The sequence below is a fragment of the Aedes albopictus genome, chromosome 2 (genome assembly GCF_035046485.1).
Source record: "Aedes albopictus strain Foshan chromosome 2, AalbF5, whole genome shotgun sequence".
Lineage (NCBI taxonomy): Eukaryota > Metazoa > Arthropoda > Insecta > Diptera > Culicidae > Aedes > Aedes albopictus.
Genome location: NC_085137.1, coordinates 172,359,257 through 173,512,689, shown reverse-complemented (window position 1 = coordinate 173,512,689; position 1,153,433 = coordinate 172,359,257). Strand labels below are relative to the sequence as shown.

The window sequence follows — 1,153,433 nt, the reverse complement described above, 5'->3', positions numbered from 1 at the left end:
GTAATACCTTCTTTCAAAGCTGTAGGTCGTACTGCCTCCCTTACACTCAAACCACCGTGGTTGTCGGAAAGAGAAGAGTTTTTCCCATCTGGTACTTGTTGTGAAAAACATGGAAATCATAACACATGATCCACAGCTTTAAAAGAAGGTGATGATTCCAAAAGCAGTTACGCCCTTTTGAAATGTTGGTGTCGAATTGTGTTTGTGGGATCAAAAACCCTATTTATAAAAAAATTAAGTCAGAAAGGGGAATATGAGATAAAGGTAGTAAATATGTAAAACTATTAATGTCATGAAGCATGCTTTGGGAATGAGTGCCCCACAAAACAATTTATTGATATCAAGTGCTTCGCGTGTTGAAAGGCTGAAAACCCCTGCATTGTAAATCGTCATAATACAAACTGTAAATTTGCCATTAAAATTACCTTTTAACGGGTCATTCATCCCATTGAAATATGGGGTTCTAGTGTGTTTTAGTGGGTTGCAGGGAGTTTCAGAGCGAATCTGAAACGTTTCAAGAGCATTCAGGCTAATATTCCAATTGAATGCCCATTAAGTACCCTTAAGTACCCTGAACCCATAGACATCTCTTATAACGCTCCCGAAATTTAGTGAATGTCTTTTACAAATTTTCTACTCTTCTATAAAACCTTAGCAATGTTCTTTAAATCCCAAGAAATGTCCGTGAACCATCCCCCGCCTGGAACGGCCTAAAACGCCCCTGAATCCATCTGAATCTTCCAGTTCAATGAATCCCTTGAAACGTCCTTGAAGTCCCACAGAATGGGACGCAATCAGTGAAGTACTAGATTGAAAGTAGTGAGCTGAATTTGATGAGATGATCAGTACTTCATTTCTGCAAAAATAAAAATAGTGCAAACAGCGTGGGTTACCGTCGTGCGGGGCTACTTTTGAAATGCGGGGCTACTTTGGACACTTTTGAATATGGATTTTTTGAATTCAAAATATGGTTCAAATCTGTTTGATGTCTTTGGGACTATTGTGAAGCAATAGTTTTCGCTGCATTTGGTTGAAATTATTTTTCAAACAGACCGTTTAATGCTTGTCAGGACGCAAAAAAACATCGAATAAACCAATAAAATATACATAACGTATCAGAGCATTTGGTCTGTAAGCATTGTTTCTACAGTTCATAAATTTCAAAGGGTTGATCAATTCATTCAAAATGTATCAACGTAGCATATACAATCGAATATTTGTATCATTATACATTGTAAATGACCGTTTCACCTTAATAAAGGATTGATGGTCCCTTTTTCAGGCTATCTATACTGCAATATCACGCTACTCATAATACCAAAGGTAGCACAGAACCATCTTAAAACGCATATATTTATTGAAATCATGTCCGATATTGTATACTACAGCATTGGTACAAAGTAGTTTTCTAAATAACCCTGGAATTTGAAATGCAGTATTGTTATAGATAACAATGTCCAAAGTAGCCCCCATCCGGTGCTATACACTCAGAAAAAATAACACATTAAATTTAACAGTTCTGCACTTAAATTAAGACCAGTTGCTTCTACACTTGAAAACTATGTGCAGTGCTATTAGATTATTTTCGATTCAATCATGATAGATCTTTTGTGCGACGCTTTTGGTTTTCAATCGTTTAGAATATGAGTTACAATGGAACGAATAATAAACGCATTTCCACGTGGAATTGGCTTCAAAATGTAAATAAATGCAAAATTTGTCAATGAAGTTTATCGTATTTCATGAAAAAAGTACCAGATACTAAACACTAGAGCTATTGTAAACGGAAAGGCTGAGGTGATCCCGTCGTGGACTCCACCGTTCCCGAGACCGTTCCTTCAGCACTTGGGAGAACCACCGGATGCTGGTGTCGGCACGACGACTGTTTCGGCTGTGGAAGTTCGTCATTTTTGTCGCTAGAAACTCTATCGATTCCGATGCTGCAATAGGATTTAACTGAATGTTAACACTTAACATGTTATAAAGAAAAAATATGTACTTACCTTCGAAAATATTCATTGTGCCGACTGACTGATTTATTCCAACAGCACGTTTTCGTGCAAACATTCGTCTCCTGTGCGCGCCATTGGGGTTTCTTGTTGTTTGGCTTGCTTTTAAGTTTTATGTACGACCGGTTACTTATTATGCTGTTACACTTAGACACGCACTTAGATCATATCCTAGTAATAATATAAATCATATGTCTTACTTATAGATTTTATTACTGGCACATAAATGGATGATTCTCTCTCTCGCCAGCGATCTATGTGGTTAGCGCACATAGATTTTATCATTCGATTAATTTGAGTGTATGACATGTGTCCGATTGGTGTATGAACAACTTTTTTGTTTATTGATGGATGTAGTTCAAATTTTGCATACATCCTACATACATACTCACGATTATTACGTCTAAAAATTTTGGAAATCCATTCACTACTCTGGGAGTTATAATGTCATAAAGTTGAAAAACCATGAAAAAGGGTATAAAGAAGCCCCGCATGACGGTATCTGATTTCTTGCCTAATTTGATGCTGTTTGAGCAGAAGTTTGGGTAACCGTGTGGTTGTATTATTTATTTCTTGCAACTTCAACCACACAGATGTCCCAACTTTTGCTCAAACAGCATCAAATTAGACAAGAAATCATATAACCCACGCTGTTTGCACTATTTTTTTTTGCAGATATGGAGAACTGATCATCCCACCATACAAAAATCCAGCTCATTACTTTCAATCTAGTACTTCACTGCGTCCTATTAACAAAAAAATACACTGAAGCGTCCCTAAATCTCCTCTCTCTCTTGGCCATCACTACCTAGTACTTATAGGAGGCCAGGGCCTAACTTTATTGAAAGTTGTATGTGCCTATTTGAATAACCATTCAAGATTAATAACATTTTCAACATTTGACGACCATGTTAAAATGTTGTAAGAGTAGAACATATAAAAAGAACCAACATAAATACGTTAACGAGCCTTGATTATGATACAAAACAACGCTCTTTTTCCATGAATTGATATAACCACCAAAATCCCAATGCCACATTCTAGACATAAAGACGAAGGTTTCTAAACATTAATATCTTGGTGATAGACTCTGGCACCGTTTCCAAGACAAAACTGAGCAAGAAACCACTCAGCAACAAAATAACACAATCAGAACATCGCCGTTCAATTACGTTTCCGTAATTTTCTTTTTCTTCATTTTTCCCTATATTCCAACAGGGCCGTGTAAGTTTATCAGGGTGGAAAAAATCGATACCGTCAGGATCAACAGGTGCCTGCTTTACTTTTTTTATGTTTTCTCTTCCATTTACCGGTGTATAAAAGGCACGTCGCACAAAATTGGCCTCCTTTTTCCTGCACGTTTTTTTTTCACTCTCACATAAGAAACGCATGCCTGACGTGGAATTGAATGATACCTTTTTCCAACTTATGTTCGTACTTCAAGATTGATGGTACAAACACGTACATATGTAGAAACTCTGTCATACTTAACCCAGATTTACCAAAACACATAACAATCAATGCAATGTAGGAAATATGGACTATTTCAAATTAGCTTTATCTCCCTAAACATTTTCAGGAATGAAGAAAACTCTGCCCGCAAACACACAGCCATTCACCAAGCTGACCAAACTGATGATGTCTATGTTCAATACCCGGTAAAGTCAACGATCTTTTCTTAAAAAATAACTTTTATTTAACCGAAAATTATATTCATGTTTGACTCACGATATCTTGACGTAATGTCAACAACCATCCCTACTCCCCAGCTTTGTGTTCTATAAGCACTTCTACAGTTATTAACTGAGAGCTTCTTCTGCTGCAAATAACCGTTTTCTTTCGTATATCTTCAGCGGCCCCCAGACGACATCAATATATTGTTGGTTTGAAGAAACACATCAATGACACATTCTACGGGCCCCGTATCATCAATACCAATTTTTCAAAGTTAAGTTATGACATATTTGACATTTTTATCACATTCTACATTACTTTTGTCATCCAAAAATGTATTCGACATGATATTAGTGTGACAATAAATATAAATTGAACGACGATTAAGATTAACATTAAAATCGTGATTTTAAGTCTTTTAGGCACACTTTTCATCCAAACTATCGTATTTCAAACACCAACACACTGATTTTTCAAAAGTCTTCCATCATTTGTAGATAAATATATGTAGATATTTTAGCATAAAAAGATTTTTAATCGGAAGACTTTACAACTCTGAAATATGGCTTATCATAGTATGGGTTTTTATTGCGTTGTAACGTCACGAAAAATCAACATTTCTAAATTTTATTCAAATACGGAAAACGTTACAAATATCAAATTTTGTATGCTCTTTGTACTCGAAAAGATCTTTCAAATGAGACTAAAAAAAATAAAATCGGTTCACGGAAGCCTGAGTTTCACCTGGTTGAAGTTTGCGTTGTAACGTCACGAAAAAAAATTCTGTGGAAAAGACCAAATCTTTCTGGCTTGAACGGCCTCTGAATTGGACAAACGTAGTTCTATATTCAAAACAGTTTCGATCTCGTTGTGTATGAGCTCTTTTTCGGGATATCGTTTATAAATTGCATACCATTGCCGGTTAATAAACTACGTAGACTTTTGAAGGACGGAGGAGATGGTGTTTGGCCAAAATCTACGATGTAATTGTACTGCGATATTGTAAAATTTTTAAATCGTAATCTAATACCACTCAATACCACCGAAAATTTCTGTGATATGAGTGGCCAACAGACGAAACACTGACGAAATTACAAAGTTATTAAGTTGAACAAAGACAGTTGATTTACCAATAGATGCGAGATTTTGCCACTAGAAGACTTTAGTTTCCATTTTGCAAAAGCAGGCAAGGGATTAGAATTTCTTGAAAGTATTCTACAAGCTGGAACTTTTTTCACTTTGGACATATTGTATTCAAATCAAATTGTAATCAAAGATCAATATATAGTTCTTAACTTTCAAAATTTAATTTGATTTGATTCACTTATTCCTTAGATATAACAGTTATTAGAACACAGTCAAATTCTCCATCTTAGTGCAGAGCTAACCAATCAAGTCCAAAATTGTAGAAATTACAGATAACAAGATGAGAAACTATTAGTCAAAATTTGAGAATTTTTGATATATTTTACAAAAAGTTACGGCTTGTTGAATGTGTTTTGGGTAATCAATAAAATTTGCACGCTTTTGAAAATTTGCAACTACCACCACTGTGTGGCAGACCCTAATACCATGGCTATTAAACTGAAAGTCTAGTGATCTACCAAACAACTTTAATAAAGCAACCATCTTTCCAAATTATCACGATCCTGAGATAAGTAAAACTAAAAATGTGTATGCCCTCTAGCGCCTCCTAGTGGAAGGATTTGAAATCATACGGCCCATCAATTGAAAGTTCTTGACCAGCCAAACAATTTTGTCGAGGACACCAACTGTCTAAATAGTTAGGATCTTGAAATATATGGGATGGATAATTCGTCAGTGTTACATCTATTTTTGATGTAACAAGAATCACCGACAAACAGACATAACACCTACGAAATTGAAACTCATATATCTCAGGACTCTAATTACTTAGACTTTAGACTTTAGAATGTTGATGTCTTTAGAAAAGTTGTTTATCTTGTCAAGAATTTTCAGTTTAAAAGCCGTTTGGTTCATGTTTCTGGCTGACTAGTGGTAGTTGAAATTTTGAAAAATCATGCACTTTATATTTATTCAAAAAATATTCAACATGTTATAACTTCTTATAAAGTGTCCAAAGATTCTGCCAAAAAATAGTTTCTCAACTAGTCAAAATTTGTTGAAAACATTTTGAGACATTCTAAACCATTATAAACTTTTAATTAGCGTCGCCCAGTGTGTCTGAATATCACATCCAATAGTAAATCAGCTGTAAGTTTTTGACTTATCAAACAACTTTGCCAAAGACACTAACTCTCTAAGTAATTATGACTCTGCCATATATAGGATGGATTTTTTTTGTCAGAATTAGGTCTATTTGTCTCTGGAATCACAGAAATTGATGCCCCTAAGTGGTATGCAGATCCTCAGGTACGTCTTTGGTACAACACATCTTAAAGCGTTTTTAATTGAATCAATGACATTGCATAAATTATTGAAAAAATGTTTAATTCGACGGCGTGATTAGATTTATGCTGCAAAATCTAAATACCTGGCGGTGCGAAGTAATGAATATCAACGGTTTAGTCTTTGGGACAATATTAAATGAATATGGGTGGTACTAGGCCGAAGATGGGTACCATTAACCTTCATGAAGGAGTTTTCATACTGCTAATAGCAATAACTTGACCCTCCGAGCCATTTATCACAAAACGAATTTTTAATAGAATAAAGTTGCTCTTGGAGCAGTAAAAATAATGCAATAATAAATTCACAAATTCGGGCAATTTTGTCTGATTATTCTGATTCAAAAATTATGTGCATTTTCGTGAAATTACAACGCGAGCAGAACCCTGTTTGAAACTGAACGGGCGTTGTAACGTCACGAAATGTAAAAGCCGATTATTCAAAAACAAATCCGAAATTTAAATGTTTTATTCCATTGAATTGAAGAACAAACCAATAAATTTCAATGGTGGAAAAAAAAATTCAGAATATCATAAAAATCCGAGCAGATTTTTTAAGATGTTGGTAGAGCGTTAGAGAGGGTCGGATTCTAGCGCGTTGTAACGTCACGCTACAAATACGCATTTTGAATACGTTTTTCTAACGATAACTAAATGTTCAATAGGTCAAATATGTCAGAAATTTTACAAGAAATCCGAATATGAAAAAATATTTTGCGGTTTTTGCTCGTTTTCATGAGTTATAGAGGAAAATCTGACTAAGAATGCGTCAAAACGTTGTAACGTCACGGTAGAATGTGTCCAATATATTGATGCCGTGTGAAGGCGACATCGATATATTGATGCAAATATTGAGGAAAATCAGAAAAGTTTGATTCCGCGTTTCAATATTTCCCCACATTTCCCCTCTCAGTTCGATCGCGGTAGCAGAGAGCAGACGAAACGAAGCATGTTTTATGCGTGCCACCGGCATTTGTTTCGATCGGTATCATAGAAAATATTTGACTTTTGTGTGGAGCGACTCAGTGAAATGAATCCGTCACCCTCAGCATGGTCGCGCTGAAAACGTACGTATTTTACGCTGAAGCTATGTGGACCCTGCCACACGATATACAAATGCTAAAACGGTCCGTTTTCCAATCAAGGCTTTTAGTAAATAAGTATGACAGTGCTAAAAGAACTGTTAGCGAAAAATCACGGTAGAAATAAAGCAAAAGAAGATTCCATCCCTTTCATTTGTGTGGCGGTGCTATATGGAACATGTCCAATTTGACAAGTTTTCCCTCTTGGTGGATATAATTCTGTCGAGATTTTTTAGTTACGCTATTTACTTGCTCAGTTCCAGGGCCTCAAACTTTTCCCATTTGCATCAGTTAGAAAAGTTTTTCGTTTCACTCCAAAAAGGGATGTAGCATTGATTCGATTACACTGGTACCCATTTTTTTTTTATTTATTTTATTGAACCTGAAGTTGTCAAAAATTCAGTTAGCTTGATGGTTTTATTTAAGGTGTAGGGTAAAATACTCTACAACAATGACTAAACTTGAACTTGAACTACCATATCCCTTAATCTGGCAACACTACCCATTGTCTACCGAAAGAACTTCACCAGAAAGTGTTTCAAAATCGGGTCAAAATCATGTTGCATAACTTCGGACGGGCAGGTCCTTGCACAAGCACTACACACATATGTATACAACTAGTGTCGAATGTCAATCCGTACTCTCGCCGGTTGAAGCACCCTTACCGTGTTTCATCGCTCCGAGCCACAGTTTTGTTTCACCTGTGCTGACTTGTTTGACGAACCATCAAATCGGTCGCCCGTTCGGTTCGTTCGTCGGTAGGATTTCCACATGGAAGAACCCGGTAAGGCGACCCGATGTGTTTCACTTCGTTGACGAGGAAATAAAATGCAAAAGTGATGTTACAGTTAGTTGGATACACAGAAGAGGAACAAAAAAACCGGTTGTCAAAGGATGAGAATTCCTAACGATCTGTTTTGGATATGGTGGAATCTGCTATCCCTATTGGACGTATTGGATTGTGTTACTGAAACTGTACACTACAGCCTGCCCAACATTTTTATCAACATGCTGGAATTTGAAGTTCGACAATGATTCACTTTTGTTCTAAAATATTATCTGACCACTGGGAAAACTTGTAATTAAAAAACATAGAACATGGCTAATTGGAAAATTGAGAGATGAATTTGTTAAAAAAACCTTTTTTTTCTAAAACCCACAAGATATTTCGTCAAGTATTTCTCTATAATCACTTCTTGAATCTTAGGGGCTGTCCATAAACCACGTGGTCATGAGGGGGGGGGGGTTCGGCCAATGACCATTTTGTATGGAGAAATAAAAATTTTTGTGTGGACTAATAACCACGCGGGGGGGGGGGGGGGGGGGTGGGGGTTGAAAAGTCCCAAAAAAATGACCACGTGGTTTATGGACAGCCCCTTATTATAGAGCTTTACCAGATAAAAAGCTTGTTTGAATGGCAATATTTTGCGATTTTTATTCATGGAATAAGAAACCATCATGCCGAATTTTCTAGATATGCCGAAACAAGTTCCGGTAAGGACTTTCGGCTAGAAGGACATATGCTGCTAAAGTAGTAGTAGTAACTCAAAGTTAATTAATTTTCACTACTATTCAATTCAAACACACGTAATGTTAAGAGCAAAAAACTGGTTTTCCTTTATGAACATCTCAAGGGCATCTTCTGGAATTCGTCCAGGTATTTTTTCAGGAACTTCAAGAGGGACTTTCCCGGGATTTTTTCCCTTCGTGAATGGACGTCTTGCGGGATGCCGAGAGTGAGTGTTCCAGAACTTGTTTCAAGAAATGCACGTTTTTTTTCAGATTTTTCTACAGATTCTTCTGCAAGGATGCATCAAAGAATTCCTCTAGGAATTTCCTCATCATTTCCTACAATGGCTTCATCATGGATTCCTCCAGTCCAGAGCTTCCTTCAAGAATTTCTCTAATGATTTCACTACACATTCCACTGGGAATTTCTTCTGGACTAGAGGTTCCTCCAGTAATTGCTCCAGTGATTTTTTTTTTTCAAGGATTTCTTCAGGATTTTCTGAAGGGATTTCCAAAGAAAATTCACCATTAATCCTTTTAGGTATTTCTGCAGATATTTCTTGAGAGATATTATTCAGGGATTTTTTTCATATATTCCTTCAAGAACCCTGCAAGAGATTGTTCCGATAATTCCATTTAAAATTTTGTACAAAAAAAAAAATCTTTAGGAGACCACTCAAAGATTTTTATTAATGGGCTTCGTGGTTAAGCGGTTAGCGGCGTCAGTGGTTTAGGTGTCTCGTAAGCCTCGGAGTGTGGGTTCGATTGCCGCTTCAGTCGGGGAAAACTTTTCGTCAAACTAAAAATTCTCCACTGGGTTACTATGTGTTATAAGTGTTGTCCGTTTTTTTACTTATTTGTTTATTTGAAAGGCTCGGGCGCCACATGGGCATAACGGAGCCGAAATCATTTGTAAATTTTTCACAATAAGTATTATAATTACAAAATAAAAAATAAATATTCTACTTTCAATCATGATAAAAATCAATTTGCTCCACCGGCGTATTGCTAGCTGCAGCTATCCTCATTTTATCTTCTTCGATGAGCAATCGTCGTTCGTTTGCATCGGTGAGCCACTCGTAGGTTGCGATCCTATGTTTCATTCTACTTCGAGAATTGTCGGGAACGGTGATCAAACTGCACTCACTTTCGCTCGATGACGGGTTGTTCGGTTGCTTCTTTTTTTTTTGCGTTCGCTTGCACGCATCAGTGTCTAATTCTCGATCAGAACCAAACGAGCGTTGTCGCTTTGTCTCCGTCTTCTTTTTTTGCTGGCTTTCCATAATCATCTCATCTTCTCTGCCTGATTCTTCATCGACGCAGGCTGCGGTTACATTTTCTGCTGGCTTCTCCTCAACCATCGGCTTCGGTGGGGAACCTTTTCGACTGTGTGAAATTGGACACGATTTTATTAGATGTTTATCCGACTTACAAATAAAACACCTGGGCTTTATTCCATGGTGAAATATGCTCCCTTTCCTATTACGGAAGTACAGGGCATCCGGAATGGCGCTCTCAATGTCCATATAGACACCGCGAACGCCCGTAAACATATCGAGCTGGAACTCCGCTGGAAACCGCTCACGTACAGTACGTTGCACCTTTCCATACTTCTGCAGCACGAGTACCAAATCGGCGTCCTCAACTTCTGGCGGAAGATCAAAAATTCGCACGTAGGGTAAAAAATATAATTTGGACATGTATATAATTTGGACATGCACTACAATGTATGTCTTGTTCCGGAGAGCTAATAAAAGTAGATACTTCTGAGTATCGATTATTGGGTCAAACAGACCCTATTCTGATGACTTACGTTGAAAATACGCTTAACAATTAAGAATTTACTTCAAAATTATCGAAAATGTAAAATGTTTCACTAAAACCCCTCAAATGCGCCGGTATGCAAGACGACATACACTTCACAGTCACATACAATATTCACCTCAAAATCGTTGAATTGATAAATGTAAGAAATTTAAAAGCCTTATTGCAATGAAAGCTGTTCAATAAAGAAGCATTGGGCAGCCAATCTCTTAACATTCATCTAGAAAGCCTAAAATAGGTGGTGTCCAAAATACATTACAAGTTTTGTACTGTAAATATATTTTGGTCATCTGACGAACTACATGGGGATGTTATGCGATTGCATACATGGAGGCGTATTCTGTGGGTCTGGCGATATTTCGTCGATTTTAACAAAAACTGTAATAGTTATTAAAATAGATGCCCGTTAAGCGGAGAAATTTGATTATTTACAAGAAAATATTTGCTAATTTCATGATAAAGCAGTATTCATGGCTAAACATGGAGATAATTGCCCTGTCCAAATTATATATACCTGAGGGTGTCCAAAACATATATTCGGTGTCCAAAATGCCATTCTAACAGGCAATTGGAAATTGTGATTTTCTCAGCTTTAAATGCGTTCGTTAAGCTTTTTATCACCAGGAACGCAAAGTACAATCATATTATAAGCGTAATAGTAACTTTGCAAAATAATCAATTCCTTTCTAAGGAAGCTAGGGGACGATTTTTCTAACGTTGTCCTCAGCCTGTCCAAAATACATGAATTACCCTACCTCGTGTTACCCGCAACCGACATGCGCACCATCGTTTTTGTCCCATTGTTGAAGTGGAACGGCAGACTTTCTGCATTGTTTGCTAGCACAAACTGCATTGCTTCAGCACTTCTGAACCGAATGAAAACAGATTTCTCGTCGGAAATCTTATATCTTCTCGTCGGAAGCCAAAGTATTCTGCACCATAATCTCACTCGACATTTTGACCATATATTGTATACAATGAACCACAACGACAAACAAAACAACCAGAGTTAGATAAACTTGACAGCGGTGAAAATATACAACCGCTCGCGAGCACAGGTCACTACGATCTGAGTGTTGTCCGTTGTCGAATGTAAGTAATGCTCAGTCTGTGGAGACCGCAAGATTGAAGACGGTGTAATTGTCTTTCAATAATTCGCCCAGAAATGATTGCAATTCCGCCTGGGGTTTCTTCAGATATTTTTCCAAGAGTTACTCCATAAATTTCCTCGAAAATTTCTCCAGGGCTTCCCGCAGGATTTCCTCCAGGAATTCAATAGATTAATTTTCCCCCGAATCTTTCAGAAACAACTCTAGGAATTATTTGAAAAAAAAAATCCTCCAAGAATTCTTCCAAAAACTTTTTGTGGAATTCCTACTGCACTTCCTCGTGGAATTCATTCTGGAATTTATCCTGTAATTCCTACAGGAATTGATAAGAAATTTCCTTAAGGGCGAACGGGACGGTCGAGGAAGTATCCGCCATTGCTCTGTTGCTACTAAGATGGTAATCTCAGATTCTACTTTAAATTTTGCAACAATCATTGTGTATGCCCACTTGCAGTACATATGCTGATTGGTTTTCAGCATCTTCAGTGCAATAGAACTCGAGATTACCATTTTCAAAATCACGAGGCAAATTGTTAGAAAGAGAGGCAAGATAGGAAAAATAACACGGCGTCCCGTTTCACCTTAAGGATACCTCTTGATATTGCTTCCGGCAGGGCCGTGCACAGGAAAGGCGGAAAGGGAGGTGGTTTTGGCATTTTCGGTAAAAGGCAGAGGGGTGCCTAGTACATGAAACTGGGTGGATGAGGAGGGATAACCCCCAAACACACCCCCCCTCCGCCCTTGCGCACGAGCTTGGCTTCCGGGATTCATCATGGGGTTTCTACAGGAATTAGTTCAGGAACTGCTACAGGGATTCCTCTAGGACGTCCCCCACAAACTCTTCTTAGGTTCCGATTTCTTCAGTATCTCCTCCAGGGATTTCTTCAGAAAATCCTCCTGGGATACCACCTCAGATTTCTACGGGGATTTCTCCAGGAATTCTGAAATTCCTCGCAGATTCTTACAGGGATTCTTTCAGGAATTCCTCTAAAGATTTCTTCAGGAATTTCTCTAGGATTTTTTCTTAACAATCCTCCAGGAAATCCTTTAGAGATTCCTCCTGAACTTTAGATATTTCTCAAGCAATTCTTCCTGGCATTTCTCCAGGAATTCTTCTAGGGGTTCCTCCAGGAATTCTTCCAGGAATTCTTCAACATATTTGTCCAGGAATTGGCATGTTTCCAGGAATTGCTTCAGGGCCTCCTCCAGGAATTTTTCCAGGCATTTCTCCAGGAATTCTTTCAAACAGTCCATCTGGCATTTTTTTAATTATCGTACAAATTGGGCCGAAGGGTCTCAGATTTTCATGAAAATTATTCCACAGGCTGGGCTCATGAATATATGAACAAAAATATTTAGAAAAAATCAAGGTCGTTTATTTTCACGGAAAACGCAGGTGGAAATTCTTTGTTTTCCCCTGACACTACTTTCTTTGAAAAATCATAACTCAAGAACTAAGCATCATAGAAACAAAGTTTTTTAGGAAATGAAAGCAAATTTTCTCAGAAATCCAAAAAAACATATGAACTAGAAAAAGTTTTCCACAAAATTTTCCACAGTTGAGAAAATTTGTATAGAAAAGCCGGAAAAACAATGCCTGAACTCGTGGAAAATTTTCAAAAAAAATATTTTTGAGAAGTTTATTTCATAAGCTTTATTCGCTGAAATTTTTGGAATGCACTTTTTTCGTTTTTGAGTTATGGCCAATTTCATTGAAATATGCCCAAATGTGTCATATAGGCCTTTTCTTTGAAAAATCATAAATCAAGAACGAAGCATCGTAGAAACAAAGTATTTTTAAATGAAAATAAAAGCAAATTTTTAGAGGTAATCATACCATCTACCAGAGCTGCGGCAACACACGCGAGCTGGGAACAGCTTTCATCGTGATGGGTGATATGCAGAGGCGCGTGATCGGTTGGTGGCCGATCGACGAAAGAATGTGCAGGTTGAGGATCAAGGGCCGATTCTTCAACTTCAGCATAATAAACGTGCACAGCCCACACTCCGGAAGTACTGATGATGACAAGGACGCATTTTACGTGCAGCTCGAACGCGAGTACGACCGCTGCCCAAGCCACGACGTCAAGATCATCATAGGAGATTTGAACGCTCAGGTAGGCCAGGAGGAGGAATTCAGACCGACGATTGGTAAGTTTAGCGCCCACCAGCAAACGAACGAAAACGGCCTACGACTCATTGATTTCGCCGCCTCCAAAAATATGGCCATACGTAGCACCTTTTTCCAACACAGCCTCCCTTATCGTTACACCTGGAGATCACCACAACAGACGGAATCTCAAATCGACCACGTTCTGATTGACGGACGGCACTTCTCCGACATTATCGACGTCAGGACCTATCGTGGCGCCAACATCGACTCCGACCACTATCTGGTGATGGTCAAACTGTGCCCAAAACTCTCCGTCATCAACAATGTTCGGTACCGGCGACCGCCACGGTACAACCTAGAGCGACTGAAGCAACCGGATGTCGCCTCAGCATACGCGCAGAATCTCGAAGCCGCGTTGCCAGACGAGGGCGAGCTCGATGAGGCCCCTCTAGAGGACTGCTGGAGTACAGTGAAAGCAGCCATCAACGACGCGGCCGAGAGCACCATCGGGTACGTGGAACGGAATCGACGAAACGAATGGTTCGACGAAGAGTGCAGAACGGTTTTGGAGGAGAAGAACGCAGCGAGGGCGGTAATGCTGCAGCAAGGGACTCGACAGAACGTGGAACGTTACAAACAGAAGCGGAAACAGCAGACCCGCCTCTTTCGGGAGAAAAAGCGCCGCCTGGAAGAAGCGGAGTGTGAAGAAATGGAACTGCTGTGCCGTTCCCAAGAAACACGGAAGTTCTATCAGAAGCTCAACGCATCCCGCAACGGCTTCGTGCCGCGAGCCGAAATATGCAGGGATAAAGACGGAGGCCTCTTGACGGACGGACGTGAGGTGATCGAAAGGTGGAAGCAGCACTTCGATCAGCACCTGAACGGCGTGGAGAACGTAGGCACGGGAGCCCACGGCAACGGAAGGAACGACGAGACCAGTGCAGCGGAGGACGGAAATGAACCAACTTCCACGCTGAGGGAAGTTAAGGATGCCATTCACCAGCTCAAAACCAACAAAGCAGCTGGTAAGGATGGTATCGCAGCTGAACTCATCAAGATGGGCCCAGAAAAGTTGGCCACCTGTCTGCATCGGCTGATAGTCAGGATCTGGGAAACCGAACAGCTACCGGTATCAGGTATCAGTAGGTCGGCTCTAGAGGCACGTTCTCCTCCATTCGGGAAATTTGTGCCATCGCCATGAACACGAGCCTATTCATCATTTACCTGACGGAGAAGGGAAGGAAAAAGGATAGGACATGGGAAAGGACAGGTAAGGGAATAGGGTCGTCATACTCGCAAAAGCGTACCACAATGGGTTCACATAGCGTCCTGAAAAGGACACTGTAATAACGCATAAGCGTGCCACAATGGGTTCAAACAGCGCCCTGAGAAGGGCACTGTGATAATGCATAAAGCGTAAAGAGAGCCTATAGCTCTTTACCACAGCTGGTCAAGAACAACAGAACATCCTGAAGATTCAGGTTTCTAAAGTCAGTTTCACTTAATAAGTGTTTCCCGAGTACTCGGAAACGCAATTGCGCAAAAGCTGGACAGTTACATATTAAATGATACGAAGTTCCATAATCGGATTCACAGCTATCACATGCAAATGAATCAGCTTGCTGAATATTCGCCATGTGATAACTGAGTCGGCAGTGGGCAGTCAATGCTTTGACCAGCATGCTGCAATTCTGCTTTGACAGATTTGTTAGATACTTTGCCACCCCTAGAGATGGCTCAGTACAATACAATTTTGTTTGACGACATGACTCCAAACTATTCCAGTATTGTTTGTGCTGAGTGGCAGCCCAGGTGTCAATCTGAAGCTTCACCCAACACTTGGATACCGGAATAGCTGGCTCAGGGCCAATGAAGTCATGTGATGCTCCAGTGCGAGCTAACTCATCAGCCAATTCATTTCCAGCGATGGAAGAATGGCCAGGTACCCATATAAGGTGAACAGCGTTTGCTGAATTCAGCTCCTCAATTTGAGTTCGACAAGCGAATACTATCTTCGACCTGGAGTTAGCCGAAGCAAGTGCTTTAATAGCAGCCTGGCTATCTGAACAGAAGTATATTACTTTGCCCATTACGTGCTGCTGAAGTGCTGATTGCACTCCACACATAAGAGCAAAGATTTCGGCCTGAAAAACGGTGCAGTGTCTGCCAAGTGAATAAGACTGATACAGCCTTAGCTCACGAGAATAAACACCAGCACCTGCTCGACCTTCGAGAAGGGAGCCATCAGTGTAACATACGATGCCGTCTGAAATACTTCTCTCCAGATAACCAGATGTCCACTCTTCCCGGGAAGGGAATTTCGTGGAAAATGTCCTATATGGAAAATTACAAGCAATTGTAAGATCACTTGGAGCAAGGACAACTTTGTCCCAATTCACCAAGAGTGGAAACAACGAGGTGTGTGTTGAATTGCGGTTCACAGGAGTTTCCTCTAGTAAACCGAGTACCCATAGGCGGTAAGTGCAAGAAAGTGCTTCTTGTTTGAGATGAATGTGTAGTGGGGCAACGTCAAAGAGAACTTCAAGCGCTGCCGTGGGAGTTGAAGAGAACGCTCCAGACATCGCCATTAAGCACATCCTTTGGAGATGGCCTAACTTTGATTGGACCGTTCTCACTTCGCCCTTTTGCCACCACACAAGACATCCATAGGCCAATATTGGCCGAACAACAGTTGTGTAGATCCATTTGATATACTTGGGTTTTAGACCCCAAGTTGTACCAAAGGTTCGCCGGCATTGCCCGAAGGCCATACAAGCTTTCTTGATTCTGAACTCAACAGCTACCGGAGGAGTGGAAGGAAGGGGTAATCTGCCCCATTCACAAGAAAGGCGACCATTTGGAATGTGAGAACTTCAGGGCGATCACTATCTTGAATGCTGCCTACAAAGTGCTATCCCAGATCATCTTCCGTCGTCTGTCACCTAAAACAAATGAGTTCGTGGGAAGTTATCAAGCCGGCTTCATCGACGGCCGGTCGACAACGGACCAGATCTTTACCGTACGGCAAATCCTCCAGAAATGCCGTGAATACCAGGTCCCAACGCACCACCTGTTCATCGACTTCAAAGCGGCATACGATATTATCGACCGCGCAGAGCTATGGAGAATCATGGACGAAAACGGCTTTCCTGGGAAGCTGACTAGACTGATTAAAGCAACGATGGACGGTGTGCAAAACTGCGTAAGGGTTTCGGGTGAACTATCCAGTTCATTCGTATCTCACCGGGGACTGCGACAAGGTGACGGACTCTCATGTCTACTCTTCAACATCGCGCTGGAAGGTGTGATGCGACGAGCCGGGCTCAACAGCCGGGGAACGATTTTCACAAAATCCGGTCAATTTGTGTGCTTTGCGGACGACATGGACATTATCGCTAGAACATTTGGAACGGTGGCAGAACTGCAGCAAAGGTCGGATTGGTGGTGAATGCCTCAAAAACAAAGTACATGCTGGTAGGCGGAACCGAACACGACCGGATCCGTCTTGGTAGTAATGTTACGATAGACGGGGATACTTTCGAGGTGGTGGAGGAATTCGTCTACCTCGGATCCTTACTGACGGCTGACAACAACGTGAGCCGTGAAATTCGGAGGCGCATCATCAGCGGAAGTCGGGCCTACTACGGGCTCCAGAAGAAACTGCGGTTGAAAAAGATTCACCCACGCACCAAATGCACCATGTACAAAACGCTAATAAGACCGGTGATCCTCTACGGGCACGAGACATGGACCATGCTCGAGGAGGACCTACAAGCACTCGGAGTTTTCGAGCGACGCGTGCTAAGAACGATCTTCGGCGGTGTGCAGGAGAACGGTGTGTGGCGGAGAAGGATGAACCACGAGCTCGCTGCACTTTACGGCGAACCCAGCATCCAGAAGGTGGCCAAAGCTGGAAGGATACGGTGGGCAGGGCATGTTGCAAGAATGCCGGACAACAACCCTGCAAAGCTGGTGTTTGCAACGGATCCGGTTGGCACAAGAAGGCGTGGAGCGCAGAGAGCACGATGGGCGGACCAGGTGGAGCGTGACTTGGCGAGCATTGGGCGCGACCGAGGATGGAGAGCGGCAGCCACAAACCGAGTATTGTGGCGTACTATTGTTGATTATGTCTTGTCTTAATGATGTGGAACAAATAAATGTATGTAATGTATGTAAAAGCAAATTTCCTCAGGAATAAAAAAAAATGAAGTGGAAAAAGTTTTCCACAAAATGTTTCACCGTTGAAAAAAATTAAAACGAAAAGCCGGAAAAACTATGCCCGAACTCACGGGAAACTTTCAAAAAAATTTTTTGAGAAAGTGATTTCATAAGCTTTGATCGCTGTAATTTTTGGAATTGTCTTTTTTTTTCTTTCTTGAGTTATGGTAAATTTTGTGAAAAATAACCATGTACGGATATATTATATGGTCATTTTTCACATAATTGGCCATAACTCAAGAACGAAAAACTAGTGCATTCCACAAATTTCAGCCATCAAAGCTTAGGAAACTACCTTCTCAAAAATGTTTTTTTGAAAATTTCCCGCAAGTTCGGGCATAGTTTTTCCGGCTTTTCTTTATGAATTTCCTCAACGGTTAAAAATTTGTGGAAAACTTTTTCCTTTTCATATATTTTTTTTATTCCTGAGAAAATTTGCTTTCATTTTCATTAAAAAAAACTTCGCTTCTACGATGCTTCGTTCTTGGCTATGATTTTTCAAAGCAAAGGCTTATATGACACATTTGGACATTCTTCAACAAAATTGGCTATAACTCAAAAACGAAAAAAATTGCATTCCAAAAATTTCAGTGATTAAAGCTTATGGAATAAACTTCTCAAAAATATATTTTTTTATTTTTTTTACGGATTCGGGCATTATTTTTCGGCTTTTCTTTACGTATTTTCTCAACCGTGGAAATTTTTTTCCAGTTCATAGGTTTTTTGGATTTCTGAGAAAATTTGCTTTCATTTTCTAAAATAAACTTTGTTTCTATGATGCTTCGTTCTTGAGTTATGGTTTTTCAAAGAAAGTAGTGTCAGGGGTTTTCCGGGAAAATAAACGACCCTGAATTGTTCTCAACTTTTTTGTTCATATATCCATGAGCCCTGCCTGTGGAAAAAGTTTCATGAAAATCTGGGACCCTTCGGCCCAATCCCGTACGGTAATAAAAAATGCCCTTCTGAGAGTCCTCACGGGACCCCTTTAGAGATTTCTCTACAAGTTCCGCAAAGGATTTCCACTGGGATTCTTCCAGGGAATTCGCTATGAGTTTCTCCGAGGATTCCACCACGAATTCGTGCAGAATTTTTTTTCAAGGTGATTCCTCCAGAAATTGCTCCAGGAATTCCTACAAAAAATCCTCCAGATATTCTTCTAGATATTCCTCCGAGCATTCGTTCAGGAACTGCTCCAGGCTTCCTCTAGGAATCCCTTCTGGGGTTTTCCATGATTTTTTTTTGCGATTTCTTCAATATTTCCTCCACGGGTTTCTTCAGAAATTTCTTCTTTGATTCCTTCAGAAATTCCTATAGCAGATCTTGTGGGAATTTCACCAGAAAATACTATTTGGATGCCTTTAAAAATTGTTCCAGGAACTCCTCTCGAGATTCCTCCAGAAATTCTTCCAAGAATTTCTCCATCAGGGATGCTTCCAAAAATTTCTCCAGGGATTCCTCTAGTGATCTGTCCAAGAAATCCTCTGAGAGATCCTCCAGGAAATCTCCTGGGATTTTTCCAAGAGTTCCTACAGGAGTTCGTCCAGGAATTCCTCCTGGAATTTATTCAGGTGATTCATCCAGGCATTCCATCAGGAATTCCGCCAGGGACTCTTCCAGAAATTATGTTGGGGTTTGCTCCAAGGATTCCCCCATGATTTTTTCAAGTATTTTATCCAAGAATTTCTCCATGGGTTCCTCCAGTAATTTCCAGAGATTCCTCCTGGAATTGCTTCAGGGATTCCTTCAGCAATTAATCAAAGAATTTAACCAGGAATTCCTCCAGGTATTTCTCCAAGAATTCCACTAGGAAATGCGTCAGGAATTCCTCAAGGAATTTCTTCAGATTTTTTTCCTTCAGGGAAAATCAGGAAATCTTCCAGATATTTCTTCCAAAATTCCTCCGGGGATTCTTCCAGGTATTTCTCCAGGAATATGCCCAGATATTTCTCAAAGAGATTCCTTCCGGAATTCCTCCACAATTTCCTGTAATGATTTTTCCAGGAATTCCCTCAGAAATTTCTCCAGGCATTCTTCCAGGCATTCCTCCAGGCATTCCTTCAGGAATTCGTTCAGAAATTCTTCCATGTCTTTCTCCAGAATTTCCAACAGGGATTTTTTCAGGAGTTTTTCCAGGGTGTGATCGTGGAATTCTTCCAAGGATTGCTCCAGGAATTCATTCAGTGATACTTTCTGAAATTGCTCTCGGGAACAAACATTTATTCAGGGATTCGTCCAAGAATTTCAAAAACCCTTCCATCATTCATCACCCATGAATTGCTTTCAAGGATTTCTAGAGAAATTTCCATAGCGATTTATATTGGGATTTATTTATTTTATTTATTTATTTTATTTATTTATAATAACTCTTGCGACGTAAGACAAAGTCTTTTTAAATGCCACAAATTGATTTCAATAAGAATACAAAATCATGTTTTACTTACTGTAATATGTTCCTGAAGGTTCCATAATTCATCTTAATTAATTCATGTTAACTAATTCATGTTGCTGAATCTATGTAGAAGGTCTCGCTTAAACCCAATTATAGAGGAGGATAACTTGACATTAACTGGCAGCGCGTTCCAAAGTACTATGCTTCGAACAAAGAATGAATTCCCGTAGTATGCAGAATTGTGATGAGGTATACTTAGGTTCATAGTTCGAGGTTGTCGCATTCGAGTTATTTTTATAAAAAGATAGTGAGATGTTCTAGACTTTATAATCTTATATACATTTAAACATAATCTGTATTCAAAGAATTGCATGAACGAACATCCAAGCAACGTCTCGTGTAAATGAGAAACTCTAGAAAATTTAGGAAGGCGATGAACGTATCGCACACAAGCATTTAGAGCTAAACGCATTTTATTCATTGCAGCCATAGAAGCATTGCTGTAAATGAAATCACAAAATATGAAGTGCGGTAATAAAAGAGTTTTGAAAAGTCTAATTTTTGTATGAGTGTCCAAATGTCGAGTAGTTAAGTTTAATTGTTTTAAACCGTAGTATATTTTTCTGCATTGCTGGTTTATTTGAGCATCCCAACAAAGGTTTGATGTAAAAATCATTCCTAGATTTAAGGCTTGTTCTACAAACTGCAATTTTTCGTTGTCAAAATATAAATCTGGAGGTTGAAGGCTAGATCTAGACTTATTGATGAGAAGAGCTTTAGTTTTACTGGGATTAATCATCAGCAGGTTTCTTCTAGACCATTCCAGAAGTTTTTGTAAATCTGAGTTAATTTTTCTCGATATTTCATACATGTTTATATTAATGTCATTGCATAGATAAATTTGAACATCGTCAGCAAAAAGGTGGACTGAACAATATTCTAAAACTGATGGAAGATCATTTATAAAAAGAGAAAATAATAACGGCCCAAGAATTGATCCTTGTGGGACTCCAGATTTTATTTCTATAAATGTTGAAAATTCCATATTGTGAAAAACGGTTTGTGTTCGTTCACTAAGATAAGATTTGATCAAAGATACAGCAGTATTAGAAAAATAAAATTTTGAAGATAATTTATTGAGAAGCTTACGATGGGATACGCGGTCGAAGGCTTTAGCAAAGTCTATTAATAATAATATAGCGATACCTTTTTTGTCTATGGATCTAGCGATATCATCGTGCACTTTTAAAAGTGCAGTAGTTGTACTATGCTTCCTCCGAAAACCAGACTGATACTGGGTTAGGAAGCTCATTCGATTGATATACTCACACATCTGATTTTTTAAAAGCTTCTCCAAAACCTTTGAAAGGGAACACAGTAGACTGATTGGCCTTAGGTTCGTAATATCAGAATTTCTTTCTTTCTTCTTGATGGGGATTACTTTTACTTGTTTCCACTTAGCAGGAAATCTGGTAGTCGTAATTATGCTGTTGAAAAGGTGGTTAAAATGTGATATTGCTAATGGTAAAATAATTTTGATAAATTTAATGGAAATGTTATCTAGCCCTACAGCATTGGACTTAATGTCGAAAACTGCGTTCACAATTTCAAAATTTTCTATTTCATGAAACACAAATCCATCCGCATTTGTCGAATAAGTATGCATGGGTTGATTATCGGAGATAAAATTTGACGAGAAGTAATTGTTTATCTCATTAGAAGTGGCACTGCAATTATTACCTGGGGTTTTATCTTTGGAAACTCCAAGCTTTTTTATGTTGTTCCACAATTGTTTGCTCGACACATTAACATTAACGGTACGTTTTTCGTAATTAATCTTCGAATTTCTGATCATACAAGTAACCCGGTTACGAATCCTTTTGTACTGCAAATTGTTATCAACTGTTTTGTCTCGCAGCCAATTTTTATATGCTATATTTCGTGAAATAATCGCTTGCTCGATTTCAGAAGTAAACCACGGATTCTTCTTAGGTCTACTAATCCGAAGAGGTATATATGTATCATGTAAAAATCGTAACTTATCATTTAGATACTCTAACAAAAAATTAGGATCATCTCGCAAAAAATATGCATTCCAATCAATGCAATTGAATGCATTTTGTAAAGCTAGAGAGTCGAAGTTAGAGTAATCGCGATAGTAAACACTAGATTTATCCTTGGGTGATCCTATTTTCAACGAAACAAATACCATGTCATGGTTAGAGACTCCAGGCAGTGAAATTTGATCGTGTTTCAAAACCTTATCGGGCGAATCAGTCAAGCAAAGATCTAGCAATGAGCAACCCGTTTGGTGGAAAAAAGTTGGTTCACTGTTAATGCAAACATATGCCATCCCGGATATAACATCTCTGAGCCGAATTTGTCTATTATTGCATTTGAATAAATCAGTATTGAAATCTCCTATGAAAAAGGTAGATTCATAGTTAACAGTAAACTCATCAAAGTGTTGCAGCAGCGTATTTGAACAATCTACATCTGGGGGATTATAATATACTGCAAGCATAAAACGATCATTCCCACTTTTAATTTCGCAACATAAAAACTCTGTACTTCGCGCATTACCACCATCATTGACTGATGCATCCAAAACACGACATACTAAGCCTTCACGAACATAAATGCAAACACCTCCGCCATGCCTGTTTCGGTCATTTCTAAAAATCTTATAACCATCTACAGAAACCATTCGATTATTGATGGAATCATCCAACCAAGTCTCTGTCATACAGATTATGTCGAGATTGCAGTCAAATATGTTCATTTTTATTTCATTGAATTTAGAAAATCTACGTGCTATCAGACTCTGTACATTAATATGACTAATATTTAGATTATTTGAATCTAAAGCAGCCCTCAAAACTGCTCTGGGAATCAAGGTACTTGTGGAAGCACTGACATTGTTAACGTTAGCCAGCATTTTGAATAACAATCTGATAGATTAAGCGAGATACCTCAACCAGATCCACACAACATGAAGAAGAACGAACTATTAGGAACCATAATCTAATTTTACCAACTAGCATTTCTAACAAAGGAACTTTGAATCACATAGTGCAGACAAGTGGCTTAAAAAACAAAAAAGAAATTGATTGAAACTCCAACAACAACAGCAGCATTCACATCAGCAGCAACAACAGCAACTAGCAGCAGCAGGCGGCCATAGGTACAAAACAGCAGCAGCAACAGCAACAATTTCCCAACAGCATCCCAACCCCAAGACTTTCAGGAAGGAGACAGCAAGGATTTGTTAGGACCGGAATCAAAGGAAAACAAAGAGATAATTCAGGAAAGGTGATGCGATTACAGTTTAACTTTTAGGAGTGGATGGATACAATGGAATGTAGGGAAACGAAACATGGAATTTTGTATGAAGGAAAGAGATAACTATTAGGATAGGTTTGATTTCAGGTTCAACCATTGCTCAAGATTATCTACTACGACGGCATCTGCTTTCTCGTGGGTAATTACAGAAACCAATCCATTTTTCGTAGACACCCTGTAGATACGGCCCTCCTTTCTAAGCTTGTTCGCAGCGTTCAATATGCGTCTGGAGAGTGGTGTTAAGCTTTCATTTACGTAGATGCGCCCAACGCCCTCGAAACCGATGTGACGGAGTGTCAATGATCTGCTATAGAGGTATTTGTTGAAGAACTCGTCTCTCAATCCACGGAAGGCAAACTGACAAAGAATGGGTGGAGGAGATCCAGTACTTGACGGTTTATTGGACAGCCGCTTTAGGTACACCATTGGATGTACCCTCTCGACGACACCGATGCTGCGAGCAACGCTTTGGTAGATTTGATATAGATCCTCATTACGCTGATAAGGAACACCCGAAAAAACTAGGTCCAGGGCTCGTTCCATTCGACCAAACTGTTGCAATCTGTGATGATGATCAGCACGAATACTCGTAACAACCCCGGTGAGGTTGTTCAGATTAACCTTGTAGTCATCCTTAACAGCCTCGATACGTTGTTCCACGCAAGCAATAATGTCTTCAAGGCCAGCAACATACGATTCGACTTTCGCTTCCAGTCTCTCGGTGAAGGTTGTAATCGAACGGTGAATTTCCTTCCACAACTCAGCCACGTCCATTGTTTGAATGCAATTTGTTTTGTTTTGATCCGTTGTTTCTATATGGTTGTTCTCTGTCATTATGCCAATAGAATTTTATAGCACAGGCAGGTACGAATGAAAACCAAATGGTAGACACTTCTGAAGGGATGTTGATAACAAGCAATCGCATAGAGAAATTAAAGTCGAATAACGCAAATTATTGACTTTGTAGCAACAATTTTTCACTTTCTCGTGACGAAAAGCAGTAAAAGTAGCTCGAACCGCTATTTTGTTGGAATTATCTAGCACTCAGCATGTTTTAGCCACCACTTGAATCTGCACCAACACAATCTATCACACGATTGAACACATCCCTTCAGGAACTGATGATTCTTTAAGATAATTTGAGAGAAACGCATCACCAGGCAATTCTCCAAGAAGTCGTCCAGGAATTCTTTCACATTTTTTCCTAGAAATCCTTTATAAGGTCATCTACGGATTTGTTCAGGAATCCATTCACGAATTCCTTCAAGAATACCCCTGAAGCTCCTGCAAAAGAATTCCCTCAGAATTTCGTCATTTGTGACGGAATTTCTCCAAGAAGTTGTCTAAGAATTTTCCAGGGTTTCTTCTGGGAATCGCTCTATCAGTTTCTTATTCTATCAGAAATTATTACAAAAATTCCTCCAAAAGGAATCACTCCAATGAGACTTTTTCGGAATTCTTCCTGGATTTTTTTTTCTAATGCAGCAGATATTCCTCTAGGAATTCGCATGCACACTTTCATTCTTGATGTCCTGCAAGGTGTGTAAGAAGGTAACACGTATACTATGATGGCGTGTCAAGCGTGGCGATCGAGCTGTAGTCTTCTGTTCGAGCATGTGTGGATCAGTATTGATTAATATAATGTCACTAGTTTACAGCACTTTTGAACTCGGTAAGCTGATGATCGTTTTTGGTGTAGAATCATGCCCAGATTTCGAAAACGCGAAGGAAAAAAATACAGTAGAGCGGAATTTTTTTCGACTTTCCATACAAGGTTGATGATATGAAATCGATTTTTGTTCTATTTTCAAGCAAAGCCGTTCAATTCACACATCTCATTCTCCGTAATCAATGCTCCGATTGAGCTGAATTTTTAACTGTAACTCGCCTACATATGATATGTCAAATAAACGTTGAGAAAGAATTTTTAAATTGTTTTTTTTTTCTTATTGAAAAAAATACATTTCTTCATATATTTTTGGAAAATTTGTTAAAAATTAAGGAGATCGTCCCCAAAACTCACCAATATCTTGAATTTCATCAATCTGACGCAAAACCTACATTCAGATGATCGAATGGTATTATATTCAGCTTTTAATTTATGGAAAAAGATTTATAATTGGCTGAACAAAACGCAATATATTTGAATTTTATTAAATTCCATATTTAAAAAGCTGTTAAACTCGACATTGAACTGAAACTCAAAAACTTTTCTACTTTAATTTTTTTGAAGCACGGTTTCGAAATCAGCGCTAAATTATGCTTAAAAATTTTTGGTCGTTGACATAAGTTTACGACTTTCGTTTTATTTTGTAAACTAGTGTATCTTTTGTGTTGCGAGCTGTAACGAGTTGCGGTCTTCTACAACACCCGTCATTGAATTTTGAAAAATAGAATTTGACTTTGGCTTTAAGACTTCGTTTTTTGTAAATGCTCTACAGCGCGGACAACATTTATTGAAAATTGAAAAATATAAACCTTTTTTGCCTTTGGGCCACCATTCAATCATCACCGAAAAAAACTGAAAATTTGGCAGGACTCTAGTTTACCACCGAGGATTGTAATGAACATATGAGAGCCTGATTTTACATGTTAAAATCTGAACTGCCCTAGTGTTCAGCGTTAGCGCCCTAACTGTAGCAGATTTAGAAAATAATAATAATTTTGATTGAAAAATCTTTAATCTTTGAGCAATTTCCTATTGGAAATTTTTAAAACTTACAAAGACATTTTCTCAATAAAAAATCCAAAAGAATTTCCGAGAAACATGTTAAATGTTTATGGAATTGTGGAAGCAATTATTCTACCTTTGTTAAAAAATTGGCTACTCCCTTCTATAGTAGCGCATGCCATTCTCAGAACCTTGGCGTGCGGTTAGCCAGGTAGGCCCTCGTCAAGGGTGCCAGCCTGAGAGAGGCGCCTGAAAGACCTACTGTCAGAAATGGTATTGTATATTTGTGCTATTTTTGTGTGTGTTTTCAAATCCTAGAACGTGGGGCACCAATATGACTGCTTGCCAAGGGCGCAGTGAAACCAGTGCTACAGTTCTGGCTATTCTATGCCTGTTTTCTCAATCGCATACAAGCATTTGCTGTGTAAACATCGTATAATTGGCCAATTATCGACGATTATTATTGCTAGACTCGTAAAAATATTATGAAGCGTGTTATGTGACGAAAGATTTAACACAGAAAATCGTAAGCCGCATTCCATTTCATAATCAGCTATACATTTGAATAAGTGTACCATTCTACCCACAATTCCTCAGCAATATCCACGGTCTCAAGCAGCAGAACTGTGATACATTGTTGAAACATCAGAATTAAGTTGGTTGTGATTTGAAATTTCCATTCAATAATACTTTTTATATGATCGTCGACGTTTCGGTTTACGGGTGATACATGTTTTAGGTCACGGTACGCAAACAATTTCTGTCTGATTTTTGTAAGCACGCTTATGGTCTGTCTAGTTTTTTTTTATAGTTTTTATATTACTTTATTGGAATTTTATACAATTTAATCAACTTCCCACAAAGCACTAATTTTAGGGAAACACTAAAACAAGACAGTGAACTGAGTTATTTAAACTGTTTTGGGTTATAAAACTCAAGATTAAGTAGAAACTTTTACCTTCACCCCGTTTTGTCTACACCAGCTGCTATCAAATCGCTAACATCTGCACGACCCTTTCATCCACTTTCCTGGCTTGGTGAAGACTGTTCTGGTTTTAATCACAGCTTGAATTTCATAACGATCGAAATGAGAATGGGAAACCGTTTGGCAAATAAACAGACAATTGATACAAGTGAAATCACAGAAATAACAACAACATGTACAGTGGAATCGAATTTCATTCTGTCTGGTGGAGGGCTGACGCGTTGCCGCCGCCACCGACGCTGCCTTGTTTGCACGTACGTAACGAATCTATGTTTGTTCGTATGGGGAAAATTGGGATAAGATATTTGTAAAAGAGATTTGACTTTGAGCCTTACACAGGATAAATAAGGAAGTTCCTTAACCAACTAAATAAATGTGTTTAGCGATAGATTTAGCGTAAAGTTACACTATGTCTCAGATCAATGTTGTGCAAAAAATATTGCTTAACAACTTCATTTACCCCTGACAATTATGTGACGAAAAACTGTTGAATGTTGTCTTACAAATAATTTCTAATGCGGCAAAGTCTCAGTCAAGCGACCAAACATGATTAACGCATTTTACACATTCGTCCCCAATAAAAAAGGCATCGGAGGATACCACCTGGTGTGTGCGACCAACTCACAGTCAAAGCACAGATTTTTCCGACTTGTTGCTTCCTGCTGACCATTATCCGAATTCAAAGCATTCTTGACGGTCTGATGGAACAAACAAAGTTCAATGTGCTTTGGTTTACTTAGGCCAGTAGTGGAAGAGTATAATCAGTCTGGTAAGTGCTGCTTCAAAAAAATCATTATCGAGCATATGTACGTAGCTGAAATTAATTACATTAAACAAAAATTCCCACGTTAGAAGAAATATACGCGAAAAATGTGATAAGCACTTTTTATCGATCGAAATTGAATAACAGTTGTTTAACGGACAAGTTTAATAGACGCATTATGGAACCGATATAATGTGCCTTAATCTGGTATCCTGATTCAACTGGCAGCTTTTCAGGATGGCAAAACGGTGAGTCGATTAGGAGAGCGTCCAACATAGCTCTGATCCTCACAAGTTCCTACCTTATGTTTCCAGACTCAAGAGATGGCAAAGACCATCAGCTAAAAGTTGTGTGCTTAGCTGGTAGTGCAGCCTGGGCACTGTTGTCCTTCTGACTTCAGCTAGATTGAGAAGGTACGACCCGAGCGTCTGTTCACCAAGGAGGTGTGGCTTATACTGCGTCTGTTCTGGTATCCAGCGGCTGTGTAAAAAATGCTACATCAAGCCCAGCTGGTGGTAGCTCCATCAGCGCGCCAGCTGTAGCGTGGTCGTCCCAGTGAACTGGGAACAGAGTTTATAATGTTGGACAAGATGCGACAACGTGTTATCGGGTGGCTGCCGATCAACGCAAGGATGTGCATGTTGAGAGTTAAGGGCCGTTTCTTCAACTACAGCATCATTAACGTCCACTGTCCACACGTAGGGAGACCTGATGACGAGAAGAAGCGTTCTACGCACAGTTAGAGCAAACATATGATGAGTGATCGCCACGTGACGTGAAAATCGTTGACGGCGACATGAACGCACAGGTAGGACGGGTGGAAATATATAGAACGGTAATCGGGTGAAGCGGCCTGCACGCCGTATCGAATGATAACGGCCAGCGATGCGTTAACGTTGCAGCCTCCTGTGGTATAATAGTCCGAAGCACCTTCTTCCCCCCGCAAAGATCTCCACAAAGCCAACTGGAGATCACCCGAGCTTCAAACAGAAACCCAAATCGACCACGTTCTAATCGACGGTAAATTCTTTTCGGATATAACCAATGTCCGCACACACCGCAGTGCGAATATAGATTCGGCTCACTACTTAGTCGCTGTATGCATGCGCTCAAAACTTCCGATGGTTATTACCACGCGTCGAAGTCAAACGCCGCGGATCAACATCGAGCAGCTGCGTAACGTAGAAGTGGCTCAAGACTACGCGCAGTAGCTAGCAGTGGCCGTACCAACGGAAGAGCAGCTTTGCGTAGCTACACTTGAAGATGACTGGAGGGACATCCGATCCACCATAGGTAATACCTCGGCTGCAGCACTAGACTTCGCGACTCGCACGTTATAGACAGGCGCGGAACAGGCACAGCTCAGTCTTCCTGATGAAGAAGCGCCAGCAGGAAGAACGAGGTCGCGAAGCGATGGAAGAGCTGTACCGTGTGGAAGGACACACGCAAGTTCTACGAGAAGCTGAATCGCTTGCTCAGAGGTTTTGTGCCATAAGCCGACATGTGCCTAGATAATAAGAGGAATCTTCTCATGAGCGAGCGTGAGGTGGTCGAGAGGTGGTGGTAGCATTACGATGAGCACCTCAAATGGCGATGTTGCAAGCCCCGATAGTGGCGTGGTAACATATCTAGGAGTACGTCATTGGTGTATCTAGGATTTTTCCTAGGGGGTGCCTAGGAGGTGCCAGTTTGATCAGTTTTCAGGTTATTTTGCTTTTTTTTGTAAAAGGAAATGCCGAGCCACCCTCAATTTTTTAGTATAATAATATACTGCGTCGCTGGAAACATTAGCCCGCAAATTTTGACTTACGTAAAATCAACATTGTATCGAGTCTGGTTTGTACGTATAAAACAAGAAATTTGTGTTTTCGGCAGAACATTCTTTCGGTAATGCTCAGGGAATATTCCAGGCAATTTATTTGAAAATTGTTTTGCAATTTATCTCAATTCTTTTGCAAATTTCTCAGTAAATCCTTTGGATCCCCTTTTGAAATGTTTTCTCGGGAGTTCCTTCGCCATATTGTTAGTAGTCTTTCAAGCATTGTTTTGTTAATGTCAGCAATTCTATTGATATTTACTTTTTCCAATTCTCCAATCACCGTCAAGGTACCATTCACAGTGGATCTAAGAGGATTTGGGGCAAATAAGGGCTGTCATTTGACACCAGTCTTATAAACATTGTTGGTGCCGCTTTTAATTGCCTTCATTATAGGTTAAAATTAAAGCAATATCCACAGAAGTAAAAAATGTTTCACAAAATTTGGTGATATAGTACAATTAGTAGAGGGTTGTAAGGTCGCCTGATTCCGTGGTAGGTCACCATTCACCGTGGTAGTAGGGACCCATTCACCGTGTACGAGAAACTGTATTCTATTTTGTTTAAAAATGATTAAAACAACCCAGCCAAGTGAATTTTCTTCGTTTAAATTCATTTCAAGTAATAACTTGCAAGATTTAATTATAAAAACGTTCAAATTTTTCAATTTTTTCTAGATATATGGGACAATATGGGGCACAGTGAATGGAGAGCATTGATTGTTAGGGTACCCATTTACCGTGCCTTTTTGTTTCAATTAAAAAGTACGAGTAATCGTACTTTCTTGTTAAACTTACTTCGGTAATGCAAAATACATACCTAATATGTGAATTTGATTGCTTCTTAGTGGAACAAAAACGTTACTACATTTAGTTTATCGCTTAAATCACCTTAGCGCAGTTTTCGTTTTTTCACTATGAATGCAGTGAACGAGCACAAACCCGCTTCATGTAAACACACTTTAGTGTCAAAATGATATTTTCAAATGTTTCTAATGAGCGTTTTGACATGGCAACAATACATTAGTGTTGTATTGGTGAAATTGTCATATCATTCAATCGTAATATGGAAATTATGAAAAAATATTCGAAGGCACACAGTGAATGGCGCCTTGACGGTACTCTTCAGGGAATTCTTTTGGGAATTATTTTAGTGAAGCCTTTAGTAATTCATTCGACAATGACTCTGGGAGCTTCCTCACATTTATTTTTCATTTTACAGTCATTCTACTTTTTTTTGTATTTTTGTCGATTTTTGGATTTTTATTATTTACGTATGTTATCCGGTATTCCTTCGCCAATTCTTTCAAAAACTCCTTCGGAAACTCTTTTATAAAGCGCTTCTATAATTTTATTGAAAATTCTTTAGATAATGTCTTCTAGATTTCATTAGTAATTATGTGCGGAATTTCTGCAGCACATGATTTTGAAATACCTTCGGCAATTCCGATTTTACATGCATTGAAAATTTATTAGGAAATTTCAATGCCATTGGGAAATTTTGGAAACTTCGATTATTACATTGAGAACTACTTCGGTAATACCTTTGGAATTTAATTCGGCAAATTTCTAAGAGATTTCCTTCGGAAATTGATTAAAAAAAAGAAAATTCTTGTAACGGGGACTCTACAGCAATTATTTTTAGGAATTCTTACTAATTTTTAGTATTTTTTCAATTCTTACTACTTATAGAATATGTTTCGACAATTTATTTTGAGATTGGACTTGGGCAATTTCTTAAAAAAGCCTTAATATTTTCTTCAGGAATTCCTCTGGTAATTCTTATAGAAATCTTTTGGTACCTGCTTTGAAAGATTTAAGATAATTTTGATGAATTTTTTCCGGCAATTTCTTTGGGAATTTGTTAGAAAGTTTTTCATGAATTTCATAGGATTTTATTTGAGCAAGCCCAGTTGAGAGTTCCCGAATTTCCATTTCAATAATTTTCGGAAGTAGTGTAAAATTAGCAAACGTAAATAAAAATTCAAAAAAAACGGAAGCAATAAATATAAATACCAATGAATCATAAAAAACACAAAAGTAATCACGATAAAATTGCCTGAGAAATTAGCATAAAAACTAAAAAACCGGAACAAATCTCATTTTCTTCTTTTGTCACTTTACTCGTTGACTCGTCAAGGGGGGGGGATGATAAATAATAAATGTTTTTGATGAAAAATCACCCAAACAATAAGGCAAAATCATCAAACTCGTCGGATTTGTTAAGAAATTTTCTCGACAACTCGAATTTCACTTTAAATTTTTAAATTTTTTGAATAATTTATTTTTGTCCCCCCTCAGAGTCTGTAGCAGGCCTTGACCTGGAAAGGTTGATTTTTGTCCGCGTCTGACATTTTTTTCCCCTTTCAGGGTGAACATTTTTCGAGGATTGCGGATTTGAAGTCTGAAGAAAACTTGCCTCTACGTTTGGTTCGCTCCTGGGGGCTAATGTAGCTGTTGAAACTGGTCGATCCATTGGCTGAGATTTGAAACGTTGTTCGGAGAGAAAGCTTTGCCGTGGACGTTTTCTCTGGAGTCAATCGGATATTTTGGCTGAGCGCCCAGCCCACCCTGCTCCCTCTCCTTCTCCGTGCAAGTGCAAGAACTATTCATCCCAGTAAGAGTACTCCTTTTTGGATCCGTTTGGAAGCGTAGCCGTTGAAGATCATTTCCGGAAGATTTACGAGGGCTCTGTAAACTCGTCTGGCGCTTTGAAGACGAAGCGAAGTAGGTATTTGTTGTTTCTTGCTGTGCATACATCGCTCATGCAAGGTGAGTATCGTAGTATAATCAATCGCGTTTGTCATTGTTCTCGCGCGGAAACGAGATGCGCGGATATTTTAGTGTTTAGTACTACATTGTTTCTTGTTGGAGTATGAAATCCGGAATAAGTGTCGCGCGTTCGCTTCGTATTTCGCGATGGGCTGATGGGGGCGCGACCGTGAAATCCGAAATTAGTGCCGGAAAATGTTGTGACTTTGTTTTACGCGTAGGTGGCGAAAAATTACACTCTGTGACATTCGGTCTCCTTTATATATTTACAAAACAAGATCTGCAAATTTCGTCACTTCTAGTGTCGGCCCAAATTTTAAGTATTCCTATTTTATTTTGATACAATTTAGCTATATTTTTGTACAGTCTGCCACCTTACGGTGTTGGCCACACTATTTCGTTGAGTAATTATGTTCAAGTACTTTTACTTTAGTTGGGATTGTCAAGCTGTTATACTTCCGGAAGATGCAATAATTCGATTTTCGTTACCAAAGTATGAAACCCTTTAAACAATGTTAATAATCCCTGAAAGTGACGCGTATGTGGGGACGAATTCAAAGGGAACTTTTCGCGAGTGCATCGTTCATAGCAAAACAAGGTGATTGTTGCAATTTGTTTACCAAGACAAAACCCTCAACGTTTCCTTTCCATATCCAAACTCCTAGTGGTTTCTCGTAGTAACGCAGAGAATTCCTCGGTTATTGGCCTAAGCGAGAACTACGTCATCACTTCCTTCCCTATCCTCAATTGACCTGCATTCGGACGCGGCCGGCGCTGGTATTGCACATTGAAAAGTATTGGGATCTCAGCATTTACACAATGAAGAGGAGGCTAGTCCCAAGCATCATCTGTTGGTTCTTTGTGTAAATGCAGATGTCCTTGCCATAACAGAGGAGCAACCGCGGGCGGTCAATCATGCTCATGCTCATGCTCAATTTATTTTTGTCCCCCCTCAAAAAGTGGAATTTTGACCAAAATTTTCCGAGGGGGGGGGGGGGTGACATAAGAGAAAATCGAAATTTGTGTCAGCCTAAATTGCAGAAATAAATAGAGCCATCGAAATAGAAAAAAAAAATCCTAAGAAATTGATGATTAAATTCCAGTGAAACTTCCGCAGAAATTTTCAAATAAAAACAACCATGCCGAAGGAACTCTCAAAGAAATGGCCATACTGTGGTCTAACGAATACGGAGTCGTGGGTTCTATTCCTAACGCGATTTCTTTTTCACAAATTCATCTCTCAATTTGACAATTTTAGCAACATTCTCAAAGTTAATTACAAGTTTTTCCCTTATATTCCTATAGGGTTTCACAAGAGATTTCTTTAGTAATACCTCCTAGGATTTCACTGGAAATTTCAACTTTTCCCGAAATTCTTTTGCGGATTCCTCTTCTAGAGGTTTATATTGAGATTCTTTCAGCTTCTGGAGGAATCTCCAGGTTCCTGGAGGAATGTCATGAAAAATTTATGACGGAATCCTTGGATAAACATTCCTGGAGGAATCACCGGAGAGCTTCTGAAGAAATCACTGAAAAAACACAGGAGGTATTCTTAGAAGGATTCTGGGATGTATAATTATAGAAATCTCAGCAGAAATCTTGGGAGGAATTGCGGGATGAAAATTTACAGGAATTTCGAGAGAATCCCCATCAGGAATGCCTGGGGGAATCCAAAGAAAAAAACCTTGGAATACCTAGAGAAGTCCCTGCAAGAACTGGGGGAATCCATAGAGAAGGCCCTGAATGAATTGCAGGAGGTATTTCTGAAGGAATCTAAGGAAGCCACAATGCTAGAATAAATTCGTAAAGGAATGACTAGAATAATTTCTGGACGTACCATAGTAAGAATTTCTGGAGGAATCGCAGGAGAAGTTGCTTGAGATATGAGGTAATCTTGTAAAAAGGGCAAAATGCAGAAATTCCATGAGGAATTTCAGGAGGAATCATTGCATAAAATCTCTGGAGAAATCCGTGGGAGAACAACCAAAGAAATTTCTGCGAGAATTCCAGGAAGATTGCCTATGGAAGGATCCCAGCAAAAAACAGAAGAAAGCTCTAGAAGAACCCCTAGCACAGTTTCTGAAGTACCAAGGTTAGAATTTCTGGAGGAAGAATAGCTGGAAGAACCGCAGGAATTGCTTGAGGAATCCCAGCTGGAATATCTGTAGGAATTCATAAAACCCCGGAAGGTATCATAGAAGTTATATCTAGAAGTTTTATGCCTGAAGGAATACCCAAAGTTCTCCTTGAAAGAATTGGTAGGAATATACTGGAGGAATCCCTGATGGAATCACAGGAGGATTTTTTGGAGGAATCTCAGGAAAATTTCCAGCAGCAGAAATCCCCAGAAGTATTTCTGAAGGAATCCTAATGGGAATTGCTTGAAGAAGCCAATAGATGTTCTTAGAGAAATCCCCTGTGGAATTTCTGGAAGATCCTCTGGGGAAAGTCCTGGACATATCCTTGAAGAAATTTCTGGAAGAATCACCGGAGGAATTTTTTTAAATCTCAGGGAAATTTTCCGGAAGAACTGCCGTAGTAGAATTTCTGAAAGTACCACCGTGAGAACTTTTGGAGGAGTTCTAAGAGAAATTGCTGGAAGAACCACAGCAGGAATAGCTTGAGAAATCCTAGCCACAATTTCCGGAGGAAGTCCAACAGATGCTCCTGGAGGAATTCCATGAGAAATTTTTGAAATAACCTCTGCATAAAATCTCTGAAGGAATTCCTGGAAGAATCAACGGAGGAACTCCAGAAAAGAACCACGGAAGATTGTCTTGAATAATTCCACTTGGAATTGCTGAAGGAATCACAATAGATGTTTTTAGAGGAATCCTTAGAATAATTACAAGAAGTATCATAGTAAGAATTTCCAAAGAAATCCTAGGAGAAATTGTTGGATCAATATCTGCAGAAATTTCTAGTATATACAGCCCCACCAGGACTGCCTGGAAAATCCTAAGAAAAGTTTTTTGATGAAATTTCGGAAGGAATCCATAAAGGAAGCCTTCTCTAGAATCAGTGTATAAATAGACAGTGGTATTTCTGGAGGAATCCATGGAGAAGTCTGTTGATTGTTCTTACCAATATCCAAAACGCCAAAAGGTACAACAGGTATATAAGTAGTTCCGGATGTGCTTAGGTTATGTTCAAATGTGCCATTAATACATATTGGAATTATTGTGTGCAGTTTTTAATTTTAGATGACTGGAAAAATTCTAGGGGGTGCCAAATTTATTCTAGAGGGTGCTAGGCACCCTTGGAACTCCCCTAGCTACGCCAATGGAGTACGTGCGCAGGACGAAAGATTTCCAGCTCCTAACTTCCAAGAGATTGAGGAGGAAGTTGGCCGGTTGAAAAACAACAAAACCGCTGGAGCAGATCAACTACCAAGCGAGTTACTAAAACACGGTGGAGAAGCACTGGTGAGAGCACTACACTGGGTCATTACCAAGATTTGGGAGGAGGAATTATTACCGAAGGAATGAATGCAAGCAACTCTCTCAAATTTTATGCCACCGTCTATCACGGATTGCAAGAGAGTTCGTGGGGCAATATCAGGCTGGAGTCATGGGTGAATGCACTACAACGGACCATATGTTCGCCATCAGCCAGGTGTTGAAGAAATGCCGCGAATACAACGTGCCCACACATCACTTGTTCATCGATTTCAAATCGGCGTATGATACAATCGATCGAGAACAGCTTTGGCAGATTATGCACGAATATGGGTTCCCGGATAAACTGATACGATTGATCAAGGCGACGATGGATCGAGTGATGTGCGTAGTTCGAGTATCAGGGACACTCTCGAGTCCCTTCGAATCTCGCAGAGGGTTACGGCAAGAGTGAAACGATTTTCACGAAGTCCGTTCAGCTGCTTGGTTTCGCTAATGATGTTGATATTATAGCTCGTAAATTTGAGACGATGGTGGAAACGTACGGCAGACAATTAAACGTTCCATAATAAATACAAATTCTCCCATAAATAATTCGAAAAGTCCCAGTGAAGAAACAGGGATGTAAGCAGTAATAAATAACAAATAAAAAAATGCATAGATAAATCAAAAGTTTCCATAAATAATTGATTTTTGAGCAATTAAAAACGTCTAAAATGCAATGAATAAATCAACTGTTGCAATAAAAAAAGCCATTTTTCCCACCAAATAACTTCGAATTATCCATAAATAAATCCGATTTTTTCATAATAAATTAGAAAATTCACAATAAAAAAAATATCGAAGAAGCAATAAAAAATTCAAAAAATGCAATAAAAAATAACGAAATTACTCATGAAAAACAAATGCAGAAAAATATGAGACAGTGAAATGCTGAATCGCACTTATATGACTGAAACGACTGATAAGCTTGCGTAACTATGATTGCAATTTAAAAAGACAATTACACCGTCTTCGACATTACGGCCTCTACAGACTGAACAGTACAAACATTGGACAACGGACAACACATATAACACCCAGTGGCCCAGTGGAGAATTTTCCGTTGGGTGAAAAGTTTTCCCCGACTGGAGCGGGAATCGAACCCACACTCCGAGGCTTACGAGAAACCTAAACGACTGACGCCGCTAACCGCTCGGCCACGAAGCCCACGAATTTACCGAGCAATTGCTTGCTGTCCGGACTTGCTATCGCTCGTCGGACCTAAAAAACAGATAACATATATGTTTGCATTATACCGGGCAAATTCTTGGATCCGTGGATTGCCTATAGGCATAGAACCGAATCGATGCAGTGTGGTGAGTGAATAGTTCACCCGAAACCCTTACGCAGTTTTGCACACCGTCCATCGTTGCTTTAATCAGTCTAGTCAGCTTCCCAGGAAAGCCGTTTTCGTCCATGATTCTCCATAGCGCTGCGCGGTCGATACTGTCGTATGCCGCTTTGAAGTCGATGAACAGGTGATGCGTTGGGACCTGGTATTGACGGCATTTCTGGAGGATTTGCCGTACGGTAAAGATCTGATCCGTTGAAGCCGGCTTGATAGCGGATTAGCCATTTAATGTCGAAGACAAAGTACATGATGGCAAAGGGCTCTAAGAAGGAATCACCGCGCCCGCCACCCTGAATTTATATCTACGGTGATGAAATCGAGACGGTTGAAGAGTTCGTATTCTTGAGCTCACTGGTGACCGCCGACAATGACAGCAGCAAAGAAATTCAGAGGCGCATTGTGGCAGGAAATCTTGCTTACTTTGGCCTCCGCAGAACTCTATGATCGAATAATGTTCGCCGTAACACGAAGTTAACTATCTACAAAACGCTGATTAGACCGGTAGTCCTCTATGGGCACGAAACATGGACCCTACGTGCAGAGGACCAACGTGCGGAACTGGAGACACACAGCCATGGACCGAGTAGAATAGAGACGACTCCTTCGTACAGCAGAGGACACTCAGGCCTTAGTCTGACCGGTAGGGTACGGTAAGGTTAATAAGAGCAGAAATGAAACGACCACACTGCAACAAGAAACGGCAGCACGCATAGAATGTGGCTGATAAAGCGAAGGTAAACGGATAGGAACGATATGCGAAAGTTTTATGCATCTGTCAATGGTTTGCATACAATACTGCGCCAGTGCCCGCCATGTGTAACGATCATGTGTAATTGCTGACGAATTATTATTATTTTTTTTTTTTTTTTTTTTTTTTTTTTTTTTTTTTTTTATATTGATATAATAAATTTAAATACAGTTCATACTTGGATTACAATATTCATACATTTAAATCCTAAATATCCTAACTCTAGTTAACAAATATTCAGATTGCGTCCGAACTCTTCAACAAAAATTTTCCGATTATTCCACCTATGTTCCCTCAACTGTTTCTTAAAAATATACAAACTGGGTACTGGTCCCGCCAAATTGAAGGACATCACTCGAACCGCCAACCACAATGCAGCCTTCTGTTTTTGTGAACTCAAACATAACTTTCGTGAAAGAAGCTCTTCCATATCATTTATTTTCACTCCCATTCGCGCCCGAATGACCTGACTACACCACTGCCACAACGTTTTGGCATTTGGACAAACTTTAAGTCTATGATACACATCATCAACACCTCCACAACTATCACAAAAACGTGCAGTTCTTCGAACATTGTAAGCAGCTAGCTTTTCTCCTGTGGCTATCAAATTGTTTGCAAAGCAGAACAGTTTCGACCGATCACCCAAAGAAATAAAACTTTGATTTAAATTTTCCCACAAGGTCAACCAATCAATATCTATTTGTTCTTCAATTTTTGGAACACAATTATTCCTATCTACAAAATAATCGTATAAAAGTTTCGTTGAAGTTAATTGAAATCTTGATTCAATTTCAGTTGCGATTGAAATCCATTCTCTTGCATTTTTCGTCAATCTCTGTGGGACTCTGAATTCTAATAAATAGCTTTCCTTAATGAAATCTCCATCTGTACCCTCGTTATAGAGCAAGTTTTTGATAAATAGTGCCTTCATTTTTGCCTCTGGGTCAACAAGCTTTAATCCTCCTTTAAAGTAGTCTAAATAAAGTTGATTCCGTTCTACTCTGAAAATCATACCGTTCCAAATAAAATTTCCACATAACTTCCTAATCTCTGCAATATGTCTACACAGCGGTGGAAAAACTTGTGCAACATACCAAAGCTTGGACAGGATAAATGTATTCAATACTATACACCTTTCGTAAAGGTTCAAATTTCTGACTTTGTGTTTCTGGAGAGTTCCTTTAATGTTCGTAATCACCGAATCGTAGTTAGCAACTACAGTAAGATACCAGCTTTTGCAAAAATGTACTCCTAAAATCTTCATATTATCTACTTCTTTTATCTTCTGCGGCCCTAGCTTAGCTTTGTTAATGCGCATGTACAATGACTATTCAAAATTTATTTTTATTCTTGCATACTTGGAGTAGCACTCAAAAATCGCTAACAGTAAATCAAATTCTTCTTCAGACCGAACTATAACATTAAAATCATCAGCGAAGACAATCACCCTAATAAATTTATCATATACCCAAAATCCTTGCAAACTATCTGCTATTTTTCTGACTAGTGGCTCTATGTAAAGAACAAATAAAATCATGCTCAAGGGACAGCCCTGTCTCACTGACCTTGAGATTCTAAAAGATTCCGTGAGGAACCCATTTACCAAAATACGAGAAACAGCTACGTCGTAAAGGCTCCTAATACAATTGACTAACGTGGGGGGAAATCCAAACTTGTCCAACACCTTCCATAAATACTCGTGGTCTACCCTATCAAAAGCTTTGTTTAAATCGATACTCACCAAACAACCTTTAAACTTTTTGTTCTCACAAGATCTTGTTAATATTTTCCTGAGGTCTTTAAGATTATCAACACAAGACTTTTTCTGGAGGCACGCTGTCTGTCCGGATCCAATCATTTTATGCATTTTCTTTTGAATTCTTTCCGCTAAAATTTTTGTGAACAGTTTGTAGTCGCAGTTTAACATAGAAATCGGTCGATAGTTATCTAAGGATAATTTTTTGTTGCTATTTTTCGGAACCAGCGTGATCACTCCATCCGAGAAGCCTTTCGGTGGCAAAAAGGCACCAGAGAGATATGCGTTGAAAATCTCTAACATTTCTATTTTAATAACCTCAAAATTTTGTAAATAAAATTCATAGGTTAAGCCATCCGGTCCAGGTGATTTTTTCTTTTTAGCGAACTCTAGGACACCTCTCAATTCCTCTACAGTAATTGGTGATATTAACTGTTCTCTATCATTCTCGTCCAAACTATTTGTAAGGTGAATCATGGAATCAAACATCTCTTCCTGATCCAGTGATACGGGATCCTTCCTAAACTGGTTTGCATAATGATCATAGACTTTTTTTCTAAGTTGTACAGAATCATTGATAATCACGTTACCTTCTTCTAATTTTAATATACTGTTCCTTTCCTGACGTTTTATCTGTGCTGCAATTTGAAAGACATTGATTATTTCGCCCTGTAGCAGATTTTGATTGTTAAATGTATTACCTAAATGGTTGAGCCTTGCAGTTTCAATTTCGATTATTCGGGATTTTATCACTTTTATGTCTAAATATGTATCTTCGCCTTTATTTCTTTTCTCCATATATTCTCTCATTTTTCCATAAAAATATTGCTTCTCTTTTGCTATTTCGCTTGTCAGCTTCCAACTTTTTGCTTTATAAAATTGTTTACATTTTTGCTTAAAAACTTCATTCCACCATCTGTTTTTATTTAAATTATAAACTTGTCTTAGCTTCCATGATATGCACTCTTCTGAAAACTGTTCTGTGATGCTATCATCTTTTAAAATTGTAGAATTAATTTTCCAGTAACCACGTCCACGACTCGTTATCATACTGGGGTCCACTTTGATTTTCAGAACAATGCCACAGTGATCGGAAAACGCAATCGCCTCTGTTTTGAAATCAAGAATATTATCGATAAAACCATGGGGTATATAAAATCGGTCCAATCGAGAAGCAGAGCTCAATCTATGGAAAGTAAACTGGTGCTTTTTCAACTCCCACGCAACATCCTTCCACCCAAAAGCTTCAATTAGTTGTCGCAACCCGGCAGAATAGTTTTTAGAATCACCTATGCAATCAGAACCATTAATAATACAGTTGAAATCCCCACCCACAATGTTCGTAGAAACGTTTGCCTTAGCTAAATGCGTTGTCAGGTCATTCAGAAACAAGTTATCCCTCTCTTTTCTGCGGTTCGATCCCGAGTGAGCATACACATTCACGAAGTTGATGTTTTCAATCACAATCGATGTTACTCTGCCGTTCAAACTGAATAAAGGTTGACTAGATTCAAAAGAATTTCGCACCAAAATGGCTGTTCCAGATTCCCGTTTACTGATATTGACAAAAGGTAAAAACGATGGAATAAACGAAAAATTTGAGTAAACTACTTCTTGTAAGAAAATAACATCCAAATCATTGTTGAAAATGAAATCTTTTAAAAGATTCTTGTTGACTAAGTTCGTACTGCTATTGAGGTTCACGCTAGCTACTCTCATCACATGATTCATCATGATAATTTTATACATATAAAAAATAAAATAAGATAAAAAAACGCTAATTGAATTCAACCCTCAACCACCCTATACTTCCCTAGTTCCCCATATCTATAACCCACCCAGACAAAAATCGACACTCATAACAACCCATTCCACACGAAACTCTCCTCTACTTCCTCTCACTGATGTCTATTCTAGCTACTTCCGTTACTACGGGCTCGCCCCCCGCAGCAGTTATCACCTCTCTGTCACTCAATTTTCTTTGCTTCGATTTGCTACGAGTAATACGATCGAGTGTTTCACTCAACGTACCTACCTTCGTCCCTGATTGCTCTTTTCGTTCACGATGAACCCTTTCGGATGGTGATTCATCCGAATCCGAAGTTCCTTCTTTTTCCGTTGACTTCTGATGCTTCCGTCCTCTTTTACCCGTAACCTTGATGAATCCGTTGTCCCCCATATCCACATCAACATTCGAGTCGACGCCGCCGCTGCACTCCTCCTCGTGTTCCGCTGCTGCGTCTACTGCGTGTTCCATTTGAATACCAGTAGTTGTTTCGTCCTCACCAATACCGCTGTTCTCGCTATGCTGCGTTGCAGCTTCTCCATTGTGACTATCCTGACCCGATTGCGCTTTCGCTGTATTCGATCGTTTCGGTGGACCTTGACCGAGTCTAATCATGCCGTCCTTTTCGCTGTTACTAGATTTAGTTTGCTGCTGCTTCAACCACCTCTCACCGCTCTTCAAAATCCCGCTGTACGACGCAACCTGTTGATCTCGCATTCGGTCATTTACCGACTTTTTCTCTGGACATTCCGCTTTTAAATGGTCTGTACTACCACAGAGATAGCACTTGTTCACGATTCCCTCATAAAAAACTCTCGCACGGACATTTCTGATGAACACTGATGCTGGCACTTCGATCCCCTCTTTTATCTCCAAGTACACACCACGGACCGAGGTCCAAATCGGGAACCCCGTTTCCTCTCCATACTTCTCCCGAACCATTCGCACAATCTTTCCAAAACGCTGCATCACTAATGAGATTTCCCGGTCTTCAATCTCTGGAGGTAGATGGAACAACCTTATGTAACGCACGATAGCATTTGCTGATGATAGTTTGACTTCTGTGCTCTCATACTTATTGTACTCGAAAACCATTGTTCCTGGTAGATCGGACAGGGTGTTGCGCATATCTTCTTCTCTTTTGAATTTGACTATTACCGACATTTCACTTTTGTCTTTGTACATTGACAGTAACTTTTCGCTGCTGAGCCCCATTTTCGATTTCATGAACTTGAAAATCTCAGGATCAGTTGGTTCTGGCACACCCCGTTCGAAACGGATGCGAAGGGAATTCGCTCTTAACTCTGTGTCCGCTATTTTGTTCACGTCTTACACTCCAATCCACAAAACTCACACTTCTTGGAATCAGCTCCGCTGATATCCAGGCTCACAATAGAATTTCTTTTCTCGCACTCTCTATTATACGTCTGCACGCCACGAGATCCAAGCACGAACTGGCCTTTGATGGTTTGAAACAGTCTGCACTTCTACATGCTAACGGCTGCAGTAAAGCTTCACTGTTGCCAGCAAGATATCAAGATCATATCTAGATGTTGTTCTTCGGTGAGCTCATTGTGAGCTTATTCCATACAATATATTTTTTTAATAAACAGTAAATATGTATGTTTCATTTGAAAATAATATTCAAGTGTCATATATGATTCATAAAACACATGCCACTCTACTGCCACAATGTAAAACAAATTAACTCTGTAAATGAGATTCGCATGGCCCAACTCCGCCCAAATCAGTGTTCTCCAATGGGTGAAAATTCCCAGCAACTTAGCTAACGAGTGTCAAAACTGTATTATAATGAAAACGATAGCTACATGCGAGAGGCTCATTTAATATACACCTGCAAACAACAGTCATAATAGAACCTGTCAACGGCACATGATGATCCAAAATATTACGCCCCTAGCGTGCCGAAGCAAATTGAATTATTTTCCTGAGAATTTCGCACGAAGCCTGAACGCTCAGACAAAATCTGCCAATATTACGCATTCAATCCAAATGGAAAACTCCGTTCCTCCCGAAATCATTCCGTTTCCCCTTGTTGTAGACGTCGTCAGTTGCGTTGCTGGTTGCTGCCTGTAAATCCCACCAGAGTCCCGGTGGTGACGATGAGAACGTTGGTGGTGCGGTGTTGTTCGCTTGGTACTAGGTAGGCAGGCAGGCAACCAGACAGGGCCAATCACCCGAACGGACTAACGAAGCGCGTCAGCAAAGCGTCAGAGCCGAACTGATGTAAACAATGATGAAAACGATCCCCACCAACCGACCTCCAACCATGTGCCCTTCGATTCCCTTCCCACTGGAGATATTTATGAGCAAACACCATCGATCGCCGTGAAAAAAAGTAGCTCCGTTTTACGGAGCTCCTGCTTCCAAAGTTCACACCTTCCAGTTTCGCCCCTCCCGACGTCATTCCGTTTTATTTCAGTGGAGGAAACGTTTGTGGGGGAGGTGTGGTGTAAATGGTCCTTGTGAGTAAAGTCATATAAGTGGATATTCTTAGTTTGGTACACTACTTGGGAAAATCATCAGGAATGATAATCATACTCATAAGGACCCATATAGCCGAAACGGTAAGCGCGCGGTTAGTCAGCAAGTCATGCTGCGGTTTCGAATCCCGGTCGATCCTGGAACTTTTCGCAGTAGGACATCGTTCATTTTACACCACCTTCCGCTTCTTTAACGAAGCACAACGCTTCATCGAATCGAACGAAGTATAAATTTTGAATAAACAGAGGCTTAGGATTTCATCCACCTACCTACCATAACTTGTAAACATTGAGTGAGACGTCTTTGTACTCCCCACCCCCTCCAAACTTCAACCTACCCTACTGGCGGATAAATTTAGCAAAGAACGGGAGTTCCCTGCGAACGTCATCGTCATCTACCTACAATATCGCGAAACAGAACAGGAGAAAAAAAATCAGGGGGTGAGTGGTTGCAAAAGATTTCAGGCAGTGTGCGAAGAGTTATAATCATTCACCGTGTAACGCGCCGTTTTATTCGCTATTTATTGACGTGCACTTAGAGAGAATAGCACCGTTCTTTTTTTCGATCGCAATCAAACAGTTCCAGCGTAAATTCTTTCTCGTCAAAATTACGACCTTGATGCGAGTGGAGCAATAAGCTTGCGCACTGCAGGATGGACGAGAGTTGTTGTTACGGTAGGAATCTCCCCTTTGATTGGAACAGAAGTTGCAGCTTGAACGGCGTGGTCACATGACGGTATTTACACTGTTGCCGAAGCAAAGTTTCTGTCGACTTCGACAGCATGCCTGGGGGGCAGGCCCCTCGCAGAAACCGATAATTGTTAAGGAATTCCTGAAGGACTGTATAGACAAATTTCTGGAGGAATCCTTGGCGGATTTTTGGACGAGTTCCTGGAGGAATTTATTGAGGAATTCTTGAAGAAATCTCTGAGGGAATTCCTGGAAAAATACCTGAAGCAATTCCTAGAGGAATTTCTGGCGGAATCCTTGGACAGGAGTTTTCGGAGAAATCCCTGAAGGAATAATCGGAGGATTTCCGGGAGGCATCCCTGAAGAAATTCCTGGAGTATTCCCAAAATAGTTTTTTTTTAGAGAAATCCCTAAAGGAATTTCTAAAGATATTCTTGAAAAAAATCTTGCAGGAATACCTGGACGAAACCTTGGAGGAATTCCAGGAGAAATTCCTGGAGAACTTACAACAGAAATTCCCGGATGAAAACCTAGATCAAACCCTGGGTGGGAACCTAAGGGAATCCCTGAATAAATTGCTGGAAGATTCCCTAGAGGAATTCCTAAGAAACCTCTTGAGAAGCCTTAGAGAAATTTCTGGAGAAATTTTTGAAAGAATCCCTGGGGAATATTTTCCCTGGAGGCATCCCTAAAATAATTTCTGAAAGAACCTGGATGAACTTCTGGACAAATTCCTGCCAGAATTCCTGGAAAGATCCCTGAATGTAGTTCTGGACGAATCTCTAAAGAAATTCTAGGAGGACATTTCTGAAGGAATTTCTAGAGGAATTCCCAGAGGAATTTCTGGATGAATTACTGGAGGAATGATCGGAGGAATTCGTGGAGAAATCTCTGGAAGAAACTTGAATGGAATCTCTGAAGAAATTCTTGAAAAATTGCTGGAGGAATTTCTGGAGATGGAATTTCTAGAGGAATATGGAATTTCTGGACGAATTTCTGAATGAATCCTTGGAGAAATTCCTGAAAAAATTTCTGGAGGAGCCTTGGAAGAATAACCAGAGGAATCCCTGGAAAAATACATGGAGGAATTACTGAGAAAATTCTTGAAGAATTTCTGAAGGAATTCTTGTAGGATTTCCTGGATAAATTCCTGGAGGAAGTGCTATAGAAATTTCCGAAAATATTCCTTGATCATTTCCGGAAGGGATTCCTGGAGAAATTGTTGTGGTTATTCCTGGAGGTATTCTTGATGGAAATGTCTGAATGGAATTCTGGAGGAATGTCTGGAGGAATACCTGGAACAATTCCTGGATAAATCACGGAAGAAATTTCTGGAGAAACTTCTAAAGGAATCCCTGAAGAAATTCCTAGAGAAATCGCAGGAGGAATTCATGCAGGAATCCCTGGAGGAATTCTTGGAATAATGCCTGTATAAGCTCCGGGAGGATTATCTGGAGATATTGCTTTAGTAATAAAAAAACAGGAGGAATTCCTGGATACATTTCTGCAGAAATTTCTGGTGGACTTATTGAAGATATATTTGGAAGAGTCCCTGAATGAAACCCTGGAGTAATGCCTGGATGAATCACAGGAGGAATCCCCAGAAGAACTCCTGGAGGGATCCCTAGAGCAATCCCTAGAGGATTTCCTAGACAAAATCCCGAAGGAATGCCTGGTGGAAACCCTGGAGAAATTCCTGGAGGAATCTTCAGAGAAATTCCTTGAGAAATATCCAGATGAACTCCTGGTGGAATCACTTGAGAAATCCTTGTAGGAGTTTCTGGAAAACTTTCAGGTAAAACCCCGGAAGTAATCTCTGGTGGAATCTCTAGAGAATTACCTGGGATTACCTGGGGGAATCTCTGGAGGAATACCTACAGGAATCATTGAGAAATCCCCAGAGGTACTCCTGGAGGAATCCCTGCTTAAATTCCATAAGGAATCTCTGGAGGAATCCTTGGAGAAATACCACCGACGAACCGACGTGACAGTGGTGTTTCAAAACTGTCCCCCCCTCAATTTAACGGTCGACCAGCCAAGCGAGCGAACTCTTCTGTCAAATCAGCGCAGACGCCAACCTCTTCCTATATGAATACACGGGGGTTTGGGATCAAGCTAGCAAACCAACGCGAACCGGTCTGGAGGTGGCGGTAGTGTTCGGCAATTTTTCATTATGGCGTCGCGGACAACAAATTTGAATTTGTTTGTTCTAGCTGTCACGTCGGTTCGTCGGTGGAAATACCTTGAGAAATTTCTGGTGGATTTTCTTGAAAAATCACTGGAAACTTTTCAGGAAGAATACCTGGAGGGAATCCTGGAAGAATTCATGAAAGAATTCATATAGGAGTGCCTGGTGGAATCCCTAGAATAATTCCTTGAAGTATCTCTAGAGGGATACCTGGAGAAATCTCTGGAGGAATTCTTAGAGAAATCTCAGGCGGAAGTTATGTAGGAATCCCTGGACGAATCCCTCTAGGAATTTTTAGACGAATCCCTGAAGGAATTCACAGAGGAATCCTGGAACAATTCCTGAAGCTCTGGAAGAAATCCATGAATAAATTTCTGAGGGAATTCCAGAAGGAGAGATTGAAGAGGAAGTATGGAAGAAAACGCTGAAGTTCTTGAGGAAATCCTGCAAAAATCTTGAAGAGAATACGTAGAAAAACTCTTGGAAGAATCCCTGAGGCAGTTCCTGAAGAAACCCTACGAGGAATCTTGGAAGCAATGTAAAGAGGAATTCCTTAGGGCAGCGGTTTTCAGATCGTGCACCGCGGTGCACTTAGTGCACCGTCAAGCTTTGCTAAGTGCACCCCGTGTCTTCAAAATATGTTGCCTTCACAATAATGATTAGTGTGTGTTTTGTAATTAAACCACTCAAAATATATCTTTTAGTTCGTCGGAGATGAACCAGCCCCTGGCTGAAAATCTCGATAATAAAGATATTAATAATAATCTTTTAGTTACACTGAATATATGCGGCCTGATTTAACCATTATAAAACCAAAATAACATGCCGTCCGTGTACCAGTAGCCGCTCATGACCCAATAGCCGCTCACTGTTACAAAAATCAAGTTTTCACGCATAAATACACTCTTTTCGTCGCTGATATTATTGGACAATATAAATCATATGAGAGCAAAACCATTTTATGCAATGTTTACCGAACAACATAAATTTTAAAAACAAAACAGTAAATTTTTTTAGCGGCTATTGGACCCAAAAAAGCTGTAGGAAATTTTATGTGTTCCAATAACCGCTCACGCAAAAAAATACGTGAGAATCGTAAAATCTGTCGATTTTAGTATACAGTGTATTTAATCACTATTATAGACTCCCACTGAACAGGAAAAAATAATTGTAAAAACATAGAGTTGCAAAAATAATTCACTTTTCCACAAAAGTCTATTTAAAAGATGGCATACAATTTGTCCGTGAGCGGAATTAGGACCACTTTGGTCTCACACAAATTGTAATGAAATCATACTTTTTTGAAAAGTTCTACATAAAGTCTTATTTCTATCTGATTATACTTAGATTAAACTAACATAAAATGCAAAAACATTACAAATTCGCTTACCAGTCATTTAACAGATGTTGTTTTTCTGCAAAACTGGCCTTAGATGAGCGGAATCTGGTACCCTGATGGTGATTTGGTTTCAAACGTAGTATTAAGTATCTCACAAAAGCTTTTTCAACTAGAAATTGTTGCTTGTTCACTGGACTTCAATGTAAGATGAAAATGTTTTTACAGAATTTAGAAAATTTCAAATAAATACAGAAAAAAGCGATCTTACGATGGAACTGTAGGAAAGTTTATGATAAGGCCATAAAAAATCACAGGTTTAGAGATCTTTGGATATCTCAAAAAAACACGAGGAAATTCTACAATGGGTCGCATTGGTAATCAACCATAGTTTTTTTTAGTAAAAGTAAGGAATCTATCTTCAAAAAACTGCGAGATGGGATCTCTATATTGATTCACATGGAATTTACCAAGTTAATGTCGGAGAACATGCTCGTTATTTTCAAAGGAAATCAAATATTCTTATAAGTGTGGCATGAATACTGAAGCAGATATTCTAAAAATCTTACCAGTTCTTATAAATATCTCCAGGAATTATAAATAATAGTCTTAGGAGCTATGTAACAAATCTGGTATGTACAGAAGCAGAACTTTATTGAGTCTTTCACCAGGAGTCCTCCAAATAAATGTTATTTTTTTGGAGAGATCTGCTGAGGATTGCGCTAAGATTTCTCAAAGATCTGGACTGGAATTTCAAAAAAAAAAAAAATACCACCAGCAGAAAAGTAAAGGTCCACAAATAATAAAGAAATACAATCAAGTCAGAGTCATGATCAGTAAAAGAAAATCTTTCCAACGACATGTCTAGTGTATGTATGTATCCGGAAGTGGCATCGAAAAATACACTAGAGTTTTGTCACAAACAAACAAAATCTTTTAGAAATGTTGATAGAGTGCACCGCGTGACGAGTTATTTCTAAAAAGTGCACCGCGAAGCGAAAGGTCTGAAAACCCCTGCCTTAGGGAATATCTGAACAGTTCCTGGAGGAGTTTCTTAAAAAAAAAACAGTAGTAATTCCTGAAGTAACCCTGTGAGGAATCGCGGAAGCAGTCCCATGAAGCATTTCGTAGGGAATCACAGAACAGGAATTCTGTGGAGAACTCCTGGAGTAATTCTGTGGGGGATTCCTAGAGGAATTCTGTGGGGAATTCCTGGAGAAATTCTGAGGAGAATTCCTGGAGGAATTCTGAGGAGAATTCCTGGAGGAATTCTGAGGAGAATTCCTGGAGGAATTCTGAGGAGAATTCCAGGAGGAATTCTGTGGAGAATTACTGGAAGAATTTTGTGGAGAATTTCTAGAAGAATTCTGTGGAGAATTCCTAGAGGCCTGGCGGAATTCTGTGGATCTTTCCTGGCGTAATTATGTAGAGAATTCCTGGCAAAATTCTGTGGAGAATTTCTGGCGGAATCTACGGGAAATTCCTGGAGGAATTCTGTGGAGAATCACGGGAGGAATTTTGTGAAGAATTGCTAGTGGAATTCTGTGGAGAATTCCTTGAGAAACTCTGTGGAGAATTTCTACGGGAATTGTGCAAATGTGTTCCTAGGGAAATTATTTGGAGAATTCTTGGAGAAATTTCTGTGAAGAATTCCTAGAGGAATTCTGTGAATAAACGCTAGAGGAATTCTGAGGAGAACTTCTAGATTAACTCTGTGGAGAATTCCTAGAGGAATTCTGTGGAGAATTTTTTAAGCAATTCTATGGAGAATTCGTAGAGGACTTGTACGAAGAATTCCTGGAGGAATTCTGTGGAGAACTCCTAGAGGAATTCTGTGGAGAATTCCAAGTGGAGTTCTGTGGAGAATACCTAGAGCGAAATCGATGGAAAACTCCTGGAGGACTTCTGTTGAGAATTCCTATAAGAATTCTGTGGAGAACTCCTAGAGGAATTCTGAGGAAAATTCCTGGAGGAATCCTGGATGATTTCTGCAGAGAATTCCTGGAGGAATTTTGTTGAGAATTCCTGGAGGAATTCTGTTGAGAATTCCTGGAGGAATTCTGTTGAGAATTCCTGGAGGAATTCTGTTGGGAATTTCTGGAGGAATTCCATTGAGAATACCTGGAGGAAGTAGGATTTCTGTTGAGAATTCCTGGAGGAATTCTGTTGAGAATTCCTGGAGGGATTCTGTTGAGAATTCATGGAGGAATTCTGTTGAGAATTCCTGGAGGAATTCTGTTGATAATTCCTGGAGGAATTCTGTTGAGAATTCCTGGAGGAATTCTGTTGAGAATTCCTGGAGGAATTCTGTTGAGAATTCCTGGACGAATTCTGTTGAGAATTCCTGGAGGAATTCTGTTGAGAATTCCTGAACGAATTCTGTTGAGAATTCCTGGACGAATTTTGTTGAGAATTCCTGGACGAATTCTGTTGAGAATTCCTGGGGGAATTCTGTTGAGAACTCCTGGAGGACTTCTGTTGAGAATTCCTGGAGGAATTCTGTTGAGAATTCCTGGAAGAATTCCGTTGAGAATTCCTGGAGGAATTCTGTTGAAAATTCCTGGAAGAATTCTGTTGAGAATTCCTGGAGGACTTCTGTAGAGAATTCCTGGAGGAATTCTGTTGAGAATTCCTGAACGAATTCTGTTGAGAATTCCTGGAGGAACTCTGTTGAGAATCCCTGGAGGAATTCTGTTGAGAATTCCTGGAGGAATTCTGTTGAGAATTCCTGGAAGAATTCTGTTGAGAATTCCTGGAGGAATTCTGTTGAGAAAACCTGGAGGAATTCTGTTGAGATATCCTTGAGGAATTATGTTGAGAATTCCTGCAGGAATTCTGTTGAGAATTCCTGGTGGAATTCTGTTGAGAATTCCTTGAGAAATTCTGTTGAGAATTCCTTGAGAAATTCTGTTGAGAATTCCTGGAGGAATTCTGTTGAGAATTCCTGGAGGAATTCTGTTGAGAATTCCTGGACGAATTTTGTTGAGAATTCCTGGAGGAATTCTATTGAGAATTCCTGGAAGAATTCTGTTGAGAATTCCTGGAGGAATTCTGTTGAGAATTCCTGAAGGGATTCTGTTGCGAATTTCTGGAGGAATTCTGTTGAGAATTCCTGGAGGAATTCTGTTGAAAATTCCTGGTGGAATTCTGTTGAGAAATTCTGTTGAGAATTCCTGGACGAATTCTGTTGAGAATTCCTGGAGGAATTCTGTAGAGAATTCCTGGAGGAATTCTGTAGAGATTTCCTGGAGGAATTCTGTAGAGAATTCCTGGAGAAATTCTGTAGAGAATTCCTGGAGAAATTCTGTAGAGAATTCCTGGACGAATTCTGTAGAGAATTCCTGGACGAATTCTGTAGAGAATTCCTGGACGAATTCTGTAGAGAATTCCTGGAGGAGGAGTATTGTGTGGACAATTCCCAGAGGAATTCTGAGGAGAATTCCCAGAGGAATTCTGAGGAGAATTCCCAGAGGAAATCTGTAGAGAATTCCCAGAGGAAATATGTGGAGGATTCCTAAAGGAATTCTGTGAAGAATTCTCAGAGGAATTCTGTGAAGAATTCCCAGAGGAATTCTATGAATAATTCCCAGAGGAATTCTATAAACATTTCCCAGAAGAATTCTGTTAAGAATTCTCAGAGCAATTCTGTGGAGAATTTCCAGAAAAAATCTGAAGTGAATTCACAGAGAAATTATGTGGAGAATACCCAGAGAAATTTTGTGGAGAATTCCCAGAGGAGTTCTGTGGAGAATTCCCAGAGGAATTCTATAAATAATTCCAAGAGGAGTTTTATAAATAATTTCCAGAGGAATTCTGTGGAGAATGCACAGAGAAGTTCTGTGGAGAATGCTCTGAAAAATTCCTGAAGGAAATCTGTGGAGCATTCTTTGAGGAATTCTGTGAAGAATTCCTGTGGAGAAATTCTGAGGAGAATTCCCAGAGGAACTCTGTGAAGGACCAGGTGCAGCGTGCACTTATTTCAATGGTACCATTTGTGGATTGAAAATAATGAATGAAGAATTTCACTGTATCTGAAACCGAATGAATACGACATACGTGCAGATTAGACAAAATAAAACTAAAGTGGCATATCTCCTGAGCATTTAAAGTTCATCCATCAACCAATTTGATGAAATCGTGTGTCTGACCGACCGGGGAAAGAAACAACTTGTAAAAGTCGTTATCCTGAAACAAACGAGCCACAAGCCACCTTTACAAGTGACCGTTTTCTTGATTCCAAAACACACTGAATTGTTTATTTTATGACCGGCGTCCGTCGCCGTTGCCGTCATCGTGGACTTTGTATCATTCGAGTCGTAAAATTTGGGGATGTTTTTTTTTTTTGGTCGTCGGTCTGTTTTCTAAGCCACCTTTGTACCTACAGAGAGAGTGAGGGTGGATAAAGTCCAATGGGGCTTGATATCGATCCACACTGACTGGCTGGCTACACTAACTGATTGGCAGTTTTAGCTGGAAGCCGGGTACCTACGTCCTAGTAGCGTGGCTAAGCTCAGCTGACGGACGACAGGTTTGATTGGGCGTACGGAAGGAAACACGCGGTGTAACATCATCGCCGTGTGTAATCAATACCAATTGTGAACACCCGTTGGACACGAAAGCAACGGCAGGAAATGAACTTTGGCTGCCGGTCGGTCGGTCATGAGCAAGGACGTGGCGAGCCCATGTTTTATGAGTCTGATTAAACAACAATCACGAATTTGATGAAAATATTTGTGCTGCTCGTTTGTGGATACAACAGATACGACGGAGAAAGTGAGGGTGGGAATTTTTAGAGCTTGAACAAAGCAAAAATCAAGCTGAAACTGGGTTTAGGGAAACATTGTCGAGCAGTATTGAGTAAATATAGGCGTGAATTCCCGACACGAATGCCTACTATGGTAAAGTGTCGTAAATAAATAATAGGGGGATTCACCAAACAGCTTAAATTGCTGCGTAAGCCATGATTTTCTGCTTATTTGAAATGTTTCATGATTTTGCGAATGAAATAATCAAAGATTGCCTTGGTAATCGCGACGTTTAATCAGTTTAATCAGTTTACGCTTTTATGTGAATCCCCCTAATAAAAATAATAATAGGGGTACTCACAAAACAGATTAAATTGCTGCGTAAGCCATGATTTTCTGCTTATTTGAAATGTTTCATGAATTTGCGAATGAAATAATCAAAGATTGCCTTGGTGATCGCGACGTTTAATCAGTTTAATAAGTTTACGCTGTTAAGTGAATCCCCCTAATAATAAAAATAATAGGCGTGAAGAGTGGGTATAGTAAGAGAGGCATTGATCAATGCCTAACCCTCGACTCGAGCAGTCGCGTCTTCGATCACCCTCTGCGACATCATGCATATATGCGGTGTACCACTTTCGCTCCCGAATTTCTGTCGCTAACGGTTTTTGATGACATCGACGATGGAGCTCCACGTTGGAGATCCAGTTATGAGGCCACCATACGAACTATATACCGCAGGCATCTGTTGATGAAGACTTGCAGCCGTTGAGTATTCTTCACTGATACACACCAGGTTTCACTGGCGTATAGCAGTATTGATTTCACGTTCGAGATAAAATTTGGATTTCGGTGCGTCGAACAATCTGGTTGTTTTTCCATACATTTCTTAAACTCGTAAAAACAGTCCTCGTTTTCTTGATCCGTGCACCTATGTCGATCTTGGTGTCGCCATCGGCCGTCATTTGGCTAACAAGATATTGGAAGCTTTCAACATTCTCCACTGATTGTCCAGCTACCGAGCTGGAAAGGTTGACCTTGTTTACATCAAACGATTTGGTCTTGTTGACGTTGATGGTAAGACCTGCCGCTGAGGAGCGATTGGCAAGATCATCGAGCTTGCTCTGCATATCAGAGCCAGTTCGAAGTCATTTAGGTACTACCAGGATCTCGTCGATTACGATGAGGAACAAAGGCGGAGATAGTATACATCCTTGCCTCACTCCAACAACGTCCCGCATGGGATCGGACAAAACACCGTTTTGCAGTACTCCACACGAAAATGCCCTGTACTGTGCTTCAATGAGGCCGATGATTTTTTTTTTTGTGCTTTAGGGTTTCCCACATGTTTTCATGATTGAGACGGTGGAAAGCTTCTTCGTAATCAATGAACACCGGGTAGAGAGACTCTTGGAATTCATTGATTTGCTCCAGAATGATACGGACCGTGACAATATGGTCCACACAGGATCGTCCGGCACGAAATCCTGCTTGCTACCGCCGGAGAGTTGCGTCAATCTTCTCATGTCTAGACTGTTTCATAAATTATAAATACACTAACGATAATCTGCCATTTCAATTTGAGCACATTATCCAAAAAAGTTTCTTCTAGTTCTAATAATAAACATGCTAACAAAGCAAATAATACCAATTTTGTTGATGTTTCTGGTTAAAGTTGAAAAAGGGGCCTCTGTTAAAAATTTGAAGTTGCACAAAGTGGTCAAAAAATGTAGCATAGTGGAAAAGAAAAAAATCTCACAGATAAAATATTTGATTTCCAAACACAATAAAAATTACTGTATCGATAATAAAAGATATTTCTCGATTGGTAAGAGTATTTTTTACTGGAATATTTGATCAAGAACCACCATTACGGGCCTTCTCAAAACAAAAATTTTCGTTTCAAATTTCTCAACAACACCAGTAGCAACAAACGTTAAGCAAACGAATATCTTAATTACTGCCTACTGCATTCGTTTTTATGGTATGACAAGCTTTGCCATCTGAAGGATCGAATGAGGTGAAAAAATAAGTTTATTTAGATTAAATGCGTTCAGGAAAGCTAAGAAACTGTGTGGTAATTCTAATGTTCCGTAGAAACCCTTAAAAAATGAGAAACTTGATCTCCGAAAAAATGTTGTGGAAATGCCTTTATCGATTTCCCAAATTTTGATCAATGCATTCCTTAGACAACTTGTTGAGAAAGCGAATGTGATAAAAATTTAGATAATGTTTGGTATTTAGTGATAAATAATGTTGAAATCATTCAAAAACACCTTTGTACAAATGCAAATTTGAAAAATTAAGTTATTTATTAGAGAACTCGACTGTTCTTTAAAATATCAAGACAATTGAAAGGAAATATAAAAATATGGAGTACAATATGCTATACTCTGAAAGAAGTAGGTTAAAAATCATTATAACAGTTCATTTAATTTACTAAACAAAGTGTATTTATAATTTCTGAAACAGTCTATATCCGGTAAAGGATCACTTTGCAGAGCACTGTGAGAGCGATACACAGTAACATGATACCCCGCCAATTATCACATACAGTCAGGTCACCCTTTTTGGGTACCTTTACTAACACGCCTTGCATCCAGTCGGCTGAAAATGTGCAGTTAGTTGTGCGGATACTTCGGGGTCAGCTTTTAACATCTCAGCTGATATGCGATCGACCCCCGGGGCCGATGTCAATTATTCACAGGTCCGGTTGAACTTATATGTTTGCCTGTATTTGTCGCAAAAAAAATGTAAATAAACCGATCAACTGATCGCGACGTCACGTTCGCCAGAAAATTTGTTTGCAGCTTCTGGAACGTGACGTCACCTTCGGCAACTTCGTGAGGTTTCGGCTTGCCGAAGTTGACATGATACGACTACTACTTCAAAATTATCATCTCATAAACACCACTTTGTCCGATGGGCCTAACCTGTGAAATTTAGAACATTGCCCCGGGGCCCTGTTCGATTTCATGCTACGGATGCCTGTTTCTACATATCTCCTGCATTGATGGAGCTTCGGTGTAGACACGGGTAATGCGTCGAACCGTTGGCGGATCATGCTGATGTGTTGATGGCGTGGCCGACACTTGAAAAAGGTTTCCAAAGTGCTCGAACCAGTGTTTCAACTGGTCAGCCGAGTCCGGTCACCCAGCCAACACGAAGTCGTATATGACGTAGAATAGGATGCTCAAGTGGAGGCCATATGCGTACGTGCTTCCATTTAACCGCGTGTAAAGTGTACGCATATCGCCTCCACTTTAGCATCCTATTCAACATCATATTCGATCGTGTGTTGTCTGGGCAGTAACTGTTCAGACGTGTATTTCACGGGCGTCGTAGGATTCATCTTGGTCCCACTAAGGCGACGTGAAACATTGTAGAGGAGACGGATGTCACCGATGTTTGCGGCTTTCTCGCCTTCGTCGGCTAGGGAGTCCGCCCACGCTGGCTGTCTCGTCCCGTCTACATGAGCGTTTCACTCCCTTCTCGAGGGCCGAATAGCGCTGACGGGCCCATTAGACATGACAAATATTTGGCCATACAAGCCCAACAAAAGACCAACACAGCGCGAATCATGGCAACCTTGGATGAATGTCGGACTTCAATGGCAAATATTTGTCCATGTCTAATGGACTCTTTAGGCTCCTCGTGTTTTCGCTCGCTCTATCGCGGCGTACACGTTGCTAAATTATGCAAACGAAAATTACAGGCAATTTGTGTAGTAGTGTGCATGTTAGACAAACGTTAAATCGTAATCCATCATGGCCGACAGCGTCTCGCACGGTTCTATCAACAGGTGGCAGTGTGCTCATGAAAAAGACATCAGGCAAACGTTTTTAATGGGCTTCGTTACGTTACGTTTACGTTACGTTACGAGTTACGTCTGTTTGTCTGTGGTTTTAAAATCATGTACTCATCAACTACCAGGTTTCAACTTGTTTATTTCAATCCTTGTCATTTTGGCTAAAGTTAACGTAAGAACCTATTTTACTTACTTGAAAAAATTCTGTAGAAAAAAAAAGTTGTGATCATATACTGGAAGAAATCTGAGATTTCCTTTCCTAAATTAATTCATATTTTGTTCAAAGCATCCTTAAGGTTGAAGAATTCCAGCGTGAAAAGGGCCTAAAGGCTTTTTTGTAAACAAACACGTTTCGGTCACTGTAGGACTCATCCTGGTCCACCCACGGACAACAACACACTTAACAGATAGCCCGAAGATTACTCTTTCTGATAAGCGTGTTGATGTGCGTGGGTGGATCAAGATGAGCCCAACAGCGACCGAAACATGTTTGTTTACAAAAAGCCTTTAGGCCCTTTTCGCATGTTATGCTAGAATTCGTCATTGATATCATCGTCATCATTGAAATTTCGAAAGCAGTTTTCTCTTTCAAGGCGTAAATGTTTGTAATGAAAATGTAAACATTGTATTGAAAGCGTTCAAAGAACAGTTAGTTGAGAAGCACACACTTTCCCCGTTGAAGCTCAGAATAAGGAAGAAATGGCTCCATTTAGTGAGCTCATTTCACACTTATTTCACTCGAGTGAAATAAGTGTGGAATGAGCTCACCAATAACCATGTTAATGTATAAGTTCGCTTTGAGCAAGCAAGTTTTATTCACACTTGTAGAAAATGCAATATGCAAATCAAACAAACTTTGATTTTTAAATTCAAATTTATCCCTTTGGAGCCGGATGCTGCCGCAACCTCAAAGGCCTCGAATACGTTTGTAATGCTCGGTTTCATCGCCGGGGTAATATTGACCACTCCGGCTCCAAAGGGTTAACTGTTTTATTTTGTTCGATCAATTTGAAACACTATTGTTTGTGCTCGTTGGAGATTCAAGGTTGCAATAGATAATTACTTTTCCGCGAAGTCGTACTACATTGTAAGTGCACCATAGTACCACATCTATTCAGCATTTTCCCGTTCAGTAGTGCTTTGCCGTTACACGCCGTCTCCATTGGCAAATGCAAGAAGACCAGAGCCAGCAGTGCATGGTTCTGACAGGAACAAGTGGAACAAATAGGAATCGACGAAGACGCTGATCTTCGCTCTGAAATCACATCAGGCAGCAGCCAGCCAGCGCCAGCGCCTGCATGAGACTTCAGCAGGGGTCCCAGCGGACCCACATTGAAGATGACAACGACGACGGCACGGTGCCCTATTTATTTATGTGCAGAAATACGTTTCTAACCGAATGATGGAGCTCTCTGCTGTGGGCATGCTGAGAATCGCAGATACCTATTGCAGGAGAGACAACAAGGACAATGTGTATGGCATGAAGGCATCAGTTTTATTGCACGGTATCTACAACGGAAGAATTTTATTAAGAAAATAGTGGACCACAAAAATACAAACCAATTTGAATAATTGCTTATTTTATTTTATCACTATATATATTTTTAAATTTATTTTTGTGTGCATGTGAAATTATTCTGAAAGGAACATTAAAAAAAATATGCGGACACCGTCTTCAGCCAGAGGCTGTAAAGACTGAATGAAACTTAACACTAGACAAGGGACACACGGAACATGCACCAGTGGATACGGAGAAGAAACTAACGGGTGGTCACTAAATAACGGGAATGCTTTGAATGTGCTCTTAAAAATATATGTTCTTTAAAAATGGCAATCTGAATTTAACTATCATAAAGGTTTAACAAGGTACGTCCATGGAAAATATAAAATTTAAGAAAGTTGAACGTAGTAATTTGTACAGTAGTTTTTTGCAGTGATGTTGGAGCAACTGCTTTGTACGACTTTTCAGAGTTTACTTTCACGCATTTTCTGCGTCTGTGAAATCGTTGGTCAAAATAAATGGTTTCTCAGCTACCTTTAGCATCTACACACTCAAACAGTAATGAGAAAAAATGGGGATACTGACTTGTTTTTTTTTTTTGCTTTGGTTGTAGCCTTTTCCCGTAAATGACATTTATAGAAATTTCCAAAAAATGTTATTTTTCTGTATCACCAAAACGTGTCGATGTAATTTGTGCACTGCGGTTCATTGTTGAACTTTTTTTGTGCTTTTTTTTTATAACGAACCATTTACATGTTGTTCAATGTGTAAATGTGATTTGATGTAAATATTTGTTATTTAACAAGGCATTCTATTGATTTATCCAGCCCATGTCACAAAAGAAGATTTTATTATGTGAAATGATATCATGCTTATTGGTTTTGCTAGTTTTCCTCTATTTCCTTCAGGATCTGTTTCTTGGGATGCCGAAATGTGGAATTCATTCAAAACCGGGCGGGTTCTAGTTTTATAATGGTTTACTATTAACTTTTTTTACGGTTGTTTTGAGCAATCAGTAGAGCCGTCCAAGGCGTTTTGGTAGTGCTTCCTGTTTCAATGTCGTTTTCTGCAGAACAGAATAAGTTGACACAAAATAAAAAATACCCTGACTTTGTGGATAAATAGACGATGGTTTTGTCTAAAAAATGTTTACTCTATGGACGCTTCTATTGTTTTTAATCAGCTGCTAAAAGCATTCCCGTTATTTAGTGGCCACCCGTTATTCTCACGAAAAGTTTCATCGCCCGGAGCGGGAATCGAACCCTCACTCCATAGCATGGTTCCATTAGAAGCTTGGTGACCCTAACCGCACGGCTACGAGGCTCTACAGTCCAGTTTTCCAAAGGTCTTCTGATTGTGATACCGTATCTTTCTGTTTTCCACCGCGGAATTAATAGTGTGGGTGGTGACATGTGCAATTTTTTATCCCATCGATCCCACTGACTGGTTGACGCGACCATATCGAGTGCTAGACTTTCAGCAGATTGTAGATTTTGTGCCACTGCACTGGCTCTGGTAAACCATATGAGAGCAACTACTGAAGGAACGATGGATAGTGAGGCAGCTGTGATTATCACTGCAAATGAGCGTGGATAAGAGGATCGATTCGCTGATGTAGCTGACTTTTATATTTTATCATCAGTAAACGGCGAGAATGGATGGGCTTGGCTTTTTTACTGCTATTGAGTAGCAATGAATATTCAATAGTGCGGTTTGTTGGTGCAGAGCTTAAAAAAATGTTCGTTATATGATTCATTCCATACTATTTTTTATCTTGATTTTAAACGGATACTGGTTTAATTTACATTCTATATACATTGAGCGAGAAATGCATGTTATCGACAACATGAAAATGTGAAACATGTTCTGTTTTAATAGACTTTCTTTTTCTATCTAACATATCTTGAAGAATCCTTGAAAAAACAATCCAGAGAAGAATCTTTGAAGGAATAAAGACCGCCCAGACAGTACAGACACAATAAGAAATTACTGGCGTTTCAAAATGATTGATGGCTAGTTCTTTTTGAAGGCTACATTCTGTTGATCAACCTATTCTCTCAGCATTTGTATAGCGATTTATTCGACTCCAACAGTTTGTTTTAAAGTACATGAACTTTCAGCGGAACATCTTCGAAAAATTGCGCACAAATGATGTTCATAGCTTAAAATGTCACTTAGGAAATGAGGAAAATATGGTGAAATTAAGTAAGAAAACCATGCAACCAGTAATCAGGAAGCACAGTGAGGGTAACACGTTTTAGAATAAGCAAAAATTGGGACAAAAATAAAGGTCACACTAACCATTGTTTGTATAATACTTATACTTCATTATATACTTATAATGAAGGCATGTGAGCATAAGAAAAAAAAACCTCCAAATTACACAGAGCGAGATATGACTAAAAAAGTTACCATTTATAATTTCTATGTTCATTGTGGCAAAGAGCATTCAAATTTAAGATCCTTTAGTAGGCAGAAACAGCCAAAACAAAGCCTGAAACAATAACTATCGATCAGGCCCAGACAACTGAACACTAGGTGTGCCCATAATTTCTGGGGCAGTCTTTACCAACAGGAATCACTTATACCTAAAAGAATTCCTACTGAATTCTCTGAATATATCTTGACAGAAATCTTTGATTGGAAACCACTCCATTTGTCCTCAGAAGGCGGGCAAGGTCAACCACACACCCGCGCCCAATTGTTTGGCAGACATCGAGAACTGATGCCTACGTGCCTCCAGATCTGACCTGCTGAATGCAAGGGAATCACTGCCATTCAGACCCCATCAGCTGCACCAGAATGTTGCTGACTGTAGGATCTCCATCTGCCCCAGCCCTTACCGGGGACCCCTTTTCCATCAGCGGGCTCGGATCTAATCCAGTAGGCTGACGCCACGACAGCAACGCTACCAGGACTCCCAGCTTACACGGAGTCGTATATGATGTAGAATAGGATGCTAAAGTGGAGGCCATATGCGTACAATGTTCCCATTTGAGCGTATGTGAAGCGTACGTATATCGCCTCCACTTTAGCATCCTATTCAACATCATATACGATCGTATATTAGCTGGGCTGTATCTTCGCGGCCACATAATCTCTGTAAGGGTCGATTCGACCGCAGGGCACCGGTATGACCTACGAAGCCCATTCCGAACCCCCTGGACCACTTCTTGTATCTAGCCATTCTCCGAGTCTACGCGCCACCTCCTCTGAAGCTCCAAGATGATGTTGGTAGCCGTTGAAACGGCATTCCAGCCAAACTCATTCCTACACATCCTCTGGACAAGATTGTCCGGAGGTGTGTCCTCCACACATTTGGCAAGCATGCGTTTACGCATTGCGCGAAAATGCGGGCACACGAACAAAACATATTCCACCGTTCCCTCTAAACCAGCACAAACCGGACATTTGAGAGAAACCGCATGACCGAAACGATATAGATACTGTCAGGAGAAAGCCATGGCCTGTGTATAATCCTTAGTTAATGGTCTGTGAGGTAATTTATGGATGGCCTCAACTGCTCGATTTTGTTATCAATAGTTCTCTCTTTTTCGCAAGTGTATACTACGATCAGTCCATCCCAGCTTCCGATCAATACCCGATCGTTATCACAAATTATCTCTGTTATCATCTTCCCGCTTACCGATAAAACCCGATACCCAATTGACCAGAGAGTTAGTTCGCAATAAACCGTATATCGCATCAGACCTGTGTATCGTCGTGTATACTCAGTTGAGCTAATAAAGCTAAGTTTTACGTTCCCTACAAATCGAAGCACAATATCCAAAGCCGAAATCCTACATAAAAGTATGGTCCTTCGAACCGGATGATTTGCTTTGGGAATTGTGCTTGCGATTCCATCGTCGCGTGTCGCGAGTGAAAACCGAAAAATAGTGTATACGGACTGTGAATTAACTGTGAAACCCGTGCCAAAAGGGTTAAACTGTGAGACTGAGCGTGAAAGAAATCGCATATCGCACGTGGACTAAGTGCATAGTGCGTTGGACAATTTGTTCTGTGGTGTGATCTGGTCGCAGAGAAAGAAGTGGTTGGTGCACACGGTCGGTGATTGATTGCTAATTAGACGCCACCTCGGACGCCACCGACAAATCGAGTGTGGAGCAGTGCTATTGATTGCGGAGAAGTATTGTTCCTGATCGCTTTGTCGCCTGATCGCGATAGCGTGGCTTGGTTGGATAGCACGTCGGCGTGGCTTGGGTAACACCGCGTGGGGTGGCTTGGGTGCATCATCGAACACTGTAAGTACCTATCTGCATGCTGCATGTGACCCGATCAGCAGGAAATACAACTTTCGCTACGGTTTCCTGCATCGCTGAACTTTTCATCATTTTTGCATGATTTGACTGGTCTGAAATTGTGGGATTTTCGCATTTTTGGTTGGAAATTGGCACGATCGTGTGTGGAAAGACTCCTGAGATTGTTCTTTAGTGCGCGAAATGGCTCCAAATTTGAGAAGGTTGGAAAAGGGAGAGCGTTTCTGTCGCGATTCCTTGAGGAATTTGGCCCAGCTGGTAGACAGTTATAGAGAGGATAGAGATAGGGTCATGCTTGAGGGTAGGAAGGAGCGCCTCGAGGAGATTTTTGATGAGTATAAGGATACTAGATTGCAGTTGGAGGTTTCGGATGACTTTCAAACCAGCCTCAGGCAGAAGTTGGAAGCAGAAGCATTAAAGCAATCCCAGGACGGAGTGGATATTGAGACTAAATCAGTCGAACAAGCGAATAGAGAAGCACGAGTTTCCTTTGAGTCTACATACTTGAGGCTGAAGGGTTTCATTTTGTCTAAAACTCGCTGTAATGCTGATCCTGGTCCGCAAGTTGCACCGCCACAGCAGACTCGAGTTAAATTGCCGGAGATCAAACTGCCGAATTTCGATGGCACTATTAGGGAATGGCCAGCATTCCGGGATTCTTTTCAGTCGTTAATTGCTTCAAATCCGCAGCTTAGCGACGTCGACAAATTTTCCTGCCTTCTTTCGTCGCACTCGAAGGAGGCGAAGCGCATGGTCGAGGTGATCGAGGTAACCTCCGACAATTATGTGGTTGCATGGGAACTTCTCGAAAAGCGTTATGAGAATAAATATCTGATCGTCAAATCTTACGTCGAAGCGCTTTTTACTGCCGATCCTGTTAAGAGGGAGTGTCACGAGGCTTTAAACCGCTTGATCGACACCTTTGAGCGGAATTTGAAATTGCTGGAAAAGGCGGGAGAGCAGCCAGCAAACTGGAGTACGTTGTTGGTGTTTATGCTCTGCTCTCGTCTAGACCCCGCAACCCTGCGTCTTTGGGAGACGCACAGAAAGTCTACGTTGGTCCCGAAATACACTGATCTCATCGACTTCTTACGCAACCACAGTCTCGTCTTGCAATCCATCGACGCTTCCAAAGGTCGACCGTCGGATTCCTCTCGCTCCTCCACCCAGCGTTCCTCTCAACAAGCACCCAAGTTGAATGTAGTGCATTCAGCCGTCACAGCACAAAAATCCTGCCCCTTCTGCAAACAAGAAGCTCACTCTCCCTACCAATGCGAAATTTTTCGAAAGATGACTCCTACACAGCGGTTCGAAGCCACGAAGAAAAACGCGCTTTGCATCAACTGCCTGTCCGCTTCGCATCTCGTCAAAGCCTGTTCGAGTGGTACCTGCCGAGTCTGCCAACAAAGGCACCATACAATGCTACATCAAAGACCCGTCGTACCGACGAGCCAACCAGTCCAATCAACCGCCAAGTCAGCGGAGTCGCTACCATCGTCTTCGTCGCTTCGTCCACAGTCTGTTGTTCCGAACAAGCAGTCACTGCAGTCGGAAAATCAGCCCCAAGCCACCGCGGTCCCTGCCCCTCAAACTAGCCACTTTTCGATGCCCTTCGCCGAAGCCCAACCCGCCGTTCCTGCTACTGTTCTTCTATCGACGGCTCTGGTGAAGGTGTTCACCTCATCTGGCTCCTTTTTGTGGGCCCGCGCTTTACTAGACTCCGGATCGCAGCTCAACTTCGTCTCGGAAAACCTCGCTCAAAGGCTGAAACTTCGCCGAACCAAGGAATTCGTTCCAATCAGCGGGGTTGGACTATCGTCAACTTCTTCCAAACACACCACCACCATCCGCATTCAGTCACACTGTGCTGATTTCGAAGATAGTTGGAAATTCCACGTGCTTTCCAAGCTGACATTGGAGATGCCCAACCAATCTGTCCACGTTTCCCGAGTCAGTTGGCCGGCCGACGTGGTACTTGCCGACCCAACCTTCGACCGACCAGGTTCAATCGACTTGATTCTCGGCGTGGACATTTTCTACGACCTTCTACGGGACGGTCAGTTCAAGAGCGGAAGCGGAGAGCCAGTTTTGCAGAACACTGCCCTAGGATGGGTGGTTTCCGGGAAGGTCTCCGCCAAGGTTCCTGTTATGGCGGTCTCGAACGTTGCTCACATCACGTCGCATCCATCGATTGAGGATCAGCTAGCACGGTTCTGGGAAGTTGAATCGTGCCACATCCAGAGCACACACTCCGTCGAAGAAGCGGAATGCGAGGAGTTTTTCGCAAGAACGACAGAACAGGAAGCTTCGGGTCGTTTTATCGTCGCTCTTCCAACGAAGCCATCGGTGATCTCCAGGCTCGGGAACTCCAAAGACATTGCGGATCGTCGCTTCTACTCCCTGGAGCGTAGGCTTAATGCCAGTCCCACTCTCAAGCAAGCCTTCTCAGCGTTCATAGACGAGTACGTGCAGCTAGGGCATATGAAGTTGATAGAGGACTCTCAGCCGGAACCCAAGCCGTCCTACTACTTACCGCATCACTGTATCGTCAGGCCGGATAGCATCACGACCAAACTGCGTGTGGTGTTCGATGCGTCTTGTTCCACCGACAGTGGCGTCTCGCTGAACGACGCGCTTCTCGTTGGTCCCGTCATCCAAGATGATTTGTTGACTATCGTCCTCAGATTCCGAATGCCTCGGTTTGCCGTCATCGCCGACATCGAAAAGATGTACCGACAAATCCGAGTACGAGAGGCTGACCAACCGCTGCAACGAATCCGATGGAGAGATTCGTCGACCCAGCCACTCCAAACTTTCCAACTCTCTACGGTCACGTACGGAACTTCGTCAGCTCCGTACCTCGCAACCAAATGCCTTCAGAAGCTGTCTGAAAATGCATCGGAAAGTCATCCCGCTGCGGCAGCTGTTATCTGCAAGGATTTTTACATGGATGACATGCTCACCGGGACTGACACCATCGAAGAAGGTCAAGAGCTCTGTCAGGACCTGATCGAAGTGACGAACTCCGTTGGATTGCCGCTCCGCAAATGGGCTTCGAACAGTTCGGCTGTCCTCGAAGCCGTTCCACCGCATCTGAGAGATGAGCGTACTCTTTTCGAGCTCGACTCTGCGGCCTCTCCCATAAAGGCCCTGGGACTTCAGTGGAACACTGCCTCCGATGAATTGCAGTTCAACGTTCCCAACTACAACACCGAACTTCCGATCACCAAACAGACGGTGCTCTCGGATATCGCACGATTGTTTGACCCACTCGGCCTTGCTGGCCCAGTGCTGGTCCAAGCCAAGCTGTTTTTGCAAGATCTCTGGAAAGACGGCTGTGATTGGAAGGAGATACTATGTGAACGTCGCCAACGTCAATGGTTGGAACTGCGAGACAGTTTTCGCCATCTATCCGACCTCAAGATTCCTCGCTGGGTCGTCGGGACCGTCGGAGCCATAGGACTGGAGCTGCACGGTTTTTCCGATGCATCGGAAAGAGCCTACGGAGCCTGCATCTACATCCGAGCAGTGTCGTCCACCGGCGATATCCACGTCAACTTACTCACCGCCAAATCCAAGATCGCCCCGAAGGGAAAGGGCAAAAAGGACGGAGTTGTCAGTCTACCACGCCTCGAGCTGTGTGGGGCCCTCCTGTTAAGCCATTTGTTTGAGAAAGTCGAGACCAGTTTGAACCTGAAGGCCACAAATTTCTTCTGGACGGATTCGGAAATCACGCTCTTTCAAATAGCCGCTAGTCCCTCACGATGGAAAACGTTCGTAGCCAATCGGTGCTCGGAAATCCAGCGTCTTACGGCCAATGGTATTTGGTCCCACTGCTGACATAATTTCTAGAGGGATGTCTCCAAATCAACTTCGCGAGTACCACGTCTGGTGGAATGGGCCAGATTGGCTTTCGCAACCGTCTCGTTTCTGGCCGCCAATTGGCCGCCCAATAAGCAGAAATTTCGCGTCCGAAGAACTAGAGGAACGGGTCGTCTCGCTTCCTGCACAAATCCAGGCACCAAACGAGCTGTTCTCGCTGTATTCGTCGTACTCCAAGCTCGTCCGAACCGTAGCATTGCTTCGTCGGTTCGTCCACAATCTGAAATCTACCGATAAAGCGGATCGTCGTACAGGATTCCTCTCCACGATGGAGATCAACGAAGCTACAGTGGTGCTGGTGAAACTCGCTCAGGTGGAGCGATTCGCCCAGGAGCTGGCGGAAATCACCCGTACCGGACAAGTCAAACCCAACTCTCGACTAAACTCACTTTTCCCGATCATGGTGAATGGCGTATTGCGCGTCGGTGGTCGGCTTCGCCATGCTCCGGTTTCCTACGATCAGCGACATCCAATGATCCTGCCGGACACACATCCACTCACGGAACTGATTATGGTATATTACCACCGGAAACATTTCCACGCCGGACCGCAGCTGCTGGTCGCCGTCATACGGGAACGCTTCTGGCCGCTTCGTACCAGAAATCTGGCTCGTCGAGTAGTTCACGCTTGCACCAGATGCTTCCGCTGTAAACCCAAGGTTTTGGAGCAGCTGATGGGAGAACTACCCTCGGAACGTGTTACACCCACGCTTCCTTTCGCTCGTACTGGAGTGGATTACTGTGGCCCATTTTTCTACCGTCCTACTCGTCGTGCCACGGCCATCAAATGCTACGTGTCGGTGTTTGTCTGCCTGGTAACAAAAGCTGTCCACCTGGAATGCGTAGCCGATCTGACCACCAACGCGTTCATAGCCGCCTTGCGGCGATTTGTTGCCCGTAGAGGAAAACCCGAGCTGATTGAGTGCGATAACGCACTGAACTTTCAAGGCGCTAAACGGGAACTTGAAGAACTGGCCCATCTCTTTCGAAGTCAACAGCACAAGGACCAAGTCACCCGCAGCTGTTCGGATGACGGAATAACCTTCAAGTTCATTCCTCCCAGGTCCCCAAATTTCGGGGGGCTTTGGGAAGCGGCGGTCAAGTCGCTAAAAACCCATTTACGCCGAACTGTGGGAAATGTTACCCTTTACCAGGACGAATTTTGGACTATTTTAATCCAAATTGAAAGCTGTCTAAATTCTCGTCCTCTGACACAGCTTACGTCGGACCCGAATGACCTGGAGGTGCTCACACCAGGGCACTTCTTGGTCCATCGGTCACTCACCTCCATCCCGGAACCAAGCCTAGCCGGCATTCCGGCCAACCGTCTGGACCGATATCAGCAGACCCAAGAGTACGTCCGCAGAATCTGGTCCCAATGGCAGTCCGAATATTTGTCCGGGTTGCAACCGCGCACTCGTTGGACGCAAAGGCGCGACAACATCCAGGTCGGTACGCTGGTGCTGGTGAAGGAGGAAAACTTGCCCCCATTGAAGTGGTGTATCGGACGGATCACCAAGATCTACAGAGGAAACGACAACTGTATCCGCGTCGTCGATGTGCGGACGAAGGACGGAGAATATCGTCGGGGAATCTCCAAAATCTGCGTGTTGCCCAACCAGCCCGATGTCACCAGTACGCAAGAAGGAAACTAACATCCTTCCACCGATCGCAGTGTTCCACTGCGCACCGTGTCGGGAGGCCAAGTGGCCTCCCGGTCATGTAAGTCGTTGTATTTTATCAAATTTTCAAAAAACTAATAGAATGTTTCGTCCCCCTGCGCCTGCGATGTCGTCGGATGTACCCACCCACTACTACGAGCGTGGTTCGAGCTGGCTACTTTTCGACGGTATGAAGCTAACCCAACGCATCCACTATAGGTCGGATAGACTTGTGGAGTTGCATAGTGGACGGCCAAGACCCGAGAAAGTAAGTCTAGTGACCACCTGCTGTCGAAACCAACCCCGTAAGAAGCCCCGCTATCCGAGCCGTCGCCCACACATGGAAGGATGTCGTCATTCGTCAACTTGGATTCATTCACGCACAAGTACGCTCAGTACTTCGTTGCCAACGGTCATCGTCCGGAAACGGACCCGTGGAGGCCGGTTGCCTCCGCCCCAGTTAAGTGTTGTTTTTGTCTCTTTTTGATTGTTTGAAAAGGCCGCCTATGTTTGTTTGCAGAGAAATGGATCCACGACGAGGACGACCCATCCGATGAGCCCGAAGACAAGGAAGCTTAGCCCCAACCTACCCATGATGATCCATGTTCAAGGTCAGCCACGATGAGCGATCGCCGACCGTGGCAGCCGAGGAGTCACATGGTCCCGATCCGACAAGTTCCGAGATGTCCCCGAAGTAGCACGTGGCGGAGTAAACACCCGAACGAGCCGCAGAGAGCGCAGTCAACAAACCGCAGCCGAAGGAGAAACAGCAACAAACCGTTGCGAGGAAGAAGAAGCATCAGTCATCAAGAAGATGAAGAAGAGGCGACAATCAGTCGCGAGGTAAAAGAAGAAGATATAGTGAAATGAATGAATTAGCTAACTAGAATAGGAAAGAAATTGAAATGGATAGATAAGGATAGAGTTAGAGTTGTACCGCTTGGCCAATAGGAGATTAGTTAAAATTTGAATTTTCACGGTGGCCGGCATGTATAATCCTTAGTTAATGGTCTGTGAGGTAATTTATGGATGGCCTCAACTGCTCGATTTTATTATCAATAGTTCTCTCTTTTTCGCAAGTGTATACTACGATCAGTCCATCCCAGCTTCCGATCAATACCCGATCGTTATCACAAATTATCTCTGTTATCATCTTCCCGCTTACCGATAAAACCCGATACCCAATTGACCAGAGAGTTAGTTCGCAATAAACCGTATATCGCATCAGACCTGTGTATCGTCGTGTATACTCAGTTGAGCTAATAAAGCTAAGTTTTACGTTCCCTACAAATCGAAGCACAATATCCAAAGCTGAAATCCTACAGCCTGAAAAGATCAGAGTAAGGTGGAATGCAACTTCCCCATGGCGCCTGGTAACCTAAATATCTTACCTCGGGGTCAAACTATGGGTTCACCTTGCTTTGGTGGAACTGTCCAACGTGCGCTGTAATTTGACCATGGAGGTCATCCGGCAGTCCTGCGTATGCCTCTTGTGCCGCACATTTCGAATCACTCTATGTCCTCACTGATAAGAATAAGAATACATATAGGTACCATACCAGTGATGACGCAGAGTGCATCGTGTGACACGGTACTCTCAGGCGCTCGCAACCCTCAGGCCTGTAAGTACTTTCCAGCTTACCACGGTAGCTTTCGGTACTTAGCGCCGTGCCTCACATCGAGCAGCCATACCTTAGTATGAACGTTGCGACACTAGCTAGAAGCTTGCGCTTACTGGCATACACCGCCGAGCTATTGGACATCATCCGGACCAGTACCACTATAGCTGTGGAACTCCGCCGCAATTCCGTCCGGACCTGGGGCCTTACCTATGCTAAGGGTCCAATGTTATGGCGCGGAAAATGCCCCTCGATCCTCTCCAACATCTCTGGAGATTGCTCTGCAGGAGCCATTACGTCTCTCGTCTGGACCATCACGATCCTATAGGCATCACTCCACGGATTCGCATTGACACTCAAACAAGGACTCTCGAAGCAGGCCTGTTTACTTACTCTTATCTCGATCTTTAGCGCGGCTTTTGCAGCGTCGCACTAAGGGGCGTTTGGCCAATCTAGCTGGCCAATATTATTTTCAGGGGATTTTCACAAATCTAATTCGCAATAAGCATTGGAACACTACTTAAACGACATTCGAACTCAATTAGCATGGCTTACACAACTACAAATGCCTTTTCCAATTAAATAATCGACATATTAAAGGAAGTCTTTCACTATCTTATGAAATTGCCTACTTTTAGGCGTAAATCACGGTTTAGAGAAATATATTTATCAAATAACTTCAAAAGTACAATACCTATAAGAATTTTGACAACAAATTCGAATTTAGGGACGCTGCATTTCACTTTTCAGGGTATTTTTTACATAAACGAATATTGTTTATTGAACACATTTCTTATTTTTAAATACTAAAATATTATTGATAGATGTTTGCGTTATTTCAATATGTACTGAGTAAACCAGTACTTGTTTTAATAATATGAAACGTGTAACTTTCACTTGTATGCAATGACCGTTGGTAAAAGTTGATAGGTATGATCAGTGACACCTTTTATAACGATTACTTAAATAACGAGAGAGAAATTGCCTACTTTACGTAATAACTATGATTTCATCGATCAGTTCAGCAAAATGTATACGAGTATCAAAAACTATAATTAAAGAACTCCATCTCAAAATTATGTTCATAAATAAGAAGTTAATTAAGACTTTTAAGCCAAAAATTAAATTCGTAGATGTGTTTTCCTTTTTTAAAAGTTTCAACCTGTTCTACAATCATATTTTAATCAATTTTTCAACTATTTGACACTTATTTTTGGTAAATCAAACAAAATAGATTCAAAATATGGCCTTGAAACGCTTAACAGAATGGGTTTTGATAAAATAGAACTAAATATTAAAAAATCAGATGGCTAGACCCATAGACTGTAATACGCCCTCAAGTATGCAATGGCCCTGAAATTACAATTTCTTCAATAGCTCTCATTCAGAAAAACGTCGATTGCTCAAAAGTACGCACTTTTACGCAGCTGGATTTTCTATTAAGCTCAAGTAGGATGTGAAAGCTTGTGTTACAGGTAGTGTCGACCCAGCAATCGCCAGCAATCAAAAACTGCAGATGTTTCTTTGTTTGTTTTCACCTGAGGGAGCCTCAAGGTATATAACTTTAAAAAAATTGCAAACATGAATTGTTTTATCACCTCGTTGCAACATTTGTGGTATGTTTTGTCTATTGAAACTGACTTTGCGGTCATAAAAACTGAAAACATAACCAAATGGTCAGAGACAAACTTTATTCGAAAACTGTAAAATTTCTCAACCCTAGCTTTGACCTAAAGCAGACTTTGTATGGATTTGTTTGATGGAAATTCGAGCATAGGAAAGTATTCCATAACTATCCAGGTGCCATATTCAGTACACATTTGCACAATACGAGTGACTTTGAAAAATGACTTATGGCCAGCTAGATTGGCCAAACGCCCCTTAGTGCGTCGTTCGTTTGCTCTTCCTCAGATTATGCTCGCTGCATCCGTCGCCTAGCCCATAGGCAGGTGCGGCGCAGGTTCGCAATCGCTTGAGTCCACCAGTACGCTGGTGGTCTCCCATTTCTAGGGTGGACTCGCCTAGGCATGGTCGCATTGCACGCAGCGAGAGCTGAGCTACCAGTTCGTCGCCGTTTAAACCAAGTAGGTTTCGTTTGCGACGGAGTGCCTCCCTAAATACCCCTTTGTCGAAGGATAACGTCTTCCACCTTCGAGGGCTTGGCTTTGGCCTATTCGTCTATTCCTCTACCCACGAACCGCCAGGTGATCGTTGTGAGCGTAGCTATCGTCTACTATCCAGATCGAACTACTTGTTAGGCCAGGACTACAAAAGGTATCGTCAATTATCGACTTCGCATCGTTCCGACTAAATTCTTGGTACCGACATTAGCCAAGTCGACATCTAATATGGCTAGTGTCTCTAGCAGGATCTGACCTTGCTGGTTTATGAAACGGCTTTATCATTCCACAGCCCAGACATTAAAGTCACCCGCTATTACCACCGGCCTTCGCCCTGTTAGCACGGTCGTTAAACAGTCCAGCTTCTACGTGAACTGCTCGATCGTTCACCGTGGAGGCGCATAAGAGCTAGAGAAGATGACCCCGTTTACTTGGCCATCACGAAGCACTCATTGGTAGTAGACACCAATTCCTGGTCGGGGTATTTACCCAGCCATTTTTCTGGACCCATCCGCGACCCGATTACGTTGCCGGCGGGTACTCGGTATTGGTCCGCTCTGATGGCGATATCCGTCCTCCACTCAGAAACCGCCTGACAAACAGTTGCTGAGCCGCGTCAATGATAATGCAATAACTCTTCAAAATGTAAAAATAGGTTTATTCCATTCATGAATGGATAATGCAAAGCTTTTCATTAATTGAAGTCGGCCCAAAGATCTCTAACCCCCTGTTGGCTGTAGTTTGTCTTATAACCCAAAAAAATCTCATTTTATTCCTGAAAAAAGTTTGCACTACTTTTGTCCCTAATCATAACTTTAAAAACCATGTAACGCTCAACCTGCAGTTATTTTCAGCACGAGTGTTGAAGTGCTCCTCTTGACATTGTACTCACCTTAAACTGCCAATGAATATCGATCTCAACAGTCGAAATCCTCCTCAACCGGCAATCAATATCCCTCGACGGACGAGTCTGCAAGTCCTGCAAACGACACACACACAACCACACCAGAACATGACTTTCCCATCTTCATCTCCGGCCACACTCAATACCCTAGAAATCACAACTTACACTAATGATATCTCTATTTAAAACCCTTTCGCACGCTTTCCTCTTTCTCTTCTGCCACCCGTTTGATAGTTTCCCTACATCATAGCCTGCGGAACATCATTCAACGCCGGGGGCTTCCCCACACTTGAGCACACTTCACTGAATGCTCACTACTGCTTCCGCTGCCACTGCCGATCCTTCCTCATTACACCAACCGCGAACAGTAAGTCACTTCCTTCAACTTTCACACGATACGATGGGTTCTATGTAGGTATTCTCGTTTCCCTCCTCGGCGGCTGACTAGCCGGCTCTGGTGATGGGGGTAATAATGAAGAGAACTCCTTCTAGCCTTGTTTCGCCACGAACTGCGCGCGCTCTTGACGGTTTTCTTCGCTCGTCCCACGCTGCCGCTTACACTATATGTAGTTAGGTATAAACACAAATCAAATTCACATGCTAACTGCACGCGGGAGCGATTCAATTTGTAATTTTTATGCCACTGCGACTTGCGATGCTTCGCTTTTCCCTTAGTCGCGCACTCACTCACCGACGATGATGCTTCAGCCGGTTGCTTCTTTCCGAGTTGAGTTTAAATCTTGTTTACTCATAAAAAACGCTTTTCTGTTTTGTTGCTTCGCACTGGTTTTTCGTTTAGAACAGTTTGCACATAATTTTCCTCCTCGTTGAAACTGGAACAGTTTGTGATCGAGATTTTCGATGCAAGGTTCAAAATGTAAACGGTACCTAGATGAATGGGTTGTTATTCTTAAGGTGAATAAAATTATTAGCAATACTGTCATCATGGTGAGACACGAGTAAATACCAGAAAAAACTGCCAATTATTGAATTTTAAAATTCGAGCTTCCACGATTAAAAACCTATCTCTAGTATTAATTCCGGAGAACTTAAGTAAAGATGTCGAACGCTCTTTAACAGTGGAAAATCAGTGCCAAATCTATGATCAAAAACGAAACTCTTCAGACAGATACGTCAAACGCTAAACGGAATAATGGAAATCAATTGAACTGATTGCGAATGAGATTCCGATGGTTTTCGTAATAGGGTATTGTACCATTTGGGCAGGTGTACCTATTTTAGGCACTTGCCGCTATAACTAAGTCAATTTCAAACCGATTGATTTGAAATTTTGTATAGAGTTGGGCACGTAAAGTATCTAACTCTGTACAAAAAAATCAAATCAATCGGTTTGAAATTGACTTAGTTATAGCGGCAAGTGCCCACAATAGGTACACCTGCCCAAATGGTACAAGACCCTATTAGACGGGCTTAAGCAATTGAAACAATTTGATCCCGGTTTACGACACAACGTATGGGAAAGGTACACATTTCATAACTTTCATAACTTTACACATTTCATAACTTTGGACAGCATCAGGCCATGGACCTTCCTAGAGGAATTGCTAAAGAAATTCCTGGTGAATTTGAAGAGAAACTCCTGTAGGAATTACTGGAGAAAACCCTGGAGGAATTTCCGACGGAGTTCCAGGATTTAGTCCAGAAGGAATTTTGGAAGTAGACATTTCTGAAGAAATTTCTGGAGTAAATCCTATAAGAAACCCTGGAGTAATCCCTGGAGAAACTTCTTTAGGAATTCCTGGAGTAATTCCTGGAGGAACTACTGGATGAATTTCTAGAGGGATTCCTGGAGGAATTTCTGGGGTAAGCCCTGGAGGTATTTTGGGGAGAAGTCCTAGAGGAATTTCTGGCGGAATTATTAGCAGAATTCCTGAAGAAATTTCTGGAGAACATCCTGGAAGAATTCATTGGTAAATTCCTGGAGGATTCCTTGGATGAATCCGTAGAGGAATTTCACTTGCTGGTGAAATATTTGGAGGAACCCCAAAGGAATTCCTGGATGAATCCCTTAATAGTTCTGGAGTTTCTGGAGGAATTCCTGCAGGAACTTGTAGAGAAATACCTGAACGAATCTCTTAAAGATTTCCTGAAAGAATGATTGATCAATTTATGGAAAAATCCTTGGATTTTTTAAAGAACCCCTGCATAAATTCCTGGAGAAACCTAGGGATGTATTTCTGAAGAAATCCCTGCAAGAATCACTGAAGGAATTTCACAAGAAATCTCTTGAGGAATTCTACGAGAAATCCCCAAAGGAATTTCTCGATGAACTTGTGAAGAAATCTCTTGAGGATTGCCAAGAGGAATTGTTGGGGAAATCTCTAGTGGGATGCCTGATGAAATTCCCGAAGAGATTCCTGAATAAATCCCAAGAAATGTTCGTGGAAGGATTCTTGAAATAATCCCTGGAGTTGCTCTCAAAAAAAAAATCCACAGGTAATTCTTAAGGAAATCCCTTAAGGAATACTGGAGGGAATCCATGGAACAATTCTTGATGAAATCCCTGTAGGAATGCCTGGAGGAGAAAAGGATAAGGAGAGTTCGACTGTTGCGATGTATAGAGCTACTTCGGCACTGCAGTCTTGGGGAATTAAAACGAAACATGTAACCCACACAATAATGATTGCCATAATTACAGTATCCCCTGAAGAAGACTCTAATACGAGTCGAAACGTTGGGAAAAATCTAAAACTATCGTTTTAATTCCCCAAGACTGCAGTGCCGAAGTAGCTCCCAAGAAAAGTTCACAGGGGAATTATTGAATAAATACTTGAAATAATACCTGCAGCCGTTTCTGAAAGTGTCCCAGAAAGATTTCTTGAGGGAATCCATGGAAGAATTACTCGAAAAAACTCTAGTAGAAATGCCGAAGCAATCCCTCTAGGAATTTATGAGGAAAATGATTTGTAAACGAATTCGTGGAAGAATTTCTAAGGGAAATTCTGAATGTATACATGTCTGCAGTAAACTCTGAACGAATTATTGAAGTAATCCCTTTATAATTGTCTAAATAAAACTTTTAGGGAATTCCTGGATCAATATGAGAATTGTTATTATTATTATTATTATTATTATTATTATTATTATTATTATTATTATTTATTAAAGACACTTTACCACGTTTGGTAGTGGCATTCGTGTCTCTATATATGAGAATAATCTCTGGTAGAATTTCTGAAAAAAATTCTGGAAAAATTATCCTGCAGGAATACTTCAAAAATATGCAGATGGAAATATTGGAGGAATCTCTAACGAAATTCTTGACGGAATATCCGAAGAAATCTCTGAAGAACTTGGATAAATACCTAAAAAGATCTGTGGCGACATTCCTTTAGGAATCCCTTGAAAAATTTTTGAAGGAGTCCTAAAAAAAACCGGAGAAACCGCTAGACATGTCAAGAGAAATTCCCCGATGAATGTCTTGAGTTGCAAAACGGAGAGTCGATAAGGAGAGCGTCCAACATACCCAAGTAACACAGAAAACATCTTTGAGAATAGACTTAAAAAAAGACGTTGTGCTATAGTACTATAATCGTATTGGTACACATATTATGTTGAAATCATGTTTTAACAGTGTTTGGCAATAACAAGTTACTGAAAAATGTTATCATCCTCACTACAAAGTAAAATAACGTAAATTTAACGTTGGTTACACAAGATATTTGTGTCATTGTCTTCCTTCAATTGAGGTTGATATGTATAACATCAGTAACACATAGTTATAACCTTTGAGCTCAAACATGTTATTAAAACGTTGTTTTTACGTACCGTGATTTCGGGTGAAATTGATCACTTTTCGCAGTTTTTGGCGAATAATTTTTGAATACTTATCGATATGGTTAAATTCAATGCCTTAAAACAAGTACGACCATGGTTTTCATCAGTCAAAGAGGTTGAAAATTCTACTGCAAATCATGTTATTACAAAAAATATCAATTAAAATAAAAAATCAAACATTTAACTTTCGGGGTGAAATTGATCAGTCAGTGAAATTTTGTTGTAAGTGCTGAAAATATTTTTTCCACCTTAATCAACCAACCCGGAATGCGAAAAACTTTGCAAAACTTTTACAAGATTACTAAATTTTTAATTATTTAAGTTTGAAGTTTAATAAATCATAAGAAAACGCCTAAAAGTATGCAATTGTCATACTAATTATGTTATAACTTCCAGAAAAGTACAATTTTATGCATAAATTTCAATATTTATAGAACTTTTGATGACGAAATCGGGTTTAGCGAATACTTGGCAGCTGGAAACATAAATTCAAATATTCATTTAAAGTGCGATACAGCTACGGTAACAAAAGTTTGAAAGTGTCTTTGAAGTTCGCCTAACATGCAGTTTCGGAAAATATTGAATTTTATACAGAAATATGTGTCTAATTGGCTGTAAAACATGGCAACTCATCATTCAATAGCTCTTGAGCCAGATGATGGACATTTTTTACAAATTGTTTTAAGTTTAAAGCGTTATTTTCAACAAATAAAAATGGCCCTCACGTCGATCAATTTCACCCCACTGATCAATTTCACCCGAAATCACGGTACTAAATACGTTAATTTACTACGTTATCAGTTTGCTATCTGTTCTCACTGACTTGATCATTATTTAAGGAACATCTCTTTTACTTAAAAATACAAGGCAATCCAAATTCGATAGCAACTTTTATTTTATGCTTTGCGGTTTGATCCCGCTACAAGTATGCTAAACGGGGTAACAAAAAGTCTCTAAAAATTTGGCGCAGACCACCAAGCAGACCACAGTCACCATGGCTCGAAAGATGGGCGCCACCATTCAACTTTATTTGCATGGCAGGCCTCCCGTCACCTAAAAATCACTGCGGGTACTTACGTGGCGGCTAAATCTCACTTACCAGCACAGTTTTTACACTATGTTTGATGCCGTGAAACATACGAAAACAATTAATTGGTATTCGTTATGGTATTCGTTATAGGAAACGCACTCCAACTTTGTTATTGTTATACCTATGTTCAAAACAGGTAATCCAAAACCAAAAATGATATCGTCGCATGCTATTGGGATGTTCAAAATACGTTGCTATGATGTTTTTTTCAATGTATTTCATTCGATTCTAGTGGTATTCGACAAACATTATTGAGATGTATAACAGTCGTAATTTGAACGTATTTCTAGAACTTTGAGTTATTCCGTATATCAGGCCAGACCAATTACAGTGCATGCTAAAAAGTTTCACACTACCATTTTTATATATAGCCGTTTTTTCATCTACTGATGTTTCTGCCAATAATTATCCATCTGGAACAGTTTAAATATGTAATGAATAATAAAATTTCCTTACTGTTAACGAAGACAAATCCTATAGTCTAAAAGAACATCATTAATACATCATAACCCGAGCAGAAGGAAATAACAACTCCATAATAAAATGCGTTATTTTGGCAAAATAACTGAGCAATGGAATCAGTTATTTGCATGTTATTAACATAATATATTGTGTTATAAACTTTTCTGTCATAAGCGGCAAAATAACAAAAATCATAACAAAAAAATGTTCCTGGAAGACTAATTTGATAACATGTTTTGTTGGTTTCAATAACAACTTAATAATAATGAATATAAAAAATATTTCAATAAGAAATTTTGAACTTTATTGATAGATTAGTTATTGATAACTAGCAGTCCCAGCAAACGTCGTCCTGCCTGCCTACTCTGTTTTTTGACATCCGATTTCATGAAGAAATGCCCCTCAAAATGGAATTTCAGCTTTTCCCGTTTTTCTTGCCTTCCCGGTCACTTTTACTAATTATTTTTTCGTATGAACACGTCGGAGGCCTGGCGGAATGCAACAGTGAAAGAATCATGTCGATCTGTTGGCCCGTTCCCGAGCCTATTCGTGACATACAAACACCATCCCATTTTTTTTTATATAGATAATTTAAAAATCAAATTGGTTATGATTACAATAATGATAATCATGTATTCATTATACATCATTAATTAAACAAAATTTCTTTAGCATACCTGAAATATAATAATGTACCTTATGTTGGTAAATGACACGAGGGAGATAGAGTGCCCCCCCCCCTCTCCCCAAAATTGACCCATTTTTTTTAATTTCCCCAGAAGACTCGTCAGAAGATTATGGTATTTTCTAAGAAACCTTTCAATAATTTCCTCCTGGAATTTTACCACTGATCGAAAACATCTTGTAAAATGGCTCGTTGACGTTGGTGGAATCATGTTTTTTTGAATACATGTCGCTCATCTTCGCTGATCAATGTCGACTCTGCTATCTATTACACTAAAACATGAAGCTGAGAAGCTGGTATGCTACCAGTTAGGATGTAAGGCCAGAGTGAAGAGGAAGGTAAACAGATGAGAGATCATGCGTAAGCTCCCCATCACGGAATGCTGAAAACAACGTAAATCGAATGATGTACTTTTGATTTTAAAACTTGTTATCGTTGTGGTATTGATGATTGTATATTTATGCACACTCTATATTTCAATAATAACTAAATTTGTTTTACAACAAAACATATTATTTAAATGTTATTTATTGAATGTATACCAATACTGTGATCATAACAAAATAAAATTGACCAACAAAAGATGTTATGGAGAAGTAATGTCTTGATAAGATAATGATAACAAACCAAGACATCAAAACAGGTTATGTTATTTCGTAGTTATTAATCTGATATTCTCCTCTGCTCGGGAATTGAGGGACCCAGAATCAAAGGGGTGTAAGTTACCAGTTTGTCGATTTTGAGCTGAGCGTATCATAAAATTCTTCAGATTTCAAGCTTTCAGGAACTTGTTTAAGATTGTTTCTACGATGATTGGAAAAACTACAATAAATCAGAGAAAATGGGGTTGATTTTGAAACTCCATACATTTTGTATGGGAAGAAAAATTGGTCAAAAACTTTAAACCTCATTTACTCGAAAGTGGGTTTTTGTCACCAACACCCCTTTGCTTCTAACCCCCTCAATTGAAAATATCATCTCGAAACATTCTGACGGTACATTGTCAAGGAGCCACCATGTTGCATGTCTGAAAATTTGTTTGAAAATTTCTTACAAACCACAGAGATGTCAAAAAACTTCTCTTCTAACTTCAAATCCGATGGAAAGCGAAAGAATTTATGACGAGAAAAAGTGCTTATTTCACCATAAATTTTGAACGGCACATGAAATTAAGTCATAGTGCCTGCCCGTGTAGCTGCCGGCTTAGAATAGCACTACGGATCACCTGTTCCGGTGGTAAAAGTCCACCAAACAGGTAACCCCAATCCAAGGTGTCAGGCAACCCGTGCTGAGGGATGGATGGTTGAGGGGGTTTAAAATATGCTCGATCTTTAACGGAGCCCGTAGCGTGGGTAGATCGCCTTTTTGGGTTGCGTTGCGGTGAAAGATCTACCAAACCGAACCCTAGTCCTAACTACTTCCATCTAGTAGAACAGCATTTCTTAGTAATCAAAGGAAAACACTTTGGTCCTTATTACATGTTACACCTTGTTGAAAGTGATAGGTCTCGGTTTTAGGTGTGGCCGAGATAGATCTTGAAACAGGGACAAATGGATTAGTATTCCAAATCTTTTATTCGGTGTTCACTAGTTTGAAACAGTAAGGACTAGGGTTCCGATGCATGGTCAATATCGGTATCATTTCTTGACTTTATCGTTAGGGGATCCGATTTTGACTGAAAAAGGAGCGTGTTCAGAGCGGAACCTACCAATCAGAATCCTCCCTTGCGATCAAGTTGAAATTGACTACTGTAATAAAACCGAATACTTTATAACTTCTCAATGGTGATAAAGTAATACGACATGCACTATACAAATGACACGGGATATACCACAATAGATCAAATATTGGTCGCAGTGGTTTATGTTCCGAACAGAGAAAAAAAAGTCATAGTGCCCAAACATCGCGATGGTAAGTTACAAACGAAATGTAAGGCCTGCAAATTATTTTGAGCCATCACTAAATACTGCATTTATAAAGGTCCCATTAGACATGACAAATATTTGGCCAAACAAGCCCAACAATTGACCAACACAATGTGAATCATAGCAACCTTGGATGAATGTCGGGCTTCAATGGCAAATATTTGTCATAATGACAAACAGTCTAATGGCACCTTAAAATTATGTATCGAATATGTTCTCAGGAACATCATAACAACTTACTTATTGCTGGCACGTAATTAATATTTATTAAACACGCACAGCAAATAAATATGGCATCTATTAAGGTGCCATTAGACTGTTTGTCATTATGACAAATATTTGCCATTGAAGCCCGACATTCATCCAAGGTTGCTATGATTCACATTGTGTTGGTCAATTGTTGGGCTTGTTTGGCCAAATATTTGTCATGTCTAATGGGACCTTTATGTTATAAGAATAAATGGAAAAACATCTTCAGTAACATCAAAAATGTTTTATAAGCCACCATTTTTTGCGCTTTTTCGGTTATATAAGTGTATAAAAATACGTTTCCCATATTTGAAACAAAACATGAACGTTTGTATGAAACATGTATTATAAACAGTATTGCTGGTTGCTTTCAAATATGAATTTTTGGTGCACTTCAGCTATCACACTATTTCTGTGCTCGGGCACGGCTGCCGACATCATTTTCATAAATTCAACATTTCACAAACTTTTTCCACAAAAACCTGCAGAACAGGCCACACTGCAACAACTTTCGCGAGAAAAACAGAGAGAAATTTGAATCGGAAAGCTGTCAGATGGATGAGAATCAAAACAAAACCGAGAAAGAATCCGACGAAACACACACCACGTGCTAATCTGTGACATTTCTCGACGTCAATATGCTGTCAGACAGCATGGTTGCACTTATCGTCACACTTTTCAACCGTCACACTTTCATACTGTGCAGTTCGATTTGGTGGGAACAGTGCAATATTATAACAAATTATGTTACTTGGGTAGATCTGGTCCTCACAAGTTCCTACCTCATGCTTCAACGGGTCAAGCGACGACAAAGACCGCCAGCTAAGAGTTGTGTGCTTAGCTGGAACTGCAGCCTTGTCCTTCTTACTTCAGCTAGATTGAGGAGGTACGACCTGTTCACCAAAGAGGTGCGGCTCAAACAGCATCTGTTCTGGCATCCAGCGGCTGAGTAAGAAACGCTGCACCACGCCCAGCTAGATCAAAGGTGGCAGCCCCATCAGCGTGGTCGTCCCAGTGTTGGTTGGGACGTTAAACAGAACTGGCACGATGGCCCTCCGGCGAGACAGGAGTGTTGGCGTAGGCCCAATAAGCCACCCGAAAAAATCTCCATTGCGAATAACATAGGAGAAAATACGACTCGATACAATCGGCAAAGACCCACGCGACGAAATAAGGAAAGGACTACGATTGGAATCTTGGAACATGGAAATGCAAGTCACTAGGTTTCGCAGGATGTGACAGGATAATTTACGACGAACTACATCCCCGCAACTTCGACATCGTGGCGTTGCAGGAACTTTGTTGGACTGGACAGAAAGTGTGGAAAAGCGGGCATCGAGCGGCTACCTTCTACCAAAGCTGTGGCACCACCAATGAACTGGGAACAGGATTTATAGTGTTGGGCAAGATGCGACAACGTGTGATCGAGTGGCAGCCGATCAACGCAAGGATGTGCATGTTAAGAGTTAAGATCGTTTCTTCAACTACAGCATCATCAACGTTCACTGCCCACACGAAGGGAGACCTGATGACGAGAAAGAAGCGTTCTTCGCGCAGTTAGAGCACACATACGATGGTTGACCGCCGCGTGACGTGAAAATCGTTGTCGGCGACATGAACGCGCAGGTAGGAAGGGAGGAAATGTACAGACCGATAATCGGGCGAAACAGCCTGCACGCCGTATCGAATGATAACGGCCAGCGATGAGTAAACTTTGCAGCCTCCCGTGGTGTGGTAGTCCGAAGCACCTTCTTCCCTCGCAAAGATATCCACAAAGCCACCTGGAGATCACCCGACCCGACCACCAAATCAAATCGACCACATTCTAATCGATGGTAAATTCTTCTCGGATATAACCAATGTCCGCACATATCGCAGTGCGAATCGTGATCGTGACTTAGTCGCTGTATGCATGCGCTCAAAACTATCGACAGTTATCACCACGCGCCGAAGTCGAACGCCGCGACTCAACATCTAGCAGCTGAGTAACGTAGAAGTGGCTCAAGAGTGGCCCTACCAACGGAAGAGTAGCTTAGCGCAGCTACACTTGAAGATTGCTGGAGAGACATCCGATCCGCCATAGGTAGTACCTCGGCTACAGCACTAGCCTTCGCGACTCCGAATCACAGAAACGACTGGTACGACGGCGAATGTGAACAGTTGAAAAACGAGAAGAATGCAGCATGGTCGAGAATGCTGCAACACCGTACGAGAGCGAATAAGGCACATTACAGAGAGGTATGGAACTCAGTGTTCCGGATGAAAAAGCGCCAGCAGGAAGCTGTACCGCGCTAAGGACATACGAAAGTTCTACGAGAAACTGAACCGCTCGCGCAGAGGTATTGTGCCACAAGCCGACATGTGCCGAGATAATCACGGGAATATTCTCACGAGCGAGCATAAGGTGGTCGAGAGGTGGCGGCAGAATTACGATGAGCACCTCAATGGCGACGTTGCAAGCATCCGCCAGGTGTTGCAGAAATGCCGCGAATACAACGTGCCCACACATCACTTGTTCATCGATTTCAAATCGGCGTATGATACAATCGATCGAGAACAGCTATGGCAGATTATGCACGAAGACGGATTCCTGGATAAACTGATACGATTGATCATGGCGACGATGGATCGAGTGATGTGCGTAGTTCGAGTATCAGGGACACTCTCGAGTCTCTTCGAATCTTGCAAAGGGTTACGGCAAGGTGATGGTCTTTCGTGCCTGCTATTCAACATTGCTTTAGAAGGTGTTATTAGGAGAGCGGGGATAAACACGAGTGGAACGATTTTTACGAAGTCCGTTCAGCTGCTTGGTTTCGCTGATGATATTGATATTATTGCTCGTAAATTTGAGTGAAGCCAGGCGAATCGGATTCGTCATTAATGTGTCGAAGACAAAGTACATGATGGCAAAGGGCTCCAGGGAGGAATCTACAAAACGCTGATTAAACCGGTCGTCCTCTATGAGCACGAAACATGGACCCTACGTGCAGAGGACCAACGCGCCCTTGGAGTTTTCGAACCGAAGGTGTTGCGTACCATCTACGGCGGAGTGCAGAACCACGAGCGGCATCAGCTGCTGAGAGAACCAACCATCGTCCACACCGCGAAAATCGGGATGCTACGGTGGACGGGTCACGTCATCAGGATGTCGGATAGCAACCCGACTAAAATGGTTCTCGAGAGTCATCCGACCAGTACAAGACGTAGTGCGTAGCGAGCTAGATGGGTCGACCAAGTGGAGGACGATCTGCGGACCCTACGCAGAGTGCGGAACTGGAGACAAACAGCCGTGGACCGAGTGGAATGGAGCCGGCTACTGTGTAAAGCAGAGGCCACCATGGCCTTAGCCTGATCGGTAAGGTAAGTAACCCTACATTACATATTGTGGAGTCAGCAGACTTTATCGTGCTAGTTCAAGTCATTATGTATGACAATGTACAATAGTCAGAAAACAGTTTTTAACATGCATCACATACGTTGTTTATCACTCGCTTCCAGGGATGCCATATATACAGATTTATCTGTATTATACAGATTTTTGAGCATCCGTACAGATTTCGTTTTATATGAAATGCTGGTTTTTGGGCTAGAGGAACTATTTTATTTTTGTATGGGATACAGATTTTTCAACCAAGTTTTGTATGGGATACATATTTTTGGGAATAGCGATACAGATTTAAAAAAAAAATATCTGGCATCTCTGTTCGTTACTCAACCACGACGACAGCAACTGCATAAAATTTAATATCAAACCCAGCAACATTTACCTTCTTTCGGTGCACTTTCCTCGAGCTATCGCTTGTTTGTTCCTTCACCAATTCACCAAGAATTATCCACTACGCTTTGCTGCCAAAGTCGCTGATTGTTTGCCCACGTCAAACAATTCAATTTTCCAAAAAGTTTTTGATTGATTCGGAAGCACGCCAAATTGTGCTGCTACTCTTCTGCCACAATACGGACATACAACAGCTGAGCTGATGTCGAATTTTGGTCCCACGATGTACACGGCGCACGCTGACGATTGTTGAATCCAATCTCGAACCTCGTGTGGTTCAAGTCAATAAATCATTTTCCAACTGCGAAGTGTGATGCGAAGAACGAGATGCTTTCCTCCATCCGACGGAAACCTGTGCTAATAGAAATCGTTAGTGGTGTATCTTTTTGTGTGAGATAGTTGAATGGATTTTCCTTCGCCGTTTTCATCTGCTTTTGGAAGTGGTTGTAGTCACGTCGTGTGGGAAAACAGAAAACCAACTAATGATGTTATAGTAAATGGAGACGATGAGTTCGCAACAGGTTCAAGTTGAATCATAAAGTTTTAAACATTAAGAGCTACTTCGCTTCAAGAGATGCTATAATTGCTATATGGCACTGAAAACTAAATCACGTCAACTTGATTCCAATTGGTCCTCGGATAATTTCTCTGTAGATAAACTCACTTTCGAAAATCAGTAGAATGTTAAAAATAAAAAATCAATCTATTTTTTTATCGAATACTATTTAAACAGACTTATTTAATGCGAAATGAGCATTGCCGTCACGTTTGTTGTGTATCAATGTTCTCCAATCAAATTCAAATCAACTGAAACCCCTATAAAACCCATGACTGAAAAACAGTTCGCAAAAAGACATCCATCAACGAACAAAACCATTATCGTACGCAGCTGAAACTTATGTTACCGGCATCAAAAGTGAAACAAAATTCAGAAAATGTCTATCATCTACCGGTGGTACGGCACGAGCTAATTCGTGATGAATTGCTGCAATCAAGGAGCTTTCCTCGCACACTTGGCTTCCCGAATGAAACCATTCACTTTCGCCAAATTAATCGTTCCCAATAACTCACAAAACAGCCAGCAGTCGTTCGGTTGATCGTGCACGGAACCATCAAAAGAGCTCACTAAATTTTAATTTTCCATCCACCCATCATAAAACGCTCGTACGCACCGAAGAGACACTCCTTGGCATGGCATGACGGCCGCCCACTCGAAACTCCTCGCCGCCCCTCTGAAAAGATGACGACGTTGAATGCTAGAATGTTTATATTTTCTCCATTTTTACCACCAACTAACCACCATGCCGCCGCGCCGGTTTGCTGCCACCACCAATCAGTCAACCAAATGCCAGTGCTGGGATGCCGCGTAGATGGAGTAAAACGCGCCTTGAACGAATAATTTTGGATAAATTTCCAGGGAAGTTGAGAACATGTCAGTATCCATATTCCGAAAGAATACAGAGAGATTTTAAGAAGTTTCAAAGGATTTCATGAGGCTTCTTTAGAAGCCCTTCATGAAGACACCCCAAACCCTCTGAAATAACCCTAAAACACCCTAAGGTATTTTTACATACTCTTATCTAGGCCTTTCTCCAGGTATTCCTACTCCAATTTGTTAATTCATCCAGCAATATTTCCAAGAAAATTTTTTAAATATTTTATTCAAAGATTTCTCCAGGAATGTTCCTGAAAATTCTTCAACAAACTTTTCTTATAAGAAACTCTTAAGAATTTCCTGAGAAGTTTCTCCTGATATTTCAGGGGGTTTATTCAAAAAATCATCTTGAGATTTCTTCAAGAATTGTCTTGGGTTTTCTACAGAAATTCTTCCAGATATTCACTGAAAAGTACTTTCTAAAATTTGTATAAGAGTATGTACTTCTATTGGAGGTATGTTCAGAAATTTTTGTAGGGATTTCTCAAATATTTATGTTGGTATTCCTTCTGAAATTCCTATAAGGGGATATTTTTGTCTATAGAAGCTTCTTCAAAAATTTGAGGAGTTTCTTCAGAAATACCACGCCATCATCTACAAAAGTTTGTCAATGGAGTTTTACAGAGATTGTTTCAACAGTTTATTTAAAAATCCACCAAGAATTTCTTCAGAAATTCTTCCAAGTATTTCTCATAGGGTTTCTACGAGAATTCTTTTAGAAATTACTTCAGTCCTCCTCTTCTTGGCGTAACGTCCTCACTGGGACAAAGCCTGCTTCTCAGCTTAGTGTTCAATGAGCACTTCCACAGTTTTTAACTGAGAGCTTCCTCTGCCAATGACCATTTTGCATGTGTATATCATGTGGCAGGCACGAAGATACTCTATGCCCAAGGAAGTCAAGGAAATTTCCTTTACGAAAAGATCCTGGACCGACCGGGAATCGAACCCGTCACCCTCAGCATGGTCATGCTGAATACCCGTGCGTTTACCGCCTCGGCTATATGGGCCCCTATTACTTCAGTGTTACCAGTAAAAATAATAACAGAAAAAAAATCAACAGAAATCGCCGATAAAGGTACTGAAGAAATTCACGAAGGAATATCTCCAATAATTTTGGAAGAACTTCTGGAACTGTAGGAATTCTCAAACTAATTTCTGATACAACCTGTATCAGAAGTACCCCGTCGTAGTGCATATATTTTTTGCATCAATTTATAAATTAACAGCTCGCTCTCAATATGAAGCTCGCATTCAACATTCCATACAAGAAATTTTTAAATGTTTAACGTAATGAAATTAAATTGGCATTTATGCGCTAAAATTTCAATGTCAACATTACGCAAAAACAAAAATAAAATTCTGAAGGAATTTTGTACAAAACAACTGAAGAATTTACAAATGAATTTTTGAAGAAATCCTTAAAGAAAACCTGGATGACCTAGGGAACCTTCCAGAACAAAAATAACTTTAAAATTGCTAAGGAATAGATTCTGGAGTTAGTTTACCAGAAATTGTTGAGAGAATAGACCCAATTTTTTTATTTTGATCTAAATATCATTTTTCGTCCTCTAAAATCGATTTAAACATGTTTTGGAAGATGATTCTTTTTAATTCTCGATTTCGTGAATTTCAGTTTTTGATTTTTCTAATTTTTATTTTTGAACATCCCCACATTTTTATATTCTGCCTGGAAGTCAATTTGGGGAACGGATTTTTTATTGTTGAAATATTATTATTTTAATTTTTTTTCACAGAAAATTATATTTTCCGTGTTATTTTAAGGAAAATAATTTTAGAGTGGATTCCCTTAAACTATTAAACAAGGATAGAATGATTTGAGAAAAAATTAAAATCTGTTAATTGTAGCGAATCAATACAAAATAAACAATGACTTCTAAAAGGTGATTAAAACATCAATTTTTTAATGATTTAAAAAAATGTAAATACGCTTTCAAATACACCAAAACCATTTTGAAATATACAGAACAGTCCTAAATATCAGCCAAAAATATAAAAAAATTGATTTTCCACGAAACAAAAATTACAAAAATGCTCAAACTATACCCCGGCTAAAGGCGGGATTGGGTATTACAGGGTTAACTTCTGGAAGTATCCCTTGAGAATCTTCTAGAGAAACTTCTAAATTAATGTCTTAGAAAATATCTGAATAAGCGGAGTAATACCTGAAGAAACTTATGGCGAAGTTCAAGCAATAATTTTTGAAAATATCCAGGAAAAAAAATAAAAAATTCTCAAAAAAAACCCTGTGAAATTTCTGAAAGAATCTTCAAAAATTTGCAAAAAAAAATCTCTAGTAAGGACTGTTCATTTTATAAAGAGGACACCTTATTTGTGTGATATGTTTTTTATTTTTCAATAAAATCATTACCAGTTTTTTGCATAAACTTTCATAGCTATTCTACAGTGTAGGAAAAATATAACATTATACAAATTGACCTTAGTGATGGAACTGGAGCGGTTTTCGTAAAAACCAATTTCTCAAAATTCTACATAACTTTCCACATACATAACTTTTAAATTTTTATGAACTTGTCAATGTGTTGGGATCTAATACTAAAGGGTGATACGGTCAAAATTTGGTCACACAATTTTTTTCATAACTTTAGACTGCGTACACCAAAATAGCTGAATTTTGGACCAGTAATGCTACATTATATGTAGCTTATACCATCAAATTTTCATCAAAATCGATTGAGTATTGGTTGATATATAGACAAAACCATCGACCTACCTTTTTTAAATTTTGTACAAAGGCGCTCCATAGTAAATTTTCGGAAATTTAAGGTCAATAAAGCACAATTTTGATTATAGAACTACCAATACTGCTCCGATTTTTATCAAAATTTTACAGTATAGTACTATTATGAAAATACATTCTTAGTAAAATTTTGAGCCATTTTGTATGAATACTTTCAAAGTTGTAGCAGTTTGAATATGAAAAAAACTGACCGGGTGCCACTTAAGCAAATATAACTTTGTAACGGCTGGATTAAATTGAATGAAATTTTTACACAACATTTTGATATGCATACTACACATACAGAAATTTTTTTATTGAAATCGGTTAAGTATCTCTGGCTCTATAAATAAAACAGTAAAAATGTATGAATCCTCTTTGCACAAAATTTTAAAATTGTGGATCTCAGGGTTCAACAATATCTCCGCAAATACTAGACCGATTTTGATGATAATTTTATGGTACAAGCTACATATAATGTACCATTACTGATCCAAAAATCAGCTGTTTTGGTGTACGCAATCTTAAGTTATGAAACAAATTGTGTGACCAAAATTTGACTTGACTCGACAAAATTTGACAAAATTTGACCACCTAAACAAATATAACTTTGTAACGGTTGATTCACCCGAATCAAATTTTTACATAACATTTTGGTATGTATACTTTACACACAGAAAAATTTTCATTGAAATTGGTTCAGTATTTCTGGCTCTATAAATAAAAGAGTAAAAATGTGTTCTTATTTTTTAATCCACTTTCTATAAAATTTTAAAATTGCAGTTTTTAGAATTCACAATATCTCCGCAAATACTAAACCGATTTTGATGAAAATTTTATGGTATAAGCTACATATAATGTACCAATACTGGTCCAAAAATCAGCTGTTTTGGTGTACGCAGTCTCAAGTTATGAAACAAATTGTGTGACCAAATTTTGACCGTATCACCCTTTATTCTACTAAAGGTAGAACGTAATAGTTGGTCAATAATAATGCACCAAGCATTATACAGCTTGATATAGTAAGTTGCCTTGTTATTAATGAAATTGATAAAACATACTTATTTAAGTCCAGTGATGCAATAACACTACGGATTCAGTTCAAAATTTGTCCAGTATAGAAGAGAATCGCATTCTAAATTATACCGAAGAAAAATATGCTTTAAAGTACATTCTTCATCATAAATTTAATCCTTAATTATGGCCATAGTGAAAAATTTCATATTTTTTTGCCCCATAAATGCAAGTTTTCGATTCTAGAGAAGCTTATTATTACACTAAAACCTCTTTTTATGCATGTTATTTTTATGCACACTTAATTTATGCACCTTTTTTATGCCCTGCATAAAAAGAGGGAAAGCTACTCAGAACCAATATTGTGCATAAGAATATTTAATAATGATAGGAACTATTGCAACGGCGGCCAAGAGGTGTTTACAAAGGAGAGCAAAGGAAGGCTACAGGCTCGTTTTTGGGTGTTTCCGAAGGTCTCTTGTGCGTTACATGGGGCCCGAGTGGGTCTTAAGGGGGTTTCGGAGTCATTTCAGGAAGTCTCAGAGCTTTTAAGGCTGCTTTCAGAGGCATTACGGAGGCGTTTTTAGTCGTTTTGGTTTTGGAGGATTTTTTTGTGGCATTTCAGGATGTTTCAGACCATTTTCAGCGTGATTCAGAGGCGTTACGGAGGAGTTTTCGGTGTGTTCGGAGCTTCTCAGATGCGTTACATGGGGTTCGAGGGGGTTTAAGGGGGATTTTGGAGGCATTTCAAGACGTTTCAGAGCATTTTTGGCGGGATGCAGAGGCGTTACTTAAGCGTTACGAGGAGTTTTCGTGGGGTTCGGAGCCTCTCAGGTGCGTTACATGGGGTCCAAGGGGGTTTAAGGGGGATTTTGAAGGCATTTCAGGACGTTTCAGACCATTTTCAGCGGAATTAAGAGGCGTTACGGAGGAGTTTTCGGGGGGTTCGGAGCCTCTCAGATGCGTTACATGGGGTCCGAGGGGGTTTAAGGGGGATTTTGGAGGCATTTCAAGACGTTTCAGAGCATTTTCGGCGGGATTCAGAGGCGTTACTTAAGCGTTACGAGGCGTTTTCGTGGAGTTCGGAGCTCCTCAGGTGCGTTACATGCGGTCCGATAAGGTTTAAGGGGGATTTTGAAGGCATTTCAGGACGTTTCAGAGCATTTTCTGCGGAATTAAGAGGCGTTATGAAAGCGTTACGGAGGAGTTTTCGGGGGGTTTGGAACCTCGCAGGTGCGTTACATGGGGTCCGAGGGGGTTTAAGGGGGATTTTGGAGACATTTAAGAATGTTTCAGACCATTTTCGGCGTGATTAAGAGGCGTTACGAAAGCGTTACGGAGCTGTTTTATGGGGTTTGGAGCCTCTCAGGTGCCTTACATGGAGTCCGTGGAGGTCTAAGGGGGATTTTGGAGGCATTTCAGGACATTTCAGAGTCTCTTCGGTGGGATACAGAGGCGTTACAGAAGCGTTACGGAGGAGTTCTCAGGATTTTCGAAGCCTCTCAGGTGCGTTACATGGGGTCCCCGAGGGGTTTAAGGGAGATATTTGAGGCATTTCAGGACGTTTCAGAGCAGACTCTGAAAAACCTGAAAACGCCCCTCAAACCTCCTGCAACGCCCTTTAAAGGCTTCTGAGATCCCTTGAATTGCCCCTAAAGCCTCTTAAAGCCTCTTGAAACCTAATACTTTTGAAATACCCTAGAATTCCCCGTAATCCCATGAAAACACCAAAAAATCTTGTCAGAACACCCTAAAAAGGCTCCTCAAATCCCCCGAAACAACCCCTTAAAACGCCCCTGAAGCCCCTTGGAACCCCTTTTTTGGGCTCTCTGGGATCTTTCTGGAAACCCCCTTAGCCCCACCTGAACTGCCCAGGAGCAAGACCTGTTTTCGCGAACTAGATTCTCTAATTGAAGCCCGAACTTAATTTATGCATTAATTTCCCTCTTTTTATGCCTTTTTTAATTTATGCACATTTTTAATTTATGCAGTCCAGCTATGTGCATAAAAAGAGGTTCCAGTGTACAGTGGCGTTTCGGTTTTATCACTAGCCGTTTTAATCACTACTCGCCAGAATTCACGGTTTTCTGTTCGATTATATCACGATTTTCATTTCGTTTTTATCACACTTGTTTTAAAACATTCCGAAATCAATTTAAAACAAATACTGCATTGTCCAGTCCACCGAAACAGTTAAAACATATAAGCTACGACTTCTATATTTTGCAGCTGAACGATTTTGGATAAAAAAATTACATTTATTTCTCGTTTCGCTAAATTCACGGTTTCGTTTATATCACGGTAAAATTTTTGTTGACCGTGATAAAACCGAAAAACCACTGTATTTATTTTCAGCAAGGCTTGATACTATGTGATTATATACCTTATTTGAAAATAACTACATGTAAAGTCTTATTTTCGACATCATTGTTATGTTGTATTTGCAATGGGCTACATCGTTATTTAGAAGAACCTTCAAAGAACGAAGCTGTTTTACCTCCGGTAACTGCCATGAAGCACAGTAACCAAGCCAACAATGCTATCAAGAAGCGGTTTTCTGTATTTGAAATTGCATTATTAGTACTTTCGGCTAGATCCATTGAAAACATTCAAAATTTAATATTCTCATATTTTTTGTTTAACAAATAAATTTTGTTCTGAAAATCGAGACCAACTTGTAGCTTTAATATCTCAACAACTAATATTCCGATTAGTTCTATATTTTGCCAGAATGGCATACACTTTTATGAAATTAAAATACACTTTTACACTGCTGCAGTATGGCATACACTTTTATGAAATTAAAAACGATACACTGATGTTTTACAGTAATTTTGTGTTTATCTTTAGTTTCTGGGGATCGAAAAATTGACCTCTCCTAACACTTTGCCACATTTCTATGATGTCCAACAATTTTAACCCAATTTAATTATAGTTATTATCTGCTAATATAATGTACAGAACAACCAACCAAGGCTGCTCTAATTTGAACTACGCGTTTTCTTTTTATAGCCTTGCAAAGTTGTCTTCTTTATAAAATGAACAGTCCTTAATTGCATGTTTTCAAGAAGAATAAACGTTTAGAAGAATTCCTTAAGAAACCCGTGTAAAAATTCCTAGATTTTTTTGTAAAATTCTAGAAAATTTTTTCGAAGTATTCTTTCAGAATTGTTTTAAGAAATTCAGGAAGTAATGAAAACATGTACTTATGTAGCATTCTTGAAGGGATTTCCTGAAGAATCCTAGATTTTTCTAGGAATTTCAAGAAGAATTCTTGCTAAAATTATAAGGGGCCATTCATAAACCACGTAGACTTTTTGGGGGGGGGGGGGGGGTGGATCTGGCCAAAGTCTACGCTCCATACAAATTTTAAAATTTTTGTATGGACAAAAGTCTACGAGGGGGAGGGGGAAGGGTCTGAGATCACCAAATTTTGGTCTACGTGGTTTATGAACAGCCCCTAAAGGGAATTCCTGCAAGAATGTCATTTCCGCAGTTTCCTTTAGGTTTTTCAAAGATTTTTAGGGATTATCCCAGAAATTTAATTGATTTTTTTTTTCGTTTACTAAAACTAAACGAACTTTCCTTGGATTCCTTCCGGATTTTTCCTTGGATACGTTTACAAAGCTCTTCAGGATTATTTTTTCAGAAAGTCTTCCATGGATTCCTTTTGAAAGTTCTGTTAGAACAACTACCATGAATTACTTCAAAATTTTCTCTAAAATTTTCTATAGAAAACCTTTAGATGACCCATAAATTTCTCCAAGAACCCTTTTCATTGGTTTCCTCAGAAATTCTTCCAATAAATACTCTGAAATTCTACCTGAACCTGAACCTTCGAAATTCTATCTGGTAACCATTCACGAATTTCTTAACAAATGCTCCCAGAATATTCAAAAATCCTTCAAAAACCCAAATTTTTAGAGTTCCCTTAGAATTTTGGCATGGGTTTCTTAATAAACCATCTTCAGAAATTCTATCAAAGTTCATAAAGATTACATCTGATTTTTTATGAGATTCTTCCAGAAATCTTTACAAGAATTCCATTAAAAATCTTCTATTGATTGCTTTCAAAATTGCCCCAAGGATTCAATAGGATTTCTTCATAAATTCCATTAAGAATATCTCAAGAAAGTTATCTATGCATTATTTTATGCTGGTTTCCATGGGTTCCTTCTGAAACTCCGCCAAGGATTACTTCAGTAACTTGTCTAGGGATTCATTAGGAAAATCATTCGGATTGATTGATTTGTCTTTATTATAGAGACTTTCAACCTTTGGCTGGTTCATCTCTTGGAAATCTTTCTTTAATTTCTACATGGGTTATTTAATTGTTTTTTTTTTCAAAGATTGTTTCATAAATTCTTCCACTGAATTCTTTGGAAAATTCTTCAACAATTCGTACAGGTATTTCTTCAGGAAGTCCACCCGATATTTGATCAGGAATTTGTCCACGGATTCTTAAAAAAGTTTATTCAAACATATTTCCTTGGATTTTCTGTGCCTTTTGAAATATCTAAAGAGCTTGGTGTTTTTTTTTTTCGACGATCAGTCACAGAGAATCGTTGATTATTCTAAATCATAGCCGAAAACAAAACAAAATATCAAGTTTTTGTTAATCCAGTCCAGACGGACTTTACGGGGACCTCAAGCGATTTTTCTAGTGGTCAATACAGAAGTTTATCTAGTCGTTTCTCTGAGTATTCTCTCAAGAAATCCTTCAGAAACACGTCCATAGATTGCTCCAGGAAAATTTTCAGAATAATCCGTCTGTAGTTTTTTTTTTAAATATTACAGAAGCAATTTTCCTTAAACTTACTCAATAAACAGGGATTATTTTAAAAATATCTGAGACTTCTTCGGAATTCAAACGATTTCTTCAGGCATTTTAGTGATGGATTTCTTCAAAAGTTCATTCATTAAGTTTTTTTTTGGAATTCGCATTGAAAGACTCCTTCAAAGAATTTTATACGAATTCCTTTAGGAACTCCATGAGGAATTTCTTTTAGAGGTTTCTGCCGAAATTTCGACATGTTTTTTTCTAAAAATTGCTCCTGCGAATTCGTCAGATATATCTCCTGAGCTGCCGTTAAAGATGCCTTTAGGAATTGATTTGATTATTCCCCAGGGGGGGCATCCATAAAGTACGTCACGCTTAGAGGGGGGAGGGGGGTTGAAAAGTGTGACAAGCAATGCATTAAGTATAGGAAAACCCGTACGAAGGGGGAGGGGGGTTGAAAATTCCCATTTTTAGCGTGACGTACTAAGTGGATGCTCCCCAGAAGTTTTTTTTCAAAGTTCTTTCTAAAAAAACTCAGAAAATGATTTTAAGGAATATTAGAAACTCTTAAAGAAACTCTGAAAGTGGTTGAAAGAAAAAATAACATGTTTTAAAAATGTCTGAAGGGATTTCGAGATGAAATCCGTAGAGGAATTTCTAAAGAAATCTCTTAAAAATGTTGAAATCTCGGAGACTCTGCCAGGTCGCTCCTCTTTTCCTTCTCAACTCCCGTCATATTTTTGAAGAGATGAACCAGCCTAGGGCTGAAAATCTCTATAATAAAGTAATAATACATAATAATAATGAAATCTCGGACGGAACGGAGAATTCTTGAATGAATTCCTCAATAAATTTATGAGGAATCCCAGAAGGATTTTCAGAAGGACTCATAGGCAAACATTTGTTTTCCTATTTGTGAAGAAAATTTCATGAAGATGAAATTGACGAAGGAAATCCCTCAGAAAAAAAAATCTGAAAAAAATAACTATAAAGTAATCCCTGAAAGAAGGTTTGAATAAGCCCTAAGCAATCTCTAGAGTAATTCCTATTAAACGTCTGCGAGAATCCCTGAATATATGGAATACTATCGAACAAATTCCAACAATCCTGCTCGAAAGAGTTGCTGAAAAAAATCTGAATTTCTGAAAAGACCTCAAGACGATTTTTTTGAAAGAAACTTAAAAGAATTTCCAAATCTCTGTTCTCGGAATAATTTTTAATTTTTTTTCATATTTAAATTCGTTTTCAGGGGGGTGGATGGTTGGCTTAACAGTATAGAGGGTGCTGTGATTTGGAAGCCTTGAGTAATTAGCTCTAATTTTACCATGGCAGCATTGATTCCAAGTGCACCCGAAAAATTAGCTTAATCAGCTGTAATAGAGACGAACCAGCCAAGGGCTGAAAGTCTCTTTAACAAAGATAAATCAATCAATCAATTAATCAGCTGTAAGGTAGTACGCTCGTATCATAAGAAAAAAGTGGAATTCAACGAATAAGATGCAAACATTTCCTTATGATTCCTTGAAGCAATCTCTGCAGAAGTATCTAGATTAATTCTTCAAAGAATTCCTAGAGGAAAATGTAAAGGAATACAAGGGAAATTTCTGTATGAATTTCCAGGAGGAATTTCTAAAAGAATCTCTTGAGATATCGTTAAAAGAATTCCTGGTGGAATCATGGCGCATTTTCTGAAGTGTTTCCCAGAAAACTCCATAAGTTTCTGAAGTAATGCCAAGAAATATTCATAGAAAATCTCTTAGAAAAAGCTTAAGCAATCACAGAATCACTGCAGAAAATCAAAATAAATATTTCTAGGAAAATACACATAAATACCTGAAGTAATTTCAGATGGAGTCTCTGTATGTAGATTTCACTTGAAATTTTCGGCGATAGTCTCCACAGGCAGGTAGTACCTGTGCACCAGCTAGGAATTTTCAAAATTCAACCGGAACGAATGGCCCAAAAGTGTTCCAGACGGCGTGACCCAACCAGGCAGTTTCAAAATCAAACCAAATTGTTAGACTTGTTGATTTACGTATCGAGCCCTGAAGAGACCCAATAGTCGGACCGAAACGTCGGTGATGATCAGTTACACTAGTTCGCAGTATTCTTGAACTGCTCTGAGTTCGAAAACGTGAAGAAAAAAAAATACAGTAGAGCGAAGATTTTTTGGACTTTCCATGAGTTTTTAATTGATTTTTTCTTACTGGAAAAAAATACAAATCATTATTATTTTTTGGAATCTTTGGTCAAATTTTAGGAGATTTGCCAATATAATCACCAATATCTCGAATACCACTAATTTGATGCAAAAATTATGATATTCTTGTTTATCGACCGTATTCTATTATTAACTTGATGATTTTGTGGCTATATCGGTCTCTTTCTACTCATAGTATAAGGGAGTAGAGATCAAAGTGGATAATGAAATGATAGATATGATAGAATTCGCTAGGTAGCGAACAAGTGTGAAAATTTATAGAAGGTGAAATTAGGCAAGTAGGCCATGTATTGAACGAATACATGAAATTTTTGCCAGTCTTGGTAAGGTGGTATGAACTACCAACCAAGCCGATCTGTTTAAAAGCACAGGTCGCACGGCAGAAGTTTCACGCATTCGATGTATTCGTTCAATACATGGCCTACTTGCCTAATTTCACCTTCTATAAATTTTCACACTTGTTCGCTACCTAGCGAATTCTATCATATCTATCATTTCATTATCCACTTTGATTTCTACTCCCTTATACTATGAGTAGAAAGAGACCGATATAGCCACAAAATCATCAAAGCAAAAATTATGTTCAGATCATCCAAACACAATATATTAAACTTCTATTTATGCTAAAAAAAAATATGAAAATTGGTTGACAGCAACGCAAGATGTTAATATTTTAGAATTTCTGGAGACTCCTATGAAGTTTTTTTTTAAGAAATACCTGGAGAATTTTTCGAGGAAATGTGTAGAAAAAATTTATTGAATTCTCGGTCAAAATTTCCAGGAATTCTTGACGAAATTTCCAACAAAAATCATGGTGGTATTTCTCAAAATATCAATATAAGAATTTCGAAAATGCTTTATCGTAGAATTATTAGTGTAATTTCTGAAGGAGTTTCTATAGAAATTTTTAAATCAATTTCAGAAGGAATTTTTAAATTAATTCCTGAAGAAATATTCCAACAAGTTTCTGAGATTTCTAGAGGAATTACGGGGGAAATTTCCGAAGAAATCCATAGAGGGATTCCTAAAGAAATTTTGGGAAGATTTTCTGATAAACTTCCGGGGGAATTTCTTATAGAATCTCTGAAGAAAATCGCTGGCGAAATATCCGAACAAATATCTAGATAAATTTTCGAAGGAATTCCTGGAGGAATTTGTGCAGAAATATAGCAACGAATTTCTCAGTCGATCCATGCTAGATTTGTTGAAAACATTCTTTGTAAATTCCTAGAAGAATCTGAGGGAAATTCTAAGGCAATCTTTCAATCAAATTTCTGGATGAATCCTTGGAAGATTCTTTGAAAGAAACCGTGAGGGAATTCTTGGAAGAGGTACTTAGAAAATTTCCACAGAAATTTTTGGAAAATTTTCTGAAAAACTTTGGGAAAAATGTCCGAAGGAATCTTTGAAGGATTTTCCTAAAGAATACATGAAGAAATATCTAGAGGGAAGTTGCAGAAATAAAAAAATCATTTTTATGTTGAGGAGACGTTTTCAATACAATAAATATTAGAATACTTACACTAGTTTCCAAAAAATAAAACGAAAGTCATGAACTTCTATCAACGACCAACATTTTTTATGCATAATTATTAGCGTTGGACACAAAAAAACATTTTACTCCTGTATACTTTTTGAGTTCCATTTTGGTCCCATATCAACTGTGCGAAATTTCAGATCGATCTGAGAAACTATATTTTAGCGCCAGCCATTATAAGTTTTCATACGATTTAGTATGGGGAAAATCACTTTTTCAAAGAAAAATCGCCACAGGTTGCCCCTCAACCCCTAAAAATTAATCAATGAATGATTTCTGTTGGAAATTTTACGAGGAACCAACCCTCCGAAGACCGCAAAGCGATCTGAAGCATGTGGAAACAGTTATTGACTAAAAACCGAATGGCATGCAAACGCTGTTTAACATGTAAGGAATAACAATAAATAATAAAATCTCGTGATTTTATCGATCGGGTGAGGCCTAATAACTTTTTCTGTGGAGCGGACCTGGTGTGATGGTTAGAACGCATGACTATCACGCCGAGGACCTGGGATCGAATCCCACTCCCGACAAAACTCACAAAATGTGGGTTCTTCCTTCGGAAGGGAAGTAAAGCGTGGGTCCCGAGATGAACTAGCCTAAGGCTAAAAATCTCGTTAATACAGATAAAAAAAAAAAAAAAAAAAAAAAAAATAATAACTTTTTCTAGGAACGTCGCATCGATTTTATGTCTTCAGAGGTCTGATTCCTAGTGAAGTTTTCTATAGAAATAATTTGTCGACTTATTTTTAGGGATCTAGGGGTGACTCCTAGCGATTTTTCTTTGCAGGAGTAAAATTTCCCCATAGTAAATCGTATGAAAAACTAAGAATGGCGGGCGCTAAAATATAGTTTTTTCCGATCGATCTGAAATTTTGCACAGTTGATATGGGACCAAAGTGGAACTCAAAAAGTATACAGGAACTTGAGTTTTTCCATTTTTTGTATTTTCCCATATAAACCGTGTACCAGGCTAATAATTATATTCTGATATCAAAATCGTGCTTCGAAAATTTTTAAGCTAAACAGCTTTTGAATTTGTCATGCGCCGTTTTCAAAAGTGAGGTGAAGAATATTGCAAAACAAATAAGATTAAAAACATTTTCAGGTAGAAGCTCGATATTAGCGTGTTGCGTTAGAATTTATCATTTGTAATAATACCAATGATCACATGTTTTATTTACTTTTTTATTTTTATGCAATAAATATTAATTGAGGAAAATTGTTTGCTACAATGATGTCATTTGCACCGATCTCCCACAAGCTATTGCGAAGCAGGAGTGGCGCCTCTTACCTGCCCACGCCAATTCCACAAGACGTAGCAGCAAGGAGACCTCTACGCTGCTGTGACTGTTCTAGACGTTGGCTGATTTCAAAGTTGCTCCGGTAGTACAGCACTTTAACTACAGACCATGCGACCGAGTTTGCGTTTGCATCGGTTGATGCAATTTTTCCTGATTGAGGTTCAACGAGCAGGAAGGAAGGAAACTACTGGCACTTTGCATATTGTCGCAGTGTACTGGAAAAGTTTCTGCAAAGGATTGGAGCGAGGCTCGTTGAGCAGAAGAGATTTCTAGATGGGTTGAAACGAAGTAGTGACAAAGATATAAAAATGTCTATAATAATTTTTAAAAGTATTTAATGACTTATCTGAAAAAAATACTAAATTTGATATTTGCAGATCACATCTTCTTCTTCTTAATGGCTCGACGCTCAGCATTGGAATTTGGCCTGCCTCTCTTCAACTTAGTATTCTTAGAGCACTTTCACAGTTATTAATTAAAGGGTTTTCATTGCCTGCCATTATTACATGAATTTGTATATTGTGAGGCAAGCACAATGATACACTATGCCCAAGGAGTCGAGACAATTTTTGCGACCGGAACGGCAATCGAGCCCGCCGTCTCCGGATTGGCGATCCAAAGCGTTAACCACTAGGCTGGCTAGAGACCTAAGATCTCATGTTTTCAGTTAAATCTTATTAGAGCGTCATGTGATATGTTGGTCATATTGTAGGAGTTAAGTTATGATATTGTTTACTTATCAAATTTGAATTCAAATGTCTGCTAAACGAACTATTGATTTCCATAACACAATATGTACTTGTGGAATCCTTTTTTACTCGGGTAACATTGCAATCACGACCGGACATGCCGGCTAAATTGACAAAGCCATCAACTACGAATGAAACAAGGCCCATGTAAACGAGGCAGCAAACGCATTGCTGTTAAGCATTGTCATATGTACTTGGCAAGGCCGGATCTAAGAGGGAGCCAGGGGGCCCAGGGCCCCGGGCCTCAACATGTAAGGGGGACCTACAAAAACCATTTTTGGTTCAAGAACTACTCAAAAAAAATGAAAACCGGTATTGCTCATCACATTTGTACCTCCGAGGGGCCTTCACAACCGCTCGGGCCCTGGGCCCCACAGGCCCACAATCCTTAATCCGGACCAGGTACTTGGCTAACATCTTCAGAGTCTAGTCTGGTGCATAGTGACCAATTGGTAAAAAAAAGGCCCCTAGATAATAACTGTTGAAATGCTTTTGGAACATTAAGTTCAAAAGCATTCTTTGTGCGAGTTGGAAAGAAACAGTTTAAAATTAAAAATAGATAATACCTACGTATTTCAAAGTTGACCTGATTGCAAAAGCCAAACAACGGATTTGTCATCCTGCAGTTCAAAATTGCTATTTTCCCAGACAGTACACTTCAAAATCCCAAACAAATTTCCCCCACACAGTTTTACACTGACGCCGGATTTTTTCCGCTACGACTTTCGCGCTAAAACAACAATATTTCATATGCCTTTTTGCAGTCACCGCCACGCCATACAGCACCCGCCTGGCCTCCACGGGAAAAACGATACCGAAACGGAATGGACCATCCAAACAAGTCGACCAGCCAGTTAAGGTTGAGTGATGCACAAGTGCGGAAAGTAAAAGACAACACAAAATGAATGATAAATAGAAATAAATTTAAGCTAATTATAAAACCCAACCCCAGCACACCGCACCGCCGCCACTCGCTACTGCTGAATGGGAAGGGCAGCACCTAGCGCTAGCAGAAACCACTGACGCGACACCGTCGTACCGGTGATTGGGTTTTCATTAGGGGTGAGGATGCAGGGGAGTGGAGGTGGAGGTTGCGTTTTCCTCTTTCGTTACTCCAGTTAGCGGCTGGTGCTAATGGAGACCGGGGTTTTTCTGTGTGTTAGCGATCCTTCGTATTTACTTATTAAAGACAGTATGTATTGAAGGTAAGGGACCTTTTTGGTGAAGAGTTAATATTACCTTAATCAGTGGCGAATAATTGCTTAATTAAACACTACAGATTTAAGGAAATAAGAGCCCATACACAGGAAAAAATATGAACTTTCAATAACATGTAAGTCGAATTCTAATGTAACATGTAATGTAACACTATTTCAATTGAACATTACGATGACACATTCTACAGTGTTATAGTGAAAAATCTGACAGAAAATGCGTCAAATCGTTGCAACTTCACGCTACTTCCCGAGCAGAAGAAAATAACAAATGAATAACATTTCAAGGTATTTATCTTAAATACTACCATACCTTCATATGCCCTCTATTAAGTGGACATAAGAGGCAAAATAACAAAAATGAATACCAAAGTTTTGTATAAATAACACCTAGAAAATAACAAGTCTTGTTATTTCAATAATGAATGCATACCTAAAATTTCAAGAGCTGTATTTGTTATTCCAAAGTTATTGAATAACAAACTGATAACATTTCTTGTTATTAAATGTTTCATTCCCAAGTAATAATCAGCATGCCTTGAAGGTTTATTCATGTTTTATCCTGATTTTATACGAGCATGTCAAAAAGCTAGTTGTTCTAAATTAGTTTTATGTGGTAGTTTTTTAGTTTGAACCTATGGCGTTCCATAAAACTATCATATAACTTCTGCTATAATCATCTTCAGTTAAAGACTTGCAAGTAGACATGAATTGGTTTTATCACTTATTATATACCATTTCAATAAAACTTACATTTGCGGTTGTTGTCGGAGAGATTTTTTTTGTAAACAAATACACAAAACTGTGAGGCAATGCATAAAACCAACAAAAGATTTCGTGGCCGTAACATAAACCAAAAACATGATGTGATAAAACCGCTAGTTCTATCATGAGCTCAGTTATGACTACCTTAGGAGGGTTAGCCCTATTGGAGGAATCATCAGGAACACAGAGTTTTATCAGAAAAATATGTCGCCTAGCCGGGATAATTCATGTGAATACAGAAAAATTATTACTCAATTTTATGATTTCACGTACAGCTTAAGATCCAATTTAACCATACAACACGTTTTCGTCATTTTATTCTGTCAGAAAAATTACATAATGTCTTTTCAACTCCGCTGTGTTGAAAAAACCTTTTTTGCACCCAATTCCGCCGAGTAAATTAAATGCATTTAACTTCCAAATTATGCATAGTTTGTGTGGCGCACTTTGTTTTTGTCAATATCACAGTCACATTCACCACAAATTTTCAGTGGCATGTCTCCTGACACGTATTAAATAGGAAAACAAATCTGAATTCCATATCTGCATCTTTCCAATTGATGGCTGGATAAAGAACCAAGCATAATTAATTCTGACGATCGAACATTGAGAGTGAAAAATAATCAAAACAATTATTTGACAAGTCAGAAGATGGTTTTATTTAGAAGATTGATAAAACTACGATACAACCCGAAATCCTAAGCCGGCTTGCATACGAAGTCCTGTAGACCCTAATAAGACTGGGCCAACTAGCCAGAACGTGGGCTTATTGAGGCATACAAGAACTCGAGAGCATTTTCAAGTCGGCATCAATGGTTTTATGTTTAGGGTTTTTGAATCGCTTAAAAACTTTGATAAAATTAAAATTGTTACTTGGAATTTGTTTGATGATTTCATAATTTAATAGCAAATCTTGTTCTTCGGTTATTTTCACTGCTAAACCAACAAATACTACATCAATACCAAACTCTGCTCAAATACCTCCTACTGTTATTTTGATGTTCTCATAACATTTCGTAGAATAACGCAGCAATATCAATTTAAGGTATTAAACCACATGTTGCTCTTTGCATGGTATTTGTAAGGTATGCCCTTCTGCTCGGGTTATTTCCATTTTTATCATACTTTCCCAATCAAAACTAACTGTTCAACAGATCATACTTATTGGATATTTTACAAGGAATCCGAATATGTAAACATATGTGAGGGTTTACGGTCGAATTTACGAGTTATAGTGTCTGATATATGTCATGTAATTGAGCAAAGCTTGGGCTCATACTCAATATTCAATCCAGTTTGCAAAAATACAAAGTTTCCATCGTAAAGAAGCGCTCCACAAAACATGAACTTTTTTCAGGAGCGGCTTTAAACGTGATTTTATCGACATTGAGTATTCGGAGCAACATTTATAAAAATAGGGGGCGTCTGATGGCGTTTGACTTTAGTTCACAACTTTTCCACAGGCGGCGCTGCAGAATCCACCTTTTTCATTTAACGTTTTTTCAACATAGTGTCATTGGCAAAGTAGAAGATATGCTCAATACAAATATATTTGCCGAAGACACTCTATCTATCCTTAGTTTAAAGATACAAACGTATTCTATGAATGGGCCCTCGTTTTATCCATATATTTTATTTCGAAAACGAGCAGTTTTATAAAGTTGTAATGTTCTACAAAGTTATGTAAAATGTCAAAACATACAACTATGTAGAAATTAGTAGGGTTCAAAAATGTAAATAGAGTTAGTTATGGCTATTTTTAAGCCTAATTAATATCTTGGATGCAAATGGGTGCAAATTAACCCTCCAATACCTAAATTTTTAATTTTGATCTAAAAATCATTTTTCGTTGACGACGTTGATGACGTCATCTAAAATCGATTGAAACATGTTTTGGAAGATGATTCTTTTTAATTTCCGATTTTGTGAATTTTGGTTTTTGATTTTTCTTATTTTTATTTTTGAACATCCCTACACTTTGATATTTACCTGGAAGCCTATTTGGCATACCGATTTTTTAAAACGAAAGCATGTTGATATTTTATAATTATTGTTAAATTTGTGTTTTTTAAATTTTGTTCATGAAAATTTTTATTTTTCGTGTCACTTTTTGAAAATTTTTCCAGCGATTCCTTCAGAGCCATGTTATTTTCAAGGAATCCCGCCAGCGATTGCTTTAGATGTATCTAAGAGCTTCTTCAGGCATTCTTCGAAGGACTCGTTTCCCTTAGAGATTTTTCCGAAATAGCCTAGAGATATTTGAGATTATTGTGAAAAACGTACTGTTTGAATGCTGCAAGAACTACATATCCACGGCTCAACATGGATTTTTCCCTAAGCGATCAGTGTCTACCAATCTCGTCGAGTTTACGTCACTATGCATTCGGTCGTTGGATGCTGGAAAGCAAGTGGACGTGATAAACACGGATTTCAAATCAGCGTTCGATCGTGTGAATCATAGGATTCTCCTCAATAAGCTTGCTAAATTGGGAGTATCCGCAGGCTTCGTTAGATGGTTCGACTCGTATTTATCTGGTCGATCTATGAAAGTGCGCATTGGTTCGACCCAATCGGATTCAATTCCTATTCCCTCTGGAGTGCCACAGGGAAGCAATCTTGGACCACTTTTATTTTCGTTGTTTATCAACGACGTAGCGTTTGTACTACCCCGCGGTGAAAGAGTGTTCTATGCCGATGACGTGAAGTTTTTCATCGTGGTCACCAGTATTGAAGATTGCTTGGCACTTCAGGCAACGTTAAACTCTTTTGAATGCTGGAGCAGGCGAAATGGATTGGAACTCTGCGTGGGAAAATGCAATGCAATTTCTTTTTGCCGAAAACGGAATCCTATCCTCTTTGAATACTCTTTGCAAGGTGAAAAGTTGGAGCGGAAGAGCGAGATTAAGAATCTTGGAGTGATACTGGATACAGAGATGACGTTCAGGCCGCACTATGATGATGTACTTACTAGAGCAAACAAACAGCTGGGCTTCATTTTTAAAATTGCTGATGGATTTCGAGATCCTTTGTGTCTAAAGTCTCTGTACAGCGCTTTAGTTCGCTCTTGGAAACGGCAGCAGTTGTTTGGTGCCCGTATAACCGGAATTGGATAGATCGTTTTGAAGCTGTACAACGGAAATTCGTGAGATTAGCTCTTCGAGGCCTACCCTGGCGGGACGCTGTGCATCTTCCTCCGTATGAGCATCGGTGCATGCTATTGGGGTTGGATACTTTGGAGAAAAGGAGATCGTCTATGCAATCCAGCTTTATTGGGAAGCTATTGAATGGCGAGATTGATGCTCCAGCTTTACTCTCTGAAATTCGTATTTACGTTCCTGAACGGCCACTACGACGACGCAACTTTCTCCATTTGGATTCTCGCAATAGCCGATATGGACAACATGATCCTCTTAGGTATATGGTAGTGAATTTTAATAATGTTTTTGATGATTTTGATTTCCGTTAACGTATTTTGTAAAACTTAGATTTGTTATTTTTAAAATGTGAGTATTAGTTCTTAGTTTTTATTTTGTATTATTAATGTGTAATATGTTAAGATGTGGGTTTTTATGCCTAAAAAGGCTTTTCCCAACCACACTTCATTAAGACTCCAGAGGTCAGATGAAGAAATACAATACAATTATTACTCCAGAAATTTATCAACCTACAGGGGATAGACAAAATGATCGGGACAGGCAAAATTTTCACTTTTCAAAAAATGTTCAACTAACTGTAACTTTTTCAAAAGTGCATCAAATATTCTCAAATTTTCACTGAAGGTTGATCAACTAGTAATGTAACAGTGAACAAAATTTGGAAAAGATCGGGCTCTTCTACACGAAGTTAAAAAGATTCTAGAAAAAGGTATAATTATCCGATAGCCAACTTTGAGCTGTTATATCTCCAGATTCCATGAACCGAATGCACTGAAATTTTGACTATTTATGACTTATATAATGAGCTCTGAAAAACGTTTGACACAGCTTTAAATTATTAACAAGAGAAAAAATTATAGCGATTTTATTTATTTTATGTTTTTTTTTTAGTAAATTGGTCTATTTTTAATATGCATCCCAATACTTTTTCTATTAATTGAAGGATATGTTGTCACTTTTCTTCAAAACATATTTATATTCATGACAATTAGAGGGAAATTAAATGAACTATAATTTACATCTTGAATTTTGAAAAGATGTTGAAGTTTTAGAAAATTTGGTGTTTTATTAGAAAAATAAACTAATCGTGATAATTTTCTTCCGTATTAAGAATTTTAAGTTATGCCAAAAGTTTTTTAAAGTTCATTATATAAGTCATAAATAGTCAAAATTTCATTGCATTTGGTTCATTGAATCCGGAGATATAACAGCTCAAAATGGCTATCTAATAATTTTATGTTTTTCTAGAAACTTTCTTTCTTCGTGCAATATAATCCGACCTTTTCCAAATTTTGTCCACTGATACACAACTACCCTTCTAACAAAAGTAGCTGCTTAACAGCTTATGGAGCAAACGCTCTTGGAAGAAAGCTCGCATAAGCTCTTATACAGCAAAAATGTTAGTTGGGTAGTTGATCAACTTACAGTAAAAATTTGAGAATATGTGATGCACTTTTCGAAAAGTTATAGCTAGTTGAAATTTTTTAAGGGAAAATTTTGCCTGTCCCGATCATTTTGTCTATCCCCTGTATGTTAGATTCCTTCCAAAATCGCTCAATGGATTCCTTTTAAAAATCTTTCAGGAATTCCTTTTGGAAAATGTTCAAAAGCTTCTCTTCGAAAGCTATCCATTATCCAGTGATTGTTTATAGCTTCTTTCATGGATTGCTTCCGAATTTCCTCTAGAGTTTCGTTCAGAACTTCATTTCCCAGAATATTTTCCAAGAATTCCTCTAGAAACCCTTCCGTGACTTTCCTCAACAATTCCTTCGAAGATTTTTTTAAAATACATCTGAAGACTCCTTCAGAAAATCCTTCAGGTGCGGGTTTCTACAAAAATTCTTCCAGCAAACCCTTCGAAAAGTCAATATTTATATATATACTTCTAGAAACTTGTTCAGAATTTTTTCAGAAAGAATTTTCTTCGAAAATCTTCTCCAGTCTCCTTCAGATGCTCTTCCATGGACTCCTTTTAAAGTACTGCATGGAATCCTTCAGAAATTACTCAAGCAATTAAGTCTTGCAATCAATGTTTCTTTCAGACATTCCTTCAACGTTTTCTGGAAAAAATCTTCCGGGAATTCTTCAAAAAAATTTAACAGTGCTTTCTTAAATATTTTCACAACAGTTGTTTTCTCCAGAGTTCTCAATCGCAATAACCCTAAGAGTTTCTGCACAGATTCTTTAAGAAATTTATTTAGAAATATTTGCTTGGAATTTCTACGGGAAATTTGGCAATTTCTCAAGAGTTTTTTCGAAACTTTACGGAAGCTTATTTGAGTATAATATAGGTATTCCTTATAAAAAACGTCCACAGATCGCTCTTTTAAGTGTAGAATAAGCATAAGTTAAAATACACAGAAATAAAAACTAAAAACAAAAAAAAACAGGGATTGCTCTTTTATTTCTGATAATATTTATTGTCGCGCTTATCTTGGATTCTCAACCAGCTGCGTTTGAAACGCGTAGCATCAGATCGCGCCAGACTCTTGATAAAAATTCTAAAAGGATTTTTTTTTGCTAGAAAGCGCTTCTGCGGTTCCGTTAGAGATTCCTCCAGCAAAGTTCTTTGAATTACACAAAACAATCCGGAAAGAATTTTTGAAAGTTTATACGAAAGAATTTCCAGAAATCCCAGAAGGATTTTCTGGAGGAATCCCATGAAGAACTTCTGGCAATACCTCGGGGGATTTATAGGAGAAATTCTTCAGTTTTTTCTGGAGGGATATTTGGATAAAAATGAATCAATTTCTGAAGTAACCTAATTCTTGGAGGTATGTTTGGAAGAATTACCTGAACGAGCTTTTTTCAAGATACGTCTGGAGGAATTCCTATGAAAATTTCTTAAGAAACTCTGAAGAATTTCTAAGATATGGATATCTGGAGGAATTTCTACTGGAAATGATTTTTTTTTAATAAACTTAACCCTCTTAGGATGTTAGATTTTTCGCATCGCGATGGCGTAGTGCACGTTCAGCGTGCCCCTCTGGGCCATTATAGACCCTAACATCGTTCTAGGGTTAAAGGAACAGGAGAACCTTCTGAAGGTATTCCAAGAATTTATTGAAACATTCTTCACAAAATGTCAAGAGATAGATTATTGTGAGTAATTTGTACTGGAATGCTGGAAAAAAATCTGAAAGCATCCCTGAAGAAAGGTGTGAATAAAACTTTAACGCTTCCCGAAGAAATTATTTGAAAGAAAAAAACATGTGGGAATTTCGTAAAGAGAATGTCTGAGAAAATCTTTAAACATATGGAGGTAATACCTTTACTTCATATTTCTAAATTTCTGTAGGTATATAAAGGAAAGTTTAATCCTGAAAGAATCCCTGGAGCAACTTCTGGAGGTGGTTGTGGAACAATTCTTGGTGAAATATTTGGAGGAATTCTTGCTGAAGTGATGATTGCAAGGATTGCAAGGATGTCGGAGTGTTGTTGGGGATAATTTATTTTTGTCACAGGGGTTCACGCATTGGGTCATGAATGCCAAATGTGAAGTGACGGATTGCGTGAAGATTACTAGGAAACGGCACAGTTCGCTTGGTTGCGGAACTTGTAGCCGTTATTAGATTTACACGGTGCTGGAAAGTTGGAAGGAAGTGAAATGGTTTTTCCGTCCCTGGTTCTAGTGATGTTTTGAACATATGTACAGCTGTGTTCATAAAAATAGCAGTGAAAGCCGTTTTCCATACAAAATGGCCAACTTTGATATACTGTAACTTTGTTCTGTTTTGAGCGATTGAGCTAAAAATTTGACAGCGAACTACAAATATGGTGAATATTGTTTTAGCAAAATGTGACATTTTTTGAAGCACGTGGAAAAAAGTTAAGAACAGACTTGTTAGAATCCCAAAATGGCCGCCACAATGGCCGACTTTGGCACCTACTCACGATTTCGAACGCACAAATCTCTTCGTAAACAAAACCAGCGCACTTTATCTTCTTATTTTAAGCTTATTACAAGTGAGCAAGAACAGATTAATAAAATTCACTGTTGTTTGAAGCTTGCTTCTTGAAATTTGTGCATCTGAAGTTCTGATGCACTGTTCAAGCGGGATCTCAAGACGTTTGTCCTTGAACACTATGTAAAATTGATCAAAATAATAGCAGTGTTTGTTATGATTATTCTTATTCAGCCAACATTTTCATATTTTTTAACCTTATGCATTAACTTGTAATCAAGGAGGAAACTGTTCAAATAGCATGCGAAAATATCTCTAGCTTCTTCAAGATAAAGCCACATTTCAATTTATTTACATTGCTATTATTTTGAACAATTTCACATAGTGCTTAACTTTTTTTCACGTGCTTCGAAAATTCTTAAATTTTGTAAGAACAAAATTGATCATATTTATAGTTCGCTGTCAAATTTTCAGCTCAATAGCTCATAGGAGAACAAAGTTACAGTATGTCAAAGTTGGCCATTTTGTATGGGAAACGGCTTTCACTGCTATTTTTATGAACACAACTGTATATGTATATTTAGAGCAGAGAGTATAGAGAAACGTGATAGAAATATATGGGTAAAGTAGGAGGAGAGGGACGATTATGCATATGAATCAGAAGCGGTAGCCACCAGACTACCAAGCTTGTCAAGCGAACACACAAGTTTCTATTGAGAAAAAAAAAAAGTAAAAACAAACATTAAAAACTAGCAAAAAATGAAAAATATCACTGGGCGATTATTTGTTCCTTTACAAAAGAATTTTCGACAAAATTAGGAAAAAAAATGCATACTATGTACTTTTGGCGCAATATTCAATTCATTTCCATGGGAGCTAGCCGGTATGTTTGTGCTTTAGAATTGTTCATTGTTGGTATTTCATATTGTTTCAATTCGATTTATGGGAATCTTCTAGGAATTTTCTTTTCTGTGGCATTATTTTTTTTCCAAATAAATATTTTGGATTTTTGTGTAGCATTGTAATTAATTTATCCCTTCCCTAAATAGCAGAAAGCATGTAACAACTGAATAGAATATCAAGGTATTGATCCCCACACCTAGATGCTATTTATTAGATGGTAACAATGGATGGAGGCAATCTTATATTAATAACTTTTAACAAAACTTTATTGCACTGTGCTGTAATTAGTTATGAGAATCTAATGACAAATGTATAAAAATTCTAACGATTAAGCACATTTAATCCTAGTAGGATGTTGGGATCAAAACTTGGGTTAATATGACCTAGGCAGGTACGTTGAACGTGCACCACGCTATCGTAATACGCAAAACTCAACATCCTAGGAGGGTTAAATGATAACTCAATTAAAAGCATTCTATAATATGAATTAGGGTAAACAGGTATAATATGCCCCCCTTAAACAGAAATGGCAATATATCTAAAATTGGCGCCTTCCCAAGCAACACACATGTTATATAAGAGTTACGACAGCGCAAGTTTTGGTTATATAGAAGTTAATTTTACGTAATTCTAACATTGTGTTGAAATAATGTCAAATAAACTTGTATACAACCAAAACTCGCGCTGTCGTAACTTTTATATAACATGTGTTTTGCTTGGGTTATTCCATCTATTGTCTACTGCAAATCGTTGTTTCTAAAGTCAGTGAAGTGTTGCATGGGAACTTTGCCTTTGGAGGGACGGCTATGGAAGCTTTGAAACTTTTTTCGAAAACATTCCAAAATTTACCTTATCAAAACAATCGGGGTAATACGCCCCATCAAAAGAAAAACGTCCAGCCCCGTGATAAAACTGTACCAAGGATTAATTCCACCACATGCTCTCTAAAATAAAAACTCTCATTTTTGAGTTACACCCATGCCGCACAGAGACTGTGTTGGAAACACACATTTTTTTAAAATTGCTCGTACGCTCACATTTTTGCAAAATATCAATATTTTTCGGTATTTGAAGGTGGTTTATAAACCCAGTGAGGTTTCAATGTCGAAATTATTGCAAAATACATGCTCATGTGAACGTACGAGCTATTAAAAAAAATGTGTGTTTCAAATACAGTCATGTGCGGCATGGATGTTTACTAAAAATGTGCAGGCCGAACACATTTTTGAGCGTAGCCGTTTTTGCGTGTGCTTTTCCTAGGAGGGTCTTTTAACAAGTGTTCAACTGCATTAAAGTTGCAAAATAACACAAGCGAACAGAACTAGCTTCATTTACAATGAAGTCAGTTTACAAGAGGTAAAATATTACGCCAAAAGCCTCGATTTCAGACCTTTTGATATTTTTATTGCTTTTCTGTACCAATCAACTAACGGACCAGCTTGATGGCAATTATTCTTCAATATTTAAGATCTCTAATCGATCACGCATGCGAAAAGCGCTTGAATCGCTAGAAAATGGAGGGGGCGTTTTGCCCCAGTGGGGCGTATTATACCCTTTTACCCTATCAGGTCATTGACCTTTCAGGACGAGCGCCCCTTTGACCCTAAAACTGCACCACGCTCGAGCTGTATAAGGTACACCAGGGCAAGTTGAAACGGGTGGGGTAATATGAAACTGCGGGTTAACATGATGATTTTTAATGATTAAACAATTTGATTGCCATAACACAAAGTTGTTGATTCAAACAATCTTTTAACGAAGGATAAATTTCCAAATTTTATTGAAATCAATTTCAAAATTTCGCGTTTCAACATGCCCCGGTGTACCTTACGACGAGCGAGGTTTTTTGGTGGTGTTGTACTTTTTACAACAGCGCGAGTCCTGAAGGGTAAAGGCTCAATTGAGAATATCAAACGTTCCAGAACTAAAAAAGCACTTTTCCCCGAAACGATCCACAAATCGAAGAAAATAAGAATGTCCGAAAATTTATTTAGTCAATTATGACAATCGGAAGTGAAAATGAAAAATATGACAATCGGAAAGTTGGTTTTGTTCGATATTTCGTCATTCTGGAGAAAAGTGCTTTTTCAGATTTGGATTATATGCGATTCTTATTTGAGCCTTAACCTTCCAGGACGCGCGCCATCAAGCAACCGAAACTGCACCGTATACTGTATATGAAACGCAAGTTTTTTTTGGCAGTGTTGTACTTTTTACAACAGCGCGCGCGCTGAAGGGTTAAGTAAGATAATTTTCTTTCCATTTTTATGCAAATCATCAAGGATTACTTCCAATGACCCCATTCTCCACTAGTCAGTGAATAATTACTCGGTCCAGCTACCTCTGCCTACGGGCAATTGAGGAGGCGACTGTTTTCATTTTGATTTGTCGCTGTCTCCAGTTGTGTGCCTTTTCCTTGGTATATTTTATTCGTAGACGGAAGGAAATGAAACCCAAATGAAAAACAACGACCCGGTGAAAACAGGAAGGAAAATTCCAACTTTCGAGAATATATTTCACCTTTGGCTTGCGGCGGCGTCGATTTTATCCTCACAAAAACACAATACCGTTGCACTGCACGATGGATTCTTCGCTTTTCCTTTATGGTTTCTGTATCTAGGTTTCTTTCACCAAAATGAGTTTTCCTCTCTCCACACACTGCTTCTTTTCAGACAACAAAAACACACATCGACTCGGAGTTACTTCCCGGAATCCAGCGACAACAATTCCTGCTGAGCTAAACAAACACTTTCGCCATCATTATTATTATCATCATCGCCATCATTAACATCCGGTGATCCCGCGTTGCCATAGAAAAAGCATCAATATACCCCACACAAATACGCACACATACACTCTCCACACTCCTAAGCTGATGGAGCTGTTTGGGGGCTGCTGCAGCAGCGCACGTGGAACAACACTCGGAAAATTCACCCCGCTGCTGCTGCTTGAGCTGGCTGAACGAAATTCGAAGAGCGCGAACAAACGATCCAGTCTGGATGCCGGCTTAGTCGAAACTGAGCGGACTCGTCGCGGCGTCGGATTTTCCACGCTGGATGGCTGGCTACGGCGGCTGATGTGTGTTTTGACTTCGGATTGGCTTGGGATGATTTTCCGAGACCCCAACCGACCGACCGACCGACAACAATAGGCAAGCAGAACAGAACGAACAGACAAGCTTTCACAACAAACCGTGGCTTTCACCGAGAGGCGTGCAGTGGACTGACGGATGGACTGATGGCGGCTGGCTGTTTGAGTCAGTCGGCAGCTTGGAAGTTCTGTCGGGTTGGGAAGATTGTTTGGAACGTTGGCAGCGTGGTCCGGAAGTGTGGAAAAGGAGCTTATAAAAACAGAATAAAATAAATCGCTTCAACATTAAGACTGAGAAAGCCGTTTCCACGTAACAAACGCAACTGTTTGTACTCTTTTGAGTTTACAAATGAAAAGGCAATAATAAGACTCGAATCGTTTAAGGTTTATTAATCGATAACTTTTTCACTGGAAAATTTACATTGCTAAACTTTAATTTCGAAGATGTATACATACATACATGTATTTGCTCAACATTCCCCCACTGTTGACTCAACAGTGTTGAGGAAATTAAGCTACTGCGTCCAATAAGCTGAGCTTTTGTGCTCAACATTACATTCCAGATAAGACATAATCAACAAAAGTACGCCACAATACTCGGTAGTACGCACATCGTGCTCTCTATACCCCACGTCTTCTTGTGCCAAACGGATCTGTAGCGAATACCAATATTGAAAGGTTGTAGTCCGGCATCCTTGCAACATGACCTGCTCAGCGTATCCTTCCGGCTTTGGCCACCTTCTGAATACTGTGCTCGCCGTAGAATGCAACGAGCCCGTGGTTCAACCTTCTCCGTCACACACCATTCTCCTGCACAACGCCGAAGATCGTCCTTAGCACACGTCGGTCGAAAACTCCGAGTGCTTGCAAGTCCTCCTCGGACATGGTCCATGTCTCGTGTCCAAACGAATACAATCATCACTTCCTTTGCCTTCCTCACATTGACCTGCAACCTGACATAACAGGTGCCATTGTCGCCTAAACATAGAAGATCGGCAATACTCACGCACTTAAAAAGCCTACTAGTCCCCGGCATCAATCAAGCTCAAGCTTTACAGCAGAACTACCAGATATTCTATTCTGTTGGCTGATGAATACAGCCTTGTCACAACTTATGAAGGATCTCTTCAGTAGAAAATTCCAAGAGGAATCACTGGAGAAATCTTTGGTGAAACTCCTCCCAACTAACAATCACTCATTTAACAGGCACCATTATGACGAATTAGTTCAGCATAATGTTGAATAACATTTGTAAGGGTATGCGGTATACCGAAAAGTTTCGCCAAATGCACCTCGAAACGAAATTCCGCGGAATTCCACGGAATTCAACCAGGCGAAATTTATGATTTTGAATTTCGTTTCGTTTCGTCAAATTCTAAAAATTTCGCCTTCAAAAAATATATTTTGACGAAATTAAACGGAATTCCGCGGAATGTCTAATAAATTTCGAAAACAAGTTCATTGTGTAAATGCTTTTTTTGAAAGAGTTTAATTTTTAGTGGAACTCTTGAAAGAGATTTACCATTACATCTGTATGACCAGGGCTAGATGTACGGGTGGGATAGGGGTGGCCGGGGGTAGTTATTCGGGCTCCGGGCCCCCACATTTTAGGCCTCCCTACAAAGACCTTTTTTGATTATATTACACATCAACTTCATGTTTCATATTGCATACTGTTTGAAAATATTTTTTGTATGCTCATCACCAAGGGACCTTCGCATCCGCTCGGGCCTCGGGCAATCCTTGATCCGGGCCTGTGTATGACGAAACGCTATTCACGGTTAAGCTCTTATTCCTTCCGTTAATAAGAAATCCCGTAGAATTTTCTGGCCAAATTATACATGTACGATTCATAAAGCTATAACCCTAGGCTAGTCCCGAATCAAATGACCTGAAGGTAGAAAACACTTTTTGATTTTTTTTGGAGTAGTTTTTTGATCCCAGGTCCTCGGTGAGGAGGGCATGCATATCAACCATAACATCGGGTCCGCTGAACATGTAGAATATTGAGTCCAGATTTATCTGGTAGAATTTTTGGCCTAATATCTAGAGATGATTGTATTTTTATTTTTAGAATTTGCGGATTACGGATCGAGTTTGCGGATGCTTCAATGATTACCGCATATATTTCGTAAGCATTCTCTGTGAGTTTTACAGGGTATTTTCTGATAAATTCAATCATCTATCATTTCTTTGAAGGTTGTAGATTTCAAGCTTTCTTTAGCTTGATTGGTAAACATCTAGTAGTTGATGTTTCCACATCATATGCTTCATGTTTCTGATAAACAATCGATATTAGAGCATCTTACAGTAGAGTTGTGCGCCGATTTGGAATCTGTCGGCGGCGGCGTTTGGCGCTTTTTAATTCGGCGGCGTCGGCGTGAATCGGCGTGGCCATAATTTTTACTTCTTTATCAATTTGATCTTCGCAAATCAACACTAGTTTTTTTTTATTAACTCACCTCAATCGTTGAAGATTCAACAAAAATTTTATAATTAATGTTCAAATTTATTTAGATTTTCCTCTGTCTTTTTAAACTTATCTTAACCCATTCTTTCCCACGACTTTGAACTGCTATTCCTATACCAAGAAAGCGTTTCCGAAAAAAAGTGTTTGAACAAAAGTTATTGCAAATTGGCCAAATTTTTCAAAATCAACGAAAAATAGTTGTAAATCAATAGTACTTAATTGTTTATCAGCAGTTACACTTTTGAAACAAGTAGTTAGGATTTGGCTTTACCTAATGAGATTACAATCATATTCTAAAAAGTATTGCAGCATATTTATCTAATTCCGCTTGTCTGGAGTTCGTCGAAAATCGATGGTGCTCTAGAGCAATCGTGGGAAGTAGAGAAGTAATAATCATCAGCTTGTTGCACGAGAAATGAATCCAAAAGTTTTTTTTTTATTTTTTTTGTATTTAAGATGTTGTTAGAGTTTAGATACCCACCCAACTAACAATTGCAAGTCACAAACAAACAAGCTTGCTGAATTGTTGCTTTATAATGGTAATGATAGCTGAACTAAAATTATGCTCTACACATTACTGTTTAAATGATTTTTCAATTGAGAAAATAGTCAATGTTCGACTTTCCTCATCGGTATCAACAATGATAAATTAAAACACTTTTCAAAAGTTTAACAAGAAACTTATTCGACAAGCATTGATTCCTTAACAAAAGAGTTTAACAAAACATTTGTCTGCATCTAATTATGCTGGTGTATCGATAAGCATATGCTCCTGAACAATGTGCTTTTCACTTGTCAAATAAACGTCTTCAGCCCGTCATAGTTTGACTCGGAACTTTGTTCGGATTATGGGATAAATCATGGCTAAAACTGTTTAGACAACCAAGTTATTAAAGAACCAAAATTTTAAACAAATCACATGAAATAAAACAGAATAGAATTATGTAGATTAACATTGAGTGCCAAGAGACGTAATCAACGTAAAAATGAGGCATTTATTTATTATTATCAGTCTGTAACAAGATATCTTGTACCTTGATTATTATATATTTTATCTTCCACAGCAGTTCGATTGTACGAGACGCTTGGATCGATGCATTTGACATTTCAGTGCTGTCGTGTTTACTGAATATTGTTCCCACAGTCACCTAGATAACCTAAAAGCATTCAGAAATCGACACATTTCAAGTATCCCTAAACATCCTTATGCACTATTTATTGAACATAACATCAAGATTCCATAACACAAGCATAAATAAAAAAATGTTTAACGGATCTTCGACTGAGCATGAGTAGATTACCTGAACAGATGCTGTGAATGCACCATGTCCAAGACCATATCGCACCACATATTGTCATACATTTTTAAAGATCGATATTTAATAATGAAAATAAAAACATATTCAAATCGCAATAAGTTCGTCTGGAAACAATATCTTCAATAAGGACCAACACCTTTTGGCCGCATTCGATACAAGTTTTCTCACCGTGCGATAAAAATACTGACAGCGAAATCAGAATGGAAAACACGTGTTTTGTGCTGAACAGCTGTTGAAGTACATGGCGTTGTTCAGTTGATTACCACGTGCTGTGCTAATTCACCACTGCTGAACACAAGTTCAGGAGTGATCATTATTGAGTCATGGGAAGATTATGTTTTGCTTTGGGTGCTGCATCTCACCATCTCTAGGATGGCGCAGATAGGAAGGCATGCGGCTGGCAATCAGCAATCGAGTCAATCGAGTTCTAATCCGGATTTAGGTAATTTTATATGTAATTCTATTTCATAATAAGTGTTCTCAACATGAGAGCAAATAATTACTCTCGTGAGAGTTCAACATTTTTGCATTTTATTTATTTTCAGTCATTTTTGCCAAAGCTTAATAACAACTTTCTTGTACATTTGTAAAACGCTTTTAACAACAAAAAATTAAGTTGGTGCACAACATGATGCTTTATAACTTCTCCAAATTTGTGTGAACAAAACCCGAACATAGGTTGTACGTGAAAATAATTGAAATGTTATTCAACATTATGCTGAATTAACTTTAACTTCAAATTCCCACTATATTCTACTTATATTCCACTAGCAAGTTGCTCCAAATCTTGAATACTCATTGAAAAAGAAACATCTGTACAAATGACTTGATTTTTTTACGCAGTGAGATGTGAAAAACTCCAAGTAAATTGCTACAATATTGGATGACTTACAGCTCAAAGTGGTCAGAATCGGTCCAGGGCCCAAATGGTCCTCCACCCTTGTTGGGCAAAGTTGGGTACTTATCTGAAATGTTTAGACATATTATACGAATCAAAATAAACTCTACTTTCGCGACTACTTTTACCCGCAGTCAGAGATACGCGCGAGACAGTCGCCTAAGAAAATAGACCTTTCCATCATAGCGCTCTTTGATAATTCTTGAGAAAAGGTCGCCACATGGCCGGATGACTGCTGCAACTGCACGTGGCATTTGCACAGCGGTTGAATTTTGTTCATCATTGAAGGTTCAAATAACCATCATTCAGTCATCAGCAATCATCAATTTTTGAAAAGCAGTTTTCTTTCTGTAAGTCACCGTCATTGAAAATTATTTCACTGTTATCCAGATGGTGACCAGAGTCCAGTGATATTTTTGTTTATTAACATAGGTTTAGATTTCAGCGAGAAAACTGCTTTTGAGTTTTTGCTAAACGATGATGGTTTGTTTCCTCTGAAGGCCTTGGAAAGTAGTCAGGGGCTGTTCATAAACCACGTAGACCAAATTTCGGTTATCTCAGAACCCCCCTCCCCCCTCGTAGACTTTCGTCCATACAAAAATTTTGAAATTTGTATGGAGCGTAGACTTTGGCCAGACCCCCCCCCTCTCCCCAAAAAGTCTACGTGGTTTATGAATGGTCCCTCACCATAATTGTGTTTTGCTTGCAACACACAATATCAAATTATATTTGAACACCCCTAGTCATTCATTCTGCATAAAATGCATGCGAATAGGAATTCAATTGTAAGCTTTGTGAGGAGGTGTTTGTTCTAATAAATGTATTATTTTAGCATTTTAGCTTACCGAAGACAAATCCAATGTCGGGTTTGATGTGAGAAACGGTAGAAAAACGGCAGCCCCAGCAACAAACCTAAAAATGGAACTGTAGCAAATGAAGTCTTGAAGATGAGACTAAACTGAAACACCGCCACGCCAACGCTAGAAAAAAAATCAAACACGCAGCATCCATTTCCTGATCAATTTGATATAACTGCAGAATTCCGCGGAACTTTTTCGAAAATTTCGTTTCGTTTCGAAAAATACCGAGTGAGTTCGGATTTCGTATCGATCTCACGAAACATTTTTGAATTTCGTTTCGTTTCGTACCGCATTGCGTCAGAAATTTCACATATCGTTGCGTTTCGTTTCGCTTTGAAAAAATCCCATACCGCATACCCTTAAACATTTGAACTATTTTCACGTACAACCTATGTTCGGGGTTTGTTCACACAAATTTGGAGAAGTTATAAAGCATCATGTTGTGTACCAACTTAATTTTTTGTTGTTCAAAGCGTTTCACAAATGTACAAGAAAGTTGTTATTAAGCATTGGTAAAAATGACTGAAAATAAATAAAATGCAAAAATGTTGAACTCTCACGAGAGTAATTATTTGCCCTCATGTTGAGAACACCTATTATGAAATAAGAATTACATATAAAATTACCTAAATCCGGATTAGAACTCGAGACCTGTCGATTGCCAGCCGCATGCCTTCCTATCTGCGCCATCCTAGAGATGGTGAGATGCAACACCCAGTGCAAAACATTATCTTCCCATGACTCAATAATGATCACTTCTGAACTTGTGTTCAGCAGTGGTGAATTAGCACAGCACGCGGTAATCAACTGAACAACGCCTCATACTTCAACGGCTGTTCAGCCCAAAACACGTGTTTTCCATTCTGATTTCGCTGTCAGTATTTTCATCGCACGGTGAGAAAACTTGTATCCAATGCGGCCAAAAAGTGTTGGTACTTATTGAAGATATTGTTTCCAGACGTACTAATTGCGAAATGAATATCTTTTTATTTTTATTATTAAATATCGATCTTCAAAAATGTATGGCAATATGTGGTGCGGTATGGTCATGGACATGGTGCATTCACAGCATCTGTTCGGGTAATCTACTCATGCTCAGTCGAAGATCCGTTAAACATTTTTTTTATTTATGCTTTTGTCATGGAATCTTGATATTATGTTCAATAAATAGTGCATAAGGATGTTTATGGATACTTGAAATGTGTCGATTTATGAATGCTGTTTGGTTATCTAGGTGACTATGGGAACAATATTCAGTAAACACGACAGCACTGAAATGTCAAATGCATCGATCCAAGCGTCTCGTACAATCGAACTGCTGCGGAAGATAAAAAATATAATAATCAAGGTACAAGATATCTTGTTACAGACTAATAATAATAAATAAATGCCTCATTTTTAAGTTGATCACGTCTCTTGGCACTCAATGTTATTCTGTTTTATTTTATGTGATTCGTTTAAAATATTGGTTCTTTAATAACTTGGTTGTCTAAACAGCTTTAGTCATGATTTATCCCATAATCCGAACAAAGTTCCGAGTCAAACTATGACGGGCTGAAGGCGTTTATTTGACAAGTGAAAAGCACATTGTTCAGGAGCATATGTTTATCGATACATCAGCTTAATAAGATGCAGACAAATGTTTTGTTAAACTCTTTTGTTAATGAATCAATGCTTGTCGAATAAATTTCTTATTAAACTTTTGAAAAGTGTTTTAATTTATCATTGTTGATACCGATGAGGAAAGTCGAACATTGACTATTTTCTCAATTGAAAAATCATTTAAACAGTAATGTGTACAGCATAATTTTAGTTCAGCTAACATAACCATTATTAGGCAACAATTCAGCAAGCTTGCTTGTTTGTGACTTGCAATTGTTAGTTGGGCTGGAGGAATTTCTGAAGAAATTTTTGAAACACTTCCTGGACAAAATTTCCGAGGAATAAAAGACGAAACCTTACAGGATTTCTTAAAATAAATGTCGTAAGTAATTGATGTAGCAACTGTTCTGAGTTTCTGTGTTCGGTGAGTTTCTGCATAAATCACTTGACTAATCTCCGAAGAAATTCTTGAATAAATCCCTGGGGTAATTTCTGGAAAAACTCCTTTTTGGAGGAATTCCTATTAAATTTTTGGAGATATCGCTGTTAGGATGCCAAATGAAATTCCTGGATAAATTCATAAAGGAATTTCTAAAAAAAGTTCTGGGGACTATATAAGAAATACTAGCAGAAATTGCTGAGAAGTTCTGCAATGAATCCCAGGAGAATTTCCAGCAATAATTTCTAGAAGAATCTCTGCAAGGATTCCGGAAAAAATCACAACAGAAATTACTTAAGCAACGTAAAGAGGTTTATGTAGGGATATTAAGAAGAATCTCCAGGAAATACATAGAAAAAAAAACCCTACAAAACCCTAAAGAGTTCCCAAATTAATTGTTTGAGAAATTACTGTAAGCATCCATAAATATTTTGTTTAGAAAAAAAAAATCCTAGAGATATTTCCAGAGAAAAACCCTGAATGAGATCCCGGTAGGATATCTGAATAAGTCCCAGCAAGAGTTCCTGAAGGATTCCTTAGAAAAGTTACCGAAATAATCCTTAGGCAACTCCCATATTCCTGTAAAACTCACGGAGTAATTACAGGAGGAATTATTGGAGAAATCCATTCAGTAATTTCTAGATACATCTCTAGATGAGTTCGTATAGAAATTCCCGAAAAATTGAGACTAACTAGCCTCTGGCTAAAAGTCTTCTTTTTGTCTGTATTAACGAGATTTTTAGCCCTAGGCTAAGGACTGTTCATTTTATGAAGAGGACAACTTTGCAAGGCTATAAGAAAACGCGTAGTTCAAATTTGAGCAGCCTTGATTAGTTGTTCAGTACATTATATTAGCAGATAATAACCATAAATAAATTGGGGTAAAATTATTGAACTTCATAGAAATGTGGCAAAGTGTTTCGAGAGATCAATTTTTCAATTCCCATAAACTAAAGATAAACACAAAATTTCTGTAAAACATCGGTGTATCGTTTTTAATTGCATAAAAGTGTTTGCCATGCTGCAGCAGTTTGAGTGATACATATTCTGGCAAAATATAAACCTAATCGGAATAATGGTTGTTGAGATATTAAAGTTACAAGTTGGACTCGATTTTCAGAATAAAATTTATTTGTTAAACAAAAATGTATAAAAATATTAAATTTTGAATGTTTTCAATGCATCTAGTCGAAAGTACTAATAATGCAATTTCAAATGCAGAAAACCGCTTCTTGATAGCATTGTTGGCTTGGTTACTGTGCTTCATGGCAGTTACCGGAGATAAAACCGCTTCGTTCTTTGAAGGTTCTTCTAAATAAAGATGTACTCTTTTGCAAATACAACTCAACAATGATGTCGAAAATAAAAATTAACATGTAGTTATTTTCAAATAAGGTATATAACACAAGTTTACAAAATAAAACGAAAGTCGTGAACTTCTGTCAACGACCAAAATTTTTGAAGCATAATTTAGTGCTGATTTCGAAACCGATCTTCAAAAAATTTTAAGTAGAACAGTTTTTAAGTTTTAGCTCAATATTGAGTTTTGCAACTTTTCAAAATATGTAATTTACTAAAATACAAATATATTGCGTTTTGTTCAACCAATTTTAAATCTTTTTCCATAAATTAAAAGCTGAATACAATACCATTCGATCATCTGAATACAGGTTTGGCGTCAGATTGATGAAATTCAAGATATTGACGAGTTTTAGGGAGGATCTTCTTTAATTTTAGCAAAATTTCCAATTTTTTTAAAAGAAATGTATTTTTTTTCAATAAGAAAAAAGCAACTTAAAAATTCGCTCTCAACGTTTATTTGACATATCATATGTAGGCGAGTTACAATAAAATTTTCAGCTCAATCGGAGCATTGATTACGGAAAATGAGATGTTTGAAGTGAGCGACTTTGCTTAAAAATAGAACAAAAATCGATTTCAAATCTTCAACCTTGTATGGAAAGTCGAAAAAATTTCCGCTCTACTGTATTTTTTTTCTTTCGCGTTTTCGAACTCAGGGCATGATTATACACCAAAAATGATCATCAGCTTACCGAGTTCAAAAATGCTGTAAACTAGTGTAATCACATAGGGTCAGACCTTGCTGAAAATAAATAATAATAAGCTTCTCTAGAATCAAAAACTTGCATTTATGGAGCAAAAAGTATGCAATTTTTCATTATGGCCATCATTAAGTATTAAATTTATGATGAAGAATGTACTTTAAAGCATATTTTTCTTCGGTATCATTTAGAATGCGATTCTCTTCTATACTGGACAAATTTTGAACTGATTCCGTAGTGTTATTGCATCACTGGACTTAAATAAGGGGCTGTCCATAAACCACGTGGTCATTTTTTTGGGACTTCTCAGTTTAATTCAGAAAAGCCAGAAGCACCGTATAATGAATATTTTTAAGAAAAAAAAATTCACTTATTCCTGGTTGATAAAGAAATTCTTGGCAATTTTATCTGAGGGATTCAAGAAGAAACACTCAGAGGTTTATTGAACGAGTTTCTGAATTGATTTCTATGAACATAATTTTCGGGTATTTTCTTCGTACTTGTAGACAGATTTCAGGAAAATATTTTGGAGTGATATTTGCTAAAATTCCTGGGGAAAATTATGCCAAGAATGAAAATAAAATATTAAAATTTTCCCTTTCGTGGCGGTGTGTCCTAAGGAATGGCTATGCTCCCAATGTGATATTCCCTAAGGAAAATGTGTTAGCATAAAACTTGAACATTACGAACATTTTCTGGTCCAATAAGTTATCTCTTTTTTTTCATATTTAAACGGATACAAGAAATAATATGTTGATTTGATTGCGCCTGACATTGAAATAGCAAAGTCATGTTCTCGGTTGATTATTGGGTTTATCCTAGGAATAAAAATGTAGAAACATTTTGGGAGGACTTTGTCAGTTTTTCTCTGGGAAGAAAATTTTCTTCAAATATAAAAGTGTTTATTTTATGGTACTCCTGAAATAAACCAAACACTTTTCTGCAGATTTTTGGGTGGTACCATCTCAAAGATTTCTCAAGAAGTTCAATTATAAATCATTCAGGACTTCTACAAAAACATGAAAGACTTTCACCAATAAATATTTTTGGAATGCAGAGTTATTCTTTTTTGAGGTATTTTCCAGAAAATATTCGAAAAGTACTGCAAAACATTTTCCACACATTCTAGAGGGATTAAACCACCTTATTTCAGGGTTGTGTATATGTTAGATATTCCTTAACGAATTTAATCCACGTATGTGGCAACCCTAATCCCACCTAATGCATCTGACAGGAGCCAACATCTATCGTGTATCCACAATGGAATCCTTTGTGGATACACAAATGTTTACATACAAGATGTTGGATTCTTAAAAATGGCGGCCTCGCACCCTTGTGATTTTCTCAGGCTCACGAAATCTGCCAGAAGTTCTTCCAGGAACGGCATCATAATACGAAAGATCTTGCAAAAAAATCATACAGAAGTTCTTACATATATATACGAAGAAACATAAGGCTTCCAGCATACTCACTGTAATTTTGCCAGTAATTTTCTTTAAAAATCATCTAAATTTTTATTGTCAAATTTCTGTTTGAAATGTAGTCACATGAATCATATGTAACACTAATGATCAAAGTCAGTTACTCTATAAAGACGATTTATGAATTTCCCAACATACCCTTATTGATTCGACATTTTATTGTCTCCAATAACACAAAGCTTTAGACACTTTTTTAGATATTAACTGTTATTCTACTCACAGACAAAATTTTAGGACATTGAAAATAGTTGACAATAGTGACTTTTTAACGGAAAAAGTGACTTTAGTTGAAAAGTCTTGGAAATAGTGACTTTATAGTGACTTACATGAAAATAGTGACCAAGTCACTAAATAGTGACTCGCTACCAGGCCTGCCTGAGGGTGCTGTGCACATTTTTTGCACCGCATTTGGAACATAATCTGAATAAACAAACCAGAGTTAAATGTTGCATGACTGTAACATAGCACACTTAATGCAAGCTGACTGTTTTATCATATGTAAGCTTCGCCTCCAAAAATCGTAGTCAAACACGTGGTATTTGATGATTTCTATAAAACAAAGCCGTAACTTTACGAAATTCGGACTTAAAATGCACCTCAATTGTCAAGATGGACCATTGCAAAGAAAGCCACATTTTGGTTGATGTTGCAGGTGATGCTCCCCAGCCAGCAATTTGGTGTCTGAAATTGCAACTGAAATAGTCACATATATATAGCACTAAAGAAATCTTATTCAATGCACGAAACAGGCATATAAACATAAGGTACCCCGGGGCAAGTGGGATCTAAAAAAATGCTAATTTGGTTTTGTCATGCCAAAAATTTCAGAACACATTTTTTTTAATAATTCCAATGAACCCAAAAGACATTGTTGGTATATTTGTACTTATTAACGTGCATTAAAATTATTTCAAAATTTTTACATTCCATATATTATGCATATAATGGAAAGTGTAGCAGATCTTCATTTACTACGTTTCACGGGGCAAGTGGGACCTATTCAGAGTTTTTGTACAAAGGGCTTAATATAAGTTGCAACAAATAAGGTAACATAAATCATAAATCTCTTATATGAATGACTATGTTTAGAGATTAAAATAAGAAGAGGTTTATGGTATCGTGCATAAATAACGTAACACTTAAAAAATCGCTGGAAAATAAATCTTGAATCAACTCTAGCAGCTCATGCAAAATAAATTGATTTTCTTATACAAAAAGCGCCGTAAAGTGAAGAGACAAAAGATTTCGATACTTGGTCTCTATATTATATAGTTGATGAATCTCGCCAAAAGTAAATCTGTGGTTTCGAGATTTGCAGTAATATATTCTCCCTTACATAATCTTACGATCATTAAATAATGTTTTTATTAAATCATGAATTTTGAAAAATTCATTTCCCCATTTTATTTTTTTATGGACGGTTCCTGAATGCTCAAAAGAACTCATTATGCAGCGTTAAGTGAAAAAATAATGGAAGATATTTTGAGAAAAACATGAAAATACATTTCTTTGATTTTTTTTGTTTTACCCAAGGTTTTACCATTTTTAACAAGAATTTTATCTTCTAAATAGAGGTAATAAAGTATAATTCAACAGTAGATTACTTAACGCTTCAATTTTTATCGACTTTCGTGCTAATTTCATCTTAGGCTGGACAAGGCGAGATGAACCCATAAACTTGTGTTTGTTTATTCTCATAGGTCCCACTTACCCCAGATAGCGAAATGCACTGCGGCAAGGGAGAGCAGTAAACTAAAGGTAATAAATAAAAATAAAATACAGCTTTTTCGCTTGAAATCATTTGCAAGAACTCCAAATACTATCCTCAAACCGAAAAAATATTTGTAGAATGACAAATCTATTTTTAAACGACGAATGTAGTAGAGCACGCCAATCTCACCTAGTGAATTGAAAATTACATATGAACAACAATAACGTATATGATCTCTTTATGGTCGAAGCAATAACATTTTTTGTATTCAAAGTATCCGTAGGTGTGATACCTATGTTTTCCATGAATAATGTTAGTCTTAAAAATAAATAATAAAAAAAAATACTAGCTATAGGTCTCACTTACCCCCGATTCTCACTTGCCCCGGGGTACCTTACTAAAGTGGAGGCCATACCGAAACTTATATACGATTACTGCGATTCCATCCAACATGATTTACGATTTCTCGAAAAAAAAATCTACGATTTCGCCGATTTTATCAATCCAAATATACGATTATGCATGATCTTATTACGATTACGAGTGTACCAATATACGACTAAAGATTTTCAAATAAAAAAAACCGTTGTTCAGTGGGAATCGAACTTAGGTCCTTTGATTGAGAACTGCGCATTATTTCAATTGGCTATATTGCAAAGTTGGAAGTAGAGAGTTCAAAGTGAATGGGATGAAACGAATAAAAATTAGCATGATACAGCTCGAGACTAGTGGTGGAAGCGTTGTTGTTGTGCATTGAGTGGCACCAAAAGTGGTGCCTTGCAAGAGGTTTGGAATTCACATCGTTGTTGGAATATATACATCACTTATTATAAGTCATCTGCAGTATATAAATAGTATTAAAACCTACATATTTGGTTGAAATTATTGCTATCATAGTTGGCATGTGTCAACAACAAAAAAACAAGTTTGTGATTTTCCTCCGTCACACAAATATGTAAACAAAACCATTTACGATTTCCGAGATTAAGATTCGACTAAGGTACATCGGGGCAAGTTGAAACGGGTGGGTTAAGATGAAATAGCGGGTTAACATGATGTTTTTTTTTTTCCTAGTTTGTTTATTTAAGGCTCATTTGTTTTTTTCTAAAACTCTACGGAGCCGAGAGTCACAAAGAATATTTTGTTATTCTAAAAATCAATTTAAAACTATCTAATAAAGGGTCCTACGAACGCATTTTTTCCTCGGGGCAGATCCAGATCCAGAGCTCGATCGGGATGCCGCGAATTCAGCGCGCCGCTGATTGGCCCTTGAGTTTGCCATCACTTCTTGAACTGCTTTAGCCATTTCTTCCAACTCCTCCCTTGCTTTTTTCTGTCGCATCTCTTTATCCGATTCGGTTGCCTTTCCGAAGACTGGGGATTGTTTTTCTCCTTCTAATGATTCCATGGATCCGATTTCCTCTTCTTCCAGAATTTCCACAATTTCGTCTTCCGCTGCTCCAGGCGACTTTTCTGCATACTCCATTCCTGACAAAACTCCAGCGTATGAACTGGGATTTGACGTTCCCAGGTGTGCCGTTTTCTTCTCTCTCTGGTTTGTGTTTTGTGGACAGGCGTCCTTTCGGTGTCCCACTCCTCTACACAAGAAGCAAGTGTCCTTAAGTCCATAATAAAATATCCTTCCTTTCCTATTACCGACGTCCACCGATGGTGGGATATCCTGTTTTACGTCAATGTACACGCCGCGTACACCGGTGTACAGGTGGTCTAGGCCCAAGCCCGCCGGAAATTTTTCGCGTACGATGCGTTCCACCTTGCCGAACGGCTCGAGAGCTTGCGATAAATTATTGTCGCCCAATTCCGGAGGCAGATCAAACACTCTGACGTAGTGCATGTTTGTACCTGCGATACACATACGAACTTCCACCGACTCGCTACTTGAGTAGGTAAACTTTTGTACCTTCGAGTTGTTTCCAAGCGATTCCATCATTGCCTCTCGGGTGATAAATTTTACAAATAACGAGCGATCATTTGCCGTCTTGTAAGCCGTCTCCATTAGCTTTGGATCCACATTCAACTGTTTCAGGAAAGCAGCGATTTCCACATACGAAGGCCGTGGACTACCGATTGGGAAACGAAATTGCAAAGTATTCACAATCTCGCACATTTTGGCGTTGGGATGCTGCTTTAGAAGTCACACAAAGCACCAGAAGCAAACGAAGCCAACGGGATAAAAATGAACCGAAAAAACAATGCGCGCGTTATTACTATTGCATCACTGGCTGATGATTAACATGATGTTATCCAATGATGGTGAAAAACTTGAATGCCATAAAACATAGTTTTTGATTCAAACAATCTTTTGGCGAAAGAAAAATTTCTAAAATGTATTGAAAACTATTTCAAAATTTCGCGTTTCATTTTGGCCCACCCGTTTCAACTTGCCCCGGTGTACCTTATTCAAAGTGCAGTAACAATCATATGCGACTGTAAAAATGAATATACGATTTTTTCGATTTAGTTCACTTCGTATACGACGCAAATATGACGCAAACGATCAATGTACAATATTCTGAACGTTGCATACGATTGCACCGATTTTGATCATACCTCTAGGAAGACAGATCGATTTAGCAGATTTATATACGATGAAAAGCGACAATTTTCACAATGCAAATAAATCACATATACGATGCTACCGAACTTGAAGCTCGACGCTCAGAACGTATGTTTTTTACGATTCTATCCGATTCTGTGCGATCCTACCGATAGCATCTTGCACCTTTTACGATCGGAGACGACTATATGAAACGAAATCGTAATTGAAATTTCATTTGGCATAAAATACGATTTTACACAATCATTGTCAACAAATATACATATTATTATACAATTCTGATTCGATATATGAAAATATACGATTTTTTTTCCACACAATGATTTACGATTTGTGGTTGGCTGGGTTGGGTCTCAGTTAATAATTGGTAATGTGGTCTTATAGAACACCCACCAAGCTGAGACGCAGGCTTTGTTCCAGTGGAGACGTTTCGCCAAGAAGAAGACCCAATGACCATTCGGCCTAATAACCTTCGGCCGTATGACCCGTAAAGGTATCTGCTCCAAAAGATTCAGTTAATTACACCGACCGACTGTAATAATAATGCACCGTTTCGAATGCAAAAGTTTGCAGTTCGGTCACCAAAGAGCTGTTCAAAAATACAACTTGAGGAACAGCCTGGCGGAGATGCGAACTGAAAAAATATAATGTTTTAAAATGGTGAAGCCAAACTTTTGATTGGGAGTTTATGTGCTTCAAAGCCGTTTGAGAAAAAAAAGAGACGCTTGGTTGTTGATGCCAATGTATTTTTTTTTATTAATCTATAAGTCTAATCAACATGCTATATATGAGCGCCAATGATTTTAAACTATTGCATATATGGCGTTTTCCATGGATGTCGAGAGTTATTTCCCGGATGTCCCTGTTTTCAACAGTTGTATCTAGAATAATGGTCAGTTATGTACTGTTAGCAATATGAATGTTTTTTGAAATATGATGAACCTTACCGTAACATAAATCATAAATTTTCCCCTAACTTGAGAATTATGACACACACTGCTGAAAAGTTTTCATCAATCTTCCATCAAACAGGAACCACTGTGGCTGACTTAGAACCGTTTTGTACATACACAGAATAAATTCGCTCTCCGGAAAATGAGAGCGAAAGTAAGTGCACGGAACCAACAGCAGCGTACATATGGACGGACATCCATTGGGAACGTGTGAGACGGCTGCTACTCGCACCTCCGTTCCCAAAAAGTCGAGAGAGCCATACGTCATGGAGGGAAAACAAAAAAGGTGGAAAAACAGCCACCCACTGACACGAACAGAGTGGAAGTGATCGACCCACTGACTGATGGATAGAATGATAGGCACGGCGCACTTGGTAGTTATGTTTTGGAACTACGCTCATGACTTTTTTCAGCGTGTTGTGTATGTCGATACCCACGTTGTCTCCAGTCAGCTGATTCTTGGCATTTTCACTGAGAAAAAGACGAATCGAGGGAAACAGTCAACAGGAGTATAATTTAATGAGTTTTTAGTTGACTTGAAGAAGTCACATTATGGTCTGCTAGAACTTTTCCAAAATATCAAGGATTAATAAGCAAACTAATGTCTTACATCTAATCTTGTATAATAATTTGCCATCTGCGTAAATAATTTGCTTTGGTAACATTTACCCAGATATGTCCATTCATCAAAACATTTCAACTTTTTATATAAAGTGATGGATTGTCTCCTTTAAAATTATTGTATTCGTTTGGTAACATTCACAATTTTTCGTGTTGGGAGCAGTTAATTGATGTATGGCTAAATTATAAACGACACATCATAAATTGATCATTCTTTATAAATAAATACAAAAGTCCCAGTGAAGAAACAGGGGTGTAAGCAGTAAAAGATAACAAAGTTTCTATAAACAATTTAAAAAATGCCTAAATAAATCAAAAGTTTTAATAAATAATTGATGTTTGAGCAATTAAAAACGTCAAAAATGCAATGAATAAATCAACTGTTGCAAAAAAAGGCATTTTTCCCATCAAATAACTTTCAATGGGTAATTTAGTCATTTTTAATTGCATTTTTCGAATTTTTAATTGCTTTTTCTATATTTTTTTATTGTCAATTTTCTAATTTATTATGGAAAAAAACGGATTGGCTTTCACAGTTGATTTATTCGTTGCATTTTTGACGTTTTTAATTGCTCAAAAATCAATTATTTATGGAAATTTTTATTTATTTATGAATTTTATAATTTGTTTATGGAACATTTGTAATTTATTACTGCTTACACTCCTGTTTCTTCACTGGGACTTTTCGAATTATTTATGGGAAATTTTGTATTTATTATGGAACGTTTAATTGTCTGCCATTGATGTATGGGAGCACTTGTAACCACGCTTCTCCATTGAATGATGGAAAAGGGATAAACGTAATAATGTATAACATTCTTGTTAGATATATTTAGGTTTTGAATTTTTCCCTTCCGCGCCACTGTACCAAGAGATAGACCGGTCTCTGAGTGACCGCATCTCTAAAGTACATGCAGCAGATAAGAGCAGAAGATGATGATGTGCTCTCGCAGCATCTCCACCATGAGAAATTGTAATACAGTTTTTAGTTAATTTTCGATCATCGAACGTGTCGGTTGCGATCGTTGGAACACACGTCGGTGGTTTTAATACAGTCCACAATTAAATAAACCGTGTTTCAGTAGTGCAACTAGTCGGTGAATAAATCAGTATTTTTCGTGATCGTATCACATTAGTCGTCGCGTGTGTCGTCCGAAATTCCTATTCGCGGGTGCATTCGCTGAATTGCGAACCGGGAGTTATCCCACATTTTTGGTCCTGGCGATCCGGATTTGCCAGATCTGTGAAAAAGAATATCGGTGATAGTGCGCGTCGCTTGGGTTTGATTCGGTTATCGACCCGGTGTGATATACAATCAGGGTCGTGCAATTTCGAAAGGAAAACATGACGTACGACGACTGTAGCAAATCGTTTCCCATGCGAACGGACTGCTGTGATGCTTCATCTCTCACCCAGCAACACACTCGTTCGTTGCTGCTACAGAAACAAGTGTGTATGAAACATGGGATGATACACTTGAATTTTCGTTTCATTTATGAGTCATTGAAATACTTCAACATGCTAAAAACACTATTTAAACCACATTTTTAAATAGTGGTGCACGCCAATAGAATGATAATTATGTTTTATGAAAGAGGATAACAAATTCGACCACTTAAATCCAATTAACCGGCGCCCGTAACCATTGAGAGACTAGCGCGCACCAGTGAGACACTAATGCTCTGACGGGTGAAGCACAAGCAATGCGACCGGGTGGGAGACTACCGAGTGCTACGATGAGTGGAAAAGTTTTTTTTAACGACCGAGTCATTAGAAAAATGTATGAAACACTTGAAGTGACTCATTCAAATGTTGCATGAAAGTGTATCATTGAAACGAAATTGTATGCCCCTGTATACAATAGACCAGTGCGGTCTGATTGTTCGCCATTGTACATTGGCGCAGTGCACAGTGATATTACTCCGCCGGCGTGGAGATCGCTGGGGAAAGTGTTTTAATTGCTATTGCTGCTGGTGCTGATTGCTGCTGTTGTGGTTGGTGCTGACTGTTGCTGCTGTTGGATACGTCGTCGTCGTCGCGGTGCGGTGCTTGGATAACTGCATGCGTGGTTGCAGTTGATTGCCATCGAGGATCGAGAAGGATCTTGTTCGTCTGCTGTGGACATCACCATCGTTACCCAAGGCCCCTGGACGGTTGGATTCGCCGAAAGTCAGATAAGTACAGTGTGCGTGAGATTGTGTGGTTGAGGTGGTTTAGCCTGGCTTTTATTACATTCGCCAGCTAGATCGAAAGCTCTACGAGCGGTAGAGAAATTTTAAGCTCTGATTGCGACTTAATTGCATGCGACACTGTACTCATCAGTAGCATTCTGTGGAGAAAGTGTTTGAGTTTCTCCGGTTTGATAATTTTGGGATTTAAGATTGCTTGATTTCACAGAGATTTATAAATTCTGGTAGATTTAATCTGTCAACTGTCAATCGTTCGGTCGCTTGAGGTCTCGGGAGTGAGTTGTGGTTGTGGTGATTCACAGTGCGTGATAAGTGCCTGCCTAACGATGACGGTGCCTGAGCTGAGACAACTTGTGAAGCAAGAACGACTTGCTTGGATATCTTTGGAGAATATCGAGGAGTTCTTGTCGTTATACCAGGCGGATCGAGATAGAAGTGCAGTGAATCTACGATTGAAGAAACTGGATGAAGTGTATGATAAATACTGTGAAGTGAGAGTGAATATTGAAGTGATTACCGATGACTTGGACGTCGATCAAGGAGCGGAAAATACCTCTGAGGATGGAGCTGTAGGACAAGCTGATATGGCCGAGGCTCGCCAACGAGAAAACGAAGAGATCTTCAAGGAATTCGAAAACAAGTATTTTCGATTGAAGCAGGCGCTACTTTCGAAGGTCAGTGTATCAACGGAAGTTGTTGAACGCCGAAGGGATGAGGTCCAGACTTACCAGTCATCGCGAACGAGATATCCTGAACTGAAGCTACCCACTTTCTCTGGGAGACTGTCGGAGTGGATGAACTTTCGGGACAACTTCAGATCACTGATACACGATAACATCCAACTCAGTGCGATCGATAAGTTCAACTACTTACGCACATCGCTGAAGGACGACGCTCTGTATCAGATCAACCAGATTCAGGTTACAGCTGCCAATTATGATCTTGCTTGGGGCATTCTGGAGTCAAAGTTCGAGAACCACAAGTTGATCGCCCAGGAGCACTTGAAGTCATTGTTCAATGTTGCTCCGATGAAGTCTGAGACTTTCCAAGGTCTGAATCATATCCTGATGACGTTTAAGATCAACCTTCAGCAGTTGGAGAAGTTGGGAGAAGATACTGCGCAGTGGAGCACGCTGCTAGCCTTCATGCTTTCCCAGAAGTTGGATGATGATACGCTTCGTCTTTGGGAAACTCACCACAGTTCGAAGAACATTCCGTCGTATACAGCGATGGTTGACTTTCTCGAGAATCATTGTGCCATCCTACAATCAACGTCGGCACGGAAGACCAATGAGTTCAAGAAAGCTTCGAAACCCCCATTTGTTCATGCTGCGGTATCAACCAAAAATTGCACGGTATGCAATGGAGGTCCACATTCCGTTGAGCAGTGTTCGAGTTTTGGCAGAATGAAGATCGTGGATAGGAAGGTGCTAGCCCGGAAGCTTGGATTGTGTCTGAACTGCTTACGTTCTGGACATTTCGTTGCGGACTGTTCGAGATCATCGTGTGGAAAGTGTGGTCAGAGGCACCACCATTTGCTGCATCCATACAGCAACCCTGTAGGCCAAGGGCAGAACGTGAATCAGCCCTCCTCCCAGAGACACACGAAAGGACCTCAAGCCGCGAACTCTCAATCTCTGCAATCTAATCAAGCCCAAAACCGGAACAATTCTCAACACTCACAGACTACACCAACTCCAAGTACATCCTCGCAAAATGCATGCTTACCACCTCCCACCAATCCTTCTACTGTACACCACACTGCTACACCATCAAAAACACACCACCATTCAAACACTGCCTTATTATCGACTGCAATTGTGAAGCTCGGTGATCACCATGGAAACACCGTACTTGCACGCGCTTTGCTGGATAATGGTTCTCAGGTCTGTCTAATGACTGAGAATCTCGCTCAACGGTTGAGCTTCCGAAGGATTCGGGAGAACATGCCGGTGAACGGAGTTGGTGGTTCGTGTTCAGTTGCTAAACAAGCTGTATTAGCAATAGTTCTGTCATGCAACTCGTCGTACGTGACAGGGGAGGTCAAATTCCTGGTTCTACCGAAGATTACTACAAGTCTACCGCAGCAATACATCGATACGTCATCGTGGAATCTGCCATCAGGAGTATGCCTGGCGGATCCTGGCTTCAATGAACCTGGTTCGATCGATGTGATACTGGGAGTAGCTGTCTTCTACGAGTTGCTACTATGTGAGCAGCTGAAACTCTCCAGGTCAGGTCCGATTCTCCACAACACGGAACTAGGATGGATCGTCGCTGGAGAGCTACCGGAAGCAGCTATCGTGAGCTACAGTGCAGTAACTTCATGTTCGGTAACAACTACAGAAGTTTTTGAGGAGCTGACAAAGTTTTGGGAATTGGAAGCTTGCAACACGAAGAGCTGTCTGTCCATCGAGGAGTCTGCCTGCGAAACCATCTTCGAGGAGACAACCACCAGAGATCTGGATGGGAAGTTCCGAGTGCAGCTACCAAAGAAGAAACACATGCTGGACAAATTAGGAAGCTCAAAGGCAATAGCTAGGAAACGCTATTTGTCAATGGAGAAGCGGCTAGATGCTAACCCAGAACTAAAGACCATGTATACGGCATTTATGCATGAGTATCTTCAGATGGGACACATGAAGGAGATAAAGGCGGAAGAGGAAGAATCAGGTCTAGAGTACTACATTCCTCATCACGCTGTCCTGAAGCCGGACAGCACGACAACTAAGCTAAGAGTTGTTTTCGATGCATCCTGTCCAACGGATACGGGTGTGTCCCTCAACGATGTTCTGATGGTTGGGCCTGTTGTTCAGGATGATCTGCGGAGCATCCTACTACGTTTTCGACTGTTTAGGTATGCTGTTATAGGAGATGCAGAGAAAATGTATCGAATGGTATGGCAGCAAGCGTCAGACCAACTTCTCCATAAGATATTCTGGAGAGATTCTTCAGAGGAGCCACTGCGGACGTACAAGCTTACTACCGTTACGTATGGTACATCATCTGCACCATACCTCGCTACTCGCTGTTTGAATCAATGTGCCGAAGAAGGAGCAGAACGCTATCCAGTTGCTGCAGCGATAGTCAAGAAGACCTTTTACGTGGATGATATGCTAGCGGGCTTCCACACTGTTGAAGAAGGGAAACTTGTTTGCAAGGACGTCCGAGAACTTCTGCAAGGATCAGGTTTCAATCTGAGGAAGTGGAACAGCAATGATCCGGAAATCTTGTCGGAAATCCCTTCTCAATTACGTGACGATCGTGAAGTTCTTGATCTGGATGAGAAGGCGACGGTGAAGACGTTGGGGCTAACTTGGGAGCCAGCTACGGATACGTTGCGAATCAAGGTTCCCAGCTGGAAGCCTGAAGGGCCAGTAACGCATCGAATCGTTCTCTCAGAGATCGCACGGCTTTTCGATCCATATGGACTAGTGGGTCCAGTAATAGTTCAAGGAAAGCTATTCCTGCAAGAGCTTTGGCAAGCAAAGTACTCCTGGGATGAGCTTTTAAGTGACGACCTCCAGTCACGATGGCTGGAGTTCAGGAGAAACCTCAACGAGCTTGATGCAATCTCTGTACCCAGGTGGATTGCATATGGAAAAGATGTGATCTCTTGCGAAATCCACGGATTCAGTGACGCTAGCGACAAGGCCTACGGAGCAACAGTCTACCTGCGATGTGTGAACCTGGACGGAGAAATAACGGTCAACCTGGTGATGGCCAAATCAAAGGTTGCACCTTTGGAAGATCTCAGCCGACGAAAAAAGAAGCAATCTACGCCTCGTCTAGAGTTGTCTGGAGCGCTCCTGCTCGCCCATCTCTACGAATCCGTCATTAGCAGTCTGGGGATTGCAGCAACGTCTTTCTTTTGGACGGATTCGACAATCGTTAAACGCTGGATTTCGTCGCACCCCTCAAGATGGCAAGCTTTCGTCGGAAATCGTGTGTCTGAGATACAGCATGCCACGAAAGGTGGTGTGTGGAATCATGTGCCAGGAATTGAGAATCCTGCTGACATTATCTCGAGAGCAGCAACGCCAGCGCAGATAGCAAACAGTTCCCTTTGGTGGAACGGGCCAGAGTGGCTCAGAAAGGATATCGGATGTTGGCCGAAGAATATGCAAGTTCCAGATAAACACTTCGACTCGGTGACCCTGGAGGAAAGACCGCTCGTGTCTGCAGTTCTACAGGCACTACCTCCAAGTGAAGTGTTCATGCTTCGATCGTCTCTTTTGAACCTTGTGCGTCTGATTGCCTGGATTCGTCGTTTTGCGAACAATTGTCGACAGAGGAGTGGACAACAGAGGATGATAGGGTCGTTGACAGCAGAAGAGCATGATTCAGCGCTGTTAGCTTTGGTACAGCTAGCCCAGTCAGAATGCTTTCCGCTTGACTTGGCAGACATCGCAGCTAAGAACGAGGTGAGACCAACTTCAAAGTTGCACAATCTACATCCCATGATGATCGATGGGATACTTTGCGTTGGCGGCCGGCTGGGAAACGCTCCGGTTTCACCAGGCCGTAGACATCCAATGATTCTGGACAGTCGCCATCCGCTTACAAGGCTGATTCTTTTGGATTATCATCATCGGCTACTACATGGAGGACCACAGCTGATGATAGCTTGCGTTCGAGAGAAGTTCTGGCCATTAAGCGTACGGAACCTTGCGAGGAAGATCATGCACGAGTGCATGAAATGTTTTCGAGCAAAGCCACGTAGCCATGAGCAATTGATGGGGGATCTACCACTGGAGCGAGTATCGCCAGCCCCTGCCTTCCAGCGTGTGGGCATCGACTATTGTGGCCCTTTTGAGTTGCAACCAGCCACCCGAAAAGGAGCACCGGTGAAGTGTTATCTTTGCCTGTTTGTGTGCTTGGTCTGCAAAGCAGTTCATGTTGAAGTTGTGATGGATCTCACAAGCGAAGCTTTCCTTGCCGCTCTAAGGCGATTTGTCGCAAGGCGTGGACGGCCTGAGATGATTCTGTGCGACAACGCCTCCAACTTTGTCGGAGCCCGACGAGAGTTGAACGAGCTGCATAGACTATTTCAACAACAGCAATTCCAGGAACAAGTTTCAACGAGTGCAATGCGAGACTTGATAGAGTTCAAGTTTATCCCAGCGAGATCCCCGAACTTTGGCGGCCTATGGGAGGCCGCAGTCAAATCGCTGAAAGGGCATATGCGGAGAGTAGTCGGTAACAGAACGTTAAAACTGGACGAGATGCACACTGTCGTGACGCAGATTGAAGCTTGCCTCAACTCAAGGCCGTTAACACCGTTGAGCAACGATCCGCGTGACTTGGAAGTTCTAACGCCTGGGCACTTCTTAATTCAGCGTCCTCTTACCGCTATACCTGAGCCAAGCCTCAGCGAGGTACCGGAGGGAAGACTCAGCAGATGGCAGCGTGTCCAAAGCTACAGCCAGCAGATTTGGAAACGTTGGTCAACGGATTACCTGTCGACGCTGCAGAGCCGCAACAAGTGGACAAGACAGCGAAATAATCTGAGTGTTGGAACGATGGTTCTTCTTAAGGAAGATAACATTCCTCCACTGAAATGGAGGTTGGGAAGAGTAACGGAGATTCATCCCGGTCCAGACGGAAATACGAGAGTTGTCACCGTCCGCACGAAGGATGGTTCGTATCGTCGAGCAATTTCGAAGATTTGTATTCTACCTATGCAAGATACCAGCCCAGTTGCCGAAGAACAGTGAAACCTGTTCAACAATAAGTATTATAGCCCCCGTTGGGGCACTTTGGCATTTTGCGGTGTACTTCCGCCGCTTTCGCCAGGGGGCTACCCCTAAGTTATGTATTCCATCTGTTTGTATCCGGCAACCCACTGATCAGCTCTCCTTCGACAGCAATATCCCGTTCTACGTATTCCTGGACATCCTGTTCAACCAACTACAATGAAATTAAGTGATCATCGCCCCCATTGGGGGCAACCGTTGGCAACTTCGTGGCAATCTGGCCACAACTGCCGAGGGGGCCGACGTTTAAGTTATGTTTAGCACAATTGAATTTGTATTCCGGATCCAAACGCGTTATCATTCTTTGGCAGATTTGGATCCACCACTCATCGTTTCGTCCATCAATATGATCAAGGAAGATCAGCTCAGCTAAGTTTGGCCCCATATGGGGCAAAGTTGGCGGTTTACGACGGCACAAGTCGTTTATGCCAGGGGCCGCTATTCAAGTTACGTTAGACTAAGTCAGAATCAATTCGGAAGTCAATCGATTTTCCTTCCATCAGGATCAACCCACGCACTCAACGATCATCGCTCATCTAGTATGTGTTCTCCCACGGATTTCAACAACTACAGCAAAGTATGGCCCCAGTAGGGGCACTATTGGCAGAAAGCGGCGCTTCTTGCCGCACACGCCAGGGGCCGCCCTCAAAGTTACGTTTTTCAAGCCTAAAAGATTGTTCGGAGCCCAATCGGTCTTTTTCTTCAACAGACATCCTCTACGTTGACTTCAAGCTCAGCATGACGGCCACTTCTCCGTAGCTTTTACGCCCCCATAGGGGCACACTTTGGCACGAATGGACACCTGTTCCGTTATCGCCAGGGGGCGACAGATAAGTTATGTCCCTCCAATTTTCAAATCATTCCGGAATCAAACCGTGTCACTCTTCAACAGCATACGGGTACGACTGGAAGAGGTTATGACTGAGAAGCAGCGTCAGGGTCTGATGGCATCATCGGAAGGCATCGGACGAGGATCAGTCGTAGTCAACTGGTGAACTGGCAAGAATCGTCTACAGCGTACAATAGGAGGTCAGATCGGGAACCATACGACGGTGGCAGGAGGTTGATGATCTGGAGAAGATCCGGCTTGTCTTGTATATAAGTTGTTAGTTTAAGATATGTTTGAATTTTGAATTGAGTGAACTCAAGGGGGCCGGTATGTTAGATATATTTAGGTTTTGAATTTTTCCCTTCCGCGCCACTGTACCAAGAGATAGACCGGTCTCTGAGTGACCGCATCTCTAAAGTACATGCAGCAGATAAGAGCAGAAGATGATGATGTGCTCTCGCAGCATCTCCACCATGAGAAATTGTAATACAGTTTTTAGTTAATTTTCGATCATCGAACGTGTCGGTTGCGATCGTTGGAACACACGTCGGTGGTTTTAATACAGTCCACAATTAAATAAACCGTGTTTCAGTAGTGCAACTAGTCGGTGAATAAATCAGTATTTTTCGTGATCGTATCACATTAGTCGTCGCGTGTGTCGTCCGAAATTCCTATTCGCGGGTGCATTCGCTGAATTGCGAACCGGGAGTTATCCCACAATTCTTTCTAAAACAATAATTTATCCATGTTTAAAAATGCAAGTAAAATGAGAAGTCCTCTTCTGCCTAAACTTAGTAATTCTATCTCAATGGATCGTTTTACCCACGACTCCCGCAACTCATCATCTGGTTTCTTGATGTAGGCCAGAAACAGCAGCGCCTGGAAAGCAGCAGTAAACATATAAACATAAACACCCGATGAACTCCAGCCCGAACTACGGGCTGCTCTCGGACTTTCGGTCGGCGACGGCGACTCTCTTCACCTAATGGCCACGTTCTCTGAGAATAAATACATGCCGCGATGTGCATGTTCGGTCGGTTTCGTTTCGAAAGCCACTGCTTGTTATGATTTCTGATTATGGTGATATGTATACATTTTTTTGGAACGCCCTGTGGGAATACTATTTTTAGAACGTCGATGTGGGCAGCATAGCGTTGTTGCTGGATATACTTATGGGGGTGTGTATATGGGAAGGTGGATATGAAAGTGGAGCTTCGTGGTGGGTGGGTAGGTGCGCTCCCCGAGGACTCAAAGCTAGAGGGCACCTGTACGTTAGACTGGCCTCAAAATCGATAAATTTCTAAAATCAACTAGAACTCCCAAATAAAGGCTCATTAATCCTCTAATACTCAAATTTTTTATTTTAATATCGGCATCTAAAAATCGATGTAAACATGTCAATTTCTTGATTTTGCTTTGGCTGACCAAGCCATGTGGGAAATTACACTGTTGAAAATGCTGAAAAAATGAAAAAATGAAAAACAGACAATGTGTTAGATGTTCATCTAATCCCATCCGAAGGGGGTTTGGATTGTGAAAAGAAGATAACCATGTGCGATTGTGGAATCGAGTTCAGTTCTAGGCCTGCTGGCGACGGAGATAGTCGAGTGACTCCGTAGCTTGAAGGAATAGAAGCGCCCGTCTAGCGAATTGGGAGTCGTGAGTTCGAGTCTCACCGGAGTACGTGGATTTCTTTTCATAATTTCAAATCTCAATTTGTTCATCGAGCACATGTTCTGTTGTGCACATGGATGTCAAAGCATTTTCAACAGTGTAATTTCCCACATGGCTTGGTCAGCCAAAGCAAAATCAAGAAATTGACATTTGTAAGGTGCTACGGTCACCCTTACCGTATTCGGTCGGCCGAGGACCGACCCGTCGAGAGTCCGACTGCACACTAATTGCCATACCAATAAGTGATTGGAAGGCAGTGCCCGAAGCTCTCGACAATTAAAAATAACTTCCTCTCCCGCTTTGACATACATGTGCACAACAGACAATGTGTTAGATGTTCATCTAATCCCATCCGAAGGGGGTTTGGATTGTGAAAAGAAGATAACCATGTGCGATTGTGGAATCGAGTTCAGTTCTAGGCCTGCTGGCGACGGAGATAGTCGAGTGACTCCGTAGCTTGAAGGAATAGAAGCGCCCGTCTAGCGAATTGGGAGTCGTGAGTTCGAGTCTCACCGGAGTACGTGGATTTCTTTTCATAATTTCAAATCTCAATTTGTTCATCGAGCACATGTTCTGTTGTGCACATGGATGTCAAAGCATTTTCAACAGTGTAATTTCCCACATGGCTTGGTCAGCCAAAGCAAAATCAAGAAATTGACATTTGTAAGGTGCTACGGTCACCCTTACCGTATTCGGTCGGCCGAGGACCGACCCGTCGAGAGTCCGACTGCACACTAATTGCCATACCAATAAGTGATTGGAAGGCAGTGCCCGAAGCTCTCGACAATTAAAAATAACTTCCTCTCCCGCTTTGACATACATGTGCACAACAGACAATGTGTTAGATGTTCATCTAATCCCATCCGAAGGGGGTTTGGATTGTGAAAAGAAGATAACCATGTGCGATTGTGGAATCGAGTTCAGTTCTAGGCCTGCTGGCGACGGAGATAGTCGAGTGACTCCGTAGCTTGAAGGAATAGAAGCGCCCGTCTAGCGAATTGGGAGTCGTGAGTTCGAGTCTCACCGGAGTACGTGGATTTCTTTTCATAATTTCAAATCTCAATTTGTTCATCGAGCACATGTTCTGTTGTGCACATGGATGTCAAAGCATTTTCAACAGTGCGATGTAAACATGTTTTGGAAGTCCAGTTGAGGTCCTTTTGGGGTCTCCAAATAGCCTAGTCAACAATCCGGAGACGGCGGGTTCGATTCCCGTTCCAGTCGGGAAAATTTTCTCGACTCCTTGGGCATAGAGTATCATTGTGCTTGCCCCATAATATACAAATTCATGCAATGGCAAAGATAGCCCTTCAATTAATAACTGTGGAAGTGCTCAAAGAACACTAAGTTGAAGTGAGGCAGGCCAAGTCCTAGTGCGGACGTAGAGCCATAAAGAAGAAGAAGATGTTTTGGAAGATAATTGTTTTTAATTCTCGATTTTGTGAATTGTGGTTTTTAATTTTTCTAATTTTTATTTTTGGACATCCCTACAATTTTATATTTTTTTCTGGAAGCTTATTTGGTATACCGATTTTTCTAAGACGAAATGATGATGATAAATGTTAAAATATTTTTTTTGCAACTTAGCACTATAACATTGCATTTTATACTTGCCGTTTTAGTGTCACTACGGCCTACTTTTCCTTACTATAAAAAGCAGTTGCACTATGATTCATAATGCAACTCATTTGAATTGTATTATGAATCATAATTCAATTGTATGGTCAACAACCTGTGTTTCCACGTCAAGAGCTAAAAAACTGTGACGGTTATAGATGGTTACAACACGAATCTATGACAAAAGGTCGAAAGACAAAAGGTCGAAGGACAAAAGGTCGAAGGACAAAAGGTCGAATGGACAAAAGGTCGAATGGACAAAAGGTCGAATGGACAAAAGGTCGAATGGACAAAAGGTCGAATGGACAAAAGGTCGAATGGGATAAAAGGTCGAATGGACAAAAGGTCGAATGGGACAAAAGGTCGAATGGAACAAAAGGTCGAAAAGGGCAAAAAGGATAAGTAGTCTATAGATAAATTGGAAGACACGAAAAAATGATCAGAATTCGACATAAAAACGACGATTAAAAATAGAACCAGTGATACCAAAATTTTTCAACAACTTCAAAACAATCATTATTAGAAGATAGGAAAGTGTCTACTAAAACTTGCAATGCCCATAAATGATGGAAAGTGATATTCTCCATGAAGATTAAATATGGAAAACAATATTACCTGGAAGAACAGCCTATGGGTTGAAGAAGGATGAATCAATTGATTGAAAAATAAGTCACTAAGGAGTCAATAATTATTTCAGTAACAAAAGTTAAAAGAACAGCCTGAAATTTAAGAAGGAAAAATCCTGAACAAAAAATCAAACTAAATTGCCATTAAATAAATACTACATTAACACAACTTGAAAGAACAGCCTATAAACAAAAGAAGGAAAAATAATACAGGAAATGCCTAATTTCTAGAGGAAACCTAAGCCTAATGTAAGTGGCTGAAATGCATATGCTTTCTGTAACAGCACTACAATGTTTCTTTCAATGAGCGGCAACAAAGATAAAAAAATTGTCTTATAAGTGAGACATACCAACTGGTAAATTGGTCAACTGAAATTTTTGTTCATTCGACCTTTTGTCCCATTCGACCTTTTGTCCATTCGACCTTTTGTCCATTCGACCTTTTATCCATTCGACCTTTTGTCCATTCGATCTTTTGTCCATTCGATCTTTTGTCCATTCGACCTTTTGTCCATTCGACCTTTTGTCCATTCGACCTTTTGTCCATTCGACCTTTTGTCCATTCGACCTTTTGTCCATTCGACCTTTTGTCCATTCGACCTTTTGTCCATTCGACCTTTTGTCCATTCGACCTTTTGTCCATTCGACCTTCTGTCCCAAAGCCTACAACACAGCTTACTTCATTCAAGTTTTGCGTCTAGCTTGATGGAACACGTGGGTGATCTCGTACAACCACCTGGATACTGAAGGAAATGATCAGATTACACTGCCGTAATTCTGCAAAGTGACGTAAGCGACATTGATAGTTTTGACCATTTTTTTGGTTTTTATGCATAAAACTCTTGATCATTCTCTAAGCTTATTTCCATAGATGATAGATTACGACTAGATCTTGCATTCTAATACAGCAGGCATACCACAGTGTTGTTTTTACACCACGTCATCAACCACGTGGTTATTTTTTGGAGATTCCGAACCTATCGTGCTGTAAAAACCGAGTTTTGCAACGAGTATCATACAACATTTTTTGCAATGAGAAAAAATAATCACTGTACTGCTGTAATTCTGTGAAGTTATATATCCTTCACAGAATTACAGCAGTACAGTGATTATTTTTTCTCATTGCAAAAAATGTTGTATGATACTCGTTGCAAAACTCGGTTTTTACAGCACGATAGGTTCGGAATCTCCAAAAAATAACCACGTGGTTTATGGACAGCCCCTCATACATTAGCAAAATTCAGCCAACAAGTAGCTTACCATAATATATCAGTAGTGGGGGGATGGGGTAGGTAAAAGCATTACAGGCCAGACTCGATTATCCGGGAACTTATCACTTAAGCTAATCGAGCCATTTTTAATCTTTTTTATTTGTGTTAATAAAATTTCACTGATGTTCTTTCTGACGGTTCCCCCAGAAATTTCACTAAGAGATCGTCCAGGAGATCAATTTGCGGAATTCTCCAACGTCTTCCTACTGGGGATTTCCATCTGATTTTTTGCAGAAATTTTTATTTCAGGATTTCTCCAGGTGTTCCAAGCTTCTCCACATATGTATTCCATCTTGAATTCCTTCGAGAATCAATGTTAGAGATTCCTTCAGTATTTGCCACCGGAGATTCCACTAAGAATTCCATTTGGGAATGCATCTAAGTTTTCCTCGTGCTTAAATCTTGGATTTTCTATTCTATCAGGAACACCAACTGTGAGATTATACCACGAATGTCATCTAGGCATTCCTATTGAAATGTGTTCGGCAGATTCTTAGAGAAATATTATGTAGGGATTCCTTCAGGAATTTCATCTTTCGATTATTTCATAAATGCCGTCTTGGATTCTTTCAGAATCTTCAACAGGGAATTCTCTCAGAAATTATTTCAGGTGAGGAGCATTGTTAGTGCATTCCAACAAAAAATTCATGGAGGATTATCATTACGAACTCTTGTAGAATTCATAGAAAGAATTTTTGCAAAATTTCATACAGAAACTAAAGGATTCACATAAGAAATGCGCGGATTTTCAAAAGGATCTTCTGACGGATTCACAGAAATAACTCCAGAAGGAACAACACGAGGGCTCCCAGAGGGAACTTCTGCAGGATTTTCAAAAGACTCTTGAGAAGGATTTTCAGGAGGTATTTTTTTTTTTTTTTTTTTGTTTAATTAAAGAGGCTTTACCCAGCAGGGCATTCGTCTCTGAATTTATTTCGAAAGTACAATTGCAGTATTTTCTATAAATTTCTTATTTGCTTCTATAATACGATCTAACCTATTACTTTGATAAGATAACCACTCTTCGTGAGACATTTCATTCTTATTACTATTGCTTGCTTCTGGGGTACAGTCCATGTGATTCATTTCTGATTTATCAGGGTCTGCAGTACGTCCTCGCTTGCGCTGTTTATCCGAGAGTGCACCTATCGAGTTGTCAGCCTTATTGTTTTCCGTTTCGCATTGTTTTCTTTGAGGCGGCAGCGGACGCGATGAAAACGACGGCTGCTGCGGTGACGGTGATGGTTGTTGTTGTTGTTCTGCATGGGGCGGTGGAACAGCTACGGCGTCGGTTGTTGATACTTTTTTGGATGTGGCTTCCAAACACTTCATCTTGGGATGTACTTTGTGACCGCAGTGCAAACAGGTGGCAATTTTCAGGAGGTATTCCTGGACAATACCCAGAAGGTACCGATGAATTCCAAGAATTTAATATACACAGAAGAAAGTCAGAGAGAATTTCCAGAAGAAACTACTGGATGATTCGCATGAGGAATTCTTGGAGTTTTCTAGAGGTTTCGGAAGAATGCAAAATGGAGCTACTGGAGGATTCCTACCTAGAATGCACGCGGAATGATGTACGAGTTATCCTACAGAAATAAAAAAAAACGATTTAAAAGTAACCTGAGCAAGAATCGATTGGGGAAATGTATAAGTAGTTCTTCAAAAGTTCCAAGAGATTTCATAATAAAAATTCTTCGAAAAATTCGTGAAGGAACTCCTTGAAAAGTTTTGGGAGAAACTTATGAGATTCGTCCAAGAATATCCTTACCCTTTTCGTCTTACTTTCCCAAATATTAAGAAACTGTCCATTTTGTCTGTCAATAATAACGCACAGTGTCAAAATCTCGATTATTATCGAACTTTCATGTTCCTCGTATTTTTTTCGAAAATGGCTAATATTTGGGCTTTATATTCATAATCGGGAAACTAGAAAATATTTCATCGGCGAAAATTTTTCCATACATTTTGTATGGGACGTATTTTAGGCTAAAACAGTATTTATTGAATTTTAGTATGAAAAATAGCCAAAAACTCAGCTAAATCAATATTTCCCCGATGGAATATTTTCAAATTTTCCATTCATACTATTTGGCCAAAACTCTGGCATTCTATGAAGAAAAATCCGAGGTACATGAAAGTTCGATAATAATCGAAATTTTGACACCGTGTGACGCCTATTCACAAATTTAAGAAAAAATATATTGTGAGAATTCCAAACTTTTGCGTCCCCCTACGTGTAAAAATAGCTCTGTATGAAAGATGTTCCATGTCATGCGTATTTGCGCTTCCTTTTTTATGCTTTCAACCTTATTTGAAATACTGGAAATTCAGCATCCTCCTTCTATTTTTTTTAGTATTTTACGCTGTCATAAAAATAAAAGAAATAGATCTGCCATTTTTTCATTCTTTGTTTTCTCAAAATGCAAAAAAAACACTTTGAAATTGAGAAAATTTTTATTGCGCCTTCCTGAACTTTATAAAAGCTATATGATTTGTTAGATATTCAATCTATATTTTGTGCCCTCACAAACACAAGCATATTATAATCAAATAATAGAATCAAAAAAAAAATCTCCTTTATGATACTGGAAATTGCTTCTCCGATGTTTAAAAAACTCGCCTATGTGTTTATGTTGCGACGGGTTCCGGATTACGGGAAGAAACCTCAGTGGAATTTCTAAAGAATTCCTGAAGGAATTTTAGTGACATGGCCAAGTGGTTTCACATAGAAAGGTTGTACTTTTAAGAGTCACCGACAAGCTGGCGATGAAAATTCAAGAAGTTTGTTAGGTCACACGATATGGTTTGGCTCAAGTCGGTTTGTGCCCAGACAACCAGAAAACGCATAAGGATGCACACTGTACATCGTATAAAGTACTATTTTAAGTCACTATCGCATATATGTATGTACGGCTGAGGGACACTTTTCATCTTTTCATATGATGTTATTTTTTGAACTTACTGCGATGTATCTGGTAAAATCATATAAGAGTGCAAATTAACTTTTATAATGCATGACTACATCGTAGTAGACGATATTCCGATGTTTTGTTGCGACGAACTTTGCTTATTCGCTAAAGCGTTCGAGTGAACTCGCAAAGTGTCAATTGAATTCGCATAATAGCGTACTGCGATGATTATACGACTTCGCTTGGTGCTTTTCAAATTATGTCAGTTTAACTCGCATTGGTGTACAAACTTAATCGCATAAAAGTGAAAATAAACTCGTTCAAATGTACATACAAACTCGCATGAGCTAGAATCGTTAACGTTGGCATATTGCGATGTGATATGTGATAACAATGAATGTTGGTGATGTTGGAGTGCCAAAAAGCTAAAAGAAAGTGAAAAACCATCATTATGGTTACAAAATAAGTTACAAAGTCATCATTTTTGTTTTGTTGACTTTATAATTAACTATGGGTGGTGCTAGCAAGAGTTAGTAGTGGTACCCGAGCAGAAGGGCATACCTTACAAATACCATGCGAATAGCAACATGTGCTCTAATACCTTAAATTGTTATTGCTGCGTTATTCTACGAAATGTTATGAGAACATCACAATAAGAGTTGGAGGTATTTGAGCAGAGTTTGGTATTGATGTAGTATTTGTTGGTTTAGCGGTGAAAATAGCCGAAGAACAAGATTTGCTATTATATCATGGCCATCGAACAAGTGAAACATTTAATAACAAGAAATGTTATTAGTTCGTTATTCAATAACTTTGGGATAACAAATACAGAACTTTAAATTTCAGGTATGCATTCATTACACGGTCCGACAATTGTTTTGCCCAGCTCCAAATTTTACCTTTTCTGATTCCTCCCGACTAGAAACTCACAAATCTGAAGTTTTTGACCCTCCCCCTCCTGGGAGAGGGGAGGGGCATTGATTTGAAATTTTGAAAAATCGAAAAATTACGAGGTTTTTCGATCGCCATTTTGGCTAAATGCACGATATCACAAAAAGAAAAGGTTGACCACGGAGCTTTAGGGGTTGTGTAACTACCAACAAAATTTCACGAAGATCCGTCCAGCCATTCTCGAGAAACGGTGTTTTTACGAAATGATGTTTTAAAGATTTCTTATATCGCACGTAAAGAATCCAACTACTATATGGAAGAATTTCTGATTTAACTATGCCGTTTAGCATCATGGTGTCTTCGAGAAAGTTTTTCTCTACACTAATGAGCTTCTTTTAACCTGTTGGTAAACATGATCAATCCCCCTAAAAGTGAGATAGAAAATTTACTTTTTGAATTTTTCAAGATACAAAGTTGATGTCATCAAAAGAGTTGTAGAAAATGCTGTTCTGAATAACTTTGTCGAAGATGCCAAATTCGTAACTCCGTTAGTTTTCAAGATACGTTACGCTTTTATTACCAGTGGCCCCTTGAAAGTGTTTTTTCCCCAATAACTTTTTTCACTTTTGATTCCACAATTCTATTCTCACAGTCTCCAATAGGTCAATCATTTTGACTTTCTAAAAGAGACAATTACCTACTTGTACTTTCGCATTTGAATGAGATAATTTTCATGCAATTACCTATAAAGTAGTGCGGGGCAAAAGTTCGCACCTAACAGCTTCTACAAAATAACTATTGAGGGGAAAGACATTAATTTCGTTTTTATTGCTCAACGATTCCCTATCATGTACTTAACTTTTTTTTTGTAATGGATTTTGTTCTGCCGTGTTATCTAGATGGCCATGAAAACAAGTTCATTCTATGTAAACATGGCACCGAACCAACGACAAATAAGTGAACTTATGCAAAAGCTCATATTTTCTTTGAAAAATATTGGATCATATTTTATTTTTATGTTGACATTACAGCAATTAATGTTAACTCTTAGGATAGGGCTGAGAGAGAAGACAGCTGGCTTCGATTTCGTGCTACTTAATGTCAAGGAGAACCTGTCACAAACTGTCACCACGAGCCGAGCAGAAAACGCACATTGATGATGTGAAGTGGCCAAATATCAAAAAGAATTCATTAAAATTTCGCTTCGTTTGTTGTAATTAAAAAAGATACAATGATGATGATCAGTTTTCCTCAATCAGGGCAACGAATCCATTTATTATCCACGCTCTGTCGTCAATTATAAATTTTCAAATCATTGTGCGGCACACAAAATTGTTCAGAGAAATAAGAAGAAGAAATGTAAACATCGGAGCAGTCAGTGAGCGGTCTCCTCTCTCTCTCTCAGTAATAGGGGTATAGTTTGAACATTTTTGTATTTTATAGCTGATAGTTAGGATTGTTTAGCATATCTGAAAATAATTAATAATGTCTTTTGAAGCGTATTTCCTTTTTTATCATAAAAAATTTATGTTTTGATGATCTCTCATATTCAATTGTTTCTTTTGTATTAAATAGCGACAATTTACATATTTCAAAATTTCCCCCAACCATGATATCATCGTAAAATAGTTATGCGGTATTGAACACTAGCATTATTTTTTCAAAAGTTACACGGAAAATGAAATTTTCCTAATGAGTATTTTAAAATCAAAACATTTTAATAGTAATCACTAAATCTGAAAATGTTTTCGACTCAAACAATGAGAACTCAGGTGGAGCGTGACTTGGCGAGCATCGGGCGCGACCAAGGATGGAGAGCGGCAGCCACGAACCGTGTATTATGGAGAAATATTGTTGATTCAGTTTTATCTTGAATTTGATGTAATACTAAATAAATGAATGAATGAGAACTCAAATTGGCTTTAAGGAAAAATATAGTAGTATAGAAATGTTAAAAAAATAAAAAAATAAAATTCACAAAATCACGAATAAAAAAGTATCTTCAACCAAATCACGTTTAAATCGATTTAAGATGACGAATAATGATGGTGAGATCCAAATGAAAAACACACATTTCGTTGCTATAGTGAAAAGGATAAACATGAATTAACTTGAAATAAATGGACTTTGTACCATTAAACTATCTTTTATCATGTGCGAACTTTTCCCCAAGTAAAGTAAGGGGGGGGGGGGTTGGCAAAAGTTCGACCCTAGTTGAAAATTCAGTTTTTTCAAGAAATCGAAGCAGATAAAAATAAATGAATACCGTGTAGTGATTCTACCAACCATGAGCTAAAATTTTGTTGAATAAAGTTACGCCAAATGTCTTTTCAATTTTGAGTTACAACATTTTTTTTCAACTTTGATCGAATTTTCTCACTAGTTCCATCATTTGTAGAGATAATATGTACATTTTGCAGAATTTTAGGGTTTTACCTAAAGTTGCCACATGACTAGAACTTTTGCCCCACTATTTGTAAATTTCCAAATATTTTTTGCAAAAAGTTATACATGCTAAAGCATCTTCAAAATATACCTAGTTACGCCCCAAAATAAAATATCGAGTTCGATTTCATTACAATTCTATTCCATGCGTTGGAAGGACCATTTCATATTACAATTTTTTTTTTATCAAAAACCAACATTTTGCCATAACTTTTAGAAATATTGATCAACTTTCATAATTTTTGGAGTAAAAGACTCCTTTCCAAAAAGGCTTCGAACAACCTTGATACCCGAAAGAAATAATTTGAATTAAGCTCAAAAACTTCAAAAGAAACTCTCGCCCCACTCGAACTTTTGCCCCATTTTACTCTATGGGGCAAATGTACGCATTGAAGTACTTGCATTAAAAGTTTTATTACTAGAGCTACAAAAAGAACTCGATAAAATCTAGTGCTATGTTTTGAAAGTTACATGATAGGGAATCGTGAGGCAATGAAAAACGAAATTAATGTCTTTCTCCTCAATAGTTATTTTGTGGAGACTGTTAGGTGCGAACTTTTGCCCCGCACTACTTCATAGGCAATTGTAATCAAATTATCTCATACAAATGCAAAAGTACAAGTAATTGTCTCTTTTAGAAAGTCAAAATGATTGACCTATTGGAGATGGTGAGAATAGAATTGTGGAATCAAAAGTGAAACAAGTTATTGAGGAAAAAAACACTTTGAAGGGGCCACTGGTAATAAAAACGCAACGTATCTTGAAAACTAACGGAGTTACGAATTTGGCATCTTCGACAAAGTTATTCAGAACAGCATTTTCTACAACTCTTGTGAAGACGTCAACCTTGTATCTTGAAAACTTCAAAAAGTAAATTTTCTATCTCACTTTTAGGGGGATTGATCATTTTTACCAACAGGTTAAAAGAAGCTCGTTATTGTAGAGAAAAACTTTCTCGAAGACACCATGATGCTAAACGGCATAGTTAAATCAGAAATTCTTCCATATAGTAGTTGGATTCTTTACGTGCAATATAAGAAATCTTTAAAACATCATTTCGTAAAAACACCGTTTCTCGAGAATGGCTGGACGGATCTTCGTGAAATTTTGTTGGTAGTTACACAACCCCTAAAGCTCCGTGGTCAACCTTTTCTTTTTGTGATATCGTGCATTTAGCCAAAATGGCGATCGAAAAACCTCGTAATTTTTCGATTTTTCAAAATTTCGAATCAATGCCCCTCCCCTCTCCCAGGAGGGGGAGGGTCAAAAACTTCAGATTTGTGAGTTTCTAGTCGGAAGCAATCAGAAAAGGTGAAATTTAGAGCTGGGCAGAACAAAAGTTGATTTTTTGTCGGACCGTGTTATTGAAATAACAAGACTTGTTATTTTCTAGGTGTTATTTATACAAAATTTTGGTATTCGTTTTTGTGATTTTGCCTCTTATTACCACCTAATGAAGGACATATCAAGGTATGGTAGTATTTAAGATAAATACCATGATATGTTATTCTCTTGATATTTTCTTCTGCTCGGGTAACTGTGCGGGAAATCATGCTACATCATTTTGATTTCCAAACAGCCTTCCGAATGCGTACAGCACACGGAAACCAAATGCATTCCTACAAGCTCTGAGGTGAGTTAGAATGTCATGACATTTAATCAGTGTATTTCATAAGTAGTGTTTGGTGCTAAGTGCGACTCGATAATCCAAAGGATATTAGTTCGATACTTAGGTGACAAGATTTTTTTTATTTCGAATATTTTATGTAGCATAAGGTGCTATATTACGTCGCAATAGTGCACACCGTAAATCGCATAAGATATCGCTTCAAGTCATATAGCGTCATTATTTTCCCGTCAATGCACGTATAACGCCTCCACTTTTGTACGCATAAGGCACTTTCACTGCATCTTATGCGATGTAACTTTACCGCATAAAAGTACGTATAACATGAATATAAACTTCATTATACGTGCAAAGGCTGGGGTGGCCATTTCCCCGGGGGCTTGGCCTTTAGTCCGGAACTTGGCCAAGTGGTTCCTCAATGAAGGGTAATCCTTGTAATGATCACCAATGAGCTGGCACTGAAAATTCATGAAGTTTGATGGGTCGCACGGTAGGGTTTGGCTCAGGCCGGTAATTGGCCACTTCCCTGGGGGCGTGGAATCTGTAACGTGGCCAGGTGGTTCCCAGAGAGTTCATGAATGCTTCCGGATATTGTTGAAACATTTTACCGAGTTTTTGTAGGATAAATAGCATAGAAATAATGTGAAAACCATCATGACAAATTCTAGAGTTCTCTGGTCCAAGATAATCTATTACCCCAACGGAATCCGGAACATCTCCGGAACCACTTGGCCAATCCAATCCAACCTTGGACCATCAAAATTAGGGAAAAAACCTAATCCAACCTAGCCAAGAGAAAATCGGTTGTGATTTGACTAAGTTATAGAAAATTTAAGGTAAAAAGGATGTGGCAAAAAGTATGTTAGTACAGAAAAGGTTAAGTTAAAAGTCACGAATAAAAATAATTTAAAAATAAAATTCATGATTTTCACTTGATAACTTCAAAATTAATACTTCTTCGTTAATATTCTCTTCTTATTTGTATTTGAATTTATCTTATGATTTCTCCATGAATTTCTCCAATGATTTTTGAAGAAAATTTTCCAAAGATACTCGAAAGTAATACTACAGAAAGTCCTTCAGAAATCCTGCCAAGAATTCGTTTAGAATGCGTTGCTACGGATTCTTCCAGAAATTTCTTACCAAGATTCTTCAAGAAATTCTTTCGAAGATTCTTCTGAGAACTCCGTCAGTTATGTTTCCAGCATTTTCTTCATACAGTCTTCCATGGATTCCATATTTTTTTACAGTTTTATTCCTAAAGTTCTTCCAGTGATTCCTTACGAAAACCCTCCAAAGATTCTTTGAGAAATTGTTCCAGAAATTGTAGGGATTCCTTAAGAAATTATTTTAGAGAACACGTGATTTATTTCAATTTTGACAATCTACGACGAGTTGCCATTTTGCCTGACTGTTTCTATTTTTATTACATGTGGTATTAGGTCCACAGTCGTGAAACAACTCCTGTTTCTTTAAAGGTTTTTCACCAAGAATTGCTTTTGATTTTTCATAATTTGCCTTAACAAAACCAGAGATTCCTATAAAAGAAATCTATGGAATCCTTCCAATATTTCTTTGAGGGTAGCTTCAGGAATTTCTCAAAAACTTGTTTGTCAGAAAAACCTTTAGAGGTTTTTTTCAGTTTTTTTTTTTAAGATTCTTAGAAAAGATAGGAAAATAAATGCACTTTCTAGTAATTCCTTTGGGTATTCTTTTCAAATCTCTCAGAAAATCATAATTCCAGAACTCTTCCATAAATTTCTTTAAGGAAAGCTTCAGAAAAATCTCCCAGTGGTTCCTTTCCAAAATTCCTCCAGCGTTAGTTTCACAAATTCATCCAGGACTTTCCAAGGATATTTTTTTTTAATTTTAATTTTTTTCAAAAATTTCTTTGAAGATTCTTTTGAAAAACCTTTGGGTTTATTTATAAAACCCACAATCAGGGATGAGAAATGTACTGGAAAAAACGGTTACCGGCTGTACATTTGACATTTTTCCACACGAAAATTACAGGCCCAGCCAAACTCAAACTGTTCGAAAAATAAATGTCATAATATTTTTTTTTTCCTGCAGCCTTCTTCCTCGAAACGGTTTCCAAGTGCGAGAGCGCCAGTACTCGAGCACAACGACGACAGAAATTCCTATCTCTCCCATTTTCGCATTTTTCTGCGTTTCAAACCGCTTCTAGACAAACTTCTTTACATGCATCACAAAGCTAGGAGTGTGCTCTAGCCATTTGTGCAAATCGATTTAAATTATTTATTAAAACAAGTGAGTTATTAGCAGTTGAAAATATTTGACATTTTTCGCAATTACCCGCCTCAGCATGACTGTTCATAAATATTTTCGTGGGGAAGCGAAAACCATCAAGCGTCTGCTTGACTGCCGTCGGCGCGGCGTGTGATGGTATTGGTGCTGCCGTTGTTTTGTTTTTATTTTACTGCCAGTATCGATGAACGGAAAAGAGAAAAAAGTATTTTTGCCATCCCTGCCCACAATAGATGCCTTAGGAAATTTCTAGGCTTTTTGTTCCAGAACTCCTTCATTTTTCCAAGGATTCCGATATATTTTCCAGCAGCATATCAAAGAAAAAAGTGTAGAATGTTTTCAGAAATCCCTGCAGGAACCCCTCCACAGATTTTCTCGTTCAAAGGTTACTTTAGAAACATTTCCGGGTATTCCTCTTCGTAATTTTTCATGAGTTTCTTCAGGACTTGCTGCATGGGTACCTCTACTCAAGGGTTGATCCAGAAATTTCTCCTCAAATGTTTGTACAAGAATTACTCTGCAATTTTTCAATGAAATTTAGAAATCTTTACATAGACTTTTGCTAGTGTTTCTTCATATATTCATTTAGTAATACGCCCACGGAATCGTCCAGGAATTCTCTTGAAAGTTTCTGAAACTTGTTCTCCTAGGAATTCCATAAGGAGCTTCCCAATTAGTCTTGAGTGTTTCTTCGAGAATTACTTAAAAAAATTTAAAAAAAAAAATAACACCAAAAATTTGCTATGTCTGAAAATGATGATGTTAGTTTTACATTTCTAATCACCCGTATTATTTATGCTACCAGGTACATGCAATAGTTGACTCTATTTATCAGATATTACACAGATAAAAATAAGGCAGCCCATTTTTTTCCCATATAGTATCGATGAAACGCCCCACAAGAAATAAAAAATGTTCCATAAAAGCATAATGATATTTGCAATTATAAAGAATCGATTTCCCATGAAATAATATGATATGACCATACATAATACATCCCGCTACAGTATACACAGCAACAATTTCCATATCAGAGATGCAATGTATCAATACTTTAGGCAGAATGTGCATATAAATCCTTAGAAGAAAATCCTTAACATAAACAAAATATACCATAAAGATAGTAAATATGTTCCATAATCTGTTAAACATTGCTCCAATTATATCTTCACATGTTCAATTGTTTTTTTCAATAAAACCCACAAGTCTATACGAATTGGTCACTTAATTTTGCTAAATGTTCCATTGATCTGTTATTAGAATCCATGAAAAATTGGTCAAGCTAGATGAACTTTCTTAATAATATTTTATGCATGTTGAGGCCCCTCGAAGGCTCTACCATTCAAACGCTTGATTTGAACTGGAAACCCTATTTCTAGTAACATTCTGCCACTGTAATAGCTTAAACGTTCCTTAAATATAACAAATGTACCCCATAAATCATTTGTTCACCTATTCAAACTTTATAATTCCCATTGAATATGAAAAACATTCCCTAAAAGGAAGATTAAAATTCCCCAGAAAGCAATGATATATCCATACACTAGAGAAGCTGTTCCATAAACATCCTAGTCAGATCTAGATAATACAACATTTTATGGAACATTTGCCTAGAAATATGTACGTAACTTCACATTGCCGGACTATTAAAACATGTTCAATACTCGTTTAGAATTTTGAGAACTCGGGAGGTTATGCTACAGGATCATAGTTGTGAATATTTCAATTCATTAATGGAACAATCGGCGGATACCAGGCACTGAAATGACAAATATACTATATTAACAATACCACTTCACGTTTTTACATATAACGACATGGAGATACCGTTAGCGAATGATTTCAGCACCACCTGTTGTCAGAAAAAGTCAATACTACATAGTTGTATTTTGATCAATTTTAGATTATCGTGCAATGCGGCATTTCTTGAAAAAACGTTAGGAGTGTCGAAGTTTTTTGTTCCCAAATAATCGATTAGGGTAGGTAATCAAAATTTGAACCAAATCGCGGCTTTCTGAAGCAGTGCAAATTTTAAGTGATTTTTTCTCCCACATGGAAATAATTTACTACGGCAAAATCGTATGTACATGAAAGCCACGGGTATAATCTTTCTGTTAAATGGTAAAAAGTTTGTATTTGCACCGAATTTCATTGAAATATTTGATGTTTCATCAACAATGGTTTTAATCTTAATTTGAACCATCGTAATCATAATTTGAACCAATTTTAATCTTAATTTGAACTACTGGCGGCAGCAGCTCGAGCAATTCACAAAACAGCCAATTCCATGCTAAACAATGAAAAATCACATGAATCTGCTAATTCTCATACCTATTTTTCATTAGGCAGTGGCATCCCAACTCAGAATGTTCGAAATTCTTTAGGAATTTGGAAACTAAATTTGGAATTTTTCATCCCCCAAGAGTAAACAAAGCAACCACTAGCGCAATCTACAGGCCAACACTAGAAGCTCACCCCCGTTTACTAGTTCAAATTTAGATTACAAATGGTTCAACTTAAGATAACATTCTCCAAGTAAGAATCACTTAAATTTGATAATTTTATGACAAATTCTCTCTCTTCTTGGCGTAACGTCCTCATTGGGACAAAGCCTGCTTCTCAGCTTAGTGTTCTATGAGCACTTCCACAGTTATTAAGTGAGAGCTTCCTCTGCCAATGACCATTTTGCATGCGTATATCGTGTGGCAGGCACGAAGATACTCTATGCCCAAGGAAGTCAAGGAAATTTCCTTTACGAAAAGATCCTGGACCGACCGGGAATCGAACCCGTCACCCTCAGCATGGTCATGCTGAATACCCGTGCGTTTACCGCCTCGGCTATATGGGCCCTTTATGACAAATTATGCGGAATATTATTCGGTTGGTCGATTCTACGATAAATAAGCTTTCATTTGACGTGTTCACATATTGCGTGTGATACAATGCATGAGCTGTACGAGTGCACCGAAAATGTGCTTTCTGTTGGGGGAAATGGGTGAAATCACAGTGATTTTTCAATTGCCTGTTTTCCATGACAAAAACGCTTTTTTCCAATGATTTTAAAGTCCATGTTATCAGGTTATATTACGGAAAGCTGTTTAACATCTTTTTCGGGACAACATTTGCCTGAAAAGTACTTCGTTTCAATGAATTTTGAAATGGTTCAAATTAAGATTACAATTTGGCTAGTTCAAAGTTTGATTTCTTACCCTAATAAATAATTGATTTACAATATACGCAAACGAAATAATATCACAGACAAACGGACGACTCACTCTACTCACTTCTCATCGTTACCTCTTTCAACGGTTAGTTCAAATCATTTGTAGTTCGAAAATCGCTCGGTCACGGCGCTCGCATCGTTTTTGCTCCTATTTGACGTTTGCTCACTACCGCCACCTAGTAAGTGGTTTGCGTAACACAGGTTAGTTAGCATTGGGTGATTATGTTTTCGTGACGATAATGTTTATCGTAATTTGTTCCAAGTGATACGTCTGTTTGTCTGTGATAATATGTCAATAGATGACATCTAGGAATACATCTATAGAAGAATTTGAATGCTCTCTCATTGTAACGACACCGAAATCGTTTAACATCTAAATTTTAATTTTCTATCCCCAAAATTAATTTATATATTACCCTGGTAGTTGCTATTTTTCTTTGACAATGGCTTTTAATATCATCATTCTTGATGCCCATGCCGACATTCATCGGATTGAATCTCCTCAATTTAATAGTATAATTTGTACTAGACGCATCTGGAAGAGAATTTACTTTTCTGTACAGAAATGGCTCGTTTGTATTTCTATGGAGCAAAACTCGTTAAGAAAGAAAAAAAGTTAACTTTACATATGCTGCCCTTGATGAAGTCGTACTTTTGTCAGATTTTGAATACCCTATTGTTGTTCTTCTAAAATGCTGTACTTTTCCTAGGACACCAGGGCTTTATCGAGAGATCATTCTACCATTCATCATATTTCTTGGAAGTTCAGAAAATCGATCGTTGCAGCTATGGGCTATGGAAGGTACTAAACATGAGAAATGATGTTTGCATGTCTAGACGAAGATTTGAAAAGGGCCTATCTGTTTTTTTGTAAACAAACATGTTTCTGTCACTGTAAGGCCCATCTGCATCCACCCACGCACATCAACACCCTTAACAGATAGCTTGAAGAACACTCTTTCTGATAAGGGTGTTGATGTGCCTGGGTGGATGCAGATAGGCCCTACATGAGCATGATCATGAGCATGAGCATGACGCATTAGTATGGGACACGCTTGTATGGAAAAAATGAATCCTTGCTCCAGTCGACTTTTTAGATCCCATTTAGGTCCCATATGAACTGTACAAAATTGCGCAATCGGTGAAACTATAATTTAGCGCAAGCGGTTCAAATTTTGCATAGGATTTACTATGGGAAAAGTTACACTTTCAAACAAAAAATCCCAGAGGTCACCCTTTGTCTCCTTAATTCAAATCGATCAACGCTTCTTGTAGAAAAATCATTTATGAAACATTCCTTCGAAGACCGCAAAACGATTGGGTGCTTGAGAAAAAAGTTATTGATTTATTACCGATTAGTGATCCAACGAACGGCTTTTTGTTATGTTTTATCAGCAACACTGCTGCTGCCGTTGTTGCATTGACCAATCCAAATTCGTGTGTGGTAGTGATTTGTGTTCAGATTACCCGTGTTAATCTATCTGTAAGAACTTTGTAAACATCTTTTGTTCTCACGTATATGGATAGTAGTGTGGGTCATCCGAACCGTTTTCCCAGATCAAAGTTTTTTTGGTTCCGTTTCGAGTCCTGAGTATCCGTGCAAAATTTGAGCACGATCGGTTGCGTCTACACTTTGCGCATTGCAATTGAAGTTTGTATGGGATTTTGTATGGGAAACATACTTTTTTGCATTTTTGTCATAAGTTGAAAAAGTTTGTCTGAAACTTTTTAACAGATACTGTAAAATAATAGCCTAGGATGTTCTGAAAAACTTTGTTGCAGACCGCAAAGGGATCCGATGCTTGTGAAAAAAGTTATAACCAGCGAACCGCATGCATGTGTTTATGTTTTAACATGTAAAGGAATAACAATAGCAACAAAATCATGCTGTTTTGGCAAGCAATGCCAACGCTATAACTTTTTTGATACGCATCAGATCACTTCGTGGTCTTCGACAAAGTTTTTTAGGACACCCTAGGCTATGTTTTCACATTATCGGTTACATGGTTTTAGAAAAATTCGGGCTAGTTATGAGAGAAACGCAAAAAAGTGTGTTTTTCCATGTAAAACCCCATACAAACTTTTAATGCGATGCGCAAAACGTAGCCCAAATTTTGCACACTTATTTGAATTTTTCATTTTTCGATATGAACGATGACCCACTCTAAGGATAGGCTTGCAGTAGGTTTCGTGAGACTTTTTTTGGACAACACAATGGGGTGGCGGGAGGCATCACCACCCCAGAAACAGCAGCAGCCAAGGCAGCAGCTACAGTGCTGCTAATAAAACAAAACAAAAAGCTGTTCGTTGGATCACTAATCGGTAATGAATCAATAGCTTTTTCCACAAGCATCCAATCGTTTTGCAATCTTCGAAGGAAAGTTTCATGCATGATTTTTCTACAAGAAGCGTTGATCGATTTGAATTAAGGAGTCAAGGGGCGACCTCTGGGATTGTTTATCTGAAAGTGTAACTTTTCCCATAGTAAATCCTATGAAAACTTTGAACCGCTTGCGCTAAATTATAGTTTCACCGATTGCGCTGAAATTTTGTACAGTTCATATGGGACCTAAATGGAATCAAAAAAAGTCGACTGGAGCGAGAATTTGGTGTTTGTCCCTTACTAATGAGCATGAGCATAGATAACCGCACAATTCGTAGTTGCTACTCCGTGATTAACCAGAGCCACTGGCGTAGCCACGGGGGGGTTTTAGGGTTAAACCCCCCCCCCCCCCCCCCCCAAAGCCAAAATTTCTGGAACAAATTTCCAGTATAAAACGCTTTGTAGTGAAAAATTTTTTCGGCTGCGCCGCTATTTTGAACCTATGGCTCAAACTCAGTACAGTAAGGACCCGATTTTGTCAGCCCCATTTTGCGACAGACTTTTTGCTCTCGATATCTTACGGTCAAATTTTAACCAATTCATCCATGTTTATCATCAAACTACAGCTAAAGAGCAGAACATAGAGAGATAAAAAGTTTCAAAAATTGTTTAGGTTTTCGAGGAGAGCAAAAAATGTTTTCCGAAAAGGGGCTGGCAAAATCGGGTCACTTATGTATATATTTTTATAAAAAGTGAGTGTCAAATCAAAAAGAGGTAATATTGTACATCGAAAACCCCTCTCAGAGTAAATTTCTGGCTACGCCACTGACCAGAGCAATCGAAATTGCACAAGGAACCAATGAATAGGGCTTGTGACTAGCTTACTATTCTCAATGAACACAGTTCGAGAGCTCTCAACTTTAATAAGGTCAATAACGGCGCCGGCCACGTCCTTACGATCATCGAGGATGGGAGGGAATGTTAGTAAGACAAACGTTGTTATAAAGACCGCGAATCGCTGCATCTCCACGTTTGTCTCAGGAAGGATTTTTTTGTTAGTAGAATAAGGTACATTGTCAGTCCGGGAGTCACCTATGGTTGGTGATATGATTTGACAATGGATCAATATACACAAACCGCCGTTAACAACCGACCACTTTTCGACGCAAAAACTAGCCAAAAAGAAAATTCTATCGCGCGTCTCCACTCCACTAGTGAGCAGAAACCTTTAGTCTATTCCACACAGAAATACACTGAACGCGACTCACTTGTCGGCGCCCGAATTTTTTTCTCGACCGGCGAGCCCGAACTAGCATTTTTCACTCTTTTGCATTTACAGAAAATGAAAGAAAATATTTATTATCAAAATTATCCACGCCGACGGGAAGCAAAAAGTTCGGAACCGACTCGATCCCCCGCACACAAAATTCAACCGCGTCGATTTTATTCTCTCTCGTTCACCCATTTCAGTGTTTGATTTCATTTGCGATTTTTTCCTGAATTTTCTCAGTGAGAAGATCTACCCATTTGGCGTCAACAGTGTTTGTTTCCATTGACGAATATTTTTCTGAATTTTTAAGTGAAAATATCTACCCATTTGCCGTCAACAATGTTTGATAAACATTTGCGATCTTTTTCTGAATTTTTCAATTTAAAATATCGATCCATTTGGCGTCAACAGTGTTTGATTTTTTTTCCTGCATTTTCTCAGTGAAAATATCTACCCATTTGGCGTCAACAGTGTTTGATAACATTTGCGATTTTTTTCTGAATTTTTCAATTTAAAATATCTACCCATTTGGCGTCAACAGTGTTCGTTTCCATTGACGAAATTTTTTCTGAATTTTCAACTGAAAATATCTACCCATTTGGCATCAACAGTGTTTGATTTCATTGGCGATTTTTTTCCTGAATTTTCTTAGTGAAAATATCTACCCATTTGGCGTCAACAGTGTTTGTTTCCATTGACGAAATTATTTTTCTGAATTTACTTTATTTATTTTTCTGAAGTCATTTTTTTTCTGAATTTACTAAATAGAAATGTCGATCCATTTGGCGTCAACAATGTTTGATAACATTTGCGATTTTTTTCTGAATTTTTCAAGTTAAAATATCGATCCATTTGGCGTCAACAGTGTTTGTTTGCATTGGCGATTTTTTTTCTGAATTTTCAACTGAAAATGTTGATTTATTTGGTGGATAGCGATGCGATAACATTTTTTGGTGTCTTCTGACTCGATTTTACTCAAGGTTTTCCAGCACTGTCTACAACTAAAGCGACATGTTAGAGTGTGAGAACTTCCGAGCAATCTTCATTCTAAATGCCGACAACACAAAAACGACACTAATTAGATCTTGCCCTGTGACCTATCTTGCCCGTGATCCATATATCTTCGGAAAAGTCATTTTTATTATAGAGAGATAGATTATAGGGAGAAACCCAAGGCAAAGTGGTTTCCGAAAAGATTGTGATTTTTTTACTATTTTATTCTTTGTAAACGACCACCGCTGCTCAAAGGAATTACAAATCATTTACAGTTATTTATGGTAATCAACCATGCCATTTGATCCATTGGAAAAACTTACAGGATAATTAGAACCACTCCTCGTACCCAATTAGCTAACCAACACAGCATAAGTGGTAATGCTCTTCGGCTATCGGCTGAGCCATCAGCGCGAAGCATTTTTCGTCCACAGGTGCTGGCGCATGGATGAATTAATGGAAGGTCTAATTCATTGTAGCTTCTCAAACTTCACATTTGGCCTCTCAAGTACTAATATTCACTATTTTTAGAAGGATTTGTATTGCGGAACAGTACATTATGTCATTAAGCTATTTTTGTAGTTTTTGTCGAAATTTGTAATTTGTAATGAGACATTTAAACTAATTTGACTACGATTGTTTTGAATTTATTTAATTGGTGTTATTGCACGAAACCGTACTCGAACAACATTGGTAGTGTAAACTGAGCAATGGGTTTTCGAAAAAAAAACCTGTTCTAGCTGTTACATATGTTTGTCTGTGATATAATCTTTATATGAAACATTCGAGTAAATAGTCATAAGCTAGATAAGTGTGGAAAAGGGGATCGGGTTCAAGATAGGTCATTGGTCAAAACTCTCAAAATTGTAATACACAGGGAAAAATTTCTACTCAATGGCTGAGTTGGTCTTACTCAGAAATTGAAAAATCCTTTGTTTTCTTACTCAGTTTCCGTTAAAAGTGGGACAACCCATTGCCAATGGGTTGTCCCACTTTTAGCCGAAACTGAGTAAGAAAACAAAGGATTTTTCGATTTCTGAGTAAGGCCAACTCAGTCATTGAGTAGAAATTTTTCTCGGTGTATATCGATGCAACCTAGCATAGGACCTTATTTTTTTTTTTTTTTTTTTTTTTTGTTTTTTGTTTTTTTTGCTAGGTTTCTAGCTGCACTCTGAATAGAGTTGAAACCTCTACACTAGACCTGAAGATAGGAAAGAGTACGTAATCTTTCAGAAGCAGTTTACCAGCCGTACGCGGAAAATGATATCCATTAAGACACTGTTGCAAACTGACTCAGAAAGTTACGGTAGAAGATTGGAAAGTTTTCAATTGGTCAGTCAGTCAGGATTTTCCTATGTAGTGTTATGGTCACACGGTTAGTATTTGTCTTCTTGTTTGGATTTATGGTATGGTTCAATATTTTTTCTCCTCGTTAAGTCAGTTGTCGTATGTTTTTTTTATCGAATCAGTCGAACCCCGTATGTTTAAATATAATCAATCCTGCGTCAAATTGTTTTTCTAATTGATTTCGCTCTTCGTTTCCTACTTCTCTGTGTTCATCTCTTGTGTCCTGATGTGTCCTGTCCTGATATTTTTCTGTTAGTGTCATGATACCATCTAAGAGGTAAACAAAAATGCGCCAAGTTGGTCAGTTGATTGCACTAAATTTTTAAATAATAAAGATTGCTTGTCAACTATTATGTATTCATCCCCCTACAAATACTATGAAAAATATTCAAATTCGTTCAATATATCCTATCGGTCCTACCTCGATAAACCATGTCATTTTCTCAAGCGTGGCCTAGAATGTCAACCTAGTCATACACAAGTAACGTTGTTCAGCTAATAAAAAGCAGTCAGTTTTTGTCCAAAATGTCACGTCGAACGCATTGACGTCAACAATGCGTTCAAGTGTTCGCACGTTAGCTTCGAATCTATCAGCACAACTAAGTGCTGCAAATCTCCTTCCCACTATTAATTCTTCGGTCGATTTTAATTGCTTTATTTAAAGAAAATATGACCAACTAACATTGTAAAAATTCGAAAAAGCAACTATGACATCAATAAATTACTAATCAAAATCAACCGAGAAACGTGGGAAATAGAGCCCAAACAACATTTTGAAGTCAGCTGGCTGTAAAAGGTTCCAAAACCTGTCACAAATCCTATAATGGTTTTATTAGGATTTGTAACGATTATCAAAACCTTCTCAAATCCAACCGACTTGGAACTGTTGCTTGGGAATAGACTCTACTAAGCCCCAGCGGATCCTCCGTGTTTATCGAGCATGTCTGATGCATATGATCAGCCATACTCCATCTGCAGCAGCCGGTTCGTGATGAACCGTTGGAGGCGCATTAAAGTGTTGAAAAGGTGATATGTTTCACTAAAGAACACTACATTACAATAATCAAAATGAAACTCCTTCACTTTAATACCGTCAACCCCTGCGAACTTGGCCAGGGATCGATGCAACCTAGCATAGGACCTTATCATTCAATATTCTGCGCTGTCATCAAAACGACCGAAAATCACGAACGGAACTGTTTTGTCCTCTAACTGCGTACAGACTGGACAGTGACCACGAAGACCAGATTCCGCAAGAACATCGAAACGACCTATCAACATTCTGCGCTGTCATCAGAACGACCAAACATTACCAAAGGAATGTCTTCCTTTTTGATGCATACAAACACTGGACAGTGGAATCAATTATAATTGTCCCGATAGAGAACAACCTATGCACCGTGAGGTCGCCATTTACCGCTTGTTTCATACGATTTATAGTGAAATCGGATAAAACGAGCATGAGCGGTGAATAGCAACCTCGCGGTACAAAAGAAGTGCGATTCTTTTTCCGGAAAATATCAAATCTAGTGAAGAAAAAGTTAGAACCAACTTACCTTTAAAAGTGTTGAACAGTCTAATCAAACTGCGTCTCGCCCGAAAATGACGACTTGGCTGGTACTCCCTGGACAATCTGCTCCGATACATTGCGCTCCCGTTTCGGGCACTGCTCGGGCCAGATTCCTATTACGAAAACGCTCCTGGTGCCGCTCGGCTCGAATCTCATCGCGCTCCCGCAGATCGGCAGAGACGATGCCCGGATCTCTTCTAGCTCCGCTTCCATCAGCCATTTCACCCGGGAAACCCCGGATTCCAGCACGATTCTCACGGATCCGGTGAGCCACCCGCCACAGCATGTTCTGTACCAGAATGGTTCCATCGGATCAACCTGGGCCCCTCTTCTTCTTCTTCTTCTTGATCTTTATGACTCGACGTCTTAACCACTGGCTAACTGGAGACCTGGGCCCCTACTATCTGGGTAACCCGCTGCTAGCTCCGCAATTGCACTGATCATCGCTCCCATCAAGTTTTCTCGTCGACTTACTTGCTTTCGCCGCCGTGCCGCGATCCAGGATTTAACGGGGTTGCTGAATAGCTACATTATGTAGCACCGTGAACCGATTCCGGCAGATTCTCATAAAAGAACGGCGAATCCTCGTAAACACTTCCGAGACGCGAAAAACAAACTCACTGTGCACGAACGGAGAAGAAAATGGCGCGACACAAATGACGTTTCGTGTTCGTGTCAATTACACGGTTAGCAATTTTAGATCAAAAACGTGTAATGGTTGCACCAAATCCCACACGGAAAAAATAACCCTCATGCTACACTGTGATTTCGATGTACTCTTTAAAGAATACTTTTTCACCCATTTTGAAAATATTATCTTCGCACCACCAAATCGAAGTCGCGGCTTGGGAACGTTCAAAAATTACGTCCAAAATTTTGGGGGGAGGGGGGGGGGGCAGCGGCGTCATGGTCGCGATTTTTTCCGCCGTCAAGTTCGCAGATTGTGAACAATCCTCGGTACCCACTTTACGTAATTTATGTATAGGCCCTTACTGTCAGAGCTGTCAGATCGGTGTAACACGCTAAATATAATTTACACAAAAGGCAATTTACACGGAAAAAAATACACGGTAATGAATATTTATTGGGTACCGGACTGGACACAGAAAATTTTATGGTTTTCTTTGGTACTTCGAGGTCTTGAAATTAGTCTATGGGAGGGGGGGGGGGTCTAAGAAAGTGTGACAGTACGTGTATTAGGTAAAGGAAAATAGCGTGACAGAAGGGGGAGGGGCCCGAATAAAAAATACAGTAGAAAAACCGAACGTTGTATTGTAACAGTACTATTTAAAACCATATTTTTACAATAGACACCACTGTAAAAATAAAAATACAAAAACAATAAAATGTAATGTAGAACCCAATACAGTATATTGTGAATAAGATTTTTACAATATACTATACGGGTGGTTAAGTAGCGTAACAATATGAAAAAATATTTTTCTCCATATATATTTTTTTGCAAAACCATACATTATATTGTAAATGAATTGTTATAAATACTGATACGTGGGTTTTAATAAACCGTACATTGTTGCTGCTGCTGCGGTCAGGCTAAGGCCGGGGTGGCCTCTGCTGTACATAGTAGCCGCCTCCATTCCACTCGGTCCATGGCTGTATGTCTCCAGTTCCGCACTCTGCGTAGGGTCCGCAGATCGTCCTCCACTTGGTCGACCCACCTAGCTCGCTGCGCTCCACGTCTTCTTGTACCGGTCGGATGACTCTCGAGAACCATTTTAGTCGGGTTGCTATCCGACATCCTGATGACGTGACCCGCCCACCGTAGCCTCCCGATTTTCGCGGTATGGACGATGGTTGGTTCTCTCAGCAGCTGATGCAGCTCGTGGTTCATTCGCCTTCTCCAAGTCCCGTCTTCCATCTGCACTCCGCCGTAGATGGTGCGCAACACCTTCCGTTCGAAAACTCCAAGGGCGCGTTGGTCCTCTGCACGTAGGGTCCATGTTTCGTGCCCATAGAGGACCACCGGTCTAATCAGCGTTTTGTAGATGGTTAACTTCGTGTTACGGCGAACTTTATTCGATCGTAGAGTTCTGCGGAGTCCAAAGTAGGCACGATTTCCTGCCACAATGCGCCTCTGGATTTCTCTGCTGGTGTCGTTGTCGTCGGTCACCAGTGAGCCCAAGTACACGAATTCTTCAACCGCCTCGATTTCATCACCGTCGATATGAATTCGGGGTGGCGGGCGCGGTAATTCCTCCCTGGAGCCCTTTGCCATCATGTACTTTGTCTTCGACACATTAATGACTAATCCGATTCACCCTGGCTTCACTCTTTAGTCGGATGTACGTTTCCGCCATCGTCTCAAATTTACGAGCAATAATATCAATATCATCGGCGAAACCAAGCAGCTGAACGGACTTCGTGAAAATCGTCCCACTCGTGTTTATCCCCGCTCTTCTTATTACACCCTCCAAAGCAATGTTGAACAGCAAGCACGAAAGACCATCACCTTGCCGCAACCCTCTGCGAGATTCGAAGGGACTCGAGAGTGTCCCTGATACTCGAACTACGCACATCACTCGATCCATCGTCGCCTTGATCAACCGTATCAGTATATCCGGGAATCCGTATTCGTGCATAATCTGCCATAGCTGTTCTCGATCGATTGTATCATACGCCGATTTGAAATCGATGAACAAGTGATGTGTGGGTACGTTGTATTCGCGGCATTTCTGCAACACCTGGCGGATGGCGAACATCTGGTCCGTTGTAGCGCGTTCACCCATGAATCCAGCCTGATATTGCCCCACGAACTCTCTTGCAATCGGTGATAGACGGCGGCATAAAATTTGGGAGAGTACCTTGTAGGCAGCGCTCAGTAGTGTGATCGCGCGATAGTTCCCGCAATCCAACTTGTCGCCCTTTTTGTAGATGGGACACACGATACCTTCCATCCATTCCTCCGGTAATACTTCCTCCTCCCAAATCTTGGTAATGACCCAGTGTAGTGCTCTCACCAGTGCTTCTCCACCGTATTTTAGAAGCTCGCTTGGTAGTTGATCTGCTCCAGCGGCTTTGTTGTTTTTCAACCGGCCAACCTCCTCCTCAATCTCTTGAAGGTCAGGGGCCGGAAGTCTTTCGTCCTGTGCACATACTCCTAGATCTGTTACCACGCCACCTTCGGTACTTGCAACGTCGCCATTGAGGTGCTCATCGTAATGCTGCCGCCACCTCTCGACCACCTCACGCTCGCTCGTGAGAATATTCCCGTGATTATCTCGGCACATGTCGGCTTGTGGCACAAAGCCTCTGCGCGAGCGGTTCAGCTTCTCGTAGAACTTTCGTGTGTCCTTAGCGCGGTACAGCTCTTCCATCGCTTCGCGATCTCGTTCTTCCTGCTGGCGCTTCTTCATCCGGAAGACTGAGTTCTGCCTGTTCCGCGCCTGTTTGTAACGTGCCTCATTCGCTCTCGTACGGTGTTGCAGCATTCTCGCCCATGCTGCATTCTTCTCGTTTTTCAACTGTTCACATTCGCCGTCGTACCAGTCGTTTCTGTGATTCGGAGTCGCGAAGCCTAGTGCTGTAGCCGAGGTACTACCTATGGCGGATCGGATGTCCCTCCAGCCATCTTCAAGTGTAGCTGCGCCAAGCTGCTCTTCCGTAGGTAGGGCCACTGCTAACTGCTGCGCGTAGTCTTGAGCCACTTCTCCGTTATGAAGTTGCTCGATGTTGAGCCGCGGCGTTCGACTTCGACGCGTGGTGATAACTGTCGAAAGTTTTGAGCGCATGCATACAGCGACTAAGTAGTGATCCGAATCTATATTCGCACTGCGGTATGTGCGGACGTTGGTTATATCCGAGAAGAATTTACCGTCGATTAGAACGTGGTCGATTTGATTTTCTGTTTGTTGATCGGGTGATCTCCAGGTGGCTTTATGGATATCTTTGCGGGGGAAGAAGGTGCTTCGGACTACCATACCACGGGAGGCTGCAAAGTTTACGCATCGCTGGCCGTTATCATTCGATACGGCGTGCAGGCTGTTTCGCCCGATTACCGGTCTGTACAATTCCTCCCTTCCTACCTGCGCGTTCATGTCGCCGACAACGATTTTCACGTCACGCGGCGAGCAACCATCGTATGTTTGCTCTAACTGCGCGTAGAACGCTTCTTTCTCGTCATCGGGTCTCCCTTCGTGTGGGCAGTGGACGTTGATGATGCTGTAGTTGAAGAAACGGCCCTTAACTCTCAACATGCACATCCTTGCGTTGATCGGCTGCCACCCGATAACACGTTGTCGCATCTTGCCCAACACTATAAATCCTGTTCCCAGTTCATTGGTGGTGCCACAGCTTTGGTAGAAGGTAGCCGCTCGATGCCCGCTTTTCCACACTTTCTGTCCAGTCCAACAAAGTTCCTGCAACGCCACGATGTCGAAGTTGCGGGGATGTAGTTCGTCGTAGATTATCCTGTCACATCCTGCGAAACCTAGTGACTTGCAATTCCATGCTCCAAGTTTCCAATCGTAGTCCTTATTTCGTCGCGTGGGTCTTTGCCGATTGTATCGAGTCGTATTTTCTCCTATGTTATTCGCAATGGGGATTTTTACGGGTGGCTTATTGGGCCTACGCCAACACTCCTGTCTCGCCGGAGGGCCATCGTGCCAGTTCTGTTTAACGTCCCAACCAACACTGGGACGACCACGCTGATGGGGCTACCACCTTGGATCTAGCTGGGCGTGGTGCAGCGTTTCTTACTCAGCCGCTGGATGCCAGAACAGACGCTGTTTGAGCCGCACCTCCTTGGTGAACAGACACTCGGATCGTACCTCCTCAATCTAGCTGAAGTCAGAAGGACAACAGTGCCCAGGCTGCACTACCAGCTAAGCACACAACTCTTAGCTGGCGGTCTTTGTCATCGCTTGACCCGTGGAAGCATGAGGTAGGAACTTGTGAGGACCAGAGCTATATTGGACGCTCTCCTTATCGACTCACCGTTTTGCAGCCCAAACCGTACATTGTATGGTACACATATGGTTTCAAACAATAAAATGTACCGTAAATATATTGTTTTCAATTGTAGTTTCACTACTGGTTATACATTTAATTAAATGGTTTTGGAATGGTTCTCTTTTGTTATGTTGTATTGGTTTACATTACATAATCCATATAATGTTATATTATCTTGTCATTTTCCTCCTGTTAATGGCATCTTAGGCTTCCTAGCATTATGAGAATGCGCTTTGGGAATTCTCCAGAGCGTTTTGGATAACCCTTCAAATTGGATCGCCCACGTCTAAGTCTGAGTCGAGGTCTGAGTAGTCTCTGATTGCATTAACAGTTGAAGCTTAGGCTCCCATGCCCCACCAGCCAGATAACTGGGTTTCGCAAACTAAGCATTATTTGTGGCAACACTTTGAGCGGCATGATGGAACTATGCCGAGCGCGCTAAATATTATTAGACCACTAATGTAGTTGCATGAAGTGGGTGACGAGGTGCATAAGTATCATTACAGCGTGCTTAACCGTTATTGCAATATTGAAGCTCCAGTTTGACTAAAGTTTGAAATACACGGAAATACATAACAACTCATGAGAAAACTGCCAAGTTCGATTCAAGTATAAGTTAGGTTAAAAAGCGAACCCGCAGACGAACCTATATTAAAAGTCATTTCAGTGTTCAGTCCAGTATAATGTGTTAAAGATGGCTCTAGGTCAAAGATAAAGTTTGTCAATCGCATTTGATTCGATTGTGGTCGAAGGCAAGTTCACATGAGAGAAGAGGAGAAAATTCCCCTAAATGCAAATACAGAAATAATAGTGTTGAACTCATCCACTGATTTACGGTAATCTGACCTGCATCATTCCGGGTTGGCCTACATTCGTATTTCTCTCATCGCACTCTACACACCTAGCCCGCCATATCTCTTGGACCCCTGCTTGAACCTGCAGTTCTTAGAATAGGACATTTGGTTTACCACTGATTTAAACATGTTATTGATTTTCAATTGATGTTTCAACTTATTCACTTTTTTCTCTTTCCTATGAAAGCTTTCCTTTGCATCAAAAAAGTCACAAACATCAACAAAACAAAGCACGGAAAAAATGTTAAACTAAATAAATCTAGTGTTCGATTTGAATAGGTCGAATCTGCATATGAATCACAGCAAACATACGACCTATTCAAATCGAACACCAGAAATAATTAAAAATTCACGGAAAAATAATGTTTCGGAAAAGTGAATGGTTCAAACGTAAGAAAAACAGTATAATATATTGTTACATAAAAATCCAATGTAAATGTATAGTATAGCGAACCATTTCATCACAATACACTTTATTGTAGCTGGTACACTGTATGGTGCAGAAATGGTTTTCACCATACACCCTATGGTTAGTTTTTATCCGGGGGGTTCAGAAATCCCGAAAAACGATGGACGTAATAAATGAATCTTCCCTTTGCTTGAGAGTTGCGAAGTCATCTCATGCGAAGCTAATGTCAAAGCTAAAACAATGAGCCATTTTACGAGACGTTTCGGATCAGCTGATCGCTCATTTCATGAATGAAAATTTGACAGGAGGTTGCGCCCAAGCCCGTGAGTGTTAATATCAATATCAACACTGTTGTCGTTTCGTAAAATAGACTATGGACTGACGGCGGCGTCATCGTAACGACGTCCTCAAACCGTAAGCAAACAGGTCAATGGGACGCCTTACACACCAATCTAAACAGGGCAATTTTCACGAAAACATTGTTCAGCAAGGAATTTAGAAATTTTATTTGCACAAATTTCACTCTATACTGTTTTATTTTTGTTTATTATGACATTACTGTTATGAATTAAAAGGAAAAATATTTCAGCAATGTAAATGCGCTCAAATTTCCTTGTTTTTTTTGGTGTAAAACATTTCCACATTCTTTTACTTACATTTATATACTTTATCGCCAAAGTGCATACAGGGTGTTAGGTTCGTGAGTGCAAACTTTTTAAAGGGTGATTTTTTCCGCAGTTAAGTTCGCAGATTGTGAACAATCCTCGGTACCCACTTACGTAATTTATGTTTAGTTCCTTACTGTCGGAGCTATCAGATCGGTGTAACACGCTAAAAATAATTTATACAAAAGGCAATAGGGTCCTAAAATTAAAGACGAAATCTCGCTTATATTGAATAATACGATCAAGCATGGTATTCTAATCGGAAATGTACTTTCACAGACAAACAGACGTAACACTTCGAACATTTTCCGATTCAAATCATAGTCACGGAAACATATTCGCCCAATGCTAAAAGGCCTATGTTTGGCTGATCACCAACTAGGTGGCGGTAGTGAGCAAACGTCAAACTGGAACAAAAACGATGCGAGCGCCACGTTTGGGCAGTTGGCCAACTATCAAATTTTGAAAAATACCGTTAAATCGGTGTGCAATGTGAATTATCATAGTGTTACGTCTGTTTGTCTGTGGTACTTTATTCGAACTTGAAAAACAAAGGAATAATGAGAAAATTCGAAATAAGTAAAATGGTAAATAGTTCTACTTTGACATTTGAGGTCAACCTTGTGTGACTGAGCTCGACATTTTTCGCACTGGGATTTCAAAAATGTTCCTATCTGACATACACGGTGAAAATAAAATCACTCAAAGTATGTGTTATAAGTAGAGTGACTGGAAGGGAGAGTGGCGTCACGTTCCAATTTTGACAGGTCTCCTGCTCGTTTGGAACGGGAATTTGTATGGATTTGACAGATGATCGCTGTTCCAATTTTGACATTGACGCCACTCTCCCTTCCAGTCACTCTAGTTATAAGCTAGGGACGAGACAAAAGGCTAAAAAAATAAAAATTATATATTTTCAACTACGGTTAATAAAAACGTCAAAAAATGAGTAAATATGTACTCTTCAATCATATATTGTGGTTTAAAACAAGAATGCCGATAGGACTTTAGGAGCCTATTTACACGGAAAAAATACCCGCTTATGAATATTTATTGGGTGCCGGACTGGACACAAAAAAATTATTGGTTTTCTTTGGTACATTGAGGTCTTGAAATTAGTCTATGGTGATAGAGGACCATAAATGGCGAAAAACTTGTTCTACGCATATGGTCAAATCTCAACCGTTACGTAGTTATTGAACCTTTCATGTTTTGCCTTTCTCGTACACCAAGGTGTACCGAAAGGCTATATGTTCACTGCAAAAATGAAATTTTGATAGAACCCGGAGGGGTCAAGTCTTATATACCAATCGACTCAGCTCGACGAATTGAGGTGATGTCTGTGTGTGTGTATGTGTGTGTGTATGTATGTGTGTGCGTGTGTATGTGTGTATGTGTACAAAAATGTCACCTCACTTTTGGATAGTAAATATGATCCGATTTCAACGACCGATGGTTCATTCGACGCGGCATATTGTCCCATTGTTTCCTATTGAAAATGGTTCAGATCGGTCCAGCCGTTCCGGAGTTATGGCCATTTAGGTGTTCCGGACCGGTACCCCAGGAAGGGGCCAGATATGAAATTGCAACAAACCCATGCATGCGACCCATCTGACCACGGCATTTTCGATTATCTGACGAACGGTAAGCAGGAAAATAGTCGCAGATTATATCTGAACCGGTAGTGTTCCGGAACCGGTTCTGGGTGTCCCGCCGAAAGTGGCCAAATATAAAAGTGAACCAAACCCATGCATGCGACACATCACATTGCAGCTTTTTGTAAAACCTGATGAACGGTAAACAGGAAAATAGTCTTGGACCATATCTAAACCGGTAGCATACCGGAACCGGTTCCGGGTGGCCCACTGTAAGTGGCTAAATGTAAAAGTGAAACAAACCCATGCATATGACACATCAAATCACCGCTTTTTATGTAACCTGATGAATGGTTAACAGGAAAATAGTCTCAGACCATATCTGATCTGGTAGTGTTCCGGAACCGGTTCCAGATATCCCGCTGGAAGTGACCAAATATAAAGGTGAACCAAACCCATGCATGCGACACATAAAATCGCAGCTTTTTCTATAACCTGATGAACGATAAATAGGAAAATAGTCGCAGACTATATCTGTACCGGTAGTGTTGCAGAACCGGTTCCGGGTCAAGGGGAATGACATATCCTTTTCTATCCGGAAAATCCGCATTTATCCGTTCCTAACCGTCACTAACCGCTGCTAACTGAGCAATAGTTAGACGCGGTTAACGACGGTTAGCAACGGATAAATGTGGATTTTTCCGGTTAGCAAAGGAAGTGTCAGTCCCCCTGTTCCGGGTGTCTCACCGGAAGTGGCCAAATATAAAAGTGAAACAAACCCATGCATGCGACACATCAAATTACCGCTTTTTCTGTAACCTGATGAATGGTAAACAGGAAAATAGTCGCAGACCATATCTGATCCGGTAGAATTCCGGAACTGGTTCTGGGTATCCCGCCGGAAGTGGCCATATATAAAAGTGAACCAAGCCTATGCATGCGACACATCAAATCGCCGCTTTTTCTATAAACTAAGGAACGGTAAGCAGGAAAATAGTCTCAGATCATATCTGAACCGGTAGCATCCCGGAACCGGTTCCTGGTGTCCCGCCGGAAGTGGCCTAATTCATACATGCGACACATCAAATCATGGCCTTTTCGATAACTTGTACGATCAGCAAGAAAATAAACTATGCCCACATTAGAAGCTACTGATAGTGTTCCGGAATCGATTTGAGGTATCTCGCTGAAAGTAGCCGAATGTAAAAGAGAACCAAAAAAATATTCGCGACACATAAAATGGCTTTTAAGGTATCCTGATGAACGGTTACCAAGAAAAAATATCTCAGATCATGCTTGGGAAACTAGTAGTGTCCCGGAATCGGTTCCCGGTGTCCCTCTGGATGTGGTCAAATGTAGAAGGGAACCCAACTCCATGCATGCGCTTCTTCAAATCGCGGTTTTTCGATAAGCTGATGAAAGGTTTTCAAGAAAACCAGCTGGAAGTGGACATACATAAAAGTGAATCAAACCCATGCTTGCGGTACATCAAATCGCTTTTTGTCAGTAACCTGATGCATGGATGATAAGAAAATAGGCACAGTCCACAGAAGTTACTACCGGTAGTGTTTTTAGTTCCGGGTAACCTGATTAACAGTTTTCATAAACTCAGATCACATTTGAATATACCGGTAGTGTTACGGAATCATTCCCGAGGGTCTCGTAAGCAATACAAAATATACTCAGATTACATAAGAGGCTACCGGTGGTGTTGCAGAAGCAGCGTTGGGTGCTTTAGCGAAATTACGAAAGTGAACTAAATGAATGCAAGCGATAAATATGTGTAAAAGAACCAAAAACCTAAAAAAACTAAAGCGATCTCATCAAATCACACCATTTTAGATTCCTGAGACGTAAATTTACAGTAGGATGGATCAACGTTGTATGGAAACATTAAAATTTAAGCGCATCAGCCCGGAAAATTCTTTTAAATCTTTATTTGCGTCTAAAATTACTACGCAAAATTTTGATGCGGCTGGAGGGCGAGCTCTGTAATGTGGTTGATATTTGAATGTGATATAGCATTGGAAATTCAAATTACTACATTACAAATTCTACATGAATTTTGCAACCAATGATAATAAAATATAGCATAAAATGTGCAGATAAAACTTTGTCAAAGTGTTCTGTGGAAAAAGTTTAATCCTGGCTAGTAATTGTCATCTTGGTATGAATCAGCCTTCAGTGAAGGTGGTCAAGCAGTCAACTGAAAGGACTGATACTTTCAGCTCTGCTCATACGTTGAATATAACGTCGGAATAAGTGCCCCAATTCGATGATGACCTTGATAAAATTCTTGATTTTCTAAATAAATTATTCTCATGATTCAGAAATTCGTAGGTGGTACAGTCCCAGATCGCTGTTATGAGCATTTCCCCCTTCTCGTCCATTACCAAAGCACAGAGATTTGGGGCTGATCACTGACTCTAAGGCAAGATTGATTGCGTCGACGGAAAGATCATGAGTACATGTACATATATGTATATGCATATTCAACGAGAAAGGCACTTTCTCACTTATCCACCACTAGGTGGATAAATCTGGGTTTTTTTTTATTATTATTGCCTTAACTGGCTATAACTTTAAAATGGTAAAACTTATCGCAGTTTTTTACCCTTATTCGAAAGATTATTATGCCTCTCAAGAAAAATCAGAATATGGCGATTATCTGCCTCTGGCTTCTGATATTAGCGCGACAGTCACTAATCATAACAGCGTCACCAGATTTAAAAGTATATAATTCCTCTATATGGGGTTTGACAGCAAGAACACTCATTCCACTGAGCTACTCTTGCCGTTCGTCACAAATACATTCAAAAACATCTGTCACTTCGCGAAACCCACGTGCTTTTGTTTTTGGCGGGATCACTTTTTCTTTTGTTTTGCCTTGCGACTGTCATGCGGCGGTATGCCTTGCGAGCGTACGACCACAAACGAAGAATTCGTCTGTGGTACGACCGCCGCAAGACTCTAATAAAAGATAAGCGCGACAATATTGAATTTTCTATCAAATGACATCTTTGAATCGATTAGTTTAGTTAAATAACTAAGTTTTCTAGAGCACAGTAGCTCAAAATGGTGTGTTTAAGTTTGTTTTTGTCAACTATCTTTAAAACATGCGTAATAAATTAAAATTCTTTCTCAAGCAAAACTGTGGCCTCTGTTTCGCTCTACAATTTGTTCTTTGACACCAAACTTCTAGCTCTTACCGTTTTCTTGCAATTTCGATTTAAATGTGCGACACAGTGCGTAAAAAAGTGCTAACTTTGACAGTAGGGCAGCTCACCCTGATAACAAATATCATAAAAATACGATAAATTTTATTGTTACAACACCATTTTTTCGAAAAATATTCACCATTAAACATATTGTAATTCACACGGCACACTCACCACCACCCCTATTGTTCTATACCATTCGGCGAATGGTAAATGGCGCTTTTACAATAAAAAATGGTGGTCGTTATGTATCTTAACCATAAAATTTTGAGAAAATTGTCATATATTTTTTTGCGAAAAACAATAGAATGTATTGTGTTTTTATGAGACATTTTTAGGGCAATTTTCAAAAGATAACAATATATCTTAATGTTTTTTCATTGTTCTTGCAATACAAATACAATTAATTGAATGGCGTCAAATGAATCGTTGTTACAATAAAAACACAATAATATTTGTTGCTATTTGTAAGCAGTTTTCGCTTTTGAAAATCCATAGAATTTATATTTCCCGCTCACATTTATATCCAGCATTTACGAGCACTAACGTCCGCCAGAATGATATGCACATTTTATGATAAGAATCAAACACTCTGATGTCTGTCTGCCCGAATAAAACGATATCATACAGTTATGATACAATCAATCATTTTCTTATTATTCGTGGAATCATAAAATGGATCATAAACCAATGATAATGTGAATCATATTAATGATAACAGGAATCATATCCGGAGTTGGAATGATAGACCGAATGGGTTGTTAAGTATCGTTACCATTCAAAAACGGCTATTTTCACGAACAAAAATTTCATCAAATTGTTCACATTATGATCACTTTATCATTTATTTTATGATACACTGAATAATAAAAACAAAAACTGAAATATTTCACAGCTCTGCCTTACCGACTTAAAAAATGATACACCCCTGCAGATCCAACTACTGTACAGTTCATGACGTCATCTGTTGTGTTTATTGGTAGTGCTGGGAGTTTTTTTTAACCGGTTGGGAATCGAACTGTTGGCTGCTGCTGGGCTGGTGACTCCGTTTTTTAGAAGTGCTTTTCTTGTTGGACCACATCGACAATGTGCTCGCGAGTATTTAGAAGGCAGTTTTGTGAAAGTTGACCGAAAGTGTATGCAGAAACAACATGAAGGAACGTTCGACTAAGGACTCGATGCGGGTCACCGCCGGGAACGCCGACAAGGTCGACGCACAAATTTGTTGTTTCAGGTACGTTTTCTAATGCTTGAGTAATGACTCGCAAACATTTAGGAATGCATGCTTCCCATCATTGCATCACAAAAAGGCTGCAAAATATGCAAAATATGAATTGCAGCGCGTCATCGAGTGCAGTTTTCCATGATCACTGCCATGCGCTTAGCGTACACTGATTAGGATGCGGATTCTACAACTCCTCTGCATCTTTCTAACCCAAACTTTTTAGCCAAAGACAGTGAATTTAGGCAAACCGAATCATTCAAATTGTATAGTTATCATTGGATGTGTCATAATCATTTGTTCTATGATACATGAAAAGTATTGAAAAATCATATTTTCACAGTTCACATCATTTGATCATTGGGCTATCATTACTTGTATGATTATCATCCATTGAATAGAAAGCTTATAATATACACGATACCACGAATTGTAAAAATCTATTCGGGTGGTATGTATTGCTTGGCAGCTGTTGATAAGATCTATCTTCAATCTTTTCAAATAACTGTCAAATATCACAAGTCAGACCTCAGGTCGTATGATCCATACCATAAATCGTTCACAATTCATGTGGCCATTAGTATCTGTAAATGCTGGAGAAAAATGTTACCGAGAAATATGAATTCTTTGGTTTTTCAAAGGCGAAATCCGAGGCGAAATCTGTTTACATAACAACAAATATTATTGCATGTTTATTCTAACATCGGTTCGGGGCTGCTCACTTACACAATAATATTTAATATTTCTATTAACTAAGTTAAATATATTTAATTTTATGGCAAAAATGCTATGCTATAAAATAAATCCTTGAACTGAAAATAGGATCTTAGCAATCTTGATCCTTAACATCAACAACATTATTTATCTGGCTGTCAAATATGTAAAATTTTCTTTCTTCTGTATCTAATTTTTAAATCATCCGAAACGAATGAAATGTGCTGCGCACACGGGATTAAAGTATGGTCCTATCTATAATCGTGAAAGATCTTTGTTGGGGAATGGTCTTCGGCCGGGGAACCCTCGACAGCCGAGCAGTGGTAAAGTGGTCCCAAACAAGAAATCATTCAAAGAAGGGGGAGGGTTTCTCGTTGACACCACCAGGGTGAGCAGATAGGTAAATCCACGGGCGCATCCCACGGTACATAAATCCAGTTCTGGGAGAGCTCAGTATACGATTACTGTGCCTTCACGTTCAAGTGCTGTTAAACATTTTAGATGGTCAAGCACAGTGAGAGTTGGAAATACAGACGTCTAAAATAGTAGTTCTAACCATCCAGCAACTCAATCCCTATATCAATTACACCCAGTGTCACGCAGAAAGCTTCTCAGATCCTTCCCTTAGACTAGTTTCATCCCATAGATGATTTTATTCAGAGAGTGTATAAGTTAATGTTAATAAATTTCACTCATGCGGAATCTTCTTTCCAAAGTCGTGAAGATCGTTTCATCAGCTAGTACTGGGAGAAAACTTTGTCCTGGCGTCTATCTCGGAACACTTCTGCATGAACCCAATTCCTTCTACTATGTACTGAAATAAAAAAAGTGAGGATTAGGCAATGAAAAATGTGCAAAATACGCATTCAAACTTGCTGCATGATTTTGCAAATAATGTTTGTTGTATTTTAATATGACAGGCAGGAATAATCAGGAAATGTCAATGTTTGCTAAGATCTGTTTCAGTTCAGTGCCAGAAATTTTATGGCGTTGCTATAAAATATATTTGCATAAATATATTTATAATTCTTTAATAAATGTAAATATTTTTGAGTGAGCAGCCCCGTGGGTTCAATTGATCCCATTAAACTAATTGTATTAGTATTGTTATCAATGGTAGTTTACTATTTACTAGATTCCTTTAATTTATTGGAAAGCATTAGAAGAATCATTTTTCATCTTTTTCTTGTCGTAAGATCCTCACTTGACTAAACCTGCTTTTCAGCTAGTTTTCTATAAGTACTTCCTCAGTTATTCATTGAGAGCTTCCTCTGCTAACATGGCTTGACGTCTGTCAGTCGTTGAAGTTTTAGCGAATAACATTCGATAACCGAAACATCTACTGTACTCAAATTTAAAACGAAAACTATAAAAAATATGTCTAGTGATTTTGTATTTGATTATACAAACATGATCCAAACAACAATAATATTTATTGTTATTTATTTGTTACGAATTGTTTTTAAGTATAATTGAGAAATAAACTCTTTTTTAATAAAAAGTCCATGAGAACTTTGCAGGCACTTTTGCAACTATTTAAAAACAACTTTAATTAATTTTTACTCATAGTTACTTTAAATTATTATAGGACTATTGAAAAACAATCGAATCAATTAGTCACTAATAAAGCTAATGTTCACTTATTGTACGAACTATATGGGCTTGATTTCTATTGTAAAAAGTAACAATATATCTACTATCTGTTTTATTGTGAACAATAAAACCAGTCATTTGTTAATAATATTTACCATGTAATGAATGGTAATTTTTTATCCGGGCAGACTTCAAAAATGTTAAAAACTCAAAGCTCCCATATGTTTTCACAATCCTTGGTGCAAAACTAGAGTCCTGTCAAATTTTCAGCCATTTTGGTGGTGATTCAATGGTGGCCCAAGAGCAAAACAGGTTAATTGGGAATTACTATGGAGAATGGAGAAGGTTCTCTACGTTGCAGAGCATTAATACATGGATGAAGTTATTTTCTTAAAGTCAAATTCGAGGTCAAATTGAATTTTTTAGATCTCAATGATGAATGTTGCCGAAGACCGCAACTCATTTTGACTCACGAGCATTAGCGGAGCCAGCTTTTTCTTTTTTCTTGCTCACTCTCCCAAACATGCAAGCGAAAGAGCGAGATGAAAGAGGGGGCAAGCTGCCTCCTCTTCCATCTTTCTCTTTCTCGTGTACGTTTAGGAGAGTGAGTAAGAAGAAAGAAAATGCTGGCTCCGCCAATGCTCACGTGTCAAAAGTTATTAATCAATATCCATCCGTGCATGCTCGACCGACACGCTTGACACGTAATCATAGTATGCGTGTTAGCTTCTTGCACACCTTTTTTTTTATTCCTGTTCGGGTTTGTCACTGCGACCAGTTTTTAGATCTATTGTGACATTACCCGTATCCTTAGTGTAGTGCATGTCGCATTACTCAATTGCCATTGAGGGGCAATAAAGTATCGATTTTGATACAGTTTTTGTTTTGTTTTGTTAGAAAACAAAACAAGAGTACTGATATTGGCCATGCATCGGAAACCTAGCATCACCCTTGTTTTACTGCTAAATTCTCCCCAGGTTTAGGACCCGGGTTTAAACATTAGCAGCAATATCATTCCAATAATGGGACATGTGTTCAGTAATAAGGATTCTAGTATGTTCCTTGCGTACTAGCACTTTCCAGTCTTCGAAGAGTTAGTCCCTGGATCCCTAACCCAATTTGATTTCCTTTGCATTGAGTTTAGCCTCAGATGGTGAGGTTTTTAACTATATGCAAAGTAAAGTTGGTAAACTCAGTTTTATTCAAAAACTGGAAGTCTCCAAACACCAGTAGTAAGGACTAAATACTATAATTCCTTGAATTACCAGAACACATATTCCAAAAATTGAAAAATAGGACGACACTAGATTTCGGTTTGATAGATCTATCACCGCAACGCAACCCAAAAAGGCGATCTACCCACGTTACGGGCTCCGTTAAAGATCGAGCATCTTTTAAACCCCCTCAACCATCCATCCCTCAGCACGGGTCGCCTGACACCTTGGATTGGGGTTACCTGTTTGGTGGACTTTTACCCCCGGAACAGGTGGTCCGTAGTGCTATTCTAAGCCGGCAGCTACACGGGCAAACACCTTGCAGGACATCGTGTAAGAAGATGCGCATGCGAGTGTGAATTTGTTTAATATCTTTTTTGCTGTTTGTCGAAATAAGTTCCGGTCTTCGGCAACATTCATCATTGAGATCTAAAGAATTTAATTTGGCTTTCACCCTATGACTTTATCCATGTGTGAATTAATTTTATTCTCCATAGTAATTCCCATACATACCTATTTTGCTCTTGGGCCACCATTAAATCACCACCGAAATGGCTGTAAACTTGACAGGACTCTAGTTTTGCACCAAGGATTGTAATGAACAAATGGGAGCTTTTAATTTCCAACATGTTTGAAATCTGAACTGCCCTACTTGACAGTTGCAAATTTATTATGTGAAATGCGATGTTTAAATCGAAATTCCATAAAATGATAAGAGATAGAAGTTTGATGTTAAAGAACGAATTGTAGAGAGAAACAGGGGCCACAACTTTGACTAGGAAAAAATTTCAAATGACTACGCATTTTTTAAGATAATTTACAAAAACAAATTAAAACACACTACTTTAGAGCTATTTGCTCTAGAAAACTTAGTTTTTCAACTAACCAATCGATTTAGAGATGCCATTTGATAGAAAATTCAATAATCTTTCGAATAAGGGTAAAAAAACTGCGATAAGTTTGACCATTTTCAAGTTATAGCCAGCTAAGGCAATATAAACATGGGAAGTTCAATAACTACCCGAATAAAAAATACAGTAGAAAAACCGAACGTTGTATTGTAACAGTACTATTTAGAACCATATTTTTACAATAGACACCACTGTAAAAATAAAAATACAAAAACAATAAGATGTAATGTTGGATACCATACCGTGAATTGTAAATAAGATTTTTACAATATATTATACAGGTTGTTAAGTAGCGTAACAATATAAAAAAATATTTTTCTCCATATATATTTTTTTGCAAAACCATACATTTTATTGTTAATGAATTGTTCAAAATACTGATACGTGGGTTTAAATATACCGTACATTGTATGGTACATGAATGGTTTCAAACAATAAAATGTAACGTAAATAAATTGTTTTTAATTGTAATTTCACTACTGGTTATACATTTAATCAAATGGTTTTGGAATGGTTCTCTTTTGTTATGTTGAATTGTTTTACATTACATAAACCATATATTGTTATATTATCTTGCCATTTTCCTCCTGTTAATGGCATCTTAGGCTTATTAGATTTATTAGAATGCGCTTTGGGAATTCTCCAGAGCGTTTTGGATAACCCTTCATATATAAGATCGCCCACGTCTAAGTCTGAGTAGTCTCTGATTGCATTAACAGTTGAAGCTTAGGCTCCCATTCCCCACCAGCCAGATAACCGGGTTTCGCAAGCTAAGCATTATTTGTGGCAACACTTTGAGCGGCATGATGGAACTATGCCGAGCGCGCTAAGTGTTATTAGACCACTAATGTAGTTGCATGAAGTGGGTGACGAGGTACATAAGTATCATTACAGCGTGCTTAACCGTTATTGCAATATTGAGGCACCAGTTTGACTAAAGTTTGAAATACATAACAACTCATGAGATAACTGTCAAGTTCGATTCAAATATAAGTTAGGTTAAAAAGCGAACCCGCAGATGAACCTATATTAAAAGTCATTTCAGTGTTCAGTCCAGTCCATATGTTAAAGATGGCTCTACGTCAAAGATAAAGTTTGTCAACCGCATTTGATTCGATTGTGGTCGAAGGCAAGTTCACATGAGAGAAGAGGAGAAAACTCCCCTAAATGCAAATACAGAAAGAATAGTGTTGAAGTGTTGAACTCATCTACTGATTTACGGTAATCTGACCTGCATCTTTCCGGGTTGGCCTACATTGCATTAGTATTTCTCTCATCGCGCTCTACACACCTAGCCCGCCCTCGAGCCCGCCATATCTCTTGGACCCCTGCTTGGACCTGCAGTTCTTAGGACATCTGGTTTACCACTGATTTAAACATGTTATTGGCATTAACCCTTTGGAGCCGGAGGGGTCATATATGACCCCGGCGATGAAACCGAGCATAACAAACGTGTTCGACACCAGCGAGGTTGCGTCGACAGCGGCGAAAAAAAAATCGATTCCAAAAGGTTAAATTGATGTTTCAACTTATTCACTTTTTTCTCTTTCCTTTCCTTTGCATCAAAAAAGTCACAAACATCAACAAAACGAAGCACGGAAAAAATCTTAAACTGAATAAATCTGGTGTTCGATTTGAATAGGTCGAATCTGCAAAGGAATCACAGCAAACATACGATCTATTCAAATCGAACACCAGAAATAATTAAAAATTCACGGAAAAATAATGTTTCGGAAAAGTGAATGGTTCAAACGTAAGAAAAACAGTATAATATATTGTTACATAAAAATCCAATGTAAATGTATCGTATAGCGAACCATTTCATTACAATACACTTTATTGTAGCTGGTACACTGTATGGTGCAGGAATGGTTTTCACCATACACCCTATGGTTAGTTTTTATCCGGGTACGTATCGGTTGAGATTTGACCATAATATGCGTAGAACAATTATTTTCACCATTTAGTTTAGTTCGCAGCTTCCAAAGTGAGCTGCGATCGGACTTTGATTTTTATCAAAATTGATAATAACTACACGCTAGATCAGTTTACCTATTTTTTTTTCAAAATATGCGTAAATGCTACACATTTGAGTCAGGATTTGAGTGAACATTACAAGGGGAATGAAATATCATAGACTAAATATCCTCATGCTTAGATCAATCGCAGACAGACGTTCAAGTTTGACTCAGCAGCTTGTGTAAAAAACATGGCCGCCACAAATTGCCAAGTGGCAATCAGCGAATAGATGGCGTTAGCGAAGTTCATATTCAATCGCTGCCTCACACCAACAACTGTCACCACGGTCGTCTCCCAGCCGGATGGCGGGAAAAGACCGCACATGTTGCACGCTAATAATGTTTCCCTAAACCCTAAACTAAATCAGATTTATACTGGATAAGTTTTCTCATTGTATTCAAGAACAAATCGGCCATGTCAGTTGTGTTATTTGCGCGTTTTTTGGTCCCCGGATAATCTACAAAAAAACGGAATGTTCCTGCCAGCTTTAAACCCATTAACAGATTGACGGTAATTTGGTTTCTCATTTCCGGTTGAACAATTTTTAAGAACATTGAACTTCGTTTCAGAAACTACAATGGAATCTCTGCATCGAAATCGTATTTGTGCATGATCCGGCCTGTTCCGGCAATTCAATCCCGCAAACCAGGATGTGGAAAGTGTGCAACCCGCGGATCATGCTGAAGTGTGGCAATCTGGACAGCATAGTGGAAGATTTTTGGAACCGTGTGAGTACTATTTCCACCGACTGTTGGTACTGTTTGCCCGTCAAGTGCCAGAATCTTATTCTGGATGGAAATACAAGCACCGACGAACCGATGTGACAGTACTGATTCAAAAGTGTCCCCCCAAATTTAGCGGTTGACCGCCGAAGCGAGCGATCGCTTCTGTCAAATCAGGGCAGACGCGAACCGTTTCCTATATGAACACACGGGGGTTTGGTGTCGAGCTATCAAATCATCGCAAGCCGTTATAGAGGTGGTGATAGTGTTTGGCTATTTTTCATCATGGCGTCGCGGACAACAAATTCGAATTTATTTGTTCTAGCTGTCACGTCGGTTCGTCGGTGGTACAAGTTCATTACTCGGAGCACGATTGGATGATAGTGATGAACCCTTGGATGAACCAGTAAGATCGATTTGAATTTGTGCTGTTGGCCATCTCCAAGCATCTGTGTTGTTTTAAATACGAATGAATAAATTATTGGTCGTAATCTTTAATTTTGTTTTATTTTAATTATTATGCCTCTCAAGAAAAATCAGAATATGGCGATTATCTGCCTCTGGCTTCTGATATTAGCGCGACAGTCACTAATCATAAAAGCGTCACCAGATTTAAAAGTATATAATTCCACTATATGGGGTTTGACAGCAAGAACACTCATTCCACTGAGCTACTCTTGCTGTTCGTCACAAATACATTCAAAAACATCTGTCACTTCGCGAAACCCACGTGCTTTTGTTTTTGGCGGGAACACTTTTTCTTTTGTTTTGCCTTGCGACTGTCATGCGGCGGTATGCCTTGCGAGCGTACGACCGCCGCAGGACTCTAATAAAAGATAAGCGCGACAATAGATTATTACAAAAATAAAAACAAGAACAATTTCTACGCAAAATAACATTAATTCAGAGTTAAACTAGCCTAGGTATATCAATCTTATACTGGATTACGTGTAAGTCAAAGTTATACTGAGCCAGTATGATCTGCATTTAAACTTAGCTTGGGGTCAACCAGACGAACAGTGAAATAGTGTGGGATGTATACTATTTAGTATAGATTTTTTTCTGAGTGTATATTTGAGCGGTTGTGCACTTTTTGAAAAAAAGGTAAACTGATCTTAGCGTGCTTTTCTAACCGGTGTTGAGATAATTTGATATTCTGAATCTGAGCTGAAATCCAAATTTTCATGAATCTTGGTGCCCGGGAACCTACACGCTCGTTGAAAACTACTCTAAAGTGAGTCGTTTTCGACTCACTTTGGCAAAAAGTGGAACAGCTCAAAAGAGAGTATTCGATAGTTACTCACTTTAGAGTAAAGCTGATTTTTTACAAAAATAGAGTAAATCTAACTCCCTTTTATTTTATTCGAAATTAACAAAATGAGTAGATTTCTGCTCAGTTTTACAGATTTGTTTTGTTTTTTTTCTTTTTGATTTGGATTGAAAAAAAATGCAAAAAAATGAAACATATCACACACATTTTATTGCTAATTAAAAAGTCTAACAAAATAACAATGTTACAAATAATCTTAAACAATATTTTTGATCTTAAATTAAAGGTACAGATCAGCATACAGTTGGGATCAAGGTTGGATTCATTCGAAGGTTCCTGCGGTTCCTGCGGTGCTTCGAGGTGATGCTGCATCTCTTTGGGGGTCTTGCAGAATAATGTTAATTTGATATTAATCGTGTTTGGTAATCCTTTTGAAACATTATTTTAAGTTGAATATCTTGCAAATAGTATAATATCGTCATAATTCGCGTAGCACCGCGGGGCTCTGGGCAAGTTCCTGGCTCGGTTCCTGGAAAACAATAATCATGAATTATTGAACAATAACTGCATTATTCCGTATGTAGCTAATATAAATAAACTTACCATGCCTTATTAAAACAAACTTCGCAGGAAACAAGTGTTCAAATCGTCTATATACTTCAATATTCAACGATGAATGAATATTCGGTGAATACTTTCACAGCAGCAACTTAGGATTATTTTCACAAGATTTGACCGTTACATGTGAGTAAATTTAAACAGCTAATACTCAAAAGAGAGTAAAGCGCAGTTTTTTGATAACTGAGTAGAAAGCTACTCAGTTCGTCAAAATAATGTTACTCACTTTTGACAGTTATTGCCAAAGTATTGAAGTGAGTCGAAAACTACTCACTTTAGAGTAGTTTTCAACGAGCGTGTATTTAAAAATCAATTTGAAGTTTGTATGGGAGCGATTTGTCGAAACACCCCCCGTCGCAGTTTGCACACTAAGATTCTGATTTTTCAGCTCAGTAAAATTTTTGCTGAGTTCTGTAATTGTTTCTTTTTTTTACTGAGTTTTCAACAGCAGATTTAACTCGGTACACTCGGTAATCAATATTTACCGTTCATCAGTAACGATATTTACCGTTCATCTGTAATTTTTGACAGTTCATTTGCCGAACTCGTTAACTTATTTACAGAGTATTCAGCAAAAGGGATAACCGAGCGTACCGAGTTAAATCTGCTTTTGAGAACTCAGTAAAAAGATGGGGAAAATACCGAGCTGATCTTAGTGTGTGTACTGAGCGCAGCTGTCAAAAGATGATTTCAAAAAATCTCTTTAAAATTGATTCTAGGTACCAGAATAAAGTTCTAAAAATCTAAAAAAAATCTTAGTGGATCAGAAAAAGGTGCTCTTTCGTATAAAATCAAAAAATCAATACATTTTTCGAAATTTAAGAACCTAATTCCGGTCCTTGACTTAAATCAATGTTTTGTTGTAGCATTAACCTTTTTACTCAGAATTAGCGCACATTGGGGAAAAATTTAGTGTACGTTATATCGAAGCATAAAAAACGAAATGACTTTTTCGTGAAAACTTATGTATCCATCAAGACTAGCATTAAAACATACAATGTTTCTCTGCTTCGATATAACGTACAAAGAGATTTTGTTTTGTACGTTACATCGAAGAGTGTAAGTGAACCCTTATTCGTCCAACACACATTGTATAAGATGCACCAAATATGCTCTATTCACACAAATTTGGAGGCCATATACGTACATTCTGAGAAAACCAGTTTGAGTTATACAATTGGCTTCTTTAGTGGTGTTGAGATAATTTGATCAGTCTTGTTGGAGACCACAGTCATTTGAACCTTTTCGTCGATATTCGGCCTCCTTTGTATCCGACATTCACCAGACAAGCAATCAAACTACTGTACGAAACAAAAAGTCAAACGAATGCGCTTCACCACGATAGCGTCTTCGGGAGACGGTACGGTTTTTGTTATTCCTGTCTTCTTCCATAATGAGAGCTTGTTGGTCAAATGTGTGTCGTATTCAATGCAATATGCAAGAATAAGCTAATACTACCCGCACAGAGAAATACAATTTGACATACATTTCAAACAGTAAATTTGTTCTATGCGGTAAGGTCGCGGGTAAGGTTAATGTGTCACAAATGGTGGCTTTTACGTTCAACAATACGACACCTAAAGCCACATACAGTAAGTAACAGTTTGAATGCCCCATACCAAGCTTTAACCATATATTGTAGTGTGTACACATTGTCAAAGTATATGAACATGAAAACCCGTATTAAATGGTTGCAATGTGCAATAACACTATATCAAACGGTCGATTATTATGCTCGCACAACACACTAACACAGCTATATTTCACAATGCATAACTCTTGCTTAACAGCATGGCCAACAGTTCCGCATATTCGTATTTGTGAACGACATGATCCAGAAAACGCATCGTTTCTTTACAAGCTCCCAACATGTTTCTTAATTTCTCGCTAAACGATAAAAATATTAATGTTTATTTATACTTATTTTTATCGGCACTGGACTTTGAATAGCTTATTGTCTATCCGGTTGGAATCAGGACAGACATTCAACCAAAAATTGCCATTTCCTTGGACCACAAGTGTCGCATCTGTTTCGCATCTAGTGCGCTGTGTTGCTGACAACAACGAGAAGGATGCGCACTACTTTTAACATGATTCAAAAACGTCGCGAGTTGGGTCGCGTCGCAACTTGATTGTGCGAAGTCCGGTTTGGTGGCGACCCGACAATATCTTAATGTATTTTAGCAAAAACTTGAACAAAATTGCGAAAAAAATATTTATTCGAAACTTTGAAAATGGCTGAAAATTTGACAGGACTCTAGTTTTGCAACAAGCTTTGAGCTTTGAGTTTTTAACATTTTTGAAGTCTGAGCTGCCCTACTGTCAAAGTTAGCACTTTTTTACGCACTGTGCCGCACATTTAAATCGAAATTGCAAATTGCAGAAGTTTGGTGTCAAAGAACAAATTGTAGAGCGGAACAGAGGCCACAGTTTTGCCTGAGAAAGAATTTTAATTTTTTACGCATGTTTTAAAGATAGTTAACAAAAACAAACTTAAACCGAAGACGGCTAATAACAAGACAGACATCTACCCTCTTGCTCCATATACTTTGCAAGCTACAAGCACACTAGCGCCACGAACGACTTCAGGGAACAACATCATGAATGAGTGTGCATGCGATGTTACCATTTTCGTGTACGTATTTGCATGTACACGCACACAATCATGTTTTAATGTTCCTGTGAATCGTTGAGGGCGTTTCGACCATGTCGCCTGAAACAGGGTGGGAGCTGTCTGTCTTGTTATTAGCCGTCTTCGCTTAAACACACCATTTAGAGCTACTGTGCTCTAGAAAACTTAGTTATTTAACTAAACTAATCGATTCAAAGATGTCATCTATATATATAAAAATGCAGTGGCATACGTGGGACCGCGCATAACTCACGAACGGAACGTCCAATGCAGGTCGTCTTAGTTTTGTTCTGTTAGTTTTCACCCAAGGAAGGTTTATGAGCCAAAAAACATTAAGAAATATTGAGTTTTTGGAAATCGATTATTATACCTTTTGCACGGGGGGACTTGGACTTGAAACGTCAAAAAAACGCAGTAGGCAAGACAAAGTTTGCCGGGTACAGCTAGTTTGATAGAAAATTCAATAATCTTTCGAGTAAGGGTAAAAAACTGTAAAAAGTTTTACCATTTTAAAGTTGAAGCCAGTTAAGGCAATAATAATAAAAAAAAAACATGAAAGGTTCTATAACTACGTAACGGTTGAGATTTGACCATATGCGTAGAACAATTTTTTTTCGCCATTTATGGTCCTCTATCACCATAGACTAATTTCAAGACCTCAATGTACCAAAGAAAACCATTAATTTTTTTGTGTCCAGTCCGGCACCCAATAAATATTCATTAGCGAGTATTTTTTCCGTGTAAATAGGCTCCTGAAGTCCTATCGGCATTCTTGTTTTAAACCACAATATATGATTGAAGAGTACATATTCACTCATTTTTTGACGTTTTTATTAACCGTAGTTGAAAATATATAATTTTTATTTTTTTTTTAGCCTTTTGTCTCGTCCCTAGCTTATAACTAGAGTGACTGGAAGGGAGAGTGGCGTCAATGTCAAAATTGGAACAGCGATCATCTGTCAAATCCATACAAATTCCCGTTCCAAACGAGCAGGAGACCTGTCAAAATTGGAACGTGACGCCACTCTCCCTTCCAGTCACTCTACTTATAACACATACTTTGAGTGATTTTATTTTCACCGTGTATGTCAGATAGGAACATATCTGGAGCTCGATTTGAATAGGTCGTATGTGCTTTTGTCGATTTAAAATTCGATCAGTTGGATTCGCTTATTATAGCGAAAACCGTTAAAATTGAGCAAAGTTGATACATACAGTAGAATCCTCACAAAACAGGCTTTCTGTTCCATCATTAAAAGTTTGTAAAATATCTGCCATATTGCTACAATGACCAAAATAAACTGATCGAATTTTATATCGACAAAAGCACATACGACCTATTCAAAACGAGCTCCAGATTTTTGAAATCCCAGTGCGAAAAATGTCGAGCTCAGTCACACAAGGTTGACCTCAAATGTCAAAGTAGAACTACACACTAAGATTCAGATGTTCCAGCTCAGTAATTTTTTCACTGAGTTCAGTATTTTTTCCATCTTTTTACTGAGTTTTCAACAGCAGATTTATTTCGGTACACTCGGTAATCGTATTTACCGTTCACCAGTAACGATATTTACCGTGCTTCAGTAACTTTTGACAGTTTGTGAGCTGAGCTCGGTAACTCATTTACAGAATATCCGCAAAATAAATAACCGAGCGTACCGAGTTTAATCTGTTGTTGAGAACTCAGTAAAAAGATGGGAAAAATACCGAGCTGATCTTAGTGTGTATTTACCATTTTAGGGACTGTCCAATAATTACGTAAGGGTTTTTGGGGGGAGGGGGGGTTTGAGAAATCTTACGCGCCATACAAAAATTTTTGGGTTCTCATACAAAAAATCTTACAAGGGGGGGAGGGGGTGTCAGAAAATCGCAACAATTCCCTTACGTAATTAATGGACAGCCCCTTACTTATTTCGAATTTTCTCATTATTCCTCAGGGGGAGCGACACTAGTTTTGCCAACCCAAAAAACCTCAAAAAAGCTGAAAAAAGCCCAAAAAAGTCGCTAAAACCCGCAAAAGTTTTGCGGGTTTTACCGGGTTTTTTCGACTTTTTTCGGCTTTTTTTGGGGTTTTTCGGCTTGGCAAAACTAGTGTCGCTCCCCCCGTTATTCCTTTGTTTTTCAAGTTCGAATAAAGTACATTTCCGATTAGAATACCATGCTTGATCGTATTATTCAATATAAGCGAGATTTCGTCTTTAATTTTAGGACCCTATTGCCTTTTGTATAAATTATATTTAGCGTGTTACACCGATCTGATAGCTCCGACAGTAAGGAACTAAACATAAATTACGTAAGTGGGTACCGAGGATTGTTCACAATCTGCTAACTTAACTGCGGAAAAAATCACCCTTTAAAAAGTTTGCACTCACGAACCTAACACCCTGTATGCACTTTGGCGATAAAGTACCTAAATGTAAGTAAAAGAATGTGGAAATGTTTTACACCAAAAAAAAACAAGGAAATTTAAGCGCATTTACATTGCTGAAATATTTTTCCTTTTAATTCATAACAGTAATGTTCATAATAAACAAAAATAAAACAGTATAGAGTGAAATTTGTGCAAATAAAATTTCTAAATTCCTTGCTGAACAATGTTTTCGTGAAAATTGCCCTGTTTAGATTGGTGTGTAAGGCGTCCCATTGACCTGTTTGCTTACGGTTTGAGGACGTCGTTACGATGACGCCGCCGTCAGTCCATAGTCTATTTTACGAAACGACAACAGTGTTGATATTGATATTAACACTCACGGGCTTGGGCGCAACCTCCTGTCAAATTTTCATTCATGAAATGAGCGATCAGCTGATCCGAAACGTCTCGTAAAATGGCTCATTGTTTTAGCTTTGACATTAGCTTCGCATGAGATGACTTCGCAACTCTCAAGCAAAGGGAAGATTCATTTATTACGTCCATCGTTTTTCGGGATTTCTGAACCCCCCGGATAAAAACTAACCATAGGGTGTATGGTGAAACCATACAGTGTACCAGCTACAATAAAGTGTATTGTGATGAAATGGTTCGCTATACTATACATTTACATTGGATTTTTATGTAACAATATATTATACTGTTTTTCTTACGTTTGAACCATTCACTTTTCCGAAACATTATTTTTCCGTGAATTTTTAATTATTTCTGGTGTTCGATTTGAATAGGTCGTATGTTTGCTGTGATTCATATGCAGATTCGACCTATTCAAATCGAACACCAGATTTATTTAGTTTAACATTTTTTCCGTGCTTTGTTTTGTTGATGTTTGTGACTTTTTTGATGCAAAGGAAAGCTTTCATAGGAAAGAGAAAAAAGTGAATAAGTTGAAACATCAATAGGGTCCTAAAATTAAAGACGAAATCTCGCTTATATTGAATAATACGATCAAGCATGGTATTTTAATCGGAATTGTACTTAACTCGAACTTGAAAAACAAAGGAATAATGAGAAAATTCGAAATAAGTAAAATGGTAAATAGGTCTACTTTGACATTTGAGGTCAACCTTGTGTGACTGAGCTCGACATTTTTCGCACTGGGATTTCAAAAATGTTCCTATCTGACATAAATACACGGTGAAAAAAATCACTCAAAGTATGTGTTATAAGCTAGGGACGAGACAAAAGGCTAAAAAAATAAAAATTATATATTTTCAACTATGGTTAATAAAAATGTCAAAAAAATGAGTAAATATGTACTCTTGAACCATATATTGTGGTTTAAAACAAGAATCCCGATAGGACTTTAGGAGCCTATTGAAAATCAATAACATGTTTAAATCAGTGGTAAACCAAATGTCCTATTCTAAGAACTGCAGGTCCAAGCAGGGGTCCAAGAGATATGGCGGGCTAGGTGTGTAGAGTGCGATGAGAGAAATACGAATGTAGGCCAACCCGGAATGATGCAGGTCAGATTACCGTAAATCAGTGGATGAGTTCAACACTATTATTTCTGTATTTGCATTTAGGGGAATTTTCTCCTCTTCTCTCATGTGAACTTGCCTTCGACCACAATCGAATCAAATGCGATTGACAAACTTTATCTTTGACCTAGAGCCATCTTTAACACATTATACTGGACTGAACACTGAAATGACTTTTAATATAGGTTCGTCTGCGGGTTCGCTTTTTAACCTAACTTATACTTGAATCGAACTTGACAGTTTTCTCATGAGTTGTTATCCCGCATAGTTGTGAATTGTAAGCACACTATCTCACATATTGTTCACAACAATTTGATACAATGCCTGAACAATATCACATGTAATCTGTCTCCACATCAAGTGGTAGTGTTAGTTTGTTGTAGTATACCATTTGGCATATTGTAATGGGCCAAATCACTATATGGCGAATAGGCTGTTAAGTTAGGTTACCATAAAAAATCAGCATTTTTCTCGAACAAAATTTTTGCAAAACAATGAGCCATGTTGTAGATATATTGTTCAGTTTTCGCAACGAGAACTGCAAACCAAATTGTCGAAATATGGTGGAACTAATAATTTAAGTGAGATTGTTCATTTATTGTGCAATATATTTAAATGAACAGCATACTGTATTGCTTGATTATGTTAAAACAATTTAAATAAATAATTCAATTAGCTATTTTCTAGTAAAAGCTTTCACAAGTAAACAATTTCCTTAACGATTTACAAGAAATATCAGCCATTTCCAATGCTGCTAAAATTCAAATCCGCATTATCCAATTTTATTGCAAATCGTTATGAAAATTGTTTACCTCTGAAAGTTTACCAGAAAATATCAAATTGCTTTGAAGAATGAACAACTATAATAATTGTGAATTTATTTCAATTAAACATATTTTACCCGGGATTTTGGCATACTTTATAAATTCACTCCTGGGGCTATTTTGTCCCTGGCTGTCTCTGATCATCCGAACCGAACCCGCAACGTTTTCGTCACTGGCACAACCTTCTACTCAGACATTCCACGTTTGGCCGAAGAATCCTAATTTTCCTTCCCAGCTTCCGAGTCTTCTTCGTCGTCTTTCACCTCCTTTTCTTTGCTTTCCGGCATTGCTTTAGGGAATTTCGTTTCGACGAGGTCATGCACTTCCTTCTTACGGACGGACACAAGACGGACAGGTCATAGTTGAGGTTTGCCTCCGATTGCAGGTGTACCTTGTTGGCTGACTTTTCCTCCAGGATGGTATTCAGAATCGCTATACAATTTGCCGATAAAGATCCGTCCTTCGTTGGCATTTTTGCAGATTCTCCTTTTCCTGGGGATTCTTCCTTCATCTGCCGGAAGAACCGCTGATCTGGTGAGGCGTTCCGCAAAACGGTTTTTTATAACCTACAAAACGAATAAAGTGGACGATTAATACTGTGTACAACATTATCCCCTTTTCATACAATTCAGGAAAATCCTACATACCTTCAAGATTTCGTTTTTTCGGTGTGGTGTGCGATGTCCAATAAGCGGCGGAACACAAATCTCGCCAAGAATATTTGCGGGTTGGAGCACCGGACAACTTGGGATGATGCGATGGTGAGTTGTTTTGTTGACTCCTGGCTCCTCGAGGGATGCTGTTGGGTGCCCGGCAGCTAACAGCCGGTGCCGACGATGGGGAACACCTCCGGCAAACGTTTAACACTACAAAAAGAACCGAAAAAAGAACAGATTTACCTTTTTTTACTTATTTGATCGCTTAAAAACATACCTCAGTACGATGACGGCCCTTCGGATGCAGATGAAGACGTTTTTGCAACACGAAAACTAGATTTCTTTTGAAGCGTTGCTTCCTCGTGTTTTTTTTTTTGCGAGCGTGTCGTAGCAAGCAGCTTGCCGGTACATATTAATTCGCTCACAAATACCGATCCGTGCAACAATTTGTGAAATTGTTCAAAATCAGTAACGTGTTGTGAAATAAACGTGTATTAGTGTGTTACGCAAAATAAGTACAACCCACATGATAAAGGGTGAATTAATAGTGGCACCATTTCTCACGAGTTTTTGTCCTCATATAGTTAGACAATTATTGCAAAATATGATAAATTGTTAACACTTGATATGAATTATATACACCGTAACTTATTGTTAAACGAATTGAGTTTCATATACTTGGATATGAAAGCAACTACTTTCCGTATATTAACCTCAACAGATAGAACAAGTTTATTGTTTGAACCTCAAGACAAATTGTAATTTGCTATGCGGGATGTATTTCCGTGTATTTCAAACTTTAGTCAAACTGGAGCCTCAATATTGCAATAACGGTTAAGCACGCTGTAATGATACTTATGTACCTCGTCACCCACTTCATGCAACTACATTAGTGGTCTAATAATATTTAGCGCGCTCGGCATAGTTCCATCATGCCGCTCAAAGTGTTGCCACAAATAATGCTTAGTTTGCGAAACCCAGTTATCTGGCTGGTGGGGCATGGGAGCCTAAGCTTCAACTGTTAATGCAATCAGAGACTACTCAGACCTCGACTCAGACTTAGACGTGGGCGATCCAATTTGAAGGGTTATCCAAAACGCTCTGGAGAATTCCCAAAGCGCATTCTCATAATGCTAGGAAGCCTAAGATGCCATTAACAGGAGGAAAATGACAAGATAATATAACATTATATGGATTATGTAATGTAAACCAATACAACATAACAAAAGAGAACCATTCCAAAACCATTTAATTAAATGTATAACCAGTAGTGAAACTACAATTGAAAACAATATATTTACGGTACATTTTATTGTTTGAAACCATATGTGTACCATACAATGTACGGTTTATTAAAACCCACGTATCAGTATTTATAACAATTCATTTACAATATAATGTATGGTTTTGCAAAAAAATATATATGGAGAAAAATATTTTTTCATATTGTTACGCTACTTAACCACCCGTATAGTATATTGTAAAAATCTTATTCACAATATACTGTATTGGGTTCTACATTACATTTTATTGTTTTTGTATTTTTATTTTTACAGTGGTGTCTATTGTAAAAATATGGTTTTAAATAGTACTGTTACAATACAACGTTCGGTTTTTCTACTGTATTTTTTATTCGGGCCCCTCCCCCTTCTGTCACGCTATTTTCCTTTACCTAATACACGTACTGTCACACTTTCTTAGACCCCCCCCCCCTCCCATAGACTAATTTCAAGACCTCGAAGTACCAAAGAAAACCATAAAATTTTCTGTGTCCAGTCCGGTACCCAATAAATATTCATTACCGTGTATTTTTTTCCGTGTAAATTGCCTTTTGTGTAAATTATATTTAGCGTGTTACACCGATCTGACAGCTCTGACAGTAAGGGCCTATACATAAATTACGTAAAGTGGGTACCGAGGATTGTTCACAATCTGCGAACTTGACGGCGGAAAAAATCGCGACCATGACGCCGCTGCCCCCCCCCCCTCCCCCCAAAATTTTGGACGTAATTTTTGAACGTTCCCAAGCCGCGACTTCGATTTGGTGGTGCGAAGATAATATTTTCAAAATGGGTGAAAAAGTATTCTTTAAAGAGTACATCGAAATCACAGTGTAGCATGAGGGTTATTTTTTCCGTGTGGGATTTGGTGCAACCATTACACGTTTTTGATCTAAAATTGCTAACCGTGTAATTGACACGAACACGAAACGTCATTTGTGTCGCGCCATTTTCTTCTCCGTTCGTGCACAGTGAGTTTGTTTTTCGCGTCTCGGAAGTGTTTACGAGGATTCGCCGTTCTTTTATGAGAATCTGCCGGAATCGGTTCACGGTGCTACATAATGTAGCTATTCAGCAACCCCGTTAAATCCTGGATCGCGGCACGGCGGCGAAAGCAAGTAAGTCGACGAGAAAACTTGATGGGAGCGATGATCAGTGCAATTGCGGAGCTAGCAGCGGGTTACCCAGATAGTAGGGGCCCAGGTCTCCAGTTAGCCAGTGGTTAAGACGTCGAGTCATAAAGATCAAGAAGAAGAAGAAGAAGAGGGGCCCAGGTTGATCCGATGGAACCATTCTGGTACAGAACATGCTGTGGCGGGTGGCTCACCGGATCCGTGAGAATCGTGCTGGAATCCGGGGTTTCCCGGGTGAAATGGCTGATGGAAGCGGAGCTAGAAGAGATCCGGGCATCGTCTCTGCCGATCTGCGGGAGCGCGATGAGATTCGAGCCGAGCGGCACCAGGAGCGTTTTCGTAATAGGAATCTGGCCCGAGCAGTGCCCGAAACGGGAGCGCAATGTATCGGAGCAGATTGTCCAGGGAGTACCAGCCAAGTCGTCATTTTCGGGCGAGACGCAGTTTGATTAGACTGTTCAACACTTTTAAAGGTAAGTTGGTTCTAACTTTTTCTTCACTAGATTTGATATTTTCCGGAAAAAGAATCGCACTTCTTTTGTACCGCGAGGTTGCTATTCACCGCTCATGCTCGTTTTATCCGATTTCACTATAAATCGTATGAAACAAGCGGTAAATGGCGACCTCACGGTGCATAGGTTGTTCTCTATCGGGACAATTATAATTGATTCCACTGTCCAGTGTTTGTATGCATCAAAAAGGAAGACATTCCTTTGGTAATGTTTGGTCGTTCTGATGACAGCGCAGAATGTTGATAGGTCGTTTCGATGTTCTTGCGGAATCTGGTCTTCGTGGTCACTGTCCAGTCTGTACGCAGTTAGAGGACAAAACAGTTCCGTTCGTGATTTTCGGTCGTTTTGATGACAGCGCAGAATATTGAATGATAAGGTCCTATGCTAGGTTGCATCGATATATTACAATTTTGAGAGTTTTGACCAATGACCTATCTTGAACCCGATCCCCTTTTCCACACTTATCTAGCTTATGACTATTTACTCGAATGTTTCATATAAAGATTATATCACAGACAAACATATGTAACAGCTAGAACAGGTTTTTTTTTCGAAAACCCATTGCTCAGTTTACACTACCAATGTTGTTCGAGTACGGTTTCGTGCAATAACACCAATTAAATAAATTCAAAACAATCGTAGTCAAATTAGTTTAAATGTCTCATTACAAATTACAAATTTCGACAAAAACTACAAAAATAGCTTAATGACATAATGTACTGTTCCGCAATACAAATCCTTCTAAAAATAGTGAATATTAGTACTTGAGAGGCCAAATGTGAAGTTTGAGAAGCTACAATGAATTAGACCTTCCATTAATTCATCCATGCGCCAGCACCTGTGGACGAAAAATGCTTCGCGCTGATGGCTCAGCCGATAGCCGAAGAGCATTACCACTTATGCTGTGTTGGTTAGCTAATTGGGTACGAGGAGTGGTTCTAATTATCCTGTAAGTTTTTCCAATGGATCAAATGGCATGGTTGATTACCATAAATAACTGTAAATGATTTGTAATTCCTTTGAGCAGCGGTGGTCGTTTACAAAGAATAAAATAGTAAAAAAATCACAATCTTTTCGGAAACCACTTTGCCTTGGGTTTCTCCCTATAATCTATCTCTCTATAATAAAAATGACTTTTCCGAAGATATATGGATCACGGGCAAGATAGGTCACAGGGCAAGATCTAATTAGTGTCGTTTTTGTGTTGTCGGCATTTAGAATGAAGATTGCTCGGAAGTTCTCACACTCTAACATGTCGCTTTAGTTGTAGACAGTGCTGGAAAACCTTGAGTAAAATCGAGTCAGAAGACACCAAAAAATGTTATCGCATCGCTATCCACCAAATAAATCAACATTTTCAGTTGAAAATTCAGAAAAAAATCGCCAATGCAAACAAACACTGTTGACGCCAAATGGATCGATATTTTAACTTGAAAAATTCAGAAAAAAATCGCAAATGTTATCAAACATTGTTGACGCCAAATGGATCGACATTTCTATTTAGTAAATTCAGAAAAAAAATGACTTCAGAAAAATAAATAAAGTAAATTCAGAAAAATAATTTCGTCAATGGAAACAAACACTGTTGACGCCAAATGGGTAGATATTTTCACTAAGAAAATTCAGGAAAAAAATCGCCAATGAAATCAAACACTGTTGATGCCAAATGGGTAGATATTTTCAGTTGAAAATTCAGAAAAAATTTCGTCAATGGAAACGAACACTGTTGACGCCAAATGGGTAGATATTTTAAATTGAAAAATTCAGAAAAAAATCGCAAATGTTATCAAACACTGTTGACGCCAAATGGATCGATATTTTAAATTGAAAAATTCAGAAAAAAATCGCCAATGAAATCAAACACTGTTGATGCCAAATAGATCAACATTTTCAGTTAAAAATTCAGAAAAAAATCGTCAATGGAAACAAGCACTGTTGACGCCAAATGGATCGATATTTTAACTTGAAAAATTCAGAATAAAATCGCAAATGTAATCAAACACTGTTGACGCCAAATAGATCAACATTTTCAGTTGAAAATTCAGAAAAAAATTCGTCAATGGAAACAAACACTGTTGACGCCAAATGGAGTGATATTTTCACTGAGAAAATTCAGAAAAATAATTTCGTCAATGGAATCAAACACTCTTGATGCCAAATGGGTAGATATTTTCAGTCGGAATTTCAGAAAAAAATTCGTCAATGGAAACAAACACTGTTGACGTCAAATGGGTAGATATTTTCACTTAAAAATTCAGAAAAAAAAACAATGGAAACAAACACTGTTGACGCCAAATGGATCAATATTCTTACTTGGAAAATTCAGAAAAGAAAATCGCTAATGTAATCAAACACTGTTGACGCCGAATGGATCAACATTTTCAGTTGAAAATTCAGAAAAATAATTTCGTCAATGGAAACAAACACTGTTGATGCCAAATGGGTAGATATTCTCACTTGGAAAATTCAGAAAAAAAAATCGTCAATGGAAACAAACATTGTTAACGCAAAATGGGTCGATGGTTTTAGTTAGAAAATTTAGACAATTTATTACGTCAATGTTTGTTACTGTCGACGCCAAATGATTTAGAACTTTCACTCAGATAGTTCAGAAAAAAATATTTCATATTCGTATTATATTGTCGACCAAACTGAAGAGAAATGTCGCTTATGTTGCTTACCAAAAAAAAAACCGCATTTATCTGTTACTAACCGTTACCACAGTTTGGCCGAACCGAGCCGCAGTTGGACTTGATTAACGAGAGGTAGCATAGGATAAATATAAGTTTTCGGTCAGCAAAAGAAGTTCTATTCTCCAAAACAATTTTATGATGAATTTATCTTGCATAATTTATAAAATCTTATCTTAAATAGTAAAGAAAATATATAAATTAAAAAAAATAGCTAGGTAGTCAGTGACTACTTGCGACTACCTAAGACTACACCTCTGCTCACCATTCTTCCAAATTGTGAGGTGTCACAATTGTGTGTTTTATGTATGCTCACTGTTACATAAATTGTATCGCTTACCAAAGTGAATCCCCTCCTAACTAACAAAAACTCCTTCCCACGACAACTGTGGAGGGTACAGTAGTACCGTGACCGGCCCTAATTCTGCGCAGTCCCTAATTCGGCGCACTTTCTCGAATATACCACAAAATCACGGACGCTAGTTCAATATTAGCTTCAAATATATTTTTTGAATATTGCTTCAATAGTAAAGAACAAGTTTGCTAAGAAAATTTTTTCAAATCAACTATCATTATGTTGTAAAAAAAATAAAATGATGTCGCAAGTACTGTAAATTGCCTGAAATCTGTGTCCGTTAGCGAAACTGCTAAAAAGTTGCTTCATGAGCTGAAGCATTTTGCGACATAAATAATGAAGAGAATGTCTGCTTTTCCATGCGCATCCTGTACTGCTGTCTTCGAGGAATCAGAATCGGCAAAAAACAATTGAGTTTTCTTCTTCTTTTCTTCGTGTTCTTGTTCTTCTTAGGTGCGCAGAATTAGGAACCGGTATTAAATGGTGGTCCTAATTCTGCGCAGACATTTCAACACTTAGTTTTGAACATATAATTAATAAACAAACATCATGTAAATGCCACCATAGTTATAACTAGGATATTCTATGTTTCTAGCAATCCGGTGAATGTAATTATGTCTCAACAAGTTAGTTTATGAACTTTGAAGGCTAATTTACGATTTTTGAATTTTTGATCTGATAGTTCGACCGGACTAGCCACTTGTTTTAAACATTTGCTATCAACCTCGGGGGAAATTGTATGTATTCATGCAAGCATTCGTCAAATGCGATATATGATGTGAGTTTACATGGATTTTGTTTAAACATTGGAAACCCTGGAGTTAGGCAAGAAAGAAGTCTCAGTTTGCAAACAAAGATTGTGCCACCTTATCATGGCGAAAAAGCTTATATTGCCTTTTAGAAATGAAAGTAAATTTTACTAAAATGTGCATATGCGAATAACTAAAAAGCTTAACGTAGTAGTATTCGATAATGCTACAAAATCCTTTTGTGTATTATGATTAAAATTCCCTTTGCTTAGTAATCAAAGTAGGTAGTATCAATGTTGAGGACATGCAAAATTCCAATATGGTCGTAATATCGTATAAAAGTTAAAAATGAAGAATTCAATTGAATTTCATCTATGAATCATGTTCTCATTACAATATGTTATCTTTTTAGAGTTTTCTCCATGTGCGCAGAATTAGGAACATTAGTGCGCAGAATAAGGAACATTCCAAAAATGGGTGCGCAGAATTAGGAACAGAGACACACTTTAGAATTTTCATGATTTTACATATAAATTAAGTGTTTTGTATAAGAATTATATTTTTCCCTCATTTACAAAGCTAATAACTATGTGCAGTCAAAAATTAAGCCAAATCGGTTCGATTTGGAATTTGTTACAGCTGATTGAAATTGAAAAAGTCTTAGATGCGCAGAATATGGGCCCTCCACGGTATATACAACCTCTTAGCTACGGTTGTCGAATTGACATTCCTTCCCCTACCCGGTAGACCGTAAGGACGTGGCCGGTGCCGTTATTGACCCAATAAAGTTAGAGTTCTCAGAAAGTGTACATTGAGAATGTTGTGCTAATCCCAAGCCTTATCTATTGGTTCTCTGTGCTATTCCGATAGCTCTGGTCAATCACGGAGTAGCAATTACGAAGTGTACGACCACCAATGTTCATGCTCAGTTTTTGCATGCGTTCATTGTTTGGCAGATTTCCTTATTTCTTGACTGATATTATTAATTCGGACCGATAGGCATAGGTGTGGAACTTTTTGACCAGCATATGATTGTTTATTTTCGGAAACTTATGGAACATTTTATTTATCGTATGTGATATTTTATAGCATTTGAAAGAATTTTGCATTTCTTATGGAATGTTTTTCTAACTCAGTAGCTCTGCTGAATTTCTTCGTCAATTTTGAGCATTTATATTAGTATATCCACACCATTTATGATCTTGTAGCGCAAGCTTGCTTTTTCTCAATATTTGATTTTTTTTATAAATGAGATTTTATTGCTCCAAAAAAAAAAATTTAAAAAAAGCAATTTTTCTAGTCTAAATGGCATATTTATGGAACATTTTAGGTAGTAATGTGTAAATTATTTATTTTTCTGTGGAACGTCTACATGCCTTTTGTGGAATTTTGTACCGTTTTTATGAGATTTTTTACTCAATTAATGGAACTTTCTACCGGTTAAATTGGCACAAGAAGTGGTTGCATCCTGAAATAGGGTTTCCAGTGTAAACTAAGCATTTGAACGGTAGCGCTTTCGAGGGGTCTTCAAATGAGAGAAACTTTATCAACAAATTTCATCAATTTTTATTGGAGCCTTACAATCAGTGAAAAGGGTTTTAGGTATTATTTAATTCATTGTTTTTGTTGTTTTATGGAACGTTTACAACTATGGATGGAACATACGAAGATACAATCGGAACTGTATTGGAAAATTTATGGAACATACTTCATTTTTTAGGGATCATTTTTTCCATATTAGGGGCTTTTTCCAACAAGTTTATGGAACAATTCTGTCCAAAAAAGTGTAATTTATCCTTCTTTTCTGGAATTCGTTATTGCTGATGCCGGTACACAATTTATTATTCATGGGACCAATGGTTTTTTTTATTGGTAATTTTACCCAAAAAAGTGGACTTGTTTCCTTTCTTCTATTGGAACTATTGAAAATTATTACTGGACAATATAACCGAAACATGTGCAAAAGAATGTTTTGTCTAAAAATAATGGGATTTACACGTCATGTAAACTTCAATTCATTCATGTATACTTAGTGTTATGATGGTTCACATGATATATCATGTAAATTTGTGTTACATGTTATGTAAACACTCAGAGTCATACTGAATTACGTGACATATAATGGAAGTTTACATGATATTTTATGACTTTTACATGGCCAGGGTTCTGCTAAACCGAACTAAAAGCCAAAAAGTTTATTCCGAGATATTTAAGGTTAAAGTTCAACAACTCACAAATAAACAACAAGCTAAGATTATTTGAAACTTTTCCGCACACATGTAACTTACAAGCCTTTATTAACCATCAGAAATGAAAAATATATTGAAATTAATTGAAATCATTGATATAATTACAATTAATTACTCAGTACTTTGCACTCAGTTCACTCTGGCTGAACAAGAACATTGGAATATGGTTTATAGTTCAGTGTGGCTGACTGTGTTTCTTTGGTTCAGAGAAAACCAGTCGGATTGTGAAAAAAATCTCGATTTTTCATCGTCTATGAAGTTTGAAATCGATATCACTCACAATCCTTTACATGAATCAAAGAGGACGCGTATAGTATGGTAGCACGGAGGTCTCAGAATAAGTTTGAAATATGAACAGCGGAAGCCCATCCAATTCAGCCCTTTCCACCCATGTTTTTTTTTTCATAGGCAGTGCATGTGCAGGCACAGAGCAAGAGTGATTATGTCAAATGATGTCCTTGCATGTCCTGAGGTCCTGAGATGTGAAGGTGGAGCAATTTGTGTACTTCAAATTTGTGCTGGTCGAAGAAAACCATGAAAATGTTCTGCCAAAGTGAACTAAGACAAAAATCAACAATCAAAAATATGAAAGAGATTCAAACTTGGATCATTTCAGTGATAACCAAGCGCGTTACCTCTAGGTCATTTCACCTAGCTGAAGGTCAGTCGTTAAGTCTGAATCAAGTTCTAAACATTCTTCTTAAGGATGGTTTTCGTGAAAACGCTATTTTTCGATCAGCCAAAGTGAACCAAGTGTTTGATTTTTTTTTCAAGCTCTATTATTCTAATTAGCCTTGTTGTTCAATGACGGCTTCTGTGTTAAATTATCAGTATGAGGAGTGTCGAAATATTTCAGGTATTCAAAACCAGTTGATTTTTGTATGGTTCAAAATAAATTGATTCTAAAATGCAGTGGATTTGGTTCGGTCTGGCTGAATGTGATTTGGAAAAATGGCGATCAGCGCTATCGAAACATAATTGGATCCTCTAACACCCAAATTTCTAATTACGTGTTCAATTCTATCAAACATTATTACTATGAGTCGGTTAGAAGTAAGAAATCTGACGGTGATGAGGAGAACATGAAATGTTCATCTTCTGGACCAAAACTGAAACATTTCGCTGATGATATAGAATGGTTTACATTTCACTCTGGTTGGATGCAATTTTATTTTTTGTATGTTCTGCCACACAGAAATTTTAAGTCTACTCCACGACGAGCTGTCAGAATTACTGGAATTTTACATGGAAGGAAGATCATCTCATTCTTCATCCAATTGTTGAGAAAACTCAATTTTTCAAAAAATGGTCTTTGGTTCGGTTTAGCAGAACCCCGACCACATGATATGTCATGTAAACTTCTGTAATATCCCACGCTCCAATTATGTGCATCATATGTCACAGATCTTTACACTCTTTTTTCGATCTATGTATTGTAACTATTTTAATGAAGTAAGACGAACAAAATCGTGGATAACTGACACTGAGGAAGATAACAAGTGGTAGTCGAAATACGCGTATCTGTCAAAGGATAAGCAACATAGGGCGGAATTAAAAGGTACGAAACTGATAACACTCATTCAAAGAGGGTATTCTGCTTAGAGGGTTCGAAAAGTCGATACAAGAAATTCTGAAGTTATTTTCATGGGGGCGTACCAGTGTAGGGGTGCCGAAATTTCCAAATCTTGAGTAACTAGCTTAAATTTTACGAAGACAGCAGTAGCCGGAAGAGGAAGTGATAATGCAATCAATTGCCCACAGCAAACCGTATGTGGCACTAAATCTTCGCATGAACGGAAAATGGCGTATTTGGAACATGGCTGTTTGGCAGATGTTGACGTTGGTTGCTGAATTACCTAGTGCTAAGGTTACTGTGAAATTCAGAGGCGCACTGTGGCAGGAAATCGAGCTTACTTTGGACTCTGCAGAACTCTACGATCGAATAAATTTCGCGTAACACTAAGTTAACTATCTACAAAACGCTGATTAGAACGGTCGGGCACGAAACATGGACCCTACGTGCAGAGGACCAACGCGCCCTTGGAGTTTTCGCACGGAAGGTGTTGCGTACCATCTACGGCGGAGTGCAGATGGAAGACGGGACTTTTTTTTCCTTCTAAACCATAGGGGGATAATACGTCTCTCCGGAACCAACAAGAAGGTATTGCTTCAGAGAGGGGCTAGTGCACATCGCACCCACAAGGTTAGCTGCGTAGCCTGCAGCAACGAATATCGATGACTCGCTTTGGAGAGTCCATCACGGTAGCATGCTGGCGCTTAGCCAGTTTCCCGAGTGGTCCTCGCCACTCCCTTTGTCCTCGGAAGGCGGGCAGGGTCAACCCCGCCCGCGCCCTACTGCTGAGCGGACATCAAGAACTGATGCCCACATGCAACCCGATCTGACCTGCCCGCAAAGGAAGGGTATCACTACCCTTCAGGCCCTATCAGATGCATCCGTAGGTTACAGACAGCAGGGTCTCACCTACCCCGACCCTTGCCGGAAACCCCTTTCCAACCGCGGGCTCAGATCCAACCCAGTAGACTGACGCCACGACAGCACCGCTACCGGGACTTCCTCTCCGCGGCCACTTAATCGCTGTAAGGGCCGATCTCGATCGCAGGGCACCGGTATGACCTACGAAGCCGACTCCGAACCCCTGGACCACCTCTTGTACTGCATCTGGACTAGCCACTCTCCGAGTCCACGCGCCACCTCCTCTGTAGCTCCCAGACGATATGGGTGATAGCCGTTGAAACGGCGTTCCAGCCAAACTCATCCCTACACATCCTCTGGACCAAGTTGTCCGGGTTTGTGTCATCTCCGCATGTGGCAAGCATGCGGTCACGCATTGTGCGAAAACGCGGGCACACGAACAAAACGTGTTCTGCCGTTTCCTCTAAACCATTGCACACTGGGCATTCGGGAGAATCCGCATGCCCGAAACGGTGTAGATACTGTCGGAAGCAACCATGACCTGTAAGGACCTGTGTCAGGTGGAATGTAACTTCCCCATGGCGCCTATTAATCCAACTATCTACCCTCGGTATCAATCTATGGGTCCACCTTCCTTTGGTGGAACTGTCCCACGCGCGCTGCCATTTGACCATAGAGGCCATCCTGACAGTCCTGCGTATGCCTCTTGTGCCGCGCATTTCGAAGCACTCCATGTCCTCACTGACGGGACTTGGAGAAGGCGAATGAACCACGAGCTGCATCAGCTGCTGAGAAAACCAACCATCGTCCATACCGCGAAAATCGGGAGGCTACAGTGGGCGAGTCACGGCATCAGGATGTCGGATATCAACCCGACTAAAATGATTCTCGAGAGTCATCCAACCAATACAAGAAGACGTGGTGCGCAGCGAGCAAGATGGATCGATAAGGTGGAGGACGATCTGCAGACCCTTCGCAGAGTGCGGAACTGGACCAGGTGAAAATTTTAATTTCAAAGCAATATGAAAGTTTCCGTCATGACCCTTGATCATTGCAAAATGACATGACGAAGTGCGTGAGTGCTCGTTTTGACTTGTGACGATGAAAGGGCCTACTTGTTCATCGTCATGGGAAGCTCACGACCAATAACAGCGCTGGAATGGAGACGTCTACTATGTACAGCAGAAGCCACTCAGGCCATAGCCTGACCGGTAAAGTAAGGTACAGTTACTGTGAAGGCGATGCACGGTAAAGTTTGTCGATTGCCGATTTGTAGAAGTTATTTGATACATATTATCGATGATCGATCATCGATCATAATATGCTATAAAGTTGTGAAGAAAGGATTTTTAACGCCATATTATGTAAATTGGTATTGGAAGTATTTCCTCTTTCTTGGTTTTTGATTTTTTATAAGATAACGAAGAAATATTTTAAAAATTGATTTTTATGCGCATGTTGAAGAAGGATTAAAGTATCTTCTATTTTTTCACCGGTAGAAAACGTTTTTTATTTGTGCAGAAACCATTTTCAAAGAAAACTTCAATAAAAATGATTTGCCTAAAAATTAAAAAAAAAAATACACCTGGGAAAAAATCTGGAGATACCTTGATCTGTCCCCGACATATATAGTATATCGATTTTGAATATATATATATATATATATATATATATATATATATATATATATATATATATATATATATATATATATATATATATATATATATATATATATATATATATATATATATATATATATATATATATATATATATATATATATATATATATATATATATATATATATATATATATATATATTTATATATTTATTTAAAAAAAAAACAAAAAATAAGGGAATACTTCCAGGTTCGGCTTAAATAGAAGTTTTGATTGTTTAAGATGATTCTTATCATAAACAATGGAAAATATACTTCTTTTACCATAATGATCAACCAGTCTACTGCCATACCCGTCCACCAAAATTGGGTATGTTGTAGCTTCAGTAGTGTAACGCCAGCAGGACTCTATGATGATGATGATGGTAATGTTGTGTTCTAGTAGCTGGTGGGCACTCGTATACAACAAGTTGAGTAGGTTGGAGAGACACATCACATGGGGGGTGGGCTTGAGCATTGCATGTTTCGACATTCAGGCCACACGGATGAGGTGAAATCGTGCTTTCACCTGTAATGACGAGCGACTATTTCGGCTAGTCTGGAGCAGAGTTTCTCAATGCGGGTGATGTTGCTGTTAAAGTAATTAAACTTTTCAAGACTACACTAGTTCTGAATGGGATGATTCCCCTGTGATCCGAAATTATTCTGTAGTCATTGTAAAAGATCTTATCCCCTTTAAAAATCCCTATCTTTCTGTACGAAAACGATTAATTGATAGTCATTTCTTTCTAGTAGAGAACCACTTTGGATACGTATAGCAGCACATTTTTTTACGAAAGCCTTAGAACTTCTTCCCATCCGGGAATATGTGAAAACACGATGAAAGCGTGAATTTGTACCAGCTGGGCTGTCTGTGTCTAATGTCCTTCTGTATGCTTATAAATATATGCTCTCGGGGTGGTTGGGAGGAAATTCTGTCGAGCTCGTGCCACCGCTGACACCGCCTTGAAAGATCCTTCCACGCTCTTGGTTGTTCGGCGAAGGAAATGTGATCCTAAAGGTGGGAATTACCATCATTCCATCGACAACCAACCGACAACATCGTCTAAATAGCGTTGATGATGGTCCCCGTTCGTTGTTGTAGTCAGGCTAGCTGTTGAATGTGAACCTGGGTGTCTTTGTGGCTGCTGCCACCACGGCTCGTTCACTCGCTCGCTCCTAATATCGTTATGGCTGAGGCCATAATTAATCGATCGAGCGAGGATAATTACGTTTCCGGAATTAGTGTACTGTGTGTTACGGGAGATGCCTCCGGGATTTTGATAATGGGAGCTGTTATGCCATTTGAGTAATTAAATGCTGCGGAAGAGGATTACAGATTTCGTGCCAATGGCTGGGAATCGAATGGTATCAGCTGGAATTTTCAATGGGCTGTGTGGTTGCGACTTTCAATAATTTTCAAGAAGGAAAGTCTGTTCATTTGATCATAGTAATCGTTTTTGCTTGGTATACTTAACTTACGAAATTTCTTACACTTTGTCACAGTTTGTAGCTTACCTGAAAATGAAAAGAGAAAAATCATTTTATTATTATTTTAGACAAGTTTTAGTAAATTTATCGAATTGAACAGAGTAATTTATATAACAGAATCAGAAGTCCCTACAGAATTTACACCAAGAGTGTTTCCAGAGATTCTTTCAGCAATTCCTTCAATGATTTCCTTGAGATTGCTCTGCAATGATTTCTTCAGGAAATCCTCCAAAAATTACTTTTAAAAAAGGTATGTTATGACTCTTACAGAAAATGCTCCTGTACGCAAAAACAAAAATTAAAAAAAAAAGAAAATGTTTCAAGGTTTGCTTTTGAAAATTTCATCGAGGATTCTTTTTGGAAAACCAATAGCTATCATCTGTTAGCTTTGCTTGTCAATAAATGAGTTCTGATTTCGTTTATCTTGTAGTAGACGTGAAGATACTTTGAACCACCAGAAGTCAAACTAACTCCGACTACAAAATACTCTGGATCGTGCCAGAAGTCGAACCTATAAGAAAGGCCAATTTGGTAAAGCAGAAAAGTTTAAACCCAGAACAACACAGCGAACAAGCCAGAAAAATAAAATACAATTGAAAACGCCACCATCTGAGTTAGTGCCAACACCGTTTGCTAGAATCGGGTAGCAACTCTACCACTAGCATTGCAATTTAGTTCTCCTCAGTAATTAGTTGGAAATCCACCGCTGTTACACCGCAACTGTAGGTAGATACGACGACCGCAACCATCATCCTCATTGAATCACACCACTAATACGATTTCAGGCTGTTAGCATACCACTCAGGGCCATTGACAATTTCCCGCAGCAATAAACTCAATAATGTGATAACGGCAGAACCAAACAGTGGCAACGGCAGCAGCTGTTTGGACCAAACCAATTATAGTGGAATTGTGAATAAGTGCAGGAGGAAGAGGTATTAAATGCACTCTCAAAGCTTGAATGACAGATCAGAAATAGAACAGAAACAGAACAGAAACAGAACAGAAACAGAACAGAAACAGAACAGAAACAGAACAGAAACAGAACAGAAACAGAACAGAAACAGAACAGAAACAGAACAGAAACAGAACAGAAACAGAACAGAAACAGAACAGAAACAGAACAGAAACAGAACAGAAACAGAACAGAAACAGAACAGAAACAGAACAGAAACAGAACAGAAACAGAACAGAAACAGAACAGAAACAGAACAGAAACAGAACAGAAACAGAACAGAAACAGAACAGAAACAGAACAGAAACAGAACAGAAACAGAACAGAAACAGAACAGAAACAGAACAGAAACAGAACAGAAACAGAACAGAAACAGAACAGAAACAGAACAGAAACAGAACAGAAACAGAACAGAAACAGAACAGAAACAGAACAGAAACAGAACAGAAACAGAACAGAAACAGAACAGAAACAGAACAGAAACAGAACAGAAACAGAACAGAAACAGAACAGAAACAGAACAGAAACAGAACAGAAACAGAACAGAAACAGAACAGAAACAGAACAGAAACAGAACAGAAACAGAACAGAAACAGAACAGAAACAGAACAGAAACAGAACAGAAACAGAACAGAAACAGAACAGAAACAGAACAGAAACAGAACAGAAACAGAACAGAAACAGAACAGAAACAGAACAGAAACAGAACAGAAACAGAACAGAAACAGAACAGAAACAGAACAGAAACAGAACAGAAACAGAACAGAAACAGAACAGAAACAGAACAGAAACAGAACAGAAACAGAACAGAAACAGAACAGAAACAGAACAGAAACAGAACAGAAACAGAACAGAAACAGAACAGAAACAGAACAGAAACAGAACAGAAACAGAACAGAAACAGAACAGAAACAGAACAGAAACAGAACAGAAACAGAACAGAAACAGAACAGAAACAGAACAGAAACAGAACAGAAACAGAACAGAAACAGAACAGAAACAGAACAGAAACAGAACAGAAACAGAACAGAAACAGAACAGAAACAGAACAGAAACAGAACAGAAACAGAACAGAAACAGAACAGAAACAGAACAGAAACAGAACAGAAACAGAACAGAAACAGAACAGAAACAGAACAGAAACAGAACAGAAACAGAACAGAAACAGAACAGAAACAGAACAGAAACAGAACAGAAACAGAACAGAAACAGAACAGAAACAGAACAGAAACAGAACAGAAACAGAACAGAAACAGAACAGAAACAGAACAGAAACAGAACAGAAACAGAACAGAAACAGAACAGAAACAGAACAGAAACAGAACAGAAACAGAACAGAAACAGAACAGAAACAGAACAGAAACAGAACAGAAACAGAACAGAAACAGAACAGAAACAGAACAGAAACAGAACAGAAACAGAACAGAAACAGAACAGAAACAGAACAGAAACAGAACAGAAACAGAACAGAAACAGAACAGAAACAGAACAGAAACAGAACAGAAACAGAACAGAAACAGAACAGAAACAGAACAGAAACAGAACAGAAACAGAACAGAAACAGAACAGAAACAGAACAGAAACAGAACAGAAACAGAACAGAAACAGAACAGAAACAGAACAGAAACAGAACAGAAACAGAACAGAAACAGAACAGAAACAGAACAGAAACAGAACAGAAACAGAACAGAAACAGAACAGAAACAGAACAGAAACAGAACAGAAACAGAACAGAAACAGAACAGAAACAGAACAGAAACAGAACAGAAACAGAACAGAAACAGAACAGAAATAGAACAGAAACAGAATAGAAACAGAACAGAAACAGAATTTCTACATACTCCATCACACCCCAACCTCCCTATTAGGGTCATACAAGAACGGCGTCGTCATCACAGCCGACCAACCCCATTCTTGGTATGGAGTTCAATGCCAGGACCAATAATTTATACTCCCGTTCATTCCGGATCGTTACCTGAGCCGGCAATAACTGGAATAAAGGACACAACAATGCCAACGTCAACAGTCGAACGAACGAAGGGAGGAGAGAACGGCGAGCACAACCACCATGATGATGGTTGCTTCCCGAAGAGATTAGGCCTGTATCGACGTCGGGACGGTCAGGCTGCGCCGGCTGGTTAAAGACGCTGACGACGACGACAACGACGTGCTAGTTCCGACTGTCCCGACCACGTACGCCATTTGCTTCCATTCATATTTATTAATGTCTAAGGGGGAAACTGCTGTTCGCGGATGCGGTGGTGTTAAAGGAAATGGAACAATAATGGCTACTTACAGGATACGCGTAGTGTACTGTCATTGGTGGATAAAGTGACCAGACGTTTTTGATTGTGTATGATCACGTTCAATGATTAAATTAAGTAAATATTTAACATACTATTTGCTTGTAAAAACATCAAATCACTATAGTAAATAGTCAACAGTATTGCACCACAACTCTCGCTTTGAGCCGCTCTCCATCCTTTCTTTGTAACGCCCAATGCTAGCTAGATTACGCTCTACCTGTTCCACCCATCTTACTAGCACTATGCTCCGCGCATTTTTCTACTTATCAAATATGTAGCGAACGCTAATTTGTCAAGGTTTTTTTCTTGGTATTCAGGCAACAAGCCCTGTCCACCGCTTCCTCCCGGTCTTGGCCACCTTCTGGATGCTGGTTTCGCCGCATAGTGCAGTGAGCTCATGGTTCACACTTCGCTGCTACACACCGTTCTTCTGAACGCCGCCAAAGATCGTCCTTAGCACGCGTCGCTCGAAAACTCCGAGTGCTTGCACGTCGTCCTTGAGCATGTTCATATCTCGCGTCGTGACCGTAGAGGACCACTGGCCTTATCAGCGTCTTGTACATACATGGTACATTTGGTGCGCGGGTGAATCTTTTTCGATCGCAGCTTCTTCTGGAGCCCGTAGTAGGCCCGCCTTCCGCTGATGATGCACCTTCGAATTTCACGACTCACGTTATTGTCAGCCGTCAGTAAGGATCCGTGGTAGACGCATTCATCCACCACCTCGAAAGTATCTCCGTCAGTCGTAACATACTACCCAGACGGATCTAGCCGTGTTTGGTTCTGCCTACCAGCATGTACTTTGTTTTTGAGGCTTTCTCCACCAGTCCGACCTTTGCTGCTTCGCATTTCAGGCGGGTGTACAGTTCTGCCACCGTTCCAAATGTTCTAGCGATAATGTCCATGTCGTCCGCAAAGCACACAAATTGACCGGATTTTGTGAAAATTGTTCCCCGGCTGTTGAGCCCGGCTCGTCGCATCACACCTTCCAGCGCGATGTTGAAAAGTAGACATGAGAGTCCGTCACCTTGTCGCAGTCCCCGGCGAGATACGAATGAACTGGATAGTTCACCCGAAACCCTTACGCAGTTTTGCACACCGTCCATCGTTGCTTTAATCAGTCTAGTCAGCTTCCCAGGAAAGCCGTTTTCGTCCATGATTCTCCATAGCTCTGCGCGGTCGATACTATCGTATGCCGCTTTGAAGTCGATGAACAGGTGGTGCGTTGGGACCTGGTATTCACGGCATTTCTGGAGGATTTGCCGTACGGTAAAGATCTGGTCCGTTGTCGACCGGCCGTCGATGAAGCCGGCTTGATAACTTCCCACGAACTCATTTGTTTTAGGTGACAGACGACGGAAGATGATCTGGGATAGCACTTTGTAGGCAGCATTCAAAATAGTGATCGCCCTGAAGTTCTCACATTCCAAATGGTCGCCTTTATTGTGAATGGGGCAGATTACCCCTTCCTTCCACTCCTCCGGTAGCTGTTCGGACTATCAGCCGTTCCTGGCTATCAGCCGATGCAAACAGGTGGCCAACTTTTCTGGGTCCATCTTGACGAGTTCAGCTGCGATACCATCCTTACCAGCTGCTTTGTTGGTTTTGAGCTGGTGAATGGCATCCTTAACTTCCCTCAGCGTGGGAGTTGGTTCATTTCCGTCCTCCGCTGCTCTGGCATCATCGTTTCCTCCGTTGCCGTGGTCTCCTGTACCTAAGTTCTCCACGCCATTCAGGTGCTGATCGAAGTGCTGCTTCCACTTTACGATCACCTCACGTTTGTCCGCCAAGAGGCCTACGTCCTTATCCCTACATATTTTGGCTCGTAGCACGAAGCCGTTGCAGGATGCGTTGAGCTTCTGGTAGAACTTCCGTGTTTCTTGGAAACGGCACAGCAGTTCCATTTCTTCGCACTCCGCTTCTTCCAGGCGGCACTTTTTCTCCCGAAAGAGGCGGATCTGCTGTTTCCGCTTCTGTTTGTTACGTTCCACGTTCTGTCGGGTCCCTTGTTGCAGCATTACCGCCCACGCTGCGTCCTTCTCCTCCAAAACTGTTTTGCACTCTTCGTAGAACCATTCGTTCCGTCAACTCCGTTCCCCGTACCCGATGGTGCTCTCGGCTGAGTCGTTGCTGGCTGCTTTTACTGTACTCCAGCAGCCCTCTAGAGGGGCCTCACCGAGCTCGCTTTCGTCTGGCAACTCGGCCTCAAGATTCCGCGCTTATGCTGAGGCGACATCCGGTTGCTTCAGCCGCTCTAGGTTGTGCCGTGGCGGTCGCCGGTACCGTACATTGTTGATGACGGAGAGTTTAGGGTGCAGTTTAACCATCACCAGATAGTGGTCGGAGTCGATGTTGGCGCCACGATAGGTCCTGACGTCGATAATGTCGGAGAAGTGCCGTCCGTCAATCAGAACGTGGTCGATTTGAGATTCCGTCTGCTGTGGTGATCTCCAGATGTAGCGATAAAGGTGCTACGTATGGCCATATTTTTGGAGGCGGCAAAATCAATGACTCGTAGGCCGTTTTCGTTCGTCTGCTGGTGGGCTCTGAACGTACCAATCGTCGGTCTGAATTCCTCCTCCTGGCCTACCTGAGCGTTCAAATCTCCTATGATGATCTTAACGTCGTGGCTTGGGCAGCGATCGAGCTGCGCGTAAAATGCCGTCTGTCATCATCAGTACTTCCGGATTGTGGGCGGTGCAGTGTGCACGTTTATTATGCTGAAGTTGAAGAATCGGCCCTTGATCCTCAACCTGCACATTCTTTCGTCGATCGGCCACCAACCGATCACGCGCCTCTGCATATCACTCATCACTATGAAAGCTGTTCCCAGCTCGCGTGTGTTGCCGCAGCTCTGGTAGATGGTATGATTACCTCTAAGTAAACGTTCGCACCATAGATCCTGTCCAACACACCTCCTGCAGCGCTACGATGCCGAACCCGGGTTCGGCGAGTATGCGGGTGCTCCCAATGAAGTTGAGAGATCGGCAGTTCCACGTACCGAGTTTCCAATCGCAAGTCCTTTTTGTTCGCTGGGGTCGTTGCCGTTGGTCTCGGTTCGTATTATTCTGTTGCTGATTTTCCGTTACAATGGTTTTTTACGGCTGGCTCGTAGGGCTTGACACCAACCCCCTACTTTCCGGAGGACCATAGTGCACAGTTGAGCTTAGAGTCCTTCCCTGGCACTCGGACGTAGATCAGCCGCCCCTAACATGGGGATCAGACGCTGTTGTGAGCCGCTCCTCCTGGAGAACAGACGCTCAGGTTTGCCGAAGCAAACCCCCCTTCCCTGTCAGCCTACGACCATCTTCCCTAAGGTTGCTCATAGTTTCCGGCCGGTACCGCGAAGAGGTAGGGATAGGAGTTGCTGGGCAGAGGCTGGTGGATCACAATGGGATCTGAATTACGCAGCATATCCAGCCTATACCGTGCCAGCAGTTTCTTCAGGTATTTTCCTAGATATTAGCCTACCCAAGTAGCAGTATTCCGTTAAATACACTAGGTTCTTGTAACCATCTACAAGACTAATTTGGTCATAATAATTTTACTTGGGGTAAGCATTCATCCAGGAATTACTCCAGTGATAACTTCAGATATTGTTTCAGGAAGTTTTGTCCTGGATTTCCAAAAAAAATCAAGAATTTATACCAGGAGTTTCCAATTTCCTGGAGTATTAAAGGATTCCTTGAGTCAATCCTCTATTGATTTTTTTATATCCCTTAAGAGATTTTTTTTAAAGAATGTGCAAATTCTGAAAAAAAAATCTGAAAAATCCCTGCAGGAATAACTAAACAAAATCTGCAGGTATCTTTAATGACATCCCAGGAGATATTTCTTATGCATCCGCAGGATCATTAAAAAAATGTAGTAGGAATCTCTGCACAACTGCAGAAACAACTGAAGGAATTTCTCAAAGAATTCTTTGGAGAAACCGTGGGAAGAATTTCCGAAACAATGTAGCAATCTAGAGATGTTAGTTAAGCAATTTTCGTAAAATTCCTAGGAAATATTTTTGAACAAATCGACATTGATCAAATCAGTGTCGAAATATCTTGAAGAATCCTAGAGAAAAATTTGTGTTATCCTTGGATAAAATTCCGGATAAATTTCTGGGGTAATATATGAAGAAATAACAGGAGGAAACCCTGAGGAAATCTCTGTTCGAACTCTTTCTGAACTCCTGCTGGAATCTCAGGGGGAATTCCTGCCTGGATCATTGAAATTATTAATGCAAAAATCTGTGGAGGAATTCCAGCAGTATTTTTTCCTTAATTTCTCAATATTAATTATATTAATTTATTATCCTGAAGAAATTTCTGGACACATTTACGTAGGAATTTTCAATGAAATACCTAGAGAAATTCCTGAACATATCTCTGAAAAGAATTCTAAGGGAAATTCATGGGGAATATCTGGAGAAACCCTACTAAAAATGTCTATAAAATCCGTGGAAGAATTTCTCAAAATAAATCGCCGGAAGTTTATGTTTAAAACCTTGGTAGATTTGAAGACCGAATTCATGGAGTAATTTATGAAAATTGGGTTATTTTGGAAAATATCCATTGAAGATTTCCTTGGAACGCTTGAACAATTTTATGGAGGAATCTCATTAGAAATGTTTGAAGTAATCTCTAGGAAAAGGCCCAAAAGAAACCCAGAATGAATTTCTGGAAGAATCTTTGTAAGAATTTCGGCAGGAGTCTGAGGAAGATTTTCTTTACAAATCATTAGAGACATTTCTGAAAGAACCTTTGATTATCTTAAAGCATTACTGAGAGCATCCGTACATTTATTCCTGAAAGAATGCATGTACAGATTTCTGAATGAAAAAAAAAATCTGTGAAGTATTTTTGAGGAAACCCATACAAGCTTTTCAAAATGGAATTTTTGGAGACCCTTTTGGAAGATACTCTAAAAAATTCTGTAGGGAAATCTGAAGAAAAAATAATTTTCAAAAGAAATGCATGGAGTATTTTCTAAAGAAATCGGAAGCAATGCAATACAAGGCAGATTTTTCAAAAGAGTCCTAAGTTATTTTCTGGGTAAATCTTTAGAAAATTCTGGACAAAATTCTAGAGGAAACTTAATATTTTCCAAAGGAATCAATAAATTTCTCGGAGAAATATCCGGAGTCATTCATGGCAGAATTTCTCCACAATTGCGTAGAAGATTTTCTGAAGGAATCACTGGACTAATTCCTGAACAAGTTCCTGGAGGGTTTTTGTATGAATTTTATGAAATATCAATGAGAAACTAAAGGCGACTATTTCCATATGAATTTTTGATAGATTTTTTTAAAGAGCGAATAGAGAAATGTGTGGGATAATGTTTGAGAAAATTTGACGAATTCCTCAAAGAATTACCATTTTTTTTCATTTGTAGATATTTCTGAAGGGATTCCTGGAAAAAGTCTCAATATCACAGCATTTCTTTGAACTTGTAAGGTCACAATAAAAATGGGAAAATCCACAAAGGTCATTTTTTTACATATAGGAGGTCATAAGAGGTCACAAAAAATCGTACACGTTTTTTTTTATATTTGGGAGAAGAAATGTAGCAGGAAAAAAAATACTTGAATTATTATTCTAGGTTTGTGAAAGCGCTGAACAATAGGTAAAATGATAAAGGCGATTTTATTTCATTGACGGGCGTATTGAAAATTTCCTTGTATGAAATAGGTCAAATTTGGGAAGCAAAACGTTTTGAAAAATGTCACAGTTAACTTTTCTTATTTTTTTAATTAAATTTTATAAAAAAAAAAACACATGAGCAAACACTAAATATAATATAAGAGGCTTTTCCGCCTTTCCAAAATCACAATGCTGCTTTTCGTTCTTACATGATTTGGAATGAGAGCGCAAGAAAAATGTTTGCTATAAGGTAGGATATTTCTTTATCGAGAGAATCAAAAAGGTTTTTTCTAGGTATTGTTGTACCATGAAAAGAGGGAGGAAACATCCGAATTTCGCAATCCATAAAAAAGCCTTTTTGCACCTACGGGGACGCTCAGCTTGAAATATTCATAAGGGTATTTTGAAGGAGATTTCCTTATATTTGAGAGACAGATATTCAACACCATAGTAATGTTTACACATAAGGGGGTGCAAATAACACATATATGTCCCAAATGGAGGATAACATGCCTCTGGAGACGGTCTTCTGACGTGAGAGCAAAACAATTAGATGTTATTTTTTTCTTACATAATATGTAAAATATGAGTGCGCCAATATTGTACCCAATAGAGGGGTTTTGAGGGTTAAATTCTTATATAGGTGTTCTTTTATTAACCTTAGTAAGGTCTTGGGGTCTTTTTTGACCTTTTTCAAATTTCAATTCTCTGTAGCTTTTGTTTAATGAATCCTAGCAATCTGAAATTTTCTGACAATTATTTTTTTGTGGAAATAAACCTTTCCCAAAAATCAAAAGCATTGAATGACCCCTAGGGGCGCTCCCATAAAAAAAGTTACAAATAAGACCCTGGGGTCATTTTTGACCCCAAACTTTGGACAGCTCGCAAAAATCAGTGGCTTGACCGATTTTGGATCTCTTTGGCTCAAATGAAAGGGGCACAAGTCTAGTTTTCAAAACCACCGGAGAAATCCGGATTCGGTCACTGTGGCCACCGGGAACCTGCTTCAACTGAAAAATGCCGCTTTTGAGACCCTAACTTTGGCAAGCTATAACTTTGCAACCAAACAAGTAATCAGGACCGTCCAAGGGTCGTTGGAAAGGTATTCACGTGGACTTTGATTATAGACATTAATATTGACTAATTATTAAGAACCGGTTCCGGAAATCCGGAGCATCCGAAATTTAAGTTTTCATCATTGCTATGTGCTTGAAAATCCACAAATGTTTTCCCTTTATGCATTTTATTGCATTGCTTCTCTGCACGCTTTACTGATATGAGACACATATTGTTTAAGACCATTTTTGAAGGGTTCTGGGCAGGTCTGGTCAATGCGGAACGGGTTACAGGGACTCCGGAAGGTGGTCAATTAGGTAACGACAATAAACTTCGAATAGTTTTCGCTCCAAAACCCGGCGCCACATGGTGCAACCTTCGTGGATTTTCATATCTGTTGTTCACAAAGAGATCGATAGTCATCTTCTTCTTCTTCTTCTTGGCGTACCATCCCTACTGGAAAAAATCCTGCTTCTCAGCATAAGTTTTTTATGTGCACTTCTACTAGTATATACTGAAAGTTTTCTCTGCCAATCATTAGTTTACATATGTATATCGTGTGGCAGGCACGAAGATACTATATGCGCATGGGAGTAAGAGTAATTTCCCTTACGAAAAGTTCCCAGGCCAACCGTGAATCGAGCCCGTCACCCTCAGCATGGTCATGCTAAATGCCTTTGGAGCCAGCTATGGTTATAGGGGCCCCAAATGAATAGTCATATTGATTCCACATGGTCACCGGAGTGGCCACTGGAGAAATCCATATTGTATTGCTCTCAGATTTTTACAACAAATGTAGGCTTCGACAGCTAAATTTAAATCATTTACATTTATAATTTGTAATGTTCTGGTATAAAAAGGAACAAATGATGATCTCAATCTTGTCTTGCGATTTTGACTGTGAAGATTACAAATTGGGTTGCAAACGTTGGAGCCAAGAAAATAAATTCGTTGGCCAATTTATTATGCAAGCCAGACCAAAGTTCGTTCAAAGATCAAAGATGATCTCGATCTTTCCAGGCCATGGTCACCAGAGAAACTGTTCTACAGCATAAGTAGACATTTAGCAGCTGACCTCATATTGTTTTTCACACTTGAGGTGCAAAGTGTGAGAAACCAATCTGTCAATTGGTTTTTTGTGATCAAAGAATTGATTATGAAATTATTCCGTACTTTAGGAAATGTAGTTTTCCGTGATTTAGAAATAGAAGTTATACTGAGAATTACTCCAAAAGCTTCGCCAGGAGTTTCTCCAGAAGATGCACTGAGAATTTTTGTAGGAGTCACACCGGGTATCTCTTTTTGAGTAATTCGCCGATAAATCATCTAAAATTTCCGCGGATAATTTATCTAAGAGTTTCCCGGAGAATCTATTGAAGGAATTGTCGGGTCGATCTCCTTCGGAACTCATGGAAAATTTATGGCAAAAATTCCGAAGGAACTCTTGATGAAATTTTCGGACAACCACCCGAAGAAATATCCTGAGAGACTACTGAACGAAATTCTAGAGATCTACTGAAGAACTTTCTGCTAGAAAGATTCTTAGTAGACACCCTAGAAGAATTAGGGGTGGAACTCTTAGGACAATTCCTGTGGAAGTCCTTGAGGAATTCCCAACTAATATTTTTGCTGTATAAGAGCTTAAAGAGCATTCGTCCAAAGGCGTTTGTTCTATAAGCTGCTATGCGGCTACGTTTGTTAGTATGGTTCCTGGTGGAACTGTTTTTTGTTAGTGTTTTTTTTTCAAATTCAAAAAAATATAAAATTATCTTTTGGTAGAATTACTGGTGTATCGCCTGGTAATTTTTTTACAGGATTTCCCGGTAAAGCTTCTTGTTGATTTTCGATAGGTGTAGCAGGAGGCGTTACACCCGTTGGAGTCGCTGCGAAAAAGCTCAATAGGGATGTTACAGAACTGACAGATGTCCCGTCAACTAATAGCTGTGCTAGTGTAGGTAGCGAATATATGAAATGTCATGACGAAAATTAATATCGAAAAAAGTGGAATGTGGTCCGTGCAGTTAGGCATGAATATGAAATTTGATCGTAATATTGGTATAGTTTGGAATTCAATCAAATAATGTCCGTAGAATGAGTTGCCACAAGCATACGATTGAATTAGTGCGTAATTATACAAAAACCATTGAAATTCCTATAAATTAGTTTGCTATATAGTTTTTGATACACTTTTAGGTTAGTTTCTTGCTCTAATAATCACTACTATCGCGGGATCAAACATATTTCTCTAAAATATTTCCATCAATACACTACCGTGAGTAAAACCTTTGTGAAATAATAGCTTATATTTATGACTAAGACACAAACTATGTTTAAACTAGGTATACAGACGAAAAAACACTCTACACGACGGCTACCAGAACATACAGGACGAAAAGCGTATACTAGAGTCACAGAGTTGTAAGTTGTTATTGAATATGTGTGGAAGATTTGCAATTATGGGTAAATTTATCTTTTAGCTTTAAAGCTGTTTCCTCAACGATGAAATACATGAGAATTGCTACAAGAACTGTGTCTTACGTTTCTGTGTTCTGTGCCGTGCCAACACTTTAAAGAACTCTACTCGTTGGAGTTGTGTTGCTCTGTACAGAGAGATCGTTTCATAGAGGTCACATAGAGGACGAATCGATGATGCCCACCACTACGCGAGCTGCCGCGAAGGCCACTGCTGGGGGATCCCAGGACATTTGCGAGAGATGCAAAACTCCTCATCACGTAGCAGAAATGGTAGCCTGTGACCAATGTCGACGTTGGTACCATCGTGCGTGTGCGGAGGTGGCGGAGAGCTTCAACGGTAAGTGGACATGCAAGGATTGTACTTCCATAGTGACCATCAGTGGAGCCTCGATTTCGGGAAGAACCAGTAGCACATCTCGGTCAACAAGGGTTCAGCTACAACTCATGCGACTGGAGGAGGAGAAAAGGGCCCAGGAGAAGCTGATCCAAGAACAGCAGGAGCAGGATCGTATCCTGCAGGAGAAGGCTCGGGCCGCGAAAGCTGCATTAGACAAAAGGTATCTCGATGAGAAGTATGCCCTGCTTCTAGCTGATGCCGAAGATGACGATGCTGGAAGCCACAGGAGTCGTCGAAGCCGTTCGAGTAGGAACAGTCAGGTGAGAGAGTGGGTCCAAGGACTGGATGAAGCTGCCGGAGGTAATCCAGTTCCACAACACGTAGAAGACATCTTCCCGCCGTTTACGATTGGCAGTGAGGTCAACGTACCCGTCGGTGGAATGCTCGCAAAATATACAGGAGCAGTTCGCAAACTTACACCAAATCCATCGGTAGTTGGGACAAGCGGGGGAAATCAGCAGCACTCGACCAGACCTGCAAGCGACTGGCTTGCCGACAACGTTGGTACTGAGGGCATGAGTACCACAGCCGGTATGAAGAACCCGATTACAGCGTCCACTCCTATTCGAATGGAGTGTGTAGGTAGGCAACCGACGGCACGAAGCATGGTACAAACGCAATCATCGTTGTATGTGCAGCCAGTGGTAACACAACCAGTGTATACACAATCGGTGTTTGCCCAACCAATGCAACCTCCACCCATTCGGCCGAAGCTCGTCCCACGACCACCATTACCAACGTTCTTGTTCCAAGAACCGATTACAAGGCCATCAGCTGATAACGTACGTTCGTCGCTCCCGCCGATAAGTGAGTCACCGCTGCTACAGTCTAGGGTCGGACAATGTACACAGTTGCCTTCATCGAACTCTGCCCCACAACAGCTACATGCTTCTCGAACTTTGGTACCGCCACCGTCACAGCCTTCGCAGGTAGTGCAGTCGTCGATTGATGCTTCCATCCAGTTAGCAGAGCAGATATCGAGCATGCAACTACCACCAACGACACGGGCGTCGTTCTCTCAGCTGTCGTCTCGGCAGCCACACACACTTGCGTCGGCGATGTGTGATGAGCTAGTGGAACAATCGCAGCCCCCATCTGTGTTACGAGAATCAATTTCGTACACCCCGCAACCACAGTATCCATCCGCTCCGGAGAGATTGGCATCACAATCACCGGAGCATCAGACGTCGTCGCCAGTACCGCTACAACAACAGAGCGAGCCATACGCTGCACAGCTGCGGCAGATGCAGATTCAACAATCGATGTGGGGACAATTCCAGCAGCAGTTGTCGGCTAGGCAAGTGGTGCCGAAGGATCTTCCGATGTTTACTGGCTGCCCCGAAGAATGGCCACTTTTTATTAGCAGCTTCTGTAATTCCACAACGATGTGTGGATATTCTCAAGCCGAGAATTTAATGAGACTGCAGAAATGCCTTAAGGGCAGAGCATTGGAGGCCGTTCGGAGTAACCTGTTGCTGCCATCTTCGGTCCCGAAAGTGATGGAAACTCTTGAGACTTTGTTCGGGAGCCCAGAGCGACTAGTCCAGTCGCTGCTCAACAAAGTGCGCAGCGTTCCTACTCCAAAGGCTGAAAGGCTCGAGAGCCTGGTAAATTTCGGCTTGGTCGTGCAAAACCTTGTCGGGCACTTAAAGGCTGCCAACCAGCAAGCCCATCTGTCCAATCCAACTCTACTACAGGAGCTGGTGGATAAGTTGCCACCACACCTTCGACTGGACTGGGCATTATACAAAAGATGCACTGGTGTCGTCGACTTAGGAACGTTCTGCGACTACATGAGTGCCATCACGTCAGCAGCGAGTGATGTGGCCCACTTCACCGATTTTGACGGATCTTGCGGTGTTGGAAACGAGAAACCGAGGAAGGAAAAGGCCTACATCAACGCTCATGTTTCTGCCGAACCAAGGAGAATAGAGCAGCATGGAAAGAAGGTGGATACCCAAGAGAGGCCGTGCTATGTCTGCCAGAGCGTGAAACATCGAATAAGGGATTGCAACAAGTTTAAGTCCATGTCGTTCGGGGATCGCATGAAGGCGGTGGAAACTCATCAACTTTGCTTGGTTTGCCTGGTGCCGCATGGAAAATGGTCTTGCAAATCAACACGTACCTGTGGCATAGGAGACTGCGCCAAAAAACATCATCCAGCATTACACCCAAGCCAACAATCGGCGGCCAAACCAACGACTTCCGACTGTTCTGGAGCACGGTCGAAATCCGATGCCATCGTGAATGTCCATCGTTGGAACCACCACACTACGATATTCCGTGTAGTACCGGTGGTATTGCACGGAAAAGAAGTCAAAATATCCACCTTTGCCTTCCTCGACGAAGGTTCATCGTCTACATTGATTGACCAGGAGTTAGCCGATATGTTGAACCTTGAAGGTAAACGGCAACCGCTGTGTTTGACATGGACTTCGAAGGTTTCACGTCATGAAGCAGATTCCCGAATGGTTTCACTGAGGATTTCAGGGAATGAAGACAGCGAAAGCTTCCCTCTGGTGGATGTCAGCACTGTGAGACAGCTGGATCTTCCGGTGCAGACATTACAGTACGATAAATTGTCACGTCGGTACAAGTATTTGGCCGGACTTCCGGTTAAAAGTTACGAGGCCGCTATTCCGAGAATCCTGATAGGGTTGGACAACACAAAGCTGTCGTTGCCCATCAAGATACGAGAAGGGCAGCACGGCGGACCAGTGGCAGCGAAAACTAGGTTGGGATGGACTGTCTTCGGAAGCACTGACGGCACTAAGGTGGACTTTCGGTCCCCAGTATTGCACATCTGCAAAAGCACGGAGGAAACCGACCTACACGACCTGGTGAAAGGCTACTTCGCAATGGAGAATCTTGGCGTTTCCATAGCCGAAGGACCAGAAGCAGCAGCAGATCGACGAGCGAAGGACATTCTACGGCGAACAACGATCAAGCGTGCCGACGGGCACTATGAAACCGGATTACTGTGGCGGTACGATTTAGTGGAATTACCATCGAGCTACGGTATGGCCGAACGTCGTTTGCTTTGCCTGGAGCGGAAGCTGAGATCTAATCCAGAACTGAAAGAGAGCTTGGAAAGGCAAATTTCCGAGTACCAGGTTAAAGGCTATGCTCACAAAGCAACACCCCAGGAGTTGGCAAATAGTGATCCGCACCGTACATGGTATCTTCCACTAGGAGTGGTAACGAACCCACGCAAGCCAGGGAAAGTGCGTATTATCTGGGACGCGGCCGCCAAGGCGAATGGTGTGTCTCTTAATGATGTTCTGCTGAAGGGCCCAGACCTTCTTACGTCGTTGCCAGGGGTATTGTGCCGTTTTCGTCAGCGAGAGGTGGCGATTGCAGGTGACATTCGCGAAATGTATCACCAGTTGAAGATACGAAAGGAGGACTGCCAGGCACAGCGCTTTCTCTACCGGAGCGACCCGTCTCAGAAACCAGACGTTTTTGTGATGGATGTGGCGACCTTCGGTTCGACTTGTTCGCCCTGCTCGGCGAACTTCGTAAAAAACAAAAACGCACTAGAGTGGAAGACAGAACATCCAGAAGCGTCAGCGGCGGTGATAGAGAACCACTATGTAGACGATTACCTGGACAGCCGCGATACGGAGCAGGACATGGCAAACTTGGCGTCAGACGTACGGAAGATTCAGGCAGAGGCTGGGTTCGAGCTACGAAACTGGCGGTCGAATTCCAAAAAAGTGTTGCAGTCTCTTGGAGAAGATGCAGCGATCCAAATGAAGGAATTTAGAGTCGACAAGGAAAGTCAGGTGGAACGCGTTCTTGGAATGGCGTGGTTACCAGATGTAGATATGTTTGTGTACTTCGTCAAGATGCCGGACGACATTGAGCGCTCGGATTCTACAAAGGTCGCTACGAAGCGTAGTATTCTAAGGTTCGTCATGAGCGTGTTCGACCCGCTTGGGTTGATTTCGAACCTGCTCGTCCACGGTAAGGTGATCATTCAAGATTTGTGGAGAGCTAAAGTGGGATGGGACGACACTATCCCAGCGGAAATACAGCACAACTGGTTGCGGTGGATCGAACATCTATCCAAATTGGAGAAACTTCAGATTCCACGATGCTACTTTTCCGGCTACGATCCGGATAGTCTTCATTCATTGCAGCTCCATATTTTTGTAGATGCAAGTGAGAGTGCCTTCGCTTGCGCTGCTTATTTTCGTATCGTCGATCGTGATCTGCCGAGATGCGCTTTGGTAGCATCAAAGACCAAGGTGGCTCCGCTGAAGCCGCTGTCAATCCCACGATTGGAGTTGCAGGCAGCAGTTATTGGAAGCCGAATAGCAAAGTCCGTCGCAGAGTATCACACGCTGTCTGTAAGTCGCAGATTTTTCTGGAGCGACTCCAAAACAGTTCTTTCCTGGATCGGATCAGACGCTCGGAAGTATCGCCAGTACGTAGCAGTACGTATTGGTGAAATCCTGGAAGAAACTCAGCCTGATGAGTGGCACTGGGTGCCCACAAAACACAACGTTGCGGATGAAGCCACCAAATGGGGGAAAGGTCCAACGTTTCATCCGGACAGTCGATGGTTCACGGGACCGGACTTTCTCTTCCAGCCGGAGGATAAGTGGCCACAGCAACAGATACCAGTAGCCGATACGGAAGAAGAACTACGAGTTGTACATGTGCATCGTGCAAAGATAATCGAGCCGTTCATCGATTGCGACCGGTTATCCAAATGGGAACGAATCCTCCGTGCCACAGCGTATGTGTATTCGTTCATTGGTCGATACCGAGATTTCGGTAAGCAAGGGGTTTCGCGAACCAAACGTGAGTTGACGCAGGAAGATATGCAGCGAGCAGAGAAAGCTTTGTGGCGGCTTGCTCAAGCCGACGCCTACGCCGAAGAAATAACCATCTTGCAGAAAGAATCAGACGGACACCGTCCGTTAAAACTCGACAGAAGCAGCTCAATTCGTCAACTGTCTCCGTTTTTGGATGAGTTCGGGGTGATTCGTATGGCAGGTCGAACTGAAGCTTCACCGCTGGCAAGTTACGATGCAAAGTTCCCAGTAATCTTGCCGAAACAACATCGTGTGACTGAACTTCTGATCGACTGGTACCACAGACGATTCGGCCACCACAGCAACGAAACTGTAGTCAACGAAATTCGTCAGCGTTATCACATTTCCACTCTACGGATAGTGGTACGCAAAGTTACAAAGAAGTGTCAGTGGTGCACAGTGAACAAGGCGCTTCCTGTAGTCCCCAGGATGGCTCCTCTACCAGAAGCACGTGTTACTCCGTTCGTGCGTCCATTTTCAATGGTCGGCATCGATTATTTTGGACCATATATTATTAAAATTGGCCGAAGTCACGTGAAGCGTTGGGTGGCACTCTTCACTTGCTTAGTTGTTAGAGCAGTACATCTAGAAGTAGCGGCGTCACTCTCCACCGAATCTTGCAAGTTAGCTCTTCGTCGCTTCATCGCTCGTCGCGGGGCACCATTGCAAATCTACTCCGACCACGGAACAAATTTTGTCGGTGCCAGTCGCGAATTGGCTAATCAAGTGGCATCTTTGAACCGAGAGTTAGCGGAAACCTTCACGGATATCAACACTCGTTGGCTGTTCATTCCACCATCTTCCCCGCACATGGGCGGTGCGTGGGAAAGAATGGTCAGAGCAGTTAAGACAGCAATGGAATCCATCAACCACTCTCGCGCGCCGTCCGAAGAAGTGTTCCAGACAATACTTTGTGAAGCAGAGTCAATGGTCAACTCAAGACCCTTGATGTACATTCCGCTGGAGACTTCGGACAAGGAGGCATTGACTCCGAATCATTTTATTCTTCTCAGCTCTAACGGAGTCAAGCAGCCGGAGAAAATTTCGACTACAGAAGGTGAATCACTTCGCACCGGTTGGAACTTGTGTCGATACGTCCTGGACCAGTTCTGGGTAAGGTGGATCCGGGAATATCTACCGGTCTTAACACGGCGCACCAAATGGCACGATGAAACCAAGCCTATTCGAGAAGGAGATCTAGTATTCGTAGTCGGAGAGCCGACTCGGAACCGATGGCCTCGTGGTAAGGTCGTTAAAGTTATACCGGGTAAGGATGGCCGCATCAGGCAAGCAGACGTTCAGACGAGTTCAGGAATTCTACGCCGTCCAGTGGTTAAACTAGCGGTGCTCAACATACTACCAGAAGGTAATTCTGCTGCACCGGAGCAGCATTACGGGGAGGAGGATGTAGCAGGAGGCGTTACACCCGTTGGAGTCGCTGCGAAAAAGCTCAATAGGGATGTTACAGAACTGACAGATGTCCCGTCAACTAATAGCTGTGCTAGTGTAGGTAGCGAATATATGAAATGTCATGACGAAAATTAATATCGAAAAAAGTGGAATGTGGTCCGTGCAGTTAGGCATGAATATGAAATTTGATCGTAATATTGGTATAGTTTGGAATTCAATCAAATAATGTCCGTAGAATGAGTTGCCACAAGCATACGATTGAATTAGTGCGTAATTATACAAAAACCATTGAAATTCCTATAAATTAGTTTGCTATATAGTTTTTGATACACTTTTAGGTTAGTTTCTTGCTCTAATAATCACTACTATCGCGGGATCAAACATATTTCTCTAAAATATTTCCATCAATACACTACCGTGAGTAAAACCTTTGTGAAATAATAGCTTATATTTATGACTAAGACACAAACTATGTTTAAACTAGGTATACAGACGAAAAAACACTCTACACGACGGCTACCAGAACATACAGGACGAAAAGCGTATACTAGAGTCACAGAGTTGTAAGTTGTTATTGAATATGTGTGGAAGATTTGCAATTATGGGTAAATTTATCTTTTAGCTTTAAAGCTGTTTCCTCAACGATGAAATACATGAGAATTGCTACAAGAACTGTGTCTTACGTTTCTGTGTTCTGTGCCGTGCCAACAATAGGAATTCTTAGAGGGATTCCCGATGAAAATCCCAAAAAAATCGAATAAAAGTCTTTGAAGAATTCCATGTAGAGCTTCCATATAAACTTTAAACCAGAAACATTGGGCATTTGGTGGCACTCCTAGAGGACTTCTCGGTGAAACTCCTCTGAGTGTACCTTCTATAAATTGTAGAGGAATATCCGGTGTAACTATTATAAATTAGAAAGGAATTTCAGGAGGAGTTACAGGAATTCACGAAGCATCTGTGATGCAAAGCTCCTACAGTTGTTCACAACAAAACTCTTGGAGGCAGATGGATCTCTCAGAAAATTTCCGGTTAAACTTCTTAACAAATTTACGGAGAAAATCTGAGAAAAATTAGAGCGGAACTCTAGATTTTCACACAAGAAAATGCGTCACGGAGGGGTGGGGAGGGTACGAAAATTAAGATTTATGTATTACGTAATAAATTGATGCTGCCTAGATTAATTTCCAATTGAACTCCTAGTGGACTTTCCGCTGAATTTTCTGCGGAAATTTTAAAGCACTATATAGTGAAACTTGCAGAGAAATTCTCGATGGAATTCCTGCAGGAATGTATGGTGTAACTTCTAAAGTAATTACTTAGAGAAATTCTTAGTGGAGTTCCTAGAGGATTTTCCAAAGGTATTTTGAAAAGAAATTTCCACAAGTATTCTCGGCGGTACTTCTGTTAGGAAAGTATCTCCTGTGAATTAAACTTTCAAAGGAATTCCTGACAGAATTTCTCTAGGGATTAAAAGTTTATCTCCTAGTGGAAATTTGCGGCAGATCACATAGAGAAGTATTTTGAGGAATTCTTGGGGAAATTCTCTTTGGAACTTTTAGAACGATTTCTGAAGAGATTTTCGGTGGAACTTGGAGGAAAATTACCAGAAGAATTCCCGATAAAACTTTTGCCAGACTTCCCGATGGAACTTCGAGAAATAATCGATGCAACTCCGAGAAAAATTCTCTTTGGAATTCCTTGACGAATCCCTAGTGGATTTCCTAGAGGGATTCTTGCTGTAACTCCTAGAAGAATTTCTGATCGAAGGCTTAGAGGAGTTCCATTGAATGTACTGAAGGAATTCACGGTGTATTTGCTGAACGGATTCAAGGTGGATCAACTACTACTGTTGGAAATACCAAAGGGATTTCCTCTTGCTTTTAGTGACTCCAGCCTTCTCCATTACGTACTTTTGTATAATTGACGTATAAAGGGATTAAAAGGGGAAATCGCCAACTGAGCAGCCATTAGAAAGATCCTTAGTTTAAGTATAACTATTGAATTCCAAGCTAAACTTTCGTTAAACAGTTTCATTATGCATAAATAGTGCTAAACGATGTTAGGCGAGTCGTATCTCGGAGAGATAGCCGCGAAACTTATATGTAAGTGATATGCAATTATTGTAACTATAAAATCAAATACCATAATAAAATTACAGTCTTGAAGCTGCTGAACCAACAAGCTGCTGTCAAGAGGTTTCCATCACTCCCGGGAAAGAAACGGCCCTAACAAACTTCAAGAATATAAAGGAACAAAAGTGTGGAAGTATCATGGAGCACTCCAACGGGAGCAGTAGTACCCGTAAGGACCGGATTATGCAACGACTGAAGTTGCTGGAGGAACATCATCGTCAAAGGATGGCGCATTACGAGGAAGAAAGTCGGCGGTCGCGGCTGGAATACGAAAGGAAGCTTGGAGAGATCGAGCAGGCGGCAAAAGTAGCTGCTAGAAGAATCGAATTGAAGTATAGGGCTAAAAGGAAAGCGAAGAATGATAACTATTGCAGGGAAGATGTCGGCGAAGAAAGGCTTACAGTGCAACGTTCGTTGAGTGACAAAACCCTGGCTAACCCTATCTGCTTACCGTCTATGCAATTCGATGGAACGGGCTCTGATCGCTATAACCTCACTTCATTCATTCAGCCAAACATTTCGCTTCACTCTACAGTTGTTGCCGATGACGATGCAGTAGTTCAACATCCAGAAGTCGCTCGTGAAATCACTATCGATTTGGTTGCAAATCAAATCCTTCCAGTTCCAATGGTAGAAAATGGTATGTTCTGTAGCAAGGAACAGCCTACAAGTCTGCAGCCAGTAGTGGACGTCCGAAATCAAGAAAATCTGGATAGTCTAGTTTCATCGTTTCAACAGCGATCGACAGATGTAAACAATCTATCGTTGTGTGTGAACGTGGCTCCACAACCGTGCAAGGTAGATGAGAGTTTATTGGGAAGAGAAGAGATACTACAGCGATATGACGGAAAAGCCATGAGTCCGTATAGTTTACCTACACAAGTTAATAAGGCTGATTGGTTAATTAGGCATGGCTTGTGTGGAAGTGGGTCAAGACGAGAGATAGTATTCATCCGCCTGATTTCGCTACCAACCGTTATAAGTAGTGGTGACGATATCGGAACAGTCAGCTGCGGTTCATACCGCGACGATTGCGATCAGCTGAGATCTATCAGAGATAAGGGATTCGATCCAGGAGGAGTTCATCCAAATGTTTACAACTATGATCGAGCAAATCGTATGTCGTGTATCGTAAGGACGTTGATGTGTGTTCAGCAACCACACTGGTATCGATTCGCATTCGAAAGAGAATGTTGGAAATAGTACAATGATTTCCTCCAGTGCTTTGTGAGTCCCGAGTTCTGCATGTCGTACATACCAACGTTTGCCATTCTCTCACTCTCTGGCAGCTGAACCCAGATGTGATGAGTTGAGAATGTTTACCGGCAGGATCGTTTACAAATATGTGCACAGGAGTGAATTAGTTAGCTTTTTCAATTAGTCTTGTAAGTGCCGGTATACTTCTATGATACCTTTATGAATTGAGAATTAAGATTAGGAGAAACGCATCTTGGGAGATTTGTAATGTTACTGAAATGTAAGATTGTGCTAATTTCGTTGTAATTTATGTAAATAAATCTTGAATTCCTTGCAGTTTTGAAGCTGCCGATACAGTAAGAGCTGCTGTCAAAAGGTTTCATTCTTTCCAAGAAGTTGCGTCCCTAACAAGCTTCAAAAATTTCATGGGCTACCTGAGTCGAGGTAGGTATGGATTTCGGCGGGAGCAGTACCCGCAGGGAAAGGATGGAGAAACGTCTTAAGGAACTAGAAGAGCAGCATCGACTACGGATTGCAGAGCTTGATGAAGAAAGCAGAGTTTCACGGGAGAAGTACCATCGAAATCTGGAACGGATCGACCAAGCGGCAGAGGAAGCTGCTAAAAGAATCGTATTGTACTTTAAAGCTAAGAGAGACGCAAGGGCGAGGAAGTGTAATAGGGAAAATGTCGGCGAAACAATGCCAGTGGTGTACAATTCGTTTAGTGACGGAACCCTTACCAAGTTTACTTATAGCCTGCCTGTACACATGTTTCAGCCCAATGTTCTGCCCCACTCTGAACCTGCTGCTGAGTATGGTGTCGAGGACCCACCTGCATTAGAGTAAAGTGGGGCAAAAGTTCGAGTGGGGCAAGAGTTTCTTTTGAAGTTTTTGAGCTCAATTCAAATTATTTTTTTCGGGTATCAAGGTTGTTCGAACCCTTTTAGCAAAAGAGTCTTTCACTCCAAAAATTATGAAAATTGATCAATATTTCGAAAAGTTACGACAAAATGTTGGTTTTTGATCAAAAAATTATAACATGCGATGGTCCTTCCAACGCATGGAATGGAATTGTAATGAAATCGACTTCGATATTTTATTTTGGGGCATAACTAGGTATATTTTGAAGATGCTTTAGCATGTATAACTTTTCGCAAAAAGATTTGGAAATCATATTTTACACATAGTGGGGCAAAAGTTCGAATTGTGGGGCAAAAGTGCGAGTCATGTGGCAACCTTAGGTAAAAACCTAAAATTCTGCAAAATGTACATAGTATCTCTAAGAGTGATGGAATTAGTGAGAAAATTCGATCAAAGTTGAAAAAAGATGTGGTTTTGTCGGAATTTGGGGGAAAACTACTAATTTTTGGTGTAGTAAATTTAACCCTGATTTGGATAAAATCCAGATCGAACTTTAAAGTGTATTCCAGTTCCAACATCAAATATCAAGTGGTTTCAGGTATTCCTATTACCAAAGTGTCAATATAGTGTGCTACGGTTAGCGAAATTCCACAAACACTAGATTCGAACTTTTGCCCCAGTGGTGGGGCAAGAGTTCGAATAAAACACACATGTACAAAAAGTGTTGTAACTCAAAATTGAAAAGACATTTGGCGTAACTTTGTTCAGCAAAATTTTAGATCATGGAATGTAGAATCACCATACGGTATTTATTTATTTTTATCCGCTTCGATTTTTTGAAATAAGTTGAATTTTCAACTAGGGTCGAACTTTTGCCCCACCTTACTCTATCTGGTCCTGAGCTGGCTGGCGAAATCAGCGAAATGGAAAACTTCCGCAGTAAGGAAGAATCGATTGTGCAAGTAGTGATGCACCTTCCAGCTAGTGCCAATTCGAGCTGCCACAGTATCGCCCAGTATGAAGGCGGTAACAATGATGAGATTTACACTTCGTCCAAGTCAAGTAGTTCCCGTAGTATGGGTAAAACCGAACTAAACACCAGCATTACTGTGCCCATCAGTCAAGCGAAAAAAACAACTTCGCACACTCGCATGTCCTACAGAGATTATACACAAATGTGCCCCTATTTGATGGTATGTAAATCTTACCAATATGCAGTCGCGGTGGAAATCAGCTTTATTCGGGCACGATCGATTGATGCAGCTTTTGGGATTAAAGTGACGGACTCCGCTTCCCATTACGATAGATGTGATCTGCTGAGAAGAACTACCTGTATGGGATTCGACCCGGGAGGAAGAACGATAACGCCAGGCATACTGCGGAGTTCTAGCTACCTGATGGATAGTCAAAATTGCATGTGTGTCGATATCTGCAGCACACATATGGTGATCAAGCTGAAAGCTTACGGGTTCGTGTTTAATCACTCATCACAGTTGGAGTGCGACGGCGGCGACAAATTTGAGAGAGCCGAGTTCCTGTTACTGTACAGCTTATTAAAAGTGCCATGGTCAACTACACTGACCAACATCGTGGAAATGAGATACGACGCTGTAGTGCGTACGCTACCACACATCATCAAAGCAGTAGTTCTATGTAAAAACAAATTGTAGTTTATTGGTAATGTGGACCAACAAAGTGTCAATGGTTACAGCAGTATTGAGTGATCACATTAACACATCCAGTGGACTATTTATTAGGAAATGCATTTGTGGGAGTCTATTGCAAAGGCTCGAGGTAGTTTGGGAAGTATAAGGGTAGAAACAGATGTTTTGATCCGCAAATGATAGATATGGAAAGGTACCAAGAGTGTCCAAGTTAATATGTACACATCGGAGAATTCGGAACTACACGGGTGGGGGTATGTTGGAAATAGTACAATGATTTCCTCCAGTGCTTTGTGAGTCCCGAGTTCTGCATGTCGTACATACCAACGTTTGCCATTCTCTCACTCTCTGGCAGCTGAACCCAGATGTGATGAGTTGAGAATGTTTACTGGCAGGATCGTTTACAAATATGTGCACAGGAGTGAATTAGTTAGCTTTTTCAATTAGTCTTGTAAGTGCCGGTATACTTCTATGATACCTTTATGAATTGAGAATTAAGATTAGGAGAAACGCATCTTGGGAGATTTGTAATGTTACTGAAATGTAAGATTGTGCTAATTTCGTTGTAATTTATGTAAATAAATCTTGAATTCCTTGCAGTTTTGAAGCTGCCGATACAGTAAGAGCTGCTGTCAAAAGGTTTCATTCTTTCCAAGAAGTTGCGTCCCTAACAACTACTAATTCTGGATATTAGTGGAGGGGGTCCCACAAGTATTCACAGAGGATCTTCGAGTGAACCTTCTTCTGTAACTGGAAGTACTTCCGTTGAAACTTTGAGCAGAATTGCCAGTGAAACTCTGACAGGAACTCCTAGAGGAATTCCCAGTGGATCTACCAAAGAAATAATTAATGGAAGAAAAAAAAAAACAATTGGTGGAACTCCTAGAGAATTCTCCTAAGAGAATTCGTAACGGAACTCCTAGAGGATTTTCCTGAGAAACTCGTAGAGGCATTTCCGTTGTAACTTCGGAAACAGTTCTTAGTTCAAAAAATTACCACTGACGAGAGAATTTTCGGGGCAACCTCTAGACGTTATGGAGAAAATCCTTAGTTATATTTTCAATCTTTAGAGATATCCTCGATTGAGTAAAAAAAAAATAGCACTCATATTTGGCAAAGTTCGTCAAATTACGAAAAGTTACAAAACTAAGTTTAGTAACCTTGTACTACAAAATAACTACGATACAAAGCTTCAGTTTGAATACAAATTTGCTTGTTATTGAAATGGTTTTCGATAAGAACTAAGCAATTTTATTGATGAAATGCATATAGTGCTGAGCACCATTGATCTAGAGGAATTCCTGCAGGGGCTCTTGCGGGCACTTCTAGACGAATAATAGGTGGAGCTTCGTAAGAGATTCTTGTTTGAACTCTGTGAGGGAAATTCTGCCGGAATGCCAAGTGAAACTCCTATAGCAATAATCGTGGGAGCTCCCGAATGTTTTTTTTTTATTTTCACCGGAGATGAAAAAGGCCGCTGGAATAGAGCGATTTTCAACAATCCTTCCTCCAACAGGTATGAAACCTCCTCATTTCTTCATCTTTGTATTTTAATTTGCAATAACATTTTTTGAGTTCATTTCCAATGAGAGTGCACTCATTGATAGTTAGATTGCTGCATCTACAATAATTGTTGTTATGAGAACACTAACAAAAAATTACAAATCTATACATTTATTGGTAAAGAAACGTGATCATATTTGCAACACCAAAGTAATTCCTAGTGGAAGTCCTGGTAAAATTCTAGGTGGAACTGCCTCATGAATTTCCGATGTTTTTATTTTGGAATCTCCAGTTTTTATGGAACCTCTCGAATACTATCATACACCCGGAACTGATAATGTCATGCTATGTTGTCGTTATTCTGCAGAATGACGTAAGTGACTATGACAATTTTGGCTCCTTTTTAGTTATTCACCTAATAATCTATCGGTCATTATTTTACTTTTCTTTCGTAGATGCAACCGAATGCGTGATAATGTTAGCACCATCGTACAAATTAGGTTCCCATGTCCCGTATCACACACAATGTCTTGGTTTTCTTTGCATGCACGTAAGCTCTAACTCACATCATAGTCAGTGCTGAGATGTCATTTCGACATATCTAAATTCAACCACCTACAGCACATTTTAGAAGATGATCCCGAGAATATCGTATATTCTAACATGTGCGGCTAGATCAGTCCAGTGTGTTTGCAGGTGATACGGGAACCCTATTTGTACGATGGTGCAAACATTATCACGCATCGGTAGATAATGAAAAAATCTTGCATCATAATCTGGCAGAAATATTATAGTTTTATAATTTTACGAGACATATACAAGAAAGTCAAAATTTTGAATAGCGCTCACGACAGTATGGTGAGCTTTTGAATGCCTACTTTTGTTGCAGAAAATTGAAGTAACACAATTGGGGTTACTCCGGTGGTCGCTCTAGTGGCCTAAAAAGATCGAGATCATCATTTGTTCATTTCTATACCAGAACATTACAGTTACCATAAATAATAAAAATTGAGCCGTCAAAAGCCTACATTTATTGTAAAAATCTGAGAGCAATACAATATGGATTGCTCCGGTGGACACTCCGGTGACCACGTGGAACCAATATGACTATTCATTTGGGCCCCTACAGCCATAGCTGGCCCCAAAGGCATTTAGCATGACCATGCTGAGGATGACGAGCTCGATTTACGGTTGGCCTGGGAACTTTTCGTAAGGGAAATTATTCTTACTCCCATGCGCATATAGTATCTTGGTGCCTGCCACACGATATACATATGTAAACTAATGATTGGCAGAGAAAACTTTCAGTATATACTAGTAGAAGTGCACATAAAAAACTTATGCTGAGAAGCAGGATTTTTTCCAGTAGGGATGGTACGCCAAGAAGAAGAAGAAGAAGATGACTATCGATCTCTTTGTGAACAACAGATATGAAAATCCACGAAGGTTGCACCATGTGGCGCCGGGTTTTGGAGCGAAAACTATTCGAAGTTTATTGTCGTTACCTAATTGACCACCTTCCGGAGTCCCTGTAACCCGTTCCGCATTGACCAGACCTGCCCAGAACCCTTCAAAAATGGTCTTAAACAATATGTGTCTCATTTCAGTAAAGCGTGCAGAGAAGTAATGCAATAAAATGCATAAAGGGAAAACATTTGTGGATTTTCAAGCACATAGCAATGGTGAAAACTTAAATTTCGGATGTTCCGGATTTCCGGAACCGGTTCTCAATAATTAGTCAATATTAATGTCTATAATCAAAGTCTACGTGAATACCTTTCCAACGACCCTTGGACGGTCCTGATTACTTGTTTGATTGCAAAGTTATAGCTTGCCAAAGTTAGGGTCTCAAAAGCGGCATTTTTCAGTTGAAGCAGGTTCCCGGTGGCCACAGTGACCGAATCCGGATTTCTCCGGTGGTTTTGAAAACTAGACTTGTGCCCCTTTCATTTGAGCCAAAGAGATCCAAAATCGGTCAAGCCACTGATTTTTGCGAGCTGTCCAAAGTTTGGGGTCAAAAATGACCCCAGGGTCTTATTTGTAACTTTTTTTTAGGGACTAAGGAAGGTTAAGGAAATCCCCTCCCTTGCCGCGCTGCACCGGTCTTATGGGCGCAAAAATATCGAAGAAATCACTTAGGCTTTGGCGATTTTATTATATCCAATAGGGCGGAAACAATTCCTATTTGCACTGAGAAGTTTTATTCTTACAAGTGTGAGAACACAAATCATTAAAAAAAATTGTGGTTCTTCTTATATTTGCGAGGGCGCTCATACTAAGAGTTAAAAAAAAAATGGTGTGACCTCATAAGCTGGTTACTCAATGAGTAACTTGGAGTAAAAACGATGACACCACTGATTATGGTAGATCCTAAAACATCGATTACAGAGTAGTTTGGATGAACTAGATCATCCAATTCATCTACCACGAATTTTCTACCGGAGCTTCAGACTTTTTGAGTACTATGTTTTGTAATCATTGACGTGTGCAAAAGTTGTTTTAGTATGCTGGAGGTACCTAAATACTTGAATGTTTTCTTCCTAAATGGTGGTTCCAGTGTAATTTTGATAATTCGTAACATTATTTTACGAAAATGTTTTATCACATTTCGGAAAAACTAAGGTCAAAACGTATCTGGTCACTTTACGCTATTGGGCCTAGTTTCGAATGGAAGAAGGGGGTGTCACAAACCAAAATAGGGAAGGAACTTCCACCAACCGACAACGGGTAAACCGGGAAGACAAACATGTGACACTGGGTGACCTTGTTGGCCATGTCCTGTGGTGAATTGTTTCCAGTAAGCCGTCGTCTGAACGTGTGTGGGATTTACCTTAGGAGGGAACACATTTAACAAGTTGGGACAAGCACACTACTGCCCAGGCCAGTCAACATATTATCGAAAGAGGTGCCTGCCTACATGTCCAGCAACCATCAGCCACATTATTTGTAGATATAAATAGGATCCAAAAGGATGGCGAATGTCTACTTTTATGGTTCCCTATTGGCAACTTCCCAACGTATACATACTCTTTCTGGATTCGGTCTGATGTGACACGTCCACAGTCAGTGTGGGGGTTGGCCGTTGGGGAGGTCATTCCATTGAAGAAGGGCCTCACTTTCCATCCAGGCGGTGGTGGCGCACTATGTGGCTACTGAAAAGGCAAGGCTGGAGGATAGCATTAAATCCCATAATTTATGTGTTTTTTATATCGGGAACTAAACGACTTCGGGATGGACATTTGCTCGGTATTGGAAGGTCTCGTTATAGTGGAAGACGTAAAGCACTGTGGCGTTGAGATGTTGGTACAGCGATTGTCGATGTTTGTTTACTGCTGGGTCAATAGGTGCAGCTCTTGAATGTCCTTGACCTAAAATATAATAATCCTGGGAAGGAATTGTTGCACTTTAAGTTACTGTTGGGAAAACAATACGACTGATTCAGGGTAGGGAGAAGCAGATGAAGACCTACTTTTAAACCATCGAACAATGCATCCTTTCCAACCAACCAACGGAGAATGCTGCAGTATGCTAAACTCTTTTCCCTCCGGCCCCGGGTTAACCGTCCGACGGTATCCATTAAATTTACGAACGGTTTAATTAAAAATAGCTTCCACCGGCTTTCTCGTGCTTCTTCCGCAGAAGAATTTCCGTTTGCAATCAATTAGAGAGGCAAACTGTCGAAAAACTTTTGTCCGTAGGATGGCTGTACGATTATTCGGCCCAACATTTAAACATTTAATTTTCAAATAAACAGTATTTGCCAGCATGCAAATATAGTATTCAGTATTGAGTATAGAAACTACGATAGTCAACTATCATCCTCTATCGAAAAAGAATTCCGAGTGCATATCCGGCGCCAATTCCTGTGGAAAAGAGTGGGCAGCTGGTAACGAGTAACGCCATAAATTATTTTCGCGCTCAAACGAGACTAATTAATTATTTGTTCGTCAGACAGATGGCTCTATGGCCTGCAATCATTGGGGCAATAAGTTTTCCATTCTACCCAAACCCAGAGCCATCGCCATGACTGTCATTTCCAGCCAGGATTCTGCTGACTTTCCAGCTATAAGTGCAACTCGGTGTATGTTAGTGCGATGATGATGGAGCCGAATTGATTGCAAAAAGAACTCCATCTGTTGATTGATTTCGAGCATGTTGGTGGGTGTACAATTAATTAATGAAGAGTTCACTTTTATGACTGTGGGAATTTCATGGAGGATGAGAGGAAACAATTTCCGTCTGTCGCGCAAGTAAGAACAACGGAATGTGAGCAATAAGAGGCGGACTCCAGAGGGGTGGCTAATTATTAATGAAGTATGCTTACAGTTCGGAAGCGCATCAACTCCGTCAGGTCCTTCACAGTGAAGGTAGAAGTTCAGGCAAGAGCTCAGATAAAATATAATCTCCTGGATAACCATTGAAAATACCCTCCCCTGGCAAAGAATGATTTGGAACTAAATGTCCTGTGTGTGTGTGTGTGTGTGTTTTTTTTTTCTTCTAAACCTTGGGGGGAAATCTGCTCAACGAACACCCGAACAGGAAGCTCCAGGTTGTGCGGGGTTAAGGCCGTCATCTAAAACAAAAGTAAAAGCCAGGACTACTCTATCCTCAACCCACCAAACACATTTCCATGGTCAGGGTCACCAAACTTTTCTTCAACAAAAAGGCATTGCTCCAGAGAGGACTACATACTGCAGATCGCATTCTCAAGGTTAGCTGCATAGCCTGCGGCAACAAACATTGATGACTCGCTTTGGAGAGTCCACCAAGATAGCATGCTGGTGCAGTTTCCCGAGTGGTGCTCACCACTCCCTTTGTCCTCGGAAGGCGGGCAGGGTCAACCCTACACCCACGCCCAACTGTTTTGCAGGCATCAAGAACTGATGCCTACGTGCAACCAGATCTGACCTGCTGAATGCAAGGGTATCACTACCTTTCAGGCCCTAAGCAACATCAGAAGGTTGCTAACAGTAGGGTCTCCACCTGCCCCGGCCCATACCGGGGACCCCTTTCCAACCGCGGGCTCGGATCCATCCCAGTAGACCGACACCACGACAGCAACGCTACCAGGACTTCCTCTCTGCGGCCACTTAATCGTTGCATGGGTCGATTTCGACCGCAGGGCACCGGTATGATTTACGAGGCCGACTTCGAAACCCTGGACCACATCTTGTATCGCATCTGAACTAGCCATTCTGCGAGTCTACGCGCCACCTCCTCTGTAGCTCCCAGACGATGCGCGTGATAGCTGTTAAAACAACATTCCAGTCAAACTTATCCCTACACATCATCTGAACAAGATTGTCCGGAGCTGTGTCCTCCCCGTCCTGCCGACGGGTCTCCGGGTGGTTTCCCCGTCTTTGGCAATAGAACCAGACTCTGCCTCTTCCATGCTTCTGGGAAAACTCCCTTGTCTGCATAGCAGACCTGAAAATCCGGGTAGCCTCTGCAATAGCTACTTTTGATGCCAGGTTTCGAATTCCGCTAAGAGACTTTGCTATCCCCGCAGTTCCACATCGCTGACCCTCTCCTCATCGCCAGCCCCAGCCCCCGGCTATCCTACGAAAGGAGGCCAAGGACTAGGATCATGACGCGGAAAATCCTCTCGATGATCCCCTCCAACATCTCTGGAGATTGCTCTGTAGGAGCCATTACACCTCTCGTTTTGGACATCACGATCCTGTAGGCGTCGCCCCACGGGTTCGCATTGGCACTCTGACAGCGACCTTCAAAGCAGGCCTTTTTGCTTGCTCTTATCTCAGTCTTCAGCGCGGCTTTTGCAGCGGCGAACACCACCCGCCATTCGTTTCGCTCTTTCTCTGATCGTGCTCGCTATATCCGCCGCCGCCTAGACCGTAGGCAGGCGCGGCGCAGGTCCGCAATCGCGTCGGTCCACCAGTAAGCAGGTGGCCTCCCATTTCTAGGGTGGACTCGCCTAGGCATGGTCGCATCACACGCACGTGAGAGCTCCGCTACCAGCTCGTCGCCATCTAAACCAAGTAAGTTTCGCTCACGGCGGAGCGCCTCCCTAAATATCCCTTCGTCGAAGCATGATGTCTTCCACCTGCGAGTTCTTGGTCTTGGCCTAGCCGCCTCTTCTTCTACCCGCTGCCTGCTGTTGTTGTAGTCGATACTGTAGCGAACCACTTTTTTTTCTTTGTTCTTTTCTTCTAAACCTAGGAAGGTTAGGGTAGTGTGGGGTTTAGGCCGTCTTCTACAACGAAAGTAAAAGTCAGGACTACTCTATCCTCGACCCACTAAAACACATTCCTTTGGTCGCCAAATCCTTCGTCTCTCCGGAACCACCAAGAAGGCATTGCTTCAGAGAGGGGCTAGTGCACATCGCACCCTCAAGGTTAGCTGCGTAGCCTAGCAGCAACGAACATCGATGACTCGCTCTGGAGAGTCCATCACGGCAACATGCTGGCGCTTAGCCAGTTTCCCGAGTGGTCTTCGCCACTCCCTTTGTCCTCGGAAGGCGGGCAGGGTCAACCCCGCCCGTGCCCAACTGCTTTGCAGACATCAATAACTGATGCCTACGTGCAACCCGATCTGACCTGATGAAGGCAAGGGTATCACTACCCTTCAGGCCCTATCAGCTGCACCAGTAGGTTGCTGACAGTAGTGTCTCCACCTGCCCCGACCCTTGCCGGGGACCCCTTTCCAACCGCGGGCTCGGATCCAACCCAGTAGACCGACGCCACGACAACACCGCTACCGGGACTTCCTCTCCGCGGCCACTTAATCGCTGTAAGGGTCGATCTCGACCGCAGGTCACCGGTATGACCTACGAAGCCGACTCCGAACCCCTGGACCACCTCTTGTACTACATCTGGACTTGCCATTCTCCGAGTCCACGCGCCACCTCCTCTGTAGCTCCCAGACGATATGGGTGATAGCCTTTGAAACGGCGTTCCAGCTAAACTCATCCCTATACATCCTCTGGACCAAGTTGTACGGGTTTGTGTCCTCCCCGCATGTGGCAAGCATGCGGTCACGCATTGTGCGAAAACGCGGGCACACGAACAAAACGTGTTCCGCCGTTTCCTCTAAACCATTGCACACTGGGCATTCGGGAGAATCCGCATGCCCGAAATGGTGTAGATACTGTTGGAAGCAACCATGACCTGTAAGGGCCTGTGTCAGGTGGAATGTAATTTCCCCATGGCGTCTATTAATCCAACTATCTACCCTCGGTATCAACCTATGGGTCCACCTTGCTTTGGTGGAACTGTCCCACGCGCGCTGCCATTTGACCATAGAGGCCATCCTGGCAGTCCTGCGTATGCCTCTTGTGCCACGAATTTCGAAGCACTCCATGTCCTCACTGATAAGAATGCTGATAGGCACCATACCAGTAATGACGCAGAGAGCGTCGTGTGACACGGTACGGTACGCGCTCGCAACCCTCAGGCACATAAGCCTGTAAGTACTTTCCAGCTTCAGTCGGTAGCATTCAGTACTTAGCGCGGTGCCCCACGCCGGGCCACCATACCTAAGTATGGACGTAGCAACCTAGCCAGAAGCTTGCGCTTACTGGCGTACACCGCAGAGCTATTGGACATCATCCGGGACAGTGCCGCAATAGCTGTGGAGGCTCTTTTACAGGCATAATCGATGTGGCTACCGAAGGTAAGCTTATCGTCGATCATCACGCCCAAGTGTTTGACGGAGCGCTTTGACAGGATAGTGCACTCTCTTACACTGATCTCCGTCTGCTGCTCCAACTTCAGGTTGTTAACAACCGTTACCTCTGTCTTGTGGTGAGCCAGCTCCAGTTTTCTGGACCGCATCCACGCCTCCACAACCTTGATCGAGTGGTTGGTAGTCAACTTTACCTCCTCGATCGTTTCACCGTAGACTTCGAGCGTAATGTCGTCGGCAAATCCGACAATCACCACTCCCACTGGGTACTCTAACCTCAACACCTCGTCGTACATGACATTCCATAACACCGGACCCAGGATGGAACCTTGCGGGACTCCTGAGGTTATGTGAAAGCACTTCCGACCCACCTCCGTGTCGTAGACTAGTACACGGTTCTGAAAGTAACTTCCGAGAATCTTGTACAGATACTCCGGTATCCCCAGACGCAAGAGCGCATCGGCAATAGCAGACCAGCTGGCGCTATTAAACGCATTCCTTACATCCAGAGTCACTACCGCGCATAGGCGAGTTCCCCTCCTCTTATGCTCGAATGCTTTTTCGGCGGTTTTTGCAAGTATCCGACAAGATAGCGTCTACGGTGGACCTCTCCTTCCGGAAGCCGTACTGGTTGCTCGAAAGACCATTTTCGCCCTCAGTGAACCTCAACATTCTATTGAGGATGAGCTTTTCGAGCACCTTCCCCGCCGTGTCAATCAAGCATATTGGTCTATATGCCGACGGGTCTCCGGGTGGTTTCCCCGCCTTTGGCAATAGTACCAGGCTCTGCCTCTTCCAAGCTTCTGGGAAAACTCCCTCGTCCAGGCATTTCTGCATAGCAGACCTGAACACCTCGGGAGCCTCTGCAATAGCTACTTTTAAGGCCAGGTTTGGAACTCCGTCCGGACCTGGGGCCTTACCTACGCTAAGGGACTTAGCTATCCCCGCAAGTTCCACATCGGTGACCCTTTCCTCATCGCCAGCCCCAGTCCCCGGCTGTCCTACGAAAGGAGGCCAAGGACTAGGATCATGACGCGGAAAAAGTCCTCCAATGATCCCCTCCAACATCTCTGGAGATTGCTCTGTAGGAGCCATCACACCTCTCGTCTTGGCCATAACGATCCTGTAGGCGTCACCCCACGGGTTCGTATTGGCACTATGACAGAGACCCTCAAAGCAGGCCTTTTTGCTTGCTCTTATCTCGGTCTTAAGCGCGGCTTTTGCAGCGGCGAACACCACCCGCCGTTCGTTTCGCTCTTCCTCTGATCGTGCTCGCTGCATCCGCCGCCTAGCCCGTAGGCAGGCGCGGCGCAGGTCCGCAATCGCGTCGGTCCAGGTGGCCTCCCATTTCTAGGGTGGACTCGCCTAGGCATGGTCGCATCGCACGAACGCAAGAGCAGCGCTACCAGCTCGTCGCCGTCTAAACCAAGTAGGTTTCGTTCACGGTGGAGCGCCTCCCTAAATAGCCCTTCGTCGAAGTATGATGTCTTCCACCTGCTAGGGCTTGGCCTTGGCCTAGTCGCCTCTTCTTCCACCCACTTTCTGCTGTTGTTGTAGTCGATACTGCAGTGAACCGTAGTAGTCTACTCTCCAGTTAGGCCAGGAATACAACAAGTAGCGTCAATAATCGATTCCGCACCGTTCCGACTAAAGGTACACTTTATACCGACATTAGCCAGGTCGACATCTAGTATGGCCAGTGTCTCTAGCAGGATGTGACCTCGCTGATCGTGAAACGACTTCCCCATTCCACAGCCCAGGCATTGAAGTCACTTACTATTACCACCGGCCTTCGCCCTGTTAGCACGGTCGTCTTACAATCCAGCATCTGCGTGAACTGCTCGATCGACCACCGTTAAGGCGCAGGCATGACACTACAGAAGAAAAAGTCCCCGTTTACTTTGACGATTACGAAGCCCTCATAGGTAGTAGACACCAGCTCATGTACGGGATATTTTCCCAGCATCCATATCGCTGCCATTTTCCTGGGATCCATACGCGACTCAATTGCCGTTGCCGGCGAATACTAGGTATGGGTCCGCTATGATTGCGATATCCGTCCCTCACTCAGAAACCGCCTGACAAAGCAGTTGCTGAGCCGCATCAGTGGTTCAGATGCAGCTGCGTTACCTGCCCTGTGATTTGTTCACTGTAGCTTTCTTGAAGGCCATGCACCTTGGACCACCCATTGGGTGCCTTTTGTTCACGGATTTTACGGTACAGATCAGACAAATGGGTGGGCTCGTGCATCCTTGTGCTTTATGGCCTTCGGCGCCGCATCTCCTACACAGTTTGCTCCTGGGGGGCGGGGCGTTTGCAGTCCCTTTGTGTCCTGGTTCCAGATACCTAAAACAAACCTCTGGTGGCTCGTAGAACGTCAGATGACATACGCACCTACCTCAATCTTTCCTACTTTGACGCACTTTTTACGTCCGCCAGAGGTAGCTGAGCTAAAGCTACCTATGTCCCTGCCGGCCCCTTCCGTAGCCTAATGGCTGCGGTGGTCACCTGCACATCGCAGTGCCGTGACGAGCTCTTCCACTTCGATGAGAGCCCTTACCCCTACCCCCTCGCTATGGACCTCTTCCGCCTAAGTTTTGTGACGAACGTGTCGCCTTTCTCGCGCTTGGCACCTATTCTTTTACGCCTTCTTGGTTTGGCGTGGTTTGGCTGCAAAACGGTGAGTCGATAAGGAGAGCGTCCAACATAGCTCTGTTCCTCACAAGTTCCTACCTCATGCTTCCACGGGTCAAACGATGACAAAGACCGCCAGATAAGAGATGTGTGCTTTGCTGGTAGTGCAGCTTGGGCACTGTTGTCCTTCTGACTTCAGCTAGATTGAGGAGGTACGTCCCGAGCGTCTGTTCATTAAGGAGGTGTAGCTCAAACAGCGTCTGTTCTGGCATCCAGCGGCTGAGTATGAAATGCTGTATCGCGTCAGCTATACCTAAGAAAGCAATCCCTTCAATGCAATGTAGGCAGCTCGGCCCCGGTAAGGTAGCCTGCTGAAAACCTCAAACACCCGAAAAAGCAATTGTTATTGTTGGTAATACATCAACAGGCTTTTGTAGCCCCAATGATGTTAAAAAAATACAAATAACAAAAGAACACATATAACAAAACAACATTGCAATCGACACTGCACAGCAAAAAAATTCTTGTGATATCACATCATTTTCGCTGCACATCGGTTGCGTCGTAAAAGTGATGTAAACAATTACATAATTTTCATGCAACAAATGAGCCGCCGTAGCTTGACAGTGGGTCTAGCAATCGCTAGAACCGGATCGATGGGTGAATCATATATAAGTAAAATATTGGCATGGATTCGTACATACATCCGTTGATTGTGAGGCGTATCCCTTACCTCTCGGCTATTTCACCAATTTAGAAGGTAGGTGATAAATATGATACTGCTTCTAAGTATCTGCTGGAATGGGTTTGTTGACACTTTCTAGTGCCAATCAGGGTGTACATGGTGAGTGTGATTATAGTTGGAAAACGATGCAACAGAGCGAAATTCCGTTCGAAATTGGATACGTCGCCAGAAATTACGCACCTGGATATTACAAAATTATTTGCTGTGTGAAACGTTTACATTACAAATAAATTAAACTATTCCTCGAGCTGGGCGCCATGTTTCATTTGAACGGTCTATGAATTCCCGACAACGTATTCCTTTCGGCCAATTGAATACTTTCAAATCCGGATCGCGTTGATTGAGCTTGACGACAACTTTGAAGGAAATGTAGTCCAACGATGATTTGTCTTTCCAAGGTGGTACGAGACATTTTACGGAAATAACGTCATCCAATCCTATAGTTTCATTCACCATTTGTATCACTTCGTCGTTAGTAACATCATTGGCAATGTTGGATACAAACAATGAACAGTCTGCAGTCTGTTGAAAATTTTCGCTTGCATCTAGCTTGGTCGACGTCAGCGGCGATGAGTGACCAATTTCTTGTAGATTACCTAAGTCCTCAGGCTGTTCTATTGCTTTTGATGCCTCACCATAACCATTGAAATGTTGCGCCAAGTCATCAATCGATTGTTGCATTTTAACGATCTTTTCATTTATGGAAATGATTGCTTCATTATCAGGCTGATCAAAAGCGGCTGGAATCGTACGGGATCGCTTTACCATCTTCCCTCGGCATAGATTACAAATCCATAATATATTTGGGTGATTACATGCGAGCCCTTCATCAACCGATAGTCCAACGCAGACAGCATGATATTGATGATCATTTTTACAAAAACCACTGCACGTGACGACTGGATCCCTGCTGCTGATTTGAAAATTGCATTCGTGACAACGCCCCAAACTCATGTTGCGGTAATTAAGGTATTGCGAACCCTAATAATCTTCTCTTCGGTTTCAGATGACTCACACACGAAGAGTGAATAGACAGCAAAAAGAGACAATAGCAGCGTTGTCTTAGCCCGTCGAACGGTTTGTTTTGCCTTTACAGTAGTTTTGTGCCGATAGCAAATATCGCGAAATTGTTGATTATATGGAATCTACGTTAAGATTTGCAACTTTCTTTGCAACACCTGGTACAAATCCGTTTAACTATCCAAATCGATGGCACTACACTATTATTGCGTTCAGGATACAATACTTAAAAGGACAGACGGTGGACAGCAGAAGATTGCATTGAAACAAAAACTAGTTTATCAACTAACGCAATAGTAGAGTAAACGGATTGATTCAACGGCAACAGACCCGGCAACGAATTAAGGACAACGATTGGAAAGTCGGATCTTCGAACGTGAGAACTTTGAATTAATCCGCACGTGTTGGGCTCCTGGCTCGTGAACTGTTGAATGTCGGCGTTAATGTGGCCTGGAGATATGCTGGCCCAAAGCTTGAGAACGCGAGTTCCGAGCGGTGGATTCCATCGCCAACACTTCATTCAAGTACCACATCTACTACAGCGGCGGTGATCAGGCAGAACGTGGAGTTGGCTTTTTTTAAGCGACCGAATGTGTGTGTTGAGGATGAAGGGCAAATTCTTCAACTACAGCCTGATCAGCATCTATGCGCCAACGAACAACAAACCCGATGACGATGAGTTCTAAGAGAGCCTTGATAAGGCCTACGAAGAGTGCCCAAAACAAGTTGTCAAAATAGTCGTCGGAAATGCAAATGTGCAGTTCGGCAGAGAAAGTTTCTTTCGGCCTGTCATAGGAACGGAATGCCTTCATTCTGTTACCAACGATAATGGTCTGCGCTTTGTGACATTCGCTGCTGCTAGAGGGACGGCAATCAGCAGTATCTACTTCGCAAGAATCGTAAGAATATCCGAAAACACACCTGACGACACCCGAGTGGTGACACTTGCTCCCAGATAGACCACGTACATACTGGTCGACGGGCGATATTTTTTGGACGTCATAGATGTGAGGTCCTACAGAGGCCCGAACATTGTATCGGAGCATTATAATGTAGCCGCAAAAATTCGGGCGCGATTATCCAGCGTCACGAGTTCAAGAAACAACAGGACGATGCGTTTCATTACCCAGCGATTGTCAGCCGAAAGGGTTGCTGCACGGTACCGTCAGAACCTAGATGAGATCAACGGGTCTGGACATGTCAACAGCTTATGGGGAGTTATCCACGAAGCAGTGACAACAACAGCGCAAGAGGTGATAGGTACCGCTCAGTGACGCCAACGTAATGGTTGGTTTGACGCCAGAAGTCGAATGCTAGTGGCCGGTACCCGACAGAACAGGGAGCGGTACAGAGTGACAAGAGCAGAAGAAAAACGAATCCACCGCAGAGAGTGTTTTTGCTGAAGCGCAGGAAAGCATGGAAATTTGCTAAAGGAACGATATACGGAGGTTTTATGCAACTGTCAATGGCGCGCGGCACAAGACTGCGCGAGTGCCCGCCATGTGCAATGAACGGGAAAAGAATTTGCTGACAGACAAAACAATTGTGACAGCTAGGTGGAAGGAGCACTTTGAAGATTTGTTGAATGATAGCAGCGAAGGAGCACCCAGAATGAGGTTAAAAAGGCCCTTAAGGAGCTGAAAAACAGCAAGGCTGCTGGGAAGGACGAGATCACGGTCGAACTTCTTAAGCACGGAAGAAAGCAGCTACATCAATCAATCCACCAGATTATTATGAAGATTTGGGAGGATGAAGAATTGCCCTTCAGCTGGTTGGATGGCCTCATATTTGCAATCTACAAGAAAAGGCACAGACTGGAGTGTGCCAATTACAGAGGGATTACTCTTTAAATTCGGCGTATAAGTTACTGTCACGTGTCCTGTTCAACAGACTGCGACCTCTTCAGGAGTCCTTCGTCGGCGAATACCAAGCTGGTGTTCGAGAGGGCCGATCAACGACGGATCAAATGTTTATCCTGCGGATGATCATAGATAAATTTCGGGAATATAGCTTGCAGACTCACCATCTGTTCATTGATTTTGAAGCAGCGTACGATTATGTGAAAAGAAATGAGCTTTTGGCAGATAATGTCAGAACATGGTCTCAGTTACCTCGCCACTCTCGGTCCCAATAAAGAGTTCATCGTAATGCTGTTGCCACCTCCCGACCACCTTACACAGCAACAAAAAATGTACGATATCACATTCCATTCCAAGTAGCAAATTAGCCGCCGTAACTTGAAATCGCTAGAACCGAAACGATAGATGAATCATATACAAGTAAATTATTGGCATGGATTTGCACACTGATCCCCTGATTGTGAGGCATATATCTTGCCTCTCGGCTATTTCACCGAGTCGAAAGGAAGGTGATAAATATGATACTGCTTCTAAGTATCCGCTGAAATAAATTGTTGAGACTTTCCGGTGCCAACAAGAGTATACATGATAAGTGTGATAATTCAGGCCAAACATTTCATCTGCATTTGAGAGGCTCTCTTTGTTCACTTTCTCTTTCAATTATTGCAATGTCACTTTTCAACTATTTTTGCAGTACAAATCAAAAGACGATTGTTTTGACCACCGTTCAATGCAAGGAGACAATCATAATACAAATAAACAGCTGAGATATTAACGAAAGAGAGGGAAACCAAAGAGAGCCCCTCTTCTGCAGATAGGACCTTTAGACATGTTTGGCCTGAATTGTTGTAAAATGATGTATCCAAGTAAAATTACGTTCGAAATTGGATACGTCGCCAGAAATTACGTGCCTGGATATTTCAAAATTATTTGCTGTGTACGCTCGCTCGTGAGAAGATTTCCGTGATTGTCTCGGCACTTGTCGGCTTGTGGCACAAAGCCTCTGCACGTTCAGCTTCTTGTAATGCTTCCGCGTATCCTTAGCGCGGTACAGCTCTCCCATCTCTTCGCGATCTCTTTCTTTCTGTTGGCGCTCCTTCCTCCGGATATTAGATAGACTATCACTACACTATAATTAAACGTTTATTATAAAAACCTGTGGCAAGGGTTTTCTTATACTTTTTTTGGACCTCGATTTGTGGGCCTCGATTAAACGAATGCCATGACTGTATCAGCGACATTGTTATGCTTGCTATTAAATTATATTCATTTTTATTACTTTAGATTTGAAAACTACAGACAAATGTCACACTTCGGCCGAAAGCAAGTGATAAAGAGTTATTTTTGGATCATTTCTCAATTGACATTCACTTCAACACGAAGCCTAACACCTACAATCAACTCAAAGAAGAACGTTTCTTCTTTAGGGCCTGTCCATAAACTACGTAGACTCTTAGGGGGGGACGGGGGGGTCTGGCCAAAGTCTACGCTCCATACAAATTCCGAAAATTTTGTATGAACAAAAGTCTACGAAGGGGGAGGGGGGGGTCTGAGATGGCCGAAAAAAAGTCTACGTAGTTTATGGACAGCGCCTTATGTTTCATCATTCCTGTCCTTGCATCCCACTTTCTTTATCCTAGTCCACATCGTTATGAATCCTGCTGGCTCATGGCTACAGAAGGACTTCTCTCCCGAGGTCCATTAGTGGAATTGTATAAAAATCTAATGAATACGAAGCCTACCGAATGACCACCTCATCAGGGCCTCTTTTATCCCACGTTCCAGCCTACCAACCAACCACCCCCGGAAACCGCAACCGTTATCTGAAGCATTTTCCATTATCATATTTTTCCACTCATTTAATTCGTGGAGCGTGGTATCCCATCCAGTAGTGGCAACGTCAACACCGACCGTCCAGGAGGCTGAAGTGCCGCGCTTTCGCCACCTGCAAACCATCCCCCGCCAATTTTACCGTGTAGATTGCGTACTGGCACCGGCAGGCACCTACTTCATCGTGTGCCATTCGAATAACTTCGAAACCGAGTCGAAGGCATTCAAATCATCCCCCGCTTGCCTCCTCGTCGAACTATTTATACCGGGGCGCATTCCAGATCATTTTCCACGTGCTGTACCAAGAGTTCAGATGAGTGACATCATTGTACTGCTTGCTGCACGGCAATGTCCGCCGCACGGTGACCAAACACTTCATCAGAATTGACAGCAGCAGTAGTATACCGGGGAGTTCACATTTCTATGGGGTTCAACTTGGAATGGAATGGCAAATAAGCCGTAGCATGCTATATGTATCGATTTCCACCAAGGTTCCGTTTCCATTTTTATTGCATAACTCGGGCTGACGAGATGTCATAGCGATTGTCTATTTTTGTATTTTAATGAGGTCCCGTATTGGGAGATAAATAATTCTCGTGACAGAGTTTAAAGAGAAATACCCGTCATATAATTTGATGGATGGCCTCTGTCTCGCCAACAATATGAAATGAATTTTATTTGATAGACTGGCGTATATTTGAGGAAGTCATATATAAACGAGAAGGTAAAGCCACAAGTATTTAGCAAGATCATGATGAAAGAGTTTATGTTCTATTTGATCCTTTGGACATACAGTGCATCAAACAATTATCCGTACAACATTTGTTGCCACTTTTTGTTTAGTTTATGTGCTTACAACTTATCCAGGTGAATCAGATCAGCTGAAAATATAAACCTTAGTTACCTACAAATGTATTAAAGATCATTTTCTGAAATTTTGAGTAGAAATAGATACAAGTTCAAAAAGATGCTTAACTTTTAGAAAAACATATAAGATTTTTGGTGGAGCGGACCTGGTGTGATGGTTTAAGCACGTGACTGTCACGCCGAGGACCTGAAATCGAATCCCACTCCCGACAAACTCGCAGGCAAGTAAAGCGTGGGTCCCGAGATGAACTAGCCTAGGGCTAAAAATCTCGTTAATATAGAATAAAAAATGATTTTTGAACGAATTTCTGAAACATTATATATCTTAACATCAGCAGCTTTGTTCGAGGTTTTATATTCACTACAAAAAATGTGAAAAACCTGTGTATGTTCAGAGTATCATTTTGTAATTTATAATTATTTGAGCAATAAAAGTGCCAACTTCCAAAAACTCTCCCAATATAATATTGTAATACAGGACCTATTTAACTATTTGAAGTTCAATTTGAGGTTCATTGAACAGAGTAGGTCTTGTGGATTTTTCGTTCTATTGATGCTCATTTGTTGGTGGACGAGCTTGGTGGTCTAGTGGCTGCCGCTTCTGATTCGTGTGCAGAAGGTCATGGGTTCAATCCCAGGCCCGTCCTTTTCATCCTAGTTTGTATCTTACTATCCACTTTCTCTCTCTCTCTTCACTACATATACAACTCATGTGTATTCATATGTTCATAGCCATCGCTAGAACCAGAAACGAATTGAAAAAAGTCGTTTCTCTCCCTTTCAACTTCCAGTTACAGCACAGTGTATATAACGCCTATAAGTTATGCAACCAAAGCGTGCTGTGCCGCTTGACCTTATTCACCTTATTCACCATATAATCTATCACCTTACGAACACTATAAATAAATCCCTATCCATGGATCGCATCACCGACCCAACGGTGACTCCCAGATCTCCCATCCTTTCCATCTAACAAATACCCCAGTCCGTACTGGTTGTGGGGATGCAGAGGTGCTCTCGGTCTTTAGTAGCAACAACCAGCACACTCTAACATTCCTTTCCCTTCCCAACTGACTATAAGGACGTGGCCGGCGCCGTTATTGATCCAAAATGCATGAGCTGCTGAAAATGGCACTTTGAGAACAAGTGGAATGTCCCAGCCCCATATTCAGTTGGATCTCAGTGCAATTGACTCAGTCAATGACGGAGGAGCAACCATTGACATGTATAGTCAGATTTGATCGTTGATGCTCATTTGTTAGTGGAAAAAGTTTGGCAAATAAAAAATCATGAAAAGGTCAAACAAATTCAATTTGAAGAAATATATAATGAATGTGTTTAAGGTTTGACTCACGTTCATTTTTATAATGATGAATTTGATAAGAACCTTTAAATTATGAAGCAAGTAGTTCATGTTAGAAATTTGAATACTTCGGGGCAATTTTTGTTTGTTCTATCAGTTAAAATACAGTCTAGAAGATACTGGGAGCTTCTAGAAGACGTGATAGTTGTAAACGCTGTGATATGAGTAAGTGGTTAAGTTTCACCAAAACAACACTTAAATACGTGATTTTTTTTTTGAAGTTTGCGACATTTTTTCAGCTTAACGAATGCCTAGGAAAATTTTAATTTTTTCTTGTATTTTACGGCCAAAAAATCAATAATAGGGGATTTCTTGAATTCAATGAATTTTTTTCATAGGTAGGGTCCATATATATAAAAAAAAGAACTACATTCAAAAAAATCCGGGTCGCCTAATTTTCCGGAAAACTCCAGCTGAAAACAAACATTTTCCACAGACAACACCTACTTTGAAAAATCATAACTCAAGAACGAAGTACACTAAGGTTTTTTTTTGCACAGGTAGTTTTTCTGCTTTAACTCGGTCAATTTTGAACCTACCTATCTGATTTTCCGTACACAGGTAGTATTAACCGTACCTGTGTACAAATTTTCATGGGAATTGGCTTTAAATTGACCGAGTTAAAGCAGAAAAACTACCCGTGTAAAAAATGACCTTAGTGTATCGTAGACACATTTTTTTTGTGAAATCACAAACAACTTTTGTCATCAATTCAAAAAATTCCAAAAGAAAAAAAATACGAAATGAAACATGTTTACACTGATATATGTTGCCCTTTACTGGCATTTACCAGGTTAGCTGGTATGTCATAAACATACAGAAAAACTCGTAGTTGGAAGACACAGAATGTTGCTAATTGACAAATTGAGGGATGCATTTTTGAAAAAAATCGCGTTCTGGTGGGATTCGAACCCACGACCCCGTATTCGCTAGACCGGTGCTTTATCCAACTAAGCCACAGAACAGGTGATAATTCTGCGGAATAGAAGTTGGTGGGCACAAACGAGGCTGTGTTGTGGATTGACATCTAAGCCGAAAGAGAGATTGATGGTTCTTGAAAAAGTGAATGTTCATGGTGAGGGCTCGGGTTCAGTTTGGCTTTCTATTCCGCAGAATTATCACCTGTACTGTGGCTTAGTTGGTTAAAGCACCGGTCTAGCGAATACGGGGTCGTGGGTTCGAATCCCACCAGAACGCGATTTTTTTTCAAAAATGCATCCCTCAATTTGTCAATTGGCAAAATTCTGTGTCTTCTAAATACAAGTTTTTCTGTATGAAACATGTTTACCACAAAATTTTTCACGGTTGAGGAAAATCGGTTGGAAAAGTCGGATAAACTACATAGGAAGTCCGGAAAAATTCTCAGAAAAAAAAAATATTTTTGGAAGGGAATTACACAAACTGTACTCTAGGAAATTTTCAAGATTCGTTTATTTTTCGTCCCAGTTTTGTGTAAATTGTCCAGATGTTGGTTGATTTTTCACCATCTCTATTATTGATATGCAAAAAACTGATCATTACTCAGGAAAGAAAAAAAACATCTTGAAAAATTGGACAAAATATAGCTTATAAAATCTCTTTCCTAAAATATTTTTTTTTTGGGAATTTTTCCGGATTTCGTTAATAGTTTTCTCGAATTTTACAATCGATTTTCCTCAACCGTGAAAAATTTTGTTGAAAGCAATTTTCATTTTGTATTTTTTTTTAGTACTGAGTAAATTTGCTCATGATTTCACGAAAAAGCGTTGTGTCTACGATGCTGAATTCTTAAGTTAGGCTGATACATATTTAATTTTGACATTTTGTCTCCCACCTGTTCAAATATTTTTGGCTAGATTTTGCATTTTGAGGGGGGAGATAGAAACAAATTTGTCAAAATATCGAGTCTTGTGAAAAATTCTATAACAAATCCGATGAATTTTTGATATTCGAACAGTCAAAGAGTGGTGGGACAAAAAGTGGAATAAACATTTGTAACAGCCTTATGCTTTTTTAAACAAACGGCTCATATAGCCCATCTGGACAATTTAAACAAAATAGGTCATAACTCAGGAACGGAGAAAAATCACATCTTGAAAATTTCACAGGATATATAGCCATTCCATAGAAAAAACGATATAGTGCAACCCCGATTCCCGTGAAACTTGGTGGATTCGTAGTTGTTCGAAAATAATTAGACCCGTATTTAAAAAAATATTTAAAAAAAAATGAGCTACAATATATAGTTTATGAATTTATTCCGAGATACCTCCAGTAATTTCTTCAAAGATTTTTCCAAGAAATCCTTTCGAGATTTCTCCAGAAATTCCTCCAGTAATTCCTTTGATGATTCTACCAGGAAATCCTTCCGCAAATCCTATAGGTATTCATTCTGAAATGTTTCCAGCAATTCCCCCCGAGATTCTTCCATGAATTCCTTCCAAGATTCCTCCAGGAAATCCTTTCGAGATTCCTGCACGAATTCCTTTTGAGAACCCTCCAGGAATTCCTTCCAAGATCCCTCAAGGAATTCCTTCCGAGATTTCTATAGAATTTTACACCGGAATTCCTATAGGAACTCCTACCGACATTCTTATAGGAATTCCTACCGAGATTCCTATAGGAATTCCTCTAGGAATTCCATCCGAGATTCCTATAGGAATTCCTACCGACATTCCTCTAGGAATTCTCAACGAGATTCTTATAGAAATTCTTTCCAAGATTCCTCTAGGAATTCCTTCCGAAATTTCTCCAGGAATTCCTTCCGAAATTTCTCCAGGAATTCCTTCCGAAATTTCTCCAGGAATTCCTTCCGAAATTCCTCCAGGAATTCCTTCCGAAATTCCTCCAGGAATTCCTTCCGAAATTCCTCCAGGAATTCCTTCCGAGATTCCTACAGGAATTCCTTCCGAAACTCCTCCAGGAATGCCTTCCGAAACTCCTCCAGCAATTCCTTCCGAGGTTCCTCCAAATTCCTCCGGGAATTCATTCAAAAATTCCTCCGGAAATTCCTTCCGAAAATCCTCCAGGAATTCCTTCTGGGATTCCTCCAAATTCTTCCAGAAATTTCTTCTGAAATTCCTCCAGATTCCTCCAGGAATTCATTCCCAAATTCCTCCGGAAATTCCTTCCAAAATTTCTCAAGGAAATTAACCCAAGATCAAGGATGGGAACACTCACTTGGAAAGAGTTACACTCACTTGCAGTTTTCTCAACTCAGAAGCGTGCAATCAAGAAACGATGTATGGACGACTTTTACCTTGTTATTTCGTCTAAAACTTTGCCGAATAGAGTAGGGGTCGTACATGCATTCCGAAGTAGTGAGGGAGCTGCGAAGGCAACTCTCCACGAGGTGAATGTAAATTACACTCACCTCGTGGAGAGTCACTTTCACAGCTCTGTCACGACCCACAGTGGAGCACCTAGTACATCAAAACTGATCAAAATTATTTTGACGAATTTTCGCAACCCAAATGCAACCCAAATTAGTAATGAAACGTATTTAATAGTTTTCGTATTTTTTTATTTCGTCATTAGGGTGACCAATTTTATGATTGTAAAAGTCAAGATTTTTCAAAACTATTTTTTTTTCAAAAAATCACAACTTTTGAACCAGTTGACCGATTTTAAACTTCTTTTTTTGCTTGAAAGCAGTTGAGTTCTAGTTTTCAGGCAAAAATACGTTCAGAGGGCCAAATAGTGTTTTAAGGCAAATAAAATCATATAATAATATAATTATCACGATTTTTTTTAAAGTGTTACAACTTTTGAAATCGGAAACATCCGGAAGGTTTTCTTTCTGCATTTGAAAGAGGAACAATAGTTTTATCATACACTAAAAGCAGATTTCCCGGAAACAGCCGGAAAATCAACTTATTTCATTTTCAATGTACGGTAAAGGATTCCATCAAATTTTTTTTTTCAATATTTTCATATATTGTATGTAAATTCAACGTCAATTTGTTTGGGTTTCAAATTAACAGAATAACAACATTAACCTTCTTTAACAAACTGCATCGTTGAAATGATTGACTATCAATTTCATTCACTTAGTATGGTCAAAACTAGCACGCGCTGTGAGTTATATCAGAGAAAACGGCTAAACTTCAGCTTCACTTAACCTCTTCTGATAAGCGTAAAAAAACATTTGGACACTGCTTAGCTGTCAAACGATTACACGATAACTACACTTAGCAAAAACACAACGGAAAACTTAATTACTTCATTTTGAGTTTTTCCATTTATGATCAAGTTTTGATGTGATTTACTCCATCACCTTGGGATTCATGTGCGAACCCTACTCTATTCGGCAAAGTTTTAGACGAAATCACAACGCAAAAGTCGCCCATACATCGCTTCTTGATGAAATTCATTCAGAAATTTCTACAGGAATTCCTTTCGGGACTCTTCCAGAAATTGTTTCCGTGATTCCTCCAGGAATTCCTTCCAAGATTCCTCCACGAATTTCTTCCGAGATTCCTATAGGAATTCCTTCCGAAATTCCTATATGGATTCCTTCAAGATTCCTATGGGAATTTCTTCCGAGATTCCTCCAGGAATTCCTTCCAAATTCCTCCAGGAATTCCTTCCGAGATTCCTCCAGGAATCCCTTCCGAGATTCCTCCAGGAATTCCTTCCGAGATTCCTCCAGGAATTCTTTCCGAGATTCCTCCAGGAATTCTTTCCGAGATTCCTCCAGGAATTCCTTCAGGGATTCCTCCAGGAATTCCTTCCGGGATTCCTCCAGAAATTTCTTCTGAGATTCCTCCAGGAATTCCTTCCGAGATTCCTTCCGAGATTCCTCCAGAAATTCCTTCCGAGATTTCTCAAGGAATTCCTTCCAAAATCCCTCCAGGAATTCCTTCCGAAATTCCTCAAGGAATTCCTTCAGAGGTTTCTCCAAATTCCTTCCGAGATTCCTCCAGAAATTCCTTCCGAGATTTCTCAAGGAATTCCTTCCAAAATCCCTCCAGGAATTCCTTCCGAAATTCCTCAAGGAATTCCTTCAGAGGTTCCTCCAAATTCCTCCAGAAATTCCTTCCGAAAATCCTTTAGGAATTCATTCCAAAGTTCCTCCAGAAATTCCTTCCAAAATTTCTGAAGGATATTAACCCAAGATTCCTCCAGAAAATCCTTCCAGAATTCTTCCAGGCATTCATTCCGAGATCCCTTCAGTAATTTCCACCAAGGCTCCTTCAGGAATTTCTTTCGAGATTCTTTCAGAAATTCAATCAGAAATTCCTTCCGGGACTCTTCCAGGAATTGTTTCCGTGATTCCTCCAGAAATTCCTTCCGAAATTCCTCCAGGAATTCCTTCCGAAATACCTCCAGGAATTCCTTCAGAGGTTCCTTCAAATTTCCTCGGGATTTAATTCAGAAATTCCTCCAGAAATTCATTCAGAAATTCCTCCAGAAATTCCTTCCGAAAATCCTTTAGGAATTCATTCCAAAATTCCTCCAGAAATTCATTCCAAAATTTCTGAAGGAAATTAACCCAAGTTTCCTTCAGAAAATCCGAGGAATTCCTTCCGAGATTTCTCGAGGGATTCCTTCCGAGATATCTCGAGGAATTCCTTCCGAGATTCCTCGTGGAATTCCTTCCGAGGTTCCTCGTGGAATTCCTTCCGAGATTCCTCGTGGAATTCCTTCCGAGATTCCTCGTGGAATTCCTTTCGAGATTCCTCCAGGAATTCCTTCCGAGATTTCTCGAGGGATTCCTTCCGAGATTCCTCGAGGGATTCCTTCCGAGATTCCTCGAAGAATTCCTTCCGTGATTTCTCCAGGAATTCCTTCCGAGATTCCTCCAGGAATTCCTTCCGAGATTCCTCCAGGAATTCCTTGCGAGATTCCTCCAGGAATTCCTTGCGAGATTCCTCCAGGAATTCCTTGCGAGATTCCTCCAGGAATTCCTTGCGAGATTCCTCCAGGAATTCCTTGCGAGATTCCTCCAGGAATTCCTTCCGAGATTCCTCCAGGAATTCCTTGCGAGATTCTTCCAGGAATTCCTTCCGAGATTCCTCCAGGAATTCCTTCCGAGATTCCTCCAGGAATTCCTTCCGAGATTCCTCCAGGAATTCCTTCCGAGATTCCTCCAGGAATTCCTTCCGAGATTCCTCCAGGAATTCCTTCCGAGATTCCTCCAGGAATTCCTTCCGAGATTCCTCCAGGAATTCCTTCCGATATTCCTCCAGGAATTCCTTCCGAGATTCCTCCAGGAATTCCTTCCGAGATTCCTCCAGGAATTTCTTCCGAGATTCCTCGAGGAATTCCTTCCGAGATTCCTCGAGGAATTCCTTCCGAGATTCCTCGAGGAATTCCTTCCGAGATTCCTCGAGGAATTCCTTCCGAGATTCCTCGAGGAATTCCTTTCGAGATTCCTCGAGGAATTCCTTCCGAGATTCCTCGAGGAATTCCTTTCGAGATTCCTCGAGGAATTCCTTCCGAGATTCCTCGAAAAATTCCTTTTGAGATTTCTCGAGGAATTCCTTCCGAGATTACTCGAGGGATTCCTTCCGAGATTACTCGAGGGATTCCTTCCGAGATTCCTCGAGGAATTCCTTCCGAGATTCCTCGAGGAATTCCTTCCGAGATTCCTCGAGGAATTCCTTCCGAGATTCCTCGAGGAATTCCTTCCGAGATTCCTCGAGGAATTCCTTCCGAGATTCCTCGAGGAATTCCTTCCGAGATTCCTCGAGGAATTCCTTCCGAGATTCCTCGAGGAATTCCTTCCGAGATTCCTCGAGGAATTCCTTCCGAGATTCCTCGAGGAATTCCTTCCGAGATTCCTCGAGGAATTCCTTCCGAGATTCCTCGAGGAATTCCTTCCGAGATTCCTCGAGGAATTCCTTCCGAGATTCCTCGAGGAATTCCTTCCGAGATTCCTCGAGGAATTCCTTCCGAGATTCCTCGAGGAATTCCTTCCGAGATTCCTCGAGGAATTCCTTCCGAGATTCCTCGAGGAATTCCTTCCGAGATTCCTCGAGGAATTCCTTCCGAGATTCCTCGAGGAATTCCTTCCGAGATTCCTCGAGGAATTCCTTCCGAGATTCCTCGAGAAATTCCTTCCGAGATTCCTCCAGGAATTCCTTCCGAGATTCCTCCAGGAATTCCTTCTGAGATTCCTCCAGGTATTCCTTCCGAGATTCCTCCAGGAATTCCTTCCGAGATTCCTTCAGGAATTCCTTCCGAGATTCCACCAGGAAATCCTTCCGAGATTCCTCCAGGAATTCCTTTCGAGATTCCTCCAGGAAAGCTTTTCGAGATTCCTCGAGGAATTCCTTTCGAGATTCCTCGAGGAATTCCTTTCAAGATTCCTCGAGGAATTCCTTTCAAGATTCCTCGAGGAATTCCTTCCGAGATTCCTCGAAAAATTCCTTTCGAGATTTCTCGAGGAATTCCTTCCGAGATTCCTCGAGGAATTCCTTCCGAGATTCCTCGAGGAATTCCTTCCGAGATTCCTCGAGGAATTCCTTCCGAGATTCCTCGAGGAATTCCTTCCGAGATTCCTCGAGGAATTCCTTCCGAGATTCCTCGAGGAATTCCTTCCGAGATTCCTCGAGGAATTCCTTCCGAGATTCCTCGAGGAATTCCTTCCGAGATTCCTCGAGGAATTCCTTCCGAGATTCCTTCCAAGATTGTTTCAGGAAATCCTTCCTAGATTCCTACATGAATTCCTTTTAAGATTTCTCCAGTAATTCCTTTCGAAATTCCTCCAGTAATTTCTTCTTAGATTTTTCCAGAAATTAATTTCGAAATCTATCCAGGAATTGCTTCCGAGATTGCTCCAGTGATTCCTTTCAAGATTTGTCCAGGAAATCCCTTCGAGATTGCTTCAGGAAACCCTTTTGAGACTCCTTCAGGTTTTTTTCCAAGATTTCTCCAGGAATTCAGTCCGAAATTCCGCCAGCAATTTCTTCAAAAATACCTCCAGGAATTCTTTCCGGGATTCCTCGAGTAATTCCTTCTAAATTGAGGTCTCCCAAGGAATTCCTTCTGTAATGCTTCAGTAATACTTTCCAAGATTGCTTCAGTAATTCTCTCCAGGAGTCCTTCAGGAATTGTTACCGAGATTTCTCCAGTAATTCCTTCCAAGATTCCTCAAGGAAATCCTTCCGGGACTCATCCAGTAATTACTTGCAAGATTCTCTCAGGAAACCATTCCGGAATTCCTTTAGGAGTTCCATTTGAGATTCCTCAATGAATTCCTGGAAGGCTTGAATGCCTTCTGATATTTCTGTACGAATGCCTTCCGTTACTTCTCCAGAAATTTCTTCCAAGATTCCATTAGGAATTCCTTCCAAGATTCCACAAGAAAATCCTTACGGGATTTCTCCAGTATTTCATTCCAAGGTTCTTCCAAAAACTCCTTTTGAGATTTCTCCATGAACTCCTTCCGAAATTTTTCCAAAAAAAAATCCAGGAAATTCTTCCGAGATTTCTCAATAATTATTGGTTAAATGAGATGTAACTACAGATTATATTATTTAAAAAAACACTACAGATAAGATCATTTGCATAGTATTGTTCAAGATGAAAAACCGATTTACGTCCTCGTCTCTCAATGATGATTAACATATCATCTTGTGAACGATTCCCAGCAAATTGCAACTCTTTCAAAGAGTAAGACCCCGTCCTCACTCAAGCTCGAAAACAACGTTTACGTTCTTACCATGTAGCCAGCCATGCATTTGACGAAAGTAATGCCCGGGTGGGTAACTCGTAAATCTTACAACGTCACATCTTGTTCTTGTCTTTTTGGGTGCGCCTTCATTTTCGGAAAGCCATCACCATCTTTCGTCGTAATCATCGCTGCCGGAAATTGTCATGTTTTTCCACAGTCAAGAGCACAAAATCGGTCTTTCGTTGTGCATACATACTGTACGAACTGCTGCGCTGCTGCTGCCTTGGAGGGTTTGTGTGTCTTTATTAAGTCAGGTATAATCTAGTTAGGTTTGAGTGCCTCCCCTTTTCCAATTATTTGAATGAAATGAAGTAAAAAGCATCTCGAACGAGATTGGGCTACCCACCCGCAGTTTCGGTGCCAGCGTGTGATGGAAGGCAATCCATCCCCAGCCTTGATGATGAACGAACGGTTCGTCATCATCGTGTGAGTAGAGGATGCAGAATATGTCGAGAGCTTTGGCGATGCGATGGTTCTCGTCGAGTGGATGCAGAGGAGGCGGAGTAAAATTGAGGATTGAGTTAGTATTATTTTTAGAAGGAAACAAGCACTTTCTGGAGAAGTTCGCCTGATATTGTACAAGAATGATGGGGGGTCATGCTGGCATTTTCGAGAACCCTTACAAAGAGAGCGTTTTTGATACTGGAGGCATTTTTTCTCATAAATTTTGATGCAAATGCTATATAGGTCACGAGATTTAGTTATAGATTTTGTAAGTCCAATGATCCATTGATAAACGCATGCAAGAATGATTATTGGAAATTAAAGGTTTCAAGTTAGAAAACTCGAAGTACTGATTGTTTGATACGCTGTTCATACTGGTTTCAAAATCCTGCGAAATCAAAATAAATACCAATGTGCCAGTTTATTCGACCAATTAATTGTACCTGAAGTAACAAGTAAACATGCATCCTTGTCAGACTTATTAACTATCTAGTCCAGATGGTTCAGATGATTAAAAGAAAACACCTTTTCCACAGTATAACCAACAGAACCTCTCATTTTAGTCGCAAGTAGTCGTCTCTTCTGCCGCCCATCCCAATAATAGGTAGCCGCCTTGAAGCAGCATCCGAGTACAGTAGGCAAAGTGGTCCTTGTTCTCATGTAGTCTGGAAGGTACAAGCAAATCCCATTCTCATCCAAACCGGCGTCGTCGTCGTCGTCATCTCCGTCGTCGGTCGGCGTCTTTCTTATACGTGGTAGGGGAACAAAGCCCAAAATGCCAAGATGGGGTAAAATGGCCCAACTCATAAAATCATTCCTGAATGGGACTTGATCAGTACTATAGGTGAATGGAGTCAAGATATGTTTGCATTAAACATTCTTCTAGAAGCTAGGCCACCAAACCCACGGAAAATCTTTTGATTTCCCAATGAAAATTGGCAACTTCCGGTTTTTCGTGCTTGCAATTAAGGTTTTCTGGTGATTTTATTACCAGCCAAGCGTTCCCAACGAGATTGAGGCACCAATGGAGACGCATGGTTGTTGATGTCTACGCTTTTCATGTTAGGGGTCATTCAAATATTACGATCATCGTTTTGCGGGGAGAGGGGTAACACTCCATTTATTGAGTATACGAAAAAAGCGGACAGAGGGGGGAAAAGGAGTCGGAAATGTCCAAAAACTGATGGACGTAATTTTTGAATGTTTTCATGAAGTGGCATCTTACCCCATGGCAGATGGTCTTTTTGCACCACTTCCGTTTCACGAATCAGTTTTTCAAATCGCTATAAATCGATGAAAATGCAATAGTTTTGTGAATATTTTTGCTGAAGTATCGAGCAAATATTGTCTAGTTGCTGTTACCACTTTGAAAGCCTAAAAAATGAGGCTAATTATCATTGAAAACGATGAAAGTTTGAAAAATGGCATTTTACCCCACTTGACCCTACATCGAGAAGGACGGTGTGATTTTTAGACAGGTAAGACGAGAACAACACTTAACATGCCGGGGACCACTAACGAGCCTCTGTCTATCGTGGTGGTGCGCTGGCTGAGGTTTGTTGGATGGTTAGCTTCTGGATGTGTCACACTTGAAAGTAAGTTGCACGTGTCGAGTGAGGTCTTCCGAGTGCACTGCTGCAGCTGCAGATGGGGTACCTTCAGCTGAGGAAATCAACATAAGAAGGTTTTCTCGCCTTTCTAGGTCTATCCTGCTTTGTATACCGTTTGGCTTATTTTCAAATGTTAACTATGCCATAACATATATTTGAAGTGCGATTCATAGAATTGCAAGAAAATTTTCAAGAAATTCCATTGTGGAGTCTTTAAGGATTTATCAAAAAATGTTTGAAATGTTTCTACACTCAAACCTCCATTTAGGTTGAATCCATTTAGGTAAAATCTATTTAGGTCCCTCCATTTAGATAACGTTACCTGAATGGAAGCTGATTGTGTTCAGAGTAGTTGATGTTTTTTAGATTAGGGATAAGGTTAGTTTAAGGGAATAATGTTACAAGTGGCGTTAAGGGGAGTTCAGGGCGAGCTAAGAGGGGTGCAATGAGAGGGGATGGGGTTGGTTTGGGACTGATTAAGGTTTCTTAAGAACTTTCTTGAGCATAAGTCATCGAATCTACATGCATAACTTATGTACTTAAATGATTGAACAAAAGTCAAACATCCTCTGAAGCTTCCTTGAACGCCATCGAAATCCCCCTAAAATTCCCTCCGACCTCATGCAAAGCACCTGATACCCTCAGAATTCCATAAAACGCGTACGTAACGCCTGAATAACGCCCTTTAACCCTCTAATACCCAAATTTTTGATTTTGATCTAAATATCATTTTTCGTCATCTAAAATCGATTTAAACATGTTTTGGAAGATGATTCTTTTTTATTCTCGATTTCGTGAATTTCAGTTTTTAATTTTTCTAATTTTTATTTTTGATCATCCCCACACTTTTATACTTTTCCTGGGAGCCTATTAGGGGTACGAATTTTTTGAGATGAAAACATTTTGAGATTTTATGATTATTGTTGAAATATTTTTATTTTTATTTTTTTTCTTAGGAAATTTTATTTTCCGTGTAATTTTAAGGACAATAATTTTAGAGTGTATTTGGTTCCCTTAAACTATTAAACTAGGATATTATGAATTGGGAAAAAAATAAAATATGTTAATTGTAGCGATTCAATACAAAATAAACATTGATTTCTAAAAGGTGACTAAAACATCAATTTTTCAATGATTTTTACCCTTCTTACACCCATAAGAAGGGTATAAATATCGCTCGAAAAACCGAATTTCGATCCGAGGCCCGGAGGGCCGAGTCTCATATACCAATGAACTCAGCTCGACGAATTGAGCAAATGTCTGTATGTGTGTGTGTATGTGTGTATGTGTGTATGTGTGTATGTGTGTGTGTGTATGTGCGTTACAAAAAAAGTCACGCACGTTTCTCAGCCGTCTGTCAACCGATTTGAGTTCTCTTGGAAGCAAATGAAAGCTACTACATCCTAGTAGAATGCTATTGATTTTTTTTTTTTGATTGGACGTTTGGTTACCGAGATATCTATCGAAGAGTACTTTTGAGTCATACATCTAAACTTTTTAAGATTTTTGACCAAGTGTATCATAACAAATATTTCGGCCGTTTGTCAATCGATTTGAGTTCTTTTGGCACAGAATGAAAGCTACAGCATCCTAGTAGGTCGCCCAGAAATTTTATTTCGATTGAACAATTGGTTACAGAGGTATCTTTCGAAGAGTACTTAGGATTTATACAACTAAACTTTTTGAGATTTTTGACCAAGTGTATCATAATAAATATCTTAGCCGTCTGTCAACCGATGTTGGTTTTCCTGACACCAAATGAAAGCTACAACATTCTAGTAGAACCCTATACAATTTCATTAGGATTGGACATTTGGTTACCGAGATATCTTTCAAAGAGTACTTGGGAGTAATACAGGTTAACTTTTTGATAAATTTTTGACCGAGGGTACCATAATAAATATCTCAGCCGTCTGTCATCTGATTTGGGTTCTCTAAGCACCACATGAAAGCTACAATATATAAGGCCCTGAAATTTTATTTCGATTCGACATTTGATTACTGAGATATCTTACGAAGAGTATTTCAATAAATTCTTTTTTATTATTATATTCACTTGTTATCTTGCATTAGTTTTTGACCAGTCTATGAGAAAATTATTTTTCAATAAATAATGCTGTCCTCATACAAAGTGTATACTAGCAGGTAATTGTTTTCAACAAAGTTATGAATAACAAATTACAAATACACAGGAATTTTATGAAAACTAACAATATGTTAAATGAAATCTGAATTTATATATTGTGGGAAAAATGCATGAACCGGACAGCCAAAATAACTAGCTAATGCCAAAACTTATTAACTTAGTAGATATATCATTTTTGTCCTTTCACACCATGACAACGAATACCAAGCTCTTCGGAGCTAGTTTAATCGACTGATTAAGAGATATTAGACAAAGTGTATCTCGCTGATTTTCTTACCCTATTGTTAATCGATTCAAGATCTTTTGGCAGTTAACAAAAAAAAACAATATTCCAGAATATGTAAGCTATTTTTTAAACATTGCATACAAGATTCTAGGAGGTGTCTGGCTTTTCTGGTAGTTTAGTCCATGGTCCATGATGCTATTTTGGAAACCAATCCACTAGATGCTAAATCCACAATATTTTCTAGAACTTTTGGTCCATCACACAAAATAAATATGTTAAACTAGCTGTCCCCGGCAAACTTTGTCTTGCCTACTGCGTTTTTTGACCTTTCAACTTTCTATCCAAGACCAAGTCCCCGGTCACAAAATGTATGGAAGATCAATTTTCAAAAACTCCCATTTTCTCCATGTTTTTTACCTCATAAACCTTCCTTGGGTGAAAACTAACAGAACAAAATTTAGACGATCAAAATCGGACCTTCCGTTCGCAAGTTATGCGCGGTCCCACGAATGCCACTGCATTTTTATATATATAGATACAAATAATACAACAATAGTTTTAATAAGTGTAAGAAGGGTTCTGTTCACCATAGGTGGATTAATTCAGGGTTTTTAAAATGTAAATACACTTTAAAATACACCAAAAACCATTTTGAGATATACAACACAGTTATAAATATCAGCCAAAAATCTAAAAAAAAATGATTTTCTACGAAGCAAAAATTACAAAAATTCTTAAAGTATACCCCGTCTAAAGACGGGGTTGGGTATTAGAGGGTTAAACTCGTCAACAATCATCTGAAGCTGTCTGAAATGCCTTCAAAATACCCCTAAAACCTCCTCGTTCGCCATGTAACGCACCTGAGACCCTCAGAAGCACCGAAGACGCCTACGTAACGCCTGCGTAACGCCTCTAAGACTCGCCAAAAATCATCTGAAGCTGTTTGAAATGCCTTCAAAAGCCCCCTAAGACCCCCTCGGACCCCATGTAACGCACCTGAGACCCTCAGAAACCCCCGAAAACGCCTCCGTAACGCCTGAGTAATGCCTCTGAAACTCACCGAAAATCCTTCGAAATCGCCCTTAAGGCCCCTCAAATCCCATGTAATGCACCTGAAACCCTCAGAAACCCCCAAAAACGCCTACGTAACGCCTCTGAAACTCGCCAAAAATCATCTGAAACCGTTTGAAACACTTTGAACCCCCTAAAACCCCGCAAACCCCACGTAACGCACCTAAGACCCTCAGAAACCCCCAAAACCGCCTGAGCAACGTCTCTGAAACACGCCAAAAATCATCTAAAGCTGTCTGAAATTCCTTTGAAATCCCCCTAAAACCCCCTCGGACCTCATGTAACGCACCTGGGACCCTCAGAAACCCCTGAAAATGTCTGAGTAACGCCTCTGAAACTCGCCAACAATCCTCTGAAGCTTTCTGAAATGCACTATAAATCCCCTTAAAACCCCATCGGATCCTATGTAACGCAACTGAGACCCTTCGAAACTCCCCGAAAATACCCCTGAAGCGCCCCCGGTGCAACGCCTCTGACATACGCACCCCACTCCCCTCCTGAAACTCCCATGAAATCTCTCTGAAACTCTGCATGGCACCCTTTATATCTCCAGATCACTCGCCCTTCTTAAACTTCTTTGCAATTTTCATATTCATTTAGGCAATGAACTGAATCCAATTAGGTTATGAATCCATTTAAGTAAAAACTCTATTTAGGCATTCACGACTCGTTACCTAAATGGAGGTTTCGGTGCAGAAAGAAAAGTCTTACATTATTTCAAAGAATGGTTTAAGCAATAATTTCGCTAAACATTCATCATAGTATCTCTTCTACATTCATGATCATGGATTTCTTTGGGCATTTCTCATGGGATTACTGTTGAGTTTGTTCAGGTATTTTTCTTCGCAATTCTTCTGGAGTTTCTCAAGAAGTTTCTCAAAAGATTCATCATGAAACTAGTTCACGGGTGCCCTCAGAAGTTTCTTCCGAAATTTTCTGCTGAGATTACTTTAGGAATTGTATAGAAAATTCCTTCAAAAATTATTACATATGTTCATGCATCATGTATTTCTTCAAATATTTTTGAAGGAATTCCTACAGAAACATTGTCAAAAAGTGTTCCAACAGTTTTTCTTTGGATTTCTTCGAAATGCTTTCTAGAAATTTCTTTAAAAAAACCTTTCGCGAATTCTACAGGGGTTTCTCCGGAAATTCCTTCAATTTTTCTTCAGGATTTTTTTTCACAAAAATTCGAAGATTCTTTGAGAATTACCTCAAGGGTTTTCCTTCCCAAATTCAGATTTTTTTCCACAAACATTCTTAGCAACTAGTGCTTGAATTTCTCCTGCGAGATTTGAAAATTTTCTCTGGCATTTATTCTGAAAATCCTCAAGAATATTCTCACGCCATTTTTTTTTCTGGTTTTTCAATATTTAGATACTTATGGTATTTACCTTTTTTTCCGCTACTCTCAACAGTAAAATACTCCAGAATATATTCATTAGAATTTTTCTAGAAATTTTTAAAAATAATCTATGAATACCGGCAGAGGCTTCTCCAATTCTTCCAGATGTTATTCCAAAAATTTCTCACAAAAATGTTTTTGAGTTTCTTCATAGAATTCCTCCATGACTATTTCATTTGTTCTGTATTTCCTCATGAAGGAGTAGAGAATTTCTTCAGATGCATCTTTAGGAGTTTCTCAAAGCAAGAGAAGAAATTCCCTTACGGATTTTTCCAGCAATCTCTCATGTAATTTTTCAAGCTTTATTTTTTAAGAATTACTTGCGGAGGTCCTTTTTTCTTCTAAGAATTAAGGAGATATCTTAATGCATTTACCTAGAGATTATTCTACAGGTATTGCTTGAGAGATAACTTTGCCGAAGAAATTGTTTAAGGATTTTTGTCCACCTATTCTTTGAGCTTTTCCAAAGGTTTCTCCCTACAGTTATGTTTCTTAAAACAATATTTATTCGGGGGTTCCTTGAAGAGTTCTTCAGTAATTGTTATGCAATTTCTGAAAGAACTTCTGCAAAATCCCTATCTAAACCAAATCTGCAGGAATCTTACAAAACGTCCCAGGAGACATTTATGATAGAACCGCAAAAGTAATTTCTAAAAAACAGTCCTTGTAGAAATTTCCGCAGAAATTACTGAAGGAATTTCTCAAGCAATCGGTGATGGTTTTGGAAAGACAGTTTTAAAAGAACTTCTGAAAAACTCCATGCAAGAACTATTGAAAAACCCTTCACTGAAATACCTGAAGCGATTCCTAAAAATCTGAAGAAGTCTTTAGAGATATAAATATCTCTTCAAAGGAATTCTAGAAGGAATCCTGGCATAAATATATGTAAGAAACCCTGGAGGAATTTCTGAATAAATCTTAGGAAGCACTTTTGAATGAATCTTTGGAGGAATATCCAAAGGAATTCCAGAAGGATTTTTTAAGATCTTGCTCAAGAAATATCTGGAGAAACTAATCAGGAAACCTTTGGCGAAATTTCTGGAGAAAAAGTATTAAAGAAATCATAGGAAATTATTTAAATAAAATCAAAATGATTCGCTGGAGTGAACCTGGTGTGATGGTTAAACTACGTGACTATCACGTAATCCCGTTCCTGACAAACTCACAAAATGTAAGTTCTTCCTTCGAAAGGGAGTTCCGAGATGAACTAGCCTATGGCTCAAAATCTCGCTAATACAGTAAAAAAATGATTTGCTGAAAGTAATTCTGGAGGGGACTTTTTTTGGGAAAACAAAAATTCGTAATATCTAAAAGAAGCTCATAGAGATAATCGTATGCAAAGCCTGCAGAAAAAGCTATAACAATATATTGCTAAGATAATTTCCGTAGAAATTCCTGGAAATTAATTTCATGAAGAATCCGTGGAGAAATTCATAGAGTTTTCCTCAGAATAAATGTCCGGGGTAGAAAAATATTTGGAAAACAAAATACTGAAGGAATCTCTGCATGACCTCTTGCTGGAGAAATTCCTGCTAGAACCACTAAATGTAAATATGCGAGAATCTGTGGAAGTATTCCTGCAGGATTTTCTAAATGAGTCCTTGAAGATTTTTCATGTGATTTTTGAAATGTTCAATGGAATCCCTTAAGCAATTCTTTAACAAATCTCCGGTTGATTTTCTCAAGAAATACCTGAAGGAAAATCTAGAATGTTTTCTGAAGAAACCACTGGAAGCATTTATCAAAGGATCTTTGAAAGAATTTCAACAAATTCATATGGAAAACTCTAAAGATTCCTTGGAAAATTTCCGACGAATTTTTAAACCAAATCCCTAGAAGAATTTCTAAACTTGGTGAAAATTCAGAAATGGGGATTTTTTTTAATTACCGTACGGGTTTGAGCCGGAGGGTCTCAGATTTCCATGAAACTTTTTCCACAGGCAGTGTTCATGGATATATGAATAAAAAAAAATGAGAAAAATGCAGGGCCGCCTATTTTCTCGGTAAACTCAGGTGGATTTTTTTTTTGTTTTTCCCTGACACTACTTACTATGAAAAATCATAACTCAAGAACAAAGCACCATAGAAATATTTTTTTTTGGGAAAATGGAAGAAAATTTTCTCAGGAATCCAAAAAAATATGAACTGGAAAAAGTTTCCCATTTTCTCAACGGTGAAAAATTATGAGGAAAACTTTTTCTACTTCATATTTTTTTTGGATCCCTGAGAAAACTTGCTTTCATTTTCATTGAAAAAAAAACATGTTTCTGCGATGCTTCGTGCTTGAGTTATGATTTTTTAAAGAAAAAGCTTACATATATGGCATATTTCGACATTTTTCACAAAATTGACCATAACTCAAAAACGAGAAAAAGCGCATTCCAAAAATATTAAAAATTATGAAATAACCTTCAACATTTTTTTTTTATTTTCCACGAGTTCTGGCATAGTTTTTCCGTTTTTTTTTTCTTTACGAATATTCTCTACTGTGAAAAATTTTGCGGAAAACTTCCTGAGAAAGTTTGCCTTTATTTTCATGAAAATAAACTTTGGTTCCAACGGTGCTTCGTTCTTGAGTTATGATTCTTCAAAGGTATTAGTGTCAGGGGAAAACGAAAAATTTCCACCTGAGTTTTCCGGGAAAATAGGCGACCCGGAATTTTTATCATTTTTTTTAATACATATATTCATGAGGCCTTGCCTGTGGAAAAAGTTTCCTGAAAATCTGAGACCCTTCAACCCAATTTGTAAAAATGAAAAACAATCCTCATAAATAAACCTTTGGTTTACTTACAGAAGTGTTAAAAGCATTTCTGTATGAATCTGTGGATGATTTTCCAATAGAATTATTATACGGTTTCCTGAAAATGGAGGATTTTTAAGGTAACCCGTAAAAGCTTTTCAAAAGGAATTTTTAGAGAAATTTTTGGAGGATCCTCTAACGATAAAACCGAAGGATACGTGGAAGATATTTTAAAGAAATTTGAAAGGAAATCCGTAGAAGACTTCCCGAAAAGAAGAACCGAAGGATTTTTTGAATGAATCCATGAAAAAATATCGGATAAGGTTATATAAAAAACCCTGAATTTATTTCTAAAGTAATCTTTTGGAAACCTTGAAGAAAATTCTAAAGAAAACTAAGAATTTCCTAAAAGAATCAATGGGAGAATGTCTGAAGGATTTGTTTGAAGAAATCTTCCAAAGCTTTTATGGCAGAATATCATTAAGGTGAATATAGAACGAAGCCACATCTTGAATTTTCAAAAGCACAAATCTGAAGAACTAAGTATCGAACTAAGCTCGGTGCGACGTTTGGTTCCAATGGTTCCTCAGATTTGTGCTTTCGAAAATTCAAGGTGTGGCTTCGTTCTATATCCACCTTAAACTATCATAGAATGACTTCTGATGGAATCGCTGAAAAAATTCATGAAAAAATATCTAAATGAATGTTGGATGAATTTTCGGAGATATTCAAGAGAATCTTCAGGAATCCCAGGAGAAAATTTCCGAATTATTCGAATTCGATCAATTTTCAAAAAGCCCGTAGAGAAATTTCAGGAGGAATTTGGTATCTTTGAATAAGTTTCTGAAGAAATCCCGTGGCAAATTCCTGAAAATATTCTCGACAGTGAATACAATGGCTTTTCCTTCTATTTATAGGGATTTCTGAACGAATCCCTGGAAGAAGTCCCAGTTTCACAAAGTATTTGTGGAACGTACGTGGACACATAAAATTAAAAAAAAAATCACCAAGGCAACTTATTTTTCTACTTCTATGTTCAGGAGAGCTGAATAAGAATTCTCATATATGCAAAAGCCGATTATTCTTTCAAATTTCAAAAGCTTTTTACACCTATGGAAGCGATACGCTTGAAACACTTAAAAGGGAATTTTTGTTGAGTGTGCGAACATCTGCAGGAAAATCTATATATGAAATTTCTTTATCTAGAGGAGCGGATCAAAAATATCCAATATCACACTAGTTTTGACATAGGCGGGCGCGAAAACTTGGAAATGACCATATAGTCGGTTCAGATATAGGATGGCCAAGGTTCCCTTCGTCATGAGGGGTTTTTGTCGACCGAATTGCTTGAAACTTGGTCGTATAATTCAGCTTGTTTGGAAAACATTAGAGGTCAATTTTTAGTTCAATAGGTTTCAAAACCCCCCTATGACGAAGGGAACAAATTGGCCGAAAATACATGTGTGCCCCTACATATGAATTCATTCCAATCCAAAATCATAAATAAGACTTGTTTTACACATCTATAGGATAGGTGCAATTCCCAATTCCACTGAGAAGGTATTTACTTACATGTATGGAAGCATAAAAAAATAACTTAGGTTGTGTCTTATTTTTGCGAGAGCACTCATGCTAAAAGTTAAAAAAATATATTTTTTTATCTCAAGTGCTGGTTGACACCACTGGCAAGCAATCACCAGAAAAGTGTTACAAATTTTGATTATTGAAAGAGCTTTCCCTCCGTCGTCACCTGAAACTGAAATGTTCGATCAGACTAAGTAGGTATAGCAAACAACAGCAAAAGGATAAACGATGACGCTCTGGTTGTCGGCTTTGTTCTATTAAAAATATAATCCGATTACGAGTAGCCATTTATTAGCTATTGGAAAAGTTTCCAAAGAGCCGAACCAGCATGGCGATGACCTGGCTAGGAATCTCTCTGGCATCGACCCCGGAGACGATGAAAAAGAGGTGATGCTTTTAGGAAAAGTGTCAAGTCGAGCTTCCGAGCGACATGTGTAAATACCAGGGGATTACGGGATGTCAGCTCATGTCGAGGTGTAATGGATTTGGAACGAGCTGGAAAAGTTCGACGGCAATTTAGAATAATAGGAGGGGAAAAACTTTCGGGATCCATTGCAAACTGTTTATCATTGGGGGATTTGAAAACAGTTTGATACTAAAACAAAGTTCAGATTGAATTTGAGCCACTCTTCACATTTTAATCAATTATGAGTGTTGAATTAAATATGACTGAATTCTTTCGATTGTGATAAAAAAAATCTAACGAGTGCAGCCAATCCCTAGCAATTCTCAAATAAACAAATACACCGCCTTAACTGCTAACGAAAATGCTTATGTCTCAAGCATGCCTAACAGAAAATCTCCTTTTCTCAACCCCACACTTGTGTCGAACCCTTCGGATGCTTTTATAATCTGACAATGAGGCAACTGACCAGAAAACAAAGCCAGCCAGCCAGCATCTTGAGGGTGATAAGAATTTAGGAAAAGGGTCGAGCAAGCAAACTCTCGGGCGTTCAACTTCAACATAGCTCGTTTGAGCCCCAGAAGTAGGCTAGAGTCTTTTGGGCTTATATTTCACCTCATATTGGGCAAGCTAATCGACCGAGAAACGGCAAGAAATCGTTTGAGGATGTATTTATTGAATTGCTAAAGTGAATACGTTCGGGCGGAGAGAAAGGGTTGGATAACTTCTTTTGGAAATAATCATGGTGGTTCATACCCCTTTGAATGTCGACATTTGTTGGGGTTTTATTTTGGCTGGTAATGTTGGCTTATGGCAGTACAACGCCAAATAGATTAGACTTTATTTTGTGATGTAAAAGCACAATATAAAAAGGTAATAGTAATTGTCCTTTTAAGTTTTTCAACTTTGGTTTCGCTTAAGTTTATCAATTCATTGTTTTTTTTAAGACATGGCGATTATCGAAACTCACACCTCCGCTAATTTGCGTCCAATTTCAAAAATCCAAAACTCTAATGGGCTGCAAAACGGTGAGTCGATAAGGAGAGCGTCCAACATAGCTCTAATCCTCACAAGTTCCTACCTTATGCTTCAACGGATCAAGCGATGACAAAGACCGCCAGCTAAGAGTTTTGTGCTTAGCTGGTAGTGCAGCCTGGGCGCTGTTGTCTTTCTGTCTTCAGCTAAATTGATGAGGTACGTCTCGAGCGTCTGTTCACCATGGAGGTGCGGCTCAAACAGCGTATGTTTGGGCATCCAGCGGCTGAGTAAGAAACGCTGCACCACGCCCAGCTAGATCCAAGGTGGTAGCCCCATCAACGTGGTCGTCCTAGTGTTGGTTGGGACGTTAAACAGAACTGGCACGATGGCCCTCCGGCGAGACAATAGTGTTGGCGTAGGCCCAATAAGCCACCCGTAAAAATCCCCATTGCGAAAAACATATGAGAAAATACGACTCGATACAATCGGCAAAGACCCACGCGACAAAAAATAGGACCACGATTGGAAACTTGGAACATGGAATTGCAAGTCACTTGGTTTCGCAGGATGTGACAGGATAATCTACGACGAACTACATACCCGCAACTTCGACATCGTGGCGTTGCAGGAACTTTGTTGGACTGGACAGAAAGTGTAGTAAAGCGGGCATCGAGCGGCTATTTTCTACCAAAGCTGTGACACCATCAATGAACTGGGAACAGGATTTATAGTGTTGGGCAAGATGCGACAACGTGTGATCGGGTGGCAGTCAATCAACGCAAGGATGTGCATGTTAAGAGTTAAAGTCCGTTTCTTCAACTACAGCATCATCAACGTCCACTGCTCACACGGAGGGAGACCCGATGATGAGAAAGAAGCGTTCTACGCGCAGTTAGAGCAAACATACGATGGTTGCTCGCCGCGTGACGTGAAAATCGTTGTCGGCGACATGAACGCGCAGGTAGGAAGGGAGGAAATGTACCGACCGGTAATCGGGTGAAACAGTCTGCACGCCGTATCGAATGATAACGGCCAGCAATGCGTAAACTTTGCAGCCTCCCGTGGTATGGTAGTCCGAAGCACCTTCTTCCCCCGCAAAGATATCCACAAAGCCACCTGGAGATCACCCGACCATCAAACAGAAAACCAAATCGACCACGCTCTAATCGACGGTAAATTCCTCTCGGATATAACCAATGTCCGCACATACCGCAGTGCGAATATAGATTCGGATCACTACTTAGTCGCTGTATGCATGCGCTCAAAACTTTCGACAGTTATCACCACGCGTCGAAGTCGAACGCCACGGCTCAACATCGAGAAGCTGCGTAATGTAGAAGTGGCTCAAGACTACGCGCAGCAGTTAGCAGTGGACCTACCAGCGGAAGAGCAGCTTGGCGCAGCTACAATTGAAGATGGCTGGAGGGACATCCGATTCACCATAGGTAGTACTCGGCTACAGCACTATGCTTCGCGACTCCGAATCACAGAAACGCCTGGTACGACGACGAATGTGAACAGTTGCAAAACGAGAATAATTCAGCATGGGCGAGAATGGTGCAACACCGTACGAAAGCGAATGAGGCACGTTACAGACAGGCGCGGAACAGGCAGAACTCAGTCTTCCGGATGAAGAAGCGCCAGCAGGAAGAACGAGATCGCGAAGCGATGGAAGAGCTGTACCACGCTAGGGAATCACGAAAGTTCTACCAGAAGCTGAACCGCTCGCGCAGAGGCTTTGTGCCACAAGCCGACATGTGCCGAGATAATCACGGGAATATTCTCACGAGCGAGCGTGAGGTGGTCGAGAGGTGGCGGCAGCATTACGATGAGCACCTCAATGGCGACGTTGCAAGTACCGAAGGTGGCGTGGTAACAGATCTAGGAGTATGTGCACAGGACGAAAGACTTCCGGCCCCTGACCTCCAAGAGATTGAGGAGGAGGTTGGCCGGTTGAAAAACAACAAAGCCGCTGGAACAGATCAACTACCAAGCGAGTTTCTAAAATACGGTAGAGAAGCATTGGTAAGAGCACTACACTGGGTCATTACCAAGATTTGGGAGGAGGAAGTATTACCGGAGGAATGGATGGAAGGTATCGTGTGTCCCATCTACAAAAAGAACGACAAGTTGGATTGCGGGAACTATTGCACGATCACACTACTGAGCGCTGCCTACAAGGTCACGGTGTGTTGTGTAGAACAACTTTATAGTAAAAAAATAAGTAAGTCTGAAATTTTGCCCAATGATACTTTGGGCCATTCCCTTCAATTTGCTGAGTCGGTGGAAAACATTCATCGGGGGGTCTAGAATATTTTTTTTTGAAGGTTTTTCATGCAAAAATTGTTAAAAGCACATATTGTAAATTATTGCATCTCCTACAAATAGTCACAACTTTTTTGTCTTTGAAGATAGAACCATAACATTTTCAGGCGTTTCGAAGTAGTATGCAACTGTGTGAAAATTTCATTGAATTATGTTGAATGGTTTTCAAATAATAGCAAAACTATCAAACGCATTCTAAAATACTAAGCTCAGTAGCAAAAGTCCAACATATTTTTTTATATAATTATACATGAAAAATATTTAATTCTAAGCACCTTGATTCATTATGATGGTGGTACTGTGAAAACTTTTCAACAACGTCAAATACATGAAAGGCAAACACACACACTGCCATTATGTAGCTAAAGTATTAATTATTTATTTCAAGAACGTGGTTTTGCGGTTTTCAATGACAACAGTTTCTTCTAAGTATCAAAATGGAAGCAAAAGGCGTTAGGGGAGCGTGGCGCATTAATTTGGATTACAAAAAAAAACTATTTGTTATTTTTTCGAAAGATATAAGGACTGTTCATTAAAGAAAGTGGACATCTGTTTACCAATAGTTTAGAGTTAAAACTAAACAAAAAATGTGAATTTTTGCTCAGTGTGTAAAATCATTGTTCACTTCGGTAACACACTCAAAGAAAACGGAAAAAAGTAAGAAATTTTGAACGATAGGTCGTATTAGCTTTGCGACTAGCAGATTAATTCTGCACAAATGGTGTTCCAAAAAGATGTCGTTTCGAGAATTGGCTTACTAATACACTTCCGGGACCGCAATTTTTTAACGCTAAGCAGGGGGCAGATGTGCCGGATGATGTAGGGTACATCAGAACCGAAAAATTTGGGAAAAAGTTTTTGGTGTGGCAAGCCGATTGTTCATGTGGCTTAAAGAGTTCTTCGTATTTCACAACGGGAACAATCAACGGTGAAAATAACAGAAAGGAATGCATCAAAAAACGACTTCTACCCATCCACCGAAAACATACGGGTCCTCTTTTGTTTTAGGCGGATCTGGCATCCGCATATTACGCTTCTTCTACACTAGAGATGCTCAAGACGGAAAAGGTCGATTTTGACGGAAAATGGCAAAATCCACAAAACTTCTCTGAACAGCGTCATGTGGAATAATACCGGACAATAATTAAGTGGCATCTCAAGAAAGATGGAATAGAAGCAAGCTCTGTTGATTGCTTCAAAAAAATTTGGTCTGCGGCACAACGAAAAGTTACGGAGAAAGTTGTGCAGAATTTTATGGGAGGTATCAAGAGGAAGTCCGAGCGTTCTTCCGAAAAGCGAAGTAAATGTTCAAACTCACGTGAATTCGGCCACATGTATGTTAATTGTCATTTTTAAAAAATAAACTTATGAATTTGTTCGAAAATACATATTTTCTATTGAAAAACAGGTGTCCACTTTCTTTAATGAACAGTCCTTAGTGTTATGTTGAAAATATTCCACTAGTAAACGACGCCCTAACAATGATCAATCACTCTTCCTCATGCTTGGAGGTTTCAAATTACACAGAAAATATTTTTGAGACATCATATGCAAATCGATAAGACTATTTAAATCATTGTTATCAAATTGTTTTTTCTTGGCTTTATGCTGAACAACCTAATTTTCATGCTTAATGTAGACACATTTTCAATAAGTACTTTGTTCCTTCAACTATTCTTTCAGTACTTATTTGTTATTTGTTAGTAAATGGTGGCATAAGTAATAAGTATCATATTGCTATTAAATTCAAAGACAAACTTAAGTTTAGGTCCAACAGCTGTGTCAAATATCGTGGAATAATCCGGAAACTATGTTTAGTACCGTAAAGTTGCCCTTGATCGTATTTTGCCCAACTGAATTCTGTTTTGAATTAAGTTCTCGTTATTGTGTTCTTCAATACAGTGGTTTAATGTAGACTCATACCCACAACTTCAATATTATTATGAGATCTTAAGCAGAGTTAACTAGTTTTTAATCTTTGACTAAGGAGAAAAACTATTTAATTTTGAGCTTGCAAACATTAATTCCAAAATAATTTAGTTTCTGTACTTTTTCCCCAAAACAGAGATGTTTCCCAATCCTCGAGTGCTTTTCTTGGCTTACCAAATAACATTCAAATATATATATTTTTTTAGGAAGGGCCGACATGCTCAGCAATCATAATAATTGTGTTTATTATAGGATTCGTAATAGAGGCATACTTGTACTTGTGAACATGTATACGCAAAACCACGTACTTGAAATAAATAATTAATACTTTAGTGAAAAGCTACATAATGGCAGTGTGTGTTTTATGATTCTATCTTCGAAGACAAAAAAGTTGTGACTATTTGTAGGAGATGCAATAATTTACAATATGCGCTTTTAACAGTTATTGCATGAAAAACCTTCAATAAACATTTGCTCTAGACCCCCCATGGAAGTTTTCCACCGACCCAACAAATTGAAGGGAATGGCCCAAAGTATCATTGCGCAAAATTTCAGACTTACTTATTTTTTTGTTTTAAAGTTGCTCTAAAACACACCGTGAAGGTACTCTCTCAAATTCTATGCCACCGTCTATCACCGATTACAAGAGAGTTCGTGGGGCAATATCAGGCTGGATTCATGGATGAACGCGCTATAACGGACCGCCATCCGCCATCCGCCATCCGCGCTATTCGCCATCCGCCAGGTGTTGCAGAAATGCCGTGAATACAACGTGCCCACACATCATTTGTTCATCGATTTCAAATCGGCGTATGATACAATCGATCGAGAACACCTATGGCAGATTATGCACGAATACGGATTCCCGGACAAACTGATACGATTGATCACGACGATGGTGTGCGCAGTTCGAGTATCAGGGACACTCTCGAGTCCCTTCGAATCTTGCAGAGGGTTACGGCAAGGTGATGGTCTTTCGTGTTTGCTGTTCAACATTGCGTTGGAAGGTGTAATAAGGAGAGCGGGGATAAACACGAGTGGGACGATTTTCACGAAGTCCGTTTAGTTGCTTGGTTTCGCTGATGATATTGATATTATAGCTCGCAAATTTGAGACGATGACGGAAACGTACATCCGACTAAAGAGCAGGGATGCCAGATGATTTTTTGAAAAATCTGTATCACTATATTCAAAAATCTGTAACCCATAAAAAATTTGGGAGTAAAATCTGTATCCCATACAAAAATAAAATAGTCCCTAATCTGTATTTCATATAAAACGAAATCTGTATGGATGCCCAAAAATCTGTATAATACAGATAAATCTGTATATATGGCATCCCTGCTAAAGAGTGAAGCCAGGCGAATCGGATTAGTCATTAATATGTCGAAGACAAAGTACATGATGGCAAAGGGCTCCAGGGAGGAATCACCGTGCCTGCCACCCCGAATTTATATCGACGGTGATGAAATCGAGGCGGTTGAAGAATTCGTGTACTTAAGCTCTCTCTTGACCGTCGACAACGACTCCAGCAGAGAAATTCAGAGGCTCATTGTGGCAGGAAATCGTGCTTATTTTGGACTCCACAGAACTCTACGATCGAATAAAGTTCGCCGTAACACGAAGTTAACTATCTACAAAACGCTTATTAGACCGGTCGTCCTCTATGGGCACGAAACATGGACACAACGTTCAGAGAGGACCAGCGCGCCCTTGGAGTTTTCGAACGGAAGGTGTTGCGTACACGGAAAAAACAGATTACCTAAAAAATACGTTAAAAGAACGCAAAAATAAGTAAACCGCTTGAACTTTTTACCCACCAGTGGGTCGTTTTCTCGCTCTTCCGCTCGCAATGTTGTCAAAAACAAAGCGAGAAGCAGCTACCTAGTCGATAATGTCCGTACGAGAAGCCAAATTTGGGTTTTTTGCCGTTCACTCAAAAGTGGGTTTATTTCAACCCACTAGGGTACTTCGAAAGTCAACGCTAGGTAGAAAGAACTTTGCGATAGGTTGCAATTTTCTGCCGGGATCAAACGGAAACTACCCATTCAGAGCTTTAACGCGGTATAGCCAAATTTGGGTTCTCGCACGGAAGAGCCGATATGAGTGAAAAAGAACCTATATTTGGGTTGATTTCTGGTTCCGTGTACCATCTACAGCGGAGTGCAGATAGAAGACGGGACTTGGAGAAGGCGAATGAACTACGAGCTGCATCAGCTACTCGTGGTTCATTCGCCTTCTCTAAGTCCCGTCTTCCATCTGCACGCCACCCAAAATCCTTGAGGGCGTGTCGTTGTCGGCGATCACCAGTGAGCCCAAGTACACGAATTCTTCAACCGCCTCAATTTCATCACCGTCGATATAAATTCGGGGTGGCGGGCGCGGTGATTCCTCCCTGGAGCCCTTGTTACGGATTACATCGACGAAGTACATTCAAGAAATCCGCAGTACTATTTTCTCCGTGCAGTAAAACACTGCTGTATGGGCATAGCTTCTCTTCTCTAGCTTGAAAAGCAGCTAGGCGTGAACATTATCTTGATAATCTCGCAAAAGCACACACACTACCATCACTGCGACAAACCATTTCCGCTCTCAACTCCGCCATCGAATAAGGAACACTGCTCATCAGACATGTCCAGACACCGCACTGCACGAGGAGTCGATGCTCAAACACACCACCGTGGGTTCCAAGCCACCACCTAGCTCTCCGTGTTTCAGAACGAACACGCACCGTGTCTGGCTCAACACCGGTGTCGGTGGCGATGCCAGGCACTGGGCACGGTGTTTGACGCTTCGGGTAACACGGAGCCCGAGTGTTTCCGATTATGCAAAACACTCGTGCGAGTTCAAGCGCTCGGTGCCGTTCATTCTCAAGCACCAGTTGCAAATGCTTGGTCGACGACGAGAGTGAAGTACTTGGCGGCTCCTTTTGTGTCTTTCTCGTCCCTTCTGACTCAGTGGCTCTGATGCAGCCAAGCTATCACGCACTGTGGCCGAGCTCACTGCTTTGGTGTTTCATACAATCGGAAACACTCGGCCTCCGTGCCCAACCAAAACTGAAACACGGAGCCGAAACTGAGGCTCGAGTTAAAACACCGACACGAGTGTTTCGCCAGTCGCACTGCGTGTTCATCAGTAGAAGCTGAACGAAGGTGGTGATATAAACACACACGGTGGTGTGTTTAAGGCAAACACGCCACCGGTGCGGCACGGTTTGGTGTTTTGCCCATGTCTGCTGCTCATCGTGCCATTCTTGTGCCTCGTCGACAATAACCCGCCGTGCATTGCCACCAGTTCGTATAAAGAGCCATAAACAACACGCAAAACCACTTCTCCACCTGCTAGATAAAAGCGGCTCAATTCATCTCCAGCGGCCGGGGCAATCGCAAAGCAGGATCGACGCGGATTTGGTCAGACGTGTGATCAAACTCAGACCAGGAAGATCAAAATCCACACGAAAAGATCCCGTGTCATCCACGAGACATAAAAACCAACGGCGAAGGAGAGTAATTCCTATTGGAACAAGTTCCAGTTGGACATTGCCAGTTCGAAATCATTCCAACTGTGCGAACACGATTCGAATGAGGCATAAGCAGGCCGGCCACGACTCAAATCATCACCGTGGCTGTGGGCAAAGAACATCTAGGAGAAACGCAGAGAAGGCTTCTTTACTGGAGCTTATTCCCGACCCAGACCCAGAAGCACGTAATTCGAGGTAGAGGCCAGTAGACCGGCGTAGCCCTGCTCGGTCCCACATACAAGCTATCCGTCTAGTGGGATTCGCGACTACGAAGGTTGATGAGCCGGGAAACACTCTTTCTTCCTACGGGGTTTCTTATGGGAGCATGAGTGAAAAAAAATCAAAAAATCATCCCTCCTTCACTTTCTCACAGAAAACCGCAAACAAAATCATCACCTTCGTAGTCCCCAATTGCGGCACCAGGCACTGCGGAGTAACGTTGCTCCACGAACGATCCTGCATACCGTCATGCCACGGATGGTCAGTCGATGACGAGCATCTGAGTGCTGATCCTGCGAGGAGCATCGCGCCGTGATTCGATGAGCACGGCGAAATAGGAGCGAGTGTCGACAACGAGCACCTCGGGTGGGTAGGAACACCGGCCGACAAGTGCATAAGGACAGTATCGCTTCCGAGGGGCCGAATGGTCTGTCAGTGCTCGTCGACGAAGTAGTCGCCAGTGACGAGAGTAAGCGCCGCGAGCAAGCAGTAGTTTTGGAGATTTAAATTTCCCATGAATCTGGAGTTGAGAGCTAAGCCGCCAAACGGTGCGACGTTCTGAATTGCATCAGCGGATGCGTGCAAACGACTTTTCGCTTGGAAGCGGAGATCACAACGGGGCCCCGTCCAGCAGCAGCAGCTACCAGCGAAGAAGCACCAAGGTACCATAGTTTTAAGAGAATTCTAGCTTAAGAAGAAGAAGATGTTAATATGGGGGGAATATACGTGTACCGAGAAAATTTAGTGCATTTTAATCATTGAGCCACATTGACTGCTCGAGCACCTCACAAACCTATTGATGTGCTTAGCCGGGCAAGAACACAGAGTGCGACAGGTCTCGCTCACTCAATGGGCATTCCTCTGCTTTATGGGAAGATGTTAAGTTTCTATCAAGTTGAGCCACTAAGATAGCAAAATTAATGAATAATAAAATTCTGTAATACCCTTTGTCATCATGTACTTTGTCTTCGATAAGTAAATGACTAGGGAAGTGACACCATCTCGACAGGGGTCCTGTTTTGGGCACTTTTCTGCTATAACTCAGCTAATTATGAACCAATTGACACAATTTTTGTAACGCGATTAGATACGTATAGTGTCTAGCCGTGTACAAAATTTCAAGTCAATTGGTTTGAAATTGACTGAGGTATAGCGTAGAGTGCCCAAAATACCGACCGCTGCCTAAGTGGTTCGCTACCCTAATCCAATTCGCCTGGCTTCATGAAAAACTTGCTCCTCGTGTTTATCCTCGCTCTCCTTATTACACTCTCTAAAATAATGTTGAACAGCATGCACCGACCATCGCTTTTCCGTAACCCACTACGAGATTCGAACGGACGGGAGAGTGTACCTGATAGTTACTCGAACTACACACATCACTCTGCCCATCGTCGTCTTGATCAATCATGTCAGTTTATCCGGGAATCCGTGTTCGTGCATAATCTGTCATAGATGTTCTCGATCGATTGTACCATACGAAGATTTGAAATCGTTTTACAAGTGATGTGTGGGCACGTTGTATTCGCGGCATTTCTGCAACACCTGGTGGATGGCGAACATCTGATTCGCTGCAGCATGTTCACCCATGGATCCAGCCTGATATTGCCCCACGAGTTCTCTTGCAATCGGTGATAGACGGCGGCATAGAATTTTGGAGAGTACATTATAGCCAACCAATCTCATCTTCAATCTCTTGGAAGTCAGAAGCCGGAAGTCTTTTATCCTCCATGCGTACTCCTAGATCTTTTACCACGTCACCTTCGGCGCTTGCAACGTCGCTATTAAGGTGCTCATCGTAGTGCTATCATCGTAGTGCTATTGCCACCTCTCGACCACCTCTCGCTCACTCGTGAGAAGATACCCGTGATTGTCTCGGCACATATCGACTTGTGGCACAAAGCCACTGCGCGAGCGGTTTAGCTTCTTGTAGAACTTTCGTGTGTCAAAGTGTCTACCTCGTTTGTGATCTTGAATCCATTTATACTCAAATGATCGTTTGGCATGTTTAGCGTGCAGAGGAATGACATCATCACTATCATCACACCAACTCCTCAGCTTTGCTAACGATTTTTTTTTCTCATCGCCATCGATCGCTGGGCACTAGAGTAAGTTTCTGCACATTTAAAGAGCGTGTCAAGGTCAATGAACTCAACCAATACGAAGTACATGGTTGCACCTAGAGACAGAGTCAGATCTAGTGATGTTACAGTGGTTGTTAGGGAAGTATTTATGGATGTTGCACCATTCTTTTGGAGGCGGATGGCATATTGCAGTTTCGAATAGGATCATTTGCGGACTGCGTCATCAAAAAGTCAGAGGACGCAACTTTTGGCTCAAACCCTGACCATGAAGCATTACAACATAGTGTAATTATGTAATGATTCTGTTTAAAGTTTTGTCTATTATTAGTGTCGAATCAAAGTTTCCTATCTCATTGTTCAAGAATACATTCCCACGAACTCAAAGACGCCATCATCCTTGATCCAACCACCCCCTCATTAGTGCACCCACTTTGAGGAGTCATCCATCACCAAACTTGGCTAATTTGTCATGTCTAAGCACCTCCACCAAGCCACACTGTTACAAGTAGGTATCCTTTTCACTTGCATCCATCCAGTCGCACTTCCTGGATCCTTGTGCACAACATTGTCAAGGCAGACCTGGAACCGACTGCTAGTTCACTGGCGTCGGTCGCTAAATCACGGTCATCTCCTATTCCGTTTCTTTCATTTTCCCTCTTTGTATTTTCATCTCATCTGAAACAGCCGGCTCCCCCGCTGGGAATAGGTAGGTAGGTATCTCTTTCCGGTTCGTCGTCGTCGTTGTCGGTCGGCCACCATACTGCACGGTTTGATAATGAACCAATTAGGCGAAAAAGCTCCGTGCGCAAGGAGTCATGGAGCGGCATAAAAATCTCCACAAGAAGCTTTTAATTAAAAAAAAAAAAAGAAACCGGTGTGTGTAACCAGGAAGCACACGGACGCCGGACTATCGCACCGCTGAGACTGCGAGGGGCTTGTTAACTGACTGAACCCACTGTGCTCTGGTTTACCTCCGTCTACACGGCTTGCTGTTTTTTACACGGGGAATCTTCATAGACGAGAACAAAGAAATTTCCACCGAAGGATTCTTTATTGTGTTCAGCTACAGTGTGGAGAGTGTTTGCTACGTCGGAGGAATTTGACCGTCTGCCATAGTGGTGTCAGAAGCAATGAATTATTAATTGAGGGAACGAAGTGGTTATCTTCCATTCTGGCGACCAGATTAATTAGCGGGATTATGCTTTGTTGGGAGATTTCAAAAAGATTTTTCCAAGAGTGCCTGTTTGCGGTGCTCAAAATTAAGTCTTTCGTTTGTGTAAATCATTACGGAAAATTTCCTTCGAAAGAATACTTTTTTCTTATTTTTAACACTGGATACTACTTGTTGTTGGAGAGCCACAATTCGCTTCATTGATTCTACTTGACGTAAACATAATTTTCCACTAGATGTTGTCAGCGAATAGCATTAGCTTCCAGTCCACAGTGTTTTAGTTTGCCGATTTCGTGCGCTTTTTTAATAACGTTTCAACCGATGATTTTAGCGATATAGTTTCTTCGGAGAAGTTTCTACATTAGACAAGGCGCTTCTTTTGACATAAAGAGTTGAATGATCAATCCACCTATAAGTGAGATGGAAAAAATATTTTTTCGAAAAATGCAGATAGACGTTTGATGTCTTCGACAAAGTTGTGCAAAATGCAATTTTGAACAACTTTGTCAAAGACGCCATAATGCTGGATCTCATACTTTACGAGATATATTGCGTTGTATGTGCATGACCCCTAGAAATCATATATTTCATCATAACTTTTTAACGAGATTTTTTAGATTTTTTGCGTCTTCTACAAAGTTGTTTGGAATGTAAAAATACATGTTTTTGCTGAACATTGAAAAACGCTAGCTTTTAAAATTACAAAGTTATTTACAAATTACTGATATTTATAGAGTAACTTCGAACTCGTCTAACTGCTTTCGGCGCAAAATGGCGCAGAGAACCATTTCGAATAATGAAACAACTATATTTCTACTATATCAAAATGGCATAAACTTTTGTATACAAGTGTATTCTTTATGTGTTATGGTAAATAAACAAACAATTATCAAATATTGAAATTATTTAATAACTTCTTCATTTAACGAGATAGAATGTCGCAATGTTCAGCAAAATTGTGTATTTTTATATGCTCAACAACTTTGCAGAACATGCAAATAATGTAAAAATTATGGATTAAAAGTTATAATAAAAATCAATTTCTGAGTGATTTTTAAATATGTTTTTTTTTTATAATTCGTTAAAATAATCATAGCTTTTAAACAAGATTTTCTACAATTTTTTCATGTTCTAGAAAGTTGTTGAGCATACAAAAATACACAATTTTGCTGAACATTGCGACATTCTATCTCTTTAAATTAAGAAGTTATTGAATAATTTCAATATTTGACAATTGTTTGTATATTTACCATGACACATAAAGAATACACTTGTATACAAAAGTTTAAGTCATTTTCATATAGTAGAAATATAGTTGTTTCATTATTCGAAACGGTTATCTGCGCCATTTTGCGCCGAAAAAAGTAACACGAGTTCAAAGTTACCCTATAAAAATCAGTAATTTGTAAAAAACTTTGTAATTTTAAAAGCTAGCGTTTTTCGATGTTCAGCAAAAACATGTATTTTTACATTCCAAACAACTTTGTAGAAGACTGCAGTCCCACTGGACGTTGAGTGTTAGATTTACTCATATAGTTAAACCAGGTTTAACGCTTAAGCCAGGGTGAAGAAATCGGCCCTAAGTTTCTTTCCACTAAACCAAATGACCGGAAGTGTTTCCCGAGCAGAAGGGAATAACAACAGCATAGAGAGCTGTGTTATTTGGGTAAAATAACTGAATAATAGAATCGATTATTTTAAAGTTATTAACATAACATATTTTGTCATAAACTTGTCTGTCATTAGCGGCAAAATAACAAATATCATAACATAAAAATGTTCCTGGAAAATTATTTTAACCTTCACATACCCAACCCTCGGCAACTCATTTTCAAAATGTTGGCATTTCGTCAATTTTCATCCGATTTTTTTGAAGTCGCCCTTATTCGATCATAAATTGGTGCAAGTTTATTACACTCAAGTGGTCATGTAATATCCGGAACCATTTCGGAGATATTCCGGATTGTACTGGGGTCAGGGGTGGGGGAGTGGTCTGTTTTGCAAAATGACTAGAAGGGATTATTTCGTGTGTTATTGTGTTTAAGAGGCTCCCGTGGAACCTGTTGCAGATGTTCCGGAGCGGCCATACCAGTTGCTAAATACTTCAGTCAATTTTTTCTGCTCCATTCTCTTGAAATCATGAAGTTTGATACGTCGCACGGCATGTTTTAGTTACAAACCAGAAATGTCCCCGGTGTCACCCCCGTGGAACCTATGCTAGGTGCTCCGGGGTGGTCATATTAGTTGATACAGACTTCAGGGTATCGTTTCTGACTCAGTCATTCGAAATCATGAAGTTTGATATGTCGCACGACATGTTTTGGATGAAGACCAGCAGTGTCCCCAATGAGGCCCCTGCGGAACCTGTCACGGTGATCCGGATGGGTTAACTTATTCAAATCTGGTTATCACAGTTGTGTTTTATTGTTCACAATTAAAAATTTGCTGAAAATCGATGGTTCAAACACAATAACACACGAAATAATCACTTTTAGCCATTTCGGCACCCTACCTGACCCCAGTACAATCCGGAATAACTCCGGAATGGTTCCGGATATTGCATGGCCACCTGAGTGTAATGAACTTGCACCAATTTATGATCGATTGAGGGCGACTTCAAAAAAGTTGGATGAAAATTGACGAAATGCCAGCATTTTGAAAATAAGATGTTGGGGGTCGGGTACGTGAAGGTTAATAACTTGTTTTGTTAGCTTCAATAACAACTTAATAAAAGTTTATTTGGAAAATATTTCAATAACAGATTTTGATATTAATATGTTATTGATAATAATCGGAGAGCAAAAATTGTTATGATTTCAAACTCGTAACTTAATAAGTTGTAATACTTATTATATTAAAATTCTCACTGTATCTCCCAAACCCACCAATAACATGAGTAACAATAATTTCAAATAATCGAAAAATACTACATTCAGTTTTTCATTTATTTTAAGAGTTGGTTCGCTACAACGAAAGATAATTGAACTTTAGTTATTTCAATATTTTCAAATTACTAATTGAACCTTATGTCAACTAAAATGCCGAGTCATTAATTGGCTCGGTAGCTTAGTTGGTAAAGCACTTGTCTTGCGAATAAGGGTCGTGAGTTCAAATCTCACCTGAGCAGTGGAATTTTGCACAATTTAACCAATAATTTACCCATCTGTACATATGTACGTTGAGTTATTTGAAAATCATAATTGACGACACGGATTGGTATTACCGAAAATTTGCACTTTGAGTGAGACCTAATTATGGGTTCCGGGTCATTTGGCCGAACGCCATTTGGCCGAATGCCGTTTGGCCGAACGCCATTTGGCCGATAGGGTCATTTGGCCGAATGCCATTTGGCCGAATGCCGTTTGGCCGAAAAATTAATGATGAAATCATGTGACCATACCACTGTTCCCCGCCCCAGTATACCTCGAAAGAACAGCCTATGATTCAAAGAAGGGAAAATCTTCGATGATATATTGACAGTTTCAACGCCAACTAATCCCTGAATATTAAAACTAGAAAGAATAGCCTATGATAAAAAGAAGGAAATACTTCTGATAATCATATTGGCAGTTAGAATGTCAAAACCTTCCTTTGAATTCTTTTGATCATGATTCCGCCAAACGGCATTCGGCCAAACGACCCTTTCGGCCAGATGGCATTCGGCCAAATGGCGTTCGGCCAAACGGCATTCGGCTAAACGGCATTCGGCCAAATGGCCGGACACCCTAATTATGCTTGAAAAGTTTGGTCGTCGATAGCAATTTGTGACTTTCGTATTGTCTGCACTGAAACTGTAGATTCTTGGAATGCTCGACAGTTTTGCAGAACATTTTTGGGATATTGTAATTATTTCACTGATTAATAAAAATTTTCTGGAGACTTCATTTTAATTGCTCCGATTTCTCCCTGGATTGAAGAATCATGTCGAATATTCCTTCATCGATTTCTCTAAGAATTACGTCAGAAATTTCTTCTGTGTTTATCAAGGGGCTTCTCTGAGAACTTTTTCAAAAATTTGTCCTATAATTCTTTCATAATCTTTTCCATAAATAACTCCGAAAAATCTTCCAGAAATTTCTTCGAAAGTTCTTCCATGAAATATTTCACGGATTTTTAAAGATTCCTCTAGAATCTCCTCTAGAATCATGCACAGAATCCCTTCGTGGTCTTTTTCTGAATTTTCCGTGATCATTTGTTCCGAATTTCATCTTAGGATTTCCCTAATTTTTTTTTTTTTGGAGAATTTCAATAGAAGTTTTTTCCGAAGAATTCTCAAGGAGTTTTTCACAAGATTTTGCCTACAATTCTAATAATTGTTCAGAAGAATTACTTTTGGAATTACTAAGAAGATTGCGCCAGGAGTTCTTTTGAAGACTTCTCCAGGGATTTATCGAAGGGTTTCTCCAGAATTTCCAAGTGATTTTTCCTAATATTATTTAAGGAATTTTTCAGAGGATTCGTTCAGAAATTTCCTTCCAAACTGAATACAAAAATGAAACAAAACAAAAGAACAGCTCATTATTGTCGAATTGTTGCTTTGATTTTAAAACTTGTTACTGTTACAATAACAAAACTGATACTTCAACCACAGAGAACAGACATCCAAGTCCAGTTCCGAAACTGTGTAAGGAATTTAACGGCCATTTGAAATCGGCAACACAAGTGGCAATAGCGTGGCGCTGCAATCGGTTAATTTCTCATACAAATTTAATTCACCACTTGAAATGTTTCAATTCACCACTGACTGTGGCAATATGGTGTTTGGTGGCGTTAGTGTTGTCATCGTGTATTGGTTTGCAACCTTACTCAAGTAAATATTCAAATCCTTACACAACTTTCCGAATGAAATTTGTTCTAGCCTGGATGTCTGTTCTCTGTGCTTTAACAAAACATGTTATCAAAATGTAATAGAGTAAATGTTCATCAATAGCTTATAATATGATTATAACAAAATGAGATTGGCTAACCAATTTTTTTATAAAAAAAAGCTATGCCTTGATAATTTAATAAAAACAAAACAAGATATAAAAACAGGTTACGTGATTTCGTAGTTATTAATTTGATATTCTTCTCTGCTCGGGCTTCTCCATATGGCAGCTACTATAGGAACCTTCACGGTTATTGTACATGACGAGAGGTTATTGTACATGAAATTTTTCAATATCATGTTGTTCCAATTTGTTTTGCGCTTCGGTAATGGACATTGTTAAGTAAGTAAGTACTAGACACTAGCATTCGGCTTCTAGCAACGTTCTTCTCACCCGTCACCTTCTGGTACTCTTCATCGAACGAATCGTTTCTGGTTCGCCGTTGAGCAATTACTAGTACACTTCCTGTGCTGCTGTGCACATTGCGCCATGGATTGATTTCCATAGATTATTAAAGGGCAAAAGGTTATTGCAACCATAACAAATGGCAAATGCTCCATAGAAAATCAAAATGCGCTCCATAAAGAATGAACATATGTTCCATGAATATATGCAATATTACCCATAAATAATTGTAAACGTTCCATACTTTATAAAAAATGTACCGGTAAAACATAAAATTTTCTAATTAAAAGTGAAATTTTGCACCAATAAATAATACTGAAATGCTCCATAATAAAATGCAAATGCTCCATAGAAAAATGCAAATGCTCCATACAAAATTAAAATTGTACCCATAGAAAATTGAATATTGCTCCAGAGAAAAATTAAATTGCACCATAAAAAAATAAAACTGCACCATAGAAAGTAGACAAATGTTCCATAAGTATTATCAAACTGCACCACATAAAATACAATTTGCTCCATAAAACATTGAAATTTCTCCATAACTTTGAACATTTGCACCACTAAAGCAGTGCAATGTAAAGCAATTCAGCCCTGTCGAATTTAATTATAAGAATATGCTATCTATGGAGGATTTTCAATTTTTCATGGAGCAATTCATTTTTTTTCAAGGTGCAGTTTAGTAGTGCTTATGGAGAATTTATCTATTTTCTATAGTGTAATTTAAATTTTTTATGGTGCAATTTAATGTTTCTTTGGAGCAATGTTCAATTTTCTATGGGTACAATTTTAATTTTTTATGGAGCATTTGCATTTTTCTATAGAGCATTTCAGTATTATTTATTGGTGCAAAATTTCACTTTAAATGAGAAAATTTTATGTTTTACCGGTACATTTTTCATAAAGTATGGAAAGTTTTCAATTATTTATGGGTAACATTGCCCATTTTCATGGAACATATGTTCATTCTTTATGGAGCGCTTTTTGATTTTCTATGGAGCGTTTCTATTTGTTTATGGGTGCAATAAATAGGCTGCCTTATTAAAGTTGTCATCTACGTTGAATATCTTTATACGCTAACCAACTACTGCACACGAATCCTAAAGTCATGAGAGCTGTGAAAGCGACTCTCCACGAGGTGAGTGTAATTTACATTCACCTCGTGGAGAGTTGCCTTCGCGGCTCCCTCACGACTTCTGATGCGTGTGCGACCCCTACTCTATTCAGCAAACTTTTAGACAAAATCACGAGGCAAAAGTCGTCCATATCTCGTTTTTCGATTGCACGCTTCTGAGCTGAGAAAACTGCAAGTGAGTGTAACTCTTTGCAAGTGAGTGTTCCCATCCTTGATTAATAGTAACCAATGCATGGTTTTTACTAGTCACCCGCATAAGGTTGTGCTGCTCATTGCTGCCCAAAGGGGAATTGCGTGGGAGTGACTTAGTATTGTCATGCAGTGTATGTACAATCCTTTTTCAAGACTTTGAAAGCATGACCGCAACGGCAAGCACGAAGCCTAAAACTTTATTACTACGACCGTGGGAAAGGAAATTAATTAGCAGGTGCACGAAGAAGCCAACTATTTTTAATTAGTGGGACAGCATGATGATGATATGCCATGTAGCACATTTTTAAACTCGTTGAATCGATAACACTAGTTTACAGCATTTTTGAACTCGGTAAGCTAATGATCGTTTTTGGTGTAGAATGATGCCCTGAATTCAAAAACGCGAAGGAAAAAAATACAGTAGAGCGGAATTTTTTTCGACAAGGTTGATGATTTAAATCGATTTTTGTTCTATTTTTAAGCAAAGTCGTTCACTTCACACATTCAATTCTCCGTAATCAATGCTCCGATTAAGCTGATTTTTTACTGTAACACGCCTACATATGATGTGTCAAATAAACGTTGAGAAAGAATGTTTAAATTGTTTTTTTCTTATTGATAAAATAAATGTCTTTAAATATTTTTGTGGGCTTCGTGGCCGTGCGGTTAGCGGCGCCAGCCGTCTAGGCGTTTCGTAAGCGTCGAAGTGTGGGTTCGATTCCCACTTCAGTCGGTGAAAACTTTTCGTCAAACGGAAAATTCTCCACTGGACCACTGGGTGTTTCGTGTGTTGTTCGTTGTCTCATGTTTGTGATCGGTTCAGTCTGTGCAACCTCTGGGTTGACGACGGTGAAGTGTCTTATTTTTTCTTTTTCAAAATTTTGTAAAATTTAAGGAGATCGTCCCTAAAACTCTTCAATATCTTGAATTTCATCAATCTGACACAAACCTGGCTTCAGAGAATCGAATGGTATTATATGAAAAAAGATTTGAAATCAGTAAAACAAAACGCATAATATTTTAATTTTAGTGAATTCCATATGGTAAAAAGTTGTAAAACTCGATATTGAGATAAAACTCAAAAACTGTTCTACTTAAAATTTTTTGAAGCACGGTTTCAAAATCAGCGCTAAATTATGCTTTAAAAAGTTTGGTCGTTGACAGAAGTTCACGACTTTCGTTTTATCGAAGACCACATTATCAAGAAGACCTGCAGCACTGCTGAAAATCGGGAGTCAGTGCTAGCAGCGCCACCCCGGATGAAGGTGGCACTATTCATGATAGTGTGTGTAAATTTTCATACTCGCACCAATACACTTTTACACTTTCACACTTTTACACAAAGTTCCACCAAAGGAAGGTGGACCCATAGGTTGATACCGAGGGTAGATAGTTGGATTAATAGGCGCCATGGGGAAGTTACATTCCACCTGAAACAGGTCCTTACAGGTCATGGTTGCTTCCGACAGTATCTACACCGTTTCGGGCATGCGAATTCTCCCGAATGCCCAGTGTGCAATGGTTTAGAGGAAACGGCGGAACACGTTTTGTTCGTGTGCCCGCGTTTTCGCACAATGCGTGACCGCATGCTTGCCACATGCGGAGAGGACACAACTCCGGACAACTTGGTCCAGAGGATGTGTAGGGATGAGTTTGGCTGGAACGCCGTTTCAACGGCTATTACCCACATCGTCTGGGAGCTACAGAGGAGGTGGCGCGTGGACTCGGAGAATGGCTAGTCCAAATGCAGTACAAGAGGTGGTCCAGAGGTTCGGAGTCGGCTTCGTAGGTCATACCGGTGCCCTGCGGTCGAGATCGACCCTTACAGCGATTAAGTGGCCGCGGAGAGGAAGTCCCGGTAGCGGTGCTGTCGTGGCGTCGGTCTACTGGGTTGGATCCAAGCCCGCGGTTGGAAAGGGGTCCCCGGCAAGGGTCGGGGCAGGTGCAGACCCTGCCGTCAGTAACCTACGGATGCATCTGATAGGGCCTGAAGGGTAGTGATACCCTTCCTTTGCGGGCAGGTCAGATCGGGTTGCATGTGGGCATCAGTTCTTGGTGTCCGCTCAGCAGTAGGGCGCGGGCGGGGTTGACTCTGCCCGCCTTCCGAGGACAAAGGGAGTGGCGAGGACCACTCGGGAAACTGGCTAAGCCCCAGCATGCTACCGTGATAGACTCTCCAAAGCGAGTCATCGATGTTCGTTGCTGCAGGCTACGCAGCTAACCTTGTGGGTGCGATGTGCACTAGCCCCTCTCTGAAGCAATACCTTCTTGGTGGTTCCGGAGAGACGTAGGGTTTGGCGACCATAGGAATGGTTTAGTGGGTCCGAGGAGAGAGTAGTCCTGGATTTTACTTTTGTTGTAGAAGACGGCCTGTCAGACCTACACTACCCTAACCTTCTGTTAGGGTGTCTGTTGAGCAGATTATCTCCCTATGGTTTAGAAGGAAAAAAAAAACACAAAGGTACCACCTTAGCTCACCAGGTAGCAGTGTCGTCGGTGCCGCTTGCCGTTAGTATGGAAAAATAACAGAGTTGCATGTCTTCTTGATAAAGTAGTCTTCGGTTTTATTTTGTAAACTAGTGCAATCATTGTCTTCAGTGTAGTATCATGCACTGGGTCCGCAATAGCAGGTTTAGACGACTTCCCATACAACATAGGTGAAATGAAATAGTTATTTGCTCTTTTTTCAAGCTAAGTTGTACAAACTAAACACGGCTTTTGAAAGGTAAGATAGTTAGCTTTAAATTCATGCTAAAAATTTGAAAAATTAGCACTTGTTTTTGCATGAAACCGTTTCGTCGTGGACAGAAGCTCACGGTCTTCGCTTTATTCTGTGGTCTAGTGTAGCCAAAGCGGTAGACACTCAAGCGAACATTTAGAAAGGCTTTCGTGAAGGTGTCTAGTATTGATTTCCGGTGGGAGCAGGATCAGTTAGTATGGATTTTTTTCCAACTCAATGGATATGAATTAGTCATCTTGTTGAATGCCACACAATACACGAATGTGAAAATTGATATTGGGAAAAGTAGAAGTTCTCATAGAATATCAAAATGAGAAACAGGCTCTGTTCCAGTTGGAACATTACGTCAAGAAAATGATGGTAATTTCATTCTCAAATACAGTGATAACAATATTGGTTTTACCTGGATGATAATTGTCACACATTTATTATTAGCGAATGAAAGTAGCTCACAGTCGCGTTACCACAGTTTAACAGTGATACCGGTAAACAATGTACAGTCCATTGCGATTCAAGGTGCGAGAGCCATTTGTAAAGAATTTGGTAGCATCATTCTCAGCTTTTCGTCGACAACCCAGAACTTAAGCAGCAACTCATCCACTTCATCACATTTGTATTCATTAATTCAACGGCTTAACGGCAGAAGCTTAATGAAGTTTTATCTAGTGATTTGTAGATATCCATCTAGGATCGTTCCTTCCAGTACAGGATTGGGTCTGACTGATAATCACACAGAGTGATATATTCTGCCCCATAAGATAGATTGATGGAAGGTGGATTGTGAATCAAACTCCTTGGTTGTTGTTTTTATAAGTTAGAATATAACCAGAACATATTATTCATGAGGATTGTTAAACATAGAGGGATCTATGGGGTCATGCACAAATTACGTCACGCTTTTAGGGGGGGGGAGGTGGGTTTTGTATAACGTGACGACCCATACAATTTTTCTTGAGGTCTCATACAAAAAGTGTGACATAGGGGGGAAGGGGGTTCTCTCGTTTGTCGGTTGAAGATCACGGCGTCCAGATTTTAGAACTATTGTGATATACACTGAAGTTTTTTTTTACGACGGTAATGGTCCCGCGTTAAAAAAAAAACCGCGTAAAAAAAACCGCGTTATTTTAAAAGACGTCGTAAAAAAAACCGCGTTATTTCAAAAAACGTCATAAAAAAGTCAAGTCACGTTAGATGTGGTGCTGACTATTTTACGCGTGTTTTTGAAAAAAACGCGGATTTTTTTTTACGACGGTTTTTTAAATAACGCGGTTTTTTTTAGGACGGACCGCGTAAAAAACCGCGTAAATAAAAACTTCAGTGTACACTTTTGCTGTGAGGTACGCAAGTTATCTCAGTAACATGTTTATCACTGAGATACCTTGGTATCGACTGAACTCAAGACCATCTATTATTGATGAATAGAGATCCTGAGTTACAGTATGTGACTCTCCCATTCTGGCGAGACTAGCTTTATAAAGCCAACCACGTCCTTGGGGGATAAGATTCATATGTCAGCAGACCCTAAAAAGGGCTTGCTGAAAACTTTGAACCTACGTTGGGTGAGTGCACTGCAATAGCAGAGGATGTGTTCTGATGTTTCTCTCTCCTCGTCACAGAAGCGGCAATTTGAGGTTTGGATTGCTCCGATCTTTTGTAGATGGTATTTGCAGGGACAGTGTCCAGTTATTAGACCGGTGTAGATGTTGAGATCCCTTTTGTTGAGACCTAATAGTTGTTGGGTTTTCTTGGGGCTAATCGTTACGAGCCTTTTGGATTGGCTCGTATGGGGAAGTGCATTCCAGTTTGATGTGATTTGACTGACCATATATTTGTTCAGTTCAATTTTTAAAGAGCAGTCTGAGATCCCGCAGAAGGTCGCAGGGCCAATGAACCTTTCATTAGATCCATTCCTGGCTAGCTCATCAGCAATCTCGTTTCCCTTTAGACCCGTATGTCCTGGGATCTAATACAGGTAGATTCGATTGCGTATGGATAAGTTTTTCAAAGCCAGAATGTATTCCCACACTAGCTTTGAGTTACAAGTGTAGTTATTAAGCGACTTTAGTGCCGCTTGCAAATCTATACTTTCTCCTCAGGTATAATAACACACATTCTAATATTGCATATATTTCCGCCTGAAATACTGTGGGTCACTGTCCTAAGTGGATAGAGATTTTTGTTCTAGGGCCATAGATTCCGGAGCCTGTCAGATTATTCATTTTCGAACCATCTGTGAAGAAATTTATAGAGCCTGTTGGAACGCTGGGTCCACCTCCTTCCCACTCCTGGCGGGAAGGAATGAACACATCGTAAAGTAAGTCATAATTGACTACTGTTTCCATCCAGTCACTACAAATTCCTATTGCGGGCAAATTCATTTAATATGCTGAGGTGACCCGTAAGGTATCCCGACAGCAGTGTTTTTGTTCTTTTTAACCTTAGAGCACTTTTTCCCGCTTCCAGCTTTATGAATTGATCTAACCCGGGCAGGTGAAGCATTGCGTCTAGGGCCAAAGTGGGTGTACTATGTACGAACTGCACCAGTGATGGCTATGCAATCGGTGCGTTGGATTTTGCTGAGCTTAGCCCTTGCAGCAGCCTCATTAGTTTTAGGCCACCAGACAAGGGAAGCGTAAGTAGTTCTGGAACGGACAATGGTTTTATACATCCACATGATCATACTTGGTTTTAGGCCCTATCTTTTACCAAGGGTTTTTGAACAAACCCAAAGTGTAATGAGACCTTTCTGCACAAATGATTGGAGATGAGAGCTCCAATTCAGTTTTGCGTCGAGTATGACACCTAGATATTTTACTTCACTTGAATAAACAAATTGTGTTTGATTCAAGAAAAGGGGATTCAGTTAGATCTTTCTCCGTTTGGTGAAAGGGATAATGGAAGTTTTTTAGGATTTATGCCTAGTTGTTCCTTTTGACACCAGAAAAAGTGTGATTTAGGGCAGATTGCATGCTTTCCACGAAAACACTTACGAATTTCCTCGTACAATAATAACAACGTCATCAGCATATCCAACCACTTCGAAGCCTCTTCTCTCTAAGCTGACTAGAAGCTCATCCACCACCAGTGACCACAACAATGGAGAAAGCACTCCGCCTTGCGGACACCCCCTTGTTGCTTTAACAGTAATATATGAACCGCTAAGCTCAGATGAGACTTTTCGATTAGCTAGCATTGCATGTACCCAGGTAACAATGCGTGGGTCAAAATTTCTCCTCAACATTGCTGAGCTTATAGACGAATAAGAAGCGTTATCGAATGCGCCCTCAATATCAAGAAATGCTACAAGAGCAATTTCTTTTGCATTAAGTGTTTTTTCGATCTTTTGAACTACCGTATGTAGTGCCGAGATCGTAGATTTTCCACTTCGATAAGCAAATTGGTTTAAAACTTCCTGACGAATGGAATTTTCAAACGTGGGCTTGTCACCAGCATTACAAATGTCAATGTTCTTGGAAGAGAGAAACTATAACAGGTACTCTCCTCTGGTGTTTATATTGGTACTTCCCCATACGGTGTGATGTGCATTTGCGTCGCACCCTATGGCGAAGGGGATGTTGTGTCGGCTGTAGACTACGAGCGCAGCTATTTCTGGAGGAAGGGGATTGAAAATGGTCGATTTTTGCGTGACATAATTTGTGTATCACTCCTTTATGGATCTACAGCTCAACAAATCTGAAGCTGAAGAGTCCACTGCAGCACAATTACTAAATTAAATCTTTGGATTCTAAAATAATGGAATAAATTTCTTAAAAGTATGTTCATCATTTACACACATTTATTTGACACTCATTAAGGAAATATCACAGACTACCAGTCGTAACACTGCAAAATTTCCGTCGAACACGCTTTCAACGATCATGTTAAATCTTTAGAGTTGTGGTCTTCACCACCAGAGTCGCGTGCATCGTTTTTCTTTGAGTTAAGCGTTTTACACTAGCGCCTTCTGTTGATGTTGTAGCACAACACAGTGTTGTGTAAAATATGTTTACCAGGTGATGGTAGTGTGAGCTGGACAATGGATTTAAACGAAAATTATAATACAAACAAACGTCTGTGAAAATACTCTAGACAACATTGTAGTTGATAAGGTTACTGTGTTCTCTTCATCATGAGGGATTTCAATCTGTCATCTTCACTTGAATCTGAGTGTGTAATTTAGTTTATTTTTTTTTTTCGGATGGTTTTGAGGCCAATTTTTAGTTTTACAGGTTTTAAATGTTATCACTAAAAGATCGAGGCTTTTCAAAATAGCGTAAGTTTTCGTAAACCTATCATATTGTCATTTATAGAAAAAAATCATTAGGCTGTGCTGTCTTAACATTCTTATGCATTTTGAAAAGCAACCTTGTCAACACTTTGACTGCTTTAGCTTGGATATTAAAATATTTTACTCACCTTCAACTATTCTGTGGTTCAGTTTTCCATCATTAGTTTGTCGAACTTCCTGCAATAGTTGAACAAAAGAATATTAAAAATCAATGGCCTAAAGAAGACGAACAATCAGGTGCGCAGAAGTACATTGATGTTTCAAGATCGACAACGACAACCATAAAACATTTATGAAGTTTACATTGGGGAGAAAATGAAGAAGAAAAACCGTTGAAATTGAATCAAACCAAAATTAACAGTTAGATTGATAGTAGACAGAATGTGCGCAAAAACATCGAGATAGCACATATATCAAATCATGAGAGACAATCAACTTTTAAACAATTACCTAGAGGAAATACGTGAATCATGGTATATTCGTTCGATTCGAATAAAGGTCATTGGCCACCGGTTAAGGGCTGTCTATTTATTAAGTAATGAGATTTTTGCGATTTTTCGACACCGACCCCCACCCTTGTAAGTGTTTTTTGTATTAGAGCCCAAATACTTTTGTATGGCGCGTAAGATTTCTCAAACACAACACAACCCCCCCCCTCCCCTCATAAACCCTTACGTAGTTAATGGACAGCCCCTAACGTAGTTTTACCTGAAATCTCTTACTCTGTTTTTCAGTTACTTCTAAGATACATAGATTTTTTTCTGTGATCCCTCAATTCTTTTTATAGCATTTCAGGTATCCCTTACAGAGCTCTTCCACAATTTTCCACTATGATTCCTCCTGAAGCTACTTCTGTGATTCTTTAGGGAATAGTCGCTGTGGTTTTCCAGAAGCTCCTTCTAATATTCTTCAAGCAGTTTACCTGCGATTTTTTCAGGAATTTCTTCTGGTATTCCTCCAGATGATCTTCCAAGGTTTCTCAACGAGTTCCTACTGGGATCCCTTAAGAACGTTCTAAGATTTCTCCTGGAGGTCGTTCTGGAATTATTTTACAGGGTTTTGCCAGAAAATTTTTCCTGGATTCCTCCATTTAAGATTCGTTGTTTTTGGATTTAGTTTCAGTTTTTCAACTCAACTCGTCAGAGATATTTCAGATTTCTCCTGGGTCTTTTTTTGGGATTTTTTTTTTTCAGAAATTCCTTACAAGATTCTTCTAGATTTTTTTTTTCATGGATTTCTCCAGATGATATTTTAGGAACTTCTCCAGAAGGTCCTTATGAGATGCCTGGATGAGTTTCTTCTATGATTTTTCGATGAGTTTCTGATGTGGTTCATGCATTTATTATATCTGAGATTCCTACCGAGATTGTTCAAGAAGTTCCTTTTTGAACTTCTCAAGACATGCTCGTTTGTCAGTCGATACGACGTGTATCAAAGACAAAATAATGATGATAATAATTGACAAGAGTTTTTCTTGAAATTTCTCCTAGAGTGATTTCTGAGTTTTTTAGGAATCTTTCAAAATTTCTCCATTTATTTCTTCTGGAGCTCATCAAGAAACTCATGGGCTTCTTTTTGAGAGTACTTCTTGACTTTCTTTTGAGATTCTATCAGTAGATCTTTCTGATATTTCTACTGGAATTTCTTTCATTTTTTTCGAAAATCTGTTATGGAATTCAATGAGAATTTCTTCCACGTTTTTTTTTTTTCAGAAAGTGCCAAATATGCCAGAAGACGCACCAGAGTTAATACTGGAAGAAACTATTGGAGGACTTCTGAAAAAAATAAATAAAAAAAAACGTCTTGAGTGATCATTGCCAAAGAAAGAAGAATTTACCTGTCTTGACAAATACTGGTGGGATTCCTAAGGAAAAAATTGTCATGTTATTCCTCAAAAAAATCATGAGGAAATCCTGAATAGGCCAGAGAACTGGAAAAGTAAATGAATGAAAAACCAGTAGAAGAAGTTACCGGAAAACATGTTTTAATGAACTTCAAAATACTAAAGGAATATCCGGATCAAATCCCAAAGAAAATGTTGAAGGAATTACTTAAGTCATATCACAGGTATGTTTGCCTGAAGAACTTCCTTAGATCATTTATGAAAAATAAACAAGTTTATTACTTTCAAAGGATTTATAGTTATTGTCACGGGAATTTATCGTCACACTGCTAGATAAATACTTGGAAGAGTTGACGGATTTCAAAATTCCTAAAAAATACGAAGAACTTTGTAAAGGAATTGCATAAGGAATTCCCGGGAAAATTCCAAAAACCAAGGATGGCAGAAAATCACTTCAAGCGATAAATGATACAGGATACGAATAATCCAAGAAAGCCTTGTTCTTGCAGTAGCATGATTCCGACGCCTCACACCGTGCTCGTATCACAGAACAATTAAAGCATCTGATGCACGCTTTATCGCGTGATGACCCGTTATCGGATCATGTTACAAGTCATGATAAATTTTATTCATCACATTGTTTTCCACTTATGCACCCGTAAGCCACATTCATGATTCGAAATGATACGTTCATAAGCATATCTGGAAGTTAAATCACCAAGAATGCTCAAAAAGTGAATGAAATCACTCATTTATCATTTCGACTTCATGATAACGATCGCATCGCGCCCGCACATGTCGAGCGAATCATTATTCTCGGACCGAAGTTTGTTATGATGCTTGACGACAAAATGTTATCGTTGTTGCTATGATCGCGCGATGCCGTTCGACCACGACACATTCGAAATCTGATCATGATCACTAGATTTCCATCCTTGCCAAAAACATTTCCAGAAAAGCTCATGAAAAAATACCAGAAAGGGGACTTCTTGAACAATTACCGATGGAAATCCCAAACAAACAAATTGTGGATCAATTGATTAATAAATTGCATATTGTTTTTCATGTATCGCCGGAGAAATGTTTAAGAGAATTGTTTTAGAAGTGCTTAAAGATAATTACGAAAAAAATCCTAAGCAAATCTCCGGATGAATTTCACAAAAAAAAACTCAAAATTTTCGATGCAATTTTTACAGGAAATTCCCAAGATTTTTTTTCTGAGAATGCCTTTCAAGATTATGTCCATGGCATCCTTCTTGTTTAATAATTTCCAAAAAAAAAATTCTTGAAAAATTCTTCTGGGGTATTATTTAGAAATTTCTCCGCATTACAGAATTACTTGAAATTCTTTTGACAAATTTATTCAGAAATTCATCATCTCTGACATTGAAGATTGACATCTTTGAGAATTATTTCGAAAACTTCTTTAAAATTTCCTGCATTTCAATCAGTAGGGTAGCGGACGTATTTTGCCCGTGGCAGGTATTTTGGCCCACCTTGGGAATTTTATTACCTCTATCATATAATCTCTACAAAATTTTGGCAATGATTTATTGGAAGTTCCAATAATAATTTGCCAAAACTTTGTACAGATTATATTGAAAAATGTAATAAAATTTCCAAGGTGGGCCAAAATACCTTCCCCGGGCCACAATCTGTCCACTATCCTAGTTACATTATCGGAGGTAGTCCTGAAAGGAACATGATTGATTAAAAGATAAACTTAGAAGAGATAGTAAATAAATCAGCGGGAGATTCTCTAAGTAACTGTAAAGAGAATAATTAATTGGAAAAAAACCTGTAAACCTGACAAAGAGTTTTTAAGGGAACTGTCGAAGAAATAGTTGCATAAGTTTCTGAAAGAATTTACTGAGGAGTTCTTAGAAACTAAATAAACTATCATATTTTTTGTAAGAGCAGTTCCTGAAATAGTTGCCTGATAAATTCTCCATGAAACTGTTGGAAAAAATCTGAACAATTTGCTAGAGGAATTCCAGAAAACAATAAAAGAGGACAGGAATTGCCAGGGGAAGCAAAACTAGTTTTTCCATGCCGAAAAACCCCAAAAGAGCTAAATAAATGTCGAAAAAAAACCGGTAAAACCTACAAAACTTTTGCGGGTTTTAGCAACTAGCTTTCTTTAGCTTTTTTTAGGTTTTTTAGCTTGGCAAAACTGGTGTCGCTCCCCCTGGGAATGGCTGAAGAAATTCTTGAAAAAAGCTGCCAAGGTCCTTAATAAGTAGCCATCACGATTACTAAAGAAATTTTATGTTAAATCCTAGAATCGCTAGAAGAATTCTTTGTTGATTTACCAAAACTATTTCTAGAAGCTACACTGAGCGAAATAAGAATAGCACCACCCTGTTTTTTCACAATATTTTTAGAATTTCGATGTCAATTATGTTAACTTTGGTTTAGAATGATAGTATAATCTATTTCGAAACTTTACAGTTGATTACGATCAAATTATTGTGGATCATTTACATTTAGGTCGAAAAATTCATGAAAAAATGAGCGAAATAAAAATAGCACCACCATGTAATGAAAACAGCCTGTCAACATGTTGACAGATTTTTGTATTGGCTTTGAGTCAGTTACAGACAGTTCCTATCGGGTGGCGGAGTGTTATTCAAAAAGTAATTGAAGAACCCTTTGTTTCCCAGTATTCGAGTAGTAATGGGTCAGGTGCAACTCTTAACTTCGAAGAAAGGGTAAAACTAAAAACATACCATGACGCATGCTTCTCTTCCAGAGAAATCGGTCGTAAAATCTTCCGATCTCATGCCGTAGTCGTAAGGTTCTTGAAATATTTCGAAAATGTTCATCACACAGACAAACGAGGAACGAAAAGTAAGCTCCCAGAGAAAGATAAGCGAAAAATTTAAAGAGAGACAGTGAACAAGAAATGAAAAGCATCCCAAATTCGTGCAGAATTGCAATTTCCAGTTACAATACGACGTGAGCAACAAATCCTGTCAAGAAAAAAGAACCTGAGGTAGCACAAAAGGCTTGGCAAGCCCAACTTGACAGAGCGACATAAGGTGAATCAGTTCAGTTTTGCTGAACAGTATGTTTCCTGGACGGACGAATGGAAAAATCTGCTATTTTCGGACGAAAAAAAGTTTACCTTTGATGGTCCAGATGGTTGGAAAGACTACTGGCATGATCTGCGAAAAGAATCGGATGTTAAGATGAACCGGAACTTTGGTGGTGGTACACTGATGGTTTTGGGAGCTTTTACATTTCGGGGAAAGTTTTCATTGGCGTGAATCTCAACGAGGATGAAGTCAAGGATTACATTTAATTGCTGAAAATAAGCTTTATTGAACACGGCAAGTGTTTGATGGGCACAGATTTCGTCTTCCAGCAGGATAATACCGCGATTCACAACTCTAAGACTGACTAAAGCCTGGTTTTCTAACGAAAGCATGGGAGTTCTCGAGTGGCCCGCTTGTTCTCTGGATCTGAATCCCATGGAAAACCATTGGTCTATGCTTGCTCGTCGCGTTTATGAGAACGGCAAACAATTCGGCAACGATAACATGCTGAAACGTCGTATTCGTGGATGCATACAGTAGATCGAGTAGGGTACGCTGGAAAAAATTATTTTGCCCATGAAATCACGGCTGGTTGAAGTAATTCAAACCAATGGTTCGTATGCTCACTACTACGATCTAAAAAATGTATTTGAGCTTGTTTTTGTTGAAATATAAATAAACGTTGATCAAAAGTTAAAGTGGTGCTATTTTTATTTCGCTTATTTTTTCATGAATTTTTCGGCTTCAATGTAAACGATCCACAATAATATGATCGTAATCAGCTGTACAGTTGTGGAATAGATTATACTATCATTATAAAACGAAGATATCAAAACTGATATGGAAATTAAAAAAATATAGTGAAAACACAGGGTGGTGCTATTCTTATTTCGCTCAGTGTATGCTGGAAGAATATTAAGGGTTATCTAAAGAAATTGTCAGAGGAATGTCTTAAAAAATTGCTTGAAGAATGTCAGAAGGAAGTTACGGATAAAATTTCAAAGGAATTTCAAAGAATCACTGAAGGAATTTCCTAAGGAATTACTAAAAGAATTGCCAAAGGTATTAGTTTTAAATTTTCCAAAGATTTTTTTTAAAGAATATACCGCATTTCATAAGAAATAAAAGAAAGTTATACTGTCGGAAGAATTTCTCAAACAATTACTTACGAAACCCGTAAAAATAAGCAAAAAAATTGTAAAAATAATTCCCGTGAAGGTTTTTAGTTTTTAGATAAATTCCCAGTTAGCCTAGTGGGAAACGGATTGCCAATCAAAAGACGGCGGGTTCCATTCCCGTTCCGGTTAGGAACATTTCCTCGACTCCCTGGACAAAGGGTATCATTGTGTTACACAATATACAAATTCACGCAATGACAGGCAACGAAAGCCCTTTAGTTAATAACTGTGGAGGTGCTCGAAGAACACTAAGTTGAAGAGAGGCAGGCTAACTTCCTAAGAGAACGTAGAGCCAAAAACAAGAAGAAACATAAGAATTAATGTAGGAGCTCTTAAAGAATGTTAGAGAACCTGAAGAATTTCCTGGAGAATTTTTGTAGCTAAATTGCGAATAAATTACTAAGCAAACTTCCATAGAGTTTAAAAAAAGGAATTCGAAGGAATTTCCAAAGAAATAAAAGGAATCGTTAGATATAATCCCAAAAGAAACTGTTGGGGGGGGGGGGGGGTGATTCCTTAGAGAATTGTTGTATAAATTGTGAAAGAAGTCATAAAAATGCTTCTGAATGATTTTCCAGAGCAAGCTCTTGATTGAATGGTCAATGTTGCAGATTCGAGTAGGATTTTAAAAGGATTGTTCTAAGTCTCACATGGTGAGTGATTCAAAAAAGGACAGAAAAAGTCTTGTACGATTAGCATGAAACAATATACTGTATAGATGTGTAGACATTATTAACAGAAAGCAATACAAAATATAATTTTGTGGTCAACACAGTATAGCACATCACGACACCAAACACACAACTTCAAACTTACAGCCAATTTATACACACTGTCACTGGATGGTACAGCCGAACTTAACGCAGAGACACCTGGAAGGCAATAGTTGAAGCATCAGTGATGAGCTTTCTCACATTATCTCACGCTTCTCTTTCTGAAGCTCTTTTTCTCCGAAGGAAAACTGCTCAGCGCGAGTGCAAATACAAAACTCTCACGAAACGAACAATGCACATTTGCTCACAGCATCACACGGAAAGACCAATGTACACATCATAAGAGTAATTTTCACGCAGCGAACTGGGCTTTTTGTCGTTTACTAATTCTATCAGTTATTTCACAAAAATATACTTTGTCATTTCACTCTAAAGAGAGTGAAATTACAAAGGATTTTCCCATCATTCCGTGAAAGTTACTGGTGCAATGTGTACATTTGTTTCACAGTGTAGATCTCCCACATGTTGCGCGCGTGCAGCAAAACACGAGACGGACTCGGGCATGTGAACAACCGGAGAGCCAGAAAGAGCTAAATCAAAGAAATCAAAACAAACCCGTCGCCGTCGTAACTCACCTCGCTTTCCGAACGGCTTCGGCAAACAGGTTGTACAACGGTTGCACTGGGACACCAGTTCCGGTCCAGCCGGAAGGCACACCACAGTTCCCATCCTTGACGTCCGTCGTTCGGACTTTTTTTTCTGTTATTGTTGTTGCTGTCTGGCCGTTTCCTATTTATTCGGCTCGCTGGCTGGTTGGCGGGTTGGCGGTGGAAGGCCGTTCCGGTGAAACTGCTTAATCCGATTGTCAATGCCGAGAGGAAGCACACAGGAATCGTATTATGTGGATAAATTTGATAGATGCTGGATTAGAGATTATTGATTCTTCGTTTCTTCCATTCTCGTTGTAGGTTTTATTCGTTCCGGATGCGGCCAGAGCATCGTCATCAGTACAGAGGCTGGTTAGGGGTACAAATCCATGCCGGAAACCGGTCGCGGTGGCAGTTGCTTCCCTTTGTGTGGCCGACGTACTTTCAATGCTGGCTGGAGGATTATCTGGAAAATGTATTGGGGAAAAAAGCGAAAAAAAAAGACTGTCATACATGAAGAGATTTGAGCTGACAAAGGAAATCAACGCGCGCTCGTTGTGCCGTGGGAAATGTTTGCGTTAGGTATTAAATTTTCGTTGGAAGGATAAAGGCTGGAAATAGATATAGATATTTTTGGTATTGAAGCACTGTTTTTGGAAAATGAGGTGGCGTTGAAGTAGAGCATTTCGCTTTTAATTTCTACTACAGTTGGGACGATCCTCAGATACCTCTTTAAAAAAACGTGAAGATGTTAAAAGCAGTTTTTTTTTAACTTTTGTTAGTTGACATATTTGTTTTATTCTTCAATCACTTAACCTAATTTACAGCTCTTTTGTCCACTAGGGCACTGCGTGAGCGATTCCAATTGGCACCTACACTTTGTACAGCACCTAAATGTATTCTATTCAACTATTCTTATTCTACTATATCGAACTGATTGCCTTTACGCTGCTGTCACTTTTATATGCTGTCTGTGGGGTTCGGATGTTTCGTAGAAAATGATTCCACGGTTTTCGATCGTTTCAATTACTTATAATTTCCGACGTAAAAACACCACCGAGATACAACGTATTCGCTCCCCGTCAATCAATCCTCTTCTACCCTTTCTCTATCTCCCTACACTCGACGAATAATACTTCTACGTTATTTATGAACTAACGAGGGATCGGACCCTACAACCCCCCCTTAAGTTTATTCAGTGTGGAAGATAATCTGAAAATTTAACAGGTTCATTACGCTTTCGTTGCAAATGTAATCTTCGATCGCTTGGTTCTCTAACGTTCTTTGAATCCGGAACATCCAAGCTCGCGTCCGAACTTTCAGCTTCTTGACTCGTCCCTGCTTCGTTATTCATTGGAACTGCTTCATTTCCGCATTCACGAACTGGCCCTAAGTCTGGCAACTTTTTAAGGTGGGCAATGTTGCGGCGACACTCTTTACCAGTTGTCAATGACTTCACGGTCACATCTGCACCACTTCGGCGAATAACAGTATGTTCTTCTGGGGAGAAGTCTGTACTGAGCTTGTTTTCTTTACGGAACCTTTTGACCAACACCTTGTCTCCGACCTCAATACTGCTTTGGCAAGCTCGTCGCTTTTGATCAGCATAAGCCTTCCCCTTCTCCTTTTGCAGCCGATCATGATCGCTAGCTTCTTCATCTACAGGCACCTCACGAGGAATTTGGGGTAATTTGTTACGGATTTTCCTTCCAAACATCAGATCGAAAGGAGAACGTCCAGTTGTAGGATGAGGAGTGGAATGATAGGATAGAATGTATTGGTCCAATGCTCTTCTCCAGTCTTGTCCTAACTCCTGAGCAATCTTCAATCTCTTCAATATGGATCGGTTCTGTCGCTCTACTTCTCCATTTTGCTGCGGCCAGTATGGTATGGTATTCACTAGACGGATACCCATCTCTTCACAGAATGTTCTGAATTCATCGCAAGAAGTGCTCAACTGGGGACCATTATCGGCGCGTAGAGTTATAGGCACACCATAACGGCAAAAGATCTTAGACAGTTGCAAGATAGTTGCGTTCGCTGTAATCTGCGACATCTCGCAAACTTCAATGAAGCGACTATAGAAATCTACGACAACAAACAGGGTCTGTCCCTCCGGCAATGGACCCAAAAAATCTACCGCAACGTCCTCCCAAGGTCCATAAGGCATGTCCTTTCGAATCATTGGTATAGGGGGATCCGGGCAGCAACCAAAGTACACGCACGACACTTCTTTACAAAATCCTCTACAGCTGAATCCATTTTAGGCCACCAAACAGCACAACGCAAATGAGACTTCATCATACGTATTCCTACATGTCCTTCGTGAGCAACACACAAAACCCGACTACGTAACACAGCAGGTATTACAATCCTATCAGTTCGTAGGAGAACATCCTCACATCGGCAAAGTTCATTGGCAACAATACGGAAAGATAACGGAAGGTCATCGACCTTATCTTGATCTAGGCACATCAGAACATGGCAAATCTCCGGATCTTCCTTCGAAGCTTTAGATATCTCACTCCAGCCTAACGCAGTTGTTGTTGCCGCCGCTAATGCAACCTGTCTAATCGCGATTTCTTCGGATGCATCGAAAGGGATTGGCTCATGCGTCCCAAGGCGAGATAAAACATCTGCTATGTTTTTCTCGCCAGGTATGTAGATCACCCTGTAATCGAATGCTTGGAGCCTTAATACCCAACGCTCGATTCTAGCGCAAGGTCTCGAGCGAACGGTGAACAGAAACTCCAAGGCCTTGCAATCTGTCAAAATGTCGAACTCACTTCCGTATAGGTATGTATAAAAACGTTTGACACTCCATACAACCGCTAATGCTTCCTTCTCGGTTTGGCAGTACTTTTTCTCCGTTTCTGTCAACGACTTGGAAGCACAGCTGACAACTCGGGTGCACCCTGCTGTATCTGTTTGCAGAAGCAGAGCCCCAAGCCCCGTTGGACTAGCGTCAGCCATCACAGCTGTGCGGTCTTCAATGTTGAAAAAACCCAATGACCGGGCTCCTGCCATCGCAGCCTTGATTTGATCAAACGATCGTTGATGTTTCTCAGTCCACAGGAAAGCGCAGCCTTTTCTTGTTAACTGACGCAGAGGTTCGTCGAGAGTAGCCAAGTCAGGAATAAATTTGTTTAAATAATTCGCCAAACCCAAGAAACTTCGAACCTCCGATTCGGTATCAGGTCGACGAAACGATAAAATAGCATCAACCTTCGAACTAGATGGGTATAGACCTTCAGCGGAAATTGTATAACCCACGAAATCAATTCTATCTGCGCGGAATACGCATTTGTCCCAATTAAGTTGAACCGACCGGTCCCTGAAACGTCTCAGCACTTCGTTAAGCCTTTCGTCATGTTCTTGTAGATCCTTTCCCTCGACCATCACGTCATCTAAATACCAACACGTCCCAGCGCACCCCGCCAATATCTGGTCCATGACCTTTTGGAACAGCTCTGGGGCACAAACCAGTCCAAAAGGAAGCCTTTTGAACCGAAAAAGTCCCTTGTTTGTTATAAATGTGGTCACATCCCTTGAGTCGGGCGCCAATTCAACCTAATAAACACGTTATGAGTAATTGGTATTTCTTTATTCAGTTTCATTTAATTACATACCTGAAGAAAGGCGTCTTTGATGTCCAACTTGCTCCAGATTCTTCCTTTACCCAAGCGGGCCAGGTACTCATCAACCACAGGCATCGGATGACGTTCCCGCAATACAGCCTTGTTGACTCGTCGCAGATCCAGGCAAATTCTCGGCTCACCATTACTCTTCCCTACAACTACCAGAGGGGAAACCCACGTGGCAGGACCGTGCTTGACTTCAATAATATCCGTTGCTAAGAGTTGATTCAATTTCTTATCGACTGTAGCCTCGAGAGGAATCGGGATACGGCGTACCGGCTGAAACACAGGCTTGACCTCAGGATCTGTGTGGATGTGTACCTGTACGTCTTTGATCTTTGGAAACGGTTCGGCTTGAGGAGCAATGCTATTGATTTGCAAGCCCACTTGAAGAATTCCCAACTGCTTGGCCGTTTTGTCCCCCAAAATACTTCTTTGTCCACCTCTGATGACAAAAAACTCAGCCCGGACGGTTTTATGACCAACCTTTACATCAGCCACAAAGGTTCCAAGTATGGGCAAAGGAGTATCGTTTGCGTATCCTTTGAGAACCTTGCTGCTACCTTTCACACAGTGTTGTACCACAATACGAGCCTGCTTGAGATTTTCCCATACATTGTCAGGTACAAGGTTAACATCTGAGCCAGAATCCACAAGAAGATCTAACTGTATCCCTCCGACCTCGCATGGTACAACGTTGGTTTCATTGCCGGAATGGAACGTATAGTAGGTTTTAGAGGATTCCGGTTCCCGTACTTCTGGCTCCTGTCCAGATCGCTCAACAGCTCGCACAGTTTTCGTCAGCGAAGGCAGTTTCCTCTTGCGTGATCGACAGTTCGATTCAAAGTGACCAACTCGTTTACAGGCATGGCATACTTTGCCTTTAGCGGGACAGGTTTCAGAAGTGGAAATATGATCGCGGCGACCACAGTTGTAGCAGGCATAACCGTCTTTACCGGTGAACTTGGCCCTGAAGCCCGTTGGATTAGAGCGAAATTTATTCTGAAGTGGAGTAGGTTCGTTCCCGATTCTCAAAACCTGCTGGCCAAAATCCGTTTGTTCGCTTTTCCTGTTAAATCCCCTCACCTGATGATCGATACCTTCCAGGGTCACGCCCAACGATTCAATCTCCGCCAACGATCTATCCTGTTGCAATATTCTACGCCGCAGTTCTTGAGACTGACAACCCTCGATAACGGTATCAATCAGGAATATTTCGCAGAGCACCTCTCTTATTTCTTCCGGATATTTGTCAAACCCGCAATCGGATATCTGCTGTCGCAAACGTAGGATGAAATCAGCGAATCGTTCTCCTTCCCTCTGCTTTAATTGCCGTAGCTTGTATCTTTCTAAGCAATCTTGCCGATATGGTTGGAAGAATGCATCCAACGCATTGATGGCCACATCATACCATTGCTTCTCCAGAGAAACTAATGGGAAATTCTCTCTGTCTGGCAAGTTGTGGAATACTCGCTGCAGCTGCGGACCTCCAAGATGTAGCAGCTTCGCTCTTCTTTGCTTCTGGTCACAAATCCCATATGCATCGAAGTAGCACTCTAGAGCACCCTTCCAACTCTTCCACTCCTTGAATAGCTTCTGCTTTTCAATTTCGTCGCAACGAAATTGTGGGAGCGGCCGCGAGTCTTCCATCTGCAAGTATAGCACAATTTCGAAAATCCTAAACCATCCAAGAAACCATATCTTTATTCTTATTGCGTAATTCAAGAAAGGTATTTTTTCACCCAAATCAATAAAACACTCCCAACTTATCGAAAAGCATAGTATATTTATTTGATTACCATCACCATGTTTGATACGCCAAGCTCAACTGAATATCTTTTATTCGCACCCGTGAAAGAATGTTTCACCTCCTGTTCGTCCAACAGGCACGTACAAAATGCATACAATATATCCCGGAAGCATACCCCAATGTTCCCCTCCTGCTATCCAAACAGGTACATTCAATATTTCATCAAACAGAGTAGATCCCGGAAGCATACCCAATACTTCCCTCCTGCGTTCCCGGCAGGTACGTTCTGGCATAGCATTTAGCGGTACCCGTGAATGAACATTCACCTCCTGTACAGTTACAGGTACAAACAACTTAACTGTGACCCGGGATCAATTTTCTATGATCCCCTCCTGTTGGATCAACAGGCACGTACTAGAAAACGTAGTAGAAACAGATTTCATTATTACCACCCACCGTAAACAACGTAAGTTGTTTTTTTTTTTCGGTATGACATCTGATCTTTGCACTGCCATCCATTAGTATGTGTTTTTGTTTTTAACATTTCCTCTCACATCTTTTCGGTTGCTTTGCCACTGCACACACACTATTACGATACCGTGAAGAACATGAGCAAAAATCTGACGCCATCTTCCAGCGTTATGCCAGCACACACTTCCCCCAAGAATTATTTCAAAAACCGCTCTTTTTCACCAAATTTTATTTCTCACCTGTTATACTCAATCCTCATCGCCACTTGTGGGGTTCGGATGTTTCGTAGAAAATGATTCCACGGTTTTCGATCGTTTCAATTACTTATAATTTCCGACGTAAAAACACCACCGAGATACAACGTATTCGCTCCCCGTCAATCAATCCTCTTCTACCCTTTCTCTATCTCCCTACACTCGACGAATAATACTTCTACGTTATTTATGAACTAACGAGGGATCGGACCCTACACTGTCCATGGTAGAATGATGAGCACAAGGATGTTGATTTTAGACCTGTTTACCGACTATATTTTGCTCGGCGGTGGCGTGAGGGCCATTTTTGACCGGCGGCGTGAATCGGCATGACCGAAACTTTAACCATAATTTCAATATTGGCAAAGCTACGAAGCTGACATCACGCTCTAGAATTTGTAGTCTGAGCTTTTATTATGAGGAAGTCAAATATTGAAGTTTTCGAGGAATTTCATATGGAAATCCAGGACGAATCTTCGAAAAAAAAAATTCCAGGAGGATTCCCCAAATGAATCCAAGCAGGAATCCCAAGGGAATTACAGCACGAATTTCAGGAGGAATTCCAGCGGGAATTTCTGAAGAAGTTCGAGAAGGAATCCCCAAAGGATTTCTAGGAAGAATCAACGAAAAATATCGAGAAAGATTTTCAGAAGAAATCCCTGAGTGAATATTAGGAGGAATTTCCGAAAGAGTACCATGAGTAATCCTCGAAGGAATTCCAGGAGGAATCCCATATGGTATTCCAGCAGGAAACTCCGGAGGAATTCCAAGAGGAATCCCCGAAGGAATTCGAAGAGGAATCACCCAAGAGATTTCAAGAGGAAGTCCCGAAGGAAAACCAGAAGGAGTCCCCGACGAAATATCAGGAGAAATCTCCGAAGGAATTTCAGCAAGAATCCTCGAAGGAAGAACCCCTCAAGAAAAACCCCCGAAGGGATTCTAAGAGTGATACCCGAAATTACTCTAGGAGGAATCCCTGAAGGAATTCCAAGAGAAATCCCCGATATAATTCCAGAAAAAAATCTCGAAGGAATTTTGGGAACAATCACCGAAGGAGAAAACCCTGCAGGAATTCTAGGAGTACTCTCAAAGGAATTCAAGGAGGAATCTCCGAAGAAATTTGAAGAGAAATCACCAAAGGAATTCTACGAGGAAATCCCGAAGGAATTCCAGAAGTTATCCCGACAAATGAATGAATTTCAGGAGGAATCCCCGAATGAATTTTAGGAGGAATCCTCGAAGGAAGTCCAGAAAAAAAACCCGAAAAAATACAGGAGAAATCCTCACAGGAGCACCAGAGGGCACCTGCGAAAGAATTCCGGGAGGAATCTCAAAAGAAATTACAAGCAGATTCCTCAAAGAGGTAACCCCGAAGGAATTCTAAGTGGTATCCCCATAGAAAGTCGAGGAAGAATCTCCAATGAAATTCAATAAGAATCCTCGAAGGAACTCAAGGAAGAATCTTCGAATACCAGGAGAAATTCCCGAAGGAATTCAAGAAAGAAATCCCGAAGAAATTCCATGAGGAATTTTTGAAAGATTACTATTATCTTTATTAAAGAGATTTGCAGCCCTAGGCTGGCTCATCTCTGAAATAAGCGTTTTTGAAAGAATTTTAGGCAGAATCTCCGGAGAAAATCTGAGAGGAATCACCAAAGGAATCCACGACGGAACATCAAGAGGAATCCTCGAAAAAAATCGAGGAGGATTTGATGAAGGATGTCCAGGAAGAATCCCCAAACAAATTCCAGATTTTTTTTAAAGGAATTCAAGAAGAAATCTTCAAATAATTTCTAGGATGAACCATCGAAAAATATCCAGGAGGAATACTCGTAGGAATTCCATGAGAAACCTCTGAAATAATTCTAGGAGGAGTTCCAGCAGGAATTCCAAGAGCAAAACCCGAAAAAATTCGAGGAGGAATCACCGAAGAAATTTGAAGAGAAATTCCCGTAGAAACTTCAGGAGGAATCTCCGAAGGAAGTCCAGGAGAAATCTCTGAAGGAAGTCCAGCAGGAATACCCTATGGAATTTCTGGATGAATTCCTGAAGGAATTCCAGGAGAAATCCCCGAAGGCATTCTGGGAGGAATCTCCGAAGGAGTTCCAAGCGAAATACTCGAAGTATTTTCAAGAGGAATTACCATAGGAAGTCTAAAATAGTCTTCAAAAGAATTTTAGGAGATATTCCCGAAGGAAGTTGAAGGGAAATCCCCGACCGAATTCCAGGAGGAATCCCCGAAGGAATTCTAAGAGAAATCACTGAAGCAATTTCAGAAGGAAACCCCAAAGGAATTCCGGAGGAACTGCTGAAGGAATTCCATGAGGAATCCTCAAAGCAAATCCAGGAGGAATCTCCGACGGAATTCTAAGCAAAATCATCAAAAAAAATCCAGGAGGAAACCCCGAATAAATTTCAAGACAAATCTACGTGAGAACATCAGGAGAAAGCTCCGAAAGAATTTCAGGAGGAATCCATGAAGGATGTGCAGGAGGAATACCCGAAGGGATTCCAGAAGGAATCCCCAAATGAATTGCAGGAGACATTCCAGAATGAAGTGCATGAGAAATCCCTGGAGGAATTTTATGAGAAATTCAGGTGGAATCTCTGAAGGAATTCTAAGGGGAATCCCCGAATAAATTTGTGGGAATATTAGAAGGAATCCCCGAAAGAATTTCAGGAGGAATCCTCGTGACATTTATGATTCCTCCTGAAAGAATCTTTAAAGGGACTTCTGGAAGGATACCTGAACGAACTCACGGTGAAATAGATTAGGGAACTTCTGATGGAATTCATAATGAACACATGGAGGCATCCCTGAATCCTCATGGAGCTATTAGAGAGATCCCCGAACTCCTGCAGAGATCATCGAACTCCTGAAAGAATCTCTGAAAATTTTTCTTGAGGCATCCCCGAAGGAATTTCAAATTCCAGGCATGTTCTTGTGGATCCTGAAACATCATCATTACATCATATTTAGATCTTGCCAATTGCAGTGAGCATTCGTTTGATCTTGAAATATCACATTTTGATATTGTTCAGATGTTCCAGAAACATTTTTCAGATATTATTTTCAGATCTTTTATCTCGTACATCAATCAAACCAGTAACACGCTTTGATCGGCAGTATTTCACCTCTACCCGTGTCTGTTCCCATACAAAGCATATATGCTCCCATTTTCATTCTACTCAAACCAAAAGAATGGAGTGCTGTTTATTTTGTGTCTTATTTGTATATTTTTTGTTAGCAGTTAATTTCGGGATGAACCTGCCTCGAACAGAAAATCCCCATAATGAAGAGTCATTGAATAGTTAGAAATTAGCATGATTGATAAAAAAGAGAAAATTATCAATCGGTGCCGTAATCGCTTTGCTTTCGAAAAGGACGACCCTATGAAGCGTTTTTTTTTTGAATATAAGGTGCCTTTGGCTACTTTTTTAAAAATATTCTTAGGGAGTTATTAGGGCAAAGTTCAGGAATAACCTTTTTTAATGTTTCTGACAATTTGTTTTATGAATTTTATAAACAATTACTTTTGCAATTCCCTGAAAAATTCTTTAGGGTTTTCTGAGGAATGTCCTTTATGTATTTTCCACGACGATTTTTCCTAGGAATTTCTGCTGCATCTTCATTAGAAAGTTATCCAATAGTTTTCAAAGATATTCCCCTGGTTATATCTTAAAAATTTTCTTTGGCACTTTGTTCTTACTTCGAGATGAACTAGCCTAGTGTTAAAAATCTCGTAAATACAGACAAAAAAAAACTTTGTTCTTTATTCCTCTGGGAAAATCTGCAAATATTTCTCTAACGAAACCAGGGCATTTTTTTTAAAGAATAACGATTTCGAAAACTCCAGCGATTATTATGTCAATTAAAAAAAAAATGCTCCGATGATTTCGTTGGTAATTCTGTGAATTCGTAAAAACAATCTCAAGGAATTGCCGGAGAAATTCTACAGGATTTTTTGGAGAAATTCTGCCTCAAAATCCTGGAGAAATTCTTCAAGTGTTTCTCTCCTGGAAATTTCTCAGGAATCTCAATGAAGTCTTCCGACACTTTCGCACTTATCGAGAACAACCCTTCCGTTTTTCTTAAATATCGGACTGCAAATTGTAAACGTTCCTTTAGGAAATTTTCTAAGAAATATCTTAAATGAATATTCGAGAAGTTTTAGAGAAATTTTTAGAACCCGTAAGTAAGTAAATAAGGGGTCTCCTTAAGTAGCCTTGCGGAGTTTCTAATTCATGTTTTTAAAGTTCTAAAGTAGTTGCAAACACAAGATAAATTTGATGCACCTCTCAATTTCAATGGATATAGCTAAAATTTTGACCAGTGACATCTTTTTGGATGAAACTCAAAATATGGGGGTGAACTTAAGAATCAACGAGCATAGGGCATAGTGTATCGTTGAGCTTGTCTCACAATATACAAGTTCATGCAATGACAAACAAAGGAAGCCTTTCAATCTGTGAATGAACTCGAAGAACACTACGTTGAAGAGAGGCAGGCCAAGTTCCACAACGTAGAACCACTTAGAAGAAGAAGAAAAAGATGATGAAGTATGTTTCCGGAAGAAAACCTTTCTTCAGGTTAAATAATTAGTTTCTTATGAATTTCCAGAGAAATAGCCAAAAAACCATAAGATACAAAATGCCAAAGTATTCTTTGACAAATTGCAGAGAAGTTCACAAGTAATATGCTGGAAAACTCTTGAATAAATTAACGGAGGGCTTGCTGAAGCAATTGTAGGAGGAATTTTAGAAAAAATCCTAAGTAGAGTGGTGGAAAAATAATTTCTAAATAATTACTGGAAAAAATCCCGCAAAAAAACTGCGGAAACATTTTTTTTTTATCTGAAAAGTATTACAGAAATGGCCGGAGCAATTCCTTATGAAATTTTCGAATGAAGTCCTGACAAAATTGTCAAAATTTGTTGACTGAAAAAATTGTTGACTGAAAAATCCCTGAAGAAGCTGTTGCTGAAGTTTCTAAACAATTTATCAGAGGATTGATTGATTGATTTGTCTTTATTTAAGAGACTTTCAGCCCTTGGCTGGTTCCTTTCTTTACTAGAGGAGAATATTCGAAGAAATTTTGGAAAAAAAATCTGTTCATAGAGTTGCCGAAGACATAATTAAAAAAAAAGCAGAGAAGTTCTAAAGAAATTGCATGGCAGAGATAAAAGAACCACTGCAAGAACTCCTTAAAGAATTGCAGAAAAATATTACCAAATTTCTTAAAGGATTCCTGAAAAAAAATGTCGGATAAATTCCCATAGAAATTGCCGTAGGTGTTTCTTTAGAAGTTTTCACAGAGATCGCATTCTTCAAGGGTTTCCAGATTGTTGTGTTATCTGAGTTTTCATCTGAAAATAAATTGATTTCGGTAACTTCTCGCTGATTTTCTGGAATAAGATAATCAAATTTTGATAGTCCTCTCGATTGTTTTGTTTTTGGCACTTCATTAGATACTGTGCGACTAATTGTATCAGAAAAGTTATCATTATTTTCTTTAAAAAAAATGAAACTGCTGATTATTTACTGATTATTTCCGATACTGTAGGCGAAATGCTCCATAAAAAATCGCCTCTGAATTCAAAACAAATTATTTTCATAAAGTTAGTAAAACAAATCTCTTACCTACATAGCTTTAGTAACAAGTAAATTGCGAATATTAGCACGAAACTTTATTAGAAACTCCCACTCAATAAAAGCTTGTCGCTATTTATTTTAGATTACTTAATTCCCAGAAAATTGCTCCAGCAACTCCTGTGGCATGCTTTCTATCTTCGGAAAAATACTAGAAACATAAAAAAAAACTTGTTTCGATACACATTGTGAGCAGGGCATGTTTTGACCTAAGATTTTCAAAATCAAAGATACCGTGGGTTTATTTCATGATCATTTTTTTTTATTTAATAATTTAACTCTTAAAAAATGCATGAGCGTATGCAATCTTAGAAAAACAAATCATCAGATCATTACCAACAAGTGTCCCTGCAGAAAGTGGAGGTTGAATTTTCCGAGTGGGTTGTTTCATTTACCATTATATCCGCAGCTACATACAGCCTACCATGCTAAGCTCTTTGTATCTTGTCATATGATTCGATTTAGAATTTGAATAGCACCAGCGTATTGCATGATGAAACGATGTTTACACGGTGCTTAGCGCTGCTGGTTGGTAGTTGCGTTGTTCATTCACCCGCTCATTATTGGTGGGTGGTCCGTTGATTGAGGTTTCGATGTGCTTTATGTGTTTTAATTGGTTTTCACTTCGTAAAGGAAATATGTTTTCGTCGAGCTTATAACGCACTACATTTATACATATTTGCCTTTCTCGCACTTCAAAAATGACTTTTTGATAGAAGACACGGAGACCAATAAATTCAACTTGATGAATTAAGATACTGGCCATGCGTGAATAAAGAAACTGACATCGCTTTCCGTCAATAAATCTCAACTGGTTTTATCTACCATTCGACGGAAAATTTGATCCTATTGTATCCTATTGAAAATAGTTCTCATAAATCCAGGCATCCCGGAATTATGGACATTTTTGTTTTCCGGACCGGTACCGGAGGAAGCAGCGGATATTGAAATGCAACAAACCTACGCATGCATGCGACACATCATTCCGCATCAAAATGCATTCGTGACAATCAGAATTGCTCTAAAATTGATTCCCGGTGTTCCGTCGGAAGTGGTCATATGATAAAAAAAAACCCAAACCCATGCTAGCGATACATCAAATTTCTACCTTATCAAGAATCTGATAAACGGTAAGCAAGAACATAGGCTCAGACCCACGAAGATGGCATCCTCGTTCCGTAAGGATAGATTTGCAAAAATTCATCTCAAAGATAACTCTTAGTATCGCTTCAAAATGCATCCGTGTTCATGAATTTCTTTAAAAATTTCGACAGGAATCCCTCCCAAGATTTTCCCAGGAATTTCCCCAAGAATTTTCACTGGGACTCAAGATATTTCTCCAAAAGATTCATCATGAAACTGGTACAAAAGATTCCCCAGAGATTCTTACCAAGATTTCTGCTGGGATTCCTGAAGGGATTCTATAGGAAATTCTTCCAAAAGTGCATGCTTGTTTTCTTTATATAGTCCTTCAAACGTTTCTAAAGGAATTCCTCCAGAAATATTGTCAGAATTTTTCCAAGAATTATTCTAAGGAATCTCCACGCAAATGTTCTATGAAATTCTCCAGCGGTTTCTTTAGGAATTTCAACAAACGTTTCTCCAACAGATGTTATTCTAGGGATATTCTTTCGAACAAACATTCCGCTAAAGTTTAGAAATTCAGATTTTTTCCAAAAAGTTTTCATAAATTATTGCTTGAATATCTCTAGAGGTTTCTTTAGGTATTACTCCCTTTATTCAGGGATTTTCTCGGGCATTTATTTGTGTTTCGGACTCTTTTCCACAGATTTTCTCAACAACTATTGCAGAATTTACTCTAGAATCTAATCATAAGCATTTTTAAAGAATTTTTCAAGATTTTTTCTAAGAATACCTGCAGAGTATTTTGCAGTTCTTGCAGGTATTTTTTTTTTTTTTCAAAGCTTTATGTTTTTAATTTCTTTAGTGGTTCTCTAAAGAATATCTGCAGTAAATTGCTTAAGAAATTGTATTATGAACTTTTCTGAGATTTTCTTCAGAGGTATCTCCAGCAGTCCTTCCAATGATTTCTTCAGAAAATCCTCCTGGAATCCCTCAGAAATTTGTTGAGGGATTTTCCAGGAATTCAACAGATATCTTCTGAAAGTGTTTCATAAATTTTGTCCAAAAATTCCTTTAAAAACATTCAATAATTTCTTCTTGGATTACACAGGATCTTAAGGAGTTTTTAAGACATATCGTCAAGGATTTCTTAAAGCATTATTCAGTATTTTTTTTTTCAAATTTTGTGAAAACTGTGAAAAAAATCTCAGGTAGCATATGTAAACTTTATGCCGCCGTTTATCAGCGATTGCAAGAGAGTTCGTGGGGCGATATCAGGCTGGATTTATGGGTGAACGCGCTACAACGGACCAGATGTTCGCCATCCGCCAGGTGTTGCAGAAATGCCGCGAATACAACGTGCCCACACATCACTTGTTCATCGATTTCAAATCGGCGTATGATACAATCGATCGAGAACAGCTATGGCAGATTATGCACGAATACGAATTCCCGGACAAACTGATACGATTGATCAAGGCGACGATGGATCGAGCGATGTGCGTAGTTCGAGTATCAGGGACACTCTCGAGTCCCTTCGAATCTCGCAGAAGGTCCCTTCGAATCTCGCAGAGGGTGATGGTCTTTCGTGCTTGCTGTCCAACATCGCTTTAGAGGGTGTAATCAGAAGAGCGGGGATAAACACGACTGGAACGATTTTCACGAAGTCCTTTCAGCTGATTGGTTTCGTTGATGATATTGATATTATAGCTCGTAAATTTGAGACGATGGCGGAAACGTACATCCGACTAAAGAGTGAAGCCAGGCGAATCGGATTAGTCATTAATGTGTCGAAGACAAAGTACATGGTGGCAAAGGGCTCCAGGGAGGAATCACCGCACCCTCCACCCCGAATTTATATCGACGGTGATGAAATCGAGGCGGTTGAAGAATTCGTGTAGAGTAATGCGGGGCAAAAGTTCGCACGGGGCAAAAGTTCGCAGTGGGTCTTTTTCTGAGCTTAACTCGTGCTCAGAAAAAGACCCAAACAAATCTGTATGGGTTCGACACATAATCAGGTCAGCTACTCGTCAATAAAATTTGGAACGATTTCGTTATGGTTTGGCAGAGTTATGCAAAAAAATGTGTTTCTAGGGGTTTTGATAGAATTTTTGGAACTTCTGGAATAAGAATTTGTAGTAACAGAAAGAAGACGAATCTCATAACCTCTTTATGTCGGAGAATCGTTATTCTATAGTAGTTCGCGAGGTGCACTCGAATAAACAAAAAACTTCTAGTGTTTCTTGCAGAAAGGAACATTGTTAAAACCTCGACAGTGGGGCAAAAGTTCGCAGTAGCTGTGGGGCAAAAGTTCGCACTAGATTTCTGAGTCTAGTACATCAATAAAATTACAGAATTTTTGAAGCAATGATAATTTCGTATAGAAACTACTATAAATGCATAATATTAGTAGTATACACCCTAAAATCGTAGCGGCAGAGGGTCTGAACTTAGTTTTGTAAGAAGATTGATTGCAAGGCAAACATTATGTTCACGCATTTAATTCAATAAATGAAAAATGGCTAAAAAAAAAACATTCTAAAACATTTTCTTCGTCATCCTCGCGTGTCTTTTCGTATTTTTCTGAAGGTTTCATGTTCATCTACTTTACCGGGGTCTTACATAGCTTAGTTTGTAAATTCCTAGTTATAATTCATCACCATTCTGACGGGGATAAGATTCGATAACGGTCCCGTTCAACAATTTTGCTGCTTATTGGAATTTTTCCATGTATTTTGTGCAACACGTATCTCTATGATTATCCCACAATGTATTTTGACAACTTCAATAAACGCTGTAATTGACAGCTCTTAGTTATCAGTTGTGAAAGTCTTCATAAATCACACTCTATACAAAAGCTGAACACCAGGTCGTATTCCAGTTGGGCCGTAATGCTAAGAATAGAAAGAAACAGATGTCATGGCTAGAGTTGAATAATGAACATGAATTAACATGAAATAAATGAACATCACACCAATAAAATATCCTGTACAACGTGCGAACTTTTGCCCCGCATAATGCGAACTTTTGCCCCCACTATGGGGCAAAAGTTCGCATTGAAGTACTTGTTTTAAAAATTGTATTACTAAAACTACAAAAGGAACGCGAAAAAATCTAGTACTACGTTTCGAAGGCAACATGATAGGGACCCGTTTAACGAAGAAAAACGATATTGTTTTCTTTTCGTTCAATAGTTATTTTGTAAAGTCTGTTAGGTGCGAACTTTTGCCCCTCATTACTCTACTTGGGCTCACTGGTAACCGCCGACAACGACACCAGCCAGCAGTGAAATTCAGAGACGCATTGTGGCAAGGAACTACTAGGCAAGCTTACTACTCCGCAGAACTCTACGATCGAACAAAGTTCGCCGTCACACGAAGTTTTATTTACTTATTCGTTTATTTGGAAGGCTCGGGCGCCACATGGGCATAACTGAGCCGAAATCTTTTGTTTTTTTTACAATGGTTATACATTTTACAATTTATTACTGCCTTAAAACTATGTTAGTTTGGGAAGCCGAAGTACTCGCGGCTGTTTCGAGGTTAAGGATTGAAGAAAAAAAAAAATGGGAAGGACGGATTTATGGGTTTAAAACTAAATTATTTGCTAACTTATACTAAAGCTTTGATGGGACAAATTGTCCATATCTGTAACGGAACCAAAAAGAAAGGACTTTATCGGTAGAAAACGACAAGAAGAGGACAAACGGAAGGGGGTGACGACAGACAGGGGCGAACAACAAAACCAAAAGGCGGACAACGAAAACAAGGAACGTACTACATCAAACTCTGACATCAACACGTTTCAAAAACTGGTAAATCAGGTTCATGTATTCCAAATCAAGTCCTGCCAACACTTCTCTAACGGGTTTCTGTTGTTTTCCTCGGACCCGGAGAATTTCATGTAGCTCAGATCTGACCTCACGATACTCATTGCATCCCCACACGACATGTTCGATATCCTGGTAAGCCACGCCACAGACACAGAGATTGCTTTCTGAGAGCCCAACACGGAAGGTATGTGCGTTCAACAAATAGTGGTTGGACATCAACCGACACATTACACGAATGAAATCGCGGCTCAAATCCAACCCTTTGAACCATGGCTTCTTCGACACCTGTGGAATGATGGAGTGCAACCATCTACCCATCTCTCCATCTCTCCATTTGTGTTGCCAGCTGATCAAGGTCTCCTGACGGGCCAATTCAAAAAAATCGTCGAAGGCGATTTGACGCTCATAAATATCGCCTTCGCTAGCGCCCACCTTAGCCAGAGAGTCCGCTTTCTCATTGCCCGGAATTGAGCAATGTGAAGGGACCCAAGCTATGGTGATGATGTATGAGCGTTTGGACAAAGCACTCAAGACTTGGCGTATTCCTTTCAGGAAGTACGCTGAGTGCTTCATCGGTTTCATTGACCGAACAGCCTCCAGAGAGCTTAGACTGTCGGTAAAAATGAAGTAGTGCTCAGGTGGGAGAGTGCGAATGTACTCTAAGGTGTAGTATATAGCCGCTAGCTCAGCAATATATACCGAACATGGCTTTTGAAGCATAAAGGTGGCGCTATGAAATTCGTTGTAGACACCGAATCCAGTCGAATCATCGGTTTTGGAACCATCTGTGAAGAACTGTCTGGCCCCGCTAACATGCCCGAACTTACTTGCAAAAATTTGTGGAATACCTATGGAACGAAAAGATTCCGGTATACCGGTGATCTCATCCTTCATAGAGAGATCAAAATCCACAGAGGAGCTGTCGAAGTCTGAGAAGTTGTCACGATTGGTGTTAACCGGAGATGGGCTTACCTCCAGCGTCATGTACCAGTAGTACACACTCATAAAACGAGTTTGGGGATTCTGTTCGAGCAGCTTTTCGAAGTTTTCTATGACCAACGGATTCACAACCTCGCATCGGATGAGGAACCGGAACGACAACTCCGCAAAGCGGTCTGTCAGAGGCTGTACACCAGCAAGTACCTCTAAACTCATTGTGTGAGTCGAGTTCATGCAACCTAACGCGATCCGAAGGCAACGGTACTGAACCCGTTGAAGCTTCAGCAAGTGTGTTTTCGCCGCGGATTGAAAACAGAAGCTACCGTATTCTAAAACCGATAGAATGGTTGTTTGGTACAGCCTGATCAGATCTTCCGGGTGTGCTCCCCACCATGTTCCGGTAATAGTTCGCATAAAGTTGATTCGTTTTTGGCATTTCTGTATCAGATACACAATGTGCTTCCCCCAGGTGCATTTGGAGTCGAACCAGACGCCGAGGTATTGTGAAGACATGCTATGAGTGATTGTCTTACCCATCAGAACGAGCGGAAACTTTGCCGGTTTGTGTTTTTTAGAAAAGACAACCATCTCAGTTTTCTCCGGAGAAAACTCGATACCTAGCTTGAGAGCCCAAGTAGACAAATTGTCCAAAGTATCCTGTAGTGGTCCTTGCAGATCGACTGCTATTGATCCCGTTACAGAGACAACACAGTCATCCGCAAGCTGCCTTAACGTGCAGTTTTCCATGAGACAATCATCTATGTCTCTAACATAAAAGTTGTAAAGAAGGGGGCTTAGACATGAACCCTGGGGGAGGCCCATGTAGCTAATTCGTGAAACTGTCAAGTCACCATGAGCGAAACTCATCTGCTTCTCAAACAGCAAATTATACAAAAAGTTGTTAAGAATTGGGGAAAGGCCACAGTCGTGTAGTTTGTCGGAAAGAACATCGACACAAACTGAATCAAAAGCACCCTTAATATCCAAAAACACTGAGCCCATTTGCTGCTTTTGAGCAAAGGCAAGCTGAATTTCTGAAGAAAGCAACGCAAGACAGTCGTTCGTACCTTTGCCTCTGCGGAAACCAAACTGTGTGTCTGACAACATGCCATTCGATTCAACCCATTTGTCCAGTCGAAAGAGAATCATCTTCTCCAACAGCTTCCGTAGACAAGACAACATCGCGATTGGACGGTACGAATTATGATCCGACGCGGGTTTTCCGGGTTTTTGAACAGCTATCACCCTCACTTGTCTCCAATCATCCGGAACGATGTTGTTATCCAGGAACTGATTGAACAAGTTCAACAAGCGCCTCTTAGCGACGTCGGGGAGGTTTTTAAGCAAGTTGAACTTGATTCGATCCATTCCTGGAGCGGAATTGTTACATGAAAGAAGAGCAAGTGAGAATTCAATCATTGAAAACGGCCTATCCATGTCGTCCCTATCGTCGGAAACATCACGAATTATTCGCTCCACGGGCACGGAATCTGGACAAACTTTTTTTGCGAACTTGAGGATCCATCGAGGAGAGCTTTCTCGATCCTCGTTGACCGACGACGCGTTACGCATTCTTCTACCGACGTTCCAAAGAGTTCTCATCGAAGTCTCGCGCGACAAACCCTCGACGAACCGACGCCAGTAACCGCTTTTCTTCGCCTTGATCAAGTTCTTGAACTTGCTTTCAAGGGAAGCGAACCGCTTGAAGTTTTCGACCGAACCGCGTTTCCGAAACTCTTTGAACGCCGCGGATTTCTCGCGATATATTTCTGTACACTCACTATCCCACCACGGATTGGGGGGTTTCCTGCGAACCGACGGACCTGGCACTGGTCGACGTTGTGCCTGACGCGCACTACTGATGATCAGTTCTGATAGAAACTGATACTCTTCCCGCGGTGGAAGGACTTCTACCGATTGTTCACCGTCGATAATTGCTTCTGCGTACTTCTCCCAGTCAATGTGCTTGGTGAGATCGTAGGCGATGTCGATAGATGGAGGTTGATGTGACCCATTGGAAATAGAAACAACAATCGGCAGATGATCACTACCATGAGGATCCTGGATAACCTTCCATGTACACTCCAGCGATAGTGAGCTCGAACAGATTGAGAGGTCTAATCGGCTGTTTCTAGGGCTGCCATCTTGAGCTGGAGGTGCCACTCGTGTAGCTTCTCCGGTATTCAAAATTGTCATGTTGAAGTCGTCGCAGAGGTCATATATCAACGTTGAACGGCTGTCATCGTACAGTTCCCCCCAGCCTGTACCATGGGAGTTGAAATCTCCCATGAGCAGCCGAGGCTCGGGCATAACCGAGCAGATGTGGGCGAGATCCCTGCGAAATATTGCAGTTCTCGGTGGTAGATATATGGAGGCAACACTGAGGGTTTTGCCTCGGATAGTCACCTCACATGCGACGGCTTCAATGCCTGTCATCGGATGAAAATCGACTCTGTAAAATGAGTGCTGCTTCTTGATCCCTAGAAGCACCCCTCCGTAAGAGTCGGATCGATCAAGGCGAATGATATTATAATCGGGAAAAGGTAAGGTTACATCAGGTGTCAGCCATGTTTCGGATAGTGCAAAAACATCGCATTGTAAATTGTAAACTAAAAATTTAAAAACGTCTAATTTCGGTGTAATACTACGACAGTTCCAGTGTAGAACCGAAATCGTATCTTCGACCTCGGTGGTTAAGTTAGCCATCGAAAGATACGATTGTCGCAAGGAGGGGCATTTTAGAAGCCAACTGCTTCAAAAGAGGGGTCACGCAAGGAAGAAGTCCTTTTACATTGTTCTTCACGGAGTCTGAAGCATTGAAGAAGCTGAGGATGATGTCTACAATGCCAGAGAGCGTAAACAATGGCGCACCCTGAGGTTGCTCCTGGTGCTCCGAATGCTGTCTTTCCGGTTGAGAATTCGAAAAACGTGGGACATCTGGGATTTTAGATGTTCCCGGGAGTGATGGAAAGTCTCGTTCGTCCTGGATTTTGAATCCCGGAGGGGAACGTTTTGTGGCTTTCTTACCACTCTTCAAATTTGTCATGGTGGGTTGGGGGTCGCTGCTAGGCAGATTCCGAGGTTTTTTGGTGGGTCTCTGGAGCCTCATCCGTTTCCTCGTTTCACCCTTGAAAACAAAGGGAACCCCGTCCCCGACCTCAGAGTCAGAGCCCTGATCATCGAGAGATAAAGACGAGTAGATGTTACGGGATTCAACGGTCGGGGCAGCTTTTTTCAGCATTTCGGCGTAGCTTCGCCGTGATCGCTGCTGCAGCGATCGTTTTTGATGTTTTTTCTGCTGTATGTACCTTGGGCAATCAATCAGATCATGTGGACGGTCGCTGCCACAATAAACACACTTGGGCGGCGTTTTACACGCACCGTCCACATGTCTCTCCCCGCATGTTGCACAGCGAGGTTTATTGCTGCAGTACTGGGCGGTGTGGCCCAGCTGCTTGCAATTGATGCAATTCATTACCTTCGGTACATACAGCCTCACAGGTAGCCGAAGTTTGCCAATCACCAGCAGATCTGGTAATGCAGATCCGGAGAAGGTCACAGAAAATTCTTCAGATGGTGTGTAAACCTTCTTCTCGCCCTCCTGGGACACCGAATGCAGTTGCCGGCAATCCAGTATCTGGACAGGAGGGAGAGAAGGGTTATGGAAACGACCACATCCTTGCATGATCGTTTCGCAGGTCAAAGATGCGTCGGCGACCTTCCCCGAAATCTCTATCGACGCGCTTGGTAGGTAAACGAAGTACTCAAGTGTAAACAACTCGCAGGCCACAATCTCATTAGCGTGTTTTCGGTCGCCTACTGTCACCCGAAGCTTAGCTGTACCGACCATGTCAATGGAGACAACGGAAGAATACCGCTTAGTCAGATCCTTGCTGATTTGAACGGTGTTCAAACGTTTGCCTTTGGGTCGGAAGAAAACAACATATGGCCCGCCAAAGTCGGGAGGGTAGGCCTTGAGGCGGGGGGACATCGAAACAGATTTACTGTTGGTGTCCATTGCAGAAGCACCAGGGTGAAGGGAGACAAAGGGATTAGCATTTACATCGCCTTGTTGGCTCGAGCAGTCCGATGCCAATAACGAAGCTTCGTTGATGCGGTACGATGTTCCCCCGCCATCATCATCATCGCCCATTGTGGTAGCTAACTACCACCACGGGTCACTCAAAAATCTTAAACTACCACTATCACAGGGACGAGAAATAATCAAAAAACAAGGGACAAAATTAACGCTACAGGAAAAGTGAGAAAAAACTGCTTATGTACCAAATTAAATCTAATCAAAGAGTCAGTGGAGAGGGGGGAACAACGAGAGGTAACTTTATGTACTTATCTTTGTGCACTCTGTTTAGCCACAGGCTCGACGACGACAGGTCCAAGCGATCGGATGGCCCGCACAGGGAGGAAGCGAGCTGCTGCTGAGCGCCCGACGCTGCGCAAAGGGAACCCCGTCCCCGACCTCAGAGTCAGAGCCCTGATCATCGAGAGATAAAGACGAGTAGATGTTACGGGATTCAACGGTCGGGGCAGCTTTTTTCAGCATTTCGGCGTAGCTTCGCCGTGATCGCTGCTGCAGCGATCGTTTTTGATGTTTTTTCTGCTGTATGTACCTTGGGCAATCAATCAGATCATGTGGACGGTCGCTGCCACAATAAACACACTTGGGCGGCGTTTTACACGCACCGTCCACATGTCTCTCCCCGCATGTTGCACAGCGAGGTTTATTGCTGCAGTACTGGGCGGTGTGGCCCAGCTGCTTGCAATTGATGCAATTCATTACCTTCGGTACATACAGCCTCACAGGTAGCCGAAGTTTGCCAATCACCAGCAGATCTGGTAATGCAGATCCGGAGAAGGTCACAGAAAATTCTTCAGATGGTGTGTAAACCTTCTTCTCGCCCTCCTGGGACACCGAATGCAGTTGCCGGCAATCCAGTATCTGGACAGGAGGGAGAGAAGGGTTATGGAAACGACCACATCCTTGCATGATCGTTTCGCAGGTCAAAGATGCGTCGGCGACCTTCCCCGAAATCTCTATCGACGCGCTTGGTAGGTAAACGAAGTACTCAAGTGTAAACAACTCGCAGGCCACAATCTCATTAGCGTGTTTTCGGTCGCCTACTGTCACCCGAAGCTTAGCTGTACCGACCATGTCAATGGAGACAACGGAAGAATACCGCTTAGTCAGATCCTTGCTGATTTGAACGGTGTTCAAACGTTTGCCTTTGGGTCGGAAGAAAACAACATATGGCCCGCCAAAGTCGGGAGGGTAGGCCTTGAGGCGGGGGGACATCGAAACAGATTTACTGTTGGTGTCCATTGCAGAAGCACCAGGGTGAAGGGAGACAAAGGGATTAGCATTTACATCGCCTTGTTGGCTCGAGCAGTCCGATGCCAATAACGAAGCTTCGTTGATGCGGTACGATGTTCCCCCGCCATCATCATCATCGCCCATTGTGGTAGCTAACTACCACCACGGGTCACTCAAAAATCTTAAACTACCACTATCACAGGGACGAGAAATAATCAAAAAACAAGGGACAAAATTAACGCTACAGGAAAAGTGAGAAAAAACTGCTTATGTACCAAATTAAATCTAATCAAAGAGTCAGTGGAGAGGGGGGAACAACGAGAGGTAACTTTATGTACTTATCTTTGTGCACTCTGTTTAGCCACAGGCTCGACGACGACAGGTCCAAGCGATCGGATGGCCCGCACAGGGAGGAAGCGAGCTGCTGCTGAGCGCCCGACGCTGCGCTGGTGTGCGGCGGTTGAACGCTCTCTGCTCTTCTCTCGGTGGGCTGCTGCTGTCGACGACGATGAGCTTGGGTACTCACTGGAAGAAGCCGATCACGGCCGCGCGAGCGGCGCGGTGTGCGGGGGGTGCTGCACTGATGTGCTCGATAATCGGTCAATGCGCCACGTGATAAAATGAAAACGTGAACTTTACTCAAACTAAACGAACTTTTGCGGCAAAAATTGTGGCCTAGCCAACCGCACGCGTCCCACTAGGGATTTTCACTTCAACACTTGATCACTCGGAAAACTAGCACTGGAAAAAGCCACCGAACTGGATAGTATCGGGAGACAAACCGGACGAACGAAAAGTTGCGACTGTCTCGCACGAACGCTCGCCAAAGAGTCACACGAAGTTAACCATCTACAAAACGCTGATTAGACCGGTCGTCCTCTATGGGCACGAAACATGGACCCTACGTGCAAAGGACCAACGCGCCCTTGGAGTTTTCGAACGGAGGATGTTGCGTACCATCTACGGCGGAGTGCAGATGTAAGACGGGACTTGGAGAAGGCGAATGAACCACGAGCTGCATCAGCTGCTGAGAGAACCAACCATCGTCCATACCGCGAAAATCGGGAGGCTACGGTGGGCGGGTTACGTCATCAGGATGTCGGATAGCAATCCGACAAAAATGGTTCTCGAGAGTCATCCGACCGGTACCAGAAGACGTGCCCACACATCACATCATGCGCACCGAGCTAGGTGGGTCGACTAAGTGGAGGACAATCTGCGGACCCTACGCAGAGTGCGGAACTGGAGACAAACAGCCATGAACCGAGTGGAATGGAGACGGCTACTATGTACAGCGAAGGCCACCCCGATTTTAGCCTGATCGGTAAGGTAAGGTAAGGAAACGTTTGCTGGGGCTCGTGGCGCAATTGGTCACACGTTTGCTTCATAAGCAGATGGTCATGGGTTCGATCCCAGCTGACACTGACCCTCTTCTGAGCCCATGGCTCAAACGAATCCGGATACTTGGACATCGTCAAACAGCAACTCATAACGGACCCCCAATCGGACTGGGAAAAGGAACAACCAGCAGCCACATATCAACATCCTCGTGGCCATCATTCTACCATGATAGGGTAGAAAGTGGAAGCAGCGCAACGGCAACCAGTTCGATATAATAGAATTAGAATAGAATACATTTAGGCGCTGTACAAAGTGTAAGTACAGCTTCCAATTGTAATCGCTCACGCAGCGCCCTAGTGGACAAAAGAGCTCTAAGTTAGGTTAAGTGATTGAAAAATAAAATATTAAAAAAAAACTGGATAAGTTTATTACGTAACTTCTGAAAGAATTTCTAAAGAAATCCCAGTAGAAAATTCCAAAGGCATCCCTGGAGACATTTTCACTGAATTTTTGCCACTAAAAGAGTTTTTAAAGTACTTGCTGATGGAGCTTCAAAAGGAACTCATAGAAATCTACCTGACGGAATTCTTAGAGAAATTCATCAGGGGATATCTCAAGAAAGCCCAAGAAATAAGTCTTTATTGCTGGGCAGAATTTCTGAAAAAAAAATGCTGGAGTTTCAGATAAAAAAAAACGGTTTAAACAAATCTATGGTAGAATAAAAAAAACCATGGAAACTTTTCTAAAGATTGAGTTGATTGATTTATCTTTATTTGAGAGACTTTCAGCCCTTGGCTGGTTCGTCTCTTTCCTTTACTTTTCTAAAGGATTTTTCTGAAAATTTTCTGGAGGATCAACTAACGAAAATTCCGAATGAAATTCTAGAGGAAATTCTAAAACGATCCATGGAAGATGTTCTTAAGAATCTAAAAAACCGTGGAAGACTTTCCGAATGGAATTACTGGAGGATTTTATATGTTAAAAAAAGTTCCTAGATAAATTTTTGGGCTGGACTTTGAAGAAAATTCCTAATGAAACTAAACATTTTCTAAAAGAATCGATGGAAGTATTCTTGATTTTTCCCACGGAAATCTCCGAAAGCTTTTATTCAGCAAACCGGAGAGCTTTTTTTGTCAGCCTGAATGGCTCCGATTCATCCGAACGATGTCTGTTCCTAAAGTTGTCTTAATCAGTGTTACATCAAAAGGTTCCTCTTATACTCTAGTGTTTTTACAGATCGCAGAAAACAAGCTTCCTCGCAAACATCGATGATGTAATAAATATTTTGGAAAAAAAGTCACGCATTTGAATACATTATTTTCAGTACAAATGAGTTGCTTTATGTGTATATCACCAAATCACTTATTCATATTAATTGGATAATTCCATGTCACAAAATACTACTCCTCAACTGCAAAAGCTGTACACACTGGCAAAGCCCATGAATGATGATACAAGTTTTCTTCATTATTTTAGACCTTTGCAGTATCGTCACGCGGTACTCGTCACGGTATTCATTCTTTCCAGCAGAGCACTTCTTCAGCCTTGCGGCATTTGCATTTTTTCTTCGGACCATTCTCGTGGGTATCCTCCACCGCGATCCAATTCTTCAGGGCATGCTATCGATTACATCCTCCCTCTGTCTGCCCTGGTCCAATTGAAAGCCCACCGGCGGCAATCAATCGCCACAGCTTCAGCCACTGAGTGGTTGTTGGTGCACCACGCCACACCGCGGTGGAATGACAAGCATCCGTGTCTGGAAGCATGCAAACTCCTGGTGTCCATCGGTAACAAGCGAATAAGCGAGCGGCACACGGCACGACTGCCTGCGGTTTTGATGATTTAATGTTTGGCAGTGGCAATTAATCAGCGCCCCAACTGCTGCAGCCAGCAGCGGATACCTACCGAGTCAGTCACTAGGGTGGGGCCGAGGCGGGACGAGCCACTGCAGTGCTCTGTCGTCAGCGCGCTGACCGTGAACTGATCGCACGCTCATTGTGGTCTGTCGTCTCGTCGTCGTCATCCACCTGACCGGAGATAATCGGTGCTACGTACCTACCTACCTACGGATGGCAATTATCCTGTTGGCCTTTTTGGTTTCGCGAGTGCTACTTGACGAGAGCCTGTGGACGCGATGACGATAAGAAGGAGAGCGTGACAGTGAACTATATTGAAAAGTGTATCGTTACTGTTTTTCGTAAAGATAGTAACTGTTTGTTTCCAATTCATTTTTAATGAAAATTAAACCCGAGTTAAAACAAAAATCCCTTACTAACCTAACCGGTCCGTCAGGCTAAGGCCTGAATGCCCTCTGCAGTACGTAGGAGTCGTCTTCATTCGACTCGGCCCATAGCTGTGCGTCTCCAGTTCCGCATTCTGCGAAGTGTCCGTAAATCGTCCTCCACTTGATCGACCCGCTTATCTCGCTGCGCACCACGTCTTCTTGTAACGGTCGGATGGCTCTCGAGAACCATTTTAATCGAGTTACTATCCGACATCCTGATGACTTGACCCGCCCACCGTTGCCTCCCAATTTTCGCGGTATGGACGATGGTTGATTCTCTCAGCAGCTGATGCAGCTCGTGGTTCATTCGCCTTTTCCAAGTCCCATCTTCCATCTGTACTCCGCCGTAGATGGTACGCAACACCTTCCGTTCGAAAACTCCAAGGGCGCGTTGGTCCTCTGTACGTAGGTTCATGCTTCGTGCCAATAGAGGACTACCGGTCTCATTAGCGTGTTGTAGATAGTTAACTTCGTGTGACGGCGAACTTTATTTGATCGTAGACTTCTGCGGAGTACAAAGTAAGCTCGATTTCCTGCCACAATACGTCACTGAATTTCTCTGTTGGTGTAGTTGTCGGTAATCACCAGTGAGCGCAAGTACAAACATTCTTCAACCGCCTCGATTTCATCACCGTCGATAAAAATTCGGGATAGCGGGCGTGTGTATTCCTCCCTAGATCCCTATGCCTTCGTGTACGTTGTCTTCGACACTTTAATAACTACTCCGATTTGCCTGGCTTTCATTCTTTAATCAGATGTACGTTTCCGCCATCGTCTCACATTTGCGAGCACGAAAGACTCTCCATCACCTTGCCGTAACCCTCTGTGAGATTCGAAGGGACATCCTGGTACTCGAACTACGCACAACACCCGATCAATCGTCGCCCTCTCAATCGTATAAGTTTATCAGGAAATCCGTATTCGTGCATAATCTGCCATAGCTGATCTCGATCGATTGCATCATACGCCGATCTAGAAACGAAGGTGGGGGCACGTTTTATTCGCGGTATTTCTGCAACACCCCGGCTGAACGGGCTTGATTAGAAGTTTACCATCAATGTTAACTTTTTTTTCGATCAACCTAGAATCTAGATAGCTGTGTAGTGTCGGTAGCGGATGTTTCAATTGTTACCTAAGAATAAGGACTGTTCATTAAAGAAAGTGGACATCTGTTCACCAATAGTTTAGAGTTAAAACTAAATAAACAATTGTGAATTTTTACTCAGTGTGTAAAAACATTGTTCACTTTGGCAACACACTCAATGAAAACGGAAAAAAATGAGAAATTTCGGTTTTCGTTTCGAGAACTGGCATATACTACCGTATTACCCCGCTAATACGACACCGACTGTGCGGGGGGTGCGAGTATAAGCGCAATATCAAACTGTTTTGCATTTACAGTGTACATCGCTGTGACATTTGAACACTTTTTAATTCGACATGTGTCGTATAAGCGGGGTACGAATTAAAAAGTGTCGTATTAAAACGTGTCGAACCAGAGGGGTAAGACGGTAGTACACTTCCGGGACCGCAATTTTTCAACGCTGAGCAGGAGACAGATGTGCCAGATGATGTAGGGTACATCAGAACCGATGGGGAATTTTGGGGAAAAATTGGGAAAATGTTTTTGCCGTGGTAAGCCAATTGTTCATGCGGCTCAAAGAGTTCTTAACGGGAACAATTAACGGTAAAAATAACAGAGAGGAATGCATCAAAAAACGACTTCTATCCATCTACCGAAAACATACGGATCCTCCATTATTTTGGCCGGATCTGACATCCGCTTATTATGTTTCTTCTACACTAGACATGCTAAAGACGGAAAAAGTCGATTTCGTCAAAAAATGGCAAAATCCACCAACTTCTCTCAGCTACGTCCTGCGGAAAGATACTGGACAATAATTAAGCGGCATCTCAAGAAAGATGGAAGAGAAGCAAGCTCTGTTGATTGCTTCAGGACAATTTGGTCTGCGGCACTAGACGCGTGCGCCGAATATTCGGCGTAAAATAGGCGTGCATCGGCGTGGGGCTTCTCAAACAATTATGAACAAAGTAAACTACTTTCTAATGATTGGATTGCAACAAATGGACTTCTAGCTATGTGCTGCAGCAGAAATTTTTTGGGTTTGATGATGGTAGCCTTTCTGAGAAGGGATACGCCGATCGGCGTGCGGTTTTCACGCCGCCGCCGCCGCCGTTTCCCACGCCGACACGCCGATGCTTCCTGGATCGGCTTCAAACAACATAACCATAAACTTTTTCCACCAGTGCATGGGTATAACCCCCCTTTACCTATCCCCGTTTAAAAAATATAGTATTTTTGATTCTTGTTGGCTTGGGGAGCCGCACGCCGATTCACGCCGATTTCTCATCGGCGCGGCGCGGCGCGGCGGCGCACACCTCTATGAGGCACACGAAACGTTACGGAGAAAGTTGTGCAGAATCTAATGGGAGGTATCAAGAGGAAAGTCCGAGCGTTCTTCAGAAATGCGAAGTAAATGTTCAAACTCACGAGAATTTGGCCACATGTATGTTGATTGTCATTAATAAAAAAATAAACTTATGAATTTGTTCGAAAAAATAAAAGTTTTCTATTGAAAAACAGGTGTCCACTTTCTTCAATGAACAGTCCTTAGCATTAAGGACCACCTGTTCCGGGGGGGTAGAAGTCCACCAAACAGGGAACCCCAATGCAAAGTGTCAGGCGACCCGTGCTGATGGATGAATGGTTGAGGGGGTTTAAAAGATGCTCGATCTTTAACAGAGCCCGTAAAGTAAGAAGATCGCCTTTTCGTGTTGTGTTACGGTGAAAGATCTACCAAACCAAACCCTAGTGACATCCGGTTTGTCACGTTCAAGTAATGTGTTTTGGTAATAATGATTCAAGTCCTTGTTACTGGTAACAGTTTCTAAAATTGCATTAATTCTGCCTTGCTTATAGTTTTTCCTTCCTTTCCTTCCAAAAATTACACTAGATGTTAGAAACACAAACATGCTTTACGTATCTAATTGCGAATTAACCTATCAAGGACTGTTGAGTTCTGCTAATTCAAGGACTCACGTGAATTCTTATTGCAAAACTCACTGCACTAGTCTAAGGACCTGAGTTTTTCTCCGGTGTCCTGGGTCTAAACTAGAACCAAAACATGGGGGCTAGAGTTCCGATACATGGATAAATATCAGTACCACCGTGTTGTTTTCTTAGAATTCAAATCGCGTACTTTCACTGGGATTTAATACCCTATGAAATTGCACCGTTGCACTTGGATAACAAGATTAGAACTGTATAGAAATCGATGCTTCATTGCTTCTCAATGACAATGGAGTAGTACGACATGCAATTAATAAGTACTAAGGATACGGGTTATGCCAAAAAAGACCCAAATACTGGTCGCAGTGGCTCACCCAAACAGAAAATAAACTCCTGGCGGTTGGCGAAAAATTCCTTGAGGAATTCATGGAGGAGAAATCCCTGAAAAAATTCCTGGAGCAATTACTAGAGGAATCCCTGAAGGAGAAAATCGTGGATGAATTTCTGGAAGAAATTTTTGAGGAATTTTTGGAAGAATTTCTGAAGGAATTCCTGGTAAAATTTCTGGAGAAATTGATGAAGGATTTTCTTAAGCAATTCCTAGAGAAAATCTTGGAAAAAAACCTGGGGGAAATCATGAAGGAATTATTGGTGAAACTTCTGGAGGAGTGCCTGGAGGAAATTCTGGAGGAATTCCTGGAGGATTCCCTAGAGAAATCCCTCAAGAATTTCGTGTAGAAATCCCTGAAGGATGTTTTGATAAATTCCTGGAGGAATTCTATGACTCTAAAATTACCTTAAGAATTCCAATACAAATTGTTTGAATAATTCCTCTAGAAATACTTGAAGTTATTAAAAAAAAATCAGGTAACCTTGCAAACATCCCTAGAGAAATTCTTGTGTGCATTCCTGGAAAAGGTGATGGAAGGATTTCTGAAAATCTTGAAAGAACCCCTGCAAATTTTTTGAAGAGATCCCGAGTGGAATTTCTGCAGGAATTTGAGAAATTCCCGGAACAATCCCTGACAGAATTCCCGGAACAATCCTTGGAGAAATTCCTGGAGGGATTCCTGGAGAATCCCCAGAGGAATTTCTGGAGGAATTCCTGAATGTAGTACAGGAGGAATTTCTGAAAGAATCGCTGGAGAAATTCCTGAAAGAATCGCTGAAGAAATCCGTAGAGAAATTCCCTGAGGTATCCTTGGAATTCCAGAAGAAATCCCCTCAATCCATTCCTTGAGGACTCTCAAGAGGAATGCTTGTAAGCATGCCTGAAGACATCTCTGTAGGAATGCCTGGAGGAGTTCTTTAAGGAATCCCAAGAGAACTTTATGGAGGAATCCCTCGAGCAATCCCTGGAGAAGAAATTTCTGGATGAATTTCTGGAGAAATTCCCGGAGAAATTCCTAGTTAAATCCCTAAAAAAATTCCTGAGGGTTTTTTTTTTAAGAATTTCTGGAAGAATTTCGGAAGGAGGAGCAATGTCTGGAGGAATTGCTGTAGCAATTCCAAATAGAATTCCTGGAGAACTTCTTTAAAATAAATCCTTTAGGAATGCCTGGAGGAAATCCCTGAAAGAATTGGTGGAGGAATTCCCTGATTCTACGAATATCTTGAAATCCCTGAAGTAATCCAAAAAAGTCTTCAGGTAATCCAGGAGACATCTTTGGAAAAAATCTTGTGTGTTTTCTTCAAAAAAAAAGATGGAATAATTTCTGTAATTTGTGAAGAAACCCCTGTTTGAATTCTTGAAGAGATTATATGGGGAATTTCTGGAGGAATCACTTCCCGGAGCGATCCCTGGAAGAATTTCCGAAGGTATTTTTGGAGGAACTGCTGAGGGAACTCCAGGAGGATTCTTCGAAGCAATTCCCAAAGAAGTCTCTAGAGGAATTCCTGGAGAAATAACTAGAGAAATTCTTGGACGAAAGCCTGAAGGAATTTCTGTGGGAACACCTGGAGGAATTCTTGAAGCAATTCCTAAATGAATATTCGAAGGAATTGCTGGTGTAGGATCCCCAGAGGAATCCCTGGAGGAGGAATTCTTGCAGGAGAATTTCCTGAAAGAATTCCTGGAGAAATTTGCAGAAATTACTAGAAAAAAAATCTTTAGAGGTATTTCTAGAGGAAGCCCTGGAAGAATTCCTTTAAGAAACACTGGATCCACTCCAGAAGATATCTCTGGAGGTAATTCTGGAAGAGCCTTTGGAGAAATCCCTGCAGGAACACTCGGAGGAATCAGTGCAGGAATTATTGAAGGACTCCTAGGACGAACCTCAGAAAAAATCCACGAAGAAATTCCATGAGGAATTCCTGAAGAAACACGAGAGGATTTTCTGAAAAAAAAATCCCAGGAGGAAATGCTGAAGAAATCGCAGAAGGAATGAAAAAAATACCCGTAGGAAATCCTTAAGGGGCTGTTCATTAGCCTGTGGCTTATTTTTCAAAAGTTGTTGAAACCTGGAATTCGTAAGCTCTTTTGGATTCAAACGACACACAAAGAGAAACCTTTGAGTTTAAGCCAAAAATATTGAGATTTAGAGGTCGCGCAATCGCTTCAAAGTTGAATTTTCGAGTAATAAAAAGGTGTTTTCACTTCAAGTGCCATAACTTTCTCAATTTTCAACCGATTTTCAATCTTTTTTTTTATGAATTTCTCACAAATTAAATTCCAAACAAACTCGTAGAACATCATTTTCTTCCAAAGTCACGCAAAATATGAGTTTTTGAAGATTTAACTTATTTTTTTCTTCTTTTTACAAAAAATTTCAACTTTAGAGTCCTATAACTTTTTAACCGTTTCACCAATTTTAAATTTTTTAGCTTTTGTAGATATTTTTGTTGCCCAAGAATGCTGTAAATAAACTGTACCTTTAAAAAATCGTTTCAAAATAGAAAAATACGAAAAACCGTCCAAAAACACGTATTTTATTGGAAAAATCAGATTTTTAGTAAAATTTTAATTGTTTTCATGCTTAGTTTCGGGCTCAAAGTGAAAAATTTATTCTAAATAATCATATGGAAGCCTCAAACTTCAGTTTTTGGAGTGTTCTGAATCAAAAAATATTTTCATGTTCGAAATGCGAGGAAAAAAAATTTGAAAAAAATATCCTCCAATTTGTTCTATATCCCTAAATATGATGCTAAGTATCTGGTTTGGAGTAAAAAATTGCAAATAATCGTCAACAACTTCAATTTTGCATGAAAAAATCAAGTTTTAAGGCATGTTTTGGCAGTTTTTGGTGAAAAGTATCATAAAAATGACTACTTTGATGAAAAGTTTGTTTGGGACAAAGATAGGCAACAAAAATATCTACAAAAGCAATCTAAAAAATTTAAAATTGGTCAAACGGTTAAAAAGTTATAGTACCCTAAAGAATTTTTTTTTTTGTAAAAAGATAAGTTAAATCTTCAAAAACTTATATTTTGCGTGACTTTGGAAAAAAATGATGTTCTACGAGTTTGTTCGAAATTCAATTTGTGAGAAATTCATAAAAAAAAGATTGAAAATCGGTTGAAAATTGAGAAAGTTATGGCACTTCAAGTGAAAACACCTTTTTATTACTCGAAAATTCAACTTTGAAGCGATTGCGCGACCTCTAAATCTCAATATTTTTGGCTTAAACTCAGAGGTTTCTCTTTTTGTGTCATTTGAATCCAAAAGATCTTACGAATTCCATGTTTCAACAACTTTTGAAAAAAAAAAGCCGCAGCCTACTGTTCATAAACCACGTAGACCAAATTTTGGCCATCTAAAAAAAAATGGTATTTGTATGGAGCGTAGACTTTGGCCAGAAACCAACCCCCCCCCCCCCAAGTCTACGTGGTTTATGAATGGTCCCCAACAGAGTTCGGGGAGGTGATTTCAGAAGAATTCCTACAGCAGTTTCTAAAAAATCCATGGAAGAATTCCTCCCAGGAAGAATCCCCGAAGCAATCCCAAGAGGAATTTCCAAGGGCTTCTCTCACCAATTTCTGGTGGAAATCCTGAAAAAAAATCCAGGAGGATTTCTCAAAGGAATACCAGGAAGAGTGTCTGGAGGAATTCTTCTTGGAGGAATTTTTAAAATAATTTCTGTAGTTGCAACTGAAATAAGGCTGATACAAATTTTATTTTGACTTTGTGTCCCCGGCCCCTTCAAAAATTTTTGGCCATGGCGGAATTCTTGGAGGAATCCGGGAAGCAATCCTTTTAGGAATCTCTTTGGAAATTTTAGGAGAGTTTTCCAAATAAATATCTGAAACCATTTCTGTCGGAATCCCCGTAAAAGTCTGAAAGAATTTATATTTCCAGTAATTTGTGGACGAAATATTGAAAGAATTGTTTGATGGACTTAAAAAGGTTTTTTTTATGAAATTCTGAAGAAATTCTTGGATTATTGTTTGCATAATACCTATATGGAAGAAATTTCTGTATGTAAATAATTCCATATGGAATTACTGGAGCAATCTCTAGCGGAGTTCATGAAAGAGTATATGGAGCAATATCTGAAAAAATTACTGTAGGAATACTTGCAGAAACACCTTGAAGGATCTCTGGTGAAATTCCTCTGGGAATTCCTGAAGAAATTCCTGAAAAAATCTCTAAAACATACTGGAACAATTACTAGGAGAAACTCTCGATATCTCAGGAAAAACTCCTAGCAGAATGTCTGGTGAAATCCCTAGAGGAATTATTGAAGCAATCTCTAGAGAAATCGATGATGGAATCACTGGAGGAAGGTGTGGGACTATTCCTGGACGAATTCTACGATGCATCCATATAGAAAAAATTGAGAATGAATCCCGGGAGGAATTCCTGAAGCACTGAAATGGTGATTACGGCGAAACTTCTTGCGTTTTTCGTGAAAAAAAAGTTCGATAATGATGGATAAAATTCTAAATTATTACACCCGATTCTTTTTTTTTGCATGGGTCTGGTTTTTGCTATAACCCAGTCAATTTTCAACCGATTCTTATGAAATTTTGTACACATGCAGGCGATTAGTACTATTAGATTAAATTAGATTAAATTTAGAATTAAATTAGATTAAATTTAGTTTGGCACTAATAAAGTGAGCGTCAATTGGGGGTTCAGTGTAAGACAAGAGGAAATAAAGAAAGAACTTGCAGTAGAAAAAAGTTTTAAACTCACTAGATTGTCGGTTTTGAGAATAGTCATGATATTTTGAAAACCTGTATACTTACAGGCTGCGGTAACCTACTTCAGAGCATCATGGGGAGGATCAACTCGATTTGATTCACTCAGCTGCGTGAGGAGCAAATAAGACGTAAAACGTCTGGACGGGATGTCAAGGTTTTGCTCTACTTTTTTTTAATCAACATCCTTTACCCAATTAGCCTGGGTCGTTTGCCGTGGCTTGAAGGTATATCGTTATTCAATCCTACGAGCGACGATAGGTTTATAAGCGAAACAGATTGTTTTGAAATTGTTTTTAGCACTCTTTCTTTTAAGTCTGACATTGTAAACCAATTTTAATTCATATGCAACACTTATCATCAACCATGTGTTATTGAGGTTTTCTAACGTTTTGTTCATGTTAGATGATGGTCTACTTGTTCTCATAATCATTTCAAACTTTATCATTCAACATTCTTTCAATCACAGATCATGTTCATCCGCCATGGCTCATAAGAGTTCAGTGAGCTCTATTTCACACCACGCACATTGCTCGACACCTTTACTAAATCACTGCTCTAAACAGCCGACGACCAGTTTCTAATTACCTGCCGCATATCTCGGTGCAATACCAATCAACCCCATCGGCCAATTTTCTGCATGCTGCTCAAAAAGCAATGTGTCACATCAACCTTGGGCGGACTTCACTTCCTATTATGAGCACTGAGCAGACTTGTGCGTTACTAGTTGGCCATAGTTAGATCTACTTGGTCTTTGGAATGACATGCCAACATGAAATTGCTTTTTAATTCGATTCAATCTCGATGTAGATTGAGAAGTGCTTTTTTGATCTTCAAACAAAATTTAAACGAACTTATATCAATAAGATAAGGTGATTGTTTTTGATTCAAATTTCTTGAAATACTTTGAACTTCACTATACCTCATTTTTATTACTTTATCATACCATAAGCAGAAAAACAGAGATACTATGTTATTTTTCTTTAAAATGCAAGTTACAAAGTGAACTTGGACACATTCGATATGCATTAGCTTCCTCAAGTTACAGTCTTATCTTCTCCATGCAAAGTTCATCACCACCCGCCCCTCATCAGCGGACCTTGAACTAAGCCTTGCCTTGCACAATTTGCATCGCCCGTGTCGGGTCACCTCCCCGACTGAGTGCAGATAATCGATGAGAAAAGCCCCCATATTTACGACCCCAGTGCTGATTTACTATCCTTCGCAAAGGTCACAGTCCGGTCTGGTCTGCATGGTCTAGCCAGCTATAGCAAAAGAACGAGAGCAAGGCTGTCGATGGTCGGTCACTAAAACAATTATGCCCTCTCATCATCATTGCTGGCAGCCTTGCCCTTTCTCCGCTTGGACCATATTTTCCAATCGACTCCACTTATTGAATTATTGTTAAACACGCGTAGACCCGGCTGTTACCATAACTGGACGTCGAGTAGAGAGTCATCTCGTTACTCTTCTCCTTCTGTTTTGTTTTGTTTTTCCATTGGACTGTCCGAAGCCACTTCTGGGGGCAGCCTGTTGAAGACCGGAGATCGATAACAATAAGTGGCAATAAATTATGTCAACGATTGCTATTCAATTACTTTGTCTCGTTACACTTTCCCGCATTCTTCAGTAAAACACGTTCCTTTTTTTACTCCAAAAAAATACCCCATGATCCAGTCATTTCGAACGCTGGCCCACGCAACTTGCGTTCAGTGGACGGTTCGATCACATTTTCAAGCTGTCTGACCATCACATCGGAGTCCTTTTCCATGTAAAAATCACAGTGAATTTAATTAGTGCGATGCACTGAGCAAACGGCTTTTTTTCTGTGTGGGCTGTCATAAATTTAAATATGGAAATAATCGGACCTTTAGGCACCGTTACACCATTAATCAGCGCAGTAGACAAAATTGTTGAACTGATTCGGAAACAGTTTTGGCACGATATAATAGTGACTGACCACTTTTTTTCTATAAATTTTACTTGACGCAATGTCCTGACTTTGATATTATGCGATTCATAGTTGCAACGTAGGATTCGACAAATTCATACAAGTTTTTTTTTTGTAACATTTTCTAGGGATTTTGGGAATTTCAATGTGTTTCACAACGTTGTTATTTGTGATGAAATACACATCTTTTCGCATTTTTTTGTTATCGAAATCACGCTTCAAGTGGAACAGAGCCTGCATCTCAACTGAGAATTCCTAAAAAGATTACCTGAAGAAGTTTTTGAGGATCAGCAGGAATCACGTGAAGGTTTTTAGAGGACTTCATGGAGCAATTCTAGGACCTCTCCAGAAATTATTACTGGGACTCCTCATGCAATAGGACACGATAGGAGATTTCGATTTCCTAGATTTGTAGGAATGAGCTGAATTTTTGTATGATGAGAAGGTAAATTCTACATTTCTGCAATAAAATGGTGCAAAAAGTGTAGATATTATGATTCTCTGCCTTATTTGATGCTGTTTGAGCAAAACTTACGGTAACTGTGTTGTTGTTTTCTCAATTTCTTGCCTCCTCTTCAACAACAAACTTACCCAAAAATTTGCTTAGGCAGAAAATCATGATACCCACGCTTATTGCACAATTTTATTGCAGAAATGTAGAATTTATCATCTCCCCATACATAAATTCAGCTCATTAATACAAATCTAGTACATCACCAAACGTGTCCAATTATATTTGAGATTCCCACAAAAAACCCGCTGCGATACCTCCACACTTTCTGCTGTGATTCCATCGGGGATTTCTAGAAGGAGTCTTCCACATTTTTTTCTTAGAATTTCTGCTGGAAATACACAAATCATTAAAGGAATTTTTGATAGTATCCACGAGGAAGACTTGCTGCGATTTCTCTTACAAATCATGATGGGAATACTGCGGAAATACTTGGAGGGCTCCTGAAAGCAATTAAAGAAGAAATTCCTGCTAAAATTGTTTAATAAATCCCAGCATAAGTTCTTGGAGAAATCTAAGCAGAATTATATGAAAGAGTCTTAGCAGAGATTTCTACTGGTATTCCAGGAGAAATTCCTAAAGTAATCCTTGAAAAAAAAAAACTTCTGGAGCAATTTAAATAAGAATTTCTTGAGAAATTCCATCAGAAATTCATTCAAGAGTTCCTTTTGGCGATTCCCCGCAGATTTCTCTAAGAGTTTCTTCATGAATTTCTGCAGTAACTTCTTTAAGACTTTACCCAAGTTTTCTTCTGGGATTCCCTCTAGAAATTCTTGCTGGGATTCTCTAAAGATTCCTCCAGAAATTCACCTATAGATTTTTTCCAGGGCATATCTTTAGAATACCTCTAGGGATGCCTCCAGGAATTCCTCTTCGTTGCTAGAAATTCTCTTCAGATTCATATGAGAATTTCTGTAAATTCCTCCTGATATGCTGCTAGGATTTCCTCTGGAATTCATGGTACGAATCTTCCAGAAATTCCTGGAGGATTCCTAGGAGCAACAGCTGCATAATTATCATCTGGAAATGCTTGAGCGATTCTAGCAAGAATGCTTGGAGGAATCCTGGTAGGAGTTCCTAGTATCCTAGCAAAAATTCCTGGAAGAATTCCGAGAGGAATTTCAAGGACGAATTTCCCAAAGAATCAGCGGAGTATTTCTTAGTGGAATCCGTGCAGCAATCCATGGCGAAATTCCAGCAGAAATTTCTAGCAGAATTCTTGGAAAATTCCATGATTTCTCAAAAGATTTCTCCAGCAGTTCCTTTAGGAATTCCTCTGAAGCTGCTTGATGGGGTTTCCTTAGGATTCCTCAAGGAGTCCATTCTGGGATTCCTCAAGGGTTTCTTCTTGAAGTTGTTCCTGGAGTTCCTGCTATGATGTCTTCAGGGATTTTATTTAAGGATTCCTTTTGGAATACATCCAGTAATTATATGGATTCTCTCTAGTTTTTTTTTATTCTTGATGAAATTTGTTATGCAATTATTGCTTTTGCGAGTCCTCCAGGAATAATGGCAGGATTCCATGTACAGACGGTGGCCAAAATGTTTGGGATAGGCAACTTTTTTCTCTCACAAAAAAGTTCAACATGCTGTAACTTTTCATAGAGTGCACTAAAAATTCTCCAATTTTGACTGTTTGTCAACCTTTATATATGCATCATTGGTACAGATTTGAGCTCGATTAATTATTCTTTCCTCTACAAAAAGAGTGACAAGTTGGATTGCGGGAACTACCGCGCGATCACACTACTGAGCGCTGCCTACAAGATACTCTCTCAAATTTTATGCCGCCGTCTATCACCGATTGCAAGAGAATTCGTGGGGCAACATCAGGCTGGATGTATGGGTGAACGCGCTACAACGAACCAGATGTTCGCCAGGTGTTGCAGGAATGCCGCGAATACAACGTGCCCACACATCACTTGTTCATCGATTTTAAATCGGCGTATGATACTCCGCAGAACTCTACGGTCGAATAAAGTTCGTCGTAACACGAAGTTAACTATCTACAAAACGCTGATTAGACCTGTCGTCCTCTATGGGCACGAAACATGAACCCTACGTGCAGAGGGCCAACGCGCCCTTGAAGTTTTCGAAAGAAAGGTGTTGCGTACCATCTACGGCGGAGGGCAGATGGAAGACGGCACTTGGAGAAGGCGAATGAACCACGAGCTGCATCCCCGAGCAGAGGAAAATATCAAATTAATAACTACAAAATCACATAACCTGTTTTTATATCTTGTTTTGTTATTATTTCATTATCAAGGCATAGCTTTTCAATAACAAATTTTGTTGGACAATCTCATTTTGTTATAATCAAGCTATTTATTTACATTCACTAAGGTACATTTCAATAACATATTTTGTTGAACTACAAATTTTGTTATTGATGTACTATTGATCAACTTATCAACTATAGCACAACAGTAACAAGTTTTGAAATCAAAGCAACAATTCGATAATAATTACCTGTCCTTTTGTTTTGTTCCATTTTTGGAACACTTCGAACTTCTGGAGGAACCCTTCGATACCCTGGACAAGTCTTCAAAAGAACTCCTGGCGCAATTTTCGTAGAAATTCCAAAAGTAATTCTTCTGAGCAATTATTAGAATTCTTGGCATTTTTTTTTGAAAAACTCCTGCAGAATTATTCGGATAAAACTCCTGGATAAATTCTCAAATAAATTTTCAAAGAAATTTTCAGAGACATCTCAAGATAAAATTCGGGACAAATAATCACGGGAAATTGTGAAGAAATCCTTGAAGGGATTCTGTTCATAATTCTGGAGGAATTTCTATAGGAGTTTTTGAAAATCTGTGAATGATTTCGTGGAAGAACTCTCAGAGAAATTTATGGAAGTTTTTTTTACATTATTTTTGAATGATTAATTCATTCTGATTCTGAATATGAATATAGTATTTTTCGATCATTTAAAGTATTCTTATCATTTAAAGTGAATAATTTTTATAATAAGTATTATAATTTACTTAGTTACGATTTTGATACCATAACAAATTTTGCTTTCCGATTATTATCAATAACATATTAATATCTAAGTTTGTTATTGAAATATTTTTCAAATTCACTGTTATTATGTTGTTATTGGAACTAACAAAACAAGTTATTAAAATGGTTTTCCAAGAACATTTTTCTGTTATGATATTTGTTATTTTGCCGCTTATGACAGACAAGTTTATAACATAATATGTTATGTTAATAACATAAAAATCATCGATTCTATTATTCAGTTATTTTACCCAAATAACACAGCTCCTTATGCTGTTGTTATTCCCTTCTGCTCGGGTCAGCTGCTGAGAGAACCAATCATCGTTTATACGCGAAAATCGGGAAGCTACGGTGGGCGGGTCACGTCATCAGGATGATGTCGGATAGCAACCCGACTAAAATGGTACTCGAGGGTCATCCGACCGGTACAAGAAGACGTGGTGCGCAGCGAGCTAGGTGGGTCGACCAAGTGGAGGACGATCTGCGGAGTGGAATGGAGACGGTTACTATGTACAGCAGAGGCCACCCAGGCCTTAGCCTGATCGGTAAGGTAAGTAATGGTTGATCTTTCGCGAGGCTAGAACCGTTCTGGTTAAGCACTAGGTATTGATTGAGAAATCTTACGAGCCATACAAAAAGTTTTGGGTTGTCATACAAAAAATCTTACAGGGGAGGTAGGGGGTGTCGAAAAATCGTAAAAATTCCCTTACGTAATTAATGGACAGCCCCTTGATAGTTTTCCGAGCAGAAGAAAATAACAAGTGAATAACATATCAAGGTATTAATCTTAAATTCTACCACACCTTGATATGCCCTTCATTAGGCTGTAATAAGAGGCAAAATAACAAATACGAATACCAAAATTTTGTATAAATAACACCTAGAAAATAACAAATCTTGTTATTTCAATAATGAATGCATACCTGAGATTTCAAGTGCTGTACATTTTTGTTATTCCAAAGTTATTGAATAACAAACTAATAACATTTCTTGTTATTAAATGTTTTATTTGTTCGATGACTTCATGATGTAACAGCAAATCTTGTTCTTCGGTTATTTTCACTGCTAAACCAACAAATACTACATCAATACCAAACTCTGCTCAAATATCTCTGTTATTGTGATGGTCTCATAACATTTCGTATAATAACGCAGCAATAACAATTTTAGGTATTAGAGCACATGTTGCTCTTCGCATGGTATGTGTAAGGTATGCCCTTCTGCTCGGGTTTCTCATGAGTTGTTATGTATTTCAAACTTTAGTTAAACTGGAGCCTCAATATTGCAATAACGGTTAAGCACGCTGCAATGATATTTATGTACCTCGTCAGCCACTTCAACTACATTAGTGGTCACTTAGCGCGCTCGGCATAGTTCCATCATGCCGCTCAAAGTGTTGCCACAAATAATGTTTAGTTTGCAAAGCCCGGTTATCTGGCTGGTGGGGCATGGGAGCTTAAGCTTCAACTGTTAATGCAATTAGAGACTACTCAGACTTAGAAGTGGGCGATCCTATATATAAAGGGTTATCCAAGACGCTCTGGAGAATTCCCTAAGCGCATTCTAATAATGTTGAACTTGATAGGATCAAATCCGCACTATCAAATATAGTTCTATTTAAGATTATTTTCAGATTAGTTTGGCTAGAAAGCCTAAGATGCCATTAGCAGAAGGAAAATGACAAAATAATATAACATAATATGGTATATGTAATATAAAACAATACAACATAACAAAAGACAACCATTCCAAAACCATTTGATTAAATGTATAGCCAGTAGTGAAATCACAATTAAAAACAATATATTTACGTTTTATTTTATTGTTTGAAACCATACATGTATCATACAATGTACAGTATATGAAAACCCACGTATCAGTATTAAGAACAATTCATTTACAATAAAATGTACGGTTTTGCAAAAATATGTGTATGGAGTGAAATATTTTTTGTATTGTTACAATACATAATAACCTGTATAATATATTGTAAAAATCCTATTAACAATTCACTGTATGATGTCTACATTACATCTTATTGTTTTTGTAATTTTAATTTTATAGTGGTGTCTATTGTAAAAATATGGTTCTAAATAGTACTGTTACAATACAATGTTCGGTTATTCTACTGTATTTTTTATACGGGTGAGCAGCCAGGAGGTCAACGTGTATTTTACCTTAAATGCTAATTCTACACTCCCTTAGAATTGTGATATCTCCACTCGTTTTCGAGTTATTGACAAAAAAACCGTCGAAAAATCTGCTTTTTATCATTTTTTAGATCTTGAAGGAAAGTAACCCTATTTTGCTCAATAACTTTAAAACCAGTGGATCATCGATTTTAGTAGAATAGCGTAATTTTTTCATCAAAAAAATCATTTTTTTAGTTCTATACAGTTTTTGACAACTTTAGGCTCATTGAGGGACCACTTAGCCTTGAGATACGGAGTTCAAATTTTGACACGATTATTTGTTAGCTTAAACAATAATTTTCCATCAACGAACTTATAACATTTCCAAATGTTGAAAAATAAGGGACGGCCTACTGCTGACACTCCGAAATTCGGTGGTTCTAGCCAAAAAGGAATAAGACCTTTTGGCCAAAGAGCGAAGTGTGGTCGACACACGAAAGGAGCAGAGGTCCACCCGATACTTTTTCTTCGCCGAAAATACCACCAAGGTGCACGAGACTGTGAAGCTCTCTTAAGCTGTAGACGAAAGGGTAAACTGCCCTATGCTGTATAGGCGAAGTAGGAGGATTCCTCTTTTGGACGACTTCATTGAGGACGACCAAGTGGGGCAAGAAGCGCTTCAAATACGATAGCGGATCGTCTGAGGATAAAACGAAAAGCTAGCACTAGCTAATTTGAAATATCCAGAAATGTAAAGGTCCCGACAGGAGGGAATGCTGACACATCGCCAGGGAGTACAACTCATCACCAAAATACTTTATTTGCAGATCGAAAGAGACAATACATCAGGTGGGCCTAAATTCCCAGGCACACGTGGAAGACTTAACATCCAACAATATCTGAACTTTTAGGCCTTACAACAGTTTCTGTAACAGTTCGTCTCGGAGCCAGATATCGTATCACTAGCGGATCCGTACCGCATTCCCACGTCAACGAGAATTGGGTGGTAGATTAGGCTGAGCTAGCGGCGCACACTGTTGCGGATGGCCCAAAAACGTGATCGAAATTGTTTTGACCATGAAAAAATGATTTTTGATCTTTGGTGTCTTCGGCAAAGTTTTTCTATAAAATAAGCCCTAATTTATGGAAATATCAGTTTTGTGATCAATCCCCCTAAAAGTGAGAAACGGTTTCTAACTTTTTTATTTGTAAACTAAAAAAATATGTTTGTTCAGAGAAGTTGTAGGCAATTTTACTAGAAACAACTTTGCCGAACATAAAAAATTTCTATCTTTTGATTTGTATGTACATTTGAGGCGTTTTTTATGAAGCACCCCTAAAAATCAGTTTTTTACTTATAACTTTTTCTATGAATTTTTCACGATTTCCAAATGTTCTAGCAAATGTTTTGCCTTATTACAACGCGTAACTTTTGCGAAGAAAGTATATATCTATCTCTCATATTTATCATGTTATTGGAAATTTCACTTTAAAAAATGCTTATGTTTGACATACCCATTTGTTAACTTTCGCACGTTTTCGCAGACCAGGATTTTCACATTTGAAAATATGGAACGAGTTTTATCTATTGCAAATATAGCCAGTTTTAGCTTGATTTCGCCTGCATATTTAAATTCACATACTAGAAATGACTATCATTATAAAATGTGTTATTGTAAAATAATCAAGATATCAAAAAAATGTACTTAGTGCTTTTCTTACATGATTTTCCCACATGAACACGCAAAAACGTTTTTACAGAATCACTTGGATGACTTTCCCATAAAATTTAAGTTTTTTTTTTCAAATAAACAGTGGCTCTCATAGTAGAACGATAAGTCTCTTCCACAAAACAAACGATATTGTTGAATGATCTTGCTAATGCTCATAAAATTTTTCGTGTTCATGTACACTTTGCGAAAATGTTAATTTGCAGAAGGTTCAAATAACAACAACTGATGCTGTAAGTGTAGAATTAGCTCTAAGTTAAAATACACAAAAATAAAAACAAAAAAAAAACAACTGATGTTTCGATTAATATTGATTTTTAATTTGTTTACTTGAAAAATGAAACTTATCTGTTAATATTAACACATATCATTGATTACTGTCATCATTAAATGTATTGCTTCCAGTTACTGCATGTATGTTTTTCTGTCCGAGGAAGCACAAGAGTCACGCAACAAAGACACCAGGAATTACAGAGAGGATCATAGACGTAAGTTTCCAAAAAATCTAAACTATGTAACACAGATCTCCTACATCGTCTGCTTGAAACATCTGATCCCATAATAAGGAATATTGGACTATTTACCAAAAAAAACTAGAACACCATAAACGTAGGATGCGAACAACCTTTTGCTCTAAACATATGACGAGATAGTAACTGGAAGCAATGAAATAAGTGATGACGTTAATCAATGATATGCGTTAATAATAACAGATATGTAATAATTTTCAAGTAAACAAATTGAAACCCAATTTTAATAGAATCATTAGATGCTGTTATTTAAACATTCTGAAAATTTACATTTCTGCAAAGTGTACATGAACTCGAAAAAATTTATGAGCATTAGCAAGATCATTCAACAATATCGTTTATTTTGTGGAAGAGACTTATCGTACTACTATGAGAGCCACTGTTTATCTGAAAAAAAAACTTAAATTTTATGGGAAAGTCATCTGATGCAGTTCCAAGTGATTCTGTGAAAACGTTTTTGCGTGTTCATGTGGAAAAATAATGTAAGAAAAGCACTGAGTACATTTTTTGACATGTTGGTCATTTAACAATAACACATTTTATAATGATAGTCATTTCTAGTATGTTAATTTAAATATGCAGGCGAAATCAAGCTAAAACTGGCTATATTTGCAATAGATAAAACTCGTTCGATATTTTCAAATGTGAAAATCCTGGTCTGCGAAAACGTGCGAAAGTTAACAAATGGGTATGTCAAACATAAGCATTTTTTAAAGTGAAATTTCCAATAACATGATAAATATGAGAGATAGATATATACTTTCTTCGCAAAAGTTACGCGTTGTAATAAGGCAAAACATTTGCTAGAACATTTGGAAATCGTGAAAAATTCATAGAAAAAGTTATAAGCAAAAAACTGATTTTTAGGGGTACTTCATAAAAAACGCCTCAAATGTACATACAAATCAAAAGATAAAAATTTTGTATGTTCGGCAAAGTTGTTTCTAGTGAAATTGTCTACAACTTCTCTGAACAAACATATTTTTTTGGTTTACAAATGAAAAAGATAGAAATCGTTTCTCACTTTTAGGGGGATTGATCACAAAAATGATATTTCCATAAATTAGGGCTTATTTTATAGAAAAACTTTGCCGAAGACACCAAAGATCAAAAATCATGTTTTCATGGTCAAAACAATTTCGATCACGTTTTTATGCCATCCGCAACAGTGTGCGGCGATCTGTGCAACTGGCCGATTTCCAGTTCCAGAGACAGTTTCGATATCAACTGAGAACTTCGGGGATTTAGCCCCATGGGCATCAGTGGAGATTCCAACGGATGCCCCGTTCAATCGCCCACTTGTCCAACACAATCTATGGCCAGGCTGAACGAGGATGTCGCGAATGTAGACTATACAAATACCTACTATAGAAACTGTGCAGAGTCTATCTTAGATGTGACCATTTAGAATTCAGGTGATAACCCTAACTCAGACTGGAGGGTGGATGATGGGTACACACTAGACTGGGTCAACAAAGTCGATTTTTTGGAACAAAGCTTTTTCGATTCCTTTTAGCGTCCAAAGCAACTGTGCAAAATTTGGGAGCGATTGGTTGCATCCCCGTATTCCGCATTGCGATTGAAATTTGTAGAGTAAAGTGGGGCAAAAGTTCGAGTGGGGCAAGAGTTTCTTTTGAAGTTTTTGAGCTCAATTTGAATTATTTCTTACGGGTGTCAAGGTTGCTCGAACTCTTATTAAAAAAAAGAGTCTTTCACTCCAAAAATTATGAAAATTGATCAGTATTTCGAAAAGTTATGGCAAAATGTTGGTTTTTGATCAAAAAATTGTAACATGCGATGGTCCTTCCAACGCATGGAATGGGTTATTTTATTTTGGGGCGTAACTAGGTATATTTTGAAGATGCTTTAGCATGTCTAACTTTATGCAAAAAAGATTTGGAAATCATATTTTACACATAGTGGGGCAAAAGTTCGAAGTGTGGGGCAAAAGTTCGAGTCATGTGGCAACTTAAGGTATAAACCCAAAATTCTACAAAATGTACATATTATCTCTAAGAGTAATGGAATTTGTGAGAAAATTCGATTAAAGTTGAAAAAAATGTTTTTTTTATGTGAATTTGGCGGAAAACTGCTAATTTTTGGTGTAGTAAATTTAACCCAGATTTGGGTAAAATCCAGATCGAATTTTAAAGTGTATTCCAGTTCTAACATCAAATATTAAGTGGTTGCAGGTATTCCTATTACCAAAGTGTCAAAATAGTGTGCTACGGTTAGCGAAATTCCACAAACACTAGAATCGAACTTTTGCCCCAGTGGTGGGGCAAGAGTTCGAATAAAACACACACATACAAAAAGTGTTGTAACTCAAAATTGAAAAGACATTTGGCGTAACTTTGTTCAGCAAAATTTTAGCTCATGGATGGTAGAATCACCACACGGTATTTATTTATTTTTATCAGCTTCGATTTTTTGAAATAGGTTGAATTTTCAACTAGGGTCGAACTTTTGCCCCACCTTACTCTAATAAGGAGAGCAGGGATAAACACGAGTGGAACAATTTTCACGAAGTTCGTTTAGATGTTTGGTTTCGCCGATGATATTGATAATATTGCTCGTAAATTTGAGACGATGGTGTACGATGGTGATGTACGATTCATCCGACCAAAGAGTGAAGTCAGGCAAATCGGATTAGTCATTGATGTGTCGAAGACAAAATACATGATGGCAAAGGGCTCCAGGGAGAAATCACCGCGCCCGCCACCCCGAATTTATATCGACGGTGATGAATTCGAGGCGGTTGAAGAATTCGTGTACTTGGGCTCACTGGTGATCGCCGACAACGATACCAGCAGAGGAATTCAGAGGCGCATTGTGGCAGGGAATCGTGCTTACTTTAGACTCCGCAGAACTCTACGATCGAATAAAATTCGACGTAACACGAAGTTAACTATCTACAAAACGCTGATTAGACCGGTCGTCCTCTATGTGCACGAAGCATGGACCCTACGTGCAGAGGACCAACGCGCCCTTGGAGTTTTCAAACGAAAGGTGTTGCGTCATCTACGGCGGAGTGCAGATGGAGACGGGACTTGGAGAAGGCGAATGAACTACGAGCTGCATCATCTGCTGAGAGAACCAACCATCGTCCATATCGGGAGGCTACGGTGGGCGGGTCACGTCATCAGGATATCGGATAGCAACCCGACTAAAATGGTTCACGAGAGCCATCCAACCGGTACAAGAAGACGTGGTGCGCAGCGAGCTAGGTGGGTCGACCAATTGGAGGACGATTTGCGGAACTGGAGGTAAACAGCCATGGACCGAGTGGAATGGAGACGGCTACCATGTACAGCAGAGGCCACCCAGGCCTTAGCCTGATCGGTAAGGTAAGTAATGGTTAATCTTTCGCAAAGCTGGAACCGTTCTGGTCAAGCACTATTTTTTAGACAACTGATTTTTGAACTGTCATATCTCGGAAACCAGTGAACCGAATTGAATAAAATATTGAACGTTTATCAACAATATCTCAATCAAAACTCTAAAACATTTGTACTTTTTGAGTCGTAGTAAGGATTTAATGTATGATCCTGACTTGTTGTCTCCTCAAGCACCTGGGTGGAAGTAGGTTCAGATGGACCCTCCCGATTAGCGCTGATGCGGCTCTGAGCTCAGCCACCATAAGGGTCTGGGCCAACCCTCGGGTTGTCTTCCTGATTTCATAGATAACCACTAGGATCATTGACGACAACTTCATTGGCAGAGAAGCATAGCGGCTTAAAAAGTTACCCGTTTGCGAGAAGTGGCCTGGCACGATCGCCACCACTACTAGCAGATTGGATGAGCAGGAGCAGTCAGAAGGTGCACGTGGCGGAATAGCATCGTCGGAGGCGCTCCTTCGAGGTACCCACCTTACGCGGGCCCTGAACTGAAACAAAAGTGAGCTACGCAGAGTCTCCCGGAGTATCATCATCAATGACTCTAAACATAGCCTGCTGACAATCCGCAATTCGGTGGCTCTAGCCAAAAAGGAATAAGACCTTTTGGCTGAAGAGCGAAGTGTGGTCGACACACGGAAGGAGCAGAGGTCCACCCGATACTTTTTCTTCGCCGAGAATACCACCAAGGCGCAGGAGACTGTGAAGCTCTCTAAAGCTGTAGACGAAAGGGTAAACCGCCCTATGCTGTATGGCCGAAGCAGGTGGATTCCTCTTTTGGACGACTACATTGAGGACGACCAAGTGGGGCAAGAAGCGCTTCAAATACGATAGCGGATCGTCTGAGGATAAAACGAAAAGCTAGCACTAGCTAATTTGGAATATCCAGAAATGTAACCATAAAAAAAATATAGAAATATGAACGCGTGGTTTATGAACAGCCCTTTGAGTAAGGCTGCAAGTCGTGGAAATTTAAAGGCCCCGACAGGAGGGAACGCTGACACATCGCTAGGGAGTACAACTCATCACCAAAATACTTTATTTGCACATCGAAAGAGACAATACATCAGGTGGGCCTAAATTCCCAGGCACACGTGGAAGACTTAACATCCAACAATAGTGCAGGTCACACAGCGGAACTTGCAGCGGAATATTAAATATCTGAACTTTTAGGCCTTACAACAATTTCTGTAACAGTTCGTCTCGGAGCCAGATATCGTATCACAAGTGGATCCGTACCGCATTCCCACGTCAACGAGAATTGGGTGGTAGATTAGGCTGAGCTAGCGGCGATCTGTGCAACTGGCCGATTTCCAGTTCCAGAGACAGTTTCGATATCAACTGAGAACTTCGGGGATTTAGCCCCATGGGCATCAGTGGAGATTCCAACGGATGCCCCGTTCAATCGCCCACTTGTCCAACACAATCTATGGCCAGGCTGAACGAGGATGTCGCGAATGTAGACTATACAAATACCTACTATAGAAACTGTGCAGAGTCTATCTTAGATGTGACCATTTAGAATTCAGGTGATAACCCTAACTCAGACTGGAGGGTGGATGATGGGTACACACTAGACTGGGTCAACAAAGTCGATTTTTTGGAACAAAGCTTTTTCGATTCCTTTTAGCGTACAAAGCAACTGTGCAAAATTTGGAAGCGATTGGTTGCATCCCCGTATTCCGCATTGCGATTGAAATTTGTATGGGAAAACGTGCTTTTTTGCATTTTTCTCATAACTTGAAGATTTTCGTCCAAAATGATCTAACTAATGACGTTAAAGCATAGCCTAGGATATGCCGAAAAACTTTGCCGAAGACCGGAAAGTGATCCGACACTACACACACAGAGATCATCAGGCGATTCGATACAGATTTAAATAAGGAGGAAGACGGTCACAGCCCAAGAACATCGATAGCCTCTGGTAGTCCTCGCGCTTCGGCAAGCCAGCATTTCTGAGATGAACCAGCCTCGGGCTGAAAATCTCATAAATAAAGACATAAAAAAGCCAGCATTTGTAGAGAGATGATGCACAAGATTGTGGAAATATTGTTTCCATACCATAACATACTACCTTGGGTTCCCGACCCCTATGAATAAACTTGCCAAGGTCAAGTTGCCTCACGCGGTGACTAATGACGAACTTATCACCTTAACGAAACCGCTTTACGGGAACAAGACACTGGGTCCAGCCGGTATTTCGACAGTATCCATTAAGTTATCCATCGTGCCTGAACCGCGGTGAATTTCCGGACTACCCGAAAAGGGAAGCCACCTGTTGACCACGACTAGTCGACGTACAGACCAATCTGTCTACGGGACATCGACGGAAAGCTTTTGAATCGAAAAATTCTGTTGGGGCTGGCGTTCTATACCGAAATGTCAGATGATTCGGGGCTCTCGGGTAAACAGTTTACCTTCTACGCAGTTGTCACGCTAGATGTGAAGAACACGATCAACAGTGTCAGCTGAGCTGTCATCGAGAGCATCTTACATCACCTAGTAGTCCCCGATAGCCTCTGCAGGAGACCTGAGAATTACTTCCAGAACAGGGTGCTCCTCTGCGACACCAAGAAAAGTGGGAAGAGCAACAACATCATCGCGAAAGTACCTCAGGGGTCGATCTAGGGCCCGATGCTAAAGAACGCGGCTTATGACGGCGTTTTGAGGCTAACCTACGGTGCTCCATTTACCGTTATTATAAAATAAAATAAACCATCAAAACCTGAAGCGCCCCTCTCTTTATTTATCTATCCTACACCTCTGGACAAATTTTTAAAATCATCGTTTGGCGAAATTTTGAGTTACGCTCTTTTAAAGGGCCTAACCTCTAAAAATCGAGTTTTCTATAGAATAAAACCACATTTCATAACAGAATCATGAATTGAAGGTATCAAAAACAAAAATTATCATGAATAATATTGAAATTTGGAAGTATGCATCCATATAAATATTGGTGGAGTGCATTTTCTATCAAAATTAGTCATAACGTCAATATACGGTAAGTGTTCACAAACAAACATTTCATCGGTATAACAAATTCACTTAAAAGTATACTGTATTGTGATTCCATATGTCTATTGATGTTATTATTACTCTCAGTCAAGGCTATAGTTTTCACATGCATAGCACCAACATTTCAAAATGTCGTAACTGATCTTCAACACAATATCTTCTCCTATAGCTGTAGATCGTATATCTTTCCCAGGTCTCCAACAACCACTATCGGAAAGGGATCTATGACATTTGGTCGAAAGAAATTTGGTCGAATGACGTTTGGTCGAATGACATTTGGTCGAAAGTACATTTGGTCGAACGGACATTTGGTCGAATGGACATTTGGTTGAAAGCCATTTTTTGGGAAAAGAAGCATATGCCATTTAGTCGAATGGACAATTCGTCGAATGGACATCTCGTCGAAAGGCATTAACTGATGAAGAGAGAAGTGAGTGGAAAATGATATTATAGATTTCGGTATCATAATTATTTATATGTTATTGAACAAGCAAGACTCGTTGAATAAATGTACGACTCGTGCTGAAAAAAAAATCATCATTTTGCAACTTGTTGCATAAATAACCATTTTGGCTCGCGTTTAGTTCACATGCAACACTGTATCAAAGAATAGCCTATGTTTAAGGACAAACGTCTTGAAATTCCACTTCAACAGTGCATCAGAACTTCAGACGCACAATTCTCAAGAAGTAAGCTTCAAACAACAGTGCATTTTATAATGTTGTTTCTGCTCACTTATAATAAGCTTGAAACAAGAAGATCAGGTGTGCTGGTTTTGTTTACGAAGAGATTTGTACGCTCGAAGTCGCGAGTAAGTGTCGAAGTCGGCCATTCTTCATTACACCAACAAAGCTAGCCATGAAAATGTTAGACATTTCTCTGGACATTTTGACAGACCATACACATGCACGAAAAAGACAGATCATATATTCTACTTTATCGATCTTGTTGCCGTCCTTTTCATGCTCATGTTACATCTGTCAAAATGACCTGAGACTTGTCAGTCATTTTGAGGTTAGGTTCGTTGGTGTAATAAAGAATTGTGGCGGCCATTTCTGGATCCTAACCAATCTGTCCTTAAAAGAAGGAAAAATATCCGATGAAAAAGTCTGCAGCAATAACATCCAAATATTAAACGGAAGAACAGCTTGTATTCAAAAGGAGAAATTACTTCTGAAACATTCAGTAGTTGGTACAGGAAAGCGCAATGAAATAAATGAACGTGAAAGAATAGCCTATGTTTCAAAGAAGAAAAAAATCATGATAAAAAGACAGCAGCCATAAGATTCAAACAGAGTACAAATACTAATTTTGAAAGAATAGCCTATGTTCAAAAGAAGGAAAAATCATAGATGAAAAAATCACAACCATAATGACCACTCTTCACTCTCAGCACAAATAAGACACTTGTAAGAACAGCATATGTTGAAAAGAAGGAAAATATTTGATAAAAAAAGCCAGTATGTTATACACAAAAACGCAATGAAATGGTGAAACTGGAAAGAAGAGCCGAAACCTACACTGCACTACAATGTTTGCTTTTTTTATGTTTGATATAATTAAACACGATTAAATTACTATACGACTTAACGTCCATTCGACCAAACATACTTTCAACCGAATAAGTTCAGTCTATATATATAAAAATGAATTTCCGTCTGTCTGTCTGTCTGTCTGTCTGTCTGTTTGACCGCTATGGATTCAAAAACTACTGGACCGATCGGTGTGAAATTTTGTATTTGGGCATTTTTGGGGCCGGGGAAGGTTCTTAGCTTGGTGCGGGACCTTTCTGGTCTCTGGAACGGGGGGCTCCCATACAGATGACTTCGCCGGGGACGTCCCTATGGAGCTGCATGTCAAAAAACACAGTAGGCAGGCAGAACGACGTTTGCCGGGACAGCTAGTAACATATAAATTATGATACCAAAATCTATAAAATTATTTTCCATTCAAAACTCTTCATCAGTTAGTGCCTTTCGACCAAATGTCCATTCGATGAATTGTCCATTCGACTAAATGTCATATGCTTCTTCTTCCAAAAAATGGGTTTCGACCAAATGTCCATTCGACCAAATGTCCGTTCGACCAAATGTACTTTCGACCAAATGTCATTCGACCAAATGTCCTAAAGCCATCGGAAAGAATTGCATTTACTCCGTTCAGTAGTGGTTATTCATTGCGTCGTAGAGATAAAGGTTTTGACTTCGGCGGCGATCGTACACTCTCTATACAGCAAATCTGCATTAACAACAATAGTCAAATATGGGCAACCACAAATTAAACAATAAGAAATATGTCTGTGTGCCAAACGGCTTAAGTGAAAAGGATAAAAAACATTTAACGGCTAAAAGACAAAAAGTCAAAACAGGCTCCAAATAATAAAACATAATATGCTGTATGAAAATTCTCTCTTTTTGTTAAATATGTAGGTAAGACCTTTTGTCCCTACTATTTTTACTTTTATCGACCTATTGTACACTGCAAGAATAAATATCACGCAAAGTAGTGCAAAAATGTAAATCTACATGCGCGGTTGCATTTAAACGTTTCGGTGTCTTCTGCGCGGTCAACCCTGAGCTATTTTCCGCACTTATCGTAGAAGACACAAACACAATATGATGTACTGGCGACGATCTATGAGCGATTTTGAACATTTTTGCGTGATAATCTACGGTGTAACGCGCAATATTGTCTTTCGATTTTTTTCATTTCTACATTTTGTCTTCTCAGCCTCAGCATTTCAAAAGGGCGTAACAACTTTCCAAAACAACACCTTTTTTCAGAGCTGTGGCATGCAGACGAAAAGAATGCTCCTCTTTCGATGGCTTACATTAGAGGGGTGACATGCAGTCTACATCTGCAGAAGAAGGTGCCGTATCAAAAATCAGTTACGCCCTTCTGAAATGCTGAAGTTGAGAAGACAAATCGTACAAATGAAAAATGAAGACAATAGGTCGAAGAAAAGTAAAATTAGTAGGGACAAAAGGTCTTACCTACATATATTGAAAGAAGGAAGAATTTTCACCCAGCATATTATGTTTGATAATTTGTTGCCTGTTCCGACTTTTTCGCTTTCGGCCTTTCCATATTTTGGTTTTATATTCTTATACTTTAAGATATTTGACACACAAACATACTTCTTTTTGTTTAATTTATGGTTGCCCATATTTGACTATTGTTGTTAATGCAGATTTGCTGTATAGAGAGTGTACGCTAGGGCGTCCCGTATTTTGAAAAAATTAGAAATGTTATAAGTTCGTTAGTTGAAAATGATCGTTTTAGCTGAGAAATGATCGTGTTAAAATTTGAAGTCCATATCTCAAGGCTAAGTGGTCCCTCAAGGGGCCTAAAGTTGTCAAAAATGGTATAGGACCAATGAAACAAGATTTTTTTTTTTCGACGAAATTAATACGCTATTCTACTAAAACTGGTGATTTTAAGACCCTAAAGGGCCGAAAATGTGCTTAGATTTGCGATATCTCTACTCGTTAGATCCGTGAGGGTTTTAAGGGGATTTCTGAATCATTTCAGGAAGTTTCAAAGGATTTTCAGCGGTTTTCAATAGCATTTTAGTGGCATTACGAGACCGTTTTTGGGGGTTTTGGAGGGTCTCAGGTGCACTACATAAGGTCCAAGGGAATCTTTTTTTTTTTTTTATCTGTATTAACGAGATTTTTAGCCCCTGGCTAGTTTATCTCGGGACCCACGCTTTACTTCCCTTCCGAAGGAAGAACTCACATTTTGCGAGTTTGTTGGGAGTGGGATTCGATCCCAGGTTCTCGGCGTTATTGTCTAGTGTTCTAACCATCACACCAGGTCCGCTCCACGAGGGAATCTTTGAAATGCCTTTGAAATGCCTTTGAAATGCCTTTGGAATGTCTTGAAACGCTCCTGGAACTCCTTTAAAGGCTCCTGATGCCCCCTAAGTAGCCCTTAAAATGCGATGAAAGTCTCTGAAATCCTCGTAGAACATTAACAAAACCTGACGGAGCGTCCTTAATAAGCTCATGAAATCTCTGAAACAACCCCCTGAAATGCCCCTGAGTCCCCTTGCAACCCCTTTTTTTGGGCTCTCTTTTAAATTTTTGCACATTTTTAATTTAAGCACTCCCATTAAGGTGCATAAAAAGAGGTTCCAGTGTATATTGGGCGGTATAGGGTATATGTACCATTCCTTGGCCTAATTTGCAAGCCGCCTTGACAATTTTGACCATAACTCATGAATTAATAGCACTAGAAATAATACGTTGACCCTATTACACACTCTAGGCTATGCATGTTTCACCAATTGGAAGTTAGCTAATGTAAATATTCAAGAATTTACTTAATTAAGTTGAAAAGATTCGATGCGATGGTATACAACGTTGGTCTATGGTACAAAAATTGGCCTATTAGTGGATACAACGTTGGCCTATTGCTTTCCATGCACTAGAACCACTAATTATCTCATTTTTTCAATATTTCTGCTGAAGTGTTATCTCTGATTGTTCACCAATCTTACTTTTAAATTACATTTTCGGAAAAAAATTTCCAAAAAACTATAAATAAATCACTTTAACTAAAGTTCTTTCTTAACCTTCCGTAACTCGCGCGGTTGACTACCTGCGTCAGCACCACGCTCATGCTGAGTACAAAAAGCGAGATTTTTTCATCGTGTTGTACAAAATACAACAGCGCGATCGCTCGAGGGTTAATTTAGTAACGAAAACAACACAACCCTATTATTGTGTTATATTTTTACAGTCACCGCACACAAAATCTTTCTTCCTGTTCGTTCTTTCTGGTTCTTACGCTAGAAATGTTGCTGACGTCTTTTTATCGATGTTTTTGACGTCACCTTACTGATGGGCCAAGATTTGGGTACATAGTGAAAAAAATGTCCTCAATATTCGGCCCACATTAAATTTGTAAAATAGTTATTATTCGTTGAAAACAAATATACAAGTTCAAAATAGCGTCTTTGACCGTCGCATCAAATGTTCAGTTATTGAAAAGTCAATTCGAAATGTTCCAGAATCATACCATTTATGATCATCTGTATAGACTACCCCACTAAGCCGAAGAATCATGGCGTCTACAAAAGCTAAACAAAGTGACATTTTCATTCAATTTTAATGCTCCAAAGTGCTAAAATTGAAACGAAATGTTACACCTGTTTGGCGAATAGCATTTCCGATATCCAGTTATGCGTGTTTTTTGAGTTTTTGGTTTACATTGAGATAGGCCGAACGAGGGGACTAAGCCAACGAAGCATCCCGATACCCTATTTTATTACATATTAATTTTTCACACGAACACGGCGCAGCCCAGTGCTTATGCGACAGTGATAGAATTGCAAAGATCCTGGACCGACCGAAAATCGAACCCAAACTCTTAGTATGTTGCTGCTGATTAGATACAACTATACCAGCCCCTCCTTGCTGAATTAGCAATTCAATGAATCCCTGTGAAAAAAGAACCATTCGAGATGAGTAATCCTCTTATGAAAAGTTCAACCAAACATAAGCTTCAGCCGGAGCAAGCAAGCAGTCTGCACAAATCCAAATTCAAATATATGCATTCGAACAATTATTTAAGCAAACAAGAACTGGGATCAGTCTGTAACTTTCTGTTTCCGTTCCGGCAGTTCACTGGAAAGCAATGTGAATTCTTTGAGAAACGAATAATAATTGTTCCTCAGCAGTTCCTGCTGGAGAAGACTTCAGAGCGCTTTGCGTTGGTATACTATGCCGGTAGTTTGCCGGCATAATGTATGCAAATATTAAAAAGTTAGCACCGCCACCAGCGTCCCCTTCGGTATCCATTCTCTGTCCTGCCGTGCGGATGGCTTTAAGCAGAATTTGCAATATTAATGCAGTCTTTGGCATTTCATGTACACTTTGATACTTGGAACTGTCACTGCCGATTGAAGTGTTAATTTCCATTTAGAGAACATTTCTGTACCATGATGACTTGCCATAAATAAGGATCTATTTCATAAGAATGATTACACGTTTGACCTAAACAGGTCATGCAAATTCCTTGAAGCATTATATTGCCATCTCTCAAACGTGACACTATATGGTTTACCAGTTATAAATCATTTTCAATGACATTGATCGGATTTGATGCACGTATCACTTCAAGCTGTGAAACAATTCTCGCTATTCATAACAGCTTGGGATAAACTGTGTCACCACAGGCATCCAACTACATTAATCACCGAAAGCAAACGCCTTCAATGAAGTAATAGTCATTAATCAATTTGCTTGGGTGATGAATGCGAACTATTTAGTTCGTGTCTTTCACACGATTTTTTTTTCAGCAACACTTCAGACAGTAAATCACCATTTCTCGATGAGATTATTGTATTTATCGAACATTATAGTGACATTGAAAGTGAGAACGACTTTTTCTATACCATCGCAAGTTGCGAACGATTACAAAACGCACAGCTCGAAAGCTTTCCCTACTTCGTCGTGATATCGATTTGCCGCGGCTTAATGAATAACTGGAGCAGCAAGTTGCAACGTCACCGCTTCGTATAAGCATTTTTGCAGCGGTGTAGCATGGAAATGTTTTCAAAGCAGGGAGGGACTATGAATTCTTAATAGCATCCGCGGTCCAATAAAAAATATTCCTGATGGAATGGCTTAAAAATTATTAGCAAATCTATCGAAAGATGTGTATCCAAATTTTAAGAAATAGGGTAAAAGCACTAGACTTCGCCACTGCTCTAGTTTTCGCCCCTCCATACAAATCCCATTTTTTACGTATGAAGTTACGAAGATTAGTGCAGAATTTTAAGGGGGCGAAGTTTTTACCCTACATAACATAGATACGAAGCATAATATAAATAACATAGTTTACACATATCCGCCTGGTTAAGAAATTATAACGAAATCGGTGTACATATTATTTTAAAATGCTGTCTTAAGAAAAGCTGTTCAAGAGATCCATACTTCGTAGATCATGGACACTTAACATTAGACCAGGCTCACAAAATGGCACAAACGTAGCCGTAATTTTTCAGCCCTAATTCAAAAGTGAAAGCACCATCTTCAAACAATTAACATTCAAATGAGTTACATTAAGAAATATTCTCACTGAATAGTTCCGTAGTCGTGATTTGTATTCAAAATACCTCTGTCCAACAAAGTAGGCATGGTACACAAATTACGTAACGCTAAAATTAGCCTTTTCAGACCCCCTCCCTCCCCCCAACGCTTTTTGTATGAAAATCCAATACTTTTTGTATGAATCGTAACGCTACGCTGGACTCACCCCCCCCCCCCCCCCCTCCCCCTACAGCGTTACGTAATTTGTGTACGATGCCGTATTGCGAAAATATAATGAAGCACTTCAAATGCATATCAGCAATATCACTGGAACACTACAAATACATAATAAATGAATGTATTCTAAAATATCTAAAAATTGTTTTAGGGATTCTTTCAAAATGTGCCCTAGTATTACCTCCATAAAATAAATCTTCAAAAGATTCCTTTAAGAAATCCGCTATGGATTCCTTTGGAAAATTGTACAGGAATTTCTTTAGAAGTTCCAGATATTCCTCCATAAATTTCTCTAAAGATTTCCCCGAAAATTGGTCCAATAACTAACTCCTTTAGAAAATTTTCCTAGAATTACTTTCAACATTTATTTATTTAGATAATACTTTGGGGATTCCTTGCAGAATATGTTCCACGGATTCATTCGAAAATTTCTTCACGGATTCTTCAGGCATAAACATCCATTCTTTCAGAAAATGCTTCAGAGTTTTTCCAGGGATAAACTTGGAAATTCTTGCGAAGATTTCTTCAGAAATTCTTCCAAAAGTTTCAAAATAGTACTTCAGAAAACCTTCCATAAACTTCCTCTGTAATTTCTGCATAAATTGCTTTAGAAAATTTTTAGACTTTCCTTCTGCGGCTTTTATATCTTCCAGGGGTTCTTTGTAATTTTTTTAGGAATTTCTCCGAGAACTGCATCAGAGATTCTCCCAAGGATTCATTTGACAAATTTTACAAAGATTTCATTAAAAACTCCTCCGGAGATTGCTTCGAATATATTTCTATAAATTCTTCCAGCAAATCCTTTGGAAAATATTTTATGGATTTTTCTGATTGCTCCATGTTTCCATATAAAAAAAAATACCCAGAGATCCGTTCTAAAAACCTTCCTCAGATTCCATCACAAAATTATCAAGTAATTCTATTAGAAAATCTTCCATGGATAGCTCCTGAAATTACTCGAAGGATTAATTCAGAAGTTCTTCAAAGTTTCGTTCAAAAATTCCTCTTTTTAATGTATTCTGAGTTTTTAAGAAATCCTTCCAAAGATTTCCTTACCAATTTCCTACAGAAACGGTTTCATGAAATCTTTAAAGGTTTTTTTGGAAATTCCTCCAGCGATTTTATTTTTTTTTTCAATGGTACTTTAAGGGGTTTTCCACGAATTCTATCAATGATTCATTCAGAATTTTTCCCAAAAATATTTCTTATGAATTTCCTCTGATTTTGTTATATTTTTTTCTAGGAAGCTTTACAGATGTTTCTCCATATAATCCTCAAAGGATTACAGTCATACCTCGCTATAATGTGAATTTTATCTCGAACTATTATTACCAACTTTTTGCGTTTCAACCCTCGAGCAGTCGCGTCTTTGACTACCTGCAGCGACGCCGCGCTTACGCTGTGTACCTTATGCGTGCATTTTTCATGGTGCGTGTACTCAGTACACGACGCGACCGCTCCCGGGTTAAATAACGAGTGTGAGTTCTAGAATAGTCTATATGATAATACACCCCCCCCCCCTAAAACCAAGCCTGCTATCTAGTTTAGTGGCACGGTAAAGGCTGGGTATGCTGCGCCATTCAGATCCCATTTTGATTCACTAGCCTCTGCCCAGCAACTCCTATCCCTACCTCCACACGGTACCGAGTACGACGGTACGGTACGACTCTAAGCTCAACTGTGCACTATGGTCCTCCAGAAAGTAGGGGGTTGGTGTCAGGCCCTACGAGCCAGCCGTAAAAAACCATTGTACCGGAAAATCAGCAACAGAATAATACGCACCGAGGCCATCGGCAACGACCCCAGCGAACAAAAAGGACTTGCGATTGGAAACTCGGTACGTGGAACTGCCGATCTCTCAACTTCATTGGGAGCACTCGCATACTCGCCGATCTACTGAAGGACCGCGGGTTTGGCATCGTAGCGCTGCAGGAGGTGTGTTCGACAGGATCCATGGTACGAACGTTTAGAGGTAATCATACCATCTACCAGAGCTGCGGCAACACACGCGAGCTGGGAACAGCTTTCATAGTGATGGGTGATATGCAGAGACGCGTGATCGGTTGGTAGCCGATCGACGAAAGAATGTGCAGGTTGAGGATCAAGGGCCGATTCTTCAACTTCAGCACAATAAACGTGCACAGCCTACACTCCGGAAGTACTGATGATAACAAGGACGCATTTTACGCGCAGCTCGAACGCGAGTACGATCGCTGCCCAAGCCACGACGTTAAGATCATCATAGATCATCATCACGCTCAGGTAGGCCAGGAGGAGGAATTCAGATCGACGATTGGTAAGTTCAGCGCCCACCAGCAGACGAACGAAAACGGCCTACGACTCATTGATTTCGCCGCCTCCAAAAATATGGCCATACGTAGCACCTTTTTCCAACACAGCCTCCCTTATCGTTACACCTGGAGATCACCACACCAGACGGAATCTCAAATCGACCACGTTCTGATTGACGGACGGCACTTCTCCGACATTATCGACGTCAGGACCTATCGTGGTGCCAACATCGACTCCGACCACTATCTGGTGATGGTCAAACTGCGCCCAAAACTCTTCGCCATCAACAATGTACGGTACCGGCGACCGCCACGGTACACCCTAGAGCGACTGAAGCAACCGGATGTCGCCTCAGCATACGCGCAGAATCTCGAGGCCGCGTTGCCAGACGAGGGCGAGCTCGATGAGGCCCCTCTAGAGGACTGCTAGAGTACAGTGAAAGCAGCCATCAACGACGCAACCGAGAGCACTATCGGGTACACAGAACGGAGTTGATGAAACGATTGCTTCGACGAAGAGTGCAGAGTGGTTCTGGAGGAGAAGAACGCAGCGAGGGCGGTAATGCTGCAGCAAGGGACTCGACAGAACGTGGAACGTTACAAACAGAAGCGGAAACAGCAGATCCACCTCTTTCGGGAGAAAAAAGCCGCCTGCGCTGTGGGTAAGCCGTGGAGCGTGGAGTGTGAAGAAATTGAACTGCTGTGCCGTTCCCAAGAAACACGGAAGTTCTACCAACGCATCCCGCAACGGCTTCGTGCCGCGAGCCGAAATATGCAGGCATAAAGGGGCTGTCCATAAACCACGTGGTCATGTGGGGGGGGGGGGGGTTCAGCCAATGACCATTTTGTATGGACAAATAAAAAAATTTGTATGGACTAATGACCACGCGGAGGGGGGGGGGTTGTTTGAGAATTCCCAAAAAAATGACCACGTGGTTTATGGACAGCCCCAAAGACGAAGGCCTCTTGACGGACGGACGTGAGGTGATCGAAAGGTGGAAGCAGCACTTCGATCAGCACCTGAACGGCGTGGAGAACGTAGGCACAGGAGCCCACGGCAACGGAGGAAACGACGACGCCAGTGCAGCGGAGGACAGAAATGAACCAACTCCCACGTTGAGGGAAGTTAAGGATGCCATTCGCCAGCTCAAAACCAACAAAGCAGCTGGTAAGGATGGTATCGCAGTCGAACTCATCAAGATGGGTGCAGAAAAGTTGGCCGTCTGCATCGGCTGATAGTCAGGATCTGGGAAACCGAACAGCTATCGGAGGAGTGGAAAGAAAGGGTAATCTGCCCCATTCACAAGAAAGGCGACCATTTGGAATGTGACAACTTCAGGGCGATCACTATTTTGAATACCGCCTACAAAGTGCTATCCCAGATCATCTTCCGCCGTCTGTCACCTAAAACTAACGAGTTCATGGGAAGTTATCAAGCTGGCTTCATCGGACCAGATCTTTGCCGTACGGCAAATCCTCCAGAAATGCCGTAAATACCAGGTCCCAACGCATCACCTGATCATCGACTTCAAATCGGCATACGACAGTGTCTAGCGCACAGAGCAATGGAAAATCATGGACGAAAACGGCTTTCCTGAGAAGCTGACTAGACTGATTAAGGCAACGATGGGAGGTGTGCAAAACTGCGTAAGGATTTCGGGTGAACTATTCAGTTCATTCGAATCTCGCTGGGAACTGCGACAAGGTGATGGACTCTAATACCTACTCTTCAACATCGCTCTGGATGGTGTGATGCGACGAGTCGGGCACAACAGCCGGGAAACGATTTTCACAAAATCCGGTCATTTTGTGTGCTTTGCGGACGACATGGACATTATTGCAAGAACATTTGAAACGGTGGCAGAGCTGTACACCCGCCTGAAACGCGAAGCAGCAAAGGTCGGACTGGTGGTGAATGCCTCAAAAACAAAGTACATGCTGGTAGGTGGGACTGAGCGAGACAGGACAAGCCTTGGCAGCAATGTTACGATAGACGGGGATACTTTCGAGGTGGTGGAAGAATTCGTCTACCTCGGATCCTTACTTACGGCTGACAACAACGTCAGCCGTGAAATTCGGAGGTGCATCAGCAGTGGAAGTCGGGCCTAGTACGGGCTCCAGAAGAAACTGCGGTCGAAAAAGATTCACCCACGCACCAAATGCACCATGTACAAAACGCTAATAAGACTGGTGATCCTCTACGGGCACGAGACATGAACCATGCTCGAGGAGGACCTACAAACACTCGGAGTTGTCGAGCGACGCGTGCTAAGGACGATCTTCGGCGGTGTGCAGGAGAACGGTGTGTGGCGGAGAAGGATGAACCACGAGCTCGCTGCACTTTACGGCGAACCCAGCATCCAGAAGGTGGCCAAAGCCGGAAGCATACGGTGGGCAGGGCATGTTGCAAGAATGCCGGACAACAACCCTGCAAAGCTGGTGTTTGCAACTGATCCGGTTGGCACAAGAAGGCGTGGAACGCAGAGAGCACGATGGGCGGATCTGGTGGAGCGTGACCTGGCGAGCATTGGGCGCGACCGAGGATGGAAAACGGCAGCCACAAACCGAGTATTGTGGCGTACTATTGTTGATTATGTCTTGTCTTAAATGTGATGTTAAACAAATAAGTGTATGTATGTAACTCCAGCACTCACGATATATCTCTTTCTTTCCATCCAAAACTCACGGATAAACAACAAAGCATCAAATGTTTCACTGCGTCTGCGAGTCACATAACGTCTCCACCGATGCATGAGATCAATTATTTGACGTTTAGTGTTCCCGTGTTTACATAAAATGTACTGGTTTCCATGGCCATCTAGATAACACGGTGCCACTCACACTCAGACATCAATCGGGTGAAGAAAACATCGATTGATGCAAACTGAGAAACCATTGTCTCCTGCGTGAGCAAACGATTTGTGAGTGAGTGCTTGTTGGAGAGAGCATTCGCCTTGACGGAGGCTCTCTGAGAAAATTGCGCTATGCGTGAAAACAATTTTTTTAACATTTTCAAATGCTTTTAAAATATTTTAGGGACTTCAGATTGAAGAAAGTGTTAATGTTTTGCAATATACTTTCAATTAGCTACACTATAACTGGTTTTAGACAAAAAGTTTTTATATCACAATGTTATGTCTATAATATAGCGTATCAAAATCTCATTCGATAAGATTAAGAACGTTTTGCTTAAAAAAATGTCTATAAAGAAATAGAAGCATTTGAAAATGCAGCTCCTATCCTTTCCCATGTTAAAAAAATTGTTTTCACGCACAGCGCAATTCTCTCAGAGAGCCTCCGTCAAGGCGAATACTTATATCACGCAAAGCAACCGAAGTGAGAGCCTTTCAATGGTCTATGGGTGCAAGAAAAATATCACAGGCTGCTTTATCCAGATAATATCGCTGTGTGGTAAATTGTTACTCGTGTGAGTGAGGGGAAAAATTGATGCCTGTGAAGGAATCATATAAGGATCTTTGGAAAAAATCTCTGGAGGAGCTCCTCATAAAATTACAGGATCACGAAAGGTATTTCATGAGGTACTCTCCCAAGTAACACATTTGTCACGATGGCGTAGGTTCTTGTTGCGCAGAAGTCACTGTGACTTACTTCTAGCAAGTAAGTGTTTATTTGTATAAAGTAAGTCACAGTGACTCTTGCGCAACAAAAACCTGCGCCGCCGTGACTTTTCCGTGACAAATGTGTTACTTGGGCTATCAGGGTGAATTCTCGAATGAATTCTGTAGGAATATCAAGAACAGTTCCTGAAAACGTTATCAGATGGAAAATTTTGCTTTTTTTCACTGCAGAAAATAAAATGATGCACACCCCAGCGACACCTTCTGAGCATTTATAAACACATCAACGTCAACAGATAACTTGTGACGCTTGACCAAATCCAGATGTAATAAAAAAGAAGAATCTTGCTTTATACGATATTAGTTGAAATAGTTTAATACAAATATGCATGCTTTGAATTTGGTTTATGTATATTCTGACATATTTTTAAAAGTATGTAAAATACTACGATGAAACAAAATGTACAAAAGGCTGCATCCACTGTTGGGCCGATAACATGAACCTTAGGGTCATTTTCTTTTCAAAATATACGTTAGAGGCAAAAATCTCAAACAAAAGCTGCAATATAACGCACAACTCCATTGCACGGTGACGTCATTAAGAAATCGCTCTCTTTCTCTCCTACGGGAAATTAGAAAACAACAGGATTAAAACCTGTCAAATTTGACAGGTACTGGTCCTGTTGCTTTCAAACTCTCTGAAAGACCGAAAGAATTAGATAGAATTTCGCCGTGAGGTGGTCTGTTAGTTTGAAAAACTGAATTAGCCAGTTCCGATTTTACCCGGACAGTACTGCTTCAAATCCCTTATTGCTACGCCGATGGCCACACGTATCAAAATAGATCAAATAACTAAACGGAGAAACCGCTGACATAGCGCGACAAACAAGCCGATTAAGGTAACACATATTGAGCATATCATTACGCCCTTTTCTTGTCACCCGAAGGGTTCATTATTCGCTCGAAGAACGACGACGCGATGTAAGGCAAATGCCGCTCATGTCACTGTGCTGATGTCGTAATTATAGTGAGCATTCATATGTCGTTGTGCTGTATCTAAATTTAACCTTAAATGAAACTGATCAACTAAATGTGACTTTGTAGCAGCGTTATTTCACAGAAAAGTGCATCCCCATCATCCAGTCCGGCATTTTGGGAAGAGAAAGTTTTGACACTTTGTGGTTAACCCTCGTCCTGGAGAATTTTGGGCATGTGCATCTGAACCGGAACAAACTAAATGACACCACTGCACTGGGTTGGTTTTGCAACTTTACGGGGAGCTGTGCAACATTTTGAATCACACATGGTACTTCATGGATTATTTAAGTTACTATTTCATACTTAATTGTGAAACTAATTTGTATCAGTTACATTAGCCAGTCAGTGATAATAGTTATCGAAATTAATTGCTGCAGCTACTCCGGTCAAACTACTTGCGGTTCATTTAAATTTATGACCCTTTAATGCGATTCAATCAATTCTACCCGTGAAAAATATGCATCATTATCTGCTGCACAGTGCCACGGTACAATCAAAACCATTCCGGCAGTAAGCAAGCATATATTAGTGTTTAATGTGCCCATTCGGCAGAGTCCTACTGTTCGCTCTTGATGAATGAGCACCCATTTATCGAGCCTACAATTTGCTTCAACACTGCTGGCTGCTGCCGCCAGAAGGCATGTTGAATGGGGATGCGAAACGAAATGCTGATCGTGGACATTAAAGAATCCGATGCCCTTTCTGAAATAACCTCTACTTAACTCTGCCCTTATGAACCTTTTGATTTCAAGAGGCGCAAACAAAGTGAGATGCTGAGTGTTGGGAATTTTACGACAACGTTGTTGAGTTATAAGCTAGAATATCATATCAGCTAGAACCATGACCCACCAGATATTCACAGCAATACCTTTTTCTATATTGTCCACAAAACGACATTTTTGTCATGCTTATAAATAACTTAATTTCGTGCGAAACCAGCTTCCACTAACCATTCATGTTTTAATAAACACACCACAAGGAAGCCAACTTCCCCCGTCCCAGTGGACTCATAGACAAATTTGTTATGCTAACGACCACGATAAATGTCGCAATCACATGGTGCTAATGGCTACTACTTAACCGCACTTTGCACAACTCTATTCTATAGAGCCGTTTGGCGATTGTACACTTGCACACGTACAGTGCGCACAGTGTCACTTAAAATGCAAATGCTGTTCGCTTGAATTTGAATTTTTGTGCAGTGGTTTTTGCAATTTGTGACAGAACGGAAAACGGAAACGGATCACCCCTTGGGGCTTGGGCGTTAGCATGCATTCTAGCTTTTAGCAGACAAACAAGCAAACACAACCCCCTACTGATGTTGCTGCTGCTATGTGTTTGTTGTTTGTGCTTTGTGACTGGAACCTCAAAGGCGCTGAAGCCAATAATTAAAAGCAAATTGTTTGCCGTGTGCACATGACAATCACCTCTGCATCGGATATCGTTTTTTTCGGAAACTGTTGGCTCTATGCCAAAACTTGACGCTTCAGGTGAAATTTTGATAACCGGTTGGAGAGCTTAAAAAACGTGTACCATCATCGAATATCACCGTTTGAGGCCGGTCTGATCCCTGCAGGATACAGAGTCGTATTTCTGGGATGTACGGTTTTGCGTTACTGGGGGTGGGGATGGTTCGAATACACACTTAGATGAAACAATGTCAAAGTTTATTTGCCGTAAAATAGTTTGAGTTTGCCTAACACCATTGATCAATTTATGACTGAATCAATGAAAAGGATTATGGCAGGCATTTACTAAAGTTGATTGCCGAGGATATAACATGTCATGATATGGCATATGCTTATTGAAGTGTTAATCCCGTTTGATATGTAACAAGTTCAGAGTGTTAAGAAGCATATTTTAATCATTGTGTGGCCAGCGAAAAAAACACCCGTAGATTGCCGGCAGGGTGCCCGGTAGCGTGGTTCAAAAGAACGTTTTTGCTCCACACATTATATGCCTTCTCCCAAAATTTGAGCTCATTCAGTCGAAGATTGAGACTGCACAAGCCCTTCAAAGTTTGTATGGGAATTACTATGGGAAAACGATGTTTTTCCTTCAATCCACCGTAGCATTTCCCAAAGTGCCCTTGTCGGTTAGTTGACCCTTGGTAATCCTAGGTTACTCTATCAGCTACAACTTTGCCGAAGACCGCATTTAAATCGGACGCCCCAGAAGACCCCGGATACTTCACTTCAACACTAGAGAAGCACATGACGCCCTCTCAAATCATCTGAAATCTACTGAAACGCCATGAAAATCATGTATGTAAACTTCCCTTGAACTCATTTGTAGCCAGCCATAAACCTTTAAGAAAACTATCTTACGACCTCCGTAAACATGATTTCAACTCTTCTGAAATGCCTAGAAACCCCTTATAAAAACTCTTTGAGATTCCCGAGTCCTTCTCGTCTCCTGAAGATCGTAAAGTCCCGTGAGATCTACTGAAACATCTTGAAACGCCTTAAAACCTCAAGAAAACCCGCTGCCTGCGAGTCACAGGCTGAGACCCCAGTAAACTTCGCTAAAACTCTGATGAATCCCCTTAAACCTCTCGAAGCCCACTTAAAAGACTTGAAACGCATTATTGAAACCCATCAGATAATCTTCCTAAGATCCTCGTGATTTCGCTTAATCTCTATCCAATCTGTCTGAACCTACCTGAAGCCCCATGAATCTGAAACCCCTTGGAAAATTCCTCTGAGATCCGTACACATGAACCTTCGTTTAGGTAGAATCCATTTAGGTAGTACCGAAAAACGGGGTAACTTTGATAGTGCGACAGGCACTGTATAGTTCATTTTAAAACTATGTTCCCTTCAGTCAGTTAAGAAAAAGGCAAACGTAGATTAAAACTATACATATGAAAGTCCATCTTAAACGTATTTTCATCAAAATCGAGTTTTTATTAAACTTTTTGAGCAAAAAATAAAAATTCTTGATATTTTTGTTATTTGTCGACCCCTCCAAACAATCTGCTGTACGACTTCGTTTCAACCATTTTTTTTTTTTTTTTCAATAAATGACCTCTTATTACCGGTAGAGTAATCATAGTAGATACCAAATTTGGCATTGAATCTCTTAATGAAGGGTGTTTTTACGAATTGGAATCTTTTTTGTAAATTGTGACATAAATCCCCATACACCGATAAACGCCTAAAAGTATGCAATCCTCTGGAAATTTCATGTAGTTAAATCTGTGGTGTTCAAAATTTGTTGATAAAATATTCAAAAACAACCCAAATAAAGTGAACTCACCATGAATTGCATGTTATTATATGTTAATATACCGTTAAAATACAGGGGGTAGACAAAATGATCGGGACAGGCAAAATTTTAACTTCTCAAAAATTGTTCAAGTCGCTGTAACTTTTCGAGAAGTGCATAAATTAATCTCAAATTTTCACTGTAAGTTGATCAACTAGTTGTGTATCAGTGGTCAAAATTTAGATCGGGCAATTCGACACGAAGTTCTAAATATTTTAGAAAACGGTATAATTATTCGATAGCCATTAGTAGCACCTACTTTGCACGCAAGGATATCCGCAAGCACACCTGGAGACACCCAAACGGCGTAACTTGCAATGTGCTGGTAGATGGCCGACATTTCTCGGACGCAATTGATGTTAGAACTTTTCGAGGTCCCAACATCGACTCAGATCACTATCTCGTAGTTAGTAAGATTCGAGCTCAGTTATCAACCGTGTCAGACTCTAGGAACCGGCGATCGATGCGTTTCAACATCCAGCGGTTTTTAGCAGACGGTACGGTAGCTGACTATCACCAGAAGCTGGACGAGCGGATAAATGAGATCAACGAGAGCGATAATCTCAACACTCTGTGGGAGTCTATCCACGGAGCGATGAATACAGCAGCGCGGGAGGTGATAGGTACTGCTCAAAGACGACCTAGAAACGGGTGGTTCGACGAGGAGTGCCAGAGTGTAACGGACGAGAAGAATGTTGCCAGAAGCCGGATGCTGGTGTCGGGGACCCGGCAGAGCAGGTAGCGATATATGGAAGCAAGAGTAGTCGAAAAACGAATCCACAGCAAAAAGAAAAAAAGAGCACGAGGAAAATGTGATTGCTCAGGCGCAAGAGAGTATGCAACAGAATGATATGCGAAGATTTTACGAAACTGTCAATGTCGTGCGGAGAAAAAAAGCGCCTTCTCCCGTCAAGTGCAACGACCGTAATGGAAACTTACTGACAGACAAGACAATGGTGGCTGCCAGGTAGAGAGAGAACTTCGAGGTATTGTTGAACGGTGGGAGTGGAAGAGCGACGGACAGAATTCGAATCGACGACGACGGACAAGCTGTGGAACCTCCAACGCTAGACGAGGTCAAGACAGCCATTAGGGGACTGAAGAACAACAAGGCTGCTGGGAAGGACGAACTCCCGGCCGAACTTCTCAAGCACTCTTACACCGTATTATATTGAAGATATGGGAGGAGGAAAAACTGCCTGCTAGTTGGTTGGATGGTCTCATTTGCCCTCTTTTCAAGAAAGGGCATCGACTGGAGTGCGCGAATTACAGAGGAATAACACTCCTCAATTCAGCGTACAAAATTTTGTCCGGAGTTCTGTTCCACAGGCTGAGGCCGATTGAGGAGTCCTTCGTCGGCGAATATTAGGCAGGATTTCGTGAGGGCCGATAAACGACGGACCAGATGTTCACCCTGCGGCAGATTCTCGATAAATTTCGAGAGTACAACTTGCAGACCCATCATCTGTTTATTGATTTCAAGGCGGCGTACGATTCAGTGAAGAGAAACGAGTTATGGCAGATTATGATCGATCATAGTTTTTCCGGCTGCAAATCGGGCCTGTTTCGGTCTGCGAAACCAGCTGAGGTCCCGCAGGCTGCAAACGAAGACAAAAATCGCGTTGTACAAGTCTCTGATTCTCCCGGTCGCTTTATACGGTCGTGAAACGTGGACGTTAAAAGAAGTTGATCGGAGAGCCTTTGGAGTCTTCGAACGTTAAGTGCTGCGAACAATACTCGGCGGTAAACTGGAGGACGGCATCTGGCGGCGTCGCATGAACTACGAATTGTACCAGGTATATAAAGAGATGGATATAGTGAAGCGAATACAACACGGCAGGCTGCGGTAGGCTGGACATGTAGCTCGTATGCCGGAGGAACGACAAGCTAAAACTATATTCAGCAGAGAACCAGGAAGGGGTCGTTGGTTTCGTGGGAGGCCGCGCACACGTTGGCTTTTTGCAGTTTAGGAGGACCTAAGGACTCTAAACGTTCAGGGCGACTGGAAGCGATTGGCCCAGGACCGAGGCCAGTGGAGGCGGATACTTCATTCGGCGTAGACTCGCCGCTACGAGTTGTAGCCCATCAAGTATCAAGTAAGTATCCGATCAATTTTCAGCTGTTATATCTCCGGATTCAATGAACCGAAGTCAATGAAATTCTGACCATTCATGACTTCCAGTACTAGCGTTATCTAGAATCAGAGATGAAGGAAATAGGAAAGGGCGGGTACTATTCAAGGTTATCTAAAAACTTTTTTGAGCATAAGTCATCGGATCTTGATTTTTTTCTAAAACCACCTGAAACGCTTACGAAACGCTTGAACACGCCTCTAAAATGCCCCTTTAGCTGAGTGCAGTGATCCAAAATGTATTGTCAAAACTGAAGGCCTTTGGAAACCCCCGCGGACCCCCTATAACGCACCTGAGACCCTACGGAGCCCTTTAAAGCACCCCTCTAGCGCCTCCAAAAACCCGCTGAAAAATCAACTGAAACTTCTTGAAATGCTTCTGAAAGCCCTCTGAAACCCTGGCGGACCCCCTCTAATACACCTGAGGCCCCACGAATCCCCAAAAATGCTCGCCTTCGCTTCTGAAACCCGCTGAACATCTTCTGAAACTTCTTGAAATACCCTCTGAGCCCATGTAACATATCCGAGACCCGCTGAAAATCATTTGAAACTTCCTAGAATGCCTCTAAAAACCCAGTGAAACCCCCTTGGGCCCACCCTAAGATGCTCTTGGAGAGTTGTTTTTAAATTTCTCTTAAAACTTGTTGAACTTCCCAAGTTGTCCTCAAGACGAATTGCTCTCTCCTTGTAGAATTCTTCAAGTGCACGATAAAACGATAATAAATTTGTCAGTGTTGTTGTTGATGCAGCTTTTATGTCGACAGAAAAGTATGATTAATCAAATTGAAAATAAAAACACAATGAAAATGACACATTTTTGTAATGGGGATTAATTTATTACACAAATTGAAAATATTTCCGTGGTGTAACAAGGATGCCAAATGCCAAGCAAAATTCATCGTACCGTAAAACGGGGTAACTTTGATAGTTTTCCAGCGTATTTTCTTAATATTTTTCTATATAACAGTATTTCCCCTAGTTTTATATTTTAAAAACAAGTACTGGGGTATGAAAAATCCGATAATTTAAAATATATTGGAAGACTTTTCATTTCTCATATGCGCGAGAATCACATTTTTTTTTTTTTGTTTCATCTGTATTAACGAGATTTTTAGCCCTAGGCTAGTTCATCTCGGGACCAACTCTTTACTTCCCTTCCGAAGGAAGAACTCACATTTTTGCGAGTTTGTCGGGACTGGGATTCGATCCCAGGTCCTCAGCGTGATAGTCAAATGTTCTAACCATCACACCAGGTCCGCTCCACAGAATCACATTCTCATTTTGGGGTAACTTTGATAGTGCCCTGAAAAACATCAAATCTGAAAAATATCACAGATTGAAATCTGAAGAGCATGAAAATGATGAAAGAAGCCTTTTGGAATATATCAGATTGAAATTTTATAGCAAAATATGGATTTTTTTCACAAAATTCTACATATAACAATGAGTTTGTGGAGTACTGAGTGAAAAACACAGTGAGTTTAGCTATCAAAAACCATTATCTTTGTAAAAATATATTTTTAACGGTAAATCAACATATGATTACATGTTATTTATGGTGAATTCTCTTTTTTGGGTTGTTTCTGAATGTTTTATAAACAAATTTTGAAGATAACAGATTTAACTGCATGAAATCACAAGGGCATTGCATACTTTTAGGCGTTTATTGGTGTATGGAGATTTATGTCACAATTTACAAAAGTGATTCCAGTTTGTAAAAACGCACTTCTTTAAGAGGTTCAAGGCCAGATTTGGAATCTACTATGATGGATCTACCGAGAATAAGAGGCCATTCATTGAAAAAAATAGTCGGCACAAAGTTGTACAGCAGAATGTTTGTAAGGGTTTTTTTTTTTAATTCTTAACCACTTAACTTATTTCACAGCTCTTCTGTCCACGTGAGCGATTCCAATTGGCTGCTGCATTTACACTTTGTACAGCGGCTACATGTATACTATTATATTCTTATTCTACTATATCGAACTGGTTTGCCTTTGTGCTTCTTTCACTTTTCTACCCTGCCTTTGGTAGAATGATGAGCACGATGATGAAATGATGTGTGGCTGTTATTCCTTTGCAGTCCGATTGGGGGTTGTCCATTATGGGTTGCCGTTCGCCGATATCCAATTTTCCGGGTCTGTTAGAGCTATGAGAGCTCAGAAGAGGGTCAATTGCCAGCCGCTCCTGGGGGCCGCGGTCTGGGGGGGGGGGGGGGTAATAGCAACTAGCGAAGTGCCGGGGCTGGGATCGAACCCATGACCATCCGCTTATGAAGCGAACGGGTAGCCACTGCGCCACGGGTCCGGCAGTTTGAAAGGGTTGACAAATGACAAAAATATCAACAATTTTTATTTTTTGCCCAAAATGTTAAATATTAACTTGGTTTTGATGAAGATACGTTTAAGGTGAAACATCAAGAAATCCCATTGCAATTTTGCATACAAACTTTAGAGGCACAAATCTGACGAACGAAGCATCGAACCAAACCGCACTTGTTAATCCCGGCTTTGCTCACTTGCAAAAAGAGGCAGCTTTTCCAAATAGAGAACATTTGTTTATGAATTTTTAAGATTGGTGCTCTTGAAAACGTGAGTAGCGGGCCAAGTCGGCCATTGTGACAGCCATGTTTGTATTCTCTGAAATTTCTCCTTAAGATGGACTTTCATATGTATAGTTGTGATCTACGTTTGCCATTTTCTTAACCGGTTGAAGGAATCATAGTTATAAGATAAACTATACCATGCCTGTCACACTATCAAGGTTACCCGCATTATCAAAGATACCCCATTTTACGGTATATATGTTGCAAGATACTTCCAAAAAATGCAACGCGCTTCCATTATAATGCACTAATAAAATATTGGTCATGAGAACATTGTTCATGAGTTTTCTCAACATGGCTTCCATTGAAATCTAGGCTGGTGGTCGGTTTATTCTTGATGGATTTAATCAACATCACCATAAGATCGTCTAAAATTTCTTTCAACTCATGCCAGAGCTACAAGCATAACTCAAGAATACTAGGTTTTATAACGTTCTCAATGCAGCCTGGTTGGCCTCCATCAAGAACGTCTTAAATGTATTTCATACCAAGCAAGGGTAAGAAGTATTACTCAAGAGTACTCAGATTTATAACGTTCTTGATGTAGTTGTTGCTTGGCGCGAGAAAACACCTTTAGAAGTTTTTTTTTTTTTTGGAAATGAACCAGAGCAACACAAAGAGTATCTATTGATTCCTTTAGGCTCTTTCTCACAGAAGCATGTAAACGAGTGATTCAGCTCTCCCTGTAAAAGAGCCACGGTTCACTCGCTCACTTTACTGATACGGATCTTTTTAACGGGTCCGGATCTGATTGCCCATCTCTAATAAGCAACACGCGAAGGAGTATGTGCGCAACGGTACAAGGCCCCCTGTTATTTGTGTTTATTCTACGAATGGAGAGACGTGACAAAAGTCGGAGTTGCATATCGAGATAAGAATTCTCGACTCGTATGAGGTGACTCTCCATTTGATTTAGACGGCGAGTCACTTCATTCGAGTCCAGATTTCTCGGTGAGAAATGTCATGAGCGATGAAGAGCTAAAATTGACACCAATCGATCAATTCAGCCAAATTTTTCGAGACAATTGTATATTCTGAATTTGTTATTCTAAAAGTTGTGAACTCAGAATTTGTTCCTGAAATTATATGTAACATGCTATTATGAATTCCATCCTAATTGAAAACTTAATTTAAAGGGACATGAACAGAACCATACTTTGGCACGAATAGACGGGTGAATTAGCATAGCATAGCTTTGCATGAACACATGCACAAATCAAAAATGTAGTTGCAGAGATGAGTATATCCATCGCCATTGTAGATGTCGCCAATATCTACAATAACATAGACTCAGTCATCTCCACACACCTGGCCAAGCCTTTGCAAGCGTTTTTGATAAATCCTATCATCAACTTAGAAAGAGTTATCCCTCTACCCGATCAGAAAGGCATAACAAAATTATAACCGATTAAATTATTTATTTCAAAGATTTTTCATAACAGAATGAGGTATAAAAATCGCAGGTTAGGTGTTAAAATAACAAAAATTTTAACTAAAATTGCTCTAGCCTTAACATAATTATAACAAGTCTTGGTACAATTATACATAACAAGCTTATAACAAAATGAGATATAAAAATCAAGAAAGGAAAATCAAATTATATCACATGTTGTTATAAAGCAGTTATAAATATATTGGGTAAAAATTAAGTAGTGTAAAAATTAACTCATTTTTGGGTAATCAATTTTTAGAGTGACATTTTATTTTTAGTAAAAATTTACTGGCATCAAAAAACTTCTCCCCATAGTATACATAAAACCCAGGGATTCGAACCTAGGACGGCTAGAACCTAGAACAGGAGCTCGTCGTTTTTACCAGTGAGGTCATTGTAGGAATGATGAATCTGTACAATATTCCAAGGTCTGTTGTAAATCTCAAAACTCATAAATTGCTCAAAAAATCGTCGTTCCGGCCAATAAAACATCTCACCTACCTTATTTGCGCCATTGTAGGATTTCGCAGTAGAAAATAAACAAAACACTGAATTTAAATCAACTTACTTCACTTTATTTTTTGAACGGCTCCACCCCATTACCCCGAACGCCATTACCCCGAACGCCACTACCCCGAATGCCATTACCCCGAATAGGCCACTACCCCGAAAGCCATTACCCCGAATGGGTCATTACCCCGAAAGCCATTTCCCCGAAAGTCATTACCCCGAAAGCCACTACCCCGAAAGGGCCATTACCCCGAATCGTTCAGGAGATCACCAAAAAAGTGGTGACCGATTAGAAGTTGATGAAGGTGGTTATAAGTTAGAAAAGGGTAATCAATAACTAGTGTAGGTATGAATACTATGACACTAAGAAGATAATACTAATCTTCTCCATGCTATGCCCCTATGTTAATTCTATTCTTAAACAGACGATTTAGGTACCGATTTTTTCCGTTTTCTTTTTGTAACGAGTAAAAAAAATATAAAAATAAAACACAAATCAAATAGCTCTTATTTACTTTGTTTTAGATAGCATGACAATGGGAGCATATTGTTTAAGATAGGTTCCGTTTCCCTTAGGTTTCCGTATGTTGTGCTTCATGCAAAAGTAAGGTTCGTGAAGGTATCAGAAGGCCGGCTCCAGAGGCACGTTATCCTCCATTTGGGACATTTGTGACATTAGGTTCGTGAAAACGAAAGCAGCAAACGCAATGAAATTAAGAAGACAAGTAAAGACAAATTTTCCATATTTTAATCTAGCTGCTCTTTTGAACTTATAGCTATGGCTATAAAAACTACAAGTATTTCAAACTGACATTTTCCCTTCTTTTAAAAGTTGGTTGGCCTCAAGCACGATTGTAAACTGGTGGCAAACCATTGTGCTGGTTATCAAACTACACTTCTTCAAATATTTGCCTTCTTTTAAAAATAGGCTGTTCTTTTGAGTTTGCAGTTTCCAACCGTGTACTATTGCAGAGTTGTTTGGTAGCCAAACTGTTAATTTCTTTATAGAAATGTTTCCTTCTTTTCATCAGAAGCTGTTCTTTCGAGTTTGAGTTTTACGTAGTTTATTTGTAGACGAATAACTAACTCCATAGCGGATTTGTTCTTCTTTGAATAATAGGCTGTTCTTTCAAGTAAAATTTTTCAGAATTGACTTGCGGCCAAACTGGCAACTAGATTTCTTTTGATTTTCTTTTAATTTTGATGATCAGTTTCCAGAACATCAAGCCCTAAAATTGTTTTCTGAATATTTTTTCAAGATTGTAGTACTGGACTGGATTTCAGATATTCGGTTCAGTTCACTTAGCAAGGTAGATCCAGCATCGTTGGACCAAATTAACTATTTTTTTTTCTGGCGACTAAACTGTACACAGCAAAAAAATTCTTGTGATATCACATCATTTTCGCTGCACATCAGTCGCGTCGTAAAAATGATGTACAAATTTACATCCTTTCCACGCAGCAAATTAGCCGCCGCAGCTTGAAAGTAGGTCTAGCAATCGCTAGAACCGGATCGATAGGTGAATCATATATAAGTAAAATATTGGCATGGATTCGTACACGGATCCGTTGATTGTGAGGCATATCCCTTACCTCTCGCCTATTTCATCGAGTTAGAAAGTGGATGATAAATATGGTACTGCTTCTAGGTATCTGCTGAAACGGGTTTGTTGACACTTTCCGGCGCCAACCAAGGTGTACATAGTGAGTGTGATTATTGTTGGGAAACGATGTAAACGATTGAAATTACGTTCGAAAATGGTTACATCGCCAGAAGTTACGCGTCTGGAAATTACAAAATTATTTGCTGTGTAGCTTTTTTTTCATAAAAGGCTGTTCTTCTAGTTGCACTTATATAGTTTACTGGGAGTGAAAGCTGTTTACTGTATATGAGATTTGCCCTTCTTCAATTTATAGGCTGTTCTGTCTAGTTACATCGTTACCGGGTTGATTGGCGACATATCTCTATTAATTCCATCTGGTGTTTTTCCTTCTTTTAAAGTTAGGCTGTTCTTTCGACTTACACAGCAAATAATTTTGTAATTTCCAGACGCGTAACTTCTGGCGATGTAACCATTTTCAACGTAATTTCAATCGTTTTCATCGTTTCCCAACAATAATCACACTCACTATGTACACCTTGGTTGGCGCCGGAAAGTGTCAACAAACCCGTTTCAGCAGATACCTAGAAGCAGTACCATATTTATCATCCACTTTCTAACTCGGTGAAATAGGCGAGAGGTAAGGGATATGCCTCACAATCAACGGATCCGTGTACGAATCCATGCCAATATTTTACTTATATATGATTCACCTATCGATCCGGTTCTAGCGATTGCTAGACCTACTTTCAAGCTGCGGCGGCTAATTTGCTGCGTGGAAAGGATGTAAATTTGTACATCATTTTTACGACGCGACTGATGTGCAGCGAAAATGATGTGATATCACAAGAATTTTTTTGCTGTGTATATTGTTACAGAGTTGTTTGGTAGCCATGTTGCCCTTTGCAGATTTATGTATAGGGGCCGTGCATAAACTATGTTAGTAGGAGAGGGTCTATCCAAATTCTATGCTCTATACAAATTTACAAATTTTTGTATGAACAAATCGTGGACTTCGTGGCCGAGCGGTAAGCGGCGTAAGTCGCTTAGGTATCTCGCATGCCTCGGAGTGTGGGTTCGATTCCCGCTCCGGTCGAGGAAAACTTTTCGTCAAAACAGAAAATACTCCACTGGGCCACTGAGTGTTATACGTGTTGTCCATTGTCTAATGTTAGTAATGTACAGTCTGTGCGGCCTCTGGCCGAAGATGGCGTAATTGTCTTTTAAAATTCTACGATGAGGAGGGAGAGAGGACCGAGGTGACCAAAATTCGCTCTACGTAGTTTATGAATGGTCCCATAGGAGATTTGCCCTTCTTTAATTTATATGCTGTTCTTTCTAGTTATATCCTTACAGACCTTATTGGCGGCCAACCTATCAATCACATTTTTTCACATTTAAGAAACGCTTTTTTTTAAGTTACACTGTTGTAGAGTTTTATTACTAAATCGTCTATTCCTCCTTAAATGATTTTTTTCTTTTTCCAACTATAAAATGTTCTTTCCGGGCCTATTTTGCAATTTGTATTATTTGATCTCGCCTAATGATCATTAGACTTATTAGTGATACTTTGGCCAAATGTCTTTTCGGCATAATGAGCCAATATCGATAGCCAGTATTTGAAGGACCTTTGCTGACAGCTCTATCTCATACAAGATCATCTCTAATATGAATTATTCCATTATTTTGTTTTAAGGTTATTCTTTACAATGATATCTTCTGGTATAAAAGCTGTCAGTAATGTTATTAAATTAATAAAAATATAAAACACCCATCATCGGAATAACCCATCTAAAAATATGCTTTCGGGGTAATGGCGTTCGGGGTAGTGGCCCATTCGGGATAGTGGCGTTCGGGGTAATGGCCCATTCGGGGTAACGGCTTTCGGGGTAATGGCCTATTCGAGGTAATGGCTTTCGGGGTAGTGGCGTTCGGGGTAATGGCGTTCGGGGTAGTGGCATTCGGGGTAATGGGGTAGAACCTTTTTGAACACTTCACAAGCACTTCTTTCTTTCACAAATTCCTTTTCAAATCTGAAATCCAAACCCATTCTCTTCTCTGATCTTCTTTCCATTCGGGCACGCATCTTTCTCTTTACCTCTTCATTCAGATACGTCACCATCCCTTTCTCGCCTGGCCAGCACGTCCGTCGGCGCCACGCCATGTCAAACGATTTTCTAGAATCCAACTCCTGGCTCTACACTGATGCAAACTCCCAGTTACGTTTCAACGATTTTTTTTTATAATCAATTTATTTATTCATCATTCCTACAGTCATCGCAGCACCTGAAGTGAGGGGCGATATATGCTGAAATGGTTCTTCATATTGGTAGCTCCTCTATAAAAAGACTCGCTTATCCAACATACCGGAGAGGGAAAGTATGACGTCACCATGCACGTTACTGCAGCCCATTTAGTCCCTCAGCTTCAATGTCGTGCGCGCTTGTTGTGCACTAGAGTCAGCGTTCACTACTTCGGAGCTGGAGCCCACATCGCTGTACCTACGCGAATGAACTTCACACGAAACTGTTCCTAATACAGTTGATAGCAATTATATCTTCGTGTTATTAACTAAGTTGAACAGATAGCTAATGACTATCAAATAGTGAAAAGTATGGAACTAAGTAGTAGTTCTGCCAGCTTTTTTTTTAATGTTTAAAGCGTTTGTTACGCATGTTTTATTCCATTATTATTTCATGATATGCCTTCTGCAAAGTTGTTCAATAGTATTATGGCGCTTAAGTGGTGGATGTTTTGGCAGGAATATACACCGCAAATTCTTGCAGGAATATTTCCTTGGAGGAGTTTATGAATAAAATTTTAAAAGGATAGAAAAAAGCATTTCCATAATGAGTCATTGGTGTAATTGTCGATAAAATTTGTAAAGAAACCTTTCGATAAATACTCGAAGTAATTTGTTTTCGAACACAGAGCGTTCAGAAAATCCAAAGGGATATCAAAACACTTCGTTTCGCTGTTGAACTAAAAATTTTGATCACTAACAAAACAGCTACACTTCATTTGGTAGTACATAACTATTTCGATCGGAAGATATGCATACACAGATTATCTATGCGAAAAAAAAAGCTGTAGTTAATTGCAGTGATATTCACAACAGAGACTGAGTGACCACACACTAAGAAATTTTGAAGAAATTGGAATTGGATTTAAAAGGTTAACTTCAAAACTAGAACTTAATTAATTACTGAGATCCTTCAGAATTTCTTATGGATTTTCCCTGATGGAGAATCCTTTAAGAAGTTTGTGATGCATAGGCTGAAGTATTTTGCTAAGAATGTCTTAAAGAATCTCCCTTTTGGATCCTCTGAAGAAATTCTCAAGGGAGGAAATGTATGTTGGATTTTAAACTTAAGTTAAACCTTGCGGGAAATCCCTATCACGAATGATCTGTATACTGTACATTTGAATTCATATTAGTAGTTTAAGTTGAGAGCTCCGACAGATCAAAGGCGACGTGATCTGGTCGGTGAAATATAATTGGTGAATTGGAATGTGTTTTCGTGTTCTATGATCAGAGATCATGGTTCATAGGAGTGGTTTACTTGGGATCCCAATCCCAAACCCCCTTGGAGGAATTACCGTAGGAATCTTTAGAGTATTTTTTTGTAGGAATCATCGAAAGCCTTTCTTAAGAAATCCTTGGAGAAGTTGCTGAAGAATTCTCCAACCACAATTTCTAGAGGAACTCTAGGAGAAATCTCTTTACGAAATTTTGGAGAAATATTTGAATATTTGACTGGAGGATCGTCAGTAAGAATTCACATAGGAATCGTTGTGAAAACTCTCGGAGAGATCTCTGGAAGATCTTCTAGTGAGCTCCCTAGAAGACCTACAAGAGAAATACTTTTAATATCTCTAGAAATATTCCCTGAAAGTACTCCGTGGCCATCCATAATAAACAGACAACCTGTAAGACATGTACAAAATCCTGTAAACAAATGTAAACGCCGCGGTTCAATTACATATAACATTTTCCACTTGAAAGCCAAGGGTTCGACAACTTCGCTGATGAGTGATGATCCGAACTTCCTAGGACAGCAGAATAATGAGATTCAACATATCATATAGCTCGTAGTAGTGAAATTGCGCATACAATTTTACACCATTCGAGAATTTCAAGAATCATTAACAACTTTGCTGAACATACGAACTGTGCAGGTGATCTGGATCATGATAAGAAACATTTAAAATTACCCAATACCATCACGTAATGCTGGAGTTGCTTACCTCATTTTAAGCATTCTGTACAAATTTGATGAAGACATGAGCTTTTTTGGTAGTTCATATAATAAAGGATATCAACAATTGTGTATTTTCTAAACACAATGGCGCCATACAGCGGTTAATTTACGCACTAAACGCTACTAAAAAAAATGATTAGTTACACATTGCATTTTAAAAATTATTACTGAGTTTGTTGTAATGTTGATGTAACGATGATCAAATCACATATTCATTTATTGTAACTGACTTTGTTAGAACTTTGAAATAATATAAACTAATTTTCGTACCGATTCTAACAAATATATCTAAATATAACAAACCTTGATATAGATATCAACCGTTGATATAATTATGTTATGTTTTTGTTATGCCTTTCTGATCGGGTATGGTTGGCTTTTCGGTCGAAACGTCGGATGAAATAGTATCACCCCGCTTATAATTTATCCGGACCGAAAAGCCAACCATAGAGGGATAACTCTGCCAATCCGTCGGTCGTTTCCACAATCAGCTCAACTTAGAAAGATTCCAGAACTGAAACAGCTTCAAATAGATAACAAGATTGATTGGTTGATTTGTCTTTATTATAGAGACTTTCAGCCCTTGGCTGGTTTGTTTCTTAGATAACAAGATGGTAAGTACAGCGAGTATTTAAATGATGTAAGATTATATAACAATTACAGTACAATGGAGTAATCAGAACGATCTCACCAAGTCTCATTTCGTCGGACGATCACATCTACGCCTCGATTTCTTCATTTGCTAGCAGTGCGCCACCTTTTCTTCATATTTCGTTCTATATTTGCTTCCTACGCCTTAAAAATAACTTTCAAACAAGTAGCGCTCACGCCACTGTTTACTTTTTTCCGTCGAAAATTTCCTTATGGGATCATTGTTACGAGTAGATGGATAAATAAACAACAAAAAGACAACAAATGTAAGTTACATTGTACTATGACATGCAACGTAAAATTCAATAAATTATTCTTGCAGCTTATAGCCCACTCAAGCAAAAATACGAGTTTGCTATAACGAGTCCGAATTTGATCCGTCTTCGTAACAAAGACATAAATAAAGCAAATACAATGAACCGGGATGTTCCAAGACTTTTGACATTCATATATTCCATCTGAAATACATTCGGAGAGATTACCACGGCATATTTTCGGGAATACATCGTTCTATCGATAGTCACGTCGAGCCCGAAACCGGTCGCGGTAAATTTTAATTATTTTAATTAGAGTTGTGTGCTGTCCTGTCTCGCGTCGCGTCCTATGTGTATTGTCGGGTTTCTTACGTTTGCACAAACCTCAAGATATTGAAATGAATAGTCGCCATCTTGAATATCATTGTCGCTATTTTTGAACCCCAGACATCTTCCCCATACCAAATATACCCATATTTCACGGTTTTAGAGCCTAAAATCCAATTAGACATCCGCCATCTTGAATATTAGGCCGTTATCTTGAACATTGGGTCGACATTGTGGAATTTCTCGTCTCCAGTGTTGATTTCCGCACAAAACTCATCATCCATGCTAAAAGTTACGAAAATCGGCGCAGTTTGATGTGTCACATGATAGGGTCTGATTCAGTTTCATATTTGGCCAGTTCCGCCGGTACTGGTCTGGATCACTAAAATGACCATAACTTCGGAACGCCTTGACCGATCCGGACAATTTGCAATAACAATCGATGGGGTAAAATTTTAGTTCGATTCGTGTAAAATCAGAAAAACGAGAAGTGTCTTAAAAGTGAATGAGCTTTTCTTGCGCATAGACATCCGTACATACACACATACAGACATCATCTCAATTCGTCGAACTGAGTCGAATGGTATATGTGACTTCACCCACCGAGCCTTTTATCGAAAATTCTTTTTTTTTTAGGTAACACATAGTCTTTATTACACTTTGGTGTACAAGAAAGGCATCTTCATGAACCGACCAGGAATCTTGTTGAAAATTTATTTCTGAATGAAATGTAAATTGATTCCAGCAAAATATCCCCTGTCGTATTTCCGACGCAGCAATAAAATAAAAAAAAACTCCGAACAGTACATTTAAAAAATCTGAAAGAATCCCTGGTAAAATAATGGATTGTTGGACAATATTCCCGATGATATGCAATTAATTTATTCAGAAATCACCGCGGGAATTCTTCCTTAGTGAGTTATCTGATGAATTTTTGAGAAAATCTCTGTAAACATACCTTAGATAAATTCAAAAGCGATTCTTAAAAGTGTTCTTGAGATGATTTTGATAATTTACAGTGAAATCCATGGCTTAATACCTAGAGGGCGCAGAATAGATTGCAACAGCGATTTTTGAATAAAAAATGGAATTCATAAATAAAATTTAAAAAAATGGAAAAAAAAGATCCAAAATAATTCCTGGAGATAACCTCGATTTAAACTTTGGGTAAATCCCAAAAAAAAACCTAGGACAAATCTCAATAGATTTGGTCAGGTGTGGATTGAAAAAAAGAAAACTTCCTGAAAACTCTCATGAAAAATACTCGAAAAATGTCTGGAAGAATTCAGATATAAATAACTCCCTGCAGAAACTTGAAAAAATCTGAAAAAAATCTCTTGAGGAACTTCAAAACGAAAAATATTGAGAATCGTCCCAAATAATGAACAGACGACTTCTTTAAAATATACCCTAACTATTTAACTCACTTTCAAAATTTCAAATTTAATCAGCTTAAATTTCCATGAATGCATGTCTAATAAAACTACCATCCCAGGTCGGTGAAAAATTGTATTCCATATGCAAACTGTTTTTCATTTTCTCGCAAAATATCCCCTCTGATCCTGACAAATCACTTCTCATTACTGTCATCCACTTTGCAGCGAATGTTGCAGTAGCTGCCACTCTGGCGACGCAGCCACCCACAATGTTTGAAATGCATTCATATTGTCACGAAACAATTTCTCCATTGGCAACAAAGTAGAGTAAACCACGAATCCTTTCCCTTTTGTGCTGCAGCGATGGAACCAGCGATGCTTTCCAACACAGGAAAGCTTCGTGGAAAAATACGGCATCCATCCACATTCTCTGTCATCGCAAGAGATTTTCACCAGACGATACTAAGCTCTTCCAGGAAACTCTTAAGAATAGTAACAAATGAAAATTATGCTCCGAGTCGGTTCCATTGAAGATACAAAAGTCGTGACACTTTTTAGTCCCTCTTTTGCTCGTCGAGAGATATCAGATGACATACCAAGCAAGAGGTTGACTGTACCAACCAACAGCAGTGCAGTGGTGGTGCCAAAACGAGCTCACAAGCAACAACGCAGCAGTAGTTGAAGATTGCATCAACCACCCCCAAGGATATCTCGTTACTCAACTTTGTAATCCAGCAGCCAGCAGAGGGAAGTTCCCGGCGCGCAGGTTTTCACCCGGGGATGGAGTTTGGCACGATGAATGGTAGAAAAATGGGCCATTTATGCAGACATTGGCATACCATTTAGCAAAGAAAACTTGTGATAGTAAATAATGTAAAATTAACCAAAATTTCAGTACCCATTATATAAATTTACAAGAGGTTAAAAATATAGCTAATATTTTCCAATTGCCCCATCCAAAAAAAGTTGTTGAATTGTTTTCCCGGCAGATGAACGGGAATGTCAATTGTGCCAATCGGATTTCCAACACCAACGTTATATTTTTCTCCAGTGGATAGTGCTGGATAGTATAAAGTAGAAATTCTCGGAATTGTTCGACACAGTAAACAATGACTTGAGCGCGGCTAGATTTAGATCCTAGCCCGGAGTTACAGGGGATAGACAAAATGATCGGGACAGGCAAAATTTTCACTTTTCAAAAAATGTTCAACTAGCTGTAACTTTTCGAAAAGCGCATCAAATATTTTCAAATTTTTACTGTAAGTTCATCAACTAGTTGTGTATCAGTGGTTTAAATTTGGGAAAGATCGGGCTATTCTCCACGAAGTTATAAATATTCTTGGAAAAGGTAAAATTATTCGATAGCCAACTTTGAGCTGTTATATCTTCGGATTCAATGAACCGAATGCAATGAAATTTTGATCATCTATGACATATATGAAAAACCGCTGACTTAACTATAAATTTTTAACACGGAAGAAAATTATAACGATTAGATTATTTTTCTAATAAAACACCAAATTATTCAAAACTTCAACATCGTTTCAAAATTTAAGATGCAAATTATAGTTCATCTAATTTCCCTCTAATTGACTTATATATAAATGTGTTTTGCAGGAAAGTAACAACATAGCCGCCAACAAATTGAAAAAGTAATGGAATACATATGAAAAATAGACCAATTTGCTAAAAAATCGTGCAAAAAATAAAATCGCTATAACTTTTTCTCTTGTTAAAAACTTCAAGTTAAGTCAAATGTTTTCCAGAGTTCATTATATAAGTCGTAAATGGTCAAAATTTCATTACAATCGGTTCATTGAATCCGGAGATATAATAGCTCAAAGTTGGCTATCGGATTATTTTACCATTTTCAAGAATCCTTATAACTTTGTGGAAAATGGCACGATCATTTCCACATTTGGACCACTGATACATAACTAGTTGATGAACTTACAGTAAAAATTTGAGAATATTCGATGCACTTTTCGAAAAGTTATAGCTAGTTGAACATTTTTTGAAAAGTGAAAATTTTGCCTGTCCCGATCATTTTGTCTATCCCCTGTAGTTGTTTAACGCAAACATAAATAGTGCACCTACCTACTAGAATTCGACTTATAAAATGAAAATCCTTACAATAACTTGGCTAGTGGGTGAAGATGAATGTTAAATCTGCAATGGCAATCTCATTTTTGACATTTCATCAATTTGTGCAAGTGTTCATACTATGCTACGACAGTAGACATTGATTTACCTACCGCAAGACTAACAAAAAAGCATCTACTTCGCATAATTAGTCCCGGCAACAGCCAGTCAGCACAGCAGTAGTGGTATCTAATCAGATGGTATTCGCAGCGTGACTTTACGCAGCTCGTAAAATCAACAGGTACTACCGGCTCTGGGATCAAAAGTTAATTAGCGCCATTAACCTAATTGAATAGGAACCAGCTTGGCTTTGAACTTTTCCCGAAACCACCTCCGTGAGGCTCGGTCACGTCTTTGACGATGGTGTTGGGTTGCCGCGAGATACGGCCGCCGCAGCAGAGCTGTGAAGGCGACAATTGGCTTCGCGTGAAACTGGATCCAAATAAGATGTGATTTTAGGCTTGTGTAAGACTTGCTTCTAATTTTAGACAAAACAACCGTAAGCTTAGTTCAACCAAGATTTAAATATAGCCGTATGCGGTACATGCATTGAACAGATTGAGTTGAGGCACACGAATTTGTTCGGTTATTTGTTGTAATACAAATTGGCTACCATTTATCAGACTAATTAGATCCCAGAATGTTTTTGTTACGTTTTGAAGAAACATGAATGAATGATAATAGACCTGTCATCACTCGTGTTATTAGTTTGATTGTTTCCAACATATATTCTGAGACCACATACCAGCACGTAATATACATGTTTTGCCATTGTCCTCCAAATTCCACTCGCAGGAGTGGCTGAAATAAAACTGAACCAGCATACCAAATTCAAGTATTACATCAGCATAACCTTACACAATGGTAGCTGCTTCTCCGCGATTCACTAAAACAATCTAATTTTCCCTGAAGGGTTAATATGAATAAATAACCCCTTTCCTTCCCCGGTGATCGTAAGGTCGTGGCTAGTGTCGTTATTATCCCTCAATGCTTTAGACTCTTTTTGAGCTGCAAAATAGTGAGACGACAACCAACACCCAAAAGGCCAAGATCATTTTCGCATCAATATCGGTTTTTATTTCAGTTTTGAGAAACTAAATCCGGAAGTCTGAAATCCGGATTCCGGTGGGGTACCAACGTTGTGACATTTGGGGTATTTCAATCAGAACTATTGTTTTCTTTATGAAATGACTCTATCGAAGCTGGTTCGTTCAGTAAATTTTCTGGGTCCTTCGGAGTGCCCCCGTGGGAACCGGTGCAAGGGAACAATTACATTTTTACTCCAAAACATACCGTGCGGCAGCTCATTCTGCATGATTTTCCATCAATAGGAGTCTTATAGTTATAAAAATGGTCATTAACCATTTTGCTCACTCCAGGACCGTCCTCGGTACCCTGGCGAAACTGGTAGTGGAGGACACTTTCATTTTTACTCCAAAACATGAAGTGTTGCAGCTCATTCTTTATGATTTTCCATCAATAGGATTCTTATAGCTATGAAAATGATCACTGACCATTTTGGCCACTTCCGGAACATTTGGGATTCCACCAAGGCACCTGTAGTAGAGGACACTTGCACTTTTACTCCAAACCATACCGTGCGACAGCTCATTCTTCATGATTTTCTATGAATAGGATTCTCATCAAGGAGCTATGTTTAATTTAATATATGAAAATATCTGTAAAAACGCACTGGATAAAAACTTTTGTTTTCTACCGAAGAGAAACACGCAAAATGATGACATGAAGTATTTGTTGTTAGGAACCGTCCATTAAAGACGTAGCATTTTAGGGGAAGTTTATGATATTGCTAGCAGCCTACTATTAGGTATGGGAGAATATACTTTAAGAGGGAAGGAGCTGTCAAAAATTTTCCACTAATGCTTCCGTGATTTCGAATGCAGCGATATGGTCAAACTCAAACATTACAGAATCCTTGAAAAAGGTCCAATAAGGACCGAAACGTCGGGTTAAGAAAACATATAGTTGTTTTTGATTGACCAAATTAGACTGAAATGCCAATTAAAGATATCATCCAACGTACAGTCGATCACCCAAAGAAAGTCAAACTCAAAGCAATAAAACAAGTACGACCACGATTCTCATCAGTCAACGAGATTGAAACATTTACTACAAATCATTTTATTGCAATAGGTAAATATCATTTAAAATAAAAAATCAATAATTTTGCTTTCGATATGAAATTGATCAGTAAATGAAATACCTTTGCATGTGCCAAAAATATGTTTTCCACCTGAATTAACCACCCCAGAAAGCGAAATGCTACGCAAAACTTTTACGAGTTTTCTCAATTCTTAATTATTCAAGTTTTAAATTTAATGAATTTCATGAAAACGCCTTAAAGTATGCAATTTTCATACTGAAAAAGTGATTCTGTGCAATTTTATGTATAAATTTGAATATTTATAAAATTTTTGATGATGATATCGTGTTTAGCAAATACTTGGCAGCTAAAAGCATCCATTCGAATATTCATTACATGTGCGATACAGCCACGGTAACAAAAGTTTGAAAGGGTATTTGAGGTTCGCCAAACACGCAATTACGGAAAATATTGAATTTAATACCGAAATATGTGACTTATTTACTGTAAAACATGTAACTCATCATTCAATAAGCCTTTAGCCGGATGATGGTCATTTTCTACAAATTGTTTTAAGTTTAAAGCAATATTTTTAACAAATGAAAATGACCCTCACATCGATCAATTTCACCCCACTGATCAATTTCACCCGAAATCACGGTACCTCAGAAATGCTTTTCTTCAAAAGTGCCCATCTTGCAATATATGGCAAAATTTTCAATAATTATAAAAATGTCATGTTTTGCAAATTGAAATAATTTTTCTTATTTGCATTTTTTTGACTTTTAAAGCGCATTGACATTTTTCAATGTTATGAAAGTTCACATGATTATCTAAAAGTCACCCATACATAACTTTTTTGTAGGTAATGTCATTTTTAAGTTATATTGAGTAAAAAACGGTCAAATACTTTAGCCCGTTTCAAATATTAGTCTAGATAAATGAAAAAAAAAACTTATGCAATCTTGCTTTAAAATACATACACTCAGCCAAATAACCTTAAGATTTCCATAAGGCCCAACTTATGAAACGGCCATTAAATAATTCATAATGATTCGGATGAATTTCATAAGGTCACTCTATGACGTAAAATCATCTCACAGCTTGACTTTTATTCATGTTTAGCAACATGATATTCTCATGCGTCAGTAGTAGCCGACCTTCATGGATCGAATCCAGCCTGCATCATTTAAAGATTTTTTTGTTCTTTTCATAAGTCTATCTTATGAGATTTGCCATAGCAAGCACGATCAGTTTTCATATGGTATTCTTATGACATCCATAAGAATTAGTTATAGCAAATTTTCATAAGGTATTTCGATGAATTTCGCTAGTTTTTTTCTTTGAGTGTAGTCTTTAAACCTAAGAAATTCCATCGGATTCTGAGACAGTTTTGCCAAACCCCTACAGCGAGTTTACGTGAATTCGTCATACACTCTAAAAAACACACAACCGAAAATGTTCAAAGTGCCATAACTTTTTTGTACATTTTTTACCATTATGAAATTTCTACAGATGGTAGCTAACAGAATGAACTTTATTCTCACAAAATATCACGAAGGTAAAAAAATAGCTTTTTGAGATATTTAATTTTTAGTTATCAAATTCAGTTTTTTAGAAGAAAAACTAAATAAATTTTTCAATGTGTATTTTTCTAATAGCCACCTTTTATTAATCTACAACATTGCCAAAGACAGTTTTCCGATCAAACAAGCAGTTTCAGAGATATGATTTTTCATTTGCATGTGTTCCATTTTTTCATAGGCCCTATTTGAAAGTTAGTCGAGACTCCATAATAAGTTTTGATATGAAAAAATGGTTATTTAGATTGATTAGAACAGCTGTGCAAAATCATATACAAATCAAAAATGCGAAATTAAAAAAAATGATTTTTTTCGTGCTGCTTCGTGGAAAGCCTTAGCTATGAAAATGATCATTCACCATTTTGGCAACCTCCGGAACATCCGGGGGGCCCTAGCGGAACCTGTAGTAGAGGACACTTGCACTTTTACTTCAAACCATACCCATGACCATACCGTACGGCGGCTCATTCTTCATGATTTTCCGTCAATAGGATTATTTAGATACAAAATGGTCTTTGGCCATTTTGGCCACTTCCGGAACATTCAGGGTGCCCTGGCGAAAGCTGTGGTAAAGGACATTTGCATTTTTACTCCAAAACATAATGTGCAGCAGCTCATTCTTCATGATTTTCCAAGAACAAGATTCTCATAGCTATGAAAATGGCTATTGACCATTGTGACCACTTCCGACACTTACTGGGTGCCCTGGTGGAACCAGTAGGGGGCTGTCCATAAACCACGTGGTCATGAGGGGGGGGGGGGGGTGTTCGGCCAATGAGCATTTTGTATGTACGAATAAAAAAATTTGTATGGACTAATGACCACGCGGGGGGGGGGGGGGGGGGGGTTGAGAAGTCCCAAAAAAATGACCACGTGGTTTATGGACAGCCCCTAGTAGAGGACACTTGCACTTTAACACCAAACCATGCTGTGCGATAGCTCATTCCTCATGGTTTTTTGTCAATAGGATTCTTGTGTCTATGAAATGGGTAATTTACCATTAAGGCGACTTCCGGCACCCCAAAAGTCAATATAAAATTTGCATCAGCCTAAGATCAAACAAAGGACAAAACATTTCTGAACTTAAAATACAGTTTTTCCCAATCATAAGAACAAAATTAACAATTATGACGATATTTTTTTAAATAACTTATTTTGAACTTACTTTGTGTTCGTGCAAATGTATTGCCCCACCAATATGTATACTGTACCACTGTATGAATGTATTGTATCCCTATTCGCACTTCAATAAATCAGTATTATCCATACCTCCGCCATGGCCGGACGGTCACCTCAAGATCATTAATTAATTACACAACGTAGGAAAGAAATGTCCCATCCGTGCGCGATCATAATTTGGTGCCGTGACCGAAAAACGCTGAAAAACGATCATCAATATATATCAAAAGCAGTGAAATAGTTCCAAGTTTCTATCTACCTAATGGAGCAAATCATCCGTCGTCCGCATTCTATAGTATGCCATTCAACGTAGCAGCAATGGGCTCATCGAGTTGGCTAGCAGAACTATACATCCATACCTACACTACAGCCTGCGGTTTCATCATTTCGTTTGTGCAAATATCATCGAGTGCGTGGCTATTGTGATCGTTTATCATCACTCCGAGGATTCCGCTTCCCTCCCAGCTACGATGGTGTGGCCCAGCAGGGTAGCCATCTGGCAGAGCATGAAGCGTTCTTGGCTCTTCGGGGGCTGCACCAAGCTTCGTCAAGAACCATGCTCATCAACAATGGCGAGTGCGACAGCCGGATACTTGTGCAGTTGTTGTGTCCATCACAGTTAGCGTCATGTTCGTAATTACTCTGTTCATTATTCCATGTAGATTAATTGAAAACCGTAGGTTTTGGGGGCCGGTATGTTCGTGCAAATGTATTGCCCCACCAATATGTATACTGTACCACTGTATGAATGTATTGTATCCCTATTCGCACTTCAATAAATCAGTATTATCCATACCTCCGCCATGGCCGGACGGTCACCTCAAGATCATTAATTAATTACACAACGTAGGAAAGAAATGTCCCATCCGTGCGCGATCACTTTGTTCTCAATAACTCGGTAATAACTGATTCCGTTATTCTACATTTCAAAATATGTTTTTTTTATTCTTCAATCACTTAACCTAATTTACAGCTCTATTGTCCACTAGGGCACTGCGTGAGCGATTCCAATTGGAAGCTGTAATACACTTTGTACAACGCCTAAATGTATTCTTTTTTAATTCTACTATATCGAACTGGTTGCCGTTGCGATGCTTTCACTTTCCACCCTATCATGGTAGAATGATGAGCACGAGGATGTTGATGTGTGGCTGTTCCTGTTTCCAGTCCGATTGGGGTCCATTATGGGTTGCCGTTCGCCGATGTCCAAGTATCCGGGTTCATTTGAGCCATGGGCTCAGAAGAGGGTCAGTGTCAGCTGCTCTCAGGGGGAAAGAGCAACAGACGAAAGTGCCGGGGCTGGGTTCGGACCCATGACCATCTGCTTATGAAGCAAACGTGTAGCCACTACGCTACGGGCCCCGGCATACAAAATATGTTGTCCTTGGTTTGTTCTTATTATAATAAAATAAGTTATTTTCCGGTACCAAGTCAGTTTTTCTTTTTTTTTAATTTAGCTCTTATTCCCAACAAACCAATAACAAATTTTGCCATTCTGCTATTCATTTTTAATATCAAAATTTGATCTTCTTTAGTTATTTTCTTCTGCCCGAGTTCTATTTCTCTTTGTTACCCTGAGGATATGGACATCTCTGGAGGACACTTGGGATTCCTCCAAAAAAACTTGCTGGGATTGCCCTTGGAATTTGTGCTGTATATTTTCTGCTGGGATTGCTACGAGAGGTGCTGCCGGGATTCTTCCAGAGATATCTCCAAAACTTCTTCCAGGATTTTTTTTTTAGAGACTCCACCATAGATTCTGGAAATCCGAACCCAAAAAAATCGTGGAAGGATTACTCTAGGAAATCTAGCTGCGATTCATTCAGGGATTTCTGCTGGTTGTGGTGATTCTTCCGTGTAATAATTTCTATAAGATTTCCTTCAGATATTTCCCTACGATTTTTTATCAGTCATTCTTTTTGTAATACCTCCTAAGATTCCTTCAGAAATTCTTGCTGGTAATTCTGCAGGACTTTTCCCGAAAATTCTATTGGAACTCCTCTAGGGATGTTTGTATTAAGAAATTATCTCCAATTTTTCCTTTTACAATTGCTCCACGAATTTATCCACAAATAAATCTTACAATTTTCCTATGGGTTATTTTAGAAATTTCTCTTAGAACTCGTTCAGGAATTCCTGATAGGATTTTTCCTGAAATTCTACTTAGGATGCATCCAAGAAATTATTCAAAGGCAGCCAATTAAACGCCCCATAATAAATTAAAAAGTTTCCATAAATAATTCGAAAATTGCCAATAAATAAATAGGGGTGGAAGCAATAATAAATCATAAAAGCTGCGTAAACAAATTTAAAAGCGCATAAATAATTCTGAATTTTCCATAATTAATTGATTTTCGAGCAATAAAAAAATCAGAATTTCCACAAATAAATCAACAGTTGCAATAAAAAACATATTTTTCCCAACAAAAAATTTCGAACATACTAGATCATAGAACAATGATAGAAAGACTGAAACTATGTGTGCAATTTAACAGACAATTGCATGCTGTCCGAACTCGCTAACGCTCGTCGGACTTTAAAAAGGGATAACATCGCTGTTTGCATTATACCAGGCAAATTCTTGGATCTGTGGATTGCCTGGAACCGAATCGACGCAGTTACGGCGCGTCGGATTACGGAATCTTCGGCGGCCTTCTGCCGCCTCAGTTCTTCAATCCTCTATGCGGCTTCGCCGCATGGCTCGGCCAATATTTTTAGCTAGAATTGCATTCAAGTTAATTACTCGTTGTTTCGTATTTATTGCTAAATTTTAATTTGATTTTTTGATGTTTTTCAATTGGGAATTTTTAGTTTATTATGGAAAAATCGGATTTATTTATGGAAAATTCAAACTTTTTTGGTGGAAAAAATGTCGTTATTTATTGCAATTATTGAATTATTCGTGGACATTCCGACATTTTTTATTGCTCGAAAATCAATTAGGCTGACACAAATTTCTATTTTCACATTTGAGGGGGACACAAATAAATTATTTAAGAAATTTAAAAATTTTAAAGTGAAATTAGAGTCGTCGAGAAAATTTCTTAACAAATCCGATGAGTTTGACGATTTTGCCAATTTGGTTGGGTAATTTTTCATCAAAAACATCTATTTTTTATCATCCCACCCCCTTGACGAGTTAACGGAAAAAGTGACAACAGAAGAAAATGAGATTTGTTCCGGCCTTATGTATGGGATATATTAATGTATTTGTGCACTTTTTTATTTGTTTATGGGAATTTTGTAGTTTATTGTTACTCCCACCCATACGCATCCGAATCTCACCGAAAATGCTCTAAAACTTCCTGAAATGCCTACAAAATTCCCCTTAAACCCCCTCGCACCCCATGTAACGCACATGAGACGCTCAGAAACCGTCGAAAACTCATCCGTAACGCTTGCGTGACGCTTCCGAATCCCACCGTTGCTCTGAAACTTCTTCAAAACCTTCTCGGACCCCATGTAACGCACCTGCGACGCTCAGAAAACCCCGAAAACTTCTTCGTAACGCCTTTAAATCCCACCGAAAATGCTCTGGAACTTCCTGAAATGCCTCCAAAATCTTCCCCTCGGACCCAATGTAACGCATCTTAACCCCCAAAAACACCTGCCTATCGCCTCCGAATCCCTCTAAGATCCATTCGGACCCATGTAACGCACGTGAGACCATCGGAAACCCTCGAAAACGTATCTGTAACGCCTCCAGAACCCCCTGAAACATTTCTCAGATTGCCAGGTATCCCTCTTAAACCCGCGGGGACCGCCTGAAACACATCTGAGATCTCCTAGTGTTGCTCTGAACCCCATTGGGACCCCCTTGAAACGTCCCTGAGATCTCCTGGTACCTTCTAGAAACCCCTTGGGATCCCCTGGAGCGCCCCTGTAACCTCCTCCCTCTCCCTTATAAACGCCCCTAGCCGCCGATGGTTACCGTAGGAAAAACTCTCTACAATGCTTCCTCTAAGATCTCCTGGTACCCTGCAGAAACCCCTTGGGACCCCCTTATGCACAATGTTGGATCTGAGTAGCTCTGCCATTTTTATGCAGGGCATGAAAAAGGTGCATAAATTAAAAGTGCATAAAAATAACATGAATAAATGGGGGTTTTACTGTTTATTCAGAGAATCCTAGTGTAATTCTTTCATGTATACGTGCCAGTACTCCAGCTGGTATTCCTTCAAAGGTTGTTTTTGGATTTTTTTTTTCAGGGATTTATCCTGTAATTCCTCCCGGGTTTTCTTCTGTGATTCTTTCAGTCGAGCTGCCAGCTGGGATTCCTCTCAGGGTTACCAAATATAAATCCCACAATTCCTAAAGCATTTTCTCTCCCGTGATTGCTTTAGAAAATCTTGAACTGACAAATGTTCTTGTCGGAATTCCTTCAGGTATTACTGCAGAAATTCTTTCAAAGATCCCTTCTGGGATTTTGTAAAGGAATCCTTCAGGGGTTCCTGCTTGGATTGCTTCAGGTATGCCTTATTGCATTCCTTAAAAGATTCCTTCAAGGAATCTTGCGGGAGTCTTTCAGGAATTCATGTCAGGATTCATGCTTCAAAGATTCTTTTCGTTTTTTTTGACATTTCTCAAGAGATTTCTACAATGATTTCACACGGTATTTTTTCAATTATTTTTCCTGGGATTCCTGCCGATCTTCCAGCCGGAATTTATTTCGTGATTTCTTTGAGGATCCCATGGGGGATTCTGGGTTCTTACAGGAGAACTTGCTTCAGCGTGAGTTACAACTAATGAGAGTAGGAGAATTACTTCTTTATTGGCAAATTCTGATTATGTTATGAAAAATGATCACTTTTTTATGAGCCGTTTATATTTTAGCCATTATTGAAACAAGTTCTCTAGGATTCATCCCTATAGGGTTCGTCTATGAATTTCCCGGGCTCCTCATGCGATTTCTCCAGGTTTTCCACATAATATTCTCTTGTGTTTTCTTCCAAATATTTATGGAGATTCTTCTTGAAACCAGGGATGTTTTCGATCACCTGCCAATCATTTGACTCATTTATCCATAACTCAGTTCAGAAGCATAATATTAAAATGAGATGTTCGGCAAACTTGTAGATAAGTGTTTTTCTTACAATTATCACCAAGGACGCCATATCCTAAATCTCATATATGCGGCGTGAGAGCGCTAGTACCACCTACTCATACTAAACGATCGAAAAATTTGATCGTTTAGTATGAGTAGGTAGTACAAACACTTTTACGCCGTAAATATAAGAGTTAGAATATGGCGCTTTTGGTGATAATTGTAGGAAAAACAATAATCTACAAGTTTGTCGAACATCACATTTTAATATTAGGCTTCTGAACTGAGTTATAGACAAATGAGTCAAATGATTCCAAGATGATCGAAAACATCCTTGCTTGAAACTCTTGCTGGGAATTACCCTGCAAGATGCTAGATATATCTAAGCCATTGCTGCTGGGATTACTGCGGAGATTGCTCCAGATATTTCCCCAGAACGTTTTTCAGGAATTCCTCTATACATTTCTCTACGATTTTCATCATGAGTTTTAACAGTGATTTATTCTGAGATTTAAATAGAAATTCCTCCAATGATTCTCCACGAATAAACCGAGGAATTCCTCTAGAGACTAGGAATTTCTTCGGAGATTGCAATAGGGATTCCTTCAGAGCTTACTCAAAGGTTTTAACAGAATTGACTTACAGGATTTCTTCCTGTAATTTTCGAACATTTTAAACACATGTTTCAATAAATGTATTGCTACTGGGCAGTATCCATGATGCTTAAAGCAATCCAAAGTTTGTCCAATATACAAGTCTGGTGACTCTTGTTTACTTGATAACTACCGACCAATCTCAACGCTCTCCTTGTTCAACAAAGTTTTTGAAAAGCTATTGGCAAATAGGTTAGTAAACTTCTTTGAAAAGCATAACGTTATGTACAAGTTACAGTACTACAACAGCATTAACAGAATTGGTCGATTTTGTAGTAAATGAGATCGATTGTAGAAAAATTGTGGGTGCACTGTTTATTGATTTGAAGAAAGCCTTCGACACACTAAACCATGAAATACTACTGAATAAACTCCACTGCTATGGCGTGAGAGGGCTTGTTGATGACCTATTTCGGAGCTATCTAAGTGACAGAACGCAGATTGTTTGTATTAATTATAAAAGAAGTTCGATCAAGCCAATTTTAACAGGAATGCAACAAGGGAGCAATATTGGGCCATTGCTATTTTAAGTGTAAATAAATGATTTGGGCAATTTGCCATTGAGTGGAAGACCAAGATTATTTGCAGATGATACTGCTTTGTTTTACCCAGATAGCGCGCCCGATTCAGTGGTAAATCGAATCAACCAGGACTTAGTAATTTTGAAAATTTTCTTTTCAAGTAACTTGCTGTCACTAAATATTCAGAAAACTAAATACATGTTGTAGCTGTTCGACTGTGAAATTGACTTTTTTTCTCTGGGGATTTCGGCTTTCAGTCAAAGAAAAGCGTTGATTTTCTTATCTCGTCGCCAACGTTTCGATCCTGATCTGAATACCAAATATAGAATTTTTTGGTATTGAATCGACAATACCCAAAGTCACCCTATATCTGAAACTCCAAAGTCCTAAACGAATTGCTTGAGAAGATTTTTTTTCTTTATTAGAGAGATTTTCAGCCCGAGGCTGGTTCATCTCTTCAGAAGAAATATCATTTTACTTAGCCTCTTGTATTATCCGCGATGATACTTTTTCTTTTGGGTGGATACATAAGTAGTTTATAACTTCAAATACTTTGGACAAGCAATCGGCGTTTGCTTGTCAAGCATTTTTTGTGTGTTCGTGAAAAGTTTTTCCGCGATTCTTTTAGCGATCTGTGCGGCACTACGCCACCCGCCCACCCGGGCAGTTATTCCGCGAGTGAAAAGTAGATCCCTGTGAAGTCCCGTGCCACATTTTCCTAACGATGCGAACTCTTTTGACGTCGATGGTTGGGTTGGTGTTCCGCCCGCCGCACTCGGTTAGGAGAAGTTGAGTTATGTGAAATATTCCCATATCAATGTATTACATTGAAATAAATGCTGCGCTATTTATAATAATAATTGCTTCTGGTGCCGGGCTCAATTTTGTAGTTTTGGTTTTATTTTCGTGTTGAAAAGCTATCAGTGGAAGAAAAAAGTGTTTTCATCGCTCGGCTTGGATAAGCCGTTTGGCACTACGTCACCCAAACGTCGCCTTCGAAAGGAATCCTGTTGCCAACATCAAGCCACCGGACGGACGTCAGAAATATCATTTCTCAATGAAAGGGTTCACGGACGATCTAAACTTGGTGAGAACGTTTCATACTTCTTTTTAATGTGCCATTATTACATTCATTTATACAACTAAATAACTTATCAAATCTCGGAGCGTTTGGTACGGTATGTCCACGCATCCTTCCTCCCCTGTAGATTCGAGAAGTGATCCGATTTGAAACATTTAAGAACTCATGTAAATCGAATCATTTTAAAGAATCATCTTTGCGGTAAACGCTACGCAGTAGGCCTGGCCGCTTTGACGCTTGTGTCATATCATCGATATGCTGCAAGCATCAATACTGACAAGAAAAATGATCGGATGTAATCTAACCCGATTATTTTCCAGGATGCTTTCTTGTACTGGCTGCGTATGTGTTAGATTAGATTAGATTAGATTAGAAATACTTTGGACAAGCAATCGCCAAAAACAAACCTTCAACAGTACAAAGATGCGACAATCGGGGCTCAAAAAAATTCTGGAGAAATTCTCACAAAATGTCATGGAAGAATTTTGAGAGTAGTTTAAGGATTAACCCCTTTGGCAATCTTTGAAGGGATTCCTTTGCAAACCAACGGTAATATTGAGAACGTTAATTTTTTGTGGAGTTTCTGAGTTTCCTGCAAAAACAGGAATTCTCTTGAAGAAATGGCTATTTGTAAAGGAGTCCTAAGACGGATTCTGAGACCTTTTTGGGAGAAATTTGGGAAGAATTCCTTATGAAGTATTCAAAAAAGCTGTACATTCCACCAGCACTCATAAGTCAGATGCTATACAGATTGAACATTAGGGTAAGGCTTATTAAGATTAATAAATTTATTGCAAAATTGTCAAATTATTTGACCCACCATAATCCGAATTTTCAACTCAGACGTGAAATATGTGCTGCTGTTCGCCAGTGAAACCTAGTGTGTATCAGTGAAGAACACTCAACGGCTGCAGGTGGCTTCACTACTGGATCTCCAACGTGGAGCTGCATCCACGATGTCATCAAAAGCTGATGGTAACATAAATTCGTGAGCAAAGTGGAGATAGGTCGGCCACATACGCAAAGGCAGGAACGAAATCTGCAAGCACCCGTTAGATTGGAACTCACCAGGACATCGCAACAGATGCCTCAACAATGAAAAAAGAAATCAACAGAAAATTGACTAAGCCACAAGCCAAGGCAATGGCGGGAAATCGCCCCAAGATGGAGATCTTTCTTTTCGCTCATCTGCATCTTAGGGTGCACGGAATTGACAGTAAGTAAAATCAACCGCGCGAATAAAAATCACAATAATGTACTAGTTTTATCGAATTACAAATATAAGAAGCAAGCAAATCGTTTCCGGATGATTAACAAAGTTTGGGTATTAAAAAGGGCTCTCACGTGTAGATATTTACATTCTAAATAAAAGTGTGTCCAATCTGGCGACACTAATCAATTAACACAAAATAAAACAACAAACAATAATTAAAGGAGTCGATGGAAGTGTCACCTGGGAATAAGTCCAGGCGATGAACAATTACCAACGATGGAGATCTTTCACGTATTTTTCTACCACCGTGGGCAAACAGTCATGCCGCGTAAGAAAAATGAATCCAGGGTATGGGTGATGTAAAATGTTAGAGCATGTTTTCAGCATTAACTCTAATCATATGGTAAGACGTAAATATGTAAAGTTCTTATTGCATTGGCATTTATAATATAATCTTTGATCTCTACGAGATTGATTTCATTCATCACCAACATACCAGTCCTCCATCAGTTATTTCATAAGTGTATATCCTTCAACTGTCAATATCGGACCCACATATGATCATGCATCAAAAGTGTCGGCTTAGTTACGATCACGATCGATCATAATCGTAACAAATTAGTTAGAACTATTTCACATCTTTTCTACGCATTCGACCTTGACCACCGCACCACCGGCAGGCAGCAACTGCCGCATGACGAGTAGATAGCCTTGAACGCCTCGACGCATTTGTTCGTTTTTAAGTTTTCATGTCGAAGGGATTCGAATTAAGAAATGGTCTTCCAAGTTACGGCTGACTGAAGCGGCCGACCGTTGGCGATACCGTAGGGCAGAAACAGATTATTTGTCATTTCCAAACAAACACGATTGGTGCTGTTGAACACGAAGCAATTTATTTGAACTTACGGGTTTGCATAATCTACCGGTGCGGTACCGCCTTCTGCAGTCGAAACTGCCCAACTAACTGCCTACGACATGGAAAATTAAATCCCCGCGATTAGGTACCTCCCGGTGTAGTGTAGGGCCGGATGGTCCACCTGAACCGGCTTGCCGCGGCTGGATTCTGCGCCAGTAGTGCAAATGTCAAAACAAACATGCAATCAACTCGTTCAATCCGGTGACGAAGTTGTTACTCTTAAAAATATGAGCGTTTATAAATGCTGCACCGGTAGTTTAATCGCCCCACAGCTGGACACCAAACGGTTCAGCCCAATTGGTAGGCTGAATTTATTTTTCTATAAAAATCATTCTGCGTGCACGGATTGCGTGGACACGATCAAGTGCACGTCTTGTAATAAATTGAGCTCTCCTCGGCGGCAACTTGATCGGTGGTGGTAGACCGATTAACCACGACGCGGTTGATTGCTTCATACCTACTTTTTGATATATGGATGCTGAAGCTCCAACCGACATGGGTACCGACAACATTTGATCAACTGGCCGGTACCGCCTCCTCCTATTAACTTTAACGAGGTGTTAGTTGAACGCAGTTGGGTCGGTTGCTCATAGGGACAATGGCTTCATTTCCGAATTATATTTATTTCGATTTTGAAGTGAACTTTAGAAGATATTAGGTGGAATGACTGAATTCAAAACAGGAAATGATATCATTACTGCATTGAGGCAAATTACAGGTTTGAGAAAAGATAGGTATTTTAGAAGAATGAGATTGACATTTTGAAGTTTAAATATCATCAGGGCTACATATTACATCCTGTTATGGAAGGGGTTACTCTGCTGAACGCCACTTGTCACAAACAGGCAAGTCTAGAGTAATTCCAATTTCGGGTTTGCTCCACGGCGTCTTTCCCGGGTAGAGCTTAATGGCAAAAGAATGGCAAATTTTACCATTAAAACAGAATGTTTGAATGGCAAAATGTGTTATTTGTTTGTTTGAAATAAGAGTTAAAATAACAAAAATAATAACAAAATTTTGGTAGCACAAAAACTTAAAAATAACTTATTTTGCCATTGTAATAACAAAGTAATGGTAAAGCATGCGGATTAAATTGAAGAACAAAATAAGTTATTATCGAGATATTGATAACAAAATAAGACCGAAATTAACTGTTATCGGTGAATAACAAAATATGACATTCATGAGTTATTGATAACAGAATAAGAACAAATTTAGCTGTTTATGTGGCGATCAAAATAATGGTAGGTTTAGTTGTTCAAATTCAATTTTAAAATAATGGTAGATTCAGTTATTATTTCAAAGTAGCAGAAGAAAGGTAAAATGAGCTATTTTTTTTTCAATAAAATTTAAGTTCATCAATCAATGTAAAAACAGTTTTATTTTGTGGAAATTAAAAACTCAAAACGAAACGAACTTAAAAATCAAATTCACTTTGATGAACGTAGCCACCGTTGCGTCGAAAAAGATAGATACGTCGTTTTACAAATTATACTCTTTGATGGTTTGAGTTCTAAATTAACATAAATTGACATGCATCAAATAGAATCCATTGCGAATCACACACACAGCTGAGAATCCGGATATGTTTACTTTTGCGAGATACGTCGAATTGAAAAGTTATGCTTGAAATATACAATATAATAGTTAATGGTATATTAAGAGTAAAATATGTTATGGTGCCTAATGTTTATAAATAGTTTCTCACTATATCAAAATAATGGCAAATTTAGCTAGGAATGTAAATGATGTTATTGTTTTGATATTTTATACAATTCATTATAAAAGGTGCTAAATTGCAAGTTTTACCATGATAGTTAGCATTATTCATGAATAACATATCAATGACAAGATTTGCTATGATTGTATATTTTGCTATTGGTTTGCCATTTTAAGTTTTTCATAATAACAGAAGAATGGCAAAACGAGATATGATGGCAAAACCAGTTATTAATTTGTCCTTTGTTTGCCATTAGCCTCTACCCGGGTTTACCATCTGGATCTCAATATGTATTTGCATTCTCGCTATTCGGCATTCTTGTTCGTCGGGAGTGCACCAAGGTCGTGATTTATCATTCGCCTCTACACAGCGTTCTACTTTTTTCCCTAAGTAATGGGGCAATGGGAGATCCTGAGGTGAAATACGAAAAAGCACAGGCAGTGGGGAACTGCGACCAACTCCGACGCCAACGAAAGTATAGAAACTAATTTTCCGATTGTATCCCAACTAACAATCACTCATTTAACAGGCACCATTATGACGAATTAATTCAACATAATGTTGAATAACATTTGAATTATTTTCACGTACAACCTATGTTCGGGTTTTGTTCACACAAATTTGGAGAAGTTATAAAGCATCATGTTGTGCACCAACTTAATTTTTTGTTGTTCAAAGCGTTTTACAAATGTACAAGAAAGTTGTTATTAAGCTTTGGCAAAAATGACTGAAAATAAATAAAATGCAAAAATGTCGAACTCTCACGAGAGTAATTATTTGCTCTCATGTTGAGAACACCTATTATGAAATAAGAATTACATTTAAAATTACCTAAATCCGGATTAGAACTCGAGACCTGTCGATTGCCTGCCGCATGCCTTCCTATCTGCGCCATCCTAGAGATGGTGAGTTGCAGCACCCAAAGCAAAACATAATCTTCCCATGACTCAATAATGATCACTACTGAACTTGTGTTCAGCAGTGGTGAATTAGCACAGCACGTGGTAATCAACTGAACAACGCCTTATACTTCAACAGCTGTTCAGCTCAAAACAGGTGTTTTCCGTTCTGATTTCGCTGTCAGTATTTTCATCACACGGTGAGAAAACTTGTATCGAATGCGGCCAAAAAGTGTTGGTCCTTATTGAAGATATTGTTTCCAGATGAACTAATTGCGATATGAATATGTTTTTATTTTTATTATTAAATATCGGTCTTCAAAAATGTATGACAATATGTGGTGCGGAATGGTCTTGGACATGGTGCATTCACAGCATCTGTTCAGGTAATCTACTCATGCTCAGTCGAAGATCCGTTAAGCAATTTTTTTATTTATACTTTTGTCATGGAATCTTGATATTATGTTCAATAAATAGTTCATAAGGATTTTTAGGGATACTGAAATGTGTCGATTTCTGAATGCTGTTTGGTTATCTAGGTGACTGTGGGAACAATATTCAGTAAACACGACAGCACTGAAATGTCAAATGCATCGATCCAAGCGTCTCGTACAATCGAACTGCTGCGGAAGATGAAAAAATATAATAATCAAGGTACAAGATATCTTGTTACAGACTAATAATAATAAATAAATGCCCCATTTTTACGTTGATTACGTCTCTTGGCGCTCAATATTAAACTACATAATTCAATTCTGATTTATTTTATGTGATTCGTTTAAAATTTTGGTTCTTTAATAACTTGTTTGTCTAAACAGTTTTAGCCATGATTTATCCCATAATCCGAACAAAGTTCAGAGTCAAACTATGACGGGCTGAAGGCGTTTATTTGACAAGTGAAAAGCACATTGTTCAGGAGCATATGCTTATCGATACATCAGCTTAATAAGATGCAGACTGTTAACTACGCCTGGTCAACCCCATATAATTCTGCACCACTGTGTAACACACACGGTGGTGATCCAGTGACTGTATGCGGGACGTCCAACGTGGTAGCAAAGATACAATAGACTGTCGGTTTTCAATCATATTACATCATTGCTTGCGAATTGTTTAGTAGTACGTTGCCGCTGCACATTATAGTACGCCATAATTTCTACACTTGAGAGTGAATTCGGTTTCAATTAAGATTTGTTGGGTGATACAGTTTCGAAGGTGAGCATACATATGCTGTATAAGATTAAGTGCAATTTGTTGACATTATAACTTGTTGCTATATGATTAGGAATTAATAGTTGAGCAAGAGGCCTGCAAGTTAATCCTAGAAAAGACGTTGGCTGGTACAGTTTGAAAGGTAATTATTAACATTATCCGCAGCACTTGAAAAAGTTTAGAGAAGGCCTAAAGTTCATTAATAAATGCAGGGGTTCCACAATCGTCCGACAAGGGACACTGTTGCGAGAGTTACGATCTGAGGCTGGATCACTAAGAGTAAGCTCATTATGATTACGCAGAGGAGTAAGAATGCTAATGAATTTGTATTTTTAGGAACTTTATAATTTATCCCACCTTGAGAATAAATTCATTGAATTTAGGTCCAGTATCCTCATTGCCTTCGCAACATTTTATAAAATTCTCTTACAATGTCGAGACAATCGGCGGCTGTTGGAACGAATACTGATGGAACACCGCTGCCTGGCCGCGTCGATGGATATGACCATGGAGTTGCAGGGATCACGGCCAGCGGCTCGAATAGTACACCTTCTGTTGCCATCGTACCCCCTCCTAGCACTGGATTCAAGGTAAATGTTGATGTTGTCAATAATAACGTAATCGGAGTAGCCGGTACAAGCTCTGGAAATCCTGTCAATATCGGTCAAACAAACACCATTGTCAACGTCGGTACCGCGAATAACGTTAGAAGGAATCCGTTACGCGAAGTTCGTAGGAATGTAGATTATAGGTGTCAGTTGTGTGAGATACGTGACAATAAAGAAATGGTGCAGTGTGATGGTTGCGATAGGTGGTTTCACTTCGTATGCGTTCATGTGACGGAAGACATCGCCAATGTAAGCTGGGTGTGTCCGATTTGCAAAGCTTCTTCGTCTATCGTGCCCCCCACCAATGCCGACCGCATAGCTGATAAGCAGCGAAACGTAGCCTCCCAAAGGAAGACCACATCATTGCGGTCGAACAGCAAGGCCAGCTCAAGGAGCGAAGCGAGGCGGTTAAGAGAACTGGAGATGAAACAACTGGAGGACGAGTTTGAGTTAGAAAAGCGTTTCTTGGAGCGAAAGTATAAGCTTCTGAAAGAGTGTGTAAGCGAAACATCGTCTGTGACTGAGGAAAGTACTGAAGGAAAGCTATCGAAAATTGAAGAATGGTTAGCCGAAACAGAGCGTCACGGTGAGGCCGAGGATTCTGGATTAGTAGCGGAAGTGGCAAATGAGCAAACCCCGAACAGTTCGGGCGAACTCGAGGAGCACCACGCTCTGGAGGTCCAGCGTAATCTATATCCATCAATTCTCCGATCAAACCGGTGCGACCAACGCCTTTCGGGAAATCTACCCTTTTCGTCGGTACAGCAGCCGATTCAACAAGATCATCAGGCTGCGTTTGCGTCCACGCGTCCACAGTACAACCGTCTCTCGCAAGGAGTGCACTATGTGAACAGCACCCAGCTGAATGCCGTTCACACACTTCGACAGAACGAACGTTGCCATGTTGGAGGTAACCAAGGACATTCCGTCTACTCTCAGAGTCAACCGAGAGTCGTGCTTTCGTCGCAACCAGAAAGGCAATGCGGTCAACATTCCAGAGAACTTCCAGTTGGACAACCATTTCGCCAACCGTCAGCTAGGAGAGAATTTGTCCCGGCGATGAATCCAAATCAAGTGAGTGAATTTGTTCCAGGTCAACGTTCGACACCAATTAGATCAGCTCAGCAGGATTCAGGTTCACCAGCATTGGATGACGAGACCGTCTGCATCCTCAACAGAAGTCAAATTGCAGCGCGACAGGCGGTGTCCAGGGATCTGCCAGATTTCGATGGCTCATTACAGGACTGGCCACTGTTTTATGCCATGTTCAACTCGTCTACGCAGATGTGCGGGTTCACAAACGAGGAGAACATGCTCCGACTACGCAAATGTCTCAAAGGGAAAGCATTAGAAGCGGTGAAATGTGAGTTGCTCCATCCGTCGAACGTGGCGGATATTTTATCGACGTTGAAGATGTTGTACGGCCGGCCAGAGGCAATCATCCAGTCGATCGTCAAAAAGATTAGACATTTGCCTCAACCGAATACAGATAAACTTGAGTCACTAGTGAACTTTGCGTTAACAGTGAAAAACATGGTCGCCACGGCTAGAGCTAGCGAAGTCAACGACTTTATTTTCAATGCGTCACTTCGTTACGAATTGATCGAACGCCTTCCGGCAACTCTGAAGTTAGATTGGGCAAGGTTTGCTCGGAATTATGCAGATCCTAATCTAGCGGACTTTAGTACCTGGTTATACACCATAGCTGAAGACGCAAGCACCGTGATGGCTACTTCAGGCCAGGAGCAAAGAACTCGAGGAAGTAAGAAGGATGGCTTCCTGAACTTCCACTCCGGGTCGGAAGAGAACGATGAGAATGCAATTCATTCGCCGAGCAAGCTGATATCTGCTTCAACTCAGAGCCCCATCAGAGAACCGTGTTTGGTGTGCAAGGGAAGTTGCCCTGCTATTGCCAAGTGTAGCAGATTTGTCGATTTCAACTACGAGTCGAAATGGGCGACAGTGAAAGAATGCAAGCTTTGCCGCAAATGTCTACGAAAGCATAATGGTTCCTGTAAAAAAGTGTGACACGAATGGATGTGCATTTCTGCATCATCCCCTTCTCCATAAACCAGATATCCAGAACTCCAAATCTTCTGGATCGGTATCAGAGCCGACTGAACCCGAGCCAAGCTGTAATGTGCACCAAGGACAGTCTGCAGTGTTGTTCCGCATCGTCCCGGTCATACTGTACGGACCAAAGAAGACGATACAAACATATGCATTCATAGATGACGGATCTGAGCTCACCCTTATTGAGAGCACTCTTGCCGAAGAACTAGGTGTAGAGGGGCCCAAAAAGTCGCTATGTTTGAAGTGGACTGGTGGAACACGTAAAATTGAGAATGAATCACAGCAAGTCAACCTAAAAATATCCGGAGTAAACAGCGAAGCGACAAAGTTCGATCTTTTAGGAATCAGCACTCTATCCTCTCTACAGATTCGTCCTCAGACGATGCTATTCCCTGAACTGGAAAAACGATTTTCACATCTTAAAGGCTTGCCCCTCGAAACGTATCGGGAAGTCAGCCCACGTCTTCTAATTGGATTGGACTACGCCAATCTCGGGCACAGCACAAGGAGCCGAGAAGGAAAATGGAATGAGCCTATCGCCGTGAAAACTCGTTTGGGGTGGATGATCTACGGGAACTGTTCTGGAAAAGCTGATGCTGTTGCATATACAAACTACCATAGTGTGCAAAAGTGTGAATGTAATCAAGAATTTTATGACAGTCTCCACAATGCTATGAAGTCCTACTTTTCGTTGGATAGCATGGGAATCGTCAAACCAAACAAGCTTATTCTTTCTCAAGAAGACCAGCGGGCACAAGCGTTGTTAGAGTCATTCACACGTCGAACGAACAATCGCTACGAGGCCGGCCTTCTCTGGCGATACGACAAAATTAGGCTGCCAAACAGCGAATCAATGGCTATTAGGAGGTGGAAGTGTTTGGAAAATCGGATGAATAAGGATCCAACTCTAGCTGAGGCGCTCAAGCAAAGGATTAATGAGCATATCGACAAGGGATACGTTAGAAAGCTGACTTCCGATGAAATCAACGAACCACATGCACGAGTCTGGTATCTACCGGTTTTCGCAGTTGTAAATCCAAACAAACCGGACAAGATACGGGTAGTATGGGACGCAGCGGCTTCTGTGCATAACGTTTCCCTAAATTCTGTTCTCTTGAAAGGACCCGATCAACTGACGTCGCTTTTATCTGTACTGATTAGATTTCGTGAGCACCGAGTAGCAGTTTGTGGTGACATTAAAGAAATGTTTCATCAAATACAGATACGCAAAGAAGATGAACATTCTCAACGATTCCTGTGGAAGAATGATGGCGAAAGTGAACCCAGCATTTACGTCGTTCAGGTATTGACCTTTGGTGCTTGCTGCTCTCCAAGTATTGCCCAACATGTGAAGAACAGCAACGCGAGACAGTTTGAGCAAGACCATCCAGAAGCAGTCGAGGCTATAATCAAACGACACTACGTCGACGACATGCTCATTAGTGTGGAAACGGAGGAACAAGCTGTAAATCTGGCCCAAGAGGTGAAGGAAATTCACGCGCACGGTGGCTTTGAAATTTATCACTGGATTTCTAACTCCACAACAGTTCAAGCTGCACTGACAGAGGCGGCTTCAAACGAGAAGAATTTGGACATCGGGGAGACAGATACAACCGAAAAAGTTCTCGGGATGTTTTGGAACACATCAACTGATTGTTTTACATACAAAAAATCATCCAGGTATGACGAATACTTGTTGTCAGGCAGCCGCCGACCGACCAAACGTGAAGTACTTAGAATACTCATGATGATTTTTGATCCAATGGGCTTCATAGCACATATACTGATGTTTCTGAAGGTACTCTTGCAAGAGATTTGGAGAACACCTGTCGGCTGGGATGATCCCATTGAAGACGCTCAGTTCAAAAAGTGGATGACGTGGTTATCCGTCTTTCCTAGGATGGAAACGATTGAAATACCGCGCTGCTACCGAAGTGTGACGTCAATTCAAGCGCTAGTTGAAATACACACATTCGTTGATGCGAGTGAGAACGGGTTTGCGGCTGTTACCTATCTACGATTCCAGGAGGGAAATATTATCGAATGTGCATTAGCGGGAGCAAAGACCAGGGTAGCTCCGCTAAAATTCTTATCAATTCCACGCTCCGAACTACAAGCAGCTCTTCTCGGTGTTCGGTTGGCGGACAGTATAATGGCATCTCTCTCAATCACGATAAGCAAGCGACATTTCTGGACAGATTCCAAAGATGTTCTCTGTTGGATGAAATCTGACCATCGCCGTTACAGCCAATTTGTTGCCTTTCGGGTGAGTGAAATTCTGGAATCGACCGAGATAAACGAATGGCGTTGGATTTCAACAAAACAAAATGTAGCCGATGAAGGGACAAAGTGGTCAAGACTGCCGGATCTATCGTCCGACAACCGTTGGTTCCGTGGACCAGATTTTCTTTGGCACGACGAGGACTCGTGGCCAGTCTCTCCCAGTTTTGGGGGTTCGACGGTTGAAGAGCTACGCCCACACCTTCTTATTCACACAACCGGAGCGGAGCCACACAATTTCTCCAAGTGGTCTCATCTGCTCGATCCACACAATTTCTCCAAGTGGTCTCATCTGCTTCGACGAACCGCTTACCTCTACAGATTCATCGGAAACCTAAGACGATCCACTAAAATGGAACCACGTTTCAATGGTCCACTAACTCAGGAAGAGTTCGTTAAAGCTGAAAACTACTTGTTTCGCCAGGCACAATCAGAAACCTATGCAGATGAAATCGCTGTTCTGACTACAAATTGCACCAACAGCTCATCGAAGCGAATCATTCGAAACAATCCATTATTCCGTAGCGCTTTCGTTGACGCAAACGGAGTTATTCGGATCCACGGACGAACTCAAGCATGAAAAAAGTGATTTTTTGGAAAATATCGTCCCCGTTTGGGAACTTAAAACATTTTATAATATTCCGATCGTTCAAGGACACCACAAGGTTCTCTAGTAACGGCTTTTTTTTTGGGTTTGTGCTTTCAGTTGAACCGTTGGACTGTAATCATAGTCACGGCAAACCTCTTTAAACAAAACACGTTTTACAGAAAATGTTACACTAAAACCTCTTTTTATGCATGTTTTTTTAATGCACTTTTAATTTATGCACCTTTTTTATGCCCTGCATAAAAAGAGGGAAAGCTACTCAGAACCAATATTGTGCATAAGAATATTTAATAATGACAGGAACTATTGCAACGGCGACCGGGGGGTGTTTACAGATGAGAGCAAAGGAAGGTTACAGGTTCGTTTTTGGGTGTTTCCGAAGGTCTCATGTACGTTACATGGGCTCCGAGTGGGTCTTAAAGGGAATTTCGGAGTCATTTCAGGAGTCTCAGAGCATTTTAGGCTGGTTTCAGAGCCGTTACGGAGGCGTTTTTAGGGGTTTTGGTGTAGGAGGATTTTTTTTAGACATTTCAAGATGTTTCAGATCATTTTCGGCGTGATGCAGAGGCGTTACGAAAGCGTTACGGAGGAGTTTTCGGGGTGTTCGGAGCCTCTCAGGTGCGTTACATGGGGTCCGAGGGGGTTGAGGGGGATTTTGGAGGCATTTCAAGACGTTTTAGAGCATTTTCGGCGGGATGCAGAGGCATTATTTAAGCGTTACGGAAGAGTTTTCGGGGTGTTCGGAGCTTCTCAGGTGCGTTACATGGGGTCCGAGGGGGTTTAAGGGGGATTTTGGAGGCATTTCAAAATGTTTCAGACCATTTTCGGCGTGATTCAGAGGCGTTACGGAAGCGTTACGGAAGAGTTTTCGGGGTGTTCAGAGCGTCTCAGGTGCGTTACATGGGGTCCGAGGGGGCTTAAGGGGGATTTTGGAGTCATTTCAAAATTTTTCTGACCATTTTCAGCGTGATTCAGAGGCGTTACGGAAGCGTTACGGAGGAGCTTTCGGGGTGTTCGGAGCCTCTCAGGTGCGTTACATGGGGTCCGAGGGGATGTAAGGGGGATTTTGGAGGCATTTCAAGACGTTTCAGAGCATTTTTGGCGGGATGCCGAGGCGTTACTTAAGCGTTACGAGGAGATTTCGTGGGGTTCGGAGCCTCTCAGGTACGTTACATGGGGTCCGAGGGGGTTTAAGGGGGAATTTGGAGGCATTTCAACACGTTTCAGAGCATTTTCTGCGGAATTAAGAGGCGTTACGAAAGCAGTACGGAGGAGTTTTCGGGGGGTTTGGAGCCCCTCAGGTGCGTTACATGGTGTCCGATGGAGTCTAAGGGGGATTTTGAAGGCATTTCAGGACCTTTCAGAGCCTCTTCGGTGGGATTCAGAGGCGTTACGAAAGCGTTACGGAGAAGTTTCCGGGGGGTTCGAAGCGTCTCAGGTGCGTTACATGGGGTCAGAGGGGATTTAAAAGGTATTTTGAGGCATTTCAAGACGTTTCAGAGCATTTTCGGGGGATTCAGAGGCGTTACGGAAGCGTTACGGAGAAGTTCTCAGGGGTTTCGAAGCCTCTCAGGTGCGTTACATGGGGTCCCCGGGGGGTTCAAGGGGAATTTTTGAGCCATTTCAGGAAGTTTCAGAGCAGACTCTGAAATACCTTAAATCGCCCCTCAAACCTCATGCAACGCCCTTTAAAGTCTCCTGAGATCCCTATAATTGCCCCTAAAGCCCCTTGGGAAGCCACTGAAATCCACTTAATACTTTTTAAATACCCCAGAATTCTCCGTAATCCCATAAAAACACCAAAAAATCTTGACAGAACACCCTTGTAAGGCTCCTCAAATCCCCCGAAACAACCCCTTAAAACGCCCCTGAAGCCCCTTGGAACCCCCTTTGGGCTCTCTGGGAACATTCTGGAAACCCCCTTAGCCCCACCTCAACTGCCCAGGAGCAAGATCTGTTCTCGCAAACTAGATTTTCTAATTAAAATCCAAACTTAATTTATGCATAAATTTCCCTCTTTTTATGCCTTTTTTAATTTATGCACATTTTTAATTTATGCAGTCCCAGCCATGTGCATAAAAAGAGGTTCCAGGTTCACTTCACAGAAGATAATAGGGTTCTAAATGACATACGAAAACTGATATTATTGCTTTAGCGTCAAAAATAGGCTCTAGTAAGATTAAGAACCCCAGCTAGGGATACTCGAGGATACAGCCGAAAACATCAGGATATTCAACTAATAGTTATTAATATTGAACCTAGTGGGGTTTGATTTGCATCCATTAGCATCCAAGATAGTTATTGAGCCTTGAAAACCGGCTATTTTATACTCAAAAATAGCCATAACTAACCCTATTGACATTTTAGAACCCTATTCACTTCTACAAAGTTGTTTATTTTGACATTTTACATAACTTTGTAGAACATTGCAACTTTCTAAAACTGCGCGTTCTCGAAATATATGAATAAAACGATTTTTGGGGGGTCATTCATAAAATACGTCTGTATCTTGAAATAGTTAAGAGATAGAGGGTTGGTGTCTTCGGCAAAGCTATTTGTATTGAGCATATCTACAACTTTGCCGAAGACACCATATCGAAAAAACGTCAAACAAAAAAGTTGAATTTTACAGCGCCGCCTGTGGCAAAGTTGCGAACTAAAACTAAATGCCATTGGATGAGCCCTATTTTTATAAAATTTTCATCCGAAGACACTATGCCGATAAAATCACGTTTAAAGACGCTAATGAAAAAAGTTCACGTTTTTGGCCATTCGTCCCACCGACCGTGCGGTGTGGTGAAAAGAGAAAAACAAAAACTCACGTTCGTTGCATGCTTTCATTTTTTTTTGCAACCCTGGATTTTGGGCTTTTTTGACTGCCAGCCATTAAGCATGAAAATATGTTTTTAAGCAATCAAAAGGTAAACTGGTCAATCAACATCTAAATTAACGACTCATACAAAATATTACGTTTCGCCAAATCGAATTTGATAGTTTTAAGCGATTTATGTTTGGTACGATATTTCCCATACATGTCATCCTCCAAAAGTTGCATGCAAGTTTACTTGATAACATAAAATGCTTAAATCTATCAAATTTGATTTGGTAAAACAAAATATTTTGCATGAGTCGTTAATTTAGATGATAATTGACCAATTTCCTTTTTATTGTTTAAAAAAAAAATATTTGTCCATGCTTAATGGCTCGCAGTAAAAAAAAACCAAAAATGCATATTTTGCTGTATAAATGGGGGTATAGCTCAACATTGTGACGTGCTGGAGCAAATCTAAGCCCAGATTCGGATTCAGTGGCCCAAAATCTGTCAGAGACACATAAGTTTGCTTTTGAGACAGACCAAAAGTAAATTTTTGTTACGCTGTGTTATTCTCCATATGTGTGCAGTTCGATAATTCCTAGCATTAATAAGGTCACATTCTTATGCTGACCACATAAATCAAGGGTAATTTTATAGGGATTTTTATGAGAAATTGAACCTTCGAAGATAAAATGAAAATTCCGGTAGTGCAATAATGCGTAGTACCACATCAATAATTGGAAAAAAAAATCCCAAAGGGTGTTTAGTTCGAGTTTCTGTCTCATTTTTCGGTGTTGCCAAATGACACATTTCACGCACTTCTACACTGTGGTTTTTGAGCTTCAATGATACGATATTTCAGTACTCCTGCTGTCGATTTTGATTCTTTTAGCACCAAAATGTAGATAACTACTTAAATTATTCAAATAGTTCTTGAGACTTTGAAAATTGTTTCGAGAAAATAGCACATTTCTTGGCGTTAAGACAAAATCTGACATTTTTTTTGCGATGGTGTCCCGTTAAGCTCTATTTCTTGATTTTTGTTGTAGTAAAAAGTTCCATATTTCATTTGAAATGCATGAATTAAATCTTCTAATCAAATCTGATCGTTTGATATACTGGTACGCATGTACTTTACAACATAATCATTTTTGGAAGCAAAAGTTTGATTCTCGCGCAGAATCTATTGAGATCATCGTTTCTGATCTTGAACGATGATCTCAATAGATACATGTTTTACTTCAACAGGTTATTCTAGTCCAATCCAATAGACTCGTAATTGATAGACTGGCAACACTGTACATTTTTTAATTACTCAATTTATGTTTGAGTTGGTTTAAATCGGCACAGAACTTCTTTACATGGCATCGAAGAATGTGTTTACGTAATTTATAAATTGCATCAAATTTTATATGAAAAAACAATCCACTTATTTTCTTAAAAACGCTATATTTCAGGAACAGCGCAAATTACTTTGGGGAGTTACGCTTCTCCGATCGGAAAATGTCTGTTAAACACGATGCAATCTTTTTTTTTTTCATAAAACTATACGTATTTTGCGAAAAATCGATTTTACGATTTCAAATTGACAAATATCATATCTGGCAACACTGTATCGGAAAAATAATATTTTTTCTGGATTCCCTGACCGATTTCCTAAAAAAAAAAGCCGAAGGTCAGAAATGTGTATATGCAATAGTTTTAAAGGAAATTTTAAGAAAGAGAAAATAATTTTCATATCGGCAAAAAAAGAGGGATGCTGTCACTACACCAATCGGCACCAAAATTTGGATTTTTTTCTTTCTTCAGTTTAAAAAAAAATTGCACGTTTTCACATTTTTTCGATCACTTCATATGAAATGACCCGTAATTATTTTGGCAACCACTATGACTTTGAAAGATGAAAACAGGATTATTGAGGACGCTGACAAAGGAGAAACCTGAGGCACTAAAGAAAATTTCTGTGAAACTCATGATAGGAAAAATCAGCGAAATAATTATATGTAACTTCAAACGCTTGATGCACATTAAGTGTGAAATTCTTCATTGGCACTTCAACTCAACTGATTACTATGGTCAACCAATCATTAAGTGGCATAAAAATAACGCGTTACATGATACAATTTATTGATCTCTCATTCCGTTTTTTTCACATCAATGTCTTACCATTATCTACCAATTAGTTCCAATTGGCACTTCTTAAATTTTTCATACCAACCAACACCTCGGTTTCCCCCTTCAGCATCCCGGACCACGCGTGTCCAGCTGAGTGTCCAGATTCCTCATTAAGCTCATTAATTTGATGGAATTCGAGATTCAAAGTGAAAAACGACCGACACCAAGATGAAAACGAAACATGCAGCCCACAGCGGAACAGATAACCAGCATAAATTGATTTATGTCTTGTCTTGGTTGTTTTTATCTCGCTCCTCTCCTCCTGACCAGTTTCAGAAACATTCGTTCGTTTTTGATCAGACGGTCGTCGGTCGGTAGGTTAGTCTGCCACGCCACTACCAAATAGGAACATCATTGAGGTATTTCCCCTGAGAGCGTGATGACGAGACGCTGCTGCCCTGCTGCTCTTGAGAGCTATCACGACGAGACATCCGGCCGAACGGTGATGGCGATGGTCCAGTGTGATCAATGTTGTTTCGGCTTCACCTTTTCCGGAAATTTGCGATTTATCAGGTAAAATGCTGTGAAAAACTTGTCAGCTTCTATTTTCAGTTAACCAGTGGCAAACTTGACACTTGATGGCATTGAACGCTGATGAATTTGCACGCGATTATGGGCAGACAATTATGTGTTGATGAAATTGAATAACGAATTGAATATGTAGTGGGGTTGAACGGGTATTATTTGGTATGTTCGATACTTGATACTTGATGGGCTACAACTCGTAGCGGTGAGTCTACGCCGAATTAAGTTTCTGTCTCAACTGGTCTCGGTCCTGGGCCAATAGCTTCCAGTCGCCCTGAACGTTTAGAGTCCTTAGGTCCTCCTCAACTGCAAAAGCCAACGTGTGCGCGGCCTTCCACGAAGTCGACGGTCCCTTCCTGGTTCTCTGGTGAATATAATTTTAGCATGTCGATCCTCCGGTATGTGAGCTACGTGCCCAGCCCACCGCAGCCTGCCGTGTTTTATTCGCTTCACTATATCCATCTCATTCTATATTTGGTAAAATTCGTAGTTCATGCGACGCCACCAACTGCCATCTTCCAGTTTACCGTCGAGTATTTTTCGCAGCATCTTACGTTCGAAGACTCCAAAGGCCTACGGGACTTCAGCTGGTCTCACAGACCGAAAAAGCCCGGTTTGCAGCCGCAATCCGTCTTCTCACCTCGCGGTGATGTTGATATCGTCTGCGAAGCCCAGGAGCATAGGTAACCGCGTGACAATGGTTCCGCACCTTTGTACGCCGGCTCCCTTTATCGCTCCTTCTAGTGCTATGTTGAACAGTAAGTTCGAATGAGCGTCGCCCTGCTTCAGTCTAAGGTTACGAACGATGACAAAACTTCATCCGCATCTTGATTTCGATCCGTCAAGCGTCGCACGAATCAGTCTAATCAACTTCGCCGGAAAACCATGTTCGATTTGGTATGCATTTGTTACAAAAGTTGTTTAGGTGAAGCTTTGATGTATACAACATATAAACAATAATCCATCGAGCAATACTTAAAATCCATAAAACAGTCCTTTTGAACCCAAAGATAGTTTACGTAGGTGGAAATTTCAGAGTGTTTCATAAAATAGAAGAACGATACCTAACTAGAAGGGGGCTAATGATCCTTAAACTATAAATAATAAAACATTTATGGAGATCTTGAAATTCCATACACGTAATTTCTGCAAAAAGGTGACAATGCTCTATGATACAAAGACGGAAATCAAGTGATCATTAAAGTATGTAAATCGATTGTGCATTTCTGCGTTCAGTCTCATAAATCGCATGTAGGCCTCTCGCAATGCGGTTATCATTACCTTTTTTTAACAGCTTGGTTTTTTCGTCCTTACTAATTGTTACACAATCACGATGACCAGGCAATGTTCGGCTGATGGCATCGTTCTCGTAAAACTGCATAACCCTGTGCCTAATATTTTCATCCAGTCCACTGGCTAAACTCTTAAACTAATAGTAGGATGGCCTCCGCTTTCATCAATCATCATTTTGCTTTCGTTGATATATATGAAGTTTTAATATTGAATTTTTGCTGTATACCTTTTTATTGCAAATTATACGTACTTTCATAAAATCAGGTCTAAACAATTTCTTAAAGAATATTTAACCTATTTTCAAAAACCAAACTTTCTTAAACAAATATATATTTTTTTGGCCCATATAGCCACAACTGTAAAGGCGGTATTCAGCATGACCATGCTGCCCAAGCAGCACACAAGTCACAAAGGAGTGTCGACAGCGCAGGTTTTTGGTTATACAGGAGCTACATTCATGTAATTCTAACTTAAAGGCAGATCAACTTGAAAATGACTCGTGTCCAACCAAAAAACCTGCGCTGTCGACACTTCTTTGTAACTTGTGTGCTGCTTGGGTGAGGGTAACGGGTTCAATTCCCGGTCGGCCCAAAAAATTTTGTAAAGTATATTTTCTTAGGCAAAGAGTACAGGGTACAACTTCACAGAAAATGTTCATCAGTGTGTATCTTTTCTTAGTGCACCAAAAATTCTGGAATTTTCACTGTTTGTTGATATTTATATTAGTTTTCATAACTTGATGATTTTGTGACTATATCGGTCTTTTTCTACTCATAGTATAAGGGAGTAGAAATCAAAGTGGATAATGAAATGATAGATATGATAGAATTCGCTAGGTAGCGAACAAGTGTGAAAATTTTTATAGAAGGTGAAATTAGGCAAGTAGCAGAGCGTTAATGATTAATCATAAATTTAATCATGATTAATGATTAATGATTAAGATGAATCAAAAATCATCAATCATAAACACAAAAAAATATCGTTTAATCATTAATCATTAATCTTAATCACGTTGCTTTCGCAATTTAATCATTAATCAGTAATCATAATCATAAGAAATATTCTTAATCAATCATTAATCATTCATCATAAAAAATGATTCACCATATACAATATATATATATAATATATATCATCCAATTTGAATTAGTTTAAATGCAGTTTTAAATACTACAACCGCTTTTATGCAGGTTATTTCTATGAAATTTCAGTTTATGCTTCTTTTTTATGCCCTGCAATATTGTGTATAAAAAATGAAATATTGCTGTGTGCGTTCAGGATGCAAACGGTGCCCAAATGCGCTTCAATCGCGTAACCCAATGTTACCAAAGGCACCTTAGCAACCATAGTCAATATCACCGCCAACCTAGGATTCAACAGCTCCCACTGACATCGGGTTACTTGTTAGAAAATCTTACCGCATTTAGTGTTCCCGCATATGACATTTGCATTTCGAATGCACACAGCAATAATGACGGTAACTATGGCAACGGCGGCTGTGGGGCGTTTATTGGGACGAGCAAAAGTTGATTGCAGGTGGTTAAAAAGGGTTTCAGCGGGGTACCAGGAGGTCACGCTGGGGTTATTGATATTTGGAGCAGGTCTTAGGGGCGTTTCCGGGGTCATTTCAGGAAATAGCAGAGGATTTTCGGCGAGTTTCAGTGGTGGTTTCAAGGGGATTTCGGAGGCATTTCAGGAAGTTTCAGAGGTTTTGCCGTGGGTTTCAAAGGCATTACGCATGCGCTATCGGGGGTATCGGAGGGTCTCAGGTACGTTACACGAGGCTGACGGGGTTTTCAGGGCATTCCAGGAAATTTCTGATTTTTTTTGCGAGTTTTGGAGGCGTTACGGAGGTGTTTTCGATGCAGGTCTCAGGTGAGTTACATGGGGTTCATGGGCGTTTTAGGTGCTTCGGGGGGTCTCTGATGCGTTACATGGAGTCCGAGGGGATTTTATGGGATTACTGATTATTTTTGACGAGTTTTAGAGTCATTACGTAGGTGTTTTCGGTGCTTCCGGGCGGTCTCATGTGAATAACGTGGGATCCGTTGGTATCAGAAGACCGGCTCCAGTGGGGGTTTCAGGCGGATTTGAGAGGCGTTCCATAAAATTTCAGAGGACTTTCAGAGACCTTTTAACGAGACCCCTTGAAATGCCCCGGAAACCCCAAATTGTTCCTGAAACTCCCCTGATATGACCCTATCTGGAATGCTTCGATACGCCCTTGAAACCTCCGTAATCTCATTGAAACGCCCTTGAAATCATCATAATCAATTTGAATAAACCCTCAAACCCATTTGAACGCCTCTGAAACTCTTTGACATGTTCTTTATACCATTGAAATGCCCATATTCGCCCTTTAAGTGTTCCTGAAATTGCCTAAAACAACCCAATGAAACACCCCTGAAAACCCCTTGGCCCCATCTCAAATTTCCAGGAGCAAGATCTGTTCTAGCGAACTACATTCGCTCATTAAAGCCCTGACTTAAGTTATGCACAAATAACCTCTTTTTTACGCCCGTTTTAATTTATGCACCCCAGCCAAAACAGAGATACATTTCTAAAGCTATTTTTCACTTTGTACGTACTTAACAAATAAATAGAACAAGTAATGGTCAAGTATGTAATGATTACACTTCAAAATTACTTGAGCAGTTCGCAGGCGGTAACCAAAGTGTAACATCGGTAATATCTCCCATGCAATTCAAATGGAGCTGTCACTTTTATTTTCGGAAAATAGTCCATAATTCTGTATATAATTCCGTAAGGAAAAGTAATGCTTCAGTTGTCAAAAATACTTTGCGGAAAAAGGAGGAATTCTACTAGAGCGCTCTACTTGGGAACAGGAAACTATATATTTAAAATTTCAAATATATTTTAAATAACCCAGATTTAATTTTTCATTTGTGGAGCGGACCTGGTGTGATGGTTAGAACACTTGACTATCACGCCGAGGACCTGGGATCGAATCCCACTCCCGACAAATTCACAAAATGTGGATTCTTCCTTCGGAAGGGAAGTAAAGCGTGGGTCCCGAGATGAACTAGCCCAGGGCTAAAAATCTCGTTAATACAGATAAAATAAAATAATTTTTCATTATTCATTTACAGTTTTTTTGTGATTGATTAATCATGACTAATCATGATTTTTAATCAATTAGCCATTTTTAATCATTAATCATAATCACTAAACACAGATAAAAGCGAATTTAATCATTAATCATAATCATTAATCATCCTAAAAATCAAATTAATCATTAATCTTAATCATTAATCACAGAAATTGAAATTTTGATCATCACTGATTAATCATGATTAAATTTTACGTTAATCATGAACGCTCTGGCAAGTAGGCCATGTATTGAACGAATACATCGAATGCGTGAAACTTCTGCCGTGCGACCTGTGCTTTTAAACAGATCGGCTTGGTTGGTAGTTCATACCACCTGTGTGTATTTTTTCTAAAAGTGCACCAAAAATTCTGTAACGAAAAATTACACCTAGTTAAATCAATTTTTAAGTTGAATTGAAAGGCAATTCGGCCTACTTTCCACACTATATCAAACAGTTGCCTTATGATTCATAATTTTACTTATTTTGGTTGCCTTATATATCATAATGCAATTAATTTATCCTTCTTCTTCTTTATGGCTCTACGTCCCCACTGGGACTTGGCCTGCCTCGCTTCAACTTAGTGTTCTTTGAGCCCTTCCACAGTTATTAATCGAAGGGCTTTCTTTGCCTGCCATTGCATGAATTTGTATACACTACGTACCGCGTAAAAAAACCGCGTTATTTCAAAAAACGCCGTAAAAAACTGCGTTTTTTCAAAACCCGTCGTAAAAAAAAACGAGTTATTTCAAAAACACGCGCAAAATAGTCAGGATGACATCCAACGTAACTTGATTTTTTTTACTTTTTTTACGACGTTTTTTAAAATAACGCGGTTTTTGAAATAACGCGGTTTTTTTACGACGTTTTTTGAAATAACGCGGTTTTTTTTACGCGGTTTTTTTTACGCGGTACCATTACCGCCGTAAAAAAAAAATCAGTGTATTGTGAGGCAAACACAATGATACACTATACCCAGGGAGTCGAGAAAATTTTCCCGACTGGAACCCGCCGATTAAATGATTTTGTACCGGAAAATAGCCCAATATTAGCTAATTTTATCATTATAAGATCAAACAAACGACAAAATATTTTGAAATGTAGAATAACTGAACCATTTATTATCGAGTTATTTAGAACAACGTACAAAATAAGTTATTAAAAAAATCGTCATAATTAAAAATGTTGTTATAATGTTTGGAAAATAAACTGTATAAGTCCAGAAATGTTTTGTCCTTGGTTTTATCTTGAAATAATTAAATTAGTTATTATTTACTTAATTTCTGGAACAAAGTCAGTTTATATTTTTGTTCTTTAAGCTTTTATTCCCAACAAATTAATAACAAAATTTAATGTTCATCAATATTCTATTTTTATAGGAAAATTTGATCTTCTCTTGTTATTCTCTCTGGCAATATAAAGAAATATAAAATAACTCATCAATAATGAAATAAGTAATGATTGAAAAATATGCCATTAGGATGTTATTTTACTTGGCATGCTCAGAAGAACTTATTTTGCTATGATTGTATATTTTGTCATCATTTTGGAATTTGTTGCATAAAGAACTCTTATGAGTGCCGAAAAGTAGCATATTTCGACACTTTTGCAAGCACACACTTTTTTCTAACGGCCGTAATATCTGTACCTGCTGCTTTCCTCATCCTCTGAACAAATTGGATCCGAATCACGACTATTTAAAATAGTCCTTTTTACGAGCTGATTTTATGAATGAAAATTTAACAGAAGGAGGCGTCCTAACACGTGAATATCAAGCTGCAGCTGAAACTGCGTTTGCTGGTGCCCACTGCTGCTGCTTGACTTCGGGAGCTCGATCATTTGTGACACCTTAGACCAAACTACACCAAAGCCTACCTGATCGACCAAACAAACTACGCCATAGCACATAAATGCTCGCATGTGGTGCCTCTTGATTATATGTTTGTGTAGATAGAGAATATCTAACCTAATGGGTATTTTTCGTAATAACAAAAAAAAAGGTTGTATGCTACTCGTTGCAAAACTCGATTTTTTTCAGCACTCGTCGTACTTATCCAACTCAGGAAGTCTTGTTGGATAAATGTACAATGAAATTTGTTTTAGTCTTATACTATAAAATATACCATTTACAAAATCAGATTTAAAAACTACTATTCCAGGTCAAATTAGGCACTTTACGAAACAGAATGTTATATTAGAACTTGATATGTACTGATATGTACCTGGCCATTTCAGGGGGTATGCCAAGGAAGCTAAATGAACTGGTTTCCGAACAAATGGGGGTGGCCACTGGCCAGGCTTTTGTCACGAGCAGGGATGGGAAAAGTACTGGAAAAACGGTTACTGGCTCTACATTTGACATTTTCCCACACGAACATCACAGGCCTATCCAAACTTAAATTGCTCGAAAAAAAAATGTCATAACATTTTTTTTCCTTCAGCCTTCTTCCTCGAAACAGTTTTCATGCGCGAGAGCGCCAGTACTCGAGCACAACGATGACAGAATTTTCTGTCCCTCCCATTTTCACATTTTTCTGCGTTCCAAACCGTGTTTAGATAAACTTCTTTACATGCATCACAAAGTTAAGAATGCGCTCTAGCTATTGGTGCAAGTAGATTCAAATTATTCATTAAAACAAGTGAGTTATTAGCAGTTGAACATATTTGACATTTTTCGCAATCACCTACCTCAGCATGACAGCTCATAAAATTTTTGTAGGGAAGCGAAAACTAGCAAGCGTCAGCTTGACTGTCGACGGTGCGGCTGCTGATGGTATTGGTGCTGCCGCTGTTTTGTTTTTATTTTACTGCCAGTATCGATGAACGGAAAAGAGAAAAAAGTCTTTTTGCCATCCCTGGTTGTTAACTCGTGACGAGTTAACAACTATCATGTTGTTTTTCGAATACGATAACTAAACCTCGAGTAGCCTCGAAAAAACACAAGGTCAACTGCACCATTGCACAATGGAAAAAAATAGGTATAAAACACGAATAAACTGCTCGGACTGGAGGGATTCGATTGATTTTTAGGCACGAACTGCAAAAATCTCTATAGTTCCAGCAGGCCCGTGCACAGAAGTGGCGCCAAGGGAGGGGTTTTTCCCAATTTCGGCAAAAGACGGAGGGGCGCCTAGTGTATGGAACGTCGGTAATGTGGGGGGGGGGGGGGGGTTAGGTTCCCCTACCATCGAAATGGTATCATGAAATATGAAGGATAACCAACAAACTTTAACCTTTCGTCCAACTTTCAAATACACCTGTAAACCTAAATTGATCCAATATTGCACACCAATGCCACCCGTCCATGGCACTCCCCAACATTCAATTAGGAGGATTGTAATCCTCCCAGGTTTTCCAGAGCTCCCACGTAATGGCAAACAATCAGTGGTCTACATTCAATATCGTGTTGCTTTCGACAGTACCAAGAAAAAACACGGTAGTTACACCATTTACCATTGGATTCGATTAGGAGGAGAATGGACGCACTTTCAGTTACCAGATGGGATTGTCTATCTATGGTATCCGTAGAGGTTCCTTTTACAATGTTCTTTTCTTTGAAGGAACCACATAAAGTGCAAATAAAAGCTATAAAAGGATTAGTTGCTGGGTTGGGATGGGATGGTGCAGCTCAACTTGTTTTCAGAGAGCGTATGAGGATATAAATCTGATGTTAGTTTACTGTGAGTGAGAAAGTTGTGTTTCTGTGAAACAGATAGAAAATTTTGAAAGAAAAACCTTTTTACAGTGGACCTCGTGTGATTCACGCCGAGGACCGGGAAGCAAAAGCGAGGGTCCTAGCCAATTTCTAAACAAAAATCACAATTTTACTGATGAAAATGTACAAGTTATTACAACAAATTACAACTGGGTACACACTTAATCCCATTCTCGATGATCGGAACTTTTTATTGCGGATAACTTTGTCAATGGTATAAATTTGCTGTGCACTCGGTTATTAAACTTTGCTAATAAGGACAACAGCAAAATAAGTTGCGGAACTTCCGTATTTATCAAAAAAAATAATAATAATAATAACTGTGTACAGATATTTGTTGTACCGATGTGTTCGGTAAAGATGAACTGTCAAAAGTTTCAGTGACATATTGCTGAATAGTCGGCAATCAAGTTGTGTCGTACTGAATCATCAATTTTCTGCCGAACATTCTGCTAGACTTCACTGATCAGATTGTATATCTTCTGTCACCAGTAAAACGACAACCAAAGGCTCCGCCATTTGTTATTATTGAGTATTTTTTTGTGCGCAGCAAAGTCTAAAAATGTTTTAATCTTGATTACTCCTTTATTTTCTTGATTGTATCAAAAGTTAACTGAAACGAGGCGGTAAAACTGTGTTAAAAGGTAAGGTGGCTTTGTTTATATTTTTATTTGCTCATATTTATCTTGAAGTTATTTATTTTGCACCAAGACGTCGACACCACGAAGGTAAATTGCCAGCGGCACAAATATTTTCGAGAAACCTGAAAATGGTTACATTTGGTTTCGAAAGTATATAATAATAAAAATTAATAACAACATAAGCGTGTTAAATATTGTATTTTTCGTGGTAAAATCTTAAAAAAATACTCAGCAATCAAGCTATATCACCTCAACATTTTTGCCGAACAAGTTTCAATAAAAAGTACTTAGGGCCGATTTCTTCACCCTGGCTTAGGCGTTAAGCCAGGTTTAACTATATGGGTAAGCCTGGCTTACGAGTTAAGCCGAGGTGAAGAAATCGGCCCTTAATGATCGTCACTCGATTACAAACCTATTCGTACTTTTTGACAATTTGAGCAAATTTCTTGACTACCGAGTGTTCAGCTTCAGCATTTGTATTAATTACCGAAACGGTCGTCGAACGTTCAGCTGTTCTATTTTCGTCAAAAAATATACTGAGTTCGGTAACGATGAGTTTGTGTGTATGTTCACCCTTCTTCAGCCTATTTATCCATGTTCATCCTATTCCAAAAACAGACGATTTAAGCACCAACTGTTTTCGTTCTTTTTGTAATCGCATGCTCACTCCTAACAAAAAATACAAAAAAAAACTGAACAAATAGTGCTTATTAGCTTTGTTTTCGATCGGATGAAAATGGGAGCACTATGCTGAAGATTGGTTCTGTTCCCCTACTTGTTTAATAAATAACAATAACCGGAGCGGACCTGGTGTGATGGTTAGAACACTTGACTATCACGCCGAGGACCTGGGATCGAATCCCACTCCCGACAAACCCACAAAATGTGGGTTCTTCCTTCGGAAGGGAAGTAAAGCGTGGGTCCCGAGATGAACTAGCCTAGGGCAAAAAATCTCGTTAATACAGATAAAAAAAAAATAACAATAACCATATGGCTAACGAAATCTTTTTTTCACTCCGCCAAAGAACGTTCAATCAAAAGCGGCGTGTGGCGTAATTCAATAAGTCACATTCCCTTCACCTCCAGCTTAGCGGTACTAATATGCTTATGTCTAATGCGGTTTATCTCCCAGCCCCTAGCAGTACAAATGAACCTCAAGCACTGAACTCGACCTCTGGTGCGTTAATTGTCGTATTTGGACACATTACCTAACCCGAAACAGAGCGACGCGACGCCCTTAATTTTGTTTTTCTTCAGCCCCCATTAAGTCACAGCAAAGTGGCCGACGAGAAAGAACGAGTTTCCACTCTTGCTTGCTGGACCCCGAAAAAGGGTTTGCATACGGGTGACCCTCAAATTAATCAAACCAATTGTTCGGAGCCCTAGGTCACCGTCAAAATGCTGTGTCCCATTACTGTCGGCACCGAACGGACAACATCGACAATCAGCGAGCGCAAAGAGACCCACGCTCTATTTAGGGGTGCGCGATTAGAAGGGCTTACCGAAAATCACTTTATCTCACGTGATATCAGATTAGTAAGCGACTATGACAAGTGAGATTGATTCATTTTTTTTTCTCTATCGTTGCCGCCGCCGCCGCCATCGTCGTCTTTGCTGAGACTGCGAGTGTAGCAATGAATGACCAAAAGCAAAATGCAACATCTAGCAATGTATCCGTGACTCAGCATCATTGCAGCACAGCGCACCGGATCACACTATGGCATTTCAGGTGGTCAAAAAAAAAGCTACGAGGATATTGAGATGTAGACTGTTTCAGAAATTAAAAATTACTTTGTTGAATAAAACTAAAGCTATTCTGCACGATGTCTGAACCAGCATTTTATAAAAAAAAATGAATGTACATCGGGTTTCTTTCCACATAACATCAGTTTTTAAGGCTATATTTTAATTTATAGAAATTTTCAAAATATTCTATCGGTGAAAATTATTCCAGACATTTAACATGGGACAGAAATGGGCTAAAAATGAGAATTTCATGCACAACATTATGAAAACAGCTGAAAAGATAAAAAAAAAACAAATTTTTTCCCGAAGAAATATTTCAAAAGTTTCCGCATATGTAAATATAGCATACATTTTATTGCTATGTGGGAAGAAACCCGATGTACAGTATGACCCATAAAAAAATGCGAAAGTTTTCAAAGACATTGTTCACCTGCTTCCAACCGCTAAACCTCACATTTATCTATTGGATACACAGCGTAACAAAAAATAACTTTTTGTCTGTCTCAAGAGCAAACTTATGTGTCTCCGAAGGATTTTGGGCCGCTGAATCCGAATCCGGGCTCAGATTTGCTCTAACACGTCACAATGTTGAGCTATACCTCAATTTATAGGGCACAATAAGCGATTTTAGGCTTTTTTGACTGCCAGCCATTAAGGACATAGTTGCAGGGGTTACAAAATGGCAGCGAGTATGGCCGCCACTCTCTCCCTTATACCTCCCTCCCCTCACCATAGTCATCGAGAAGCGTGGAAGTTAGCGAACAATTTCTCAAAATTATACTTGCTTACCTTCTCAAATTGCACTCAGGTTGCTACTTGTGGTAGACAACTATATTTTTCATCCGTCAGGAATTACTGCTTTGCAATTTTCACAATATTTTCACAATTTCGTGCCAAATTGTAGCACACACTGCACTTTTTTCCTTCGACAAGCGCGTCACCCTTATTTTCAAATCATTTTTAACAGTCTTCTACACAACACAGCACTGTAATAAGTTGATCGATTACGTGAAATTGTCCGCACTTTCGCCTGACCTACCGTTTATCGCGAAAAACTTACGCGTTTTCCACTTTCGTGGCCGAAAACCCGGATCAATTTACATCGCGGTTCGCTAAAACGGAAAAGCGTACCGTTAAACTGAGTGGTATTGTTCAACGTACGGTGAAATTGATAAAACCGCAGTTCATGTTTATCACGAAACAAGGCTGTTATTTTGTTAATCTTTTTAACTATTTTAAATATCATACTGCCAATGTGATTTCAATAGATAACAGAACAATCGTTCGCTGTTTATGAGTTGAAATTACATCAATTAATGTCACCCCATAGCACGGTAGTTTTCTACGGTCAGAGAGAAAAAGTACGAGAGAAGAGAGGAGAGAGTTGTCAACAAAAACGTAAATAAAGTGGTGCACAATGGGATAATTGGTGAAAATATTGGGCAAAGTAAGGATTAAATAAATTTAAAAATATTTTATAAGAACAAATTGTGTTGGTGGGCATATGCAATAAATCATATGTGTGCCAAAATTCAAAGGTACAACTGCTATTTTAATATAGCTCATTTTGGAGCGTTTTTGTTAGTTTATTTGACCAAGTCACACTACACTGTGCACCGTCTGATTTGTTTGTTGTGAGTGGGTGGTTGAGAGGGTTATTAGAGCGCGAGCCAAGCTTATTATTATGATCTCGAGCAACCTTCACCTTAAGCAAGGAAATATTTTTTTAAGCAATCAAAAGGTTAATTGGTCAATTAACATCTAAATTAACGACTCATGCAAAATATTTCATTTTACCAAGTCGAATTTTATAGTAAGCAATCTATGTTAGGTACGATATTTCCCATACAAGTCACCCTCCAAAAGTTGCATGCAAGTTTTCATACTAACATAAAATGCTTAAATCTATCAAATTTAATTAGGTAAAACGAAATATTTTGCATGAGTCGTTAATTTAGATGTTAATTGACCAATTAACCTTTTGATTGCTTGAAAAAAACATTTCCTTGCTTAATGGCTTGCAGTCAAAAAAGCCCAAAATCGCATATTTTGCCCTATAAATTGAGGTATAGCTCAAAATTGTGACGTGTTAGAGCAAATCTGAGCCCGGATTCGGATTCAGCGGCCCAAAATCCTTCGGAGACACATAAGTTTGCTCTTGAGACAAAAAAATGTTGCGCTGTGATATCAATGTCGGTACACTAATCTAACAAAGTCATATAAACATTGACTGATTTAAATCATAACCCTTTGAAAAAAATAACGTTGAACATATGGATCTCAAAAACGTCCACGCGAAAAAGGCTATTTTTAAGGATAAAATTTTCGATAAATTGCTCCCAGTCACATACAATTAAATTTTATTTAAAGAACAGCACTTTCATAGCTAGTCAATGTCTTCAGGCATCCGTTGACGATTCAGACAAGTAAAAAACTTTATTGTCCTATAAATTATGGGACGTTTTCTGAAATTTGAGGTATACGATAAATGAAGATTTTCAGAAAAAAAAATGTTTGAAGCAACAAACTGTTTTTAAGTACTACATATTTGTGTCTATTTGTGTCCTTATAACCTATGTTTATAAGGTTTATAAGCCTTCATTAGCAAGAAATTATTTTGTTTTTTTTTTAAACAGTGTGAAGTTATTTATGGATCTATCTTACATATGGCTTTTGAAACATGCCACTTTTTTAGTTTTTGGCTCCGAAGCATCTGATATAGTTTTCTAAAAGTTTTCTAAACGTGGGCGTATTTGAAGGTACATATTTCTGCATGATTTGTATTAAAAAAAATATCCAAACTCGTTAAGCCCCGAAAATTTGAGGAAGAAGTGATTTATTTTAAAAATTGTTGGCAACTATTAAGCATCCCATATAATTAACCAATGAATATTTTGACACACTTTTGAGGTATTCCGTATGACAATCGCCTCCTTATTGCAGCCTAATCTGAAACAGCTGAATACATTAGAAAAAATACATAAAAAATTACCGAAAAACGAAAAAAAAAAGATTTTCGCATTTTTTTTTGGGTCATACTGTACATTCATTTTTTTTAATCTGTTGGTTCTGTCATAGCATATTCTGATGATTTCTACCAATTTATTTCAGAATATAGCAAATTTTTCATTCCACAATTTTTTTCTGAAACCAAATTACTTATTTTTTTAGGTTTTCTACGCAAGATTATACAGGGGATACTCAAAATAACTGGGACAGGTAAAATTTTCACTTTTCAATAAATGTTCAAATCGCTGTAACTTTTCGAAAAGGGCATCAAATATTCTCAAATTTTTACTGTAAGTTCATCAACTAGTTGTGTATCAGTGGTCAAAATTTGGGAAGGATCGGGCCATTCTACACAAAGTTATTAAGGTTCTAGAAAAAGGTTTAATTTTCCGATAGCCAATTTTGAGCTGTTATATCTCCGAATTCAATGAACCGAATGCAATGAAATTTTGATCATTTATTACTCATATAATGAGCTATTAAAAACACCGTATCGTTGCTTTGAGTCGTCTGCTCAGCTTCCTAGGAATTCTGATTTAGTCCATGATTTTTCATTGCTCTGTGCGGTCGATAGGGGAGACTGGGGAGACTTGATCCCTTTTTCTTAATTTGCCTGTAACTTCAAGAAAAACACAAAACTTGATCCGTTTTTCATACAGAATGGACGGTAAACATCTCTTGTAAGTTTATACACAACAGAAAGACTTTGAATTATTGTTAAAGTTTTCAAAACTGTGTTTTTATGGAGGCATGTCTTATGATGTATTTTTCAAAAATGGGCCACAATTGATCCCCTTTTGAGCACATAGTTAATTTAAAGGGAAAATAACTCCAGAAGCTTCCTTTTCATTTTCATTTCAAGTTTTCTTGTATTTTTGATGAATATGGTGAATTTGAAATAATAAGATTTCCTTAAATTGTTAAGGTTATGCAGTATTTTGAAAATGGAGAGACTTGATCCCTCTTTTTATGTTGTGTAATAAAATAATAATTATCTAACAAGTTTTATCATTGAATAGACTAGAATTCCGAGTAAATAGAGGCTTCCGAATAGAATTTTATTTTTCACATGTATAATGTGTGTGTAATCCTCGAGGGATCAAGTCTCCCCATGCCACTGTTGTATATACCAAGCTGCATTAATTAAAATATTTATAAAACAGCCTTATTTGAATAAATACGTTTGATAGTGTTTTATTTACACTATGTGCTGTTAAGTTTTGACACGATTTGGTTCAATTTTTACAAAGTTATTGATATTTTTCGGAATCGCCTAAAAGATTTCTGAAGGACTGAAAACAAACCATCAGCCATTAAAAAATAATGCAATGTACAATCAAAATCAATTGTAACCAAAACATTGTCGTCTGTCAAGATGTAGTTTATCTCATTGTCGTCTGTCAAGTTTAGTTTATGTAGGGATCAAGTCTCCTCAGTCTCCCCTACTGTCGTATGCCGCCTTGAGGTCGATGTGCAGGTGATGCGTCGGGACCTGGTATTCATGGCATTTCTGAAAGATTTGCCGTACAGTGAAGATCTGATCCGTTGTCGAACGGCCGTCGATAAAGCCGGTTTGATAACTTCCCACGAACTCATTTGTTTTAGGTGGCAAACGACGGAAGATTATCTGGGATAGCATTTTGTAGGCAGCATTCAAAATGGTGATCGCTCTGAAGTTCTCACATTTCAAATGATCGCCTTCCTTGTGAATGGGGCAGATTTCCCCTTCCTTCCACTCCGATAGCTTTTCCGATCTTGACTATCATTCGGTGCAGTCAAGCAGCCAACTTTTCTGGCCCATCTTGATGAGTTCGGCTGGGATACCATCCTTTGTTGTTTTTGATCTGGTGAGCTGGTGAAAGGCATCATTAACTTCCCTCATCGTGGGGGCTGGATCATTTCCGTCAGGTGCTCATTGAAGTTCTGCGCCCACCTTTCGATCACCTCACGTTCGACCATCAAGATGATCCCATCCCAGTCAATCGTTAGTGTATTTATAACTTCTAAAACAGTCTTTATTATTTTGAAAGTATTACAAGAAGTTTTTTACCTTAATTACTGTTAGGCATTTGACTTTTTACAGATGGGACTTGTTCACGCATAATTTGAAATATGAGAGTTTGACTGTAGATATTTGGGAGTGACTTCTTCATAATTGCCGATTTAATCTCAGTTGTATAGATTTGACGCGAAAATTCGTGACCGAAATTCTGTATTGCATTCTGTAGTTTATTCATCAAAATACTATAATGCTTGTTTAATCAAAAACGTTCGTCAAAAGGAAGTTTATAAACCACTAAAGAAAATAGATTCCATTATTAGTTCTGGATATCCACAAGAGACTTACAGCCAGTCTAACTGTGGTGCATAATTGATCGGACAAATGCCGATTTTCATACAAAATTGCCAAGTTTGAGATGCTGTAACTATGGTTTGCTTTGATGGATTGAGCTGAATTTTTGGCACGAAACTACTAATATGCTGAATTTTACGTGTACACAGCACAAAATGTTTTCGTCCACAGGCCTGGGCGTGTCAAGGCGTTGAAAAATGTGCAAAGGTGTTTGGACAACGACACGCGTGTAAATTAAAGGGGTACCGCTGTCCGATCACTTTTGCACATTTTTCAACGCCTTGTCACGCCCAGACCTGTGGACGAAAACATTTCGTTCTTCGTACACGTAAAATTGAACATATTTGTAGTTCTGTGTCAAAAATTGAGCTAAACCCATCGAAGCAAATCATAGTTACAGCATCTCAAACTTGGCCATTTTGTATGTAAATCGGCATTTGTTCGATCAATTATGCACCACACTGGCCATAACTGCATATTTGTAACATTTGCAGTTTTTGTCAATATTGAGTTATTACCGGGGATCATCTCCAAAATATCAGTATTTTCATCCACCCAAATAAACTTGGCAAGTTTGTTCTACAAAATATTAAATAAATACCAAGTAATTTTGTCTCATTACAGGTCGGACTCGATTATCCGAGTGACTCCAAAATTATTTCACCCCGGATAATCGAATCTCCCGGATAATCGAGCCATGCTTCTTTTCTTTTATTTTTGATGTTCTCCAATCAAAAACTGTTCCTTAAACTTAGATGCTAACATACATGACGTTGTAGTGCCTCAACTTAACGTCTAGTCAAGCGTCTAGTATAATTATAACCATATTTTTAGAAAATGAAATTTTAGCTGAAAATGTGAAAAATAAAAACAATTTTCAAATAGTCTAAGTAAGATACAGGTGTTGTATTTCATGTTTATAACATTTTTTGACATATTGTAATCTAAAAATTTGTAAACAAAGCAAAAACAAACTTTTCCCCGGATAATCGAGCCCCGGATAATCGGACCCCCGGTTGATTGAATCCCCGGATAATCGAATCCGACCTGTATCAAACATTCACGAATGTAACCGCATAATACACACTGGCTTCATAGCGTACATCCAATTATATTTTGATCTAATTATTTTTACAACTTATCGCCTAGCATGGAAGAAGTGCTGTGGACGATTTCATTGCAAAATGATTAATTTTGAATTTGAATTTTTTGAAATGTCAATCCTTTTCCATACTAACGCAAGTTGCAAACTTTGAGCTCTATTTTCTCCAATGCCTACTTTTGTCGAATGTGACTGTTATGCAGTTATGGGCAGCACAGTGTACGTGCCATCGTTATTAGTTCAAATTGCGAATAAATGTATATGTCATAAATACATTCCAATTTTCGCTTCAAATCTGAATTCACTATTATGTAGAAAGATGAAAGTCTAAGCTTTTCAAAACATAAAAAACCTGAACGAGCATTGACCACAACAATGCGATATCGATGAACAGGTATGGCTACCTTCCAATTTCCCACACTTGTTTTTTTTCGAAAACCTTCTAAATATTCCTTCAAAAATTCTCTTGAGATTCCTCCAGAAATTTCTCCAAGGATACCTCCAGAAATTCCCCCAGTAGTTGGCAAACAATTCTTTTAGAAAACCTAACATGGATTGTTTCAGAAATTTCCTCAATTCCAGAACACTTTCACTGTCCATCCAACACAGAACAAGAATGATTGCGAGTTCTTACTAAAAAGGTGTAATACATATTAATTAGAAATAGAAAACAAAACAAAATTTATGTATATGTTTATGTCTATGTACTAGTATACGTTGGATTGACGAAATAAAGAAATAAAGAAATAAAGAAATAAAAAAATAAAGAAATAAAGAAATAAAATAAACAACGATGCGTCGAAACGCAGGGTAATATAAAATCGAGTGATTGTATTTGGGGAATGCCAAACCGAAAAACTCCCTGTTTTTTCATGAATTTCTCCAGGATGTCCTTTGGAAATTCCTCTTGACATTCTTCCAGCAATTTTTTTAAAAGTATTTTCGAAACCCTTCCCCGTAATTCTTCAATAATTCTTTCATGGGTTCCTTTAGAATGGTCTTCAGAGAATCCATAGAATATTTTGTAATGAAATCCTTGTAGAAATTTCTGGAATCCGTGAAAAAAAAATCCCGAAAACGTCTGTGTAGAAAAAGTAATCTGAATTCAGTTTAATTTTTTTTCCAGAAATTTCTCAAAATTTGGAAAATATTCCAAGGATTCCTTAAAACAATATTTCACAGGTTTTTTTTAGCAATTCTTTCAGGTAAGCTATCAGGGATTCAATCGCAAACTTCTTTCAATAGTTCCTATAGAACTTCTTCAAGGATTCCTTAAGAAATTTATCGAGGTATTTTTTTTAGTAAATCTTCAATTGGTTGCTTCATGATTATTTTTGTTTTATCGTTACTGCTAATTAACATTTTATGTCAGTAAAAATCAGGTTGATTTATCATATGATCTAAAGAATATTGTAAAAATATGTTACGGGGGGTGAGCGTATCACTAATATGTATTTTATTCGAAGTACGATGTTAATATTAATTTATATCTCAGATTTTCAATCGAAGAATCTAGTAATTCAACAAAACGCTATCAAGATGACAAGGAAACCAGGATGAATTGCGCAGACAACTGATTCGAAGCAGTACCTGAATGTTGACCAAACGTATCCTTTGCAGTTTACCCTTCCACTATCAACATCCAAATTCCCGTGATACCTAGGTCTGAGAGAGCGTAGAGCTGACTACTAGAGTGGGTCATCCATTATATGGAAAAATGGAAAATTTGATGGCATCCCATCAGATCAAAGCTTTTTAGGTCCCATTTTAGGATCCAAATAACTGTGCAAAATTTGGGAACGATCGGTTATGTCTACGTTTTGCGCATCGCGTATACATGGGAAAAAAACACTTTTTTTGCATTTTTCTCCTGAGAAGCTCAAATTTTACTAAAACCATGTAACCGATAATGTGAAAACATAGCCTAGGGTGTCCTAAAAAACTTTGTTGAAGACCACGAAGTGATCTGATGCTTATGAAAAAAGTTATTGCTTTGGCATTGCTTGCTGAAACAGCATGATTTTGTTGCTATTGTTATTCCTTTACATGTTAAAACTTAAACGCATGCATGCGGTTTGATGAGCATAACTTCTTTACAAGCATCGGATCGCTTTGCGGTCTTGGTCAAAGTTTTTCAGAACATCCTAGGCCACTATTTTACACCATCGGTCAAAATGTTTTAGACAAACTTTTTCAACTTATGACAAAAATGCAAAAAAGTATGTTTTCCCATACAAAATCCCATACAAATTTCAATTGCAATGCGCAAAGTGTAGACGCAATCGATCGTACTCCAATTTTGCACAGGTACTCAGGACCCGAACCGAAACAAAAAAAGCTTTGATCTGAAAAAACGGTTCCGATGACCCACGCTACTGACTACATTTTCCTTAGGTGTCCAACTAACTATTCTTTCTCATCCCTTAGCAGTCGCAAGGACGTGGCCAGGGCAGTTCTCGACCATTGGATGATTGCGTCAGTTTTGTCTCAGAGTCAGAGATTAGTCCCAAAACTATGTGCTGTAGTTCGGAAATTTTTTCACATGTTCCTTCAGAAATTCCTCCAGCGATTCCTCCATAAAATGTTCCAAGGATTCCATAAGAAATTTTTCCAGCGATTTATTCAGAAAGTTTTCATTTTTTTTTTAATCCTTCAAAATGTCAAGACCTCTAAAAAATCCTCCTGGGGTTCTTTCAGAAAATATCATAGGGATATTGGTAAAACAACGGCCGTCTTAAATGACCTCGAAAAACTTTTGGCATGTTTTCAGTCCTCGAGTTACGTTTAAATCAACCGCATTGATTTAAGCTGACGTTTCGAACATTTATTTGATCTTCCTCAGGATTTACTATGTTCGTACATGAAAACTATTGTTATACCAAAGTCAAGTCATAAATAACTTACATCTACAATTAAATTTCTTTGAATTTATATCTATGAATCACCCCAATCTTCCTAAACTCTTATGGGCATACTATTTTATTATATGTGCAATACCCTTAGTGAGTAATATGTATATCGTCTTTTGAACTAAGTGGCCGCAATATCGAGCATTGATCCGAAAGTCTTTCGATCGGTCCTATTACAATTCTTGTCCACAGAATTGTAAGAGGACCGATCGATTTTGTTACGGGATTACAGTTTTACATCTAATAATGCATACAATCGCGAGCGTAGAAAGCAATTATGAAAACGGTGAAATTTTCAGTGGAATGACCGAGTTTAGAAGAAGTTTCTAAAAGTGTGACAGGATGCGTTGTTGGCGTGCTCATGAGCCTAATGGTTTCAAGGATGGAGATTTCAAGGAATTGAGGGGTGATTCAAAGAATCCAAGAGAGCGTCAAGAGGTTTCTGTGGGAGATACAGGTGGATTTCTGGAGAGTTTTAGGCAGTCTCATGGAAATTCAGGGAGTTTTGAGGGGCGTTTTATGGAGAAGCATGCTGTGTTTTATGAGTGTGTTCAGGGTCTCAGAGGGTTTCAGGAGGGTTTTAAGGGCGTTTTAGAATCGTTTCAGGGAGATCCAGGATGTTTCCGCGGGCGTTTCAGGGGTGTCATAATATTTCAGGAATTTTCAAGTATGAATCATGGGGCCTCAGGGGCCTCAGGGGCCTCCGGGTTTCCAGAGTTTTTTGAAAAGCGTTTCAAAGGTGTTTCACAAGGTAAGATGAAACAGCGGGTTAACATGATAACCCGCAAGATAACCAACGAACACATAGTTGTTAGTTCATACAATCTTTTGGTAAAAGATTAATTTCTAAATTGTATTGAAATCTTGTTCAAAACTTCGCATTTCATCTTGCTCCAACCATTTCAACTTGCACCGGTGTACCTTAAGTGTTTCAGAACATCTCAGGGGCTTTCATGGACTCTCAAGGCTCCGTCTTACCAAGGTTATTATTAACCCGGGAGCGTTCGTGTCGTGTACGGAGTGCATGCGCCATTAAAAAAGCACGCTTGTGACCCATAGCGTGAGAATGCTGCCGCTTAGGATAGCCGAACGCGACTGCTCGAAGGTTAGCAAAACAAATGAATCAAATAACTTTTGATTAAATTGCCCTAACGGAGATGACGGAACTTCAAAATATGCATTGAGTAACTTCAAATGGATAAAAATAAGATAAGATCATGTGAAACGAAAAAAATACTTTCGCTTTTTTTTCCTGAGCACTCTGTAGTTCCACTTCTACATCTAACCGATATAGCCGAATCAGTAAATGCGTGGGTATTCAAGAAGACCATGCCCAGGGTTACGGGTTCAATTGGACAAAGACTGTCATCATGCCTACCACACGATATACGAATGCGAAATGGTCATTCAGTAAAAACTGCATTCATAAAATAGTTGGGGAAGTGCTCGTGAGAATCCTGAGCGGATAAATCTTTGCCCCAGATGTGATGTTACATGAAAAATAGAAATGTAAAAGATACACAAACATCAAACTAAACTGGAAGAGTAACTTTGGCCAGTAGATTATACATAAGTTGACCACAGTTCAGGGAGATCCGACCGAAGGGAGCCCTACACCGCAACCGCGAGAGAAAGAGGCCCTTCGCGCGTTCACGAGAACAACAAACTGATAGATTTGTTGTGTACGAGAAAAACACCCCGCAGCTGTCCGCTGGAGCTGTCAGTCAACCACTTTTGGGGTCGCCACAGCTCCAATGTGGCAAGTTCAGCTCGCACGGGAACAAATGTCGGGTTTGTAGGGCGGACAGCTGACTGGACTGGACTGAACTGAACTGGACCGGTTGGCCGTGTTCGGCGTGCAATCAAAGGTCGAGCAAGGGATTTCGGTCGGACGGACGGACAGAGATTCAACAGCGCAGCGCGACAATGACAGTCACAGTCAGTCGTCAGTCAGTGGCACGCTTCGCCCGAGCAATTAACGCCCGTTGTGCGTGCAGATGGACCAAAGGGTCAGCCAGCTCGGTTTCTTCTGGGGGAGAGGTCTCGAGATTTGGTCAAGTTTACACTTGCTGTGTGGATGGTTGTTAGAAGCTGAGTGCTTGTTGCTTAGTTATGGCTTAATTGCAGGTGTGAACAGCCCCATGACTGTTGATTGTAGAATCTATATAATCACACGCGCAAAGGTGGTTGGTGGATTATTTCAGCATGATTATGGGTTTCAAATATCAAACATTTGAAGGTATACTTCAATTTCAATAGATGCCCAGGCAGAATAAAATAGCAAACGAATATCACATTTTGTCATTGAAATTGAATAGCTTTTGAATGCCAAAATTTGTATAGGTTTATAGGATGTCTGAAAAAAAAAAATAGATAAACATGAGCGATTCCACGAACAAGTGGGAAATTTTTCCAGTTTTTATTTTATGTATTTTTTGATTTGCATGAAACCTTGCATACAAGTTTTTGGGGAACAAAAACGCCGTTTTGCATACTTGGTTCGCCATTTTGAATCTAGCCTTACTTATAAGGAGGGCCTATGAAAAATGCACATGATATCTTCAAAAAATTGTATCTCAAAAACGGTTTGTCCGATCGGTTTGGTGTCTTCGGCGAAGTTTTAGACAATTGTTGGTGCTATATGGAGAAAATATGCACGGTAAAAAAAATGTTTGGTTTTTGTGATTTGAACTAAAATATAGATTATCCCTCAAAAGTGACATGTCAATATTTTTTTTATTATCCTTATGTTATAGCTGACTGAAAATGCTATCTAGTGCACAAGTGGTAGAAATTCTTAACAAATCCATGGAAGATTTTGCAGTGGAAACTTTAAAGAGATTTTCGGTGGAATCCTTAGACTCATTTATGATGAAATCTTTGGAAAATATGCTAAAACCGCTCTGGTAAATTTGTGAAAAAACAGTGGGATTTTCGGAAGCCTTGAAGTTTGAAAGAATCTCTGAATGATTCCCCGGAGAATTTCTGAAAAAAATCATGCTGCAATTTCTGAAGAAATTCGTGAAGGAATTTCTAAAGCAATCAATGTAATATTTTCCTTAAGCGCTTAGGGAGAGATTTGTGGAGAAATCCTCTGAGAAATTTCTGAAGGAATCTGTGTAGGAATTTCTAAAGCAATCCTAGAAGAAAATGTCGGAATGAATCCTAGGAGAGGTTTTTCAAGCATCCGTGAATGAATTCCTGTGGAAGTTGCGGAACCTTCGCATTCATTTTCAAAGGAATCCCTGATGGAATTTTCGAACTTTTTTGAGAGATTCTCCAAAAAAGCCTCAAAGTAATTGCTGTACGAATCTCTCAATGATTGTCTAAGGAAACCCTTGGAGATATTTATGATAAATATCTTGTTAAATTTCTAAAAGAATCTATGAATAATTTTCAGAGGAAAAAAACCTGTAAAAATATCCGTTATTTCTGCAGGAATTCATAGAAAACCTTTCGCTTCCGCCACTACTGTAAGAAATCATGCTAAAATCTCTGGAGGAATCCCTGATAAATTTTGAAAACATTTCTTCATGAATTTCTAGTGGATTTAAAGACGGAGTTCAAGATAAATTTTACGAATGAGTTCGTGGAAGAAGTTTCTAAAAGAAACCTAGAAGCAATTTTGGAGATATTTATGGAATGCATTGGAGTGATTTTTTTGTGAAATTTCAGAATCAATCATAGTGCTATAAAGGATACCTTCGAAGGAATGTTGAGTTTTTAAAAGAATCACTGGAAGAAATTTTGGAGGAATCCATAGTAGATTTGGGAGAATATCCGTATGGATTATTGAAAGAATCCGCATTGGAATTTGTGAGGAATTTCGTGAAGTGCATTCCAGAGGAGAAGGAATCTCTACAAGAATTTCACAAGGAAGCTCTGAAAATTTCTGTCAGAATCCATGGAACTTTTTCTGAAAATTCAGACAATTTTCGAAAGGTATCCATGTAGCACTTTTGGAAGCAATCCATAAAACATTCTAAAGAATCTTCTGAAAAAAAAAACCCTGGAGAAAATTCTAAAGAAATCCTCAAAAGATTTTATGAAAGTATCCCAGGAGAATTTTATTGAGGAATATCTGGAAGAACTTTGAAAGGAAGTTTAGAGGAAATCCTAAAGAAATCTTTGGAAGTTTTTCCAAAAGAACTCCTGGAAAAAATCTGATTTACCGGGAGGAATTTTTAAAGTAGTTCCACGAATAGTTATTGCACATAGCTTGCTTTGATGATTTGTTTAAGGGCGCGCTGGAGAAAGTTCTAAAAGGATCAGTGAAAAAAAAAGACACTACACCGTCTTCAGCCAGAGGCCGCACAGACTGAACATTACTAACATTAGACAACGGACAACACATATAACACCCAGTGGCCCAGTGGAGAATTTTTCGTTTGCCGAAAAGTTTTCCCCGACTGGAGTGGGAATCGAACCCACACTCCGAGGCTTACAAGACACCTAAACGACTGACGCCGCTAGCCGCTCGGCCACGAAGCCCACAAGAGTTTACATGAGAACCAGTGGAGGGCATTTCCGAATCGACCCATAAAATATAAAAAAAAATGTGGAGAAATTTTATAAGGAATCCCTGTAAAAAATTCTAAAGGGATTTCTAGAAGATTTCTTGTAACAATTTCTGGAGGAAAATCTTCAGAAATCCTTGGAAGATTTTGCAATGGAAACCTAGGAGAAATTTTTGAAAACATTGTTTGACTCATTTCTGAGCAAAAAGAACTCTTGAAAATATTCCCGAAAAAAATGTGGGATTTTCTGAAGCATGAAGAATTTTAAAAAAACGTGGAAGGTTTTCTGAAGAAATTTTTCAAGAAGTTTCTGGAGGAATTTTATGCAGAATCACTGAATCCTTGGATAAATTTCTGGAGAAATTCATGAATAATCTCTGGAGCAATACATCTAAGATTTTCTTCAATAATTTTTAGAGAAATTTGTGAAGGATTCTTCTGTGAAATTTCTGACGGAATCGCTGGAGGAATTTTTAAAGCAACCCCAGAACAAAAAAAAATCAAATGAATCCTCGGAGGGTTTTTGAAAGAGTCACTGAAGTAATCAATTCCAGCGAGAGTTTTTGAATAAACCCTAAACAAAATCTCAAAACAAATTTCTGAAAGATTTTTTAGAAGTTTTTCGGACGGAACCTCTGAGTGGTTTTCTGAAGCAATCCTTTGCAGAAATTAATGAATAATTATCTGAGGGAATCCAAGGACAAATTTCTGACAAAAGGAATCTGCGTAGGTACTGATGAAGAAATTATTGGATCAGAAGAGATCTCCAAGGAAAATTTCTGAAAAAATGCATAATTTTTTTTTCTTAAGAATCCGTGAAGGAATCCGAAACGAATCCCAGGAGGAAATTTTGAAGGAATATTAGGTAATGTTTTCAAAACAAATCATGAAGATTATTACCAAAGGAATTCTGGTATTTTTGTTTTATATTTTTTTTTTTTAAATCGGTGAAGGAATCCTTAGAGAAATTTTCGAAGAAATTCTTGAATTTCTGAAAAACGATTTTTTGGACAACCCTCAAAAGAACTTTTGAATCATTTTCCAAAGGAATCCTTGGAGAAATGATATATATGAGACAAAACAAATGGAAAAATTGAGATTTTTAAAACAATTTCTAGTACCTATATCTTATGGGAGGAATTCCTGGGGGAGTTCCTGACTGATTTTTCAGGAGGTTTTCTGATAAAGCTTCGAAAAAATGTCTAAAAAAAATCTCTGAATAAATATATAAAAAAAATTCCAAACAAGTTCCCCGGCCAGAGTATCTTAAATTTCAGAAAATCGGAAAAATATTACTTGGTTGATTTATTGAAAGAATCGGTAAAAGAATTTTTGTTGGAATTTCTGATGGAACCCAAATAACACACTTGTCACAAAGCAGAAGTCACTGTGACTTACTTCTAGCAAGTATTTATTTGTAAGAAGTAAGGCACAGTGACCTTTGCACAACAAAAACCTGCACTGCCGTGACTCTTCTGTGACAAGTGTGTTACTTGGGTATTCTTGGATGAATTTCTGAAGGAAGATTTTCTGAAAAATCTCCGAAAGATTTTCAGAATGATTTTCCAAAAGAATCCTCGAAGAAATCTATTTATAATAGGCAAAAAATGGGGAAATTAAAATTACTTAAAAGTAATTTTCTTGTATATATTAATCGGACGACATAAACTTGAAAGACCGATATGTAGTATGCAAACAGAGTCCGGGATGAGTTCCTAAAAAAAAAATCTGAGAATTTCAAAAAATCGAGGAATTTCTAGAGCAATTTTTGAACAATATTTCCGAAGGATTGCTTGGTTGATTTTTTGAAAAATCAGTGATGGAATTTTTGTAAGAATTTCCGAAGGAATCCTTGGAGAAATCTATCCATAAGAGGCAAAATTCAACAATTTCGTGAAACTGGATGATTTTTTTTTTATGTCTGGCCAAACTTTGAACCAGCAAACTAAATGCAACAAAAGATTGTCAACATCATTACTTTTAGTGGAGCGGACCTGGTGTGATGGTAAGAACACTTGACTATCACGCCAAGGACCTGGGATCGAATCCCACTCCCGACAAACTTGCAAAATGTGAGTTCTTCCTTCGGAATGGAAGTAAAGCGTGGGTCCCGAGATGAACTAGCCTAGGGTAAAAATCTCGTTAATACAGATAAAAAAAATCATTAGTTTTAAGATGGAATCACGATATCGAAAGACATCATTTCTGCTTAAAACCGTATTTCGAATCAACGATTTGATGATATCATCTTCCAGAATAATCTCTCTCAAAAACGAGCTGCACGAACTGCATTCAAAATTTGATACTCGATACAATTCCCAATCCCGGTATAAAAAATTCACTACTGCACGTGACTCAATTAAAATGATTCCGCTCAGTTGGACTTGATTCCACCATCATCGGTACCGGAGAAAAATATCTGAACGCTTCAATACTTGATTCAACTTTATGATTATAGTCGGCGGCAGCGAGGAAAAACAGCTTCGCCATTTACCTTCCAGCTACCTTATGCAAGTTCTGGACGAGTATTTTTCCGCTTCGACTTTATTGCTTTTCCATTCTCGAGCGGAAGGGTGGGAAACTACAGTTTATAGGGTATCGCGCCACTTGGGCGGTGGCTTCTATATTCGTCTGTTTTCCACTATAACTCAGTCGATTTTGAACCAATTGACTTGAAATGTTGTACACGGGTAGATACTATACCTATCTCACCGCATTCCAAAAGTTGTGTCAATTGGTTGAAATTTGACTGAGTTATAGTGGTAAACAGACGAATATAGAAGCCACCGCCCAAGTGGCGCGATTCCCTACTACGTCGGATCCGTCACTTCAATTTCGCTCATGCAGAAATCAACCACACGTCGCACGCTGTACTTGAAAAAAGCTGAGAAGACTTCATCTCGCATCTAGAGATCTCACAATATGCACTTACTTATATCAGGACGCCTCTGCAAACAACCTATACGCAGCAGCATATCAGCCTCTTGGAAGTGACAACTCGCATTTGATCACATTACACTGAAATGAACTGACTAGTCGGTACCTGCCTATATCCGTTTGCCATTTATGCCTTTTTTGCCAAGCACAGTGCTTTCTGCCCAGCTGCCTCAGCATAAAAGTCACACTCTCGGTCTGTTGACTATGATGGCAATAAAAATACGCTTGGAATCTCATCTCTGCGCTTGAGAAGCCTTTCATTCATACATCTCCGGGCATCCGATGCGAATCTGCTACATACGCGATGGGCGCGATACGTTCCATGATGATAGGGTAAGGTTATCCATTATAGGCATACAATACATTTACTAGTTTAGCATCACATGCAAGATAGGACAAAACCAACAATAGTTCGCTAAAATACTCGGTTTTGAGGCTGTCGCACTCCATACTTGGTCAGGTTCAATGCTCGCCAGATCACGCTCCACCTGATCCCAGTGTTGCGAAACTCATGCTCACGAGTAGAAAATGCTCACTCACCTTACTCATTTGTGAGTAATTACTCACAAATGAGTAAGGCTCGAGTGAGCATTTCTACTCCGTGAGCATGAGTCTCGCAACCACTGGGATCAGGTGGAGGTGATCTGGCGAGCATTGAACTGACCAAGTATGGAGTGCGACCAGCCTCATTAACCACGAGTATTTTAGCGTTATTTTTGTTGGTTTGAAATGATGTTTTCGTTTGGTCTGTACTGCAATAGTGATTATTTACATACTAGGCACAGTTTTCGAGGAAAGGTGAGTCTGCTCGAGAGCTACGGCACCATAGGCTGAAAATTCTTATTGTTTACCTACGCATGCAAAGGAATAACATCAATAACGAAATCTCAACGTTTCGCCTCACTTTGTCAAGGGTATAACTTTTTTCACATACGTCGGGTCACTTTGCGGTCTTCATCGAAGTTGTTTGGCATATAGTTACTAGAGTGGGTCAACGTTGTATGGAGAAAATTTAAATTTGATCGCATCAACCCGGAGCAAAGCTTTTTCAATCTATATTAGCGTCCAAAACAACTGTGCAAAATTTGGGAGCGATTGGTTGCTTCCCCGTTTTCCGCATTGCGATTGAAATTTATATGGAAGTTAGTATGGGAAAATGTACTTTTTTGCATTTTACTCATAAGTTGAATTCTTTTGTCTAATGCACGGGTTCCCAACCGGTGGTCCGCGGCCCCCTAGGGGGCCGTGAAGCCAGTCTAGAGGGGCCGCGATGTTACCAAAAAAATGTGAAATTTTTATTCTATTTTGTGCAAATTATACCAATTTTTAATGTTGTATACCGACACCCCTAAAAGCCACAATTTAGGAACAAATTTTCAGTATAAAACGCCTTCAGAAGAAATTTTTTTCGGCTGCGCCGCTATTTCTCAGTTACGACTCAAATTAAATGTACATTACATCATTGTTTACGAAATGTGAGCGTCGAATAAAAAAAAAAACGTATCATTGATCATCAAAAATCCCTCCAACAGAAAATTTCTGGCCACGTCACTGTACCCAAAAAACTCGGATTCGTTCATTTAATTTATATTTTTTTTTCCTAAAAAATTTCATTGGGCCCCAGATGTCTTGACAATTCTTAAAGGGGGTCGCCACCTCAAAAAGTTGAAAACCCCTGGTCTTATACCATGTAAATAATGACGTTAAGATATAGCCTAAGATATTCTATTCTATTCTATTCTATTCAAGCGCTTGCACAGCCAGTATTGAAAAGCATCCTGGAAATACCAAAATTTCTTCCGGTATTTTCTTGTCAGCATTAATATTTGCAGCATATCAGCGATATCATACAAATATTAAAATGGCCAGGCCCACTGTGCAGACTAATTGGGTTTCAATTCAGGTTAATTCAAAAATATACGGCAATCAGATTATCCACGTATGAATAGTATGATTAACGTAATGTTTTGAATTTTTTAAAGGAAGAAACGGGGACAACCGTACCAACCGTTTCATATTAAGGGAATGGAGTGTTTGTACATAGAATCGTTTGAAGTGGCGTCGCTAAGAAGGTTAATGCACACTCCTTTCTTGCTGGTGGTTCTTCTCCTGGGATGGGATATAGGTATTTTGGCCATATATCCTGGCTATAAAGCCTAGGTTTGAGCGCCTTTGCTCGCTCTCTGAAACGAGATTGAAAAGAAAAACCTATAATGCTCTAAACGAAAATATGAACATTTTCAAGGGTATGATCTCTGCAAACCCCAAAAGTAATTAAAAATGATACAAAAATGGCAACGTTTTCAAAGAAGTGCACTACAATTTATTATTGATGTTATTCCTTTACATGTTAAATGTTAAGCACCACCGGGCAATCTGTACGTTATAACTTTTTTCCCAAGCGTCCGATCACTTTGTGGTCTTCGGCAAAGTTTTTCGGCATATCCTAGGCTTTACTTTAACTTCCTTAGTTAGATCGTTTTAGACAAAAAATTTCAATTTATGTGAAAAATGCAAAAAGGCACGTTTTCCCATAGTAAATTCCATACAAATTTCAATCGCAATGCGGAATACGGGGAAGTAACCAATCGCTCCCAAATTTTGCACAGTTGTTTTGGACGCTAAAAGGAATCGAAAAAGCTTTTTTTCCAAAAAACGACTTTGTTGACCCAGTCTAATAGTTACCTACCTGGTAGTGTTTGAACGCTTACAGCGTCTCCTAGCTCCAAACATTTAAAACTTTTCTTTTCTGCATACATTGAAATGAAAAGTAACGTTTCTCCCCAGATACTTGATCCGTTGTGTAATTTTACTTGAGCGCTCTACTTGGGAACATGAAACTTACACACTAAACGTATCTAGCAAAGCAGAAACCAGCAAAACAAATTGCTGAATTTTTAGCAATATTTTGCTGGAATCCGGCACAACTATGTGTCCCATCAGCACAAATTGCTAGATGTTTCAGAAAATAGTTCTGAAAATCAGCAGGTTGTATTGCTGAATGCTTTCAGCATGGCAAAAACCAGCCAAATATGCTGGCTATCTGTCAAAAATGTTTAATGTGTAGCTTACAAACTTCAAGATCGTTGAGCATCCCCTTAGACTTAGGAATTGAAACAAAATTGTATTGGAGCTTATGGGTGACAAAAGGAACAAATTCTGAAAGAATCCCATGAACTATTTCAAGTGTTATTTTTATATATAAAGTTGGACCACCCTAATTATATCAGCTTCGGACTTGAAAAAAAAAAAAAATGCCGAGCAATTTACTGCCAGTAATCACAAAGTTGTCTGACATGAATAGGAAATCAAGCAAAATGGGATTGATATGGGATTGCAGACAGATCAATGACAGTTTTGAGGTTACAAGGATATTAAAATGGAGTAACACCTGATGGAGCCTCTGGATAAATTCTGAATCTTTGTGAAAAAAATCTCTGGGAATTGTATCTTTGGAAGAAACGTTTGGAGGAATTCCTGGAGAATTTCCTAGAAGAATTGCTTGAGAATTTCGGAGAAATCCTAAAGAAAAATTACATTTCTGGTGGAATTTCTTTCGGAAATATTTGAAGAAATACAGAATACAAGTATGTACTTATGTAGCAATCCTTGAATGAATTTCCCACAGAATCCCTCAATGAATTCCAGAAAAAAGTTTCGGAAGAAACGCAGTTCCAAAATTATTCTTTTGCGAACTTACTTGAGAAACTCCTGAGGGAAAATTCGAGAAATTCATGATAGAATATCTAGAGCAGAGGAATCCCAGGAGAAATTTTCAAAAAAAAAATAAACATGGACGAAGATGCGTTTTGAGCTAAGAAGAATCTTTAGAGGATTTTTTGCTAAAATCGTTCTAAAAAATCTTGGGATAATCTGCTTTCATTAAACATACCAGATTTTTCTTTGGTAAATCCTCAAAGGATTTCCTAAGAAATTTCGGCAGGTGTCCCATGGATTTTTTTTTAGAAATTTTAAGAATAATTGTTGCAAAACTCATAAACAAATTTCTGCAAGAATATTTCTTCCGAGATAATTACAGAAAAATTTCGTGAAATAATAATGCATGGAATGGTTTTTCCGGAATAATTCTTAATTTGGCGCAATAGTGAAGTCTTTCCTAGAGGGCGTACCAGTATAGGAGGCGCAAAAATTTGGAAAGTTTGAGTAACCTGCTCTGATTTTACCATGACAGCACTGTCGTAGGCTCATCAATTGCGCAAGACTTTTTGCTAGACACTCACATATACAGTATGACCCATAAAAAAATGCGACATTCCATTTTTTTGCGGTATTTGATTATTTTTGATGAAATAATCCCAATGAATCAAACTTTTTTGGATTAGGATACAATAAGGAGGTCATTGTCATACAGGATCTCTTCGTCAAAATATTCATTGGTTAGGTATATGGGATACCTTATAATTGTTAACAATTTCTAAATAAAATCAAGTTTTCCTCTAATTTTCAGAGCAAAATGAACTAAGATAAAAACTCTTAAACACATAGATACCATGAAGAAATATGTACTCTTTAAAACGCCCATGATTGAAAAATATTTTAAAAATAATTTCAAATATTTAGGAAACAAATACTAAAGAAGGTGCTACATATTAAAAACCGTATTTGATCTTAACACTGTTTGAACATTTTTCAAAACAATTTTTTGTCGATGAAGGCATATAAACCTACCTTTATGATAGGTACAAATACTAAGCACTTAAAAACAATTTCATGCTTAAAACATAATATTTTCTAAAAATTATCATTTGTCAAATAATTCAATTTTCAGAAAATGTCTTAATTTATAAGTTAATATTTTTTTCGTTCTTGTCTGACGAACCAATGAACTCCTGAAGACCTTATCCAGCCATAAAAGTACTATTTTGAAAATAAAATATGATCGAATGTGATTGAAATCAATCATACGCTACCAGCCCTGTGCTTAAGTGAATTTTGTGTTTTTATCGCTCGTATTTCGGTCTTTTTGCACTGTTTTTTCACCGCTTTAAAATATACGTTTGTGTTGGACTACGTTGCTAAAGTGTTGTACTGTGTCATCAGCATAAATACTCATTCAAAGAAATAGTGTTTTTCGTGAAAATCATTAATTTTGTGCCTGCAGCTGCTCGGTGATAAAGATCAAATAAATCACCATCTTCATCAGTGCTATACTGCGGTTCACTGCGAATTCCATCTCTCACCCGTGCTATACTGCGTTTTATTCGAGCTTCATCATTCATATCCGATATACTGCATTTCACTGTGAATTGCATTCTGCGAGATTAGAGTATCCCTACCGGTGTTCTATAGTAATACCAAGTTCGGTTGGAGTGCGCAATCATGGAGAAACAACTTTGTGGCGAATGCAACCTAGAGATAAATGATATCGAGCCTATCCGTTGCGGTTTCTGTGAAGCATTGTTCCACATCAACCAACAGTGCTGTGGATTAAACTCTCGCACCTTCAAAGAAGCGTTTTCATCAGGGAAGGCGATTTTCATTTGTCCTCCTTGTAGAAATGAACTAAACGGCCGTTCAATACAAGCTTATATTGCCGATAATCGCGACAGTCAACATGATGGGACGCCTAATTGCCAACTTGCTGATGTACCAAAACAAGTGCAGGAGCTGTTCACAGTGGTTGAAAAACTGAGCCAGAAAATCGACAATTTTACTGGTCAGCCAGTTCAGCCGTTTCAATCTGTCGCTGTTTCCTCGCCGTCAGCATGGCCAAGACTTGGTGTTAAACGGCGTCGAGAAGACCGTAGACCGGATGTGTCCGTTCCGCCTGTAAATGGTACGAAGACGATCGATCTTAGCGAGATCCAACTTTCTGTGCCATCTATCACGCAAGCCACAACACCCGACAAGTTTTGGCTGTACATGACTGGATTGAATCCGCTAATAAGCGACAACGATGTGCAAAAAGTAGTTTCACGATGTTTAAATTTACCTGATGCTCCAGAGGTTGTGCGTCTTGTTCCGAAAGGGAAAGACGTAACCACTTTGACATTTGTCTCTTACAAAATCGGATTAGATCCTGATCTCAAGGAAATGGCTCTGGAGCCATCATCCTGGCCTGTCGGCATTCGTTTGAGGGAATTCGTTAATTTCCCAAAAAACTAATCATGACTTCAACCACTACTCGACGTTCCGTTCACGGAGAACAAAACCGCTTCAATACTCGACCACCGGGAAGCATTCCTTCGACATCAGCACTTGATTCACCAGGGCGCACGAGCCACGGCATTATGGAAGCCCCCGACCCGTCTAACTCAGTCGAGCCCTGCTGCCAGCGTCAAATCAGCCGTCCTGGTCCTGTAGTTGAGACTGAGGAACGGGGCTTCCACCGTGCCTCGCCAGGCAAGTACCCTAATATTAGCATTGCTTCGCGATTTGATACGTCCTCCGCTCCTAGTACCACCGAATCCTTGCTTCCGGCCTCGAGATTGGCCTGTCACGAGCCCGCGGTAGCTCCATGCCGCTGTAAAACACGAAACGCACTGGAACGCAACCACGAACGCAACCCTTCGACGACAGCCTGCGACTCACCAGGACGCACGAGCCACGGCATTATGGAAGCCTCCGACCCGTCTAACTCAGTCGAGCCCTGCTGCCAGCGTCAACTCAGCCGTCCTGGTCCTGTAGTTGAGACTGAGGAACGGGGCTTCCACCGTGCCTCGCCAGGCAAGTACCCTAATATTAGCATTGCTTCGCGATTTGATACGTCCTCCGCTCCTAGTACCACCGAATCCTTGCTTCCGGCCTCGAGATTGGCCTGTCACGAGCCCGCGGTAGCGCCATGCCGCTGCAAAACACGAAACGCACTGGAACGCAACCACGAACGCAACCCTTTGACGACAGTCTGCGACTCACCAGGACGCACGAGCCACGGCATTATGGAAGCCCCCGACCCGTCTAACTCAGTCGAGCCCTGCTGCCAGCGTCAACTCAGCCGTCCTGGTCCTGTAGTTGAGACTGAGGAACGGGGCTTCCACCGTGCCTCGCCAGGCAGTACCCTTACACTAGCATTTCTTCGTGATTTGATACGTCCTCCGCTCCTAGTACCACCGAATCCTTGCTTCCGGCCTCGAGATTGGCCTGTCACGAGCCCGCGGTAGCGCCATGCCGCTGCAAAACACGAAACGCACTGGAACGCAACCACGAACGCAACCCTTCGACGACAGCCTGCGACTCACCAGGACGCACGAGCCACGGCATTATGGAAGCCCCCGACCCGTCTAACTCAGTCGAGCCCTGCTGCCAGCGTCAACTCAGCCGTCCTGGTCCTGTAGTTGAGACTGAGGAACGGGGCTTCCACCGTGCCTCGCGATCTGATTCGTCCTCCGTTCCTAGCATCGAACCCTTGCCACCGGCTTTGGAACTGGCATGCTACAATGATTCCGAATCATCGCCGCATGACGCTGATCCGAATTCCTGCTTACCGGCACTTCCGACTTCATCGAGGTCCTCATCGTTCGCACCGTCCGCAACAACACGAACAAACGTTTCACCGGCCTCCGCAAGTATCCTGATGTACTATCAAAATGTTGGTGGGATCAACAACTCTATCGCCGAGTACCAGTCAGCAATCAGTGACGGCTGCTACGATGTCTACGCTCTTTGTGAAACCTGGCTGAATGAAAACACCTCGACGAGTCAACTGTTCGACGACTCGTATTCCTTCTATAGGCAGGACCGGTCACCTTCAAACAGCAACAAAAGTTCCGGAGGTGGCGTTTTGCTGGCTGTGCGATCGTGCTTCAAATCGCGTGTGCTTAATCCCCCTGGCGGTCCGATGGTCGAGCAACTATGGATCGCTATCACAACAGCTGACGCAACGCTTTATTTGTGCTTGGTTTATATAGGGCACTGCACTGTTTTGATTTTGTTTGGGGTTTTGACGTTTCTTGGCCTTGTTGTTTTCAAAATTTCTGTGAGAGTGAAGGAGAAGGTGAGAATTTCATGCAGTTCCCTATACCAGCTGATCGAGTAAACGATGGCGATATGATCGAGAACCACCTCACCTCGCTCGATTGGGTTGTTGCTCAGTTGGGGCCCAGAGACAACGTTATCATCGTCGGAGATTTCAATCTGAGTGCAATTTCTTGGCAACGCACCTCCTGTGGGTACCTCTTTCCGATTTCTTCTCGATCCTCTATTAGCGCAGCATCACGACAGTTGCTCGACGCGTACTCCACCGCTAGACTTAGGCAGTTGAATGGTGTCGAAAATGAAAACAATCGAATCCTCGACCTGTGTTTTTTCAGCGAGGAAATATCCATGGACGGCGTAGTCATGCAAGCCCCCTCTCCACTCGTTAAAATCTGTCGGCATCATCCCCCTGTGCTAGCGAGAATGGAAATATCCCCTCAAATCCGCTTTTGCGATACGGTGGAAAATGTATCCTACGATTATAGTAAGGCTGATTTCAATAAAATCAACGACTTTCTGGCACATGTCGATTGGGACGACGTTTTTCGCGATTTGGATGCCAATCTCGCTGCGTCAACGCTTTCTGGAATTCTGTGGTATGCCATAGACCAGTATGTTCCAACAAAATCTGAACGTGCGGCGCCCAAGCCGGCTTGGTCAAATGCCGATCTAAGATGTCTCAAGAGGTTGAAGAAGGCAGCCCTTCGGCGACATAGCAAACATCGGACCGACGCTACTAGAGCAGTATATTTGGAAGTGAACACCGAATACAAGAAACTCAACGATCGTCTCTACAATGCCTATCAAGAGCGTCTACAAAACAGCCTGAAATCGAAACCGAAAAGATTTTGGCGTCATGTCAATGATCAAAGGAAAGAATCGGGATTGCCTTCTACCATGACCGACGGCTCGATCATGGCAGACTCTACCACGGATATAGCCAACCTTTTCCGCACTCAATTTAGCAACGTGTTTACCAACGAACACTTGAGCCCTCAAGACGTAGCAGACGCCACCGCCAATGTTCCTCGAATATCAGCATCGCTGCAACAGTTTTCAATCTCCGACGACATGATTATTGCAGCTGGAAAGCAGCTGAAATCTTCTACGGGTTGCGGCCCAGATGGAGTTCCTTCTTTGGTATTAAAAAGCTGTTTGAATTCATTGGCAGCACCTTTGGCAACAGTGTTCAACATGTCTTTGACCTCCAAGATGTTCCCGGAATGTTGGAAGCTATCATATGTGTTCCCTGTGTTCAAGAAGGGCAGTAGAATGAATGTTTCGAATTATCGTGGTATAGCTGCACTGAGTTCGATTTCTAAATTATTTGAGGTAATAGTTCTGCAACAGCTAATTCAGAGCTACAGTCATTACATCTCGCCGGATCAACACGGTTTCATGCCTAAACGCTCCACGACAACTAATTTGGCATGTTTTACTTCGTTTGTGATTCGCCAAATTGAAGCCGGTCAGCAAGTTGACGCTATTTACACCGACCTGTCTGCCGCTTTTGATAAAATGAATCATCAGATTGCGATTGCTAAACTCGATAAACTAGGGATGAACGATAATTTGCTCCTCTGGCCTCGATCGTATTTGACCGGACGAAGCATGTCCGTCAAAATTGGAGACCATGTTTCGATGCCTTTCTCGGTTTGGTCCGGCGTTCCTCAAGGCAGCCACCTCGGTCCATTCTTGTTCCTGCTCTACATGAACGATGTCAATCTTGTATTGGATTGTCTGAAACTCTCGTATGCCGATGATTTGAAGCTGTATTACGTAGTGAGGAACTCACATGATGCGTCTTTCCTGCAACAACAGTTGGAAATTTTCGCTCGATGGTGCCGTGTCAACCGAATGTCGCTAAATGTGTCAAAATGCTCGGTAATTTCGTTCGGCCGTAAACGCTCCCTTTTACACTTTGATTATTCCCTGGCGGAAACCCGATTAAAGCGTGAAACTACAGTGAAGGATTTGGGTATTCTCTTGGATGTTCAGCTGACCTTCAAAGACCATGTGGCGTACATCGTTTCAAAAGCCTCGTCACAGCTGGGATTTCTGTTTCGCTTCTGCAAAAAGTTCACGGACGTATACTGCCTGAAAGCTTTGTATTGTTCTATTGTGCGTCCAGTACTAGAATACTCATCCGTCGTATGGTCACCGTACTACAGGAACGAAATTCAACGGATTGAGGCCGTCCAGCGTAAATTTATTCGTTTCGCCCTTCGTCACCTCAGTTGGAGGTACCCGTTAAACTTGCCAAGCTACGAAAGCCGCTGCAAACTGATATGCCTGGAGCTACTCGAGCCGAGGCGCGACGTGGCAAAAGCGTGTTTTATAGGGGATCTCCTACAAGGCAATATTGATTGTCCGCTGCTCCTCAGCATGCTGGATATCAACATACACTACCGGAATCTTCGCCAAAATGCATTCATCCGTTTTCCCCGCACCAGAACTAATTATGGATTCCATGAACCGATCCGCAGTATGTCCCGTGTTTTCAACAAATGTCATCGTGTATTTAATTTTAATTTGTCCCGGGAAACTAATAAGCTTAATTTTAGAAGAGTTTTATGTTAGTTTTAAGATAAACCATTGTCATTGGGGTGGGGATTTCACCTGTTGACGAATAAACAATAAACAATAAACAATACGAAAGAAAATTATATCCTTAAAAAACGGCCTCTGGCGCGTGGACGATTTCGCCATCCATATGTTCAACGTTATATTTCCAAAGGTAAGCGCATGAAATCAGTCTATGTTCCTTTGCCATTATCAGATTAGTGGCTCTACTATACTATCCAATAGATACATGGAAGGTTAATCAGTTCGAAGTAGGGGAACGATGACTTTGAAAACTGTCGCATTTTTTATGGGTCATACTGTAGGACACAGCACAGCAGTCAAAATGTTCACCGAATACGTGGTGGCCTAGTGGACAAACGAACTGTAAAAATTAAAACAAGTAAACAGATTTTCAATCAGATTTTCCACCGTTACAACAGGTGCAATTACCCTAGTCATCAGCGGCAGAGCTTTTTTTCAATTTTGCTTTACCTCTTTGGTCGTTGGACGAAGCACCTTCATATCATGCGGCCGATACTGCCAACGACAACGACTATATTTAGTCGGCACAACACTACGTTGGCGTTGGTTGCATTTCAGCGGCTCAGCCAATGCGCGATGGGTCGTAGTCGTGGTGCGGCGAATATGTACAAAGCGTTCGAGCCGGCTGTCGTCAACGACCGTCCTACTAACTGACTGACTGACTGATATGCTGCACCACATCTCATTCTCATGTGTATCCCATCGCACGGCATCGGTACGACCAGCACATATTAGGACTAAATATCTGGTGTGAGAAGCTCAGTGCAAAAGGTACAATGACTGCAAGCGCCGCTTTTGATGACGACGAGATGAACGGGCGAGACGAGACGAGGTGGCTTACCCATACGGGCCAAGTCTAGAACTGCTTTAGTGGGTACCTACGGACAATGCCGGCAACGATGACGAATTCATCTGAAAATGATGGTTGTTGGCTTTGGGAATGCCGCTTATGATTCGCGCCGTACGCTAGGTGGCCCTTGGATGCATGTGATAATGTATTACCGTGCGCTTAGAACGATAGCTTACGGAAGAATGACAGTCAGTATGATGGTGAATGTGGAATTAACCGCGCAAAAGCATTCTTTATATGTCCACCTTCATATTTTTCGGAAAACTGAGAGTGTTCTCTATTTGAACTGTACTGTATTATACTGTGTATACTGAGACATAGACTTATGTCTTTGGTTTAAATCCCAGTCAGACCGATGCCCTTTTTGGGTTTTCCTGCTAATGAAATTTTCAAGTTTTAGCTGAAATGAATTATTGAGAACGTCGTGATCGCCAAATAAAATTGGATATTCATATATCATTCATACTGCCAACCACCCTACCTTCCATATCCACTAATATTAAGTGCCAAAGCACTGCAGCTGATTTATTCTCCTTTCCTCTCGATCCAACATGCGCAATCGTTTGATCGCTGACAAATTGAAAATATGATTTATCACGACGACCACAAAAAAAACCTCAAAGTATTCGCTGAGCGCTGCCGCTATGCATGTTGTTGCATTGCAGTACCGAGCAAAGGAAATAACAGAGAAAAAAAATGTTAACATAAAAGTGTCGCCCGATGACGGTCATCTTGATCCAATGCGGCGGCAGTAGCCACCCACCGCTGTTGGCGACCAAAATCGACTTTGGCTGGACGTGGTCAACAACGGCGGAGCAACAATTCAATTCAAACCAGATTCCAGAACCAATTCAACGTTGAAGGACTGAAGGTGTTTTCTCAAACGCATCTGGTACCTACATGTGCTTAACCAGGCCACTGTGAGTAATTATTCAGAATTTTGCTTAAATTTTTCAAAGGTCAGGAAAGTTTTAATTGAAAATTATCCAGCTTTAGATCAACATCGGTATCCAACATTGGAAAACCAAACACGAAAACCAAGGTATTCTGAAATCTCATTAAATTCCCTTTAGGGACATATATTCAGTGGGAACAAAATGTGCAAAGAAACGATAGATTGGAACCCAGCAGGATACATATTACAGCAGTGGGTGGCCTAGAGTAAGGTACAGGGCCGAATTTACAAATGTGGGGGCCGTGGGCCACAGTGTTGTGGGGGCCCTTTATATGGAGGATATAGTTTTGCCTTTATAACATGGCAAAAAAAATCCTAAAAATATTAATCATTCTTACAAAACTGTATTAATGAAGGTATTAATGTAGTTGTGAAAGAATAAGAAACTAGAACAATAAGCAGAGCTGGGAAAATGTAGATATTCACTAAATTTATTCATAACAGATTTGAAATTTTGGTGTGAAAAATGTGATAAAATATTTTTTATGAAAGTAAAAATGCTTTTCGCGAGTGTGCTTGCAGCATTAGATCCCAGATTTAGTAGAAATTCATGCCAGAATTCATGGAGAAAGATGGTTTATGAGACAAAAAACATGCAAAAATTAAAAGTTGAAAAAAATCGCAGGTATTTCGAGCGGGGACTTGGATTTAGAATGTCAAAAAAACGCAGTAGACTAGACAATGTTTGCTGGGGACTGCTTGTTTCTAATATAATTTGTAGCGCAATCGCGTAAGGGAAGTAAAGCGTGGGTCCCAAAATGAACTAGCCCGGGTTAAAAATCTCGTTAGTAAAGAAAAAAATGAAAGAGAAATAAACAAAATCTTGTGGAAAACTTTTCAAAATGTTTTCAAAAAAAGAAAAGAAAAAAAACAAATTCAGCAGGAAATTTTTGACTCTTTAATTTATAGAGTTTTGGAGTCGTTTCTTCAGGATTTCCGGTAATTTAGCACAAATTCAGCACAAACTGCACAAATAAAAATAAATGTTGATAAGATTTGGAAAAAATAAATGAAATTTCACAAATAGCTGGACAATAAGGTAGTAGCAGTCTTGCTGGAAAGATTCACAACATATCACATACATCTTGCCAGTAAACATAGTTACTTAAACTTCTAATGACAAAAAAGAAGTTTCTTGCACAAGTGTTTTTTTTTTCTTGCTTCAATTTTTTTTTTTGTAAAGTGAAATTTTGTGAGGGCTCCTGAAATGCGGGGGCCCGGGGCTCCGACCCCCCCCCCCCTGTAAATCCAGCTCTGAGTAAGGATGTAGAAAAATCCAGGTGATACCTACCAATTGTGCCTACCCGCACTGAACGCATGAAAATTTTGCTCTTTTGATTTACACCACCAAAACCATCGTATTTATGCAATCTTCCTATCTTGCCCGATAGAAGGATGTTGAAATTACCTAAATGTCATTTTGAACTGTCAAAAAACCGCACCGCAGTGCCACACTGTGCGCGCAAAGAGAATTTCACCCGGGTGAATTCACCCCAGTGAATTTCTCTTTGCGCGCTCAGTGCGGCACTGCGGTGCGATTTTTTTACGGTTCGAAATGTCATTTAGGATATTCAAACATCCTTTTATCAGGTAGGATAAGAAGATTGCATAAACACGATGGTTTTTGTAGTGAAAATCAAAAGAGCAGAATTTTCTTGCGCTCAGTGTGGACAAGCCTGGTGGTAGGTACTGATAAAACGGTATTGAGTGAACTCTGGAACCAATATTTACATTATCTAAACTGCAGTATTTCGGACTCCAGCATAGCTTGTTCAACTTGAAAATTAATTCAAACATTGACAATCACGTATTCTAGAAAACAAACGTTATGCATTTGCAAATTACCTACAATTCGATGATTGTATTGCAAGTATTCTTGGGCTGCAAAACGGTGAGTCGATAAGGTCCAACATAGCTCTGGTCCTCACAAGTTTCTACCTCATGCTTCCACGGGTCAAACGATGACAAAGACCGCCAGCTAAGAGTTGTGTGCTTAGCTGGTAGTGCAGCCTAGGCACTGTTGTCCTTCTGACTTCAGCTAGATTGAGGAGGTACGACCCGAGCGTCTGTTCACCAAGGAGGTGCGGCTCAAACAGCGTCTGTTCTGGCATCCAGCGGCTGAATAAGAAACGCTGCACCACACCCAGCTAGATCCAAGGTGGTAGCCCCATCAGCGTGGTCGTCCCAGTGTTGGTTGGGGCGTTAAACAGAACTGGCACGATGGCCCTCCGGCGAGACAGGAGTGTTGGCGTAGGCCCAATAAGCCACCCGTAAAAATGCCGAATAACATAGGAGAAAATACGACTCGATACAATCGGCAAAGACCCACGCGACGAAATAAGGACTACGATTGGAAACTTGGAACATGGAATTGCAAGTCACTAGGTTTCACAGGATGTGACAGGATAATTTACGACGAACTACATCCCCGCAACTTCGACATCGTGGCGTTGCAGGAACTTTGTTGGACTGGACAGAAAGTGTGGAAAAGCGGGCATCGAGCGGCTACCTTCTACCAAAGCTGTGGCACCACCAATGAACTGGGAACAGGATATATTGTGTTGGGCAAGATGCGACAACGTGTGATCGGGTGGCAACCGATCAACGCAAGGATGTGCATGTTAAGAGATAAGGGCCGTTTCTTAAACTACAGCATCATCAACGTCCACTGCCCACACGAAAGGAGACCTGATGACGAGAAAGAAGCGTTCTACGCGCAGTTAGAGCAAACATACGATGGTTGCTCGCCGCGTGACGTGAAAATCGTTGTCGGCGACATGAACGCGCAGGTAGGAAGGGAGGAAATCGGGCGAAACAGCCTGCACGCCGTATCGAATGATAACGGCCAGCGATGTGTAAACTTTGCAGCCTCCCGTGGTATGGTAGTCCGAAGCACCTTCTTCCCCCGCAAAGATATCCACAAAGCCACCTGGAGATCACCCGACCAACAAACAGAAAATCAAATCAACTACGATCTAATCGACGGTAAATTCTTCTCGGATATAACCAATGTCCGCACATACCGCAGTGTGAATATAGATTCGGACCACTACTTAGTAGCTGTATGCATGCGCTCAAAACTTTCGACAGTTATCACCACGCGTCGAAGTCGAACGCCGCGACTCAACATCGAGCAGCTGCGTAACGTAGAAGTGGCTCAAGACTACGCGCAGCAGTTATCAGTGGGCCTACCAACGGAAGAGCAGCTTGGCGCAGCTACACTTGAAGATGGCTGGAGGAACATCCGATCCGCCATAGGTAGTACCTCGGCTACAGCACTAGGCTTTGCGACTCCGAATCACAGAAACGACTGGTACGACGGCGAATGTGAACAGTTGAAAAACGAGAAGAATGCAGCATGGGCGAGAATGCTGCAACACCGTACGAGAGCGAATGAGGCACGTTACAAACAGGCGCGGAACAGGCAGAACTCAGTCTTCCGGATGAAGAAGCGCCAGCAGGAAGAACGAGAACGCGAAGCGATGGAAGAGCTGTACTGCGCTAAGGACACACGAAAGTTCTACGAGAAGCTGAACCGCTCGCGCAGAGGCTTCGTGCCACAAGCCGACATGTGCCAAGATTATTACGGAAATATTCTCACAAGCGAGCGTGAGGTGGTCGAGAGGTAGCGGCAGCATTACGATGAGCACCTCAATGGCGACGTTGCAAGTACCGAAGGTGGCGTGGTAACAGATTTAGGATTATGTGCACAGGACGAAAGACTTCCGGCCCCTGACCTCCAAGAGATTGAGGAGGAGGTTGGCCGGTTGTAAAACAACAAAGCTGCTGGGGCAGATCAACTACCAAGCGAGCTTCTAAAATACGGTGGAGAAGCACTGGTGAGAACACTACACTGGGTCATTACCAAGATTTGGGAGGAGGAAGTACTACCGGAGAAATGGATGGAAGGTATCGTGTGTCCCATCTACAAAGAGGTCGACAAATTGGATTGCGTGAACTATCGCGCGATCACACTACTGAGCGCTGCCTACAAGGTACTCTCCCAAATTTTATGCCGCCGTCTATCACCGATTGCAAGAGAGTTCGTGAACGCGCTACAACGGATCAGATGTTCGCCATCCGCCAGGTGTTGCAGAAATGCCGCGAATACAACGTGCCCACACATCACTTGTTCATAGATTTCAAATCGGCGTATGATATAATCGATCGAGAACAGCTATGGCAGATTATGCACGAATACGGATTCCCGGATAAACTGATACGATTGATCAAGGCGACGATGGATCGAGTGATGTGCGTAGTTCGAGTATCAGGGACACTCTCGAGTCCCTTCGAATCTCGCAGAGGGTTACGGCAAGGTGATGGTCTTTCGTGCTTGCTGTTCAACATTGCGTTAGAGGGTGTAATAAGGAGAGCGGGGATTAACACGAGTGGTACGATTTTCACGAAGTCCGTTCAGCTGCTTGGTTTCGCTGATGATATTGATATTATAGCTCGTAAATTTGAGACGATGGCGGAAACGTACATCCGACTAAAGAGTGAAGCCAGGCGAATCGGATTAGTCATTAATGTGTCGAAGACAAAGTACATGATGGCAAAGGGCTCCAGGGAGGAATCACCGCGCCCGCCACCACGAATTTATATCGACGGTGATGAAATCGAGGCGGTTGAAGAACTCGTGTACTTGGGCTCACTGGTGACCGCTGACAACGACACCAGCAGAGAAATTCAGAGTCGCATTGTGGCAGGAAATCGTGCTTACTTTGGACTCCGCAAAACTTTACGTTCGAATAAAGTTCGCCGTAACACGAAGTTAACTATCTACAAAACGCTGATTAGACCGGTCGTCCTCTATGGGCACGAAACATGGACCCTACGTGCAGAGGACCAACGCGCCCTTGGAGTTTTCGAACGGAAGGTGTTGCGTACCATCTACGGCGGAGTGCAGATGGAAGACGGGACTTGGAGAAGGCGAATGAACCACGAGCTGCATCAGCTGCTAAGAGAACCAACCATCGTCCATACCGCGAAAATCGGGAGGCTACGGTGGGCGGGTCACGTCATCAGGATGTCGGATAGCAACCCGACTAAAATGGTTCTCGAGAGTCATCCGACCGGTACAAGAGACGTGGAGCGCAGCGAGCAAGGTGGGTCGACCAAGTGGAGGACGATCTGCGGACCCTACGCAGAGTGCGGAACTGGAGACAAACTGCCATGGACCGAGTGGAATGGAGACGGCTACTATGTACAGCAGAGGCCACCCCGGCCTTAGCCTGATTGGTAAGTAAGTAAGTATTGCAAGTATTCTTACGATGGACATTATATTTATAGTTACAAATGTATTGTGCTTTGCATGAAAAGCACAAAATTTTCCAGAACAGTGATGATCAAAATTCAATTGCAATGCAAATACCACGTACAGTCACTGCAGTCATCATGCAAAACACCCAGTCTAGTGGTGGCATTTTTTTTTATTAATGTCAGGTGTTTACATCTCAGGTCATTACAGAATAAATATTTCAACTATTGACGCAATGAAATTTGATTATTCAACAATTAAATTTCATCGTTGAAAATTGAGTCGCAAGAAACCAAATTTCGCCTCTAGAATATTTAGGAAATCTTAAGTTAGGGAGGGGCATGCGCGTAAATAGAGTGCACTTGGCGAACCCTACCCCCAAACCCCCCAGCTGCAATGTCGTGCGCGCTATCTGTAGTGTATGACGAGCGAGCACGCCATTGCAGCTGGGGGGGGGGGGGGGGGGGGGGGTACTGTATGCGCTCTATTTACGTGCATGGGGAGGGGGTTTCCATATATCAAGGTTTTCAGGGGGTTTAAGAATGGTGAAGGGCCCATATAGCCGAGGCGGTAAACGCAAGGGTATTCAGCATGACCATGCTGAGGGTGACGGGTTCGATTCCCGGTTGGTCCAGGATCTTTTCGTAAAGGAAATTTCATTGACTTCCTTGGGCATAGGGTATTTTCGTGCCTGCCACACGATATACGCATGCAAAATGGTCATTGGCAGAGGAAGCTCTCAGTTAATAACTGTGGAAGTGCTCATAGAACACTAAGCTGAGAAGCAGGCTTTGTCCCAATGAGGATGTTACGCCAAGAAGAGAGAGAGAGAAGAATGGTGATTCAGTCAGAGGCTTTCTGGGGGTCTCAGAAAGTTTCAGTGGATATCAGGGGCGTTACCGAGGGTTTTATCTTTTTTTTTTCAATTCATTTATTTGGCAGGCTCATATATGAGGGTTTTATCTGAAGAAGATTTAGGGGGTTTTAGGCGTTTTCAGGAAGTGTTGTGAAGTCTCAGGGGGTTTCTGGGACGATTCAAGGAGTCTTAGAGTACTCAGGGTGATATAAGGGGCCCCTGACACGTGTTTCTGGAGGAGGTCTCAGTCTCAGGAAGTTCAAAAGTAGAGGAAATCTAGTGCGCGAACTAAGTTTCAGGGGTGTTTCAGAGAGTCTCAAGGTTCTTTAGCTTCAGAAGGGTGTTTCAGTGCGTTTCAAGGACGTGTCATTGGGGTTGTAATTAGGGTGATCAAAACATTAGTGGGTTTACAAATTCTGTTTGGATTCTACATGGGCGTTTCAAATAGTCTTATGGGATTTTCACCTGCGGTACGGGTGCTCCTTGAATCTGAAACACCACTTAAACTCTTTAGACTCTCCTGAAAAGACTTTAAACCTCCTAAAACAAATATGAATTCCCTCTGAAAACCTCCTTGAATCCCTAGAAGCTCCTATGAAAGCCCCTGAAATCTCCTGAAAGCGACTGAAACACCCTTAAACCACCCGTAACTCTTTGAGACCACCTAAATGTCCCTGGGCCCTCCTGGATCTACTAGGAATGCACTTGCAATTTATGCACCTCCAGCCCATGTCATAAAAAGTGGTCCTAGTGCTTCTTAACGTTTCCAACTTACGCACTTTAAAATGAAAAATTGGAAAATTTATACTTTTCTACAAAAATGTACACTATTCTACTATTTTAAAATGGTAGTGGTTTTAACAAAAACATTGCACCACTTTGGTGTCTTCTGAAAAAAATGTGCTTTTAACTGATATGTACAATTGCTCTGAACAATGTGAGCTTGAGAAAATTATACTTTTTGGCATATGTCGAGTGATCTATTTTAGACTTTGTTTGTTTTTCAATAAGTTATATCTCCTCAGATCGAAGGGACAGAAAAAAAAACTGCTCTTCGGGAAGTTCTTGGGTACTTTCCTCGACTTTGCAAAACATTTCATTTCGTTATCTTTTGAAATAGAAATGTGGGGCCGAAATGTGGCATATGATAAGATTTGGCGTTTAATACACTTTGGAATATAAAGCATCATTGATGACATTTGAAGAACGGTACTACGGGTTTAAGGATCCCAAACGGTGACAGTTGCGTATTCAAGAATAGAACGCACAATGAAGCCCACGGTGTGTCTAAAACCGTTATTAACAAAATAAAATACCCATCTAAGCGGTACCCACCATTCGAAAGATATAGTATCCAGGTATCATCTTTGAAATTTTGGAAATGTTTCATCGAGGGAATTGATAGTTTTAGGGCGATTTTCAAAGAAACTCTCTTTGAACTATTAATACTCAAACGTGGTTGTATCACGATCTTGGCCATCCCCTCATAAATTTGGAATTCAACATTCGAAACGTATGGTATTCGAGCATTCTTACTGCAAATTTGAAAACATTTCATCTACGAAATCAAAAGTTATCGTGAATTCAATTTATTCCAAATAAACGGTTACCACTACAAATAATCAAAATTAGTTCAAATTCCCGCTATTGTAATCCATCACAGCATTCAATAGTTGGATGAAATAGGGTATCGATGTCTTGGACGTACAATATTTCCCCCATGTTTCTGAAAAAACCGCTGGGAATGCTCTCAGTAGCTTGTTCTCTGAACACACCGAGAGATTTCCCAGTGTATTCTCAGAACTGCTTTACGAGGAACCGTGGAAATATGACACTTTAAAGAAATTGTTCCAAACTTTTCAATTAACGCAGTATATGAATGGTCAAAGGATGTCAAGTGGATTTGTAACAACGCTTATCAGAAGTTGAGAAGGGAAAGCAGCATTTTTATAATGTGTAGAAGCGAGTCAGCAATTAAAGCAAATTGTTGGGCGATTTTTTTTTATCAGCCTCACGGCATGGTAAAGTAGCGTTGGCATCATTCTTGCACGTGAAAACATCTGAGTTTGTGAGCGAATCGTCATGTTTGTTGTGTAAATGAGCCCGTAGTTAACAGTATGGATCAGGAGTTGATATTGACTGCCACTCTCCCACCTGCTTTGCACATAACTCTTGGAACGCATAGTACAAAGCTACCAAAAAAGCAAGTCCTGAAAAGGTACAGTTGTGGTCCATCATGGCTATTGTGAGACATCAGCAACGAACGTATGGCTTCACAAGAAAAGCATGTCACAATTTAATGGACGCTTTGATTGTTCTTGAAGGAGGTCCTAAGCTACACGATCTTTTAAATGTAAGCGTTCAATTAACTATGATGGTTTAACAATAATTATATTTCAGGCATTAAAACTCTACAAAGACATCTACAGAGCGTGTTTCATAGATAATGTGGATCCAGACTATACCACGTTGAAGGCTAGGTCTGGAACGATATGGGAGACCCCGAATTTCTCAAAGTTTCATATTTTGCAGTTCCACGTAAAGCAGGTCTGAGATGATACTGGAAAATCGCTTGGTGTGTTCAGAGAGCAAGCTACTGAGAGCGTTCCCAGCATTTTTTGAGAAACATGGGAGAGATATCGTACGCCCCAGACATCAAAATCATATTTCAATCAGTTGTTGAATGCTGTGATTGACTACAACAGCGGGAATTTGAATTGGTTTTGGTTATTTGTAGTAAATACTAACCTCCATCGGTTGAAGATAATCACCGTAGACTTTTACTATTTTTTGGTTTGATTGGCTTTTATCGGTGAATTGTAATGAAACTCGCATGTATTTTTTGTGCGTAACGTGTTTCGGCTTACTACGCTTCAGCCATCACCAGACGCAGCATGCTGATCCAGACCGAACAGCTTGGCTGGTCAAAATTAAACTAAAAATTGTAATTTTCGTTCAGTGCATTATTTTTCCGTAACCGTAACGGTCAAGAAATTTAACACAGCAAGCCCCATTTGATTTGACGTTTCGTTTCAGCTCCGTACTAGGATCCGGAATAAAACGTCGTCTTCTCATTTCTTGAGCGATTTCTTGCCTGAATTTCCCATGCATCGAGATAGGCCAAGAAATTTCTTGCGATCTGCGTACTACCCATTACTCGGAAGTAGAAAAACCCCACGGAAAAAATAGTGAAAAGGATCCGTTTTCCTCGACTCCTTATGATAATTTGAAGTAGTTGAGTAAGAAGTTTGCGCCTTTCAAATAAACCAAGAATAGGATGGATTCGAAATGCCCGCCCTGTGGAACACCGGAAGTGACACAAAAAGGCTGTTTACGTCAGGTTACATGATTTTTCATTAGATCCCAACTGACATTGTCGATTTCTCTTCATAGAATCAATAGAAATACACTAGACCTCCAATGGCGCTGTAGTCACTTTTGCTGTTTAATTATTTTGATAGCTTTAATTGTAATTAAAAATTTTATTTACGTGTCTATCTTGTAGAGGATCTCTTGTTTTGGTAAACAAAACTTATTTGGCGCTGTAAGGGCGTGGCAAAATAGTTGCTAGTCACACGAACAGTCGCGACTTTCGACTTCTGTGGCTGATGGTTATTCCAATACACTCGATTCTTTTTTTTTATGCACGAGTCGTTTTTTTTTTGGCTATAGCTCAATCAATTGGTCGGCGTTAAGTCAGAGAGGACCATGTGTCTTTTACCTAATTTCTAGAAAAAAAAACGACTTTAAAGTTAGCAACTCTATAGGTTTTGAGTTTTTCAACAAATGTTCTTGAATTTTTGCCATAAATCTTAATAACTATTCATCAAAGTATCGCTCTGTATTGGTCGCGAAAAAAGGTAAAAAAATGCTTGAAACCGAGAGATTGCTAAGTAATTGATTATACTTAGTCCACTCTGACTGAACGATGTTTGGAAAATCTACAACCAACTACAGTTCACACTCAAGTTTGTACATATTTGATGAAAAAATAATGCACAAGTAGGACAACAGTTATTAGGATTGATGTATAATTTGAGCAGGAAGTTTGAAATTTGATATTTCTGTTATTACACTGTTGATTACCATTTTCAATTTTTGTGTTCAGTCAGAGTGGACCAAGTACAACAGTTCAATATCACATAAAAGGTAGTCAATTAATGGGCTATTTAAGAATTCGTAACTTGAACATTTAATATCTGACAACTTTTGAACGTATTTTCATAGTTCGGTACGTTTTTGGAATATTGTGGTTACACTGTTCATAATAATTTATTCAGAAGACTGGCGTTTTTCAAAAATTCGTTCAGACAGAGTGAACCAACTACACAATTCTCAAATACCCGGAAAAATCAAAATCTTCATGAAACGGGTATTAGTACATTTCAATATGATGCCCAACAGCTGCTAAACAAACATGTTTTGTTTTGGAAAGGATTACGAAGAATAAGCTAATTTCAACTATTTTTCTTAGAGACACATGGTCCCACTGTCTGCACGCGAATTGCCACAATTTGCTTCAACACGATGATCTGTAAAATACGATATTGACCATAATAAAATTGATTTTCACGTGCTTTCTTGATCAATAATCATTAGAAAATGCATTAGGGAGCCATATGATTTGGAAACGTATTATATTTTGATGGTAAACTATTTTGATTATTGGATTTTAACCAATACATATTTTTTTCAATTCTCTTAACATCACGCATTTGGTACACTTTGACTGCACACTATTATCGATTTTCGCAGTTCAATTGTAACATTAAGAAAATCGGGTGAATGTTCCAAGTAGCTAAAGTAATTCTTAATCAAATGCCTTAAAAATCTAATTTTCGTCAATTTTGTTACTTGGTCCCCTCTGACTTAACGCCGACCAATTGTGAACCAATTGACTTGATTTTTCGTACACGGATAGTACTAATCGTGCCTACATGTGTACAAAATTTCATGAGAATCAGTTAAAAATTGGCTGAGTTATAGCAAAAATCCGACCGATGTAAAAAAAGAATCGGGTGTATCGAACCTCTCTTTGTTTTAAATATTACAAAATTTCTCTTGAGTTTCCAAAGATATTTTTGATTAAAATCCATAGGGTACAGAGACATACTAACAAGTAGAAAAATGATTTAGTTTGTTTTTGATCAAATTATTAGCGAACGAGAGAATCGATTAAGTCAGTTAGGCTCTAATGAAAAATCATTGTCGACTTAGTTTTACAGCTACATATTGACCGACCAGATGAAACCTGGCCAATAAATATTCGCTTTCCGAGACGATTCAGCTTAGCAATCATAATCTGGTGGTTTATTTTGTTGTAAGAGGACGAAAAAGCGGTATATATGGCATCCGCCTGTTTGTATATAACTATGGATTCTAGGTATGATGAATGGATGAGAACAGCTTTCCCGGGAAGCTTACCAGACTGATAAGAGCAACGATGGACGGTGTGCAGAACAGCGTAAGGATTCCGGGGGAACTATCCAGTTCATTCGAATCTCGACGGTGATGGACTTTCCTGCCTGACGAAAATGTGATGGAATTTCCTGGCTGCTATTCAACATCGCCCTGGAATGTGTTATGCGACGAGCCGGGCTCAACAGCCGGGGTACGTCGTTCACGAAACCCGGCCAATTTGTCTGTTTTGCGGATGACATGGATATTATTGCTAGAACATTTGGAACGGTGACAGAACTGTACACCCGCCTGAAACGTGAAGCAGCAAAGGTCGGACTGGTGGTGAATGCGGCTAAGACAAAGTACATGCTGGTAGATGGGACTGAGCGAGACAGGACAAACCTTGGCAGCGATGTTACGATAGACGGGGATATTTTCGAGGTGGTAGAAGAATTCGTCTACCTCGGTTCCTTGCTAACGGCTGACAATAACGTGAGCCGTGAAATACGAAGGCGCATCATCAGTGGGAGTCGTGCCTACTACGGACTCCAGAAGAAACTGCGGTCAAAAAAGACCCCCGCACCAAATGTACCATGTACAAGACGCTAATAAGATCGGTGGTTCTCTATGGACACGAGACATAGACGATGCTCGAGGAGGACCTGCAAGCACTCGGAGTTTTCGAGCGACGGGTGCTAAGGACGATCTTCGGCGGCGTGCAGAAGAACGGTGTGTGGCGGAGAAGGATGAACCACGAGCTCGCTGCACTTTACGGTGAACCCAACATCCTGAAAGTGACTAAAGCTGGACGGATACGGTGGACAGGGCATGTTGCAAGAATGCCGGACAGCAACCCTGCAAAGTTGGTGTTTGCTAACCAAGGCATGGGGCACAGAGAGCACGATGGGCGGACCAGGTGGAGCGGGATCTGGCGAGCGTTGGGCATGACCGATGTTGGAGAGCTGCAGCTGCAAATCGAGTATTATGGCGGTAAATTGTTGATTCAGTGTTATCATGAATTTGATGTTGAACTAAATAAATGAAAATGAGGTATGATGAAAGAAGGAAAGGTTCGTTGTCGTTGAACTTTTTTTTTTTTGGACATGACGAAACGTAGTCAATTTATTAAGCTTGAAAAAGTTCAACACAATGAGCTCGAATAGTTTCGAAGTCGTGTAGAATGCAGAAGTTCTCCAGTAATAGGGTTGTTTAGTGAATAAAATATTGGTATTTCTATAGCCTAATCGAAAGAGCTAATTTTTCTGAGTATAACGTGATTATTGCGTTCCAATAGCTTTGTTTTGATGGTTAAATGAACAAAATAGTATTAATTTCCGTGGATAGAATGACAGTTTAATCGATAAAGTTCGCCCAGAACAAAAAAAAATCCCATACAAACTTGCATATTAAAAATAGTTACCGGGCACCGAAAATGATGCAATTTTGGATTTCGACAAGTTTTAGAACAAATATTCCTAATCTTGATACTTCTAAAGAACCCAATTACTGACATCAGAGAACACACACGATTGTTCTTAACACGTTGAAAACATCCAGAATTGATCGAGCAATTGAAAATGCGTCAGTGTTTTTGAAATTCATGTTAATGGTTCTCATTAATTCTTGAGAAAAACTAAATTAAACTCATATAAGAAAACAATTTCGAAAGCGAAGACACCAACAATTTCTCGCAATTTAACAGTTGCACCAAGGGTTGCACTTTTTTACACTGACCCATTTAGAAATTTCATTTGGAAAAGCAAATTAGTTCATAAAAATTACGGGCAAGATGGCTTTCAAATCAATAGCTAACCCTTCCGTACTAACAAATACTCCTTCGCAAAACAACTATGGAAACACAGCGAATTCCTCAACCCGTGCCTTCCCGGGTACCACAAGGACATGGAAGGCACCAGGAATTAACTATATGTATGTTGAGCTCGCGAGTAGTGCACTGCACATTGAGAATGTTTAACTAGTATCGAGCCACATTACTAAATTCTCTGTGCAATATCCGAAGTTCTAGACTACTACAGATCAGCAACTACTTTATACAGTCATCTATATGTAAACGTCTGAGGACTGTTTTTTCGTTTATTTAAATAAATAAGGAAATTAAAGTTAGAAAGGCTACAAGAACAGAATTATTTACAATTCTGGCCACAAATATCGGAAGAAAACTTCATTCCAGTTCTTACAGCCGGATAGCACTGAACGATTTTCTAGAGCAAGTACACGACCGCGTTGTAAGCACGCACATGTTCGATTACAAAATGCCTTTTCAAAGGAGCACTTCACCGTGGACGACCTATGCGTCATCGTCCTGGGGCTGACCCGCGATCGCACAGCGTTGTCGCTGCGACGTCGTCGTTGCCACCCCGAAAATCTGTTTTCTGATCGCTTCGCGCGGTTCGCGCGACGGAGGTCGTTTGTTCGGAGAACACCACATTATCGGTGCGTCTCGATCTGGTGGGTACAGATCCGCGTGGCTTTCGGCTCGATGAGGGAGGCGCGCTCGTGAGAGCAAAAAAATGCTGTAAGGGGCAGTACAGGGTAAAATGCTAACTTGAGCTTGAACTTGCGCTTCATTGACCGGCGGTAGTTGCTATTCCAGTATCGCCAGATGTAATACACTTACAAAAGGAACCAAAGAGATCACTGCACGAAGGACTAACAGACATCTTCTGCGTGTAAGTGTTGATGGTAAGTGTTGATGGTCTATGCTAGTTTTTGGCCAGCATTACGCATTAGGAAAAAAACGGCTGTTCGGCAAAGGTTTGCGTTGGTGCGTTGATGCCGTTTGGTAGGTGTATGGAGGTAGACTTATGCTGAGCATACTGTGAACATGTAGACGTATTGGTAATTGATTATACTCAGTTGTGAAGTTTGAAGGAAAGAAAACAGCCTTTCTCACCCAGGATCAGGTATTCAACCAAAAATATACAGGAACTATTATAAAGTTTTTAGAAATTCTGAATATTCCTTCAGGGATTCCTTCAGAATCTCTGAACGATTCTGGAATTAACTTTTGAAATTTCTTAACCCTCCTTTGGCATAGGGGTAATTTTTTGCCCAAACCGCACACTGCGTCAGCGAGCTGCTGCCAACGTAATGCAAAAGGACGGTTAGGGGCTGTCCATAAACCACGTGGTCATGAAGGGGGGGGGGGGGTTCGGCCAATGACCATTTTGTATGGACAAATAAATTTTTTTGTATGGACTAATGACCACGCGGGGGGGGGGGGGGTTAAAAGTCCCAAAAAAATGACCACGTGGTTTATGGACAGCCCCTTAAAGACATTTTCTCAAAATTGCTCTAGAAGGCAGAATACTTTTATTATTTCTGTCAGAAGTTGCTAAGAAAAAATCTGGTTTTCACTTAAGGACAAACGTCTTGAAATCCCGCTTCAACAGTGCATCAGAACTTCAGACGCACAAATCTCAAAAACCAAGTTTCAAACAACAGTGCATTTTATTATTCTGTTCTTGCTCACTTGTAATAAGCTTAAAATAAGAAGATCAGCTGCGCTGGTTGTGTTTACGATGAGATTTGTGCGCTCGAAATCGTGAGTAGGTGCCAAAGTCGGCCATTGTGGCGGCCATTTTGGGATTCTAACAAGTCTGTCCTTAAGTTTCATTACAAACCATTGTTTGTTCCTGTAACTTAGTCAAACTTTAAGGGCAAGACCATCGCCAGTCGCATTTACCGGCTTCTTCGGCAGGAGCATTTCACCCTCAGCTTCCCCATGTTTGAGTAAAAACGCGTTGAACTTGCATTCAGTCAACCACGCGCGTAAAGTGAGAGAACACTTCGTTCGCGCCAAGATCGCATCGAGCAACAAGATTGTTGCAGCGGCTGGGGCTGGGGGTGCGTTCTATATGCGTTACAACGATCGCGCGCGACAACGCGACGCGTTTCGGATTGTGTTTTGATCGATCGTCGCCGATCGGATACATGCGCTGCTGTGGAGCATGCATGGCAGCTAGCCAGCCAGAGCGGGTGGGGTGAATTCTCTTTTTGATAATGCTCCGGCTGCGGGGTCGGGGGCTGGTTTCGGGCTGAGGCTGAGTTGGTGGCGTTGGGGTGGCTTTTTTACTTTACATCGTGCCCGATGTGTAACTCCGTTTTTTTTGTAATTTCACGCAGCAGCCCCAAGCTTTGACAACTTTTTCTGTCCGAGGTATATAAAGTGCGTAAGGCGACCTGGAATGGTATCAAAGTTTAGTAAACCAGCAACGTTACAACACACGTGTCCTCTACGTTCCCAGTAACCAGCGCAGAACAAATTCCAAGCCGCCGAAAATGTTGTCCAAGGTGGGTGAAAAGTTGTGGGGGTGAAGTGATTAGAATAAAGAAGTTCCTGAAAGGAAGGATCGACCGGTAGTGAGTTTTTGGTGTTAAATTAAAATTTGGTTCTAAACAGTGAAGGGAAGCAAAAGTTCCTTGGCATGATTTTGGGATTGACCAATTTAAAACTCTACACCATGAATGAAGCGTTAAGATTTATTGGACTGTATGAAGATGAGAAAATGTGAAAGTGTTAAAAAAAGACGCTTCTACTAAGTGACAAAGAATAACAGCAGCGAAGATAATCAAATCAGTTTTCTAGTAAATCAAATGTTTATATGGAAGTGCAATGATTTTTTAAGGTGTTGGCAATATTGACATTTTGAGTTTATTATTCGTAATTTACTAAACTTTTCAACTAAACTTTAATATGTCGTGTTTTTCGGGAAATGAGCGATTCATTTTTTGCCCCATATCCCTTTCGTGACGAACCAACACAATTGTGCTGTTGAGCGGTAACAGTTTTGCATATTTTTTTCATCTGTTTAGACTTTGTTTTATATGATGTAAATTGTTCCACTAATTCAGCCATTACTTATACTTGTATGTGTGAAATAAACTTTTGTTTACGTTGCCTATAAAATTTACCACAACAAGGTAAACAAAAAGTGGGCAAAAACGGTAAAACATGAAAAAGTTTTATCTGTCGTATATTATTTATTTCCGATTTATCTACGTAGTCAATGCTAGAAATCAAAAGATAAAGAGTAGTTCTTTCAAATGAGTAAAAATAATAATTACTTTTTTGGGAAATCTAAGAGTTCTGGAGAGCCAAAGTTGAGCATTTTGTATGGAGATTTCACTTTTTTGCGCTCCGTCACGAAAGGGATATTGGCAATACCTGAATAGATTTTATCCAAATTCTTTTCAATATTCTCTAGCTCTAGGTGTTTTTTTTTGTCAGTTATTCTGTTTCTAGCGTTATTTTTTTAATTGTTAATGTTTTCAAAAATGTGAAAGTTTCTCAAAAATGTTCGGCAATTTATTTTATGTAAACCATTGCCTGATAGCTCCGTAATAATTCTAGTTTTAATTTTTAGCTCTTTCTTTGTAACTCCATTGTTAACTGTAAGCATATTTTTTTTGTTTTTTTTTTATTACAATGTGTTGTCTTTGATGACATTGACTCTTTTTATAAGTTTGTATAATATACCAAAAACTCGTCCATCAGCCGTGTACTAATCTTCAGTAGAGATGGTATTTCATTTGTGAAAATGAAACTTGTCTTTACTCCAGATAACACTGCTTTCAAACTTGTTCAAGAATTTACATTTTCATAAAGCATAATATTATCAAACTATTTTGTGTGTATAGCTTGCATTTATTTGCTCAACATCACATTAAAGATAAGACAAAATCAACAATAGTACGCCACAATACTCGGTTTGTGGCTCCCGCTCTCCATCCTCGGTCCCGCCCAATGCTCGCCAAGTCACGCTCCACCTGGTCCCCCCCCCCCCATCGTGTTCTTTGCGCTCCACGCCTCCTTGTGCCAACCGGAACAGTTGCGAACACCAACTTTGCAGGGTTGTTGTCCGGCATTCTTGCAACAGGCCCTGCCCATCGTATCCTTCCAACTTTGGCCACCTTCTGGATGTTGGGTTCGTCGTAAAGTGGAGAATCCACTCTGCATTCTGTGGAGAATCCACTCTGGATTCTGTGGAGAATTCTCCGTGGATTTTGGGGAGAATCCTCCCAGGGTTCTGTGAAGAATTCTCCCAGAGTTCTGAGAAGAATCCGCTCAGGATTCTGTGGACAATCCTCTCAAGATTTTGTGGAGAATCCATTCAGGTTTCTGTGGAGAATCCTCTCTGAATTCTGCGAAGAAACCTCTCAGGATTCTGAGGAGAATCCTCTCAGGATTCTGAAGAGAATCCTCTCAGGATTCTGAGGAGAATCCTCTCAGGATTCTGAGGAGAAACCTCTCAGGATTCTGAGGAGAATCCTCTCAGGATTCTGAGGAGAATCCTCTCAGGATTCTGAGGAGAATCCTCTCAGGATTCTGAGGAGAATCCTCTCAGGATTCTGAGGAGAATCCTCTCAGGATTCTGAGGAGAATCCTCTCAGGATTCTGAGGAGAATCCTCTCAGGATTCTGATGAGAATCCTCTCAGGATTCTGATGAGAATCCTCTCAGGATTCTGATGAGAATCCTCTCAGGATTCTGATGAGAATCCTCTCAGGATTCTGATGAGAATCCTCTCAGGATTCTGAGGAGAATCCTCTCAGGATTCTGAGGAGAATCCTCTCAGGATTCTGAGGAGAATCCTCTCACGATTCTGAGGAGAATCCTCTCAGGATTCTGAGGAGAATCCTCTCAGGATTCTGAGGAGAATCCTCTCAGGATTCTGAGGAGAATCCTCTCAGGATTCTGAGGAGAATCCTCTCAGGATTCTGAGGAGAATCCTCTCAGGATTCTGAGGAGAATCCTCTCAGGATTCTGAGGAGAATCCTCTCAGGATTCTGAGGAGAATCCTCTCAGGATTCTGATGAGAATCCTCTCAGGATTCTGATGAGAATCCTCTCAGGATTCTGATGAGAATCCTCTCAGGATTCTGATGAGAATCCTCTCAGGATTCTGATGAGAATCCTCTCAGGATTCTGAGGAGAATCCTCTCAGGATTCTGAGGAGAATCCTCTCAGGATTCTGAGGAGAATCCTCTCAGGATTCTGAGGAGAATCCTCTCACGATTCTGAGGAGAATCCTCTCAGGATTCTGAGGAGAATCCTCTCAGGATTCTGAGGAGAATCCTCTCAGGATTCTGAGGAGAATCCTCTCAGGATTCTGTAGAGAATCCTCTCAGGATTTTGAGGAGAATCCTCTCAGGATTCTGAGGAGAATCCTCTCAGGATTCTGAGGAGAATCCTCTCAGGATTCTGAGGAGAATCCTCTCAGGATTCTGAGAAGAATTCTCTCAAGATGCTGAGGGGAATCCTCTCAACATTCTGAGGAGAATCCTCTCAGGATTCTGAGGAGAATCCTCTCAGAATTCTGAGGAGAATCCTCTCAGGATTCTGAGGAGAATCCTCTCAGGATTCTGAGGAGAATCCTCTCAGGATTCTGAGGAGAATCCTCTCAGGATTCTGAGGAGAATCCTCTCAGGATTCTGAGGAGAATCCTCTCAGGATTCTTAGGAGAATCCTCTCAGGATTCTGAGGAGAATCCTCTCAGGATTCTGAGGAGAATCCTCTCAGGATTCTGAGGAGAATCCTCTCAGGATTCTGAGGAGAATCCTCTCAGGATTCTGAGGAGAATCCTCTCAGGATTCTGAGGAGAATCCTCTCAGGATTCTGAGGAGAATCCTCTCAGGATTCTGAGGAGAATCCTCTCAGGATTCTGAGGAGAATCCTCTCAGGATTCTGAGGAGAATCCTCTCAGGATTCTGAGGAGAATCCTCTCAGGATTCTGAGGAGAATCCTCTCAGGATTCTGAGGAGAATCCTCTCAGGATTCTGAGGAGAATCCTCTCAGGATTCTGAGGAGAATCCTCTCAGGATTCTGAGGAGAATCCTCTCAGGATTTTGAGGAGAATCCTCTCAGGATTCTGAGGAGAATCCTCTCAGGATTCTGAGGAGAATCCTCTCAGGATTCTGAGGAGAATCCTCTCAGGATTCTGAGGAGAATCCTCTCAGGATTCTGAGGAGAATCCTCTCAGGATTCTGAGGAGAATCCTCTCAGGATTCTGAGGAGAATCCTCTCAGGATTCTGAGGAGAATCCTCTCAGGATTCTGAGGAGAATCCTCTCAGGATTCTGAGGAGAATCCTCTCAGGATTCTGAGGAGAATCCTCTCAGGATTTTGAGGAGAATCCTCTCAGGATTTTGAGGAGAATCCTCTCAGGATTCTGAGGAGAATCCTCTCAGGATTCTGAGAAGAATCCTCTCAGGATTCTGAGGAGAATCCTCTCAGGGTTCTGAGGAGAATCCTCTCAGGATTTTGAGGAGAATCCTCTCAGGATTCTGAGGAGAATCCTCTCACGATGCTGAGGAGAATCCTCTCAACATTCTGAGGAGAATCCTCTCAGGATTCTGAGGAGAATCCTCTCAGAATCCTCTCACGATGCTGAGGAGAATCCTCTCAGGATTCTGAGGAGAATCCTCTCAGGATTTTGAGGAGAATCCTCTCAGGATTCTGAGGAGAATCCTCTCAGGATTTTGAGGAGAATCCTCTCAGGATTCTGAGGAGAATCCTCTCAGGATTCTGAGGAGAATCCTCTCAGGATTCTGAGGAGAATCCTCTCAGGATTCTGAGGAGAATCCTCTCAGGATTCTGAGGAGAATCCTCTCAGGATTCTGTAGAGAATCCTCTCAGGATTCTGTAGAGAATCCTCTCAGGATTCTGTAGAGAATCCTCTCAGGATTCTGTAGAGAATCCTCTCAGGATTCTGATGAGAATCCTCTCAGGATTCTGCAGAGAATCCTCTCAGGATTCTGTAGAGAATCCTCTCAGGATTCTGTAGAGAATCATCTCAGGATTCTGTAGAGAATCCTCTCAGGATTCGGTAGAGAATCCTCTCAGGATTCTGTAGAGAATCCTCTCAGGATTCTGTAGAGAATCCTCTCAGGATACTGTAGAGAATCCTCTCAGGATTCTGTAGAGAATCCTCTCAGGATTCTGTAGAGAATCCTATCAGGATTATGTAGAGAATCCACTCAGGATTCTGTAGAGAATCCTCTCAGGATTCTGTAGAGAATCCTCTCAGGATTCTGTAGAGAATCCTCTCAGGATTCTGAGGAGAATCCTCTCAGGATTCTGTAGAGAATCTTCTCAGGATTCTGTAGAGAATCCTCTCAGGATTCTGTAGAGAATCCTCTCAGGATTCTGTAGAGAATCCTCTCAGGATTCTGTAGAGAATCCTCTCAGGATTCTGTAGAGAATCCTCTCAGGATTCTGTAGAGAATCCTCTCAGGATTCTGTAGAGAATCCTCTCAGAATTCTGTAGAGAATCCTCTCAGGATTCTGTAGAGAATCCTCTCAGGATTCTGTAGAGAATCCTCTCAGGATTCTGTAGAGAATCCTCTCAGGATTCTGTAGAGAATCCTCTCAGGATTCTGTAGAGAATCCTCTCAGGATTCTGTAGAGAATCCTCTCAGGATTCTGTAGAGAATCCTCTCAGGATTCTGTAGAGAATCCTCTCAGGATTCTGTAGAGAATCCTCTCAGGATTCTGTAGAGAATCCTCTCAGGATTCTGTAGAGAATCCTCTCAGGATTCTGTAGAGAATCCTCTCAGGATTCTGTAGAGAATCCTCTCAGGATTCTGTAGAGAATCCTCTCAGGATTCTGTAGAGAATCCTCTCAGGATTCTGTAGAGAATCCTCTCAGGATTCTGTAGAGAATTCTCTCAGGATTCTGTAGAGAATCCTCTCAGGATTCTGTAGAGAATCCTCTCAGGAATTGTGTGAAATATCCTCTCCAGATTCTGTGAGCATCCTGTCCGGATTCTGTGCAGAATCATTTCTGGATTCTGTGCAGAATCCTCTCCGGATTCTGTGTAGAACACTTCCCGGATTCCATGGAAAATCCTTTCTGGATTTTGTGGAGAATCCTCTCCAGATTCTACGAAGACTCCTCTCAGTGGTCTGTGGACAACCCTCTTTGAGTTCTATGGAAAATCCTTTCTGAATTCTGTAGAGAATCCTCTCAGGATTCTGTAGAGAATTCTCTCAGGATTCTGTAGAGAATCCTCTCAGGATTCTGTAGAGAATCCTCTCAGGAATTGTGTGAAATATCCTCTCCAGATTCTGTGAGCATCCTGTCCGGATTCTGTGCAGAATCATTTCTGGATTCTGTGCAGAATCCTCTCCGGATTCTGTGTAGAACACTTCCCGGATTCCATGGAAAATCCTTTCTGGATTTTGTGGAGAATCCTCTCCAGATTCTACGAAGACTCCTCTCAGTGGTCTGTGGACAACCCTCTTTGAGTTCTATGGAAAATCCTTTCTGAATTCTGTGTGAAAAATCCTGTGTGAAAAATCCTCTCCGAATTCTGTCGGTTCTGTGGAGAACCCAATCCCCCTCCCCTCCTAACTGGAGATTCAATGCTAATGATACCGAACCCAAATGACTTGGACTTCCTTTCAGTTAATGCGATCTTAAAATAAACTAATAACAACAAAATAATCATTTCATTAAGTTACGTAATAATTTCTCTATTTTCACTAGAACTGAAAAGTCTACATCAAAGACATCGTCTTTCTTCCATCCTCGTATGCAAAGGTCTGACATATCGAAAGCCCTTTCCTCTTGATAGAGACAACATCACCAAAGGACTGTTTCCTGATGTGGAAGGACTTTTCATCGTTAGTTTCAATAATTTCCAAGGGATGGAACCTTTTCTTTTTACTGATGGTTGCACTTTACTTTCCGTTTGATGAATTCAGATTTTTAATTACACCATGCCCTCATCACTTCATCTCTTATGCATGCTTCCGGCACTGTGCGATAAACCTGACTGAACTCAACTAGTCGAATTGGTAGAAATTAGTAATCGGACCGGATATATGAAGATAAGTTACATTTGTTCCGTCTAAATAGTTTTACTTGGATCGCACTCATCAGAAAAATCCTTTCGATGATGAAACGTCAGCACTAGAGTAGTCACATTTATTGCTTTTTTTTTCATCAAGAAAAAAAATGTGAAAATCACACAGCAAATAGTTGCTCACAAGTGGGTAGAAGACGGAGAACACCCACGCAGATACTGTCGTCCTGTCCCTCTTTTCTCTTCTACACTTTTGACGGTGAAGCTCAGTAAAAATGATCGTGTCGCAACGTCGTCGTGGTCCAACGAAGTTGTCCCGCTGCAACGACGACGGCGACATGGCATTCAGTGGAAAATGAAACTTAAATTAGCTCCAGTTGAAGTTGCCCCCTTTTTTTGCATTCGTGCTTGCAGAATACCAGAGCAAAACAACCTTAAGCAATGATGAACCTTTGCTGCAGGTCCCTTGGTGAAGTGTTTACATTTTAACCATTGCAAAGTGGGGTGGAATGCTGGAGATATCACTGGCGGAAAATCAAAAGAAACCGAGATACCTGAATTCTGATTCTACCGATTGCTAAAGAACACAGAAGAGTATATTGTTCTCGTAGTAGACAAGTTGAAAAGAGGCTACTGAGCCAGTTTCACAACTTTCAGGGTTATGTTGAACCGCAGACATAAAAGTTCATCACCTTGTCGTCATTCCTCTAATGAACTGGACAATTGACTAGAAGCACTCCAATCATCATTGCTTTGATCACTCTGGTGAGCTTCCCAGGAAACCTGTTCCCATCTTTGATTTTCTATAGCTGCAAACGGTCCATGTTGTACTACGCCATCTTGATGTCGGTGGTGTTGGGAACTGGTATTCATGCATTTCTAGAACCTGATCCGTTGTCGACCGGCCGTCAATGAAACTGGCTCGATAACGTTGCACAAACTCACTTGCTTTAGGTGACAGACGACAGCAGATGATGCGGGATAGGGTAACACTTTATCCCTTACGTGACGAACCAACACAGTTGTGCTGTTAAGCAACAACAGTTTGCTTGCAGTTTGCTTGGGTATGAGATATTTACCACAACAAGTTAAACAAAATCGTAGAACGTGAAAAAGTTTTATCTGTCGCATATTTTTTATTATCGATTTATATAGGAAGTCAAAGCTAGAAATCGAAAGATAAAGAGTAGTTCTTCCAAATAAGGAAGAACAATTGCCGTTTTGTGGGAAAATCTAAGAGTTCTGAAGAGCCAAATTTGAGCCATTTGTATGGAGATTTAAGTTTTATGCGCTCCGTCCCGAAAGGGTTATAGACAGCATTTGGACTACATCGCACTTTAGGTGATTCAATCTGAAACCGGAAGTAGTTACTCAATGGTCCAGAGCGACCGACAAAGGGGGTCGGGGTGCGACCCGTCTACAAGTGTACCGCTTACTTCTACAGTTTTATTGCTTTGGTTTATGAGACACGAGGCCGGGGAGCTGCCTTGTGATAGAGTAAACGAGCAAAAATACGAAGTGAAAAACAGCCACAACAGAACTGGCTGGAACTGGTTTATCCGGAACGGGAATTTTCCCCTTGGAATTGTGTCGCAAGATACTTTCCTGGCATAACTTGCCGCTGGACTGAAGAGTTGACAAACCAAGGCAACAAGTTTTCTTGTGCGTTTTACATATTTTTCGTACTGCAATTTCTGAAATGGGAACAGTTTTTCGATAGCAAAATTGCTTCGAGGAAAAATCGATTTTTTTTTGCAAATCAAACAATGACAAAAGTAGCCTGGAAGTGAGTGAATTGTTCAAGTCGGTGGTCGATGCAAACTTGAAACGCGAATTTCAAATGGTAGTGATATGATAATGAATCGTCGTCATAAGTGAGCCACCAAACAGGCAAATATTGATTACTCTAGTATTGAAGGCCTCATCCGTAATACTCACTTCTAAAAGCTAATAGCTCCAACCAAGTTGAAAATTCAATGTTTTTCAAAAAACCAATGCAGATAAAAAAATGTGGTATCACCGTGTATCTGTGACTTGGCATTTGATTTTTTTTTTCTGAACAAACAATGTATTGAATTATGAAAAAGGGCACTGTTGAACAATGTTGCGGCTCTATGAACAAATCGCTGGAATTTGAAAATACACATAACATATGATGGCTTCCGAACGTGAGGTGCATTTTTGGCAATAACAATTCAAAATATCAATTGTAACTGGATTCATCCACGAGACAGTACGGAATGGTCCTTTTTTCCTATGTCCATAAAAATTTCGTTTAAAAGTGTCTTCAAACTACAAGGTTTAAAAGTGTATCAAACTACAGGCGTGGAACGGACCTGGTGTGATGGTTAGAACACTTGACTATCACGCCGAGGACCTGGGATCGAATCCCACTTCAGACAAACTCACAAAAAGTGGGTTCTTCCTTCGGAAGGGAAGTAAAGCGTGGGTCCCGAGATGAACTAGCCTAGGGCTAAAAATCTCGTTAATACAGATAAAAAAAAACTACAGGCTACTCTGCATAATTGAAATCAGTAATAGGTGAAGGAGCCAACATATACTTGACATTTTTGTCATGTTATATGTAAGGAGGTCAAAATGGGTCACTTCTTCTTATCGTCCCATTTTATTTTATTTTTATTTATTTTTTTTTCAAAGAGGATCTACTTCACGTGGCATCTTTAGATCCGATGTAAAATCTGCAAAAATGTAAGCTGACGAGATCAGCTAGCCCCACATTAGTCGAGCTCCACACAAAGGGACAGCCAAAACTTCAAAAAAAAATCATTTGATATTTTTGTACTTTATAACAAAGTTAATGTGCTGTACTTCAATAATTCTTGATAAAAGCATACCGGCTTTCAATGATGTTTTTACTGTCAGAGAGAAGTCATAAAACTTAAAAACGATCATTCAAACAACATAACATTGATATTTTTAGGGCACAGTATATTTTTAATGGTAACCATCATATAAAAAGTTGTTGTTGCAAAGTTTGAATGCACGTATAGCTCAAAATTAATAGACAACAAAATTTTTCAAAATTTCGTGCATCGTGTACCTTAGTAACTTTGCAAATTTTTGATTTGAGAAACGATTCGTGTCGTCACTTGTCGCTGCAAACTCGGAAGAGTTCACCTTAAATAACTTGCAAAGGATTCCATAAAAACGTTTGAATATTTTGCAAAAAAAAGCTGTTTTTTAATTGGAGCTGTTTAAAAAAGTCTAGTTTTTTTATATATATTATAACATACTAATACATTTGATAGTATTAAAATTTAGCACCTCCGTGGCGGGAACCTGTACTAATTGGTTGCGACCACATTGTATGGATAACTCGCTTCCATTGCTACTCCAAGAGAGATTCATTGTCGTTTTGTTACTACAACGCCCTCCATTTCCATTCAATTTTCTGTATTTGAGTGTTTTCACCCGTGGTAGCGTATAGGGCACTCACTCTCACAAGCTATCACTTGAGACGAATAGCCTGTTGGCATGAGTAGTGTGTGGATGATTGGAAATTGACCTTGTTGGGTTGCTCACGAATGGAGCTCTCGGACTCTGTCAGTTCTCACATCGAGGAACTGAAAACGACCGCCGCAGTCATTCATTTTCGGCTGAAAAACAGGCACTGACACTGATATTTTGCAGGATTGGTGCGGACCGCAAGAGGTATTCCTGAATAGAACTCTGATCTGTTCAAGTTCAAAATATCTTCGGATAAACCAGTTTTTTGTATAGCTACGAATCTCTGGCTTCAGCCCCGAGGATTGTAGCTATAGAATCAATTTAGTGGGCACTAACAATCTCTGCTTAATTCAAATCTCCAGGAGCAAATGGGGTTTTATCCTATTTTTCTCCACAGGGATTTGAGTATTTCAAACATATTTTGATCTCTTGTAGTTCTCTATTGGGTATTTTCATGGCGTGAAATTGCTCTATATTTTTATCCCGAAAGGGTGCGTGCATTGTATAAAGAAGGAATCAGTTCCAGATTTATCGTTCTTTCTGAAATGCTTGAAACGCATTGTCGACTATCACATCGGTGATGTTCGTCTGGCTAACATGCCTTTTCATGTGTACTCACATGTCTCCCAATTTGGGATGTCCACAGTGACTCTTTTACACAAAGTTGTATACGTTTTCAAGAAAGCACTCGCTCAAACGTAGTTTTTGCTTGGGTGATTTCTTGAATATTGAGGATGTTTTCGATGACGTGCCTTTCAATGTCATATTGAAAGTCGCATGACGTCACAAGCTATCTCCAATGAGCTATAGGCTCTCTTTACGCTTATGCGTTTAACCCGTTATGGTATGGGCTATGAGCCCTTGTTGCGCTTATGCATTCATTCCCTCTTCTGGGGCACCCCTTCCTATTTTATCACCTTTCCCTTTCCAAATTCCCATCCCTTGTCCCATTCTCCTTCAGGTAAATGATGAAATAGGCTTATATGTATGGCGATGGCACAAATATCCCAAATGGAGGATAACGTGTCTCTGGAGCCGGCCTTCTGATACCTGAAACCACCTTGAATAACTTGCTAAGGATTCCATAGAAACGTTTGAATCTTTTGCAAAAAAATGCTGTTTTTTAATTGGAGCTGTTTAAAAAAGTCTAGTTTTTTTTATATATATTATAATATACTGCTATATTTGATAGTAATAAAATTTAGCGCCTCCGTGGCGTCTGTAAGATATATTTTTTTAAATATATTAAAGTTACGTAATTTGTGAATACTCCCGTTTGGAGCAATATAAAATACCATGTATCTGAATCACACATAACTTTGATTAAATTTATAAAAATGATAACTGAATCTTTTTAACCAGGCAGGGCTGAAAATTTAGCAAATAAAGTAAGGTGGGGTAACAATTCGACTTAAGTAAATTTCAAATGATTTTCAAGATTAACCAAGATTTGCTACATTACTCAGACTCTTGCCCCACAATTCAAACTTTTGTCCACTATATTACGAAGAGTGAACGCGATTTGTTTACTGTTTGAAACTTTTGCATTTAACGATGTTCGTAAATTTACCATATTTTGCACATACCGTCCCTACACAGTTATGGATCACACACAGTTACGGATCACTTTGATGTTTAAAGTCGAATATCTTGCTCAAAACATATATTTCGGCACGAAATTCATTTTTGTAGCATGATCCAATTTGTTTTCTGAGATAAAAAGTCATTTACAAGAGTTCAATCTAAAAATAAAATGTATTTTAATGCAACGACAGTGTTGTCCTCTCCAATCTGCCAGTAAACAGCCGAATTCCATAAGAAGCTACTCCTGCAGCGGTAAGCTCTAAAAGTGTCGAAATCCATCAATTTTGATATAAAAATCGCTCGTACACGTTGGATAAGATATGTATGTATCTATTAAGAGAAGTATTGTTTCATTCTTGGATTCAAATACTAAAATAATGTGACTTTCAACAGTGATCCATAATGTGACCCAAAAACTGATCGTTTGACGCTATTATGGATCACTTTAAACAAATATAGATTTTTGTTCCACTCAACGCTCTTGATACAATATTCTTACCTTAAAGTATCAAAAGTATCATTAAAAAACATGTAACCTTGAAAACCAGGTGTCTTGAAACACAGAGTTATAATAATAACACTTAAAATGGAGAGCATCGCTGAATCCTAGTGGCGCCCCTCTATCGAAGTAAACGGATTCGGGACTTTTTATTGTTTTCTCTTTATTCCTGTTGTAGAATCGGGTACTCCATCAGTAAAATAATGAATACACTGCGTAGTTTAGCCTTACAAACGCAAATTTATTATTCTAGTTAGAATTTTGAGTAATTTTGCACTGATCCATAATATCGCAAAAATTGATCCATAATATGTGGGACTCTGTGAAGCTGATCCATAATAGGGCATTTTATAACAGTGACATATTCCTTTTTTACGCGGAAATGACTTGCGATTATACTTCAAATGGATCGGTAATGAAAAGTTCGAATCAAAACATAGCCAACGGTGCTTTCAAAGTCGTAGTTTTTGTTTTCCTTTATTTTTAATTGAATTTTGAAGGTCAAAAATACCACTAAGTGATCCATGACTGTGTACCCACGGTATAATCTGCCAAAAGTTTTCCGCTACTAGAAGGGCATTTATTGAATGAAAAACGTATAGAATATATTCTGCAAATATAGTTTAGAAGTTCCTGTATAAAAATATCACAAATAAGAAGATTTAAAAAGACGACAACACTTGACCCTAAGATAAATTTCCAAATAATACTTTGAAAATATACAGATTTTTCATATGTTTTGTGATGAATATAAAACCCCAAATACAGCTGCATATGAAATCCTTAAGTATAAGCCTTAACACAAAAAAAAAAGAAAATTTTTGATCCAGTACATATTAAGATATATTATTTCAAAAATGTGTTCAAAAATAATCCAAGTTTACTAAAAGTTCTATAACTGTTTGAGCTTTTATCTGATTTTACTCAAAATTTCCTCAAATCACCTTCTATATATAGGTAACTTTTGGTTAGAATTCCGTGGGATTTGATTAACGTATTGAAAAGTTGTGAGCATTTGAACAAAACAGAAAAATATGACGAAAAAATCATACGGACAATTGTTTGATACACTCTATAGCAAAATAACCAATTGAAAAGACGATTTTGGTTTAAGTTAAATTTTCATATTTTTTCAAAGGTTTAGGGGAATGTAAGGAACAATAAGTATTATGAAGCTTCAATTGAGTATGCTTGCTAATTGCCCATCCAACTTTTCCTTAGATTTTGAACAGTTCATGAAAACAATGTTTTGAACATTTTGTATGAAAAAAGAGCACAATGGAATAGAGTGGGGCTAAACAGACTACTTCTCATACTAAGGTGGCAGAATTGTGACTGGGCTTAAATCTAAATTTTCATTATTGTTGCTGTCCAGACAATAATCTCAAAATCAATCCAAAGTTTGTATGGAAGTTATTTGTGCCAGTGAGCATCTGCCAAAAGGTTTAATAAAAAAATCTCTTTGAAATTGTTTTTTGGTATCTAAACAAAGTTCTTGAAAACTTTGAAATCAAAAACAAATTATCCTATGTATAAAACTTTAACAACAATTAATTTTCAAAATTACATAAGCAACACAGAGCCAATCAATTTCGCGTTTTTAAAGGTCCAAAATGCTGAACTTCACGTATCGAAATTTACGGCATCAAATGATCTGTTTTTTGACTCGATATTTCTCACTGTGCAACGACTAAAAATTGAAACTTTCAATCGTGATTGACGGCAAGGTTGTTCCGCTACACCCATCAGATATCGGAACGCAACCTGGCACGAAATGCCGGCTATGGCTGTAATTCCGCGAATAATTTCCCATTTCCATCACCAGACGATGCGATGGGATGGCTGGCTGACTGTTGCTGCAAGCCACCAACAAATCGAACTTTAGACCGGCGATGTCATCATATGCTAGGTGGTGGTTTTGATGCCTGTTCGCTCTTATCACCATCGATGATGGTGTTGGATGATGCTGTCGGGGGACAAAATTGGATATTCAAATGGATTTCGTCGGTATGTCGTCTGGTTCGTTATCACCATTTCTACCAAGCTACGTTTGCAACTGATGATGGGAAAATAAAGCTGCATCGTGAATTGTAAATCAACCATGAAATTAAGACTATTTTTTAGGTAGAACTTGAGAATGTGCATGAGAGCCTGTATCGTATTCTAAAACATCTTAATTATGCTTGTTGATTTGAAATCCTAAAGTTCAGGTAGACCTTTTATTACTTTAATCAGTTGTTAATCTCAACTAAACAAATTTAGATAACGTTCCATGAGCATAATCATTGTGTTGATCTTATGAGTTCTTATTACCTGGAATCAACTCTTAGACTTCCAAAAACGTTTATGAATTTAATAAAACTACAAAATTTATCGGAAAGGTACACCCCAAGACTAAGTTAATCAATCAGATTTATATGTCCTTTCCCCACTCCCACGTTAAATGGGAGTTTAAACTTTCCCGCAAACAATTCGACTCAAACACTCGTGGGTGAAGTTCCCGTCGTCGATCCCACACCTTGACCTCGCGGTCCTCGGATTCCGACACGTTCGAGTACCGTTTTAATTAAATTCAAATAAATTCACCACCAAGTCGCGCGCTCGCAAACAATCAATAATTCGGGAAGCTCTCAACAATGCCGCGCGCGAATTAGATCCGTGCGGTCGACGATGCGATAGCTGGCTGACAGAAGTTGAAAATATGCCGGGAAGATCCATGATTAATTTATTCAATCTTCCCACCGCACCGCCCGCCCGGTGAAGATGCATGCCGGTGACAGTCGGTCACGACAACGATGATTGGTGCCGCGTACCTACCATCTATCTGTGTGGCTCTGTGAGATCGTGAAGACAAGTCCAACCACTTTGTCAATATTTAATCTAACGGACGGACAGACAGCAGCTGATGTCAACGGCAGATACTCTGCCCACTACTCGTTCGGAAACGGAAGAAGATTGCGGGTATCCCAGAGTCTAGGAGGTCTCGGTCTATTTTCATCACCTGAGCTGAAGTGAGCTACTAATCTTGGTAGACAAGTTCGTCGTCAGTATATAGGTCGCCTCGAAATCAACCGGGTGTTTGAAGGCGCGTGGAATTGAGGTTGAATTAAATTATACTTCCGTGGACATTTTTCTGCTTCCAGTGTTTACAAGATAAGCTTTTTTAACTCAATAGAATACCACGTAGCTACTGAAAAACACCGTGCTAGAGGTGCCAGAGTTAGTATCCCTGTATCTTCTAGAAGAGGTAATTCCATCTATCTATTAGACATAAAAATTTTTGCTTTCTCTGATGCACTTTACATATCCTCTCTTCTCGGCGTAACGTCCTCAATGGGACAAAACCTGCTTCTCAGCTTAGTGTTCTATGAGCTATGAGCACTTCCACAGTTATTAACTGAGAGCTTCCTCTGCCAATGACCATTTTTGCATGTGTATATCGTGTGGCAAGCACGAAGATACTCTATGCCCAAGGAAGTCAAGGAAATTTCCTTTACGAAAAGATCCTGGACCGACCGGGGAATCGAACCCGTCACCCTCAGCATGGTCATGCTGAATACCCGTGCGTTTACCGCCTCGGCTATATGGGCACTTTACATATACAACTCATGTATATATTATGTTCAAACTTTAAACTTGAAAGTCATAACAATAACCATAAACGGGATTAAAAAAAAACTATTTGCCATCCTTTCCACTTCACAGTACTCTATAATCTATTTTTCTATTTTTACGTCTACAAATCGGCAGTCCGCGAACTGTGCCGCATCATCTTCACAATATCTTTTACGCACAATCTATCAACGTATGCCTACCGAACAGCAATACACGCACCAAACGTCTCCTAAGCAGCCATTTCCCAAACATTCCGACAATAGCATGAACTTGCGCAGACTGGTCGGTATATACGGTTTGGCGAGCACGTGCAATTGCATAATCACTTCCTTCCCCTTTACCACAAAAGATCAGCATTCTGACGTACGACAGGTGCCTAAAAGTATAAAATCACCCACACTTACAATGATGATACCTATTAGTCCTAAACATTCATCTCACTGCTGGCTCCTTGTGTAAGTGTTGTGAATCCGTTAATTTCTGCAAAAGTTGCCTTCAAATATACCAGCATATGAAACTTTCAAGGATTCAATTCTTTCCTGAATTCCATAAAATTCCACTCAGTTCTGAAACAGTAATTTACTCTCAATTCTAGCTGAATTTTCAGGATTCATATTAGTTTTTAAATGAAACTCCGGCACGTTATCTGAATTTCTCAAAACTTCTGCTGGAATTATCCTCAAAGTGTGGTAGAAATTTCCTCAGTGTATATTTGCATATTTTTTATAAATAATTTTTTCTCAACTCTGGCGAAATAGTTTTTCCGAATTTCATTAGCATTCCCAATTGAATTCCAACATTATGTGAATTTTGTCTATATTCCATCAGAGAGTTTTATACAAGCATTCAAAATCGAATGGAATTCTGGTAAGAATTTCAACATGAATGCTCCCCAAGTTGCTGCAAGAGTTCTCTTTAAGTTCCGGGAAACACTCTCTCCAGATTCCGGCAGGAATACTTTCTGAATTCCAACAAATGTTTTCCCCGATCTTAAGTTTCAATTCTCTCTGATTTTTGGCAGAAATTGCCTTTCAAAATCCCAATAGTAATTCACTCCGTATTCAAACAGAAGCTCTCTCCGAATCCGGTCAGAATGTATCTCTAAATTTTGGCAGGGATTCTTTTTTTTTATTTACGTGTATTTTAACGTTTGCTAAAACTATTTTCCACTGGTTTTGACAAGAATTCTCCTTGAATAAGGGTAAGAATTTTCTATGAGTTTTATTCACAGTTCTGCCAGGAAGTCTCTCCGAAACCCGGTAGAAAATTTTCCTGAACTCCGACAACAGCTGTATCTGAATTCTAATAGAAATTCTATCTATTTGCCTTATATGATTCGGGAGGATCTCTGCAAAATGTGACGGTATCATGTCAGAACCCAACCGATATGAATTCTGGCCGAATACGATTTTTCTCCGAGATAACTTACAGTCTCTCCAAGTTGTTGCAGGAAATCTCTGGAGATATCAGAGGAAATGGAGTTCTATCCGTGGTGAGCTTGCTGCGATTCTGGTTAGAATACATTCGAAATGTCGATAGATCTCACTCCCAATTCTGATAGGAATTATCTCCGAATTCCGTTAAAAATTCTCTCAAAATTCCGAAAGGAGTTCTCTGCAAATCGCAGCAGAAACTGTTTCTCCAACAGAAGGATTTCTAATCTAATCTAATCTAATCTAATCTAACACAAACGCAGCCAGTACGAGAAAGCATCCTGGAAAATATTTGGGTTAGATTACGCCCAAGTATTTTTCTTGTCAGTATTGATGCTTGCAGCATATCAGAAATATGATACAAGTATCAAAGCGGCCAGGCCTACTACGTTGTGTTTACCGCAAAGATGATGCTAGACCTGTCTAGATGTTAGCCAAAACACAACATTATCATCTAAACAGTTCTAGTATCCACAGGGGTGGAAGGATGCGTGGACATACCAACAGAAGGATTTCCGACAAAAATATTGCTCTGAGTCATGAATAAATTCTCTACAAATTTAGGTACAAGTTTTATCAGCGCAAACTGGCTCCAAGCTCCAATAGAAACTCTCTGTCAATGATGAGCAGAAATGCTCCCAGAAGTCCAACATAAGTTTTTCTCAGTTCTGAAAGAATAAGAATTTCTCTCCGTGTCGATTAGAGCGAAAACCCAGTTCCAGAAAATAGCTACTGAATTCCAAAAGTAATTTTCTGTTTATTTTGTCGGAAATTGATTACGAATTCCATCAGAAACTCTCACCAACTCCTAACAAATTCCTACAAAAATTCCCTCCAAATCAAGACATAGATTTACTACAAATTTTGATTGGAGTTTTCTTCGAATTCCAGTAAAAACAACTCCCCCTTCCAGCAGGGAATCTCTGTCAATCTTGTTTAAAGATGATTCCGAATTCCACCAGAAACTTCCACCAAATTCTTACAGAAATCCCATTTGAGTTGGGGCAGCATTTTTCAATGAGTTCATATAGAAAATATCAGAGACAGGGTTTCTCTTCGAATTCCAAAAGAAGATATTTCCAAGTTCCGACAGATAAAGTCACGAGGTAAATTCTCTACAAATTTCGATTGCATTTAACTCCGAACTCCATCAGAATTGTTTTTTTTTTTATAAATTTGACAGACATTCTGACAGAAATGACAGTTACAGTTGAAATTATTTTAAAAAAAATCACTACAATTTCCAACATAAAGCCTGTATCCGCAATAATCGGGACACAGAAGAACGGCAGTAACCCTGCACTGAATTGGCCAAAATTTAACTGAGATCTCTTCAATGTATGTTTATTATTTATGCAAAATTTCATAAAAATCGATGCATTACTTTTAACTGTGGATGAGAAACAAACAGACGTGGTTTTTAAGATTTTGTACAATCATGACCAATTTTCATTTGCATAATAGGTGGTTCTTTTCCGCTACAATTCAAAGTTCTGTAAGGATAATTTCGAAACTTCTTAAGCAGTTATGATACTCATAGAGACACTTTCTTGCAAAATTTCATCAACTTTTATCAATTGGATTGGTAGTTACTGCTGTTGATAGGGGGTAGTGTCAGTGAACATGTTTCATGTTTTTCATATGCGATGTTTGCCCATTCATAACTTTTGAATGTCTCTGTCAATTTTCATGAAATTTTCACAGAAGGTAGTTGATTATGTGTGTATTATGCCTGAAAAAATTGATGATTATTGGTAGAGTACTTTCAACAATATAATCGAAACAATACGGGCTGCTGACTAATTGTAGTCTGAGGGGCTAAAATCACGTTTAGCCCCATTATATGTTTCGACTATAAAATTGTTGATAGTGCATCGATTTTTCTGAAATTTTGTCTATGCAAGTAAAGTAGATTGAGAGGTTTATGTTCAAAATTTCAATCATTTCCTTTATCAAATTCAAAAGTTACAGCGTTGACAAGCTAAACCAGGGGCTGTACAAAATTCAATTGCACGTGTTCTACTGTTTCATTGCTACAACAAAAAGTACTGCACCGATTCACATGAAATTTTGCAGGTGAAATTAACACATCTTAAGATATTATCAGGTCAAATTTGAGCAATTTTAATTTATCTATTGCAGAGTTACAGCTATATTTCTGTGTCCCGATTATTGCGGATACAGGCTTTAAATTTTCTCCGAGTAACAATACAGATTCTTTCGAATTTCGATTGGAGTTCATAAAAAATAACGGAGAATTCTGAAATTCTTGATTCAGAACTCCTATATGAACTCTCATCGAATTCCTAAAGAAATTCCCTTTTAGTGGTGATAGAAATTGTCATTGCACAAACCATATGAACCCAGTAAATATTTGATGTATCGTTCCCCCAACTCGAAGAGCTATACAAACAAAGAATGAACACAGTAGTCGTTTGAAATGCCCTACTTAAGTATTCTCAGAGTACGTATTGCTAATACAAAAACTACTATACTACTATACGAATATTAATGTATGTGTGCATTGATAAAAACATGCCTTGACCACATCGTCTGTCATTCCGAAAAATGGCGTTGAATTAAAAAACGCGTACGATGCCCAACAGAGAGCAAAATATTAAATAATAACGCATAGCCAAGTTGTTGAATATCGCAAAATCAAGACTAGACTATCATACATCGTAACAAAGAGAAAATGTTTCTGAAAATTTGAAGCGAAAAAATATTGTCGACGTTACCAAAGAAAATATCCAGTATGACGACAGGCAATATGTGGATGTGGTCACAGAAGCGACCTTTTTGTCATGACTGATACAAAAACATTCATTCGAACATTCGGTGTTTTTCTGACATAACTTGACATCTACCAACAGGTTTACACTGCTAATACACTGTAATGTAAATATTGTCCTGGAGGAGTGCCAAATTCGCAAGGATTTGATTTGACGGATTCGATGATCCGGAAACCCAGCCGTCAAACGAAAAGTACGCGCATTTGGAAACAACGCAACAAATTGACTGAATTTAATATGTTGTATCTTTGGAAGTTAATAAGCTATGAAAAACCTTTTCACTGATGATTTTTCCATTTGTCGTTTTTAATCACACTACTTTTTCGTTGACTACTTTTTGCTGTGCACATTATTAAGCATATACATTAGCCTGGTACACGGTTTATATGGGAAAATACAAAAAAAATGGAAAAACTCTAACTCCTGTATACTTTTTGAGTTCCACTTTGGTCCCATATCAACTGTGCAAAATTTCAGATTGATCGGAAAAAACTATATTTTAGCGCCCGCCATTCTTAGTTTTCATACGATTTACTCTATGGGGAAATTTTACTTCTGCAAAGAAAAATCGCTAGGAGCCACCCCTAGATCCCTAAAAATAAGTCGATGAATGATTTCTGTAGAAAACTTCACGAGGAATCAGACCTCCGAAGACCGCAAACCGATGCGAAGTTCGTCGAAAAAGCTATTAAACCTCCCCCGATCGATAAAATGACGAGATTTCATTATTTATTGTTATTCCTTACATGTTAAACAGCGTAGGCATGCCATTCGGTTTTCAGTCAATAACTTTTTCCACATGCCTTAGATCGCTTTGAGGTCTTTGGAGGGTTGGTTCCTCCGTAAAATTTCCAACAGAAATCATTCATCGATTTATTTTTGGGGGTTTAGGGGCACCCTGTGGCGATTTTTCTTTGAAAAAGTGATTTTCCCCATAGTAAATCGTATGAAAACTTAAAATGGCTGGCGCTAAAATATAGTTTTTCCTGCTGAAATTTTGCACAGTTGATATGGGACCAAAATGGAACTCAAAAAGTGCACAGGAGTAAAATGTCTTTATGTGTCCCATGCTAATATACATCTTCTAGCATATGCTGAAACAGTTAATGAGCAAATATCTCAGTGTCAGGTTTTCCTGTACTTGATATGCAATTACAATAACATGAAGGAATAAATATTGAATTTGGTGGCATATGGAAAACCTAAAATTCAGTAAAGTTCTCATTAGACTCTGGAACCAAGTCAAGTTTCAAAAATGACAAACTTTAAAAGTAAAGCTCGTTCACTTAAAGTTGAAAAAAAAAATTGTGATTCATCGTAAACCCTCCAGTTCCAGTAATTCATACAAACGATTGCACCGGTTGCCACCTCATATAGGTAGGAACCTGTTGCCGAGTTGAAGTGCGAAACCAACGTCCAACCGTGAAGGTGGGCAAACAATGCTCCCCAAACTCACAAATGGATATAAATGTTTCCCTGTTCGTCCAGCCGGCTTAGCCACGATACCACAAAAGTCCTCTAAATTCCATTTTAGCAAAATGTGATGTATTTTGCTCCGGAGCTGCGCTGCAGTATGCGGGAATGGCCAATGCGGCGGGGTTGGTGGAAAATCAGAGAGCGAATCCCTGTTCGGGAGAACCTACCTGCCTGACGATCTACGGTTGCGTTGTGGTGGAATGACCACGACCACGCTGCTTTGCCATTCACGCTTCAGGTTGCATCCCAGGTCGAAGGGGAGGATTTGAATTTCGATTAGATGTCTAATTGGATGAATGCGCTTCGATTGCCAATTGGGCGTTTTTCAGAGTACCTGAAAAGGGAGTAACTTTGAAAGGATTTTTTTTAATAAAATTTGTTTATTCTGTAACTATTCAAAAGTGTAATGTTACTGATCAGAAGGTTTCTATAACAGTATTTTTTCTTTAAAATCTATATTAAATGGAGCAAATACAATGACTATGTAGGAAAACTTATACTATATTCAGCAGCTTTATTCTCTTCGTCATGGGGTGTTTTCTAAAACCTGTTGATCTTAATGTTGACCTCAAAATTTCACTTTCTGAATGAATTATACTTCCAAACTTCGGATAATTCAGGCCTACAAAAATTCATCATTACGACTGCCAACAAATCTGACAAAAATACCCAGTCACCATATTAAAACGTTTAATTTGTTATTGTGTTAAATTTCAAAATTTTTAAATTGTTCAAGCTAAAAATTGTAAAATATTCAAATTTTTAAAATTTAAAATGATAAAATTTTAAAATTTTGTTTATTTTTTTATTTTAAATTTTTGAAAATTTTAATTTTAGATAATATTATTTTTAAAATGTTTTTATAGCACAAGCTAATAAAAAAAATCGACGCTTAGGTATTTTGTTGTGTGGTAAACTTATTACCTTTACCTCGCATCATGGTACACACGCATGTATTACGTCCAGATTGAAAGGTCTATGATGCGCTCATACCTTATGCACAAACGTGTACGTGGGGGAGTCTATTTCCATCAGGGAACTTAATGACATTATAATGGAATCGCCATGTAGGATGCCAGTGGTTCATGAAATTCTACGAACTTCACGTCGAACGTTGTGGGTGGCATGTGTGGACTGGACAGACAAACCGGAATGCCCCACAGCATAACTTCGACTGCAACGAGTTGAAAAATCTGGTATTCCACTGAAAATCCAATTCGTGCGGTTATGCAAATTTGATACCAGCATTTAACATTCCACAACATAATGTCATAAAACGATTACCCGGATTGCAGTCCATCCTCTTAATCGGCTGTAGGAAATGCGACCGGTGCTGTCAGCCCGGACTTCCCACCCACCCTCGCCTGTTGCTCACACAACCGCAACCAAAAGATAACCCGGTAAATAACAATCCCAGCTTTATTGCAATCACTTCCTCAACAGATTCTTACATCGTCGTCGAGCACAATCAAGCATGGCATTGAAAGGTGCTTGCTCATCCTCTTGCAGGAGGAAAAAAAGCTAGATATGCACAAACCCGATCCTTCTTCCAGGGTACTGAATAGCAGAACGCTTTTTTTCAGTCGAGTGCGACGAACGAGCAATTTCCATGTCGTTAAATTTAACTGTTACTGTTATCTGAGCGCTGGCTTAGCTGGAGATGAAATCAATGTTTTTTTCGCTTTTTATATTTTTTCTCTCAGCACCGAGCGTCGAACCCAAAAGGGTATTCCGTGACGCTTCCGGTGGTGGTGTGTGTGTGTGTGTTTTTTTTTTTTTTTTTGAAATTAGCACCGATTTCCAGTTTTCTGAGAAAATGTTTCTACTCTAGATAGAAAATATGCGAAGATTAAATAGTTTTAGGGCGAAGCTGGACGCTTTTCCCATTTTTAGGTTTTCGATTTTAATTAAATAACGGAGCAATACTTTCAAAATCTTTTTTTTTCGAAATTTCGTTTAAAAACGGTTTTAGTAAAACCGAAAAACATTTTCCACCACGAAAAAATCAGAAGATACCTTGATCCTTCCTCCAAATGTGTATGAGAACGATTTTGAAAACATTGCTTCGTTATTCAATAAAACTCAAATACCAAAAAATGAAGAAATCCATACATTTTCGCTTTAAAAGTCAGCATATTGCTCCTGAAGTATCATTAGACACTATATCATCGATTTACTATTGACATTCTAAAGCTGTTCATTTATTTTTTACTTAAAAAAATATTGAATGAGTCAAAAATTGTTTTCCTAACTACAGGTCTATTTACATTAAAAATTGATCGTATTCCAGCCTTCCAAAAATTTCATAATAAGCCTACCTAAGGGTTGCACCAGAAATTTCCACTCAGATTTTAATTGGAATTCATTCGGAAATTCTGATAATATTTATTACACAAGCGCCCTTCAGGCTATTTTTCCAGTATAGAAGACAATAACTAAAAAATTGGCGGTGTATTATTCCACCAATTCGTTCAAATACTCGCGTAGTAATACCGAAACAAAATCTTGAATAAATTCCTCAGATTTCTATAGAGATTTTCCTATCTCTCCTAATTCTGACAGAAACTTGCTCCGAATCACGGCAGTAATTTTCCCTGAACTCCGGCAGGAATTCTCTGTAAATTCTATTATAAATTCTCTGTAAATTTCGATAGGAATTCAATCCTGCGGAAATATTTTTTTGTGTGTTCTTTCTCAAACTTCTTACTAGAATCCTCTCCCAATTCCGACAGATATTTTTCGAACTCTGTCAGGATTTCTATCCGAATTCTTTCAATATTTTTTTTTTGTTTTCAGAACTTCAACAGAAGTTTTTTCCGGTTTTTGACAGGAGTTTTCTCTAAATCGTGATAGAAAATCTATTCTTATTCTAGCAGAAGTTTGCTCCAAAATACAATAGTAATTTTTATTAAATTTAGGCAGTAATTTTCCATTATATTTTTTTAACTATTTCATTTCGATTTTCGACAGAAACATTTCCAAATTCATACAAGACTTTTCTCAACAAATTCTGACACAAACAATCTCTTCGAATGCCAACAAGAATGCTCTTGGAATTCCGACAGAATTTCTTTCCAAGTTTGGTACGAATTCTCTATGATTTCTAGTTGGAGTTTACTTTGAGTTCCTGTGGGATATTTGCTTTATTATTTTATAATAGATTCGTCAGGAAATAACAAATAATATTTTGTGCAAAGATTGAACTAGTTCAGGTCAGCCATTCCATAGAAAATCGATATACCTAGTACAACTCCGAATGTCGTGATACTTGGTGGGTTTATATTTCGTCGTAAATAGTTAGACCCGTATTTTTTTTTAATTTGTCATTAGGGTCACGGTGGGCATTTTAAGATATGGTGGTCCTTAAATTCAAAATAAAAAAACATAGTTTTCAGAAAAAATACGTTAAGGAATCCAAATTGCGTTTAGATGCAATAATTATGTAAATATATTAGTTTTCATGGTCTCGGGACCTAGTGAACACCCTGTTTTTCGATGTATGTTTTTAGATTATGATATATGAAATTTTGAATATAGGAAGCTCTATATTTTAAGAGCAAGTTTCTCTAAAATTCTCTTATTTTGTGAATCCCCATAAAAGGACAATGAATACTTGCTTATTAAAGTGATCCCTGGTAGTTTTAGTATTAATAGTATCATAAGAATTTAAAATATAGTTCAATTTACAAAAGTGTCTAGTATTGCGAAAATATGACTTACTATTTTCAAAAAATAGTATCTTATAAACTTAAAAACATATAATTCTGATTTTTCCTATATTATGTTGCGCCAAATATTTTGCATTTCCAATAAAATATAACAACAGGATGCTCCCTTGGCCCAGAGACCATGAAAACATGAAATAAGTAATATACTTACATATTTATTGCACCTAAACGCAATTTGGTCCTTACAATGTATTTTTCCTAAAACCTACAATTCATAAACTACTTCCATACATAAAGCAAATTTAATATCGGTCAACTGGATCAAAAGCTATGATTAAAAAAAAAAAAAAGTTTTGAAAAATCGCGATTTTAATGATGAAAATACGGGTCTGATAGTGTTCAACCAAGTATTACGATATCCCGTGTTGCACTGCATCAATTTTCTATTAAATGGCTGAAGTAGTTCTTAGGCAAACATTCGAGAAATTTACTTAGAGATTCCACTCGAAATTTCCCAATTATTTCATCGTACTTTGTGTTTTGTTTTTTTTTTTTGCACCCAACTAAAGATTCAGAGTTATCTAAATGGATTAGTTCACTATTTTCAACGCATTTTCCTTCCAAGGGTTTCATCTTATTGCCTCTAAAAATTTCTCAATTCCACAAGGATGTTTCCTTAAGATTTCTCCAATAAATTATTTGTATAATCATTCGTATAGTAAGTTTCGTTCGTTTTAGTCATCAACCAGAGATGACTCTACAAAGAATCTCTCTAATAATCCATCAGAAATTTTTCGTAATTGTCTAACATTTGACCAAGAAATTAATATACGTATAATTTTCAATGAGATTTAAGTAATTCCTACTTCCACTTCTACTCCAGCCATTCCAACAATATTTTTAATGTATTCCACAATGATTTTTTTTTTTCAAGATTCTTTCATGACCCATAACAAATTCTTCGGCTTCTTTCTTCAAACTCTTCACCAAAGCTTCTATAGTTGCGCCAAATAAATTGGCCGTAATTCAACCCGAAGATTCCACCTATTTGAGCCAAATTTTGTTTATATGTTGAGGTCGGAAAAAAATGTTATTTTTAATCAAATTTTCATAGAGATCCAAGCAATAGAAGCAAAGATATAGCGTTCCACGCCTCGCTTTCTTATGAGCGCGTTGTGCTTATTTAAAACTTTCAACGCGACTATCTCGGAAACATTTTTTTTTTTTTCAAAATCGTCGATACGGTGACTACGATTGCGGAATCTGTTCTCAACCGATTTCTACCAATTTTTGATATTTTTTTTTTTTTTTGAGTGTTCGCTATTTGCGTGTCTTTGAACGATCAATATTTTTTCGAAAAAAAAAAACCATATCAGTGTTATGACTTTTTTATTCATTTATTTGGTTGGAAAAAGAAATTTTTTTGAGGAATATCGTTCTCGTTTGCAAAACCTTTTTTATGTAATTGCGATCGTTCAAGGACACCACAAGGTCCTCTAGTAATGGTTACGTTTTGGGGTTTGCAGTTTTAGTTGAGCCGTTGGACTGTAATTATAGTCACGGCAAGCCTCGTTAAAGAAAACACGTTTTACAGAAATTGATATAACTTTGTTAAATATAACTATTGTTTCATGTTCTTAAGCAGATTTTACACATTTAATATTGTTATGTATGACGTAGAAAAAGAATTTCAAAAAATATGTCTACAAACTTTTGCAACAATTCAAACTTTTCCTTATTTTCAGGCACCACAACATATATACCCTCAACATATATACACAAAAAAAAACATTTATGTTTCGTTTTCACCAATAGATAGATATTTTAAATATTCTTCAAACATGGAGAAACAAACTAAGTCTCCAAATATATTGGCAACACTGTCTGAATAAGGTACTATTGTTTCTTAGCATTCATAGCTCATGGGCGCTGTCCATAAACTACGTAGACTCATTTTTCCATTAATGGTTAATCATTCCTCCAAAAACTGGTAATACTACTAAAATGCATATCAATCTTAAGCATTCAGTACACGCTTTGCCAAGTGTGCAAACTTTTCCGCACACATCAACCAACCGCAAAGCATACGCTTGACATTTCCGATGGTTTGTCAATGTTGAGACCGCTGTTGGCCTGTTGGATTATGCGTGTGGAATCATTTTCACAATTGGCAAAGCGTGTACTGAATGCTTTATCACTTAGGGTGCATTGCAAGATATAATGTTCCGAAAACAAGAAACTGGTGCCCATAAAGCGAACTTATTTTTTAGATGCTGGCAATACTGTTGCCTGAAATTGCAATACGGTAAGAACTTTCTTTGCATGCAGGATTGTTTGCATTATAGAACATACGTATGCTGAACAAGGTGCAAGTGAACACAATGTGCCATCCAGAGTTTTACATAGTGATTCACCCTAGTAGCACACATGTTATAAAAATGCATATGCAACGCTTATATGATCAAATTTTAGCATACAAAAGTTGTTCATACTTTTGTAGAGCATGTGTGCTACTCGGGCATGATGTTGACTACTGGCAACACTACTCAATGTTACCAGCAAAAACATTATTGTAGTGTGACACAACTTGTGTCGCAATATTAAATAATTAAGTGCACTTGAGGAGCACTAACATTGTTGAACATTCCAGAAATTGGGCTTAATTTGAATATGCATGATCAGTGCTGCCAGCAACAACAATCAATCATTATCATCAACAGTGTGATATAATGTATTGCACTTGAGGGATACTATTACTCTTTTGAACATTTGAATAGCATATTCCGCACCGAATCTGAGCTATTGAGCTTTATGTTAATGTGTACGACCAGTGTCGCCAGCATCGTTATTGTTGTGTCACATTGTCAAATAATGGATTTCATTTGAAATACGCGATAACATTGTTAAACATTCGCACCGGATCTGAAATAATCACCTTTATTATAATCTCCATAATTCCAGTGTTGCCAGCAACGAAGTCATAGTTGTGTCACAATGTGAAATGTCTATCTGATGTCACATCTGAGAAATGGAGCTTTATTTTATCCTATAGGACCTATCTTGCAAGCTACTTCAAGAAGTGTGTCGTGTAATATGATACTAATGACGCAACTTGACGTCTACATAATCTTGGCAGAACATTCTAATTGACTTGTCCACGATGACGTCACACGTCAACGATCAGCAAGATATGAGTGGTAACTACAAAGCGTGTTTACTAAAATCACTCCTAACATCTTGCATCTGGCGAGTTCCGGTGAACATACAGTTAACTTTCGGTCGCTGGATGCTCCTGAATATTTCATATTATTTAAACAGTGCCCGTGGTTAGAGGGGAAATAAGAAGCAACCCAGTGGAAAAAGAAGACCGTGGATTGATCCATCAGGTTTTTTGGTAAAAAACCGTGATGTTGATCGCTGTTTCAAATTAATTGAGCAGTGTTGCCAGTTGAAAAGAAAATATTACGGAACTGTTCTTACAGAAAAAGAAGCATAAAGCTAATTCACGACTACTTGCTGAAATGTAATCCGTTCACTCAATCTTTAAAAAACATGTGAAGTATTCGCTTCTTAGTAAATTACAGATGCAGATCCCTACTTTTAGTGCAGCAGTGTTGCTAGCTTACAGGAAAAAAAAAACTTCAAATTATTCTATGTAACATAAGATACCATTGACCGCTCACTCAAATTAGGCTGGCGAGTTAAATGGGATTAACCTATAACTGGTACACTATATAGAAACAGGGTGCAAGGAAGTCAAATTGTTTTTATATTTATTTTTATTTGAGAAAATTTCGAAGTTCAAATGAGTACAAAGATCTTATGTGGACGTGATCTTCAATTCTCGAAATGTTTCATATTGATTTGCATCGCTAAAGTTTAACCATCTACAACCCGCCTTAAAGCGGGGTATTGTTTGAGCATTTTTTTTCGTTCTCGGGTAATCACAAATTTTATATTTTTAACTGATATTTAGGACTATTATGTGTATCTCAAAAGAGCTTTTGGTGTCTGTTTTAGCGTATTTTGATTTTTTTTTTTTTTTTTGATTATTTAAGAACTGATGTTTTTGTCACCTTTCAGATGCCATTGTATGTTTTGTATTAAATCGTAACAATTAAGATATTTAAACTTTTTCCCCAATCATTCTGCCATAGTAAAAAAGTTAAGTGGAGTTTTCACTCTTAATAAAAATAATTATTTTCCCTAAATTTACACGTATAATAAAAATTTTCTTAAAATTGAATGAAAATAAAAAAAAATTCAACGATAATCATAAAATCTCAAAATGATGAATCGGTGAAATATCTCACCGATTTCACTCAAATGGGCTTTTTGGAAAAATATAATGTTTTATAATATAACGATGTACAAAAATAAAAACTAAAAAAATCAAAAACCAAAATTCACAAAATTGCCATTCATATCATGTTCAAATCGATTTTAGATGGCGAAAAATGAGAAAAAATGTTTAAAAATCAACTATGGCCAATTTGTGAGGTCTTATGGCCATAACAAAACCTAATTGCAGTGAATTTAACGGGTCTGTTCAGTTATTTCTGACAGATCTTAGATTTTGTTAAATAATTATAAAATTTATCCAGAAATAGCAGCATCAGATTAAATTAAATTTTCAAGAATGGGAATAAATTAAAGTTAGTCTTCTTTAGGGATTCAATAATTTAAAAAAAAAAAGTGTCAAAAAGTCTCATAAAATCTACTGTTGACAGTTTTTATACTTGAATTTGCCATAAAACGGCTATCCAGTATCAGAGATATAACGACGCATTCACGATGAAAGTTATCACATCAATTTAAATCTTTTTAACTTGATTTCCAGATTTATCATCTTCATAAAACATTCAAAATACGAGCCTTCAGACAGCCAATTTTATTCAAATCCTCCTACATCTTTCTCCCATTTCTGAGCCCCGCATAACCTGGGCATGAACAACATTAGCATCATCACAGTCATCTCTCACTCAGCAAGCTCATCAATTCTTGACAAGTGCTGTGCTGTGCAAGAGATGGAACGAAGGAACCCGAAAGGTGCTGAGAAAAACTTTTCTAATGAACCCCCAACCTAACATCTGCGCCCTCCCCCCTTGCCTTGAAAACGGAAACGATCCTTCGCCGGCAAAAAGACCAACTGGATACCGACTGTACATAGTGGTGACGATGACGCCTTCCTTGTCCTCTTGGCACGACGTCCCAAAGTGGGACAGAGCTAGCTTAGTGTGAGTAGACACAAAGTTGTCTCGATACCAAAGAAATCCAGGACATACTGGGAATCGAACCCAGACACCGTCAGTGTGTAGTCTTACCAGGTCTTACCCTCAATCCAGATTCGGTTGTCCTTTTTCCCATCGAGGACGGTGATGACACCCCGACGACGACGACGATGGTGGTCTGTAGTCATTAAGCTCATAGAATATGGGGAGAAGAAAAAATCATCACCCTTTAACCGAGCTTAATTCTCACCACAACGGACGGACGACGACCGATGAGATGAATGGCTGTCGGCATTTATTGCTGCAATCTTCTTCTTTAGTAAGCAGGACTGCTGTCACATATCTACTTAGAGCTACAAAACTGTTCATACATATGTTAAGGTGGGTGGATATGACGAATAAAGTCACCATGATAATATGCACTTCTAGGAAGAGTGATTACAATAATGGTGGGATCGGCCTCGGGATATGTCATTTAGTGGTGAGGGTCTCGAAGAAACAAGATGAATTAGATGTCCTTTCAGATAAGATGAATCATTAGTGTACATGGAATGAACCACACCCCATACATTTTTGCCCATTCTCCTCTAGAAGCGAAAGCTCTTAGTTACACTTTTTGAACATTACTAAGAAACAGAATCTGCCAGCTTTCTTCGAATTGCTGGTCAAATTGCTTGATAAATGATTCGAGTTATATCCTTCCTTCAGCAGTACCGTATAGTCTAATAACAGACGACCTCACACAAATATCATCGGTGATTTTGATATTCTTGTCAATGAAATAAGAACAACTCACAGGAAGTCAAGAACTCAAGAAAAAGGATACCATTTGGCCCGTTTGAAACTTGCTACCGAGCATGATGCGATTACGCCAATAGATATCGAATTATCTCATATTACACGAGTGCCAAAGGGGCTGGGAGTGGTTAATTTTCTGCGTTAGGAGTTATCATCCTTTGGAGAGTAGAACTTCCCATCCAGACATGGTCATGGATAAGCAGGATCACTGATGATATACCCATCCAAGCGAGCAGCTGAAAAGCTGTCGACGGTGATGGGAGAATGCTTAATAACACGGTCCGACAATTTTTTTGCCCAGCTCCAAATTTCACTTTTTCTGATTGCTCCCGACTAGAAACTCATAAATCTGAAGTTTTGACCCTCCCCCTCCTGGGAGAGGGGAGGGGCATTGTTTTGAAATTTTGAAAAATCGAAAAATTTCGAGGTTTTTTGATCGCCATTTTGGCTAAATGCACGATATCGAAAAAGTAAAAGGTTGACCACGGAGCTTTAGGGGTTGTGCAACTACCAACAAAATTTCACGAAGATCCGTCAAGCCATTCTCGAGAAACGGTGTTTTTACGAAATGATGTTTTAAAGATTTCTTATATTGCACGCAAAGAATTCAACTACTATATGGCACAATTGCTGATTTAACCATGCCGTTTAGCATCATGGTGTCTTCGAGGAAGTTTTTCAGTACAATAACGTGCTTCTTTTAACCTGTTGGTAAAAATGATCAATCCCCCCAAAAGAGAGATAGAAAATTTACTTTTTGAATTTTTCAAGATACAAGGTTGATGTCTTCATAAAAGTTGTAGAAAATGCTGTTTTGAATAACTTTGTCGAAGACGCCAAAATCGAAACTCTGTTAGTTTTCAAGATACGTTACGTTTTTATTACCGGTGGCCCCTTGAAAGTGGTTTTTTCCTCAATAACTTTTTTCACTTTTGATATTATTATATAAATATATTATATTATGTAATTATATTCTCACAGGTATAGGTCAATAGGTCAATCATTTTGTTTTTCTAAATAAGACAATTACTTGTACACAGCAAATAATTTTGTAATATCCAGGCGCGTAATTTCTGGCGATGTATCCCTTTTCAAACGTAATCTCACTAGGATGCATCATTTTCCAACAATTATCACACTCACCATGTACACCTTGGTTGGCATCGGAAAATGTCAATAAACCCATGCCAGCAGATACCTAGAAGCAGTATCATGTTTATCATCTACCATCCAACTCGGTGAAATAGCCGAGAGGTAAGGAATACGGCTCTCAATCAACGGACCAGTGTACGAATCCATGCCAATATTTTACTTATATATGATTCATCAATCGTTCCGGTTCTAGCGATTGCTAGACTCACTTTCTAGCTGCGGCGGCTGATTTGCTGCGTAGAATGAATGTAATTTTTACATCAATTTTACGACGTGACTGATGTGCATCGAAAATGATGTGATATTACAAGAATTTTTTTGCTGTGTACTTTCGCATTTGTACCCATTGACACATAAGCCGGGACGAACAGCTAGACTTCCCTTCCTAAGTAAGACGTAATAAGATATTTTTGTCTCACCGACTGAGGTGAGAGGTTACCAATCACAACAAAAGCAATAGATTTAAAAAAAAGACAATTACACCGTCTTCGACCTTGCGGCCTCTACAGACTGAACAGTACAAACATTCGACAACGGACAACACATATAACACCCAGTGGCCCAGTGGAGAATTTTCCGTTTGACGAAAAGTTTTCCCCGACTGGAGCGAGAATCGAACCCACACTCCGAGGCTTACGAAACACCTAAACGACTGACGCCGATAACCGCTCGGCTACGAAGCCCATGAAAACAAAATAAGCAGCGCACAATGGTACAGAGCCGTTTCTTGCTGGACAAAAAGTATAACGGCCAAATTATAAGTTTTTGATTTATGCAAAAATGTAGAAGTTTCTTCAAATTTTTTATCCTTTTTTTAATATTGGAGGTCCAAATTTTTCTTAGGATCAAATTATCAACTTGTTTTTTTATATAGAGCAATGAATGTTCCACAAATCTCTGAATACTTTGTATACTTGTAATATCATACATTTGTGTTTAAGACTTAAATCTCGTATCCTTTTATTTTGTTTTCGTAATTATGACCATTTTTATACGAAAAATACCATAATCTCAAAATTTACTTAATCGCCTTAAACAAAAAAAAAACCTTTTTTTAGTTTCTTCGTCATTAAAAAGTGAAAATTAATTCTTTTGAACAATACTAATAAATTTAAAATCCACTTGAACCATCATAAGATAAGAAGTGCCAAAAATAAACCATTTTTAGAAGAAACCCAAGAAAAACTTTTTTCAATTGGCTTATTAAAAACTCCATAATTCTACACAATATTGACAACATAGCTAAATCTAATAGTTTAGACATAGACTTAATAGTTAGTTGTTGGTTGATGTGTAAAGCTTTTAGTTAAGCTATAGATACGGCGCTGAACCGTGCGGAGCCGTGTTATCTAGATGTCCATGAAAACACACACATTCTGTGTGCACCGCCCAAACGCCAAATAAGTGAACTTGTGCAAAAGCTCATATTTTTTGTGAAATTCAGCCATTCCACAGGGAACCAATGTAGTAGACGCTTTATTTGATGGGTTTGTCGTTCATTGAAAAATATTAGATCATATTTTATTTTTATGTTGACATTACAGTAATTAATTCCAACCCTCTAATACCCAACCCCGACTTAGGGCAGGGTATAGTTTGAATATTTTTGTATTTTATATCTGATAGCTAGGATTGATAAGCATATCTGAAAATATTTTTTACAACTCGGCACTATAATATATTTTTTTGCAATTTCTCATCGTAATAGGCTGTTTTACCTCACGCAAATCTAACAGGAAAAGGCCTACTTTCCCACACCAAACTAACAGTGCTGTAATGGTTCATTACAGCACTGATTTGCGTTGCGTAATGAACCATTGCAGCACTGTTTTCAGTTTTGATCAACTTATTGATGCTTTCTGGACGCAGTTTTGAAAAATTGTGATAACTGCACAGTATAACCTGCTATGATCAGATTTTCTTAAACATAACTATGATCATCAGTGTGCAGTTTGATGCAAAAGTTTTGTTAAAAATTATCCTCAAGTGGTAATTTATGAACTTGCAAAAAACGTTGTACGCAACTCGGTGCAGAACTCTATTTTTACAGCACTCATCGTAATTATCCAACTCGGCAAGCCTCGTTGGATAAATGTACGACTCGTGCTGTAAAAATCTTCATTCTGCACCTTGTTGCGTAAACTACTATTTTATACTTGCCGTTTCGGTAAGGTAACGGCCTACTTTTCCGCACGATACCACGATGCATTATGGTTCAGAATGCAACTCATTTCGATTGCATTATGAGTCATAATGCAATTGTTTCATTGACAACCTCAGTTTCCACGGCTAGAGCTTGAAAAACTGTGACGGTTATAGCACGGCATGCTTGATTCAATTTTTGTGTTCAGCAAGATTGAGCACGTAGCCGTTCCTATTTAACCACAGCGAAGCACGATGATATTGATGGAAACGATTATATTCAAATGACATTTTTTTTCTTTGCAAAAAAAAATGTGTGCAACTCGTTGCAATACTCGATTTTTACAGCACTCATCATTTTGCAAATCGTTACATAAATAACTAACATGATGTCTTCTGAAGCGTATTTCATTTTTTATCATTCAAAAATTTATGTTTGGTGACCTCTCAGATGTCATTGTTTCTTTTGTATTAAATAGCGACAATTTACATTTTTCAAAATTTGCCCCAACCATTCTATCATCATAAAATAGTTTTGCGGAATTAAACACTAGCATTATTTTTCCACAAGTAGCAAATGAAAAAGCAAAGTGAAATTTTCCTAAAGAATATTAAAATATCGAAACATTTCAACAGTAATCACAAAATCTCAAAATGTTTTTCACTCAAACAATGAGAACTTAAATTGGCTTTAAGAAAACAGATAAAAGTGTAGGGATGTTCAAAAAAAAATAAAAGAAACAAAAAATCATAAACTTACGAATAAAAAAGTATCGTCAACCAAATCACGTTTAAATCGATTTAAGATGGCGAATAATGATATTGAGATCCAAATAAAAAAAACACATTTTGATGTTATAGGGGATTTTTTCGGCTTTCAGTGTATCAAGCGAAAGTATCTTTCTGACATTCTTGCTATAGGTAAAGGATAAACATAAATTAACTTGAAATAAATGGACTTTGTACCAATCAACTATCTTTTATCATATGCGAACTTTTTCCCCAAGTATGAGGCAAATGTTGTGAAGTACTTGCATTAAAAGCTTTATTACTAGAGCTAGAAAAAGAACTCGATAAAATCTAGTGCTATGTTTTGAAGGTTACATGATAGGAAATCGTTAAACAATGAAAAACGAAATTATTGTCTTTCCGCTTTATAGTTATTTTGTGCAGACTGTTAGGTGCGAACTTTTGCCCCGCACTAATTTATAGGCAATTGTAAGCAAATTACCTCATACAAATGCGCAAGTACAAGTAATTGTCTTATTTAGAAAGTCAAAATGATTAACCTATTGGAGACTGTGAGAATAGAATTGTGGAATCAAAAGTGAAAAAAATTATTGAGGAAAAAACACTCAAGGGGCCGCCGGTAATAAAAACGTAACGTATCTTGAAAACTAACAGAGTTACGAATTTGGCGTCTTCGACAAAGTTATTCAAAACAGCATTTTCTACAACTTTTATGAAGACATCAACCTTGTATCTTGAAAAATTCAAAAAGTAAATTTTCTATCTCTCTTTTGGGGGGATTGATCATTTTTACCAACAGGTTAAAAGAAGCACGTTATTGTACTGAAAAACTTCCTCGAAGACACCATGATGCTAAACGGCATGGTTAAATCAGCAATTGTGCCATATAGTAGTTGAATTCTTTGCGTGCAATATAAGAAATCTTTAAAACATCATTTCGTAAAAACACCGTTTCTCGAGAATGGCTTGACGGATCTTCGTGAAATTTTGTTGGTAGTTGCACAACCCCTAAAGCTCCGTGGTCAACCTTTTACTTTTTCGATATCGTGCATTTAGCTAAAATGGCGATCAAAAAACCTCGAAATTTTTCGATTTTTCAAAATTTCAAAACAATGCCCCTCCCCTCTCCCAGGAGGGGGAGGGTCAAAACTTCAGATTTATGAGTTTCTAGTCGGGAGCAATCAGAAAAAGTGAAATTTAGAGCTGGGCAGAACAAAAGTTGATTTTTTGTCGGACCGTGTAATTAATGCCCATCCATCATCATTCACGGTTCGTTGTTTCACGGCGAAGTACCTACTTGCGCGTTCGTCGTCTACCACTACTGAAAATAGTCGATGCGGACGGGAGCTTTAGCAGCTAGGTACCTACCGAGCTAATGGAATTCATAAGTTAATGAGGAATGGGACGCGTGTCTGTGGGTTAAATATGCAAGCACACACGCACGCACGCACGCGGTCCACGATGGGAACATTTCTCATCTCCGGTTCGGCACGAGCGCAGGTCATAAGCTAATTATAGTTCGCGATTGGTGGAGATGTGATGTGAGCTGAATTCGTCAACAGTTTGACCTGCTGAGGTAACAAATTTCCATGCAATTTCTTCACGCAAATTTCGGAAATTTTCATATTTTGAGAGAAAACTCACTGGAATTTTGGAAATTGTGTTAGAAGTTTTAGAATTTTCCAGTGGTATTCTACAAATTTCTGCGAGGATTCAAGAAATTCTGATTGTCAATTTCTCAAATAATAAAAAGATTTTGTAAACTCCAACAGAAGTATTACAAACTCTCACACAAACTCAAAATCGCAACTTTCTACAATTAAAACCTATCCAAATTTGGAAAGCTCGATCTGACTGCCTATAGATGCTACGTCAGTATCACCAGATACTCATACTGAATCAATGAAATACCTTTTTGGATTGATAAGCATCTTCAACAGTATATGAGTGATTTTTTTTTCAATCAACTCAACATATACATGTAAAAAAATCATTGCTCAGGTGGGATTTGATCTCACGACCCTTATTCGCTAGACAAGTGCTTTCCCAACTAAGCTACCGAGCCAATTAATGTGCACGGCATTTTAATTGTTTTGCCATGTCATTAATTGTCTCGGTAGCTTAATTGGAAAAGCACTTGTCTAGCAAATAGGGATCGTGAGTTAAAATCTCACCTGAGCAATGATTTTTTTCGGAATTTCACTAATAATGTATCCATCTTTACATGTATATGTTGAGTTTATTGAAAATCATTAATTGACCACATGGATTGGTATACCGAAGACTTTGCCCTTAAGTCAGTATATGAGTGTTGGCGATCGTCTTATTTTTAGGCGAATGGCGACTGCTTAGTCAGCTTGCTGGTGGGAAAGGTGATAGAAGTGACGATTGAAATCTCTTGCCCACGAAAGACCGTATAAATCACTGCGTCTGCACAAGTTCATGTGAATGTCGGAGTGTTTTGGTGGAGGATTCACGTTGATGTGTGGATACCCAGGCGTAAGGCGATAGTTTGTGTGATATGATAGATTGACAGTTTGATACAGAGAAGCCTGATATGAAGATTTTGCTGTATTTTACAGATTTTTGAGCTCCTATACAGACAAAATACAGGTTTTTAAAATGGGATATAGATTTTTTCAGAAAGCCGATAAAGCCTTCAAGTTACTTTTTAAGATTTCCAATGGAAAAGTGTATAAGACACTGCTAATACTTATTGAAAGTTGTACAAATACGTCAAAACAGTGTATTTTCTCAAATATCTTGGAAGAAAAGTTTAAATGTTTGCCCTTCAAAACAACATTTATTCCAAGATGAAAACAAAAAATCTTAAAAAAAACATCAGAAAATAACACCGTTTTACTAGCTACTAGCTATGTGAAATAGAACGATACAGAAAGATCGATATTTCCATCGAGCCGATGCAGACTTTTGAAAAGGACGGCAAACAGCTTTTTCATCCCGTTTCCGATTCTAGCGATGGCAATCAATGAATGAATAATATACATAAGTTGTATTCCTAGAGACGTGGGAGAAAGTTGATTAACAGATACAAAGTACACGGGAACAATCCGTTCCCGAAATCATGACGAAAAATTTAAATAGCCATAAAATATGCCACTTATCATGACTAAGAGTCAAAGTATTATCTCTATATATAAAAATGAGTTTGAAGTCCCTTTGAGGCAACAAAACTCACGAACGGATGAACCGATCAGCATGGCCCTTGCACGGTTCGATTCATATTCATTGTGACTGTGCTTATAAGCAGAAAAAGTAACGAAAATCAACTAAAAAAGAAAGAAAATTGATTAAAGTACTGCTTTTTTTATGCGAACTGGGAAGAACATCAACACGATCGAAATGACACAAATCTAGAGTGCGGTGCAGCAATGACCTTAACAATTGCCAAACCACAACAACTTGGCAAGACAAAGTTTGCCGGGCCAGCTAGTATAAATTAAAAATACCTACTAATTTGACGATGGAACCGAAGTCAAAATGACAAGTACCAATTTCATGAAAAAGGGTTATGATTTCACTAATTTTCATTATAGTTCAACAGTACACGCGGCCTCAATTTATCATTTTTAGCACTAAATATAGAAAACTGCGTTACGGGTAAACAAGTCATGATATCATGCCATTTTTTATGGTGTATATTTGTGTAGGGAAATACGTGTAGTTTCGTTGAAAGAGTTCTTTATTATGACCTAATCTACTTAATGATACATCAAAGCCTGCTACAGTTCGACCATCTTGACAGAACACATCGTCCTCGATGTGAAAGTTCCAACACAACGTCACATTTCTAAAGGCTCTAACTCGATGGCTCAGTCTTCGATGCTGTAATGCAATAAATGCTGATATAACTTTTCTCTCAATGATCTCAACTTTCCGTTTTCATTCTTCATGTAACTCCTCTCGCAGACTTTCTTATTCGAGAGTAATGCGTAGTATATACTCGGATGTCCCATGGAATCTTCATCTTCAATGTGTCATCTATGTGGCCCACAATCATCATCCGCTTTTACAGTTCTTTCTAATTCACTGGTTACGAAATTGCTCTTCCAATCAGACGCTCATGGTTTCGACATTCTTCGTAGGGTATTCTTGTAATGGCACGTCCAAGCAACTCCAAATTTTGAATACTGTTCCAGAAAATTGAGGTTTCCATCTCACTTCTGAATTATAGGGAAATACGTGTAGTTTCGTTGAAAGAGTTCTTTATTATAACCTAATCTACTTAGTGATACATCAAAGCCTACTACATTTGTAACATAAAAACACACATTTATTGGCCAAAACATGCCAGTTTCGGGTTCCGGGGTTTTACCCGTGAAAAAGAAGAAACAAAGAAAAGAGACGGGTCAGGATTTGAACCCAGAAAATTCTTCATATCAACCAGAAACGGTTATAACTAGAACATCAAATCCGTCAACCCACTCCAAATTCCGCATAGAAATTTCATAAATTGCTGTCGGAAAGCAAAAAAGCCAAGACGGAACAAAAAGCATTCTACAACTTGTACCAAAAATTGTACAAATTCTGACGTTTGATATTTTTTTTATTTTATTTACGGATGCCTTTGACCATGAAAACATAATTTTGCTTATAGTGTCTTCGGCAAAGTTTATCTATAAAATAATTTCTATTTTATAAAAACATCAGTTGGGTGATTAACTCCCCGCACGGTGTGTTGAAACACGATTATTATCGCACTTTCATGAACCTAAAATATTTTATCGGTATAAGTTAGCCTTAGCTGTATATATTAAGATTCTGGAGGTAAAAAAATCTTTCATCGGGGAAAATTAAAATAAATTCGATTTTAGTAGTTTACCACTTTTCCCATATAATTACGGTATTACGAAAATCTGATGAACCTAAACTCTGCTAGAAAGAGTCCCCTTTCTAATAATAAATTTGAAACCATTTAGAGAGAAACGAATGCAAAAGTCTTTAAAACGAGTTAAAATTTGTTTGGCGTTCGTTTCATGTGTCCAGCCCACTACAGTCTGCCGAAAGTCATAAATCATAAAAGTCTGCATTCCTTCCATATGTCTGGTACATATATATTTATAATGGAGGAAAACAAATACTTCCCATTAGTGCGACTCATACATTTGAGGAAACACCATACACCTGTGACTCATACCATTTGCAGCACACACTCTTTATGTACTAATTTTCCTGAAATGACGGGTATTAGTTGCACATAGTTTGCATGTCAAACCATGTAACGATAAACCTAAACGACGATCACACGGCCACGAAAGATGATTAGATAGCGAAATTAACTGTTAATTAAGTTGTTTTGAGCTAGTTTAGCAGAAATACTGATAGCTCCTCGAATATTAGGTACACCGGGGCAAGTTGAAACGGGTGGGGCAAGATGAAACAGCGGGTTAACATTATGTTTTCCAATGATGATAAACAGTTTGATTGCCGTATTACATAGTTTTTGATTCAAGCAATCTTTTAGCGAAGAAAGAATTTCAAAATTGTTTTGAAATCTATTTCAAAACTTCGTGTTTCATCTTGCCCCACCCGTTTCAACTTGCCCCACCCGTTTCAACTTGCCCCGGTGTACCTTAGTAATAAGAACTTTTATGTATATTGTGCTCTGATTTTGCAGGGCTCGATGTTCTACTAACAAGTGAAAATTTTTCCTATGAATACTTTTGTTCGCATTTTGGACACATAGGGCTGATTTCTTTCCTTGACTTAAGCGTTAAACCAGGTTTAATTAGGTTTACCGGTTAATCCGAGGTGAAGAAATCAGCCCTTAGAGAATAGCTTTTAATTATTCTTTCGACACACGCTCTTGATACACGTACTTTAAGGTAAGCATATGTTATATTTTTTTTTATTGTGAAATCAATCAATGTTTGGTTGAAACAGTTTTTGATATGATGATGATAAACCTGGACATGTTGGCGGAATACATGTACAGGGGATGGCCAAAATGTTTGGGATAGGCAACTTTTTTTTCTCTCACAAAAAAGTTCAACATGCAATAACTTTTCATAGAGCGCATCAAAAATTCTCAAATTTTGACTGTTTGTCAACTTATTATATGTGCATCATTGGTACAAATTTGGGCTCGATTGGTTAATCTTTCGCAAAGTTAGAACCGTTCGGGTAAAACACTATTTTTCAGACAACTCATGTTTGAGCTGTCATATCTCGGAAACCAGTGAACCGAATTGAATGAAATTTTGAACGTACACTAACAATATGTAAATGCTTTACAAACTATTAAAACATAGGTACTTTTTAAACGTTGAAAAAAGTTATCATGGATTGACACTTTTTGCATTTTTCTCGAAAAAATGTATTTTTTTCACATCAATGTCAATAAATTTTAGTGTTGATATCCAAAGATTTTCCACTTCTGTTCTCAAATTATCTCAAATCAGATATATTAGAGCCTATTTAGATTGAAGGAAGAACACATTTAATAATTTTTGTGTGGTATTGTAAATTTGACTAATTTTCCTCTATATGGGTAAAAATTTCAACCCGGTATAACTTAATTCGCCGTAAGAAAATATTACATTTTATAACGTCGTATTAAGTATCAATATATTGTTGATAAACGTTTAAAAATTCATTCAATTCGGTTCACTGGTTTCCGAGATATGACAGCTCAAAAATGAGTTGTCTGAAAAATAGTGTTTTATCCGAACGGTTCTAACTTTGCGAAAGATTAATCAATCGAGCCCAAATTTGTATCAATGATGCACATATAATAGGTTGACAAACAGTCAAAATTTGAGATTTTTTGATGCACTCTATGAAAAGTTACAGCATGTTAAATTTTTTGAGGGAGAAAAAAAGTTGCCTATCCCAAACATTTTGGCCATCCCCTGTACGTAAAAAGAATATCGGATTTTGATTGCTAAATAGTTATAGCACATAGAAGACGGTTGGAAGGTATCGAGTGTACGGGTGACTTTTTAATTCAATTCTAATGGATAGTTTCCACTTCGTAAGTACAGTGCTGTGGTTTTTCGGTTTAATGACTAGTCGTTTTAATCACTGTTCCTTTTTATTTCGTTTTTATCACGCTCTGCAAGGACAAGTGACATTTCTCCTAATACTAAATCTGTTGTCAAACTCACTTTGCAAAAAAGAAGGAGTTTTACTTGAAAAAAGAAGCTTTATTTTATGCAGTCTAAACATTGAAACCATTCAAATGCATAAAGTTTTTATCAAGACCAAATTGTCCTATAAAATAAAACTACAGATAACCCAGACGAACATAGAAAAAAAATCACTACACGAGATAACTATTGCAAATTGATATGTTTCCAATATATTTTAGGCTTATACTATAAGATGTCATTCACATTGACATATATTAAGCATACGTTTCGTTCAGTAAGGTAAATTCTAAATAAAAATTATGATGTTTTGAAAAATATTTCAATACCATTTGCATAATTATCCTTGACAAAATGATTGTTTCATGTTATGACATTCAAACTGCTTATCATGATTAGATAATATCACGTTAACCCGCAGTTTCATCTTACTCCACCCGATTGAACTTGCCCCGGTGTACCTCATTTTAAACCGAATGTTGAATAATCATTTTTGTATGCATTAACATAACATGACAACGCCAATCTAATGTATTTTGTGTCAACTTTTTATTATTTGAGACTCAACAGCCCACTTAACCCTAAAGGTATCAATTTATAAGTAACAAGGAGACAAGTCTTTGAAAATTTTAAGATTTTGTATATACGGAAGTCCTCAACAGATCAGAGGCTGAACTTTTACAAATAAGTTACACACACTCAGTATAGTCGACTCATACTTTTTGGCAAATATCCATGTGGATGTGGTTTGACATGCAAACTATGTGCAACTAATACCCGTTATTTTAGGCAAATTAGTACATAAAGAGTGTGTGCTGCAAATGGTATGAGTCACAGGTGTATGGTATTTCCTCAAATGTATGAGTCGCACTAATGGGAAGTATTTGTTTTCCTCCATTATAAATATATATGTACCTACCAGACATATGGGAGGAATGCAGACTTTTATGATTTATGACTTTCGGCAGACTGTAGTGGGCTGGACACATGAAACGAACGCCAAACAAATTTAAACGCGTTTTAAAGACTTTTGCATTCGTTTCTCTCTAAATGGTTTCAAATTTATTATTAGAAAGGGGACTCTTTCTAGCAGAGTTTAGGTTCATCAGATTTTCGTAATACCGTAATTATATGGGAAAAGTGGTAAACTACTAAAATCGAATTTATTTTAATTTTCCCCGATGAAAGATTTTTTAACCTTCAGAATCTTAATATATACAGCTAAGGCTAACTTATACCGAAAAAATATTTTAGGTTCATGAAAGTGCGATAATAATCGTGTTTCAACACACCGTGCGGGGAGTTAATCACCCAACTGATTAGGGGATCCCCTAAAAGTGAGAAATATTGTTTTATATACGAATTTAAACAATAATTAATAAGAAAATCGGGTAAAGTACTGTTCCTTTTATTTCCACTAAGAATTTGCATTCTTCGACAGATGCGACTCAACTGTAAGGACGTCTTCAGTGTCTCGTGCTTGACTCTACTGAGACACTTGACCACTGAGACACTGAAGAAGACCTTACAGTTGAGGTCGAAATACATACTTAGTAAATTTTTGCAGTCCAGAACTTTCACATTTTAAAATTCGAAATAAAATTTACCTATAGCGAATATTGCCATTTTATCCCGCTTTCGCCTGTATGTCAAAAACCACATACTAGAAGGTCTCCAGTTAGCCTAGTGGTTTAAGGCTATGGATCGCCAATTCATAGACGGCGGGTTCGATTCCCGTTCCCTTCGGAATTTTTTTTTTCAGCTTCCTGGGCATAGTGTATCATTGTGCTTGCCTCACAATATACAAACTCATGCAATGGCAGGCAAAGAAAGCCCTTCAATTAATAACTGTGGAAGTGCTCAAACAACACTAAGTTGAAGAGAGGCAGGCCAAGCTCCAGTGGGAACGTATAGCCACACAGAAGAAGACCATTATACAATGCAAAAAGTATCAAAATTTGATCTCGATTCTTTTTTAACTAAATTTTTTCCACATTGTTATGCAACAAAAAAATCACAGACGCTTTTGGAACTTCTTCTGATGATTTTGAGAGCATAAAAAGTATTTTTTTATCAACAGACGTTCTCAAAGTAGTATGATATGTTAAGTTTTCATAAAATGGGAATCATTTTATAGAAAAACTTTACCAAAGACGCTATAGAGCAAAAATTATGTTTTCATGGTCGAAACAATTTCGATCACGTTTTTGAGATACCCGCAACAGTGTGTTTCGACAGAAATTCTGCTAATACCCATTGGAAATTTTCAAAAAAAATTCATTACACCATCAGAACCATTTATTGTACCCTCGTCCGTTGAGTTTTATTATTGACACATCTTAGACGGAGATGTATGATAATCGACCTACTTTTGCTACACCATATCGATCATCGGATCCTTTCTTAGACCGACCACAAACAACCCCCTTCAACAACCGCAACAACGTTCAAAGTCCTTCCTCACACGTGCGTTACACGACGACGGCCCCACTGTAGGGGAAAGTGGGGCAATATGCCATTTTTCAAACTTTCATCGTTTTCAATGATATATAGCCTCATTTGTTAGGCTTTCAAAGTGGTAACAGCAACTAGACAATATTTGCTCGATGCTTCAGCAAAAATATTCACTAAATTATTGCATTTTCATTGATTTTTAGCGATTCAAAAAACTGGTTCGTAAAACGGAAGTGGTGCAAAAAGGCCATCTGCCATGGGGTAAGATGCCACTTCATGAAAACATTCAAAAATTACGTCCTTCAGTTTTCTGGCATTTTCGACTCACTTTCACCTTTTTGTCACGTTTTTTCGTTTACTCAATACATGGAGTGTTACCCCCCTCCCCACAAAACGATGATCGTAATATTTGAATGACCCCTAACATGGATAGCGTAGACATCAACAACCATGCGACTCCATGCGTGCCTCAATCTCGTTGGAAACACTTGGCTGGTAATAAAATCACCAGAAAACCTTAATTGCAAGCACGGAAAACCGGAAGTTACCAATTTTCATTGGGAAATCAAAAGATTTTCCGTGGGTTTGGCGGCCTAGCATCTAGAAGAATGTTCAATGCAAACATATCTTGACACCGTTCACCTATATCAATGATCAAGTCCCATTCAGGAATGATTTTATGAGTTGGGCCATTTTACCCCATCTTGGCATTTTGGGCTCTGTTCCCCTACCCATTGCCCCATCACCCCCATCAATCAAGAGCCGTGTGCGGGTGGCTGGATAGTGTGTCGAGCAGACTGCCATCGCCGTCGTCTACGCGTGGAAACGTTGGCTACTTTTAAAGGGTGGGGGCAGAAACGATAAGGGTAAATTGTGAATGCCATTAGCAGCGAGGAAGGTATTCTCTGCCCTGAATGGAAATTACATTCCCATTTGAGCGAAAACGCCGGTGCCACCTTCCACCCACGCTCGCACATCGCTCGCAGTGTTACGGTTACCTTCCTCAAAAAAAAAAGAAAAGGAAGATTCGGGGGATGAAAAGGAACACCGAGTAGGTGCTCCTCAGCAACCCCACATATGTACAAATCTCAAAGTTTCTCCCCCGAGAAATCAATTTCATTTCGATTTCGACAACCGCAGCGGAAATCGGAACTTCTGGTTGATGTTTCCCCCTTGTCTTGCGTCGCGTAGCTTTCTCGAATCAAAGACTCCACCTTCCTGGAGCGGAAATTTACCGAATTTTGTAAACGTGAATGGGGTGATAAAGAAGTTACCTGAATTGCGGAACCACCACCAACCCCCTCGATGCATTTCGACACAGAAAACACCGCAGTAAACATACCTACAGTTGTCGAAGTGTTGCATCCCTAAGCTGGCAGTTTCAGGTTTATGGTTTCAAGCTGCGGTATTGCAATGTGAGACCGGCTGGGAGTGGAAATTACCACTGGGGATTTATTTTACGAACTATGAGAGAAATGCGGCAAACTGGGGAATGCAAGAGACAGGGATGCTGGAGCTCAGGAAGAGGGATTCTTCTGGAAAATGTATTGGACGTGCTGAAGTAATGATTTGGCGAATGGATGAGAGCGATCGTTGCAAGGTCGTTTGGTGGTACATATCGGTGTTGACGGAAACCTACCTAACTTTGGATTGAAATTTAGCTGCGCTTTTTGATTTAGGCGGAAATTAATTTGAAAGCATTCCGATTCAAAGGGTACAGATTTCTCTGTCTTTAGCATACAATAGAGCTGAAAGTAGGACGTCTCAACAGTTGTTGGGAGTTTCCTAGAAAGTTGACTGATTGAAATACTAAAAAAAACATTAGATACATTCTATAGGGTGACTTTGGATATTATCGGCTGGGTCGTATAATTTAGCTTGGTTGGGAAAGATTTGAGATTGAGATCAACTGGGCAATAACATTTCAAAAGGGCGTAACTGTTTTTTTTTTTTGAAACAAAGCTTTCTTTCATTGCTGTGGAACGTATTTCATTGTTCCAACACAATCCTACGCCACCATTGGAAAGAGAAGCAATTTCTCTGTCCAGTAGTATCTGTGAATTACGTGAAAGATATAAAATACGATCCACCCACAGCTTTGAAAGAAGCTGATTTTTGAAATGAGTTACTTTGAGTTAAACAGGTTTAAAAAAAAACCAAGACGAAGAGAACCAACCTGCCGAAAATACATAAGTTCTCTTTTTGAGAGAAGCTTGAATTTACGAAAACAAGTAAAAGTTCAATGATTACTAGAAGAAATTGCTTTGAACAAATACGAAACAATTCAATAGTAGTCAATACAATATAGGATGACGATGGGTATTATCAGCAGGTTTGTTCTTTTCGTCATGTGGGGTTTTTTGTCGGTCAAATTTCCTAAATCTTGGTCGTATAATTCAGCTTGGTTGGGAAGGGTTTGAGGCCAACTCTGAGTTCAACAGCTTTCAAAAAAAAAAACCCATGACGAAGAGAACAAAACTGCCGAAAATACACAATTTCCCCTATATACATATACATATATATGTAAACTTATCCCTCTACGGTTGGCTTTTCGGTCAGGATGAATCTCCCTGAAAAAGGCCCAAACCGAGGGTCGAAACGTCAAATGAAATAGTGTCACCCCGTTTATAATTTATCCTGACCGACCATAGAGGGATAGTTATGTCAATTAGTCGGTCGTTTCTACAAGTAATACGAAAAACATATATTTAACCCTCCTAGGATGTTAGGCTAGGCACACCACAATGGTGTAGTGCACGTTCAGCGAGACTGTCTAGGTCATATTGATACAAGGGTTAAATATTGTTTGATTTTGATGTCATATAAGTGTAAAAAATGTGCTTGCAATTTCTCAAGGGCCCAATAAGATCAGAGGCAAACAACCATGTCCATTTCAATCTCAAAATTTCTTTTCTTATTTCTCGGGTTCATGGAAAGGGCTTTAAGAGTTTTATAAGAAGTAATATCCTCAAACAAATATTTCAATTTTGTCGAAGAGTTATTTAACCCTTTTACTTTGAAACCATGTATAAATCGTATAGAGCTACATAACTACGGTACCCTTATGGAGGCCAACACCAGAGAGGGTCACCAGATATTTTTAAAACCTTCTCAGCATAATTTATTGAAGAATTTCTGTTGGAAATTCTGAAAATTCTCGTAAATTTCTTGAAAGCAAAGTGAACTTATGCATACGCTGACGCTGGTAGAAGATCTAGTGAAATTGAACCATATTTGGATAAAGTTCAGATGAAATCACTCTTGGGGAACTCTTAGTGTAATCCCAGTTCGGTTCCAGTTTACAATCTCAGATGTCAATCAGTTCAATGATACAAGCTTGCAATGGTTTTCTTACATAAACAAATAGTGTTATGTTGAAAAGTGCTGATTTTAGAAACGATTTTTTTTCACAATTTTTTCCACATGATTTTTTTTACTATCATGGCTGAAGTTTGAAGAAATGCTTGGCAAAATTAGAAGACCTCCTGATTACAGTTTGTAATATTCTCAGCCTAAGCGTATATAGTTTTTCTCCAATCCAAGATTTGTAGAATTACTAGTCAGAGTTTACAGAATTAAAAAAAAAACAAATTTGTAGATTCACGATCGTAGTTTGTAAAATAAACTTTCGGAAAACCTTTTCAAAATTTGAAGAATTCAGAGATGAAATTTGTATAATTCTGTTCCAGTGTTTGTACGATTTTAGCAGAATTTTTTAGAATATCTAGTGTTTGCAAAGCTCCGAGCTGATGTTTCTTTTGCATTCGAAGTCGGAATTTATACACCATGCACAGAATAAATATAATTACTCGTCAGAATTTACTAGTACACATGTTTTTTTCCTCCCCTGTTGGGGAAATTAAGCCACTGCGTCCAATAGGCTACTAGTACACATCCTTTGCCAGTAATTTGAGAATTCCTAGTCGTAATTTGTAGAATGACTACCGGTGCTGAGAGGATTTCTGCTCGGGATATAAAATAATCCTACCCAGTTTAGAATTTGTAAACTGTTCTATCCATAGCTATTTTGCCATAGCTTGTAATATTCATGCTAATATTTGAAGAAGTACTAGTTGGGATTTTTAGACTGCATACCGAATTTTGTGGAAGTATAACCGAGAAATGTAGAACTACTACATAAAGCCATAAAATGATTAACTTGAAACTTAAATACGGTCGATAAATCAGTAAAATGTGGAGCTAAATGTAGAACTTCCATTTAAATTTTCAGATTTCTTTTTGTAAAAAATCTGAAGGAAGAAAATTTCTCGGTATTCTTGATTACCTTACAATGTTGGTGAAATTTTCCATTGGAAATAATTGCAATTCTTGCGAAATTTAACATATCATGAATTTCTATATAAAATCAATAAAATTCTGCAGCTTTTAGGACTCCTAGTGACTTTTTTTTTAATTTCGACTTATACCATTTCTGCTCGGAAATTAATATAGAATTGTTAAGGTAATTTTTAGAATTTTTATGATCAAAATTTTAGGGATTAGCAATAGATAGCAATTTATAACACTCGGAGTTTGAAGAATTCTCCAATAATTTTCAAAATTCCTGGGGATGGAATTCTGTAAAATTGCCGTATGAATGTGTAAAAAAAATGTCAAAATTCTTGGTTTTTTTTATATTTGGGAATTTAGTAATTTGTGTATGATGTTTCCATAGTTTAGAATTCTTTCAAGAATTGAGAGAATTCCTATGATCATTTGGAGAACTACTATAAGAGTTATGAGAATTCTTTCAAGAATTTGTAGAACACGACGATTTTTGGATTCCTACAAGAATTTATAGAAATGCTTCCTAAAGTTTTCAATTTCTAGCAAGTAAACTGTGGATTTCCGGCAGGAAATTTCTAGTCCTTCTACTAGAATTGTTACGGGTATAAATATTTGTTACAATTATAAGACAGAATAATTGTTTAATGTGTTAAAAATTTATTATTTGTACGTTCTTTGTGATGTATGTTTTATTTTACCTTGTACATATTCCCATAATTTTAATGCACATTTAAAGGGTTCTGGAAAAAAGAGGCCCATGGGATGCAATCCTACTTTGATTGCCAACTTTCAGGCCATTTCTGGCAGCGGTCAAGTACTAGATATATAAACCTTTCCCTGCCACGGACTTCACGTTGTTGATCTCAAGTATCGAACCCCGAAACGGGATGCCCGATAAGGATTAGTTTTCCTAGACAAAAACAAGCTATGAACACAGCATCAACTACTGTGAACTAAAAGGCATACTGCCAACTAAAATACAATTCCAGGATGACTGATGGACCCAAACCAATAAATGAAACCTCGTCATCCTGTGATCGGAAGATGTTATCCATCTGGATAGCAGGGCACATTTATGTGTTGTGCTGTATCTATTTGTGATGTCTCTTATTTGTACATTTGTAAGGTTTTATATGTCGTGATTATGGGACATAATGTGTACATTTGTAAGGTTCTATATGTCGTGATATGTTGATCCTTTGTAATAATTAATTTCTTTTATTTTTGTAACATGGCGCCCCACGTTGGGATGTTGGGATGTTCAAAAATAAAAACTAGAAAAATCCAAAATTCAAATTCACAAAATCATGAATTAAAAAGAATCACCTTCCAAAACATATTTGAATCTATTTTATTCGTCATTTGATATTAAGATCAAAATAAAAAAAAAATGAGTACCTATTAATGAGTTAAATGGCCGGGGTTCTGCTAAACCGAACTAAGCGCCAAAAAGATAATTTCGAGATAATTAAGCTCAAAGTTCAACCACTCACTAATAAACAACAGCGGAGATTATTTGAAACTTTTCCGCACACATGTAACATACTAGCCTTCATTAACCATCAGAAATGAAGAATACATGTAAATTATTTGGAATCATTGATATAATTACATTTTATTTCTTGGTACCTTGCACTCAGTTCACTCTGGCTGATCAAAAACATTAGAAAATGGTTTATAGTTCAGTTTGGCTGAATGTTTTTTTTTGTTTCAGATAAAACCAGTTGGATAGTAAAAAAAATGTCGATTTTTCATCGTCTATCAAGTCGAAATAGATATCACTCACAATTCTTTACATGAATCAAAGAGGACGCGTATAGTATGGTAGCACGAAGGTCTCAAAATAGTTTGAAATACGAACGGCGGAAGCCCTCGCAGCTCAGCCCTTTCCAACCATGCTTTTTCTTCATAAGCGGTGCATGTGGAGGCACAGAGCAAGAGTGATTATGTCAAACGATGTCCTTGCATGCCCTGAGGTCCTGAGATGTGAATGTGGAGCAATTTGTGTACTTCAAATTTATGCTGGTCGAAGAAAACCATGAAAATGTTCTGCCAAAGTGCACTAAGTACAAAAAAGTTTTCAAAAATATGAAAGAGATTCGAACTTGGATCATCTGAGTGATAACCAAGCGCGTTACCTCTAGGTCATATTACCTTGCTGAAGGTCAGTCGTTAAGTCTGAATCAAGTTCTAAACATTCTTCTCAAGGATGGTTTTCGTGAAAACGCAATTTTTCGATCAGCCAAAGCGAACCAAGTATTTGAGTTTTTTCAAGCTTTATTATTCTTATTAGGTTTGTTGTTCAATGACGGCTCCTGTGCTAAATTACCAGTATGAGGTGTATCGACATAACGCTGGTATTAAAAACCAGTTGTTTTTTTATTGTTGAGAATGAATTGATTCTAAAATTCTGTGGACTTGGTTCGGTCTGGCTGAATGTGATTTGGACAAATGGCAATCAGCGCCATCGAAACATAATTGGTTCCTCCAACACCCGTATTTCTAATAACGTGTTCATTTCTCTCACAGATTGTATCTATGAGTCGGTTAGAAGTTAGAAATCTGACGGCGATGAGGAGAACTTGAAATGTTCATCACCTGGATCAAAACTAAAATATTTCGCTGATCCTATCGAATGGTTTACAGTTCACTCTGGTTGGACGCAAAATAATGTTTTGTATGTTCCGCCAAACTGAAATTTTGAATTTACTCCACGAAGAGCTGTCAGAATTACTGGATTTTTACATGGAAGGAAGATCATCATTTTCTTCACCCAATGGTTAAGAAAACTCAATTTTTCAAAAAATGGTCTTTGGTTCGGTTTAGCAGAACCCCGACCAAATATTAATCGAACTACTAATTGAAAATAGTAGAATTTCTGCCGGTGTATGCTCTAACAGCTTTCCCAATGATTAATAATTGAGGTAACCCTAACGGATTATCCTCGTTTAAATTCATGAAGTTTCTAAGCAATAATTGCTTGCAAAATATAGCAGTCAAGCTCATCAATAAAATCTTTTCGTTTCGCAAAAAAGTGTAGTGATGGAAGTTTTAATATAACTTTGCAAATGTTATGCAATTGAAACGCTTCTTAGAGGCGTTTTGAGAAAAGTATATAATGTTTAGCAGTATTTTTGAAGAAGTTACTTGCAATACTTCCAGATGGGTTTACAGGCATACTTTAGAAAATTAATCGCTATATTTCTGCGAAGTTTGCAGATTAATTACTAGAGTTAAGCAAAGTTTGTATGCAGTTCTGTATAATAAGGTGGATTTAAAAACTTTTTGCTTTGATCCTAAAGAGTCCTGAGATCTTTGAGACTAACATTTTCATGATTGATTAAATACTGGATAGGTAATGTATCTCCAAGCTATTGTTGGATCGCTCTTCTTTTATTATTTAATCACTAACCCCCATCACCCTCATGAGATTAATAGTTTATGAATTTCCATTGGGAATTTTAGAAATCAGATTGTTTTTAAAATCATTACCTTTCTTAATTATGCAATCAAAAATAATGCCCTACCATAATACAAGAAACTCGCCATCGGACGATCCTTCATGTTACGGAATATCTCATTTAGCGCAAGAGTAGCCATTTCCCCAGCAAATCCAAACACCTGGGATTACTGCCCAAAGGAGTAGCACACCCAAACGTCTCTCATTCCAAAAAATAAAACACAAGAAAAACTAACGCTGCGAATCTTCTTTTTTCTTCCTCTTCACCATTCCATGCTGTTCATCGCGCTTGATCCAACCGCTGATGCTGCCGCATCCGTCCGTCATCCCCCGGAAACCGGACGTTCCCGCAATTTCTGGCGCTGGCTCCCGTTGCGACCAACAACAGGTATTCGTCCTGCTCGCTGCCGTCGCCGTTGGTGTCCAGTCGGTGGCAATTGGCGTGGCTGCTCCAGTGGCCACCGTCGTCAAGGTAAGATCCGCCTAGCCAGGGTTTTGATTGATGCTCTTGAAGCGAGCATCTTTCCCAAGTCCGGGAAAGTTTACCCGTTTTCCAGAAATGGGTTAGCTGTTGTGGTTTCTTCTCCTTGCCCACAACTTCTCGGCTCCTGTTGGTGTTCTTCCTAGCGGAGGGCTTAATTAATTATAAATTCTCTCATTCGTCGACTCGCCTTTGGAGTGCTTCAAAATTTCCCGATAAAGTTGGGAACGAATCGATCGCGAGTGTTTTAACAGAACGATGACACACCAGGACCGAGTGAGGAGGGGAGAAATCCTCATGGCTAGATATAATTTTGTTATTGAGAGAAATCTGTTATCAACTCAACCATATTTAACCCTTCGTTTGCTTTTTCGTTTCTTTTCCCAACCAGGCGGAAGAATACGACCCACATCCACAGTACAGCTATTCGTACGGAGTGCACGATGCCGTCACCGGAGACAACAAGGAACAGCACGAAACCCGGGACGGTGATGTTGTGACTGGCCAGGTATGTAAGAGTGTCTGTTTTTGGGCAGATTAGGTGTTTAGAAAAATCGATGTCTGTCGCTTAAGCGATTTCAGTTGACTGGTTTGAACCAACATCTAAGAATTCCGAGTGAACAACGAACTTCGTTTGCCAAACGGTGATTTCACTTCCTCTGATAAGGAAGTTCTGGAATGCTTTTTCAGTACACACTTCCCCGGATGTGTGAATATTGCATCTTCGGATGAACCTGATGTCTTTTTGTGTCGTTATGATACTCTGGCTCCAGCTCGGAGTATTGTAACTGTAGAATCGATTAAAAGGGCAATCAATAGCTTTTCCCATTTCAAAACTCCTGGAGCAGATGCGATATATCCTATTTTGCTTCAGAAGGGGTTTGATTATTTCAAACCTATCAATGTGTGCTCTTCTGAAATGCTTGGAACGCATTGTAGATCATCATATCAGATCATTATCTGGGAAACGTGCCTCAAACCAATTTGTTGACCAATCTGAGAACTCCACTGTGACTGTGTAGCACAAGGTTATTCACGATATTGAGAAAGCATTCACTCAAAAGCAATCTTTTTGGGTGTTTTCTCAGATATCGAGGGTGCTTTCGATGCCAAAAACAGACATCTCTTTTCGACATTACGTCAAGCAACGATTAGAAAATTTAGTGATTGCGGATGCCCCCAAAGGGGAGTCACATCACAACTTTTGCGGAATCTTGGTCTGGTTGGATTGTGCATCAGCACTTTTTTCGACCTGATGCAAAGCGCTCTTCAGGTATTTGAGGATTGGTAACTCCAATACGACCTTTCGGTAAATTCGAGTAACACATCTATTGTTCTTTTCACGAATAGGCGAAACCGTAATGGCGTTTGGCCTTTGCGTTTCTCTGATTCTGAAATCGATGTGACCATAGAGGTAAAGTACGTTGGAGTTATCCTTAGTTCAAAGCTTTTCCGGACAAATCACAATGAGTTCAAAATTAAGTGAGCTTGTATGGCCTTCGAGCAATGCTGGCGAAACTTTAATAAAACTTGGCTCTCTTTACGCTTCATGGCACACTTGTGCGTTAGTGCTCTCTTCTAGTGTTACGATCTTATTCCCCTACCTATCGTTTACCCAATCCCATCCTTTATTTCTTTCCCTCTCCCTCGGGTAGATGATGCCATGAGTAGGCAAATGCTTTTTTGGATTAAATCAAAGATATCGGATAAGATATTGGATACGTGGTATCCAATATAGACTTTGAAAAGCCAATCGTTGTTTTCGAGTATTCTTCTATTCTATTCTTCTATTCTTACATTGTGTACATTACATATGTATTGAATTCAACAGCGTGAGCATTACGGCGCAATAAGAAAGCTTCTACTTCACTATATCCATCTTGTTCAAGAAACTGTTACAGACACTTAACTACATCTCTGAGATAGTAAGTTGGACGGATATTTTATACTGCACCATCACCACATTATTCTGCAGAAGAGCACCCCGCAAAAGAACCACTTCGCATCTCATCGCTAGCCAGAACCATGGAATTAAATGTATTTTTTGCGTCTATCCATGGCTTTGAAATCTGTTCAAGGGGAAAATCAAGAGCTGCACCAATTTCACAAAACGAGATGAAGAAATTTCCTCGAAACAGGATATAAGGCACACCTTGATGCGGTTATAATTAGTTTTACGATTTCAGACCTCAGGCACCATTGTTTTTCCAGACTAAATAAACATCTCTCTACCATAAGAATTACTCGTTTCGTTAACGACTTACAATCGCTCATATGGAAAAGCGAGAAAATCATACCAAAAGCCTAATCACATCCCCTATTTTTTCCAGTACTCCCTTGTTGAACCCGATGGCACTCGTCGCACCGTGGACTACACCGCCGATCCCGTCAACGGATTCAACGCAGTCGTTAGCAAGTCCGGCGAGCCAGCCCCGGCGGTCGTGAAAACCGTTGCCGTTGCCCACCATGCCCCAGCTGTGGCGGTTGCTCACACTCCGACCTATGCCGTAGCCCATGCTCCCACAGTTTTAACCCACGCTGCCCCAACTCTGACCTATTCACACGCTCCAGTTGCCTACCACCACGCCCCAGCTGTCGCGTACCATTCTCCAGCAGTGACCTACCACCACCCATCCGCTCTGGTGTCCCACGAACTCCACGAGCTGCACCACGAACCACTGCTGTCACACACCCTGTACCACCACTAAGGCGGAACGGTCAGTAAGCGGCCGGTGGAAGCACCCCCACCTATCTCGGACCATGCGGCAATGAATGCGATCTAGGATTGGACCTCCCCCAACATTGACGGCACTATTACATTCGTAGGTTTTATACGATGACTCAAATTTGTTCTGTTCTGTAGTTACATATACACACACACACTGGTTGCAACATGAGATGAGATTATCGAATAAAGTATTGTTTTTTTTCTTATACAATTACTAATTAGTAACGTAAGGACTTGAAATCGCTTGTTTGAGTTCTCCATCATCCGAAAGTTTATATTCATCTGCCAACCCAAAGCCCTCTTCTTCTATCAGTGGGTAACACCTCAGGGCTGCAGATCTTCATTGACAGATGACTGCGGTATATTATCGTGCATAGTGGTCACATAACTGGATCTCCAACACTGATCTTAATGGTCGATAGTGATAGAAATTCGGGAACGATAATTAACCCTAAAAGGGATACCTTCATGGCCTCAGTTTCGTCACCTCGCTGAGTGTGTTCCATCAAAGACGAGCTCTGAAAGGCGCCTGGGGTCCAATGGACCCCAGGTATCCCTTTTAGGGTTAAGGAAGGTCAGCCACGCCACACTCTACACAGAGAAATCCACTAGTTCATCTTGTGTGCTGGTGGTTAATCGATTGGTTTTCGGCGTATCTTAGTAGAGGCTTTACCAGAGGCTCATGGTGGTGCAGCCTTAATTAAGAATATGAAAGAACGGCTGACGCTTATCCTGGACTTTACATCTTCGGTGTTGAATTTGCTCATTTCAACAGATTGAAAACGTCGTCGTTCAACAAAACTACATTAACCCGGAAGGTCGCGTCGTGTACTAAGTACACGCACCATGAAAAATGCTCTTTACAATCCAGGTTATCCTTGGGATCTTTATCTGACTCATCTGGATCACAACTTTTACGAATGTTTACGTCGATGATATGATCAATAGCGTTGACAGCCCTGAAGAATACAAGGAATTGTTTGAGGAGATGGTTAAGCTGACCAAAACTGTCGGAATGCAATTGTGAAAGTGGAACTCGATGTCTGAGCTACAACTGCATCTGATCATTCGTTGTCGAGCTGCCGCGCGAGACAGTCGTCAGTTTCACGCGTCCGGGCTACTCCTCGTTTTGACGTAGGACTACGTCTCTCTTTTCTATACCGGGTGTCATTCTAAATTTTCAGAAATCGGCCGCGTTACGTTTGAAGTGGAGATTTTGAGCGTTAATAACTCAGCCATTTCTCGTTGAATTTTCAAAATTTTTGCTCCAATCGATTGGAAATCTTTACACCAATTATGTACAATATTAACATTTACTGATTTTCAATAACAAACTATTGAAAAATTGGGAAAAGTGAACCCATGTTTATTCCAGCCAATCACGATCGAGCACATTTTGGATGCTCCCGTCGAATATAAAAGCTACTGCTTCTTCGCATCTTCCCTCATTCGTCTTTGTCGTCTCGAGGTGAACGCATCGAACGAGAGCTGCCCACTTTCTTCGTTTGCGTTTTCGCTCATTATTCTTTGGAGGCCGTGTCGGTGGTTGGCGGCACCGCGGTGCTGTTGCACATTCACCTTCTAACCCTCTACCGCGGCAGACCAAGGAAGTGTTTCGAAAATCGGATTGATCGACGGTGGTGGCAGAGGCAGCAGAAATTCCAAAGAATGCTCCGCCGTGACGGATGAATTTGCGAGTTGCGTCGCTTTTCTTCCCTCGGCGCTTCTTTCACGGATTGATTGACAGCGGCGCATTGCTAATAGCGTCAGAAATCGCATCCAGGGCAGCAAACGGCGGGCCAATCTTCGACGGCGTTCAACATTCAACACGGAGAAATCTAACACGCATTGCGTGGCATGATGAATTCGTCATTTTCTGTCAAAAATCGTCCAATATTCAAACGGCTCTTTTCAGAGCCATCGAAAATTATTCCTCAAGAGTTGTGAATCAGATAATTATTTCATTCCATAAAACGGGAAAAGTGTGGTGTAACCGAAAAGTGAAAGATTGAATGCTTGGCGGCCCCGCAACAATGATGATGCCGGCCACCAATGGTTCCATCCGGAATTTAGCAACGCTTTATCCTATCTGAACCATTTTTCGTGAAACATTGTTTAATAATAGCATTTTCGAGTTAAAATGCTCTAAATCTTTCAATATTTTGGTTACTTTATTCGTTACATGAAACTTTTCTCATTTCTCGGTTGATAAGCCGTTTCAAGCGTCTGGTGCATATGGGGCGGGGCATGCAAACGAAACAAACTGGAAGCCAGCCAAATGGGAGGAGCTTCATCTGCTAATCTAGGGGTATAAAAGCTGTACCCTCTGTTTTGTTTCGTCATTTACGTTGGATCAGTCAAGGAGGTTGGTGGCACCTCCTGCACGACAGCAGCACACACCAACCCAGCGACGACTCGGCTCGGCTGGAAATCTCATCCAAAGCAGCAATCGGCGGGCCAGTTTACGACGGCTTCCAGCATTCAGCATGGAGAAAACCAACACGCATTGTGAATTCATCAAAATCATCCATTATTCAAATGGTCCTTTTCAGGACCATCGAAAATATCATTCCATCAATCAAGAGCAATGAATTGAATTATATTTCTCAAACGATCGATAAAAGTTTAGTGCAATCAAAAAGTGAAAGATTGAGAGCTACGTTGCTCAGCAAAAGTAAAGTGAGATATTATTATTCTCATCAACGGCAGCAAGTGGCGGGCCAGTTTTTGATGACAGAGAAGAGAAAACCAACACGCATAGCGTGGCATGATGAATTCATGTAATTTTCTTTCTAAAATCGTGCATTACCTAAACTGTCCTTTTCAGGACCACTGAAAATGATTCCCCTGGAGTTGTGAATCGGATAATTTTATTCCATCGATCTGAAAAAGTAAAGGGCAACCGAAAAGTGAAATATTGAATGCTTGGTGGCTCAGCATCAGCGAAGTCAATAATTGATCGTTCATCCCGGAATTTAGCCACAAAGCCACCAATGGGAGGAGCTTCACCTGCTTTTCTAGGGGCATAAAAGCTGCTCCCTTTGTTCTCTTTCGGCATTTTCGTTGAATCAGTCAAAGCAAGTGGATGTCACCTACGCAGTTACGCACCAATCCTGCGACGACTCTCGGCTATCTTGCTGATAGAATCAGGAATCTCATCCACGGCAGTAAGTGGTGTCAGTTTTCGATGGCTTCCAGCATTCAGAGCGGATAACTTTCAATTGTCTTGCCGAAATCTTCTGCTATTTAAACAGTCCTTTTCAGGACCAGCGAAAATTATTCCTACAGGGTTATGAATCGGATTATTTTCGGATAATTAAAAGCGACGGACTGAAAACTTAGAAACGGTAAAGCCGGCCTCTAATTGTTCTTCGCAGAAGTATACAACGTATTGTCGAATCTAGAATATTTCACGAAACTCCAATCAAAATGATCTAATGTTTCGTTTTTCAAACATTGCTTTAGCGACCCCTCAGTTTGCCGTCACCCCACTATGCGTGGAACAAAGGATCATAGAAGTTAACTTTTCCAGCAGTTTCCGCACCAAAAAAAAAGGCTTTAACATAATGACAGCAGTTGAGTTATGTCAAACACACATGGCTACGGTGGTGCAATCTATTCATTTTATAGCGGCAATTGTAGTTATTTTAATGATTGTTGGGATTGTATCGCGAAACCATGTTTGGGAAGTTATGGCCCAATGCCTTTCAATATTATAATAATTTTACCCTTTCGATGAAAATTCTTTCAAACATCGGTTAACATTAAAATGAAATAATGCTTAACCCTCGAGTGATCACGCAGTTGTATTTTATACAACACGTTGAAAAAATCTCACTTTTTGTACTAAGTATTAGCGTGGTGCTGGCGGTGATGGCCAACCGCGCGAATTACGGAAGGTTAAACCAATTAACATCTTAAGATCCCATTAGACATGACAAATATTTGGCCAAACAAGCATAACAAATGACCAACACAACGTGAATCGTAAGAGTCCATTTGACGGACAAATATATTTGTCATTGTACACCGACATTTATCCAAGGTTGCCATGATTGACGTTGTGTTGGTCATTTATTGGGCTTGTTTGGCCAAATATTTGTCATCATAGCAAACAGTCTAATGACACCTGTAGCAACCTTGGATGAATTCTTCATTACACCAACAAAGCTAGCCATGAAAATGTATGACACTTCTCAGGTCATTTTGACAGACCACACACATGCACGAAAAATACAGATGATAGATTCTACTTTATAGATCTTGTTGCCGTTCTTTTCTTGCTCATGTTACATCTGTCAGTCATTTTGAGGTTAGGTTCGTTGGTGTAATGAAGAATGTCGGGTTTCAATGGCAAATATTTGTCATAATGACAAATAGTCTAATGGTACATTTATGAATGCGTTCAGTCAAATGGATCACATAATAACTTTAATCCACACAACAGTCCGCTGATTTGAATTTTGCCAGCGTGCCTTGGTTTTGACATTGCAAAATCAAAATACATTGTATAGGCCTTTTCATGTGATAGGTCCGTTATGCATTTATTTACAAAGGTCGGACAACAGCTGCTAACACCGACCTGTCATCTCCATAGAAGAACTATCAATGACCCGAAAATTCAGCTGATTTAAGACGTCGAATGAATGGTCCCATTCTGACTCTAGCGTGCGCAGCTTTTTCTTTTTTCTCACTCACTCTCGTAAACAAACACGCAAAAGAAACAGATAATAGAGGGGGCACTTTGCCCCCTCTTTTATCTCGCTCTTTCTTGCGTTCAACAAAATGAACGAGCGAGAAAAAAGAAGAGACTGCGCACGCAAGTGCGATTCTGATATATAAAAGTCGGAACCTAATTCCAGCCTTTGTCCTACGTCAACATTGCGGTTATGTCTCGGACATTACCCATCCCTAGTTTTTTTTTCAAATCCAGTGGTTTTTACGAGGTGCAAGCGTAGCAGTGTGCAAGCAGTGGTTGGAAGTTTTATTCATTGGCAGAACCAGTATTCGCCGCAAAGTGCAGTTTTCGTGCATATTGTTCGTGCAGTTGAAAATCGGAATTTTTGACACGCGAAAGTCGATTTTTCTCCTAAACAGTGCGTCGGACGTACGTCGGGCAAAGTGCGCTGGATAGAGGGCCAGATCCGCTGCCCAGCGCACTATGTCCGACGTTAGGTTTCACGTATGGATTTCAAGAAAAATCGATTGTCGCGTGTTGGGAAACTTCGGGTTTCAACCGCGACGACAATACAATCGTCCAAGTGATGCGGTATTTTTCTTCGCAGTTCGTGGTGAGTATCCGGCCAACGCGTGTGTGAGCAGTCTTCGACCAACACCAACCCAGCAGCAGTGAGAGCAGAGAGAGCAAATCATCGTTCGTTTCCACCGCCGCCGCGGTGCGGGCCAGCAGTCGTCACCCCAGCATGCCTGCGCGTGTGTGCACAACACCTACCGACAAACCGTCGGCACCAGCGCAGTGGAATAAAAGTTAAGTACACCGTTCCCTTTTGTTGTTTCCCTCCACTTTACCGTCTCGTTTGATTAGTTTTTATCCAGTATATAAGTGTTTTTTTTTTCTATCTTTCCCATTTGTATTAATATTTTGTTTCAGTGTTCGATTCGATTTTGATCTTCGTGATCGTTGTTGCTTTTGAGCGTGTGCCCCGAGGTGGTGGTTACCTGCCGCAATGGGGGATAATGATGATGGCGGGGGTACGTCGTATCCCATCAATGAGGCCTTGCTGTTGGCTTCGGGTGCACCGATCCAACAAAATGTTAACAATGTCAACCAGGGTCGTGCAATTTCGAAAGGAAAACATGACGTACGACGACTGTAGCAAATCGTTTCCCTTGCGAACGGACTGCTGTGATGCTTCATCTCTCACCCAGCAACACACTCGTTCGTTGCTGCTACAGAAACAAGTGTGTATGAAACATGGGATGATACACTTGGATTTTCGTTTCATTTATGAGTCATTGAAATACTTCAACATGCTAAAAACACTATTTAAACCACATTTTTAAATAGTGGTGCACGCCAATAGAATGATAATTATGTTTTATGAAAGAGGATAACAAATTCGACCACTTAAATCCAATTATCCGGCGCCCGTAACCATTGAGAGACTAGCGCGCACCAGTGAGACACTAATGCTCTGACGGGTGAAGCACAAGCAATGCGACCGGGTGGGAGACTACCGAGTGCTACGATGAGTGGAAAAGTTTTTTTTTAACGACCGAGTCATTAGAAAAATGTATGAAACACTTGAAGTGACTCATTCAAATGTTGCATGAAAGTGTATCATTGAAACGAAATTGTACGCCCCTGATGTCAACCCCTTTAGCACCCCTCAATCTGGCGTTTCTACAATGGACGCCAATAGTCTAGCCAATAGTACACCTTCAACGTCCCCCCGCCTCAAAGCCAACCCTCTCGACTTTGGCGGGCCTTTTGTTGTTTTCTTCCGACCCAAAGGCAAACGTTTGAACACCGTTCAAATCAGTAAGGATCTGACTAAGCCGTGTTCTTCCGTTGTCTCCATTGACATGGTCGGTACAGCTAAGCTTCGGGTCACAGTAGGCGACCGAAAACAGGCTAATAAGATTCTGGCCTGTGAACTATTTACGATTGAGTATCACGTGTATACCTTCCAAGCCACCAGGTTGAGATCTCGGGGAAGATCACCGATGAATCTTTGGCCTATGAAGCGATCATGCAAGGCTGTGGTCGCTTCCACAACCCTTCTCTTCCTCCTGTCCAGATACTTGACTGCCGGCAACTGCACTCGGTCAGTCAGGAGGGCGAAAAGACACCATCTGATGAATTTCGTGTGACCTTCTCCGGATCAGCATTACCAGATCTGCTAACGATTGGCAAACTTCAGCTACCTGTGAGGCTGTATGTACCGAAGGTAATGAATTGCATCAATTGCAAGTTTCTGGACCACACCGCCCAGTACTGCAGCAATAAACCTCGCTGTGCAACATACGGGGAGAGACATGTGGACGGTGTGTGTAAAACGCCACCCAAGTGTGTTTATTATGGCAGCGACCGTCCACACGATCTCAATGTTTGCCAGTTCATATCGTATGCGTGATAATGTTTGCACCATCGTTAAATAACGTTTCAGTTTCACTTGTGAATACAATATATTGGTTTTATTTTCTTAGTTTAATACTTGCATAATGACTAAGTGGCAACCTAGCTCGTGATTTGTCCAAGCGTAAATGTCGAAAAGTGTCCGTGGTAGTGTCATAGTCGAGATTAAAAAAAATTGAGTATTTTTTTTTTAATTTTGACATTGCCTAATGGTGTAGACATTAACACACAAACAAAATTTAATATAACTATTGATTCTGGAATTTGGTACGGGATCGATTATTCAACGGAGAACGAAAAAAACGGATGTTGCGTTCGGGCTAATTCAAGGCTTTCTTATATGGCGCTACACGTAGCTCCCAGATGCCATTGGTATTTATGTGAGTTTTTTTTTCTATGGTCGAAGGATCATCAAGGCCACCGTAATCTTCCTTTTTGATCTGCCGTGCCGTTAAGTCGCTGATTTCACGTTTCTTTACCATTTTTCTCATTGAGCGCACATAATTCGCCCAAATCTTTTTTTTTTTTTTTTTTTGTGGCAGTGATAGCCTTCTTAATCCATGTTAAGCTTGGACGACCAGTGGACACCTTCGGGAATAGTTGCCCTTGCTTTTTTTGGTCTAAGACCGTTTTACGGACCACCTGAAAACTCCTGAAATGTATTTTTTAACATTTGCGCGTGGACAAATCCCGACTACCGCTGCCACCTCTTCATGGTGCAAATTTTAAACTGAAGAAAACGGATTTTTTTACGCGCAGGCAACTATGATATGAGTTAGAGCTTACGTACATGCAAAGAAAACCAAGATATTGTGTGCGCAGGGGATATGGGAACCTTATTTGAACGATGGTGCAAACATTATCACGCATACGGTACAGCGAAAACAACACCAAGGCGAAGCTACGCCGAAATGCTGAAAAAAGCTGTTCCAGTCGTTGATTCGCACAATATCTACTCGACTTTGTCTCTTGATGATCAGGGCTCTGACTCTGAGGTCGGGGACGGGGTTCCCCTAGGGCAGCGTTTCTCAAACTATGGGTCGCGGGCTGATTTTTTGTGGGTCGCGAAAGCTTGGCCGATATTATAATAAATGTCTCAATTCAGTTATGTCAAATGATATTGCTAGTCATTTTCTAATCTACAAATACTCCCTTCGATTAGAAAATTAGATTTATTAGATTTCTTCTTAAATCTATTCATAGTTTTGCATTAAAAGTTCTAATTTGGCATATATAGAATATTGAAACTACTGTCAGAATGCTCAAGATTAGGGTAAAATTTTAGATTTTACTTGAGTTCTGAAAAAAAATGATATCAAGTTGTTGCTTGCAGTTTGCGTTTCCAGTTAGATTTATACGCCAATTTCAGCAGTAAAAATATATTTAAAAATAGAAATACCAAAAATCAACAAAAAAATACCAGATTCGATAAGAAACCTTACCTTTACCGAACTTCAGTAAAGTCAAACATCGGTAATAATTTGCTGAATGACGGAATTTAAAACTGAAATGCGATTTCAATAAAAATAGAAGTTAAATGAATGTGCATGAAGGATATGACTAAAAATTTCAAGAGGAATCATCTCGCCATCCAGCAGTACTATAATTTTAAAAACTCTTTTTTATGATCACCCACTCACTGTAAATATTTATAGCATTTTCAACCCGATCTTTCGTTTCGATGTAGATTTTCAATTTCTGCAAAAGCAAACAATTGCCACTATTTCTTCAAAAAATTTGAATAACTTTTTTTTAGTTTAACGTTACGTAACACCGTAAGTTTATTAAAACCTATGTGAGTAAAAATGTATTTATTAAAAAAAACTCAGTCCAAACTTGCAAAAAATACGTATATTATAAAAATACGTACTACTGATGGGTCGCCAAATTGAGCTTGAGCTTGATTGACCGCCCCCGCAGTTGCTACTCCAGTATCGCCAGATCAGCTACACTCACACAAGGAACCAATGAGATAGCTGCTTGGGACTAACAGGCATCTTCAATGTGTGAGCGTTAGTGGTCTTGTATTTTTAGGCGACAATGGCGCCTGCTGCGTCAGGTTGCAGGTCAATGGGGAAGGGGAGGGAAGTGACGATTGCAATCGCTTGCCCACATCAGGCCGTTGAATCCTCTGCGCCTGCACAAGGTCATGCGGATTTTGGTGTGTTGGTGGGAAATGTTTATTTTTGGCACATGGATCATGCATTGCACAGTGTACAAATTCGAGCGAAAAAACGGACGAAATTCAGTTCCAGTCGCTAAGCAATTGACAGATACCCATTCCTAAGCAAAAAACTCCGGGGAATCGAATGGTGCCAACCCCTTTCCAGAAAAACGTCGCCAAGTGTCTCATTTTGGCCATTTTCCCCTAAATTTGTCAAAAATACTTGAACATATCAAATGTTAATCGAAAAAGGTGGGCAAAAACCTTAATATTTCAAAAAACCTCATGTATCAATGACAGACAACTTGATTTAGCACTTGTTTTTCACTTTTGATCACAATAAGTGTCTCATTTTGTCCAATATCCCCTATAAAATAAGAATATTTGAGAAACTCGGATGATTTTGAACAAAAACCATACAAAATCGTTCAAAAATCATGCTACTGCATGGATAAACGCCAAACAGGTCGTGTCTTGTCAATCACATTTAAAGATGGTGTTCCATTTTGTCCAATATCCCCTATAAATAAGGAATATTTGAGAATTTCGGATGAATTTCAATAAAAACCATGCAAAGTCGTTCAAAAGTCATGCTACTTAATGGTAAAACCCCAAACGAATCGTGTCATGTCCATCACATTTAGAGATGATGTCTCATTTTGTCTAATATCCCCTATAAATAAAGAAAATTTGAGCATTTCAGATGAATTACAATAAAAAACATGCAAAGTCGTTCAAAAGTCGTGATACTGAATGGAGAAACCCCAAACAGATCGTCTCTTGTCCATCACATTCAATGATGTTGTCTCATTTTATCTAATATCCCCTTATAAATCAAGAATATTTGAAAATTTCAAATGAATTTCATCAAAAAACCGTGTAAAGCCGTTCAAAAAAGTCGTTCAAAATCTGTCATTCTTAAATATTCTTAATTTATAGGGGATATTGGACAAAATGAGACAACATCACTGAATACGATGGACAAGAGATTACTTGTTTAGGGTTTTCTCCATTCAGTATTACGACTTTTGAACGACTTTGCATGGTTTTTTATTGTAATTTATCTGAAATGCTCAAATTTTCTTTATTTATAGGGGATATTGGACAAAATGGAATACCATATCTGAATGTGATTGACAAGACACGACCCGTTTGGCGTTTCTCCATGCAGTAGCATGACTTTTGAACGATTTTGCATGGTTTTTTGTTCAAAATAATCCGAACTGAATAGTTTTGCATGGTTTTTTGTTGAAATTCATTCGAAATTCTCAAATATTCCTTATTTATAGGGGATATTTAACAAAATGGGACATCATCTCTGAATGTGATGGACAAGACACAACCCGTTTGTCGTTTCTCGATACAGTAGCATGGTTTTTTAACGACCTTGCATGGTTTTTTGTTCAAATTCTTCCGAAATTCCTAAACATTCTCATTTTATAGGGGATATTGGACAAAATGAGACACTTATTGTGATCAAAAGTGAAAAACATTTACTAAACCAAGTTTCCTAACATTGCTTCATGAAGTTTTTGAAATATTCAGTGTTTCTCTCAACTTTTTTGGATTTAAGTTTGATATATTCAAATATTTATTACAAATTTAGGGGAAAATGGCCGAAATAAGACACTTGGCGATGTTTTTCTGGAAAGGGGTTAGCACCATTCGATTCCCCGGAGTTTTTTGCTAAGGAATGAGTATCTGTCGTTTGCTTAGCAGCCGGAACTGAATTGCGTCCGTTTTTTTGCTCAAATTTGTACACTGTGCATTGGTGCAAGGGTGCCACGCGTAAAGCGATAGATTGTGTGAAGATTACTGTGAAGCGGCACAGTCCGCTTGGTTGCATAACTTGTAGGCGTTATATGATAGATTGACACTGTGCTGTGATGAAAATTGGAAGGAAGGGAAACGGCTTTTTTCAATCTGTTTCTGGATCTAGCGATCGCTACGAACATACGAATATACATGAGATGTATATGTAGGAGAGAGAGAGTGAGAGAGAAAGTAGATATAAAGATACGAAGTAGGAGGAAAGGGATGAGCCAGGGATTGAACCCAGGACCTTCTGCATATGAATCAGAAGCGGTAGCCACTAGACCACCAAGCTCGTCTCGTACTGATGGGTCGCCAAATTCTATAAAAATCAAAAGTGAGTCGCAAGCTGAAAAAGTTTGAGAACCTCTGCCCTAGGGGTTCTCTTTGCTTTTAAGGGTGAAACGAGATAGCGGATGAGGCTCCAGAGACCCACCAAAAAACCTCGGAATCTGCCTGGCAGTGACCCCCATCCCACCATGAACAATTTTATAAATGTCAAGAAAAGCACCAAACGTTCACCATCTGGATTCAAAATCCAGGATCAACGAGACTTTCCTTCGCTCCCGGGAACATCATAAACCTTAGATGTTCCACGTTTTTCGACTTCTCAGCCAGAAAGGCAGCATTCGGAGAACCAGGAGCAACCCCTTGGTGCTCCGATGTTTACACTTTCTGGCATTGTAGACATCGTTCTGAACATCTTCAATGCTTCCGACTCAGTGAAGAACATTGTCAAAGGGCTTCTTCCTTGTGTGACCCCGCTTTTGAAGCAGAAGGCTTCTAAAATGCCCCTCCTTGCGACAATCGTATCTTTCGATGGCTAATTTAACCACCGAGGACGAAGATATGATTTCTTTTCTACACTGGAACTGTCGTAGTATTGTACCGAAATTAGACGTTTTTAAATTTCTACTTAGCAATTTACAATGCGATGTTTTTGCGTTATCCAAAACATGGCTGACACCCGATGTAACCTTATCTTTTTCCGATTTCAACATCATTCGCCTCGATCGGTCCGACTCGTACGGAGGGGTGCTTTTAGGGATCAAAAGCAGCACTCATTTTACGGAGTCGATTTTCATCCGATGACAGGCATCGAAGCCGTCGCATGTGAGGTGACTATCCGAGGTAAAACCCTCAGTGTTGCCTCCATGTATCTTCCACCGGGAACTGCGATATCTAGCAGGGATCTCGCCCACATATGCTCGGTTATGCCTGAGCCACGGCTGCTCATTGGAGATTTCAACTCCCATGGTACAGGCTGGTGGGAACTGTACGATGACAGCTGTCAACTTTGATATATAATATATTATGCCTTCTGCGACGACTTCAACATGACAATTTTGAACACCGGAGAAGTTAAGTGTCCCCTTCAGCTAAAGATGACAGTCCTTGAAACAGCCGATTAGACCTCTCAATCTGTTCGAGCTCACTATCACTGGAGTGCACATAGAGGGTTATCCAGGATCCCCATGGTAGTGATCACCTCCCGATCGTTGTTTCTATTTCCAATGGTTCACATCAACCTCCATCTACCGACATTTCCTACAACCTCACGAAACACATTGACTGGGAGAAGTACACGGAAGCAATCAACGACGGTGAGCAATCGGTAGAAGTCCTTCCACCGCGGGAAGAGTATCAGTTTCTATCAGAACTTGCTTCAGGCACAACGTCGACCAGTGCCAGGTCCGCCAGGGAAACCCACCAATCCGTGGTGGCATAGCAAGTTTACAGAAATCTATCGTGAGAAATCCGCGGCGTTCAGTGTTTCGGAATCGCGGTTCGAATGAAATCTTTAAGCGGTACGCTTCCCTTGAAAGCAACTTTAAAAACTTGGTCAAATCGAAGAAAAGCGTTTATTGGCGTCGGTTCGTCGAGGGTTTGTCACGCGAGACATCGTTGAGAACTCTTTGGAACATCGGGAGAAGAATGCGTAACGCATCGTCGGTTAACGAGGATCAAGGATGTTTCCGAAGACAGATACGACATGGATAGGCCGTTTTCGATGGTTGAATTCTCACTTGCTCTCCTTTCACGTAACATTTCCGCTCCGGGAATGGATCGAATTAAGTTCAGCTTGCTTAAAAACCTCCCCGACGTCGCTAAGAGGCGCTTGTTGAACTTGTTCAATCAGTTCCTGGACAACAACATCGTTCCGGATGATTGGATGCAAGTGAGAGTGATAGCTGTTCAAAAACCCGGGAAACCCGCGTCGGATCATAACTCGTACCGTCCAATCGTGATGTTGTCTTGCCTACGGAAGTTGTTGGAGAAGATGATTCTCTTTCGACTGTACAAATGGGTTGAATCGAATGGTATGTTGTCAGATACACAATTTGGTTTCCGCAGAGGCAAAGGGACGAACGATTGTCTTGCGTTGCTTACTTCAGAAATTCAGCTTGCCTTTGCTCAAAAACAGCAAATGGGCTCAGTGTTTTTGGATATTAAGAGGGCTTTTGATTCAGTTTGTGTCGATGTTCTTCCGACAAACTCCACGAAAGTGGCCTTTCACCAATTTGAACAACTTTTTGTATAATTTGCTGTTTGAGGAGCAGATGAGTTTTGCTCATGGTGACTTGACAGTTTCACGAATAAGCTACATGGGTCTCCCCCAGGGTTCACCCTTCTTTACATTTGTTTTATGTCAGGGACATAGATGATTGTCTCATGGAAAATTGCACGTTAAGACAGCTTGTTGTTTCTGTAACGGGATCAATAGCAGTTGATCTGGAAGGACCACTACACTGCCGTTATACGCTTAGCTGTCCCATGTTATATGGGATTTCCATATAACATGGAACAATTGGGCGTAGAACGGCAGTACAGGATACTTTGGACAATTTGTCTACTTGGGCTCTCAAGCTGGGTATCGAATTCTCTCCGGAGAAAACTGAGATGGTTGTCTTTTCTAAAAAACACAAACCGACAAAATTTCCGCTCCATCTGCTGGGTAAGACAATCACTCATAGCATGTTTTCTCAATATCTAGGCCAAAAGCGAACTGTTACCGGAACATGGTGGGGAGCGCACCTGGAAGATCTTATCAACCATTCTGTCGGTTTTAGAATACGGTATCTTTTGTTTTCAATCCGCGGCGAAAACACACTTGCTGAAGCTTCAACGGGTTCAGTACCGTTGCCTTCGGACGAAGACCACTTTATCAAGAAGACATGGAACTCTGCTATTTTCCCATACAAACGACAAGCGTCACCGATGGCACCGCCGCCTGTTGAGGTAATGTGGTACTTTTGTACAAAAGTTTAACAGTGTGGTGGTGCTGTTATGAAAATTTACTCACACCATCATGAATAGTTCCACCTTGATCCGTGAGCAGCGCTGCTAACAGTTTCCAGCAGTGCTGCAAGTCTTCTTGATAAAGTGGTCTTCGCTTCGGATCACGTTAGGTTGCATGAACTCGACTCACACAATGAGTTTAGAGGTACTCGCTGTTGTACTGTACAGCCTCTGACAGACCGCTTTGCGGAGTTGTCGTTCCGGTTCCTCATCCGATGCGAGGTTTTTCGAAAAGCTGCTCGAACAGAATCCTCCAACTCGTTTTATGAGTGTGTATACTGGCACATGACGCTGGAGAAAAGCCCATCTTCGGTTAAAACACCAATCGTGACAACTTCTCAGACGTCGACAGTTCCTTTGTGGATTTTGATCTGTCCATGAATGCCCATGGAATACCAGAATCCTTTCGTTCCATGTGTATTCCGCAAATCTTTGCAAGTAAGTTCGTGCATATAGGCGGGGACAGACAGTTCTTCACAGATGGTTCAAAGACAAATGATTCGACTGGTTTTGGTGTCTGCATCTATTTTCATAGCGCCACCTTCATGCTTCAAAAGCCCTGTTCGGTATACGTTGCTGAGCTAGCGGCTATATACTACACCTTAGAGTACGTTAGCACTCTTTCACCTGAGCACTACTTTATTTTTACCGACAATCTAAGCTGTCTAGAGGCTGTTCGGTCAATAAAAATGATGAAGCACTCAGCGTACTTCCTGAATGGAATACGCCAAGTCTTGAGTGGTTTGTCCAAACGCTCATGCACCATCACCATAGCTTGAGTCCCATCACATTCCTCGATTCCGGACAATGAGAAAACGGACTCTCTGGCTAAGGTGGGCGCTAGCGAAGGGGATATTTACGAGCGTCAAATCGCCTTCGACGATTTTTTTTTGCATTGGCCCGTCAGGAGAATTTGATTAGCTAGCAGCATAAATGGAGAGATGGAGAGATGGGTAGATGGCTGCACTCCCACAGGTGTCGAAGAAGCCATGGTTCAAAGATTTGGATTTAGGCCGCGATTTCATTCGTGTGATGTGTCGGCTGATGTCCAACAACTATTTGTTAAACGCACATACCTCCCGTATTAGGCTCTTAGAAAGCAATTTCTCTGTCTGTAGCGTGGCTTACCAGGATATTGAACATGTCGTATGGGGATGCGATGAGTATCGTGAGGTCAAATCTGAGCTGCATAAAATTCTCCGGGCCCGAGGAAAACAACAGAAACCCAAGTGAAAAGAAAATCGTGTTAAGTACTGTTCCTTTGAATTCCACTAAGAATTTGCATCCTTTGACAGATACGTATTTCGACCTCAACTGTAAGGTCGTCTTCAGTGTCTTGTACTTGACTCGACTGAAGACACTGAAGACGACCTTACAGTTGAGGTCGAAATACGTATCTGTCAAAGGATGCAAATTCTTAGTGGAATTCAAAGGAACAGTACTTAACACGATTTTCTTTTCACTTACAGATATTCCCCTAACAAGTCCAGGTTAATCATCAACAGAAACCCGTTAGAGAAGTGTTGGAAGACTTTGATTTGGAATACATGAATCTCATTTATCAATTTTTGAAACGTGTTGATGTCAGAGTTTGATGTAGTACGTCCCTTGTTTTCGTTGGCCGTGATTTGGTTTTATTGTTCGCCCCTGTCTGTCATCGTCCCCCTTCCGTTTGTCCTCTTCTTGTCGTTGTCTACCGATAAAGTCTTTTCTTTTTGGTTCCGTTACAGATCTGGACAATTTGTCCCATCAATGTTCGAATGAGTGTTATCAGTTTTGCACCTTTTAGTTCCGCCCTATTTTGCTTATCATTTGACAGATACGCGGATTTAGACTACCACTTGTAATCTTACTCAGTGTCAGTTATCCACTAGTGGACTAGTGGAGGATAAGCAAAATAGGGAGGAATTAGAAGGTACAAAACTGGTTACACTCATTCGTAGAGCGTATTCTGCTTAGAGGGTTCAAAAAGTCGGTACAAGACCATTAATATTTTTAGTATAAGTTGGCAAATAATTTAGTTTTAAACCCATAAATCCCTCCTTCGCATTTTTTTTTATTTTTCTTTAACACTCAGAATACCGTGATAGGAAAAAAGTGGGAACTAAAAGTTTGAGCAGCTCGTTCTCAGCCGCCTGTGAATCGATTTTCAATTTTCTTTCAGGGATCTTTTTCCCAACTATTCTACTTTTTTTATACAAAATTCATGTTTTTGGGGATGCTCATTTTTGCTTCACAGTAGCGTGAGTAAGAAACGTTTTTAAAAAATCTGATATTTTTTTGATTGTATGAAAAATTTAAGTCTGACCAAGGTCGTGACAACTTAAAATGACTGCAAAACGTGATTTCTGCTAATTAGGCATATTGCAGAGGTAATGCAGTGTTACAAATTCGTTTAAACGCACATACTTCTCAAAACATTCTCTTTATGGAGTAGCATATTAAAATTTGTGATAATAACGCTATAAGTACTACTACTAATAGTACTAGTAGAAATGTATATCGAAATTAAAAATTGTGAAATAATTAACCAAAACAATTATGTGAAAAACAAAAAAAAAGTGCATTTAACCCTTCAGGACGCACGCTGTTGTAAAAAGTACAACACTACCAGAAAACCTCGCTGGTCGTATACAACGCGAGCGCGGTGCAGTTTGGGTTACTTGATGACGCGCATTCTGAAAGGTCGCGTAAATGAAAACCGCGTAAAAAAAGACCTGACTGTATGTAGTGTTCTAGATACCATGAAAGGTTGAAGTCTTTGAAGAAGTGTCTTTGATTTATTGTTACCACATTCGCAAGGCTAACCAATCCGAAGCACTTTAGCAAAGACTGCCTCCCAAGAAGAGCATCGTATTGGAAGATAAAACTTATCTGGATCAATTTTAGCAGATCTAGATCAAAACCGAAAACGTTAGCATGTAGTACCAATAAATCCAAAGCACTTTGTCGAAGACTCCAACCCTCTAGGATGCATATTGAGAACACGAGAGCGTCGTATCGAAAGATAAAACTTATCTAGATCAGTTTGAGTAGATCAAGATCGAAACCAAAGACGTTAAAATGTAGTACCAACCAATTCAAAACACTTTGTCGAAGACTCCAACCATCTAGGATACATACCATGAACGTTAGAGCGTCATATTGAAAGATGAAACTTATCTAGATTAGTTTTAGCAGATCTAGATCAAAACCGAAAACGTGAGAATGTAGTACCAACCAATCCAAAGCACTTTGCCGAAGACTCCAACCCTCTGGGATGCATATCGAGAAAACTGGAGCGTCGTATTGAAAGATAGGACTTATCTAGATCAGTTTCAGCAGGTCTAGATCAAAACCAAAGACATGAAAATGTAGCACCAATTAACCTTCACATACCCGCACCTCGACATCTCATTTTCAAAATGCTGGCATTTCGTCAATTTTCAGCCGATTTTTTTGAAGTTGCCCTCAATCGATCATAATTTGGTGCTAGTCTATTATACCCAAGTGGCCATGCAATATCCGGAACCATTCCGGAGATATTCCGGATTGTACTGGGGTCAGGGGGGGAGCCAAAATGGCAAAAAGTGATTATTTCGTGGGTTATTGTATTTGAATCATCAATTTTCAGCGTAATTTTTCTTGCGAGCAATGAAACACAACTGCAATAACCAGATTTGTATAAGTTGACCGATCCGGACCACCGTGACAGGTTCCGCGGGGGCCTCATCGGGGACACTTTTGGTTTTCAACCAAAACATGTCATGTGACGTATCAAACTTCATGATTTCGAGAGAATGAGTCAGAAAAGTTACACTGAAGTATGTATCAACTGATATGGCCGCTCCGGAACACCTGAAACAGGTTCCGCGGGGGCCTCATTGGGGACACTTCTGTTTTTCAACCAAAACAAGTCGTGCGACGTATCAAACTTCCTGATTTCGAGAGAATGAGACAGAAAAGCTAGACTGAAGTATGTATCAACTGATATGGCCGCTCCGGAACACCTGGAACAGGTTCCGCGGGGGCCTAATTGGGGACACTTCTGTTTTTCAACCAAAACAAGTCGTGCGACGTATCAAACTTCCTGATTTCGAGAGAATGAGACAGAAAAAGTAGACTGAAGCATGTATCAACTCATATGGCCGCTCCGGAACACCTGGAACAGGTTTCGCGGGGGTGTCATTGGGGACACTTCTGGTTTTCAACCAAAACAGGTCGTGCGACGTATCAAACTTCCTGATTTCGAGAGAATGAGGCAGAAAAGGTAGACTGAAGTATGTATAAACTGATATGGCCGCTCCGGAACACCTGAAACAGGTTCCGCGGGGCCTCATTGGGGACACTTATATTTTTCAGCCAAAACAAGTCGTACGACGTATCAAACTTCATCATTGCGAGAGAATGAGACAGAAAAGGTAGACTGAAGTATGTATCAACTGATATGGCTGCTCCGGAACAACTGGAGCAGGTTCCGCGGGGGCCTCATTAGGGACACTTCTGGTTTTCAACCAAACCATGTCGTGCGACGTATCAAACCTCATGTTTTCAAATGAATAAGCCAGAAATGATAGATTTAAGCCTGTATCACCTAATATGACCACCCGGAACATCTTGCACAGGTTCTGCGGGAGCCACATTGGAGACACTTCTTGTTTTTAATCAAAACATGTCGTGCGCCGTACCAAACTTCATGATTTAGAATGAATGAGCCAAAAATGACTTAAGTCTGTGTCAACTAATATGGCCACCTCGGCATATCTAGCACAGGTTCCGCGGTGGCGTCATTGATGACACTTCTGGTTTACAATCAAAACCTGCCGTGATACATATCAAACTTCATGATTTCGAATGAATAAGCCAGGAATAAGATAAAACTAAGTAGACTCGACTCGGTATCGATTTGAAAGGGTGCTCTAGAAAACTTCCCAAAGATTCCTTTTAAATTTAGATTAAGCAATCCACAAAACGTACACAAGCTGTATATTTTCTGAAAAATCGGCATATGTTTGAAAAAATAAAAGGTTAGATGTTTATTTCCAAAAATACTTTTTATACTTATAATATGTTTTTTACTTCTTCTATATCTAAATAACAACACACAACAGATAACAATCGAAGTAGCCATCTTTAGGCGTTTGATTTGCAATTTGTGCAAACAACAGTTTCGAAGACTTTACTACCTTTGTAGCAATGTAATCGCTTTGTTCCGAAATAGAATAAATATGGGTGTATAGGATTACAAATAGCTCCATGACTGTATTCAATTTCAATTGCAAAATTTTATATCCTCCTGTTATTTGTTCCTACCTTGGTAGCAGCATGCAAGTTTAAAATTAAAATAAAAAATAATATACAGCAGATAAATGACATATGAAATACTACAATATACTTGTTGTTCAATCCCAATTCGTTGCCAACACAATCTGCACGAGATTATTCTTCAATATTCCTAAAATATTTTCTTTCTACCGTAATGTCATTGCACAATTATTGTCCCCTCTATCACAATTATTAGTTAGTTAGTTCACTACGCTATTGAAATGGAAATGACCCATTATTGAGGGTGACCATAATCGTGGTATGACTGTACGTTTCTTACAACTTTATGCATATTTGTTTCGCTATAGGGGAAAGCGTGGTTCATCTCTTGCTGACGATCATCGTTAGTATTACGCATAACGTGGACATTCCACATGCGTACAGGATTTCTTGAAGCATAACCTAGGAAGACCAGAGGTCTTCTCATCATTTTGTACCTTCCACTCCGTCAAAGTGTTTTATTCATTCGAAATCATGAAGTTTGATACGACGCATGGTATGTTTTGGTTGAAAACCAGAAGTGTCCCCAATGAGGCCCCCGCGGAACCTGTTCCAGGTGTTCCAGATTGGCCATATCAGTTGATACATACTTCAGTCTACTTTTTCTCTCTCATTCTCTCGAAATCAGGAAGTTTGATACGTCGCACGACTTGTTTTGTTTGAAAAACAGAAGTGGCCCCAAAGAGACCCCCACGGAACCAGTTCCAGGTGTTCCGGAGTGGCCATATGAGTTGATACATACTTCAGTCTACCTTTTCTATCTCATTCTCCCGAAATCATGAAGTTTGATACGTCGCACGACTTGTTTTGGTTGAAAAAAACAGAAGTGTCCCCAATGACACCCCCGCGGAATCTGTTCCAGGTGTTCCGGAGCGGCCATATCAGTTGATACATACTTCAGTGTACTTTTTCTATCTCATTCTCTCGAAATCTGGAAGTTTGATACGTCGCATGACATGTTTTGGTTGAAAAACAGAAGTGTTCCCAATGAGGCCTTCGCGGAACCTGTTCCAGGTGTTCCGGAGCGGCCATATCAGTTGATACATACTTCAGTGTACCTTTTCTGTCTCATTCTCTCGAAATCATGGAGTTTGATACGTCGCACGACTTGCTTTGGTTGAAAAACAGAAGTTTCCCCAATGAGGCCCCCACGGAACCTGTTCCAGGTGTTCCGGAGCGGCCATATCAGTTGATACATACTTCAGTGTACCTTCTCTGTCTCATTCTCTCGAAATCATGGAGTTTGATACGTCGCATGACATGTTTTGGTTGAAAACCAAATGTGTCCCCAATGAGGCCCCCGCGGAACCTGTCACGGTGGTCCGGATCGGTCAACTTATACAAATCTGGTTATTGCAGTTGTGTTTCATTGCTCGCAACAAAAGTTACGCTGAAAATTGATGATTCGAATACAATAACCCACGAAATAATCACTTTTTGCCATTTTAGCACCTCCCCTGACCCCAGTACAATCCGGAATATCTCCGGAATGGTTCCGGATATTGCATGGCCACTTGAGTATAATAGACTAGCACCAAATTATGATCGATTGAGGGCGACTTCAAAAAAATCGGCTGAAAATTGACGAAATGCCAGCATTTTGAAAATGAGATGTCGAGGTGCGGGTATGTGAAGGTTAATCTAGACAACTTTGCCGAAGACCCTAACCCTCTAGGATGCTTGGCAAGAGCACTGGAGCGCTTGCTCGTCGAGATCCGCAACTGATCGTAGCTAGGGATGTTCAAGATAGTTGCGAACATTTTGTTTTACCTCTACACTATGCCTGATTAGCAGAAATCACGTTTTGCAATCATTTTAAGTTGTCACGACCTTGGTAGGACTTAAAATTTTCATGCACACAAAAAAATATCAGATTTTTAAAAAACGTTCCTTACTCACGCTATTCTGGAGGAAAAATGAGCATCCCTAAAAACATGAATTTTGTATAAAATAAAAGTAGAATGGTTGGGTAAAGATCCCTGAAAGAAAATTGAAAATCTGTTCACAGGCGGCTGAGAACGAGCTGCTCAAACTTTTAGTTCCCACTTTTTTCTGATCACGGTATTCCGCGTAAAGTTTTTTTTATCACGGAATTCGGAGTGTTAATCCTTAACCACGAAACAGCTGCGAGTACTTCGGCTTTCCAAACTAACATAGTATTAAGGCAGTAATAAATTGTAAAATGTAAAATCAATGTAAAAACAAATGATTTCGGCTCAGTTATGCGCATGTGGCGCCCGAGCCTTCCAAATAAACGAATAAGTAAAAAAATCGGTTTTTATCTCTCTTCATGATTCAATCTTTAAAACATAAAGTTGAATATGTGCAGAACTTTGATAACTACCTAACTGTCCTTGTGATGAAGATTCCCCCACATATATTTGCATTTTTTCAGGTTGACTACCTCGAACGTTATTTTCGAAAAGTTCTTACAATGTTCTTCGGCACACATCGAAATGCTTAAGCTCGGTATATGACGATAGCCCCCATAATTTATATTTTTTTATTTCCCAAACGACTTTTCCCCAAACTTTCCGCTTCATCATAGAAAGAAAATATTTTCGTCCTCCGCACGTACGAATTGAATTTAAAAGTTTTCATCCTCCCAAACTCCACCGCTGATGCTGGGTGGATACTTGTTCTCGCATCTCTTGAGGACCCATTCCCTATCCCACTTGGTCTAAATACTCACATCCACTTAGTAAACTTTCACCCGGCGCTCGTCCCAAATTCATGGCAAAAGCATAAACATTTACCTATTCTGCTGAGCCCTGCTGGATGGCCGTTCTTGCACACTAACCTTGGTTGGGGTGTGCCGCCTTCATATGGCACGGTACGGTGCATCCTATGGCTCTACATGAGCACCACCGGCATTTTGAATGCCACATGTGCACATTAGAAAATGTAATTTCTGACTTTTCTCCCCAAACAGCTGTATTTTCTGAGGTAGCTAGATTGATGCATCCGGAGAATACATTTTTTTTATTATTATTAGTATTGTATTTGTCCATCTGACTGTTGTGTCTACATGAACATTCAAACCTTATAACCTAACAAATAATCTTCTTAGTCTAGTTTTAAAAACATCTATGGACACATTAAAATCAAATACATTAATAACACTGTTGAAGATATTACACATTGCCCTAATTGGTTCGTTCTGTCCGTACATTGTTCGATGGTAGTCTAACCGCAGAAAGTCGTGACTCCTCAGCACACGAGGGGGGACATTAAGCCTAACTTGTTGAAGTATATTAGGAGAGTCGATAACATTTAATAATAGCTTTCCAACGAAAGTTGCTTTTGAAAGAAGAGAACGCCTGTTCGATAACGTTTCCAAGGCTATCAGGCGGCAACGGTCATCATACGGTGGCAAGTTGTCAGGGTCATTCCAGGGGAGAAACCTTAAGGCGTATCGGATAAATCGCTTCTGCACGGCCTCAATTCGTCTGCTCCAGATGTCGGTGTAAGGGCACCAAACAATAGAGGCCGATTCTAACACAGAACGCACCAAACTCACATAAAGAACACGTAAGCAGTATGGGTCACGGAATTCCGCTGCAATCCTAAAGATGAAACCTAGATTCCTATTGGCTTTTGCAGCTTTGAATCAAGTAATACACCAAGGTCTTTCACAACAGAAACTCGTGCCAGTTCAGTTCCAGAGATTTTGTAAGTCCACTTGATTAAAGTTTTCTTTCTGGAAAACGATATTACACAGCATTTAGAAGTGCTCACTGTCAGCATGTTTCTAGAGCACCAGTTTAGAAGATATCTGCTAAACGTTGAAGCTCCAGGCAATCTTCTACCGATCTGATCAGCAAAAATATTTTGAGGTCATCAGCGTAGAGCAGCCTACACCCGCCTGGGAGCACAAAACAAATGTCGTTGAAGAAAATCGAGAACAGCAATGGCCCAAGATTACTGCCTTGAGGTACTCCGGAGGAGGCTTGGTAGTTGTCCGATGTTGCATTGCCAATTTTAACGTACAGAACGCGACTATCAAGGTATGACTCTAACCATGAAACGAATTTGGGTGGAGCACCTAGACGCTTAATTTTTGCCAACAAGATGTCATGGTTCACCAGATCGAACGCAGATTTTAAGTCGGTATATATGGTGTCGATTTGTCCTCCTGCTTCCATTTCCTTTAAAGCAAACGATGTGAATTCGACCAAGTTGGTGGTAATCGACCGTCAAGGAAAGAAACCATGTTGGTCCTGCGCAATATAATTCTTCATGGCAAAAAATAGTACGCGGCTCACCAAAGTCTCCAATAGTTTAGATCCAGCGCATAACGATGTTACCCCTCTGTAGTTCTGGATGTCCCGTTTATCGCCTTTCTTGAAAGCAGGGAACATTACTGATAGCTTCCAGCTTTCTGGGAATTTTCCCAGTGCTATGGATTTATTACAAATGATTTGCAAAGGATGCCACAGCGAACTTGCACATCTCTTAAGAATGATTGATGGAATTCCATCTGGACCAGCGGCAGTTGATGATTTCAGTTTGTTGATCGCATAACGGATTTCATCTTCGTCAAAGCCAGGAAAGGACAAGGCAACTACATCACTAGGAGGGACATCATCAAGTGCAGCTCGAGTCAATTCTTCACCATCGGAATGTTGTTGAAACACACTACCAAAGTGTTTCGCAAAAAGGTTGCAAACTTCTTGTGGGCTGTTTGCAGTTTGCGATCCCAGAAACATGCTACAGGGAAGCCCGCTTTGCTTGCGCTTCTTATTCACAAAGGACCAAAATTGTCGAGGATTACGCTTTAAATTAGACTGCGTCCGTCGGACGAATGTGTTGTAAAGCTTACGATTAAGAGTCTTATACCTACTTATTGCTAGCTAGCATAAATACTTGCTTCGTATAAACATTTCTGTTGTTTGAAAAACGTCGCAGAGAAGCGGCGCGCCTTCGTTTCAAATGCCGTAGTTGACCAGTTGACCATGGTGGGTGACAACGAGGTCGAAAGACAGGTACGTAATCCTGGAACATGTCGGTGAGCGGATTGTGCGATATTTGCCAGAAAACCATTCGCCAGAATGCCATTGGCCAGAAAGACATTTGCCAGAAAATACCATTTCCCAGAAAACCGTTTGCCAGAAAGAACCATTCCCCAGAAAACCAATTGCCAGAATGTACCATTCCCTAGAAAGTACCATTTCCCAGAAATTTCCAAAATTTTCAATCCAGAAGTGTTCCCAATCTAATGATATTTTAAAACATTCTTAATGGAAAATAAATCGTGTTTTTTTATTTGTTTGGGATCGATCAGCCCACGATAACGATTGTAAAAATGTAAAATTTTATTTTTGTTCAGATTTATATGCGAAATTTAAATAAATTATTGGAACTGATGTAAGAGCAAACAAGAAATGGTTTTAGAGTAACTTTTAAAGAAAAGCCTATATTTTGAGGAACGGCAAATCACTCTGAAATAAAAAATTGATGTGAACTCAAGCCTTTTAAACTTCACAATACATTAAATCTTTTATGTTATTTAATTATTTTATTGCGCACAACAGCTTATTTTTTCAATTAGAATATTTCCTCAAATTTGTATTGTGGACAAGTTGATCATGATTTGAATCCATTTGATCAAATATTTTTTTAACGAAATTCTAATCTAATCTAATCTAATCTAGTGCTTGCACAGCCAGTATTGAAAAGCATCCTGGAAACATCAAAATTTCTTCCGATATTTTCTTGTCAGCATTAATATTTGCAGCATATCAGAGATGATGTGACACAAATATTAAAACGGCCAGGCCCACCGTGCAGACTAATGGGTTGGAAGATAATTCAAAAACTTAAGGCAATCAGGTTATCCACTTATGAATAACATGATTGACAAACCTTTTTGAATTGAATAAAGGAAGAAACGGGGACAACCGTACCAACCGTTTCGTTTTTGGGGGAATTGTGTTTGAACATAGAATCGTTGGGAGTGGTGCTGCTAAGAAGGTTAATGCACACTCCGTTATAGTTGGCGTCTTCTCCTGGGTTGGGGCACAGGCATTTCTCCATGTGTCCTGGCTTCAAAGCCTAGGCTTAAGCGCCATTACTCGCTCTCTGAAACGAAACAAAAGTAAAATGATCCCTTCCCCAAATGTATAGAAATATAAGCCCTTATAGTAAACGCAACAAAAAAAAAAGGAAATTGACACAAATATGCCATTCTACCAAAAATATTTGAATGATAATTTCAGAAAGAATATGAACTTAGGTTGGATCTGGATATTGTCCCCACCATGAAAACTATTTTAGCAAGCTTTCACAATACACCAACAGCATAAAACGAACTCACCAAATCAGGTATGCATCCTCCTAAAACTCCATTGCTAGTCGTACACCAAGCGATATACTGTCACGTCCGCTAGAGAACAACATTGAGATGAACTGGTCATAGAAGTCTCTACCAGCCAAATCCCACGCGAACCAGTTTCTCAACAATAACACTTTCCCTCATTTACACGTGAGCACTACTCGATGATTTAACAAAGTCTGTTTCCGCCAAAATCAGTCAACTAAACAGTCGTGTGCCGGATTCTCCCCCCGGAGAAGCCAGAGTTGAAACACAAAACACACGAACGCATTTTCTCACTTTGCGTGCAATTGATCTGCAACGCTCCAAACATAAATATGCACCAACATCATCAACAGGAGCAGGAGTTATAGCGCGCACGTATACACACTTTCACAACTTGACCAGTACTACCAGCAGAGTGAAACACCTCGAATTTCCAATAAAGGACGGCCAATGGGACCACAACCGAACCCAGTAAGATTAGAAATGCACTTTTTCGATCCCATTCCGGTCAACGTGATTGCAATTGCACTAACGAAAAAACCACACGTCCCTCACTCGCACCGGGTTCAAATGCTCAGGAAACACTTTTTGCTATTTTTTTCTTCTGTCTGCCGTTTCGTGAAGTCCAGGAAAACATACTGTTTAAACTAAAACTCCTGGAAGTTAAAATACATTCCAATATTAACTCAAATAATCATAAATCTAAAACTCGCGGAAACGAAAAAATGACAGCGAAAAAAATTTACATCCGCACGCGTTCGCGGACTGCTGCGATGCGATCTCAAATATTTTTTTAACGAAATTTGATCAATACTCATCAAAGATTTTCCTTCCTTCAACACATAGGATGTTCTTTCCAGCTTTTACTGATATGGAATTTTTGGCTTAACTTATATTTTTCAAAGATTTCCTTCTATCAATTGAAAGTAATTTTTAAGCTTATTTTTGGCAATAACAATAACATGATCACTTTAAATAATATTTTTTGTGCCAAACAGCAAAATCACCCGGAATTGTTGGTCACACACTTAAGTCAACCGAATACCATAACAAAAACCTTCTGGAAGCAACTAGTAAAATACACAGAAATAATTACTTAAGTGACAGTTTTACCTATACCATTAGCCAGACTGTCACTGTCACACAGAGGATGTGTAGGGATGAGTTTGGCTGGAACGCCGTTTCAACGGCTATCACCCATATCGTCTGGGAGCTACAGAGGAGGTGGCGCGTGAACTCGGAGAGTGGCTAGTCCAGATGCAGTACAAGAGGTGATCCGGGGGTTCGGAGTCGGCTTCGTAGGTCATACCGGTGCCCTGCGGTCGAGATCGACCCTTACAGCGATTATGTGGCCGCGGAGAGGAAGTCCCGGTAGCGGTGCTGTCGTGGCGTCAGTCTACTGGGTTGGATCTGAGCCCGCGGTTGGAAAGGGGTCCCCGGCAAGGGTCGGGGTAGGTGAGACCCTGTTGTCTGCAACCTACGGATGCATCTGATAGGGCCTGAAGGGTAGTGATACCCTTCCTTTGCGGGCAAGTCAGATCGGGTTGCATGTGGGCATCAGTTCTTGATGTCCGCTCAGCAGTAGGGCGCGGGCGGGGTGACCCTGCCCGCCTTCCGAGGACAAAGGGAGTGGCGAGGACCACTCGGGAAACTGGCTAAGCGCCAGCATGCTACCGTGATGGACTCTCCAAAGCGAGTCATCGATGTTCGTTGCTGCAGGCTACGCAGCTAACCTTGTGGGTGCGATGTGCACTAGCCCCTCTCTGAAGCAATACATTCTTGGTGGTTCCGGAGAGACGTAGGGTTTGGCGACCATAGGAATGGTTTAGTGGGTACGAGGAGAGAGTAGTCCTGGCTTTTACTTTTGTTGTAGAAGACGGCCTCAGACCTACACTACCCTAACCTTCTGTTAGGGTGTCTGTTGAGCAGATTATCCCCCTATGGTTTAGAAGGAAAAAAAAAAGACTGGCACTGCCCGAAAGCCAGTACCCGCAATATCACGAGCTTGAATGTACCATTAGGTCAAATATCACTTGATCGAATACTATAAAATGCTTGTTGTTGAGGAAATCAATTCTATTAATTCCAGCAGAGTTTTTTCCTTCTTTTAATCATCTGCCGTTCTTTCTAGATAATCTTTTTAGTTTATTTGCGCCATTTCTAACCAATATATTCTCTTATCACGGTGCTTGTAACATGTGAGCTTAACAAATTTGGGGGCAGCTATATTAACGCACAATTAAAAATTAGAAATTAGCAATAAACTTCATCAAATTCGCCTAACACTTTTTATGGGCGAAGCAATGAAAAATCAGGTTTTTATTGACTTGCTCGAAATTCTATGGAGATTTTTCAATAGTTTTTTGTGCAGATGATAAAAAAAGGAACGTCTCTCTGTTATAAAAGACTTAAATAGTTTCGTCAATATTTTTTGTAAGATATTGGCTATTGTTAGTTTCTGCCGTTTCAGTGCGCGTTAATATTTTAGTCATATCTGGGCTTATGGTATTATGACTAATGGCGCTCCGGCTACTGTTATAATCTTAATATCAATGATGTTAGGGCATTCGGCTGAAGGCCGTTGGGTCGAATGTCATTTGGTCGCAGTTCATTAGGTCAAAAAGTTATTTTGCCGAATGACCATATTTTTTTTTTCGTTTTCTCCTTCCTTTAATTGTTGAGGTTGGAGCTACTGTATTTACCCATGAATCTTTTCTTTTAAATATAGTAACAATAAACGGGTTTAAGATCTGTTGATTTTTTTTTAATTATTAAACTATTAGTTCCGTAATACCAATATTGCTTTATGGTTCCAACATAATCAACAATTTATGCTAAAAGCTAGTCTTACAATGAAACTAGAAAGAACAGCCTGTGTTTAGAAGAAGGAAAAATTCACTATTTGAACTAGAGAGAATAGTTTTGTTGCAGAAAAATTGTTTTTTTGCGTCGAAGCCGTAGATGTTCAACTAGTGAATTTAGCCTTCTTTTAAACATAGGCTGTTTGAAATTGAAGATTTCCTATTTAATCCTCAAATCGACCTAACATTGCACGAGAAGCTTCAACATATTTCAGAAAACTGTCGCGAACAACTGGTGATTAATCTATTTCGGAGTATGTCAGAAAACGTACCACAAGAAAACATATTCTTTACAGATGGATCCAAGTCTCATGATACTGTAGGTTTTGGATTATACCACAAAACCATCAGGCTCAGCTACAGACTTGAACCTCCAGCATCAATATTTTGTGCAGAAGCTCTAGCAATTCACCAAGCGTGCAAAATAATTGAAAGCCTTCCAGTAGGATTTTACATAATTTGCTCAGATAGTATGAGCACTCTGAAAGCGCTTTCCTCAAGTGTTGTCAATAAAAATTGCAATAAAATTGTTTTGCAGATCAAACATTTTTTGAGAATTCAGCATTTGAACGGATATGTTATAAAGTTTTTGTAAAAGCTGGCGTATTAACAGGAGAGTTTTTCGAGCGGCCCATCCAAAATGAAGAGTACTTACCCATGATCAAGAGTAATATAAGAGATAAATGGCAACAAAAGTGGGCTGAAGATAATTTAGGCAGGTTTTTCTATTCGATAATACCTAAAACTAACGAGAAACCTTGGTTTAATCGGAACGATTTCAACCGCAACTTGATTAAAAACATGTGCAGGTTAATGTTCAATCACTTTTGTCTCTCTTCTCATCTGTTTCGTATAGGCATGAAACAGTCAAACGTTTGCGAGTGTGGAAACGGATACGAAGACTTCGACCATGTTTTGTGGAACTGCCAAAGATATACTGACCAACGCAGGACAATGACGGATGAATTGCGGAACCGAGGACTTACGACTCCAACTTGTATTAGAGATATTCTGGGAATAAGGAACAACGAAATTTTGATCATCATTAATAGCTTCATAAACAAAGCCAGAATAGTTGTATAGTGCGTAACTATAGCTTTCATTTTTTTTCTGTATACTCTTAACGAAGCCCATGTATATCTTGTTTTTTTGGTTATTATTATTATTTACTATTTATTATTATTTAAGATAGTTGCTACTCGGCACCATTTTGCTGTTTTTTGCTATTGTGCCTAATAAATCAATAAAACATGGGATATTCCCGAAAAAAAAACATAGGCTGTTCTTCTTAGTTAGTAAGACTAGATTTTGACATAAGTTGTTGATTGCGGTAAGGGGCTGTCCATTATTTACGTAAGGGTTTATGGAGGGAGGGGGGTTTAAGAAATCTTACGTGCCATACAAACATTTTTGGGTTCTCATACAAAAAATCTTACAAGGGGGGGAGGGGGTGTCAGAAAATCGCGAAAATTCCCTTACGTAATTAATGGACAGCCCCTAAAACAATAAAGCAATAATAATATTGTAGAAGTATCAGCTAATTATCATTGGAAAACCGAACAAATTTAAGGAACCGTTCCGATTCCTGTTCCATAATCACTGAATTGCGATTCGTGATCATCATTCTACTCATTGACCATTCGGCCTAATGGACTTCGGTCAGCAGTATGTACTTTCATTATATCAGATGTTTGAGGACCTACGCACTTATAGCCTAATTACATCGATGTCTCACGCTTAGTATCATACAGGCGTATCTGCAATGATCGATTTTCTCTTTGCTCAAAAACTACCGGTGAATCATTTCGTTGTAGTTGTTGTTTTCGTTGTTCTAGCCCTAGTCGTCCTTTATCGAAACAAACCAAGAGATCATCCAAGCAGTGAACATATTGAATTATTGTAAAAGATTGAAACTGACGACATTTTTTATGTAAATGGACTGAAATATATCCACCAAATTCTCACAATCACATCTTTAGTTTCAATTCATTCTTAGAAAACGGAGAAAATTTCAATTTTCCGAAAGTGCCATTTGCCAGAATGTAGCAATCCCCAGAATTTAATATTTAATATTAAATTCTGGGGATTGGTACATTCCCGCAAATGTACTTTCGGGCAAATAGTATTCTGGCAAATGGTACATTCTGGCAAATGGTTTTCTGGCGTTTGTCATTCTGGCGAATCGTTTTCTGGCGAACGGTTTTCTGGCGAATATCGCACAATCCGGTGAGCGTACTGTTGAATATAGCAACTGCTACGTTGATGTCATCAGTAGCTTCAAGATGAGACCAATCCACATGCCTTAGAGCTAAGCTTAGTGCATGAAAATCTGCCTTACGAAAATTGAATTGCCCTGTGTCGTATATTTCCTCAAATCGTACCGGCGGCGAGCAGTCCAGGAGAGATAGCATCGGGGGATGAAATGCGTCAGCATTTACCAACGGGTCCGAAACCGGAAGTATTTCACAAGAGTCATGTTTGTCGCCACTCACGAATACAAGATCCAGAGTACGGCCAATAGAATTCTTGATCACATTTAGCTGCTTGAGATCCAGAAGGGACATGCCATCTAAGAGAGCAGAGCAGGCAACATGGAAACCAGATTCAACAGGATCGGGGAAGGCAAACCCTGAAGGAGCGGCATTCCAGACTAAATTCGGTTGATTGTAACCCCCAAACATCAGGATGGTATCAGCTAGTGATAAGCGATCAGAAATGGCCCTAACAGAATCAAGATGATCTTCAATTGTAGATTTAACCGTGGCCTGATCAGGACTGAAATATACGACACCGATGTAGACATCGACTCCACTCAAACCTATTTGGACGTAGACTTGGTCCAATTCGACAGTGGTCCGGACGTAGACTTGACTTGAAGAGAGATGATTAGCTGCAGCAATCAATACTCCACCTCCTCTCGACATTCCTGTGACGGCGAAATTTCGATCATCCCTGTATACCGCATAGTTGCTTCCGAATAATTGGGTCGATAGGTGTTGGTCGTTTAGCCACGTCTCCGTTAAAATGATGATGTCATATTCCATTTCGGATACTGCCAAGTAAAACCAAAATCGATGAGTTTTCCTCAGCCCTCGTGTGTTCTGGTAGTAAATTTTGAGCGGTGGTGACGAATTCATTTCTGACGCTGGGCGGGATGCTTTCTTTCCGTTGTGGGATTCATCACGTGAGTGGATCATGGTCGTCGTAGAGCAGTTCATAGGTTGGTGCGACTGCAATGTGCAGGGGGTCAAATTGCGTGTAACATCTTCCCTAACTTCGGCAGGACATATATCTGTTCTAAGTTTACCTGAGAAACCATCATTGTTGCCAGATGGAAACATCGTAGAGGACTTCGTAGCAATATCGCAGATGGCATCCAAACGACCGGTCTATAATGCAGCCCGAATGAGATTGTGCGCAGTATCTTCTCCAGCCTCGGCAGGACATATACCCATGTAATAATTACCTGAGAGAGCACAGGTGTCGCCAAATGACAAATCTGTATGATATGATGACGCTGGTGAACTCTGGTGCAAATGGTGTTTTGACTGGAATGTGGTTCTCATAAGGTTGTGTGCAGCATCTTTACCCGCCTCGGCAGAACATATACTTATATTTACTTTACCTGAGGGAACTGAGTAATCACTGGAAATCCATTTTGGGCAAGGTTCTATCGTAGTGGCATCGATTGATTGCTATGATGAATAGTCGTTTCTTTGCTTAGCACGATTTAGGCGGCGCTGGAGAATAGGACAAGTAGTGCTCCATGAGGAATGAGAAATATCCAGTTGGTTATCGGAATTCGCCTTATGTTGTTCATTATGTTTGAAGCAGTTTACACATTTGTAGTAACTTGACTCGCATTCGCTGAATTCATGACATTCTGCACACCTGGGGCAACAAGCAGGAGCAGTACAATCACTCGCTTTGTGACCGTATTCAAAACAATTATAGCACTGGTTTAGGTTTATGCTCTCCACGACACGACAGCGACACCATCCAATATTCAAACGTTGCAGTTTGATTAGTCTTGCGAGTGAGCTCGCGTCTACCTCAATCAGTGCAGTCATCGGATTGGATTTATGCTTCTCGTTTTTCGTCAGTCGAACGACCTGCATCTCAAGGTCGTGAAGTGATACATTTTGTTTCTTGATCATGTCAGCCAAATCGTCTTTAGTCACACTTTCATCGAATCCGATTATTTTCACACGTGGCTTGAGGGCATTTTGTATCTCAACGGAGTATTTCTCGTTCAATCCTTTCTTTGCAGCAGAGACCATCCTTAGAGCTTGCTCTCTAGTTTCGCATCGAATAAATGCTTCCCCTGACTCCTTGAAGCGAACGTTTTTCACGGCATAACTGACCGGATCGAGGTTCTGTTGAAGGTCACTTTTCGTTACTTCGACTGGTTGAGGTTCGAGCGGCTTGAAAGAAATTGTTTGCTCGATACGCATTATCGCACCAGACTTAGAGGCTAGACTACCTGACACCACAGCAGGGTCGGGCTGAACAGGAGTGAGCCTGATATTGTTCACGTTTTTAGCCAACCTCGGTCATCATCCAAGTTATCGTTTGAGCATAGCATATCATCAGTTGCAATTGGGGTAATCGCAGAGACGGGAGTACTTAATCCTTTTTGGTGTGCGGAAGAAGAGTTTACCAACGGAGCTGATGGAATACTACGTGTGCTACGAGCGACGTCTGCATAAGAAGATCTTGCAACCACAGTAGTAGATTTCGACTGGAAGTTAGAAACTTACTTTTCAATGAGCTCTTTAACGCGCGACATCAAAGAGCTTTGGAGGATGTCGAGTTGGGATCTAACTGTTTCACTCAGTTTTGTGTCGAGTTCTTCGATTGATTTGCTCATAGCAGCCACCGTAGCTGCAATCTCAGTGGAATCATTTTTCAGTGCATTCAGATCAATTTGACTCTTTCGACAGTCAAAACACATCTACTTCAGCCCCACATTTTGCCTTAAAGCAGTCACTGCTGAGGAGTGTAGGTCGGAACATTTCGCATGGAAGATCTTGTGGCAGCCACCGAAGCAGTAAACCCGATCGTTTTCAGCAATAATCTTCTGTATGCACACGCTACACAGTACCGACGTCATTCTGGCGAGCGGCCCACCCGCTGCCCTGCCGCGTGGTCTTCGCCCTAAAGTGGGCCTTTATGATAAAACAATACTGTTCCAGCTGAAGACGTTGTTTATCACTTTAGTTGATAACTTCACACGAGAAGAACTCTTCCAAATTTGATCGCACAGATTCACGAACAGTGTCTTTCGAAAGGAAATTTTGTCAACTGCACAAACGTACAAAAACTTTTCAAAACCATGAGCTACAATAACTTTAAAATGCTGATGAACACGTAACCCTTAAATTTGAAAACTAATCTATTACCCTATTACTCACGGTGTCTGCTTTATAAAAATTTAAGATGTTTAAAAAAATTAAAAAATAAGTTCTTTTATATAATTACCTATTCTAAACTATTCAAAACTCTCAAATAACCAATAAACACATTCTAAAAACATTTAACATTTTAAATTTTAAATAATACAAAAATGGAAGGACGTCAATATTTGAAAATAAAATCTTTTTAAATTCTTCTTTTTTTTCAAGAACTTTGATTTTTAAATTATTTTATTAACATTCATTAAAATCCGAATTAGTTATAGTAGATTTGAAAACTCGTTCTCGATAAGTAATTTTCTAGCTTGGCTTCAATTTCTGTCAACAATTTTCTCCTAATGTGCAAAAAACATTCAAACATCGCAAAAACCTTCCAACTATACTTGCAACGGAGACCACCTTCCATCGGTGGTGGTACGGAACAACGATACTGAGGCGACTGTCGATTACAACTAATCAAATATTTACCCATCGCAAAATGGGCTACCACCTACGAGACGGTAAATATTTGGAACGCATAGAGATGGTAACTGACTTTTCGGAGGGTCGTCCCGGGAAGAATCCTTTCAAGAGTTTCTCATGGCGCGGTGGTTGTGTTGGCAAACCATTGTTGGGCAGTCGAGGAAAGGTGAATGGGTTCATTCATCGTGGTAGGCTCTAGTGGAGGTGGATTCTTGACCAACAACAAGAAGTGCTGACATGAAAACGAAGCAAAAAAAAGTCTCGGACAGGCGGGCGAACTTCCTTTGTTGGAATCTGAATCCCGCGTGTTTCGGATGCATATTCGAAAGGTTTCTGATGTTTTTTGTGAAAGTATTTTTATGGTCACGAGCAGCAGCAGTAACGGATGGAATGGAGCAAAGGATAGCCAGGTAAGCAGGTAAACTTTTGCAATTTCCTGGAAACAATGGGATTCTAGTAACAAGCAAGATTACTTTACATTCAAGGAGCACTTTTATTGGCTTATATTGTTGTCATTGTTCGCTACAATGGGAGTTAAAAACAAGGAAATGTGCTTTTCCCGTGGGCCATTACTGTGATAGAATGCTCGAAACGTTTCGGAAAAAAATCCAAACAAGGATAAATTTCACATTATCTGTTTGGAAAACTTAACACCAAACTAAATTACGACAATGTGAGTAGGGTAATTCTGTAATTGTTGAACGATTGAAATTTTGGTTTTCATTTGATTTTCCGTGCATAATTCCACGGTAGTAGGAAAACAACAAGTAAACGTCTAGATCCAGACATTCTTCACACTTTCCAATGAATTTGAATTCCATTAGGTTGCATTTCTAAGAGAAAATAGAACCCTGCTTCGTCTTTTTCTTATTCTTCTCTTGATGGCTCTACGTCTCCACTGGGACTTGGCCTGCCTCACTTCAACTTAGTGTTCTTTGAACATTTCCACAGTTATTAAAATTTTCCCAACTGGAACGGGAATCGAACCCGCTGTCTCGGATTGGCGATCCATAGCCCTAACCACTAGGCTAACTGGAGACCCCTGGGTGGTGGATCCCATAAGATATCAATGGGATGTGCCACTTTATGAATCATCACCTATAGCACACATGTGCCTATAGTGATGTAAATGATTTATTATAAAACACTCGAATAAAACATACACAGCAAAAATTTCTGAAAATTACACCCGACGTAAACAAATTTGACATATAAGTTTCTATTCCATCTCACTGAATTTAACATTAAACTTCATACTGAGAGCAAGCTGTAAATTTAAAAATTGATGGAAAAATGTGTGTGATATGACGGGGTCCTTTTGTTACAGGTGATATGATGTAACATTTTTTAACTGTGTATTTTTGCATTTTTTTTTCGATAAATTTAAATAAAAAAAATACAAATTGACGTTTTCAGAAATATAATTTTTATTTATTTTTTGTTTTTTTATTTCTATGTATTCTTGTTTTCATTATGTGGTATTATCAATTTTCACGGTGCCCCCACAGACCGTTATTATAAAATAAAAATGTCCATCAAAACTAAGTTCAGGGGTCGAATCCTGGTGCCATTCTGCACCTCTGGGCAAATTTTTAAAATAATCCCTAGGAGGAATCTCGAGAAATCTCGATTTGAAGTTTTATACTAATAAATTTCAAGGAAATCCATGTTCAGATTCAACAATATCGTTTAAATACCTACAAAAAAAAATGTCCCCAAAGTATTCAAAGTTGTTTCAAACCAGTAAATATTTACCAATGCAACTTTTATTATACATATTTACTACTCACCCAACTCAATTAACTGACTAAACTGACATAAGTATGTTTTTCTAAGTCATGCATCGGTTTTAACGTAAGCATTAAAAGCGATTTTCCCTATTGTTTTATGAACATATTACACATCCCAGTGTTATACATTAAAATTTTCCCTAATTCTACAGCATGTTTACTTTATTACGAGGAACCAACCCTCCGAAGACCACAAAGCGATCTAAGATATGTGGAAAAAGTTATTGACTGAAAACCGAATAGCATGGAAGCGCTGTTTAACATTTAAGGAATAACAATCATTGTCATTTTATCGATCGGGTAAGGCTTCATAACTTTTTTCCATGAACTTCGCATCGTTTTGCGGTCTTCGGAGATCTAATTCATCGTGAAGTTTGCTACAGAAAATATTCATCCAATTATTTTTAGGGACCAAGGGGTGACCCCAAGCGATATTTCATTGAAGAAGTAAATTTTCTGATAAAATCGTCTGAAAAACTAAGAATAACGGGCGCTAAAATATAGTTCTCCCGATCGACCTGATATTTTGCGCAGTTGATATGGGACCAAAATGGAACTCAAAAAGTATACAAGAACTAAGTTTTTTGCATTTTTTTATATTTTCCCATATAAACCGTGTCCCATGTTATTACATATACGTCGTAGTTTCCTGTTCTTCCAAAATTGATGTACTATTAGATCTTTATTTAACACATATTTCTCAGTAATTTTCTAGTGTTCATGTGCAAGAATATGTAGCATCTTTCATTAAAAAAAATGTTCAAAATTCTAGGCAAAGCAAATCAAAGATAACACAGTGCAACATTTTTTTTTTGTCTCAAGAGCAAACTTATGTGTCTCTGACAGATTTTGGGCCGCTGAATTCGAATCTGAGCTCAGATTTGCTCCAGCACGTCACAATTTTGAGCTATACCTCAATTTATAGGGCAAAATATGCGATTTTGGGCTTTTTTTTACCGCAAGCCATTAAGCATGGAAATATATTTTTTAAGCAATCAAAGGATAAATTGGTCAATTAACATCTAAATTATTGATTGATGCAAAATATTTCGTTTTACCAATTCAAATTTGATAGATTTAAGCATTTTATTTCAGTATATAAACTTGCATGCAACTTTTGAAAGGTGAATTGTATGGGGAATATCGTACCCAACATAAATCGCTTAAAACTATCAAATTTGATTTAGTAAAACGAAATATTTTGCATGAGTCGTTAATTTAGATGTTAATTGACCAATTTATCCTTTGATTGGTTAAAAAAAATATGTCCATGCTTAATGGCTTGCAGTCAAAAAAGCCCAAAATCGTATATTTTGCCCTAAATTAATAAATAAATAAATTGAGGTATAGCACAAAATTGTGACGTGCTAGAGCAAATCAGAACCCGGATTCGGATTCAGCGGCCCAAAATCTGTCAGAGACACATAAGTTTGCTCTTGAGACAGACTAAAAGTCAATTTTTGTTACGCTGTGTAATCGTACACACCGTAGTTGCTACTCCGTGATTGACCAGAGCAATTGAAGTTGCACAGAGAACCAATGAAAGCAAGGCTTGACACTAGCTAACCATTCTCAATGTGCACAATTCGAGAGTTTAACATTTGAAAGTCAATAACGGCGCTGGCCACGTCCTTACGGTCATCGGATAGATTATGTATCGTACTCGCCCCATATAGGAGCGATGCATTTACAGCAAGGAACAATACAATTACTAAACACTGAGCGCCCCTGTTCAAAATGCTAAGCAAAAAAAGTATAAATTTGTTTTCGACTATTGTGACTGAAAACGTTATTCATTTTAAGAAAACTGCCTTCAAAGACCTACTCCAGTTTTTCTAACCCTAACGTTGGTAATCAAAAGCACACATGACAAGCAATGTTTTTTGCATCTTTTTTTCTCACTTTTGTACACTGCCACATGTTTGGTAAGTCAGTTTAATCAGTTAATTGATTTTGATGAGTAGTAAATATGTATAATTGAAGTAACGTTATTAAATAAATACGGGTTTGAAACAACTTTGAACACTTTAGGGAAAGTTTGTGTAGGTATTTAATCGATATTGTCCAATCTGAACATGGATTTCTTTGAAATTTCTTAGTATAAAACATCAAATCGAGATTTCTCGAGATTCCTCCTAGGGATTATTTTAAAAATTTGCCCAGAGGTGCAAAATGGCACCAGGATTCGATCCCTGAACTTAGTTTTGATGGACATTTTTTTTTATAATAACGGTCTGTGGGGGCACCGTGATTTTATTTAATTATTATACCACAAGGAGCTATCAAAAGCACCACTACTGCTGAAATTTTATCAATCTAAATAAATAAAAATGGATTGGTGTTTGTATGTCACGAATAGGCTCGGGAACGGGTCAACAGATCGACATAATTCTTTCACTGTTGCATTCGTGTAGGGCTCGGACGTCTTCGTACGAAAAACAATAATTGCCAAAATCGACCGGGAAAGCAATAAAAACGGAAAAATTTGAAAATCCAATTTGTTGGCCCTTTTTTTCCAGAACTGAATGTCAAGAAACATAGTAAGCAGGCAGTACGACGTTTGCCGGGACAGCTAGTTTGTAATTAGGTTTGTAATAATTTCATTTTGAAGTGTCATGGAACTTTCAGAATCAATCAAATGTGAAAAAAAAATCAATATGTGAACATCTTTCTTTTTGTGGAACATGGAAGTGTTGTTTCACTGCATTTTTCCACAATTTATCTCAATCTTCGAATATTCTATGGAATTCATTGTATCCTCTTTAACATTTTGATTTTTCCATTTTTTTAAATTTTTGGAGTACAGAGGTTTTTTTTTTAATTTCCAAACAGATATTTAGATTTCCAATACTTCAGTTGCATGTTCAGTTGAGTTTTCGATTCTAACAGCTAGTAATTAAAAGTAAATATTTCAAAAATCGTATTAAAGTTCTTTCCAGAATGTTTTCCATCGGTCTCCTGGTCTGTATGATGCCTGCTGCTTTTCGATACGACATTTTTTATTAACGTCACTATCACAGAATACTTCCGCATATTGTCGATTTTGAGCAAGTAGATCACATCTCAAAATTGATTATTTTTCATATCTTGATGAAAAGTTATGGAAAACTATGTCACTTTTGATCTCATTAAGACCCGTTCCGAAAAATTTAAGTAACGCAAGATTAAGACATTTTTTATTGCGACATTTGCACCCATTTAGACTCGCCCCGAATTCGTTATTATCACAGTCGAATTTCGCACACGACTTCACAGCGGCTAGCGTACACAAGTTCGTTTGAGTACGTGACAGGGGCGTCGAAAGCACAACATGTAAACAAAATAAGTTTGATTAGTCTGGAATGTCGCTGGAAAATGGTGATTCAGTGGATTCTCAAATTATCACGGTAATCTAAACATTGATGAGAAACCCAATATAAATTTTGTGCACACTTCTTAAAGTTAATCAACTTTTTCAATGGTCGTTCAAAAATGGTCATCCAAAAATCACGTGAAATATAGTGCTTCAAGCTTGTCTCAAGACAAACGCATGGTAATGAATGATCCATCATCAGCTCTATGCGTATCTAAGCTTACTGAAATTTTCCACAATACATTCTCAACTAACCATTTCTGAAAATTTCAAAATTTCAGCAGAAATCCAAGATTTTCAAAAAATTCGGTGAAATCATTCCAATTAACCCGGAATCATCAAAGTATTGCAACAATTATTTTCTGTTTGTGATTTCAAATCATTCAAGAAATCGAAGGCTTGCTTTATATGTAAAGTTTTTTTTGCCATGCATAAGTGACCCGATTTTGTCAGCCCCTTTTCGGAATACATTTTCTGCTCTCCACAAAAACCGAAACAGTTTTTCAAACTTTTTATCCCTTTATGTTCTGCATTTCAGCTGTAGTTTGATGATAAACAATAATGAATTGGTTGAAGTTTGACTGTAACAACGAGATCAAAAAGTTTGTCGCAGAGTGGGGCTGACAAAATCGGGTCCTTACTGTATTTGACATATTTGGTTCAAAATTGGCTGAGTTATAGCAGAAAAGTGCCAAAAATAGGAGCATCTCGGCAGGGATGGTTCCACTTCCCTATTTATGAAATTCTTAAGAAACTCTATTCATGAAATTCTTCAAGAAACGAAATTTATTTGGATTTTGAGAAAACATGGTACTGAAAATTTTTCACAACTTTGCATTTAATTTTTTTAACTGAAAGTTTTTCTAAAATAATGAAAATGCTCTGTAAAGAGATGTTGGTGCGCCGCGACATTTACGAAAATTTCAAAGGGCGCTGCGATAGCAAAAAGTGTGGGAACCTCTGCCCTAGAAACTCACTGGAACACACCTGGAGCGCTTCTAAAACTCCCTGGAACGCGTCTGTAGCCCCATAGAACGTCCCTGATAGCTTCCGAGACGTCCTGGAATACCTCATGAACACCACCTTCTGAAATCCCATGGAATGCCCCTGAAATCCATTGAAACCCCCTGGATCTCTCCTGAAAGCATCCCTGGAACATTCCTGGAACACCCATGGGACCCCTTGAAAACACTTAAGCATCCCTGGAAATTCCTTGAAAAACTCTGGAACGCTCTTTAAATCCTCTAAAACCCCCTGGAACACCTCTGGAAAACCTCTGAAACCCTCTGAAGCCCCCAAACATTCCTGATACCCCGTTGAAGTTCCAGGAATGCTCGTGAAACCTCCTGGAACCCTCTGGAACGCCTTTGAAGTCCACTGAAAGCCCATGAAGCTCCCTAGAATACCCTGAAAAAAAAACCGTTGACTACATTTGAAGCTTCTTTAAATCCCATGGAACGCCCCTGAAACCCCCTCGAGGCTCCTGAAAGCCCAATGAATACGCCTGAAACGCCTCTGAAATTCCTCGAAATGCACGAAAAAAAAACTGGTCGTCATGCTAACAGTTTAGGCTTTGTCAGTGTTCAACAATTGGCTTCTTTAGTGGTGTTAACTACTTACTTACTTTCAGTCCTGGGCACCCACGGTGGTGCAGAGGGCCGAATTGAAAGATTTCCATCCTGGGCGATTGCCAGCCATCGCCTTGACCTGTGACCAGGTCAAATTTCTGTCGATTTGCTGGATTTCGTTGTTGAGGCTGCGCCGCCATGAGCCTCTGGGTCTGCCTCTGCTGCGATGTCCAACTGGGTTCCAATCTAACGCTTGCATGCAGATTTCGTTTCCGCTCCTGCGTAGAGTGTGGCTGACCCACCTCCACTTTCGCTCCCGAGTTTCGGTCGCTATCGGCTTTTGATGACATCGACGATGGACTTCCAGGTTGGAAATCCAATTGATTGGCCACCATGCACGAATTATATACCGCAGGCATCTATTGATGAAGACCTGCAGCCGTTGCGTCCACTGATACACACCAGGATTCACTAGCATATAGCAGCACAGATTTCACGTTCGCGTTGAAAATTCGGGATTTGGTGCGTCGACAAATCTGATTGTTTTTCCATACATTTCTTAAACTCGCAAAAGAAGCCCTCGTTTCCTTGATCCGTGCACATATATCGATCTTGGTGCCGCCATCGGCCGCCATTTGGCTACCAAGATATTGGAAGCATTCAACATTCTCCACTGATTGCCCAGCTACCGCAAAGCTGGAAGGGTTGACCGTGTTTACATCCAAAGATTTGGTCTTGTTGACGTTGATGGTAAGACCTGCCGCTGAGGAGCGATTGGCAAGATCATCGAGCTTGCTCTGCATATCAGAGCGCCGTTGAGCTAGGAGAGCAACGTCATCAGCCAGTTCGAAGTCATTTAGGTGTTCCATGGTAATGGGCATTCCACGATTTGGTTCACGGTCTATCGTACCTACCAGGATCTCGTCAATTACGATGAGGAACAGTAGCGGTGATAGTATACATCCTAGACATGGGCAACTCACTCGCGAATCGACTCAAAGAATCGATTCGCGAAACCGAGTGAGTGAACCATGACTCTTTTCAAAAGAGTTACGATTCGCTGACGTTCATTACGATTACGAAAAGAGTATTACTTCGACTTAATCATGATTTGACGAAGAGCATCGCAATCTTTGACAATATTTTTCATACTTATAATAGGTATGTGGCCGGCTCGCACCAGTGATTCGATTCTTCGGTTAAATAAACGAAAACCTGCCAGACGTTAGTGTATATTGTCAATGTCCGTACCATGCAAGTGAATTTCATCGAAAACCTGGTTGATTTGTATGAAAAGGAGTCGGCTCATATCGAGAATCGACATTTCTCTTCAAATCCCGAAAATGAGTTACTGAATCGATCAAAAGAGTCGACTCTTTTTTGAGAGCGAATCGGGAGCGATTCACTCTCAAAATTGAATCAGGTATCCCATCTCTAATACATCCTTGCCTCACTCCAGTAACGACCCGGATGGGATCGGACAAAACACCGTTGTGCAGTACTCTGCACAAAAAGCCCTGTACTGTGCTTCAATGAGACCAATGATTTTCGCAGGGAGACCCTTGCGCCTGAGGGCTTCCCACATGTTTCCGTGATTAAGACGGTCGAAAGCTTTTTCGTAATCAATGAACACCAGGTAGAGAGACTCTTGAAATTCATTGATTTGCTCCAGGATGATACGGAGCGTGACAATATGGTCAACACAGGATCGTCCGGCACGGAATCCTGCTTGCTGCCGTCGGAGAGTTGCGTCAATCTTCTCCTGTATCCGGTTAAGGATCACTTTGCAGGGACTTTGAGAAAGATACACAGTAATATGATGCCCCGCCAATTATCGCATACAGTCAGGTCACCCTTTTTGGGTGACCTTTACTAAGACGCCTTGCATCCAGTCGGCCGGAAATGTCGCGGTTTCCCATATGTTGCAGAATAATTGATGCAGTAGTTGTGCGGATATTACGGGGTCAGCTTTGAGCATCTCAGCTGATATGCGATCGACTCCTGGGGCCCTGTTCGATTTCATGCTACGGATGGCTGTTTCTATCTCCTGCACTGATGGAGCTTCGGTGATGACACGGGTAATGCGTTGAATCCTTGACGGATCATGCTGAGGTGTTGATGGAGTGACCGACACTTGAAAAAGGTTTCCAAAGTGCTCGAACCAGCTTTTCAACTGGTCAGCCGGGTCGGTCAGTAACTGTCCAGACGTGTCTTTCACGGGCATCGTAGCATTCATCTTAGTCCCACTAAGGCGACGTAAAATATCGTAGAGAAAACGGATGTCACCGATTAGGAGATGATGGTCGGACGCAATGTCGGTGCTACGTTTGTTCCGCACATCAAGAAGGCTCCGTACCCATTTTCGGCTGATGCAGATGTGGTCGATTTGATTTTCCGGGACGCCATCACGGGAAACCCATGTCACTTTGTGCACTGGTCGATGAGGAAAGAGCGATCCCCCAATCACCATGTCATTGTTGCCACAAAACTCTGCAAACAGCTCTCCGTTTTCGCTCATTTCTCCGAAACCATGGCGTCCCATGACGCGCTCATAGTCCGAGTTGTCGGAACCAACCTTCGCCCTATGAGGATCTTGATATCACCTTTCGGAATCTTGTCCACGACAGCATTCGGTAGACTGTAAAAGATCTCTTTGTCTTGCAATTGGGTAGCGTCGGTTGGCGCGTAACATTGGATCATGGTAAGGTTTCGAACCCATGTTCAAAACCTGGATACAATTATCCTCTCATTAATAGGATTCCACTTCATGAGCGCAGCGTAGGCGTGAGCGCTGAGCAGGAAGCCAACTCCACACTGAATGAAAACCTCATCCCGAAACCGACTGATTTGTCCGACCATCCAGTCCAAATTATCAAAATCGTGTTTTGGATAGACGAATCAGCCGTATAGTAATCATACTAAAATCGATTGCCGATTATCTCATTCGTGCATGAGTCGACGCACGCAGGCCGAATAGCAGTGTTGCTGAGCAGCGATCGAACTGGCGAAGCACGATGAATTTTACTCGGCATTGGCATGATATTCAATGAACAACACATTTCTTCATTCGGTAGCTTTGTTCGTAATCGGAGAATGAACCGAAAGCCCGATCGTCCTAAGGTAATTCATTCCCGATCTATGGATCGTTCAAAATGAAGAGCAGTGCGATTCGCAGTGGCTGCTCTTCGTGAAGAGCAAGAAAAACATTCATTGCGATCAGGCGTCGACGCGGCGGCACCATCAATAAACCTTCCCCTGTTTGATGCAGGCATGGTTTGATTGATCCACAGCAAAGCGCTGAGATGCCGTGATGCTTAAGTTTTTTAATTATTGAAAGAAAAATGGGCCTACATTACAGTGGAAAACAGATCATTTTTGCAGTATGACACTCCACCGCTGACTTGGCCAAGGCGAACCGAAATGAAAACAAACTACCGTCCTGAATCGAGCTTTAAACAGCTGTATGCTTTAAACAAGTGTTTCCATTTGCGGGTTAAAATATGCATTTTTTCTCGCAAGCTGATGCTATTGCATATAAATCCACAGTTGTGTTGTGTTTGAAATCTCTCTCTCTCTTCTCTCTCTCTTCTTGGCGTAACGTCCTCATTGGGACAAAGCCTGCTTCTCAGCTTAGTGTTCTATGAGCACTTCCACAGTTATTAACTGAGAGCTTCCTCTGCCATTGACCATTTTGCATGCGTATATCGTGTGGCAGGCACGAAGATACTCTATGCCCAAGGAAGTCAAGGAAATTTCCTTTACGAAAAGATCCTGGACCGACCGGGAATCGAACCCGTCACCCTCAGCATGGTCATGCTGAATACCCGTGCGTTTACCGCCTCGGCTATATGGGCCCTTGAAATCTCTTATAATCTTTTCATCGGAAATTGAGAGCTGTGCCAAACTTAAGTACCTTAAATTGTACGCAATTTCAATATGTACGGTAGTTGCTGTTGTCAAAGTTCGCACCGAGCAGCGCCATCGCCGACAGCACACAGACCGTAGTGGAATGAATGCCACGATGAATAGCGTTTGCTTCGTTTGCTTGAATGCTTTTCAATGTGGTCGTGTTGATTTATTCGTTCGTTCCTTCATTCGCGTTGCTTGAATTGTATTCACGATGCGAAAATAGCAAATGAACAGCAGCGAATTTTGGATCGCGAAGATGCTTAAATGAATGCTCGTGAAGAAGATCCATTGCAACATTGCCGAATAGTCTATTTTACGAAACGACAACAGTGTTGATATTGATATTAACACTCACGGGCTTGGGCGCAACCTCCTGTCAAATTTTCATTCATGAAATGAGCGATCAGCTGATCCGAAACGTCTCGTAAAATGGCTCATGAGTATTAGACACATTCTACCGTGACTAACGTTTTGACGCTTTTTGGTCGGTTTTTTTTTCACTTTAATTCGTAAATTCGACCGTAAACCCTCGAATATTTTTGCATATTCGGATTCCTTGAAAAATTTCAATAAGTTTAATCTGTTGAACCTTTAGCTTTTATTGGAAAAGTATGTTTAAAATGGGGATAAGTAGCGTGACGTTACAACGTTTTACCGTCACGCTACTCATTCCCATTTTTAACATACTTTTCCGATGAAAAATAACTGTTCAACAGATCACACTTATTGGAAATTTTACATGGATTCCGAATATGCAATAATATTTGAGGGTATACGGTCGAATTTACGAGTTATAGTGAAAAAACTGACCAAAAGACACGGTAGAATGTGTCATTAGTTGCAAAGCAAAGACAACACAGTTGTGCCGCACATATGTGTCGATAGCGTAACCACCCAAGTAACAATTCCATTGCTGATTGGTTTTCTTTGATTTTTATTAGAGTTTTATTCCAGTAATAATTAAAACTCACAGTTTTATTACTACTTTTATGAAAACCATTGATGAAATGTTTTATAGTATAGTTGAAGATAATCATAAAGCCAGATTTCAAGAGTAAACAAAACTCTCCGATATGGAAACCTTCTGGCATTCATTATTACCACAATAAAACTGTTCAAACTCTCAACAGATGGCGATCCGTTCGATTAGTAACGACATCTGTTGGTGGAAAAACAGAAACTACGACACTGCTAGGTTTATTGCGGTCATCATAAAAGTAAAATTGCTTTCGTTTTATTTTCGCTAATTATGGTCGTCGCCATATTGAACAATTAGCTGACGTAAATTGAAAATAGTTGATTTTGCTCAAATAAGCAGTGAATTGATAGTTTGCCGCAATTTCCATAACATGCCCACATAAATAAACTCTCTCAGCTGAGTTTTCTTGTGATTCGAGATAGTTTTACTAAATTAACAAGTTGATGTATTTCACTCCAAGATGATAATATTCACTGTTTTCAAAGCGCATTAATTCTATGTTTCTGCAACCCCAATATTCACGGTAAAATTGAATGCGCATAGGCCTACCAACACAATAACTACTAAAATAACACTTTGAAATGATCGCTTTCTACTTACGAATAATGAACTTTACGTGCCGTCGGAGAAGCTTCTCTGCATCTTGAGCTGTCATATTTTTTGTTGAAAAAAAAAACAACAACAACAATCATCATAACCTCTTTTCGAGAATGGAAATTTAGGTTTTAAAACAGTTTTATTGCTACTCTTAATGTGGTTTGCAAAACCACTCCGAGAGTGGTCCACTTAGCCGGAAGATGCTCTTAAAGAGGTTATCAAGAGGTTATGATGTATAAATCAGTTTTATTGCAAGTTTTATAGAATTGGTCATGAAGATCTCTTATAGAGCCGAACAAAACTTAAAATGTTACTTGGGCAGTTCCTTGATCGTTATACTCGCAACATTGGCGACTCTCTAAAATAAAAACTCTCATTTTTGGTTAACACCCATGCCGCACAGGGACTGTGTTGGAAACACACATTTTTAAAAATTGCTCGTACGATCACATTTTTGCAAAATATCAATATTTTTCGGTATTTGAAGGTGGTTTATAAACCCAGTGAGGTTGCCATGTCGAAATTATTGCATAATACATGCTCATGTGTGCGTACGAGCAATTTTAAAAAAATGTGTGTTTACAACATAGTCATTGTGCGCCGCGGCAAGGATGTTTACTAAAAATGTGCAGGCCGAACACATTTTTGAGCGTAGCCATTTTTTCATGGACGTTCGCATTCATATTGGACATGTCGCGTTTTTGGAAAGGAGTACCCGCGAAGGTACTCCAACGCTCGTTTCAATTATGAGATCTAATTTTGTGTGTGAAGTTGATCAAACACCTTGCATCGTTCTATATTACTTCAACAATTTATTGCACTCTTCTACAAAAATAGAATGAAAGAGAAAGATACCATCATTTCTCCTATGTAATGTGAGAATGTTAGTTGTTGGCAAGATTGATTGCCCTTATTTAGATATAATTGAGTAGCATTTCTATTATTGTGAACCGTTTCGAACAATTTCATCAAATTTCTTCTTTTCATAAAACTCAATTTTGATACAGGAGATTCCAACATCAATCGCTAAAAGACTCAATCGTTACTGTTCAATGATGGTTTAAGAGGCAGAATGTGGGCGATCGATGTTACCAAAATAGCATCATGTTCTCGTCTATTTCCCCCCAATTGCAGAGAGTCTTCTGTGCAAGCAAAATCCCCGTTTTTTTCTCACAAATCATAAATCCTTGTTTGTCAAGTGTTTAAGCCCCTTAACGGCAACAACGGGCGGCGGCAACGAAAGTAACTCCAATTCTGGTAAGCTATTTTTGTAAAATTAGGATCACCTACCTGCTGAACTTTTTCGCCCACAGACAACAAATTAATCCTCTTAAGCTGCGGTTCAGCCGAATCTTTTTCCACTTTTGTTATATACACATCAAAATCCTGTCGTACCGTTTTTCACCGCACACACCGATGTTATCTCTCGAACAGCTCCCACTCACTAACCGCAAAACATCCTTCGTGAAATCCGATAACTAATTGTGACCTCAGGATTCACCTTTTTCCATCCAGCAATGTCCACCGGAGCAGTAAACTATCGGTCAACGATCGCTGCTGTCGGCTGTCACTCCAACTTGCCTATCTGTAATCTATTTGCCAACCAAATTTTCCATCAACCTCAAACTCACTCCCACCACAGCGGCTTCCTTTTTCGCACTTCCTTCAGAACACTAACCCCGCTGACTGCTGACAAAGAAACACGAATATCGTAAAAATTAATTAGCCCTCTCTGATATCACTTCTTCCTGGTCGTCAATCATCGCCGAAACTCCCACTAACTACAGCTGCTCACTTACCGGCTGGATGGTTAATTCGTTCCTAATGGCTTTCATAATTCCCTCATCACGCAAATGGTTATCCACTCGGGGGTGTTGCGAGGCTTCCAAAATAGCACTGATCCTACATAATTGCCGACAAAACCATACTAATTCGAACTTTTTCGCCAACCGTGCCAATCGTATTGCCTTTTATTAGCAATCGGAACAGTAATCTACACCGCTACTAAGTGATTCAGAACAACTGACGAGCCGTGCCCATCTACAAGGATACATCCACACAGTGCTTCACCATAATCCAATCTCAGACCTCCTGCCAGACGTCCCGCTGCGCACCCACACTCACCCCTCTAGTCAGCGATCGAAATGCTCGAAGCCATTACAACACGAATCATGCAAATATCCTGTGGTTTTCCACGCTGCAGCAAATCCGAATCTGCCGCCTGCTTTTTTTGGAAAGGGGCCGTTTGCCTTGAACCGAAGAGCTTCACAGCTGAGCGCCAACTGAACTCCGGCTCCGGGCCCGGTGGCACAGTTTCCCATTCACGTAAAGGTGCTTTTCCACCGCTCGCTTTTCCTGCCAAGCGCCGCTTTAAACTGTTGTCCTTGTGCTGGTCGTCGTCGTCGCCGTCATCATCGTCGTCCTGAACAACAACGAACGGCGGATGCCGGGAGAAGGATGCGTTCGCTCCCAAATTTAGTCCAGATTCCCGACAGATTGCGAGAGCAATCCCGACGCGCTCGTTCCGCAACGGGGAGCAGAGGCGTAGCAATTGAACCGAATTTATGGGAAACATCTATTTTTTTCATCTACCTTTTTCCTTTTCAATCTGTTTTCTATCTTCCATCTTCTATCTTCTATTTTCTATCTTCTATCTTCTATCTTCTATCTTCTATCTTCTATCTTGTATCATCTGTCTTACTGCCTTCGGCAAAATCTCTCAGAAGAACGAAAGCATTCGAATTTTTAAGGAGTTGTTTTTATGGAAACTCTTCGAAAATTCTTGTCTTGGCTGACCGGTAAGGTAAGTCGAAAACTGTTGTGGAAATTTCTCAGGCAATTATTCTGAAAAGTTTCTAAGAGTTTCCTTGTTTAAGTACTTACTTCGCATATAATTTGAGGCCTCATTTAGAAATTTCTGTATGAATTTCTTCGGCTACTATTTAAAAAAAAAATATCAGGCGATTCCTTTGGGAACTTATTTGGAAATTTCTTCGAATTTTTGTTTGCAATTCTCCGGGCTACACTTTTATGATTTTTTTTTCTGAATTACTTTGGATATTTTTGGTAATTCATTGAGCTATGCTTTTGAGGATATCTTGAGCATTTTTTTCCAAATCCTTTCATCAATTTATATAAAATCTTCTTCATCGGTAATTGCGATCATTTGCTTTGGAAATTACTCCGGATTTTTTTTTTCATTTTTTTTCCTTTTATTTATTGGATATACCTATCAGTTTTTACGCGTATTTCGACAAATTTCCTCAAATTCAGTTGTAATCTAAGGATGTCCAATAGCCTGGGACACTGTTTTTATGGGAAAATATAAAAAATGCAAAGCTGCTAGCTCCTGTATACTTTTAAGTTTCATTTTGGTCCCATATCAACTATGCAAAATTTCAGATCGTTCGAGAAAACTATATTTTAGCGCCCACCATTCTTAGTTTTTAATACGATTTACTATGGGAAAAATGTATTTCTTCAAAGAAAAATCGCTTGCGGCCACCCTTTGATCCCTAAAAAGAAATCGATGAATGATTTCTGTAGAAAACTTTACGAGTAATCAGACCTCCGAAGACCGCAAAGCGATGCAACGTTCGTGGAAAAAGTTATTAGGCCTTATCCGATGACGAGATTTTATTACTTATTGTTATTCCTTACTTGTTAAACAGCGTTTCCATGCTATTCGGATTTTCGTCAATAACTTTTTCCACATACCTTAGGTCGCTTTGTGATCTTCGGAGGGTTGGTTCCTCGTAATATTTCCAACAGAAATCATTCATCGATTAATTTTTAGGGGTTAATGGGCAACCTGTGGCAATTTTTCTTTGAAAAGAGTGATTTTCCCCATAGTAAATCGTATGAAAGCTAAAAATGGCTGGCGCTAAAATATAGTTTCTCAGATCGAGCTGAAATTTCGCACAGTTGATATGGGGCCAAAATGGAACTCAAAAAGTGTACTGGAGTAAAATGTCGTTTTGTGTCCCACGCTAATGTCCAAGCAGGCCCGTTCACTGAAAAGGCGACAAGGAAGGGTTTTTTCTCATTTTGACAAAAGGTGGAGGTGCGGCCAGTGTATGGAACATTGTCAATGGGAGGTTTACACCCCCAAAACCCCTCCCTTGTGCACGGGCTTGCCTTCAAGGATAACTGAGAACGGCTGAAGGCATAGAGAAATACTGCAAGTGGTAAACAAAATACGTGTTTCTGTTAAAGGATCAGCATTGGAGGGCAGAATTTAAGGGCACAAAACTGCATCAACTTAATCAAAAGAAGTCGGTTCGAAAAGTCGGTACACTGACTCCTGGGATAATAATCTCTGCAAATTATTTGTTTTTATTTGTTAATATTTTTGCATTTTTTTTTTCAATACTTCTTTTCAGCATTCATTCGGCAATTTTCCTGGAAAATTATTTAGAAATTCCATAGCAATTATTTCATAATTTCATCCAGCAATTTCTTATTAATTTTTCTTTTGCAATTCCGTGGCAATTTCTCTATGATTTTTTTTTAAACAACATCTATAGCAGCGGTTTTCAGATCGTGCACCGCGGTGCACTTGGTGCACCGCGAAGCCACGACAAGTGCACCGCAACACTTCAGAAAAGTGCATGTTTTAGCTAAAATTTAAATTCATTACCTATTTCATGAAAAATAATTCGACTTAATTAGAACAACTGAACTATTGTAAGGTGCTCCAAGGGATTGAGAGTAATATTCCCATTATTCCAGCTGGCGAGTTAACCTTGAATTCAGAAAAACCTGTCTCAGATATTCGCGAAGAATCATGGAACAAGTCTGCCAAAATCGTCCTAATAAATATCATATTTTTCCAAGAACTCGTAATGGATGTTCACAAGTGCTTACCCTACAAGGCATCTGCAATGTATCTTAAATGAATGCGCTAAAAAAAACTCAGAAGAAATCTTACTAATATTTCTGTGGCTTTGCTTAACACCAGAGAAGGAATCTATCACTGATCTCGAAATCAGGTGAACACACAACTCCTTCCGAATTGACAAGAGTGCCTGGAAGGAATTTATCAAAAATATTGTCAGTATATGCCAAAGTTCCGAAAATAAAGCTGCCAAGTGACTTGCTAGAAATTTTTCAGAAATCCAGTAAAGGTCTTGAAAATTTCCTTGGCGATTTCCTAAACTCAAACCTACCTGTCCAACGAACGTAAATTCTTGAATTTTGGCATCAAATTAGCTCGTAGTTTGTGGAAAATAACGAGAATTGTCGTTTCTGTCCATTTTCAATTTGATTCCGATTCTGATTTCTCCGCAAATTCCAGTTTTAGAGTCGTTGAAGAGGGAAAAAGAGAGGTTACGAGACGCTACTGCTAGAAATTATTCAGTAGTCTTGGAAGCAAGGATGGGAACACTCACTTGCAAAGAGGTACATTCACTTGCTATTTTCTCAGCTCAGAAGCGTGCTATCAAGAAACGATGTATGGACGACTTTTGCCTTTTGGTTTTGTCTAAAAGTTTGCCGAATAGAGTGTGGGTCGCACACGCATACCGAAGTCGTGACAGAGCTGCGAAGGCAACTCTCCACGAGGTGAGTGTAAATTACACTCACCTCGTGGAGAGTCGCTTTTACAGCTCTGTCACAACTTTGGCATGCATGTGCGATCCATACTCTATTCGGCAAACTTTTAGACAAAACCAAAAGGCAAAAGTCGTCTATACATCGTTTCTTGATAGCACGCTTCTGAGCTGAGAAAATAGCAAGTGAGTCTAAATCTTTGCAAGTGAGTGTTCCCATCCCTGCTTGGAAGAACTTCACCGAGGTTCTTAAAAACAAAACACCACTAATGCGGCTCAAGTTCATTCAGTATTTATAAAGATCTTGTCTGAAAGTTTCCAGAAACATTGTGAGCAAGAAATATTCTAAGTCGAATAACTGTGACACTCCACTATGCTCCGATTAGTGATGAAAAAACGTAAGACAGTATCATGTCATAATTAGTGGGGGAAAAACTAATGACGAGTGTATGCACCTTGGAATTGCTATGAAAAATTCGACAGCTTTTTTGACGAATTTGAAATTGTTTTTTTCTTTAACAATAATGAACATGTGCACCGCGGAGCGATTTATTTCCAAAAAGTGCACCGCGAGCCGAAAAATCTGAAAACCCCTGACCTAAATAATAATCGGCGATTTTTTTCATACAAATAGTGATTTTTCCATAACTAAATAATACCTGAAGCAGTTATACCTGAATACCTGAATAGAGTAGCACGCTTCTGAGCTGAGAAAATAGCAAGTGAATGTACCTCTTTGCAAGTGAGTGTTCCCATCCTTGCTTCCAAGACTACTGAATAATTTCTAGCAGTAGCGTCTCGTAACCTCTCTTTTTCCCTCTTCAACGACTCTAAAACTGGAATTTGCGGAGAAATCAGAATCGGAATCAAATTGAAAATGGACAGAAACGACAATTCTCGTTATTTTCCACAAACTACGAGCTAATTTGATGCCAAAATTCAAGAATTTACGTTCGTTGGACAGGTAGGTTTGAGTTTAGGAAATCGCCAAGGAAATTTTCAAGACCTTTACTGGATTTCTGAAAAATTTCTAGCAAGTCACTTGGCAGCTTTATTTTCGGAACTTTGGCATATACTGACAATATTTTTGATAAATTCCTTCCAGGCACTCTTGTCAATTCGGAAGGAGTTGTGTGTTCACCTGATTTCGAGATCAGTGATAGATTCCTTCTCTGGTGTTAAGCAAAGCCACAGAAATATTAGTAAGATTTCTTCTGAGTTTTTTTTTAGCGCATTCATTTAAGATACATTGCAGATGCCTTGTAGGGTAAGCACTTGTGAACATCCATTACGAGTTCTTGGAAAAATATGATATTTATTAGGACGATTTTGGCAGACTTGTTCCATGATTCTTCGCGAATATCTGAGACAGGTTTTTCTGAATTCAAGGTTAACTCGCCAGCTGGAATAATGGGAATATTACTCTCAATCCCTTGGAGCACCTTACAATAGTTCAGTTGTTCTAATTAAGTCGAATTATTTTTCATGAAATAGGTAATGAATTTAAATTTTAGCTAAAACATGCACTTTTCTGAAGTGTTGCGGTGCACTTGTCGTGGCTTCGCGGTGCACCAAGTGCACCGCGGTGCACGATCTGAAAACCGCTGTTTAGGTATTGCAATACCTGATGTCATTATTTGCGTGTTGTGCACAGAATACACGCCAGTTATTATTTTAGGTATTGCAGTTATTATTTTAGGTATGCAGAGCTTCTTAATACCCCATTCGGGTTATATGTATTCGGTTTTGCATACCTGAATTTGGTATTGTGCAGCTATTTTCTCCTGCTCGGGTTCCGAGGAATATTACTAATTTACCAAAGGGATTACCAGTGAAACTCCTAAAGACATTGCTAAAATGATAAAGAACATCTCGTAGGAATGGTCAGAAATATTGCTCAAAAATACATACTAAGCTTTGAAGCAGGCTTAGTGCCTGTGGGCACATTTCACCAATAAGAAAAACAAGTAAGACTTGCCACGGTGCCCCCACAGACCGTTATTATTAAATAAAAATGTCCATCAAAACTAAGTTCTAATCCCTAGGAGGAATCTAGAGAATACTTTGGGGACTTTTTTTTGTAGGTATTTAAGCGATATTGTTGAATCTGAACATGGATTTCTTTGAAATTTCTTAGTATAAAACATCAAATCGAGATTTCTCGAGATTCCTGCTAAGGATTATTTTAAAAATTTGCCCAGAGGTGCAGAATGGCACCAGGATTCGATCCCTGAACTTAGTTTTGATGGACATTTTTATTTTATAATAACGGTCTGTGGGGGCACCGTGACTTGTCTGATCAACTTAAGAAGCAATTGCCTAAAGAATTTCAAAAAGAAATGCCGTAGATTGATACATGTTGTCCTTTAAAACCTCCAAAAATCAATTTCATTGCTCTTATTGAATCAATTCCAATTAAAAAAAGCGGAAAGCATTTCCATATAAATTACCGAATAAATCCCACCAGAGGTAATTTCAAACATATTACCAGAATAATTCACAAGGAATTTGTTAAATAGATTTCCAAAGGAAATGCACAGTGAACTGGTTTCAGAAGAATGCCGAAAAAATCCCAAAGTAATTAACAAAAGACGAACAAAACGAAATTTCATTGGGAATTCCCAAAAAAGTTACCGTAAAATTTCTTGAAGAAATTTCTGTAGAAGTTTCCAAAGCCATTGCCGAAGCATTTCCTTCTTTTTCTTCTTCTTCTTCTTCTTCTTCTTCTTCTTCTTCTTCTTCTTCTTCTGCTTCTTCTTCTTCTTGGCGTAACGGACCAACCGTGACAAAGCGGAGAAGCATAACTTACTCTACCAATGACCATTTGCATTCGTATCGTATGGCAGGCACGAAGATGACCAAGGAAGTCAAAGAAATGTCCTTTACGAAAAGTTCCTCGACCGACCAGGAATCGTACCCGTCACCCTCAACATGGCCATGCTGCATATTCACCAGTGGGGTGACACAGCTGTCAAACTCGGTACATCGCCGCTCTACCCATCATCGTTTTTGGTACGGCGCGTTTTGGTACCCACTTTCTGGTCGGTTTACCCTAACTTGCTCATGATTTTCGGGTGTGTGGCTCGTGTGTTGCTAGTGCTTATTTCTGAAATTACACATTTCAAACGAAATCGTTGTTTTTGATGATTGTTTCTCTTTCTTTATCACTTTGCACGATATTATATGTAGCAGCGAAGCAGTGTCGATGTTTCCAGCGCATTTTTTCCACGAATTAAGCAATCAAAACAAAAACATTGGACGCCATGTTGTATCGAATGCTAGGTTGATGATTCTGGCCCTTCGTCATCCCCCTGATATTCACGCATTTACAGCTTTGTCTGTACAGTTAACTTTCGGTCGTCGGGCTACGTTTAAGTGGGCTGCGTTTTAACTGGGCGCCCGTTAGGTGGGCTATAGCCCAGTTAAAACGAAGTCGAACGTCACTTTTTGACGTGAAGCACGATTTGTCAAAGTTGGTAGCCCTGAATCTCTATTGTTAGAGATTATTTGACAGCTCAAAACTCAGCCCACCTAGTGAAAGTCTTTCACTAACTGGGCTACGAGCTTAGTGCAACGAACGAAAGTTGACTGTATAGGCCCTCAAGCATTTTATACAAGAATCGATTGAAGGAGTTTCCAAAGGTTGCCTGAAAATTCCTCGAGAGATTTGCCAAAAAATATCCAAAGATATTTGTAACGCAGTTTTAAAAAAAATCAAATACTCTTATCAATGAAATTGCGTAATCAATTTTAAAAAGAACAACTGAGACAGTTTCATAGGTAATAGACGAATTTCACCTCCAATCTTATTCGGAGTCGACCGCACCCTCTCAGAATACAATGTAGCTTTCTGGGTATGCAGACCTTGACTAGACCAGTGGTGGAAAGCATCATGCGCTTGACGTGTTTTTTGGTTCGCATCAAACACAATCTTTGCTCACGCGTTCGCGAACCCAAAAAGAGAGAACGGTTCACGATTTCCCGAAACGACGAACCAACACAAAACAAATGTCGAACGAGCAGAGTCGCAGTTGGTTCGCCAGAAGGATCACAATGTAGAGCGCTTGGTTTGTTGCCATTTATTGTGCACTTAAAGGTAATTAGTTGGGTGTTTTATGATTATACTGGTCAGGTACCATACCAATAAATGATATCGACGAAAAAGTTTACCAACATTTGATTTCATTACAAAAATATCGGCCGCGAACCTCTAAAATAAAAAAGCATCGCGCTTGCAAAAGATGCGATGCACTCGTTGGCGTTCGTGTCGTACGATCGTGAGCCACAAACGTGCGAACGCAATCGCACAGCAAAGGTTTGCGATGCGATGGCATTTTTTTGCATCGCGTGAGCACACGTTCGCGATCAATTTCTACCACTGGACTAGACAAGCCACTTAGCATACTTAGTTTTTTTTTTCAAAATGGACTTTGATTGATAGGGGCTGTTCATAAACCACGTAGACCAAAATTTGGCAATCTCAGACACCCCCCCCCTCCCTGGTAGACTTTTGTCCATACAAAAATTTTAAAATTTGTATGGAACATAGACTTTGGCTTGACCCCCCCCCCCTCCTCCCCCCAAAAAGTCTACGTGGTTTATGAACGGCCCCATAAAACGATTTGTACTAGCGTAACCCAATGAAAAATATGGGAAAATGCTCAAAAATTTGGTTAAAACAGTTAAAGCGCTTTATCTTTTTTGTTTTAAATTTCTCATCAAAGTCGTCAAAGAACTACTTTTAGAGCTTTCAAAAACGCACATTTTTGTGTGCGGAGAATGTTGCTACGTTATTTCGTTTAAAAGATATTGATGATTTTCTGAAAAAAAAACTGGAACTTTTCTACTTTTTTTTTCTTGAGTTACAAAAAATACACCCCTCTATTTTTCGATATGTTTAATAACAATATTTCTTCTTTTGAATGCTGGCTAAAGATATGTTTGCACCCCCCCTCCCTACCTTTTCTAAACACTGAATTAAAATAAAACGCCAGTAACTATTCAACTAAAAGAGATAACGACCAGCGTTTCAAAGGCTCTACAAGTGTTGCTTGGGAGACTTTGATGAGAAATTGAAACTGAAAAAGTTACAGTCAGAAAAACGATTTTTCTTGAACCACCCTAAGCTAATTCACAAAAATATCTCTACATCGATAAATTTTAAAGCTACATAAAAACTGCCTTCAGCAAACTTGCTCAAAATTGATAGATCTACAACTTTTTCAAAGAATATTCTTGAAAATAAAAAAGTTTGATTTCCTTGAAAATATGGACCACCCTAAGGGCCTTATTATTAGGGCCAAGAGAGCCTTTTTATTAGAAACAACTTTGTAGAAGACCATATTTCTCTAAAAATCATTTGAAGGCGCTGAATGCATCTTTCCCCGTTAATCTGGTTCGTGGACCACTGTGCACTGGTCCTGCGAGGCTAGACAGCCGTCAAGAAACCATGTGTATGACAAGTAAGTTGTTCAAATCAAAGTGGCTTATCTAGTTAAAGTTTACATACCCTGAAAGTTTCACTGTAATCTAAGAGGGTTCTCCAACTGCAAATAAGCTAGAGCAAAATTCAAAAAGCAGAATTCCTCAGAATCTATTGATACTAGTGAGGTATTTTTTCTTGAAACTTTACTTATTTTATTTTTATTTTTTTGTCTGTGTTAACGAGATTTTTAACCCTAGGCTAGTTCATCTCGGGACCCACGTTTTACTTCCCTGCCGAAGGAAGAAACTTATTTTATGATAATCACCAATGCAGCCCATTTTAGTAATGATTATGACCTGTACTAAAAAATCTAAACCATTTTGATAACAGTTTTGATGACAAAAAAAATCAATAGGACATGACAAAGTTTTTGTTAGAAACGTCGGAAATGGTAAGGAAAATGAGACTCTAAAATAAGATTTCGAGCAGATAACTAAAATGTCTCTACTGATGCGATAAAATAACTGTATGTAATAGTATTGCGACATTTGCACCCATTTAGACTCGGCCGAAATTCATTTTCACCACAGTCGAATTTCGCACACGACTTCGCAGCGGCTGGCATACACAAGTTCGGTTGAGTTCACGACAGGGGCGTCGGATGCACAACAGGTAAACAAAATAAGTTTGATTAGTTTGAAATTTCGCTGAGAAATGAAGATTCAGTGGATTCTCAAATTATCACAGTAGGGTAAGTGTGCCCATCGTTGTGGTATTAAGGTAAATTCATTTTAAAAACAATGATCGTACCATCTAATGAAGGGTTGCAAAACGTTAGTTGGTAGTTTTATATCCAAATTTGCTTGGAAAAATATAAAAACTATCGTTTCTTTCTGTTTTCGATCATAAATCGCTTACCACAACATTAGGCACACTGTTCCTATTATGGAGGTAAAATTTAATTTTGGTTCCTATTGTTGCGGTATCCCATTGAAATCATATGGGATACCGCAACATTAGGAACACTACCGCAACAATAGGAACACAGCAGCAAAAGTTTTAAGCATAATACATCTATTAAAAATGCCCTTTGGTAACATTTCAGTCGAATAAGGGCTCAATTGCCACTAGCGCAACATTAGGTACTACCACAACGAAGGGAACAATTACCCTAGTGAGAAACCCAATATGTAATGTTTATTGTTTTGGAGATTTTGGCTTTCTCAGTCTTGGGAATCCAAACGATTAAATTGGCATTGCCCGACGTTTCGGCCTAATTTATTTGGCCTTTTTCAAGGGTAAAGCTGTCTATCGTTTTTTGTTAAATTTGAGACAGCTTTACCCTTGAAAAAGGCCAAATAAATTAGGCCGAAACGTCGGGCAATGCCAATTTAATCGTTTGGATTCCCAAAACTGAGAAAGCCAAAATCTCCAAAACATTAAACTTCCAGTCGAAAATCTTATGTAATGTTTATTTTTCTATTTTTCTACTTATCGTCATGTTTGGGTGGTAGTTGATTTTATTAACCGTTCTCGAAATTCTGCAGTTTTTGTTGGTGTCCGAAATTTAACGTGGACAGGCTTTATAAGAGTTTTTAGGCCTTCATAAGAGTTTATGGCCTCAATGCATTGGAAAAATTCGTAACATTTCCGCAAGGCTAAAATATAAACGACTCATAAAAAAGTGATTATTTCCCATAACAAAATCAGAAATTGCCAATAGAAAAGTAGGGGTGGGATCAATAATAAACTATTACCATAATTACCATTATTACCATAAATAATTTATTTTCGAGCAACAAAAAATGTCGAAATTTCCACAAATAATTCAATGATTGCAATAAATAACTACATTTTTTCCACCAAAAAAAAAATAAATTATTTAAAAACTCCCAATTGATAAACAGCGGACAGCAAGGGATTGTATATTAAATTGCACACATAGTTTCAGTCTTTCTATCATAGTTCTATAATGTAGTATGTTCGAAATGTTTTGTTGGAAAAAATATACTTTTTAATTGCAATTGTTGATTTATTTGTGGAAATTCTGACATTTTTTATTGCTCGAAAATCAATTATTTAGGGGAAGTTTTGATTTATGCATGCGCTTTTCGATTTGTTTATGGAACATTTATAGTTTATTATTGCTTCCACCCCTATTTATTTATTGGCAACTTTCAAATTATTTATGGAAACTTTTTAATTTATTATGGGGCGTTTAATTGTCTGCCCTGCCCGAAAAAGGATAAAGTTGGTATCTAAGGCTTAATTCATACAGTTCTGAATCTTCTATTAAAATCATCTATAGAAAAAAATGATCACTCTAGATGTCACTAATGACCCGAGCAGAGGAGAATATCAAATAAATTACTACGAAATCTGTTTTTATATCTTGTTTTGTTATTATTTAATTATCAAGGCATAACTTTTCCATAACAATTTTTGTTGGACAATCTCATTTAGTTATAATCAAGCTATTGATATACATTCACTCAATTACATTTTGATAACATGTTTTGTTGAAGTACAAGTTTTGTTATTGTTGTACTATTGATCAACTTATCAACAATGGCACAACAGTAACAAGTATTGAAATCAAAGCGACAGTTCGATAATAATGATCTGTCCTTTTGTTTTGTTCCACTTTTGTAATCAGTTAGGAAGGATATTTCCGAACGAATCCTCTGAAAATTCCTTAAATAATATTTGGGAAAACATTTGGAAGTTCTGGAGGAACCCTTCGATATCCTGAAGAAGTCTTCAAAAGAACTCCTGACGCAATCTTCTTAGAAATTCCAAAGTAATATTTCTGAGCAATTATTAGAATTCTTGGCAAAATCTTTTGAAAAACTCCAGGAGAATTCTTCGGAAAAAAAACTCCTGGTGAAATTCTCAAAGAAATTTGCAGAGAAATCTCAAGATGAAATTCGGGACAAATAATCACGGGGAATTCTGAAGAAATCCTTGACGAGATTCTGTTCATAATTCTGAAGGAATTTCTTGAAGTCTTTGATAATCTGTGAAAATCGAGGAAGAACTCTCGGAGAAATTTCTGGAAGTAGCATTTTTCGATCATTCACAGTATTGTTACTCATGTTATTGGTGGGTTTGTGAGACAAAGTGAATAATTTTATATAATAAGTATCATAATTTACTTAGTTACGATTTTGATATAATAACAAATTTTGCTTTCCGATTATTATCAATAACAAATTAGTATCAATATTTGTTATTGAAATATTTTCCAAATGCACTGTTATCAAGTTGTTATTGAAACTAACAAAACAAGTTATTAAAATGATTTTCCAAGAACATTTTTTGTTATGATATTTGTTATTTTGCCGCTTATGACAGACAAGCTTATAACATAATCTGTTATGTTAATAACTTAAAAATAATCGATTCTATTATTCAGTTATTTTACCCAAATAACACAGGTCCTTATGCTGTTGTTATTCCCTTCTGCTCGGGGAGTGAATGATTTATATTTCATAAGTTTCTCCTAGGAATTCTACTAGAATCCCTCCAGGATTTCTCCTGCAATTCCTACATTATTTCCAAGATTCCTTGAAGTATTCTTCAAAAGATTCCTCCAGGAAATTTCTTCTGGTATTTTTTTCATGGATTCCTCCCTATATTTCCAAAAAAATATTCCCGGGATTCCATCGGGGAACTATTTATAGATTTGTCCTAGGTTTTCTTAAGGGATTCCATCAGAAATTTTTTTCGAAATTCTTTCAGAGATTCTTTGAGAAATTTGTCCAAGGATTCCTTCAAGGATTCTTCAAAATAATCCTTTAGAGATTTCTCCCGGCATTTTTTTTGGGAATCCTTCCAAGATATCTTTATTGATTCCTTCTGATATTTCTTCCGGGATTTCTCCCGGGACTACTATATCGTTGTTTCCCAGAGTTCTATCAGGGATTCCTTCCAGAATTTCTGCAGGGATTCCTGCGTTGATTCCTCCCGAGATTCCTTCAGATATTTCTTCCATGAATCCTTTGAGTATTTTTTCAGGGATTCTATCAAAGATTATTTGCAGGATTGTTCCAGGATTCCTTTACGGATTACTTACGGAACTCCTTCAGTGATTTCTCTCGACATTCCTTATGGAATTTTTCAGAAATGTCTTCCAGGATTCCTTCAATAATACATGCATCGATTCTTTTATTGATTACTCCAGGGATTCTTTCAGAAATGTATCCCGGGATCCCTGCAGAGATTCGTTTTGAGATTCGTTCTGGGACTCTTTCACGGAATTCCTCAAACACCAACTGGAAATTTTATAAAATCCAACAAATACCTAAATTCTTCAATGATCAATTCAAATTCTACTAACTTCGACTTTGAATTCTACAAAAAATGACTAAAACTAACTATAGATGTTTAATCCCCCTAGAAGTGAGATAAAAAAATATTTTTTCAGAAATGTTCTTCACAGATTTAACGTGTTTGGCAAAGTTGTACCCTATAATAAGAGAAAATATTTCGTAGAACATATCAAAGCTCCACCTCTTACGGGTTTCGAGATATGGGGCATTTTGTGCGAAGTACCCCTAAGACCAGTTTTTTTTTCAGTGTAGCTTCAACAGATAAATTCCTACGGTTTTGAGACCTTCTACAAACTTATTCAGGACATCAAAATACACATCTCTTCCAAAGATGTGTAGTCGTTATATCTTAAAACGAAAAAGTTATAGGCAAATTTATCATATTTTTAGGTCAACTTTCACCTTAAGTAACTATTTCCGGCGCAAAATGGCGCAGATGACTCAGTCGGCAGTTGAAAGATAAGGCTTTTTACTATCACTTGGGAGTGGGGTGGGGTGATGTTTGGAAACCCTCTTGGGCAATAAACGGGTTTGGTAGTCTAGTGGCAACCGCTTCTGATTCATATGCAGAAAGTCCTAGGTTCAATCCCTGGCTCGTTCCTTTCCTTCTACTTTGTATCTTTCTATCAACTTTCTCTATACTCTCCTCTCTATATATACAACTTATGTATATTCATATGTCCAAAGCCATCGCTAGAACCAGAAACGGTTGAATAGTTATTTATGTAACGAGTTGCAAAAAGTTGATTCTTTCAGCACGAGTCGTACATTTATCCAACGAGGCTTGCCGTGTTGGATAAATACAGAGTGCTGAAAAATCGAGTCTTGCAACGAGTTCCATACAAAATTTTATGCAATGTTTTTTTTTTCATAATACAACTTAGGCGCCGTCCACAAATTACGTAACGCTCTAGGGGGAGGGGGGGGAGTACAGCCGAGCGTTACGGCCCATACAAAAATTTTAAGGTTTTCATACAAAAAAGCGTTACGGAGGGGGGAGGGGGGGGTCAAAAAATGACGATTTTAGCGTTACGTAATAAATGGATGCTGCCTTATTTGAGTTGCATAATATTCATAATGCAACTCAAATGAGTTGCATCATGAACATTATTCAACTTTTTTTTCAATATGCAACTCATTTCAGGCAATGCTCTAATCAAATCCTGCAGATGCCACTGTCTAACGTGCAAGACAGGAAAGGATACAAATAGGGAAAGGTTATGGTCGGTTCACATTCTGAAAACTCTCCCTCTCATCAACTCTCTCACAGCACAGTGCACCAGCCTCACTCTCCTGCACAAAATATGTATGCTGCTGCCATGCCATGAATCACGGGAAAACAGCTGTTGAATTCCGTTCGCTCTCCTGAAGTCCTGAACTTGAATCATAATTCACAACAACGACCTCACCGACCGTGGCGTGGGTCGGTGGGTGGTTGGTTGTCTGGTGGGCACTCTCTCCAGCAGCAGCGTGCGATGATGTATGAACGAAGCGCGGGCACATGGATTCCATTAGCCCACTTGTAGCTGATGAATGTGTAGCAAGCAGACGTACCTACCTAACCGGTGCGACTGTGCCATTCAAATTCAAATGAGTGATTTCGTTTGCGTTACAGTGAAAAGTTTATCGTTGGCACTGATTAAAAGTTTTGTCTGTTTACGTTCAAATTGTGCCATTCAGGACGATATTAGCGTGAAAATGAAGCTTCTAACGAGAGTTGGCGATGAGCAAATGTGATACGTTCTGTAACGTATGTATTTATAGCGTGATTTATGTGCAAATTGGATTTCTCTTTTTTGGACTGGTGCTTTAAAGTTGGTTTAATTTGATTTGGTACATTTCATACTTATTCTCGTGAAAGTGAATCACTGAGAAATTTGAATTTAAAGATGTTTAAAATCAAAGACTGCCTTGATTTTCATCCTTTTCTGCTCATGTGTTATCTGTCAAAATGACTTAATATCTGTCAGAAAACTTTTTCATGCAATGAAGAACGGAATTTCATGCAGTGCATTTCTCTCCTTCTCTTTCACTCTTACAGAAATTTTGTAAACAACAAGGCCAAGAAACTTCAAAACCCCATACAAAATCAAAACAATGCAGCAGAGATGCATTTTGAACGCTCATGAGCTGTGAGCGTGCCGAAAAAGTTTACTGATTGCTCTTACGTGCGTGTTCACATTTTTGATCATAATCTAGGCAACTAGATTGCTCACGGAACGGTGTTCAAAATTGACAGCTCAGATCGTTAGCCAAATTCTCTCTCAAAGTTTGACGACGCCGCGCTTGCACTTGAATTCTAGTCACTCCTTTTCCACAACACGGTGTGTTGTGTAGAACAACTTTATAATAAAAAAATAAGTAAGTCTGAAATTTTGCCCAATGATACTTTGGGCCATTCCCTTCAATTTTCTGGGTCGGTGGAAATCATCCATCGGGGGGTCTAGAACAAAAAATTTTTTTGAAGGTTTTTTATGCAAAAACTGTTAAAAGCGCATATTGTAAATTTTTGCATCTCCTACACATAGTCACAACTTTTTTGTCTTTGAAGATAGAACCATAAAAATTTCAGGCGTTTCGAAGTAGTATGCGTAGATGACTGTGTGAAAATTTCATTGAAATATGTTGAATGGTTTTCAAATAATACCAAAACTTTCAAACGCATTCTAATATACTAAGCTTAGTAGCAAAAGTCCAACGAAATATCTATATATTTTTTATATAATAATACAAGAAGAATATTTAATTCTAAGCACCTTGAGTCATTATGATGGCAGTACTGTGAAAACTTGTTTTTCAAATGATGAACAGATGCATAGTCAAATACATGAAAGGAAAACACACACACTGCCATTATGTAGCTTTTCAATAAGTATTAATTATTTATTTCAAGATCGTGGTTTTGCGTATACATGTTCACAAGTACAAGTATGCCTGTATTATGAATCCTATAATAAACTCAATTATTATGATTGCTGAGCATGTCGGCCTTCCCCGAAAAAATATTTAAATGTTTATTGGTAAGCCAAGAAAAGCACTCGAGGATTGGGAAACATCTCTGTTTTGAGGAAAAAGTACAGAAACTAAATTATTTTGAAACTAATGTTTACAAGCTTAAAATTAAATAGTATTTCACCTTAGTCAATCAATAAAAACAAGTTAACTCTGTTCAAGACCTCATAATAACATTGAAGTTGTGGGTATGAGTCTACATTAAAACACTCTCTTGATTGAAGAACACAATAAAGAGAACTGAATTCAAAACAGAATTCAGTTGGGTAATATTCGATCAAGGGCAACTTTACGATACTAAACATAGTTTCCGGATTATTCCACGATATTTAACATAGCTGTTAGACCTAAACTTAAGTTTGTCTTTGAATTTAATAGCAATATGTTGCTTATTGCTTATGCCACCATTTATTAACAAATAACTGATAATAAGTACTGAAAGAATAGTTGAAAGAACGGAGTACTTATTGAAAATGTTTCTACATTAAGTGTTGCCGGCAACACTGTCCGCCGTGCTGTCATAACAGCCAAACGAAAGATGTAGATGAGAAGTCAGAAAATATGATAAGAGGAGATGGGTTATTGTGACTCGGATTGTTCAATATCGGGCAATTTGTGTGTATAAGAGTGAGAAGAACACGCAACAATTGATGTTGCTAATTGAATTCAGTTACTCTAACGTTAAGTGCTGAAATAGTTATTAAAATGAATTCTTAGTCTAAATACTATCACAGTAGGTTATCACAATGAGTTCCTTATAAGTATAATTCAACTAAATCTAAATTTAATCTAATATCGCAGATGTGTAACGAAGAGAAGCTACGGGACAAATGACAAGGCAGAATACGTGCGAATACCGATAAATGTAAGTCAACTAAGTAAATTTATAATCAGAGGTTTAATAAAGTGAATTCTTTCAGCTTAAAGCTGATCCGCACCGATATAATTGAGTTTGCGGGCTGCTCCACGGATATCGGAAATATTCCCCCCATTTGCTCCCGTAACATTAAGCATGAAAATTGGCTGTTCAGCATAATGCCTAGGAAAAACAATTTGATAACAATGACTTAAATATTCTTATCAATTTGTATATGATGTTTAAAAAATATTTTCTGTGTAATTTAAAACCTCCAAGCATGAGGAAGAGTGATTGATCATTGTTATGGCGTTGTTTACTAGTAGAATATTTTCTACATAAAACTATATGTTTCGAAAAAATAACAATTTTTTTTTTCAATCCAAATTATTGGGCCACGCTCCTCTAAAGCCTTTCGCTTGCAATTTGATATTGAGATTAGACCTGATTCATTAAAAAAATGGAAAAAATAAACTTGTATACGCAAAACCACGTTCTTGAAATAAATAATTAATACTTGAGTGAAAAGCTACAGAATGGCAGTGTGTGTGTTTTCCTTTCATGTATTTGACTATGTATCTGTTCATCATTTGAAAAACAAGTTTTCACAGTACTGCCATCATAATGACTCAAGGTGCTTAGAATTAAATATTTTTCTTGTATTGTTATATAAAAAATATATAGATATTTTGTTGGACTTTTGCTACTAAGCTTAGTATTTTAGAATGCGTTTGAAAGTTTGAAAATCATCTACGCATACTACTTCGAAACGCCTGAAATTTTTATGGTTCTATCTTCAAAGACAAAAAAGTTGTGACTATTTGTAAGAGATGCAAAAATTTACAATATGCGCTATTAACAGTTTTTGCATAAAAAACCTTCAAAAAAAAATTTTGTTCTAGACCCCCCGATGGATGATTTCCACCGACCCAGCAAATTGAAGGGAATGGCCCAAAGTATCATTGGGCAAAATTTCAGACTTACTTATTTTTTTGTTTTAAAGTTGCTCTATAAACACACCGTGATACAATGGTTCTATGAATGCCTAATTGTTTTGCCATGTCACCTTCAAAATTTTAATTAAGATATTTTGTGACCCATCGACTAGCCCATCGATTTGTTTTCACTTAGTCCAGCGAAATGTCTTATGGGTGATAATAAATGTCGTTGTGTGGGATGTCGGGTGGCCGAAATAAGAGCTACCTTAATTACCAGCTCAAAAACGTACCGAACCCTGGACACACACCGTGTCGTGGCGGCTAGCAAGACGCTTTTCCGGTAGAAACTGCTGTCTAGGAACTGGCTCATTCATATAACTAGCAACTATAATGAGCCATTTGTATTTAGAGGAGGACAAATAGCGGAAGGGAGCCTCTAATAAGTGACCAGACCTGACTATTTCCAATCTTTTATAGAGAATTAGCCACTATTACTAATATCTAGTGAGATAGTGCATCCATCGGTAATTCAAACAGCTGGTGAAAAGCTCCACGACCGACAGGCGCGTCCTATGGATGATGACCGAAGGATCACAAATCTGTTGCTATTGACTACACAGTGCACTGTATTCAAACACCTACTGGGTTTTGAACTTGAACATGGCTCACGTGAGCACAGCTCCTGAACAGAACATGAACAGAACGCGTTCAAATGCATCTCTGCAATGCAGTGCCCTATACAGACCACCTCACGGCGAAATTCTATCTCTTTCGCTCTTTCAGAGAGTTTGAAAACAACAGGACCAGTACCTGTCAAATTTGACAGGTGTTGGTCCTGTTGTTTTCTAATTTCTCGTAGGAGAGAAAGAGAGCGATTTCTTGATGACATCACCGTGTAGTGGAGTATAGGGCACTGCATTGTTTTGATTTTGTATGGGCTTTTGACGTTTCTTGGCCTTGTTGTTTACAAAATTTCTGTAAGAGTGAGGAAGAAGAAGAGGATTTCATGCAGTGCCCTATAGGACCTAGAACGGCACAAGAACCAATAAATAGTTCTGTTCAACGACGTAGGTTGAACTTGCTCGAAATTGCTACATCCCGCTCTTACCCGTTTGATGACAAATGGGTAAGAGCAAGTTGCAGCAACTTCGTGCAAGTACAACCTGCATCGTTGAACAGGACTAATGATCAAAGTTGCATCATAGTAACCGGTAGTAACCCTTAGACAATCAACAAGCTGTCAGCAGCATGGACGCAACCGAAACTGCCCCCGAGCCATCCACCTCCCAACCGACCACAACAGCTGGAACCGGAACTGGGAGACCAATCGATATCCTGGACGAGCAGTACGCTCATTACGTTCAGCTGGCAAGACAGATGCTACCGAAAATCAGATCTCCCACAGGTAAGGTCCCCCCTCCATCAGTTTTGGTCAAATATTAAAGTCCCCTTTTCCCCCGCCCCGTTTCCACAGATCGTCAAATTTGCTCGAAGTACCTGTCCCGCTGCTGCCAGCTGAGCAATGCCACCCACTCGGCCAAAAGCTATCGGAACCAATTCTTCCGGTACTTTCTCAAAGTGATGGATGCCACCATCCTGAACCAGCAGCACTACGTCCAAATGGTACGTGTCGAACTGTGCAACTTTTCACTTGAGATGCTCATTCAACCAGAGGTTAGAGGTTTTGCTGTGTCTTTGAGTCGAGCTTTGTGGTTTCGAACATTTCAGCATTCTAAGCTGGTGCCATGCCATGCTGGGGAAAGTTGAGCGGGTTTTAAACTTGGTTCTAGCATATATTACAACCGATCTAGGTTTATTTGTTGTTGTTTTTTCTTTCTTTTTTCACTTAAGAAAGTTCTCTCAGCTGAGTTTTCTTCTAATTTGAGTAGTTATATTACTTAATTAGCAGTACTATATATATGCATTAGCGTGGTTCAAAAAATCGTTTTTGCTCCCGCTCATTGAATTCATAACCAGATTCTATGCCTTCTCCCAAAATTTGAGCTTATTTGGTGGAAAATTGAGAGTGCATAAGCTCCTCAAAGTTTGTATGGGAAATACTATGGGAAAACGATGTTTTTCGTTTAATCGACCACATCATTTTGCCAAGTGTCCTAGAGGGTAAGTTGACCCTTACCACTCTATCAGCTACATCTTTGCCGAAGACTTCTTTCAAATCACATGCTACCGATTTTTATCCAGAATCTAAATCTTTTCTCATGATGGTTAAACTATACGATGGGCATTAGACCGGCCCACATTTGTATGGCGAGAAAGAAAAGTTGGAAAAATTCCCGGGGCACCCTCTAGAATCGTGCCTTTGGATGGGAAGAACAATCTGTGAAAGATTCAGCTCAATCGGTTTAAAACTGAGCTGGCGCAAATGAGTTGAAGGTTTGTATGGGATTTTCTGTCCAAATATATGGGAAATTGGATGACCTACAGTCTCTCACTCAGTACGCCGGTTTAGCGAGTTCGATTTAGCTCAGAATTGAAAGAATGGTAGTTGATACCCTAAGGAACAACTTTGTAGAAGACCATATCATGATAAAACTTAATTTAGTTGCGGTTTCGGCTAACGAAAGCAGGATGAGGATATCTTCCCCCGTTCATCCTCGGTTGTTACATGCAGCACGTGTTTGTCGGTTGAAGCTTGCGCTCTACATCATAGGCAGCTATGTAATTCTTCATTGTTTCGATACCCGCCCACGTGCGTGAGCAATTGCATGTAACAACCGAGAGTAAACGGAGGAAGACATCCTTATCCTGCTTTCGTTAGCTGAAATCGCAACTAAATTAAGTTTTATCATTATATGGTCTTCTACAAAGTTGTTCCTTAGGGTATCAACTATTATTTTTTCAATTATGAGCCAAATCAAACTCTTTCAACCAGCACGAGAGACTGGAGGTCGTCCAATTTCCCATATATTTGGACTGAAGATCCCATACAAACCTTCAACTCATTTGCGCCAGCTCAGTTTTAAACCGATTTAGCTGAAATTTTCACATATTGCTCTTCTCATCCAAAGGCACGACTCTAGAGGGTGCCCCGTGGAATTCTTCGACATTTTTGTGTTTGGGCCAGTCTAATGGGCATCACTGTATTTTGCAGTGGAACATAGTAGCCATGATTTCAGTTTGCAATCTTTGGCGCCATATGTAGCAATGTTGCCTGCTGGGTGCTGCTGGGAAGCTGGAGGATTACTGTTAAAGTTTCTGCAGTTCGATAAAAATCGATAACTAATTAATGAGACGTCCATTTAATGCAATCTTCGATGAAGTTGCAGCCGATAGAGTAACCTAGAAATACCAAGAGTCAACTCACCCTCTAGGGCACTTTATAGAATGCTACTGTCGATTGAATAAAGAAAAATCGTTTTCCCACAGTAATGTCCATACAAACTTTGAAGGGCTTGTGCAGTCTCAACATTCCACCAAATGAGCTCAAATTTTGGGAGAAGGCATAGAATCTGGTTATGAATCCAATAAGCGGAACATTTATTTTATGCTTCTACTAGCCCTGCAATCACGGTCAAATTGAATGTGCAAAAAACCTCAGAGCCAGAGCCGTAACGTGTGGTCAGCCAGGATGGTCCCCACCAAGGGCGCCAGCCCAAGAGGGGCGCCGAAAAGGTTTGAGGTATTTTAAGCATTTATCATGATGTTACCTGGGTGTCGCGACGAGACTCCTCGCCACATCTATTCTTTTATTTTGAGAAAATTTTCTAGTTTTTCTAATGAGCAAAGCAAAAAGAATGTGCTTTCAGAATTATATAGTGAAAGCTTTTTTCTAAAAAAAAATCCTAAACACTCTCACTGATGAATGTCTTGAGGCTACTTCCAAGGATTTTCTTCGCATTCATTGAAATATTTATTGTATTCCTTTAGAAATTCAGGATCTAGGATTTTTTTCAGAAATAGGTCAAACGATTTCTCTTGATTTTCTTAGATAATTTTACAAAGTTTCGTCTAGAAATTTCTCCACGATATTGTTTCAAAAAATCTTTCAGTGATAGTTTTGTAAATTTTCTTCAAGGATATCTTCATTAATTCTTCATGCTTCTATTTCTCAATACTTCTAATTTACATTTTTATTCATTGATTTCTCCTGAAAAATCTATATAAATACAAATTGACGTTTAGGCTCAGGAACGGGCCTACGGGTCTACACCATTCCTTCATTGTTTTATTCGTGCATGGCTCTGACGTGTTCGTACGAAAAAATAATTGAGAAAATCGACCGGGATCGCACCGAAAACGAGAAAGTTTAAAATTCCATTTTGCGGGTCATTTTTCTACAGAGCAGTGCACCATAACAGCATATTTGTAACATTTGCAGTTATCTTCAATATTGAGTTATTACCGAGGATTATCTCCAAATCATCAGTACTTTCATCTACCCAAATGAACTTGACAAGTTTGTTCTACAAAATGTGAAATAAATACCAAGTCGTTTTGTCTCATTATCAAATATTTACGAATGTCCCTAGGCTTGGATTATATCTTACAGGAAGCTTTGATTTCAGGCATGTGGCCGATGTGCTTTGCAGTAATGATTTTAATAGCTGAATGTATAATCAATGGCAAAAAATTCTGCAAAAATCAGATCTTCAAGTCATCTGATATAGTTATACTGATCATGCTGCTGCATAGTATATCGAACATTTGTCGAAATCATTTAAATGCCGGGAAAATATAATTCCAAGTTGGTGAGAATATTACAAACTGAGGGAGGGTAATAGGCCCAGTCATACCCCTGAATGGGCAATGTGGGTTAGTGTATGGGTGTGCCATTGAAGGTGTGTAATATTCTCCGAGGCTTTCGAAATCCAACAGGGCGCATCCCCGGGTTGCGGATAGGGGGGAAAGGGAGATTTTTCGCATTTGTACTGTAATCAGCCAATGTGATATTATCTCCTATGGTGTTGTAGTGCGAATGAATGATCTTATTCTATGGGAATTCGAACCTTGTAATGTATTATTTATTAACTACAATTTTCTAAGCTTGACAAGGTTTTGAAGACAAACTTGAGATGAGAGAATTGTCTAATAGGAAAGTCACATCAGCAAAGCTTTTACATATGCAAATGCTATCCATGGGGTCATGTCTAGCATTTAATATGTATGGCAATGACTGGTTCTTACCTAGTAGGGGTACTACAAGACCACGCGGCCAATTTGATTAAAGGCTTAATTGGGAATAATATATTTTTCAGAACTGAAGGGACATTTTTCCGGGGTGACTGGCGACTCGGAGAGTGTAGAAATTTCCGTTTGTTATAATTGACAAAATAAACAATCGGGCGCTTTTTTTTCTATGACTTTCTTGGCATTTTGTGGATTATTGTTTTTTTTTTGGTTTTGGAAGGTATGCGATTCACTATTGAGCCTTAAAATTATTTTGCATCTGAATAGCATTGATATTGTCAAGTCTGTACCAACACCCTAATCCCACACCAAAATACCCATGGCGTTTATGTGGTCAGCAAAGACTATTCAGCCATTACCCCTCCTTATCATCGGCTTTGGACTGACTAGCGTTCTCATTGCCCCACCAAATGCTGCAAAATGAAAATGAAAATGAAAAAAAAAATCCCAGAAGGAATCCCGGAAGCAATCATAAAAGGAATTCATAAGGAAATCCCTCAACAATTCCTGTAGGAAGTCCTGGAGGAGTACTTGAGAAAAATCCAGAAGGAATTCTTGGAAGAATTTATAAAATAATCCCTGGAGTTGTTTCTGAAAGAATCAACTAAGGAATTCTTGGAAAAATATCAGGAGGAATTCTTGAAGAAACTCCATGAGGAATCCCGGAAACAATCCTATGAGGAGTTTTTTAAAAAATTCAAGGAGAGCTTCCTTAACGAACTTCTGAACGAATTTATGTAGGAGTTTCTGGAAAAAAATCTGAAGAAATACATGTCCGCAGTAATTTTTTGAAAAAATGTTGAGGGAATGCTTGGATAGAATCCTATAGGATTTCCTCTATGTTTAAAGAATTCCTAGATTATGTTTTAAGAATCTCTGGTAAAAAAACTCTGAAAGAAATTCCTACAGAAACACTTCAAATAATTTCAGATGCAATTATTGGAGCGATCTCTAACGGAATTCTGGAAGAAATTTATGGAGGAATCCCTGAAGAAATCTCTGAAAGAATACCAGTAGAAATATCTAAAAGAAATACCTGGAGAAATTCCTGAAAGAATCGTCGAAAAAATCACTGGATCAATCACATGAGGAGCCTCTAAAGATAACCCAGGGAAATTTCCGGGAGGAATGTCTGATGAAGTCCCTAGAATAATTCTTGAAGGAATCTCTGGAGGAATCCAAGTTGCGTAGAAAAACAATGTGGTACCAGGTGCTCTTGAAGAAATATACTTGTTATATAATTAACCCTCTAATACCCAATCGCGCCTTTAGACGGGGTATAGTTTGATCATTTTTGTAATTTTTGTTTCGTGGAAAATCAAAATTTTTATATTTTTGGCTGATATTTAGGACTGTTTTGTATATCTCAAAATGGTTTTTGGTGTATTATAAAACGTATTTACATTTTTTGAAAATCATTGAAAAACTGATGTTTTAGTCACCTTTTAGAAGTCATTGTTTATTTTGTATTGAATCGCTACAATTGACATATTTTAAATTTTTCCCAAATCATTCTATCCTTGTTTAATAGTTTAAGGGAATCGAATACACTCTAAAATTATTTTCCTTAAAATAACACGGAAAATAAAATTCTCTGTGAAAAAAATTTAAAACAATAATATTTCATACTTACCTTACCGGTCAGGCTAAGGCCGGGGTGGCCTCTGCTGTACATAGTAGCCGCCTCCATTCCACTCGGTCCATGGCTGTTTGTCTCCAGTTCCGCACTCTGCGTAGGGTCCGCAGATCGTCCTCCACTTGGTCGACCCACCTAGCTCGCTGCGCTCCACGTCTTCTTGTACCGGTCGGATGACTCTCGAGAACCATTTTAGTCGGGTTGCTATCCGACATCCTGATGACGTGACCCGCCCACCGTAGCCTCCCGATTTTCGCGGTATGGACGATGGTTGGTTCTCCCAGCAGCTGATGCAGCTCGTGGTTCATTCGCCTTCTCCAAGTCCCGTCTTCCATCTGCACTCCGCCGTAGATGGTACGCAACACCTTCCGTTCGAAAACTCCAAGGGCGCGTTGGTCCTCTGCACGTAGGGTCCATGTTTCGTGCCCATAGAGGACGACCGGTCTAATCAACGTTTTGTAGATGGTTAACTTCGTGTTACGGCGAACTTTATTCGATCGTAGAGTTCTGCGGAGTCCAAAGTAGGCACGATTTCCTGCCACAATGCGCCTCTGAATTTCTCTGCTGGTGTCGTTGTCGTCGGTCACCAGTGAGCCCAAGTACACGAATTCTTCAACCGCCTCGATTTCATCACCGTCGATATGAATTCGGGGTGGCGGGCGTGGTGATTCCTCCCTGGAGCCCTTTGCCATCATGTACTTTGTCTTCGACACATTAATGACTAATCCGATTCGCATGGCTTCCCTCTTTAGTCGGATGTACGTTTCCGCCATCGTCTCAAATTTACGAGCAATAATATCAATATCATCGGCGAAACCAAGCAGCTGAACGGACTTCGTGAAAATCGTCCCACTCGTGTTTATCCCCGCTCTTCTTATTACACCCTCCAAAGCAATGTTGAACAGCAAGCACGAAAGACCATCACCTTGCCGCAACCCTCTGCGAGATTCGAAGGGACTCGAGAGTGTCCCTGATACTCGAACTACGCACATCACTCGATCCATCGTCGCCTTGATCAACCGTATCAGTTTATCCGGGAATCCGTATTCGTGCATAATCTGCCATAGCTGTTCTCGATCGATTGTATCATACGCCGATTTGAAATCGATGAACAAGTGATGTGTGGGCACGTTGTATTCGCGGCATTTCTGCAACACCTGGCGGATGGCGAACATCTGGTCCGTTGTAGCGCGTTCACCCATGAATCCAGCCTGATATTGCCCCACGAACTCTCTTGCAATCGGTGATAGACGGCGGCATAAAATTTGGGAGAGTATCTTGTAGGCAGCGCTCAGTAGTGTGATCGCGCGGTAGTTTCCGCAATCCAACTTGTCGCCCTTTTTGTAGATGGGACACACGATACCTTCCATCCATTCCTCCGGTAATACTTCCTCCTCCCAAATCTTGGTAATGACCTTGATAATGTAGTGCTCTCACCAGTGCTTCTCCACCGTATTTTAGAAGCTCGCTTGGTAGTTGATCTGCTCCAGCGGCTTTGTTGTTTTTCAACCGGCCAACCTCCTCCTCAATCTCTTGAAGGTCAGGGGCCGGAAGTCTTTCGTCCTGTGCACATACTCCTAGATCTGTTACCACGCCACCTTCGGTACTTGCAACGTCGCCATTGAGGTGCTCATCGTAATGCTGCCGCCACCTCTCGACCACCTCACGCTCGCTCGTGAGAATATTCCCGTGATTATCTCGGCACATGTCGGCTTGTGGCACAAAGCCTCTGCGCGAGCGGTTCAGCTTCTCGTAGAACTTTCGCGTGTCCTTAGCGCGGTACAGCTCTTCCATCGCTTCGCGATCTCGTTCTTCCTGCTGGCGCTTCTTCATCCGGAAGACTGAGTTCAGCCTGTTCCGCGCCTGTTTGTAACGTGCCTCATTCGCTCTCGTACGGTGTTGCAGCATTCTCGCCCATGCTGCATTCTTCTCGTTTTTCAACTGTTCACATTCGCCGTCGTACCAGTCGTTTCTGTGATTCGGAGTCGCGAAGCCTAGTGCTGTAGCCGAGGTACTGCCTATGGCGGATCGGATGTCCCTCCAGCCATCTTCAAGTGTAGCTGCGCCAAGCTGCTCTTCCGTTGGTAGGGCCACTGCTAACTGCTGCGCGTAGTCTTGAGCCACTTCTACGTTACGAAGTTGCTCGATGTTGAGCCGCGGCGTTCGACTTCGACGCGTGGTGATAACTGTCGAAAGTTTTGAGCGCATGCATACAGCGACTAAGTAGTGATCCGAATCTATATTCGCACTGCGGTATGTGCGGACGTTGGTTATATCCGAGAAGAATTTACCGTCGATTAGAACGTGGTCGATTTGGTTTTCTGTTTGGTGGTCGGGTGATCTCCAGGTGGCTTTGTGGATATCTTTGCGGGGAAAGAAGGTGCTTCGGACTACCATACCACGGGAGGCTGCAAAGTTTACGCATCGCTGGCCGTTATCATTCGATACGGCGTGCAGGCTGTTTCGCCCGATTACCGGTCTGTACATTTCCTCCCTTCCTACCTGCGCGTTCATGTCGCCGACAACGATTTTCACGTCACGCGGCGAACAACCATCGTATGTTTGCTCTAACTGCGCGTAGAACGCTTCTTTCTCGTCATCGGGTCTCCCTTCATGTGGGCAGTGGACGTTGATGATGCTGTAGTTGAAGAAACGGCCCTTAACTCTCAACATGCACATCCTTGCGTTGATCGGCTGCCACCCGATCACACGTTGTCGCATCTTGCCCAACACTATAAATCCTGTTCCCAGTTCATTGGTGGTGCCACAGCTTTGGTAGAAGGTAGCCGCTCGATGCCCGCTTTTCCACACTTTCTGTCCAGTCCAACAAAGTTCCTGCAACGCCACGATGTCGAAGTTGCGGGGATGTAGTTCGTCGTAGATTATCCTGTCACATCCTGCGAAACCTAGTGACTTGCAATTCCATGTTCCAAGTTTCCAATCGTAGTCCTTATTTCGTCGCGTGGGTCTTTGCCGATTGTATCGAGTCGTATTTTCTCCTATGTTATTCGCAATGGGGATTTTTACGGGTGGCTTATTGGGCCTACGCCAACACTCCTGTCTCGCCGGAGGGCCATCGTGCCAGTTCTGTTTAACGTCCCAACCAACACTGGGACGACCACGCTGATGGGGCTACCACCTTGGATCTAGCTGGGCGTGGTGCAGCGTTTCTTACTCAGCCGCTGGATGCCAGAACAGACGCTGTTTGAGCCGCACCTCCTTGGTGAACAGACACTCGGATCGTACCTCCTCAATCTAGCTGAAGTCAGAAGGACAACAGTGCCCAGGCTGCGCTACCAGCTAAGCACACAACTCTTAGCTGGCGGTCTTTGTCATCGTTTGACCCGTGGAAGCATGAGGTAGGAACTTGTGAGGACCAGAGCTATATTGGACGCTCTCCTTATCGACTCACCGTTTTGCAGCCCAATAATATTTCAACAATAATCATAAAATCTCAAAATGTGTTCATCTCAAAAAATCCGTTACCCAAATTGGCTTCCAGGAAAAATATAAAAGTGTGGGGATGTTCAAAAATAAAAATTAGAAAAATCAAAAACTGAAATTCACGAAATCGAGAATTAAAAAGAATCATCTTCCAAAACATGTTTTAATCGATTTTAGATGACGAAAAATGATACTTAGATCAAAATCAAAAATTTGGGTATTAGAGGGTTAATGGAATAGTTATTTCTTGAGAGAATTTTTCTGGAACTCTGATAATCATGGGTTGACTCAAATTAAAATAAATGTTATGGAGGTCAGGGGGAGTAGCCTTTAATACCATTAAAGAGAGTCTCTGAAGTATGCACAGTGAGAAACTCCCAGTCATCCATTCAGTTGATTTATTGTGCAACTGTCGTTGGTCCTGGTCAATCACGTAGTAGCCACCATAAAAAGGTGCAGTCAGTCTAAGATAAGCTAAGCTTAGTTATAGATTTTCAAGGATACCTTCTTGAAGGATTCTTTCAGTAAATCCGCAAAGTTTTTATTTTCAAAAATTTCTTCAAAATTTGCTCCAAAGATTTCTCCAGGAATTCATCCAGAGGCTCCTGCATTTTTTTCAGAGATCCTTCCAGTACTTCAATCAAGGTTTCTTTCAGGATTCCACTAGGTATTCGTCCAGTAATTTCTCCAATACTTCATTTAACCCTCGAGCAGTCGCGTTTTTGATTACCTGCAGCAACGCCGCGCTCATGCTGTATATCACGTGCGTGCATTTTTCATGGTGCGTGTACTCAGTACACGACGCGACTGCTCCCGGGTTAATGGCTCTCTCTAGGAAATTTTATTCAGATATTCCTCAAAAAATGCTTGAAAGAATTTCGTAAAAGTCTCTGATAGAATAGATGCTACAGCTATCTCTGTAGCAATTTCAGGAATAATAATTGGATGAACCTCTGGAGAACAGCCGAATGGATCTCTTGAGAAGAATTTCTGAAGGAAACTTTTAATGGTTTCTGTAGGAAAGACTCTGGAAGAGTTTCTGGATGAAGAAAACTCCAACAAGAATACCTGAACGAGTTCCTTAAAAAAAATCATTCAAGAATTTCTGACGCAATTCATGGAGGTAATTCTGGAAATTCTTGAAGGAACACCTAGAGATATGAAGGAATTCCAAGAGGAAATGTTGTATGATTTTTGCAAGAGTCTCTGGATTCTGAAGAATTCCTGCAAAATTGCTTGAGGAATTTCTGAAAGCATCTCTGTAGGAACTCCTGCACGTACTCCTGGTGGATTTTTTTTTGGGGGTACTCCTGGAGAACTTCATGGGGTAATATTCAGAGGAATTCCTAGAGGAATTTTGTGAGGCATATAATTAAGAATTCGCCGATAAATATTTAGAGTACATATAACATGGAAGACTTTTTTAAGTATTTCTCACATAGACCTCTGGATGAATTGGTAGAAGATTTCCGAAGGAGTTCCTGCATTCCTTGTGGAATCGATGGAGGAACTGCTGGAGGACTTCGCAAGGAAAATATAAAGGGAGTATCTATAGGAATCTCTGAAAGAATATTAAAAAAGACACACACCATATTCAACTATCGGCTGCACAGACTGAAATAAACTCAACACTTGACCACGAACACGTGGAGTGTGCTCCGGGGAAGAGTTTCATCACCCAGAATGGAAATCGAACTCTCACTCGATTTTTTTCGGAATTCGGAAAGTAATTCCTGGAGGAATTTTTAAAGAATTCATACCAAGGCAACAGACATCACTGGAAAATATTTTGGAGAGAATGCTGAAGAAGTTTTAGGAGGAATTCCTAGAGAATTGGCTGATAGGATCGACTGGAAAATTCATTAAAAAAAACTGCTGGAAAATGTTTGAATTTTTAGAGTAATTTCTGAAAGAATTCTTAGGGAAGCTGCGTTGAATTCTACTCAAGCATACATAGATTCAGGAATGAGATCATTCATTTGCAATCAGTTACATTCACTTGCTATTAACTCGTTTCAGAAACATCGTAGAAAAAATCGATATATGGAACATATTTTCATTATTGTTTTAGCTGAAAGTTTGTAAAACAATGTACTAGCGTAGCATCAATAATTTGGTCAACAGAAGGCATCAAACGCAACTCTCCACAGCGTGAATGTAATTTACATTCACTGCGTGAAGAGTTTCCTTCATAGCTCGCTCACGACTTTGGTATGCGTGTGCGACCCTAATGTTATTCGGCAAACTTTCAAATAAAACTACATTGTTTTTTTTGCTAGCATGCTTTTGAACTGAGATAGTAGCAAGTGAATATAACTCTTTGCAAATAAAGGATCCCATCCCTGCATAGATTCTTAATGAAATCCACGTTGAGTATTCGACGGATTCCTGAAAGAATTACTGGGGAAATCCTTGAAGGGATCTCTTATTCCTGGCAATACTATTTTTTTCCAGAATACTCAGCTTTTTCAAATATTCTTTCTCTCTGCTTCTCAAAGCAGACACCCTGCTTTTCGAAACTCAACAGTTTCATACCCGTTTCATCTCTTTTTCGCGTTATCCTGATCTTGTTGCCCAGAAATCACCATCGTCTTATCCGCATCACCAACAGAATCCTTAGCTACTTTTCGGCAAACCCAGTTTTTTTTAGTTCCAAGTCGCTCTCGAAATCTCTAGAATTCATTAGCTTCTTTCCAGAACTTCCTGATAAAATCATGTTTTTTTTTTGTTAAATTCACCAGCTTCTTCCATGTATTTCTTGCATTTTTAGAATCATCAGTTTGCTCTAAGAATCTCAGGCCCTTCCTTAATCGCCGATTTTCATTCGATTTTTCGTTGCAGGACGATGAACCGGCACCCGTGAGCCCGGAAACGAAAGAAGTGTACCGCTGGTCCAACGACCGGAAGTCCTACGTGGCGGCCAAAATCATTCCCAACTATGCCACGCTGGTGTACATGGCCGTTTGCGATGACCCCCAGCAGGGCTGGGATAATGGCGGGTTCGGTAGCTATGAGTTTTGAGCTCACAACTGACGAGTAATGATTAATTGCTATGCCGCAGAATTCAGAGATAATGTTACGAGTCATATTTATTTTCTACAAAATTATAAATGTTCGAAATTGTAGAGGGAGATGAAAATTATTTGTAAATATTAAAAAAACACAATTCCTAATTGCGATAAAAATTAATTTCATAGAAATTTAGTTATGCTCTGCTGTATTTCAAAGACTTAAATCAGATGTCACCCCAGAGAAGGCTTAAAAACAGGCATCAAGTGTTTTCGGATACCTCGCATACAATCAAGCTCAAATTTAGCAACAAATTAATTTTTATTTTTATAATATTCATATATAAATTATCATATCCACGTTTGTTTGTTCTGTTCTGTTCACTTATTATTTGCATCCACCAGTTATCTTCTCTTTCCCTTTGGATCGAGGGATCTCAATGTTGTTGTATGTTTATCAGAGTGTGTCTTTTGTGTCCGTGTTCATTTTCATGAGTTTTTCATCTTCTCCGTCCTCATTTTCTTGATTTTCGTCATGATTTCACTCATTGCGATTCAATGATTTTCATTCGTGTATAACTTTCATTTAGTTTTATTTTTGTTTGCTTGTTGTGTTTCTCCTTTTCTATTTGTTTTGAAAAAGCGACTTAAAATACATGATTTGGATGAGTTTGCACGTTTTCTAAAAAAGCTTTCCTCAAGTGATGACATGTCTAAATATAATAAATATATGAATTTATAATTTTGCTCTAATAATTAAATCGAATTGTGGTTTGTTTTAGTTCATCTTCATTCGTTCGTGTGAAGTGACGTGAGTATACGAGAAATTAGTATTCTTCAAGCGAAAATGTGTCGTATTTGCTGGAGATTAAAAGTGAATCAGCCGGTTGTGGAAGTTTTATTCCTCTGTTCGATAATGAAACGTGTGTTTTCTCATGAAGAGCATGAGAGCTGTTTGTAGCTTTCTTTAAATGTTTGCGTTTCCATCTATTACTATTCAATTACAATGTATTTAAAAAATCACAGATATTATAAATATCATTCCATAATCATAATTTAATGTCACAGTTGGTGAACAAAAATGCTAGAACCTAAATTAAAATAAAAGTATGGATATGAAGTAACGTTTTCTCGATTGATAAAATCTTTCTGAGACTCGAGCGCCACTTTGTAAAAGTGGTGAATTAATGTAACTCTGAACTTGCATGCAAGATATGCACTGTGCTTGCATGCTACCAGTTTGTTAGAACTGTTCACATTTCTGCACTGCAAGAACAATCCTATAACTTTAGAAAAAAAACTAAATTAAGTTTAAATGTGCAGTCGAAAATTTTGCAGAACAACTCACGGCACAAGTTGAGGTGCAACTCCCAAGTCGGACAGCAACCACCGTATCGTTCGTGTTGTAAGGCCCGAAGAGTTCTCCAATATGAAATATATTGTTATTCGTATACAGAGGAAGTTTGAGTATACTGTAAATGTATTTCGGCAGTGCCGAAGGGAGTACAACCCTCATCTTGTTTTAAAAGCTCTACAAAATTTTTCAACGTTGCTTCGTGCTGAAAAAAATGTATATTTAAAAATAACTCAATAACGTCTAGCCAATTGATGTTTTCTTGGTGTGGATCTCTACGATGACATTTACTTCCGAAACAATACAAATTTTGAAGACGAAATTCGAACTAAGAGATATTAAACCTTCTCACCATTCACTGTTCTCAATAATGCGTACTGTGTCCGTTTCTGTTTTCCAATCGTTTCCGGTTGTTGCGTGAATGCATGTGTGTATGTATGAGTAGTTGCCGAAAAGTTTCCAACTAAATACGTGACATTCCTACGGGTAATAAGGATCTAAATCTTAAATTTACGTATGTTTTTGCCTTCTTCTACAGCGTTGCCTTCTCCAGTCGTCCATGTATGGCTGACTGCTAGTATCAGAATTAAAAGGAATTTGAGTTCCAGCTCTCACGTAATAATGCATCGGTACTTGAGTACTAGTCGCGATCTCCTTGCCTTACTGCCATTCAATACGGTTTCGTTTCCTAAAGTATGCTACACGGTGGATCTCCGCCGCACTTCACTTCCTTCGATAATGTTCACATGTTCACTATTTGAGTTTAGTTTTGTCGTTTTTTTTTCTTCCCTTTATGTCGTTAAATTTTAATGCTTGATTTAATTTGAACCCTGAAATTTTGTACTTCCGAAAGGTGTGTTGTTTCTAAGTGTAAAGTTTGCTCACTTTTTCATGTTTGTATGTATTTTTCAAGAGAATTTTGTACTTTTTCTTTCGTTCGTCGATCTAAATGAAAGTGTTTTCTAGCTGTGTGGCTTGCGATGCTACTAAACTCGACCGGTAAAATATCATTACATGAGTTTTTTTGTTAGCTGACTTTTTGAATGTTTTGAATTGGTCTCTAAACACAATGGAGTTTATGGTGTAAACTTATGAGTTTCTTTTTCGGGATTTCCTCGGAGAACGCTTACCTAAAAGTTTCACATTTTCATTGATTTTTTTTTTCTTACATGTTCGTTTTTTGCTGTGTCAAACTACATCGAAACATCTAAGGGTTAATTTTAGTTCAATAATTTTGGATTTATCGTTTTTTTCTGATTTCGCTTTTTTTTAGATTACTCAGATACACACATCTTCATTACGATAATTTCTAATAGTAGATTCATCTTTTAAACTTATGCTTCCATTTGTGGTATACCGTTACATCTTGAACTGGTTGTTTGTGTGTTGCCTTGCCTTACGCCCGGTTGAATCGTATCTCTTGCATGTTAGTTTTTAATGTTTGTGAGTTTGTGGATTTATTTTTGTTCACGCTACTTGCAAACTGGTATGATGCCCATCTTCTACGAAGGATCCATGACTTTAAACGCTAAAATCTAATTTCGTTATAAATATAAATTAAAATACTAGTCCAAAATTGCGTTTTTCCTTTCTTTCATTATTATAAGGTTCTGAACTTCGTCATACTTTATGTGATTTTTTTCATTTTTTTTCTCATTTTCTTAGCGATTATGTCTAAAAGTAGTTTTTTTCGAGTAAGAACATTGCCAAAGTCTTACTTTAGTAATGATTAATTTTAGATAGTTAGATTTAGTTATCATGTAGAGATCGTATTGCTGACATTTTTTGTTATATTTTCCACTTTCCTAACAGTTGTTTTGTTTATTCTGTTCAAGTTTCACTACACAAAAGGATCGTCTGCTTTTGCATCTAAACACACACTTAGAGCGACGCGCCACCATTACCGAAACGAGCGTGCCGTGCGCACAGCTAATATGCCTAGGAGAATTTTCAATTCTACGGGCCCCTTCACGTGCAACCGTTTGAACTCAAATCACGTTGAAGTTCGCGTGTGTTGCCGGAATGGGCTGCTTTTGCACTCGCCCGTCCGTCTGGTTGTCTGTGATTTGGGTGATCATCATTATGTACAGTGTTTAACATTGATTTTTTTTTCGGTTTTGCGATGATGCTTAACGCATTGAATTCTTGAATTTTTCAGTGGTTGTAGTATGATGTCTGCTGCAGAGATTTTTTGAATGTGACTAGTATTTACATCAATCGAAAGTTGAAGTGTGAGAACTAAATTGATGATGGAAAAGAATGTTGATTGAGGAGAACAATGTGCTCTTGCTTAAATACTTAATGGACGGTTAGCACTATGCGTCTCAGCTTCTAGTAATGTAAATGTTCAGTCAAAAGTTCTGTCAAAGTCCGATTTTGTCACTTATTCACTCTTACGCCATTTATCAAACTCAAAAGAAAAAAGAAACACAACGAAAACAGCGATAAAACAATACTTTACGATCTGCATATCATCGTCTGAGAACTGGACAAATTCAGGTATAGTTTGTCTGCTTAGCCTGAACCCTGGCCATAAAGAGATCCTAATAACTTGCCATATCCAAATAGATGCCTACTGGGTTTAGAGATATTGGAGTAACGCCAAAAATTGCAGCAGTTGTTGGTCGTCATAATAGCTAAACAACCCATCAAATGAAATCTAAGGGTCTATTCTTCCATGTGGTGCTAAGAGCGAAGTTATTCTCCCAACAAATTTTGATTGATTAGATTAGATAAATGTTGAGTTTTCTGCAAAAAGCTGAAACACCATGGGTAAAATTATGGAAAGGTATAATTTTCAAATTTATCAATCTTAAAAAAAAGATAATTTAAAAGCTCAAATAGAATATGTACTTTATTGATCGGCCTATGGCTTATGGCAGTATTTTTTTTAAAAAGCCGAGAAAATTTTCCGACGAGAGCGGGACTCAAACCCGCAGTATCCAGATTGGCGATCCGAAGCTTTCGCCACATTTTCTACTAAACAATAAGGAAACCCTAGCCCAAATAAACAAGTGTCAAAATAGCCTGCGTGTATTTTTTTTTTCTATGTTTGAGATCAGTGGTCAAACACTGTATTTGAGTGGAGATTCCTCAACAAGTTTCTATAAAAGTTCCTTTATATCTCATGGGATTATACTTTGAAATTTCTTGAAAGCCTTCCAGATTTCTTAAGGTTCGTAGGTATGTTGTAAGAGATTTTTTTAGTGATTCCTCAAGGATATTTTAATTTTTTTTTCAAAGGTTACATCTGGAATTTTCGCTTACTTTGAAATTCCTTAAAAACTTTCTTATGAAATTCGTCCAGGTAGTTTCTTGGAATTTCTTTGGATAAACTTTTGCCAGTTTCCTCAAAATGCTTCCAGGAGTTCCTTTGGGGTTTCCCCTAGAAGGAATTCCCACTGCGAAGTCCTCCATGAGCTTTTTGTGATTCATTTAGAAACTACTCGTTGGATTCTTTTAAGAGTTTCCTCTGGGCTACCTTCTAGTAATTTTTTGGGATTTTGTTTCTAAATAACCTCTTGAAACCATTCAAAACTATTTCTAACCCAAGGAATCCTCAAAGAATATTTCTTTCCTGCTTTGTTATCTTTTGGAATTCGATGACTTTTTTTTTGATATCTAGGAGTTCCTGACCATTGGGATTTCTCCAATACTTCCTTTTAGGAATTCTCATGCGTTCGTTAGGAGATCAAACTAAATGTCTCTTCTCAAATTCCTCTTAGGTAAAAAGAAACACTAACATGTCCAGGTTCATCGTCATCAAATTCCTCTTGCTTTTGTACGGGGATTGCTTTAAAAGTTCCACCAGGAATTGGATGTTTAAGGAATTCTTTAGAGATCCTCATAACCATACGCGCCAACTTGTGACGTAGTTGGGGGGGCGAGGCCTCTCAAAATCAATCAAATTCGGAAAATTTCGACGCAGTTCACCTAGTTTAGGAATATTTACGTGAAAACTAGTGCATTGAGCTGAAAAAAGTTGAATTTTGTCCAATTTTGGAGAGCTTCGCCCCCCCAACTACGTCACAAGTTGGCGCCTATGCTCATAACATTTCTCCAAAAGCTTCTTTTCAGAGTTACCTAAACAGGATGTTTCTTCAGCATTTCCTTCGGGGGTTTCTTTAGAAGTTTCAACGGGAATTCTCCCCAAGTTTGTTTTCCTAAATTCTCTCAAAAATGGCATCTAATATACCTCCAAGAGATTCTTCGGGTCTCCAGAAGTTTTGCTTGCGGGATTTCCTTCCAAAAGTCCTCGGAAAATTCCTTTTGATCTTCCAGAACTCGTGGAGTTCTTTTTGAAAATCCTCCAGAAGTTCGAACCAAAAATAATCCAAAAGAGTTCATTGTATGAACCTTTCAAAAGTTCTTTTTATGAATTTTACAGGAATTTCTTCTTCCAGGAGCTTCTTTTGAGATCCACTAGGATTATTCCTTCTGATATTTCTCCAGTAGCTTCTTCGGGGTGCTTCAGAAGTATCAATAGGATTTTTCCCAGATTTTTTTTTCTGAAATTTTTTCAAAAATTGTTCTGATATTCTTTCAAATTTCGTCCAGAAGTTTTTCATATGATTGTTGCATTTTTTTCTGGGATTTCATCAGAGTCTCTTCAGAGCTTCTTTCGGCATTCTTCCAAGAAATCTTTTTTAATTTCATCAAGAAATTTTTCCACGAGCTTTTTCTAGGATTTCTACAGGAGTTTATTTTAGGTTTTCAGTAGTATTTCGTTCTAAGATTCTGGCAAAATTCATCCATAAAATCACCTTTGATATTTGTCCAGGATGTCCTTCATGAGTTTCTCCTGGGTTTATTCTGGTGATCCTCCTGGAGTTTTTTTCTGGACATCTTCATGGAGTTCCTTCTGAAAGTTCTCCAGGAGTTCCTTCCATACATCCTCTAAAAGTTGCTTCGGAAAATCCTTCAGAAGTTCCTTCTGAAAATTTTCTAGGAGTTCTTTCTGGAAATCCTCCAGAAGTTCCTACACGACACAATCCAAGACTTCCTTGTATGAGTCTTTCAAAACTTCTTTTTATGAAGCTTCCAAGAGTTTTGTTTTCTAAATAATCCAGGAGTCCCTCATTGGAAATTGACAGGAATTCCTCTTAATATTCATCCAGGAGCTCCTTTTGAGATACACCAGGATGATTCTTTCGATATTCCTCCAGTAGTTTCTTTGGGTTTTCTACAGAAGTTCCAACGGGATTTTTTCCCAGATTGGTTTTTGATTTTTTTACAACATTTGCTTTTGATATATGTATCTCCAGGAGTTTCTTCTAAATTACGCCCTTCTTTATACATTTCTTTTCTGGGATTCCATCAGAAGTTTATTCTAAGTTCCTTTAGGGGTTCTTCCAGGAAATCTTTCTGGACTACATCTAGAAATTTCTCCAGGAGCTACTTCTGGAATTTCTCCAGGAGTTTCTTTTGGGCTTTCATTAGTACTTTTTTCTAGGACTCTAGCATAATTAATCAACAAACTCGCTCCAGAATCGTTTTTTTTATTATTTTTTCGGGTTTTCCTACTAGATTTCCTCCAAGAATTTCTTCTGTAAATACTGTAGTAGTTTATTCTGGGGCTTCTCCATGAGTTTCTTCTGGAAATCTTCGAGAATTCATTCTGGAAATTCTACAGGAGTTCCTTATAGAAATCCTTCAGCATTTTATTACTCAAATCCTTCAGAAGTTCCATTTGCAAATCTTCTAGAAGTTTTTTTCAAGGTTGCGACCATTCATTTGCAAAGATTCACATTCATTTGCTATTATCTCAGTTCAGAAGCATGCAAATCGAAAAACAATGTATGGATGAATTTAACCTTGTAGTTTTATCTAAAAGTTTGCCGAATAACATTGGGGTCGCAAACGTATACCAAAATCGTGAGCGAGCTGTGAAGGCAACTCTCCACGCGGTGAATGTAAATTTCATTCACGCTGTGGAAAGTTTCTTTCACAGCTCGCTCACGACTTTGGAATGCGTGTGCGACCCCAATGTTATTCGGCAAACTTTCAGATAAAACTTCAAGGTTAAATTCATCCATACATTGTTTTTCGATAGCATGCTTCTGAACTGAGATAATAGCAAATGAATGTAAATCTTTGCAAATGAATGGTTGCAACCTTGTTTTTTTTCTGAAAATTCTTCAGAAGTTCCTACCGAAAATCCCTCATGAGTTCCTTGTAAGAATTTTTCAGCAGTTTTTTTAGAAATCACCCAGGAATTTCTTTTGGAGTTTTCATGGTAATCTTCCAAGAGTTTTGTCTTCTAGGAATCACTCAGAAGTTCCTGATTGAAAATTTATAGGCATTCCTTCTGAGAATCCTGCTAAAATTCTTAAAGAAATCCTTAGATCAAATTCATGGATTATTCTCCAGCAAGAATTATCGATGGAGAGGAATCCTTATTTTTTATTCTTTTTATTATTGTTCATCACTAAGAATCCTTAAAAGAACTTCTGAATGATTTCTTGGAGAAATCTCCAGAAGGAATCAGGAACCATTGAAAGGAAGAAACCCGCAGGAACCATCATAAGTTACCTTCCCACAAATGAAGCTGAAAGGAAACAAATATCTCGATGATTGGGGAGATTCGATTCCCCGGTTAATGTATCCTGGCCTGTAATTACACATATTCAGCCTTTTGTGTTTCAGAATTCTGTTAGCATATTCAGAAATACATGAAAGCAGCAAAATTGTTGTCTTGGAAGTCTTAATAAATCTATGTAGAATTTTTTGTAAAACAAGTTAAGAAGGTACTACCAGCGAAGAATATCGTTAGGGGCTGTCCATAAACCACGTGGTCATGAGGGGGGTTCGGCCAATGACCATTTTGTATGGACAAAAAAAAATTTTGTATGGACAAATGACCACGCGGGGGGGTTGAAAAGTCCCAAAAAAATGACCACGTGGTTTATGGACAGCCCCTTAAAGATCCATTAAAATATTCAAAGGGAAATCTTTAAACTAATTCGAGGATGAAACGCAAAAAAATCCTAGAGAATCTTCGTCGTTGAATATGTAATAGCTTATGCAGCTCTTGTGTAAAAGTGCTTAATATTTTTCATACAGCAAAAATGTTACCTGTCATACTAAAACCCATGTAAAGTTTGCTAAAAACTTGTTAGGGCTAAACCAAATAAATCAAGGACCTTTCACTAACTGGATAGAGTAGTACCCAACCCCATGAAACGGCTGTCATCCACATACAACTGGATTGAAGCCAAAAATTTGGTGCTGGACGTGGTGCTAATTTGAATTGGCGGTTGCATAAAGCTGAAAACATAGTGATTTTTCTGTTTGAGCAGGCGCGACATTCACATTTAATTGACTTTAGCGTTGTTTAACATGGGCTAACTGTATTTTCATACTTGTGCGTTTTATAAATTCAACAAAGTTCACTAAACGCATTGAACAATATGTGTAAATAATCGTTTCTCGATCATGAATTTATCTTCGTACGACAAAGTTCGCATCCGCACGTAGCAGATTGGCCAGCAGACTGGAATTTCGTAAACAAACTCGTGGCGCCCCACTAAAGGTGGCGGCTTCAAGAACTAACGCTTTCTTCAGGGGGTTGGTAGTACCACCTTGGAAGGTGTAAGGAAGTTGATTTTAGCGTGATCCAAAATTAGTAACTGCACGAACCATGTGTTTACGCCATTGGCCACCATTTCCAATCTGGCGCCACTAGACATACGCTCGATACAGTAATATCTCTGCTAGTGCGAAGCAAAATTAGAGATATGTTTTGGCGCAGCATGCAGGCCAGGAGAATCGATTCCAGCTTGGGTATTTTAACCAATACTGGACCCCCTATAAATTATTTAGAAGAAAACTACATCCTGTGAAAACTTATCGCTAACAATCAATAACCAACATAGCAATAAAAGAAAACGAACGAACCGAGAACAACTTAAAGAAATCAGCATCGACAAAAAAAAGTAAACCGCCAGGGAAATGATAACAAAATCAAATAAAACAAAATCATTTTTTGATTATTTCTTGGTTTTCTGTTTTATATTTTTTTCATTTAACATTATAAAAGTATGCACAATTGCTCTGTTCTGACGACACAGCGTACACTCTGTGGAAGCCACGATGAATTTATCAACAAACTAAAAGCCGGACGTGTTTAATTGCGCCACTTTCGTGTTTGAAATGGCATTTTTGTTTTTTTTTCTGTTTTCACGGCCTCCACATCCATGTATGCAAATGCTTCCGATAATTTATTCAGTTTGTACACATTTACAGCGTTGTTGTGTTTTTTTTTGTGGACCACAAAAATAATAGAACTTAGGGTTCGTACAAAATGATAAACTTAAAAACAAGACAGTAAACTTACAAAAACTTAATAAAATATGGTGTTGTGGTTGGTTTTAAAAATAACTTATGGAACGAAAGCTTTCGTTAACGATTTTCCTCCCTCGTAGTCAATCACTTTTGGGCTGCGGACGAAGGTGACACCGTTTGAATGGTGCATTCCTCTCCCTAAAAGTTGCTGAATATGATACCCGTTTTTGTTTTTGTTAAATCATAAAAATGTACACTTAGTAGCTAGCAAGGTTGCACTAGCACAGAATATAGAATATTTAGATTTTCATCTCTCTCTCTTAACCTCTACAGATTTTAGCTTTTGTTGACGTTTTTTTTTTCTTTTGTAGTTTAGACTCCAATTTTAAAAATATTGATGTATTTTTTTGTATTCTTAAATTTTGAATTTGTTTTGTAGATTTGTCCACGCCATCAAGTGTGTGTGTGTGATCATCAGAGTGTCGTCGCCTGCATAACCTTAAACAAGCACTTAACCTATCTGTACGGTGCATATAGTACGGTTTGTGAACTCTTGACGGCGGCGCGAATCTTATCCTAGCACGACTCCATTAAATGTATTTTAGAACGAAAGTATATTTTGAGCCCGAAAGTAAAACGGGCGATGATTTTCTTTTTTAAGCAAATCATTTTGTTAAGAAGTAAACTAGTGGTTGGTAACGCAGATTTCTGTCCCTCCCTAGCTGTGGCGTAACAGTGGCTTTCGAGGGACAATTTTGAACGACGCTTCGCGCCATTTTATACTTAGTTTCCCCCCTCCATGGTAGGCGTCACTAGGATCAAGACGCTATCTAGAACTCTACTACACACTAAATAAAGTCGAAACGGAAAATAAACGATGAAGGAAGTGTCAGAACGAAACTAAAAAATCAATGAAAATCCCAAAAACCCGAACCGAAAAACCTAACTCACTTATGCGGTAAAATTTAGAAGATAAGAGCGCCTAAACTTGTGTGGGGTTGTTTCTAAATTTGCTTAACTAAAATTTTGAAAATATACATTATTACGAGCACAATCACACTCGGCATGCGCGCGCTATTCGTTTGTTCCGGAGTGTCCGCGTGGTGGTTTTGGGGGAGTGGTTCGGCGAATTTTCTTTAAATTGTGTTGTTTTTTACCTCGATTTCGAGGTATTCTATGTATCAGAGAGCATTACGTTGACACAGACAGATAATTTGTGACAGATCTGATCGTAACAGTGAAGTCCAGATTACCGAATTTACTTGTGAATTTTCAACTTCTACCAGCATTCGGACGAATCTTATCGAAATTTGATAAAAATTTCAATATTTCTCGTCAAACTGCTGAATTTTCGACTCACTTGTTAAGAAATCAGATCTATCGGTTTGTCTGTGTCGTAGATTTTCAAAGAAAAAAAAAATGTTTTCATACCCGAAAAAAGTAAAAATAAAACGTTAATTCCAGAACGGGTAAGGTTATGTTGCGGCATTTCCGGCGTTTTCGCGATGCAAACCAAACTGTTAGATATTAAATCATCATAAAACTTTTTAGCACTTTAAACTATTTCAACTAACAATTAACCGGTGGGATCGAGACTATTTGCTAAAAAACGAATTTACTTCGATGAAATTTGACATCACGCGTGAAACGTGTTCGGTTGTTACACTAGATCGCGCTGCGCACAGAAAGTTCGGTAGTAGTGGTGATGGACAACATCACGACCACGAAACAACACAATTTAGTCCTACAAGTTTATTCGTAGGGGTGCGTGTGATTGTTCGAAGGTCTTAAAGTCAAAAGTCTGTGTCAGTCAGTCAGTTAGTCAGAATATTGTTGTTAGATGTTTGCTGATTTATCTGTTTGTAGTTGTGAATTACTTACAATCGTGTGTGTATGTGTGGATTGGGTGGTAGTTTGCTTATGTACAAATAAATAATGAATAATAGGTTCATGTAATCAAGTTATACGAGAACTGTGGTGAACTAAATGTAAGGGATTAGCTTAATTCTGTCAGATCTGTAACTATTATAAAAATATGTTTAGTCGGGAAGCGCTCAGAATCGATACCGTACTACGGCGCCGACTCGGGCTCCCTATGCGGTGTTCTATAGAATTAACAATAAATACTCGTCACTTTAACTATTACCTTAGTTCAACCATTTCTATTTCTTCTGCTGTCTAGCGTTTGTTTTATGATCAACCTGTAACTGGTGTAAACGAAACCAGTTTTATATTGCAAAACAATGTGTCTGAGTGTGGGTGGAATCCAGTTTAAAAGAAACATTTGACTTTACGAGTACATTTCTGGATGATTTGGTTCTATGGTAGGTTTTCAACAAACAATAAAAATGGTTTGGAGAACTTGTGTGGAAGCTGCTTGAATTGATTTGTATGTCTTCTTCTTAATTATTGTACAAAAAAATGAACTATTGTCAGTACTGTATAAGGGTACTGTTAACTGTTTCTTGTATATGGTTCTATCTGCTTTGTTTCATTAGAAATATTGTAAATATTTATCAGTTATTACATATTTGTAGATTCTGTTTTTCCGTTTTAATTGAAGAAAAAATGCAGTTATTCAATAAATAATTCGTCTATTATCTTAAATTGTATTTTACCTTTTCGCATTATTATTTTTAAACTATTTCATCATTGATCAACTGTTTTACTATTGCAAATCGTTTCACCCGCCAACGGTGAACGGGTTGGTCATCTAAAAACAAAATTATAAACAAATTAAAAACAAGGAATACTGAGCTTAACTCTAGTTCAACTGTTTCTTCTATGTCTCTTCTTTTCCGTCATAAACTATTTAAGTTCTTTAAGGCTGTTTATCCGACTCCATTCTGACTGTAGACGTCATTTCCCCATTTAGAAACTCAGCTCGATCCACTCTTCAACTGACAGCATTTTGCCGGCTCGCGATTTGACATGTTCCGACACGTGTTCTAAACAGTTTCGTTGGCTGTTTAAATGTTTAAAACTAAAATTAAGTAAAAACTATTGATTCGGTATACAAAAAATGAGGTAACAGTAAATAGCAGTCTTTCCGGTTGATGATATAAACTTCAACATGTATTCAGTGTAACAAACGATCGACGACCGTTTCTACTATTGCAGTTCGGTGTGTCAAATTCTTGTCAAAATCGTAGCCGACATTTTGCCTTTGCGGGTTTTAGAGGTGCATCGAACTGATTCGGAGGGTGGTGTACACGCAGTCAGTAATGGTAGGTCGGATTTCCGGGGGTGAAAGGTTGTGAGTCTTGGGGTCAAACAAATTAGACTAGCTTATTGCATATAGTTTCGTGCGTTGCTTCCGGTACGATCCTCTATACGAAAGGACCGCCACCGTCTGCAACCATCACTGTTATTTCGGTTGATTCAGTCGTGTTATTTGCGGTTTTGACATTATTTGGTATTTTCAACATCAGAAATCAGAACTCGTATTCAATGTCGCAAATTCTACAGAAATGTGTGTCGTGTCCATTTCTAATAGACCTGGAATATATTCTAGAAGAAGACTTTCTATATCCAGCTAAGGTTCAACCACTAAGGATGGGATCATCCACTCTACTTGCTTCTTACTCACTTAAGACGCGACTTTTTCGTATTACCTATTTTTTTGTAAAGCCATTCCAAAGAAACGGGGAGAGCTACAAAAACAACTCTCAAAGCGGTTAACGATAATTATATTCACGGCGTGGAGAGTTGCGTTCGTTACCTTTTATTGAATACGAGAAAGTCGTTCATACACTGCATTGTCCTAAAATGCTTCTGAAGTGAGCTACGAACGAGTAAATGTCATATCTTGCAAGGGAATTCCATACTGAAATACTATGCTTTGAACTCGTGAAATTTACTGATAATAAACTGATTTCATCAGCCCGGTCGTAATTGAACAACCTTTATTTCCCGAAAATGTACTGAACGATGCTGATTCCATGAACCACAATTCTGTCAAAACTGCAAATATCATGACTGAACGCTCCAGAGTAACAAATCAACGCTTCATTAACAGGGAAGCCATCTTGTCCCATACCAGAGCACCAGGAACTGCCTTGGAAAGCCTCCGATTGTTGTTCTGACAGCATTATTGGCACACACACACAGTAGTTGTGAAAGCCTCTCGCAGTGTTACCGGTTTGTTTTAGCCTCGAGTGGAAATGTAGCTTCTCTCAATGTTTCAATTGCTTTGTAAGTAGATTAGCTGTCAGTAAATATTAGCCTCGCGTGTTGCCCCAGGCAGTCCGTTTGCTAGCGGAATAGGACCCGACAACCCTTTTAGCCATTCCACGTTGTCTGTTGTCGGTTTTGAAGCGACGCGCGCATTGGAGATAACTTCGAACCTGGCGACGAACGACGGCAAGCTGTCAACGTGCTGTCAGTTCGTCTAGTAGGAAATATTCCCCTTTGCGCGAGCCGCGTACTGTTGAATGTTGTTTGGTTCCGAAAATGCTGTTACCCAAAAACTGAATCCTAAATCAGTATTCCGAAAATGATCTCTCCAAAGAATGTTCAAAATCTACAATTTGTTCGCTTGATTTTTGAGTTTTGTCTGGTTGTAAGTTTTTGCTTAGATGATTGAAATTTTGTTGAATTTTGGGTTGCAATTTTGAATTTGACTTTTTTGTCCGTAATCTCGTCCGATTACTACATTCGTTTTAGTTTTTCTTCAAAGAAAAGCCCTAACAGCTTCTTACGTATTTTTGTCGTTTTTAAGTATATCCTTCTGTTTCACTTATCCACCTAAACTTAGCCTAGTAAATCGCTAATTATCTGATCTTTTTTTTTCAATTTTCTCCTTTTTCTTCTCCATAGTGTGTCCCTACTTCTACGTACTCTACTGTAAAACAAGCTTTCACGGTAAAACTTAAGCATTCGGACAATAAACGTTAACTAAACCAGGAGGGTGTACTAAACTAAAGTTACTGTTAATGTAATTAACTTTGTTAAATGTCTCTCTAAGTTTTATCTTATTTCAAAAGTTTTTGTTTGCTTTTTAGCAAAGTTGTGTTTTTCTTAATGTTAAACGTTTACAGTTGTTTTTTTTTATTGTACCTGAGTGTGTTGCACGTGTGACTAGTTGAGTTTTTCTTCTTTTACATGTCTAAACTTTACACTTCTTGCTGCAATTGGATATTCACATTGCATTATAACACAAGTTTTACAAGTAACAGTAGTGAAACTGAACAAAATCATACAGGAGAAACTGAGAAACTAAAACAATAAACACGAACCAATCTCTGTTCTACGAACAAAATCCCGATCGGTTGTAGATCTTCGTTATCCTTTTCCCGAAAAAAGGCTCAAAAATGAGGCGCGGGCTTGCCGGGGGGATGGCCGCAAAGATTGCACTTGCTACACACAGGTTGGGCGCAATCCCCGGAGCCCGAAGCCAAAGCTGAAAAATTGAAAAATTGCCTGCTTCTTCCGGTGTTTTGTTGCTCCTGTCATTCGTTTCTTACGACTCTCTTCCTCTCATCTCTAATCTCTCATCTCTCTATCTCTGCTAGTGGGATTCCTCGTATGCCAAAATAATATTACTTCCTGTTTTTATGTATTTCGCTTCATACCATAGTTTTTCTATTGACGATGCCTGTGTGGGTGGTGTTTGAATGGGATAGATACCGAAAAAATGCCGAAACGCTTTCCGAAAATACTAGTAGTTAAAATAGCCTAGTAAATTTTGACGATTATTTTAGCACAATGTAAACTGGTGACACACTCATATTTCGCCTCCTGCACACTGATGTAAAAACGTTCGATAATTTTCTTTAGTTTGCCCAACAAAAAACAGCAACCAAAACTTCTCTTTACTTTAGAATTTAGAATTTTGCTTAAAAATTGGTTTAATTTTGAAAACGTTTGCCTAAACATTTCTAACTAAGAGTTTAATGACGATGCCGAAACGATTTTTTCTCTTTCTTTGCTTTGCCAAAAGGATTGTACATATAGATTGGAGGTTCCGCTTCCCGTTCGAATTTAGCCAAAAGATTCGAAAACGGAACCGAAAACAAAAGGTGAACTCAAACTTGTCTAGTTCCTCTTTTTCATTGGGTTGGATCCAAACTTTTTCTTGTTTTATTTTGTCATTTCCTATTTCATTTTTACGCTCAGAATTTAGCCTAAACTTTTTGATACATTTTTTTTGCATGTTTGCTGCGTGCTTTCTGTTCTCTATTTACACATCGTTTACATCCCTCGTCGTCCTTGCGATTGGTCACCACTTTACATTTCTTTCTTCTTTTGAATTTTAGGTAAGATTTAGCAATAGATTTATATTCATTTCCATTGTGTAATATTTATAATTTTTCTTCCAGTAATTTTTAAATCTAAAGGGTATGGTTACTTAATTTTTTCATCATCAAAAGGATTTTACACTCTAGATATTAGCTTTCTTGTTACGGTTATACTTAATTTTGCTTCCACTACAATCATCCCTCCTTCCTTTCCGCGGTTTTCGCTCTGATCATCCAAATTTAATTTTATTAAATTTCAATTTTTCAAGCTATTTTATAGCTTCTGTTTTGCTTTGCCTTTACTGTTTTATTTGCAGCTTCCTCTCTTCCTTCACTCCTTTATTCGCATAGCGATCTATGCTTCTAACCTCAAATATGTATTGTGTTGTTATGTTTACTTTTGAATCCTTTCCGTGATTTTCCGGTGTAGAAATTATTTACAGGAGATTTTTTGTATGACTCTTCTCATTTTCGCAATTTTTAAGCCTTTCTTCCTTCACTTGTCTCGCTTTCGATTTATCTTTCTTCGACATGTCCTTAATAATTAAACTTTTAAAGTGCTCGCACTTGATTTTCTCGCTTTTTGTATCTTTGTTTTTGTTTTCCTTTTTTTACCTTGTAGTTAACGTCCAAACGTGTGTTCTTTCTGATGTCGCTCTCGTTTTGTTTTTTTCTTTATTTTCCTCCAAAGGTTGTTTTTTTGTTTTGAATCCGCGGCCTGAAATTCTTAAACGTCCGAAATTTTTCTCTCTTTGCCCAAAAGTTGTTGTTTTTATCTCGCTTTTTTTTAACTTTATTTTCGCGCTCCTTCGCTTTTTCGTGCTGATATTAAAAATTTTGATTTAAAATCCGAAACATTTCACTCTTGTGTTGCGGGTTGTAATTTTTTTTTTCTTCAAGTAACAGCTAAATTTTGAATTTGATGCGGACACTATTACGGTTGCAAACACGTTAAATTTTAAATTATTATGCCTTTGCGCCTATCGTTCGTGCTTTCTTTTAACTTACATACTTTAACCGAAACTGAAAAATGGAAAAGGAAATCGTTTGCTGTGTTTCTCGCGTTGTCTCCCGAATCGGCGACGAACTTGGATGCACATTGGAAACAAATGGATTGTGTTTCACTATAATTACTTCTTAAAATGATATTGGTTGGTTGGAGTTGCTTATGCATGGATGTAGCTGTTGTTGTTGTTCCTGTGTTTGAAGTGTGTAAAGAAGAGAAACATTTAATGAGCAGTAGAAGTGCTGTTAAATGCTTGCTTATGTTTTCTTATATTGTGTTACTATTAAAAATGGAGGTAGTTGATTTCAGCAATCATCAATCTTTATCGGTTTTTCTATTTGATTATGACTTGTATTTCTTTTTTGTGTATTGTTTTACTTTCTATGAGAAACTATAAGGAAGAAACTTAATTGCCAGTTGGTTTAACCAAATGCACTGTTTCGAGACATTAAGCAAACGAATATAAAATGAGGTATACCGTGACAAATGTTGATGGCAGTTTTTGAACAGAGTCGTTGTCGAATGAGACCGACTAAATTAATGTTTTTTTTTTTTATTTGCGTTCCATATGTTTCTATTGTAAACTAACAGAACGTTCATTATTCAATGTAGTAATGATGAGTCTATTTCAATAAGGGTAAGATGTTTGCTTTAAATATCACTATTATTGTTCCATTTCACCTATTTTGTATCTGTTTCAACTATGAACAACTCATATTTATCGTTTACGCATTATCCTTCTTCATTTGAAGTTTTGTATCTTAACAAAAGTGAGCTCAACAAGGAAGTTTCGAACGGAGTGCTTAAAAGTAAAGAAACAACTCTTTCTGCACCTATAAATCAGAATGAATTTACACGAATAAATATGGCTTAGATAAATTAAATACACTACTTCTGATTCGATATTGCCATTGGATTACAAATTATATATACCCGTGGATTATTATTAACACAGAAATGAAATATTTTAAATAAAACGACTCACAGATACGAACATTCGAACTTTCACATAATTTCAACTGAGTGCATTTATGTAAATTAAACGAACTCTTAATTGTGCCAATCTCACAAAGTTTAATAGATGTCAGAATCTCTTGTATGCAAGAGCACTATCCTGTTTCACAAAATCGAGAGAAAGTATTGAATTTCAAAGCTGATCTTCAAGTCTTGGATTAGTTTGTAACTTTTTAGTAGGAATGTGGCTAAGAATTTATGAAACTTAGACTGAAATCAGCTAAGAGTGTAATGTTCACATAGGCAGGATATCGTCACAAGTTATCGTTCACAAGTGGTTATAGAGAGCACATCTGCAACAATATAGTGTGCACCGTAGTGGAGAATCCAAATGCGTCCCATGGGTGATCCGGAAAACCCTAGGGATCGTGTGATTCGACGGTATCCCGGGCGGTAAAGTTATTCAAGGAAAACCAAAAACTTGATCAAGCGTCGATCGATATGGAGTAAATGGTAGAGGTTTCTACCGATTATGCAGAAAAAAAACTATGAAATGTGCCTGTACAAGATCAGGGAGGCACCAAACCAGAACGACAAACAGTACGATAGCCAAAACATGTGCCAAGAAACTATTCCGGGATTAACTGGCGAAACCGACCTTTACTGCAGTCTCACGGATGCGAGACATTGTTTTGGCAGGATTTGGCATGCTGCCACTACGCGCGGTCGTTGTTTTACTGGTACAATGAAAAACAAAATGAACCGGTACTTTGTCAGATTAGTCCTGTCCAATAAAGTAGGTAGAACTTGCTGGAAATTGCTGCAGCTTATTCTTACCCATTCGCCAACAAATTGGTTAGAGCAGGATGCATCAACTTCCATCAAGTTTTACTTACTTTATTGAACAGGGTTTTTGAACCATTATAAAGGGCAAAACACCTGAAGTATTCGAGAACGAGTTGAAGTTAAAGACATAGTGTGCCTCATTTTGTAGTCTTTAGTCGGAAACTGTTAGTTTTCAAGTCATTACGATTTAAATTTACAGAGAAAAAACAGTAACAGTTCACCTCACATGTGACAGCTCGAGGGTCCGTATCTGGACGCGTTGCTTACCCGTAAAAATAATTTGTTGTACACAGTTGTTCGGTAACTTCATTCAATGTGCAGTTGGATGACTTAGAAAAAATAACAAAATAATCGAAGCACTTCGACGCTCCACTGTTCCGTGTTTCGCTCTCACACCGCGGGATCTAGATCCAATCGGGATCTCTATTCTCCCCGTTCGTGCACTCACTCGCTCTGGCCCTGCGAGTTCATGCCTTTCATTTCGATACTTTTACTTCCTTTTTAGTAGTTGCTGCTGTTTGTTTCTTGGGTGTTGCTTGTTGCTTGAAAAACTTACACATTAATATGAGCACATTAGTTTTGATTCTTGAATTCCCTACTTTGAAAAACTTACGCGTGCGCGCGAGCGCTTTCTTTAAACTGCGCCATCATCACTCGCTTGTTTCTTCTCGATTCTCGTCGTGATTCTATTCTGATCTGATTCGGCAAACAAAAACTCAGAAAAACAAAGTAACATTCGTTCATTTGCATTGTTTTGTTTTCATTTTTTCAACAGTTTTATGCTTTACCAACAGAAAAATGGCTGCGTTTCGGTTTTCTTCTCTTCTAGTGTTTTTCTTTTTGTTGCAAACAGTTTCATGTGAAAATTTTGAGATGTATTTTTCGCCAAAAAGTGGGTTGGGGTTTGTAAACGGGAACGGAACAAAAATAGCGCATAATTCGGTGCAACCGATTGTGTTCGATTCGATCAATTTCCACCTAAATCCTGAGTATGAGAAACGTAAAATCCTCCATTGTTTGACTAAACATTCAACGAAGAAGGATTTCACGATCTAACGAGGTTCTTTACAGGAATTTCTAAACGTGCTAGTCGAAACGATGCCGAATCGGTTGCTCCGCTTATACGAGATATGTGCATGCAAAGCAAAACGATTGCGTTGCTGATTGCTGTGGTAGTAGTAGTAGTCGCAGTAGTAGTAGATTGGGTAACTGTAAAATCTGTAACGTTAAAGATTTGATAAAAATGAGATCAATCGGATTTATATAACAAGTAACTAGTTCTATTGATTTGCCTAATGTGTAGCGGTTCGCTTGTCCCATTACGCTGTAACAGTCAAGTTCCATAATATTGCGGCTGTGGTAGTAGTTGCAGTACTAGCATCAGTTGTAGTAGTAGGTTAAAGTAGTAGTTTCTCTCTCTTAGTAGGCACCCAGTTTTATACTATCTTGCGCAGTTAAAAGTTAAGATTCTCCTAATGCTTTGAAACGCAAAATTAACCGTTCGAAAATCAATAAGATGTTGTCTGTCTCGTAATGCTTGCGTTGATTGATTGTTGTTTTGTGTATTTTGTACAGTTCAAATATTAACTTTTTTATGCTTATTCTCACCTTCTGCGCTGTTGAAATGTCTTTTTTGTGTATTGCTGTTAGCAAGTAGTAGTTTAGTTTCGACTTGCAACTGCACTTACGTTACAATATATTTAAATATTTATCCTTTATATTTAAATTTAAATATTTTTCATTAATCTATTTTCCTTATGCTCACCAGGTACTGTGTTTATTCAATATTTATTTCTCGTCTATTACTTTCAGTTACTTCACTTAATCTGTTGTGTGAGAAAATTAGCATCTTTTGTTGTTGATAATAGATGATTTCTTTCTGTGTATGTGACTCAACTGCGAACGAGAAAAAATGGAACTTTTGTCTCGCTTTCTGCTGTGTATGAGTTATGTTATTGATTATTCCTTCAACTATGATTATTACACTTTTTAAATTAATAAATAATGACACTTGCGGTGATTATGTTTTATCTTTCCATCCCCTGTATAGAAACGGGGTAGAAAGTGCACAACACTCCCCAATCATGGCTCAATGCAATCCTGGGAAGAGCTGTTTCAGAGAAATTAACGGTTCAAACACCGCAAAAGACAAAGGAACCTGGGTATACAAAAGAAGGATTAAACATCTCATAACGATGGTGAAAAAGCTTGCACAGTAAAAAAGAAACCTAAATATTGCATACGGTTTTGTATCCGGTAACATCGGTTGGTGTATGATTCCCGCAGGAACCATTTCATATCACTTGAGAGAATAGCGCGAAATACATCTCAAAATATGCCGAAACCGAAGCTGGGCTCCGTGTTTCGGCCTCCATCAAGCTGTCTCGACATTTAGCAGTGCCAATTTCGTGTTCCTATCTTTCTCTCTTTCAATCTTTGCCTTCTAATTATTATGCTATTAATATTTATTTCAGAGTTTGTTTGCGAAATAAATTTCGGATTTCAGCTCTTCTCGTATTTTTCTCTATTATCACGTGCTATCAGCGATAGCTTTTTCTTTATATGCATCAATGCTCGCGAGTTTCCTGTTCTTTCACTTCATTGTTCTGATTCTGATTTGCAGATGTTGTTGCTGGCAGTTATTGTTGTGTTGTGTTCGTTCGTTTCTCGTTTTTCAGCGTTGTCTTCACCACCTTCACCGTCTGAGCGCTTAACATCACCGAAACGCCTTAACTGTGCAGCTGGTTGGTCATGTACTGCGTCTGTTGTTTGTGTTCCCGCGCTATATGTCGCCGGACCGTGTTGTTGCGGGTGAACGTTCGACTGCAGTAGGGACATGGCACGCGGATACCCTGATGTCGCTGGCGGATGTGGGCGCGGAGGTTCGTTTCGTAGCCGTACTGGCGATCACAGAGCGGACACTGAAGCTTTTTGCCTGGAGCGAGAGAACCTGGGATTAGAAAGGGGGGGATGTCAGTTCCGGATGTCCTTTTGGGGATGTGATTTTTTGGGTGTTTTTGCATTTTGGGACCCGTCCATAAACCACGTAGACGAAGAAGGGGAAGCTATTGATCGCAATCAGGTAATTTTATAGTTATGAAGCAGCTTTTCTTTTTTTCTCTCTCTCATTCTCATTGATAAACGCATGAAAGTCCGGGGCAAGTACCCCCTCTTTCATCCTTCTCTTTCTCGTGTTTGTATGGGAGGTTGAGTAAGACAAAAAAAAAACAGCAGAATGAAGAGTGTCATTACTGAGGCGCAAAACAGCATGGAATAAAATGATATGCGGAAATTCTACGAGACTGTCAATGGCGTGTGGAGAAAAACTGCTTTGTCTCTTGTCAGGTGAAATGACCCTGAACTTAGCAGGAAGTTGACATAAAAAAATCTATGGCAGCTGTCAAATGAAGAGAGCACTTTGAGACTTTACTGAATAGAGAGAATGAGTAGGTTAGTGAGAGAGCGAACAGATTAAGATTGAGCCAGTGACGTAGCAAGGATTATGTCAAGAAGTCCTTCAAGGAAACTCATTTGTCCTCTTTACAAAAAGAGACTGGAGTGCGCCAATTACCTCCGAGGACCAAAAGGTTTTTGGATATTTTTGTCCGAGAGGATTCGCTTTCAGTTTTATTTTCTTAGCTGAAGTTATTACTACCATGCAGTGCTGAGTCTCTTTGAAAGCGATGTACGTAGATTCATATAAAAAAAGATATGAAAGTCAACAAAAGAAAGAGATCACTTAGTCTCCAGACCATATAGATACGTGGTTTATGAACGGGAAACCCATTTTTTTTCTGGGAATAATGTGCGAACATGTGACACTCATATGACGTGTTAACAACACCAAGATTGAGCTCGAATGTTAGTCGATCGATGCGGAACAAGCAGACGTGAAACGTGAAATGCGATTTCTCGTTGGATTCTTACCGTCCGCAGTGGTAACACTTTCCCGCTGGACGTTCAACATACTTATCATATCGACGGTGGGATTCAGTCCTTCCAGTCCTCCGGGCAGGCCACCCTTCATGAAGGCCACCGGTGTCGTCGGCGTGGGCGGGGCAGAAGATGTGAGCGGTGACTGGATCGGTCGCATCTCGTTCGATTTCATTCGCAGGTCCTCGGCACCGTTCTGTGGGGGATCAAGGTCAATAATGGTCGATCAAGGAGTACATTTTGGTACGCTTGGTTTTAACTTACGTCATTTCCTTTCTCGTTTTCACACTTGATTTTGTCCTCGGAAGGCGCTCGATCACTTCGGTCGTCCCGTTCTAACGTGTTCGATGAGACTGGTCCGTTGCCGTTGCCATGGTGGGTAGTGCTGGGGCTGTGATTCTCGTACCGACTGTTAGGACAATGAATGATTGATCATTTGAGGGTCATTAATCACGCCTCTCTAGGATACTCACTTTGACTGCTGCGGTGAATCCCGGTCCGTGTGGGCCGTGTCCGCTTCCGTGGGTGCTGCCGAGGAACCGCTGCTCGAGGGCCGATAGTTTTTGCTTCCGCTGACCGGACTGTCGTTGCCAACGCTAGCCTTGCCGTCCCGCAGCACGCTACCTCGTGTGGCTTCTTCGTAGAACGGACTGCGGATCGAGCGTTTCCGGGAGGTTTCGTACGAGGGCGGGATGTAGGTCGGTGGCAGGTAGGAGGCGAAGTTGGGCGTTGTGGCACCACTGCCACCCCCACCGGCGCCGCCTCCCCCGCCACTGCCGGGCAGGGGTTCATTCTTCACGATTCCGCCGCCGATCCGGTTGATGGACTCTAGTGAGGCGGACAGGGAATTCCGCTGCTGTCGGCGGGAGGCTGGCGAGGGCAGGTTGTTTGACTCGTGGAACGCCGGCTGCTGTGACTGGGTGGCATTGGCACTCGCGAAACGGCCGTGCTCTGTGGTGAGACCTTTGACCTGTTGGAAGTAGAACATAAAGCGTGAATAGCGTGATTATTCGAGTGAATGATGTTTAGCACATAAGGGACAATCAATACGTACCTGCAAATTCTCAGCTGCTTTCAGGAAGCTTTCCAGCGATTTCTGTGAAACGTGCACTTCACCCTTGTACATGAACTCCAGCAGAGCGTGCATGTTGTCGGCCGAGGTGGCCTCCAGCATGACGCAGATCTGTCCGGTGCCGACTGGTGCCCGCTCGAACAGGTCGGCGAAGTTTTTCGAACACGCCGCCAGGATGACTTTGTGAGCGTTGAAGACGGTACCTGTGAGGTAAGGGGGAAAGAACAGAATACAGCGCGTTAATATTAAGTAACATCGGGCACAATGCTGTGCATTGTTAAAAATGGTTGCATTCTCGCCTTTTTACGTCGTCCATCCACGCAAGTGACCCAATTTCTCCGTAATCCAAATATAGGGAACCATACCCCCCATTCGCAAGAAAACCCGAAAAAAAAAGAACTGCGTTGCAGTAAACATGCCGGTCGTAATTTATCATCAATGGCGATCGTTGAATCAACAAACCGAGAATCCCCAGAACAGAATACAGTGCGGGGTAAAAGTAAGGTTATTGGGTAGTACGACATTAAAATTAAGTCTTCTTTTTGGTGCAACGTTCCAAGTGGAATAATGCATGCTGCTCAACCTAAATGGGGGATTCACCAAACAGCGTAAACCGATTAAACTGATTAAACGTCGCAATCACCAAGGCAATCTATTTCAAAGAGAGCCTTTATTCTGCAGATAGGACCTTTAGACATGTTTGGCCTGCGATAATCATGGCTTACGCAGCTGTTTCATCTGTTCTATGAGCACTTCTATGAAAAAATTTTTTTTTAATCATTTATTAATAATAATAATGAATTAATCATTGACATCCAGAACGTCTAGAAATACCTGACAAAGATTAAATAAACATCAAGTTGCACACTGTTTGTCCATTACTGTATATTCCAAAAAAAAAAACCGGAGCGCGCAAGTGTATGCAACTGGCTTCCGACGACCCAAATTTCGGCTTATGGCCTGCATTCTAAGAGTAGTTCAGGGAAGAAGAAAAAAAGGAAAAAAACGATGCGATGTTTGGGAAAAGACCTTGAATGGAGCTCGCGTGAGTTGCGCAAGTGAAGGAATAGAAGCGAAAGTGATGTCATATTTATCGTAATGCACACACAGTGTAGAATGCGCAGTTGCAGGCGGTGTATGATAATTTTGGGGAACAGAATAATTCCAGGAAATTTAGCTTAGCATTGCCAGGCACTGGTTGTTGATTTTTTGTTGGTGGAATAACCAGTTGTGGTGGGAAAATAATGCATTGGGGAGTGGTGCATTTGCGTTTGCAACTGTGTATACTTGGAGGTTCTGTGTTTGTTTTGCAATCTGCAAATACGAAATCAGTGCTGCTACTGAAATGAGTCATTATTATACCATGATATCTCCGCACGTTTGCACAACAATCATCGCTGATTTAATGGAGAACTTACTAGCGATCACCGTTTTGCAAGCCGCCCACAAAATGCTATCCAGACCATCTTCCGTCGTCTGTTAGCTAAAACAAATGAGTTGGTGGGAAGTTATCAAACCGGCTTCATCTATGACCGATCGACAACCGACCTGATCTTCACCGTACTCTAATCCTTCAGAAGTATCGTGAATACCGGATCCTAACGCATCACCTGTTGCGCCATCGACTAGCAAGCAAATATTAACAGTTTTTCGAAACCGCGCTAGGGTTTCAGGTAAACTATCCAGTTTATTCTGGATCCAAGGATGTTTCGATCGCTTGGTAACCGTTTGACTCATTTGTCCATAACTCAGTTCAGAAGCATAATATTTAAATGTGGTGTTCGGCAAACTTGTAGATTAGTGTTTTTCCTATAATTATCACTAAGGACGCCATATTCTAACTCTTATGTATACGCTGTGGAAGCGCTAGTACCACCTACTCATACCAGACTGGATCTTGCTAGGAACTGCTAGAAGGAGATGCGACTCTCAAGCCAACTTTTCAAAATTGCCCTGGAAGATGCAGTGCGACGAGCCGGGCACAACAGCCAGGGTACGGTTTTCATGAAATCCGGTCGATTTGTGCGACAGAACATTTAATGCCGTGGCAGAGCTTTACATCTGCAGGGCTGGTAGCAAAACCTGATGGTCAAAATAGTTAATTTAGTGACCAACTTCTCGAAAATACTGACCAAATAGTGACTTACGGAAAGCAAAAAAGTGACTAAATAGTGACTTTTCGCACAAAAAAATAGTGATTAAATTTTTTTGAACGGGCTTGATTCAGAAAGACCTGTTGTACCGCATAATAATCATTTTCAAGAAAAGACTCACGCTTATTCCAAAAATTGTTTAAAATTGCATGTATTTTCAATTTTCCAATTTTAGAAACCCTTTGGGACACATTGATGGAATTTCTAGGAAAATTCTTGACGAAGTTTTCAGAGGAAACGGATGTTCTTGAGTGTTTTTTTTTTGCAAAACCCTAGTTGATAAAGAAATACTTGGCGATTAATTCTGAGGAATTTTAGAATAAACATTCAGAGGTTTATTAAACGAGTTTCTATGAACATAATTGCTGGTATTTTCTTTGTCATTGTACACAGATTTCAGGAGAACATCTTGGAGGGATTTAAAATATCTGGAGAAAATTCTGTCTAGAATGAAAATAACAATATTGCAATTTTCATATTAACAATATCAATAACGTGTCCTTCGAAATGGCGATGCTTTAAATGTGGAATTTCTTATAAAATTTTTAAAAACCTGGTTGGTTGGTTTTGAGTGAAATTCATGTAGAAAACATATGTATAGAAAATGAGTGAGTAAATTTGAGTAAGAATTTCTCAAGTATGATTTTTTGAATATGTTTGCAGGAATCCTCTCAAAAAATTGATGAAACCAATAACTGAAAGTAGTAATGTAATTTTGATCGGATTCCTGAAGTATTTCTTTCTGGGCGTACCCTCTTCGAAAATTTCTGAAAAGATACAGGGGAGAAATCAACTATCATTCTATCATTCTGAATATACAAAGCAATGTTAGATTAACTTGTAGAAGAATTTCATTTTCTTTAAAATATCTCATTGATGAGATTCCCAAAATATTTACGGGCGTGATGTCTCATTTATTTTCTGGCGTATTCTTCGTGGCATTAAGGGAGAAGTTGCCGGGTTTTATGTTAAGTATATTATCTGGAATGTTTAGGTTTAGTTCTTCTTTAGAGAACTAGTGTTACTAGCTTTCGTTTTTAATAAGCTTCATAAATGAACAATCTGTCAGCATGAAATTTAAACATTAACATTAAAGGCTTCTGTTTCCTTTTCTCAAATCTGGACGGATGCAAGAGAAAATATATTGGTTCGATTGAATCTGCAACAGCACAACCGTGTCCTCGACTGATTATTAGGTTTATCCTGGCAAAAACTGTAGAGTTACTTGACTTGACTTTCTCAATTATTCTCTGAGAGAAGCCATGCAGAGCCTTCCAAATAAATGGATAAGTAAAAAAAGCCATTGTTGTTATTTTTCCCTAAAAAGACAGTCAAACAGTATTTTACAGTACCCCTGAAATAACTCTTGCAAAAGGACACTTTTTTTTTCAGATTTTTGGGAGATATCACTTCGGAGGTTTCTCAAGAAATTATGTTATAAATCATTCAGGACTTCTATAAAAGCACACTTAATTACCTTCATCATTTTTTTTTCGGAATGTAAAGTATTCTTTTTTAACGTATTTTTTGCAGACAATATTTGAGAAGTACTATAAAAAATATTCTAGACATTCTGAAGGATTATACCACATTTGTTCAAGATTGCATTTATTAGACATTGCTTAAAGAATTTTATCAGGCCCTCGAATTTCCTTCTAGGAACTGCACCAGAATATCATACGGATGATGTTGTAAGAAATTCATACAGAAATGATTACGTATATTACAAAAACACAAGAATTTCAACATGCTCACTGAAAATTTTACCGAAATTCCGCCAAGAGTTTCAGCAAAACTTCTAAAAATACCCTGTTTTAAGTATAGTCACATGAATCATATGCTAAAAAGACAACATTTTATTGTCTCCAGTAACACACAATTTGGTTTTCACTATTTTAAATATCAATTCTTGTTTAACTCCCTGACTAGATTTCAGGAGATTGAAAATAGTTGAAAATAGTGACTTTTTACCAGAAAAAGTGACTTTAGTTGAAAAGTCTTGAAAATAGTGACTTTATAGTGACTTACACGAAAATAGTGACCAAGTCACTAAATAGTGACTCGCTACCAGGCCTGCATCTGCCTGTAGTGCGAAGCAGTAAAGTTTGGATTAGTGGTGAATACGCCAAAAACAATGAACATGTTGGTAGGCGATACTGAGAGAGATACGACATGCCTTATTGGCAGCAGCCTTGCAAGCTGGCGGAGGAATTCATCTACCTCGATTCCTTACTAACTTGTGTCGCGAAATACGAAGACACATCATCAGTTGAGCGTGTGCCAACTAAGGGCTCCAGAAGAAACTTCGGTCAAAAATGATTCAGCGCGTTACGACGTAGGATGATGTACAAGCTCGCTATAGTCTGTGGTGAACTCAGCATCCAGAAAGTTAACAAAGGGAGGATACGGTGAACAGAACATGTTTTGACAATGTTGGAAAACAACCCTGCACAATAAAGCTATGTATCGAATTCTCTCCGGAGAAAACTGAGATGGTTGTCTTTTCTAAAAAAAAACATAAACTGCCTAAGTTTCCGCTCAAACTGATGGGTGAGACACCCGGACGATCTGATCAGGCTGTACCGCTAACAACCATTCTGTCGGTTTTAGAATGCAGTAGCTTTTGTTTCCAATCCGCGGCAAAACACACACTTGCTGAAGATTTAACGGGCTCAGTACCGTTGCCATCGGATCGCGTTAGGTTGCATGAACTGGACTCACGCAATGAGTTTTTAGAGGTACTTGCTGGTGTACAGCCTCTGACGGACCACTTTGCGGAGAAGTCGTTCCGGTTCCTCATCCGATGCGAGGTTTTAAATCCGTTGGTCATTGAAAACTTCGAAAAGCTGCTCGAACAGAACCCTCAGATTCGTTTTATGAGTGTGTACTACTGGTACGTGACGCTGGAGGTAAGTCCATCTCCGGCTAACACCAATCGTAACAACTTCTCAGACTTCGATAGTTCCTCTGTGGACTTTGAACTCTCTCTGAAGGATGAGATCACCGATATACCGGAATCTTTTCGTTCCGTAGGTCCATCCTAATTGTTGCAAGTAACTTCGGGTATACATATTAGTGAGGACAGACAGTTCTTCACAGATGGTTCAAAAACAGATGATTCGACTGAATTCGGTGTCTACAATGAATTTTATTGCGTCACCTTCGTACTTCAAAAACCCTGTTCTGTATACGTTGCGGAGCTAGCGGCTGTATATTACAACTTGGAGTACATTAGCACTCTTCCACCTGAGCCCTACTTCTTTTACCGACAGTCTAAGCTCTCTGGAGGCTATTCGGTCAATGAAACCGTTGAAGCACTCAGCGTACTTGCTGAAAGGAATACGCTAAGTCTTGAGTGCTTTGTCCAAACGCTCATACAGCATTACCATAGCTGGGGTCCCTTCACATTGCTCGATTCCGGACAATGAGAAAGTGGACTCTCTGGCAAAGGTGGGCGCTAGCGAAGGCGATATTTACGAGCGCTAAAACGCCTTCGACGATTTTTTTTGCATTGATCAGCTGGCAACACTAATGGAGAGATGGGTAGGTGGTTGCACTCTATCATCCCACAGGTGTCGAGGAGGCCATGATTCAAAGGGTTGATTTTAAGCCGCGATTTCATTCGTGTCATGTGTCGGCTGCTGCTCAACTACGGTGAGATATGTACAGCATCTACAAGAGCATGGTACAGGACCATACTTTCCGTATTGGGCTCTCGGAAAGCAATCTCTGTGTCTGCGGTGCGGCTTACCAGCATTGGCGTATCTAGGATTTTTTCCTAAGGGGTGCCTTGGGGGTGCCAGTTTCAGTGGCTTCCAGGTTGTATTGCTACTTTTTCGTAAAAGGAAATGCCGAACCATCCTCAATTCCTTTCATGAAATAATGATATACTGCGTAGCGGAAAAAAATAGCCCGCAAATTTGAACACGCTATATTTTAAAGAACATTTTTTTTTTAATCCGAACCGTTGTACAAATTTAACAGTTTTCCCGCCATGTGAGGGGTTTGAAAACTTGATAACTTGATTGCGTACTTATAATACATGGAATTTGTATTTTCAGTTTGAACTTAACAATCGTCGAGACAACCCCTTTGTTTAGTGGATTGAAAATAATCAGGTCCGTAAGAATACATTTTCAGAGCAAGTGCAAATCTCTGAAACCATAAAATATTCACGAATTTTCGTGTAACTTGTATTCATTGTGACATCCTCTTTGTTAAAATAGTTTTCAAGAACAATTGAAAGAGTTATAAATACTTAAAATTGCATATTCAGGGCTAAAACTCGGAATTTGGTGCGAGCAAACTTCGATTTTTCTCTTCGGGATTCTGGTGCTCGCACCAAATTACGATTTCGAATGAATTGATAATATATCTGTTGAAAGGAATTGTGTATAAAGCTCACAATTTGACTTACGTAAAACCAACATGTTAGTAATCAGTCAGAATTTCAGCTTCGTACATTTCGAATAATCGTGTCTGGTTTGTACGTATAATACAAGACATTTGTGTTTTCGGCAAAACATTCTTTCGGTAATACCTCAGGGAATATTCCTGGTAATTTATTTGGAAATTGTTTTGCAATTTATTTCAATTAAGTCTTCTTCTGCAAATCTCCCAGCAATTGCTTTGGATTTGGCAAATATCTTCGGTACTATCTGTGGATCTCCTTCGGCAATTTCTTTAGGATTTTTTTTTTGGTAAAATGTTTGGAATTTTATACTGAACACCTTTCACGCATCCTTTGAAAGCTTTCATCGAAAATTACTTAGGAAATTTCTTCGGCAATTCCATTAGGAGTTTATTTGCCTTTTTTACTTCATTGGCAAATCTTTTGAAATGTTTTCTCGGGAGTTGCTTCGCCAATTTTTTAGTAGTCTTTCAAGCATTGTTTTGGTAATGTAAACATTTCGATTGATATTTGCTTTTTAAAATTCTCCAATTACTCTTCAGGCAATTCTTTTGGGAATTCTTTTATTTTGTAATTCATTTTATAATGACTCTGGGAGGAACTTCCTCATTCTACTTTTTTGGGATTTTCGTCGATTTTTTGGTCTTTCATTATCTATACTATTCGGTATTCCTTCGCCAATTCCTTCGAAAACTCCTTCGGAAATTCATTTAGAAATCGCTTCTATAATTTTAATGAAAATTCTTTAGACAATTTCTTATAGGTTTCTTCAGTAATTATGAAAGGAATTCCTGTAGCAACTCCGATTGGAATAATCGGCATTTCCGATGCTACTTGCGTTGAAAATTTATTTGGAAATTTCATCAGCAATTCCTTTGGAAATTTTGAAAACTTCATTTATTAATTTGGGAACATTTTCGGAAATTCCTTTGGAAATTGATTCGGCAAATTTCTCAAACATTTCTTTCGAGAATTTAAATGAAAAAAAAACTTTGAGGGTTCTTTAAAAATTCTGTTATGGTGATACTACGGCAATTACTTTTGGAATTGATTCTAAATTTCCTTTTATGATTTCGGGAAATTCTTTAAGAATTTCTTTCAAAATTGTTTTGTGAATGTTTGTGGATATTTTTATAGAATATATTTCAGCAATTTATTTTGAGATTGGATTTGACCAATTTCTTTGAAAAGCCTTAAATTTTATTCAGGAATTCCACTAGCAATTCTTATATGAATTCTTTTGGCAACTACCTTGAAATTTGTAGGGCAAATGTAATGGAAAATTATCCGGCAATTTATTTTCGTGAATTCCATTGGGTTTTCTTCGAGCAAGCCCAGTTTAGAACATATAAATTTACAATTCAGCCATTTTCGGAAGTAATAAATATAACTACAATTAAGTCATAAAAACAACAAAAGTAATCACGATAAAATAGCCTGAGAAATTTGCAAAATAATTGAAAAAGAAATTGCTGAAATAACTTCAGAGGAATAGTCATTGAAATTCTAGAAAAAAAAAAATGCCTGAGAAATTTGCAGAATAGCTGAAAAAGAAATTGCTGAAATATTTTCAGAGGTCATAGAAACTCTAGGAAAAAAAAATTAAAGAAATTGCTGATTAAATTCCAATGAAACGACCGCAAAATTAAAAAAAAACAACCATGTTCTCAAAGAAATGGCCAAACTGCGGTCTAGCGATTACGGAGTCGTGAGTTCAAATCCCACCAGAACGCGATTATCTCACAATTTGTCAATTAGCAACATTCTGTGCTTTCTAATTAATTACAAGTTTTTCTCGTACATTCCTATAGGATTTCACTAGGGATTTCTCTAGTAATACCCCTTAGCATTTCTCTTGAAATCCCTACTATTCCCGACACTCGTTTAGGGATTTCTCTAGAGATTTATATTGGGATTCTTTCAGCTGGAATTCCTTGAAAAAGGCCAAGAGAAGTTCCGTGAGTAATACCATGATTTATTTCTAGAGTAATCCATGAATAAAAACTCCAGAGGAATTCCTGGATGAGTCTTTAGAAAAATCCCTGGAATAATCAACGACATTTCTGGAAGTATCCTAGGAAAACTGCCTAGAAAAATTCCAGCAAAAATGGCAGGAGAAATCCCTAGAGGAATTCCTGCAGGTATCGTAGTGAAAATTTCAGGAGAAGACATAGGAGGCATTGCTGAAACAATGATAAATATTTGGAGATATCCCATGAGGGGTCTCCAGTTAGCCTAGTGGTTAAGGCTATGGATCGCCAATCCGGAGACGGCGGGTTCGATTCCCGTTCCGGTCGGGGCATAGTGTATCATTCTGCTTGCCTCACAAGGTTCAAAATTCATGCAATGGCAGGCAAAGAAAGCCCTCCAATTAATAACTGTGGAAGTGCTCAAAGAACACTAAGGGGCTGTCCATAAACCACGTGGTCATGAGGGGGGGGGGGGGCAATGACCATTTTGTATGAAAGAAAAAAAAAATTGTATGGACAAATGACCACGCGGTGGGGGGGGGGGGGGGGTTGAGAAGTCCCAAAAAATTACCACGTGGTTTATGGACAGCCCCTAAGTTGGAGAGAGGCAGGCCAAGTTCCAGTGAGAACGTAGAGCCATACAGAAGAAGAAGAAGATATCCCAGGAATGAAATCCTTTAGGATTTCCAGGAGGATACACCGAAGGCAAGGCTCATAGGAAGATTGCCTTGAATAATCCCAGCAAGTTTTTCAATAAATCCCTGCAGAAATTCTTAGAAGAATCCATAGAAGAATTCTGGGAGGTATTACAGCAAAAAATTCTGGAGGAGTCCTAGGAGGAATTGCTGGAAGAATTACAGCAGGTATAGTTTGAGAAATCCAGCTGAAATTCTTGCAGGAAGACCAAGAGGAGTTCATGGAGGAATCCCTTGAGAAATTAATGATTTATGATTGGATAAAATATCTTGGATAAAAATTCCTGGTGGAATCACCGGAGAGCTTCTGAAGAAATCACAGAAAAAATATCAGGAGGTATTATTAGAAGGATTCTGGAATGTATCATTGTAGAAATCTCAGCAGAAATCCTAGGAGGAATTGCTGGAGGATGCTATACAATAACTTCAAGAGAATCCCCATCAGGAATGGCTGAGGGAATCCAAAGATAAAATACTTGGAATACCTAGATAAGTTCCTGCAAGAACCGGTAGATCTATTCTGGAAGAATCTGTTGCGAAGGCCCTGAAGGAATCGCAGGAGGAATTTCTGAAGGAATTTCAGGAAGATTTCCCGGAAGACTTCCAGCCACAATGCTAATCAATTTGTATAGGAATCAAAAGAAGAATTTCTGAGCATATCATAGTAAGAATTTCTGGAAAAATTGCTGGAAGAACCGCAGGAGAAGGTGTTTGAGGTATTCTTGGAGGAAGGCCAAAAAGAGTTTCTGCAGGAATTCCATGAGGAATTTCTGGAGGAATCTTTGGATAAAATATCTGAAGGAATTCCTGGATGAGTCCTTGGAGAAATCCGGGGTAGAGCAATCAAAGGAATTCCTGCGAGAATTCCAGGAAGTTTGCCTGGAAAGATCCCCGAAAAAGCCAGGAGAAAGCTCTAGAAGAATCCATAGCATATTTTCTGAAGTACCACAGTTTGAATTTCTGGAAGAAGAATAACTAGAATAACCGCAGGAACTGCTTGAATAATCCCAGCTGGAATATCTGGAGGAATTCCTAGAACTCCAGGAGGTATCATAGGAATAATTTCTACAGATATCCTAGAATCAGGAATACCCTCTAACAGGAAAGTTCCTCTAACAAATTCCTGGAGGAATATCTACAGTACAGAATTGGTAAAAGTATACTGGAGGATGGATGGAATTGCAGGAGGGATTTCTGGAATCAATGGCAATCTCAGAAAGATTTCTCGAAAGTATTGCAGCAAGTAAGTATGCCAGGAGAAATCCCTAGAAGTATTTCTGAAGGAGTCCCAATGAGGATTGCTTGAAGAATCCCAGCTGGAATTCATGGAGGAAGGTCAATAGAAGTTTTTGGAGAAATCCCCTGTGGAATTTCTGGAAGAACCTCTGGAGGAAGTCCTGGATATTGCCCGTTGTGAAGATTTATAGATTTCGACGCAAATAAATGATTAGGCTCATTTTCAGCGTAGGTGTGTTATAAATGTATGTTTACAATGCAAAACTGTCACCACATGTGTACCTTACAAAACAGCGTAAACTATTCACCAGGACGTGGTCTGGTTTTATATCTGTGGACCCACGCAAGAAAAATCCACGCAACTAATTTTTGCGCAGGAGTTTAAACTGGTGGAATCTCCGCAATAAATCATTCAAGAAATCTCTGGAAAAATCCCAGGGAGATTTTCCGGAAGAATTTCCGGAACAACTTCCCTAGTAGAATACCTGAAGGTACCACAGTAAGATTTTTTGGATGAGTTCTAAGAGAAATTGTTGGAAGAATTACAGCAGGAATTGCTTGAGGAATTCCAGCCACAATTCCCAGAGGAAGACCAATATAAGCTCCTGGAGGAATTCCATGGGAAATTTCTGGAAGAATCTCTGAATAAAATCTCTGAAGGAATTCCTGGAAGAATCACCGGAAAAACTTCTGAAAGAATCCCAGGAAGATTGTCTTGAATATCAACAGGAATTCCTGAAGGAATCCCAATAGACATTTTTAGTGGAATCCCTAGAAGAATTCCGAGAAGTATCAAAATAAGAATTTCCAAAGAAATCCTAGGAGAAATTGCTGGACCAATTTTTGCAGAAATTTCTAGTATGTACAACCCCATCTGGACTGCCTGGAGAATTCTAAGGGAAGTTTATTGAAGAAATATCGGGAGGAATCCATAAAGGACGCCTAGAGAAATCACTGTATGAATAGATAGAGGTATTACTGGAGCAATCCATGGAGAAGTCTGTTGGTTGTTCACTTGTTCAGGTATATAAGTATTTCCGAGTGTGATTAAGTTTTGTTCAAATGTACCATTGAAAAATATTAGAATTATTGTGGTAAATTTAAGGTGACTGTCAAGGAAAAATTCTAGGGGGTGCCAAATTTGATCCAGGGGGTGCCAGGCACCCCTGGAACCCCCCCTAGCTACGCCAATGCTTACCAGGATATTGAGAATATCGTTTGGGTATGCAATGAGTATCGTGAGATCAGATCTGAGCTGTATGAAATTTGTCAAGTCCGATGAAAACAACAGAAACCTGTTGGAGAAGCGTTGACTGGTGTTCATAGAAGTTCCGCTTCCACCTTTCGATAATCTCACATTGGACCGTCTCTAGTAGCACTGGTTATCAAATTAAAATTCTTCAACTTCCCTGACGATCGTAATGACGAACTCCTAGTCCATTTCATTGGTTCTCCTTGCAAATTTGATTGTACTAGTCAATCACGGAGTAGAAAATATAAATACCTAGTACGGATATGCTAATGCATATGCGAACCGAACTTGAGCTCAACTCAAGGATCCTAAATATAACTATGCAGCTGAAGTCATATTGATTTTACAATATTTCAAAAACCTCTCACTAAATCTTACCAATTTTCTGGCATACCTAGCTCCGAAGCGTTAGTTTGCGTACACTTCTCCCTTGTCCTCAGTCCACTTCTAATAACTCCCCGAACCCCCAGCTTTCCGAATTCCGCAATGACTTGTTGCCTTAAATAACATCGATCTTTTGCTCAACCACCACTCACCCGGGGAAAAAAGTGCTCAGTTCACGCCACCCCGAAGGGAATCCATACATGTGCGTGCGATCGATCGAAACTGCGGCAGGGGGAATCGATTCCCAAGTTGGCCCAGGGCAGCACCGAAAATACCGCACACAACTAATCTACTGCAACTTGTTCCCCCCAAACTCATACCGCAACTTCTCCACCACCACCGCACATGCAGTCGTTGCCCATTCGCCACCACTTGTATGTTTTACAGTTCGTAAACATAAGTAGCATAGCGTCGAAATTTATGCTTCCCCAATTTTGTGATGCGCGCGCGGTGCGGTCTTGGCCATCGTCGTCGCATTTCCTCTACCCTAGCCCCTCGTTTCATGGGTCCCTCTCCTTGCAGCCGTGACTTGGATGCACGAAAAGTGTGTGTAGTGCGTCGCACGGTATAAGCATGTAACCGAAAAGTACAACGGATAGCACAACCGCCATACCACCAGCCCAGCCACAGCCAGCGTGAAACGAGAGCAAGAGTCGTGACCTAATTTTTGAACTGCTCTTGCGTTCTATATAGGCAGTTCTTTTTTTTTTTTTTTGGTCGGTTGTTAGCTTGATGCGTAAACGCATACAACGCGAACAAAGGCGAACGAGCGCGGCCTTTTTTATTGCATTCACTGTCGCACTGTGGGTGGACAGGGAATTAGTTCTGGTTAAAACTTAAAACCAGTCGAATTGTAAGTTGAAAACCTTCTACTGACATCTTTGTCTAGGCACTGGAACAAAGTCTACTTCTAAGGTTAGTGTTCTAGGAGTTCTTCTACAGTTACAAACTGAGAGTAATCTCTACCAATGATCATTTTGCATATGTTTATCGTGTGGCAGGCACGAAGCTACTTCATGCCCCCCCCCAAGGAAGTCACGGAAGTTTCTTTACGAAAGGTTCCTGGACCAATCGGGAATCAAACCCGTCACCTTTAGTATGGTCATGCCGCATACCTACGCCCTTACAGCTATATATACAGGAGCACTTATATGCGTAGTTCAAATAGATGAACTGGCCCAGGTAACCACTAAGCATTTGAATAAGCCTTACAGCAGCCCGCATTAAGCATTTGAACTGCTTGCTGCCCTACATGAGCAGTTCGAATGCATAGCTGCCTTGAATTAGCATAAGCTGTGCTGCTCAAAAGCTTTTGGCTGTTAATAAGCATTTCAACTGCTTGAGGTGTTTTCGCTTGGGAGCATTCTGAATGCTTTTTAACTGCTCTTCAAATGCTAAGAGCAAAGAGTATGGGAGACATGTTATGTGTTTGACGGCGCATACTGTCTCTCTCTTACTAGGTTTATGTCTCTGTCGTCAAATTTATACATCTGAATTGCTTCTTCGTTTTTCCCTCACTCATCCAAAAGCGCAGCACCAAACATTGCGGCAGCTGGTTTGGATTGGGAAATTGGAACATGGTCATCGTAAAACTACCATTTCTCATTTCGTTGGAAAATATTTGCAGAACCAATGGATGCTTTGGCGGATTATAAATTTATTCGGAAGAAGGAAACATATGCTGCAGATCGAAGTGGGAACGAAAATGTTTTACACACTATGAAAAATCTCTTTGAAAACAAGTTTCAAGTGTTGGAACTAAAGCTGGCTTCCAACCATTCTTTAAATTGGAAATAAAATCAACGCACGCCATCGGAGCAGCTGTAGCACATCCTGGAGCGTGCAGCAGAACTTGAGCAGAAAAAAACATGATGCAGTAGTCTTCGGATCGTAAGTTCAAGCCCCAAAAAGTACTAAAACTTGCAAAAAATACCACCTTACATCAGCTGGTACGTGTAAAGACGAGTAAGTGGGAATGTTGAGAGAGCGAGAAGCAGACGCAAAACTATTTTTGTTTTGTTTTGCTCGACGAGGCGTTACGCTTCTTTGACATTTTGGTACGACGTTCCTGAAGGTGCAGCACTGGGACAGCCCGTTATTTTGCCAAAACCTGCTGTTGGGTAGCACTATAGGTGCATATACGATCAATAAGCATTAAACGCCTTGTCGTAAGGACTGCTATAATGCTGAATAGATGCTATTTCAAATGCTTACTGGTTACTTGGGGGGAAAATGATGTGAAGGTTTAAGCGAAAGCAATTCTTATTAAACTGGCTTCATAACTTAACCTGTCCAATAGACTCGTTTTTGTCATACCAATTTTGTTTTTTTTTATCTTTGATGGTTAGTTAGTTTTTGTGAATTGGCTACATTTCAAGGATCTATATAATGTCATATTTGAGCAAAGCATACAAATTGACTGGATTTCATAAAAGTTACTTAAGAGGAAACACAACAAATTCCCCCGCAAATCCCACTATCCACACGACGACGCACCGAATGGGGCAACGCAATGTGGAAAAGGGAAGACTAATCGTTCTATGAATGCACGCATTTTCGGTAGTGGAAACCTCACCCTCCTAACCTTTACCCACCTCACTAAAAGCCACCCATCGACATCGACGAGTGACACAGGCATACAGCCAAAGAAAAAAAAATGCGTTTCAGAACTCGTATATGGGGCTTCAAAGCAGCTATACATACTGTACTGCGAAAGCCCCGAAAAGTAGGTCAAACGCATGCATTTTCGGTGAACGAGAACTACTAACTAGCCGTGGCGGCCAACTGGTGTCAGACTACAGCCGCGACGACGACGCACTTCTAGTAGGCTCAGAATGTGTGTGACCTCCCGAATTTTGGTTATGCGTTGCACACTCGGTGTGCGGTGCGTCGCGGGATGTCATAAATTAGGGGGCCTCCCATATGGTACGACGTTCGGGACGTATCGTCATTTGTAGCGTACGAGGGGCTGTCCATTAATTACGTAAGGGATTTTTTGCGAATTTTTGACACCCCCTCCCCCCCCCCTTGTAAGATTTTTTGTATGGAAAACCAAATATTTTTGTATGGCGCGTAAGATTTCTCAAACCCCCCCTCCCCCTATAAACCCTTACGTAATTAATGGACAGCCCCCGACCGTACGACGCACAGTTGATTGAGTCTAGTAGGGAATGTGTCAAGACATTTTATAACGCAATTTGAAAACCGTTTTCAGCTGTTGTTGCATTTGCTGTTTGAATCGCTGCGTTTGATGAGTGATTTTGATTCGGCTTGGCAATGACGGGAAGCACTGTTGTAGCGCGTTTTGCACCAGCTGTGAAATCCGTCCGATGGGACATCAAGATGTTGACATATCTATGCGAATGTGAATTCCTACTTAAAATATGTTTGGGGATATGGAGGAAATACTTTGAGATTTTACTTTTACTTCGCATGCCACGTGGGGCAGACTCTGCTTTTAAACCAAGCGTTCTATAATTACAAGCACTATACCTATAACTATACGAAGCGTTCGTTGCCATGTTTTACAAAATCTTTCGATTGCAAACTGAATAGCTAGAGGAGTCATAGACAGAATTGCTGGACGAAGCAAAAAAAATCATAGAGGAGCCTCCGAAAAAAAAAACTCTTTACAAATATGTGTGTATGAATCACAGGAAAAACCCACTGAATCATCTCCGGGAGAATCTACGAAAGAATTACTAAATGAGCCCCAGAGGGAGTTCCTGCAGGAATCACTGGAAGTATGCGTGAAAAAATCTCTGAATTTCTGCGAAGGAATTCTGGAATTGGCATGAAATTCTAGAGGAACCTTTGAGGTGCACACTGAGACGACGATGCAAATTATTTACATAATAGCGGGATTGTTTCGAACCACTAATTACTTAGAAGTACTTAGAAAGCCGGTTCTCACTTGGGTTTTCATCTTGGTACCTCCAAATAAATTGTTAGTTTTGTAAGCTTACTTTGAACTAGATATCATTCAAATAGAATGTTCACATTCAAATACTTTGTAAAATACACTTATTTCGTATCATTTGGAGAAGAACCAGAGGTTGCACAGAATGAACACCGTCATTAGGTAATGACTGTTGTACCCATAATTTCATAAGTATAACATTCGAATGATCGTCCATGAATGATCGTCCATCGAAACTATCGTCCATGAGCTCATACACACAAATTAGCTAAGGCCAAGTTGTCCTGGTGACTGACGTAGAACTCATCATAATAGGGAAATTTCTGAATATGAACAAAGCACCGGGCTTACCCAAACAAGTTAAAAATTGCTATGCTGAGAATGCACCTGGTGACCCTTCTGCGTACATACTAACCTGTGTGTTTGACACCGCCGGGAAGCCATTGGAGCGGGTTATTCCGTCGAGGTTGATAGTATCATATGAAAAAATAACAGATGGCCGAACGTTCGGGTTATCTGTTAGATTTGTAAAAGAATATGTCGACACTGGACGCTAAAATACCAATGCCTTTGCAGGCAAGTTGTGAAAGTGGAAGGGAAGAGAAACTGATTTTTCAACCCGTTCCTGTTCTAGCGATGGCTATTGAACATGTGAACATACATGAGTTGTATACGTAGAGAGGAGGGAGAAAGTGTATAGAAAAATACAAAGTAGGAGGAAAGGGACGGGCCAGGGATTGAACCCAGGACCTTCTGCATAGGAATGAGATGCGGTAGCCACTAGACCACCAAGCCCGTCCTTTTCCATTTTGGCAGAAACCATTTTTTTTGCAAAATTTTGCATAAAAATGGTTTCTGCAGAAACGGAAAACATTTTGCACCAAGAAAAAATCAGAAGATACCTTGATCCATACTCTACATGTGTACGAAAATCGAGTTTGAAAATATTGCTTCGCTATTCAATGAAAAATCAAAAACTAAAAAATGAGGAAATGCTTCCAGTTTCGCCTTAACTGCAAGTTCGAACAACGGGCGGCAGTAACCACAGACGGATGCACGATCAGCTCCAAGCATTCACTGAAGTTGTGGAAGACCACAGACACACATACGTAGTACTCCACTCATTCCCATCGTACAGTCAATTAAAAAATTGGATAGTTGACCGACGACCCATACGTGGTGCTCGTATCGACTTTGCTCGAGTTTGACGTTTACATTCTACCACCTCCTAGTTTATGGTTGGCCAAACTCAGTCTTTTTTTTATTCTTAATCACTTAACCTAATTTTACAGCTCTATTGTCCACTAGGGCACTACGTGAGCGATTACAATTGACAGCTGCACTTACACTTTGTACAGCGCCTAGATGTATTCTTTTTTTATATTCTACTATATCCAACTGGTTGCCTTCGTGCTGCTTTAACTGTTCTACTCTATTAATGGTAGAATGAAGAGCACGAGGATGTGGATTGGTTGCTGTTGTTCCTTCACCAGTCCGATTGGGGGTCCATGATGAGTTGCATTTCGTCGATGTCCAGGAATCCGGGTCTGTTTGAGCCGTTGGCTCAGAAGAGGGTCAGTGTCAGCCGCTCTCAGGGGGGAGAGCAACTGACGAAAAATTGCAAGTGCCGGGGCTGGGAATCAAACCCATAACCATCCGCATATGAAGCGAACGTTTGACCAACTACGCCACGGGCCCCGGCCCTCAGTCTTTTTAGCATTGGGAGAATATGTTTCCATTGATATGCTTCGAGTCAAAAAGTGTTCGAAATGTTACGTTTGTTTGCAGACAGTGCAAAAATTTCCAGGTCAGCTAGTTTTAATTTTCCCAGGGAACCCCTGAGCAATACAGTATGACCTATAAAAAAATGCGACAGTTTTCAAAGTCATCGTTCCCCTACTTCGAACTGATTAACCTTGCATGTATCTATTGGATAGTATAGTAGAGCCACTAATCTGATAATGGCAAAGGAACATAGACTGATTCCATGCACATACCTTTGGAAATATAACGTTGAACATACAGATATCGAAATCGTCCACGCGCCAGAAGCCGTTTTTTAAGGATATAATTTTCTTTCAATTGCTTTCAATCACATTCAATTACATTTTATTTTCAAAATAGCACTTTTATGGCTGGATAAGGTCTTCAGGAGTTCGTTGGTTCGTCGGACAAGAACGAAAAAAATATTACCTTATAAATTAAGAGACATTTTCTAAAAATTGGATTATTTGAAAAATGATAATTTTTAGAAAATATTATGTTTTAAGCATGAAATTGTTTTTAAGTACTTAGTATTTGTACCTATCATAAATGTAGGTTTATATGCTTTCATCGACCAAAAAATGTTTTGAAAAATGTTCAAACAGTGTAAAGTTTTTTTTTTTAATTTATCCTAAATACGGTGTTAATATGTAGCACCTTTTTTAGTTTTTGTTTCCTAAACATTTGAAATTATTTTAAAACTATTTTTCAAACATGGTCGTAATAAAAGGTTACACATTTCCTCATGGTTTCCATGTGTTTAAAAGTTTTTATCTTAGTTCATTTTGCTCTGAAAATTAGAGGAAAACTTGATTTTATTTAGAAACTAGCTGTCCCGGCAAACGTCGTTCTGCCAGCCTACTGTGTTTTTTGACATGCAGCTCTGTAGAAAAGGCCCGCAAAACGGAATTTCAAAATTTCTCGTTTTCGGTGCGTTCCCGGTCGATTTTCCCAATTATTTTTTCGTACGAACACGTCGGAGCCCTGCACGAATGAATCACTGAAATATGGTGTAGATCCGTTGGCCCGTTCCCGAGCCTATTCGTGACATACAAACACCACTCCATTTTTATTTATATAGATTGTTAACAATTATAAGGTATCCCATATACGTAACCAATGAATATTTTCACAAAAAATTAGAGATCCTGTATGACCCTCTTTGGACTTTCTCAGAATTTCCGCTAGAAATTCAACTGGAAATTTCTCATAGCTTTTTTTCATCATAATTCTGTAAAAATCACCGGTAACGAATAGTCACAATAAGTTTCAACACATTTTCAAAATAACAGCGAAAACATGTTGAATAGTCATACAAAAACTTTCCCAAAGATTCTGCAAAAATTCGTCTGCAGAAAGTTTGCAAGAAATTTCACGAAGAAATGCATTCAATATTTTCATAACTTTCACCAAAATATTCTTCAGTAGATCTGCCTCAAGAGTAAACGTATGTGTCTCTGGCAGATTTTGGGCCGCTGAATCCGAATCCGGGCTCAGATTTGCTCCAACACGTCACAATTTTGAGCTATACCTCCATTTATAGGGCAAAATATGCGATTTTGGGCTTTTTTGACTGCTAGCCATTAAGCATGGAAATATATTTTTTAATCAATCAAAGGATAAATTGGTCAATTAACATCTAAATTAACGACTCATGCAAAATATTTCGTTTTACCAAATCAAATTTGATAGTTTTAAGCGATTTATGTTAGGTACGATATTTCCCATACAAGTCACCCTCCAAAAGTTGCATGCAAGTTTTCATACTAACATTAAATGCCTAAATCTATCAAATTTGATAAGGTAAAACGAAATATTTTGCATGAGTCATTAATTTGGATGTTAATTGACCAATTAACCTTTTGATTGCTTAAAAAAAATATTTCCATGCTTAATAACTTGCAGTCAAAAAAGTCCAAAATCGCATATTTTGCCCTATAAATTGAGGTATAGCTCAAAATTGTGACGTGTTGGAGCAAATCTGAGCCCGGATTCGGATTCAGCGGCCCAAAATCCTTCGGAGACTCATAAGTTTGCTCTTGAGACAAAAAAATGTTGCGCTGTGTAATTCTAAAGTTTTTAAAGGTAATCTGCGAACGTTCGATTGGGGATTCTCCGGAGGGACACTTGGGAAAACCATGGAGGAATTTCTTTAAAGAACCTCAAGCCTATGCCTTGCCGTCTTGTCTTTACGAAACTTCAAATCAATTGAATAAACCAAATCAGAATTGACTGACGGCCAACACAGTCCCACCAACCGATCCATTAGTGCAGCAAATCCATAAAAATCCAACTCAACCCCAACGTCACATTAGAAAATTGCATCCACCCATCATTGACCGTCGAAGCCACAATCCGGTGGCGGCAACGGGATACCAACGAGTGACATCAACGATCCCGCAGGAGCCATTTGCCGTCCCGAACTGTTTGTTTGATATTTATTTCGATTTATATTCATTTCCCCATTTTGTACGGCGATGATATATGGCCCTGCTTTCTTTTCCGTATGATACTTGCACTGAACCATCGGTTTTCCCTCATCGGTTAACCCAAGAGGACGTCCAGTCCAGCTTCAAAGCACGCATTTCAAACGTTTTGACCGTCGGGCATCACTTCTGCCGCATCCCCCATCACAGTGTCAAGCAAGACTGGAGGAGATGAATAGTTTTGGCGTTGCGACTTTTCCTCTCTGATTGGAGGAAATGCAACCGAATTTTCGTCATGCATCAACCAGATTGAAAGAAGCGTTATTGAAAATGGGCAATATTGTTGCGAACTGCTGCAGCAGAGGAACTCACACTGCGTTACGGTCCACAAATTGAAATTGATGACTATTTGTAAAATGCTAATTTCATGTATATTGCCGCTATCTGTCATTCATTTGCGTTTGCATTTCCTGTCGGTCCGGTTCGATCCGATTCCGATTCCGATTTGCCGTCGGGGTAGGGTTCGATTTCGGTTTTTTGACTGGCCACTGGCCAGACCATCCACTATGGCTATCTGCGTGTCTGTCTATCTATGTGTGGTTGAGCAGGAGGTTCGGGGTGGAATGCTTTCAGCCTTCGTCGACTCAGCTCGATCCATAACTGGCGGCGTGAGGACGAATGTAGATATGATTCCCCGTGGGGGTGGAACATTGCCAATTCTAACGGGTTTCAATTCTGTCTCCGCTGAGTGTTTAATGAATATTGATTTATAGGTGCGCTTCAGAATTAGATTTTTTTTGCCGAGTGGCTACTGTTTGACTCCGGAGGCTGAGAGTTGAATTCGAAGCCATATACCGGTAGATTGGTTGACGTCCACGCAGGACATCATATCGACAGGAGGCTGAACTGGGCAGGGGTGAACCGCTTGTTCGTTGGCCATCATCGGTATGACAGCGCAAACATTATCATCGCATGTATCAACAATCACACTTTTCACGGTAATGGCCATACTCGGAAGTAAGATGGATCTACAGTGGTGAACAAATGGCAACAATCTATATTGCACGGTGTCAAAATTTGGAATATTATCGAACTTTAATGAACCTCGGTTTTTTTCTTCGAAAATGATTTGTATTTGGGCTGTAAATTCATAATCGGAGAACTAGAAAATATTTCGTCGGCGAAAATTTTTCCATACATTTTGTATGGGACGTTTTTTGGGCTAAAATAATAAATATTTATTTTTAGTATGGAAAATAGCCAAAATCTCAGCTAAATCAAATTTTCCCCAATAAAATATTTTCAAAATTTTCATTTATACAATGTAGCTGAAATTATAACATTCTATGAAGAAAAATCCGAGGTGCATGAAAGTTCGATAATAATCAAAATTTTTACACTGTGTATCGCTAAATAATCAAGGTTCCTGATAGTCCACATGCTAGCCGACGATCGACCTTTTTGCATGTCATAGAAATGAGGTACTGCAAAGGTTTAAACATGGGCTCGGATTTTCACCGCTTGTCTCACGAAGATGCTGCTGCAGAAGAAAGTCGAGAGGAGGAGAGATCAATGGATCTAGTGTTGTCAAAAGTTTACGGAAGTTTATCCCGTTTAAACAGGGCAACAACAGTGCTCAGATGATTGGTACCGACGTCAACGTAATGTTATTCATACGCAATCCAGTAGAGAGTGACACAGAGTGGCAATAATAGTTCTTCCGCATCAAGAAATGACAACAGGAGAGGAATGTGATTGCGAAAAGCATTGATCGGAACGCCATGTGGGAGTTTTATGCAAATGTAAATGATGCGTGGAACAAAATTGTGTCAGGAACAGGTTTAACAATGTTCTTTTATGCAATTCAGTATCATAATCTCAATTTTATAATACTCATTTCAGTATTATAATGACCTATTTTTCCGTACCGGTACATTATGCAACTGAAATGAGTTGCATAATGAAAAATAGTTGCATAATGTGCATTATGCAACTCATTTGAGTTGCATTATGAACATTATGCAACTCAAATGAGTTGCATTATGAAAAAATCATCATAAAATGTTGTATGGAACTCGTTGCAAAACTCATTTTTTCCAGCACTCTTCGTATTTATCCAACTCGGCAAGCCTCGTTGGATAAATATACGACTCGTGCTGAAAAAATCAACTTTTTGCAACTCGTCACATAAATAACTATTAACCTATCTAATCAAACAACTTGAGAACCACTGTACTACCAGAAGCCCTTTATCTTCGTCAGCCGCTTCGATAAAACTGGACCCAAGCTCAAACTGAAGCCAGACGGCCGAAATGGAAATTGATTTCCTATTAGGCTCGCTACCTTGATACATTGCCTAGGCCAGTAGTCGAGCTAGCCGAGATGGGAAACCCCGCGTCGAAGGGTGGGAAGCCAAAGGAAAAACTACACATTTCCATTCTGTGCGTCTGCCCGTGGTTGCAGGTCCCAAACCCCGCCGTAAAAAGTCCGTCACATCAGATGAAATAGTGAAATTGTGATTCGACTTTTTTTGCGAGCGTTGTTGGTGATGGTTACCTTGGCTGCTGTTTGAATTTCAATTTTCATTTCACATTCGCGCGCCTCCCGGTCCCCCGCCGGTCCCCAGACGCTCGTTTCCGCCCGACGAGAGCCAGATGATGGCCATTATTTCGGCCGCCCGTCAATATCCGTCCACAAGCGCAGGATTCCGATTTTTTCCGGTTGATTTAATGCGATATGTCGCGGCGTCGCTGCTGGTGGCGTTGACGAATGTCACAAAATGCGTGAGTCTGGCCTGACGTGTGTATTTGCGTTTGGCACCTGGGGAATGGGGGTCGGCGGGGAAGCGAACTGAGGCGTTGACGAATGACACAATGCCTATTGTGCGAACGCTAGGAAAGCGAGGACCCGTTCGGCAAACGACGATGTTTCATTAGTCTATGCAAATATGTATCTTTTCTTATCGTTGCCCGGAGGTCGAGGGCGAGGGGGAAAGTAGTGGGACCGCTTCCGGGCGAGTATCGTCAATGGTTTCCAAGTATGGGTAGGAAAGTTCTAACGATTGAATCGGTTTAATTAATTGGCATCGTGTCTGGAAAATTTGATGCGTTGCACACGGAATGGAGATGGAATCGTTTGGCACGGGAATGGATCCAGACAATTTGAGTTATGCTTGGGTATGATTGGAGTAAGGATATATTTGAAAAAAAAAAAAATGTGTACTTGACATGTTGCGGGTAGTCAAAACATTGTAGAATCAATTCTTTTTTTATAAGACAATCTTTTTGAATTTCCTGGACAATAACAAAAATTTAAGAAAAAACTGGCTTTGGTTTGTGTGTCATAATTTTGCGCGGGAATGGGTCAGCGGATTAACAACAAGAAAACTAGAGAAAAAAAACAACATTTTTCGGACAATATCTCTATAGAACTGCACGTCAAAACCACAGTAAGTAGTATTATATTATTACGGTTATGGACAGTAGGGCTTTTCACTATTTAAAAATGTTCTTTGATTCTCAAATCCCACGCCCATATTGTGATTGGCATAAAAACAAGTCACTAATCAAAATTTCATCTATTTCCATTGAAATTAAGAGGTTATATATGTTGAGGTGCGTGAAAATAAGGAAAGTATGCAGACATATTTTATAAAATTATTTTTTTACGTCATACAAAGTACAATATTCAATGTGTAAAATCAGCTTAAGAACATGAAAAAATAGTACTAAAATTACCAAAATTATAACAATTCATGTAAAACGTGTTTTCTTTAAAGAGGCTCGCCGTGGTTATGATTACAGTCCAACGGCTCAACGCCATCAGCCAGGTGTTGCAGAAATATCGCAAATGCAACGTGCCCACACATCACTTGTTCGTCGATTTTAAATCGGCAAATGATACAATCGATCGAGACCAGCTATGGCAAATTTTGCACGAATACGGATCCCCAGATAAATCAAGAGGACGATGGATCGAGTAATATGCGTAGTTCGAGTATCAGGGACACTCTCGAGTCCCTTCGAATCTCGCAGAGGGTTACGGCAAGGTGGTATTTCGTGCTTGCTGTTCAACATTGCTGTAGAGGGTGAACTAATGAGAGTGGGGATAAACACGAGTGGAACGATTTTCAGAAAGTTCGTTCAGCTGTTGGAATTAACGCGTCCGCCACCCCGATTTTCTATCGACGCGTGATGAAATCAAGAAGGTTGAAGAATTCGTGTACTTGGGCTCACTGGTGACCGCCGACAACGACATCAGCAGTGAAATTCAGAGACGCATTGTGCCAGGAAATCGAGCTTACTAGACTCCACAGAACTCTACGATCGAACAAAGTTCACCGAAACGAAGTTAACTATCTACAAAACGCTGATTAGACCGGTAGTCCTCTATGGGCACGAGGCATGGACTCTACATGCAGAGCATCAACGCGCCCTTGGAGTTTTCGAACGGAAGGTGTTGCCTACCATGTACGGCGGAGCGCAGATCGGAGACGAAAGTTGAAGAAGGCGAATGAACCACGAGTTGCATCAGCTGCTGAGAGAACCAACCATCGTTCACATCGCGAAAATCGGGAGGCTACGGTGGGCGGGTCATGTCATCAGGATGTCGGATAGCAACCCGACTAAAATAGTTCTCGAGAGTCATTCGACTGGTACAAGAAGACGTGGTGCGCAGCGAGCTAGGTTGGTCGATCAAGTGAAGGACGATCTGCGGACCCTTCGCAGAGTGTGGAACTGGAGACGCACAGTCATGGAACGACTAAAATGGAGACGACTCGTACGTACAGCAGAGGACACTCAGGCCTTAGTCTGACCGGTAAGGTAAGGTATAGTCACTGAGCTCCTTTATTACCAAATGCAGCATTCATACACCATCTTAAAGCATTTATCGATCCATGATAAACTGGAAAAGCCATCGTTACCTAATTAAAGACAAAAATGACCCAAAATATAACCTTGAAACGAGACCAAAGCATAAGCCACGGCACCGACCAGACAAACTTCACCCTTTTCTTCGGGTGTGGTGTGAAAAAAAAACTCGCCCAAAACAAAACAAACCTTCACCTAACTCAACAAATTATGCCTTTGACCCGGACCCAATCTACCGACCGACACCCATCCACCCACAAATTGACTCCGCCGGTTAACGAAGACGACGAAAAAAAAAACCCCGTGAATACGCACTCTCACTTCCAACCCAACTGCCACCAACAGCTGTTTCGGTCGCTAAAATCCTTCCTCGAAAGCGTCGTCGTCGCCGCCGTCGTACGCGAATGAAGAGACCCGCCGCCGCCCGTCACCGCCGATAATGGCGCGCAGGAAGAAAGGCCAAAAAGGCAGAGGCAGAAACCTTCCACGACGACGCACACACATTTCTCGCCAGCAGCCAGCAGACAAATCTCATTTGCAATAATTAAATCTAACCACGCTTCCGTCATAAAACCGACAACAATAACATCGGCACCGGGGAACCACCACCGCTTCCCTACTACTAGTAGGCGCTCCTCACTCAGCCATAATAGCCGAAGAGGAAAAACGGGAAAAACATGAGAGGCGCCCATTTGTTGGGCTCGCATGGGTGCCTGCTTCTGAGGAAAAGGAGTTACTTCGAGGAAAAAATCCGGAAAAATGTTTCCCAAACAAAGCGGCATAAATTTAGCGCGGCGACGAATCGCTCCCACCGCCCGCCTCCGTGCCCGAAGGCAAGGATGCTGTACCCGATCGGTTTGAGATAACAAAAAAGCAACTCGTTATCTAAGAAAGGTATCTGTGTCATTGGTTTGTGACGCCAAAAGAGCTCCACATCTAGGTATACTAAAATGAATGTCTGTCTGTCAGCCTGTCTCACTCTTATGGACACGGGAACTACTGAATTTATCGAAGTGAAAATTTGGGTGTGGGTGCTATTGGGGCCGAGGAAGGTTCTTAACTTGGTGAGCGCTTTCTACGTTGTTGATAAGATTAAAAGTGCTTGAAAGGATTCCACCTGCGGTGTGTGGAGATGAAATCGTTAGCATTGTTATTGTTGATACTAGGGTGTGTCCATAAACTACGTTACTCTTAAGGAGGAAGGAGTCTAGCCTAAGTATATGGTATATACAAATTTCGAAAATTTTGTATGGGCAAACGTTAACGAGAGGTGAGGAGGTCTGAGATGGCCAAAAAATGAGTTTACGTAGATTATGACAGCGCCTTAGATGTAGATTGTAGATCTTTGCAACTCCAAGTGTTTATGCTTTTTTTGAAAAAAAAAATCTGCTAATTTGCTAATATCAGGATAGGTAATATTGTATTCTTACTAGATAGCTGATATTAACTTGATTATCTTATCAACCGGTGACAGCAACTAATAAATTTTTGACTACAATTCGTAACACCTTTCGATTCGGGAAGCATTTCGACCCGTCGGCGACCTGCAAAAGGCCGGCATAGCAAGTAATAAAACGAAAGGAAAAACATCCCGCATAAGAGCTCAGGAAGAAAAAAATCTCCCTACACCCCTCCCATCAATAGACGACACCAACGGAGCGAGTGGGTCGCGAGCGCGCGCGAACAAGAACTTGAAGGATCTTCAGCTGCTGCTGCTTCGGCATTGGCTGCTTCAGCAAGCAACAATACCAAGCAAAGCGACGACACTCTTATCTCATGCAAAGGAGCGCATCAAAAAGGAAGCGACGACGACGAAAATCGTCGTCGACACACTGACACAAATATACGCATAAAAAGATTCGCGTCCCTCGTCTCGTCACCATCATCATGTCCTGGTCTACATGCAGGCCATCTTCGTAGTGTGCTGGCTGGTAAACAAATTAATCAATTCTTTTTGTCCGTCGCCGGATCTCGGAACCACCCACCCACACGCCATCTCAAGGATGCCGGCGTTTTTTTTTTCTCTGGGTGATTTTTCCGCTTCTTTTATGTCTCTTACGAGTGGTTTTTTTTTCTCCCTCTCCGAATTGTGCTTGAAGAGTGGGTGGCGATGGATATCTTCGAAAAAAAAATGCTGATAACTTGAAGCCCAACTGAGGGAGGTGTAGAAAGGTGAACATTTCTTGATACCTATGCGTTGGAAGGATTAGAGAAGAAAGGGTTATCGGAAAAAAGGTTTATTAGGTGATTTGGATCTCTCTGTTTTTGATTAAGATGAGAAACGGCAGAAAAATCGAAAACAACTTTATCAGTCTGTCGAATTGGAGTATTGAGGCACACACGTTTGATCAACAAACCGATGAGACAATACAAAATAAGATGAAAAAAGTTATGCAAGCAAGGTTGAGACTAGATTGACATAGGACTTTCATCTAATTCCCGTCTACCTAAGTAATGATCGAGATTATTCTTGCACCTCGTTCAATGCCAATTTGGTATCAATTACTAATTTATAATTATAAATGTAGAAATATACAGGGTGTAAGGTTCCTGAGTGCAAACTTTTTAAAGGGTGATAGAGGACCATAAATGGTGAAAAAAATTGTTCTACGCATATGGTCAAATCTCAAACGTTACGTAGTTATTGAACTCCCCATGTTTTTGATTCTCATTGCCTTAACTGGCTATAACTTTAAAATGGTCAAACTTATCGCAATTTTTTCACCCTTATTCGAAAGATTATTGAATTTTCTATCAAATGGCATTTTTTAACCCATTGGTTTAGTTAAATAACTAAGTTTTCTAGAGAAAATAGCTTAAAAGTTGCGTGTTTTAATTTGTTTTTGTCAATTATCTTTGAAAAATGCGTAATAATTTGAAGTTCTTTCTTTGGCAAAGTTGTGGCCCCTATTACACTCTACAACTCGTTCTTTGACATCATACTTCTATCTCTTTTCGTTTTCTTGCAATTTTGATTTAAACGTCGCATTTCAGATCATAAATTTGCAATCGTCATGGTAAGCACTTTTTTGTGCACTGTGCCGCACATTTAAATCAAAATTGCAAGAAAACGATAAGAGTTAGAAGTTTGGTGTCAAAAAACGAATTGTAGAGTGGAACAGGGGCCACAACTTTGCCAAAGAAAGAATTTTAATTTAATTGTTTCAAAGATAATTGACATAAACAAATTAAAATACGCTATTTTTAGCTTTTTTGCTTTAGAAAACTTAGTCAATTAACTGAACCAAACGTTTCAAACATGCCATTTGATAGAAAATTCAATAATCTTTCGAATAAGGGTTAAAAAACTGCGATAAATTTGACCATTTTTATGTTATAGCCAATTAAGGCAATAAGAGTCAAAAACATGGGGAGTCTAATAACTACGTAACGGTTGAGATTTGACCATATGCGTAGAACAATTTTTTTCACCATTTATGGTCCTCTATCACCCTTTAAAAAGTTTGCACTCATGAACCTAACACCCTGTATATAGTAAAAGAACTATAATTTCCTTAAAATAATAAGATTGAATAATTGTCCCTTAAATAATGTTTCCGTCCAGTCCACGTTCATTTCAGGCACAACCTGGCACAATTCAATTCCCGGCACATCTTATACGTAACAGATGGTACATAGAATAGTTGAGAATTATGATTTGACCGTAGATGTTTATTCAAAAAGTTGGTCAAATTCTTTGCAATCCAAATCAAATCATGTGTTGAAAGTACGATTGAATAGAATGTTTTAAATTGATATGAATAACTACCAAAATATTCCAATTTAAGTTTTTGCCCACAAGATCATAATACACTGTCACAGTGCAACGAAGATATCTTACACTGTGGTTGTGAAATACGACGCTTCGTGGGTCTCCAGTTAGCCTAGTGGTTAAGGCTATGGATCGCCAATCCGGAGACGGCGGGTTCCCGTTCCGGTCGGGAAAACTTTCTCGACTTCCTGGGCATAGTGTGTAATTATACTTGTCACACAATGTACAAATTCATGCAATTCTTTATTACACCAACGAACCTAACCTCAAAATGACTGACAATTCTCAGGTTATTTTGACAGACGTAACATGAACATGAAAAAGATAGCAACAAGATCGATAAAGTAGAATGTACGATCCGTCTTTTTTGTGCATATGTGTGGTCTGTCAAAATGGCCTGAGAAGTGTCAAACATTTTCATGGCTAGCTTTATTGGTGTAATGAAGAATGGCAAAGGAAGCCCTTTAATCAATAACTGTGGAATGAGCTCAAAGAACACTAAGTTGAAGCGAGGCAGGCCAAGTACCAGTGGGGACGTAGAGCCATGAAAAAGAAGTATACAGAAAATCACCGAAAACATTTGCTTGCATTCCCCTAGGCAAAGACAACTTTAAACAAACACTTTACCGTCGGGAAAAGCGATTGATTTGATTAATTGAACGGGTTTCTTTGCATTCTGCAGCTGTGAATTGCAACTTTGAAGTACCACAGAGCATTGGTAAGGTGAGAAATGAAGATTTGTTTAATAAGTGAATCTGGCGAAGTGAAAGTTGAACGGTGATGAAGAACAATTCGGCTAGCTGCTGCTTTGGAGCGGTTGCCTTCGTCGTATGCAACAAGGTTGCAACCATTCATTTGCAAAGATTTACATTCATTTGCTATTATCTCAGTTCAGAAGCATGCTATCAAAAAACAATGTATGGATGAATTGAACCTTGTAGTTTTATCTGAAAGTTTGCCGAATAGCATTAGGGTCGCACACGCATACCAAAGTCGTGAGCGAGCTGTGAAGGCAACTCTCCACGCGGTGAATATAAATTTCATTCACGCTGTGGAAAGTTGCCTTCACAGCTCGCTCACGACTTTGGAATGCGTGTGCGACCCCAATGTTATTCGGCAAACTTTCAGATAAAACTACAAGGTTGAATTCATCCATACATTGGTTTTCGATAGCATGCTTCTGAACTGAGATAATAGCAAATGAATGTAATTTTTTGCAAATGAATGGTTGCAACCTTGGTATGCAAAACGAGCAAATTTGTGAAGTCGTAAATCGAGTGAACTTGAAACATGACATTTTGCGTAGTTATTCCATTTCCAGTGCTATAGGGGCTGGTTATTAATAGTCTACATCTATTTGCCTCCATCTGGTGAGCCGTTGGCAAAGGTAAGTTGTAATATCTGTAATTATTGGCTATTTTCCGTTTGATATGACGGGAATTAGCGCATATGAAAAAGTAGATTTCTACTATATTTACTACAAGTTTTAAGTTGTTCGCTCTAGCAATCGTTAGGGTTAGTATTGTTGGGATTCAGATGAATATCTATAACAAACTAGAAATTACGAGATAATATTGAAAATTTCGATAAAAAAAAGAGCGGAAATTAAATTCCCTCAGTTTTGTTTACGAATTTGCTTGTAAATTTCTCCAGAATTTATTTGTTGCTTGAAAATTTCCCCAGAAAATTATTTCTATTTTTCTTCAGCGTTTTCTGCTTAGATCCCATCAAGATGCTTTTTTTTCCAGTGTTACAGAAGTACCTAGGTCTAGGGGTCTAGGCAGGAGTACATCCCAGGATTTCGTCCAGAGATTTTTCCGATATGCTCCCAGAATTTGTGGCTGGATTCCTTCCGGAAATCCTTCCAAAATGTATCCAATTTTCCTTCAGGAATTTCTCTGAATATTTTTCCGGGATGGTTCAATAGTTTCCTCCGAGGATTTTTCCTTGATTTCTCCAAAAGTTTTTTCAGGGTAACACAAAATAAGTTCTCCAGGGAGGAACATTGAAAATTTACAATTCAAAAATAACCCAATTTTAGTTAAATTTATATACTTTTCAAAAACTATAAAGTACTCTTAAAAAATCAGTGAAAATTCTAAGGTAAAATGCGCAAGTTTCCGGACTAAAAATCCCATCAAACGGCTGAATTCTTTCAAGTACCTTTTTTGTTAAACTCCTAGATTTTTCCCAAAAAATCTTTTTTGGATAATTGTAAGACATTAATTAGTTTATTCTACCGAAAATTTATTTTAATAAGAAATGACATCTAAACACTCTAAAAATCAGGAAAAAAAAACATTTAGGAAGTCCACTCCAGTACAGTTTTAAAACTAAGCTGACTGTTTGTTCTCTGTGCTGGTGGTTAAGTAATGTTGAGATGAAGGATGAAAATCCAATGGAAAATTGGAAATCACGATAGTCCTTTCGAGATTTCTCCGAGTGTTTCTTGGGAGATTCCTAAAAGAGTTTTTTCCGGAATTTCTGCAGGAGTTTTTCACGGGGTCTCTGCTGGGGTACCTCCCGGGTTAATTTTCAGATGGGTTTTCCCTAGTTTCTCATTGGACTTATCCCGCAGATCGTTTAAGATCTTATCGAAAGTTTCTTCATGAATTTCTTGTAAGTGATTTTCCGGGTTATTTTCCAACAGTTTCTCTCAGAGTTTTTGCGAGGTTCTTGCAGAAATTCTTGCAGAAGTACTTCCAGGGATTTCTTCTAGAGAGTTTCCAATGTTTTTCTTGAATATTCTCACGAGATTTCACCAGAAGTACCTCACAGGATTCCTTAAGAGGTTTTTAGGGCTCCTCCTTAAATTTTCTGCAGGGATTACTTCCAGATTTTTATCGAAATGTCCCAGATTTTCTCTGGATTTCTTCCGAACTACCTCTCGAGTATTTCCAATACATCTTCGAGGGGTTTCTTGCAATATTAACCTGGTAAAATCTTCGTTCCGATATTCTCCGGAATTTCTTAAATGAAAATTTGTAAGCTATCACAGGAGACATTTAGAGAAAAACTTCTGAAAATCCCTGAAAAAACTCCTGGAAAAAGATTCTTCCAGAACATAAGGGAATGATTCCGATAAAATCGGCAAACAAAAATTTCATCTAGATCACTGCAAGGAATGCGGTGAACAACTTCGAGGAAAAGCCTGAAAAAAGCACTGAAACAAATCACGGGAAGAACTCTATGAGAAATAGCTTCTGCAGAAATCCAAAAAGGCACTAAAAACTTAGGAGAAAGCCCAGGATAAATGAGATGACCAAAAATGAGTCTACGTAGTTTACGGACAGCGCCTAGTAAACTCTGTGGATTCTACTTCTGAGCCGATCAACAAGTAGTAAAGTTCACTACTTTGTATTCATGTTTTATTCTTTATTGGTATAAAATTTCCCTGAGTAGGGTATCGCGCCACTTGGCCGGTGGCTTCTATATTCGTCTGTTTTCCTCTATAACTCAGTCAATTTTGAACCAATTAACTTGAAATGTTGTTCACGGGTAGATACTATACCTATCTCACCGCATTCCAAAAATTGTGTCAATTGGTTCAAATTTGACTGAGTTATAGCGGAAAACACACGAAAATAGAAGCCACCGCCCAAGTGGCGCGATTCCCTATTTAAAATATTCCCTGAGGATTCTCGGTTTTACAGGTTTTTCCAGGTAGTAGTTGACTATTTTCGACTGTCAAGTTTTTACTCTAGGCAATTTTATTTGGCTTTCCAGTGTTGACAAAAATAAAAATAAAAAATACTGCTATTTTATCTTGTCTGACGTTTCGGTCCGATTGGGACCTTCTTCTGGGACTCTAAAAGATTATTTATTAAATCATTTAGACAAAATTACAAAATTACAAACTTTTCAATTTTTACCGAATTTCACAGATTAAGTTAAGAATTAAGTTTTTCGAATTTGCGTTTTCAAAAACAGAAAATCTGAACCGACATTTACATGTTCCACAGAACCACACTGGACGAAAAATCTGTGAAATTCGGTAAAAATTGAAAAGTTTGTAATTTTGTCTAACTGATTTAATTAATAATCTTTTAGAGTCCCAGAAGAAGGTCCCAAACGGACCGAAACGTCGGACAAGATAAAATTTGTCAAGACTGCAAAGCCATCCTCCTAGTGTTTCCAGGTAGTAGACATCCTGTTTTCCAGGGGTTCCTTCCAGTAAGGTTTCCGAGATTGCTCCTGAATTTTCCCTATATTTCGTGTCGAGATTCTCCCAGAGTAAATTCTTCTGGATCCCTCTCTAGATTTCTCTGACAGGTCTTCCCGGAGTATCTCGCAAAAGTATTCCGAGAAAAAAAAAACATGGAAAAAATCCTGGACCTCCGGGAACAACTATTAGACAAATCTCAAAAAGAAAATCCAAAATTTAAGGACAACTTTGAGTAGATATTGCAGGAAGAATTTTGGGAGTGATCCCAAGAAAATCTGTAAAAAATCTGATCACTGCTAGAACTCCTGGAAACAACTTAGAATAAAAGCAAAACCCTCGAAAAGAGATTTAAAAAAAATAATCTTGAGAGTAAGTCCAAATCAAGGTCCAAATATATCCTGAAAAACTGAGAGACATCTCGAGAACATGTTTGTCAGGAATCTCCTAGTTCTTCCGGAAGAAACTCCAAGAGAAATCTCGGGTGAAACTTCAAGGGAAATACCATGAAAACATTTGAGAAATATCCTGTGAGAAACTATGGAGGAACTTCGAAGAAGAACACGTGAAGATCTCTGGGAACAATACAAGAAAAGTTTCTGGAACAAAATCTGAAAGGAACTTCTGCAGGAGAATTCGTGAAAACTCATAAAAACTCTTTGGAGAAACTGTAGTAGAAATTCCTGGAAAACTCTGGGAGAAATCCAGGAAAGAATTGTTTCGGTGGAAATTCATTCCGAAAGGATCATGAAAAATAATTCAAGAAGAATCCCGTGAGAAACTCTAATAGATAATCCACGACAACATCTGAGAACTATCCTGAAGATAAACTCTTCAAAAGATCCCGGAATGGAATCTGGGAAAAATCCTAAGAAAATTTCTTTGGGTTAAAACGTAAAACTGAAGGACTCTGACAGCAATTCCAAGGGAAATTCTGGAAATGAAAGTTCGGCAGGATCCCCATGAAAAACTCCAGAAAATGGGGGAATCCTGGCAGATTCATATAGGAAAAATTCCGGTAGGAATCCAGAAAAACTTCCGGGAGGAATTCAAGAAGAAATACTAAGAAAAACGCCGTGAATAGTACGGATAGAATCTTGTGAGAAAACCTGGAAGGTATCTAAACACGTTCTAGAAAAAAAAATCCTTATGAAATTTCTGGAGTAATTACTGTGGAGGAATTTCTGGACAGATTTTACCTTTCAGATTTATCCACGTCCACATGGATTGCTGGGTCATTAGGCTGTAGAACGTTAGGCTGAAGTTGGTTAGACCGAATGAATTTAAAACCAAGGATGGGTAAAGCGAATCATTGGACTAAGTTATTTGCATATACGTGCAAAGAACAGTGTATTTTAAAGAAGAAAGAATATGTTAATAGGAGAATCAGAAGTCAAGAAACATGAGTGTATGTACTCTAGATCTAGATGCAGGGTATGCCACAGGGAGTCAACAAGCCTTCTAAGACATCGAAAAACATATTACACTAGCTGTACCCGGCAAACTTTGTCTTGCCTACTGCGTTTTTTGACGTTTCAAGTTTCTATCCAAGACCAAGTGCCCGGTCACTAAATGTATTAAAGGTCGATTTTCAAAAACTCCATTTTTCCATGTTTTTTGCCTCATAAACCTTCCTTGGGTGAAAACTAACAGAACAAAACAAACACGACCTAAATCCATCGTTCCATTCGCGAGTTATGCGCGGTCCCACGTATGCCGCTACATTTATATATATATAAGAAGATTATTTATGGTGAAAATTAGGACTTCGGCGTACTGCCCAATTTGACCTAACATCCTTCGGCCTAACGATCTGATACCAGAATATGACACGATATGAAGTGCTAGATTTGCAGTAAGAAACTGAGTTGTTTGTATGGTGAGATGGCATTGTAATGAAATGGTGCAAATAACAAGGATTATATTGTCCTATAATTCCTTGTCTAATTTGACAATATAGTTACCAAAAGTTTCACTCAAACAGCATAGCATAAGGAATCATAATACCCACGCTTTTTTGCACCGTTTCATTGCAGAAACGAAGAATTAACTATCTCACCATGCACAAATTCAGCACATAGCTACAAATCTAGGACTTCATCGAACGTGCCCCATTTACAGCATCTTAATATGGGCATCGTCGGCTTGCTGGAAATATCTGTTTGATCTAAAAGCCCTCCTCTTGTTCCTCTTAAGCGGATATCCAGATTACTTCTAGATTTAACCTGCATTTCGAATAAATGTCCACTACAAGAAGTTCCTGGACTGACCGAGAATCGAACCTGGTTACAGCACGGTCATGCTGAATCTGAATACCCACGCCTTTGCATCTGTAGTTTCAAGGCCCTTGAATTTAAGAACTTATTTCCAACTTTACTAGCCTGAAATTTCCACCGCTTTCAACCATTATCATGGCGAAAAGTAAAAAATAAAACAGCAGCAAAACCGGTAAGCCGAAAACAATGATAAATATTTTAAAATATTGGATGACGAACGGCGACGACCCATGCGGCCCTCCGTCAGGACACGTCCCGCACCGCTATTCCTACTCCCAACAGCCTATCCAATCGAATGTGCTCAGCTTTTTTTTTTTGGTTGTGTCCTCGATTGCTGTGCAATTTCTTTGAATTTCGCAAAATCGACATGGCCAACCGACCGACCGATCCGATCCGTCATCGACCTGGCTCAGCACGACCACGACCAGACCAACCAGCCGGCCGACCGGCCGTCGTTGTTTCGTTCCGTTGTTGTGTCGCCGCGACTTGCGACTTCCCGGACCCGCGTGTCGTCGGTCGTGGCGGTGGCGGTCGATGTGTTTCCCGGTAGATATTTATGCTTCGATGACTATATGCCTAAATCGTATTTCGTCACTCAACCCACCGCTGTCTACGCCGGCTCAGCTCTCCGAAGCTCCGGAATAATGGAAAGGATATACCTGTGCTGGCGACGGCGGCCTGGGCGCCTCTGTCCTGTGTGCTCGAGTTCGATTTCAGCAGTTTCCTCGTTCGCGTTTTGTTTTCTGCACCGGACTACTGCTGACTGCGAGCGAGCTTAGAACAAAAACATCCTTCGAGTTGCAGGAGGGATAAAAAAAAACTCCCGGGAAGCGGACAGAACTGTCGCTACAAATGAAACCGATTGCGTCGGTGGGATGGTCGAAATGGTCGTTGCTGGGGTTGTTAGCGGTGGAAAAAAAAAATGGCGAAAGGCTTGCACCATGTACCTACGTAGTACGTGCAAACGGGGAATGATTTTTCCTGTTTACCGATTTGATGAAGAGACGTTTTTTTTTCGCAGCTCAGTATCCAGGCGGGCTTTGCTTTCGCTATATTTGCGTAGCAGCAAGGATTCGATTAGGAAACGTGACTAGTGCAAACAAAAGATTGAGACGTTTAATTAGCTGGCGGCTGTGTGGAGCTCGGTAGCAGGCCATTGTCCGAAACAAGTGACAATTTTCCGATTAGCTGTGGACGTTTTTTATTTCATCCATTGCTGTGATGGGTGTGTTTGAACAACATTCATATGTTTGTCCAGTTCTATTAGTAATCCAATGGAATTGATTCAAATAGACATACAATAGTGAACAGTAGTTTTTCACTTCTTTGATGAACATCAATTTTTACAACTAGATCTTAATGCCTGCACAAGTGCTGCTAATAGTACACATCAACAGATATTCTATCTTCCAATGTTCATTGTTCAAGATTCCATTGATCCATCTTCAGCCTCAGCCTCCCACCATCCGCACCTTAACCTTCCAAGCCTCCAAGCGCGGAGGTGCCAAATTTGGACCTCTCAGCTGTTTGTAAAAATATCTCCACACTCACTGTTTTCCCCCGTAGTGTAGTAGATATGAAAAAGCATAAAAATTGACTCCAATACGAGAGTAATGTGGGCCACGCGGCGGCGGCACTTTCGGAGGCGTCGTCGTGTGTTCCTCAGTGTTTATGTTGTTTTTCTTTCGCTACGACGCGCGGTTCTTTCTTGGGATTCCTCCCAATGCTCGTTGCTCTTCATTGATTGTGCGTAGCCGACGTGGCCCCCACCCCCTCACACCACCACCCCCGCGCACCCATTAGAGTTGGTGTATCGTGTTTATTCGGGGTTTTTATGTTTTTCTTCTCCGACCCGCGACGTCTTCGCGCCGGCTGACTGGATGGTGGTGGTGGGGGAAGGTCGGCGGCGTCTGAGGCCCACGTTTCTCTGGCTGTGCCAGTGCCATGCTCAACTCAAACTCATCCGGAAAGCTCCTTCGGAAAAGAATGTTTGTATCCAATTTTCCGCGCCGCTCAGACAGCCAGTCAGTCAGTCAGTTAGCCGGGCCGGGCCGGGTCTCTTTATTATACGAAGCACCGCCGCCTTGAGAAGGTCCGGGAAGTCGAGGAATCTCGAGCCATGCGAGTTTATGTGTTGTGTGTGTGGTATAATGAAGGCCTGGTGGTCGTCGGTCGATGCGGAGATTTTTATCACGCGTCGATTTACATCATCGGGCTTGGATGGGTCCAAGGTTCCGGAAAATTTCCCTTTGGGGCACCCACACCCGAAGGCCTCGGCGCCCAGAGGGATGCGAAGATTGTCTCGGGTGCGTGTTTGTATCTTTCCTAAACCGAACCAGATAGATGTCTTTAAATTTTATTTTTGAATTCTTAAGGGACATAATGGAAGGGGCGATTTACGCCATTGATTTGCATACGTTTCGGGGTGCGACGCGTCGGTTCTGTGTTTGGTCGGGTGCGTGTGCGTGTGTGTGTATTACGAGGCCGGATTTGGCTTACTGCTTCCGGGTAGAAAAATAAAGCACGAGACGGCAATCAATTTCGGAGAAGCGCTCGACGAGACTTCTTCGAATTAAAGGCGACGCTTTAAGTGTATGTTTCAAGGAATTCAATCGAGATGTTTGGGTTTTGACGGAGACGAGGGCAACTTACCGAAGATTGAAGAAATTGAAAGTATGTTGGATGGGAAAAGGTGCTTACCTGAAAGGAGAAAAACAAGGACAAATTAGCATGTTTTGAATCATTTTGGATGTACTATCAAAAGGTTCGTTAATGATCGTAGAAACAACGTTTTGAAATAGGGCTCAGTATGGAACAAGAGACCAAATGTTTGGGCTTTTCAGCTTCTTTCTTTTCAGACTTACCGTCGTTGGGGGTGAGAATGGGTCAAAAAATGATACTCAAAGAATGTTTGTTAAATAACAAATACAATTGAAGTCGGAATAACTTTTTATTAGGTATGTATACTCTTCTATGTGGTAATGACAGTTTAGCAAGAAATTATCACATTATATGAATTGCTTTCTAAACTACAAATGATTGAAAGTTGACCCAATCTCACCCCTTAGAGGGGGTGACAATGGGTCAAAGTATTCGAAATCGCCTATCTAAGAATATAAGTTAATTTCATTGATCATATCTAGCAAACATTCTTAAAATACAATGTAACCATGACGAGTAAAAACTTAAGTAATTTTAAAAGATGATTAATCCACCTAAAAGGGCCAATACAACCGAAAAAATGGTTGAAATTTGATAAAATAACGTTTGTATGTTGTACCGCCATTTTTGGCAACTATCCTTATCTAATGTTTCAACCGAGGGGAGGATTACAATGAGGGAGGGGCGCATTGAAAGATTGATTGAAAAAAACATGATATTTTTAGTGTACTGCATAAGAAATGTTTAACCAAACCCTCCGCCACAGACAAACAGACGTATCACTTGAAACAAATTGCGATAAAAAACATCGTCACGAAAACATAATCGCCCAATGCTATCCAGGCTGTGTTACGCAAACTACTCAGTAGGTGGCAGTAGTGAGCAAACGTCAAACAGAAGCAAAAACGATGCGAGCGCCGTGACCGAGCGATTTGCGAACTACAAAATATTTGAACTAACCGTTACAAAGGGTAACGATGAGAAGTGGGTAGAGTGAGACGTCTGTTTGTCTGTGCCTCCGCTATAAACTCTTATGATCATTGGCTTCTATACTGCCACAGCAAATCACTCCATCTCAAGATAGAGGGTCGTTTAAATATTATGTTACACAATATTTCAGATTATTAGACCCTCTCCCGCAATAACATTTGAACGGATTTTTTAATAAATTTTGTATGATTTCTTGTAGACTTATTCTTCTGTCCAAACGCATGGGTTTATTGTTATAAATGATTTTAGGCACTAAACGTATGAGCACTCCCGCTTGCCACTTCTTCGACATATTTTCGAAGAAAAGCGTGCTTTTATGCAGATACGGTAAACATGGCACCACTCTAACGTCAAATGGGGACTGGATAACAAGTTGAATTTTTAGTTAAGGTTATGTGTACTCGATAACTTGCTTGACCCAATCTCACCCCCATTCTTAATATTTAGATATTGGGTCGAAAATATTGAATTTTTAAATAAAAAGAGCAATGACAGCCCGCGTTTTCCATTGCATCAACCAGCTTATACCTACAGCTAACCACTTATAAGAAAATTTATGGTTAGGTACTTGTGTGAAACATTACGATGGAGAATTTTTCTCAGGGTGATTCAGTAGTAGTTTCATCATATATATTTAGCCACAAATTTAACAAAAAAGCATTATTGCTAAATATCTTATTCTGCATCATGACGTGTAAAAACATCTCCTCTTTGAAATAATATAATGTTTTCAACGTAAATTAGCGATAGTTGATGAGCTATTTCAAATTTTATGTTTCTCCGTTTTGACCCAATCTCACCCCCCAGACCCATTGTCACACCCATCGACGGTATATCAAACTGCTGACTTATATCGAACTGCTGGGCTCCACTGGGCTTGATCTTGGGCCAATCGCTTACAGGTCCCCTCCTGGAGCACTCAGATCCTCTTCACCCGCAAATGGCTATCTTGAGCGTGCCCTCTTCCAGGTGCTCTACTAAAAATGGAATTTGTCTGTTGTATTCCTAGAATCTTCTTGATACTTGATGGGACTCGTAGCAGTGAGTCTACGCCGAATGAAGCATTCGCCTCCACTGGTCACGGTCCTTGGCCAATCGCTTCCAGTCCTCTCCAACTCCAAATAGATAACGTGTGCACGGCCTACCAAGAAGCCGACGGGCGGTTCCTTTCTGATTCTCTGTTGAGTATGATTTTAGCTTGTCGTTCCTACGCATACGAGCTACGTGTCCTGCCCACTACAGCCTGTCGTGTTTTATACGCTTCACTTTATCCATCGCTTTAAATACTTGATACAATTCGATGTCCTTGCGACGCCGCCAGATACCGTCCTCCAGTTTATTTGCAGCACTTTAGGTCCGAAGACTCCAAAGGCTCTTCGATCAGCTTCTTCTAACGTCCACGATTCATGACCATATAATGGGATCGGAAGAATCAGGGTCTTGTACAACGCGAATTTTATCTTCATTTGCAAACTACAGAACTTCAACTGGTTTCGCAGACCGAGAAAGGCTCGATTCGCAGCCCGAATCCCTTTTCAAAGTTTTTTACAATGCGAATTTTGTCCTCATCTGCTAACTACGGGACTTCAGCATTTTACGGAGAACGTAGAAAATCTAATTCGCATTCTAACAGCGATCATATACGTCGCCATGCTGCTGTTGATTGTGGAACCAATCATGGCTGTCTCTCTTTTAATAGGCACAAATGCCTCTTTAAATATTAAAAGACTGGCTCCTCAGAGACACGTTATCCACCATTTGGGATATTTGTGCCAAACTACCAAATGCCTCTTTACAGCTTGATGATCAATTCCGCTGATATGTATAATTTAGAAGCATTAGTGACACTGTGTCGAAGGTACCGCTCCTTGTACGCCAGCTCTCCTAATGGCTGCTGCAAGAGCAATATAGAGAAACAAATTCAACAGAACATTATCGAGTTTAGTGGCATTGGTTTACGATTTCATACATTTTTTTCGAGAAGTTACTCAAATCAGACCGACAAATGAGATATATAGCATAAACGGGCTTTAGTGGCTTCGTGGTCGTGCGGCTAGTGTCACCAAGCACTTAGTCGCATCGGCTGTGCCACTGGGCGTTGCATGCTAGTCCGTTGTCTAGTGTCGTGCTTCCTTCAAAGAGCGAATAGCTCACTGGAAGCATTGAACGTGTCCGTGTCTTTTAAAGAGCAACTGACGAAAGTGCAGGGGCTGGGATCGAAACCATGACCATCTGCTTATGAAGCAAGCGTTGCCATCAGGCGCGTCTCGTAACCTCACTTTTTACCTGTTCAACGACCCTAAAAGTTGCATTTGCGGAGAATTCAGAATCCGAATCAAATTGAAAATGGGCGGAAACGGTGAATCACGTCATTTTCTACAAATTATACGCCAAGTTATTGTGAAAAATCAAGAATTTGCATTCGTTGAACATGTAGAGTTGAGGTTAGGGAATCGCCACTGGTTGCCATCTACGTTGATCCCCGTATCCGCTCATCCAGCTTCTGACGACACGATTTACAACCATGATTGAATCTTATTGACAACGAGACAATGATCAGAGTCGATGTTCGATCCTGTGGAGGTCCTTAAATCAATGTACTCAGGAAATAAATCAGTGATATCATTAAGAAATTTGTCAAGTCCACCAGGTTTTCACCAGCTAATCTTCCTGCAATGTTTTTGTGGAAATCTGTTATCTGCCAGGAATCGAAACTGGAATCTGAACCTGAGCCTGAAGTCGCGAACTGGGCTTCTTGTTGGCTGGCATGCGAGTTCAGCATCGCTTTCCGGAAATCCTAGGCTACACCCATTAATTTCACCTTCTTTAATTTCTCGAACACACGGATGTAATGAATATCAGAACCCGCTATCGACAGCTTCATTGCTGCTGATTTTCTGTTGCCATATGTAAAGACCCGTTGCTCCATATTTTCCAGCAATGAGTTGTTCATCTCCACATGAAATGTGATTTTAACAAACATTGCTGTTTCAGATCAGACGGTGGCGGATTACTCAGAGGAAATCCATACTGGACGGTGCTGATTACATCCACAGTAATTTGGTTGTCAATTTCACGCCGTCATAATTCTCCCAAAACTGCTATAAATGTTTCCACTGAAACGTTATGTATTGTATTTACATGATTTACATGAATCTGACAAAAAAAGTATGCAGCTAAACCGGCAATTACAAGCACTCTTTTTTAAATTTGATCTTCAAAAACCCTAAACCCAAATGTTGAAATCCAAAATGTTCATATAACCCAAAAATGTTCAAAAATCCTAGGCTACTTATTGCCCGCACAGATTGAAACCATGTCGTTGTTAACCGTTATGTGTCCGACAAACTTTTTGCTTTTTTCTACACCATGCTTTTTAAATGGTCGCTGAGTACCCGGGTACCCTGTCGACCACATAAGGGTTAATAGGTGCAGCTTTAAGGACAGACTTGTTAGAATCCCAAAACGGCCGCTACAATGGCCGACTTTGGCACCTACTCACGATTTCGAGCGCACAAATCTTAATCAAATCTACTTATTTTAAACTAATTACAAGTGAGCAAGAACAGAATAATAAAATGAACAGTTGTTTGAAGCTTGCTTCTTGAGATTTGTGCTTCTGAAGTTCTGATGCACTGTTGAAGCGGGATTTTAAGACGTTTGTCCTTAACATTGATTTGCTGTCAGTGAGCAATAGAAAGCCGCTGTTGGAGACAATGTTGTACAATATTGTTCGTGCAGTTGAAAATAGGAATTTTTGGACACGCTAAAATCGATGTTTCTCCTAAACCGTGTGTCGGACGTACGTCGGACACAGTGCGCTGGATAGAGGGCCAGGTCCGCTGTCCAGCGTACAACGTCCGACGTTAGGTTTGACGTATGGATTTTGAGAAAATTCGATTGTCGGGTGTGGGGAAACTTCGGGTTTCAACCGCGACGACAATATCCTCTCCTATTGTGAGGATCTTCTCTTGTCATAAAAAAGACAAGGAAAGGAAGCCCTTTTATTGAGCACTTTGGAAATGATCAAACACTTATTTAAAAAGGTAGACTAGTTTCAAAGAAAACCAAGAATTTTTAAGTCTACAAATATGTCAGGAACTCAACGCACTGAATGCTGAAAAACTTGAAACCATTCCGGCACTGCAAATTGTAATTAACGTTAAACACGACCTATCGAATCCATTCCCCAATTAAAAATAAGATCAAGCATAGAAAAAAATCTCCTTTCGCGTGAATCCATGGTTCCCTCCCGGAGAGGCATACCCTGGCACGCTTGATCTGGGTCCACTTGTATTTATTTTTCCGCAAAAGCCTCCACCGAAAACCGAACGTCAAGGATCCTGAAAAATAATGAAAGGACAGCGAAAAAACAAAAACCTCCCTCTTATTCCAGTCCAAGTGCGACGGCAAAGTTCGTCCGTCCGTCGTATCACTGTCAATTGTAAAGTCAAACATCGATTGCCACCGCTTCGCTACCATACTACCTCGTCCTGATAGTCCCCGATTGCCGCGCCGTTCCCGGATGGACGAACGGAACCGTAGAAGAAAACTGGCCGGATGCTCAATTGCCTGCCAGCCACCGAAGAGGGATTCCCTTTCGCTGGCTGTGAAATACGGAAAACGCAACCAGATGACGACGACGACGACGATCCTGATGATGATGGAGGACGCAACCCGGAATGAATGGAATCGATTTTTCCCGGACTTGAAGCGTTCCCTTGTCGCGCGCACATGCTTGCCCTATTTCCTGTCTGGTGAATCGTTATTCTTTTTTTTTTGTTCTGTGTGTTCCATTGCGTTGTTGGTAGGTGGTGTGGTGGGTGGGGATATGGTGTATTCCCTATTCGTTACGGAAAAACTCATCCATTTCGGGGTCTGCCTGGTGCTGGTTGCCACAGCCGCCACTACTGGATGCTACTGCTGCTGGCTGGGGAGCCATGAGATGGGAATTCGGAACGGAGAGGCCTACGCCAGCGCCAGCCAGGGCAAATCTCCATTGGACCGAGAATCTTGCCAAACATTGACGCAAAATTGAACGAGTAGCTTTTTTTCCTGCCATTGGCAATGCTACTGCTGCTACTGCTACTGCTTTTGGGGATTGCACGTTGGACTCTTATCATACGCATATTTTTTTTCCTGCGCTGCGAGCATTCAGTTCAGATGAGTTGTTCGAAACAGAATGGGAAAAATTAAAACCCAGCACAATGAAGATCTATACTTCGTTGGGTTTCTTTCGTTGGCTGGTTCGTATACTGTACAGTAGGGGGGCTGGGACTGGGAACAGCACGGGAACCGACGCCGTACACATCAACGAACGAGTGGAGCGTTATCATGATTTCAATTTTTCTAAACACACCCCTCTCTAAATACTGGAGACGTGGAAAAGGATGGAAATTCGCTACAGACTGGTTCATAAACTGGGAATATTACAAACAAATGCGTTCTGATGATAATGCGAATTCAAATTATATCAGTCCTGTTCAACGACGTAGGTTGAACTTGCTTGAACTTGCTCCATCCCGCTCTTTCCCGTTTGTTGACAAATGGGTAAGAGTAGGATGCAGCAACTTTGAGCAAGTTCAACCTACGTCGTTGAACAGGACTATCTACTTAAAAACACACTTGAACCCTTTTAGGACGGATGATTCATATGTACCTAGCCTAGCTACTGTAGAACAGCGTGCTACGTCACAAAAGTCATCCTGCAATGGTAAAGACGATATCTGTTCAAGTTTTGCATCATTCGATTAGGAACAAGCTTCCCATCCTGGAAACGACACATCGGCGTGAGTTGCCAGGTACCTGTATCACGCACGTTTCATGCTACAAGGCAATCATCATTTCTGGCGGGATATGAACGAACGGGAAAAAAATATTCCTTTTCAGTAGCAAACGAGCAAAATGTGTGCGAAAAAAAATGAACGATCGCTTGCGATGGAAAACAAACGCTGACTACAACCAGAACAAAAAAAAATCTATGGAGAAGACCAAAAGGATTAATTCCAATTGTGTGAATTCAACTTAACTCAGAAGGCTCAAATTTTAAAAGAAATTGCAGAAAGAAGGTGACCAGTTTGCGAATTTTATACATGTACATTCTTTGTCAGCCTCATTCACTAATTGCGGTGCTGTGCAATTTCAGGATGGTCAATGCCTAACAACACTCGTTGTGATAAAATGCCGATTATCAAAGCAGAGACGAAACACACCAAAGCAACTCAAACTGATCATCATTCCAGATCATTCTCGTGTTTTTGAAACACACGAAAAAGCTTGAAGTTTTGACTGCATGATTTTTGGTTCTACGTCTTACATTCACTGACATAGGTAGCTCTAACTCATTCTCCTCAATTTACACATAAAAAAGAAGAAAAGAGCCCAACCTCCATTCCTTTTCTTTCTCATGTTTGTATAGGAGAACGAGTAAGAAAAAAGAAGGTCTACGCCAGTGCTTACATTCATATTTATTTGGCCTGCTATATTCGTGTTTGTAGTGCTATGCACTAATGCCTTAACTGATGCTAAACAAAGACCTTTCATTTGAAAACTTTTAAACGGTCATTAAGCATGTCTCGGTCATTTGAGTGTCTCGATTGCGGCGTCCGAGCGACGGTGATGTCAATCTGGATTAGATCATTGAAAAATGTCAACGGTTAACAAACCTGAAGAATGCTACGTTCATGAAAGAGGATCCGGTGTTCTGAGCAGTTCAAAGGAAACCAACTATACCGGAAGCCGTTGAACCAATCTTTCAATGAGCAACATTCACGTCAGCAGGTGCAATCATGGCAACACCTAGAATGAATTACGCGCGGGACTGCACCTTCTTCAACCATTAGTATCGGTCCTTTCCATAGCTAGCCAAGGGTAGGAGATCCCACAATAAGCATTTATCCACTTAAACGCCCAATCCGTCAAACAGCATTCAAGAATCTTCGTTCCGATAGGGTGATATTCAACGATATTCCGGTGCGACTTCGGTTGGACACGGCATGCGACATCACCGTCGTATCAGCAAGCCACTATCAAATCCTACGTTTCAAAGCGCCAAGCAAGACTGTGTACGGAGAGAACCTCCACTTGAGATGTTCTGCGAATTATCCTTTCAACGAATCTGGGGGTACTGGTCAAAAAGCCAGTCATATCAACCCGTTGAACTCTTTGGGGATCGATTTTATCTACAAAATGGAGCTCTGGTTGTTACCGATTGACAAGTTTTGTAAACTCGTCGATGGCCTAAAGAGGTGCGTACGGTACTACAGAAGGTCTATCCAGGACTAATCAGCACTATCGTCGAACTCTGCACACAAACCAAATTGAGTTATACACTGAAGGCGTTAGTCATTGTCGACGTGAAGCTTCATCGGTTGGAAAGCCTGAACATAATAACTCCTGGAAACTTTTTGGAGCAAATATTACCGATCGTTGTTATTAGAAAGTCAAACGGGAGCCTCCAGAGGTAACCGCACGAAGATGACGTTACGCCAAGAAGAAGAAGAGCGGGATCTTCCACATATGTGACGATTACTCAAAGAGGTTTAATAACCGCATACTATTTCGCCACCAGTACCCTCTGCCTTTGCCGTAAGACATTTTTTTCTTACATACATTTTTTCGAAGTTGACTGGCTGTACCGTTTTCAGTAATATGGATCCAGATATTCAGCATGCATCGTGAACATCTGATAATCCACCGAATTTCTTACCGAGTTTCAGAAGCACATTTCCGGCTGACTACACACGAATCATTATCCACTCTTTTGGGTCCAAGAATGATATCCTTCTTGCTCGAAGTAAGTTACAGTGACTTCAGTGTAACCAAAACCTGTTGGAAGACCTGGCGAAAATTTCAATGTATGAGGCCATAGATCCTTTGCCACTAGTACAGTGATCATACTCCTACTGCCATTGAGTTACAGAGTGGTGCATTTTGAGCACCCTCTTGATCCGATCCAGTTCTTCGGATTACCGAATAAACGCTCGAATGTCATACACAGGACTTACTGCGCAACTACAATCGCCAAGAAGCACTGGTACATCGTTAAAAGAAGTATCCTATTCAGCAACAGGTCGATTATTCCGGCACCCTTCAGGAAGCAGCATTGTAGTGTCACAAAGGTCATCCAGGAGTTCAACGAATGAAGACGGTGGCACACAGCTTTGTCTACTGGTTTGGGTTTGACGAGGACATCATCAACTCCGTTCAAGTTTGTCACGGTTATTGTGGGTTTTCAGCAAGATCTCCGTCGAAAGCTACACCGAAGCGATGACCCAAACCACCACCGGTCGTTGGAATGGAAGAGCCTTCTGAAGATACACGTTGATTACGCTGTTCCACAGAAAGGCGAGTTCTAGGTGGTCGTCGTCGATACATGCCACAAGCAGCCACAGATGTTTCCGATTAAATCCATCACTTCAAAGTCTCTTTCAATCTTTGTTTGTCAATATTTCTAACCGTTTCAACTTTTCCGAGATACTTTATGTCTCTCGATCATAATGACTACAATGAGCATGATTGGCCGCCCTTAGATGCTATTCCAGATAAGCTATACTCACACAAGGAATCAATCCGATTGCTGGTTGAGACATCTTCAGTGTGTTGATGATCCTTTATTTTAGACGAGAATGACGCCTGCTACGTCACGTTGTTGTGGAGAAGGAAAATAAAGTTATTAGTCCTGTTCAATGAAGTAGGTTGAACATTGATGAAGTTGCTGCATCCTGCTCTTACCTATTCGTCAACAAATGGGTAAGAGCAGGATGCAGCAACTTCAACAATGTACAACCTACTTCATTGAACAGGACTATTGCAGTCGCTTGTCCATGGCAGACCGTATCTGCCAGTGGATCTGCTCAAGTTCATGCAGGAATATGGGGATGTTTTTGAGAAATGGCTGTGTGGCAGAGGGTTCACGTTGGTGCGTGGATGCCAAGCGTATGCTGATAGAATGTGCATTGATTAGGAAAATGGGAATTTGCTAGGAAAGGAATCCGATTTTTTAACTCGTTTCTGGTTCTAGCAATGTCTATGAACAACATACAGCAATGGCTATTGAATATACATTTATACATATGCGTAGAGAAGGAAGAAAAGTAGATGGAAAGATACAAAGTAGGAGAGAAGGGATGAGCCAGGGCTTGAACACAACACATTCTGCATACGAATCAGAAACGGTAGCCACTAGACCACTAAGCCCGTCGCTCGTGTCTCTCAATGTAAGATGAAATAAAATAATCCTAATGAATTATTGTCTGGACCTACTGCACGTTTACAAAGTAAGCCAAAGTGCTCATTTTTTTTCTAGTAATTCTTGTATTCTTTTCTCAATTTGACTTCCTCATTCAAGGTGATTCAAAATTGGTAGATTTCTGGACGGAATCGTCCCCCGTAACCTAAATAAGAATCAAGATATTCTTCAAATTACTTTCGAGATATTTTTTGCTTCCTTGCTCCTCGTCGTCATCGCAGAAAACGTATTGGGTATATAAAGATCGAACTACAACACCATTAATCGAGCTGCAGCACGTGATTGTGTTGTGAGGAAGTACATAGAGGAGAGCTTATAAATTTTCCCACCGACAACAAACGGCGTTGAGCGCAGCATTACCCCGAACAGAAGAAAACATTCTGCCCGACGATTTGGTGCGGTGTCCTTCCTTTGTTGGTGTGGTTTATTCACTCGGGCCAAAACTCCGAGCCAAAGCAAGATTGGAAAACAATTTTCTGCTACAATGATTTAGGCGAGAGAAGCGAAATTTATTGACGCAGTATCGGACTTTTGTATGGCCCCACAGGAAGGGAGGATGAACCGTTGCACACCGGAAAGAAAAACGCCTACCTACCGGTTTCGATTGTTTCGCCGAGGACGAACAATCGGACCATTCTTCGGTATCTTTCGGTTGGGAAATGCTAGAAATTTCGACAATTTCAGCAATTTCTTTCCGATAAATCTCGTGGATAACTGGTCGTCGCTTGTAAGAATGGAAAACTCGGTTTATCCACTACCTAACTGGTCTCGATATTGCGTGGGGTTATTTCGAGGGGAATGGTGAGCAGAATAAAGTCTTTTCCAAAACTGGAGCAAAGCGGAAAAGTGTTCGGCGAAAAACTTTCTAATCATTCCGACTGAAGCGAAGAAATCATTTCATCCCGGTAAAAGCTGACGTGGGGGGCTTCAAAGCACTCATTTAGCAAAACTGCCATCATCCTTGGTTATGAAGAAGACGGAGAAGAAAAGATTACGCTTGCCACACCAGCGTTGCAGCTTTTTCCTAGGGTTTAATTTTCTAAATTGAATTCAAGTTTTAATCCAACCATTCCTCCGCGCGTTGCCGCAGCCTGGGCCTGGTCTGGCCTATGAAGCGCACTCACCTACTAACCCACCGCCCATCCCTGTCTGATATCTCGAGGTCTTCCTACGCCATCCCACCACTATGCCCGTTGCTAATATCTTCTGCGAGCAGCGATGAGGCGTACCGTTTTTGAAATTTTCCATCTTCATCACAGGCATTTCAAAAATCTATTCAAAAATTAAGCTAGAAATTTTTCACCGGAAAACTTGTCCATCCTATCGCACCACGTTAACAGTGGTTCTTTTGCTAACGCGTTCTTGGGAATCTTACGTCGGAGTTGTTTGATATTAGTTTATTGTTGGACTTGCCTTGAATATACATAGAAGAAGACACTATCACCGAATCGTCATGTTAGAAAATTATACCAACATAGGGGAGCTTATACTTTGTTCTATTTGTAATGAGGTGTTTTCTAAAACCTGTTGAACCTAAAGTTTCCAATATTTTCCCAACCGAACTGAGTTAGTTATACGACCATGTTCAAGGAACCTCTTGACGATTTGTTATGATTATCGATATAGATTGTTGATTTGAAACTACTGTAGACAAAACTGAAGCACACAAAAAAAGGAATTTGATGTGCAGCACAAATTGAAGTAATACGGAACGAGCTCACCAATTAATCTGGAAACAGCGTCTTACCAAAAACTGATTGCCACCAAAAACGCACCTTTCGGCAGCAAACTGTTCTTCTAATCATGATGCCGTTGTTGTGCTTCGTCATGAACGCAGGCTTCTCGTCTCGGAGATCTGGAGATGCTACTACAAAGACGAACACGCGCGCGTTCGAAGAAGCGCACCCAGCAGAGTCGGAAACTTTTCACCTAAATTTTCATCCCCTCTTGGTTCCCTCCCCGTGTAACGGTTCTCTAATCTCAAAAAACATCACCCACCAGAACCAGCACTACCGCCACCTCTTCTGTGCGTGGGCGGCGGCATTGGTATCAGCGGTAGTGGCGACAACGGGGACACCATTCCAGGGCGGGTGAGAAAACTTCTAGTTCAAAATGTGTATTCATGAGACTTTTCTTCACATTCATCCACCGCCCAACAACGCAACGGATTGACGCATGGACCAAGAACCGGCGATCCGGAACAGGGAGGAGTGCAAAAAACGGTTTCACTTTTATCAGGCTCATATACCCAAAGCCTGTCTGTCTGCAACGACGACGACGACGACGACGACGACGGCACGGCATTTGTGTTCCGCTGCTCTGAATTAATGATGGCGATGCCTTTTTTCATCTCCTGCGTGTGCACTTGAGAAATAAATTAGCAAAGTTTTTGTACCCTCTGCTCGGAATTCCACCCAGGTTCCTTAGGCATCCTGTACTTAAGGCCCTCTCGGCTGTTGTCTCTATCTGTCGGCACTTGGATCATCGCTTTAGCCGCTTAGTTTTTAGATGAATGAGCTCAGATAGTGGGGTCTTGATCGACGTGGATGTACACTTTCTTCACGTGGGTTTTCAGCGGAGAAATATCTTCAATGCTGAGAAATGTGAGAAACTCATTATATTTTTCACGCATACAGATACAGTGAATACGCCTGGAAGACACAATGATGATAATAGCATGATTTTTTTTTAAAGGAGTAATGCAAAGCAAATGTTTAATTCTAAATTCAAGAATATAGATTCTCAAGATACATTCTAATATAAATTAGATTAATCTCAAACGCTCAAACAATTTCGTGCAAGAATCATTCGCATTCCAGATGGATCACTAGGTGACAATTTCACCGAAAACTTTCATTCTATTGTATCCTATTTTACCCTCTAACAACCAGTGCAAGACTGCCAGCATCCATTGCCACCGCCATCACTATCGCGCAAACTTCAGGGTGCTGATTAACCAAAAAGCCTCGGAAACTTCTGGCGAATCGCTAAGCTCCGGGCGCGGCTCCTGCTCTACAACAAACCCGGGTTCACTATTATCAGCGACAAGGACGACGGCGACGGATATCGTTTCAAAAGCAATTTTCCATTCCGATCTGCCACCACCGCACCGTCGCATCTTTGTCAGAGGCCTTTGAAATTCTCCGGCTCATTTTTCCACCGAAGCCTGCCTGGCCTGGGAGTCCTGACTACTGGGAAAGAAATCATCGCAAGTGGTAGTGGAGGGTGGCTCAGTGCGGTACGGTGCGGTGGCCGGAGAAAGTTTTCATCATCCGGTACGCATCCTCGTTCCGCACCCGCCGGCCCCCTCTCCAACAAACCGGCAATCGCACCGATTGAGACTTTTACCGAAAATTCATGAAATGCGCATTAGGATCCTCATCCCTCCACACCCGCTGCTGCTCCCAGTTTTCACCCTTCAACGCTCCTCGCTCTGACGACGACTGTGCTGTTATCAGTCACTCGACGAGGAACTGGCGCTCATCAGGGAAAAGCCGAGATGAGGCAAGTGCGTGCTGTTATACATAATTATTTTATACATGGGAAAATGTATAGAAAACAACAAACAATTCAAATCTACCGCCCGTCCTTCCCCCCATCCTCGCAGCACGCCTCGCTTATCGTGTCGAGCGTTTTCCAACAACCCTGTGTTGTACACACCAAAGAAACCCTTCCGCTGCTGCTCCGTTGCGCTCTGTGCAGGACCAATTTCCCAGTCAGCCCACTCCGCCCACCGCCACCCATCAGATGCTCATCACCGCAGCAGCAGCAGAACGCGGGTTGAAAGGTGGAAGCGCAAGCAGTGAACGATGCTCCACTAGGTGAATAGTGGGATAGGTTGCTGAAAAATGAGGACAGAATGTAGATTTGAGAAACTTTCATTTTTAGGAATCTGCAATACATTTCACTAAGGCACACTTGGTGGTCTAGTCGTTACCGTTTCTGATTCGAATGCAAAATGTTTCTGGGTTCAATCCCTGGCGCTTATATCTTTCGATATACTTTCTACCTTTTCTCTCCGGAAGCATTCCAGAAGGATTCTGAAAGCATCCCATAAGGAATCTGGCAGCATCTCAGAAGCAACATGGAGGCATCCCAGAAGGAGTTTGGAAGCATCCCAAAAGGATTCTGGAAGCATCCTATAAGAAATTTGGAAACATCCCTGAAGGATTCTGAAAGCATTCCTTAAGAATTCAGGAAGCATCCCAAAAGGGATCTGAGAACACCCCTGTAGAGTTCTGGAAACATTTCAGAAGGAATCCGGAAGCATTCCAGAAGCAATATGGAAGCATCCCAGAAGGAACCTGGAAGCATCCCAAAAGGATTCTGGAAACATCCCATAAAGAATCTGGAAACATCCCTGAAGGAATCTTAAAGCATCCCAGAAGGAATCTGGAAGCATCCATGTCGAATTCCGGAAGCATCCCAAAAGGAGTCTGGAAGGATTTCAGAAGCAATATGGAAGCATCCTAAACATCTGGAAACATCCTAAAAGGATTCTGAAAGCATCCCCGAAAAATTCTGAAAGCATTCCTGAAAGACTCTGGAACCATAAGGGATCTGAAAGCATTCCTGTAGAATTCTGGAAGCATTCCAGAAGGATTCTAAAAGCATCCTATAAGGAATCTGTAAGCATCCCAGAAGCAATATGGAAGTATCCCAGAGGGAATCTGGAAGCATCCTTGAAGGAATCTGGAAGCATCCCTGTAGAATTCCGGAAGCACTCCATACGGAATCTGGAAATATGCCTGAAGGAATCTGAAAGCATCCCAGAAGGAATCTGGCAGCATCCCTGTAGAATTCCGGAAGCAGCCCAAAAGGATTCTGGAAGGATCCCAGAAGTAATGTGGAAGCATCCCAACATCTTGAAACATCCCATAAGGATTCCGGAAGCAACCCCGAAGGATTCTGGGAGCATTCCTGAAGAACTCTGGAAACATCCCAGCAGGATTCTGGAAGCATCCCATAAGGAGTCTGGAAGTAAACCTGAAGGTTTCTGAAAGCAACCCATAAGGAATCTGGAAGCATCCCATAAGTATTTTGGAAACATCCCAGAAGGATACAGGGAGCAGGCTGAAAGTCTCTTAAATAAAGACAAATCAATCAATACAGGGAGCAACCCAAAAGACTTCTGAAAGCCATCCAGAAGGATTCTGGAAGCATCCACGATTGCTTCAAGAACCATTAAGTGGCACTACACAAACTATGCAAAAATATCTTTTGAGATTTTTGAGAGTTATTCCAGGAATTTCCTGCCCTGTTTCTTCTAAGATTTCTGCAGTAGTTTTTATGGCGTATCTGTTGAAGTACATACATCGAGATTTTTGTTCAAGAGGTTTTCCCGGAATGCTTCCAGTGTTTTTCGCTGGATTCCTCTCAGAGATCTTTCCAAAATGTATCCAAAGTTCATTCAGCAAACTATGTCAGTAGTTTTCCAGGATAGTTTTGCAACAGTTTCTCTCGAAATTTTCAAAAAGGTTTTTGAAGTTCCATCTTGATGTGGTTGATATTTCCTCCCTGAATTACTCTTGGAGTTTTCCGAGACATCCCATTTTTTCTCATGTTTTTTTTCGAAGTTCCTGCCGAAGTTAATCGAAAAATTCTTTGCGGAGTTTCTCGCAAGATTCCACCTAGATCCCTTAGGATATTTCTCCGGGAATTCCTTAAAAAGAGTTTCGTATGACAGACATTCTAAGAAAACTCGTGGATACTCACTGTAAGAACTCTGGAAGCAATCATTGAAGAAATCCCAAAAGGAGCATCCAGAATCTCGGGACAATTTCCGGTGAAAATTTCCTGAACAGCTCTGGGAATAATCCTGAGAAAAACTATAATAAAATCCCAGGATAACTTTAAGAAATCCGGTAAACAACAACTCGGAAAAGGCTGGCTCTGAAAGAAATCACACGAAGAATTCAACAAGAAATATCAATATCAAATATGGCTCCTGCAGAAACCCCAGAAAACACTCCGGTAAACATCTTAGGAGAAAGTTCAGTGAATTCAAGAAAACTCTAAGAGACATCCCAACAACAACACCAGAAGGGATCTTCTCAGATAAGTTCCGGGAGAAACACCGAGAGAAAGCTCAGGTAAAATTTCTTAAGAAATCCCGTGAGAAATTTTAGGAAATATCCCAGCTGAAATCCCGCGAGGAACTCCTGCAGAAAATTTGAGGAAAGATGAAACACCAAGAGATCCCTTTGCAATTTTGAATACAAACTTTAGAGGCATAAACCTGACGAACGAATCATCGAACCAAGCCGCACTTGTTTATCCTGACTTTGCTCGATCGAAAAAAAATACAGCTTTACCAAATCGAGAGCAGTTGTTTACGAATTTTCAATATTGGTGCTCTTGAAAACGTGAGTAGGGGACCAAGTCGGGCATTGTGGCAGCCATATTGGTATTCTCTGATATTTCTCCTTAAGAACTCCTTGGAGGAGAAATTATTTCTGTAGTAACTCTGGGAGAAATCCCGGGAAGATCTTTTGGGAAAGTCCTAAGAGAAACACCAAAAGGCATCGCGTAAAATCTCCCGAGGGAAATTCTAGGAGAAAATTCTGTGACAATTTCTGCGATATATCCAGAAAGAAACTCTTGTTGTATGGATCTCGGGATAAATCTTGGTAAAAGTCCACGAAAATTTCTTTCAGCAAAACGCAGGCACTCCGAGAAAATCCTACAAGGGATCCTGGGAGCAATACCGGGAAACCGTCGAGAAAAAGTTCTGTAGTATCCAAGTGAAAAACACAAAGAGAAATCAATCAGAATTCATAAATCCTGGTAGATTCTCAAGGAAATGTCTTGGAAAGAATTGTTCAAATCTTGGAAAAATGCTTGAAGGATTCCGGTGGACTTCTTAAGAATACCACAAAAAACGGGTATGAAAACCGCGCAAGGAATTTTGTGAGTATTCCAGGAGGTATTTCTGAAGAAATTCGAGAGCGAAACCCTGATGGAAGTTCTGAAAAAAATCTTGTGGTGGAATTTTTTGATTAATTTTAACTTCCAGATTCACCCGCGTCCACATTTAATATGTAGCATTTTATTGGAATCGTTGGTTTGACGGCAATATCTGCCACGTCAAGGGTTCTCCTCTTCTTCCGCTAGCACGACCCTGAGGGGGATGGTTTGTGCGTTTAAATGAGAGAGCAAAGAAGGTCTTAGGCAGATCTAAAACAGGGAGGGGCGAGTGTGTGATTTGAGAGGGGGGCTCCAAATGAGCTCCGAGAGGATTTTATGGGGTTCCAGAGGGTTTCAAATCGGTTTTCGGAGTTTCGAGGGACTCTTACAAAACCTTCTCAAGAGGTTTCAGAGAGTTTCGGGGGGCTTAGAGGTGCTCGGGGAAGAGGTTCAATTTCAGTGGCTTCTGAGGTTTATAGGTTCAGGGGTTTCAAGGAAGCCAGAGGACTTCAAAAGGGGCTCCAGAGCGATTTAGAGGAGTTTCAAAAAATCTCAGCGGGTTTGCGGATTTTTTCTCACAAATGTCCAAAATACAGAAAAACGGAGCTTGCCTTCTGATTCAGGGGGTCTCAGGGGCGTTTCAGTAGATTTCAAAGACATTTCAAGGGATTTCATGGTAGATTCAGGAATGTCTGAAGGTTTCAAGGGGTTTTCAGACACGTTTCAGGGGACTCATTGGGTTTTAAGGGACTCGAGGACATTCCAGAAGGTTTTCAAAAGCGTTGAAAAGGATATCAGTGAGGGGGTTTCATGAGGCTTTAGTGGGTGCTTAGGGGCATTTCAGGGAGTATCAGATTCTAAGGGGCGTTTGAAGGGGTCTCTGGTGAACTTCAGATGGTTTGCAGAAGTATTTCAGAGAGTATTAAGGGGTTTCATGGGGTCTTTGACATTGGCGTAAATAGGGGGTGGCCGGGGGGCCTGGCTCCCTCCAGAATAATCCATTCCGGAACAAAAACCACGAGATTCAGGCGATAAGTATCTTTAGAGCATAACATAATCTATATCAACATGGCTTTGGTCCCCCCCTAGACCTAAGACCTAAGCTTCGATTCCCGGTACAGTCTGAAAACGTCCCCGACGTCCCTGGGCATAGCATATCATCGGGTCCGCACAATAGACAAATATATGCAGTGACAGGCTAAGACAGCCCTTACATTAATAACTGTGAAAGTGCTCATATAACACGAATTTGGAGAGAGACAAGCCAAATTTCACTGAAAAAAAAGCGCCAAAAGAAGGTAAATTTTTGGGTTTATGAAGAAATTCCCCAAATTTTAGTTAATTTTCAAGATGTTCAAATTTGTCGGCCTACGGCAAAACACCTGGAGATTTCCAAAAAATCTTTCTGATTGAATTTGTGAATATATCTGTAGTCCAAATGCTAAAAATGGGTAACAGCTGAATTCCTGGAATCGTAAAGGAACTTATAAATACAGCTTGCACTCGATAACTGAGCTTTGACGACAGTTCACTTAGTGAGCGCCGCTCGACAACTGGACTGCGCTTCCGTCACTGGAGGCTATTGTTGAATTGTGTTTTGTTTATCGATTTGCAAACATAACCTCACATTTCGTTAATTTTTGACAGGCAACTGCTTTTTAAGTGAACTTTGGCCTAGTTATCGAGCATCAGGTTAAAAGCAGTCCAGTTAAACAGCAGTCAGTTATCAAGTGGATGCTGAATGGGATCCCTTCGTAATGTTTTGCCCATATTGAAAGGATCTCCAGATCAAGGGTCTTGAACACAATTCCAACAGCTTCTCGACAACGTGCAATTCTAGTTCAATGTGAAAGTCTTGAAGTTCATTCCAAGAACGGATATTCTGATATATTTGGTGTTCCATGATGCTTTTCTAGTGACTAGAAGGAAATTTCACTTGAATTTCTGGAAAAGTTATTAAGATGGTCTTGGAATTACAAAGAATAGTTTTACGAAGCTTAAGAAAAGTTCTGGCGGAATGTATAGCACAGAAATTGCTTGTTGATTTTCGACAGATTCCCTCCAGAATCTATCAAGTTGCTTTGTGGTATTGTTTCTGGAAAGGCTTAAAAAGCTTACAGGGATTTTTTTTTTGAAGGCTTTGTAGCAAAATTCCGAGAACCATTTTTATAGAATTGATGTAATATTACAAAATAAAGTCTTAGTAAATTTGATAGATTTTTTTTTAATTTCTGTATTTTTTTGCAATATGTACCTGTATATTATGGTAGAGATTTCTGAAATCATTTTCAGAAGAACTAGTTTCTTTTTTGAAAACCTTGAAAAACTGATGAGTCTTTGGATAAGTTTCTTTCGGATAAAATGTTCGCGAAGTCCTAGATATCTCAGAAGACATTTGGAGAAGACAGTTGGGGTTTTTGTAATTCCTACAGTAACCACAATTTCTCAGTAGACCTACATCCAATTGAGCTGATTCTTTTTAAGCACAACTTAATGCCCAAAATAAGCCAATCTTTATCCGAAAATTAGCTCAATAGGATGGAAGGCGACAGAATAATTATGGCGGACATAAAATGTGGACCACCGTGTACCTTATACGCCAAAAACTCTTTTATATTTGTTCCTTTAAAACGTGGGCAGCTTAAGTACGTGTTTGTAAATTTCCGCACTACAGTTTCGGCCGATTGCCGCAAAATTGCCTCCAGCCTGCTTTGGATGACACGTGCTTGCCGCCCGGTTGCTGCGATGCGAAAGAGGACGATCGTCGGCGGCGCGGTCTCTCCTGACCGACCGGCTCGAGTCTTCGTGTCGCTGACGACCGACGACGTGCGCGTCGCGACGTCGCGAAGTCGCGATGTCTGATGGAGCGCGAATATTGTTGTCGCGGTTGGGTCGCGGTGTTCGATGATGCGCGAATGCTGACGATTCGCATCTCTGCGCATAGGGTGTCAAACTGGTATGCCACATCTTCCTTCTCCTCTCGACAAAAAACATAAAAAAAGGTTACCATCTCCCAGCTACATATTATGCGTCTCAAGAAAAATCAGAATATGGCGATTATATGCCTCTGGTTTCTGATATAAGCGCGACAATATTGTATACGGCCTTCATATGCGTCTGGAATATTATTTCGTCAACCTATTGATTTACTAAAACACAGGGTAATTCAGTTGATTCTAGGCAAACCCACTAAGCCAATAACAGGAACATTTCGTTGCCAGAATCTCAGACGATCTCATGATCGTAAGAGTCGTGTGCCAGTTATATTCAAAAAATTCACTTCTTAGCTGTTCAAATTTGCTTCTTTGTATGTTTTTTGAATAAACCAGCATTTGTTTCTCACTAGCAGGACACCGGAAGGGCTCATTCGCATGGTTGCAACCTCTCGTCATTCAGAGACGACTATGGTTTGACCAAATGCATAAATGACCACCATGTTTTCATTATACTCCTCCATCACTGCATTACTATGTAGGTTGAATATCGACTCTTCCTTCACTCTATATTGACATTTAATCATAACGTTACTCAGGATGCTTCTTCCGCATTCGCTTGTCCTCACGAACCATAGCTTTTAATTTAGCTTTGTGATCTCTCTAGTTGCTGTCATGGTTCTTCTTCTTTTTCTTTGTGGCTCTACGTTCTCACTGGAACGACTGCTTCTATCCAACTTTGTGTTCTTAGAGCACATTTACAGTTTTAAATTGAAAAGGAGTATTTATTAATGCGAGAAAAGCATTTATTTGAGAATCCTTAAATATGTTATTATTCCATGCACAGTTTTGTTTGAAACATAACTATTCTGACGATTGTCCATGTTTCAAAATGCCCGTGTTAAGTGATTCATACCTAACAGGAATTTCGATGACATAATCTGTTGATAAATTGGTGTGGAGTACTAGATCGCCTATGAACGATTTGAATTACGTCATCAAAAAAAAAGAACTGTCAGATTTCGGGAATATATCACCTTCTGTACACCATGCCTTTGCGTGGCAGTGGTTTTACAGATTTCAGCCTAGTTTGGTGTTTGAAAGGAATCGCTCAAGAAACTTCTTGACCGATTCCTGGCAGAAACTTTCCACGGTGACTGCCATTTGAACTGTCATTTCTTCGCAACTGCGTACTGTGATCGAAGAAAAACGGTTTCTTAGGCGATTCAGGCAAGTAATTTCCCATGCATCAAGATAGGCCGAAAAATTCCTTCTGAACTGCAAACAGCGCTTTTCCATTGAAAAACTTTCAAAAATGTAAACTTAGACGTATTGAATTGGTATGTTACTTATTCTTGATTTTTTTTCCAACGAAATGTACCTTTCATCGTGAAACAAAACTCGCCCGAGAGTACTAAATTGACATGAAATCTTTTCTAAGCGAAATCGTTCTCATTCAAACGGTTGTCCCATCGGTCCGCAATAGCACCTCATAATTACAACCCTTAGAAACCTGAAACGAGACTAGTCAATACGTAGCTCGATATGGGGCCAAAACGGACCAGCTGCTGATTGGTTGATTTCATGCTAATAGAAAAAAGCAAAAACCATCCGACCGTTCCCGACCGCTTGTGGGCAGTGTTGTCAAAAGCGATTGGAAAAACGGTCCGCATACATTTTCGTTATGATGAAAGTGCATTATAATGAAAGAGAATTAATTATCCCAACCGTAATAATTAATTAAATGTATTGATAATTTAACAAATAAAATCAACATTTAAGAACTGTTATTATGGGGATTGTTTCAAACACTCGGGAGGGTGCTTTACCAATTCAATCCTACTCAAAATAAAGGATTGGAGCTCGGTTTGTTTCGTTCATTATTTTTTTGTATTTTTGTTAGAATTGAGCACTTATAATAACACCAAAAGAAGGAAATGAATCGATGCCTACTCGCTTGTTTACGATGATGAATTTGGGAGTGGTCCTATTTTGAACAATTTGACCTTGTTTGTTTTGTAGCTGATGCTACAAAAATATTTAGCTTAAATCAAAACTGAAGACGTTTCTTCTTGTCAAATGTAGGCCTAATCTTTCACCAGGAAGCAGAGTTACAGCATCTCAACGGTGACTATTTGGTTTGAAAATCGTGATACGTGATCAATTTTGAAGAAAATCTAGCTTTAGCGTTAAGGTATTTTTTTTTTCAAAGAATAACTCCCTTTGCCCGTCCCCCTAAACTCATGACAAAATTTATGGGCACTTTTCATTTATATTTCATCGGTAAAAAAACTTTTGATCTTGAAGCAACATAAAATGTTTGGCAACACTAGCCCGAACGACGACCGAAGCGAAACGTAAATAAATAACAAACATTTTGTAAGAAAAGAAGATCAATAAGAAGCCAGTTGTCCGGTCTCGTCTCAGTTAGAAACCACAACATGAAACATCTGGTGGACCAGTTGAGTATTTTTCGTTTAACGGAAATTTTCCTCCATCTGCAGTGCGAATCGAGTCATCTGGGGCACTCACAATACGCCAAAATTACTAATGTCGCTACCTGCACGACGGTTTTTCAAATCTTTTGTTTTTATGCATGAATTTCAACATTATAGGACACATTCAACTTGTGAAAGAAGCGTTCAATGCTGTTCAAACAACTCCGGGATTTTCGAATCTCTGAAAATTGTGCAGTAACTTTTATATTTTCCATAGTTTCTCAATCCGAGATACTTCTTATTTCGTTGACTCTCCAAGCACATCCGAGGCTATCAGTACACCACAAAGGCAGATGCATAACCACGTCCGCTAGGTTTCTTTCTAAGGAGTCGCAACAAGCACTATTTGCTGTCGTTGTCGCAAGTCGTATGAACATGAATACACGTGAGCATCCTGTAGCTTCTCGTTAAAATCAAGAAATGAATTCCCTTACAATATCGACGGTAGTTCAAACGCGTCTGAAATTGCGCACACAAGTCCATGTATGCGGATTTATGAACATTGAGCTGCCACTTCTCGAGCTTCGATTTTCATCTCCTGACGGTAATCCACATGCATAAGATGCTCTTCAATACGAGCACTCAATCAAAAGCACAACCACGTGCATAACGTCTGGATTTTTTTTTTAATTTACCGACGATACTTCAATCTCGTACGGATCTTCACACTCCGATGTCGCTATTCGTGTGTGGCTTTTTTCATTTCCCCCCCGGCGGAACTCCAATCACGCCGGATCCTCACACAAATCCATGTGTGGTTCTTTTCACCTCCCCCCGGCGGAACTCCAATCACGCCGGATCCTCACACAAGTCCATGTGTGAATTTTTCCATTTTCCCCCGGCGGAACTCTAATCGCACCGGATCCTCACACAAGTACATGTGTAGATTTTTCCATTTCCCCCCGGCGGAACTCCAATCGCGCCGGATCCTCACACAAGTCCATGTGTGCTTCTTTTCACTTCCCCGGCGGAAGTCCAATCGCACCGGATCATCACACAAGTCCATGTGTGAATTTTCCCATTTTCCCCCGGTGGAACTCCAATCGCGCCGGATCCTCACACAAGTCCATGTGTGGATTTTTCCATTTTCCCCCGGTGGAACTCCAATCGCGCCGAATCCTCACACAAATCCATGTGTGGTTCTTTTCACCTCCCCCCGGCGGAACTCCAATCACGCCGGATCCTTACACAAGTCCATGTGTGGTTCTTTTCACTTCCCCCGGCGGAACTCCAATCGCGCCGGATCCTCACACAAGTCCATGTGTAGATTTTTCCATTTTCCCCCGGCGGAACTCCAATCGCGCCGGATCCTCACACAAGTCCATGTGTGCTTCTTTTCACTTCCCCGGCGGAAGTCCAATCGCACCGGATCATCACACAAGTCCATGTGTGAATTTTTCCATTTTCCCCCGGCGGAACTCTAATCGCACCGGATCCTCACACAAGTCCATGTGTGGTTCTTTTCACTTCCCCCGGCGGAACTCCAATCGCGCCGGATCCTCACACAAGTCCATGTGTAGATTTTTCCATTTTCCCCCGGCGGAAGTCCAATCGCGCCGGATCCTCACGTGTGGTTCTTTTGCATTTTTTCAATTAACACTCATAACCTCTCTTGCTCTTCAGCGTCACTGCACAATCAAATAGCATTACTTTGCGAGTATGAAAAAAAATCACTTCCACCAAATATGCTTACCATTTAGCTAATATTGGAATATGTTTTCGGCCTTCACAATTTATTTGCTCTTAAAACTTTAAGCAGCAAACCTGGCAGGATCACCAATGTAAATTTCCGCACTACAGTTTCGGCCGATTGCCGCAAAATTGCCTCCAGCCTGCTTTGGATGACACGTGCTTGCCGCCCGGTTGCTGCGATGCGAAAGAGGACGATCGTCGGCGGCGCGGTCTCTCCTGACCGTCCGGCTCGAGTCTTCGTGTCGCTGACGACCGACGACGTGCGCGTCGCGACGTCGCGAAGTCGCGATGTCTGATGGAGCGCGAATATTGTTGTCGCGGTTGGGTCGCGGTGTTCGATGATGCGCGAATGCTGACGATTCGCATCTCTGCGCATAGGGTGTCAAACTGGTATGCCACAGTGTTCTTCAATAATTTAAACAGTGGAGCATGTATTCCGCTCTTTGAAATTCCACCAGATATTCCTTAAACACTAAAAATCTAAAGAAAAATAATGATTTTAACCCAAGCAACACACATGGTTACAAAACAGTGACGGCAGCGTATGTAAGGGTTGCACAGAAGTCACTGTGACTTACTGAGCAACCCTTACAGCCGCTGCCGTTACTGTTTTGTAACCATGTGTGTTGCTTGGGAACTTCTCCAAAAATTCATACAAAATATGTAAAGCATTCCCCAAATACTTCCAGAATTCAATTATTTGAAGACATCTAAAGCGTGTGATTGAGACTGAAGTGTTATAATGCTGGGAGGAAGGCGAAGAAACTTTGTCTGAAGGAATTAAATGTTGCATGACGCAGGCATTCATTAGAACTAGATACCATTCATACGAATACAGGCGTCGATACCGTACCTTGATTATAAGGGCAAAACACAATGTTCCGGCGTGTTTTGATGTTGGCAGTATGGACAATTTTAAAATCGTGAAACAGAACATCACAATTTAGTTTGTTTCCAACAATTTCCTACGAATCGTCCCATTATCCTGAAGCCGCCTGATGATGAGCTCACAGCCAACGGAGAGCAAAAGGATCTCACTTTCACTTTTGCCAACCACCTCCGTACCGTCGCCGTCGTTGTCGATGGTGCTCCCTTAGGTTCAGTTTCCGGTGCGTGGATGCGACGGTAGAGCAAAAAAGAGGTACCTCTACACTGCCACTGTCTGCTAGGCTGTCCTGGCTGGCTGGCTTGCTGGATGCCTGGCTGACTGGTGCCTGAGAATACACATAAATTCAATAACGTTCGAATAAATAAGACTCTTCAAAGAGCGCGCTCGACTCGACTCGGGCGTGGTGGCTGAGGAAGGGGGAGCTCACGGGGGTAGGTTCCTATACCTAATACACGCAGGTCTTCCTTCCTTTCTGGTCCACACGAAAAGGGGTGCTGCCATCCACCATAGTGGGGTACGTGCGCGCGGAACGGCGAGAGGAACCTCATCTCTGTTTCAAGCAGAAAGGGGTAAATAGATTGTCGTTCAAGTACCCCAAGCAGCATAGAAGAGTAGAGTAGAACAGCAGCAGCTGCTATTGGCACAGGAAAAATGAAATGATTTCGATATGAAACATGTAAATAGAACGTGGAATAGGCACACAATCTGCTTTCGGGCAGGCAGACGTCGACGACGATGACGAACCGGCACGCAAGAGGTTTCCAATATTCGGTGTGTCTAGATATTTTTGCCTATGGACAAAATTCCACGCAGCAATGGCAATATTCCGTCCGCACTGGCGAGGAACCCGTGGAAGAGGAAAGGAAACCGGAGCCGGAGCCCAGAGCTGGTGCGTTTCTTGCCGTGAGTCCTTTGTCTAGTGGGCACATTCTAGCAATGGTGCAATGACGACGGTGATCGACAAGCTTTCCATGGGCTTGGAGGAACCTAGGTAATATGGGGAGGAGACGGTACGCGGTGACGGAGGAATTGCCTACACAGTCAGATGACTTTGCTGGTTGTTGCTGCTAGTGAGATGTGATATTTCTTTTGATGTGGAAATACCCCGAGAATATTGTTTGCAGAAATGATTCGGGGCCTAATGTGCGGTACTAGATATAGAGATGGTATGGTGTTTTCAGTTGTACGCACTTTCGAAAGTGTTGAGTACAATTTTCATTGGATTTTTTGTTCATAATCTTGTAGTAACGGCGTATAAATAAGTAAGGAGTAACAAACTTGCTTACCCTTAAGCAAGTCCATCTTTTAAACAATAAATAAAACTGTATGTTACCACTTGAAAAGTTTTAAAAGTAAGTATTTGTTGTTCGTCTATTTTAGATACAAAACAAAAAAGACGTTCGATCATGACTAGACACTTGGGAATAGAATTTCCTAAGCTTTATGTTTGTCGGCGAAACTTCACTCCATCTATCATGGTTTGGGTCACTCATTCATTGCTTTATCCTGGGAAATAGAAAGGTGGACACCTCAGTTAGAAGTACACTAAGTTGCCTGCTTTCAGACATTTCGAGCAACGGACAGTTTAAATCACAACCCGCCCACGTGTATACCAAAGTGGAAGTGGAGCTCAATTGTACGCTACTAAGCGAGGAAGACAGTCCAGTGCTTCCGAAGCTTGGAGGAATAAGAGCATCCCTTCTATCGAATTTGAAGTTGTGAGCTCCATGTAGGCATTCCAGTCATAGACATTCAAGCCAATTTTGCCACTAATTGCACTCCTCAAAATAGAGGAAAACAAAACAGCAGAACAAGTTTGCATCTGCTCGTGTTACAAAACATCAAGAACAAACACCAAATGGAAGCCATTATTCTTAATTTTTGTAACACACATTTTATCGCTGCTCGACTGTCACACGGAGGAGTGGACGACACGACGACGACGTGTCGTCGTGCCGTCACCACATCTCTCGCGCTCCTGATGCAGAACTCTGAACTGGACTGGACTCTGGACCGGACTCGACTGGACATTATTAAATTTTAATCCTTTCGGCTCAATTATGTGACGTGCTGGTGGTGGTGGCGGAGCTTGCCATCCAACGAACGATGTGATGACAACAGCATCACATCACCCGACTGAGTAGATTCCGCGGACTTCAGCCGGAGAGAATGCTAGTCAGGCCCTATACCTACTAATCAGCGAATGTTTGCCCTGGTAAATGAACTGAAACTCTGGAAGAGTTTTTCCCTTATAGGTACGCTCGAACAGTAACGCGAAAGGATTGTTGCAGCACTGCCTAACGAGAAAAAACAAATGCGCGACAAAAATTAATTTCCGCGATTGTCAACATTGAAGCGTTGCGCTGTACGGCTGTTGCAGGGGTTCCCAACTGATATCCATCGATTTCTCGGTAATTTGGCTTCTATGTCTGGGGTCTCCAGTTAGCCTAGTAGTTAAGGCAATGGATCGTCAATCCGGGTACGGCTTGTTCGATTCCCGATCCGGTCGGGAAACTTTTCTCGATTCCCTGGGCATAGTGTATTATTGTACTTTCCTCTCAATATACAAATGCATGCAATGGCAGGCAAAGAAAGTCCTTCAATTGATAACTGTGGAAGCGCTCAAAGAACACTAAGATGAAGCAAGGCAGGCCAAGTCCCAGTTGGGACGTCGAGCCATAAAAAAGAAGAAGACTAGGATACTTGTGTCATTCGGTTCAAAACTCTAAAGTCTCTGGGTTCCTACCTAAAACTAATAATTGAAAAAAAAATAAAAAATTTCTGCGAAAAAGCAGATATTTTCTTAGGACCACAGTAGATAATGTCGAAGTTTCAAAGTTTGCTGTAAAACTTACGTTGTGGATGGAATTCATGCCAGGTATAGCCTTGCAATTCTGGAACAAACTTTCCAGATTATGCCGACACCCGGGAATGTCTGCCACTAAATCACACCAATTTTTACTAAGCTTTTAAAGTTCAAAGTTTCGAAGATAAAAAAGGTCGAACAAAACGTGAGTATTTCATGAACATGATAGGTTTCGGTTCGATGTATCGTAGCGACATTTGTACTCTACTGGAACAACACTTGTCAGATGTCAGAGAAACGATATGAATAAATTTGGAAACCACTGGCCCAATGACCACAGCGGGGAGGTCTACTTCCTGAACCGAGAAACGGCTAGGCTGTTGACGACCGGCTTGTGCCATGAACCACCAAATCCAAATTCAGCAACAACATTGCCAGTATATTGTTGTTCGCAAGCTTTGCCAGCTCTACCCACCATCAATTGGGGGGGAAGGATTCAGCTTCGCGCGAAGCGATGTATGGAAAGTGGGAGCGAGGAAACAAAGCGATATATGAAAAATTCTTTACAAACAGAACGCCACGAGATGACAGTTTCGTAGGCGAAACAAAAAAAACCGTCCATTTTTTGGGAGTCACGTCAACGAGGGCGATGACGACGCCAACGATGAACCACCACCATCCAGCGTAAACACAATAAAAATTTAAAATAAATGTCTAATCCTTCGAAAATCCTTCTGCGTCAGGAGTGCGATTTCTGCTTTTTCTATCGCGGCGCGAGTATACCCAACCGCGAGTTAGTTACTACGGGCAAAGGGGATTTCGCGAAGCACTTCCACGTGATGAGTGGGCTTGTGTCTTCCTGAATGGGAGTTGCACAGAGCCGGATTTAGTGAGCTTTTATGGAACTAAATTAAAAATTGTTCAAACTTTAGAAAACGCAATATCTGATAATGTCACACTTCTTTTTTCCGACACAGAACACGCCAAGTATTGAGTGCTTTGTCAATACGTTCATACATCATTACCCTAGCTTGGGTCTCTTCACATCGCTCGATTCCGGGCAGTGAGAAAGCGGACTCTCTGGCTAAGCTGGATGTTAACGAAGGCGGTATTTACGAGTGTCAAATCGCTTTCAACGACTTTTTCATTGCTGGCCCATCAGCAAGCTTTGATCAGCTGGCAGCACAAATCATCCCACAGGGGTCCAAGAAACCATGGTTGAATGGATTCGGTTTAGGTAGCAATTTCATTTGTGTATTGTGACGGCCAATATCCAACCATTACCGTGACATGCCCCAATTTGGACCCCCACATGCATTCTGTATCTAGGAAAGTCTGGTGGAGATGCGATGTGGGTCCGAGAAACCAACAGTAATCTCTTAGAGAAATATTGGCGAGCCTTAATTTGGAGTACATGAATCTCATTTATGTTTTTTTTTTCAAACATGTTGATGTTAGAGTTGGATTATCGAAGTCTCCTTGTTGCGTTGTCCTACAATGCATTATCCAATGCATTATGAACGAATAAGTAAAAAAAAATGTGAAATGTGTAGAACCTTCTGAAAATTCCAAGCCAAATGTTGAAAAAAACATGCTTACACGTTTTTTATGAGAAGTGCCATAACGGGGACCCGATATGGAAAATTAAATAATCATTTGTAGGGTTCCAATATGTTCTGTTACATTGGCACCCAACTATAAAACCCACTCTCATATTATAGTTTCGTTATTAGTCTGTTGTTTCTAGTTGATCCATCTGGTTTAGGGTAGGTAAAATTAGAGTGAATCAAACATGAATGCCCGCACGTAATTTAGATTTTTTTTAATGATTTGATATGAATTTGTAGTTCGGGCAACAATGAAGTACAAGAAAAGCAAACCGTCCCCTAGCACGGACATGAAAATGCAGGTCTTGTATTTCGACCCAAATCAAAGCACCCCTTAGGAGTAGAAATTCCTATACAAAATCAAGCAATTCAAGTAACATTGTTTAGTCAAATGGGCTAGAAGAGGTTCTTAAAAACACCATAAAACCAAAATAAAAGGTATACGGTCATCCGTTATATTCAGCGATTCTGCCAGTTGTCTGATGGCCCTGGAAGCTGGAAAATCAAGACATCCATACATACAAGCGTTAGGAAGAGAAGCGGAAGCAAAAGATGTTACATACTGCTGGATCCCGGGCCACTCGGGGATTTCCGGAAATGAGGAAGCTGATCAGGCAGCAAACCAAGGAAGACAACAGGAAAGAGTTACCAAGGCCGTTCCAGCAGCAGATATCGTAAGATGGAGCAAAACGGAAATATGGAAGGTATACCAACAAACATGGGACTCGACGGACAGAAGAACGACCAGAATAGTGAAATCGACGGTGACAAAATGGACAGATTTACCCAACAGAAGAGATCAAATCATATTAACGCGCTTACGATTAGGACATACGTGGTTTACCAAGCACCATTTGTTCGAGAAAAAACCAGCGGAAGTATGCGAGCCCTGCAGGAGAGTGAAAAACATTCACCTTATTTTAGTTAGTTGTCCGCAGTACACTCCACAAAGACAGGAAGTGGATCTTGCTGATAACTAGAAAGAAATCTTGAAAAATGACCTAGAATCTGAAGCAAAAGTGATTAGCTATCTAAGAAAAATTGGAATGTATAAATTTATATGAAATTCTTTACCATTGTTAGAATGTAACAGCTTAGTTATGTAATAGGCAACAAATAAAGCATCAGAGACGAATGCCCCAGAGGTAAAGTCTCTCTAAACAAAAAAAAAAAAGATATACGGTTTTATGATGGTTCTCAAAACCTCTACAACACTAATTGGTCATCAAAATGTTTCTTGAGCATGGAGCAACTCACGCTGCGAACTATAAGAAAAACCGCCAGAGAAAATACGATTACAGGATGACCAACCAAATTGTTGATGGACCAACAACAATTATGAAACTATGTCATCCTGGATTCTGCAATTGTAATCCACATATGGCAAAAAATATGTTTTGAGTTGTATGTCCAAATGTGATGTCCAAATCTATTATGCATTTAAAGTGTTCCACTATGAGATGTTATTTTTTAATGTGCATTTGTAGTGCTTCATTTTATCTTTCGTATCTAAGTGCTCCAACGTATCCTATGGATACTCGGATACTGCCTCAAGAAAAGTAATGAAACTACTTCCTTGAAAATCGGATCCGGACTAGTACTCTATAAGCTTTTTTTCGGTATCGGAATAATGAGCAGCAACGTCGCGGAAATGGAAAAGAATCTAGGTCCTACTTATAATGAGGTTATACGATAAGCAACAGGCGCATTTTCAACAAGCCCAATAATTTTTAAGTTAAGGCTGAAGCTGGTTACAAAAAGGCCTCCCTTTTTATCTGTCTTAACAGTTAGTCGCGTTCGGTAATTTTTACCGTAACCTCAACTGCTGCGCGTTCGGCAATGTTTTTTACCAAAATTCTGCAAAAAATACCAAATTTCGGAAAAATGTTATCGTTTTTCTGTCAAACTCTAACGGAGTTCGGCAAAAGATGCTAGCTCTACTGCTTTTTTTACGGTAAAAAATAAGATAGAGATTTCGGTAAAACATAACCGAAATCGTTGGTTTTTTTTTCTAGGTGTGTATAACAACGAACGCATAGCTCAGCTAGCAGTAAGGTTCTTGGAAAAAAATGGAAAATACGAACGAAATCCCTATATGTTGCAAAGAGTAAGAGATGGATACAACTGGTTGGTCTTTACACAACGTCAGAAAGACCTTCTCAAAATAGCAAAACATCGCAGGATTGGTATGGTATTATAAAGCAAAAAAGTTCGTCTAAGATCGGATGAAGTTTTTACGAAACAAACTAAAAAGATTTCAAGAATCAGAAATCGAATAAATGATCGATCATCTAAAGAATTTGAAAACGCTATGAATAACAGTTTATACCAACGAAACGATCGAAACAAAAACTGAACAAGTCTTGATGAGACCACAAAAAAAATGTTGCAAGTAGGAAAATCTTGAAAAAATGTTTTCGCACAGAATTGAAAAATTTAAGAAAAAAAAGTCACCTTCAGTTTATTCTACGTTGTTCAAGGGATTCCTCAAGGCAGCCTCCCTACAGAAATTTCCGCAGCTGCTATGCGTTATTTAAAGAAATTTCTGCAGCAGGCACTTTTGGAAATTATTTCAGAAGATTTTTCAGGAACTTTTTTGAATGTATTTCAAACGGTTTTTCTAGGTGTTCATACAGCCCCTCCAAGCATTTATTTGTGGAAGTGCTTTTTCAGAATATCTTGGAGGAACTTCTGAAGGAGTTCCTGGAAAAACTGCTAGTGGGATCTAGGAAAAGAAAATCCTTGAGGAATCATTCCAAGGACGCTTAAAAATTCTTGATGAACCTGGAAAGATTTCCAGAAAAGCTCCTAAAATAATATCCAGATCGAATTTTAGAGGAATTCCTGAAAAAAATGAGACTTGGTCCAGGAACATCTTAATAGAATTCGTTAAAGAGCACTTTTTTTTAGGAATTACTGGAGGAAAACTCAAAGGACTTTGGCTTTCTGCAAGATCTGCCAGAGAAATACTCCGGGAATCCCAAGAGAATTTCAAAATCCCGAAGCAAGGTATTACTGGAAAAAATCCTTGAAGTCCTAAGGAAGTTCTCTTGAGGAATTATCCCTGGGACTCCTGCACCAGGCTCCATCTTTTCAGAATGCCCCCTGGATGTTATTGGGTAACTTTCTCACTTACGCGGTATTTAAAACAATGTATGCAGCTGGAGATTATCTGGGAATCACTCTAGAAGATTCCACAGGATTGTGTTTCCAACAGTTCCTCTTGAAAATCATGCAGTCATTCCAAGGATTACTTTGTGGAACTCCTTCAAGTGCTCTTAAGTGTTGAAGACTGACTCGAAAGGAACTACAGTTCCCTAAAAAACTGTTGGTGGGACTCCAGAAAATAAAATACTTTAGGAATTATTACAAGGATGCCTTTACATTCTTGATGAATCCTTGGAGAGATTTGTGGAGAAAATCATACAAGAATTTCAAAACAAAATTAAAGAGAAAATCCTCAAAAAGTGAGGACTTGTTCCAGACACCTCCTAATAAAATTCCTGGAAGAACTCTAAAGGGATTTCTGAAGCAGCTTTTGTAGGAATTACTGGAGGAAAACTCGAAGGGCTTGTGCTTTCTGAACATCTCCCGGAGTAATACCGCGATAATAGGCCAATAGTCAAACCAAGTTGATGAACAGTGCTTTTTCAGTAGTGGTACGTAAGTTTGCATGTTCTGTATCACATTTTCATTCTGAACATTCCCAAAAGCCCGGCAACCCTAAACCCGGCCCTGTTGGATTCTGTCTAGGAGGACATTTCAAGCTAAATTTAACGGCTCACTCCCAGCTCCCCGGCAGAAATAGAGTACCGCTTCCCGGAAGGTAATGCGGGATAGGCTTTTATCTTCAGCTTCAAACTTCCCCGTCGTTGTCGTCGTCGCGGTGACCGACCGACGTCCATCGTCCATCGTCTGGACAGGATATGGCCGGTCAAAGCGCGACGACATGTTTTGCATGTGTGTGTGTTTGTGCCTGTCTATGCCTTCCGCCAGACGCTGGCGGATAAATTTGACAGGTTGTCGTCGTTTGACGACATTCCAAGATTTTTTATTTGCATTAAAAGCCTCGTAGCTGGGAAAACTTTCTGAAAGGTGGAAGAACATGAATGAATGAACGGGACTCACCTCCGCAGACCAGTGTGACATCTGTCAGGGTGGCCGAATCGAACAGGTTCGAAAAGGCCGCCGCCAGGTTCGACGAGTAGTTGCTCCATTTGAGGCAATACTGCTGCTGATCCATCTTGACTATCGACTTTGGCGAATTCAGCTTGACGGTTATTGTAACGGTTGCAGCGCGAGACTTGGATGATGATGATGTTGCTGCTGCTGCTGTCGATGGCCCGTCACAGGTGATGAGCTATCGTGTATTCTGGAAATGGAGAGGGAAAGAAGGAAGAACTTTGTTAGATGATTGTTACTAGCAGGTAGAAGTAGGATAAACAATCAACCATGCGACTCCATCGAAGTTTAGTACCAAGCAACCGATCACTTTTTCGCACCCCAGTCAATTATCATCGTCGTTTGTTCGCATCCGATCGCGGCAGCGACGTCTGATCGCGCACCTTACGCATATTTGCACAACTCATCAGAGCGCCGCCAAACGTGAACCCGTCATTATGCGTGCGTTTCGGCCGGTTTGTTTCGGCGGTTAATCGTCACGTGCCGCGATCTACGGCGAAGCTTTTAGCTTAGGCATCACCACGGCACGGTACGTTAGGTTAGAGTTAGCGGGACGTAGACGCCGATCATTCGGCGGTAGACGTTTGGAGACCTTGAGAGATCATCGATACCACGCACAATTCTCACGCATAGTGAGTGGCCTTCAGCAAACGGACGCACCAGACGTGAACCGCCGCCGCCGCGGCCGCGCACCGACGCGAACACAGACTTTCCATTCGTTTTTTGTGAACTTTTTTAGGTAGGCCCGTCGCCGGGGTTGCCCCGTTGTCTGTCGGTTATATTGGGCTTGTTGAATTATGCAAATGAGTCAACCTGGTGATCCGTTTGCGTTTTTTTTGGGTGTTGATGCTGCAAGTGGAACGATGTGCGACAGAGACAGCAAATGCGTTACAGGTGTTTTATGGGTTTACTAGCCTGATGGAAGACTGTGGAATTCGATCACTAACCAGCGATTCGCTGATAAAGGTGGAGTTGAAACAAGATATTACGCGATTTTGATTGGTTCGACGATAGTTTGTCACTTTTTCTATGAATTCAATGACGGGTTTGATATGCAATGAGAATATAATGCCTATTTTTTATTGTGCTACAATTTCCCGAATGTCAGTTCTCCTAATGTGTTTTCCCAGAACACCTGTTTCCCGAATGACCAGTTTTACCGTAAAGGTTATACTTATACATTGCATTCTTGTTCGAGGTGATCGCTCGCCACAAAATGTTCTCGATTCAAAGGATGGAGATGGTAATGAGTCTGTATTTGGATAGACTTCCAGTTATGGTGGTTTGAAAGCCACCTGACTATACTGCAGGCCCCTAGAATAACGCTTTTTGGATGATTTCAAGGCCCTTCCTCAATTCCAACTCGTCTAGGCACCTCGGGAGTGATTTAGAGACAACCTCGGACGCTAGAAGGACAACCGGAACTGTACGGACGTCCTCCAAGTGACACATCTGCTTCAACTTCTCCGCCAGGTCGTGGTATTTCGTTATCTACATATATTGGCCAGAGAACATTGATTGGACATTATGGTCTATTCGGGGAATCGGGCCAATTGGCACAAATAAGGGAGCCCATAATGATCTCGCAATCCCAGTACAGCAGTAATGCAAGTAATTTCCAGAACCGGCTCCAGCTAGTACTTGTAGTAGGGTACAAATATCTCAACCAAGTTGTGCTTTAAAGCAAGTTGTTAGTGAATAATCTTGGCAACTTCGATGTGACGATCACGGTAGGCTAATCTAGCCAACACTGAACGGTCTGCAACACGCTCGATCCTTCCTAAGAGTCTACATTTTATGAACAAGCCCTGATTCGATCCTGAATGGCTACCATGAAGCCTGCGTCACATAAAGTGCGGTCATTTCATTACGGTTTCAGCATTATGCGAAGTGTCCGCATCTGTTGGATCTTGGAAACATTTAGTACCTGGATATCGATGAAGCCTTCTCCTCTTACTGCCTGTAGCAGGGTTACGATCTTAGATGGCGCATCCGGTGCTTGGTGAACGCCACTCATACTGGTGGTTCTAACGCCTTGAGGTCAGTATTGGTCTATCTTACCACCCCGTAGCATACAGCTTAGCGCTAGGTCAGCAGGGGAATAGCAAACGTATTGATCGCCTTAAGCTTGTTGTCGGCTGACAGAAAGCTCCTCAGAACATAGTTGAGACGAAGCAAGAACTTGTCCTGTAGTGCCTTCTTGATCGTTATGAGGCGAATGCCTTGAACTAGCTGGAAGTCGATTTATTTGTACGCTTTACTTTCAACCATGTCCCGAATCTACCTTTGTTCGTTGACGCGGAAATAGCTGGCATCAAAATTTCATCCGCATGTCGTTCCTGAACACCGTCATAAGCAGTAACAGTGCTGATCCCGCAAACAGCTTCAGGTCGTCAATTAAACAGGTGTCGGTAATTCTTGTACACCTGCTCCCAACTTTCAAGTCATAGTCAAAGTTGGATTGGTTGACTGCGTTGCTGAGGCAGTTCATGGCAAGTCAGAATCGCAGTGGACCTTTAGTCTTGGAATCACTCCATCCTGATACTGAGAGTTCTTGACCGCAACAGAACTGTTTTGTCGTACGTGCTCCGCATCCCCATCACATGCTGTATTGACGTGATGACTTTCACATCTACCATGTACAACCTTAAAGTACTTTGAGCAGGTGCGAGTGCGGTATTGAGTCGTAGGCCTTCTTGTAATCAAAGTACACCTTGCTCGAGTTCCTCTGCTGATCGGTGCCTTGACCTACAATATCTGCATCTACGATGACCTGATCTGTAAAGATTGATTGTTACGATTACTATAATGAAGATTATGCGGAACAGGTCGTCGATTTATAATTATTTTAGTTCTTTATGTTTAATTTATTTATTTATTTACGCGTATCCTAAAATAATAAATACCTTCATATTGTCTACATACAAACATATCAAAAGTTGCACGAAACCCCCTTTATTTCAGAGAACAAATTTCCGAATTTCAACCTCTATCAAGTGCACGCGTTACCCACCCCCAACCATTGCGCAAAGCAAGTTCTTACTCCAAATTAAGTACCGTTCTTAGATCGTAATCACTGCAGTTACAGAACGCACGGAACGGTTTTCCGTCTGTTCTGCTTCCCCATAGCAGCACCACAAGCAGCGCACCGACAGCCCATTATCAATCAAGACCCGCCGCACTCTCTCTTCAACTCGCAACGCAAGACGTTGAGTTGTGCGTTGCGTTGCTGCAAACTGCTGAAACTGGTTTCCGCCCTAAATTTTCCGCACCACGTTTTTCACGCACGCCACCACCGCGGCACAATGCCATACGCATCGAATTGCCAGCCAGTTTGCTTCATTCCGACTGTTGTTGCTACTGCTGCTGTTACCTACCTATTATCTACGCGAAAAGGAAAACGAGTTTTCTTACTCCTCATAAGCCCAAATTTGGACCGTCGTCGTCGGGGTGGGGGAAAGTAATTTATCATGCACACTCACTGCACCCACCACCACCATCACCATCGAGCACCAGTTAGAGGGAAGTGGTGGCGCTGCTGGGGTTTTTCGACTAAGGAAAACTCGTTTTGGACGGTCCTTTTGGTCGATGCACATTAGACTGGTTTGCAAGACTTGATTCTCTGCTTCAAACTGATAATTACCATAAGGGTTATGGTTAATGTTTTATGATTACCATTGCCTGAATGGTTGGAACAGTACAGGTTATTGTTGTTTTGTGATTAAATTAAAAAGACGAAGAGATTCAAAACTATGGGATTATCATGGTTCGAAGGATAACGTCCCTCTGGAGCCGGCCTTCTGATAGAATTATCATACTACAAATGGTTCTTGAAACGGGTTTACCCAAGTAACAATTTTAATTTTATCAAAGTTTTTTAGCGATTAAAAAATCCTAAACATAAAACCATTGATGCCGACTTGAAAATGCTCTCGAGTTCTTGTATGCCTCAATAAGCCCACGTTCTGGCTAGTTGGCCCAGTCTTATTAGGGTGTACAGGACTTCGTATGCAAACCGGCTTAGGATTTCGGGTTGTATCATAGTTTTATCAATCTTCTAAATAAAACCATCTTCTGACTTGTCAAATAATTGTTTTGATTATTTTTCACTCTCAATGTTCGATCGTCAGAATAAATTATGCTTTGTTGTTTATCCAGCCATCAATTGGAAAGATGCAGATATCGAATTCAGATTTATTTTCCTATTTAATACGTGTCAGGAGACATGCCAAGGAAAATTGTTGGTGAATGTGGCTGTGATAATGACAAAAACTAAGTGCGCCACATAAACTAAGCATAATTTGGAAGTTAAATGCATTTAATTTACTCGGTGGAATTGGGTGCAAAAAAGGTTTTTTCCTCACAGCGGAGTTTAAAAGACATTATGTATTTTTCTGACAAAATAAAATGATGGAAACGTGTTGTATGGTTTAATTTGATCTTAAGCTGTACGTGAAATCATAAAATTGAGTAATAATTTTTCTGTATTTACATAAATTATACCGGCTAGGCGACATATTTTTCTGGTAAAACTCTGTGTTCCTGATGATTCCTCCAATAGGGCTAACCCTCCTGAGGTAGTCATAACTGAGCTCATGATAGAACTAGTGATTTTATCACAGCATTTTTTTGGTTTATGTTACGGCCACGAAATCTTTTGTTGGTTTTATGCATTGCCTCACAGTTTTGTGTATTTGTTTACAAAAAAAAATCTCTCCGACAACAACCGCAAATGCAAGTTTTATGGGGATGGTATATAATAAGTGATAAAACCAATTCATGTCTACTTGCAAGTCTTTAACTTAAGATATTTATAGCAGAAGTTATATGATAGTTTTATGGAACGCCAAAGGTTCAAAGTAAAAAACTACCACATAAAACTAATTTAGAACAACTAGCTTTTTGACATGCTCGTATAAAACCAGGATAAAACATGAATAAACCTTCAAGGCATGCTGATTGTTACTTGGGTAGTGTAGTTATTCAATCAGAAACTTCTCTATGAATTCCCTGAAAATAACCTCAGGAACTCATTCAGGAAGTTCCCTAGGAGTTTTTTCACGATTTTCTCCGAAAAATGTATGCAATAATTTCTTAAGGACTTTAAGATTAAGATCCCTATCTTAAGGGAATTCTTCAGAAGTTCCTTCATTAAATTTTTAGGGAATCCCTTCAGGAGTTATACAGAAATTGCACTAGGAATTTATCCAGAATTTTTTCAGGAATTTCTCAACCAATTCTATTAAAAATTTGATCAATAATTTCTCTAAGAATATTGCCAGAAATTGCTCTAGGAATTCCTCCAACAATTTATCCAAAAAATAAATCAGAAATATCAGAATTTTTTTCTATATTTTTTTTAAATAGCACATTTTTTAAAGAATTGCTTCAGTGTTCTCTCAAAAAAAAAATACTACTAAATTTCCGGTAACTTAAGCAAGATAACTACTTAGAGAATTGCCTTACGGTTAGGAGCTTCTAGTAATTTCTTCTAGAAATTGCCTTTGCAGGAATATGTCCTAGGGATACCTACACACCAATCTTGGTTGGTAAAACCTGGTCATGCGACCGATCAACTTGCTCAGACTTTTGCTATGTTTAATCTTTGTGTCAAACATTGCGTAAAACGGCACAGGTTTGCCGATACAGCCACACGAGGTTTGACCGTTTGACTGGTGTGTAGGTGCCTTAAGGAATTACCTCCAGAATTCCTTCAGGAAATTCTCCAGGACTTTTTTCATGATTTTCCCCATGAAATTGTTCAAGCAGTTTTTTGGAAATTTCTCAGGAATATTTTCAGAAATTCCACCATGAAAATCCGTCATGAAGTTCTTAAGCTCAATTAATTGTGCAGAAATTCCAACAGGAATTTCTCCAGGATTCTTCCAGATATTTCTCAAGGAATTCAACGAAGATTTTACTTGTCCCAAAAATTTCTCCAACAATGTCTCTGAAAACAATATGTTATAAATGTCTCTCGGATTTTTAACAGATTTTTTTTTTAATTTTGCAAGAAACAAGGATTTGCCATAGAGGTTTTTCCGAGAAAATGCACCTAGCAATTCTTCTAAGAATGTTCCTAGAATTTCCTTTAGGAACTGCCGAAGCTCCAGCAGGACAGTTACCTTTAACAACTTTTCCAGAAAATTATTCAGGAATTTGAGTAGATATATCATAGCACAAATTTCCCAAATGGAGGAGAACGTGCCTCTTGAGCCGACCTACTGAGATATGCCTGCAGTAACTTCTCTAGAAATTTCCTAAGGAATTACCTCAACAATTGTTTCTGGAAGCTCCCCAGGATTTTTTTCATGTTTTGCTCCACGAATTTATCAAAAAAAAAAAATGGGACTTCCCCAGATTCATGAATTTGTTTAGGATTTTTATCGTTTCTCTAGGTTCATTTAAAAAAAAGTTCAGGCATTTTTTCATTATATTCTCCAGGAACTACACGTATGATTTCCCAACATATTTCTGTTTTTCCAGATTTTTTTTTAAATTTTTTTTTCGAAAAAAAAATGTTATTGAAATGTTTTTTTTTTAGTTTTCAATGGATGCTAGTAGAAAGTCGTCTAAGATTTTCTCCTGATATTTCTCCAGGGACTTGATTTGGGGTGTTTTCTCCAAGAAAATACTCCTAGCATTTTTCTACGATTTTCCCTACAAATTTCTTCAGGAACTCCTTCGCCAGTTTCAGCAGGAAAATTTCTTGAAGAGTTATTTTTAGGAACTCTTTCAGCAAATTCTTCAGGAATTATTTAGATTATATATTTCTTCAATAACTTCTTCAGAAATTGCCATGGAATACCCTTAACAATTTCTATAGGAAGGTTTCCAGGGTTTTTTTTTTTTCATAATATGCTTCATGAATTTATCCAAGAGTTTTTTTTTTCAGGATTTGCTCCATAAAATTTTTCAGAAATTTTTAAGGCGTCCAAGAATTTCTCCAAGGATTCGTTTAGAAATTTTTCTAAAAATCTTCCAATAATATCTCCAAATTTTTTTGAAAATTCTCTTCAGACTTTCATTTAGGGGGAAGTTTGTGCTCGAACTCAACCGGGAATTTCTCAATAAATTTCACTAGAAATCATGCACGAGAAATCATTCAAAAAATTTCTCCAAAATATCTTTCGAAAATTTCTTTTCCATAAATTGTGTCACGAATTTGACTAAGAATTTTTCAATGTTTCTCTAGGAATATTTCGGGAATTTCTTCAGATATTTCTCAGGAACTGCACGAGAGATTTCCCCATAAATAAACAGATTTCAAAAAATCAAGGTTTTTTTTCAAAATTTTCTCCAGCAATTTCTCGAAAAATTCGCCTGGAGATATCAGGCTGTCAACAAGAAATGTTTTCTATGAAGTTCTCAGGGGATTCTTATAGAAATTCGTCTAAAAATTTCCAAAAATTTGTCAAAATCTCCTCTTCAGCAACGTCTCTAAAAATTCATTCTGGAATTTCACTAGCCGTATATCTTCAGCGGGAGTTTTTCAAAGGGTCCTCTGAGAATCCATCCTAGAATGTCTTTTTACGTTTTTCAATGGATTTATCCAAAAACTCTTCAAGGAGTCCTTTCAAAACATTTCAAGAAATTTCGACAGAAACTCCCGTAGAAAATTCTCCAGGATTTTTTTCAGAAACTCGTCCAAGAATTCTACCAGGTTTTCATTCATCAGCTTCTCCAGGACATCAGGAGTTCACTTATTTCAGAAATTTCTAAAATCTTTTGGAATTTTGCAGCGAATTTTTCCAGAAATTTCTTATAATGTGTCTCTACGACATTTTTCAAAACATTTTTTTTGCAGGAAAAATCAACTTTTTGCAGATCTTCTCCAGATTTTTTTGCAGAAGTTTCACGAGCAATTAATCCAGGAATATCTTCAGTATTTTGACTAAGATTTCCTCCCAGAAGTAGTCTAGAGTTTTGTCTTAAATTGTGTCAAGAATTTATCTAAGAATGTTTAACATTTTACCATGGATATTTTAGGAATTTCTTCAGGAACTGCACGAGAAATTCCCCCGCAAGTTGATTTTTGTAAATTTCGCCAGCGATTTCTCTAAAAAAATCACCTTTAGATTTCTCCCGGCAATCCTCAAGAAATGTTGTCTACGAAGTTCTCAGGGGATTCTTGTAGGAATTCGTCTTTTTTTTTCAGAATTTGGACAAAAAATCAATTCCGGAGATTTCTCCGATAACGTCCCTGAAACTTCACTCAGGAATATCTCCAGCGTTGCATGATTTCTACCGGAGTTTTCCAGCGATTCATCCACGAATTCCGTCACGAATGTCTTCACAAATTGCTCTGAAAATCCATCTACGAATATATTTTACATTTTTCAAAGTATTGCTTCAAATACTTCAAAAATCTTCAATGCCTTCAGAAACTTCTCAAGGAATACCTGCAAAAGTTTTACAAGAAAATTCATCAGCAACTCTTCTATGAATTTATACAGGATTTCCTGCAGAAATTCATCCAAAACATCCACCAGGGATTCAGCGACAAGTTTCTCCAAAAAATCACTTATTTCAGAAATTTCTAAAAAATATCCTTAGAAATTTCTCTACGAACTTTCTCAGGGAATCCTCAAAATATGTCTCCGGGAAATTTTTCAAAAAAAAATTCTTGCTATGGAAATCAATTTGTTGCTCGTTGCATACATAGCTCTTTCGTGATGAGGTGGTTGCATATGACCATTTTTGGCATATTAGCACATTTCATGGTGAATTTCTTCCAAAATAATCCCAGAATTCCGTCAGAAATTTTCTCTGGGCTTTCTTGATTTGCAGAAATTTCGGGATTTTCAGAAATTTCACTAGCAATTTGATCCTAGATTTGATCAGTATTTTCGTCAAGATTTCCTCCCAAAATTCGTCCAGAATTTTGTCGTAAAATGCGTCATGAATTTCTTTAAGATTTTTTTATCGTTTCTCCGGGTTTTGTTTAGGAATTTCTTCAGGAACTTAAAATCCACTAGGGGATTCCTTAAATAACGACTTTAAATATTCGCTCGAGAATTTCTGCAGATTTGCTCAATTTTCACTGGAGTTTTCAAGAAGTTCACCTCACCTATGGATTCCATCTCATATTCCTCTGAAAATCCAACAAAGAATATTATTTTTGCATTTCTCAATGACTTGTCAAGGTGTTTCTCCAAGTATTTTTCCTTCATTTTTTTCAAATGTCCTACTTTCAGTCATCAAAAAAATTTCAATAGAAACTTCTCTACGAATTTCTCAAGGATTTGCTTCAGAAATCCGTCCAAGATTTCCTCCAGGAATCATCGACGAGTTTCTGTAATGGTTCAAAAGTTCACTTATTTAAGAAATTCTTAAGAAAAACTGCAGGACTTTCGCTAAGATTGTTCTTAAGAATTCCACAAAATGTCTATACAATTTTTTATCAAAAAACAAATTAAATTGGGAAAATCAACTTTTTGCATTTCATTGCATACATAGCTTCAGAGATTCCTCCAGGAAACCATTCGAATAAGCCTTGTCAAACTCTTCAGGAATTTAAATGTAGTTATCCTTGAAGAGATTTTCCTATGAGTTTTTGCAGAAACTCCACAATGAATTTCTCCAGAAACTCGATTGGAAACGAGATCCTACAAGGAATCGACTAACAATTGGTGAAACTCTTGGACTATTGATCTTACAAGAGACGTGCGAAGATGATAATTGATCCTTCAAAGCCCAAAGGGACGATAGAACTTATGTTCTATAGATATTATTCACAAAAACAGCCTATAGGATGAAGCATAATAATTGGATGTGCAAGAAATTTGTTAAAAACGTTTTGAATCGTGAAACATCCAATTACCATACCACTTATGGTAATAATCATATGCTGTATTGTAAATTTATCGTTTTCTATGGAATTGACTACGAAATGCACTGTAGCGTTGATTACAATATGTAATATTACTGTTCGATAGCATTATTTAAGCATATTTGTTTTTATTTTCAGTTCTTCCGTAGCAGTCTAACTTAAAAAGAAAACGAGACTCGAGTCGTGCTGCACGTGTGCATATCCAGAGAAAGGGATACCCCTTTTTGGCTAGCGAGTTGTTGTTTGTAGCAAGTTCTGTCGGAAGCATGCCACTGACTGACTGATAGTAATTATATATTCACAACGTAGCGAACGACTGATGTCATAGTCATAGACTCTAAATATTAGGGGAGGGAGCTAAGGTGGACTCCCTCCCTGCTAGCCCGCTGCTTTTCTATTAGGAGCTAAAATGTTTCGACATGAGGAACAGTTAGACGACATAAGTGCATTTGCATTCCGTTTTTCTGATGGAAACATTCGACAAATGGCCAATTTTTGGCCGGGCCTATCCAGAAGGGACACAGTAGTAGCTAGAGCCGCAAAACTGCAGAGAACCGTCGTCACACGTCATTCGGCGTAATGGCTTATTTATTCGAATGTATGCTAATGTCCCCACTACTGTAATGTATTCTTGAGTTTTTGTTTTCATTTTTTTCGAATAGTTTATCCATAGAGGCAAACATTTTTAGGTACATAGCACTTGACTCCAACGTTCAGTTGGAGCGAGTGTTTCCAACAGGCAGTCAGCGCCAGCGGTGTGGTATTGGCAGTGATTCACCGTTAGGCTCCTGCAGTATTTTGCTGATTTAAATATATTGAAGTGGCGTTTGTTAGCTGGAAGCGGCAAATTCCAGAATTTGCAACACTAATTAGAGACTATTTGAACGTGCGTTTGGGCGATAGGATAGTGGCTGCACTAGTGTGTAGTGTTCCAGATTTGAGTGACATGAAGTTTCGGTATCCTTGAGCAATTTGCAATCGTTTTGAATATGACCTTTACGATGGTTGACTAAATTTTCTATGAACTTACAACAAATACATATTTACAACAACAATTACGTTCATATCATCCGCGAAACAAACAAGTTGACTGGTTGTCATAAAGATCGAAATGCATTTTCTTCCTCCGATTACAGCCTTCAAAAGTCATTATTCGACACCTAAACACTTCGAATTAGTTTCAGACCTTGTTACCATCCTCTACGACCCCTCGAACTCATTCCACCAACAATTATATTTGTCACATCACTGCCACCGAAAGAGGCCTTCTCGCTCTTCGTTGCTGGCATTTGAATTCTGAAGTACCTCAGTCCACCCGCCGTACCCCGTCCAGTAATTTTTTAATTAAGTTTAAGGTTAACTGAATCGGTGCGTTTCTTTCTTCTTGCGGGTTTCTTCCGCTTCATTTTCATTTTCGTTTCTTCTCAAACGCACTATGCGTTTCTACGTTCGCGGTGGTTCGTCCAATTCCTCATTCATTGCGGAATGGTTTGGGACCGCGTCTACGGGTTCTGTGCTTGCTGCTGGACTGGAACCCATTGCATTGTTCGGTCCGAAGAACCGCGTATTCAACCAAAATTCGAGAAAACGGAGAAGAAATAACAAAACAAAAAACCGACGACGACGACCAGTGCCATGCCAGTGGCAATCGTCCATGTGTTGTACCCCCATCATCATCATCTCAAGTCTCAACGCACTACCACTGCGTTTGGCTGCGAAGATTTGGCGGGCCGAGTGCGTTTCTTATTTCTTAGGCTTACGCATAGCATCTTGGTGGGTAGTGGGACAGAAGGAGGGTGGGGTTAGTGCGCGCGGTGGGTGGTAAGTGAGGCAGACTGGAAGCACGCCTTTGAGAGCTGCGGGGCTTTTAAATTGCAACTCAACTATGTATATACGCACTGGGGTATCGAATGCGCCAAAAGCCGGGGTTTGTGCGATCGAAAGCGGACCGAGGGGGGTCTGGGGGAATGAGCGGTGGAAAAACAACTCACACATAGGTACTTGATAAGTAGAATAACGATGCATGAGATGAAAACTGCGTGCAGCTGCTGTTTCTATGCTGGTTTGGTCAGTCAGTTTCTGAGGTATTGATACGTGTACTTGGGTTTTGGGTGCGTTTGCGAGTTAGGATGCCACGATGCACTAATTATATACCGTAGGCATCTGTTGTTGAAGACCTGCGCAGCCGGCGTAGGGCGTTCTTTACTGATACACACCAGGTTTCACTGGTATACAGCAGCACAGCTTTCACGTTTGAGTTGGATATTAACCTTTTAAGGCATAGACTCGATCATGGTGCTACCATCGGTCGCGACTTGAATACGAAGATATTGAAAGCTTCCAACATTCTAGCCCAGCTTGCCCAGGAACATCAAAGCTGGAAGGTTATATCTGCGTGGTTACGTCTAACGATTTAGGCTTTTCGACGTTGATGGTAAGACCTGCCACCGAGGAAAGATCGGCAAGATCATCGAACTTACTCTGCATATCAGAACGCCGTTGATTGATTGATTGATTTGTCTTTATTAGAGAGACTTTCAGCCCTTGGCTGGTTCGTCTCTAGAACGCCGTTGAGCTAAGAGATGTTTCATGGTAATTTTGGCTGCCACAGCAATCGAGGTTCACGATCAGTCGCACCCATCAGGATCTCGTCGATTACGATGAGGAACAGTAGCGGTGGTAGCATACATACTTGCCTTATTCCAGTGACGTACCGAGTGGGACCGTTGTGCGGTACTCTGCACTATAATGCCTCGTACTGGCTTCGATGAGGCCTGAGGACTGCTAACATTTTTCTACGATTCAGGCGGTCGAAAACTCTTTCGTAATCAATGAACATCTGGTAGATAGTTTTTTGGAAGTATTGCTATGATGCGCAGCATGACAAAATTCGGCAAGGAATTATCCAGGACAGAGTTACAACAACACTTAAAAAAGCTTCAAAAGTGCTCGAAACAGGTCGGTTAGTAAACAATCTAGAAAAGTCTCACACGGGCCTCGTAGCATTTGTCTTCGTCTTACTTAGGCGATAGAAAAGACATATATCATCGGTATTTTCGTTTTTACTACCTTTGTAGCTGTAGGCTTGGGAGTCTGCCAAAACGTTTTTGTTCCGTGTACCTATATGAGCATTTCACTTCCTTCTCTTGAACTGAATGCGGGCTTCGACTTTGATTCCTCGAGTTTTCACTATCTCAATCGCGAATTTGGTGTTCTTTCACTACTCCATCATCCTCCACGTACCATCTGTGATTTTTTTTTTTTTTTTGGTGTGAAACCGATCTCAATCGCGGTCCATTGAACGTTTACGCTGTCACCTTTCGGAAAATTCGCAGCGCGGTTATCCAGCTCCTGAATCAAGGACCATGTTACCGCAGTGTCTTTCAGTTGGCGTGTTTTGAATCGACCTCCGATTTTCATTTTCGGTCGATGCTCAGCCGAATTTTATCGATTATGAGATGAATGTCGGACGCCAAGTTGCAAACAGCTATGCTTGTTCATTTCTACAAATTTATGGCATCTCGTGGCGTACTCATAGACCGAATTCACGGATCCAACTGCGCGTAGAAGTAATCGATATGTGCGGAAGCATTGTCAGGTTGTATTAGGTACCATGCTTGGATGTTTGGGCTTCCAGTCTTTGGATAAACTACTCCAAACAGATTCTTAAGTTTTCATCCGACGTTTTGGTCACATTTATCATGCTTCACGAAATCTGTAGACAATGGGTTTGTTGTGTTTATGTGTGTGATGCTACTCACGTTGTATCGTAATATAAGTCTACAGCTTAGCTTTTGTTGATCCCAAACATACGTATCGCTACAACAAGAATCGTGGATACCAGGCGAGCACGGTGAACTATCATCTTCTGGAATTACTGCCGATAGTGCCGATCCGGGTCACAAAACGACGATGTAGTTGCCTGTTTTGGAGTCACTAGCTGTGTTGATCCTTGTAACGATTCGTTTGTCTGTTGAACGACTTTGCTACGTCTATTGTTCTTCTGTGTGTGAAATACGCCGGCGTACGTATTACTCAGCTTGTTTGTATCAGTGCGCTTGTTGACTGGGTTCGATGAATGACATGTTACCAGTGTGTGTGAATTCTGTTGTTTAAAGCAGAACTCACTATTCGTGTGCGATCAAATGCGAAGACATGATGGTTGGCAGCCGAGTGGTTTAGTCACAGTATTGGTTGTTGTAGCTCCGCTACATCCATGTCCTTCGTCGTCTTACCCTCAGCTATCAATAGGTCGGCTCCAGAGACACCTTCCCCATGCCGCTTAGAACAGGCAGGAGCTAGGGCTAGAAATCCTAGTTTGGAACGTAACGCATACGTAATAACGCTGAACAGATTGCATATGGAATATTGTAAATCATGTTCGATGCATTGTTTATGTCCACGACGTCTGTCACCAGAAGCAAAAGATTTCTGACGGTTTTCGCGTCTACAAGCTGACGATTATATTTGGATAGACCACCTTTAGAACTTTTTAGAATTTCCTGATAACTGTTTAACGTGTTTTATGGATGAGTAGATGGTGTCATCTGTTTTGATCGGATGCCAATAACAAGTCCAAAAATATTATTTTCCCGTCTGCTTCAACTTTCACTGTGAAATGGATCCTTGGGTACTGTCGTCAACACCAGAACGTCCCCGTACTTCTTCAACACTGGGAACTGGAAGCTCGCTCTCATCACGACGTTGTCAATATCCCATCGCTGTGATGACTTACTGATAGACTGATATTGGTGAACCGATAGCTGCATTCGATACATAATTCGGTCATCTCCAAGAACAGGTTCCAGTTTATGTCGGTATGTGGCTTGAAGTTTAGCTAGTTGTTGATGACGTCGCAGTTTATTGAGTCATTGGGGATGCACGTGGACCATCATAACCTGCAAACATCAATATCAACAGTCGAATCTGTAAGAGTTTATCAGTATGGTAGAGATTGTTTGATTCAGAAAACCCAAAAAAAAAAAACTGAAAATAATTGATGTAAATTAACCTAACAAACGCGATTCTTTATTATATTGTCGGGCCGCCACCAAACCGGACTTCGCACAATCAAGTCGCGACGCGACCCAACTCGCGACGTTTTTGAATCATATCAAAAGTAGTGCGCATCCTTCCCGTTGTTGTCAGCAACACAGCGCACTAGATGCGACACAGTTGCGACACTTGTGGACCAAGAAAATGGCAATTTTTGATTGAATGTTTGTCTTGTTTCCAACCGGATAGACAATACCAACGAACCTAACCTCAAAATGACTGACAATTCTTAGGTCATTTTGACAAGTGTAACATGAGAATGAAAAGACCGACAACATGGTCGGTAAAGTAGTAGATATGTTTTGACTTCTTCGTGCATGTGTGTGATCTGCCAAAACGACCTGAAAATTGTTAATCATATTGAGGTTAGGTTTTATGGTATAATAAAGAATAAACGATGGCATAATACTGAATTTGAAAAGTTTGAAGCCACAAAAACGAACAGCTTGTCAACCAGTACGCAGTAAGAGCAAAATTGAAACCTAGTTTTGGGGGAGCCTTTATGATATGTTGCGGTATTCCGGACTTCGGGACCAGGGTTGTCAATAAAAGTCATTTGATGATTTGCCAATTTCACTGATCCTAGTAAGTCTCATCTAGTAAGTAAAGTTAATCGAAGACCTCGTTATTTTTCCATAACGAAATACTGGTCAATTTGAAGGTTTACATTCACGGATGACAGTTTGCACAGAAAATGGTGGAACTGAAAAATGTCATGACACTTTTTCCATGAAATTTCGTGACATTTTCCAACACTGCTCGGTACCTAGCTCGGTACTATTCAACTCTTACAGCACACCATTAAATTTCAAAATACGCATCTTCTCATGAAAAATGCGTTATATGTGCCAGCGGATCCGTTGTCCAGAAACCAGAAGATGAAGGTGCGTTTCCGTCGAAACACGTTCGGGATTAAATAAAACGGGATGGAGTGTAAATTTTATGTTCCGAAAAACAGGCGATAAAATGCAATTTTATTAGGAAATATTTCAGTGGACCGTTTGCGCGTTACCTTGGCTTGAAATGTGGGGTCGATCGGAGGAGGAGGAGGAGGAAAATCGTTAAGTGAACTGCTGTTCGGTGCGATGGTTCGGGCAACCGAACGAAACCAAACGCGGAGGGTCTAACCCTTTCGATGCCAACCAGACAAACAACCACCAGCCAACCATCCAGTGCCATTAGTAGCAATAAAACTGCAAGTGACAAAAGTCGAATTCTACACTCGGCAAGAAGGGGAACCATAAAAAGAGCGCCAGCTTTGGGCTGCTTTTTGGATGTCAGAAATTAAAAAAATCGATACCGAGTTCGGATCGAAACAACCGAAACGATATAGATATCAAATTGAGATTTATGCTCGGTCGACCCTTGTTTTGCTGCAGGATCACCACTCGCCGGGGCTCATCCATATGCAAGCAAGAGGAGCCATTCAAAAACCCGTAGGTACCGTACCGCACACCGAATGCAGACGGAGGGTTTCCGTCTCTGGTCGTGGCTGCGAAATGCTCATTCAACTGCAGAAACCAACTGGAGGCAATAAGGACGAACCCGTTTCAGTCTGTCAGCCCGCCCTTGCCTTGTCCTGAAGGCGCCGTCCTTTCTGCACAGAGTTCTTAAACCGAAGGATTTTCACTTTCGTTTGCGGGGGTGGTGGGTGGCTCAGTCCCAGCCTGCGTTCGTGCTGCATTATGCGAGTTTCCGGAATATAAACGAAGTGAGCTGCCCCATATCCGTCGCTTTTGCTCGTTCGCTCACCCGCCCGACCCACCGAAAAGGAAAATGTTTTTATAGCATTCTCCACCGACGACGACGGACAAAGTGGATCGATGCAGCTTTGGAAGACTGTTACTGCTGCCGGGGGGATGGGGGACGCTCTGCTGCATGTACCTTCTTATGTGCAGTGCAGGACCCTGCGGTGAGACTGCTACGACAGCCGCAAAACAGCTAAGCGAGGTCTTTATGTACCTATAGCTATGGCAGCATATATGGTAATTTTACATCGTCTTCTGTTTTGGCCGGTTCGGTTCTGTGGGTGGAAGACGGACCGTTTGTGCATGCCAGAGCATATTTTGCCCCTTGTCACTGCCCCATTTAGCCTGATCCAGGTGGTGGCGCTGGGTGCGTTGATGTGACTAACTGCGGCGGGGTCGTTAGGCCAACACCGCACCGGCGGGCATTGCAGTAAGCTTCAAAACCATTGGAAGAAAATCTGCAAAAGAAAAATGGCTTTCTAGGGTATGTGTGCCATCAGTAATCTCATGCTCCCATTTCCATCTTATTCGAAAACAAGCGATTACGGCAGCGATTGACTCCGTTCTTTTTGTTTTCATTGGTGCTCATTTCTAACAAAAAATACAAAAATAAGAAACAAAACTAACAGCGCTTCAATCCTTTGTTTTTCGTGGGATGAAAATGGGAGCCACATGCTTAATAAGGGAACCAATACCCTATATAATCCAAGCGTGCACCTTAAACCAAATGAAAAGAAGCATGGGGCCTACCAATTGCACTGCGTTCAGGTACAGAGACTTACCCATGCAGTACCAAGCACCAAAAATCTTTCGAAAACAAAGGGTTAGGTCTCCTCTTTCCGACGTAGAAAGTGCGAGAGCACCCCGAAGGAAGGCAATTTTGAATAAATTAATTTTCCTTCCCCTTGGATGCAAACCAGGATGCGGAAGCTATGTTTTTCACTCTCATCTCGAAACCGGTTTCCGTTTTCGAACTACTTCCAGCAGGGGTTACTTTCATGCTACTATGCCAGCAATGAGCAAGCACATGTGTAGAGGCTCTTTCTTCGTGCTCCTATGCAACGAAGCGGCGATAGCACGTGCGTCGCGTCGTCGTCATCGTCGTCGTTTGTGCAATTAGATAAATTGGGAAGCTGTTTGGCGAAGGAATGGTGCTGAAACTACATAAGTGCCAGAACTAGGCAGGCAGAATTGGTTGTGGGGTGAATGGCTCTTCTAGGTAAAGTAGTAGGTAGTGGGAATGCTTCCTTTGTTTCGCATTTCGTTTTTTTTTTCGACCGTTGCGTCATTTGCCTCTAATCAGTTTTTAATCCGGCTCGTTATCCTAATTTTGACGATGAGTTTAAGTTTGCTGGAACAATTAGTGGAACGAGAATAGAACCGTTCCACCAAGCAAGGTAGTTGAACTCAACTCGGTGATGGCGCAGTGGAAAGATCTACTCTAGTTTGCAGTAGGGTCTGGGACTATTTGGGCAGGAGCACCAATTTGGATACTTGCTGCTATAACTCAGTTATTTTTAAACCGATTGACTTCATTTTTGAGACACGATCAGATACGCACAATATTTAACCATGTTCAAAAATTGAAGTCAATTAGTTTGAAATTGACTGAGGTATAGCAGCAAGTGCCCAAAATAGGTGCTTCTGCCCAAATGGTCCCAGACCCTACCTATTATTAGTTGCAATGCCTTTTAGTGGAGATCATGTTTCTGCCATTCCAGATTTCAGATACTGTAGCATCTGATAGCTAAAAAATCTCAACTGCAATATCCAGAAATAAGGGACATATTTAAACTCTTATCCAAGCGGCATTTCGAGCCAACTGATTTGGATGATCTTCCCGCTCGGATCATCTGTGGAACTTCGAGGCCAAAATTGTCCAACTTACCCTACCAGTCAGACTAAGGCCTGAGTGTCCTCTGCTGTACGTAGGAGTCGTCTCTATTCTACTCGGTCCATGGCTGTGAGTCTTCAGTTCCGCACTTTGAGAAGGGTCTGCAAATCGTCCTCCACTTGATCGAGCCACCAACCTCACCGAGCACCACGTCTTCTTGTACCGGGATCGAATGACTCGAGACGGGTTGCTATCCGATGACTTGACCCGCCCACTGTAGCCTCTCGATTTTCGCGGTGTGGACGATGGTTGGTTCTTTCAGCAGCTGATATACAGGGTGTTAGGTTCCTGAGTGCAAACTTTTTAAAGGGTGATAGAGGACCATAAATGGTGAAAAAAATTGTTCTACGCATATGGTCAAATCTCAACCGTTACGTAGTTATTGAACTCCCCATGTTTTTGACTCGTATTGCCTTAACTGGCTATAACTTTAAAATGGTCAAACTTATCGCACTTTTTTAACCCTTATTCGAAAGATTATTGAATTTTCTATGAAATGGCATCTTTGAACCGATCGGTTTAGTTAAATAACTAAGTTTTCTAGAGCAAATAGCCTAAAAGTTGTGTGTTTTAATTTGTTTTTGTCAATTATCTTTGAAAAATGCGTAATAATTTAAAATTCTTTATTTGGCAAAGTTGTGGCTCCTGTTTCACTCGACAATTCGTTCTTTGACATAAAACTTCTATCTCTTATCGTTTTCTTGCAATTTCGATTTAAACGTCGCATTTCAGATCAGAAATTTGCAATCGTCATGGAAAGCACTTTTTTGCGCACTGTGCCGCACATTCAAATCAAAATTGCAAGAAAACGATAAGAGTTAGAAGTTTTGCGTCAAAGAACAAATTGTAGAGTAGAACAGGGGCCACAACTTTGCCAAAGAAAGAATTTTAATTTATTACGCATGTTTTAAAGATAATGGACATGAACAAATAAAAACACACTATTTTTAGTTATTTTGCTCAAGAAAACTTAATTATTCAACTAAACCAATCGGTTCAAAGATGCCATTTGATAGAAAATTCAATAATCTTTCGAATAAGCGTTAAAAAACTGCGATAAGTTTGACCATTTTAAAGTTATAGCCAGTTAAGGCAATAAGAGTCAAAAACATGGGGAGTTCAATAACTACGTAACGGTTGAGATTTGACCATATACGTAGAACATTTTTTTCACCATTTATGGTCCTCTATCACCCTTTAAAAAGTTTGCACTCATGAACCTAACACCCTGTATTTCGTGGTTCATTCGCCTTCTCCAAGTCCCGACTTCTATCTGCACTCCGCCGTAGATAGTACGCCTTCCGATCGAGAACTCCAAGGGAGCGTTGATCCTCTGCACGTAGAGTCCATGCTTCGTGCCCATAGAGAACGACCGGTCTAATAAGCGTTTTGTAGATAACTTCGTGTGACTATCCTCACTAATCTTTTCTTCTATCGTTCATTGATTTTTTTCATTTTATTTCATTTAAATTATTCGATTTTAATGCTTTTGGCGTACAAATTGTTTTCATACGGAGATCAAATGAATGCCCATAGACAGCACTTGGTAGGAGCGGTTTCACAAAACGGAGCGGATAATCTTCAATATGTACATTGGAAAATTTCGAAGTAGCAACTTGTACAGGATTGCCTCCTGCCAAACTGAATCGTATGACTTCTCGACATCTAGAAGTACCACCTCAGTGCTCCAGTAGTTTACTGAACGAGGGCAGCAAACTGATTGACCTATAATTTGACGAAAGTGCGATGACCACGGCGTGCTTCCAGCTGGCATTCACCGACGAATGCGAATTCTGGATAGTGATTGAGTGTAGTTCGCTGGGAGTTCTTTCGTTGAAAAGTTGATGGAATGGATTGAAGAGCACAGGACTAAATCATATAGCCTTTCTTCTCCTGATAATTGAGACAAGTTCGACAGAGGCTTGTAGTGTTTACCTAATGGTTGTGTGCATAGGATACCTACCTACATGAAATACTATTCATGACAGTACCTAAATGTCTAGGTATGATTCATTATGTCTACCTAAGGTAGTATAAATACGGGTGGTCATTGGACCACACAGCAGAGATTGCACAAGCTTTGGACTATCAACATCTTTAATATTCTCCTTTTGAAGGATATAAAAAGGCTTATGCATATTTTCCACTTGCTCAAACCAACCTTCCAGGTTTAGTTGAATCGAATGCTTTTCACAACATGATGACCTTCACTCTCACCCATTTGGCACACTTTCTGTGGTTTCGGAAGTTTTACTGCACTTGAGTCCTTCAGGTATCAGTAGGTCGGCTCTAGAGGCACGGTCTCCTCCATTTGGGAAATTTGTGCCACTTGAGTCCTTACCTTGTCTTATACATAATCTGTGTTTCAGCGTCTTCCTATTTTAATAGCACTGGAATCTAAAAGCAAACGTTACTGGAAGCGATTCAATCCATTCTCATGGGATGTGTGGCCATTTTGCGATCATCAGCATTGGATAAGAGAATTGTTCTTCCTGTGCAGCTATCTGTAGATATTCGACGAAATTACTAACCGCCAAGTCTAATTTCAGGATCGGTTCAGGATGGTCAAGTTTGGGTCTCGGAGTCTAAATCAGCGTTGGATGACAACCTGAAACGACAAACATATAAAGGCAATATTCCGGAAGAAATCTACAGAAGAGACTGTGCCTCGCCTCGCCGAATGAAGACTTGGTATCACATTGAAGCACATAGGAACGTTCCCAGACGATCTCTGCTATTGTTTTTTTTTTCAGTAGACTCGAGAATCCTGCAGCAAGATAAAACTGTAAAGAGAGTGGCGCCTTGTAACCTCACTTTTAACCTCTTCAACGACTCTAAACTTGCACTTGCGGGGAATTTGTGATCAGAATGAAGATGAAAATGAGCGAAAATTTCTAGTTTCGTAATTTTCAATCAATTACAAGCCAAATTATTGCTAGATACAAGAATTTACACTTGTTGAACAAGAAGATTTGAGGCTAGGGTATCGTCACTGGGATTCTTCCTGGATTTCTACCTCGATTCCTATTTTTAATTATTTAACAGTTTCTTACAAAACACTTCCGCAATTTCTCCCGGAGTTTTTCCTTGAATTTCGTTTTGAGTTTTTCCAGGAGTTTCTCCTACATTTTATCCAGGTGTTTCCAGGATTTGCTCCCAGACTTCTTCCTGAGATTTTTTTCCGTTGGTTCATCCGGGATATCCTATAGAGTTGTTTCTATGGATTTCTACAAGAGTTCCTTCCGGTATTTCTGCACGGACGAGTTATCCACGAGGTTTCTGCAGAAGTATTTTCTAGGATTTCTTTCAAATGATCTCCCGGTATTGCTCCCAAATTTTTCACGAGCATTCCTTCCGGCGATTCTTCTAAAGTTCCTATGTACAAAGATTTCTTTTTATAGGTTTCCAGGATCCAGGTAATTTCTCTAGAGCTTCTCGCGGATTTTTTTTTCCGTTTCTCCTCCCGGGATTTCTCTCAGAGGTTTCCAGAGTTCCTCCCGAAATTTTCCAAATATTTCCTCCCGCGATTGCTTCCAGAGAATCTTTCGAGATGTTCTATTTTTTTCTCAGGATTTCTCCAATGGTTCTTCCCGCAGTTCCTCACGAGATCCCAAATCTCTAAAAAATAAGAAAAAAAACATTCAGGAGTTCGATCTGTAATTCCACAGACTATATGGTCGGCGTTAAGTCAGACAGGACCATCTGTTTTTCAATGATTTCGAGAAAATGTCCTGCAAGCACTTGAAATTTCAAATCTTTGGCATTGTTTTCAGAAATACTATTATTCTTTTATGTAATGACACATCTGCATCAAAATAACGTCAAAAAGTTCAGGTTCAATGAATTCCTCAGCTTATCTTTACCTGCCCTAAAAATCGCGTAGTCCACTCTGACTGAACGCCGATTGTTAAATTCCATACACAGTTTTGAATTTGAACTTGGATGTTTGAGCTGGTGGTGAAGTAATGTTGAGATTTCGAAATTCTATCCATGATTTTTTCTTCAAATCCATTCAGAATTCCTCATTTAAATTCATTTCCAGTTGCTTGCAGTTGTTCCTTGAAATGACAAAAGATTTGTGTTTTCTGGCTTTCTCCAGTTTTCCCAAAAATATCCAGAGGTTTTTACGTATTTGCTTCCATAAATAGCTCCTTCCGAGATTCCTCATAAATTCAGTTTTTTCGAGGTTTTCTCTGCTAGAGTTTGTACTCCCCGGACTTCCTTCCAAAGTTTCTCGCTAGATTCCTCCCGGAGATCTTTCCAAATTTTTTCCAAAGTTCATCCAGGAATTTCTCTTAGTGGTTTCGGGATAGTTGTCCAAGAGCTTCTCTAGGGATTTTTGCAAAAGTTCTTCCAGGAATTTCTTCCAGAGACAGTTTTCAGTTACTTCTTGAGAATTTCCTTGCGGGATTTGGCACGTAGTTTTTCCCGGGATTACTTGAGGGGGTTTTCAGAGTTCCTTCTTAAATTTCCTAAATATTTCCTCCGGGGATTAATCCCAGAACTTTTTTACGAGATGTCCCAGTTTCTCTCAGGATTTATTTCGTACACACTTAATTCAGATTGCCGGGATATCAGCATTTTTCCATTCTTTTGCCGAGATTTGCACAGCCGAGTAATCAGCAAACAACAATTTTGCTGAGATCTCAGCAATTATGACAGTTCATTGCTGAGCTTCGGCAATCGTTTTGCTGAGAGTCAGCTAACAAATGTCACTTTTTGCTGGGATATCAGCTGATAGTTTTACTGAGCAAACGGCTGTGCGCGTTTTTGCCGAGCCCGCAAATCTGTTTTGAGTGTGTAGTTCCTTTAGAAATTCCTCCAATAAGTATTTGCGGAGATTTTTGCAAAATTAGACTTGGATTCCTTCAGATATATCTCCAGAAATTTCTTAGAAGAAATCTCGTAGGTTATCCCAGGAGATATTTCGAGAAAAACTCTATAAAAAATCTGCAAGAACTTCGGGAGCAATTTTTAAAGAATTCCCAAAGAGGAACATCTAGAATCTCGGAATAATTTCTGGTAGAGATTCCGGGAAGAGCTCTGGGAGTAATCTCTAGAAAAAAACTATGAGAAAATCATCTCAGGTGGGTCACTGTAGGAAATTAGATAATTAACAACAAGGAAGAAAAGCCTTGGTAAATTCCGAAAAAAAAAGTACGGCACGAACTCCATGAGAAATATTAGCAGTAGCTCGTGTAGAAATCCAAAAAAAAACTCTTACTTCTTAGAAGAAAGTCCAGGATAAATTCTGAAAAATTATGACTCATGACTCTCAATTTATGAGAGATATTCCAGAATCAACACCGGAAGGAATCTTTCTCTCAGAAGCTCCGAGAGAAATCTCAAAAAAAAAAAAATCCCATAAGAACCTTTGGGAAACACACCAGTTTAAACTTCTGTAGAAATCCAAGGAGAAACTCTAGAAAAGCTAAATTCCTTGAAGAAATCACAGGAGAAACTCCAGAAGAAATCCCGGTAGAAATTTCAGCAGAAAATTAGTAAAAAATTCCTTGTACCATTGGAGGAGCTTCAGTATAAATCCCAGGAATGACACCTTCAAGAGGAATCCTGAGAAAAACACTAACAGAAATTCCGGAACAACATCTGTGGTATATCCTGAGAGAAACTCATGTGAAGAGCTCGGGATAAACCCTGATAGCAACCCACGGGAATTTTGGGAGCAATACTGGGAAAATCTCTCAAGAGAAATTCTGTATGATCTGTATGACATGAAATTCAGTATGAAAAAATTTCAGAAGAAATCAATCGGAATTCCGGAATCCTAGAAGATTCTCAAGGAAAGAAATGTTCCAATCTTGGAAAAATACTGGTAGGAATCCGGAAGAATCTCCGGAAGAAATTAAAAGGGAATACCAAGACAAATGGCGTGAAAAAATACGGAAGAAATCGTGTACAAAACCCTGGGAGGAATTTCAAGAGGTAGGGATAGGCGGGGTAATATGGACACCCTAAGGTTTTTGCCAACTTTACCTGGCAAGATGTCAAAAAAGTTTAGTTTTTTGATACATGTATCCTTTTAAAATCTATTTAGCATCTATTGCATAAGAATGCTCACGAAGAAAAATGATTTATCCACTTCAAAAAATGTTATGAACAAGGTTATGAAAAATGTTAGTTTTTCATGACCGTCTTCAAGCATACGGGGCAATATGGACACCATGAGACTTTGAGGAATTTCGTACATTATTTACACCTATAAAGTCATTTCATTACAAAACAACTATTATGGATGAATAATACGCCGGAGTAGATCATTTTTGTTCAGTTAATTTAAATTCAGGCTGTTTTGGATAGAGCTTCGTTTTTGTCGGCATGTACAGCTGTGCCTAGAACAACTATTTTCCACTGCTGTCGTTTTTTGACCAATTTGTTTCACCCTATGTCTACTATATTGAACATTTAACCGAAAATATACTGAAATAGAAGAATTTGGTTGGTTTGTGATTTAGGTTATATTTTTCCCTTGCCGCTTCTTTCAAAAAAATGAGTGTCCATTTTGCCCCGGCAGCAGAAGATATTTCCAAACTTTTTTTTTTATCTGTATTAACGAGATTTTTAGCCCTACTATATTCTCCATTCATTAAAAGTTCAAAAAAGTTCGCATATTTCAAAATATTGAGGGTGTCCATTCTGCCCCGGGTGTCCATATTGTCCCGCCTACCCCTATTTCCAAAGAAATTCCAGAACAAAACTTAGACAAAATTTCTGGCAAAATATTTGTAGCCGATTTTCTAGATGGATACACTAATACTACATAATCGAAAAAGTTTTTATTCAGATCCACGATGTAGTAAACTCTGTGGTCTCTATTTTTAAGTAGATCTTCCATTAAGGGCGGACGGGACGGTCGAGGAAATATCCGCCATTGCTCTGTGGCTACTAAGATGGTAATCTCAGATTCTACTTCATATTTTGCAACAAAAACCTATCATTGTGTATGCTCACTTGCAGTGCATATGCTGATTGGTTTTCAACATCTTCAGTGCGATAGAACTCGAGATTACCATCTTCAAAATCGCGAGGCAAATTGTTAGAAAGAGAGGCAAGATAGGAAAAATAACACGGCGTCCCGTTTCACCTAAACCCTCCTTTGGCATTAGGGTCATTTTTGACCCAAACCGTGCACTACGTCAGCGAGCTGCTGCCAACGTAATGCAAAAGGAAGGTTAAAAAAAATGCGCTTCTTTTCATTCACACGACCCAATGTTTTATTGTTTTTCATTGATGCAAAATTTTCCCGAGTATTCAAGATATTCCCTGAGTATTTCAGGTTTTTCCCTGTTAAATAAAACTCCCTGAGGATTCCCGAGTTTCCAGGTTTTTCCAGATAGTAGACACCCTGCGTAGGTTATTCCGGGAGGTTTTCAGAGAAAATTCTTGAAAAAAAAAATCCCGGCAAGAACTGTGGGAGTAACTATTATAGACATCCCAAAAGAAACACCTAGAGGAATCCTGGAAAAACCACAAAATTGTTTTGAAATTTCTTCAACAGTCAATCCGGAGCAACACCGAAAGAAATTTTGGGAGAAAGTTTAGGACAAATCCTGAAAAACATTCCAGACGGAACACTGGAAAGAATCTGCTAAGAGAAGTCCTGGGAGAAACTCAAGAAATTCCACGACATCTTTTGAGAAATATCCCGGGATAAACTCTAGAAACAACAGTACATAGAAAAAAATGCGGAGAATCATTCATGGGAAACTCCGGGAGGTACTCCAAGAGAAATTCCGGGACAACATCTGAGCAATATACTGGATGAAAGTTCTAAAGAACTTACGGGATAAACCCAGGAAAGAATCTTGCGAAATGTCTTGGAGAAACATTAAGAATTCCGGAGAAATCTCCAGAGTCTGTTGGAGCAATAACTCCGAAAGAAATTCTGCAAAAAGAAACTTCAGAATTCAGGGATTCTGAAAGATTCTCAAGGAGGAATCCAGGAAAGAATTGCTATAATTTTGAAAAAAATGCCGGTGGACATCCGGAAGCTTCTGCGGGAGGAATTCAAGTACGACTACGGGAAATACCATTAAAAATATGGAAGCTTTAAAAAAAAAACAAAACTCCAAGTGCTCTAGAGGAGCAGGCTTGACAGAAACTCTCTCGCGAGAAAATGAGGAAGCGATTTCGGCGATTTTGTGATGAGTGAAAATAAAACTCAGAAATCACAACGCAAATCCTTAACAGCACCGAGCGCGAGCTTGCCGCGCAGCGAGGAGTTCGTGCAACACTCGAAAGCGGCCCCCAGACGACATCAATATATTGATGGTTTGAAGAAACAAATCAATATATTGATGCCGTGTGAAGGCGACATCAATATATTGATGAAAATATTGAGGGAAATCGGTAGCTTTTTCGGAATTCACACTCCGTTCATAGGGGTATGCCTATATCGCGGCGTGCTACCGATCGATAGAATTTGTGATGAAAACAGAACAATACATAGGCAGTCGGGTGCCTGAAACTTTTGCCAGTCTTGGTAAGGTGGTATGAACTACTAACCAAGCCGATCTGTTTAAAAGCACAGGTCGCACGGCAGAAGTTTCACGCATTCGATGTATTCGTTCAATACATGGCCTACTTGCCTAATTTCACCTTCTATAAAATTGTCACACTTGTTCGCTACCTAGCGAATTCTATCATATCTATCATTTCATTATCCACTTTGATCTCTACTCCCTTATACTTATGAGTAGAAAGAGACCGATATAGCCACAAAATCATCAAGTTAATTATAGAATACGGTCGATAAATCAGTACATTGCGTACAACGGGTGTTCGTGTTATCGCAACTACGTGAAGTTTCTGACATTTTCGGGTACAGTACTCTTCAAACTCTTTAAGCATATCGACAAGTCTTCAGGCCTTGTCGGAAAGTCATGTGCGATCGATCACTTTTAGAGTTAGATCCAGACCGACTTTGTTTTAAGCAGGTGAAGGTCATTTTATTTTTTTATTTATTTTTTTTATTCTCGTTACATCAACAGACGATTTTGTCCCAATGATGGTTAAAACTATTTAATACTACCAACTATAACAGCAGATAACACAAACACAAAATCGCTATTCGTCAGCATTTGTACAAAATATCACAGAAACATTACGGCTGATTGTTGCACGAGACAAATTAAAATCGAAACCGGTTGCTGCCCTATTGAAGACTCGAAACGCACCATGAACAGCGATATTCTGGCCGTAGTCGGTTCGTTGGAGCGGTAATCTCAGCATATAATTGTTTCGTAGCGCTCTTGGACGGACGTTCAAATCAACTGCCGCCAGAATTGCTGGGCAGTCTGTTCTTCCTCGAATTGTGTCAGCCACAAACATAGCCCTGGCGATATTTCGGCGCGCCTGGAGAGTTTCCAACTGGATCGAACGACATCTATTCTCATAGCTCGGCAATCTAAACGGATCCCGCCATGGAATTCGACGGAGAGCAAAACGTATGAAGCGACGCTGAACCGATTCGATCCTGTCCACAACGTTCTGGTGATACGGATACCAGACGACCATGTTACTAGTACCTGGTATGCCACAGATGACTAAGTTGCTGACCAGCTCTGTAGCTATTCGTTATTTTGTGATAGCAGGACGATCAATTTCTACAATCTACCTTTTCATAGAAACGTAGATATCGTCCGCAAAACTCATGTGTAACCGCCATGCTGTTCTCCTTACGTAACAACTCTTCTTTAAAATTCTCGTTTCTGTTCAGGATCCACCCAAAATTATTACGAGTTGGACAATAACTACGTTTCGAGCTATCCTCAGTTCCTGGAATGCTTGTCCAGACAATATCACCCTCTATCTATAATGGTTTGAAATATTGCATTCGGCACTTTTCGCAGGGTTTGTCTAAGCTTTTACAGAGGCCGTACTTGAATGACTACAGCAAATCTCATATGTGCATGCATATATTCACACGTCGTTTTTTCCCCCTATTGATAAACTTCTACCTAACTGACCATCCTCTATCAGGTTATAGATTTCTCCAATTCATCAAACAGCATTGTCAAAAAAATGCAGAAACTCAAACTACCACTGTTAAATGAAATCGCACATATTCTACCGCCCCATCTCCCCATCATCGCCGCGAGGAATCGTTGCGTCCGTCGTCGTCGGACGGGGGTTGAAGATAAAGACAATCATCGAAACGTGTGAAACGAGCCTGCGGTGGCTGTGGTGGCGGCGGGGGTCTGGCGCGAAATCCGAGATGGAAGTGACCTCAATAGAAATGCGTTTCTCTGCTGCGTGTAGACTGTAGTGTAGAGGCAGGCAGGCTGCGACGCGGCATAGCTAGGCCGGACGCAGACGCGAAATGCGTATCGTGTGCGTTTCCAAAGTCCACCGCATCGGGCAGCAGCAGCTGGTCGGTCTCTCGTTCTCCTGGTCTGCAAGTCTATGATGATATGCGTTCGCTTTATTGGTGCTAAAATTTGCTGCGCTGCTGCTGCTGCTACTGCTGCTGCGGCCGTTGTTGGAAGATGGCAAAATTCGACGATAGTGGGGTTGGTGGGTTGGGGTGGCGATCTGCGGCGCAGTGGACGACCGGTGGTGGTTATAATTTTAAATCAAAAAACCGAATTTATAAATATTAATTTTTGCTTTGTTGGGTTGGCAGCGGCCGGGTGCGTCGTTTTTCGGTGCGTTGTCGCTGCGTGGTACTGGTCTATAAACGTGCAATTAAGTGGTTTTGTTTCTTCGGTGCACAGGTACGGAGTGAAGTGAACGAAACAGGGCCGTTGATTTGTTGCTACCGAATGTCGTTCAGCCGACCGACGAAGTCGGCATTGGTCGTTGACATGTAGTTCTTGGGATTTGTGGCTGTAATGGCTGAATTTGAATGATATATTTCAGGGGCCCTAATGACGAATAAATCCTGGTTAACAAAGCCTTACGCAATCTACACCATTATGAAGTTGGTTATTAAATTCATGCATTGAATGGAAAAGTGAAACGCAACTCTTTCTCTTACTGTGGCGCTTCAGAACCGTTGAATAGCCTCCAAAAATACAAGCCAGAATCTAATCTCGTATCTTACATTGCGTGTGCAGTTGTACTTTGTGCAGGCACACAAAGCACAACGAACTACGCCGTTATGCTCCGAACAAAGAACACCCCAACCCGGTCCGTAAAGCTGGGAGCCATCCGTCCGTACGCATTTTCATTGGCGTAGCTGAAGGAGGGTTCCAAGGGTGCCCAAGACCTTATAGAATTTACCTATTCTTTCGTATCTCCTATCATTCATCAAACACCTAGAAGATGATTCTTGTTTAAAAAATCCATTTAGAATAGGATCTCTCTAGGTTTCTTCAAAGGTCCTGATCCTCGAAAACTAAAGCGCTGGCACCTACAAGGCACCCCCAAGAGAATCCTCCTAACTATGACCATGCCACTCGCACAAAGCCCACCACCTTCTTCCTCTGTCCAGCACCCGGTTTCCTGTTCGACAGAAAAGCACAAACCTAAAGAATAAGACGCTAGACGAAGAAGCAGAACCCCGCAAGGAAAAGCCCCGAATGCGTTTCGCATCGAAACGAGCTTACATCACGCAGCAGTGCTCTCTGTGTGCTGCACGTTTTTCCACCGCCCCATACCGCCTTCTACCATGCAGCAGGAGCTAGGTTAGATGGTAGATAGTAGCTAGCTGCTACCAACGGACCGAGTCGAAACAAGCGAGAGACCAAATTCTAAGGCGAATCCATGTTTTGGCATCAAAGCTCTACTACTGCTTCTTCTGCTGCTACGGCTATATGCCCTCTATGTGTACATAAAGACTCGCACTGCTACTGCTGCTGCTGCTACTGCCGTTGCTTCCGTTCGGTCCGGGTCCTACACCGTGGAGTGAGAAAGAGCAAGAATCCCTGCCAGCCCGGTCCCACCGGTGGTGGTGCGTGATGGCCACAGGCAATAGGAAGCAAGGTTCTGCTGTGTGCTAGTGCTGCTGATCCTAGTTGGTGCGTTGCGTTGCGTTTGCGGCGGTGCTTTGCCTTGACTAGGTCGACCATCATCTCATGATGGAAACCGACGACGACGACGACAACGATGGGGTATGGGAAACGCACTTTCAACACAGACTGCTGCGAGAATGCGTCCGAAATGCGCATGAACCGATAAAATGACGCACACAGAACTCAACTACACTATGCTGCTGCTGCTGCTAGCAGTTGCTCTATGCCTATCTATACACCAACCGAACCGAGATCGTCGTCGTCGTCGTCGTCGTCGTCGGTGCGTGTACTATGTGTCACGAAAAGTGCGAGAGCCGAGGCGAGTGCGTTTCACAACTCTATTTCGCAGTCGAAATCACTGGGAAAATGGATCCATCATCATGGTGGCTCCCGGGAGGAGCCGCACCGCACCGCCGGGATGTTGGTGGGTGGGAAATAGTGGGGAGGAAATTTTAAATTATGTTCTATGTGCGTGCGAGATAGGCAGCTCCCAACTAGGCACACTCTCGTTATCGTGCTAGCTATGTAATGCGCGTAAGATAGGTATACCTTCGAGGAGCAGCTTGAATTACACAACCAGTTTGCAACCTTTTAATCACAGTTTTAGATGATGTAAGGTTTCCGTAAGGTTTTTCTCGATCCGACGATTTTTAATAGCTTACCTGTAACAAGAGAAAGAAAATCATAAATTAGTATGATAGAAATATAATATTTGTAACAAGTACGATTTTTTTTCATTCGTGAATTTTGACTAATTCTAATTGAATTCTTTACGAGCTTCTATGAAGAAAAAAATGAAGAATTTGATAATAGTAGTTTACGCAACAAGGTGCAGAATGAAGATTTTACAGCACGAGTTGTACACTTATCCAACGAGGCTTGCCGAGTTGGATAAGTACGACGAGTGCTGTAAAAATCGAGTTCTGCACCGAGATGCGTACAACGTTTTTTGCAATTTCATAAATTACTACTTAAGGATGGTTTTTAACAAAACTTTTACATCAAACTGCACACTGATGTTCATAGCCATGTTTAAGAAAGTCTGATCATAGCAGGTTATACTGTGCAGTTGTCACAATTTATCAAACCTGCGTCCAGAAAGCATCAAGAAGGTGATCAAAACTGAAAACAGTGCTGTAATGGTTCATTACGCAACGCAAATCAGTGCTGTAATGAACCATTACAGCACTGATAATTTGGTGTGGGAAAGTAGGCCTTTTCCTGTCAGATTTGCGTGAGGTAAAATGGCCTATTACGATGAGAAGTTGCAAAAAATACATTTTTTTTGCACAGTATAACCTGCTATGGTCAGACTTCCTTAATCATGGCTATGAACATCAGTGTACAATCTGATGAAAAAGTTTAGTTAAAAACTACCCTCAAGTGGTAATTTATGAAGGTGCAAAAAACGTTGTACGCAACTCGGTGCAGAACTCGATTTTTACAGCACTCGTCGTAATTATCCAACTCGGCAAGCCTCGTTGGACAAATGTACGACTCGTGCTGTAAAAATCTTCATTATGCACCTTGTTGCGTAAACTACTATTACAACATTGAAAAATGCTTAAAAGCTTTATCGGGATAGTAAAAGAAGCTTTAGGATTCCAAGAACTACTGGATCCACACCGTTTAGCATTATGGCGTTTGAGATGCAGTCGTTTGGCATGAAGTCATTTGGCATAATTCAAAGTGAACGAATTTGGAAGATGAATAAATTGTTAATATTGCAACGAATTGCAAACAGACGATTTTATCAGCACGAGTCGAACATTTATGCAACCCAGGCTTGCCGAAGCCTACTCGTAAATAACTCAAATAAACGCACCCTGTGACGTCCACTCGGCGCTGTTGCTATAGGCATTTCGCTTGGGGCACCAAATTTTTCCATCGCATCAAACCCATAGGCTCAAAAATCCCACAACCCACTGCGCCGTGACGACGGCGAAGGCCAAAGTGCGTCTCGAGGACAAACCACTAAACGTGCTCTTTATGCGTTTTGTGCAGCTAGCAACAAACAGCGAACCGCAATCCAATCTCTAACGGACGGACACCATGCGCTACGCTGCCGTACGTATGTACGGACGGACCTGGCTGGGAGGCTCTAAAATAACAATAACCCCAACCATCGCCGCATCGCTCGCAACGCATCGACACACCGCACGGCGCATAGAGACAGAGAGACAGAAGAAAAAAAAACGCAGCTAGCTAGACTCAGCACTTTTGCATTTTTTGGGCCGCCGACATTTATAGAGGTCACGCACAACCACCTCAAACCTCAAACGCATTGGAAACGCATTTCCAACAACAACTACCTACAACAGAAACAACGTTGTACAGCTACGACGACAACGCAACGGATTGTATCGGACGATCAGCCTCGGGGTTACCTTTGTTCGAATAGTTTGTAGGTTCTGCTGCGCCTGTACGCATTTGGAGGGGGATCGGTGTGAAATGCGCCGTTGTGGTAAGGAAACTTACCCTGCTATTAATCGAATGGGGCGTTATGTTCCAGCTATGACAATGTTTGCTGAACAACTTACTGTTCTATTAGCATTTTCAGTTATCAACTGGAAGTTTATTCGATCCCGCACTTATACTAACTGCGAAAGGAGTCCAGTGAGGTGGGAAATGCGCAATAAAATCTAGAAAGAAAAACAATGAAGCAAACTAACAGTTTTCAAGCCCAAACAATGTTTGGAGTTCCATTTTCTGAGAACTTAAAACTTGAAAGTTTTGTTATATGCCAATAACCAATTTCCCCTTAAAGAGTGCATTTCACCGCTATCTTCTCTAGTGCGTTTACTGATCCACGAGAGGACTTATACCATAGCTAGCCACCAAACTGTGTTGGACCCGCACAAATTTGTCAATGAGTCAGCTACTCGATGTGATGACAACGACAACGACACAGGATTGCCTTGGCATGGTGCGTTTTTGTGTCCGATTCAACAACGTATGGATGTATCTCTGTGCGATTTGACCAAATGGTGCTAGCTAGCTGAGTTAATTGGAAAGTGCGTCAAAGATGCAAGACGCATGCTTCCGTGAGCAATTTTCCTGGACAAGGACACGATGGCCGACTGTAAAAAAAGCAAAAAAAGCTGAGAAGCAGTTCCGTGCGTCCATTTCATGCATGGTCATGAGTTAAAATTTGCAGAAATTAATTGAGTTGTATGATGACTTCATTCAGGTGTAATAAGGAGGCATCAATAGAACTTTTATACCTAGGAATTCCTACTGGGATTCCTCAAGAAATTTATGCTGGTATTCTTCCAGGAATATCTACTTATGTTTCTCTATGAATTCATCCGAACATCCTCCAAGAATTCTATATAAATCCCTTCAGATAGTTTCCCAAGATTTGTTTCAAGTATTCCATCTGTTTTATCTCTAGAAGTTTTTGTTGGAATTCCTTCAGTAACTCCTGCTGGAATTTCTTCAGAAATTCTTGCTGGTATTCCTGCAGGACCTTTTACATGAATTTTTACAGGAACTTGTCTGGGTATATATTAACAGATTTCTATTATGATTTCTCCAAAACTTCCTCCTAGAATTACTACGTAGATTTATTCAAGATTTTACCTAAGGATTTTCTTAGGGACTCTTCAATGAATTCCTTCAGGAGTTCCTGTTTTCTCAGAGGATCCATCTAGTGATTTATTAATCAAATCTCTTTGGAAGCCTTCAGTTATTTCCTTAGGAATAACTTAAACAATTTATCCAGGTATTCCTCTGGAAATGTTTTCAGGATTACGCGTTAGATTTCCCTATAGGGTTTTTCCTCTATGGATTTTCCATTTTTTTTCCAGGATATCTGCTTGGTGTTCCTAAGGAATATATTTGGGAAGTGCTTCTGAAATTTCTCTTATTGTTTGTTCCGGAATCCCTGAAGATATTCTTCTAAGAATTCTAGTGTGAATATTGCGTAACTCACCGGAACAATCCGTTTCTCTATGAATTCCCCCGAAACTTTCTCAAACATTCTTCTGGGGGTTTCTATATAAAGTTTATGTTGGAATTCCCCCAAGTGCTGGAATTTCTTTAGAAATTCTGGCTAGTATGACCTTTTAAATGAAATTCTACAGGAACTCTGGGGATATATCCACTGATTTCTTTTTATCTAAGGATTTTCTTAGGGGCTCTTTTAGGAATTCTTTTTAGGATTCCTTCAGAAGTTCCTGTTTTCTCAGTGGATCCTTCTAGTGATTTCTTAAACAAATCTCTTTGAATGCCTTCAGTTATTTCCCCAGAAGTTACTCAAAAAACGTATCCAAGTATTTCTTTTGGAATGTTTCAGGACCCGCGTTACACTTCCCTATAGGGCTTCTTCTATGGATTTCTCGGTATTACTCCATGATATCTGCTTGGTGTTCCTAAAGAAATATATTTGGGAATTGCTTCAGAAATTTCTATTGTGATTTGTTCCGGAATTCCTGAAGAGATTCTTAAAAGAATTCTTGCTGGGAATTTTTCAATTCATGCTATAATTTCTCAAGACATTTCTGCTTTCCTCTAGAAACTCCATCAGTATTTTAGTTGAAATCCTAACAGGAGTTGCACCAAACATTTCAATAGGAATTCCACAAATAATTCTTCGAGGAGTTACTCCAAGGATTAAAGGCCGTTCACACCAAAATCCGGACAAAGTATTGATCCTGTTTCTTAGTAAAATTACCACGGAATGTGATGAAACTTTCTATGCTCAAGACCGGTATATAGCCGAACGTAAATAAAATATACAGAAAAAAATATGTAACTAAAATTCAGCGAGAAATCATGTACATAAAAGGAATGCTTGAGTTAGTGCATATTTACATGAGATATCATGTAAAATTACGTTACGTTCGTGTAAATTTCTGCCAATAGTCGCGTAACCGGTTGGAGTCCATTATGGTTTACGCGATGGTTGGCGGAAATTTACGCGACGGTGATGTAATTTTACATTATATCTCATGTAAAAGTGCACTAACTCTAGCATTCCCTTTATGTAGGGTGGGGCGGGGCAAGATGGGTCGCGGGGCAAGATGGGTCAGTTCCATTTTCAGGCGCATTACTCAAGTTTTGATTATGTTGATAATTTTATTAGATGACCAGCATCAATATACAAAAGTTTAGGGCATTGATTGAAAAATTATTCACTCTCATTGGAAATAAAAAATAAAATGGTTTTTAGCCATTTTTCTTATGCGATACATTCCATATAATCTCCATATAAATGGCCGCGGGGCAAGATGGGTCACCTTCACTTTTGAACGTATTTTTGGAGCATTCAAAAGTTATTTATTTTTTATTACAAGACTATCTCATAAATGACTTCAATCAAGCGGAATGAACGCTCAAAATTATAACATTAAACTATGATATTTTTTTAGTAAAAACAACGATTTTCAAGTCGCCTTAGGACCACTCAAATCGTAAAGTTTTTGAAATTCCAAATAAATTTATAACATGTTTACTAGTAGCTCTTGTTTACTCAGTATGGATATGGAGCATATATGAATGCGGAACAAATCTTATATATTGACGTTTTTCGTTGAGAAAATGTGAATAACTTAAAAGGTGACCCATCTTGCCCCGCCCTTTTTTCACGGCGCAAAATCGATCACTTTTCAAAATTGCTTGTTTAAAATCATATTTTGTATTTAAAGAACTTTTTATCGACTTTTAGGATAGCTAACTAGTGTATTAAAGAGTAGCGGACGAATACAAACCAATACGATTTGTATTTATAAAGTTACCGTGATCCATCCTTAGGTGACCCATCTTGCCCCGCCCCACCCTACATGATTTCTCGCTGAAATTTAATTTCATATTTTTTCTGTGCACATTGTTCTTCAAATCGCCTTTTTTTTGGTCTATGGTGAAGGACGACTTCAAAAAGCAGTGGAGAGATGTCAACGATCCAATTATTTCGTTCTAAGTGACATACTGCTGAGAAGATAATCGACAAGTTCACCGTGCAAAACTTCACGAATGGTGTAAATAAGAAAGTGCACTCAGCAGCTTATGGAATCAAATCCATATAAGTCTAAATATTGTGTTGAGTATACCCATTAAAGGCATGTTCGAAAATTGACTTTCTGCCAGCTTTTCTTAAAACTGGACCATTGTGTGTCAGTGCCTGTTTTCAGCCGAAAATCACATTTGCCTATAATATTAATTAAAGAGGATGGATCAAAAACATGCTGTTGGCTTTCTAGAATATTTTTCGTGTGTCCGGTTTTTGGTGTGAACGGCCTTTATTCCAAAAAATCTTCTAGGGTAAGATGCTAAAGTACTGAACATTCATTTTAAAAGTACCATTTATTCATAAGACCCACTCAAATTTTTAAACACAAATGAAGCATGACATCCCCTATATCTCCGGTATTCTACTCTACTCGATGTTATTATGTTTGATAAGCTCAAAACCATTTTCTATGAGTAAAGAATTAATTAGAAAAATACCAGGGATCGACAAAAACGGGTCCTCACTGTATATTTAAAATTCATAATAAATAATGTGAACTATTGGTTCCTACGAATAGTTATTTCTGAGAATTGTACGGTGTTTCTTCAGGATTGATGCTAGAGTTGATTCTAGCATTTGATCCAAAGGTTTTCCCGATATACTCCAATTCCTCACTGGATTCTTCCCGGAGATGCTTCCAAAATTTATGCAAAGTCTCATCAGGAATTTCTCCTAGTGGTTTATCGGGTTAACTTTCCAACAGTATCTCTCGGGATTTTTTGCAGAACTTCTTCCAGAGATTTTTTTCAGACATTTCCATTATTTTTGTTTTCTCTCACAGGTTTTCACAGTTCCTCTTTGAATTTCCTTAATATTTCCTGCTGGGATTGCTCCCACAACTATTTTTCGAGATATCTCAGTTTTTGTTAGGATTTCTTCCGAAGTTGTTAACGAGATTTTTCGAATAAGTCTCTGCGTAGTTTCTCGCAAGATTTGACTTGCACTCTTTCCGACATTTTTTCAAAAGTATCTTACAAGGAATTTTGTAAATTATCTCCGGAGATACATATTTTGAAACAAACTTACTGAAACATCCCTGCAAGAACTTCAAAAGCAACTATTAAAAAAATCCCTGAATTAGCATCAAGAATCTCAAAACATTCACGGGTAGGGGTTCTAGGAAAAACTCTGTAAATAATCTCAAAAAAGTCCGCAAAAATTTCACGTGGTTAACTGCAACAAATCCGGGAAACAACTACGCAGAAAAGCCTGGAAAAACCTCTGAACAAAACAACTGGAAGAACTCTAGGAGAAATATCAGCATAAACTTCATAAGGGGCCGTTCATAAACCACGTAGACTTTTTGGTGGGGGGGGAGGGGGGGGGTCTGGCCAAAGTCTACGCTCCATACAAATTTCAAAATTTTTGTATGGGCAAAAGTCTACGAGGGGGAGGGGGGGTCTGAGATGGCCAAATTTTGGTCTACGTGGTTTATGAACAACCCCTAAGAAATCCCAGAAGGAAAAAAAATCTTTTCTCCCTCTCTCTCAATTCGAATTCCAACATGGAATTTCCTCCTCTCTATGGTAGGAAATATTTTTTGGGAATTTTAGCAGTAATTCTCTACTATTTCAAGCAGGAATTATTACTGAATTGCGATAGAAGTTTTCTCTGGATTTGGTCAGAATTCTGGTTCGAATTCTAACTAACACTCTTCTGGGATAACTTAAGAGATTCCTCCAATGATTGTTCAAGTGCTGTTTTCAAAGTTTCCTTTAGGAATTTCTCCAGAGATCCTTTAAGGTATTTTTGCAGATATTCCTTCAGAGATTTTATCAAGGATTTCTACATATATTCCTTCCAGAAGTTCATCCAAGCATTCCTTCAATTATTCGTCCAGAAATTACTGCAGACATGAATTTCTTTAAATTTTTATTCAGTGATTCATACAGAAATTCTTCTACGAATTCGCTAGGAAAGCTCTTGTGAGATTGCTTCCAGGATTCATCATAAGGTTTCTTCACAAATTTCTCCAACATTCTTTCAGAGATTCACCTGGGAATTCTTTATGTGACACTTTCAGAAACAACTTCCAGGTTTATTTTGAAAGAAAATCCGAGAGCTCTTCTTAGGATTCCTTCAGGAATTCCTCCCGAAAATTCTTGCAGAAACTCCTCCAGGAATTAATCTAAGACTCCAGGAACTGCTTAGAGATTCCTTTAGCATCTAGGAATTCCTCTTGGGATTGCTTTCAAGCTTCCTCCAAGGATTCCTTCAAGAACTGCCACAGGAAATGCTCCAAAAGTTCCTCTGCGTGATCCTTTTAGGATTCCTTCAGGATTTCCTTTGGAATTTCAGCGATTCCTTCAGTATTTGCTCCTGGGATTTCTTCAGAAACTCCTCTTAGAATTCCTTCAGAAATTGATCCTTGGATTTCTTCAGGAATTCTTCCAGGGATTCCTCCAGGATACCTCTGGGAATTCATACGTGGATTCCTCTAAAAATTCTTACAGGGATTCGTTCGGAAATTCCTCTAGCTATTTCTCTAGAGATTCCTCCACGAATTCCTCCTGCTCCAGTAGCTCTTCAAGGAAATCCTCCAGGAATTCCTCCAGGGACTTCTCTAAGGATTCCTCCAGGTATTCCCCATGGAATGTTTGCAGGGATTTCTCCAGGTATTCCTCTAGAGATTCCTCCTGGAATTCCTACACGCATGTCTCCAGGAATTTCTCCAGGGCTTCATCCAGGCATTCCTTCAGAAATTCTTCGTGGGATTGCATTCCTCCAAGAATTCCTTTTGGAATACCTCCACAATACCTACGGCAATTTCTTCAGAAATTACTCCAGCACGGAGACAAATTTCGGTCGTATGAAACAAAAATATTCATGTTTATTCGGTAAACTGATAAAATATTTAAAACTAAAACATTAATTTTTAAAACTAACTCAATTACATATTGATTTCTACAATGCCCATTGAAGAGCCCCCCGTTCTGCCGTCGAGAACATAAACAAAACTCTCAAGTTCCAGCTGCAGCACCAAACAAGATTTCCTCTTGCAAAAAAGTAAAGTTTCACCAAAAGTTTCCACGAAATTCCATTGATTTCGGGAGCGCATGTTATTTACATGATGTTGGCATTGAAAGTGCCACGCGGGAAGTGGGTTTTCCTAGAGAAATAAATGACTTTGTAAATTTAATTGGAAAACAAATATTTCCGTAGGGCCGACCTGCCACAAAAAAAAACAAAAAAAAATACATTTGTTTCTAACATAACCTGTCCGAAGATGCATGTTTGTTTCAAAAATGGATTGAATGTGCTTCAAATGGACGTTCGATTTGCTCAAAAAAGTTTTATTTTTGTTGCCAGAACAAATTGACAATTTATTTGGGTTTAACTGAAATATTTTTGATTTTACCATGCTTTTTTCTGCGTGAGCGATTCCTTCACAAATGCCCCCAGGAATTCCTCCCGGAATTTATTCAGGAATTCAGGTACTCCTCCAACCATTCCTCCAGGATTTCATCCAAGCATTTCTCCAGGGACTCCTCCGGGAATTCCACCAACAATTACTCCAGGGATTACCCCAGGTATTTCTCCACGAAATCCACTATGGATCCCTTCAGAAATTCTTTCAGGAATTCCTCTAGAAATTTTCCAGGGATTCCTCCGGGATTTCTTACAGGGTTTCCTCCAGGAATTCCTCTGGGAACTCCTCTAGCAATTTATCTAGCAATTTCTCCATAAATTTCTCCAGGAATTCCTCTTGGGATTCTTCCAGGTCTTCCTCCACAAATTTGTCTTATTATTACTTTATTATAGAGGGTTTGAGCCCTAGGCTGGTTCATCTCTTTAAATATATGATGGGGGTAGCGAGGGAACAATGGAGAACCCTGGCAGAGCCAGAGAGGGGAAAGGGTTTAACAGAGTGTTTTGTGCGTAGTATAAACATTAAATAGAGTTGCTACTACAGTATCACCAGATGATGATGCAATCACTCGCCCATGATTAACCACAGTCGGAATAGGACAGTGAAAAAAAAAATTTCTAGAAAAAATAGCTAATTGTCCTTGCGGTAAAATTGTAGCCGAAAAACGACGTATGATCAACAAAAAGCGATTGTTTACCCTTTATATGCATTTCTTATTGTTCTATACTACATGACGGTAATTATTTGTATCCAGCCTATCAAAATTGTTAACTTTCTATTAAAAAAAAAAGAACACCGTACAGGCGATTTTAAAATTAAAGTGTAGACTAAACTGGTGAGTTCATTTCATGTTAATAGATTGTAATGATTAGTAAACCTATTGAAAGTCAAACTTATTATTAACAACGAACAAATATTTGACTCGAAACCAGTATTATATTCAGATTATTCAGCTCCAACCTGAACTTCGAGTGCAAAAAATATCAATTCAACAACCAAATCAACAACATGCTACAAAACGAGTTCTTTAGCGTAAACTCCATCGAATTTCGTCAGCACACATGCGACAGCAAATGCCCCACCGAAAAATGTTACTGAACTCGAAACGCATAATATTTTCGAATGCACTCGTCGCCGCGCATGTTTACGCCAGCAATGCCAAATTCGTCACGGTTTACGCGTGCCCACCGAAAACATGCGAGCCCGCAGAGTGTAAAACGTACAACAAACCCGCCCCAGCGAAACATAAACAGCCGTAAAGCCAAAACGAAACGATTGTCGAGGAGGACCTCCGCAATCGAGGCAAAGCAAAACCCTAAACAAATTCAAAACAATGCACGCATGCATTTGTGAAAACACCACATTCAGCATGTGTGATCTTGCTGGCCTGGGTTGATGGCTGATGGTTGTTGTGGTGGTTCGTGCATTTTTAATTGCTCATTAATTTCCATAAATTGGGGACAACTGCACCATCTCAATAGTCCAAAAACCGACGAGTGGACTGGTTGGTTGCATTCATCGCATACAGACAGGGCAGCAGCGTTGACAAAAACTCAAAAATTGCTTTGTAGGTCAAATTTGTATCTGGATGGGTGGATGCATGCGACAATGCGCTGCTCTTTTTCGGCAATTGAACTCAATTAAGTGGGCAGAGCATATTCAACTGCAATTTCCGCCTGGACTGAACGGTGGACGGACCGGATTTGACTGTTTGTCGAAGTACACAACTAATACTGCGGTGCATTCGTGCACGGACAGAGACTTGAATATGTATAATAAGCAACTGGAGATGTGTTGTTAGTTTTTAAGTTACATACATGTCTAGAAATAGCTTGTCATGCAAGTTTCATTAGAAAACGTCTCCTTCAACTAAAGTTTGAGGTTACAATATTTAATCAATCAGTAGTAGTATTAATTGTTCAAATAAAAAGTCAAAGTTGGAAGCAAGCGTGCTTTCTTAGTCAACTGTTCTAAAGAAATTTTCAGTTCAACTATAGGCAGAGTTTGAGGATTGCTTGCCAGCAAGCATTTGGATACAATCAAAATGATGTTTTATTGTATTTGGTTTGGAACGTTCAAATCGAAATATTTTTATGATTTCAGTAAGTATTTCATGTTAGGTATTGATACAAACTTTAGAAGAACTGCAAAGCTGTAGTAATCAGTAGTTGCTCAAGTAAAAGGTAAAGTTTGTTATATAAAAAGATGTCACTTAATCCTATGATAATTGTAGAAGTATGTAGTTTTCTACACTAGAGATTTGTCTTAATCTTTCCATAGGATTAAAGAACAGCAATCTTCAGTCAAGAGCGTGCTAAAGGCCTCCACACCGGTTGTAAAGTTCATTCACCACCCAGGCTGTGCTTCACGAACTTCCCAGGAAACGAGACTGCCTGCAGCAACTCCGCCAAAACAGGGGAAAAAAAAGTCCATCTGCAATGAGTAGCGCAGTCCAATCGATTGCCTCCGCTCCGCCAAGCTAGCAATGAATGGCCGCCGGGACCCAAACAGAGTGAGGGAAAGGGAAGGTCGGTCGGAAAAATAGCCGAAAACTCATTTCAAGTGAGCTTTTCTCCGGTGCTGCGGTGGTGGTGTGAAAATGGTCGAGTTTTGTTTTGATTTCTTTTTGCTATGGCTTCTCCGGTTCATAGCATTCAGAAAAAAAAACAGCTACAGAAACAACTTGTGTCAAAGTGAGAACTTTAATGGCATTCAGTTGTTCTCCGCCCCGTGGGACATCCGTAGCGCAGGTTCCTTACACAAACGCAAACCGACTGCTTCCTAATCAGATAATGGGATCTGTTGCTGGCTCTGAACTACCTGGCACTTTTTAATGACCATCTAGCATGCACCACTACGATGACTTAGGTATAGGGATCATTGCCTCCGGTGTGGGTCCTAGCAAAGTGCCAATTTTTAATTACCTCCAATCCGAGTTACCTCTGTGGGCATTCCCAACTCCCTTCCCTCTGAGGAGAGACACACATTTTGAAACTCTATGTAACTTTTACGAAAATTTTGCTACGAATACAGTTGGAACCTTCCTCAAGAAATTTCCTAACATCAATCTTCAGAATCCAGGATTTTAAAAACGAAAACGGAACGGAACGACTTTGAAGGAAGCTGTGCCCTGGGACCCTCCAGGAAAATTTAATTTGCAATTATGCGCGCAATCGAAAAAAAACCCGCAAATTAGAATACCAAAATGGAACTAGTTCGCGGATGATGAATTGACCAACTGCGGCAAGCTAGTGAGGAATATGAATTTGTAGCAAATAGACCAGAATCACCACCAATCCTCTAATCAAATCATGGTATGAAGCCACCAAAACCCCGTGAAAGTGAATTGAAAGTGTAAATTGCTTTTATCGGCCTGGCACTTACCTAGTACCTAGTAGGTACTGGGTAAGCACCGAAGCGATATATCCACCGGCAAGGAGCAGACAGACTTCTAGGAAAGTTCCTTCCCACCTGAAACTGCTGCCGCTGCTGCTGCGAGGGGAGTTCTCGTAATCTTTGATCTTTCTCTCTTATTTTTGCGCCTTATTTATTTCCCTTGCTAATTTGCTCGGTCACGTCATGGCAAGGCGTCGAGGTGGAATTACTCACGGCAGGTTTTTCGCTTCGGTCGGGAGTTTTCCGATCCACACCTATCGACAACAGTAGCTAGTGTTCCGAAGCACAATGTTTGCTGACCTCAGAATCTTATTAAGTGGTGGGATTGAATGGGCTTCATGAGGGAAGGAAACTATCCAAGGTGGATCAGGTAATGAAGAATACGGGACAATCTCTCCAGCGGGATTTGACCAAATGCGGCCACATGATTGCTGAACAGATTACGTTCCAACCAAAACAAACTTACCTTCTCAGCGAGTTGATGACTGTTTAGCGCAGGATCTGTGGAAGAGGAAAACAAACGTTGTGGTCAGCAAAATTCCGGTATGAAATAAAGTCAGAATGAATTACAATTACAAATCTTAATTACCTACAAAATATAGATAAGTTTTGAAGCATTTTGTAATTAATTTATTGTAAAAATCACTTTTTTCGGAAACCGGCGAAAAATTCGCAAAACGCGTAAGAAAAACACTCACAAAAAATCTGATCAAAACAAGGAGAACTTTTTTTTTTTCTCTCCCTTATTGGCACAGACCTACTGGTCCATAGGGCACTGCATTGTTTTGATTTTGTATGGGATTTTGAAGTTTCTTGGCCTTGTTGTTTACAAAATTTCTGTAAGAGTGAAAGAGAAGGAGAGAATTCCATGCAGTGCCCTATATCGAACAAGGAGAACTGTCAAACAACAGTCAGCACACAGCAGTGCTGCCATCAGACCGGGGTTATAAAGAACTCGCCGAAAGAAAAACTCACCGAATTTTCGCGTGATAATAAATACAGTAGACGTTCGATAACTGCAACATGTTTACGTTTCACTTATGTCGAATTCGTTTTTGAACCTGGGTTGGAACTGGATTGGCGGAAAATGTGTAAACAAACAAACGTCAAACAAACTCAAACAAACTTTAGTACAAGCGAAACCGAAGTCGGGTTGGGGTTGAAACTGTGATCTCATCCAGTTCCAACCCACGTTGGAACTGAATCAAAAACGAATTCGACATTAGCGAACGAAATTCTGTAACTGCAACGACTGACAGATGTCAACAAGTTGTCGAACGACATGAAATAACCGTGAACGTGATCCGACTGTTCATTTGGGCTAACATGGCGCACCATTTTGACGTTTGGCGGTGCGATAACTGCAAATTTGTTGCACTTACCGGACTTGCAGTTAAACCGTTTGCTCCGATCGAACGTCTACTGTACTTATGACACACATGTGATACAGGAATCACTGTACAATTGCGCTTGAAATGAGTGCCACACTGATAATTCTCTTCGTTCAAATCAGTCTTGTTAGAATTTTCATGACAGTGAGTACCGTTGTACGTGTATCACAATCGTATCACATGCCTGTCTGGGGTATAAAACCAACGATTTATCTTTGATAAAACTTCCGATTTTGCGAAGACTACAGTGTGAGATGAGGAGAACATCGTTTGTTTACATCAAAAATTCAATTTTTCGTCTTCAAAATTAACTAATATTTTGCCTTGGTAGCAGTGGCGTAGCAAGGGGGGGGGGGCGGGGGGTGCGGTCCGCACCGGGCCCCCGAATTCAGGGGGCCTCCAAATCAGAGCAGGTCTTGTGTTATAAACCATCCCTGATTTGGGGGCCCTCTGAATTCGGAGGCCCAGTTTGAATAAAGTTCTGTGATTAGAGAAAGATTCCTATAAGTATAGGTTCAACACTTGTCGATCTGCTGATAGTTATGCAGGGGCCTCTTCGTGATGATCAAGAGATTTAGGTATGGGGAACACATATGGCTATTTTGAAGTTCTATTATTAACAATTAAAAATGTATACACTTTATTCGTGTAGTTTTGTTTATATTAGTTTGATGACTACTCTTTGCACCTGCAGGAGCCCCAAAATACAATAAAAAATGTGTTCAAAATCAAAATTGAATTTTACGATATTCAGTACCGATATGGAAGTAAAATTCATGAGCATTATGAAAACATCCATGATATCCTAACCACAGAATCAAACAAAGCTCTTGATTTAGCTTAAGATAGCAGCTCAAATTCAGGGGCCCCATTCATCAAAATTAAGAACTGAACGCATTCAACGTCCTTGAAGGCTTTCTGTGGGAATTCCTTCGGGCAAGAATATCTTTTTACGATTTATCAGGCAGTTACTTCAAAGACTTCTACAAAAATTCCTCTAAGATTTACTTCAGAACATTTTTTAGGGATTGCTTAAAAAAAATCTAAGCATTGGTTTACAAATACTTACAATGATTCCTTCAGTAACTACTCCTAACATTTCTTCAGGAATTTCTTCAAAAAATTATCGAAAAATCCTTCAGGAATCCCTTTGAGATTTTTTTTGTATGAATTTCTTCAAGCAGTCGTTCAGAAATACCTCTTCGGAAACGATCATAAAGCCATTGAAGGATTATGTCATAATGCCCTTCAAGAAATCCTTTAGATGGACCATAAGAAATCTGTCCAAGTATGATTTTAGAGATTTCTTCAAGAAGGAATCTTGCAGGAGTTCCTCACTGAAAATATCATTTATGATTTTTTGAGATCATGATTGGAGCCATACCATACCTGAATGGATCCTTGGGAGATTTTCTAAAGAAATTTGAATGAATTCCCGAAGGAATCCTTGTAGAAATGTCTGTAGCATTTTTTGTAAAAATTTCTAAAAAAAATCCTTGAAAAATCGCCTGGATGAATTCTAAGATGTGTTAGGAAAGAATCATTGGGTTGATTTTGGAGGTATATTTGATGATGTTCTGGAAGTATTTTTACAGAATTAGTAAAGAACTCCAAATTTTTTGGTGCAAATAAAAAAAACAGTCTTCAAAATAATTCCTACATATTTCCTTGGAGGAATTTCTGCAGGGGGAGGAAATGAGGAAATTTGTGCAGCAATACTTTGGGGATGAATGTGTTCATCTTTGTAGGGTTATCTGAAGAAAAACTGAAAAATCCATGAACGAATCTTTATTCGTAACTTGAAAAAAATCCTTGGAGAAAAGATTTAATCTTTACTGGAATTTCTTGAAAGATTATTGAACGAATTTTGAAAGAGGACTTGAAAACATTGCCTAAGGAATCTTTGGATGATTTCCAACAGCAACTATTAGAGAAATTTCTGAGGAAATCCCTGCAGTATGACTAAAGAAATGCCTGAAAAAATTCTCAAGAAATCCTTGAAAGGACTTCAAAATCATATGAGGCAGTGCAAAATGAACCCTTGAAGAAGTTTATAAAAAAAATTCTTGAAGGAATTCCTAAAGTATTCCTCTGAAAAAATGCTGAAGAAAACATGTGGGGTAGCTTCAAAAGAATCGTTAGTGGATATATTTAAGAAACTCTTTATGGAGTTCTTGGGATTACATAATACTGAAGAAATTTCATAAGAAATGAAGGAGAAATTTCCAAAGGAATCGCTGTAGCAACTTTCGCAGGAAATCTTGGAGGAATTTGTAAAGAAGTCCTTGAAGTATTTCCCAGAAGAATCGTAAAAGATGTCCCAGAAAGAGTTCTTGGAGCTCCGCACTTGGAAAAAAATGCTTGATGAAATCGTTAGAAACTTTCCTTAGAAGTTTCGTGAAGGAAATCCGGACGAAACTGGTGTTATCGCTAAAGAAACCCTAAGGCATCAATAGAAAAAAAGTCTAATAAAAACCTTGGAAGAATTTCTAAATGATTAATTGAGGAATTCCAGCAGAATTTCTTGGAGGAATTCCTGTGAGAATTTTTACATTATTTATTAGAATTTCTGAAGTATTTTTATTTTTTTTTCAGTAACTAATTCGGAAAACCGTGTACAAATTCATTAAGGATCTTTAAACATTAATTTGGAAATTCATTCGGCAATTGCTCTGAAAATTTCCTTTGGCGATACTTTTGATTTATTGTTAGGCAATTCCTTTGGAAACTTCTTCAACTAATTCTCGGCAATGCTACAAAAATGGCTTCTAATTTTTATTTCTTCGAACTTCTTCAGATTTTTATTTCAACGGAAATTTCGTTGGGAATTCCGTCTGCAACTTTTCACTGATTTTTTTGTTTTTGACAATGCGTTTGAGAAAACCTCTGGTAATTACTTTCGGAATAAATTCAACTTTTTTCTGGAAACTTGTATGCCAATCGCTATGGGAATTGATTGGGTAACTCGCCTGGCACTTTTTTGGTATTTTTTTTTGGCAAGTTTTCTGTGAGTTACCTGAAAAAAAATTTCGAATATCTTTTGGCGGAGTTTTTTTTTGGCTAATTATTGGGAAATGCTTTGATTGGATTTAATCCGAAAATTCCTATAAAATTATTCTTGGGGTTTTCTTTGCAAATGTCTTTGAAAACTATTTCGGCACTTCCATCGAAATCTTCGATAACTCTTTTGTAAATTTCTCGGCGATAATATTCGAAGTTGAATTAGATTATTATTTGTGAAAATATCTTTACCATCACTTTTTTAAACTTTTTGGCCAGCTGCTTTGGAAATTTATCACGGGATTTTAGCAATTTTTTTGAAGGTCCACCGGCAGTCCCTTTGCAAATATACCTCACAATTACATTTGTAATACTTTCAATAGTTCAATGTTGAAATTCATTCGATAGGCACTTTGAAATTTAATTAGTCGATTCGTTTGTAAATTTAAGTGACAACTTTTAAAAGCTTTTTTGTTATTACTTTTCTACGAGATACACTTTTGCAAATTAAAAAAAAAATCAAAGAATTTACAACGGAACGACCGAGAAAAATCTCAAGAGAATTACTAATAAAATTTCCAAAAAATTAAGATGATTACCAGAAGAGATCACAAACAATTTCCTAAAAATGTATGAAGAAATTCCATTAGAATTTCTTGGGAGAATTTCTGTGAGAATTGAAAGAATTCTTATATTTTTTTATTTGAGTTTCTTAAGTTTTCATTGGAGGAATTTATGAATCCTTGAATAGGCTTATTAGAGGAATTTCTAAAAATAAACTAGCAAAACACTCAATGCCTCCTCTGGAGGATTTCCTACAGAATTTCTTGGAGGAATTTGTGAAAGAATCTCCGGAAAACTCTTGCAGGAGTAATTGAATTAATACAAGAAGAAATCCTTGCATGAAAGGATCCCAAAAGATTTCTTGTACAAAATTATTTGTTAAATACCTGGGAAAATCAGTTTAAGAATGAATGAATGAAATCAATTAAAGAAATTTTAAGAGAATACTAACTTGAATAAAATCTGAAGTAATCTTCGGAGAAATTGCAAGAAAACTTATTGGATGAGCTACTAAAGAAATCTCTGGAAAAATTCCTGAAGGAAATTTGGGAGAAATTTCTACACGCTTCTTTGAAGGAATTCCTTAAGAATGTTGAATAACCTTAGAAAATCGATTCCTGGAAAAATCCCAAAAGTAATGGTAGAAGCTTTGGAGATGTTATTAAAAAATTAAGTAGAATGCTTTAAAATATTGATGAAACCATCGCAGGAGTTTCTAACAAGATCCTTGAAAAAATTCTGACAGAATCTTGTGATAATTTCCAGGAGACTTTTTTTGAAGAAATATTTTAGAAATCCTTGGAAAAATAACCGTATGCATTCTTGAAGTGATTCCTGAAAAAATCCCGATGGATATCCTCTTTGAAATCTTAGCCTTGCATTAATTACTTAAAGGATGCTTCTAGGTATTCTTAAAGAACTCCTGCAGAAAGTGGTAAAATAGTCTTAGGAGGAATCCTTAGAGAGACTACTGGAGAAGTTATTTGTTTTGATAAGATAGGGCATCTGTTCTTTTACTATTTATATATGCTCCCATTTTCATACCACTCAAAACAAAGGAGTTAGGCGCTTTTTGTTCTGCTTCTTATTTTTGTATATTTGTTAGAAGTGAGCACGGATTATATAAAAAATAACGTAAAAATTCTGGAGGAATCAATCATAAATTCTGGAGAAATTCCTGACTGAGATGCGTGATGGAAACTTAGAATTATTTTTCAAAAGGTTTCTTGGAAGAATTTTTAAGGAGTCTTATCAAAAAGCGGAATAGAAGTTTTTTGAAAAGTGCTAGGAATACTAGCAAAAATTGCTGAAGGAACTCTTGAGAAAACTCTTAGAGTTGATGGATATTGAAAGTCCAGAAGTATTTTTCGAAAGAATTCCTACAGAAGTCCTTCTAAAAGTTTAATTTAATTAATATAATTTATTTTATTCAATTTCTTCTGTAGGAATCCTTGGAGATTTTGTTTTCTTCTTCTTCTTTCTGGCTCGACGTTCCAACTGGAACTTGGCCTGCCTTTTCTCCAACTTAGTGTTCTTTGAGCGCTTTCATAGTTATTAATTGGAGGGCTTTCTTTGCCAGCCATTGCATGAATTCGTATATTATGAGGCAAGCACAATGATACACTATGCCCAGGGAGTCGAGAAAATTTTCCCGACCGGAACGGGAATCGAACCCGCCGTCTCCGGATTGGCGATCCATAGCCTTAACCGCTAGGCTAACTGGAGACCCTGGAGATTTTGTTTTATTATTATCCAATTGATTCTTTGGAAATTTCTAGGAGGAATTCTAGGATGAATCTCTTAGTAAACCCTTAGAGAAACTTCTTGAAGAATACTTTTGGAAAAAGGAATCTTTGGTGGGATCTCTGAAGTAATCCTAGGAAATAATTCTTAAGAAATCTTAAAAAGGACGCCAAGATAAGTTATGAATGCTTGAGGAAATTCCAAGTTTAATTATTGTAGAAATATCTGATAAAGTTATTTGAGGGAATAACTGAGAAATGCTTGAAGAATACAGGGGATAGACAAAATGATCGGAACAGGCAAAATGATCACTTTTCAAAAAAAATAAATTGCAAATAGCTGTAACTTTTCGAAAAGTGCATCAAATATTCTCAAATTTTCTCTGTAAGATGATGATAGTTGTGTATTAGTGGTCCATTTTTGGAAAAAAAAGACAATTACACCGTCTTCGATCTTACGGCCTCTACAGACTGAACAGTACAAACATTCAACAACGGGCAACACATATAACACCCAGTGGCCCAGTGGAGAATTTTCCGTTTGACGAAAAGTTTTCCCCGACTAGAGCGGGAATCGAACCCACACTCCGAGGCTTACGAGACACCTAAACGACTGACGCCACTAACCGCTCGGCCACGAAGCCCACATTGAACAGCCTTTTTTTCAGGCTATTCTGCACGAAGTTATAAAGATTTTTGAAAAAGGTATAATTATCCGATATCCAACTTTGAGCTGTTATATCTCTGGATTCAATGAACAAAATGCAAAGAAACTTTGACCATTTATGACTTATATAATGAGCTCTGAAAAACGTTTGACTCAATTTGAAATTTTCAACAAGCAAACAGTTATAGCGATTTAATTTATATTATGATTTTTTAGTAAATTGGTCTATTTTTAATATGCACCCCATTACTTTTTTAATTTATTGCCGGCTATGTTGTTACTTTTCTTCATTACATATTTATATTCAACTCAATTTGCGGGAGTTTAAATGAACTATAATTAGTATCCTGAATTTTGAAACGATGTTGAAATTTTGGATAATTTGGTGTTTCATTAGAAAAATAATCTAATCATTATAATTCTCTTCCGAGTTGAGAATTCTATGTTATGTCAAAGGTTTTCCAAAGCTCATTATATAATTCATAATTGGTCGAAATTCCTTTGCATTCGGTTATTTGAATTCGGAGATATAACAGCTCAAAGTTGGCTATCAGATAATTACACCTTTTTCTAGAATCTTCATAACTTCGTGCAGAATAGCCCGATCTTTTCCAAAAGACCACTAATACACAATTAGTTGATCATCTCACATTAAAAATTTGAGAATGTTTGATTCACCTTTCGAAAAGTTACAGCTATTTGAAAAAAAATTGAGAAGTGAAAATTTTGCCTGTCCCGATCATTTCATCTATCCCCTGTATATGGAGAAATATTTGACTTTCGTCGAAAATCACCAAAGGAATATTTAGAGGATTCCCTGGAAGAAACGGAAGAAGGTTTAAAGAAATTCTAGAAGGGCTTCTCTTCCTCTGAGGGGATCCAGATGTAATTTCTTGGAAGAATATCTGGTTCTGAATGAATCATTGGTGGTTTTTTTGTAGTATTTTTCCTGGAATTTTTCAAGAATTTTTTAGATGATCTTCTAGATAAATCCTCAGAGACATAATTGATAGATTCCTGAACTAATATTTCGAGACTTACTCGATGAAGCCTTTGCAAGAATCTTTTGAATTACTCTGTAGTACTTTTGAAAACATTCCTGAATGTCTCAGGTGAACCAGCCAAGGGGTTGAAAGCCTCATTAATAAAGCTAATAATAATATTATTCCAGAAGGAGCGTTTTTGGAGGAATACTGAATGACATCCTTGCACACAATGAGAGAAGGCTAGTCCCAAGCTTCATCTGTTGGTTCTTTGTGTAAATGCAGATGTCCTTGCATTAATAGAGGAGCAACCGTGGGCGGTCAATCATGCTCATGCTCATTAGCGTGGTTCAAAAAATCGTTTTTGCTCCACACCGCTTATTCGATTCCCAACCAGATTATATGCCTTCTCCCAAAATTTGGGCTCATTTAGTTGAACATTGAGACTGCACAAGCCCGTCAAAGTTTGTATGGGAATTACTATGGGAAAACGATGTTTTTCATTCCATCGACCGTAGCATTTCCCCATGTGCCCTAGTGAGTTAGTCGACCCCTGGTAATTCTAGACTACTCTATCAGCTACAACTTTGCCAAAGACCGCATTCAAATCAGACACCTCATTAATTAGTTATCGATTTGTATCCAACTGGGCAAACTTTAACAGAGATCCTCCAGCTTCCCAGCAGGCAACATTGCTGCATATGGCGCCAAAGATAGCACATTGAAATCATGGCTACTATGTTTCACTGCAAAATGCAGTGATGCCCACCGAACAGTTTAATCATCATGAGTAAAGATTTCGATTCAGAATAAAAATCGGTAACTAATTAATGAGGCGTCCGATTTGAATGCGGTCTTTGGCAAAGTTGTAGCTGATAGAGTAGTCTAGGATTACCAAGGGTCGACTAGCCCAATAGGGCACTTGGGGAAATGCTACGGTCGATTGAATGAAAAACATCGTTTTCCCATAGTAATTCACATACAAACTTTGACGGGCTTGTGCAGACTCAATTTTCAACCAAATGAGCTCAAAGTTTGGGAGAAGGCATATAATCTGGTTAGGAATCGAATAAGCGGTGTGGAGCAATAACGATTTTTTGAACCACGCTAATGCTCATGCTCAATACTGAATGACATCCTTGCATTAACAACTTAAAAGATTCTTGAAGACAAATTATTCTTCAAGAAAGATTTCCCAAAGAAAAAGGTAACCCGAGTAGGTGGAAAAATCTGATGAATAGCATATTCAGTAATGATTGAATTGAATTACTGAAGAGCAAAAACTGATATTGGTTTGATTGATATAAGAGGTAAAAGAACAGAAATGAGGGGGTTAGAAGCAAAGGGGTGTAAGTGACAAAAACCCACTTTCGAGTAAATGAGGTTTAAAGTTTTTCACCAATTTTTCATCCCATATAAAATGTATGGAGTTGCAAAATCGACACAATTTTTTCCGATTTATTGTAATTTTTCCAAACATCACAAAAACAAACTTAAAAAAGTTCCTGAAAGCTTGAAATCTGAAGAATTTTTTGATATGCTCAGCTCAAAATCGACACAATGGTCACTTATACCCCTTTGCATTTGGGCCCCTCAAATAATAGCAGAATCTTATATGGTGAACTACTCAATAATAGCTCGTTAAGATATTACAAGATCAAAAAAATAGCAGACAAGATTTGTCAATTTTTTCTAGAAAAAAAATATCAGCATCCAGCATCGAACTTACGACCTTAGGTTTCACAGGCGGCGATGCTTACCACTCAACTGTGGCTCGCTGTTGTAAATAACATGGGAATAAGAGCATGCGGTTCTTCGTTTCAACAGCTCAGAAAGGGACACATGGCATTTCACTAACATTGAGCCATCTCTTTGGGTGTATGTGTTCCATTTCGTGTAGAAGAGCTGAACTTTTTCTTAGAAAATTTCAGCTATTTTGGCAAGAACAAATACTGATATCATATCACTTTGAGCTATTCGTGCGATATTCATTAGATTTTTGAATAACACATCAAAATCACATCGAGCTATAACAGCAAAAAGTGTTCGATTTGAGATGTGATTTAGATATTCTCGTCTACCCGGGAGAGCAATCTTTGAAAGCCTTTTATAAGGACTATTTTGTGCAATTTATAAATAATTTGTTAAAAACTTTTTCGGCATAATTCTTAAAAAAAAAATCTTTCGCTACCGAAAAAAATCATGAAGGAATACAGTAAATAATATAAGATAGATAATGTTTAACCTTCCGTTGGCCATCACTGCAGTGCACTGCCAGCATCACTAGAATGCTTAGTACAAAATGCGAGATTTTTTCAATGTTTTGTACAAAATGCAACAGTGCGATCATTCGACAGTTAAATGTATAGATTTATCATTGTAAAATATGTACATATTATGAAATTTTCTGAGGGGCCTACCAATTTGCTTCCGCACCGGGCCCCCAAATTCCTAGCTACGCCACTGCTTGGTAGTTGCTATTTTCCATTTGCAATGGCTTCCATTGTCATCATTCTTGATGCCTACGCCGACAGACACCGGATTGGCCAGCTAACGAAAAATCCGGTCATAACCTTGGGCATAACCTCATCTCACATAGCGCCTCTACAATTGGATTGTTTAGTGAATAAAATATTGCTATTTTCTATGGATTACTGCGCGTATTTATTCTGGCCTGCTTACACACCAAATTTTTTTAAACGCTTCCAGCACAAAAAAAAATCAGCAAAATAAATTGCTGAAATTCAGCAAAATGTTTGCGGAATTTCAGCACAACGTTGCAAATCAACTGTCAAAATTGCTGGATGGTTCAGCAAGTTGAAAAATAATTGCTGATATTCAGTAAATTCACATTGCTGAATGAAATCAGCACAAAAAAACAGCAAAGTTTGCTGAATACCAGTAAACAAAATTTGCAGTGTACTCTCACACGAAATTTGACGTTTGAGCGATGTCGGCACCTCTCAAACGTCAAAATTACTGTGAGAGTAAGCAGGCTAGCAAAAATTCGTGCAGTGGACCATAGCCTAATCGAAAGAGATCATTTTTCTGAGTATAACGTGCTTTTATTGGATTCCAATACCTTTGTCACAGACGTCTCACTTTACTCACTTTCCATCGTTTCCCATTTTAACGGATTATTCAAATATTCCGTAGTTCGTAAATCGCTCGCTCATGGCGCTCGCATCGTTTTTGCTCCTGTTTGACATTTGCTCACTACCGCCATCTCCTCATGGGTTTGCATACCACAGCGTAATTAGCATTGGGCCATTATGTTTTCGTGACGATTATTTTTATCGCATTTTGTTCCAAGTGATACGTCTGTTTGTCTGTGCCTTTGTTTTGATGGTACACTCAGAAATAAAAGTATACACGGAATTACTATTATTTATGCATTTTGTATTCGCATCTCTCTTACTCTCTTTCTGTTTTCATGCTATCTGGTGCTTCGTCTGGGTTGACGAAACACTTCTCTTTAACCCAGGCTAAACGGCAGATAGCATGAAAACAGAAAGAGAGTGAGAGAGATGCGGATACAAAATGCATAAATAATAGTAATTCCGTGTATACTTTTATTTCTGAGTGTATAATTAAAAAAACCGTTTTAATTTTCGTGGATAGAATGATAGTTCAATCGATAAAGTGACAGTTTGACCCGAACAAAAAAAATCCCCATACAAACTTTGAATACATTTTAAAAATAGTTCCCGGACTCCAAAAAATATGAAATTTTGGATTTCGACTATTTTTTGGGTGGAGAATCCGATCATGAAATAATCCGGATACCCCTAAAGAACCCAATTAGGGGTCATTCGAATTCTTCTATAGAGAACCAGATGTACAACCCAAGAAACAGAGCTAGCTGTATAACAGTTTCTTAAGCAAAAGTTTTCTTAAGAGTGGTTTGTTGCACTCCTGTACAGCAAAATTGTTTTTTGGGAATACAGCGCCCACTTCCGACATTGTGTTTAACGCAAGGCAAAAGCAGCGGAGGTAAAAGAAAAAATGTCGCTTATTCGGTTTTGAACTGAAAACATAATTATAAACACTGCGTAGAAGGGGGAGTTAAAAAGCTCTTGCTGAATAGTTGTATCTACTGTCTAGTCCTGTCGAAAATTCGTGAAGGTACAGTAGACGTTCGGTCGGTGCAAACGGTTTAACTGCAATGCTTTTTAACTGCAAGTCCGGTAAGTGCAACAAATTTGCAGTTATCGCACCGACAAACGTCAAAATGGTGCGCCATGTTAGCCCAAATGGACAGTCGGATCACGTTCACGGTTATTTATTGCCATTTGACAACTGATTGTCATCTATCAGTCGTTGCAGTTACCGAATTTCGTTCGCTAAGTAAAACGTAAACATGTTGCAGTTATCGAACGTCTACTGTATTTTGAAGAATTTTCCACTGAGTTTTGACTGCCCTAAAAAATATGATACATCGTGCAAAACAACCCGTTCAGGCTATCATCTTGAACTTATAAGGACAGGACGAGATGAATCTTAGGAATTTCTAAATTTGGAAGTTTAAACAAATTCTGGTAATTCTAAGATTTGGTTGAACATGGCAACCTTACGACCTAGAATAGAATCTCAGAACTGTTGGAACATATTTTGAAGAAATCTAGCATGAAGCGGATTGGCAGATTAGCGGGACAAAACTATTCAATTTGTTTGGAATCGGAAAAATACGGTTGAACTCTGAATATTTTCTTTCTAAATTAAAGGTGAAAAAGTTGATGCTGATAAATGCCGAAGAAGTGAAGAAACCTTAATTTACGAGAATTTAAATAGTTTCGAAACATTTTAAAAAAAAAAATCGATTTGAAATACGCACTGAATTTTTGTCAAAATTTCACAGGAAATCCTCTCTAAAATGAAGTCAAAAATTCCAAAAATTACGGCTGAAATTTCGGCAACATTTTCTATTGGAATTTTCTCTAGAAACTATCGATTTCCCATTGCTCCGTAACGTCGCCATAAGAGCTCTGCTAGCAGTCGCGTTAGAGCTTTTTATTCACAAGTTCCACAAAAAATTGTCCCCAAAAAGATTGCCCCAGGGACTCCGCTGTAAATTCTCTAAAGAGCTTTTTCAGGGTGGCCACATAAAAACAAAAGTGAAATTCTCGCATTTTTACTCGACGTTTTCACGCATTGATTATGAATTCTCCCGACTTGTCTGTTGTCTCTAGGGATAGCTATATACTTGTTGAGCTAATAATTATTCCATGAATTCAAGTGCCTGTAATACTTATTGCAATATTTACAATGTCATTGTTGTACATTTATTAGAGGATAAAAAACATATTGAAGCAAATTTACATGAAACATGTGCTGGAAATTTGCTTTGAAAATTAGTCTTGTAACGTAAATCCATGTTTGATGCAAGGTTTGATGTTATTTGTGTCGGAATACCCAATGATTTTCTGGTGATCTCCTTGATAAACGCTTGTTGACAAAATCTAGCTGGATAAGTGAAGCGAGAAGTGAAGAACTCTGGTAAATTCCTTAGGGATTTTTACGCTATCCCGAAGGAGAAATTCTTAAAGTAATTCTGGAAGATGTTATTAAAACATTTGAATTGTGAATTTTCTTAAAAAAATCCTTGGAGAAATTTATTGCAAAAAAATGATTAGATGTCTGTGATATCATCAGTGAATCTACTAATATGTAATTGATGTTAATGTTGCTGCGAGGTTTCTCTGTAGATTCATATGCCAAAGCTCCTGGAAAATGCCTAGCAAAACTGGCTTTTGAAGTTGCTTCTGTAAATAAAAATTCAAAATTCATAGAAACTTCAGCTTTCTTGAGTAATTCAGGTTCCTCTACAAACCTCCTGTTGAAAAAACTCCTATTTTGTGAAAATTATGATGATTTTCCTAAAACAGGTTGAGGTTTTTGAAATTTATGAAAAAAGCTGCGAAAGTAACGAATTAATTTCTCAAAAAATTTAAAAAAATCTGGTGGTAAGGAAATTGAGGTGGGATAGAAGGAAGAATTTCTAGCCTAATTTGTAGATAAATCATTAATCCCTGAAAGCAAAACATTGATAGTCGATACATCTTTTGTAAAAAATATGATGATTTTCCTAAAACAGATGAGGTTTTGGAAATTTATGGAAAAAAAAGCTGCGCAACTAATGACAAAAGTATTTTTTTTTTTCGAAAAAATTAAAAATTTCTGGTGCTAAGGAAATTTAAGTAGAATGGAAGGAAAAATTTTTTAGCTGAATTTGTAGAGAAATCCTTAATCCCTGAAAGCAACACATTAATAGTCGGCACATCTTCTCACAAAATTATGAGAAAAAAAGGAATTTATAAAAAAAATTGTCAAGTTTCTCTTGGAGTTGTGTAGCTAGTATTAAAAAAAACATTCAGAGCATCGGTTTAATTTCCCATCCAGTAACACATCCAAGCATTCACCAGATTTACCTTAAAAAATAGGCTCAAAATTCTTCCAATACATTAGGCATTCTTCCGTTAGTAACCATTTTTACCAGAAAATCCTGCAGAAGATCTTTCACAAATAGCTCCAAAATGGTTTAAAAGCTATTCTTCAGATTTACCCTAGGAAAAATGTTTGTTTAAAACTTCTCTACAGGGTTCACATTTCTGTCCTAAAGAATTCACACAGGATGAAAAGCTTCCATTAGTTACACCAAGTTTTTTTTTCAGGAACTTTTCTTGGAATGTTACAGGCAATGCTTTTGAAGATTTATTAAAATATCCTGCGAATGTTGTCTTCAAGTTTTCGACTTATAATTTCGCTTTACTGTCATAAAAATTAGGAATAATCCGTGGGAATTTATAAACTTATCCAGTACCTTTACTAAAAGAGTCACACCCTTGGTCACTCCAAGCATTTCGTCAGGAACCATAAGAGCTGCAACATATATTTCCATAAACAATATAACAAGAAAATCAAATAGAAACTATTCCGAAACAACTGTATTCTCAATTTATTTAATAATCTTTCAAAAACAAAAACTGTTGCAATCCGAAATTTCTACTACGATGCCTTTAATGATTACAAGGAGCATTTGTATAAACTCTTTCATAAATTTCGTTAAAAACTCCCACACAGCAATAATTCCAGGAAGTCTTTCGCTAGTAAATGTAGCTAGGGGCAAGACACTGTGCAAGCGAGAGTAACTCCGAGAAATTCAGAGTTACTTTTTTTGCCAATGATCAACGAAATTTGTCAAAAAACATCCCTAAAACCGCACAAAAAGCAGGTTATCGAGCAATATTGTTGTGGTTTTGCGATAGTAACAGGCAGTACCTCAGAAAAACTGGAGAAATCCTGAGAAATTCTGAGCAACTCTGAGAAGTAAAATGCACTCTGCTGCACAGTGACTTGCCCCAAGAAATGTAGGACTTATTTCAAAAAGTTTGGTTAAAAACATTAGTTGAAACTTTACCCAAATCTTAGACAGATATTTCGAAAAAAAAAAAAAACTTGGATTGTACCTACAGGAACTTCTACAGAAACAACCTGAAAAGAATCTCTAAAATTATGTAACTATGGATTCTATGAGCAAAAATATGACCTTTAGAAAAGGGCCCCACATTTGTGGCCCTGTCTATCTCTCTTACCCTCTAAAATATTTGCACTCACGAACCTAACATCATGTATTTACAATAGTTATGTTGCTTATTATAAAAAAGGTGATCCAACCATGCTATTATTATATGACATTCTGAGCACAAAAGACGCCCACCTCTAAAGACCATTTCAAAAGCGACATTCAATTTCTATTCTGCTCCCAAAAAAGGACCACTGCCCACTACTAATAATCCCACTTTTGCGTTAGTATGTTAATCCCTATGGTTATTAAAATCTCCTTCAATGCGGGGCTAATTAACATTTGATGGTCCTCTCGCATTTGCTAATGCGTTTTGAAAGTAGGTCATCAAAACTATTCTACTAGGCACTGTAAAGAGGCAGGTACAACGTAGCTCAACTAGATTTCACGACCGACAAAAAAGCGTGCATTTTTAAACCTCTGGCAACAGTCTCTCATCCTCTTTGATTCAGGATTCAGAACAACAACTCCATTTAACCGACTTGAATAGTTAAAAATAATCGTTATCACCGGAAAAGGCTTTTAACCGACACTAAAAACAATCAAAGAACTTTCCGACAGGCAAATTTGCGCAACGGCCTATCATACTCATCGGATAATTACTTTAACGATTATTGATAATGCTGGACTGCTGCTTGCTTCAGAGCATGGCATAATTCGATGTAGCTTCCCGCCCGGATACGATACACCTGAGAATTGCACAACAACCGGCCAAATGGATTGTAAAATTGTTCGGTTTGAGATGCTTGACTTTTGCGTCCGATGGAGACGCACGGTTGTTGGCAACGGGATCAAATTGAGACGATCCTCATTATCCTGTTCTAAATGAGAACACCAAGAATTTTGAGCTTCGCTGAATGTTACACTTAACTGGTGAAAAACTCTACGAAAAAAAATGCAAGCCTCCACATCATAACCACCTGCTTGAAAAAACACCAACAACTTACAGCAGGCAATCGCTGTGCGAGCTTTTCTTCATCTGAGAAATATAGCTGAAACAGCTGAACAGAACACGCGGATGGAAAAACTTTCTTCTCCTCCTTGCATCATTGGCTTGACTTATTCCAAATGCCACAGGGAAACGGTATAAAACGCATCAGTAGCCCTCATAAACCAATACCATGCACAGACCGTAATGGAGACGGTTCAACAATACCGCATACTATTTGAATTGTATGGTTAAGCACATCTTATGGTTATCGCTTATGCGGGGAGTGAAACTATAAGCGGTATTAATATTTGTTGCACAAATTATACAAAAATGAAGAGTTATTTCTTTGTAGTTTTCGTTTTGACGCTGAAACTTTTCGGAACGTGAAATATTTTAAATACTGTCAAATAACTACCGACATAAAAGGTCAACGTCAACTAGATCACTGTGTTGCGAAACATTGAAATTTTTACCACGCAATGAGCATCTTTCGGCTATCATGTTTTAACTCGACAAATTCATTTACTCTTGAAAGAGCATATTTAACCCCTCTGATCTCTCCCGGCGTTTCCACGATAAATATCAGAAGTTTTATAATATTTTTCCTCTGGCAAAGACGCGCGAGTTTTTGCGGCTCAGCGCTTTGCTGGATGACGAAAAATGAGCTTGCCGTTTTCGCCCCGTGGACCGATGTTGAGGGGAAGTAAGGTGCCATGAAAAATGTTCAAAGCTTCCAGTGGTGACTGGTTCAGAGCTCTATCACCAATAAACAGACATTTTACTTTACTCACTTTCTATTGTCCGTACAGTTGAATCCCGGAATTTTCGACTAACGAAGTTGGATTTTTCTCCAAATCCGTGCGTCGGACCTAACTTCGGAAGTGGTGCGCTGTATAGCGGACCAGATTTACTGTATAGCGCACCACTTCCGAAGTTAGGTCCGACGCATAGATTTGGAGAAAAATCCAACTTCGCTAGTCGAAAACTCCGATTTTCAACTAAATTGAGAATATCGTTCCCGTAGGTATGGTAAACTAAAACAGTCGTTGTTCCAAACACTCGCGTACACTACCACCATCTAGTGAGAGTTTCATAAAAAAAAACTTTAGCTTTGGGCGTTATTTTCGAGATGATTACTAGTATTTTGATTCCAGTTTGCTCTAAGGCCTGAAGTACACAGGGTCAAATATTTGACAAGCAAAGATTTCAAGAAACAACATCAGTTTGACACTATTGAAAATTCGATCGAGTCAAACAATATGTGCGAGCATTGGTTTCTTTTTGGACAAATATTTGACCCTGTGTACTAACGGCTTAAGTTCTACGTCTGTTTCTCTTTAGCCTAACTGTCGATGCGTTCGGTTTCATTCTGCTGAGAACACCTTCCGATGTCTGCCAGAAATGCAAATACGTTCTCAGCCGGAGTGAAAAATCAGCTACCGAAGAAGCAGGGAAAAGAGTTGGAAAATTCGTTTTTCTCTCTGGACTGTGTCTGTTCTATACTATACATTGAATTGGTGCCTACACATTTCAATAAGTTTGGGTTTGCTTTCCGCTCAAAATGGCAAGACAATAAATTATGCCGAAATTTTATGGCTTTTTCGCTTTTGGAGCTCAAACTTTGATTGTTCGAAAGAGCGGAGGAACGCACTGAAGCTTGCAGAGCCAAATGTGCACATTCGTCTTGCTTTAAAGTTATCCCACATTCCGCGGATGTGTTGATGCAAGAGCGTTCGGAAAAGTTCATAGAATTTGCTGAAATGTAAATTTCTAGGCTCACGTGGGGCGCCACTAGTTTTGCCAAGCCGAAATATCCAAAACAACGAAAAAAGACGGAAAAACCGCGAAAGTTTTGCGGGTTTGCCAAAATTTTCTTTGTCAATAAACCTAGAAAGTCAGTCCCGATATGAAGTACGGAGCTGGTAGGATCATGCTGACTATCACGCCGAGGACCTTGCGATCAAAACCCACTTTCAGTCCCAACAAACTCACAATATGTGGATTTTCCTTCGTAAAGGAACTAAAGTCATGGGAGATGAACTAGCCTCACGTTAATGATGAAGATAAAACAAACTGAATAAAGAAATAAAAAAAACTAGATTCTAGAACAATCTATTTCGCATCTTTAGTAACTCGAAGTTTTACCGCATCACCGAAGGGCGACTGAGGAGCACATTTTCGATTCAGCCTTACGCATTGGAGCATTTTGTTGCGCATTGGCATATTAGGTCTTAAAAATACATGAGTATTTCGTGCATTTTTCAACGCATCGAATTATTTACCGCATTTTTAATGCATTTTTCAACGCATTAGGTCATATCAAGAACTAACGCATTTTCGACTCAGTTGTTTAGGTAGTGATCCGCACCTCGCACATCACCGAATCCTTTGAATAAAATCGGCCAAACGCCATTCTGTCAAACGACTAATTCGACCAGATGGTATTCGGCTAAATGGCGATCATCAAAGTGATGCATTTAGCCAGTTGGTATAAAGTTTTGCATAGAAATTTAACTTTCTCCCGAGGGGCGGATCACTACCAAAACAACTGAATCGAATAGAAAATTCCTGATTTGATCTAATGCGTTGAAAAATGCATTGAAAATGCGCCAAAATTTTCAATGCGTTGAAAAATGCACGAAATACTCACGTATTTTTTAACCCTTGCGCAACAAAATGCACCAATGCGTAATGTCAATACGCAAGGCTGAATCAAAAATGCGCTAGTGACCCGCCCCTCGCTTTCTCCCCGAGAGAGAAGAGAACGGTAACGAACGGGAATCAAAACAAACCACCGAAAACTGTCAAAATCCATGTGGGAGAGAAGAGGGTAGCAAGAACGTGAGTGAACCTAACGTTCATTCGTGACGCTATCGTGCAAAATTCAATAAGATTTTGCGAGACGACGTCACGAATGAACGTTCAGTTCATTCTCGTTCGTCCCTTCCTTTTCCCTCTCAAACGAATTTTGACAGTTTCCGGTGATTTGTTTTGATTCCCATTCGTTGCCGTTCTTCTCTCAGAGAAAAAAATGAGGTTAACTTTCTATGCAAAACGCTATCGTAAGAAGGAGTCTGGGTAGATGAAAAGAAACGCAGTGTCTTCACAAGAGATCGCTTTATTGTTCTGCACCCGATCAGCACCCCTGCATCTGTCTCTGATTATGATAGAATTTTGCACCGACATTTAACCTCAATTTTGTCTCCGAGAGAGAAAAGAACGGCAAGAAATTGGAATCAAAACAAACCACCGGAAAATGTCAAAATTCGCGTGAGAGGGAAAAGGAAGGGACGAACGAGAATGAAACGAACGTTCATTCGTGACGTCACCTTGCAGAATTCTATTGGCATTCGAACGGGAATCAAAACAAACCACCGAAAAATGTCAAAGTTCGTGTGGGAGAGAGAACGAAGAGACGAACGAGAATGAACCGAACGTTCATTCGTGACGTCACCTTGCAAAATTCAATTGACGTTCAATTAACTAAAAAAAAATAATTCATTCATTCCACTGTTCAGTTGCACTAAACTTGACATACCGTTTATATGGATAGCGGTGCGATAACTGCGAATTTATTGCACATACTGGACTGGTGCTGTTGAATTCATTCACCAACAATATCTCCTATAGCGTTTTGCATAGAAAGTTAACCTCAATTTTCTCTCTGAGAGAGAAAAGAACGGAAACGAATGGGATTCAAAACAAACCACCGGGAACTGTCAAAATTCATGTGAGAGGGAAAAGGAAGGGACGAATGAGAATGAACTGAACGTTCATTCGTGACGTCATCTTGCAAAATCTTATATCCACTAACACTACTTCATCACTGTAGCGCCACCTAGTTGTCACCATCAAGTGGTTGTTGTGGACCGGTTTCTGACGCTGCGCTCGAATCTCAAGCATAGTAAGCTTCACCAACGGGTTGCCGAAACTCATTCTTTGCTGTTTTCACTCGCGCATGCCAGAATACGACATCAGTTCCAGCGTACACCTCACTCACGACGCCACGCGTCCAACCAGGTCGCCCAGGCTGATGGGCTGGGTCTCTACGTGCCATCTGATCCGTAGGTTGATCACCGGTACGCAGACGCGCCAAGTTGGTCAAATTATTGGGGGTTGGGGGGGGCAAAGCCTGATTTGTCTGATTTTTTGTATGGGAAAATCTAAAAATCATCAAATATTCGAGGGGCGAAACCATGCTTACCAACCTCCCCCCCCCCCACCCCCCCCCCCCCCCCTAAGTTGGCACCTATACCGGTACGTACTCCGGACGTACGATATGTCAGCGCCTGCGATCGCATGTACAGGTCCTGTACTACAACGCGTTGACCTTGTCCGTCTTCAGAATCTTCTCTGCCGAAATCTCTGGACCTTTCAGGAGGTGGATCAGCGACTTGAACGTTTCGCTTTCCTTCGGATCTTATACAGCGTGCGTCAACAGACGTGAAGTCAATAGGTACTTCACTACTTTCTACCGTCTCATAGAACCACCAGGTCCGTTGATACTGCTTCTCCACTGTGATCACCCGGAAAATCAGTGTCTGACGATAGAGATGGACGTTGCAGTTAGTGCCAACAGCGTGGTAGACATGTAGCAGCGTACTGTGGTGCTAGTGTCAGTGGTTGACGTCGCATCGCAAGTTGAATTTGTAGTTTGCGCATTCGTGTTCATCACACACTTCTAGCAGAGCCTTCATTAGTTGTCATTGTAGTTCATCGGATACGGTGAACGCAGTGGCTGCAACTTCTGCAGGGCTTCTTCTTTTGATCTGTAACTTGGCTGGATACCCCGCTGGTTTTGGCACTGTTAGTAAGCAGAAATCTGTGTTGCTCCTTTCTTCTTTTACTCTTCTGGAACGCTTGATTTGACACGATGGACGCCGACTGGCAATATGGAGTGATTACACTAGCATCCTTGATGATATGTATTTGAGATATTGAAAGTTGGATGAGGTCCGGAGCGTCACTACCTGGGCCTTCCATACTCATTCCAGCTGCGAACTGGCCGGTATCCGTAAACTCCTGGATGGGCATCGGGTTGATAAGATGCGCTGTCAGCTCAGTCGCCTCCAAATGATCGGTAAGCTGCTGAACGACAACACTGGAAACTGGAGAGGACGACAACAATGACGCCGACGAAGAGGAAAATGATAGCACTAGTTTACAGTATTTTTTAACTCGGTAAGCTGATGATTGTTTTTGGTGTAGAATCATGCCCTGAGTTCGAAAACGCGAAGGAAAAAAAATACACTTCACACATCTCATTCTCCGTAATCAATTCTCCGATTGAGCTGAATTTTTTAATGTAACTCGCCTACATATGATATGCCAAATAAACGTTGAGAATGGATTTTTAAATTATGTTTTTCTTATTGAAAAAAAAAATACATTTCTTCATATAATTTTGGAAATTTTGCTAAAATTTAAGGAGATCGTCCCCAAAACTCGCCAATATCTTGAATTTCATCAATCTGACGCAAAACCTGTATTCAGAGGATCGAATGGTATTATATTCAGCTTTTAATTTATGGAAAAAGATTTAAAATTGGCTGAACAACACGCAATTCCATTTTTTTAAAAGTTCCAAAACTCGATATTGAGCTAAAACTCAAAAACTGTTCTACTCTAAATTTTTTGAATCACGGTTTCGAAATCAGCACTAAATTATGCTTCAAAAATTTTGGTCGTTGACAGAAGTTCACGACTTTCGTTTTATTTTGTAAACTAGTGTAGTTCATCATCACCATGCGAGGCCAGCGATGGTATTTACCTACAAACAACGGCTGTTACTGTCAACGAAGCGCGGCAAAGATAAAAAGAAGATTATTTGTAGTACATAATGGCGTCACAGAGTGTCTGTGATACCGTTTCGTTTAATGTTTCAAATATGATACACAGTAATTGGCCCCGTGAAGCCTATGCGTGCATGGGCCTGCCTAATAAATGAACTAATGAAAAACGTTCAGGCGTATCATATAGCATTTTCAAGGTTATGATTATTCTCGGCACTAACTGTACTCTGGAGTATAAGCCTGCTTCTTACCGCTTCAAGTGCTAGATCCTCTAAGAACTCTTGAAGTCGTGTTAGATTTTCGACATTCAAAAATCCGCGCGCCGGTGTAGACGTCTCGTAAGCTCTAATGAACATTGATCATTCCTTGAGTCTTGCCTCGTATTTCGGAGGCTTCTTCAACACAAACCGCGTAGCGTAGAGTAGTGCCTTCGTTGGACCACGCATGATAGTACCTCGGAACGCATTCCGACGTATTTCTCTTGCGACGATAAGACTCCGAGCCCTTGAACCACCTCTTGTATAGCGTCTGACCTAGTCTTTCTCCGTGTCCACTCTCTAGCTAATGCGCCGATACCCTAGCGGATACGAAGTGCTCAACCCGTTGAGACTGCTTCTCCACACTGTTGAAAGGTGGAAGCAGCACTTCGATGAGAACCTGAACGATGTGGAGAGCGTATCCACGGCAAGACCAATGCAACGAAGGAAACAAAAATGTCAGTGCAGCAGGGGATGGGAATGGACCAACTCCTACACTGAGGAAAGATAGGTTTGCAATTTACCAGCTGAATGCCAACAATTTACCTGATAAGAATAGCATCGCAATCCACGAAATTGTACGATAACAAAATGATCTTCAAGAAACCTCAATCTCCAATAAAACAAAACTTGTTGTTTAATTCTCGCGAAAATCGTTCCACGTCGCAACTACCCGCAAGGACTTCCGTGAATACAAAAAAAAAATATTTACGATGTTTTCGCGGAAACAACTCCCATCAATGGGACAAGGACGTGTACGACGACGGCGACGACGTAGGTAGATGATGCCGTTTGTTTTTCGTTCGAATCGACCCGCGCCCAACCACCCCGACAGCCAGCCAGACATTCAGTTCAGACACATCATCAGGTGAAGGTTTTTCTTTCGCGCGCGAACATCTTCTCGGGTTTCCTCCTCCCCCCATAGCATCGTTGGACCAACCAAACCAACCTCATTATTAGGTATTCACGAACGCATGCTACTACCCGCAGCAGCTGAGAAGGATCACAAAAAGAAAATCCTGGGTGGAATAAGAAAGAAAAAAAAGGAAAAATGACTCGCACGGATGCGTGTGCAGCATGGGAAGGCTGCGGAACGGGGTGGAAGAAGCGCGAGCGGGACGATTGACAAGGACGCAGCGGATTCCGTGGAATGCTTTGTGCTGCATCACTTTCACTTTCCTATTCAGTCGTCGGTCGTCGTCGGTGGGAAAATGCTCGCAGTCATGTGTGCTTTGCTCGGAGGAGGGAGGTGGCGAGTGAGTGAAGAGGGGGGCTCTGCTGGGAAAATGGCAGTTCCGCAATGTGGATTGGTGTTGGTGAGTTCGTTCTCGCTTAGTGCGAGTGTTGGTGCGTGGTGAACCAATACTTGGATGGATGCCTTGCTTCGTTTCGCATGCTATCGGTGGGGTTTTTGGGCAGTTTTCCGAATACTGCCGGAAAGCAGCTGTAGGGGAGGGTGGTCTGGAGCGCACCCGTGGAATTGGTCTGATTGAAGATCGTTTTCAAGCACAAAGTATGGCAAATTTCTCGTAAAATGAGTTCTACTTGAACAACAAGCATCTGAAACAAACATAGTGACAGAGGCGTTGCGTTGTTGACAAGTACACATACTCGAGGCATGACACGCGAGTTCTCTATTTGCTAGGCATGATGAACATTTGCTTGATTAACTTGAAGTCTTCGAACTGTAGTGCATAGGTTTGCTCTGCACGACTCTCCCCTACAGGATACTGAAAGGAAAGGAAAACAATCTCCAAGTCTGCGATATCGGATTGCCGGTCTGACTCCTATCCAGTAGCGGATACACTTGTGTGAGTAGATACGAGTAGGATACGAGAGCTACATAGCCAGAGTGAATGAAAAACAATTCACCACCCACCGAAGTACGCGCGTTTGTGAGTTCGCCTGCCTGGATACCGCGTGTCGTCGTCTTCGTCGTCGCCTCGTTGAGGGTGTATGCGTTGCTCTTGAACTAAAAACACGGCGCACGTTTTCACTCCTTCCGACAAACCGACCGACCGTTTCTCGTTTGTTTGGTTGCTCCAGTACCGACCGATGCCTTTGGTAGGTACATAACAAGCATCCTCACACCACCAACGCGCGGCGAGCCCGATGCGAAAAGCACTCGAATGTCATCCGCTTCTGGCTGGTGTTGCCCACCCCCCCACACAGCAAGCGCTCGGTTAAGTTGGGTGGTACATAGGACCAGCACAGCATACCGGATGCCACATCCGAGTGAAAGTGAAAGCAACCGGGTGCCATTGCTGCGCTTGGAATGTACTTTTTCTGGACTTCCACTCACTCTCCCATCCGCCTACCACCCAACCCAGCTGAAGAGGATTTAGAATCGATGCTGAGCTGCGATGGTCGACTGGTGCGGTGCGTTCCCACACTCCTAAGCCTTTTTGCCCATTGGCATAGGAGCGATACGGTGAACCACCATGAAGTCTATCGTTGCTCCTGGAGCTAGGTTTTGTTGTTACGCGATTCTTTTGTCTCCCTATGTAGCGCACACTGACTGTTATCATATCGAATATTGGAGTTGCCGTCGTTGTTCGGTCATGTTGTTATCATGGGGAAAATCAGTGGCCGAGTACCTAGTGAACAAAAAATTGCAAACGCTTGCACAGTGTTGAATGAATGAGTTTTGATGAGCATCGACAGATAGACTCCAGGAGCATAGTAGGGGAAAAGATACGATTTAATAGAAGGTGGGAAATTTTAGGAATAGTGAGATCACACCAGGATGTCAGATGACATCAGGTATACAAGCAAAACTCAGCATCGTTAAAATAATGGAGAAGCATGATAGTTAACAACGCACGAATCGCATAGACGCGACCTTCTTCAATTCAAATAAAATTTTACCCATGCATGAGCTTCTATCTGAAAAAGTTTTTCATGTTATTTGTATTGCAATATTCTTCACCTAGCTTTTAAAAAGGGCGTATGAAGAATTTTATTCTTAAAAATATTATAACTCGAAAACCGTTTGTTGAATTGAAATGATGTCTTCAAAGATGTTTGAGGATATTTGAAGGACATTTAGAAAAAAAAAATACACTGAGAGTAACATTCACCAGGGTTCTATGTTAGATGTCATATAATTTCAATTCTCCAAAAACCTTATCCTTCGATTATCAAAATTTGAAAAGTAGCCCAGGAAGGTCGAATGCCTCTAACTATTTTTCCTCACATTTTATTTTTCTTGGATTTTTAAAACAGTAAAAATGAAACAATTTTTGAGAATTTTAATGTTGAGAATAGATTCTTCGTACGTGTTCCAATGAAAGAACAATACATATTTTTTTTACACTTAGCCATACTTTAATTACAGCGAAATCAAAAAAATAATAATAAAAAATAAAAAGAAAAAAAGTGGGCCTTGTTGAAAGTTGTTCAAGACGATCTAAAAATTCAAATATTTGGGAAATGATTGATCCTTTTTTGATAAAAACATCAAAACAGAAAAAAAATCGAACATTTCACAAGGTACGTGCGTTTTTCTTCATTTTTTTTTAATTCGCTGTAACTTAGTATAGTTAGGTGTAGGAAAAAAAAATGTTTATTTTTTGCATTGGAACTTGCACGCAAAATATTTGTTTTTATATTGAAAAGTTTAAAATTTGTTTCCTTTTGCTTTTTTGAAAATAGAAGAAAAAAAATCGAAAAACAATAGTTAAAAGCATTTGACCATCCTGGACTACTTGGCAAATTTTGAGGCAACTATCAACAGAAAAATAATAAAAAAAATCGAAGAATAAGGTTTTTGAAAAATTGAAATTATATGATATTTAACATGAATATAACTCTAAGTGCATTTTTATTTCTAGAATTCCTTCAAAAACCCTCAAGCATACTCAAACTTTATTCAATTCATATCTTTTTGCAGGAGAACATTTCGCGATTTTCGTACACCCTTTTCAAAAGTTAGGTGATGGAAATTGATTATGTGTTGATGCAAAAGTAAATAATTCATGGAACCCATCTGTAACAGATATTTTTGAACAACTGAATTGAACCTGAAATTTGCAAGGAAAACAAATCAACACGATTTTGTTCTCAAATGGCCTGCAAGCTGTAAAGTAAAGTAATCTTCGGAATTTCAACAGGAATTTCTAAAGAAGTCCCCGTAGATTTTTGAAAGAAATCCGTGGGCTATTTTCCAAATTAATCTCAAAAGGAATTACCGAGGAAATTTCTGAAAGAATTTCTTAATGAAATCTTGGAGAAATTTCTGGACAAAACTATAGGGAAAACTCTGCGGGAATTTCCGAAAAAAACATTGGATGAGTAGCAACACATGGAAGATTTTCTGAAAACTATCCTTCGATAAGAAAAATCTTGAAACTCTTTGAGTAGGGCTGCCTCAAGTACAGCCCACAAGCTATTTTGTGCGACAATAAGAACTAGATTTTCTTCTGGAATAGTCTGCAAGCTGTAAAGTTTAAGCTAAAGAAATCCCAGGAATTCTAAGACGAAATTCTTAAGAAGTCCATGTCAGATTTTGTGAAGAAATCCGTGGGAGATTTTCCAAGTGAATCCTAAGATGATTTTCAAGAAATTCTAAAGAAATTGCAGAGAAAATCAATGAAAACTTTTCTAAAGGAAATCTTAGAAAAATTTCTGAAGAAAACTTTGGAGAACTAGAGAAAACTCTGCAGGAATTTCTGAAGATTTTTTTGGAAGAATTTGCCAAAGCAACATGTAGAAGATTTTCTATAAAAATCCTTAGAAAAAATCTCGAAACACCTTGAGTAGGGCTACCTGAAGTACGGCTCACGACCCATTTTGTGAGACCCGCGGAAAAAAAAAATGAAAAAATTGATGCATTTCACTAGCCAACCGTAAAGAAAATTTTCATTTTTACCGGTAGATTTTCATCACGAGTAAAACTACGAATTCATGCAAAGGCCTGAATTCTTCTTCCAATTCATTCAGTTTTTTGTGTGGATTTTTCTTTCGTCAATACACGGAAAAATCCTTCAAGAATACACTCTCTTAAAAAAACGGCCGAAATTTATAAAAACAAATCTTTACTAGAGAGTATATTATGAGCTTCATTAGGCGTGCTTCAAGGAATTTCATCAGAAACTAAGAAGAAGCAGTTATAGTACCCCTCCAAATATTCTTCCACGAATTATTATTTACAATTACAGTAATATTTTTTTTTCTTTTTTATTAGTAAATTTCAACATAGGCTAATTCTTCACACTAAAGCTTTAGGCTGACAAGCCGGAATTCTTCCAAAGGTTTCACCAAGAAATTCCCAAGACTTCCTGGTTTTTTATTTTTTTTTTTACTTTTTTTTTTGAGATAAAGTTAATTTCTGATATTATATTTCACGAGCTTTACCCGTTTTTCCCGAATTTTTTTTTCTGGAGTGCATTTGACTCGTAGGCCAATACTTCCGATTGTTTTTGGCTTAATAATGAACTATAAACTCCACAAACTAGAACTTAAGTAGGGTTGAGTGTAATTTTTTAATAAAATTATCAAGATTTCCAGCATTTAAACGCTTATTCTGACACGCTAACACATTCCAGAAGAAACTTCGAAGTCTCAGCCAGAAATACGGTGTTCTTTTTGGCCAACAGTATGGCGAAATCTTCTAGAACATCTTCTGAACAGGAATTTCAATTCAATCTGAAAAACATTTCGATGCGACGAAAAATCCGGTAGAAATTGAAGAATCCCATCGTAAGCCTTATGCTAATGAAAAACTATTAATGTTTGCATCAAGATCGCATAGATCAACAGGTTTTTTTTCGACTTCGGCATTATATTCTGGTTTATGAAGTATTCAAAATCCTAAAAAAGAAATTTGCAGTTGAGTAGTGAACTAGCCCAGGACAAAAAAAACACCAAATAATAAAATCTAAACACATATTTGGAATATTAAGGAACAGTTCGAACCACAAAAAGATCAAGAAATCTGATGAAATTATGTTTTTATACACATTACTGTACAACAGTGGATAAAAAATCCAAAATTCTAAAAATCATTAAGATTTTCCAAATAATTTTATTTTTTTTTAATAAGAACGCGTCTTTTTCACTTTTAGAATAATTTACTTCTTCCTGTACTGAAATTCTTTATACACTCAATCATGTTTTTACACGACTTTTTTTACGCGATTTTAATTTGCACGACTTTTTTACGCGATTTTCTCGAAGTTACACCTTTTTTACGCGATTTTGGTCATTTACGGAGGGATAAACGTGTAAGAAAGTTTCCTTTTGCGCGATTTCTCGAGGTCACTTTTTTCACGATTTTTTTTTTGTGCGGATGCATCAATCGTGTAAAAACAGAATTGAGTGTACTGTCGATTGTTGGCCCATCTTAAGATATTAAATGTAATCTGTGTTTCGCGGTCTCAACAAAAAGAACGAATTTCAAAAGAAAGAATTTCGAAAGTCCAGACACGAATGCCACATTAGTGGTAAAGTGTCTTTAATGAATATAATAATAATTATAACAATTCTGAAAGAAAAGCCGAGAGAAAATTTCCACAAAAAGAATTTAGGAAAAAAATACCAGGAGAAAATTTTGAAGTAATTCATAGTAAAATTTCTGATGGGGATAATCCTGGAGAGATCGTTAGATCTGTGAAGAAATCTCTGAGAAACTTTCTGAGGATTTCTGAAGGCATTTCTAAAAAAAAAATCCGGTAGGTAAATGGATCCTACCGGAATTTTTTTTCTGAATTTCTGAAAAAATCCATGGAAGGTTTTCAGATGAAATCCTTCGAGAAATCTGTTGATAAATTTTTGAAGGTATCCCTGGAGGAATTTCTAAAGAAAACCCTGAAGATAATTTCCGAACGATGTTTTAAAAAGAAACTGAAACGGAACTCCTGGGAAAATTTCGGAGGGATCGTTGAACAAATATCCGAATGAATCCGAAGGAAATCCGAAGGATTTTCTGAAAAATTCTCTGAAGAATTTCTAAAGGAATCTCAGAAGGATTTTTCAAGGCATCCCTGAAGATATTTCTTCGTAAATTTCTATAGGAATTTTTAAACAAATCCCTGGACGAATCCCTTAAAGAATCCCTGAAACAATGTGTGAATAAAGTCATGCAGGAATGCATGTAAGATTTCCTCAAAGTATTCTTTGTGAAACTTCTAGAAGAATCCCATATGAAGCTTCAACATGCAACCCGTAGAAGATTTTCTAAAAGAATCCTTCGAAAATTCCTGGAACAGTCCCACCAAAAGCTTCACCAAACGCTTTCAGCAATATTTTGCTGAATTTTTCCGAGATGAAGGCTGAAGGGTCCACCAATTTTTTTTTTGCTGAATTTCAGCAAAACATTACTGGTGATCAGCAGAATTTACAGAACAAATTGGCAAAATTTTGCTGAATTTTTAATAATATTTCAAATTTCCAATGAAATCTTTCGAGGAATTTCCGGAGAATTCCATAGACAAATTGCTGAAGGAATCCCTGAAGGAATCTTAAGAAAACCCTGAAAAAAATGTAAGATTTCGATGACATTTCTGTAGAATTTCGATAGGCGTTTTTGAAAGATTTTCTGAAAAACTCCTTGAAGAATTTCGGAAGATTTCCTTAAAGTATTCTTTGTGAAACTGCTGGAGGAATCCCATATGACTCTTCATGAAGCAACCCATTGAAGGTTTAAGCTATCCCTCGAAAAATTGAACCCAAATACAGATGTAAGAAGGGGTCACTGGAGAAATTTCTCAAGTCCAAATAAACTTTGAAAGTTTTTTGTTTTTGTTTTTTTTTTGTACGATCCGTAAATAATTATCTGGGGGAATACTTGAATGAAGTACAGAAGTAGAGTTAAATAAACAATTTCTGAATGAATTTTTGAAAAAGGGATCGTATAACTTCTGAGGGCATCTCTGAAGGATTTTATGAAAGAAATTCATGAAGAAACATCTTAAGCAATTCATGCAAGATTTTCTTAAAGAGTTCCATATAAAATTTCTGGAAAAATCATGACTTGTTGGCGGAATTGCAGGAGGAATTTTCAATTTTTTAACTATTTTTTTTTTGAGAAAATCTGAAAAGGTATTCCTGTGGAAACTGTTGGAGGAATAATTGGAGAAGTTCCCAAAGCAATACCAATGGAACCAAATTCGAAGGAATTATCAGAAGACTTTCTGAAATCCTATGAAAAGTTTCTAGAGGAATTCCTAAAGAAATCCTTTAAATTTTCGGAGAAATTCCCTGAAGAAAATTTCCGTAGAAATCCTTGGAAGATGTTGTGGAAGAATCCGCGAAGGAATTTCATCTGGAATCCTTCGAGAGATTACCGAAGAAACTTTTGAAAAAATTTCTGAAAAAAGTGAAAGAATTTCTCAAAGAAATCGCTGAAAGCTAGATAGTCCTTCAAAGATTTTTTTGAGAAATTCCTGAAATAGTGTCAAGGAATCCTAGGATGATGTTTTAAAACAACTCCTGGAGGAATTTATGAAGAAACTCCTGGAAGAAATTCCACTTACAAGATTTCACGTATGGGAGCGCAAAAATATGGAAGTCTCACAAAAAGGTAACTTTTTTTAGCTATCTTCTTCTTCTTCTTCTTTATGGCACGACGTCCCCACTGGGACTTGGTCTGCCTTTCTTCAACTTAGTGTTCTTAGAGCACTTCCACAGTTATTAATTGAAGGGCTTTCTTTGCCTGCCATTGCATGAATTTGTATATTGTGAGGCAAGTACAATGATACACTATGCCCAGGGAGTCGAGAAAATTTTCCCGACCGGAACGGGAATCGAACCCGCCGTCTCCGGATTGGCGATCCATAGCCTTAACCACTAGGCTAACTAGAGACCCTTTTTTAGATATATAAGGGCGCAAAACTATCGAAAAATCGCATAGGAGATACTCTCGCTGCGATCGGCCCACTATTTACACTTTGTCTTTAAAAATCTTTTAGATGATGTATTTCTGAAACTCCGGCCAAAAAAGTAAAGAATACGTTTTTGGTTGCTCAAGTTAATGGACCCCCGTTAGTTAGAGCCAAATCCATTACTGCGGACTTCTCGATTCAGGTCAAATTGTTAAAACTCTAAAGTTAAAAAAAAAAACTTCCTCAAAAAGAAATGTTGTTAAGAACTACTGTTTGCGGTTATAAAAAAAATCACCTAAAACAGTTTTTTTTTGTTTAGAGAGACTTTACCTCTTAGAGACTAGACTAGGGCATTCGTCTCTGAAAAACAGTTTCGAAGACAAGTTGTAAATAGTGAATGTAGAGTTAATCATTGACTTCGTTGGGATTGTGGTGCAGTTCTTGAAAAAAGAAGAAAATATTCCAAAAATCCTGGTAAAGGAATGTAACAGAATTTGTTTATAATGATTTGAGATGTATTTGATGTTATTTTTATCCCTATACGAAAATAATATCAAAAATTACACCAACAACTGCAGCCCAATACGCCCAACCAAACGCACCCGCAATAACCATAAAGGGCCCATCGCTCGTTTGCTGCTTTTCCCCCAGAAGCCTAGTTTTTCCAACGCATACCCGTACCAACACCATCACACACGTATCGAGCGAGCATACCCATCCGAGCGCAGCACAGTTTCGCAACTGCAAGCACATTTTCCATTGCGTTTTCCCAACCCAGTCCAGAGGCAATTGCGTTCGATTGCTGCCTCTACTGCTGCTGCTGCCTGCGCAGAAGCAGAAACTGCATACCTATATGCGTGTGGCTACTACATAGTGCCAAGTCGAAGCCGCTGCTTGCTGCCGGGAACGCAACGTCATTCGGTAGAGCAGTCGTACGCCGACGACGACGGAAGGATTTTCGGTGCCACAACTATCGCGCACTGTTCGAAAGCTCACAGTGTAGGGATCATGCAGGAGGCTTTTCCTCGTCGCTTTTCCGCATTATAGCAGCGGTGGATGGATCGAACGAGATGGAACGAATTGTATGCGGCGACTAATGGTGAAGATGAGGATAACGATGATGCTGGAGCAGCATTTTCGGGTCGGGTAGTGTTGTGTGCAGTGTGGCACAGAAATGATTGGAGCATGGCATGGCATGAATGCTGTGCGCTCTAGCTATAGCTGCATACATTGAGATAAAGCAGTAGTGGATTCCAAAGATTTGAGAGTTGTACAGTTTAGCTGTTTTCTACAAAATCTCAGAACTTCTGATAGAAACTTTAAGATTTCCAATTTAATGGCTACAATTCTCCCGGAGGTTAAACTCACTTACCCTTAGAAATGACCCTCATTGAGAACCACTGCTAAATGTAGTGTTATGCCCTACGGCTAAGACGACTATGCGTGCTGCACGAATTGGTGAAAAGTCTTTGCCGTCATCGTCGTTGTCGTCGTCTTCGTGGATAATACCATCGCAGATGGATGCAACGAACAAGAACGGGTAGGCAACTGAAAGTGAAAGTGAAATTCGGTCCTTTCCGGTGTGTGCTGAGGACCTGAGGAAAGAAGGGGTTTTATCGGGATCTGATGCTTAGGTGGAAACAGCAGAGGGAGGCGCCCGGTGGCGAAGAGGAAAATGCGTGGTGAGCGGGGAGCTGGTGGTTATATGCAGCCACGTTCGTTCCTTCGTTCGTATATGTATGACATAAAGCTAGCCGTCAGGCGGTGACTGTGGCACACAAGTTGAAGTGTTGTCCCACTGGGAAAGTATAAACGATGCGATATAATATGGATTGCGACCGGTAGGTACCACCGCTGTGTTATACCTTTCGGGTACCGGAAGATGGCTAGTGGACGTAGTTCGGGCATGATGGGAGCTGCTTGCAGTTAGTAGCAAGATGCGAAAAATCGATTTCGTCGATGCCATGGAGATGATGCATTCATAAAATTCGTAATTCTCAATCATATAATATTTAAGTTTATTCAGGTTTAATACTGCGAAACAATAATAATGAGATTTCTTTTCTGTGCCAAATAATGCACTCGTTTGGATTGGATTTGGATTGGATTTGGATTGGATTTGGATTGGATTTGGATTGGATTTGGATTGGATTTGGATTGGATTTGGATTGGATTTGGATTGGATTTGGATTGGATTTGGATTGGATTTGGATTTGGATTGGATTTGGATTGGATTTGGATTGGATTTGGATTGGATTTGGATTGGATTTGGATTGGATTTGGATTGGATTTGGATTGGATTTGGATTGGATTTGGATTGGATTTGGATTGGATTTGGATTGGATTTGGATTGGATTTTTATTAGATTTGGATTGGATTTGGATTTGGATTGGATTTGGATTGGATTTGGATTGGATTTGGATTGGATTTGGATTGGATTTGGATTGGATTTGGATTGGATTTGGATTTGGATTGGATTTGGATTGGATTTGGATTGGATTTGGATTGGATTTGGATTGGATTTGGATTGGATTTGGATTGGATTTGGATTGGATTTGGTGATGATTAACCTGGGCTTGTTAGGGGAATATCTGTAAATAAAAGAAAATCGGGTTAAGTACGGTTCCTTTGAATTCCACTAAGAATTTGCATCTTTTGACAGATACGTATTTCGACCTCAACTGTAAGGTCGTCTTCAGTGTCTTGTACTTGACTCGACTCAAGTACAAGACACTGAAGACACTGAAGACGACCTTACAGTTGAGGTCGAAATACGTATCTGTCAAAGGATGCAAATTCTTAGTGGAATTCAAAGGAACCGTACTTAACTCGATTTTCTTTTATTTATTGGATTTGGATTGGTTTTGGATTGGATTTGGATTGGATTTGGATTGGATTTGGATTGGATTTGGATTGGATTTGGATTGGATTTGGATTGGATTTGGATTGGATTTGGATTGGATTTGGATTGGATTTGGATTGGATTTGGATTGGATTGGATTTGGATTGGATTTGGATTGGATTTGGATTGGATTTGGATTGGATTTGGATTGGATTTGGATTGGATTTGGATTGGATTTGGATTGGATTTGGATTGGATTTGGATTGGATTTGGATTGGATTTGGATTGGATTTGGATTGGATTTGGATTGGATTTGGATTGGATTTGGATTGGATTTGGATTGGATTTGGATTGGATTTGGATTGGATTTGGATTGGATTTGGATTGGATTTGGATTGGATTTGGATTGGATTTGGATTGGATTTGGATTGGATTTGGATTGGATTTGGATTGGATTTGGATTGGATTTGGATTGGATTTGGATTGGATTTGGATTGGATTTGGATTGGATTTGGATTGGATTTGGATTGGATTTGGATTGGATTTGGATTGGATTTGGATTGGATTTGGATTGGATTTGGATTGGATTTGGATTGGATTAGGATTGGATTAGGATTGGATTTGGATTGGATTTGGATTGGATTTGGATTGGATTTGGATTGGATTTGGATTGGATTTGGATTGGATTTGGATTGGATTTGGATTGGATTTGGATTTGGATTGGATTTGGATTGGATTTGGATTGGATTTGGATAGGATTTGGATTGGATTTGGATTGGATTTGGATTGAATTTGGGTTGGATTTGGATTGGATTTGGATTGGATTTGGATTGGATTTGGATTGGATTTGGATTGGATTTGGATTGGATTTGGATTGGATTTGAATTTGTATTTGGATTGGATTTGGATTGGATTTGGATTGGATTTGGATTGGATTTGGATTGGATTTGGATTGGATTTGGATTGGATTTGGATTGGATTTGGATTGGATTTGAATTTGTATTTGGATTGGATTTGGATTGGATTTGGATAGGATTTGGATTGGATTTGGATTGGATTTGGATTGGATTTGGATTGGATTTGGATTGGATTTGGATTGGATTTGGATTGGATTTGGATTGGATTTGGATTGGATTTGGATTGGATTTGGATTGGATTTGGATTGGATTTGGATTGGATTTGGATTGGATTTGGATTGGATTTGGATTGGATTTGGATTGGATTTGGATTGGATTTGGATTGGATTTGGATTGGATTTGGATTGGATTTGGATTGGATTTGGATTGGATTTGGATTGGATTTGGATTGGATTTGGATTGGATTTGGATTGGATTTGGATTGGATTGGATTTGGATTGGATTTGGATTGGATTTGGATTGGATTTGGATTGGATTTGGATTGGATTTGGATTGGATTTAGATTGGATTTGGATTGGATTTGGATTGGATTTGGATTGGATTGGATTTGGATGGATTTAGATTGGATTGTTGGATTTGGATTGGATTTGGATTGGATTTGGATTGGATTGGATTTGGATTGGATTTGGATTGGATTTGGATTGGATTTGGATTGGATTTGGATTGGATTTGGATTGGATTTGGATTGGATTTGGATTGGATTTGGATTGGATTAGAATTGGATTAGGATTGGATTTGGATTGGATTTGGATTGGATTTGGATTGGATTTGGATTGGATTTGGATTGGATTTGGATTGGATTTGGATTTGGATTGGATTTGGATTGGATTTGGATAGGATTTGGATTGGATTTGGATTGGATTTGGATTGGATTTGGATTGGATTTGGATTGGATTTGGATTGGATTTGGATTGGATTTGGATTGGATTGGATTTGGATTGGATTTGGATTGGATTTGGATTGGATTTGGATTGGATTTGGATTGGATTTGGATTGGATTTGGATTGGATTTGGATTGGATTTGGATTGGATTAGAATTGGATTATATTTGGATTGGATTTGGATTGGATTTGGATTGGATTTGGATTGGATTTGGATTGGATTTGGATTGGATTTGGATTGGATTTGGATTGGATTTGGATTTGGATTGGATTTGGATTGGATTTGGATAGGATTTGGATTGGATTTGGATTTGGATTTTGGATTGGATTTGGATTGGATTTGGATTGGATTTGGATTGGATTTGGATTGGATTTGGATTGGATTTGGATTGGATTTGGATTGGATTTGGATTGGATTTGGATTGGATTTGGATTGATGGATTTGGATTGGATTTGGATTGGATTTGAATTGGATTTGGATTGGATTTGGATTGGATTTGGATTGGATTTGGATTGGATTTGGATTGGATTTGGATTGGATTTGGATTGGATTTGGATTGGATTTGGATTGGATTTGGATTGGATTTGGATTGGATTTGGATTGGATTTGGATTGGATTTGGATTGGATTTGGATTGGATTTGGATTGGATTTGGATTGGATTTGGATTGGATTTGGATTGGATTTGGATTGGATTTGGATTGGATTTGGATTGGATTTGGATTGGATTTGGATTGGATTTGGATTGGATTGGTTTGGATTGGATTTGGATTGGATTTGGATTGGATTTGGATTGGATTTGGATTGGATTTGGATTGGATTTGGATTGGATTTGGATTGGATTTGGATTGGATTTGGATTGGATTTGGATTGGATTGGATTGGATTGGATTGGATTGGATTGGATTTGGATTGGATTTGGATTGGATTTGGATTGGATTTGGATTTGGATTTGGATTGGATTTGGATTGGATTTGGATTGGATTTGGATTGGATTTGGATTGGATTTGGATTGGATTTGGATTGGATTTGGATTGGATTTGGATTGGATTGATTGGATTTGGATTTGGATTTGGATTGGATTTGGATTTGGATTGGTTTGGATTGGATTGGATTGGATTGGATTGGATTGGGTTGGATTTGGATTGGATTTGGATTGGATTTGGATTGGTTTGGATTGGATTTGGATTTGGATTGGATTTGGATTGGATTTGGATTGGATTTGGATTGGATTTGGATTGGATTTGGATTGGATTTGGATTGGATTTGGATTGGATTTGGATTGGATTTGGATTGGATTTGGATTGGATTTGGATTGGATTTGGATTGGATTTGGATTGGATTTGGATTGGATTTGGATTGGATTTGGATTGGATTTGGATTGGATTTGGATTGGATTTGGATTGGATTTGGATTGGATTTGGATTGGATTTGGATTGGATTTGGATTGGATTTGGATTGGATTTGGATTGGATTTAGATTGGATTTGGATTGGATTTGGATTGGATTTGGATTGGATTGGATTTGGATTGGATTTGGATTGGATTTGGATTGGATTTGGATTGGATTTGGATTGGATTTGGATTGGATTTGGATTGGATTTGGATTGGATTTGGATTGGATTAGAATTGGATTAGGATTGGATTTGGATTGGATTTGGATTGGATTTGGATTGGATTTGGATTGGATTTGGATTGGATTTGGATTGGATTTGGATTTGGATTGGATTTGGATTGGATTTGGATAGGATTTGGATTGGATTTGGATTGGATTTGGATTGGATTTGGATTGGATTTGGATTGGATTTGGATTGGATTTGGATTGGATTTGGATTGGATTTGGATTGGATTTGGATTGGATTTGGATTGGATTTGGATTGGATTTGGATTGGATATGGATTTGGATTGGATTTGGATTGGATTTGAATTGGATTTGGATTGGATTTGGATTGGATTTGGATTGGATTTGGATTGGATTTGGATTGGATTTGGATTGGATTGGATTTGGATTGGATTTGGATTGGATTTGGATTGGATTTGGATTGGATTTGGATTTGAATTGTGTGGCTAAAATGGTTAAAGCGCCGGACTAGCGATACGGAGTCGTCAGTTCAAATCCCACTTAAACAAGTGGTATTTTTTCACAAATTTATCTCCAATTTACCAATTAAACACAAACTGTGTCTTCGAAATATGAGATGAAACCTCAAGAATACGGCTTTGTAAAGAATTTCGCCCATTATCTTGTCAAAAATATGATGTGGTATCTGTTTATATTGTTAGTAAACTTTTTTAAAAGTGTTTACAAAAACATTAAATAATTTCATCACAATAAAATATCACACTCTTAAAGGTGTTGAAACCAAAAATTAAACCATTTACATTCCACTCGTCACGAATGATGACAATTTAATGACTAGCACGCGAAAAACATTACTCCACTGCACTCTCTCCCCGCATGCCATCGCACATTCGTTCTTTCTATAGGGCAGCAGCAGCAGCCCTAGCCCTAGAGTGTCTCAAACGACGCGAAGAATTACATCAAAATTGAAAGTGAAAGTATATATCCCTTCCCACTTTCACTTTCGCCGACGACGACGACGCTGACGTAACTGCAATCCTCCGACCCCGGCTGGGTGGTATCCTCCCATACCCTCCCCTTCCCCTCGCTTCGTATTCAGTTTTCCACTGCTTTTCCTCACATCCTGTAGCGCAGCAATGTGCTGGTTCGTTCTCTCTCGCTCTCGCTCTCACTCCTAGATGCTTCTCGGTCGGAGCAGCAGCATTTTGTCACATTGCTGCGCTGCTGCTGCGTTGCTGCCACTGCTACTGCTGTTACATAAAACCAGCCAGGGAAAAATCGATCGGAAAACTCGAGCACACAGTCAGTGCACATAATCACGTTGAGCATAGCAGAATTTCCCTAACATTTTTACGACCGCAGCACTCATCATCATCGCTGGATGCACACACCGCCGGCCACGGCGCAGTGCGATGCGAGCGCTAGCTGCTATGCTGTTGTTGATGTTTCAGGATCGTAAAACAAGAACTAAACCGCATCGTCGATGAGGACGGCAACGGGGAGCAATTGAGAGCGCATAAAAATGTGTACCTTTCAAGGCATTTACGCAGACATGTACGTGGTGTTACAGCGCCAGTAGGCAGGCAGGCAGGCTGTGCAGCAGCGAAAATCGATTTTATGTAAATGCGCTTTTGCGTTCCCCTTTTTTTCTGCACACACAGCATGGAAATAGGAGAGGTGACTTTTCCTGCAGTCTTTGGTGGTGATCGAAATTTTCTTGCGAACGAGTCGTTGGGACAACAGATGAAAGTTGTTTAAAAAATGTAATTAATCTTGAGAATGCTTGATGTAGCGATCCTTTGGATTGAGCAATTTTTGTCGTAAAAATGTGTCTTTCCAATTGTATCTTGGAAAGAATTTCAACAGCCATTTCGTAATACATCTCACATTTAACTTATCCACGGTGTCAGTCGAAAACGCATCTATGAGCCGAGAGAGAGCTAGGTTGTAAAGATGGACCCAGTTAGGGTGGTGCTTTGAACCCAGTTTGACGTTCTATTCCGCAGAATTGTAACTTATTCTGTGGCTTAGTTGATTAAATCGCCAGACTAGCGATACGGAGTCGTAGGATCGAATCCCACCAAAATAAGTGATATTTTTTTAACAAATTTATCTCTCGAAATTTGAGTTATTTTCGTCAAAAACTGCTGAAACCTGAAAAATGTGGCTTTGTTAAGAATTTCATCCACTCCATTTCATCTTATCAAATATTTGTCAAGAGTGTTTTGTGGTATCTGTTTACATAGTTGGTAAACATTCTTAAAACTATTCACAAATATTAAATAATGGCATCACATTCAAATACCCAACACTGGGTCAATATGACCCAGACAGGCAGGCTAAGCGTGCACTATGCCAGCGGGGTGCACCAATCCCAACATTCTAGGAGGGATAAACGTGCTGAACCCACAAGTTAAACCATTTACATTCCACTCATCACGAGTGATGACAGTTTAATGATTTGCACAAGGAAAACATTACTCACTGAACTCTACCTGCATGCAATCGCTCATTCGTTCTTTCTCTAAAGCAGCAGCAGCAGCTCTAGCCCTTTAAGAGATTACTGGGGAGCTTCATGGATGATCCATGTACTTCAGGGGTACACGGAGGTCTCAGATGCGTTTCAGGAGGTTCCAAGAGTTTTAGGGGGTCCTAAAATGTCTTGAAACGCCGCTAAATCCTCAATTTTCTCATTGAAATTACCTTGAAATCCCACGAAATCTATTCGAGGTGCCCCTAAAACCCGTTGGAACACCCTTAACGGTTCTTGAAAGCCAATGAAACGACCCTGAAAGCCCCTTGAAGGCTCCCCGAAATACCTAAAAACACCCCTGAAATCTTCATGATCTCATTATTGAAACGTCCCATTTTTGGGAATTTCCTGAGAATCATCTTGGTCTCATTTCAAAAACCCAGGAGCAAGACCTGTATTCGCAAACAAAGACTCTTCATTGAAGTCCCGACTTGATTTATGCACAAAATTCGCTCTTTTATGCTTTTTTTTTAATTTATGCATACCCAACCCATGGGCATAAAATGAGGAGTATTGTGTTGTTCTTTGCTGAGTATTGTGTTGTTCTTTACAGAGAAGAACATTAATCAAGGCAATTAGATGATCGGCATTGAACCACAAAAACCCCACAACAGTTGGTGAGATCTTTTGAATATTATTTATTTATAAATAATTCTACTTCAGTATATTTACTTTATAACTGCATATAAGTTGAAAATTCGCTATTTTCAACATCCTTTCATCTATTGGAAGATGCTTCAGTTTTGGGCTCTTTCTAAGTTGATGAAGGGATTTATAAATGCTTGCAAGGACTTGGCCAGGTGTGTGGAGCTGAGTGAATCTATGGCATTGTAGATAGTAGCGACATCAGCAATGTCAATGGAAATATTCAACTTTGCAACTCCATCCAAGATTTGTGCAAGTATTCATGCTATGCTATGCTATGCTATGCTATGCTATGCTACCCAACCCATGGGCATAAAATGAGGTTCCATCCAGTATGTTATGCAGCTATGCAGATTTATTGAAAATATGTCTAAATACCACCACAAAAACAAGAATGTTCAGAAAAGTTTGTTATTTTTCGTTTTTTTTGCAAAATACTAAATATTCAAAAAAAGTGTGTAATACGGTTTCAAAAAAAAAAAAAACAATCTATGATCGAAAAGTTATGGCACTCACTTTCACTTAAACACATTTCGATAAAAAAAAATCATCCAGAGTTTCCGTCAAATTGAGTTTTGAAAAAAATGATCATTTTTCCTTTTAAAACAAATTCAAAAACAATATATTTGAAAGGCGTGATGTTGCATTTATTTGGACATTGCATCATTTTTAATAATAATGAAATTACATTTATTGTGGGCTTCGCACGGTCATGTGACTCCAGCAATTTGAGTGTGTTGTGCGTGTAACAGATTGATGGTTCGATGGTAAATTTCATCACTACAGTGACCAATTTCAAAATAAGCCCAAAAATCAAGATTTTCAAAATCATAATTTTTGATTTGGTTGGCCGTTTTTTATTTCCGAATTGCATCGAACTGTAATAGGCTCCTAAAATCCTGTCTAGATTCTTGTGTTGAAGGACAAAATATGGTCCAAGAGTACATATTTACTCATTTTTTGACGTTTTCATTTTTGCGGTCAAAAATATATAATTTTTAAATTTTAAATTTTTTGCCCCGCTCCTGAGTGATTTTTTTTTCACAGTGTATGTCATATAGGAACATTTTTGAAACCCCAGTGCGGAAAATGTCGAGTTCCATCACGTCAGGTCAACCTCAAATGTCAAACTAGAACTATTTACTAGTTACTATTTACCATTTTACTTATTTCGAATTTTCTCATTATTGATAGTTTTATAATGAGAGGGAGGCGTCTTTAAACATGAAGTCTTTGCAGTGCATTATTTATGGATTAAGTTTTTTTCTGATATAAACACGTTACTTTTAGCATTCGTTTCTAGAGTTCAAGCAAAGAACAATTCCGATTAGAAAATCATGCAAGAAAAAAAAAGTGAGATTTCGTCTTTAATTTTTGGACCCTATTGCCCTTCTACCGTACATATATGCGATAGTAACTTAAAATAGTACTTTGTACGATGTACTGCGTGCATTCTTTTCTTGTGCTACTCCTGGTTGTCTGGGCCATTCAGCCCGACCATGCTAGGAATGGCTGGGTTCAATTCCAGGTTGGTTCAGGATCTTTTCGTAAGGGAAATCCTATAAATGAGATTGATTTTTCCATTGCCAAATATTTAATCCACTACACTGTCAAAGAATTATCTCCCTTATCGTTATTGATTTATCCTCGCAGAGATCCTGGGAAAATAAACATCTTCAGGAACAATTCTGATAGAAAAACTAGTAGGAATACCAAAAGTAATCACAGGAATAATTCCTCAAAGAATGTCGGGAGATATCCTTGAAGGAATTCCGGAAAAAAAATCCGGGAAAGGTTCCAAGAGGAATCCCGGCAGGAATCCCTGACAGAATCCTGGAGGAATGCCTGTAGAATTTACTGTAAGGAATCGTTTCAGGACCCATAGGTGGATTCTCGAGAGGAATCGCTGGTTCAATCTAGAAGAATTCCTTGCAGAACGACCGGAAGGATTACCTAAAAAGCCCGGTAGAAATCTTTTAAGAAATCCTGGAAAGAATCCCATAAGGAATCCCGGGGGAAATCCTCGAAAAATTCCGGGAGATCTCCCTGAAGGAATTCTGGAAAGCGTTCTAGATGGAATCTCGAGAAAAATATCTTATCCAAGTAATATTTTTAGGTTTAATAGGCTCGAAAAAAAACATCATAGAACCAAGATGGAATCATTTTGATATTATGACGGTCTTAAAGACATCTTCAATACAAATTGGACTTCACACTGTTGCTGAAGTAATGAATCCCCGGAGGACTCCTTGAAAAATTGTGTAGGCGTCCCAAATTTTAGGGAGAAATTCCGGACAAAATCTCGGAAGAAATCCTTAGAGTCCCGGGCAAAACAATAAAGGAATCGCGGGAGAAATCCTAAGAAAAATGTCTGAAGGAGTTCCAGGAGGAATAAATGCATAAAAGGGGTGGAAGCTCAGGTAAAATATTATCTCCTGGGCGCCCATTAAAAACACCACCCCTGGCGAAGACTGGCGCTCGAGCCTAGCTATTTAGCACTGTAGTTGGAGGAAATGCCAATGCAGAACCCGTAGCTTCCGGGAAGGTAAGCCCAGCTCCCTGGGTTAGTGGGTTGGTGTCAGGCCCTGCGAGCCAGCCGTAAAAAAGACTAGCACCGGAAAATCAACAAGAGAAGAATGCGAACCGATACCAATGGCGACGACCACAGCGACGAAAAGGGACTTGCGATTGGAAGCTCGGTACGTGAAACTGCAGATCTCTCAACTTCATCGGGAGCACCCGCATACTCGCCGATATACTGAAGGACCGCGGGTTCGGAATCGTAGCGCTGCAGGAGGTGTGTTGGACAGGATCTATGGTGCGAACGTTTAGAGGTAATCATACCATCTACCAGAGTTGCGGCAACACACGTGAGCTGGGAACAGCTTTTATAGCGATGGGCGACATGCAGAGGCGCGTGATCGGTTGGTGGCCGATCGACGAAAGAATGTGCTGGTTGAGGATCAAGGGCCGATTCTTCAACATTAGCATAATAAACGTGCACAGCCCTCACTCCGGAAGCACTGATGATGACAAAGACGCATTTTACGCGCAGCTCGAACGCGAGTACGACCGCTGCCCAAACCACGACGTCAAGATCATCATAGGGGATCTAAACGCTCAGGTAGGCCAGGAGGAGGAATTCAGACCGACGATTGGAAAGTTCAGCGCCCACCAGCTGACGAACGAAAATGGCCTACGCCTCATCGATTTCGCCGCCTCCAAGAACATGGCCATTCGTAGCACCTTCTTCCAGCACAGCCTCCCGTATCGTTACACCTGGAGATCGCCACAACAAACGGAATCGCAAATCGACCACGTTCTGATTGATGGACGGCACTTCTCCGACATTATCGACGTCAGGACCTATCGTGGCGCTAATATCGACTCCGATCACTACCTGGTGATGGTTAAACTGCGCCCAAAACTCTCCGTTATTAACAACGTACATTACCGGCGGCCGCCCCGGTACGATCTAGAGCGACTGAAGCAACCGGATGTCGCCACCGCATACGCGCAGAATCTCGAGGCAGCGTTGCCGGACGAGGGTGTGCTCGATGTGGCCCCTCTAGAGGACTGCTGGAGTACAATGAAAGCAGCCATCAACAACGCAGCCGAGAGCACTATCGGGTACGTAGAACGGAGTCGACGAAACGATTGGTTCGACGAGGAGTGCATAGCGGTTCTGGAGGAGAAGGATGCAGCGCGGGCGGTAATGCTGCAGCATGGAACCCGACAGAATGTGGAGCGATACAGACAGAAGCGGAAGCAGCAGACCCGTCTCTTCCGGGAGAAAAAGCGCCGCCTGGAAGAAGCGGAGTGCGAGGAAATGGAACTGCTGTGCCGTTCACAGGAAACACGCAAGTTCTACCAGAAGCTCAACGCATCCCGCAAAGGCTACGTGCCGCAAGCCGAAATATGCAGGGATAAGGAAGGGAGCCTCCTGACGGACAAACGTGAGGTGATCGAAAGGTGGAAGCAGCACTTCGACGAGCACCTGAATGGCGAAGAGAATGTAGGCACGGAGGACCAAGGCAGCGGAGGAAATGACTATGTTGGTGCAGCAGAGGACGGAAACGAACCAACTCCCACGCTGAGGGAAGTTAAGGATGCCATCCACCAGCTCAAAAACAACAAAGCGGCTGGTAAGGACGGTATCGCAGCAGAACTCATCAAGATGGGCCCGGAAAAGTTGGCCACCTGTCTGCACCAGTTAGTAGTCAAGATCTGGGAAACCGAACAGCTACCGGAGGAGTGGAAGGAAGGGATAATCTGTCCCATCCACAAGAAAGGCGACAAGTTAATGTGTGAGAATTTTCGAGCGATCACCGTTTTGAATGCCGCCTACAAAGTGCTATCCCAGATCATCTTCCGTCGTCTTTCACCTAAAGTAAATGAGTTCGTGGGAAGTTACCAAGCCGGTTTCATCGACGGCCGGTCGACAACGGACCAGATCTTCACCGTACGGCAAATCCTCCAGAAATGCCGTGAATACCAGGTCCCAACGCATCACCTGTTCATCGACTTCAAAGCGGCATACGACAGTATCGACCGCACAGAGCTATGGAAAATTATGGACGAGAACAGCTTTCCCGGGAAGCTGACTAGACTGGTAAGAGCAACGATGGACGGTGTGCAGAACAGCGTAAGGATTTCGGGTGAACTATCCAGTTCATTTGAATCTCGACGGGGACTACGACAAGGTGATGGACTTTCCTGCCTACTATTCAACATCGCCCTGGAAGGTGTTATGCGACGAGCCGGGCTCAACAGCCGGGGTACGATCTTCACGAAATCCAGCCAATTTGACTGTTTTGCGGATGACATGGATATTATTGCCAGAACATTTGGAACGGTGGCAGAACAGTACACCCGCCTGAAACGTGAAGCAGCAAAGGTCGGACTGGTGGTGAATGCGGCTAAGACAAAGTACATGCTGGTAGGTGGGACTGAGCGAGACAGGACAAGCCTTGGCAGCAATGTTACGATGGACGGGGATACTTTCGAGGTGGTAGAAGAATTCGTCTACCTCGGTTCCTTGCTAACGGCTGACAATAACGTGAGCCGTGAAATACGAAGGCGCATCATCAGTGGAAGTCGTGCCTACTATGGGCTCCAGAAGAAACTGCGGTCAAAAAAGATTCACCCCCGCACCAAATGTACCATGTACAAGACGTTAATAAGACCGGTGGTCCTCTACGGACACGAGACATGGACGATGCTCGAGGAGGACCTGCAAGCACTCGGAGTTTTCGAGCGACGGGTGCTAAGGACGATCTTCGGCGGTGTGCAGGAGAACGGTGTGTGGCGGAGAAGGATAAACCACGAGCTCGCTGCACTTTACGGCGAACACAGTATCCAGAAAGTGGCCAAAGCTGGAAGGATACGGTGGGCAGGGCATGTTGTAAGAATGCCGGGCAACAACCCTGCAAAGCTGGTGTTTGCAACGGATCCGGTTGGTACAAGAAGGCGTGGAGCGCAGAGAGCACGATGGGCGGACCAGGTGGAGCGTGATCTGGCGAGTGTTGGGCGTGACCGAGGATGGAGAGCTGCAGCTGCAAATCGAGTATTATGACGGCAAATTGTTGATTCAGTATTATCATGAATTTGATGTGAACTAAATAAATGAAAATGAAAAATGCATAAAACTCCGAAGAAGAATCCTTTAGGCCAGAAGAAATTCCTGAAAGAATCTCGGGAATAATCCGAGAAAGAAACCAGGAATTAATCCTGGGAGAAACTCCTGTATCAATCAACAAAGGAATTCCTGGAGGAACCCGCGTAGAAATCCCTGAAGGAATTCCTTATTTTGTTATCTGCAGTAACGAGATTATTAGCTCTAGGCTAGTTATGAGTTTAACGGGAGTGAGATTCGATCCCAGATCCTCGGCGTGATATCTACTTGCTTCCACAATCACACCAGATCCACTCCACATTTCCTGAAATAGTCCAGGAGGAATACTTAGTGGAATCCCTGGATAAATGTCTGAAGGGTTCCCAGGAATAGTCCCTGCGAGGATTTCGAAAAGAATTCTTGAGGGAACCTTTAACGAAAACTCGGGAAAAATCATTGGAGGAAACTTAAGGCAATTCCCGGAAGAAATTCCGAATGAAGTCCGCGAAGGAATCCTGGCAAATAAATCTCTGAAAGATTCCTGGGAAGTATCCCGGGGGAGATCAATCAAAGAATTTCGAAAGGAATCCCCGGATAAATTCTTAAGGTATTCCTTTGTGGTAACCACTAAAAGAATCCTGGAAGAATCCATGAAAGAATCTCATAAAGAATCCCAAAAAAACCAGATGAAATCACTAATGGAAACTCGTGTAAAATCAATGGAGGAAACTGGGAAGAATCACAGAATGAGATAGATTTCTTTGAAGAAATCCCCGAAAGAACCAATGACGGAATCCTAGGTGGAACCCCTGATAGGTTCATGGGAGAATTTCCTTAACCCTTTGGAGTCGGAGGGATCATATATGACTCCAGCGATGAAACCGAACATAACAAACGTGTCCGACGAAATGCCGGAAGGAATCACTGACGGCTGAAAAAAATCCCTGAAGGAGCCCCTGACAGAATATCGTGAATAATCCGAGAAAGAACCCCGGGAGTGTAACCTCTAGGAGAAATCCTAAAAGTAAACCCGCTAAAAAGTAATCAATGAAGTAATCCCGGGAAGCATCCCGGGAGGAATCACAAGAGAAATCCCAAGAGGAAACCGAGTACTAACAATTGAGAGAATCCCTGAAGCTTTCCTAATTGGTTCACAGGTATCAATTAGGGACTCCCTGGTGGAATCTATAGGGGAATTCTTCTGATCTGATAGAAACCCAAGAAAAATCGCTATAGGATTACCGGGAGAAATCTGTGAGTGAATCCCTTCAAGGAATCCCGGAAGAAACTATGGGAGATTTTCGGTACGAGTTACGAGATAGATACTGATAGAAATCCTTAGAGAAATTTTGGAGCAATCCCTGAAGGAATCCTGACAGTAATCACTGACGGAATCCCGGGAGGAATCTCTGAAGGGATCCCGGAAGAACTTGCTGATGGAATTCTTGAAGAAATACCGGGAGGAATCAAATACGGAACATTGGAAGGATACCCTCGAAAAATCCCTAAAGGAATCCCAGAAAGAATACCGGGAATAATCCGAGAAGGAATTCCGGAAGATATCTTTAAAAGAACTCTATGAGAAATCCAAAAAGAAATCCGGGAGGAAACCCAAGAGAAATCCCCAAGGAAATCCCTAAAGGAAACCTAATAATAATAAATGAAGGAACCCCTGAAAAATCTTGACAGAAATCGTTAATGGGTTCCCGGGAGGAATCAATGTAGTAATCCCTGATGGAATCCATTAAGAAATCCCTGTCGAAAACAAAAAGAAAAAAAACTAAAGGATTCTCGGGAGAAATCACTCAGGGAATTCCGGAACGAACCATACAAGATTTTTGGAGGAATCCAGGAAAGTTATCCTAGAGAAATATCTAGGAAAATACTTGAAGGATTCCCGGTCAGAATGCCGAGTAGCATTCCAGGAGGAAATTCATAATATGTGCAGGGACAAATCTCTAGAATATTCTCGGTAGGAGTTACGAGATGGATACTGATAGAAATCATTAGAGGAATATTTGCTGGAAGTATCCCAGATGGAACCTTTTTAGGCTTCTCAGGAATAACTCCTGGAAGAATCTCAGAGGCAAATTCTGAAAGGAACTCAAAGAAGAATCTCCCTTAGGGATCATAAAACCAAGCCAACACGAAGTCGGCATATGATGTAGAATAGGATGCTGAAGTGGAGGCCATAAAAAATGCACTCCAGGAGGAATCTTCCTAATTGACAAATCGAGAGATAAATTTGTGAAAAAAAATCGCGTAACGGTGGGATTCGAACCCACGACTCCGTATTCATTAAACCGGCGCTGTATCAAACTAAGCCACAGTATAGGTAAGGATTCTGCGGAATGTCGTGGGTTCCAATCCCACAAGAACGCGCTTTTTTCACAAACTCATCTCTTAATTGATCAATTAGCAACATTCTGTGCCTCTTACTACAAGTTTTTCTGTTAAATATCGTATCAACTGAGACAAAGCCTGCTTTTAGGTTTTATGTTGTATAACCACATTCAAAAATATTAATGAACACCTTCCTCTGCAAATGATTATTTTGCAAGTGTATATTGTGTGGCAAGCACGAAGCCCAGGAAATTCAAGGAAAATTCCGCCTATACAGTTGTGGCCATGTGAATTCTCTTATCCTTAATTTGGATATTTTGTATGGGATTGAAAGCAAGTCTTAGGAGGCTCCACATCCTTAAAGTTCATAATACTAGTGAATATTAGTAATATTAGTGAATGAGTGTTTCTTACGCAATCCTTACTGCGGAAGACCGTCAATTTCCCTGCATCTTCATAAGTGTCACAGATAAATCGACTTAAATCATGAAATTTTAATCACTTTCTTAAATTTTCTGGAAAAAAATCTAAAAGTACCTACTAATAGTTTTTAAATTAAATTTGCTTCAAATGTAAGATGAAATTTCAAATAAGACAAGGCAAAGACAACAAAACCGACAAAAACAAGAACTACTATACAACTCAACGAACAACCCAATCCAGCCTAGTCTAAATCATCCCCTTCAATGCTCTCAAAAGTGCTCTTCAAATATTCACATGCACCATTACCTACTGCTTCCCCAGAACACCATATGAATTTCCCAAGAAAACACTCCGAAAATTTTCAACTTTCCCACTGCGAGCAATCCCGAGACCGTGAATAATGGATGATGCGTCTCCACCGCGTTCGACCCGCGTTCTCTACCGCACCGCAGCCAACCAAGCTAGGCTAGTGAAAATTTAAACTGCCCAGTGCTTTCCGACCACCGAACCCGGTCGCTACCCGATTCCTTCCCCAACGGAATGGTGTTGTTTTCCTTTTGACCCTTCGTCCCGTTTCCGTCCCGAACCGGTTCACATCCCTGTGCGGACGCAGATGGGTCAAGTTCCGGTAAAGTGGTGACACGCATCCAAAAACAACGACGACGAATCAACACTTTCTTCAACACACAAATCCGATGTAACATTCATTGTTGTGGAAGCCAGTTGGCGATCGACTTTTGCCTTTTCGGGTTCAAGGTAGGGACCGCCTAATTTGAATAAATTAGTCACGAAAATCGATACTCATATCACGTGGCGCGAGGGAAGGAACCGAGGAATCAAAAGCAGGTGGTGCAGTCTAGGATTTAAGAAATTATATGTACTTTCTTGAAATCGATTAAATTGATAACAATTTCGATTTTCACAAAAATGTTCACAACTAGTTAGATTAGTGAATTATGTATCCCATAGTTTTACCTTCTTAAATCAGTTCAAATCACACGAGGGAAAGGTGAAATTGACGTACCTGAAAAGAGAAGATTGGAAAAATGGTAATTAATCGGTATAATAAAAAAATGTAAAAAATGAATATAAAATTCCCACCCTGTGAAGATCAAATCTAGGTTAAAATTATAAATAGTCCTTATCCCCGTTTCTTAAAAGAAACCCAGACATTTCATGCATTTCCTCCCACCGAGTGGCGCACATTTACGTAAGCCCCCAAAAACACACAGCGATGCGAGCAACAAATTAAGCACACCAGAACCAGAAATGCATTCATATTTCTTCCTGTCGTCGTCGTCGTCGGTCGAACAGCGCAGCGGACAAAACCGGCGACGACGACGACGGCGCCGCCCCGACAAACACCATTAAACTTGACCGTGAAATTCGCGAATTGCTGCGCTGCGTCCTTCCTTGTTATCGCTCCTCCCAACCACATGGTGCATTCTTGCGTAATCTACCCACCATTCCCGAAAGAAACAAGCGCAGCAAACGAATGAAAATGAAAAAAATGAAAAAAAAATGTGGAGTGTGGATGGCGCAATTTATCGACAAACAGGCAAACGCTAACCAGTGCAAAAAGAATGCATTATGGAGCATATGCGCGGGGATGACGCCATCGCGAGCGACACAGTGGATTCGGCTGCGCGGAATATATTTGATTGAGTCACCTAGCAGGGTGGATTTGAATTTTCAAACTCCGCTTCTCATGTGTCACATTTATGGTATGGCTCTGAATATGGTTCAGGATAATCGATCACTCAAGTCTTCAAAACAAAATCATGACATAATTTACACGGTGTTCAATAAGTTCGGATACACAGTAAAATTGAATTTATTGCCCATCTGTAATTCAGTTTTGCAAAGTGAATGTATTAATTGAAAGCTCACATAATACTGATCAAATACAGTATGTGTTTTGAAATAAACTGTCCTTTATCCTTTTGTAATAATTGCAAATGTGCCTCAAGTTACTTTCGGCCGGCACGCGCGTCTGTCATTGGTATTTCGTCTAGTTTTTATTGAGTAATGGTGTTAAGTTAAATCAAATTAGGTTGTTGTCCTCAGCATTAGTGGTAACAACTATGGCCATACGAAACAATCTATAAGATTCAGTTTGGGTGAAGTACGGACTCATTTTATTTTGATCTTTAAAATTGCTAAAATTTCCGCTGTACCTATTTTAATGATTTTTGATTTGTCAAAAAGCAAGGCTGCGTTATATCTCAGTTTTATCCATAGTTTTCTTTTCCAAAACTTGATTTTATCCCTATTGTGGCAAATATGAACCAAAATTGGCTTTATATAATGTATTTATGCCTTTTTCATAGATTTAAGCACATTTTGACTAAACTTGCAAATTTATCACCATATCATCATTGAAATAGCAGTGTAAAGCTTTTGTCTATTAATTTAGTTATTATAATTTAGTATAGTGGGATGTAAACTCAAAAGTCAACGTTTTATACTTCTGTAGCTTGAGCAACTTATCGAAAATTATTCCAGCGTGCCGGAGCTAACAAACTTTAGATACATCTAAGGCTTATAAAAAAAGTAGAAAAAGATTTTATTCAAAATCGTATGCTATATTTGATCAGTGTTATATGACCTTTCAATATATACATTTACTTTGAAAATCTGAATTACAGATGGCCGGGGTTTTGCTAAACCGAACTAAAGACCATTTTTTGAAAAATTGAGTTTTCTTTACCATTGGATGAAGAAATTGATGATCCTCCTTCTATGTAAAAATGCAGTAATTCTGTCAGCTCTTCGTGGAGTAAATTCAAAATTTCTGTTTGGCAGAACATACAAAACATAAAGTTGCATCCAACCAGAGTGAACTGTAAACCATTCCATAGAATCAGCAAAATGTTTTAGTGTTGGTCCAGATGAAGAACATTTCAAGTTATGCTCATCGCCGTTAAATTTCTAACTTCCAACCGACTCATAGTAACAATTTGTGGGAGAATTGAACATGTTATTAGAAATACGGATGTTGGAGGATACCATTATGTTTCGATGGTGCTGATCGCCATTTTTCCAAATCACATTCAGCCAGACCGAACCAAGTCCACTGCATTTTAGAATCTATTTATTCTCAACAATACAAAAATCAACTGGTTTTAAATACCTGCGTTATGTCGACACACCTCATACTGATAATTTAACACAGAAGTCGTCATTGAACAACAAGGCTAATAAGAATAATAAAGCTTGAAAAAAATCAAACACTTGGTTCGCTTTGGCTGATCGAAAAATGGCATTTTAACGAAAACCATGCTATAGAAGAATGTTTATAACTTGATTCAGACTTAACGACCGACCTTCAGCTAAGTAAAATGACCTAGAGCTAACGTGCTTGGTTATCACTTAAAGGACCCAAGTTCGAATCTCTTTAATATTTTCGATTTGTTTTCTGTCTTAGTTCACTTTAGCAGATCATTTTCATGGTTTTCTTCGACCATTATAAATTTGATGTACACAAATTGCTCCATTTTCACATCTCAGGACCTCAGGAAATGCAAAGACATCATTTTACATAATCACTCTTGCTCTGTGCCTGCACATGAACTGCCTATGAAAAAAAAAAAAAACATGTGTGGGAAGGGCTGAGCTGGTTGGGCTTCCGCCGTTCATATTTCAAACTATTTTAAGACCTCCATGCTACCATAATATACGCGTCCTCTCTGATTCATGTAAAGAATTGTGAGTGTTATCGATTTCAACTTCATGGACGATGAAAAATCGAGTTTTTTTTCACAATCCGAATGGTTTTCTGTGAAACAAAGAAACACAGTCAGCCACACTGAACTATAAAGCATATTCCAATATTTTTGTTCAGCCAGAGTGAACTGAGTGCGAAGTACTGAAAAATTAATTGTAATTATATCAATGATTTCAAATAATTTACATGTATTCTTCGTTTCTGATGATTAATAAAGGTTTGTAAGTAATATGTGTGTGGAAAAGTTTCAAATAATTTTAGCTGTTGTTTATTTGTGAGTGGTTGAACTTTAAGCTTAATTATCTCGGAATAAAGTTTTTGGCGCTTAGTTCGGTTTAGCAGAACTCCGGCCAGATGTGAAATTAATTCAAGTAATATGGTGTATCCGAACTTATTGAACACCGTGTATTGATGTCCCCATACCTGTCAGACTGCAAACAATTCGAGGACGTCAGAGGAGTCTCAAATACAATGTTCATAAATAATTCGCTAAAATTGTTTAGGCAAAATTATTTAAACAAAAAAAAAAAATGGAATACGACAGGATTTTAACAACAAAACAATATCTACAATTTCCTTAAAATAATAAGATTGAATAATTGTCCCTAGAATTCTGTTTCCGTCTAGCCCACGTCTTTTTCGGGCACAACCTGAATTCAATTCCCGGCACACCTTCTACGTGACCCTATGGTTCACAGGATGGTCAAAAATTATAATTTGTTCGTATGTGTTTATTGAAAAGTCGACCAAATACTTCGCTATCGAAACCAAATCATGTTTCGATTGAGCATCCTCCCTTGGTAAAGACAACTTGTTATTCACAAAGGTGATTTATTTCATTAAAAGCTTTTGCTGCATTCTTCAGCAGTGAAATCCAATTTTGAAGTGCCACAAAGTGTTTGTGGGATGTGAATTGAAGATTGATTCAACAAGTGAATCTGGAGCGGACCTGGTGCGGTGGTTAGAACACTTGACTATCACGCCGAGGACCTGGGATCGAGTCCCACTCTCGACAAACTCACAAGATGTGAGTTCTTCCTTCGGAAGGGAAGTAAAGCGTGGGTCCCGAGATGAACTAGCCTAGGGCTAAAAATCTCGTTGATACAGATAAAAAAAAAAAAAAAAAAAACAAGTGAATCTGACGAAGTGGAAATTGAACGGTGATGAAGAACAATTCGGCTAGTTGCTGCTTTGGTGCAGTTTGCCTTCGAGGTACGCAAAACGAGGAAAAATCCAACTCATAAGAGGAGTGAAATTCAAACGCGAAGTTCCACATAATTATTCATTTTTCAGTGCTATAGAGGCTGGTTATTGATAGTCTACATCTTTTTACTTGCATTTGATGAGCAATTGACAAAGGGAAATTGGAATATCTGTAATTATTGGCATATGACGAAGTAGATTTTAATGCTAATCAATACATTTTGAAAATTGATCCTTAAAGTATATTTATTAGTCTTTTCTGCACTATATTCATAACACTCAAGGATGTGGTCCGCAACTCTTTCAGAATTTTGACCTACAATGCCCTCAGACTATGGCTTTGCCGACAACGTACTTAGAAAATCTTTTAAAAATGTCCAAAGGAAATTTCTATGAATTTCATTACAAATTCCTCTATGTGTTGAATTAAAATTACATCAGTAAACCTTTCGAAAAATCTGTTGAAAATTTCTTCTGGATTGTCTGTTTTTGTTTTCTTTTCTGAAGATGCCCGCAAAAGTTTTTTTTTTTAAATATTCTGTTGGGAACCAGAACTTCAATTAAAAATTCCCCTATAAAAATTTCCTGATTTTTTTAAAGATCACCATTTCACAGAATAACTTGTTTTCAGAATTTCATAGAAAGTCTTCTTTGACTCAAGAAAAAAATTCACAAAAGTTTAGTCAGAAATTCATTGAAGGATTTCCGCAAGAATATTGAGGAAGTTTTTTTCGGAAATTCTTCCAAGAATTCTGAAATTTCTCTTCAAGAATTTTCAAAATCCACAATAAATTAAAAAACAAATATTCAAAAAAAAAGAAAATATCTTAGAGTTCCTTTGTTTTTTTTTAATTAGAGCTTCAATAAACTTTGTAGGGAATTTTGAAGCTGTAATAAGGAACTTCTTTCGAAAATTTACCAATTCTGACTCAAGGGTACAATGACACATATTGCCCATTTTACTGACATTTTACCAGCTTTGCTGGTATGTCTGAAACATACTGGAAAAACTTGTAATTAGAAGTCACGAAATGTTGTTGGGCCCATATAGCCGAGGCGGTAAACGCACGGGTATTCAGCATGACCATGCTGAGGGTGACGAGTTCGATTCCCAGTCGGTCCAGGATCTTTTCGTAAAGGAAATTTCCTTGACTTCCTTGGGCATAGAGTATCTTCGTGCCTGCCACACGATATACACATGCAAAATGGTCATTGGCAGAGGAAGCTCTCAGTTAATAACTGTGGAAGTGCTCATAGAACACTAAGCTGAGAAGCAGGCTTTGTCCCAGTGAGGACGTTACGCCAAGAAGAGGAGAGGAAATGTTGCTAATTGACAAATTGAGAGATGAAGTTTATGAAAAAAAAATCACGTTCTGGTGGGATTTGAATCCACGACTCCGTAAGTATGTTGTGGATTGGCATCTAAGCCGAAAGAGAGATGAGTTTGTGAAATAGGAGTGTTCACGGTGCGGCTTCGGAGTCAGTTTGACTTTCTATTCCGCAGAATCATTACTTGTTCTGTGGCTTAGTTGGTTAAAGCGCCGGTCTAGCGAATACGGAGTCGTGGGTTCGAATCCCACCAGAACGCGATTTTTTTTCACAAATTTCATCTCTCAATTTGTCAATTAGCAACATTTCGTGCCTTCTAATTACAAGTTTTGTGACTGACTCAAAGGATTGTGCAAGAAATTACTTTAAGAATGGCAAGAAATATCTGTAAAATTCGTCACAACATTCTTATAGACATTCACTTTTTTGAGCGCTTTTTTATTTTTGTTAAGATTTTCAACTAATTAGTCTGGGATATAATACTCAATATTAAAAAAATATTATTATTATTATTATCTTTATTTAAGAGATTTGCAGCCCTAGACTGGCTCATTTCTTTATTAAAAAAAAAAGAAAAATAAAAAAAATAATAAAACAACATGAAAAAGCATGTTGAATTGCTTAATTGAGTCCGCAACTCCCGCTGTTTATTACGTTTCCGAAGTAGAAAACACCCGTTTCACTGTTGTTATCTGCTTCAATATTCTAAGAAAATCAAACAAATGAAATTAGTGTTGTATCCTGTAAATTGTTGAAACTAAATTCTCGAATGACACAGCTAGGCTGTGCATCACTGGCCTAGTAGAATTTATGGAAGGTAATTCCATGAACACGCTCAGGTTTATGATCATTAGCATTAATGAAGCCATTTATAGATATTGCTGAAGATAAACGTGGAGGGCCGTAATTCGTCGAGAAGACAGAAAAGTTATTTTTGAACGAATTCCTAGAGAAAAAAATTGGTGAGTTACTTGAAGCAATATCAACAGTCTCTACCTACAAGATTCTTGAATGACTCGTTTGTGAAACTGCCAAATTAAGTTTCTGTCAAAAATTTCTGGGTAGATTACTGATGAAAGAGTTTTAGGAACGACTCTTAGTGAAACCTTTGATAACGTCTATTAAAACTCAAGATGAATTATTTGTCGTTGTACTTGAATTATTTAAAGACAAAATGAAGGGGTTCAAGGCGGAATCCATGGTTATGGTGAAGAAACAGCCGGAACTCCTTGAGGTCCCTCGAAGGAACCTCAGGAAAAAGAAAGAACTTGTAGATCAATCTGCGAAGGTACTACTGAAGGAATTTCAGAAGGAGCTCCTGAATGAATGAAAAATCGGAAGGAATTTATGGATGAATTCAAAGGGAACTTGGGAAGGAAAGCCTAAAAAAAATAAATAGAGGATTATCCACTATATAGCAAGCGAATTCACTGGCATGTTTTTTACTAACTGAACTTCACCCACACGCAGAGAAATCTACGGTAAAAATAATTATGTTTGACGTAGAGTCAAAAGGAATTTGACATTGTTTTGACCACAATGAAAATGTATGTTTGATTTTACAATCCTGTGTGATTGTTTTTACAATCCTGTATTAATTGTATCAATCGGAAATATGATTGAAGTAACAATAGTTTCAGGCTTTTGACGTGGGCTGTCAAGCTTGACATCTACAATAGTTTTAAAAATAGTTTTCTTATACTTTCAATAATATACTCATTGGAAAACAACATGCTTGTTTTTCCACTGGGTTATTATTTATATAAAAAAAGAAAAAAAAAGTTCCTTACAGAAAAATCAGGGAATCTCCTGATTTATGAACCTTACAACTTTTCAAAAATGTCTTCCTTTGTATTCTGCAAGCCGCAATAATTGAAGGTGATTTTCAATTATGCTTTTCATATACAACAGCATTGCATAACTTGAAAATTATCATGTTTCCAGCAGCAAAGTAGTAAATGCTTTGCAAAACAAATGATTCTGCTTGGTTTAACAGGGCCAAGGGAAAACATTTGCATCAAAATACTCTGCTTGATTTCATGTTAAATATTGTGGTTTTTACAATCCTTTTTGACGCCGAGAGAATGGTCAGTTAAATTGACTTAGAAACAAAGTAGAAATATGGGTATTTCCACAAAAGTTGCCATAAAACACTGGATTGTTAAATCAAACAGAATTTTACATGGATTTTAAATTAGCAAATCTGTTTGAAACTATAAGAATTCGCATATTTTCAAAAGAATTTCAAAGTGTTAATTCAACAAACACATGAACAAACATTATTGTAGTTTCAATGTGAACACTTTTCTGTCCGTGCAGTTGTATATATAAACTAAAAAATATAAATTTAAAAAAAATGAACGGAGACGCATGGCCGGTCATTCCATACGTATATGAGCACAAAACTTGAAATTTTCAAACAAATGCAGCTCAAAAACTATATGATTCGTAAAAGTAGATAAACCTTCAATAAAAAAAATATAAAAAAATATTGTCGTTGTGAAAATCATAAAAAACTGACATTTCGACCATTTTTTGCATTTTTTGCGATATTCTTTTTTAAATCGTTTCATTCGTGAAAAAAGATTGCAGATCAGTCGATTGGTTCAAAAGTTATGACAGTTCGAAAATAATAAAAAATATCATTTTTTGGACCACCTTATTTCCAAAATGGCCACCCTAATGGCGAAACAAAAAATTACGGGTCTGATTGTTTTTGATAACGATCATTCCTACCAAATTTGAGCAATATCGTAGCAATTTTATTTTAGAGTCTATCCATTTTACCATGGAATGGCTGTATAAAAAAAGGAAAACACTAGTTAAAATGTTCTTGTCAATTTTGGAATTGACTCTTTGGAATTCTCTGAATATAATTTTAAGAACCCTGGAAATTCTGTCAATCGTGAATTTTAGAATAATCATTTATATTTCATGTTGCAAAACTTTGTTTGACTTTTTTCATTTCTCAGATTTCATTTGTTTTTTCGATATTCATCTAACTAAGAAATAGACGTAAGAAATAAGCACATCAAACAACGTCGTTTTGTATCATTTTTGGATCATACAGTGATGCGTTTTTTTAAGTACATGGAGGAATATGTAAAATTCACTTCAAGAATCCTTTGGGAGGTAACATACCTTACATTTTTTTTGGCAATGTTCGAGTAAGTTCTTGAAATATCCCAGAGAAAATTCTGACAAAACTCTTGTGCAAATTTCCGGTAGAATCCCTAATTAAATGCCAGGAAAAAACACAAGGAAAACAAGTCTGATGTAACCCTTGAAGAACACTTTTTTTGTAGAATCGTTAGATATATTTCTACAGGATACATAATTGAAAAAAATTAAATGAAATCTTGGATAAATCTCTAGGGAGCTTAAGATGAATGCTGCTTAGTGCTTATGGAATCTCATTGGTACAATACAATTCTCACGGATTGTATTACAAAAAATCTCATTTTTACGAACAAAAGTCTACGAAGGGTAAGGGATCTGAGTTGACCAGTGACCACTGGTTCATGGACGTACTCTAGTACACACAAAGGAATATCTGATGTAATCTCTGATGAAAAAAATACTAAAGCTGTGCAGTAGGGTGGCCCACACATATATGAAAAATAAAAAAAATCGAAAAATACCAAGTCTTGCTTCTTGAATCAGTTGTTTTTAGACTCCCAGAAGCTACATTCAAAATTTGAGCAAAATCGGTCAAGCTTAAGGGGGCGCTCAACAGGTTTGAAGTTTGTAGGGGAAAACTTGGCCAAATGTATGCAGAAATCTCAAGTTTTCGACTTTTGCCGCTAGGTGGCGTTGTAAGCGTTCATTGATTAAACCCTTTGGTATTCTTGTAAATGACTATATGCCTAAAAACTTTGTCGAAGACCGCAAAGTGATCCGATGGCTGTGATAAAAAAAATATACCCTAGGCAAAGTGAGGCGGAGTGTTGAGATATCATTATTGATATTATTCCTTTACATGTACACTCCCGATCAAAAGTTTTGGGTTACCCCCTTAAAAACATGTCACTTTTTATGCCCATATCTCCGCTTATTTGCATCCGATTTCAAAATCCTAGGTCTCATTCAAAAGGTAATAAGTCAAAGTAACTTTGAACATGATTTGGGTCAAACTTTTGCAAAAATATTTGTATGTAAAACTTACCGAACTTGGCTAAACAATCTAGGAAAAAAGTTATTAAGTAAATTAACACTTGATGTCATCGACCAAAAATTAGGGTCACCCCTTAAAATTATGTATCGGCGAAAAGTTTGGGGTTGCTTTCGTAAAACACCGAAAAGTGATTTGTTGATATCTTTGTCATGTTTTGAGGGGGTGACCCCAAACTTTTGATCGGGAGTGTATGTACTGTAAAATAACAATAAAGTTTATCCTCACTTTACCTAGGGTATAACTTTATTACCACACGTCGGATCACTTTGCGGTTTTCGACAAAGTTGTTAGTCACCTACGATAATACCAAAGGGTTTAATTGTTGAACGCTTACAGTGCCACCCAGCGACAAAAGTCGAAAACATAAAATTTCTGCATACATTTGGCCACGTTTTCCCATACAAACTTCAAGCTTGTTGAGCGCCCCCTTAGGCTTGACCGAGTTTGCTCAAATTTTGAATGTAGCTTCTGGGAGTCCGAAACAACTGATTTAGGAGGTAAGACTAGGAATTTTTCGAATTTTTCGTTTTTCATGTATGTGTGGGCCACTTACTGTGCAGCTTATTTAAGGACTTCTCTTCTTTTTTTTTTGGAAAAATCTTAGATACAGGCTGGTGGAAATATTTCTTGAAATCCCAATAGAAACTTCTTGTGGAATCTCAACTGAACTTTGCTGTGGAAGATTTAGAAGAATTTCAGGCTTAGAGAGGATTTCAGAACTAACACACACACACACACACACTCATAATAAGAACCTTATTAGAACTAAATTGAAACTTGAAATTGTTGGTTGGGTTGTTGAAAAGTTGGAGAATTTTCTAGTGAACTCACTGGAGAAATTTAAAACAACTCTTGAACCATTCCTGGAGAATGGTTAGCGAAAGCCCATAAAGAATTCTTGTGAAACATTTTTGGGGCAATTTGTGAGCGATACTGCAGAGGAATTCCAGGTGAATTCATAGGACGTCAGCATAATTTCGTTTGATGAAGTAAAGTAGTGTTTAACATAACGAATGCCACTTTTGTCCATGTAGTCCTATCCACTTTTTTGCTTCTGAGTTGAGCAATAATTCCTAACTCAAACTTGTTTCATTATCCCTAGGTTTTCCACAACTTCTTTATACGGAGTTTCCAGTTAGCCTAGTGGTTAAGGCTATGGGTCGCCAATCCGAAGACGGCGGGTTCGATTCTCGTTCCGGTCGGGAAAATTTTCTGGACTCCCTGGAAATAGTGAATCATTGTATTTGTCTCACAATATATAAATTTATGCAATGGCAGGCAAAGAAAGCACTAAAAATTAATAACTGTGTATGTGCTTGAAGAACAGTAAGTTGAAGCGAGGCAGGCCAAGTCCCAGTGAGGACGTAGAGCCATAAAGAAGAAGAAGCTTTATTATGAAGGTTTTCATTCCGTTGATGGATCATTTATAGCGTGACTGTTTCTATTGATAACCTGTTGACACAGCTGGGATTTGAAGAAGAAACTCAAATTCGCAATGGTAGTTCCACTCTTTTCACAGGTCGGTGTAGTCTACCCAGACTTTGTGGCTTGTGACCACATGTAGTGGTATTCCCCACACTAATTAGAAAATTCTAATGTTCGAACTGCGGAGAAAATAATCATAAGTAAAGTTTTAGGGATTTTCTACACAGAAAAAAATATGTAATTAAAATTCAGCGAGAAATGATGCACATAAAGGAAATGCTACAGTTGGTGCACTTTTACATGAGATATAATGTAAAATTACATTACGATCGTGAAAATTTCCGCCAACCATCGCGTAAACCGTCATGGACACCAACCGGTTACGCGAGTATTAGCGGAAATTTACATGAACGTAACGTAATTTTACATGATATCTCATATAAATATGCACTAACTCTAGCATTCCCTTTATGTGCATGATTTTTCGCTGAATTTTACATGAATATTTTTTTTTGTGTACCCGTTTAAAAGTTGTTGCATCACGTGCCCGGCAGATGAATGGGAATGTCAATCTTACCCGTACTGCCGTGGGCAGCATAGTTGTCCCATGTTCTATGGGAATCCCTATTAACATGGGACAACTATGCTGCACACGGCAGCGTAGCTCTCTAAGTAACATTTCTAACAATGTAAATTCAGCTATCAAAGATCGGTAATTAACAATCTCTTGTATTACGTAATTCAGAAAATGTCTGTTGTATTCTGCTTCATCCCAAAATTCTTCCACTCCACTCTACAGGAAAACCACTGATTCCAAAAAAATCAGCTGTAGATCCCCATTCCTCCATAAGAACAGTAATCGCGCACCCCACATGCTCCCCTTCGGGATGCGCCACAGCAGCGCATCCCTCCAATCGCTTTGCACAGCTTCGTCCTACCTTCCAAACAAACGCAACCAACGCGATGCAAGTGGCCGGGTCCGGGTGACGCGCCGCCGCGGCGCATTCGACCGACACTCGTTGACTCGTTTGTCAGCCAACAACAAGGGTTGGTTTCGCGTTTCGCCTTTGGCGGGTCTGTTGAAGAGCGAGCGCGCAGCGTCGCGGTGCAGTGGGAGAACCGGAGCAATTCGCGCCGAGCCGAACAACATCTCCCCATTGGGAGCTGCGCTCCTGTTCGCGATCGCAGTTGCAAGAATTTCCGATGCGCTTTTGCGGCGGCTTCGTCTTTATATTTTGGTTTTTGGTGCCGGTCGGCGGGACTATGCGAGCGAGTTGCATTCACGAGTACGACCGACTTTTCGATGCGCGCTGGTTCTGCTGCGTCGACGACGATGGTGGTGACGGGTGATATATGTGTCAGTAGGTATTTTTTGTTGCGACTGATGTTTGTTTCGGTTTATTGGGAGATTATTTGAGACTTGCTGTTTTTTTTTCGGGGTGGTAAGACAGGTTTTGTTATTTATGAATGCAGCTAAAATTTTTAGCGAATTTGTCATTTGGTTAGCATTTCCGGTTGTGCGGCTGTTTTGTTTATGAGGCCTCCTTTAGCCTTGTGGTAACTACACATGCTGAAGGTGGATGGATTCGAATGCCGGTTTGTTCCAGTTTTGGGAATTACATATTGAGGTTATTGTTTACAGATACATTTTGAATATTACACGTACACAGATAAAAATAAAATGTCGTGTAAGCATTATTTCAAGCCAGGTAAATTTACAACATCATGTAAATTAACAATATACAATGTTCGTTTCAGTTATGTCATTTAATAACTGTGACATAACATGTCATTAAATTCTGTGATATTCAATGCTTTATATATGTGCATTCTATTACATGAATTTACACGTTCCATTCTAACTGTGTAATAGAAACTTATTTTGAATTTTTTTTTTCATTTTTTATTCTTTTTAAAGGATTTTTGTACAACACAGTAGAATATTAAGATTACACGTCATTTAAACTTCAATTCAGCTATGTAAATTTCCATTCATGAAGGATTACATAATCTAACATGTAAATTTGTGTTGAAATCCATGTAATGATTCTGAGTCATGCTGAATTACATTACATATAACGTAAGTTTACCTGATATATCATGTAAATTCTCATAAATAGCTATATTACATGGCAAAAATGATATTGAATGGCATGTAATATTCATTGTTTATATCTGTGTAATTCTGATGTTGATAAAATGCTTTTTTTTATTGATGCTTTGGAAATGCATCCTGCCTAATGTCTAGGTGAATCGATCGAAACATTTGTTCCAATCTAATTTCATAACACGAATTTTCATCAATCACCCACTGACCTGTTCGAGCCGGTACTACAGACAATTAAAGAATGCACAAGGCCATCCTGCCCTGGCTGATAATGAAGAGCAACGCTGCTGCCTGCTTCTACAAGATGGGATGACGCGGCCGGCCAATTTGACATTGACAAATGCACTTGTGCTTGCTGCAGCTCTGCTGAACGAACAACTTTGTTGCACGACCGGGTCACCGGAAAGGCGTGAGATAACTGTTCGTTCGGCTTGCCAAAAATACTCCACCCCATTAGAATGGGAGAGAGAATGCTCTTCTGGGGCCTGGTTGGGTTTTATGCAGGGTGGAGCACACATGCATCCACATGGCTGGGCGGCCAGCCCGCCAGCAGCGCAATTGCACGATGAAATTTCGGCGCAACGCATGACGCTGCTGCTGACCTTGGCCGGTTTTTTTTTCGTGGATGTGTGTTTTTTCGTCGTCGTTTGCGATATGGCATCGTATCATCAAATGACACAAACCGAGAGGAGCTGTTTGCGACAACGATTTATGAATGCACATTCAAGTGTACGTGTGAATGCAAATGGTTCAGCTCATTTGTGTTTTTTTTTTCGGGACAAGTATCAAATAACGATGCATTTGAAGAAGGGAACACAGCTGAGACACCAATAGAATACTTACAATGACTAATCGAAAAATGTTCAAACTAGAAATAACCGACAATAACCGAAATAAAAGACGTAAAATTTCAGAAATAATGATCATTGTAATAAAATACGTCATACTCCTATCAATTATTACTTTCATAATAACTTCGAAAGTTCTTATGAAACATTAATCTGTAGTCTTTGTTTCAGTTGGAAAATTCTCTAATAGAAAAATACGATACAACGTGCTTAACAACTTTTTTTGGGCTATCACCTTGATCAAACACGAAATGATACAATCATTCACCCTATCAGCAAAAAAAAAGAAAAAAAAACGTTTTTTCTTTTTTTTTTTTGACTGTAACAGTTTTCTTTCATTTGGGCGAAACAGGATGCAATTCCTCATTTTTTGGATTTTAATTTTTCATTAAATCCTTCCTCTAAATGTGTATTGAAACGAATTTCAAAATATTGTTTGGTTATTTGATAAAAAAAAACAAATAAACAAAAAAAAATGAGGAAATGCGTCCAGTTTCACCTTAAGGCAAAACTGGATGCATTTCCTTTTTTTTTGTTTTTAAATTTTTTATACTATAACGAGACAATATTGAAAAAATCGGTTTCCATACATAATTAGAAGAAGGATCGAGGAATCTCCAGTTTTTTTCCTGTTGAAAAATGTTTTTAAGTTTTACAGACACCGTTTTTAAACGAAATTTCTAAAAAATATAGTTTATCAATTCATTTTCCTTCCTCAACCTGTGTATGGAAACTGATTTTTAAAATATTGGCTCATTATTTAATAAAAAAATAACAAAAAACCAAACAATATGGAAATCCATCCTGTTTTGCCTTAAAGTAAAACTGGATGCATATCCGTATTTTTTTGTTTTTTTTTTATTTTCTTGAAAATCGGTTTCCATACGCGTTTAGAAGAAGGATCAAGGCGTCTTTTGAACTTTTTCCAGGTATAAAAGGTTTATAATTTTTTCAGAAACTATTTTTTTCAAAATTTCGTTTAACACTTTGATTTTCTATCTTAATATGTATGGAAAACGTTTTTGAAAATGATGCTCCGGTATTTAATCAACAAAAATCAAACTATCTTGGAAAATTAAAATTTTGCTTGTTTATTAACTGTTACAAAAACACTTTACCTTCAAAGTGCGGATAGCACTTGAATCTGTGTGTTTTTTTTTCTTACCCGGTCTCAGTGCTGTTTGGGTGATGAATGTGCAGTATTGACGTGGGTGCTGCAGGTTTGGCGGTACCATTTATGGACGCGGAGATGTCATGGGAGGAGATGTGCAATTGTTGGTAAGTATGATGCAATAACCAACAAGTTTATAGTGCTGCAGCTGCAAGATGGGTTGTTATTGCAAGACAAATTGACGGTGACAACGCGGATAATAGCAACAAAACAGTAAAAAACAGCAAACAAAATTAAAGCTAATTGGAAAATTGATTCTGAATCAAGATTCTTCCAGTAGGGCATTTTTTTATTACCGTACGGATTCGGGCCGATTGTGGCCATTTTGTGGAAAACTTTTGCAACTTCATATTTTTGGATTCCTGAGAAAATTTGCTTTCTTTTACATTAAAAAAAAAATTGCTTCTACGATGCTTCGTTCTTGTGTTATGATTAAAAAAAGGGGTTATATGACACATTTGGACATTTTTCAACAAAATTGGCCAAAACTCAATCACGAAAAAAGTGCACTCCAAAAATTTTAGCGATTAAAGTTTATAAAATAACCTTCTCAAAAATATACTTTTGAAAATTTTCCACGAGTTCGTGCATAGTTTTTCCGGCTTTTCTTTACGAATTCTCTCAACTGTGGAAAATTTTGTGGAAAACTTTTTCCAGTTTTTTTGGATTTCTTTGTTTCTATGATGCTTCGTTTTTAAGTTATGATTTTTCAAAATAAGTAGTGTCAGGGGAAAACAAAAAATTTCCACCTGAGTTTTCCGGAAAAATTGGCGATCATGAATTTTTCTCAATTTTTTTTCTGTTCATATATCTATGAGCCCTGCCTGTGGAAATAGTTTCATGAAAATCTGAGACCCTTCGGCCAAATTGTACAATAATAAAAAAAATCCTCAGTAGGATAATTAGGATTTTTTGGAAATTAGGTAAAAAGGCATTTGTGAATACTGCCAGATATACAAAACAAACTCTTGTTTCAGCTCTAAAGTTGCTGACAAAAATGGCGTTCGGCTGAGTATTCATAAATAAGGTACAAATTAAGTATCATCATTTTTTTATATTTTTGACCATGGCTGCTGAACAAAGCGTATGAAAAAACTGATTTTCTTTATGAAATTGTAACTCAAAAACGGTTTGTTGATTTGAAATGATGTCTCCAAAGATGTTGGAGGATATTCGAAGGACTTTTAGAAAAAAAAATACACTGAGATTACAATATTCTTTGCGGACTTATGTTTGATGTCATATAGTTTCAATGTCCAAAACCCTTACCCTTCGATTTTTTTAAAAATTATTTTTCTGTTATTTTTCGACCGCAAGATTTGACAAGTTGCCCAGGGTGGTCAAATGCTTCTAACTATTCAATCTCGAATTTTTATTTTCCAATGTTTTTTAAAACGTTTCCTGTAGCTTTCAAACACGATGAAAAATTAAAAAAAAAATCCAGATAGAATAGTTAGACACATTTGATCAACCTGGACAACTTGGCAAACTTTGCGATTGGAAGTCAGATTTTTACAGAAAAATAGTAAAAAATCTTGGGATTTCTTGGGAAATATTTACATTTCTGAGAAATGATTGATCCTTTTTTGATAAAAAATGTAATTTCTGCAGCCATAAACAGCTTGCAGAATCATTTAAATAAAACACTCCACAGTTTTCCTCGAAAATTTCTCTAGACAATCTATTTCGAATGAAGCTAGAAAATTTCGGCATGACAAAATGTTCACATTTATTCCAAAACATCTTACAGGATTTCTACAAGAACAAGTGAGGAAATTTTTGAAATTCTTATCTATGATTTCAATGCCTTTATTTGGTGGTGAGGGCCCATATAGCCGAGGCGGTAAACGCACGGGTATTCAGCATGACCATGCTGAGGGTGACGGGTTCGATTCCCGGTCGGTCCAGGATCTTTTCGTAAAGGAAATTTCCTTGACTTCCTTGGGCATAGAGTATCTTCGTGCCTGCCACACGATGATATACACATGCAAAATGGTCATTGGCAGAGGAAGCTCTCAGTTAATAACTGTGGAAGTGCTCATAGAAAAGCTGAGAAGCAGGCTTTGTCCCAGTGAGGAGGTTACGCCAAGAAGAAAAAGAATTGCCACGCTCCAGAAAAAAAATAAAAATAAAACATTGGCATTTTTCTAAATTTGACTTTAAATTTTTAAATATTTTTTTTTTTTTGAATGAAGAAATTTTATTTTTTACATGAAAGTTCGAATAATTTCACAAAAATCATACAATACATCACTAGCTCTTTTCATTTTTAAGTTGTACTGATTAAAAAAAACGATTAAATAACTTAAGCCCTTTTTAAGTTCTATATGTACAACTGAGCAAATTTTTAAAATTCTTGTTAATGATTTAGATTTATTATTTGGAAATTCCAACAACAAGTATAAAAAATTAAATAATATTCATCCTTTTTGAAATCCTTCTGATCTGGGATCATTATGGTAATTGTTTGCACATTTTTTTCTGTTATTTGTCATGATGTTCAATTATTTTTTTTTTGTTGGGGCCATTATTGAATGAGTGCCTATCTTGCCTATCTTTAAGTTATTAAAGGTTTTTTATCATGTATCAATCGAATTTTCCTTCCATTTTTTACATGAAAGTTCAGACAATTTCCCATAATTAGCCAAAACTCGTTCAAAAATGTTAAGTTTTTTTAAATATAAGACTAGATAAATTCTGAATAAAAAAGTTCCCCAAATTTTCTTTAAAATGCAAAGCCTTATAACCCATAAAATTTTATGAGATTATGAGAAGGTACTGCAAGGTTCGAAGACGTGGAGTGGAATATGTCATTTAAAAACCAAAAAAAATGAAAACTTGTTACAGTTTATTCCAAAATTTAGTAAAATAATGCCTGCCTGAAAAAAAAATAGAAAGTTTTATTAATCTTCAAGTTCTTTCTAGAGTGCAGTGCACTAGAAGTTGAGCTGTAGGCCCACAAATGTGACAAATGTGCAAATTGGGATAGTGTGTACTTTGCCTATGGCTTTCTTCATAACATATTCCAAAAAAGTGCAATAAAAATTCCGAGACAATTTTCACAAGAATATCCTACCAACGATCTTACGCATATTCCGCTGTATATTATGGCGCCAAATTTCCAATGATTCAGCCATGAATTCGTCAATAATACTTTTTGCCTTTCTCGTACACTAAGTGTACTGGAAAGGCTATATGTTCACTCCAAAAATGACTTTTTGATAGAAAGCTCGGAGGGTCGAGTCACATATATCAATCGACTCAGCTCGACGAATTAAGGTGATGTCTGTGTGTATGTATGTGTGTATGTGTGTGTGTGTATGTGTGTATGTGTGTGGACAAAAAAACTCACATCACTTTTTGGCAGTAAACCTCAACCGATTTTAATGACCGACGTTTCATTCGACGCGGAATCTGGCCCCATTGTTTCCTATTGAAAATGGTTCGGATCGGTCCAGCCGTTCCGGAGTTATGGCCATTTAGGTGTTCCGGGCAGGTACCCCTGGAAGGGGCCAGATATGAAAATGCACCAAACCCATACATACGACACATCAAACTGCGACGTTTTCCATAACTTGATGAACGGTTAGCAAGAGAATAGTCTCAGACCATATCTGAACCGGTAGTGTTCCGGAACCGGTTCCAGAAGCCCCACCGGAAGTGGCCAAAATATAATAGTTAACCAAACCCATGCATGCGACACATCGAAACGCGGCTTTTTTGATAACCTAATTAACGGTAGGCAAGAAAATAGTCTCAGACCATACCTGAACCGGTAGTGTTCCGGAACCGGTTCCGGGTGTCCTGCCGGAAATGGCTAAATATTAATAGTGAACCAAACCCATGCATGTGACACATCAAATCACAGCTTTTTCAATAACCTGATGACCGGTTATATGGAAAGTAGGCTCAGACCACATTGGGGTCTATCGGTAGTATTCCGGAACCAATTCCGGGTGACCCGCCGGAAGTGGCCAAATATAAAAGTGAACCAAAGCCATGCATGCGACACATCACAGCGCGACTTTTTTTGATGACCTGATGAACGTCTAGCAAGAAAATAGTTTCAGACCTTATTTGAACCGGAACCGGTTCATTGTGTCCCTCCGGAAGTAGCCACATGTAGAAGTGAACTAAACCCATGAATGCGACACATCAAATCACGGCTTTTTTGATAACCTGGCGACCAGTAATCAATTAAGTGGGCTAGGACCACATGAAGGATCTAATTTAAGGTAACATGGTGAACAGTTGGCCAGAAATTAGTCTCAGACCATATCAATGTGTTACGGAACCGATTCCGCGTATCCCGCCGGAAATGGTCAAATGTACAAGAAAACCAATACACGCGCTATATCAAATGATTTATTCGGTTATCTGATGAACGGTTAGCAAGAAAATAGTCTCAGACCATATTTGGGAAAACAGGTCGATTTCGGGAACCGATTTTGGCTATCCCGTCGTAAGTGGTCAAATATAAAAGTCCGAACCTATGCATGCGACACATCAAATCGAGGCTTTTTCAATAGCCTAATGAACAGTTAGCCAGCGAAAAGTCTCAGACCATATTTGGGAGAACCGGTAGTGTTCCAGAACTGGTAACGAGTGACCTGCCAGAAGTGGTAAAATATAGAAGGGAACCAAAGCGGTTTTTTGATAATATGGTGAACGGTCAGCAAGAAAATAGTCGCACGCCACATCTAAGACTAGTACATAATAGTGTTCCGGAATCGGTTGCGGGTGTTCCACCAAAAGTGATTAAATAGAGAAGTGAAGCAAAATCATGCATGCGACACATTAATTCACGGCTTTTTCAATATATTATCGAAGGGTTAACTAGAAGATAGCCTCAGATCACATTAGGAAACCATCGGTAGTGACCTGAAACGGGTTCCGAGTGTCCCGCCGGAATTGATCAAACGTCAATCCATGCATCCAACACATCAATTCACGGCTTTTTAGGTAACCTGATGAACAGACAAGAAAATAGTCTGAGGATCATATTTGCGACAATCGGTAGTGTCATGGAATGAGTTCCAGGTTTTTCGCTGGAAGTGGTCAAACCGATGCATGCGGCTATCAAATAACAGAATCATGCAAGTGAACAAAATCAATGTTCAAATCGTGGATTTGTTTTAAAGCCTGGTAAACGTTGGGTAAGATTAAAAGTTAAGAAATTGTCGAAGTCTTCATATATGCAAGATATCAAAATCATGACCAAAGTGATCTCATCAAATCACACCACTTCAGATTCCTGCGGTGTAAATATGTAGTAGGATGGACCAACCATTCATAAGTAAATTATAATTTGATCGCATCAACACCAGATAAAGTTTTTCCAATCCCTTTTGCGTCTAAAATTACTGCTCACAATTTGGGTGCGGCTGGTTGAGCCCTCGCTCTTCTCATTGCGATTGATATTTGAAAGGAAAATTTCCCTTCTCTGCATTTTTCTTATAAGAAGGTCAACTGTTACGTGAATCGTGGAACCAAGAATAATAAAATATAGCCTGAAGTGTGCCGAAAAAAACTTTGTCAAAGATCGTAAATGATCTGTGATTTTGAATAAAGTTAAGGTAGTCAAGTAGTCAACTGAGAGATCTGATATTTGTCAGCTCTGTTTTGTCGTTGAACATAACATCGGAATGTGTGCTATCAATAAGTTTCCCAAATCTATGACGGCTTTGTTAAAATTGTTGCTTTTCTATATAAAGTGTTCTCAGGATTCAGGAATATATCGGCTAACGTCGATGGAAGGATCATGAGTACATATTCGACGAGAAAGGCACTATCACCACTAGGTGGATTAATCTGGGTTTTTTTTATTTACATAAAACCTCGACTCTTATCATATGTAGGACCAGAATACTGGCACACAGGGTCGTAGAGTGGGCCCAATGTGCCCTTGGCAAACACCCAGATTGATACCCACAACATATGCCCATTTTTTAAGAGTTTTTTTAGAATATGTTTTTTTGTGTTTCGCAAAAAAATCCCCATGTTTTTTTTTTGTGGTTTTTGACGCATTTTTTTTTATTTTCTCATCGTATATTCATTAAGGAATTTCAATACGACTCGTCCAGAAAACCTTAAATTTTCCATCAAAAACTGTTTTAAAATTTTGTAAATGTTTAAAAAAAATGGATTTCATTCGTGAAATCGAACTTCCAACGAATTTTGCTTTGGCTAGCAGTATACTGCCATGTGCAGCATATTGCATAGGTTTATGACAGTTGGGATTCCCACAGACAATGGGACAGTTTGCTGCATAATAATTGAAATTTCAAAAAAATTTCAAAAAAATCCATCCTCTTAAGGATGGATTTTTTTGAAATTTAAAAAAAAAAGAAAATAAAAAAATAAAAAAAAACCTCCTACAAAGTTTTATGAAATTTTCATTTTTTTTTTACAAAACCAAAACTTTTTTTAACTTCTTATTATTATAAAAAAAAATTATTTGATGAGCAGTCACTTCAAATAAACGATTAAAAATTATATGCTTATGTGTAAACAAGCTTTGAATTAGGTATGATAAAAGTTTTGCCAGATGTTTCTGAATTGTATCTTGTATGTATCTTTGTAGTATACCAAACATTTTCGCGGAGGTTTCTATCTACATATATATTTTTATTGAAATTGGTCCTGATATTTTACAGAAATTTAATAATTGCACTAGTTTACAAAATAAAACGAAAGTCGTGAACTTCTGTCAACGACCAAAATTTTTGAAGCATAATTTAGTGCTGATTTCGAAACCGTGCTTCAAAAAAATTAAAGTATAACAGTTTTTGAGTTTTAGCCCAATATCGAGTTTTACAACTTTTTAAAATATAGCATTTGATAAAATTTTTATATCTTGCTTTTTGTTAAAACAATTTTAAATCTTTTTCCATAAATTAAAAGCTGAATATAATACCATTCGATCATCTGCATGCAGGTTGCTGGATGAAGTTCAAGATATTGGCGAGCTTTGGGACAAACTTCTTAAATTTTAGCAAAAATTCCTAAAATATATAAAGAAATGTATTTTTTTTAAATAAGAAAAAAAAAACAATTTAAAAATTCTTTGTCAACGTTTATTTGACATATACTATGTAGCCGAGTTACAGTCAAAAAATCAGCTCAATCAGAGCATTGATTACGGAGAATGAGATGTGTGAAGTGAGCGACTTTGCTAAAAAATAGAACAAAAATCGATTTCAAATCATCAACCTTGTATGGAAAAAATTACCACTCTACTGTAATTTTTTTCCTTAGCGTTTTCGAACTTAGGGCATGATTCTACACCAAAAACGATCATCAGCTTACCGAGTTCGAAAATGCTGTAAACTAGTGTTGATAGAAAAAGATACTAAAATTTCATTAGACCTGCGAAGAAAAAATCTCCAAAAATATATCATATTTTTTATGGATTTTCTATTTGTATTATATTTTATAGATTTTTTTCAATACATCTGCAGGCACAATTCCTCTGGATACACTACATCAAACGGTAGAATTTCCTCCATAAACTCAACCAATGTAAATAAAAATAAACCAAGTTGAAGTTTATCTGAAATTATTTCAGCAATTACTTCTCCATGAATATCTTCAAAAAGTCTTCCTATATTTTTATATTTTTAACCCTTACATTTTTCCATGGACCATTCCACAAAACTATCATGGTACAGACATTCCTTCTCATCTTTATCTTGCAATCTTCAAACTAATGCTCTTGAAAAGTTTTGCATGGTTCTGGTTCCTGCAGGACCAGGAATTGAACGCCAAATCTACTACTTACGAATCCAAACAGTTTGTCATTATTTCACCATGTGTCTTCTTTTTTTCCTCTATTTAATTTTCTTATTCTTCCTCCTGGTTCCCATCTTTGCTTAATGAGTACTTTCGTTGTTATAACCAGAGTGTAAAAAACTCGAAGATTGAAAGTGAAGATTGACATTCGCATTTTTTCATTCGTGTTTGGTCACATTCATTGTCAGCTAAATGCCTTTTTTTTTATTCAACTCTCTGTCACGAATAGTTTTTCGCACGTCGTAAAATGTCCAATTCCTGTTAACAGACGCATAATCCGACTTAATGGACGAATAGAGCAGATAACTAGTATTCTAACAAACTACTATTCACAAGTTTTGAGGGGTTTGGAAGAATAATCGGCAGTTTACGATCTAGTTATATTCCTCAGTGAAAATTGTCAGTGGCAGAAAAATGAATGAATAAGTGAGAAAATTCATTCACCAAAATGAATTTTATTTTGATCCCTCAGTTGAGAATTTACAAAATTCACGTTGAATTTCACTCATTGAAAATGAAAATTTTAAACTCTGGTTATAACCAATACGAAAAGTGAACAGCAAACGCGTGCATGGCTAGATTCGGAAGATTTTTTGCCGGGAGTTTATTGATCGGCGTCTGGATTCTTCATGGGCAATTCGAAGCAAATGATCTTCTGACACGAATGCGACTGGAAGAACTCGGTGAGACCTTTCCAACTAATTTTTTGTATATCTTTTGAAGAGGTATTCGCTATTTTACTATCCTACCATCTATCGGAAGCTGTTTTAGATCTGGAAGTTTTCAAGATAAATATAGGACTTGAAACATGAATAAAACAAATGCTTGAAGGACTTGAACGGAGATATAAGCGAAATCTGCAATGACAATGGACAATTACATACTCATCTTTGCAACTCCACCCACGATTTGTGCTAGTGTTCATGTCGTACTATGCTAGTGTACCATATCAACGGCAGATACGATGGCACTCTCTGGCCAACGCATCCAAGTCAAATCCTCACAGACATCCAAAAGTATTCTAAGGATACATCTTAAATGAAATTTCAAACCCGACCCGAAGAAGCGGTCCGCCAGTTTGATGGTGATGATGATGATAACGATAATGATTATGATTATCATCACCAACCGTTCCGTCCCGTTTCGTCCAAGTTCCAAATTTCGCCCCAAACACGTCCAACGTCACCGGCGGCGGCTCGTGTGCGCTAAGCTACACAATGCCGAAAACAACCGTAATCAAAATCATCTGATTTTCACTAACCAGCCAACGACGATGGGATCAACCAAGGATTTTGTGCAGTCGGACTTGATGACGGCGGACAGGGTGGTACCTGGAGGAAAAGGATGCTGCTGCTGCGTGATGCGTATGTTCGTGTTTGAGCGCGTATGTATCGAGAAAATGAAGTCGTTGTTGTTGATTTCTCGGGACTCAATCCAAAGAAGAATCCACCTGACGAGAGGGGTTCACCGACGACGAAAGGACGCGATGGGAGGAGAGAAATAATCATAGAAATTGGGTCCGAAATCGAGCAAATGAAGCAGAAAGAATTAGAGAAAATTCAGATGAAAATTACGGATAATAATGCAATATTTCGGGCTGGTGCTGCCAAATCGATGCGTGCACGCATGTCTCGAATTTCGGCCACACAGGATGGAAGGAAGGAAGCTATGCGACGACGGCGGCGACAACGACGATGACGACGACCCCGGGGGTGGGACCGTTTCGGCTCCGCCGGGAAAAAGCATCGATGCGTGGCGAAGACTTGGATAAAGGAGAGGAATCGATCGGTGCGAGGGGGGCGACGATGTACACGTGGTGTGGGTGGATGGTGCGTTCAATAATGTGTTCATGACATACGAGGAAATACTCGTAAACAGATTATACGCTTCACATGGTTCCGTACGGTGGAAGGGGAGTTTCCTTCACGACCGACGACGACGACGATGAACGGGTGCATGGTTTGTCGGAAATTGTTGATTTTTAATGAGGTTCAAGGACGATGCTGGTGCGTGGTGAACCGAGGGAGGAGTTCGAGGCCGTTGAACGGAATTCGGAATTGTTAATTTGATGGGGCTGTTGCTTTCGAATGAAATGGAGTGATGAAGAATTTTTTTTTTGCTAGATGTCGAATTCATATTTGAAGAAACGATTCTAATCAAATCACTAAGCATATAAGTGCTCTCACTAAACTGAGATACAATCCGTTCCCAGTTTGGATGCACTTCTTTGAAAAAAAAAACTAATAACGTGTAAAATTGAGAGCAGAACTAAGAAGCCTTCTCCTTCAAACAGTATGGCAGTATTATAGAACATCTCTTTACATGTATTCATGCATTCTTTTTTAAAGACACTCGCATGATTTTTTGTCTCAAAACTGAAAATACCTGAACTATTTGAGGTCACTCCATCGACCTGAAACAATCATTCACCTCTGCTGCGTTTTTCTGCTTCAGCATCATCCCGAGTCACGACGGCGACGACCGACCAATGGCGTCTAGGTCCTAAAAGTAGTCATGGGACCATATGTAGGTGATATACCTCCGTACGTCCCCCCGGGCCCACATACACAATGGCATCAATCATCTCCGCGTTACGACGAGCTCACATACCATAGTATTCAAATTTAAAATCATGTTTCTTAATTTCCCCATTCCTTGGTGGGACCATTACTGTGGAGTGAAATTGTTCACGCATCGTACAAACGAACCTCGTTAAATCGCTGCCGGTCGTTGTGCCGCGCAGTGCATCTTCCCCATCTGGTCCAGACCATCATCGCCCCGGCGGCGCAGCGCAGAAGGCAGCAGCAGCACACCCAACCGGTACAAATTGGTGCTCATGTTTTACCACTTCGAGCAGAGCTCGGCGAGCGAACATATTCCCTCGATCCGATCGACTTGTGTCAGAGCTCAGCAGAGGCATAAGCGACGAACCCGCGCGATCCAGACGCGACGCGATCCACGCTAGTTCATCTCAATGCGCCGAAGAAACGAATCAAGATTGATGGATCTCGCCCGAAAATAATGCCCTTTTGAGTGGTTCTCTTTCCCTCTCTGTGACATGCGAACGGGTGGGTGAGGGCGAGCAAACCAATTCAGGGAGATGCACATTATTCCTGACTTTTGTAGAGGAGTCGCGTACAGCCAGAAAGTCACTGCGCGCGCGGGAACAACGGGCGATCGACGACGAAGGCCAAGAACGACGAAACCACGAAAGTGCTTTTTTTTCTTTTTGGGGTGAATGCAGGAAATAATTAAACACGATTACAGTGCGTTAATAGAAAGGTCGAAGCCAAGGTCTGCAGTTGGAACTTGGAAGAAAGCGCCCCTACTCGAATCCATATTGAAAAGGGAAAAAGGTATGGGGATTCGATGTGAAATGTACCATAATAGGAAGACCATTCGCACATACCCAAAAGCTGCGCTTCCAATGACAAAATGTACTTTAAAGTTCCACGAAGTTCAGAAAAAGTTCTGAATGGAACTTTCGGGCTGCTTAAGAGCCTCTTACATTTTTTACATTCATTTTGAGAAAGTTCCATCAGAAGCTGCTTAGAAGGCTATCCAACTTCCTTATGTGAACATTCAAGTTCAGAAATAACTTGAAAATGATGCTGCTTAGGAGGCCAGAGAGCAACCTCTAAGAAGCTGCCTAGTTCATACAGTGCCCTCTTATTCAAACTTTCATTGGTTTTTGATTTTTGTAATTTTTACTTTTATATTACCATACACTTTTTTCCCCTATATTTTTCCTGTAAGCCTATTTAGGAACCGATTTTTTAAGATGAAAACATTTTGAAATACTATAATATTGTTAAAATATTTTTAATTTTGTTTTTTTTTTTGTCAAGGAAAATTTTATTTGCCGTGTAATTTTAAGGAAAATAATTTAAGAGTGTATTCGTCTCCCCGAAACTCTTTTACTATAAAAGTATTATTGAAGAAAAAATTAAATATGTGAAATATGCGATTTAATACAAAAGAAACAATGGCATCTGAAAGGTTACCAAAATATCAATTTTCAATGATTTGAAGAAAAATGTAAATACGCTTCAAAAGACACCAAAAATCAATTTGAGATATACAGAACAGTCCTAAATAACAGCCAAAAATATAAAAGTTTTGATTGCCCGGGGAAGAAAAAAAATACAAAAATGCTCAAACTATGCCCCGTCTAAAGGCGGGGTTGGATTGAGGAGAAAAATTGAGTGTTTTAAACGCAATTATGATTTATCAAACTTGTTGCAAATATTTCCTGCAGATAATCAACCAATTTTTTTTTATGGAGAATACTTGAATACTTTCTGTTTTATTAGTACTACACAGAATGCCAGAAATTCTTAAAATTAATTCTGGTAAAAGTTTTGGGAGTCACCTAGTAAAATTCCAAACATTTATTGATGTGTTTTTTGATTTTAGTTTCTGGTATAGAACTCTGTGGGTTTATAGGCTTTTTGTGGCGATATTTCTTGATAATTTCCAGTACAATTAATGAAAAATCAATCGGGAAAATACTGAACGGTTTGGATACAAATGTTGTGCTTAATTCTTGTAAAAAAAAATCTAAAACTTTTATTTGGGATTTTATACATACTACACCTCGTCCTTTTTTACGTCCATGCATGGCTAAGCGACACAAAATTCTACCGCCAAGACAATGAGCAAACTCAACATTTTTATATTTTTTAAAACATCTCCGTGATTAGGTGAAGTGTACAAAAATATAAAAATGTCTATTTTAATTATTATTTTGGCAGTAGAACTTTATTACGCTAAGCCAATAGTGGACGTAAAATGAGGTTTAGGTGTATCTCTCATAATAAATAAGCAAATTCTGCCCGGCGTATTTCCATGAAAAAATATTCTAAAAAATTTACCTAAACGTTAGAGAATTATTTGAAAAACACAATATTTTGCAGGAGATTGAAATTTTCACAGATTTCTTCCCACAAATTCTTCCTTGAATTTGTCAACGATTTTTTTTTCTGTGTGGTTTTCTCCAGTTCTCTAAAGTTTACATCCAGAGGTTTTTTCCCTTATTTGTTTCCTTTAATAGTTGACATTTTTTCTTTTTTTTTTAGATTTCTGAGAGTTCTTTCAGAGATTTTACTCAGAGCTCCTTCCTGGATTTTTCTGCAGAAGATTTTCACGGGGTGTCTTCCAGAATTTCCAGTATTTCTTCCACAAGTTCTTCCGATATGCTTCCAGAGTTTCTCGCTGGATTCCTCCCGGAGACCCTTCCAAAACTTATCCAAAGTTTCTTAAGGATTTCTCTTGGTGGTTTTAAAGTTTTACGGTTTTTTTTTGGGTTCCATCGCCGAATTTCGTTCCTTGTTCTTCCCTGGAAGTCTCTTAGAGATGACCAGAAATCCTCCTCACATTTTCTTAATAATTCCACCCGTGATATTTTCTCCCTTTCTTTTCCTCCCAAAACCTTTTCCGAGATATATCAGTTTTCTCGGGATTCATCACAGAAGTTCCTCTCGAGATTTCTCCAATAGGTTGTTGCGATTTTCGTAGGTTACCCCGGGCAGGATGTTTCCCGAGAAACACTCATAGAAAAATTCCTGTAAGAACTTCGTGTGCATCTATAAGAGGAATCCAAAAAGGGTTATCGAGAAGAACTCTGGGAGTTATCCTGGGAAAATCTCTAAAAAAAGTCACACAAGAAATCCGCCAAACAACTAAGAGGAAAAGCCTGGAAAAAGTTCTGAAAGAAATCACGGGAAGATCGATAAATTCAGAAAAATACTGAGAAACATCCCTGGACCAACAGCGGAAAAAATCTTCTGAGAGAAGTCCCGAGAAAAACTCCGAGAGAAATCTTAGGGGAGACTTAAATATTCCCAATTGAACAATTTTAAAATATCCCTTATAAAACTACTATAGAAATCCAGGAAGAGAAATCTGGGAAAATCTCTTAAAAAATCTCAGGAGGATCATTGCCAGAAATTCCGTAAACAACTACCAGGAAAAGTTTGGAAAGAGATCTAAAAAAATCAAAGGAAGAACTACAGTATCGGACAATAAAAATGCACCAAAGCCGTTTTCCCATACAAACTAGTCAACTTTGGATTGTCATATCTCAGTTACGGCTCAACCGATTGTTTTCATTTTTCTGTGACGAACTACAAAACATTCCAATTTTCAAAAACTATTGAAAATGTTCAGTGATAACTATTGATACAGAAGTTACAGATAGGTTGAATTTTGACAATAAAAATGCACCAGGACAAAAGATCGTGTAGCCAAAAATGCTGAAGTCTAAACACTATGATGTCTTCGGGAAATATGTTTCTTGTGTGATGACCAATACAATTGCTGAAGACACCATTGCTATCTGACTTCAGCATTTTAAGTTACACAATTTTTTGTCTTGGTGCATTTTTATTGTCAAAATTCAACCTATCTGTAACTTTTGCATCGATAGTTGTCACTGAACTTTTTCAATAGTTTTTGAAAATTGAAATGTTTTGTAGTTCGTCACAGAAAAATGAAAACAATCGGTTGAGACATAACTGAGATATTGCAATCCAAAGTTGACTAGTTTGTATGGGAGAACGACTTTGGTGCATTTTTATTGTCCGATACTGTACATGAGAAAAATCAGTTATACCTCCTGCAGAAATCCCAAAAGGCACGCCGGATATCTTAATAGGAATCCAGGATATTTAAACGAAAAATCTGAAAAACATCCCAGAATCAACATAGGAAGGAATCTTCTGAGAGATATCCCGGGAGAAAGTCCGAGAGAAATCTCAGACGAAACGTAAAAAAGAATCCCACGAGACCATTATGAAATATCCTGGGTGAAACTGCTGTATAAATCCACGGAGAAACTCCAGAAGAATGCTCACTGAAACTTCTTGTACTGAAAAAAAAAAAATATACAGGTGAAAATTCGGAAGAAATCCCGGGAGGAATCCTTGCAAAAAAAATGTGAAAAACACTTGAGAAAACCCTGGGAAGTTCGCTAGTAGATCCCATTAATAAACTCAGCGAAATCCCGACGACATCTCCTGGAGAAGTCCCAAGAAAAACACCGGAAAAAATCGCGGAAAATCTTCAAGAGAAATACCGAGAGAAATTCCAGGAGAAATTCTGCGACAACATCTCTAAGATATACCATAGAAGAACCTCTTGTGGATGAATCCATGAAGAACTACCACGAAAATCGACTTTGGGCACGATTTTTCCCGCAGCATTCCAGGAGAGGTTCATGGGAATTTCAGATGGTGTTCAGTGAGTTCCAGGGTGTTTCAAGGAGTTTCAGAAGCGTTTCAGAGGGCGTTTAATTCCCCTTTTATGCCATTCAAGAGCCAAAGGGTTTTGAGAGCGTTTCAGGGTGCTCAATGGTGTTTTAGGAGCATTGGGCGAGTTTCAAGTAGGTTTAGGAGGAGGGAGTGTGCATAAGTGTATAGAAGCAGAAACTTTCAGAAGAGTTTTAAGGGGCTTTAGGGGTGTTTTAACGTTTTTCAGAGCTTGTCAGGGAATTTTGGAGACGTTTCAAGTTGAACTTAGTTTAGAGAGCGATTCAGGGCTTTCAGGAGCGTTTCGGGAGGTTTTAGGACGTTTCAAGGGAATTAAGGGAGTTATTTCAGGGAGTTTTTAGAGATTTCGGGAGCATTCTAAAGGTTTTAGGTTTGTTTTTAAAATATTCTGGGGGTTGCAAGAGCGGTTCAAGAGGGCTTTCAGGCTTTTTATAATTGAATTCAGAGAGGTTTCAGGGGTTTTCAAGTTTTTTTTTTGAAGCGCTTAGGATGATTTAAAGGAGTTTCAGTGGCTTTCCTGAAGCGGTTTGGAGATTTCAGAGGCATTCCAACTAGTTTCATAACATTTCAAGGGGTTTTAAGGGATTTTGTGAGTGTTTCAGGGGTTTTCAAGGATTTCAAGGAGGGTGTTAGGAACGTTTTAGGGGTTTCCAAAGGAGATTAAAAAATTCCCTGTCACTGTGTCAGAGACCCCTAGAACTCTCTGGAACTCCATGAATCCCCTTGAAACGCCTCTAAAAACGTTCCTGAAACCCTCAGAGACGCTCTGACACATAAAAACAAACGCTAAAACTTCATCAACGCTCCTCTAAGAATCTATTGAAAGTCCCTGAAGCGTCCTAAAACATCACTAAAGACCACTGCAAGCCATCTGCAAACTCTTGAAACACCTCTGAAGTCGCCCGTCAGAACCTCGTAGGGTCGCCCTGGATCCACAGTGTCTACAATTTGTGATTGCATAGCAAAACATAAAATATTTCCGAAGACATGATATCTCTTAGAAATCAGAATCCTAATGAACATCATAATTAAAATGTGCATGCTCACTTGCGCCACCTAGCGTAAAATTAAATTTGACAGCCATTCGTGAGTCCTTAATCATCCAAACAACGCTCCCGAAGACACCAACTCTCTAAGACATAGATTCCCAAACTTTCTGGTCGCGCGACCGCCTTTTGCCAACTGACGTAGTTTCGCGACCCCCCATAGAAATTCCCTCATTTGTTGTCTGTTGCAGTAAAATATAGCGCATTTAGTTCACCACTGGACTATCGCACTAGTTTTCAAGAGTGCGAAAATGCAAATAAAAGTGCGCGATTGCATCCAATCGACTCGGTGTCTTCAGAGCACTTATTCAGCATACATAGAAGAATTAGTGCACCGAAGACATCTATTTGATTTGATGCAATGTTGACTCAGTGCGTAGTCCTGTGGTGAACTAAAGGCGGTTTATTTGACTGTCCCTCGCGACGCGACCCCCTGGATGAACGCCGGCGACCCCCCTAGGGGGTCGCGACCCACAATTTGGGAAACCATGCTCTAAGACTAAGTGATCAGCAGGATCATGACGTTATGAGATGGAAATTTCATAAGTGTTTTGCTAATTGTTGAAAGCACTAAACAAATGCACAGTGCCCACAGACCCATGCACTGAGCGTTACTCTTTGCGTAGTAATAAGAGTAGAGCTAGTGCTGCTGATTGGGGCTGTCCATAAACCACGTGGTCATTTTTTGAACGCAAGGAAAAGGAAACCGCATCAAAGCAGCAGCTAGTCGAATTGTTTTTTTTGCATCACAATTTTCACTTCGTCAGAATCACCTGTTGAACCAACCTTCAGTTCACACCCCACAAAAGCTCTGTGACACTTCAAAGTTGGAGTTCACAGCTGTAGAATGCTGCCAAAGCTATTCAATTAATCAAACAAATCACTTTTTTTCCGTCGGTAAAATGTAAACAATAGGTTGTCTTCTACTAGCGAGGATGCAAGCAAATGTATGCGTGGATTTTTTGCATACTAAACATCGTACTTCACAACCACAGAGAAAGATTTCTACGTTGCACCTTGCACTGTGATGGCGTATTATGATCTGGTGGACAAAAATATTACTTGAAATATTTCAGTCGTTATTCTTAAGCTACAATTATCTCAATTTGGAAACTTTCGCTCAATCGTTCTTTGAACACATGATTTGATTTGGATTGCGATGAATTGACCGACTTTTTGAATAAACACCTACGGTCAAACAATGTTTTATGACCGTTCTGTGTACCATAGTGTCGCGTAGAAGGTGTGCCGGGAATTGAAATCAGGTTTTGCCCGAAATAGACGTGGACTAGACGAAGACAGAATTCGAGGGACAAATATTCAATTTCGTTATTTAAGGAAAATTGTAGTTATTTTACAATATTTTTACATGATATGTAAGCTAATTATTAGTAAATAATTAGTAATTATTACCAAATTGGCCATGAGACATTAAGCGAGATGCAAGAATCAACGCGATCATTATAGGTCGGTGCTTAGATAAACGGGAATTAGATAAACAAAACTCTACCAGCAAATTTGGCTAATTTGGTTTACTTTGGACTCCGCAGAACTCTACGATCTAATAAAGTACGCTGTAAGACGAAGTTAACTATCTACAAAACGCTGATTCGACCGGTAGTCCTCTATGGGCACGAAACATGGACCCATACGTGCAGAGGACCAACGCGCCCTTGGAGTTTTCGAACGGAAGGTGTTGCGTACTATCTACGACGGAGTGCAGATGGAATACGGGACTTGGAGAAGGCGAATGAACCACGAGCTGCATCAGCTACTGAGAGAACCAACCATCGTCTACACCGCGAAAATCGGGAAGCTACGGTGGACGGGTCACGTCATCAGGATGTCGGATAGCAACCCGGCTAAAATGATTCTCGAGAGTCATCCAACCGGTACAAGAAGACGTGGTGCGCAGCGAGTTAGATGGGTCAATCAGGTGGACAAAGATGTGCGGACTCTACGCAGAGTGCGGAACTGCGAAGCCATGGACCGAGTGGAATGGAGACGGCTACTATGTACAGCAGAGGCCACTCAGGCTTTAGTCTGACCGGTAAGGTAAGTAAGCAAATTTGGTATACGTCAATAAAAGAAGTGAGTCACGTTCCCGGGGACGCATTTTGTCCCGGTTTCCCGTACGCAAAGTGAGTTTCCCCACGTATGCATGCAGCAGCAAAGTCATAGCCTGGCCCGTTGATGGAGAGAATAGATTACACGATAGAGAAGATGCAACAGATTGTGTATGCGTGCGTGTGGATCGGACTAGCTGAACTATAGCTGTGGAGTGCGTATAGTGAGGCAGGTAATTATGTTGGGTCTTATGCTGCGGCTGGATGCTTCTCTCTGCTCACGCGGACGGACGGATACAGGTGGTTGGCTTTTTCTTCGAAGGAAGCGAAGCCCAGAGGGAGCGGGGAAAAGAACTTTCCAAAATGTATCGTTGTGCTTGGAATGATGGAAAGGGGTGAAGCAGAGTGCGAGGATGATGCGCCGCTGATGCTTTTCTGTTGTGAAGGAGGTAAGGAAGATGCAAGGAATAGAGGTCAACAATCTCTCCCGGTGCGGTCTACGAGTTGTTGTTATTGTTGTTGATGATGTGAAGTGTAACGAATGCGGTTCGGATGCATCGGGGGTTCTTTTTGTCTGTATCTGGACGTGTAGAGTCAGGCTCTTTAAAATAGCAGCGCTGATGAGGGAATCTATCAGTGTAATCAAGTGTGAAAACATAGCATTAGTTAAAGTATTTGGTAGGATACTTAAAGAGAAAGCCGACTTGCATTTTTTGGAGTTGAAAATCGGTATTTTTATAATGGTTATTTGTTTACCTTGTTTTGTGGCATTTTCAATTTAGTTATTAATAAGCTAATCTTATTTTGAATGTGTATGTGTTTAAAGTTTCTGTTGTGTTGTTTATTTGTGCATGTTTTACTTTTCCTTCTACTTATTTTTTATATAGCATTTAAAGGCCTTCTCCACAATCATTTACTAAGAACTTCATGAATATGTTTGATAACTTGAAAAAGAAAAATCCTTCGCCTGAAAAGATCCTGAATTGTACTGAAATAGTACCCAGATATCTGCAGTAAGACCGAAGCAAAGAAAAGCTCCAAAAGAAACTAAAACATCTTCCAGAACCCTACACAGAAAAGAAAGTTCGTCATTAGAAGGGCCCAGGAAGAGGCCATAAAACTGATTAGATCGCATCAAAGCGCAGTGTAATCATAATTTCCCTTCATTCCGCTCTTCTAGCTCGGCCCAAACAATCTCATTTCACTAATGCACCGTACACACATGAGTAAAAGTCTATTCAAAGACAGCCAGAGAGAGAGAGAGAAAAGTGATTAAAACGAAATAAAAATCGTAATAAAAGGAATTACCCTGGAATGCACCGCGCACAGACAGACAGCTTCGTCCACCGAGCTGGGTCCGAAAGCTTGAAAGATGCTTCCCCATCTCAATCTACAGCTGCTGGCTGGGCCAGGCCCATCAGACCAAGTGCTGGGAAGAATGTCCGAGGAAAAGCCATTTTCTTCAATTATTTTCGATGCGTAAATGCTTTTTCTTCCTTCGTTCCCGCTTCAGGTCCAATGCCCTGCCGGCCGTCGCCGTTGAGCAGCGTATCGATCATCACCATCATCATCATCATCACCGGTGCCCGTTGCCGCATATCTCATATTGGAAGACAAAATGCGCTCTCTGGCGGGGCCCTAGATTCAGAGCACTCTCGGTCGGTTCGGCCATGCACTTTCCCGAGGCAAGCCCGGAGGCTTTGAACGGCCAGCAACCAGGCTAGGTCTTCGACCTTCGTCGTCGCTCGGTTTTCTGCCATCTCATCCTAATCAACGAAAAAAGGTGGTACCGATGGTTAATGCATCTAATAAGCGGCCTTATTCTTCGGATGCACACGGTAGATACCTAGTCGCGTTGTTGTTGGAGGGGATGTGGGTGAGGTCTGCGTGGATGGAGTTTTTGGGGACTCCGAGCTACGTCGACGGACGATACGGTGATGCTTCTAGTCAGTCGTTCCTTAAATTACCTTCAATTCGAATGGTTTTCGGTGGGAGGGGGCGGAGGGGAAATGAGCAGTCCAAGAGCACAAAGCACTTTGATTTTCTCTGCCTCCACGATTCCCCCCATCATGGTCGGGAGTTGTGTGCACTCTTCTCCACCGGCCGGCGGTGGAGGCCGATTCGGGTACTAGATTTTTGATGGAACAAGGGCATCCAAACATCCGAACCATAGAGGAGAATAGGACGACGCGATGCGATGGAAGGCGCAGCAATCCCGGCAGCTCTCGAACGATTAGTTTTGGTCTATTTCGACTACACGACGACGACGATGGTGGGGGCATCGAACTGTGGCCGAGCGTGTAATGAAAGAGTTCACTCGGGGTCTCTTCTGGTAGGTTTCTTTCGCCCGAATCTGGGAGATGGATGGATGCAATCAATTTGATTGGCTTGCATTTTTTTACCCCGTTCCTTTGAAGTTGTCTTGCGTTGACAGAATGGAGACTGACATGGGAATGAGCAGGAAAAAATGAGGAACTTTTGAAGGTTGCCTTTTCCATTTGGAATTAGATTGGATGGGTGAAGAATTGCGTTCAATTGGGTTGATTACTGGATAGCATTGAAGCCTGCAAGGGAAACTTGAAAAATTCTTCAAAGTGCGACAAGACTTTTCTAGAGACTTCAACTGATTACTTAATGAATTCTGTATAATATGGGTATTGACTACGGTTTGAATATTTCAGCTGGGCATAGTGTATCATTGTACTTGCCTCACAATATACAAATTCATGCAATGGCAGGCAAAGAAAGCCCTTCAATTAATAACTGTGGAAGTGCTCAAAGAACACTAAGTTGAAGCGAGGCAAGCCAAGTCCCAGTGGAAACGTCGAGCCATAAAGAAAAAGAAGAAGAAGAAGAAGGTCTATGCAAAATGGTACAGACCAAGTGGATTTACTTCAAGAACCTTACTTTCGTAAGTGGAATTTCTATGTAGATATACTTGTAAACACGGTGTTCACTACTTTCAGCGAAAATAAAACGGCAAGCTCACGTGTCATGCCTCGAGCATGTGTGCTTGTCAAGAACGCAATCGTTGCTACATTCGTCTCTGCGCTAACTACCAGATGGGTACCAGATGGTATTCGACCAAATGGCGTTCGGCCAAAACGCTAGACAGCATACACCATAACGTTATTTGCATAAATGTCTCAACAAATTAAAAAAAAATGAAATTCGTTCAGAGATTCCTTTGAAAAAAAAAGAAAAAAAAAGGATTCCTTTGAAAATGCCTTCCAAGATTTGTTCACCCTGCAATTCAAAAATTATCCTTTACGAATTGCTTCAGAAACTCCCTCAGGGATCCATTCTGAAATTCCTCAAGGGGTTCCTTCGGAAATTTAGAGATTCATGTCAAGCACTTGATAAAGCGTGATTACTGGATGTGCTGTATGTTGATAAACGATCTTTTTGTACGTGTAGTGTAGGTTTGCACCGCTATCTACTCGGTCGCCTTTTCATGCAATTCTGCGATGTAAAATAGAAGTAAGTAAATCCAGAACTTTCAACATTATTACTACGGTCTCCAAACTTCCCAAATCAAATCATCATGTTAAAGACTATTTCAGAAAATCTTCCATACGTTCCTCCAGAAGTGTCACAAAGATTTCTTTTACGAAATCTAGCAAGAACGCTTCACTAATTCCACCATGTTTTTTTTTCAATCCTTTTCAGAGTTTGAGAAATTCGCCCAGGAATTACTTCAGAAATTCATCTAGATATTTGTTCAGAAATTTCTCTAAGCATTCGTTTGGAGAATCTATTGAAGATTTGAAAAATTTCCGTTCGAACATTCGGTAAAACCTTCCCTCACGGATTCTTTCAAAAAATCATTCGTGGATTCATTCGGGAACTATCTTCAAGGATTTGTTCAGAAATTGTTCCTTTTCTACAAACTCCACAAAGAATTCTTTCAAAGCATCTTGTATGATCGACTTATGAAATTGCTTCATTTTTCTCCAAAAAAATATCCAATAATTTGAGCAGAAATTCCTCCGGGATATTTTTCAAAAATTCGTACAAAGATTCCTTTTGAAATTTCTTTAGACATCCATTCAGAAACTTCTTAAGAGATTCCTTTAATAAAACTTTCAGCAATGCCTTCACAAACTTTTCCAGAGTAATTCAGAAAATATTTCAATTACTTCACAAATTTGTACTGGGGTTACTTTGGAAATTCTTCGAAGGATTTCCCCAGATATACCACTAGGGATTTTTCCAGAAGTTTTACAAAGCGTTGTGTAAGAAAGTTGTGTAAGAAAGTTGTGTATGTGTTCCAGGGATTTCTCAGAAAATCCTTCAGAGATTTACCCTATTTTTTGGTATTTTTCCAGATTTTTTTTTTCGAAAAGCCCTTCACAAGTTTTTCGAGGGATTCTTTCAGAAAATCTCTAATGGTTTTTAATGTAAATTCGACACTATTTTTTAAAGAAATATCTCCGAATTTACCTCCAAGAATTACTTTGAAAATCTTCCACAGATTTTTTGATAATTCTTTTATAGACACTTGCTGAAATCCATCCTAGGGTTCATTTCACATCTTTTCCTAAAAAAAATCTCCCAGGGATTCTTAAAGAAATTCTTTCAGGGACTTCTTTGGAACCTCCTCGTAGATTTACTTTAAAAAACCATCCAGGAAATCCTAGAGAAATTCAGTCAGAAGTTCTTTCATAACATCTTCTATGGATTCCTTTGGACTTTAGAATGTTCTCCAGAAATTTCTGCAAGAACTCCTTAACAAAGTCTTGCACGGATAGCTTCCAAATATGTTGCATGGGTTTCTTTAGAAAATACTTAAAGAATTCCTTTAAAAAATCTGGCATAAGTTGTTAGATTGTTCCAGAAATTCATTTACGAATTTCTTCAGATTTTTTTTGTAGAGATTCCTCCAGAAATTTTTCAAACCAACCTTCCAAAAAACCTTCCATGAACTCTCTCTCTAAAATACTCCATGGATTTTTTTAAGTAAATGATTTACAAATACATTGTGAATCAGAAATTCATAACTCCTTCAAAATTTATTCAGGAACTATCCAAAGAATTTCTCCAAGGATTGCTTTCGAATTTCAACAAAAGATTATTGAGAAAATTTTCAAGATATCTTCACATTCCTTTGTATATTCTATCAAGACATTTCTCTTCCAGAAATTGCCCCATGGGTTTCTTTAGAAAGTCTTAGAAAATCCTACAAGAATTCCTTCAGAAATTTTTATACAGATTCTTTCAGAAATTCTTATAAGGATTCTTATGGAAAGGCTGGAAGACATTCTTGCAGAGATTCCAGTTGAAATTTACACAGGAATTTCATCGGAAATTTCGCTGGGTATTCCTCTTTGTATTATCTCAGAAATGTCTCCACGATTTCCTCCAAGCGTACATATAGGGGTTTCTCTTTGGATTCCTCCAGTTTTTTTAGAAGAATATTACAAAAGGTTTTGCTAGGTATTTCACCAGGGGTTTCGAGGTGTTTCTTCAGGTTTTCTTTCTGGAAATTTTTCAAAAAAATCGTCAATGGATTTTTAATGTATTCCTATTTTTTCAGTAATTCTTTTAGGAATTCATTTAGAATTTTTGTCAGATTTTTTAAAAATGCCTTCTGAAATTTCTTCATTGATACTTTCGGGACTATCTTTAATGACTTCTTCAATATTCCTAGAATTACTTCAGAAATATCAGCAAGAATTTCTTCAAAAGTTGTTCCATGTTCAGAAGTTCAGAAGTGTTCCAGAAGATCCTTCCCTAGCAGAGGAGAATATCAAATTCATAACAACGGAATCATATAGACTGTTTTTTTATCATGATTTGTTATTATTAACTTATCAAAGTATTACTTTTTATAACATGTTTTGTTGGGCAATCTTGTTTTTTCAGACTCTAGTTTAATTTAAAAAACACTTTACTAATACTTTACTTTTGCAAAAGAAAATAAAAAATGAATAACTCTTTTAAAGAAAAACTAGAAAGGACGAGCAAATTCCTTTTAATTCTACTACTGTGCTTATCTTCGGACAGATAGGCCTATTTCGTCTGTGACTTACAGACTTCTTCAGTGTCAAGTGCTCGACTGAAGAAAACCTCGCATTCGTTGTGGTATTTATACTAGGAGTGTATGTGTAGGTACGTGTGTGGGTAAAAGTGTAGGTATAAAAATGTAGGTACAAAATTGTAGGTACATATTTGTAAAAAAGGGGGTGTATCTGCCTGTTAGAAAACAGGGTGTCAATAAGATACCTAAAGCTAGGAAAATTCCTACCGATTTGGTAGGTAGTCAATTGGTGTTTGTTGTGTTATTTTTTCCTGCCGATTTGGTAGGTAGTCAATTTGTGTTTTGTGTATTGTGTAATGTTTTGTGTGTGTTAGGTAAAAATTTAAACAGCCACGTGTACCCATTGCCCTGATCCTTGTTAAGTAGTTTTTTATTGTTTTGTTTGTAAATTTCTAAACTTTCTGCAACATCAAGTTTCCATGGGTTTGTAATGTGTCGTAAGAGTTTAATATTTGAAGTATTCATAAAATGTCCTTCATTGAAAATGTGTTCAGCAACTTTAGATTTAAAATGATGAATGAGTCCCTTGTATGTGTCTTTGTGTGCTTTTGATACTTCCGTTATGTGTTCTTTGAATCGTGTGTTGAGTGTGCGTTTTGTTTGTCCTATGTATATTTTGTCACAGTGATTACATGTTACTTTGTAAACACCAGATTTTGTTAAGTTGTCCAACGGGTCTTTCGTAGATCCTAAGAGAGTTTGAAGTTGGTTAGCTTTGCTTGTGAAAACTAATTCAAAACCAAACTTTCCGAGAATTGGTCGGAGTTTTTTGGTGTCATTGTTGTAGTTCACAGTTATCCGTTTAAGTGTAGGTTCTGTCCGTGTCAGTGTAGTCAAAGAACGTCTGTATTGTTGTTGTGTCTTTTTGTTGATGATCTGTTGTATTGTTTGTTTTGTGTAACCGTTCAACTGTGCTGTTTCGAAAATGTAATTAAGTTCTTTCGTTTTTCCTGTTTCACTAAGTGGAAGTGTCTGCATTCGGTGTATCATGTGATTGAAGGATGCAATTTTGTGTTGATGTGAGTGATTTGATGAATTTGGAATAGTGAGTTGAGTGTGTGTCGGTTTTCTGTAAATTTCGAAGGAAAGTGTTGATTCTTGTTTTACGATGAGTATGTCCAAAAATGGTAGTTGGTTGTTCTGTTCAATTTCACAAGTGAATTCGATGTTTTTGTGTGCATTATTGATATTGTTCAAGATTTCAGGTAAAAGATGTTTCTTAACAATGCTAAACACGTCGTCAACGTATCTCCACCAGACTTCAGGAAGCTGTTGTTGTAAGAAACATCTTTTACCTGAAATCTTGAACAATATCAATAATGCACACAAAAACATCGAATTCACTTGTGAAATTGAACAGAACAACCAACTACCATTTTTGGACATACTCATCGTAAAACAAGAATCAACACTTTCCTTCGAAATTTACAGAAAACCGACACACACTCAACGCACTATTCCAAATTCATCAAATCACTCACATCAACACAAAATTGCATCCTTCAATCACATGATACACCGAATGCAGACACTTCCACTTAGTGAAACAGGAAAAACGAAAGAACTTAATTACATTTTCGAAACAGCACAGTTGAACGGTTACACAAAACAAACAATACAACAGATCATCAACAAAAAGACACAACAACAATACAGACGTTCTTTGACTACACTGACACGGACAGAACCTACACTTAAACGGATAACTGTGAACTACAACAATGACATCAAAAAACTCCGACCAATTCTCAGAAAGTTTGGTTTTGAATTAGTTTTCACAAGCAAAGCTAACCAACTTCAAACTCTCTTAGGATCTACGAAAGACCCGTTGGACAACTTAACAAAATCTGGTGTTTACAAAGTAACATGTAATCACTGTGACAAAATATACATAGGACAAACAAAACGCACACTCAACACACGATTCAAAGAACACATAACGGAAGTATCAAAAGCACACAAAGACACAGACAAGGGACTCATTCATCATTTTAAATCTAAAGTTGCTGAACATATTTTCAATGAAGGACATTTTATGAATACTTCAAATATTAAACTCTTACGACACATTACAAACCCATGGAAACTTGATGTTGCAGAAAGTTTAGAAATTTACAAACAAAACAATAAAAAACTACTTAACAAGGATCAGGGCAATGGGTACACGTGGCTGTTTAAATTTTTACCTAACACACACAAAACATTACACAATACACAAAACACAAATTGACTACCTACCAAATCGGCAGGAAAAAATAACACAACAAACACCAATTGACTACCTACCAAATCGGTAGGAATTTTCCTAGCTTTAGGTATCTTATTGACACCCTGACCTACATTTTTATACCTACACTTTTACCCACACACGTACCTACACATACACTCCTAGTATAAATACCACAACGAATGCGAGGTTTTCTTCAGTCGAGCACTTGACACTGAAGAAGTCTGTAAGTCACAGACGAAATAGGCCTATCTGTCCGAAGATAAGCACAGTAGTAGAATTAAAAGGAATTTGCTCGTCCTTTCTAGTTTTTCTTTAAAAGAGTTATTCATTTTTTATTTTCTTTTGCAAAAGTAAAGTATTAGTGAAGTGTTTTTTAAATTAAACTAGAGTCTGGAGTAACAAGTTCTACTAAAAGCTCTAAAGTAATAGTAAAGGGAAATCTTGTTTTGCTATGATCAAGTTTTTGAGATTCATCAACTAAATAACATTTCAATTATATACTTTGTTGTAGATCGAGTCTTGTTATCATTCTACTATTGAAAATGTTCAAATATGTGTTGAACTATAGCAGAAGGGAATAACAACAGCATAAGAAGCTGTGTTATTTGGGCAAAATAACTCAATAATAAAATCGATTATTTTTAAGTTATTACTATAACATATTGTGTTATAAACTTGTCTGTCATAAGCGGCAAAATAACAAATTCCATAACAAAAAAATGTTCCTGGAAAACCATTTCAATAACTTGTTTTGTTAGTTTTAATAACAACTTAATCAACACTTTCCTTCGAAATTTACAGAAAACCGACACACACTCAACGCACTATTCCAAATTCATCAAATCACTCACATCAACACAAAATTGCATCCTTCAATCACATGATACACCGAATGCAGACACTTCCACTTAGTGAAACAGGAAAAACGAAAGAACTTAATTACATTTTCGAAACAGCACAGTTGAACGGTTACACAAAACAAACAATACAACAGATCATCAACAAAAAGACACAACAACAATACAGACGTTCTTTGACTACACTGACACGGACAGAACCTACACTTAAACGGATAACTGTGAACTACAACAATGACATCAAAAAACTCCGACCAATTCTCAGAAAGTTTGGTTTTGAATTAGTTTTCACAAGCAAAGCTAACCAACTTCAAACTCTCTTAGGATCTACGAAAGACCCGTTGGACAACTTAACAAAATCTGGTGTTTACAAAGTAACATGTAATCACTGTGACAAAATATACATAGGACAAACAAAACGCACACTCAACACACGATTCAAAGAACACATAACGGAAGTATCAAAAGCACACAAAGACACAGACAAGGGACTCATTCATCATTTTAAATCTAAAGTTGCTGAACATATTTTCAATGAAGGACATTTTATGAATACTTCAAATATTAAACTCTTACGACACATTACAAACCCATGGAAACTTGATGTTGCAGAAAGTTTAGAAATTTACAAACAAAACAATAAAAAACTACTTAACAAGGATCAGGGCAATGGGTACACGTGGCTGTTTAAATTTTTACCTAACACACACAAAACATTACACAATACACAAAACACAAATTGACTACCTACCAAATCGGCAGGAAAAAATAACACAACAAACACCAATTGACTACCTACCAAATCGGTAGGAATTTTCCTAGCTTTAGGTATCTTATTGACACCCTGACCTACATTTTTATACCTACACTTTTACCCACACACGTACCTACACATACACTCCTAGTATAAATACCACAACGAATGCGAGGTTTTCTTCAGTCGAGCACTTGACACTGAAGAAGTCTGTAAGTCACAGACGAAATAGGCCTATCTGTCCGAAGATAAGCACAGTAGTAGAATTAAAAGGAATTTGCTCGTCCTTTCTAGTTTTTCTTTAAAAGAGTTATTCATTTTTTATTTTCTTTTGCAAAAGTAAAGTATTAGTGAAGTGTTTTTTAAATTAAACTAGAGTCTGGAGTAACAAGTTCTACTAAAAGCTCTAAAGTAATAGTAAAGGGAAATCTTGTTTTGCTATGATCAAGTTTTTGAGATTCATCAACTAAATAACATTTCAATTATATACTTTGTTGTAGATCGAGTCTTGTTATCATTCTACTATTGAAAATGTTCAAATATGTGTTGAACTATAGCAGAAGGGAATAACAACAGCATAAGAAGCTGTGTTATTTGGGCAAAATAACTCAATAATAAAATCGATTATTTTTAAGTTATTACTATAACATATTGTGTTATAAACTTGTCTGTCATAAGCGGCAAAATAACAAATTCCATAACAAAAAAATGTTCCTGGAAAACCATTTCAATAACTTGTTTTGTTAGTTTTAATAACAACTTAATAACAGTGAATTCGGAAAATATTTCAATAACAAATTTTGATATTAATATGTTTTTGATAATAATCGGAGAGCAGAATTTGCTATGATATCAAACTCGTTACTAAATAAGTTATAATACTGTTTATATAAATTTACTCACTTTGTGTCACAAACCCGCCAATAACATGAGGTTCATCACTCTGACGTAAGAAATATTTTTTTAAAAATGATCGAAAAATACTATATTCAGCTTTTAATTCATTCTAAGAGATTTGCAGTCGCAAGATAATCGAACTTTAGTAATTTCTATATTATCAAATACGACGAGCTTCGATTTCCACCTGTAATGTATAAACTGTTATTCTTTAATTGTTTTCGGAGCACGTGTGACCTTTGTTTTTTTTTTTTCAGCATAGAAACAGAAGAATTTTTAGAATGTTCAACAGTTTTGCAGAAAATTTTTGGGATATTGGAAATATTGTACATATTATTACAATTTTCCTGCAAAGATTGTTTTAATTCCTCCGATTTTTCCCTGGATTCAAGAATTACGTCGAATATTCCTCCTGGATTCTACAAGAATTCATCCAAAAAAATTGCTATATAATCTCCTGAACTTCCTCTGATGATTCCTACAGGACTTTCACCAGAATTTTTTGCAATATTTTTTTTTTAAATTCCTCCATTTATTTCTCTAAGGGTTCCTTTTAAGTTTATCAAATGACTTTGTCATAAAATTCTTCCAAAAATTTGTCGACAGATTTGGTCATAAACTTTTCTATAAATGACTCCAAAAATCTTCCAGAAATTTCTCCAAGAGTTCTTTGACGGAATCTTTCATGGATTTTCTAAGACTCCTCTAGAAATTCCTCCAGAATCCTGCATAGTTTCTTCAGAATTTCCTATGATCATTAGTCCTGAAGTTCATCTTGAGATTTCTCTGAAAATTTCTTTGAGGATAGCACCATGAGTTTTTCCGAAGGATTCTTCAGGAGTTTTTCGAAAGATTCTGCCAAGAATCCTAATAATTGCTCAGAAGAATTAACTTCGGAATCTCCAAGAAAATTGCGTCAGTAGTTCTCTTGAAGACTTCTCCAGGGATTTATAGAAAGGTTCCTCCAGAACTTCCAAGTGCCTATCCGGTAATTATTTAAGGAATTCTTAAAAGGAGTCGTTCATGAATTTCCTTTTTAACTGAATACAAAAATGGAACAACACAAAGGGATAGGTCATAATTGTCGAATTGTTGCTGTGATTTCAAAACTTGTTACTGTTGTGCTATTGCTGACAAGTTGATCAATAGTACAACAATAACTAAACTTGTACTTCAACAAAACAGGTTATTTAAATGTAATTTAGTTAATGTATATCAATAGCTTGATTATAACAAAATGAGATTGTCCAACAAAATTTGTTATGGAAAAGCTATGCCTTGATAATTTAATAATAACAAAACAAGATATAAAAACAGGTTATGTGATTTCGTAGTTATTAACTTGCTATTCTCCTCTGCTCGGATAACAAGTTTTTTTTTTCAAATTCTCTGCAAGAATCATTGTTATTAAGTTGTTATTGAACCTAACAAAATATGTTATTCAATTGGTCTTCCAGGAACATTTTTTTGTTATGATTTTTGTTATTTTGCCGCTTATGACACACAAGTTTATAACATAATATGATATGTTAATAACATAAAAAATACTGATTCCATTATACAGTTATTATGTCAAAATAACATATTTTATTATGCTGTTGATATTCTCTTCTGCTCGGGTTCGGCTCAAGCGGTTCCTTCAGGAATTGCACCAGCGGTTCCCTCAGAGATTCCTCCAGGAATTAATCCAGAAATAGAAATATATTACAACTATCGGTGAGGAAATCATAAGAAAAGTAAAAAAAAAGTTTGTTCGAAAATTTTGAGGAAAAATCTAGTGAATGGGCAATTTGCGTGCATCAGCGAAAAATGTTATATACTCCGCTCATCATCGACAAAGCGAGATATATTTATAAAAAAAATATGTCAAAAAGGGAAGTATGAGATTAAGGTAAATATATAAAACTAAATATGTCGTGAGATTATACTTTTGCGCTCCACAAAACAATTTATTGATATGAATTGCTCCACGTGTCAAAAGACTGAAAACCCGTGCACTAGAAGTCATCTTAACCCTAAAAGGGATAATGGACCCCAGGCGCCTTTCAGAGCTCGTCTTTGATGGAGCACATTCAGCGAGGTGACGAAACTGAGGCCATGAAGGTATCCCTTTTAGGGTTAATACAAACTCCAAGTTTTAAACTTATTGAATATTAAAAATTTTACCATTAAAAATGTACATAAAATCGAGGGTCTATATAATCGATGTTATGTTATTTCTTGTAGCTATGATTGTCTGGCTTTGTCACGGAGTATCATAACACGTCACTATAGAATCGGGGTACTATTGATTGCAATCAATTGTCTGGGTATATTCCTAATCAATGATCGAATGTGATGTACAAAATACTGTGTGCAGACTCTCAAGATATGACTTCGTTTCGAGTAAAAGATCGCGTGTCCGGCCACTGATCGAACATCAACAAACTTGAAAAGCTACGAGAACCATGGTAAAACGAGATGGACCAGAACATGAGAAGACTGAGGGAGTAAGCTGCGCTGCATCAACAACTAACATCAATACTTATTGGACAGGGTGGACGCATTCCCAACTAACAATGTAATTGAATAACTCATCCAGCTAACTCATTTAGCTAAAATTTTCAAAATCCAGCTGAAGAGCGGTTTATTCATCTATTGTTCAGCAATAGTGTTTGTTGGGTTAGGTTCAAGCCATAAGAAACATCGTTCAACATAGCCTCTATTGGTCAACGGTCACACACATTGGTTATGTTCATCTAGCTAACATGCCTTTTAATGTGAACCAAACCAATATGCTTACAAATCTGAGGAATTCACTGTGAAACTTGTACAAAAAGTTGTTCGCAATATCGATAAAGGATTCAACTTTCGAGGGTGGCTTTGATAACGTCCCCCTCGATGCCATTTTGGAAGCCGCAGGAAGTTGGAGCATTCTCTAAATGCTCCAACCCCGACACCATTTCTTGACATTACATCAAGCAGCCATAAGGAATATGGGTGTTTGTGGATGCTCCCAAGGGGGAGTCTGTAACAACGCTGTTGCTGTTGAGGCAGCTAAATAACAATGGTTCTCCTATTTGTGGTTTTGCCGATGACTACCTTACATTGCATTGTAAGTTGTGCATCATCACTTTTTTTCGACCTGATGCAAAGCGCTCTTTCAGATAGTTGAGTAGTAATAAAGCATGCGGCTTTGTTACAGTACTTTTAACTTAATTGCAAGGAAGGATTCTGATTGATAGGTTCCGCTTTAGCACGTTCCTTTTGCAGTTAAAATCGGATCCCTTAACGAAAAAGTCAAAAAAAGGTTCCGATATTGACCATGCATCGAAACCCTAGTCCTTACTGCGTCAAGCCAGTGAACTTGAAGTTATTCTAATCCTTAATTTCCATTCTTTCTTCTTAATTAGATCCTAAAAGTAGGATAACATGCTTGTAGTCTTCTTAAGGTAGGATAACATGTGTGCTGATCTTCTGATACCTAAAACTTTGTTGTTGCGTGTTACTCATTTCAAAGAAAGTCCCAAAACAAACTAATGTTTTCAAATCCGTTATGCATCGAATCATTACTCAAAAAAAGATCAAATGAATCATACTAATTGCAACGGCAATTCCCAAAACATGCGTCATATATGTCAGTGAAGTTCCAATCATACGGAACAACTAATTGGCTTCCCTGAAAGCGCACAGCACAGGCTCTGTCGCTCAGGCTCAGCATGATCAATCACAAGAAACTAGAGGTCCGTACACATCTTAGCTCACAGCATGGAATGCACATCTTCGCCCATATAAGGCCATAGTGAACTGATGCCATTCGCGAGCACCAGCACCCACCTTTCTCATAACCGCAGCGCAGCGAACTTCTTTGGAAGTATGATCACGAATATCTCCTAGACCGACCGCATCATCCTCATGTTGCAACCCTAGCTAGAGAGATAGCAGTCCGTCTCCGGCATCACGTATGTGCATAGTAATAAGGCCGCCCAGCCGCCGCGCCGTGCCGATTTTAGAGTTTCAGACCTACGACGATAAATAAGTAGGGAATGGAAATGTGTGCTGTTCCATCTCTTGACAATCGTTGCCGCCGACATCAACTCAACGCGTGCACCAGATGCCGAATTTTTGGGCACCATCTCCCCACTAGTTTTTGCTCTCCTCGTCTATTCGAAAAAGTACGCGGATTGGAATAATAACTAGCGGAATGATCTTCATTCCACCGTCGCCGCCACCGCCACCTCCGCCGTGTTGCTCCAACGAGCTCCAACGCTGGATGCGTTCGCAATCGCATCCCAGTACCTATCTAGTGAAAAGAAGCGACCGACGATGCGATGATATGCATGTGGCCACTTTTTACCCTGTTGTTCCCCCTCCAGTCCAGTCGGTGAATAACAAAAAAGATGAACATTTTTGGGCGTACCACACTACAGTGGCAGCCTAGAAAGCTTCTCTACCTTGAAACCGCAGCAATTGCATGTTACCGCTTCATGCAGATTTGGCTTTGTCTAGAGGTGCGGTGCACCGTTACTCCTGGCTGGCTGTACCGTGTGCCGGGCGTGTACCTTGTAGATAGCTACTTACTAGGTGAATGTGTGTGATTGCGCCCATTGTTCGGTAGACTTTCTTCTGGTGGAAGCCTTTTTGGATGGTTTCCATTGAAGGCTTGTTTTGGGGACTGTGTTGGGAGATGCTGGACTGTAGGTAATCCATGTGTCTATATGTATGAATATATCCTCCAGAACCTATCGATTTTCAAAGAAACCCTCTGGGAATCATTCAGAGGAGAATCCTGGGGGATTCCCAGAGGGAAATCCTGGAGGATTCCCAGAGGGAAATCCTGGAGGATTCCCAGGGGGAAATCCTGGAGGATTCCCAGGGGGAAATCCTGGAGGATTCCCAGAGGGAAATCCTGGAGGATTCCCAGAGGGAAATCCTGGAGGATTCCCAGAGGGAAATCCTGGAGGATTCCCAGAGGGAAATCCTGGAGGATTCCCAGAGGGAAATCCTGGAGGATTCCCAGAGGGAAATCCTGGAGGATTCCCAGAGGGAAATCCTGGAGGATTCCCAGAGGGAAATCCTGGAGGATTCCCAGAGGGAAATCCTGGAGGATTCCCAGAGGGAAATCCTGGAGGATTCCCAGAGGGAAATCCTGGAGGATTCCCAGAGGGAAATCCTGGAGGATTCCCAGAGGGAAATCCTGGAGGATTCCCAGAGGGAAATCCTGGAGGATTCCCAGAGGGAAATCCTGGAGGATTCCCAGAGGGAAATCCTGGAGGATTCCCAGAGGGAAATCCTGGAGGATTCCCAGAGGGAAATCCTGGAGGATTCCCAGAGGGAAACCCTGGAGGATTCCCAGAGGGAAATCCTGGAGGATTCCCAGAGGGAAATCCTGGAGGATTCCCAGAGGGAAATCCTGGAGGATTCCCAGAGGGAAATCCTGGAGGATTCCCAGAGGGAAATCCTGGAGGATTCCCAGAGGGAAATCCTGGAGGATTCCCAGAGGGAAATCCTGGAGGATTCCCAGAGGGAAATCCTGGAGGATTCCCAGAGGGAAATCCTGGAGGATTCCCAGAGGGAAATCCTGGAGGATTCCCAGAGGGAAATCCTGGAGGATTCCCAGAGGGAAATCCTGGAGGATTCCCAGAGGGAAATCCTGGAGGATTCCCAGAGGGAAATCCTGGAGGATTCCCAGAGGGAAATCCTGGAGGATTCCCAGAGGGAAATCCTGGAGGATTCCCAGAGGGAAATCCTGGAGGATTCCCAGAGGGAAATCCTGGAGGATTCCCAGAGGGAAATCCTGGAGGATTCCCAGAGGGAAATCCTGGAGGATTCCCAGAGGGAAATCCTGGAGGATTCCCAGAGGGAAATCCTGGAGGATTCCCAGAGGGAAATCCTGGAGGATTCCCAGAGGGAAATCCTGGAGGATTCCCAGAGGGAAATCCTGGAGGATTCCCAGAGGGAAATCCTGGAGGATTCCCAGAGGGAAATCCTGGAGGATTCCCAGAGGGAAATCCTGGAGGATTCCCAGAGGGAAATCCTGGAGGATTCCCAGAGGGAAATCCTGGAGGATTCCCAGAGGGAAATCCTGGAGGATTCCCAGAGGGAAATCCTGGAGGATTCCCAGAGGGAAATCCTGGAGGATTCCCAGAGGGAAATCCTGGAGGATTCCCAGAGGGAAATCCTGGAGGATTCCCAGAGGGAAATCCTGGAGGATTCCCAGAGGGAAATCCTGGAGGATTCCCAGAGGGAAATCCTGGAGGATTCCCAGAGGGAAATCCTGGAGGATTCCCAGAGGGAAATCCTGGAGGATTCCCAGAGGGAAATCCTGGAGGATTCCCAGAGGGAAATCCTGGAGGATTCCCAGAGGGAAATCCTGGAGGATTCCCAGAGGGAAATCCTGGAGGATTCCCAGAGGGAAATCCTGGAGGATTCCCAGAGGGAAATCCTGGAGGATTCCCAGAGGGAAATCCTGGAGGATTCCCAGAGGGAAATCCTGGAGGATTCCCAGAGGGAAATCCTGGAGGATTCCCAGAGGGAAATCCTGGAGGATTCCCAGAGGGAAATCCTGGAGGATTCCCAGAGGGAAATCCTGGAGGATTCCCAGAGGGAAATCCTGGAGGATTCCCAGAGGGAAATCCAGGAGGATTCCCAGAGGGAAATCCTGGAGGATTCCCAGAGGGAAATCCTGGAGGATTCCCAGAGGGAAATCCTGGAGGATTCCCAGAGGGAAATCCTGGAGGATTCCCAGAGGGAAATCCTGGAGGATTCCCAGAGGGAAATCCTGGAGGATTCCCAGAGGGAAATCCTTGAGGATTCCCAGAGGGAAATCCTTGAGGATTCCATATTTCCTTCAGGAAATCATCACGACAATACTAACTTCTACAGCTCATTTGACAATAAATTCACTATGAAATAAGACTCTTACACCTTTCAATCTGTACACCTACTTGCATCTTGCATCAATCATTTCCAACCGTGATCGTACCTGTAATAATGAAAGAAAAAGAGAAGAAAAATACATTAGTTCATAGCCGACCCGGTCAGTAAATCACCTAATTCGATTAAAATTCATCACACTCTCTATATCAACTGCATCTTAAGGCACCGTTCAGCGTCTTTACCCTTAACTGTTCCCTCCTTCCGATAACAAAGCACTGGCCAGTAGTGCAGTGACACACACACTGATTTTAACGACTATTTGTTTGTCTAAAAGCCCCCTTCAAACCGTCTCACTCGCTGGTTCCGCTGTTGGTTTCACAACAACCACACAACCGTCACTCTCCAAGCTGCATCACGAGGAAAAGTGGGAGACTCTAACTGTCCCATAAGCCCTTAAACAAGGCCTTCCAGAGGCAGAAAGAAAAAAAAACTGATACATATTTAGTATCACATCCATTGTAAACGCCACATAATTTTCACCTTCCGCCCCCTGTGGCCCTATTCTTCCAGCCCAAATACGCGTACGCGGGTTTTGTTTTCCACCTGAACGAGATGAGCTGCATCTCCTCTAAAAGTCGGAATGACAATCCCGGGAGGCGCCCCCGGGCGCATTATCTTCAACATAATCTCCATTAATTATCATCTCATTTCGGTGCAACCGAGCGACTCTAGCTATATGCGCTGCGCCATCGTAAGTCATCGTCCGACGACGCGTTGCACGGTTCTCTAGGACCCCTGAAACGTAACGGACGGGTTCAGGAAGAAATTCGAGAAAGGGGAATGACACTTGAAATGCATCCGATTGGACTGTTGCGTTGCGCTTTTCTCTGTTTTGCTCGCTGCTTTGTTGGCCGATGGTGGGCGCGAAGACCTCGGACCCTCCAGCCTGTGCGTAGCAGCGTAGACCCGTCGATCTACACCCGATGCGTATCTAATTCCCACCTTTAGGAGGGACGTGGAGGTTTGTGGTCCGATTAAGTGCAGCTTTTCGGTCAGCTGCACAGTCCGACGGAGTACTTGCGGCACCGGAAAGTGTGCGTTTGTTCCACTACCTTGTCTAGCTGGCTGCCACTCGGAAAGAGCATTCGCGGCGCATCTGGGCCGACTGACCGACCAAGTTGAAAATTTTACGATTTCGACCATCAGCATAAATACATACATTTTTATGGCGGAATGACTTTATAGAGCGCGAGCGTACGCGGGGGAACCTAGAGGGCCTACCTAGGAGGGCGACCACCATCATCACCGGTGTAAGTCGCTGCGGTGCGGCTGGTACGGGTGCAAGGGCAGAACAAAGACCCGTGCGTAAATGCGTCGCTGCGCTGCGATGGTGCACTTGAGTTTGGGTTTCGATGGCAGCAGGTGACCAAGGGCTGCGGTCCGAGAATTAAACAGTGCATAAATTTTTGGTGGTGAATTGCTGTCATTCAGATTTTATTATGCGTGGATGGATTTAGAGTCGACGACAGTAAGCTGTGAGCCCTTTGTTTTGCAGCTTATCATGTTGGATGATGTCTTTGATTTTTTGTAAGATTTCAGTCCAAGTTTCAGAATCTATGAACGGAAGAAATTATTGTGTAGGAAGTCTTTGAACGATTCCGGTACTTTTTTTTATATTTTTGGAAAAAAAATTCGAGTACAACCAACCTTTTAAAAACAGGAATATCTCCAAATGAAATTTCAACCCAAGTAAGGTTTTGATGATCAATTAGTCTTGTACCACTACTGAGATGAACCAGCCTCGGGCTGAAAATCTAGGTAGCCTTTTATTTTGGTTTTATCATGGTTTTAAAAACCTTTTATGATATATTTGAGTAACAAAATGATACTTGGGTGTGAAATTCTGTGATAGTCTGCACTAGGGTGCTTCAACTTTATATTAGAAACTCAGACTTGAAAATGCTCGAGAGATACCATTTGAATTTGTTCCTTTTGTCACCCATGATTTGGTTTCATTTCAACAAGTCTAAGGGGATGCTCAAGGTGCTTTAAGTTTGTATGCAAAAAGAAACGTTATGTATGCAGAAAAGACAAGTTTTAGATTTTTACCTCTAGAAGGCACCGTAAGCTTTTAATCATTACCACTTTTGATTTGAAGGTATGTATATGCTTAACAACTTTTTAGAAGATCGCAATGTGGTCCGTCGCTTAAAAAAATGTACCCGAGACAAAATGTTGGGTGGGCACACTAGACAAAGTCAGCAAGTGCCCTGTAAACAGCAGCAGCGGAAACAGAATCGGTTACCGAAACTTGAATCATAATACTTAGCTTTAGCCAGAGCCGTAAAATAGGCTCATGACGCCCTTGGAAAGGACTCAAATAGGCCAATGTTTTTTTTTTTTAACCTTCCGTTAATCGCGCTGTTGTACTTTGTACAACACATGAGAATTATCAACTATTACTTTGAAACCATCTTTTCTATCGATGCCAACCCCAAATGTATTCTACAGGAATCTTATTTGGATTATTATAAGACCTTTTTTGAAAACAGTACAACTCCTTATAATGCGGAAAATTTAAAATCGCAATATGAAGAACGTACTATATTTAAGATAAGATAGACAGTTGAATGTGAATTAGTGTATTTCAAAATCTAAATGATCTAGAAATATGGTGTTTTCGGCAAAGTTACTTGGGATATCAAGGGCCTTCGCGAGGTGATCTGAGAAATTCAGATTTCAACCGATAGGCGGCGCTAGTGAGCATGTAATTTTTATATCCCATATAACTCAGGATCCTGAGTACTTAGAAAGATGGTGTCTTCGGCAAAGTTGTTTGGTTATTTAAACACTAACTGATGGAGAGCCGTTTGGTTTGAAACTCCACATCTAGGTGGCGCTAGTGGGCTTTGAAATTTGTTAACTCATACATCTCAGGATCCTGATTACTTAGAAAGATGGTGTCTTCTGCAAAGTTGTTTAGTAGATCAAACACCAACTGACGAAGACAAGTATGATGTGGAATTCCACATCCAGGTGGCGCAAGTGAATACTAAAATATTATAACTCATATATCTCGAGATCCTGATTACTTAGAAAGATGATGTCTTCAGCAAAGTTGTTTAGTAGATCGAACACTAACTGATGGAGAGCCGTATGATTTGAAACTCCACATCTAGGTGGCGCTAGTTGGTAATCAAATTTTATAACTCATATGTCTCAGGACCCTGATTACTTAGAAAGATGGTGTCTTCTGAAAAGTTGTTCAGTAGATCAAACACTAACTGATGAAGACAAATATGACGTGCAGTTTCACATCCAGGTGGCACTAGTAAGCATTCCCATTTTATACCTCATATATCTCAAGATCCTGATTAGGGTCTGGGACCATTTGGACATGAGCACCTATTTTGGGCACTTGCTGCTATAGCTCAGTCAATTTCAAACCGATTGTCTTGAATTTTTGAACATGGCTAGATACTGTACGTATCTGATCGTGTCTCAAAAATCAAGTCAATCGGTTAAAAACTGACTGAGTTATAGAAGCAAGTGCCCAAAATAGGTGCTCCTGCCCAAATGGTCCCAGACCCTACTTACCCTACGTCTCCATTAGACAGAAATGTCTTGCCATTTTGCTGCCAGAAAGAGAAAACTTAACAGAAATGATCAACACCGCTGCTTTCCATGCAAACAACGAGAGAACATTTCTGTCATGACACATCTGTCCAGCAAAATGGCAAGTCATTTCTGTCTAGTGGAGACGTCGGGTTAGAAAGATGATGTCTTCGACATTGTTGTTTGATGGATAAAGGATTACTTATCCCGTGACATTGACAACCTTAAGATAGAGTATATTGAAATATGTCGGTCAGATAATGAATATTTTACTAAGCGCTTCAACTTCATGTAAAATTAATCAATCAAGTGCAAATTAAAACAAATTATAATCAACAAGTTGTGCAATTTTCAAATTTTGAAAACTTTCGAAAGTATAAAAATTTACAGCTCGTTGATTTTTTCTAGATGAATAATAACACATTCATGCTTTTGCAAATTTACAACTAGTGTCTTCTGGTGGCAGAAGCACGAATCAAATGGTCAATCGACTGAAAGCCCTTGATCTACCAACCAACCTTGCCAAAGATATCAACTTCCCAGGTAATCAGACTCGGAGATATATAAGATATAAAGTTTGCATACTCATTAGCACCACTTACAGGCGAAATATTTCAACGACCCATCAATTAAATGCACTTAACCTATTTAACAACTTTGCCGAAACCACCATCTCTCTTCTAGTAACCAGGACCCTGAGAACTATTGCATATACATTTTTTATGTTCACTAGCGTCATCTAGTGGTGAAATTTCGATTCAAACGGACAACTATCTGTAAGTTTTCGATCTTTTAGAAGGTCGGCAAGAGAGGTAACTTTTCCTCCATTTGGTCTTTGATCTACCAAACAACTTTGCCGAAGACACCATCTTTCTGAGTAAATGTAAGCTTCGTGGCCGTTCGGTTAGCGTTACCAAGCGTATAACCGAACCATGCTATCCACTGGTGCATGTAATGTATGTCGTGTCCATGGTCTAGTATTAAGTTCTGTTCAGTCTGTACAGCCTCTGGCTGAAGACGGTGTCGCGTGCCTTTTTAATCTGGATCCTGAGCTATATGAGATTAAAAATGTTCATGCTCACTAGCGCCTCCTAGTGATGGTATTTGAAATCAAACTGTCACTCATCTATAAGCCCTTGATATACCAAACATCTTTGTCGAAGACACTATCTTTCTAAGTAATAAGGGTCCAGAGATACATAATATATAATATTTACGGGTCCATATAATATATAATATTTAGCGCCGCCAAGTGATGAAATTTCAAATTAAACTGCGAATCATCCGTAAGTACTTGACCTACCAAACAACTTTGTCGAAGACATCATCTTTCTAAGTCATCAGGTTCCCGAGATACATAGGATATAAAGTTTATTTGCTCACTAGCGCCGCATAGTGGTGGAATTTCCAATTAAACGGCCAATCATCTGTAAGCCGTTTACCTACCAAACAATTTTGCCGAAGACACCATCTTTCTAAGACATCAGGATCCTGAGATATAAGATATAACATGAAATTGCTCACTAGCGACGCCTAGTGGTGAAATTTCAAATTAAACTGCGATTCATCTGTAAGTCCTTGACCTACCAAACAACTTTGTCAAAGACACCATCTTTCTAAATAATCAGGATCCCGAGATACATAGGATATAAAGTTTATTTGCTCACTTGCGCCGCCTAGTGGTGGAATTTCCAATTAAACGGCCAATAATCTGTAAGCCGTTGACTTACCAAACAACTTTGCCGAAGACACCATCTTTCTAAGACATCAGGATCCAGAGATATAAGATATAACATGATATTGCTCACTAGCGCCGCCTAGTGGACATATTACGAATCAACTTTGTCAGCATCAAGTAGCCCATGAAATTTACAACAACTTTGCCAAAGACAGTCCTCCTCTAAACAATCAGGATCCTTAGATATTTCAGAATGTATGGGTGTTGTACAAAGTACAACGCGCGACTGCTCGCGTTACAAAAATTGGCGCGAGTACTGAAAGGTTAATTTTTTTTTTCGTTTTTCTCTAATTTAACTTTATATTTTTCAAAAAACTTCATTTTTCTAAGTTTTGAATTCCTTCAAAAATTTCAATGTGCATTCCCGAAAAATGTTTCCATCGAATAATTAACATTTGGCGCTGGTTTTGGAATTTTAGAAATTCCATTTTATTTTTGAAAAGTTTTTTTATTGGCATCGACGAGATTTTTAGCCCTAGACTAGTTCATCTTGGGACCCGCGCCTTACTATCCTTTCGTACTCATATTGTGAGGGTTTGCCAGGTTTTTGGCGTTAAATTCACGTGCTTTAACCATCACACCAGGTCCGCTCCACACCTTACCTTTTGAATGTTTTCGAAATTTCTTGAAACGGGGTAGAACTTTGATTTTTTTTCTGCATGAGTGTATACCATTATTTAAGGAATTTCATTTCAGCAATCAAAGTCAAATAGAAAAAACCCGGATTGATCCACCTAGTGGTGATAGTGCCTTTCTCGTCGAATATGTACTCATGACGTTTCCGTTGACGTGAGCTGAAATGTTCCTGAATCATGAGAATACTTTACTTAGAATTTTATCAGAGCCATCATTGAATTGACTTTAAACTTATTGATGGCACATATTCCGACGTTATGTTCAACGTATAGGCAGAGCTGAAAAATATCAGACCTCTCAGTTGACAGCTTGACCTCCTTCACTATCACTGGAGACCGATCAACACCAAGACGATACAACTTTTTCACAAACACAGATACCTTAACGATTTTTGACAAAATATTTTTTACACACTTCTACACACGCTATATTTTATTATCATTGGCTACAAGATGCATGTAAAATTTGACAAAAACATGCAAGTAACTGAAATTTTTTATACTGAATCCCATTCAACTTTCAACCACATTACAGTGCGTGAGGGAGCAACCAGCCGCACAAAAATTTTACGCAGTCATTTTAGACGTGAAAGAGAATTGAAAAAGTTTGTTCGGAGTTATTACGATTAAATTTTAATTTTCCCATACAACGTTGACTCATCCTTCTGCATTATTACACCTCAGGAACCTGAAATGGTGTGATTGGATGAGATCGTCTTAGTTTTGTCAAGATATCTATCGCTTGCTTTAACTTTTCTCACTTTTGAATTCCGACGACGCATCCAACGCTAGTTTTGGAATACTACCGGTAGTTTCTTATGTGGTCTGAGATCATTTTCTTGCTTACCTTTTATCAGGTTATCGGAAAATCCGCGATTTGACGTGTCGCATGCATGGGTTTGGTTCGCTTTTATATTTGGCCACTTCCAGCGGAACACTCGGAACCGGTTTCGGAACACCATCGGTTGTCCCAAATATGGTCTGAAACTATTTTCTTGCTAACCGTTCATCAGGTAACCTGAGGAGCCGCGATTTGATGTGTCGCATGCATGTGTTTGGTTCACTTAAATATTTGGCGGTGGAGCGGGCCTGGTTTGATGGTTAGAACACAAGACTATCATGCCAAGTACCTGGGATCGAATCCTACTCCCGACATATTCAAAAAACGTAGGTTCTTCCTTCGGAAGGGAAGGGTCCCAAGATGAACTAGCTTCGAGCTAAAAATCTCGTTTAATAAAGACAAAAAAAAATAATATATGGCCACTTCCGGAGGGAACCCGGAACCGGTTCCGGAACACCACCGGTTGTCTCAAATATGGTCTAAAACTATTTTTTACTAACCATTCATCAGGTCGCCTAAGGAGCCGCGATTTGAAGTGTCGCATGCATGGGTTCGGTTCACTTTTATATTTGGCCATATCTGGCGGGACATACGGAACCGGTTCCGGAACACTACCGGTAGAATCTTAGATTGGAATTTTCTTGCTTATCATTCATCAAGTTACTGAAAAAGCCGCGACTTGATGTGTCGCATGCCTGGGTTTGCTTCACTGTTATATTTGGCCACTTCCGGCGGGACCTCTGGAACCGGTTTTGGAACACCGGTAGTTTCTTATGTGATCTGAGACCATTTTCTTGCTAACCATTCATCAGGTTATCGCAAAGGGCGCGATTTGACGTGTCGCTTGCATGGGTTTGTTTCATTTTTATATTTGTCCACTTCCAGCGGGACGCCCGGAACCGGTTCAGGTACACTACCGGTTCAGATATGATCTGAGACTATTTTCCTGTTAACCGTTCATCAGGTTATTGAAAAAGCTGCGATTTGATGAGTCGCATGTATGGGTTTGATTCACTTTTATATTTGGCCACTTCTGGTGGGACCTTCGGAACCGGTTCCGGAACATTACCGGTTCAAATATGGTCTGAGACTTTTTTCTTGCTTACCATTCATCATATTATCGAAAATGCCGTGGTTTGATGTGTCGCATGCGTGGGTTTGTTGCATTTTCATATCTAGCCCCTTCCTGGGATACCGATCCGGAACGCCTAAATGGCCATAATTCCGGAACGGCTGGACCGATCCGAACCATTTTCAATAGCAAACAATGGGACCAGATTCCGCGTCGAATGAACCGTCGGTCATTAAAATCGGTTGAGATTTACTGCCGAAAAGTGACGTGAGTTCGTTTGTACACATACACACACACATACACACACACATACACACACACAGACATCACCTCAATTCGTCGAGCTGAGTTGATTGGTATATGTGGCTCGAATCTCCGGGCCTCCTATCAAAAAGTCATTTTTGGAGTGAACATATAGCCTTTCCAGTACACTTAGTGTACGAGAAAGGCAAAAAGAAACAAAATAAACATACAATCTCTTTTACTATTTTTTTAAGAAACTGAGCCACGGAATTCATATGAAAATTTGTTTTTTTATAGTTCTGTCCATCGTTTAACACAAATAGAATGAGTTTTTTAAGACATGATTACTAAAACTTAAGGCATTTCAAGAGTTTTTCAAGAGCTCTTTAGTTATCTAATATCTTATTTCCAATTGCTTATTCCATGTTAATAAGCTCAACAAATCTGTAAGACTTTTCAGAATATGGGTCACGAGATAAATCTGAAATATAGTGAATAATTAAATTCTGAAAATATGGTCGTATTGGCGCCCATGGTGAGATCCAACGTTCCCTGCCACGTGTCCATGACATACATTTAACCCTTTTATACCCAATCCCGCCTTTAGACGGGGTATAGTTTGAGCATTTTTGTAATTTTTGTTTCGTGGAAAATCAATTTTTTTATATTTTTGGATGATATTTAGGACTGTTTTGTATATCTCAAAATGGTTTTTGGTGTATTTCAAAGCGTATTTACATTTTTTAAAAATCATTGAAAAATTGATGTTTTAGTCACCTTTTAGAAGTCATTGTTTATTTTGTATTGAATCGCTACAATTAACATATTTTAATGTTTTCCCAAATCATTCTTTCATTGTTTAATAGTTTAAGGGAATCGAATACACTCTAAAATCATTTTGCTTACAATTACACGGAAAATAAAATTTTCTGTGAAAAAAAATTAAAATAATAATATTTCAATAATAATCATAAAATCTCAAAATGTTTTCTTCTCAAAAAAACCGTTCCCCAAATAGGCTTCCAGGAAAAATATAAAAGTGTGGGAATGTTCAAAAATAAAAATTAGAAAAATCAAAAACTGAAATTCACGAAATCGAGAATTAAAAAGAATCATCTTCCAAAACATGTTTAAATCGATTTTAGATGACGAAAAATTATATTTAGATCAAAATCAAAAATTTGGGTATTAGAGGGTTAATACCGGGAGCGTTTACGCCAGTAACGGAAAAGCATGCTAGCACAAATGTAATCACAATTCCAAAAGAAAACCCTAGAGAAATCCATAGAGGAATCTATGAAAAATCTTTGGATCAATCCCTTCTGTATAATACCTAGAGGCACCTCTAAAAGATTCCCAGAATACGTAGAGGCGAGGCACCTCTAGAATATCAGGTGAAATTCCTGGAATATTCCCTGAGAAATTAAAAAAAAACGCATCCCTGCTGGAAATACTGAATAAATCCCGTGAGAAATTTCTATAGAAGCCTCTAGACGACTTCCCTATTGCAGTCTCCGCAGAAATCCTAGAGGCATCCCTAGAGAAATAACTTACCAAATTCTTGAAGTAATTCCTACAAAACATCATTGAAGTAATTTCTATTGAAATCTCTGATAAAATACCTGTTGGGACTTAAGATAAATTTTTCTGAGTAATCCACGGAGTAATTCCTGAAAAAAGTTCTGGAGAATTATCTGGAGTGATTTCTGGAAGAATCCCAGCAGTACTGGCTCAAGAAATTCAAGCATGAATTTATGGCGAACTTTTAGCAAGAATTTCTAGAAGATTTTTCAGGATTTCAGGAGTTCTTTAAAAAATCACAAGAAAATTTCTGAAGCAATACCAAGAGGTATTCTTGTAAGAATATCAAAAGGAAATCCTGAAGGATCTACAAGAAGAACCCCAGTGAAATCTATAGAGGAATAATGAAGAAATCTCCAGAGGAATTCCTGGAAAAATAACTGAAGGCATCTATAGATTGTTCAAGAAGAGTCCTACACTCTACAGGAACACTAGGAGAAATTTCCGAAGGAATAATATTTAGCAAGAGTTGCTGAAGGAAATCCCTGAAAAACCTCTGGAGACATCGTAAGAGGAATTCCCGAAAAAAATCTTATTTTAAATCTTAGTATCTGAAGAAATTGTTATAGGAATCGCCGGAAGAATTCCTGAAAGAGTCGCAGCAATTATTAATGGAGGAATTCCATCACAAATGCCTGTAGGATATCTAGTTATTGTAGATGTCCCAAGAAGAACTTATGGTGGAATCTCTGAAAAAAAAAAAACCGGAGAAATCCCAGAGGGAAATTCTTGAGAAATCCCTGGAACAATCCCAGGAAGTAACTTCAGAAGCAACCTCGGCAGGAACATCTGTTGATTTGAAACGAGTTTGATTTAAAAAGTTGGATAGAGTTAGGCGCTAAGAAGAGCAAATAGTGTCGGTTTGAAAAAATTTTGACCGTTTTCTAAATTTACGCGGGACTTGCAGGTTACGTAATTTATAAATGACACCAAAAGTAACCAACCGAATTTATATTGATTATAAAATGGCAATTGTGAGTAATACACACTTTTGTTTAAAAAAGGGCTGACAAATATGGCAAAAAAAAACTTGACAAAATCGGAGACTAATGAAATCTGGTCATCCCTGTATAAAGTAAATCGGTTTTGTAAAACAATACAAGAACAGATTGATAAACTCATCAAAAGAATACTATTTTCAATTTTAGCATGAGCTCGTAGATTCTACTCCAGTATCGCCAGACCAGCTATACTCATACAACGAACCAATGAGATATCTGCCAGGGACAGCAGAAGCATCTTCGGTCTGTGAATGTTGGCGATATTCTATTTTTGAGCGATAATCCCGACCAGAAGCTCCTAACAAGATTATAACAAAATTATTACAACCGTTGTTAGAAATAACACAATTTGATATAATTTTGTTGTAAGGATTCGTATATGTGAATATCCATAACAAAATTGTAACGAGGTTTGTTATTATTTTCAAAACAAAACCATAACCAAACTTGTATTATTTATTCAAACAGATATATAACAACATTTGTTACATTATGCTTATTGAAATAATTGCCTATAACAAAATTTCGTAACACATTTTTTGTAACAAAATAATTTCAAAATGTAGGGTATGTGTGCCATCAGTAATCTCACGCTCCCATATTCATCCTATTCGAAAACAAGCAATTACGGCACCGATTGATTCCGTTCTTTTTGTTTTCATGCGTGCTCACTTCTAACAAAAAATACAAAAATATGAAACTAAACAAACAATGCTTCAATCCTTTGTTTTTCGTAGTGGAGCCTCGTAGCCGTGCGGTTAGGGTCACCAAGCTTATAATCGCACCATGCTATGGGGTGAAGGTTCGATTCCCGCTTCGGGCGTTGAAACTTTTCGTGAGAATAGTTTCTTCCCCGTTTCCACTGGTGCATGCTCCGTTTGTCCGTTGTCTAGTGTTAAGTTTAAAACAGTCTGTACAGCCGAAAGCTGAAGACACGTAGTCCGTGTCTTTTTTTAAATGGGAGCCACATGCTTAAGAAGGGAACTAATACCCTATTAGGTTTTTTGTATTGACGCAAAATAATTTGATCATTTCTGTAATATTGACCACTCGAGTCAAAAACCATAAAACAAAACTTATAGCAGCGCTAAAATCGTCATGTTTTAACAACCCCTTCCCTTCCGTTACGCATGTGTGTATGAGCGACGCGTAATTTGGGGTTGGCATCATATTTGTTTAAAAAAAATGCATTAGAGTTATCATTTAGTTATTATCGTCGCACCACCACATCGAAGTCGTCGCTAGAAGCACATGCGAAGTTGCAGCTGCGAAGTAAATTTGAATCTATTTTTTCTGTTACGCATCATTAAGCTAATTAAGAGCAACAATATGCACTAATCCAAATTGAGTTGCGACATTTATAAGTAGGTTAAAAATCAATTTCGCACGTTCGGTCACTTCGTATTTCGACCAAAAGCATAATATAATCTGCCAAATTCTTCCCAAACCAGCAGTGCTTTGAAGCTACTATCGTTATGTGATATCATTACCGCTGGTAGGTGTAATAAAAAAAACTGTTGGCATATCGCCATGGCTTTTGGGATGTAAACATTGTTATCAATACAAACTGTAAGCTGGAATATAGCTGGAAATCAAATATTTCACAGCTATTTTTTTTCTTTTTTTTTAATTTCTTTTATTGCACTCTTATCCAAAACCGAAATAGTTCCTGAATAGTTCCGGATGATGTGCCAATCGAATAAGAATCCTCACCAACAAAACAGCTGCTTTCGTTGCAGTGTTTTGTTGCGTTTTAAAGAACATTCTTTCTGCTGGAAGCTGTGGCGAAGAACCTGTTGACGCAACAGCACAGTATTTTCTAGAATCTAGATGATGTTGGGTTAGTTTTGTGACACAATTGTTATGTCTTGTCTGGTGTGAAACAAAACAAGTAAACATTGACAAACTTCCCCTTCGTCAGACCATTAGCTTTTCTTCCTTCTCGGTTAACCTTAGTTTTGTAATCTTACGCGATAGATAGTCGTGAAAAAGGTTTGGAACTTTTTATCAGACCGTTTTAAAATTTTTGTAGGATGTCGAAAATACAGTAGACGTTCGATAACTGCAACATGTTAACGTTTCACTTAGCGAACAAAAATCCGATAACTGGAACGCCTGACAATATCAACAAACCATAAACTGACGTGAACTTCATCCGTCTGTTCATTTGGGCAAACATGGCGCGCCATTTTGACATTTGTCGGTGCGATAACTGTAAATTTGTTGCACTTACCGGACTTGCAGTTAAAAAGCATTGCCGTTAAACCGCTTGCACTGACCGAACGTCTACTGTAATAACCTTTCTGAAAGTAACCGTTTCCGATATATTCGGAATTTAACTTCATGAGTCTTCGATGCTCGATGCTCCATCAACAACATTATGTTATTTCCAACACATTTGTATATCCCAAAAACAATCACTCACTTGATTGGACGAACAGTTTGAGAGTTATAAGAAGATTGTGAACTTCATTTTGTAGAAACAAATGAAGTTTCTAACGTGAAAAGATGATGATGGGTTGTTTTTATCGATTAACTCCAAGTAAGAACAAAGAAATACAACTTTGGAGAAAGAAAATTCTCAGTTTGTTTATTGTTTTAAACTAGCGTTATATCTGCGTGAGCATCCGTATCAACCAGATTCGGATTTCCTTTATAGTGCTTTATCTGACGATAGCGATCGCCATCGATTCAATACAAATCGATATCGCAAATTTCTCACTGGTTGACCGGGATATTTCAGGAAATTTGGCTGATAAAACCCTCAAGACGAAGAGAACAAACCTGACGATAATACCCAAAAGTCTTCTTAAACGACGGATATTGCCTGTGCTGCGATTTGCGACCGGACGAACAATGTTTACATTACATGGAACTACGTTTTCTATGCCTTACAATATTTTTGAGTTGGATTTTACACAAATGACGTATTTTTACACGCGAAAATATTAGATCGATTACAATAAATATCAAAACAGTACTGCTGTTCTATTTTCGTCAAAAAGTATACCAAGTAGTGAATGTTATTGAACATGAAGAATGCAAAAGTGGAACTAAATAATTATAACGTGGAATTTATTTATTCTACTATTTTGTTTCGACCTTAGGGAGCATCTATTAAGGACAGACTTGTTAGAATCCCAAAATGGCCGCAGCAATGGCCGACTCTGGGACCTACTCACGATTTCGAGGGCACAAATCGCTTCCTAAACGAAACCAGCGCACCTGATCTTCTTATTTTAATCTTATTATAAGTGAGCAAGAACAGAATAATACAATGCACTGTTGTTTGAAGCTTGCTTCTTGAGATTTGTGCGTCTGAAGTTCTGATGCACTGTTGAAGCGGGATTTCAAGACGTTTGTCCTTAAGTACGTCACACTAAAATTGGAAAATTTTAACCCTCCCTGCCTCCTTCAAACGTGACGATAAACTTAATGGATGACCCCTTATTTGATAGATTCCATTTCATTGCATAAAATTTAAAAAAATGTGGAATATAACTAAATTATATCTACAGCTGTTATCATATCTGCATATGATATAATTGTGATAGATTAAAACAAAATCACAAACGACAAATCAAGTTTATTATACGTCAACGAGTTCAATATGACGTCATACTACCCCGCTCGTGTGCGTCTGACATCATTTGAATGAGGAAACTGGCAATACGTAGAACCAGTAAAGCTTCTATCATCGCCCTCTTCAAGTGTTGTGATGGCCTCATTGGCAGAGGCGTCAGATTGCTACCGATGGTAGGTGTCTTGGTTCAAATCCCGTTCGGATCCGAAAATTTTACAACGTACTGGAAACTTTTTTATGGCACCTACTTTTTCTAAAAATAGAATAACACGCTTAAAAATATTTACCCAAAAAATGAGTATAAAAATTTAGTTTTTACCCTAAAAGGTTGCCAAGGAATTATAACACAATTTGTTATAATTTTGTTAAATTCTACCACATTTCATGGAACAAGTTTTGTAATATTTTTGTTACGATCATAACAAAAGTTATTACATTTTAGTTCTTTTCATATGGCAACTTTGTTAGAATTTCTGTTATTTTAACTACTAACGGTACATGTTTTATAACAACCCTTGTTATAAAAATTTATTGTAACAAAATAACACAGCTTGTTATAATTTTGTAATGTCCATCTAGTCGGGATGGCGCCCGCCCCGTCAGGTTGCAGGTCAATATGGGGAAGGGGATGGAAGTGATGATTGCAATCGTTTGTATCCACAGCAGACCGAATATAGCTTTGCGTCTGCACAAATTCATGTGGTTGTTGGAGTGTTGGTGGAATATGGACGGCAGAGGGTTCACACATTGGTGCGTGGATGCCAGGCGTAAAGTGATAGATTGTGTGAAGGTTACTGTGAAGATATTCGCAGCGGCACAGGTCGCTTGTTTGCTTGATTCCTAGGCGTTATCTGATAAATTGATACTATGTTGTGAAAGTGGGAAGGAAGGGAAACGGATTTTTCAACCCGTTTCTGGTTATAGTGATGGCTATGAACCCACATACAAATATACGTGAGTTGTATATGTAGAGAGGAGGGAGAAAGTAGGAGGAAAGCGACGGGCCAGGGATTGAACTCAGAACCATCTGCATACGAATCAGAAGCGATAGCCATTAGACCATCAAACCCTGATCCAGAAATATTAAAATAATTGTGTGTATGAATACGTCGATAACCTCTCGAAATTCTTCGAAGATGGATGCCTACTGATATTGGGTTTCTTATTAATGTTTAGACTACTGTGATAATTTGAGAATCCACTGAATCACCATTTCCCAGCGACATTTCACACTAATCAAACTTATTTTGTTTACTTTTTGTGCCTCCGGCGCCCCTGTGATGAACTCAATCGAACTTGTGTATGCTAGCCGCTGCGAAGTCGTGTGCGAAATTCGACTGTGATGAAAATGAATTTCGGCCGAGTCTAAATGGGTGCAAATGTCGCAATATTTTGGATGATTTTTGTTAGCAAATATCCAAAAACATTTGTACCGACCTAAACTGCAATAATTTTGAAGGTATTCGGAAAACCAAATAGCTGTGGCATTTCGCACATAGCGAATAAGTTAATCTAAATTCAACTAGTTCGTCTGTCGTCATCGGATTGCTCTTGAAGTTCTGATCATTTTGGTCGAAGGTGAAGCTATTCTATGTAATCTGAATCGCAAGATACTGAAATTTTAAAATATTTAAGACTTACTAGCATCACCTAGCAGACAAACGTAGAATCAACTAGTTCACCATCGGCTGGCTCGTGATGTTCTCAACAACTTTACTGAAGATTTCGCAGTCAACCCAAGAATAGTGTTTTGATTTTAAACAGTGCCAGGTACATTACGCATTGCAAAACCACTCTTGTTGCTTCCAACACGAGCGCGATGGTAATGGCAATGGCTGTTGGTTGAAGTAACATCTATCGATGCAAAATGTTTCATACTCACTAGAGCCACCTACTGGAGTAAAAAAGAACTTAATTACGTCCAATAGTCTCCGATGGAGTCTCTTATCCTGGACGACTTTGCCGAAAACACTCCATTTCTCCACTGTTAAAGTTACGGATCTCAAAATGGATCACTGCCAAGGCTAGTGCACAACGCACCCTGCGTAGTCTGCAGCAACGAACAGCAATGACTCACTTTGGGCAGTCTACCAAGGTAGCATGCTGACGCTTAGCCAGTTTCCAGAGTGGTCCTTAGCACTCCCTTTGTCCTCGTTCAATATCCATTCGCATTGTAGAGTACAATATATTGAAGTGAATATACGGAACCCTGCAGTGGAATGTCCCAGCACTTATACATTTGGACCTCAGTGCAATTGAAAAGTAGTGTTTCGAAAGGCATTCCTAATGGGATTAGCCATAACTGGTACAATATGACAAAAAGTCGAAATTTTAAGGAAAATGAATAATTTCTACCATAATTTGAGCAAAATGTGAAGTTTAAACATTTAATTGGCAATGGTTGATGAGAAGATTTCGCTAGAATGCTAAAAATCTTTGTTTACCATATGCAATTTTCTGCAGCGCGCCATTTTTTCTTCCGTAAACAAGTTGCGACAGTCGCACAAATGGCGAGATTGAATAAATTAATTTCAAGATAATTAATGATACTTTCTGTTAGAAAATTATTGCTACTCATGCAGAGCAATCTAATCGTGCGAATGATTCTAGAAATATCAGGCATACCTTCATTAAGCCTCAGAAAATCTTGGTAATACGGTCAAGGCGGTCCAAAATATATTGGTTACCCTAATGTTTGATCTTGACCGTAAACAAATTTAAGAAAAGTGCTTGGTACGTATGAAAACATCAATTATTCCCTTGATTTCAATCCTTTTCTATAAAAAAGGTATAGCCTGCCGACCTGTTACAGCTTCAGCAAAGAACCCGCAGAGAAGAGCTAGTCAAAACTGATCAAATTGCGATTGTTATTAGCGCATTTGCCCAAAAGTACACGCGGCAAATCACTGAGGAAAGGAACAGCCGCGTTTTTTGCTCCCCTTTTACTCAATTCTTATGGGAGATAACATTGCGGCGCTTCCTCAAGTGCGGTTGTTCCTTTCCAAGGTGATTTGCCGCGTGGAATTTCGTGCAAATGCGCGTTTGGAACATTACAAAGGCCGCGCGGTGTATCATATTCAGCAAACCAGTCAATACCTGAGTGCACTCCAAGCTGCTCGTACTGCATCAACGGAACACCTGTACACTGTTCAATGCCGAAAAAAAGCCGCCGATAAACCAACTAATGAAACAACAGAAGCCGCTCACACTCGGATACCGAAAACCGTTCGACACTGCAAAATTGGCGCACTTCTACTGCTTGGTTCGCACCGCACCACAACCGCATCCACACTTCACTCGATAATATGCAAATCTGCATCTCGGCGCGGTGATGTATCGTATCGAATCGATGGATGCGTTGTTGGAGAGTTTGGACACTCGAAATCCACTAAAACTGCTCGAAAACAATAAACTATAACAAGCTCGGACGACGGATCTCTTTGATCGTTCGTTCGTCTGTTTGTCCGTCTGTCCGTGTGAGAAAGTCGGTCGTCGTCTGGCGGAGTGGAGGATGATGCATAGTGCACACCGGACGAAACACAATACCCAAGCAACAATTGGGATTTAAATATCAATACCAACGGCAGAAAGTATAGCAACAACAGACACAAAAACCGCCAAACAACAGTTGTTGTTACTGTCCGGATGAGTGGTGAGGTGATGAGTGCAGTGGTGTGCAGTCTAAAGTGGAAGCCGAAGCGATCTAATCGAACTAAATGCTGATTTCTGGTCCGCGATCGTGCCGTGCAATAATTGAGTAACAAATTGTGAGTGAATTTGTTTATCAACACTTTTTGCTCGTTTTTCTCATCTCATCTCATTTCCAGATACAGTACTGTATGCCATCTTTGTCCGATAATGTTTGTACTCATACGATTGTGCGAAGAGTAAAGCCAGTAGTACACAGGGTCAAATATTTGACAAGGAAAGAACTCAAGAAACAACATCAGTTTGACACTAATGAAAATTCGATCGAGTCAAACAAGCTGTTTGAGCATTGGTTTTTTTTGGACAAATATTTGACCCTGTGTACTAACAGCTTAACAATTGGCTTATCATCCATACGTTTCATATGATTAAAAGATAAAGATGAACGGGAGTATCGAGTGAAATAAATCCTTTAGGATAATGTAAGAAATTGCATCGATAATAACGTAGTGGTCTTGATGTAATGAAAAGGTTGTCAAAATGTTCATGTTAAACTTTCCAAATTTCAAAATATCAGTGTTTAGGAACGCTGAAGCAATTTGATTTGTGTGTATAACTGTTGCACCCGAAAGAGCTGTAACGCTCGTTACAACTACATAATTGTTTTTTAATTGTGCGCATTTCTAACGTTTGAATGTTAGAAATGCATCTCTCGCGTATCGCGATATATTACACTTCACCAACTCGTTACCATGCGTGTAACCCTATAATTACTGGATGAACTCATTGCTCATAGCCTCAGAAGCTACACTTGAGCCGATAGCCAATAATCTCAATTATCGTCTTTTATAACGATTATTCACCAACATATCAGTGGCCAATCAGTGAGCATCGCTTTGGAGGTGCCATAGTTTCTACGTTTCTACACATTACATGCGTGTAAAAAGTGCTGCCGTTGTGCATAATTGAGCTTTTAACGCCAATTTATGTACTGCGCGCTGGATCCTCATAGGTGCTGACTTGGCGCGGTCATACGAACATTGAGCGGTGCGCCGGTGCGTTGGACGTTGGACGATGCTCTACGTACGCAACGCACAGTAGTGTGTCGAGTTACAGAGAGTGCAGAAGGAATTCAATTTCAATATCCGCGGCTCTACATAAATGGACGGTACGGTGCACAATGCAAGCCACTCACCTCCGAGCGCGAGCGCGGTGACATACGCAGCATATTTTTGGGTTGTTGGTTTACCCGACCGGATTGCGCAATTGTCATAATACTAAAATGAAGACCGATGTGCATTGGGGAGGGTTGGGTAAAATACGCTAGTACCCAAATAAGTAGTGCAACATGTTAGTATGCTTTCTAGGACAAACAACACACACCAAACGCTTGCAGTGAAGCAAAAACCAGCAAAAATTATTGCTGAATTTTTAGCAATATTTAGTTGAATTCAGCAACAAATTGCTAGATGTTTCAGAAAACTCTGCTTAAATTGAGCAGTGTGTATTGATGAATGCATTCAGCATGGCAAAACTCAATAAAATTTGATGGTTATCTGCCGAAAATGTTTAGAATGCAAGTTTCATAATTTCCTGCAAAAGGTAAGCAGCATCCAACATAGCTCTGGTCCTCACAAGTTCCTACCTCATGCGTCCACGGGTCAATCGATGACGAACACTTCCAGCTAAAAGTTGTGTGCTTAGCTGGTAGTGCAGCCTGGGCATTGTTGTCCTTCAAACTTCAGCTAGATTGAGGAGGTACGTCTCGAGCGTCTGTTCACCAAGGAGGTGTGGCTCAAAGAGCGTCTGTTCTGGCATCCAGCGTCTGAGTATGAAATTCTCCTCCACCGGAAGCTGTACCTAAGGTGGCATCCCCACCACGATGGATAGGGGACCTACTGTTCTCGAAACCCAAAAACCGTAACAGAAACCGAAAATTGCCATATCAATATCCAGATTATTGTTCATTTTACCTTGAAAATTCGATCTACTGGCAACCTGTTCAAGAGATAAATCTACAAAAATTGATTAACATTGCCTTTTAAAATTCTACATTCCATAATTGAAGAAATCGTGATTCTCCAAAGCTCTGCGGAGTGTCATTTCACACAGATTCCCCATGCTACACCTCAGAAGGTGCATTGTTGTAACGCGAGAAGGTTTTGACTGCGAGGTGATGAACCGGGTCGCCGCGATCAGCCAAGAGGCGCACGCCGTTTTCGGTGAGTTGTGTAAACAAATGCAATTGATGCGTTTGCTGTTGGCTATGCCAGATGCCAGCGTAATTGTGTGTTTGAGTGTTTGTCCACCACCATACCTACTTATAAGGTAAATGATCTGGTGCTTGTTTGGTTTACGTTAGCAATCTGGGGTTTCAACGGGTTTGCGACGATTCTTGACCTACGATTGGTGTTGTGTTACTACCCTTTGTCTGACTGTTGGGATCAATTTGTAGGATATCAGCAATTTGGAAACCTGCATACTTTTTTTTTGTAATTTGTCATTCAATGGTCCAATTTCAAGCTAATATTTGAAAGTGGAACTGGAACAAAAATTTGTTGATGGAAAGATGGAAGAATCAGTGATTTGGTTCGTTGATATTCTGGAACACCCATTTCTTTGGCTTATTATATGATGCAATTTTATTATTATTTTTTTTATTATGAAAAACTTCATTTTGTAACTAATTACAAACAAGAAATCTACTCAGCTCCGCTGGCGCCTGCGGAGTATCTTTTTTAGGAATTCGTTTGGAGATTCCTTAAGAAAATCTACCAAAAATTCAGCGAGTACAGTCGAGTCTCCTATTAGACACTGCCACCCACTTAACGCCCACTGCAATTTCTCAATTGTCTCGCATTGGATAATTTCTTTTTAGTGCAGTTTGTTCTTACGATAGACTCATCACATACAAAAAATGAACTAAATTTGTTAAAATGCAGCCTGGAAAACGTGGGTGGCAGCGTTTAATAGGAGACCCGACAGTTATTCTTCTAAAACATCTTTCTTCTCACGAGATCTTTCAGGAAATCTTGCATTGATTCATTCGGAAATTTTCTTCACGGATTTGTTTGGAAATTCTTCTATTTTACAAATTCCACAAATAATTATTTCAGAGCATCTTGCATGATTGACTTCTGAAATCCCTCCATTTTTTTTTTCAAAAAAATATTCATGAATTAGAGCAAGAGTTCCTTTGCTTTGCTTTTGGACATTTATTCAGAAATTTCTCCAGAGATTCCTTTAGTAAAACTTTCGGCGATGCCTTCAGAAGCTATTCAAGAGTTTTTCAGAAAATGTTTAATAAGTTCCTTCAAAAATTTGTACAGGGGCTACTTTGGAAATTCTTCCAAGGGTTTCACCAAAATTCCGAAAGCAACTTCACAAACAATTTCTCCAGTAATTTCACTAGGGATTCCTCCAGATATTTGTGTGAGAAAGGTGTGTACGAGTTCCTGCAGAAATATCTCCAGACATTTCTTTAAAAAAATTCAGAAGTTTATTCTTTTTTTTTTATTGGGACTTTTCTAGATTTTTTTTCCGGAAAATCCAAGAATTTATTCTAAAATTTTCTCCGGGGTTTGCTTTGGGAATTGCTTCAGGGATTTTTTTTTAATCTGAATTTCTGTCAGAAAAACTTCTTGGGATTTCTAAAAAAATGTGAAGAATTAGCCAAAGTTAAAACTCACAAATAAAAAGAAATTTAAAAAAAAAATTGGGAATTTTCTGCAGGGATTTCTATAGAATCTATCCTAAGGATTCCTTCACAATTTTTTCGATTCTTTTAAAAGGTCGCTCAAGGTTTTTCTTATAAATCCGACTAATAATTTCTTTAGAAATATCTATAGACTTTCCTCCAGAGATTCATTTACAAAGGATAACTTTGAAAAACATCCACAAATTTTTCAAAATTTCTTTCATGGAGCCTTGCTGAAATTTATCCTATGATTCATTACGAAATTCTTTCACGAGTTCCTGAAAAAAAATCTCCCAGGGATTCTAAAAGAAATTCTTTCAGGGACTACTTTGGAAACTCCTCGTCTATTTACCTTAAACAATCATCTAGGAAATCCTAAAGATATTCAGTCAGAAATTCTTGCACAAAATCTTCTAGGAATTCCTTCAGACTGTAGAATGTTCTCCAGAAATTTCTACAAGAACTCCTCAAGGAAGTCTTGCACGGATAGCCTCCAAAATGTTGTATGGATTCTTTCAGGAAATATTTCAAGAATTCCTTTCAAAAAATATTGCATAGATTGTTCCAGAACTCATCTACACATTTCGTCAGATTTTTTTCATTGAGATTCCTCCAGATATTTTTCAGAGCATTCATTTAGAAAACTTTACATGAACATTCTCAAAAATACTCAATGGATTTTTTTAGATAATGATTCACGGATACATTAAGAATCAGAAATTCAGAAGTCCTTCTCCGAACCTTTCTAAAGAATTTTCTCGAAAACCTGCTTTAGAAATTCTACAAGAGATTATTAAGAAAATTTCTAAGATTTCTTCATATTACAACACATTTATTTTCCAGTAATTGCTCTAAGGGTTCCTTCAGAAATTTTTCAACAGATTCTTTTAGAGGATTCTTCACATGGATATTTCATCAGAAATTTTGCCGGGTATTCCGCTATGCATCTACTTAGAAATTGCTACAGGATTTCCTCCAAGCGTAAGTCTTGAAATTTATCTATGGATTCATTGAAGAACTCATTAAATGTTTAGGATTTTTATTAAGGGATTTCTCCAGGATTTTTTTTTTTCAAAAATATCTCAAGAAGAGGTTTTGTTAGGTATTCCACCAAGGGGTTTCCAGGTGTTTCTTCAGGTATTCAGGTAATTACTTCAGAAAATCCATCATACTTGATACTTGATACTTGATGGGCTACAACTCGTAGCGGTGAGTCTACGCCGAATGAAGTATCCGCCTCCACTGGCCTCGGTCCTGGGCCAATCGCTTCCAGTCGCCCTGAACGTTTAGAGTCCTTAGGTCCTCCTCAATTGCAAAAAGCCAATGTGTGCGCGGCCTTCCACGAAGCCGGCGACCCCTTCCTGGTTCTCTGCTGAATATAATTTTAGCTTGTCGTTCCTCCGGTATACGAGCTACGTGTCCAGCCCACCGCAGCCTGCCGTGTTGTATTCGCTTCACTATACGCATCTCTTTATATGCCTGGGACAATTCGTAGTTCATGTGATGCCGCCAGATGCCGTCCTCCAGTTTACCGCCGAGTATTGTTCGCAGCACTTTACGTTCGAAGACTCCAAAAGCTCTCCGATCAACTTTTTTCAATGTCCACGTTTTATGACCGTATAAAGCGACCGGGAGAATCAGAGACTTGTACAACGCGAGTTTTGTCTTCGTTTGCAGCCTGCGGGACCTCAGCTGGTTTCGCAGACCGAAAAAGGCCCGATTTGCAGCCGCAATCCGTCTTTTCACCTCGCAGGTAACATCATTATCGCACGTCACTAGAGTACCAAGATAAACAAATTCATCCACAACTTCAAACTTTTCCCCACCTAGCACCACTTCGTCACCACTACCACGGCCGGACCGACGTTGAACACCAGCAATCATGTACTTAGTATTTGTGGTGTTAATCGTAAGTCCAATCCTCGCAGTCTCCCTCTTAAAAGGTACGAACGCCTCTTCCACGGCCCGACGGTCGATACCGATGATGTCGATATCGTCCGCGAAGCCCAGGAGCATATGCGAATTTGGAGCTGATATGAAACAAGTATGTATTTCAAAAAAATACATAAAATTGAAATAACCCATTTTTGACCTCCTGACAAAAAAATGCGCTGAAAAAAGTAAGAATAATAAACAATCTGACGAGCTAAAGTGTCTCCGAAGTTTAGTTTTCGATTTTAAGATTTTTTTTATCTGTATTAACGAGATTTTTAGCCCTAGGCTAGTTCATCTCGGGACCCATGCTTTACTTTCCTTCCGAAGAAAGAACTCACATTTCGTGAGTTTGTCAGGAGTGGGAATCGATTCCAGGTCCTCGGCGTGATAGTCACGTGCTTTTACCATTACTCCAAGTCCGCTCCACTTTAAGAAAATATTTTCACTTAACCCTTTATAAGGCCGAAAAAAACAGGCACGGAATCAACTCATACTACATTGGAATATAATGAACATGTGGTGTGATGAACAAAAACGGTTTTACTTTCAAAAATATCATCAATCGATTTTGTATGAAAAAAAATTGGTCCAAATTTCAGTTTTTCGGCAAGAAAGTTTAAAATTTTGTAGCTTCGTAATACGTTAATCAATCATGCTGATTCTTTGACAGATAATTGCTCTAATATTCATGAAATATCAGTATGGATTGAGACACGATTGGATGATTAGTTTGAAAGATATTATAATTGTAGTACACGACCATTTATTTTAGTACGAATTTTCAAAAAGCTGAGTTTTTAAAAGTAGTGAAGTAAACAATTTGAAATTTTGTGCACGTGTAGAAGGAACATATACCTTCTCTTCGGCATCAATAAATTTATGATTTGTTCGACACAACAAAAGTTCGAGCTTATACACCTTCATTGACTCGAAAATGGAACTTTTCTCTTAGACATTTTGTTCTAAAATAGCCAATTCATGTTTTTTACGGCTCAAAAAAATAATGAGTTATAACAAATGCCAAATATGAAAAATAGTTAAAACAGAAGTTGGGAAGATTTTCTAAGTGAGCGGAATAAAATATTGTTATGAGGTGGCAATATAGTTGCCACTGCCTTATAAAGGGTTAAGTTGCCATTATCAGGGATATATAGAAAAGACAATTTTTGATTTCGGAAAAATACATACAAAATGAAAGGAAATTGGTTGAAAATTGAGAAACTATGGCAAATAGAGTGAAAGTTTCTTTTTTATATTAGAAAATTAAACTTTGAGGCGTTTGCATCACCTCTAGATCTCATTGTTTTTTACTCAAACTCTAAGATTACTCTTTTCATAAGATTTAAATCTTTAATAACATACAAATTGAAAATTCAAGCCAACTTTGAAAAATAAATTGCACCATATTGTACACTAATGGAAATTCAATCACGTTCTTTAAAAAAAAAACAATGTATATTTCAATATATATTTCAATACAGGGCTGGTAGCGATCAGGTGGCAAAATAATAGTGACTTTAGTGACCAAAGTTAGCAAAAAAGTGACCAAATAGTGACTGAATAGTGACCTCAAAATCAACGGAAAATCGAGTTTATATGTTGAAATCTCGATCAATTAACGATTTCCCAAGAAAACCTATGCATAAATTTTAACTTCCAGAGTTTGTGCCAATGAATACCTTATTGTTTAATCCGTTCCAGCGCTGTTCAGGTAAAATCAGGTAATTGATCAACTACATAATTAATTATATTTAAATTACATGATATTTGGGATTTTGGGAGGGGTAGCCTAAGGAAGCTAAATGAACTGGTTTCTGGGCAAATGTTCGTGGGGTGGCCAGACTTTGTCACGAGATAACAACCATCGTGTTGTCTTCCGAAGGTTTCCAATGAATTTAGCTTACCCTGCTACAACAAACCATCAGGTAGATCATTCCCTTCCGGTATTTGAAAACCCTGTTATTTTCAAGGAATTTTATTTTACATCGAAATAGGGGAACTTACGTATTTTTGACAGTGTTGTTCTCTTCATCATGGGGGATTTTTTTGAAACCTGTTGGACTCAGAGTTGGCCTCAAATACTTCCCAACCAAGCTGAGTTATATGCCCAAGTTTCAGGCAATTCGGACCACAAAACCCCCCATGACGAAGAGAACAAACCTGCCGATAATACCCTTCGTCACCCTATCATGCAATTGGCACAATTCAAAGCGCACACCTTGTGTTCTCAATGATTTTTTTCCAGGTTCTTCTTTGGTTGCAGCAATATTTTTTCAAAAATGAATCCGTTGATAATTTTATATTACTGTGGGCGAATTCCAATGCACACGTTCTTACTATTAATTTTCTTCCATTGCCCACAAGCACGAAAATTTCATTTTCTTCGAAGAACAAATACAAACATTATAGATTCCCGAGACAAATATAAATACGATCACAACTTTCTGAAGGTTTGATCAAATCAAATAAAACTTTCAAACAATATTCCTACATACATAGGTAAGCTTACAAATTCGTTTCATTGTAATCTGTTTTTAGTATTTCTGTCTAAGAAATATACTTTTTCCTAATTCTTTGTTTGTAAAAGATTCGCAAAATCTAATTTTCTCGCGTCTATACTTCTGCGATTCCGCAGAAATTTTTATGGTATCATCTACACACAATATTCTTCAATGCAATGAAAAAAATTCAAAAGCAATGAAAAATAGTTGTAAATCTAAAGTTGTTTGATTGTCTATCAATAGTTTCATTGAAACAAGCAGTTAGCGTTTGGGTTTACCTAATAAAGTTACAATTATATTTTTATCACATAGCTATTCTATCATATTAAATGATAGCTATTTAATGAAAATACCTTAGGCATATTGCAATGTTATTATAGAAAAAGTATAATAATAAAGAAATTTGTTTTTACTTCTTCGAAATACGAGAAAACTGTAGCTATAATTCGTAAAGCATTGTCCAGTTAGAATCCGGACGCAGACAATCACTTATATCTCAGAGGTGGAATAACAAACAGAAAAGGTGAAGATCTCAAAACAAAGATAATTTACTGTAGTTTCATGGAAAAATATCATTAAAATTATTTAATTTAATTTTTAATACATTCTCATTTTTTTCGTCATAACTTCCTTAAAAATCTGCACAATGGTAGTAAATTTTAACATCAACCCCTTCGGCGTATTTGTTTAAAAATCAGGACATCTCTGTAGTGCCCTGAGACCCTCTACCAGTCTGATTAGAATTCCAAAGAAACTTTGCCGAATATTTCTCTTCTTGCGAAATTAAGGGCTATTCAGTGAATTCCAAAGAAGCGAAATTTGAGTGTTTTTTCGTTAATAAACACTATCCAACAGTGATGACACCACTGCACATCTCAGACTGTCGTGATAGCTCACCAAATTAGTTCAAACCTCTACAGATCCCTTATGTGCATTTTTGAAAAGCAGCACGCGATTCTTGAGGTTATCATCTTTGTACACATTTGGTGTCAAAATCGTGATGTGAGAAAAAGATGTCCAGTGCTCGAACTTCCTGGCAAATCTTGGAATTTCAAGCAGATTTATCCATGATTATAAACTTCAATCTTCCTTGGACACTTCCTCATGGCATGGTTAACAACATCTGAGCACATCACACATGATGGTTTTGGAGACATTAACGTTTTTCGCGACTATCGTACCTGACCACGCTTAATTTTCAGCGTGTTTGTGCAAGATTGTTTTTCCTTCACTTGTCTTCAATCTCAAATAACTTTTCACTCGTAGCAAAAAAATCGATGAAATTTTCACCACCAATAGAGGACTTGTTTATGATCAGACTGCTGTAAAAAAATATGATTATGATCATTGAGAGCGTCACAATAAATTATCCTTTGCGTCCGGATTCTAACTGGACAATGCTTTATTAACCCTTCTTAAGAGAAGCAAATCTAGTGTAATGGTTAAAGCACGTGACTGTCACGCCGAGGACCTGGGATAAAATCTCACTCCCGACAAACTCGCAAAATCTCGTTAATACAGATAAAAAACCCTCCTTAAGGTCATTTTTTATCCAAATCGAGCTGCTCCCAACGTGATGAAAGTTAATAAAGACAACAATAATAATAGTGTAATAAGCGGCGCAGCCGAAATTTTTTAAGAATACCAAGGTTTCTGAGGAAAATTTGTCCATCAATTTTGACAATAAATGTTTTTCAATGTAGTCAGATTAACGAAAATAGTGACTTTAGTGACCAATTTACTGAAAAAAGTGACTTTAGTGACTTTTTCATGCAAATAGTGACTTTTTAGTGACCGACTCGAAAATAGTGACCAAATCACTAAAAAGTGACTCGCTACCAGGCCTGCAATATGTTTTGGGTTTTGCGGGAAACCTTTGAATGATTAACGTTAAAAGTGTTCAACAAATAGTAACAGAACCTTTTTGCCGAGAAACCGCTATTGAACCTGCGGAGTTTTGGTTCTCCAGCTATTTTCATTTTTTTTTTCTGCTAGTGGACAGCCTGCATTATTTCCGCTTAAATCCATTCCAGATTTATCCAGAGATCCCCTCATCAAATATTTTAAGATTTCTTTAAAAAGTTACTGATGTCGGTCCTGCATAAGTTCTAGTAAATGTACAAAAAACGCCCAAAAATATAAACAGAAAATTAAAATATTCTAGAGGTGATAAAGGTTCACAGTGATTCACGGGATATCCCTAAAAATTTCTCCTGAGTTTTCTCCAAAAATTGTTCTTCTTGAACTTTTTTCAGAACATTGTTCTGATATTTCCTCTTCATGAACTTCTTCGAAAATTTTTAAAGGTTTTTGCAAGCAGTTTCTTACAAATTGAATATTTGCCGGAATTTTATCATTTTTTTCATTTTTGTGTTTAATTTTCTTACTGTAGTCTCTAGACAATTCTTCCTGTAAATTTAGATAATATTCCACTAGTTTGTTCTCCAGAAATTTCTGAATTCTGAATTCGTTCAGAATTTCGTCAAAAGTATTTTTAAGCAGATCGCGAGAAATTGCTGCATTCACATATTTTTTTAGAGATGTGGATGCAACAATTTCTCGCGATGCCAATGATTATTTCAGCTATTTTTTTTTTCTGGAACCCCAAGAACAACTCCTTCGAAAACTTTAACTGAGATTATTCCAGAACTCCTCTTGAAGTTTTGGAAGAAATACAAGAAGATTCAAAATAAAACTCTGAAAAGAACGTCGTGATAAAAAATAAATAAATTATTAAATAATTGAATGATTAGTTGATGCACACATACGAAGACAAATTCACTGCGAATGGTTTTAAAGAACAAATCCCAACATACTTTTGAAACATTTTGAAACGCTTGGTAAAAATGATGACAGAATTCTCCTCTCTCTGTTCAGTTCCATGTGTCGCAGCTGTGTATTACGTTTATTGTAGGCATAAATTTGCTAAGAGTGTCCACTGCTCATACGTAATTATGTGTTCTACCAAATATTTTCTGTGACCACAATCACTCCTCTTCCTGTGCATTTTTCTTCATTTTTGGAAGTTTGATTATTATTTCTAGAATTATTTGTAACATAACAATTATTACATATTGAAATCCGAAATAAATCTATTATCATTGCATTGGTCAGAGCAGTGCATCTAACAAAAACATCAGCTCTTTTGACTCTTTCAACCGGTTTCAGTCAACTCCGTCAAGCATTTCGTTGAGCTTCAACACCACGGAAACTCGGTGCGTCCAGCCAGACAAATCAGAAAAGTCTGCAAAAAAAACAGCCAGCGATTCTATCCGGACGCCCTATCGAACTCATCATCATTGGGTATATTTTTCTCCATTCTTCGGGAAGGATACAGAACGACGACAACGACGTCGACTGACTGCTAGCTACTCCCCCGCCAGAAAGGGTAATTTCCGTGTGGAGGTTGATGGGGTAAAATGCTACCCAAGTTTGGCGGTGATTCTTTTAGGTGGAAGAAAACTTCCAAAAGGAATCAATGATGCTTGTATTCCAAGGAATTTGATAAAACCAAGGTCCAGTAACAATTACTGACTACTGTAAAATGTAAAAAATAACCACCCATCAGAGCTTAGTGGGTCTCCAGTTAGCGTAGTGGTTAAGGCTATACATCGCCAATTCGGAGACGGTGGGTTTGATTCCCGTTCCGATCGGGAAAATTTTCTAGACAAAGAAAGCGCTTAATTAATAACTGTGGAAGTGCTCAATGAACACTAAGTTAAAGAGCGACAGGCCAAGTCTCAGTGGGGAAGTAGAGCCATAAAGAAGAAGAAGCTTAATGGAACATCATGTACCATCATCCCCTATTTTTCTAATAGAATTGCCTGCTGCAGCCTACACAACAGCAGAGCAGGTAGGTGTGCTGTACACAGTCGCGTCGTCATCGATGGTGATGTTGCAAGTTGTTGTTGTTGTTGTTGTCGTTGCCGCGCTGTTATTGTGCAGCAGCAGCAGCAGGAAGAAGGTGCTGCTGCTGCTGCTATCATTGCGCGAGATTGTCTGAAAGCGAAATAACGAAACAAACACCAAAAAAAAATCGCGCCGTATATACCAACCTAGCTTCCTACCTAGAGAGCCTATGACTCGTTCGTTCGCTGGTTCGACCAAACAACACCCCATCATACAAAATAACAAATTTTCTCCACGATAATGGTCGTCGTCGTCGGTCTGAAAGGCGGAATGCCCGGTGTCGGTCGGTGATGGGGGTGGGCTGATGGAAAATTCGCAACGCGCTGTTCGTTTCGGGGATTGGTTGGTTGGATGGAGGTGCTTATAGAGTGGTAGAGCGAGCAAAACAAAATAGGAATGAAACATAACCGATGCGGAAATATTGCGTTATTTAAAGGGATGCGGAACAACAAATTCAGCATTCTGGGGTATTGTTGAGTTTGAAATCATAACTCATAACTCGCTAATAAGAACACCAAAAGAGTATTATTCAAGCTTCGAACACAAGGACGGTAGACCTTGTAATAGTAAAACAAAAATCAAATACCAAATAATAAGTGATCATTGTACTCCACATTCTCCGCAGTATTTAATGCAACAACGTTATCGAGTAGGTACACACAGAAGTCGGAATTGCGTTGGTACAATTTTAATCCCCAATACGCGCGACGTTTGTCAACCAAAAATGTGCTTTTCTAATCATCAATTCACATCCACTCCCTACCCTTGCAAGCAGTTAGCAGTTGAGTTCTCAAACCTCAAACGATACCTTATCAAATTCACGACGGTACCTACGATGTTTGTACGGAAACTCGCTTGCATAGCGGTGGAAACGGTACTGAAAGATACAACTTTTAGTTCTGCTACCACATGACAGTGCCGAACTTAGGCTTCGGACTCAAGGAGGGAGCCAAAACATGAACTATGGGTCGACACATTCTGAAGTCCCTACATAGTGAAAATCATTCGCACTCGTTGCATTAAGACCCCCTTCCTTCTTGAATTCGGACCTGCTACCAGATTAGAAATACACGGACAAACCGTCATCCGAGAGGGCAAAAAATGACGGTTGGTTGATGACACTACGTTTCAGCTTTAGAATGACCATCACGGGACGGCCAGTCATAAAAAATATCACGAGAGCGCAGCGAAGCTGACTGCATCTGGTGGTGGCGGCAGGCAGCAGCAGCAGCGTAGCAGGAAGATTGTCAAATTTCATTCACGATGACGAAGTGGACGACGGTGGTGACCGCGGGGACCGGACCGCGGCCAGTGTTGCTCACAAACTGATGCGATTGCATAATGTTTGTTTTCGGATGGATGCTCTTTTCGACGACGACGACTTTGCGCAGGTTTGTTTTCGATTGTGGCGTTTCGATGATGGCGATGACGATGATTACGGCGTTGTGCGAGTGCGGTGCATGGTCGAGGGGATTTAAACTGCGCTGTTTCTGCGATCCGGGTGTTTTCGAGTTGCAGCGAGGTGTCTTTCGGTGGTTTCGACGACTCGGATTTGAACTACTAGGAAGGAATTTAGCTGATAAGGGTAGTAGGAGAAGCAGGGACAATTTGAACCGTTATGGCAATTAGTTCTACAGGTAATTTTTTTTAATATCCAATCAGTTTAAAACTTTCAGTTTGTATTATGATGACTTATAATGCAGGGGTTTTCAGCCTTTTGACACGCGGAGCATTTCATATCAATAAAGTGTTTTGTGGAGCACCCATAATAGCGCCAAAGCATACCTCATGACACGCTAAGTTTTATACACCTCGTCCTTTTTTTACGTCCATGCTTGGCTAAGCGACAAAAAATTCTACCGCTAAGACAATGAGAAAACTCAACAGTTTTATATTTTTTAAAACATCTTCGTGATTAGGAGAAGTGTACAAAAATATAAAAATGTGTATTTTGATCATTATTTTGGCAGTAGAAATTTTTTTCGCTGAGCCAATAGTGGACGTAAAATAAGGTTTGGGTGTATATTCACCCTAATCGCATACTTACTTTTTTGACTTATTTTTTTTAATAAATATCGCTCGCTTTGTCGATGAGAGTATATCTGGTGATTCTCTGGCAATTTGTTTTACAGAACCCTTAGCATAAAAACTGCCCATTCGCCAGAGTTTTCCTCAAAGCTTTCTAACAATTTTCTTTCAAGATTTCGTATGACTTCCTCACCGAGAATAGTAAAATTTTCCAGATATTCTTGGTAGATGCCTTATACTATCTTGGCGTGTGCTCAGCTGATTGAATTCCAAAATTTGTAGCAAATCACATGAAAAGGTCATTGTAATGCTTTGGCAAATTACTGACAAGATGTGTGATAAATTCCAGTGCTGTCATGGTAAAGTCAAAGCTAGTTTGTCGAGATTCCCCGACTACAGCGTCCCTTCACTGGTACATTCCCAAGGATGAATTCCTGGAGGTATTTCGGAAGGAACCGCTTGAGCAACTGCTGAAGGAACTGTTGGAACAACTTCTGATAGAATCCATGGAACAAGTTTTGAAGAAATCCACGCTGAAATTTCTGAAGTAATTCTAAGAAAATTGAAGATGTCTCTAAAGATATTTCCGATAGTATCGCTGAAGAAATTTCAAAAGGAATTAAAAAAGAGATCTGAACAAAATTCTTAATGCATTCCTGAATGAATTCTTAAAAAATCAGGAATATTTTAAGAATCTATAGATGGATTTTCGGAAGAAACTTCAATCCATATAGAAATACCAAGAGGTATGCTTGGAGGAATTTCTAAGAAAATATGTAGAGGAATACTCGGCAGCATATTTATGAAATCTCTAAGTGAATTTCTACGGGGATCTCTGCAAAAATGTATTCCAGCCATTTCGTAAGAATCCTTATAAGAATCTGTAGAAAAAAATCTGAAGGATCTTGAGAAATCCTTGGAGTAATTTATGGAAGAGAAATGTCTTGAAAGAATATTAAAAGGAATGTGAAGAATTCTTGGGAATTTCCTTAATAATCTCTTGTAGTATTTCCAAAGCAATTTTTGGAGAAAATTCTTTAGAAAGGTTCTGAGAAAAATTTAAAGAACTTCTGAATTTCTTAAAGTATCCTAAATTTCTTAGTAATCCATGGAGTATTTTTGAGAATGTTCATGAAGGGTTTTCTAGATGAATGCTTTGAAAAATTTCTGGAGAAATTTCTATTTTAAAAAAACCTGAAGAAATTCGTAGATGAATTTCTGGAGCATTCTAAGGAGTGTATCGAAAATTAACTATAAATATTAAAAAAGCTCTATCTCGAAGCATGGTTGGTCTTTTTTATTCCGATTTTCTCACAAATAGTTGAATTAAGAACAGCCTGAAGAAATTGGGAAAATGTTTAGCATTATTGAAAATATGGTTCAATGAGTACATCACACAAAATAACAAACTGTGCAAAATTATTTATTTTCTATTTTTTTAGATTTTCAATAATTTATAGCGAAAAAAAAATGTACGGGGAAAAATCTGAAAAATAATAATTATTACTAGCAGTTATGTGCACACAACACATCACTTAATACCGATTTTAAAAATTCTTATTTTGTATAAAAAAACACACATATAGAAAATGGTCTATCCCGAAGAAAAATCACCTACTTTTTGGTCGAACTTTGACGCTTTGTTTCAAATATCTTCAGAGGTTCCGTTCTCTGGTAAAACTACCTCTTCAATAAATAAACACATGCCCATTGCCCATGCACATGCCCAATTGAAAAAAATGCGAATTTTCTCAAAATGGCCAATTTTTCATTTTTAAGAGTTTCTTGGAAAAAACAGTTTTCTTGGAAAAAACAATTTTCCTATTTTATAAAAAAGAATGTATTGGCGCAAAAAATAAGAAAAAAAAATTGAATGTTTTCCCACTTGGCCAAATGTATGCAGAAATTTTAAGTTTTCGAATTTTGCCGCTAGGTGGCGCTGTAAGCGTTCAATAATCAAACCTTTGGTATTATTGTAGGTGACTATATTCCAAACAACTTTGTCGAAGACCGCAAAGTGATCCAACGTCTGTGAAAAATTATACCCTAGGTAAAGTGAGGATAAACTTTATTGTTGTTTTTCCAATACATGTAAAGGAATAATATCAATAATGAAATCTTAATACTTTGCCTCACTTTGCCTAGGGTATAACTTTTTTCACAGACGTTGGATCACTTTGCGGTCGTCGACAAAGTTGTTTGACATATAGTCACCTACAATAATACCAAAGGGTTTGATAATTGAACGCTTACAGCGCCACCTAGCGGCAAAATTCAAAAACTTAAAATTTCTGCATACATTTGGCCAAGTTTTCCCATACAAACTTCAAGCGTTTTGAGCGCCCCCTTAGGCTCAACCGATTTTGCTCAAATTTTCAACGTAGCTTTTGGGAGTCCAAAACAACTGATTTAGGAGGTAAGACTTGGTATTTTTCGAAATGTTTGTTTTTCATATAAGTGTGGGCCACCCTACTCCTTATGCAAAATGTTTTGACAGGAATTGTTGAAGTATTTTCTAAAAGAATCCACGCAACATTTCCGGAAGCTATCAGTGCAAGAATTTCTTAAGGAGTTCTTGGAGAAATTTCTGGAGGACATTCTTAAGTCTAAAGGAAACCCATGAAGATTTTCTGAAAGAATTTCTGACTGAATTTCCCTAGGACTTCCTGAATGATTTATTAAAGTAAATCTACAAAGAGTTTCCAAAGGAGTTCTTAAAATAATTTCTTTAAGAATCTCTGAGAGAGTATTTTCCGGAACTGATGCAAGATTATTTATATTAAACCTAGGATGAATTTGAGTAAGGCTCCATGAAAGAATTATCGAAAAATCTGTGGAAGTTTTTTCAAAGTAATCCTTGGAGAAATTTGCTAAGAAATCTTTGAAGGTATTTCTGGAAATCCGGAGGTATTTCTGAAGAAATTATTAGGCGAATTTATGAAAAAGCCATGGGAGAACATCTGAAAGAATAATTCAAAAACAAAATGTGAAGAGGCCCCCATGGAATCACTGCAAAAAAATACCAAATGTATCTCAAAATGTTTTAAAAATAGTCCCTGGAGGAATTTCTAAAAAAATCCCAGGAAGGTTTTCTGAAAAAAAAATCAGATTTCCACGAAAAAAAAACCCTGGAACAATTTTCAAAGCAAACCCCGAAGAAAGCTTCATAATTAATCCTTAGAAGATCATTGGAGAGAATACTTAAAGAAATTTCCGATGGATTTTTCTGACAGAAAAATCTAGAAAAAGCCCCGAAAAAATAGGGTAAATTTTTGAATGATTTTCTAAAGAAATCCCCGAAGGAATTTCTGCAGAAACTCATACACAACTTTCTTACACAACTCTTTGTGAAACTTCTGGAGAAATCTCAAGTGGAATTTCAGGAGAAATTGGAAGTTGCTATGGCAATTTCTGGAGAAATCCTTGGAAGAATTTCCAAAGTAATTCCAGTACATTTTTTTAGAAACTTTTGAAACATTTTCTTAAAAACTCTGGAATAGTTTTTGAAGCCATTGCTGTAAGTTTTATTGAAGGAACTTCTGGAGAAATTTCTGAATTAATGTCGAAAGAAAATTCTGAAGAAATCTTAGAACGGTTTTTATTTTTTAGGAATCCTTGGATAAATTTTTGTTAAAATTCATGGATAATTTTTTGAACAAAAATGGAGGAATGTAAGAAGTAAATCTTGCAAGAAGCACTGGAAGAATTCTTTGTGGAATTTGTAGAATATGAATCCATGGAAGACTTTTTGAAAGAATCCGTAAGGGATTTTTTGCTGAATACTTGGTAGATTTTTGGTCGAAAATTTGGGTAGATTTTCTACAGGAATCTCTAATAGATTCTCCAAACGAATGCCTAAATAAATTTCTGAATAAATATCCAGAGGAATTTCTGAAGTAATCCGTGGGCGAATTTCTCAAACAATCTCTGAAATGATTTGTGCAAAATCATGTAGGGATTGGTGAAGTGGTCATGCTAGATTTCGTGGAAGAATTCTTTAGGACTCTTCTGGAATACTGTTCTGGAGGAACACATGGAGGATTTTCTGAAATAATCTGTAACATAAGACCGTAGTAATAAATTGCAACATAAGGCGACCGAAAATGAAGCGGTACAAACTTACACTACTTGTAAAGAAAGATCATTCGGCAAATACAGCACAACCACGCTCTATCAAGTGCTTGTCACGAATCTCTAAATTTCCGAAAGATCCCCTTGAGGAATTTCAGAACGGATCCTCGGATGAATTTCTGAAGCAATTTGGAAAGAAATATTTACTAAGCAATTCATAGAGGAATTCCTGGGCAAACCATTCGAGATATTTTGAATGAAATTTTGAACTTTTTGATTTTTTTGGGACAATTATGCAAATAACGTAATTGTGTATGTCCATTGCTTAAAATATTGGCTTTTATCAATCATACATATTTTTGGAGACGAATTTAAATAAAAAGAAATAAATATAAATAAATAAAAATAAAATAAAAAAAGTTGCTTCGATTTTATGTAAAATTCGTTTTTGTAGACATTTTGAAAACTGAAATGTACACTAAATGCGTATGTATCTCTATGCCTAATTTATGGTAAAAGAGTATAACGCATCCAATCCCGAGTACAGGAAAAGATCTCATTAACAGAATATTTTGATATGGGCATTAATAAGTGATATTGATTGAATTGCTATAAGAGATAAAAGATCAAAAAATAATATCTAAAATCACTCCTGGATCATCACCATCCTAGCATGTAAACATGTCTTGTAAGATCTAACCAATAGCAGCGAACTATGTATTGGATTCAGCTTGAAAGATCAAATTCTGATATTGTTCAGATGTCCGAGGAACATTTTTTAGATATTATTTCTAATGCTTTTATCTCTTATATCAATCCAACCAATATCACGTTGTGATCGTCATTACTTCACCTCTACCGGAATAGGTGCCTTCATTTCCCAAGAATTTAATCTCATTTGGAACACGTCAAAGATTGCATGCATGTTTCAGATTTCTTACAGCTACAAAATATTAAATCTGACATCTAGTACAGAATGGCTTAAGCAGACGAGAAAAAAAATGGCAGCACGATGAGAGTATGATTTATAAAAAGATCAGGAAAGCGTGGATCGGAACCATATGCGGTGGTTTTACCACCCGTCTACAATGCGTGGCACAAGTGCCCGACAATTGCAATGACCGGTAAGGAAGTTTACTAACAGAAAAAACATAATTGGACAGGTGGAAAGAGGAATTAGAAAATTGGTTGAACGATAACAGGCTCATGATCAAAGTAACAAAAATAGAGCGACACTAATGGGGCTGATATGCGCATCGCTAGATGGATCAAAATCAAGTGCTTGAAATGCAAACGAGGAGTCTACCTTGCAAGGCACCTTAGATGGATTGCAGCAGGATGCACCTTCTAAGTGTTTACTATCCAACCTTGCATGTACGAATTCGCTGCCTTCAAGATACTTTCTCAAATCTTATGCCGCAGTCTATCACCGATTGCAAGAGAGTTCATGAAGCAATATTCGACTGGATTCATGGGTGAACGCGCTATAACGGACCAGATGTTCGCCATCCGCCAGGTATTGCAGAAATGCCGCGAATACAACGTGCCCACACATCACTTGTTCATCGATTTTAAATCAGCGTGTGATACAATCGATCGAGACCAGCTATGGCAGATCATGCACGAGTACGGATTCCCGGATAAACTGATACGATTGATCAAGGCGACGATGGATCGAGTGATGTGCGTAGTTCGAGTATCAGGGACACTTTCGAGTCCCTTCGAATCTCGCAGACGGTTACTGCAAGGTGATGGTCTTTCGTGCTTGCTGTTTAACATTGCTTTAGAGGGTGTAATAAGGAGAGCGGGGATAAACACGAGTGGAACTGCTTGGTTTCGCTGATGATATTGGTATTAGACGATGGTAGAAACGTACATCCGGCTAAAGAGTGAAGCCAGTTGAATCGGATTAGTCATAAATGTGTCGAAGACAAAGTATATGATGGCAAAGAGCTCCAGGGAGGAATCACCACGCCCGCCATCCCGAATTTTTATCGACGGTGATGAAATCGAGGCCGTTGAAGAACTCGTGTACTTGGGCTCACTGGTGACCCACGACAACGACACCTTCAGAGAAACTCAGAGACGCATTGTGGCAGGAAATCGAGCTTTCTTTGGACTCTGCAGAACTCTACGATCGAACAAAGTTCGCCGTCATACGAAGTTAATTATCTACAAAACGCTGGGTGGCTACGGTGGACGAGTCACGTCATCAGGATGTCGGATAGCAACCCGACTAAAATGGTTTTCGATAGTCATCCGACAGGCACAAGAAGACGTGGTGCGCAGCTAGCTAGGTGGGTAGATCAAGTGGAGGACGATTTGCGGACCCTTCGCAGAGTGCGGAACACAGCCATGGATCGAATAGAATGGAGACGGCTACACGCTATGTCTGAACCTGCAGATTATAAAAATTAAATGTACATCGGGTTTCTTTCCATAAAACATCAGTATTCAAGCTATATTTTCATTTGCAGAAGGTTTCAAAATATTCTATCGGTGAAAATTTTTCCATACATTTTGTATGGGAAAGAAATTGACCGAAAATGAGGATTTCAAGCAAATTTGTATGAAAAACGGTCAAAAAGATGGAAAAATCAAAATTTCCCCGATAGAATATTTTAAAACCTTTTGCAAATGAAAATATAGCTTGAATACTGATGTTTTATGGAAAGAAACCCGATGTACATTCAATTTTTATAATCTGTTGGTTCAGACATAGCGTGCTACTATGTAGGTACAGCAGAGGCCAATCATGCTTTAGTCTGACCGGTAAGGTAAGTATATACGAATTCAAAAATGGCCAATTGACACTGAAAGCTCTCAGTAAATGACTGCAGAACTGCTTATTGGATATAGCTGAGAAGGATAATTTGCCCCAGTGAGAACGTTACGCCAAAAGAAAGATAGAAAAAAAAACTTGACCAACCCTCCTAGATAGTATACCAGGAAGCACAAAGGACAAAACCTGAGAAAATCAACACACAAACAAAAAACAAATCCCATCCTAGCGCCGAAAACAATCTCAAGGCCACACTCATGTTACGACGATACGACGACGAATACGACGATGGTGCCTCCGATTGCCCTTATGCCACATCACCACCACGTTTTCCTTTACCATCGCTCGCGATAAAAATGAGCCCATCATCCATTCTTTCCGTATTTCCCCCCGCCATCCATCGCATCGCATCGGATCGTCCCGGCGCGGCTCAATGAAGAGTCTTTTGATTATTATGCGACCCACCAAACAACGACACCCCATAAACTTTTTTTCTCGCCTTTCTGGCATACCTACCCCTCTAGTCAGAGGTTCTGTCTCAAGACTTCGGCATAGGTAGCTACGAAACGGAAACGCAACAGGAGAAAAATATCGCACCTCAAGGACGACTGGGATAGATTGTCGGATCCATTCAGGAAGAAATCGGCATTCCAGCCTGACTGAAGTGTGCAGCACTCATCATCATCATCCACCATAGTCGAGTCGGATTATGAATTACGACGCCGCCCCGGTCGGGCCACTAGTCGCATTCTACCGTGTGAGGTTGTGGATGACGATGATTGTCATAATAGCCCCACCGCCGCCCCGCAGGCAGTACCACCCGAAAAAAATGGTGCATTCTGACTGGCTGCAGATAACGTTACTGGGTCAGTGTGATTTTGGGTTGGGTTTTTCGTCGGTTGCACTTGGGATGATGGAGCAAGAGGTGCAGCAGTAGCTGGAGTACAAGCTAGGAAGAGGTGCTGCTGGTAGTTGAGCTGGCGAATGCCACAACTCAGGTTATCAGTGCAGCGCAGTGCCAGGAATTTGGGAAGTTGTGCATGATGTGGTAGGCACACGCCTTAATCTATTCGATTCCAATATTTTTGAACAAACTGCATCCAGTAGTGAGTTCTACTAGAAGTGATTCAACCAGTGATTGCATGTCAACATAGACGCGCTCTATAACAAAACTATATTTGCAAAAAGAAATTCGGAACACAAAAAACTCAGAAACCAGAAAAAAAACAGGTAAACTGTGAACTTCGACAGCAGCATCGAATTTGATATTAAAATTTTTGCTTTCTTTGAAATTCTTCTAGCTCTACAAAAACTCATAGTATTATTCTGAAAATTGCGCAGAAGTTCCTTCGGAAATTGCTACGGGTGTTTCTCTGGAAAATGTAGCAGAAATTTGTTTGAAGATTTTCCAGGAGTTCATTTGAACTCCTTCATGAGTTTATATTGTGATTCCTGGGGAAATTCTTTCATGAATTTCTTCAGCAGTTTCTCCCGGTATAATTTCAGGAAATCTCATAAGAATTTCATAAGCAATCTCTTGGAATTCCTCAATTACTTCTTTTAGAGGGGGCTTTTCTGGATTCCATCCAATAATATTTCTGCTGTTTTTCTAGGTAATATCAAACGATTCTGCCTGGAATCTGATAGGAAGTTTTTGTTAGGACACCCCCAGAGTTTCCCGATTTCTTTTGAGGTTGTATCTAAAGTAACTTCTGAATTAACACACATGTCCCTTTTTAAATTCCTCCTGAAGTATCTCCAGAGATTGCTTCAGAAGTTCCACCGGGAATGGGAACTCCTTGTTGTAATGTTTAGAGACAGACTTTCGGAGATAGCTTGAGAATACTAAGAGGGTTGTTTCTAGTTAGCTCGTCAGACGTAGAGTCATCTGTTCTACGTGTTTATTCTCAGTTTATATGATTCGATAGCGTTACGCGCATTACATTGAGAGCGAACATTCGTTCGCTATCTCCGTCATTAGACAGGGACATAACAGCTCTTCACCCTTAAGAGCTTACATAACACCAATCGAAACTTTTTTTTCTTATACTATCAATATACACTGATTTCAATTCGAGCTGTATCAATACAAAACTTCATTAAAATTCGAAAACACATTAGTTCACCTTATCTTATAGAAAGTTCAATTATACACATAATTTTTATCAATATTTTGTTTTCGCACTCGTTTGGACCTTCGTGGCGTGTCTTCGGAAGAGAAGGAGTTCCTTCGTTTTCGTCTCAGTCGCACAGCAACCTCAGGACCTCTCCCATTTCCGTTGCTGCTGTCATCCATCTGATTCGTTGCAACCCTCTGGTTCGTTGCAACTCTTACTTCTTCAACTGATGACGTTATCATTGGTTTGGGAGGGGATTCCGAGCGCCTTGGTAATCTAAGCTGATTTCGATGGACCATAGTTGGCACGTTTCCAATCACGATCTGGAATGTATTTTTAGAGAATCTCTTGAGAAAATGCCCTTTTAACCATTTGGCCGTAATGTGAGGGTTATGATTTTTGAACCATACTTCCTCACCCTCTGTTAAATTGTTAATAGGGTCGGTTGTCAAGTTAGCATTATTATTACATCCCAAACCATTGTCTCCTGTTAAAACACGCTGTTCAGACATTTGTCTCTTATAATGTTTTTTTGGGTTAATTAAATCAATAAGTTGCTTTGGAGCAAAAGAAAAAATATTCTCCGAAGGAAATTTCCCATCTTCCGTCAAACAATTATTTCTATAATTGAACAAAAATAAATTTATCTGGTCTTCCAAATCTATGTTTAAGTATTCTTCATCCAATAAAAATTTCTTCAACACATCCTTTATTGTTCTGACCATCCTTTCTGCTTGGCCATTACTCGAGGGGTTATATGGTGGACTTTTCATCACCTCTATTCCCTGCCTTTTTAAAAATTGTACGAAATTTACAGAGTTAAATGGGGGACCATTGTCCGACACCACAACATCAGGCAAACCAAATCTTGCAAAAAATTCGACTAATACTTTCAAAACTCGTCCAGCATCCGTACCCTTACTCATCTTTTCTACTTCTAACCATTTGGAATAGCTGTCGATTATTAAAAGATAGGTTTGATGTCCGAAATAGAAAAAATCGATGTGGATTCTGCTGAAAGGCCTCAAGGTAGGGGTCCATTGAGAAGTCACCTTAGGTTTCGGCCTTGTTGCCATTCCGTTGCAAGCATCGCACCGAACAACGAAATTTTGTATGTCCCTATTTATTCCATACCAGTATACCGTACGTCTAGCCAATTGCTTCATTTTTACCGCTCCGGAATGATTCGCGTGCAAAAGTTTCAAAATTTCACCGTGCATTTCTTGTGGTACAACTACCCTTTCATGATATAGTAGACAATCATCTACTATTTCCAAGTCCTCCTGATTTGCATGCACATCTATAAATTGCTTTTCTAATCTTTTTGGCCAACCATTTTTTAGATAAAAAATTATGCCTTGTAAAAATTTATCAGTTTTTGTTAATTTTGCTATTTGATTATGGTCGAAGGGGAACTCTTTACCGAAATTTATACTTCTTACCATTTCTACGTCATATTCCGCTGGAACTGTCTGCTCCAATGGAAATCGGGAGCAAAAATCGGCGTTACCCATTTTTGCCGAAGGCCTGTACACTATGTCATAATCATAAATAGATAATTCTAAAATATATCTTTGTAGTCTCGTCACAAATATTGAGTGTCTTCCAGCTTTCCCGAAAATTCCCACTAAAGGTTTGTGGTCTGTATATACCGTAAAGTGTTGGCCATATAGATATTTGTGAAATTTTTTTATGGTGCACACCAGAGCTAAAGCCTCTAGATGTAGAATGGGGTACGATTTTTGTGCGTCATTTAACGTAAAAGATGTAAAGCATATAGGTTTCTCTGTTCCATGCACAATATGAGCAATTACTCCGCCAAGACCATATCCCGATGCATCAGTCACAACAACTATTTCCTTCTTCGGGTCGTAAAACTCTAGAAATTGTGTGTTTATTAATGACTTTTTAGCCTCCTCAAATGCTTTTTCGCAATTCTCATCCCAATTAAATTTGACGTCATTTCTTAGAAGTTTATAAAGAAAATGTAGCTTTGACGACAAATGTGGGATGAATTTGTTGTAATAATTTATCAACCCTAAAAAGGACTTCAATTCAGTCACGTTCCTTGGCACCTTTGCCCTCTGAATTGTGGAAATTTTGTCTTGACAGGGTAGTAATCCTTTTTCGCTAATAATGTGTCCAAGATAAGGTAATTGTGTAACAAAAAATTTACATTTTCCCCAATTTATTTTTATGTTTGCATCTGATAATCTTTTTAGAACTAATAACAACTTTTCCCTACACTCATTCAAATCTTTTCCAGCTATGAGGACGTCATCTAAATAAACGTACACGTAATCAATGCCATCTAAAACAGTATCCATAATTTGTTGAAATATAGATGCACTTGATGTTGCTCCTTGAGGCAATCGGTTATAAGTAAAGAGGCCTTTTATTGTGTTTATTACCATGAAATGTTTAGATTTTTCCGTTAGTTCCAATTGAGTGTATGCCCCCTCTAAATCTAAAGCGCAAAAAACTTTGCAGCCCGCCAAACCAGCGAATAAATCTTGGGCAACAGGTAACGGGTACGTGTTAGGAATGATAACCTTATTTATGGACACCTTGCAGTCAATTACCAATCTGATTTCATTGTTCTTTTTTATGACAATTATCACTGGTGATGCCCATTGACTGGTTTTAATAGGAGTTATTACTTTTTCTTTTTCCAAGCGATCCAAATAATCTATAACCTTGTCCTTCAAGCGGTAAGGAACATCATACGCTTTCTTAAAAATTGGTTCATCCGATTTCATAACTAAATCTGCTCGGAAACCCTTGATCGGTGTAGAAAAATCTTTCAAAAATACATTGGGAAATTTTTTCTTAATATCTTCAGCAGCGTTACTCGTATCAATAGCCATATTATTAACAGTCAACGAGTTTGAGAAAAAATATCTCCAATCTTTAAAAAAAACATCTAACCATGTTCGTCCCATCAAAGGGGTAAAATCATTGCTGCAATTTAGTACTAACAGTTGCAATTGTGCCGTCACTCCCTTAAATTCAACTAAGACTTTTGCCTCCCCTTCAACCCTTAGTTTTTCCCCATTGACTACTATTAATTGTTTATCATATTTGCTTAAAGGATCCTTAAAATGCGTAAAGTATTTGCTCTTACTGATAACCGTTACAGATGACCCACAATCAACCTCCATAGTTAGGCTTTTATTCTCTATTGTTACTTCAACTAAGCATGGTTCGTTAATTTTATTAATTGAAGACACCATCATGCAATATAAATCACCTGAATTATTTCCTTCATCTTCAGACTCGTCCGTTCGCATTCGATTCATCAGCTCACTGACATGTCCCTCTACGCTACGGCCGGAATCAATATCGTCCACCATGTTCACCGTGTCTCTTCTCATATTTTTAAGTTTGAAGCATTTCCGCTTCACATGCCCTTTTATTCCACAAAAGCTGCATATAAGATCTGCATAACTTGATCGCTGCCTATGACCCTCCTTTTTCCAATCCCTAGATTTGTACTGGTCGTTTTTATATGTATTGAATCTCCTGTCCTTGAATCTGTCTTCTAAACCTTCCCGATCATTCGACCTAAACCCAAGCCTATTCTTCACTGGACCTCGATATGAATGAGACTGAGCGGAATTATTTGCCAAATGGTAAGTGTTTGCAAGCTTATTAAGAGTTGAACCAACTGGCCCCCTTGCTTGGTTTCTCAGATACGCTATATGTTCTAAACTTGTGCCTGTACCTGTAAGATTTCTGTTGTTTGCACCTGCTAACTCCCACGTAGCAATAACTTTCTCCGCGGATTGTAGAGTTAAGTTTTCTTCGCTCAACAGCCTTTGGCGTAGAGAATTGTCTCTTAGCCCGGCCAAAATCCTGTCACGAACCGCAATATCCTTAAAGGTTCCAAAGGTGCAAAATTCCGCCTGTAGTTTTACCGAAAGAATGAAATCTTCAACCGTTTCATCGGGTTGCTGAACCCTGTTGTTAAATTTTAAACGCTGAATTAGATCACTTTCCGTTTTATCTAACCGTGCCTTAAGTTTCTTTGTCATTTCTTCATACGGTATCTCCTGAATACTTGTGGTTGGAAAAAGCAACTTCAACTCGGAAAAAATTACGGGTCCACCAAGGGTGACAAAGTATCCCCTCTTCTTATCCAAGTCGACGTTATTAACCGAAAAAAAAAGCTCGATGCGTTCGAACCAATCTGCAAAAGAAGTTCCTTTGCGATATGGTTCAATCGTAGTTGTAATGTTCGTGGTTGCCATTTTGCAGTACTAAACGCACCCCAAAAGAAAAACAAAAAAAACCGCGGTTAACAAAGGCTATAGAAAACTATCCCTGCTTTGTCTATTCAAAATAAGAAAACAAAAACTCACCCGAACAACACCAAGGGAGTTCTCTAAACGTGCCGGACACAGCCAGATCCTGTGGAAATACCACCTGTTGGTTTGAACCAAACGCCTTTTCCGGTGCCGACTGCCGAATCGCCCTCGTCTGATGCAATGGAGTTCCGGTTGTCGTCTAGCAGAAAACTTTTTCGGCCGAATTTGTCATCAACTGGACCAAAATTGAGTGCACTTCCAAACTTGGATTCTCCAAACGTCCAATTTTCTACACAAAATGAAAGAGAAACACTTTAAATGACTAAATCCACCAGAAATGAACTATTTTATCAGATTTTTACAGAAAAAATGATAAACGATATATCACAGCACGATCTCGACACAATATCCTTGTTTTGTTGTTGTTCTCACTTTTAAAAAGCTATTGAAACTCCACTGTGAGTGCTTTGTTTAGTGATATGAGCGAGATGGCTAATGACGACTGTGACGCCGACTTTGACGCCGTGAGTCGTCGAAGATACACAAATGAGTCCGTTATTTGTATAACCCCGGAATGTCGGCTTACAACTCTCTCATAAAATTTTCAATGGCCTTGCCTCTCACTTTCAACGGTTTCACTTTTTCACCTCACTAAGTAATGGCTGGTTTTATTTTTACTTACGATTGCGTTGGATACCTGAACTGATACTGAAGAAAATCCAAACCTTCTAACACAGCTTCTTATCCAAGCAAACGCTGGCGTTTCCAGGAAATAAATGTTCACCACTCCAGATTCCGTAGCAGTCGATGTCCACTTCTATCCCTTTCTATGGGCCACTCCAATCTTGGATTTCCCAGAGATAATTAACTGCAGCACGCAAAAAAAAGCTCTTTCTCACTGCACTTTATACTTTTATCCTTGCTTTTATCACCGATTAACGTTTTTTTCTCGCCGCCAAACTGTAATGTTTAGAGACAGACTTTCGGAGATAGCTTGAGAATACTAAGAGGGTTGTTTCTAGTTAGCTCGTCAGACGTAGAGTCATCTGTTCTACGTGTTTATTCTCAGTTTATATGATTCGATAGCGTTACGCGCATTACATTGAGAGCGAACATTCGTTCGCTATCTCCGTCATTAGACAGGGACATAACACTTGTGAAATGAATTCTGGGTTTAACCCAAGGTAATTTTCTTCTAAGATTCACCCAGTAGTGTTTTTTTTCCACGAGTTCCTCCCAGAACACATTTATTAGTAGAAGCTCTTCCGGTGTTCTTTTCAGAAGTTCCTACGGGAACTCTTACATGATTTTTGTCTGAAATTTCACCAGAAATACCTACTGAGACTCCTACAGGAGATTCTTCTGGGCTTCCTCCAACAGTTCTTCAGATTCCTACAAGTATTTGTGGAATTCCGTCAAGAGTTAATTCTGAGATTCTTCACGGTGCTTTTTCTAGCATTCATCCAGGAAATCTTGCTGGGCTTCGAGCATCTGTTTTTTGTAGTTTCATCTAAGGTACATGTAGAATTTTTTTCTAGAATTCTAGCAGAAGTTAATTCTGGGATTCATCCAAGAATTAATTTTTGGATTCCTACAAGAGCTTGTAGTAGATTTCCTCCACAAACGTCTTTAGAATTTCTCCAAGATCATGGCTGAAGTTTTTCGACAGGCCTTTATGATTGCAATATTCTGTTTTTTTTTTCATTTTTTCCGTTCTGGTTAGCCTGTTATTGTTGTTATCCAATCGGCAACACGGGAGCGAATTGGAAAAGGTACTCACACTCGCAAGCAACGAGCTGAAAGCGAAAGCTGACATGCCAAATTTCCATTCAATTATCAGTAGTTGAGTGTTTTCACCCGTGTAGGGTACTCACTCTCACAAGCCACCGCTTGAGATGAATAGCCTGTCATCATGAGAAGTGCGTGGACAATTGGGAATGAAACTTGGTTGGGTCGCTCACGAATGGAGCTCTCGGACTCTGTCAGTTCTCACATCGAGGAACTGAAAACAACTGTCGCAGTCATTCGTTTTCGGCTTAGAAACAGGTACTCAGACTGATACTTAGCACTTCGGCCAAGGTTACCTACTGAGTTCTTTCAGAAAATCTGGAAACTTTTTTATTCAGTAACATCACGCTAGGTGAGTCTGGGTTCAATTCCCGGTCGGTCTAGGGATTTTTCGTAAATGACGTTGCCTTTTTCAAATAAATTTTAGCATTCTCTGGCACTGAGAGTATATTACAAGTAGGGAAGAAGAAGAGATGGCTATGTATTAGTAAGCGAAGAAAAATGTAAATACGAATAGTGACGTCTCTATTTGACACGCGTTCTTATGGGAGCTCGCTTTGCTTGTAGTAGTGACATGTTTTGCACCAGACACGGATCTCACGCACACGAAGTATCATCTTCTCCACCTTTATTAGACTTTCATTGATTCTCGGGTATTGTATTTTTCCGCATTCAACTCATTGCTCGTTACACTGTCGAAAAGTTCACTGTTTAACTTCCTCACACGGGGAGCAATCCTTTTAGAAATTCCGAAAAAAATATCTAAAAAAAACCATCCACAAGAAAAATCCCGAGAAACTCTGAAAAGAACATCGGGAGGAATAACGAATGGAATTCCTCAAAGAATTTCGAGAAAAATCCTTGGAGAAATCCACGGACCATTTTCGAAGTAAATACCCAGAGCAACCCTGAAAGAATTCAGGATTCATCCCGGCAGAAATTTCTGGAGGAATCCCGGGAGCAATTCTTGAAGCTATTCTGAGCTAAAGCACGTAAAAATCTCTAGAGGGTCTCAGTAAGAATCGTGGAAAGAGTGAAAATCTAGGAATCCCGAGAGGAAAATATCAATGTAGGAATCCCAACAGGAATCCTGCAACAAATCAATGAAAGAATCTCGAGAGAAATCCCTGAAAAATCCTGACAGAAATCCCCAATGCAAATCGGGGAAAAAATACTGACGAATTCGTAAAATCCATGAAGAAATCCAGTGATAAATCCATAAAGGAGTCCTGGGAGTACTTTTCAATTTATACCTGAAGAAATCTTGTAAAGAATACCTGAAGGAAATCCGGGAAGAATCAATTCAGGAATCTTGTGAGGAATACCTGAAAGAATTCTGGAAAAACTCCTTGAGAAATCAAAGGTTGAATTTCAGAAGGAACTCAGGGAGTAATCCCTAAAGAAATTCCGGCAATGAATCTCAAGAGGAATCTCTAATGGAAACCTTGGAAAAGTCAACAAAAAAAAATCCGGTTGAAATCAACGAAAAAATTCCGGGAGAAGCCCTAAACTAATCCCGCGAGAAATCAATGCAAGGCTAATGCAATACTGGAAAATATCCCGAAAGAAAACCCGGCAGAATTCCCTGACGGAAACCCGGAACGAATTGTTACAGAAATATTTGGAGGAATCCCGGGAGGTATCTCTTAAGAAATTCCAGCAAAAAAAAATTGAAGGGATTCTTGACAGAACCATCTAGGAATCCCTGAATCAATCTCAGGAGTAATCACTAAAGAAACCCCAGGAAAGATCAATGAAGGAATCTCGAGGGAATTGCTGTAGGATTCCAAGGATAAATGCCGAAAGAAATCTATAAGCAATCTCGGGAGAAATCAAAGAAGAAATCCCGAGAGGATTCTCTGAAGGAATCTAGGTAGGAATCGTCGCTTAAATAATCGATGTCAGAAGCGCAGAAAAAATAAAAAACGGAAGAAATCTATAAAATAATTTCGTAAGAAATCTCCAGGAGGAGTCCAAGTGAACCTCGAGAGGAATCCCGAACGAAATCTGTAAAGGAATCACGGGATCAATCCTTGAAAGAATCCCTGAATGAATCTTGGGAGGAATCTGTAAAGGAAACCTGGAAAAAATCAATGGAAGTATACTGGGAGGATTCTCGGAAGGAATTCTTGTAGGAAAGACGGAAGTTATTCCTGACGGAATCTCGAAAATTTCTTTAAAAGAATTCCGTGCTCCACCGAGAGATCAACCAAATTCTGATCATCGAGCATGGACCATCATGATGCGGACAAACTGTTCCTTCTCCAGCGGTCTGAAATTAGGGTTTTAAATTAACGATCTTTCATCATTACATTCACAGATACACCAATGAACAATATCTGGGACTTTTTCTGAGAAATTGGCTTGATAGTCTTCGACTACAACGAAAGAGATAAGTTGGCTCTATCAGAGCTTTCATTAAAAAAGGTTACACAGAAAATATTTGTTTCTGAAATCATGAAGAAAACTTCATAAAATCACTACTTCGACTACGAGTCGTGATTATCATGACGTTATCGACGGATATTCATAAATTTTCATAAAAAAAAGTTATGGTGGCGGAAGGCATTACCACAAAAACTATTTTTGTTATCAAATATTATGACGCCAAGCAAGCCCGTGCGCAGGAGAGGGGGTCGGCTTTAAACCCCTATCCCCTGTCCCTCGGCGCACGGCATTGATGCTGAGTCATGAAACCATGCTGGTAAGTCATGAAACTATGAAACAGCGGCATGAAACCATGCCACAAAACAAACGCAACCGTGTGTCCACAAACCAGTGAAGTAATTTGTTTTTTTTTTTCATTCTGGTTGGCTGTGTTTCGTGGTAAGTCAAAATATCCTTTAAATTTCGAAAAGTGTACCATTTTTAGCACTGAATATAAAAAAAACGTAACGTCAAGGCTATGTTATGAAAAAAAAAACGATTCATGATATCATGCCGATTTTTATGGTGTATTTTCGTAGCATAAAAACAAACATTCATCGTCAAATCATGACGCAGTTTCGGATTCCAGATGTTTTTTCGTGTAGGAGGGTAGTGAGAAGTTCGAGTTCAGCTTGACTGATCCACCCATTTCATATGTTGGTCTCGAAATTCGTAAGTAATATAAAGTTTCAAGTCTTCAGCTTACATGAATCGCAACTAAATTACCACAATATTGCCCTGTCATCTCATCAATAAGCTCTAACATCATTCACACATGGCATCTGTTTAACTAATTCATGCATCAAAACGCGCCGAATTAAAATTCTACGAAAATCAGCAGCAAAGTTGATCGTCCTCTGAATTGTGCGTAGGCCTTCCTCACACCGTCGCGCACACACAAGACCAGATGAAGCCTATATATGCGATGCGCGTGTATCCCCATGATTGCTTCTTCTTATTCCTCTTCGCCAACAACCAGTCCCGCGAACCGATTCTGCTCCCCATTGCACGCACACACGCTCACGCACCGCACCAACTGATAATGGGGATCGCAAACAGCAACAGCCTACTTCTATCACCGCACCGCCACCCCGCCTTGACCCACCCAGAGCCGTAAAAGCACACCGCGAAAATCGCACCCCGCTGGCAACGGGTGACTGGACTGGGGGCTGCAGCAGCGCCCCAAAGAGGGTGCGAGTGTTTGTGCGTGCCGTGTGTGTGTGCGCGCGACTTGACTCGTGAGGCCTTGGTTGCAATATCGCGCGACGACGACGATGGCAGCCCGTAGCAGCCAGCGGTCCTGCACAGTTGTAACAATAACAATAATCATCAGCAGCAGCAGCGAGTGCGGCACCACACCAAACATTACCAACAGCGTGACGCGAAGAAAAAGAAAACCATCCCATCAGCCGCGCAGCCCAGCTAGAAATAAGCAGATAACGCGTTTTTTTTTCGCGCTTCGCACCATGCGTGCGTATGCGTTTTTTTCTTCTATGCTGCTGCTCGCACAGTTCGGCGACATTCGGACCCGAGAAAAAAAGAGCGATTTCGTATATTTATTTGTTTGTTGGCTCCACAGTCCACACACTGCGACTGTTGGTTGTTGCTGGCCCGCGCCAACAACGCCGACAACGGGGACGGGGATGGATGGTTGCCGAAAAAACGGCGGAGGTACACGCATACTGGCGCATACACACACGCTCCCGAAACGCATTGGGGTGCCATTTTCGGTCTTCTAGTGCTTCTTACCCCGTCGTCGTCGTTGCTGTTGGCCTCTGATGATTGTTGGTTGGTCAGAGTCTGGTCGGAGTCCGTTTCGCGCAGCAAAACGCATGAAAAACGGGTTGCGTTTCCGTCGTTACTCGTTAGCACTCGCCGACCGACCACCTTCATCTAAATGGCCTGGCGGTGCGTGGTGGAGGTGCGTTTGCCGCCATTCACCCGCCGTCGTCGCCGCCGCCGCCGCCGTGGGTGATCATAAATTTATACATTTTTATTTTAGAAATTTTTGTCTGGTTGCAAAAATTGGGCCATATCAAAAGCAACGATGACGACGGCGGTGATGGTGATGCTGAATAACGAAATGCGTTTGGCTGTTAACGCTTGGCTAATGCTTGAAATCGTTACACATACCTTTTGCGTTGCGATAGGAGATAGCCAGATCTAACCCAGTTCTAATGATTTGTGGATTATCTAACTAATGCAAGGTGAAGAAACCAACTACGAGTCGTTTTAGGATTAAAACTCAACCATCACAGCTGCGTTTGTGCAGTCTTCACATTTAGTCACATTTAGTGCCCAAAAATGGTCCCCCTATCCAAATGATCCAACACCCTATTCAGGCATGGTGCACAAATTACTCTAACGGAAAAATAGCCATTTCAGCCATTAGATGCAGTAGCTTCAACTAAAACTTGGAATCTGTTTTGAAATTATCAGATATCTGTTTAAATATTTAAGGAGAAACGTCCCAAAATAAAAACATGGTTATCACAATGGCTGACTCACGTTTGAACGTCTCTATTTTATAAAATAAAAATGAATTTGAAGTCTCTTTGAGGCAACACAATTCAAAAACGGATAAATCGATCAGGATGACTATTTCATGTTTTGATTCGTATTCCAGCAGGTCCTTCTGGTATTCAACAGGAATTCCATCCGAGATTCCTCCAAGAAATTCTTTGCGATTTCTCCACAAATTCCGCAGGAGTTTCTTCTGTGATTCCCTAGGAGTTCTTGATGGGATTCTTCCAGGGGTTCATTTAGGATTCCTTCAGAAGTTTCTTCTGTGGTTCTTCAAGGAGTTTCTTCCAAAATACCTAAAGAGATTCTACCTGCGATTTCCTTCAGAAGCTCTTGCCTGGATTAGAAGTAGATACTCCTAGGATACTTCCAGAGATTCTTTCTGGAATTTTCTAAGGAATACCTTCTGAGATTACTTCAGGAGTTTCTAGATTCCCTTAGGATTCCTTCCGAAATTTTTCTACAAAAATAATTCCGAGAATACCGAGATTGCTCCGAAGGATTGATTCCGAGATTGTTTCCACGATTGCCCCAGATTTTTTTTTTCTGATTTTTTTTTTCATGAATTTCTTCCGTACTTTCTCCACAAATTTATTATAGGATCCCTCTATGATTTTCTTGCGTGATTACTTAGGGAGCTCTTTCTGAGATTTTTTGGGATTCCTTCAGAAACTCCTTTGGAAATTACGCGAATGATTACTTCCAGGAATTCCATAGGAGATTTTTGCCAGAGCTCCTCCTAGGATTTCTTCAGGAATTCTATTTTTAGACCCTTCCTGGAATTCGAGAACTTATTTTAGTATTCCTTAAAAACTTCTTTAGGATTCCTATCCCTCGAGTGATGACACTGTTGCATTTTGCACAACACGTTGAAAAAATCTCGCTTTTCATACTCAGCATTAGCGTTGTGCTGGCGATGGTGGGCAACCGCGCGATTGCCGGAAGGCTGTAGTAACTTCTTCTGATAATTGCTTCCGGAATTCATACAGTAATTCTACCGGGAACTCCTTCCGGGATTTCTCTAAGAAACTCTTCCGGGTTCCTCCAGGAACCCGGAAGAGTTTCTTCAAAGATTCTTTCGAGAACTCGTTTTGGGATTCCTCCGGACACTGCTTCAGGTATTCCTCCAGGAACTTTCTCTGGGGTTCTGCCAGGAGTTGCTTCTGGGATTTCTTCAGAAACTCCTTCATGGATTCCCCCGGGAATCTATTCTTTTATTTATTTGAGAACCCTTTCTTTTGAAACTTCGGGAAACCCTCCAGAAGTTTATCAAGGGATTCCTCCAAGATTATTTTGAGGAATTCCTTCATCAGTTTTTGATTATGGAATTCCTCAAGAAATTGCTGCAGGATTTCCTTGGGGAAATACTCCAACAAGTTCCTTCTGGTTTTCCTCCAACAGTTTCTTCCGGGATTCCATTTGTCCAGGAATACCGTCTGGAAGTAAAAAAAAAAACTTCTGAAGATATTCCAGAAGAAGCTATAAGGAAAACCTGGGATGGAATTCCTGCAGGGTTCCCGAAACTCCTTGAGAAATACCGGAAGAATTATCTGGAAGTCTAGGAAGAAATCCTGGAAGGAATCCTGGAATTAATTCCTTGTGAAATCTGAAATGGAACCTTTTAGGGAACTCAAAAGAAACTCCTGGAAGTATCCCAGGGAGAATTTCGAAAGGAACCCCAAAAAAGTCTCAGATATAACTCCCTGCCTGAGCAATCACAGAAGGAAATCCTATAGGGATCCTGGAATATCTGAATTAATTTCCAGAGAAATCTTGGAATAAATCTCGGAAAGAAACCTGGGATTTCATCCTGGAAGAATCCAGGCAAAAGCTCTTCAAGGAATCCCAGGTAAAAGCTCTTTAGGAAACTCAGAAGAAACTTCTGAATGAACCCCAGAGGGAACTTCTGAAGAAATCTGTACATATGGAAATGAATTTCTGTCTGTGTGTCTATCTGTTTGACTGCACTTAGGTGTCCAACTAATCTTCATTTCCCATCCCTCAGCTGTCACAAGGACGAGGCCAGGACAGCACTCGACCATTGGAGGATTGCGTCAATCTTGTCTAAGAGTCAGAGATTAGTCCCAAATGTTTGTGCTTTGGTAACGAACAGGAAGGATGCAACCCTCATAACAGCGATCCAGGACTGTACCACTTACGAATTTGTGCGACTTGCTTAATGCTAATGCTAATACTAAAGTGTGTCTATCTGTTTGACTGTCTGTCTGTCTGACTGTCGTGGATTCGAAAAGTACTGGACCAACAATTGGCGTATGGGTTTTACTAATTGGGACGGGGAAGGTTCTTAGTATGATTTAAGACCACTCCCTTCTTTGTATTCATGCACTCAAATTTATTAATTCTAGGCGTTTCAGTGGTCCCATTTCAAGTGATTTCAAGCGAGACCTAGGAGGTTTCAGGGGGTATCAGGAGGTCTTAGGGGCGTTTAAGGGAGGCTCAAGGTCATCATTGACCCCCGTTTCAAGGGATTTCAGGGGGGTTACAGGGAATCTCAGGGGTGCATCAGGGCGTTCCAGAGAGTTTCAGGGGTCCCGTGGGGTGTCATGGGGCCTCAGAAGAATTCAGGGGGTTCCAGAGAACTCAGGATCGTTTTGGGGGGTTCCAGGGAGTTTCAGGAGATCATGTGGGTCACAGGGCCGTTTTGGGAGATCCCAGGTGCGTTTCAGGGGTTCTCAGACACATTTCAGGGGATTCTTAGGGGTTTCGAGGGGTACCTACAGGTCTCGGGAGCCTTTCACGTGGCTCAGGTGGTACCTGAAGGTCTTAGTGGCTTTTCAAGGGCGAAATATCTTTGAGAGCCCATAAAGGCTACTGGCTGAGACCCTCTGAATCCCTCTGACACACTTTGGAATGTCCCTGAAACTCCATTAAACGACATCTGAGACCCCTTTTAAAAAAAAACCTTCGAATCCCAACATGCCATGGTAGTTGAATAACAGCTTATTCAGCAAAAATTTTGAAAATCAAGCTCAAGAGTGGTTTGTACATCTGTTGTACTGCATTAACATTCCTTTTGCATCACATTGGCAGCAGTTCGCAGATGTAGTGTACAGTTTGGTAAAAAATGACCCTAATGCCAAGGGAAGGTTAATGTTTGTTGAGAACCAGTGGCGTCGCGTAACCTCATTTTTTACCTGTGAACCGACCCTAAAACTTACAACTGCTGGGAATTTATGATCAAAATTGAAATAGAAATGAGTGGAAGCAGCTATTCAAGTCATGTTCCAATTATTACAAGCGAATTTGTTAAAAAAAAAATGATCAAAAATTTATACTTAGTCGCATAGGTAGATTTCAGGTTAGGGAATCGCCACTGTTGAACCCTTTAAAATGCCCCTGAAATGACTTGAAATGCCCCTGCAACCATTTGAAATGTTCCTGAAATTCCTTGGAACACCCTTGAAGATTCTTAAAAACCCCCCTCAAGCGACCTAGAAAACCGCTTGAATCCTTCCTGAAATGTATCGAAATATCTCTGAAACCTCCGTAATCATATAAAACGCCTTTGAAATCTCCGTACTTAAATTAAATGCCCCTGAATCCCCATGGAACGCCTCCATTAAAAGCCTCCAGGAATCTCTTGAAATGCTACAAAACCCTCTCGGAACACCCTGAAAACCTCTCTACCAGTCTTGTAAACATTCGACACTTTTCACTACCTTCATTTCGGTACCGCAGTCGGGTGTCAGCTTGCTTTGTTACATTCATGCGCTACCGTTACCTCTTACACACAACACGAGCGGTAGGACGAAAATCAATAAACATAAACAAGGGTCAAATCAATGTCGTCTGACACGATGACATTTGTCTAATTCTAGCTTTTCGCATGGATTTCAGCCAATTCCGATTATGAATGTTAGTATGTATTAGTTTATTCTTGCTCGTTGAATTGAATACGCCACACATATGGCCAACATAGCTCTCATTGTGGAAGAAGACAGGAATAACAAAAGCCGAACCGTCTCCCGAAGCCACGATCGTGGTGAAGTGCATTCGTTTGACATTTTTGTTTCGTTTGGTAGTTTGATTGCTTGTGTTGCGAATCTCGGAAACAAAGGCAGCCGAATATCGACGAAAAGGTGTCAATTACTGTGATCTCTAACAAGATTGCTCTCTGTAATCCCCTGAACCACTCTGAAATGCCTTATAACGCCGCTGAAACCTCTTGTGATGCGATTTAAAGACTCCCGAGACCCTTCACTCTGAATCGTTTTGGACGTCCCTGAAACACCAACAAAACCTATCGGAACGCCTTTGAAAATCTTCTGAAATCTCCTGAAACAATCTTCTTGAAAAGCCCCTAAAGCCCCTTGGAATTTCGTTTTCCGGGCTCTTTATGGGCATTATTATAATGGGCATTATTATTATTATTATTATCAATTACACAGCGTAACAAAAATTAACTTTTGGTCTGTCTCAAGAGCAAACTTATGTGTCTCTGGCAGATTTTGGGCCGCTGAATCCGAATCCGGGCTCAGGTTTGCTCCAACACGTCACAATTTTGAGCTCTACCTCAATTTATAGGGCAAAATATGCGATTTTGGGCTTTTTTGACTGCAAGCCATTAAGCATGGAAATATTTTTTTAAGCGATCAAAGGTCAATTGGTCAATTAACATCTAAATTAACGACTCATGTAAAATATTTTGTTTTACCAAATCGAATTTGATAGTTTTAAGCTATTTATGTTAGGTACGATATTTCCAATACAAGTCACCCTCCAAAAGTTGCATGCAAGTTTTCATACTAACATAAAATGCTTAAATCTATCAAATTTGATTAGGTAAAACGAAATATTTTGCATGAGTCGTTAATTTAGATGTTAATTGACCAATTGACCTTTGATCGCTTAAAAAAATATTTCCATGCTTAATGGCTTGCAGTCAAAAAAGCCCAAAATCGCATATTTTGCCCTATAAATTGAGGTAGAGCTCAAAATTGTGACGTGTTGGAGCAAACCTGAGCCCGGATTCGGATTCAGCGGCCCAAAATCCATCGGAGACACATAAGTTTGCTTTTCCTGAACAGATTAAAATAGCTCAATAATAGCATATTTTAATACGGAGATCAAAAGGTGATATTTGTTTGTTTGAGATAGGAGGTAAAAGTACTGAAAATAATATCTCAATTTTACTCCTGGAACATCATCATCAAAGCACATTTTGCTCTTGGTAAGATCTAACCAATAGCAGTGAGCTATTTGATTGATCTTCAAATATCAAATTTTGCTATTGGTTAGATGGTTCAAGAACAAATTGTTGCTACTATTTACAGTACTTTTACCTCTTATCTCAAACAAACCAATATCACATTTTGATCGTCAGTACTTGACCTCTGCTCGGGTTGAGACAAAAAAATGTTGCGTTGTGTTATTATTATCTTCATTATCGAGACTTTCAGCCGATGGCTGGTTCATCACCGTATGGACATTATTTATTTTAGTATTTATCCAGAAATTTCTCAAGCAGCTCCTGTTCGAACAGAAACATATTTCACCAGATATTTCATCAGAAACTGTGATAGCGATGCCATAAGAAACTTGGCATGAAATTATGCTAATTCATTGATAGAACTCTTAAGGGAGTTTAAAAAACGCAAAGAAACCAACATTTGAGAGATTTTTCCATTTTTTGACAAAAATCCCAAAAGGGGTGATGGTTAAAGCACGTGACAATCACACCGAGGACCTGGGATCGAATCCCACTCCCGACAAACTCACAAAATGTGAGTTCTTGCTTAGGAAAGGAAGTAAAGCGGGGGTCCCGAGATGAACTAGCCTAGGGCCAAAAATCTCGTTAATACAGATAAAAAAATCCTTAACCTTCCGTAACGCGCGGTTGACTACCTGCGTCAGCACCACGCTAATGCTGAGTACAAAAAGCGAGATTTTTTCAGCGTGTTGTATAAAATGCAACAGCGCGATCGTTCGAGGGTTAACAACACATTCTAAGCAGCTGAAGAAAAAAGCAAGAACTTTTATAAGCATTTCTTAATTCTTCGTCAGGTTTTTGGATGCGGACAACAATTAAACCGAGAATTCTTCTATAAACTAAGGTAACATTTTCCCCATACTTTCGGCAGAATTTCTTTCAATGTTTCCCTCAGAAGCTGCGGCAAGCATTTCTCCAGAAATTGAACTGAACATTGAACTACGATTTGAAATTTTTGTTCAGAAGTAATATAAGCAATTTTAATATATTTTTATTTGTGTGAACTTTAATTTTAAAAAGATTTACCTACTTCTGTTATTCTTTCAGAAAATACGTTCAGGAATTTTTACATTTTCTCCTACAGAAAATCACTGAACAGTTAGTTTATAATAAAACAGCAAAAAAGACGCAAATTTTAGGTCTTGAAAATAAAAATTAAAAAGAATTTAAGAATTTTAACAAAAATTCCTACTGATCCATTATTATTTTTTTTTCCTGAAATCTACTTAAAGTACATGGACGAATTTCTAGAGAAATTTGTTTCAGAAATTATTACAAGGAATTCTCCCACAATCATACTTCCCGTAATTTAATCCAAAAATTCGGAAGTATGTCTTCAAAAACAATCTTTATATAATTGAGCAGCTCAGTTCAGCAGCCTGCATTTTTTTGAGATATACAATAACTCGCCGTTCTACCAGAGATCACCACAGTTTTTTTTTCTGCAGAATTTGCCTCTTTTTTATAAGAATTGAAAACAAATGTTGTATGAACACATCTTTCTGCAATTTCACTAAAACACTCTGGATACAAGATATTTAGATATTTCACGAGAAAAAGCTTTGTAATTTTGTTAATTCTGAACAAATTCTGAATTAAAAATCATTTTAAATATTGCGTCAGAGCCCCCGCCAAAAATATTCTAAGGTGTTCTTTTGATTTTTAATATATTTTCAAAAAATTCACAGGTTTTCAAGAGGTTTTCTCTTCTTAACACTAAGAATTTGAAATTCTTCCAGTAATTCCGGCATTGAACGATTTCACATGCCCATAAGTTCTACCGGCGACTATTTTACAAATTGTACCTAAAGCGAGAATCTCAATTATTAGCCCATTTCGTACAAAACTGCGACAATCGCAATAAAAATCACGTGTTGCCAAATAATGAGGCTGATCAGCGCACCAAATTGCGCCCCTGGCTAGAGCATCTCCGAATCATTGGTACACATCTGTGCAGGCGAACCGGTTTTCAAGGATCCTTATTAGAGACACCATCCTGCGCTTTCTCGCAACACACGAAGAATACCACCGTCCAATTGGAAACGATCCTGCCAAATGCAGGAAGTGACTGCGCAAGCCGCGTGTGCACGCTGCACACGGCGCGGCGGCCCTATTGTTACCCAGGTTCAACTTCCTATATGTAACGAAGGCAACGACGACGACGAACACCACGGGTTGATTCTTCGCAGTCCTTCCTAGTGCACGCATTTCATTCCCCGAGCCCGAATACCTACATGGGATTTGCTATTCTTTTCTTCCTGCTAGGAAGTAGAAATAGAAGGAATAATTTTCAGATTAGCATATGAAAGAGACGAATCATGAACGGTGGGCCTTGCATTTCTAATTTCGTGTTTGTTCGTCGTCATCGTCGTCGTCGTTGTTTCCTAATTTCTAATTTGGAATTTTTCCTTTGACAAGGGGTGTTGCAGAGGCGATGCGTCGTATAGAGGAATAGGGAAAAGACGCCGATGGTGCATGGAGTTGTTATGCTTGCATAATGTTGCTGTGGGGGAAGCTAGGGTGAAAAGGATTGCCTTTCTAAAAAGGTTGTCTTCCGGAAATTATCAATATTTTTGTTAGAGATTCAAATATGTAGTTTGATTCGAAAAAAATATTAAAATTCAATTTGAAATTTGGAAAATCTTCTTCTTCTTCTTTTTGGTCCTACGTCCCCACTGGGGCTTGGCCTGCCTCGCTTCAACTTAGTGTTCCTTGAGCACTTCAACAGTTATTAATTGAAAGGCTTTCTTTGCCTGCCATTGCATGAATTTGTATATTGTGAGGCAAGTACAATGATACACTATGTCCAGGGAGTCGAGAAAATTTTCCCGACCGGAACGGAAATCGAAATTCTTAAAATTCCACATGAAATCTAAAAAAAATATTTGAAAATATTAAAATGTTATTCCAAATACACCGAATTATAATTGAAATATTTTGAAACTCATTCCAAATTTGGAAAGTTTTCTTTTGAATTGCAACTTCAACGCATTTTTATTAAATTCAAACAAAATGTTTTATATACTACTTATCTTTATCCATTTATGAATTTGGAAAAAATATCATAAGACTTGGTTCTACAATTCGCGGCAAAATTTGAAAATGTGGATTTAACCCACTGTTCTCTAACAAAATACGTTTTGGCTGTAAAGACTTTCGAATGACTGCTTCACACAAAGATAGGACCTAATCAGCCTCGTCAGGATCAGATCATTTCACCCTCCTTCTAATCGTATAAATTTCACTTTCATCTTCCCGTCCTAGCTGCTGTTGCTGCTGCATTTCCCTTTCACTTGATAGACGAACGAAACGTTCCCACACACCACTACCACCAATATTTATGAAACTCACCCCCGTCCCGTTTAGGGTTGGATCGATCGGGTTTCGGTGTGTGTATTAAGTGCAGAGTGCACTGCATCTTGCGTGCTGCATCAATTCGCTTTCTACGTCTTTCCTAAGCGCAGCCTAGCGCAGCATGTTGCCACTGAGAAGGGTGCAACTTTGCCTTTCGCTTCATGTATCCTATCCTATCCCCTATTCGATTCGTAGCTGTGTTTATTAGCAGCGCGAAGAGGTTTTTGTACTGGTGGTGGTGGTGCACAGCAAGTGTCTTCCTAGCAGAATGCATTGCCGTCGAAAGTTTGATCTTTTACAAAGAAAAAGGTCATTGAACTGCATCGGGATGAACTCTATGATTGGATGACATAATGCATCACGTGAAGTGGTATGAAAGGACACGTGCATCAGCTGGATATGTATTGGTGAGATTTTTTTGTTTTGTTTTCAAGGATGTTTCTGTTTGTTTTGTGATTCTCCCTATCTTGTGACTTCGGTGTTGCTAAGACCTGAGCGATTCCGAAGTATTGACTGTTTCAGAAATTATAAATACACTAACGATTAACTGCCATTTCAATTTGAGCATAATATCCAAAAAAGTTTCTTCTAGATCTTATAGTAAACATGCTAACGAAGCAAATATTACCAATTTTATTGATGTTTCTGGTAAAAGTTAAAAAATAGGGCTCTGTAAACTAGGGAAAAGGCCATGATGATAACCAACTGGAATAACACCCAAGGTGCACGACAATCCAAAAAGTTTATTACTCCAAATATTTCTGTTACACAAAAACTTCTTGCTCTGTCAAAGAAAGACCTGTGTACATACACAGGACTAATAACAGGCCACTGTTTAGTTAAATATCACCTAAGGCTTATCAAAATAGTCGAAGAGGATGTTTGTCGTTTTTGCAATGAGGAAACTGAGACCTCTGAACATTTGCTATGTGACTGTATTGTGCTTTATAGCACAAGGCTAAAGTATTTTGACAAGGGATTTTCACAGCCCTCTGATATATGGTCGTTATCCCCTTGTAAGGTAATTCATTTTATACGATATATTATTCCCTGCTGGGAAAATACCGATAATCATGTGCAGAGGGTCTCTACTCATAGTGACCTATCGCCTTGAGATACGGTTAAACATTAAAGTGGGTGGTGTATCACAATAGATCAGAGAAATGGTCGCAGTGATAAGTAACCCTACAAAAAAAAAAAAAACTAGATGATTAAAATTTGAAGTTGCACAAAGTGATCAAAAAATGTAGCATAGTAGAAAAGAAAAAAATCTCACTGATGAAATATTTAATTTCTAAACACAATAAAAATGGCTGTATCGATAATAAAAGATATTTCTCGATTGGTAAGAGTAATTTTTACTGGAATATTTGATCAAGAACCACCAAAACGGGCCTTCGCAATACAAAATTTTTTGTTTCAAATTTCTCAACAACACCAGTAGCAACAAACGTTAAGCAAACGAATGTCTTAATTACTGCTCACTGCATTCGTTTTTATAGTATGACAAGCTTTGCCATCTGAAGGATCGAATGAGCTGAAAAAATAAGTTTGTTTAAATTAAATGCATTCAGGAAAGCTAAGAAACTGTAGTTCTTATGTTCCGTAGAAAACCTTAAAAAATAAGAAACTTGAGCTCCGAAAAAATGTTGTGGGAATGCCTTTATCGATTTTTCTCAAATTTTGATCAAGTCATTACTTAGACAACTTGTTGAGAAAGCGAATGTGATAAAAATTTAGATAATTTTAGGTATTTAGTGATAAATAATGTTGAAATCATTAAAAAAAACACCTTTGTGCAAATGCAAATTTCGAAAAATTAAGTTATTTGTTAGAGAACTCGACTGTTCTTTTAAATATCAAGGCAATTGAAAGAAAATATAAAAATATGGAGTACTATATGCTATACTCTGAAACAAGTTGGTAAAAATCATTACAACAGTTCATTAAATTGAATAAACAAAGTGTATTTATAATTTCTGAAACAGTCTATATGGCACAAGCGACTTTTTGCAACTACATTTTTTTTTTCTATTTTAGATGTGATCCTACGTAATGAGTTTATCGCTCCTATGTGTAATGAATACTAAAATAAAATAAATATTATTCCATAGTTTCAGGATGCCCTTCTGCTAAAACTCTTATGCTGTTCTGCTAAAAATACTTCCTACTTGATGATTAGATTCAGAGGTATTATAAGTCTCTATAGTAGCAACCATCATCACACTCAAACTTCCACTTTCCTTCCAACATGACTGTAAAAAGTTGGTCTGTGTCTACTCCTTGTGAAAAAGTTTCTTATACATAGGAGCTTTTTTCAGGCATCCATCAGAAATATGTTCTGAGATTCTCCCAAGGATTTCTCTTGGGATTCCTTAAGAAATGCCTTCCGAAATTTTTCCAAGATTTTCTTCTAAGATTAATTAGAAGAAATTGAATAAACTTCTTCAGGAGTTCCCTTTGAATGTCCTCCAGGATTTTCTTCTGGGATTACACATTAAGTATCTTCTGGAGCTTCTTCCGGGCGGGTTTCACAAAGAATTCTCTAGGGTTTCCTTCTATGATTTTCTCTCTTTCTGGGTTTCTTCTGGGATTCCTCAGAGTGCTCCTTCTATAGAAGTTTTCTGTAGTGTTTTGTTCTGAGAGTCCATCGGGAGTTCCTTCTAAATTACCTCCAGGAATTTCTTCCCGGATTCCTGCAGAAAATCCTTCCGAGATTCAATCAGGTATTCATCCAGGGTTCTTCCAGAAATTGCTTCCGGAGTAAGATTCATCCATGATTCCCGCCTGGAATTTCTCCAGAAACTCTTTCCGGGATTAAACCAGAAACTCTTTCTGGGATTTTTTCATTCACACCTCCTGGGATTCTCCTTTCGGGATTCCTTCAGTAACTACTCCCAACTACTACGGGATTCCTTTAGGAGTTCATTCTGGAATTCTCTCAGATGTTTTAAACGAAACTCCTCTAGGAGTTTATCACTGAATTATGATGGAATTTTCATGGAATTTGTTGAGGAATCCGAGGCGATACATCCAGGTTTAGTCATTTGAAAATCTCGTAAAATGCGCGACTATCGTCAAATTGTTTTTTTCGTGCACGACTGAGGAATCTCGGAAGTAATTTCTGGAGGAATGCTGGCAGGAGTTCCTGTAGGAATAACAGAAAAACCCTTGAGAAATCCTATATGGAATTTGTATAAGCAAGTGTATAAGAATCTAAGAAGAAACTTTTGGGTGAATTTCAAAAGGAACTTCTAAAAAAATCTAATAAAGAGCTTCCTGAGAAAACTCAGAAGAAACTCTTGGAAAAACCGACGAATAATTTCTTTGCTGAATTGGTAAACAACAAAGCTACGAAACGGAAAGACTTTGATTTATCTTGGTGACTGTGGCGTACTATTAGCATGTGCACTTGTGTATAGCCAAATTTATCGCATTTACACAGTTTGAGACTTATTACAGCGAAGTTGAAAAGCACAAAACTTTCGAAAGCACATATGTATAGTACCCCGAAAACAGCTTCACGAATATCTTTAAGCGTAGTTAACTTCAGTTCGTAAAAGTGTGTTTTTAGATCCAGTTCCAATCAAATGACCACTTTTCATAGGCTAGTTGGTGTTAGAAAGCTCATGATTGAGCGAATGTCTACCACATGGTACCATAATGCAAGGGACAATATTCTTACGAAAATGGAACAGGAAAAAACTTTTTTTAAAGGATGTAAGTAGAAATTCTATGAAATATTATGAAACATTCAGAAATATTTCGGAAAATATGCAATATACAAGTACAAAATAGACGTTTTTTTCTTGACGAATTATGTAAAATAGAGAATATTTTTTGGAAATCATGTCATAGTTCATGTTGCAGCGCCGACACTGATTTTTAGAGCAGACCAAAGACTTGTTCATCCGCACTACATGGTTACTACCCGACTGGAAGATTCCAACAAAAATATAACATAATTACAACATGATATGTATAACTCATTGTAATATAATCATGCTTAACATAATTGGTGTTTGAAAATATTATAACTCAATTGTATCATATTCTGTTATAAATGTTGTTCAATAACTCATTGTGAAATAATTTAGTTCTGATTCTTTAACACTCAGAACATCATTTTACACAATTATATCCAAATATGATAGAAACTAGTTTTCTTGAAAAATTGATATCATATTGTGTTATAATTTTCATCTGATTATAACAAAATAGGTTATTATTTTGATTAGACCGGTGTACTTTTTGTTACAGTTTTAGTTATTTTAACATCATCCTGCATCTAGTTTATAACAAAATAAGTTATAGAAAAATTTCATAACATCATAACACAATGTGTTATAAACTTGATATATTTTTGTAGTCGGGTAACCTTTTATAATAAATTTCAAAATCTAGTATTAACGCTTCAAACACTTTTGCGGTTCGCTCGACTAGCTAAATCGCAATTTTCTGATTCTCTCATCTCCATACCTTTTCTTACCAATAAATCGGTATTGGGTAGCCAGCTGCATTCGCCGCGCTAACAGTTCATGTGAAATGTCTTACAACAGTTTAAAATATTCGTGCTCCAAGAAAAACAGCCAAAGCTTTGCAAGGTTTCTGGAACATTCATAGTACTTCCAAGCATGTTGTAAAACAAAACATGAAACTGTCATAGGCTTGTTCCAACCAAACAATCAATAACAATGCCAAACATTTTTAAGAATCGAGAAAAAGTTAAAAGACTGATGCGAAATGCTGTAATATTTTGTTTCTTTAAGAAGCAGCTTGTTGAGATGCTGAGGAACATTATTTCTCAACAACTAGAAGTATATCAAAAACATTCCGAGAACTTTATAAAACAATGCACAAAACGCTTTTGAGCTTTTTTCATAACATTTTGCATTTTTTCTAGAATCAAATTTTTTGGAAACTTTATAGAGCGAACATAATTTTCTAGAAATGTCTTATTTAAACTTTCTTATCACACTCAAAACAGTGTGATCAGAAATTATTATCAAAATTTAAAAAAAACTTTTAAAGTGGCTTAAAGATTAATGAATACATTCATAAATTTAGTTTTGTTTGGAAATGTACTCATTTATTACCAACCCTTTTGATTTTGTTTTTTTGTAAAACTTGGTGCTGTAAAAATAGCAAGTTCAAAATAGTTTTTGTTGCTATTTTGAACTTGTTTTTTTTTACAGCACCAAGAAACAAAAACATTTAATATTATGATGATTTAAACAATTCAGGGTTTCTACTTCAACCAGAATAAAATAACATGCTTTTAAAGCAAGTTTTTCCACGTTCTTAGAAATAATTCCAGGTACTGAACAAATACCCAACAATTCACTAAATCAATTATAATTTCAAAGTTACAGAAAAAAAAACGAAATGAGGTTTCTTTGTCCCAATTTCTGAAAATACCAAGGAAATAACGGCAAATAGAAGCTCTCGGCTATATTTTGAACAAACATCCAAAATGAATTTTGGCAAAATTCTAATGAGATTGTTTCCAGAGGATGAATTTATAGGAGAATCCTAATAAAAATTTGAAGAAATTTTTATCAAAAATCTTGAAAATTCTAAATAAAATTCAAGTTCAAGTCTATGATTGATAAAAAATTATGTAGATTTTTCCGGATAAACTCACAATGAGTTGTTTGTTTTATTTCATGGAAAAACGATAAAAATCTTGCATTTCGTAAAGGTTTTTCGGAGATGAACCAGCCTAGAGCTGGTTTCTTTAATAAAGACAAAAAAATATTTTAAACAAACTTCTAGAACTTTACCAAAAGTTGTTCGGAACTTTCTGGAATTTTTTCATCATTTTCTTCGAAAATTGGTTTGAGGTATTCAGAAAACTATAATAAATATTATAAAAGAAATGACAAAAAACTATTCAAAAAGTTCTTCTCAGAAGGTTTTAACAGAAGTTTTCGTACGTTGGCCAAACCATTCTAGGACTAAACTAGACTAGATTCGGGCTAGAAAACCAGAAATTAAAAATAATCTGCAGTTCATATAATATTATTTCAGCAGTTGAACCAAAAACAAAACATCTTCTGGGACACTATCTCAAAAAAAAAACTGGATTAAGGTGAAACATTTCAGAATCCAACAATCAGAGTCACAAATCTGATGAATCAAGCAATAACAAAACATTAGTGTATTCTGGCTTTGCTCACTTTCAATAGATTTTGATGTTTGAAATAAGGTGTGCTGGTTGGCGAGTTTTCGAGATTGACGCTCTTGAATACGTGGGTAGGTGAATAAGTCGGACATTGTGGTGGCTGTGATGGGATTCTCTAAAGGTTCTTCTTAAATGATGTAGAACCTTCTCGAAGCACATAATCCTTCACCGGAGAGTATCTGATTCGAGAAGTTTCTTCGACATTTTAGCCAAAATTAGCATTCAGAATTCTATGAAAATCTCCAAAATTATAATTTTATTATAAATTTATCTGAAGTTTCCAGAATTCTTCATCAAATTATTCTTAATAGTCTCCCATATATGATGTCAATTGTTTTAACTCGCATTCTCAGTCTAGGAAAATTCAAAACGACTGGTTTTGCATTGTCCAACGTTTCGGCCTTGTGTGTTTGACCTTTTTCAAGAGTAAAACTGTCCGTCGTTTTTCGTTACATTTGGTAATGCCGAGAGTTTCATTGCGTGCTTCTTATATTCACTGTACTGGACACACCTATTATCAACTACATGGACTGTACAATGTTTCTAGGGAAGACGAATGTGCTTCTTATGGGAATTGTGTTAGGAATCTCTCCAGATATTCCTCTGATCTCTACGCGTTTTACGAAAAAAAAAACTCTTCTTACATTCAACAACGAACTGAGCAACGATTAAATATTGTTTACAAATATCGTCTGCATGCTAAACGAATGTTTTCTATACGTTGCACAAATCGCTTTGAACTTAATGAAGATTTTGGAATTTCCTTGATTCTAATCCCTTCTGTGTAGATCTACGTTCCTACTGAAACTTGGCCTGCATCTCTTTCACTGAATGTCTGTAAGCCCAATAATACACGGTTTCCAGCGAAGTTGATATAAAAGTCTCTATTCGAACAGGAATCGAACCCGCATTTTCCGGATTGGCGATCCAAAGGCCCACTAGGCCAATTGTAATTTCCAATTCCTCCATGAAATTTTACTAAAAAATTTCCGTGAAACCTTTTTGAAAGTTTTCTAACACATTTTTTTTTTAGCATTAGCATAGATGACCGCACAATTCGTAGTTGCTACTCCGTGATTGACCAGAGCAATCGAAATTGCACAAGGAACCAATGAATAGGGCTTGGGATTAGCCTACTATTCTCAATGTACACAGTTTGAGAGCTCTAGACTTTAGTAAGGTCAATAACGGCGCCGGCCACGTCCTTACGGTCATCGAGGGAGGAAGGGAATGTTAGTAAGACAAACGTTGTTAAAAAGACCGCGAATCGCTGCATCTCCACGTTTGTCTCAAGAAGGATTTTTTTGTTAGTAGGGTAAGGTACATTGTCAGTCTTGGAGTCACCTATGGTTGGTGATATGATTTGACAATGGATCAATAAACACTTTCGCGCACAATCGACCACTTTTCTATAAGAAACATATCTAATAAAAGAAATCATGTCGCGCGTCTCCACCCCATCAGGGAGCAGAAACCTTAAGCCCATTCCACACAGGAATAAACTGAACGCAACAGAGGACATCAATAAACCAAACGATATGCATTCACAACATGGAACAACACAATACTAAACACTAAACACCCGCACATCTATTGTTTTTGTTTTCGCACTAGACAATTACGAACGCGAACGATTATGCTGCGATACTCACCCCATACAGGAGCGATGCATGCACAACAAAGAACAACGCGATACTCTCGACCATTTTTCCTCACTTAAACAATCCAAAAAAAAATCTTAACGCGCTATTGTTCGCTTTACGCGGAAAGCAAACAATGGATCGTCCATGTCAGATGACTGGTCAATGTTTCTTCTCAAAACGTAATCTAAACTGCAAAAAAAAGTCAGCGCCGTTACTTGAAATGACGAACTATACAAAATGTGCTTTAGAGAATTTAAAAAAAAAGTCGACAACTGTCTTACTCATGTTATTTTACAACGAACATTCACAATAAACCTTTTTGAAAGTTTTCTAACACATATTTTTAAATTTACCGATATTTGGTTAAATTTGACATGAATTTTCAAGTAAAAATCTGTTATAAAGGCTTTAGGAAACTGAACCTCCGGTAAGAAACACCTAAGCATTCACTAAAAACCGTTATTTTGCAACTCCGAGAATGCAAGCAATGTCTCTATACATTCCACAAGAGTATTCTTGAGGCGATCTCTATTGTCCTAACGATAGAATTTAAAGTATCCATTTTAAGGATTTATATCTAGTTCGTCTTTAAGTTGTTTCTCATACCTATTCATTAATGTTACAAAGAACTAAAGAACCTTACATACATTGACATAGTGATCCCCCCCAGCCACACCTTTCTGTAAAATTCCGCAGTAATAAATGCTTTCTGATTGACTGCAGAATTCACTGAGAATTCCAGGAATTTTTCCAAGTGAAACAAGTTTTCCTGAAAATTCCAAATTTCTCAGGTTTTCTCAGGTAGTAGACGCTCTGTTGATTTTTACTTTGCGCCACCTTATTCTTCTTATGATTAAAAAAAAATCTCAAAAACCAAACATTTTTCCAAACATTTATTTATGGATCAATTCTCAATCAAACATTCAAAACAACCTGTTTTGTATTGCCCAACGTTTCGGCCTTGTTTATTTGGCCTTTTCAAGGGTAAAACTGTTTGACGTTTTTCGTTCCTTTGACTAATGCAGCAATTTGCACTTTGGGCTTCTTGTATGCGAAATAACTATTTTTGTTCTGAGACACTAGACTGAACACACCTATTATCAACGACCTGGATTGTACAATTTCAAAATGTGTATGTAATACTCTTGCTCAATATTGTTAAGTATATTCATTCATATACACTGCACATCCTCGATCATCACTAACAATCAATTCGTATATACAGTTTCATCAATAACTTCCTCACAAACCTCCGATTTTTCCATTCTAACACCAAATCAAAACACTTACCTTGCAATAATTTCGAGCGTCGTACGAATTCCAGAATTTCAGCTTCCGCCTTCCGTGTCAGTAATGGCTACACCGCTACGCACTTGCCGAAGCTCTGTGTATTCAAAACTTTCAAACTCCAAAGGATAATTTTGCTTCCAATGAACTTGTTTATTTTTTTGTGTTTGTTCCGAAAGAGACAATTTTGATTCGACGGTTTTCCGAAATTTTGATATTTTTCAAACAGTTGTCGTGATTTTTTCGTTTTGTTTTTTGATTGCCGAAAAAGTTTCAATTTTGAACCGAAAGGTATTGTTTCATGATTTGGGGGGTGATTGAAAAGTTTTACATTAGAGCGTCGATGTTGCTTCACATCCGTTCCGGCTGTGCTGCTGCTTCTGCTGCTACGGTGATCCTGCGGCTTATCCCACTACACCACGGTTTCATCGGATTCATTGGGACTGGCTGAGGTTTGTGGGTGCAGCTGTAGCTGGATTGGTCGAGTGGCCACTACTGGTGGTGGCGTTGACGGTGGAGCGATTGAAGCAGGTTTCTGCCGAATTGATGAACTTTTGCGAGAATTTCATTGGCGAGCACTCATTGCTACGACTAATTCCGTTGGACATCTTCTTTTTCACTTAAACTTAAAATTGCGAATTATTCTTTCTCGTTCGTTTGGACTTTGTTACAGGATATATATTCTTTACTGATATATGCCTTATGATACAAGGATTAATTTTAAACTTATTCACTTCCGAAAATGTACACACTTTTATACACGTTCTGCGACTTTAGGATTTGATTTTCTTCAATTTTCGCACAGATTTCTTTTCATCAAACAGTTTAGTCACTTTCTTATATCAACTCTTCTTCGAAACATAAATACTTTCCAAAAGGGATCGAATTTTACGCACTTGCTTGTATGCCGAAATGGATTTTCGTGAAACCAAAAAAACTGCAATTTTTCATTTAAAAACTTCACATCGGAATAGGTTGTTCCGTTTCCGCTCCGGCGAATCACAAACCCCTCAGCAAAAATTTCTCTCTTCCCGGTCCGAAAAAACTAACCCCTTTTTACAACACGACTGTACGGCGCTGCGGTCCTCCGGACAAGTTCTTCCTCGTTTGCTGCGCGAATGCTAACTGCCGGGTGTGCACCCTTGATGCACTTGTGCAAACTCGGAAAAATCGGTTTCTGCTTCACGACAGCTCAGCGCGCGACGGACGGCGGACGGACGGGTCCTCACCGGTTCTTCTGGTACTGGTCGTGGTGGTGGTGCATCGACGGTGTGTTTGTGTTAAGGGGAGGAAAAGTGCAACACCCCCGAAGAGACGCAATTTTTTGAGTTGGGCTGAGGCAGGATATTCTTGGTGATTTTCGGGGAATTTTGGTTGATTTCCCCTGAACTTCGGCTGAACTTGGTCACACTACGCTAGGATTTACAATCAAGAAATTGCGGTAAAATATTCGTATATCTGATGATCACACACAGAGTTTTCACAGATTTTTATGTATTTCCGTTGAATACGGCTTTTTTCACGCAAGGCTAGTCGGAAAAGTTACGACCCCTTGGGAGCACTTGGCGCGAAGTTCACCAAGAACTCGCGTATCACACACTGTTGTTCACTAGTCACACGATGCACAACTGCAGAAACCGCGAAACCGCGGTCAGTCTTCACTGTTCAAATCATCCACTTTTTTGAATTTTCACACTTTATTGAAAACTTTTCCTTGAACACGCTTCCTGAATGCACCACTGTTCTTCCTTGTGCAATAGTGCCTAACAATCGCCAACTTGAGTGTTCCGGTGTGTTGCGTATTGTTTTCCTGTTATTGTTGCTATTGATAACTTTCCGTCTTAAGAGCAATGTGAGCCATGTGTATGAGGGTTGCGTATGACGCCGGTTCGTTTTGGTATTGAATACAAAAAAAATCAAATGCAAATTTCGCGCAAAAAACTCCGTTCCAAACGATTACTGGTTGGTTCTTTTGGTTCTTCCGAAGTGCACGCACAGAAAACACTGCTTGCTCCCGAGCACCTCCAAAAGCTAGGGCCGAATAGACAAATATGAAAAGTGTAAGCTGCGTTTTGGCAGAGTGTGGCCCGGCAGTCACTCACCGCAGACACCGACGTCGCGCGCGCATTATACACACATGTGAACCCAGAAGAGTAGGTAATGCTGCTGCTGCTGCTGCCAGTTCCGCCTGCCTGCCTGCGATCGACCAACATCAACGCAAGCTCGGCGCAGTCCACACCAGGGTGGCCAGATGGTTTTCTTCGATATCGGTAGACTTACTGAATAAAAATCGGTAGTTATCGGTAGGCTTGAAAAATAGCTTGAAATGGAGTTTTCAACAAAAACAGACATATCGAGTTGAAAAAGAATCATCCTGATGAATTTTTGGGAACATAGATAACCATTGACTCTATGGCATAGAGCATGAAGCATAAACTTCAAATATCATGGGAAATATTGAATAAACATGATATTTAGTAAGTACTGAAATAATGCAGCTTATCAGCACTGTATTCTACCATCTTCTTTCTAGAGATTATACCGTGGATGACTCCAGATTTCTACTGGGATTCTCCCAGGTATTCTTGCTAGGATTCCTACAGGATTTCATGCTGAGATTTTTTTGGGATTTATTCTTTGAGAGGCTCTTGTTGGGATTCCTCAAGGAATTTGTCCAACTATTCCTCCAGAGATTTAATCCAGCCATTCCTCATGGAATTGCTCATGGAACTCTGTTTGGTATTTTCCGAAGAATGCTTTTGAGATTCCTTCATGCAGTTTAGTTAATTCCACGAATTTATGTGAAGTTTTCTGTATAAATTCTTACTGAGATATGTTAAGCATTTACTGTCGCAGTTACTACAGGAATTTCTTTAAAAATCCCTTTGGGATTCCTTTTAGAACTCCTCCAGATATTCCTCCTGTGATTTCTTCAGGAATTCTTCAACGAGTTCATCTAAGGATTTTTCCGGAGATTCTTACATATATTCGTTTAGAGATTTCACTTAGGAGTCCTTTAGAAATGTATCTAGAGATTCCTTCAGGAATTACTCCAAGCATTTTTCCACGAATGTCTCCAACAATTTCTCCTTATATTCCTACAAGAACTCCGGGATTCCTCCAGGTATTTCTGCTGGGATAGCTCTAGAGATTTCTGTATGGATTTTCCTTCTAAGATTTCGCCTGAAATTCCTTCTCTAAAATTTCTGCTGTGATTAGTTCAAGAATTCTTCCAGGAATTTCTTGAGCGGTTTTATCTAGGGATTCCTCCGAGAATTTCTAATGGGATTTATCTAACAATATCTGCGATATCTAGATTCAGCAATTTCTGCTCCTGGGATGCATCCATGGATTTTTTTCCACTGTTCACACATATCAAATATTATCACATTAGTTTTGTTAATTTAGTGAAGATTTGATTTGTTTTATTATTATTTAAACAATCATTTATTTATTTTTAATAATAACTATAACACTTGCCCAGAGAATCGATTTAAAATTTATTGGAAGAACTCATAAATTAATTTCTAGATAAATTCCTCCAGAAAATAATAATGCCCCTCAAGTTTTTCAAACGATTCCGTTGTACTCCAAGAAATAACAAAGTAATGCCGTAATGCCATCGACAATTAGATAAGCTTCACTTAAGCTAATTTTAGGCTGGTTCATGACGTCAGGTTAAATGCCGTAAGAAGTTTTAAATTGCCTGCTGTTACTATCAGAAAATTTCATCTTTATTTCAGAAAGTCCTCCTTATTTCAAGCAACAACAAACGTAGTTGTACTACCAATTCGTCAGTAAATTTATCAAAATTCGAGGAAAAAAATCAATTTATTTTATTTTAATATGCAATGCCTTTTACCAAGTTGCTAAGCTCTAGTATTTTAATAAACATTCAATGAATATTTTTTACGAAGTGAGTACTATCAGAATTTTAATAGCATTCTGTAAAAAAAAGCCACACTTCCACAATTTGTCTAAACACAGAAGCAAAAGTTTTTTTTTCAGTTAATTCAAACACTTTTGAACTAATTACAAATATTTACCCGAAATACTATCAGAAATTCCTTTAGCATTTATTTAAGATGCAATGGTTTCCTCCAGGGAAAGAGTGTTCTTTAAAGCTTGCAATTTTAGTCCCTAAAGATTTGGGATTTCTCCTTTAATTCCACCAGTTGTTCTTCAATAAAGTTATACAAATAATTTTACCCGAAATATTCCAAAACAATTCTCCAAAACTTCTACAAGGGTCTCATTAAATATTTCATCAGATACAATTTCACCACACTCTTAAAAAGAGGCGTAGCTTGCTTTTATTAATTGGTAAAGTAAAACAATCTCGGAAGGAATCTCTCTAGGCATTTTCGGAGGAATCTCTTGAGATATTCCAGTAGGAATTCTCCTGAGGCATTTTTGTAAGTATTTCTAGAATATTACCTGGAGAAATTCCTGTGGGAGTCTCTAAAAATCCATTTAGGGATACTTGGGAAATTTCACAAAAATTTTTATCAGCATTTCAGGAACAAAAATTGCTTGAGGAATATTAGTATATATTACTAGATGAATTCCTAGCTGAATTTCTGGAGAAACCCCAAGATAAAACTTCTGGAGACATTTCTGAAAGAATCCTTGTACAAATCACAGGAGGAAGATTTATAGCAGAGATTTTTGAATTGTAATTTCTGGCCGAATCCTAGAAGAAATATCCCAACAGATATTCCTGAACCTATCCCAGGAGGAACACCTGAATGAATCCCTGGAGGAATACAAGTAAAAGAAATTCTGGAATCTAGGAAAAATGCTTGGAGCAATTCCAGAGATTACTGGACAAAACTCTAGATACATTTTTTGAGGAATCCCTGTTGAAATCTCATAACGAATCTCTGAAGGAATATCTACAAGAATCTGCAAGAAACTAAGAGGAATTCCTGGAAGAATTCCTGAAGGAATCACAGGAGGAATACTAACAGGAAACCCAGCACGGCTTCTTAGAGGAATTTCTGTAGTAAACACAACAGTGAATTATTGAGAAATTCCATTACGATTTAAACAGATATCTTAACAGAAATTCCTGGCAAAAATTGACAAGCTCTTTTAAATTAAAAAATGATTGGATCTGATTGCAAAAATGCATACCAACTTTGATTCCAAACTTTAAAATTTTATTTTAAGATATTTTAACATTGTTGATTATCAGGATGGAAAATCGGTAGTTTTCGGTAGGAAATTTGAAAAATCGGTAGTTTCAGGACTGGCGTCTGTGAATCGGTAGGCATGTCGAAAATCGGTAGGACTACCGAGAAATCGGTAGGTCTGGCCACTCTGGTCCACACAGCCGAAAAAAAAAAAAACACCCGAAAAACTGAGTCCTGGATGGAACGCGCGGGCCTTTGTATGGGTGTATGCAGCAGCGTCGAGCAACGACGACGGCTTGTGAGCACAGTGACTGAAAGCCGGACAAAATGTTTTTTTTTTTTTCATTTTTTGCTCGGGAATTACAATTATAAATTTTATGCAATTCAATACCATTATTTCTATTTTATATATGAAGAGGTTAGAAGCAACGGCGTGAAAGTGACAAAAACCTACTTTTGGGGTAAATGATCCGGGTACCTACGATCGAAAAAAGTACTGAAAATAATATTAAAAGTTTGTTCTTGAACCTTCTAACCAATAGCAAAATTTGATATTTGAAAATCAATTAAATAACTCACTGCTATTGGTTTTTTTATCACTTGCTGAACTCTATATCAAAATTTGCTATTATTCAGCTTTTTTCCTCTACTCGGAGAGGTTTAAAGTTTTTTTTACCAATTTTTCATCCCATACAAAATGCATGGAGTTTCAAAATCGACCCAATTTTCTGCGGTTTATTGTATTTTTTTCTCATCATCGTGAAAATAATCTTAACAAAATTCCTGAAAGCCTAGTACTGAAAGCTTATCTGAAGAATTTTTTAATATACTCAGCTCAAAATCGACAAAATGGTCACTTACACCGCTTCGATGCTGGGCCCCTCACATGCCATTTTGGTATCATAATGACTTACTTTTCCGTACTGGTTTATTATGCAACTGAAATGAGTTGCATAATAAAAAAATAATTGCAAAGTGTTCATTGTGTAATTCATTTGGAACAAAGCTTTTTCGTTTTGTTTTAGCGTCCAAAAGAACTGTGCAAAATTTGGGAGCGATTGGATGCATCCCCGTATTCCGCATTTCGATTGTAATTTGTATGGAATTTAGTATAGGAAAACGTGCTTTTTTGCATTTTTCTCATAAATCGAGTTTTTTTTGGCCAAAACCATGTTACTAATGACGTTGGATATGCCGAAAAACTTTGCCGAAAACTGCAAAGTGATCCGACACTTGTGAACAAAGTTATAACGTACAGATTGCTCAGTAATAAAATCTCAATTTCGGACCTATGTTACCAAGAGTATAACTTTTTCCACAAGCGTCGGTTTACTTTGCGGTCTTCGGCAAAGTTTTTCGGAATATCTTAATATTCCTGACAGAAGTTCAGAAGAAGTTCCCGGAGGAGTCTCCGGGAGAAGTTCCCGAAAAATTCCTGGAGGAATGCCGGAAGGAAATCTTTAAGCAATCCTAGAAGTAGTTCCTGAAAGAATTCCGGAAGCAGTTCCTTGAGGGATCCCGGAGAAGATTTTGGAGGAATACTGACAAAAGTTCTCGTCAGGGTTCTTACAGGATTCCTGGAAGGATCTCAGAAAGAATTCCTGAGTGAACTGCAGGAGGAATCCCGCATGGAATTCCCGGAGTTTCTGAAGGAATCTCGGCAAGAATTCCTGAAGCAATCTCCAAAAGAACTCATAGAGGAATCCCGGATGAAATTGCTGGAATACTTTCTGGAAGTCCAACAAAACTTCTAAAGAAATTATAAAAGAAACTATTGGGAGAATATCCAATGGAGTTCTTGGGAGATTCCCGAAATTAATTGAGAAATCCCGGCAGAAAGTTCTTGAAGTTCCAGAAGGAATCTCTGAAGGAATCCTGGAAGGAGTTTCTGGAAGAATTTCAAATGGCACTTTTAAAAATCTGGATGAAGCTCCCAGAGGAATCGCAGAAGGGAATCCTAGAGGGGTTCTAAAAAATAAATTTGAGGAGTCACCACGTATAAATATACTGGAGGAATCAATGGAAAAAATGCTTGGGTAATCTAAGAAAGAATAGCTGAAGGAATCTCAAAATTTGTTCGTTGAGAAATTTTGGAAGTTATTTTGAAAGAACCCAGGAATTCATGCAGTAATCTTAAAATATGTTCCTTAAGAAATCACAGAAAAAAAATCTTTGAGAGAATCCTGGGAGAACTTCCTCGAGGAATCCTAGCAAGAGCTCTTGAAGGAGTCCCAGACGAAAGGTTTTTAAGAAGCTTAGAAGAAACTCCTGGAAAATCCCCAAAAAGAACTTTTAAAGGAATTCCTGACAAACCCCTGGCAGAATCTTATCAAGCACTCTCTGGAAATCCCAGAAAAAAACTCCTGGAATAAATTTGTGGAGAAGCCGCTAAGGATTTCTTGGAGGTATCCCAGATGGAACTCCTGTGGATCCCAGAAGGACCTCCTAGAGAGGTAACACCGTGCTTTCATCAACTCATAAATCAGCACACTTACCCACGTCCTAGTCCAAACCGTTAACAACAAGACCATGACACGTCAAGGACTTAGAAAAACATATCATGGCATAGAACATTATACAACACTTTTCAAATGTCAAATGATATGACAATGCAGCAAGGAGTCGTTTATAAATCATGCTTGGGCGTAGAGGAGTCTAGCTCCTTTGTCTACGTGGTTTGAGTACAGGCCCTTAGCTCATGTCTTAGCTTTGGTAATTGGAAGTAAATTTGCAAATCTTAAGCGAGAACAATGCAGTGTTAATAACACATTTAACTTAAGTAAAGAAACATTGAAGCAACCCAGTTAACCAGTGATCGTATAAGATGTTGCATTAGATGTTAAAGTGGAGGCGATATGCGTACATTTTACTTGCGCCTAAATAGAGGCATGTACGCATAAAGGGCGAACACGATGAAATTGCCACACAGAAAATATTGTATAACTTTTGATTACGTTCGTCAAAATAGCTATTTTTTTGACCATGAATAGTATATTATGTGTAGCTAATACCATAAAATTTTCATTAAAATCGGTTGAGTATTGGCGCATATATTGTCGATATCATAAAATGAGATTTTAGAAAATTTGTGCACCCATTTCAAAAAATTACTTAGGCTATAACTTTTTTGTTACCTCATCAAAATGTTTGAAAATTTCACTCGATATTCTTAATATAGTATCAATTAAGTGGTAAAAATTTGATCGAAATCGGTTCAGTACTTTTTCTAGTAAATATCCAAAGCTCAAATCGCTTCAAGGTAAATTTTAGGTACTTTTTAACCATTTTTAGTTCCTTGTGCACTATTTTGACTGTAGAACTGGTAACACTGTCCCGATTTTTATAAAACTTTGACAGTGTAAAATTGTTGTGTTAAACTGTTTACAGTGAAAATTTCAGCCATTTCTGTTGAGTACTTTCGAAGTAAGAGCAGATTGAATTTCGCTTTACCAAAAATCACATCTGCTTATTGTGACATAGTGTGACATATATGGCTATAACTTTTTAACGGTATGATCAAACTGAATGAAATTTTGACAAACTACTTCTACATTCATACTTTACGTACATAAAATTTTTCATTGAAATCGGTTCAGTATTTTTGGCGCCAGCGTTGAAACGGCAAAAAAGTGATATTTTCCAAAATGTTTGTTTGCATAAGATTCTCAAGTGGCAATTTCCTTGTTTCAACAATATCTCCGCCAATACTCAACCGATTTCAATGAAAATTTTATGGTATTAGCTACACATAAAATACATTTCATGGTAAAAAAAGGTATTTAGGCGAACGCAATCAAAAGTTATACAATATTTTCTGGGTGGCAATTTCATCCTGTTCACCCTTTATATCGTGTTTTTTTGTCCAAATTTCCATCCTTGTCTCAGCAAATAATGCGGACTAACGATTTCAAGCCAGTTGCTTTAACAACATTCTATAATTTGTAGTTGGAAACTTTTCATATAATTCAAATCCAAAGACTATATTGCGAAATAAAGAAACCCTTCAGAAAACACTGAGAACGGAAAGCAACTTTTGGAAATGTGTTACAATGAATAAAAAGACAGAGTTGCGCAATATCAGTCTTGTCAAGTGACTACTGATATTGAACCATCGTCACTATTGGATCTACCCCATTTGGCATAACGACCATTTGGCATAACAAATATTATGCACATTCTTATCAAGAAGGCTGTTCTTTTTTTTATGTCAAACGGTATTATGCCAAATGGGTTAGGACCCTGAAGTGGATGACATGGTGGAATTCTTTAGTAATGAAGTTCGTCGTATTATTGAGCTGCGTGTCCTACTTCAGCGTCCTTCGTTGAAGCCACTTTGGACAAACCGATATCTTCGCAAGTTGAAGAGACACTTGGAAAATATAGGCTTAACCGTTCTACACTACTGAAACATTGCTTCGTATTTGCCAGTAGCTGACCGAGTTCAGAGGAATCTTCGGCTACATCCAAATCGCTTTGTGTCATTTTTGAAGTCTTTGTAAAGCGCAAGGCAGATGAACTACCCACTGTAATGCGTTATAGGGATTCTTCTGAGACTGCTGCTGGGAAATGCAACCTTTTTGCGCAACACTTCAAAGCTACCTTCTCGAGCGTTGATGTTACGCCTGCACTGGTTGCTGAAGCAATCCGTGTCTCCATCGGATGTAATCGATTTTGGTACCTTACGGGCCAGTTGCAAGACTTCCATCCTTTCACCTGTTTTAACCCTTCCGGACGCGCGCCGTTATAAAAAAAATCCAACAGTACACGGCGCGAGCGCGGTGCAGTTTCAGCACCAAATAAGCGCGTGTTCTGAAAGGTTAAAGAAGAGCGACTCTATTGCTAACTATAGAGGGATAACATCTTTAATTGCATGCTTGCAATTATTTGAGATTATCGTGAAAATCGTGCTTTTCGAGTCTTGTAAGAACTGCATTTCCACGGGGCTTTTCCCAGAAACGGTCAGTGGCTACTAATATCGTCGAAATCACTTCATTTTGTACTCGTTCAATAAATTCTGGATAAAAGTGGACGTGATATAAGGGATTTCAAATCGACGTTTGACCGTGTGAGCCATAGTATGTTGCTCAATAAGCTTAGAAAACTTGGCATTTCAGATGGTTTTGTCCGGTGGTTTAACTCGTATTTGTCCGGTACGGTACGGTCCGGTACGTATCGGTTTGAATCATTTGGATTCTACTTCCATTCCCTCTGGAGTGCCACAGGGAAGCAATCTCGAGCCGTTTTTATTTTCGTTGTTCATCAAAGACGTAACGTTTGTACTGCCCCTCGGCGTACGAATTATCTATACGGGCGACGTGAAGATTTGTAGCTCGTGATTACTTGTATTGAAGACTGTGTAGTATTACAGGCAACATTAAACTTTTTAAATGTTGGAGCAGGCGAAACTGTTTAGAACTCTGCGTAGGAAAATGCATTGCAATTTCGTTTTGCAGAAAAAATCCTATCCTTTTTGACTACTACTTATCAGGTGAAACACTGCAACGTAGAAAATTAAATGAAGGATCTTGCAAATAAACAGCTGGGCTTCACTTTTAAGATGATAAAGATGACTTTCAACATCCTTTGTGCCTTAGCTTAAATCTCTATACTGCGCTTTAGTTTGCTCCATCCTGGAATCAGCAGTAATAGTTTGGAACCCGTATAGTCAGATTTTTGGATCGAGCGTTTGGAGGCTGTGCAACGTAAATTTGTGCGATAAGCTCTTCGGAATCTACCCTGGCGTGACGCTGTTAATCTTCCGCCACTGAATCAAATTTCAACCATCGCGCAACAATAATGACAATGTTGCAACCTGCATTTGTTGCAACAATCCACCCGATGCGACATAGTTTAGTCCCAACTGGAAAAGAATACGAGTTTAGAGATTTTTAAGCCTTGCAGAGCGATTTTTGATTGGTAACTTCAAGTCGGTAGACATTGCAATACTTTCGATTTTGGATTTGTATATATATAATCGATTATTCACGAGTTCAAGAGTAGGCGACAAATTCAGCTTCCGTTTTGTCTCCAACAAAAATTTTCCAGATCATGTCATTATCTGTTGCCAGTTAGGATAAAGAGTAATCGCCGCACCTTCTTTGTTGCTTGTTTTGGATCTCTTTTGTTTGCCAATTCTCTTTACTGATTAAAAGGTCAAGTGCTTAAACAAAAATTTTTCGGTTTTATCTCAAAATATATTTCAAAATATATTATGATTATGAATACAGTTTCTTACCGATTTTGGTAACACAAGGTGAATTTTATATTGCCAAAATCGAAAAAAAAAGTTATCTAAGTACTAAAAAAGTAATAAGTACTGTTCTGCGTTATTTTGGATTATATTATGAATATGGACTATTCACAAGTTATGAAACGTGATGACGTTAATTTGTAATATTGTCATTGTTGGAAAAATTAATGAAATTTGATTTTGTTTCAAAGAAACGTAAGGCTAAAAATTTGTTTTAGGGCGATTTATCGGTAAACATTTTTCGTCCAAAATAGTTGTACAAAAATCGGTAAGAAACTACTGTATTAATGATGATGTTTAAACAGGTGAATAAGTTTTAGTAATAGCCAGTTACTTATAAATTCTATTAGGGTAATTTTCCAATTGTTGCACGGCTAAAAACTCGCCTATTGTTGCACACTCCATGTTATTCTTATGAGGTGTGCAATAACTGGCAAATTTTTAGCCGTGCAACAATTGGAAAATTACCCTACATACAAGCCAACTTTTATACTTAAAACTCATTTTATTATCAAAAATCACAGAACTCAAATTCAGACTACAAAAATCACCAAAATTTGAAATTTTCAGTTGATTTTGACCAGCCTCTTGTCACCGCAATACTGCCCCACAGGAAAATAACGAGCCAACATCTCTGGTTCCCACTTCCAGCCGCCTCGTTGAACATAATAGCGGCGGCTCGGCGGCTTGGTTCCCCATGACAGCGCAAAGTTTGTAAACAAACATGATTCCAGGAGCAAAAATCAAAAGCGGCGAAACTTTTTTTCGCAGCCAATTTTTTTTTCACCTTTTAAAATCGTTAGTTTAAGCAAAACATGATTTTTAATTTCGCAATTATTTATTTAAAAATGAAGTCGTAATAGTATCAGCTCGTCTTCGTCAAAGGAATAAAGTTTTCATAAAATTTATAATTGTTATTAATATGATTCAGCCACAGTCAATAATCGTTCCTGGATTTTGATGCTGACCTCAAAAACATGGCCGCGTGACAGGAGGCTGATTTTGACACACAGTTTTGGGATCTGTCCAACTTTCGCACGGAGGCCCGTCACTGTGCGGCGGCATCAATAACAACCGACGATATGCGTGTGAAGTGAATGAAATGCGTCTCCGGGTGGCCGCTCCGCACTGCCTAGTGGGAGAGCGGTGGGCGTGCGAGCGAGAACGCGCCACAATACCAAACCACCCCAAAATCTCGAACGAGTGCCTGTGCCTGACTGACTTCACTTGACCGGGGGTAAGCAGAGAGACGGCAGCGAGGGTGCGCGACCATCGGCAATGTATGCGGCGAGTTCGTGTGGATAGACAATTGCCGAAAAATTCACTTTATTTCGTTGGCCCACTGACTAGCATTATCGCACGGTTCGAAGCGCAGCACCACCACCGGGCGGGTGGAACTCACCTGCCTGCGGGTCGTTCTAGTGCTGACGAGACTCTCGCGAGAGAGCGACGCTACGCGCGTCCCAAAAGACGACGGACGATGACGACGACGGCAGCGATCGTTAGAAGAGGTCTATTGCTGCTGCATGCATATAAAAGTGAATAGGTTTCGGTTGGTTTGGTATGTGGGTAGGTAGGATGGATAGAATTGCCGAAAATTCACATACAATCTACAGTTTTCCTCCGAATAGTGCAGGGCCTATTGTGTTTCTTCGTAAAACTTGAGCGACCGGGTGTCTCCATATTGATTTATGCTGAATATGACTTAAAACACCTGTGTAAAATCTGATTAGCGTCTCATTAAGTTTAGTGTAAATGTGCAGCTATTCAGCAGGACCATGCTGAGATTTATTGAATACAATTTTCGGTACGGTTTAGGATCTTTTTCTGATGCCGCACGTTTATACGAATCCTAAAATTGTCTTCTTCTTCTTCTGTATGGCTCTACGTTCTCACTGGAACTTGGCCTGCCTCTCTCCAACTTAGTGTTCTTTTGAGCACTTCCACAGTTATTAATTGGAGGACTTTCTTTGCCTGCCATTGCATGAATTTGTACCTTGTGAGGCAAGCACAATGATACGCTATGCCCAGGGAGTCGAGAAAATTTGCCCGACCCGAACGGGAATCGAACCCGCGGTCTCCGGATTGGCGATCTATAGCCTTAACCACTAGGCTAACTGGAGACCCCAAGTCTGGAGACCCCAAAAATTGTCTATTGACAATGAAACAAAGCTGAGAAGCAAGCTGTGCCTTGGTGGAGACTTAATGCGAAACTGGAAGCATTTTCTCATTTTTTCGGTTTTTGATTTTTTAATTAATAACGAAGCAATATTTTCAAAATCGGGTTTCGTACACATGTAGAGTATGGATCAAGGTATCTTCTGATTTTTTTTGAGGTGGAAAATGTTTTCCATTTTCGCAGAAACCATTTTTATGTGAAATTTCGTCCAAAAATGGTTTCTGCAAAAACTAAAAACTTTTTCCACCACAAAAAAAAAATCAAAAGACATTCCATACTCTACATGTTCACGAAAACCGATTTTGAAAATATTGCTTCGTTATTTAATAAAAAATCAAAAACCAAAAAGTGAGGAAATGCTTCCAGTTTCGCCTTCGCGAGAAATAAGAAAATGAGGCAGGTGAAAATAGAGTAAACGGATTCCAATAGCACATGGATACCTACCAAGTTTGTGGCAAAAACGACTAGGCTAGGGGCTACAAAAAAATGGAGACGCATTGTCACTAGTACTTCCTCGCAGAGAACAAATTGATCACAGATCATGCTCCTGCACACAGCAATTGCTCGAATGTCTTTCAAGTAATATAGCTGATTTGCAATAGATAAGCTTATACAATGCATTCAAAATATGACAAGAGACGAAAGGTATCAATTAAATAACCGCATAATTGCAAGGAGTTACTGTTCCGATTCCAAAGAGAGTGAGAGTAGGTACATCCGAAAAATCAAGAACCGAGACCACTGAACTACAAAATAGACGTGCCTTTATGCGGTTTACATGGCACGATGATCCTAGTCTATGACAGATATTTTATATAGTAATGGCTTCGTAAATGGGGCACGTTCGGTGTAGTACTAGATTTGTAGTAATGAGCTGAATTTTAGTATGGTGAGAAGGTCAATTCTCCGTTTCTGCAATAAAATGGTGCAAAAAGCGTGGGTATTATGATTCATTGCCTAATTTGATGCTGTTTGAGCAAAACTTTGGATAACTATGTTGTTTATGTTGCAAGAAATGGAGAAAACAATACCCAAGCTTTTTGCACCATTTTATTGCAGAAACGGAGAATTGACCTTCTCACCATACTAAAATTCAGCTCATTACTACAAATCTAGTACTTCACCGATCTGTCCTATTGAAATTCAATGGGGCCCGTTCGGTGTAGTACTATATTTGTAGTAATGAGCTGAATTTTAGTATGGTGAGAAGGTCAATTCCCCGTTTCTGCAATGAAATGGTGCAAAAAGCGTGGGTATTGTGGTTCCTTGCCTAATTTGGTGCTGTTTGAGCAAAACTTTGGGTAACGGTGTTGTTTATGTTGCAAGAAATGGAGAAAACAACAATACTGTTGCCCAAAGTTTTGCTCAAACAGCACCAAATTAAGCAAGGAACCATAATACCCACGCTTTAGGCACCTTTTCATTGCAGGAACGGAGAATTGACCTTCCCACCATACAAAAATTCAGCTCATTACTACAAATCTAGTACTTCACCGATCTGTCCTATTGTCTGAATAATCAACATTGATTTTAGGGCCTAACTGACTTGATCGATTTCTCTTTGTTGATTCTTTCTTTCGCTAAGAATTTCAATTTGACAATACTACTAACTAAATCATTGTATTTCTGTTTCCAGGAGCAAGATGTAGCTACTTTTTATCTTCTCTGACGAGACGCACGGTGTCAAAATTTCGATTATTATCGAACTTTCATGTACCTTTCATGTATCTTTCTTCAGAAAATGTCAGCTTTCAAGCAATAGTTTATATTTGGAAAGGTTGAAAATATTCCACCGGGGAAATTTTGATTTAGCTACGTTTTTGGCTTTTTCCCATACTTAAAGTTCATTAAATACATTTTTGAGCTAAAAAACGTCTCATACAAAATGCATGGGAAAATTTTCGCAGGTAGAATATTTTCTAGTTTTCCGATTATGAAAATATTGCCCAAATACTAATCATTTTCGAAGCAAAATTCGAGGTACATGAAAGTTCGATAATAATCAAGTTTTTGACACCGTGAGACGTTTACTGCCTTGAATCGCAAGTCAGTCCCATCTGTAAAAAGTAGGCATTGAGTAAACGGATTTGTATGTTAAATTTTAAATTTCAAAAAAACGTCATGAATTGAAAGCTTCTGCGATCATCATGAAACTTTCACAAAATTTTTCAAACGTGAAAACGTAACTGTGAAAAATATAAAACTGACTAAACAGTATTCGGTTTTGTACAGCAGCGTACATAAGTTCGTAATGGGACTGACTTGCGATTGCTTTTCATTATGGGACAATCTGACTTGGTGTTGGTCTTCGATTTTACCGAACCAACTATATATTTTTATTCACGCAGCTAAAAGATCATCTCAAGAAAAATCCTAAACGGTCGTTAATTCATTTTTGGCCAAAATGCAGATGGGACTGACTTGCGATTCACGGCAGTTTAGCATGGGGCTAGGTCATCTCGGAAACCATGGCTTTAGATTCCTTCCGAAGGATTGACTCCCATTTAGTGAGTATGTCGGGAGTGGGATTTGATCCCAGGGCCTCGGAGTGATAGTCTCGAACTTCAACTATTACACCAGAACCCCTTCACATGTACGTATTAGGGTCTTCAAAGTGGAATCTTGGAAAAAAAAGAAACTTCTGATTACATTTATTTAGCGTTGCATTAAAATTATAATAACACTGAATCAACAAATCTTTGCTACAACACGCGGTTTCTGGCTGTAGTCCTCTATCCTGGACCGCGTCCCATATTTGCGAGATCGTTCTGAACCTGATCCGCCAGACCTGGAACGCTGCCCTCCAAGTCTTCTTGTACCATCCGGATCTGTTGTGAACGCCAGCTTTGCAGGGTTGTTGTCTGGCATTTTCACAAAATTCCCTGCCCATTGTATCCTTCCAGCTTTTGCGACCTTCCGGAAACTAGGTTCACCGTAGAGTACAGCGAGCTCGTGATTAATTCTTCGCCGCCAAATCCCGTAACACTGCAAACCGCTAAAGATGGTCTCGTGCCCGTGGAGAACTAGTGGTCTTATCACGGTCTATTTGGTGCGAGGGTGAATCTTTTTTGACCACAGATTTTTGTGGAGCCCATAGTAGGCCCGACTGCCACTGACGATGCTCCTTCGTATTTCGCGGCTGACGTTGTTGGCTGCCGTTAATAAGGACCCGAGGTAGACGAAGTTCTCAACCACCTCAAAAGTGTCCCCGTCAATCGTAACACTGCTTGCCTAGGCTTCCCCTGTTGCATACTGCACAATGATCCATGAAGCAGATTTACGAGGAAATATGAATACAGGTGGCAGCAGCATTACGATAAGCACCTCAATGGCGACGTTGCAAGTACCGAAGGTGACGTGATAACAGATCTTGGAGTGAGTGCACAGGACGAAAGACCTCCAAGAGATTGAGGAGGAGGTTGGCCGGTTGGAAAACAACAAAGCCGCAGGAGCAGATCAACTTCCAAGCGAGTTTCTAAATACGGTGCAGAAGCACTGGTGAGAGCACTACACTGTGCCAAAACAAAGATTTGGGAGGAGGAAGTATTACCGGAGCAATGGATGGAAGGTATCGTGTGTCCCATCTAAAAAAAGGGCGGCAAGTTGGATAGCGGGAACTACCGCGCGATCACACTACTGAGCGCTGCCTACAAGATACTCTCTCAAATTTTATGCCGCCGTCTATTACCGTTTGCAAGAGAGTTCGTGGGGCAATATCAGGCTGGAGTCATGGGTGAACGCGCTACAACGAACCAGATGTTCGCCATCCGCAAGGTGTTGCCGAAATGCCGCGAATTCAACGTGCCCACACATCACTTGCTCATCGATTTTAAGTCGCCGTATGATATAATCGATCGAGAACAGTTATGGAAAGTTATGCACGAATACGGATTCCCGAATAACTTGATACGATTAAACAAGGCGACGATGGATCGAGTGATGTGCGTAGTTCGAGTATCAGGGACACTCTCGAGTGCCTTCGAAACTCGCAGAGGGTTACGGCAAGGTGATGGTCTTTCGTGCTTGCTGTTCAACATTGCTTTAGAGGGTGTAATTAGGAGAGCGGGGTTAAACACGAGTGGAACGATTTTCACGAAGTCCGTTCAGCTGCTTGGTTTCGCTGATGATATTGATAATATTGCTCGTAAATTTGAGACGATGGCGGAAACGTACATCCGACTAAAGAGTAAAGCCAGACGAATCGGATTAGTCATTAATGTGTCGAAGACAAAGTACATGATGGCAAAGGGCTCCAGGGAGGAATCACCGCGCCCGCCACCCTGAATTTATATCGACGGTGATGAAATCGAGGTGGTTGGAGAACTCGTGTACTTGGGCTCGCTGGTGACCGCTGACAACGACAACCAGCAGAGAAAATCCAGAGGCGCATTGTGGCAGGAAATCGTGCTTATTTTGGACTCCGCAGAACTCTACGATCGAATAAAGTTCGCCGTAACACGAAGTTAACTATCTACAAAAAGCTGATTAGACCGGTAGTCCTCTATAAGCACGAAACATGGACCCTACGTGCTTATAGAGGACCAACGGAAGAAATGTCAAAAGCGGCAAAATGTACAACTTTGCAGAAGAAAGTTGAAACTTGTCTAGATCAAATATTGTGTATACAGATTTTTGAAAAAACTCTTTCAAGACACTTCTCTGAAGACACCAAACCTCTAGGATGGATATACGGAGCACTAGAGGGTTTGTCTGTCTATAACAGCGTTGTGCCCCAGTGTGTGTTGTTCGTGGTTCCACCCACCAGCATGTACGTCGTTTTCGACGCGTTCACTGTGAGTCCGACCTTTGCTGCTTCACGTTTAAGGAAGGCGGGTGTACAGATTTGCCACCGTTCCAAATGTTCTAGCAATAATATCCATGACATCCGCAGAACAGACAAAATGGCCGGATTTTGTGAAAATCGTACGTCGACTATTAAGCCCGGCTCGTCGCATAACACTTTCCAGGGCGAAGTTGAACAACAGTCATGAGAGTCCATCATCTTGCCGCAGTCCTCGACGAGATTCAAACGAACTAGACACATCGCCTAAAACTCTTACGCAGCTTCTAACACCGTCCATCGTCGCTTTGATCAATCTAATGAGCTTCCCGGAGAAGCCGTTTTCGTCTATGATTTTCCATAGCTCTCTGTGGTAGATACTACCATACGCCGCCTTGAAGTCGATGAACAGGTGGTGCGATCTGGTATGCGCAGTATTTTTGGAGGATTTGCCGCACGGTGAAGATTTGGTCCGTTGTTGAGCGGCCGTCGACGAAGCCGGCTTGATAACTTCCCATGAATTCATTGAGCGAAAGACGACGTACCTAAGATAATTTGGGATATCATTTTGTACTTAGGCCGCATTCAGAATTGTAATCGCTCGTAAGTTCTCACACTCTAACTTGTCACTTTACTTGTAGATGAGGCAAATGATCCCTTCCTTTTACTCCTCCGGTACCTGTTCGGTCTCCCAGATTCAGCTCCGATACCATCCATACCAGCTAACTTATTGTTTTTGAGTTGCTGGATAGCTTCCTTAACTTCCCTCAAAGTTGGTGTTGGCTCGTTGTTGCTCCCTGCTGTACTGACGAAGTAATTTCTCCCGCTGGCGTTGTCTTGGTCTGCGCTCAGTGCACCATTCAGGTGTTCGTCGTACTGCTGCTTTCACCTTTCGATCACCACACATCCGTCCGTCAAGATGCTCCCGCCCTTATCCCTGCCGATCTCGGCTTGCGGCACGTAGCCTTTGCGGGATGCGTTGAGCTTCTGGTGAATCTTCCGTTTTTGTTGTGAACGGCACAGTTGTTTCATTTGTTCACATTTCGTTTCTTCCAGGTGACGCTGTCCCGTGCTGTATTCTTCTCTTCCAAAATCTCGCTACACTCATCGTCGAACCAATAGTTCCTTCGACTCCGTTTCACAACGTTGGTCTCGGCTTCGTTGTTGATGGCTGCTTTTAGCGTAATCCAGCAGTATTCGAGAGGGACTTCATTGAGCTTTTGTTTTTATACATATATGTAGCGTTATTATCCTGAATGTTATGCGGCACAGCTCACTGTTTGTATAGCTTGTGGGTGTGATATGATAGATTACCATCGAAATGTAAAGTTAGAATATTTTTTTTTGTCTTTATTATAGAGACTTTCAGCCTGGGGCTGGTTCGTCTCTTTGTTAGAATAAAGAAAAACCAGGGATTGAATCTTCTATATTCGATTTAAAATCGATATCTACAGAACCACCAACTTCATCTAGACAATATGTCTGAACCTGATAGATAAAGTATATTCATATTACAGGTATGTTCCGTTTTTATCAACACGGTCCGCGTTTTTCAGTTGACAAAACGGAATAGTGCAACATTTCAATATGACGCCGACAAGAGGTTTTCACCACACTTGTGACCACATTTTTGGAAATTTATTTTTGTTGAACGCAAGAATAACACATATTACAGTTTCAGTACCTGGATCAACTTTTTAAAATATGACATATTTCCGAAAATCTCCAGGAACGTAATTTCGATATCCTAACAAAAAACACAATCTAATATCTATCACATGTGCATAATTGTGACCAGTTTATTCAATAGAGCACAAGATCTATTAACTAGCAAGATGTCATAGTGAAAAAAAATATCAAGTTTCCATTATTCATTGTTATAATTTCAAAAGTGTGTTGAAAACTACAGTAGCGCTAACGTCAACTATGCGAATATGGTCAGACAAGGCGTGTGCGCATGGTTTTTTTTAATCAAGTTTTGGTTGGAAGTAAAAAGTAAAATTTTTCAATTTGTTTTATATTTAGAGCAAAACTGATACGTTTTGCAAGATACATTTAAGGCCAAGTCGAGAAATAATTATTTTCACCCATTTTTATTCGGTGAAGTAAAAATACAGATGATTATGAAACCACCCGGACCAAATTGCAAGCACAAAACGCATTCAATGATCGACACAATAAAGATTGCCGATGTTTTTCATTTGTTTCGAAGTAATTAAGCATATTTTTTTAAGAAATATGAAATAGAAACTCTTCTCCATTATCAGTAAAGTTTAAGAAACCAAAAACTCATTAGCTCGCCCCTCGGAATTACAGATTGGTTGCCATTTTCAGCTTGACATTGAATTATGACAACCAGGTGCTTTTTAGTTGGCTGACAACTCCACTACCGGAGGCCCAACTTAAAAGCCACCCAACTATTAAACCCCCAACCAGCGGGTCTCGACTGTGAAAGTTTGGTCTAGGATACTTTTAGGAAATCTCCAGAAATTCTTCTAAGCAATCACTTGTAACTTTTCCAGAGGATCCCCCAAGAAGTTCCTCAAGAATTCTTCTAGATTACCTTGTACCATGCCACTTGTATATCTTTTGGAATTCGATAAGAATTTTTAGAGAAAAGAGGCTCTGCCCCTTATGGTTTCTTCTCGGATCAACCAAGATGTCTCTTTTTAAATTTCTCCTGGAATTTCTTTGGGGATCCCTTCAAATATTTTACCTGGAATTGGAATTTATTACCCTTCCTACGGGTCCCTTACGTGAACCCTGAATTGAATGCTGAGTTGCTGATTTGGTGAGAAAGTTCCAACTACTTTTCCCCTCTTTCAAAAATAAATTAGATGAACAATTACTTTTGGCCTGTATTCAAGCCTGTATCGTACAGTAGACTTTCGTTTCCATTTTTTCTCGAACTTTTTACATTTTACTTTTTTAACACATTCAGTGGCAAGTAGACCACGTTCTCCGCGTTTTATTCAAGCCTAGATTCATAATGTCACGGGTGTGAAAGAAAAAAACAGTTTTTATTGAAGTGGTTTTACTATTTTTTTTTATTAACTTCGTTTTTTTGTTTGAGGTAAATTGAGATATATTTTTTTTATCATGAAGATGTGTGATGATGTCACCTATCAAACTGCGTCTTGTGTCAAAAATACCTTCACTAACAAGCATTCCCAAGACAGTTTAAGCTAGGCTAAACGTCGCGTGCAGTTCATTTCTGTGTGTAATGGACTTAAGATTTCTGCATCCTAACGGAGTGGAGACGCGCGATAGGATTTTCTGTTTAGCTTGTTTTCGCGTGGAAAAGTGCTCGACCCCTTAAACACTGTTAATATTCCCTGAAAATGACACGAATGTGGAGACGATTTCAATGGGATTTTTTCGCGTGTGCATCGTTCATCGTAAAACAAAACAAGAATCGGTCCGTTGATTGTAGCAATTTGTTTACCAAGACAAAATCCCTAATGCATCTTCCCTTCCCATATCCAAACTCCTAGTGATTTCTCGTAGTAACGCAGAGAATTCCTCGGTTATTGGCCTAAGCGAGATTCACGTCATCACTTCCTTCCCTATCCTCAATTGACCTGCATTCGGACGCGGCCGGCGCTGGTATTGCATATTGAAAAGTATTGGGATTCCAGCATTTACACAATGAGGAGAGAGCTAGTCCCAAGCATCACCTGTTGATTCTTTATGTAAATGCAGTTGTCCTTGCAATAACAGAGGAGCAACCGCGGGCGGTCAATCATGCTCATGCTCATGCTCAATTTCATCAGAAGTCCTTTCTTGGGTTTAAATAATTTCTTATGATATTTTTCCCTGGAATGTCCTCCATCCAAAAATTTCTTAAAAGGATTTCTACAGGACTTTGTTTTGGTATTAATGCCCAGTAGGAACATCTACTCCTACTGGTACTTTTATTATGAATACTTCCAAGAGATTTTCCAAGATTATTCTATCTTTCATTTTTGTTATTTCCCTATTACTAGATGAATCTGCCTTGGGCTGAAAATCTTGTTAATAAAGATAATATAATAATAGTAATTCTCCCCGATTTCTTACTGCGTTTCCTGGGAATTTCCCAGAAGCTTAGTAAGTCTAGTAATCTTACAGGAATTCTTTCCTCAAAACCTCCAGAAGTTTCTTCAGGGAGTCTTCCTGATGATCAGTATAGAAATCTACGGGGAGTTATTCCTGAGAATCTTCCAGAAGTTCCTTGTGGGAATCCTTGAGAAATCCCCTCTAGAAATCCTGTATAAGTTCTTTCAAGAAATCATCCAATTGTTCCTCGAGGATACTTTCAGAATTGATGGGTTTTCTTTAGGGGTTTTTTGAGAATCCTTTGTTTCTTCCGGGAACCATTTAGGAGTTGCGGGAGAAATCCTTAGATCGTTTTCAGTTAGGCTAGTGAATATAGCAGTCTCGGTTGGGATATTTTGGACAGTGTATCAAGGATGGCAAGACAGATCTCTGGTAGAAATTTGAACCCCGTCGGAAAGAAATAGCGACCAGAAGAGAAGAATTCAGCACGTCACGTAATTTCAAAAAAAAAAATCGTTTAAAAAATCGCGTGAAACATATTTTACTTAAAAGTTTCTTGTAAAAAGATTGTAGTGTAAAAATGCAGGCAATGACAGGCAAAGAAAGCCTTCTACTGTTGAAGTTCTCGAAGAACACTCGAAGAGGCAGGCCAAGTTCCAGTTGGTACCTAGAGCCGTAAAGAAGAAGAAGAAGCAGAAGAAGAAGAAGAAATGAGAAGAAGGATCTTCAGAAAGAAGTTCTTGAAGGAATACCCAAATGGACATCTTGGAGCAATCCCCGGAAGGGATACCAATTAAGGTGCCCTAACACAACAAGCTAAAGAATTAAAAAAAGTTCGATTATCCAGGTTGTTTTTTTTTTCTATTGCCGGATAATCCAGTCCAGTCCGTCCTTTGATGGTTTTATATGCACATCCCAACTACAGGTACTCTTCGATATAACGTACAAAAAAGTTTTGTCTTTGTATGTTAAGGACTGTTCATTAAAGAAAGTGGACATCTGTTTACCAATAGTTTAGAGTTAAAACTAAACAAAAAATTGTGGATTTTTGCTCAGTGTGTAAAAACATTGTTCACTTCGGCAACACATTCAAAGAAAACTAAAAAAGTGAGGAATTTTGAGCGATGGGTTGGATTAGCTTAGCGACTAGCAGATAAATTCTGCACAAATGGTGTTCCAAAAAGCTGTCGTTTTAAGAATTGTGTACTAGTATCACTTCCGGTACCGCAATTTTTCAACGCTGAGCAGGGGACAGATGTGCTGGATGATGTAGGGTACATCAGAACCGAAAAATTTGGAAAAAGTTTTAGGTGTGGCAAGCCAATTGATCATGCGGCTTAAACAGTACTTCGTACTTCACAACAGGAACAATCAACAGTGAAAATAACATAAAGGAATGCATTAAAAACGACTTCTACCCATATATCGAAAACATACGGATCCTCCATTGTTTTGGCCGGATCTGGCATCCGCTCATTACGTTTCTTCTACACTAGAGATGCTCAAGACGGAAAAAGTCGATTTTGTCGAAAAATGGCAAAATCCACAAAACTTCCCTGAACTGCGTCCTGTGAAAAGATACTAAACAATAATAAGGCGGCATCTCAAGAAAGATGGAAGAGAAGCAAGCTCTGTTGATTGCTTCAAGAAAATTTGGTCTGCGGCACAACGAAATGTTACGGAGAAAGTTGTGCAGAATCTAATGGGAGGTATCAAGAGGAAAGTCCAAGCGTTCATCAGAAATGCGAAGTAAATGTTCAAACTCACGTGAATTCGGCCACATGTATGTTGATTGTATTAAATAAAAAATAAACTTATGAATTTGTTCGAAAATATATATTTTCTATTGAAAAACAGGTGTCCACTTTCTTTAATGAACGGTCCTTATATCGAAGTGTACGTTATATCGAAGCAGAGAAAAAATTTATATTTTTTATGCTAGTGTTGATGTATTCGACGAGATATAAACCCAAAATAATGATTTCGGTCAAATTCACAAAACGAATAATGAAAAGTTTTCACGAAAAACAATTTTCGTTTTTTGTGTTTCGATATAACGTACATTTTGCTTCGATATAACGGACACTATTTTTTCCCCAAATTGCGGTAATTTTGGGTAACAAGGCTAATGCTGCAACACAGCATTGAATTGAGTGATTCCGTAGTTTATCTGAGGGTTATTCCTGGGAAAAAATAAAAAATTTCAATGTTGTACGTTATATCGAAGCAAAATGTACGTTATATCGAATTCGCTATATCGAGGGTACGTTATATCGAAGAATACCTGTAGGGTAAAAGCACTAGACTTCGCCACTGCTCTAGTCTTCGCCCCCTCCATACAAATTCCATTTTTTTATGTATGAAGTGGCGAAGATTGAAGCAGAATTTTAGGGGGGCGAAATCTAGTGTTTTTACCCTATTATTGATCTATCATGATTAGCTACTTATGTTACACTTGGAAAATGATTGAGCTATTTTCCAAACCGACAAAATTGTTGACGATAATATTGATATGCACGTGTTACCTCCTGCCACCTCCTGTCAGATTTTTATTAACTAAATTGGCTCGGTTGAATTTTTCTATTGGACTATTAGTTTAATTTTTCTCATGTTCAAATAAGAAGTTTAATTATGCGTGAGAGAAAGCATGAATTAAATTTATTTACAGCTGAATTTTAAATGTGTTGAAAGCTACTGTGACGTATACGTCGTTTTCTATGTCATCATTGTTGGTTGGTTCGAATTCATTCATGGGTGCATCTGCCTCTACGTAGTTATCCGTCGTATCAAACAGAATGCGAACGACGCGTTTGATCGCCTTCCAGGTAGCATTGTTCTTCCTGGGAGCGGACCTGGTGTGATGGTTAGAACACTTCTACTATCGACTATCACGCCGAGGACCTGGGATCGAATCCCACTTCCGACAAACTCGTAAAATGTGAGTGCTTCCTTCGGAAGGGAAGTAAAGCGTGGGTCCCGAGATGAACTAGTCTAGGGCTAATAATCTCGTTAATACAGATAAAAAAAATGTTCTTCCTCTACAAGTGGTTGGGGAAGCGTTGCCTGTACGATAGGCAAACAGTTTCAAACAATAAACAAATCGCTTTCGCTCTTCGTACATATGTACAACAAAGATGGTTCTATTTGCGGTTTAGGGGAAGATGATATAGATCGATGAGATTAGAATTGAACCTTATGACAACTAAGTTGCCGGGTCATTAATTGGCTTGGTAGCTTAGTTGGTAAAGCACGTGAGTTCAAATCTCACCTGAGCTGTGGATTTTTTCCCAATTCAACCAATAATTTACCCATCTGTACATATGTACGTTGAGTTATTTGAAATACAAGATTAATGTTAAACAATAAATAACTCGTGTTCGAAGGAACAAATTTTACAAAAACTTTGGTGTTGTCAAAAACGGAATGAAATGTTGAAGAAATCGGATAGTGACAAAAACAGATAGTGACAAAAACGGAACATAACTGTACTAGCAACTAAAATGCATTCAATGCATTCAATTCTCCACTATAAATACAATGAATACATTCTTACAAAAAATAACAGTTTTTATAGGGAAAACTACTTTCGAACTTTCAGTGATGGCTTAAACCATAACAGAGAACAGAGACAGATCTACTCCATCGTTTTAATGCTTCCCGATTGGCATTCCTTGCAACCGCTTCGTTCGTTCATAGTTCAAGCCATTCTAGGTTTCGATTCGCACTCGATTTTCGGGCCTTTGCCAATGCTTCTGATGCATAGTCTCAAACAAAACGACGCCCGTATAGATGAATGTCACTCACCTTGCTCTTACATCAGGTTCTCTCCAACACGATGGCATTGAGCAAGGCAAAAAGAGTTCAATGGCACTTTATTGGTAGTGGTGGCACTCACTCGAGTCAGCCTGACTAGTGTTGTGTGCAGCAGCTTGTGTATACGATACATCATTGCTGCGCCTCTTCTATCAAACGTCCGTAGGCATAAGTTGTGCTTCTCTCCAATAATGCTTTGCGCTTTATGTACACGTCCCGCCAAATACATCTCCTCGTCAACACTTTGGCAGTGGCAACCCTCTTTCGTACCATAGGCACTCAATGCTTAGAAGTCCCATGTGTACGTTTAGAGCCTCTCCCGCATCTCGTCCACCTCGTGAGAATAGTATTTTTCGATTACGAAATTTTGCGCTCACACAACCGCAAAACCCCTTCCCGCGGTTACCCTTTTTGATTGGTTGGTGAGGTTTAGAATTTTGAATGAGTGCAGAAACAGCACTTGTGCCTCAGCTATCCCGCATCTATAATAAAAAAATAAGCATCTCACGAAACAAAATGACGTCACTGTGGACAAGTTTAGAGAAGGGTTGATTACAATTGGTTCCTGATTTATGATAACATAACCTCCTTAGCACCCTGCGAGCTCCCTATGCAACCATAGCCATTTTAAAAGCCTACGAGCTCCCTGCTTCAAGCAACCAGGAAGTGGGTGGTGGGTGACTGCTTGTACATGAATGTAACAAAAACGCAACGCAAAAAAAAAACGCAGCTTAGAAGAGAGCTGCAAGCACGCAGTATAGCGTGTGTGTGCGCGAGAGGGAGAGAAACCGAGCCATTGAAAGCTTCTGCGAGAGGGAACTCACGCAATGCACTCACTATCGTGAAACGGGACGCCATCAGAGGCGCATGCACGCACTAAATTTGGCTGTGCAACTCACGCACACCACCACTAGTGCACTGAAGTCGGCGGCGGTCGATTGAGTGCTCGGTGCGTGAGTGCACCACACAGCCGATCCGAATGGAAACCTGTTCGTTCGTTTGGCGTTGTATATGATTAGGCAATACACATGCACGGCAGCATGAGCGAATCTAGCCTACCCCAAGCACCCTCTTGAGAGGCGACCCACCCGGTTGAAGTTTTTTGCAGCCGCAGCTTAGATCAAAATGCTGTTTACGAGGAACGATCGTTCTTGGTGGGAATGGTGGACGTGAGTGCACGTCTGTGTGGGTGACCAGCAATGCTTTTTTGTTGAAGTGAACCATCGTCGTCGTTGTTGATGATTGCTCTTGGTTGGACGGGTGGTTTGGTCGGGTGATGGGCCTGTGTGTGAGCCCGAATAATGCGTGAGAGATTTGTGTTGGAAGAGGTAAAGGCATAACGCGAACGCAACTATGCTTGCTTATGTATCATGACATAGATGGATAGCAAAAAAAAAAAATGCGTGTGGGATAAAGAGTGTGCGTTTTGCTTCAAAACTGTGCAATATGTACACTTTAAATTGAAAGAAATTGGATTTTTTGCTGGCTAAGATGAAGCAGAGAAAAATTGCATTTTGATCACGCGATATGATTTGCAGGAAAAGAATAAGACTATGCAATTCTTAATTCATTTGCCATTAGAAATGAACAAGCCTTAAGCTGAAAATCTCTGTAATAAAGAAGCAGTAATAGTAATTTACTTCTACAAATTATGAAACTAAAATTATTATACCATATGGAAATATGAAGCCATCTTTTGAAACTAAAAAAAAATGTTACATACTTCAAAGGTATTGTCTTTTGTGTTTAGACATTTAAAAAATTTAAAGAACTTTTAATAAAGTGCTAAATGCTTATTCTCTTCTAGGATAGTTATTGGCAGAGCTTGTAAAGAGATTTCTAGTGGAATATATAATTTTCCATTACTTACATGACGTTTCAGACATGTAAATCATGAAAAGTTGCAGCTGGGATTCAATAGAAATTTTCTTTCGAATACCTGGAGGTTTCAACGAAAATTGTACATACATACAATTTATGAATGCTTGAAAAGTAATCCTGGAAAAAATCAGAATTTTCTGGTGCAAAAAACTCGAAGAATATTCGAAGAAGTGATATGAAAATGTCCTAGGGGTGGTGGGGGTAAAGTGGACAGGGTGCAATTTCATAGCTTTTATTGTTTTTCATCATATTTTAACGATTGAAGCTGATGCCTAACCATGAATCATTACACTTTTGCTGATCTTGAACATTAAAATAAAATAAACTTCTTCAAAATAACAAAAACTTTAAAAATCACATGAAAAATCGGAAATGATGTAAAATCTGCTTATCATTGCTAAGGTTTTCTCTTCAAGTTATTTTCAAATTATTCAATTTTTTCTGTAAACTCCTGAATTATCAGCCGTCATATATATCGTGAGGTAGTTGAAGTAAAAAGTTTTAAAAACATATTTTTTATCAACATAATATAATTTTCGTCCAAAACCGTGCTAGTTTTTTTACACTTTTTTTACAATAATTATTTAAGTGTGTTTCAAAGTTTGTATTAAAAGTTTAAAAACAACAAAACAAAGGTTTCGTATGAAATTTGATAGTTTGTCATTGAAAACATAGAAATAATATGCTGTTATATAACTTTTAACGACTTGTTCATTTTACCCCATCGATTGTCCATTTTACCCCCACACGATTTTTTTCACGCTATTTTGATGCACGTTTTGATGAAGAAAATAATCAATGAAAATAATATTTTTTAAATGCAATCCCTTACAAGATTTTTAGAGTATATCATTACCTTCCATGTTACTCGGAAAAGCAGATGGATTTTGCCGCATTTCCACTGGAAACGACAAAACTGCCTAGGTTGTCCAATTTACCCCCACAACCTTTACGATTATGCAATGCACAGTTAGAAAAAATGGACCCAAAATCGCAACTTCTAGAAGCCGCTGGTTTGGAAAAGCATCAAATACCTATTTCTATGTAAAAATTGACAAGGAATCGAATGGTGGTGGTCTCGTTTTGTGTAGACCACGGGAAAGATCCCATTTCGCCCCATTTTGCCCTTTTTTTGCACTATTTTAATGCAAAACATAACAAAGTAGCAAAGATAAACCTCTGCCGCCGACATATAACCCGGGAAAACGTTAAATACTATAGTAGAGGTTGATCTCAATTGAAATGGAACATTTCCGTGCTGACCAGATCACTATAACGCCCCATTTTGCCCCACACTACTTATTATTTATGAAAAAAAAATTATTCATGGATTTTCAAGCAGTTTTCGAGGTTTCCATTCATCATGATGCAAATACTCTTAAACAACTGGATAGAGTTGATTTCCACCATGGCAGAGCACGAGTTGTGGCTTACTTTGCCCCAATTCTCCCTTATTTTCATGTTTCGGTGCTAAATTTTACCAAAAAGCATATGAAGATCTCCGCCAACGATCTGTATCTATAAAAAAAACGTTCAATATTTCAGCGAAGATCATCCACAATGAGGGTGGAACATTTTCATGCTGCCCATATCACAATAATGTCCCATTTTACCTCATATTCCCTAAAAATTGAAAAATTAGTTTTGATAGGGTTTCAAGCTGTTTTCGAAGTTTCCATGCAAATTATGTCAATCACGATTCAAATACTTTTAAGAAATGAGATAAAGTTGATCTCCACCATGTAAAAACACGGAATGTGACCTATTTTGCCCCAATTCAGTCTAATTTTCATGTTTCGGTGCAAAACTTGACCAAAAAACATATTAATGCAACTGTTGCTGATCTATTTCTTTTAAAAACGCTCAATACTATAGAAAAGATAATTTGATATGAGGGAGGAACATAACCCTGCTGTTAAGACCCCACATACCTTTCCACTTACTACTTTTCGTGTTCTCCCATAGTTGAAATCAACTTCATATGACTGCTCCAAGCTATTTGCGTCATAATTGCTCTAATTTGAATCTTTCAATTAAGATTTGAAAGAATTAATTGAGAAAAAATGATGTATTTAGGCAAAAAAGGTCACTTTCGTTCTCTGCCGGGGTTGGAATCAACGTTATCTAATTCCTCAAAACTATTTGCATCATTATCACTTTGATATTAATGGAAAATTCGGAACAGCATTAAAACATATTAAAAACAAATTTTTTACAGTTTTTAAGTAGTATGGGGCAAAATGGGGCATTATTGTGATATGGGCAACTTGAAAATATTCTACCCTCGTTGCAGATCATCTCTGCTAAAATATTGAACGTTTTCTCATGGATGTAGATTATCAGTGAATAAATTGGAGTAAAATAGATCACACTTCGTGCTTTGCCATGGTGGAAATCAAGTCTATCTAGGACATAAACGTGGCGACACGTATCAAGGAAACGTGTGCATGCAATTGAGTTGTTCAGGTTTTTTTTCTTTTTTTGGTGAGAGACTGCATAAGCCGTGGATTTATTAACATCTTTATTATTCTTTATTTGAAGGATATAAAAGTAGCTCTAACAGCTATGGAGAAACATACATTTTCATCATGTTTAAGGTATGTGGGGTCTTGAAAGCAGGGTAATGTTCCTCCCTCATATAAAATTATCTTTTCTATAGTATTAAGCGTTTTTAAAAGATATAGATCAACAACAGTTTTGCACCGAAACATGAAAATAAGACTGAATTGGGGCAAAATAGGTCACATTCCGTGTTTTTACAAGGTGAAGATCAACTTTATCTCATTTCTTAAAAGTATTGAATCGTGATTGACATTATTTGCATGGAAACTTCGAAAACAGCTTGAAAACCTAGCAAAACTAATTTTTCAATTTTTAGGGAATATGGGGTAAAATGGGACATTATTGTGATATGGGCAGCATTAAAATGTTCCATATTCGTTGCGGATAATCTTTGCTAGAATAATAATGGATGTAGATCATCAACGGAGACCTTCATATGCTTTCTGGTCAAATTTGGCATCGAAACATGAAAATTAGAATGAATTGGGGCAAAATAGGTCACATCCCTTGAAGGGCCCATATAGCCAAGGCGGTAAACGCACGGGTATTCAGCATGACCATGCTGAGGGTGACGGGTTCGATTCCCGGTCGGTCCAGGATCTTTTCGTAAAGGAAATTTCCTTGACTTCCTTGGGCATAGAGTATCTTCGTGCCTGCCACACGATATACACATGCAAAATGGTCATTGGCAGAGGAAGCTCTCAGTTAAAAACTGTGGAAGTGCTCATTGAACACTAAGCTGAGAAGCAGGCTTTGTCCCAGTGAGGACGTTACGCCAAGAAGAGGAGAGGAGGTCACATCCCTTGCTCATTCATGGTAAAAATAAACTCTATCTAGTTTTATTTAAGAGTATTTGCATCATAATTGCATGTTATTGCATGAAAACTTCGAAAACAGCTTGAAAATATATGAAAAAACTAATTTTTCATAGTTTTGAAGGAATATGGGGCAAAATGGAACATTATCGTGGTATGGGCAACTTGAAAATGCTCTACCCTCGTAGTGGATAATCTTTGCCAAAATATTGAACGTTTTTCATGGATGTAGATCATCAGCGGAGATCTTCATATACTTTATGGACATATTTGGCACCGAAACATCAAAATTAGAGTGAATTGGGGCAAAATAGGTCACATCTCTTACTCTTCCATAGTGTAAAAACAACTCTATCTATTTTTTTAAAAGAGTATTTGCATCATGATTTCTATGATTTGCATGGAAGCTTCGAATACATCATGAGAACTTAAAAAAAACTCATTTTAATAAATTTTAAGGAATATGGGGCAAAATGGGACATTATGGTGATATGGGCAACATGAAAATATTCCACCCGCATTGTGGATCATCTTCGCTGAAATATTGAACTTTTTTTTATAGATACAGATCGTTGGCGGAGATCTTCATATGCTTTTTGGTAAAATTTAGCACCGAAACATGAAAATAAGGGAGAATTGGGGCAAAGTAAGCCACAACTCGTGCTCTACCATAGTGGAAATAAACTCTATCCAGTTGTTTAAGAGTATTTGCATCATGATTGCTATTATTTGAATGGAAACATTGAAAACTGCTTGAAAATCCATGAATAAAATTAGTTTTTTCATAATTAATAAGTAGTGTGGGGCAAAATGGGGCGTTATAGTGATCTGGTTAGCACGGAAATGTTCCATTTCAATTGAGATCAACCTCTACTATAGTATTTAACGTTTTCCCGGGTTATATGTCGGCGGCAGAGGTTTATCTTAGCTACTTTGTTATGTTTTGCATTAAAATAGTGCAAAAAAGGGCGAAATGGGGCAAAATGGGACCTTTCCCGTGGTCTGCACAAAACGAGACCACCACCATTCGATTCCTTGTCATTTTTTACATAGAAATAGGTATTTGATGCTTTTCCAAACCAGCGGCTTCTAAAAGTTGCGATATTGGGTCCATTTTTTCCCACTATGCAATGTATGGAAGAATGGCCAACTACCCATACAATGAGAACAGCATTTGTTGAATTCAGTTCTTCAATTTGAGTTCGACAAGCGATAACCAAGTGAGTAACACCTGCGGCTGTTCGGGTTCGTTTGGAAGTTGACCATCAATGTTAACTTCTTTTCCCGATCAGCCTAGATAGCTGTGTAGTGTCGGTAGCGGTTGGCTCAATAGGAGGCAATCAGTGAAGTACTAGATTGAAAGTAGTGAGCTGGATTTTTGTATGGTGAGATGTTCAATTCTGCATTTCTGCAATGAAATGGTGCAAACAGCGTGGGTTATATGATTTCTTGGCTAATTTGATGCTGTTTGAGCAAAAGTTTGGATAACTTTGTTGTTGTATTATTTATTTCATGCAACTTCAACAACACAGTTACCCAAACTTTTGCTCAAACAGCATCAAATTAGTCAAGAAATCATATAACCCACGCTGTTTGCACCATTTCATTGCAGAAATGCAGAATTGAACATCTCACCATACAAAAATCCAGCTCACTACTTTCAATCTAGTACTTCACTGATTGCCTCCTATTGGCTAAGAATAACACTACGGACCGCCTGATCCAGTGGTAAGAGTCCACTAAACAGGTGACCCCTAATGCATGGTGTTATGCGGCTTTATGCTTACCGTGCCAAAGAATGAATGGTTAGGGGGGGTCTAATAAAAACCTAACCACAAACGGAGCCTGTGGAGAATTAGGGCGTCCTCCACAGTATTACGCCCTTACTACGCTAACCGGAGCAATGGTGCAGTGGACCTTGCGTTTCTCCGAGATAATCAGTTGCCCTTCTTAAGTCTCAAATTTGAGGCTTAATAAGGGCGGGGTTATTCAAATGTTGTTAATTAGCTTACATTACTGCCTATATGGGTTCGCTTAATGCGTTTTCGCCATTGGCGTTTTTCAATTGACCACGATTTGGTTCGTCGTTGATGTTTCCTTTTTGTGCTGTGATTGTGAAGTGCGTTATCCTGTCTAGTTTGGGTAGTGGCTACGGCAAGGAAACCTCAGATCAATTTTCAGCGTAAAAAGCGTATGTAGCCCAAGTGGATCTACTTCGAAAAGTTCATTTTCGTAGGGTAACTTTGCTTTTTTCATTATAGATGAACTGTCGTGCCTCGAGCATGCTCTATTTTAGAATAACGTTAACAGTATGTTTCAACCTTTCCTTATGGATGCCTTCAAGCAAGCTCTTGTTTTCAGCATCTTTTCGCTGATATTTGGCATCTGAAGTAGCTCAAACATTGATTTGAGATGCTTCAGTTTGATGGAATACTTAGGTAGTACAGTTCATGGTTAACTTAACATACAATTGCACCTAACCCAACTCTGCATGAGCAGAATTTGTCATGAGTTGACTGATTCTCATGTGTCAGATGAGGACTCTCCATTTGACCTTTTTGCACTTTGGAGTGTTCCTTCGCAAACTTTGCGTATTCAGGCGTCCCTGCTCAACAAGCTAGGGAACCTGTAATAATTGATTGCGATCACATTTTATAGATAACTCGCTTCCATTGCTACTCCAAGAGAGTTTCATTATGGTTTTGTTATTACAACGCCCTTTATTGTGGTATACCATAGCTACTGCTTTGAAAGAAGCTTGTCCTCTGCGGTCTGTGCGGACCGCAAGAGGTATTCCTGAATGGAACTCGGACCTGTTCAAGTTCTAAATATCTTCGGATAAACCAGTCTTTTGTATAGCTACGAATCTTTAGCTTCTACCCCGAGGATTGTAGCTATAGAATCGATTTAGTGAGCACTAAAAAGCTCTGCTTACTTCAAATCTCCTGGAGCAAATGGGGCTTTATCCTATTTTTCTCCAGAGGGATTTGAGTTTTTCAAACATGTTTTGAACTCTTGTAGTTTTCTATTGGGTATTTTCATGGCATGAAATTACTCTGTAGTTTTATCCCGAAAGAGTGCGTGCGTTGTTAAAAGAAGGAATAAGTTCCAGATTTATCTGGTTACGTCGTTCTTTCTGAAATGCTCGAAACGCATTGTCGATTATCACATCTGTGATGTTCGTCTGGCTAACATGCCTGTTCATGTGAACTCACATGTCTCCCAATTTGGGATGTCCACAGTGACTCTTTTACATAAAGTTGTATACGTTTTCAAGAAAGCACTCGCTCAAACGTAGTTTTTGCTTGGGTGATTTCTTGAATATTGAGGATGCTTTTGATGTCGTGCCTTTCTATGTCATATTGAAAGTCGCATGACGTCGCAGCTACCTCCAATGAGCTATAGGCTCTTTGTACGCTTATGCGTTTTACAGTGTCCTTTTCAGGGCACTGATTAACCCCGTTGTGGTATGAGCTATGAGCTCTCGTTGCGCTTATGCGTTCATTCCCTCTTCTAGGGCACCCCTTCCTATTTCATCACCTTTCCCTTTCCAAATTCCCATCCCTTGTCCCATTCTCCCTCAGGTAAATGATGAAATAGGCTCATATGTATGGCGATGGCACAAATGTCCCAAATGGAGGGTAACGTGCCTCTGGAGCCGGCCTTCTGATACCTGATACCTGATACCATTCGATTCCTTGTCATTTTTTACATAGAAATAGGTATTTGATGCTTTTCCAAACCAGCGGCTTCTAAAAGTTGCGATATTGGGTCCATTTTTTCCCACTGTGCAATGGATGGAAGAATGGCCAACTACCCATACAATGTGAACAGCGTTTGTTGAATTCAGTTCTTCAATTTGAGTTCGACAAGCGATAACCAAGTGAGTAACACCAATGTAGCCTTAGCTCATCATAAGGGAGCCAACAGTGTAACACACGATGCCGTCTGAAATACTTCTCTCCAGATAATCATATGTCTACTCTTCCGGGATGTTAATTTCGTGGAAAGTGTCATATATGGAAAATTACAAGTAAATGTAAGATCACTTGGAGCAAGGACAATTTTGTCCCGATTCACCAAAAGTGGAAACAACGTGTGTGTTTATCTGCAATTCACAGGATTTTGCTCTAGTAAACCGAGTACACGTAGACGATAAATGCAAGAAAGTGCTTCTTGTTTGAGATGAATGTGTAGTGGGGCAACATCAAAGAGAACTTCGAGCACTGCCATGGGAGTTGAAGAGAACGCTCCAGACATCGCCATTAAGCACATCCTTTGGTCTAATTTTGATTGAATCGTTCTCACTTCGCCCTTTTGCCATTACACAAGACATCCTTAGACTAATATTGGCCGAACATCAGTTGTGTAAATCCATTTGAAGTACTTGGGTTTAAGACCCCAAGGTATACCAAAGGTTCGCCGGCATTGCCCGAAGGCCATGCAAAATTTCTTGATTCTGAACTCAATGTGAGGTGTCCAGGAAAGCTTGGAATCAAGAATAACTCCAACGTACGATACCTGATAACTCAGTCACATTGAATTCAGAATCAAACAGACGCAATGCGCCTTTCCGTGAAAAGAACTTAACTCGGATTAACCCAAAGGCCATATTGGGGACACCAACCCTCAACAATCTGAAGAGCGCTTTGCATCAGGTCGAAAAGGATGCTAATGCACATATCAACTAACAATGTTAAATAGTTGTCGGCAAAACCCTCTGTTATTGAGTTACCTTAATAGCGTATCTGCTAAGAGATTCCACAAAATCGTTGACAAGACTTCCTTTTGGAAGCATCCACAAACACTCAATTTCCTAATCGCTGCTTGACGCAATGTCGAGAAGAGATATCGGTTTTTGAGCATTTGGTGAATCCAATTGGAAATCATTGGAGATATACTATGACCCCATGCGGCTTCCAATATGGCATCGAAAGGCACGCTCAATATCTAAGAAAACACCCAAGCAGGATCGCTTTGGAGCGAATGCTTTCTCGATATCGTAAACAACCTTATGTAAAAGAATCATAATGGACTGACCAGATTGGTAGGCATGTTGGTTCACATGAAGAGGAACATCACGGATGTGATGATCGACAATGCGTTTTAAACATTTCAGAAAAATAGCAGTCAAACTGATAGGCCTGAAATTCTCTGCTTATTCAGTCGACGCACGACACCCTTTCGAAATAAACTTCACAGTAATATCTTGCCAGGTAGCAAGTAGTTGTTACAAATAGTTTTTTCGAAGAATATTTGAAATAATCAAATCCCTTCTAAAGCAAAATAGGATAAATCCCATCTGCCCCAGGAGATTTGAAAGAAGCAAAACAATTTGGTGTCCACTCAATGGATTCTATAGTTGCAATACTCTGCGCAAAAGCTAGAGAATCATAACTACAAGAAAAGACATCTGGTTTACCCGAAGATGTAATACATATCTACACATGTGCTGCATAAGCATTCCAGAACTTCCTTATCAGAGGAAATGATTTCCCAAGGACTTTGTTTAACCAACTGACTTCACTCAAACTGGAAACATTTGTACAAAGGTTTTTCCAGATCCCAGTTGGTTGACCGGGGATTCCTGAAACGCAAAGTTTGCGAAGTACCTAACATTGACATGTTTGACAGAGATGTAGCGATGATCATAATAAAAATTCTTCATCTGACACATGACAATTGGTCAGCTCGTGACTAATTCTACTAAAGCAAAGTGTTATGTCTAACACTTCCTCTGCGGTAGATACCATGAAGGTTGAGCGGTTGCCTATGTTAAGTAAATATTCCAAGATCTGTTCTACTTAAGCAGTCCATCAAACTGGAGCCTCTCAAGTTAATGTCTGAGCTGCCCCAGATGATATGGTGAGCATTGGCATCACTGCCAACTATTATCGGAAGTACATTATGCGATGATTTGTTTGAAAGCATCCGTAGGGGATGGTAAATCATGCGATAAATAATCCGCACAATAGACGTGTTTCTTGTTGAGGTTTCCAACGGATACATCAATAGTGACAGCACATACATCTGTGTTGGTGACAACAGGCTCGAGGCATGATACGTGAGTTTGCCTTAAAGTAGTAAACACCGGGTTCACATGGTTTCCTAGATAGAAATTTCGCTTACGAAAGTAAGGTTCTTGGGCTAAGGTAACTTGGACTGTACTATTTTGCATAAGTCTGTAAAGATTTATCGTTGCTGTACATACACTTTATAAATCGCATAATGCAAAAGCATTTAGGTGACAATTTAAACGGCAGCCTATTTATTGCACCTATAAACAAAAAGAAACGCTTCATAAAAAATCAAAAGGCGCGCCATAAAGAATGAACATATATTCCATGAAAATGTGCAATGTTACCCGTTAATAATTGAAAATGTTCCATAACTTTTAGAAAATCACCGGTAAAACATACAATTTTCTCATTAAAAGGGCAATTTTGTACCAATAAATAATACTGAAATGCTCCATAGTAAAATACAAATGCTTCATAATTAAATTAAAATGCCTCACAAAAAATTAAAATTGTACCCTTGCATATTGCTCCATAAAAAAAAATCGCACCATAATAAATGGAAATTGCACCATAGAAAATAGATAAATGCTTCATAAATATTATCAAATTGCTCCATGAAAAAATGAAAATTCTTCATAGATAGCATATTGTCATAATTTAATTTCGGCAGTGCTGAATTGCTTCACATAGAACCACTTTGTGGTGCAGTTATGGAGAATTTTCAATTTTTTATGGAGCAAATCATGTTTTATATGGTGTAGGATTATTTTAATTATGGAGCATTTATCTATTTCCTATGGTATCAAATTAATCAGGTATGTACTATTTAGTTGATTATTTGGATTCTCCTCTTGGGGAAAAGTTTTCAATTCCAATATGGCAGGCACAACTTGTCTAGAAATAGAGTGCATTTGACGATAAAACTAATGACTCTTCATCATAACCACAATAAGCGTAGTTGATCGTGCAATTAACATAATAAGCTTGCAACAAATCCATTTGTAGTTTCCGCTATTTTCATGAGATGGCGCTCAAATCGATCATCAAAGATATTTCACTATAGCCTGCAAAAATATTTTATGGAATGTGGCTACGATTGATTTTGCTAAGCATTTAAAGAACATTTCAAAAATAATTTTAGAGAACGGTGTATTGATTCATGATGTTATGATGTCGTCATGTTCAAATAACTTATGGATTTGAGCCATGATTATGGTTGGCTTTAGTTTTGGCCACCTTATGTGACACAGTGCATCCACTTGCATGACATCAGCATAGTGATTACTCTTCCATGGTCTATTTTTAAACACTCCTGACAACCATAAAAAAAATCATTTTATAAATCGGATAGGTTGCTTCGTTGGTTAAGTTTTGTGATAATTTCATTGATGACTTGCAGAACGTTTCTAGAATTCAATAAGATTTTACCGATGGAGTTGTTATAAACGTCTCGTAAAACTAGAATAAATCCATCATGCTACGAAAATGTTACTTGAGAGCCATATTATGAGTCTCTGATGTAATTCATGAAAAGATGATAAAAGGTAAAAGGTAAAAAAGGTAAAGGTAAAGTAAAGGTAACGATATTTGCAACATGAGCAAACCGTTTTACAGTGTAGCTTAATGATAAACAAAGAAACAAAACTGATTTTTCCACTTGAAGGATCTTCGGTATACATAATATCGATAACCGTAATAGTCGAGCATACTAGCTTTCTTTATTATGAGAAAATAGTTTACATTAAAAGTATGTCATCGTGTTGCAAGTAACCCCGTTTGACGGAAATTCATTTCACTGGTGAAAATTCTGGAAAAGCAAAATATGGTTGATAAAGATATTTATTGAAAAAATATACCTAGCAACTCTATTTTTCGTATCACTCATGATTGTTTAGCCACTCCTTGAAAAAGTAGTTCAATGTAGAAACAATGAAGAGCAATATGTATCTCTTCAAACATATTTTTGACACATTACTAGCAATTTTTGGAATTGCTAATTAATGGTGTTGTTTTTAAGGTGCCGTTAAGCTGTTTGTTATAATGGCAAATATTTATCTTTGTTGGTCTTGTTTGGTCAACTATTTGCCATGTGTAATTGGACCTTGAGATAATCCTTAAAAGGAATTGCTGGCTAGAGCTTATATTCCCAAAAGCCATTCCAATTTTATTTTTGATATAGGTTTGGACTTTAAAAAGATTTTTTTGTAGATTTCATAAATTAGTTTCTGGCGAGCTTCGAAAAGCTTTTGCGAGAATTTCTTAAAAAGTTTTAGGCGAAATTTTGAGGAACATATTTAAAAAAATGGAGAAATTCCCTAAATAGATAAATAAAATGGAAACTATTCGAGGAAATTTCGAAATATCCAAAATATTTGTTGAAGTTGAATATATATTGTAAAATAAATTAAAAAACAAGCATTGATGGACCTGTAGACGATATACGTAAAATAATAAACAGGAATAATGTGTGACAGAAGTTGAAAATAGATTGTTGACGATTGCTAAAAAAACTCTGCATGTAGTTTTAAAGAAAATGGGAATTGTAAAGATTGTTTCAGAAGAATTTCTTTAAAAAAATCACTTCTATATCTTTCCATAACCCGTGACTTAGACGACATTGTGGAAGTGTTCCTATTTTGTTCTTTACAATGGTTTCAGGCAAATTCCTGACGGGATTTTTTTTTCAATCATCCGAGAAAAATTTTGGAAGCATCGTGAAAACTTCTAGATTATCATTTGGATGATCTCCGGAGTGTTTTCCTTCTCCAGGAATTTAAAAAAAAATGGGAACGGAACGACATAAAGCTTATCTTGGTATTTTTACGTGAAACATTGCATGTAAATCAAAAATGATAATGTCATAAATATAATCATAAATTTCTATTGACACTTCTCGTTTCCATAGTTCCTCTCGTGCCGACGAAAAAAAAATCCAATTAAATTTTTTAGCCTTAGAAAACAGAAATTTGTGTCACATGTATCAATTCAGAAATTTTGTTTCCTGAAAATGATTCCAAAAAGTTTATGTACCTCCTAATTTTACATGTGTTCTGGACAAATATTTCGCCTGAATAAAAAAAAAACACAGTACTATCGGAAAGCTGTCAAGATGTCGATTAAAAAAAACCAGAGATTACGTGATGCATAATTCTGGAAGTTTTTAGAATCCTGAGTCTCTAAATTTTCTGTCAAATGATTCGACCATGTTTTTGTGAAGGCATTGCTCTGCAGCCAGAGTTCTGTTAGTAATTTCTCAGGATAAAAAAAAACTCTTCATTAGGTAGTGTTTAGAGATGTGTGCAGATAGAATTCTTTGAAGGAATCGGTCTGAAGATGGTCAAAGAATTGCAGAAATAAAAAAAAAATCCAATCCAATTTATCGTATATTCAGAAGTTTCATAAAAAATCAAATAATTGCTACCATTATGATCAAATCTAAGACCAACCTGAAATTTAGCTTTAGGTACCATCAGCATGGTTAATCAAAATACTGATGTATTTACCTCATCGGTGATTTAGGCCTTGATGAAGAAGTTATAAAACACGTCGTCAAGCATATCTTCCAAAAAAAATCAAGGATTTTTTTTTTTCAATAAGAATATAGTAGTAATTGAAGAGCACAATCTTTAACGAAACTATAATCTCTGTCATAAATTTATAAAGCACGCTTATACAGAAGTACAGTTCCGTTTTGTTGATAACGGCGTGCAAAAGTACACCCAGTAAAAATAGATGAACAATAATTCTGAACTATACTCTAGGTAGCTGATTTCGAATTCCAATCCAGTGTTCATAGTACGCTAATTTTCTTAAAGTTTCTTGGCCTAAGGCTGCAATATTTAATCTTGTAGAGCTTCAAAATGTCAAAAATCAATTTTTCCTTTTCACGCTGAGCTTGAGTTTATTTTATTTCACCCCTTATAGTAACCTACAAATAGTCATAGAAACGAATGTTCACAATGACGCTGAGGAAACGTATATTGACAACAATCAATTGGTAGAGTCACGTGAAAACATGAGATTAAACAGATCAAGTAATATTTTTAAGCAAAATTGATTAGAAAAAATCCTATAACACATGAACAAAATGAACAATGCAAATAATTTGTTCTGCAATATAAACATTTATAGTCATTTTTTGTACGGCGATACCTACGACGAAAATATACCGGAAATTAGAATCAAGTTTGGAAATACTATTTTGTTGAGCTGAGGATACACAGCAAGAAGATTACAGTACGCGAGTTGATTGTATGATTGATTGAAGATTTATTGTGTAGCGTCCTGATGGAAGATCAAGTGGATTCCGGAAACTCTGGCTCGTCAGGATGTTGCCGATGGATTGTTGGGGATCAGGATTGACGTGCTGCCGTTGCAGCATCTTTTTGACGATCATCAGACAAACCGGTGAGATCTTTCTGATTTGTTTTGATTTGATTAAGATTAAGATTTTGCCTTTTTTTTTAACTTTACCATAGAGTTAACCAGGTAAATAATTAAACCATGACAATTTCTCGTACGCTTTTTCGCCAAGGAAAGCTCACCCCTTTAAACCCTATCCAATTTCCAACTCCAGATATCTATGAAGTGGGCCAAGTTCTTGGACATATTCTGAGTAGATATCTAATCAACATTTCCTCCCCATCCCCGCTGATCGTAAGGACCTGGCCAGGTGTCGAGAGTTCGTTAAATGAAAGGTTTGTCAAGGCCCAGGCAACTTTTCTGGCGCATTAAACGTCTCTATCGACAGCCACCCCAGGATGTGTACGGTCGGCTATGCTATGCTATGCTATGCTATGCTATGCTATGCAATATAAACATTTATAATCATAGGACTAGTTGACTTATTTCATGATTCGAATATGCAATAGCTGAAATTTAATTGAAGAGTTGGTTGGTCAGACAAAAACTATGCTAAACTTTGCCATTCTCAAACTGGGTGTATACTAACGATCGTACTATTATAGGCGAGAAGTCTATAATAAAATCAAAGGCATTGATTAAGAGTGCGTAAAACGCATACGAGCGTCTTCGTCGTCACCGTGCGTGACCCAACTGGCCGGCTGCCATGACCGCGTTATCAACGTGATTTGCCGTTATCTCGAGGTGGCGATGGTACCCAATTCCCTACGCCATGGAGTGGAGAAGAAGGAATAGAATTCAAAAAATGTAGTTCGCATCAATGTGGAATTTTTTCATGTGAATCTGCGAAGTTGTTTCAGGGACTCGATAATTACGAAATACGGCGAAATGCTGAGAGTTGCTTTGATTATTCTTTCATGTAATAACTGTAGCCGAAGTTAGAAACATAAAGCAGTTTGAAATGTAAAACAATCTACATATGTGCTATTATGAGATTCAGTCTTACGATCTTTGTGTGCATGGCAAGTGGATTTCACTACTAGGTTATCGAAACAGATACATCCTCCAGTGTAATCTATAAGTTGCAAAGTACTTTGCCTAATGTTATGATTGCTTCAAATTTGTGCGCTGCTATCATCGGTTTTTGGGTCAATCCTAGCTTTTGATACCTACCCCAATCGACGAGCGCGTGCCTCTTTTGTGCGTTATCAATGCGTTGCCAATGAGAAACGCAAAAAAGTGTACATTTGAGGCCTACCGATTGTGAATATCTTATCAGTCACTTGGAAGGCCTCTTGTTTAAAATTTGTGGATCACGCTGAAGTTGATCGTAAAATTCGGCAAGTTTTGTTTTATATCATGATGCGCTGAAATCGTATTCCTTCTTCTCGGTTCTTAGTGGAATGTTTCAATTCTAACTGTGAGAAGAATGATCAGCACACCACTAATGGAGGCGCATGGTACAATATACCAGGAATAGGCTAGTTGTTTCGATCGAGCATGGAAACAAAGAATCCGCCATCGTTGTGCTTCTCATCCAGCAGGTTAAACAAAGCAGGAACCAAACAGATCGCTCAACTTACAAACTCGATGCGATGCGGCAAAGTCACTGATTGCGCCGTAAAAATCACAAACCCACTATAGATGTAAAAGTCAAGGCCGACGAGGTAGTTTACACTATCGCCGCCCGGTCAAGAAGCTCTTCCGAGTTCCTCCATCCGAAACCCCACCGCGCCGTTGCTGGCTCATAAATTCCATTACAACCAACCCAGAAGAAGCTTCGTTAGATTCATTAGCAAAGCATCTAATCTGCGCTGCTGCGCCAATCAAGCAGCGGAAAAATACGAAATGCTTCCTGAGCTGTAAATTGTAAAGTCAAACCCTGCTGGCTGGAAAAGAATAAAAAATGTCTTTTACAACGACAGGCTAAAATCACAAAACCCGAAAAAGTGCGTTGCGCGAGAACCAGTTTCCAAACTCGACAGGTATAGGAACTCGTAAAAAAGCGCGTTGGCGAACTTGGCTTCGCTGCCAGAATAGAACGCACCCAGAGGCTGCGTTGCCAAGTTTACTTCGCGATCATTTGGCTGGAACCGTAGAACACACAGGTTGTGGGGACGGTGGATACTTCTAGAATTACATGGATGCGTGAAAAGGGAAGACGGGGAGCGGGCTAACTCAGGCTATGGGTGTGCTGTGTGCATGGATTAGCTTTGGAGGACGTGACGAATCGTTGATAGTCTAGTTCTAACGCGAACCCTTCACTTTTCGCCGCGTTCTTACCTGTTGATCGTTCATTTATAATGGTCTGGGTCTGGGACCATTACTAGTGCGGTTTACCAACATTAAAGGTTAATCCATTCTGGTCATCGCACAATAATTTTCTAGTCAAAAACGATGCGTTGAGCGAAAATTGCTTCCAGGAACAAGCCATAAATGGGACATAACAAGAGGATCATAATGATGGAATAATACGGTCAGAGTAACAGTTTTCGTAGGAACTCAAATGACAGAAAAAAATGGATTTATTACTTTCATAAAGCTAGATTTAAAATATTTCGGTGCAGCTACCGATAAAGATTTAATCTTCAAACCCGGAATAACATTGTCAAAAATGTGTAATATAAATATTACACATACACAGAAAAAAATGTAAATAAAATTCAGCTAGAAATCATGCACTTAAAGGGAATGCTAGAGTTAGTGCATATTTACAATGAGATATCATGTAAAAATACGTTACATTCCTGTAAATTTCCGCTAATAGTCACGTAACCGGTTGGAGTCCATGATAATTTACGCGATGGTTGGCGGAAATTTACACGATAGTAATGTAATTTTACATTATATCTCATGTAAAAATGCACTAACTATAGCATTCTTTTTTGTGCATGATTTCTAGCTGAATTTGAATTACATTTTTTTTCTGTGTAGATTTCGTAACAAACTATACCAAAACTCTTTATATTATATGTAGGCTTAGTGCATCAGTTATGGCTATGGTACCTCAAATTGATTAATAGATGATTTTCAACCTCAAACATGAAACATTTTGTGAAAAAAAGATCATGTTCTAATAAAATTGATGCATTCATAAAACTTACAAACTTGCCGACATTTTAATAAAAAATGAATCGCACACCAGTTATGACGAATTATATAAGAGCCAGGGTAACCCAACATAATATCAATGAAACTTAGACTTGAAAAAGGGATACCTTCTGATTTCGTCCCTTTGTCACCCATAAGCTCCAGCAAAATTTAAGTTAAAAACTATCAAGTCTGAAGGGATGCTCATCGAGCTTGAATTTTGTATAAAAAAACGACAAAATATATGCAGAAAAGACATGTTTTAGATTTCGGCCGCTAAATGGTGCTGTAAGCGTTCAATCAGTACAACTTTGAATTTGAAGGTAGGTAAATGCAAACCGAACAATTTTGTCGAAAATTATCGCAATTCCAAACCTGTGAAAAAGATATACTACAGAGAAACAGACGTCACACTCTACTCGCTACCCATCGATTACCTTTTAAACGGTTAATTCAAATATTCGGCTGGTCAATTGAACAGTCGTGGTACTGGCATCGTTTTTGCCCCTTTTTGACGTTTACTCACTACCGGCATCTATTGGTGGCTTGTCCAAATACGAAAATGATTATCATTGGGCGATTACGATTTCGTGACGATGATTTTTAATATAATTTGTTCTAAGTGTTACGTGTGTTTTTCTGTGGTTATACCATATACCATAGGTTCCCAAACTTTCAGGGTTCGCGACCCCCTATTGCTAGCAGACCTACTTTTTGCGACCCACCATAGAAATTTCCTCATTTGCTGTCTGTTACAGTAAAAATTTCTGCTGTCCCTCGCGACCCCCTGGTTGAAGGCTGGCGACCCCCCTGGGGGTCTATGTCGCCCTGGGGGTCTGGGAAACTATGCCCTAGACAAAGCAATGAGAAATACGAAGATTTCATTATTCATGCTGTTCCTTTACATGCGTAAAAAAAATTAAAATAATGTTTCGCCTTATTTTGCCTAAGGGTAGAACTTTTTTCACAAGCGTATGACCACTTATGGCTTGTCATAAGTGGGGCTTATCAGAATTGAGCCAATTTTGATCTATAAATCTCTTCAATAGAGCCATCTGTTTATCTTTATTGGCTTAGGTACTTTCAAATCAAAACTGGTAATGATTCAACTTTCACAGCGCGACCTAGCGGTAAACCATGGGCTTCGTGGCCGTGCGGGTAACGGCGTCAGTCGTCTAGGTGTTTCGTAAGCCGCGGAGTGCGGGTTCGATTCCCGCTCCAGTCGGGGAAAACTTTTCGTCAAACGGAAAATTCACCATTGGGCCACTGGGTGTTATGTGTGTTGTCCGTTGTTTCGTGTATGTAATGTTCAGTCTGTGCAGCCTCTGGCTGAAGACGGTATAGCGACTTTTTTTACAATGTAGAACTTGTCTTTTTGCATACATATAGTCGTTTTTATACAAACTGCAAAGAAAGTTCACCTTCCCGATCAGGAGAAAATAGCTGTTAATTCAAACTCAGGTATGACAAACCTAATACCTAATAAAACTGGTATGTATTGACATCATATATATAATCATATATCATATCATATATATAATGACATCGTATTTGCAACACCTAAATAATAAAGGACGATTTCTCCACACAAATAATGATTTTTCCATTGAAGAATACCTCAAGAAGTCCTCAATACGAAACCAATAACTCGTTTAGGTATTTTTCGTCGGTAACTCCACGAATACCAAAACGAACTATTTTTAATACCAGGACTAAGAAATGTGCTGGTCTAGGTATGATACTGATGATTGACCAGAAAAACTGAAGTTGCAAAGAGAACCAATGAACGATATTTGGGATTAGCCAACCATTCTCAATAAATATTCTTAATTAAAGAGTTCCACATTTAAAAAGTGCATAATGGCACGGACCATTTCCTTGCGGTCATCGGGAAAGAAAAGGAATGTAAGTTCGACAACCGTGGTTACTAGAAATCGTGCAACACTAGAACACTAGAAACCGTGGAATCTTGATCTCTTTTGGCGTCATTCCGATTTTTTTCGTTGAGGAATAACGCTAAAAGACATCATTAGTTGTTGGCTTGTTTGTACCACCAGATATTTATATAGGGTTTTTTTATAATGTATGTTGTTTAGTGTTCATTGAATCGTTCGTTTTAAACTAAGTCTATCGTTCTGGTAAGTGAAAATGCTGTGTATGAATAATTATTCAATAATTATAATTGTTGTTATTATAATTATAAAATTGTAATTATAAGTCTTATTGAATATCTCAAAGACTTAATGAAGCCAGTTGATTTAACAACTTGTATAAGTCTGGAATAACATTTTAAAAGGGCTAAAAACATTTTAAACTGGCATATTTCTGCTTCCAACCATATCCAACCTTTTAAATATATCGTATCAGATTACAGCAATGTTGTTTTTTGCTACCTCTGGGTCAAACGTTGAATGTTTTCGTTCTTTCCAGAGATACCTTCTATCCAGAGAATCCTAAAGGGGGTTACGTACAAAAGGCTGAATTACAAAAGGCTGAAATAACAAAAGACTGAAACACGAAAGGCTGAAACTACAAAAGGCTGAATGCATCAAAAGACTGAAATAACATAAGGCTGAAATAGTAGTTGACTAGTTTTTAATCAGCACCAACTTACGAATAATGCTAAAGACCACCCTGACACACACTATCATCCCCATAGTTCTTGGTTGGCCAAACTAAGTCAATTTTGGGGAACATGCTTCCGTTACTATGTTCTGTTTCGAAAAGTTTTACAACTGTTTGCCCGCAATTACAGTCTCATGCTATTCATTATTGAATGTCTACAATATAATGAAGGGAAAATCTCTGATGATGTTGTTAGCAGTTGCAATGATAACAATCTCCTAGGAGCGGACCTGGTGTGATGGTTAGAACACTTGACTATCACGCCGAGGACCTGGGATCGAATCCCACTCCCGACAAACTCGCAAAATGTGAGTTCTTCCTTCGGAAGGGAAGAGAAGCGTGGGTCCCGAGATGAACTAGCCTAGGGCTAAAAATCTCGTTAATACAGATAAAAAAAAACAATCTCCTAAACAACATGACTCGAAAGAACAGCTCATGTTTAAAGAAGGAAAAATTAACGATATAAATAATACCAGTACCTTTTTGTGTTCGTTGGTATGTATAATAATTAGCCTCTTCACTAAGCCCGATTTCAAAACTAAGGCCCATATACATGATGCGATAAGCTATTACCCAATCAGAAAGATTATGCTAAGCATGACGCGTTAGATTCGCGTTCGGGCCAGAAACTTTTCATTATGGAAATGTTCATGACTTGCTTGTGACAAGCTGAGAAGCTAGCTGGCGTAATATCAATTGGGGCGTAACGCCATGAGAAGGAAGAAGTGCTATAACTTATTTATGCATTTTTGCATGTTCAGCCTTCTGAGATTTCAGCCTTTTGTTACAGTTTCTTCATTTCAGCCTTTCGTATTCAGCCTTTTGTGCATTCACCCTTTTGAGATTCAGCCTCCTAAGGGATACCTCTAGGAATTCCTTCCGGGATCCCTGTCCTCTATGATCGGATCAATTACCCCAAAAAAATCTGGAAGGAATTGACGAACAATTTTCAATGACCTACCTTTATACCTCTTTGGCTACAAAGTAACTTTACTCCAACGCCGAGCGTATAATAGAGCACCATCATCGTCGGTCTTGGGCGATGTTCCCCCAGTTTCCCCGAACGTGTAGGGATCGTAGATCTTTTTCAACCGCGTGCAGCCAGCGAGTTCACGGCCGCCCACGAAGTCGCCTACCTCTACCGGGTTCTCTGCTGAATATTTTTTACGCTATTCTTGCTTCCGACATTCGCACTACGAGCCCAGCCCACTGAAGTCTGCCGTATTCGCATCTTCGTACACTTGGTACAACTCGTGATTCATGCGTCTGCGTCACACTCCATTTTCTTGCTTCCCACCGAAAATTGTCCGCAGCAATTTTCAATGATATTACGTATGAGATTCACACAGCAACTTTCAAAAAAAATCTTAAAGAGATTGCCAAAGGAATTCATGAAAAAGCTGCTGAATGAATTTTCAAAGGGATTTCCTTATCAATAGCTAAACATTATTGTGCCGCTGTACTACTGAAGGAAACACCGACACATTTTTTTTTAAATTAATAATGGTCTAAATAATTGCCACCAAACAGATAATTTTAATTCTGCTGATCGCAACCAAATTCATTGTTGATGGGGGTTCCAAACCGTGTATAATACACCAGATTAAGATGAAAAATAAAATAATAAAATCTCTCAAAAGCAACCGACGCACGCGTTCCTTTTCGCTTTTCCGTAGGTGAGAGTGACAAAAACCTACTTTCGAGCAAATGAGGTTTCCATCAATTTTTTATCCCTTCCAAAATGTATGAAGTTTCAAAATCAATCCAATTTTCTCCGATATATTGTATTTGTAATGTTTCTGGTCATCGTAAAAATAACTTTAAAACCCCGATTTAATCCACCCATGGTGAACAGAACCCTTCTTACACTTATTAAAACTATTGTTGTATTATTTGTATTTAACATATTTATTTTGTGTGATGGACCAAAAGTTCTAGAAAATATTGTGGATTTGGCATCTATTGGTTTCCAAAATAGCATCATGGGCCATGGACTAAACTACCAGAAATTCCAGACACCTTCTAGAATCTTGAATGAAATTTTTTTTTAAATAGTTTACATATTCTGGAATATTGTATCTTTTGTTAACTGCCAAAAGATCTAGAACCGATTAACAAATGGATAAGCAAATCAGCGAGATACACTGTGTCTAATATCTCTTAATCAGTCGAATAAATTAGCTCCGAAGTACTTGGTATTCATGGTTATGGTGTAGAAAGGACAAAAATGATGTACCTACTAAGTTAATCAGTTTTGGCATTAGCTAGTTATTTTGGCTGTCCAGTTCTTGCATTTTTCCCACAATATATAAATTCAAAGCTTTCGTTTAACATATTGTTAGTTTTCATAGAATTCCTGTTTATTTGTAATTTGTTATTTATAATTTTATTGAAAACAATAACCTGCTAGTATACACTTTATATGAGGCCAGCATTATTGATTGAACAATAATTTCCCATAGACTGGTCAAAAGCTCATGCAAGATAACAAACGAATATAATAATAAAAAAAAGAAATTTATTGAAAAACTCTTCGAAAGATATCTCAGTAACCAAATGTCCAATTCCAAATAAAATTTCAGAGCCTTTCACAAGTATACTGTAGCTTTCAATTGGTGCTAAGAGAACCCAAATCAGTTGTTAGACGGCTGAGATATTTATTATGATACACTTGGTCAAAAATCTCTCAAAAGGTTAACCTGTATTACTCCCAAGTACTCCTTGAAAGATATCTCGAAAACCAAATGTCCACTCCTAATAAAATTGTATAGGGTTCTACTAGGATGTTATAGCTTTCATTTGGTGCTAGGAGAACCGAAATCGGTTGACAGACGGTTGAGATATTTATTATGATACACTTGGTCAAAAATCTCAAAAACTTTAGTTGAATAAATCCTAAGTACACTTCGAAAGATATCTCTGTAACCAAATGTCCAATCCTAATAAAATTTCTGAGCAATCTACTAGGATGTTGTAGCTTTCATTTGGTGCCAAGAGAACCCAAATCGATTGACACACGGCTGAGATATTTAGTATAATACACTTTGTTAAAAATCTCAAAAAGTTTAGTTGTATAACTCCTAAGTACTCTTCGGAAGATATCTCGGTAACCAAATGCCCAATCGAAATAAAATTTCAGAGCGTTCTACTACGATGTTGTAGCTTTCATTTGCTGCCAAGAGAACTCAAATCGGTTGACAGATGGCTGAGATATTCATCAATATGCTAAATGTCAAAAATCTCTCAAAAAGCTAACCTATATTACTTCAAAGTACTCTTCGAAAGATATCTCGGTAACCAAATGTCCAATCGAAATAAAATTTCGGGGCGAACTACTAGGATGCTGTAGCTTTCATTTGGTGGCAAGAGAACCCAAATCGATTGACAAACAGCCGAAATATTTATTATGATACACTTGGTCAAAAATCTTAAAAAGTTAAGATGTATGGCTCATAAGTACTCTTCGAGAGATATCTCGGTAACCAAACGTCCAATCGAAAAAAAAATCAATAGCGTTCTACTAGGATGTAGTAGCTTTCATTTGCTTCCAAGAGAACTCAAATCGGTTGACAGACGGCTGAGAAACGTGCGTGACTTTTTTTTTGTAACGCACATACACACACACACATACACACATACACACATACACATACACACACATACAGACATTTTCTCAGTTCGTCGAGTTGAGTTCATTGGTATATGAGACTCGGCCCTCCGGGCCTCGGATCGAAAGTCGGTTTTTCGAGCGATATTTATACTCTTCTTATGGGTGTAAGAAGGGTAAAAAGTTTCTTGAGCTTGAAATCCGATTTTTTATATGCTCAGCTCAAATCGACAAAATGGTCACTTACACCCCTTTGCATCTGGGCCTATTATTTGCACACGCTGAAAATAATACAAAAACTAGTTTTTTTTTTCTTCATTTCTATATTTTTCTTGTAAAGTTTAAGAGCTTAGCCTTAATTTGACACATTGACGATATTCATCGGTATTCTCGTATTTTTATCTGAAAAAGTTTACCTTAGGCAGTGGCATGACTGATACAGACACCCTACGCAATTAGATTGTCATATACAAAGGGTGATCAAAGTTTGCGGTTTTTTGGAAGAGAATCAGAATTATTCATATTCATGTGTTGTCATTAAAATCAACTTAACAAAGTATTCCGTATAGGCCTATTATTAGCTATGCCAGAAAATCCTTATAATCAAGAATTTCCTTCATCCATATCACCTGAATTGCTCACAAAACCAACTCAAACCCGGCCATTTTTGCGTATCCAGCCGGCTACGCAAAGGCCCTGGGGCGGGACACTCCTTTGGTGGAATTCGCATAAAATCTTGCGCGGATAATCTTCCGAGCGGCAGCTGCGCGCGACAGCTTGCTGATGTTAGCCCATCATTGGTTGGTTGGGTTGGTCGGCCAGTGCGTGGTATGACCGGCGGCGGCAGCATTCTATTAATCTTTTTGGCCATCCTGGCAAACCCACCGGACAGGTTTTGCACACCACACGCACAGCTTTGACGACAGCTTTGACTTTGGCTGCCACACTGATGATGATTTTTTTTTTCTGTGCGACTGTCTCATTTTACTGCGATTCTGTAGGTAGACGCACTGTGCGTGCGGTCAGGGTGGTGACCTGAAGACTACGGGCATTGCCATCATAAATTGGATGTCATCCAACTTACGGTCCTATGGAGTAATCGGTAAAGAATGTAATCTTTTACTGAGAACTTGTTATTGCAAAAAAGTCTAAGACAGTCAGTAGGAGGCGTGCCAAACAATCCCGACTTTTTATGTTTTGATTTTGTGTGTGGTCTATGCAAAAGTGTAATGAACCTAGAACTGATTCGTTTCAATATTCTATGATGGTCCGAATCCGATCCTGAGCCAATCGTTCGAGTTCTCTGCAGGTTAAGTACCAGTAAGGGATAGACAAAATGATCGGGACAGGCAACTTTTCACTTTTCAAAAATTGTTCAACTAGTTTTGTATCAGTGACCCAAATTTGGAAAAGATCGGATTTTTCTCCATGAAATTATAAAGATTCTTGAAAAAGGTATAATTATTCGATAGCCAACTTTGAGCTGCTATATCTCCGAATTCAATCAACCGAATGCAATGAAATTTTGACCATTTATGCCTTATATAATGAGCTATGGAAAACCTTTAACTTAACTTAAAATTCTTAGCACGGAAGAAAATTATAACGATTTGATTATTTTTCTAAAAAAAACACCAAATTATCCAAAATTTTAACATTGTTTAAAAATTAAAGATGCAAATTATAGTTCATTTAATTTCCCTTTAATTGATTAATATATAAATGTGATTTGAAGGAAAGTATCAACATAGCCGCCAATAAATTGAAAAGGTTATGGGATACATGTTAAAAATAGACCAATTTACTGAAAAATCGTGAGATGAATGAAATCGCTATAACTTTTTCTCTTGTTGAAAATTTCATGTTGAGTCAAATGTTTTTCAAAGTTCATTATATAAGTCATAAATGGTCAAAATTTCATTGCATTCGGTTCATTGAATCCGGAGATATAACAGCTCAAAGCTGGTTATCGGATAATTATACCTTTTTCAAGAATCTTTATACACGCAGAGAAATAAATCGTAAACACAATTAAATTACAGTTCAAATCAACCGATTTTTAAGTTTGCTATAGCGACAAACTGATTTCTAGTTTAAACTGAACTGTTCCATCGTTTCATAATACAACTATTTTCATTTGTCCAAATTTTTGACAGTTTGTTAGACCAAACTGAGATTTGGTAGTTTCAACATAAAATAATAGGTTGTTTCAAACGACTGCACTTTTGGCACTTTTGCCGCTAACAAAGCCGAAATGTGATTGTGTTGGTGACGGCAGCTCCTGCGGCAGCTCGGAAATCTATTTTTAGACACTCGGCAAGCGAATGGTAAGTAGAACGAATAAAAAAAAAGACAAAAAAGCGAAACCGATCAACTTTTTGTGAGTGCTGTCTTGTGTACCTGCGCGTTTTCCATCACGGCCAAAACTTCACTTGGAAGTTGGGGTGATGGATTTGCTACACCTTCCTCGTTGTGGTGATTTTGGGGTAAGAATTTTAAAGATGTGTGAGTGCTTCCGGACCATGTTTTTGGTCTCCATTTTGTAGAAACAAATTAATTTTCTATCGTTATATGGAATGATGGTAATTTATTGGTTTTACCGATCAACTCCAAGTAAGAACAAAGAAATGTAACTTTGGACTGAGTTAATTCTCAATTTGGAAATCAACCATGCGTTTTATTGTTTTAAACAAGCGTCATTTTTCTGCGTTTATGTAACTTCGTGAAGAATAGTCCGATCTTTTCCAAATTTGGACCACTGATATACAACTAGATATGAACTTACAGTGAAAATTTGAAAATATTTTATGCACTTTCCGGCTTCTAAATGTTCTAGCGATAATGTCCATGTCGTCCGCAAAGCACACAAATTGACCGGATTTTGTGAAGATCGTTCCTCGGCTGTCGAGCCCGGCTCGTCGTATCATACCTTCTAGAGCGATATTGAAGAGTAGGCATGAGAGTCCGTCCCTTGTCGCACTCCCCGGCGAGATTTGAATAAACTGGATAGTTCACCCGAAACCCTTACGCAGTTTTGCACACCGTCCATCGTTGCTTTAATCAGTCTAGTCAACTTCCCAGGAAAGCCGTTTTCGTCCATGATTCTCTGCGCGGTGGATACTGTCGCATGCCACTTTGAAGTCGAAGAACAAGTGATGCGTTGAGACCTGGTATTCACGGCATTTCTGGAGGATTTGCGTACGGTAAAGATCTGGTCCGTTGTCGACCGGCCGTCGATGAAGCCGGCTTGATAACTTCCCACGAACTCATTCGTTTTAGGTGACAGACGACGGAAGATAATCTGGGATAGCAATTTGTAGGCAGTATTCAAAATAGTGATCACTCTGAAGTTCTCACATTCCAAATGGTCGCCTTTCTTGTGAATGGGGCAGATTATCCCTTCTTTCTACTCCTTCGGTAGCTGTTCGATTTCCCAGATCCTGACTATCAGCCGGTGCAGACAGGTGCTCAGCTTGATGTGTTCAACTGCGATACCATCCTTCCCAGCTGCTTTGTTGGTTATCCACGCCATTCAGGTGCTGATCGAAGTGCTGTTCCCACGTTTTGATCACCTCTGCATCCGTCCTTATCCCTGCATATGTCGGCTCGTGGTACGAAGCCATGCGGGATGCGTTGAGCTTCTGGTAGAACTTTCGTGTTTCTTGGGAACGGCTCAGCAGTTCCATTTCTTCGCACTGCGCTCCTTCCAGGTGGCGCTTTTTCTCCCGAAAGAGCCGGGTCTGCTGTTTCCGCTTCTGTTGGTTCTGAACGTTCCACGTTCTGTCGGATCTCTTGCTGCAGCATTACCGCCCTTGCTGCGTTCTACTCCTAGAAAACCGTTCGGCACTCTTCGTCGATCCATTCGTTTCGTCGATTCCGTTCCACGTACCCGATGGTGCTCTCGGCTGCGTCGTTGATGGCTGCTTTCACTTTACTTCAGCAGTCCTCTAGAGGACCTCTTCGAACTCGCCCTCGCCTGGCAACACGGCCTCGAGATTTTGCGCGTATGCTGAGACGACATCCGGTTGTTTCTGTCGCTTTAGGTTATACCGTGGGCGCAGTTTGACCATCACCAGATAGTGGTCAGAGTCGATTTTTGCAAAGTTTTTATTTGGTTAGAGTAATAAATGCGCATATATTAGGAAATTGAATAACATCAAAATCGTGTGCCCGTAGGATTCGGCAGTTTGTTTTTATTTGACTAAAAAGTAAACGTGCAAAAAGTAAACAGTGCCCACTCAGTTCGCGTTTTCATTGTGCTATCCGTCGTAGTTCGGAGTTTATTTTTCATAACTTTGGTGGACTGCAATTCGTTCCGTTATCTTACACATTTGTTCATACAAAAAGTTGAAAATATGTATGGAGCGTTGACTTTGGTCAACCCCCATCTCCTAGTCCTAGTCTATGTGATTTATGAACGGCCCTAAAAGAATCATTCTCTACTGGATCCGGTTTTGAACCAATCCCTTACAGTGGAAGTTCACCGGTAAAAACACATTTGAGAAGTAACTTTAAGAATAATGACCAGGTGTCTACTATACTATCGGTTAAGGATCCACTTTTGGCTTAAATACTCTAGATAATGAGTAGGGGAAGCCCAAATGGTATTTTCAGCTAAATAGAATCAGTTTGTTACCAAAATTAATTTCACGGTTACAAGGCAGAAAAATGGGGATGACTGGATATAAACCATCAAAGTGATGTGGGGTTTTAGAGGGATTCAAGAATTGAAGTCGTTTCAGGGTATTTCGGGAGATGTCGGGAGTTTTCAGGGAGTTTAAGGGAGCTTGAAGAACCTTCAGGAGCGCTTTGGAGGTGTTTCAGAAGTTCAAGACTTTTTTACAGAATTTTAGCGGGTTTCACAGAACATTCGGGGAGTTTTAGAGGCTTCAGGAAACTTCAAGCGGAGTTTCAAGACGTTTCAGTGGATTTCAAGGGATTCATTAGTGTTTGTGTGGAGCTCTCAAGGGTTCAAATTGGGAATCTTCCGAGGTTTTCTGAGGGGTTTCTAAGCGTTGCAGAGCATTTCGAAAAATTCAGGGGGCTTTGACAGAGATGAGAGTTTATGGAAGTTGCATGAAGGTTTTTAGGGGTTTTAAGACATTCCAAAGTTTTTTAGTAGTAGCATAGTAGAGTATAATGAACCAGAGATGTAAGATTAAAAATTAGCAAATCCATTGTATTCAGTATAGATAACATATAACTTTTTTTTTTATTGATGCTTTACAAATTTTGTACGTAGGCTACATCTATTCACGTGTATTCATTTGTTTTGGAACGCATCAAAGTTGTACGCATTGATGAAGCTTGCTTGCACACTCAGTGAATAAATTCAATCTTTAGTAAGACACTATCAAACAAACTATATCAACGCCAGCCAATGAAACCCAGCTAGGGCCGAATCTACTAACCTCCGCACGCATCATCGTAAATGAATGCCTGGAACAGAATTCGCTCAACGCGCTCGATCTTGCGCGAATAGCTTCCTACTTGGTGAAGAACTTGTTCAAAGTTAACCTCTCCCTTCGTTGTCCCATTCGTCCCATTTCCACCACACCATCGCATTATCGGCGGCATCTCGGTCCACAGAATGAGACGGTAGGACACGCACCGCAGCAGCAGGAGCAACAGCAACAGTGCGTCGATTTGGTCGAACAAACCTGTGGGGCAACATTTTCGGACAGACTATGCGAAGGGCTTATAAATTATCAAATTTACTATCTACACAGCTAGTATTAGGTCTATTCGCGCAAAGTGGCCGCGCTTGCCTCGTCCGACTTCACCGCTCCACCCACCACCACCGCCAGTGCCTGCAGTATTCAATAGGTCGGTTTATTTCGAGACTAGAACATCTCAAAGATGGACGTCCAATAGGCAGAAGTGTGTAGGTTTATTTACGTTTGAGTGGACAGGTCTCGTCGACGATTGGAATGATGCGAATAGAACTAGCCAGGACCTTGAATTTAAATTTTATATCGTTTGTTCTCAAGTCCGCTTGCCCGTTCGCGCCCTGTAACGTCTACTACTGGTGGAACTGACTACCTATAGGTATTTAGAAGGGTGGACGGACATACATTTTTGTTGAAGAATTCATTTGGTACTGATGATGTATTGTTTTGATTTAATGCATTCTGGAGAATGGTAAGCCGATAAGTTTCCATATTTGATTACGATTAATTGGTTGGACAAGCTCAGAGGACTTGAAATAAAATATAAGAAATGTGATTTGAAATCAGTCAATAGTATACGTATTCTTTTAAGGGTTTAAGACGCGTTCACCGCTTCGGCTATATGGGCCCAAAAACGACCCAAAATACTTCCATTACCCTACAACATGATCATCACAGCACTACTGAAAATGCGTTTTTCAACTGACGATCAACCCTTAAAGCTCCGGGACAAACTTTTTATTTTAACCTTCCTCGGACATTAAAAAAGTTACGAATAATTCATTCGGGTCATTATGACCCAGAAATTCAAACTCTTATAGAATGATGACTTTTTCCACCAATTCAAATGACCAATGTCTTATTTGGAAGAAAATTTCGTCAAGAATGTGTTGGAAACAGTGGTTCCCGGAACACTGACCACCGCGAATCTGCTACACAGGGCACCATATCGGACATGTGGGATAGCATTTCATTTTGCCAGTAGTTGTGGAATATCTCACGTTCTGAATCTGTTAGAAGGATACTGTCTTCGGCAAAGTTGCTCAGAAGACTAAGAGCTTTCGTATAGAACACAACACAAATTAGTTCGAGAATCACTAACTAGGTGGCGATAGTGTTCCTAGGAGCTTCCAGTTCAATCTGAACGTCGTATATCTCGTGTTTTGGACCAATCCGAAGGATATTGTCTTCGGCAAAGTTGCTCAGTAGACTAAAAGTTTTCGCATATAAATCAATTTAGTTCGAGAATCACTCACTAGGTGGCGCTAGTGCTCTTACAGCTCAGCTTTTGATTTTTTATATGAGGTTTTCAAGAAATCTTTTTGAAAACACCTATTAAAATATCCCAGACAATTGAAAGGAAGCTTTCCAGCAGTTCTTGAGAACTTCTTTAGCAAACACCTTGATTTTTGGATATTCCTTAGGAAATTCCTTTGAGATTCTCTCCGGCCATTCCATTGGGTTTTTTTTAATTCGTAAGAGAGTATCTAATTGATTTTCAAAGTAATAAAAAAAGACAACTGCACCGTCTTGGGCCAGAGGCCGATCAGACTGAACAATACTAACATTACACTGAGGATACTGTTCGTATGTTTTTCATAGTTTACATCTTATGAATCAGTCATTTTTATTTTTTTCATCATTTCATAGTTCTCGTATGCTTTTCATACATTGAAAAGCGAAATCCATAAGACTAGTGGTATGAAAAATCTCATAAGAAGCATCGTATGAAAATTATAAGGTGTGTTATGAAATAACATTGCTAAAAACAACAAAACCTTTTATTGGCTTCTAACCACTTCAACCTCCGAAGCGTCGATGGGCGAATGAGTAAAGCACCCACTCGCTAACCTTGACGTTCCTGGTTCGATTCCCGGTTGCGATTTTTTTTTTAATTTGTGCAAAATATTTCATAAAAATATGTATGATAGTCATAAGACATAGTTTCAGTTTTTATACGTTATCGGTATGATTTTCATACGTGAGTGTTTTGAAATTTATACAGTAACAGTATGACAATAATAGTTGGCGCTTTGAATCCAAAATCATAGTTCGTAACTATGACTTTCGCAAGAAATTCTTGTGGCAAAAAATCATAGTTGATTCGTATGATTTTCGGAGTTGCAATATCCTCAGTGTAGACAACAAACAAAACCCAGTGCAGTGGCCCAGTGGAGAATTTTTTGTTCGACGAAAAGTTTTCCCCTACAGGAATTGTTTCTGGAATTCTTTCAGAAACTACTCCAGGAACTGTTAAGAATTAGCCTTAGGAATTCCTCTTGGCATTGCTTCCAAGGTTCCACGGGGGTTTCTCCAGGAACTCTTTCAGAGATTCCTTCAGGAACTGCTACAGGGACACCTCTCCAAGATTTCCTCTACGTACTCTTCTTAGAACTCCTTCAGGATTTCCTCAAGAATTTCAGGAATTTCTTCAATACATCCTCCTGGGATTTCTTCAGAAACTCCTTCCGGAATTCCCTCAGAAACTGATCCTCGGTTTTCTTCCTGTGATTTCTCCAGGAATTCCACAAGGGATTCCTCCAGAAATTTCTTAAGGAATTGTTCCTGGATTCCTCTGTGAATTCCTTAAGGGATTCGTCTTAAAATTCCTATATACAATCCAGGGATTCATCCAGGCATTTCTCCAGGATTGCATTCAGAAACTCCTCTAGGAAAACCGTTAAGAATTTCAGCAGGAAACACCCCAGAAATTCCTTCAGAAATTATTACGGTAATTTATCCAGGAATTTATCCTAGAAATCCTCCTCTTGGAATGTATTCTAAGAATTCCTTCAGGGATTCGTGCATGAATTCCTCCTGAGGTTGCTCTAGCTTTCTATATCGTTCGAGGGGCTCGCGAATCGACTTGGCGCTACTAACAGACATCTTCAGAAATCGCCCAGGAAATCCTCCAGGAGTTTCTTTAGTAATTCCCCAAGGAATTGCTCCCAGAATTTATCCAGGAATTATTCCCAGTTTCTCTAGGCTTTCCTCCAGGATTTCATCCGGGCATTTCCACTGGAACTCCTCCAGGAATTCCACCAAGAATACCTACAGGAATTACCCCAAGAATTTCTAGAGGAATTGATTCAGGAATTCCAACAAAAATTCCTCTAGGAATTTCTCCATCTGGATGTTCTGGAACATCTTCCAGGGATTGCATCAGAATTTTTTTCAAGAATTTCTTCAGTAATTCCTCCAGGAATTTTCCAGGGATTCCTCCGGGAATTCTTCCAGGGTTTCCTCCAGGAATTTCTCCTCCCAGAATTCCTCAAAGGTTTCCCCCAGAGATTCCTCCATGAACTATTTCACGGACTCCGCCAGAAATTCCTCCAGGAATTAACCAGGAATTCCTTCAGGGATTTCTCCAAAAAATCTTGCAGGGATTCCTCCAGCAATTTATTCAGATATTCCTCCCAGAAATTTCTCTGGGAATTCCTTTAGAAATTTCTCTAGGAAATTATGCAGAATTTTCTCCCGGGAATCCTCCCAGAATTCCTCTAGAGATTCTTCCAGAATTACATTCAGGGATTCCTCCAGGAATTCTTTCACGGATTCCGCCAGAAATTCCACCAGGGGTTCCTCCATAAATTTACCAGGAATTCCTTCAGGGATATCTCTAAAAATCTTCCAGAAATTTATCCAGATAATCCTCCAAGAAATACCCTCCTGGAATTCCTCCAGAAATTTCTCTGGGAATTCTTTTTGGAATTTCTCTAGGAATTTATTCAAAAATGTCTCCAGGGACTCCTCCTAGAATTACTCTAGAGATTCTTCCAGAATTTCATTTAGGGATTCCTTCAGGAAATCTTGCAGGGATAGTTCGTTGGAAGTATCCCAGGAATTTCGCTATGGATTTGTCCAGGAATTCCTCCTGGAATTTCGCCAGGAATTTATATAGAAGTTCCTCCAGGCATTACTCGTGGAGTTCTTCCAGAAATTACGCAGGGATTTTTCCAAGAATTCTTCTGGAATTCTTCCATAAGAAGAATTTCTTCAGAAATTTCTATAAGAATTCCTCCTGCAATTTCCCAAGAGGTTTCTCCAGAAATTCCTCTAGAGATTTTATCCAGTGATTTGCCCAGGGTTTTCTCCAGGAATTTCTGCAGTTAGCCATCCAAGAATTTATCCTGGAATTTCTCCAGGGTTTCCTCCCGATACTTTTTAAAGACCCTACACCGTCTTCAACCAGAGGATGCACATACTGAACGATCACTAACATTAAACAACGGATAACACACGAAACACCCAGCGAACCAGTGGAGAATTTTCCGTTTAACGAAAAGTTTTCATCAACTGGAGCGGGAATCGAACCCACACTCCGAGGATTACGAAACGGCTAGACAACTGACGCCTCTAACCGCACAGCCACGAAGCCCACGATCTGTAGAAATTCCTCCACCTTTAGGAATTCCCCCACGGATTCATCCAGAGATTTCTTCAGAAATTTATCCAGGGAATACTCCAGGAATTTCTTCAGGGATGCCTCCAGGAAATTCCCCTATTATTCCTTCAGAAATTTCATCTGGGATTTCTCCCAGATTTCCTCTAGCGGTTTCTCCAGGAATTACTCCTGGTATACTTTCAGTAATTCTTCCAGGAATTTCTCCTGGAATTCCGCCAGGAAAAGTTGTCCAGAATTTCCACCAGGATTTCCTCCACAGATTCCTATAGGAATTGCTTCGAGATTTTTTCTATGAATTCCTCCAGAGATTTCTGCAAGCGACTGGAATTAAGTTGATCGGATGAATTTGGCACTCTCAGTCTAAAAAATCAAACGATTTATTTTATTCTGCCCGACGTTTCGGCCATGGGATGTGGCCTTTTTCAAGGGAAAAATTGGTCTATCGATAGGCCAATTTTACCCTTAATACCTAAATGGAGGGACCTAAATAGATTTTACCTAAATGGATCCAACCTAAATGGAGGTTTGAGTGTAGAAGCTGAACCGCTCGCGCAGAGGCTTTGTGCCACAAGCCGGCATGTGCCGAGATAATCACGGGAATATTCTCACGAGCAAGCGTGAGGTGGTCGAGAGGTGGCGGCAGCATTACGATGAGCACCTCAATGGCGACGTTGCAAGTACCGAAGGTGGCGTGGTAACAGATCTAGGAGTATGTGCACAAGACGAAAGACTTCAGGCCCCTGACCTCCAAGAGATTGAGGAGGAGGTTGGCCGGTTGAAAAACAACAAAGCCGCTGGAGCAGATCAACTACCAAGCGAGCTTCTAAAATACGGTGGAGAAACACTGGTGAGAGCCCTACACTAGCTCATTACCAAGATTTGGGAGGAGGAAGTATTACCGGAGGAATGAATGGAAGGTATCGTGTGTCCCATCTACAAAAAGGGCGACAAGTTGGATTGCGGGAACTACCGCGCGATCTCACTACTGAGCGCTGCCTACAAGATACTCTCACAAATTATATGCCGCCGACTATCACCGATTGCAAGAGAGTTCGTGGGGCAATATCAAGCTGGATTCATGGGTGAACGTGAACGCGCTACAACGGACCAGATGTTCGCCATCCGCCAGGTGTTGCAGAAATGCCGCGAATACAACGTGCCCACACATCACTTGTTCATCGATTTCAAATCAGCGTATGATACAATCGATCGAGAACAGCTATGGCAGATTATGCACGAATACGGATTCCCGGATAAACTGATACGATTGATCAAGGCGACGATGGATCGAGTGATGTGCGTAGTTCGAGTATCAGGGACACTCTCGAGTCCCTTCGAACCTCGCAGAGGGTTACGGCAAGGTGATGGTCTTTCGTGCTTGCTGTTCAACATTGCTTTAGAGGGTGTAATAAGGAGAGCGGGGATAGACACGAGTGGGATGATTTTCACGAAGTCCATTCTGGTTTCGCTGATGATATTGATATTATTGATATTATTGCTCGTAAATTTGAGACGATGGCGGAAACATACATCCGACTAAAGAGTGAAGCCAGACGAATCGGATTAGTCATTAATGTGTCGAAGATAAAGTACATGATGGCAAAGGGCTACAGGGAGGAATCAGCGCGCCCGCTACCCCGAATTCATATCGACGGTGATGAAATCGAGGCGGTTGAAGAATTCGTGTACTTGGGCTCACTGGTGACCGCTGACACCGACACCAGCAGAGAAATTCAGAGGCGCATTGTGACAGGAAATCATGCTTACTTTGGACTCCACAGAACTCTACGATCGAATAAAGTTCGCCGTAACACGAAGTTAACTATCTACAAAACGCTGATTAGACCGGTTGTCATCTATGGGCACGAAACATGGACCCTACTTGCAGAGGACCAACGCGCCCTTGGAGTTTTCGAACGGAAGGTGTTGCGTACCATCTACGGCGGAGTGCAGATGGAATACGGGACTTGGAGAAGGCGAATGAACCACGAGCTGCATCAGCTGCTGAGAGAAGCAACCATCGTCCACACCGCGAAAATCGGGAGGCTACGGTGGACGGGTCATGTCATCAGGATGTCGGATAGCAACCCGACTAAAATAGTTCTCGAGAGTCATCCGACCGGTACAAGAAGACGTGTTGCGCAGCGATCTAGGTGGGTCGTCCAAGTGGAGGACGATCTGCGGACCCTACGCAGAGTGCGGAACTGAAGACAAACTACCATGGACTGAGTGGAATGGCTTTTCGGGCCCGTATGAAGTTGATCACCAATATCAACTTCTTTTCCCGATCAGCCTAGATAGCTGTGTAGTGTCGGTAGCGGTTAGTTCAACTGGCTAAGAATAGCACTACGGACCGCCTGTTCCAGTGGTAGGAATCCACTAATCAGGTGACCCCTAATTCATGGTGTTATGCGGCTTTATGCTTACCGTGCCTAGGAATGAATGGCTAGGGGGGTCTAATAAAAACCTAACCGCAAACGGAGCCTGTGGAGTACCAGGGCACCCTCCACAGTATTTGCCCTTACTGTGCTAACCGGAGCAATAGCGCGGTGGACCTTGTGTTTCTCCGAGACAATCAGCTGCCCTTCTTCAATCTCATACTTGAGGCTGAATAAGGGCGGGATTATGAAGATGTTATTAATTAGTTTAGATTTTCACCTATATGGTTTCGCATTATGCGTTTTACACAGTGTATTCTGTGCATCCTCGCCTTTGGCGCACTCAATTCGATACCGATCTGGCTTTATTGTTGCTGTTCTTTTTTGTGCTGTGATTGTTAAGAGTTTAATCTTGCCTAGTTTGGGTAGTGGCTACGGTTAGGATAGCTCAGATCAATCTTCAGCACAAAAGAACAGCAACGATCAATCTTTGTAGACTTATGCAAAATGGTACAGCCCAAGTGGCGTTAGTCCAAGAACCTTACTTTCGTAAGGGGAATTTCTATTTAGGAAACCTTGTGAATCCGGTGTTTGCTACTTTCAGTAAAAATGAAATGGCAAACTCACGTGTCATGCCTCGAGCATGTGTGCTTGTCAACAACGCAATCGTTGCTACACTCATCTCTGAACTAACTACCAGAGATGTATGTGCTATCATAATAGATGTATCTGTTGGAAACCTCAACAGGAAATACGTTTATTGTTCGGTTTATTTACCGCATGATGAACCATCCCCTACGGATGCTTTCAAGCAAGTCATTGCATACTGCACTTCAAAAGGCCTTCCGCTAATTGTTGGTAGTGATGCTAATGCTCACCATATAATCTGGGGCAGCTCAGACATCAATTTGAGAGGCTCCAGTTTGATGGAATACTTGAGTAGTACAGATCTTGGATTACTTAACATAGGCAACCGCCCAACCTTCATGGTATCTGGTAGAGAGGAAGTGTTAGACATAACGCTTTGCTCTAGCAGAATTAGTCATGAGCTGACCAATTGGCATGTGTCAGATGAAGAATCTTTATCTGATCATCGTTACATCTTGTTTGAACATGTGAATTTTACTTCGCAAACTTTGCGTTTCAGGAATCCCCGGTCAACCAACTGGGATCTCTTTACCGATTTGGTTGCAGCCAAATTTCATGGATACTCACCATCAATTGACACTCCAAGTGATTTAGATGATGCCGTTGATACTACAACGGCCTTCATCATGGAAGCTTTTGAAGAAGCCTGCCCTCTGCGGTCTGTGAAGACCACAAGAGGAACCCCTTGGTGGAACTCCGTTCTGGCGAAGCTCAGGAAACAATGTAGAAAGAGTTGGAACAGACGACGTTCGGCTGGATCGGAGGCTTTCAGGTCGGCTCGCAAGGCCTACCAGAAAGCTCTTCGGTCTGCTGAACGATCCGGCTGGAAAAACCTTTGTACAAATGTTTCCAGTCTGAGTGAAGCCAGTCGATTGAACAAAATCCTTGCAAAATCTAAGGATTTTCAAGTGAACGAACTTCGTTTGCCAAATGGTGATTTCACTTCCTCTGATGAGGAAGTTTTAGAATGTTTATTCAGTACACACTTCCCCGGATGTGTGGATATTACATCTTCGGATGAACCTGATGTCTTTTCTTGTAGTTATGATTCTTTAGCTTCGGCTCGGAGTATCATAACTTTAGAATCGATTGAATGGGCACTTAATAGCTTTGCTCCTTTCAAATCTCCTGGGGCAGATGGGATTTATCCTATTTTGCTTCAGAAGGGATTTGATCATTTCAAACATGTTTTGAAACAACTACTTGTTTGCAGTTTTGCTACAGGGTATATTCCCAAATCCTGGCGGGATATTACTGTGAAGCTTATTCCGAAAGTGGGTCGCGCGTCGTATGAAGAAGCAAAGAGCTTCAGACCTATCAGTTTGACCTCTTTTCTTCTGAAATGCTTAGAACGCATTGTGGATCATCACATCCGTGATGTTTATCTGGCCAATGTGCCTCTTCATGTGAACCAACATGCTTACCAATCTGGAAAGTCCACTGTGACTCTTTTACACAAAGTTGTTTACGATATCGAGAAGGCATTCGCTCAAAAGCAATCCTGCTTGGGTGTTTTCTTAGATATCGAGGGTGCCTTTGACAACGTGCCTTTCGATGCCATATTGGAAGCCGCACGGGGTCATGGTATATCTCCAATGATTTCCAATTGGATTCACCAAATGCTCAAAAACCGACATCTCTTCTCGACATTGCGTCAAGCGGCGATTAGGAAATTGAGTGTTTGTGGATGCCCCCAAGGGGGAGTCTTATCACCACTTTTATGGAATCTCGTAGCAGATACGCTATTGAGGCAACTCAATAATAGCGGTTTTCCTACTTATGGTTTTGCCGACGACTACCTAACATTGTTAGTCGGTATGTGCATCAGCACCCTTTTCGACCTGATGCAAAACGCTCTTCAGGTAGTTGAGGGTTGGTGTCGCCAATATGGCCTTTCGGTAAATCCGAGTAAAACATCTATTGTTCTTTTCACGGAAAAGCGAAACCGTAATGGTGTTCGAACTTTACGTCTCTTTGATTCTGAAATCAATGTGACTGAACAGGTAAAGTACGTTGGAGTCATTCTTGATTCCAAGCTTTCCTGGACACCTCATGTTGAGTTCAGAATCAAGAAAGCTTGTATGGCCTTCGGGCAATGCCGGCGAACCTTTGGTACAACTTGGGGTCTAAAACCCAAGTATATCAAATGGATCTACACAACTGTTGTTCGGCCAATATTGGCCTATGGATGTCTTGTGTGGTGGCAAAAGGGCGAAGTGAGAACGGTCCAATCAAAGTTAGGCCATCTCCAAAGGATGTGCTTAATGGCGATGTCTGGAGCGTTCTCTTCAACTCCCACGGCAGCGCTCGAAGTTCTCTTTGACGTTGTCCCACTACACATTCATCTCAAACAAGAAGCACTTTCTTGCACTTACCGTCTATGGGTACTCGGTTTACTAGAGGAAACTCCTGTGAACCGCAGTTCAACACACACCTCGTTGTTTCCACTTTTGGTGAATTGGGACAAAGTTGTCCTTGCTCCAAGTGATCTTACAATTGCTTGTAATTTTCCATATAGGACATTTTCCACGAAATTCCCTTCCCGGGAAGAGTGGACATCTGGTTATCTGGAGAGAAGTATTTCAGACGGCATCGTATGTTACACTGATGGCTCCCTTCTCGAAGGTCGAGCAGGTGCTGGTGTTTATTCTCGTGAGCTAAGGCTGTATCAGTCTTATTCACTTGGCAGACACTGCACCGTTTTTCAGGCCGAAATCTTTGCTCTTATGTGCGGAGTGCAATCAGCACTTCAGCAGCACGTAATGGGCAAAGTAATATACTTCTGTTCAGATAGCCAGGCTGCTATTAAAGCACTTGCTTCGGCCAACTCCAGGTCGAAGATAGTTATCGCTTGTCGAACTCAAATTGAGGAGCTGAATTCAGCAAACGCTGTTCACCTTGTATGGGTACCTGGCCATTCTTCCATCGCTGGAAATGAATTGGCTGATGAGTTAGCTCGCACTGGAGCATCACATGACTTCATTGGCCCTGAGCCAGCTATTCCGGTATCCAAGTGTTGGGTGAAGCTTCAGATTGACACCTGGGCTGCCACTCAGCACAAACAATACTGGAATAGTTTGGAGTCATGTCGTCAAACAAAATTGTATTGTACTGAGCCATCTCTAGGGGTGGCAAAGTATCTAACAAATCTGTCAAAGCAGAATTGCAGCATGCTGGTCAAAGCATTGACTGGCCACTGCCGACTCAGTTATCACATGGCGAATATTCAGCAAGCTGATTCATTTGCATGTGATAGCTGTGAATCCGATTATGGAACTTCGTATCATTTAATATGTAACTGTCCAGCTTTTGCGCAATTGCGTTTCCGAGTACTCGGGAAACACTTATTTAGTGAAACTGACTTCAGAAACCTGAATCTTCAGGACGTTCTGTTGTTCTTGACCCGCTGTGGTAAAGAGCTATAGGCTCTCTTTACGCTTTATGCATTATCACAGTGCCCTTCTCAGGGCGCTGTTCGCACCCATTGTGGCACGCTTATGCGTTATTACAGTGTCCTTTTCAGGACGCTATGTGAACCCATTGTGGTACGCTTTTGCGAGTATGACGATCCTATTCCCTTACCTGTCCTTTCCCATCTCCTATCCTTTTTCCTTCCCTTCTCCGTCAGGTAAATGATGAATAGGCTCGTGTTCATGGCGATGGCACAAATTTCCCAAATGGAGGAGAACGTGCCTCTAGAGCCGACCTACTGATAAAAAAAAAAAAAAAAAAAAGTGGAGGACGATCTGCGGACCCTACGCAGAGTGCGGAACTGAAGACAAACTACCATGGACTGAGTGGAATGGAGGCGACTACTATGTACAGCAGAGGCCACCCCGGCCTTAGCCTGATTGGTAACGGTTAAGTATGTTCTGAGATGAATATATACTAGCGTGGTTCAAAAAATCGTTTTTGCTCCACACCGCTTATTCGATTTATAACCAGATTCTATGCCTTCTCACAAAATTTGAGCTTAAGGTATGCACACAGCAAAATCTAGCCACCGCATTTTGGATAGAAATTTCTCTATTTTCAACGAATCGTGGCAATCTCTGGCGCAAATGAAAGCTTATTGTGTAAGGAATCGAAAAATATTTACTTCGGGATATATTTTGACATTGTGTTTAAAATAGAGTCAAGGGAACAAGAAGTCCTCGAAAAGTTTTTGCACAAACGTGCTGAAAATCTGACAATGTACATTAAAGCGACCGTCCCCGCAGACCTAAGTTAGCTTTTAAGTATTCGGTTCTATACATCATTACAACCTGAAAAGGTTGCAGATCAACTTAAGAGCAAGAAAAAAATCGAAGTTTGGCAAGAAATACATAGTTTGGTCAACAATATGAATTTGTGGTTTGAAAAACAGAACTTTTAGAAATACATGTACAACAAATCATCTTTTTCACTACGGGAAATGTCGGGAAAAATGGCTGGCACCCCTTATTCAAAAGCTTAGATATTGTGTATTGATTTGAATTGATTTTTGTCCCCTGTTTTTGGCGGAGAATGCTTGCGTTTGTATGCAGAAAACTATGTAGAAATTGTACTGCATTTTTCCAAAAAACGTAAAATCTCATACACTTCAAAACTCAACCCAATTGAAAAATATTGAGTAACCGTGAATTGGAACCTTCAAAAAATGTCAAGAACGAAAGCTTTCATCGAAAAATAAGATTGATTTTGACACAAAGGTGGTAAAAATTTCTTGGCATGCGGTCGAAGGTACTGTGCAAAACTTTACGGAAGGACTCAAGCTCAAAACTCGAGATGGCGGATATAACAAGTCAAATCAGCAATGTCTTGATGTTGATTTAAAGTAAATTAATGCTTTTTTACGATGAATTGCTTTTGGTTTGGGAACAAGTTGGAATGAATTATTACTGCTTGATTTTCTTTGGCCAGATTTTGCTGTGCGCATACCTTATTAGGTTGAAAATTGAGACTGCACAAGCCTTTCAAAGTTTGTATGGGAATTACTATGGAGAAATGATGTTTTTCATTCAATCGACCGTAACATTTTCCCAAGCGCCCCAGAGGGTTAGTTGGCCCTTGGTACTCCTAGGCTACTCTATCAGCTACAACTTTGCCGAAGATCGCATTCAAATCGGACGCCTCATTAATTAGTTATCGATTTGTATCCAACTGGAGAAACTTAGATAGTGATCCTCCAGCTTCCTAGCAGGCAACATTGCTGCATATGGCGCCAAAGATAGCACACTGAAATCATGGCTACTATGTTTCACTGCAAAATGCAGTGATGCCCACCGAGTAGTTTAACCATCACACATTGGAGTAAATCACATCAAAACCTGATCATAAGTGGAAAAACTCAAAATGAAGTAATTAAGTTTTCCGTTGTGTTTTTGCTAAGTGTAGTTATTGTATAATCGTTTGACAGCTAAGCAGTGTCCAAATGTTTTGTTTACGCTTATCAGAAGAGGTTAAGTGAAGCTGAAGTTTAGCCGTTTTCTTTGATATAACTCACAGCGCGTGCTAGTTTTGACCATACAAAGTGAATGAAATTGATAGTCAATCAATTCAACGATGCAGTTTGTTAAAGAAGGTTAATGTTGTTATTCTGTTAGTTTAAAACCCAAACAAATTAACGTTGAATTTACATACAATATATGATAATATTGAAAAAAAATATTTGATGGAATCCTTTACCGTACATTCAAAATGAAATAAGTTGATTTTCCGGCTGTTTCCGGGAAATTTGCTTATAGTGTATGATAAAACTATTGTTCCTCTTTCAAATGCAGAAATAAAACCTTCCGGATGTTTCCGATTTCAAAAGTTGCAACACTTTGAAAAAATCGTGATAGTTATATTATTATATGGTATTATTTGCCTTAAAACACTACACGCAAAAAAATCCGTTCCGATATATGTGCACTCTCAGTCACGGCAACGGGAACAAACGGGAACTATGCATAGCAACGATAACAACAATAAGAAATGTACACCGTGAACTAGATGTCACGGTTTCGAGAACGCCCATATTGACAGCTGGAACTAGTTCCAGTTCACGGTGTATATTTGCTTGTTCTCATATTTGCGTTTGTTTGTTCTCGTTTATCAGAACGGTTTTCTGAGCGTGTATTTATCCCTCTGAACGTATTTTTGCTGAAAACTAGAATTCAACAGCTTTCAAGCAAAAAAAAGAAGTTTAAAAACGGTCAACTGGTTCTAAAATTGTGATTTTTTGAAAAATTTTAGTTTCGAAAAATCTTGACTTTTACAATCATAAAATTGGTCACCCTAATGACGAAATAAAAAAATACGAAAGCTATGAAATACGTTTCATTACTAATTTGGGTTGCATTTGGGTTGCGAAAATGCGCCAAAATAATTTTGATCAGTTTTGATGTACTAGGTGCTCCACTGTGCATCATCAGTAAAGATTTTGATTCTGGATAAAAATCGGTAACTAATTAATGAGGCATGGGATTTGAATGCAGTCTTCGGGAAAGTTGTAGCTGATAGAGTCGCCTAGGAGTACCAAGGGTCAACTAACCCTCTTGGGCACTTGAGGAAATGTTACGGTCGATTGAATGAAAAACATCGTTTCCCCATAGTAATTCCCATACAAACTTTGAAGGGCTTGTGCAGTCTCAATTTTCAACCAAATGAGCTCCAATTTTGTGAGCAGGCATAGAATCTGGTTATGAAGCGAATAAGCGGTGTGGAGCAAAAACGATTTTTTGAACCACGCTAATATATACTGTATAGGAGTATATGAACCTGTTTTCAAAGAAATTCTGACATTCCTGCCCCCAGGCCCCCTCTGTAGCTACGCCAATGGGGAACCCTTTTTTGGGTGCAAACCCTGTTTTAAACATGAACTCCCGGAATGACAAGTACCCTTACATGAGGTACAACTCTTCCCACCGATCATAGTGTAACCCACTTGTTTTAATATTTTACAGTTCCTGAGTATCAGCCGATTAAAAATAAAAAGTTTGTCCTGAGGCTTTCTAATCTAATCTAATCTAATCTAATACATACGCAGCCAGTACAAGAAAGCATCCTGGAAAATAATCGGGTTAGATTAAGCCCGACTATTTTTCTTGTCAATATTGAAGCTTGTGGCATATTAGGAATATGACACAAGCGTCAAAGCGGCCAGGCCTACTGCGCAGTATTTACCGCAGAGATGATTCTTCGAATTGCCTCGACTTCTACATTTTGTGTCGAAACAATTCTAGAATCTACAGGGGTGGAAGGATGCGTGGACATACCGTACCAAACGCTCCATATTATACGCAATTGAATACTGGTAGAAATATAAATATTATTGCAAAGGTTTTTAAGATTCAATGTTAAATAATATATGTTGGAAAGATCTCACCAATCTGTTTAGTTGCTTGTTGTCCAATGGTATACTTGAGGAGCTTTCGACCACAGACAAACAGACGTAACACTTCGAACAGTTTACGATTCAAATCATAGTCACGGAAACATATTCGCCCAATGCTAAAAGGACTATGTTTGGCCGACCACCAACTAGGTGGCGGTGGTGAGCAAACGTCAAACTCGAACAAAAACTATGCGAGCGCCACGGTTGGTCATTTGGCCAACTATCAAATTTTGAAGAAGATCGTTAAATCGGTGAACGATGGGAATTATCAGAGTGTTACGTCTGTTTGTCTGTGTTTCGACAGTTGATCATTTTCAAATTTTGGAGCCTGATCCCATGAAACGGCGGATGTTGTGTTTACGACATTGTTAACATTACTTCACACCTTCACCATCAATTTCTATCATCGCATTTTTACTATGCCATCACAATCAAACTTTCTCTTGGAGAATATTCTTATAGACCCATACACTTTTTCCTAAACACAGGACAATGTCCTTTCCACTTGTAAAGTGATCGATTTTTTTAGAACCAAGTCGCTAGAGGCAAATTTCTTCATGGCTTCTGCCAGCCAAACACTCGCGATCTCTAAAAAAAAAAGGCATATTGAAAAGCTAAGCTTTTCCTATATGTGTTCTTCACTAGCATATCAGCCATCACTAAATAACCTTCTGCTGGATTGCTGCATCATCCGCATAACCACTTTTTCACCAGTTGAACTACTGGTCCGACTGTTCTTCGATAAGTTGTCCGACCGCATTGTAAAATCCTTCGGAGGTACCAGATCGTCAATACCGATACAAAAACCAGCTTCAAAATGTTCGTCTCGTCAGCTGCTCGTATTGCCCCAGTCGCCCGCAACCTGGTCCTCAATGGAACCAAAGCCTACCTCCGACCATTGAGCTCCGCCGTCATCAGCCAGAGCCAGACCTTGGCCGCCCAGAACAGCACCCCAGTTGCTCTGCTGCCACAGGTCCGGTCATTCCAGACTTCCCAGGTCAGCCGTGATATCGATTCGGCCGCGAAGTTCATCGGTGCTGGTGCCGCCACCGTCGGTGTCGCTGGATCTGGTGCCGGTATCGGAACAGTATTCGGTTCCCTCATCATCGGCTACGCCAGAAACCCATCGCTCAAGCAGCAGCTGTTCTCGTACGCTATCCTGGGATTCGCCCTGTCCGAAGCCATGGGTCTGTTCTGTTTGATGATGGCCTTCCTGCTGCTCTTCGCTTTCTAAGCAACCATCTTCTTTAAAATAAACAGCGTATAAGAAAAAAAACAAAATCTTTTTAAAGTAACTACAGAAAAACAGTCGAAACCGCTGCCGAACGCAACCGGACTCCAGGCACTTTTTACGAAAAAAACATTCTCCATGAAAAGTTTTATTTTCAAAACCAAAATTTAGAACGTACCACCGCACACTTGCTTTTCGAGGCAATCATTGTTATTTGGGGCAATTAAATATTGGAGTAAAATATTTAATTCGCAGATTCCAAAAAAATGACAGCGGAAAAAAATAAACACCCGAACGCGCTCGCGGACTCAAAAAAAAAAAAAAGTTTGTCCTGAGGCTTTGAGGGTTAAGTCGATTGCACAGAAGAGGCGTATATCTCAAAGATTTATTATGCTTGTTCACATAATTTTGATTTTAATTGTACCACACAATGCCTAGCATTCTGCTAAATTCAAAAACAATTTATTATCCTTTCATGTTAAATAATGTAATGGCAATGTGAGAAATAATTTACAAAATAAAATTTCCTATGTCTAGAATGATATGAAAACAGTTCGAGAGGAACGCACCCAAACAAATATAGCTTTAGAAATTGAACAAAACAAAAAATAAAAATATTCTCATCTAGTCCAACACAATTCAACCAAAAAATCTAAAAAAGAATCTAAGACTACATTGCCATCAATACTCTGCGCTTTTTAAGTGGCCCAGCGAAGACAGCGGTTGAGCAGGACGTTAATTCACTGAACGAAAAAAAAGGCAACATGGGAAACATATTGCGGAGCTCGCACGCATACGAAACGCACAGCGCTGCTGCTAGCTGCTGTGGACACTGCTAAGTCAACCGCAATCAACCCGGGGGTGGTGTTTGGGAGAAGTAGAAATACGCTAGCGGAGTAGAGTAAGACAAGCGACCGACTCCGATTCCTCAGTGGCCCCGTCCTTAGGGATGACCCCCCGCTCGTTTTAAAGGGGAATTTGGCATAAAATGCATCATTCTCTCTCTCTCTTCTTGGCGTAACGTCCTCATTGGGACAAAGCCTGCATCTCAGCTTAGTGTTCTATAAGCACTTCCACAGTTATTAACTGAAAGCTTCCTCTGCCAATGACCATTTTGCATGCGTATATCGTGTGGCAGGCACGAAGATACTTTATGCCCAAGGAAGTCAAGGAAATTTCCTTTACGAAAAGATCCTGGACCGATCGGGAATCGAACCCGTCACCCTCAGCATGGTCATGCTGAATACCCGTGCGTTTACCGCCTCGGCTATATGGGCCCTATCATTGTGGGGAAATTTATCCACCTTTACAAATGACAGCTGTTAATCCCCAAAATTTTAAAAATTTCTGTACCTAAAAAAGAAATGAATACTCATTTGAAAGATGGACTTCCGTTTCGTCACGATGTCCCCTACAAGAGGCAAGCGGCAAAATTTATTAGCTCTACGCTGAATGTGATGCTGATCGCGAAGGAACATTTGCTGCTGCGACAAAGACGAGCTCGAACACACACCGGACCGACGCAACGCCGCCGGACACCGCCGCGCACCGGACGACTCGATCAGCTAAGTCAGTTGGCGAAGTGATACCTAGTACTTGACTGCGCCACCACCCGGCACCAAGAAACCCTTCACGGCGCGTCGAGGCGGTTCAAGAGCGCAGGGTGCGTAGTTAAGCTACGAGGAGTGTGAGGTAGGGAGGGATGGTGACGACCGACGCGCCCTCTGCCTCTGTCCATTCGCTGACTGCTTCGCTGTAAGTCTTGAGCTGTCATAGTGCGTGCTTGACAGGGTGCGTATGCGCGGGTCAGTCATTTTGGTTAGGGAAGATTGCAAAAAAAACGATGACTGACTAGACTATTGAGAAGAATGATTTTCCTGCTGCGATGGCCCCAAGCGGTTTCACTGCATAAACTGATACATTTTTGCTAGATAATGAGGTGCTGATTTAGAGACTTTTGGGCTGTTTGGCAGTCTATGAATTAGTCATTTATGAAACGAGTTGCAAAATATGTTTTTTGACAAAGAGTCGTACATTTTTCTAACGACACTGTATAAATACGAAGAGTGCTGATAGATTAAGTTTCGCAATGAGTTGCATACACAATTTCATGCATTGATTTTTTTTTCATTGTACAACTCATTTGAGTTGCATAACGAACGTTACGTTACTATTTATCATTATGCAACTAATTTGAATTGCATTTTGTGCTAATAAAATGGTTCAGATCGGTCTAGGCGTTCCGGAGTCATGACCATTTAAGCAAGCGGACCATCACCGGCGGAAATGGCCAAATGAGAAACATGCTCAAAATTCTTCAGTGCGACATATCAAATCACGCCAATTTGTGTAATGTTGCTCATGGTTGACGTACTTTGTTCCTTGTCCGAAAATGATATTTATTTATTTATTCGTCGTCAATCATACATATGTAGACCATTTACATTTACATTTATGTTTTCTTAACCTAACATTATTTTTTTATGTTTTGAGGTTATGGCTTTCAGTCTTGGAAGAAAAACTCAAAAACGGATTGCTTAGTTTTCATCCGACGTTTCGGTCGGTCCGTTTTTGAGTTTTTCTTCCAAGACCAAGCCATAACCTCAAAACATAAGATCAACATTCGATTCCTCAAGAAAATTATTTTTTTAGTTAAGAGACATTCAATTGTCTCTTAAGCTTAGTTTTCAACATACCGAAGTCAATGAACTCACATTGTTCAATATATATCTTCATCATTTGATTATTAGGTCCAAACATGGCATAATTAGTACGATAGTGATTAGTAGAAAAAATGCTGCGATTTCGTAATTGACGAGTAGGTGCAAAAAAATTCAATTTTGATAAAATTTTCTGTGAATCAACTCGGTTGGATACGATGTCATTTATAAATGACATCATGGCGAATTTCCGACGTTCTTTTAAGGGCGGACGGGACGGTCGGGGAAATATCCGCCATTGCTCTGTTGCTACTAAGATGGTAATCTCAGATTCTACTTCATATTTTGCAACAAAAACCTATCACTGTGTATGCTCACTTGCAGTGCATATGCTGATTGTTTTTCAGCATCTTCAGTGCGATAGAACTCGAGATTACCATCTTCAAAATCGCGAGGCAAATTGTTAGAAAGAGAGGCAAGATAGGAAAAATAACACGGCGTCCCGTTTCACCTTAATGTTTGGATATCTAACAGCTTGCACCGTGCTTCATAAGGTGGCAAAGGCTGCCCTCTTCTCCAGATGGAACCAGACGGTAGACAAGAAATTAAGATGACAGCCGTATGGAGTATTGAGCTCTAAAACTATGGAATATGGGTGGTATATTTGGTATGGGGAATATGTATTTTTGGAGTCCAAAAATGATTACTAAAATCCAAATTAGAAGAATTAATATTTAATGGGATTCTTTTCAGTGAGAATTGGTTTTTCTTTTCTAATTCTATATGGTTTTATTTGTTTTTATGATAGTTTTATCAAGGCATTACATATTCTAGTTGATCTTATTATAGTTTCAGCTGAGCACAACTATTCTTCATCAATATGTGGTTTTAAAAACGCATCCAAGAATACTTGGGATTCTGTCCATAAAACCATAAACACAACAAGAACTGTTTGTACTTATTCTTCTTCTTCTTCTTGGCGTAACGTCCTCACTGGGACAAAGCCTGCTTCTCATAAGCAGTGTTCTATGAGCACTTCCACAGTTATTAACTGAGAGCTTCCTCTGCCAATGACCATTTTGCATGTGTATATCGTGTGGCAGGCACGAAGATACTCTATATGCCCAAGGAAATCAAGGAAATTTCCTTTACGAAAAGATCCTGGACCGACCGGGAATCGAACCCGTCACCCTCAGCAAGGTCATGCTGAATACCCGTGCGTTTACCGCCTCGGCTATATGGGCCCTTGTTTGTACTTATTGTCAGTTTTAAAAGGCTCTTGTAGTTATCTTAAACTAACCATTCTTTCTCGCTACAGTTCTCGCGTTATTACATGAAAAAATGAAAAATACATGAAAAAATGAAAAATAAACTCAAACATCCGATCGTGATACTCATCGTTCCATTTTGCCCATCTTGAACCCTTATCCAGGGAACCAACCTTGCTACGGTGCAGTTCCTAATTCTTCCAGTTGCAGCATCCAAAAAGAGGTTGGTTTGGCGATCCAGGACGTCGATTCCCGTGCGTACTTACCTTACCGATCAGGCTAAGACCGAGGTGGCCTCTGCTGTACATAGTAGCCGTCTCCATTCCACTCGGTCCATGGCTGTTTGTCTCCAGTTGTGCACTCTGCTATCCGGCATCCTGATGACGTGACCCGTCCACCGTAGCCTCCCGATTTTCACGGTATGGACGATGGTTGATTCTCTCAGAAGCTGATGCAACTCGTGGTTCATTTGCCTTCTCCAAGTCCCGTATTCCATCTGCACTCCACCGTAGATGGTACGCAACACCTTCCGTTTGAAAACTCCAAGGGCGCGTTGGTTCTCTGCACGTAGGGTCCATGTTTCGTGCCCATAGAGGACGACCGGTCTAATCAGCGTTATGTATATAATTAACTTCGTGTTACGGCGAACTTTATTCGATCGTAGAGTTCTGCGGAGTCCAAAGTAAGAACGATTTCCTGCCACAATGCGCCTCTAAATTTCTCTGCTAGTATCGTTATCGGCGGTCACCAGTGAGCCCAAGTACACAAATTCTTCAACCACCTCGATTTCATCACCGTCGACATAAATTCGGAGTGGCGGGCGTGGTGATTCTTCCCTGGAGCCCTATGCCATCATGTACTTTGTTTTCGACACATTAATGACTAATCTGATTCGCCTGGCTTCACTCTTTAGTCGGATGCACGTTTCCGCCATCGTCTCAAATTTACGAGCAATAACATCAATATCATCAGCGAAAACAAGCAGCTGAACGGACTTTTCACTCGTGTTTATCCCCGCTCTCCTAATTACACCCTCTGAAGCAATGTTGAACAGCAAGCACGAAAGACCGTAACCCTCTGCGAGATTCGAAGGGACTCGAGAGTGTTTCTGATACTCGAGCAACGCACATCACTCGATCCATCGTCGCCTTGATTAATCGTATCAGTTTATCCGGGAGTCCGTATTCGTGCATAATCTGCCATAGCTGTTCTCGATCGATTGTATCATACGCCGATTTGAAATCGACGAACAAGTGATGTGTGGGCACGTTGTATTTGCGGCATTTCTGCAACACCTGGCGGATGGCGAACATCTGGTCTGTTATAGCGCGTTCACCCATAAATCCAGCCTGATATTGCCCCACGAACTCTCTTGCAATCGGTGATAGACGACGGCATAAAATTTGAGAGAGTAGCTTGTAGGCAGCGCTCAGTAGTGTGATCGCGCGGTAGTTCCCGCAATCCAACTTGTCGCCCTTCTTGTAGATGGGACACACGATACCTTCCATGCGTTCCTCCGGTAATACTTCCTCCTCCTAAATCTTCACACCTAGAAAATATCATGTAATTTTAAGTGTCCTGAACCTGACATATACGAGCATCTTCAAAAACACAAATTTAGAGGTTATAACATGTAAATTTACGTTTTTCAAGACACCCCAAAATAAAACTTATTTTTTCTTAGCGTCTAGCAATCGCTAGAACCGATTTAACAGATAAAACATAGGAAAGTAAATTATTGTCATGCATGGGATTCGAACTCCGGATCTGCTGATCGTGAGACACATCTCTTACCACTCGGCTATTTCACCGAGTTGGAAGGTGGCTGATGAACGTGATACTGATTCTACGTTTCTGGTGAAACGGATTTGTTAACCAACCAGCACTTACATGATGCGCGTAAAATTGAGTCCAATTTGTGATTCAGTCTTGAAAACATTTACGGTTTTTGGTGATTCCGTTTCGTGGAAATTTCAGAATTTCTAAGTGTGTTGGTAATGACCCAGTGTAGTGCTCTCACCAGTGCTTCTCCACCGTATTTTAGAAGCTCGCTCGGTAGTTGATCTGCTCCAGCGGCTTTGTTGTTTTTCAACCGGCCAACCTCCTCCTCATTCTCTTGGAGGTCAAGGGCCGGAAGTCTTTCGTCCTGTGCACATACTCCTAGATCTTCGGTACTTGCAACGTCGCCATTGAGGTGCTCATCGTAATGCTGCCGCCACCTCTCGACCACCTCACGCTTGCTCGTGAGAATATTCCTGTGATCATCTCGGCACATGTCGGCTTGTGGCACAAAGCCTCTGCGCGAGCGGTTCAGCTTCTCGTAGAACTTTCGTGTGTCCTTAGCGCGGTACAGCTCTTCCATCGCTTCGCGATCTCGTTCTTCCTGCTGGCGCTTCTTCATCCGGAAGACTGAGTTCTGCCTGTTCCGCGCCTGTTTGTAACGTGCCTCATTCGCTCTCGTACGGTGTTGCAGCATTCTCGCCCATGCTGCATTCTTCTCGTTTTTCAACTGTTCACATTCGCCGTCGTACCAGTCGTTTCTGTGATTCGGTGTCGCGAAGCCTAGTGCTGTATCCAAGGTACTACCTATGGCGGATCGGATGTCCCTCCAGCTATCTTCAAGTGTAGCTGCGCCAAGCTGCTCTTCCGTTGGTAGGGCCACTGCTAACTGCTGCGCGTAGTGTTGAGCCATTTCTACGTTACGCATCTGCTCTATGTTGAGCCACGGCGTTCGACTTCGACGCGTGGTGGTGATAACTGTCGAAAGTTGATGGTCGGGTGGTCTCCAGGTGGTTTTGTGGATATCTTTGCGGGAGAAAAAGGACTACCATATCACTGGAGGCTGCAAAGTTTACGCATCGCGGTTTGAGCAGTAGAACCAATCTTTGCCTTTTTCGGTTTGCATCCGTTTCTGGGTAGGGAATGCGTTGACATTGCGGCGCCTCATGCATGGCTTAAGGTTCCCACTAGATCATCGATGTTACCCTCCATAAGCAATCGCTCCACAAATGCCGGCTAATCGAAGCGCGAGGTCAGCTATCCCCAATGACGGTCGATGACCTTCGGCTGTGGTCTTCTTCCTCCGTGTTTCACCCTGTATCGAATCGGTCACTGTGCGTTTATCAATCAATCCCACAAAACCACCCAGGCGTTGGAGTCTCCACCTATGACCGCAGGACTTAATTCCATTAGTGCGCTTGATAGCGAATCCAGTATAGACGAGAACTGGTCTATCGGCCACCTGGGAGGAGCTTAACAACTGCAGTAGTACACCCCGTTGATCTTCACCATTGCGAAGCCCTCGTGCGACATGGACATTATTTTCTGGATCGGAAAACGACCGGTTGTACAGACCACCACCAGCTTGGTCTTATCCGCCACCTAGTTTTCGCTATCGGGAGGGATACGGTATGGGTCTGATAGTAGGGCGATGTCTGTACTTTAATCCGAGACTGACTGCCACAGCAACCGTTATGCAACTTCACAGCAGTTCAAGTTTAGCTGTGTAACCTGCATTATCGTCGGTTGGTTCGAGCTCCTCGCGTGCCTGAACATTTAGGCCCGCCCGTCGCGTCGTGTGACACTTGTTCGCCGTGCAAATCAGGCATTCTGGTGCCGATTGCACTTCCTGGCGATGTGACCTTCCACTCATTTCTTCGATACGGCGCCGATGAGCTGCATGGTATCATGCCCGTTTAGATAGACCGCTCTTCTCTGTTCGCATCAGCCGTACTCCGGTCTTGATCTTGGAGATCGTACTGCTTCTTGACCAGAGCAAGCGATATGCGGAACTTCAATAGGCCTTGTTTCAGGTCCTCTCAGATGATAGTCCGCCTGCTCGTGAAGCCGATCAGCTCACCTAGCTATACAATAACTACCAACATCTTTGGATACTCACTCCTGTTGCGATTCAGCGTTCGCGTGAGGTTGAACCCAACATCGCCTTTGGCGTGACAAGACTGAGCCAGCGCAAATGAGTTGAAGGTTAGATGTCCTCATCCTGCTTTCGTTAGCTGAAGTAACTAAATTAACTCGGGAGCGGTCGCATCTTGTACTGAGTACACGCATCATGAAAAAAGCACATTTATGGTACACAGCGTGAATGTGGCGTCGCTGAGGGTAGCTGAAGACGCCACTGTTCGAGGGTTAAGTTTTAACATGATATGATCTAAGTTGCTCCTTAGATTATCAAGTGCTATTTCTTCAATTCTGCACCAAATCGAACTTATCACACCGACGTACTGTATGAGAAACTGTAGGTCATCCAATTCCCCATATATTTGGACTAAAAATCCCATACAAAACTTCAACTCATTTGCGCCAGCTCAGTTTTTAATCGATTGAGCTGAAACTTTCACAGATTGTTCTTCTAATCCAAAGGTCCGATTCTAGAGAGTGCCCATGGAATTGTTCCACATGTTTGCAGTTGCGCCAGTCTAATATACTTATAGTCGTGTTATGAACTTATTTAGATACCGTCAAGGCGCCATTCACCGTGTGCCTTCGAATATTTTTTCATTATTTCCATATTATGATTGAATGATATGACAATTTCCCTTCAATTTCACCAATGCAACACTAATGTATTGTTACCATGTCAAAACGCTCATTAGAAACATTTAAAAGTATCATTTTGACACTAAAGTGAGTTTACATGAAGCGGGTTTCTGCTCGTTCACTGCATTCATAGTGAAAAAACGAAAACTGCGCTAAGGTGATTTAAGCGATAAACTAAATGTAGTAACGTTTTTATTCCACCAAGAAGCAATTAAATTCACATATCAGGTTGCATTACCGAAGTAAGTTTAACAAGAAAGTACGATTACTCGTACTTTTTAATTGAAACAAAAAGGCACGGTAAATGGGTACCCTAAAAATCAATGGACTCCATTCACCGTGCCCCCATTTGTCCCATATGTCTAGAAAAAATCGAAAATTTGAACATTCGTTTTTCTAATAAAATCTTGCAAGTTATTACTTGAAATGAATTTAAACAAAGAAAATTCCCTTGGCTGGGTTGTTTTGATCATTTTTAAACAAAGAAGAATACAATTTCTCATACACGGTGAATGGGTCCCTACTACCACGGTGAATGGTGACCTACCACGGAATTAGGCAACCTTACTACCCTTTACTAATTGTACTATATCACCAAATTTTGTGAAAAATGTTCTATTTCTGTGGATATTGCTTTAATTTTAACCTATAATGAAGGCAATTAAAAGCGGCACCAACAATGTTTATAAGACTGGTGTCAAATGACAGCCCTTATTTACCCCGAATCGTCTTAGATCCACGGTGAATGGTGCCTTGACGGTATAAGAGATGAACCAGCCTCTAGCTGAAAATCTCTAATAAAAAAAAATATAATCTCGATATAGTTTTTATTAAGGTTTAATATATTATCGCTTTGAACAACTACCCGAAACACTGTTTTGTAAATAATATTCGTTATCGCACCTCAATGCACGTACATCTACGCATACCCTCGAAAGCCCTTCACGCATCGTAAAAAAAACCATCACCGTTCACGGTTCACGTTTCGAATGGTTTACCACAGCCACATAGGTAGCTCCAGTCGCCATTAGTCGTATATATGCTCTCGAAGCTGACGAAAAATGTCACGGCTAAACGCAGTCGAAACGCATTTCTGCCATTGAACGTGTCACTATTCACCACTTATACGCACTGTGTGCGCCCACCCTCTCCCTGAACCTGGTTCACGGCTCAGTCTATAGCGCGAACCGGTTGCAACCATTCTCCAAACAAATCACGATAGCTAAATAAACTAGAAGGGCTTCGCTTCGAAAAAAAAAACGCAGGGAGGTCAAGTTAGATCATCATATTGGTTAATGGTCGCGTTTGAACCGTCCAACACTCGTAAAATAGACCAGATGAAGCATTTGTACATAAATACGAATTTAGTTGAACGCTCCACCCAAACCCAGCCAAACGACAGCTGCGAATTAGAAGCGCGACCTGCATGCTGCGCCCCGCAGGAAGAAGCGAAAATGCGTAGCGGCCAGCGAAAAAAATGTGCGTTATGTTGTACTCGGACAGCGCAGCATCTTTGCAGGAATTTCGGAGGAGGAAACTATTTTTAAACAGTGTGACTCAGTGCGGGTATTATGCACGGCAAGGTCAAGCCGGAATACGAACTTGCTGAAATACATATCCGTAGGGCTAACAAATGATGGTGTCGGCATATTTCGACCAGGGTAGAAAATATTCATAAAATTTGGGTTTGTTTCTCCACGTATTCAGTCATTCTTTTGGTAATAAAATTTGCTTAGGTCAGTTAGGTGTTACAATTTAAAATGCGTGTCTTCGGCGGTGTTGATCCTACGGATGCAAATCTTTTATTCACTAGATGGTACTGAAATACCAGCGTCGACATGGTCACGGTTTTTTCCGCAGTTATGTTCGCAGATTGTGAACAATCATCGGTACCCAATCACGTAATTTATGTTTAGTCAGATCGATTTCACACGCTAAATATATATTATACAAAAGGGAAAAACACGGATACATATAAATATTATTAGGTTTCAGACTGGACACACAAAATTCAATAGTTTTCGTTGGTATATCGAGGTCTTAACCCGTAGGCTACGGGGCTTACAACAAAATTTCAAACCGCTGCCAAAGACGCAAACATCAATATTTTTCAATGAAATTTTGAGGTTCACTTCCCTATTAGTTGTAGTTTCAGTTATGCTGGGAGCCACAAAAATTGAAGCCACGAGGACAGTTTTATCCCGGTGTACGTCTGGGTCAGGAGGGGTAAAAATTGCATAACCTTCCTTTTAGCAAGGCCCCATTAGTTGGAATTCAAATGAATTGATCTGAAAAGTTGTTAGTTCAATGTATTATTGTATATTACGTCAGGCCTGGGGGTTAAGAAGTATATAGGTGGTGTAGAACTTTTTCCAGGCCTCCAAAATATTTTCAATTTTGAGTCTAATTTCTATGCGCTTGTAAATGATTTTGAGGCACGCAAGAAGTAGATTTTTCTGTCCTAAGGCAGGTCTCAAGCATATTGAATTAAACTATAAGTAAAACTTGATGGTTACATACTGTTTTTGTTAGAAAAAACATGTTTTCTACGAAAGTAAGACGATTTTACAATAAATTGCCTACTTTTAGGCGATAAATGCGGTACCTTTTGTGAAACATTAAACGCCTAAAAGTAGGCAATTTCTTGTAAAATCGTGTTACTTTCGTGAAAAACATGATATTTCTAACAAAAACAGTATGTAACCATCAAGTTTTACTTATATTTTAATTCAATATGCTAGAGACCTAGCTTAGGACAGAGAAATCTACTTCTTGTATGCCTCAAAATTTTTTACAAGCGCATAGAAATTAGATTCAAAATTGAAAATATTTTGGAGGCCTGGAAAAAGTTCTACACCACCTATATACTTCTTAACCCCCAGGCCTGACGTAATATACAATAATACATTGAACTAACAACTTTTCAGATGAATTCATTTAAATTCCAACTAATGGGGCCTTGCTAAAAGGAAGGTTATGTTATTTTTACCCCTCCTGATCCAGACGTCCACCGGGATAAAGCTGTCCTCGTGGCTTCAATTTTTGTGGCTCCCAGCATAACTGAAACTACAACTAATAGGGAAGTGAACCTCAAAATTTCATTGAAAAATATTGATGTTTGCGTCTTTGGCAGCGGTTTGAAATTTTGTTGTAAGCCCCGTCGCCTACGGGTTAAAATTACTCTGGTAGTAGGGTCTGGGACCATTTGGCAGGAGCACCTATTTTGGGCACTTGCTGCTATAACTCAGTCAATTTCAAACCGATTGACTTGATTTTTCAGACACGATCAGATACGCAGAGTATCTAGCCATGTGCAAAAATTCAAGTCAATAAACAAAAAAGGTACGATTTTAGAGTTTTCTGCAAATTAGTCTATACGGCAAAACTTAGCCCGGTCATGTAATTGTTAGTAAAAAATCCATGCAAAAGGTGGCATGAGGGTGACAAAACTACTGTTGCTAATATCTCGACTCAGTGAAGAGATATGAAAAAGTCGTCTTCAACAGAACCGTTGAAGTAAATATATGAAAGTGATGTGTCGAAAACATTTCCAGTTAAAAATTACCGCACTAGATGGCACTGATGTAATTTGTATTACTGATATCTTGGTCTGCATATAAGGCCTCCCGCAGGAATTTTTCTAACAATGACAATTTTTCCAAAAAAATCTTCGTGGATTTCTACCAGGTTGCTTGTTGTAATTCTCAAAGGGAATCCTATAGGAATTCGTCCCAGGAATTCTCCTGAAATTCCTCCTGGTATTATGGAAATTTCCTGGAATACCTTTAAGTATTCTTCTAAGAATTCGTCAGGAATCCTTCTAAGGTTTCCTCCAGTAGTTTTTTGGGGACTCCTTGTGAAATTCCTTCAAAGATTCCTCACGAGATTTATTTTATAATCTTTTTATTTTGGTGAATTTTAACGCTGTAGTATATTATAAATAAAAAAAATGAATAATTATTGTCTACGTTGGGAGCCATATAACGAATAAATTCAAACACAAACTCGCGAAAAAAAAGACAGAACACTACGATTGCACAATAATGCACGACTTCACAAATTGACACACACAACATTAACCTTCCGTAACTCGCGCGGTTGACTACCTGCGTCAACACCACGCTAATGCTGAGTTCAAAAAGCGAGATTTTTTCAACGTGTTGTACAAAATACAACAGCGCGATTGCTCGTGGGTTAATATGATACAATACAACACTAAACATAAAATTTGGCCTGCTACCCTAATGGGTAACAAGTTACGATCACACGATGACGAGGTTTCATTTATTGGTTTTTGGTCCATCAGTCAATCCTGGAATAGTGTTTACTTGGCTGATGGCCTTCTTGTTGACAGTATTTGTTCTTCATTCATAGCTTGATTTTGTCTAGGAAAACTAATCCTATTGGACCATTAATGCAATGCAAGGCGGCTGCATATTGATGTCCGTGGTAGGGATCGGTCTGTCTGTCTTGCAGTTATTTATCTCCAGAAATGACCTAAAAGTATGCAACTACTCCGGTTGCTAGGGCTGTATTTCTCCTGAACGATGGAAGAACCCTATAAATGCGCATCAAAATTAGGATTATATTCATAAGCTAAAAACGAACATGAAACAGAAACAAAAATCTGGTAACAAGCCTTCACACTCCGGGAAAATTTTCATAATTTCTCCTAGGAGAAAGAATTTCTTCCAGCATTTTTCCAGGATTCCTCCTGCAATTTCTCCAAGGGTTCCATTCGGAAATCTCTCCATTGATCCTGCCCGAGTTTTCTTTAAGGATTTCATGTAAGATTCCTCCAGGATTTTTGTGAGTCTCCGTATGAAATTCCTCTCGGGCTTCTTCCATAGATTCCGTCCGAGATTCCTGTAGGTATTTTTTGCGGCATTCTATCAGGGATTCCTTCTCCTTTATTGATTCCATGCGGAATTCCTTTCAATATTCCTCCTAGGATTCTTTTCCCGTTCTTTCACTGATTGTTCCAGAGGTTTCACCAGGGATTATTCCAGAATTATTCGTGGGTTTTGTACTGATATTCCATCGGGGGTTCCTTCTGGGCTCCTGGGATTACTTCATCAATTATCCCGGGTTTCCTTTGGGCATAGCTCACAATACTCTATTAGGATTTTTTTTTAACAAGAACTGTTCTCGGGATTTCATTTATCCTTCCGATATTTCTTCATTTATTTTTCCCAAAATTCTTTTAAAGATTTTCCTGGAATTCCTTCAAGGATTTTTCTGGAATTGCTTTGAAAATTTCTCCTTTGTTTTTTCAAGAGCTTCTTTTATGGATATCTTCCGGCATTTTTCGCAGGCTCTTCAACATCTTTGATAATTCCTTTAGGGATGCCTTCCAAGATTCCTTCATTGATTCTTCTTGGGTTTTATTTAGAGATTTCTCTCGGAATTCCTTCATTTATTCCTCCCGTGATTTCATTAGGGGTTCGCCTCGAAAATCCTTCAGGGGGAGCCTTCCGGGATTCTTTCAGGGATATTTTACGATATTCCATCAGAGATTCATCCTGAAATTCCTTTAGTAACTCCTCCCTGAATTCCTTTGGAGATTTCTTGTGGTTTTCCACCCGGTTTTTTTTTAACGGATGATTCCCGAGATTGATCCTAGATTTTCTCCTGGGATTCTTATGGAGATTTCACCCGGGTCTTTCTCAGGGATTCCTTCCGAAATTCCTTTAGAAATTCGTCCCAAGATTTCCTTTTGTTTACCAAGTTTCTTTGACAGATTCCTGCCGAGATGTGTTCGAGGATGTTTTGAAGAATCCTTTCCGGGCACTCTTTAGGGATTTCTCCCCGAATATCTTTCGGCATTCTTCCAGGTGTACTTCTCGGGATTTATTTTAGGATATCTTTTGGGAGTCTTTTTTTGATTCTTCAGGGATTCCTTCAAAAAAAAATCTCCCATTATTCCTCGATTGATTCTTCCAGGGTTTTCTTCATCCCGGTAAATCTTCAGAGATACTTGCAGAGATTCTTTCCAGGATAACCCAACAGATTTTCCCCTTATTTTCTATACGGAGTCACAAAAAAAATCAAAATTGTTGGTAACCCAACAAACATTTTTGCAGTACAAGAGTGGAACAATCTGTTCTTCAGTAAACTTTAGCTTAACGAACTGTTGTTCAGCTAGTTCTGTTTCTTGGGAATTTTTTTCATAGATTTCTTCCATTTTTTTACAGGGATTGATTCCAAGATCAATTTAGATATTTCACTAGCTTTTTGTTCCGAAACTTCTCTCGATATTATTTTATAAAATGGTTTGCTTCTGAAATTCCTACATGATTGTTTTTTTTTTTTATTCCTTTAGTGATTACTTCAAAGATTCTTTTGACGATTTCACTTCCACCAAGTTTCTTTTAGGGTTCATTCCGAAATCCATACACGGATATCTTCAGAAATTATTCCAGAGATGCCTTTAGAAACTTCATTGCATCCTTAAGTTTTGTAGTTCTTCCAAAACTGTTTCATGAATTTCCTTTCAGAAAGTTTGCTACAGATTCCTTTTGAAATTTCTTTTGGAATTGCTTCAGAAATTCCTGAATAGAAAAAACTCTTTCAAAAATTTCTCTTGAGGATCCGCCAGAAGTTTTCTCGAGAATTCCTCTAGAAAACCTTCCATGTGTTTCCAAAAATTATTTTCATAAATTCGTTCGGAAATCCGTACGGGAATTCCTTCATATCATCTACAGATTTCTTCGAAAATGCTTTCAGCGATTTCATTAGAAAATCAAAAGTTTGAAATTCCTCTAGAAATTCTTCAACAGAATTCTTCAGAAATTTTTCCAAAATTTCCTTCAGAAATTCTTGCAGAGATTCCTTTAGGTATTTATCAGGTGATTCCTTCAGAACTCTCAATGAGATGTCTCCATAAATTTATCAATGATTTTTCATAAGAAATCTTCTGTGATTTGTTTTTCAAAATTGCTCCATGAATTCCTAAAATATTGCTCCAGGAATTCGAATTTTTCTCCAGGAACAGCGATTTATTTCAGAAATTCATCCAGAGATAGTTTGAGAAATTTTTCTAGGAATTCCTACATATTTTCACTCAAGAATTACTTCAAGAATACTTTTGGATACATTTACAAGAGTTCCCTCTGAAACTCTTCCAGTCTTTATTTAAGAAATTTTTCTCTCGGAATTCCTTAAGTATTTTTTTTTTTCTAAAATTTCTTTTGAAATTCTTTTAGTGTATTTTTAGCTATATTTCCAAGAAGTCTATCAGATACTTGGTCAAGAATTGCATTGGAAACTCCCGCAGGAATCTGTCCAGCTAAGTTCTTCAGGATTCATTCAGGAATGGCTATTTCTTACTGTATTCATTCAGGAATTTCTCCATAGATTTCTGCAGGAGTTCGTACATTGATTCCTTCGGTATTTCCTTCAGATATTTTTCTAAGGATAACACTAAGAATTTCTCCACGGTACAGAATCCGTTCAGGAATGTTTCTTGGGAATTCCTACTGGAATTCCTTTAAAAATGCTTCTACAGTTTACTCTAGGAATACTTTCAAAAATCCTCCAATAGTTTTGTTAAGGATGTCTCCAATGTTTTTTTTCGAGAATTACCCCAACAATCATAAGAATTTCACCAAGGGTTTCCCAAGGGTCTTCTTCAGGTATGTCACCTGGACGTTCTTTAGAAATTCCTCCTCAAATTCCAAAACGGTAAGAAACTGTATTTCAAAGATTCCTTCAAAAGATCTTTTTTTCAATTTTTTGTTTTCAGGGGCACTATGGTGTTCGTGGGTGCAGAATTCTTCCAGTTTTTTTATTTGGTTTCTGCATGATTTTTTCCAGTTTTTCCAGGTGGTAGTTTAGGGAGACATTTTTTAAGAGATTCCCTTAGAAATTCCACTACGGATTTTAACAGGAATTTCTCCAGAAATTTATAAAGATTTGTTTTCCTTGAAATTACTTGTAGAGTTACTCCAGAAGGCTCTCAGGGTTTGTTTCTGAGAATTAAGGGGGTATTTCAAGGTGACTTCAGGCATACTCCTACATATTATCTTTATAGAAATTGCTCCAGAAGTAGCTTTAGAAATTACATCAGGAATTCCACAAGTTTTTTCAAAGAAATTTATCAAGAATTTATTCAAGGAGTTTTTAAAGGTATCTCCGGGAGTTTTTTTAAGAGATTTCTTGAGACAATTTTTCAGGAATGTTTTACAAAATTCCCTAATTAAAAATATCTTTCTGCAATTTCTGGAAGAACTTCTAAAAAATCTCTCGACAACAACAGGTGCAATTTCCACAAAATAATCCTTTTAGGAATTTCTGCAGGTATCACTGAAGGAATTTCTTGAAGAATTCTGCGAAGAATTTTGTGGGATTTTCCTGAAAAGGTTGTAAAGGCATTTTAAAAAGAATTTTTGAAAAAATAAACTCCATGGAAAACAGTTAAAGCAATGCCATGCTGAAATTTCTGAAAAAATAAAAAAGTATCTGTAGATATAAATATCCCCTCGAAATTTTTTTTTTGAGAAACCCCAGCAGGAATATCTGAATAAATCTTCAGAAAATCTCTGTAGAAATCCTATGTAGTACTTTTGAATGAATTTCTCTAAAAACATCTGAAGCAATCACTGGAAAATTCTTGAAAGAATCTCACGAGGGATTTCTTAAGATCCTTCTTGGGAAACTCTTATCTGGATAAAATCTTTAAGGAATCTCTGTATGAGCTTCTACAGGAATCTCGGGAAGAATTCCTGCCCGTAATACTGAAGAAATAATACAAGAATCTTTGCAGGAATTTATGCTGGATTTTATGGATGAATATTTGAAGAAATTCCTAAGCATTTTTTCAATGAAATCCCTAGAGCAATTCATGAACAAATTTCTGGTAGACTGAAGAATGTGAGGACGCTCTTACTGAAGAGCTGGTTACTCAGTGAATAACTTGAAGTACCTCGAGGACATCACTGGAAGGAATTCGTGGAGGATTTTTAGTAACTATTCTCCAGTTTCTTTAAAAACCAGAAGTACCTCTGGTTGTGGGCAATATGACCCAAAAGTCTCAAAATGCCTTCTAAAGTTCTTGTTTTGCAAAGTCATGAAGATAGATATGCAGCATTTGAGTTTTCAGCAAACATAACAATGTGGCCACCTCACGACTCCTCGGAATATTGTCCGGAACCATGGTTGCTTACATAAAGTGGACTCTGATTCCCAATACTAGAAGGTACAGGTACTCTTCGATATAACGTACCCTCGATATAGCGTACCCTCGATATAACGAATTCGATATAACGTACATTTTGCTTCGATATAACGTACAGTATTGAAAAATTTCATTTTTTCCAGTAATAACTCCCAGATAAACTAAGAAATCAGTTAAATCAATGTTTTGATGCAGCATTAGCCTTTTTACTCAGAATTAGCGCAAATTGGTGAAAATTTTTGTGTACGTTATATCGAAGCAAAATGTACGTTTTATCGAAGCATAAAAAACGAAATGACTTTTTCGTGAAAACTCATGTTTTTCATTATTATATTTTTGAATATCACCAAAATCATTATTTGGGGTTAATTTTACGTCGAATCCATCAAGACTAGCATAAAAAATATAACATTTTTCTCTGCTTCGATATAACGTACACTTCGATCACTTCGATGTAACGTACAAAAAGATTTTTTTGTAATTGCGTTGCGTATTTCCCTACTTTTCACTCGCGGTTGTAATGTTAAAACGGCCTACTTTTCTTCACTAAAACAAAAGTGCCGAAAAGTACTACTTTTCGGCACTCTTAAGAGTGCTGAAAAGTAGCACTTTTCGGCACCTTTGGCAGAACCCAATTTTCGATAACTTTCGAGGCTACCGTAGACACAGCTGCTACTTCTACATCCTCTGATGGGCTCGAATCCGAATCAGGACTATCCAGATTCAGATTAAGACTGCAGATCAGGCGTAGAAGCAGCAGCTGAAGCTACTTTTGCTCTTGCCCATGGTGCGGTTGCGGTATGACGACGACGGGAGCAAATTTCTGACACCTAGCCTATCATAGCCTACCTGATCAAACAAAAGCACCACGCTGACGCGCATGAATGCTGCCACGTGGTTCGTCTTGATACATGTGCGTGTAGCAAGATTGTACAAAGGATTATACTGAATGGGTATTTTTTGCAGTTACAAAAAACTTTGTATGCAACTCGTTGCAAAACTCGATTTTTTCAGCACTCGTCGTATTTATCCAACTCTGCAAGCCTCGTTGGATAAATGTACGACTCGTGCTGAAAAAATCATCATTTTGCAACTTGTTGCATAAATAACTATTTTTACGTTATATCGAAGAGTACCTGTATTGATTGCAAAAAAAAAATGTTAAAATCCGTTAGGGGTTACCGACGTACGTGTTAACTCTTTTCTAAACGTGATACTGTCTGATAGTCTAAACGAAATTTTCCAGAAAGGAATTAAAATGTTCTATACATGAACTTGCCAAAACCCTTCAAGTACCTCTAGCCATTAGGGATGTAGTACCGGTAGTACCGGTACCGAAAATACCGGTATTACCGACCAATTTTTGGTACCGAAATACCGGTACTGACTGAACCTTGGTACCGGTACTTTCGGTACCGCAAATCTCTCCCGAAGTGCTGAAATCCGGTCATTAGTATAGCCAATATGCAATGCAAATAAAGGAAAACGTTTAAAACGAAGTAGGGAAATGGAACCAATTCGGCAGGGCTCCAATTTTGGGCACTTTTCTGCTATGACCAATTTGCACAATTTTTGGAACGCGGTGAGATATGTAGAGTATCTAACCGTGTCCAAAATTTCAAGTCACTTGGTTTCGAATTGACTGAGTTAAAGCGAAAAGTACCTAAAATACCGGCCACTGCCCAAGTGGCTCGCTACCCTACTTTGACAAATATTTTATATATGCAACCTTTCTGCAACCACAGCAATCATTGGTTTCATGAATGTTGAATTTTGGAATTAGATTTACTAGCTTAGAATAAAACTTGTTAGATTAGAGTTTCTGTTATTTCTTTAGTTTTTCAAATCCGTTGATAGCATCATCAAGGAAACATCAGTTAAATTTTATTCTGTCATCACCTTGCAGCGGTCTAATAGATAGCATCTATCCGATTTTGCTACATGTATGATTGTTCTTGTTTCACTTCAGACTGTACTTTCTGGTTAGCTTTTATGACATCCTTGGAATCCGAAATTCACAAATGCCTGGTAAATTGTAGATTTTCTGTGCAAATAGATAACTCTTCATTTTAGTGAAAAATTTCCCGGTACCGGTATTTTACCGGTACTACCGGTACTGTAAGCCGCAGTACCGAAATACCGGTACTCACCAAAAGTGGTCGGTACTGCGACCCCTACTAGCCATCCAATAACATCGAAAAGCGCGTGCATCGATACTTTTCGACGAAATTTTAAAACAGATACATTCTACCGTGACGTTACAACGATTTGACGTCTTTTTGCACAGATTAAGAACTATAACTCATAAATGCGTACCGTAAACCTCAAATATTTTTGTATATTCGGATTTCTTGTACAATTTCCAGTAAATATGATTCGTTCAACATTTAGTTTTCATAGAAAAAGTATGTTTAAAATGAAAATTAGTAGCGTGACGTTACAACGCTGTAACGTCATGCTACTATTTCCTATTATAAGCAAGTTTTTTCCAATGAAAACTAAATGTTCAACAGATCATATTTACTGGAAATTGTACAAGAAATCCGAATATAAAAAAATATTTGAGGTTTACGGTACGCATTTATGAGTTATAGTTCTTAATCTGTGCAAAATGGCGTCAAAACGTTATAACGTCACGGTAGAATGTGTCAACAAAGAATCGAGTCAACAAAGAAAGAACTTTTATACGATAAGCATCAATTAGTCCATTTCTGACTCACGCCAGTATTTGTAAAGTCAAGATTTTGGAATCAAGTAAAACTTCCATTCGGCTGGTTTAACTGCAAATATCGATGAACTATGTTATTGAATTTTGGCCAATGAATTTGAATACTACTTGCTTGTGCTGTTTTCCAACAGCACTGGTAGAGTTCTGAGACATCGCTCACTTATTCGAATTACAAAAATTCCAAGTTCTAAGTGTTGCGCAATTAAAATTGAATTAGAGCTGCCTGAAGCCACAATACAAAAATACGTCATTGCGCAATCTCGCTGATTCTCTGTAAGACGATCGAAATTGCGATCTCATTAACTAGCCGTTATACCTAAGAACTTTTAGTGGGTTGCATACAGTTTCTTAAAAAGGTGCTATCTTCCTGACGACTGTAAAAATCATATTTTTTTTTATGAAAAACTGATATGTTATTTTAATTGCGAAATGCAGATTGTCTTTTTTTCTATATTACGGTTTTGTTACGTAAGCTAGTTCTCCACTCATTCAGTCTCACATATCGCAGCTCATTTTTCCATATAAATGGTCAAGCGATCCGTTCAATTATCCATGCATTTTATAATTACAACATGCTGCAATTGCCATTCACAAAAGAAACATTTTCAAGATCATTTCAAATCAACGAGGTTTCCCTTTTGCAGTCGTACGCCAGAAATCGTACGATTCGCGAAGAGCAATTCGCAACGTTGCTGTCGCTGCGCTGGTTGCCGAGCAGCCGCCGGAGCCATGAACGCGAGAAATCGCGAATCTCATTGCTAACAGTCGTCGGTGCCTAGTGCGAAAATGCGAACAAGGGAACAAAAGCAAGCGCACAGCGACAACGGACGCGTCCAAGGCAATTTCTGCACAGACGGCCAGCTGTTCAACTGCATCGATCACCGCGACTTGCGGTGACTCGCGTTTCGCGAAGTCGCCATTTTGTTTGCGGTTGTTCGCGCATGCACGATGCTGAAACGTGGTCGACTGCGATTTGACTACAAAAGCAGGGCTACCAACCAATTCTTCACTGGAGTAACTACACGTAGTTCTAATAAGTGCACAATAACAAAAAACAGCATTCATCTCGTACACACAGTATGTTATGTCTGGGTTCGGACAAGGAAAAATGTGCTTGGAATCAGAGTCATCAGGCTAATCGAGCATTCGGAACGACCTCGGAGTTTTTTTCAATATTGGTCTTCCGAGCAGCCTACAGACATCCAACCGGATCGACTGTGTATATACAACTAGATTCGTTTGGGGAGCATATACTAGGTTAACCTTGAAACCGAACGCTACACAGCCCGAAAAAAAGTATGATAATATAAAAAACGATCCATACATTTGCACACGCACTTAAACACGCGCCCCAAAATCGCGGCTACGCAGACATCCATCGCCATCACCGACGCGTCGCCGCGGACCGAGTGCGTAAGTGCCTGTGTTTGTGCGTGCAGCGCAGTTCAGTATCGCGACTTCGCATGGTCTCTGCCCACGGCCACCGCAGAGCCAGACGCATGATGACGACGATGATGATGATGATGGTTCATCCACGTGACGGTTGGGGAAGGTCGAGAAACGGTCGGTCGGTGGGGAGCTCTGGGGGTGCGTCGTAAAAATACGCACACTCTTTTGTGCGTTTCGCTTAGTCTTCATTGGACCGATTCGGCGTAGGTACCAATATCAGCTGGAAACTGCCGAACAGCCGTCAGTGCAATCCACGCAGCGCCAAATACGGACCGATGTTCGATAGTGGTTCCCAGCAAACCTAATGAATTATTCATCTGTGGGTTTTTTTTTGTTATGTATTCTACAAAATATACATCCAAGGTTCCGATGACCAAGCATTCACAAAACTTCCTGTTGCTCGATAACCTTGACGTGCAATTTGAAAGCACATCACAGCAAAGAGGCAAACAGCTCAATCGCTCAACGGCTTCGACTGCTTGCGCGCATCGTGAAATACAGAGGACGTCACAAGACCATGTGCAAAAGCTGACGAAGATGACGCCGAGTGCAAAAATTTCAAAATGGCGATCCCCATGCAAATGGTTTGGGGCCAGCTATCGGATCCCCAGGTCGAGTCGTTGCAAGATTCAACGCCGGTGCAACTGTAGTTGTACACTGCTCGGCAGCTCCTATATACTCCCCGTCTGGGCTTCTTGCACCGAACTTTATAACCAACACGTTGTCAACTCTTCTAATAATAAAATTATGTACACATAAAGTTTACCAACACATCCCCGACGGATTTCAAGGTTACGTTCATGGCGATTCGAAGGCAGACGCGTGCGGTAAGCGCTGCTGATGACAATCGGAATGCCACTTTGTCAGTGTTCCAACAAGTGACTTTGAACCGCTCTCTGAAACTGAATTTCCGTGATTTTTTGCCTCTCTAGTCGGGTACGTCCACATCCATCCACGGATACGAAGAATTACCCGGTACCCGGCCGATGGAGTGGAGTTTGGAGATCGTAGACGGTTCGTTACCGACGGATCCTTGACTTTTTTTTCTTGTACTGTGGGTAACAATGATTGTTGGGAAAATATTGGAGCCTGGGCAGACAGTACCTAAATGGAATGATCTGTTTTTGTTGGCTTGTCTTGGGCAAATTACACGAATTATTAACGATTCGGATTTGACGCGGTCTCGTTAGGCTGTCTCGAGAGTGGCCCTGGCTAGATGACGCCGAAACGTTGAGGTGCAGACACAATAGGTCGTTACTTGCAGTCGAGGTCTAGGGGAGCACTAGCTGGGGTCGAGGTGGTTCATGCTTGCGTCATGCTGATGCATTGCTGGTGCTTCCTGTATTTTAAGACTTCAAGGAGCAATTCAGATAATTACGGACAACGATTATGGAAGGACTAGTATGATTGGTACTAGTAAGGAGCTCATTACAAACTTGTTGAACAATACAAGAACTTGTTTTGAAAAGATACAGTTGAGCTTCATCACATGTTTATATCTGGCCTGGACTCTTAACATCCCCATATTAACTTATGCAAATTACATACTTCATACTTAATCATTAAAAAGTTTAACAAAATGTTACCAATACCATAATAGTAACAGAGGTCTCTATTGCAAACGATTTTAATTTGTGCAACCATTCAGTACATTTTTTTCCTTGTCAACGATATAACCCGGGCCTAATCCATCTCGGGACCCACAATCTTACTTTCTTTGCCAACTTTATGGCTCGCCGTTGGCATTAGAATTTGGCCTGCCTCTCTTCAACTTAGTGTTCTTAGAGCACTTCCACAGTTATTAATTGAAGGGCTTTCTTTGCCTACCATTGCATGAATTTGTACACTGTGTGGCATATACAATAACATACTATGCCCAGGGAGTCGAGAAAATTTTCCCAACAGGAACAGGAACCCGCCGTCTCCAGATTGGCGATCCGTAGCCCTAAACACAAGGTTAACTGGAGACCCCAGCCAACACAAAGTCGCAAATGATGTAGAATAGGATGCTAAAGTGGAGGCGATATGTGTGCATGCGCGTGTAAACTGTACGTATATCGCCTCTACTTTAGCATCCAATTCATCAGCATATACGATCGTATGTTGACTGGGGCTAATGCAAGATTAACCTTCTTAAAGCGGGCAATGTGGGCAACAGTTCGCTGACGTAGTGCTCGGTTTGTGTCAAAAAATGACCCTAATGCACAAGGAGGGTTAACCTTCGTCGTGCATTAGGGTCATTATGACCCAAAACGCGATTTCAAGCATTAATATCTCTTTTGTTAGTTAACTTATCGTAATGAAACTTCTTGACTTTTAATATTTTTCAGAAACGAGTCTTTTAAAAAAAAAAAAATTTCTTAAGGTGAAACCAAAATGGCGCCACAAAAAAAGTTACGAATAATGCATTGGGGTCATTATGACCCAGAAAATCAAACTCTTATAGAATGATGATTTTTTCACCAATTCAAATGACCAAAGTCTTATTTGATAGATAATTTCATCAAGAATGTGTTGATATGTTGAAATAGTGGTTCCGGGAACATTGGCCACCGGGAATCTGCTACACAGGGCACCATGTCGGACATGTGGGATAGCACTACATTTTGCCAGTAGTTGTGGAATATCTCGCGTTCTGGACCACTTAGAAGGATACTGTCTTGGGCAAAGTTTCTCAGAAGACTAAGAGCTTTCACATAGGAAACAATTTAGTTCGAGAATCACTCACTGCGTGGCGCTAGTGTTCCTATGAGCTTCCAGTTCAGTCTGAACGTCGTATATCTCGTGTTCTGGACCACCTAGAAGGATACTGTCTTCGGCAAAGTTGCTCAGAAGACTAAGAGCTTTCACATAGGAAACAATTTAGTTCGAGAATCTCTCACTGCGTGGCGCTAGTGTTCTTAGGAGTTTCCAATTCAGTCTGAACGTCGTATATCTCGTGTTCTGGACCACTTAGAAGGATACTGTCTTCGGCAAAGTTGCTCAGAAGACTAAAAGCTTTCACATAGGAAACAATTTAGTTCGAGAATCACTCACTGCGTGGCGCTAGTGTTCCTATGAGCTTCCAGTTCAGTCTGAACGTCGTATATCTCGCGTTCTGGACCACCTAGAAGGGTACTATCTTCGGCAAAGTTGCTCAGAAGACTAAGAGCTTTCACATAGGAAACAATTTAGTTCGAGAATCACTCACTGCGTGGCGCTAGTGTTCTTAGGGGTTTCCAGCCCAGTCTGAACGTCGTATACCTCGTGTTCTGGACCACCTAGAAGGATACTGTCTTCGGCAAAGTTGCTCAGAAGACTAAGAGCTTTCACTTAGAAAACAATTTAGTTCGAGAATCACTCACTGCTGGCGCTAGTGTTCTTAGGAGCTTCCAGTTCAGTCTGAACGTCGTATATCTCGTGTTCTGGACCACTTAGAAGGATACTGTCTTCGGCAAAGTTGCTCAGAAGACTAAAAGCTTTCACATAGGAAACAATTTAGTTCGAGAATCACTCACTGCGTGGCGCTAGTGTTCCTATGAGCTTCCAGTTCAGTCTGAACGTCGTATATCTCGCGTTCTGGACCACCTAGAAGGGTACTATCCTCGGCAAAGTTGCTCAGAAGACTAAGAGCTTTCACATAGAAAACAATTTAGTACGAAAATCACTCACTGCGTGGCGCTAGTGTTCTTAGGAGCTTCCAGTTCAATCTGAACGTCGTATATCTCGTGTTCTGGACCGCCTAGAAGGATACTGTCTTTGGCAAAGTTGCTCAGAAGACTAAGAGCTTTCACATAGGAAACAATTTAGTTCGAGAATTACTCACTGCGTGGCGCTAGTGTTCTAAGGTGCTTCAGCTCAGTCTGAACGTCGTATATCTCGCGTTCTAGATCACCTAGAAGGATACTGTCCTCGGCAAAGTTGCTCAGAAGACTAAGAGCTTTCACTTAGAAAACAATTTAGTTCGAGAATCACTCACTGCGTGGCGCTAGTGTTCCTGTGAGCTTCAAGTTCAGTCTGAACGTCGTATATCTCGTGTTCTGGACCACCTAGAAGGATACTGCCTTCGGCAAAGTTACTCAGAAGACTAAGAGCTTTCACATAGGAAACAATTTAGTACGAAAATCACTCACTGCGTGGCGCTAGTGTTCTTAGGAGCTTCCAGTTCAATCTGAACGTCGTATATCTCGTGTTCTGGACCACCTAGAAGGATACTGTCTTTGGCAAAGTTGCTCAGAAGACTAAGAGCTTTCACATAGGAAACAATTTAGTTCGAGAATTACTCACTGCGTGGAGCTAGTGTTCTAAGGTGCTTCAGCTCAGTCTGAACGTCGTATATCTCGCGTTCTAGATCACCTAGAAGGATAATGTCTTCGGCAAAGTTTCTCAGAAGACTAAGAGCTTTCACTTAGAAAACAATTTAGTTCGAGAATCACTCACTGCGTGGCGCTAGTGTTCTTAGGAGCTTCCAGTTCAGTCAGAACGTCGTATATCTCGTGTTCTTGACGTTTTAGAAGGATACTGCCTTCGGCAAAGTTATTCAGAAGACTAAAAGCTTTTACATATGAAACAATTTAGTTCGAAAATCACTCACTGCGTGGTGCTAGTGTTCTTAGCAGCTTCCAGTTCAGTCTGAACGTCGTATATCTTGCGCTCTTGATCACTTAGAAGGATACTGCCTTCGGTAAAGTTGCTCAAAAGACTTAGAGTTTTCATGATGTGATACTACACACCAAGACGCTTTCAGCCAAATTTTGCTGAGCTTAACGAATAAGCTTTTTATGTTGAACTTTCGGCAAAATTTGCTGAGTTACAGCAAAACGTTGATGGTGATCAGTAGATTTGCCTGAACAAATCAGCAAACCTTGCTGTATTTTCACAAATATTTTGCTAAAACTTTCAACTCGGCAAATTTCAGGAAAAAATATTTGGGGTGTATTGTTCTTAGAAGCTGGTAATCGTTGTATATCCATGTTACTATGTTTGTAAAACCTTCCTAGAAGAAAAGAAGCTTTCACATTGAAAGTTTATTTCAAAACTCGCTCACAACGTGGTAGTTGTGTCCTTTGGAGCTGTCAGTTTAATCTCGGTGTCAAGTAGTTTATTCTTTTTTTTTCAGTTATAATTTTGGATATCTGTGCAGCAATCCAAAACAATCAAAATTTCTTTGAAAATCGGTTCTAAAATCACTTTGAAAGTTCCTTCGGGAATTTGTTTGGGATTTTTTAAACCTGCTACATTATGATCTTGTACCGACTTTTCGAACCCTCTAAGCAGAATACCCTCTACGAATGAGTGATGTCAAAGGATAAGCAAAATAGGGTGGAAATAAAAGGTACAAAACTGATTACACTCATTCGTAGCCTGCTAAATTATTTTTGGAAATTTTTTGCCAATTCTTTTGAAAACTGTCTGAGCGACAATTGAACTCGCAATTTCTTTGGTGAAAGTTTTCAATGTTTTTTTTAGGAACTTATGTAACAAATGCTTCTGCAATGACTTTGTGGTCTTCTTTAGAAATTTCTTCTGCAGAAATTTCTTTGGGGATCCCGTCTGAATATTCTTATTGTTTTTTTTACAATTTGTTTGGAAAAGCCTCTGCTTATTACTTTGGGAATATTTTCAACATTCTTTTGGAAACATATTTGCCAATTCTTACTGATTCGGTATTTCCTTTGCAAATCGGTTTGGCGAATTTCTTAAAAGTAACCCTGTGAAAACATTTCATATTTCCTTTTGGCGGAATTTCTTCAGCAAATTCATTGAAAATCCTATCAGCAATTTTTTTTGGATTTGATCCAAAACTTCATATAAGTTTTTTTTTGGGTTTTCTATTTCGGCAATTCTTTGGAATTTTGTACGATAAATCTTTTGGAAATTTCTCAGCAATAATATTGGAAATTTTTTGAAGTTATTATTTTTGAAAATACACACATCATAACTGTGGGGTTCGTGATCGTACTGTTAGTAACGCAAGCCTTTTAGGCTATTGTAAGCTACGGATTGTGGGTTCGATTCCCATTCCGGTCGGGAGAAAAATTTCGCCAAACGGAAAATTCTTCATTGAACCACTAGATGTATTACAGTTTTACATGTTATCCGTTGTCTAGTGTAAGTTATATTCAGTCTGTGGTCTTTGGCTGAAGACGGTGTGCAAATTTATCAGGCAACTCTTACGGGATTTCCTTTATCAATTTCTTTGGAAGTTTTTTTTTTTATCCCCGAATAACGGGATTTTCTGCCGTAGGCAGGTTCATCCCGGCTTTCTTTGGAAGTTTCATCTGCAATCCCTTTGGAAATTTAACTGGCAATTTGTTTTGCAATTCTTTCGACAGCTCCGTGCAATTGAATTTTCAAAAATTTCTTCAGTATTCTTTCAGCATTGGAAATTCCTTAAGAAAATCCTTACATAATTTCGTTTGTTATTACTTTGGAAATTCAATCAGATACTCCTTACGAATTGAAAAAAAAAATACAATGGTATGGCCGGAGGACATCTCATCGGAATTACCTAAATAATATCCAATAATCAAGGTGTTTTCAAGAAGTTCATCAAAAATCAAGAATTTCTAGAAAACAATCAGAATGTTTCAAAAAGCAATTTCCAAAAACGTTTGAATGTTGAAATAGTTGAAGGCACCCTCAAGAAATTACCGAATGACTTTCCAAAGGAATTGCTACTGAAATTTCACAAGGAAATCCTGAAGTAAATTCGGTAGCAGAAGAAATTTTCAAAAAGAATACCAAATAAGCTGTCGAAGGCACTTTCAAAAGCATTGCAAAAGAAGTTTCCAAATAATCTTGATGTAATTTTACGATCATTTCCAAAGGAATAATTGTGTGATTTTTAAAGAAATTGAAGAAGAAATTACCAAAGGAATTGCTAGGTAATTTCACAATTAATTTGCCGACGAAACTGCAGAAAGGAATCAATAAGAAATTGCAGGAAGAAATTTTAAAAGTATTTATCAAATAAATTCTCAAAGGAATTTTTCAATGCATTTTCATTCTAATTGCAGAACAAATACTCAAACAAAATATGTATTGAAAAATGAAAGCAAAAATAATAACAAAGAATTTGCGGAGAGAACTATTGAAGGAATTGTCGAAGCAATCAAATAAGTACAAAAAAATATCAACGAGTTTTCTGAATGATTGCCAACAAAGTTTAAAAGAACTTTCCGAAGGTGTTACCAAAGAAATAAAAAAAAACAATTCCTCAAAATACTTTCCGAAGATAAAAAAATTAAATCATTAAAAAAATATGAATACATTTTTAAATGAAATGCAAAATGGTTTTCCAAAGCAATTGTCAAAAATGCCGAAAGTGTTTTCAAAGGAATTATTGAAAAGTTCTAAAATAACTGCCGGAAAACTTTTTATCAGTTGTCTAGGAAATTTTAATAGTAGATCCCCAAAGAGATTTCTTGAAAACCTCCTATACAAATTAAAAAGCTTTTATTCTTCTGAGCAAATCTTCTGAAACCTGTATTTTTTTTAAATGGTTCAAAACGTGAAATGTAGGACGCCTAGACCAAACTCGTAGCTTATTATAGAACTTAATCAATATAGTGATTAAATCTCGAACTTAATTGTTGTCTTGAAGGAAGTCGTCTCAGCAACGTTTTTAAAACGGCATTCTTTCAAGTGGTCCAAAATGCGGGATAAATGACGACTTGACTATATTGGAAACTACTAAGACCACACAGTGGGAAAATTTCAAACTGAATTGTTTTTCAGATGAAAGCTCTAAGTCTTCTGGGAAATTCTGTCAAAGAGAGTGTCCTTCGAAGTGGTCCAGAGCGTGATATATACTAAGTTTAAACCAAAAAATTCCACGTAGTGAGAGGATCTCGAACTGGAATGATTTCAATGTGAAAGTTTTTAGTCTTATGGGCAAAAACTTATCCTTCAAAGTGGTCTAGATTGCGAGATATACGACGTTTAGACATAACTGGATGCCCCAAGAACACTAGCGTCACGTAGTGAATAGCTTGAACTAAATTGTGCCTTATGTGAAAACGCAACTTTGTCAAAGACAGTATCCTTCTAAGTGGGTGAAGTCAGGAAATTCAGTTTGTTTTCCATGTGAAAGCTTTCAGTGTTCTGAGTAACTTTGCCGGAGACAGTATCCACCTAGGTGGTTTAGAAAGTTTAGAACAAACTAAAAGCTTAGAAAAGTACTAGTGTCACGTAGTGAGTAATTTTCGAACTAAACCATTCTCTATGTGAAAGCCTTCAATCTTATGTGCAACCATGCCGTATCCTTCTAAGTGGTCCAAAACACGAGATTCACGACGCCACAGACTACTAGCGCCACATAGTGAGCGATTTTTGAACTAAATTGTTTTATATGCGGAAGCTCTTAGTCTTCTGATCAATTTTTCCCAAGACAGTATTCCCTTCTAAGTGGTTCAGATCGCGAGATATACGACGTCCAGACTGAACTGGAATCTCCCAAAACCACTAGCGCCACATAGCGAGTGATTCTCGAACTAAATTGTATTCTATGTGAAAGCTCTCAGTCTTCTGAATAACTTTTCTCAAGATATACGACGTTCAGACTAAACTTGAAGCTCCTAAGAGCACTAGAACTAAATTGTATTCTATTTGAAAGCTCTCAATCTGCTGAGTGACTTTCCGCAAGACAGTATCCTTCTAGGTGGTCCAGAACATGAGGTATACGACGTTCAGACTGAACTGGAAGCTCCTAAGAACACTAGCGCCACGCAGTGAGTAATTCTTGAACTAAATTGTTTCCTATGTGAAAGCTAATAGTCTACTTAGTAACTTTGCCGAAGACAGTATCCTTGTAAGTGGTCCTTACCACGAGATATACGACGTTCAGACTGAACTGGATGCTACTAAGAACACTAGCGCCACGCAGTGAGTGATTCTTGAAGTAAATTGTTTCCTATGTGAAAGCGCTTAGTCTTCTGAGCAACTTTGCCGAAGACAGTATCCTTCTAGGTGGTCCAGAACACGAGATATACGACGTTCAGATTGAACTGGAAGCTCCTAAGAACACTAGCGCCACGCAGTGAGTGATTCTCGAACTAAATTGTTTCCTATGTGAAAGCTCTTAGTCTTCTGAGTAGCTTTGCCGAAGACAGTATCCTTCTAGGTGGACCAGAACACGAGATATACGACGTTCCGACTGAACTGGAAGCTCTTAAGAACACTAGCGCCACGTAGTGAGTGATTTTCGAACTAAATTGTTTTCTACGTAAGAGCTCTTAGTCTTCCGAGCAACTTTGCCGAAGACAGTATCCTTCTAGGTGGTCCAGAACACGAGATATACGACGTTCAGATTGAACTGGAAGCTCCTAAGAACACTAGCGCCACGCAGTGAGTGATTCTCGAACTAAATTGTTTCCTATGTGAAAGCTCTTATTTTTCTGAGCAACTTTGCCGAAGGCAGTATCCTTCGAAGTGGTCCAGAACACGAGATATACGACGTTCACACTGAACTGGAAACTCCTAAGAACACTAGCGCCACGCAGTGAGTGATTCTCGAACTAAATTGTTTCCTATGTGAAAGCTCTTAGTCTTCTGAGCAACTTTGCCGAAGGCAGTATCCTTCTAAGTGGTCCAGAACACGAGATATACGACGTTCAGACTGAACTGGAAACTCTTAAGAACACTAGTGCCACGCAGTGAGTGATTCTCGAACTAAATTTTTTCCTATGTGAAAGCTTATAGTCTTCTGAGCAACTTTGCCGAAGGCAGTATCCTTCTAAGTGGTCCAGAACACGAGATATACGACGTTCAGACTGAACTGGAAACTCTTAAGAACACTAGTGCCACGCAGTGAGTGATTCTCGAACTAAATTTTTTCCTATGTGAAAGCTCTTAGTCTACTGAGCAACTTTGCCGAAGACAGTATCCTTCTAAGTGGTCCAGTGTAGCAAGTACGCTTGCATATTAATGTATTTAGTTAGTTAATTCAATTTGTTATGTATATATGGATAATTAGTATATTTATTTTCGTCAAGTATTTATCAAATCTCGGTTATGTGTTAGTCAGTTTGTTTTTGTCAATAAATCCTAAAATTAATCACCGCACTTCAAATCCAACACAAAATGCGTATAAGAGTTACCCAAGCTACAATGAGCACTATGAGTCCCCATCACGCTGAACTGCAAAGATCAAGCACATGGCCTAAAATCGCCAGCACGTCATGATGCTATTTTCAACCGCGTTAATTAGCGGACATCGACCCGAGGTTCAGAAACAAAAAGGATACATTGACCTCAACTCATTCGGCATTTTTATTCCCGAATCTCGGAGAGAAACTGGCTGAAGTATTTGGATCGGCTGTCTGAATGAGATGCCACTATTTCTATAAAGATTTAGCATGATCAATATGAGAATCGTTTCGCGAAATGGACTTCGTCTATTTCGCGATCTTCGGGGACTTTAACCACCATGAGCCTATCTGAGGACATTCCCAGGCTCAACTCGTCCACTTTGTAAAGATACGTGGAAGAGGCGAGAGTGGTCTAGTAGTGTTTCCGTGCCGTGGTGTGTTTAAAAAGGTGGATATTGTACATGAAAGCCTTAAAGTGTTTGCTAAATTTAATGTTCTTTCCCCATCGTAAATCAAAGTAAACCGCAACAGTATATAGCGTGTTTAGTTCGGTGGCAATAATTGTGTGTGCAGAAATCCGATTGAATAGGTAAATTGCGATTATGATAAGGAAAGTGGGTGGATCTAAAATATGTGTTGTGCGTGATTTTCTAAATGTTAAATAGGATCGTGGCAGCAAAGGCCAATTGCCGACACACCATCATCTCGTTTTGTCGACCGCTCTTTGACCCCACCTATCGGCTACAAAGATTTCCCGGGGTACACGTGGCCGGAAGAAGGCTGCAGTCGTTAATTTGCGCCTTAGGCAGGCAGGCCAACATAGTTCACGTCGCCGAACATCCCAGGTGTTCATCTGTCGCATCAGCGTCCAGCGTCCAAACCACCGTCCCGACGACGTCTTTCCGGGCGTCGAAAGTGTTTGGCGCGCCGACGGACGCGTGGCGTTTGTACCACGCCCAGCATAAGCCCGCGAATCCTTGAGGAGCACCACGCGGTAACAGGATCCCATCCACGATCGTCCACCGTGCGCTGAGCAACGATCGAAGCCACCCCGCGAGTCACCGCTTCCTCCTCATCGTAAATCCTAGGTCGTGAGTAAACAATTTGCATGCTATTTGTTGTGTCGTCCATGGCCATGTGACCGTATAGGCACACAAATGAACTCGCTCTCCCGATACCGCTACCGTTCATGAATGTACGGGAGGAGCACACGTAGGTACCTAACAAATTTGGCGCGCCCGCAGTAAGCGTTCATCGAGCACCGCTGCCGCCGGTTCGGATGTGGTGAGAAGGGGTAGAATGAGATCCACGCACACGAAAGAGAGTAGAAGAAGGAAATGTGAAATGAACTAGGCCTAGTAGGAATATGGGGAACCAATAAATGTATGCGTTAAAGTTGAGACCGGAGCTTTTTATGTCGAACGGTATAAATGTTCTAGCCAGAATAAATTTAAATTCCCACACTGAAAGTAAATAGTTGTTGAGTTTTGTTGAATGTTGGTTTAGTAGATGTTCTTGGAGTTTTCATGTGATTCGCGTTTTGCTTTAGATATTTTGTTGAATGTAGTATTTGAGATACTTTCTATTCGGAAACGTGTCGTTGCTCTGTGGCAAAGTTAAACCTGGGCCTATGATGATAACCCGCTCATTTCTATTAGGTTCTCGAGCGTTTCTTTTACTTGGTCATGTTAAATCTTTGTATGAAGTAGTGTATTTCGCTCGTACCTCGTGAAGTACGGCAGCAGTGATAAGTCGACCAGTCAGCTTCCTCCCGTAGAACGGGTATACCCTAGCCTCCCCTTCAGGAAGGTCTCTAAGCCGGGCAAGCTTTCATCTGGTAGATGGTCTCCTCACGGAGTGGCGCTTAAGCCATCTCACTAAAACCGGAAGCTGACAGGTAGGGTCGTTATACCAGAACACGAGATATTCGACGTTCAGACTGGACTGGAAGCTCCTAAGAACACTAGCGCCACGCAGTGAGTGATTCTCGAACTAAATTGTTTCCTATGTGAAAGCTCTTAGTCTTCTGAGCAACTTTGCCGAAGACAGTATCCTTCTAGGTGGTCCAGAACACGAGGTATACGACGTTCAGACTGGGCTGGAAACCCCTAAGAACACTAGCGCCACGCAGTGAGTGATTCTCGAACTAAATTGTTTCCTATGTGAACGCTCTTAGTCTTCTGAGCAACTTTGCCGAAGATAGTACCCTTCTAGGTGGTCCAGAACGCGAGATATACGACGTTCAGACTGAACTGGAAGCTCATAGGAACACTAGCGCCACGCAGTGAGTGATTCTCGTACTAAATTGTTTCCTATGTGAAAGCTTTTAGTCTTCTGAGCAACTTTGCCGAAGACAGTATCCTTCTAGGTGGTCCAGAACACGAGATATACGACGTTCAGACTGAACTGGAAGCTCATAGGAACACTAGCGCCACGCAGTGAGTGATTCTCGAACTAAATTGTTTCCTATGTGAAAGCTCTTAGTCTTCTGAGAAACTTTGCCCAAGACAGTATCCTTCTAAGTGGTCCAGAACGCGAGATATTCCACAACTACTGGCAAAATGTAGTGCTATCCCACATGTCCGACATGGTGCCCTGTGTAGCAGATTCCCGGTGGCCAATGTTCCCGGAACCACTATTTCAACATATCAACACATTCTTGATGAAATTATCTATCAAATAAGACTTTGGTCATTTGAATTGGTGAAAAAATAATCATTCTATAAGAGTTTGATTTTCTGGGTCATAATGACCCCAATGCATTATTCGTAACTTTTTTCTAATGCCCGAAGAAGGTTAAGTAAGTGCCCTCAGCTCCGACAAACAAAACCTATAGAGTTTAACCCATAGATTGATATATTATTTTTCCTTTATTCTAGCTTTTCATCCGTCGTGATGCGATCCTGAATTAGCCGGTCGCCCTCAGCTTGGTTCTTCTGAATATCCGCGCGTTTACCGCTTCGGACCCTCCAATGTCTTATGAAAAATAATGATTGCTTCAATAGCTTTTTTCGTCCTGTTAGGACATGGCTGGCACAAAATACGAATAAAATGCGTTTGTTAACGTATGATTAGGCCCATGCAGAGGAAGCTTTCACTCAATAACTGCCGAAGTGCTCATAAAGCACTGGAGGTGAGAGAAGAAGCTTTTTCCACACAGCACAGTGGGAAAAAATATGCATAAAACGTGAATAAATTCTATATCTCTGCTCGGAGTGGATGGATTCGAATGAATTTTTGACACGAACTGCCAAAATCTCTACAGTTTCAGATAAGGAAGGTGTCATTCGCCGCACGATGCTGGAAACACTATCTCTCACATACACCATTTTCAGAAAATCCTCATATATTCCCGACTGGCGTACAAAATAAATTACTTATTTAACTCGTATGTGTGTAAAAACTTGCATAGTATCGGCAATTTGACATAGGGTTGGTCCTGCTCTCAAGGATTGCGTTCTACTCCGGGCGGAGATGAATGTGAAATTTCAAAGAAATGGGGGATATCGGGGTTATTTGAAAATATTTCAATTTTTAAGGCCGTGCAGTGGCCAAATCTGCTCCATTCGATTCTACGGAAGTTTTTACACGAACTCGAATTAAAGAAATAATTTATTTTGCACTCCAGCATTTTTCGAAAAAGGTGAAAAAGAGAGAAAGTGGGGTAAAACAGGCCCAATTCACCGATTTCCAGCATCGTGCGGCGAATGACACCCTGCTTATCTGAAACTGTAGAGATTTTGGCAATTCGTGTCAAAAATTCATTCGAATCCATCCACTCCGAGCAGAGATATAGAATTTATTCGCGTTTTATACATATTTTTTCCCACTGTGCACTGGGGGACGTTACACCAAGAAAAAGAAAAATAACACAGCGAAACATTGTTTTGTCTCAAGAGCAAACTTATGTGTCTCTGACAGATTTTGGGCCGCTGAATCCGAATCCAGGCTCAGATTTGCTCCAGCACGTCAGAGAATTGAGCTATAGATGTCTGTTTGTCTGTGTTGTGAGCTTGTATAGTCCATTTTACAAGCCGATTTCATGAATGGAATTTTGACAGGAGGTAGCGCCCTAACCCGTGAAAATCCACTCCATCATCAACATTGTTGTCATTTCGTAAAATGGCTCATTGCCAGTTATTTTTCTACTTGGCATATCATGGTGTATCACCATTGTTATTTTCGCTGTGTGACAAGCATGAATTTGGAATGAAATGCAGCAATCACTTAGTAAAAAGTGTGGAAAAACATTACTAGTCAACTAGTAGGATACAGCTCTGTACGAACACATTCTGACCTTATTGCAGAACGTATAGCACTAAAACTATATTTCAAAATAAATAAACATGTTGACTTATTTTATAAAAGCTATCCATTTTTATTTTTAAAATACTGTTGTTTTATACTTCAAACCCACTTTTATTCAAAAACTATGCTAGTTATATAAGTGTTGATACCAAAAATAGATTCAGAGCACCAAAATCATCTAAACATGTAAATTTCAGCGTTATTGGAAAAAGTTTTAGGTTTTGTCCGGCATTTGTATGGAGCCCCGCTACTGTGCGACTTTTTGGATTCCGTCAAGGTTCCAAATAAAAAGTACAAAATACCGTTCGTCGACTCACTAATCGATAATAATTAAATATTTTTTTGCAATATTTTTCAAATTTTATTTTACAAGTGACAAGGAGCGACTTCTGGGATTTTTGCTTTAAGTGTACAGTGACCCCACAATTTATGAATCGGCAAAAATGACCACAGTTTATGGATCACTCCATTTGATCAACATGGTGATTCATAAATAGTGTACAAAAATTAAGGTGATTCATCGGTGTGGGGTCACTGTATCATATTCCATAGCAATTCATATGGAAACTTTGAAGAGCTTGTGACATTGTTTTATCAATTTTGCACAGACCATATGGGGCCTAAATGAAACCCAAAAAAGGGACTAGAGCAAGGATATATAATTTTTTCAATAAGAAATCTCAATCAGTGGACTGAATTCTACACTAATGATGTACATCAAGAATAATTTAGATATTTCTCGCAATGAGAGACGGGTGTCGTTTGCGTAAGAGGGTAATCAACTGTTTTGACTAGTCGAAAAAATCCAGCGTCGCATCATAATTTGTCTAAATATTGAACCAACAATAAATGGAATTAAAAGAAGAGATGATAATTAGGTACTGAAAATTTTCGGGGTAAATAAAAACTTTTTTTTTATTATTACTGAGATTTTTTACTTAAAACTTTGGAATTCAATGAACATCTGAAGGTTCGATCTACCTCAACACAGTAGTGTTGGAAGGAAAAGGAGGCGCGTGATTGTTATTATTGTTGTGTGCGTTCAAAATGTAAACGGTGCCCGAAATTCGCCTTGACGGAGGCTCTCTGAGAGAATTGCGCCGTGCGTGAAATCAATTTTTTTTAACATGGGAATGGGAAAGGATAGGAGCTGCATTTTCAAATGCTTCTAAAATATTTTAGGGAATTCATATTGAAAAATGTGTTAATGTTTTGCAATATACTTTCAATTAGCTACATTATAACTGGTTTTAGACAAAAGTTTTTAAATCACAATGTTATGCCTATAATATAGCGTATCAAAATCTCATTCGATAACATTAAGAATGTTTTGCTTGAAAAAATTTCTATAAAGAATTAGAAGCATTTGAAAATGCAGCTCCTATCCTTTCCCATGTTAAAAAAAATTGTTTTCACGCAAGCGCAATTCTCTCAGAGAGCCTCCGTCAAGGCGAATGCGCTTCAAACGCGGTAATGCAACTTAGCAACCATGGTCCACATCACCGCCAACCTAAGATTCAAAAGTTCCCGCTGACATCGGGTTACTTGTAAGAAAACCTTACCGCATTTGGTATTCCCGCATTTGATATTTGCGTAATGAATGCACATAGCAATAAATTGATGCCGTAAAACCAGTAAGCAATTGCTTGCGCTCAATTATTTTTTCATTGACTCGGAAAGATTGAAACAATAACCAAGGTCCCAAGCAAAGCACATAAAAAAAAAGCGTCCTGAATCTGCCGTGACGCTCAGTTGAGAGCCCATGAAGAACACCGAAATCCATCTGAAACCTGAAACACCCCAATAAACCCTGAAACGAGTTGAAACGCCTTGTAGTAACTCTGAACCTTCTAAAGCTTTTATGAAACTCAGTGCCCAAATAACATTTTGATGGCCAATTAGGCTTTGTAGAAGTTTTGAGAACTATTATAAAACCTTATACTTTTTATTTTGGTTTTATTATGGTTATAAGAACCCCTTCTAGTCTATTTGATAAAAAAATGCTACTTGGGTGCCTTAAAGACCGTCGCTTTCCACTTGGGAAATTATATCCCGTAGAGATTTTGCAAAATAAGCCCCACGCTAACTGTGATGCCCTCTAAGACCCACGTGAAACCTCTGAAACGTCGTGTAACAGCTTCCAGATCGTTGCCCTGCAGTCTATCTCGATCCTTACATACATCGAACATGTCAGCGTGGGGAGAACATCCTAGTAGCATTGTTGTTGTCGCGTCTATCTACTGGGATAGATCCGAGCCTGCGGATGTGAAAGGATCCTCGGCAATGCTGGGGCAGGTGGAGGCCCCATGTTGACAATTCCATCTATTGCGTGCTAGCTGCTAGGACCTTAGCCTTCAGGAGTTCAAATCATGGTGCACACAGTAAAAGTTTTTGATACTTACAGAGTAGTTGGAATTAGTCATGTTGTCGCCTTCAGAGGACAAAGCGAATGGTAAGGCCACCCGAGAAGCTAGCAAAGCGTCAGCACGCTACCTTGGTGCACCATGTTGTCCTCCTCAATGAGTGTGTCATCGATGATCGGTGCTGCAGGGCTACGCAACTAACCTTGAGGGTGCGATGTGCACTAGCGCCCCTCCGAAGCAAACCTTTTTTGGGTGGTCTCAGGGAGACGTTGAGTTTGGCGACAAATGTGTTTTGTGGGCCGGAGTTGAAGTCATACCATCCTTCGTTGGCTAAAAAGAGCGATGTTGAAGAAGGCACGAGAGTCTGTCTTCTTCTCGCAGTCCCCGGTGAGATCCAAATGATCTGGATAGTTCACCCGAATCCCTTACGCAGTTTGCACACCGTTGCGTTACATTGATCATTCTGCTCTGCTTCTCAGGAAAGCCGTTCTCGTCCATGATTTTTCATAGCTCCAATTGGTACTGTCGTATGTCGTCTTAAATTCGATGATGCATCAGGACCCGGTAATCATGGCATTTATGGAGGAATCGTCACACGGTGAAGATCCGGATCGCTTTCGGCCTGCCGTGATTGAAGACGAATTGATAACCCAAGTAACCACGGTGCTGAAGCCTTATTGCATGCAGATATAAGGTGTATTTAGAGCAATCATTACTTTACATGCAAACTTAATGTTGATTTAAAGTGGAAATGGGCAATTATAGAAGCAAATTAAGATTATACTGGTATAATCTTAGTTCAGTCGTATAATTGCCATTCCCACTTTAAATCAACCTTAAGTTTGCATGTAAAGTAATGATTGCTCTAAATATACCGTATATCTGCATGCAATAAGGCTTCAGCACCGTGGTTACTTGGGAACTTCCCACGTGCATATTGGTTTTAGGTGGTAGAAGACGGAAGACGATCTGATATAGAACTTTATAAGCGGCATTCAAAATGATGTTTCCTTGGAAGTTCTCACATTTAACATGACTACCTTTCTTGTGAATGGAGTAAGTTACCCCTTCTTTCGACTCCTGTAATAGCTGTTCGGCTTCCCAGACTATGATATGCACGCGAGTGTTGCAGCTGCTTTGGCATACGATTCTTCAGTGGGTCGGCGAGTATGGGGGTTCTCCCAATGAAATTAAGGGCGGACGGGACGGTCGGGTAAATATCCGCCATTGCTCTGTTGCTACTAAGATGGTAATCTCAGATTCTACTTCATATTTTGCAACAAAAACCTATCATTGTGTATGCTCACTTGCACTGCACATGCTGATTGTTTTTCATCATCTTCAGTGCAATAGAACTCGAGATTACCATCTTCAAAATCGCGAGGCAAATTGTTAGAAAGAGAGGCAAGATAGGAAAAATAACACGGCGTCCCGTTTCACCTTAAGGATAGGTAGATCCCCGTACCGAGTTTCCAATCGCAAATCCTGCTTCTTCGCTGTGGCCATTGCTATTGCTATTGCTGTCTAAGTTCGTTTTATTTTGTTGCTGACTTTCATGTTGTATTTATTTTTTTTTGCGACTGGCTCACGGACCAGACACCAACCTCTTAACTTTCCGGAGGATCATGGTGGGCAAATGAGCTTCATTTGCACTCGGAACTCGACTTGCTGCTCCTGACATGAGATATAGTCGCAGTTGTGAGTCACACCCAACCTACAAGCTCTGGCTTGCAGAAGAAAATCGTATGGGTCTCCCGTTAGCCTAGTGGTTAAGGCTATGGATCGCCAATCCGGAGACGGCGGGTTCGATTCCCGTTCCGGTCAGGAAAATTTTCTCGACTCCCTGGACATAGTGTATCATTATACTTGCCTCACAATATACAAATTCATGCAATGGCAGGCAAATAAATCCCTTCAATTAATAACTGTGGAAGTGCTCAAAGAAAGAAGTTGAAGCGAGGCAGGCCAAGTCCCACGTAGACGTAGAGCCATAAAGAAGAAGATGTTCTTACTTTTTAGCCTACTATCAAAGCTCCCATTGGCGAAGGTCTGGTAATCATCTTCCTTAGGTTGCTCGCAGCTTGGCCGGTGCCACGAGAAGGTAGTGATAGCAGTTTCTGGAATAAGACTAATGACCTGTTTGGCGTGTATGTCTAATACATGCGTCAAAATAATACTTACTTGAATGATTTTATGCATATTCGATGCTTGATGCACGTTTGATGCATATTACAATACGATTAAATGTAGACATAAACGAAATGGAAATTTATGGATTTTGCACACATTACCGCTATAGAAGCCGATACATAATCACATAGTGCTTCGATGTATTTATCGTAAAAATCGATTCAATTAATGATTTCGATGTCAACGCAAGATTGTTTGCCCTTTCTTGTACATTTCAATGGATGTCAATACAATCAAGTTTTTTACGCGGTTTTCATTACCGCGGCCGCGTAAATGAAAACTCCATACAGAAAAAAATTTCATCGTCTTATTTTGGCATGTTTCGTCGAGAAATAGTGAGACTTTTTTTACGCGGTACGTATCCCCCGCGTAAAAATAACCTGACTGTAAATGAACATCATGCTGGTTTTTACGGACTTGTTTTTGCTCTCAATGTTTCACTGTAAAACCTTAAAAAGTGTATTCCTCTTGTTCGGGAGGTGTTCTTATTGCGGTTGCCAGAAGTGTACGATGGAAAAGTTGGCTTTATAAGCAGTATTATGACTCTATGACATTTCCTAGAATTCCATTACCCCGAATAATCCATGACGCCAAATGACCCATTACCTCGAATACATTTTTTCCTAAATTTTAAATTTTTGATTTACCTAAACGAAGGAAAGCCATGCCATTTGTGGAGGAATGAACTAGCTTGGTTGATAAATTTCATTCTGCCTTTTATAGAATCGAAATATTAAATGGAAAATAAACTTGAAAGAACAGCCTATGATTAAACGAAGGAAAAATACCTGATAAAATATTATCAGTAGCAACGCCAACAAATTCCTTAGAAAAACTAGAAATAAGAGCCTATGTTTGAAAGAGGGATGCATATCTGATGATCACATTAGCAGTAAGAATGCCAAAAAGTTCCGTAGTATTGAGGCCAAAAAGCACAACATATGCTCAAAGAATGAAAATCTTTGTTGAAAATGTTGTCCACCACTTGGTGTACCGTTAATTACCCAGAGCGGGTCTCCAGATAGGCTAGTGGGTAACTCTTTCTGGGTAATGGGTGATTTGGGGAAATTGGTCATTCGGGGTAATTTTCTAAAGCCGGTTAGACTTATTCAACGATTTCACGCCTTGGTAAAACACGACGAAACGAAAACAAGTAACTGTTGTATGCTAATCTAAACTTTCTAAGGAAGCGGTAGAAATACTGAATGATTATATTATTTTAAGGTTATTTTTCCTGATTTTAATATTATTGATCAGCAAAAAAGTTTATCTTTAGGGGCTATTCATAATGTATGTAAGAAGTTACAGGATAATCTGACTGAAATTTCAATTTAAGGACAGTCCTTTTTATAAAAACCTCATCATAGATCGCTATTGCACGATGAACGATGTTATTGTATAATACAACCGTATAAACCCGTGCATCAAATTACATACCGCACGGCAATGAACCACAAAAGCTAATTTGGGAATAGGGACCCAACACATCAACATCTCTTACTCTTCATTTGATCATATTTACCGTAGTTTCCATCCTCAACAAGGCTGTCATTGCAATCCAAAAACTGATGAATTGCTATTCACTTCCATGTTCAACAACAACCCGGTCTTTCCAAATTTGGGCTGCTGGGATGCGTATCTGCTCCTTGTATCTCGCATAGTCTCTTCTCTTCCTCCTCCCAACATACACGCAGAACTCGATGTACACAGCGCAACGAGTAACTTTCACGCAGCGACCGAAAAGACAAAAGAATTTTCACGCAGATTTGTGTAACACCGGATCAACACAAAAAATGTGCTGATCCGGTGTTACACAAATCTGCGTGAAAATTCTTTTGTCTTTTTACTCGCTGCGTGAAAGTTACTCGTGCGCTGTGTTGTTTCATTTAAGGGTGTAGAAAATGCGTGCAAGTTTTCTTCTTTCCCCTGCCAAAAGCGGCATGGATCAGCAAGACGTCTCCAGCTCCATGCCAAGCTTTGCTGGAGAGAAGATTAGCACAGTGCGCGACGATGGCAGTGATGGTGGTGCTGGTGGGCCCAAAGCGGCATCACCAGAGGGGAAAAAAATCATGCGTCCTGGGTCAGTAACCATCTGACCTTGAAATAGTGTATGGGCTATTATAGCTGCACGCAGTGGAATAGGATGTCAGTCAACAAGAGAGCTTTGCTGGATATGGGGAGAGGCGGCAGAAGGCCGATGACTTCAAATTACGTGCGTTATGTTCCAAGACTGTCGTCGGCGTCGTCGTCGCAGCGAAGCGCGACAGGACGAATGATGATTTGTTTGCGTTGACGCCGGCAGTAGGACCATTTTGCATTGTTAACGTCAACAACTTTATTCTTCGAATGTGTTAAAAACATAGATACAGCAGCGATTTTTTTAAATAAGTAGGCTCAGTGTACCAGTTATGGCTATAGTACCTCAAATTCGCCATAGTTGATTTTCAACCTTTAAGGCGAAACTGGAAGCATTTCCTCACTTTTTGGTTTTTGATTTTTTATTAAATAACGAAGCAATATTTTCAAAATCGGGTTTCGTGCACATGTAGAGTATGGATCAAGGTATCTTCTGATTTTTTTTTTGTAGTGGAAAATGTTTTTCGTTTTTGCAGAAACCATTTTTGAACAAAATTTCACTAAAAAATGGTTTTTGAAGAAATGGAAAACATTTTCCACCTCAAAAAAATTCAGAAGATACCTTGATCCATACTCTACATGTGCACGAAAACCGATTTTGAAAATATTGCTTCATTATTTAATAAAAAATCAAAAATCGAAAAAATGAGAAAATGCTTCCAGTTTCGCCTTAAAGATATAAATCAACAAGAAAAATTTTGTGAACAATAGATCACGATCACAAAAGATGATTGCAATCATTCAAACTTCACAATTTGGTCAAATTATGGTAGAAATAAATCATTTTCCTTAACTTTTCGGCCTCCTTGCACCCTATTTCGCCATAGTGTACCAGTTATGGCAAATCCCATAAGGAATGCATGTAAATAGTGCGAAGTGGAACCCAAATTAACAAATGTGTCCATAACTGGTACAGGGTTCCTATCATTGGCACACGCCGTAATAAATAGTAAAAGTGGGTTTGGCTCAGATTTTATATTTTTCCTGTAAAGTATGGAAACTAATCTATCATTTGACTTATTGTTTACATTCGTCGGTCTTCTTCTTATTTTTGTAGAAATAGTTTTTCTTAGGTGGTGCGATAACTGGTACAGGCACCCTAAATATTGAATTGCCGTAAACTAAGAAACATAACAACTGAAAAAACATGAAAAAAAACCGATTTAATCCACCTATGGTGAACAGAACCCTTCTTACACTTATTAAAATTATTGTTGTATTATTTGAATTTAATATATTTATTTTGTGTGATGGACCAAAAGTTCTAGAAAATATTGTGGATTTGGCATCTAGTGGATTGGTTTCCGAAATAGCATCATGGACCATGGACTAAACTACCAGAAATGCCAGACACCTTCTAGAATCTTGTGTGAAATTTAAAAAAAAATAGCTTACGTATTCAGGAATATTGTATCTTTTGTTAACTGCCAAAAGATCTTGAATCAATTAACAAATGGATAAGAAAATCAGCGAGATACACTTTGTCTAATATCTCTTAATCAGTCGAATAAATTAGCTCCGAAGTACTTGGTATTTATGGTTATGGTGTAAAAAGGACAAAAATGATATGTCTACTATACTAATCAGTTTTGGAATTAGCTAGTTATTTTGGCTGTCCAGTTCTTGCATTTTTCCCACAATACATAAATTCAAAGCTTTCATTTAACATATTGTTAGTTTTTATAGAATTCCTGTTTATTTGTAATTTGTTATTTATAATTTTATTGAAAACAATAACCTGCTAGTATACACTTTATATGAGGTCAGCATTATTGATTGAACAAAAATTTCCCATAGACTGGTCAAAAGCTCATGCAAGATAACAAACGAATATAATAATAAAAATCCAGATTAATCCACCTAGTGGTGATAGTGCCTTTCTCGTCGAATATGTACTCAAGATTTTTCCGTCGCCAAAAGCCGAAGTGTTCCTAAATCCTGACAATACTTCGGAATGGAACATATCTAATTTTCTTCTTTTGTCACAGTGCTCGTTGACTCAACAATGGGGGATGGAGTTGATAAATAATAAATGTATTTGATGAAAAAATACCCAAACAATTACGCAAAACCGCTTAACTCATCGGATTTGATTAGAAATTTCCTGGATGACTCGAATTTCACCTTAAAATTTAATTTTTTTTTATCTGTATTAACGAGATTTTTAGCCCTAGGCTAGTTCATCTCGAGACCCACGCTTTACTTCCCTTCCGAAGGAAGAACTCACATTTTGCGAGTTTGTCGGGAGTGGGATTCGATCCCAGGTCCTCGGCGTGATAGTCAAGTGTTCTAACCATCACACCAGGTCCGCTCCCCTAAAATTTAAAATATTATTGGTTTTTTTATTTGTGCTCTTCCGCAAAATGTTGAATTCTGATTAAAATTTCCAAGGGGAACCTCTCTTGACTTAGCCGGGGCCCGTGGCGTAGTTGGTCACACGTTCGCTTCATATGCGGATGGTCATGGGTTTGATTCCCAGCCCCGGCACTTGCAATTTTTCGTCAGTTACTTTTCCCCCGAGAGCAACTGACACTGACCCTCTTCTGAGCCCCCTGGCTCAAACGGACCCGGATACCTGGACATCGGCGAACTGCTATTCATAATGGACCCCCAATCGGACTGGAAAGGAACAACGGCCATCCATCATCATCCTTGCGCTCATCATTCTACTAGGTATAAAGTAGAAAAAGTGAAAGCAGCAAAAAGGCAACCAGTTCGATAAAGTACAATAGAATCTAGGCGCTGTATATAATGTAAGTGCAGCTGTCAATTGAAATTGCTCACGTAGTGCCCCAGTGGACAATAGAGCTGTAAATTAGGTTAAGTGATTAAGAATAAAAAAAAAACCTCTCTTGACTTAAGAGAAAATCGAAATTTGTGTCAGCCTTATTCAGAAAAACAAGAACTGTATCAACGCTATAATCGAAGTTGGAAACTTATCCATATTCCGACGTTAGGTATTATGTTAAAGGTATAAGCAGAGCTGAAAAATATCAAACCTCTTAGTTGACTGCTTGACCACCTTCACTAGCACTGAATACCGATCATTATAAAGACATTATCATTAGTTATAAGATTCATGTAAAATTTGACAAAAAAAAGTGCAAGCAACTAAAATTTCCTATAGTAAAACTCATTCAATCTGAAATGACAAGATCGCTTAAATTTTTATCAAGATTTTGTTTTTTAAGCTTTTTTATCGCTTGCATGGATAAGTTTGTTCACCTTCGTAATTTCAGCGATGTATCCTATTCTGATTCTGCAACACTGCCGGTACATAATCTTAGGTGTGGTCAAAGACTATTTTCTTGCTGCCCGTTTATCTGGTTATCGAACATTTTTGATGATTTGATGTTTCGCATGTATGGCTTTTGTTCACTTTTTTTAACAGGCCACTTCCGCCAGGACACCTGGAAACGGTTCCGGAATACAACCGGTCCAGATATATTATTTGTGGATTAATTGGTTATTATCGATGACAAATATCGGAAAACAACTTGTTTAGCGTTACTATTTCCCTACTTACCGTTCATCTGGTTATCGATAAAGCAGCTATTTGGTGTGTCGCATGCATATGTTTGGTTCAGTTTTTTAATTGGTCACTTCCAACGGGACATCTGGAACCGGTTTCAGAACAAAACCGGTTCAAATATGGTCTGAAACTCTTTTACGGCTTACCGTTCATCTGGTTATCGAAAAAGCCGCTATTTGATGTGTCGCATGCATGGATTTGGTTTACTTTTTTAATTGTCTACTTCCGGCGGGACTTCTTGAATCGGTTCCGGATCACAACCGGTTCAGATATGGTCTGAAACAATTTTCCTGCTTACCGTTCATTTGGTTATCGAAAAAGCAGCTATTTGATGTGTCGCATGCATGGGTATGGTTCACTTTTTTAATTGGCCACTTCCGTTGGGACACCTGGAATCGATTCCAGATCACAACCCATTCAGATTTGATCTGAAACTATTTTCCTGCTTACCGTTCATTTGGTTATCGAAGAAGCAGCTATTTGATGAATCGCATGCATGGGTTTGGTTCACTTTTTCAATTGGCCACTTCCGGCGGGACACCTGGAATCGGTTCCAGATCACAACCGATTCAGATATGATCTGAAACTATTTTCCTGCTTACCGTTCATTTGGTTATCGAAAAAGCAGCTATTTGATGTATCGCATGCATGGGTTTGGTTCACTTTTTCAATTGGCCACTTCCGGCGGAACACCTGGAACCGGTTCCGGAGCACAACCGGTTCAGATATAGTTTGAAACTTTTTTCCTACTTCCCGTTCATCAGATAATCGAAAATGCGGTGGTTTGATGGGTCGCATGCATGGGTTTGTAGCATTTTCATATCTGGCCCCTTCCTGGGGTACCGGTCCGGAACACCAAAATGGCCATAACTCCGGAACGACTGGACCGATCTGAACCAATTTCAATAGGAAACAAAGGGACAATATACCCCGTCGAATGAACCATCGGTCGTTAAAATCGGTTCATATTTACTTTCTAAAAATGAGGTGACCTTTTTGTACACACACACACACACACACACACACACACACACACACACACACACACACACACACACACACACACACACACACACACACACACACACACACACACACACACACACACACACACACACACACACACACACACACACACACACACACACACATCGGGATGAAAACATCGGTGTCGAGAGAACTTCCACCGTCGGGGTCTTTCTCTGTCGGAGTAGGCTAGGTCCGTCCACCGCCGGGGACTAGACCGAGTATATCGCGGAGAAGCACCGGAACTTGGTCGTCGGGGCGCCTGTGAACCGGAAGCCAGTCTCCAACCGGAATCGCAGGAGAGACCTCGGCACCTGTCCGGGAAGAAACGGTTTCGGAAGATGTTCCACTGCAGGGGAAGTCTTTGTCGGCGTAGGGTAGATCCACCGTCGGGGACTATCCGAGTCGTGCGCGAAAAACTGGAGTGCTAAAACGGCACCGTTCCTCGGAGAAACTCAGTATGATCCGAAGTACTTGCTGGTGGTATTAGAATAACAAAGGAGACTGGGCAAAAATGTATGGAGTCTGGGCCCGGGATGTACACCAATGACCCATATCTCTTTCGGAAGGTCTAATTGAGACAAGAAAAAGTTGCTATGGGGTCAAAAATATTCATCATGGGAGAAAAAAGTTATTTGACATTTTTTGGGACGGATTTTGGTTGTTTTTGTTGTAATTATTTGAATTATTTTTCACAAGCAACCAATCTCAAATAAACCAAATATCTCATCTGTCAGTGTTATACTCAATGATAAGTCATTCTATTACAAAAAGAAGATGATAATGATTTCAGGGACAGGCCAGTGAATAGAAAAAGTTGGGGTTTCTGGAAGTTTTTATGAAAAAGTGGAGGGGCACGTAGTGTATTAATCTACATATTAATATTATTATAGTGGAATGGGTATAACCAAAGCTATTATACTTAAAAACCCTTTCCTCGTGCAAGTGCTTGTGCAATGTACATATTATTATGTTGAAACACAGAGAAACATATCAAAATATATGTGAATTACGAAAACAATTGCTTTGATTAGAGTCCAGCTTCATCCGACCAACCGGGTTGCCGCAAGGGTTCTGAGGCAAGGATGTACTATCACCGCTAATATTCCTTATCGTAATCAACGAGCTATTTGTGGGGGCATTTGATCGTGCATCGAATTGTGGGCTACATTAGCAACACATCACTATGCAGCATCTGAACGACTTCGATTTGGCTAATGATGTAGCCCTACTAGACCAATAGTGCTTTGTCAAGCAGAGTAAGCTCAATGACCTAGCCGAACGTTCCTTTGCGGCAGGTCTAACTATCAATGTCAGCAAGACCAAATAATTAGATGTCAACACGGACTACCCCTCCAACTTGACAGTAGCTAGACGAGCAGTAGAGAAGGTGAAAACTTCTAATATCTTGGATATCGTGGAATCTAGGAATAAATGTTCGTAGTGGTGAATAGGATGGTCCATCGTTAACGAAGCCTGAGGGTACCTATGCACCGCTCACAGTAGTTTGTCCATTTCGCGTTAATGCATGGTGGACGTTTTTCCACTGCTACTCGTGGGATTGCAAACTGAGAACAAGAATATTCAAAACTCAGTTAGTAGCGGTAGTGGCGAACCCCAGACCACCAGTTTGCACGTATAATGAAGTTTATGACCGTGTTATGCGTACTTTTATGCAGTTAAGTTACATCGTATACGATGCAGCAAAAGTGCCTTAGGCGTGCAAAAGTGGAGGCAATATACGTGCATTGGCGGGACAATATTAACGCCATAAGACTTGAAGCCACATCTTATGTGATGTACGGTGTGTCTTATTGTGACGTAACATAGCACCTTATGTTACCTAATAATATTCGAAAAAAAACAATTATTGTCATCTCAGTGTCGAACTAATGTGCTTTGGGTTATCGAGCCCCAATTTACGTGCGTGTTCGCCAGACTATCTGGAGGTAGAACCGACTAAGCGTGATTTCCCGCACTGTTTCCACTACCTCGTCATCCATTATTGATTATCAGAGCCACAAAACAAAACTAATGAGTTTATAACCATAACGATGACTATTCACTGTTTTGTAGTTGTTTGGCACTGCATGAACAGCACCTCTTTCAATGTTTTCACATATCAAATCGCATTATGTCAACATAATCGTTTCTAGCTTATGCACTCGTTAACGAGTTTATTTTTTCATTCATGCGATTTCATTCGTACACCATTGCGAGTTAAACTGGCATAATATGACAAGTACAAAGAGAAGTCATAAAATCATTGTGGTATGCAATTAAGCGAATTCATTTGATACGTTGCGAGCTCGTTCGTACACTTTTGCGAATAATAAAAATATATAAAAGTTGGTTTGTATTCTTATGCGACTTTTCCAGATACATCGCAATAAGTACAAAAATAACATCATACGCGATGAAAAGAGTTCCTCCGCCGTACATACCTATATGCGATAGAAGCTTAAAATAGTACTTTTTACGATGAACTGCATGCGTCCTTATGCGACTCCTGGTTGTCTGGGGTTCAACCTCTTCACAAGAAGCGGGTAAGTTAGGTAATTCTTTAAGCGGAGTAGGGACAGTATGAGGTAGCTGTGTGAGAAGTGCCAGTATAGGGAACGCCATTTTCTTCCTGACTAGCATGGCGGGAGAGGTCATGGATGGATCATGGTTGATAAAGGCCATAAAAAATAGGGATGAATAGAATGCAGAAAAATGGAGGTGGCTGCGCAGCTGACAGGAGAGGTGCTACATGGTGGCATTCGTAAGGCCGGTTGTTAACCCGGAGAGTGAAGGGCAGTAATACCTGCCAGCTTGAAAGAGTAGGAATCGAAGGGAGCAGAGGCTTGCGACCATGTGTAGGTCCTCAGCAACCTCAGATTAGGGCGGGTAAGGGAGAGAACGCTTTCTGGACCTTGTGGACAGGCAGAAGAAGAAAAGAATTGAGAATGAGGAACATGAGCTTAGGGACGCTAAGCTTTCTTGCCCTTGGCATTTGCCCTTATACTTCTTCTATAAGGGCAAATGCCAAGGGCAAGAAGGAAGACAACCTCGTCAACCAGACAGAGTAGTCTAAGCACTCAGAGATTTTGAAGGCGATGATGAGTAATGCCAAGCTCGCGGATTCAGAAGCCGCCTTACTCCAAAACAAAACTTCCTCGAGCTAAAGCACGACAAAACCTGCAAAGGCGCCGCCTACAAGTGCTCATTGACATGGACATTGACATTGACATCGACATTAGCCAGTGCGAAACCTAGCATGGTCACTGGTCAGAGCCTTTAGCAGAGTCTGATCACGCTGGTGAAACGGTGGTGCCCCCTTTCCACGGCATTGAAGTCACCCGTCACCCGGTCTTTGCCCTATCAGCGCAGCCGTCATACAGTTCAGTATCTGAGTGAACTGTTCCAACACCTACTCCTGGACGGGATATTTACCCTTTGTTCATATCGCCGACCCAGTTACAGTTATCGGTGGGTATTCGGTATGAATGGTCCGTTATGATGGTGATATCTATCTCCCACTCAGCGACTGTCCGAATCAGCAGTTGCTGGTCTGCGTCACAGTGGTTCAGGTTTGTACTGTGACTTATCAACAAAGGCTCTTTTGAAGGCCAGGACCGCTGTACAATACATGCTGTTCGCGTATTTCCCGGAACAAATGAAGCACTTGGGATAGTTTGTCCTGCCTTGCGGCTCATGACATTCGTCCCCACATCGCCTACAAAGCTTGCTATTGTGCCTCTCGATATCACAATTGATCGTCAGTTTATTCAAACACATACAGCTGTCAGAATCCCCAGCTTCTTGTTCTCTTCAATCTTATCCAATCCTAGCTAGAATCCATCTTTAAAGTCCATTATTTTTTTCTAGTTCCTTTGAAATCACCACTTCCTCCTAAGAACCACCAGCATGTTTCTAAAGCCCTTGCTAGCTTTCCAGAATACCCAGTTTTTTTTAAGTTCCTGGGGGTTTTTCTCGACTTCTCTAGGATTCATCTGCTTCTTCCCAGAATCTTAAACTTCCTGTTCTACTATGAGCTTAGACAATCCGTCAGTTTTTTCCACTAACTCTTAGTTTTTACTAGCATCTTGCTCCATGAATCGCCAGCTTTTTCTTGAATCCCGTTTTATTTTTAGAAATAGCCCTAGGTATTCCTCTCGGTAACCGAATCTTCTTAGATCCATTATATGTATGTTTATTGAATTCACTTACGATTTCCAAGGTTACAAAGTTTTTGCTGAGATTAAACATTCCGTAACCGAGCTTCTTATTGAATGCATTGTCGTCTACCTAGAGTCACAATATTTCTGATATCCTCACGGTAGAGTAATAAATAATATACATAGAACCTTGTGCATCACATACATTATTAAAACACCTTACTTAAATGTCAAGTTTCACTTGACTCAAAGTGTTTGTTTTTTTTTATCATTCTTCCCTTATACATATGTTGATTAGACCTGTTCACTTTGAAACTTTTTTTCTCCGATTCTCCGTGACACATCAAATTATCAATCCACATGCAAAAACAAGTCTTCAGTCCAAAATTGAGACAAAATGGTAAAGATTTAAAGGTGTATCAAAGCGATTTTGTGTTTTTTTAACCGTTTTCACAGGAATTTACTCATAAATCCAGAAAATTGCTCCGAAAGGGTGCTGAAAATACCGTTAGGATATAGTTCGTACAATACTCTACAACTTTGCCGAAGACACTACGGTGTTTAAATTGCTTATTTCGAAGCTATTCAATAATTTTAGTTCAGAAATCACGAAAAAACACGATATTTTTACGATTTTACATATAAAATTCATGTAATTTTACATTATTTTAAGTGACTAAATTAATTAGCTATTTTTCCTTTGTGTAACGAACATTTCGTCCATACATTGTTTTTGTGTAGGAATTCGTTTTCAATGACTAATTATCAAAAGTATGTCACGTTGCTACTAAAAATCGCGTAGAGTTGCCAGCACGAATTAAAACAAAGTTACCCATGATTAAGACATCATGCCATCGTATTCTAATGTCTTTTGATTCAAGTATCAGAAATGGCGCAGATGATAAGGCTCGAGCCTGCGGATCAGAAGGTCCCAGGTTCAAGCTCAAATACATAATAAACTTTTTTTTCTTTCTTTGTAGCAGTTAGGATGATGAATCTGCCATGAGCCATGGCCCATGACTTACACGCAATCTCCCAAATAATGATGATCGGGACCTGCCAATTAAGCCCATTCCAGGACTAGCTAGATATTTAGTTTACTTGTTGACAAGAAATCGTGTCGACGAGATCAGCTGGACGAAATATTGGACATCTGTTTGATACCGATTAATTTAGCTAAAACAATTCAATACGATGATGGAACTGCTTCTGGATGCAAAATTTATCATACAACTGTGGAGATTACTTCCATCTATCTAGCCACAAGCAACACAACTACAACTTCATTCTTACTATGCACTCTACGGTTTCGAAACAAGGCTATGATGCCAAATTGCAATGAGATGCAGAGCGTAGTCTCATTAACTTATAGCTGGATCGAGACGCAAAAAATCCTATTCCAGGGCTCGAACCTTGAATCTTCGAATCGGCAGTCTCATGCTCAACCATCTACACCAAATTGAAACTGATGCAGATGCGACAAAGAAATGTAATGACGTTTTAATCATGGGTAACTTTGTTTAATTTTGTGCTGGCAACTCTGTACAATTTTTAGTAGCAACGTGGCAAACTTTTGATAATTAGTCAATGAAAACGAATTCCTACACTAAAATGATGTATGGACGAAATGTTCGTAACACATAGGAGCAATAGCTCATTAAATTAGTCACTTGAAACAATGTAAATTTACATGACTTTTACATGAAAAACTGTAAAAATATTGTATTTTTTTCGAGATTTTTTAACGAAAATTGATGAATAACTTTGAAATAAGCAATTTAAACACCGTAGTGTCTTCGGCAAAGTTGTAGAGTATTGTTCCAACTATATTTTAACGGTGCTTTTGGTACCTTTTCGGTGCAATTTTTTGGATATTGGAGTACATTTTCGTGAAAATGCTCGAAAAAACACAAAATCGATTTGATACACCTCTAAACCTTTATCAATTTGGCTCAATTTTGGAATGAAGCCTTGTTCTTGCATGTGGATTGATAATTTGATGTGACACGGGTAGGTCAAAAAAAGTGAACAGGTCTAATGTTGATGTTTCACTGTGTTTCAACATTATAATCTGCACATTGCATAGGTACTTGCTCAAGAGAAGGTTTTTTAGGTATAATACTTTTGGTTATACTTCTTCCATTATAATAATATTAATACCTAGATTAACACACTATGTGCCCTTCACTTTTTTCCTAAAAACTTGCAGCAACTACAACTTTTTCTATGCACTGACCTGTCCCTGAAATCATTGTCATCTTCTTTTTGTAATAGAATGACTTATCATTGAGTATAACACTGACAGATGAGACATTTGGTTTATTTGAGATTTATTGCTTGTGAAAAATAATTCAAATAATTACAACAAAAACAACCAAAATCCGTCCCAAAAAATGTCAAATAACTTTTTTCTCCCATGATGAATATTTTTGACCCCATAGCAACTTTTTCTTGTCTCAATTAGATCTTTCGAAAGAGATATGGGTCATTGGTGTACATTCCGGGCCCAGATTCGCCCAATCTCCTTTGGTGTGTGTTTGTGCTAACTGTGTCGCTGAATGGCGATAGGTTAGTTACGAACACGAGAACGACTAGAATAACAAATTTAATTTTAGAATAACAAATTTGGTGTATGTTTGTACTAACTGTGTCGCTGAATGGCGATAGGTTAGGTACGAAAACGAGAATGACTAGAATAACAAATTTAGAAGCGACAAAAAGTGCATGAGCACAATAGCAGAAGAGCGCAAGAGCGCATTGCCCCCCCTGAAGCAGTCGCATATCAGTGGTACCAGGGGGATCGAGGCGTCAAGGTGTAGCAGAGTTTTTCCAATCGGTTTTCTCTGCTTGGGAGATTGGGAGAAAAAAAAAAAAAAAAAAAAACACACACACACACACACACACACACACACACACACACACACACACACACACACACACACACACACACACACACACACACACACACACACACACACACACACACACACACACACACACACACACACACACACAAACATCTGCCCCAGATTCGAGGAAGTAAGAAGATCGATGCCGGCATTAAGCGTAGACAACGTCGTCGACGAGATGTGCCGCACTGAAGAGACGTGGAATGCGATCAGCAGGGCAGTCACAAAAATGCTGACGGAGTTGCAGAGGAAGTGGAGGAGCGACCAGCAAGCTGGGATCGCTTAAAGAGTAAGTGCATAGACGATGAGCACAGTTTAGAAGCGACAAAAAGTGCATGAGCACTATAACAGAAAAGCGCATGAGCGCATTGCCCCCCCTGAAGCAGTCGCATCAGTGGTACCAGGGGGATTGAGGCATCTAGGTGTAGCAGAGTTTTTCCAATCAGTTTTCTCTGCTGGGGAGGTTGGGAGGAAAAAAAAAACACACAAACATATACTACTCGGTAGCACTGGTCATGCTTATCGAACGCGTGTCGGGAAGGCATAAAGGCTTTACCACCAAGTAAAAAAAAAAAAAAAAAAAAAACACACAAACATATACATACTCACAGACATCATCTCAACTCGTCGAGCTGAGTCGATTGGTATATAACACTTGACCCCTCCGGGGGCTCTATCAAATTTTCGTTTTTGGAGTGAACATATAGCCTTTCGGTACACTTTGGTGTACGAGAAAGACAAAAAGGAATTTATTGAAATACTCTTCGAAAGATATCTCAGTAACCAAATGTCCAATCGAAATAAAATTTCAGGGCCTTTTACAAGGATACTGTAGCTTTCATTTGGTGCTAAGAGAGCTAAAATCGGTTGACAGACGGCTGAGATATTTATTATGATACACTTGGTCAAAATCTCTCAAAAGGTTAACCTGTATTACTCCTAAGTACTCTTTATATCTCGATAACCAAATGTCCAATCCTAATAAAATTGTATAGGGTTGTACTAGGATGTTATAGCTTTCATTTGGTGCCAGGAGAACCGAAATCGGTTGACAGACGGTTAAGATATTTATTATGATACACTTGGTCAAAACTCTCAAAAAGTTTTGTTGAATAAATCCTAAATACACTTCGAAAGATGTCTCTGTAATCAAATGTCCAATCCTAGTAAAATCTAGCAATCTACTAGGATGTTGTAGCTTCCATTTGGTGCCAAGAGAACCCAAATCGATTGACACACGGCTGAGATATTTAGAATAATACACTTTGTTAAAAATCTCCAAAAGTTTAGTTGTGTAACTCCTAAGTACACTTCGAAAGATATTTCTGTAACCAAATGTCCAATCCTAGTAAAATTTCTGAGCAATCTACTAGGATGTTGTAGCTTTCATTTGCTGCCAAGACAACTCAAATCGGTTGACAGACGGCTGAGATGTTCATCAATATGCTAAATGTCAAAAATCTCTCAAAAAGCTAACCTATATTACTTTAAAGTACTCTTCGAAAGATATCTCGGTAACCAAATGTCCGATCGTAATAAAATTCAATAGGGTTCTACTAGGATGTTGTAGCTTTCATTTGCAACTAAGAGAATCCAAATCGGATATCAAACGGCTGAGAAACGTGCTTGACTTTTTTTTTGTAACATACGCACACACACACATACACACACAGACATTTGCCCAGTTCGTCGAGCTGAGTTGATTGGTATATGAGACTCGGCCCTGCGGGCCTCGGATCGAAAGTCGGTTTTTCGAGCGGTATTTATACCTTTCTTATGGGTGTAAGGAGGGTAAAAAATAATTTAAGGAACAAATGCATCTTTTATGGGTTTATTTTTGAATAAATAGATGGAAACGCATGGTTTTTTATTTTAAACATTGAACGAGACAGAAACACAGAAGAGACATATGCGCAGGGGTAGTCCCAAACTATAAATAAAAACCCTAATTAATCCACCTAGCGGTGATGGCGCCTTTCTCGTGCCTTCGAAACCCCATTTCAACAAAACTCAAATAAAATGTTGATGAATATCGCACTTTCGAACGTTTAACAAAAATCCATTTCAAAGCACCAGATATGATTCGTGTAACTGGCTTTTGATGTTTGATCCTTAAACTTAAAAAAAATCCGCTATCTTGTATTTTGAGTCGCTCTTTTGGATTTAAGTCCACAATCTTGGATATTCTTGTCGCCAGTTTTGGACCCTAGACTTCTTCCGCATACCAAATATACCCATACTGCATGGTTTTAGAGCATAAAACACCATTCAACAGCCGCCATTTTGAATTTAATACTGCCATCTTTTATAATTTGGTTGTAATTTTTGGACTCCGGATATCTTCCCCGCGCCACATATACCCATATAGCAAAACACCATACAGCAGCCGCTAAATTGAATTTAGAGCCGTCATCTTGGATTTTAGACTACCATCTTGGATATTTTGTTCGTCATTTTTAGACGCCAGACATCATCCCCATACCAAATATACCCATATTGCATGGTTTTAGAACCTAAAACACCATTCAACAGCCGCCATCTTGAATTTGGAGCCGCCATATTGAATATTAGGCTACTATCTTGAATTTTAGGCCGACATCGTTGATTTCCGCACAAAGTTCCTCAACCATGCCTAAGGTTTCAAAAATAACCGCAGTTTGATGTGTCGCATGATGGGGCTTGGTTCAGTTTCATATACGGCCAATTCTACCAGTGCTGGTCCGGATCACTGAAATGGCCATAACTTCGGAACGCCTTGACCGATCCGGACCATTTTCTATTGCAAACAATGCGGTGAAATTTCGGTTCGATTCGAGCTATAATCCGAAAAATCAGCCAATGGGAAGTGAGTGAACTTATTTTGCTCAGAGACATATATACTCTCTGAAGCAATACATTCTTGGTGGTTCCGGAGAGACGTAGGGTTTGGCGACCATAGGAATGGTATAGTGGGTACGAGGAGAGAGTAGTCCTGGCTTTTACTTTTGTTGTAGAAGACGGTCTCAGACCTACACTACCCTAATTTCCCTGTTAGGGTGTCTGTTGAGCAGATTATCCCCCTATGGTTTAGAAAAAAAATACATACATACATACACACATACAGGCATCATCTCAAATCATCGAACTTAGTCGACTGGTATATGCGACTTGATCCTCCGAGCCTTTTTTCGAAAAATCGTTTTTTGAGTGAACATATAGCCTTTCCAGTACACTTAGTGTACGAGAAAGGCAAAAACATCAATGCTTGCCATTCACCCAGGGCCAGATAGATTTACGGGGGGGCGGGCCCCGGGCCCCCACATTTTAGGGGCCCCACAAAGACCTTTTTTCGGTTATTACACATCAACTTTATGTTTCGTATTGCTGAAATACTGTTTGAAAACAAAGAATTTTTTTATGCCCATCACCAAGGGGCCTTCGCACCCACTCGGACCCCGGACCCCCACATTATTTAATCCGGGCCTGAAATTCACCTCAAGTATCATTATGGAGTTTGTAAATGATCCAATTCGTTCACTTGCGTGTCGTAGATAGTCGAATAAGAATAATAACCAACATAAGAATATAACAACTCTTTCCAAACATAAACAGTATGCAATTGCGTGAAAGACTTCAATTGGATCAGTTCAATTATATTAGCCTTTACGCATACGTAAATCAGAAACACGCTCACCAACAATCGTTCATCGATTCATTAGATCTTTCCATCAGGGTCACATTGATTGTGCGTGCAATTCGGACGAAATGATAACGTCCCATATAAGCAGCCAATTCCAAATTCCACAAAAGCCCTCTAATTTAACTACCCAACAAGACGCGTCGTATAAACGAGTTCATTATCCTCCTATTCCTATAGGTGGACCCCTTTGAACCCCAAGCCCAAAAGGAACGTTGTGAGAATGACCCCCTTGATCGTTAGGAGGGAGGTTTTCGGCAATTTATAGTTCTCGGAATGCGTTCAGCAATCAATCATCGGGTAATCTTCTTGGAAGTGTAGACCGCTCGCTCGCTCGATCGTTGTAACCCCAACAAATGTTTGCACAAGTCAAAATTACCTCTCTACGCACATTTATGGGTGAGGGCTGTTTTTGAGTCTTTTTTTTTGTGCGGTGACGGGCATAATTTATGGCACTCCCTTCGGGGGGATCAAGTTCCGCAGAAATCCTTTGCAGCAGATGATAATGGACACATATATGGGTTTGCTTAGAGCCCTCAAAGGGAAGGATAGCTTATTTGTTGCGAACATAGAAAACTGCTATGAATCTTATAAGTTGATACATTTGCTATTATACATAAAACTTTTGTATAATCGTATCGTATACGAATAACATAAGTGGGACCTTGAATAACTTGAAATATCAGTATCCAATTCGAGCTGATTCTATTATGACCTTATTGTTTTCACTTAAATAAAAAGAAATTAATGGAGGAAATCAAAAACTATGACAAAGCTGAATTCATACGAGTTTTGTTTATTGATGATGAAAACTTTGCATAAATAAAAATAATTTTTTGAGAACACAAGTTTTCCCATTGTCGCAAAATAACCTTTGCCGAAGAGAAGGAGACGAGTCCAAAACATATATTTTTCAGCTCAGAAGGATCACTTTGACGCCATCCGTCCGCTCACCGTTAAATTTGTGCGTAGAGGACCTCCGCTTTCAGAATGTACCTATTGGTTTGACGGTGTTTAATTACCAGCAGCGGCTGGCAGTAATTTTCTATGGCGACGCGACGTCGATCATTTCCCGGGAATATGGGCGCCAATGATAGATGATATGCGTACGCGCTGTGCGTTCTTTAGGGTTTCATCCGCCAAAATGTGCTGAGGAGCGGTGGTCGACCAAAATGCGAGTTCTAATTTCAGCAACGTTTCGACTACAAAAGGACCGCCATCAGAATGGATTGGCTTATACCACGACAATAATGACATTAGGGTAAAAGGGTATAATGCGCCCCACCGGGGCAAAACGCCCCCCTTCATTTTCTAGCGATTCAAGCGCTTTTCGCATGCGTGATCGATTAGAAATCTTGAATATTGAAGAATAATTGCCATCAAGCTGATCCATTAGTTAATTGGTACAGAAAAGCAACAAAAATATCAAAAAGTCTGAAATCGAGGCTTTTGGCGTAATATTTTACCTCTTTTTAACTGACTTCATTGTAAACGAAGCTTGCTCTGTTCGCTTGTGTTATTTTGCAACTTTTATGCAGTTAAACACTTGTTAAAAGACCCTCCTAGGATAAGCATGTAGTGGAATTATACCCTGGGACAGTTTTATCACGGGGCTGGACGTTTTTCTTTTGGTGGGGCGTATTGCCCCGTTTGTTTTGATAAGGCAAATTTTTGAACGCTTTCGAAAAACGTTTCAAAGCTTCCATAGCCGCCCCTCCAAAGGCATAGTTTGCATGCAACACTTCACTGACTTTAGGAACAACGATTTGCAGTGGACAATAGATGGAATGAGGCACCAGTTTTAGATATATTGCCATTTCTGCTTAGGGGGGGCATATTATACCTATTTACCCTAAAGGTTTTCTTCACTTCCGCAACGAAAGCCAAAAAGTGCTCCCTCTGAATACTTATCTCTCAGTTCTTGATTAGGGAAGAAAGCTTAGGTAAAACATAATCAACTGGCCTGTTTAAAGCTATGTTCACTTAGAATCCGGAATCATGTCACATTTTCTAGTGGCGCTCTCAATGAACATAATCATCATTCTTTTGCAGCACTCTGATCATACACTAATCCTCTTTAAATGGTGAAAATTTCATCGATTTTCTTGCAACGAGTGAAAAGTTATTTCAGGTTGAAGACAAGAGGAGGAAAAAAATCTTGCACAAACACGTTGAAAATTTAGCGTGGTCGTCAGGTACGACAGTCGCGAAAAATGTTAATATCTTCAAAACCATTATGTGTTATGTGCACAGATGTTGTTAACCATGGCATAAGGAAGTGTCCTCGGAAGAAAAAAGCTTGGGTTCATTGATTAATCTGCTTTGAATTTGAAGATTTGGCAAGAAGTTCGAACTCTGGGCATGGTTTTTTCGCAACAAGATGATGAGAACCAATTCACACAAGGATGACAGCCTCATGAATCGCGTGCTGCTTTTCAAAAACGCACACAAGGGATTTGTAGAGGTTTTACCTGTTTTGATGAGTTGCCATGACAGCCGGAGACGTTCAGTGGCATCGTCACAGATGGGTAGTGTTTATCAACGAAAAAAACACTCAAATTTCGCGTTTTCTCAATTCACTGAATTGCCCCTCATTTCGCTATAAAAAAAAGTTTGGCAATTTTTCTTCGGAGTCCTAGTCAGACTAGTCAAGGCACTCAGGGCACTGCATAGATGACCTGATTGTTGAACAAACGTGCGGAAGGGGTTGTTGTTAAAATTTACCACCGTTGTGCAGATTTTTAGAGAGGTCAACACTGAAAAAGTGAGAAAATGTGTGAAAAATAAAAATAAATAATTTCAATGATATTTTTTCATGAAAGTACAATAAATTACCTTTGTTTTGAGGGCTTCACCTTTTATGTTTGTTATTCCATCCCTAAGATAAACGTGATTTTGTCATTCCGGTTTCTAAATGAACATAGCTTTAGAGCAGTTCTAAATGGTTTATTTTCCCATTTTCACGCTCTTAATTAATAGCTCGTAGGATTGAGTTGATATAGCAATAGTGTTTCTGGTAAAATTTATGGGCATGACCAGCGTCATCTTTTGACAGTTAGAATTTTCGGATCAATCCCCCTAAAAGTGAGGAACAAAATTTATTTTTTCAATTTGTTGAGAAAGATGGTTGACGTCTTCAGCAAAGTTTTAGCATTTTCGATTCCTAACAACTTTACTGAAGACAGTGAATGTTGTAATTATCACACCAATGGAGATAGAGGCCTGTGTTTGAAAGTTAGTTTCAAAAACACGTTTTTCAAGCAAAACATACATTTGTTCTGCAAAGATGTACACTCCCGGTCAAAAGTTTGGAGTTAACCCCTCAAAACATGTAACTTTTTAGGCCCATATCTCCGCCAATTTGCGACGGATTTCAAAATCCTAGGTCTCATTCGAAAGATAATAAGTCAAAGTAACTTTGAACATGATTTTGAATAAAGTTTGTTAAAAATATTTGTATGTAAACTTAATCCAAAGTTGCCAAATTTTCTAAAAAAATAATATAAGCTTACGGCAGTGTCGCTGGAAATTGGGTCGACCAAATTTTAAGATGAGAGCAGCAATATAACCTACTTTCTATTGGCTTTCAACTCCTTTTTACCGAACTTGGCTAAAAAATCTAGAAAGAAAAGTTATTAAGTAACGTAACTCTTGATGTCATCGGCCAAAACTTTGGGGTCACTGTCGTAAAGCATGAAAAAATGATTTGTTGATACCTTAGTCATCTTTCATTCAATTTTAATTCTTCTTGGCTTATTTGAAACATAATGAATGGTACTTACCTCATAGACATTGAACCACACATATTTGTTAAAATTTACATACTAAAACTTAACGTAAAATTGCCTCAATTTGTGAAATGCGTTGAATTGTGTTAACTTCACATAACATTTTTTTTGCATAAAAATCGTTGAATGCGTTAAACTAAAGACATCTAACGTATATTTAGTAAATTATCTTCGAAATGGGCCAAAGGAATTAAAATTGAACTATTGATGCCGAAGATATCAACAAATCAGTTTTACATGTTTTACGATAGTGACCCCAAACTTTTGGCTGATACATCATATCGAGGGGTGACCCCAAATTTTTGGTCGATGACATCAAGAGTTACCACCAATGAAGTTGTCATTCTGATCAGTAAATTAGATATAAAAAAGTCATCTGGACCTGACGATATTCCAGCCTGCTTCATTAAAACCCATCATCTGTTCTTTGCGCAACTGATCACGGATGTTTTCAACGAAATAATTCACACCGGCCAATATCCAGACTGCCTCAAACTCGCCAGGGTGGTTCCCATATTCAAATCAGGCAATACAAAAGATTTGAACAACTATCGTCCAATATCTTGTCTTTCGATTTTGGACAAAGTTATTGAGAAATTGCTGGCTTCTAGAATAACTGCGTTTACCCAAAGATTCAACCTAATATACGCGTATCAGTATGGATTTAGAAGTGGTTCGAGTACCCTGTCAGCTTGTAGTGATCTTGTTGACGACATCTATGGATCACTGGATAGCAAAAAGATCGCGGCTGTTCTTTTTATCGATCTAAAAAAGGCATTCGACACCGTGGACCATAGCATGCTAGTCAAAAAACTTGATATCTTGGGCTTCAGAGGAGTAACAAAATCGCTGCTTCAGAGCTACCTCACGGACCGGCATCAGTTTGTTGCCATAGGAAGTAACAAAAGCTCTCCAGGTGTAATTACAACAGGGGTTCCCCAAGGTAGCAATCTTGGGCCGATCCTTTTCCTGCTTTTCATCAATGACATATCGAAGCTGCCACTGGAAGGAAAGCTCCGCCTCTTCGCCGATGACACTTCGTTGCTCTATGAAGCAAACAACATCGACGATTTGCAAAGACAAATAGAGTATGACATCGTGCTTCTGAAGGATTTTTTTTGATACAAATCTGCTATCGCTCAACCTCAGAAAGACTAAGTATATGATCTTTCATTCACCTAAAAAACAATTGCCTGTACGCGACGCTTTGCAAATCCAAGGATGCCAAATTGAGGAGGTTACAGAGTATTTGTTCCTTGGCCTTAAACTGGATTCTACCTTGAAATGGACCGCACACATCAATGACCTCAAAAAAAAGTTAAGTTCCATCTGTGGAGTTTTTCGTAAGATATCCAGCTTTATACCCAGAAAATGGTTACTAAAGCTCTATCATACGCTGTTCCATAGTAGACTTCAATACCTAGTCACATGCTGGGGTACAGCCAGTATATCGGTGTTAAAAGAGCTTCAGGTAATCCAAAACAGATGCCTGAAAATTATTTACGGAAGACCACGGCTATATCCTACCCTCGATCTCTACAAGGAATCCCATGACTCGATACTACCTGTAAAGGCTCTTTACAACTATCAAACACTAATGCAAGTTTGGAAGATCCTTTCCGACAACGCCACTCATCATAACACGCTCTTGAGAAGAGTTACGCGGATTCGAGAGTCAAGGCATGACGGAAATCTTGTCCTGCAACGACTGAATTCGGAGTTTGGTCGCAAAAAGTTTGTTCATGCAGGAAGCACGCTGTATAATGGGTTACCTGTATGGTGTAAATTATCTCCTAGCTACAACTGTTTTAAACTAAGATTGAGGAAGCACTTGAAAAAACATATGTCTACATTCATGTTATAATGAACCGCCAACCACGTTGCCCCATAAACACCCGTTGCCAAAACATTTACTTGTTCCGCATCTACTCTTTCTCGTCTCCAGCCGCCTCCCACCACCATCGCCACAATCAGCCCACCGCCACGCCTGCCACCCACCGCCACGCCTGCCACTCACCGCCAACCGCCCACCATCTACATCATGCCATCGTTCACGCAATACATAATTACTGTAGTTTTTAAAAATATTATAGCATTGTAAAGTAGCATAGAAAGCACTTCCTTCAAAGAGAAAACCCATATCTCACTGGAAGTGTATCCATATAATGTATTATGTTTGTTTGTTTTGTTAATAATAAAAAACCCTAATCAATCCACCTAGCGGTGATGGTGCCTTTCTCGTGCTTTAAAATATCCTTTCAACAAAACTCGAGCGACATGTTGATGACATTGACATAAATACAAAATGAAAACTGCTTGCTAAATCTATTCAATATGGAAACATTTTATATTAGCATAACATCCAATATTCAGAAAATATAAGACAGCGATCCAAAATTCAAACCAAACAAGTGTTATAAAGCCGCAAAATTTCGAAACGTCATTTTAGATTTTCCTGTCATCATTTTATGACTCCGGACCGGATATCTACCCCAACTAAACTAACAGCCATCTTGAACATTGAGACACCATCTTGGATGTTCTGGTATTCATTTTTGGACTCTGCACCTTAAATTACATAAAATAGTCGCCGTATTGAATTTTGGCATGTCGTTTATGATTTTCTGGTTACCAGTTTCGGACGAAGACCGGCATTCTTCTCCATTCAAACTATAGTAATATTGCAGACCTTGTGAAACAGCGCACAGCATGGGTTTTCTGATTACAAATTTTGAATTCTGGACATATTTTCATACAAAATATGCCCATAATGCAAGAATTAAAAATCCTATAAAATAGGCACTAACTTGAATACTGGGCCATTATCTTGGACTTTGGACCGCTATCTTGGATACTCTGGTGGACTCCGAACATATTTCCCATCCCATACCTAAATACACTTATTCTACATAGTTTTAGAGCTCAAAATTCCTTAAAACAGCCACCATCTTCTGTTGACGCGATCAAATTCTTATTTTTCCATTCAACGTTGACCCATCCTGCTACAAATTTAAATCTTAGGAATCTGAAATGGTACGATTTGATGAGATCGCTTTAGTTTTGTCTATATTTTGATCTCATATATGAGAACTTAGAGACCTATTCGTCACTGTTGTTCATACCTAATGTTTATCAGGCCATTAAACAAAGCCACGATTCAATTTTTCACATGAACGTTGGTTGAGCTACAGCTAGTCTCTAATGTAATCTAAGGCTATTTTCTTGCTAACCGTTCATTAGATTATCAAAAAATCTGCGATCTGATGTGTCGTATGTATGGGTTTGGTTCATTTTTATATTTCGGCACCCACATTTCAAAAGGGCGTAACTGCATTTACAACCAATGCCTTCTCACAAAGCTGTGGAGTATATACCATCCCTTTCCAGCAATCCACTAGCACAAATAGAAAGATAAAATCCTCCTCTTTCGATTAATGGATGTGAATTGCGTGAGATGATTGAAATACGACCCACAGCTCTGTGAGAAAGCATTGGTTGCAAAAGCAGTTACGCCCTTTTGAAATGTTGGTACCGATTTGGTAATTTCCGGTTGGATAGCCGGATCTGATTCCATGAGTCATGGACCATGACACTACCGGTTGTCCCAATTATGGTCTGAGAATATTTTATCGCTATTTATTCACCTTTACCTAATCACCGCGATTTGATATATCGCATGAATGGGTTTGCTTCACTTTTAATTCTAACCACTTTCGAAGCCACAGCTGAACCCGCAACACTACCGGGAATCTAATGTGGTCTGACCCTATTTTTCCATCAGGTTGTCTATAAGTCGTGATCAGTCTTGTTAAAGATCACAGTCATTTGAACCTTTCCGTCGCTATTCGGCCTCCTTTGTCACCGACATTCGCAACACAAGCAATCAAACTACTGTTCAAAACAAAAATGTCAAACGAATGCACTTCACCACGATAGCGGCTTCGGGAGACGGTTCGGCTTTTGTTATTCCTGTCTTCTTCCATAATAAGAGCTATGTTGCCCATCTGTGTGTCGTATTCAATGCAACATGCAATAATAAACTAATATTAACATTCATAATCGGAATTGGCTGAAAATCTATGCGTAAAGCTAGAATTAGACACATGTCATCGTGTCAGATGACATTGATTTGACCCTTTCTTATGTTTATTGATCTTCGTTCTACTGCTCGTGTTGTGTGTAGGTAAGAGGTAACGATAGCGCACGAATGTAACAAAGCCGACTGACACCCAACTGCGTCAACGAAAAGCAGGTAGTAAAAAGTGTCGAATATTTACAAGACTGGTCGTGATTTGATGTACCGCATCCATGGGTTTGGTTAAATTTTACATTTTACTACCCGGATCTGATTCCGGGTAACTACCGGTTGAACCAAATATGGTCTAACATTATTGTCTTGTTAACTGCTCATCGGTTAACCAAAAACGCTGCAAATTGGCTTTAGTGTGACGTAAGGCTATTTTCTAGCTAACTGTTCATCAGGTTATCGCAAAAGCCTGTTCAGATTTACCCACTTTGGCGGGAACCCCGGAACGGGTTCCGGAACACTACTGGTTCAGATATGGCCTGAGATGGTTTTCCTGCTCATTGTCCATCAGGTCATCGAAAATGCCGTGGTTTGATGTGTCGCATGTATGGGTTTGGTTCAATTGTATGTTTGGCCACTTCCAGCGGGACGCCTAGAACCGGTTCCGGAACACTACCGGTTCAGATATTGTCTGAGATGATTTTCCTGCTCATTATCCATCAGGCCATCGAAAATGCCGAGGTTTGATGTGCCGCATGCATGGGTTTGGTTCAATTGTATATTTGGCCACTTCCAGCGGGACGCCTAGAACCGGTTTCGGAACACTACCGGTTCAGATATGATCTGAGACTATTTTCCTGCTAACCGCTCATCAGGTTATCGAAAATGCCGTGGTTTGATGTGTAGCATGCATGGGTTTGGTTCACTTGTATATTTGGCCACTTCCAGTGGGACGACTAGAACCGGTTCCGGAACACTACCGGTTCAGATATGATCTGAGATAATTTTCCTGCTCATTGTCCATCAGGTCATCTAAAATGCCGTGGTTTGATGTGTCGCTTGCATGGGTTTGGTACAATTGTATATTTGGCCACTTCCAGCGGGACGCCCAGAACCGGTTCGGGAACACTACCGGTTCAGATATGGTCTTAGACTATTTTTCTGCTTACCGCTCATCAGGTTATCGAAAATGCCGTGGTTTGATGTGTCGCATGCATAGGTTTGATGCATTTTCAATCTGGTCTCTTCCTGGGGTACCGTTCCGGAACACCTAAATGGCCATATCTCCGGAACGGCTGAACCGATCCGAACCATTTTCAATAGGAAACAATGGGACCAGATTCCGCGTCGAATGAACCGTCGGTCATTGAAATCGGATGAGGTTTACTGCCAAAAAGTGATGTGAGTTTTTTTGTACACACACATACAGACACACACACACACGCACACACATACACACACACATACACACACACAGACATCACCTCAATTCGTCGAGCTGAGTCGATTGGTATATGTGATTTGACCCTCTGGGCCTTCTATCAAAAAGTCATTTTTGGAGTAAACATATAGCCTTTCCAGTACACTTAGTGTACGAGAAAGGCAAAAAAAAGGAGAAAAAAAAATACTTAATAACTTTTTTCCTAGATTGTTTAACAAAGTTCGGTAAAAAGCAGTTCAAAGCTAATAGATAATAGGTTATATTGCCGCTCTCATTTCAAAATTTGGTCGGCCCAATTTCCAGCGACACTCCTCCTCTTCTTGGCGTAACGTCCTCCTGGGACAAAGCCTGCTTCTCAGCTTAGTGTTCTATGAGCACTTCCACAGTTATTAACTGAGAGCTTCCTCTGCCAATGACCATTTTGCATGCGTATATCGTGTGGCAGGCACGAAGATACTCTATGCCCAAGGAAGTCAAGGAAATTTCCTTTACGAAAAGATCCTGGACCGACCGGGAATCGAACCCGTCACCCTCAGCATGGTCATGCTGAATACCCGTGCGTTTACCGCTTCGGCTATATGGGCCCATCCAGCGACACTGTCGTAAGCTATTTTCATGTTTTAGAAAATTTGGCAACTTTGGGTTAAGTTTACATACAAATATTTTTGAAAAACTTTCACCTAAATCATGTCCAAAGTTACTTCACATATTATTTTTCGAATGAGACCTAGGGTTTTCAAATCGGAAGCAAATTGGTGGAGATATGGGCCTAAAAAATGACATGTTTTTGAAGGGGTGACCCCAAACTTTTGATCGGGAGTGTATGTATCAGTAAAATACGCAACTTTGTCGAAGACATCAAAGTTGTAGAGACCAGTTATGGGGTCTCCAGTTAGCCTAGTGGTTAAGGCTACAGATCGCCAATCTGGAGATGGCGTGTTCGATTCCCGTTCCGGTCGGGAAAATTTTCTCGACTCCCTGGGCATAGTATATCATTGTACCGGCCTCACAATATACAAATTCATGCAATGGCAGGCAAAGGAAGCCCTTCAATTGATAACTGTGGAAGTGCTCAAAGAACACTAAGTTGAAGCGAGGCAGGCCAAGTCTCAGTGTGGACGTAGATCCAAAAAGAAGAAGAAGAAAAAGAGACCAGTTTTCGAAAAAAATATGATTTTTTCATTGATTTTTTCGGGATGAATATCTTCCTTAGGGGCTTAAAAGTGCAGATGAGGGTATCAGAAAGTATTTCTAAAGATCTTTCGAATAAGGGTTAGTTTGTCCGTCCACGATCGTCTGACGAGGAGATATTACCATAATAAAAAGGGTCCATACTACAGTGCATTGAAATCTACTTTGACAGAAAAATCTATGGCTACTATGATCAAATCAGTAACAAATTTTGAAAACGACGTATTATCAATGGTGTAGCATTGATTATACGTCATTTTCTAAATTTGTTACTGAAATGATGTGTAACTTTCTCCCGTCTTATTTAAGCAAAAGTCATGATTGTTTTAAATTACAAGTTCGTTCACAAAATCAAATGTTTCACTTATTATCTTACCATTGTTTTGCTAAATTTCACAATGAAGTTTCAAATTTTATGTGAAAGCTAGCTGGCTTTAGCGAGCCTGGATAAAACAAAGAGGAGAAACGTCAAAATTGGAACATCCTCATAGTTCCAATCGAGCAGAAGACCTGTCAAAACGACGAGGAATCGCCACTTTGGTATACACGCGAAAACATCCGTTCGTGAACAAACAAACGCAAATATGAGAACAGGCAAATATACACCGTGAACTGGAACTAGTTCCAGCTGTCAATATGGGCGTTCTAGAGACCTTGACATCTGGTTCATGGTGTACATTTCTTATTGTTGTTATCGTTGCTATGCATAGTTCCCGTTTGTTCCCGTTGCCGTGACTGAGAGTGTACGTATATCGGAACAGATTTTTTTGCGTGTATACTCGATACACTTTATCTGGCTTCACATGTATTTCCTCTCAAAATCAAAACGGAAGGCAATAATAATATCAAACTAGCTGTCCTCCACAAACTTTGTCTTGCCTACTGCCTATTTTTGACGTTACTTACCTTACCGATCAGGCTATGGCAGATCAGCAAAGGGTGGCCTCTGATGTACATAGTAGCCGTCTCCATTCCACTCGGTCCATAGCTGTTTGTCTCCAGTTCCGCACTCTGCGTAGGGTCCGCAGATCGTCCTCCACTTGGTCGACCCACCTAGCTCGCTGCGCTCCACGTCGTCTTGTACCGGTCGGAGGACTCTCGAGAACCATTTTAGTCGGGTTGCTATCCAACATCCTGATGACGTGACCCGCCCACCGTAGCCCCCCGATTTTCGCGATATGGACGATAGTTGGTTCTCTTAGCAGCTGATGCAGCTCGTGGTTCATTCGCCATCTCCAAGTCCCGTCTTCCATCTGCACTCCGCCGTAGATGGTACGGAACACCTTCCGTTCGAAAACTCCAAGGGCGCGTTGGTTCTCCCCAAGTAACACACTTGTCACCGAAGAGTCACGGCGGCGCAGGTTTTTGTTGCGCAGAAGTCACTGTGACTTAATCCTAACAAATAAATGCTTACTTGCTAGAAGTAAGTCATAGTGACTTCTGCGTAACGAAATCCTGCGCCGCCGTGACTCTTCTGTAACAAGTGTGTTACTTGGGTCTGCACGTAGGGTCCATGTTTCGTGCCCATAGAGGACGACCGGTCTAATCAGTGTTTTGTAGATAGTTAACTTCGTGTTACGGCGAACTTTATTCGATCGTAGAGTTCTGCGGAGTCCAAAGTAAGCACGATTTCCTGCCACAATACGCCTCTGAATTTCTCTGCTTGTGTCGTTGTCGGCGGTCACCAGTGAGCCCAAGTACACGAATTCCTCAACCGCCGCGATTTCATCACCGTCGATATAAATTCGGGGTGGTGGGCACGGTGATTCCTCTCTGGAGCCCTTTGCCATCATGTTCTTTGTCTTCGACACATTAATGACTAATCCAATTCGCCTGGCTTCACTCTTTAGTCGGATGTACGTTTCCGCCATCGTCTCAAATTTACGAGCTATAATATCAATATCATCAGCGAAACCAAGCAAATGAACAGATTTCGTGAAAATCGTCCCACTCGTGTTTATCCCCGCTCTATTAACCTTCTAACGCAATGTTGAACAGCAAGCACGAAAGACAATCACCTTGCCGTAACCCTCTGCGAGATTCGAAGGGACTCGAGAGTGTCCCTGATACTCGAACTACGCACATCACTCGATCCATCGTCGCCTTGATCAATCGTATCAGTTTATCCGGGAATCCGTATTCGTGCATAATCTGCCATAGCTGTTCTCGATCGATTGTATCATACGCCGATTTGAAACCGATGAACAAGTGATGTGTGGGCACGTTGTATTCGCGGCATTTCCGCAACACCTGGCAGATGGCGAACATCTGGTCCGTTGTAGCGCGTTCATCCATAAATCCAGCCTGATATTGCCCCATGACCTCTCTTGCATTCGGTGAAGTCTTTCGTCCTGTGCACATACTTCTAGATCTGTTACCACGCCACCTTTGGTACTTGCAACGTCACCATTGAGGTGATCATCGTAATGCTGCCGCCACATCTCGACCATCTCACGCTCGCTCGTGAGAATATTCCCGTAATTATCTCGGCACATGTCGGCTTGTGGCACAAAGCCTCTGCGCGAGCAGTTCAGCCACTAATCTTCTATTTTTATAACATTGTGTGAAATAGCCAAATCTTCTTATCCAAATTGATACACAACTAGTTGATTAACTTTCAGTGAAAATTTGAGAGTATTTCATGCACTTTTCGAAAAGTTACAGCTAGATAAATTTCCTCTGCTTTACGTAGGAATCGTCTTCATTCGACTCGGTCCATGGCTGTTCGTCTCCAGTTCCGCACTCTGCGTAGGGTGCGCAGATCGTCCTCCACTTCATCGACCCAATTAGCTTGCTACGCACGCGTGTCTTCTTATACCGGTCAGATAGCTCTCGAGAGCCATTTGCTATTCGACATCCTGATGATGTGACCCGCCCACCGTAGCCTTCCGATTTTCGCGGTGTGGACGATGGTTGGTTCTCTCAGCAGCTTCCGTTCGACAAGGGCGCCAAGGGCGCATTGGTCCTTTGCATGTCGAGTTAATATTTCGTGCCCACAGATTATTACCGGTCTAATAATCGTTTATTAGATGGTTCACTTGGGGTCTCCAGTTAGCCTTGTGGATAAGGCTTTGGATCGCCAAGCCGGAGACGGTGAGATCGATTCCCGTTCTGGTCTGGTACTTTTCTCGACCTCCTCTGAGCACAGTGTATCATTGTCATTGCCTCACAGTACACAAATTCATGCAATGACAGGCAAAGAGAGCTCTTCAAATCTAACTGTGGAAGTGCTTACAGAACACTAAATTAAATATTAGGCAGTCCAAGTTCCACTGGGAACGTAGAATTACAACGAAGAAGAAGAAAAAAAAGTTAACTTCGTGTGACGACGAACTTTGTTCAATCGTAGCGTTCTACGGAGTCCAAATTTTTCTGCTGATGTTGTTTTCGGCGGTCATTAGTAAGCTCAAGTACACGAAATCTTCAACCGCCTCGATTTCATCCCCGTCGATAGAATTTCGGGGTTGCGGGCGCGTTAATTGAACCTCCATAGAGCCCTTTGCCACCATGTACTTTGTCTTCGACACATCAATGACTAATCCGATTCACTTGACTTCATTCTTCAGTTTGATGTACGTTTCCGCCATCGTCTCAAATTTGCGAGTTTCCCGTAATTCTTAACTGTGACTGTAAGATAATGTAGATTTTTCTTTTAAAATTTTGAAACGTCATTTTTTATTTCAAAATCTTGCCAGTTTCCGTTTCAATAAAAAAAAAAGTTAATAATCATTGTGAAATATTCATTGTTTTTAAGGTTTCATAACTATGCAAAATCGAAAAATGAAAATTTTTGTAAAAGTACAAAATAATATGCAATCACATCCAAATCGCAATCAACAAAAACAGAAAATTTCTAAGTCATTCCTCTCTATCTCAAAATAGATGTTGCACAATTCCACCGCAAGTCGTATGACCTGACATTGAAATTTCATTTTCAAGCTCAAAGTATTCTTCTTCTCGTAAAATTGAATCACTTCGTACCGGGGTGTTGGTGGCCCCCACCATCTAATCTTCTAAATTCACCAGAGTTTTACACATATGCCAGTCGCTTATATACAGCAGGACCCTTGCAAAAAACTGCACAAACCCACATTCTGCACATACGCGCGGGAGATTCGCGCATTTCCCGTTCGGCCCCAAAAGCCAACAAACTAGGCTAGGTGTATGCGTGGCCTTGAACTAAAACGCAGTGTGTATTCACCTCGTTTTTTATTCACTCTGCCTTAGTAAATATGCTTGCAAAATCTACCCGAAACAAACATCGGTAAACGCAGCAGCACCGCACCTAAACACGATTAGATTTTTTTTTTCTTATTGCTGGCTGAGTATATTTTGCAACCGGCCGCAGCGACCAGCCGGCCATCGCATCGCCGGGGCAAATAACAACGAAATTGGCACGTTCCTACGCAAATGTGTGTCCCCGCACCACCACTAATAATAGCGGAAACGCGATTTTCGCACATTCGTATTAGAAGCCGAATGAGGCCAGTGACCTGCAGTGGCAGCAGCAGCAGCAGCAGGATTCACTTCATACTTTGTAGTATATCGAGGGAAGTGGGGGTGAGTTAGCCACATTCGAAATCAACATTTAATTTGATAATGTAATGTGTAAAGAGCTTTGCCCACGATTGATAAGAACATCTTCTTCTTTATATTCTTTTTCTTATTGGTGTAACGTGCTAACTGGGACAATGAGCGTTATATGAGCATTTCCCAGTTATAAACTGACCCATCCTACATCCCTGAAAAGATGTTTGAAGAATTTCTGAAATTTCCGAAGGAACTCCTGAATGATTTTTTGAAGAGAACCTAAGATGAATTCTGAAGAAATCTTGAAGAATTCCCGGAGAAATCCCTGGAAGACTTCCTGGATAAATCCCTGAAGAAAAACCTGGATGAAACCCTACAACTCCTACAGAAATTCCTGAAGGAAGCCCTTTAAAATCCATGGAAGAATTCCCGGCGAAAGTCCCGGAGGAATCCCTGGAAGAATTTTTGAAATAGATCTTGAGAAATTTCTAGAAAAATTCCTTCATAAATTTCTGGAGAATTCCTTGGGGAAATTTTTGGAGAAATCCCAGAAGGGCTTCCTGGAGAAATCCTTGAGGAAATTCTTGGGAAAATCTCTTGCGAGAATCCTGGAGGATTGCCTGGAGAAACTTCTGAGCAAATTCCAGACGTAATTCCTGGAGGAATACTTGGACAAGGCCCAGCCGGAATTCCTGGAGAAATTTCTTGGATGAATTCTTGGAGCAATACCTGGAAGAATTCCTGCAGCAATCGCCAGATTATTTCCGGGAGGAATTGCTGCAGAAATTTCTGAAACAATCCCTGAGAAATCCTGGGATCTCCTGGAAGAAACCTTGGATGAATTTCTGGAGGAATCTCTGGGAATATCCCTGGAGATTTTCGTGGGGAAATCCCTGGAGGAATCCCTGAAGAAAATCCTGGAGGAATCTCTGGATGAATGTCTGGAGGAATCCCTGAAAATTCCTGAAAGTATTTCTGGCGATTAAAAAAAAGAGGATTTCCTGGAGAAATTCTTGGAGGAATTGCTGATATAATTTCTTAAGAATGTCCAGAAGCAATTCCTGGAGGAAATCCTGAAGAAATTCCTGGAGTATTTCCTGGAGCAACTCATGGAGAAGTTCCTGGAGAAATTCCGGTATAAACTCCTGGAGGAATCTCTAGAAGAAATCTTGAAAGAATTACTGGATGAATTTCTAGTGGAAACTTCTGAGGAATTGTGGGAGATTGCTGGGGCAATTCCTGGAGGAATTCCTGATAGAGTGTCCGGAGAAATTCCTTGATAAAATCCTGGAGGAATGCCTGGAATGCCATGATGGAATTCGCGGTGGAATCTGTAGAGGAACTTTTGATAGAATTACTGGATGAATTTCTAAAGGAATCACAAGAGGAATTACCTAAAAAATCCTGAAGGTATTCCTGGAGACTTTCATCGAATCCCTAGGAAAATCCCTGAAAAAATCGTGAAGAAATCCCTGGAAGAATACCTGAAGCAATTCATGAAGGAACCCCAGGAGAAATTACTGAAAAAATGCCTGGAGGAATCCCTGAAAAATTCCTGAGGATATTCTTGGAGAATTTCCTGGAAGAATATCTGGAAAATCCCCAGAAAATTTTCTAAAGAGAATCCTGGAGAAATTGTTAACTTCTGAAGGATGTCCTGGATAAACTCCAAGAGAAATTCCTGAATGAAATCTTGGAGGAATTCTTGGAGGAATTCTTACAACAATTAATGAATAAATTTTTGGGAGAATCTCTAGAGGAACCCCGGGGAAAATTTTCTGAAAAAATCCCCTGAGAAATTTCTGTAAGAATTTCTAGAGAAATTTCGGGAGAAACACCTGGAAAAATCCTTGAAGAAATTTCTGCAGGAATCCCTGGGGAATCATTGAAGAAATTCGTGGAGAAATCCCTGGAAAAATACTAAAAGAAGTTCCTGGAGGATTTTTTGCGGAATTCCTGGAGGAATTCTTGCAGCAATTCCTGGACGCAGATCTGGAAGAATTCTTGGAGGAATTCCTGGATAATTCCAATAGATATTCCTAGAGAAAATTCTGTAAGAATTTCTGAAGAAATCCCTAAAGGATTTCCTGAAGAAATTCCTAGATGAACTGCTGACATAATTTTATAGGGAATTGCTTGATTAATTCCTGGAGAATGCCTGCATGAATTTCTGGAGGAATCCAAAAAAGAATTCCTTAAGCAATCCCAGGAGTTCCTGAAGCAATTCCTGGAGGAATATCTGGTGGAATTCCTGGAAGAATCGCTGAAAAAATCCTAGATAAATCTCTGCGAGAATCCAACGAGGAATCCCTGGAAGAATGTCTAGAAAATTTCTCGGAAGATTGCCTAGGAGAATTCCTTTAAAGGAATTCTTGTACGAGTCTCTGAAAAAAATCCTTGAAGAAATCCATTAAAGAATTCCTGGATATAGGAATTCCAGGTGGAATTCAAGGAAAAATCCCGGAAGTAATTTCTTAGGGGATTTTTGGATGAATGCCTGGAGAAATTCATGAAGGAATGCGTTGAGGAAACCTTCAAAGATTTCTTGGAGGAATTTCTGAAAAAATGTAGGAATTCTTGGAGGGATCCATGGAGGATATCCTAGAGGAATGTCTGTAAGAACTCCTGAAGGAATCTCCAGAGGAACTCCTGGAGAAATCTCTAGAGGATTTTCTGGAGGAATCTCTAGATGAATTCCAGGAAAAATTTTAAGAGAAATCCCTGTAAAAATTCCCAGGAATTCTGAAAAAAAAACCTAGAGGAATTCCTGAAAAAAAGTCGTGGTTAAATTTCTTAAGGAATTCGTATCATTCCTAAAGAAATCGCATATGGAATTTTTGGAAAAATTTTGAAGGAATCCTTAGAAGAGTTGCTGAAGAAACTCCACAAGGAACCCCGGAAGCAATTTCAAGAGGAATTAGTAAGGGAATCCCTAAACAGTTCCTGGAGGAAGTACTGAATTAAATCCTTAAAGAATACAAGGAGGAATTCCTGAAGAATTCTAAAGAAGAGTTCCTGGGAGAATCTTTGGAGGAATTTTTAAAATAAGTTGTTCCAGAAAGAATCACAGAAACAATTCCCAAGTTAAGCCCTGCAGAAATTCTCGGAGGAATGCCTGTTGGATTAAACGAAGAATTCCTGGAGGAATCTCTAGAGGCATTTCTGGAGGAATATCTGAAGAAATTCTTGGAAGAGTCGTTTGAGAAATTCCTGGAAGAATCCCAGAAAGAATTCCTGAAGAAATTGCAGATGGAATCCTTAGAGAAATCCTGAAGGAATTTAAAGAAGAGTTCGTGGAGGAACTTGTTGCAGAAGTTCCTGAGGGAATCCCTGAATCCCAGAAGCAGTCCCACGAGGAATTCCTTAGAAAATTCTAGGAAAGCTTTCTTAACAAATTCCTGGAAGAATTTCTGTAGGAAAAAAATATGAAGGAATCCAGGTCTGCAATATTTTTTGGACGAATTATTGTTGGAATCTCTGGATGAACTCCCACAACAATGTTTCAAGCAATTCCTGGATTAATTTTATGCTGATCTCTGCTATAATTTCTTGTAAGTGTTTCTGGAAGTTATTGCTGCTGAAATACTTCGAATTATTTCAGATTGAATTGTTGGAGCAATCTAAAAGAATGCTTGCATAAATACCTAAAAGAACTTCTATTGAGACATTCCTTTGGGATTCTCTGGAGGAATTCTCGAAAAACGCACTGAAACACTGAAATTCCCGGAGGAATGTCTGGTGAAACCCGTTGAGGAAATCTTGAAAAAATTTCTGGAGCGATCCATGATGGAATCCAGAAGGAAGCTATGAAAAAAATCCTGGAGGAATTCGTCGATGTATTCTTGTAAAAAATTCTGTAAAAAATTCTGAAGGAATCGTGAGAGGAGTTCTTGCAGCATTTCTTTGAACAAACCCTAAAACAACCACTATCGGAACCCTGCAAGATACTCATGGAAGAATTCACGAAAAAGAAACTCCTGGAGAAGTCCCTTGAGGAATTTCTGAAACAATCCCTGGAGAAGTTCTTGAATAAATGCCTTAAGGAATTTCTGAACGTGTCCTTGAAAGAATTCGTAAAGAAATCCCAGATATTTTGCTCTTACCATGACGTTTGTTTGAATTGGATTCTAGTGAAATTCGTGTAGCAGTAGCACACAACTGCACTTTATAGCAGCATATGGTTCTACAAAGTCCTTCTTTTCCCTACCGGAACAGGTTCCGGCATATCTGGAAAATTTGGCATGCTTTTTTTGTATTCCATAAATACAATACAGCACGCATCTTTGGCACATACAATGCTACTCTATTTCCTTGGAAGTCGAGATAACTTCCATTTCTAAAAGTTCTTGGTCCGTCCAGGAATCTAACCCGTCTCTCTCAGCATGATCATGCTGTGGCTAAAGGGGCCCGATTGAGGAGCTATTGTTCCTAAATCAAAGACAGTTTAGACCTGCAATATTCCAAAACTATCTCCATACAACGAACGAAGTTACTTATGCTCCAGTGTAATTTGACTGATCATAAAAACCCTAAATGTATTTTAAATTGTTGATTAGACTTGCAGAAGATTTGACAAATATTTTTGAAGCTGTAATCGAACTCTATGAATAATAATGAATTAAAGTTGCGATTGTAGGCTCCATTTTCTGAACTCTGAAAAAAATTGAAAGTCAATTCTGAGGTTGTGATGTTGGTAAATAATGTTTGATAACATAGGTTGTGTAAATATTGCGTAACTCACTAGATCAATCCGTTCCCCGCCATCTTAGCGAGCCAGAGTAGAATCACTTGGCATTGTATGGGGCTCACGATCAAGGCGACTTACTCCGCTAAAGTTCCACTCGTCAATGAGGCAGCATCACTCTGACCACCTCGGTATGATGTTTGCTGTCCAGGTTGCTGTCACTGATGCTTGCTAGGGGAAGGGCAAGCAAGGGGAATGACACTATCGTTGTTCACACTCCACAGGTTGCTCCCTGAAACTTCCCTAGAATTTGCTTTAAATTTCCTTCAAATCTCAAGCAGATTTGAGGGGTATTAAAGGCAAATTTCGGGGCTGTACATAAACCACGTAGACTAAATTTTGGGCCATCTTAGAGCAATATGTTGTATTTTGATCCGTTATCGGAAATATGGTCTAATATGATTTCTTTCATTAAGGATGTCCGTCCATCGTACCCCTTGTTCCCCCGATCGGCTTCGTCTAGCTACATACATTGTAGTAGGCAGCCGGCACCCAAGATGACGAAATTGTTTTGTGCACTCATCACACACATTATTTTTCTCTTTCGGCGACAGTCTATCCCTGCACGACGGTGAATGACTGATAAGCTGGTTTGCAAAAAGAAAGAAAAAAAATCGCACGCATATGTTAGAGCGCGAGGCGATGTTCGTTGAACTGGGCTAGCCATTTCTAGTAGGTATATTAGGCTAAACAACTGTGTGCTTAGGAAACTGCGTCAGCGCAGCTGCACTCGGTATCAGTGGGGCGTTACATTTTTGGACATTCCAATTGATAAAAAAATGCTGCAAGTTTTTTGCGTAACGGGAATTTGCTAGAAATACCAATATACCCAAGAGGTGGTTTGAAACACATAATGATGCAATATACCTATACGGCCAAAATTAGAGATACACACCTGAAAATAACATCTTGTGAAGAACAGCTTTATGGTGGACGATCTTCTCGGAAGAGTGAAGGACCCGCGCACGCATTTGGCCGCGTCTCTACGCGCCTTTATTTTCAACGTGATCATCAGCAGACGCACAGACAGCTCTGAAGACAGACAAAAAACGCATAACTTAGCATAATTTATATCGTCTTTATTCCAAGCATAGGTTTTAGATCAGAATGGGCCAAGCGTGATCAATTGTGCGAAAAATAAAACGCAAAAGAATAAAAACTCGTTTTATAGCTAAAAATAAAAATTAAAAATAAGGCAATGAACAACACAACAGCAATAAGAACTAACGCGAAACATTCTGTTATTATATTTCATATGATCGTTGGCTTGTAAGGACACGCACTTCTGAACGCATCTTAAACTGCAAAAAAAAACCTGACGGGTCGAAGATGATGTATCGCAGATATTTCAATTCCTGATTCAGCTTATTGTATTTGCTCAAATTTGTTTCAATCAGAAATCAGAAAAAAGATCAGAACACGAGAAAACGTATGGTCATCCTCATTGTATCGGGTGCTGTAGTGTGATTTTTAAAAGATTGTTGCCTCCTCTCATCCAAATAAATCCGATGGCAAATTTGTTTCGAGCAGATTCAACTTTCGTGCTGAGAAGTATCTCCCGCAACAATGTAGATTTTTGCACATTTATCCGAGACTAATAAATTGTTCAAATCATTCACGGGGTTATTAAGAATGTAGGTCAAGTCGAGCGTCATTCCGCCCAGTTGTATGACATAAGGACTGTATCGTTAATTATGAGTACACCTTTGAGGCTCTGTATTAAAAAGACTGTGCCTTATTTTGTTAACTGCTTTGTGTCTATGTGTTGCTAACGTTGTAAACAAACGATAACCTTCATTAAAAGTTAAAGTTTTTCCACAAGTGGAGCAATGCGAGGGTTTACGGAGGAGAAGCGAAAATCGATTGTGACCAGGCACTGCAAGGAAAAATGATCATAGATAAGAAAATTAGCAAAAATTTAATGCGTTAGGGTTTTTGTTGTCCAAAATGCTATCAAACGATTCGGTATGCATAACACACTGAAAGACTTACCCGGACGCGGCAAAAAACAGGTGCGTCCAAGTCAAATTTGGACAGCAAAACTTGCAAAATCGTTGTAGGAAAATAGGAGGTATCCATTAGAGATTACGCAAAAAAGTGTGAAACGACTGTTGGTATGGTTCAACGCGCCAAGAAGCGTAATTCCCCGAAGACCTACCCAAAACAGAAATGTCCAAAACGCAGTCGAATTCTGGCGGATTATGTGAAAACTCAGGTTTGGAAGCTGTACGACGATGTTTTGAGCAAAAATTTCATGTGCATATTCATGGATGATGAAACGTATGTCAAATTGGACTACAAGGTACTTCCAGGGGCACAGATTTTCACTGTTAAGCATGGCACGGATGTTACGAATTAGGAGAAATCGATTTTTGCGAAAAAAAAATGGGAAATGTGTTGATTAGCCAAGCAATTTGTCAATGTGGTATGAAATCGACACCTTTCTTCACCGTTCCAGGTATGAACGTCGAAATATACCGGAAGGAATATTCTGCCACCCATCTGAAAGCACAAAGGTCCTACATTACTTTGGCCGGATTTGGCATCCTGCCACTATGCGCGTGACACCTTTGACAGGTATGAAGTAAACAATGTTCAATTTGTGGAAAAGGCAATGAATCCTCTAGATTGCCCGTAAATAAGGCCCATTGAGAAATAGTTAACTTTGATAAAAGGGAAACTACGGAAAAAGGATAGAGGAGCAGAGAACGTCACAAAATTCAAGAAAAAACTGGGTCAAAGTATGCAAAACCATCGTCGGAACGGATGTCCAAAACCTTATGAAGCACGCCAAGAAGAAAGTGCGAGAGGTGGCAAGACCCACGAAAAATTAAATATACAATCATGTCATGGGCTTTTCTGATTATCAATGAACAATGTAATTGAATTTAATTTACAAAATAAATAAAACATTTTGAAATATGTACAGCAATTTTAAGGTGTTTTCATAATTAACGATACAGTCCTTATCGACAAATTGTTAAATGTTGGGCTGAGCAGAGGGTGATGTCCAATTGGATGGATGTCAAAAATTGCAATCAGTCAATTCGATTTATAACACCGAATGAACTCATCAAGATGGGCCCAGAAAAGTTGACCACCTGTATGCATCTGCAGATAGACAGGATCTGGGAAAGCAAACAGCTACCGGAGCAGTGGAAGGAAAGGGTAATCTGCCCCATTCACAAGAAAGGCAACCATTTGGAATGTGAGAACTTCAGGGCGATCACTATTTTGAATGCTGCCTACAAAGTGCTATCCCAGATCATCTTCCGTCGTCTGTCACCTAAAACGAATGAGTTCGTGGGAAGTTATCAAGCCGGCTTCATCGACGGCCGGTCGACAACGGACTAGATTTTTACCGTACGCCAAATCCTCCAGAAAAGCCGTGAATACCACACACTTAGAAATTCCGAAATTTGCACGAAACGGAATCACCAAAGAATGTAAACGTTTTCAAGACTGAATCACAAATTGGACTCAATTTTACGCGCATCATGTAAGTGCTGGTTGGTTGCGTTAGATGTCAACAAATTCGTTTCACCAGAAACGTAGAATCAGTATCACGTTCATCAGCCACGTTCTAACTCGGTGAAATAGCCGAGGGGTAAAAGATGTGGCTCACGATCAGAAGATCCGGTGTTCAAATTCCATGCATGGCGTTATTTTACTTTTGTATGTTTTGTTTGTCAAATCGCATCTAGCGATTGCTAGACGCAAAAAAAAAGTTTTATTTTGGGGTGTCTTGAAAGACGCAAATTTACGTGTTTCAACCTTTAAATTTGTGTTTTTGAAGATGCTCGTATATGTCAGGTTCAGGAAACTTAAAATTACATGATATTTTCTAGGTGTGCAGGTCCCAACGCATCACCTGTTCATCGACTTCAAAGCGGCATACGACAGTATCGACCGCGCAAAGCTATGGAGAATCATGGACGTAAACGGCTTTCCTGAGAAGCTCACTAGACTGATTAAAGCAACAATGGACGGTGTGCAAAACTGCGTAAGGGTTTCGGGTGAACTATCCATGGAACCTTGAAAGTATCCCCGTCTATCGTAACACTACTACCCAGACGGATCCGGTCGTGTTCGGTTCCGCCTACCAGCATGTACTTTGTTTTTGAGGCATTTACCACCAGTCCGACCGTTGCTGCTTTGCGTTTCAGGCGGGTGTACAGCTTTGCCACCGTTCCAAATGTTCTGGCGATAATGTCCATGTCATTCGCAAAGCACACAAATTGAACGGAAAAGCGATGACCGAAAAAGCGATGACCGAAAAAACGATGACCGAAAAGCGATGTTGAAAAGTAGGAATGAGAGTCTGTCACCTTGTCGCAGTCCCCGGCGAGATTCGAATGAACTGCAGTTCATTCGAATCTCGCCGGGGACTGCGACAAGGTGACAGACTCTCATTCCTACTTTTCAACATCGCTTTTTCGGTCATCGCTTTTTCGGTCATCGCTTTTCCGTTCAATTTGTGTGCTTTGCGAATGACATGGACATTATCGCCAGAACATTTGGAACGGTGGCAAAGCTGTACACCCGCCTGAAACGCAAAGCAGCAACGGTAAATGCCTCAAAAACAAAGTACATGCTGGTAGGCGGAACCGAACACGACCGGATCCGTCTGGGTAGTAGTGTTACGATAGACGGGGATACTTTCAAGGTGGTGGAGGAATTCGTCTACCTCGGATCCTTACTAACAGCTGACAACAACGTAAGTCGTGAAATTCAGAGGCGCATCATCAGCGGAAGTCGGGCCTACTACGGGCTTCAGGAGAAATTGCGGTCAAAAAAGATTCACCCACGCACCAAATGCACCATGTACAAAACGCTAATAAGACCGGTGGTCTTCTACGGACACGAGACATGGACCATGCTCGAGGAGGACCTTCAAGCACTCGGAGTTTTCGAGCGACGCGTGCTAAGGACGATCTTCGGCGGTGTGCAGGAGAACGGTGTGTGGCGGAGAAGGATGAACCACGAGCTCGTTGCACTTTACGGCGAACCCAGCATCCAGAAGGTGGCCAAAGCCGGAAGTATACGGTGGACAGGGCATGTTGCAAGAATTCCGGACTTGCAGGGTGTTTGCTACTGATCCGGATGGCACAAGAATGCGTGGTGGGCAGAGAGCACGATGGGCGGACCAGGTTGAGCGTGACCTGGCGAGCATTGGTCGCGACCGAGGCCCGTGAGTGCTGACGCAATACAGTATTTTATATTCAGGCGCTTCATCAAACATGGTCTGAGTCGCACCTTCTTTGTGAACAGACGCTCGGGACGTACTAGCTGAAATCAACAACAGTTCCCAGGCTGCACTACAATCCAAACACACAACTTTTGGCTAGAGGCCTTCGTCATCGACTGACCAACGAAAGCATGAGATGAACTTGTGAGGACCAGAGCTATGTAGTAGACACTCCTTCCGGATTGTAGATTCACCATTTTGTAGTCCAACAAAAGAGAGCAAATAAAATACGAGCATTTTGATGTGCATCAGCAAGCCTTCAATTATGTGCTTCAATGTATGGAATAAATGCATCTACTAGGTACCATGCGTCTCCATCAACAACTGCAGCGTCGATCGCTGCAGTTATGCACTGCATAAAAAGTTTTCGTTCAAGTGTAAAAAGTTGAGATCATACAAGCAAAGAGAAGCCGAAAGCGAAGAATCACACCTCAAGAATAAGAGGAGAACGCAGTCTAAGTAGACGAAAGATTAGAGTACAGCCAAATACCCACAGATTGTGCTGCAAACGCAGCCATCTCGTTCCGATCTGGTGGTGCTCATGTACCTAACAAACTTAGCTGGTAGGGTAGTAGCCTGAACGAGGAGCCCCAAAACGAGTCTCTGAAGACAACTTGCTAGCCAAACCCTTAACCACCCGCTGCCGCTCGTCTCGTCGCAACCATCAACGACGATGTTCTACCTACTGCCAGCCAGACACGCATGATGCGGCGACGATGACGATCGGTAACACGCACAACGCAAGTTGTTCGATGCCTCGCACATTCAGCGCGCTCGACTTGAGGATCATTTTGTGCGCTTCCTTTTTGGTCACCACCATGATGTGGTGAGCTGAGCATCCAACCGATCCAAGACCATCATCGTCGGTCGTCGCATTCGCACTTTGTGCGTGTTGTGCTTCGGTTGATTGCTTTGGCGGCAGCGGCGCGGCGGCGATCGGCTTCTTTTACGCACACACTTTTCTGCGAAGCACTTATTATTCATATATAGGTCTGAAGAGACACGGCCGCCGCTTGACCGAATGTGAGGTTATGAGCCGGAGCAATCCACCTGCGAAACTAACGAGAGCCAATCAATTAGCTGGTAATTTCGGGATGATTTGTTGAAATTCGGTTGCCCGAAGGAGTCACGTTCTAGCATTGTTCTGGAACTACTCGGAGATTTAATGAGTAAACAAGGGCAGTAGTTGCGGTTTATGGTATATCTGCAGCGCAATTATTTTCATCAATTGATTTGGAGCATCAAGGTTCTCTGTATACATTCCACGATCATAAGAGTATCTAATCAGGTTAATGGAGTATGCTCCTCAATCATTTTGCTTGCTTACCTTGAGAAATTGAACATCATAAAATAATAGTTTTCTTTGTAGGAATAAAAAAAACATGCCTACCTACATATTATGAAAACTTTCAAACAAGTCATTGTGAATCTTGCCTATTTGATTCAGTTCTGATCGTAACAACCGGCAAATGCTTCAGAATCAATGAAGTGGTAATCCTTGAAAATTTGGACACTATGATGCAAAAATATCAGAAGCATATCATAACAAATAAAATAATGTAATAGAAATAAAAACAAAAACATTCATGATTCCAACCAGAATAAGAAGTGTTAGTCGAGTTTATGCCTACAGATATACAATTTTCACTCATTTTTGAAAACTTCACACACAAACTATACACATGAAATTCAAGGAATAGCATTACAAAGTCCAACTCGTTTCAGGTTTCGACTTAGGAGGCCCTGAGTTGGTCGCTAAAAGTGATTAAGTTAACCCAATCCTCGGTCCCAACGAACGGTAGGTACTGGGAGGATGCCGGAGGTTAACTGCTGCGCTCGGTCAACCAAGAAAGGAAGGGTTCGCGACAAAGGGGCGAAATGGCCGCCACAAATTTACACTAGCAGCGTTCGCCGCCGGTCAGATCTAAAAATACAAATGCAGGCGGCCGTAGCTTGCCGGGGGATGGATGCGAGAGGGAACGTAAAATTATCACCCAACCGAGAGGATCAAACACATGTGCTTGGTTGCGGCGGCGTTTTTTCGCATCTTACGCACACCAGAACTTTTCCTTTTGCGTTGGTGCGTAGGCCAGAGGTTCCCGCTCCCGTGAATCATTGGGGCTACTACAAGGTATAAACACGCATTTATTTGTTCTAAATGACTTAGGTTAAGTCCGTCACTTTATCACAATCTCCAGCGAGATTCTAGCGAACTAGATAGTTCACCCCAAACCCATTATACAGCTCGTTTTCTTGATCAGTTTAGTCAGCTTCCCAAGAAAGCCATTTCCGTCCATGAGTTGCCATAGCTCTGTGCTGCTTTGAAGTTGATGAGCACGTGATGCGTATACGTCCCTATAGGGACCTGATGTTCACGGCATTTCTGGAGGATTTGCCGTGCAATGAAATTTAGGTTCCTTGTCTATAGACCGTTGATGAAGCCGATTTGATAACTTCCAACCAACTCATTTGTTTGAAGAACTTTGTAGGTGGCCTTCAAACTGGTGATCACTTCAGCCATGCCCGTGCACAGAAAAGGCGACAAGGGAGGGGTTTTTCCTAATGTTGACGAATGTACGAACGCAATGGGAGGGGTTTAACCCCCAAAACCCCTCTCTTGTGCACATGCTTGACTTCAGCCCACATTCAAAATTGTCGCCATTCTTGTGAATGGGGCAGATTACCCCTTCCTTTTACTCTTCCATCTTGATGAGTTCTGTTATAATATTAGCCATACCAGAGGCATCTCTAACTTTCCTTGGCGCGGGAGTTGGACTGTTTCCGTCGTCTAGCACACTGTTGTAGTCGTTTCCTCCATTATTGCCTCGGTCCCCCGTGCCTACGATCTCCACGTCGTTCAGATGCTTGTCGAAATGTTGATTCTTCCATTTTGGAATCACTTTACGTTATAAGATTCCTGTTCTTTGCCCTGCAGATTTCAGCTAGCGGCACGGAGCCGTAGTGGAATGCGTAAATCTTCTGGAAGAACTTCCGTGTATTGGGAGCGGGCCTGGTGTGGTGGTTAGAAAACAACACTATCACACCGAGGACCTGGGATCCAATCCCATGCCCGACATACTCACATAATGTGAGTTCTTCCTTCGAAAGGGAAGTAAAGCGTGGGTCCCGAGATGAACTAACCTAGAGTTAAAAATCTCGTTGATACTGGCAAAAAAACTTCCGTGTTTCATGAAACTGCGTAGTAGTTCATGCAGCGGTGTTTTTTTTTCAGTCTGTCGTGTTCGCTTCTGCTTGTATAGGTCCACGTTCTCCCGAATTCTTTGCTGCAGCTTCATCGCCTGATCAGCTGCTACGTTGCACACTAGGCCACGAGCGGGATCTAGGAAGTAAAAACCTCTAGCGTTTTGGAAGTGCATTTTTTTTAGTTGGTGTCTTCGGAGACTTGTATTTATTTTACCTGTACTTTTATGTGGTGAAGAAAATTAGATGGTAATTTTGCCGCATAGGTGGCGCTGCGATAGTAACTTTTTTGTTTTACGTCCTAGAGGTTTCCCGTCCTCTGCAAAGTTGTAAAGCGTGCAAAAACAATTAAAGTCGCCGAAGACTTCAAGGTTGTGTGACTTTAAACAACAGAGTTATACTAAAACTAGTGAAATTTACGTGAAAATCACGTTTTCATTAATATTTTGAATGTTACTTGCAAATTTATCAATTTTAGCACTTCACACGTGTTAAGGGAGCATCCATTAAGTACATCACGCTAAAATTGAGAATTTTCAACCCCCCTTCCCTCTTCGTACGGGTTTTTCCTATACCTAATACATTGCTTGTCAAACCCCTCCTCTCCCTCTAAGCGTGACGTACTTAATGGAAGCCCCCTAATCAAAGTAGTATGCGTCTGATGATACCAACTTTACAATTTTTCGGGACATTTAAAATGCTTCTTGAGCAAAATAGTAAAAATTACTTTGATTTCACTAGCAGTTTTTTCAAAAAGTTGCAAATTTCGGCCGATGCTTGCTTCAAAATATACCACTCAAGATCTATTGAATCTGAAAGTTTGACGGAGGTATAATTTGGTGTTTTTGAGATATCTTGTTTTTAAATATTGGTGGCCCTGTGTGAAAAACTCACGCAACTGCAAAGTTTCGTTTTACCAATCCGTGTGGTCAATTATGATTTTCAGTTAACTCAACGTTCATTCATAAAAATGAATAAATTATTGGTTAAATTACACTAGTTTACAGCATTTTTGAACTCGGTAAGCTGATGATCATTTTTGGTGTAGAATCATGCCCTGAGTTCGAAAACGCGAAAGAAAAAAATTACAGTAGAGCGGAAATTTTTTCGACTTTCCATACAAGGTTGATGATTTGAAATCGATTTTTGTTCTATTTTTAAGCAAAGTCGCTCACTTCAAACATCTCATTCTCCTTAACCAATGCTCCGATTGAGCTGAAATTTTTACTGTAACTCGCCTACATATGATATGTCAAATAAACGTCGAGAAAGAATTTTTATGTTGGTTTTTTCTTATTAAAAAAAATACATCTCTTCGAAAAATTTTGGGAATTTTGCTAAAATTTAAGAAGATCGTCCCTGAAAATCGTCAATATCTTGAATTTCATCAATCTGACGCAAAACCTGTATTCAGATGATCGAATGGTATTGTATTCAGCTTTCAATTTATGAAAAAAGATTCAAAATTGGTTGAACGAAACGCAATATATTTGAATTTTAGTAAATTACATATTTTGAAAAGTTGTAAAACTCGATATTAAGCTAAAACTCAAAAACTGTTCTACTTTAAATTTTTTGAAGGTCGGTTTCGAAATCAGCACTAAATTGTGCTTCAAAAATTTTGGTCGTTGACAGAAGTTCACGACTTTCATTTTATTTTGTAAACTTGTGTTATTAAAAAATCCTCAGCTCAAGATGAGATTTGAATTCACGACTCTTATACAACAGGCAAGTGCTTTACTAACTAAGTCACTGTGTCAATTAATGACACGGCATTGATGAGCTAAGTTTTTTTTTTATTATTTAATCAGTATATGTACATCTAAACATATGTACGTTGAGTTAACTGAAAATCATTATTGATTCCACGGGTTGGTATACCGGAACTTTTCACTAACCTAAGTCGCTCACACAGGGTCAAAAAGCATTATATTTTTTTCTTTCAATAGACCAATAAATATATGTGCACTATCGATTCAATATTGCTATGTGCATTCAAAATGCAAATATTAAATGCGAGAGCACCAAATGCGGTAAGATTTTCTAACAAGTAACCCAATGTCAGTGAGAGCTTTCGAATCCTAGGTTGGCGGTGATATTGGCTATGGTTGCTACGTTGCCTTTGGTAACATGTCCCAAGTAACCAGTAAGCATTTAAAATAGCATTCCTGCAACATTATAGTTGCCCTTATGACAAGGCATTTAAGGCTGATTGGCCGTATATACACCTATAGTGCTACCTAACAGCAGGTTTTGGCAAAATAACGGGCTGTCTGAGTGCAACACCTTCAGGAACGTCGTATCAAAATGTCAAAGAAGCTTAACGCCTCGTCGAGCAAAACAAAACAAAAATAGATTTACGCCTGCTTCTCGCTCTCTCGACGATCCCGCTTTCTCCACACTCCAGCTAATTTGGGTGGTACTTTTTTGCTTGTTTTGGTGTTACCGGGGCTTGAACTTACAGTCCGGTGATTAATCAAACATGTTTACTGCTCAAGCTGTTGCTCCACGCTCCAGGATACGCTGCAGTTGGTCCGATGACGTGCGCTAATTTTATTTCCAATATAAAGAATGGTTGGGAAACAACTTCTGTTCCGACACACAAAATATGTTTTCAAAGAGAAATTTCATAGCGTGTAAAACGTTTCCAATTCCTCTTCCATCAATTATGATCCCCTCTTGCGAATAATTATGATCTGCCGAAGACCCATCTATTTGGTGCACATTTTCCGGCAAAATCAGGTGGGGCAATTTAATGATGGCAATGCTCCCTATCCAAACCAGCTGCAGCAATGTTTGCTTCGGAGCTTTTGGATAAATAAGGGAAAAACGAATAAGCAACTCAGATGTCCAAATATGTCAACAAAGGCATAGACTCTGTAAGAGAGATACAGTATGTGCTATCAAATGCATAACACATCTCCCATACTCTTCGCTCTAAGCATTTGTAGAGCAGTTGAAAAGCATTCTGAATGCTTCCCAGCGAAAACACCCCCAGCAGTTGAAATGCTAATTAACAGCCGAAAGCTTTTGAATAGCATTGCTTATGCTGATTCAAGGCAGCTATGCATTTGAACTACTTATGTAAGGCAGCAAGCAGTTCAAATGCTTAATACAGTCTGCTGTACGGCTTATTCAAATGCTTAGTGGTTACCTGGGGTGTTACCGCGTTTGAAGCGCATTTGGGCACCGTTTGCATCTTGAACGCACACAGCAATACATTGATGCGCAAGACAATTGAACACAAAACGTTAATTTTAAGTAATTAAGGCGTTGGGTAAACATAAAACTTTTAATTTAAAAGTGATCCGCGTGGATCTAATAGCAGGATAACTCCGCAATAAAGAATTGCTCCTCTTTCAAAATAATTTAGGTATAAAAGCATCAAAATTTAAAAACAAGACATCTCAAAAACACCAAGTTATACCCCCGTCAAACTTTCAGAATCAAAAGATCTTGAGTAGTATATTTTTAAGCAAGCATCAAATTTTGCCGAAATTTGCAACTTTTTGAAAAAAACTGCCAGTAAAAATCATAGTAATTTTTACTATTTTTCCCAAAAAAAACATTTTAAATGTCCCGAAAAATTGTAAAGTTGGTATCATCAGACGTAGGCTACTGTGATTAATACGTGTGAAATGTTAAAATTGATAAATTTGCAAGTAACATTCAAAATAGTAATGAAAACGTGATTTTCTCGTAAATTTCACTATTTTAGTATAACTTTGTTATTTGAAGTCACACAACTTTGATGTCCTCGGTAACTTTACTTATTTTTGCACGCTCTACAACTTTGCAGAGGACGGGAAATCTCTAGGACGTAAAACAAAAAAGTTAGTATCGCAGCGCCACCTACGCCGCAAAATTATCAACTAATTTTTTTCACCATATAAAAGTACAGGTAAAATAAATGCAAGTCTCCGATGACACCAACTAAAAAAAGCACTCCCAAAACGCTAGAGGTTTTTACTTGCTAGATCCCGCTCGTGGCTCAGTGTGGTTGATGTCTGATTGAATTGTAATCCAGCAGTCATCTAGTGGAGGGTCATCTAGCTCGCCACCATCCGGCAACGTTGTCACGATATTCTGCGCGAACGTTGTGGTTGTTGCATGTTGATTATGCTGAAGTTGAAGAATCGATCCTTATTCCTGAACCTGCACATGCTTTCTTCAACCGGCCACCAACATATGACGCGTCTGTTCAACATATATCCTGCGTCGTGCGATGGTCCGCGATCCTTCAGAAAGTTCTAAAAGTTTGCTGGGAACATGATTTCTTGGAAAAAAAAATCATAGAGATTCCCGTAAAGAACTCTATTTAGAAGAAGCTTTTGGAGGATGCCCAGAATGAACTTCTGAATGATTTCCAAAATGAGCTTTCTGGTGGATTGTTAAAAGGAATTGCCGGATCAATCCAAACTGAACTCCTGGAGGTTTCCCACAAAGAACTCTTGCAGAATTTCAGAAGAAACTTCTGGGAGATTTCCAATACGATTTCCAGGACGACTCTCGAAAGGAACATCTGAGAAGGTTTTCAGAAAAATCTGCTGGAAGATTTTCTTAAGGATCTCTTTGAGAATTCCAAGAGGGAAATCCTGGAGGATTCTCAAAAGAGTTCCCAGTATGATTTGTAAATGGAAATCATGGAGAATACCCATTTAGGGGTCCTAAAAAATGATTCTGAAGGGAGTGCAGAAGCTCTTGCAATAACCCAAAATCGAATTTACGAATGAATTACCGAAGGAACTCCAGCAGGAATCATAAAATTAAACTAACCGTTTAACAGATCATATTTATTGCAAATTTCACAAGGAATACGAACATGCAATAATATTTGAGGGTTTACGGTCGAATTTGCAAGTTATAGTGAAAAACCTGACCGAAAAAGCGTCAAAACGTTGAAACGTCAAATCTCCAGGAATTCTAATTCTAACTCCAAGAGTTCTTCCAGGTATTTCTGATGGATTTCTTCCGAGCAATCTTCTTAGGATTCCTACAGCAATTTCTCCTTCAGTCCTCTATGGAGGAATTCCTCTACCGATTTTTTCAGAAATTCCTTCAAGAATTCCTGATGCGAATTTTTTAGAAAGTTTTGTAGGGATCCCAAGTTACATTTTATTAGTCAAATAGACTAGAAGAGGTTCTTATTGGTCATCAAAATGTTACTTGGGATTCTTCCAGTAATTCTTCTTAGCATTTCTCTAGAAACTGCAACTATAAATAATGCCATCAGGAGTTACGCAAGGGAGTCCTTGAAGGATTCCTTCAGGAATTCCCTCAAATATTTTATCCAAGGCTTCCTCCAGGCCTTTCTCCTCTTGGCTTTCCTCCAGTAATTGCAATTGGAATTCCACAAGCAATTCCTGCTTTGGATCTTCCAGAAATTCATCCTAGAGCTCCTTCAAGAATTCTTTTCATGGCATTTTGGGATTTTTCCAGATGTGGTGTTTCACTATATACCTGTCTACCTAAATGACGAATGTAATTATTCATTACCTTGCGGCCGCTAATACAGGCAGCTTCTTCCAATAAACAAATTGTCTTAAAAGGAACAAATTAAGAGAATCGTAGGTAAAAATGATTATTTCCAAATATCATCGCCACTGCCTTGCTGCAACCTAACTTCCTAGAAATTCCTTCGGTGATTTTACTAGGGATTCCTACAAAGACTCATTCAAGGGTTCCTTCAGAAAACGTATGCCTCCAGAAATTTCGCATGGGATTCCACCAGTAATTCCATTTTAGTCCTTCGTGCGGCTGAAAGAAGCCCAGAAAGAAATCTGTAGAGAAATCCCGGGAGATGTTATAGTAGGAATTTCGAGAGAAATTCTAGGAAAATCACTACTTGAATATCTAGAGAAATTCGATCAGGAACCTGAAGGAATCCAGAGAAGTTCCATAAGAAATACCTGGAAGAATACATACAGGACTACACGTGACAAAATCCGTTCTGCTAAACGTGAACAAACAAACGCAAATATGAGATCAAGCAAATATACACCGTGAATTGGAACTAAAGCCTGTATCCGCAATAATCTGGACACAAAAATACGCCAGTAACTCTGTACTGAGTCAATAAAAATTGACCAAAAATTAACTGAGAACTCTTTGATGTATGTTTATTATTTGTGCAAAATTTCATAAAAATTGATGCATTGCTTTTAACTGTGGATGAGAAACAAACAGACGACGTTTTTAAGTTTTTGTACAATCAACACAAATTTTCATTCGCATACTAGATGGTTCCTTTCCGCTACAATTCAAAGTTCTGTGAGGATAATTATGAAACTTCGTGAGCAGTTATGATACTTATATTAAAACTAAACTGTTATCATATCAAAAGTTCTCTTTTTTCCAAAATAGCCCATTTCAATGACCCATTTTGAATCCGGAACAACTTCAGAACCAGGTGACTATTTCAACAATCCCTAGCAAATCCCAAAATTAGATGATTAGATATGCGCTTCTTGTTCCAAAATTTGGCGAAAATAGGGATTTCGCACTCTGTTTAGAATTGATTGTTAACGGAAGGCAGGTTGGTGGAAGTGGAAAACCAAATTCTAGCGAAACGTAACTGCCGATGTCGAATGCAGTACCTAGCTGAATTTGTCACAACCAGTGACTCGATCATTGGTTGTATCTTAGCTGAAAATGAATTAGATTTTGAAACCATTCTGAACGCGTAACCTCTTGCGCTTTTTTCATCACAATTAAGTCGTAAATAACGGTTGCTGGTTCACGCAATTACAATAAGTTGTTGTATTTTAATCATACAGATTTGTTACAGCGTTAAGGCTAGCGGTTTAGGGGAAGATAATATAGATCGATGAGATTAGAATTGAACCTTATGACAACTTAGTTGCCGGGTCATTAACTGGCTCGGTAGCTTAGTTGGTAAAGCACTTGTCTAGCGAATAAGGGTCGTGAGTTCAAATCTCACCTGAGCTGTGGTTTTTTCCCCAATTTAACCAATAATTTATCCATCTGTACATATGTACGTTGAGTTATTTGAAATTCATAATTGACCACACGGATTGGTATTACCGAAAATTTGCACTTTGAGTGAGTCGTAGTTAAAGCTTGGCATTGAAAACCTCTGCCTTTGATGCGTGATTGTGCGTAAGGATGTGGAACAACATAATTGACCGGTAGGTTTCCGCTGACAAGAGGTATATTATTTAAATCTTATCCAAGGTTACTGAAACAGCTGACAGAAAATTAATAAAATACTGATGATTCTTTCAAGTTGATTACACTAGTTTACAGCATTTTTGAACTCGGTAAGCTATATTTTTGGAAATTTTGCTAAAATTTAAGGAGATTGTCCCTGAAACTCACCAATATCTTGGATTTCATCAAACTGACGCAAAACGCATTCAGATGATCGAATGATGTTATATTCAGTTTTTATTTTATGGAAAAAGATTCAAAATTGGTTGAACAAAAGGCAAGATGTATGAATTTTAGTAAATTCCTTATTTTAAAAAGTTGTAAATCTCGATATTGAGCTAAAACTCAAAAACTGTTCTTCTTAAAATTTTTTCAAGCACGGTTTCGAAATCAGCGCTAAATTGTGCTTCAAAAATTTTGGTCGTCGACAGAAGTTCACGACTTTCGTTTTATTTTGTAAACTAGTGTTATTGATCTAACATGATATGAACAATGTTGGTCAAATTTGAGCTGGCCTAATGAACCTGGACAAAAAGGTGAACGACTTGCTTTAATAATTAGTCATTGAATATGTTCTGCGTATACGCTATGCGTAGCAAAAAATCTAACATTCAGTAAAAAAAAATGCGTCTACCTCTTAAAACCTAACCTAGCCAACAGTACCGCGAGGAGCACAAAAGTGCGTTACGCTGGTATGCGTTGATTTATGACCCCGCGTGCTCCATCCAACCGGCCCCAAAGATGTTAAATTTGGACAGGCTCTAACAACCAGGTATACAATTTGCCCAACCTAAATACAAAATAAACATTTAGGAACAGAATGATCCATTGCCCACTGCTGCTGCATTGATTGGTCGTTTTTTTCTTCTTCTTCTCGGGACTTCCAACCCGAACGACGTTCACTTACTGTGCTGAACTTCTTCCCGCCTTGCCTGCCTGCCTAGCCTATTCTTCCCGACGGTGTTGTTCAATTTTTATTTTCATTAACTTCGTGTGAGGCGGTGGTGACCAGAAAGACACGCACCGCACCGCAGAATCATGTGTGCGTATGTCTAATTTTCTAAGTCCACACAGCTAAAATTTAGCAGCGCAGTGGGACGACGACGGACACACGGACTAAGTCAAGTTCATAACTTCGTTATCTCATCGCAATAACGCGCCGCGCAGCGCAGCGCCGCGCCGGTTGCGACGACCGAGTTGAGATAGTGTGTTGGGGTATGGGGTTTCGCGAAGGGGTTGCAGGCTGGGGCGGATGGGGTAGTGCAAAACACGCTTTGGGGCTCTCATGAGTGACAACGGATGTGTTGGGTAAGATGCAGTGAGGGAGCTCACGTTGACTTCGCGGTTGAGCTCTCTAAGCAGTAGTGTGTAGGTTTTTACGAGAGTTTGGGACACTCACGCACACCAAATTAAGCCAAGTCCGATGGCACGTTTGAATTATTATTATTTGTTTTTGAATTTAAGCTACACCAAAAAAATACATTCACCTAGACATTGTTTACTCGCTGTAAATCTGCATGCGATTAATATAAAAAAAAAACATAACCTGTAATCTATTTGTAGGTGTTTCAAACAGGATGGATGAGGTACATGTAATCAAAACAACCTTTTGTCAATCTCGTGGAAATTCTTAAGTTTGAAATAAATTTGTTGTGTCATGCATGCAACTTATTGTCAACTTATGATCATCTTTGCTCTACAGTTCTATAGTTTAAGATGATGATATGACAAGTTTTCAAAAGCACAAATCTGAAGAACCAAATGACGGTTTGCGCTAAAATATTGATCAATTGTTCACCATCATCGGGTAACCCAACAATCGATCAACTTTTCAGCACAAACCATCATTTTTGGTTCTTCAGATTTGTCATTCACTCAATCAAGTATCCTTGTCACCCGTGCAAAAGTTTATGGTCACCCCATATCATAGCTCAGTCATCTTTCATTAATTTCATGCGCTCAAAATCAAATTTCATTTGGAATATTTAACCCTAGCAGGATTTTGGGGTCAACATGACCCAGACAGGCTCGCTCTACGCCATCATGGTGTGCCTAGCCTAACATCTTAGGAGGGTTAATATAAAAAGTATGCACAAACTTAAATATTTTTCCTAAATCTGTACAAAAAATTGTTTTCAGTGTAATTCAAAATTGGGTCGACCAAATTTTCAGATAAAAGTTGCGTTAGAACCCTGTTTCTATCCTCTTTGAGAGCCATTCAATAAATTTAGCCACCATGGGGCCTGCACGTCCATTGAGACACGCTCGGTAAGAGCCTGCATGATTGAGAAAATGCTTTCGAACGTCTCAATCACGGAAACATGTGGGAAGCCCTCTTGCGCAAGGGTGTCCGTGAGAAAATCATCGGTTTTATTGAAGCATAGTACAGGGCATTTTCGTGCAGAGTACTGCACAACGGTGTCTTGTCCGATCCCATCCGGGTTGTTGCTGAAGTGAGGCTAGGATGTATACTATCACCGCTACTGTTCCTCATCGTAATCGACGAGATCCTGGGAGGTGCGATTGATCGTGAACCAAATCGTGGATTGCTGTGGCAGCACATTACCATGGAGCACCTTAATGACTTCGAACTGGCTGATGACGTTGCTCACCTGACCTAGCTCAACCGGCGCTCTGATATGCAGAGCAAGCTCGATTATCTTGCCAATCGTTCCTCAGTGGCAGGTCTTACCATCAACGTCAACAAGACCAAATCGTTGGATGTAAACACGGTCAACCCTTCCAGCTTTACGGTAGCTGGGCAAGGCAAATGGCGGCCGATGGTGGCACCAAGATCGACATACATAGGTGCACGGATCAAGAAGGCGAGGGCTGCTTTTGAGAGTTTAAGAAATGTATGGAAAAACAACCAGATTAGTCGACGCACCAAAATCCGAATTTTCAACTCGAACGTGAAATCTGTGCTGCTATACGCCAGTGAAGCCTGATGTGTATCAATGGAGAACACTCAACGGCTGGAGGTCTCCATCAATAGATGCCTGCGGTATATAATTCGTACATGGTAGCCTCATAATTGGATCTCCAACGATAGTTTATGGCACACTCGATGGTGGTCCAGCTGACGCTGTTGAATGCATTATTTGCGTCCAGCGTGACGACCGCACAATGGAAGATTTCTGTTCACTTCTTTTGGAGCACTATTTCGGCCGTTTTGGTTACAACCCTAATAGCGTCCACGTTTGAACGACCTTTCCGAAAGCCGAACTAATTATCCGAGAGGCCAGAGTCATCGGGATTCTCGGTACAGACCATCAGCCTCAAAAGATGATCCGTTCTAACAGATTTACGGCGATATACAGAAGGCAGATAAGTCTGTTCAACTTAAGCGACTTGGCTATTGCGATGAGTTCGTTATTCGTTACCGCGGCGACCTCGCTATGGCCGGTTTAGCCATAGGGGACGGGAGCCCACAGTCTTGTATCGTGGCGCGGGAACAGCGTTTCAACGTTCTTCTGCAGCATCTCAGGGAGCGTTCTGGGGGTGCTGAAGCACCCTTCTATTTGACCATGACTACTAGGCATCACCATAAGGGGTCGTGTTGGCTGCCTGACAAAATTTCTGAAGCACGCCCGCTTACGCGCGTTAATCCCTTTTTTCAGTGCCAGTTCAGCCTACCTGTAGGCCTCACTTCGTTCCATTCTACCCTCAGCGGTGCGAGCTCTTTGCATCCTCCTTCTAGCTCTTAGGCAGGACTGTTCACCTCCCCTACGGGAAAGTTGATCGTGGCGATCTGCAGTGCCTGCCGTGCGGCTGTGAGCTCCTCTGCGTCGGTGATCTCGTCCAGGTTTTTACACTGGAGAGTCACCTCCGCCGTTAGGGCTCTCACCTGCACGTTTTCGCCCAATGCCTCGTGAGCTAGCGCCTTGTAGGAGGTGCCTTTCTTGGCCACCTCCTTCTTCAGCACTAGCATCAGCACCATCCCAGCGGTCAGAGACAATTTTCGCCTCGGATGGCCCTCAGTATCTAGGCGTATGTATCCGCCTCAGTTTTCAAGACCAGCGCGTCCCTCCGTTCGTGCTAGTGAGCTGGTTTCACTTGCCTTGCCTTCTTCTATTTTCCAACCGTAATCCAAGGATTCTCCTTCCCTTGGTCCTGTTTGTCGCCTTTTCTCTTAGGGTTGCTCTTTGGGGCTTGGTTTCCTTGCCCCTTGCAGGTTTCGTAACCGACTTGGCAGTCTGGTTACTCACTCTGGCCGTCCCTTTCGTTTTCTTTGGCTTTCCACCCACCTCTGCCGGACGCTTCTTGGGCCGCATCTCCTCGGTAGGATTCGACCATGCAGCTTGAGCCGTAGGGTGGTTTGTTACCTCTCTGCTACGGCACCGGCTAGCTGCATGGTTTCGTGATGCATCATCGCTTTGCCAGCAAAGGGGAAGCTGTCCGTTTGTATGGACCGCTGTCACACTCCTTTTTGAGCAGCGATTTGCGGCGCCTCAGCAGGCTCTATTTCAGATCCTTGCGAATGGTAATCCACCCGCTCGTGTAACCGTTAAGCTCGTCCAGCTGTTCGGAAACTACCAACATCTTTGGTAGACCGCTTCTGTTGCTGTTCAGCGCCCGTGTGAGAGCCGTGTCAATCATCTGCACTTTCTCGGTCGGTGCTGCACCGCCTCGTGGTCTCCCCGTTGAAACCCCTGCCACCTGCTCGCTGGTGGGTACGCCAGCTCCTCGTAGTGGCAATCTCGCCTGTTCTCCTCGCGCGACCGGGTGCAACGCTGTATTCTCAGCCTCTCCACTCTCGATCACATTGTTGTTGTTGTTCATGGGTTTAGTAATCGTCATTTCCGTTGGTTCCCCCTTGGAGCCGATATCCATACATACATACATATATTTATTTGTTCAACATCACATTTAAGACAAGACATAATCAACAATAGTACGCCACAATACTCGGTTTGTGGCTGCCGCGCTCCATCCTCGGTCACCAGGTCACGCTCCACCTGGTTTGCCCATCGTGCTCTCTGCGCATCACGCCTTCTTGTGCCAACCGGATCAGTTGCAAACACCAGCTTTGCAGGGTTGTTGTCCGGCATTCTTGCAACATGCCCTACCCACCGTATCCTTCCGGCTTTGGCCACCTTCTGGATGCTGGGTTCGCCGTAAAGTGCAGCGAGCTCGTGGTTCATCCTTCTCCGCCACACACCGTTCTCTTGCACACCGCCGAAGATCGTCCTTAGCACGCGTCGCTCGAAAACTCCGAGTGCTTGCAGGTCCTCCTCGAGCATGGTCCATGTCTCGTGTCCGTAGGGGACCACCGGTCTTACTAGCGTCATGGTGCATTTGGTGCGTGGGTGAATCGTTTTCGACCGCAGTTTCTTCTGGAGCCCGTTGTAGGCCCGACTTCCGCTGATGATGCGCCCCCGAATTTCACGGCTCACGTTGTTGTCAGCCGTCAGTAAGGATCCGAGGTAGACGAATTCCTCCACCACCTCGAAAGTATCCCCGTCTATCGTAACATTACTACCCAGACGGATCCGGTCGTGTTCGACCATGCCTACCAGCATGTACTTTCTTTTTGAGGCATTCACCACCAGTCCGACCTTTGCAGCTTCGCGTTTCAGGCGGGTGTACTGCTATGCCACCGTTCCAAATGTTCTTGCAATAATATCCATATCGTCCGCAAAGCACACAAATTGACCGGATTTTGTAAAAATCGTTCCCTGCATATTTCGGCTAGCGGCACGAAGCCGTTGCGGGATGCGTTGAGCTTCTGATAGAACTTCCGTGTTTCTTGGGAACGGCACAGCAGTTCCATTTCTTCACACTCCGCTTCTTCCAGGCGGCGCTTTTTCTCCCGAAAGAGGCGGGTCTGCTGTTTCCGCTTCGGTTTGTAACGTTCCACGTTCTGTCGGGACCCTTGCTGCAGCATTACCGCCCTCGCTGAGTTCTTCTCCTCCAAAACCGTTCTGCACTCTTCGTCGAACCATTCATTCCGTCGATTCCGTTCCACAAACCCGATGGTGCTCTCGGCTGCGTCGTTGATGGCTGCTTTCACTGTACTCCAGCAGTCCTCTAGAGGGGCCTCATCGAGCTCGCCCTCGTCTGGCAACGCGGCCTTGAGATTCTGCGCGTACGCTGAGGCGACATCCGGCTGTTTCAGTCGCTCTAGGTCGCCGGTACCCAGGGCCGGATCTAAGGGGGGGCCGGGGGGGCCGGGCCCCCACATTTTAGGGGCCCCCACAAAAACCTATTTTGGTTGCCAATAACAGCTTTATTTTTCATATTGCTCAAGTATTGTTCGAAAATAAGGAAAAACATTTCTGGTCGTCGCTCCGAGGGGCCCCCACATCCGCTCGGGCCCCGGGCCCCCACAATCCTTAATCCGGGCCTGCCGGTACCGTACATTGTTGATGACGGAGAGTTTTGGGCGCAGTTTCACCATCACCAGATAGTGGTCGGAGTCGATGCTGGCGCCACTATAGGTCATGACGTTGATAATGTCGGAGAAGTGCCGTCCGTCAATCAGATGGTGGTCGATTAGAGATTCCGTCTGCTGTGGTGATCTCCAGGTGTAACGATAAGGGAGGCTGTGTTGGAAAAAGGTGCTACGTATGGCCATATTTTTGGAGAGCTATCCCTTACTGATAATGAAGTAGTCGCCAAGGATCCTGGTGGTTATCTATGCAAGCAGGGAGGCCACCCGAGGGTTGGCCCAGGCACTTATGGGGACTGGTCTCAGAGCCGGATCAGCGCTAATCAGGAGTGTTCATCTCAACCTACTTCCGCCCAGTTAGTGCCTATGCTGGGCGCAGATCAGGAACGTACTTTAAAGCCATGCCACGGTTTTATGGGGCGGAAGACAGCACCAACTTTAGCCCATCGGCCGTTTCAAGTCAGTGTTACCCGACCTTTCTAAGAGGATAGAATGCCGTCGCTACCAGCTCACTTGTGCGTAGTTACCTAAGCGTGTACCGTATCAGTTACTAATAGGACAAAATCGGTGAAGTGCTAGAATTGAAGTAATGAACTAAATTTTTGAATGGTGAGAAGGCCAATACCTTTTTCTACAATGTTATAGTGAAAAAAAGCGTGATTTTTTTTGATTCCTTGCCTAATTTGATGGGTAACTGTGTTGTTTATGTTGCAAGAAATGAAGAAAACAAGTTTCCAATTGTTGTACTTCGTACATCTTTTCCCTACCAAATACACAAACACTACATGGTATGGAGCCTAAAGCACCTTTAAGGACAGACTTGCTAGACTCCCAAAATGGCCGCCACAATGGCCGACTTTGAGACCTACTCACGATTTCGAGGGCACAAATCTCTTCATAAACAAAACCAGCGCACCTGATCTTCTTATTTTAAGCTTATTACAAGTGAGCAAGAACAGAATAATGAAATTCACTGTTGTTTGAAGCTTTCTTCTTGAGATTTGTGCGTCTGAAGTTCTGATGCACTGATGAAGCGGGATTTCAAGACGTTTGTCCTTAATCAGCCGCCATCTTGAACTGTAGGCCGCCATTTTGGATTTTGGTCCCCCATCTTGAATATTTTTATCGCAATTTTTCGACTCTGGACATCTTCCCCATACCCAATTTATCCATATTACATGGTAACTTGATGATTTTGTGGCTATATCGGTCTCTTTCTACTCATAGTATAAGGGAGTAGAGATCAAAGTGGATAATGAAATGATAGATATGATAGAATTCGCTAGGTAGCGAACAAGTGTAAAAATTTTTATAGAAGGTGAAATTAGGCAAGTAGGCCATGTATTGAACGAATACATCGAATGCGTGAAACTTCTGCCGTGCGACCTGTGCTTTTAAACAGATCGGCTTGGTTGGTAGTTCATACCACCTTACCAAGACTGGCAAAAGTTTCAGGCACCCGACTGCCTCATGTATTGTTCTGTTTTCATCACAAATTCTATCGATCGGTAGCTTTTTCGGAATTCGCACTCCGTTCATAGAGGTATGTCTATATCGCGGCGTGTTCTTCCTATTAGCTTTTTCGATCTTATAGGATAGAACACTTTTCTTTTTGAGCCAAACTTTTCATATCATATGCTGATTTATCGACCGTATTCTATTAATAAATTGATGATTTTGTGGCTATATCGGTCTCTTTCTACTCATAGTATAAGGGAGTAGAGATCAAAGTGGATAATGAAATGATAGATATGATAGAATTGGTGTCAGGCCATTCGGCCGAAGGTCATTAGGCCGAAGGTCATTAGGCCGAAGGTCATTAGGCCGAAGGTCATTAGGCCGAAGGTCATTAGGCCGAAGGTCATTAGGCCGAATGGTCATTAGGCCGAATGGTCATCAGGCCGAATGATCATTGGGTCTTCTTCTTGCCGTTACGTCCCCACTGAGACAAAGCCTGCTTCTCAGCTTAGTGTTCTATGAACACTTCCACAGTTATTAACTGAGAGCTTCCTCGGCAAATGACCATTTTGCATGTGTATATCGTGTGACAGGCACGAAGATACTTTATTGATGCTGAATCTACTGATATTTTTCCCATGAATTTTTCCTTCTTTTAAACATAGGCTGTTCTTTCTAGTATCATTGCTAAAATAGTTTTTGGCGCAGAAACTGCTGATATTCAATTCATAAATTTTTCCTTCTTTAAAACATAGGCTATTCTTTCTAGTTTCATTGTTAAAGTAGTTTTCGGCAAAAAATTTTTGGAAAAAGTAAAAACAACAGATCTCTTTAGAGGCTCATAACGGCTGATTTTCAATTCGTCCTGATGACCATTCGGCCTAGTGACCATTCGGCCTAATGACCATTCGGCCTAATGACCTTCGGCCTAATGACCTTCGGCCTAATGACCCAGCATCGATAGAATTCGCTAGGTAGCGAACAAGTGTGAACATTTTTATAGAAGGTGAAATTAGGCAAGTAGGCCATGTATTGAACGAATACATCGAATGCGTGAAACTTCTGCCGTGCGACCTGTGCTTTTAAACAGATCGGCTTGGTTGGTAGTTCATACCACCTTACCAAGACTGGCAAAAGTTTCAGGCACCCGACTGCCTCATGTATTGTTCTGTTTTCATCACAAATTCTATCGATCGGTAGCTTTTTCGGAATTCGCACTCCGTTCATAGAGGTATGTCTATATCGCGGCGTGTTCTTCCTATTAGCTTTTTCGATCTTATAGGATAGAACACTTTTCTTTTTGAGCCAAACTTTTCATATCATATGCTGATTTATCGACCGTATTCTATTAATAACTTGATGATTTTGTGGCTATATCGGTCTCTTTCTACTCATAGTATAAGGGAGTAGAGATCAAAGTGGATAATGAAATGATAGATATGATAGAATTCGCTAGGTGGCGAACAAGTGTGAAAATTTTTATAGAAGGTGAAATTAGGCCGATGGATAGAATTTGTGATGAAAACAGAACAATACATTAGGCAGTCGGGTGCCTGAAACTTTTGCCAGTCTTGGTAAGGTGGTATGAACTACCAACCAAGCCGATCTGTTTAAAAGCACAGGTCGCACGGCAGAAGTTTCACGCATTCGATGTATTCGTTCAATACATGGCCTACTAGCCTAATTTCTCCTTCTATAAAAAAAAAAATTTCACACTTGTTCGCTACCTAGCGAATTCTATCATATCTATCATTTCATTATCCACTTTGATCTCTACTCGCTTATACTATGAGTAGAAAGAGACCGATATAGCCACAAAATCATCAAGTTATTAATAGAATACGGTCGATAAATCAGCATATCATATTACATGGTTTTAAAACCACTCCTTAGCAGCCACCATCTTGGATTTTGAGCTGCCATTTTGGATATTCTGGTCCCCATTTTTGGACTCCGGATATCTTCTCCATACCAAATATACTCATATTTCTCCGTAAATCGGCCAATGGTGGGAAGTGCCAACGCACATACATACATATACATACACACATAAATACAGACATCATCTCAATTCGTCGAACTGAGTTGATTGGTGCATGTGACTTGATCCTCCGAGCTTTCTATCGAAAAACCGTTTTTGAAGTGAACATAAATATAGCCTTTCCAGTACACTTGGTGTACGAAGAAGGAACAACTTAAAGACTATACAGCCCATTATAAAATGAATATTCCAAAAATTTAAATGTGATAAAGCCTAGAAGAAGCACCATCGATTTTCGACGAACTCGGGACAAACGGAATTAGATAAATAGGGAAATGGAACCATCTCGGCAGGGTCCTATTTTGGGCACTTTTCTGCTATAACTCAGCCAATTCTAAATCAATTGACACAATTTTTGGAACGCAATGAGATACGTATAGTATCTAGCCGTGTACAAAATTTCAAGTCAATTGGTTTGGAATTGACTGAGTTAAAGCGAAGAGTGCCCAAAATACCGGCCGCTGCCCAAGCGGTTCGCTACCCTATGTATTGCATCAATCATATTTTAGAATATGATTGTAACTTCAAAAGGTTAATCCAAAAACTAACTACATGTTTCAATAGCTCAACTATTGATAATCAATCAAAAACCTATTCATTTACAACCGCATTTTTTTCATTGATTTCGTAAAATTTTGCTCATTTGCAATAAGCTTTGTTCAAGCACTTTTCTTCAGAAACGCTTTTTGGCATAGAAATATGTAGTTGTTCAAAGTCGTGGGAAGGTTGAATTAGAAATTAAATAATCTCACGCAATTGCAACCACTCGGCAAACATCCTTCCAACGACTTAACCAATAACGTATTCAATTTCAAAGAAATTCCCGCCACAGAGTTACAAAAAAAAATCCTTCCACCGCCATTGCGTACCAAAAGTTCATCGACCTCATTCCCATAATTTATGTATTTTGCTGCGTGATTTTTTCTTATTCTTCACAGCGGCGACAACGGACTCGCATCCAAACGCACAAAACGCACAATCGTTTTTTGGTCGTAGTCGTAGCAGCAGCAGTCAGCCGCCGCGCCGCGCCGCCTGGTCGTCACCATCACCGCCTACCTACCTCCACCGATCGACCGACCGGCCAAAGGCCGACCATACGCAAAATTTCACGCAGAAAAAAAAAACTGGTTGGCACTTTCTTATTCCTAGTGCCGGTTAGATTAGATTTTGCAGCAACAACCGGTCGGTCGCATTCGTGTCAATGTTTGGTTTGCCAAAAATAAAAAATCGTCCCGAGCGGCAGCCCCGATGATGATGAAGTCCGGCGCACGCATTCAGATGGGATGGGGGGCATACGCATTCGCGACCTTTCGAGTTTTGCGATACCTAACGGTCGCACGGTCCTCTCGCTGCGGGTGCGATGAAAGTCCTAGCCCAAGCTATGGGAGCTGAATTATATAAGTTAAGGTAGAATTTGGAATCGCATCATATTTCTGGGTAAATCTACAACGGAAATAGTTGTGCGTTATTCTGCGAAATTTCGAGGTTTTCAAACTGGACACAGAAATTTTGCGTGCCCTTTTTCGTTTTATTTCGGTTAGTTATTTAGTATGCCTTCTTGGAAGAGCCCGAATGTTGTTTTGCTAATAATATTCATATGAAACTATGTTACGTCATTAATGTTTACGAGAGGGCTACGAAATTGAAGCATTAGTTTATTGTTGATTTTACTAAAATGAACTCTATAGACTGAACATCACTAACATTCGACAACGGACATCACATATAACACCCAGTGGCCCAGTGAATAATTTTCCGTTCGACGAAAAGTTTTCCCCGACAGGAGCGGGAACCGAACCCACACTCCGAGGCTTACGAAACACCTAAACGACTGATGCCGCTCGGCCATGAAACCCAGAGCGTAAGATGCCATTTTACAAACTTTCAACGTTATCAATAGTAATTAGTCTCATAAGTTAGGTATTCAAAGTGGTACTACTAAACAATATTTGCTTCATATTTTAGCAGAAATATCCCAGCAGACTCCATTTCCCCTATGTCACGCTTTCTCTTATACTTACACTTAATATATGGAATGTCACACTTTAACCCTTATGTGGCCGGCAGGGTACCCGGGTACCCAGCACCCATTTAAAATACACGGTGTAGAAAAAAGCAAAAAGTTTGCCGGCCACATAACGGTTAACAGATCCTCTCCCCCCTAAACGCTAATCGTCATATTTGCATGAACCCTAACATGGAGAGCGTAGGTATCAACAACCATGCGTCTCCATGAGTTTCTCAATCTCCTTGGACACACTTTGGCTGATACCAAAATCACAAAAAAACCAGATTAATCCACCTAGTGGCGATAGTGCCTTTCTCGTCGAATATGTACTCATGAACTTTTCGTCGACGGTAGACAAAATGTTCCTGAATCCTGAAAACATCTATATGAAAAGCAACAATTTTAACAAAGCCATCATCGATTTTCGAAACTTATTGATGATATATATTCCGATGTAATGTTCAACAGCAAAACAGAGCTGAAAAATATCAGACCTCTCAGTTGACTGCTTGACCACCTTAACCCTAGTCGTGTATTGGGATCATTATGACCCCATTCCATCCACTACGGTAGCGGGGTGAGCGTTAGCTAATGCATGAAGAAGGTTAACTTTATTCCAATCACAGATCACTTTGTGATCTTCGCCAATGTTTATTTCAGCACATTTTAGGCTATATTTTATTATCATTGGTAACATTATTCATGTAAAATTTGACCTTCCTTCAAGAAAAATGCATTAAAATTCTTGAATTTCATTTCCATTCAAATTACAATCGCAATAAGAAAAGTTAGGGCTCAACCAGCCACACCCAATTGTGAGCAGTAATTTTAGAAGCATAAGGAGATTGAAGATTTAAAAACTGTATAAGGTGTTGACGCGATTAAATTATTTTTTTTCCATAAAACGTTGATCCATCCTACTATACATTTACACCGCAGGAATCTGAAATGATGTGATTTGAAGAGATCGCTTTGTTCACGATTTTGTTCTCTTGCATATATAATCTTATAATCTTACCAAACGTTTACATGCTATCAAAAAAGCCAAAATTTGATTTATCGCTTTGACATTTACAGGGGATACTCAAAATAACTGGGACAAGGTAAAATAACTGGGACAGGTAATTTCAAAAAATATTCAACTCGCTGTAAGTTTTCGAAAAGGTCATCAAATATTCTTAAATTTTTACTGTAAGTTCATCAATTAGTTGTGTATCAGTTTTTCAAATTTGGAAAAGATCGGGCCATTCTACACGAAGTTATAAAGATTCTAGAAAAAGCTATAATTATCCGATAGCCAACTTTGAGCTGTTATATCTCCGGATTCAATGAACCGAATGCAATGAAATTTTGTTCATTTATGACTAATATAATGAACTTTGAAAAACAGTTGACTTAATTTGAAATTATGAATAAGAAAAAAAGTTATAGCGATTTTATTTATTCTATGTTTTTTTAGTAAGTTCATCTATTTTTCATATGCATCCTATTACTTTTTCTATTTAATGCCATCTATTTGGTTGCTTTCCCTTGAAACATAAATATATTCAAGTCAATTAAAGGGAGTTTAAATGAACTATAATTACTATCTCGAATTTTGAAACGATGATAAAGTTTTGGATAAATTGGTGTTGTATTAGAAAAATTATCTAATCGTTATAATTTTCTTTCGTGTAAAGAATTTTAAGTTTAGTCAAATGTTATTAATAGCTCATTATATAAGTCATAAATGATCAAAATTTCATTGCATTCGGTTCATTGAATCCGGAGATATAACAGCTCAAAGTTGGCTATCGAATACCTTTTTCTAGAACCTTTATAACTTCGTATAGAATAGCGCGATCTTTTCCAAATTTTGACCACTGATACACAACTAGTTGAAGAACCTACAGTAAAAATTTGAGAATATTTTATGCCTTTTCGAAAAGTTACAGCGAGTTGAACATTTTTTGAAAAGTGAAAATTCACCTTTATAATTCCGCTATTTGAAGTGCAGCTTGGGTTTTGTAAAATTTTGCGTTTGACCACTTCCAGCGGGACACCTGCAACCGATTGCGGTTGTCTCAAATATGGTCTGAGACTATGTTTTTGTCAACGGGTTACCTGAAAAGTCGAAACTTCATGTGATCTGAGGCTATTTTCTTGCTTAACGTTCGGCAAATTTTTGAAAAAGCCGCGATTTTATGTATCGCATGCGTGATTTTGATTCACATGTATTAAATCACTTTCGATGGAACACCCGCAACCGATTCCGAAATATTATTACAAGCTCTAAATGTGGCCTGAGACTATTTTCTTGTTGACCGCTCATCAGGTTATCAAAAACGCCGCTATGGTTTAGTTCCATTCTATATTTTACCACTTCCGAAGCGTTACTCGTCTTGTCACCAGATCTGAAACACTACCGGTTCTCCCAAATATGGTCTGAAATTATTTGTTGAATCACCGTTTATCTTGTTACTGAATAAGTCATTGATATGTCGCATGTATTGGTTCTCTTTTACATTTGACCATTTCTGTTGGGATACCCGTAATCGGTTCCGTAACACACTGATATGGCTTGCGTCTATTTTCCTAAAAAGTCATGATTTGAGCTATCGCATGCATGGGTTTTGTGTCACTTCCTGCCCGGAACCGGTTGTGGATCACTATCGATAGTCTCTTAAATAGTCTGAGCCTATCTGCTTGCTGCTGCTGCTGGTTTGGTTCAATTTTATATTTTGCCGCTTTCGGAGGAAAACCCGGAACTAGCTTCGGCGCTACTGACAGTCCATAATGTGGTCTTAGCCTACTTCTTCAATAACCGGTCATCAAGTTGTCGAAAAAGCCGTGATTTGATGTGCCGTATGCAAAAGTTTTGTCAACTTTTATATACGGCCACTTCCGGCGGAATACCCGGAACCGGTTCCAAAGCCCTACCGGTGCAGATATGGTCTGGGACTGTTTTCTTGTTAACTTCTCATCAGGTTATCGAAAATGCCGCAGTTTAATGTGTCGCATGCATGGATTTGATTCATTTTTATATTTGGCCACTTCCGGCGGGACATCCGGAACCGGTTCCGGAACACAACCGGTTCAGATATGGTCTGAGACTGTTTTCTTGCTAATTGTCCATCAGGTTATCGAAATTTCGGCAATTTGATGTGTCGCATGCATGGATTTGGTTCACTTTTATATTTGGCCACTTCCGGCGGGACACCCGAAACGGGTTCCGGAACAATACCGGTTCAGACATGGTCTGAGCCTGTTTTCTTGCTAACTGCTCATCAGGTTATCGAAAATGCCGCGGTTTGATGTGTCGCATGCATGAATTTGGTTCACTTTTATATTTGGCCACTTCCGGCGGGACATCCGGAACCGGTTCCGGAACACAACCGGTTCAAATATGGTCTGTGACTGTTTTCTTGCTTACTGTCCATCAGGTTATCGAAAATGCCGCAGTTTGATGTGTCGCATGTATGTGTTTGTTACATTATTATGTATGGCCCCTTCCAAAGATACTGGTCCGGAACACCTAAATGGTCATAACTCCAGAACGGCTGGACCGATCCGAACCATTTTCAATAGGAAACAATGGGACCAGATTCCGCGTCGAATGAACCGTCGGTCATTAAAATCGGTTGAGGTTTACTGCCAAAAGGTGATGTGAGTTTTTTGTACACACACTTACACACACACATACACACACACACATACACACACACAGACATGGGGCAGCAGGGACTAAAGTCCTGGGGCCTGACGCACCCCCCCGCTTGCGAGTCAGCCGCGTAGTCGCCGGCTAAGAATAGGACTACTAACCCCAATTCAAGGTGTCAAGCGACCCGTGCTGAGGAATGAGTGATCGAGGGGGTGAAAAAGATGCTCGATCTTTAACGGAGCCTGTGGGGTACCTGGGCACCCCCCACAGTAAGCTGTCCCTTACCGCGTTAATGCAGGGCTCTGGCGTGGTGGACATTCTTTCCCGTGCTACTCGTGGGATTTAATCATGAAGTCAAATAAAAATCAGAATCTAGGTGGAAATAGTGGTGGGATCAACCCCTTCGCAAGAAGCGGGTTGATGAGATCTCCGACAAGGAGAAGTGAGGAGATAGGCGCTGGGAGTTGCGTACGCAGCTCAAGCGTGGGTGCTCCAGTCCACTTCCCGGCAAGCCAGCCGGTGGAGGTTATGGACGGAGCGTGGTTGTTGAGGGCCGTCAACCGAGGATCCAAAGGACGGTCCGCAATAGAGGTGGCTGAGCAGCAGCTTGGCAAAATCATCGACTTTGCGTCCACTAAGTCGAACATAAGCAAGGACCTGAAAACGACCTTGCTTCGACTTAGGGCGTCGATCGACGATGCTAAGCAGCAGCACGCGGCACTCGCGTTGCTGACTGCTGCAGCAGCGGAGCCTGCAAATGAGAAAGTGCCGAAGTTTACCCAAACGGAGGCCTTCTCCTTCGCAGGAAGTCCGAATAAGGCGGAAGCGACTGCTCGCGACAAACGGGGCAAGCAATCGCAGAAGCGGGCGAGGCAACCGTCAGGCGAGGAGCTGTCTGGCGGTGCCCGCAAGGCCAGGCGAATCATTACCCCGAAAGTCGGTAATAATGCCGGAAGGTCGGACCCCAGCCAGGGTTCCCGGAAAGCTGGGAAGGGTGGGCCTGAAAGGGCTGGCCCGTCCCGGAACGATGGGAACAAGGGGTTGCGACCGCTAGTGGGCCCTCAACAGCCACAGAGTAGGGCGATCCAAGGGGAGGACCCCCCTTGGACGAAGGTAGAGCGGAAGAGGAAGAAGAAGGCGAATCCGCAGGTAGTAGCGCAGGACGCCAAGCCAAGGCGTAGGAGGGCAGGTGCCAAGCGCGAGAAAGGCGACGCTATCGTCATCAAGACGGAACAGTCCAAGTACTCGGACGTCTTGAAGATGATGCGAAGCGAAGCCAAGCTTGAGGGTCTTGGAGCCGACGTACGCAGTATTAGACGTACTCGTACGGGCGAGATGATCCTGGAGCTGAAGCGCCAGAAGGAGCACAAGGGCGCCGCCTATAAGAGGCTGGCAGAAGAGGTCCTTGGTGAGGGTGTGCAGGTGAGGGCTCTGACACATGAGGCGACTCTGAAGGTCAAGGACATCGATGAGATCACCGAAGTGGAAGAGCTCGTCACGGCACTGCGGCAACAGTGCGATGTGCAGGTGGCTGCCGCAGCCGTTAAGCTACGGAAATGGCCAGCAGGGACACAGATAGCTTTGGTTCAGCTACCTGTGGCGGACGTCAAAAAGTCCGTTAAAGTAGGGAGCATAAAGGTGGGTTGGTGTGTATGTCACCTGACATTCCACGAGCCACCAGAGGTTTGCTTCAGGTGTCTGGAACCAGGACACAAGTCGTGGGACTGCAAAGGCCCCGACAGGCGCAAACTGTGCAGGCGATGCGGCGCTGAAGGCATTGGCGTAGCTAGGGGGGGTTCCAGGGGTGCCTGGCACCCCCTAGAATGAATTTGGCACCCCCTAGAATTTTGCCTTGATATTAGCTTTGATATTCGTTGATATTGAAATTAAAACTTCACACGATACTTCCAATATTTATTGATGGCGCATTTAAACAAAACTAATGCTACAAACGCAATGACTACATTGATAATTTTACGTATTAGCGTTTTGGACTTATCTATATATCTATATCTATATCTACACTGATAAAATACTTTCGTAAAAGCTCAACGAATATGCTTCGTAAAACCAGTTTTCGTAAATTGAAAGCAATTTGCGTAAAATGTACGATCCATTCGTACCACCACGCTGAAACAGTACAAATGGAGTTGTATCATGTACGAAATCACGAATCCGACAGACGCTAAGCTTGCTCATTCGTAGATTTTAGCTCCTGCTTTGTAGAATGAAACAGAACAAACAAATGTCAAACGTTTTTTACTTACAATACGTAAAAAGAAAATTTCGCTTCGTAGAATGCAACAAAGTTTGGCAGTCATCGCTGATGTTTGAGTGGAGCGCAGAGACAACAAAGCAACCTGTTTTCATGTGCATATGACGGTGCGTGTGCGAGAAGAGGAAAGGAAGCATGCTCTCAGTTGGAAGTAAAAGTTATTTATAAATTGAACCAGAGTAGAAAGCGTTCTGATTGTTTCCGAACGGTTTCAACAAGCGCCTACAGATGGGTGTCTAGCACTTGTAGGTCTCAATCAGAAGATACGTGTTCGGAGCCTGTGAAAACCAAGCTCATATACGCGTGCTATTTTTTTTTTCAACATGATTTACAAAAAAAAGAGACAGAAAAAATCTGTTTTATTGTGTCGGAGTGATCTTTTTTACGAAACGAACTCAGGCACACTACGAATCTTTTCGTTGCAGAAAACAACGAATGGCATTCATAAACCGGACGAGCGATTTCGTACAATGCAACAATAGTTATTTATGTAACGAGTTGCAAAAAGTTGATTTTTTCAGCACGAGGCGTACATTTATCCAACGAGGCTTGCCGAGTTGGATAAATACGAAGAGTGCTGAAAAAATCGAGTTTTGCAACGAGTTCCATACAAAATTTTATGCAATGATTTTTCATTATACAACTCATTTGAGTTGCATAATGTTCATAATGCAACTCAAATGAGTTGCATAATGAACATTATGCAACTATTTTTCATTATGCAACTCATTTCAGTTGCATAATGAACCGGTACGGAAAAATAAGTCATGATACTGAAATAAGTAGTATAAAATAGAAATTATAATACTGAATTGCATAAAATATTTTTTCAGTGTATATCTATATCTATATCAGTTGAGTTTGAAATTCCTTTGAGGCAACAAAACTCAAGAGCGGATGAACCGATCAGCATGACTCTTGCACAGTTCGGTTCGTATTCGTGGTGGCTGTGTTTATATGTACAGAAAGTTACAAAAATCAACCAGAAAAGTTAATAAATTAATAAAGTACTGATTTTTCATGAGCTGGGAAGGAAATCAACACGATCGAAATGAAACCAATCTAGAGTGCGGTGATATTTTGAGCTCAACAGTTGTCAAACCACCACAACCGGGCAAGACAAAGTTTGCCGGGCCAGCTAGTATATATATATAAATGAATTTGAAGTCCATTTGAGGCAACAAAAGTCACGAACGGTTGAACCGATCAAGATGACTCTTGCATGGTTAGATTCGTATTAATGGTGGCTGTGTTTCTATGTAAAAAAAAGTTAGGAAAATGAACCAAAAATGTAAAAAATAGACAAAATGCAGATTTTTTATGACCTGGGAAGGAAATCAACATGATCGAAATGAAACCAATCTAGAGTGCGGTGACGTTATGAGCTTTACAGTTGTCAAACCACCACAGCTTGGCAAGACAACGTTTGCCAGGACAGCTAGTATTCTATAACACAGCGCAACATTTTTTTGTCTCAAGAGCAAACTTATGTGTCTCCGAAGGATTTTGGGCCGCTAAATCCGAATCCGGGCTCAGATTTACTTCAACACGTCACAATTTTGAGCTATACCTCAATTTATAGGGCAAAATATATGATTTTAGGCTTTTTTGACTGCAAGCCATTAAGCAAAGAAATATTTTTTTAAGCAATCAAAACGTTAATTGGTCAATTAACATCTAAATTAACGACTCATGCAAAATATTTCGTTTTACCTAATCAAATTTGATAGATTTAAGCATTTTTTGTTAGTATGAAAACTTGCATGCAACTTTTGGAGGGTGACTTGTATGGGAAACATTGTACCTAACATAAATCGCTTAAAACTATCAAATTCGATTTGGTAAAATGAAATATTTTGCATGAGTCGATAATTTAGATGTTAATTGACCGTTTAACCTTTTGATTGCCTAAAAAAATATTTCCTTGCTTAATGGCTGGCAGTCAAAAAAGCCAAAAATCGCATATTTTGCCCTATAAATTGAGGTATAGCTCAAAATTGTGACGTGTTAGAGCAAATCTGAGCCCGGATTCGGATTCAGCGGCCCAAAATCCTTCGGAGACACATAAGTTTGCTCTTGAGACAGACCAAAAGTTATTTTTTGTTACGCTGTGTAATTTAAGCACTAAAAATATGGTTTTTCTGATTAATTAGTTCAAGACCCTTCAAATAGGATTATCCTAACATGATATATGAAAGGTGTATCAGTTTTTCGGTTCTGGCAGTGTTTTGGGTGATTAATTTTAATTTAACCATTGACCCTAAAACTGCACCACGCTCGCGCTGTATGCGACGAGCTTGGTTTTATGATCAGCAATTTCATTGGAAATTTCTTCTGAAATTTCAATGGCAACTCATCTAAATTTCCTTCCACAATTCCTTTTTCAGTTTCGTTGCAATCTTCTTTGGCAATTCGGCTGCATCATCGATGATTTTTTCGGCGATTCCTTTGTGAATTACTTCGGTGTTCAGCGCTTTCTTTGAGAATTCCTTTTGTAATTTATGTGCAAAATCTTACAGTAATGCCTTTCAGATCTTCGGCAATTTCATTGGAAGCTTTTTCGGTAATTCCTCTAAAAATTCCTTTGGCAGTTAATTTGGAAGTTTCGCAAACAATTATTTTTATAATTCCATGGGAACTCATTTCACAATTTCTTTTGTATATGATTTGGGGATTTTTTGGCTATTTCTTTGCGAATCTCTTCAGCCATTCCTTTGCAAATTCTCTGATAGTTCCTTTGGAAATTCAAAAATTCATAATTTACAACGAAATTGTGATGTTGCGGAATGGTGTTGCCGAATCAATTTGTAAAGAAAAACTCAAAAAGATTCTCAATAAAAAATCCTGAAAAATTCCCAGAGAAATTGCAGGGTACATTTCCATCAAAATAAATAAGAAGTTTCCAAACAATTGGCAACTGTTTTAGAAACTTCTTAGGTAATTTTGATGGCAATTTATCCAGAATTTTTTTCGGGAATATATCAAGAACTCTTAGAAGAACTATTAATGGCATCCTTGAAGGAATTATGGAAGCTTTCCGAAGAAAATTTCCATGAAACTTGCCACAAGTAATAAAAACATTTTTTTTCTGAAAGGGGTTCTCAGAAAATATGCCAAAAAAATTTTAAAAAAATTCCAAAGAATTGCTTGAGTAATTTTCTAAGAAATTATCGAACAATTTTCCATTTTCCAAATACCATGCCGGCGAAATTCTTGAAGGAATTGTTGGCAAAATCATCAAAGGAATTTCTGATGGAATTTTAGAATGAGTTCCAAAAGGAATTGCCGAAGGAATTTTCAAGCAAATTCTGAAAGGATGTTCGAAATAATTCTGAAATAATTACCGAAGATTTTTTCGAAGAAATTCCTGAGGGATATCTATAAGGAATTTGCCGAAAAAGATTCAAATAACAAGATGTTCATGATTATTTCACTAATTCAACAATAAATTTTGAGCAACCCATTGATAATTAGTTTCACCAGTTTCAATTAGAAATGAGTTGAGCAACAATACAATTATTAAGGGGATTCACTAAACAGTTTAAATGACTGCGTAAGCCATGATTTCCTGTTATTTGAAATGTTTCATGAAATTGCGAATGAAATAATCAAAGATTGCCTTGGGGATCGCGACGTTTAATCAGAATAAACTTCAATAAGCAGTTTACGCTGTTAAGTGAATCCCCCTATTGTTTTCCTAGTAAAACCAACACATTTCCTCGGTGGAACTATACTGGGCTGCACACCTGGCAACACTAGCGCCAAAAGCAAAGCAACGGCAAATTTGTACCCCTATCCGAAATGTGACAGCGCCGCGTAACGGTCACTTTCCCAGTTATTTCAAAACAACCGTTTCAATGCTTTACACAACCGCACTGCTTGAGCTTGGACGTCTGTTCTCTGTGTTTTTATGAAGAAATCCCTGGAGGAAGTTTCGAAGGAATCCATAAAGAGCTTTCAAAAGAAATCATTAGAGACATTTTGGATGGAATCAAAGGCAGATTTTCTAACGGAATATCTGGAGAAATTTCTGAATGAATTTAAAATTTACGGTTTTCTGGTAGAGTTTATTAGGAGATTCATGAAAGGTTTGTTAGCGGAATTCTAGCAGAAATATGTGGAACAATGCTTAGTAAGCATGGAAGAATTTCGGAATGGAAGACTTTCTAAGCGATGTGATTGATTTCTTGTTTTTTTTTAATCTATAGCTGACTTTCAGAAGGAAACTTTAAAATTCGTAAAGAAAGCTGTAGAAGATTTTCTAAAAAAAACCCTGGAAGAATTCCTGACGGAATTCTTTGGATTTCTTACGGAATCTCTGCAGGGTTTTTCATAGGAATTTATGGAGGAATTACTACAAAAATCTATTGAAGAGTTTCTAGGTACCTAATCCTTAAAGATACTTTTGCAGGAATATCCATAAGAATTCCAAAGCAAACTTTGGAACTCTGAAGAAATTGTGGAAAATTATTCAATAAAATTCTTGGAAAGATATCGGGACAATTCCTATGACTAATTCCTGAATAAACTCCTAGATAACTGCCTAAAAGACTCCCTGGAAGAATTTCTGACGGAATTTAGAAACTCCGAAATTTCAAGAAAAGCTGGAGAAGAATTTATTTTTTTATTTTTTTAAGGATCCCTAAATGAGTTTCTGAGATTTTTTTAAAGTAATTCTTAAAGAATTTTCCAAAGAAATCCCTTGAGAAAATTTCTGAAATATTTTTTGAAAGATTGAAAGATTTTCTGATGGCGACCTAGCAAAAAAATCTAAAGAAATGCTTGGTGAAATTGATGAAGTAATTTCTGGAATACAATATTTTATTTGGGGAATAGGAATAAAAAAAACTCAATGGTAGTTTTTTTTAGTTAGAACGACCTAAAAATTCTGCTAGATTTGAAATAGATTAAGCGCAAACAAAAATTTACTGGAAATAACAGTTGTATGGACTGAAAGATTTTTTTTTCAAAAGAATTGTTAATGAAATTCCAAAAAAACTCGAAATAAGTAACATTGGAATTGCCGAATGTTTTCTGAAAGAATCGGCTGTATGAATTCCTTAAATAATTACTGAAGAAATCTTGAAGAAAATACCGAAGTAAAACTGAATAGCACATTAAAAAAGTTCCGATGAAATTCTCGAACAAAATAGATGGAATTTCCGAAGATATTTGCAAAATAATTCGCGAGGAAGTTGTTAGAGTCATTGTGTGTCGAATGAATTACCAAAAAAAAAAAACTGCTGACGTAATTGAAAATGTTTGAGAGACTACTAAAAAATTCCGAATGATTTGTTGATGGAATTAAAAAAAAGCCAAACAAGCTTTTCAAGGGATTTCCGAAGAAGTTTTCATGGTAATTACCGATGAAATTGTCAAAAGATATGCCGAAAGCAGTGAATTAAAATTCAACCATCGCGCAACAATAATGACAATGTCGCAACCTGTATTTGTTGCGACAAACAAACCCATGCGACATAAGTTTGTCCCAACTTGAAAATAATGGGATTAACATCGTACACCACGAGTTTAGAGATTTTTAAGCCTTGCATTGCGATTTTCGAACGGTAACTTCGAGTCGGTAAACACTGCAACTCTAGTGAAGCCCTATCATCAAACAGTTTCGACTTTGGGTTAGCAATACAGCTTCCGCTCGATAACTGGGTTTTGACGACAGTTCAGTTAGTGAGCGCCGCTCGATAACTGGACTGAGCTCCCGGAGCCGGAGGCTATTGTTATATTTTGTTTTGTTTACTGATTTGCAAAATGTGAGGTTAAATTTCGTTTATTTTTGACAGACAACTGCTTTTTAACTGGATTTTGCTCCAGTTATCGAGCGCCCAGTTAAAAAGCAGTCCAGTTAAACAGCAGTCAGTTATCGAGCGGATGCTGTAATGGATTATTCACGAGTTGAAAAATACGCAACAAATTCAGCTTCCGTTTTGTCTGCAACAAAAAATTTCGAGATCATGTCATTATCTGTTACTAGTAGGGATAAAGAGTAATCGTCGCACCTTCTTTGTTGCTTGTTTTGTGCCTCTTTTGTCTGACAATTCTCTTCACTGGCCGAAAGGTATTTTGTAGTTAATTAAAATTTAAAAAATAATTTAATTAAAATTAAAAAAAAAATCTAAACATATTACCGAAGCAATTCTCAAAGAAATTGCCGAAGGGAGTCCAATGAAAATGCATAAGAAATTTTCCAATTCCAAAGAAATTACTGAAAAAAAAAAATCAAAATGTATCTAAATTGGCGTACGAATGGTAATGCAATTTTCAAATAAATTGCCGGGAATATTAGGGATATTTAGCTCAAGAATAATGCGTTGATGTTCTCAACACGATTTGCCGCAGTCGTGCACATCTGCTTATGATTGCGATTAAATTTACGATTTAGTCAAGGTTAGTTCTTCCCGCGCCGCAGTATATTATTAAACTAGGAAATTGAGGGTAGATCGGTATTCCTTTAACAAAAAAATCAAACTGGAAGCTTCTGAAACTGGCACCCCCTAGGCACCCCCTAAGAAAAAATCCTAGATACGCCAATGGCTGAAGGTCATAAGGCCCAAAGCTGCACGAGTCCGCCCATCTGCATGATCTGCACCGGGAAATTCTCGAACAACAGACATCCGATGGGTGGCCCAAGGTGCCCGGCCTTCAAGAAAGCCGCAGTGAACAACAAATCACAGTGCAGGTAACGCAGCTGAACCTGAACCACTGTGATGCGGCTCAGCAACTGCTTTGTCAGGCAGTTTCTGAGTGGGAGAAGGATATCGCCATCATATCGGACCCATACCGAGTACCCGCCGGCAACGGCAACTGGGTCGCGGATGGGACCAGAAAAATGGCGACGGGTAAATACCCCGTTCAGGAGTTGGTGTCTACTACCTATGAGGGCTTCGTGGTCGCCAAAGTAAACGGGGTCTTCTTCTGTAGCTGTTATGCGCCTCCGCGGTGGCCGATCGAGCAGTTCACGCAAATGCTGGACCGCTTAACGACCGTGCTAACAGGGCGAAGGCCGGTGGTAATAGCGGGCGACTTTAATGCCTGGGCCGTGGAATGGGGAAGCCGTTTCACGAACCAGCGGGGTCAGATCCTGCTAGAAACACTGGCCATCTTAGATGTCGACTTGGCTAATGTCGGTACCAAGAGTACCTTTAGTCGAAACGGAGCGGAGTCAATTATTGACGTGACCTTTTGTAGTCCTGGCCTAACAAGTAGTTCGAACTGGAGAGTAGATGATGGCTACACTCACAGCGACCACCTGGCGGTTCGCTACAGTATCGACTACAATAACAGCAGACAGCGGATAGAAGAAGAGGCGGCTAGGCCAAGGCCAAGCCCTCGCAGGTGGAAGACATCATACTTCGACAAAGGGGTATTTAGGGAGGCGCTCCGCCGTGAGCGAAACTTAATCGGTTTAGACGGCGACGAGCTGGTAGCGGTGCTCTCACGTGCGTGTGATGCGACCATGCCTAGGCGAGTCCACCCTAGAAATGGGAGGCCACCGGCTTACTGGTGGACCGACGCGATTGCGGACCTGCGCCGCGCCTGCCTACGGGCTAGGCGGCGGATGCAGCGAGCACGATCAGAGGAAGAGCGAAACGAACGGCGGGTGGTGTTCGCCGCTGCAAAAGCCGCGCTTAAGACCGAGATAAGAGCAAGCAAAAAGGCCTGTTTTGAGGGTCTCTGTCAGAGTGCCAATACGAACCCGTGGGGTGACGCCTACAGGATCGTTATGGCCAAGACGAGAGGTGTGATGGCTCCTACAGAGCAATCTCCAGAGATGTTGGAGGGGATCATTGGAGGACTTTTTCCGCGTCATGATCCTAGTCCTTGGCCTCCTTTCGTAGGACAGCCGGGGACTGGGGCTGGCGATGAGGAGAGGGTCACTGATGTGGAACTTGCGGGGATAGCTAAGTCCCTTAGCGTAGGTAAGGCCCCAGGTCCGGACGGAGTTCCGAACCTGGCCTTAAAAGTAGCTATTGCAGAGGCTCCCGAGATGTTCAGGTCTGCTATGCAGAAATGCCTGGACGAGGGAAACCACCCGGAGACCCGTCGGCATATAGACCAATATGCTTGATTGACACGGCGGGGAAGGTGCTCGAAAAGATCATCCTCAATAGAATGTTGCGGTTCACCGAGGGCGAAAATGGTCTTTCGAGTAACCAGTACGGCTTCCGGAAGGGGAGGTCCACCGTAGACGCTATCTTGTCGGTTACAAAAACCGCCGAGAAAGCACTCGAGCCTAAGAGGAGGGGAATTCGCTTTTGCGCGGTAGTGACTCTGGATGTAAGGAATGCGTTTAATAGCGCCAGCTGGTCTGCTATTGCTGATGCGCTCTTGCGTCTGGGGATACCGGAGTACCTGTACAAGATTCTCGGAAGTTACTTTCAGAATCGTGTACTAGTCTACGACACGGAGGTGCGTCGGAAGTGCTTTCACATAACCTCAGGAGTCCCGCAAGGTTCCATCCTGGGTCCGGTGTTATGGAATGTCATGTACGACGAGGTGTTGAGGTTAGAGTATCCAGTGGGAGTGGTGATTGTCGGATTTGCCGACGACATTACGCTCGAAGTCTACGGTGAAACGATCGAGGAGGTAAAGTTGACTACCAACCACTCGATCAAGGTTGTGGAGGCGTGGATGCGGTCCAGGAAACTGGAGCTGGCTCACCACAAGACAGAGGTGACGGTTGTTAACAATCTGAAGTCGGAGCAGCAGACGGAGATCAGTGTAGGAGACTGTACTATCCTGTCAAAGCGCTCCGTCAAACACTTGGGCGTGATGATCGACGATAAGCTTACCTTCGGTAGCCACGTCGATTATGCCTGTAAAAGAGCCTCCACAGCTATTGCGGCACTGTCCCGGATGATGTCCAATAGCTCTGCGGTGTACGCCAGTAAGCGCAAGCTTCTGGCTAGTGTTGCTACATCCATACTTAGGTATGGCGGCCCGGCGTAGGGCATCGCGCTAAGTACTAAATGCTACCGACGGAAGCTGGAAAGTACTTACAGGCTTATGTGCCTGAGGGTTGCGAGCGCGTACCGTACCGTGTCACACGACGCTCTCTGCGTCATTACTGGTATGGTGCCTATCAGCATTCTTATCAGTGAGGACATGGAGTGCTTCGAAATGCGCGGCACAAGAGGCATACGCAGGACTGTCAGAATGGCCTCTATGGTCAAATGGCAGCGCGCGTGGGACAGTTCCACCAAAGGAAGGTGGACCTATAGGTTGATACCGAGGGTAGATAGTTGGATTAATAGGCGCCATGGGGAAGTCACATTCCACCTGACACAGGTCCTTACAGGTCATGGTTGCTTCCGACAGTATCTACACCGTTTCGGGCATGCGGATTCTCCCGAATGCCCAGTGTGCAATGGTTTAGAGGAAACGGCGGAACACGTTTTGTTCGTGTGCCCGCGTTTTCGCACAATGCGTGACCGCATGCTTGCCACATGCGGGGAGGACACAACTCCGGACAACTTGGTCCAGAGGATGTGTAGGGATGAGTTTGGCTGGAACGCCGTTTCAACGGCTATTACCCACATCGTCTGGGAGCTACAGAGGAGGTGGCGCGTGGACTCGGAGAATGGCTAGTCCAGATGCAGTACAAGAGGTGGTCCAGGGGTTCGGAGTCGGCTTCGTAGGTCATACCGGTGCCCTGCGGTCGAGATCGACCCTTACAACGATTAAGTGGCCGCGGAGAGGAAGTCCCGGTAGTGGTGCTGTCGTGGCGTCGGTCTACTGGGTTGGATCCGAGCCCGCGGTTGGAAAGGGGTCCCCGGCAAGGGTCGGGGTAGGTGAGATCCTGCTGTCTGCAACCTACGGGTGCATCTGATAGGGCCTGAAGGGTAGTGATACCATTCCTTACGGGCAGGTCAGATCGGGTTGCACGTGGGCATCAGTTCTTGATGTCCGCTCAGCAGTAGGGCGCGGGCGGGGTTGACCCTGCCCGCCTTCCGAGGACAAAGGGAGTGGCGAGGACCACTCGGGAAACTGGCTAAGCGCCAGCATGCTACCGTGATGGACTCTCCAAAGCGAGTCATCGATGTTCGTTGCTGCAGGCTACGCAGCTAACCTTGTGGGTGCGATGTGCACTAGCCCCTCTCTGAAGCAATACCTTCTTGGTGGTTCCGGAGAGACGTAGGGTTTGGCGACCATAGGAATGGTTTAGTGGGTACGAGGAGAGAGTAGTCCTGGATTTTACTTTTGTTGTAGAAGACGGCCTGTCAGACCTACACTACCCTAACCTTCTGTTAGGGTGTCTGTTGAGCAGATTATCCCCCTATGGTTTAGAAGGAAAAAAAAAAAAAACACAAACACACAGACATCACCTCAATTCGTCGAGCTGAGTTGATTGGTATATGTGACTTGACCCTCCGGGCCTTCTATCAAAAAGTCGTTTTTGGAGTGAACATATAGCCTTTTCAGTACACTTAGTGTACGAGAAAGGCAAAAACCTAATTGCTAACAAAAAAAACCTGGAAACTACCCATTTTCTTTGGGAAATCAAAAGATTTTCTATGGGTTTGCCTGCCTGGCTTCTAGAAGGATGTATTATGCAAACATATCTTGCCATCATTCACTTGTAATGATCAAATCGCATAAAGGAATGATTTTATAAGTTGGTTCATTTTACCCCATCAGTGCATTTTGGGCCTGGTTCCCCTATACGTGTATTTTGATCGATTGGAAATATACGAGATCAAGATTTTCGAGGAATTCTGGACGGTATGTTGTAAGGCTGGTGGGTCTCTGGGTAAAGTCGGGTAGAAAAAGACCAAGTACGATTTGTTCTGCCATAACTTTCTTCTTAACGAAGTATTTCAATGGGAATTTGCATATTCCGTTGCCTCATGATAGTTGAAGTTGCTACAGGTTCGAATTTGAACTTTTTCGATAGATTTATTGTGAGTTCTTGGAATATTCAACATTTCTGAACCATCCAAGTCTATATTTACGTTTGTTGTTTTCAAATGACATTTAACACGAGATATTATTCCCTTATTGACCCAATAGGTCTTCAGAGACATCTTAAGGATATGTGTTGACCTTGTACTACTGTTTATGTTTTCTGAATATCCCGATGGATTGTCTGAAACCGTCATTGCAAAACATGATAACTCGAAATAATCTTCACGGATTATTTTCAATTGTTTTTATCGCTCTTATTATTGTACTAATACTTAAAAGTCTGTATATTGTTTATTATATTAATAAAATACAGAAAATTTGAACGATTTGATAGAAGTCATGCCTTGACTTCAGAGCACCGTAGAGAGACTAGAATTACAGTTATTTGAATGCCTAAAATTACAATTAGCTCCAGAAACTAATACTGCATCGAGCAGCAGTAAGTAAATTCCTCAACCAGATTCTTGAGTCCACGGGATGGCCTGATTGAAGTCAGGCATTGATTCATTGAGCTGTAGATAAACTGTAATCACATGTTTTACCTATGTAGTGCACAATTATCTCATATTCTGTCACGTGCCAATTCGTATGCCTCTCTCAACTATACCTAGGAAAGATTTGATGACGTAGGCGAAGTCAGGCTTTGACTTCAGAGAACTGTAGATGGACAACAATGAGAGTTTTTCGACGCGGAAAACAACGGTTAGCTCGAAATATTAATTCTGTATTAAACAGGAGTAAGTTAATTTCTCGAGCAGATTTCTGTGTCCCTGGTATGGCCTGATTGAAGTCAGGCCTTTAGTTCATTGAGCGGTGGACAAACTGTAATCATATGTTTTACCTATGTAGAACCTCTGTGCACAGCCTAAACTAATATTCTATCATATGCAGAAACCTTGTGACAATAGATGGTAGAACAAAATCATCAAATCAATCACAGCATCTTTATCAAGTTGTTTCAAATTCGATCACGAACACGATCAAAAACGATCAAATCTGACACGATCGAAAACGAAAAATTTGATCAAACACGATCAAAAACGATCAAATCTGACTACACATGTCAATGGTTGCTCCTCCGTGATTGATCTGAGCTGGTACCAATTGCACTGAGATCCAAATGAATAAGGTCTGGGACACTCCACTTTTTCTCAAAGTGCAATTTAAGCAGCTCATACATTTTGGATCAATAACGGCGCCGGCCACGTCCTTATAGTCAGTTGGGAAGGGAAAGGAATGTTAGAGTGTGTTGGTTGTTGCTACTAAAGACCGAGATCACCTCTGTATCCCCACAACCAACACGGACTGGCGTATTTGTTAGACGGAAAGGATGGGAGATTTGGGAGTCACCGTTGGGTCGGTGATGCGATCCATGGATAGGGGGTTATTTATAGTGTTCGTAAGGTGATAGATTGTGTGGTGTATAAGGTGAATAAGGTCAAGCGGCACAGCACGCTTTGATTGCATAACTTGTGGGCGTTATATACACTGTGCTGTGAGTGGAAATTAGACGGAAGGGAAACGACTTTTATTTCAATTCATTCCTGGTTCTAGCGATGGCTATGAACATACAGGGGTTACTTAAAATAACTGAGACAGGTAAAATTTCCACTTTTCAAAAAATGTTCAACTCGCTGTAACTTTTCGAAAAGGGCATCAAATATTCTCAAATTTTTACTGTGAGCTCATCAACTAGTTGTGTATCAGTGGTCAAAATTTGGAAAAGATCGGGCCATTCTACACGAACTTATAAAGATTCTAGAAAAGGGTATAATTATTTGATAGTTAATTTTGAGCTGTTATATCTCCGAATTCAATGAACCGAATGCAATGAAATTTTGATAATTCATGACTTATATAATAAACTTTGAAAAACATTTGACTTCATTTGAAATTATTAATAACAAAAAAAAAGTTGGGGCGATTTCATTTATTCCATGTTTTTAAGTAAATTTATCTATTTTTCATATGCATCCCATTACTTTTTCAATTTAATGAAGGCTATTCCCAAGTAACACAACAAACATCTTTGAAAATAAAGCTAAAAAAAGATGTTGTAATGCAGTACTACAATTGTATCTGTACACATCTTATGTTGAAATCCTGTTTTAAAAATGTTTATAAAAAACAAGCTGCTGAAAAATCTCATCAGCCTCACTACAAGTTTTAATAACATCAATTTTACGTTGATTACACAATAATGTTGTATCATCACCTTCTTTCAAATAAAGATGATATCTAAAACATCAGCAGCACATAGTTATAACTTTTATACGCTCTTATTACGTATCAAATACGTCAATGAGCAAGTTTATCAATTCACTGTTTCTTTTCACTAAGTGGAACATTGTTTATGAAACATCTCTTGTACTCCAAAGTACAACACAACTTAACTATGATGGCATCCATATATTTAATGCTTTACGATCGTTGATGCTTGGGACTTGATATTCCGTTATTGTTCAGGGTACGAATGTGCTAAATAGGTAAACTCATAGGTATATTCTCTTAAACGCTTGACGACTGTAAAACACCCTTTTAACCTGAATGGCTCGATATAAGAAAGTCATAATTGAATCTCATTCAAATATCAGGTCACCCATCATCGTATGGGTAAAGTACTTACGAGTGGCTAAATCAATCTTAAACACTGTTAATAAACCTGAGAAATATTAAAAACAATTTTTTCTATCACAGTTTTTTATTGTTATACTTATGTTCAAAACAAGTATTCAAATACATCGTTGGATGCGATTTGGGAATGAATGTTTAAACTACGTTACCATGATGTCTTTTCAATGTATTTTAATTCATTCGATAAACAAGTTATTTATATGTTCAAAAGATGTGATTTAAACGTATTTGAAATATTTTGATTTTTTCCCTGTCAATAAATTACAGTGCCTGCTACAGTGAACTACAGTGCAGTTCTGCACTTATAATTTTATGTACAACATACAGCCATTGATTCAGCAATTTGAAGTTACCGTTGACTAATTTCACAAAATTGTCCCTAATTCTACCACACTAAACCAAATCGAATTACCGTTCGGTAATAATTGCCACAAGTTTGAAGAAGTCAATATTCATTTTTATTTTGTCATGCTTGAATACAGACTTTGACTGATACACTCTTTTAAATAATAATCATATGTTCCTCAAATGAAACTAGTAACAGTGCTACGAAATTTTCGCATTCTTTCCTCCCACACCTGGGGCTCTGGGACAATTTAGACAGGAGGACCTATTTTGGATACTTGCTGCTGTAACTCAGTTAGTTTTAAACCAATTATTTTGATTTTTGGGATACGATTGGATACGCACAGTATCTAGCCATGTGTAAACATGCATGTTAATTAGTTTGAAATTGACTGAGTTATAGCAGCAAGTGCCAAAAATAGGACCCCCTGCCCAAATGGTCTAAAACCCTTTCAAAGGAACTTTTGTATGTAAATAGTCAGCTGTTCTTCTCGATAATTCTCCATGAATTTCTCCTAGGATTTCTACCAGGTTTCATATTGTAACTCCTCCAGGGAATTTAGTAGGAATTCTCTAAGTGAATTCTTTAAAATGTCTCCTAGGTTTTCATCAGGGATTTCTCGTGGAATTTCTACATAGATTTATAGGTCAAATGTTTGACAAGGAATAATCTTAAGGCAAAACTGGAAGCATTTCCTCACATTTTGGTTTTTGTTTTTTTTTTATTAAATAACGAAGCAATATTTTCAAAATCAGTTTTCGTACACATGTAGACTATGGATCAAGGTATCTCCTGATTGTTTTTGTGGTGGAAAATGTTTTTCGTTTTTGCGGGAACCAGCTTTTAATAAAATTTCATTAAAAAACGGTTTCTGAAAAAATGGAAAACATTTTCCTTCACAAAAAAAAATCAGAAGATATCTTTATCCATACTCTACATGTGTACGAAAACCGATTTTGAAAATATTGCTTCGTTATTTAATGAAAAATCAAGAACCAAAAAAATGAGAAAATGCTTCCAGTTTCGCCTTTTCTTGGTAAAATATTTGACCCTACGTACTCGCAGCTTAGGATTTCTTCCAAGATTTCTTCATTGACTTCTCTCGGAATTTTTAAATGATTTGTGTCGGCATTCTACCTTCATTGATTACTCCCGGAATTCGTTCAGGGATATTTTCCGGTATTTCATCAGGGATTTGTCACAGGATTCCTTCATTGATTCGTCCGGCATATCTTTACAGATTTCTTCATGGATTTTTTTCACAGATTCTTTCCAAGGACTTCATCAGGCTTCTTTCTCCCGGGATTCCTTCGGTGGTTCGTTCCGAGATTCATTTACGGATTTCTTCCGGGATTAATCCATAGGCTCCCTCAGTATTCTTCCTAGGGTTTCTCCCGGGATTCCTTGAGGTATTTCTCCCGGGCTTTCTTCAAGAACTCCTCCCAGGATTCCTTCGGGGAAGTTTTCCGATAAATCAAAAAGCGATTTCTCTCAGGGTTCCGCCATTAATTCGTCCCGGCATTCCATTACAGATTGCTTCCGAGATTCTCACACAGGTAATTTCCAAGGCTGCGTTAGGATTCTTTCTGGTTTTTCTCCGCGATTTGCACCGAGCTTCCTATAGAAAATCCTCCCAGAATTCTTCATTTGATGTATTTTAAAATTGCGTCATTTTTTCTAGGCTTCTCTTCTAGAAATACCTAAAAAAAAACCTATGGAATTATTTTGATTCTTTAAGAATTTCTCCCAGAACTTTCTTCGACATTTTGTAGATATTCCTCTCGAGATTTCTTTAAGAACTCCTCTTGGATATTTTCAGGGATTCCTAGATATATTCCGTTGTTCCTTCATTGATTACTCATATATATGCTATAAAGATTTCTCCCACGATTCTTCACTGGATTTGTTTCGGCATTTTTTTCCGGGAATCATTCACAGATTTCTGGGATTCATTGATTTTACGCTTCCCGGGCTTTCATTAGGGATTTCTCCCGGGATTCCTTCGGGAAATTCTTTGGGATACCTTCAGGGATATTTATCGGCATTCCTTTAACGATTCCACCAAGAATTCCCTTAGAAATTTCATCCAGGATTCTTACTGGCATTTTATCACGGGTTATTCTCTAAACAGCGTTAGGGATTTCCTCATGATTCTTCCTGGGCTTTCTATAGAAGTATTTCTTTAGGTATTTCTCCCGGGGCTTCTTTCATTAATTCCTTCTAGGATTTCTTCTTGGTTTTCTCCAAAGTTTCTATTAGAGATTCCTCCCGAGATTGATCCATTGTTTCATCCCTGATTTTTCTCGCATTTTTTCGGGTAATCCTTTCGAATTTTATGGACCCTATTGGAATCCTCCTGGATCGTTTCAGGGATTTCTTCTGCGAATCCTTCATTGATCCTTCCCGGCTTTCCTTCAGGAAAACCTCTTAGGATGCATCTCCAGATTTCTTGAATTATTCCATTGGGATTTTTTTTTCAATGACTGTTCCCGGTTTTTTTTAAATAGATTTCTCCAGAGAATTATTCAGAGATGTCTTTTGAGATATTTCTAGGGACTTTATCTAGGATTTCTCCTGAGATTCTCTTATTGAAATATTCTTGTACTTCTTCCGGGATTTTTTCACGGGCTATTCCTGGGAATGCATCATATGTTCCTCCATTACAAAAAATAATTTCTTGCACGCAAAGTTGTGAGCAAGTTCTATACTGCAGACAACCTGTGATTTAACAATCCGATGTGGTTTCCTTTTGGGAAACCTTCCAAGATTAATTTAGGAGTTCTTTCCTAAAAAGGTTTTTTCTGGATTTTTACGTAATTTCTTCATTGATGTTTTCTGGGACTTTTTCCAACATTTTTTCAGTTAATCCTTCCTAGATTCATTAAGGAGTTTCTCATGGATATTTTCAGGGATTTTTTCTTAGATATCTTCCGCGGTTCCTTCATTTATTTCTCATCTGAAGACACCTCCCTGTCCCTGGGATTGTTCAGAGACTCCATCCGGGATTCCTCTCACGATTTTTTCTGAGACTTCTTCTGGTCCGAGTTTTCTTCCGGATTCCCTTCTGGGGTTTCTCCCTGGATTCATTATGGTTTTTTAGGATCCCTCCAGAGATTAATTCAGCGATTTCTCTAGAGATTTCTATATGATATTCAAATGAACTCCTTTTGAGATTCTTTCATGAAACAATGCTAGTTTTTTTTTTTGGGATTCCTTCTTGGAATTCTACCAAGATTCCGTTATGGATTTCTTTCAAAGTTCCTTCAAAGCATCCTTTTTTTAATTTTCTTTATTTTGTTTTATTTTTTCATTATTTCTCAAGGTTTTCTTTCAAAATTGGTTCATGAAGGTAACTCGGGAATCATTCCTCTGTTTTTCTTTCTGGGATTCCTTACGGAATTTTTCGGGGAAGCTCTCAAGGACTCCTCTTGACATTCTTTGAGGGATTACTCCCGGGACTTCTGCTGCGATATCTGCTGGATTCTTTCAGGGGTTTCACCAGAAATTCCTTCCGGGAATAATCATGAGATTTCTGTCGGGGTTCATTTCGATATTCCGGTATTTCTCCTGGACCAACCGAAAATTAAACACAGATCCTTCCAGCATAGTCTTACTGAATAAAAAAAAGTTTGGATTAGATCAAGTAAGACTGGGAGTGCAAGAAAAAAAAACGGAGATATCAGGTCTTTCACTCGTTTAGAGTTATCTTGTATCTATACAGATTAAAATACAATAATAGTATAACAATTGTGCTGATATAGAACTTGAAAAATTTCTTGGCTAATGGTGAGGACCTACATTGAAGAATATTTTTGGAGCTACACCATAGTTCTCCAGATTTTTCGTTAAATCATGTTTATTTTTTTTTTTTTTTTGAACTTGATAACAAATTGATATGAAAATTTAAATTGTGAGACATCTAAGGCTATGAGATATAATTGAAAAGCTTTGTTGCAGTGATATTCAGTTTCCGCATAAGTATTTTCAAAATTTGTCTCATATAATTTCCACCGAGTTTATGATGCCAAGCATTATCGCTATGCTGTGCTATAGTTTAAGTTTCGTTTACGGCGTGCATACGTCAGCCTCTCAGACGATTGATGAATCTACATTCTACACACTATACGCACCCAAGTCCACCCAGCCAAAAATACTATTTCCCATCCTGACCTGCCAACGGCAGCACATAAATTATTTCAGCTGTTTTATATTCATGCATGTGGCATTGAAAAAGGTCTTCTGATATTAAAAAGTTGTAGGTACAGTTTTTTTGGTGTGTTTGTTTCAGGTTCTGCTTTTTCACTATTAATTTTGCTAGTTCCGTACCAACCACCCGGCAGTTACAAAAAAGGTTCTGTGTGCTTGGAGTTGCCTTTGGCTCAGGCTAGTTCCACTTTGCACCCTTTCCCATCTACCATGCACCTGCTACCCAGCTACGCTCAGTCTATGTAGTTTTGAAACATGGTGTCACAGTTGTTAGGGAGCATACCGAAGAGTATTTGTTTTGGCGCTGAGGTTTGTGCTTGGTTTTTATAGGCCAAAGTCGAAATATGTGGGTAATGTTTACCTTCGTTGGTCTGGTCATTTTTTTTTTTCAAATTTGTAATATTTTCAGAATTTTTGTTGCATGAAATTTAAATACTTAACGAGACCCAACTGTGATAAAAAATGCTTCTTATCAGCACTGTCATGAACTGAGGCTTTTCTTGGCCAGATGACCAAATTTGCATTTAAAGAATCGACAAAAATATACCCTATGTATTTCCAGGGAAGTAAAAACAACCTAAGAAACCGAACCTAGATCGAATTTAGACATCTTTAGCAAAGTTTCATTTGATTTTATCGCATTTATCTGCGGAATAATATGGATATCTAGTTTATGATTCAAGGTATGCATAATTAAAATTATGTAAGTTCTGCCAACTGCTCAATGCCCACATTTAACTTCCGCTTAAGCCTTCCTTTATTATTGAGAAAATGAAGTCGTAGCTGCCACGTTTTTTCAATTATTCCCACATGAGAACAGTCAACCCGTCAAGCAGCCAATTCCGCATTTGCACCACGTGGTTTCAACGTGGAACCGCAATGCCAGTTTCATATCAAAACACAATCCACGCACCGCGCAGCACACATCAGCAGCCGTGTTTGAAACTGATTGTTCAGCAAATAGCATCGGGGTTTGTGATGGTGGTGAGCGACAACAGCTTACGCACCACAATCATAGACCAGAAAAAAAAATGATGCTAGTCCAAACCGAAAACACTAGGTCAACTCGCTCTTGACTCGGAGCGGTATCGGTCGCCTAGTTTATTTTAGTGCTGGTGCTATTTTTCAATGTCAAGGGACAGGGCAATGGTTTTATAGCGACACGAGCTAATGAATGCGATTGCGTTTCAGAATTTTGGCCCTTCAAAAATACAGTGGGTGTTGTGTTTGAAAACCTATAGACAATAGCGGCGACTGTCAACCAACTTTCAAATGATTCGGTTGTTTTTTTTCTTCGACATGATGGAAACTCATTTGCGTAGACTGTTTAGGTGTCTACCTCAGCGAATGATGGTACGCATTTGAATTGCGTTGCACAGGTTTTGAAATGGCAATTACCAAAACATGACGCTCTGCACCTACCAATGTATGTGGGTACCGTGAAGTGGGGTAAGCTTAAAATGGCTTCTAAAATGGCTCAGTTATTCATGAATGCACTCAGCGAAGTGAACTAACGAACTTTACCAAAAAATCAATTATCAAGTATGGATGCACAATATGTACCTTATGAAAAATGATCATATGTACTTGCTGTAACTGATTTCATAAGAAAGGCTGATTAGAAAAGCAAAAAAAAAATCGTTTACTGATGCAGACTGTAACCGATCCATGGACGTTGGGATCGTTGAGCTCGTGTTTAGCCAACGTGGCTATCGACGCTTGAGGTCTGGCGTGCATAGGAATCCCAAGCACCGTAATCCGGGGTATCATTGATCAGCGGGGTAACATTGATCGGCTTGACCCACCTCATGAAATCTTCAAACAAGCATTTTACATTGAATCAGTTTCTACTATGGAATGGTATATCGTAATCTGCTATCATTTAGCTATTAAATGACATGCAATTTATGAAAATTGAATTTCATAAACATTGAATTAAATCGATTTTTCCACAACTGTGTTTCGTAACGCAATGAGATACACTGTCAAACATTCATGCTTGACGTGAATACTAGATATAATATGAGGTTCGAAATCACTGTATTACTTCAATATGATATCCTAGAGTTGGATTTAATAAACGAAACTTTTATGAAAATGCTATTTTTCAGGAAAATTTACGATTTATTAAAAGTCGACTATCAATTCCTATAGCCATTGCCTACCTTTAGGCGTTATTCGTGGTTTAGAGGATTTTAATCCTAAAATAACTTGAAAAGTACATTATTTGTAAGAATTTAGACAACATATTCGAAATCAGCGACCCCGAATTTAGTAAGTAAGGGTATTTTCAACACAAATGAGCATTGATCACTGACATGATCAATGTTACCCCAAATCAACACAATCAAAAATTAGATTTAAAAACCCTTTTAAACATGTTTTAAAGTTTTACAATACTTTGTCGAGTAGCTTAACACAAACTCAAAGGGCCAGTACTTCTTTTAAAAATATAAAACATGTAACATTTGCTTTAACAAGAGAATTATTCAAGAAAGATCGAAAATTCTGATCAATGTTACCCCGGATTACGGTAACTAAAAGCTCCGCTCCCCATGACGAAATGCACTTTCAAGTTCCACGAAGATCAGATAAACTTCCGAATGAAAATTTCTGGCTGTTGATCACAATGAGCCTTTCTGGAACTCCGCTCATATGTTCCAGCAAGGCTCATTATTAGCTTCTTAAGCAGCTTGAAAGCTGCTGTTAGCGCTAAGGTAGTGATGGGCATGTGTTTGAAGTTGTTGAAGAATTTGTTTATCTTGGAACACTTGTGACATGTTACAATTACGTTTCCTGCGAAGTATTGCAGCTGTCAATAGGTCTTTTACGGATGGCGTAACCAGCATTGGTTCCGTAATTTGTAAACGCAAACGAAATTCGCTCTATATAAGACTGCTTCTTCTGGTTGTCCTATGGTCAAGAGGCGTCGTGGTTAAAGGAGGTACGCCGAAAAGCTTTCGGAGCTTTTGAGCGCAAAGTGCTGCGTACAATTCTCGGTGGGAATCAAGATAATGGACTGTGGCACAGACGTATGAATTACGAGTTGCACCAAGTGTACAAAGATATTGTGAAACGTATAAAATACAGCAGCAGTGGGCTGAACACGTAGTACGAGTTTTTAAAGAAATAACAACGAAAACAATATTCAACAGTGAGCCAGGTAGAGGTCGGTGACTTCGTGGTAGAGGTCAGCGACGTTGGGGAAACTGGAAGAATATCGCCTGACGAAGGTAGTGCTGTACTATATGCTCTGCGTTGGAGTAAAGTTACTTTGTAGCCAACAAGTTATCAGGATGAGTAGTGAGTAAGTGTAAAAAAATTAGTGAGTAAATGAGTGAATGATCCAGTGAGTGGAGCAGTGAGTGAGTTGATGGGTTAATGATAATGTGAGATCTGTTCCGAGGGAGTCCCTAGTAGCACACAAGTTCTTTACAAGTTTATGTAACTCCTATATGACCGAAATTGGTCATATAAGAGTTGCATAGACTTATGTAGAACATGTGTGCTACTCGGGGTGAGTGTATTGGTGAGTGAATGAGTAAGTTAATCAGTACGTGAGTTAACCCACCAGGACGCGCGCTGTTGTAAAAAGTACAACACCACCAAAAAACCTCTCTCGTCGAATACAACGCGAGCGCGGTACAGTTTCGGTTGCTTGATGGCGCGCGTCTTAAAAGGTTAATGAGCGAGTTTATATATGAGGGGGTTAATGAGCGAGTGAGTGGGTAAGTTGATAAGTGATAGAGTTAATGAGTAAGTAGATAAATGTGGTTTCTCAATGACTTAGTAAGTGAGTGAAAGAAAATGAGTCACAAGTTGATTAACTTTGAGTAAGTCTAGTCTAGTCTACACATACACACACAACCATTCATTGAAAGAATCCTGGAAAATGATAGAACCAACTAATTCTACCATTTTTCTTGTCATTATTAAAGCTGGCAATACATCAGAAATGTATTACAAGCATTAAAGTGACCAGGCCTACTGTGCAGCGTTATTGGTTTTACAAGAAAGCTATAGAGTGGGGACATCTCGTATCAACCTTTCAGCCTCTTAGAAAGCAAAAAACCTTGAAAATCGGTGGGGGTGACGATGCTAAGAAGATTAATGTAACCCCTTGGTCCTCAGTTTCCTGGGATGGAACACAGGTATTTAGTTTGTGTCCTGGCCCTTATGCATAGGCGTCTCAGGCCTAGGCTTAAGCGCCATTACTCGCTCTCTGAAACGAAAAAAAAGTGTATTAATCCCTTCCCAAAATGATAAAACAAATAAGATAAATAGAATCGAAAACATACAAATAATTATTACGAGTTGCAGACAACTTGCACACCAGAATGAACTCACCAAATTAGTAATAAGTACAAAACAGTAAAGAATGCTAAATCTCCATTTACCTGAATTGACTTGAAATATTATAAACTAGTTATATGTATATAAAACGGCTTGATCTCACCAAATTAAAACTTTGTTACACTGCTGATAGACCACATAAGCCCTGTTGGCTCGCTATTGCTTGAGTTGTTATACCCACCTTCCCATCAGCTGATAACTGATCCACGTGAGTTACCTCGAAGCTTGTTTTGGATCTTCAAGCTACTACCCGCGTATTTACGCTTGCACTCCCTGAGTCACAGCCATTATTTATGGTACAAAATCAAAAATAAGGAGCCCCCGATTCACTCCACCGGGCAGACATCCCCGGAACTAACAGTTACTTCCATTGTCGGATTGCACCAGTAGAAAAAAAAAAAAACTTCTCGCACAGTCATGTAGCACTACTAAGCCGCAACTCCATTGCAAAATCTGCTTCAAACTGGCACGAACTTACACTCCACAGTCCACACATTCTTATTTACCTAAAACAAAAATCTTCATAGCAATTGCATTTATTTGAGTGGCCATCGGCCAAATTGGTTCAAAAATATGACAGCAGTACGACCTAAACACAGCACGCAAATTTTGTTCTGATGATTTGGAGTAAGTAAATGAAAAATGTATAGTTATCGAAAATAAAACAATCAATAAACCACAGGCCAAGAGCAGATCCAAACCCGCGGATCGAATCGTCAGCGATGAAATAAAAATATCAACGCTTATTTCTGTGACTGCAAGCGGAAACCATCAAATGAAAATGAAGGAGCTAGTAGGTTAGTGAGTTAATGAGTCAGTTCGTGAGATAGTGAGTTTGAGAATTAGTGAGTTTGAATATTGGTAAGTTAGTAAGTTGGTGAGTGAAGTAATTAATTGCTAACTATATGAGTGAGTGAGCTAGTGAGCTAGTGAGTTAAAGAACTAGTGAATGAGTGAGCTTGTTAGTGATTAAAAGTGTGAATAATTGAGTGAATAAGTCAGCAAGTAAGTAAGCTAGTGAGCCTGTTAGTGAGTAAATGAGTGAGTTTGTGAGCCTGTTAGTGAATAAATAAGTGAGTTAAAGAGGGATATAGTTGGCTGCTAATGGGGTTTCTAGTTAGCCTAGTGGTTAGGGCTTTGGATCGCCAATCTGGAGATGGCAGGTTCGATTCTGGGAAAATTTTCTCGAATCCCTGGGCATAGTGTCATTGTTCCCACAATATACAAATTCATAAAATGGCAGACTAAGAAAACACTTCAATTAAGAACTGTGGAAGTGCTCAAAGAACACTAAATTGAAGATAGGCAGGCCAAGTTCCAGTGGGAACGTAAAGAAAAAAAAGAGCGCGTGAGCGAGTTAGTGAGTTAATGTATTAGTGAGCGAGTGCGTCGCAACATCGACTTGGATCACTACCTCGTAGTAAGTAAGATTTAAGTTCGGTCATTAACCGTGTTGGACTAGAGTGTTCTTAGAAGAACCAGCCGTCGATGCGTTTCAACATCTAGCGTTTTTAGCAGACGGCACGGTAGCTGACTACCACTGGAAGCTATACGAGCAGGTAAGCGAGAATACCGAGAGCGATAATCTCATCATTCTGTAGGAGTCTAGCTATGGATCGACGAGTACGGTAGCGTGGGAGGCAATAGACACTGACGACCAAGACACGGGTGGTTCGACTAGAAGTGCCAGAGGGTACCGGATGAGAGGAATGTTGGCAGAAGCCGGGTGCTGGTGTCGGAGACTCGGCAGAGCAGGGAGCGATATAGAGTTTCAAGTCAAAAAACGAATTCACTGCAAAAAGAAAAAAAAAACACGAGGAGAATGTGATTGCTCAAGCACGAGAAAGCATGGAACAGAATGATATGCGGAAGTTTTACCAAAATATTAATGGCGTGTGGAGAAAACATCGCCTTCTTCCGTCATGTATAACGACCACGGTAGAAATTTGCTGACATACAAAACAATGTTAGCTGCCAGGTGGAGAGAACACTTCGAGGAATTGTTGAACGGTGGGAATGGAAGAGCAACAGACTGATTTCAAAACGAGGATGACGGACAGGATGTGGAATCTCCAACGCTAGACGCTGTCAGGACTGTCATTAGAAGGCTGAAGAACAACAAGCCGAGCTTCTCAAGCAAGATGATGAGCAGCTGTTTCAAGTCCTACACCGTAGTATATTCAATATACCTAATATGGGAAGAGGAAAACCTGTCGGCTACTTAGTTGGATGGTCTCATTTACCCTCTACACAAAAAAGGCCATCAACTGGTTGGGGTAAATTACAGAGGTATAACACTTCTTCATTAAGTGTGCAATATTTTGTCCGGAATTCTCCTTAACAGGCTGAAGCCAATTGACGAGTTCTTCGTCGGTGAATATCAGGTGGATTTTCGTGAGGGCCGACCAACGACGGATCAGTTGTTCACCCTGTGGCAGATTCTCGGTAAATAGCGGGAGTTCAACTTGCAGACCCAGATTATGATCAAACATGTTTTTTTTATGAAGATGATTAGACTGATCAGATGTTCGTCATCCGCCAGGTGTTGCAGAAATGCCGCGAATAGAACGTGCCCTCATATCACTTGTTCATCGATTTCAAATCGGCGTATGATACAATCGATCGAGAACAGCTGTGGCAGATTATGCACGAATACGGATTCCCGGATAAACTGATACGAATGATCAAGGCGACGATGGATCGAGTGGTGTAATTAGATGCTTTAGAGGGTGTAATTAGAAGAGCGGGGATAAACACGAGTGGAACGATTTTCACGAAGTCCGTTCAGCTGCTTGGTTTCGCTGTTGATATTGATATTATAGCTCGTAAATTTGAGACGAAGCGGAAACGTACATCCGACTAAAGAGTGGAGCCAGACGAATCGCATTAGTCATTAATGTGTCGAAGACAAAGTACATGATGGCAAAGGGCTCCATGGAGGAATCACCGCGCCCGCCACCCCGAATTTCTATCCACGGTGACGAAATCGAGGCGGTAGAAAAATTCGTGTACTTGGGCTCACTGGTTACCGCCGACAACGACACCAGCAGATAAATTCAGAGACGCATTGTTAATTTGGACTCCGCACAACTCTACGATCGAACAAAGTTCGCCATCACACGAAGTTAACTATCTACAAAACGCTGATTAGACCGGTCGTCCTCTATGGGCACGAAACATGGACCCATACGTGCAGAGGACCAACGCTCCCTTGGAGTTTTCGAACGGAAGGTGTTGCGTACCATCTACGGCGAAGTGCAGATGGAAGACGGGACTTGGAGAAGGCAAATGAACCACGGGCTGCCTCAGCTGCTGAGAGAACCAACCATCGCCCACACCGCGAGAATCGGGAGATTACGGTGGACGGGTCATGTCATCAGGATGTCGGGTAGCAACCCGACTAAAATGGTTCTCGAGAGTCATCCGACCGGTACAAGAAGACGTGGTGCGCAGCGAGCTAGGTGGGTCGACCAAGTGGAGGACAATCTGCAAACCCTACGCAGAGTGCGGAACTGGATACAAACAGCCATGGACCGAGTGGAATGGAGACGGCTACTATGTACAGCAGAGGCCACCCAGGGTTGCGGATGCAATTTCGTCATCGCTTGTTGTAATCTTAGACGGACTGAAGCAGGGCGATGCTCCATCGAACTTACTATTCAACATAACACTGGAAGCTCCTTTGTTGGTTTGCAAATGAGCGGAACAATTGTCACGCAGTCGCCCATGTTTCTAGGCTTCGCGACCGTGGTAGAGGCGTTCAGATGTTTAGCACAAAAACATGATTAGCAAACATCGGTTCGGCCGTAGTAGAGGTGACGAAGTGGTGAAAAGTTTGATGTTGTGAACGAACTGGTTTATCTTGATACTGTATTTAGTGACGTTTGATAATGGTGTTACCCGAGAGATGGGAAGACAGATTGCGGCTACGAATCTGGCCTTTTTCAGTCTGCGAAACCAACTGAAGTCCCGTAGACTGCAAACGAAGACAAAAACTCGCAATGTACAAGACTCTGATTCTTCCGGTCGCTGAATCATGGACGTTGAGAGAAGCTTATCAGGAAGCCTTTGTAGTCTTCGAACGCTGCGAGTGCTGCGAACAATACAAGACGGTGTACCAAAAGATGGGATCTGGAGGTGTTCGGATGGGTCACTGATTTTCGTAGCAGCTCTTTTGATGTTCAGCAGCTCGAAACTATAAATAATGTTTTATTTAACGATTAAACATAACGAAATATAAGTCACAAAACTTACATGAATAGTTTCCTTCAAGTGAACAAATTCTCCTCTTCTTACTTCTGAACCTTGCCTCACTCTTAGCGAAATTTCCTTCCTTTCAGCATCAATGATGTATATGGTAAATTTTATATTTAGTAATTATTTTCTGATTACTTATTTCTACTTACTGACTGATGTAGTGGAATTTATTAGAAAACTGTAAGTGTAAGTTCCCGGCAGCTAGCGGCGAAATAAAGATACTTCTAGAAATGAAATCAATTAATTTGCTTGTCTGTTAACGGCAATTCTTCACTTACGTCCAAATCACTCAACTAATAGAAGAAAAAGGAATATATTTAAAGGAATATCTAACAGGAATATCCGACGATAACTAATTTACAATTTTACCACGTGATAATAGAAGATTATGCAATTCACTCTCGTTCTGATTAGATTTTGTTTTGGTTCTTTTCCTTCGTTGACGTATAACATTTAATCTTAAGGTTGCCCCAACTTAGCTTCGCTGCTGTGGTCGTGTGCAATACCCGTGTTGCCAGTGGGCGGTGCCTCAACAGCCCACTGGCACCGTGCGAATTTCTGGTACCGCTAGTTTTGCCACTGCACGACGATACAAACCTTTCTTCGTTCGAACTATAGCCTGTCGAACACGTCCATCAGCACTTCGAATTACCTCTTGTACAACTCCTCGTACCCAAAGTTTCCTGTTATCTTCGTCAGCTACAAACACAATGTCACCCTCTGTAATTGGCTCCGACTCTGCATGCCACTTCGAGCGCTTATTTATCGACGGGAGGTACTCCTCCAGCCAACGCTTCCAGATCTTGTTAGATAACTGCTGAGATCGCTTGTAGCTGTCGCGTAGAGCTTCCGCATCTCCAGTCATCGATTCGAAGACATCACGGCCAGCTGATGGTAGGCCACGAATAAAATGATTTGGGGTTAGTGATTCAGCCTCTGCAGACTCTTGCGGTACGTACGTTAGAGGACGACTGTTAATCATATCTTCCACATCTGCCAAAGTCGTCAGTAGAACCTCGTCTGTTAACTTACGCCCGTCTTCAAACACTTTCATCGCCTCTTTTACTGAACGAACAAGCCTTTCCCAGGCTCCACCCATATGAGGTGCAGCGGGCGGATTGAAATTCCATTTTGTCCTGGCATCCGTGAAAATATCACTACAGTTTTCGCTGATGCTACCGATGACTTCTTTACTCGCCCCTACAAAGTTTGTTCCGTTATCGGAAAAAAACTCAATTGGCATACCGCGCCGGCATGCAAAACGACGAATTGCCATCACACAGCTTTGTGAGGACAAACTGTGCGAAACCTCTAAGTGTATGGCTCTAGTAGTCAAGCAGGTGAACAATGATACCCAACGCTTCTCTGTATGGCGGCCGACTGTGACTATCAATGGACCAAAGTAGTCTACTCCGGTGAAGCTAAATGGACGCAAATTCGGGGTTAGACGTTGGATAGGGAGCGGTGCCATTCGAGGAACTTTTTGGCGACATTTATGTATTTTGCACCATATGCATTCCTGCATTACCTTCTTAAGTTGTGCTCTGATGTGCGAGATGTAGAACCTCTGCCTCAATTCGTTCACCACTGTTTCACGATTTGCGTGACCGAACTTCTGATGATAGTACTCCAATACCTTGATAGTAATGGGATGCTTCCTTGGTAGTACAATCGGAAATCGAACTTCGAAAGGGAGAAATTGGGCTTCCGCTGTCCTGCCTTCGTGGCGAAGTATACCAAACTCGTCAAGAACTAGTGACAGCTTATGAAGGTCACTGTCCTTTTCTGCCTTCGGTAAATTCTTTCCACTTCTGTTTTGTTGAAGAATCCGAATCTCGGCTGCAAATCGCTCACCTTGGGCCATCTTCCACAGGAACCGTTCGGCATCTTGGAACTCCTCTCTTCGCAATGCTTGTCTATTCGATGGGACCAAACGCCGAACTACGCTTCTCACTTTGTCTGTAGTTGGAAGGGCTTCAATCGGCCTCCCCTGTTGCCTTCTACGAAGATTTCTGATGAATCGATGAACGCATGCGACTGTCCTTACCAGAACATTCCATTTAGAGAATCTCATCACGTCCACAATCGGCTCCGCAAACTCCAGATCGTGAAACAAAAACGTAGTACGAAGCTCTTCACGAACATTTGGTGTTATCTCCGGCTGAGTTGGCCACGCCTCTTCCGGCAGATACAAAAATGATGGACCCTTATACCATCGACTGTCTGTCTCCAATTTCGGCCCGTTGCTCCACTTGGTTACTTCGTCCGCTACGTTGAGCCTGGTCGGTACCCAGCGCCAGTCAGAAGCCATCGTTCGATTCAAAATTTCACCTACTCGCAGTGCGGTGAAAATTCTATAACGCCACAAATCCGATCTAATCCAAGAATGAACCGTACGCGAGTCAGTCCACAAGTACACCCGTTGTATCTCCAAGTTGTGACTCTCCTTGATCGTGCTCACCATACGGGCGCCCAGCACAGCTGCCATCAATTCTAACCGCGGAATAGTGCACGGCTTTAATGGCGCCACTTTTGACTTCGCTTGCACTAATGAACATCAGGAACTCCACCAGCCATAATACGAAAATACGCTACACAGCCGTAAGCGCACTCACTGGCATCAGTAAAGATGTGCAACTCCAGGGAATCTTTCTTGAGCAGGATGCCGTCCCCGAAATGGTAACGAGGAACTTTCACAGATTCTACAACTGACAGACGACTTATCCATAACGCCCATTTTCGCGCAGATTCATCATCTATTGTTTCGTCCCATTCACATCCTGTTCTCCACAAGCTTTGAATCAGGATTCTACCGTAGATCGTAAACGGTGCTAGAAGCCCTAGCGGATCAAACAGGCTCATAACGCAACTCAAAACTATTCGTTTGGTAGGTCTTTTCCCTTCGAATAAATAGGGTAGCAAATTGTCCCTTATTTTGGTGGAGAACTTGAACACGTCTTCAGCTGGACTCCAGATAATACCCAATACTCGTTCTGTATCCGTAGATTTGTCCCGATTGAAGTGTACCGCTTCGCTTCTCTCCGTTTCACCCAACTGTTGCAGGAACGCCTCGGAATTGGATACCCAGTTCCTTATTTCGAAGCCGGCCTGGGAGTGTATGAACCGGACTTCTCTAGCTCGCTGAACTGCTTCTTCGACGGTATGTGTGCTGTCAAAATAGTCGTCCACGTAGTGTTTCCTAACGACCGCCATGGACGCTTCTGGATACTTTGACTCCCACTGCTTGGCGTTACTATCTTTTACGTACATGGCTTGGCTAGGGGAACAGGTCGCGCCAAATATGGCACAATCCATTACATAGACCTGTCCAGAGAAAAGGACCGTTGAGCTTGTCTGTCTTCTGGCCGAATCCTCACTTGGTGAAACATCTCCCTGATGTCGCCACCAAACCCTATACGATGTTCCCGAAATTGACAGATCACTGATGGCAACGACGTGAGGAAATCCGGTCCTTTTAGTAGTTGCGAATTGAGTGAAACACCTTGCACAGCAGCTGCAGCATCCCACACTAAACGCACCTTACCCGGTTTCTTCGGATTTAGCACGACACTCAGTGGCAAATACCACACCTTCCTGGGATCGACGCTGGTCAACTCGTTTTCTGTTGCTTTGTGACAGTAGCCTTTGTGCTGGTACTCCACGATCTGGGTTTGAACGTTCTTTTCAAGCTCTGGATCTTTTTGCAGTCTTCTCTCTAAGCACTTCATTCGCCGATGCGCCATCGAGTAGCTATCTGGAAACTGTGGATCATCTTCTTTGCACAGCAGTCCCGTTTGGAATCGATCACCTATCTTCTCAGTTGTGCTTTCCATGATATGCCGGGCTCGTAGATCCTCGTTTGACTCCGGCAGCAAATCCACTGAAATACCAGCATCTTCTAAAGCGTAATGGGACCGTAACAAATCGTGTAGCTCTTGGTTGGTTACGCCGTCGCACGAATGATATCCAACATAGGGCGATGTCACTTCATCGGGAATTTGCGAACCATAGACCGTCCATCTAAGCTTTGACCTCACGGCGATTGGCTCTCCTGGTTTACCGACTCGTGACTCCAGTGGAGCGAACAGATGGAGATGCTTTAGTCCAATTAGAATTTTTGGCGGCTCCTTGTCGTAGTCTACCACTGGTAGATTTTGAAGATGTCGGTACTGGTTTGCCATTTCAGCATACCGCAATGCTTGTTCTGGAAGCTTGAGGGATTGCACTGTATGTACATTCCGGATCAAGTACTTCTCGTTCGATCCTCGTGCGGACAGCGTCAATTGGAGCTGCTGTGACTCTCTTTCAAGTCTTGTCATGCCAGCCGTCCAGGTTACCCAAAGTGGTAAAGTTTGGCCCTTTATTTTAAGCCGGTTTGTCAGAGAACTTTCTATCAGTGTGTAGGACGAGCCTTCGTCCAAAAATGCCAGCGTGTTGATTGCATGGTAACCGTTGTAGATAGTTACTGCCACCATTCGAAATATTACCGGTTCACACAGGCCGACCTGCATGTGGGTGTTACAGTCGGAACAAAGCATTGATCGTGGTTGGTGCAGAAGAGTGTTGTGTCGTTGCCCGCAATTGTCTACCTTGCACACTATATTAAGCTTGCATTTTGCCTTACCGTGATCGTTCAGGCATATCTGGCAAAGTTCCCATTTTTCAACGGCTTTCATCCGGTCGGCTGGTTCCAACTTTCGAAATTCTGAACAATTCCGAACTCGGTGGTCAGTTCTATCGCACATCGGACACGGAGTTCTGCTCCCTTGTTGTGTTTCTGCAGGCTTCTTACCACTACCTACATTAACCGTGGCACCATGCGTATGAACAAATCCCTCATGCCCCTCATGTAAAGTGCGTAATGTTACACCAACTACTTGTCTTTTGTAGCGTACCCATTCAATTTTGGTACCAGCCGGCAGTTTTTCCACCAACTCTTGGATCAGCATCGGATTCACCAAATGGTCTCTCATATTCGTCGCCTCTAAGTGGTCGACTAACTGCTGTACAATCATACCGAAATTGATGAATGTATTCAAACGATCTGCTTTAGGCGATTCCGCTTTACGAACCTTGGAGAGCAGCATATTGAGCAGCTGTTCTGGACGGCCGTATAACATTTGCAGCGAGTTGATAATCTGGGGCACTGCATTGGGCAACAGTAGTCGACTCCGAACGGCCTCCAATGCTTGTCCTTTTAGACATTCTTGTAAACGAGCTAAATTTTCTACGTTGGAAAATCCACAGGCCTCGTTTGCCGTCTCGTAACTCGAAATAAACATTGGCCAATCTTCTGGACGACCTGTGAATACAGGCAGCTTCTTAGCGAGAAACTGTCTAGCTGAAAGTTGTGCACTTGTGGGCCTCGCTGCTTGTAGAACCGGAGCAGCATCAGGAACGCTTTGTTCCTCATCTGACGAAATGTCTGCTTCTGGGTTGATTTCGGGGGCCGGTCTCTGTTCCGCCCGTGGTAGTATTGCCGGAATTTCCTCGGATCTCTTCGGTGTAGAGTGTTTGCTGTACGCACCGCGGTAGTCTCTTGGCCGAACTGACGATTCTGTCTGAACTACCGTGGCCACATTCTCCGCCGAACTCTTTCCCGAGCTTTGTGGTGCGCAAATTGCCTTCATTTGCAATGAGTTTCCTGTCTGCCGTTGCCGCAACTGATCCAAATTACCTTGCAGTTCATATCGCATCGCTTGTTGTTTCTTGCGGAATGCATCCTCTTCTGCTATCGCTTTCTGTAACTGCTCCTTCTCGAATTCCAGCTCGATTTGCCTTTTTTCGCGTTCCATTTTCTGCCTCTGCTCGGCTAGCTCGCGCTGTACCTCAAGTCTCCGCCGATGTACTTTTTTCTCCAACTCAAATCTACGCATTTGTTCGTTCCGCATTTCTTCTATTCGTTCTAGTTCCCGCTCTAAATCTTCAACAGCAGACACTTCCGCGCCCGTATCTTCCAAAGCCGTTGACTTTTCAGCGGGCACTGTGTCTGGTTTCAAAACCCCTTTCTGTTGAATTGCTGGTTCTACCTTGTCACCGCCTTCCGCTGCAGCCATAGGTTTCTCTTTACAGGTGATACAAACCCATGAAATATCCTTTACGTCAGCGGAATCTCCAACACACTTGAAGTGAAACCACTGGGAACAGTTGTCACATCCCACCATACCGACGTCATCATGATCAGGACCGTTGCAGATGGCACAGCTACAGTCCGTTATCTCGGTACTATTGAGGTTAGGTCCTTGGATATTCATTTTCGAAAATGTTCGGATGGGTCACTGATTTTCGTAGCAGCTCTTTTGATGTTCAGCAGCTCGAAACTATAAATAATGTTTTATTTAACGATTAAACATAACGAAATATAAGTCACAAAACTTACATGAATAGTTTCCTTCAAGTGAACAAATTCTCCTCTTCTTACTTCTGAACCGCCTCACTCTTAGCGAAATTTCCTTCCTTTCAGCATCAATGATGTATATGGTAAATTTTATATTTAGTAATTATTTTCTGATTACTTATTTCTACTTACTGACTGATGTAGTGGAATTTATTAGAAAACTGTAACTGTAAGTTCCCGGCAGCTAGCGGCGAAAAAAAGATACTTCTAGAAATGAAATCAATTAATTTGCTTGTCTGTTAACGGCAATTCTTCACTTACGTCCAAATCACTCAACTAATAGAAGAAAAAGGAATATATTTAAAGGGATATCTAACAGGAATATCCGACGATAACTAATTTATAATTTTACCACGTGATAATAGAAGATTATGCAATTCACTCTCGTTCTGATTAGATTTTGTTTTGGTTCTTTTCCTTCGTTGACGTATAACATTTAATCTTAAGGTTGCCCCAACTTAGCTTCGCTGCTGTGGTCGTGTGCAATACCCGTGTTGCCAGTGGGCGGTGCCTCAACAGGAGGGTCTCGTGAACTACGAACTGTAGCAAATATTTAAAGAGATGTTGTGAAGCGTAGAAAACACGACAGGCTGTGGTGGGCTGGGCACGCAGCTCGTAAGCCGGAGGAACGACAAGCCAAAACCATAATCAGCAGAAAGCTAGGAAGAAGCCGTTGGCTCCGTGGTAGGCCGCGCATACGTTGGCTTTTTGCAGTTGTAAGGACTCTAAACGTGGCATGGGCTACGAGTTGTGGCACATCTAGTAAATGGACCACCATCTAGTATCAAGTAAGAGTAAAAGTGATTGTAACTTTAATGATTTAGTGAGTGAGCAGATGACCATGTGAGTGGGTGAAGAAGTCAGTGAGCTAGTAAGACTAAAAATTTTCGAGAGTGACATAAGAGAAAATCAAAATTTGTTTCAGCCTAATCATATATTTTAAAGAAAATGCAATAAAGGCAAACGATTTTCAATCATATCCATCAATCTGTTCGATGCAACCACACTTTCCGGTACTGTACCTCTTCCACACACCGCCACTACATTGGTTCAGCTGTTCGGTGTTGAGCTGAGCTGGATGCTCTTGGAAAGGGCTGAACACCTTTTTTGGCTAGATCTCGCACACGTGGAAAACAGGTTCGCTCGTCACCACCGTCGCGTCGTCGTCGTCATTAACCTTGGTAATACCTACAATGGTGGTGTGGTCGTCGGTAGCGGTGCGACTGCTGCTGCTGTTGCTGTTGCTGCTGGTGCTGATTGGTGTGTTGCTTCAATGCCATTGCCATCATGCGTTAGGCGAGCACCCGCCCGCCCTGCCATGCCACGCCAAGCCAGTCGATGTGTTCGAATGCGGAAATAGAAATAAACACCCAATTATAAAGTCCCTTCAAAGTTTCAAGATCAATACAGGGCTCGTCAACGTGTTCGGTCTCGGTGTGTTCAGATTGTGAGCTTGGAAGCGGGAAGTAGCATCTTAGCACATTCGGTTGTTTCAAGGTTAAGTGCGTTTTTTGTCGGACGTCAAACTATGCTTGACGAGCGTATAGTTGATAAGGGGTAGAGGTGTGGTAGCACTGAAGGTAGAAGGGTTTAACTGGTCGTTAGTACTTCGTTAGTTGAGGGTGGAGCTTTTTGGAGCTGCACACTGATTAGATAAAACATTACTATTCTTTGTTTTAGGAAACACGGTGTAGGAAGCATACTGGATGTAACATAATGTTATCAGCGGGTACAACCAGCGATATGTTATCAGATGCATTCTAGAAAACGTGACAAGCATTGACGCATTTCGGAGGTGAACATATAGTTACAATAATGTAGTTTTATGGAGTCAGATTTTAAATCAAGAAACTGATGTTATGAGGAAAAAAGCATTAACTTACTAGAACTAGGAAGTCTGAGATGAAAGTTATTATAAATGCAAAATCTTTGAAGTTGACACAAACTCATTCATATTTGACTTAAGAGTGGAGTTGGATACAGCCCAAGTTTTGAAAGAATACAGGCGGAATTCGTTATATTGTTCGTGCAGATGAAAATCGGATTTTTTGACACGCAGAAATCGATTTTTCTTCTCCTAAACCGTGCGTCGAACGTTCGCCGGGCAAAGTGCGCTGGGTAGAAGGCCTGATCCGCTGCCCAGCGCACTACGTCCGACGTTAGGTTTTACGTATGGATTTGGAGAAAAGTCGATTGTCGCGTGTGGGGAAACTACGGGTTTCAACCGCGACGACAATACAACGCAATTCCAGCCAATTCAGTTGATGTTAGGAAGAAAATAAGCTTATTGCATGGAATAACTGTACACAATAAATGAGAAGAATCAGTTTAAGTTAAAATAAATGTACACAATAATTTTTGAAATTGAATGTAAGGCAACAGAAAACCTCTGAAGAGATTCAGCAAAATTTTGTATTAGGGACTCTTACGTTTTAACCCTCGAACGATCGCGCTGTTGTATTTTGTACAACACGTTATAAAAATCTCGCTTTTTGTACTCAGCATAAACGTGGTGCTGACGGTGATGGCCAACCGCGCGAGTTACGGAAGGTTAAAGATATATTGCTGGAAATACACTAGAAGTTCTCAAAGGAATACCGTCAGAAAATTCACTTCAAAGAGTAAGTGGATTATTTCTCAAATTGGCGAATTACAAGAATTTTGTTAAATTTAAATTGTATCCTGATTGTTTCAGAAACGTTGTCATTATTTTTTTTAATCATTTTTTTTAACCCAAACAATCATAACACGTTTCGAATACATAGACTTTCTGGTAAAACATCAATATTTAAAAAAAATCCCCAACTTGAGTTTAGTATAACTTTTTCTTTTGACCGGAAACATATTTTTTTATTGAGATTCCTTATGTCATTGTTTGTGTTTGACTGCATGTATTTATATGTATTTATATGTATTCGTCCAAAAACTGCATCACAAATTCCTTTGAGGATTTGTTCAGCAATTTCTTTGAGATGTCTGCAAAAAATTGTTTGTGAATTATTATACATAGATGTTGATTTTTTTTTTCAAATTTACGAAGCAATTCTATAAGGGATCCTTTTTATTTTATTTTTTTAATAATTACTACGTGTTTTTTTGCAAAATCTATTAGTATTGTTCTAAAATTTTCTTCGATAATTTTATAGGCTGCTTTTCTAGAATTTATTGTAGCCATCTATTTGAAAATTTCACATGAAATTATGTTAGGAATTCCTTCAAAAATTATTTCAGCATATTTTATTTTGGGAATTCCTTTGGCAATTTCTTAGTGAATTCCTTCGACCATTCCGTTAGAAATTTCTCACACAATTCCTTTGTAAATTTAGAAGTTCACCATTGGAATTGTTGAAGAAATTATCAAAATAATATAAGAAGAAATTCACAAAGTAATTCGAAGAGAATTGCCAAAGAAATTTGAAAACGGAATTATCTTATCTATATCCAAAGGAACTCTTGTTGTCACAGAAAACCCCAGAAAAAATCTTAAAAGCAGCATGGATAATATTCTTAATGGAATTGCTGTAATAATTTCCATAAAAGTTGCCGAAGGAATTCCTAAGACAATTGCCAAACAAAATCTATAGATATTGCCGAAAAAGATTCCAATGGATTTGTCGGATAAAATCCTATTTCTGCAAAGAAATTTCTAAAGAACCTCTGATGTATTGCTCAACGAATTTCCTAAGAAATCATCGAGAGATCTAAAGACAATGCCACAGAAACTCCTAAAGGTATTGATTTGAAGTAATTTTCAAATAAATTGCTGAAAAATATTAAATGGCTATTACTGAAGGAATTGCCGTGAAAGTTCTAAAACAATTATCGAAGTTTTTTTTTCAATAAATTCCAGGAAAAAAACCTCAATGCTAATTGCCTGAGAAATTTTCAAAGGAATTGCTAAAGAAATGACATTCATAAAAAAAATCGAAGCAAGTTCCAAAGGATATGCCGAAAACATGCTCAAAGAAACTGTCACAGCCCGAGCAGAGGAGAATAGCAAGTAAATAACTACGAAATCACATAATCTGTTTATATATCTTGTTTTGTTATTATTAAATTATCAAGGTATAGCTTATCCATAACAAATTTTGTTGGACAATCTCATTTTGTTATAATCAAGCTATTGATGTACATTAACTAAATTACATTTAAATAACATGTTTTGTTGAAGTACAAGTTTAGTTATTCTTGTGCTATTGATCAACTTATAAGCAATAGCACAACAGTAACAAGTTTTGAAATCACAGCAACAATTCGACAATTATGACCTGTCCCTATGTGTTGTTCCATTTTTGTATTCAGTTAAAAAGGAAATTCCTGAACGACTCCTTTTAAGAACTCCTTAAATAATTTTCGGATAAGCACTTGGAAGTTCTGGAGGAACCTTTCGATAAATCACAGGAGAAGTCTTCAGAACCAATTTTCTTAGAAATTCCGAAGTTCATTCTTCTGAGCAATTATAAGGGTTCTTGGCAGAATCTTTTGAAAAATTCCTGGAGAATCCTTCGGGAAAACTCATGGTGAAATCCTCAAAGAAATTTTCAGAAAATCTTTAGATGAACTTCAGGACTAATGATCACAGGAAATTTTGAAGAAACCCTTGAAGGGATTCCATGCAGGATTCTGAAGGAATTTCTAGAGGAGTCTTTGAAAATTCATGAAAGATTCCGTCAAAGAACTCTCGGAGAAATTTGTGGAAGATTTTTATAGTCATTTATGGAAAAGTATATGACCAAATATGTCGAACAATTTTTGGAAGAACTTTATGACAAAGTCATTTGATAAACATAAAAGGAGTTTTTGACGGAATCCTTAGAAAAATAAATAGAGGAATTATAGAAAAAAAAATATTGGAAAAATTTCTGATTTCTTGTAAGAATCATCACCCAAGTAACACACTTGTCACCGAAGAGTCACGGCGGCGCAGGTTTTTGTTGCGCAGAAGTCACTGTGACTTACTTCTATCAAATAAACACTTACTTGCTAGAAGTAAGTCACAGTGACTTTTACGCAACAAAAACCTGCGCCGCCGTGACTCTTCGGTGACAAGTGTGTTACTTGGGCAGAGGAAGTTCAGAAGAAATGACAGCAAAATTTTTGAAGGAATTCTTGTATGTAGAATCCAGGGGAACTATTCGACATAATCCTTGAATCCAGGAAAAAAAATCGGAGAAATTTAAACAATCTTCTCATGAAAATTGTAATAATCTGTACAATATTTCCAATATCCCAAAAATTTTCTGCAAAACTGTTGAGCATTCTAAAGTATTACAGTTTATAAATTACAGGTGGAAATCGAAGCTCATCGTATTTAATAATATAGAAATTACTGAAGTTCGATTATCTTGTGAATACAAATCTCTTAGAATGAATTAAAAGCTGAATACAGTATTTTTCGATCATTTGAAAATATTGTTACGTCAGAGTAATGAACCTCATGTTATTGACGGGTTTGTGAGACAAAGCGAATAATATTATATAATAAGCATTATGTATAACTTATTTAGTAACGAGTTTGATATCATGGCAAATTCTACTCTCCGATTATTATCAATAACATATTAATATCAAAGTTTGTTATTGAAATATTTTCCGAATTTACTGTTATTAAGTTGCTATTGAAGGGCCCATATAGCCGAGGCGGTAAACGCACGGGTATTCAGCATGACCATGCTGAGGGTGACGGGTTCGATTCCCGGTCGGTCCAGGATCTTTTCGTAAAGGAAATTTCCTTGACTTCCTTGGGCATAGAGTATCTTCGTGCCTGCCACACGATATACACATGCAAAATGGTCATTGGCAGAGGAAGCTCTCAGTTAATAACTGTGGAAGTGCTCATAGAACACTAAGCTGAGAAGCAGGCTTTGTCCCAATGAGGACGTTACGCCAAGAAGAGAGAGAGAGAGAAGTTGCTATTGAAACTAACAAAACAAGTTATTGAAATGGTTTTCCAGGAACATTTTTTTGTTATGGAATTTGTTATTTTGCCACTTATGACAGACAAATGTATAACACAATATGTTATGGTAATTACTTAAAAATAATCGATTTTATTATTCAGTTATTTTGCCCAAATAACACAGATCTTTATGCTGTTGTTATTCCCTTTTGCTCGGGAGAAACAACCACATGGATTACAGAAGAATTCACGAAGTAATTTTGTAAAGATAATAATAGGAATCAAAGAAAGAATTCACAAAAGAATTTTATAAATTCCTTCTTCAAGGAATTTTTGAAGGATTTCACAAAAGAATTTTATAAATTCCTTCTTCAAGGAATTTTTGAAGGATTTACCGGAAAGTCCTCAAATAGAGACGAACCAGCCAAGGGCTTCAAGTCTCTTTAATAAAGACAAATCAATCAATCAATCAAAAATCCTAAAACGAGTTGCTGACAGAGTTCCGATAAAATAAGGAATTGTCGAAGAAGTTTCCAAAGAAATTTGAGAAGAGATTTCCAGAGGCATTGCGAAAATTAAATTCCGAAGGGATTCCCCAGTTCGAGCGTTTATTTACTCATCTTCAAAGCAAACAGCAATTTACAAATACATACAATGTTTTAGTAGCCAAGTGAGCTGGGTAAGTTTGTGCGTTCCGTTCAATGTTTTGTTATTCAAAAAAGAAACGAATCAAATCATTATGTCCGAAATTTGCCATTCCAGTGTTATGTTGTTAGTCGCTCCAGCAATTGACTTCACTGTTCAAATTTCGTACAGGTTAGACTCGATTATCCGAAGTCGGGCTCTGATGTTTCCCAAAACATATCTGGGGAGCGGAATGTTGTATGAAATTGAAGTCTTGACATGTTGTCAAACCAACCTTCATTAGTTATCAGTCTAAATGTCAGCTATGTTCAGTATTCTGTTTACCAGATATATGTTTGAGAAGCTTCAGAGCCCAACTTTGAGAAGCTTCAGAGCCCAACGTCTCCAGTCTCCACCCAATTTGAAATGATCAGAGTGTTTCACAGTTCAAATCCAGGACGAAGGTATTGTTGGGGCAGTTGAATGAGAATGACAGTCTTGAACAGTTTCTGGGCATTTTTTTATTATCGAAGAAATTGGGTCCAAGGGCCTCAGATTTACATGAAATTTTTTCCACAGGCAGGGCTCATGGATATATGAACAAAAAAAATGAGAAAAAATCAGAGTCGCCTTTTTTCCCGGGAAACTTAGGTGGAAATTCTTTATTTTCCCTGGCACTACTTGAAACATCATAACTCAAGAACGAAGCATCATAGAAACAAGCAAATTTTCTCAAAAATCCAAAAAAATATGAACTGGAAAAAGTTTTCCACAAAATTTTCCACAGTTGAGAAAATTCGTAAAGAAAAGCCGGAAAAACAGGTTAATGCTTAAGCACTAATCGCTGAAATTTTTGGAATGCACGTTTTTAAGTTATGGCCTATTTTGTTGAAAAATGTCCAAAAATTATAACTCAAGAATGAAGCATCGTAGAATTTGTTTCTTAATATTTGTTTTTTAATAAAAAATGAAATCAAATTTTCTCAGAAATCGAAAAAAAATGTCTTGGAAAAAGTTTTGCACAAAATTTTCCACCGTTGAAAAAAATCGAAAAGAAAAGCTGGAAAAACTGTTTCCGAACTTGCGGAAAATTTTCAAAAAAAATATTTTTGAGAAGGTAATTTCAGCGATCAAGAAATTTAAGTGCATTCCAAAAATTTCAACCCTCAAAACTACCATCTCAATTTTTTTTTTTCTCACAAGTTTGGGAATAGTTTTTTTTACGGCTTTTCTTTATGAATTTCCTCAACGGTGGACTACTTTGTGATTTGTTTTCCCTTTTTATTATTTTTTTATTCCTGCGAAAATTTGCTTTCATTTTCTAAAAAAAACTTTGTTTCTACGATGCATCGTTCTTGAGTTATGATTTTTCAAAGAAAAGGCTTATATGACACAAAATTGGCCATAACTCAAAAACTAAATAAAAGTACATTCCAAAAATTTCAGCGATTAAAGCTTATAGAATAACCTTCTCAAAAATATATTTTTTGAAAATTGTTCTCGAATTCGGGCATTGTTCCGGCTTTTCTTTACGAATTTTCTCAATTATTATTATTATTATTTTTCTTTATTATCGAGATTTTCAGCCCTCGGCTGATCATCTCGATAGAATTTTCTCAGCTGTGGAAAATTTTGTGGAAAACTTTTTCCAATTCATATTTTTTTTTTTGATTTCTGAGAAAATTTGCTTTCATTTTCTAAAAAAATATTTTGTTTCTATGACGCTTCGTTATTGAGTTATGATTTTTCAAATTAAATAGTGTCATGGGAAACAAAGAATTTCCACCTGAGATTTCCGAAAAAATAGGCGACCCTGAATTTTTCACATTTTTTTTTGTTCATATATCCATGAGCCCTGCATGTGGAAAAAGTTTCATGAAAATCTGGGACCCTTCGGCCCTATCCCGCACGGTAATAAAAAAAATTGCCCTTCTAATACCACAGAATACGACCAACATAAGCTACTCGGTCAACGTCATTGCGAACTATGCTGGTCCCAAGTAACAATTTTAATTTTATCAAAGTTTTTTAGCGTTTCAAAAGTCCTAAACATAAAACCATTGATGCCGACTTGAAAATGCTCTCGAGTTCTTGTATGCCTCAATAAGCCCACGTTCTGGCTAGTTGGCCCAGTCTTATTATGGTCTACAGGACTTCGTATGCAAACCGGCTTAGGATTTCGGGTTGTATCATAGTTTTATCAATCTTCTAAATAAAACCATCTTCTGACTTGTCAAATAATTGTTTTGATTATATCTCTCTCTCTCTCTCAATGTTCGATCGTCAGCATAAATTATGCTTGGTTGTTTATCCAGCCATCAATTGGAAAGATGCAGATATGGAATTCAGATTTGTTTTCCTATTTAATACGTGTCAGGAGACATACCACGGAAAATTTGTGGTGAATGTGACTGTGATAATGACAAAAACTAAGTGCGCCACACAAACTATGCATAATTTGGTAGTTAAATGCATTTAATTTACTCGGTGGAATTGGGTGTAAAAAAGGTTTTTTCAACACAGCGGAGTTTAAAAGACATTATGTAATTTTTCTGGCAAAATAAAATGACGGAAACGTGTTATATGTTAAATTTGATCTTAAGCTGTACGTGAAATCATTAAATTGAGTAATAATTTTTCTGTATTTACATGAATTATCCCGGCTAGGCGACATATTTTTCTGATAAAACTCCGTGTTCCTGATGATTCCTCCAATAGGGCTAACCCTCCTGAGGTAGTCATAACTGAGCTCATGATAGAACAAGCGGTTTTATCACAGCATTTTTTTGGTTTATGTTACGGCCACGAAATCTTTTGTTGGTTTTATGCATTGCCTCACAGTTTTGTGTATTTGTTTACAAAAAAATCTCTCCGACAACAACTGCAAATGCAAGTTTTATTGGAATGATATATAATAAGTGATAAAACCCTTTCATGTCTACTTGCAAGTCTTAAACTGAAGAAGTTTATAGCAGAAGTTATATGATAGTTTTATGGAACGCCAAAGGTTCAAAGTAAAAAAACTACCACATAAAACTAATTTAGAACAACGAGCTTTTTGACATGCTTGTATAAAACCAGGATAAAACATGAATAAACCTTCAAGGCATGCTGATTGTTACTTGGGGGACCATCCATTAGTCCCTGCCCAAGTCCTTCAGGTAGTCGGAGTACCGATGGTAAGCAAATCCCTGTCTTCACCGTGCTACGGATTTTCATGTTTCAAGCAGTCCATCAATTCAGAAAGCATGTAATTTGGTAATCAATAGCACAGTACCTAACCTTAAGCCAGGAATCATCATTCAGCCATGATGAAATTGAATCCTTTTGGCTGTGCCCATTCCAACCTGCTGCAGTCACTCTGGTCAAGCCAAGCTAAATCACTTTTTTGGTGGTGCGCGTATTTCAAAAAGCCTGCTTCCATCACAAACCAGCACTTTCTGATCGAAAACCACAAGCACCGAAAATCTGCCGCATCAGTATTTTATCCGCAGAGGCAATCGCTTTTATTAAATGCTATTAGAATTATATTGGTTTCCATTCAAATTACCGAGGCAACTCCGATGGTGGTCGGTTGGTACGCAGCACCACGGCTTCTGTTTCTCATAGAAGGGTGTTCGCGATAAAAACGCAACATGTAGTAATTGACGAAATGTCAATGGAGATATTGGGATACAGAACCGAATTTAAAACTGTTGTACCGAATTCAAATTGGAGCATTCTTGGACAATTTTGACAACTTAAAAAAAATGTTATCAACTTGAGTATTACTTGCAAGCTTTATAAAATATTATAATATTTTACCACAACTAAACAAAAGTTTATTATAGTTTCTAGTTCGACCCAAATATTTCAATATTGACCCTCAGTTGATAAGAGTTGATAATAAACTAGAATACATTGACAAAAAGAGATTAAGTAATGTGAGCTTTTTCGTAAGCCTAAAACCTCGTGCAATACTCCAAGATCCTGCGAAAACCTTAAATTGTTTCTGAGTTCTTATGCAATTAACTATAATACGTCAACAGATTTTGAGTTTTGACAGAAATTGGATGTTTTGCTATTTGAGGCAATCAATCACGTGGATTACAAAAACAGGTTGAACAGTTCTCTTAAACATTCTTATGATTCTACTTCGAAACTCTTTCATGATGAACTTTTCTGTCTGACTAATTTTCGACGAGAACACCCAGTACCTTCACCTACTATAATCGCATACCACTGGGAAAATGCCATGACCACCTACAACACCCATCGCCGCATCGGCCAACGAGGAAGCACAACGAGAGTTATGACTGGAACGGAAAGAGTCCGCTGGCTGCCGTATTGGGAATTATGCAGACAGATATCGAAAATCGCTCGGATCGTTTCTCATTCTAGGTAGGTATGTTGGGTGGTAGAGTATCCATCCCATTCATGCGCCGCTAGTCGTTTCCACATTGAAGAGGCCAGATTTGTGGGCTGCGGCTGGAAATGCCGTGGAAGGAGATGGCATAATCCTGTTGTGCGACTAGGTACTAGCTCAAATACCGGGGAAGTTCAACCAGAAGCAATCGCATTTTTTCTATCGGACACATCCTGGTCCAAACTGTATTGACGCAATAGTTGAAAATCTGAATCCACTGTGGGTAGATGGTTGAAGCCCGACGGAATGAGAACCGTAATGGCCATTACCTTTAGGCATTTGCATGGAACTTTCGACGGTATACATAAGGCCTATACATGTCAGACCAATGCAATGCAATGGAATGCATTGTTGAAAAAAATGTCCATAAATTTTGCAGCATATGCGTTCAAGGCCATCGAATGAATATTTATTGGTATGCTCTATGCTCAGGGCGGGTGTGCTTTACGACGAAGAAACAAATTGGTATGGTAGAAACAATAAAAGTGTAGATGTCGAAATCATCGTGCTGTTTCAGGTCGGACTCGGTTATCGGAAATCGCGTTCCGCAGCTTTCCAAGTAGTGTAGCTGTTGTCAAATTTTTAATTATGAAATATTTGAAAGAATCCATAGAGAAATCACAGACAAACAGGCGGCGTAACACTGATAAATTTCGCATCTAATATATCACAGGATCCTGATAACTTATAGAGTTAGTATCTTCGGTAAAGTTGTTTGCCTTGGACTTGCAAATAATAGACCGTTCAACATTTCCTGGAGGAATCCTGGGAGGAATTCCCGAAGAAATCTCGAGAGGAGTTCCCGGAGTACTCCGCCAAAGCATCACTACTCAATGAGGCATTGTATAGCTGTCAACCTTGTCATTTCATTGACGCTTGCTATGGGAAGGACAAGCAAGGGAAATGCCACTAACCTTTGTTCGTATCTC

General features: G+C 39.7%; 9 protein-coding genes, 4 long non-coding RNA genes and 1 other non-coding gene across 24 annotated transcripts; 9 read left to right on the top strand and 5 right to left on the bottom strand.

Annotated features, from left to right (window-relative positions):
- Window positions 1-63,020: 63,020 nt before the first annotated feature.
- Window positions 63,021-66,677, top strand: LOC134286273 (uncharacterized). Its single transcript, XM_062847861.1, has one exon. It carries the CDS (start codon window positions 63,021-63,023, stop codon window positions 66,675-66,677), a length of 3,657 nt encoding a protein of 1,218 aa, XP_062703845.1.
- A 16-nt stretch (window positions 66,678-66,693) lies between these two features.
- Window positions 66,694-68,373, top strand: LOC134286272 (uncharacterized). The gene has a single exon (XM_062847860.1). It carries the CDS (start codon window positions 66,694-66,696, stop codon window positions 68,371-68,373), a length of 1,680 nt encoding a protein of 559 aa, XP_062703844.1.
- Window positions 68,374-72,985: 4,612 nt separating this feature from the next.
- Window positions 72,986-114,145, bottom strand: LOC109398604 (uncharacterized). The gene is made up of 4 exons (XR_003893853.2): window positions 113,267-114,145; window positions 84,999-85,358; window positions 73,188-73,910; window positions 72,986-73,097 (listed from the first exon to the last, which is right to left on the bottom strand). It is a non-coding gene; the product is annotated as an uncharacterized LOC109398604 (long non-coding RNA).
- Window positions 114,146-133,346: 19,201 nt separating this feature from the next.
- LOC134286271 (uncharacterized) lies at window positions 133,347-139,149 on the top strand. The gene is made up of 2 exons (XM_062847859.1): window positions 133,347-138,660; window positions 139,088-139,149. The coding sequence occupies exons 1-2, from the start codon at window positions 133,347-133,349 to the stop codon at window positions 139,147-139,149; spliced, it is 5,376 nt and encodes a 1,791-aa protein (XP_062703843.1).
- Window positions 139,150-192,360: 53,211 nt separating this feature from the next.
- Window positions 192,361-196,257, bottom strand: LOC134287802 (uncharacterized). Its single transcript, XR_009997556.1, has 3 exons — window positions 195,956-196,257; window positions 195,670-195,888; window positions 192,361-195,588 (listed from the first exon to the last, which is right to left on the bottom strand). It is a non-coding gene; the product is annotated as an uncharacterized LOC134287802 (long non-coding RNA).
- Window positions 196,258-222,828: 26,571 nt separating this feature from the next.
- LOC134286270 (uncharacterized) lies at window positions 222,829-229,419 on the top strand. Its single transcript, XM_062847858.1, has one exon. It carries the CDS (start codon window positions 222,829-222,831, stop codon window positions 229,417-229,419), a length of 6,591 nt encoding a protein of 2,196 aa, XP_062703842.1.
- Window positions 229,420-290,175: 60,756 nt separating this feature from the next.
- On the top strand, window positions 290,176-290,247 carry Trnaa-ugc (transfer RNA alanine (anticodon UGC)). Its single transcript has one exon. It is a non-coding gene; the product is annotated as a tRNA-Ala (tRNA).
- A 10,606-nt stretch (window positions 290,248-300,853) lies between these two features.
- On the bottom strand, window positions 300,854-583,778 carry LOC115258700 (uncharacterized). The gene is made up of 4 exons (XR_003893769.2): window positions 582,491-583,778; window positions 308,156-308,633; window positions 307,624-307,679; window positions 300,854-300,925 (listed from the first exon to the last, which is right to left on the bottom strand). It is a non-coding gene; the product is annotated as an uncharacterized LOC115258700 (long non-coding RNA).
- Window positions 308,286-308,811, top strand: LOC109418437 (uncharacterized). 2 transcript variants are annotated; one of them, XR_002132100.3, is made up of 2 exons: window positions 308,286-308,414; window positions 308,489-308,811. It is a non-coding gene; the product is annotated as an uncharacterized LOC109418437 (long non-coding RNA). The 2 variants fall into 2 exon arrangements; XR_003893716.2 differs by having other exon boundaries at window positions 308,290-308,421.
- Window positions 478,366-534,504, top strand: LOC115258666 (larval cuticle protein A2B-like). Its single transcript, XM_029858908.2, has 4 exons — window positions 478,366-478,630; window positions 531,450-531,533; window positions 531,934-532,050; window positions 533,873-534,504. Exons 1-4 carry the CDS (start codon window positions 478,619-478,621, stop codon window positions 534,248-534,250), a joined length of 591 nt encoding a protein of 196 aa, XP_029714768.1. The 5' UTR covers window positions 478,366-478,618; the 3' UTR covers window positions 534,251-534,504.
- An 18,703-nt stretch (window positions 583,779-602,481) lies between the features above and the next one.
- LOC134287798 (uncharacterized) lies at window positions 602,482-635,357 on the top strand. 2 transcript variants are annotated; one of them, XR_009997552.1, is made up of 4 exons: window positions 602,482-602,716; window positions 602,786-602,934; window positions 614,381-622,678; window positions 622,826-635,357. XR_009997552.1 is itself a non-coding variant. In XM_062850731.1 (3 exons), exons 1-3 carry the CDS (start codon window positions 602,560-602,562, stop codon window positions 614,558-614,560), a joined length of 486 nt encoding a protein of 161 aa, XP_062706715.1. In that variant the 5' UTR covers window positions 602,482-602,559; the 3' UTR covers window positions 614,561-635,357. The 2 variants fall into 2 exon arrangements, 1 of the variants encoding a protein (XP_062706715.1); XM_062850731.1 differs by having other exon boundaries at window positions 614,381-635,357.
- On the bottom strand, window positions 616,794-926,355 carry LOC109398630 (zinc finger protein chinmo). Of its 8 annotated transcripts, none has more exons than XM_062850726.1 (8): window positions 924,259-926,355; window positions 753,683-753,717; window positions 709,886-710,129; window positions 638,217-638,437; window positions 637,636-638,132; window positions 637,427-637,571; window positions 637,157-637,358; window positions 616,794-636,164 (listed from the first exon to the last, which is right to left on the bottom strand). In XM_062850726.1, the coding sequence occupies exons 3-8, from the start codon at window positions 709,998-710,000 to the stop codon at window positions 635,959-635,961; spliced, it is 1,386 nt and encodes a 461-aa protein (XP_062706710.1). In that variant the 5' UTR covers window positions 710,001-710,129; window positions 753,683-753,717; window positions 924,259-926,355; the 3' UTR covers window positions 616,794-635,958. The 8 variants fall into 8 exon arrangements, with proteins under 8 accessions (XP_062706710.1, XP_062706712.1, XP_029715004.1 ...); XM_062850728.1 differs by having other exon boundaries at window positions 637,199-637,358; window positions 924,259-926,354; XM_029859144.2 differs by having other exon boundaries at window positions 616,794-636,179; window positions 924,259-926,350.
- On the bottom strand, window positions 895,195-900,967 carry LOC115264765 (uncharacterized protein K02A2.6-like). 2 transcript variants are annotated; one of them, XM_062850718.1, is made up of 2 exons: window positions 899,874-900,967; window positions 895,195-899,771 (listed from the first exon to the last, which is right to left on the bottom strand). In XM_062850718.1, exon 2 carries the CDS (start codon window positions 899,760-899,762, stop codon window positions 895,539-895,541), a length of 4,224 nt encoding a protein of 1,407 aa, XP_062706702.1. In that variant the 5' UTR covers window positions 899,763-899,771; window positions 899,874-900,967; the 3' UTR covers window positions 895,195-895,538. The 2 variants fall into 2 exon arrangements, with proteins under 2 accessions (XP_062706702.1, XP_062706703.1); XM_062850719.1 differs by having other exon boundaries at window positions 895,195-900,108; window positions 900,502-900,967.
- Window positions 926,356-996,595: 70,240 nt separating the features above from the next.
- LOC109398231 (ATP synthase lipid-binding protein, mitochondrial) lies at window positions 996,596-997,153 on the top strand. The gene has a single exon (XM_029859004.2). It carries the CDS (start codon window positions 996,690-996,692, stop codon window positions 997,104-997,106), a length of 417 nt encoding a protein of 138 aa, XP_029714864.1. The 5' UTR covers window positions 996,596-996,689; the 3' UTR covers window positions 997,107-997,153.
- The last annotated feature ends 156,280 nt before the right edge of the window (window positions 997,154-1,153,433 follow it).

Coding starts and splice junctions, on each gene's coding strand:
- LOC134286273 (XM_062847861.1), top strand. CDS start 63,021: ATGGCTCCAAATTTGAGAAGGTTGGAAAAGGGAGAGCGTTTCTGTCGC.
- LOC134286272 (XM_062847860.1), top strand. CDS start 66,694: ATGTCTCCAAATCAACTTCGCGAGTACCACGTCTGGTGGAATGGGCCA.
- LOC134286271 (XM_062847859.1), top strand. CDS start 133,347: ATGACGGTGCCTGAGCTGAGACAACTTGTGAAGCAAGAACGACTTGCT. Junction 138,661..139,087: donor CACCGTCCGCACGAAGGATG/GTTCGTATCGTC, acceptor ATTCTTTGGCAG/ATTTGGATCCACCACTCATC.
- LOC134286270 (XM_062847858.1), top strand. CDS start 222,829: ATGCCCACCACTACGCGAGCTGCCGCGAAGGCCACTGCTGGGGGATCC.
- LOC115258666 (XM_029858908.2), top strand. Junction 531,534..531,933: donor CAGTGGCCACCGTCGTCAAG/GTAAGATCCGCC, acceptor TTTCCCAACCAG/GCGGAAGAATACGACCCACA. Junction 532,051..533,872: donor GTGATGTTGTGACTGGCCAG/GTATGTAAGAGT, acceptor TATTTTTTCCAG/TACTCCCTTGTTGAACCCGA.
- LOC134287798 (XM_062850731.1), top strand. CDS start 602,560: ATGGACGCAACCGAAACTGCCCCCGAGCCATCCACCTCCCAACCGACC. Junction 602,717..602,785: donor GAAAATCAGATCTCCCACAG/GTAAGGTCCCCC, acceptor CCGTTTCCACAG/ATCGTCAAATTTGCTCGAAG. Junction 602,935..614,380: donor AGCAGCACTACGTCCAAATG/GTACGTGTCGAA, acceptor TTTTCGTTGCAG/GACGATGAACCGGCACCCGT.
- LOC109398630 (XM_029859144.2), bottom strand. CDS start 710,000: ATGGATCAGCAGCAGTATTGCCTCAAATGGAGCAACTACTCGTCGAAC. Junction 637,572..637,635: donor GATTCACCGCAGCAGTCAAA/GTGAGTATCCTA, acceptor TTGTCCTAACAG/TCGGTACGAGAATCACAGCC. Junction 636,180..637,156: donor AAGTGTTACCACTGCGGACG/GTAAGAATCCAA, acceptor TTCTAATCCCAG/GTTCTCTCGCTCCAGGCAAA.
- LOC115264765 (XM_062850718.1), bottom strand. CDS start 899,762: ATGGCAACCACGAACATTACAACTACGATTGAACCATATCGCAAAGGA.
- LOC109398231 (XM_029859004.2), top strand. CDS start 996,690: ATGTTCGTCTCGTCAGCTGCTCGTATTGCCCCAGTCGCCCGCAACCTG.